This window comes from Toxorhynchites rutilus, chromosome 3 (assembly GCF_029784135.1).
Source record: "Toxorhynchites rutilus septentrionalis strain SRP chromosome 3, ASM2978413v1, whole genome shotgun sequence".
Taxonomy (NCBI): Eukaryota; Metazoa; Arthropoda; class Insecta; order Diptera; family Culicidae; genus Toxorhynchites; species Toxorhynchites rutilus.
Genome location: NC_073746.1, coordinates 10,293,098 through 11,340,974, shown reverse-complemented (window position 1 = coordinate 11,340,974; position 1,047,877 = coordinate 10,293,098). Strand labels below are relative to the sequence as shown.

Here is a 1,047,877-nt window from a genome sequence, read left to right as displayed (position 1 = left end):
GGTATTAACAAGTTCTTCCGCATAGTAACTCGATGTTGATAATTCCTTAATATGTTCCTTCGTTGATCGTTGATCGGAGAGCCTTAACCCTTCTTTCCGTTGGGCGAGGCATTTTGATTGAATGTAATACTTTTCCGTTTACTGTTTTTGAAAGCATAGGCAGCCGTGCCAGTGTTCCGAGCTCTGCAATACAATTTTCTTAACCAATGTAGAAGTTGCTAAAACTTTTATTATAGACCCATTAAACGTAAAAATAATAATAGTATTGATATCAACACAATTTTTTTCTATTGATTTTCATGACATGGGACGGGACGCTATGACTCAGGAATAACATTTTATTGAGTGGTTTTGATAGCTGTTTCGATGATGTTGTCTGGCATCAGTGTCGAAAAAATAACGATGCTTTCACCAAAACAAACAAAACCATTTCCGAAAATTGAAAAATGAAAATTTAACTTTCAGAGCACTAGCTCGAGTTTTCCTACGAAAATTTTTCCTATGAAAATTTAATATCTTGTGAGTAATCGATTAGAGTTTGGTTGATATTACTTGATGGGAAGCGTGCGTGCGTTTCGCAAAATTATTGATTTTCGGGCGATGAGTGAGGGAGGTAGATGAAGGAATGAGCGCCATTGTGGCAGCCATTTGTTGCGATTCAGCAGCGATTCACATGCGTCGATACGGTCAAAGATGTTTTTTTGCGTCAACGTGTGTGGCACCCATACATCGAGCTTCTTTGTGAATCCAAGCTTCTTCAAATGGTTAATAACGGTTTGATGACTTATCCCCAGCTCTTGGCCGATGCTACGGCTGCTACTATGCCGGTCTTTCTCGGCTAATTCAGCGATTTTGTCGCAATTTTCGACGACAGGCCTTCCGGAGCGTGGCGCATCTTCGACGACCTCTACACCAGAACGAAAACGTTGAAACCATCGTTGTGTGGTGGAAATGGAAACTGTATCGGGTCCATAAACTGCACAAATTTTATTGGCAGTTTGAGATGCATTTAGTACTGTAAAATATGTCGGATTTTCTCTTTATTTTGCTCCATATTTGCGACACTATAACTCACGAACGACTTAACCAAACAAAACACTGTCAAGGACTATATTATAGCTAAAATACCTTTCCAACAAGCTATAGTATGACTCGATACAATGAATACAACTAGAACTACGCGCTTACAACGACACCTCGCGGAAATACCGCAGCACTTTTTTGACAGCCTAATATTTCATCCGTATTTACAAAAACTTCGAATAAACGCTGCCTTGCAAAGCCAGCTGTACCTGCCGTAGCTACCAGTCATATGGAAGATATACGGAAAACTTCACCAAGAAAAATATCGAAATGAAAAATTAAAAGTAGAAACATGAAGGATAGAGAAAAAAAAATTCATTGTTATAACAATTATTGGAATTAGGAAAACTGTTTAACGAAATTAGCAATGTTTTTGCCGATTAGAACTTGGAATAAAAAGTGCTAAATGTATTCTATCATTATAAATAGTATAAATGCAAGAACGCTCTCATCCATATGTTTATCAGTATTAGAAAAAAAAATCCACGCAAGTAAGATTGATTCAGACAGAGGCCGCATTGTCTTCCATGAGGACAACGCCAGGCCACACACTTCTTTGGTGACGCGCCAGAAGCTCCGGGAGCTCGGATGGGAGGTTCTTTTGCATCCGCCGTATAGTCCGGACCTTGCACCAAGTGACTACCACCTGTTTTTGTCCATGGCGAACGAGCTAGGTAGTCAGAAGTTAGCCACAAAAGAGGCCTGTGAAAATTGGCTATCCGAGTTTTTTGCCAATAAGGAAGCGAGCGTCTATAACAGGGGTATTATGAAGTTGGCATCTCGTTGGGAACAAGTCATCGAACAAAACGGCGCATATTTGACTTAAAACAGATGATTGTAACTAATTTTATGAACAAATGAAAATTCAAAAAAAAATACCGCAGGACTTTTTTGACAGCCTAATACTACACGAAGCATCAAATGCATCATGTGATGCTTGATCTTCATTTTCCGGGTTACTACTCAATCGACCGATCCACCTTTGTGGATGTCACATTTTCAGTTTCAAAATAAAGTTACGTAAATTTTACAATTACCTCCTGAAGTTATGTATTCGAATCCGTGAAATAGTCGGCCTTATTCTGCGTGGCGTGTGAGGTGAGATGACAATTGTCACTTATGTCACGCGATTCCACCAGGCGTATGCCGTGAGAAATCTCACTTGAATGAACTCTCACTTTATTCCCGCTCTCAAATATACGTGACGATTGTCACATGAACTGGGATTTCTAGGTGACAATCGTCGACATGTCTTGAGGTGTCGACAGTGCATGAAAACAAATGAAAAAAGGAAGAGGAATAATAAGTGTTTTTTTGGGTCGTATAGAATCGATAGTAATGGTATTATATGTATCAATAAATTCAATTTATCTTCAATTTTCACAGTACGAAAGACAAATTGCAAGTAGTTTGTTTTTTTTTTTGTGAAAGCGGTAGTGAGTCTGTTATTCCTCAATTGGACGAATAAGCACACCGAAATTATTTTCATTTCATGAAATCTATTTATTTTCTCTAAAATATATCTATCATATGGGTCTTGTGTTTCATCTATCTATCCGCGAGTCATCGTCACCGAACTGCATATCCATTTCAGAAGCCGTGGTATATGCCCGAGCCGGAGCCAGAGCAACAATTTAACACTGAGAGTGCAGAGAGCAGCAGCAACTACGACCAAAACAAACAAAAATGCTAAACTTTACAGGATGCAATCAACTGTTTCACCAAATCTAAATCAAATACCTGCAAATTCGGCAGAATGTCCTGATACACTAACAACAGGCCAGGTTAAATCAGATCTATAGATACGGTACTGACTGCAGCAAAACAAATATCTGACCTCTCTGAGCGAAACAAATAAAATTCTGGGATGCCAGATGTTTTTTCTCAAATATATGCGATAAAAATCTGAAATATTTGTAAATATGTGCTAATGTCTGACATACTGACCAGCTTCGTTTATCATATGGAATCAATAATGTTTTGTCACTATTTTAAATAGCCTGCAGCAGGAATAAAAGGTTGTGATAAAAGTTAAATGTCTGCAAATTCGTGAACACATGTGCGAATGTGGCATCTCTGATCAGATTTGGCAACCAGCAGAATGAACGCCTTGTCACTTGCTGTTCATCCTCTCACATACATCAAATGAACCTCTCACGGCATCCGAAACGACTGTAGGAATAGAGTGAGGAGAGTTGCGTGATGGTGATGTGACAATTGTCATCTCACCTCACACGCCGCGTAGAATCAGGCCGAGTGAATAGGCTTTTCAATATTTCTTTATTTTTTTGGTCAGTTCCTGATTTGTGGCTCAAAAACATTGACCCATTTACGTTCAGGTATCCGATTTTTGCGCATAATCTGCTACAATTGACCCTAATCTCATTGTGTCCACGGGGAATTCGGCTTTTGTTTTACCTAGCAGCCATTCAACTATTCGTCATTTATTCCACTGCTAACAAAAACCTTTTCACGAAAAACACATGGGATGGCTCCTGGGTTTGAATTAGCCCTTTTGGCCGCGAGAATCACACTTACATCTATTTCTTTTCCATGTTTACTATATGGATGTAATCGGTGATGTTATGAACAGTAAATGTTGGAGAATTAAGTAAATATCTGTAAAATCATGTTGGGAGTCTAAAACAACAAGTACCACACTATCTTTTTTTCGGGGACAATCGGATGTAATCATGTCTTCCAACGCAGTTGAATGCACCAAAAAATTTATTCATTCAAGAAATAAGCACATCTGAGAGCAATGCTTTTTCTACGTATCATTCATCAATAATCAATCATGGTTGTCTCATTTATTCTTAATCACTATTATCACATTACCTCAGTCCAGATAGGGCAGCACCACTTTACGTATTACTTTTACATTCATGTGCCAATCAGTATGCCTCACGCCGGCCATTGTAACCAGCTTCAGCCGACCACTCTCATCCAGCGTTTTCAGTCCAATGCGATCCTCGAGATATATTTTCCGCTGTTTGCATGGAATCACATCGTCTGTTCGATTGTAATACCCAAAATGACTAGACTCCCAGGGAGTAATCACCCCATCATCTGGTCCACCAATGAGAATCAGCTCATCCAGTTTCAGCAAGGATTCCCGGAACACGGTGGAATTCGTGGATGGCAGATCGTTGTTCACGTAAGGCAGAAAAATGCTGAACTGCTCGAAAAGATCCTGCTGGTGGGGATCGTTCCAGTAGTTTCCAACCGAGGTGTGTTGGCCCACGTACGTGTAGAATAGCTGATATGCCGTTCTGGCCACAAGGGAGGGAAAGATGAGATGCAAGAATTCGGCTGCAAGCAGAAAATAATCGTTTAGGAGGTTTTCTCTAGTTAGAACTTTTTGACTTACTTCCATACTGTCCGGCTTGGGGAGAGCTTAGTGAGATTAGCTTCTTCACACAGTGATTGGGATAGGTTTGCAGTACAGCCCGCGCCAGTAATCCCCCTTGAGAGTATCCCAGCAGTATCACCCCGTCTGGATGGTCTTTGCAAATCTGCTGCAAGTCATCATTGAATTCAAAAACTTGATGCCACGCATTCTCCAAACTTGACCATCCACCGAAGCGATCGGTATTGTACATTATCGTGCCAGGATGATGCTGCAAAGGTTAGGTCACGATTATTTGTCGGTCATTGACTTCAATTACAACTTACCCTCTCGATTTCTTCCATGATCACCAGCATACTGTCGGCCCCGGTCAGGATTCCATGGATGATAACCACAGGCTTGTAAGCGGCAGCTATAGTTATGCCGACTAGATATGCGTACCACACGCTGAGCTTTCCCATTCTTACATGCTAATGTTTCGGTTCCGAATCACAGTATTTTAGTTGCGTTAATAGTTCTGCGTCACCAGGAAGTAAATACTTTCGCTCCTAAGTCGTTTCTTTGTTTTGACTCCCAATAACAATCCCAACGCACGGCAGCAATTAGTTTACGTTTTTGCGATGTTGCTTTTTGAAACTATGAACAATTTATACACATAAAACAGCCAATTAGAAAACTGAAGCTTTTTGAAAAATGTTATCTGTATTGAAATTTGTTAATTTACCTTTTTACTGATATTTGCTAAAATTAATGTTTGAACTTCGAAGGACACTGTTTTCACCTTTTCACTCTGAGACTTTTTATGGCGGGTTTACATTACGGAGATCTATAGCTATAGGTGGATTTATTCACGTGAAAATAGGTGTAAACGGGTGAGAATAAATATGATACACTTATTCGAGGTATACATAACTTGAATAAATTGAGCATATGTAAACGCTTGTGAATTTCTCACTGGTGAGAAATCACTGAAGTTGGATGCAGTTCTACTTCAGGTGAATAAATTCACCGAAAATATGCATATATTCGTTATAGAAGTTCACGCTAGTGTAAACGGTTGATGCGATTTCTATAAATCTCATCATATTTCTTCACATGAATATATCACTAGTCTAAACCCACCCTTACCCTTTTTACTTCTTCACTGGAACATCCATAATGAGTGCGTTCAATGTCGAGCTAACAGATGTAAACAATGAAGCAGTGCGGTCAGATCAAACCAAAGAACGAGGTTATGGATCAGGGCAAGGCGCCTCTATATATACCAGGTGAAACAATCATATGAAATGCACTTTCAGCCATATTATCTCAAAAAGTACGGCTCAACATGGATTTTTTATAATGTTATCTCCTTCTATTGTTGAGCCATTTGTACCTAACGTAAACAAATTTTGGTAAAATTCGACAGGAAAGGAAATGGTAGCATGAACACATCAAGCACTTTGATTGTCAAAAAATGTGAATTTTACGATCGTGGTTTTAAGGTTTTTCCCGCTGATTAAACAAACTTTTCGTGTATTGTGCAGTAAAGTTCTGTTCGTCTACAGAAGAGGAACAATTTGATGCTGCGAAACTGTAAGTTTGATAACAATAAACGAAATTAATTGCATTTTAATTGTTGCATGTTGTGTGGGGTGAATTGGTCCTACAGATTTGAGGTTTATCTTTGGTCTAATTGATTCCAGATGCCGCTTAGTTACAAAAAGAGGATGGGCAGACAACGTTGGAAGAAAGAGGAGCTTGAAAGAGCAACGCAGGCCATCAAGAACGGATTTTCTTTGACCAAGCATCGAAAGTGTTTGAAAATGCTCGAACAACAGTGAAAAATTCCATGCAGGATTCGAGATGGTCTCAATCCAATTTTTCCGGTCTGGAATCTGGCCAAGACACCTGGTATCGATCCCAGAACACTGTTACTGGTTGTAACATTATCCCAAAATACTTTACATAAACATAAGCATGTTTTTTTCGATGAAAAAATCATCTCTTTTATTTTATGATATATTTGGTAGTTTGAAGCTTGATATAATGAATAAACATTATTGATTGAGAGAAAACAAGTGTAGCTCAATATACAATGTGACATTTTTGATTTAAACCGTATTGGTTTGAAAATATTAAGCGATTTGCTTAGGTGGTCCAAATTCCACCCTTTTCCCCTACATCTTTGTTGGACTAAAAAAATATGGAGAGAAGCGAAAAGAACGTCGGAGTCGGGTTTCGCGCGAAGAAAGTTATGAATTGGTGGGATTAGAAAGAAATTCTTCTATCAAGCAACCAGTGGAAAAATAACAACAAGCTCTGCTAACAGCTGAACAAAAAAAATCCGCGATCCAGAAGGCTTCTAAGGCGAGTATCGAGATCAGAACTATACAATCTGTAGGCGTCGTGTTCTTCGAGTACAATGTCAGACCTAATGTCTCCTTCACATTCTGGCAGAATTCTTTGGAGTTTAGCTAGGATGTGCTACTCCACCCGCCGTACTCACCAGATATCGCTTCCTCAGATTATCTCTGGTTCAGGTCTCTGTAACGACTCCAAGATGTTTGGGAGGATGGAATTTTAAAGTTGTATGAAGGATAATTATTGTGGAACAAAGCGAGTAAATGTATGTCTATAAAAATATGCTTAATTTTTTTTTGTTTCCAAATCGGATCGAATTTTACGAACAGTAGTTACCAAGATTTAAGGAGTTGTACAGAATGATTATTGATCGATGAAAACGTAAATCAGGATAATATTACAGGTGTTGTTTTATTTTGACTAGGTTCATTGTAGCTGGCAGGCATTATCCAATCTGTAAAAGCGGAAGTACATCATTGATGCTTAGACGAGAAAATATTTCGCCATAGTAAAGTATTGGCCTTGAGATTATGAATCTGCTGTTCAGCTAAGTTAGTCACAAGAAATAGGGTACTGACTAATACAACATTTTTAGAACTTGAACAGCGTGATTCTGGCCATATAGTTATTTCTTTATACCACTGATGTCTAGTCTGAGATTCGCTTTTCTTCGATAAATTCAAATAACTGATTTCAAAAGAACTGCTTGATTTCATTGTTTAATTTTTTTAAAACTTATACAGCTCAGCCAACTTACGGCTCAAACGCAATTCAATTGTTTTCTAGATTTTTTTTAAACTGGAGAAATGTCCACGTGAACAACAGAGGGAAGGGTTTCAGGAATATCCACGCTTGTCCACGGAGCGGTAGGGGGGGGAGGTGTCTAAAAATGTGCTTTTTCTATCCACGTGGTATTTTTTCTGTGAGGCATTTATACTCATCATGTTTTTCCCGCGCCACAATATTTCTATTCTACTATACTTTTTCTAAGCTGTCGTTTCTGTTACAGTGGTATTCTGGGGCGATTTAATTCGGTCACGGTCTCAAATACGTTCGAAATAAAAAAGCAAACTATTCTCCAATATTCCAACCTTAAATCAATTTCTGAAGCAAATGTTTGATGTTGAAGTTTTTGTATCAACGCGTTTTATTTATCCTGTCCGGTTGAAATATTTCACAACTTCATTTTATATTTTTCGCTCTTTTCAAATGTTTTTTTTGTTCAATTGCGTAATTTTTGAATTTGTTTAAAGCAAACAGTGAAATCTTATTTGATCCGTATTTTCTCTCTGATGAATTCTAAGCAACGTAATACATACCTCGAGGAAATCATTCTGGTCATTTGATATTATTGATACACTTCAATAATGTAAATCTGGTATAGGGGGGCCCTCGGTTTTTTTTTTCATTATGCGAATCGCGGGGGATTTCACCGTTGTCCATTACTTGAAATCTATGTTCTGTGCTTCAAAACGCTCTTCAATGGAATACTGTTGAGCGATTTGGAATCATCAGAACAAGGTCCATCACAGCTTTCGCAATGATCGGAATTCCTCAGAGCTATACACTCGTCTAGGCATGTCAGAAACGCTTGTAAGTGACAACGGTATGCAGTTCACTAGTGCCGAGTTCACAAAGTTTTGTCTCAAGAACGGTGTTAATCACGCGATAACCTGACCGATTCATCCGCAGTCCAACGGACAACCCTTCAAGCGAGCGATCAAGGAGATTCGAAGGGTAGCGAACCAATCCAGGACGTATTGAACACTTTTCTGGTGACTGACTGATCATCATCGAACGAGTCAGCATCAGAAGACAGATATCTCGTTCGAAGTCACGTTTGGGCGCAGAATTGGATCAGTTTGGACTTACTTCGTTCACCAGCTGTTCGGAAAACAATGAATTGAACTGTTTCATGGTCGTTCAAGAAAGGTGATGCGATCTACGCCAAGGTGTACTCCAAGAGCTCATGGAAATGGTCCAGGGGTAATTCTGGAGCGTGTTGGACAGGTGATGTTCAACTAGCTCGATTACGTTCAGGGAAGTCACACTTCAGTTGCCTGTGGACATCTTGCAGTGAGCATGGGGCCAAGTCAACCAAAATCAACAAGTCCTTGTGCATCATCAGTACCATTGCCACAAGTCGCGTCGGTTGCATAAACACCGTTTACGCTCGCAACTCCGACTGATCATTCAACACCGTTGCAGATCATGCAGTCGAACCAATTATCAGGGCGTAATATTCCATCACGACAACGCTCAACCTCATGTTGTTATGTTAGTTTTGAGGAATGTTGAGTCGAAAGTTTTTGACGTAGAAGTACGTCTTTCATTAAGGGTGCCGAAAACCTAAACACAGAACATGCAGGAAAAAATGAAAGATTCCGAATGCTTATAACTCGAACATTTCTTACTGGATCGAAAAGATTGCATCAAACGATAGGAAATATTTCTACGCTTCTATCACAATGAATCAAATGTTATTTTTTATTAGATAAACTATTGAAAAACTGTAAAATGTTAAGCGTTATCTAAACACCCTAACTGTCTCGTTTTGATTGAATCGATTGACGGTTTCTCGAACACAACCATCAAAACCAATCAGCCTTGGGGAAATCGGCATTGCAAATACATGAAAGTCGGGGATATTTTTGTTCCGACTGAAATGTGTTTGCCTAACACAGACTTCAAATCTATGGAGCGTGAGGAAATAGACATTGCAAATTCATGCAAGTCGGGGGCATTTTTGTTCCGACTGAAATGCGTTTGCCTAACATAGACTTCAAAACCAGAATGCTTTGCAAATAAATGCAAACTACGAGTATTTTTGTACTCGTTTGCCTTTGTGGAAACTAGAATTTGTTTCCTTAACACGGTCTCCTAAACGTAGGAACCTGGGAAAATCGTACAGACACTAGAAGCGAATGAACTTTCAGGTTTAAATCCTCTATAGTATAAAAAGTAGAAGTTGAAGTTGTTGATTCATGCAAGCCGGGGGTATTTCTGCACCCGCATGTTCTTTTTTGCACTCCGAAAAGTGTTTTCTTAACACAGATTACAAAAGCGGGTACGAACACAACGCTTTGGGTCGGTTATTCAAGATTGCATTAAAGGATATGCCTTCATATCTTCTGCTCAGGCATACGCATATCAATTGATGATTATGCAAAATGTTGATATCCATTTGCTGTGACAACAATAAGCGTTCGTACATGTCAAAATCTAAACTGAGTGCCTGAAGATTAACAAATCAAGCAAATTCGCGGTTCCAGAAGTACGTACACTTGAGAAATGCAAACTTCAGAAAGAAACGTAAAATAAAATAACCGTTTGATAATTCTTCCGTTCACATATTTCGTCCTGGGCATCATACCAAACGTAAAAGGACTGTCAATAAATTTACTTGTAACGAAGAACATGATCTATCACAATGCATGGATTGACCTTACACGGCATTATACAATATTTTTACTCACAAAGCAAATATATTGAATTCAATTGAGTTCGGAAATTGTTTCATTCAATCAAAAATTTAATCATGTTTGTATTGTAATGATTACTAAGCTAAGGAAGTTCCACGTCAAACTTGCGGTTATATCATAGATATTACCTACCCATTTTTATGAAATAAAGTTAACGTTAATAACTATTTTTGCCGCGAACGGATTCTGGCGATTTACATACCAAACTAATCGGAAATTCCCTAAGATTTGTTTGATATGCATTACAATCCCATAGTCTGTATATGGTTTAAATTGATGAAAACTGTAAGCATTCTCATTTTCTCATACATTTGTTCTGTCCATTTATGTGCTTTCCCGAACAGAGCTGTCGAGCAACGAGCAACTTATCGACGAGCACCGAAGGGGAAATCGTAAGATGTAAAGACTCCGTGACCAAATGAGAAGAAGAAGAACGAAGGGGAATATTGGCCTAGAGTACAAACAGTGGATCTCGCTGAGGCAAACTTTCATTCTTCGTGAGGACACGGACAGAACAACATCGTTGCTGGGCGAGCTGGACTGCGAGGGATCGAATGCCTTTCTCAAGGCAATGGTGGTGGAGGTTAAATACGAGGAAAAAGTAAAGTTTTACAAGTGCCTTTTTGAAGGTTAGAGACAAATGAACTGAAGAAGTTTAAAGTCTCACATGTGTTAGTTTCGGATTGAGGTGTGGACGCGACCAAATTACTGACTCGTTGATGTCGGTAGCATTGTAATCATTGCATCAAACTGGCGCCATTGCACTAAGGTTCTGAGCTACACAATTGTGTGAGGAATCATCAAGCTAGGCTATCATCAGCTCACCAAGAAAATAAATGTTCTGGAATTTTGTCAGTGATTTGGTTTCGCGTGACGGTGGGAAAACTCTCTCCACAAAGGATGACAGCTAAGCTAATCTAGACTGGCAATATTAACAGGGCTTCTGTTGAGAAGAGCGCAAAACAGAGATAAGTATGTGTATATTTAGTTGCTTCAAGCCATCGATATATGGATATTTGTGTGCGTACGTGCGTGCTTCATAACTCGTACGTAAAAATAGAGCATCTTCGCTACGCTGAAACTCCATTTGTAATGATAAATATAAACAAGGAGGGGAGATAGCAGGAGGGAATTATTTACGCTAGGGTATTAGTCAAGGTGTGTATATATATACTAAAGGTGTGACCGTGTCGTCAATTAGTGCGCGAGGGGAAACGGTATAAATATACAGGGTGGGCCATTTAAAGTGGAAGCATCTGGCAACCCCATAACTTTTGACAGAGATGTCAGATTAACAAATGTCATACCGCGTTGGATGCGTCATTTCAGTACAATTTTAACCATGGAACAATACACACCTAAACAACGCGCTGAAATTGTTCAGCTGTACATTCAAAATAACTTCTCAATTGTGTTAACTTAACGTGCGTGGAAAAATAAAAATAAAGTTAAAACATCGCCTGGAGACAACACTATACGTCGATTATATGCCAAATTTATATCGTCTGGTAGTGTTGGTAATGCCAGTCATCTGTCCAGACAACGACCAAGACGTTTCGACGAGAATATTGATGCCGTTCGAGCCAGTGTTGCAGAGACTCCATCGACATCAGGTCGCCATCGTTCGCAAGAGTTAGGCATCGCTCGAACCACTCTCCGACGCATAATTCGTGTTGATTTGAAAATGTTTCCGTATAAAATTCAAATGGCTCAACAACTTAACCCATCTGACTTACCACGTCGACTTGATTTTGCGAAATGGACCATCGAAATGGCCAAAAATGAACGTGGCTTTTGGCGAAAAATCATAATGTCTGATGAGGCGCATCCCAACTTGAATGGAGGAGTGAATAAACAAAATTGTCGGTTTTATGCTACTGAAAACCCTCAATTCATCGAAACGCAACCTCTTTACGACCAAAAAGTTACTGTGTGGTGTGGCATTTATGCCGAAAAAGTCATCGGCCCGTACTTCTTTGAAAACGAAAATGGAGCAACGGTAACCGTGAATGGGGAGCGTTATCGGACAATGATAACCGATTTTTTATTGCCTTTTGTTCGTGAAAATGAATTGGACAATTACTGGTTCCAACAGGACGGCGCTACATGCCATGCAGCGGCTGCCACGACCAAATTATTGCGCGAAATGTTCCCCGAAAGATTAATATCGAAAAACGGCGATTATGACTGGCCACCGAGATCACCTGATTTGACGCCTCCTGACTTTTTTTATGGGTATATTTAAAATCCAAGGTATACACTGGTAAACCAAGGACCCTGGCTGCGCTGAAAGACAATATCCGACAAGAAATTGCTTCTATATCGGCCGAAACATTGGGCAAAGTTATGGAAAATGCCGAAAAAAGGGCACATTTTGCGGTCAAGGCCAGAGGCGGTCATTTACGAGATATCATAATCAAAAAGTAGTTAGAACAAATCTCCTTGGACCAAAATAAATGAATTTCAAAAAAAAAAAAAAATTTTAAATTCCACTTCTTTACTTTGCTATTGCAAAAACATATCCTTCCACTTTAAATGGCCCACCCTGTACATAGGACTGTGCAAAGGGATTTGACTGCAAATAGAGATGTCTACATTTTTCGTTTATTCGATTGTCGATTAATCGTGGGGTCTTTTTTAAATATTCGATTCATTCGAATAACTGTCTTTCAGTATTCATTTAATCGAGCGAATATTTATTTCTTGTAATCAAAACGAAAAGACATTTATAGTAGAAAAATATTATGTCCTAATTTTGAAAGTTACATTGAATATAATTTTTAAATAAACATGGTGCAGAATAATGGTTTTTGAATAAAATGGTATTTCAGTATATTGATGAATTCACCATTTCATCATTTTTTAAGGACGATTGAACAAAGAGCACACCATGAAAATGATGCACAATATTTTTAATGCACCAACATAATTTTTTTTTCTGTTCGAAATAACCTGTTCTTCTTATGTTGTTGAAATAACAGATTTGTTTAAATGTTTCTGCTTGGTCCCTATAACTACTAGTTCAAAAGAAGTATATTTATAGAATCATTGACCACTAGTATGGTATATTTTATTTGGTTCGTGAATTTGAATACAACTATTTTAGAACGGGAGCTGAGACCACCTTCTTCAAGTCCGTATTTTATTCCTGCAGACTCTGAATTCTTCTTCCCAGTCTCCTCCACCACCAGGGAATCATTTTTATGCTTCAACCGTAAATGGTTTAGCATATTCGATGAATTTCAACGAAACACCATGACGGCTAAACAAATTTTGCACTGTATTTTATGAAAAAAATGGTTCCCTTTTTCGATTACTTTGATAATTATTCGATGTATTCATATTTTTATTTTTCATTATTCGATACAAAATTACTCGATGAAAATGGTAGATATTCGATTATTTGAATTAATCGAACGATTAGTCGACGTCTCTAACTGCAAAACGCAGGAAAAATATCCAACCAACCAACACCAACCAACACCGAGAGTCGATTTGTTCTTTTGAGCTGAAACATAAAATAAGATAGAGTATATTACAAACCTAGCTTTAACCGTAAAAGACTTACCTTTCAACTTTTCAATGCTCTTATTGCCACCAAAACAATTCCACACACAAAAAGCAAAAAAAAAATTTGCAAAATGTTGCTGATTGTTTACATACAAATTCCAAGATGGCTGTAAGGCCTCTCTCATAAGTCGTAGTACCGTATTGTATTTATCGTGGGTATTAGTAATGAATCTCTGTTGAGGCAAATATTCAGCCTTTTGCAGTTAACATTGTTTGTTTTCTATCATCATAAACACCCCTATTCTGCATTCCGTCGGATTTGTATTTCGTTCGAAACTGCGATCTCGAACGAGTTATAATTTTGCTTTCCCTATTTCGAACGTATTGCTCATTTCGATCGAATTATTTCAAACTGTTCGAAAGAAATTCGAACAGTTCGCGTTGACGACTCACCGATGCTGCCACCTGCAATCAATTGCTCTGTTTGTGGGATTGCTGTGAACTATTTAAATTACTATGGCAAAAGACTGTTTTCAATTCAAAAGTGGTCAGTGAAAACTGTTACCATATGTGTTTTAAATGATTGCAAAATGCATTGCCATTACTTTACATCTATTTCATATACAATATAATCGAAATGAAAAGAAAAGTTTATATTAATATTAGGAACCATCATAAATCGCTATTTATGCAAAATTTTATTCCACTAGTTCGTAGAGAACTTGTCAAACTATTGTGTAAAATACATTTTTAATACAGCCAACTCAATTTTCTTTCATAATTTTTGTTTCGATAATTTATATTCATTACGAATGCATCATTTTGTTCAGCATAAAAATGGTCACCTTACGCAACTATCCTATATGTTTTGACATAATTAGCATTGGAGAAGATTACCCTTTCGTTTGATACTTACTTTTATTATTTGTATCACCAAAATCATACAAAACTGCACGATACAAAAGTATCGATTTTCATATATGTTTTCCTCACAAATACCAAACGTCAAAACTCAATGTCGTCGAATGGCAAAATAAGCAAAATAAACCTAAAAGACAGTTGTGCCGGGTGCTGAAATTTAAATTTATTTGAATTGTTCTTCGGTGTGAATAGAAAATAAGTGAGAAAATAAATTAGCCAAATGGATTCCGCCTTATTGTCGGTATTGGCAGTGTATGAAGAAATCGGAATACTTCGTTATAATCGACGGAATCTGCGCACATCCGGTAATTTAATGGCTTTCAGACGATGCTTAAGTAAAATTTATTTGTCTCTGAATTTCTTAGATTTTTTATTATCGATTTTCCTCTACTATGCAGATTCATTAACCCTTTCAGGACCATAAGGTTACGGTACCTTATTAAATCAATTTAGCTATATGTTATGAATCAATAGGCACCCTAAAAACATAATTTATACTAAAAATTCAAAAAACTTTTACCTTTTTTTTTGTTAAATTTATGGCACAAATATGTCCCTATGGTCGCTATTATGTATTGCCAGTAAAAATAATAAAAAGGTACATTCCGAAATATTAAAATAAAAAAATAATTTACAATGGTTACGTGAATATTTAATTAATCCATGATTTTTGCTTGGGACATCGGCGTCCCCGTGGTCGTGAAAGGGTTAAAAGCTTTCGTTTGAATAAAGAGGCATTCCGATACGTTTTGGGGGAAATTGAACACGATTTTTCCAACACAAAGAAAAGTGGCATTCATGTTAAGGAAAAGCTGGCGGCGTGTTTGAGATTTTTCGCTGAGGGAAACTACCAGCTTGGAGCGGGAAAAGATTTCCATATTGCGATGGCACAGTCCACTTTTTCTAAGGTGTTATCTGAAATGCTGAACATACTGAAGCGAAGATTATGTTCTAAGTGGATATCATTGGAAATGTCGGAAAATGAACAGCGACGTGCCAAGCTTTATTTCTATGAGAAATCTGGAATTCCAGGAATAAAGTCTGCTTCATTTAATATTGGAACACAAACAATTGCGTGTAGTTCAGTCATTTATTAACGAATTCATAATTTGTTTTTCATACAAATGTAGCATTTTCTTTACTCTTTCATAAAAAAAATTAAAAAAAATATTCATTGCTTTTTTTTTTTTTTATAATTCGTTTATTTGTACAGGCTCAGTTACATAGGTTTAAAGAAGCCAAACTCTCAACTATACTTTTACTATTAACATGTTTTCTTAATTCTACGGTTAATGAAATAGGAAACCGATTACTCGCGGTCGACTCGAGTTTAGAAGGGTGACACATTTTCTTTAGGAAAAGGATGGGATGTAAGGAGATTGTAACCATGTTCACACTCACACTCACACTCACTTTCACATTCATACTCACACATCACACTGAATTCTTAAACTATCCTCACATCTAATATGTATTAACAATTTAACTTATTCTAATGTTAGGGAACCGATAGCTCGCGAAGGACGAAAAGGAGGAGAAAATGGGGGGGAAAGTATGTAAGAACAATCACACTCGAAGATCGATATCTTTAAGGAAAACATATATTTGGGACATGTAATCAAGGTCTAACCGAGCCAACACATCTCTCACCGGCACATTGGGCTGCCTTCCTCGAGCCCGAAGGGAGTTTTCTAAATTCGATCTGGCGACAAAATATAGCTCGCACGACCAAACAACGTGTTCGATGTCATGGTAACCATGGCCACAAACGCAGAGATTGCTGTCGGCAAGCTTGAAACGAAAAAGCAGCGCATCTAAAGAACAGTGATTGGACATGAGTCGGGAGAAGGTCCGAATAAAGTCCCGACTCAAGTCCAGACTTTTGAACCATGGTTTGAGGCTAACCTTAGGGATAATCGAGTGGAACCACCGGCCCAATTCATCTTCGTTCCACTTGCGTTGCCAGTTAGCGATGGTATTTTTACGAACTAAAGAATAAAATTCATTGAAGGCGATTTGACGCTGATAAATATCGCCTTCAATTGCACCTACCTTTGCTAATGAGTCAGCCCTCTCATTACCCGAAATGGAGCAATGTGAAGGGACCCAGACAAAGGTAATGACATAACAGCGTCTGGATAAAGCACTCAAAATTTCTCGTATTCTCTCAAGGAAGTACGGCGAGTGCTTTTCCGGCCTCACTGAACGGATAGCTTCGACAGAGCTAAGACTATCCGTTACAAAGTAATAGTGTTCAACAGGTCGTGAGGCGACGCTGTCCAGCGCCCAGTGAATTGCTGCCAACTCAGCAATATACACTGAGCAAGGATTATGAAGACTGTGGGAGGTGCTAAAAAATACGTTGAACACTCCAAATCCTATGGACTCATTCATAGAGGACCCATCAGTAAAGTACATATTATCACAATTGACACGCCCATACTTTGCTTTGAAGATCGTAGGAGCGATCCTCGATCGAAGATAATCTGGAATTTCATGGATTTTCTCCTTCATGAACAGATCAAAATATACAGAGGAATTGATGTAGTCAGAAAAACAAACACGGTTGGGAATATACGAAGAAGGATCAACCTGCATGGTGATGAATTCATGATATGAGCTCATGAATCCAGAATGAAAATTTAGCTCGATAAGCTGCTCAAAATTTCCGATCACCAATGGGTTCATGACCTCACACCGGATGAGGAACCGAAGAGATAATAAATTGAAGCGATCTTTTAGTGGGAGTAGGCCTGCCAAAACCTCGAGACTCATGGTATGCGTTGAGGGCATACATCCCAACGCGATACGGAGACAAAGATACTGAATTCGCTAGAGTTTAATGAGGTGTGTTTTGGCAGCTGATTGAAAACAGAAACTGCCATACTCCATCACTGAGAGAATAGTTGTTCGATACAACATTATAAGATCTTCGGGATGGGCTCCCCACCAGGTGCCGGTAATTGTACGGAGAAAGTTTATTCTTTGTTGGCATTTTTTACTCAGATACCTAATATGGGCCCCCCAAGTACATTTGGAGTCGAACCAGACCCCAAGATACTTGAATGACATAGCATGAGTGATCGGTTTACCCAAAAGTTGAAGCTTTGGTTTTGCTGGTCTATGCTTCCTAGAAAAAACCACCATCTCTGTTTTCTCCGTGGAGAATTCGATCCCTAGCCCAATGGCCCAGGTTGAAAAATTGTTCAAAGTATCTTGTAAGGATTCTTGCAGGTCGGATTCGTTTGATCCTACGACAGACACCACTCCATCATCTGCAAGTTGTCTTAGGCTGCAATTTTGTGTAAGGCTTACATAGAAGTTGTACAAAAGGGGGCTTAAACATGAGCCCTGGGGGAGGCCCATGTAAGAGACCCGACTTACTGCCGAATCTCCGTGAGAAAAGTTCAAATGTTTCTCACAAAGCAAGTTATATAACATATTATTCAATAGAGGCGGCAGACCCCGAGAGTGTAATTTGTCTGACAGGACCTCTATTGAAACTGAATCAAACGCCCCCTTTATGTCCAAGAATACTGAAGCCTTTTGTTTTTTTTCGGCGTAAGCCATTTGAATTTCTGAAGAAAGCAACGCAAGACAATCATTCGTCCCCTTGCCCCTGCGGAACCCATATTGTGTATCTGAGAGTAAGCCATTCGTTTCAACCCATCGATCAAGGCGAAACAAGATCATTTTCTCCAACAATTTCCGTATACAAGACAGCATTGCTATTGGGCGGTACGAATTGAAGTCGGACGCGGGTTTTCCGGGTTTTTGAATAGCTATAACTCGTACTTATCTCCAATCATCTGGAACAATATTATGCTCCAGAAACCGATTGAATAAATTCAACAAGCGATGTTTCGCCACATCAGGGAGATTTTTCAACAAGTTGAACTTAATTCTATCCGATCCTGGAGCCGAATTGTTACAAGAAAGGAGAGCAAGAGAGAATGCTACCATCGAAAACTCGGAATCAAGATCGCACCTATCTTGTGGTATGTCTCGAACAATTTTTTGCACAGGAGCGGAATCAGGACAAACCTTCCGTGCAAAATTAAAAATCCATCGATGTGAATATTCTTCGCTTTCATTCGTTGATGAGCGATTTCGCATGTTTCGAGCCACTTTCCATAATTTTTTCATTGACGTTTCTCGTGACAAACCTCCCATGAAATTTCGCCAATAAGCACGTTTTTTCCCTTTGATCAAATTTTTGAACTGATTCTCAAGAGCTGAATACATTTGAAAATTTTCAGGGGTTCCACGTTTCCGAAAAGCTTTAAATGCATTCGATTTTTCTACATAAAGCTTGGAACATTGGCTATCCCACCATGGATTGGGAGGCCTTCGGCGAATGGTGGAACCTGGGATGGGTTTCGTTTGAGCGCGAACCGCGCTGTCATATATCAAACGAGAAAGGAAGTTATACTCCTCCAATGGAGGTAAACCATCTCTGGAATTGATGGCTAGAGCAATCGCGTCCGCATATTTTTTCCAGTCAATGTGTCTTGTGAGGTCATATGCCATGTTTATAGATTCAGAAGAATTCGACCCAATGGTGATGGAAATTTTGATTGGCAAGTGATCACTACCGTTGGGGTCCTGGATTACATCCCACTTGCAATCTAACGATAGTGAATTCGAGCAAAGCGAGAGGTCAAGAGCACTTGGGTTAGCAGGAGGTTTAGGAACACGTGTTGTTTCCCCAGTGTTCAAAACGGTCATATTGAAGCTGTTACAAAGGTCATATATCAACAATGAACGATTGTCGTCGTACTGTTCCCCCCAGGCAGTTCCGTGAGAGTTGAAGTCTCCCAAGATCAATCGTGGCTCAGGAAGGAGTGAGCACATGTCATCAAGTTGTTTGCGGCTAACCGCAGCTCTCGGAGGCCAATACAAGCTGACAATACAGAGGTCTTTACCTCTGATGTTTGCATGACAAGCAACAGCTTCGATCCCTCCAATAGGTGGAAGGTCAATTCTAAAAAATGAGTGGCACTTATTGATCCCCAATAGCACCCCTCCGTATCTGTCATCACGGTCCAAGCGTATAATATTGAAATCATGGAAAGAGAGATCATCTCGCGAAGAAAGCCAAGTTTCGGACAGAGCAAAAACATCACAATTGAATTTATGAATTAAAAATTTGAATGTATCCAATTTAGGGATGAGACTACGACAATTCCACTGTAAAACAGTGATATCTCCGACCTCTCTATTTAAATTAGACATCAAGAGAGATAATCATTGCAAGGAGGGGCCATGTTTGCATCAATTGCTGTAAAATTGTCTTTAATACTGGAAGCATTGAGATGACAATGGTTCTGATGGAGTCGGAAACATTAAAACACTTGAAGATTTGATCCAAAAGGTCAGACAACTTTATAAATCCCGATTGGGAAGTTGAACTGGACGGAAAAATAGGGACAGTTGGGGTTTTTGATGTCCCCTCGAGTGCTGGGTCGTTCGAAGATGAAATATTCCCACGGAAGCCAGGAGGAACCTGATTTTGCTTGTCCGCTGCACTCGATTTTTTAGGCAAGCTAACAGAGGATATAACCGTGGGGACTTGTTCTTGAACTTTGGGAGTGGTCACATTTTTGCGCCGGGGATTCCCTTTGAAAATAAACGGTGTGCCCTCGCTAGCTGTGTCCGCTTCCATTTCATCAACTGGCAACGCGGAAAAAGTATTGTGTGTTGAGATTGGTTGTTGTTGTTGAGCCAGTAGAGAAGCGCCCTTTAAAATTTCCGCAAAAGTACGTTTCGAGCGTTCCTTTAAAGAGCGCTTCTGCTTCTCCCAGCGACTCTTGTAAGTTTCACAAGCTGAGAGCACGTGTGGGGATCCTCCGCAATATGGACACTTATGCTCAGTCGCACTGCAGGATTTCCCCACATGTTGCTCTCCGCAAGTGGCACAGCGCTCCTTGTTGGCACAATAATCTGCTGTGTGACCAACTGACTTGCATTTGTTGCAAGTCATGGGCTTTGGCACGAAGAGTCGCAGTGGTAGCCTCAATTTGTCTACCATAACGTAGTCAGGGAGGGCGGAACCAGCAAAAGTTACTCGAAACGAGTCGGACGGCGTGAATTTTGTTTTTCCCTCTTCCTGGGACACTTTTCCTAACTGTTGGCAGTCCAAAATTTTAACTATCGACCGAGGAAGCTTTTAAAATCTGCCATCTCCCTTTTTTATAAATTCGCTCGTCAGACCCGTTTCTGTAATCACCCCCGAAATTTCTACGTTATGGCAGGGCACATAGGCGCGATATTCTAGGATGAATCTATTGTCGACAACAATTTCGTTAGCTTGCTTCCGATCAGCCACGACAACACGCAGTTTGTTCGGTCTAACCTTTCTCATTTCGACCACGGAGGAATAATTTTTTGTCAGATCTTTCATAATCTGAATGACGTTCAGCGATTTCCCGTTGGGTTTGGGCCGGAAGAAAACAACCCATGGACCAGTTCCAGGTGTATCCTCTGGATAAACCTTGACACGGGGAGAGGACAAAACAGAAGAAGAAGACGAGGACGAGGTTTGGGCGGGAACGGGGACGGTAGAGGGGGGAGATGAGGTGGATGGTTGGATGGATGGATCAGGAGCAACAGATGAGGAATGCGAGGTCGATGGTTGAGTTAAAACGGGGGGGTTCGGGGGATGAGTGGCGAGGTTTGTGGATTTCTTAGAGGGGGGCTTTTTAATCGACGACTCTTCTGTATCACACGGAACGCGCTTAAGCGACTTTCCGGCACCTTTTTGTGCAACGGAAAGGGAGTCATCGAAGGAGATCTCCATATTAAAAGACCCCCAACCTTCATCCATCATTTATGTGGCTGATAATTGCAATAGTTTGAATGATTCCTATAACCTAATAAAAAAAAAACAAAGAAAAACAAAAAATAATAAAACTACTTGCTAACGCACACCAGTGCGATGATTGCGGTAACGGCTGCTGCTCGATCGGATGATTGCAGACGCCGCTGCGATTGTGCACTTTTCAGTCCGGTGCTCGTTCTCACGTTCTCACTCACAGCGATTCACACGAGATGCACTAGCACAATTGAACTTAGCGATCGGCTGATCGCGTGTTGGGCGCTCGGCACAAATGAAATGGTGTATCACACCACTAAGCGCGTTCTTCCACACTGATATTGTGTGCGTGCGACTGACCACCGTGTCCGACTCCAATTTGCGATGGCGATGAATTGGCGAGAAATGAAAGTCAGCCACTTTGGCAGGCCTTGTTGCGGCTTCTCCACTCGCTGATTGCGAGGTTGAACACAATGTCCACAAGACCACGGTAAACGCGTGATAATAAAAACACCAGGGCGAGTAAGGTTAATAACAGCTTACGGCACTCGATCACGATTACGGGAACGCGAAAGTAAACGACTGATTGCTTGCGCTGTCCAGACTTGAATCATTCATTGCTGTTTCGAATAAATTCTCGTACTTTTCCCGTAATACGGCACATTAGGCGGCGCACACCCTTTTCGTCCACCGTTTTGGCGATTTGATTCCACCAGTTCTTCATTTGAGTCATGTTCCTAACAAGTTTTCCCTTTGCCTTAAGCATCCGCTTCGTGATTGCCCAGTATTTCTCTATCGGCCGGAACTGGGGGCAGTTTGGGGGGTTGAGGTCCTTCGGTATTACGCTGACCCCGTTCGTTGCGTACCATTCCATAACCGTTTTGCTGTAATGGCAGCTTGCGAGGTCCGGCCAAAACATTACTGGACGGTCGTTTGCACGAATAAACGGCAGAATCCGTTTCTGTAGGCACTCTTTTTTGTAGACTTCTGATGTCATTGTCTTGTCAGTGAGAAAGACTTTGGTTTTCTGTCCACAACTGCATATCCCCTGCCAAATCATGTACTTGCGGGCGAATTTATCCGCAAACACGAACTTAAATTTTGCAGGTACATCCCCCTGAGCCGCCGCCAAATAAAATTTTTGACCTGGGATTTGCCCAAAGTCCGCCTTCACGTAGGTCTCATCGTCCATCAGAATACATCCGTCGAACTTGGTCAGCACTTGGTCGTACAGCTTTCGAGCACGGATTCTGGCCACATTGTTCTGCTTCAGCGTCCGATTTGGCTGTTTGCTGGCTCGGAATGACCTTATTCCTTCCCGGAGACGAATTCGTCGCACCGTACTGTGAGCGGTCTGGAACTTATTGGCCATATCGCGGTCTGAAAGATTGGGATTCCTCTTGACGGCCTTGATGACTTTCCCACGCAGTTTCCGGTCGACAGTTCCACTCCGACGCTTCGAATGCGGCTTCCGAGCCCTCGTCAATGTTTCCTTGTTCTGCTTGATAACACGCCATACGGTATTTCTGGGCATTTTAAGCTGTTTAGCTAGCTTAGATGCCGACAACAATGGATTTTCAAGAAAACTGTGCACAATTTTATCTCTCCGTTCGGCTTCCATGGCGGTTGTTTACAAAATGCTATCGTTTGGTGTTATGACATAAATACATGGTGAAAGGTAATGAATTTCCCGACACGTGGGTGAAAAAAGTTTCCAAATCCGTCCACTAGGAGCGCCACAATGAGCAAAAGAATTTGTTCCAATATTAAATGAAGCAGACTTTAATCATGTGTGTTGATGGAACACATATAAAAAAAACCCCCCTAATCAGAATCGAAATTTATTTTATAATCGAAAGGGGTTCTACAGTCTGAACGTTCTCATTGTAAGTACAGCATGCATTAAATTAAAAAATTGTATTTAATTTTTTTTTGGCATTATAGGTTTGTGACGATCAGCAGAGGATCCATTTCGTTGATCCTAGCTTTCACGGATCTAATCACGATGCCCATATATGGCGAATAAGCCCTGTACGAACGTATTTCGAGCAGATGCATCGAAACGACGGAACACAAACTAAAATACTGGGTAAACAAAATTGTTTAAATTTCCTAGATGTGCATGATAAAATTGTTTCCCACAGGTGATGCCGGCTACCCATCGGAATCATGGCTGGTAACGCCATTCAGAGCTCCGGAAGAAGGCAGTTTGGAAAGCGATTTCAACCAGAGGCATGCTTTAGGTCGAGGCATAGTCGAACGAACAATCGGTGTTCTTAAAAATCGTTTTAGATGTTTACTTGGAGCGCGACAACTACATTATACTCCTACAAAATGTGCTCAAATTGTGAATGTGTGCTGTGCACTTCATAATATATGTTTGGAATACGGATGCTCTCTGTAGGGGGCATATTTTGATGAGTCATATCAATAAATTTTTATTCTCTCCAATACTAGCAACTATCATCTATTTTTACTTTTTGTATGCGATAAATAAAATAATACGATTTGGTGATCTAATGTCTAAATCTTGTGTTTATTTTTATAATGCAATATTTGAATGTTCGGAAAAATGTTCTATTTGCATTTGTTCAATTTGTATTTGAACTAAATTGAGGGCAGATAGCCTAGGTCTCTTTGGTTGGGAGCATTGAGGAATAGCCGTATCATTCGCATCGTCGGACTCGTCAATTGAATCGCAACTTACATCTGCATTAACCTCGTTGTTTTTTCCCTTAGGTGTTCCTTGTGAAGAACAACCTGGTATTCCTTCTACGGTTTCCAACAGTCCAGTTAGCTGAACCGCTTGCTCCTCTAGCTCAGACAAATGTATCGTTCTGTTGGGTCCTCCTCCAGTTGCCCTTTGCTCTCTTTTGTTGTGAGAGAGTTTGCGCTTCAACGCTGATTTATAATCCGCCCACACCTGCCGGACATTAAAAGTGAAATACATATGTATTATTTCGGAATAGTTTCAGTAAATACCTTTTTCCATCCAGACCCGTCACGGATGGGTGGTCCCAAACTGTTTAATTCAGCAGCACAATCGTTCCAAAATGGTCCGGAGTTACCACGTATAAATCCTTTTGCGATGTCGGGGTTCTTCTCCAAAAGCTGCACCAGCCGCTCAAACTGTTTCTTTGTTGTTGTTATGTTTTTGGTTTTATCCCTGTGAATAGAAATTTGATTAAAAAATCAATTAAAAGCAACCGATGTAAAACTTTACTTACACTTTTTTAGCAATCCGCAGTGAAAGGCTTCGTTGGTGCCTTTGACATTGCATCAGTGCATTAAACTGACGCTATGGTGAAGCAGATGTTAAGGTTGTGCACCAAAAAATTATTTGGGGAATACCAAGTTATTCAACAAGTTACAATAAGTTATCAATTTATTTGGGTTCGCATGCAGATAGATTTTATTTCGCTTATTTAGTCACCAAGAATGTAAATGTTGTTCTGGAATTTTGAATGTGATTTGGTTTCACTTGCCAGTAGCAAAACTAAGGATGACAGCTGCGCTTATCTGGAGCATATATTGTGCTGCGAGCACAGGAATGAATCATCAAACAATTATTGTCAAATTATTCTACAATAAAAAAAAATCAGCGCGACCAAACTGGTAGAATAGTTATTTCTAAAATTTCGCAGAGTTATAAAATAACATTCGCAGTTATAAACAAGCGACTTCAATTACACTACAGCGTAGCTCTACGTCAACAATGCGGTCGTGTCTTGGACACAACCTTCTATAATTTTTTCACCTGCCTTTTAGCCAAGAACTCGTTGGTTGGCTTGCTAGTGGAATGCTTATGAAAAAATGCGAATAAATACAACCGCTGGACAGATCTTGCTTCTCATGAGTCAAGTTTTCCAAAAAAAAAAAAATTGACAGAGCGCTGAGATCCACTTCAAAACAGATTCAACGAAGCGTTTGATGTATTGCTTGACTCAAAAGTCGAACACTTTCTTACTAAGGATCCATTAATTGCAAGAAAATAGAAAAGAAAATGTATTGAAAAGCGACGGACAGTACTCTGAATGATGCACCAATAATTTTTGTAATTTAAGCCTTTTTTTTCGTTCAAATTATCGATTTTATATTGGGTAGTCCAGAAAGTTGATAAAGGATTAAGAAGAAATTAGTAGGTAGACATACATTCTGATCCACAATCTGTCGCCGTCTTTCACGCAGCTTTAAAACTCCACTCTTTCGAAACTTGTTTGGTATCTCGTAGTAAAACTCGCGAAAGTGATCAAGAAGTCGAAGTTTTTGCTTTAAAAAATTGTAGGGACCGGAGCTGGAGATAGTCTTGATCCTGATGGATAGATTATCTGGTTGGCAAAACGAACCTCAAAAAAAAAAAAAAGGTTGAGTTGCCAAAGAGGTGCACGACTTATATCCTATTGACAAATTCTGGACGTTTGTCCAGGAATATTTTGAATTATGCTTCACACTAGCCTATTCAATGCAAATAATTCGATCAGCTTTTGATTTCCTCAACTAAAAAACGAGTGTTGTGTGAAATTGGAATGCATTGAAATCATTTTTTTTTTGTGGTGGATAGTTATCTTCCTTCCGTATCGTGTTCAGCAATGGTTACATTACTCCCCCTTCTCCCGGAATCGCTGCGCACCCATCAGAAAATAATCTGGCAAAACGCGTCCAGGTGGTGGAGGTGCACCCCGTTGGGTTTATTGTTGCACGATTTGACTTTTGCACCTCCCGCCATTGAAGTTAATCGTATGGGGTCGAGGGCAAACTCTGTTTTCGTCGATTTTTTTCCCACTCAACTCAATATTATCGGGATCAGATGTGAAGGGCGTTGGAAGTGCGAGGTGGTTTCAATTTGATTGGAAATGGAATGGAATGGATTTATAGAAACTCAAATCCAATCAAATATAGTGAGTGCAGTTCTCTTTTTTTTGTGTGTTGTTTTGCGCTGATATGAATTTATTTTTAACATGTATTATGCAGACATGAATTTTTTTTTTATAAAAACGTTTATTTGGAACTCGCTTAATTAAAAACAATAACAACTTAGATTAAAATCAAGTGCTTCTACTGTGAGAACATTATTGACATCTAGAACAAAGTTTACGTATACAATAAACATTTTCAGAGCCTTATTTTTTAAATCTCTATTTACACTTTTTAATTCAGGAATTAGGAACATTTGAAAATTTGATCTTCGAAAACATCGATGATCAAATAAAGATTGCAATGGAAAGAGAGATGGAGAAACTGATCAGATCTTTCGATGAACGGCTAGTTCAAAAGATGGGAAGTATTGATATCAGTATTTCTCAACATTTGAAAGAATTGAAAAGTTCATTTGTTGAAAATAGTAACGATGATAAAAAATTAGCTGGGATGAACAGGAAACGTACTCTGAGTAATAGAACAACTGGTTCGGAACCGGACTGCCCTAGTAGGAAAAAACAAATTATAATGAATAAGCGCGAGGAACCGATACAAATAGAAATTAATGACAATGGTAATGACGAAAAGGTTGAAAACAATGCACGCTCGTATGCAAGTGTATTAAAGAGTTCAAAATCCGTAAAAAACGTAAGGTTTGCCCTGTTATCGTGATTAAACCTGTCGAGTCGCAAAATAATGACGAAACCAGAAAATTTTTAAAAGAAAAATTAAATCCAAGAATCCATAAAATTAGCAATTTTAGGAACGGGAAAGACGGCTCGATTATTGTTGAGTGTGCGGCAGGGGATAACATTGAAAACTTGAAAAATAACATAGAAAGTAATCTGGGAGAAAAGTTTAGCGCTGTTGTTCCCAAACCATTAAAACCAAGATTGAAGATATTAGGAATGAGTGATCGATATTCCTCAGACGTTTTCGTAGATCTTTTAAAAAGTCAAAATGATGACATCAAGATTGGAGATGTTAAAGTTGTTGCAGAATATGAAAATCCACGTTTAAAGTACAGCAAATATAATACGATTATTGAAGTAGATCATGACACTTATGGATGTCTGATGAGTACTCGTAAAGTAAGCATCGGATGGGATAAGTGTTCAGTTGCTGAGGCCTTTATTGTTCTACGTTGTTTCAAATGTGGAGAATTCGGGCACAAGAGCAAAGTTTGTAGTAATGAAGATAAATGCTCAAGATGTAATGAACAACATATAACATCTGGATGCTCGTCAACTGAGTTTAAGTGCGTAAATTGTTTAAAAGTGAATCAAGAGCAAAAATTTAAATTGGACATAAACCACCCAGCTTATAGTACACAGTGTCCAGTGTATCGGAGGCTGTTAGAAAAGAAAAAAAGCAACATTTTTTCTAGTAAATAGCAACCCAAGGAAAGAAGATGTGATAGGAAGTTTGAAATGTTGTACTTCAATATAGCTGGGCTTTCTACAAATTATGTGGCAATGCGCCAACTTGTAGAAAATTTCCGTCCACGATTAGTCTTTCTTTCTGAAACTCATATTGTTGATGAGAATTCATTTGATCAATATGGCATCCCGGGTTACAAAGTTGCTTTTTGCCTTTCACATTCCAGACACACTGGAGGAGTTGCTATTTACGCAAAAGAATCGATTAAATTCAACATTCGGTTAAACGAATCTGTTGAAAATAATTGGTTCTTGGCAATTTCAGTTGAAAGAGGTATGCAGATGGGAAATTTTGGAATTTTGTATCATTCCCCCAGTTCTAGTGATCAGCGATTTTTAGAAATTTTAGAAAACTGGTGGGAGAGTTTCATTGACTCCAGTAAATTGAATGTAATTGCTGGTGACTTCAATATTGACTGGCTCAACGTGCAGAATTCGAAGCAATTGAAGCAACTATCTGATTTTTACAACTTGAAACAGACTGTAACAGAAGTTACAAGAATTTCGAAAAACAGTAGATCTTTGATAGACCACGTTTTCTCTAATTTTAATACAGTTCATTCTTTGATAGAGGCCAAATTGAAAATAACGGATCATGAGACAATTTTTATTTATATTGAGAACGAACAGAGTGAACGTGAAGAAAATAGAGTTAAAATCAAGTGCTGGAACAAGTATTCAAAGGAAGCACTGTCTTATCTTGTTGCTAGAAACCTGGATTTTACTGCAATAACGGACAATCTGGATTTGAAAGCAGCTGTTCTCACTAATAGCTTGAAAGTGTGTACCAATAGCCTAGTTTTTGAGAAACAAATCAATTTGAAAAATTCGAACAGCTGGTACACTTTATCACTCTTGCGACTCAAACGTAAACGAGATAAAATGTACTCAAAATTTTGTAGAAGTAATATAGAAAACGATTGGAAAAGGTACACCTGCGCGCGGAATATATATTCACAAGCCTTGAAAAAGACAAGATGTGAATATATACAGAGGAAAATCGATCAACATCAGAATAACAGCAAGGAGTTATGGAAAATACTAAGAAGTTTACTTAACACTAAAAATAGTTTATCGCGGTCCATAACTTTTGAAGGTTCAGAGGAACATTCGGAACAAATCATTGCGGAAAAATTCAACAGTTATTTCGTGAATAGTGTTCAATTGATCAATCAAAGTATTGAATTGGTCAGTGAGCCATACGAAATAATACAGCCGATAAGCAGTAATTGCAGATTAGAATGTTTTCTACCCATCACATTTGCAGAGTTGAGAGATATTTGTTTTTCTTTGCATAAATCGGCTGGTATCGACAATGTCAACGCAAAAGTGATACAAGATTGCTTTCATGTTATTGGACACGAATTGCTAGGCCTGATAAATGAATCATTGCAAACTGGGCACGTGCCTGAAGTTTGGAAGGAATCTCTTGTGGTTCCCATCCCCAAAGTTAATGGGACGGATAAAGCCGAAGAGTTCCGCCCCATTAACATGTTGCACACATTAGAAAAAATTTTAGAACTTGTTGTGAAAGGCCAGCTGATGAAATTTATTGACAATAACAGTTTGCTGATACCGGAACAGTCGGGATATCGAGAGGGACACTCTTGTGAGACCGCACTAAATCTGGTGTTGGCAAAATGGAAAGAGAATATCGAGGCTAAAGAAACTATTTTTGCGGTGTTCTTGGATTTGAAACGCGCTTTTGAAACAATTTCTAGGGCCTTATTGTTGCAAACATTGAAGCGCTTTGGAATTGTAGGGACATCATACAAATGGTTTGAAAGCTACTTGTGTGATAGAACTCAAAAGACTCGTTTCAACGATTTTATTTCTACTCCCATCGATAACACACTTGGTGTACCACAGGGAAGTGTGTTAGGGCCCATTTTATTCATTTTATATATTAATGATATGCGGAGGGTTTTACGTTTTTGTGATATAAACTTGTTCGCGGATGACACTGTTCTGTTCATCGCAGCTAAGGAGTTGAATGTAATCGCGGAGCACTTGAACGAAGATCTTCATTCTCTCGCTCGGTGGTTGAAATTCAAACAATTAAAGTTGAATGTTAATAAAACAAAATACATGCTCATTTCTTCAGCAAACTCCAGATATAACGGTAATTTTGAAATCGATGGTGAGACTATTGAACGGGTTAAAGAAATAAAATATCTGGGAGTAGTTATTGATGACAGACTAACTTTTAAGTCTCACATTGATAATGTCATCAAAAAGGTTGCTAAAAAGTACGGCGTCATTTGTCGTTTGAAGAATGAGTTAAACGCAATTAGTAAAGTCAAACTATATAAATCACTCGTCTCACCACACATAGATTTCTGCTCATCCATCCTGTTTCTTGCAAATAATACACAACTATTGCGATTGCAGCGGTTACAAAATAAAATCATGCGATTAATTTTAAGATGTCATAGGTACACTTCCTCTGTCATAATGTTGGACGCGCTACAGTGGTTATCTGTGAAGCAAAGGATTTATTACTTGACAATGGTGTTCATCTTTAAAATTTTGAATGATATGCTGCCTCGATACTTGTGTGATCGAATTGAACGAGGAAGTGATTTGCATAGATATAATACAAGAAACGCGATTGATGCAAGAACACCTAACTTTTTATTTAGCAGGTCCCAAAATTCACTATTGTATAAAGGATTAAAACTCTTCAATTCGATGCCCAGAAATATCAAACGAGCGGCAACAATAGCTGAGTTCAAAGAATTGTGTCTGTCACATGTGAAATCTGTGTTATGTACTTGTAAAAATGTTTCAATGTTTCTATGTTTGCATAAGCTATCATGTTCGTATTGATGATGATGGATTTTTGTTACATTATTGTTGTTGTAAGTTAGATTTGAAAAAAAAAAAATGAGTAGTCTACAAAAGCTTGAGCCACGCGCGCGTTTCGGTAGACATAGATAACTTGATTTTGAACACTGGCGAAAATCGTTATACAATGAAATGTTCTAGGGTCTTCAGTGGAAACCGGATTCGAACCAGGGATAGCTCAGACGGAATACTTGTAAACTATCGTATTAGCAGATGGTTATATCGAGTTTTTTTCTGTACCGCGGCAGATCTCAATGTAAGTATCTAGTGGAAACTTGAGGATATCGGGTTCGATTCCCGATCAGTCAAGGATCTTCCCGGGTTGGAAATTTGCTCGACATGCCTTGGGATTATATCTTTACTTTTCGGTTTCCGTCTTTTGTTTAATGTTCTTATGATTCAATTTATGTCTGCAACAGAACCAGTTCGTTTTATTTTGCATACTGGTTCCAGATGTGCTTTGTTAAACTTTAAAAATTATCTTAATGATAAATCGTCTTGCTCAAACCATTGTAGGGGTATGAGGTGGGACCATCATCATCATCATCATCAAAATTGCCTCCAATTTCGCTAGAAGATGATTCCACAGGTGCTGCACACGTATACATGTAGAAAACTTATGTTCAAGATCTTCAACTTCATTCTGGCAAAGATTACACATTTCATTGTCTGTTCGACCCTGTCTGAAGAACATTGCTGCGTTTGGGATTTTTCTGTTCACTAGTAAATAATAAGTTGACTTCTCTTCTGATGTTAATGTTTTATGTCGTAAATTTCGCCAAACTCTATGCCATTGCACATTTGGATGTTCTTCCATGATTTTGGGCATTTTCAGCATGCCGCGATAGAAGCACTCTATCGTGTTTGCAGAAGGGTTCCTCAACACCATTTCTGGGATATAAGGCAATTCCTTGGCTATTTTCTTCAGACATGGGTATAATGTGGGGATACCGTTGACGTTAGGAGGATTCGTCATCTGCGCACTGAATGATGTTGCAAAAGGAGTTTGTTCTTTGCAGGCTAGAAAACGGTTAAGTGCGATTCACATACAACATACACGTCACGTTCACGTCCCGTCACGTCACGACACGTCAATGATTCTACCATGCAATTCTCATGAAAACATTCACATACACCAGCAACGTAACGACCCGTCAGCATACGTTCAACGAAAACGACCGGCAGGGTTTGTAGAAAAGAATAATTGACGGAGACGGACGGCTCGTTTGGTTTTTGTCTGGGCTTTGTGTCTCGGCTTTTGTTTTGATTTGGTTATACAGTAATTTACATCTACATCGACATTAACCTAATTGAACAGATCTGTGATGCAACACGTTTAATTAGACATTTTTACCTCTAGTTGGACATTTTTGTAAACATTGAGTTCGGGGCCCAAATTATGGCCCCACATTGAAAGTCGCCACCAGTCGCAAATGTCCAATTACTGGTCAAAACCGACTTCAATGCGACACTGAGTGGTGCCTCAGCATATCGCTTTGTAAGTAACTTACTGTACTTTTTATGCCAACATATCTCTTAGTTCCAAATTTCGGAGTGAAAATCATTCGCGACTAGTTGAAAGAATTATTCTATTTATTATTATTATTGCATAAGTGTCGGACTACGGGGTTTAAGCATATAAATAATTGAATTCAATGATTCTCATTGAATTTTTCAAAATTTAGAACTGATTCTAGGCATGCTGATTTGAAAGAGGGCATTGCATTCGTTTGGCATTTGACGTGACGCTGCTGGTGGAAGCATTGACTGCATGTGTGAATTGGTGGAGACGTTGACGGAACGTAGACGTTCTTCTCCGTAACGTGCTATGTGAATCGCACATTAATCAGCAAGGCCTTGCATTTGTGCATCGGAAGATGAAGGTTCAATCCCCCTTTTTCAATTGGAAGAGTTAATTGCTCCATTGATACTCTACATGGGTATCGTTCCCATATAAATTGTCCAATTCGAGAAGTCATTTTGGCCACTGCCGCGTTCGTAGTGCTGAGTACTGATGCCATGAACCATATTTTGGATGTCACGAACGTGTTCACGAGGATAGCTTTTTGGTGGATGCTTAGAACTCGTGGTTTGAAGAGCCACATGAGTTGTGAAGTTTTTCTTATGGCGTCTCCCCAGTTGAAATCGATGATTTGTTTCAAAGAGTTGAAGTATACGATACCCAGGATTTTCACCGACTCTTGAGTGGTGAGCCAGTCACAGTTTGATGCCATATTCCGTTGACATCCTACCAGGATTGAAGTTGGTTTTGCGAAATTTAGCAAAGCTCCCGAGCACGTTCCAAAATCCATAAACGCTTCTTTAATTAAAACCAGTTTCGATTCGTCTGTCATAATTATGGATATGTCGTCCGCATATGCTACAACGAGTTCTACGGGATTGTTGCAAATGGAAGTGAGTTTTTCTAGGAGAGGGTGCAGGTAAAGGACAAAAAGGTGCATACTCAGTGGATCACCTTGACGGACTGAGCATTGAATAGGAAACTCGATGGTAAGATTTCCGTTCACAAGCGCAAGAGAATGAGACAAAGACATGATCTTTTGGATAAGCGATACAATACCAGGGTGGAAACGCATACTCCGCATAACAGACAATAGATAATTCACGTTTACACGGTCAAAAGCATGATCCAAATCAAAGGAGATAAGTCTTCCAGATCTATTAGTGAAGTTTATTTCCGCGATGCTGTCTTTTATAGAGCATACAGCTTCAAATATATTTCGCTTGGAATTTGAGCATTTCTGATTTGAGTTTAAAATATTGTTTTCTTTTATAACCTTTTCCACTCTTTGCTTTAAAATGCGCGCAAGAATTTTATAATCAAAATTTAGCAGAGATATGGGTCTGTATTCATTGATTGTATCATCATCACCTTTTTTCTTGCTAAGGACAATAACGCCATCCATAAATTTTTTCCTTATGTTACCATTGAGTGCTTCATTAAGTATAAGATTGAGTTGACGATGGATTATGTCAAAGGTTTTAACATAGAATTCTTTTGGGAGTCCGTCACACCCAGAAGCTTTTCTCGATGCGCTAGATTTGATAGCAAAAAAGATTTCTTGAGTAGTAATCTCGTCCATCGCTTGCATGTTGGATGGTGAATTTTGAGGGATTTCACGGTTACTAGGGAAATTATTATTGTTAGGTAAGATTACGGCTGAGTATAGTTCCTGAAAATATTGACCAACGTGTCTCTCAATTTCGTGAGGATTTATCAAGGTATTGCTTCCTTGTCTAATTGTCTTAATAGCTGTATTATTCCGACGTTTGAGACGATCCCCTAGTTGAAACGATGAAATTTTTTCACCTGATATATATTGATCATTGATTCGTTCGAAGGCTTTCGAAAAGTTACTTTGAAGCCCCAGCACCTGTGCTTTAATTTTATTCACTTCTGCTATTCCTTGAGGATTCGTGTACAGATTATCATAAGATTCGCGAAGCTTGTAGTATAATAACTGATAAGTAGCATGAAACTCCCGAAATGCAAGATTTGTCTTCCATTTGAAAAAGCTAAGAGTTTTTGGCTTGGCATATTCTATCCACCATGCCATCCAGCTGTCATAGTTTCTTTTTTCTCTCACCCAACGTTGCCATTTACCCTCATACTCTTCGAGGTTTTCGAAAGTCAGGATATGAGGTCGAATTGACCAGAATCCACGACCATGTGGTTTGCCAAGATGGGGAAGACAGCATCTTATTTTGTACGCTTTATGATCAGAAAAAGGTGTTACGAAATACTCTGACGTGCGAAGGTGTGAAATCAAGGCAGAGAACACATAAATTCGATCTATACGAGAAGCACAATTGTGACGAACAAAACTGAACGCAATTTGGTTCCTATTAAGATGATTCCAACTATCGCAAAGCTGTAGGTTATCTATCAGATGTCTGAGCGCTTGACTGTAGTTACTGGACCCGGTCGCATCTTTGGTGGATACGACACAATTGAAATCCCCGCCAAGTATTAAATGAGTCGGAGAATTCCGAAGGTAATTGGGGAGAGTGTGTCTGAAGAGGAACTCACGAGAGGATGCATTTTGAGTGCCTGAATTAGCATATACATTGCAGATTGTTACGGAGTTAGCAACAATTAAGGAGATAATTCGACTGTCTGTACTGCGCTGAACATTTGAAAATGGGATGTGAGATTTAAGAGCTATGGCAGTGCCTCTTTTGGAACTATCTACGTTTGTGATCACATTGAAACCTGGTATGGACAGATGAGAATTTTCGACTTCTTGATTTCACTTGTATGATTTCAAAATCCATTGAACGAATAAATGTGCACAAGGATTGAATTTTGTTCGCATTAGATATAGCATTAATGTTGATACAACCAATGTTGTAGCTAATATGAGTGTTGTTCATATCGCATTAGGTTCGAATTCCGAGGTGCATTTTGTTACAGAGTTGGGGACCGATTACCCGCGGTCTACTCGGAGTTAATAGAAGGAACCATGAACCATGAGGGTTTTTTTGGAGAGTTAGTTTTGGTTTCTTAGTATGTCTTCTAGTACGCTTAACTGCATTGAATGATTCATTTTCACGAGACGAATCACAACATTCACTATCGGAAATTTCCGTCGAGATATTACTAGGATTAGGAACAATGGATGGGAGTTTAAAAGCACTCACTGAACTCGTTGTAGCTGTACCATTTTCATCTTTCTCTAGCTGAGAAGATCGCTCATCTGTTGAGTTACCGATGGAAATCTCCTGTGTTGGCTCTTGGCTTTGGTTGCTGCTTGGGGCGACGGAATCAACAGGTTCGACAGAGGAGTCAGAGACATTGTTTGTTTCTAACGAAGTAATCGATTGTGTTGGATTCAGAGGTGAAAAATTGGGCAGCAGTTTAAGTGCCGAGTTCGAGTTTTTCCGTACTATATCAACAAAACTCGTGGATGGTTCGTTGTTTGGTTGTGTGTTGGTGGAATGCGCCGCTTGCTTCAAACGATTGTTGCGGTTAACCTTTTGTCCTAAGAGACTTTTATTCTCCACACAAGTAGAACCAGGGTGGAATAGATTTGTACAATGACGGCATGTTTGAGGTTGATTTCGATAGGAGATCAATGTTTGCTCACCTTTGTAATATATCTAGATCAGTTATCAAAAAGTCCATCAGTAGGCTTGACTGAAGGTCAAGCTGACGATCCTCCAAACAGATCAAGTCTCACGACAATAAATAGCCCAGCATCTATTGTTTCCTCCTCTTTTACTCGATCGCTCTAGAAGCAACAAGTATCACTGTGTTAGGAATAAAACACAAGCTATCAAGTTGCGCCGCATTTCCTTTATAGTTATCCGAACACAACAATATTGGCGACGAGGTAAATTAAAGTCAGCTAGTTTTGAAGAAACGTGAGACAGTTAGTAGCAGTTAGTAACGACGTGAACTGAGACGATCGTTAGTCCGCCGTGAGTGAAAACGTAGTCGTTGAGCCAAAGTTAAGTTATGGCCAACGAGAATAAAGCTAGTAGCGCGGGAGGTTCGCGTGTAGCGACGAACTTTGGTACGTTCGACAATTACGTCGCGAACGACGATTTCGAAGTGTATGAGGAAAGATTGAACCAACATTTCCTTCTTCACGATGTCCCGGATAACCGAAAAGTACCATTTCTACTGACACATGTGGGAATGGATACGTACGCCATTTTGAAAAAGCTGTTGCAGCCAGATAGTCCAAGTACGAAAACGTACGACGAATTAGTATCGACGCTGAAAAAACATTTTAAACCAGAAGTGAATAAAGTGTCCGAACGTTATCGATTTCACCAGGCAGATCAGAAAGCTGGTCAATATGTCACGGAATACGTAGTGGAACTGAAAGCACTCGCCGAAAAGTGTTACTATGGTGACTTCTTGACAGAGGCACTTCGTGATAGATTTGTGTTCGGAATCTACGATGGCAGGCTCCGTACACACCTGCTGAAGCAAAAAGACGTTACGTTCGACAAGGCAGTTGAAGAAGCCTTGACGTGGGAATTAGCCGAAAAGGACAATAAAGTACGCGAAAATGTGCTCAGTGCCCACGTGGTTAGATCGAACAAACAGTTTCGTGAAAGAAGTAGAAGTCGACCGAAATATGTTGGACAGAAAAGTCTGAAGAGAAAAACGTGTGATAAATGCGGTCGCGATCACGATCATGGGAAGTGTCCAGCAAGGAAATGGAAGTGCTATGGATGTGGCAAACAAGGTCACGCGGCGAACATGTGTTACTCGAAGAGTTCCAGGTTAGGTCGAGGCTCCAGTCAAGAGTCCAGAAGAAACCAAACCGTTGGAGTAGTTGGTGCCGGAGATGAGTTGGCGACGGAGATCGCTAGTTTACGCATGCAGCTGAATGCAGTTAACGATGGAATAGCGGCCAGGTTGGAGCGAAGCATGGTGATAACGGAGACACTGTTCGTGGAAGGTCATCCAGTAGTATTTGAAGTTGATAGTGGGGCTTGTGCTACAGTGATTAGTGATAACCTATATCGGAAGCAATTTTCTCATTTACCGATGTTTAAAATAGAAAATGATTTTTCGACTGTAACGGGTCAGGGAATAAAAATTATCGGTGGAATCAGTGCACAAGTGTCCAAGGATAGGGGTGGCGCAAGTAAAAAATTAGTGCTTGTGGTGATCGAAAGTGAAAAATCTTTCAGACCACTTCTAGGTCGCACGTGGATGCTGGAGAGAAGCGTTCCGTGAGCATGAATTCTCTTGAAAATTCAATTGTCGATTCAATACGCAAAATGTATCCCCATGTCGTATCGTCAGACAATACTCCCATCCGCGATTTTGAAGCCGAGATAATCATTGAAAACAATGTGAGTGCCATATTCCATGCAGCTTATTCTCCTCCTTTTCAACAGCGTCCAGCGATAGAAGCTGAACTGAATCGTCTTTGTGACGAGGAAATTTTGAAAAGAGTGTCCCACAGTAAATGGGCATCTCCTATTGTTGTGGTTCCCAAGGTCAACGGGAAGCTGCGTCTGTGTATTGATTGCAAAGTAACAATCAATCCCCATTTACGCTCTGAACACTATCCGTTACCGAGGATAGATGACATTTTTGCTCGGTTTGCGAACTGTCAAGTTTTTTGTGTGATCGACCTTCGTGGTGCGTATCAGCAGCTTAGAGTTTCGGAGAACTCTCAGCAGTTTTTAACTGTAAACACTCATGTAGGATTGTTCCAATATTTGCGTTTGCCATTTGGTGTGGCAACAGCACCTTCGATTTTTCAGAGCATAATTGATCAAATTTTGGGAGACATTGAGGGGTGTGCATGCTATTTGGACGACGTCATAATAGGTGCTTCCACATACGAGAAGTGTAGAGAAATTGTAAATGTGGTTCTTACTCGATTGAACCATTATAGAGTAAAAATTAACATCGAAAAAAGTATGTTTTTTGCAGCATCAGTGGATTATTTAGGTCACACGATTTCCAAAAATGGACTACACCCTAATGATAGTAAAGTTCAAGCGATTTTGAATGCCCCTTCTCCGAGAAACATAACGGAATTGCAATCGTACCTAGGTCATTTAAATTATTATGCGAAGTTCATTCCGAATATTTCCGCGAAATTGCGAGTTTTGTATCGGTTACTTAGGAAAGATGAGATATTTGTCTGGAGTAGAGACTGTGAAGAGCATTTTCAGAACAGTAAGCAATTGATTCTCAAGAATAATGTGCTACAACTCTACGATCCCTGTAAACCGATTGTTGTCGCCGCGGATGCCAGCCCTTACGGGGTGGGTGCAGTGGTGTCTCATGACGTTGATGGCGAAAAAAAGCCCGTATTATTCGCGTCGTGTACTTTGTCACCAGCCGAGAAAAATTACTCGCAGCTTCACCGGGAAGCTTTAGCGATAATTTTCGCGGTTAAGAAATTCCATAAGTACATTTATGGGCATAAGTTCAAGCTCGTATCGGATTGCGAAGCATTGAAGGAGATTTATCACCCGCGAAAAGGCACGTCGGTAGTAGCTACATCTAGGTTACAACGATGGGCAGTCATTTTATCAATGTACGATTATGAGTTCGAATACAGGCCAAGTCGGAAATTGGCTAACGCAGATGCCTTATCCAGATTACCAATTTCTGAGGGTAGTGAGATTGAGGAATTGTCAATAAATAGGTTCGAAGATTATGCCGATTCTCCGTTGAAAACGCGGGACGTGGCTGATTTTACACAAAAAGATGAAGTTTTGTCACAAGTTTACCGTTTCGTAACGCAGGGTTGGCCTCAGAAAATTCCAGAAGAGCTTACATATTATTATAATCTTCGAAATGAGCTGTGTTCTCAAGATGAATGTTTATTTTACGGTGATAGATTAGTGATACCGAAATTATTGCAGAGAATAGTATTGAAAATGTTACATGTGAATCATGACCGGATCGTGCGCGGTAAAATGTTAGGCCGTGGTTTGTTCTGGTGGAAGAACATGCAGAAGGATATCGAGAAATTCTTCAAAGATTGCGAAGTATGTGATAAGAGACGAAGCGTTCCTGTGGAGAGAGTAACGTCCAAATGGCCTAGCACCACATATCCCATGGAGAGAATTCACATTGATTTCTTTGCATTTGAAGGCAAAACATACTTGATTATCGTTGATACATTCACGAAATTTATTGATGCTAAATTAATGAATAAAACCAACGCTGATCAAGTGAATGAAAAATTAGAGGAACTTTTCAAGTATTTTGGTTTACCAGTTGAAATTGTGTCCGATAACGGACCTCCGTTCAATTCGTTTGAATTTATTAATTACTGGGAGTCGCGGAATGTCAGAGTAACTAAATCGCCTGTGTACCATCCTCAGTCGAATAATGCAGCTGAGCGTGGGGTTCAGACCATAAAAAACTTTTTGAAAAAACGCCTAATGGAGCAACAATTGAATCGGGTGACGTTGTCGCGAAAGTTGAATGAAATTCTTACGTGGTATAATAGTACACCGTCTACTGTGACATCCTTGTCACCCAGTGAATTGATTTTTCGTTTCAGGCCCCGTACAATATTGACCGCGATCAACCCGAAAGTTCATTCAGATAATGTGTTGAATGATAACACAGTCGAACAACCATTTAAAGTTTCTAAAAAAGTTAATTTCGATAATTCCAAAAATAAAGAATTTGTATATGATGTAGGTTTTTATGAAGATGCCAAATATGGGTCCAATAGTAACGAGGAATACGAAAAAGGGGAAAGAGTCATGTATAGGAATCACATGAAAGCAATTGTAAGGTGGATTCCAGTTGTAGTTGTAAACAGAATTGGAAGTTTCCTGTACCGAATCAAATTTGAAGAAAATGGTAACATCAGAAATGTACACAGCAATCAATTAAGACGTCCTAGTTCAGTTAATACTGAAAACGTAACTAAAATTCCTGTGAGAATACCTGAAACGGTTGTATTCAAGCGCAATAGATGCGAATCAGATTCTAGTTCTCCTATGAAAAAAGACGTTATCCTGAAGAAAAGAAGAAGTAATTCTTTGGATGAAACTATTGTGCTCAGACGTTCAGGTAGAGATAGGAGGACTCCAGATAGGTTGAAATTTGAACATTATAAGAAGTAGGAAGAATTCAAAAAAAGGGGAAATTGTAATATATCTAGATCAGTTATCAAAAAGTCCATCAGTAGGCTTGACTGAAGGTCAAGCTGACGATCCCCCAAACAGATCAAGTCTCACGACAATAAATAGCCCAGCATCTATTGTTTCCTCCTCTTTTACTCGATCGCTCTAGAAGCAACAAGTATCACTGTGTTAGGAATAAAACACAAGCTATCAAGTTGCGCCGCATTTCCTTTATAGTTATCCGAACACAACAACCTTGAATCGTAACAAAAGATTTGATGTGGTGCCTTAGAACCATTTTGGCGACCCGCACGCCTGACGAAATTCCCTTGAAAGCGAAATTCTCCCCCCAGATCACCTCCTTAATTGTGATTACGTCCCCAAAAGGCTTTAAAAATGCAGCGATTTCTTCGTTCCGAACATTTTCGGAAAGGTCATGGATCTTTACTTCAATGCCTCCGTCATCCATAAAGAGACGCACTTTGATCTTCGTCTTGTTAACCTCAAGTTCATGTTTTTCATGATGCTGCTCGACGACATTTTGAGCAGATTTTGAGAGTGTTGTGGACAAACGTGTGGATTTCTTCAAATGATGGGTCTCTTTGGAAAATTAGTGAAGTCGATTTTAAATGTATTCTCACGAGCACGCACGGAAGCCATAATTGCTATGGTATCACAAAGCAAAACTTGTCGTCAGGTAGTACTGACGCGGAAAAGATCTGTACACACCGAAGTGTGCGTACGAAAAAGAAACGATGCGGAGAAAAATTTGAATACGTCTGGTTGTGGCAAGAGCTCGAACCTAACTGTTGAATTGATGATTTTCAAATGAATGATAAACAACCTAGGTGGATTGCAAACAAAAAACCTTTTTGCTACCAATCGTTCAATCAAAATTCTGCACTGTGATACTTCCCAACGGAAAAAAATAGCAAGTTGTTGTGCAGATATGTTATTTATTTCTCATTTTTAAAAGTTACAAAATTATTCAGCATTCACATTATAACCATTTCTGCTCCCTCGCGAAGCGTTCTCCATCTTCGTTATCATTGTTTTTGGGCAGAGAACTGCCTTTTTCTTACATTCTCAACATATTATCCTGATACGCACGGTTTGATATCATTTCATCGTTTTGTTCGTATCCCTCAGGCAGGACGTTAACAGAAACTAATCGCCTTAGAACGGATATTCAACTACGGTAGGAAAAATAGTTCAATTATTAACTAGTATTCTCAGTTACTAGTCTGGTATGTACAAAACTTCACAAAACGCCTAGCCTAACACTTCATCTGTTCGTTTTGCGAGTCGTATTCTTACGTGTTCTGTTCAAAACAGGAGAACCCAATCTAAGAGGTCCAAAATCTAAACACTGTATTCCAGAGTTTCGCACAACTATACAGCAAATTGAACTGCGACAAATATAATCTTAAACGAATCCAACAAATATCACTAGTTTTGTTTTTCTTTTAAATTTTATTTGTTGCCGATTTGGACTCTACGTTAAAAAAAAAAAAATGCCGGGAAGCATTATTAATATCGGCTCATTTTCTATGAATTAAATTGTTCCAACGGTTTTGTTGCTGCCTCCCGAACAACTTAACCGGTGAATTGTGAACGTTTTATTGAATCTTGTCCTTTCATCACCTCGTTTGCGTCTTTCTAGGTTGTCTAAAAAGCTCGATGAATAATGATTTGATTCTGTTAGTTTTTGATTCTAGTTCTGGTTACCTTTTTAGTTTCATTACTACTTTCATCGATTCGATACTTGATTCCCTCTTTTCACTTTAAATCTGCTTGCAAACCTGATGTATATGTGGTTTTAATAGTTTTTTCGCTTTTGTTTTCTAATTTGCGTCCTACATTTGATCTGTTGATTTTAAAGCTTTGAGTTTGAATATTGTGGATTTTGTCTTCTTCATGTGACTGGTTCTGTTTCAGGTTGTGAAGCAATAAGTAAGAGAATTCGAAAATAATGGAAGGAAACTGAAATAACAAAGAAATTATAGATTGACTATGTAATTCAAATGAACAGATAGTGACTTGCTCTGAAGCGCCGTTTTTCAGAAGCAAATTACACGCATTCGTATGCCGAAATTATAAATGAATTCTAGAGATCGGTTTTCATGTACTAATGCTTCTCAGATACAGTAAGTAAGCCAAAAAAGGAAGCAAAATAAAAGATGAACTGAAACAAGAACATAAAATTGGGAGATTTAACTGAAGTTAAATCTCTAGTTAAAATGTGATCAAAATGTTTGCTCAACAAACCATCATGCAATTATTCTTTCCGGAAGTGGGTGGAACATCACATTGTGGAGCAAATTTTGCGATTACATTTTTGTGATTTTTTTAACTGGATAGATTAGCCTTACGGTTTGCGATAACAATTTTGCAAAGCGTTAAATTATTTTTTCCAGTTTTCTATTTTCTAGTTTCGGGAACATATTGGGGTACAAATTGAAAAGCACATCAAACACATCGTGAAAATTGTCCAATTTCAAACGGTTATTGATCAGCCATTTCATGATGGATTGTTGATATTTTTTCGTCAATCGATTTCGGAACTTCATAACAATTTTTTACATTGAATAAAATGACATATGTCATGAAACTAACTATCGAACAATTGAGAAATCTCAACCCCTATCCTAACGGAAATACCTACTTCTGATTGGTCGAAATTGTCGACACATGCGGCGGTTCCCTAACAGACACATCTAAACCAAGCTGCCTGAGGGGAAATGGCATTGCAAATATATGAAAGTAGGGGGAAATTAGGAACTTTAATATTGGTTGTTTCGTGAAATGTAAAATTGAATGAATGTGTAAAATTGTACATGGTAGCAGTTGTGTTAAAAATAATTTGAAATTAGAAACGATTCATTCCAATTTTCATAAATAAAAACCAAGGTGTGCTCCCACTCGAGAACGGGTCGTTCGGTTTGAGCTGTCTGTTTTGTTGTGTTCATTTCCACCCAAGCAATGTTCATGCGGCGATAAAAATTGGAAAAGTGAAGAAATATTCGAAAAAGTGATTTCCCATATGTTCTACATACACTATGTAAAAAAATTATACACACCCTCTATTGACTGTTTTTAGTCTAGCTGGCATCTTTTAAATGGCAATGAATAAAACTCAAAAAACAGTATGAACTTACTCGTTTATTATTTGACGTTTATTCAGTAACATAAAAACATTTCAAACTTATCTAATACTTCAGAAGGTAAATGTTAGAAAAAATAACAAGAGAAATCAACACCAAAAAATTAAACACACCCTTAGATATTTGCGCATTTAAAATCGTGTGTGGCCTCCTTTTGCCTGGATTACGGCCTGGCATCGATCCGGCATGGATTCCACAAGCTTAAGGAAAACGGATGGCTCGATTTTGTTCCATTCATCAACAATGACCTGCTTTAGCTCCCCCAGATTCGTTGGGATTTGTTCTCGAACTTTTATCTTGAGAATGGACCATAGATGTTCGATAGGGTTAAGGTCTGGAGATTGAGGAACCCAATCCAGGACCTTTATTTTATTTTTCTCAAGTCATTGCGTTACTAGTTTCGAGGTGTGTTTAGGATCACCATCATGTTGAAAGATGAAATTCCAAGACATCTTCAACTTTCTGGCACTGGTGTGGAGGTTACATTCCAGAATGTCCAAGTAAACTTCCTTTGTCATGATCTTGTCAATGAGTTCCAACGTTCCGCAACCATTCCAGGACATAGAACCCCACACCATCACTCGTCCTGCAATATAACCTATCAATAAAGCTTCACTCCTTCAATAAATATTATTCAAATAGTCATACCTCCTCCGTGCTTCACGGTAGGTCGCAAACACTTCAAGTTCAAGCGATCTCCTGGTTTTCTCCACGTCCGAATGATTCCGTCAGAGCCAAACAAGGTGATTTTTGTCTCATCAGACCACAACACATGCTTCCAGTCATCAATTGTCCAAGTTGGATGTTCCCTAGCCCATTTCAAGCGAAGTTTTATGTTTTTCTTCGACAACCATGGCTTTTTTACAGCTACATGCCCTCCAAAACCCAACTCCTTTATTCTGTTCCGGACAGTTTGAGGGTGTACTGAAACATTGTAGAAGGTTGGAAGCTCAGCTGCCAGTTTTGGAGCAGATAGTCGCCGATTTTCCTGAATCCTTCGTTTGATGAATCTGTCAATATTAGGTGTTGTTTTACGTTTTCGTCCTTGTCCCTTCTGGCGAGCAATTGTACCCAATCTCGTTTATACTTTTGGATGATCGACGCAATTGTATTTTTGCTCAGATTGACCATTTGACTTATTGTTTGGTAACCATTTTCAGATTCATGGTGAGAAATTATCAATTGCTTGATATTCAAAGGAACTTCGCAAATCACAGAAAATGATCTGGACTGCCACTTTCAACTTGTTTATCGTTGGATGTTTACAAATCAAAACAAAGCTCTACCATCTAATGTCATTTTTCAAGGGGTGTGCATAATTTTTTGGCATCATATGTAGGGATGGCCTTGTTTATTTGCTGCGCCTGTAAATAAATACTACTACGAAAATTTATTTATTCTGCTCATTTTGCTTTACTCAAAAGGGACATCACTTACAGCTAAAAGAAAAATTGAATAATAGGAGTGTGTCAACATTTTCAACAAAAATGCTGATACCATTACGAGGGTGTCTATAATTTTTTTACATAGTGTATAGTATTAGATGTTGTTAGTCCAATTAAAATTCGCATTGGGTTGAATAAAAGGTAAACACTCAGAAAGTAAAAATTATAAAAGAAAATTATCTTTACCATATCTCATTCGACATCTTCTATCTGATACGCACCATCCAACGACTATTTACCATCTTTCTGTCATCGTCACTAGGTAAACACTGGGGGAGTGAACTAACAATACCCAACAACCAAACAAAACGAGTATTTTCGGGGCCACCAAATCTTTATTAACCCTCTAAAGCCCAACCCCGCCTTTAGACGGGCTTCACGGAATTTTTTCTCCAAATTATTCAGTCATTATTTTCAATGTTCCCCCCCACTAGAACGTCTTTAGAATATTTTTCATCTATCACACATACACATTGGTTTTATGCTGGCAGCTTTCTGCTAGAAGTATTTTATGTTGAAAGTCGGAAATTCGAAATAAAAGTGGAATGTTTTTTTAGACGAATGAAAAATTTGGGTCTTAGAGGGTTAAAGAGTTTAACGGTGTAATTCTTCAAGCATATCAAAACACAACAGATAGCTTAACGGAATCCTACGTCAGCTATGCGGTCGTGTCTCGGACACAACCCTCCTGTGACTTTTTTTGCTTCTTCCAAGTTCTTCGAAAATTACGTTCTCTGCATTGACAATGAGACACATTTCCCCTTATTCCGCGCGGCGAATGAAGTGAGTTTTAGCTAGTCACTGCATTCCCGTAGGCGAATGGCATGACTATAGTTCGTCATTAGGTGAGATTTCATGCTTCGGACTAGTGAATTGTCCGGCTGAATCATGTAACATGATATCGCTGCACATTTAATTTTGATGTTATGTGAAGAATTGTGGAAGATTGTGGAATGGGAGAATTTTTGCTGAATTAAGGTGAAGGTGGAAGCTAGCCATTGTAGTAGTATAGGTAAAACCACGTGTAAAAAGGGGGGGAAATGATGTTTGTGAGAGAAGATCAATTCACTTATCAGACTGTGTGGCGCTTCATTGACACGAGTCTTTGAATACATTTAAAAAAAAAATAACAATTCAATACTGAAGTTAAATGTATGCACGATATGTTCCGATGAACCAAGCCTATTGCAAACATAAATATATAGAAGGGGTATTTTTGCATATGAAGTAAAATTCTGATTATACGCGAGCGTAACATGTGCAAATTTATAACACATGCGAATTGGGGCTCTTTTGATATTAACAAGTTCTACCGCATAGTAACTCGATGCTGATAATTCCTCAATATTTTCCTTCGTTGGTCGTATTGTTTTCACATATTCACGTTGGAGAACCTTAACCCTTCTCTTCGTTGGCTGAGACATTTTGATTGAATGTAATACTTTTCCGTTTATTGTTTTTGAAAGCATAGGCAGCCGTGGCAGTGTTCCGAGCTCTGCAATACAATTTTCTTACCCAATGTTAAAGTTGCTAAAACTTACATTATAGACCCATTAAACGTAAAAATAATGATTGTTTTGATATCAACACTATTTTATTCTATTGATTTTCATGACATGAAAGGCTATGACTCAGGAATAACATTTTATTGAGTGGTTTTGATAGCTGTTTCGATGATGTTGTCTGGCATCAGTGTAAAAAAAATAACGATGCTTTCACCAACACAAACAAAACCATTGCCGAAGATTGAAAAATGAAAATTTAACTTTCAGAGCACTTGCTCGAGTTTTCCGACGTTTTTCACTATACAGTGCGACAGCAGATGAAATTTTGATATCTTGTGAGTAATCGATTAAATTTTGGTTGATATTACTCCATGGGAAGTGTGCGAAAACGATAATTTTCTTCACACTGTTTCGCGAAATTATTGATTTTCGGGCGAGGGGTGAGGGACGGAGATGAAAGAAATGAGCGCCATTGTGTCAGCCATTTGTGGCTAGCTTCCACCTTCACCTTAACCGGGAGAATTTTTGCTCCTGCAGATTATCACAGGTTCAGGATCATGCGAAATTCTCTCAGGAGCAAATATTTCAACTCAATCAGTACCATTAAAAATACCTTGAACTGAATCTGTCTGAATAATGATGATAGATTATGGAAGAATACTGTGCATACAGTGTCGGACAAAACAAAAAAAATAAAAAAAAATATTCAAATTGATTTTAAATGCCAATACAAATACAGTAAATGCGAGACCTAGCGGCAAGCACTTGTAATAGTATGACAAATTTTAAAAACCGCAATACTAATGCAATCAAAGCAACCCGTTTTAGCAAGACGCACTGATAGATGTCAAAAGTTGAAAACCAGCGCGACAAAATTTAAGACCAGTTCCTCGTTTTGGCTGTTACTAGTGTTGTTTCGACCGATTTTTGAACAAAATTGATTGCTTCTCGATGGTATTTTGTGTTTTTCGGATCCTGGTAAGTATTTATAATGTAAACAAGAAGTATGTGAGTTTTTAATTCTGGATTTCTAGTTGCAGTCAACGAAAAATGGGTCGCGCGTCTAATTGCACGGAAACACAGCGGATGAACCAGCCGAAAAAACGGCAGATTTTGACGCGATCCTCGCCGATTTTTTTTTGAAACCTTCTACAATGGTGGCAACTACCAAAGGTCCAAATTTAAAAGAATTTTCATTATCATAAGACCAATTTTGAATTACGACTGAAGGCGTATGCAGAACCATTATTCTTTTTATTGAAAAAATCGTAACTCAAAAACCAGAGGTCCGAATAAAAAGGTTCAGGGAGAAGATCACCAGAATCAAGATCCCCAAATCAACGAGGTGCCGGTCCAGCATCTCCTTGTTGGAACTGTGGTGTCATGCGTTGGGTAGGTCACAAAGATCCACAGGAAAACGGAACTCATCCAAGGTGACGGTGACTAGAAATGCGCAGAAGTGAGCAGTCGGAAGCGACACTGGTTCGACACTGCATCGGATATCAGTATCATTTCGGAGCAGAAAAGAAAGGAATTCGGGTAACCCACAACAATCCCTATAACACTTCAAGCTACCACAGCATCGGAAAAACCCTTGAAGCTGGAAGTTGAGTGTTCCTGTGAAGTTGTGATCAAGGGAGAGAAGCGTCTTGGTCGACTCTTCGTGGTCGAGCAGCAACTCAATTTGTTTGGACTGGACCTAATCGACCTAATATTTTAATTCAAACAGCAAACCACTTAGCCTCATATCGTACTAATTCTGCTTCATCGATTAGGGAGTTTGCGGACTAGATATATTCTGCTTTAACAGAATATCCACCGATCGCTAGGGTATTCCACACATCAGTTAACGATTTGAGTATGCAGGGGAATCGTTTTGAGTTTTTCATCAAAGTGATATCCTTCACGACGACGAAGACGAGCTATCCGATTTTCAACTCAGTTGAAAGCATTACGTCCTGGAGCATTTGTAGCAACTAATATTGCATCGAGATTCAATTGATTAAAATGCTAAACCAGAAATATCTATGATATTCTTAAAACGAGATTTTATTATTACTGGCTTGATTATTCCTTGATATCGAATAATCTAGAATTCAGGCAGCTCGCACACCCTTTTAAAATCGATCCCATGAGAAAAATCGTTCGAAGAACAGTGCCTTCCTAAACGAAATGAAACGTACATTGGACCACTGCATTGAACTGCTTCAGCATGACCTTGCTTCATTTTGCATCCTGCGATAACAGACGGAATTAGTTTATGTTTAGCAGTCATGACAAAATCATGATCCGGTAGATTTACGCGATATTCGAGATGCATTAATCGGTGCCTTCTTACTGGTCCCAAAATCAAAGGCGCGTGAATTTATTTAGGAATAAAAATGGAACGTTGTTACGTAACGTAACGACCAGAGATGTCAACCTTCCTGATTTTTCAGGATTTCCCAGACTTTTTGTGACGTTCCCTGATACCCTGACAAACACTCAATTCACCCTGATTTTTATAAAATGATCCTGATTTATCATGATTTTTGTACTTTTCATTTTATCAGAAAAAAATATCCATAATAAACACACTAGAATCCCTAGCTTCGAGCTTCCAGAATGAAAATCTCGAATTATATTCACAACACTCAAATTGTTCTAAGATTTTGGAAACGGTACTGAATAATTTCATGAAACCAGAATATTTGACAAATTTTAGGAATTACAACAAGATTAAGTTTGAGGCACAACATTACCTTAGTGAGGATGATGTGTATGCAAGAGTAGCCGTAATGTTATTGATAAAGGAGTACACTTCAGAGTGTAAAATTACCCAAGAGAAAAAAAAAATTATATAAAAAGATTTATATAACCGAACCAACTAACATAAAATTTTGAAAACAATCTTCAATTCTTCCTCTGCTGATATTTTTTCTTTTGTGGTTAGTAAGTATTCAGTCCAAAATATGAGCTATGAACGCAGATAAATTCTGAGTATAGATTTTTCTGTAATTTACTGTAGTGCTGCATGTTTTTGAAAAAAATATTAGCGATCAAATGTTCCGGGAACACTCTGCCTTTCCACTTCTGGGAGAGTCCAGAATTGATAATCTTCCACATTCCTCAACATTGGTTGAACGACTTTTCTCTCAATTCAATCCTAATAAAACGAAGATTAAAAGAATAGACTAGAAACGGAAACAACGAAAGAATGTTAGCCACTTAAAATTATGTAGAACTAAACAAAAAAGATACAGGTTGCGTTGTATTTCGCAGCAAATAACATCTGAGCACATCAAAACGGCATATGGAACATTTATAAATAATAAAATTGAATAATCTATATAAACTTGTTTGGAAAGCCACTTCAGATAAATACCAAATCGAAACGTTGATCAAGAATAATACTCGGGATACGAGAACCGTTCATGTGGTTCTGGTGAAACTTGATTACGTAAGTCGTTACAATGCATAGGTCCCACAGATTTTGACCAAAAAAAACTTGAATAGATTGCATCGCGGTCTGCGACACACTTCAAAAACGCAATGAAAATGCCGTTTAAAAACAAATCGTGACGGGTGGTGAAAATGAATCATTTACAATAGTGTTGAGCGGCTGAAAATTTTGGGTAACCGAAAAAATTGGCTAACCTCAAAGCCGATTTACCCGAAGAAAGTCATACCCTGTGACTGACCTGTGTGTGATATACTGTGGTGGGATTGGGAAAGAATTCTGGACTATGAGCTTCTACCAAGCAACTAGTCGATACATTCACACAAGTGCTACTCAGAGGTGGACAAATTAAACCAATCCAGAAGCAGAACGATCCAGAACTAAAGTCCAGAATTAGTCAATGTGTCTTTTTTGTCTTCTTGACCACACTACAAATTACTTCGGAATCGGGCTAGGAAGGGTTCTTCCAACTAACCGGTTATTGCACTTTCAGCTTATTTTTGGATCAGGTTCAGAACCTTGCAAAATTCTCAAGGGCAAAAACTATATGAACTATATGAACAGCATATAAAATACCGTGAATAGTTTTCGATGTAAAAGCAAACACATTCTGGGTGGATAGAATTTTTAAGCTACATGAACGATGGCAAATGATTGTGGAACAAAATTGTGCATTTATCTGTCTGTAAAAATGCTTCAGTTTTCTCAAAAATCGTCACGAACTTTCCGGACAACCCAATATGAGCTGTCCTGATTTTCTCTGATTTTTATTTTAATTTTTCCTGATTTTTGAAAATTATAGTTGGCAACCCTGATCACGACCATACTCCCCTCCCTTCTTCTCCTATGTCACATTAAGTTCATCCTCTCCCACTCCTCCGCGCGTTGCTGGCAGAGCTGCAATCCATCACCGTCAATGTCACAAAAAAGCTGACCATAGTCACTCAATTCCTCTCACGGCACGTGAGATCCAAATATTCAGTAGTGATACTCACTATTTTGTTTCTGACACCTAACCAAATTACGGTTGGTTCCAATCTAAGTGGTGCGGACTCAATCCACTTCATTCTCAAGCAAATTCTTGCATGTTTTCAAGCGATTTCTTGCAATACATTCTCAGACCACCAGAGATGCCAGATTTACAAATATGTTTGTAAATTTACAGACATATCTGTAAAACATTCATCACATCTATTCATCACATCAAAAATATTTGACTCACCATATGACATTTTTCCATAGTTTTAATACAGAAAAGTTATTATATTTAGTATATATCAATACACATGACGTTAGACCAGCGATACTCAACCTGCGGCCCGCAGTCCTTCTTGTTGGCCCATCTGGTGTGTATGATGTTTGGAACTCATACACATAAGTACTTTTGCCTTGACATCATTGCAGACGAAAAAGAGGATACGGTTATTCACAATTAATGAACAGTTGCATTCTCTGCAGGTAAGGAAAAATCTTGAACGAAAATCGTCTCTGATAATTATTTTCTGTTCTAGACAAGATTGTTTTGCTGAAATGCAAGGAGATTTATTGAAAAATAGTGAAGTTAGGGTCAGGACTATGCAACCTATGTATTTAAACAACATCGAATAAAAATTTTCATTCTATTTTCAACAACTTACATTTGCTTTCGTGTCTGCTTATGACGAAATATGGGTTACTGTTCGATATTGTTACGACAGACATGGTTCATGGTGGTCTAAAACTTGTATAGCCTTGCATGGCGGATGGAAAATATACACTGCATTTTTTTTTAAATAAAAACGACAAGACCGCAAGCCTTGGTGGATGTCCAATATATCAACGGAGAAATACTGTGTTTTATAAAAATTAACAACGCGTATGTTTGTGTATGTATGTGTATGTATGTATGTGTAGATCGTTGAAACATTTAAACACACTTACAGCACATAAGTTATTAAGTGGTCCGAAAAATAATTTTTTTCCACTTTTTCCCAAAAATGACAAATGAAAATTAATAACATTTGAATCACTGAATCGATTTAGATGATCGACATATAAAATTGACCTAGCCTTTTATAAAAAAATATTTAACTTGCGAAAAACATAATTATATTTTAGTAATTATTGATTGTAGTCGTTTTTTATTTTTTTTATGACTTTGGACTAGAGGGCGCTATATTTTTTTATATTTTTTCTTGAAAGCTGAGGATTTTTTACACAACATATCTCGATATCAGGGTTGCTATTTTTTCGTTTTTTAGATATGATTTTAAAAAAAAAATCATTTTTCCCCATTTGTCCAAAAATAACTTTCTGCAAAAAATCATAACATTTGAACTACTGAACCGATTTAGATGATCGATATATTAAATTGAAGCCAATAAGCAAAACTCACACTTGCGGGAAGATTGGATTCTAGTAGCATAGGTCTAGTTTAGTCACATATGAATATTGATCGAAGACTTAAAACATGTTAAATTTACAAAATTCTAACTTAAAAACAATAATTATAGCATCTCTGATATCGAGATATGTTAAGTAAATACTCCTCAGCTTTCCATAAAAAAATATAAAAAAATATAGCGCTCCTATCTTTAACCGAGAAAACTATGAAAAACTAACTCAATCCATAATTACAAAAACAAAATTCAATTTTTTCGCAAAAGTAATATTTTTAAAAAAAATATATCTCGTAAGCTTCAATTTGATATGTCGATGATATGAATCGGTCCAATAGTTCGAAAGTTATGACTTTTTGTAGTGGGAAAAATGGGGAAAAATTGTTTTTCGAACCATCGATTAGTTTTGCAAAATCATATTTCAAAAACGAAAAAATAGCATCTCTGATATCGAGATATTTTATGCAAAAGTTCTCAGCTTTCAATCCATATTAAAAATAGGATCCATATTATATGCAAGTTAAATATTTCTCAATTAAAGCTCATTGGCTTAAATTTGATATGTCGATCATCTAAATCGGTTGAGTGGTTCGAAAGTTATAAATTTTTGAAAAAAGTCATTTTGGGAAAAAGTGGAAAAAATGATTTTTGGGATCACCCTAAAATGGAAATGGGCACCCTAATGACAAATTAAAAAAATACGAGTTTAATGTTTTGCGATAAAGAACAAAATTACCACTTTTGACGAAGAGCTGAGAACCACTATATTAGTTTGGCATGGAATGGCTGTATATATATATACAGAATACAATCTTACGTGCATCGTGATGTACAAAGTATTAATGAATAAGTGAAAATTAACGTTAAAAGACATTTCTATAGATCTGCACACTTTTACAGACTTTTCCACATTTTTAACAGACATTCACATGTTTTTACAGACTTTTTTAAAAATCATCTGGCAGCTCTTCCTTCCACTTTTTATCGAATATTTCCAAATCGCAGGAGTAAACATTTACGTGACTCTGACTTTGTTTGTTTTTATTACGTTCGGAAAAACGTTATGACAAAGAGAGGGGACATTAAAAATGCGTTGCTCAGTGAAAGGCTGAGATGGTCTTTTAGAGATGCAATGGTTAATTAAACAATTGACGGAAAAATGTAGTTCGTTCATTTTATAATTTTACTTATTTTTGCCCTTGACAACAATACCTCTTTTATAGTGTTGATTATCATAAGAAAAATAACACTCCTGATCGTTGGATCTCTTTTGACATTTCAATTGGATCTTTTTTGACAGCCGTTTTGATTCAGTCCGCACTACCTAGGTTCCAATGCCTCTCACTACCGATCGCTCTGTTTACAACTTTACGTTACGAGAGCGGTGGTTGTGGCGTATGATGGTAGTAGAAATGTGAGTGATCAGACAGTTCCAATCATTCTTGACAATCGCGACGGTTGTTTAGATTCGTTTGTTGAAGTAGAAGTTGTTGTTGTTGTTAAAGATGTCTAAATTTTTCGTTTATTCGATTATCGATTAATCGTGGGGCCAATATTCGATTCATTCGAACAATTGTCTTTCAGTGTTCGATTAATCGAGCGAATATTTATTTCTTGTAGTTAAAATGAACAGACATATATAATAAAAAATATTATGGTGTCATGATTTTAAAAGTTACATTAAATATAATTTTCAAATGAACATGGTGCAGCCAAATGGTTTTTGAATGAAATGGTATTTAAGTATATTGATAAATTTACCATTTCATAATTATTTTGCGGATCATGAAAACGATCCGATTGAAAACCGACAATGCGTGTTTTTTTATTTTGTGTTAATCATTACCAGAACTATTGAGGTTTAGTTAATAAACGTGTGATGAACACAAAAATTTAATTTTTTCATAAAACGAAAGAAAATTGCGATCTCAAAGAATCGCTTAAAAATCATCCACTTGCATTGAGGCTTTATTGAGAAACTTCTAATACCGTGCCATTAACTGCGCCACGAACAATTCCAGATGGAATATATGTTTGCTTCCTTGCTGCATCCGGTGTTCATAGTACCCGGCAAAATTCAACGTTTGTGTCTTCAGACTCGTCGCAATTTTTAACCAGATTAGGTACCAATCCACAGATTATAACATTCGATAGAACGCCTTGGAATAGCAGTTCGTATAGCTGTTTCGTCACCACTTCCAGCTTCTGTGGACTTTGTTCGAGGACAATCTGATTGGCGGTTTCTCGAAGGAATATTTGCCTGTCGATTTACGGCACCTTATAGTTGACCGTGAACGGTTACAGTTGAACCTTGCAAGCTTCCAGCATGAGGATAGCGTAATTCTTTTCGTTAGCTCCGAAGGAATGTGCTGAAATGCAAATAGTGTTGTTACATTCAAGAAACAAACAAATGACAATCTTACATAGAAAATTTTAAGAATATCCTCCTAAGATAGAGCCGGCACTCTTACTCAAGCAACGACTCCTAACCGCGGGGATAACCCGCGAAGTAGAATTGGCGCACAAAATCAATCTGCACGTAGACAAATACTTTTCAATGGTTCTTCTCAGCGCATCCTGGGTATCTTTGGACAAGACGAGTCTCATATTCACTCTAAACGCTGGGATCAATTTGCTTGATCAAATTCGACACGCCCACCCTGTTATATATCACGGCAACCGATGAATTCAACTCGATGTGGTAATTACTGTTGATGCTCCTGATTTCCACCTTCCGGTTCGAGGGCGTTGTGAAATTCATTATCTCATTGCGTAGCCGTTCCGCGCCCGGTTGGTAAAGTTTCCGCAGCAGACACATGATGCGAGTTTTGTTACTGGCCTGGAAGGGCCGTAGAACATGCGGGAAGTCTCCCTGGGAGCAAAGATTGATCAGATGCGTAACTTGCGTTTTGTGGTAGTCCAGTTTGGATAGCTGGCGCGGTCGGTAGCGGTCAACCCAGAGAGCCATTGTACACAAAAATATTTGATGTATAATGTATACAAAAATACTTGGTGACTTGTTGTTTTCGTGTTGGCCTTTGTCAAAGTAAGCGTCATCACCTCCAGAGTAAATAAAGAGTAGAAATGCCATATCCCTGCAGCTTGCAACTGAAAATATAAGTCTGCAACAGGATAGGCAGGACATCAAACAGCAGTAAAATTGCGAATATGTCTACAAATTTAGCATCGTTGCAACGATGAGAAACAAATTTGGTAAAAAAAAAATCGAAGTCGAACGTGTTTCAAAATGCATCATTTTGCTAATTTCAAACCCGATCGGGATCCGCAATAGAGGGGATAATCAAGGCGTGTCATTCCACAAACTAAGTACTAATACAAATGACACGTGTAATACTACGTAGAGTCGGCGAAGTGCCACTAAAAGCATTAAGGCCATCTGAAAAGATGAAAAGAAAATACTTGCCTGAAAATACAATATTCTTCAAATTGTATTTAAAATGAAACTGTACATTCACATCTGGCATCCCTGGCCGTAAAGAACGAACACAAAGAGGCGAATGTTGTGAATATCGCCAAACACCAAACCATCAGCTAGACTTTTGAGTGTCGCTCTATTCTGACATTTCAGCAACAGGACACTCACCAAAGAGCTCGGATTTCTACTGTCAAGTAGAAGCTCACCATGTGTTAGTGTTGTGATAATACTCTTCTCACACTATTGAACTGACTTTGAGATGGTCACCAAAGATAATCGTCGTACAAAATTAGTTGATTATCTTTTTGTGAGTACCATCACTTGATTCTCACGACAAATCGCAGCTCTGGTTGCTGGAACGGGAAAATTATTCATAGATAAAGTTTCAACGCTTCAGGCTAGTGTTTCTATTAGAACCGATTGAGTGTTGGAAATAACTTGTGAAAAATTAAACAATTATATAAAAACTAAACAAAACACCACGAAACAAAAACACACACCAAACTATGCCGAACAATTGTCCTACAACCGATTTTTACAGTATAAGTACCAATTATTCCGTTGGAGATTCGAGATGTTAAGCTCTGTATAAATATTGTTTCCTCGAGGGTATGATTTCCTACTCCTGGTAGTGATTCCATGATTATTAGTCATTTTCAATTGTATTTTTTTTTTGTTATCGAAGATTCATTGTGTATGTATAGGTATGTATAGTAGAAGATAGGTATTTTTTTTGTTCGTTCAGCAATGAGCTTAATGGTAATTGTTCATTTCGTTATTATAATATATAGATATTACATGAAAGTACAAAGATGAAACGCATTTGTGTGTCGAGTTTGGTTGTTTTTTCCACCCCACAATTGGTTGCTTACTGCTTATCTTCTTCTGTTCTTTTTTTTTCGTTATCTTATAAAATATTCCATTAGCTTAATAGGTTTTGTTTTGTTTTGGGTTGGTATTTATTTATGTTGCTGTCTGCCCGTCTTTGCACGCCCGTCCCACCTAATTAAAATTACGGATGCTCTGCGCTTACACCTAAATATCAAACTATTTGTAAAGAACTACAAGATATCAATATTCGAATGGAGAAATTGTTGTGTTTTTGTTTGTGTGTGAGAGTTGAGTATTTTCAATGGATATAATAAAAATCTATCTCTTGCGCTTGTTTCAAACCTCTTACATTCTGCCACTGGCGCTTACTGCGCCAGCAATGTACCATTCACCTACAGAATCACGCTCTCAACAATTGATCTAACACTTTCTAAACTTTATACACATTGTTTCCTCCATTATTATACTTAGTATGGATTTCATTATTATTATTATCAATTTTTATTAGTATTTTTCTTTTTTTTTAATTCTTCAACTTTTTCATCTTCAGCTGTTCACTACGAAAAGGCACAAATTGATTTTTTTACGCTTTTTTGCTGTTTTATTCTTGCTTCGCTTCGTGGTCACTTGAAACTCGTGTGTTGAACTTGGGTTGTTGGTTCGTGAAAGAGAAGATCAAGTTTTTCAAGATACCGAAAGTAATTTATATTGTGGGTTTTTTTTCTTCGTAATGGGGTACTAATTTTAGAATATTTTGCGAGGAATGCGTCGAATCTTTGCTTTGCTGGAAGAGTGAATCGAAAATTGTTCATAACATTGACCTATGATCAGTTTATGAGCCTTCTCACACGCGAGCCAAGAATAGAAAAAAAACTGAGTTGGTGTATAGCTAATAAACACAGATTTGACAGACATAATCACATCTAGGTAGGATAACAATTGAATGAATAGATAACGAAATAAAAGCCACGTTAGAGCAAGTGGAAACAAAAGAGTTGAGGCGACAATGAATAATAACATTCTATGTTATATTGGGTTGCCCGAAAAGTAGAGAAGGGTGGTAAATACGGACATTCTAAAAGTAAAAGTTGTTTTTTTCGTGAATTTCACAAAAAATATATAGCTGTCTTACCACAAATTGACAGTCTAGGTTTTTTTTTATAATAAAATTGGTCTTTGCGGCAGAAATCTTGAAAAATGAATGTGTCCGGCAAAAATAAGATTGAGTTGGGAAAGACGGACATTTGGTGGGAAAGATAGACACTCCAACAGGAATCGCTGCAAATTGAGGCATCCAACCTGCCGAATGCACCTCCGATACCAGCTAAACCAGAATATTACCCTCAGGACTACAATCTCAAGAAGCCGTTTAAGACCGTGGTTAGAGGATTGCCGAACATGGACGTCAAAGCCATAGAACAGAAGCTTGTGAATCGCTGCAAGCAGTGTTGCAACACCTACAGATTTATCTGGAATGGTACAGATTTTTGTCGTTATTTTTGATACAGATTCTGTACGGTACAGAGTACAGATTTTCGTCAAAAAGTGCAGATTGGTACCGATTTTTTTCCGTTTGTGAAATTTCTTACATTTGAACAAAGCAACATTAAGGTACATGACGACTTTAACGCCGCAGTATCGCTTGGTGCTGCTGATCAAAAAAGCATTTACAATGCAATGATTGATCAGATTCATAAGGACGAAATTCCTTACACGGATCGTTTGAAAGGATTCGCGTCGGACGGTGCGACGTATGTTCTGCCCTAGATCAACAGATCGAATCGTTTGTTCCAGGCAGAAAAACCTGAATTCAAGATGTTACATGAAGAGCTGAAAAATTTTTATTCGCTCATTCTCACTAATATCTGCGAGGAATTTTACGTTGTTTCAATGTCCAATGCTATTAAATATGTAGGGTAAATGATCTTGGTTTGTACGATTGGGGGTGAAGTTACGCAACTACTAAATACAAATCCTTCATGAAAAACACATATAATCGATACGAGTTTGAGTTTGTTGAAAAGCCCCAAGTCTCCAGTTGCTAATACTACCATAAGGAGTTGAAATTATTCGAATTTTTATGTTTTTTAACGATTTTCCTCAAAGATGAATTATGATCATGGTTTGACCACCTCTGATCATGGTTTGTCAAAAAAAAAAGATCATGGTTTGTCCGGCTCTAGAAACCACCATTTTTGAAGTAGATGTTGTTTGAATTTACTGTCATCATATTGATCCATTCATAATTTAGGCCTTCTTCAGAATATCGCCTTTTCTTGGGCATTTTAAAAGCCTTAACCTTAACACACTCAACACAGAAAAAATTTATTTCTGCTATGCGCAAAGGACACAATAAATAAAGTGCAGCGCGCCAAGCGGTTGTCATAGAAATCTGGTGGACAAAACAACATTATTGAATTTGACAACTCATGATCATGAATTCATCAAAATGCTTGTTAATTTAATGGTTTAGCTATGTAAATCTGATACGAATGGTGTGCAAGAATGGTGATTACAATATTTGTAAGTGTTATAATCCAGAAAAGGTCTGAAGTCGAGCGAAATAATCATCTGGTGATCGATTAAAAGTTAGCTCGAATGAGGGGCGTATTGACACCAATGTGATTTCGTAAGAATATACCATAAAACTACTGTAATTAATGAAAAAGACAATTTTATTTATATTTTTTTTTTTTTTATCCAAAATATATATTTTTATTAAGGCTCATATGGCGTCAACCTGACGGAGCCGGGAGTTCAATATTTCGACAATGTTTGCCTTATAACTATGTTAGTAATATGTAACCGATTACTCGCGGTTGGCTCGAGGTTAGTATTACAAGTGTTTTCGTAATTGTGATGTTGCTGTCTCCAATGCTCTGTACCTGTGCCCGACACGGGATACTTCCTTCTGGGATGCAGCTGACCATTAATCAGCAACGCCCCCTAGTCTGTACCCCATATCTAGCGTGGTGCGTCTTCTCGACTCGAGGAATCCAGGATAGAATGGTCACTAGCCGGCGCAAACATCAGCTCGTGTAGAGTTGTCATGAGCGATACAACCTTTGGCTCTTGTTGAATGATCAGTGGACTGCACAATCTTTGGCCCGTGTATCTGTAAAGAGTGTGTGTATGTATTGCCGCGACTAAGTAAAAGTTTATAGATCGGATAGGAGGGATATGAAACAGGGACACAACGAAGGAAACATCATTAAACGTTGACATCGGCGTTTCTGAGGAACAGGTATAGATGAAGCAGAAGATCAGGATCACGGCTACCTAAGATATCCCGGACGGGGATATCCGATTGTCTGCCTTTTGCTCTCAGTGCTCTAGAGAGCTGAGAGCGAGCAGCATGGAACCGGATACACGACCAGACAACATGCTCGATGTCGTGGTAGCCATCGCCACAATCACAAAGATTGTTTGCTGCGAGCCCAATGCGATAGAGATGCGCGTTTAGGTTGTAGTGATTGGACATAAGCCGAGATATCACGCGAATGAAATCACGACCTACATTCAATCCCTTAAACCAAGCTTTCGTCGAAACCTTAGGGATAATCGTGTGTAACCAACGACCGAACTCATCTTCACTCCACATGCGCTGCCAACTAACGAGTGTGTCCTGACGAGGAATGTGAAAAAATTCATTATAGGCAATTTGCCTTTCAAAAAGTGTGCCTTCTGAAGCGCCCACCTTAGCTAGCGAGTCCGCTTTCTCATTCCCCGGAATCGAGCAATGAGAGGGAACCCATGCTAAGGTAATCTTGAATAATTTTTCGACCAAAACACTCAATAGATGTCTTATTCTTGTTAGGAAATAAGATGAGCGTTTATCAACTTTCATTGAGCGGATTGCCTCTATTGAGCTGAGACTGTCTGAAAAAATAAAATAATGGTCGATGGGCAGTGTTTCAATGATCCCTAGTGCGTAGTATATCGCACCCAGTTCAGCGACATACACGGAACAAGGATCTTTGAGTTTGAAAGAGGCACTGGAATTTTCATTGAAGATGCCGAAGCCAGTGGACCCGTTTATGAATGAACCGTCAGTAAAGAACATTTTATCAGATCTAACTTTCCCATATTCTGCCGAAAATATCGGCGGAATAGAATCGGAGCGTAGATGATCTGGGATTCCATGGATTTTTTGTCGCATGGACAGATCAAAATTGACAGAGGAATTGCAAAAGTATGGGAAGCAATCTTGGTTGGAGATGCCCGGTGAAGGGTGCACTTCATGGGTAAGGTACTCATGGTATAAAGACATAAAACTTGACTGAGGAGTCAGTTGGAGTAGATTTTCGAAGTTATCAATCACCAATGGATTCATGATCTTGCAACGGATGAGAAATCTGTAGGATAATTCTGTGAACCGAAGAGTAAGCGGGAGTACTCCTGCCAAGACTTCGAGACTCATCGTATGTGTTGAACGCAAACACCCCATGGCTATACGCAAGCAACGATATTGTATCCTCTCCAGCTTGAGAATATGAATCCTGGCAGCTGATCGGAAGCAAAAACTGCCATATTCTAACACTGACAATATCGTTGTTTTGTACAACTGAATGAGGTCTCCTGGATGGGCGCCCCACCATGTTCCGGTTATTGTTTGGAGAAAATTGATTCTTTGCTGGCATTTCTGTTTCAAATACGCAATGTGTATTCCCCAGGTACATTTAGAGTCAAAATATACTCCGAGGTATTTGAAAAACATCGAGTGCCTGATCGCTTTGCCAGATAGGTGAAGCTGGAATTGGGCGGGTTCGTGCTTCCTAGAAAAAACGACCATTTTGGTTTTCTCCGTAGAGAATTCGATACCCAGCTTGAGAGCCCACGTGAACAGGTTGTTCAGGATATCTTGCAAGGATTTTTGCAGAACGGCGGGATTAGTACCGGTGATGGAAATAACTCCATCGTCTGCAAGCTGTCTCAGCGTGCAGTTTCTAGTTAGACAATCATCTATATCATTGACGTAAAAACTATACAAGAGGGGGCTTAGGCAGGAGCCTTGTGGTAGGCCCATAAAACTGTATCGAGAAGATTTCAAGCTGCCATGATTGAAAAACATGTGCTTTTCTGAGAGTAAATTGTACAGGAAATTATTCAGAATTGGCGAAAGTCCACGATTATGAAGTTTCTCTGAGAGAATTTCCATGGAAACTGAATCAAATGCCCCTTTGATATCGAGAAAAACGGAAGCCATTTGTTCTTTACGAGCAAATGCGATTTGGATTTCAGAAGATAGCAGCGCGAGACAATCGTTCGTCCCTTTACCTCGGCGGAAGCCAAACTGCGTATTTGACAGCAAATTGTTCGCTTCAACCCACTTGTCCAAACGAAGTAGAATCATTTTCTCTAACAATTTACAAATACAGGATAACATTGCAATCGGCCTATACGAGTTGTGATCGCAAGCCGGCTTGTTGGGTTTTCGTATGGCTATCACTCTCACTTGTCTCCAGTCATGCGGGACAATATTCAGCTCCAGAAACTTGTTGAACAAGTTCAGCAAACGCTGTTTCGCCAAGTCAGGAAGATTCTTCAACAAGTTGAATTTAATCTTGTCCGACCCCGGAGCTGAATTGTTACATGAGAGGAGGGCAATTGAGAATTCTACCATCGAAAAATTCTCATAATCGCATTGGAGCGGAATGTCGCGTACGACGTTTTGTGCAGGAACGGAATCGGGACAAACCTTTCTTGCAAATTTGAAAATCCAACGGTCAGAGTATTCCTCACTTTCATTTGTATGGTTCCAGCCACGCATTCTCCTAGCCGTATTCCAAAGAGTGCTCATAGCTGTCTCCCTTGACAAACCATTGACGAATTTCCGCCAATATCCTCGCTTTTTTGCTTTAATCACACCTTTTAGTTTGGCTTCTAGAGCTTGGTACTTTCGAAACCATTCCACTAATCCAGTTTTCCTGAATTTTTTGAAAGCGGATGATTTTTCAAGGTAGACCTTTGAACACTCCTTGTCCCACCAAAGTGATGGAGGACGACTTCGGAAAGTGGTAGCAGGAACACGTTTCTTTTGAGCTTGAAGTGCGCTTTCATAAATCAAACTCGATATAAAGTTATACTCTTCGAGTGGAGGAAGTTCATGCATTGAAACAAGTGCTTCAGATATTGTTTCTGCAAATTTTCTCCAGTCAATATTTTTCGTGAGGTCATACGCAATATCGACTGACTCACGAGAACCTGATTCATTGGCGATCGATAAAATTATTGGCAGGTGATCACTACCGTGGGGATCTTGGATTACCTTCCACGTGCAATCCAGGGATAACGAAGAAGAGCAAAGTGATATGTCTAGCATACTTGCCCGTGCAGGAGGGTTGGCTATCCTAGTTGCTTCCCCTGTATTTAAAACTGTCATGTTGAAGTTGTCGCACAGATCATAAATCAACGTGGCACGGCTGTCATCGTAGTGTGACCCCCATGCTGTTCCATGGGAGTTGAGGTCACCTAAGATTAGCCGCGGCTCCGGCAATGCCTCGATGATATCAAAAAACTGATGGCGGCCGGCCATGGTTCTTGGAGGAATATATATCGTGGCAATGCAGAAGTCTTTGCCATTGATTTGTGTCTGGCAAGCGACAACTTCAATGCCTGTCATCGATGGGAGAGTGACTCTATAGAAGGAGTGACATTTTTTGATCCCCAATAGTACGCCACCAAACGAGTCATTTCGATCGAGGCGAATAATGTTGAAATCGTGGAAATTCAGCTCGTCGGCTGAAGAAAGCCATGTTTCACAGAGGGAAAATACATCACAGTTAGAACTATGAACTAAAAATTTAAATTGATCTAGTTTAGGGATGATGCTTCTGCAATTCCACTGTATTACAGTGGTCAAATCCTTGACCTCTTGCACTGAATTAGGCATCGAGGGAAATGAACGCTGCTAAAAAACCACATTTTTCTTTCAAAAATGTTCTCACAATCGGAAGCAAACATAATACTATGCTTTTAAGAGGGTCATTTATATTTAAAGCATTTAAAATGTTGTCCACCAGGTCAGAAAGCGCAAGCAAACCAGATTGTGGCTGTTGCCTCGACCGCGAAAATGGAACAGACGGGGTGGGTGCTGCTCCGGGAAGTGCTGAGGACCCCTGGTGCGTAGAAGAACCGCTTAAACCAGGAGGTACTTGCTTCGGTCTATTCTCAGCACGTTCAATTCGAGTTTTCATTCCAACTTGGGAAGTTTCGGTCGTCTTTCTGGGGAGTGATGGAAAAGAAGTAATTTTTCTTTTCCTGACGGCACCCTGCGATGTACCGGAACTTCCTGCATTGGGAGCGTCAGCAACAGGCTCGTCGTTCTGCAGAATGGAGTAGGGATTGTCCTGATTCGTTCGTACGGAATTCTTAAGCATTTCTGCATAAGTCCGCTTGGAACGTTCCTTTAAGGAACGCTTGATTTTCTCCCCTCGTTGTTTGTACACCGGGCATTGGATAAGATCATGAGGAGTCCCGCCGCAATGAAGACACTTGTGCTCTTTCGCGCAAGGATTCTCATCATGGCTGTCTCCACAATCTGCGCAACGTTTTTTATTGCAACAATAGGCGGTCGTGTGACCGAGTTGCATACATTTGTTGCATTTCATTACCCGGGGTACAAACAACCGAACAGGTAAACGAAGTGCACCTATTGCAACGTAGTTTGGAAGGGCGGAACCCTCAAAAGTAACACGAAAAGAGTTTGTCCGATTGAGAACCCTTTTGTCATTTTTGTCATTTTGTGACACAGATTTCAGTCGATCGCATGCAAGAATCTTCACAGTTTTTAGTGAAGAGTACTTGAAGCGACCGACACCATCGATAATCTCTTTTCGAGTCAAACCCTTTTCGGTTATTACGCCGTCTATTTCGACGTTGCAACAGGGCACGTATACGCGATACTCAATCGCAAAGAGGTCGCAGCGCGTGATTTCGTTCGCTTGGGTCCTGCTTGAGACGACAACTCGTAGTTTGTCTGGCCCCATCCGTGTAATCTCGGTAACTGCAGAAAACTTCTGAGTAAGTTCCTTCGAGATACGAATGACATTGAGAGGTTTAGATTTTCGTCTAAAGTATACAATGAATGGGCCTTTGGAGCCTTCATGGTATTCTTTTGGACGAAAATCCTGTTTTTCGTCAATGTCCTCATCTTCGGAACTTCCAACTTCATATACAGAAGTTTCTTCCTCAACTTCTGCTTCATCTTCCTGCTCTTCAGGAGGAGGATCGGTATCGGAAATATTCAATGGCGTCGATGGGGGATCCTTCCCGCCCTCAGCCATATAAAAAAAAATCGGTCAACTGTTCGATATGAACAGAATATAATGATTCAAAATAAATAAATGAGTGAAAAAAAAAATATTTTTTATAAGGTTATGATTTATTTTATGTCAAATAAAATGCTAAAATGAAAAAAAGTTCCAATAAAAATTCAACGGTATATAAGAAATAATGATCACCCCTAATGCCAACGTTTGCCGATTTGGTTAACACAAAGTTGAACAATGGTGTATATCGTGCACAGAAGGAAGAAGGAATGATAGGGAAACAAAAGAAAAATAAATTTCTACTTGCCGCGGCTGTGTGGCGTGTGTGATGAATGTGTCTGATTTGGATCCTCAGCGCGCACCACTTTAAATTTCGCTACACTCGCAAGCGCAACCGATGAAAAAGCACACTATTATTCGATGTGAAAAAAACACCTTTGTTGGATCGATTAATAACTTGTCCGATCTGCTTGCGAGTTGTCGAACCAATCTGTTGTTTCCCGGTCATTGTGTAATTTTATTTATATGTTTTGAAACATTCGAATACCGGATTTGACAAAGGTGTGCTGAATTAGAGCATTCAAAAAAGTGGACAAACCATGATCATATTTTCGACTGGACAAACCAAAATCATTTACCTTAGATCTTTTGAAAAACGACAAGAATTTTAGGTTGGAATAGCAGCAGAACAAATTATCAGAACAATGGACAGCGAAAGGCAAATCATTTCAAAGGATATTCGTCGCAGTTTTGTTCGTGGAGCTGATCAAACAAATGAGAAAAAGATTCGATTTTGACAGAAGAAAACGAGCATGTGCAGGGTTGGTGGACAAAAATTGGATGTCTAGAAAGAATTGACGGTTAGCTCGCATTTTCGGCGCTTCGATGCCTTGTTTGTAACGTTCTCCCTATACCTCACTCCTCGGCAACTGAAATATTTAATACGTATTAGGAATGTTTATCGGCGCCAAAAAATGAAATATTTAATACGTAATTGGAATGCTTATCGGGGCCAATACCAGCGTACTGGCGACCGTGATAAAAAAGTTTCTTCCAATAATCTGACCAGGGTGATCCGGGAAAGGATTGGAGATCTTATGAATAAGGAATTTCAGAGAAAACTTCAACAAATTCCATCCCACTATGAACCCTTTTGGTCTTTTACAAAAATATTGAAGAAGAGACCTAAACCAATTCCTCCCTTGTTCTCGTCAGGGGGTTAGCTGATATCACTTCCCAAATCCTTCAAGAACATTTTATTTATTTATTTATTTCAACACCGTCTTCTATTAGTACAGACTGAATTATTTACTTATAAACTAGATGTAATTGTTAATTCTATTTCTAAATGCGTTCTTTGTCAAGTTGAAATCGAAAACATCACATACAACATTGAACAGACGAATACATGAATCTAGCGGGTTGTTGTAGCCGTAGTTTGTCCTATGGAATGGAACCGATAGTAGAGATGAATTCCTCGAGCGTCGAATGGGAATATTTAGAGACACCTGAGCTAGAAGCTCAGGGCAGTCGATGTTTCCTTGAAGTACATCAAAAATGAACAATCTTTGTATCGTTGTACGCCTGACAGATAGTGTATCCAGTCCTATGAGCTTGCATCGGTCGGCATAGGGGGGGAGATTCAGTGGGTCGTTCCATGGTAGCTGTCTTAGTGCAAAACGGATAAACTTTTTCTGCACCCGTTCAATCCTCAGGTTGTGAACTACGTAGAAGGGGGACCAGACAGGAGCAGCGTACTCAAGAATGCTACGGACCAACGAACAGTTCATGATTTTCAGAACATGGATATCACTGAACTCGTACGCGTGGCGGCGTATGAAACCCAGAACTGAGAAAACTTTGGCAGTCATAATGCCTACATGGTCATTGAATCTCAGTTTTGAGTCTATCGTGACTCCAAGATCGCAGATTGCCGTTGTGCGATCCAATATCGTCAATTCCATTTTATATTGGAAGACTATGGGGCTTTTAGAGCGACCGAAAGATATAGTCTTACATTTCCCTTCATTGACTCGCATCCCATTATCACAGCACCACTCTAGCATTGAGTTAATGTCATCTTGAAGAACTACGCAGTCCAAAGGAGATGAAATCACCCGGTATATTTTAAGATCATCGGCAAAAGAGAGCTTGAGCGATGAAAGCAGTGAGTACAAATCGTTCATGAATATGTTGAACAGCAGTGGACCCAGAACACTTCCTTGTGGTACCCCAGACGTGATATAAAAGCTGCGGGATTTAGCTGCATTGACGACGACATGTGCTGTGCGGCTACAAAGGTATGATGAAATCCACTCCGTTATCCAGTCAGGGAAGCCCATACATTTCATTTTCTCCGTTACTAGGAAATGTGGGACTGTGTCAAAAGCTTTCGCGAAGTCGACATACACCGCATCAACTTGACGTCTCTCTTCTATCTCGCGTGATAGTGCGGTGACGTAGCACATTAAATTTGATGTGGTTGAACGGTGCCTCATAAACCCATGTTGTCCATTGAAGATTATTGGAGACGCCACGTTGTATAAAACCTTGTGCATTAGTCGTTCAAATACCTTGCTTAGGCAGCACAGCATAGATATACCACGATAATTTGTCACCTGATTGCAGTTTCCCGATTTGTGAATAGGAACAACGAAAGCAGTTTTCCATGCTATTGGAAATGTTTTCTCCTGAAGCGATTTGGTGAAGAGGCGAGCAATAGGGTTCGCAAGTTCAGTGGAGCATTTTTGAAGTAACAGGGATGGTATGCCATCTGTACCACATCCCTTCTTGATGTCAAGATCGTCCAAGGCGTTTGCAACATCATCAACCGAAAAGCGAATGACGGGTAGATTGATGGTGTGAGACTGAATATGAGCAAAACTGTCACGTTTCGATACTGGATATGCTACACTGAACACACTCTCAAAGAATGAGGCAAACAGGTTAGCAGCGTCTGTGTCCGTGTTGGCCTGGACATTTTCGAAGATAACATTGCGTGGGATGCGAGTTGAATTTTGCCGACTCTTTACGAAGTCCCAAAAGCACGATGGGTTTTGCTTAACACTGGCCTGGATCTTGGACAGATAGTTATCGTAGGTGGATTTTAGTACCGACTTGTAATGAGCTTCAATATCACGGAGATTTACGCGGTTGATCTCGGTTTTTGTTCGGAAGAAACGGTGACGGGCCTTTCTTAGGACGTTACGGAGATGCCGAAGTTCTGAGGTCCACCAGGGTTTGTTGGAGTTGTGAATTGCTCGTCTTTTGCGTGGGACATTGTCATCAAGTACTGAGAAAAGCTTGTCGTAAAATTTAGAAACTAATCTGTCCAAAGATCCGGTTTGCAATAAAATGTCCCAGACAATGTCATCCAATACCACTTTAAGCCGCCCAAAATCGCAAGAGCGAAAGTCAAAACGAAGTTCGCTATCTAACGTTCTTTGTTCCACAAGAACATCACTTCTCTCATCGAAAAGCACGACCACAGGTACATGATGAGTGTCGACCGGCAGTAGAGGTGCAGTCGGCTCTATAATATCGAGCTGCTCAGGGTGACTTACGAATATGAGGTCAAGAAGTCTTCCGTTCACATTCGAATAGCGATGAAACTGCTGTAATCCGATGGTAAACATAGTTTCAATAAGAACCTGCTCGTGCTCAGTAGAAACATTCGAGGGAATAAGTCCGTTTATATCATCATCCAATTGCCACTGTAAATGTGGGAGGTTGAAGTCACCTAAAGAGACAATGATGTCCACTGCAGAAGCACGGTCGGCGATTTGTTGAACTGCACTGGCATGTGCAGAAAAAGAGTCAACACTTGAGTTAGGCGGAAGGTAGACAGCGACGAGATAGATGCATCGACATTTCAATCTTATACAAACTGCTACTTGCTCAAGGTTTTCACAATTTGACAATATAACGACTCCACTGTTGTGGTGAGATTTGACTGCAATCAATACACCTACATGAACGCCCCTTGGTTTCGATAACACCTTTAATGTCGAGCTCAAGCGCTTGAGCCATTGCTCATTTGTGTTCGTAGCGGAAATTTTGAATACATAATAGGAGCTATTCTACTTTCCTGTAGTATGGAAGTTAGCTAAATTACATCAGTTCTGAAACCTCTATGCGCTCTCTTAGTTGTTCGAGAAATGCACCCAAAGCCGAATTTTCAGCATATGTCAAAAAGTTGAAGGGTAAACAACATAGTTTTTTGCCACTTTGGATTTGTCGAATTTCGTACCAACGAGAGTGTTTTTGCGGGGAGTGTTACTTCATTACTTCAATATGGAGAAAAAAGCTGCGGAAAGTCATCGCATTTTGGTGGCTGTTTAAGGTGACCATGCTCCAACTGAGCGAAAGTGTCAGACGTGGTTTGCACGGTTTAAAAGTGGTAATTTTGACTTGGAAGACGAAGAACGTTTCGGACCGCCAAAACAGTTTGAAGATGAAGAATTGGAGGTTTCACTCGATCAAGATCCGTCACAAACGCAGAAAGGACTTGCAGATACACTTGGAGTAGCTCAGCAAACCATATCCCATCGTTTAAAAGCTATGGGAATGATCCGAAAGATAGGACATCGGGTGCCGTATGAATTGAAGACACGAGACGTCGAAGGCCGTTTTGTCACGTGCGAACAACTGCTCCAACGACATAAAAGAAATGGTTTTTTTTTTGCATCGAATCGTTACTGGCAATAAAAGGTGGGTCCATCACTGGCATCACTGTTTATTGTTGTTGTTAGTACAATTTCATCGTTCTTCAATTTTACTGTTACATCGAGTTTATCGTCTTTGTTTAATTGTACCTGTATACTTTATTCGCCGACATATCCTTGGACACTTGTACATTCGGATTTCGCGCCACGTGCATGTTTTCGACGCCTAATACATCATCACAGCAACATCATCTCCCATTGTCATCTGTCATCTTGCTGCCCCGTGACCATTAGCACCAGCTATATATCGTTGGATTATTATCACCTACCGAACTTGAGCAAAACAAAAACATGGATAAAAGGCACTGCGGGGTATGCAGCTTGGAAATCAACGATCTGGAACCAATTCGGTGGGGCTTTTATGATACGTTTTTCCATACAAGCCAGAAATGCTGCGGATTCAACAATCGTTCGCTTAAAGAGCTGTTCTCGACTGGGAAAGCAATGTTCATTTGTCACAAATGCAGAAGCACACTGAATGGGCGAAGTGTTTGCACATTCCTCAAGGAGTCAACTGCAATCGCCGCTGGATTTGAATGAGCTTTCTGGTGAAGTGAAGAAGCTTGCCAGTCTTGTTGAATCTCTAACTAAACAAGTGGAGAACATTGCCAATGAACGTCAACTAGCCAGGCCACAAGGTACATTGAACTGGTCTCAACAAGGAGTGAAACGACGTCGTGGGAATGTCGGACAAACAGTGCCATCCGACCGTGGAACGAATCCAATACAATTAACCGATCTTATGAACCGTTCAGTTCATAGTGCCGCCCCCGCCCGCACCAAAATTTTGGCTGTATCTCTCTGGAATTTAGCCGCCGATAAAGGTTGAGGATATAAAATTGATTATTTTCCGCTGCCGGAACGTCACTGAACCAGCTGACGTAGTGCGTCTGGTTGCAAAAAATATCGACGGGACTAAATTGGTCTACGTATCTTTCAAAGTTGGTCTGAACTCTTCTAACCGGGATTTTGCTCTCGACGCCTCTACGTGGCCTGCCGGATTACTGTTTAAGGAGTTTACGGAGCATTTGACTAAGCGTTTCCCAGATAGGATCCCTGCTGAGATCCCGTTAGACAACGCGATGGACCCGATACAAGCTTAAGGCGATGTCGTGTGGACGGTGGCGACCATCTCGTCCCTACCAATGGACGTCAATAATTTTCAATTGACGATCTCGTACAAATGCTTCGCCCGTTGCAGCCGAATGATCATGTTGGGAGATATTTGAACACCATACAACTCGTACTATGCGAACATGATGGTCGTGACGCGCAAGGTTTGTCTAACGAAGCGGTATCGTGAGCAATTCTGATATGAGGCGTTTCTCAGTGGAAGGCGGAGGTGGTTGCACCTCCATCAGAGGCGAGTACTCATCAGTTGGTAATCTCGGTGACGGATCAGCATTCGTGCAATCGTTTCAACCCTCCAATCGCAGGGAAGTGTGTATGTATTTCCAAAACGTCCGAGGACCACGTACTTAAAATGGAAGAGATCTTCCTGGCTGTGAGTGGATGCGAATACGACATCATCATTCTAGTGGAGACTAATTTAGACGAAACAATAACATCAGCACAACTGTTTGGCGATAACTACGATGTCTTCAGGAATGATCGGAACATGCATAATAGCACTTAAAAATCTGGAGGAGGTGTTCGTCGTCAATTGGCTTCATCTTGTAGCCTGATACTGGTTTCTGAACTGAACGAAATGGTATGATAAACACTTCATTCGAAAGATAAAATGTCTACGCGTTCTATACTTGATACTTCCTGATCCAAAAACTTGTTTCAATAGTCTTAAAATTGCTTTCAAAACAGGCTATTGAAATCACCAATCGGTATACAAGCGAGCGCCGCTCGGAAATTCACTCAGTTCTAATTGAACAGCGATTGGAGCATGTTGTCGCTGTTGTGGTGACGCTCTTCATTTATCATGAAAGCGCGGAAGAACGGTGTCACCAAGAGCCTGTTTGTGCACCTTAGGCTAGACATGAATCCATCAGGAGGAGAGTGATGCCACAAACGGTTCCCCGGGAAGATCTCGAAGCAGCCGCTACACACACACACACATACACGCGCGGAATTCTTTCCGTTTGGATGCCATTCAGCATCGAGAAAGATCCGGAAAATAATCTGCCAGTTCCTCTGGGAATTTAAAAATACATTCATGTGAAAGAGTTTATTTGAATGTTTTCTATCCATGTAACACTGTGACCAAATACATTTGGTTTTGTGATTTTTCAATCAATCGCAATTAACAGGATAGCTTCTGAAGAATATTCTTCCCCATCAGTAGGATATTTCCGTATTCAATATTGGATGCATAAAACCTTGTGCCTCCAACGTAACGCTCTCGTTTTCGAAGTCCCCCAAATATTCATTCATTCAGAATGAATTCAGATTCAACTTCAAACAAATGATCTCTAAATCAACGATAGTCCTACGTCACCCTTGCGGTTATACCATAGATATAACCCACTTCCTGTTTTTTAAACCGCGAGAAAAGTTATAAAAGGTAGTTGGTGCTTTGGTATCACGTGTTAGTTATACTCATATGTGTTCTTTTTTGTTAATTTTCGCCAGCTTCGTAGGTGATTAGAAATCCCATGGGTCGAGGTTCGAAACCGAAAACCGTCGAATAAAATTATGTTGTAAATTTAATGTTAAAATTATTATATGTATCCTGTTTATGTTGGAATGTTGTGGCTTGACTTGATGATATGAGTTAAGAATATAAAATGAATTAAATGGAGTGAATGGGGGTCTTCGTAGCCACTTGGTTACGTGTTCGCTTACCAAGCGATCGATCGTGAGTTCAAACTCAGGGCCCTCAATTGACCATCTTTGTGTTGTTATAGAATAACTACGTCCATTCAACCATCATCAGCGATGGAAATCGATCCACGGTGGAACAAAGATCGATTCATCCATACAACTGCTCTGCAAGAAACATCGGGCTGCTGTTCTATAAATAACCCAACAATGATCAATATCAACTGTCTCCGCTGTCCAGTCTGCTGCACAATGGAAGAACAGAAAGAATACCCTTACGCCTAAATGGCTACTACTGTGTAATTTACCATAGTGTAATGGAACAGAAAACTTAACGCCTAAATGGCTACTACTAACTACTGTGTAATTTACAATTTATAGAAACATAAACATATGTACATGTACACGATTAAACCCCGGCTCTGTTACAACTAAAATGCTTATGAGCCTAGCAAATAAATAAATGGGATAAAAAAAATGGAGGGAATAAATGTTAAGAATTTAGAGATTTAGGAAAGATCTCTTGTTGCTTTTACTGGCTGCCGGGTAGCCGAAACACCGACAACTTTTTTCAGGAATAGGTCTCGAGTCCAATGTTGAGACTCCTCTTCTGTTGCTGTGGCAATATTTCAACTCCCGCTTCGTCCTCTGATGCTAGTTCAAGGTGGGTGGTATTGAATGTATTGAAATTTGGTCCTGTGATGAAATTCTCGCCATAAACGGTGTTCTTGGAACCAGCCGATGTTCTCAGTTAGTGGTGGGATTGCGAGTCGCGGGTCCTCTCGAGAGCGCAGAAAAGGTCGCAGAATTAACCGGGTTTGTAAGAAGAAAGGACAAACCCGCCTTCAGTGGGTGTCTCATTGCCGGGCAATTAAGGAACAACACGGCGGTCGGTCTCCCTCGCGGGAGTGGCGCTTAAGCCGACCGCTTGACTGCGCAAAATCCCCGGTTGCGACGAACTCGCACGCTTCCCCGGCGTCGCGGGTTACAATCTCATCCCACCCGAACTGCGTGCTAACGTTCTATATATGAGACGTTTTGTCGATGCAATCAATGATTCGATGCTCTTGATTGTACCCGCGATGGTGATACGATTATCGTATGCGCTGATTTCAATCAACCTAATCCCCTGTGGAAATCGGAAGAGTCAAACTTTATCACTGCTGATACCAACAGCGTGCGAACGGCAAGTGCCTGCTTGCTAGATAACATGGCCTTGATTAATCTGAAACAATTTTGCGAAATTTTAAATCCCTGGAATCACATTCTTGATCTCGTATTTTCCAATGCTGATTCATGTATTGATCACGAAGCTGCTGTTGCAATAGTGAAAATCGATCGTCCTCATCCACCGTCAGAAATAACATCTCTCACTACAACAGAAGAAATTTCCTACGCTCTGGAAGGAATCTTATATGTTCCCTGTTTATAAGAAAGGCGATAAACATGACGTGCGCAATTACAGGGGAATCACGTCTTTATGTGCTGGATCTAAGTTGTTCGAGACTATCATCTACTGTCATTTATTTTCTCAATCAAAGGCTTACAGTTCCACGGATCAACACGGATTCTACCCGGGTAGGTCAGTGACAACAAATCTGCTTCAATTCACTTCCGGATGTATAAACCACCTGGAAGTTTTACATTTGTTTGATTTTGATATGTCTTCGACAATTTTTAGATTCATCAATTTTTTCATCGCTCTAGACATCCTCCACATCATTAGATTAGGTTATATTCATTAAGACTATGAGTCAGATGGATTAATAAATTAATAATAATAATAATAATAATAATTACGGCAATCCTAAACGTCTGGCAACATATGGATACCCCGGCCATGCTTCAACATCGACGGCCGCGCGAAATGTTCACGGCCAGAAAGTTATGTTGTCTATTTGGTGGGACCAACTGGGTGTGGTGTACTAAGAGCTGCTAAAACCCGATGAAACCATTACGGGAGACCACTTTAGACATAATCACATTTAGGTAAAAGGTTAAAGGATAGATAACGAAACAATGGCTGAAGAGTGAAGTTGAAGAGAAACAAAAGAGTTAAGGCGACAATCGGCCTGATTCTACGCGGCGTGTGAGGTGAGATGACAATTGTCACATCACCATCACGCAACTCTCCTCACTCTATTCCTACAGTCGTTTCGGATGCCGTGAGAGGTTCATTTGATGTATGTGAGAGGATGAACAGCAAGTGACAAGGCGTTCTGCTGGTTGCCAAATCTGATCAAAGATGCCACATTCGCACATGTGTTCACGAATTTGCAGACATTTAACTTTTATCACAACCTTTTATTCCTGCTGCAGGCTATTTAAAATAGTGACAAAACATTATTGATTCCATATGATAAACGAAGCTGGTCAGTATGTCAGACATTAGCACATATTTACAAATATTTCAAATTTTTATCGCATATATTTGAGAAAAAACATCTGGCATCCCAGAATTTTATTTGTTTCGCTCAGAGAGGTCAGATATTTGTTTTGCTGCAGTCAGTACCGTATCTATAGATCTGATTTAACCTGGCCTGTTGTTAGTGTATCAGGACATTCTGCCGAATTTGCAGGTATTTGATTTAGATTTGGTGAAACAGTTGATTGCATCCTGTAAAGTTTAGCATTTTTGTTTGTTTTGGTCGTAGTTGCTGCTGCTCTCTGCACTCTCAGTGTTAAATTGTTGCTCTGGCTCCGGCTCGGGCATATACCACGGCTTCTGAAATGGATATGCAGTTCGGTGACGATGACTCGCGGATAGATAGATGAAACACAAGATCCATGTGATAGATACATTTTAGAGAAAATAAATAGATTTCATGAAATGAAAATAATTTCGGTGTGCTTATTCGTCCAATTGAGGAATAACAGACTCACTACCGCTTTAACAACAAAAAAAAACAAACTACTTGCAATTTGTCTCTCGTACTGTGAAAATTGAAGATAAATTGAATTTATTGATACATATAATACCATTACTATCGATTCTATACGACCCAAAAAACACTTATTATTCCTCTTCAATTTTTCATTTGTTTTCATGCACTGTCGACACCTCAAGACATGTCGACGATTGTCACCTAGAAATCTTAGTTCATGTGACAATCGTCACGTATATTTGAGAGCGGGAATAAAGTGAGAGTTCATTCAAGTGAGATTTCTCACGGCATACGCCTGGTGGAATCGCGTGACATAAGTGACAATTGTCATCTCACCTCACACGCCACGCAGAATAAGGCCGAATAACAATAAACGATAACAATGAAAGGAAGGAATTTTCAAAATTCATTGTGATAATCTCTAAATCATGGACATTTCGGACAAACTGATACGACAACGTATAAAATAATTTATAATTAGACAGAAAAAAAAAAATCCCTAGAAATTCTACACTCAAGAAAAAAAACAATCGCCTGGAGGCAAATTATACTTTATTATTCAACATATTACATTTGTTTCCCTCGTACGAGAATTAACTTTTGGATAAACACAGCAAACAAATACTAACTAAGAATATGTATGTATGATGATTGTGAATGATTTACGCAACCAAAACTGTATAATTTAGTGTGGCCCGAAGGCACAGAGACAAACAGACACAAAGCGACGGTCTAATAGCAACGTAAGAACATGAATTTTCTACCGTAGAACAACAGAGCAGATTGTGTATTGAATGAGTTATTTAGTGGCAAGATGCAATTGTGAAATGACATGATGTACTAGAACAAAACTACAAACTACAACGTAAAACAACATGAACTAGAGTATTAAATATAGTAATCGACAACTAAATAATTGCGCTTGTAATTAAATAAAAATTATTGTCTTTTCTTCGTTTATGTTGGGATGCTACTCGCTACGGGTTTCGATTTATTCATCAAATGGAACATGGAAGAAGCTATTTCCCGGAAAGAAGGCCTAGAAAAAAAAAATGGGGAGAGTGGCTGTCGTCACCCTTCTGAGGTTGGAATCTCAGACGGTTGAACGAAAGGCTTCCGAAGTTTGTTACATTTATATTTACGCATTCCTCTGCTGAGTGGGAAATTCTTGGAAATATTTCCACTAATGGTTATCTCACATTGGAGGGGAAAGTCAGATTTTGATTAGGCATTTTTTTGGATTCAAGGGGTGTTCATCAGAATAGGGAAGCAATCATGCACGACACCCGTAGCCGTATATGTCTTTCTGTTTAACTCGAGCGCTGGACGCAACACCTCAAAGGGATGTCGCCCCCTCGGAGAGGTTCGCATAAAACTTCCGGCGCTTGATTTATATCATTCCTATCGATAAGAGCGGACAAAATAAAACTCAACACTAGATCCTAACACTTACACATTAAAAATATACGAAAGACTTTTTTTTCTTCTGCGCTTTCTCACATCCTTCCTTCGTTATAACATTCCGAGTAGTTTTTGCTTCATCTTCTAAATGAAATTATGTCTTTTTTAGAGTTTTGTTCGCGCTTCCTGTTCTGTTACAGAAAAAAGAAAAACGGGATGAAAGCTTCAACCTTGATGCGTGTTTTTTATATCTTTCCGTCGATCCATTTTTAAGTTTTTAACGTATTCCTGGCAGCGGTTGTTTTCAACAACACCAAACACGGCGGCAAAAAAGATATGACGGAAGCTTGCGACAGTTTGAGAATAAATCAATCTTCTCCCTCGGTTCCGTTTGGTGTCCACAAACCGATTTAAAATGGGCCCAACGGATGATTCTCTATGTACATTATGCGTATCCACCATCTCGGATGCTTCTGTATCGTTTTCAATTTAAAAAAAAAGTTCGAATGAACTCGGTTTTTGTGAATTTGTTCCTCTCATTCGCTACCTCGATAGTTATTAACAACAATGTCATCCGATACCGAACAAAAATATCGTTATTTCCACTTCTGTTACAAAACATCACAATAACAGCTATGTCATTATTCATGTTTAATTCATTTATCATTGTTTTCAAAAATATTTGCGTCGGCTTCCTTGCATCCATGTGCTGTATTGTCTGGTTATCTCATTTTAACATTTCTCTTTTTGCGCTTTTTTTCTGCCTGCATTTTTTCCCCATTTCACGCGACATACAAACAATCGAAGGTGCGAAATTTTATTGCATTTAAATTTAATAACTGGCGAGTGCGCACCGGAGAGGAATTCAGACCGGCAAATAATTGGCTAACAGCGGTTGGCTACCTTTTTGCTTCGCTCTTCCAAGTTTAATTAGCGTATAATTTTTACAAATTATGCTTCCGCGGCGCAAGCATAATTAAATGCAGTCCAGTGGGATGATAAAGCAACCGAATTGCATTACGTCCAGTGTGGCTTCCACCGGAAGAGCCGGATTCGATCGGGGTAATTCTCAAATCGGCAAACATTAGCTTATGAAAAGAACATGGTTTGGTATCTCGCAGCGCCATCCAATAAATTCAAACCACCGAAGGGTATTAAAATTCAATCTAGTTTTTCGTCAAAATGGCACGAAAAACAATGAGGCGTCCATGTCACAAATTATGTAAGTGAGAGAATTTGATACGCTGCTTCCAAAAAGTTCAAGTAAATTTAATTTTTCTGCTGCGTTTCCTCTCCGCGCTTCCGTCAGCTGTGTATAGACCTCTTCAGCTATCAAAAGTATGTGTGTATAAAAAGCGTCTTTGTATCCACTACTGCTGTACATAATATTCTTGCTTTGTTCTATTATGCAATTTCGTCCTTTGCCGTCCTTTGATTACACTAAAACTTAAATACTATCCATTAGAAATTTTTCCTCTTCTTCTTCAATCCTAACATCGCCTCCTTCTTGTTCGTAACTTTCTAGAAACTGTATCCCCGCCGCCGTCGCCATCCTGCTGGCTTGGGCGGGGGGCGAATCAACACATTATTACTGTTTAGTTTTGGTCGCGCCAAACTTTGCTTTAGCTGCTATATAAAAATCTGTCTTTTATGTCTGCTTCCGTCATGCTCACACCACTTTCGCTCGCTCGCGCATATGATGTTTGGGAGCGGGCACAAAACAAAAAGCAAAACGAACAGGATAATGATCACATCCATTTTGGTCTCCATTATTTGTTTGCCACCACCACCACCGATGATCGGTGTGGCATTTCACGCACTCGTACAATTACACAGGCACCCACCCACCCACTCACCCATACACTCCGTCATCATCTCCCACCGTCGCCCGGCACTGAATCGAATTCAGTCTAGCAGTAGACTTCCGCCCCGGTTGGCATTCATTCGAAATCGTTCTCGGTCCAGTCGACGCGGGCCCACTCGGGCAGACCGGTTTCGTACTCCCAGCCGGGACCCTGGAATAAGAAAGAAAGGAGGTGCACATTAGTAAAGCTTGTTTTTCAACCCTTCACAATAACGACAAATTTACGCGAATTTTTGCGAACTATTTTCGCCAACCAATCAGAACGAAGCGCGGAATCTCTTGCGAAAGAGCGAAAAAAGATAGAACTTCTCATGTTTTTGCTGCGATAAAATACGAATTCGCGTTGCTTTGACAGTTGTCTCTGTCCACATCAGAAAGTTGAAACAAGACAATCAAGATAGGTGCAACATGATATAAAAAATTTCGATCAGCTTTACATCGATGGAACGATGTAAGCAACATTCATGCTTGCTGCAGGTTGATAAATAATTTCCCGAATACTCTACTGAACTTTCTAAAACTGAACTGTATCGAATTCGGGATATACCTGAACTCACATTTGTGAGTAATATGAATTTATTCCACCAATCTCGTACAACTTGCTTTCGTTGTAAGGACAATAATTTGACAGATTCACATGATTTTTATCTAATGTGAACGAAAACATTTCGCAAGAACCAATTGTGTAGCTGAAAAATTCGCTCATTCTAAAACATAAGCATAAGCGTTTTTTCGATGTCGATGAAGGCAAATTGGACAATGGAGACGGGTGGTGTTTTGTGTGAATACTTGAAGCAAACGCACGGTGGTTTTAAGCAGTGTTGAAAAAAATCATCTTCACTCAGCTCGAATGCTTGGATTTTCGGGCTAGGTTGCATTGGAAACCTATATACTCAAAATGAAAATCAAAATGGCAGATCCAGACAACCAGTGAATATGAGCAAATGAACTTTTGTTCTTCAATATGTTTTGAAGTTTATTTTTCCACCCAGTGTCATATTCATCTTGATTAATGGAGATGTCAGAATTGAATTTTCATTTGAGCCTAATTAATATCAGCTGTTGTTTACTTTTAACCTGGGGCAGCTGTGTGCGGTTGGTTTTTGTTTAGTTCGGATTGTACTGCTGCTTAAGCCCTCCAAATCAACGCAGGCAACAGGAAGATTATGATATGTAATCCATTTGACCATCGAGTCTAGAAGCAATTGTTTATCAATTGCAATACAGCGTTTAGGGATCGTTCGCGGTTTTTTGCTTGTCACTATCCAAATGTTTTATGAGCCCGTGTTTCATTGCAGCTGCCGGATACCGTGTTCGGAATTGCCTTGAGAAATTTCCCGATGTCACAAAACACTTGGCGGTAGCTACAAACACTCGTTGTATCCAGTCTGCATGTGCTGTTGTTACCGTTTCGCCAAATAAAATCCTGCGCTATTTCTGGCAAAGTTCGTTCGTGAATGTCGTTTCGAATGAAAAGAATATCAATTTGTTGCTTTTGATATTCAAAGTTTGAATAGCAGCGAAGTTATAAACTCCACTCAATGCTGCATTCATTCATTACAGTAAACTCGTTTAATTAAATAATTAAGGCAGTGTGGCAGCTTGAAGCTGAAAAAATCATTTATACTGAAATGAATAAAAATAAAAATAAAACCAATAAGCTGGTCCGTTACAAAAAATACAACAGTTGCAGAAAATTTCAATTTCGTTATTATTGATTTAATTCGTTTTTAAATAGTTCTATGATTGCTGTATTTTTTAAATATTTTTTCTTTAAAGCTGAGGATTTTTTGCATAACATATCCAAAAATCTGAAAGACCTTTTGACGTAGGACTACGTCTTTCATTTCTATACCGGGGTGTAAAATCAAAGTTTCGAAAACGAAAGCGTTACGCCGGAGACCGAGATTTTGAGCGTTAATAGCTCCTAAACAACTGAACGAAATGGTATGATAAACACTTCATCCGAAAGATAAAATGCCTACGCGTTATATACTTGTTACTTTTTGATCCAAAAACTTGTTTCAATAGCCGTAAAATAGAAATTGCTATTGAAATAACCAATAGGTATATAAGCGAGCGCCCCTCGGAAATCCACTCAGTTATAATTATAGCGATTGTGGTACCATCGCAGGAATGGATGGATGTTTCCCTAACACAGACTTCAAAACCATGAAACCTGGGGAAATCGGCATTACAAAATGGATACAAGCAGACTTCAAAACCATGGAGCCTGGGGAAATCGGCATTGCAAAATAGTGGCAAGCTGCTGGTGCTTTTGTACTCGTTTGCGCTTTTGCGAATTTGAATGTTTCCCTAACACAGACTTGAAAACCATGGAGCCAAGGGAAATCGGCATTTCAAAATAGATACAAGCAGCGAGTACTTTTGTACTCGTTTGCGTTTTTGCAAATCAGAATATTTCCCTAACACAGACTTCAAAACCATGGTGTCTGGGGAAACTGGCATTGCAAAATAGAAGCAAGCAGCGAGTACATTTGTACTCATTTGCACTTTTGCAAATCGGAATGTTTTCCTAACACAGATTCCGAAACCAATAAGTTGGGAAAATCGGCATTCCAGATCTCGGCAGTACTTTTTATACCCCCATGCATTTTTACACTCCGGAATGGGTTTTGCTAACACCACTATATCGGTTTTGCATGGAATGGCTGTATAATAGGGTGCCAATGAAAATCTCGAATTTCGAAAAGTTATTCCATGGAAAATGTTCATCACCTCGAAAAAACACCCTTTGCAAAATATCAGCTCAATCGAACATGCAATTTTTTTCGAGATGACAGTAGATGTTGACGTCGCACTTTTTAGACATTTGGCATCCATTTTTTTAAAACCCCGATTTTCTGATTCTGATTTTTCGATTTTCCAAAAACTCAAACATTGACCGCTTTGCGCCACTCTTCCTTAGGCCCGATTGAGCGGAAATTTCGCATAGGGTTTTTTTTCGAGATGGTGAACATTTTGTACGGGGTAACTTTTTAAAATTTTAGGGTCGATTGTTTCCCATACACTCATTGGTACCCTACTGTATAATTATATCCATCAAATGAAGTAATTGAAGCTTCAGCGTCAAACAGAGGAGAAAAGAATCCAAAAATCACAAAAGGATCTTGTATTTAAAACAGTTTTTGTTGGCGATAGACAACAACGGCTTCCAATTTCGTGAAATCGTTATTGAATTTTAGAAAGAGATTTACAAAATCCTACCAATAAAGAAAAAATTCAAATTAGAACGAACATTCATGAGAGTTCTACTCACTGTAGTAGCTTTTCGCTATCGTGCAACAATTCAACTATGTAGACTTGAAGGATTCTATTCCAATGTGTTGGAGAAATCTTTCCAAATGTATGTTACAATTCTTATATTATCCTACCAGTCGTAGATACTGTTCTGGAGAGGTTTTAGATGCGATTGATTAAATGTTGCGGAAACTAGATGTGACTCTTACCAGAAATATAAACTTATAGAAATTAACAATAATTAAATTCAATTTAAATTATAATTGAGTGTCTTAGAATTAAAGGGGTGTAAGTGATTTGATCGATTTCTCTATATCGACTCTCCCTTTTGGTCATAACATAGCATCCCAAGTTATATTTGACAATGTGGAAGATAGGTCAAAAGCTTAGTTGAGTTATTAACTAAAGAAAAATTGCATTCTAAGCCCCTCAATTTATAAATTTCTTTTTCGCACTCGCAATCTGTCACACACGGGATCTATCAGTAAATTTTCTTTTTGTTTGGATGGTTTCCGGTCATCTCTCAGTCAGTGGGGGCGGCTGACGTTTTTGGTCTAAATCAGGGTTGTGATAGGCTCGCTGGTCGACGTTGCGTTACCAACAGTTTTGATTCTGGTGCCGATTGATAAATATGACTGTTGGATTAATTTGCCAGAGAATCAAATAGATCTAAACTTATAGATTAGCAAATAAAGAATAAAATATGAAATAAGTTTAAAAAGATATATCGATGTGATTTATTGAACTTGGATTGAATATTCATCTAAACCGTTAAATCATTGGGTGCATACCATTTAATCTGTAGAAGTATAGTCAGCATTGATAACGTACTATAAACATGAACTGTTCATTTGTTTAATTGATGATTATAAAAAAAAACTGGTTATTTCAAGTCTGAATTTTGTTTTCACTAACACCAACGTTATAAGTAAATGTTTAGTACGATGAATGATTTGATGTCGAATTTGATGAGTGAAAGTGCTGCGAATCAATATTATTTTTATTTCACCTCTAATCTGATTGTTTCATTATCATCTTGAAGATTCAAATGCACACATTTAAGTAATTACAAAAACGGAATTGCTTCTCTACGTTCATCGCAGTGCTGAGTGAAAAGCTAAGTGATAAGAAAATACCATGAAAGGCATATTTGGACTATACAAAGACTTCGATGTAGATTTGGGCAAACTTCTGAACATTCATAACGAACTTTAACGTTTTTATCAACTTAATAAACCCTCTTAAATTGCTCTATGATTCTTTTTTTTTTGACACCAAACTATTCACTCATTTTCCGAAATTCGATCGGATTTGAAACTCGCTCGAATTTCAAGTTTTGGTCGAAAAACAAACATCAAAATAGTTCATCTGTATTTGTGGAGCAATTTACTCTCTATCAAATTAACCCAAAGGTAGTTCTAAACTGTTGTGATTTGAGTGAAAAAAAAAAAAACTTGTTATTTGAATACATTGAATTGAATTAATCATTTTTCATTAAACTTTCTAGCATTTCCGCTGAATTTTACCAATAACATGAAAACATTAGCAGATAAAATTGTTGTTCAAGATTTTGTCACTCTGTTAGATGGAACACTTACTGCGAAGTCGAAATTCTGATTTTTTGATTTGGAGAAATGCTGTAACTACGTGGAAAATCAACGTAAGAAGATGGCATATACCTCATTTTGAAGTAACAACTTTGGAATATTTTTCGAACAAATTTTCATATGGGTGTGTGTAGATGAAGTAGACAAACATTTCGGGAAGAAATAAAAAATCAATTTTTTCCTGTTTTTTTTTTCAAATTTTTTGTAGACTAATATAATTTGTTGCTAACCACCTCAATAGCAAATCTAATTAACCTTGGCAACCCGACGATAAAAGTGTTTACCAAGAAAGATAAAGAGCGAATTAAAGCTTCCCACCATGAAAAATTTGGAATTGGGGAAATTGCTCGTAAAATTGATCGAGAGGTCGAAAAAATACACGTAAACCAAGCTTTGCGATTGAGGTAAACAGGTAATAACTGCTAAACTGCTCAAATCCGAAATCATTGATTCAATTCAAGCAGTATTCAAAGTTATACATTTTTCGGGAAATATTTTTTTTAAGTTTCCGACGAAAGTGTTAACATCAAGTGGACAAAAATGGTGAAACTCCTAAAATTATACCTTCTCAAACAAAAAAAAAAAAAAAAAAAAAAAACCATTGAGGTTGTTAGACTCACATAAATTACAATTTCTTTGAGTGTGATAAATTCTACAAGAAATATTTCTAGTGCATTATTTTTTCAGTTTATCTTCAGTGACCAAAAACTCAGTATTGCTGAGAGTACTAAATAATCATGTTACTACACTTGTGATAAATACATATTTCTATGTTAAAGTGACCAGACGTCCCGCGTTTCGCAGGACAGTCCCGCGTTTCGCAGGACAGTCCCGCGTTTTAGCAAAATGTCCCGCGTTAGATTACGTCCCGCGAAAAGTCCCGCGTTTGTCAAAAAAATCGAAAATGTCCCGCGATTTCATTATATTTCAACATTACATAGGATACGTTACAAAGTTTGTGCCTGTAGCATCTCTATACGTTACAAAATGTAGCGATCAGGTGTAACTAACACTCCTGCAATGTCTTTCCTTCCTTACCTTGCTACTGATATATATTAGTTTTATGCTACACTATTTTCAAACAGTTTTATCCGTTTTTTTACGTCTTTCACTTTCAACATGGTGCGTGAATTGAGAAGAGAAAATAAATGGTTCAGTTTAATCGTAGAATCGCAACGTTTTTACTTAAAACTCAACTAGATTTTGGCGAACTTCGGAGTGACAAATTACGTGAGTTTTAGAAAGAAATAGTAGAGAAAAAAATTGTTATTTTTGCAAGGTAATATTTTTAAAACTTCATGTTAAAATCATTTCAATCAGATAATCATTCTACAGATTCCCATCAACCATGTCGAAAAAGCGTCAGTGTTCGTTTACTGACGAGCTGAGACATGAATTCCCTTTCCTCAAAAAGTCAAGAGTTACTGGAAATGTATTCTGTGAAACCTGTACCAGTGAGTTTTTCATCGGATCTGGAGGCAGAACCGATATTACGAGGCATATATCGACAGAGAAGCATAAGCAAGCGCTGGAAGCGGGCGCAACTTCGTCAAAAGTTAGTGATTTTTACCGTAGAGCTGATTTTGGTGTGAAAGAACAGCAGCTTGCTCACGCCGAGGTTGTCTTTACATATCACACTGTAATGCACAGTCAATCTTTTCGATCGATGGACTGCACATCAAAGCTAGTTCGCTCTCTCTTTGAGCCAAAGTTCTTTTGCGGTCGCACAAAAACGGAAGCGATTGCAACGAATGTTCTGGCTCCGTATTCTGTTGAGCAAATAATAAACAGCATGGAGTACATAAATTGCCTCACATTTTTTTCCGATGCTTCGACTCATAAAGACATAAAACTGTTTCCTTCCGTCATTCGATTTTTCGATTACAAGCGTGGAATACAAGTCAAGTTATTGGATTTTGTGTCACTTCCTGGCGAGACAGCTGATATCATAGCGACATCAATATTTGAAATTTTGTGCAAATATAATATGCAGATATGGTTAATTATAATAGCGATTTGTGCAGATAATGCCAACACGAACTTTGGCGGCCTTCTTAGGAAAGGTGCAAACAAAGTTTACGCCAAGCTGAAGGATCGGCTTAAAAAACCGATAATAGGTGTAGGATGCGCTGCTCATATCGTGAGCAACACTATTCAGGCGGCAGCAGATCAACTTCCCGTAGATGTAGAGGGCATCATGATCAAGATTTATAGTCATTTTTATATATATATACCGTTAGAGTTGAGAAACTGAAAGATTTTTGTGTGGATGCAGAAGTAGAATATATGAAAATTCTGGGCTATAGTAAGACGAGGTGGTTAGCTCTGATGCCAGCAATCGAACGAGTGTTAAAAATGTTTGCTCCAGAGTTCTTCGCGACTTTTTTGAAGATGAATGTTCTATAATGTGGTTGTATTTTATGTATAGTCAGGCTGCAGTATTTCATAGTACTGTGAAGAATATCGAGAGTGACAATGTTACAATCATAGAAGTTGTATCTGAAATTAACGATCTCATGTTTAAGCTCCGTGAAAGATTAAGTCATCAGTTTCTGCCACCAAATGTACGAAATCAACTGAAAGTTCTTGAGGAAAATGGTTGCTCAAAATCAAAATCATTCAAGTCCAATGTAATTAACTTTTATCAGAAATGTATTGACTATTTTGAAGTACGAGTTTCACAATTTGATCATGTTGATTGTCTGAAATGGGTGAACCTCAAAAATGCTATCAATTGGCAGTCTGTTCAAGAGAGCTTTGAATATATCCGTGTTTTAAATAAGCCAGAAGATCTGGTAGTTGCTGATAAAGAAGAGACAGAGTTGTTTGATGAAGTATCGTACACGAAGAAATACGCGACAGATGAGAAAATTTCAAATTGGAATGACAATAATATTAAAATCGATGAAAGATGGGTAGAAATTTTCAAACACTTCGAAAATAATCATATTCCATTCGGTAATCTGGAGAAAATTGTAGAATTCGCATTGTGCTTGCCAGGTACAAATGCTGTGACTGAACGAGTTTTTTCGAGCGTAAACAAGATTTGGACCACCGAAAAATCACAACTAACTGTCGATACGTTGAAAGCAATATTACAAGTCAGGTTTAATTTCCAGGACACGTGCGAAGAATTTAGTAAAAACGTCTCTAACAATATTTCACTTCTACGTAAAGTACACGGAGCAGAAAAATATGTTTGATCTGAAAGCTCCAAAGGAATATGTTGTAATGTAATTATATCTCAAGTTAAGAATTTAACGAATAAATGACAAATGACACCAGTGTTTTCAACTATTTTTCGATTTTTGTGTACTTCTTTAGCTTTTGTTCACAGAACGTTTTTTTTGGCTGGTGTCCCGCGTTAGGTCTTTGACCATCTGGTCACTTTATTCTATGTAAAACGTTTGAATCGTCCCAATGTTATATTTCGGTAAACATGTCCGGCAAGAACAAGAAGGAATTTGTAAAAAAAGACAAATTCATTCGTCCGGGAAACAGACGATAAATAAAATATGCTTAAACCACTTATATAATGCTCCACCGGCTTTAATTTCTTCCGTGGGTGGCATTTCCATCTTCACGTTTCTTCCCAATTGTATCATTTCGTTAAGTAGGATATGTAAACACAGATGCACTGTCAAGTTCAATTGCACATGTGTGGTCTAACAACTGTCCAGCGATAATTTTCACATTTTAGTCAAAGTCCGCGTTTCCGCGTGCCGACTTTCCCCTCACAGGAGAGGAGAGTCACACGTGTGAAAGGAAACGACGAATCGTCGTTCTTGTGTGGTGGCAATTTTAAATTTTAATTATAATGTCACGATAATCTGCGCACATTTGAGCACGTACAGCTCCCGGCTCTGGAGCTGCACTCGGGGAACTCGGGAGGATTCGTGACGGAAAGTGCTAATGTGCTTGCGACTGGAGGATTTTTTTTTCATCTTCATCATTTTCTCCATCCCGAATGATTCTGCCGCAAATGACATCATCACAAGTCTCATTCCTCCCCCGTCATGGCGATGCATAATGGTTTTAGATTAAAATGACTCAAAATGATACGTATGTCGTTATTTGCATGTTTCCGGGGTTCCGGAAGATATCGATCAACCAGTTTCCCCGGGATGGAAACGACTAAGATAAACCACAACTACTCACCTTATACTTCCAGGCGTGCAAATACATGACCAGATCCTGCGGCTTGGGATCCCGATAGCGCACTTTGCACTCATAGCAGTGCTTGTCCGTGGTCATCTTATCTGGATCGAACGGTAGATCGGGCGATTCGTGTCCGGTTTGGGTAGCGACGGTGACCTGTGTGGATGGGAAAATTTTAATACTTTGAACAGTCGTCGCATCGCCTCATAGCATCAACAAATGGGAATTAAAATTAATCACAAAGCTAAACATCCAACTCGGGTTGATAACCAGCCAGCCGATGGTTGTCAGAGGCTAAGCCTGGGTGTGAGAAGTTGGGGCAGCAAAAACGATTTAAACTATATCACAATTTTTGCATAGTTTAACTTTTTTTTATTTCTCTGCATCCCCACTGTTTGGTCTGAAGTTATGGTCTATGCCATAACTTCTACCACTCAGCGACTGGTGGAAAGTTTTCTGACACGTGATGAACAGTATGCAAACTACCACTCCTTTCCAGTGGCAGTGGTAGCGCTGTTGCCCCAAGGATTACGGGAGGGAGTGGAATAAAGCTGCTGGTTTGGAAAAACTGCTGCGCCGTCGTCATCATCGTAAATGGTGGTAAATGTGTAGATTGCGATAATATGTCACAATTCGCTGCGGCTCAGGCAGGCGTGGGAATTTGCTCATTTCTGGATTATAAATTTTCTAGTCGTTTCCCCCACCACTCGTAAATTCTACTACTAGTTGGATGCCTAGCCTCGTCAGACCAACGGGGGAGTGTGTGTGTGTGTGCTGGTTTTGAATGTTGATGATAGCGACAAATTCTACTATCGTTTGATGTATGATATAGCGCTCTGTGATGGGTCGAGTGAGTAATGGGCAGTGATAAGTAAGGTATGAATTTCCTTTTTGCACTACTGATGCCGTTTCGAATACTATCCAATGGTATTACGGTAATGAATTGAAACGATGATGCTTGCAGTTTTATCAAATTAATGCGAAAATTTTGAAATGGCATCATTATTGTGATCCATAACCGAAAATCAGGAGAGAACACTTGCGCTAGAACGGTGGTTTTGGCTATAAACATCTTTTTAGAGTTGGCATTACGAGCAGACCTTTTTCATAAGACCAAATCAAAAATTATGGTAGAATTTTTAGGGAATTAGCATTTTTGGCATTCATCATTGTAGCATTCAAGCATTGAACAGAATGGTTGTGATTGAGTGTGAAGTGATAAAATACGTCATTAAAAACACTGGCTTGATCTTACTGTATTATCAAAGTATTACGTCTCTAAGTGTCATCTGAAGATTAATAATTTATAATAATTAGATGAATCCACCGACGACTTTATATCTGAAGAACTTTTTCGGAAAAATAATGAGCTTTTTAGGGGAAGTAAGTTCAGTAAGTTCTTATAGATTGAACCCAGCAAATGCGGATGGATATTGATTAGGTTTAGTCGAGTCAAAAGTGAGTCACGTGAGAAAAATTTCGAACATATTTTGCGTCTCTCCATCTGTCTTTCGTGCAACTTATGTTGTCACCATCGGCCGATCTTCAGAATCTTGGAAACAGTTTAGAAACAGTATGTCGTCTAATTGCTCAATCGCTCTGCGAAAATTGTGTTCGTGAAATAATATAGAATGCACACTGCTGCTAGGCATTACGAATGAGGTGCCGACACTGTATAAAAATTTCACAAACATTATTTTTATTATACGAAATTGGTTATTTGCGTGCACCCGTGGCCGAGTGGTTAGCGTCATAACTAACATGCCGGGTGTTCGGGTTCGATTCCCGTTCTGGTCGGGGGAATTTTTCGTCAAAGAAATTTCCTCCGACTTGCACTGTGATCACGCGTATTCTAGAGCTTTGCCACTCAGAATGTATTCAAGGCGTGTTGTTTGGCATAGAAATCTCAACTAAGTACTAATAAAAATGACGCAAGTAATACTACGTTGAGACGGCGAAGTTCCTCTAGGAACGTTAGTGCCATTGAAGAAGAAGAAGATGAAATTGGTTATATCTCGAGAACGGTTAGTCCTAGGATAAAACGTTGTATACAGTTTTTCATGTAGAATATCTTGCAAATTCCTTTTCCTTACGATTTCTAAAAGTATTGAAATTTCATAAAATTTTTAAAATTTATATCTCTATTTTAGAGAGTCCGACACCGCATCACCGTATGTCAAAATTTGTTGAATTGGAAGGGTTTCAATAGATATATATATTTTTAAAAATCAGTTTTTGAGTAATAATTTTTAACAGTATATTTAATGTATCAATCTTACTAAATAGTTCAATAATTTAATAATATAATTTTTTCAATATTTTTTTTAATAACAAGTTTGCCATACGTCGAATTTTAATCAGGCATCTTGATTTTGAGCTGCAGTTTTTTGAAAAAAAGTTTAATTTTTCTACATACGCCCTTATAAAAAATCAGTCGTAATTAAAATTGATCGAATGATAATGAAAACTGTGATTTTGGATGACTGCCACCATATGTACAAAATTTAAAAAAAAAAACGGAGAGGGTCAGGTCAACGGTCGGCAGATTCGACGCGGAGTTACGCTGATCTTCTTCAGTTCCTAACTTGCAACGAAAAAAATAGTCTGCAATCAAACAGTATTTGACTAATAAATATTCTGCTTCCTAGGAAAAAACTTAAGATTGTTGCTTGAACATTTGGTCACTTCAATACTGAAAATAAGCCACAAAACAATTTCCACTCATTGAAAATCGAAACGTTTTACGATTCCATGAGCATTTTCTCCCTGTTTGTGTTTTCTTTTCTTGCCGAATTGAACTCGAACAAATTATAAAGACGATACAAATGATACAAAAAAATCTATAGCACACCTATAGTAAATGTTCAAATGTCTTCCAAAATGTCTTTTTTCATTGTAACATGGATTTATTGATGGAAGATGGATCTATTTTGAGAATCCCGAACGCAAAATATCGTGTGAAGATCCAGACACACCATTCACATGAACTGCAAGACCGAATCGTCCAACAGAAAGATGAAGTCTTGCATATGGAGGAACCAGAAAAATTACAATTAAACGATACCAGCCACAATAAATAGATTAGGAATATGTTTATTATCAAATGTATTATCAAAAACTTATTTTTTCACATTATTTTACATTTCGATAATATAATTAAACAGTTTGTAAGCCTTGACGGAATGGCGATATAATCTGTTTTTTTTTTTTAACTTTTTTCACTTTTTTCACACATAAAAATTGGTTTTCAAGGACTACGCGCAAACAAAAATTGTTTCCAAAGTATCATTGCATGTCGTACTGCAACGATTTTTTCCTTAAAAGCGAACGATTTAGGTGAGTGCAATCCGCACGGATACTACGCAGCAACTGAAAGTTGTCCTGTTTTTCATCTTCTTTGTAGTATTCTATACATATTTAATTATTCAATTTCAAAATTCACTTCCCTTTAGTCTACCAAAAAATGGCCGATTAGAAGATCAAAACAAACTTCTTCGAAGCCGTTGACTGGAGCAGGTAGCGATGTCCGGTAATTACTCAATTATTAGATTGTAGAAAAACCATTATTAATCGGATGATTTTTACGCAATGAATTTCAATGAATTGTTTTGTATAAAATTTCCCATGTAGAGAAGTCCCGGCTCATTTATACAAGTTATTCTTGGTCTGCGTATCCTTTGTCAAAAGATTTATGCACTGTCATTCACCATCTTGTCTCGTCGCTGTGCGCGTACGCGATACGTTTGTGCTCTTCTATATTATCAGAGTCGCAGCACAAAAATCACCGAAGTTCGAAAGCGATGTTGGAACGCAAACTTGACGCAAACACCTTCCCCGATGGTTTGATGACAATTCACGGTTTTATGGAGAATGGACCTGTGATTAACTTTTTCTGTTAAAAATAAATGGAACTACTTTCTGTCAAATATATACCGGGAAGTTGTAATTTTGAATCCTTCTGAACATCTTTCATATTTTGAGCGCGATCTGTCATTTAGTTTGTTTACAGCGTCATTAAGAACAAGTTAACATTTTTTTTGCTCGGTGTTTTTCGATATGGATAATTCTGTTGGTATATATATATAGATATTATGTGATTTTCTTGTGCCAAAACAAATGTTGCAGAATTGGAAATGTTGCAGAATTTGGTGACTGAATTATGTCCAAAACGCAGATGTATGAATGATATCAGACATTCTAAGACCCTTGAGAAGAGATGAACGATTTGCCACGTCAAGGGCGACCATCCACCCCTTGAACTCATGAAAACATCGACAAAATAAATGGAATGGTGCTTGGAAATCGTAATTTAATTTTGAGAGAGCTAGCCCGTGAAATAAATATCTTGCACGAGACCGTTCGTCATATTTTGGTTGATGTTCTGGGCATTAGAAAAATCGTAGCACGACTAGTGCCTAACGCAAATTTTTGAGCAAAAAATTATTGAAAAAAAATTTTGACAATTAAAAATCTTTTTCTCGAAAACGTGTTTTTTTCACATTCTGATAAAATATATACGAATAGCCCATACAATAGGTTACATTATAATTATAACTGTACCAATTTCAAAACCGGAGGTAGCAAATTTTTAAAAAGATTCACATCTTACGCTGCTGGACAATAACCAAACAAACAATTTCCAACAAGTCTTCCACACATTGGAAAATATGCACATTTACAGGAAAAAAGTTTTTCGAGCAACATCTTTTTCATGTTTTTCTTTAAAAATTACTATTAATGTTGATTTCAAAGCATTTTTATGTAAAAAATATCACGATTTACATGCTCTGCTAGTTTCTTTCTATTTAGAAACATGTCAAACGCAAACGTCAAACGCTAGAATTTATACACAAAAATGTAACTAGTAAAACATAATTTTCTCAGGGGTCTCCAAACAAAAATGCCCTATATTCCAGAAACTATAAAAGATAGAAAGTTGACGTCTTCGACGAAAGTTTATATTTTAATGAGATCTAAAACTTTGTCCAGTAAACTATTAGTTGATTTTTTTTCAAAGAAAATATGAGAAAGTTGTTGTTAGAAAAACTTTTCCCCTGTAAAAGTACTCATCCTCCGATGTATGGACGGCTTGTTGGAAATTGTAAGGGCTATTCATATAATTTTTAAAAAATTTTAAAAATACATTTTTGAGAGCAATGAACCCATTTTATTGGTGAAACTATAGAAAATATATTTATAGACGAATTTCATGCCAAATCGACTGGTCGTTGGCAGCACCATCCCAGGTAGCAGCGAAAAAAATAATTAGACTACTTTTTGAAAAAGACCAAAAAAAGGCCCAAATTTTGTTGATTTTTTTACAAATAATTATAAATTAAAAACTATTATACCTAAAAACTCTGGTCAAAAGATGAAGTATAGGAAATTGAAAAAAAAAATTCAAACAAATTTTGGTATTTTTTTTATGAAAATTGAAACAGTTTCCTATATTTCATCCTTTGACCAGAGTTTTTAGGTATGTAGCATCATCATCGTCGCATCACCGGTACGACAAACAATCATCGACCGTGCGAACGAGTCATCATCATCTCACGCACTCGATCGGGGCCAACAATTAAACAAATAATCCTTTGTTGTGCCTTTTGCACCCAATTTCTAAACGGGATTGTTTTCCCTGACTTGACCGGTCAAATAACATTGACCGTACTCTGTATATATAGCGCGTAGATGGGCTTTGAATAAATAGTTTTTTGTATACACTCGAAGTGAACACAGTCTTTTTATGGCCCTTGTGCCAAAGTGGTGACCCCGACGTTCGTAGTTAAAGCAAGAATTCTGCTATCGCGCTCGAATTAGTTATTAGTCGATAAAATGATTCCGTCGCAGCATCATGACTGAGCCCGAGCCAGAACCCCCTGTGAAGTTAGAATCAATCAGTTCACCTCGTCTCCAACCGCCGAGTAAAACTGATTCGAATATCGAGTCGTACTTCCTCTCGTTGGAATTCTGGTTCGCTGCTTCTGGTTTCGGCGCTAATATTGTTATGGCGCAAGTCCCTCCGAACAAATTAACGGAGCTGCGTTCGATAATCGACAATGTGCCGGCCACCGAGAAGTACCCGTACATTAAGAAGAAGCTCACGGAACATTTTGCCGACACCCAGCAGCGACGTTTGCAGCGAGTTCTGTCGGACATGCCGCTCGGAGACATGAAACCCAGCCAGCTGTTCAACGAGATGAAGCGTGTTGCTGGAAATTCTCTCGGTGAGACGGTGCTGATGGATTTGTGGACTACTAGACTGCCACCCCACGCTCAAGCTGCTGTGATCGCATCAAAGGGTGACGCCGCTGAGAAGACGACTATCGCGGATGCCATCGTCGATTCGATGGGTCTTCGTAACATCCACGCCATCGACATGAAGGCGCAGCAGACACCATCGTCATCAACACACGTGGCGGATAAACCAACGCAAGGCACCATCGAAGCCCTTCATCGTGAAATTGCACAGCTATCGAGCAAACTCGAAAAAATATTTTCTGTACGTGGTGCCGGCGGTTATCGAGGGCGATCGCGTTCACGCTCACGTGGTCGTGAAAAGTCAACATTCGTTTCCCGTGATAAAACGCCGTCGGATGAACAGTGCTGGTACCATCGTGTTTTTGGACATGACGCGCGGCAGTGTCGGAAACAGTGCTCATTCGGCCAGCCATCGTCGTCTGGCACACCGAGCAAACAGTGACGCCAGATGTTGGATTCGTCGTTGGAGGTAGGCGAACTTTCTGACGACGCGAACAAAATTTTTCGCCTGAAAATCACGGACACGACCACCAGCATGCAGTTTCTGATCGACACCGGGGCCGATGTGTCGGTCATTCCAAGAGGTTCTAGTTCAAGCCGTACGAAGCCAACCACGATGAAGTTGTTCGCCGCCAACGGGACAGCAATCAAGGTCTACGGTGAAGCTCTTCTGAAGGTGAATCTTGGACTTCGTCGTGAGTTCTTGTGGACATTCCTGATCGCTGACGTCACTTCTGGAATTATCGGTGCAGATTTCATTTGTAATTTCGATTTGTTGATCGATCTCATACGCAACCGCCTGATCGACAACACCACAACTCTCGAATCGGCCGGAGTGCTTGCGCAAACGAGTGAGTACTCCATTAAAACATTCAGTTCAGTATCACCGTACGCTGAAATGTTGGCCGACTACCAAAGCATCACACGACGCGCTCCATCAGGCACGGAAAGCCAATCATCGATAGTTCATCGCATCGAGACCACCGGACAGCCCGTCTACGCCAGGCCACGACGTCTGCCACCGGACAAGCTTGAAGCCGCCCGTGCCGAGTTCGAACATCTCATGAAACTCGGGATCTGCAGGCCGTCCAGCAGCAACTGGGCCAGTCCGCTGCATATGGTGAAGAAAGCTGATGGTTCTTGGCGCCCGTGCGGGGATTATCGTGCCCTGAACGCTCAGACCGTACCCGATCGTTACCCGCTTCCGTACCTTCAGGACTTTACGACGATTCTGCAAGGTAAAACTATTTTTACTAAAGTTGATCTGCAGAAGGCATTCCATCAGGTCCCGATCCACCCGGACGACATACCGAAGGCGGCAATCACGACGCCGTTTGGACTTTTCGAATTCTCCTACATGACATTCGGATTGCGGAACGCTGCCCAGACATTCCAACGGCTCATCCACGAGGTTGTTCGGGGGCTGGACTTTATTTTTCCCTATATCGACGATTTGTTCATCGCCTCATCGTCGCCCGAAGAACACAAGAACCATTTGCGACAACTGTTTGAACGGCTCAAGCAACACAACCTGGCCATAAACGTGGCGAAGTGCGAATTCGGCCGGTCTGAAATCACCTTCCTTGGACATTCCGTCTCCGCCGAGGGGATTCGACCATTGCCCGAACGAGTTGAGGTCGTCCAAAACTTCAAGCCACCCATGACCGTGAAGGAGTTGAAGAGCTTCTTGGCGTTAATCAACTTCTACCGGAGGTTCATTCCGAACTCGATCGAAGCCCAAATGGAAAAAATGGACGATTCAAACTGGCGTCCTTGGTCTGTCGTGATGTTATGCGGCACACCGAAGCGAGCGATCCATCCAGTGACAAGAGCTTGAGCGATCGTCGGTGCAGTCATGTCAGGAACTGGAAGTGCTTCTGGCCATCGCGAATACCTGTCGATGATGGTGAGACAGTACCGTTGACCATTGCTTGGTGGAAACGGGCCAACAATGTCGATGTTGATGTGCGAGAACCGACAATCCGGTGTCGAGTAGCGGGTAACGGGTGACTGTGTGTGGCGCGTCACCTTTGACCGTTGACACTGCAAGCAGCTCCTGGCGAGAGGCGATGCTGTCCTTCCGGATGCCGGGCCAGACGAATCGCTGCGTCATCAGTCTAGCCGTAGCACGTGTGCCAGGATGGGAAAGGTTGTGTGTCGCTTGCAGAGCAGCGTCACGAAAGCCTTTCGTAACGAACGGTGGCTTTGTCGAGCTTCTGACGGAAGGCGTAGATGATCGGCTTATGGTCGGTGTAGATGTGGCAGCTCCGTCCTTCCAGCATGTAACGGAAGTGTCGCACCGCAAGGTAAATCGCCGTCAGCTCATGATCGTACGTGCTGTATCGAAGTTGCGCCTTGTCGAACTTCTTGGAGAAAAATCCCAGCGGTTGCACCTTGTCGTCGACGATCTGGTGAATGACTGCTCCGGCTGCAATGTCGGATGCATCAACCCAGAGAGAAAGCTCGGCTGATTTGGCAGGATGAGCAAGCAATGCTGCTTGGGCGAGTTGCTGCTTGCATCGTTCAAAAGCAGCAGTAGTTTCATTGGTCCAAACTAACGGCGTCCGATCGTTTCGTTTATTGCCAGAGGTCATCGATAAAAGGTTAAAAGCGGCCATTCTTTGCCACGATCCGAACCGATGGACTGAACACTTGCCGGTGATCTTGCTTGGTTTGCGAACAACCCATAAAGAAGACATCGGAGCATCGCCAGCTGAGATGGTGTACGGAACCACCCTTCGCATACCATCCGAGTTCTTCATCGACAACGCCTTAAGTCGGACCGAAGCAGATTTCGTCGTAAAGCTACGAGAAGCTATGCGTGATCTGCGTCCCAAGGACACGGCATGGCATGGGAACCGACCTGTTTTTGTGCATCAAGATCTGCAGACCTGCAAACACGTGTTCATTCGCAACGATTCTGTGCTTCCGTCGTTGTCTCCCCCGTACGATGGTCCGTTCAAGGTGCTGAGTCGGAACAGCAAGCATTTCAAGGTGGACGTCAAGGGACGGACTACGAATGTTTCCATCGACCGATTGAAACCTGCTTACACGATGGACGAGCAGCAACCGTCGCAAAGTAGCTCTAGTCCCGCGCCAACAGCCTCGGCTACAATTCCTCCGACTAGGGTCACTCGTTCCGGACGACGAGTTGTCATCCCCCTTCGCTACCGCTAGATGGATGCCTAGTCTAGGAGGGGAGTACTGTAGCATCATCATCGTCGCATCACCGGTACGACAAACAATCATCGACCGTGCGAACGAGTCATCATCATCTCACGCACTCGATCGGGGCCAACAATTAAACAAATAATCCTTTGTTGTGCCTTTTGCACCCAATTTCTAAACGGGATTGTTTTCCCTGACTTGACCGGTCAAATAACATTGACCGTACTCTGTATATATAGCGCGTAGATGGGCTTTGAATAAATAGTTTTTTGTATACACTCGAAGTGAACACAGTCTTTTTATGGCCCTTGTGCCAAAGGTATAATAGTTTTTAATTTATAATTATTTATAAGAAATCAAGAAAATTTGGGCCTTTTTTGTTCCTTTTTAAAAGTAGTCTAATTATTTTTTGAATATTGCAAAGTTGCTTGAAAGGCTCACCCACATGTTTCGCTGCTACCTGGGATGGTGCTGCCAACGACCAGTCGATTTGGCATGAAATTCGTCTATAAATATATATATTCTATGGCTTCACCAACAAAGTTGGTTCTACTTTGAATCTGACGAGAAAATGTTATATAAATTCTTTTTATATAAAGTTTGAATTCAAAAAGTTCTCTTGAGTGATATTACATGTTGTTTCTCAAACTCAATCTCATTACTATTTCTTTCGTCAGATATTCTGGTTTCATTAAATTATCCAGCACTGTTTTGAGAAGCCTCGAATCATTTGTAGTGAAAATAATTCGGAATTTTCACTCTGGAAAACCTGTTTCAGTCGATTTTCAACGGTTTGTATAAATAAAATTGATAGAATTCGTAAGTTAGGTACAGCTTTCTATCAGGAGGGTGTCATTTGATGTAAACATTATACATGTGCCTATATTTTTTGCAGACAATTTTCAGAAAATCAGAAAAAATCAGAATCATTTCTGAAAAATCAGGTAAAATAGAGTGTTTGTCAGGATATCATGTAATGTACCAAAAAGTCTGGGAAATCCTGAAAAATCAGAAAGGTTGGCATTCCCGAAATCAACGCTTCGTGGGATTTGTTCTGAGAGCATTGTAGTCATAAAAACGAATTCGCTGCGAATCTTTCGCGTGTAAATAGCTCGCTTGAAATGCAAATGCATTGCTTGCTTTACGAATAGTGCGCAGAATGTAAGTATTACAATTTGAGTTTCACCCGTTTGTAACTTGTTGTGAAGGGAAAAAGTCCAAAGATGTCATTGGCGAATTATATTATATTTCATCGTTATTATTAGAAGGAATCGACGAAACCAAAATTGCGCATGAATGTCTACTACAATTGCAGGACCATAAACTCTATTCACATTTACCACAGTCTGGTTTGCGTTTTCGCTATTATAAAAATTATTATATCTGTAAAATATAGTGTATTGTCTTATTGCTGGTCAATTCGAAATTTCATAAACTTGTACAGATTACTATTTTTACTATTCTCATATCCTTGATTTATCTAGGAATAATTCAAAAATATTGTCCATCAATGCGAATAAAAGCAGCATACGATCAGCATCAAAACAAAGAAAATCTTTATTCGAGTTTAATGTCCAAACCAGGGCCCGAAATTTTCGAAGATGGAAAATGAAAATCGACTCTCCTCTCAGTAGCTTCGTTTCGACTAGGACTACTTCGACATTCGCCGTCAACATACCTAGAATTGGCTAGAAATGAATTGACGAACGTTGAGAGCGAGGATGACTGGTGAATTGACGATGATCTGACGAATGAATAAAAATCTACCTCTTCAATCAGCCTGACTTCAATCCATCACTACATCTCCACCCTGACATGTACCTCGTTGCACACGTACACAATATTATTTTAACGTCCATATAAAGTGAAACGAAAACTAGTTTTCTGATGCGAAAAAAGTATTTAGGGGTCGTGGGGGCAAAGTGGTCACCTGCTTGTTTGGTAGTATAACTGTTGACTATAGATGCCGTATTGATAGTCACTTTATTTCTGAAAAATTTAATGACTTTTGAGTCACTCTGTACTTCAGTAGAGTACTGTTGATTCATGTTGACAGAGAAACTGCTGGGAGAAGCAAAAACTCATATCCAAAAGAATGCGAAGGACGATGACTTCATAGTCCCCTGACTATCTGCAGTTGAGTGTGGCTTTGCCGACTGTCTAGGACTGCGTTTTTCATTTCTCTATCGGGGTGTAAGTTTCAAAGTTTCGAAAACTAGAGCGTGACGTTGAAGGTACAAGATTTTGAACGTTGGTACCTCGTTGACAGCTGATCCAAGTGTCACTGTTACTATTGTACTAAAGAGTCCTTACTTCTAAAATTTCTATAATGTTCGTTCTCGTCATAGCCTTACGTCAAGAATGCGGTAGTGTCTTTAACACCACCCTCCTGTTTTTTTTCAAAACATCGTAATTCGAACGTTGTTGGAAAGTCAATGAATTTTCTCGGAAGAATAACATTTTGAAATACTGCTAGAAATATAATTCAATATCACTGTTTTATTGACGTAGGACTACGTTTTTCAGTTCTGAATCGGGGTATAAATTGGTTTGAAGTGTTAATTTAACAGAATTTGACGCATAATACTGTCATGTCGGAATCACCAAAATGGAGTGAGGAACTTTTAAAGATTGAGGAAATTTCAGTACTTTGCGTATTGCCATATAACGTTTCAAACGACGTTAAATGAGCAACGAGGTTTTTATTTCAGAATCAAAGAATCAGAGCTGATGAGGTTTCACTTTCAAAGATTTACGAAAAGTCTTCCTTTGTTCTTCACCTCGAGTGACGGGAGTTAACAAAGTTTCTCGCTTTATTCTGGACGTCAACATACTTTTTTGTTCCTATTTGATATCCAAGTCGATAGCATATGAGGACACGGCTTCGAATCTCATCTAACGACAAACTATAGTTACACCATTCGCCTTCGGGAAAAATGTGGCTTAAGTCTATTCATGTGGTTTGCCGCGCGGAATATAAGTGAGTTTGATATTTTGGAGCTTCAGTGAAATGATCCTTTGGGATTGTTGTATGTATTAAGGATGAAATTCATAAATCTTGGCTCATTGGCTCTTTGATTGGTGCTACACCGATTGAAACGTGTCCTGGGGGGTTACATATATATTTAATCATACGGACATAACTTTTCAAGTGCTTCTCCGAAAATATAGATAAATTTCAGCAATTGTTTGTCACAGTTTCCCAAGTGGAACCGATATTCTCCTACTCATTCAATGAAGCAATTATAAAACCGAATGATTTGGGATTTGAAAACGAATTGGGATGAGATCCAAATGAGGAGATAAAAAATGATACTTTTTCACATCGACAACGAAATGGTATTATAACAGACCAACGGCAATTCGCATCCTCCAATCCAGCATTGTCAGCAGCGATGTTTAGATGTCCATCGCCCTACTGCTCTTGTTGAGCGTGGTGCAACAGAACTACTGCTGCAGCGCAAGTGCGGACAAACCCAACCCAACGACAATGTCTGACGCACTCGAGCCAGAAAAACGACCACTGAACCAAAGCCTGATCATAACCATCCGCCGGGAAATGGTGCCATTTTCCAGTTGATATAAACTCGCGTGTTAAATTAGCTTTTCTTTTGTCGATTGTTGGTGAAAATAACTGCATGGACAGAGAGGGAGTGAGAGTGGACTAATTTTGTCGTTTTTCAAATTCAAGCTCCGTTCGCGGAGAGTGGATGTGGACAACAGCAACGTGAGTTCCCTGTGTTGACTCCGATGGAGGGGGGCGAGCCGGGAGTAGTGGAACACAAATGTTTGCGGATGGAGTAATTAACTTTAAATAAATTTATGCAAATGAGCGTGGTGAAGGATCCTTCAAACGTGTGCGTGTGTGTGCGCGTCAGTGCAAGAGTTTATTTCCCGTTGATTTATGGTTTCCGAGGTTGTAACTAATATGGAGCGTATTTTGATTTGAAAAGGGTCAGGTTCTGACTTTCGCAAACAAAAGTGTGAATGATATTGTTCGGAAGCATTATGGTTTATGAAAATATAAATAATGCACACAAAGGTCTCTATCCCGAGAACGGCACATTTTAGTTATTCATGTTGGAGGTGTTAATGAAACTTGTATTTAACATTATCCTCATAATAGGTCTCGGATCAGTTGCTCGATGAAAGTGTCCAATGCTGTTGACATAGAATCATGTCTGTTTTTGCAGCACCTATTATAAATTGTAATTAAATTTCTAAATCAACATCAATCATATCTTGTACCACATTTCACCCAAGGCGGACATTGTGGATGCCAGTGTTTACCCCCGAGGGAATTTATGCCTAAGATACAGAGAATCTTCTCATGATTCTGCAGAAGCAACCGGATTGGGCTGACAGCAAGGATGCACTCATTGTTTTGCCCTAACGAAAAGTGCAAACTCCATCTCCGCCCTCTGTTGGCTATTTGCAGGAAGATAGTTTTCGCTGCTTTATCATTTACAAGGAGCACTAAACGGAGCAGCTATGCCTCTGTTTGGGAGCTTCAAACGCTCAAGAGTTTCTGCTTGCTGTCATGTGCAGATGTGCACTGCAATTCTGATGTCATGTCAATTTTAGCTCCTACGGAAACTGGACCAACCCTGGCAAGCAAGCCCAACCAACAAGTAGACGACGGATGCGTCAACAAGTACAAGAAGGTGCGGTGTGAAGGGGGAGGGGGGAAAATTAAATATTTGATTACCTTCTGCGAATGCAATCTGGTTTTGAGAGCGGTGGTGCTGTTGTTGCTGCTGCCAGTGTTGGCACTTCCAACGACATTCAGCGTGTTGGGCGTTAGGATCGAGGCACACATGTTCTCGTTTGGGCTCTCGCTTCCGAGCGAAACCGGTCTCGGGCTTTCGGAACAAGGCGATGCTTCACGGGACACACTCTCGGAGTCGTCGTCGCTAAGAATTGCACCTGGAGGTAAGCGGAAGAAAATATATAAGCTACGTTTAAAGTCTACCCATGTCTTCAGACACTACCTTTTCCATCCTCTAAATCATTTTTCATCGGTTTAAACATCGACAGCTCGGAGTCACCGTCAATTCCCAGCCAATTTTCCGCGTTGTGAATGTTAATCAGATCTTTCACCAATTGTTCGTCACTTTTGCCGCCGATATCACCGCCTCGTCCTTTGGCCGGGCCGAAGACTTCGTGATTATAGAGAGGGTCATTCACCACCGGAAAGCCTGTGCGGTGAAAAACAGAAAAACAGTTACCTTCTACGGCACCGAACCGCACACACTCACTCAACGAAACCTACCCAGATATTGCAAGTGCACACGGATCTGATGCATTCGTCCGGTCAGCGGCTTGCACAGGACCACACTGCTTGTGCCGTTGTAACCAATCTTCTGGAAGGTTGTGGTGCACTCCTTGCCTTTCGGTGATACCTTGCAGACACCTATCTTGTAGCTCACCACCTCGATTGGCTCCTTGCACTCGATTATGCCTCTGAAAGTAGGAAAAATGGGAAACGGTTAAATGGATCAAAAGTTAAGCCCCTTGAGGAAGTCTTTATCACATGAGCGATTTCATTTGAATTCGAACGTCGAATTTTATCTTGTATTTTGACGTAGAACTACGTCTTTGATTTCTATATACGGGGGTCACTCTACGAAAAACGTAACGTTTATTACGAGTTTTCAGTACATACAACAAACGGCTCTTTTTAGCGCTACTATTTAGAGTTCCAAAAGAGTTAAACTAACTGATTTCTGAAAAATAATACATTTCAAATAACCGAGTGTTCTGAACAATCACCGTCCTACGTCAAACTTCCGTCCTTGCCCCTAGACTCAGATCCTTCTACTTTTTTATTTGGCTCAGATTTTACCGACGTATTCTTTGAGACCAAAAAGGGCAATTTTTACCATCAGTTATCCATTTTTACTCCAGCCTCACTTTTGAGAAGAGCCCAAACAATAATTGTTTGCTTGAAAATTTTCAAAATGATATAACTCAGAAACGGTTGGTCCGATTGATTTTATGTCATCCGCAATGTTTTAGGTTATTATTGGGGCTATATGGAGGAAGTATTCACTGTGAAAAAAAAGGTTTTATTTTTATTTTATTTCGAAAATAAGACCTAAACTCAATTTTCTCAAAAAAGGTGTTTTAGAATTTTTTGAACATTTTTTGTTATATGTTGCAGCGGACAACTAATGACGTTTATTGCACAGTGCGCCAAGATGGAAAAAATAATGAACAAAAAAGTTATAATTTTTAGAATATGAGGATGTTGGAATGATTCTTATAAATGTTTTTCGACCCTATGTTATGAAAGTATGCATGATTTGCAATAAAAAAGAGGTGTACGCCAACAATTCCTAATTGCCACCGTTCCCGAGATACAGTGATTTTAAAACAAAATTTACTGAAAGACACAAACTTTTAATCGTTTTCTTATGTTTTTCGAAGTTATTCAATTCAGAAAATCATTTTTCCGAATGTATTTTGTTTCATGTTTCTATGCAGTGATAGAGAGTCACATTTTATTACAAATTCCTTGTTGTTTCATAATGCCTACATTTTTTTTTACTATTGGGAGTACAAATAAGTTTCCAGGGTTTTTTTTTCTAAAGATCAACGTTTTATTATAAAAACAAGAGAAGTCACAGATTACTCAAAGTAGTGTCCATCGCTAGCTACAACCTTCTCCCATCTTTCAGGTAGCATACGGATACCACGCTGAATGAAGAACTGGTATTTTGAGGCAATCTAGTCATCGACACCTTTTTTCAGTATCATATTAGGAGGAAAATCGCTGCTCAGCCAGGCCATGTGTCATCGATCGCAGCAAATGGTAATTGTTTTGACTTTGAGGATTCAATACGCACTGATACTTTGTGCTCCTTAAATAGTAACCGCTTTCGAATATTGTTAATTAGAATGTTGCTTGAAACTTTCATACTCTGTTGAAGTTGCATAGGAAAAGAAAATTTAAGTTAGTTGTTCCTCCTTTCGCTTTTGAGCCAAATCGAATAGTTTCTTTGCATTTTCGATGGAATGTTAACGTTCAAGAGCTAGACTAGCTCTTGTAGCCACGCGTTTTACAAGATACAAGCTTACAATTATCTCACAATTATCGCTCAGTCAATTTCTGATAGATTTACAAGTGTTTTGCATCAATCATTTTCGGCACTCCATAACAATTCATTTCAGTGACAATGAATAAAATAATATATTTGTTGAAAACACAGACTTAACAAGGCTGGGGAAACCGACATCTTGAATACATGTAAGTTGGGGGTTCCTTTGCTTCCACCGAAATATGTTCCCTAACCCTGATTTCAAAACCAACGAGTAGTGAAAAAAGATCTGCATGGTGGGGCACAAATTCGAGTTGGAGACACTGTATAAAAATAAAATCAACATAAAATCATAAAATCTAAAATTCGAACGTGTGATTCAATCATACACCACCAAACTCCACATAACGGTATGAAAACGGCGCGACACGTCTTATTGATAATTTTTTCTGATTTGTTTCCACCTGTCAATGCACTGCATTATGTCAATGCACTGCAAGAAGCACTGCATTATGCTTACTTCGCGCATATTCTGAGAATGCGAAAATTTTTGCACACCCGCTCAACACAGTAGCAAAATAGAAACGGATTTTTTTTCCAATAAATCCGAAATCCGAAAAATCAATTCGTTTCTGATTACTTCGAATCATATTTTAGAATGCATCGATATTCTTAAAATGACACTTTAGTCGAATGTTGTGTAGCCCTGAAAAGGACCGATGAGTTTGTGTGGTTTTGTGAAAGCAGTTAAAGCTGGTTGATTCGTGATTCATTCGCGTTCTCGCGACAACAATACACGAAATTTGTGTACAGGAAAACCTGTTTTTGTGCGATGTGTGATAGGACCGCACAATATAAATTGCACAAAAATAAAATTGTACAAAACTTCACCAGTGGCTTTAAAAAATAGTGTGCGATACATAATTTGAAAAAAAAACATTTTCATGCGGTAGATAAGGACCGCATAAAAAAAGTTCCCATTTAACCCCTTCCCGTATTATTTAATACGTCACACATCAAGTGATTTCAATAGCCTGCTGAGAGTTCTAGCGCCCTATGTTATTCAAGTATCCACGAGTGAGACTCGATGTTGTACGTGAAAAAGTTAAACATTAAAACATACGTTACATATTAAGATACATCTTAGGGATCGAAAAAAAACTAAATGGCCGAAAACTTCAGCAGTTATATTTTTTTCATACATTGCACAAAAAAAATCGCACAAGAAAAAAAAATCACACAAAAACAAACCGAAGAACTAAAGCGCACAAAAACAGGTTTTCCTGTATTTTAAATATTGTTAGTGGACAATAATATGGCGAAGGAATAAAAAATCGATTTCTTTCTGTTTTTTTTTTTTCAAAAGCTTTGTGGACTAACATAAAAACCAACTAAGCTTTCATTTTCATTTTTCAACACGGAAATATTTTTATTTGAATGAAACATTTTTCTTTGAGTTTGTGGGTGAGGAGTTCATGTATATGTGGGAATTCGTATGAATACGTGTAAGTACCATCACTCCTTGCAACCTGCGTACCTACAAACGCATGAAAACTAAATTTATGAATCATTCTTTCTGAGAGTACGCATAGCATTTTGAACTTCTGGTACAATATGCGTTGAAGTGCTTCTGTAATTTAATCCGAACTTTTATCGATCGGCAAAAAAAAAGACGGCCGAACGTATCAATATAAAACTTTCACAGGTGTTTTGGGGATGCACTAGGCTACAAATTTATTGTTTATTGAATTATTCAACATCAAAGATGAAGGGGTATTTTTTTATTCAAACAAAAATATCCCTGTATGGAAAGGTCCTACATAAACGTTATAGGAACCAAATAAAAGCTGGTTGACAATATTAATTGAATTTGCTATTAAGTAGGTTAGCATAAAATTGTGTTAATTCATAAAATCTTCGAAAAAACAGAAACAAATCGATTCTGTATTTCTTCCCGATATTTTTGTCAACAACATCTACACATCAATTTTAAAATTATATTCAAGAACTCGGCTCCTTTAAACTTAAGTAACTGAGCCTGTAAAAATAGACGAATTAATAAAAAAAAATCTACACATCAAGATATAGATATGTTCGTAAAATATTCAAAAAAAAAAGTTCAATTATCCTAAATCATTATCTAAATAGAATGTTTCGAAAGCTTGTTTTTGACTTTCAAAAATAGTGAAAAATGATCTGCATGGTGGGGTACAAATTCGAGTTTGAGACACTGTATCAAAATAAAATCAACATCAAATCATAAAATCTACAATTCGAACGTGCGATTCAATCATACGGCGCGAAACATCTTATTTAATATTTCTTTTCTGATTTGCTTCCACCTGTCAATAGAAGCTCTGCATTATGCTTACCTCGCGCATATTCTGAGAATGTATTCTTAGGCTAAAATTTTTGTATACCCGTTCAACACGGTAGCAAAATAGAAACTGAAGTTGGCCGGGGCGAACACAATATTTACAGTCACAGCCGAAAAAAATCCCCACCTACCTAAGTTTCTCTTTCTTGAGCTTGAGCTTGAGCTTGGGTAGACTGTACAATTCGTAGTTGCTCTCCGTGATTGACCTGAACCTACCAAATAGCACAAAGAACACACAGAATGACGCTTGGGACTAGCAAATCATTCTCGTTGTGCAATTTACGGTGATTCGAGCTTTAAATGGTCAATAACGACGCCGGCCACGTCCTTACAGTCACCAGGGGAAGGGAAGGAATGTTAGTATGATATTCGCCGCCCGAAGGCCAGAAGGGTCGCCTCTATAGCGTGGTGTCCTAGCGAATATCATGGGAGGGATAATTGTTAGTGGGAAGAGGTATGAATCAGGATTCACTGTGGTAAGTGATGTGATTATGTATACCTAAACTATTGACCGCTTGACGAAACGAAAATCAGAAAATCCTATAAAACATAACACGCGGGAGATATTATCTTTAAATATCTTGAGAAAGAAAACCTGTGGTATTAAGTGGACCGGCTATATATTCTATTATTCACCGCACGTATTTTTATCGAAGTCTAATCGCGATAGTGGAGAGTTAACTTTGGGAAACCTGAAAAGGTAACCGAGAGAATTCCGGTAATCGTCGTGCGTACTGTTATAGCATGTCTCCCACCAAACGACTCACAGCCCTCAAAAATATCCGCAATACCCGCCAAGACAATACCAACAGCAACCCTGTACGGCAGTACTACCGCTCCGCTCTCGTTATTTCCAGATAACACTCGAAGTATCTCACAGCTCTCTCCAAACTGAACAGTTTCTTCACACATACACACGCATCTAAGAGAAGAACGTCACAGGAACGGGTGTTATATAAAAATGTTAAAGATGATTGAAAAGAAATGAAGAACTTAGCTCTCGATGTGACCATCGTATAACGCCTGCAAATTCTGCCACGGTGATACATTCACTGCGATATATGCACACACACACACACACACACAACCTGAACTAAACATGAGGAAAAAAACGCAACAATTCTGAGCCTATTCGATGAATTCAAGTAACATAAAATTAACACCATCATATCTTGAATTTTATAAAAAAAAAATCATCCGACTACAATTGAACATCGATTTTTAACGTAACTAACACAGAAACTCAACCGACATATTGTAATTTTCCCGCACGGCCATACCTAAGTTTCTCTTTCTTGTGCAGAAAACTGCAATAATATAGGTCCTATTTTTTTGCTTTTATTGTTCATTTATCATGTTTTTTTTTCTTGTCTGTTACTTGAAAAAAGACTTGTCCAGCAAATTCATTTTTTCTTTTTTCATTTTTAATTCATTTTTCAAAGATTAAACAATAGTAAAATGTTTGTCATAATAAAGTGCCCACCTTCTATTTTATTTATTCATCTTTTCTCACGAAACATATCAATGTATGAATCTGCTGCCATAATACCATAATTTTTTACCAAAGCAGCAACACCGGCCCAAGAAAAATACACCCACACCATCACGTCCCCTCCGCCATTTTTCTCTGTGCCTTGGATATGCCGATCAGGATGAGCCTCTCCAGTTATACGCCACACGCGAGCTCGTTTTTTACGTTGAACAACTCGAGTTTGGACTCATCAGTCCACAAAACAGTCTTCCAAAATTACAAAGGCTTATCAACATGTTCTTTAGCAAATTTGAGCCGTTTCGCTTTGTTGACTTTGCTGATAAATGGCAACTTCTTACAAAACCTGCTCTTAATACTGTGTTCGGCGATCCTTCTACGCAGAGTGCTCTCCGATATCGGTTGTTGAATAGCTTCCTTGATCACCCTGAGGCGAAGGTTACTCTCAGGGAGATCAAGGATTTTTCTGAGTTCGGATCTGCAAGGGAATAGTTTTGCTTGCCGTCGTATTATAATAATATTTAATCTTTGTACAATATTCGTCACCATTTGCGAAAAATAAAAACGATAGAGGTGAGTAGAATACAGTTTCGAAACGGAAAAGTAAATTTTCATTTATATTTTTTACTATAAAAGTGCATTTATTCCATCCGCAAATCCAATAAGATTGTCGCCCTACAATACTACAGGGTTTTCCAACTTTAAATTCCGAAAGTAAATTGAAATAAAACACACTTAGAATTCGAATTTCGATGAAACTTTTATTTCAAATCAAAGTTTGGTTTATGCCATTATGTGTGAAATACAACATCATTCAAATGTCCACCTAGTGCTTCCTCGCACACCTTGATTCGGAACAGGTAATTTTCGATGACTTTTCGGCACATATGGGGCGGTATCTTGGTCATAACTTCACGAATGTTGTCTTCCAAATGTTCAATAGTTTGCGGAGAGTTGGCATAGACACGGTCTTTCGCATAACCCCACAAAAAAAAAGTCTAGCGGGTTCAAATCGCATGATCTTGACGGCCAATTGGCATCACCAAAACGCGAAATTATGCGTCCCTCAAATTTCGTTCGCAATATGGCCATGTTCGGTCGTGTTGTGTGGCACGTGGCGCCGTCCTGCTGAAACCACATGTCATCCGTATCCATATCTTCAATTTGTGGCAAAAAAAATCGGTTAACATGCGGCCATAGCGCTCACCATTCACAGTTACCGTCTCGTCGTCCTCATTTTCAAAGAAATACGGCCCGATGCAATGGCCTCTCAACAATCACGTGTGGATTTTCTGAGCCCCATATACGGAAATTTTGGGTGTTCACATAGCCACCGAGCCCGAAATGTGCCTCATCGCTGAAGAAAATTTGATGCGAAAATTCAGCATTTTGCTGCTGTGGTTCGTTCACCCAATCGACGTATGCCCGACGCATTCCATGGTCACCACGCTCTAATTTTTGTACCAGTTGGACTTTATATGGATGTAGGTGCAAGTCCAAATGCAAAATTCGCCACAATGATGTGTTTGACAAGCCCAATTGCTGAGCACGCCGTGGAATCGAAACATTCGGGTCATCCTCCACACTGGCAGCAACAACAGCAATATTTTCGGCCGAACGCACATTACAATGATGCACAGGTTTCACAACATCCGCTACGGATCCAGTATGTTCGAATTTACGCACTACATTAGCGATTGTGTGCTCTGTAGGCCGTCCATGACGACCACAATCCGTCCGTAATGCTCGAAAAACATTTGCCGGTTTTTCATCATTTTTATAGTATAATTTAACAAAATTAACACGTTTTGCGATGCTAAAACGATCCATATTGTAAAATGGCAGACATTCAACTAACGATATGACGCTTTGGTTGACATCTATGTCAAACGGCTGTATACTTTCGGAAGCCCGAAATGGAAAACCCTGTAGAAATAAATTTCGTGAATTGAATTAATGAACGATGATAATGCTACAAGTTTTTTTTCCTCTCACTCCAGAATCATACATCAAGGATGACAGATTTACATTTGGCTGTGAAGGCAAAGGTATTCGAAAAAAAATGGTTTCTCTGCATAATCTTTCACAATTGATCTCGAAACTGAATACATTCATTATTCTCGAAATCAAGTACAGAATTTTTATGCTTTTGAGCTAAGAATATGGGTAAGTTTTTGAACCAAAACTGTACATATTAAATTGAATAAATTTATGCCTACCTATAAAAATGATGCTTTTGTTTTCCCAAAAATCGGCACGAACTTTTCATCCTGATTTTCATTTTTACGCCACCAGACGGCATGAAAATCGAAAGACTACTGTCTGCTAGCTGGAGCGAGACTGAGACTTGAATAATGATGGTCATGGTTTTAATCAGTGTTGAAAAAAATCATCTTCGCTAAGCTCAAATGCATAGATTTTCGGGCTAGGTTGCATCGAAAACCTATATATTCCAAACAAAAATCAAAATGACAGATTCAGACATTACTGAGCAAATGAACTTTTGTTCTTCAATATGTTTTGAAGTTTTTTTTCCACCCATCTTCTTTTTCATCTTGATTATTCAAGATGCCAGAATTGAATTTCATTTTAGCCAAATGAATATCAGCTATTGTTTACTTTTGACCTGAGTCAGCTGTGTGCGGTTGGTTTTTATTTATGTCGTTGTTACCGTCTCACAAAACAAAATCCTGCGCGATTTCTTGCAAAGTTCGTTTCATCGAACTCTGATGTTTTTTTTTCTCTAAATGGTTCAGTCTGACTATTTTTTTTTTATTTTCAATTTTGACTCAAAATCAATGCCAGAACGAATATCGTTTCGAATGTGATGAATATCAATTTTTTTTCTTTTGATTTTCAAAATATAAATAACAGCGAAGTTATGAACCCCATCCAATGCCGCATTCATTCATTATAGCAAATTTGTTCATGCATCAGCGGTATGAACAAAATGAACTCGTTTGTTCTTCTTCTTCAATGGCACTAACGTTCTTAAAGGAACTTCGCCGTCTCAACGTAGTATTACTTGCGTCATTTTTATTAGTACTTAGTTGAGATTTCTATGCCAAATAACACGCCTTGAAATGCATTCTGAGTGGCAAGCTCAAATTGCATCACGGAAAAAACGCTGTAGAAATTTAATTTTTAGGAATTATATCTTCAGCTTTCGCTTATAATCAGATAAGAGTGTATAGATCACGTTGGCCATGCTTCACTGTCAATTTTTCGTAAATTTGGAAAAATGTGGTCGAACGAAAAAGAGCGTCGTGAATTAATCCTGTGCACTCATTTCGAGAATCCGGAGTTGTCACATCGGGACATCGGTAAGATGCTGGGAATCGTCCAATCCACGGTCAGCAGAGTACTAAAACGATACTTCGAGAACCTAACCATCGACCGGAAGGTGAAGAACGGCAAAAATGGATGCTCCGTCAGTGAAAAAGATCACAAGCGCGTAGTTAAGCAGTTTAGACGTGATCCGAGAAGTTCGGTCCGGGATGTCGCCAATAAGCTGAATTTGTCAAGTTCATTCGTCCAGCGGACCAAGCAGCGGGAGGGCCTGCGTTCATACAAGGTTCAGAAGGCTCATAACCGCGATGAAAGGCAAAACATGGTGGGGAAGACGCGAGCCCGGAAGCTGTACACCGAAATGCTGACGAAACCGCATTGCCTGGTAATGGACGACGAAACCTACGTCAAAGCGGACTTTCGTCAGCTGCCGGGCCTGTTGTTCTTCTCCGCAGAGGACAAATTCAGCGTTCCGGAGGAGATTCGCAAGCAGAAACTATCCAAGTTTGCCAAAAAGTACATGGTGTGGCAAGCGATCTGCTCTTGCGGAAAGCGGAGCGCCCCCTTCGTGATGACCGGCACGGTAAACGGGCAGGTTTACCTTAAGGAGTGCCTACAGAAGCGCATACTACCACTATTGAAGCAGCACGAGGGCCCGACCATCTTCTGGCCGGATCTCGCTTCGTGCCACTATTCAAAGGATGTGTTGCAGTGGTACGAAGCCAACGGGGTCACCTTCGTGCCCAACGCGCCGGAGCTTCGCCCAATAGAGAAATATTGGGCGATTATGAAGCAGGCCCTCCGGAAGAACCCAAAAGTTGTCAAATCGGAGGCGGACTTCAAGAGAAAATGGATTTCTGTTCAAAAAAAACTACAACCTGACGTTGTACAGAACCTTATGGACGGGGGAAAGAGGAAGGTGCGAGCATACGGGCTTGGGCTCGAAGTATGAATAAAAAGAAAATGCCAAAAGTTGTTTAATAGTTTTTATTTTACTGTCTAAAATTTTCAAAAGGATCGGTCTACTGGGCGAATTTCTACAGCGTTTTTTCCGTGATGCAATTTGATGTGACACACCCTTTAGAATACGCGTGATCACAGTGCAAGTCGGAGGAAATTTCTTTGACGAAAAATTCCCCCGACCAGAACGGGAATCGAACCCGAACACCCGGCATGTTAGTTATGACGCTAACCACTCGGCCACGGGAGTGCACGAACTCGTTTGTTATTGTCATCAATATAATGAGAGCAGTGTGTTTCAAGCTGAGAAAAGTCATTGCACTCGTGGATATTTGTTGATATTCTAAGACACTGGTTTTAATTATCTTCTTGAATGGCGCTAACGTGCCCAATGGAACTTTTGTCGTCTCAACGTATCTTTTAACGAGCGTCATTTGTATTTGTACTTAATTGAGATTTCTTATGCCAAATAACACACCTTGAATGTATTCTGCAGGTCGGAAGAACTTTCTTTGACGAAAAGTCCTCCGGCCAGAGCGAGAATCGAACCCGAACCCCCGGCATGACAATATGTGCGCTGGTTTGAATTATAACGGCCAATTTGGTAAACTAAATTAAACTCTTAGCTATTTGGAAAACCTCGCTGCTGTCTGGTCGCTACCTGGATGACAGATGAGTCGTGAATACTGTAAATTCACGAATAGCTTGCTTATACTCAATAAATTGAAAACGGGCAGAGCTTAAATAGCAATATTTTATCTATCCACATTGTCCGTTGAACGAATGCTGGATTTTGAGTATAGCTGGGTAAGATGGATCAAAAGCGAAACCACTTAAGAAACTGTTTATTATTTGTTAAGCTAAACCATTATCAGCATATGTTCGACAACGAAAGTTTCTCGTTTTGATTGCAATCTTAATAACTGCTTCATCTCGTCACCCAGATAATAAGAGACAAATTTTCACTGCCGGAGATCAACGAACAATACGGGTACGGGTCTTTTCCAAGTCATCAAACGAGGTATCTCAATCGCACAGCATCCACACGTACACGCACACATGCGCATACCTACATGTATCCGTTGACGCCATTATGTCCTATTATGGGGGCCGCAAGCGATATTAAAAGACCGAACGCCGACGCACACATCGTCCTCCGTACAGAGTGCGTCTAATTGGATCCATCAGATTCACACCCCAATCAACCTCCTCTTTCGCATATCTGGAGCGCGGCACCGGGGTCAAGACAAGTCAAAGAAAGTCACACATGGCCGGGTACAAACAGCTCACCACCGCCAGCCAGCGTAGCATAGGGGCAGATTTATTTGCGGAAACCAATTTCCATCCGCCCAGTCGGGCTTCCATTATATCTCGGCTTTCACATAAAAGAACCAACCCCCCGCTGCCGGCAGTGGTGATGTGGGTGTGTGTGTGCGTGTGTGCATTTGTATCCATCCCAAACACAACCCACCGCTTGCACAGATCAATCCCCAACTCAAGTCAAGACTTCGGCTTCGGAGTTCTTCTTCAAGCGACGAGAAGAAAAGAGGAGAATGTCAATTTCATTACCCTAGATTTACTACTGCTGCGAAAGGATGTAAGAAATGGGTTCAATTAAAAGCAACATGTATTGAATTTTTATCGGGGGGTAATTGAATTACTCATTCTATCGCAATGGGTTCGTCGTCGTCTTCGGCACGCCTTCGATTAGGCTCACTCGGAGTTGCCAAAGCTCCATGCCCATGTCTGTATTTGGGCCATAGGATTGCAAATAATAATAAAATGAAATGTTTGGTTACATGTTGCTCGAGTTCATCGATAAGGGAGCCACCGCAGGCCCCACATTGGCAGTAGCCGAGAATTGATAGAGGAATATAAGTGAATTGGGGAACGGATTAATTAAGATTGATACTTTCGAGGTGTGTGCTTGTTTATCTTGAGCGGAATCAACAAACATTATTGAGCCTATTTCATGAGAATTCCGAATTACAGATTGTCTTTGTCTTTGATGATTCGGGAATCCATTCCGAAACGGAGAAAATGTTCACTTATGTTCACCGAAAAGGCATCGAAATTAACGTTATATATTATAAAACAGGAAAGCAAGAAAATGTAAAAGTAATGCTTAGATTGCGTCACCAAAAACGTTTTTTTTTCTCTAATTTTCGTTTTTCGAGTTCTACATCAAAACAATTTCAGACAACTTTTAGAGCTTTTCGAATACCAACATTTTGCAATGCAGAACTTGTCTATATTTCAATCTTGATCAATGTTATGAATGTTTTTTCTCCGAAAATTCATGATTTCAAATTTAGTATACTCAAATAAAAGAAATTACATATGTTTTAAATTTTCATCTTATATAGAGTCAAATTTGGCCTTCAAGACGCCGTCAATAAACATTGTTCATATTTGCCCCAGAAAGTACGACAAACAATCAAAAATTTTGAGTAGAATCAAGATGTCGACTAGTTCTGCATCGCAACATGCTTGTCTTGATGAACTTTCAAAGTTGTCTGAAGACAGTTTTCATGTACCATTTGAAATAGTTAGTTAGAGATAAGAAACCGTTTTTTTTCATGGTGATCCTAATGCAACTTATGAAAAATTGTTCTACAAAGCTGTTTGAAAAATCTGAGACTACAAAATTGTCGAAATATGTCTACATCTAATATAATAAAATGAGATTTTTGACGACATGAAAATATACGATCCATCATGTATAGAAAATGTATAGAAAAATGGATAAAATTTATCACCAAATGTGATGCTAAAGGGTGTGTCACATCAAATTGCATCACGGAAAAAACGCTGTAGAAATTCGCCCAGTAGACCGATCCTTTTGAAAATTTTACACAGTAAAATAAAAACTATTAAACAACTTTTGGCATTTTCTTTTAATTCATACTTCGAGCCCAAGCCCGTATGCTCGCACCTTCCTCTTTCCCCCGTCCATAAGGTTCTGTACAACGTCAGGTTGTAGTTTTTTTTTGAACAGAAATCCATTTTCTCTTGAAGTCCGCCTCCGATTTGACAACTTTTGGGTTCTTTCGGAGGGCCTGCTTCATAATCGCCCAATATTTCTCTATTGGGCGAAGCTCCGGCGCGTTGGGCGGGTTCATTTCCTTTGGCACGAAGGTGACCCCGTTGGCTTCGTACCACTCCAACACGTCCTTTGAATAGTGGCACGAAGCGAGATCCGGCCAGAAGATGGTCGGGCCCTCGTGCTGCTTCAATAGTGGTAGTATGCGCTTCTGTAGGCACTCCTTAAGGTAAACCTGCCCGTTTACCGTACCGGTCATCACGAAGGGGGCGCTCCGCTTTCCGCAAGAGCAGATCGCTTGCCACACCATGTACTTTTTGGCAAACTTGGATAGTTTCTGCTTGCGAATCTCCTCCGGAACGCTGAATTTGTCCTCTGCGGAGAAGAACAACAGGCCCGGCAGCTGACGAAAGTCCGCTTTGACGTAGGTTTCGTCGTCCATTACCAGGCAATGCGGTTTCGTCAGCATTTCGGTGTACAGCTTCCGGGCTCGCGTCTTCCCCACCATGTTTTGCCTTTCGTCGCGGTTAGGAGCCTTCTGAACCTTGTATGTACACAGGCCCTCCCGCTGCTTGGTCCGCTGGATGAATGAACTTGACAAATTCAGCTTATAGGCGACATCCCGGACCGAACTTCTCGGATCACGTCTAAACTGCTTAACTACGCGCTTGTGATCTTTTTCACTGACGGAGCATCCATTTTTGCCGTTCTTCACCTTCCGGTCGATGGTTAGGTTCTCGAAGCATCGTTTTAGTACTCTGCTGACCGTGGATTTGACGATTCCCAGCATCTTACCGATGTCCCGATGTGACAACTCCGGATTCTCGAAAGGAGTGCACAGGATTAATTCACGACGCTCTTTTTCGTTCGACGACCTTTTTTTCCAAATTTACGAAAAATTGACAGTGAAGCATGGCCAACGTGATCTATACACTCTTATCTGATTTTAAAGCGAAAGCTGAAGATATAATTCCTAAAAATTAAATATCTACAGCGTTTTTTTCGTGATGCAATTTGATGTGACACACCCTTTAAGCGTGAAACTCGAGGAAGAAAACATCCGATCTTCATTTTGTTGTATTCGTCTCTGTACCTAGAACAATGATATGGAGAGAAAAATTCCGGAGTTTTCCGAAAATCCGAAAATTTTTCGTAAAAATCCGAAGGAAAAAGGGGAAAATCCGGAATATTGAATTCACATATGGTAAAAAATACGGACATGTTTTCGATTTTGTCAAAAATGAAAAATCAGAAATAATCATGAACAAATCGGTTCAAACATACTGATTTTCCTGATTGGGACCATGTAAGACATTGAACGATTTCCGATCTTTTAGTAGCAAATGAAAGGCATTCAAACGAACTTTCTAGGGACATTGAAAAAATTCTACGATTTTGAAAAAAGAGGTTCGATTTTCACACGGAGAAACACGAGGCAGAATCGAAACATAGTACTCAAAATTTAATAAGAAAGTATTAGCTCTCCAATAGAAATGAAAAACAACTAGAGTTTCTTTGATTTGAACACCAAAATCATATAATTGTGTTTTATTTTAAACAAGACATTTGAGGTACATTTTTATATTCTTCCAAAAATGTTCATCTATTTATTCTACAGGGTTTTCCAACTTTAAATTCCGAAAGTAAATTGAAATAAAACACACTTAGAATTCGAATTTCGATGAAACTTTTATTTTAAATTTAAGTTTGGTACGGAACAGGTAATTTTCGATGACTTTTCGGCACATATGGGGCGGTATCTCGGTCATAACTTCACGAATGTTGTCTTTCAAATGTTCAAGAGTTTGCGGAGAGTTGGCATAGACACGGTCTTTCGCATAACCCCATAAAAAAAAGTCTAGCGGGTTCAAATCGCATGATCTGGACGGCTAATTGGCATCACCAAAACGCGAAATTATGCGTTTCGTTCGCAATATGGCCATGTTCGGTCGTGTTGTGTGGCACGTGGCGCCGTCCTGCTGAAACCACATGTCATCCGTATCCATATCTTCAATTTGTGGCAAAAAAAATCGGTTAAAATGCGGCCATAGTGCTCACCATTCACAGTTACCGTCTCGCCGTCCTCATTTTCAAAGAAATACGGCCCGATGACTCCACCAGACCATAATGCGCACCAAACAGTGACTTTTGGCGGATGCAATGGCCTCTCAACAATTACGTGTGGATTTTCTGAGCCCCATATACGGAAATTTTGGGTGTTCACATAGCCACCGAGCCCGAAATGTGCCTCATCGCTGAAGAAAATTTGATGCGAAAATTCAGCATTTTGCTGCTGTTGTTCGTTCACCCAATCGACGTATGCCCGACGCATTCCATGGTCACCACGCTCTAATTTTTGTACCAGTTGGACTTTATATGGATGTAGGTGCAAGTCCAAATGCAAAATTCGCCACAATGATGTGTTTGACAAGCCCAATTGCTGAGCACGCCGTGGAATCGAAACATTCGGGTCATCCTCCACACTGGCAGCAACAACAGCAATATTTTCGGCCGAACGCACATTACAATGATGCACAGGTTTCACAATATCCGCTACGGATACAGTTTGTTCGAATTTACGCACTACATTAGCGATTGTGTGCTCTGTAGGCCGTCCATGACGACCAAAATCCGTCCGTAATGCTCGAAAAACATTTGCCGGTTTTTCATCATTTTTATAGTATAATTTAACAAAATTAACACGTTGTGCGATGCTAAAACGATCCATATTGTAAAATGGCAGACATTCAACTAACGATATGACGCTTTGGTTGACAGCTATGTTAAACGGTTGTCAGCGCAGGGTTGTATACTTTCGGAAGCCCGAAATGGAAAACCCTGTATATTTGTATATTTGCTGTAAAACTATATTTTTCGACGGATTTATGTATATTTACTGTGAAAGGCTCAAAAATCGGTCGAACGAATCATATTTGACCAATAAAAGTCGAATTTCCAGACCCATTTGATTCAGGTTATGAAAAAATACTTTCAAAAAAAATGCATATACCAGGTTTGAATAAATTTGAAGCTAAAAATTAGAGTTCGTGCGATGGCATCGCGATATTTGAAGTAAGCAGTGCATCGGAAATAATGTGCAAGCATTGGAAGCACTACTGCTGACAAACGCGAAAGGGAATTTTCTTATACTCTGGTAAGTTCAATGTGTTGCTTTGTAAAATAATCAGTTCAGGAACTATTTATTTGTGGATTTAGCCCTTTCGAAAGCGTCACAAGCCGAGAAGGATCTGGCTAAGCGTTTCATTGTTCCACATAGGACTGTAAAATCCATCATCAAAAAGCTCAAGTAACACTATTCGCTTCATGATCTGGATGGCCTGGAAGGGGAAGGTAGTGAATCTCGTCAAACGAAACAAATCGATGTCGATTTGCGATTTGGCGAAAAGGCTTACAATGCTATCGGAATTGTACAACAGATCAAGATGTTTGGCGAAAGCGAAAAATACCAAAACAAAGTACTGAAAGTTATATTAAGTTTTCGTATTCGAAGCGTTTCTATGTTTCTAATATGAGAATTAAACAAAATGAAAAAACGGGCCAACGGACCGTTCGAAGCTAGCGATTGATCAAAAGTGTCCAGAGGAGGTATTGCGTTCCAACGCAAGGCCACACAATTCCGGGAGCTTGATTGGAATGTTTTAATGCATCCACCATATAGTTCGGACCAGGCACTGAGCGATTACCTCTTTTTTCTCGCATTGCAAAATTTCCAGAGTGATAGAAAATTGGGATCAAGAGAAGTTTGTAAAAATCGATCGCCAATAAGGACCAAGACTTCTATGATAGAGACATTATCAAGCTACTTTTAGAATGGCAACAAATTTTACAACAAAACGGTGCATATTTGACCAGAATCAGACAATCCGAAGCATATTTAAAAAAGTTTTGAATTTCACCCAAAAATAATGGATAACTTTTTCCACAACCTAATATTATCGACCCAAATTCTGTAATTTGAATTGTCTTAGGCTCTTCACATCTAAGCAAGAGTACGATTCAAGTAGAAAAAAATATTACCTACTATCACTCGATACTGGTTTATTGTATTGGGCAAGATAAATCAGGCCATCATTGAAAAAATGGAATGCTGCATCAAAGAAATGCTAAAAGAGCACATTCCGAAGTCCAGTGGAAAGGGGAATCCATTGAGATTTAATCCAAGATTAGAGCATATTTCGAATTACATCTTTCCTATTAGATTTTCATTACAGACTATGTATAAGATTAAATCTGAAAATATGTTATCAAACTTTTACTATTTTCCATTTCTCTTTTTCTTTTTTATATATCTCCTTATTCATAACCAACCCTCTCACAAAGCAAAACCACATTTTTTTCAACTTGCCCGTAAAAGGCCAATAATTCCGCAAAGCGAGTTCTTTTGCTGCAATTACGCTCTGTGTGCGTCTTTCAATCCAAACAGCCACTTTTTTCATTTGTTGCGAAAGAAATTCTCTGCTATTTATGCATCAGAAGCTTCTCGGGATCCTTATCCTTGATAGTGTGTTCCTGGATATTTTTTCTTGAGATGATCCCATAAATTTTCGATGGGATCGACATCCGGTGATTGTGGATGGATGTGGGAGTTTTCATTTTATGTAGAAAAGCAGTCATTGATAAACTTCAATCTGTGGCTCAATTTGAACGCAGCGCAAAACCCGAGGAACAAATAATCCGATTTGAGTCTTCTTTATTTTGTTGTATTTGTCTCTGTTCGTAGATTAATGGTACGGAGAGAAAAATCGGAAAATTCCCGGAAAATCCTGAAGGAAAATGGTAAACTTCGGAAAATTTAATTCCTGTATGTTTTACAATTACATCGTGATAAGCGTTGTCAATCCATTCGGGGTTCGCGCTATCGAAATTGTTCTTTGTTCGAAAATGGTAATGGTAATGTGTTTTAAGTACTCAAAAACATCAAGAAAATTAATAGATAAAGATATTTTTTTTTCTTATTATGTAGGCTGTACACTACAAAGCTCATTTGCCTCAGCCTTGAAAAAGATATATCCAAAGATCAACTAACGAATAGTTAGGGGATTTAACGGCGGGACGAAGTTCGCCGAGTCTGCTAGTCTTTCATAATTGATCTGTACCTTTGGCAACACAGGTTGTAAACGCTGAATAGTAATTCTATGTTATCAGCCATTCCATGCCAAACCGATATAGTAGTTCTGAGATTTTCGTGAAAAGTGGTAGTTTTGTTTGTTGTTGTCCGATTTTTTTATTTTGTTATCAGAAAAATCTATTTTTCCCATTTTAAATGACTTTTTTTTAAGTTCATTTTTTTTAAGTTCATATCTTTTGAACTACTGGACCGATATTTTGATCTATATATTAAATTAACCAATTAACTAGTCTTTTCCGGAAAAATGTTAGACTTGCTAAAAATTTGGATTTTGTTTTCGTAATTTTTGAATGTATCAGTTTTTTATTGTTCACATGGCTTTAGACTTTATTATTTTCCCTAGAAGCTGAAGTTTTCTACATGACATATCCAAAAATTAGAGATGTGATTTTTTTTCGTTTTTGAGTTATGATTTTTTCAATTCAATTTCAATTGAAAGGTTATTTTATTTCTCTTTTCCAAAAATGAGTTTTTTTTTTAAATTCATAACCTTCGAACTAATGAACCGATTGAGAGGATCGATATATCGAATATTGAAGTCAATGAGCTAGTCTTTTTTTATTCCTATGCAACTATACTAACATATGCATCAAAAGAAATGAACAAATTTCAGATGGCGATGAAAAAAAACCACAATATATAATTTAATGAATCATTTTTTTCTTTAATCCTAAGTTTATTAGGCCTTCTACAAAAATGCATCGACGACCTGATCAGCTGATTTACAGCAGCCTTGGCGAAAGCTGTGAAACGACTATGACTTTTTTCGTACTGACATTTTTCCTTAGAGCGCGAAGAAGTTGTGTCCGCCAGATATAGCCGATCCGGCATTACAAACATCCTCTTTCTTCAGAAAAATGGCGAAAGCGTCGAAGGGGAACCTGCCTTTGACCGTCCGGCACCAGTCTTCAGAATGTAACGCGGTGCTGATGTGTAACAAATTTTCTGCACTAAGTTGAGATCTCACTTGTTGTATACACATGCGCTCTGGCGGATGAGCACGATCCGGAACACAGATGAAATGTTTTGTAGTCAGCACAGTTTTTGCGCCGTGATTGCACCTAATTCTGTTTTACACCGCGCTTGAGTCTGGTTTGCTTTCTCTGTTGAGTTATTTTTCTTCACACAAGCGTATAAGGTTGGTATGGAGGCGCGCTGTTGTTTTTATGCTTTGCTGAGGCGCGCATCACATAAGCGAGAAGCGATGTGAAGTATCATAATTCTGCGCGAATATGTGTTTGTTATGAACTCGCGCTAATGAAAATTAAACTCGACTGCAGCGCAGTGTTTGTTTTCTGAAGATTATCCGGCAGTGCAGAGCAACCGCAGAAGATGGAGAAGGAGACCGAGAGCAAGGTAGCCTCATCGTACCTCGCCTTGGGCCGGGAGCGTCAGTCAGCGTCAGCGTCAGCCTAGGCTGGCAGTGTCTGAGCAGCAGGCAATCACCCGGAAAGAGCGACTGAAGATAGACGTTGTACCAAAGTCCGCCAACCTTCCCAAAGTCCTCTAGCTGTGACCGATAGAAAATTGCTGGGCGAGCCACAAACTCCAATTATTTTGAGGTCAAACAGAGAAGCAGCTGATCGCCAAGTCCACGAAAGAGCTGCAGATCATGCTGACAAATATTTTCTCTTCGATCACGACTAAAATTCCGGTCAACTACTGTAAGGCTGTCCGGCAAGGTGTCTAATTTTTTTTAGAATGCTGTAAATGTAGCATTCAAGCAAAATTTGGACCATTTAATTATCTTATGTAGTTTTATTTTCATCGCCATCTGAAATTTGTCCATTTTTTAATGCATACGTTAATTCTGTGGGAATAGGATCCATTTTTTTCGTATGTGTGATATTTTTTCTCAAAAAAAAACCTAGCTCATTGGCTTCAATTTGATATGTTGATTATTATAATCGGATTAAAGTGCAAATATGAACATTCATATGCTTTACATTTTCTAAGAAATTGAATTGAAATTTCATAAATTCACTATAATACAATTTTTCTTGATATTCATAGAACAGGAATATGAGAGTGTACGAAAAATGCTTGGAATAATTCAAATAATACTCACTCCGGAAACTCGCCATCCACCCGGCAGATGTACTCCTTCTCCACCTGTCGGTTCCGAATCTGGTGCTCCATCTGGCGGGCCTTCTTCGGACTCCGCCCGAACAGCAGCAGGCCCGAAGTGAGCCGATCCAGCCGGTGGATCGTTCGCAGGTTCTTCAGGTTGTACTCCTTGGCCAGGATGAACACGACCGTATTGTGGCGATAACGGCCGCACGGATGGACCTAGATTTTTTTTTCGAATTTATCGGGGGTTGTGAAAACGATCGCAAGGGGAAGGGAGAGTGAAGAGAATACAAGAAAAAAAAACAAAGATTGAAATGAGTAAACATTTAGTCTGCAATACTGGCGCGCTTGTTTGTTATTTGCATATCTGGATTACGGTAGGTTTTAGTAGTATGAATTTATACTATTTATTCTAGGAAAATAAAGAGAGGCATAAAAATATAGGGAGGAGAAAACGTAAGAAAAAAAACACAAGCATCACTGAAGGGAAGGATAAAAGGGTTAGTTGCTTTTCTCCTCGGATGGAAATGAAATGAAGGTTAAATCTAACCAAGTAAGTTAGTTATGAAAGAGATGAGAAGCGCGAGGAAAGTGTGAGAGGTGGAGAAGAACTTCCTAATGGGAAGCCAGCAGCAGAACCGGAAAATTAGTACAGCAATCAGCCGCAAAGATGGAGAGCCAGTTTTACGGGCACATCTCAAAGAGTTTAGATAAGCAAATGGACCATTAAAAAAGGGAGAGAGCTGCGTTAGCATAAATAATGGGCTGGAAACAAACACGCAGAATTTTGGCGACGGGTAGAACTGTGTTTGCATTTTGTGCTTTTATTGCGCTTCGAGTACAGAAATACAGCAGCTTTCTGGACCACCTAATGACAATGGGAAGCAACAATGAGTTTGCATTGCGTGGCTAATTTCCTCTGCAGAGAGAACTTATTGTTAGGGATGAGAAGGGTTGAAGATTATGGGCATGGATTGGTCATATTTTGCGGTACATTAAGTTTGAATGTGATGAGCGAACATTCGGTTTGGGTGTTCTGTTTGAAAATGGACTGTTTTGAGTGGAATGAGACCATGCGCCTCCTTTGAGCCACACGATTTATGAACGTCTAGACCAGGGGCTCTCAAACTGTTCTGGGCAATAGACCCCTTTCCCAGAATGAAGTGATACCATAGACCCCTATAGCCATTATTTTCATTATTTTCTCATAAAAATTCAACAAAATAAATATATACATGAACTTCAGTTGATTACAAGTGTAATTAATAATTTTAAATACAAATTACTTACAAATAAAGTAGGTAACAAATTTTTGAAACTAACTCTACAATCGCAAAGTAAAGATAAAAATATGTTCCCGAAAGACGTATTCCTACGTCAAAAACTATGGGTGAGTTATACCTAAAATACAATCACAAGGTTGACGTAGGACTAACGTTGGCTTAGTAGGCCATTTGAGTGTAATTATTGATTAAACCAGTGATTGAATGGTACAATTTCCGGATTCAAACGCGTACAAATCCCAATTTAGGTCAATTCATGAATTGTGATAGATTATTTTCTTCGTTGCAAGTCGTATGGCATGACGCCTTGTTCATTTCATTTTTTTTTCTCTTGGACTTCCAAAATATGTGAACGCCAGAATGGTTAAATGATCAATGTATTTTACATTTCCCTCTGAATTTATTGCATCTCCCAAATGCACGCACTTCTCGAACCGCAAACTTGCTTGATTTATTGAGCTCCAGGCACTCAGTTTTAATTTTGACATATAAGTTGAACGCATATTGTTCAATTGACGTTATAGACGTTATCGCAGCAAATTGTTCTCAACATTTTGCCAAACGGTATACATAGAAGTTCAGTAAGCTGAAGACATCAAGGGATATCTTCGAATAACCGAGCCAAAGCATTGGGTTCACACCGCTTTTAAAGTCTGCACATATTCCCGAGTGTAAAGATGCATGCGGGTACAAAAGTACCCGCATCTTGCATCTATTTCGCAATGCCGTTATCCCCAGGCTCATTGGTTTTGAAATCTGTGTTGGGGAACACGCTCCCATCTGCAGAAATATATGCGAGTACAAAAGTATCCGTACCTTGCATCAAATTGATGTGGTGAATGAACTTGGTGACGTTCTACCAATCTATCTAAATCCGGTCCAATATTGGTGAGTTGAAGCATTAAATCTCCGCGTTCGAACGGTTTCTTTGTTCATCTTTAATATATCGAACATACCCTCACAACAGAGCTCCGATGCCAGGTAATGCAGACTCACCCAACTGGAGAGAGGATCTGTTGGTCTGTAATAACATCCCGTCAATTCGTCTCTGAGCGATGTCATTGCTCAAAGTCATTTTTAGTAGAAAGTACAGGTTTGTTCAAAAAGTATCGCGACTTTCGAATTTATGCGGGTTACGTATGTTCGATTCTAGATTTTTTGTGGTATTATGTTGGTAAAGGGTGTGTCACATCAAATTGCATCACGGAAAAAACGCTGTAGAAATTTAATTTTTAGGAATTATATCTTCAGCTTTCGTTTATAATCAGATAAAAGTGTATAGATCACGCTGGCCATGTTTCACTGTCAATTTTTCGTAAATTTGGAAAAATGTCGTCGAACGAAAAAGAGCATCGTGAGTTAATCCTGTGCACTCATTTCGAGAATCCGGAGTTGTCACATCGGGACATCGGTAAGATGCTGGGAATCGTTCAATCCACGGTCAGCAGAGTACTAAAACGATACTTCGAGAACCTAACCATCGACCGGAAGGTGAAGAACGGCAAAAATGGATGCTCCGTCAGTGAAAAAGATCACAAGCGCGTAGTTAAGCAGTTTAGACGTGATCCGAGAAGTTCGGTCCGGGATGTCGCCAATAAGCTGAATTTGTCAAGTTCATTCGTCCAGCGGACCAAGCAGCGGGAGGGCCTGCGTACATACAAGGTTCAGAAGGCTCCTAACCGCGACGAAAGGCAAAACATGGTGGGGAAGACGCGAGCCCGGAAGCTGTACACCGAAATGCTGACGAAGCCGCATTGCCTGGTAATGGACGACGAAACCTACGTCAAAGCGGACTTTCGTCAGCTGCCGGGCCTGTTGTTCTTCTCCTCAGAGGACAAATTCAGCGTTCCGGAGGAGATTCGCAAGCAGAAACTATCCAGGTTTGCCAAAAAGTACATGGTGTGGCAAGCGATCTGCTCTTGCGGAAAGCGGGGCGCCCTCTTCGTGATGACCGGCACGGTAAACGGGCAGGTTTACCTTAAGGAGTGCCTACAGAAGCGCTTACTACCACTATTGAAGCAGCACGAGGGCCCGACCATCTTCTGGCCGGATCTCGCTTCGTGCCACTATTCAAAGGACGTGTTGGAGTGGTACGAAGCCAACGGGGTCACCTTCGTGCCAAAGGAAATGAACCCGCCCAACGCGCCGGAGCTTCGCCCAATAGAGAAATATTGGGCGATTATGAAGCAGGCCCTCCGGAAGAACCCAAAAGTTGTCAAATCGGAGGCGGACTTCAAGAGAAAATGGATTTCTGTTCAAAAAAAACTACAACCTGACGTTGTACAGAACCTTATGGACGGGGTAAAGAGGAAGGTGCGAGCATACGGGCTTGGGCTCGAAGTATGAATAAAAAGAAAATGCCAAAAGTTGTTTAATAGTTTTTATTTTACTCTCTAAAATTTTCAAAAGGATCGGTCTACTGGGCGAATTTCTACAGCGTTTTTTCCGTGATGCAATTTGATGTGACACACCCTTTACTCATGTCTCTCACTTATGCTGACAAGTACGACTATCTTGAATGTTCAGTTAATTTTTGACAACTGCTTTTCTTACACACTGGTTTTGTCTTTGATATTTGCCTATTGCAAAAATGGATCAAAGAATCTGTATCAAATTTTGTCTGAAAATCAAAATCAAATGCGGGAACACAATCCGAATGTTGATTGTGACATCTGGTGAACCTACCTTGGAGCGAAACAACGTTTATCGTAGTTCGAAACAATGTTCTCAGAGGGTCGAAAAGATGTAAACGCAAAGCATGCCGGAAGCCCGAACATAACCCGCGTAAATTCGAAAGTCGCGAAACTTTTTGAACCGACCACGTACGTACCAAAAGATTAGAAGTACCAAATATTTTGTAGCTTATTTTACTACTATTTTACTATTTTGAAAAAGAAAACAAAAAAAAATTAACATTCATAATTATCGGTGACAAGTGGTTGGTGTTCAGTCAGAGGGGACCAAGTCGCAAAATTCAAAATTTCGAGTTATTGATTGCATTCTGTTAAGCATGTTGTAAGCTACATACCACATTTATCAGATTTAAAATTCAAGCGTACAGCAAGAATAACGGATCGAAATTATTTTGAATAATAAATGAAAATCCCTTACATCACTAAACTTTAAGCTCGTTTTTCTCGAAATCATGAAAATGTCACATGGACCAGTCTGACTTTACACCGACCAAATATCCTGAAGTAATAAAAGAAAACGCTACGCGCGTAAGTAACTAAATATCTCTTAAACTATTTTTCAATCACTTCATTTAAGTTCACATTATTCAGCTGTGTAATCACGTTGTAATCTCCTGAATTAAATTAGTCGATGAGTGTATTATCATTCAAGCTCCAAGGAATTTCAGAACGCAAATAAACTTGCGACCTGAATGCAAGCTTGTTATGTTTGTTTGGACCTCAAATTGATCATGACTTCATTCGTTCTACTAAAATATTAGTCATTATTTTAACAAGTTGCTTCACGTAATACAACTTATACAGTATCATGAAAGTTTGGAATAAGAACTTGTCTTAATAAATAGGGGTCGATTTTTAGACATCGTCGACCCCTAAAATAAATTTTTGTTTGTGTCGACCCCTTGGAAACCGAAATCGACCCCAAGGGGTCGATATCGACCACTTTGAGAAACCCTGGTCTAGACAGTGTCATGTCGGAAGGTAATAAAATGAAAACATTCCTACCGGTTAATCAATCGGGAATGAGATTGGAATCCCAGAATTATGTGCTTGATTTACAAATATATTTCAAATTTTTTTATCCCATTTATTTATTTATTAGGCTCATTAGCATTTTAGCTGTAACAGAGCCGGGTTTTAATCGTGTACATGTACATATGTTTATGTTTGTATAAACTGTAAATTACACAGTAGTTAGTAGTAGCCATTTAGGCGTTAAATTTTCTGTTCCATTACATTATGGTAAATTACACAGTAGTAGCCATTTCGGCGTAAGGGTATTCTTTCTGTTCTTCCATTGTTCAGCAGACCGGACAGCGGAGACAGTTGATAGTGATCATTGTTGGGTTATTTATAGAACAGCAGCCCGATGTTTCTTGCAGAGCAGAGCAGTTGTATGGGTGAATCGATCTATTTTCGACCGTGGATCGATTTCCATCGCTGATGATGTTTGCGTGGACGTAGTTATTCTATAACAACACAAAGATGGTCAATTGAGGGTCCTGAGTTTGAACTCACGACCGATCGCTTAGTAAGCGAACGCGTAACCAAGTGGCTACGAAGACCCCCTATTTCAAATTTGTAATGGGCGAATGTTTTCCTCAACTTTACTTCTCAACTGATAAATACCGCGTTCCCCATGGCATCGATTGCCGTTATGTTATATTTTTTTCCGCCGTTGGGCACAAAAAGAAAGTTCAAAGTTCCGTGACTAATATTCTATACTAACAGTGATTGAATAACGATAATCTAGAAATCATTCCTGGACGCATACGGACGCATTCGTCGGGACTGGATCAATCAAACTGCCAGGGAAGGCTCCCCACAATCGCACTAGAAAAAAAAACTCCTGATTCCAGACAAGTGCAAAAGCATAAGCAAATAAAATGGAACGAGATTGAACATTCCCGGGAACAGAACTAGCGCAGAACGTGGATGTTGCTGTTGCATGCATTTCATCGGTAAACCACTCTTGGAGCAGATCCGTCCCGAGGAAAGTTTGTGGCTTTCGATGCAATGGAGGGTATTTTTTCATCCAGCGCACAGAATTTCTCAGATTGAAGAACTGCATTTGTGCTTGAAGGGTGAGGATGAGGATTGCTGCTTGCTTGATTTGTTGGGAGTTTATTGAGCCTTCCAGCACACAACACGGAATACATAATCGGAACGAGTGGTGAGCACAGTTTTTTTTTCTGTACATGCAAACGTCATATTAGATTGAGAGACAACCAACCGTGTGTTTGTGTGTGTGTTATTGTTGGAATGAAAACAACATTTCATCAGCAAAATCTGTTTTCGCCTAATGGGAAAGGCTGCTTCCAGCTATTCCAGCGAATACGATCTACATTCTTTTGATAATTTTGTTGATTGAATGATGGAGAACAACGCAGGGTACAAGGGAAAAAAATTAAATGTGAAAAAAGCGAACAACAGTTCCTTAAATAGAGATAATATATTCATTAATAAGTTGAGCCCCGAATTCTTCTTGCCTCGCTCTCCATTCAGCCCGCAGTCTTTTTTATACCTATACTAGCTGACCAGGCAAACGTTGTTCTGCCAAATAAATTATTTCTAGTGAACATTTTGGGTGTTGAATAAAACACACTAATGTATTGTAAGTGTGTTTGAATATTTCAACGATCTTTAAAATGAATCGAATGTGACCGATAAAAAAACGAAAGGTTATATAATGTTTCTTGGTGTATTTCATTAACGTAACTGACATGTTTGATCTCTTAAAAGTTAAATGTCAACTGAAAAAAGTAATATAAGTTTGTCGTAAAGTAGAAAAAATTAAATATAGAAAATCAATATTTATTGCTGTCTCCTTGTTAGAAAATACGTGCATGTGATTTTCAACATGGCTTAGTTTATAACAGCTTGGTCTCGTTCATAAATTGTAAAACAGCGATACGCCAGCTAACTTCAATGGAGCTGATGATTCGGCCTGTTTGGAATCGCGTTATTTTATCGTTGTCATTCACATCGGTAATCTAAGTTTGAAACACAGCCATATTGCTTTCTTTAATCATGGATGTTTTTATTACTCTTCACCGATTTGTAGAACTCAATATTCATATATGCATATGAGTGATCGGATTTTACAATTCAATCGAAATCGACTTTTACACTCTTAAATTCGTTCGCCTTGTCGCGAAACAATGGTCAAAATAAGTAATCCGTATTTGTGGTTCAATTTACTCTCTATCTGATCGGCATAATTCCGGAAATAATTCTAAATTGTTGAAATTTGAATGAAAATTATTATTGGATTTCGTTTGGATGCTAAATTTGTTTTGAATGTGTTTGAATGCTAAATTTTGCGTGTTTATTCCACCCGAAAACCATTACTATTTTTGCTTCATAGAAATGGAACATGGAGACCAATGTTGTTTACGCCGAATTGCGTGGCAAGGTTGTCACATTTGCTCGACTCGATTGGACTTGAGCTTGAACAGAATGCAAAATTGCGCTTTTTCCATTCAACAGAATACAACCAACAATATGTGGGGACGAATACGATCGAACTTCATTTTGTGTTTGAACACACGCGCATTGTCATGACAATGCATTGCGCTTTGGCATGGCTATAACAAAAGCTGTGTCGGCGTTGCTCATGATAGTGTCTCGCAAGTGAATGTATTATTCCTCGCACCGCTTTTGTTGATTGTGTAGTAAGAATTGCAGTCGTTCAATCTCTATCTTCGCGTATATGTCGACCATAAATTGTTGGCACAGCTTACGATATCTTGAATTGGCGTTTCTTGACCATGTCAAATCACCATATGATAAACATAAAAATCCATCGAGCGCCCCCTCTGTTTGTTTCGTCGCATGTTCATAAATATTAAATCAAAATGAGAAATGATGTTCATAATGAATTAAGTATCTGTGACGGGGTCTCGTTGGTCTAATGTTTATGCAAGAGATTTTTCGTTAAAGAAACCCTTCTGACTTGCACTGTAAAGGGTATGTCACATCAAATTGCATCACGGAAAAAACGCTGTAGAAATTTAATTTTTAGGGATTATATCTTCAGCTTTCGCTTTAAAATCAGATAAGAGTGTATTGATCACGTTGGCCATGCTTCACTGTCAATTTTTCGTAAATTTGGAAAAATGTCGTCGAACGAAAAAGAGCGTCGTGAATTAATCCTGTGCACTCATTTCGAGAATCCGGAGTTGTCACACCGGGACATCGGTAAGATGCTGGGAATCGTCCAATCCACGGTCAGCAGAGTACTAAAACGATACTTCGAGAACCTAACCATCGACCGGAAGATGAAGAACGGCAAAAATGGATGCTCCGTCAGTGAAAAAGATCACAAGCGCGTAGTTAAGCAGTTTAGACGTGATCCGAGAAGTTCGGTCCGGGATGTCGCCAATAAGCTGAATTTGTCAAGTTCATTCGTCCAGCGGACCAAGCAGCGGGAGGGCCTGCGTACATACAAGGTTCAGAAGGCTCCTAACCGCGACGAAAGGCAAAACATGGTGGGGAAGACGCGAGCCCGGAAGCTGTACACCGAAATGCTGACGAAGCCGCATTGCCTGGTAATGGACGACGAAACCTACGTCAAACCGGACTTTCGTCAGCTGCCGGGCCTGTTGTTCTTCTCCGCAGAGGACAAATTCAGCGTTCCGGAGGAGATTCGCAAGCAGAAACTATCCAAGTTTGCCAAAAAGTACATGGTGTGGCAAGCGATCTGCTCTTGCGGAAAGCGGAGCGCCCCCTTCGTGATGACCGGCAGGGTAAACGGGTAGGTTTACCTTAAAAAGTGCCTACAGAAGCGCTTACTACCACTATTGAAGCAGCACTAGGGCCCGACCATCTTCTGGCCGGATCTCGCTTCGTGCCAATATTCAAAGGACGTGTTGGAGTGGTACGAAGCCAACGGGGTCACCTTCGTGCCAAAGGAAATGAACCCGCCCAACGCGCCGGAGCGTCGCCCAATAGAGAAATATTGGGCGATTATGAAGTAGGCCCTCCGGAAGAACCCAAAAGTTGTCAAATCGGAGGCGGACTTCAAGAGAAAATGGATTTCTGTTCAAAAAAAACTTACCTTATGGACGGGGTAAAGAGGAAGGTGCGAGCATACGGGCTTGGGCTCGAAGTATGAAAAATGGAAAATGCCAAAAGTTGTTTAATAGTTTTTATTTTACTGTCTAAAATTTTCAAAAGGATTGGTCTACTGGGCGAATTTCTACAGCGTTTTTCCCGTGATGCAATTTGATGTGACACACCCTTTAGTCACGCGTATTCTTGAGCTTGCCACTCCAGAATACATTCAAGGCGTATTGTTCGTCATAGAAATCTCAACTATTTATTTACTAATAAAAATGACGCAAGTAATACTACGTTGAGAAGGCAAACCTTGGGAACGTTAGTGCCATTGAAGAAGAACATAGCGAGGGTCGTATGAACGGTCGTATGAACGCAATTCCAGATTATTGTTTTTTCTTCGCATTAAATTTCTCGTGTCACCGTGCTATCATGATTCCAGCAGCGCTTGTGCTTTGGATCTACACACGTGCTCTCCAGCTGATGTTTTATCAGGGCTGATGGCAATAGCGTGATTGTCATTTTGTTATCCGAGCAAATGTGATTTGAAGAATTTCGATAACTCATTGTGCTCATTCAAAAAGGCTTCCAGCTCGTCGGAGATGCTCCCTGCTTTAGATGAATTGATGTTACTTGTGTATTTGTAGATGGATGTTCAATGAAGCGGTCGTTACGCCATCAGTCATTGAACAACTTAAATGAATTCGTTCTGTTGAAAAAACGAACAACGGTTAAATTATTAGAATATTTTTGACACAAAAATAATGAAATCGCAATTAAAAATAGGGAATTGGGGTTAAAATTTAAGGTTATATGTATGGTATGAAGTCAAATTTTTGAAAAAAAATATCCAGATCTTTTTTTCTGCATAGAGCCACCCTATTCGGTATTAAATGTATGGTTATCGGTATCCTACCGGTATCATATATAATTTACAACCTATTCTCATACCTACCAAGCATTTTGAGTATAATTTCATCAAAATCGGTTGAGCCGTTTCGGAGGAGTTCGGTAACAAACACCGTGACACGAGATTTTTATACATATAGAAGATATAGCATAGCAAATAAATGTTTCAATAATATTGAAGAATATTGCGTTTCAATCACATATTAAACAATTATGGGTTTTTATTCAACGAAAAAGTCACTAAAGTGAAGACGCCTTTCTAAAGTAAATATATTGATTATATGAAACGCGTTTCAGAAGTCTGGTGGCCATATGTACCATATGTACATAGATGAAAAAAATTCAAAACTTGGATAAAATCATAAAATTGTCATATATGTTTGTTCGCACATCACCTTAGACCACATCCTTTTTTATAATATCTAAACGGTTTAAATTCATGAAAACTGGAAGAATTTCCTTTTTTCCCATACATTCGTTTAGCCGATTTGTGTGCTATCCCTACCCGTATTTCGAATGCTTATAACTCGAACATTTCTTAATAGAATTCGGAAAGATGTTTGCATCAATTGATAGGAAATATTTCTACGCGTCTATCACAATTACTAAAATATTATTTTGCATGAGATGAATAATTGAATAACTGTAAAATATCAAGCGTTATATAAACGCCCTAACTGTCGAGTTTTGATTGGCCCGATTTACAGTTTTCCCAACACTGACTTCAAAATCAATGTGCCTGGGGGATCCGCTTTGTCAAAACATGCAAGTCGGGGGTATTTTTTGCCCACTGAGCTGTGTTTCCCTAACACGGAGTTCAAAATTAATGTGCCTGGAGGAATCCGCTTTGCAAATACATGCAAGTCGGGGGTATTTTTTGGTGTTGAGTACTTTTGTACTGGCTTGTCATTGTGCGGTCCGGTATATGTTTCCCTAAAACGTACTTCGAAGCTGAGAAGCCTGGGAAAATCGTCATTTCAGATACTAGAGGTGAATGAACCTTCGCGGTTCGAGAACTACGTGAACATGAGATGTGCAATAATTTCAGAGATAAATGTAAAATACAGTGATCGTTTGACAATTCTCCCGTTCACATATTTTGGTAGTTCTAGACATCAGTGGTAAACAAGTGAATTGCATAATATAATTGCGTAGTTCTACGTCGAAAATATGCGGTCGTGTCCTAGATACAACCCCTCACATTTTTTTTATTTAAATCATTTCGAACATTCACGTTTGCTCCCGATATAGATTTTCTGAACGTACCACGTTTTTTGCGATCGATAATAAACGATGCCACTCTGATATCAATTAGTGACCGTGGACTTACGCGACATATATGGACGGAATAGTTGTAGAACGAATCGAATGTTTTCTGCATTTCCTTTCGGACTTATTGCATCTTTCAAGTCGGATCGGATCGAACATTTGTTGGTTCGATCTAAAGAATTTTAGGAACTCAGCCTCTATTTTGACGTGCACGTCGAACCCATACTATTGGAACAATCGACGGTATCGAAGTAAATGGTTATCAAAATCCTACCCCATCACCAAGCAATAGAGACGTAGAAGTTAGGTTAGCCAACGGCATTGTGAGAAATCATGAACGGCAACTCAATTACATTAATACGGATACCAAACTTCAAATTCTATAACAAAATGTGGTTTGAATCAGTCGGTTGACAATAGCATTGAATCAGTAGATCACCTACTCCGATTGAACAAAATTCGCTAAATATTTTTCTTTTTATATTTTATACTAACTGACCCGGCAAACTTCGTCCCGCCCAATATTTATTTTTCGTTATCAAATTCACGTTTTTTTACTAAGCGCACGTCCATAGGTCCAATCGCAGAACTGTTCACTGATTGATTTTCTAATCTTCCATTTAAAATTACCTTTTACTATAAAATTTCTAGTACAGCGCGGATTCGATTATATACAGTTTCTGATTTCTTTTCACTATATATAATCGAATCCTGTATATAATCGAATCAAAAAAAATATTTTTTATTCGTTTTTTTTGCATGTATTTTTCATTTTTTTTTTTTGAATATAAAAAAGTAATTTGATTTTTGATTCATCCCCTTAAAGCCAGAAAATACCTTTCTCACATGAAAAAAAAATATCCAGATTCTCTCAGAGGGTGATAAACGATCACTCGTAGACGAAAAATTCTTCTACGCATATGTTCGAATTTCAACAATGACAGAGTTATAGAACTTTTTTTTTGTTTCGGACTCAGTTGCTTCGAACTGGCTCTACATTACAAAGTACGCTACGGAAGACGATTCTGTTGCTTTCATTTGAAAGATGAGAAAATTTGATACAGGATATAGTAGTGGAACATCTAAATTAATGGATTTTAACACTTTGGCGTCCGGCGACACCACAGTGGTTACGTACGAAAACTTGCGTCTGAATGCCGGCGACACCACAATGGTTACGTGTATATAGTATCTCAGTGGCCGGCGACAGCACTTTAGTATCGTTTGCATTCTGTTGGGGTTTTGTTTAGGTAACAATAACTTACACACGCCAACACGCTTACGTGTTTTAATGAGTAGGCGATGGGGAAATACGGACATAGTAAAATGTTTCTCCGAACTTAAATGCAGTTTCTTGCATTCCAATAGGGTAAATGATCTTGGTTTGTCCAATTTGGGGTGTTTTTACGCAACTAGTAAATGCAAATCGATTTTTCTTCATGAAAATCACACATAATCGATACGAGTTTGGGTTTGTTGGAAAGCCCCAAGTCTCTAGTTGCTAATACTACCATAAGGTGTTGAAATTATTCAAATTGTTATGTTTTTTAACGATTTTCCTTAAAGAAGAATTATGATCATGGTTTGACCACCTGTGATCATGGTTTGCCCAAAAAAATTATCATGGTTTGTCCGGTTTTAGAAATCACCATTTTTGAATGAAAGCATTCGAATTCACAATTAGATGTTGCATTTATCATTGCTTGAGTTTACTGTCATCATATTGATTCATTCATAATTTAGGCTTTCTTCAGAATATTGCCTTTTCTTGGGCATTTTAGAAGTGTTCACCTCAACACAATCAACACAGAAAAACCATACTTCTGCTATGCGCGAAGCACACCATAAACAAACATAAACAAACTGCAGCGCGCCAAGCGGTTGCCATAGAAATCATGTGGACAAAACAACATTATTGAATTGGACAACTCATAATCAGAATTGAGTTCATCAAAATGCGTTAATTTAATGGTTTAGCTATGTAAATCCGATACAAATGGTGAGCAAGCATGATGTTTACAATATTTATAAGTGTTGTAATCCAGAAAAGGTCTGAATACGTGCCAAATAATCATCTGGTGATCGATTAAAAGTTAGCTCGAATGAGGGGCGCATTGACACAAATAGAAGGTGTATTTATAATCCTTTAAAACATGTTATTTCGTAAAAATATACTATCAAACTACTATAAATCATGTAAAAGGCAATTTCATTTATATGTTTCGAAACATTCGAAGACCTTATTTGACACAGGAGCGCTGAATTAGAGCATTCAAAAAAGTGGGCAAACCATGATCATATTTTCGACTGGACAAACCAAAATCATTTACCCTATACTGTTTTTCGAATTAATTGACCGAATGTTTTTCAATGTTTTTACTAAAATAAAGTCAGACCGAAAAGTAGAACATTTTTTCGATGATTACCCGCGTGGACATGTAGTGGGGAGAATATGGACAGGTTTGTAAAATTTACGTATGTATATCATCGAAATGTCGTGAAAGTAGGTGAACAGGGTTGAGAACTTATGAAAACTATCGATGAGATTAGTAAAAGTTAACAATTTATAATTTCCTGATAATCCGATAATCCCGAAGAACGGGCTGTGACAAGCCAAATAATCCGAATTAGCGCTGCTGGCGCCAAGCGAATATTTTTTTACGAATCGTGCGGACGTCAAAGTGTTAATAACATTTTGGAAGTGAAAAACTTAGAAGTTAATAATTGTTAATGTATTATTATTAATGTCATCCTGATTTTTTTTTTCATTAAACTGGATTGTATCAATCAAATTGGAGCTCTCTAAATTGAAGCTCTACAATTTGTTCTTTGACACCCAGATTCTATCTATCTTAATTTGGCTGCAATATCGATATAATGAATTCTTGGTGAAAATTCAAGCAAAATCTTCAAAGATCACGATTTTTACCCCACTGTACAGGGTGGGCCATTTAAAGTGGAAGGATTTGTTTTTGCAATAGCAAAGTAAAGAAGTGGAATTTTAATTTTTTTTAAATTCATTTATTTTGGTCCAAGGAGATTTGTTCTAACTACTTTTTGATTATGATATCTCGTAAATGACCGGCTCTGGCCTTGACCGCAAAATGTGCCCTTTTTTCGGCATTTTCCATCACTTTGCCCAATGTTTCGGCCGATATGGCAGCAATTTCTTGTCGGATATTGTCTTTCAGCGCAGCTAGGGTCCTTGGTTTACCAGTGTATACCTTGGATTTTAAATATCCCCATAAAAAAAAGTCAGGAGGCGTCAAATCTGGTGATCTCGGTGGCCAGTCATAATCGCCGTTTTTCGATATTAATCTTCCGGGGAACATTTCGCGCAATAATTTGGTCGTGGCAGCCGCTGTATGGCATGTAGCGCCGTCCTGTTGGAACCAGTAATTGTCCAATTCATTTACACGAACAAATGGCAATAAAAAATCGGTTATCATTGTCCGATAACGCTCCCCATTCACGGTTACCGTTGCTCCATTTTCGTTTTCAAAGAAGTACGGGCCGATGACTTTATCGGCATAAATGCCACACCACACAGTAACTTTTTGGTCGTAGAGAGGTTGCGTTTCGATGAATTGAGGGTTTTCAGTAGCATAAATCCGACAATTTTGTTTATTCACACTTTTGTTTATTCAAGTTTAAATGCGCCTCATCAGACATTATGATTTTTTTGCCAAAAGCCACAATTGAGAAGTTATTTTGAATGTACAGCTGAACAATTTCAGCGCGTTGTTTAGGTGTGTATTGTTCCATGGTTAAAATTGTACTGAAATGACGCTTCCAACGCGGTATGACATTTGTTAATCTGACATCTCTGTCAAAAGTTATGGGGTTGCCAGATGCTTCCACTTTAAATGGCCCACCCTGTATATGAATTAGTCACTCAAATTACACCTTAACGTAAGGTTACATTTCTTCTTGAAATAAGTCATATTTGAAACATAAAAAAAATATTTTTTTTCAAACTGTATATAATCGAGTCCAAAATTGTATATAATCGAATCACATATAATCGAGTCTGTATATAATCGAGTCCGACCTGTACTTCTAACAAAACTCGTCATTACAATATCAGATTATTTTCAGATACAATTCTCGTTCAATGTTTTTCAACCACTTGCAAATAACATGTTTCTCCGTTACATCGAATAAATGTTTGATATAGAAAATATGATATAATAAAGACAGCCCTAAATCAAACAATTCCTTTCTGGAGTTTTGCTCTTATCAACACATTCGGTGATCCATTTTTATTTGTATAGATAGAAGAAGATATAGGAGTGCGTTCTATCACATTAAAATCCATTTCCACTTTCGAACGAAGATCAATTTCGTTACCGCAAACATCAAATGAACTAACAACGCTTGTCAGTATGTAATAATAGAGCACATGAGAATTTAATTTTTCGAATTTTCCCATTTTCCTTCAGATTTTTCCGAAAATTTTCAATTGTCATGTTGTTTGGTTGAAATATGTGCATTATTTTTAGGGGACCCTCCTCTCATTTCCAGAGGAGGAAGGGATGTCATACCATCATAAAAACATTTCTCGTACCCAAAAACCCTCACATCCAAATTGGCTCCATTTGCTTGATTAGTTCTCGAATTATGCAGAAGTTTGTGTTTCATTTGTATGGCCCCATGCCCTTAAAGAGGGGGTAGGAGTATCGAACCACCATAGAAACGGTTCGTGTCCCCTAAAACCTTTGCATGCCAAATTTGGCTCCATTTGCATGATTAGTTTTCGAGTTATGCAAACATTTGAGTTTCATTTTTATGGCAGCCCCTCCTTAGAGACCACCATAGAATCATTTGTCGCACCCTAAAACATCGATATGCCTAATTTAGTTTCATTTGCTTGATTAATTCTCGACTCATGCAGGAATTTGTGTTTCATTTGTATGGCGGTCCCCCTGAGAGAGGGGGGGGGAGGAGTTTAACCACCTTAGAATCATTTATTGCACCCTAAAACCTCCACATGCCAAATTTCGTTTCATTTGCTTGATTAATTCTCGAGTAATGCAGAAATTTGTGCTTAATTTGTATGACGCCCCCTCCCCCCATATTTGAAATGGAAAAGGTAATTTTTTTATAATTTTTAATTTCTGAGTGTTTACTGAAATTAGACAATTTTCACGATGTAATCGATTTTCGATGTTTAATTTGTACCCCAATATGTTCCCGATAGACGTAATCTTACGTCAAAAAATAAGTTCATTCATGAGAATGAGATAAACTTCTGCACTACACTTATTTGCTTTAAAGATTTGATGATGGTGGTTAACAAAACGTTGAGCCAGGACACAAATATCTAAGATACTACATATTTCAATGATTTTTTTTTTCAGTGTCTTGTGTCGACGGTAGAGAAAAGCTTCTATAAATCTACTATCAGAGAAAGGTTCATCCACACAATGGTGCGTATTTTAGTTATCTTTTAATACAATGGATTTAGGTTGAGTTTTATTTTGAGATAGAAACTGATGAACTTTCGGCGCAAACTGATTTTGGAACCATTCACAAAACAGCTGCTATCTTGGCATTAGGAGGTCCTGGATAGAACACTGAAAGCGTCGTATCGTGGGTTGTTCGATCTTTCAATTATCATCAATGACAGATTGATCAGAAACTTATAAACATTGCATATAAGTAATGCGGTTTTGACAGCCCTCATTCATTCAACGCGTTGTTCCTCCAAATAAGTTAATGTAACGTTTGAATGTGTTGAAAAATAAACCAGATTTGTCGGAATTAATATACCTGGTCAACGTTGAAATGGTGTTCTTGCTGACTTGCTGATTGATTTTGATTTTTTTATTATCAATTATTTAGAATACAAAAGCAACTCTACATTCAGCAGCATATTTTTAATTTGCCTTATAATTTAAAATTACCAACAGACTGGTTCATTATTTTGTTCTTTTCCTTCAGCATTTTTGTGATTGTCGTCCGACAAAAACAGTATTGTTTGGCGATTTGTGTTTTGGATAAGTCACTGTATTTTAGTTTCTTCAAAATCTCCAGCTTTTTCGTAGAGCTAACAAATTATTTATTGTTATACTGACTGTTATGCACCTCATTTCACATAATCAAATAGGAAGTCGCTCAGAAAAACCCATATTTGTTGATTCCGAACTTATGAAAGTAAAACGAGGGGCTCTATAAAGAAATAGGTGATGTACGCTACAGATTATGCAGAAAGAAAATGTTTCGTAGTCACCGTGAACACAACTGATCACCACAATTGCCATGAATGCTTTGAAATATTATTTTCTGTGAAATTCTTATGTTTCGATCTATAATTTGACGAAAAATTTAACCTTTCAAATTATTTATTATGTTTCGAAAAACGTGATATAAGCGAATCATTTTCAGTGATAAATTCGAGAGTGATATAAACGAGACGTGATATAAACACCCAGTGATACAATCGAGACGTCACTGTATCTCGAATCTGACTTTCTAGTTTGAGAATAAATAACTTCTATGAGTAAGCATATGGGATCGAGGCCGTATATCTCTTTAAAACTACACAAAAGCTTGTTTTTTATGGTATTTTGTTTCTCTTATAATACACAAATGCAAGAAAATCACACCAAATAGTTTGTGAGCGGCAATTCATACCGCAACTTTCATGAAAAAGAACGTTGGTGAGCAATATCGGCCAGGTGGCTAGAGACTCTATAGCCTGATGGCTTTTGTAATAATCATTGCTATGATTATTGTTGATTGGAGGCGATCTGGCGTAGTGGTAACATCCATACCTCTCACGCAGAGATCACAATTCAATTCAATTCTCACTCCCGACATTCTTCCAAAAATGGAATAAAAAGTGACGAACCAGCCGAAATGTGTTGAAAGTCACTATAATAGACAACAAAAAATTATTGTTGATGATGTAATGTGATCAAGCAAATTCGAGTTTCTTCACAAAAAACTCGATTTAAAAATAATTTCTGCAAATTCATTTTAAAAATTAAATCTGGAATCTGTATCACGCATCTTGAGCCTGAAAATATTCGTTACTCAAAAACTGCCTTTGAGAATAGTTCTATAATATTTACCCGAAGTACACATATCTCACATAAAATTGAATTTAACATTTATCCGAATAAAGAGAAGGAATAATTTAAAAAAATAGATTGAGATTTTTTTAAATAAATATATTGAATCTAGATTAATATTCTAGACTAGCTGACCCGACGAACTTCGTGTTCGCCCAAATTAGATTTTTTTGATTTGAATACTTTCAAACATCCACGTTTTCTTACTACGTGAACGTTAGTGAGTCCAATCACTGAACTCTTCATTGATTGATTACCCTTTGACCCTTTACAATTTCCTTTTACTATAAATTGTTTAGTACTTCTACAAAAATTCGTCCTTATAATATAAAATTATTTTCAGACACAATTCTCGTTCAAGATTCTTCAAGCATTTGAAAATAACATTTTTCTCCGTTGCATGGAATACATGTTTGATACAGAGAATATTACAAAATAAAGACATTCAAATCGGACCATTCCTTCCTCGGGATTAGGGCATACCAACACCTTTGGCGTTCCATTTTTGTTTATATAGATAGAAGATATAGGGATGCGTTATTCCGTCTGAAAATCCTTTTCCACTTTTGAAGAAAAATCAATTTCGTTAGCGCCAACATCAGATGGACTAACAACGCTTAACTAATTGTAGAACATGTGGGAATTCAATTTTCCGAATTTTCCGATTTTTCTCTCCGCTGTATTGATCTACGGGAAGAGACGAATACAACGAAATAAAGATGACTCAAATTGAACAATTCCTTCCTCGGGTTTTCCGCTTACCAACAGATTTTGCCTTACATTTCGTCATTTCGCCTGAAAATCCATATCCACTTACGAACAAAGATCAATTTCGATAGCGCAAACATCGAATGGACTAACAACGCTTATTATGATGTAATTTTCGAACATGAGGGAATTCAATTTTCCGAATTTTCCGACCTTCCTTCAGAGTTTTCCGAAATTTTTTCGATGTTTCGCTCCACTATATTGATCTACGGGAAGAGACGAATACAACAAAACAAAGAAGGCTAAAATCGGACCATCCCTTCTTTCCACTTATCAACAGATTTTGCCTTACATTTTTATTTATATAGATTCTAGATTCTAGATTCAATAAAAAAATCTCAATATATTTTTTTTAAATTGAATCTATTGAATCTTTTGAATCTTTTAAATTTATTGAATCTATTGAATCTATTGAATCTATTGAATTAATTTAATTAATTTAATTTATTCTGTGACCGATCATCTAATTTAAAATATTCTTAAAAGAACATTCGATAATTCGGGTGAATGTCTCTCGGATCCTGCGGGTCCGTGTAATCCATTGGTCAAAATTTTGGGATCAGATATCTGAAATTTTCCTTCTGATCATAGTAATCTTGAATCAGAATCTTGAAATATTATATAGAAATTGGAGCCCGGATTTGAGTTAGGTATATGAATCATGATTTTGAATTCGAAACTAAAATACGTAAACTGTCTCTGCCATGTAAAAATACATCCCGTATGTGCATCGTGGAGTCTGTAATACAAATAACATTTCATGGAAAAGGATTTTCATTTATAATTTGGAATCAGTATTTCAAAACGTTATCTGCAAAATAAATCTGGGGGTTCTTGTTTGAGCATCTGAATCCTGACGTGAAATAAGAATAAAATCTTGATTCTATGATTTGAATTTTTGAAACTACCGCCGAAAAGTATTATGTGGATTAGACATCCGAAATTGAGATTTTTAAAATTTCTCAGAAAAAATTGTAAATAAAATGTAAATAAAATTCGTTCCAAGAATTGGGATATGTAAATAAAATTCCAATCCTGCACCTTCGATCGGAATCAGCGTCTAATGAATCTAGATTCGGAATCCTAGTCTCTAAGTTGGATTGTAGAGTCCATTTTTTCATTTGAAATCTAGAACATGAATACTCTTCGTCTGATAAATCAAATATCTTACCACTTCTCGTTATTCAATTTTGTGTGAAGTGTTTGTACCTCAATCCAACGATCATGCATGTAGCGAAATATTGAGTTTCACGTCTTTTTTGGCATTTAAAGAGGACCTCATCGTTAATATCGCTCTCAATAATTGGTGATTGGGATGTAAACTAGTAAATATTATTTAATACCTGATAAAACATCGCCATGCTCTTTTTATCAAATTGCAATTGGAGTTTCCGATATTTCTACAATCGATTAATCACTTATTTCTACGATTGTGAGTTCGATAATTACACAACAATGCCATGCTCCAGAAATCTCTATTTAACGTCGCCGTAAATTGTGTGCCCAATGAGCAAGCATGCTCACGAAAGAAATTGAAATAAATCATTTGAAAGCGAACAGTTTTTCGACTGATAACAATTTCCGAACGGAGGAAGAGCGTTCATATTATCCTGTTTTGCTGTTTCGATGCTGATACTTCCCCGGCTTTCAATAAGTGGCTCTTGCATATCTTCGCAACAAACTTTCAAAATATCACCACCACCGCCACTCGCTGAAATGCTATCACTGTACAGAGATGGCGAAGCACTTTTTGCATGTTCACTTCCTGCAGGATTCGCGCAAATATTTTCAATAGCTCTGAAGTAAGCTCCCGGCGAGAAGGAAGAGGGCGCGGTGATGTGCACCCCCTCCCCTCCCATAAAAACCATTTAAAGTACATTCAACTGCGGGGTCCGGTTCGGATGTTCGGAACGAATGCGAGCTTCCGGAGAATTCATTTCGGAATCCTTCTGGAATTGATGTTGCAAAGAGACGAACTTCGGGCTCCCCACACGATCCCTGGTGACCAACCACCAAATGACAACAAGATGTGTCATTTCCTGTTATGGTATCATTGCGCGCTGGAACGTTAAAGTGTGACCTCGAGGCTCGCGCTTCTGATCGATCCGGCTCTGTCTTCGCTGTTTGATTTTTTTTCTTACTCTTCCATCGTACTTTGTGCTGTTTTGGATTTACATAATTCGCTTGCATTCTCCGGAGGACGCCCCGAAAGATTGGTTATTACCATTGCCTCTTGGCATTATTCCATCTCGTTTCGGGGAAGCAAAAGCTTAAGGCGGAAAGTTGAACTGTCGTTTCGTCCTGCCGAATGTGACGATACACCCCGTCCCGTCCCGCCGTGGTGTGCATGTTCGATTACGTGTAATGGTTGTAACGACGATGTCCTTTGTGTGCTTCCGCTATCGACGACAATAATGGTGGTAATCGAGCAAGCGGAAGCGCAAAATAGCATGAAAAGGATCAATAGTGCTATAATTTAATGTCGTTCCGATTTTCCGGGCAACGGATTCCCTTCAGCGAATTTCAGTCATTTTTGTTTATGAATTAAATTAAAGAATAAGCTGGCCTGAGGAACAAACAAGAAGGGGGTTGGGAGCACTAATGGTATTATAAACTAAATGTCACGGTTCGCGCCAATAGGCGGCGTGAGAAATCGTCGCTTGTTTGTTCGATTACTGCCATTTTAGCACCGCGCAAAACAGGGCCATTATTCAGATGACATTCGATACCATAGCGTATGTTAGTTTCGCGCCAGCTTTAGTTGTTGTTCCGTTGTTTGATCAATCGGGTGGATTAATACAAACGGCCCAAATTTCCAAACGTCACGAAAATTGGAAATGGCTCGAGCCAGGCGCTGCGGAAAGAATGTTTGTGGCGGCAAATTCCACCATCATCGACATCGCTTGTTTCACGCCATCGCCAATCGCTGCTATATCGTCGCTACAAAAACGCCAATCAGGGTTATAATGAGGCACGAACACCAACTCTGGCTATAAACTTGTTTAACGACAGTATCGTCACCATCGAAGTGGACTTTTTTCATCCCTTCGAGTTGCGAGGAATCGCCATGGAGATAAGGTTGATTGTCCAGACACGGTGAACCCAATCAACCTACCGAGCCATAAATTGACCCGAACTGCGCACAAAAATCAGACCTCCCGTGGAACATGGTTTCACTAAACGGGGCATTACCGTCCAGTAAAGGCGATTATCTTTTCTCACGCGTTATCTGTTGGGCCATCGAGAGTAGCCTCGGGTCCGGTGAAGGCTATCTCTGCGATAATAACGGCAATGGGGTTTAGGTTTTGCGTTCTAAACGCTCAGGATGAATGGAACTCCGTGCGTGCATCGCCGAATTGAGTTTTTCGAGACGGTGTTTGATTATGTGATGCTCTAGCAAAACATCGTCTCATATTGAGATGCCTTTCTTCAATAAATGACGTTAAACATTATTTTCAAAAAATCCAATGTTAGAACACCGAACAGTGTCCTGCCCCGACTGGTAATGGCTATTCACTATGCAGCTCTACATGAAACTGTCCGACACGGCTCTCTCTCGCCGTGAATATTGTGAACCATAAATTTCGGCAATCATTGCGCTTAGGATCGAAATTTATGCGATTCGCCCGTCTGAGCTTAGAGCTGCTTTCGAAACGGTATTGATAGTTTTACATTATGCCGGACCACGTTGTGAGCCACCACTATTGTTGGCTCACAATTCACGAACCGCAATAAACTTTGTACAGTGACTTTTATCAAACAATGTAGTTCAATATTAATTTCAAACCGTTTTTCCATAAACTTCAACTGTGTCGGAGAGCGTTAAATGAAAACAGCGGTTGTTGGAATAAAATATAATGTTCTCCGATTTCCACAATTTCCATTTTCCGAGTTCAAACCAAATGCAACCAGAAGTGTATCGTATTCCGGGTAAACAAAACTTTCAAACTCACTCGTAAATGAAATTTGGCGAAACCGGCGAAGGGGCTTCCCAAATCAGTGTGTAAACTCCCACACGGTCTCCCTAAAAATATCCCTGCGCTTCTCACCATTTCACTGTTCAAAAAGTTATTATCAGACCTCTGCGAGGGGGAACGTTTCTCCCTCGCGAGTCCTCCGAACCGGCCAAAAATGGTTCCCAATTGGCCCCTCTCTCTCTCTGTTTGTGTGATATTATTTTCCAATTCAGGATATTAATGTCGCATCTGCGTTATCCGGAACAGCAGTCGGCTGGCTTTTCGCGGGCGGACAGTGTGCAGAGTGAAGAAAAAAAAAACCAGAGAAGAGAAATTGTTCCCCGAAATTGCTACTTTGACACGCAGTACCAGCAGCAGCAGCTGATGGCCAGGGATGCCAGACCTTTCGTTCGTATTAATCCATAGTCTATCTTGAATTGAGGATTATACTTTTTATTTCTTGCGATACACCAATAAGAGTCATATTTCGCTTTATCATGTTTACAACGAATAAACTAATCGATTCAAGGGGTGCCGTGACCTGGAGGCCCAAAAACATAGGTTCTTGACGACTCATATTGTTCGATTTAGATTTAGTCAAGTGTTTAAATCTCTTACGGCGTGAAATTGAAAATGTATATAAAAAAAAAATGGGACTTAATATTGTTTATCAAGGCGCTGGCGGTAAGCGTAAGTGCCCTCTAAAAGTCTGTACCTCGTTGATGGAACGTTTATCTCGATTTAGCTGAAAGATTTTGGCAGAAAGTAAGCTATACACTCGAGTATGGGCCTTATTATGGAAATCGAGGCGATAAGAAGTTTGCTCGTTAGCTCTATTTTACTATTATAGAAATCGAGCAATTCGATAGCACCGAGCGAGTGATAGCCAACGATGCAAGTGTCAGAACTTTTCGAGTTGTGTGGTTCGCTTGTTGCATATCTTCAGAGAATTATTTTGTTTTGTTTTGCATCCCTAACATTTTCCTTTGGGAAACATTTCAGAAACGCTTAAACATATGCAATTTTCATTACATGTTCGTTTGTTTTGATCAGCATTTGTTTACAGTGCTGCCAGAATATTGTAGACAAGGTAAGTGTTCAATCCAGCATTATTTATATTAATCATGATATAATTTACAATGCAGAACTTACTTCCAGCGCAAATTTCAGTGGCTGAAAATGAGTGGACAGACAAATCACCACCAGTTTGAACGACTCGTTGAACCAATGAAAGCGAATGTAAACATTACTCGAGATTTTTGTGGAGGCAGTTCAAATAGAATCCCGGTTAAGGAACAGTGGGAGGAATTCAGTGAGGAGCTTAATGCACTGAGACCATCAATGCGTCTTGGTTCAGAATGGCAGAAAGTAAGTGTTTCTTCTACGATACATACAACTTCATAAGTAAATGTTACCATATTCTTTGAATTACTATCAACCGAATTTCCTACCTAAAATTGCTTATTCCTGCCATCGTACATTAGTACGTGTTACTTTTGTCAACAATCTTCTTTTTTATAGCTATACTATACCAAACAGCTAAAGCTGAACTGTCTTGCAAAACAATAATGATGTTTTTTAAATTACAGATTTGGATTGGCATGAGGTGAAAGGTAAAGAAAACACTAGCACACAACGAACGAGAATTCAGGGCCACAGGTGGTGGCCCAATACAATAAAGCGATTGACGCCGCTATAACAAGAAATCGACGCTAAAAGAGAATTACATGCAAAAAAAAAATTGTCTTGCTAAAAAAAGTAGAATTCATGCGTGACTCCTTACGGAATTCCATAGATTGCAGTTGTGAAAATACATGAAAAAGTTCATTTTCTAATGATATTTTTTTTTGTAAAGCAAATTGTTCCATGATGTCGTTTTTATTATGCATGCATTTACGTCTATTAAGCTTCATTCGTTGAGGGAATATCAGTTTTCTTCAAAACATAACCATATTAACACTTTTGGAAATATAGATATTTATAATTTTCATAGCAGAAAATATTTGGCATCCTTTCTATAGTGCTTTGCGAAACATTTCAAGCTCGTTTCAAAATATTTTAGCACCGCCACTGACATTCAAGCAGAGTAACGAATCGAGCTGTTTTCCTCGAACTCTATAATTCAAGATTTTACTCGGTGTGATAGTGATAGTGATTGTATCGAATCCTCGATTCGGTTTTTTTTTCATATCTTAAATATGACCTATTTCAAGGGCCAACGTTAAAGTGGAAGTTAATTGGCTAGTACGAGTACAATGAAGTGAAAATCGTTATTTTGGTTGATTTTAGCTGAATATTCTACAGGAATTGTTTAAAGTTTTATCACAGCGAAATTAAAAAAAAAATAGAAGTTGGGTGAGAGAGCTTCAATTTAATTGATGGAAATATTCATGTTTATTGTATATTTTTTGGATAAATCTAAGAACAACACTTTGAAACCACAAACATTGCATTTTTTCACTTCTAAAATGTTACTTGAATCCACTAATTTGTAAGTTTCCCTTCACAGTATCCTGTATAAAATTTTCTTGTCTTTCAAATGGAAGTAACAGAATTGTCCTACGTACCCTTTTTGTTGAATTAGAGCCAGTTTAAGGCAAACAGAGCCCAAAACAGAGAAAAAGCACAATAACTCTATCATTGTTGGAATTCGAGCATATGCGTAGAGGGATTTTTAGCATCAAATATGATCTTCTATCACATTCTTTTCATAATTCGAAATTTTTAAATGAGAAAGGTATTTTATTACTTTAAGGGGATGAATAAAAAAATTAATTTGCGGTTGTATTAAATTTGGGTATGGGTGTCGTACTGGTCGGATTTTTTTTCCTTTCCTTTTATTTTTATTATCCGTTGAATATGAGAAACTTTTGTCATTGACGCAATAAATGTGCAATTAATACCAGCAATGTGTATCCGAAAATATCAGCACTTTTCACTTTGAACAAACAAAGATTTTTGACGTGGGACTACGTCTAACCGGAGAATATGGGGGGTAAAATGAAAATCTAAACACAGAACATGCAGGAAAAAATGAAAGATTCCGAATGCTTATAACTCGAACATTTCTTACTGGATCGGAACGATGTTTGCATCAATTGATAGGGAACATTTCTACGCTTCTATCGCAATTAATAAAATGTAATTTTTCATTAGATAAACAATTGAATAACTGTAAAATGTTAAGCGTTATCCAAACGCCCTAACTACCTCGTTTTGATTGGCCCGATTTACGATTTCCCCAACACAGCCATCATAATCAAGCAACCTTGGGGAAATCGGCATTGCAAATACATGGAGGTATGGGGACTTTTGTTCTCACCGAAATGTGTTCCCTAACACAGACTTCAAAATCACACAGTGTTGGAGAAATCGACATTGCAAATACATAAAAGTCGCGGGTATTTTTGATCCGACTGAACTTTGTTTCTCTAACACAGACTTCAAATCCATAAAGCGTGGGGAAATTGGCAATGCAAATACATGAAAGTCGGGGTATTTTTGATCCGACTGAAATGAGTAAATAAGTTTCCGTAACACAGACTTTAAATCCATGGAGCGTGAGGGAATTGGCATTGCAAATACATGCAAGTCGGAGGCTTTTTTGTTCCGACTGAAATGTGTTTCCCCAACACAGACTTCACAACCAAGGTGTCTGAGGAAATGGGCTTTGCAAATAAATGCAAACTGCGAGTACTTTTGTACTCGCTTGTCTTTGTGCAGACTATAATATTGTTGGTTCATACAAGGGGTGCTTCTGCACCCGTATGTTTTTTTTGCACTCCTAAAAGTGTTTTCCCAACACAGATTACAAAAGCGGGTACGAACACAACGCTTTGGCTTGGTTGTTCAAGATTGTATTGAAGAATATGCCTTCATATCTTCTGCTCACTGAATTTTTACGCATACCATTTGACGATAAGGCAAAATTTTGATAACCATTTGCTGCGATAACGCCTATTGATTGAACAATATGCGTTCGACGTACATGTCAAAATCGAAACTGAGTGCCTGAAGTTCATCAAATCAAGCAAATTCGCGGTTCGAGAAGTACGTACACTTGAGAGATGCAAATTTCAGAGGGAAATGTAAAATAAAATAATCGTTTGATAATTCTTCCGTTCACATATTTTGTCCAAATATACACCAAACGTAAAAGGACTATCGTTAAATTTACTTGTTATGAAGAACATAATCTATCACAATGCATGAAACATGGCATTTATTCAGTCTCTTTACTCACAAAGCAAATATATTGAATTCAATTGAATTCGGAAATCGTTCCAATCAATCAACAATTTAATCAATACAAATAAATGATTACTAAGCTAAGGTAGTCCCACGTAAACCTTGCGGTTATATCATAGATATAACCCATCCATTTTTTATATCACGCTATTCAGATGACATAAGACACTTATGCAAACAATTATTCTGCTCTTTAAAACAACTACTTCAACATAATTTCTGCGTATCCGAAATGATCAGAAATTTTCATATTAGATAAACAAAGATTTGTCGCTTGAGAGAGTTAAGCGATTATTCAAATAACGTGAGACATTTATGCAAACAGTAGTTCTGAAACTTATGAACAATCTTTTCCATCACCCCACAGTGTTACAATGGCTAAATTCTGATGTTATGATGTTTGTCCCACATTCCTACGCATTCAACGCACTGTACATTTTCTTGTATGGGTGACTACTTTTTTTGATACTAATTGCCGTTATCTATCACTAATATAAACTAGTATTGATTCACTAGACATCAAGCCTCGTTTAGGAAAAGCATAACCTGATACTTGGTTGAGTAAAATATAAGATTAGCATGGTTTTTTGCTGTGGTGGTTGAGAGCAGACAAACGACCACAAAGAGTTAATAATTTTTGTAGCAAAAAATATCGAGAAACCATTGCGCTGCACGATAGAAAATACATTTTGACATGGTGAGGTACTTTTATTGAGAGTGATTACATGACCAATAATATTAGAGGCCCTCTCGTTCAATTCGCATTAAAATTTTGAAAAAAAAAATGACCAAAAAAACTATACAAAACATGAAATACCCTGACGAAATAAAATATTTGAAATGAAAATTCAAAAATATATTTTCTTTTCGTAAAAACCCCTTGGATTTGTTGTTATTTTTAAACTTATCTTATTTTTTTATTATGGTCTGAAGTGCCTTACAAAAAAACTGCGTAAATTCCGAAATCCCCGTAAAAAACCGCGTAAATTCCGAAATCCGCATAAAAATAAACCGCGTAAATCCCAAAAACCGCGTAAAATAAAACCGAGATACAGTTTTTCCATAACGCAATTCCACGCAAAATTAAGGACATATCCATATCCATTAACATTTTTTGTTCGACAGAATCAATAATGGAAAAATAAAAATGAAAAATCAAATCACATCACATTACATAATTAATTCTTAAAAAAAGTTGATATTTGAAAAATGCACTGCAAATTGACTCAATGTCAATTTAGAAATTGAAATTGTTTTTTGCTTACTCAAATTTCTCCCCCACTAAAAATATGATCAATATTTTGACTGTGACTTCGAACTTTCACACAGGAAATATCAAGACAATGAATGGTTTTAGAGTTTTTTTTCGAATCTGTTAAATTTCAATTTTTTTTCCAAAGAAATATTTTTATTTCTGACTGTATGTTATTCGTAAAGTTCCCTTCAACTCGTTTTTGGATTGGATGGATTGTGGACAACAATTTTAAAAAGATTGTTCAATCTAAAACTAATACGCCCTTTTTTTCAAAAATCACTCTTAAGTTCAAATAATTCCACTCGTGGAAAATACTAAAAAATACTAAAATAGTCAAGTGTGGATAGAACGTTTCATTGGAATCGGAGCCAATTGAATCAGTCTATCAGTCAGTTTGGAAATATTCCGTATTTCAATTGAATTTTTCTTCGAAATTTCGCAGAATTTTTAATGACTGGTGGAAATATAACCATAATTCTTATCTGAGTCGAGATTAAATTTTAGTCGATTTGGATTAGTTGTCTACTTTAATCTTTAGTTACTCTAATCATATTAATTATCTGAACCTTTATTCTTCTAGTTTATCTAGTTTATTTAGTTTACCTAGAGTTCTCACATCCCTAATGAAAATTAGAGCTCATCACGTTCCAAATTTCTTAGTTTGAAATAATATTTAGAAAGTTTAAAAGTTTTAAATGAAATTAATTTGTCACTTTTTCTTCAACCAGAGTCACTTTCGATTCATAGATTTGCCTCACGGGGAGTGGTGAAATCGTTACACATACTGTGACATTGATTCTTTTGATACGCTTTGCTTCGAGATTTCATTGCAACTGCTCGAATCTGCATTATCCATTATAATCGTCAAAGTGTTTTATTTCGCATGCGAAAGTTTCACTCGTTTTATTCCACCAAAATGGATTTACCTTCGACAATAGCAAGCAAAAAAACAGAAGCATAGCAGTCACGATTACCACTGCCACTGCCACTGGTCTATCGCGTCCCCTTGTAGAGGAGATGTGTCTAAAACGCGCCTGCCGGGCAATTTGGTCCGCCTGATTTCCTCGTAAACCATGCTTTACAATGCTTTAAAAAGAAAGAAAAAAAAAATTTCTTTGGATTTTCGATGTAATTTTCTACATCATTTCTGTAAGGTTTTTGTTGCTTGAAAACGATTCAGAGGCGATAACTGTGGGTCATATTTATTGAGTCGAGTTCCCAGTGAATATCTTAGATGAAAATGGTAAGAAAGGATTCATTTCCTTCTCAATTTGATATTTTCCGCATAAGCTTACCATCGGGCAGTATGGCATACCCTCGATCGGGGCAATTTGCTCGCTCTCGGCCGGATAACATTCTCAAGAGAGAAATAGCTTGTATGCGAGGAATGCCAGATAATTTTTTCAAATATCTCTGCATGACACGAATAAATGTCTTCAAATGTAATAATAACGAACAAAAATGAGCAAACCATCACGATATTTCTAAATCATGTTCGATAAATCACACAAACAATTGTTTTCACATACTTTGAAATGACATCAGTATGTTTTCACAAAATTAAATGTCTTAAATGACAACGAAAACATGTCTTCACATCTGGCATCTATATTATGTGCTCAGAGAATGCAGGAAAACAAGAGCGTGGACTGGAGAACCCAAATAATGGGAGAACACGCTCACCGGAGGAACGGTTTTTTCTCTTCGCTGGTGGGCATGAAGGGAATAGATCGATGGAATCTCTCATTCATACAAGAGAAACCTCTGAGCTTTATAGTCTCTGAGAGAGACAACTCATGGGCATATTATACTTCTGCTGGGCCATTTAACACCGTATGATTGGAAATTTAGAATTTGGGCGCCTTACAAAATAAAATTCGTAACACTTTTGTTATTTAGTAGTAATACAGAACAAGTACAGATGACTGAGGGTTAACTAATTTACGTACTGACGTAGTTACTACCTTAAATTTTGAGAGCACGGTCAAGATAAATCCATTCTCGCTTTATTGAGCATGAAAATAGAGCAGAAATATATTGAACCAGTGTGAATAAGCTGTTACTTGAAGTGCAGTAGATTCATTATTGAGATACGATTCGTCAATGAGAGTGACTTTGAAAAGGGCCATTCCACTTCGATGCTTCCGAACGACTTACCTCAGTCATTTGTTGATAAAAATAATGAAAGTTAGAAAGAAATCAGACTACAGAGGATTATTTAAATAAATTCGAATAGCGTTGTCTACTCTTCGTAAATATGCAATTTTTGATTGACTTTATGAACCGGTAGAAAGTCTCATACAATAATCAGCAAAGTTGTACCCCTAGATTTTGACGACCGAAAATATTAGAGCATAAAGTTACAGTCATATTTGATGATCTAAATGTCCGCTTATGAAGACTTCGGATTCGCCTTAGGATTTACTTAGAGATTAGAGTTTTAGAGATAAGAGACGCAGCGTACAACTCTTCATTATGATCTATATACGTAAAACATTTCAAATCATTCAAATGCTCTGATTAAAAAAAAAAACAAAAAAATATTAAACCCAATAACGATTGAGCCCGAACGAATTCATGTGATTCAGATACACAATGTACACACTAGGGTGCCAATGAAAATGGTCATCTCCAATTTCAAAAAAAATCTCCATAAAAAATGTTCACCACCTCGAAAAAACACCCTATGCCAAATATCAGCTCAATCGGACTTAAGGGAGAGTGGCGCAAAGCGATCAAAGTCTGAGTTTTTTGAAAATCGGAAAATCACCCAAAAGGGGAGTAAAGGAAATCAGGGGTTTCCGAAAAAAAAATATGCCAAATGTCTTAAAATTGCATGAAACGTCGAGATCTAGTGTCATCTCGATTTTTTTTGGTCAAAAATCGACACTCTGGGACTGGGAGTTTTTTTTCCGGAATACGAGACGAAACGTATGGTTCTGGGTACCAATAAAAAAAATAATCTCGATTTTTCATTCGAAACTTGATGCGAAATATTAATTTACACGATAATATACCCTATGCAAAATATTAGCTCATTCGAACTTCATTTATTAGTGTCACAGACGTTAAAATTTGAGTTTTTATGAAAAACTAAAAATCACCGAAAATCGGGGTTTAAAAAAAATTTGTTGGTGCCAAATACCTTAAAATTGCATTAGCCGTCGAGATTTACTGTTATCTCGAAAACAAAATTTGTCAAAAAAAATTTTTTATTGACGCTTAGTCGTTAATCCGTTTGGAGTCGACTTATGACAAAATTGTTTTTTAAGATAACTGTAAATCTCGACGTGTCATGCAATTTTAAGACATTTGGCATCAAACTTTTTTTTTGAAGACCACGATTTCCGGCGATTTTTTGGTTTTCAAAAAAAAACTCAAATTTTAACGTCTGTGACACTAATAAATGAAGTTCGAATGAGGTAATATTTTGCATAGGGTAAATTAACGTACAAATCAACATTTCGCTACAAATTCCGCATGAAAAATCGAAATAACTATTTTTATTGACACTTAACACTCCTATACTCGCGCATTGGTCTGTCAGACCGAGAAATCAATAATTCGTTTATTTCTCTTTTCTGACACTACGACTTTGCGATTCTCTCTAGCTTCGTTATTCGTTGTTCGTCATCGTTTAGCGTATCGCATGTGTTGGTACAAAGGGAACGTGTGTCACTTTTTTAACACTTTCGGTCTGACACACCGACGCGAGTATAGGAGTAACTTTTTTGGACAAGTGCCTTTTTTTATATTCTATAACATTGTTGAATGAAATGTATAAATTAATGTTAGTGCCGTGGAATATTTATTAAACATAATGCATGAGATCATTACCGGGCTATTCTTATTTGATTTCAGTCCCTTTTGTAACTGGATTGAGCGGATCCATATATTAACTATTCGTCGATATATTCGTAGTTAGATTCGTACGTTCAAAAACAAAATATAAATTTTTGACTTTCGTATAGTTTATTCGCTAAATATAGTGGTCATACATATACACACTTGTGAAAGAATTTCACTTGTGGAAGAATTGTAAACAGTAAACTATAAACTAATCGGTAGTTTATGGTAATTTTTAAACAGTTACAGTTTCGGGGATATTTTTTTATAATGGACAATATCGACAGGAAAACAAGAAAAAGAAAAGGAAGTTCCTAGAAATCCTTTTATATAATCTTTTTATACCCCATCTAAAAAAAGACATTAATTCTTAGTTTATCAAGAAAACATAGACAAAGAATATTAGAAATATGCAAATTTTATATTCCAGAACCTTTATCATCTGGTAATTATCTAGAAGATCGTTATACATTCTTCTCTTCGATAAAAGACCCGAAAAACACGCAACAACTGCATGAAATGTAAAAAAAATGTTTGTTTCGAGCATGCAGTTATGCTATGTTCTGATTCTTACTCCGATGAAACCACAATCGATTAATACGTTTTTATGTTATTGTATAGCTCTTTATACTTCCATGAATTATATTCAGTTACTAAATTTTAATTAATAACAGTGAAAAATTTCGAATTTCGTTATTTGTGTTGGAGTATCAAAAATTACTCTATTTTGAGGAGGATGAATTAGATGACTATTAAAACATAATAAAGACGAAGAAAAGATTTTTTTTTGAGTTTTTTCATTCAATCATATGCTCTTCTTCAAATAAATACCAATAAAGCCTGAAAAATACACAATGGCAACATTACAGAGAAGTTCAATTTTCGGTCTGTGACACCGTGCGCGAGTATACGTGTTACGATTTTGCACGCGAGTACAGGAGGGTTAAAACTATACGTTTCGTCTCGTACTCCGAAAAAAAAACAAGTCCCAGAGTGTCGGTTTTTGACAATTTTTTTTTCGAGATGACACTAGATCTCGACGTTCCATGAAATATCAGGACATTTCGCATCAAAAATTTTTTTTCGACAACCCCGATTTCCTCTACTCCCCCCTTGGGTGATTTATCAATTTTCAAAAAACTCAAACTTTGACTGCTTTGCGCCACTCTCCTTTAAGTCCGATTGACCTGATATTTGGCATAAGTGTTTTTTCGGGGTGGTGAACATTTTGTATAGGGTAACTTTTTGCAATTTTAGGGTCGTTTTTTTCCCATACATTCACCCTAGTGCACATCTTTGTCATGTGCTTAGGATGATATAAAGTTTCCAAAACCATTCTGAGGTTAGGATCGATGTATCGTTTCAATCAACAACGATTGATACAATTTTCGGCTTTGATTCAAAGAGATCAGATACATAATATACAATCCAAGGTTATGTTTGTAGGAAATTCTGGATTTTCGGATTGCTCTAAATCTCAGACCAATCAACAACGATTGATACAATGTTCTCGGCAATGGAACACACTCCAACATATTCAAAGAGCTCAGGGACGCAATCTACAATATTTTGTCACCCATGAAAGATGTGTCCTAGTTTTTCAAATCGTTCTTCTTAAGCCAGATCAAAAAATCAGTTGGATCAGAGATGGGACCTGTTCCAACGGGTTCATAGATTTCAGGAATTTGAGGCAATATTTATTTTCTTTTATGCAAGATGTTTTGGAATATGTTGCCCTAGATTCTCCAGATCGTTCTGAGGTTATGTTTTGAATAATGAATTAGGCCTAAATAGCGAACTTCCGTGCGAACTGGCATCTCTGCTAATGGCCTAAATGGGGGAATCGCTGTCCATCAGAATCCCCTAATCGCGCACACAGGGCAAGTAATGGGAAAGTAACGCGAGTCTGGATGCTTGATTGAAAAAAAAAGGTTTTGAGGGGGTGGCTGAGTGTCACAGAATGGATTTGCGAAATGGGTGTGCTGTTTGTATGTGATGATTTAATGAAATCCTTAATTCGATTGGAAACACTCTCCTCCGCGATGACATACACATACATCAACACACACACACACACACACACACACATGCAACATTAGCAATACTTTACATGACAACGATCGAGGGGGAACGGGAAATTAGTTCTACGGTTTTGTTTTCTACAACTGTGGGATGTCTCGCTTTTTCAGTGGGTAATCACATTTCCACCAGTGAAGGGGGTTTCGTTAAACTCCTCATTCCATGGGTGTTTTTGGTTTGTATATATTTTACTTTTGTGTTTGTTCATCTACGACATCGGCGTCGCGCTGTTTTCGCTGTCTTCGTGCGTGAAGAAACAAAACAAAGGTAGGAATAACACATGTAACACAGTTATTTTCGTTTTCTGTTCGTCACATGCTTCCTGTCGGGGTGGGAGGGGTCAATGTTAGAAGGTTGGTTCATTATTATTTTTTGGTTTCTATTGCAATCTAATTGCAGAGATGAGGGGGGGGGGTTCACTACTCACCGGCAACGAGCAGGGTTTGTCCAACACAACGAGATCGTTGTCAACATAGATTATATTGATGGGATGACTCAGAACGGGCGTCTCGTGCCTGTTTTTTTATCGTTAACGATGTTTGCAACCCCATTTTTTTTTTTTTTTTTTGGTTATGTATCAGTTCCGCGGAGTGCATTTGAACATTTTGTTTCCGTCACAATGTTGCGGTTTTTAACAGTATTTTTGTACGTTTCGGTCCCCACCGATGGCCCAGCCGGTAGTTGAGCGCGTTAATGTTTATGTTTTAACACAGCATCGTCACCACCACCGCCATCATTATCACCAGCAGCAACAACAATCAACATTTTGCGGCGTTAGGCACGTGTTTGTCAGCGGGGTGTTATGTTTCGGGGTTATCGATAAATGGTTTCGTGCGAACCAAACATCAAATGGTGGAAAAAGAAAAAAATACAAGAAAAAAAATGAATGAATGAAGAAATCAATTATAAAACGAGAGTCCTTAGAGGTCGATCAGTTTGCGTTCATTCAAAAACTTGCAGTACTCAGTCTCAGCCAGATTTACAGCATTATTTCTGTGGGATCTGCGAATCAGGTGTATGCTTTGTGTGTTTGTGTGCTTATGATGTGGTTTGGTTCGGGAGAGTTGATCGAGAGGTTAAAAACAGAGACAAGGTGATGCCGTCCGCTAGGCACACTCTGATAGTAGATAACAGTTAGCAACGAATTTCGGTGCATCCATTCTGTGTGCTTTTGCATGGTGGTACTGATTAAAAGATCACACACATAAAACCACATGTCACGGAACGCGATTTATTGGGTAGATTATATGACACTCGGTGGTCCGGGGGTTTACTTTCATGGGCACACAAAACCATACACAAAACGGCCGGACGCGCCCTGCTTTCGAGCGTCCAACCAAAACAGGATTACACAATTTGGGATAATTTGTCGGGATCAGAATGGATTTCCCCCCAACGTTACTGGAAGCACCCTCTGACGATTCGTCCCTCTTCCGGTTGGTGGGTTATGTTTTTCGTATGTAGCGATTTATTTTTTGGGGCCGCGGTGCAATATTAATGTTTTCGATCGCGAATGCATTTTATCAGCCATTTTCGCGCCGCTGCCACGAGGCCAAAGAGAAGCAGCATTTGGATGCTCGTTATAAATTCAACAGCTAATGTGTTCTTCCCGCCGCCCCTTTCGCTCCTATTGGCACTCACGTTTTGCAATGTATTCCATTTTCATTTTCGTTTTCGGGAAGGGGGGGGGGGAGGCAGAGCCAAGAGTAATGGGAGCAGTTAATAATCCGCTTTTGGATGTTTTTGCTGCTCTGTGTTCATTGTTTCAAACGGTATAATAATTTCAATGTTTCTCGCCAATTTGTAATAAATCTGCTGGCAGACAGACGTTTTCCTGCGATACTGGGGTGATGCAGAGTGTGCAAAGTGTAACGTTACGATTGGAATTTAATATTTGTTTGGCTCGATTCAACACGCTCTGCTGTTGTTTCGATATCGGTAATGCGCCAGCGAGGGGTCAGCTGGGGTCAGGGGTCAGGGGTCAGCGAAATAAGCTGGCTTCCGTAACTGAGATGCACATTTCCTATTTACTTTTTGATCAACTATTGTTGGATTTATCAGATGTTAAGTCACACTCAAAGTGATTTTCCAGTTAATCAGGATATCAACCGTTGAGGAAGGGAAATCCCATTTAAAACGAATTAAGCCGGTGAGTTGGGATTAGATGTACAATGATATAGACGAATTTCATGCCAACTCGTCTTAGGAGTTGGCAGCACCATATCAGAAAGTAGTGAAAGGTTGTGGGTGTAAAGACAAGTAAGCAACTTTGCATACTTGAAATATTCGAAAAACAATTAGACCACTTTTTGGAAAAAGCCAAATTTTTTTTCTTAAATTTTTACAAAAATTTATAACTTAAAAACGATGATACCTAAAATATTCTTGTCAAAGGATGAAATGTAGGAAATTGTTTAAATCTTCACAAAAAACTACCAAAAATATTTTAGAAAAAAATTTCGATGACAAAACAATTTTTCTCAAAAACGTTTTTTTTTTAAATTCCCAAAAATATATATATGAATAAACCTCAAACTTTCCAACAAGTCGTCCATGTATCGGAAGATGGGAAAAAGTGTTTAGAACAACAACTTTTTCATGTTTTCTTTGAAAAATATACAACTTATCCTAATTTTGTTTGAAGTCAAGATAGCTATATAGTGTATTCGACAAAGTTTTAGAACGTGTTAAAATGTAAACTTTTGTCGAAGACATCAACTTTCTATCTTTTATAGTTTTTGGAACAAAATGCGATAATTTATACAAAAAAATATTACGAATTGAAAATTAATAGCATTTTTCCAAAGAAAACATGAAAAAGTTGTTGTTCGAAAAACTTTTGTAAATGTGCCCATCGTCCGATGTATGGAAAACTTGTATTTTCTATTTCTTTCAGAATTTTGAAAGCACATGTTTTCGAGAAAAATGAATATTAATTTTCAAAATATTTTTTTTTTCAATGAAATTTTTTTCCAAAATTTTTTTGATAATTTTTAATGTAAACCAAAATAATTTCCTACATTCCATTCTTTGACTAAAATCTTATAGGTCTGATATTTTTTTGTAGGTTTTTTGTAAATTTTGAGTTTTATCAACTTTATTTTCGAAAAATATTTAAAAACTATAACATCTACAAAGAGATGGTCAGAGATGAAAGGTAGGAAATTACTTAGGTTTTCATTAAAAATTATGAAAGAATTTTTTGAAAAAAAAATCTTTGAAAAAAAAAATATTTTGAAAATTAAAATTCATTTTTCCCGAAAACACATACCTTCAAAATTGTGAAAAAATAGACGTAAATAGCCCTTAGAATTTCCAATAAGTTTTCCATACATCGGACGATGGACACATTTACATGGAAAAAGTTTTTCGAACAACAACAACTGTTTTTCTTTGAAAAAATGCTAGTAATTTTCAATTCGTAACATTTTTATGTATAAATTATCGTAATTTACATGCTCTGCTAACTTGACAAGAACATGTCAAGCGTGAGAATTCACACACAAAAATGTTACGAGCAAAACATTATTTTTTTTTCAGGAGTCTTCATACAAAAATGACTTATATTCCAAAAACTATAAAAGATAGAAAGTTGATGTCTTCGACAAAAGTTCACATTTTGATAAGATCTAAAACTGCGTCGAATACACTATATCGCTATCTTGGCTTTAAACAAAATATTTTTTGTTTTTTTTTTCAAAGAAAATATAAAAAAGTTGTTGTTAGAAAAACTTTGTAAAAGAAAACCGTGTAAAAGCGCCCATCTTCCGATGTATGGACGACTTATTGGAAATTTGTAAATGAACAATCACACAGCAGCCATTTGAAGCGTAAGAGTATTCCTTTCTTTGTTCTTCCATTGTTTAGTAGACCGAACAGGGGAGACAACTGATTTTTAGTTGAAGGAAATGACTGTCTTAATTGACGTGGAGAATGAAAATAAACCTGCTTCTTCATTCAATTCGACTACTACTCCACCTCGACATGTTCTTCGTTGCCCGCGCGTATAATCTTGTTTAAGGGGGTAGTACACTATGGAAATATAAAACGCGTTTTCTCGAAACTATGTTTTGCAAACTGTTGGGAGTTCTGTCTCCGGATCGGTCCATACGATTTTGATGAAATAGTTTTTTTTTCAGATTCTCCACTAAATTTCATCGTAGATTTTTTTTGATATTTTGAAAAATAAAATTTTGGTGAATGTTTGTCTCGATTTTTAAGGCAAAAACGTAATATGTTTACAAACAATTCCGTCAAAAATCAATATTTTGGAAAAATCCTATGATGACAGGTTGACAGGATGACAGGAAATATAACCTAGATTACCTAAAAAAACATTGTTTAAAATTGATCCACTAGAAAAACTTGTAGAACTTCCACCAGTTTACAAGGTTTTGGCTGCAAGGGTTCAACAAACCGATTGCGGCTATTCGGGGGACAGTCCAATTGACACCAACATATTTTTTGCTGTTAAGAATCGAAAATGTTTTTTCGATGCCAAATGACTTAAAATGCATGAAACGAGATCGAGATCTGGTGTCATCTCGGAAGTTATTTTTTTTCGAACTTTGCACAGATCATTTTTTTGGGCCAATAAACAAAATGTACATGGTCGGTTTTTGAAATTTGACATGACCATTTTCGCTGCCACTCTAATGTTCATAGTGTACTATCCCCTTAAATGTCCATATAAAGTGAAATGAAAACTCAATTTCTGATGCAAAAAAGTAGTCCATTGTTTACCTTCTGTGAACTCATCTACAATTTGTGAATGAGACCAAAACGAATTCAGCCTGAGAAGGGGGTCATTTCAATACACCGTGAAGTTCATTTGGCGGTGAAAAATGAAATTATCAACGACGAGGTAAAAGCAGATAACAACGAGTCCGCCCGAATGATTTTTGATTTATGTTGACAGAGAAACTGCTGGAAGAAGCACACATTTTCACATTTCCAGTTAAATTCGAATGGTTTTATAGTCCTTTGGCGATTTTTCAGTTGAATATGACTTTGCCGAGGCCTGCTCCTAACTTCCAAGACGAATTGGCAAGCAATTCGACAAAAACGAAAAAAAATGGAAAACACCATGGGACTCCATGAGCTGTTATGAATATGTTATTGTTGATGGAGTGGCAGGTGGAAAAATTAAATTGAATGGAAGATACTTATAAAAATACAGTTAACCCTCCTATAACGCGATACTGTCAGAAAACGGTTTCCATAAACTACTCGGTGGTTGTTACGGTGGATCACTCTTCATGTGTGCAGCAATCTATCAGGGACCCTGATGGTGAAACCGATGATAATAAATCGTTCTTTAACTCCTCGTGTAATGAAAAACATTAATAAGACCCAATGGCATGTATTCTGGCGATCTAACAGGAAAGCTTGGATAACTCAAGATTCATTTAAGGATTGGTTTTATAATTGTTTTATCCTGGCAGTGGAAATGTATACGATAAAAAAAATTGCATTTCGAAGTTTTATTGGTTCCTGATAACGCTGGTTGCCACAGCATAAAACTGGATCATCCAATAATTAAAATTGTTTTTATTCTTCCACGTCATTAATATAACCTTTGGACCAAGGAGTCATTCCGCTTTAAAAATGTACCACCCACTCAAACATTTCCAAACCATTTTCGACTGATTAGAAAATAGTGGAAATAAAATTGTTGCTCAAGTGTGGAATGAATTTACTATTTTAAAGTGTATTAGAACCGTGTAGTAAGTAGGTTTGTAGTAAGCCATCAGGGTGTAAGAGAATTAGTACTTGGGGAAGAAACTTTAAATGAGGATGAACTGATGGAATTAATTGATGCACTTGAGGTAGGTGCATTGGTAAAGGAAAATATGGAGAACTAATGGGTGCCAAATCTTGATTTACAAGATGTGAAAAAGGGCTAAATTTGGCTAAAGTATTAGAAGTTCATTTCATTCAAATAGTGCGCAGCGCAATGTTTAAAAGAGAGTTAAGAAATTGCTGAGCTCCCTATAGAGAGGTTTTAGTGGAGCTAGAAAAAAAGCTACAATTGAAAACCAATGTGAACATGAACCAAGTGAGGATAACATCTCACCCATTAAAAGTAGATGATTTTGGTGACTCATATCTGACAGCGAGGATGAGTGTTGAAAAATTATATAATTTTACAAGTCTTTATATAAAGAAATGATAAAAAATGAAATAAAAATAAACTAAGAAACTGTTCTTCAACAAAAAAAAAGAAACTCTTCGATTCAATAAAAATAATTTATAATTTATCTTGTCATTGGTCTTCATATAACGCGGTAGAAATTATATGATTTGTACTTGTTGGAGATCTTACGTTAGAACATAAGAAAAATTGTGAACCATATTTGAATTGTCCAACTCATATTGTCATAACTCATATTGTGAGTCAAACAATTTATAGCTAGGATAGAATTGTTCAGTTCTGATCGAAACGTTATCGAATAAACTTGTACATTTCGAAAAGGGAGGTTTCAATAAAAGATTTGGACTTCGACGCATTGACGCTCAGTATTAGATCCCGAAAAGGACTTTGTTCATCATCGCAACGAATTCCACCGTATTATCGCCCGTGTCCGCCAACAGTCGTCCAGGTTCGCCGTAACAGTACTAATTTTTGGAGCAAGTGCAGGGATACCGAACCTCACGAGACATCAAAGTTTCCAAATGTTTTTAGATTTCAGAAAATCATTTTCCGTTACCTGTAATCTAAAAAAGGCGTGCCAAACAAAATAACCATGATACCGTTAGAAACTATGATGGTTTGATCTGGTTTTCCATATGTTCACATATTCTTAGAAATCGTCTAACATGTCTTCACATCTGGCAATACTGATACTAAACGTAAAATTCTGCTTTTGGAATGGAGGGGGAAAGCGAGTGGGAGTAGAATTAAAAAAGCTTTGAAGTAACTCGTAACTCGCCTCACACAGGACACCACCTGTCATGATGTGTTCACTCGGTGTGAATAACTGCACTACAGTAACTGACTTGGTCGACTTGAGTGCTAACTCGCAACGTCTAAACTAGGCATGCAAATGAAAGGTACTAGATAAAAGATAATATATCAAAATTATAAGATAAATAATTTTTTCAAACAATTTCGTTGCTTTTGTTTGAAAAGCTCATTCGTCTTATAAGTTTGATATGTTGTTTTTTTTTGAGTCTGAACTGAGTTCAAAGATAGTGGTTTTCGATGAAATACAGGGTGGGCCATTTAAAGTGGAAGCATCTGGCAACCCCATAACTTTTGACAGAGATGTCAGATTAACAAATGTCATACCGCGTTGGAAGCGTCATTTCAGTACAATTTTAACCATGGGACAATACACACCTAAACAACGCGCTGAAATTGTTCAGCTGTACATTCAAAATAACGTGGCTTTTGGCAAAAAATCATAATGTCTGATGAGGCGCATTTCAACTTGAATGGAGGAGTGAATAAACAAAATTGTCGGTTTTATGCTACTGAAAACCCTCAATTCATCGAAACGCAACCTCTTTACGACCAAAAAGTTACTGTGTGGTGTGGCATTTATACCGATAAAGTCATCGGCCCGGACTTCTTTGAAAACGAAAATGGAACAACGGTAACCGTGAATGGGGAGCGTTATCGGACAATGATAACCGATTTTTTATTGCCATTTGTTCGTGAAAATGAATTGGACAATTACTGGTTCCAACAGGACGGCGCTACATGCCATACAGCGGCTGCCACGACCAAATTATTGCGCGAAATGTTCCCCGGAAGATTAATATCGAAAAACGGCGATTATGACTGGCCACCGAGATCACCTGATTTGACGCCTCCTGACTTTTTTTTATGGGGATATTTAAAATCCAAGGTATACACTGGTAAACCAAGGACCCTGGCTGCGCTGAAAGACAATATCCGACAAGAAATTGCTGCCATATCGGCCGAAACATTGGGCAAAGTGATGGGAAATGCCGAAAAAAGGGCACATTTTGCAGTCAAGGCCAGAGGCGGTCATTTACGAGATATCATAATCAAAAAGTAGTTAGACCAAATCTCCTTGAACCAAAATAAATGAATTTCAAAAAAAAAATTTAAAATTCCGCTTCTTTACTTTGCTATTGAAAAAACAAATCCTTCCACTTTAAATGGCCCACCCTGTATAAACATTTTGTTTGGATAGAAAATATGAAATCGATCGTTCTAAAAATAGTGAGAAGCTTAGGACAGCATTTGGGAATGTTTCCGAAGCAGAAGCTACAATTCTTAAACTACCTATTTCATCATCCAACAGATCTTTAAAGCTAACAGTCTTTCCAACGTTGTACCGATTACATCATTTTAATTTTCATCAACATTTCTAGAGTAAAATTCTCCCTAATTGTATTTTGAAAGGTAAATTTATAGACATGCGAGAACAAGTACAGCTCGGAAGATTGAAATTTGACGAAAATCTGGCCCATTGTTTAGTATGTCATCCTAGAATTTGTAGCAAAACATGAATTTTATAAATGGAGAATATTTTGTGAAAGCCCCCGAAAACAAAAAATGGAATACATGTAATAAATTAAGCACTTCAGCAGTCGCTATAACGATTCCGCAAGAATTGTAAAAGAATTTGTGAAAACAAAAAAAATCCTCCTTCACCCAACGCATCGCTTCCCATCGTCACTGTCGATCCTCAGAACCAGAGGCCTGAGGAGGAAATCTTCTCAAACGAACGCCACACCACAAATCCCGCTGGTGGGTGTTTCTGTTCAACGTTTGTTGTGGTCACGGGTACAGGCGTGTGTGAGTGCACCCCGCTTTTATTTGGCATTGAAAAACGAAACAGATCAGCTAGCCAAATAAACACACACCCATATAAATACACACATTTGGGCGGAGGAACAAAATAAAATTAATCGAGGAACTCAAGCAAGTAGGCAAACAAACAATCGAACGAACGCTGCTCGCACACGCGGAGTAGAAGATGAGCACAGTACATTTCATCTTAATGGTTAATGACATATGGATGGTAACACTGGTTCCCATCATCCGCTTTTTGGGTAATGGAGTAATAATCAGCAGCAGCAGCAAAGTGGGGAAGGCGATCGGTTAGTAAACATGGGAAGCAGTCGAAAAGGTCAGGTAAAAATCTCGTATGATTAGGATTATACAGAGTGAAAGGAAAGAGGAAACAAACGAACAAACAAACAGAGGTAACAGGTAATAGAGGCAGAGAACGAAAATAAATAACGTGAAAGTAGAATAACACTAATGGCGGTCATTTAAGCCACTTACTGGTATAGATGCCGGTTTATTCACAACCACAATATCGTCGTCCATGTGCACTATTGTGATTGGTTGACTAGTAACTGGAACTTCATGTCTGGAAAATACAACACTCATATGTAGATGAAATTGGGCATTTGGAACGGTTTGTCGGTTTTTATCAACTTCATTGCACTAGTTGGGGCGTGTTTTGGTTTTTTTTTTATTATTATATCGGACTACGCGTAACGAAAACGGAAATGGTAAAACAATGAAATAATGAAAAACAGGTGGGGACGGATGGTTACTGTTCACGAGCTGTGAATGTTTACGTCGCTGTCGATTAGTATTTTGGTGATTGTTTGGAGAATGAATGGTTATGTCAAAGGATAAACACACCGGATGAAGGATAGATTGTATGGGAAGACTGAATGGGCAAATTGTGGGACCGTTTGATCTGTTTTCAGTGTAAATTTTACTCTCAGAATGCGTGAGGTTCGGCAATATGGTTTTCATCGGTTTGACACCATTACAACGCCAAATTTGCTTAGTTAATTTTGAGCAGGCATTCATGTGACATTGTATGATGGTAAAATACATTATAATCAACAGAAAAACGAAATTATAAACATTAGATACGAGAAAAACTGTTAATCTATGTTGGAAAACACCATGCGTTTCCATTGTATTGATACTGTGAAACGATTTCTGCTGAGGAATGAATCATTGTTACGAAGTCAAACCCGAAAATCATATTACGGAAAAAACGCATTTGAGCCTGCTGCAATTATGTTTACGATTTATTCTTGCAATATGTACATTTGTAAAAAAACGAACAAAACTCTGATTCTTCAAATATAATCCGTATGATTTTTTTGATCAATTATTTTTAATACGGGAAGCAAGTTTTTCATCGAAGTGAAAAGCACACGGGATTGTGCATTGAAAGTGGTATGTTTTGAGACGTCCAAGTCTTTTTATCGCGTGTGCGGATAGTAAAATAGGGAACACTATCATGGGACAAATATGGCAAGGAAGCAGGTTTGATGGTTACATAAAAGAGAGAAAGTAACGAAGCAAAGATAGACATGAGAGGGTATGTGTGCGTGTTTGATTCAGTTCTTCGAGTCAAATGTTAAGCTATGATTTATTCGCTGACAGAGAGGCTTGAAATTTATGTACACGAGAGTAGCTGTTTGAGTATGTCGTAACCTAGTTTGGGTTTTAATGTGAACTTGGGTATCGTTTTTTTTTTCGTTTCAGTTTTGACTGAGTCTACAATTTAGAGTCCTAAGAGCTTTTTTTACATAGTTGGTTTGTTCAGTCGCGGCTGGTTTCTTTATATTTACGCGGTTTCTATAAACTACTGAAAAGTGTGACAATAAAAACAAAGTTTAACCGAAACAGGCGGCAAGGCGTGAACTCTATTTACCTGTGTACGATGTTCGCCAGGAGATCGTTGTGCTTTAACCTATAGTCTATTGGCACTTTCTCGTAGTTGACGGTGAGTGTACCGGCGTTTATGCACCGCTCGTACTCCTCGGCCGGATGGGCGCGAAACTCGCGGGCAAACACGTCCAGAATTTTCTCGCCGACCCAGCGGCCTTTGGTGAACGTGGTGAACGTGAAATAGTAGGGGTACACCTTCCGGAGACCTGTGGATAATTAATAATCAAATATTCTTTCTGGAGTTCAGTTACGGAACGTAACCACACCAACATTTGGACATTCACATACGAAAGTGGAAATGAATAAAACATTTGCCATGAGTAGCATTTACCGTTTTCGATGTAATAGGACGTTTCGTGGTACCGCTCATCCGTGAAGCCGGGCCGTTTGGCTTTCAGTGCTTTGGTTTCCAGCTTAGCCTGGAATGGAACAACGAGAAAAAGAAAAAAACATAAGCGGGTGTGAAGAATAGCTACCGAATCCGAACAATGAACTGAAGGTGAAAACAGAGTCAGCCCGGGCCTCCGAAACGAGATTTATTGGCGATTATTATTCTTTATGGCGAGTGACCAAGGTCAGAATTTATTTTTTTATTTATTTATTTTATTTATTTAATCGTTATCAACAGGCGGAATTTCGCCCCAATGATATTAATGAAATCTACGTATTTGTTAAAAAATTTTTTGCCGAACCGCATTCCTTGAGTAGTGGAAGTCGAAGTCAGAAGCTACTCTGTTGAACAGACGCTGAAGACCCAATATGGCTGAGTTGTATCCATGATTGGTACGACGAAAAGGAACTCGGAGGAAAGCGTGGTCACGTAAAGTTCGAGGTTGAACCAGAAGGTTGATGTTCTCCAGAATAACTGGGCATTCTGTCCTAGCCAATAGCACATCATATACAAATAAGGCGCGGTTCACATCCCTTCGCACGTGCAACGTGTCAAGAGCCATTAGTTGGCACCGGCTTTCATAGCTAGGTAGCTGATGGGGGTTACTCCAGGGTAATCGTCTTAAGGCGAACCGGACAAATCGCTTTTGTACAGCTTCGATTCTGTTGACTCCGTTCAGATAGTGCGGATTCCAAATTACTGAACAGTATTCCAGACTTGAACGAACTAGAGCGCTGAACATAGATTTGAGGCAGTGTACATCGGTGAAATCCCTCGCAGTGCGCATGATGAATCCAAGACTACGGGAAGCTTTTCCAACCACGTAGTTGACGTGAGTTTTGAAATCCAGTTCACAGTCTAAATACACTCCTAGATCCTTCACGCAGTCAAGTTTAGTTAGAGGAGCATCGTCGAGAGAATAGTTGTAGCGAATAGGATCTTTCCTTCTTGTGAAAGTAATCGTGGAACATTTGCTTGGATTCAGTGTCATACGATTTTCCACGCACCAATTCTGGAAAATTTCAAGTTGTTGTTGAAGAAACAAGGCTTCAGCCTCCGAGTTAACGTGGAAAAATATTTTCATATCATCGGCGAATGAAAGATGAGGGCCCTCCAGGACGAAATTTACGTCTTTAAAATAGATGAGAAATATCAGAGGGCCGAGATGACTCCCCTGAGGTATTCCTGATGTAGCAGGGAATTCTGCGGAGAAACAATCGCCTATTTTAACCGCGAGAGAGCGTCCGACCAAAAATGATGTGAGCCAATGTAGAACATTGCCGCTGAAGCCAAGCTTATCCAATTTACCCACCGTAATGTCATGGTTGATTTTATCAAAGGCGGCGGACAGGTCCGTGTAAATCGCATCCGTTTGGGACATACCTCCGGACATTCCGTCAGCAATGTATGTCGTAAACGAAAGAAGATTCGTTGTGGTGGAACGCTTCGGCATGAAACCATGTTGATCGATTGATATGTAATGTTTACAGTGAGTGAAAATCGATTCGATGACTACAAGCTCAAACAGTTTAGAAGCCGCGTTCAGAGCGGAGATACCTCGGTAGTTGTCGACGTTTCTTCTATCGCCTTTTTTATGAACGGGGAAAATGTGAGCCTTCTTCCAAAGCTGCGCACTTTTTCATAATTGATGCTGGGATTCCATCTGGTCCGACGGAATTCGAGGATTTTAATTTGCTGATGCCCGATTCCAACATTGCATTATCCACGGTGATTCAGAACAACGAACTGTATTGGAACGTTTCTTGTGGCCCTCAAGAGCTGGTCTAGGGACAGATTCTCTTTCGAGAAAGTGCTGGAAAACTTAGCAGAGAAGAGGCTACAAATTTCCTGTGTGTCAGACACTTCATGTCCATCGTGAAACATAGAAGACGGTAATCCAGACTCCTTACGTTGCTCATCGACGTATTTCCAGAAAGATTTAGGATTACTCTTGAATTTGCGCTGAATACGACGTAGATAGATTGAATAGCATCGTTTGCTTGATTTTTGGTACTGATGGTTCAGTTGTAGGTATCGTTGTTTCAAGGATGGGAGACGGTATTTCGAATATTTTCTAAGTGCAGCCTTCTTAGCGGTTTTGAGTCGACGAAGGTCGGTAGTCTGCCAGGGTTGATGAGTGGATGATCGTATGAACTATGGATGATCGTATAAAGAATGAACAAGAGTTGGGACGGAATGTGCAATCAACAGCTGTTTGTTCACACAGTACAGATGGTTGTTATGCTTTGAGACGTTGGAACATTTAGTGATAATATTTGTCATTTGAGATTTGAGTATGCGATGTAAGGATAGGGGCACTACAGGTAATACGGACAGTAGGGTGCCAATGAATGTATGGGAAAAAATCAACCCTAAAATTTAAAAAAGTTACCCAATATGAAATGTTCACCACCTCGAAAAAAGACCCTATGCAAAATATCAGCTCAATCGGACTTAAGGGAGAGTGGTGCAAAGCGGTAAAAGTTTGAGTTTTTGAAAATCGAAAAATCACCCTAGGGGGGAGTAAAGGAAATCGGGGTTTTCGAAAAAAAAATTGATGTCAAATGTCTTGCATGAAACGTTGAGATCTACTGTCATCTTGAATTTTTTTTTGTCAGAAATCGACACTGGGACATTTTTTTTTGAATACGAGACGAAACGTATGGTTTTGGGTGCCAATAAAAAAACTCATCTCGATTTTTCATTCGGAACTTGCTGCGAATTATTGATTTGCTCGATAATATACCCTATGAAAAATATTACCTCATTTGGACTTGATTTACGCAGACGTGAAAATTTGAGTCTTTAAAAACCGAAAAATCACCGGAATCAAAAAAAAAAGTTGATGCCAAATGTCGTAAAATTGAATTACTTGTCGAAATTTACTGTTATCTCGATTTTTTTTTGTCAAAGAGTGTCCCAGAGTGTAGATCTTTGACAATTTTTTTTCTAGATGACACTAGATCTCAACTGTTCATTTCTCGAAAACCCCGATTACCCCCCTTGGGTGATTTGTCGATTTTCAAAAAACTAAAACTTTGACCGCTTTGCGCCAATTTCCCTCGAGACCGATTAAGCTGATATTTTGCATAGGGTGTTTTTTCGAGGTGGTAAACATTTTTTATGGGGTAAATTTTTGAAATTCGAGATGGATTTTTTGATTCATTGATTTTTTTAACCACAGGAAAGGTCAAAAAATCCATTTAATCTCAAAACAAGAATACATTTTTTTCACAGTTCAATATATCGTTTTCGTGTGTCATGAAAATGATTATTTTTCCCAATAAAAATGAACCGCTTAATAGAGCATTCCTGTGGTGCGGATGAAACAGAAAAATATTAAAGTAAACGGAAATATACTGTAATACGTGAAGCGTACAAATTAATCACTCGTGAGATGCAAATGACATGTAAAGAAATGGATGGAAAAAAAGCAACAATACTCCGTTTATAAGTTAATTTGCCTACCGAAATGAAAACCAATGAAACAAATTTTGGAATTAAACCATCAAAAATGATCGCGAAAATCATATATGGTTATCCATTTTTGATTATATTTTCCTCTTTTGACAAAACTTTGACGTTGAGAAGGGGCACGAACATCATGGAGTGACATGTAGGACAGGTACTAATCAACATAAATATGAAATTCAACAGTTGGCTATTAAAATTCATCTCATGCCCATCTGGTGCCTGTTTTACCCACGGTTCATGGAAAAGATATACCCTTAAAAAAGGATGAATACAGGCAAACCTTTTTTTGTGCGGGGGATAGGGATCGCACAAAAAAGTCGCATAAAAATAATTCGTGCAAAACTTCACCAGCAGCTTTAAAAAATCGTGTTCGGTACACATTTTGAAAAAAACTCTTTTTGAAAAAGAGTTAAGCAACTGTAAATCAATTAGTGCGCTGGTGAGTTCTAGGAAGAAGAGCAGTTTTATACCATCTGAATTGATCGCAGAAGCATGAGCTGAAAACTAAAGAATAGGAGAAATTTTGTGTGACTAAACAGGCCCTACAAAATGTTGCCATTCGCAGGTAAACTGATATGACGGAAATTCGCATTATTGTTTTCAATACGCAATGTTGTATAATTATAAGCTTTAAGCAAATATGAAGCACGCTGTGCAAAGAGTTCGTGAAATAAGATTGAAATTGAAATGGAAATATAAATTAAACATATATGATGAATATGACAAAAAAAAATAACATTTGAAGTGCACTTAAGTATTTCTTTCAGTTCACTCAAATACTTTCCATTTTTCATTAAGAGAATCAAAAATCAATCAGCGGATCAAAAATTAAGAGTTTTCAAATACGGTCAAACTGTTCTTGTGTGATATTTTTGGTCGACTTTTTTGTGCGGTATTTCAAAAGTAACATATTTGACTAAGTACTACATAGGTTTTGGGTCAACTAATTACTAGTCTCTTGCTTTGCTTTGTTTTCGTAAGCATGTAAGTAGAAGCATGTTAAAGGGAGCATATAGTTGATATTCTGTTCTGCGTAAGTGAATATTGACGTCCACATTCCTCGCTTTCACGTTGTTGGATAATTACGATACGATTTATCTCAAAGCTCGAAATGTAATTTGTTCACGCACTGTTGGGAAGTGCGAATTTGCGTCTAAATTTTTCATTCCGTACATCATTCCATTCATCCCTACTTCCACTAAATGCAAGATGTTGTGCATGACATGATTTCAAGAAGCAACAAGTTCCGACATGCAGGTGAAAGCACAGCAAATTCCAACACGCAACCGAAAAGTAAAAACACTTATAACAGGAAAACAAAAGGAAATCGGTGATCTGAATTGGAATCATCAAGATTTGAGTTATTTTCAACTTTTTTCAAATTAGGTAACGAAACCTGATTTTAAAGCTACTCGTGAAGTTTCGTACTATTATCTTTATAAAAAAAACAGAGATTTTCCCACGTTCGTGTAAAATATCATCACATAACAATAGAACAATAGAATACTTAAAAAATATTTGAAATGATTGGAAAAAAATCGAAAAAGTTGACTATGCATTTCTTTATATATAAAATAAGGATATCTGGGGGTCTCCGTAGCCACAATGGTTGCGCGTTCGCTTAGTAAGCGATCGATCGTGAGTTCAAAACTCAGGGCCCTCATTGACCATCTTTGTGTTGTTACAGAATAGCTACGTCCATGCAACAATAATCAACAGCGAATGGAGATCGATCCACGGTCGAAATAAGATCGATTCATCCATACAACTGCTCATCTCTGCAAGACACAACGGGCTGCTGTTCTATAAATAACTCAACAATGATCAATCAACTGTCTCCGCTGTCCGGTGGTCCAACTGGATAATGGTAGAACAGTAAGAATACCCTTACGCCTAAATGGCTACTGTGTGAATGTACCATATGTAATGGTATAGAAGGAATACTGGCGAATGGCAACTGTGTAATGTGCTAATTATAGATATGATAACCATGTGACATGTACACGATTGAAATTCGGCTCTGTTACAGCTAAAATGCTAATGAGCCTCAAATAAATAAATGGGATAAAAAAAAATAAGGATATCTCTTCTCTATATATATAAAATCTCGTGTCACGATGTTCTTGGTCGAACTCCCGCGAAACGACTTGACCGATTTCAATGAAATTATACTCCAAAAACTTGGTAGGCACGAGAATAGGTCGTAAACTATATATGATACCGTTAGGATGCCGATTATTGTATATTTAATGCTGATTTGGGTGCATGAAATTTTTTCCTGAATATTGCTGCATTATTTTTTTTGTATTTCTTGCATAAATTTGGTTTGAAAAAATACACATATAACCAATGTGTACCCCTATTTCCTATTTTTAATCGCGATATTTGTATTTTTATATAAATAATACCAAATGAATGATCCGTCGTACGTTTTCCAATCAGGACGATTTTTTTTACGTTGTTGAATATCAGATGGCACTTCGTCCTCTTCATCGAACGCAAGTAACCTCAATTCGTCTAAAGCTAGGCACATCGCCGACGAACTGGAAGCCTTTTTGGATGTGCACAATGAATCATTGAAATTATTCCAAACACACACATGCTCGGAATGCGAAGTAACAATTACGCTATTGTGGTTAATCCTGATAAAAAAACGGCATGTGTGTAGATCCAATGCGCCACAGTTACTCCAATCATTAAGAACATCATTACTCGTTTTGAATTATTATAATATTTATAAACATGTGGTTGGAGGAGACGAAACAAACTAGAGAGTGTGCTCCATAGATTCTTATGTGTGTCGTTTGAGGAATTGACGCAGTCAGAACAACGTCATTCTACGACGTCTTGAGCTGTGTCCATCATCCATGGTCAACATATACGCAAAGGTAGAGAGCGAACGACTGCGATTCCTGTGACACAATCAACAGAAAAAATTCACTTGCGCGACGCTATCATGAGCAACACCAACACAGCCTTTGTTCAAATAAAAGAGATGATGTCTTTAATGAGCTCCATTACAACATTACACGTGTTCCATCCAACATGTTGCTGGATTCATTCGAATGAAATTGAATGACAAAAGCAAGGATTACCTTATACGCACATTTTTAGTTTTTAGGATAGAGTAATTTCCTCGGAAATCTCAGATCCATCTACTGATCAACTGTTCTCCTGTATTCTGAAATCCGATCGAATCAGAATTACCTGTACGGATCGCCATGCAATTCGACATTGAGCCTCATCCAAACGGTTTGGTCTTCCATAAGACCAAAGTGAACGAGTATCCAGATTCCTGAGCTATCAAAATCCAGCCCTCCTTCCGCCGAAGAATCCGCCTCTTCCTCAATGGTGTGATCCACGAAGGACTCTACGGAAAAAATGAAGTCTCTAATATGTGTTCTGTGTAACAGGAGAACACATTCACAATTGTCTCTGATAATGATTTCATATTATGGATAAAGTTCTAGCGGGAATGCAAAGAGGTTTATAGAAGAAACGTTGAGTTAGGACTGTCTCCTAAGTATTTGAACAACATCGGGTAATGATTTTCATGCAAATTTTAGCAATTTAGAATTGCTTTCGTGTCTGCTAATCTGATAGAGAGTAAATTGCTCCAGAGTGCCACATTTCATAGCACGAACGAATTGAGGTCAATCGTATTTCAGAATGCAAAAGACGAATCGTAAGATCCGATCGAGATTCAAAGCAATCGGATTCCGGAATATGGGTGACTGTTCGATATTATTACTACAAACATGGTTCATTGCCTACGAGGTGATCTAAATCTCTTATCACCTTGCATGGCAGATGGAATTTGTACAAGGCGTTCTCCAAAAAGCATGAACGAAACCCAGTACTTAGATCATAGGTCATAGGTCATACATCTCATCTCTATCTTCACATCACACTCGGGTTCGGGAAGTCCACTTTCCCATGGTCCAATGCAATACACGGTCAAACCTTCACATATCTACTCGATATCCACGTGGAATCTATCCTTCATAGATCACAATCGATTAATTTTATAGTTCGTTAAAACATTTAAACGCGCTTACAATACATTAGATATTTTTATTGAACAGCCAAAATATTCACTAGAAATAATTTATATGACAGAACAACGTTTGCCGGGTCAGCTAGTTATTATATAAAAGATCCGATTTCAGCTCATCATATTACAGGGCGCATTCTATGGGTGGAGTAAAAGTACCAGTCTAATATTTTTCGATAAGGAGTAGATACTTACATTGCTACTTATTCTAATATTCGTAACATTACAGAAATTTTTTCACAAGAATCATAAATCATAAATATATTCTTTCTATTTCCAATATTTTTGTTTATAACTCGTGCAGGAAAAAAATCTATAGTTTCAAAATCGAGTTAAAAGCAGCATGATTCTGCTTTTTCGAAAATCATTAAAAATAATTTTGCACAGACATATTTTGCTTGAGACACCACATACCAAAGCTTGATTGAATCATGAAACATTCATACAGTCAACTGCTTGAAAACTTAGTTCAGTTTTTGGTATGTGTATGTGAGCGCCATTTCTATTATCGACTAAATGATCATGCAACATGTTATACAGCACCCACAGAAATATTTAAGTTATATTTTTTACTTTTCAATTCATCAATCACATTCATATGCCTGTGGAGCTTATGACTCATTTTTGACGATCTTGCATTATTATTTTTGGCGCTGCAACAATTTTCCCCTCACAGCAAATGATTTCTGATGATCTTCACAACATTCAAAGTGGCACAGTGTGGCCTCTTCTGTCACATGAATTTTATTTTCTTCGATAATTCGCAACATTTGGCTTTCCACGTTTATAGCGAGCTTTGAAATTATATTTCTCCGTTCAATTCCGAAGCTAAATAACATGCTATCAATAATTTGAATTGTGTACGAGATTTCTGATTCGTAGAGAGATAACAAAAAAAACCCTTGCTCTGACCGAAACCCAAAGTATTTGTTAATTAAATAATGTCTATAACATGTACCAACTTGAACACAGGAGTCAGTAGTATTATGATCAGCGAGATAAGGATTGTGACAAGGTAATAAAAGTAATGAGAGCAGTAGCAAATGTGGAGGTGGCCACCATGATTTTTAGAATTTTTTTTAAACACGCTCTCAAGCGCAATTAGGGTATAAATACAGAAATCTGATCCTGGAAAAATACAAACCCCTCATCATTGATCACTACTTCATAAGGTCTGAGTTATGAGAGGACATATTTCATCATAATAAGAATTTAGTGATACAAAAGATTTGAGTTTGTTGATTAGTACCAGTTACTTAGATGTTTTCTTACGTGATATGATATTTACAGCGAACTCGATTATATATAGTATCCGATTTCTTTTCACTGTATATAATCGAATCCAAAAAAAAATATTTTTTCCATTGGTTTTTTTTTCATATATTTTTCGTTTATTGAAAATAAAAGAACTTTCTGACGTGAAAAAAATTTTTTTTTCCAGAATCTCTCAGAAGGTGAAAGATGATCAAATTTGAAGAAAAAATCCTTCTACGCATATGTTAGAATTTCAACAATGACAGATTTATAAACTTTTTTTTTTGTTTCGGACTCTATTGCCTCAAATTGGCTCCACATTAAAAAGTACACTGCGTAAGCCAATTCTGCCTTCATTTGAAAGTACATTTAGTACAGGATAAAGAAGTGGAGCATCTAAATTAGTGGATTTAAATAACTGCTTTGGAAGGGAAAATTTCAAAGTTAGTATTTTTTAATGTGCGATTATTAATTTTATCCCAAAAATTTAGATTAAACTTCATTGTTTCTATCAATCAAATTGAAGTTCTCAAACCACTCTACAATTTGTTCTTTGGCATCCATCTTCTATCTTTCTTAATTTCGCTTCAATATCGATATAAACAATTCCTAATGAAAATTCAAGTAAAACATATAATAGGTACTTAAATTCCACCTTAACGTTCGAAGGTTACATTTTTTCTCAAAACAAGTCATATTTGAAATGAAAAAAAAATAATTTTTTTCAAACTTTATATAATCGTATCACATATAATCAAGTCTGTGTATAATCGAGTCCGACCTGTATTACTAGGTAAAAAAAATATTCTGGGAGCAGACATTTTTTGAACAGGCGCCATATAGAACCATAAATTATCAAGGGTTCGTATGTGAAATCTTTATACAGAAATACCGAATCTACCAGAAAATGTAGAATTGTAACTCAAAATTCGATCTGGTTTATAGTCGATACAAAGTTCCTCGGCAAAGAACGATCGGACATGTTTGGAGAATCGAATCCATTTATTTGTTGGACTGCTTTACTGTCATGAACAGATGCAACAATTACATAAAAACAAATTTCTTCGTTCCAGCTTCAATCGGTTGAACGAATTCTACCCGTCAACAACCATAATAAAAGTTGCTTGCATACAGTCACCATAACAATCCAGCGGCAAACTTCTTAATTGGTAAATTTAATTACAACTATAAGAGACATTATCCAATTTAATTAACATACAAATATCAGCAGTCTTAACACTGGAGAACCGAGAACTTCCCGGGATTGTACCGGGAGCGTAACTTGCTATTGCTTTTCTTTCGGTTTAACAAAACTTCTGCTTGCAGTTTCTCATAAACACATTTACCAACGATTCCCAGAATACCCGGAACCCTCGCGTTGCACCCCAAAGTACGTAATTTACTCACAACAATCCTCCCCCGTTCTCGACCCACCCTCCTTTTTTCTGAGAAACTACATCGAAATGTCGCAGCTGAGAAATACAGCGCTACGATGCGTGGAAAACTGCTTCTGTTCTCATTCGGAAATACACAACAACAAAAAACCAAACTAGTTGCAATTGTTCTTCGCTCCCTACTGTTTCTCCCTCTCCCCCGTCTAACAATTATTATTCTGCCAAAATAAGTTTCCCAGGATTTCTCTCTCAGTCCGCCCCGAGTGAAACTTTCCTCGAGCGAAACAATAGCGCGCAGTAAGCGCTCGTGTCACAGTTCCCGTTCTGTGCACGTGATATAATGTGTAGTTCGGGGCTCGGAATGAACGCGAAAAAATGGGGGTGTGTGTCTGCAGACAATCCAGTAAGGGAAGCGCGCGCCAAAAAAAAAAAGGATGTTACACGCTTTAGCTGGTGGCGGTACATCAACAGACAAAAAAGCGTTCGCCCCTGAGTTGTGCTGTACGAATCTCGCGCAGAAAAGCTGCCGAAAAAGTTTCGGGAAAAAAGTGTAAAACACTGATAATCTGGGCTCATTTTGTGAGAACAGACTATTAGAACGGATTGGGTGGAAAGTTGTTTCCAACTTTGGAAAAGGGTTCCCTCTGGACAAAATTGAAATATTTGAGATTAGTAGGTATAACAAAAAAATAATATGCAGATTTAAAATACTTTAACCAGATAATCTCACGACTTTCTCACTAATTCAAACCATTTCTGCAGAATCACTTTCCGAGTCATTAGATTATATGGCATTTGCTCAATATCGCGTTATTATCGGCAATAAAAACTGCAAAATAGCGCTTCAAATGTCCATCATTACGATTCGCCATTAACAAATCCATCATCGCCATTATTCGCCAAGGCTACCAAGGCAAAGGTTTACCCCTCTGAGTCTCTGCTGGGAAAGTAAATAGCTAATTGAACTTCATTAGAAAGCAACTCAGAAGTTGCACGCCGTACACAATCCGACTTCGTTTGTTTATTCGATTTAATTTGGCGGCCGAAATTCGTTACCGGGGCTCTTCGAAAAATACAAGTTGCCGCAGCTAGCTAGCCCATCATCGCCAAAACGGTGGCAACGAGCAAATTATGGACCATAATTCGCCCCCTTCGGCTCTGGCGAAACACCAATAACGATTTCCATAAAATTAATTACACCAATCACATCGCGCAACTATGAACCTATGATTTGGTTGTTCTCCGTTGTTCGGTGGCGAAGGGGGAGGGAACAACGAATTGAAGAAGTCGTTACACATTACATTGTGAACAAGTTGTGAGATGATAATTGGTTCGAGCTCGCAATACGAAAACTATCCCGAGAGAGTCGATTTCTTGTACACATATTCTAACTGAATTATGCTTTACGTCAAACGGATTACAAACAGTTACAAAATACTCAAGGAAAATTGTTTAGTTGAGCATTATTCATTCGGAGACAAAAAAAATGTATTCTTTTCTCATCGAGGGATTCTAGAAAATTAAAAAGAAATAAGAAAATAGAGAAAAAGATTAGCCTAACGGGGGTTCGGGTTCAATCCCCGTTCTGGTCGGGGGAATTTTTGGTCAAGGAATTTCCTCCGACTTGCACTGTGGTCACGCGTATTCTAGAGTTTGCCACTCCAGTATACATTTAAGGCGTGTTATTCGGCATAGAAATCTCAATCAAGTACAGGTCGCACTCGATTATCCGGGATTCGATTATACGGAATTTTAGACTCGATTATCAGGAGTTTTTACTTTTGATTTTCGGAAATATTGAATAATTTGTATAATAATTCCATATTGAATAGCTGATATGGGTATCAAATGAAAGGGTGTGACAAGTAGAATACAGTTATTTATGCAAAATGCAAATCCAAGAGGCGGCCATTACAAAATAGCGGATTTTATATTTTCTCAAAACCCTATCAATATGAGTATCCAATGAAAGGGCTTGACTAGTAGATTACAGTTATTTATGAAAAATGCAAATATAAAATGGCGGCCACTACAAAATAACGGATTACATATTTACATATTTTCAGTAATTCATGAATAATTATGAAAAAAGCAAATCCAAAATGGCCGCCATCATAAAATGGCGACATATTTTTTTTCCAAAGCCCATCAATATGGGTATCAAATGAAAGTGCTCGACTGGTAGAACATAGTAGATCATGAAAAATCCAAATCCAAGTTGACCGCAGTTCCCAAATAAACAATTACTTTTTAATGGTTCCATTCAGCTTGCCCTGTTTGTATGTATGTTTGAGTGTTGTAGGGTTGTCCCACATTAATAGAAAATTGACCCCGTTCCTATTGACAGATTGATCTGAAATTTGGAACATACTTTTAATTCTACTGTCATTATAAAACTGCGTATTCCATGTTCTTGAAAAATTTAATTTGGCCGCCGCTAAAAATGGCTGAATTGCTCGACTTGGAGAATACACTACACTATGAACAACATAAATTCGAAAAGGTCACCGCCATAAAATGGTCGGCTATGTATTTTTGCAATCCCCTCAATATTGGTATCAAATGAAATGATTTGACTAATAGAATACTGTACATCATCAAAATATTCCGAAGTTAGGTAAGAAACAAAAATTGAAAAAACATACATTTTTTGAATGGTTCCAATGTATGTTCCAAATTTCAGATCAATCTGTCAATAGGAACGGGGTCAATTTTCTATTAATGTGGGACAACCCTACAACACTCAAACATACATACAAACATACATACAAACAGGGCAAGCTGAATGGAACCATTAAAAAGTAATTGTTTATTTGGGAACTGCGGTCAACTTGGATTTGGATTTTTCATGATCTGCTATGTTCTACCAGTCGAGCACTTTCATTTGATACCCATATTGATGGGCTTTGGAAAAAAAATATGTCGCCATTTTATGATGGCGGCCATTTTGGATTTGCTTTTTTCATAATTATTCATGAATTACTGAAAATATGTAAATATGTAATCCGTTATTTTGTAGTGGCCGCCATTTTATATTTGCATTTTTCATAAATAACTGTAATCTACTAGTCAAGCCCTTTCATTGGATACTCATATTGATAGGGTTTTGAGAAAATATAAAATTCGCTATTTTGTAATGGCCGCCTCTTGGATTTGCATTTTGCATAAATAACTGTATTTTACTTGTCACACCCTTTCATTTGATACCCATATCAGCTATTCAAAATGGAATTATTATACAAATTATTCAATATTTCCGAAAATCAAAAGTAAATACTCCTGATAATCGAGTCTAAAATTCCGTATAATCGAATCCCGGATAATCGAGTGCGACCTGTACTTGGTTGAGATTTCTAATGTAGAGAGGAATACTAATGATACAGATAATTTACTAAAAAGCTAGAAAATAAAATGAATAAAAAAAATTAAGTTAAACGGTTTAATGTACTAAGAGCTAGAAAATAATTTGGCAAGTAGCAGTTAGTAGTTATCACATTCGTTCGGTCATTGATCTATGGCAATGATGAGACTAAAGTAAAATCGTGGGGTATATGATGAAACAACTAACTGTGGATAATGGAAATCCAACGTTTATTTCTTACCAAATTTTCTTCGGAATATTAGGCGGTCAAAAAAGTCCTGCGGTATTTCCGCGAGGTGTCGTTGTAAGCGCGTAGTTCTAGTTGTATTTATTGTATCGAGTCATACTACAGCTTGTTGGAAAGGTATTTTATAGTCCGCGCTATAATATAGTCCTTGACAGTTATTTGTTTGTTTTGTTTGGTTAAGTCATTCGTGAGTTATAGTGTCGCAAATATGGAGCAAAATAAAGAGAAAATCCGACATATTTTACAGTACCACTATGACAAAGGCAAAAATGCATCTCAAGCTGCCAATAAAATTTGTGCAGTTTATGGACCCGATACAGTTTCCATTTCCACCGCACAACAAAGGTTTCAACGTTTTAGTTCTGGTGTAGAGGTCGTCGAAGATGCGCCACGCTTCGGAAGGCCTGTCGTCGAAATTTGCGACAAAATCGCTGAATTAGCCGAGAAAGACCGGCATAGTAGCAGCCGTAGCATCGGCCAAGAGCTGGGGATAAGTCATCAAACCGTTATTAACCATTTGAAGAAGCTTGGATTCACAAAGAAGCTCGATGTATGGGTGCCACACACGTTGACGCAAAAAAACATCTTTGATCGTATCGACGCATGTGAATCGCTGGTGAATCGCAACAAAATCGACCCGTTTCTGAAGCGGATGGTGACTGGCGATGAAAAGTGGGTCACTTACGACAACGTGAAGCGCAAACGGTCGTGGCCGAAGCCCGCTGAAGCCGCTCAGACGGTGGCCAAATCCTCATTAACGGCCAGGAAGGATCTGCTGCTGTGTGTTTGGTGGGATTGTCAAGGAATAATCTATTATGAGCTGCTTCCCTATGGCCAAACGCTCAATTCGGACCTGTACTGCTAAGAACTGGACCGCTTGAAGGTAGCACTCATGAAGAAGAGGCCATCTTTGATAAACAGAGGCCGCATTGTCTTCCATCAGGACAACGCCAGGCCACACACTTCTTTGGTGACGCGCCAGAAGCTCCGGGAGCTCGGATGGGAGGTTCTTTTGCATCCGCCGTATAGTCCGGACCTTGCACCAAGTGACTACCACCTGTTTTTGTCCATGGCGAACGAGCTAGGTAGTCAGAAGTTAGCCACAAAAGAGGCCTGTGAACATTGGCTGTCCGAGTTTTTTGCCAATAAGGAAGCGAGCTTCTATAACAGGGGTATTATGAAGTTGGCATCTCGTTGGGAACAAGTCATCGAACAAAACGGCGCATATTTGACTTGAAACAGATGATTGTAACTAATTTTATGAACAAATGAAAATTCAAAAAAAATACCGCAGGACTTTTTTGACAGCCTAATATATTTTTGTTAAGAATGAAAAAACATGTTTATTAGAACAATAAATTTTAATTTAAAAAAAAATTCTTCAGTGTTAATATATTAAATTTTTTTTTTTGATATTTTTTATGAAATAGAAATTCAAACAATTTCCTATCCGAACCTCCTATATTTGTTTCTCTTTGAAAAGTTTGAGATACTTTTTTTTTGTTTTATTTCGCCCTTAGATTACATAGTTCAGAATGGAAAACTACTTGTTTTGCCAATACGGCTATTAGGGTCCCAAAGAAAATGGTTATCACGAATTTCCAAACGGTTGATTTTCACGAAAAGAAATACGATATACAAGTTTTAAGTTTTTTCTGTTTTCGTTCAATATTTCTAGACTAGACTGGATGTATGTGACTGTATGTGACTATAATCCAGTCAATTGGCAAGTGTGTTATTTCTTCAAAAAAGGCTAGCTAATAGGCTTCAATTTGATATGCCTATCATCTGAATCGGTCCAGTAGTTCAAAGGTAATAATTTTTTGAACAATGTCATTTTTGGAAAAAAAAAAAAAAAAAAAAAAGGGAAAAATATTTCGATATTTCGGACCACCCTTAAAATGGAAATGGTCACCCTTACAAAAAAAGAAAAAAATACGGGTCTAATAATTTGCGATAAAGAACAAACCTACCAATATTGACGAAAATCTGAGAACTACTGTATCGGTTTGGCATGGAATGGCTGTATATTCAGATGAATGGCAACTGCGAGAATTACTTTATACGCACATTTCAGTTTTGGTGTTAGTTTGAGGAAATCGATAGTGTAATTTCCTCGGAAATTCCATATCCATCTACATCCATGTTTTTTTTTCACGCGGTTTTTGCGCGGTTTTTTTTGCTCGGTTTTTTTTTTCACGAGGTTTTTCCATTTAACGCGTTTTTTTACGCGGATTTTCCAATTAACGCGGTACCCGCGTAAAAAAAGACCAGTGCAATATCACATCTCCCTCTCAGCTCACATTTTTCTCTTGTGTTCCCTCAAAGCATATTACGATAATTAGTGCTTGTAGAGGAGTTTAGCGCTTATGAAGGAAATGAGTGCCGCACCTTATCACGATTCTTACGTCGATTTTAGGTGTTGGGTAACGGGTAGCTCACCGGGTGGTATAACGGGACGGGGTTTTTACGGGCAGCGTTTCGTGAATGAATTTACCTGTCTACTTAGTTATGTCTAGTTCTGTCTATGTTAGTGTCTACGGTCCAACAGTGATACTGCACGTGCATCGGCACTAAAGTGTACAAATCACAAGGGAATCTTTTAGCAACAGCAGATGACCTCATTCGTGAGGAAAACCGAACTATAACTACCAGTAACCAACGAAAAAACTACTTTCCGGAAGCGAGCAAAACTCAACTTTTTACTTCCGTTCTACGTAGTATTTGATATCTATCATTACGTGACATGGTTTTTTTACGCGGATTTTCGAATTAACGCGTTTTTTTTCGAGGTACGTATCCCCCGCGTAAAAAAAACCTTGGTGTACTCTTCTGTATTCTAAAATCTGCTCAAATTAGAATTACCCGAACGGTTCGCAATATTGCATTCTGTAATCCGTTCAACTCAAGTCCAATCGTGTTGTACAAATGTGCCACACAAATCGACACAGATGTCATTGAAGTTCGAAAAAAATGTGTTGAAATTGAAGTTGAAATAGGCTCTAATATATGTTCTGTGTATTGTGGAGAAAAATCTTGAACAAAAATTGTCTCTGATCATGATTTTATATTATAGATAAAGTTTTGCCGGAAATGCAAGGAGATTTATAGAGAAAAGGTAAAGCTAGGTTTAGGACTAAGTTTCCAAGGTATTTAAACAGCCTTGAGGAATACTTTTCATTCATATTTTAACAATGCAACATTGCCTTCGGTTCTGCTAAGTATTTTCAACCAACGATTTCGTTCTGTAATTTTTTTTTTTTTTTTTTTTATTAAATCGTTTATTTTTACAGGCTCAGTTACATAAGTTTAAAGGAGCCAAACTTCTGTCTGTATTGTAACAAGTATATATAAACATTTTTCATTCATTCTAATGTTAATGAAGTAGAGAACCGATTACTCGCAGTTTGCTCGAGTTCAGAAGGGTGACATTTTTTTCAGGAAAAGGAAGGGATATAAGGATATGTTGTCAATGTTCACACTCACATTCATCATACTCGATTCTTAAGCCTATATTATATCTAATATGTATTTACATTTCACCTCATTCTATTTTTAGTAAGAAGGGATTTGATTTCTCGCGAAGGAAAAGGAGAATATAAGGATATAACGACAATCACACACGAAGATCGATAGCTTTTAAGAAGACATATATTTGAAACATATAATCAAGGTCTAACCGAGCCAACACATCTCTCACCGGCACATTGGGCTGCCTTCCTCTAGCCCGAAGAGAGTTTTCTGAATTCGATCTGGCAACAAGATACTCCTCGCACGACCAAACAACGTGTTCGATGTCGTGGTAACCTTGGCCACAAGCACAGATATTGCCATCGGCAAGATTAAAACGAAAAAGTAGCGCGTCTAACGAACAGTGATTGGACATGAGTCGAGAGAAGGTGCGAATAAAGTCCAGACTTTTGAACCATGGATTGAGGCTAACCTTAGGGATAATCGAGTGAAACCACCGGCCCAATTCATCTTCGCTCCACTTACGTTGCCAGTTAGCGATGGTATTTTTGCGGACTAAAGAATAAAATTCATTGAAGGCGATTTGACGCTGATAAATATCGCCTTCAATTGCACCTACCTTTGCTAATGAGTCTGCCCTCTCATTACCCGGAATTGAGCAATGTGAAGGGACCCAGACAAAGGTAATGATATAACAGCGTCTGGTTAAAGCACTCAAAATTAATCTTATTCTCTCAAGGAAGTACGGCGAGTGCTTTTCCGGCCTCACTGAACGGATAGCTTCGACAGAGCTAAGACTATCCGTTGCAATGTAATAGTGTTCAACAGGTCGTGAGGCGACGCTGTCCAGCGCCCAGTATATCGCTGCCAATTCAGCAATATATACCGAGCAAGGATTCTGAAGACTGTGTGAGGTGCTAAAAAATACGTTGAACATTCCAAATCCTGTGGACTCATTCATAGAGGACCCATCAGTAAAGTACATATTATCACAATTGATACGCCCATACTTTGCATTGAAGATCGTAGGAACGAACCCCAATCTAAGATAATCTGGATTTTCATGGATTTTCTCCTTCATGAACAGATCGAAATGTACAGAGGAATTGATGTAGTCAGGAAAACAAACACGGTTGGGAGTATACGAAGATGGATCAACCTTTCGTTCTGTAATTGAACGAAATTAATATTGATTTTCTTTATTTCAATTTTCTACTTTGCTACAAAATATTAAAACAGACACACACACACCTACACTTATACATTAGTTATTGTTCATTTAACGACCAAAATATTATTACTAGAATTATTTATGTGGCAGAACAACGTTTGCCGGGTCAGCTAGTAATAAAAATAAAAAAATACATTTCGAGATAACAGTAAATCTCGAAGTTTCATGCAGTTCTAAGACATTTAGCATTATACAAATTCGTGCAGTTTTGAGACATTTGGAATCAATTTTTTTTCGAAAACACTATTTTCAATTAATACTTCCATTATAAACTCAGTGGAACAATGCGGATCCATCAACATCCTTCAAAAAAAATAATGCAACTGATGTCGCTAAAGTTCAAAACACTTCACGTTTGCCTTCCATTCTCATGATATTCAGAACAGTATCGCTTTGGGAGTGCCAATCAGAAAACAAGGACACTGTCACACTCGCTGTCGTCGAAGACCTTCGGCGAAATTGTTATCAGATACACAAACACACAAAGAGGTTTTTTTTTGTTCGGGGGAAATGTTAAATCATGTATTCATATTAGAGAGAGGCCCATACTCATAGCAATGGAGGCGGAAAATGAAGATGAATTGATGGGACCCTCTCACCCGCCACCACTTTTCCCATTGTCGAACCATTCGGCTGTCGGAGTACCGGAAATAAACTCCACCAGCCGTGTGCCAGATTGTCAGGGCCAGGGAGCGCGCGTTGTGCCATATCGAGCTGCGGAAAAATGAATAGAGACCCAATTTTGAAAGGTAATTTTTCGAACATCCGCTCTTTTGTCACGAAGTCATTCAAATGTAAATATTCGCCAAGTTGTGGCAGTGTTCGGCAGTGATTGGATGAGTGCCCTTCCACCCTCCGGGAGGACTCAATAGAATTCTCGAGCAGTTTGTAGTCGTGCGCTCGTGATTTAGAAATAAAATGTATAATTTAAATATAACGTGGCATTAGCGAATTCGCATTCTGAGGTTCTATCCCGTCACTACCATTGGAGCATTGTAAGTAGGTTACGAAGAAGCCACCACCTGGAGGGTTTTCTCGCTAATGAGGCATAAATGAAAACGTTGCTTTCGTTCACTTGACATCCTCGTTAGCAATGTCCTACAGGTTTCCTCCGCTAACCGACCGGCTGATGAATCGTCTGCCATCATTCAACTCTCTTCACGGCTTTGGAGGAAGTTTTCCCAGAAGACTATTCACTGGAGTGGACGAGAACCAGTCGCCTAGGGCCCCACTTTCTCTCACTCATCTTGACTTAAAACCAATATCAATACCTCGCGCGCCAACCAACTCCCGGTTCGCTGCTCAAAGAAACATGTTTTATGCATAGCTTGTTTTCCCACAGAACAGATTCTTTCACTTTCTGCAATCTCATACCGGTTGGAAAACGGTTAAAAATACACAACCGACGCTGTGACATGCAGAATGACAGTTTTGTTAAACATGAATGCAATATTTGCACTCGCTTGTGTACTCAACCAATAGGGGGCCTCCTGGGTTGGGACTGGCTTGTGTACGCCCCCCCCCCCCCCAGGCGCGCCCGTCAATATCGCTCTCCTCCAACAGACAGAGGTTGATGGGAGGAGGGTGGTTTCCACCTGCTTGCTTTCATGCTCTGCATACTGAATGCACCCAGAACACACACTCATACTTTTCCTGTGGTACTTTGATAAAAGCACTTCGAGCTGCTACGCGGTAGAGATTGGGATGTTCATGTTGGAATAATCGTTCGATAATTCGAACGATATTCGAGCCATCCCAACTGATAGCGATTGGCTTAGTTAACATTCATGCAAAATAGATCCAATACAATGCGATTTTATAATCGTGCCACCCCTCGGACTATTTATAGAATTTTCTTTGACTAGGCTTGTGAAAAGAAAAATCATTATAATAATATCCCCTCATCGTCTCCAACTCCATCAATATTCATAACGAACTAATATAACTGTCCCGTTCCCCAAAGCTCCAAAGCGAAAGCGAAATCATGTTTCTTTGTTTTTAAGAGGCTTTAAACTTTGCAGTTCATTCGCCTCCAAGCGAAATCGTTTGTTTGCAAATGTATGCACCCCGCGTGTGCCGACACTCAACGCTCGATGGCACTTCAAGAGCATCTTGTTATACCGAGTTCATAAAAGTAAATAATATCACCAAACATTACCACCGAAATGCTTATTGGAAACGATTAAGTCGCGCGAATTACCGCGCTGCTGCCGCAACGCGCCGCGACGATACGACGCGATACTAATTAACCCAGCTATAGCTACACCCAGGCACACATCTCTGGAGCACGTAAAAAGTTAGCCATAGATATTACTTTTGCCCACCGCGTGGAGAAGTTTTATCTCGGATGCGTCATTATCCTTTACAGCCAACTGCCTAGAGTAGCCTAGTTAATTTAACTTCTTGGAATTGGAATTTCTTTGTGTGGTTTGGCGGCGTTCGATAGGTCTCTCTCGAAGGGGGAAAACAGTCGATTAAAGTTCGAATCGAATGAGTTTTTTTTTTTGCTTCATATTTTTACCGAGCGAATGAGAATGTTTCCACCCAGGGCGCAGCCAAATTGCTAATTGAAGTTGAAAAAAATGCGGTGAGCAGAAGCACCTGCGAATATGTCCCCCGATTTGGACGAAAAAAAACAGTCAATCAATTGCATGAGGGTGCCGTGTGGCTTTTTGATTATATTCGTGTAGAATTTTATTATCACGTGCTTACCTTTTTGAGATCCTTAACGGGTTCGAATTCGTCAGCTTTCCGCTTTTCGGTCGAGACCAGCTTGGGTCTGTCCTTGTCTGACATGATGATCTGCAAAGAAGAGACAATAATCGCATTATTCTCAGAGTCAATAAATACAATTTCGTAAAGAAATATAAAATGATTCCGATTTTTTTTTTGGAAAATGAATTAAGGGTGACGATAAGTTTATTGTGTCCGTTGTGTGTGGCTGCTGAACTTTCAGCAGAAATTCTAAATATTACTTTCTTTACTGAGGAATCACCCACACCGCAAGTGAGTTTGTTTAATAAAGTTAAAAAAAAAATCGGAATCCTAAACATGACCCGGAAAATGGTCGCTGATCAATCGCCATCACTGACGTAAGCAGGGATGCCAGGTAATTTTATTTAAATGTCTTTCACATGGTGCGCAATAAAGTGTATTCAAATGTCTTCAGAATCATATCGGAGGAGATTAGGATTCATAGCTTACCTTTGAACAAGGTTTGATAGAATATTCAGTGTTTATTCTAAGTGTTATTGTTATATAGTGCATTTCATTATACTCGCCTTGAGGTTTTGAGGCTTATTTCACTAAATGTGAATAAAGAATGTATTGCGCAACTGCGGACTTTGTTTTATGGGTTTGGAAATGATAGTTAGCTTGATAAGCCATTGACTGAGTGCATGTAGCCCCAGTTATTTCACAAAAGCGGAACCGTGATAACTCAATTTGTTCATTTAAGCTTTGTAGTTTTAGTTGTAACTCAGACCACATCCATAGAGCTAATTATTGAAACGGTATGTGGCCGGAAAATTTTCGATTTGTGAAATAGTCGTTTGAAAAATATAAGTTAATCTATTGTATAGTATAGATCCAATAATAAAAATACAATGTCACAATCATTCAATCTCTCGAGTGCAAATAAACTAATGTCTTCTAGAGACAATATGTATTCAGACCGCTGGAAGTTCCCCAGAATTTGAAGTAAAAGTTGCTTCGTTGCTGAATTCATTCTATATGGTTGTGAATTTTCTGCTTGCAAAGGTTGGAAAAAACCAAGTGAATGACCCCGCGACAAAAGTCTCCGTTGATTACCAAGAACAAAAGTAAACAAGTGACACAAGCGAGCGAATAACATCGAGACGGAAGACCTCCCTTTTTTTCGGCGATATTTTTGACCAACAATTAGAATTTCATAGTAAGAAAATCTCTTAAATATCTACGTACGCTATCATACCGAACAGTCTTCACAAAATTAAATGTTTTCACTGTAAGTCAAATGCCTTCAAAATGAAGACATGTCTTCAAACCTAGCATCTCTGGACATAAGTGGTTCTCTTGAGCGTCGGGGGCTTTAAAACTCAAGATTATGAGTCATATAATAATAATAAGCGTTACTCTAAAGGAAAAGGAACAAATTATTAACACCGATATGTTCCACTTTTGACGTAGAACTACGTCTTTAATTAAGGGTGCCAAATCAGAAAACAGGTCACGTTTTTATGAAATAAAGTTAAAAAAAAAATGAATGAAATAAAGTTAACGTTAATAATTATTAATTATTATTAATAATTAATTGCCGTGAACGGATTCTGGCGATTTTCATACCAAACGAATAGGAAATTCCCTAAGATTTGTTTGATATGCTATACATTACAGTCCAATAGTCTGTATATGGTCTAAATTGATGAAAATTGGAATACATTTTGCTCTGTCCATTTGTGTGCTTTCTCGAACAGAGCTGTCAATAACGAGCAACTTATCGGCGAGCAACGAAGGGGAAATCGTAAGATTTAAAGTCCGTGAATTAATGAAAAGAAGAAGAACGAAGGGGAATATTTGCCTAGAATATAAACAGTGGATCTCGTTGAGGTAAACAATAGAGGCGAATGAACTGGAAAGTTTAAAGCCTCTTTAAAACAAAGAAGAAGAAGAAGGTAAACTTCATTCTTCGTGAGGACACTGACTGGACAACACCGTTGCTAAGCGAACTGGACGGCGAGGAATCGAATGGTTTTCTCAAGACAATGGGGGTGGAGGAGTAATATGAGGAAAGAGTAAAGTTTTTCAATGGCCTTTTTGAAGGCTAGAGACGAATGAACTGAAGAAGTTTAAAGTCTCTCTAATTTAACAAGGAAAGGAAGGAAAGGCAAACTTTCAGTATCGTTCTAGATACGAAACAATGAACATTGCTTGTTCTTCTTTGTTTTGCGCCATCACATATCTTCGTTTCGGATTGAGCTGTGGACGCGACCTAATTACTGACACGCTGATGTCTCTAGCATTGCAATCATTGTATCAAACTTGAACCATTTCATTAAGGTTCTAAGCTACACAATTCTGTGGGGAATCATCAAGCTAGGCTATCGTCAGCTTACCAAAAAAATAAATGTCCTGGAATTTTGTCAGTGATTTGGTTTCGCATGACGGTAGAAAAACTTCCTCCACTAAGGATGATAGCTGCGCCTATTTCGAGCATGTATTATTCTGCGAGCACAAGAATGACTTATCAAACAATTGTCGTCAAATGATTCTACAATAAAAAAAAAAGAATTTCAGGGCGACCAAACTGGTAGAATGGTTATTTCTAAACGTTCGTAGCATTATAAAATAATATCCGCAGTTATAAACAAGCGACTTGAATTAAACTGCAGCGTAGTTCTACGTCAACAATGCGGTCGTGTCTTGAACACAACCTCCAATAATTTTTTTTTTGTTTAAGTATAGCAAGATAAAAATAGATAAATTGTCAATAATAAGTAAGGATTGGGACGACCGTAGAAAAAAATTATAATAATAAGAGAGTGGATCGAGACGACCGCACAGAATAGGTACGGCTCGGAACGACCATATGGAAAAATTATAATGATAAGAGTGTGGACGTGCTGTGTGAAAATGGAAGTAAAATTATTTGTGGATCGGGACGACCACGCAGAAAAAATAAGGCTCGGGACGACCGTAGAAAAAATTATAATGATAAGAGTGCGGATCGGGACGACCGTGTTGTGTAAAAAATGTAAGTAAAGTTATTTGTGGATCGGCACGACCGTAGAAAAAAAATTGTAATGATAAAAGTGCGGATCGGGACAACCGTGCTGTGCAAAAATTGAAGAAAAAGCTATTTGTGGATCGGAACGATCGTATAAAAATTTTTTAATGATAATAGTGCGGATCAGGACGACCGTGCTGTGTAAAAATGAAAGTAAAGTTATTTGCGGTCGGGACGACCGTAGAAAAAATTAAAACAATAAGAGTACGGATCGGGATGACCGTGCAGTGCAAAAATGGAAGTAAAATTATTTGCGGATCGGGACGACCATGCTGTTTAAAAATGGAAGTAAAGTTATTTGTGGATCGGGACGTCCATGCAGAAAAAGTACGGCTCGGGAGGACCGTAGAAAAAAATTATAATCATAATAGTGCGGATCGGGACGACCGTGCCGTGTAAAAATGAAAGTTACATTATTTGTGGATCGGGACCACCGTAGAAAAAATATAATGATAAGATTGCGGATCGGGACGACCGTGCTGTGTGAAAATGAAAGTAAAGTTATTTGTGGATCGGCAGAAAAAGTACGGCTCGGGACGACCGTAGAAAAAATTATAACAATAAGAGAGTGGATCGAGACGACCGCACAGAATAGGTACGGCTCGGAACGACCATATGGAAAAATTATAATGATAAGAGTGTGGACGTGCTGTGTGAAAATGGAAGTAAAATTATTTGTGGATCGGGACGACCACGCAGAAAAAATAAGGCTCGGGACGACCGTAGAAAAAATTATAATGATAAGAGTGAGGATCGGGACGACCGTGTTGTGTAAAAAATGTAAGTAAAGTTATTTGTGGATCGGCACGACCGTAGAAAAAAAATTGTAATGATAAAAGTGCGGATCGGGACAACCGTGCTGTGCAAAAATTGAAGAAAAAGCTATTTGTGGATCGGAACGATCGTATAAAAATTTTTTAATGATAATAGTGCGGATCAGGACGACCGTGCTGTGTAAAAATGAAAGTAAAGTTATTTGCGGTCGGGACGACCGTAGAAAAAATTAAAACAATAAGAGTACGGATCGGGATGACCGTGCAGTGCAAAAATGGAAGTAAAATTATTTGCGGATCGGGACGACCATGCTGTTTAAAAATGGAAGTAAAGTTATTTGTGGATCGGGACGTCCACGCAGAAAAAGTACGGCTCGGGAGGACCGTAGAAAAAAATTATAATCATAATAGTGCGGATCGGGACGACCGTGCCGTGTAAAAATGAAAGTTACATTATTTGTGGATCGGGACCACCGTAGAAAAAATATAATGATAAGATTGCGGATCGGGACGACCGTGCTGTGTGAAAATGAAAGTAAAGTTATTTGTGGATCGGCAGAAAAAGTACGGCTCGGGACGACCGTAGAAAAAATTATAACAATAAGAGTGCGGATCGGGACAACCGTGCAGTGTAAAAATAGAAGTAAAATTATTTGCGGATCGGGACGACCGCGCAGAAAAAGTACGACTCGGGACGACCGTAGAAAAAAAATTATAATGATAATAGTGCGGATCGGGACGAACGTGCTGTGTAAAAATGGAAGTAAAATTATATGGGGATCGAGACGACCGCGCAGACAAGTACGGCTAGGGACGACCGTATGGAGAACATAAATTGACCCGATATTTAGTTAATAACACCTCATAAATGAGCTTATATATTCCAAAGGCAGTTGAAATATTTTATTAAGACATATTAAATTCATCCACAACATACTGCCATCAGCAGCTCTTCATAGGATATATTTGTTGTTTCTCATTCTGCACCGAGCCGGGATGATGACTGAATGACGCAGGTGACTGCATTTTTCTAAATCGACAGCGGATCGTTTAGTTTGTAACGGCTCAGAATGACAGCGTAAAATTTTATTTTGAAATAGTAAAATTTTGTTTTGAAATAGTGGTTCGGTATGGCCGCGCAAGATTTTGTTGATAGTGGATCGGGATGACCGCGTAGGATTCTGTCGATAGCGAATCGAAATTACTGCGCAGGATTCGATCGATAGCGACTCGGAATAAGTGCGCGCAATTTTGGCGATAACGGATCGGTATGATTGCGCATAATATTGTTGACAGTGGTTTCAGATCAGTTGCGTTGTTGAAAACTTATAGCAAGCGAAATTATTCGCGAAAGATTTTAGTGCCAACTTTTTTTTTACTTACGCAGGTAAAAACGACTCACTAACCATGTTATCGTTAGCGTATCAGGATGACCAGATTCTTTTTGACAGTGAATTACCGAACGATAGGTATAGCAATAGAATTTTTGATAAATATTCTATATGAAACCGATGAAAGGTTAATCGTATGATCATTTGTCTAAAAAGAATTGACGTTCTCAGTGCGCCTCACGCCTTGGCATTTTTTTCTGAGTATAATCAGAACAAAAATATGCTTCGAAATCGGTTCAGCAACGATACGATGAACACAACAAAAGATTTGATTAAACATAGTGGCTTTGTATAAGCATAATCAAACACTCGAATGACTTGCAAATGTAAATGTAGTATTTGTAGTAAATGAGTTTTTTTCTTCCAAAAAACCTTCATTAAAATAAATGAGTTTTTCTCATTCTAATATTTTTTCCACAACGAATATTTTCGATGGTACATATTTTTTGAGAAAAAGTACAGATGAGTAAATGTATGGCAACACTATGGCCATCCTTTCATTTCATTGAGTTTCATTTCATTTTTATTACAATGAACAATGGCCTGAACATTACTGACTCTGTATTGTTCTCGCGAGGACAAGAAATAATCATAAATCAACCATGTTCAAGTGTTTCTATGAAACCACCAAGACCATCGGCCCTTTTTATGGCTTCCAAGCATTCTACTAAAGACTTGGTACTAAAATTACCATAATGACAAACGAGTGAATTGAATTACACATTGTAATTTCGGCTACACAACCGAACTGTTCTGGATACAACCCCCTTTTTATAGGAAACTAGCTAACCCGGCAAACTTCTTCCCGCCCAAAATTTGTTTTTGTTATCAATACCTTCAAACATTCACGTTTTCTTACTAAGCGCAAGTTCATGAGTCCAATCGCAGAACTGTTCATTGATTGATCTTCTAATCGACCCCGTTGAATTTACCTTTTACTAAAAAATCCTTGTACTTCTATCAAAACTCATCATCTCGTTCAAGATTTTTCAACCACTTGTAAATAACATGTTTCTCCGTTACATGGAATAAATGTACAGAAAATATGATAAAATGAAGACATACCCCTCCCCTCTTCTTCCCTTAGAGAGGGGGGGGGGGAGGAGTGCATATTCACCATTATGCAGAAATTTGTTTTTCATTTGTATGACAGCCCACCCTAAGAGAGGGGGAGGAGTGTCGAACCACCATAGAAAAATTTATTGCATCCTAAAACCTCTACATGCCAAATTTGGTTTCGTTTGCTTGATTAGTTCTCGAGTTATACACAAATTTGTGTTTCATTTGTAGGGCAGCCTTAGAGAGAGGAGTGGAGTGTCTAACCACCGTGAAAACATTTATTGCGCCCTAAAACCTCCATATGCCTAATTTGGTTTCGTTTGCTTGATTAATTCTCGACTAATGTAGAAATTTGTGTTTCATTTGTATGGTAGACAACCCCCTTCCTGTCTTTCTGTCTTTCTGTCTTTCTGTCTTTCTGTCTTTCTGTCTTTCTGTCTTTCTGTCTTTCTGTCTTTCTGTCTTTCTGTCTTTCTGTCTTTCTGTCTGTCTGATTTTTATGAACTCGGACACTACTGAACCGATCGACATGAAAATTGGTATGTAGGGGTTTTTGGGGTTGGGGAAGGTTCTTCTGATAATTCGAGACCTCTCCCCCCTCTCTAAGGGGGGGTGCCATACAAATGAAACACAAATTTCTGCACTACTCGGAAATTAGGCAAGCAAACGAAACCAAAGTTGATATGTGGAGGTTTTAGGGTGCAATGAATGTTTCTATAGTAGTTAGACACTCCTCCCCCCCTCTCTTAGTGGGGGGCTGCCATACAAATGAAACACACATTTCTGCATAACTCAAGAACTAATCAAGCAAACAGAACTAAAGTTAGCATATGACGGTTTTAGGGTGCATAAAATGTTTCTATGGTGGATAGACACTCCTCCCCCCTCTTCAAGGGGCTGCCATACAAATGAAACACAAATTTCTGCACTACTCGGAAATTAGTCAAGCAAATGAAACGAAATTTGGCATTTGGAGGTTTTAGGGTGCAATCAATGTTTCTATGGTAGTTAGACACTCCTCCCCCCTCCTCAGGGGGGGGGGGCTCTGTGATACAAATTTCTGTATAACTCGAAAACTAATCAAGTAAATGGAGCAAAATTTGGCATGTGAAGGTTTTAGGGGGCACGAAATGTTTCTATGGTGAATAGACACTCCTCCCCTCTCTCTAAGGAGTGGCTGCCATATAAATAAAACACAAACTTCTGCATAACTCGAGAAAAAATCAAGTAAATTGAGCCAAACTTGGGATGTGAGAGTTTTGGGTACGAGAAATATTTCTATGATGGTACGACACCCCTCCCTCCTCTGGAATGGAGAGGGGGTCCCATAGAAATAATACACATATTTCAACCAAACATGACAATTGAAAATTTTCGGAAAACTCTGAAAAAATGGAAAGGTTCGAAAAGTTTAATTCGCATGTGTTCTACAATTACATATTGACAAGCGTTATTAATCAATTTGATGTTTTCGCTAACGAAATTGATCTTCGTTCGAAAGTGGAAAGAAAACGTGGATGTGATAACGAAAAATAAATTTTGGGCAAGACGAAGTTTGCCGGGTTGCAAACAATACAAGCTTCGGGGGCATTACATAGAATTTATTGTTTTATAGAGGTGTGAAAAAACTGTTCGCTCCCATACTACAGAAAGCTGTTTGAAACTGTTCTGCTCGTTTACTTGCTTTGTGAATTGACACATATTTCCACCCAGGGGGAAAAACGTGAAGAAATAATATTCTTTTTTGTAAACGGTGAACGTATCACTAAATCTGTTGGAATTTATCATACCATTGATCATTCTTTTGATGTAGTATCTGACACACTCCCAATTTTATTTGTTTACAACGTATGGTCGGATCCTTCCGTGACATGCTTCAATGTTTTAAGAGCAAAAAATCGAACCATATGCCTCACGCTCCTGGTATTTTAATACAATATTGGTAAAAAATATTCGCTTCAAAAAACTCACAAAATCTGGAATGCAAAACCTATCCAAAAGGGATACATACTATCGGTCCAATCATTATTACTACGCGCAAACAGTTCGGGTTCGGCATTCAAATTTTTACAACACACTGCGGAAGAAAACAAAACGGATAGAGAACTTCCACATAGGATATGCACCCCTCATTCTACAAACCCAGTCAAAGCGGGAAAAAGCAATCTGTGAGACTAGTTTTCCCCTTTTTCCGTGCAAACAACAAGCCGCTTTATCACGAAAAGGTTATTCAAATTTATACTACCTGCAAATTGAATTTGCATGAACTGACACAAACCTGTGAATCATTTCTGTCGCATTATGGGAACCGGAAAGCTTGATACTTTCCGACGTTGGGAGTTCTCACGTAAGGTTGTGAGGTTGTGTTTTGTGTGCACCGTTTCCGTTTCAAAATTGTTTGAAGTCATTCATCGGGATGTTGTTAGTTTTGCACACAGCAATTATATTTGGAATGCATCGAGCAAAATTCCATCGCGGAGATTTTATCTCCGTGCGTCGTATTCATTCAACGGGAAAAATCAAAATCTGCTTGAAACCGCTGCGAACCGAACTGCTGAGAGTGTGTGAGCACAGCAAAAAAAAAGATTATCTTTATTGTTTCATTAGCGCAAATTGAACGGCTATGAAAACGTTTCAAAACGCTGATCGTTAAAATCGGCCTGGAACATCATTTACCGCTTTTGATTGCCGCCGGAGCGGGAAAATTAATAACGCAAACCATATGGCCCCACGGCTCAGCCACAGATTTGCCGGCTTTGTGCGTCTTGCTGCCAACACAAAACGTAATCATTCATACAACTTATCGATTTCCGATTCATACACCCCACCCACAACGGTGCTTTGCCAGCCATATGGAATGCACGAACGCGCAGACCAGGTTTTCCACTTTGAAAACACAGCTGCTCCAGCTGATTCTCCCTCTCCAAATCATAAGAACACAATCGACGCAACGGAATGCTGTTTCCGTAAAATGTTCAGTTATTAATTCATCCTCCTCTACTTACGTAATGGATGCGATTGGGGATGCGGATGAGGGGTCGATAAGGAACACCGCAAATCCCCGCCTGTTTAATATTCGAACCCGCACTTCAAGAAGCTTGGTTCGTTAACCTCTCTCTGCGCCACTCGTTCCGAGCGGAGCCCCCAAGTCTAGACTGGTTCCATTCATGCGTGCATGATTCTGGCCACTTCTGGACACTTTTCTTTTTTTTTTCTCTCTTTTCGTTCCATCTCCTGCGATCTGCGTCTGCAGATCATTTAAACAAACTTCGGTTAGTGATTTAAATTTTCTTTGGTTTTTTTGCGCGCCAGCGTGAAAGTCAGAAAATGAGTATTTTATTTACACCACGTACCGATTCCGACAGCTGCCTATTTTTTCGCACTCGGATGTTTGTATGCTTTGAGTATTTTCTGTTGTAGTATTCTATCATGTTAGAATGCTCTCGTCGTTCCGATTTGTTTTGTGTGTTTGTCTTGGGGAAATTTTACGGTCTGTGTGGAAAGCTGAGATTACATTATGCTCCATAAAAATCATCTTCAACATATTCATCGCGCTGGCGTCTTTTTTTTTCTTTTCTCTGTGTTGTTCTTCTTGTTGGGATGATAATAAAATGCCGCCAAATGATGACGACGACAAATCGGGTAGGTTTTTGGGGCGGCTAGCGTTCGAAGGATTTACGACCGAGTCCGCTGCTGCGGCGTTTATGCGAATAACGGTGCGCTTTTGATTCGAGCCGTTGCGAAAATGAGAGTTTTTACCGGAGCCGAAGTGTGGCCCCGGGCTGTCTGTAGGAGGCGAGATAACATTATTAATGGTTTTGGAGTGTGTGCATGTGTTCGTTAGCTTTTAATATTTATAAAACCATTCTGAGTGGATTATCTCCAATTTATTTGTTTTCAGGCAATCAGGCAGGCGTGGGAGGGAAAAAATATGGAGTGCGATGATCATTTAAAATCTGAACGCACTGTCAATTTCGCTGTAGTATTTTTAAGTAGACGGTTCTGGAGTTTTTTGATAGCAGTTTGAGGAAATAGCTATCTTCTATCAGCGGTAGAAGTTTTGTTTAAAATCATTTAGTTAAAAAAATTGTGACAGATGGAAGCCGACAGTAAAAAATTATTTTAGTTCAAGTTAAAAAATGACAGAATCGCTGAATTTCGTCGAGCTGTACCGTTGGCGATGTCTCCAAACATTCGTTTGGATAAATTATTATAGTACACGTTGTCGTTGAAATTACGATTGGAGGCTGTATTTAAATACATTGAGAGTACAATTAGAGCAGTACCCAGGACATTCGGATATGGCCAAAAAATATAATAAATGGTAACGCCTTTGCAGCTGTAAACAATACCGAAGTTTTAGTCACAAATAAAACCATGAACTATAAAACTGTAAAAAAAAAGAGTACAGGGAAACTTCGATATAACGTACCCTCGATATAACGTCACTCGATATAACGTACATTTTACCTCGATATAACGTACACATTTCCAAAGTGTAAAGGAAAATTTTTTTCAATATTTTTTTTCTGATAGAAGAATGAATTACCTGTCTTGTGATGCTAAAACAGGTTTTGTACCTTCAATAAATCCCGAAATACAGCTGGATTTGTGATTACGGATTCTAAATGAACCATGCTTTAATCAACAGTACGAAGGAAAACATCATGAGAAAGGCTGGCTTCGTCTTCTGATTGAAGTTATTCATTAACTTTACTAAAACAGCAACACAATAATGTATTATAGACTACGTTTGTGAGTACTTTATTATGCTTCGATATAACGTACAATTCGATACAACGTACAATTTTGAAAGTGAAATGTACGTTATATCGAAGTTTACCTGTAAAAACGCATTCTACTATATATTGAAAACTACATGGACACTGCAAACATTTGCTTCGATTTAGTCAGCTGTTAGACAATTCAGTGGTATCGTTTATCGAAACAGGTTCCAAAACACCCAATTTCCCGAAGATGGCTCTGAATGCTACAAATTATGCAGAAAAAAAGATGAAGCAAAAGATGAAGGAATAACATAAAAGTTTAACAGAGCATCCAAATACTGATACGAGATATTCGCAGTTAAATTATTTTTTCTATCAAAAGCAATAAAGTAATTCCAACACCTTATTATTATTTTGGATATTTTATCAATATTTTTTGACGTAGGACTACGTTTTTCAGTATAAATTCCAAACCAGATAACGGTCACGTTTTTGTAAAATAATATTTACGTTAATAACTCTTTTTGCTGCGGACGAATTTCTAATTTTCGTTATGCCAAAAAAACGGGTTTTTTTTTTGCTTCAGACACACATATTTTTTCTTTTGTTTTTTAACGTAAATGGTAATGATGGAAAACTGTAATTTTTAAAACTAAAATGTTTGATCGTTAATTTCTGTGTTTGTTCCCGCTGACAACAGTTTTGAAGTCTTACGTTAACAATTCGGTCGTGTCCTGGACACCAATCTTCTAATTTTTCAGATGGGTCTAATTGTAACTTTTTTCACCTTTAAAGTTAAATCACTGGAAATTTGGATTCTGAAATACGAATTATGGAATCTAGTAAAGATCGGACTCCATTATATATGTTTCGATTATGTACAGTTTTGGGGTCGATCATGAACAGTTTAATTTTTTTTTCATATTTGAGATATAAAGAATTGAAAGAAGAAAGTGTAAATGTAACCTTTCAGTGTTAAGGTGAAAATTTAGTGGCAGTTGGATAAAAATCGTGATTTTTTTAAGATTTTGCTTGAATTTTTCACCAGAAAGTGTTATATTGATATTGCAGCGAAATTAAGAAATATAGAAGTTGAGTGTCTAAGAACAAATTGTAGATTGGTTAGATAGCTTTAATTTGGTTGATGGAAACAATCCAGTTTGTTACTACAACTTCAAAGAATCGTCTTCCGTAGCATACTTTTGAATGTAGAGCCGATTTGAGGCAACATAGTTCTAAACAAAAAAAAAAGTTCTATAATTTTGTCATTGTTGAAATTCGAACATATGCGTAGAATGATTTTTCTCAGAGAGATTCTGGACTGTATATAATCGAGTCCGCCCTGTATTCATAATGGTTACGGGACATTTTAATTTGGAACAGGCGTAAGTGTGAATCCGGATTTTGAGCATAGAATTTGTGTTTGGTAATCTGAATATGAGTAATGAATCTTGAATTCATATGGGACATGGAGAAGAAATATATTTGGATATGAATCCCCAGTCCAACATCTAAAATTTAAAACTTTAAAGATTTTGCCTAGATCAGGGTAATGAGTTCAAAGTTTAACTTGAAGAGAATATGCAAAATGCCGATATGATAATCTGAATCGGGTATCTTGATAATCATCATACTTTCACTTCTTATTCATTAATTTGCCAAATTACGTTCGCTCTAACCACTCTCATCGCTCTATTCGTTCTATTCGCTTTATTCGCTCTATTCGCTCTATTCGCTCTATTCGCTCTATTCGCTCTATTCGCTCTATTCGCTCTATTCGCTCTATTCGCTCTATTCGCTCTATTCGCTCTATTCGCTCTATTCCTATTCCCATTCATATTCCTATTCCTATTCCTATTCCTATTCCCATTCCTATTCCTATTCCTATTCCTATTCCTATTCCTATTCCTATTCCTATTCCTATTCCTATTCCTATTCCTATTCCTATTCCTATTCCTATTCCTATTCCTATTCCTATTCCTATTCCTATTCCTATTCCTATTCCTATTCCTATTCCTATTCCTATTCCTATTCCTATTCCTATTCCTATTCCTATTCCTATTCCTATTCCTATTCCTATTCCTATTCCTATTCCTATTCCTATTCCTATTCCTATTCCTATTCCTATTCCTATTCCTATTCCTATTCCTATTCCTATTCCTATTCCTATTCCTATTCCTATTCCTATTCCTATTCCTATTCCTATTCCTATTCCTATTCCTATTCCTATTCCTATTCCTATTCCTATTCCTATTCCTATTCCTATTCCTATTCCTATTCCTATTCCTATTCCTATTCCTATTCCTATTCCTATTCCTATTCCTATTCCTATTCCTATTCCTATTCCTATTCCTATTCCTATTCCTATTCCTATTCCTATTCCTATTCCTATTCCTATTCCTATTCCTATTCCTATTCCTATTCCTATTCCTATTCCTATTCCTATTCCTATTCCTATTCCTATTCCTATTCCTATTCCTATTCCTATTCCTATTCCTATTCCTATTCCTATTCCTATTCCTATTCCTATTCCTATTCCTATTCCTATTCCTATTCCTATTCCTATGCCATGTTGTAAAGATGCTAAGCCAAAATAAATAAATAAAAAACATATAATCATAATCGTTTTATGCAGACATCAATAGATCATTCGTAAAATCGAATAATGACCGGACATCACTAGTCACGGCTGTAAATGCTCTCATATTGAAGGATCAAACTCGGAATGATATCTATCTGTAGTTTCTTCATTTAAAACTCGATTTACTCAACACATGGACGATTGTAAAATGTATTGTAACGCTTTCAGAGGTCAATTCTGTATTTTTTTTTACAAAAAAAACCATTGGAAAGCCATCTCATTTCAAGAAGTTTTTATAAATTAATGGGTCACATCTATACATATGTAAGAGCAGTAATCAAATGGTTAAGGTCAGGGTCAGTAATTACATTCGAATGTACTGGAGACGATCAAAGCAAAATCAGAATTCTCGGATCAATGATCTTGTCAAAATTAATATTTCATATTTTATTATTTAATATTCATTATTTAAAATTAATTATTTATATTATTATTATTGAATACGCTGTGTTGTTAATGAAAAATTTAAACTGAACTATGAAAACTTTTTTTTTCACTAATTTAAATTTGACAAAACTTAATTTTGAATATTAGGTTGATGAAAAAGAAGTCCATTATTCACTCAGTAGCTGGTTGTAGTGATCGATATTTTGCATAATATCGATCATATAGTTTCAAGTTTAGGTTACAGTTTAGGTGACATTTCACACTGTTTTTTGTTTGTTCCATTCATTTGTGAGTTACAGGGTGTTAACAATGGAAGTCAACAAAGAGAAAATTCGGTACATTTTCTACTTTTTCCTTTATACAGGCGAAAGTGCAAACCAGACCGCTGAAATTGTAAATGGTGTTTATGGTGCCGTTAATGTAGCAGTAAAATACATGCAATTTTATTCTTGGTAGACATATTTCACTTCTTAACTAGGCGAGCCTATCCAGAATACTCACCCGCCCCTGGCTTCAAATTAAATTTTTTATGTTTATGTTTATGTTTTTTATTTTTTATTTTTTTAGTGCGCTAAATTCAGATCTCTACTGTCAACAAATTGGCCCCTTGAAACTAGAGATTTACCAAAAACGTACAGAATTAGCCAACCGGGAGCCGGGAGCTTGATTGATATGTTTTAATGCATCCACCATATAGTCCTGACCTGGCACTAAGAGATTACCACCTTTTTCTCGCATTGCAAAACTTCCTGAGTGATAAGAAATTCGAATCAAGAGAAGATTATAAAAATCTATTGCTAGGGTTTTTTTTTGCCAACCAATACTTTTAGGAAAGAGATATTATGAGTTCATATTATGAGTTAGAATGGCAACAAGTTTTACAACAAAGCGGTGCTTCTTTGACCCAAATCGGACAATTCCCCCACCTAATGTACATTGGGTCTATTAGGAAATTCGAATCGAGCGTATAGCGTATTGCACATTTTGAATATTTTTGGAATGTTTTACAAAGTAAAATATGAGGGATTCAAGATGGGTGAAGTATTACGAGGGATTTTAGAACAGGGTATACTTTCCCAAAAAAAAAAACTATGATTTGATAGAATTCAGTTTGAAATATTCTTGTCGACAACGGGTGAGTAAATTTTTGTTGATTATTTCTATTGGAATGATTTCAAAAGTTTTCCGTCTTTTTTCAGTCCGCAACGCTGATAAAAACAAAAGCTTTCAAGCTGTTCTCTGTCTTAACATCACTTCACATCAACAAATTGTAAATTAGTTTAATCAAACAATTTATCGAAAAATAAATTGTTGTGCTGTACTCTCTGCTCTATGATGAACTAATCAACGCAATTTATTCGTTCGCTTCGATTATTGATTATGTAGCAATCGCGATGATTTTTTTCGCAGTCATTAACGGATAAACTGATCAGTCAAGCGATTACCGGACATCACTAGTCACGGTTGTGAATACTCTAACGCTTCAAAAATTCGAAATCAAATCTAATATTGTTCTCTAAAATTTAATTCATTTGACGGCAAATTATTTGGGATATTCTATTTTTTTCGGCAAAAATTTTGTACTGATTTATTCAATTTTTTTCCTATTCACGAAGGGTTATATCGTAGAGAGTTTGAAAAAAAAACAAATAATACAATCAATTTTTGAACATCTGTACATGTCGTAGATTAGGGTCATCAGCTGCATTCCAAAGCACTGAGAATATTTGGGCCCATTTTGTTCGAATCGATACATTTCCTCGAATGTCATTTTTTTTTAAATGTTTAGCAAGGCGAAATACAAGGTACACCCATACCTCGCTTTACGCCCTAGATACGTTCCACAAAGTTTGGCCGCAAAGCGAAAAGCCGTATAATGAATCAATTATTCCAATACAAACTAATACAAATTCAATCAGGTCGGTTCCAAAATTGTTAAATATATAACATGGTTTATCATTCAAAATGCCTTTTTTTTAATTTAATTTGAGTTAAGAATTGAATTCATTTAAATTTATTTCATTTAAATCTAAAATACATACATAATATAACATAATAAAAATGTGCATAACATACAATATACATACATAAAACAAACAATAATCTATAAACAAAAATGAATCGACTTCATGTTACATAGAATATGTGTATGTATACATACCCAATAATTTTGTTGCTTAAGTTATCGTCTCGAAAATATTTTTTCACTTCTGTACATAGGGATTTTTGAACCAATCCTCAAACGTTTGTTATTTATTGCAAGTTTTTAATGTTCGTAAAATGTACCGAAGTTGGCCTTTGCAAGCATTGTTATTTTGAATATCTTCATTTTGTAAACAGCCATTCCATGCCAAACCGACAAAGTGGTGCTCAGATTTTCGTGAAAAGTGGTAGTTTCGACCGGTAGTTTTTTTATTTTTTCATTATGGTGCCCATTTCCATTTAAGGGTGGTCTGAAATTCATATTTTTTCGAAAATGATTTTTGTGTCCAGTAGTTAAAAAGTTTGTAACGTGTTTGTCTGTAGCGCCCCACATTTGTCCTACATTAATAGAAATCTGACCCCCTTCCTGGTGACCGATTGAAACAAAATGAAATGAAATTTTGACATGAAATTTGAAACACACATTTATCCCTGCCGCCACTATAAAACTGCGTATTTCATGATCTTGAAAATCCAAGATGGGGGCCGCTACAAAATGGCGGATTACATATTTTTTCAGAACTTCATCAATATGGGTATCAAATAAAGGGGCTTGATTAGTACAACACATTAGTAGAAGAGTTATTTATGAAAAATACAAATCTAAGATGGCGCCACTACAAAATAGCGGACTAAATATTTTCTCAAACTCCCATCAATATGGGTATCATATGAATGAGCTTGACTAGTAGAACACAGTTATTTATGAAAAATGTTAATCCAAACGTATCAAACGAAAGGGCATGACTAGTAGCAAAAAATGCAAATTTAAAATGGCCACCACTACAAATAGGCGATAAATATTTTTTCTCAAGACCCAGTTATTATGGGTATCAAATGAAAGGGATTGAATAGTAGATCGCATAACTTGAAAACTCCAAATCCAAGATGGCCGCAATCACAAATTAGCAAATTACTTTTTTAAAGAGTTTTATTTAGCGTTGTTTTTATGCATGATCTTACGGAAAAACACCAAAAAAAACATATAGTTTGTTCCCAGCTTTAAAAAAAAACAACATCAGGTTCAATTGTCCCATGTTGATATTCTATTCATAACTGTCCCACCATGTATTTTTTTGTAGATCCATATCGAATAAATCGGTTCAAGTACAAATTCAAGCAAGAATTTCATGTCACACTTCAGCAGGGCTAATGCACTCATTTCTGGTTCGGAAGAACGAACTATTTCTCAAACAAATAAGAAAAAGTTTACCAGAACACGTGTACACCTTGTTGCTAGTGCCTAATAACGATGAGATTTATATTCTGCGAAGGTGTTGCAGATCACTCATTTCTTCATAAAACGATATTTCTATGCATAATCTTTTGGAAAAAACACAAAAAAAAATTATTGTATATCAAAAAACAACATCAAGTTCAATTGTCCCATGTTGATATTCTAGGCATAACAGTCCCACCATGAATTTTTAAACCCCTAATCAAGCATGATTGATTCAGTGAGGGGATCTCATCACATTTCATTAAACAATAGTAAGGTGCTTATAAAAAACCCGGTGTATTGCTAAATTGAAATGCTTAAAGCTTCTGATAGACAAATATGCGAGAAAACATTGATTGCGTTTTTCTCAGTTACTGATTTTGGAACATGGGACAATTATGCGTAGAATGGCAGTTTATCTCTGCTGTCATTTCAAACTGGTTATTACATGATCTTGAAAAATCAAATTTGTCCATCACTACAAAATTGCCGATTCGATAGTATCTCCAAAAATGTTGATTGGGATATGTGTATCAAACGAACGAACTTAACTTGGAGAATACACTATGTATTTTTTGCAATCCACCCAATATTGATATCAAATGAAATGATTTGACGGCGCCAGTGGTTGTGTGGTTAGCGTAACAGCCTCACAATCCGATCGGCCTGGGTTCAATCCCAGCTGGCGTCGTTGGGATTTTCTGAGGCGAAAAATCTCTGGTTACGTCTTCCTTCGGAGGGGAAGTAAAAGAAGTTGGCCCGGCTCATGAGTTGTTGAGTCTGATAGGTAGGAACAGGTGGAGTCGCCTCCCTGTTGTCGGCGATTGGCACTAAAGTGGCGGAAATAGGCCGACGAAAAATAAGCGAAGATAAAAAAAAAAATAAAAATGAAATGATTTGACTAATAGAACACAGTACAATAGTTTTATTGTAGAGAATTATTCTAATTTATTTTAGTCTCATCAATAATGCCCTAGATTAATAGAGTAAGGGGTGTGATAAGTGCTAACAGCTACTTGCCTAATTTTTTTCTAGCTTTTAGTACATTGTTATGTTTAATCACAATGAAACCGTTCAACTTCAAAAGTTTTTTCTTATTTATTTTTTAATAAAAGTGAAAAGTTGAGTTTTCGGACCAACCTATAATAGATATGGGCAAGAAAAATCCGGGTCTAATGTTCTGCGAACAACGACTTTGCACGAAAATCTGCGCAAGACTTATTGGTTTGCCAATGTATGTTTATGATAATTTAGAGTCGTTGATAAATAAAATTGAAGAAAACAATTTCTTTCATGTGGACATTAATATTAATTTTCTGAAAGTGGAGGCGATCTGGCGTAGTGGTAACATACATGCCTCTCACGCTAAAGGGCACGAGTTCAATTCTCACTCCCGACATTCTTCCAAAAATGGAAGCAGAAGTGAAGAACCAGCCAAATGAGTTGAAAGTCACTATAATACAGATAAAAAAAAATTCTGAATGTTTACAAGAGAACAATGTTTTTCAGAAATCCGTATCTGTTTCATATCATATCATTTTTAGAAAAAAAAATTGCTATACCGATGGTTTAGTTTTAATTGAAGTTTTTCCTGAAATTAATAACCCCATTTTCAAAATAATCTTTAATCGAAACGGGGAAATCGAATTTGTCGCGCCCTGAATAATGCGAAGCCCTTGCTACCATATCTTCGTTCCCACTCATCCCTGCCGGATGATAACCATCAATAACCATTGAGCGAACGCGAGCTGGAAAAAGTGAATTCATTAGCTCTTTCCCAGCAGATAAATTACAAACACGCACCCTTCCGAGACTATGTTTCCAAACACGATCGATTTTCGCGGCAAGGTTTTCGCTGTTTCGAATTTAATTTAATCCTAGAACATTTTCCCCTCGCCCAACTTCTCCCGGAAGCAAATGATCTGTCGTGCTGGGAGGTGTTACAACGGCGGAGTCTGTGCTGTCGTCAGTCTGTTTGAGTTAGAGATTTGTTCGCCGAGGAGGTGTCAACGACAGAATGACGGCAAGGAAGATGTCCCTGAACACAATGAATGAAAAGGAATGAGCACAGATACGGTTTACGACATTCCCTCGGTGGGGGAGTTTGCGAGTGGATTTATTCGCTGTTAAGCGTTTGACAAGCAGCCGGGTAATCGGAGCTGCTGCCGTCAGACGAAGCCAGGAAAGAAATTTCCCAGGTTGGAAATTTGAAGCAAATAAAATATTTTGCTTCCCAGCGCCGAAATCTTGACCGCGCGGGCCTATGCTTCTAACAGAGTATAACTAATTCGAATTCGTGAGCTCGACGTGATCCACCCCCATAATTTCACCCGCGAGCAAACCATAATGAGGCAGCGGCGGACGGCTCAATTCGGTTTCCCCGAACCCAGAAATCAGCTCGTGTCTATTTTGAGTGGTCTCTGGCCCGCTGACGGATTTCGTCTTAATGAAACCGCCCGGGTCGTAACTTTCATTGAGAAATATGCCAACGAAAAACGGCAATAATGTTTGGCCTTTCATCGTTCGCGATGTGCGCGTCGTTTGTTACCACTCATTAGTCGTCACGAAGAGTTTGGTTTGAAGGCGGAAAAATAAACAGCAGAGGGAAAAAAAACTACGAGGAGAAAAAAACATAATAGAAGAATAAATAGACTTCCCCGCGAGAGTCTCGAGACACACACACATATTCTCGCCCATCCACCCACGCACTCCCGGTTCCGATTAGCGCGCTTCTATTTACTCAAAGCAAGATGTATTTTATCTGTAAACTGCTCCTCAAATCGGAGCATCTCGAGCATCTGGGGAGGGAAAACAATCAAACAACCGCGCTGTTTGTTGCGTTTCAAAGATTTGGATTAACTCTCGACGCTATTTGTGTCGAGCGCTGGCCTCAGAGCCTCAGAGATGCTTGAATGGAATTTTCAATAGATACGACACGATGATCGCAGGGATGCTCTTTCGTCGTTTATAAGCTTGAGACGTGTCTTTTACTCACTTTTGTTCCTGTGACGATGCGACCAAGCGGGGCAGGACTTTGAGGGGGCAGCAAAAAAAACACTGGGAGTTGGGAGGTATAAATAAATTATGCGAAATACGTGCCTGGCCGGAATTGGTTGTACTTTATTGACTCGAAGTGTACTGCGAAAAGTGAGATTGTTAGGGGTTTGGACGCGCTGGGTGGAAATGCCTCGGTGCACTTTCTAATTATTTTTAATGAAATTTAGCGTCGATAAAAATATTTATGGCAATTCCTTCAGGCCGTAGAAGATGTTCGATTCTATCGCGATTCTTTTGTTTCCGTTTTGAAAAAAAAAAAATGTTATAAAAACGAACAACGCAATTTACACACCGTTTGAGCTCATGCCTTGGAAAATATAAATTTTCCTTCCAAACAGTTTTAAAATGAGTGTTTTCTTCAAGAAGAAATATTTGCTTTCGCTGAACAATACTTCGTTAAGTGCAATTCCAAATGAAATCGAACTAAAAATACAGATTTTAAAAACTTGTATTTTTTTATTCGAACGAAAGTTTGAAAACGAAATCACTGTGGTGAGTGATGTGAATAGTAGTTTATCCATTTATTTCTTTGTCTAATAACCATGGATAACAGTTATAAAACCATCATATTAGAATCATCAGCCGACCAATGCGTCAAAATGCGAAACAGATGAAACAACTCCACTTAGAATGACGGATCTCTACAGTAGCATGTCCAAAAAGAACCCGAAACCATCGAGAACCAGAGGAGAGGGTCCAAATCCCTTGAGAAACGAAAAGAGAAATCATCCTGATTGAAACAGAAGAAAATATTGTGCAGTCGCAAAAAAATTCTACCGAATACAGCAACTATAAAACACGATAGGTTATATCATTGGTCAGGATATTTTCCTTACAAATAATAGTAATAAATATCTATTTGACCCTCTGCTCGGGCTTTCAATAGTCAATAGTTTTTTTCAATCAGGTTTCGAGACAATACCACCAAGTGGCTAAAATCGCAATGACTGTCATACCTAAACAAGAAAAAACGCAACGCAAAATAACAGTTTGATAATTTACATTACAAGAAAAACGATTCCAATTAGATTTGTTTGGCTAGCCGTTGGAATAAACAGGAACGTTAGTAAAATTATTGATACCGTATGATGATATAATCACTGCTCGAATACAAATACAAACCATTTAAAGTTCTTTCTTTGAATTAACGCACATCACCCACGAAGAGAATGATTGAATAAAAAACAGAAACTGCGACGAACACACTCAAAACGAACGACCTGCAAGAAAACATATTTTACCACTACATTCACCGAAAGCACAGGCCAAATTTACCGACCAATAAGTAGAGGCACTCTTCGAAAATCAGGAAGAATCCGCTTTACCCATTACTCGGTAAACACTGGTGGAGTGAACAAACAATACCCAACAACCAAACAAAACGGCCCTTTTCAGGGCCACGAAATCATTAGCAAAGAGTTCAACGATGTAATTCTTCAAACATATCCAAAATCAACAGAAAGCCTAACGGAATCCTACGTCAACTATGCGGTCCTGTCTCGGACACAACCCTCCTGTGACTTTTCTTGACTCAAGTATAAATTTTGAAAGGGCGTATTGATTTTAGTAAAAGAAATCTTTGATAATTTATATCTCGGAAACTATGAGTCGTACTGAAATAGTGCATTAGGAAGAGTTATATTGAGAGTATTGATGTTAAAACGTGAAAAAATGTACACTGAGAAAAAAATTAGTACTCTTACGAAAAAAAACTTTCATTTGCAATATCTAAAATACATATTTTTTATTTTTTTCATATAAAATAGAACGTAACTCCTAAACATATATTTTTACCATAATGATGTATTTGGAAAAGTTGTTGAAAAAAATAAGCGAATTCATAAAATTTCATGAACATGGCGGTATAACACGACAAACATATTAAAAGAGCCTATTTACTATAAAAAACACAATAAATTAGAAATATTTTTTTAAATATCTCGAGAATGGCTGCATTTAATAGGAGATCGATGAAGAGCTTTTTTATTTTAAATCACATCAAGATTCATAATTTGTGGCTAAAAATTATTGTTAACATACCAAAATTCCATGTTTCCAAAATTCATAGCAATTCGATGTTCCACAAAGTTCGTCAAAAATAGTTTTACCATCTTGTTTCCATTTTATAAATTTTCTAAATGACTTCTGTTTTATATGAAAAAATAAAAAATACATATATGAATTAAAAAAAAAATAAATTGAAAAAGACAATCAATTGGAAATGTTTTTTTCAAATATCTTGAGAATGACTTCATTTAGAAGGAGATTGAAAAGGAGCTTTTTCAATTTAAATCACATCAAGATTCATAATTTGTGACTAGAAATGATTGTTAACATACAAAAATTCGATGTTTCGAAAATTCATAGAAATTCGATGTTCCACAAAGTGTGTCAAAAATAGTTTTACTATCTTGTACCAATTTTTTAAATTTTCTGCATGACTTCTTGAAAAAATAAACAAAATAATAAAAATACATATTTTAGATATTGCAAATATTTTTTTTTGTAAATAAAAATAAGTGTACTATTTTTTTTTTCAGTGTATATTTTTTTCACGTTTCACATCAATACTCTATAACTTTTTCCAAGACACTATTTCGGCACGACTCATTGTTTTTGAGATATCAATTACCGAAGATTTCCCTTACTAAAAACGATACGCCCTTTTCAAAAATTACACTTGAGTCAAAAAATTCCCAAATGCTGTGGAAAACTTATATATCCTCCAATCTAAACGGAATACAAACTTTCATTCGAATAAAAAATACTCATGTTTCGTCATCTGTCGATTTCATTTGGAATTGCTCTATAACATTACTAGTCGGATATGAAATCCGCAAGAGAAATCTATCTCTGAAAAGAAAAACGTAAAATAAAATCTCAATACAAGATGATGAAGGATCCTCATGAAGTACATACAGTATCTGAATAATCGTCCGATATACAAGATTACCAATCGTCCATTTAGTCATTTTATTCATGAACCGGCTATAATATAATAAAGTGGCGAATAAATATACAACATCCCACAATGTCACCGAAGAGATTATTGGTTCCAACAGCGCGCTTCCTACGCACGCACCCATGGAACGTTATTCCTTGCTTCAATCAATGCTATTTTAATGTTAATCTCAAGCAGTTGAGCGAACCCCATCACGCCGTATGATAATTACCTTCCCCATTATAGCTCGCACAAAAAGTTTTATTTTAATCATTTTATGAGAACAAATGACCACGGTTCAGCTATGCTATGCGGCGAATCAACCCGTCTCGGCTGCAGTAGTCTTTCTCGCCACAGCCGCAACTATTCCTCCAATGCGTCAAAGCTTGCGTCTTGTCCGAATCATAAATCGCAAAATTAAGTGTCATTCAATGACCCTCTCTCTCTTTATGGCTCAGGACGAGAAGTCGGACGGAAAACTTTTAGCGCTAATCGAATAATGGCGGCGCATCATTCCTTCGCAGGAACGAGAGGAACGGAGCGTTTGAGACTCACGCAACCACAAAATCCCCACCTTGGCTCTGTGGATCTGTGGTATTCACGAGTCTGTGCTACTGGTTGCAAAACGAGATAATGGCAACATCCTCTCCGCTCGGTCCCAATCCTCTGGGTATCGATTATATGTAATTCCTTCTGTTTCCACTTTTTGCGCTCAAAAATTACCCCAACTGGCGACTGACGTGTTGTCACGGCCGTTTATGACATTCCACAATCGTGACATTCGATTCCTGCTGTCACTTTTCTTGAGGTGGGAGATACGTGATGCAAAGAGGTAGCAGTTGTAATTAAAATAAATAAATATATAAATGTACATTGGATTATTTTTCGTTGATTAGCCGGTCCAAGACCTGCATGGGAGACCTCCCCAGACAAATCGATGGCACGCACCTTTCGATGGCTCGCACAATAATGATTGCCGATATTGAGTAATTATCCGAGATATATATATTTTTTTGTTTTGGATTTCTTGTGCCACTTTGCCCATTCGAATGCACCACAACATTCCTCGTGAGTTTTTGTTTCGTGCGCTCTGGAACGTCGCGACAGGTGCCCCCGAGGAGTGTTGAGATTATTGGACGACTGAAGCAATTCAGCAACAATTGTGGCCACGGGCGAAACCTGGCTTCGAGTTGCGTGAGCAATTAGCTGTGATGGTGACGAGTGCTCTCCGAAGTGACCGATCTTGAACCGTGGATAATCTCAAGCAAGAACTGTTGTTTTATAGATGTCAAGTAAGTCGGGAAAAATGATTATTTTCTAGCTTTTGAAAGATGTATTTTCTATCGCGCTAATTTTTCATACAAGATTGATTTTTGACGTAGTTCTACGTCTAACTGGAACATATAATGAAAATTGAACCACTGAAAATGTTGGAAATAATGCAAAATTTCAAATGCTTTTAATTCGACCAATTCTTAAAAGATCGCAAAGATGTTTGCATCAATTGATTGAAAATATTTCTACGCTTCTATCTCAATGAAGAAAATTGTACTTTTTTGAGACAAACTATTGAATATCAAGTATTATCTAAACCTGCTAAATTCCACGTTTTGATTGCTGCAATTTGTGCTCCTCAAATTGTACCGACCAAAACAGGCAACTAGAGTAACAGCGAAACACAATTTGAAAACATCAATACTACTGCAAAAATAATCGTAGCGATCCAATGTGTATAAAACTCTTTTCAAGGGAAATAAAAAAAAATAGAAATCGAAGACACCATATGTTACGGACCCAGCTTAGATAGCAGGGCTGAAAATAAATTTAAAAAATCAAAAACCAAATTTGCCAGCAGGAGGAAACCACATGTTTCGTTTTCTTTTCTTCAATTGTTATATATAGCTCCCAAGATAAGCGCGCCAGAGATAGCGCATTAGACGAAGGAATAGAAATATTTTTTTCCGACAATCAGCTAGATGTTTTTCACTTTAACTTTTTTTCGTGGTCTTAACCATTACGGCAGTGTGCTCCGCCAAAGTGCTACCCCTGTACGGAGCACTGCGCCGAAAAGTATGCACATCGCGCTGGTGTGATCGAAGAGCACTATGAATTTCATGTCGTCTAAAGACGACGCTCGTAACGAAAGGGTTAATCGCGCATGGAATGAGCGCGAAGGGCACAGAAAGAATAAGGCAAAGAAACAAAAATGTTTATTCAGGAGCGCACGCGGGTGGCGTAGTGGAAGATAAGAACAGGAAAAAATAGATAGGGATTCCTCTGCTGGCAATCAGCAAATAGTTAGGTCGTAAAATATTCACCAAATTCGGCCCCTTTAACGATAGTGAAGGATGGAAACCATGGGATGATTTTTATGTAGCAAATAGACAGGCAGATAACCGATGCGGCTTCGGTTATCTGAGTAGGAAAGGGAGATCATTGCTCTCCCTTTTAATTTTAAGCTGGAGTAAGAATTCGTGTATATATAGTCCGAAGTCTTACTCAACAGTTAGTTCAATTTAGTTAGACAAACCAAAAGGTTCATGATAGCATGGGAACTAACAGCTCAATCTCGGAAGCAAACCAGGACGTATTTATTCCTCAAAATCAAGTTAAACGTCAGGACCAAGTCAGTCGAGTCCAGCCAGCCAGATCCAATCGGCCGAGTGCAATATCAGCAACGCCAGAATTGTTCACAGGGAAGGAGCTCAAAAATACTGGTAATAACAGCAAATCCCAAACCGAAAAGCAGACCACTTACTTCCCTCGGACGGACCATTCTGGAGCAGTCGGATTTTGAAGGGCTAGTAGCTGCCCTAGTCGGGATTTGCTGGAGCTAGCCCATAAGAGAGCAAGATTTCAAAAGTACGAAAATCCAGGGAAATAAATTCCCTGGTTAACAAACGGTGTTAAAATACTACAATTTCGGAAAATTCGGTAATTTTATTTAAATTTAAAAATAATGAAAAACATCTACAAGTAGGAGGTTTTCGTAGCCACATTGGTTGCGCGTTCGCTTAGTAAGCGATCGATCGTGAGTTCCTAACTTTATAAATATGATAAACATGTTACCAGTGGTGCCACATTTAAATCTGTACCAGAGGGGTCAAAAATTTTTTTATCTGTACTATTTTTCCAAAAATCTGAACCATCGAAAATATTCGTTGTAGAGAAAAATCCATTTTATAGCATATAAAAAAAACTCATTTATTTACTACAAATATCACATTTAAATTTTCATTCGTCATTCGTGTGTTTGATGATGTTAATACATAATTTTTTCTCTGAATCAAGATTGCACACTTCCATTTATTAAAACATTCGAGCTGCCGCACCAAGGGATATTGCGGCGTAAAAGTAATCATGTACCTTAATGTAGCTTTGTTGAAATGTAAGAAAATTCACCCGCGGAAAAAAATCTGTACTTTTTAACGAAAATCTGTACACTGAACCGTACAGAATTTGTACCAAAAATAACGGGTCTGCGCCTAGGGACACGGACGGAAGTTTGACGTAGGACTGTGATTGTTCAGAACACTTGGTAATTTTAAATGTAATTCTTTTCATTGCTCAGAAATCTGTTAGTTACGGCTGAAATGCCTTGAGTCTAAACTAAACGAATGGGATAAAAAGAAATCTACATAGTAGTTAAAAACAAAGTCGTGGTATTCAAATGATAGTTATATTTTAACAGTGTAACTTATATTTAATTCTTTGGTAGCCTACTAAATATTAAACAACTTTGTCAAAGACCATACGAGTAAAGGGTGTGTCACATCAAATTGCATCACGGAAAAAACGCTGTAGAAATTCGCCCAGTAGACCGATCCTTATGAAAATTTTAGACAGTAAAATAAAAACTATTAAACAACTTTTGGCATTTTCTTTTTATTCATACTTCGAGCCCAAACCCGTATGCTCGCACTTTCCTCTTTATCCCGTCCATAAGGTTCTGTACAACGTCAGGTTGTAGTTTTTTTTGAACAGAAATCCATTTTCTCTTGAAGTCCGCCTCCGATTTGACAACTTTTGGGTTCTTCCGGAGGGCCTGCTTCATAATCGCCCAATATTTCTCTATTGGGCGAAGATCCGGCGCGTTGGGCGGGTTCATTTCCTTTGGCACGAAGGTGACCCCGTTGGCTTCGTACCACTCCAACATGTCCTTTGAATAGTGGCACGAAGCGAGATCCGGCCAGAAGATGGTCGGGCCCTCGTGCTGCTTCAATAGTGGTAGTAAGCGCTTCTGTAGGCACTCCTTAAGGTAAACCTGCCCGTTTACCGTGCCGGTAAACACGAAGGGGGCGCTCCGCTTTCCGCAAGAGCAGATCGCTTGCCACTCCATGTACTTTTTGGCAAACTTGGATAGTTTCTGCTTGCGAATCTCCTCCGGAACGCTGAATTTCTCCTCTGCGGAGAAGAACAACAGGCCCGGCAGCTGACGAAAGTCCGCTTTGACGTAGGTTTCGTCGTCCATTACCAGGCAATGCGGCTTCGTGAGCATTTCGGTGTACAGCTTCCGGGCTCGCGTCTTCCCCGCCATGTTTTGCCTTTCGTCGCGGTTAGGAGCCTTCTGAACCTTGTATGTACGCAGGCCCTCCCGCTGCTTGGTCCGCTGGACGAATGAACTTGACAAATTCAGCTTATTGGCGACATCCCGGACCGAACTTCTCGGATCACGTCTAAACTGCTTAACTACGCGCTTGTGATCTTTTTCACTGACGGAGCATCCATTTTTGCCGTTCTTCACCTTCCGGTCGATGGTTAGGTTCTCGAAGTATCGTTTTAGTACTCTGCTGACCGTGGATTGGACGATTCCCAGCATCTTACCGATGTCCCGATGTGACAACTCCGGATTCTCGAAATGAGTGCACAGGATTAATTCACGACGCTCTTTTTCGTTCGACGACATTTTTCCAAATTTACGAAAAATTGACAGTGAAGCATGGCCAACGTGATCTATACACTCTTATCTGATTATAAGCGAAAGCTGAAGATATAATTCCTAAAAATTAAATTTCTACAGCGTTTTTTTCCGTGATGCAATTTGATGTGACACACCCTTTAGTTCAATTTCAATTTTTCAAACTTCAATTTTGAATAGTTTTTTGTTGAAAAAATATCTCTATAAAAGATAGGAATATGAAGCAAATTTGTAAATTTGTAACTTCGTAAACTCGTAAATTTCTTAAATTCGTAAATCTCTTAAATTCGTAAATTTCTTAAATTCGAAAATTTCTTAAATTCGCAAATTTCTCAAATTCGTGAATTTCTTAAATTGGTAAATTTCTTAAATTCGTAAATTTCTCAAATTCGTAAATTTTTTATATTCGTAAATTCGTAAATCCGTGAATTCATAACTTCCTAACTTTCTAAGTTTATAAATTCGTAAATTCGTAAATTCGTAAATTCGTAAATTCGTAAATTCGTAAATTCGTAAATTCGTAAATTCGTAAATTCGTAAATTCGTAAATTCGTAAATTCGTAAATTCGTAAATTCGTAAATTCGTAAATTCGTAAATTCGTAAATTCGTAAATTCGTAAATTCGTAAATTCGTAAATTCGTAAATTCGTAAATTCGTAAATTCGTAAATTCGTAAATTCGTAAATTCGTAAATTCGTAAATTCGTAAATTCGTAAATTCGTAAATTCGTAAATTCGTAAATTCGTAAATTCGTAAATTCGTAAATTCGTAAATTCGTAAATTCGTAAATTCGTAAATTCGTAAATTCGTAAATTCGTAAATTCGTAAATTCGTAAATTCGTAAATTCGTAAATTCGTAAATTCGTAAATTCGTAAATTCGTAAATTCGTAAATTCGTAAATTCGTAAATTCGTAAATTCGTAAATTCGTAAATTCGTAAATTCGTAAATTCGTAAATTCGTAAATTCGTAAATTCGTAAATTCGTAAATTCGTAAATTCGTAAATTCGTAAATTCGTAAATTCGTAAATTCGTAAATTCGTAAATTCGTAAATTCGTAAATTCGTAAATTCGTAAATTCGTAAATTCGTAAATTCGTAAATTCGTAAATTCGTAAATTCGTAAATTCGTAAATTCGTAAATTCGTAAATTCGTAAATTCGTAAATTCGTAAATTCGTAAATTCGTAAATTCGTAAATTCGTAAATTCGTAAATTCGTAAATTCGTAAATTCGTAAATTCGTAAATTCGTAAATTCATAAATTCGTAAATTCGTAAATTCGTAAATTCGTAAATTCGTAAATTCGTAAATTCGTAAATTCGTAAATTCGTAAATTCGTAAATTCGTAAATTCGTAAATTCGTAAATTCGTAAATTCATAAATTCATAAATTCGTAAATTCGTAAATTCTTAAATTCGTAAATTCGTAAATTCGTAAATTCGTTAATTCGTAAATTCGTAAATTCGTAAATTCGTAAATTCGTAAATTCGTAAATTCGTAAATTCGTATATTCGTAAATTCGTAAATTCGTAAATTCGTAAATTCGTAAATTCGTAAATTCATAAATTCGTAAATTCGTAAATTCGTAAATTCGTAAATTCGTAAATTCGTAAATTCGTAAATTCGTAAATTCGTAAATTCGTAAATTCGTAAATCCTTAAATTCGTAAATTCGTAAATTCGTAAATTCGTAAATTCGTAAATTCGTAAATTCGTAAATTCGTAAATTCGTAAATTCGTAAATTCGTAAATTCGTAAATTCGTAAATTCGTAAATTCGTAAATTCGTAAATTCGTAAATTCGTAAATTCGTAAATTCGTAAATTCGTAAATTCGTAAATTCGTAAATTCGTAAATTCGTAAATTCGTAAATTCGTAAATTCAGCTATTCCATATCAAACCGATATTTCAGGGAGAAAATAATTTTTCGGACCACCGCTTAACTTTGAAAAGTGATATCTCCAAAACAAAAAAAAATAGCATCTTTGATATTGAGTTATGTAAAAAATCCTCATTCCAAATCCTCAAATCCTTTCAAGGAAAAATAATAAAAATATAGCGCCCTCTAGTCCAAAGCGATGAAAACAATAAAAAAACGATAACAATCAATGATTACGAAAATAAAATCCACTTTTTCGCGAGCCATATATTTCTTGATAAAAGGCTAGTTCATTGTCTTCAATTTGATATGTCAATCATCTAAATCGGTTCAGTGGTACAGATGTTATGAATTTTTGAAAAACAAAAATTTTGGGAAAAAGCGGAAAAAAAAAACATTTTTCGGACCAGCCTAAAATGGAAATGGGCACTCGTAAATTCGTAAATTCGTTACTTTCAAACCGTTTGGTCGATTTCGTACTTCTCACCAGATTAATAGAAGGCTTTAAAAAGAAAAATATTGAAACCTAATAGTCTGTATCTAGGCGAAACCTTGAAGATTCAAGCTTTGTTGACTTTGGAGATGTTGAGATCAAAGAGCCCCTTACTGTTCATTTTACTATCATTTTTGAAAAGTCTGTTTCTACAAACGTGTTCACATAACATAACAAAAGTTAAAGTTAAAAGTTTTATTTTCGTTTCTTCGTTTTATTTTCTCCATCTATTTCCGAAATTTTCTAACTTTTATTTTTTGCGCTTTTTGCTGAAAATATGAGATATTTGAATGAAATTCCGATTCACGGTTCTTTTTTGAATGATGTAATGTGGACAGAAAAGCAGAAAAAAAGAATATATCCAAATCCGATATGTCACAAAACCACAACTACAAAAAAAAAACTTAGTAGCTTAACCTAAGAGCAGTATTTTGAAGTACACCTATTTTTTTTCTCAGATAGTTGACATAAATATTTTTTTTCTGTTCAAAATTGAAAATTAGACCTAATTAGAAATAACTGTTAGTTATGAATTTTAGAAGTGTTACGGAGAGTAATACCCAATCCGCATTGCCCTCGGTAGAATGACATCCCAATACGATTATTAAACGGATTATTAAACGAACGGAAAGTACACTCTCGTGGTATGTGTCAATTTATAATTCTTATTATTTAATAAAATAATAGAATCAATGTGGATTCTAGGGGGTTTCCGTAGCCACATTGGTTGGGCGTTCACTTAGCAAACGATCGGATCGTGAGTTCAAAACTCAGGGCCCTCAATGACCATCTTTGTGTTGTTACAGAATAATTACGTCCAAGCAACAATCATCAGCGATGGAGATCGATCCACGGTCGAAATAAGATCGATTCATCCATAAAACTACTCTGCTCTGTAAGACACATCGGGCTACTGTTCACAAATAACTCAACAATGATCAATCAACTGTCTCCGCTGTCCGGTCTAACTGGATAATGGAAGAACAGAAGTAAAACTCTAACGCCTAAATGGCTACTGTGTAAATGTGTACCATATGCTGCAATGGTATAGAAGGGAATACTCTAACGCCGAAAAATGGCAACTGTGTAATGTGCTAATTCTAGATATGATATAAACATGTGACATGTACACGATTGAAATTCGGCTCTGTTACAGCGAAAAATGCTAATGAGCCTAACAAAATAAACAAAAGGGATAAAAAAAATGTGGATTCTAGATTAGGGCCACGAAGGTGCCAATACAAAAGAGCGAAATTACCAATAAGAGGTTAGGAACGAATGTAAGTTCCACTATAATGTAAAACATTATACCAATAATATTAATGAAATTATAATATTAGCTTTTAGCAATATTCGTCAAAACCGGATTTGCTGAAAATATCTCCGAATTTCTCCTTCCGTCAACAGAAAGAAAATTTGATACAACATGGTTTTTTTATTTCTTTTCAAAAATTATATTATCAATAATAAAATAATGATAAAGTTAATAATCTATAATCTATATATATAAAAATGGAGTGATGTCTGTCTGTCTGTCTGATTCTTATAGACTCGGAAACTATTGAACCGATCGACATGAAAATTGGTATGTAGGGGTTTTTGGGGCCGGGGAAGGTTTTCGTGATATTTTGAGACCCTTCCCCCCTCTCTAAGGGGGGGCTGCCATACAAATGAAACACAAATTTCTGCATTACTCGGAAATTAATCAAGCAAATGAAACCAAATTTGGCATGTGGAGGTTTTAGGATGCAATAAATGTTTCTATGGTGATAAGATACTCCTTCCCCCTCTCTTAGAGGGGGCTGCCATACAAATGAAACACAATTTTTTGCATTACTCGGAAATTAATCAATCAAACGAAACCAAAGTTGGCATGTGAAAGTTTTAGGGTGCAATAAATGTTTCTATGATGGTTAGACAGTCCTTCCCCCACTCAAAGGGGGGGCTGCCATACAAATGAAACACAAATTTCTGCATTACTCGAGAATTAATCAAGCAAATGAAACCAAATTTGGCATGTGGAGGTTTTAGGATGCAATAAATGTTTCTATGGTGTTAAGATACTCCTTCCCCCTCTCTTAGAGGGGGCTGCCGTACAAATGAAACACAAATTTTTGCATTACCCGAGAATTAATCAAGCAAATTAAACCAAATTAGGCATATGGAAACTTTAGGGTGCAATGAATGTTTCTATGGTGGTTAGATACCCCTCCCCCCTCTCTTAGGGGTGGCTGCCATACAAATAAAACACAAATTTCTGCATTACTCGAGAATTAATCAAGTAAATGGGCGGGACGAAGTTTGCCGGGTTAGCTAGTAATACATAAATTTTATGACATTAATAGAAATCTGATCACTTTGATTAAAGATGGACTTAAAGTTTTCGGTAATCAATACCATAATGATCGCAAATATAGATGGTTTGATTGAAATTAGAGCAATTTTGGCGGTCTATCTTTTTCCTATGGAATTGTCTGCTATTGCTATTCTGTTACCCGAAATATTAAACAAAAATTGTATAAAAACCGAAAGAATAGACAGGTTTTCCGAGAATGCAATAAAAATAACCGCAATAACATCATAAACTGAGATCACATTGCTTTCGAGGAATATGACCTAATAAACCTGCGGTTCGAAGGAGAACCCAAATCTATCATCATTAGGAGCCATTTGAATACGCCTCTGTTCATCGATACGTCTCCACAGCTGCCGACGGAATGCCGCTCCATGATTTCGTAAGTCAAAAACCAAAACACACTTTCCCTCAAGTGGCTTCCGCGGGAGCTGGTTTCGATTACACCGATCTTGCGTCAGAGCGTTTTCATTAGTCAAACACTGAACCAATATTTAAACCGCAAAAAATCTAATCGCTTTCCGCTTTGATGTTGGCGTGTATACAAGACTCTTGTAAAAAGCACGCGTCAGACGATGGAAATTGCAAATAGGTATATCATCTCTAAATTGCTTCAATCCCGGAGGAAAAAAAATCTGTACGTGAAGTTTGAATCTTCTACTGATCGTACCGTATTTTCGGCTACATATATAAATTTTTGAATATCTCCTGTATTTCTTCTCAAATTGAAACAACCATTCTCCTCCTAAATTCCACTCCCACTCGAAATCTCCAGAGAAGAACGTGTTCTTCCGGTGGTTTGATGTAGGCCTTGGTACACCACGTGGCTCTCGCGGGAGGATTCAAACCCATGGCCAACCCTTCGAGAGCTCCCCCAAAAACGCAGACAGGTAGACACAGACAGAGTGTCCGTCAGGCGTGCAAACGGTGGAGACCACAGGTCTCGGCGGTGGATACCCCCCTCGTCCCGTTCGGGGAAAACAAAAGGGCGAAATAATATATCATTTTCATGGTTTGTTTGCAAATTTAATTTGCACATCCGTTGTTTCGCTTCGCTTCATCCCCGGGACTGGGCGTGTTTCACAGGCCCGATCAAGGTGCGGTGTGGTGGTATCCTGGCTGCGTAGCCTCCACCGGTGGCGGAATGATTTACATTTATTACATTCCGAAAAGCTGGGTTCGGTCTAACGCAAAAAAAAACAGGTATATGGGTGTATACTCGTAACTGTCCTATTCACAGATAACCATTTTCTCGTGTAATATTTGGAGCGAAACGAGAGAGAACAACACTAGATGATCCCTAAGCCGACCCTAACGATGATAGGGAATCGGGTAGGCTTCAATCGCTGCAAATCTCATCCGCTTCAGGAAACGCGAAGCTGCGCCGATGTAAATCGCGCGCTGTTACAATCAAGACCAACGATGTTTTCTTTGATTTGCGATACTCCAGCTGTTCCCAAGGGGGGAATTCTGCTTCATTATCGTTCCATTATTGCCTTCGCGGAGGATCGGTTTCTGTGTTCGCGGGAGGAAGAAATGGTGAATTGTTTTGGGGAGCGGCGACTGATTGGAACGTAAATTGCCGAAAAATACGCTTTCGGGATGTGAGTAAAACGCATATGTGTTATGAACCACATTAAAAATTTTCAGGAAAGCTGACTATAATTGATTCCACGAAATTACTTTTCCTACACATAGGCTATGAATCAAAGTTATTTCGTGAAGTCCACAAATTGGATTTTTTTTCATTAAAGATGGATAACAGCTCAAAAGAATAGCCAGGAAGGAAGAACACTTCCATTAGAAAGTATATATACACGCTAACAATTACTTCTCGTAGAGCATTCATCAATCACACCCCCGGATAGTATTAAACATAATTGATGAACTTGGCATCTATTTGCTTTGATTGATCGCCATTGAAATGTTTTGATTCTTTTTCTTCGCCCCCCCCCCCCATCTCGGTTGAGGGAGGGCATCGCAATTTGATTCTTTTCCTGTTCTTTTTTTTTTCTCGGTACATGTCAAAGATTCTTGCGAACAACGGCACACAGCTTTTGGGGCTGGCTGGCTGGCCACTCTCGGCGAGAGATTGATGACAACAGCTGTATGTACCGGGACAGATTGTGCCGAATTACTTCGAGCGAAAATTCCATGCATAGCTTATCACGGCGACGCGCATACAGGACGAGAAGGAGAGAGAGTGTTCAAGTGTTTAAATACGGGTCCCTTTTCAACCGAACGGACATTTTCTGTCAGTTTCCGAGCGGGGCGGCCACAAATGTTTCGGTTTCATTTTTCGCCTTCCACCGGTTCACTTGCGCCAGGTCACCGGAGTGAGATATTGTGTGAATGAAAACAACCATCGGGAGGGCACAAAATTTACTCACCTGAAAGCAACGAACTAAAAGTTCGTCGGAACGCAGCTATGGCTACGGAATTAAAATTAAAATGAGAATTAACATTTTTTACGGATGTTGGCTTATAATTACTCGCTCGGATTGCTCGGAGTGAACTTCATCCGGGTGGGGAGGAAGTGGTCGGCAGATTCTTACGCCTGTGTATTATGCTGCATCCCAGTATGAACTATGTTTATGGCATTGTCGGGATGAACGTATGCAAAACAAAAAAAAAACGCTTGGTGCATTGCGCTACGTTGTGAACTAATTTGTTTTCAAGCATCAGTAATTCCAAATAAAATCGTCCTAAAAATGTAGATTATAAAAACATGTATTTTTGATTCGAATAAAAGTTTGTATTCAGTTTGGGCTGGAGGAAATATGAGTTTTCCACGGCAATTGGGATTTTTTTTACTCAAGTGTAACTTTTGAAACGAGTGTATCGATTTTAGTAAGAGAAATCTTTGATAATTTATAACTCAAAAATTATGAGTCGTACCAAAATAGTGCCTTGAAAAGAGTTAGAGAGTATTGATATTAAAATGTGAAAAAATATACACTAAGAAAAATAAATTAGTACTCTTTTCTTTACTCACAAAAACAACTTCAATTTGCAATATCTAAAATATCTATTTTTAAAATTTTTAAAATTGTTTTCATATAAAATAGAAGTTATGCAGAAAATTTAAAAATAAGTCCAAGATGGTAAAACTACTTTTGACAAACTTTTGGGAACATCGTATTTTTATGAATTTTCGAAAATTCGAATGATTGTATGTTAACAATCCTTTTTAGCCACAAATTATGAACCCTGATGTGATTTAAAATAAAAAAGCTCATTATCAATCTCCTTCTAAATGCAACCAATCACGAGATATTAAAAAAAATGCATCTAATTTATTGTATTTATTTTATAGTAAATAGGCCGTTTTAATATGTTTATAGTGTTATAGACGAATTTCATGCTAACTCGACTTTACTTGAGCAATTTTGCATACTTGAAATATTCGAAGAATAATTAGAGTACTTTTTGGAAAAGGCCGATTTTTTTTCTTAATTTGGTACAAAAATTTTTAACATAAAAGCTATGCTACCTACAAATTTCATGTCAAAGGATGAAATGTAGGAAATTGTTGAAATTTTTACAAAAAAAAACCAAAAAAATATTTGAAAAATATTTCGATGACAAAAAAAATTATTTCAAAAATTAAAATTCATTTTTCTAAATATATTTTTTTTAAATTCCCAAAAAATATATATATGAGTAGTCCTTAAAATTTCCTACAAGTCGTCCATACATCGGAAGATGGGAACTTTTGCAGGGAAAAAGTTTTTCGAACAACAACTTTTTCATGTTTTCTTTGAAAAATATACAACAAATCCTAATTGCCAAGATAGCGATATAGTGTATTCGACAAAGTTTTAGATCTTATTAAAATATGAACTTTTGTCGAAGACTTTCTATCTGTTATAGTTTTTGGAATATAAGTCATTTTTGTTTGAAGACTCCTGAAAAAAATAATGTTTTGCTCGTAACATTTTTTTGTTAAAATTCTCACGTTTGACATGTTCTTCACATGTTTCTAAATAGAGTAAAGTTAGCAAAGCATTAAACTGCGATAATTTATGCATAAAAAAGTTACGAATTAAACATTAACCCATTAACGACCAAGCTGTAAAAATTATTTTTTTGACGAAAGCCATTGTTGTATTTTCGATTATTAACGCTAAAGGAACTCCAATGTTCAAGAATTATTTTTTTCCCATCTTCCATTTTCCGGGAAATGACTGTTCGAAAAATCGAACATTGGCCGAAACCCGCACATTTTTTTGCAAGTACAAACATACTGCGAACTAAAAGTCACTTCAAATAGCAAATATACGGTATTCATAAATGCATCAATTTTGGATTCCCGGAAGAACAAGAACAGGAGAATGGAGGTCTCTAAGTATAAATCCAAATTAATCCACCTAAGGTGAGATGTGGCATTTCTTATTTCATGTAATTTTAACTTATTACTGACAGGCTTTTTCTTTTAAACGAAAGCATATGCTGTTATTTTTATTGTTAACTGTGGAAAATGTCAATGCTTAAAAACTAGTCTCTCCAATTATCCATTTCCCGAAAAAATCGAACATTTTCCAAAACCTGCAAAGTACCAGAGTACTGCTAAAAACAATGGCATAGAGGGTTGGGAGGTTATTATTCGGTCCGGCGGAAGAATATTCACACAAACAATCTCATTAGAATCCTCGTTACACGTACTGATCATTTCCTCCAGCTCCCCCACAAAAGAAATTCTACGGGCCGCCATCACCTAAGGTTGTTACGGACAAAAAATCATACAGATTTCCAATAATATTTGCTAAATTAATCGATATTTGCAAACATTCACAACTGAAAATGCAAGAATAAATGAAAAACCTTCCGTCTTCTAAAGTAAACAAACCAAAATGCGCAGCGGAGGTTAGATGTGTTGGTGTTGATTCAGCAGAAAAAAAATGTTCGTTATGGCCAACGTTCGATTTTTCGAACACTCAATTTCCCCGGCTGTTATTTTCATGTATGCGGCTCAATCGAATGATTTTCGCTCTATATCACAATGTATGTTCTTTTATCAAAGCAATACTGTAGAAAACTTCACATATTTTGGTATTTTATTGGGGTTTTTAATTGAAATTGAAAATACCTTCCAAACATACTTGCTTTAAATCGAATTTATTATCCAATAAAGTTACTCAAAATTGAATGAAATCGATATAAGTGGTAGCTAATAAATAAGGCTATCATTTGGTGCAAAAATATTATCATATGTTTCCTGTCAAAAGACATGAAAAATTATCAAAGTTGCTGTTCGATTTTTCGAACGCTTGGCCTAAAATGGGTTAATAATATTTTTGCAAAAATTTTAAGGGTTATTTATATTTATAGTTTCAGAATTTTAGAAGCATATGTTTTCAAGAAAAATGAATTTTAATTTTTAAATTTCTTTTTACAATGAAATATTTTCCGAAAAATTCTTTGATAATTTTTAATGAGAACCTATGTAATTTCCTACATTTAATTCTCTGACCAACTTTTTGTAAATCTCATAGTTTTTAAACTAAGATTTTTCGAGAAAAAGTTGAAAAAACTCTAAATTTAAAAAAAACTACAAAAAATCTATCAGAGCTACAAAATTTTAGTCAAAGAAAGAAATGTAGGAAATTATTTTGGTTTTCATTAAAAATTAAAACACAATTTAGAAATTAAAGTGATAACGATTTTGAAACTGTGTGCAAATTTACAAATATATGAATTTCATTGTTATATATTGAAATTGTTAAATTTTGAGAACGGTTAGTTTCATGATAATGAATTCAACATAGTCTTTATTGTAAAATTGCACGCAGGATATAATTTTGTAAAACCTTTGTCGAGCTTTATTTTCTAATCAGACAGCTGGGCTTCGAGTTTTTTTTTTAAAGTTTAAAAATTGAGAATATTCATTCATAACAAATTAGTCGCAATTAAAATTTATCATATGTTTATAAAAATGTTAATTTGTGTAGACACAGATATACGTACAAAGTTTTGAAAAAGTAGTAGTAGTAGTAGTAGTAGTAGTAGTAGTAGTAGTAGTAGTAGTAGTAGTAGTAGTAGTAGTAGTAGTAGTAGTAGTAGTAGTAGTAGTAGTAGTAGTAGTAGTAGTAGTAGTAGTAGTAGTAGTAGTAGTAGTAGTAGTAGTAGTAGTAGTAGTAGTAGTAGTAGTAGTAGTAGTAGTAGTAGTAGTAGTAGTAGTAGTAGTAGTAGTAGTAGTAGTAGTAGTAGTAGTAGTAGTAGTAGTAGTAGTAGTAGTAGTAGTAGTAGTAGTAGTAGTAGTAGTAGTAGTAGTAGTAGTAGTAGTTGTTGTTGTTGTTGTTGTTGTTGTTGTTGTTGTTGTTGTTGTTGTTGTTGTTGTTGTTGTTGTTGTTGTTGTTGTTGTTGTTGTTGTTGTTGTTGTTGTTGTTGTTGTTGTTGTTGTTGTTGTTGTTGTTGTTGTTGTTGTTGTTGTTGTTGTTGTTGTTGTTGTTGTTGTTGTTGTTGTTGTTGTTGTTGTTGTTGTTGTTGTTGTTGTTGTTGTTGTTGTTGTTGTTGTTGTTGTTGTTGTTGTTGTTGTTGTTGTTGTTGTTGTTGTTGTTGTTGTTGTTGTTGTTGTTGTTGTTGTTGTTGTTGTTGTTGTTGTTGTTGTTGTTGTTGTTGTTGTTGTTGTTGTTGTTGTTGTTGTTGTTGTTGTTGTTGTTTTTGTTGTTGTTGTTGTTGTTGTTGTTGTTGTTGTTGTTGTTGTTGTTGTTGTTGTTGTTGTTGTTGTTGTTGTTGTTGTTGTTGTTGTTGTTGTTGTTGTTGTTGTTGTTGTTGTTGTTGTTGTTGTTGTTGTTGTTGTTGTTGTTGTTGTTGTTGTTGTTGTTGTTGTTGTTGTTGTTGTTGTTGTTGTTGTTGTTGTTGTTGTTGTTGTTGTTGTTGTTGTTGTTGTTGTTGTTGTTGTTGTTGTTGTTGTTGTTGTTGTTGTTGTTGTTGTTGTTGTTGTTGTTGTTGTTGTTGTTGTTGTTGTTGTTGTTGTTGTTGTTGTTGTTGTTGTTGTTGTTGTTGTTGTTGTTGTTGTTGTTGTTGTTGTTGTTGTTGTTGTTGTTGTTGTTGTTGTTGTTGTTGTTGTTGTTGTTGTTGTTGTTGTTGTTGTTGTTGTTGTTGTTGTTGTTGTTGTTGTTGTTGTTGTTGTTGTTGTTGTTGTTGTTGTTGTTGTTGTTGTTGTTGTTGTTGTTGTTGTTGTTGTTGTTGTTGTTGTTGTTGTTGTTGTTGTTGTTGTTGTTGTTGTTGTTGTTGTTGTTGTTGTTGTATTAGTTGTTGTAGTATTAGTTGTTGTTTTATTAGTTGTTGTAGTATTGGTTGTTGTATTATTAGTTGTTGTTTGAAGTAGTATTAGTAGTTGTTGTTGTTGTTTGAAGTAGTATTAGTAGTAGTTGTTGTTGTTGTTGTAGAAGTTGTAGTCAGGAGGTGTGTTAGTGAAAATGTTTGTCGAAACTGTTTGTCTCTTACATTTTCTAATCATAATCAACACTGTGCTTTATGGGCAAACGAGCGTTCGTTTAAAACTAAATAAGCTCCTTTATCCATAAATAAACAATAGAAAATTTAAAAAAATAATTAGAAAATAAATAAAAAAAGGGAAAATCACATGGTATGCTTTTTGTACATTACTTACCACAGCTCTGTTAAAGCTTGTATTATTGATGAGGACACTGTATTGCTTATTCTATAGACCATTTGGTCTGATTTTCAATACGATTGTGATTGATCAAATGTAATGCATGTACAGGGAAACTTCGATATAACGTACCCTCGTTATAACGTACCTTCGATATAACGTACACATTTCCAAAGTGTAAAGGAAATTTTTTTTCATTTTTTTTTCTGATAGAACAATGAATTATCTGTATTGTGATGCTAAAACAAGTTTTGTACCTTCAATCAATCCCGAAATACCACTGGTTTTGTGATTCCGGATTCTAAATGGATCAAGTTTTAATCAACAGTACGAAGGGAAGCATCATGAGAAAGACTGGCTTCGTTTTCTGATTGAAGTTATTCATTAACTTTACTAAAACAGCAACACAATAATGTATTCTAGACTACGTTTGTGAGTACTTTATTATGCTTCGATATAACGTACAATTCGATACAACGTACAATTTTGAAAGTGAAATGTACGTTATATCGAAGTTTACCTGTAATGCTAGGAATCTGTTGTGAAATGTTCCATTTCTTAGGATAGTGTATCATGTGTTGTTCATTAGAGACATCATTTGGTCAAAGCTTCAGAATGATTTGGAAAAGTCTAGAACCATATCGAAGTACAAAGGATTGTATGTTGGGTCCCTGAAAAACATGAACATATTGTTCTGTTGCCTATTGTCTCGTCCACGTCCAAGTTCAAATTCATTCGAGCCAAAGGGATCAAACTAAACGCGACGTTTCGATTTACGAGGGGATATCTAAAAGTTCTCGAAGAAGATCTGTAATGACTGTCGATTAGAAAAATTTATCAGTTACAAGTACAATACTAAACTAAACGCGAAGTTTCGATTTACGAGGGGATATCTAAAAGTTCTCGAAGAAGTTCTGTAATGACTGTCGATTAGAAAAATTTATCAGTTACAAGTACAATACAAGTAAAATCATTACTCTGCTTTGCTGATGAACTTTAGAGCTTTTCACCTAATAATAATTATATAAATATATAAATTAATTTTTGCGTCGACGCAACATACACAATCCCACTAATTGACTATGAACTGCCCATCAGTCATAGATGTAACATTCCGTCATCAGGTAGCGCCACTAAAAACCATTTTTTCAAAGCTAATGTTTGAGGAAATATATAGAAAGTTTGCCAGTAACAGTTTTGTTTTTAATCGTTTCTATATCGTTTCTATAAATAAATATATAAATATTACATCTGGAACGTTTCCTAACCTGTGGTCACAGAATACACTTGGATAGTTTGTACTGTGAAACCGGCAGAATTACCTGGAAGTAAAGAGAAAAAATATATATTAATAAACATCTTCAAAATCTAGGGAAACAAAAAACATCACGAAACATTTGGTTTTAAGAAAAGTAAGGCTATTTTTATTTGTCCACACTTTAGAAAATTTGTTTATTGTTGTGATCTCATCAATTCCAACTTTAATACGTTCGTAAAAAGTTCATTGCTCTAACGTAATATCAGAATTTATCTTCTGTAATAAGATGTAATCTGAAGAAGTTATTTTTCAACTTCTCTTTCCTCCAAAAATGATTTCCGAAAATTCAATGGACCGATTCAGACGATCAATATATCAATCTAAAGCAAATTCAGTTCTTTGAAAAAATATTACACCCACAAAAAACGATTCTGTTTTCGTAATCATTGATTATATTTGTTTTTATAGTTTAGACGGATTAGAGATAGAGGCCACAGCATTTAGACCTCGACGGTTATTCTCTAGACAAAAACTGTCTTCGACAACGTTGTTACATATGATAGAGCGCTCATTTAAAAGTTATCAAAAATAGGGTGACCAAAATTGTTGATGAAATATAAAATCTAACTTTCTTATCTTTATAAATAGAGGTAAACATAGTTCGAAAATGTTGTAGTCCCAGTTATTTGAGACATCATTGTAGAACAATTTTTTTTTCTATCTCTAAAAATAACCGATAGAGCAGTTGCGTTAGGGTCACCATGAAAGAAACAGTTTTTATGCTCTAACTTTTATATTTCAAATTCTACATACAAACTAGAGATGAAACGGATATCCGGTAGCTATCCGGTATCCGGCCTATTCGGCCAATTTTTGCTATCCGGTCGGATACCGGATAGTGACCTACTATCCGGCCGGATACCGGATATTAGAAAAAAATTCTCATTATCACAAGATAAATCATAGTAAAACAGCTCATTAACATAATCATACGTAATTGAAAATAAAGTTTGATAATTGGAATGCTCTGAAAATCTCAGAAGGTTCATCGCAAGATATTGTATATGTTGTAATAAGATTTTCTGCTGGGTTGTTTCCGTTTCAAGAACTTGAAACTCGGGCCCAAAAAGGTTGAAATTTGGTACTTTGAGTCTTCTCATAAGTAATTAAAACGACTTCCCAATCCTGTGTTTAAAGGTGTTCTCATGTGTGGTAAGTTTGATCTGCAGTTTCATCCTCTTAAGTATACTTTTTATGCAGCAACATGCGAAATTACCTTGGATATACAGGAGAGTCCAAAAACTCGTTTTTTTTGTCATTTCTTCAAATGCCTGAAGAAGTCTAATGCACTGCTCCCTAAAGTCCTAAAGTCTGTGTGCTTTTTCTTAGAATGTCATCCCTGAAGACCGTTTTATGTTTTCTGATCTTGAATGAAAATAATTGATTAATACTATTTGCTTATTTAAATTGGTAGTACTTATTTTTATCCGACCAGTATTAAAATTATTTCAAGATATCCACAACAAGCATTACATTGTAGTAGAAAATCCTTATCAGAAAAAAACGGTTCATAATTTTTTGCACAAAACTTGATACTTGACAAGGATATCCATTCAAACGAAAAAATCAAGTAAATTTCAAGTAAAAAGGTTTTAATTTGTCTCTAAAATGTATTCTATTTTTTGCTTCATGCACACATGATGTTTCTCCACGTTTCCTTTTCGCAAGTATAGGGTCTAATATCCGGCGGCCGGATATCCGGCTATCCGGCCTCAAAGCTTGCCGGATATCCGATATCCGGTATCCGGCCAAACTGCTATCCGTTTCATCTCTAATACAAACTGTCTTCGAAAGATTTTCAGAACATACTAATACAAACATTTTGTGACGCAGAACTTGTCTATATCTCAACTTCACTCAAAGTTATTGATATTTCTTCCCAAAAAATACGCTCTCTGCAATTACTTGCCATTCTTTCTAGGGCAAACATAAAAAATGTTTGTTGACGGAATTTAAAAGAACAAATTTCACTCTATATAATGTGTGATTTTCGAAGATATGTTATTTTTTGTATTTGAGTAAATTAAAATTGAAATCACGAGTTTTTAGGTGAAAACCCATCAATAACATTGAGCAGGATAAAGATATTGACGAATTCTGCATCGCAAAATGTTGGTAATGACAAGCTCTAAAAATCGTACGAAGGCAATTTTGATGTAGAATTTTAAATATAAAAGTTAGAGTAAAAAACCCGTTTTGTTCATGGTTACCCTAAAGCAATTAAGTTGAAAAACAACTTTGTGGCAGATATTCATTCTTCAGACAAAAACTGTCTTCGACAAAGTTGTTACATATAATAGAGCGCTCATTTTTATGTTATCAAAAATAGGGTAACCAAAACTGTCGATGAAATAAAAAATCTAACTTTCTTATATCTTTATAGATAGAGATAAACATAGCTCGACAATGTTGTAGCCCCAAATTATTTTAAATAACTTCGTAGAAAATTTCGGCATCGCAAAACGTTTGTATTAGTAAGCTCTAAAAGTCTTCCGAAGACAGTTTGTATGTAGAATTGTAAAAATAAAAGTTAATGTATGAAACCCGTTTTTTTTTCATGGTGACCCTAACGCAACTTAGAAAAAAATAGCGCCTTTTTCGGTTATTTCAAGAGATAAAAAAAAAAACGTTGTTCTACAAAGATGTTTCAAATAACTGGGACTACAACAATGTTGAACTATGTTTACCTCTGTTTATAAAGATAAGAAAGTTAGAGTTTTTATTTCATCGACAATTTTGGTCACCCTATTTTTGAAAACATGAAAACGAGCGCTCTATCATATGTAACAACTTTGTCGAAGACAGTTTTTGTCTAGAGAATAACCGTCGAGCTCTAAATGCTGATTTCCACCTAAATGCATCTCCTGGACCATTGTGAAATGGAAAAACAGAAGAATGTGGGTCTAATATTTTGCGTAATGAACAAAACTACCAATTTTCATGAAAAGCTGAGAACCACTATATCAGTGTGGCATAGAATGGGTGAATGATTATTTTGGCTGTGTGAATACTACTATATCGTTTGCAGTGAAAACACCACAAAAATGAAGGATTATAGTTACTCAAATTTAGGCAATTTACCATTTTTTGGCAGAAAATGTCCTGGTCTCAAAAGAGACGATCTAAATTTGACTCGATAAATTTTTGTTCTTTCATAGAAACTAATTCGATACTCCTTCACATTGGCCTTCATCTTTTGGAAGAAGAGGTAATCTGAAGGAGTTATTTTTCTAGTTGCTATAGCCGATGAGATGACATTTCCCAATATCATCCTTTTGATTTGGTTCAGATGTTATATGTATGTATATGAATAATCTAATAGACTTAGTTGATGGACATCGAATTGATACCACAACAAATTAAGTGATACGAACGGACAACGTTAGCCACTTACAAATGTTGAATATTTCGCAAATAATTGGAAATCATGCGGCTATTTTACAATGAACAGCAATTTAGCAGCTCCAATTACAACCATCTCTTTTTTTCCTTCTCTGAACAACGTCCATTTCAGGTAAATTGGAACCCGAGCAAGGACCTATGGTAGGATTAGTAAATTTTCATTTGAAAGTGGTAAATTACAAATTGACAAAACCCATGAAAAATGCTTACGCAGCAATGCAATAAAATAATCGGAACTAGCGAAACCAATGCACGGACTCGATTACTGTGTTAACTATCGACGCTTTAGCCGCCATCATCATCATCACCAAGAGTACTAATTTGAATTGGCGATCCCGATTGCCGTGAATAGATTCCCGTTCCGTCCAATAATTAATTGCCACAGTAAATAATGGCATCAGGCAAGCGCACGCTTGCCTTCCCACTTTCATACTATCCTTATCCATCTCTCCCTTCATTTGAGTTAATCCGCAATCATCTGTCCCCCATCCTGTCGGATTAAGTGGTGCACCGTTTCACATTCGCTTGCATACGTTGTCGTCCTTCCATGTGGCCCGGATCCCATTACTCTCCGGGGGGATTTGATTAATTTATACTATTCGAGAATGAGTTGAGTTAATTGCATCGAATCTCATCCCACCGGTTTAGTGTGTGCAGGAACAGAACAAAAAACAGCTTTTCCAAACAAGGAACGCGCATCATCATTCCCACAGGAATCGCTCCTGACGACGCGCGAGAGAGTAAGAATGCGCTCCTCATTATCGTCATCCTCATTAGGCGCGTCATGATGGGGTTGAGTATCATGTGCTCCCGAAAACGTCGGAATGTAATCGCGCGCCGACAGCGGAGAGCAGCAGACGAATATGGAACACTTGAAAAACTAATGAAAATTTGCCATATCAGGAATGCTGCCTGCTGCTCCTGCTGGAAACCGGTTTCGATTGCTTTCGGGTGAAAGTCAGACAGCTCGGAGAGCTCCCTAGGCTGATGATGACGGGATTCGATTATGGTTCTAACGAGATTTTTTCCCATCGAACTCCACGATCAAATATAGTGGGCAAAGTTTGCTGGATTGTTGGTCAAATTACGATGCGAAATAATGAGTCCTTCAGAACCAACTAAAGTGAATCAGTCCTTTTTTATGAGACATTTAAGGGCCTCGCTACACTCTGCTGGTCATTAGAAAGCTTCCGAACGACGGTTTTCCTTTTTATTTGGACACTGTTGACGATAGTCCGTAAAAAGTTAAGCGCCCTAAAAGCCAAGCGCATAATGTGGAATGACATTCGAAATTTGCTGCACAACGGAGCAAAAAAGTGGAGGCTCCTGCCGACGACGGAATGCCTGTTGAATAAAACACACAAACACACACACACACACAGAAATGGTTGTGAAAGGGCAAGCTGAGAAATTTATAATTTCTGCCTCTTTTGGGTTCTTGGCAGCAGCAGCAGCATCAGAGACTGTTGATTCCGATGCTTCATCCCGTTTTTACGATTGGCTTCGTTCGTCTTGGGCTTCCGTATTTGGAGAAATTCTGGCATTGCTCTGTGGAGTTCTGGAAAACGTCCAATAAAAATGTTTGATTACCACTGTTCCGGTGTATTTATCCGGGGAACTCGTACAAATTCATCTCAACAGGTCTCAAAGCGGTTGGGCTTTGAAGCATGGATGGAAAAGTGCAGTCCAAATGCAACAGGCGCAAAAGTGCCAACTAGGGTGTGGAACAGCATTGCGGTGACATAAATGTGTGTCGTTTCTCTAGTCATGTCAGCGGGCTGCATTTTAAACGCAGTATCGGATCGATGTGTGGAGTAAATAGGAATAATAAATAGGAAACGAGGTTTTCAATTGAAGTGATAGTATCCAGGCTTAAAAAAGAACATGCATTTATATCAGAAATATTCCAGAAATATACATGAACTCTCAACCACTCAGCGGAACGAAATCCCTAAAATCAAATGTATTTCAATATGCGCCGACGGAGGATCTGCTTGGACAATCGTTAGAAGTCCTTCGTTTCAATTAATTTGAGAACATAATGAAGGTGATCTGGCGTAATGGTAACATCCATAACTCTCACGCAAAGGTCACGAGTTCAATTCTCACTTCCAACATTCTTCCAAAAGTGACGAACCAGCCAAAATGTGTTGAAAATCACTATAATAGAGGATAAAAAACATAATGAACTGGCGATATAACTGACGACTTGTCAATTATATATATTTTTTTTTTTGCATTTTTCTATAATTCTATAATTTTTATAATAATTTTCTAAAAACAAAAAGAAAGCATTCAATCTTTCTTTTTCTTTTTTTTCCTGAATCGTTTATCAGTAATTTTTTCCCGTATTTTTGTTTTTGTTTGTTTTTTTAAAAAAATTCTGCATTGTTTTTGGGCTGTTTATCAAAAACAAGTCTTTTTGAAGTAAATTTAAAGTCTAACTTGCCCACTGAATATTATTAAAGGGCAGCAGTATTTTGACTGTGCGAAGGTAGCATAATCAATAGTGTTTAATTGGAGGCTTGTATGAATGGTTGGATAAGATATATACTGTTTACAGATATTTTGCTGAATTTATTATGTAGTTTATTCTGTTATCGCCTGTTACTTTTGCTGTATTTTTACCTACTATTAATTTTTTTTCTTGTATTTGAAGTATCGTATTTGAGTATTGAAAGTATTCAGAAAAAACCACACCAAAAACAAAAATACGGAGAAAAAACTACAGATAAAAGATTCAGAAAAATACAAAAAAATGCAGAAATTTTTTTCTGTATTTTTTGTTTTTTTCTTTATTTTCTGTATTTTCCGCATTTTCTGTATTTTCTGTATTTTCTGTATTTTCTGTATTTTCTGTATTTTCTGTATTTTCTGTATTTTCTGTATTTTCTGTATTTTCTGTATTTTCTGTATTTTCTGTATTTTCTGTATTTTCTGTATTTTCTGTATTTTCTGTATTTTCTGTATTTTCTGTATTTTCTGTATTTTCTGTATTTTCCGTATTTTCTGTATTTTCTGTATTTTCTGTATTTTCTGTATTTTCTGTATTTTCTGTATTTTCTGTATTTTCTGTATTTTCTGTATTTATTTTTTTATATCTTCTCTGTTTTTTTTGTATTTTCTGTATTTTCTGTATTTTTTGTATTTTCTGTATTTTATGTGTTTTCACAGAAAATACAGAAAATATGTAAAATACAGAAAATCTGTATTCTCTGTGTTTTCTGTATTTTCTGTATTTTCTGTATTTTCTGTATTTTCTGTATTTTCTGTATTTTCTGTATTTTCTGTATTTTCTGTATTTTCTGTATTTTCTGTATTTTCTGTATTTTCTGTTCTTTCTGTATTTTCTGTATTTTCTGTATTTTCTGTATTTTCTGTATTTTCTGTATTTTCTGTATTTTCTGTATTTTCTGTATTTTCTGTATTTTCTGTATTTTCTGTATTTTCTGTATTTTCTGTATTTTCTGTATTTTCTGTATTTTCTGTATTTTCTGTATTTTCTGTATTTTCTGTATTTTCTGTATTTTCTGTATTTTCTGTATTTTCTGTATTTTCTGTATTTTCTGTATTTTCTGTATTTTCTGTGTTTTATGTATTTTCTGTATTTTCTGTATTTTCTGTATTTTCTGTATTTTCTGTATTTTCTGTATTTTCTGTATTTTCTGTATTTTCTGTATTTTCTGTATTTTCGGTATTTCCTATATTTTCTGTATTTTCTGTATTTTCTGTATTTTCTGTATTTTCTGTATTATCTGTATTTTCTGTATTTTCTGTATTTTCTGTATTTTCTGTATTTTCTGTATTTTCTGTATTTTCTGTATTTTCTGTATTTTCTGTATTTTCTGTATTTTCTGTATTTTCTGTATTTTCTGTGTTTTCTGTATTTTCTGTATTTTCTGTATTTTCTGTATTTTCTGTATTTTCTGTATTTTCTGTATTTTCTGTATTTTCTGTATTTTCTGTATTTTCTGTATTTTCTGTATTTTCTGTATTTCCTGTATTTTCTGTATTTTCTGTATTTTATGTATTTTCTGTATTTTCTGTATTTTCTGTATTTTCTGTATTTTCTGTATTTTCTGTTTTTTCTGTATTTTCTGTATTTTTTGTATTTTCTGTATTTTCTGTATTTTCTATATTTTCTGGATTTTCTGTATTTTCTGTATTTTCTGTATTTTCTGTATTTTCTATATTTTTGTATTTTCTGTATTTTCTGTATTTTCTGTATTTTCTATATTTTCTGTATTTCCGATATTTTCTGTATTTCCTATATTTTCTGTATTTTCTGTATTTTCTGTATTTTCTGTATTTTCTGTATTTTCTGTATTTTCTGTATTTTCTGTATTTTCTGTATTTTCTGTATTTTCTGTATTTTCTGTATTTTCTGTATTTTTTGTATTTTCTGTATTTTCTGTATTTTCTGTATTTTCCGTATTTTCTGTGTTTTGTGTATTTTCCATATTTTCTGTATTTTCTGTATTTTCTGTGTTTTCTGTATTTTCTGTATTTTCTGTATTTTCTGTATTTTCTATATTTTCTGTATTTTCTGTATTTTCTGTATTTTCTGTATTTTCTGTATTTTCTGTATTTTCTATATTTTTGTATTTTCTGTATTTTCTGTATTTTCTATATTTTCTGTATTTCCTATATTTTCTGTATTTCCTATATTTTCTGTATTTCCTGTATTTTCTGTATTTTCTGTATTTTCTGTATTTATTTTTTTATATCTTCTCTGTTTTTTTTTGTATTTTCTGTAATTGGATGAGAATGATGAGAATGGTGAAAATGATGACAATTAAAAGAATGATGAGTATGCTGAGAATAATGATAATTATAAGAATTTCTTTAAGAGAGAATAAGAAAGATAAAAAGGTTGTGAATTAGAATCATAAAAAATCATTAGTGAAATAATATTGCTAATAATCCATATAGTTCTGTGATATCCTTCGAAAGCTTCTAAATGTAAATATGTATGAACCAGCATTCATACATTCGTAGCTTATACACTTGTTGATAGCTATACATAATTTGAACTGATTGATAGCGCAGCTATGAATAATCATTTTTCACACCCCACATTCACAGAAAAATAAAACATCCCAAATTAAAAAATTACTAGAACCTTTTCCTATTCCATCTTGCTAAAAACAGTACTGAGCAGAGGATGCTTCGCGCCGAGTTTTATTTACATTTCATTATGCCTCAGCAAAAAAGCACTCAGTCATCGCTCGGCTCGGCTTGCAAAGTTGTTTGGATACAGTCCGAGTCCATTGCTGCTAAAATACACTCCTCAATATCCGATTTCATGCAGTGTCATCATCATAGAACAACTTCAATTTGCATTTTCTGACCCTCTGAATCAGCAGTATTACTTCCACCGAATGAAATCCCTCGCTTTCTGGTTTAAAGCTCTCTTTCTCTAGTTCTACAGCATTTTGTGTTCCCCCTTAAACGCGTCGACTTTTGGTGGTAAAATTTCACACACACCCAACGCAAACGCTAGACCATTATTCAAACAAAAATCAAAATTCAATTTAGATTTTTAATTGAATTTCTAATCGAACACAAGCTCGTCGGTCGCGTACCAATGGAACACATAATCCGAAACAACTTTCAAACTTTGCCCTGTTGTCGTCGGTTCATGAATATTGAGATTTTGATTTTTCCTAATTCTCTAACAACAGTTGTTGTCGTTTGACAGCGGCGATCCGCGCTAGGATCGCAAAAGGACCGCGCGGGTTGGTGCCAATCATGAATATCGAATGGTATCCATTTGGGAGGGAACGTTAAAATTTTCGAATTAACCCACCGAGAGCAGCGGAGAAGATAATCAGAGCCCTTTGTGGGGGCGGCGAATTTCGATTAAAGTACCAACTCTTTTCATGACTTTATTTGTCAACGCGTGGAGCACTTCGAAAGCATGTTTTCAACCGAACTAATTTTGGAAGGCCTAATTAAGCCCCAGAAAGGCGCTTTTGCAGTCGTCGTTGGGCGTAATGAAGGGAGGTTGGGTGGAGCAATCATGCAGCGGCACCAAAACCCAAGTGGCGCAGTCATCATAATTTCCTACCACATAAATCACACAATAACTGTTTGATAGCTCGTTAGGAAGTACACAACGCGTTTTCCAGTGCCGCATTAGAGCGACTCATTAAAAATAGACGACGCCAGCAAAGTTTTGTTTCGACTCTGCGAACTCTGCGTGTCGTTCTTACTTTTTTTTTGGTCTGCTGTTTTGCTCCTTTTTTTACGATACTTTGGTGCCTATTCTGTATTCCGACGGATTTCTATTTCGTTCGAAAGTGATATTTCGATCGTTTTCGAATTTACCATTCCCTATTCCAATCGTTTTGCTCGTTTCGAACGAAAGTGTTAGAAAATTTCGAATATGCATCGATCTGTCAAAAACCGATAAACAAAAAGAAACACCGTATTAAATAGCGGCGAGTGCGAGTTGAATTTCAGTTAATTTTTGATCCTAAGAGAAATTTGTGAGAAAATTTTCTCGTTCAATGGATTCCGTTTTGTTACCGATTTTGGCGGAGCAAGAAGAAATTGGAATGCCTTGCTACCATCGGCGAAACCACCGAAAATCAACCGACTTCATGAAACTTTCTGATGAAGCGTAAGTATCCGTCTCAAAAATCCCATGTTTGTTTCTCTTATTGATTAATTTTGCCCTTATTCAGATTCATCAAAAGTTTTCGTCTAAGTAAGGAAGCTTTTCGGTACGTTTTAGAGGAAATTGAGAACTGCCTTACCACAAGGAAAGGTGGTCTATCCACGGAGGTGAAACTCGCAGCATGTTTGCGATTCTTTGCTGAAGGAAATTATCAACATGGAGCAGGGCAAGATTATCACATTGCCATAGCACAGCCCACATTTTCCAAGGTGCTGACTGAAATGCTTAACATTCTGGAGCGGACACTGTGTAAGAAATGGATTTCCCTAAATATGACGGAAGACGAACAGCGGCGTGCTAAACTACACTTCTATCAGAAAACATCAATTCCGGGTGTTATTATGTGTTTGGATGGAACCCACGTAAAAATTATTCCACCTAAGCTGAATCGAAATTTGTTTTTTAATCGGAAGGGATTTTATAGTCTCAACGTTCTGATTGTAAGTATTATTAGTATTTGAATTAACAAATCAATGAACAAATACTCTTTTTTATCAACATAGGTTTGTGACGATCAGCAAAGGATTCGTTTCGTTGATCCTACCTTCCAGGGATCTAATCATGACTCTCATATATGGCGTGTAAGCCCTGCAAGAACTCACTTTGAGCAGCTTCACCAAAATGGTGAAGTTAATACTAAGATTCTAGGTAATGTTCAACTACAATATTTTAGTATACTTGTATGTACTGTGTGATAAAATATTTTCAGGTGATGCTGGTTATCCATCGGAACCTTGGTTAGTAACGCCATTCAGAGCAGCGGAGGAAGGGAGTTTGGAGAGCGATTTTAATCGCAGGCATGCCTTGGGTCGTGCTATCGTCGAGCGGACAATCGGTTTACTAAAAAATCGGTTTAGATGCATCCTTGGCGCGAGACAACTTCACTACAATCCTACTAAATGCGCTCAAATTATAAATGTATGCTGTGCACTTCACAATATATGCTTAGAATTTGGTCGTTCTCAGTAGTTATAATATGTTATGCAGCTGTTTACATAATAAACTTTTGTTTAAATTAATATTTATGACTGTTAAATTTCATCTAACTTGTTTGCAAATGCTCAAATAAATAACAACCACCGGAAAAGGAAGTGTCTTCCTTACTTAACTATGGTTTCGGCAGAATTATTTACTCTTATTCCTGCCAACACTTTGAGAACATGTCATTATCGATTTCTCGTAAGCAGGCCAAGTATTCAAATAACCATTATTAATACTTTTTGCGTTGTTTTAACCCCTTGCTGTACGATTTAATTTCCAACAGCACGGCCCAAAACGAGCACTTCGAGTCGTTCCGCTACTCTGCTGAGTGTGGGTATCTAACATGGGTGCCCTATGATGAGCAAATACATGTTGTGTTTAAAATAAAAACGAAGGAGTTATTACTACGTACTAACTCGTTCGTTTTTATTTTAATTATAATATTCAAATTATATTTTATATTTTTAGCTCATTCAATTTTTTTTTAAATAACGGAAATTTTATAATCTTCAGTTGTCGGTATCCTCATCATATGCCTGAAGCTATGTAATTATTTCACATCGAGAAACAACGAGTGAAGTTCAATGTTGTACGTGAAGGGGTTAAGGAAGTTCCATAAACTATTGGCGAAATTCGTGAATTTTAAAAAAGTTTATATAATTTTGATGCTATTCCAAACAAACTTCAAAGAAAAAATTAAGTAAGATTTTTCTTCCATGGAAAGATATAAAAATACGATTAGAACTTTTTTTCATTTTTTTATACTTGAGTTACAATATAAAGATAAAAAATCAGATCACTGATATTTTGAAACATTATTCTAATGTTCTGAAATATACGCAATCTGCGTTTCAAGGATTTGTCGCTATTGATTTCTCCAGCGCGATCTTCTCCATCTCGTGGTTATGTCGTTTTTGTTCACTCAGATGTTCTTTGAGTGTGGCATCCACGGAAAGAATCGCTCGAGCTGATTGGCGCTGATAATGAACCAGATCACTCAAATTCTTGTTTGTGTTTTTTAACAGGGATTTCACATTGGTGTGAAATTTGTTTTGTTGCTCGACTTGCAGCTCTAATAGCCTCGTGGTAGAAGGTCTGGATTTTTTCGGCTGAGAGGGCTGGAAGTGAATGGTATTATTGATACCGTCACACTCGTCGGAAGTACCATAATATATAAAATTTTCCTGGTCTGCAGCTTGAGGTTCACCCGAAGGCGAACCCAACTGTGTTCCATGAGATGAGGTACCCGGGATTCCTTCCACGGTCGCAAGTAACCCAGTTAGTAGAACTGCCTGCTCCTCCAGCTCGGACAAATTGATAATTTTATTGGGTCCTCCACCTGTCGCCCTCTGCTCCCGTTTGTTGTGAGCGAGTTTTCGCTTTAATCCGGACTTATAGTCCGCCCAAACCTACACAGAAAACCAGGGCAAAAATAAGACTATAAACATATGTTTCGGATTCGTTTTAGTATATACCTTTTTCCATCCACTTCCATCGCGAATAGGCGGTCCCAAACTATTGACTTCTGCCGCCAGATCATCCCAGTAGGGTCCGGAATTTCCTCGGGAGAAACCCTTTGCTATGTCCGGCTCTTGCTCCAGAAGCAGCACAATCCGCTCGAACTGATTTTTAGTGGTTGTTTTGTTTTTGTTTTTTTCCCTGTTGAACGTTAAAATTAATTTAAAGAAAAAAATGATTAAAAATTAGCTTACATTTTTGCAGTTCACCGCTCATCCGCTGCGGAAATTATTCACTCCTTCATAAACAAAGTGGGTTTGACGTTTGGTTTGATTCGAATGAAAGATGTTCGAAAACAAAACAGTCCGAACGAAAGGTATTCGAATTTGAAAACACCTCGAACGAAACAGGGAATGGAATTTACCAAGTCGTTCGAAATATTTCGAATCGATTGAAATACAGAATAGACACCTTTGTTTTCCGTCGAACGACTGTGTGTTGTTGTTGATGAAAAGAAATAAATTACAGCGCACTCACGAAAAACTCATGAAATCGGAAGCGACAATTTTATTGGTGAAAATTTATTGTTCTACGAAACAAAACCAGAAGTTTGCGAGTAGTCCCTTCTTCGCGTTCGTGAGTGAGCATTTTTTTTCTTTGCTATCTGTTAGACAGTGACTCCCACGCGAACATTATGTGTTTTCCCCATGGTGACGGGTGCTACTAGATACGGATTGTGTGGGGCGTTTGATGTTTCGAGGTGACGGAGTCGGAGGACATATTTTCACGCGCTAATTCGGATCGTCTTTAATGGTGTTGGAAAAAGATTCAGATTGTATTAGTCTCAGTCAAAGTGTGTCATTCTCGATGGAAAACATTGTTCTGACGGTAATTAAACTCTGCTCGTCAAATTAAACGAATTCGTTTTCGCATTTTTTTAATGAGAACATCATTTAATGATTATTCGACTTGTTGAACATAACATCTTCTTGAATTTAATTTAATTACGGCTCTCGACTGAGCCGTAATTCAAATGAACAAATGTGCTTGTTAAATTAAAACTAATAATTACTGCTTTGCGAAAGGACCTTCACTGGTAATGAGAAAGGGGAGACTACCGAGTTAAAAGAGACCATTACTTACTGAATAAAATTGGTTGGTCGACCAATATGCTTTTATCACAACATTTTATGTCGCTATAAAAATATATATGACCACGATATGAGCAGCACAGCAAACTTTACGAGTCGAGTCAAAACATGATAACCATATTGAAAACCACAACACGCACACCTTGGAGATTCTGCCGTCGCTCTGATGATGCTTTCGGCAAAAAAAAAACTTCGCGAGGCTCTAATATGTTCTGACAGTTAAATTATAGGCTCTATCCCATACTTTTGATTCAAGCACAGAGCTGTGTTGTCACTTTTATCACTTTCATCTCATCATCATCATCATCATCATCATCATCATCATCATCATCATCATCATCATCATCATCATCATCATCATCATCATCATCATCATCATCATCATCATCATCATCATCATCATCATCATCATCATCATCATCATCATCATCACTTGTGTCATTCTCATCACTCGTATCATTCTCATCACTCGTATCATTCTCATCACTCGTATCATTCTCATAACTCGTATCATTCTCGTCATTCTCATCATATCTCTTCGTTTAGCCACTGCATTTGGCATTGCCGTAAATAATTTATCAAATTTATATTTTTTTAAATTTAATTTTTTTTTTAACTTTGTTATTCAAATTTTTTTTTGACATGTTTTATCAGGTTTTTATTACTTTTGAAAGGTTATAATCGTTGAATATTCTCATTTATACAATGTACTTTATGATCTTGTTTTCCAGGTACGGATTTAGGATTTTGATTGGAAATTTTTAATGTGTTAATGTGTCAATTTACAAAACAGAGTTTGTCAAATTAAGTTGTGTGGTTTGTAGATAAAAAATTAAGCAATTGATCGACGTATCCCAAGGGCTGAAAAGTTCCGGGATTTTTCAACAGATGGCGCCACTAAGAAATTAACAAGATGCATTTCGAGAGATTCATCTGTCGCTAGCTTATGTGGGAAGTTTCATGACATTTCGTTTATTTGTTCACAAACTACAGTTGTTTAAGTGTCACTTCAAATCAACATTGTTTGATGGGAAAAACTCCTGAACAATCAATGCAGTGGTTGACGAAATGTTATTCCACTTCTGCTCCTTCGAGAACAACAGTTTATCGGTGGTTTAGTGAATTTAAAATGGGCTGTACAAGCAGCACAGTTGCATCTTTCTCTGCAATGCCAAAAGAGGCTAGGAATGTAAAAATCGTAGAACAAGTGCATCGACTTGTTTTGAACGATCGTAAAGTGAAGTTACGCGCGGTAGCTGAAGCCGTATGCATTTCGAAAGAACGAAAGAACGATGGGATACATTTTGCACGACGTTTTGGACATGAAAAATACTGTGAAACCATAAATATATATATATATATATATATATATATATATATATATATATATATATATATATATATATACTGTTTTATTTAAAAAAAAGTGTTTTTTAAGAACATTAATTGTAATGTTTGAAATTTCTGTGTACATATTTTATTAAAATTCATAGATATATTTTAATGAATATTTGAATAATTTCTCAAATTTTGTAAAAAATAATAAAAAAAAACCTTTCTTAAAAGCAGTTCAATCCTTGGAGATTTCAAGTATGCAAAGTTGTTTAGACAACCAATGAGTTTACACCCACTAAATTTCATTGCAGTCTGAGATGGTGCTGCCAACTCCTAAGACGAGTTGGTATAGAATTCGTCAATATTCAGCATAAAAATCACTATCAAGCGGCAATACCTGCACATTTTTTCGATATTTCTCCGTCGGAATTCTCAAAAAAGTATTACGTTTAAGAGACAGATTTAGGGCGTAAAACTTTATTCGATTGTGAAATTTTTAGATTTTCAGATAACGAAAAATATTTCAATGTAACGAGAAAATGAAAGATTTCGAAAGCTCATTATTTGACCATTCTTCGGTAGATTGAAGTAGTGTTTGCATCAATCGATCTAAGTACAATATAGATGATATGTATTTTTAAATTAATGATTTAAAAATGTCGATAATTACCCAATCGAAAACCTCACGTGCTGAAACGATACGAACAATCTGCTATCCTCAACAATTGCCACATATGAGAGTATAGAAATTGCATTTGCGATGTCTATTCTATTATCGTTCAAACCAGCCAGTAGTTGATAGTCTTTGTTAAGGCTGGGCGTCAATGTAAAAATTTTCGAATTTTTTCAAATTGTGTTAACATAAGAACTGCTGTACACACACTACACGCGGGCGCGACAGCATACAATACGGTTCTTTCGAACGTAAAAAAGGTGTGCAAAATTTTCTTTAATACTCTTATTTTAGTGAGTTATATTCTTTTTCCGAAGTATTGCGACAAAACTACTCAAACTGCTGGCTCATATCAGGGCCCCAACAATTTTAAATTGGAAAAAATTTAGTTAGTATTCGAAATTCGATAATATTCGTAGTGACAAATAGCGATAATCATTAACAATGTGGTAGTGCCCTGGACACCACCTTTCTTTTTGTACTAAAGCTGTGGAGTCGAATTCCCCGTAAATTTTTCTTTTGTGAAAAATTGTTAATTAGAGACGATCAACTATTTGTTTAGACTTCGTTAAAATAACATACATTGAATTTTAGGCCTGTCTATAGGTGCCTCCTATAAATGTAGTTCTCGTGACGCCATCTGTCGGAAAACAGCAAGAATTCATTCAGAAAATTCTCTTTGGAAATAAGTTTATGATACAGGCACATATTTGGAAAACACTAAACTTTACTTACGACGTTTATGATCTATTTATTTCAATTTATTTCAAACATTTTCCTCTAGAGCCATCTATAGATAAACAGTGGAAGCAAGATCATACTTCTAACAACAGATGCGTAAAAATATGATTTGCTTCTAAAAATCCATACTTCAATTCCCGTCGAGCAAACTGCCATTTTAGACAACAAAAGAATGGCACAGTTCGCAGATAGATATGAACATATTCAGCAATTTCCAGTTTCGTGCGATTTCGTGCATTGATTCGAGACAGAGACAGAGAGAGAGAGCGAGCCGACAGTCACAATCAAAGGGTTTCGCATCCGCTGAATTTCCCATTCTTCGCTTCACCCATGCAGACAGACATTTGTTTGCTTGTTTGAAAATGTGGGGTTTTTTTGTTTGACTCGTTCCGAATCTGTTGTTTTTCATCGTTTAATTCCACTCCGAACATTTTAATCGATTCCTGTTTGCAGAGCGCGACAGGATTGTGTGAGAAAACAAAGGATTTTTGAAACTATGCTTTAGCCCATTCAACACAGACAATGGATTTTCAGCTGAAACTGAAAATCTAAACCAGAAGTCGGGGTGTTGTTTTTTTATATGTTTTAAAGGCAGAAACTTGATGGTGAGTGCAAAGGCTCAGACAACGTTTTGGTTTAAATTGAAAACATATACATTAGCTTAGCGACGTCCGGTCCGAAGGACCAACACAAATCATCGTCTTCGTTGTTGGGTTTTTCTCCAACTCCCACCCAAACCGGCGCGCGTAAATTTTAGGATACAAATTTCAGTCTGGGAACCCCCACCGCCGGCCGTTGACCTCCTCCCGTCTTTCCCCACCCCAACCGGAATCGGAATCGAATGATGGCGCAGAACTTTGTTTTCCTCGTTATGCTTTTGTTTCTGGGGCTGCCCGCCTGCCTTTTCCCTTGCAGTGCCAGAAAAGGCAACCTTCGTGATGAAATGGAAATTCTATTTCAAGCATAGATTGGGTTCAGCCCCCAAACTGCGATGGAACCCACCCAAGCGATGGCATTCTGGCAAACGTTGGGGGTTTCGGAGGGAAAGTGCAGAGAAAGCACAAAGCATCCTCTCTGGCAAAAGGTCGAATCCTGAACACACGAGCTTGTGCGGAAGATCGTCCAGCATTATCCGTTGGGGTAGGCGTGAGGTCGTCTCATATTTGCATTTTCCGATGTATAAATTGGGCCTTTCCAGTCAGCTTTTCTCTCTCATTTCTCGTTAGCGTTAGCGTTATTGGTTTTCATCGAAATTGTAAAACCAGCGGCTTTTAGGCCGGTTTTCCGGCAATGCTTGGGCAAGAATACGAAGCGCACTTCGACTGGCATCGACCGATTAGAACATTGTTTCGAATCCTCGCCGCCTCCAATGTATATATGGGTCCCATTCTGCAGTATCAGCACGTGTTCGTTCGTGTTGGCCCAAATTGCTGGCAGCTATCGGCAATCTCCGGTGCTGCGATAGGAAGCCTAACGGCGGTGCTATTTGGTGTCCGACGGTTGGCGGAATGATATTTGCGCGTTGGTATTAGTATAGGGGGCTGAAAAACAACACGCAATAAACATCCTCGAAGGGATTGTGGGGCCACGGGCAACGTCCTTCCTTTCGAGTCGAGAAGTAGAGCGCGGGCTCTGTGTTGAAGGACAGGACGAAATGTGTGCAGGCGTGCCTCCATCGAGATAGGCGAGAATTGTTATGAGGTAACTTAAGCGCGCAGGCCAAATGCCAGACACAAAAGCTCTCTGAAGTGTGTGTTTGTGGGGAAAACTGTTTTCCTTGAACATATTCTTTGGCCGTTGGGTGCTAATTGCGATTCATGGCTCTCTCGAAGCTCGGTGGTTTAATTGGGCGAAGACATTTCAACGTTCAGAGCTTCGGTCCTTAGCTGGTGTTTAGACTAATATTTTATCGATTACCAAAGTCGTTCACGACATGGCGTGTCATGAGTTGATTCCAAACACAGTATATGCTCCCAACTCGATTCCAATCATTTCCAACGTCTCACACGCCGCAAGGATTCCGTTTCATAGTTCCGTTTCATAATTATCAGCCGCAGCGATCGCTTTGAATAATTCATGATGAGATTCCGGTGGCACCCCTCTTCGTCCCGCGAGACCAAAGGAAGAGGAAGATTGATGACAGTGTGTCAATTTCTCCGCATCGCATGTATGTGCCAACATTGCATCGAAGGCACGCGCTGCGGCGGCGCCCACACAAAAGCCGCGGCAGATAAATGCCAACGATTCCGCTAATGGATGTTGATTGTGGCGATGACAGCTTGATCCTCTAAGGGACAGGTTGCTGATAAGCGCTAGAGCATAATACATATGGTATGTTCAGAGCATCATCGCTTCAGAGTGGGGTAGCAGAGTTCGACGGATTATCAACCTGTTGAGCGCAGAATTCCACCAATTTGTGGTTCATCGGACGGTCTTTGGAGTATTTCCTTACGTACTTTTCATTTTTTTCCGGTTGGTTTCGATTCTTATTCTACATAACGTAGATGGACATAATTTTCGAAACAAAACACTGCTCAGGAGCAAGGTCTGATTCGGAGAAGGTTTTCCTATGGATTTTCTTCCACACTGTGATTTTATTTGTTGATTAAATATTTCGCTTCGGTTTATTTCAGGCTCAGCCGAACTTCGGATATTTCTGCGGAACGCATCGAAATTTTATAAATAACCGTTTGATGGAATGTTTTGGTTACCCTGAAAAGGTAACTAACAAACCAATGGTTTGACTGGTTATGGAGAAGCAGTAGAAGATGATTGATGATCCATTCTTGCCCTCGCGAGAGTAATACACAGCTGGCGCAATTCGTTTCCTTATGTCAATGTTTCCATTGCACCAAATATTCATTGCGAACGCTCTTGCAACGGCTTTTCTCCCAGTTGACTCACACTCGCTGGCATGTAACAAGGTGTGCGTGTGATGCAAATACAGGTCGGACTCGATTATCCGGAGTATTGATTTTTTTTTCACTCGAATTAATCGAATCATAAAAAAAGAATTTTCTGTCGATAAACATAATATAACTATGATTTGCACTTATTTGTTGAACGGTTTATTTAGCTTGGACCCGTTTGTATGTTTGTGACTTTGTAACTTTGTAACTTTGTAACTTTGTAACTTTGTAACTTTGTAACTTTGTAACTTTGTAACTTTGTAACTTTGTAACTTTGTAACTTTGTAACTTTGTAACTTTGTAACTTTGTAGCTTTGTAACTTTGTAACTTTGTAACTTTGTAACTTTGTAACTTTGTAACTTTGTAACTTTGTAACTTTGTAACTTTGTAACTTTGTAACTTTGTAATTTTGTAACTTTGTAACTTTGTAACTTTGTAACTTTGTATCTTTGTAACTTTGTAACTTTGTAACTTTGTAACTTTGTAACTTTGTAACTTTGTAACTTTGTCTGTAGCGCTGTACCCCATAACACCCATACCTCGCTTAACGGCCTAGATTCGTTCCACGAAACTCGGCCGCAAAGCGAGAAGCCGTATATAGAATCAATTTTTCTGATACAAATTCCAAATTTATTAAAATATGGTTTATCATTCAAAATGCATTTTATCTTTATATTTCATTTTAATTAAAAATACGTACATAACAAGAACATAGATTTGTACATAAAATAATAACAGAATCCGTAAACCAACAATAATCTATAAAACAAAAATGAAACAACTCTTCATATTACATAGAATATGTGTTTGTATACAGAAATTGGTTCTCAAATTTTTGTTAAAACTGGTTGTTTTGTTCCTTATCGCAAAGTATTAGACTCGTTTTTTTTTCCATAAAGGTGCCCATTCCCATTTTAGGGTGGTTCAAAAAATATTTTTTTCTCCTTTTTCCCAAAAATGTGTTTTTCTTTTCAAAATTCAAAACTTTTCAGCTACTGGACCGATTCAGATGATCGACATATAAAATAAAATAATGCCAATGAGCTATATCGATATCAAAACAAGTGTTTGTGCCGTTATGGTGAATCATTTTAGGCCGTAAATCGAAACCGTGCCTTACATGAAGAGGGCCGTTATAGCAAAATGCCGTATAAGGATGTATGGATGCAATAGAAATTTAACCACCTTCCTGTTGACCTTTGGTTTGAAATTTGGAACACATCTTTATCTCTGGTGTCATTATAATTCTATGATCTTGAAAATCCAAGATGGCGGTCGGTACAAAATGTACATATTTTCTCAAAATTCCATCAATTTAAGTTTTCCCAAAACCCCTTCAATATGGGTATCGAATGAAAGTGCTCAACTAGTCAAACATAACCAATTACTTTTTAAATAGTTTCATTCAGCTTGACCTGTTTGTATGTATGTTTGAATGTTTGTAGGGTTGTTCCACAATAATAGAAAATTGACCCCGTTTCTGCTGTCTGATTGATCTGAAATTTGGAAGACACCTTTAATTCTACTGTCATTATAAAACTGCGTGTTCCATGATCTTGAAAAATTCAATTTGGCCATCGCTAGAAAATGACTGAATGGCTTGACTTGGAGAATACACTACATTATGAACAACATAAATTCGAAAAGGTCATCGCCACAAAATGGTCGTCTATGTATTTTTTTACAATCCCCTCAATATCGGTATCAAATGAAATGATCTGACTGATAGAATACAGTACATCATGAAAACATTCCGAGAATAATTAGGTAAGAAATAAACTTTAGATTTCCATTATCCGCAGTTAGTTGTTTCATCATATGTCCCACGATTTAATTTTAGTCTCATCATTGCCCTAGATTAACGAAGGAACGGATGTGATAACTACTGACTGCTACTTGCCTAATTATTTTTTAGCTTTTAATACGTTGATCCGTTTAACTTAAAAAGTTTTTTTTACTTATTTTATTTTCTAGTTTTTAGTGAATTATCTGTATCTTTAGTATAGAGTTCGGGTTTAGCAGCGGTGGAAGACAGACGTGTCCGTTTGCGCTCTGTTATTTTTTTTAATTATTGTGCTTCTGTTCTCTTTTTTTAGTTTTTTAGTGATTCGAGAAAGTGTGATAGCAATTCCAAATGAATCATCTGGAGTTTGCTGGAATTCCCGGAACGAATAAAATGTATTCAGTTATCCATTTTTTGAACACTTTTATCTTGTTGACGAGACGCTGAACATGAATAGACATGCTTTTGCTTCGTCCGTTTATGCAAAGTTAAATTTGTGTTCGCAGTTGTGTGTGTTTCAAAATATACAATATAAAAAATATATCAAAATATATTTCTAGAATATTATAGTGTATCAGTTAATTTTAATTTTATTTTATCATTTTGAAAATGCCCACGTTCGGTCGTGTTTATTTTCGTTGCTCATTTCATTTAACGATGCCCACTATAAGTGTGAGTGTGTGAGTGAGGTGCAGAAAACTCTCGGTGGCTGCCAGAAGAGCGGTCGAATTATATTTGATTCCTTCAGTGATTTTATCACCGTTACGTGATTTTTAAATTCATATGTGAAATAAAAATATATTTTAGTCGCTGGGCGCAATGAGGATTGCGATGGTGAAAAAAATGTTACGATCACAAACCATATCTGTCCTCCCCCATTTACAACTTACGAACCATGCTTTGATTCCATGTGTGTTTGTGTTCCTTGATTTCAACCTAATGAAGAGTGTGCAGTGTGTGCAGTAATGATATTATCGCAAATAATGGGATCGTGCATATCAAGATAATTTATTTTAGGCTTTTTCCTTTCAATATCTTTTTTTATATTAGTGGAGCTGAGCAGCCGTTCAGACCAGACGACCTTGTTGTACTCTGTCTTCTTTTCGCGATTGTCAATGTTTATTCAACATTATATTTGCTTTGAGAAGATCATGATAAAAATATTCCCTGCCTTGTGGATTAGTAATTTAGTGAAATTTATTTAGGCTCGCTTGATAATTATCGAAAATGTGAATTGTAGTGAACGGTGTAAAATTTTCATTCCCGCATATGTAGTAGTTCGGCCGCGTTCGTTGCGTTGCTCTAGCTCGCAGATGTGTATGGAATTATGTTTTATACTAGTGAATGTGAATACATCGGTTACGTAGTGGAGCAATGTTGCCTAGCAGAGAATCTAATTGGATTTCGATTCTTGCGCGAGTGATGTTGATGTATTGGTATATGTCTATTCAAAGAGCGTAAATAAAACGGACTTGAGTGATTCGCAGGTTTCAAAATCACAGTCTGTTTCTATGACTGAATTGAAAAGCATTTTTGTATAATTTTGCCAGCGTGTGGGTTCTTCTTAGCATATACGTTAACTATTGGTGTGAGTGTACGTTTCGTATTTGACCGGTTTCAATGCGTTCGAGTTTGCCGTCTGTTTCTTTGTGCAAACTGAGAGAAAGAGAAAGTGTCGGTTTCGTTAATTTTCATTTTCGAAGAGCGTGTTTATGTGTAGGTTGTTGTTTTTATTTTTAAGGGACTTTAACCCGAAGGTCATTCCCTGGTTTATGTGTAGGGGAGAGTGGTTCTAGAACGACCGTTCAAATTGAAATAATTTAAAGAATTTAGTTGTAGTTCAAATATCGCCAAAGTAATGTAGCGTTGCACCTAAATGACACCGGAAATCATGGAAGTAGCAAGTTTCTATATTATTTTTATCTGTATTTTCAGTTGGTGTGTCTATGTAGATGTTAATGTATTATTCCGCCGTAGCGATTGGGGTTCTTTAAAGGGTACCTGCAAATATATATCGCGGATACGATTGGTTTGAAGGAGTTCTCTCGGTTACCTTCTCAGGTTTCCCACAAATAAAGGCCGTTTTATGTTATCAGGCACGTGGCGTAAACGGCACGTACCGACACCGGCAGACAAATACATGATGTATTCATATCATCGGGCATAGCAACTTCTCTGTACGGACCGGCAGCGCAGACGGAGCGGAGAAATGCTACTGGTGATTGAACCGATGTCGTACCGAAGAGCGACGAACGCACCCACACCACGAACTTCGACGTTGGGTATGTATGTATGGTGCTACTCGCCCATGTAGTTCGTGCCCGGCACCGGCAAAATATTCTTTTCGAGAATTCCTTCATGCATTTCACTGAAGTGTGCTGTGTATGCCCGGAGCCGTTCCGCTATATATACGCATACACATTTGAAACACATGCAATAATATTTGTCTTGCATGAAACGTTCCGTGCCGGTTACGCTACGTGCCTGGTAATATAATATTACCTTAACTCTCCGCCGTCGTGATCAAAATTTTAAATTATTACTCGCGAATGGTAATATTATGTTACATTTTCCACCGTTGTGGTTGGAGTTCGATACAAAGTAGGCGCGATAAATAATTAATAAGAATGTATTGTCGATTCGATTGGCTGTAAAGGAATTTTCTCGGTTACTTTCTCAGGTATCCCAATGTTAAATCTCCACCATCGCAATTAGAGTTCGATGTAGAATACGCGTGTCTAATAATAGAATATATCGCTGCATTTATTGGGTTTGAGTTTTTACGCGTGTTCTGACTCATAAGATCTTTGGAATTTTGTTTCGTCAATTGTTTAATAGTTTACATAATCATATCACTTACCACAGTGAATCCTGATTCTTACCTCTTCCCACTAACAACTATCCCTTCCATGATAATCGCTAGGGAACCACGCTATAGAGGCGACCCTTCTGGCCTTCGGGCGGCGATTATCATACTAACATTCCTTCCCTTCCCCTGGTTACTGTAAGGACGTGGCCGGCGTCGTTATTGACCATTTAAAGCTCGAATCACTGGAATTGCACAACGAGAATGATTTGCTAGTCCCAAGCGTCATTCTGTGTGTTCTTTGTGCAATTTGGTTGGTTCAGGTCAATCACGGAGAGCAACTACGAAGTGTACAGTCTACCCAAGCTCAAGCTCAAGCTCAATTATCTGTATCTTTAGTATACTTCTCTACAATAAAACTATTCAACCAAATTTGTTTTTTGATTTTTATTTCTTCGGAATAATTGCGGGATGTACTGTATTCTATTAGTCAAATCATTTCATTTGATACCAATATTGGGGGGATTGCAAAAAAATACATAGTCGACCATTTTGTGGCGGTGACCTATTCTCCAAGTCAAGCCATTCAGCCATATTTAGCGGTGACCAAATTGAATTTTTCAAGATCATGGAATACGCAGTTTCATAATAGCAGTAGAATTGGAGGTATGTTCCAAATTTCAGATCAATCAGTGATCAGGAACGGGGTCAAATTTGAATTAATGTGGGACAACTCTACAAACACTGAAACATACATACAAATAGGCAAGCTGAATGAAACCCTTAAAAAGTAATTGTTGTTTGGGAACTGCGGCCATCTTGGATTTTTATTTTTCATTATCTACTGTGTTCTACCAGTCGAGCACTTTCATTTGATACCCATATTGACTATTCAATATGGAATTATTATACAAATTATTCAAAATTTGCGAAAATCAAAAATAAAATACTCTGGATAATTATTATCCAAAAAATGACGAAATGGCTAATAACACATACCTCCATTTTATCATATATTATTCTTCTTATATTACATAGAAGAATACTGGTATAACGTACGAAACATGCTGACATGACATGACATTAGTGACGACTGAATATTTCCCGACTATCAGTAGGTGAGGTGGGGTAAAACAGACATGCTAAGAAGAACTTCAATTATATCTTTGGAAACTCATGTTTCCCAAAACATTGAGGCAGTTTCTTGCAATTCAATATACTGTTTTCTTCCTAATTGGCCAAATATTTTACAAAAAACTATAAATGGGTTATACCTACGATATAACCGCAAGGTTGACGTAGGACTGCCGTTGGCTTAGTAATCAATTGTATTATTTCTTCAATTAGCAATAATCCCACCTCGGATGTTCCTCAGCTATCTTTTGTGTGTATTGATTAAACTAGTGAATGAATGAAACTATTAACGAATTCGATTGCAAACAAATCCCAATTTAAGTCAATCCATGCATTATGGAAGTAGTTATCGCAGCAAATAGTTATCAATATATTGCCTAATCATCAAACGGTATGCGTAGAAGTTCAGTGAGCTGACGACATGAAGAGATGTCTTCTAATGCAGTCTAAAATAATCGAGCCAAAGCGTTGCATTTGTACCCGCTTTCGTAGACCGTGATAGCAAAACGTGTTCCGGAGTGTAAAAATACATGGGGGTATAAAATTATTGCCGACATGAATGTATCTGCAATGCCTATTTTCCCAATTTCTTGGTTTCGGAATCTGTATTGGGAAAACACATTCCGGTTTGCAAAAATGCAAACGAGTTTGCATCTATTTTGAAATGCCAATTCCCCCTGGCTCCATGTTTTTGAAATCTGTGTTAGGTAATCGTCCCAATTTGCAAAAACGCAAACGAGTACAAAAGTACCTGCAGCATGCATCTATTTTGCAATGCCGATTTCCTCATGCTCCATGGTCTGTGTTAGGGAAACATTCTGTGTTAGGGAAACATTCTGATTTGCAGAAACGCAAGCGAGTACAAAAGTACCCGCAGCTCGCATCTATTTTGTAATGCCGATTTCCCCAGGCTTCATGATTTTGAAGTCTGTGTTAGGGAAACATTTCAATTTGCAAAAGCGCAAACGAGTACAAAAGTACCCGCTGCTTGCATCTATTTTGCAATGCCGATTTCCCCTGGTTCCGTGGTTTTGAAGTCTGTGTTAGAGAAAAATCCATCCATTCTAGCGATCGTACCTCAATCGTTGCGCAATCATAACTGAGTGGATTTCCGAGCGGCACTCACTTATATACCGATTGGTGTGATATCAATAGCCTGTTTTGAAAGCAATTTTAGGTCTATTGAAACAAGTTTTTGGATCAGAAAGTAACAAGCATATAACGCGTAGACATTTTATCTTTCGAATGAAGTGTTTATCATACCATTTCGTTCAGTTGTTTAGGAGCTGTTAACGCTCAAAATCTCGTTCTCCGGCGTAACGTTTTCGTTTTCGAAACTTCGAACTTACACCCCAGTATAGAAATGAAAGACGTAGTCCTACGTCAAAAATATTTTTCAATGTTTTTTATTGAAATTAAAACAGACCGAAACGTACAACATTTTTTTCGATGCGGGTAATATGGACATTAGGGTGGGTATGAGAAAAGATCGACCCTAAAATTTCAAAAAGTTACCCTATAACATTTGAACATTTTGTCACCACCCCGAAAAAACACCCTATGCCAAATTTCAGTTCAATCGGACCTTAGGGAGAGTGGCGCAAAGCGATCAAAGTTTGAGTCTTTGAAAATCGAAAATTCACCGGAAATCGAGGTTTTCAAAAAAAAAAAAGTTTGATGCCAAATGTCTTAAAATTGCATTAAACGTCGAGATCTAATGTCATCTCGAAATTTTTTTTTTGTCAAAAATCGGCACTCTGGGGAGTTTTTTTCGGAGTACGAATCGTGAAGTATGGTTTTCGATTTTTCATTCGGAACTTGCTACGGCATGTTGATTTGCACGATAATGATGAGTGCCGATTTTCGAAAAAACATTTTTTTCGAGATGACACTAGATCTCGACGTTTAATGCAATTTTAAGACATTTAGCATCAATTTTTTTTTCGAAATCCCCGATTTCCTTTACTCCCCTCTTGGGTGATTTTTCGATTTTCAAACTCAAACTTTGACCGCTTTCTGATGCTCTCATTAACAGAAATCTGAAATTTAAAATGTAGCTATACAAATCAACCACCTGTCCATATTACCCCCACTGTCCGTAGTACCCGCGATTCCCCTACTGGTATTTTTAATCGATGAATCTGTTTGTTTTTTTTTCATTGTTTTAGCTACCCATTTGTATACGGTGGAAAAACTCACAACGTCTTATATCGAATTCCGGAGGTGATATGTCTACGCAAACTGATAAACTATCTGCTGCTTGGACAAGGTCTTCTCTACTGGGCAACTGTTTTTATACCAATTGGCAGGAAAGAGAATCACTCAGGTGTGGAGAAGTTTGCGATGTAATGTTTAGCCTTTCTTCTAGCGATCATTCTTTGTGTCGGGCGAAATCGTTATGTGTGATATCAGCATTCAGCAATTGAATTGAAAGAGGATAAACTTGCTTGGATTTTGATCAAACCGTCTATATTTATTTTTTGTGGACAATTTTAAACCCGTACTTTTATTTTATTCCACTCTTAAATTCCGTTATTCAGAACAATGAAGATCGAAAAATCGTCTTGTTTACCAATACGGTATTTTTTTTTAATTTGAACAATCCTAAATGAAATCGACAAATAACAAACCATGAGTATTTTTGATTTGAATGAAAGTTTGTATTCCGTTTGTATTGGAAGAAATTTGAGTTTTCCACAGCAATTGGGATTTTTTTGACTCAAGTGTCAATTTTCAACAGGGCGTATCGATTTTAGTAAGAGAAATCTTTGATAATTTAAATCCAAAAACTATGATTCGTACCGGAATAGTGTCTTAGAAATAGTTATAGAGTATTGAAGACGTGAAAAAAATATACACTGAAAAAAAATAGTACTATTTTTTTTATTTACAAGAAAAACTTGGATGTGCAATATCTAAAATATGAATTTTTAAATATTTTTTTTTTCATACAAAATAGAAGTCATGTGGAAAATTTAAAAAACGAGTCCAAGATGGTAAAACTATTTTTGACGAACTTTGTGGAACATCTGCATCTGCATTTTAGGTCGATTTTATTTGAAATTGCTCAATATGAATCAAGTCATACTGTTGTGTCTCAGTGATTCGTGGACTGAATTAAACTAATCGTCCTTCCATCCTAGCTTTCCAAAAAATCCATTTCCTTCTCCAGGTTCCCGGTAAGTATTCGGTTTCAATTTCCAGGTGAGTCCACGTAAGTACAATGATAACTTTCATTCCAAAATTGTCCAGGTTTTTTATTGATTCAAATGTCCATCAATAGGAACAATTACTTTTGCACGAGATTGAAGTACACTTTTTTTTTATTTTTCACAAAAGGATCTATATCATTTCTCCTCAATCCTTTATCTATTCAGTCGTATTTATTCATTTTCTCTCTCTCTCTCTCTCTCTCTCTCTATCCATCTATTATCTAACTATTAAACTCTTAGTTTTTTTTCTGGGGTCGCTCAAGTGTATGAAACTTAATGGTTCAAACACATACTTTTAATTCTTATTGCCAACTTTCGTTTGAGAAACTTTTTCGAATAAATTTTCCACACAAACTTCTTTGCTTGAGCTTGAGCTTGAGCTTGGGTAGACTGTACAATTCGTAGTTGCTCTCCGTGATTGACCTGAACCAACCAAACTGCACAAAGAACACACAGAATGACGCTTGGGACTAGCAAATCATTCTCGTTGTGCAGTTCTCGGTGATTCGAGCTTTAAATGGTCAATAACGACGCCGGCCACGTCCTTACAGTCACCAGGAGAAGGGAAGGAATGTTAGTATGATATTCACCGCCCGAAGGCCAGAAGGGTCACCTCTATAGCGTGGTTCCCTAGCGTTTATCATGGAAGGGATAGTTGTTAGTGGGAATGGTTGAGAAAAATCAGGATTCACTGCGGTAAGTGATGTGATTCTGTAAACGCCAACTCTAAACTGCTCGACGAAACAAAATCTCAAAAATCGAAGATATTTAAAGTAATACACTGCCGGACGTACGACTCTATACTTTCTAGAATATTGTAACGATGAATATGATACGATTATATATGATTTCGACACCCGACAACGAAGGTTATCTATGATAAACCTGAGAAGGTCACCAAGAAACCCCTCTACAGTAAGAAGGATCTACAATACATATCTCTATTATTTATCGCAAGTAATTTGTATCTAAATTCCAATTGCTATGACGGATTGCAGAAAGCTGAAAGGGTAACCGGAAAAAATCTTTATATTCTATTATTTATCGTACGTACTATTCGTCGAAATTACTCTCCGCGTTATCTTTTGGAATGATGAAAGAATGAAAGAATTCTAAAGCCAAAGAATAAAAGAATTGAAAGAAGAATTGAATAATCAATGAATTAAAGAATTGAAGAATTAAAGAATGAATACAAATATAAAATGGAGCTTGAGCTTGGGTAGACTGTACTCTTCGTAGCTGCTCTCCGTGATTGACCTGAACCAGTGAAATTGCACAAAGAACACACTGAATGATGTTTGGGAGTAGTAAATCATTCTCATTGTGCAAGTTTCGGTGATTCGAGCTTGATAATAGAGACGTTCTAGAAACAATCGTCAATATGTTCCGTCATTCATTGCGCGTGTACTTTATTGCGCGACGGTGAAGAATTATCTTTGAGAAAACTGAGAAGGTAACCAAGAGTACTCCTCTAGAAACAATCGTCCCGGCGGAATACTCCGTTACTCCGGGCGTATCCTGTATCAAGTTTCAATTGCGACGGCGGAGATTTAACAGTGAGAAACCTGATAAGGTAACCAATTGAACCCTTTTAGAGTCGGTCGACCCGGCGATAGGTTCTGTTATTGATTGATAAATACAATATTTAAACAATGAAATAATCAAATAATTAAAGAATTGGAGAAAACTACCAGAGCTGTAAATAACTAGTGACAGATATCTCACACTCATAATTCTATCTGTAAACACAATCCAGATATTCGAATTATTGAACTTGGAGGCAAAAATTTAAAATAATTAGTGACGTAGAGCGCAACAAACGTAACCACACATCACGGTCATGCAAGATCTAAAAGGAGCCCTACACCTCACCATACAACATGCAGTGAATGACGGAACGTCGGAATGGAAAGAAGCACACACACAAACTAAAATGAATGAGAGTAAAAAAAACAGTCTTAAGGTGAAGGTGGAAGCTAGCCATTGTAGTAGTATAGGTAAACCCTCGTGTAAAAATGGGGTAATAGTGTTTATGAGAGAAGAGCAAAGCACACGTAAACAGAGCAATTCACTTATCAGACTGTGTGGCGCTTCATTGACACGAGTCTTTGAATACATTTGAAAAAAAAAACAAATAACAATTCAATACTAAAGTAAAATGTATGAACGATATGTTCCGATGAACAATTGCAAATATAAATATATATAGAAGGTGCATTTGCATATGATTCTGATTATACGCGAGCGTAACATGAGCAAATTTATAACACATGCGAATTGGGGCTCTTTTGGTATTAACAAGTTCTTCCGCATAGTAACTCGATGTTGATAATTCCTTAATATTTTCCTTCGTTGATCGTATTGTTTTCACATATTCACGTTGGAAAGCCTTAACCCTTCTCTTCGTTGGCCGAGGCATTTAGATTGAATTTAATACTTTTCCGTTTACTGTTTTTGAAAGCATAGGCAGCCGTGGCAGTGTTCCGAGCTCTGCAATGCAATTTTTTTACCCAATGTTAAAGTTGTTAAAACTTACATTATAGACCCATTAAACGTAAAAATAATAATTGTATTGATATCAACACAATTTTATTCTATTGATTTTCATGACATGGGACGCTATGACTCCGGAATAACATTTTATTGAGTGGTTTTTATAGCTGTTTCGATGATGTTGTTTGGCATCAGTGTCGAAAAAATAACGATGCTTCCACCAATACAAACAAAAGCATTGTTGAAGATTGAAAAACGAAAATTTCACTTTCAGAGCACTTGCTCGAGTTTTCCGACGTTCTTCACTATACGGTGCGAAAGCAGATGAAAATTTAATATCTTGTGAGTAATCGATTAAAGTTTGGTTGATATTACTTGATGGGAAGTGTGCAAAAACGATCATTTTCTTCACACTGTTTCGCAAAATTATTGATTTTCTGGCGAGGGGTGAGGTAGGGAGATGAAAGAAATGAGCGCCATTGTAGCAGCCATTTGTGGCTAGCTTCCACCTTCACCTTAATAGACTTCACTCTTTAACGCATGCATGCGCTCACACATATACATATGGCACTTATCTTTCAAAACACGTTCTGTCTCTGTTTACTTGACAGCGTTGTAAGACATCACCAATGCATGTGATATGCTGTCTCTTCCTCCAGGATAGCAACACACCAACAAATTAGCATACGTAAAACCACTACCACTACTTGTAGGTTAGCCATATCGCTAGGAGAGAACCACTGCACCACACTGAACTTAAGAGAGTTGCGTTTCTCTCATTTCACTTTTCTACTACATATACACACACATGAATCGAGGAAGATAGAGCGGGCGAGAGAGAGTCCCAGTGTACACGTTCGTACATGCTTATGAAACTCGAATAACCGAGCACACAATTCGAAAATAATTATCACCGTGTGCTAGAATCTAATCCATCACATTCAAAGCACACTAATTTAACCGGAATCCTTGATCTCCCAAGCCGTTCATTCAGTACCATTAGGAGCATCATCCACCCTCATCCTCAAAAGTTCACCAGCAACCACCATAACCGAAACAAACGACAAGCACAAACGCCATTTGTATCCCCAACCCATGCACAAGCCGAACCACCACAATCACACATTCCAAAATTCAATAATTCCTAAATTAATATGAAACCGTTTATAACCGACACAATTGCAAAACGTCGCCGAAATGATTTCGGAATGTTTTAGAAACATCACTTTTTCACTACACGGACGCTTTGTAGCCATAGTCATGGAAAAGAACACGAAATAAAATTGAGCAGGGTAAGAACGAAAAACGACTGCTCGCGCGAGACCCCCATTTTCCACACAAACTTCTTTGCGGCTACAAACTTTTAAATTTGAACGGCGATCTGCTGATATCGTGAGATTATTCGAAACAGAAGATCACGAAACATTTTGATATGTTGTAAACAGTGTTGCCACACGTACATATTTATCTGGAAAGGTACAGATTTCTTTTCGTCATTTTTGGTACAGATTGCTACAGATTTTTTTCCGCTTGTGAAATTTCTTACATCTGAATGAAGCAACATTAAGGTACACGACGAATTTTACGCCGCAGTATCGCTTGGCGCTGCTGATCATAAAAGCAATTACAATTAGTTGTAATTGATTAGTTTCATTAGGACGAACTTCGTTGTGTTAGAGGCGTTTCCAGGGTTCTACGATGGGAACATACAAGATCTGGAGTTAGTCTCGTACCCTAAAGATGGAATAATATCGTAAGGACATTTTAGAAAACGAGCATGTGCAGGAATTGTATACAAAATTTTGATGTGAATTGACGGTTCGATTGTATTTTCGGCGCTTCGATGCCTCGTTTGTGACGTTCCCACTACGCTTCACTCATTGGAAATTTTTTTCTGAATATCAAGAATTCTGAAGAACAAAAATAAGCTTCGAAATCGGCTCAGCAAAGATACGATGAACGCTATTCTGAGATCAAAAGATTTGATTAAACATTATAGCAATGTATGAGCATCATCAAATACACGAATGACTTGCAAATGTAAATGTAGTATTTATAGTAAATTAATGAGTATTTTTTCATTCTAATAAAACAAATTTTTTTCCACAACGAATAATTTCGATGGTACATATTTCGGTACAGATGTTTTGAAGAAAAAGAGCAGATGAGAAAGATTTTCCACCCCTCTGGTACAGATTTAAATTTGGCAACACTGGTTGAGAGTAGCTTCGATCACTATTTTCAAATTGACATTTGTATTTTCTTAAAAAATCACATTGTCGAGTTACTTGAATTGTTCGTATAAATTAGACTCGTCATCAGAGCTGGTCTGTCTATGTCTGCGTTATTCTTGAAAATTGTTCAATTGTTGGAAACTTCCTTAAATGAACATACTCTAAATTTAATACGGAAATCCTTTAAATAACAAAGCAGATTGCCAGAGATTAACATTCTAGTACATATTTGTTCTAACAGAAGAATACGGCATTTATATAATTAAAATCTAAAGCTTATGATGCCCCCTGCCGTTACGATTCCTGGCAGCTCATCAACCACAACCCCTCCCCTCCCTTTCTTCTCGGCAAGCGCAAAAATTCCAAACATTCCTCTCGCGTTTGCGCAGCGAAATCTCATTCCAACGTGGAAAGCTCATAATAATAATAGGATATCCCAGTTGGCGGCAAATTGCCATCGGAATGTTCCTGCTGGAGGTCGTGAACCGTATCGCGTTCGTGCAAAAAACGAAACAAAATGTGTAACAAAGTGGATGAAAAATAAAGTGACGGGAAACACAGACCTAAGGTTACAATTATCGGCTCCGTAATTATATACAGCCTAGCGTTATGGTATTGACGTTTGAGATGAAATAATTGAATCTCCATCTTCAGCTCTTGGTTAATTTTTTTCCTCGGGAAATTGCATCCCGGGTATTGTGGAACTCGTCCGATTCCAACGCACCTTTCAGCGAGCGTGTAATCTCAATATGGTAATAGCCACCTTATCGAGGCTGCGTTCGGAAGATACAATAAATTAAAACCATTGACGGCTTCGGCCGCACGGGGGGTTGTTCCCTTGGTGATTTATGGCCAGCAGAAGGTAGCGCGATACGGGGAAAGTAATTATCGTGCGAATCGTCCCTCCCTACCGCCTGCTGGTAATAGCATTCAATTCAGTATGATCACGATGATTATGATGATGATGATACTAAGCGCCTAAGAAAAACCAGAGGAACCCTGGGTCAAGCGGGAGGGGTTGCCTTTGCTCCAATTTCAAGTGGACTTCATCGCATCGAGCGAAGAGATTTTATAAAGCATGCAAAAAACGGGATCAAAGAAAGCCTTCGCGTTTCAGACAAAGTTCTTCGGGAGGTGGAATCGTGAGCTTATTATCCATTTCCGGGAGGGCGTTACACATTGCGCCCACTGAGTGGGAAACCGAGGGAAAACCAGGGAAAGGGCCCCAAAATCCGTGACTAACTCAATCAGGCGAGGAATCAGTTATAAATTCTTACGACCTGTCGAATCGGGGATTCCCGGTGCTGCTTTATCGGGCTGGCGAAATTCAAATCGCACCGGTCGGTCGTGCCTATCTCGATGAAAGATGAAAGGAAGAGAGGATGAAGTTGGGGATGAGTTTTTCTTTTCTGCTGGAGCAGGTTGCTTGCTCGTTGTTTGATCGTCATTGCTGGACTGCCTAAGCGGCGGAGGGTTCAGAGCGCTCACGGTCTCAGGGACAGGTAATTTCCATTTTTTCACTTAGTGGGTGAAATTTATTTGATACACTCGAATTTGGGTTTAAAGTAAATGAATCTCGCTTTATCGAACAGATTACTTGAACAGCCACAGCACACAGGGACCTCGATGTGATATCGATGTATACTAGGGTGCCAATGGGAAATGGGAAAAAATCGACCATAAAATTTCAAAAAGTTACCCTATAAAAAATGTTCACCACCTCGAAAAAATACCCTTATTATGCCAAATTTCAGTTCGATCGGACTGAAGGGAGAGTGGCGCAAACGGTCAAAGTTTGAGTTTTTTGAAAACCGCAAAATCACCGGAACCCGTGGATTTAACAAAAATGGATTCAAAATGTCTTAAAATCTAAAAAAAAATTTTTCGTATTCCGAAAATCTTGAAAATCCGATTTTTGACAAAAAAATATTCGAGATGAGACTAAATCTCGACGTTTTATGACATTCTGGCTAAGCTAGCATAAGAGGCTGAAACTTTGCGGCATGCAACACAACCCGAATGGGAGAACACAAATGAACAAAATTTAAAAAAAAAAAAACAAATAGAGCAATTCCAAATGACATCGACAAATGACAAAACATGAGTATTTTTGATTCCAATGAAAGCTTGTATTCAGTTTGAGTTGGAGGAAACATGAGTTTTCCACACCATTTGGGATTTTTTTGACTCAAGTGTAACTTTTGAAAAGGGCGTATCGATTATAGTAAGAGGAATCTTGAATTTCCAATATCTAAAATATGTATTTTTAATTTCTCTTCATATTTTTCATATTTAAATAAAAATTATGTGGAGCATTTAAAAAAGCAGTCCAAGATGGTAAAACTATTTTTGACGAACTTCGTGGAACATCGAACATTTATGAATTTTTCGAAAATGATTGTATGTTAACAATCATTTTAGGCACAAACTATGAGACCTGATGTGATTTGAAACAAAAAAGCTCATTATCTAAATGCAGCTATTCTCGAGATATTTGAAAACAGATTTATATTTTATATATAACATATATATATATTAATATGTTTGTCGTGTTGTACCGTCATGTTCATGAAATTTTATAAACTAGCTCATACTTTCCAACAACTTTTCCAAATACATAATTATGGTAGAAATATATTTTTTGAAGTTACGTTGAAAAACATTTGAAGACATGTGGGTTAATAAAGAACGCAGCGATATTAATTTTTTTATCTTAATACAAACCTGCAACATATTATTCGTGTTGCACAATTAAAACAGGAACAGTTTTCAAATTTGAATTGAATTGAATGGAATTAAAATTCAATTTACATATAAGAAAAATTCGAAAGTGCATGCCCGGGTAAAGGTGTAAAAGATGCCCCCAAACCAAATCACCAGCTGTCTGGCAAATATTATACAGGATATCAAATAAGAAATTTTGGCGGTTTATTTGAACCCCTTTGTGGTTTGACGTAGGATCTATAGTGAAAAACGTACTTTTTCGTTTCTTTCACGCCATCCTCAAAAGCTTCGAGATAAAAATTTGAAAAAAAATACTGAATGTGCATCTTACTACGGTGTATCAAGAAAAATTATCAAAAAAAAATTTCACCAAAAATTTAAGTACTAAAATAAATATTGAAATTTTGAAAAAAAATTTAGATGTAGGAACGGCTTTTCTAGATATGTGTGATTTTTTTCAGTGTTGCGCGGTACAATTTTTTTTTCATATTCCCAAAGGGTCTGGCTGGGTAAGGGAATAAAAACTGCCCCCAAACGAAATCACCAGTTGTATGATTAAATATTGAAATATTGTATAGTGTACTAAATAAATCATTTTGGCAGTAGTACCATATATTTGAGTCTTTATATGGTATATGGTATGGTGAAAAATGCAGCTTTTCGTTTTTTTCACGCCATTCTCAATAGTTTTGAGACAAAAATAAGAAAAAATACTGAAAGTACATCTTACTAAGGTGTATCGATAAATATCTTCAAATCGATACACCTTAGTAAGATGTGGTGTAAATAAATGCACGGTACAAAAAAAAATTATATATTTTCTGGCATTTCGAAATTTTGAAAAAAAAAACTTTGAGACCCACTTCTGTTCTAATTTTTATTTAAATGCGACCGTATGTGTTTTTTTTCTACATGTGGCGTAATTTTTTCCTGAATATTTAAGAGCATTGCGAGACACAAAAATAATTTTCTTCATTGTCTGCAATATTATTTTTATTCTCTTGAAAACGATTATTTTATTGTATTCGTGGTTTTCAATTGTAAGATTAAAATAAAAAATTATAATAATTTGGATTTTTTTAAGTGTTCTTCTCATTAATCCGAATGATTTTTCCACAAGGACTTTATTTTTTCTTACATAGCTCTATCGTACTGCTGACTCCTATGAATTTGGTAAACCATCTAAACCCAATGTAAAGATAATCTCATATATTTTAAGATACGAGAATTTTTTTTTTTTATTAGAGCAGTATTGGGTCTCTAAATTCAAAATAAATTAAAAATGCCCAAAGGCCAAAATAATTAGTTTTTCTTTGAAATTCGAAAAAAATTGTGGAAAAATGTGGTCACATGTGGAAACAAACAAAACATGCGAACGCATTTAAATAAAAATTAGAGCAAAAGTGGGTTTCAAAGCAACATTTTTTTTTATTTTGAAATGCCTCAAAATATATATTTTTTTTTTGTACCGTGAAAAACACTCTAAAAATTCTGAAAAAAATCTCATATACCTAAAATTGACGAAGAAAGAAATTTGAATACAAACTAGAGTAGTACTGAATCTCAAAATCAAAAAAAAAAGGTTTTTAATTTAAAATTAAAATAAAAATTAATTTAATTTTTTTAGTATTTGATTTTTTGATGAAAAAATTGGTTGAAAATATTTATCGACACAACTTAGTGAGATGTACTTTCAGTATTTTTTTCATATTTTTGTCTCAAAGCTATTGAGAATGGCGTGAAAAAAATACCAAAAGGTGCATTTTCCTCATAGATACTATGTTGTACTATATAAGAACTCAAATATATGGTAATACTGTCAAAAGTCATATTTAGTATCCTATAACAATATTTTCCATACATTGTTGCAAAGAATACAAAATAAGTGATTAATCTTTGAATCCGCTTGGATAGTCCTTTGATTTATTGGATTCTCAAAAGATGTCTATTTCGCATCTTCATTTGTTACGATATTATCGCAGAATAGATTTAATTTAATTTAATTTTGTTCTTGCAAATTATTATTTATTTTGGTTTAAAAATAAATTCATGAGTAACGATGTGCATTAGAGTGCCAATGAGAATGGTCATCTCAAATTTACGAATGGGACTTCCTGAAAAAAAATGATTACCTCGAAAAAATACACTATACAACATTTTAGCTCCTGGATGCCAAGCTTTTGCTTGTATTTGGACTTGATCATTTGAATAATATTTTGGTTCATGAGCTGTAACAAGGCAATGTTTTTTTTTTCGAATTTCAAAACATTATTCCTCCCCCATGGGGCGCTAGTCAATTTGTGGCTAAGATACTGCATTGTACAAATAAGTCAGTGCAAATCATAGTTATTTTACGTTTACCGAGAGATTTCCTTTTAATTTACTTATGATTCGATTATCCGGAAAATTCGATCATCCGTAATGAAAATAAAATCAACATTCCGTTTCATCTCTAGTCGAGAGTGAGCAGTATGAGAAACTGATCATCCATTGCAGACCATTGGACAAAATGATTTCTTCAAAGATTTGGTGTTTTTGCGAAAGCCATCAAAGTCCAGCGTGGATACAACCAGGTTACAAAAGTAGAGGGACGAGATCTAGCTTCATGAGGATGCATCGTATGCCTTTTCGAAATTTACAACAAATCAGTCTAGCCAGCAAGTAATCAACTACCCATCCCCTCTTGGATGATGCCTACACACGCTATTAATGATTTTTCCACTCGCTACCAATGATAAATCATTGATTTTTGATACAAGTTATCTCAAAAGCTTATTTCAATAAGTGCATGGCCCCATAGGCTGCGAACTTGTGCCTCCACTGTTGGACAAAAGTTCGCATTTGACAATTTGTATTATAATAAATATTGGACAAGTAAAACTCGAAGCATTTATAGATTGCGTTTCGAAGGTTATATATAGTTACTATTTAGTAAGCAAACTGAACCCTATTGGCTTTCCTTTGAAAAGTTATTAGACGACAACTGTTAGGTGCGCACCTGCGAGCATTAGCACATCGAAAAGTTATATTTTCATCGCATCGCATTTTTGCCTTGCGATGCAATTCTTTTCTGAGAGCGACACCACTCTATCACAAAGCGATTCGATCCAAAGCTCGGAGGCTAAGCACCCAATCGGATCAGGAAACGAAAGTAAAGCGACGGCAGAAACTAACGAACGAATCATAAAATGATACAAGCAAGCATCGATGAACACGCGCACAAATACCAAACGATGACGCTCACTCTGTGTTCATTCAGTGTTTTCGTTGACACGTCAGTTTTCTGTTTCATGAGTGATTTAAAACATATTATTGTGTGCGTTGAATGAATCAAATAAGAGAATTGAACGAGCGCTCGTTGATACGATTGGAACCATCCTTGGTTGTGATGGCGCGTTGGATTAAAGAGACTTTAAACTAATAAAACATATTCATTTACTTCTAGAACTTTTAAATTTACAAACTGTCTCTTTCAACGCTACGAGAATTTGCCTTCTAAATGTGCGAGTGTCGACGGGAAGAATTTTCTTCATGTGAATTTGAATGAAATGTAGAGGAATTGTCGATTAATTCTATAAATTATTGTAGAATTATATTATAGACTGGCTGAAGCTCATTAAACAGATGTTAAGCTGAAATGTTTCTAAAGAATGAAATTCTATGGAAAACTCACCTGAATTTAAGAGTACACTACATAACTGGCTGATTTCAACTTTCTTGGCTGAGCCGGGTTTTTCTAAACTCACTAATTTTGTGTTGATTTTCCCATCCATTTCCATTTTCCCTATTTTAATCATTATTTTTATTATTTTTTTATTTCAAATTTATAGCAGTTTATTTGAACCTTCAAATGGAATGGAAATGGAACTGTTTTTTTTTTCTCAAACTGGAAATAAAGTTCCAGTGCTTCACAAACTCTCACTGAACGCTTGCTGGAAATGTTCTGCTTCAAATGAAATTCCAATTTATGTTGTTTTTCGAAAATCACGGCGATGAAATCCATAAGAATGTTTGGCCTCCGATTATCAACATTTTGGGGTTCACTGATACGTTGTCGTGCATTTTTGAAAATTGCATAGATTTACCTGGATTTTTGTCCAGTTGAAAAGAATTTCGTGTACGAGAAATAATCCACAGAAATTCTACTTAAAGCTTCTTCAAATTTGCTATTGCTCAGAAAGTTCGAGAAACTCCATATACGGCTGCGTTATTGGATCTGCCCAGGCAACTTTTCCTTTGTGTTAGAAAAAAAACCTAACATAGATAGAAAAATGCAGATAAAAAACAGAAAAATACAGAAAAAACGAAATAAACACAGAGAAAATACAGGGTAACTTCGATAAAACGTACATTTCACTTTCAAAATTGTACGTTGTATCGAATTGTACGTTATATCGAAGCATAATAAAGAACTCACAAACGTAGCCTAGAATACATTATTGTGTTGCTGTTTTTATTAAAGTTAATAAATAATTTCAATTAGAAGGCGAAACCAGCCTTTCTCATGATGTTTCCCTTCGTGCTGTTGGTTAAAGCTTGGTTCATTTAGAATCCGGAATCACAAAACCAACTGTATTTCGGGATTGATTGAAGGTACAAAACATGTTCCAGCATCACAATACAGATAATTCATTGTTCTTTCAGACAAAAAATATTCAAAAAAATGTTCCTTCACACTTTGGAAATGTGTACGTTATATCGAGGTAAAGTGTACGTTATATCACTCGATAAGTGATGTTATATCGAGGGTACGTTATAACGAGGGTACGTTTCCCTGTATAGATGAAATGCAGAAAAAATACGGACAAAATAACCGAAATGTAAAAAAAAAATGGAAAAGAATGCAGAAAAAAGCAAAAAAGGCAAAAAGAAGTTTAATAAACACACGTAAAGCAAATTCGTTATAAATACTGAAAACCACACAAAAACTACAAAAATAAAACACTGAAAAAACGCAAAAAAATATAGATGAATTACATGATAACCCAAAAAATGCAGAGAAACAGTATACAGAGGAAATACAGAAGAAATTCAAATAAAAAACCCAGAAAATACAACAATTGCCAGAAACTACAAAAAAGCAGAGAAAACACAGAAAACATACAAAAAAACAGACAAAATACAGATAATACGAAAGATACAGAAACAATACAGAATGGAGAAGAAGGAAGAAGAAGATCAAAAATACAAGAAGAAGAAGTAAACAAAAAATAGATATAATTAAGAACAGATTCAGATAAAATACAGACAACATGCACAAAAATACACTGGAGTCGCTTTTTACGCGGCAGATACGTGCGTAAACGAAAACCGCGTAAAAGAAAACCGCCTAAATACCAAAATCCGCGTAAAAAAACCGTGTAAATTCCAAAATCCGCGTAAATTTCAAAATCCGCGTAAAAATAAACCATGTTATTTTCAAAATCCGTGTAAAAACCAGTGAATTATTAGTTCAAAATGCAACCCATATTCTAACAATTGATTACCTGAATTTTTTTGAATGTAGACTTCGACATTATTTTGTTCAATCCACTCGTTTATCACTTCGAATATTATTTTCAAGTGCATCGAAATTTTCAAACTGACTCTGTAGTAGAAACTGTCGCTGGTCCTGACGAGAGGCAATGATTCACGTGATTTTGAAGAATCAGCTGAAGATGGTTGAGTCATGTCATTATTTCCCACAAAAGAATAATACGACGAGCATGAGATTAAATATAATTCATCACAAATACAGGGAAACTTCGATATAACGTACCCTCGTTATAACGTCACTCGATATAACGTACATTTTACCTCGATATAACGTACACATTTCCAAAGTGTAAAGGAATTTTTTTTTCAATATTTTTTTCTGATAGAACAATGGAATATCTGTATTGTAATGCTAAAACAAGTTTTGTACCTTCAATCAATCCCGAAATACAGCTGGTTTTGTAATTCCGGATTCTAAACAAATCAAGTTTTAATCAACAGTACGAAGGGAAACATCATGAGAAAAGCTGGCTTCGTCTTCTGATTGAAGTTATTCATTAACTTTACTAAAACAGCAAAACAATAATGTATTATAGACTACGTTTGTGAGTACTTTATTATGCTTCGATATAACGTACAATTCGATACAACGTACAATTTTGAAAGTGAAATGTACGTTATATCGAAGTTTACCTGTATTATTCCTCTTTTTCTTGGTGCTATAGCCTTAACAGCTATCGCGGCGATCCTTTCTAGTTGACATAAACACGGTCACAGACGATTATATATTTTTAATATACAAACCTTTGAAATTAGTTAATTATTTCAATCTGCATTGCCAAAATGCATAAAAACAACCAGGTGTGCGGGTGATGCAGAATTATACGAGCCCTTTCGCCTGAATGGCTTTTGACTGTTCGCCGACAGGAACAAAAACAGAATAATGGTGGTTAATCGGGAGACTTGTATGAGATTGGAACGGATGACGAATGGTTAATCCATACTTCCATACTTACTAGATACTTTCGAAGCGAACGTTTGCAAATACGCTATACTCATGGTTTTTTTTTGCAACTCATATTTACCCTCGATGATTTGCATGTACTCAATTAGTGGCTTTGTGCTTTAAAATTTCCCCTTCTTTACCATTTGTCATGTTGTTTATCTCCCCACATACACCTGCCTGCCAAAGTCGATGGTTATGGATTTCGTGCAATTTATTTTTGCCGTGCAAAACAACACCGTCCTTGATCGGAACATCTTCGGTGCATCACCGCTCTCGCAGCTCGGACAAGTTCTAGCTAGCTGTCGGACTTCTTTCCAGCTGAATGACTGCACTGATCATGACAAATCCTGTTTGTTCACAGGGGGAGTTCACTGAGGCGTACCGACTGGCTGGGGGTCGACCTGTGGTGAGGATGAGCCCTAAGGTGATTGAGTTGGTTCCGATCCGACAAAGGTGAACAAACAATTTCCATCATGCATACACTCTCACGGTTAACGTTAACTATTCTCCTGCGGTTAATGGATGACTGTTCCCCTCCCAGTTCTCACCCCTCTTTCTCACTCTTCTGTGGCTCGTCGTCGTTAATAACGACAGTAAACAAGAAACGGCTGCCGTTCAAATAAAACGAACGCGACATCCACTGATTGATGTCAAGACGATTGAACCTCTCATTTATTGTGAATGAAACTGATGATGCTGAAAGACTCGTGATGCAGCAGTTCGCTGCTGATTACTTGAGTATGTTTTTCCACGAATCCACGAATGGGACGGAAGTAAATATTTTCTTCCAGTGGAATTATTATTATTACTTCTCGATATCGGATCCGCCACTCGTGGCGTGATTGAGATGAGTCCAAATGACAGTTCAAATGATGGAACTTCAACACCGTTCAAATCGATCCATGAATTTCGTCCCAGGGTTAGAATTATGTCACCGAAAGCAGCGGATGTTCGTTGCACAAAGGACTCCCATCTGACAGAGACAAGTGCGCAGCAGAGCAAGATACCCGGCAGGAAGAATCATCCCCAAATGTTGAGCGGCCATAGCAACAAGTTCGCGCTCTGGCAGTAGAGCGTGGCGTGGGGTAGTCATATTGCATGACATGCGATTTGAATATCGTTCCCCGGGAGCATCTAAGCCCGGTAAATATGAAAAAAAGAGTCACATTCTTATTTGTTTGCAGAAGCACATAAATACTCATACGCCATGACCGCCCGCCGCCAGCATCGTATCGTTTCTTCCACACGGCCATCACATTATCGTGCACATATATCATACTCATGGATTTTAATATTCTCATTCTTTTTTTTTTTTTTTTGTTACTCTGTTCATACATCTCATTCCTTGTCACTTGAATCCGCAGGCGAGGCACTGCGAGATGTGCGCCGGTATACACACACCCCGATACACAATCATATAATCTCGTAATAAATAGACGTCAAGAGAAGATTCGCCACCGCTGAACCGCTGAAGCTCCGCTCTCGTGGAAAGAGATTTGTTCTGGGCAGATGAAGTCATACGGCACCCGGGGCAGGCTTCTCCAAAGTACTCGTCGAGAAGATGCAACGCAATCGATTGAAAGTCATGATGCTCGTCATGACTTTAATATATGTACGCAAATTCATTTTCCAAAGCGGGTCAGAAAACATGCGATCGGTGGGCCTAATTATTAGTTAGTTAATTAGTAGTGTGGTAGTGCGGATGTTTATCGCATATTTCACATTTTCTATATTGCTATATATTTTTTAAAGTTTTTCTGTTTTTTTTTCTGCATTTCTGTCGTATTTTCCTGTTCTTTTTTTGTTGTTTCCCTATATAGTTTATTTATTGTGTTCTGTTTTACTTTTGTATTTTTTTTCGCCTTTTCTGTGATTTTGTTCTTTATATTTGCTGTGTTTTTCTGAATTAATTTCTGTATTTTTTCGGTACGATTTCTGGCTTATTTCTATATTTTTCTGTATTTGTTCTGCTTTTTTTTTTTTGAATTTTTCTGTATTCTTTCAAAATTTTTTCTGTATTTTTTTGCGATTTTTAGCAGAATTGATATCATTTTCTGCATTCTTTTCTATTTTTTGTATTTATTCTGTATTTTACTGCAGTTTTTTCTTTATTTTTATGTATTTTTCCTGCATTTAGCATCTTTTCGTGTTATTTACTTAAATTTGTTAGGAAACAGGTCAGGAAATAATGTTAAGGGTAAAAACTGGTTTTGCGGATTTCCGGTGATATGCATACCAATCGAATCGAAAGTTTTCTAAGATTTGTTTGATACATTCTACATAACAATTCCCTAGTGTGAAAATGATTTAAATTGATGGAAATTTGAGTAATTCCCTTTTTCCCGTATATTTGGTTCGGATCAATTGTGTGCTATCCAACTAATACCGTCAAATGTCATCAAATCAAATCCAAGGTGTAACTCGATGCAATCATACAACCGGATTGTTTTTTTTTTCATACAGTCTGGTAGAGAACGATTGTGTATTTTCGAATTATTCGCACCCCTTCATGTTTTTTTATGCGTTACCAAATGTAGATTGAAATAGTTACCATTAAGCGGTTCCAATGTTTTGTTTATTTAACATGTGGAATAACTGTAGTGGTAGACCAAACAATCGCCTGCGGCCGTGTGTATGTAAACTGGCAAAAGATCGCTGCGATAACTGTTATAGCTATAGCACCAAGGAAAGGAATAACACTTGCAATGGATTCTCATAATTGTCGTACAAGCCGTATTATTCTCGCGATGGAAACATGGCTCAACCATCTTCAACTGATTTTAAAAAACCACGTAAACCATTGGCTCTTTCCAGAACTACCAAACTTTTCTTCTATAAACATATTTCGAAAATTCCGATTTATTTTAAAATAACATTCAAAATGATAAACGTGCGAATTGAATAAATTAATTTTTTAGTCCTAAGCGATCGTGTCCCGGACACAACACCCAACAACAAGAATTTTCTGCAAATTTTTTTTTTAGGTTTTGTGTAGGGTTTGTGTAGTTCCGTATTTTGTATTTTTTCTCGAAGTCCTGTTATTCGGTATTTTTATTTTGTTTATTTTTTTCAAATTTGTATGAACTTTTCAATTTTTATCTGTATATTTTTATGTATGTTTTCTGTTTTTTATTATACCTTTTTTTGTCTGTATTTTTGTTGCATTTTCTGTTCGTCTTCTATATTTTATGTATTGTATTTTATCTAAACTTTTTTTGTAGTTTTCTTTATTCGTTCTGCATCATTTTGTATTTTTCTCTGCATTTGTTCTGTATTTTTTGTAACTTTCCTGTATCTTCTGCATTTTTTCTGTATTCTTCTCTGTATTTTTTCTAATATTTTTTTTAAATTTATTCTGTATTCTTGCTGTTTTTGTGTTGTATTTTCCCGTATTTTTTTCCATATTTTGTCCATTTTAATTTAATATTTAATCATTATTTTTCTGAACTGTATATGTAACTTTCTGTACCTTTTTGTAATTTCTCTGCATGTGTTTTGTCTGTTTGCAACGTTCATTCCTGTAATTTTAATATCTTTTCTGTAGTTTCAGTAGTTTCGCATTTTCTCCAGTTTTTTTCTGTTTTATTTCTATTGGTTTGGTATGTATCCTTTTTTCTGTGTTTTTCCGTATTATTTATGCATTATAAAATTTAAAAAATGTACATAGAATCATTTTTTAAACATTGTCTATATTTTTCAGTTTTTTCTGTATTCCTTCTGTATTTTTCTAAACGAAAAAAGAAAACAGAAAAATACAAGGAAGATATAGAAAGAATATAGAAAAAAGTTTCAAAAACTGGGAAAAATATAAAAGAGGCATGCAGAATAAATGCAGGAAAATACGGAAACTACCGAAATAATGCAAAAAAAATACAGAAAACATACAGAAAATAATACAGAAGGCACACATACGAAATACAATGTATATAAAAATGCAAAATACAATACAAAAAAAACGCGGAATTATGACAGGAATAGAAATAAGCAGTACAGAAAATTGAAGGAAAAAAATATAAAGTAAATCACAGATAAAATATCAAAAAACACCGAAAATAGCAAATAAATAATATAGAAATAATATTGGAAAACTGAGGAAAAATATAAAAAGAAATAATTTCAGATGAGATACAGAAAATACATAAAAAAAAGTAGAGCAAAATGCGGAATAATACAGAAAATTACAGGAATAACACAGATCAAATACAAAAGAGAAATAAACCAGATACAGGAAAATACGCAAAAATGTAACACAAATACAAAAAGAAGGGGAAAAAAATAAAAATGCAAAATGAATACAGAAAATTACAAAACATACGGAAAAAACGTACAGAAAATACACAGAAAAAGTAAAAGAAAAGTTCAGCAAAAAAACATACACAGAAAAAAACAGAAAGATGCGAAAAAATATACAACAAAATACAAAAAAATTTACAGGGAATAAACAGAATTATTATAGCATAAATAAAGAAAAAATATAGACAATTTAATCACTAAGGTAATCCAAAAAAAACATTGTGATTTATCTAGCGGCATGTTGTGGACTTTTCTCGAAAGTATGAATATGTCCTCTCAAACAGTCCAACGCCGAATGATTCATTCAGACAATCAGACCATATTTTAATAGTCTCATGGGTTTCATGTGTTTAATAATTTCGATAAATGCAAGAAAAGTTAAAAAGACAATCTACAACAATTTTGGAAAATTGAGTATGCAACATGCTCAATTAGCTAGTATCTTACATTTCCAATATTTTTTTCCCCACATTTGCTGTATTGTCTTCTGTGTTTTCCGTCCTTTTTCTGGTTTATTTTTATTTTATTTTTTGTATTTTATCCATTTTCTGTATTGACTGTATTTGCTGTATTTTCTGTATTTTCTTTTTCTTCTGTATTTTCTGTATTTGCTGTATTTTCTGTATTTTCTGTATTTTCTGTATTTACTGTATTTTCTGTATTTTCTGTATTTTTAGCATTTACTGTATTTACTGTATTTACTGAATTTACTGTATTTACTGTATTTTCTGTATTTTCTGTATTTTCTGTTTTTGCTGTATTTTCTGTATTTTCTGTATTTTCTATATTTTCTATATTTTCTGTATTTTCTGTATTTTCTGTATTTTCTGTATTTTCTGTATTTTCTGTATTTTCTGTATTTTCTGTATTTTCTGTATTTTCTGTATTTTCTGTATTTTCTGTATTTTCTGTGTTTTCTGTATTTTCTGTATTTTCTGTATTTTCTGTATTTTCTGTATTTTCTGTATTTTCTGTATTTTCTGTATTTTCTGTATTTTCTGCATTTTCTGCATTTTCTGTATTTTGTGCATTTTGTGTATTTAGTGTATTTTGTGTATTTTCTGTATTTTCTGTATTTTCTGTATTTTCTGTGTTTTCTGTATTGTCTGTATTTTCTGTATTTTCTGTATTTTCTGTATTTTCTGTATTTTCTGTATTTTCTGTATTTTCTGTATTTTCTGCATTTTCTGCATTTTCTGTATTTTCTGTATTTTCTGTATTTTCTGTATTTTCTGTATTTTCTGTATTTTCTGTATTTTCTGTATTTTTTGCATTTACTGTATTTACTGTATTTTCTGTATTTTCTGTATTTTCTGTTTTTGCTGTATTTTCTGTATTTTCTGTATTTTCTGTATTTTCTGTATTTTCTGTATTTTCTGTATTTTCTGTATTTTCTGTATTTTCTGTATTTTCTGTATTTTCTGTATTTTCTGTATTTTCTGTATTTTCTGTATTTTCTGTTTTTTCTGTATTTTCTGTATTTTCTGTATTTTCTGTATTTTCTGTATTTTCTGTATTTTCTGTATTTTCTGTATTTTCTGTATTTTCTGTATTTTCTGTATTTTCTGTATTTTCTGTATTTTCTGTATTTTCTGTATTTTCTGTATTTTCTGTATTTTCTGTATTTTCTGTATTTTCTGTATTTTCTGTATTTTCTGTATTTTCTGTATTTTCTGTATTTTATGTATTTTCTGTATTTTCTGTATTTTCTGTATTTTCTGCATTTTCTGCATTTTCTGTATTTTGTGTATTTTGTGTATTTTGTGTATTTTGTGTATTTTGTGTATTTTCTGTTTTTTCTGTATTTTCTGTATTTTCTGTATTTTCTGTATTTTCTGTATTTTCTGTATTTTCTGTATTTTCTGTATTTTCTGTATTTTCTGTATTTTCTGTATTTTCTGTATTTTCTGTATTTTCTGTATCTTTTGCCTTTACTGTATTTTCTGTATTTTCTGTATTTTCTGTATTTTCTGTTTTTGCTGTATTTTATGTATTTTCTGTATTTTCTGTATTTTCTGTATTTTCTGTGTTTTCTGTATTTTCTGTATTTTCTGTATTTTCTGTATTTTCTGTATTTTCTGTATTTTCTGTATTTTCTGTATTTTCTGTATTTTCTGTATTTTCTGCATTTTCTGCATTTTCTGTATTTTGTGTATTTTGTGTATTTTGTGTATTTTGTGTATTTAGTGTATTTAGTGTATTTTCTGTTTTTTCTGTATTTTCTGTATTTTCTGTATTTTCTGTATATTTCTGTAACACGCCTTGATTGTACGTTTGAGTCGAGAACTTCTTTCCCGATTACAAATAGTTATCTCTAATTCATTTATCATCATTTGTTCTCTTGACGATTCGTCTGAAGCCGAATGGCATCCTCCACGGAAGAATTTATCTGCAATCATTCACTCTAGAATATTTCATAACAGATATGCTAATACGAAGACATTTTTTATAATCGCGAAACCCACGCAAAACGCGTCGGCTATCCACAACGACCAATTTGGAGTTATTCGAGGCACACCCGTTAGCAGATTGTCGCAGAAACCGGACAGCACCATACAAAAAATTTTGGAACTGGTTTTCTGATTTCTGATTTCTTTCATTGGTCCAGATTCCTAAATGGAATGTTCTTCCTTGAATCCAGTTTTGCGGCGAGTGCTAGAACGATAATGCATGTTAAAATCATGCTCTAAACTAAGACCGCAATGCAAATGATGTGATGAACATTTTTGGGAACCGACGCCATAAACCGAAGTTTTGGTTGGTTTTGCTTTCTCCGGAGAAACCTTCCCGTGAGATGAAGTCTTACTGTTCGAACACCGACTTCTAAGCGACAGCCTCGATGGACAAAGAGGTCAATGATTTGTCTTCTGTTTTCGATTCTCTGACAATCGTCACCAAAAACAGATGATTCCGGCAAAAAAGGCTCTCTTTTTCTTTTCATTTCGTCAAAAACCCGTTAAATATTCAAACGTTCGTCGGCGTTAGCGTTTTGTGTCTCGCTTTACATGCGATTATGTTTTTTCCCGCATCTCTTGCAGCGAACCGGTTCCTAATTGTTTTTTTCCTCGTTTTCGACACGGTTCAACATGGTGACTAACTATCGAATCGATGAGTCTCGGTGCGACGAGGCGTCGTCTCGTCACGACAAGAGATGAAAAAGATTGTAGCAGAAAGCAGATTTAAATTTCACTTCCGGGCGCGTTGGATGCGATTTTGGCGCATCTTGGTGAGGCTTTTGGAGGGCGTCTAAACACTTACCGAGCTAAGCGTACACTCAGTTAAAATATATTATTCACACAATTGCTGTATTGATGAAGAACACGAATTGGGCGAACTGATTGTGAGCATATCTTCTCTCCTCGAACTAGGTGTGCTGCCGGAAGGAGAGCTTTCGCTGGCAAAAGTTGTTTCGCCATTCGAATTAATTTACGCGGAGGAAGAATCGATGCTGTTAGGCCTATTGCCCGGTTTCTCGAAGCTGCGGGCGCGCGAACTTCCAGTAGCGTCTGCAGCAGTGAATGTTTTACTCCGAAAGATTTATTAATCGCAGGGCATTAAGCATATCCATAAAATAATACGCGATTATTCACCTAGCGGTGTGTAGCGAATCATTCTCGTTACTACACAGTGTGAAAGCGAAAGCCGGGACTCAAACTGTATCCATTCTAAACCATTAGACAAAAAGACTTTATTCCACTCAGCCAAACCAGTTTTCTGATCATCCGACGAATTAACTTTACCAGTCATGAAAAAATGGTTTGCCAATTCTGAAATCACCGTTTTGAGAATTTCTTTTTTGATTCCTTTGCAGACGACGAAATTTTTTCCTTCATGAAAATTGTGAAAAGATGAGAAAAAAAAAATCAATTGACAGATAGTCTATCGATAAATAATTCGGTACTTCGAAAGTACAGTATCAAAATTAAAGAATGTTTTGCAGAGGCAGTGTGTCCTTTTTTAGATTAGTATGTCTGAATGAAGTTTTCCATGTTAGGAACAGGACGAGACGATTTTTCAAATATGTCGTAAGTCATATATGATACTTCATGAATATTAATTTACAAAAAAAATATGATTTATAGTTTTGTTCGATGTGAGAGTTTATGGAAATTTGATCAAAACACTTTCTTGTGGTATCTGGACATGTATAACTGAAATAGTTGCTTCAACGGGAATAAACTTCACTTTTTCATGCTAGTAAAAATTACATGGAATTTCTCGCTAATACAATTTTTGCCATAGTTGGATGTTGAACATGAAGATCTCTCTCGTTGTTGACGAAGATAACTTATGGATTTATTGATGAAAATCTTGCGATAGTTGAAGGGTGTAATTGATAGTTTGTCATTCTAGCTTTTTTCATGTGTTAATTGATTAAATTAATTTCCAGTTCGCAGAAAAAAAATATTTGTGTCACCACTTCAGGAACTTTTTCATACAACGGTACATTCAACAATTTAGATTTGCCGGATTAGAGTCATTGGGTGTGAACACATGCCGATTCAATCGGTTAACGTTACTCATTCGAGCGTTGTAATAATTTGTCGATATTTCAAAGATGCTACTATCTTTCCACACCAGAATCATTATTCCTATGTTTTTTTTTCATTGAATGTGACAATTTCTATTTATTAAACGCTTGTGTACTGTTTTCGCGTGGACAAGAATTAATCATGACTCAACCATGTTCAGCTGCTACCATAAAACCACGCAAACTATCGGCTTTTTTAAGGGCCACCAAAAGTTGAAACTGAAGAGTTATTTTAAAAAGTGCATTCTAAAGTAATATCCGAAATAGTAAAAATCAAATTAGAGAGAGAGCCTGTGTGAACCACCTCACCCCATCACCGATTCAGTTCGGATTTTCTATGGTCGTACGACGTTAGAAACCTTCCAAATGTTATTAGCCGTTATATGCTTTCTATTAAAATATAGAGTAAATCCACGCCAAATCAACTGACCACTGTCTCGACTCTCTCTAATTTTTTGTTAAAATTTGTACTTTAGATAACAGCTATCCAAAGTTAAAATTTTCATTTTTTCACTGAGTGATGTTTTGTAAGGGTGTATTCAAAATCATTTACTTATTTTTAAAAAATGGTCAAAGAATAGAGCATTTATTATATTTGGAAAACGGACAATCCTAGGATAAAACTTTGTTTTATGAAGAATAGAATTTGGATAAACTAATTATATAACTTTTCCTAAATGGTTACGATTTCGCAAAGTATTGTAAATCAATAAATTTTTCAAAAGACATATCGTAATTTCGGCGAGGAAAGAATTTTCTAAAAATAATACAAATTGAACGTTTTTCGACTGCGCGGAACTGCTGTTTCCCAGGTTTAGACAAACTTTTGAAAAAAAAAAGGAAAGAAGGTTTTTTCCCCGATACTTCCGTTCATTACGCATACAAACGTAATACCAGAAAATGTGATCAAATGTGAGAAAGACATCCAAAAATTGGAAGATTGTGGCTTCTAATACTGTATAGGAGCTGTGGAAACTGTGGGTACAAAGGAAGATGAATATACAGTAGAACCCCGATTATCCAAGGAATAGTCTGGCAAAGTCAGCGCGGATAACGAAAATCGCGGATAACACAATAAAGTACTAAAAATGAGGTTCAAACACGAAAACAAAGATATTTCAGCATGAAAACTATGTTTATCAATACATAAATAATTAAACTATCAATCTATAAGGTCGTTTACACCAGTGTTCACAAAATATGAAAGCCAACACCAAAACAAAATAGCAAGAGCCTACCACGGATATACGGATACCTCTGCCAATTGTCCGTGTCACCTACACACAACAATTTTGAACTTGTCGATCTGTTTCAGTCTAGGAGAAAACATCAGAACACAATTCTGTGAGACAGAATTTGAGAAACATAAGTTTCCAAAAATGCATCTTAATTCATTTCATTTTCATTCCACTTATTGATCCATACTTGTAGAGTAGGGATTTTTCCTTTTTAAATTCTACAATCGGATTCTATGCGACCACATATTACATTCTGGAACAAGATTAGAGCTTGAGCTTAGGTAGACCGTACAATTCGTAGTTGCTTCCCGTGATTGACCTGAACCAGCGAAATTGCACAAAAACGTTGAACGTTGCTTGGGAGTAACAAATCATCCTCATTGTGCAAGTTTCGGTGAATGGAGCATTAAGCAGCCAATAACGACGCCGGCCACGTCCTTACAGTCACCAGGAGAAGGGACGGAATGTTAGTATGATAATCGCCGCCCGAAGGCCTGAAGGGTCGCCTCTAGAGCGTGGTTCCCTAGTGATTATCAATTTATCAATTATCAAGATTATCAAATGGATAGTTGAATAGTGGGGGAGGTAAGAATCAGAATTCACCGTGGTAAATGATGTGATTAGAAGTTTATCCAATTCTTTCTTTATATAACAACCACGAATAAGAGCCATTACAACCATCTTCCTTAGGAGCTTTGGACCCTCTGCTCATATACCATCAATCGACAGTTCTCAACACAAAAAAAAAATTATATACATCAGCAAGCCGTGGAATAAAGGTGACGTATAATTTTCATCATAACGAATATTTCAGATTTTCTTTGTGATTTTTCTTTCTCTAAGACATTTCAGCGTTTTGAAAACTTTTTCCGGAAGAAATAGTGCAGTAACTGGACCCATTTGTTCAGCGAGTGAAATTCCTCGAAGAAGATATTCGATTTTTGCATTCTCAAGTACTTTTCGGTGTGTGAAGCTGTATTGAACCTTAGAACAGGATTTTTGAAGATCTCTTGCCTCTGGAAAATTTAAACAGCTAAGTTTTTGTTTTGTTTTATTCTATTTATCTGTTTCTTTATTTATTTTTTAAATATTTTGTTTTTTTTAATACATATATAATTATTTTATCTTCTGTACGTGTTAGACATTTTATGCTCTTTCTACTCTCAGTTTTGTTTCATAAATTTTTCTAAATGGAGGGGAACGAAACCTCCGATGTTGATATGTCCATCGTAGATACTCCTCATGATTGTTTTTCTGAAGTTCGTCCTTCAAAGAAAAAGAAGAACCAATCACTGTCAAATTCGACACCCAACCCAACAAAAAATTCGACACAACCAACAAATGATCCTGTTTCACTCACCTCGGTTCAAAATCCAATTAATTCTCTTCAGCATTCAATCATTGAGAATGTTCCTTCCAAGAATCTTTCTCGAATTCGACAATACCAGAACGTTTCGGGATCATCGAAAACACGTTGGGTGGTATTCTTCCGTCCCAAAGGGAAACCTTTAAGGGTGACCCAAATTTGCAAAGACTTGAAGTCTAAGTACTCAAGTGTCTTGGAAATTACAAAAGTGAATAAAGACAAACTTCGTGTTGTGCTCTCGGATTGCAAAGACGCTAATGCGATTGTTAATAATTCTTTATTCACTGATGAATATCGTGTGTATATTCCGGCACACATTGTTGAAATCGATGGTGTGGTTTCGGAAAAATCTCTCCAACTAAAAGATTTCGAAAACGCAGAGGGTATTTTTCATGATGTAGAACTTCCTCATGTGAAAATTTTGGAAGTAAGATCCCTGAATTCATTTTTAATGGATGGTAACGAAAAGAAATATTTCCCATCTGGTTCTTTCAGAATCTCCTTTGAGGGCACAGCTCTTCCAAATTATGTGCTCATTGATAAGCTTCGTCTTCCAGTTCGATTATTTACTCCCAAAATTATGACATGCACTAATTGCAAACAGTTAGGTCACACTAAAACCTTCTGTTGCAATAAAATTAAATGTTCTAAATGTGGAGTCGACCATGATGAAAGCACTTGCAATAAGGATGCTGATAAATGCATTCTTTGTGGAGATGTTCCTCACACAGTTAAGGAATGTCCAAAATACAAATCCCGTTCTTTTAAACTTAAGCAATCACTTAAGGATCGTTCTAAGCGATCCTTTGCTGATATTCTCAAGGCAGCTTCACCTCAGGTATCCGAGGTTTCAGAAAATCGTTTCTCTGTTTTATCAGAGGATGATGAATCGGATACTACTTTCGATCCAATAATCGCGAGAAGAGCTAGAAAGAGAAAAAAATACTTCCTCCTCCAAACCTGCTAAAAAAAGAGGGTTATCCTCTAATCAACCAGAAGCTTCTTCTCATTTTTCTGCTCCTTCCAACAATAACCTTCCTGGTTGGGGATCCTCTAACTATCACGTTCATTTCCATGAATTGTCAAGTCATGTTCCCTTTGTTCTTCCTCTTTATCATTAGATTGTTATTGGAAGGTTATCCAAGATCCACATGGAAGTGATCATTTGCCAATCACCGTTTCTATTTCGAATTATTCTGAATCGTCAGGAACTATGAATGTTCAGCATGATTTATCTAGAAACATTGATTGGAAGAGATATTCTTCAGTTATTTCAGAATCAGTGGCATTAGTTCGTGAGTTACCCCCGTTAGAAGAGTATAATTTTCTAGCTGGATTAATTCATGATAGTGCTATTGATGCTCAGACGAAACGTTTTCCTGGGAATTCGTTTCGCAGTCGTCCTCCTAATCTGTGGTGGGATCAAGATTGCACAGATCTTTATAAAGAAAAATCGAATGCGTTCAAGGATTGGCGAAAATCGGGTTCCTGCGAACGTTACGACAATTACATTTATCTTGAGCGTAAATTCAAAAGCTTCATAAAAGCCAAAAAAAGAGGTTATTGGCGTAATTTTGTGAATGGGCTTTCCCGAGAGTCTTCTTTGAGCACTCTTTGGAGAGTTGCCAGACAAATGAGAAATTCTTCTCATTCAAATGAACAGATTGAATATTCTGAAAGGTGGATTTTTGACTTTGCCAAGAAGATATGCCCAGATTCAGCCCCCGCTCCACCTCCCTTCCTGGAGACATCTGATGATATTGCTCCTCCATTCAGTATGGCTGAATTTTCGCTTGCACTTCTGTCATGTAACAATACGGCTCCGGGGTCAGATAGGATCAAATTCAACTTATTGAAAAATCTACCTGATAATGCGAAGAAACGTTTGTTAAAATTGTTCAATGTTTTTCTTGAGCAGAACGTTGTTCCACATGAGTGGCGACAGATTACAGTTATAGCTATTCTGAAACCTGGTAAACCTGCGTCTGATTATAATTCTTATAGACCAATTGCAATGCTCTCTTGCATTCGAAAATTATTAGAGAAAATGATTCTATGTCGCTTAGACAGCTGGATAGAATCCAACAACCTCCTCTCACCTTCGCAGTTCGGGTTTCGTAGAGGTAAAGGAACTAATGATTGTCTTGCTCTGCTTTCATCAGAGGTTGACATAGCCTTGTGTAGTAAGCAACAAATGGCATCAGTGTTCCTAGATATCAAGGGTGCGTTTGATTCAGTTTCCATTGAGGTTCTTTTTGAAAAACTTCATCTAAATGGGTTTTCTCCAAAATTAAATAGTTTTTTGTTTAACCTAATGCGTGAAAAACATATGAGTTTTTCCCATGGTTCTTCGTCAGTTTTACGGATTAGCTACATGGGCCTTCCTCAGGGCTCATGTCTTAGTCCAATCCTTTACAACTTTTATGTAAATGACATCGATGTTTGTTTATCAGGAAACTGTACTTTGAGACAATATGCAGATGATTGTGTAGTGTCGGTAACAGGCAAAGACAGTATTCATCTGTATAATCCCTTGCAGATTTCTCTTGATAATTTGGTTGAGTGGGCTTGTAAATTGGGTATTGAGTTTTCTTCTGAAAAGTCAGAAATGGTTGTGTTTTAAAGAAAACACCGTCCCGCACAATTGCAACTTAAACTTTTGGATAGAACAATTAGGCACTCGCCGTCATTCAAGTATTTAGGAGTTGTGTTTGATTCTAGAGGCACATGGGGTAAACACATAGGTTACTTGAAACAAAAATGTCAGAAACGAATAAATTTTCTCCGATCCATAACAGGGACTCGGTGGGGGGCGCATCCCGTCGATTTGATTAGGTTGTATAAAACAACCGTTCTATCTGTGATGGAGTATGGAAGTTTTTGCTTCAGGTCCGCTGCCCGTACTCATATTATGCAACTGGAAAGGATCCAATATCGCTGTTTGCGTATTGCTCTAGGATGTATGCAGTCAACACATACAATGAGCCTAGAAATTTTAGCTGGTATCCTTCCTCTTTCTGTGCGCTTTTTCGAGTTATCATTTCGTTTTTTGATACGTTGTGAAACACTCAATCCGATAGTGATAACAAACTTTGAAAAAATGCTAACCTCAGGCACTCAATCTAAGCGAATGTCGCTATATCTTGAATTTCTGACCCTGGAAAGCCCATCTGCTTTACTTGGTTTCCAGACCATTCCTTCAATTTTGTTCAATCCTTCTATTAATTTTGACTTGTCAATGAAAGTGTATGTGAGTGGTATTTCCAGTGATCTCCGCCAAATAGTCATGCCTGCAATTTTCTTGTCAAGATATAAACATATTGACTCAATCAAATTTTTTTTTACTGATGGATCTAGTCTTAATGGTTCCACAGGTTTTGGGGTATTTAATATTAACTTCTCCATATTCCGTAAGCTTAGTTTACCCTGTTCGGTGTTTGTTGCGGAATTGGCTGCAATATACACTGCATTACAACATATTCAGAACTTGTCCCCTGAACATTTTTACATTTTTTCTGATAGTCTCAGCTCTTTAGAGGCGCTTCGTTCGGTAAGGTCTAGATATTCTTCGTATTTCTTGTCTGGAATCCAACATCTTTTAAGTGTTTTGATAAGTAGATCATTTAATATCACTTTTGTATGCTGATCTTCTTGCTAAGAAGGGCGCTACGGAAGGACTGTTATTTCATAGGCCAATTACTTTTGATGAATATCTCCATTTTCCTCGTGAACGTGCACTTCAATGTTGGCAGACAAGTTGGAATGGTAGTGATAAAGGTCGGTGGCTGTATTCTATCATTCCTAAAGTTTCCCTCAAACCATGGTTCAAAGGATATAATTATTCTCGTGATTTCATTCGAGTAGTGTGCAGACTCATGTCTAATCATTATTCCTCGAATGCACATCTTTTTTGAATTAACATCAGTGATAGTAACCTATGTATTTGTGGTACAGGTTACACGATATTGATCACATTGTATGGTATTGCTCTGAATTTCAAAATAAAAGGTTATCTTTAATAGAAAATTTTCGCAAAAAGGGAATGCCACTCAATGTTTTGATCCGTGACGTTCTGGCTACTCGTAATCTCGATGCAATTATGTTGATTTATTACTTCCTCAAATCCATACACTTTCAAGTATGAGTATGTGTGTATTTTTCTTTTATTTTTGATTATCGTTTACTTCTCCAACTTTTTTGTTTTTTGTTATGAATATTTTTATTATTTATCAATAATATATGATTATTAACGTTTTCATTTTTCTTCAACTATTTTCCTCAGAACTCAAAAATACTCAGATGCACGCAATTGCTCGCAATCTTCAAGGAGGTGGTTTTCTCTATAAAAAATCCTCAAGAAGAAGTCTTAAATAATATTTCATAATGAATTGTTGTATAATTATTTATATTGTTCTATTTCTTGAAAAAATCATAGGGTTTTTATGCCTTTATGAGAAAGAACATTTGCATAGTTCTACTCACAGAGGCTTTTCCCTATACATAAACACGGCTCATTGATGCTTAACGTTGCTGAGCCAGTTGAAAATAAATTAAATTAAAAAAAAAAAAATGCTGTGAAATTTTGGAAACAACTGCTTAGTAGAATAATCTTTGAAATGGTTTTTCATTGTAAAATCAGTTGACGATGTTGACGAAAAAAGTTGCTTTACTTTCTCATGCTCGAGAGAAGCGCAGCTGTCACCCTTAGTGGAGGAATTTTTGCTACTGGTAAGCGAAACCTAATCACATACAAAATTCCAGAACGACATTTACTTTCTTGGTGACAAAACAAGCGAAATAAACTCTTTTTGTTAATATCAACAACCTCGAAAACAGTAGCAATGCTTCATTATGATCAATATTAGCGCAAATGCAATCCTAGTTGGAGGCAGTTTTACGACTGGCACGCGAACCTAAATAACTTTTAACATTCCAGTAAGACATTCAAGATGCTTGGTATTCCCCAAATATTTTTTTGGAGCATAACCTTAACGCCTGCTTCGCCATAACGTCAGTTTAATCCATTAATGCATTCTCAAAGGCACCAAAGAATCCGTTTACATTTTCGACCGACACGCCGAAATCGCCTATTTTGCTGTTCGATGCGGTGTCACACTCGCGAAAGCTCGGTTCAGTGCGAGCGCTATTCACTACACCAACATCGCGTGCATCATTAGATGACGCTTGCCTCAAAATTTCATTGCCCCTGGCAATGCGTTCGCTTTTTGTAGGGCTAGAGCCTGCCTCCCTCTTCTTCTTGTTCATCGCACACTACGCGAAACGTCTAATTCATGACGCGGGAAGAAAAACACACGATACGAATAACGAACAGAAAAAGCAAACGACGATATCCAAGTTGGATTACCACCGGTGGGGTCCAATCTTAGATCGAAGGGCAGCGAAAGCAAAGTGAACTGGATTGCTCAACAGTCCGATGCCGAATGAAAGTTTGCCTCAGCGAGATCCACTGTTTATACTCTAGGCAAATATTCCCCTTCATTCTTCTACTTTTCCTTTGTTCACGGCGACTTCAAATCCTACGATTTCCCCTTCGTTGGTCGTCGATAAGTTGCTCGTTATAGACAGCTCTGTTCGGGAAAGCACACAAATGGACAGAACAAATGTATGGAAAAATGGAAACGCCTAAAGTTTTCATGAATTTTAACCATTTACAAACCAGGCGATTCTAATGTATAGCATATTAAACAAATCTTAGGGAATTTCCGATTCGTTTAGTATGTAAATCTCCAAAATCCGTTCGCGCCAAAAATAGTTATTAACGTTAACTTTATTTCATAAAAACGTGACCTGTTTTCTGATTTGGCACCCTTAATGAAAGACGTAGTTCTACGTCAAAAAAAGCTCTACAATGAATGGACAAATATTTGAAATATTTAAAAATACTTTTTCGTGTTGTTGTCTTCGTGTTCTTCGTGTTTAAAATACGGATTGAATAAATCAAAAATCATATTTTTTTGATAAGTTTTTTTAAATTTTAGATCTCAAACAAACGACACGAGAATGTACTGAATTGTGTGTTACACAAGAGTGATAAATTTTCTGGAGCAAGATACCAGAATTTCAAATTACGGGCTCCTGTAACATAATTACAGATTTCACGATCCATTTTCTCGTTTGTAAGAAAAGTAACGCGCCTAATACCGTGCTGGCATTCCGGCGCGAGTATCCTCTCGGTTTTCGCCCTCGTTGTTGATGCAAGGCGCCCTCTCGCTTAGCCGTGGCGCGCTCGAAGTACCTTTCTTCCCTTCAGCACCGCTGGCTTCTGCTTCTGCTACTCTATCATCATTCATTAATAATTTGATTAAGCCGTAGCTGTAATTGCTTTTCTCGTTCCGAAAGCGCTTCTCCGCCAATGGATTCGCGCGAATTCGCTCCACACTCACTCACATCCCCATATCTCGGAGAAGGAACACAAACACGAACGAATGGAGGGAAAAAAAGGTAGCGGTTCAGCTTCTTACACTTTTGACGCTTGGTTTAATGGCATCAATTTTGTACTCGTTTAATTGTTCATTTATGGGATACGTTTTTCCTCCCGCTCTGGAGGTTCTGTGTGTTTGTTCGTGTTGTGTTCGTGTTTTTCCACCGTTTGCCTGCCTTCCTCAGCGCGGGAGTGGTACCTCTCGCCAGTGGGACTGTGCGGAGGTTGGGCTCATCACTGAGCCATAAATCAATACAACACCTGACGGAGACGATTTGCTGCTGATGATTTATGGAGTTAATAGCGTTGATAAATGTTATCCGCCATTGGAAGTAAATACCGGCAATTACGGTTGATTGATATTCGTCAGTTTGGGAGTGTGCTTTCAGAAACTTTGTTTTGAGAATTTCGCGGATGGATTCTTTGTTTTTGTTCACCCAAAAATTCCGCATATCATTCGGAACCGTTCGACTGGGTGCGGATCGCAAAAAGTTGTCACCTCTAATAAGCGCCTCAGTCTTCTCGCGGACTGGTGCGAACGCTATTCGTTCGCTTGGGCAGGATCAGCGCAAATCCACTTGCACCTCGGTACAACGATACCGACAGTAGACTGACTGTTTGCCGAAGTCATTTGGACGTTTATGGCACACCAGCATCTAGCAATTCTGGCACCCATTGCAGGGCTGAATTCTCATCACACAGACTGGCACAAGTTTGGGTATGAGTTATGTACTGTCTGCCGGAGAGTTGATAGCTGGGAAATTAGCAGAATACGCCGTCCCTGTCGGCGCACAGCTTCCGTCCACCAGCGGACGATGGGAAAGTTATTTATTAGTTTATAAACAAAGTTTCATTAGTGTCGTTCCACCGTCGGACCACGCTGAGCGAGACTGACAAATTGTCACCAAGAAGAGTCCACACCGGATCGGCACATCCGAAATAGCCAATCTGGCGCGCACGGAAAAAGGATTAGGTGTTTGGGCCGGTAAGGTTCAAACAGTGGCGATGACGGCGTTTGTTGAGCAAACTCTTTCCAGCTACAATAACCCAAGGATGGAGGAGGATGCACTTTGTGTGTAGTCACAACTAGTTTACCAGGCGGCGTAGAAATTTGTTTACTTTGAAAGTTTACCTCATGACCAGCGAGAGGTGTCGTGCTGACGGTGCGACAAAAACAAAACCCCACGGAATCTCTTCCGTCGCATCGCTGAGATTTTGCAGCATAGCAGCAAATTTTTTAAGGCTTGGCTAAAATGGCGTATTGTAAACTTAGCCGTGTAAGCGCAGCTGCCAGATTACGGGGGATGCCAAATTTGCATAATGTTTACTATAAACGAACCCCGGTTTGGTGTGAAAGCGTGCGCTGCACAAAACTGGGCGGCCTGTGTTTGAACCGCTAAACGTTGTTTGTGTGCATGATAAAATTTGAAGATGCAGAATGAGCATTGATTTCGGATCGAGATTAAGGATTGTTAACCGGTTTTACCGTTACTGGTCTTACCGGTAATACCGGATCATTCTTCATTACCGAATTACCGGTAATTTTTAATCAATAACCGGTAATTTTCATGTTTAGGTCATAAAAAATATTTGCCTTTATGCCGCTTTAAAATGTTACTCGAGAATCAAAATAAGATCGTAAAACACAACTGGCAATGTTACGCTGATTCTACAATCTCCGAACCTCAGCTCAAAAATCGCTGCCCGATCTGAAAACGAAGCACAGGGTAAGTTTCAGCGATAAAGGAATAGGTTGATGCCCACAAACCAGTTCTGGTCGCTGTTGAACTATGTCGGAAGAACTGCACCCTTTATGAAGTTGACGTTGGATTACCATTTATGCTGGAACAGCTATCGGAGCACCCATCAGAAAATTAGGAACAGATGTCTGCAGCCATGATTGAAAGGCCTGGAAAGAATCGTTTCGTATATGCAGATTTTTTCGTCTTTATGAATAATCTTTCTGCTCGTGGTCGGGACACTATTAATGATGACTTCCGCGTCTTCTATCAAAAGTTGGAATGCAATAATCAAGCAGGCATTTTGGGTTCGAAATTTGAAGATTATGGTATTGATTCAGCAGCTAGACAACAGGAGGGAAAAATCCACTGGACGTTGCCGAGCCTGCAAAATAATTGAGCATAAAGGAAAAGTGTGAACCACGATTGCAGCAATCAAAGGTATCAACATCCAACCCAGGGTTTCCACATATACAGAATATTCTGTATTTTACAGATTTTTAGCCAAAATACAGATACAGAATCTGTATATACAGAATTGCAGATTTTCAGCAAATATACAGAATTTACAGATTTTTTTTGAAATTCAATTTTAAATATTATATTTATTACAGTGCATACATAGATAACTTGATTTATAAAAAAGTTGGACGCAACGCAACGAGATGGCTTTCGTTGGAGGCAGTTATTATGTGAAATCTTGAGCGATTTGAAGAGCTCAAACTATTTTTTTTCGTTCCTAGCTATGTATGACCATAATCAATCCGCCAATCGTATATTGGCTCATTTAAACGACCCTATGACTAAACCGATTATACTGTTCCTAAACTTTGTTCTACCGCTGATCAATAATGTCAATCGCTCCTTTCAATCAGAAACTTCTCAATTTTCCGAACTTCATAATGAGAGAAGACTGTTATTGTTGATCATGTTGGGTACCTTATGTTTGGAGAGCTACGTGCAACGATTCATTGATCAAGGTCAATGTGAAGGATTTTGAAGACTTTCTGAGAAAGCCTGAGGATGTTTGCGTTAGTATCGATGCAGAAGAAGCTGAAAAAGGATTGAGTGCTAGAAAGTTGTTCTTCAAATCGATTTGTCGTTACTTCTATATTTAACTCGTGAAACATAGTTGCTGCTTTGATGAACCCTCAACATTTTCTTCAAGGTACCGGACCATAATGATTTGATGCTACAATTTCCTCAATTCGTTGGAACAAGTAATAGAAAAAGCTTGGGTTACGAATTTAGGCTACTCAAGTCGGATTTTATGGGACAAAAATTGAGTGACTCGGGTATAACTTGGTCCCAGCTGTTGGATGTCAAAAGGTGTGATAGGAAATTTTTGTATCCATTGCTGAGGTCGTTTGTAAGACAATTTTTGCGGCTCCGCAAAGCTTATGCGATTGAGCCTTACAAATAAATGAACTGGAAGAAAAGACATTTGATGACATTCATCAGCATGTGTTGAGGAAATATTTTTGCTTCACAGTGCCAACAAAACACAGTCCGGAAATCGGTTGGTTCTCACAATTGTGTCGCCTAGTTGAAAAACCGACCAACTCCACAAGTTTAAGAAATACGTTTTTTCGCTTCTTTAGATCTTAGATACATTTTTTCATGTATTGGTAGTGAGAAACAGCACCAATATCTATCAATTCCCTATAAAACAAGCGTTTGAAAATCATGATGTGCTGCAAAAACAGGTCGCATGATGCTACAGAAAATCGCCTTTCCTGTAAAATTTTTCTTTTTGGAGTTGGCCGGTTTTGCAAATAATCGACACAATTATGGACTCTATTTTGAGAGCGAAGAACTATGTATCGGCTCAAGGAGGAGCGTCAAAGATGAAGTTGAAGGAAAATTTGAAGGCCAAGTACAAACAAAACCATGTAAAAACATCGTACAATTCAGAAGTGAAAAACTATGATTTATTTTGTTGTTTTGACACAACTTTAACAACCCATAAATAAGAAAAATAAGTTCAAAGTGAAAATAAACCTTTGTTTTATTTGTTTCCTCTAACTTTCCGATACAAATTTTTACACAGATTTTTTGTCTAAAAATACAGATGTACAGTTTTTTTCAGAAATTTCTACAGAATGGCAACCCTGATCCAACCAAAGCTCAACGTCTATGAATGAATTGATGAAAATCGTCAGACAAGAGTTTTCGTACAGTGGGCGTCAAATACGTGAAAATGTTATTCGATGCTCTTCGTACTGTACGCCCAACATCATAGGATTTTGAACGTGCGTTTTTCTTTTCTGGAAATTTCGTCAATGATATCCGATCTGGATTAGAAGACGACAAAATTAACATTGTTTGTGTCCTTAAGTATTACTTTAACCAACAAACTAAGTAGCAAAAACTTGCAAAATGTTTTCTTGTAAACTAATCCTTATCAATAAAAGCCGTTTCATCAAGAAAATTGTTTATTTTAAAGTATTATGTTTACCGGAGCTTTACCGGTATTACCGGTAATGAAATTTTCATAACCGAATAACCGGTTATTGAAATTTTGGCCCCGTAATACAATCCCTAATCGAGATATTATTGCGGTTGTTCTGAAATCTCCGGAAAACGTCCCAACGCTAGCAGCAAACAAATTGACCAACAAATGAAATTTATCTCCACAAACAAACCTCACCCAACGATTGCAATAAATATTCAATTTTGAATCGTCGTGAATCGTGCCAAACTGCGCTCCGAAATTGCATTTCTCACGCCGCGTTGAGTGCATCTCGCGCCGAGACTGAGAAAGTGGCTCACGATGTTGCATTTTCCCCTTTTGCCCCCTCCTCCGGTCGATCGAACCCCCACGATGTTTTATTATGCAATTGGAAGCTGCGCCAATTGCGTGGCACTTTCTCACTGCACCGCTGCAACCCGGCAGGGAAAAGTATAAATATAATGGCGCCGGGGAAGGGGTGGTCGCAGTGAATACAAGTTGGAAAACTGGGTCGAATTAGGCTGGTGGCTTGCATACTGTCAGAGTGGATCACCTGGCGTCCAAACAGTAAAATCCATATTTACTTCGTGCGTTGATCCCCCTCAATTCATCTTATAACTCTTTCCCAGACAGGGTCGCATTTCGCTGCTTTAATGGTGTGAGAAAAAACGTAACAGAAAGCGAAAAAAAGTAGTTTAACCCGCTTTGAGAGGGGCACAAAAACGGCGCAGGTAAACAGAGATGACCTTGACTTTGAAACGAGCTTTCACCAACCGGAATGTGGGGGGCATTAAACAGAGGGCAAGTGTACGCGGAAATATGGAATTTCCATCGGCACGTGGAGTTGATTTGAGGGGCTGTTGAGGGCGCCAGCAGGGAGATTCCCGGGCGAGCTGTTATGGCTAATTTAACATTAAAACACTATGAGAAAAATGGTTTGATTGCTTACATCCTTTGCTGTGTGTGAGTGAGTGAGTGTGAAATAGCCAGCGAAGTATTTCACGCTAACGGTTCTGTCATCGTGCCAAGCGCCAAACAGACGAGTTGGACGGATTGGTTACATCTGTAGAACTATTTTTGGAGTCCTCTGAAAAGCGAAATTATTTACGGCTTGTATGGGATCGTAAACCTGGGAAATTCCAAGCTGCATTGAAATTGCAATCAAATAAATTTTATCATATTCCAAAAGCATGCATCTTGAGGAGTTGCATGCATCTTGAGGAATATTTTTTTTTGAGTTCCTCATAGAGCAGTTCCACGCCAAATCAGCCGGCTGCTGTCCCGATTCTAATTCGATGACCATTTTTAAATACGACTGATTTTTTATAAGGACGACCTTTTTGCGACAAATTATAACTTCAAACCCAAATGTCTGATTGAAATATGATGTACAGAATAATTGTTGAAATATCACAGCTCATTGCACAATGGTCCAGGAGATGCATTTAAGTGGAAATTAGCATTCAGAGCTCGACAGTTAATTTATTGACAAAAACTGTCTTCGACGATATGATAGAGCGCTCGTTTTAACATAGAGTGACCAACATTTTCGATGAAATAAAAAATATAACTTTCCTATCTCTATAGATTGAGGTAAACATAGTTCGACAATGTTGTAGTCCCAGTTATTTGAGACATCTTTGTAGAAAAAATATGTTTTCTATCTCTTAAAATAATCGATATAGCGCCTTTTTCCTAAGTTGCATTGGGGTCACCATTGAGAAAACTGTTTTTTTGCTCTACCTTTTATATTTTAAATTCTACATACAAACTGTGTTCGAAAGACTTTTAGGATATTCTAAAACAAACATTTTTCGATGCAGAACTTATCAATATCTCAACTTCACTCAAAGTTATTGACATTTCTTCCCAAAAAATACGCTCTTTTCAATTGCTTGCCGTTCTCTCTGGGGTGAACATAAACAATGTTTGTTGACGGAATTTAAAAGAACAAATTTCACTCTATATAATATGTGATTTTCAAAGATATGTAATTTTTTGTATTTGAATGAATTAAAATTGAAATCATCAGTTTTTGGGTGAAACTCCATCAACAACTTTGAGCAGGACTAAGATATTGACGAATTCTGTATCGCAAAATGTTGGTATTGGTATTGATAAGAGAGCGTATTTTTTTTGAGAAGAAATATCAATAACTGAAGTGAAGTGAAGAGAAGTTGAAATATTGACAAGTTCTGCATCGAAAAAAGTTTGTATCAGTATGTTCTAAAAGTCTTTCGAAGACAGTTTCTATATAGAATTTTAAATATAAAAGTTAGAGCAAAAAAACAGTTTTTAATGGTGACCCCAACGCAACTTAGAAAAAAGACGCTATATCGATTATTTCAAAAGATAGAAAAAAATCTTTGTTCTACAAAGATGTCTCAAAAAAATGGGATTACAACATTGTCGAACTATGTTTACCTCTATCTATAGAGATAGGAAAGTTAGATTTTTGATTTCATCGAAAATGTTGGTCACTCTATTTTTGGTAACGTGGAAATGAGCGCTCTATCATATGTAACAACTTTGTCGAAGACAGGTTTTGTCTAGAGAATAACTGTCGAGCTTTAAATGATAATTTCCACTTGCATCACCATTGTGCATTGATTTAGGCAGAATAACATTTCAAATCCATTAATGGATTCCAGATTCATGTATAACATCCAATTTCATCGGAATACCACATCCAGATTAATACTTAAAACTCATTCACAATTCATGATGTAAGGTTATTACAGTCTTCAGATTTTCAGGAAATGGATTCCAGCTTCCAAATGAATTCTACATTTAGGCTCTGAATCTAGTGACTGATAAATTGAGAAACGGAATACGGAAAATAGTTTTCATATGGATCTGGAATCAAAAAAATATTAAGAACCTGAATCAAAAATAGAAATGTCTAATTTCATAATTCGAATTCGGATTTCGAATTTGAACTCTAGAAACCGAACCGAATGTTGATTCGGATTTGGATTCAGATTTGGATTCGATTTTGGATTCCTTTCTGGATTCAAATTTGGATTCGATTTTAGATTCGGATTTAAATATGGATCTGGAATCAAAAATTCAAGATTCAAGAACCTGAATAATAATAGAAATGTCTAATTTCATAATTCGAATTCGGATTCCGAAATTGAATTCTAGACACCGAACCGAATGTTGATTTGGATTTGGATTAGGATTTGAATTCAGATTTAGATTCGATTTTGGATTCGGTTTTGGATTCAAATTGGGATTCATTTGGATTTGGATGAACACTTGCCTTCCGATTTTGAAATATGGATTTCAAAATCAATCTCGATTCTCCGATTTATTCAGATTTCATATCCGGATCTGGATTCATGATTGGAAATCGCAGGTTTGAGATACCAAATCGAGATGCCACATTAAATGTAAACTATAGATTTTAAACATAAAATACCAGAAGTTGAATACAGACTCCAAATAAGGATTGTTTACTCAGATTTTAGATTCTGTACTAAAATTGCAGATCCCAGGAACGACGATTTAGATTTTTTATCAAATTCAAATATTCCAAATTCGTGAACTGATACGAATTTGAAATATTTAAAACAAAAAAAAATCTATCTTTCAAATATCAAATCAAAAACAGATTCCACACTCAGATTTGATAGTGAAACTCCACATTTTCGATTATTATACTACCTCGTCTGGAATACACGATTCTAGATTCTACTTTAGATGCTAAAATTTAGACCTAGCTTTTCAGACTTCATACTTCAAATGCTAATTACATAGTTAGATCCCACATGCAGATTCCGTATTGAGATTTCGATTGCAGACTGACACCCAAAAAATGGAGTTCACAAAAATTTAAATATTAGTTTCCAAATCACCAATCTAAATAACAGAATTGAATCCTAGTATCAAGGTTAGAGTAGTTAGTGGCGGTTTCATAATTTTAACTTCAATTCAATACAGTATGCAGATATCTGTTTCTTGATCTCAAAAAACCAAATATTTCTCTGAGTGGAGCCTTTCGAGTGGAGTGGAGTGGAGCGAGCGAGTTTATTTGAGTGAGAATCCGAATCTATAATCTGAAATCTGCAATTTGAAATTTCGAATCTGGATTTTCAACCTGAATCAAAATAAGAAATTCATGAGCTTAAAATTCTAATGTTCAAGAACTCAGAATCTACAAAATCGAGAAATGTTTTTGTTTCGAATATCACATCGAAACAGATACCAAACTCGGATAATGTCTGGTGTAGAATCCTTCGTTCAGGATTTCCTTTTTGATTACAATTTTCAGACCAGGATTTTCAGATTCCACGTGTAGATTCTGTATTCAGATTCGGATTGAAACCCGATTAATGGATTTTAGACGAGCTTAAATGTCAGATTCCGAATTACAAATTATGAACCCGCACATCAGAATTCAAAATAGTATCTCAAATCCGAATCACGAATTTTTGATCAAGGATTTCTAATTCTAGATTCTAGATTTTAATTAGATACGAAAATATCTGATTCTAGATTTTTTTTTCAATGAACCAATATGAGTTTATCTGAATCAGAATCTGGACTCTGGGATCGGGAATTTGGAATCTGAGATCTGAGATTTGAAATCTGAATTCTGGATTCTCTATTTCAGATTCTGCATTCTGGATTCTGGATTTGAAATTCGCACTCTATATTTGATAGATTCCATAGCAGGGTTCACATTACCTGATTTTGTACCCTACATGGATAGTATGGATGGAGACTAACAACGTGAGAGGCTGAGTGTAGAACCCACATCAGGATTGTTTATTTATATTTCAGATTCTGTACTAATATTTTAGATCCCAAATAATGAGATCCAATTCAAGAATTCAGTATCATCAAATTAGGAAAAAAATATGTTTCACAAATAAAATCAAAAACAGATTCCGGACTAATACACGTTACATTCTAGTCATAAAAAATTCTGGTAGAGAATCATTGGTTCCAAATTATATTTTCGATTTTAATATATAGATCCGGATTTGCAGATTCAGGACACAGATTCCGATTCCAATATTAGATTATTGTTTATAATTCCAAATTCAAATATCATTCAAAACTTTAATGCCGAAATCTAGATGAATGAGGAAATCTGCCTTCCTGCGAGTTCTCTCTGTTTTATCGAGCCAAAAACCACTACAGAATGGGCGCTAAAATTACAGAAAGTATGGAAAATTCCATTTCCACTCTGATGACAATATTGACTATAAAGGGTGTGTCACATCAAATTGCATCACGGAAAAAACGCTGTAGAAATTTAATTTTTAGGAATTATATCTTCAGCTTTCGCTTATAATCAGATAAGAGTGTATAGATCACGTTGGCCATGCTTCACTGTCAATTTTTCTTAAATTTGGAAAAATGTCGTCGAACGAAAAAGAGCGTCGTAAATTAATCCTGTGCACTCATTTCGAGAATCCGGAGTTGTCACATCGGGACATCGGTAAGATGCTGGTAATCGTCCAATCCACGGTCAGGAGAGTACTAAAACGATACTTCGAGAACCTAACCATCGACCGGAAGGTGAAGAACGGCAAAAATGGATGCTCCGTCAGTGAAAAAGATCACAAGCGCGTAGTTAAGCAGTTTAGACGTGATCCGAGAAGTTCGGTCCGGGATGTTGCCAATAAGCTGAATTTGTCAAGTTCATTCGTCCAGCGGACCAAGCAGCGGGAGGGCCTGCGTACATACAAGGTTCAGAAGGCTCCTAACCGCGACGAAAGGCAAAACATGGGAAGACGCGAGCCCGGAAGCTTTACACCGAAATGCTGACGAAGCCGCATTGCCTGGTAATGGACGACGAAACCTACGTCAAAGCGGACTTTCGTCAGCTGCCGGGCCTGTTGTTCTTCTCCGCAGAGGACAAATTCAGCGTTCCGGAGGAGATTCGCAAGCAGAAACTATCCAAGTTTGCCAAAAAGTACATGGTGTGGCAAGCGATCTGCTCTTGCGGAAAGCGGAGCGCCCCCTTCGTGATGACCGGCACGGTAAACGGGCAGGTTTACCTTAAGGAGTGCCTACAGAAGCGCTTACTACCACTATTGAAGCAGCACGAGGGCCCGACCATCTTCTGGCCGGATCTCGCTTCGTGCCACTATTCAAAGGACGTGTTGGAGTGGTACGAAGCCAACGGGGTCACCTTCGTGCCAAAGGAAATGAACCCGCCCAACGCGCCGGAGCTTCGCCCAATAGAGAAATATTGGGCGATTATGAAGCAGGCCCTCCGGAAGAACCCAAAAGTTGTCAAATCGGAGGCGGACTTCAAGAGAAAATGGATTTCTGTTCAAAAAAAATACAACCTGACGTTGTACAGAATCTTATGGACGGGGTAAAGAGGAAGGTGCGAGCATACGGGCTTGGGCTCGAAGTATGAATAAAAAGAAAATGCCAAAAGTTGTTTAATAGTTTTTATTTCACTGTCTAAAATTTTCAATAGGATCGGTCTACTGGGCGAATTTCTACAGCGTTTTTTCCGTGATGCAATTTGATGTGACACACCCTTTATAATGTATAGAAATACTTCTACAACTGTTTGACTGAAGCGTAATTATAGTACACGCCCACATTTAGGTTGATTCTGAATTTTTTTCATGCACTTTTTTGCATATTCGAATTTGAATTCGTAATTCTGCCGTTCTACGCATAGTTGTCCCATGTTACTTTTTGACAATTTTCACTTTTCTTCATAAAACGATGTTTTTATGCCTAATCTTTCTGAAAAACACAAATAAAAAGTTATGGTTGTTCCCAGCTTTTAAGAAAACAACATCAAGCTCAATTGTCCCATGTTGATATTCTAGGCATAACTGTCCCACCATGAGTTTTTAGGCCCGTAACCAAGATTGATTGATTCAAATGAGGGGATCTTTTCACATTTCCTTGAACAATAGTTTTCTGCTTATGAAAAACCCAGTGTATTGTTAAACCGAAGTGCTTAAAGCTTCTGGTAGACAAATATGCTAGAAAACTTTGATTGCGTTTTTCTCAGTTGCTGATTTTGAAACATGGGACAACTATGCGTAGAACGGCAGAATTGATATTTAATGTGGATTCGGATTTGGCTTAAATTTTTAATTCCAATGTGGATTCAGATTTTAATTTAGATTAGGCTTAGGATTCGGAATTGAATTTTAATTCGACGTTGGATTGGAATCTGGATTCGAATTTAGGTTCGGATTTGAATTCGGAATTGAATTAAAGATTGGAATCAAGATTTATTTGAACATGGATTCAAACTTTAATTTGAACTTCGATCCGAATTTGGATTCGGATTTGGATTCGAATTGGGATTTGAATTTAAAATCCGTTCTGTATACTGGTTTGGATTCGAATTTTAATTACATTTCGAATTCATATCTGAATTCAGATTGGGCCTTGGATTCGGAATTGGATTCCAATCCAAATCTGCGTTAGAATTTGGATTCGGATTCAATTTCAGATTCAGATTCGGCTTTAGAGCTAGATTTGGATTTGGTAGTTTAATGAACATTGGATTACAATTTGGAGTCGAATTCAAATTCAGATTCGGGATCGGAATCAGCCTTGGATTCGAAATTGATTTTGATTTTAGATTCGAACTTAGATTTGGATTCAGATTACGATTCGAATTGGAATCGGATTTGTATACGGGTTTGGATTCGAATTCGGATTCTAATTTTATTCGATTTTAATGCGTATTTGAATTCATATTAGGCTTTGGATTCGGAATTGGATTTCAATTAGCATTTGGGTTCAGATTTAGATTTGAATTCGTATTTGGATTCTAAGTTGAAATCAGATTAGACTTTGGATTCGGAATTGAATTGTAATCCGAATTTGGGATATAATTTGGATCCTTTCACGATCGAATTATTTTTCCTAGAACGAGATTCTCTTCTTTTTCCAAACTAATAATCTTTTGTTTAAACCGAGTGCCATTATTTATTATTCAGAGAGGTACCGTATTAACCCTTTCCGGTCGTATATCTGCTCTCAGCTACCACAGGGTTCGTAGTATAGAAAATTTGATGAGGGATGTCAAAGTTTTGATTTCGATTCAAGATATCTTAAAAATATTAATAAATGATCTCTCTAATTTATACTTTATACTTTATATTTATATTGATTCTTTGCCATCTGTTTCGATCCTTTTAGAGAAGACAATCTTCGGAAATCACAATTCTTCGAAACAAATTTTAGTGTCACAATATTGTTTTTTTCTATCCAAAATACTAATAATACTATTCTAACAACTTCATACATTTGTTACTGTGTCAAAAATCAAAAATCACGAAACATTGAAGTGCTAGTTATTTGTTGTTACACTGTTCATATTATTTGGTATTTTGATTGAAAAATGCGAAAGTACAATAAAGAAAACTTGTTTCACCAGATTCGTGATTTAACCTCATTAAATAAAAGATATGTTTCAATGACCATGTTTTCCCTAGAAAATCCGTGTGTTTTTCAGTTTGAAAAATATGGATTTCGCTTTCATTGCTTCAGAATTTGAAAATGCACTTATGTACGACTCGAATCAAATGTAATGCTGATAAGTGGAATAGTTCTGTTTTATAATTTGTATAAAATGGAACTATTTCACTCTTCCACTCATTCTTCCATCTCCAAAAAAAATTATTATGGCAATTATAGCTTGGTTCATTCACGCAGATAAGAAGAGCTGTACATTCCGTAAATTTTATTAATTCAACATCTCGATTCTGAATTGCATAGTTTTCTCCGTTAGTATTGAATAGGAAACGATTCGTCCCCTTTTCAACACAACTTGATGTACAAACATTTTCACACCTTATACAAGATGTCATCAATGGAAACATGACAGAATCGATATCGAATTCACGTCTATAGCTTTAGGCTATATTTTTTCATAATTAGCACACTTGCAATGGACAACGCTTGATTGATCGTTTCTCGGGCAGATTTGCCCGATTATTTACATAATGGTAAACGTTGCCACCTGTTAAAAGTGATTAATGTTCGAACGGACAAAATGCTTCATCAAGGTTTATTATGGCTGTTGATCGATAAATTTAGAAATCTATTCATAGTTTAATAGTTTAAATAATACAATCTAAAATTCCTTTCAATCTGACAGAAAAAAAAACATTTTTGCACATACCAGTCTTATTCATGCCGATCGGATACACATGATTTCCTTCCCTTTTGGGTAGACTGCAATATAGCAAAATTCAAAGCGGATCAAAAAAGGTCAACGGAAGTCAGGCTTCAGAAAAAAAGGATTTATATCTAGACATTCGTCTTGTTAAGTTCGGTAGGTTTTGCTCTCTGAATACTAATCAAAGAGAATCACATGAAAGATGACATGTTATATATTTTTTTCTTCCTCCTCTCGCTTTTCGTGTTTATTTCGGGTTACCCAATCGTTTTTCTTCCTACAGTTGAAAAATGATGCATTGACATTGGACAATTTTTCATTGCTGTTGGAATTACTTATTTTGACCGCATTAATGGACCATTCGCGAGCGTCGCATCAGCTGTCCGCGCTGTGATGCAATAATTTAGCAGCAAAACAGCGAGCGCGTCCTCTTGAAACACAGGTCGCGCTATAAATTCCCACTCAGCGGTTCGTTCCGGTTCAGACCCAGGCCCGGTAAATCGATCGCCCATTTTTCATACAACTACCCTCCCACATCCGGGCACCCCTCCCCATTCTGAGCTACGCATGTTTCCGATCACAATTAACACTCACTTAGCGACAGCGACAAGACGTCGTCTAAATGGAACTGTAAATAAACTTTGCGGATTTTTTTTTTTGCTGGCTGTGTTACCATCATCGTGATCAGCGTCATCAACATCGTCACGTCAGCATCAGTGAAAGGTGCAAACTGAATCCCGGACCAATAACCCGGGTGATGGTGAGAAAATTATCACATCGCAGTCGCCACGGTTTGTCACGTCTAATGTGGGGGGAAACAGACATTGGCAACACGAATGATTTCGACGCGCAAATAAATTGATTTTGACTGATGGAATAGTGCTTTTCGTACTTTGTTGCAATTTTTGCTCTTTTTTTCTCATATACTATTGCTATCAAGGTCTTTTTTTTAATTATATATCTATGAGTAAAATGTGAAACATACATTTAACCCTTTTTTGAAATAAATCACGGTCCAGTGTCAACTTAATGTGAACTTATTCTTTTATATAATTTTTGGCATTCAATGTTATAAATTCCAACATTGTGCAAAGAAGGGTTAATACAATATGATCTGACATATCGATCCTCAAATATGGCTTCTTCGGTGATACTTGAAGCTTATTATTCGGATTATAAGTTCCAGGTTTCAAACATTGAACCCTTATTAAGATTATTGATCCAAGACCCCAGATTCTGTATTAAGGATAGCATACTTACATCTTTCTGGGACAAAAATCATAATTGCACTTTGGTGTGATGGAAAATATTTTTCAAAAGTATCAGAACTACTGGTTGCATAAATGTCTCATATCTCATGAATAATCGCATATGTGTCTCAAACGACAAAATCTCTGTTAATCTAAAGTGAAAAGTTCTGATCATTTCGGTTGCGCAGAAATTATTATTTGAGTTACTTAAACTACTAGTTTAAATTATGTTAAAGTAGTTGTTTGCATAAGTGTCTTATGTCATCTGAATAATCTCATGTAAAAAAATCTTTGTTTGTTAAAAGTCAAAAGTGCTGATCTTTTCGGATACACTGGCTGGCATTGCTGGCATTAATTACTCATTTATTGCATCAATGACAAAATTGTCTCATATTCAACGGATAACAGAAATAGAATAATGCATTGATTATACCTCATATAATTTATTCTTGGAGACAGTTTCGAAAAATTTCTCACGAAGACGAATTATAAAATATAATCTATCTATCTATCTATCTATATATATATATAAATGGAGTGATGTCTGTCTGTCTGTCTGATTCTTATAGACTTGGAAACTACTGAACCGATCGACATGAAAATTGGTATGTAGGGGTTTTTGGGGCCGGGGAAGGTTTTCGTGATATTTCGAGACCCCTCCCCCCTCTCTAAGGGGGGGCTGCCATACAAATGAAACACAAATTTCTGCATTACTCGGAAATTAACCAAGCAAACGAAACCAAAGTTGGCATGTGAAAGTTTTAGGGTGCAATAAATGTTTCTATGATGGGTAGACAGTCCTTCCCCCACATAAAGGGGGGCTGCCATACAAATGAAACACAAATTTCTGCATTACTCGAGAATTAATCAAGCAAATGAAACCAAATTTGGCATGTGGAGGTTTTAGGATGCAATAAATGTTTCTATGGTGATAAGATACTCCTTCCCCCTCTCTTAGAGGGGGCTGCCGTACAAATTGAACACAAATTTTTGCATTACCCGAGAATTAATCAAGCAAATTAAACCAAATTAGGCATATGGAAACTTTAGGGTGCAATGAATGTTTCTATGGTGGTTAGATACCCCTCCCCCCTCTCTTAGGGGTGGCTGCCATACAAATAAAACACAAATTTCTGCATTACTCGAGAATTAATCAAGTAAATGGGCGGGACGAAGTTTGCCGGGTTAGCTAGTTTAATATAAAAACACCACATTAAAACACATTGTTAAGTTAGTACATATATATAGTTCACAAAAAAATAAATAAAACAGTATTTATTTTTCATAATCCTGCATGTATCACTGCTTTCTCAAGGAAAGATAATTCCGACCAGTTCCTCAAATTTCATATTTGAGATTTCCTATTTCGGCTTCCATAACTTGTATTTCATAGTTCCATATTGGATTATTTTTATCAGATTCCATATAGATGGTGCCCTCAAATTTCATATCTAGTATTTCATATTCCGGATACCTTATTTCGAATTGCATATTTAGGATTCCCTATACATAGAATTTCATACTTTGGATTTTTTCATTTCATAATTGGGATTCCATTTATGTTTCTTTATTGCAAGGACTCTCACCCGTAGGCTGGTTCGTCTCTTTGCTCGAATTCCATTATTTAGATTCCATATTTTGGATTCCTTATATAGTATTTCATGTTTCGGATTTCCAAATTTCGTAATTAGGATTCCATTTTTCGATCCTATCAGTAATTCGTGTTTTCCATTCGGATTCCATGTTTTTATTTCCATAATTTGGATTCGCGGTAGCATTTTTTTCGTATTCTATAAATGAAATTCCATATTTCGGATTCCATAATTCAATTTCTATCAATCGGATCCCATATTTTAGATTCCCCATCTCAGATCCCATAACCGGGATTCAATATTTCGTGTTTTAGATTTCGATTTCATATTTTAGATTTCATATTATGTTTTCCAGATTTTGGATTTCATATTTTTTTTGAATCCATATTTTGGATTCCGTATTTCGGATTTCTAAATTCCATAATTGGGTTTTCTTTTTTTGGATTCCGTTTCTCGATTACGAATTCTAGATTCCACACTTAGGATCCACATATTTGGGACACCTTTTTTCGAATTCCATAATTCATATTCAATCATTTTGATTCCATGATTCTATTTAAGATTCTTAATTTCCATTTTTGGGATTCAATATTGCGGATGCCCATGATTCGGATGCCATAATTCGTAGTTCCTAATTTGGATTTCATAATGTATTTTTCATATTCCATATTTCGGATTCCATATTTTGGATTCCCCAATTCGGATTCCATAATCGGAATTCAATATTCCGGACTTCATCTCTCGAGATACCATCTATCTTTCCATATTATGTATTCCAGATTTTGGATTTCGTATTTTGAATTCGATATTTCGGATTTTCGAATTTCATAATTGGGATTCCATTTTTCGGATTCAGTCTGTCGGTTCCAAATTTTTGAATCCACACTTCGGATCCCCATATTTTGGACACCTTGTTCCAGATTATATAATTCTGGCTCAATAACATACTTTCCATTCCATACATCCCATTCAGGATTTTTAATTTCCATAATTTGGATTCAAAATTTCGCATTTTGATTTCATATTAGGGAATCGATATTCAATTCAATATTCACAATACGAATTCCGTAATTCAGATACCATAATTCCGATTCCACATTTTGAATTCCTCATTTCGGATTTTCGGATTTCATAATTGGAACTCAATACTTCGGATCCCATCTTTCGATAAAGTATTATGGATTTCACATTTCGGACTCCGTATTTTGAATTTAATATTATGTATTACATATTTTGGGATCTATATTTCGGATTTAATATTTATAATTCGTTATTCAGATACCATATTTAGAATTTCACAATTCGAATTCCATATTGTGGAATCCAAAATTCGGGTCCCATGTTTTGGATTCTTTATTTCGGATTCTATATTACGCATGCCATATTTTAAATTCTTTGCATTAAATTTTATACTTCTTACTTTTTGAATCCCATAATATGGATTCCATACCTCGGATACCTCGGGATTTCTTTACCGAGTTTAATGTTTTGGATTCCATGAAATGAAATTCCATATTTCGAATTCCACATTTCTGATTCAATATTTTGGATTCCATAATTTTATTACTCAAACTCCATATTTCGATTCCATTCGGATACGCAAAATATGGATTCGGATTCCATATTTTGCGTATCTTTAAACTCCATGATTGGGATTTAATATATCAATTCAATGTTCTAGATTCCAGCATTGGGATTCGATTACATATTCTATTCCATATTCCGTAATAGAAAATTCCAAATTATGCATTCCATATTATAGATTCCATATTTCGGAATCATTAATTCGAATTCCGGAATTTCTTTTTTACGAATTCATTAATTGGAATTCCGATTTTATCTTTCGATTGTATATTTTCGATTCCATATTTCGGATTCCATGGTTTGGTTTTCATATTTCGGATTGTATACGTTTTTTTAGATTTTGGAATTCCCAAATTAAGATATCATATTTCGAATTCCATATTCGAGATTCAATATATTGGATTCCATAATTCAAATAACCTAATTCGGATGCCATAATTTGAATTCCATGTGTCAGATTTCCGGATTTCAAAATTGGGCTTCTGTATCTCGATTCCATATAATGGATTTTCGAATTCGGATTCCCAATTTCAGATTTAATATTCTATATTGCTATCTGAATGCTATATTTCGATTCCATATTTTGGGATCCATATTTCGGATCCTATAGTTTGAATTCGATATTTTGAATTTCATATATCGGATTTTTGAACTCCATGATTCGGATTTCATATTTCGATACATTGTTCTGGATTCCATAATTCGGATTCCATATTTTGGTTCCCATACTCCGGATCTTCATATTTTGGATTCCGTTTTTCTATTCTATAATTCGGAATCTTTAATTCGACTTCCATGATTGGGATTCCGATTTCATCTTTCGACTTATATTTTGGATTCTACGTTCCGTAGATTTAGATAATTTGGACTCCATATTTTGGTTACCATATTTCGGGTTTCAGAATTTCATAATTCGGATTCCATATTTTGGATTACACATTTCGGATTTACGAAATCTATACTTCCATAATTCCATTTGACAATTCTATTATTTGGATTCCATACTCCGGATCCCGATATTTTGGATTCCATAATTCATATTTCATAACTCACATTCCATATTTTGGATACCTTAACACGAATTTTATATTTTGAATTCCGTAACTCGTATTCCATATTTTGGAAAACACATTTTTAAGGAAATATGGAATTCGAAAATGGTAAAAAAAAACACTTACGGAATGCAAAAATCCGAAATATGGAAATCCCGAGTATGGAATACAAAATATGAAATCCAAAGATATGTAAGAAAATATGGAATTCTGAAATTCAAAATATACAATGGAGAGATGGAAAAATATTTACGATTTATGGAATCCAAAAAAAAGTGACACTGAAATATTCAAGTTATAAAACTTTAATTTTGCAATCCAATGGAATCCGGAATATGAAATCCGCGTCATTAAATCTCGAATATGAAATCCAATTCCAATTTCGATGGTATATTTTGGATTTCATATTTCGGATTCTACGCTCCGGATTCCCTCATTTGGATTCCATATTGAAGATATCATTTCGGATTTTATATTCTGGATTACACATTTCGGATTTTCGGAATCTATACTTGCATAACTCCAATTTACAATGGTATTTTTTGGATTCCGCACTCCGGATCGCGATTTTTGGATTTCATAAATCATATTTCATAATTCGAATTCCATATTTTGCATTCCATTATTCGTATTCCATATTCTGGATCACACATTTTTTTGGAAATATGGAATTCGAAAATTGTTATTGTAATTAAAAATGGAATTAGAAAATTGTAAAACAACAATTACGGAATTTAAAAATCCGAAATATGGAATCCGAGAAATTCTAAAATGTATATGAAAATATGGAATTCTCTCTCTCTAATGGCGTTAACGTTACCCCGTCTCGCGTATGTATTAACTTGTGTCATTTGTTAATACTTAGTTGAGATTTCTTAAGCTAAATAACACGTCCTGAATGTATTCTGAGTGGCAAGCTCCAGAATACGCGTAATCACAGTGCAAGCCGGAAGAAATTTCTTTGATGAAAAAAACCCCGGCCAGAACGGGAATCGAAACCCGAACACCCGGTATGATATTGTGTGACGCTAACCACTCGGCCACGGGTGCACCGGGAATTCTAAAATCAGAAATATGGAACCCAAAATATACAAACGAGAGATGGATTATGGAATGCTAAATATGTGGATCCGGAGTATGAATAACAAATCATGGAATCCAAAATAATGAATCTGAAATATCCAAACCGAGTTATGAAATTTTAATGATGCAATCCAAAATATGGAATCCGGAATAAGAAATCCGCGTCATAAAATCTCGATTATGGAATCCAATATATGATATCTGAAGTATGGAATTCGAATTGTAGAATCCGGAAATTGAAGTCCCTGGAATCCGAGATATGGATTTGAAGTTGTGGAATCCGCAACATGGATTTTAAAATATGGGACTCGAAAATAACACTCGTTATATGGAATAGAAATTTTGGAATCGGAAGATGAAATCCATGATAAAGAATCCGAAATATGGAATAGATTTCGCATTCTACATTTCAGAATCGGTATTTTGAAATGAATTTTACGGATTTTCGAAGTCATATTTAGGATTCAACATTCCGATACTCTCATTGGATTCGATTTCGAATCTGAATTCCGACTTGTAATCCAAAAATTATCATGGGAGCGCCATTGGAGAGGTCCATATTTTCATATACATTTTAAAATTTTTCGGATTCCATATTTCGGATGTTTGCATTCCGTAATTGCTGTTCTACAAATTTCGAATTCCATTTTGAAATACAATTTCAACTTACGAATTCCATATTTCCAAAAAAATGTGTGATCCAAAATATGGAATACGAATAATGGAATCCAAAATATGGAATTCTAATGATGGGAATCCGAAATATGGAATACGAATTATGAAATATGATTTATGGAATCCAAAAATCGAGATCCGGAGTGCAGAATCCAAAAAACAGAATTATTAATTGGAAGTATGGAAGTATCGATTTCGAAAATCCGAAATGTGTAATCCAAAATATGAAATCCGAAATAATATCTTCAATATGAAATCCAAATGGAATCCAAATAAGGGAATTCGACATAAGGGAATCCGGAGCGTAGAATCCGAAAAATGAAATCCAAAATATACAATCGAAATTGGAATTGGATTCCATATTCGAAATTTACTGACGCGGATTTCATATTCCGGATTCCATTGGATTGCAAAATTAAAAGTTTATAACTCGGATATTTCAGGGTCAATATTTTGGATTCCATGATTTGTTTTCCATACTCCTTATCCCCGTATTTTGGATTCCATAATTCGGAAATAATTTCGATTCCATCTCTCCATTGTATATTTTGAATTCCATATTTGGAACAGCTTATATTATTTCTATTAGAATGTGAAATCACAATCCGGAATCCAGAGCAAAATCCGAAAATGTTATAAGTAAACTCAGCGGCAATTTGATTGATGGTATTGAATTCCATTTTCAATTTAAAATCCAGTTGACTTACAATTCACATTGAAAGTTGAAGCCAACCATATTTCTAATGTTTTCTTCACATTACAGTCACAGTAATTTATTATTATTAGAAAATTATGATCTGCTTGCTTGTATTGTATGTGAGGGGTGTTCGATATTCGTTCTACTGCGAATCTGATGTTATGCTGGATGACAAAACTGGTAGACGTTTGTGATGGGAATGTGTTGCATTCTGGGCAATTGCATGATTGAAGGGAATAATTTAACGATATCTTAACTCTGTCAGAACGGGTTCAATAAAAAAAATCAGAATAAATTCAGTGCACCCATTCCCGATGTGTACATTTTAACAACCCGGGCGGTGAAATGTTTGCGACACAATAATTAAATCATTTTCATTTCCGTTTCCCCCCTCCCCAACCCAGTCCAGTGTGTGTGGCGCATTCCATAAATCAGCCGATATGACTTTTTCCATTTGGTAAATCAGAATTTACGGACCAATTAAATGTGAATCGTTGTTTTATGTCCGTTTACATTTTTCATTCTAACCGACGATCGTTTCTCGTGGCTTGGGCGGCCTCTGCTCTGTCCAAACATTTATACACGAAAAGAGAGTACCGCTGAAAGAAGCCAACAACGAAAAAAAAACAAAAACGACGACGAATCGCAAGTGGAAATTTGGATGGATTTACGCTGCTGGCGTTTTTTTTTAATTTTTTTTTTCATTTTGCGATGTGTGCTATATTTTGTGTTTGTTCCCGTCTCTCTCTCTCTCTCTCTCATTCTGACTTCGGGTGGCGCGAACGATGGAAGAATCATCGCAACACTGATATTGTTTCCCTCCAGACTTTGTACCTTTTTCATTGTGAAGTTCCCATGAAAATAAAAAAAAATCCAACGCAAGTATTCACTTCCAAACACGTCGGGCTGGAGGTAATTTATTTCCCAATTCCGCTGGCGCGAACACACGCGCGGCACAACCCCCCCCCCCCTCCGCGTTTCCACTCAAATTGCATCCATGAATAAAATGGATGGGAATTGGAATCAATAAACGAAACTTTTGGGTACTAAAGGGGATTTCGGGGATTGGTTTTTCATGAACTGTACACATTGGTTGTTTAAATAGTGCCGAACTCGCTGTGAATGTGCTCGAAACGTTTTCTGTATCGGCGAGCAAAATGTTGTGCCCTGCGTTGACCTTTCGAACGAAGTTCGTTTTTGATTTTTTCTTCTCATTACTGAAGCCTGATTTGGGTCGTTCTGGTTTTACAGCCGGTTTTTTTTTTTGCAAGCCGCACCCTTTCGTCCAACTAAAGTTCGTTTCGTTAATTCAAAGCAACTGTGTTGTCGTTGACACTCGAATTATTATCCAACAACGGGTTTCTTTTGCATTTCGAAGCCATCAACATTCAACCCATATTTTTATCCTTCCACGATCGTAAAGCGACTCGTTGTGCCTCCATAAATCCTTTTCCCGAAACGGAGAGTGAAAACTTTTCACACGTTTCAAACACACCCACTTAAGCCTCCACGACTTTTCCTCTTCCGCCCATCAAAGCTATTTTGCGAAACTTCAAACGCCTCCCTTTCGGTGCTTTCCCTGACCAAGTCGTCTCGACCGAGCGGTACGAGTGCTCTTACGCGCTCTTGGTTTGGTCCTGCTGCTCCTCCCCTTGAGCTGTGATGTGATGTGCTCTGTGTGAAGTTTCTTGGAATGTCAAAGCGAAATTCCTCACTTAAAGGTCGGTACTTTCGGGCTTCGGGCGGTGCCCGGAAGCGCAATAAGGTTCTCCAACAGTACCAACCAGAGAGAGAGAGCCTCAACTTCAACTTCTTTGTTTTCATACCGTGCATAGTTAGTTCCCCACTTTGCATGCATGAAACGCTCCGAATATGAAGTCGCTCATGTAACTGACACGCCCCACGCCTCGGCCGGTCGGTCTCCCAGTTCCTTCCGTTTCCTCGCACACAAAATGGTGGTATTTTGCCAAAACATTGCGTCCTTCCCACGGTTGACTTGTTTGCTAGGACGACGTTTCAGGGAAAGGCGAATAAAATGTTGAAAAATTTGGGATTCGGGTTGAGTGGGTTAAAGTATTGAAGATGTGTGAAAAGCGGCTCCGCCAGCGTTTCGGGAGCTTGAATTTCGCGGGAAATACGTCGAAGGTTACATCGGAACCACTAACTCGCCTTCCGGTACTTCCCGGAATTACCTTCCAAGAAGCTTTGCGAGCAGTTGATAGGGTGGGCAGAGTTAAATTTTACCGCTTTGAAAAAACGACGGTGTATATTGGTACCGAATAAATATTTGAATTTGTATCCTTCTTGTTTGGCAATAAAATGTTGCTTGTTTTATGGGCTGTATGGAAAATACGTCTCAGACGTCAATAATGGCTCAATAAAAATCGGTCAATCGTAAATTTCGTGCACTCACAGCTGTACTGTTGTTACGATTTGGTTAATGGAAAATCGACACCGAGCTCAGACAGAACGGAAGAGTCTCCATAAAAACAGCAATGAGGTACACGAGGTACTCAAATTGGTTTCAAGTAATGACAAGCTTGCACGACACATTTTATTTTCCTTCCAGTACACCTCAGGTCAAAATGTGCTTGTATTTGGATTTACAATTTTCAATTCGAATGCAAACACTGCTCTATAAAAATTCAAGTTTATTATGTATTTTTTGGAAGAAATTAAGAATAACACCTCAAAAACCACTAACACAAATTGGACCAATCAAGTCGTGGCACATAGTGCGCTTGGACAATGCTTCATATTTCACAATTATTCCATTGTTTATCTGAAGAAAAATAATATATTATTCATTGTGATAGTAAACATCTTTGCGATCTATTAAGAAATGCTCGAGTTATAACCGTTAAAAATCTTTCATGTTTTCCCACATGTTCGGTCCTTGATTTTCATTTTACCCCCTATATCTTCCGGTTAGACGTAGTCCTACGTCAAAAAAAAAATTTATTTTTGACTGAATTACATACAGGATTCGTTTGTATACAATGAAAAGAAATCGGAGATTGTATATAATCGAGTCCGCCCTGTACATAAATATTTCAATGTTCCCATAATCCTCAATTGTGGCCGGTTTGCTTTTACATTTTAAAAATTAATATTTTTCGAAACATCCAGTGTGCATCTCTATTTTCTATCGTAAGACATCTGTTTTAAGATAACTTTCAAGTTGAATTTCGAAAAAGCGTTTCAACTTTCCCCTGTGTGCCTTATCTTATTCAACGTTTCGCGGCATAGTTTGCAACGTGTATTTTAGGTTGAAAGAAACATTGAAACAAAAACATTTATTGAACAAGTTGAAATTTGTATGTGTAATTCTTTTCTTAAAATGGGAGATATGAATGAATATAATGCTTCGTGCACGATGTTTTTTGAGTTTGGAAATTTTGCAAGATTGAGATGATTATATGTTAAATTTGATGAGAATGTTTCATGACGAAGGTAATCACGGAAAAATAATAGTAATGGACTTATATCACATACCACCCAAGACGGAATGTTAAAATCTGAAACTGGAATCTAATATTCAAATGATTATCAGAAGCAACCTGCGTATCCCAATCCGAATTCAAATCCAAACCCAAATCCTAATCCAAAATTGAATCCAAATTTGAATGCAAATCCGAACCCAAACCCGAATCAAAATACAAATCCAAATCCAAATTTCGAATCCAAATCCGAATCTAAATCCAAATCCAAATTCGAATCAAAATCCGAATTCAAACTCAAATCTAAAGGCAAATCCGAATCCAAACCCGAATCCAAATCTAAATCAAAATTCGAATCCAACTTCGAATTGAAATTCAAAATCAAACTCGAATCCGAATCCAAATTCGAATTCCAATCCAAACACTAATCCGAATCTAAAATCAAATCTGAATCCAAATCCGAATCCAAACGCAAATCCAAACTCAAATCTGAATGCAAATCCGAATTAAAACCTGAATCCAAATGCAAATCCAAATCCCAATGCAAATCCGAATCCAAATCCGAATCCAAATCCAAATCCAAATCCAAATCCAAACCCAATTCCTTATCTAAATTCGAATGCAAGCTCAAATCTGAATGCAAATCCGAATCCAAACCTAAATCCGAATCCAAATCCAAATTCGAATCCCAATCTAAATCCAAATTCGAACCCAACTCCATTATATTTCGGGTCCATTTTGGTGAAATAATACTTGGAAAAACACAACACTCAGGATCAATACATTGTGAGAGCAATACAATCGTCACCCAAAATAAATGTTACCGGAAAGTATTCATTTATTACGATAGAAATCTCTTCAAAAATCTTGGTATCATTTTTCTTCAAACCATATCCTGTCAGTGAAATTACGCTCGTGTTCAACTGCGTGCCATAATGTACCTAACTTTTGGCAGATGTTCGTTCCAAACAACGCAGGGTAACAAAACACGACCGCAAAGTTGACCTAGGATTATGTAACGTTATTTATCGCGAGTTGATTTTAAATAGCTTTAGAAAAAATACGCCAAAATAGCAGTCGACTGCTTACAATCACGGCCTTGTTGCGCTCAGAAACGTGAGTCCCTGCAGTTTGCTTGTATCGTCAATGACGATTTCGTGTTCTAAGACAACAACTACAATCGAAGTCAACAACGAACTCAATCTGCAAGCACATTGAGTACATTGAGCATGATATCCGATTTTGAGATTTTCAACATTACATGGTAATTTTTTTCATCACCATCTTTGACATTTAAAAAAAATGACTCAAAAACAAGCTGTTCGATTGAAATATGACATTCGACAACATTGTTGGAAAGTTAAAATTTCCAGGAAAAAATAAGAAAGTTACTCAAAAATATCATTTAATATTAAAAACTTCTGTCAATAAACTTCCTCATTTTGATATTTTTTCTATGTTATTTCTACAGCCTTTCCATGCAAAATTGATATAATGGTTCTCACATGTTTTTCCAAAAGTAGTAAATGTGAGACCCGTATTTTTTATTTCTTCGCCAGGGTGACTATTTCCATTTTAGGGGGATCCAAAAAAATATTTTTTTTCTATTTTTTTTCAAAAATGACTTTTTTCAAAACATCATAATTTTTGAAATACTGCACTGATTTAGATGATCGACATATCAAATTAAAGCCAATTAGCTTGTCTTTTTTGCAAAGGGAAAATGCTTTTTTGGATCATCGGTTCAATCATTACTAAGAAACGAAAAAAACCGCTCTCCGATTTGTGAATATGTTATGTAAAAATCCTCAGCTTCATGAAAAAACATAAAAAAATATAGCGCTCTTGGTTCCGAGACCATGAAAACTGAAAAAAACAAATACAATTAATAATAACGAAAACAAGATTCAAATTGGCTTTAATTGATATGCCGATCATCTTAATCGGTCAAGTAAAAGGTATGAATTTTTGAAAAAAGTCATTTTTGAAAAAATTATAATTTTCGGACCACCCTAAAATAGAAATGGTCTCCCTATCGGAATAATTTACTACTTTTCACCAAAATCTGAGACTATCTTATTAATTTTGACGGCTAGGGGATGAAATGTCGGGCTCACAGAAATGTAGATATTAATTTCTAGATATCAGAGCAATTCCATGCCAAATCGGCCGACCGCTAACCTCTCCGATTTTTTTGCTACTTGATACTTATGGTGGTAACTACCTCCAATAACCATTTTGATTGTCATATGACCAATTTAAATTCCGGCTGGTTTTTGAAAAGGGTGTTTTAGAAGTTTTTCAAATATCAAATTTAATTTTTGAGTAAGACTTTTGAATACGCCCCATTCAGTCGTGATTTGAATTGGATATTTGACAATGAAAATTGTGATTTTAGGTGGTTTCCATTACAAGTCAGTTTCAAAAAAATTGAAGAGAAATGGCTGTTTTTCGCTGTTCGCTGTTTTTCGATCGATTTGGCGTGGAATTGCTCATCAACGAACCACCAATTTTTTTCTCTATTTCTGAAATGTTACTCAATTTTACATACAGCATAATGTATGGGCACTGTTTTTTAATGAACTCTTTTTTCTTTACTATCTTTTACAGAAGTCTGTTTAACAATAAATCATGTTAATCGAAGATCTTACTAACTAAATACCTTAATTGCTGACCAAGTCTGAACCCGTGGCAATCTCCGACTTTTTTGATACTTGGTACTTATGATGGTAACTACCTCCAATAACAATTTTGATTGTCAGTGTATAAGTGTATATAAATATTCGGCTTCGGTCAAACAGTATATGAGTACCTTCACCACTTCAAAGCAAAATTGAATTTGACGACAACATGAGCGAATTTTCAAACTTCACATTCACTGGGCTTCAGTAAGAAAAATAAGCCATCCATACATCGGAAGCAAACCACTTCAACAGGGAAAAAAAATTTTGCACAGAAAAATCCGTGTATCCTTTGAAAAAAAAAAAGGAAAATACTAATATTTAGTTTGAAGTCAAGATAGCGTTAAAGTGTATTCGCCAAAGTTTAAGAGAATATTAAAATATGGACTTTTGTCGAATTCGTCATCTTTCTATCTTTTAAAGCTTCTGAAATATATGGCATTTTTTCAAGGTGACTCCTGAAAAAATAACGTTTTACTCGTAATATTTTAGTAAGCAAAACTCTTGCGATGTTTTTGAATGGGGGATAATGAAAATGAAACTCGTCAATGATGTCCCTGGAGTTTTACAAAAAAACAAGGGCACGGATCAAGGATTAATAATAATCATGATCTGAAAAAAATTCTAATCGGAATGCTGTAATTGCAATTTTAAATAACGATAACAATCCTTCGTCAACACCACGCAAAACCGTGGTAAATTATCCGTAATCCATTTTTTTTTCAAAATTGAAATTCATAACCACTCCGAAACAAGCAATTTGAAAATAACCCCCCGCAGTAACCTTTAGAGAGTAGCCCGAGAACACTAACTTTCCACGCTTTTAATCGGTTCGAATAAAAACAGGATTTCTCGCGGCGAACTTTACAGACGGCCACCAACAGCCAACAACCGTTTTCCCCGACCCCTCTTTCCCCCCTGCGCATTGGAAGAAAACTTTTCCAATCATGACTGAGCTGCTCCGTTACTCCGCCGTTACTCGCTCTCTCTCTCTCTCGATCGTTCGCGGCTTTTTGTAATCCGCAATACGAGAGGAAGTGCTCCCGGAGGAGAAATCAATAACCGCTGCCCATTACCAACTCACTAACTGCTATTGTGCCGAGGACCGAGGCTTCGACTCTGGTGCTGGCTTGGTGCTGGTGGACACACCCACAGCCAGCTGCATGTTGCACGTAGCCCACGGCTGCGGCGGCGGCGACGACGACGAGGTCAATTACCGGGTCGAACCGAGCGCAGCTGCACCTGCTGAAATCCACACCTTCCAATTGGTCCCCGGTGCTTACCTGCGAGGGGGAAACGAGAGAAAAAACGAAAAAAAAATTACAATCGAATACCATTGGAATTATGACACGAGAAGTAAAGGTCGATTCTTTAACGTCACAATTATTGTCGATTGAATGTACGAATGGACACGTCCACACATCGGTAGCTGGTCAACCGCGCGCGGACAATCGGCAATCAGTTGCTCGGATTGTTCGCGAGCAACCAAGCTCTGAATGCTAGGGGTATTATGTACCCGAGACAAACGGGACTTTTACCGAACAACTTTTCCGTGGATATCACGAAATACAGGCTGTATAAACATAATCGCCCGCAGGTGGAGCCGACTAGAATGATGGATGATAAACTGATCGTAATATTGATCCGGATGGGAGTAAGTAAATAATTCGCTGACTAACGTAGATTACATCTGGATTGAGATGATCCGTTGCGTTCGCACGACTGAGTTTCCCGATTTATTGTTAGCTCGGGAGGAGTTAACGATGATAACTTCATTTGGTAATTCCGCGGGTATTGTACTCTTACGAGGGAAGCAAAAATTAAAGGAGCCACCATGGGTAAAGTCTGATGGATTCAGAATAAATCATTCACACAGACTGCAATCATGTCGATTGATATCTAAGCGATGCGAAAAATACAATACACATGAAAAAGAGAACAGAACCATCGACAAAACAATTTACCGACAACAAGCAAGGAGCTGCAACATAGATGTCTATAAATAATTTAAGCTAGCACGCGAATTCAATATTCACGAGATGCCAGTACCAGCTGGGTACTTCAATCCGTTCCGTCTCTCGGTTCTCGGCGGGGATGGTACACATATGTGTACATACAAGTGCCGGTGGTGGCCGCGATAAATGAACCGCCTGAAGATTGGTCCGGTCTGCGCTCACCGAGAATTGCAAGTGGTCTAGCAGCGATGAATGAAATCGAATTCGAATCCGCTTAGAGCGTGTGCCAACATACACAGACACGAACACACATACACACACACACACACACGAACATAAACAAAGGATTGTTTGCACTTATAACCATTCACAGAGCCCATTAAACATGCATTATCAATTTTCCTCCAGACATCACTGCCTGCCTGCCTCCCTCTCCCGAGCTGTGTATGCTAATGATTCCAAAATGTTCCCAGAAGATCGTCCGCAACGTTCGCCCCGATGCTCATTCATACACGCGGTTGGATCAGTTGCACTCGTAGTAGCGACAGTATCGTTCGCTCCACGCTACTCTACCGTTGCACATCGTCGTTGGTTGCGATACACAACGCCGAGAAGGCGGTTACGCTCAAATTGATATATTATACAAACAAATAAACAAACAGCATAATAACTAGCTCGGGAAACCGGGAGGCTACAGGTCCAGTGGGAATTGCGGTTGGGAACGTGTTCCCGAGTAAAAATGGGACGATGAATTGCGCGAAGAATTGTTTGGTTTACAGGAACGTTTCCTTCCTTCAATTCCAGATGAATTCCTCACCGAATCTCGCAGATTTTTGACGATTTTTTCCAAAATAAAAAAAAATTAAATTCTTAACTCAGACGATATCCTTGAAAATTTTATTGTTCGTGGTTTATGAGAAGTCGGGGCCAAAGCTGCTGTTAGCTTTTTGTGTGATATTGTTGATATGAAAAGTGTAGTTGTGGTGAAACCAGTTGAGTCTAATAAAAAGAGTGAAGCAACAAGAAAGAAAGTTGCGGACAAACTCTTTTCGTGTGACTTTTGAGGGTTCCGCCCTTCCAAACTACGTTGCAATAGGTGCACTTCGTTTACCTGTTCGGTTGTTTGTACCCCGAGTAATGAAATGCAACAAATGTATGCAACTCGGTCACACGGCCACCTATTGTTGCAATAAAAAACGTTGCGCAGATTGTGGAGAGAGCCATGATGAGAATCCTTGCGCGAAAGAGCACAAGTGTCTTCATTGCGGCGGGACTCCTCATGATATTATTCAATGCCCGGTGTACAAACAACGAGGGGGAAAAATCAAGCGTTCCTTAAAGGAACGTTCCAAGCGGACTTATGCAGAAATGCTTAAGAGTTCCGTTCCAACGACTCAGGACAATCCCTACTCCATTCTGCAGAACGACGAGCCTGTTGCTGACGCTCCCAATGCAGGAAGTTCCGGTACATCGCAGGGTGCCGTCAGGAAAAGAAAAATTACTTCTTTTCCTTCACTCCCCAGAAAGAAAACCGAAACTTCCCAAGTTGGAATGAAAACATGAATCGAACGTGCTGAGAATAGACCGAAGCAAGTACCTCCAGGTTTAAGCTGTTCTTCCACGCACCAGGGGTCCTCAACACTTCCCGGAGCAGCACCCACCCGGTCTGTTCCATTTTCGCGGTCGAGGCAACAGCCACAATCTGGTTTGCTTGCGCTTTCTGACTTGGTGGACAACATTTTAAATGCTCTAAATATAAATGACCCTCTTAAAAGCATAGTATTATGTTTGCTTCCGATTGTGAGAACATTTTTGAAAGAAAAATGTGGTTTTTTAGCAGCGTTCATTTCCCTCGATGCCTGATTCAGTGCAAGAGGTCAAGGATTTGACCACTGTGGAATTGCAGAAGCATCATCCCTAAACTAGATCAATTTAAATTTTTAGTTCATAGTTCTAACTGTGATGTATTTTCCCTCTGTGAAACATGGCTTTCTTCAGCCGACGAGCTGAATTTCCACGATTTCAACATTATTCGCCTCGATCGAAATGACTCGTTTGGTGGCGTACTATTGGGGATTAAAAAATGTCACTCCTTCTATAGAGTCACTCTCCCATCGATGATAGGCATTGAAGTTGTCGCTTGCCAGACACAAATCAATGGCAAAGACTTCTGCATTGCCTCGATATATATTCCTCCAAGAACCATGGTCGGCCGCCATCAGTTTTTTGATATCATCGCGGCATTGCCGGAGCCGCGGCTAATCTTAGGTGACCTCAACTCCCATGGAACAGCATGGGGGTCACACTATGATGACAGCCGTGCCACGTTGATTTATGATCTGTGCGACAACTTCAACATGACAGTTTTAAATACAGGGGAAGCAACTAGGATAGCCAACCCTCCTGCACGGGCAAGTATGCTAGACATATCACTTTGCTCTTCTTCATTATCCCTGTATTGCACATGGAAGGTAATCCAAGATCCCCACGGTAGTGATCACCTGCCAATAATTTTATCGATCGCCAATGAATCAGGTTCTCGTGAGTCAGTCGATATTGCGTATGACCTCACGAAAAATATTGACTGGAAAAAATTTGCAGAAATAATATCTGAAGCACTTGTTTCAATGCATGAACTTCCTCCACTCGAAGAGTATAACTTTATATCGAGTTTGATTTACGAAAGCGCACTTCAAGCTCAAAAGAAACGTGTTCCTGCTACCACTTTCCGACGTCGTCCTCCATCACTTTGGTGGGACAAGGAGTGCTCAAAGGTCTACCTTGAAAAATCATCCGCTTTCAAAAAATTCAGGAAAACTGGATTAGTGGAATGGTTCCGAAAGTACCAAGCTCTAGAAGCCAAACTAAAAGGTCTGATTAAAGCAAAAAAGCGTGGATATTGGCGGAAGTTCGTCAATGGTTTGTCAAGGGAGATAGCTATGAGCACTCTTTGGAATACGGCTAGGAGAATGCGTGGCCGGAACCATACGAATGAAAGTGAGGAATACTCTGACCGTTGGATTTTCAAATTTGCAAGAAAGGTTTGTCCCGATTCCGTTCCTGCACAAAACGTCGTACGCGACATTCCGCTCCAAGGCGATTATGAGAATTTTTCGATGGTAGAATTCTCAATTGCACTTCTCTCATGTAACAATTCAGCTCCGGGGTCGGACAAGATTAAATTCAACTTGTTGAAGAATCTTCCCGACTTGGCAAAACAGCGTTTGCTGAACTTGTTCAACAAGTTTCTGGAGCTGAATATTGTCCCGCATGACTGGATACAAGTGAGAGTGATAGCCATACGAAAACCCTACAAGCCGGCTTGCGATCACAATTCGTATAGGCCGATTGCAATGTTATCCTGTATTCGTAAATTGTTAGAGAAAATGATTCTACTTCGTTTGGACAAGTGGGTTGAAACGAACAATTTGCTGTCAAATACGCAGTTTGGCTTCCGCCGAGGTAAAGGGACGAACGATTGTCTCGCGCTGCTATCTTCTGAAATCCAAATCGCATTTGCTCGCAAAGGACAAATGGCTTCCGTTTTTCTCGATATCAAAGGGGCATTTGATTCAGTTTCCATGGAAATTCTCTCAGAGAAACTTCATAATCGTGGACTTTCACCAATTCTGAATAATTTCCTGTACAATTTACTCTCAGAAAAGCACATGTTTTTCAATCATGGCAGCTTGAAATCTTCTCGTTACAGTTTTATGGGCCTCCCACAAGGCTCCTGCCTAAGCCCCCTCTTGTACAGTTTTTACGTCAATGATATAGATGATTGTCTAACTAGAGATTGCACGTTGAGACAACTTGCAGACGATGGAGTTATTTCCATCACGGGTACTAATCCCGCCGTTCTGCAAAATTCCTTGCAAGATACCCTGAACAACCTGTTCACGTGGGCTCTCAAGCTGGGTATCGAATTCTCTACGGAGAAAACTGAAATGGTCCTTTTTTCTAGGAAGCACGAACCCGCCCAATTCCAGCTTCACCTATCCGGCAAAACGATCAAGCACTCGATGTTTTTCAAATACCTTGGAGTATATTTTGACTCTAAATGTACCTGGGGAATACACATTGCGTATTTGAAACAGAAATGCCAGCAAAGAATCAATTTTCTCCAAACAATAACCGGAACATGGTGGGGTGCCCATCCAGGAGACCTCATTCAGTTGTACAAAACAACGATATTGTCAGTGTTAGAATATGGCAGTTTTTGCTTCCGATCAGCTGCCAGGATTCATATTCTCAAGCTGGAGAGAATACAATATCGTTGCTTGCGTATAGCCATGGGGTGTTTGCATTCGACACATACGATGAGTCTCGAAGTTTTGGCAGGAGTACCCCCGCTTACTCTTCGGTTCACAGAATTATCCTACAGATTTCTCATCCGTTGCAAGATCATGAATCCATTGGTGATTGATAACTTCGAAAATGTACTCCAACTGACTCCTCAGTCAAGTTTTATGTCTCTATACCATGAGTACCTCACCCATGAAGTGCACCCTTCACCGGGCATCTCCAACCAAGTTTGCTTCCCATACTTTTGCAATTCCTCTGTCAATTTTGATCTGTCCATGCGACAAAAGATCCATGGAATCCCAGATCATCTACGCTCCGATTACATTCCGGAGATATTTTCGGCAGAATATGGGAAAGTTAGATCTGATAAAATGTTCTTTACTGACGGTTCATTCATAAACGGGTCCACTGGCTTTGGCATCTTCAATGAAAATTCCAGTGCCTCTTTCAAACTCAAAGATCCTTGTTCCGTGTATGTCGCTGAACTGGGTGCGATATATTACGCATTAGGGATCATTGAAACATTGCCCATCGACCACTATTTTATTTTTTCAGACAGTCTCAGCTCAATAGAGGCAATCCGCTCAATGAAAGTTGATAAACGCTCATCTTATTTCCTAACAAGAATAAGACATCTATTGAGTGTTTTGGTCGAAAAATTATTCAAGATTACCTTAGCATGGGTTCCCTCTCATTGCTCGATTCCGGGGAATGAGAAAGCGGACTCGCTAGCTAAGGTGGGCGCTTCAGAAGGCACACTTTTTGAAAGGCAAATAGCTTATAACGAATTTTTTCACATTCCTCGTCAGGACACACTCGCTAGTTGGCAGCGCATGTGGAGTGAAGATGAGTTCGGTCGCTGGTTACACACGATTATCCCTAAGGTTTCGACGATAGCTTGGTTTAAGGGATTGGATGTCGGTCGTGATTTCATTCGCGTGATATCTCGGCTTATGTCCAATCACTACAACCTAAACGCGCATCTCTATCGAATTGGGCTCGCAGCAAACAATCCTTGTGATTGTGGCGATGGCTACCACGACATCGAGCATATTGTCTGGTCGTGTATCCGGTTCCATGCTGCTCGCTCTCAGCTCTCTAGAGCACTGAGAGCAAAAGGCAGACAATCGGATATCCCCGTCCGGGATATCTTAGGTAGCCGTGATCCTGATCTTCTGCTACATCTATACCTGTTCCTCAGAAACGCCGATGTCAACGTTTAATGATTTTTCCTTCGTTGTGTCCCTGTTTCGTATCCCTCCTATTCGATCTATAAACTTTTACTTAGTCGCGGCAATACATACACACACTCTTTACAGATACACGGGCCAAAGGTTGTGCAGTCCACTGATGATTCAACAAAAGCCAAAGGTTGTACCGCTCATGACAACTCTACACGAGCTGATGATTGCGCCGGCTAGTGACCATTCTATCCTGGATTCCTCGAGAAGACGCACCACGCTAGATATGGGGTACAGACTAGGGGGGCGTTGCTGATTAATGGTCAGCTGCATCCCAATAGGAAGTATCCCGTGTCGGTCACAGGTACAGATCATTGAAGACAGCAACATCACAATTACGAAAACACTTGTAATACTAACCTCGAGCCAACCGCGAGTAATCGGTTACATATTACTAACATAGTTATAAGGCAAACATTGTCGAAATATTGAACTCCCGGCCCCGTCAGGTTGACGCCATATGAGCCTTAATAAAAATATATATTTTGGATAAAAAAAAAAAAAAAGAAAATTTTAAAAACTAAATTAGATCCCAAAATACACAAAATAGCCAATTTCAAGAACGGGAAAGATGGCTCGATTATTGTTGAATGTGCGGAAGGGGATAATGTAGAAAATGTAAAACAAAGAATTGAAAGCAATCTTGGAGAGAGGTTTAATACGTTTATACCAAAACCGATCAAACCAAAATTGAAAATTATTGGGATGAGCGATCAATATTCCTCCGAGGTTTTTATCGATTATTTAAAAAGTCAGAATGATAACATTTCTATCACTGATGTTAAAGTTGTTGCGAAGTATGAAAATCCACGCTTGAAATATAATAAATATAACACGATTATTGAAGTTGATCATGACACTTATGGCCACCTGATGACTGCTGGTAAAGTAAGTGTTGGGTGGGATAAATGTAATGTGATTGAAGCCTTTAATGTTTTGCGATGTTTCAAATGTGGAGAATTTGGACATTAGAGCACCGACTGCAAAAAAGAACAAACATGTTCAAGATGTAATGGAAAACATAAAACATCTGAGTGTTCATCAACAGAATGGAAATGTATAAATTGCTTGAAAGTTAAAAAGGAACAAAAAATGAATTTGGATGAAAATCATCCAACTTATAGTACACAGTGTCCTGTGTATCGGAGATTGCTGGAGAAGCAAAAAAGCAACATTTTTCAAACTAAATAGCAATTTCGGAAAACTACATGTGAAAGTAAGTTGGCAATAATCTATTTGAATATAGCTGGGCTTTGTACAAATTACGCAGAAATGCGATTACTTGTAGAAAACGTGCGTCCTCAGGTGGTTTTTCTTTCTGAAACTCACATAGTTAATGAAGAATCATTTGACCAGTACAACATACCGGGTTACAAAGTTGTTTTTTGTTTGTCGCACTCTAAACACACAGGAGGTGTTGCAATTTATGCAAAAGAATCAGTTAATTTCAACATTCGGTTAAACGAAGCTGTTGAAAATAATTGGTTCTTGGCTATTTCAGTTGAAAGGGGCATGCAGATAGGAAATTATGGAATTGTATACCATTCCCCTAGTGACCAGCGATTTATTGAAATTTTGGAGAACTGGTGGGAAAATATCGTTGATTTCAGTAAATTAAATGTAATTGCTGGTGATTTTAATATTGACTGGCTCAATGTACGAAATTCGAATCAATTGAAACAATTATCGCATTATTTCAACTTGAAACAAACGGTTCTCGAAGCTACTAGAATTTCTAAACATAGTAGAACTCTGATTGATCACGTCTTTTCAAATTTTGCTACTGTTCATTCTTCGACCGAGGCCAAATTTAAAATAACTGACCATGAGACAATTTTTGTTTACATTGAGAATGGACAGCATGACAGCGATGGAAATAAAGTAAAGATCAAATGTTGGAAACGATATTCTAAAGAATCCATGTCTCAGCTTGTGTCGGCAAGCCTGGATTTTGTGGCAATGACTGGACATCTGAATGATAAAGCAGCTGTTCTAACTAATATTTTGAGAGAGTGTACGAATAAATTAGTAGTTGAAAAACATATTGATTTGAGCAATTCGAACAGCTGGTACTCTTTGGATCTGATGCGCCTCAAACGCAAGAGAGACAAAAAGTACAAAAAGTTTTTGAGAACTAATTCAGAAAACCATTGGAACATGTACACCTTAGCGCGGAACATATATTCACGGGCCTTGAAAAAGACTAGATGTGAATATATACAGAAGAAAATCGATGGACATCAAAATAATAGTAAAGGACTATGGAGAATATTAAAAACATTATTAAATTCGAAAAATAGTATACCGCGTTCCATAGTTTTCGGAGGGTCAGAAGAACAGTCAGACCAAATTATTGCAGAGAAATTTAACAGTTATTTCGTTAATAGTGTTCTGCTGATCAACCAAAGTATTGCGTTGGTCAGAGAACCTGACGAAATAATACAGCCGATTACTATCAATAGCAGACTAGATTGTTTTTCACCTATCATTTTCGTTGAATTGAAAGGTATCTGTTTTTCATTGCAAAAATCGGCTGGTACCGATAATGTCAACGCGAAAGTGATTCAAGATTGCTTTCACATCATTGGACACGATCTGCTGGACCTGATAAATGACTCTTTACGAACTGGGCACGTGCCAAAGGTTTGGAAGGAATCCCTTGTGATTCCAATCCCCAAAGTTAATGGGACGGATAAAGCCGAAGAGTACCGCCCTATTAACATGCTGCACATATTAGAGAAACTGTTAGAATTTGTTGTGAAAGGTCAGCTGATACATTTTATAGATAATAACAGTTTGCTAATACCAGAACAGTCGGGATATCGAGAGGGACACTCTTGTGAAACCGCGCTGAATCTGGTATTAGCAAAATGGAAAGAGAATATCGAGGCGAAAGAGACTATATTTGCGGTATTTCTGGATCTTAAACGCGCTTTTGAAACAATTTCTAGGCCCTTATTGTTACAAACACTGAAGCGCATTGGAATTGTAGGGATGGCGTACAAATGGTTTGAAAGCTATATGTGCGATAGAACTCAAAAGACTCGTTTCAACGATTCTGTTTCCGATCCCATTGGCAACTCACTCGGGGTGCCACAGGGAAGTGTTTTAGGGCCCATTTTGTTTATTTTATACATAAATGATCTGCGACGAGTTTTACGATACTGTGACATTAATATGTTCGCGGATGATACTGTCCTGTTCATCGCAGCTAAGAATATAAAAGAAACCGCGGAACACATAGACGAAGATTTGCATTCTCTGGCTCAGTGGCTTAAATTTAAACAATTAAAGTTAAATGTTGGCAAAACAAAATACATGCTCATTTCTGCAGCAAACTCCAGTATTGACGTAAATTTTGAAATAGATGGTGAGACATTAGAACGCGTGAAAGAAATCAAATACTTAGGAGTTTTTCAAGTCTCACATCAATAATGTCATCAAAAAGATTGCCAAGAAGTACGGCGTTTTGTGTCGTTTGAAGAAAGAGTTGACAATAAACAGTAAAATTAAATTGTATAAATCATTGATTTCACCGCACATAGATTTTTGCTCGTCGATCCTCTTCCTTGCAAATAATACACAATTAACGAGATTGCAGCGTTTACAAAATAAAGTAATGCGTTTGATTTTAAGATGTAGTAGATACACTTCCTCCAGTTGGATGTTGGACGCGCTACAGTGGCTATCTGTGAAGCAGAGAATTTATTACATGACAATGGTGTTCATCTTCAAAATTTTGAACGATATGCTGCCTCGATATTTGTGTGATCGAATTGAAAGAGGAAGTGATGTTCATAGATACAATACAAGCAACGCGAATGATGCAAGAACACCCAACTTTATGTTTAGTAGGTCGCAGAACTCGTTGTTATATAAAGGTATAAATTTCTTCAATTCGATGCCCAGAGAAATTAAACGTGCGGCAACAATGGCAGAGTTCAAGAAAATGTGTATTTCACACGTAAAATCTGTTTTGTAAACAGGTTTTATAATTTTTTTTTCCTAAATCACTCATTTATGTTTTCAATTGATAAAAATTAATAAAATTTGTTTACAGGTTAAACTACCATGTTCGTACTGATGATGATGATTTTTTTTGTTTTGTTTATGTATATTGTAAAAAAAAAGTAATAAGCGTTGTCTACGAGAGTTTGAGCCTCGCGCGCGTTTGGTCGGCCTGGACTATGTTAATGGAACACTGGCAGAACACTGATATATAATGAAATTTTTATGTGGGTCTGAAGTGGAAACTGGAATGGGGATAGCTCATTCAGAATTGTCGTAAACTATCTTATCATAAGATGGTTATATCGAGTATTTGTGAATGTGGCAGATCTCTATCATGTTCTAAGTAGACACTTTTAGATATTGGGTTCGATTCCCAATCTGTCAAGGATCTTCCCGGGTTGGAAATTTTCTTGACATGCCTTAAAAAACTTTGGGTCTGAAGTTGGGATTATCATTATGATAATGTCGATAAGGATAGGACCATTGTTTTTCTTTTTAAGTTTTTGCCTATTTATGATGTTCGATTAATAGAAATTCATGCCTGCAACAGAGTCAGTTCGCTGTTTTGTTTTATAATACTGATATCTTAATTTGGTTAAATATAAATATTATCTATTAGATAAATCGGCCAGTTCAAACCTTTGTAGGGGTATGAGGTGGGTCATCATCATCATCAATACATTAATAAAAATCAGAAAGGCGCATTTTTTCGCTTTTGAGATAGAGATTTATTTGTTTTTTTTTATTCTTCTTTTTGTCGACTTAACCGAATGTAAACTTAAAAAAAAAAGCAGCTTGTCAATTTATACAGAAAATAGATGTGCTGTAACTTAATGAACTTAAAATAACCTGTAAAAATGTTTCCGTTTAGTTATTCTACGGATTTTTAGGAGTCACTGCCAAACAGCCCACATTTTTCATATGATCTATGGAAAGCTGGGAGTTTTTTTACTCAAGAGTTTCAGAAAGGTACATTTTCATTCTTTGAAATATTAATTTATTTTCGTCAATTTTGTCGAGTACACTTCATTCTATAAATTTGAAAACATGGAACTGTTTGATAGATTTTAGGCCATATTTCTGCAAACGAAGGATATTTGATTTCTTTTGTTTTCTTAACTTTCTTTTATTTTCTTCATTTTTGTTGTGGTCATATCCAGAGACCTGATAGTTTTCACTTTGTTCGCTGGTTCTTTCGACGCAGCTTGGTTTGAGGGATCTTTGGAGAAACTTCAAACAATAACTCGCGACGCGGAACACAACAAAATGGTGGACTATTTAATGGAAAAGCACGTTACAAAATCACTGACGGAATGGCGGAAAACAAGATTTACTACAAAAACAAAATACAAGACGAAATACAATAAAATACCGCGGTTTGGATGGCCACAAAACTTACACTTAAAAAATAATTTTTTTAATTTTTAATTTAAAAATAAAATTCTTTAACATGTACTTCAGGGTTTTTTATGGCTGGAGCTCACCGTTTCGTTGCGGCCGTTCAATGCGTTGGTCGACTTCCGGGTACACTTCTGGGGCTGGAACTGGCGATGCAGGAACAGGACGGAGTCGGCTGGACAGGTTGGACGTTCTGGACAAGCTGGACGACGATCACAAGACGGATAGCACCTGGTATAACGTGGCGCGGCCTGATATGTTGATGGCCGGCCACACTAGTTGACCAGAGGGTCGACCAGGTTTATATACACTCACTGACTCTTCAAAATTGACGGATTAGTTATTAACGATTCCGGAACCACTTTTAAGGAGACTAGCAAAATGGTCTGGCTAGCACTTGCACGGATAATCAGCCTGGATAATCAGGTTGCGGGATTTTACTTAAAAAAAACAAGAAGTGGGTTATATCTGTGAGATAACCGCAAGGTAGACGTAGGACTACCGTTGGCTCGGTAATCATTTAAATGAAATTGCATCTGCATCAATTCGAAATGAATGAATATTATGAAAGATTGTTGAAAGTTTTTCTTGTTGATGTGTAGTTGGATGAGTATAAGTATGGAATTGTTATTAACATAAAATTCAACTTTTTCGAACTTGTTGGTGATCCGATACGAACCGATGGAATTTGAGAGGCCTTGTAAAAGCAACTGAAGATGTTTGAAGCATGATTCATTTTTGTTTTCGTGAGAATAACACGAGATTCTTCATGATCACTCCATGCGCAGAATAGAAACTGAGGACGCCACTTCACGGTGAAAACGAAATAAAGTCTATATAACCTTGCATAAAATTAATTTCGTTTTTATCGTGATGTGGCAATTTTTAATGATTGTCCATGCGAAAGCAGAACAAAAACTGATGCTATTGACGAATTTACATTAGATTTACAACCAGATGGCGCAGCGAGTAAAATGATGATGCTTTGTTGTTTTTGGTCGTTCAAATTTTTTAGAAAAATCAGAATTTATCTTCAAATTACCCGGTTTCACGTATCCTTCCTACGCTGAAAAGGTTAGAAAATCGCCATTTTACAATGTGGTATGTATATTTTAAAGAATGGTCTGGTATAAGTGTTGTAACTTTATTTTTTTTCAACTAGATAAACGATGAGTAGCATGCGTTGCGCTAAAAATACTGCAAATCATTCTTGTATCTGCCCTTATATTATCAATTATGGAATCCAACTTGGTATGATATCGATTCCATCACCATTATCCACAGTATTCATAACCTGTATGCATTATCAAACTCAAAATTTTCGAAGATTATCAATTACTTTGGTCCAATCGCGTGTTGAAATCATCGTAAATATACAAAGCTCTAACTTTATTACCATATACTGAAGACATTTAATGGTTGAAATAAATCTAAATAGAAATAAAAGAATAATCACAACCGAATCTTGGTTTTCGGTGCGTCATCACTTTTGTAGTTCTGAACTCTAATGTAGGTGTCGTATGAGCTGATTCAGCTTTGCGTAAATTTGTCAATTGGATTGCATCACGGGAACACCAAGTCGAATGCGTAAATGCGAATATTCCTTCGCTTGGACGCATTCACACGCAAACAATTTTTCATGACTGTTCCCATCTGTTCCAACAGAAACTGAGTACTCACGCCTTGCATGTGTCCGCTATAGTTTCCCAAACATTAATGCAAGCGAGCAAAAGAAGTCGCAGCTTGCATGTATTCGCTATGACGGTTTCTCCAGGTGCCCAGATTTTGCGTCCGTGTTCGGGAACACATTGCGATCACCAATCATCATCAATGAGCAATGATGATTTCAATAGCTTGCTTTCAAAGCAATTTTTAAGCTATTGAAACGATTTTTTGAACCAATAAGTGACAACCATATAACTCGTTGACATTTTATCTTCCGGATGAAGTAATCATTATACCGCTCCATTCAGCCGGTAAAAAGGTATTAACGTGCAAAACCTTGCACGTTAATACCTTGCGTCACCCTCTCGTTTTCGAAACTTTGAACTTACACCCCGGTACAGAAATGAAAGACGTAGTCCTACGTCAAAAAAAATAGTTCGCAGTGATATCATTTGCGACGGTGCACTTCCAGATCTTCGCGAAGCCTCTTAGATTCTGTTGCTCGCCTTTTTCAATTCTTTCAAACTATTCAAGCTTTTGACCTTATTTAGGTTCCATTAAGGCCTGTTTCCAATGCTGACGCCCCATCCCTCTTTCGCTGCGATGACGGGACACACGATGGTTACTCCGACAAACAAACACACTTAAATCTATTTGTTTCGGTTGGTGTCACCACTAATAACTAAAAATTTAAGATAGCATGCTTTACCTCGACATTAAACCTAGCACTTGTTTCCGCACAAATAAATAAATAAATAAACGATGAACTGAATAAACGAAAAAAGCAATTGTAAATAAACTTTGAATTTATGAATCAATAAATATTTGAATAAATAAATAAATATCTTTCTTTCCTACTACTAAATAAATAAATACAAAAAAACTAATAAATGAAAAAAATAATTCTTTGTGAAACACCAACCTGGGGGTCTGCGATTAACCGTTTATTTGGTTTATTGCAAAAATTGGACTCATACGTCATCTTTTCTACGACAGTTAATCACAGACTCCCTATACTACATTTCTTTTTTTGTCATATGCGAAACTACAGAAAGATCAAACACAAATTGAGGACATCGACTGTTGGTTTCTCGTATGACAATACAACACAAACAAATATTTTACAATTTTTTTGTACAAAACTGATAAGATCCAAACCAACGGTTCGCCTTTCCACAAAATTCCATAGTGTAACCCAACGTTTGGTTACAGACCCTAGTTTCTCCGTTTCCTTTTTTGTTTTTTGAATAAGTTTTTTGTTGTTGTTTTTTAGATGTATTGTTTCTCTATTATTTTTTGCCAATATTGCCAGATCTACCCATTTTTAAAGACTATTGAACCGCTCGAACGATTTTCGATTCTTTTTCAGCGACTCAATTTGCACAAAGAAAGAGAAGGGAAATATTGGAAGTAAGAGAAATATTGCAATTTATGTTTAGCCTGCAACATATTGCTTCGGATGAAAAATGAAATAAATCAATTTTCGATTTCTAATACAGTCTATCGCCTGCCAGCGAGCAGTTAACAACCTATGTTCAGACTAGAAAAAGTATGTTCATATCAAAATGGTTGCGCGTCTCTTTAGCAAGCGATCCAACGAGGACCCTCGTTTGAAATTATTCAAAATTGTCTTTCTCAGAGTTCGACTGCCGCTTAATTACCATGCTCATCTTATTTACTTCACATTATTGATAATTGAACGACGAATTTCGTGCCAACCCCACTGGCCATTGGCAGCAATATTTCAGATTACAGTGAAACGTAGGACATTGGTCATTTCAGCAGCTTTGTATACTTGAAATATTCAAAAACAAAAAACAGAAATAGACTACTTTTTGAAAAGGACCAAATTTTTTTTTCTTATTTTTTGTAATAAAATAAACAAAAAATAAATAAAAAAAATCAGGCTGAAAAAAATTATTTTAAATTCAGTTCTCACAAAACAAAATTAGAAAAATTCTCAAAGAACATGTGAATAGCCCTTACAATTAACAACAAGTCATCCATACATCGGATGGGCACTTTTAAAGGGATTTTTTTTTGACAACAACTTTTTCATGTTTTTTTAAAATACAGCTCATCCTAACTAGTTTCAAAATCAAGATAACGATATAAAGTACTCGACAAAGTTTTAAACCATATTAAAATATGAACTGTTGTCGGAGACGTTAACTTTCTATCTTTTATAGTGTCTGGAATATATGGCATTTATACAAGACTTCTGAAAAAATTATGTTTCACTCGTGACAGTTTTGAGGGTACATTCACGCGTTCCATGTGTTCTTGACATGTTTCTAAATGTAAAAAAAAATGTTTGTGGAACACGTCAATCGTGATAATTTACACCAAAAAAATGTTACGAATTAAACTGTAGCAGTCATTTTTCAACGAAAACATGTAAAAGTTGTTGCTAGGAAAACCTTTTCTCTGTAGCAGTGAACTTATTCCGTTGTATTGATGGACTTATTGATAATCGTATGGGCTGTTCATCCGTATTTTACTCGCAATGAAAAAAACATATTTTTGAGAAAAATGGATTTTATTGCTCAAAATATTTCTTTATCAAGGGATTTTTTTCCAAAATTTGTTTGATATTTTATAATAAAAATAATATAAAGTATTCGACAAAGTTTTAGACCATATTAAAATATGAACTTTTGTCGAAGACGTATACGTTCTATCTTTTATGTTTTTTGGAATATATGGCATTTATACAAGACTTCTGAAAAAATAATGTTTCACTCGTGACAGTTTTTAAGGGTAAATTCACGCGTTTGATGTGTTCTTCACATGTTTCTAAATGTAAAAAAAAGTTTGTGGAACACGTCAATCGTGATAATTTACACAAAAAAATGTTACGCATTAAACAGTAGCAGTAATTTTTCAACGAAAACATGTAAAAGTTGTTGCTAGGAAAACCTTTTCTCTGTAGCAGTGATAATCTTAACCTTATTGATAATCGTATGGGCTATTCATCTGTATTTTATTCGCAATTAAAAAAAAATATTTTTGAGAAAAATGGATTTTATTGTTCAAAATATTTTTTATTTGATATTTTATGATGAAAACAAAAAGAATTTCCTATATTTAGTTCTTTAATCAACGTATTATAGTTCTTATAGCTTTTCAGTGAAGTTTTTTTTTTTGTAAATTTTGAGTTCTCAACTTTAAAGCTATGAGACCTACAAAATGAATGTTAAAGAATGAAATGTAGGAAATTATTCAAGTTTTTAATCAAAAATATTAAACATATTAAAAAAAACATAATTCAATTGAAGCAAAATTATTTTGAAAATTGAAATTTTTTTTTCTCAAAAACATATTTTTCAAAAATTCTGAATTTTTGTTTATTTGAAAATTATTCCATTCAAATATTTTTTTTGTTTGGTTGTTTTTTATATGAAAATTTGAAAGATTTTCTACATTTTATTCTTCGTCCAAAATTCTGTGGTCATTATAGTTTTTGACTTTCCAATAAGTAGTCTAATTATGTGTGGATTATTTCAAGCATGCATCCACATGTGGCTCAATTGTCAATTCAGCTTATCACACTATGTACATGGGTTCTTAGGCTACACTCTTGCACCGATTTTTGCATTCTTACAGAGGAATCAATTTCGGGTTGAAGTCTCTTATTAATAAGAGCAGAAACAGATTCATGTTTCGCTACAGCCAGCGAGCAGTTAACAGCCTTCATTAAGACCAAGAGTTAACCTGAAAATACGATGATGTGATGAACCACGAAGGCTTTCAACTAAAAGAAATTCACTTTCCTCTGTAACTTCAAAATTTCCAAACCACCTTTCTGAAGACTACGGGTCAGTTGGTTTTGATCATCTCGTTGTATGCGCTCACGGGCTGAAATGTTTAAAATAAAAACTCCGAGAGGATGATTTGTAGAATCGCGGTATGCTGACGTATCGGTGAGTAATCACCAGGGTAAAAAGATTTCTTGAATTCTTTTGAGTTCATTCTCAAATTTCGTTGCATTTAAAAAAAAATCTAAAATGGTGTACAGACTATTTGAATGAATAGTGTTGAAGTACTACGTTAAAAATGCGGTCGTAATGGACTTCGCTCGACAGAATTGAATCAAAGTGTGAAGCAAACTTTTTTGTAGCCTTCCGTAAAATTTCCGTAAACTTGTCCGAGGCAGTGATTGGACGTCCGCTTTTTTTTCAACAATTGAGGCTTATCCAGCTTGACAATTACGAAATTTTATTACCCATCGATTCACATTAGACCTATCACCAGTATCGTCACAATAAACAACTTGTAAACGAAGATGAATCTCCGTAGAGTTCTCTTTCGCAGCAGTTGAATATTCGATAACAGTGCGTTGTTTTATTCGCGTTGCTACTACTCAAAACAAACCGAACGGAAGCAACGCCTTCAAAGTGCGCAGGCGTGTAGGGGAGAAATAGTACTTCGCGATTTGCACATGCATTACTATCGATAGCAAGCTGCCTTTGGGCGTTTCTAAGATTTGCTCAATTGTAAAATCGGCCTGTAGCCGTCTACCGACAGATGTGTCCTTTTAGACGTTATCGAACATACTTATCGGGAAAACGAGTTTTCTTCGCATTTACGTGTGTTCATAGATTACCAATGACTTTTGGTTCATAAAATAATAAAACGGTTTGATTGTCGATGTCGATGCAAATTATATTGTGATTTATTTTCATTATTCAATTGATGAAATAGGGCAGTCCTTTCTTAGTCCCTGAAAGTGATATCTTTATCAATGAAACCTAGCTTAATTGCATACTATTTCTCACGTTACGCACACTGACACTTGAAATTATGGAATATGTTTTGTTTCTATGGAGATATAAATATTTTTATGTAAGTGTAAATGATTTCCCAAATATTCCTTGTACACTGTCACATTACACTCATATTCAGCGGACATTTGAAAAAACTGTTTTCAATTCATAAAAACAGATCGGTTTCCCATAAGATGGTGTAAACCCGAACCTAAAAACAGACACATCTTCGAGACCATACGTCCTGTGGTTTAACCTTTACCGAGTTTTACTGGGCTACCTCACCGCAATGTGTCAGCGAATGGAACAGTTTGCCAAAAATCCCAACCCACCAACAGACCATAATGCTGCTGCTGCTGCAACCTATCCTGGGGAAAACTCTAGCAGCTTACGAATGCCTATGTCTACGCCAACCGAATCGCGCTCTCATTGCAACGAGACGAGGCGGTTTGACTCAACTCGTACAAATCCTGTGTTTCTACTCGTTTGTTTGTTTGTTTTCTTTTTCTATCTAGCTCGACTAGCTAGCTCTGTAGTGTTAATGTACATTGCCGTGCCTTTCTGTGTACATCCGAGAGTCAGAATCTGTGGTTTCCGAGCTCCCGAGAGAGTTATCCACTGGGTTGGCACTCCGGCAGCACTTAAAGTGTATTATTGCCTTCCACACTCTCTGCTGGCTCAAAATAGATTAGATAGATGATTCTGCCAGAGTCGAAAATTAATACCCCGAGCCAGAACAACAGGGGCAATGTTTCGGAGGCCATGCATTCTTTTTTTTTTTTTTGTATCCTTCTGTTCGTTTCTAATCTGCCACCTTAGTTTAAAATGCGATTTATCGAGAATTCTGGTGACCAACAACAGCCGGGGGCTGTACAAACAACATAGAAAAGACGACCGACCTCTGCTCGAGAGAAACACATGCATGAGCCAAAAAATAAATAAATTCCAATTTATTGCCCTGTAATGTATCATCGGTAATCTGACGCATGTGATGCTGTTGCATTGCTGGCTCTTTGGTTATACTTGTCCCAACTACGGCACAGCACAGGAATGCACTATCTAACGAACGCACCGAAAGATTCGATTTTCACCAGCAGACCACCATCCGCTTGTTGACAAGTCTCTCCTGCTGTGTTTGGGCTCGAAAAGAAAATCCAAGGTGGTAATCATGCTCATGCCTTCTTTTGCGTGTCCGACTGGTGTCGGATCCGATCATCATTAATTATGGAAAGGCTGATGTCGTGTTTAACTTCGAAAAAAAAACGTTCGCTAGTTTCATGTAAAGTACTTTCGAGTATAATTAAGAGGGCGGGATTTGTTGCTGCATGAAAATCAACATTTGAACAACGAAAACTTCAATTATAATTACACTCGATTTCCATCCATTACTAATATTAGCAAATTAATAATGCATCAAAACAGATTGCCTTCCAATTGCGAGTCGTGGTAACATCATCGCAGCATTCCGTCTCGCCCCTAAAATCACCAATCGCCGACCAAATGCATCATTGATTCGACGTGTATTGATAGCATTTGAATAATTAACAATTCGCCTGGGAGAATCGCACCGATAGAACGCAATCATCGGCAGAAGATAACGCGCGGTGGAGGTTTGCATAGTGGATAGGTCAAGGGGTGGCCGGCCATTGCATCACGTGGATGGACACTGTAGCCTCCATTGAGGCTGTGTACAAAAAAAAATGTAGAAGGTTGTGTCTGAGATAGGACCGCACTGTTGGCTTTCTCCATCATTTAAAGTATGTCACTACGTTCGGTGTTTGGGTCGTTCCCGGTCCAACACAGTACAAATGTATGGGAATATTTGAATTCTTCCAATTTTCGCCAATTTTAATTATTTATGTGCTGGGGATTCTTTCTACTTCATAATAGCTGATGACTCGACTAAAAAGTTTTTCAACAACTCGAATGTATTTAATGGTATTGAAATTAAGTATTGACATATTTTGAAATTTGAAACAATATAAATTTTCAACTTTTCAATTTTCACTCTCCTTTGTTCGCTCTTTATTCTTCTCACTCTTCAATATTCACTCTTTACTTTTTACTGTTTACCTGTTACTCTTTACTCTTTATTTCTGACTCGTTATTCTTCACTCTTTACTCTTCACTCTTCACTCTTCACTCTTCACTCTTCACTCTTCACTCTTCACTCTTCACTCTTCACTCTTCACTCTTCACTCTTCACTCTTCACTCTTCACTCTTCACTCTTCACTCTTCACTCTTCACTCTTCACTCTTCACTCTTCACTCTTCACTCTTCACTCTTCACTCTTCACTCTTCACTCTTCACTCTTCACTCTTCACTCTTCACTCTTCACTCTTCACTCTTCACTCTTCACTCTTCACTCTTCACTCTTCACTCTTCACTCTTCACTCTTCACTCTTCACTCTCCACTTTGAACCCTGAAGATGGAATTTGGATAAGTATGATAGAAGGCTAGTTCTGTACTAATATCTTATACGACTGTCATGTTGTTATAATTTTACCAGAACGGGAATTTTTGGGAGATGGTTAAGCTATTGACAGAATTTTCATGAACGCCATTTAAGATTTTAGATAATACTCAACGTTTGTTTTTCGATACAGCTTCAATTATATTGAGCGTGTAGTTACTGTATGAATCTTCTTAAAACGATACACCACCTTAAAATGATCAAAAATTCGAATTGATTTTGTCCGATAAACTATACTTTTTAACAATATTTCCAAACGTTTAACATTTCAGAAATGGCATTTTTTCCGAAGTTTCTTGCGCTTGTGGAGACTCTTTACACCGTAAAACATCATAGAATAATACAAAAATGTTGCAAAATCTATGGTGAATTTAAAGCCCAACAACAGATTACAAGGAAAACAAACAAGAATAACAGGTTAACAGATACTAGAGAGGAAGAAGAGTTAAGGAAAAAGAAGGTAAAAATGAGAGAAATAAGAAACGAGATATATAAAAAAGAGGGATAGATAGAGAGCAGGCAAGAAACTAGAAAACAGAAAAAAAATATCGATGCAAACATAAGCATATATCGAATTGTTGCTTATCTCTTCAGGGTCTCTCATCCTCTCTTTAATTTTTTTTGCTTCTTGCATTTGTTAAAATGTAATTTAAGTCGAAAGAAACAGGAAAGTAACTCCTGGAAAGAATACAAACAAATAAAAGAGAAGGATAAAATGATAAGAAAAAAGAGAAAATAAAAAAGGCAAAACGAGAAAAACAGAAAAAGAAAAAAAAGTAAAAACAAAGAAAGAAGTAGAAGAGAACTAGCAGACGCGGGGAACTTTTTCCCGCCCAAAATAATTTTCTTTAAATTTTCTCCCGAAATAGTGTTATGCTTGTACATTCGGGATCGCAAACAAATAATGTCTTTAGAATTTCTTTCGAACTTCTCCCTTTACTTCTTCTTTTCTTTTTTGAATAAGGAACTCTTTTCCGTTCTTGCCATCTTGATCCCGTTGTCATTTCTATGACAACTTCAAATTAATTTGTTTTTGCAATTTTACGAGGTAATGAAGGACAATAAGAGAGATAAAGAACATTCCATTTTATCATTCATTTTTTTCAATCTCCTCTGTTCTCTTGATGCTTTTCTGTTGTTATTTTTCATCCTTGCTTTCCCATTTTTTTTCTCATTTACCGATTATTTGGTTACTATCTGTCTTAACACCATTAATTTTCTATATTTTCTCTCCACCGCTTCTATTTCTTTTTTCGTAATTTTTTTCTCCTGTTTCCATTATTCGCCTTTTTCATTCTTCTTTGTTTTTGTTTTTCGTTCTTCTCATTCCTTTATCCTTCTCTTTGTTATTGTTATATTCATTATCGATTTTCCCTCCTGTTTCTCCATCCATGTTTTCCTTTTTTTTCTATTTTGTCTCTCCCTCTTCTCGCCTTTTCCAGAAGTTTTAGTTCTTTAGTTTATTTCGTTTTTTAGTTTATCATCATTGACATTCTTACTCCTACTTCAAATTCTTTTTGAAAAATAAAGGAAGCGAGAGAGAAAGGTAAAAGGGAGATGAGCAACATTCCATTACGTCACTCTATTTCTTTCCATCAACCCTGTTTCAACATTTGCTTTCTCCGTGCTGAACCGTTCCTCTTCTCCGGTTTTTTTCATGTTTATCCTATTATTTCTTTGTACTTCGCTCTCTCTCTCTCGCTCTCTTCACATCTTATCTGTCTGCGCTGCCCTTTTTCTCCATGTCTTATATTTATCTTCTATTTCTTTTATTCTGTTTTATATTTTTCCTTCGGTCTTTTGCTTTTTTCGCCTTTTGTAGTATTTTCCGTTCTTCTCATATTTTCGACTTTTCTCAATCTATTTAGGATTTTCTGTTCGATTTATTGTCAACTCTATTTTGATTCTAACAGATGTAAAAGACGAAATCTACAGAACATAAATGAGAGAAAGAATTAGCGAAAGAGAGAAAGAATTAGCGAAAGAGAGAGAGAACGAGAAAGAGAGAGAGAGAAAGTGTGTGAGAGAGAGTATAAGAGAGAGCGCGAAAAAGAGACAATTACCAATAATCTCTCACTTTTTATTGTTTCTGGCTCTTTTTCAGCATTTCGTTACATTGTTCTATTTCTTTCTTCTCTATACCCCTTGCTCTCTTTATTTTTTCCCCAAAGGTGTTCCTCACTTTTCTCTTTTCCTATTCTACTCCTAGTATTTGTATTTTAACTTTTGCCCTTTTTCCTGTTTTTTTGTTTACTCATTCTTCTTCACATTTTTTACATATTTCTTCGGGACCCGCAAGACTCTTTGACATTCTTAAACTTTCTTTGTGAAAGAGAAAGAGAGGGAGAAAGGAGAAAAGAGATAAAAAATAAATGAGAGAATAGAATGGAAAACAAAACACGACATCAAAATCGTCATCGGTGATCTGAACGCTCAGGTCGGCCAGGAGGAGGAATTCAGACCGGTATTTGGTAGGTTCAGCGCCCATCAGCGAACCAACGAAAACGGCCTAAGACTTATCGACATCGCTGCCTCCAAGAACATGGCCATACGTAGCACCTTCTTCCAGCACAGCCTCCAATACCGTTACACCTGGAGGTCACCACAGCAAACAGAAACACAAATTGACCACGTTTTGATCGACGGTCGACACTTCTCGGATTTCATCGACGTCAGAACCTATCGTGGCGCTAACATCGATTCAGACCACTACCTGGTGATGGTCAAACTGCGTTCTAAACTGTCAGTCGTCAATAACATAAGACACCAGCGCTCACCACGGTACCACCTACGACGACTACAGGAGCCGAACGTTGCTGCAACATACTCGCAGCGTCTTGAAGCTGCGTTACCGGGGGTAGACGAACTGGATGCTGTTCCCCTCGATAAATGCTGGTACTTCTTAAAATCAGCAATTAGTAGCACAGCAGAGACCGTCATCGGGTATGAACAACGAGGACAACGAAACGAATGGTTTGACGACGAGTGCCGAGCGCTCCTGAACGAGAAGGATGCAGCACGCGCAGCCATGCTGCAACGAGCGACTCGACAAAACGTGGAACGATACAGACTAAAACGAAGGCAGCAGACACATCTCTTTCGGGAAAAAAGCGCCGCCTGGAAGAGAAAGAGTGTAAGGAGATGGAGCTGCTTTATCGTTCTCGAGAATCGCGGAAGTTCTTCAAGAAACTAAACGCCTCGCACAAGGGCTTTGTGCCGCGGGCCGAAATGTGCAGAAACAAGGAAGGAGGCATCTTGACGAACGAACGCGAGGTGATCGAAAGGTGGAGGCAGCACTACGATGAACACCTGAACAGCGCGCAGACAGGAGACCAAGACGGCGTTGAGGAGGACTACACCGGTGCAATGAACAACGACGACGTACCACCCCCGACGATGGGTGAAGTTAAGGAGGCCATTAATCAGCTCAAGAACCACAAAGCAGCTGGTAAGGATGGCCTCGTAGCGGAGCTCTTCAAGGGAGGTCCGAGAAAACTTGTAGAGTGTATGCACCGGTTGATAGTCAGGATCTGGGACACAGAACAGCTAACGGAGGAGTGGAAGGACGGGGTAATCTGCCCCATCTATAAAAAAGGCGACAAGTTGGATTGTGGGAACTATCGTGTCATCACAATCCTGAATGGTGCCTACAAAATTTTGTCTCAGATCCTCTTCCGCCGCCTATCGCCAATAGTAAGTAGATTTGTGGGAAGTTATCAGGCCGGATTCATGTGTGCGGTGCAGTGTGCGGATCTCAGGTGAGCTGTCGGAATCATTTGAGACTCACAGGGGACTTCGACAAGGCGATGGACTCTCCTGTCTGCTCTTCAACGAGGCGCTGGAAGGTGTTATGCGGAGAGCGGGCTTCAACATGCGGGGCACGATTTTCAACAAGTCTAGTCAGTTTATCTGCTTCGCCGACGACGTGGACATAATCGGAAGAACACATGCGACGGTAGCCGACTTGTATACCCGACTGAAACACGAAGCAGGGCTGATTGGGCTTGGAATCAATGCGTCTAAGACTAAATACATGCTAGCTGGAGGGACTGATCGCAACAGAGTTCTTCTTGGTAGTAGTGTTGTGATCGACGGCGACGAGCTCGAGGTAGTAGAGGAATTTGTCTACCTTGGCTCGTTGATAACAACTAACAACAACAACAGCCGTGAAATTGACGCAAAAAAGACGCATTGTCAATGGAAGTCGTGCCTACTATGGGCTCCGGGCTACTAATCCTTGAGGTCCAACAAACTCCGACCCCGTACGAAGTGTACCATGTCCAAATCCCTAATTCGACCGGTTGTTCTCTATGGGCACGAAGCATGGACGATGCTTGAAGAGGACTCACAAGCGCTTGGAGTTTTCGAACGCCGAGTGCTCAGAACAATATACGGTGGTGTACAGGAAAGCGGAGTATGGAGAAGGAGAATGAACCACGAACTGGCGCAACTCTACGGCGAACCCAGCTTTCAGAAAGTCGCCAAGGCTGGACGAGTGCGATGGGCAGGGTATGTGGCAAGATTGCCGGACAGCAGCCCTGCAAAGATGGTGTTCGCATCGAATCCGGTAGGAACAAGAAGGAGAGGAGCCCAGCGAGCGAGGTGGTTGGACCAGGTGGAGCAGGACTTGGCAAGAATCGGTGCAGCCGGGAGTTGGAGAACTGCAGCCATGGATCGGGATTATTGGCGAAAAATTGTGATGAAGATCTAATCTCTCAATGGGATGTAGTATCATTATAAATAAATGAATAAGAATGGAAAACAAAAAAAAAGAGAGTAGATAAAGATGAGAGAACAGTGAAAATGGAAAGAAACAGAAGAATGTGATAAATTTTTCTTATCCCTTCTACTCTCCTCGTCTCTCTAATTTTCTCTTCTTCTTCTTCTTCTTCTTCTTCTTGAATGGGACTAACATTCCCAGTAGAACTTCTACCAACTCAACGTAGATATTGCTTACGTCCTGTGTATTGATTGTAGTTATTTGAAATTTGTTATGCCAAAAAACACGCCTTGAATGTATTCAATTGACAAGCTGTGGAATACGCGTTGATCACAGTGCAAATCGGAAAAATCCCCCGACCACAACGGGAATCGAGCTCAAACTCTATTCTACTTGGATTCTGCGCGTTAATGCAAGCTCTACACTATGCTGATAATGTGCATATTCTGAGAATGAATTCTGAAGCTGAAGTGTTTGTGGTGGCTTTTTTCCTATTTCTCATGGATAGAATAATATACACGGTGGATAATTTTGATCAATTGATGCAAACATCTTTGTGATCTTGCAATGGTCGAGTTATAAGCGTTCGAAATCATTCATTATTTATCAAATGAAGCCCTTCGGTATTTTTTTTTCTTGGCGTACAAACCATTGGTTACCAGAACGAGAGAAGCAAATATAATGTCGGATCGGTTAACGATGAACTTTTTCCCCATGGTTTTTCGATAGAAAAATATTCCCCGAATTCCCAATATTATTATCTCCTTTCGATTGACTGTCGTCGTTTGCAAAATTCAAAAAAATGAAATTTTGTTGTCCAACAGCAACAGCAGTGCATTGAACCTGAACCGATTCAAGTTCTCAACAATCAACTCCAGCTCCTACGATTTGCCGTACACATACTGCAACGAAACTCCATTCACTATCAGTCCATCTACGAGTTGTTTATCTACACTAGCCGCACTTGGTCTCGGTCGGCAGGTTCCATTGTTCGCAACAAGACATCAAGGCATTGATCAATAGAAAACGTTGCGTAGAAAATCCTGGCGCAACCCCCTTTGCAAGAATTATTGCTTCCAATTTGTATTAACTTCTTACTTCTGTTTCTCGGAAACACCACATCCGTTCATCCGTTTCATCCAGATTCTCTTCATTTCCACCATTTCAAATGATATGTTTGACTTACATCACCAATCCTGTGACCACGCAACCCCCAGACAGACAGACAGACGGAAACAAATTGGGCGAATATGAGAATAAATTATAAACAAAAACTGCCGTATCCCAAAGCCAGACGAAGATTGGTCGGGCAATTTATTAAGTCATTCTCCTCGGGTTGGGGAGGAAGACGCCGGGTGCCGGAGTGTGAGTGTGAGTTTTCCTCCGTTGAGTGATGTTTCACCGTTTGAAATGCGAACCCAAATTGTCGAGATTCCGTCCGGATAAATAACCTTGATCTTTGGATTCGTTGAATCAGTAGGGGGACAGCGAGAATGGAAATGCTTTTCGAACAACATTTGGTCATGGTACCAATTAGAGTATCACCGCTAATAACGCAATCACAGCGCACAATCGCTGAATTCTTCGTGTGGAACATTTTCGAAACGAGTCTGCCAATCTTATCTGGGAACATACGCTCGACATCATCATCGTGGGAATTGTATAAGCTTGGTGGTGGTGGTTTTCGACACTGACTGCGGCTGCTGCTGCAAACAGACACAATGCGTCTGCAACACGCATGATTCGTTATGCGGTTTAAACATGGAAGGAGTAAAAAAACACCCATGACTTACGGACTAATCTTGCGCAAAATTTTTGCGAAATTTTCCCATTCAGAAATGTTACGGCAAGATGCGATGTGCAAGTGCATTGGTTCGTACTTCGGCACAAAGATCGTAGGAAAGTTGTTTCTTGCTACCCGCGCTGCATCGAGCAGAAGGCTTCAGAGCGGCTCGAATGGGGTTCAATTGAATTATTAACTGTGTTGGAGCAGTGCATCAAGTATCATACTAGACAAATATGTACATCTAGAATGACTTTTGAATAACATCGAATGAGCCTTGGTTCTGAGTGCAGCTGCTTCTGAGTGCAGCTGCTTCTGCTGCAATCACCTTTAGCGTGTTTACGAAACAGCCCTCTAAGAGGAGAGTGAGAACTGAAAAGTGGTAGAATAGCACAACCAGCGCGAAACCTTTGCACTTCGTGGCGCTCAAATAATCGCTGACATGGTTCGCAGTCACCTGCATTTCGAAAGGTTCCCGTCTATGATACCTCAACCACAACAGAGCTGCCTCTCATTGGCGGAACACGAGAGCAAAACAAAACCTCAACAATTTTATGCAGTGGCTATCGGCTAAACCTCCGGTGTTGTGCTAATGGCCGCTACCAACCGAATCCATTCATTAATACAGTTTGAAGCGACACGGGTTAATGGAAGCTCCTCACGGTCCCTCTCGGAATGAATCGCTGTCTGGGGTCACTCGATGCTACCGAGCGTGACGAAACCCACGATGCTCTGAAATCATCCTGTGGCCTTCGAATGGCAGCTGATGTGATGCTCTGTCACGACAGATGTGTCTGCTGTCGAGAGGCTGCATAATAAACATAATAAATTTGGGATCAACAGACGCGAGACTGGAAGATTCAGTTTTCTGAATATTGCAGGAAGATATTCACATTCACCAGTGGGTGTTAAACGCGAGCGCGGCTAATGTAGACTTTTTCTCACGAATTTTACAATCTGATGACAGCGCGATCGCTACAACAAGTCGAAATCAAGTCAATTAATGCGAATTAAATGGTGTGCAATCATCCGGCCATGAACAAGACAATAAATTCATTTTCGCACATCGTTTTCCCCCCACCCTCGGTGCCTTCGGTTCGTCTTCTCTAATGATGTGACCAATCAGTGAAGTAAGCCGGAAATGTTGTCGTAGATTTCGATCGAAACATCGAAAAACAATCTCTCCGGGGAAGCAAACTCCGACGCTACACTTTCCCTTCTGTTTCTTGGGTGCTTCGCCCCGAGGGGAAGTCGAAACTCACTTCCGACTGCCGAAAACTCATCGAAAGTCAATCATAAAGAAAATCGTACCGTCGGAATTGAAAAACAAGGTCCCTATTAGACGCTTCCCAAGTCGACGCCGCCTCCAAGCTGAGCCAAAAAATCGAAACTTAGCGCATTTGTTTTTATTTCGATCATTTTTCTTCGAAGCTGTGCAATGATTTTTTTTTGTGGCAAAGTTGGAATCGAATCGCTGCGCGATTCCGTCGTCTCTCCATCCAAGGGTGGAGATTCAACTTTTCCTTCTATCTAGGCGGCCGAATCGGTCCCCCACATCGAAGGCACCGAAGGAATCACAAAACGGAAGGTGATGCCTTGCGCTGTGTATTTTTTTTTCCTTTTTTTTTTTTGCAATGCCAAAGAAAAAGGCTCAATTCAAGTGTAATAGTTTTCCGTTTCCGACTGGAACGGATCTACAAGAAGCGTGCCATTTGAGGGCTTATCTGCGTGGTTTTGAAATGAGGTTTCTTCATCTGGCTCGATTTTGGTCGCACGAGCCAATGGATGAAGAATACGGAATACGCTTCTCGGTTCCCGGTTTTACAAAGTTTGACAGAGTCTGTTTTTGCCAGCGTTGAGTGGGACACTTGTTTGTGGTTTTGAAGCCGATAGAAACGGAATCGTGATTATCCGGAATGCGGGAGAGCTATTTTCAAATGACGAAGAGATAATTGAATGATGTATATAATATATACGATTATCAGTAAACTTACGCACGCAAAGTTCTCTTATGAAAAGTAACATCGAAAACCAGTTCTCATCGTTTCCTAACTGCAAGTGAATGTTTAAATATTACGTAGTTTACACAAAATTAGCATAAAATAATTAAAGATGGAGGAAAATTTGGACATGAACATAGATGTAAGAAATAAAATCAACAAATATTTTTCTTTCCATGAAACATTATTTCTCAGAAATTACAAACAATTAAATTACATGAAAGATGTCAGTCAGTCTATTCCGTTTCTGATATATTAAATTTTACATTAATTGATTAAGTGCCAAGAAGAATTCCTATTTTCGAGCTGTAATGCTGTAAATGCACCATGCCGGGTATTCGGGTTCGATTCCCGTTCTGGCCGAGGGATTTTTCTCAGAGAAATTTCCTTCGACTTGCACTGTGGTCACGCGTATTCTAGAGCTTGCCCTCGGAATACATTCAAGGCGTGTTATTTGGCTTAAGAAAACTCAAATAAGTATTAATAAATGACGCTAGTTAATGCATACGTTGAGACGACAAAAGTTCCACAGGGAACGTAAACGTCATTCAAGAAGAATTCTGTAAATGCTGGAGTGTTTAAAACAAACAGAAAAAAGTTTCACCAATAACATGAATCGAACAAGCAAAACATTTTCAGTCGTACATCACAGCTGTGAAAATATGCCAATAAGCACACACTTTCATAAATTATTAATGCTATACCAAGAAAAATAATTTTGTTTCTGAATACTTATTTTCAATTGATGCGTGTTCTCATTGTTTTTCGGTATGAATGTCAACGCACTCTAGTTGCATTTCTCAGTCTTCCATCTCTTATCTTCTGTCATATTTCAATGTTTTTTAGTACTTCGTTCCCCTTCACTATTGTTTACTTTCTCTCACTCTTCTCTTTTTTTCTTTTTACATTTTTTGTTTTTTTATATTTTCTCTTCAATTTCGCTCTTTTTTATTTTTCTTTTATTCCACATTTTTCTCTTCTTTCCCTCCCCTTTCTTATTTTCATTTTTCCACTCTTTAATTCGTTTTTCTCATTATTTTGTTTTTCTTTTTTTGTTTTTTTTTTTCAATCTCTTCGAAACTTTCTCTCGTGTTTCTACTTTCTCATTTTCAGTGCCATTCTTGCTCCCACTTTCAATTCCGTTCACGCAAATATCGGAAACCAAAAATGCCTCCTCTATTTTTCTCTTTTTCTCTCTCTCTCTCTACTAATGCTCTTTGATTCCGTTTCTCACATTTATCCTTCCCTCACATTTCGAATTCTATTTTCACCTTCCTCGATCTTTTTTACTTTTCTCATTCTTTCACTTCGTTTCAATATGTCCGGCTTTTTTCCCGTTTCTACCTTCTTTAAATACTACTATTCATCGTTGTCATTATTATAACTACTATAAATTCAATTTCAGAAAATAGAGATTAAAAGATAGGTAAAGAATATTAATAGTTTATTCTCTATCTTTCTACTTATCTTTCTCCTTTCGTATTCTTCTTTTTTATGCTTTTTTCATCATATTTTCAGCCACTTTCCTACTCTCTCTCAATCTCATCACCTTGTTTCTCTCATACTGAAGCAAACTTATTTCAATTTTAAATGCTTCACAATCCTCCGTTTTTTCATAGAAATCTCAATTAAGTACTGAGACAGATGACGCAAGTGACACTGCGTTACGAAAACTACATTCTCGTGGTACATAACAGTAATTGAAGATGGAAACGTTAATCATTTTGTGTTGTTTTTTTTTACTCATGAAGCATTTATTTTCACTCCTTCTCACCTCTCTTATCTTTTCTCTCATTTTCATCTATATCTCGCTAAACGATATCTGCTGAAATTGAATGCAAAGAACGACGATAAGTATAAGTAGGTGGAAAAAGGACAGTAAATCCATTTTTTTTTTGAAAAAGTCAAAAGAATGAGAGTTATTTTCAAATATCAAAGGTCACATCACAAAGAATATATTATATTCAAGAGTAATTTGAAAAAAATCCTAAAGAACCACAAAAAAAGTCTCTATATCAGAGAAAATAAGAGTGATAAGAACCATCACATTCCATAGCTCTCTCTTTATTCCTGTCTTTTTTGTTTTCCCATGTTTTTTCTCTGTCTTTTCTCTTTTCCATCATTTATGTTTTTCTATCATCCCGCACCTGATTTTATATATATTATCTCCGTTTTCTCTACCTTCGATTTCTGTTCTCTTCCCTCTCTCACATTTATCTTTCTCACTGTCTACTTCTGCTCTTTTAGCCTTTTTCACTCTTTTAAATTATTTCTTCGTATTTCTTTTTGCTTTTGTTTGTTTGTTTCATTTTTTGAGGATTTCACATTTTCCTACTTAAACTCATTTTCATTCCTAGTCCCACTCCTAGTTCAATTTTAGCAAACATATAAAACGAGCTATACAGGGTAATGAGAGAAATAGAGAGAATAAGAGAGAATCAATTACAGGTCTCCGTTACTTTCCATTAATTTATTCGTTCATGTTTTTTCTATTTTTGTCTTCTCTTTTTATAAAAATTTTCTCTTTCATCTATTTTTCACTCTTTAAACCTGATTATCTATGTATTCTCTTCCCCTTCTATTTCTTCTATTCTCTTTCAGCCTTTTTGTACATTTCCAGTGTTTTCTTTGTATTTCTAATTTTTGTTGATCTCTTTTTGATTTGACTTCCTTTTTACGTAAGTATTCTCATTGTCATTCCTACTTCCACCTGGATTATATAAATGTTTATATAAAAGAAAATTGACGAGGAGAAAGATAATAAACATTCTCTCTTCTTGTTTCTTTGCTCATTTTTTTCTCTTCAACTTTACCACTTTTCCCTATTTCTTTCATTTATTTTTTTCTATCTGTCCTTTCCTATCTTCTCTCTCTGTTTCATTGTTTCCATCTCTTTCTCACGGTTTCAGTATTTGTCAATTTGCCAATTTTTCCCATTTTACACATCTTATCTATCCATTTATATCTTTCTCTCTATTTCTCTATCTCTCTCTCTCTCTCTCTCTCTCTCTCTCTCGATTTATCTCTCTCTCTCTTTGCACCTTCTCTTCTCCTTCTCGTTCCCTGTATATATCGACATTCTCTTATTATCATTCTTGGTCTCTTTTCAAATTTAATTAAACACGTTCCCGCCGGTGCGTACCCGCACTTGACTGATTGATCGGGCGGCGCTTACCACCGGTGGCTCGCACTAGGCTGTCTCATCGCTATTGTGTCATTGTGTAGCATGTAACAACAGACAAATGCCACTGGGGGAAATGCTTTCCGCTAGATCATATTTGAACAAACGAAAGTGAATTATTCAGAACAAAGGTTCAATCGACAAACACTGCCTGGAATAGGTTCCGTCCGATAGAGCGAAAAGCATTAAGCGCAGCCGCAAGGAGCATGAATTACAGCACCGGCATGAACGTGTTAAGAAAACATGGAAAACGAGATAGGAAATTGAGAAAAAGAGAGATAAATTTGTCACTTTCATTGCTTTACATTGTTTCTTTTCATTATCAATTTTTTGCTGGTTTCATCATTCTTCCGTCTCTTTTCAATCAAATTCTGATTTTATAACCTGTTTCTATTTCATTCTCCTTATTGTTATTTTTATCCCCACTATAAGTTATTGTTATCAAATATAAAAGGCGAGATATACGGGCAAATGAGAGAGGAGAGAGAGATAAGAAACGTTCCATGACATCACTCTATTCCTTTCCACCTCCTCTGTTCTAACATTCGTTTTGTGTCGTTCTCATACTTCCCTCTTTTAACTCTTCACACCCTATTTTCTATAATCTATGTCTCTTGTCTCTTTTTTTCTGTCTCGATTCTTCTTCTTTTTTATTTTCGTTTTACTCCCTTTATTTACTTTTCTTCTTTAATTTTTTTTTCAGTTCCTAGTTCCTGGTTTCAATTGTTTTTTATCTTTCTTTTCGATACCCCTACTTATGCCATTTTCATTCCAACTTCCACTTCAAATTCTATTTTAGCATACCTAGAAGATGAAATTTACGAAAATTGAGGTGAAGAGCGAGAGAGAGAAAGAAATAGAAAGAGAAAGAGAGAGAGAGAGAGAGAGAGAGAGAGAGAGAGCAAGAAAGAGAGCGTGAGAGAGAGAGCCGTAGTAATGATAAAGGTTTAAACTGATTCTTCGTTCAAAGCACAGAGTATATAATCAGTTTAAACATAAAAAGTGCATCTTCGAGCTTTCCACTCAACAAAAGTATTTTATTTGATAATTAATTGCTAGTGAAAATGACACAAGCAAAACTTTTGGATCTACATCAGTTCCCTGTATCCTATTGCGTATTTTTATTCTGAATATGTTTAAAAGCACACATATCTACAATCAAACATCATTTTTAATGGCAAATGTATCTTGAAGGCCAGTTGTCTGTTTAGAAGATAAGGTGAACTAGGTAACGTTACTTTCAACCCGGAAACAATGCTCGAATTCACGAAAATGAATTCTAAAAAATCGAGAAAAAATGTGGACAAAGAGAGAGAGAGAGAAAAAAAAGAGATAGAGAGATAGAGAGAGAGAGGAAGAGAAAGAAAGAGGGAGAGAGAGATAAAAAGAGGGGAAGAGAAAGAGATAAGAGAAAAAGAAAGAGAAAATGGAGAGAAAGAGAAAGAGAGAGAGAAAAAGAGAAAAAGAGAAAAGAGAGAGAAAAAGAGAAGGAGAGAGAAAGAGAGAGAGAAAAAGAGAGAAATAGAGAGAGAGATATATAGAGAGGAAGAGAGAGAGAGAGAGAGAGTGAGAGAAAGGGAGAAGAAAACATTCTGCCTCTGTACTTTTATCTATTTTCTGTTGTTTTTCGTCTTTTCTTCTTTTTTCTAATTCATCTCCTCTCCTTCTCTTTTCTGTTCTCTTCACATCCTACTTTGTTTCTTTCCCCCTTCTACATTAAATTTCCATCTATTTTCTTCTTTTTTCTCTACTATTTCATGTATTCTTTTTGTTTCCCTCTTCTCACTTCCACCACTCATTTCTGTTTTTTAGTTTTCTCATTATTCTCGGGCCCTCGAGATTCCCAAAATTTTTTTGTGATTCTTCAGGATCATTTCAAGTTATTCTTGAATATTCGTTATTTGATATTTAAAAAGAAAATAGTTATTTTTCTCATTCTTTTGACTGTTTTTTATTATTTATTTTCCATTTCCTACCTACTTATTATTATCCTTATTCTTGCATTCAATTTGAGCGAATATCGTATAGCGAGATATAGAGAAAAATGAGAGAAAAGATAAGAAAGGTGAGAAAGAGTGTAAATAAATGCACAATGAGTTTTAAAAAAACAAACAACATAAAATTGTTAACGTTTCTACCTTCAATTACTGTTATTAGCCACGAGCTGTTATGTTGGCACTCAGTTGAGATTTATATGAAAAAAATGAACGATTGTTAAACAGACGATCGAAAAGGATTAAAAATTGAAAGAAGATACTGATTTGCTTAAGAAAAAAACAAGGTGGCGAGAGTGAGTGAGAGAGAGAGAGAGAAAGAGAGAGAGAGAGTAAGAAAGGAGCTAAAAATATGAATAAAAAGAAATTAAAAAGAAGAATACGAAAGGAAAAAGATAACTAAAAAAAAGAAAATGAAATAATCATATGCGTTACCTTTTTTTTTCATCTCTTTTTATTTTTTCTGTCTCATTTTTCAGCGAAAAAAGACTACGTATTAATTTTTGAGGGGGAAATACAGTTTGTTAGGGTTCTCTTATTAACAATTATAATTCAAGAAAAGTCGAGTCAAATACATCAAAAGCAACTTTAGATGGAAAGTGTAGACAATGAAGAACCATTATACAGCGGCTGACTAATCGAGTTTTTACCGCTATCATTAAACTTTTATGTGCCTAATTTCGAATAAGATTTTTTTTTGAAAACTTTATTTAACTTTACTTTACGCAGTTTTTCCAACTAACCTCATTGATAATTCAGAAAGGTTTCTTTATTAATCTAACTGAAGTTTTGTAACAAATCTTCTTACTCATCGCACGAAGCGATACAAGAGAAGGAGGAGAGTAATAAATAAGGAAGTTGTAGAATTGTAAAAATAGTCAAAAAAAAATGAGAATGAAAGAAAATGCAAATAAAAACAAACCAGATAGAGAAATGAAATGAGAAAAAGAATGGAAGTAAAGAACACAAAAAAAGAATAATAAATATGAAAATGAAAAATATGAACGAAATAGAGTTAAGACGACATGGAACAATATCGGATTAGTTTTCAAACTTGTTTCGCCATTTTGTTTCTCGCATTTCAACTTATTACCTAAATTTCAAACGCCCCATTTTCAAAAGAGGCAGATAAAATTGTCTTCACATGTGGATCAATAATATAATAACTTTTAATGACTACTCGCTCGTATTTGGCTAACGTTCATTTTGACTTGCTGCCGCATGTATTGATTGCGAAACCACATAAAGGTTACACACACAGCAAATCTACATCTAATCACCAATCAGTAACAATAATCGCTACACTCCCTGTAATTTCCCCAAATCAAGGAGCAATTCCAGAAGTCGTTTCCTTTCTCTTCACACACACACACCCAAATGTTCGCATCGTTTCTCGTTGCCTCCACCGACCGACCGAGCGAGCTTAGGTACAAATCTTGCGACGCGTGTCCTCATCGATCTGTATCATTGCGCCAACCAGCACACAGCATCACCGCCATCATTAGATAGACGCCGCCAATCAGGACCTTCGCATACGCTGCTGTTGCTGCTGCTGGAAGAAAGATTTTTACGCTAGCGAAACATCACGTACAAGCGGAGGGAAACCTTTTTCTCTGTTTCCGTCTAATTTAATATCGAAGCCGAAAGTTGACTGAGGGAGTCGCGCTATCTTATGAAGTGCAAAAGTGAGGTTTATTAATCACGGGGACAGGGAGCCAGTGCGTACACGCAAGAATCACCAGCACCTGCACTAAGGTAGATTTGCATAGTCAGCGACACTTTGTCGAAATTCGTTCGCACCGACAGGAAATGTGACGAGGAAAAGTTCCTTGGCTAGAAATATGACGGTTCTCATTTAATCATCCCATCCATTACCTTCACCTCTAATAGATGCGAAGAAATTTATGAGATTCCAAAAGTGCGACTCGAGTGTAACTTTATTAAATTTGGCTGCCTCTCGCGTGTCTTAGAAACACCCGCGTCTGGTGGATTTGATTTAATAGAATTATACTGCCGGCTGACATTAACCCATTTTAGGGTTGAATTAAATTATCGTTCAATTCGAATCTGTGAGATTGAATTTTTCGGCAGAGGCTGCTTTCAATCCGTGTCTACGAGAGATAAAAAAAAAGTGTTAACAAAACATGAATTGAAACTATTACTTCTGAACATTGGCAGTCGAAATGGATTCACACGCTATCGCGCACTATACACCCTGGGAGCCACCTCTGACTGAGCCATTTCCAACAATAGCGCACAACAACACGGCGTCATCAATTTGAATTGCATATTAAACTAGTAAATTAATAAATGCACAACTCATTTATGCCGTACACAGTAGTAGCAGCAGTAGTTGCAACGAGGTAGACGTCTACAGCAACAGCAAACCGATGATGGGGATGATGGGGGACGGAACCGGGTGTGCAAACCTCATTCGGGCCGCGGTCAAGAGCCAGAACCTTGAGGCGGAGAGTAGCGTTTGCGATGACTTTTAATTGCGTGCTTTACAGTCGGGGCGCGAATTAGACAGTTGTGCAGTTCGGCGCGAATCTCAAGCCCTCCGACACCTTCGGGCCCGCTCCCCCGAAGATGAGCTGTGACTAGCCTGATAGTGGGCTCTATGAATTGTGTGTAATATAATGGGACAAATATTATGACGCAATTGTGAGATTTAGCGCCTTTTGTTTTTGATGCACGTATAAAACACATAATTTCTATTGTTCAAAAGTAAAGTACCCTCGAAATCAAGATATTTGGGTCAGATTTGCATAAAATATTGTTTCCTTACGACCTTCAGGTGTGTGTAGCGAGTGTGAAAGAAATGCAAATAATGGAATTTTAAGTCATCTAAAGCACTGTAATTTTTCGGTTTTCTAAGCGTGGTAATCAGGATCTTCAACCAGTTCAGGATATGCTTCTGTCACGTCATCATGATAGAGATTTAGCTGGAATCCTCGTTCAAAGCACAGAGGCACAGATGCACAGAGAGTTCAAAGCAAGAAATGTGTATTTTTGAATTATCCATTCAATCAGTATATTTTATTTGTCAACGAAATCTCAAATAAAATAAATAATAAAAATAAAGCAGGTGATACTGGTTTGAAAAGACGAAAAATAGTCGACTCTCGCCCAATCCGCTCCATATATACGGGAGAGGTTACATAAAATTACAATTTGCATTATCACATTACTATTTTTTTTTAAATTCTTTAATTTTTACACGCTTAGTCACAAAGGTTTTAAGAAGTCCAACACTAAACTATATTTGACGAATTTCATGCCAACTCGTCTTAGGAGTTGGCAGCACCATCTCAAATAGTAGTGAAACGTTGTGGGTGTTAAGACATGGGTCATTTAAGCAACTTTGCATACTTGAAATATTCGAAAAAGAATTAGACTACTTTTTGGAAGAAGATAAATTTTTTTTCTTAATTTTTTACAAAATTTTTTCTCAAAAACGTATTTTCAAAAAATCTTTAATATATATATATATATATATATATATATATATATATATATATATATATATATATATATATATATATATATATATATATATATATATATATATATATATATATATATATATATATATATATATATATATATATATATATATGAATAGCCCTTACAATTTCCAACAAGTCGTCCATACATAGGAAGATGGGCACTTTTACAGGGAAAAAGTTATTCGAACAACAACTTTTTCATGTTTTCTCTGAAAAAAATACAACTTATCCTAATTATGTTAAGCCTATCTTCCGATATAACGTTAACATTTTTAACATTTTTGTGTGTAAATTCTCACGTTTGACATGTTTCTAAATAGAGAAAGGTTAGCAAAGCCCTTAAAATGCGATAATGTGCACATGTTTTTGAGAAAAATGAATTTTAATTTTCAAAATATTTTTTTGAATTAAATTTTTCCAAAAATTTGTTTGATAATTTTTCATGAAAACCTAAGTAATTTCCTACATTTCATTCTCTGACCATCTTTTAATCAATTGAATTCAAAGATTTTTTTGGAAAAAAAATTCATTGAATCAAAAATATTTTGAAAATCAAAATTCTTTTTTCTCGAAAACATATGCTTTTATAATTCTGAAATAAATAGATATAAATAGCCCTAAGAATTTCCATCAAGTTTTTATACATCGGACGATGGGCACATTTACATGGAAAAAGTTTCCCGAACAACAACTTTTTCATGTTTTCTCTGAAAAAAATACAACTTATCCTAATTATGTTAAGCCTATCTTCCGATATAACGTTAACATTTTTAACATTTTTGTGTGTAAATTCTTACGTTTGACATGTTTCTAAATAGAGAAAGGTTAGCAAAGCCCTTAAAATGCGATAATGTGCACATGTTTTTGAGAAAAATGAATTTTAATTTTCAAAATATTTTTTTGAATTAAATTTTTCCAAAAATTTGTTTGATAATTTTTAATGAAAACCTAAGTAATTTCCTACATTTCATTCTCTGACCATCTTTTAATCAATTGAATTCAAAGATTTTTTTGGAAAAAAAATTCGTTGAATCAAAAATATTTTGAAAATCAAAATTCTTTTTTCTCGAAAACATATGCTTTTAAAATTCTGAAATAAATAGATATAAATAGCCCTTAGAATTTCCATCAAGTTTTTATACATCGGACGATGGGCACATTTACATGGAAAAAGTTTTCCGAACAACAACTTTTTCATTTTTTTCTTTGAAAAAATACTATTAATGTTTATTTCGTTACATTTTTATGTATAAATTATCGCAATTCACATGCTCTGCATGCTCTCTTTTCTCTATTTGGAAACATGTCAATAACATGTCAAACGTGAGAATTTACACACAAAAATGTTACGAGCAAAACATTATTTTTAATACAAAAAAATGACATATATTCCAAAAACTATAACAGATAGAAAGTTGACGTCTTCGACAATTTTAATAAGATATAAAACTTTGTCGAATACACTATATCGCTATCTTGACTTTAAACAAAATTAGGATAGGTTGTATTTTTTTCAAAGAAAATATAGAAAAGTTGTTGTTAGAAAAACTTTTTCCCTGTAAAAGTGCCCATCTTCCGATGTATGGACGACTTGTTGGAAAGTGTAAAGGCTATTCATATCTATATTTCGGGGAATTTAAAAAAAAAACGTTTTTGAGACAAATGAATTTTAATTTTTAAAATAACTTTTTTTTCAGCGAAATTTTTTTCCAAAATTTTTTTAGTATTTTTTTTTTGTTAAAATTTAAACAAAATCTTACATTTCATCCATTGACATAAATTTTGTAGGTATCATAGTTTTTGAATTATAAATTTTTGTAAAAATAAAAAAAAAAATTTGGCTTTTTCCAAAAAGTAGTCTAATTCTTTTTCGAATATTTCAAGTATACAAAGTTGCTTAAATGACCCATGTCTTTACACCCACAACGTTTCACTACTATCTGAGATGGTGCTGCCAACGGCCAGTCGAGTTGGCATGAAATTCGTCTATTATATATTATATTTTTCTCTTGATTCTAAGGTGAATTGTACTCGCGGATTACCAATTTTTATTGTGAATAATTTTTATATAATCATGTTTTCATGTAATGTTTTCAAGAATGAAATCTAACTCCAAAGTCCAATGTCTGTTCATAATAAAAAAAATGCTACACAGTTGCTGAAAAGTGATTGAATTTAAAAAAAACACAAAATATATCTACACTGTTAACTCATAAACTGAATTGAACTATACGTTAAAATCTAAAAACCTTGGTATATCTTGACATTTATTATCCATGGTTATCAGAATAATACTCGCCTAAAAATTTGATTTTTTAAATTAACATTATCTCAAACTTTATAAATATTTTATGTTATGCTGAAATTTCAAAAAACATCCTTAAACTTAATTTAAAAAGAAATTACCTTAAAGTAGACATTAGGTTTCAAGTCTTTCAAGTTCTCTAATTTTTACTTTGCCATTTTAATACTTTTTCTTTGCTGCATAAAGTTTGGAAATCATGAGTTTGAAATGTTTTTAAAAAATGAATGGTTTTGGAAAGGAATGGAATGGAAAGGTTTTTAGAAAACAAAATGGAAAAAAATTAATATATCAAAAAAGAAAAAAAAAGGACTTTGTGTTTTTGATATGCAACGAAAAAGGCCCTAGGATTCCGAGAACGGTACAAGAAACCATACGAATCCACAAAAAAAAACATATTGTTGGAAGTCCACCCAAACTAAACATTCAGAGTACAGTATAGTGTTTTTATAGAGAGTTCATGGTTCACCGTGAGGGTGAAATGAAAACATTTTTCGACGACGGAAAAAGAATTAAGTTGAACATTTTTTTCGGTAGGCCCTTTTTTCATAAAATTGTTGCAATAATGAAAATTGTGTTTTTGAATTTTTGTTCACACAATTTCGGTACTTCATGATTTTTTTCGAATCACGAGCAGCTTCATAGAATTCTTGGTCTGGATTCAGCGTTAAGAAATTGTGTGTTTAAAAAAAACCTTACAAAAATTTAGAAGAATTTAGAAATAGTTTTTTTTTATGTTTGCAAAATAATACATACATACAGCTATTCCATGCCAACCCGATATAGTGGCTCTCAGATTTTCATGAAAAGTGGTAGTTTTTGTCTTTATCGCAAAATATTAGATCCGTGTTTTTTTTTCATTTTTTCGTTAGGGTGACCATTTCCATTTTAGGGTAGTTCGAAAAATAATTTTTTTCCACTTTTTTCCCAAAAATGACTTTTTTCAAAAGTTAATAACTTTTGAACCACTCAACCGATTTAGATGATCGACATATCAAATTGAAGGCTAGTCTTTTATCAAAAAATATTGAAATTAAAAAAAAAATTGATATTATTTTTGTAATTATTGATTGTAGTCGTTTTTGTTTGTTTTCATGGACAAGAGGGCGCCATATTTTTATATATTTTTTCTTGAAAGCTGAGAATTTTTTACATAACATATCTCGAAATCAGAGATGCTATTTTTTTCGTTTTTGAGATATGATTTTTTAAAGTTAACCGGTGGTCCGAAAAATCATTTTCCCCTTATATCCAAAAATGATTTTTTTGCAAAAATTCATAACATTCGAACTACTGAACCGATTGAAGTCAATAAGCTAACCTTCTTTGAAAAATATGTCACGCTTGCGGAAAGATTGGATTCTAACCGCAAAAATCTAGTTTAGTCACATAGGAATATTGCACGAAGACTTAAACCATGTTAAAATTGAAAAAATAATAACTCAAAAACGAAAAATAACATCTCTCTGATCTCTGGATATATTATGTAAAAAAAGCTCTTCAGCTCAGCTCTTCAGAAAAAATATTTAAAAAATAGAGCGCCCTCTATCTTTAACCGAGATAACCATGAAAAACTAACTCAATCAATAATTACAAAAACGAAAATCCTAATTTTTCGAAAAAGTAATATTTTTCAAATAAAACTAAATCATAATTTTCAATTTGATATGTAGATCATCTGAATCGGTTTAATAGTTCAAAAGTTATGAATTTTTGTAGTGGAAAAAAGGGGGAAATTGTTTTTTCGAGCCATTGGGTAACTTTGAAAAATCATATTTCAAAAATGAAAAAAAAGTATCTCTGATTTTGAGATATGTTATGTAAAACATCCTAAGCTTTCAAGAAAAAAAATATTGCGCGCTCTAGTCCAAAGCCATGAAAACAAAAAAAAAACGACTACAATCAATAATTACAAAAATAGCATCAATTTGATCTGTCGATCATCTAAATCGGTGCAGTGATTCAAAAGTTATGCATTCTTGAAAAAAGTCATTTTCGGTAAAATGAGGAAAAAAACGATTTTTCGGGCAACCCTAAGATGTAAATGGGCATCCTAATAAAAAAATAAAGTAAATACGAGTCTTATGTTTTGCGATAAAGAACAAAACTACCACTTTTCATGGTAATCTGAGAACCACTACATCGGTTTGGCATGGAATGGTTGTATACTCAAATGTCCATGACACCAATTAGTAATATCCCGAACAATGTTATATACGTTTTTAGTATTTATTTATGTGACACTGGAAATTTATGTAGAATTTTGAAGTTTTCAAAAAACATGTTCTGTACGAAAAATGCATAATTGAAACAATTCATTTTAGAAAAAAAAACATGAGAAATTTTCTATTCTACGGCGAACTGTCCTTGAGACACAATGTTTTTCACATCAACAGGGTGACCCATAGGAGCACGATTTTAATGTATTAAAAAAAATGTTAAAATATACAGATAATAGCTAGTAGGTTTTTTAAAGGAAATAATACCAAAAAAAACTAATTCCATATACAATTCTGAATGGAAAACAATATTATCCACAGTAGCTGTACTCAAGATATAAAAAGTTCTATACATCCAGGTTCTTCAAACGACATTTTATACATAATTACAAAACCAAAAAAGAATTATTGGTAATGTTTACCTGCAATATTAAATTTGCATTATTCAGCATACTATCACAAACAAACACCAATGCTGTTCATCTTACTGATTCTATTTCAGATGCAACCGAGTTTACACGAGTCTCACTCTCACTCTCACTCTCACTCTCACTCTCACTCTCACTCTCACTCTCACTCTCACTCTCACTCTCACTCTCACTCTCACTCTCACTCTCACTCTCACTCTCACTCTCACTCTCACCCTCACTCTCACTCTCACTCTCACTCTCACTCTCACTCTCACTCTCACTCTCACTCTCACTCTCACTCTCACTCTCACTCTCACTCTCACTCTCACTCTCACTCTCACTCTCACTCTCACTCTCACTCTCACTCTCACTCTCACTCTCACTCTCACTCTCACTCTCACTCTCACTCTCACTCTCACTCTCACTCTCACTCTCACTCTCACTCTCACTCTCACTCTCACTCTCACTCTCACTCTCACTCTCACTCTCACTCTCACTCTCACTCTCACTCTCACTCTCACTCTCACTCTCACTCTCACTCTCACTCTCACTCTCACTCTCACTCTCACTCTCACTCTCACTCTCACTCTCACTCTCACTCTCACTCTCACTCTCACTCTCACTCTCACTCTCACTCTCACTCTCACTCTCACTCTCACTCTCACTCTCACTCTCACTCTCACTCTCACTCTCACTCTCACTCTCACTCTCACTCTCACTCTCACTCTCACTCTCACTCTCACTCTCACTCTCACTCTCACTCTCACTCTCACTCTCACTCTCACTCTCACTCTCACTCTCACTCTCACTCTCACTCTCACTCTCACTCTCACGCTCACGCTCACGCTCACGCTCACTCTTACTCTCAAATTGAAATTAATTGAAATTAATTGAAAAAAAATATTAACGTTCTAAATCTCAACACATCTATCTGTAAATGAAATGAAATGGGCCTCTATATTGAAAGATTGGATGTTGCCCTACATCGAAACTTATTAAACATTGAAAAATACTCTAATTTCAAATGCTCTCTACATTTTCATATTTAGCAAAAATATTGTTTGTATTAATATCATAGGAATATAGTAATCTAAATCTGAATTCGGAGCGTAGCTAAATTCATTTTTTTTTCAACGAAATCTATACATAAATTAAGGTTACTTTGAAATTCCAGATTTTAAATTCTGATGACACCTGGACACTTTATTACGTGGCACACACATTTCTCGTGCAAAATCAATTAAAAAATTGCCGATGTGTGAGGATGTGCTTCAATTGTACTAAAAAAGAGATATTAAGATGTAATATTTGAAATAAATTTGAAAAAAAAATATTTTAAATAAAATTTTGTGATCTTCAGCTCCATATTATTGGTTTTAGAAAGTCTGAAAAAATCTGTGGAAATACTGATTTATCTAAAACTATGACAGCACTGATCGTCAGTGACGATTCGTCAGGCTGCTTGGTTTTGTTGCCCGTGTTGGAGAATTTGCATAAATGTGTGAGAATAATAGCTCCCATTTCAACGCTGTTCTAACAAATTAACTATTGAAAAAAACTATTTTTTTAATTGATTGTTGGGGAATCCTCAAGTTGATTGGTACAAGAATCTCGTAAATCCACCAGAAAATGACTGAGCAATAAGCTTACAAAATTATACAATTTCCGTGACGAAACCGATTTTATTTTTTTTTTAGTTAGTACAGGGAAACTTCGATATAAGGCGGCTCGCACACCGCAGCAATAAGCAACTAGCAAACTGCAATACGCAATATGCAACAGGAAACATATTTTGTTGTTCTTCGCATACCAGAGCAATAAAAACCCCTGACATTATGCAAACAATCGGCTTAATGTACGAAACTTGTCAAAATATGGGCGATAAGTTGCTCCTCAACCGACACGCAGTGTTGCTTGCGACGTGTGTTCCTCTGTAAAGCCGACAGCGATATCGTATTGCGTCGGTGTACGAGATCAACATGAATTAAATGGAAAAATCATTTGGCGATAATATTGCTTATTGCATGTCAACAGTTGCTAGTTGCTTATTGCTCCGGTGTGCGAGCCGCCTAACGTACCCTCGATATAACGTCACTCGATATAACGTACATTTTACCTCGATATAACGTACACATTTCCAAAGTGTAAAGGAAAAATTTTTTCAATATTTTTTTTTCTGATAGAACAATGAATTATCTTTATTGTGATGCTAAAACAAGTTTTGTACCTTCAATCAATTCCGAAATACAGCTGGTTTTGTGATTCCGGATTCAAAATGAATCCAGCTTTAATCAACAGTACGAAGGGATCATGAGAAAGGCTGGCTTCGTCTTCTGATTGAAGTTATTTATTAACTTTACTAAAACAGCAACACAATAATGTAATATAGACTACGTTTGTGAGTACTTTATTATGCTTCGATATAACGTACAATTCGATACAACGTACAATTTTGAAAGTGAAATGTACGTTATATCGAAGTTTACCTGTACATCCAATCAGTTCCATAAAAGATGCAAACCTACGTCAGAATATTTGCTTTCATCATTGTTTTTTTCTAGCATCTTTCTAATATTTCCATCTAATGGCTAAATGGTATGAATTTATTTGACAAATGTTCCAAGAAAAATTCCACGTTAAAAATTTTGCTTTGATTATGCTTACCATCTCTATTTATAATCAATAATCATGTTATAATCAAATTTCATATTAATATATCTGAATTTGTTTGCCTATTTTTCCTATTTTGCTTAAAACTTCTATATTTATTTATTTTCGGAAAATTTTAGAATTGTATTTTCTTCATACAACTCTTAGGGTCCATCAATCAGATCTAGGGTGATCTGAAAAATCGGTTTTTTACCACTACGCTCGTTTTTGAAGATTTGTACACTTTGAACCGCTTCACGGTATTTTGAGTGCGAAGAAAAGGTATTTTGATAAAAATATAGTTATACTGGTATAATACTAAACGAAAGTTTTAAATATGTTTGTTTTTCGTGCCTTCTAAGGTGTCCAACCCAAAGAGTCCCATGCATTTTAATTTTGTTCGGAGAGCTCACATATACAATTTACAAATTTATAAATTTGAGGAACACTATTTTCTCATTTTTGAGCTACATATTTTTTTAAATGTAGAGTGTTAAAAAACATTGAAATGAAAACCAAAAAATAAAACAAATAAAAACACAACGGCAGTCCGGATATATTGAATCAATGGAGCCGCATGATTTCTTTTATGAAACAACATTTTGTTTCAATCCCTATAAATCGTAAATCAGGGAAAAGTAGATTTTTCGGACAACCCTAGAATGGAAATGAAGACACTAATGAAAAAATAAAAAAAAAGTAGAAGGGTCTAAGCCTAGGGGCACGGACGTAAGTTTGACGAAGGACTGTGTTTGTTCGGAACAATGGTTTTTTTTTAAATGGATTCTTTTCATTGTTCAGAAATATGTTATTTGAACTCTTTTGAAACTTCAAATTCCAATATCTGTTCACGCAGCCGCAACGACTCATGAAGACTGGTGAGACTGGAGGAACGTGAAGCACATGCAACTGCTGAATCGTTGATGCAGCAGCAATGCCAAATTGTATCAATCGTCAATCGTGGAGTAAGGAGAAGTGTCGTGCTCACAACGAAGAATTTGAAATAGAAGATACTCAAAAAACGTTTCTGAGTGTTACTGTCTTAGTGATTCAGAAAATTTAATTCGATGCTCTTTGGATGACAACACGCTACAACAATAAACAACTATGCAATTAACAGATAACAATATTGGAAAACAGCCAATGTAAACTATATAAAACCAAAGTGATCCGGTGCCGACAATGTTGAGCTTGCCTTCCCATGCCGTTCAGATCGAACCGAATCTTTCAAATTTGCATGTGCTAACTAGCCTCGCTCGTATTCGAGAGCTGGATAAACATTAACCCGACCGGCCGGTACTCATTAATGTTCCCAAACAAATAAATTTTCGAGCGATTTTCACTCCCGTTCCTCACATTCTATGGGTCTTCGGTTGACTTTATCGTCTCCGAAGCATGTGTCGTTTCGTTATTAACACAACAGCTGGGTAAACAACAATGTGGGTCAGCGAGCGAAATGAGCTTTTTCCTTCAAAGCAAATGTGACGTCCTTTTGAAAATACCACACCACACCTCCCTCTGCTTCCACCGTCTTACCACCACCTGCTGCGTCCGGCGCCTCCACCGGTGAAAAGTGAGACAGATGTTTGAACGTTGGGTAGATACACTCCCGACCCATCTAATTTATGGAAGTTCTCCACAAATGAGTAAAGGCTTTTTACTGCTCCTCATCTCAGCTGCCGGGGTGACCGATGAAATTTTTATTTGCCACCCGGCGAAGGAACACGCGCTCAACTCTGAGTGGGGGTGGGTGGGCGTGTGAAGAAGGAGTCCCACGTTCATTGGAGCGTTGTGAAAGGTCATATGGTACGATTCCTGACGGCTGACGGTCCTTCGCAGAGGTCCACTCCGTTGTTCTCTTCTTTGTACTGTCACCAACTTGAACGTGTCGTTTGGTTTATCATCATCACATATGGTTTCGGGGGAACCCGGAGAAGGCCTTTCTGAAACACGCCCGATTTCATCGCACACGCACACACCGATATCCGTATAATAAGGTGCGCTGTTTTATGCGACATATGTTGCTGGACATATTTTTTGGGATTGGGGTGTCTCCCAGGAGGAATTTGGCCGAGCAGACCACCACGGGAAACGATGATTGAATTTTTGGACAGCTCATTTCACTTCTTTTGTTTCGTTTGGGCCTCCAGAGGGACGGGCAAAGTTGATTATCATTTGAAAAACATCGTTATCATTTTCCATCAGGTTCATTCCAAACCGAAATTGGTATTCTCCCAATGTAATATTTAGATTATTTCCATCTTTTGTTTGTCTGCCCGAAGACGGACAGACGGAGTGGGTGGAACGGCCTTTATCACCAAAATTGGTCGAGCGCATAAGAGCACACTTTTTACGAGCCCAAATCAAATTCTATGAGATGCCAGCGCCGTTTTCGCACTTTTACGACTTGTCATAAATTGTATTCGACATTTATCCACGAGTGCGTCAGCTGATGCGAAATTTTCCTTCCGTCAACAGAAAATATGCTCTGTTGCGTCGGTATTGGAAACAGGTTGGCAATATCAGCAGCTTCCAGCAGCCGATCGACAGTTGACAGACTGCGCGTAAAGTGATTTGGGGGCGGACGACGCGCGCTCGGCAGTGCTGAAAGATGTAATGAAGATATAAAAAGCAAACCACCAGAGCTCTTCTTATAAAAAAACACACAGAAAGAGAGAGAAAAAAAGCGCAAGAGGAGACTATGATCAATGGCGTGGAAAATCTTTCACCGTCCAACGACGGCAAGAGCCGACAAGTGGGCGGAAAAATACGATCCCAATTTAGTGGCGTGTCAACAGGTGGTGCGCGCTCGGTAATCTAGTTTCGTGCATAATGTATTGGCGGCAGCACCGCCGAATAGTTTATCTCAGAAGATATATGGGCGGAGGTCTTGTCGTTTTTCTTGTGCTCCCTTGCATGTTGGGGCGAATTTCATGCCGAGCTCATGTTACGTCGCCGTGAACCTATGTTTTCTGCTGCTGCTGCTGGCTAATCGTTTGAAACTTTTTTCGTGACGTGAGGTCATATAATGCTTGCACTCCACCCCCCCGCTGATTGTTGTTGTTGTAACTTGTTGCCGTGTGTATAATTATGTATCTTATCAATGAATAATGCATGATTTCCAACGCAGTTGTTGGGATGCGTGTAACGCGATGTATCATCATCAACATCATGTAACGAATTTGTAACCTTGAGAAATTTATTTTGAATCAAATCATGCAGACGAAAGTGTTTTGACATAGTCAACCCTTCGCATATCTGTCGCCGATATGTCATTAGAACTAAGTAGGACTACGCTGTAGAGGAAGGTATAGAGAGTAAAATGGAACTCCGAAAAGTGAACAACTAAAAATTGACTATAATCATAAACGTTATATTACGACTCGGAAATTGCTTGATAGATCGCATAGACGTTTGCACCAACCGAATCTAAATATTTGTATGCATCTATCACAATACAAAAAATCATAACATTGTTGAAACAAATTATTGAATATCTTTATATATAAAAATGGATTTCTGTCTGTCTGATTCATATGGACTCGGAAACTACTGAACCGATCAACATGAAAATTGGAGCCGGGGAAGGTTCTCGTGATAGTTTGAGACCCCTCCCCCTTCTCTAAGGGGGGCTGCCATACAAATGAAACACACATTACCGCATTACTCGGGAATTAATCAAGCAAATGAAACGAAATTTGGCATATGGAGGTTCTAGGGTGCAATAAATGATTTTATGGCCCCCCTCTCAAGGGTTTGTTTGTATGTGCCTGCCATACAAATGAAACACAAATTTGTGCATTACGCGAGAATTAATCAAGCAAATGAAACCAAATTTGGCATCTAAAGGTTTTAGGGTGCAATAAATGTTTCTATGGTATGACACCCCTCCCTCTTTTGGAATGGAGAGGGGGTCTCATAAAAATATTACACATATTTCAACCAAAAATATTCCAACCAAATATGACAATTGAAAATTTTTGGAAAATTCTCAAGGAAAAAGGGAAAATTGGGAAAATTAAATTCCCGTAGGTTCTACAATTACATAGTGACAAGGGCTGTTAGTTCATTTGATGTTTGCGCTAGCGAAATTGATCTTTGTTCGAAACTGGAAATGGATTTTCATGTGATGACACGCACTCCTATATCTTCTTCTATCTATACCAAAAACAAGGGTCGCCGGATGTGTTGAAGTATGAAACATTTATTCCATGTAAAGAAGAAACATGTTATTTGCAAGTCGTTGAAAAATCTTGAACGAGAATTGTGTCTGAAAATAATCTGATATTATAATGATGAGTTTGGGTAGAAATACTAGGAGCTTTATAGTAAAACGTAAATTCAACGGGGTCGATTAGAAGATCAATCAATGAACAGTTCTGCGATTGGAACCATGAACTTGCTCATAGTAAGAAAACGTGAATGTTTGAAGGTATTGATAACAAAACACAAATTTTGGGCGGGACGAAGTTTCCCGGGTCAGCTAGTCTGGAATATATCAAATCTTATTGGGACGAAAATGTTCAAGTGGAACTGTTCAACACTCAATCTCAATCTGTGCCAACGAGCAACTAACGTAAAAGAGAGTCAGATGTTGGATATATAAAAACCATTGCCAAAACAATCGCAGCTAGCCATTGTGCATCATTCTATCCAAGAGAAAATATAAAAATACTACTTTTGCTACTTTTGCTTTTGCTACTATGAAAAAAATTAGGCGAAAATTTTAGAGAGCAAAATAAGAGCTAGAAAACATTGAAAAAAACGAAACCTTAAAAAAACATTGAACTAAAAAGTATTGTAAACTACGCCCCAAATGTCTACTTTTAGAAAGTTTCGAAAAAAGAAAGATCTGAGGAGAAACATTTTTAGGCTGAAATTTGGAAAGATAAATGAAAGAGCTAGGAAATCTTAGAAATATGAATGAACTAGAAAAAAATTGTACAAGTTCCCCAAATTTGACGACGCAGTGACAAAGCGACGAAATTAAAAAAAAATAATAAAAGAACTAAAAAAATTATTTTTTTTTTAAATTTGGAAAAAAAAAATTAAAATCAATTAAAAAATTTGTTTTCTACACTCCAAAAAGTAAATGTTTAGGGAACAAAAAATTCTATTTTTGAAGCAAATTTGAAAATAAAATGCTGAAAGCTAGTACAAAGAATTTAGACGAAAATCAGGAAAAAAAATTTTTTTGGAAGGTTGTATCTAGGACACGATCTCATACTTTCGACGAACCACACAATTATATTATGCAATCCACTTGCTTACACTTCCAATATTATTTTAGAATAACTCGAAATTTTTGTAATAGATTATGTTCATCGTTACAAATAAATTTGATGAACGTCCTTTTACGTTTGATATGATGCCTAGGACTACCAAAATAAGCGAACGGAAGAATTGTCAAACGATCATTGTATTTTACATTTCTCTCTGAAATTATTGCACATCTCATGTTCACATAGTTCTCGAATCGCGAAAGTTCAGTCACCTCTAGTATCTGAAATGACGATTTTCCCAGGCTTCTCAGACTTGCATGTATTTGCGAAGCGGATTCCCCCAGGCACAATAATTTTGAAGTCTGTGTTAGCGAAACACAGCTCGGTGAGAACAAAAATACCCCCGACTTGCACGTATATTTGCAAAGCGGGTTTCCACAAGTACATCGATTTTGAAATCTATGTTGGAAAAACCGTAAATTGGGCCAATCAAAACTTGGCAGTTAGGGCGTTTAAATAACACTTGATATTTTACAGTTATTCAATTGTTCATCTCATGAAAAACGCGTAGAAATATTTCCTATCAATTGATGCAAACATCTTTCCGATCTGTTAAGAAATGTTCCAGTTATAAGCATTCGAAATACGGGTAGAGTTAGCACACGAATCAGCAGAACAAATGTATGGGAAAAAACGAAGTTCTTCCAGTTTTCATGAATTTAAACCGTTCAGAGATTAGCAAATTGTAATGTATAGCATATCAAACAAATCTTAGAGAATTTCCGATTCGATTGGTATGCAAATCATGAGAATTCGTTCACAGTGAAAATAGTTATTAACGCTAACTTTATTTCATAAAAACGTGACCTGTTTTCTGATTTGGCACCCTTCCTGAAAGACATAGTTCTACGTCAAAAACGAAGGAGCTAGGAAATCTTAAAAAATTAATTAACTAACAAAAACTGTTAGTCGCGTCCCATATATTTTCCTCTAGACAGGAGCTATGAAAAAAAATGTTTTCATGGATTTTTAAGTTACCAAAGGGACCAATGAACTGACAAAACTTTTTATATGGTTTTTAAGAAAGCTGAGAATTCTTTTTACTCCAAATTTCATATGATGCGTATTTTGGTTATTATAACATATTTTATGGCATAAATTATATGATCTCACATTTAGCAAAATATGACATAGAAATATATATCTTCCAGATTTTTCAATATGTTATGTGAAAGAGGCTAACATTTTTCGTATCTTTCACCTAATGGAAGACATTAGGAACACAGTTGGTATTTTTTTCAATCTACTTTTTAGATTTTTTTAAAAATTTTGTCAGTTTTTGTGCGACCCTTTTTGTTGTGTGATTCCCGATTTGGACGAACTTTTTTTTTTGCGATTTTATCATTAAATCGGAACTTGAATCGCTAGAACCAGTTGCACAAATAACAAAAACGCACGAAGAGGGGAGCACAAGTGAGGAATCGCATAAACGCAAGTTCGACAATCTGCCGCGCTGTTTAAAAGCTAATATTTTTTAAAATGTGTATAGTCTTCGAACTCAGTTCAAAGATAAGAAGAACTTTGTGTATCCTAAAACTTAAAAAAATAACAAGAAAGAACCAATAATAATAGTAAAATAAGTCCTAAATCTTTCAGGCGAAATTTGAAAAAAAAGAAAGATCTAAGAAAAATCGAATCTGAAATTTGCTAAAATTTGAAAAAAAAATTGGACGAAAATTTAGAATTTGAAAAAAGAAATAGCTAGGAAAACTTGAAAATAAGAGCTAAGAAGAAAAATTGTTAAGCTTAAATTAAAAAAAAAAATAAAGAGCCTGGAAAAAACTGAATGAACTAAAACAATATTTTAAACTGTCTCCCAAATGTCTACTTTTAGGCGCAATTGTAAAAGCAAAATTAGAGATTTGAGGGAAAAATTTAGACGAAAAATTTGGAAAAGAGCAAAAGAAAACATTCTAAAAAAATAGAAGAACTATGCAAAATAAAAAAAAAACTAAAGAGCTATGAAACCTTAAAAAATGAATGTTCTAAAAAATATTGTAGAATGCGCTTTCAAATGTCTATTTTTAGGCGAAAATTGAAAAAAAAATAGACGAAAATATAGAATTTGGAAAAAGAAAGAGCTTGAAAAAAATGTAAAATAGGTCCTAACCGTCCACTTTCAGGCGAAATTTGAAAAAAAAGAAAGATCTAGGAAAAATCGAATCTAAAATTTGCTAAAATTTGAAAAAAAATTGTAAAAAAATTGGACGAAAATTTAGAATTTGAAAAAAGAAATAGCTAGGAAAACTTGAAAATAAGAGCTAAGAAGAAAAATTGTTAAGCTTAAATTAAAAAAAAAAAAATAAAGAGCCTGGAAAAAACTGAATGAACTAAAACAATATTTTAAACTGTCTCCCAAATGTCTACTTTTAGGCGCAATTGTAAAAGCAAAATTAGAGATTTGAGGGAAAAATTTAGACGAAAAATTTGGAAAAGAGCAAAAGAAAACATTCTAAAAAAATAGAAGAACTATGCAAAATAAAAAAAAAACTAAAGAGCTATGAAACCTTAAAAAATGAATGTTCTAAAAAAAATTGTAGAATGCGCTTCCAAATGTCTATTTTTAGGCGAAAATTGAAAAAAAAATAGACGAAAATATAGAATTTGGAAAAAGAAAGAGCTTGAAAAAAATGTAAAATAGGTCCTAACCGTCCACTTTCAGGCGAAATTTGAAAAAAAAGAAAGATCTAGGAAAAATCGAATCTAAAATTTGCTAAAATTTGAAAAAAAATTGTAAAAAAATTGGACGAAAATTTAGAATTTGAAAAAAGAAAGAGCTAGGAAAACTTGAAAATAAGAGCTAAGAAGAAAAATTGTTAAGCTTAAATTAAAAAAAAAAAAATAAAGAGCCTGGAAAAAACTGAATGAACTAAAACAATATTTTAAACTGTCTCCCAAATGTCTACTTTTAGGCGCAATTGTAAAAGCAAAATTAGAGATTTGAGGGAAAAATTTAGACGAAAAATTTGGAAAAGAGCAAAAGAAAACATTCTAAAAAAATAGAAGAACTATGCAAAATAAAAAAAAAACTAAAGAGCTATGAAACCTTAAAAAATGAATGTTCTAAAAAATATTGTAGAATGCGCTTCCAAATGTCTATTTTTAGGCGAAAATTGAAAAAAAATAGACGAAAATATAGAATTTGGAAAAAGAAAGAGCTTGAAAAAAATGTAAAATAGGTCCTAACCGTCCACTTTCAGGCGAAATTTGAAAAAAAAGAAAGATCTAGGAAAAATCGAATCTAAAATTTGCTAAAATTTGAAAAAAAATTGTAAAAAAATTGGACGAAAATTTAGAATTTGAAAAAAGAAATAGCTAGGAAAACTTGAAAATAAGAGCTAAGAAGAAAAATTGTTAAGCTTAAATTAAAAAAAAAAAAAAATAAAGAGCCTGGAAAAAACTGAATGAACTAAAACAATATTTTAAACTGTCTCCCAAATGTCTACTTTTAGGCGCAATTGTAAAAGCAAAATTAGAGATTTGAGGGAAAAATTTAGACGAAAAATTTGGAAAAGAGCAAAAGAAAACATTCTAAAAAAATAGAAGAACTATGCAAAATAAAAAAAAAACTAAAGAGCTATGAAACCTTAAAAAATGAATGTTCTAAAAAATATTGTAGAATGCGCTTCCAAATGTCTATTTTTAGGCGAAAATTGAAAAAAAATAGACGAAAATATAGAATTTGGAAAAAGAAAGAGCTTGAAAAAAATGTAAAATAGGTCCTAACCGTCCACTTTCAGGCGAAATTTGAAAAAAAAGAAAGATCTAGGAAAAATCGAATCTAAAATTTGCTAAAATTTGAAAAAAAATTGTAAAAAAATTGGACGAAAATTTAGAATTTGAAAAAAGAAAGAGCTAGGAAAAATTGTAAAATAGGTCCTAATCGTCTACGTTCAGGCGAAATTTGAGAAAAAGAAATATCTAAGAAAAATCAAATCTAAAATTTGCTAAAATTTGAAAAAAAATTGGACGAAAATTTAGAACTTGAAAAAAGAAAGAGCTAGGAAAAATTGTAAAATAGGTCCTAATCGTCTACGTTCAGGCGAAATTTGAAAAAAAAGAAAGATCTAAGAAAAATCGAATCTAAAATTTGCTGAAATTTGGAAAGATAAAGGAAAGAGCTAGGAAACCTTAAAAAAAATGAATGAGCTAGGAAAAATTGTAAACTGCGCCCCAAATTTGACGACGCAGTGACGAAGTGACGAAATTTGAAAAAAAAACATTGATGAAAACGGCACGAAGATGATTTTTTGGAGAAAAAAAAGGAAAGAGCTAGAAAAGGTTGTATAGAAAAAAAAACACTAGAAAAAATACAATTAAAATTTTGTTTTACCACACCCCGAAAAGTTTTAGTAAACAAAAATGTCTACTTCTGAAGCAAATTTGTATACCTGAGATTTTGATTTTTCATGTTAAAAAGTATCAACTTTCTAAAAGTATTATGACTGGGATCTCTTGAGCTTAGACGCCTTGCAAGCATAATAAAAGAACAAACAAAAAAACTTCTTTAAACTTCTCGCCTGAAAGTAGGCATTTGAAGTAACATCTAATATTCATTTCAGTCGACCAAAATACCTTTCATTGTCCTTCAAGAAATCGTGTTCAAAAATAACAAATTTCCAAAAATGGTCGTAATGGGAAAATAGTCATTGTTTTAGATCACTTTAATCCTGAATTGTACACCCCAACGAAGAATTTAAAAAATACGCGACTAAAATTAATCGAAAAGGAATAAATATACGAGGTTTGAACGAAATGTTATTGGTCTAAGAAACTGTGGATGAATGAGCACATTGTGAAACGGAAGTGGATAAATTGTCTGTTATTTCAACATAATTCGAAATAACAGACAATCCAAAGTTATTTTTAGATAAATTAGATCATTTCATGCGTGACGTCTTTGTGAAATAGTTTTAAGGTTAGTAACTATTTTTGCTGCGAGCGGATTTTGATGATTTGCATAGGATTTGTTTTGCTTCACATTACGATTCCTGAGCTCAACAATGTTTTAATACACAAAAATTGGAAACAATCTCATTATCCTATACATTTGTTCTGCGGATTTGCGTGCTTATCCATCCGTGCTATCAATAACGAGTAACTGACATAGCGGCGAAGCCCATCGAAGACGAATGAATCGCTAGCTTTGAAGTCTCCGTGAACAAAGAGAAAGAAGAAAGCTCATCTTCTATTATTCACTGAGAAACATGCACGTGTGAATCGCTCGAAAAGCTAATGCAGTGTTCGTTCCACGGACATCGTGGGAGAGAGAAATGTTACAATGTAAGCTGCGCCCGTTTGAATTATATGATTATAAAAGAAGGATACACTGAGCTTTTCGTTAGGAAAGCGCTGATTACTTGGACTGACGGTTACAAAAAAAGAAATTGAAACTTTTATTTTATTAATTCATTTTCGGCCTTACGCAAAATGTCCTGTTCTATTTCTATCGCACCTTATCTGTTACATAATTATTCAAAGTGAACAATTTGTTCATCAATTCTGAAAGGGTTTTTTTACTAATTGTAGGCAGCAGCCGGATTACGGCGTTAGTCACGAAAGGGAGCACCATTTTAGATAACTTTTGTGTATTCGACGTAAAAACGAGTACAGGTTTATCCGATTTTTTTTCGTTCCCTAAAAGCCTCTTGTTATTACCGCTGTGAAACAAAACTGTTTCCTAGCCCATTACGAAACGGTTTAATTATTTCGCGTGCACAGGAGATACGCAAACATACGAGGCCTGTACCACCTATGCTAAACATGTTATGCGTTCTGCCATAGTGGCGAGTGCGTTCAATCACACGACATCGCGTGTGATAAAATGTAACCTTTGTATCGGTCGGTCTAATCGGTGGCGGTTTGGTCGGGACAAAAGCTAACACCGAGAACAAAAACAAAAAAAAACATGTCGTGGCCACCAAGTGATGTTGACGCCACACATTGGCCCCTCTCGCAGGCCTTGTGTGCAATTTTCGTTCGCTCTAATCGTTGTTGGCAGTTTATTTGATTTTCCCGATATGATTCACCACCTTGCTTGGGGTTTGGTCCTCCCTAGTTCCTGGCTCCGGAGGAAATCAATTTACAACGCGTTGTGTCCGTTTTCCGTTGCTGCACCCTTCTCTTAGAGCCGGCGCCATTTGGCTCGATGCGTGATACTTTGTACTACCACCCGTTACATCCTGACATGCTGAATCCTGAATGGCGGGGGGAGAAGTTTTTCTAGCCATTTTTATCGAGCCCTCAGAGCGGAGGAAGGGCGTTCGTGTAATTCAGCGCCTACACTATTCGTCGTCCGCAGCAATGTACATTAATTCATCACTCCTGGTGCACGAAAACAAAGCGCCCACCGAACGGTTGGCACACTCAAATTGTGCGCCATACTTTTCACCCATTTTCACTAATATGCACGTTGCCTTTTTCCGACGGCGATAAATGACGGGCTAGTGAAGGCCCCACATTTTCCTGGCTAGGTTTAGTAGGGTTGGCTTGGAATTGGTAGCGCAGTTGCAATTATTTATAAATTATAGCAAGTTTTATTTATACGTTTTGTTTCGTGATGAATGTGCGCAGTGTAGAGTGAATTTGTGGTGTCGACGGCGAACGAGAGGAGTGAGAGGGTGGGTTTGACGGCGCTGCACTGTGCATAATGTTATGAACTTCGCTTCATCAAAACTTTGAGGACTTTCGCAACGGAAAACTACGCCCGAGTGGATGACGAGTGGGGGGGGGGCAATCAGTGCTTTCCCGACAGTTCCGCTAACCATGACAGATATTTATGTTTTTTTTTGTGTGAGACAAAGGCTACCGAATATGCCACTTTTTAATTTCAGGGCGGGGTCCGAAGTACAGGGAAACTTCGATATAACGTACCCTCGATATAACGTCACTCGATATAACGTACATTTTACCTCGATATAACGTACACCTTTTCAAAGTGTAAAGGAAATTTTTTTTCAATATTTTTTTCTGATAGAACAATGAATTATCTGTATTGTGATGCTAAAACAAGTTTTGTACCTTCAATCAATCTCGAAATACAGCTGGTTTTGTGACTGCAGATTCTAAATGAATCAAGCTTTAATCAACAGTACGAAGGGAAACATCATGAGAAAGGCTGGCTTCGTCTTCTGATTGAAGTTATTCATTAACTTGACTAAAACAGCAACACAATATTGTATTATAGACTACGTTTGTGAGTACTTTATTATGCTTCGATATAACGTACAATTCGATACAACGTACAATTTTGAAAGTGAAATGTACGTTATATCGAAGTTTACCTGTAATTATCAATTTAGCTTCGTTGGAATAGACAGAATTGTAAATTATCTGTGTCGATATCATTGATCCAAACGCTGCGACGCGATCAAGATAAATACTGTTGAAAGGAAAGCCGAAGTAAAGTGGTCCATTGAGGGTGTTTTTTGTGAATGAGCAACAACAAGGCAAAACACAGCCGGCCATCAACAACAGATGATTGCTACTCGACCACTTTTGGAGTGTGTTTATATTTTCGTACATTCCTGTTCTACTATAGAGATCTAATCCAAAACAGGAAATCAATTTGCTTCATTCAAACCGATGCGGTTTTATTGTAACCTTTTAGTTTATTGAAACCAACATGTAGCTTTGAACTTGTTTTTGTTTGTTTATATGTGTTTATAAACCACTTTGAACAGGTTTAATGTCTAAAATAGCACTCAAAATGAGGTAGTGCTTTGTATCAGTTCGAGGGTCGTTATTTATGTGCTGATTCATGGCAAAAGTGAGGGCCATTTGCTTGCGATTTCTTTGGAACTTATATTTTTTAACAATAGAACAATTCCACACCAAATCAAGCGGGTGATGCCCCGCACTCTCCGATTTTTTTTAAACTTTGTGAACGAGGAGGCAGCTACCCAAAACTACATATGACCAATTTTAGTTGCGACTGATTTTTTCATGAGAAAAAATCGAAACTCGAAATTCAGCTGATTAAATATTTGACAGTTTTGTTGAAATGTCAATAAAAATGAAAACTGATAATGACACTTTTAGAACAATACCTTTTAGTACGCGACAAAACTTATACTCCGAATAATTCATCTTAACAACTAAATTCACTGAACATCAATGTTTTAAAAAATTGAACGATGAATACCCCTATATTATTTAGGCTATACCCTTAATATACAAGATGATGGTCCCGCCTCCTTCCTCTACAGAGGTTTGAGCAAGACGAGTTATCTAAAAGATAATTTATTTTTTTTCAACATTGAAATCAGTTTAGCAAACATGAAAAACGAACTGATTTTATTTACAGATATAAGTTCAAAAAATTGCAATGTCCAAAAAAGCCAATACTCAGTCCTGTCCGCCACAGAGCCGATACGGTCCCGACGAGGCCCTTGCAGCCAAGTGTCTGCTGGACCACCACCATAAGTCCAACCGCCAGCCTTGTTTTAGATTGACTGTGAATACCCTCATTCAGAGAAATCGAGAAAATTTCCTTTACGAAAAATTCCTAGATCGGCACTTAAAAAAAACTTTCAATTTAATATCCTTTATATCTGTGTCTCGCGCGCGACGCTCAAACTTTTGTAGACTACTTTTATTTTTTTTTAACCGAATACAACTATAAGAACGACAAAATAAAAATAAAAATAGTCCATCATCACCAAGATCATGACAGACATAATAGAGATCAATACAAATTTAAAAAAAGATGATTTAAAAAAAAATTAAATAATCTACATAATATAATCCGTTCAAAAAAAAATTCGTCAGATTCATTGAAAATATTGAAAACAAACTGCAAAAAATTGTCCACATTAAATTATCCGTTCGTATAAAACTTCGTCAGTAAAGATCTTCGTCATAAAAATAAACAAAAACTCGTTCAGCTGTTAAGAGAACACAGCTTCTACATGTGAAATACAGTGCCTCTTAAATTCTGTAAGTGTTGTTGCGCATTTAATATGTCTTGGCATCGAGTTGAACACATTTATTCCTTTGAAGTACAACGAATTTTGTGAAGCACATGACAAGAAATTAGGTGTTCTTATTTCATTCGCGTTTCTAGTGTTATAACTATGAAAGTCACTTCCTCTTTCAACTCGATCACACAAATATCGAGGCAGCAAACCGTTAATTACTTTAAAAATGAACACCATAGTTAAATAAACAATTCTTTGCTTCACGGATAACCATTGCAGGGCGTCCGACATTAAAGATGAGGAAGTGAATCTGTTACATTTTAGTATCAACCGCATTATTTTGTTTTGCAAGCGCTGTAATCTCGATATTTGTGTGTCATTGGCTAAAATTAAAATGGAAGAGCAAAAGTCTGAATGAGGAGAGATGATTGATTTGTATAGCTGTATTTTGCTGCAAATAGTTAAATCGTTTTTTTTAATCGACATAAGATTCTATACTTCTTGGCAATTTTCTTGATGACATTGTCAATGTGAGTGTTGAACTTGAGTTTGTCATCAATAATCACGCCAAGATATTTAATGTCCCGAACTCGATCAATAGTCTCATTATCAATAACGATGGAGACGTTTTCATTTAAACGATTTCGCGAGATTACCATATATTTAGTTTTACTTATGTTCAATTTCAATTGCTTATACTTCAACCATCTACTTAAAGAATGTAAATCTCCATTCAAATGTAAAACGACCTGATCTAAATCATTAGCTGCAATGAATAACACAGTATCATCTGCAAAAAGATTGATATCACAAAATCGTAAAACTCTTCGCATGTCATTGATATACATAATAAATAAAAGGGGCCCTAATACACTTCCCTGAGGTACTCCAAGATTATTCCCTAGGGGATTCGAAATTGTATCATTAAAAATAGTCCGTTGAGAGTTCTGTCATTTAAATAGCTTTCGAACCATTTATATGCAGTACTCGTAAATCCAAAGCGCTTAATCGTGTTCAACAACAAGGGCCTAGAAATTGTTTCGAAAGCGCGTTTTAGATCCAAAAAAACAGCAATGATATTCTCTTTGCACTCTAGTTTCTCTTTCCATTTTGCTAATACCAAGTTCAATGCGGTTTCACAGGAATGACCTTCCCGATATCCCGATTGTTCTGGTATTAGCAAAGCATTGCAATTTAAATATTACAGCAGCTGGCCTTTAACGACTACTTCTAATATTTTCTCTAGCGTGTGCAACATATTGATGGGACGAAACTCTTCGGCTTTAATCGTTCCAGCAACCTTTTGAATTGGAACTATTGAAGATTCCTTCCACACCTTAGGCACATGCCCAGTTAGCAAAGATTTATTAATAAGGTCCAGCAAGATGTGATCGATGACATCTTGAATAACTCTAGCATTGACATTATCCACTCCAGCCGTTTTTCCTAAAGAAAAGCAAATAGTTCTAAGTTCATTTAATGTAATTGGGTGAAAACTTTCAAATCTACAACTACTGTTAACCGGCTGTTTTATTTCATCAGGTTCATCAACCAATTCAATGGACTGATTGATGACACAATGACACTATTGACAAAATAATCGTTAAACTTAGATGCTATAGCCTGTTCAGACTGTTCAAGTGTGCCATTAAAAGTTATGGACCGCGGTTTGCTATTACTAGGTTTTAATAAAGATTTCAAAATTTTCCATAACTCCTTGCTGTTGCTTTGATGCAGATCAATCTTCCTCTGAATATATTCACAACGAGTTTTCTTAATCGGCTGTGAATATATATTGCGCGCGTTTGTGTACATATTCCAATGATTTCCATCATTTGTTCTACAAAATTTCTTGTACCATCTGTCTCTCTCACGTTTAAGGCGTAAAAGATCCAAATTGTACCAGCTGTTCGAGTTTTTCATAAGAACAAATTTTTGCGTAACAAGCCGATTTGTACACTCTTTCAAGGTATTAGTTAGAACAGCTGATGATTCATCTAAATTACCGACCTCGAATGGAAAATCCAGGCTTCTCACTACGAGATTCGAAACAGCATGCTTCGAATATTTCCTCCAGCACTTTAATTTCACAACATCTTCATTTACCACGAGATTATCTACAATATTGATAATTAAAGTCTCATGATCGGTTATTTTCAAATTGGTATCCGTGACTGTGTAAATAGTATCAAAATTGGAATAAACATGATCAATTAAAGTTTTACTGTGCCTGGAAATGCGCGTAAATTCATGTACTGTTTGTTTCAAATTGAAGAAATCGGATACACGCTTCAAATGGTTCGAATTGTAGTCATCACGCCAATTAATATTGAAATCACCAGCTAATATATTCAATTTGCTAGAGTCAAGGAACATTTCAAGCCAGTTTTCTAAAATTTCAACAAAACGCAAGTCGTTTGAGCTGGGACTATGATACAAAACACCAAAATTACCCATCTTCATGCCATGTTCAACTGTAATGCCCAAGAACCAGTTACCATCAAACACTTCGTTGAGGCGAAGATTGAATTGAACTGATTCTCTGACATAAATAGCAACACCGCCAGTGTGCCTAGACTGTGATAAACACGCAGCAACATTATATCCCGGAATACTATACTGATCAAATGATTCTATTTCAACAATGTGTGTTTCAGACAAAAGGACTAGAAATGGACGCTTTTCCTCAACAATCTGACGTAACGCTACGTAGTTTGTTGACAGTCCCACAATATTCAAATACAAAATATAATATTGGTTCACAATTCTTCTGGAACCTGGTTGCTATTCATTGAAATGCAAGCTGCTTTTTTTCAAATCAAAAAGTCTCTGATATACTAAACATTCAGAGCTAAATGCGGCATGATTGACGTCCAAATTCAATTTCCGTTCTTTATTCATTTTCAAACAATTAACACATTTCAACACAGTTGACTTGCATTCAGATGTCTTGTGTTTCTGACTACACCTTGAGCACGTTTCAAAATTTTGTTTGCAATCCGTGCTCTTGTGTCCAAATTCTCCACATTTGAAGCATCTTAATACATTAATCGCACGAACTACGGAGCACCGATCGAACCCCACATTTACTTTTTTCGCGTTCAATAAACAGTTATATGTGTCAACATCTACTTCAATTACAGCAGTGAACTTATTGTAGGTGAAGCGTGGATTTTCGTACACATTTAAAACCTTTACATCTTTTATTTCGATGCGTTCATTCTGACTTCGGAGGTAATCAATGAAAACATCGGAGGAATGCTGATCGCTCATGCCCACGATTTTTAATCTGAGCACCGATATGGGAACAACAGCACTATACTTCTCACCCAAATTGCTTTCGATGTCATCTTTCACATTGTCTATATTAGCTCCAGTTGCACACTCAACAATGATGGAGCCATTTCTTCCATTTCTGAAATTACTAATTTTGTGTGTTCTTGGATCTAATTTTGTCTTCAAATGCTTCCGAGTATCCTCGCAAGCTTGTTTGGACTCTTTAGGCTTGATTACAAGAACCGGATGAGTCTTACGATTACTTTGCATGATACTAGTACTATTACTATAACCCATTATCTTATTGTTGTTAGAAGTGTTCGCACTTTTAACAACATCCGCAAAACTTATTTTATTTTGATGTACATTATCATCATCATTATTTTGAAATTTTCGTTTCTTACGTTTCGGAATATTCTGGTGCGATTCAGAATGAACTGTACCAGCTTCAATGAGCAAGTCATTCTTTGCAGCTAAACTATTTTGCGCGTTAATTGTTAAAATAGAACTAGTCATAGATTCCAATTTCTCACAAATCAATTTTTCAAGAGACCCATTTACATCTTGTCTCAATTCTTCCATACCGCACTTTAACGCGCTGTCTATCTGAGCAGCGATCTGATCTCGCATGCCCGTAAGCGAGTCAGAGAGTGAAGATAATTTCATCACCTCTTTTTCTATCTTACGCACATCCGAAATAACATCGCTCTGCTCACCACAACCCTGGTCCGATAGACAGTCATTGCATTTGAACAATACATTTACATTCTCCGTGATAAGCTTTGCCGTTGCTTTAGTAAGAGAAGTACAGCGGTAGTGGAACACACCGCTACACTTCCCGATACAGCAAACCGGCAAATCGCTTATTACAATCCCCAATTTACACAGAGAACATTCCATTGCCAATTCCAATACAGATTAAAGCGGGACGCTATTACACAACACAACGAACACCACACAGAAAAGAGAAATAAATACAATACCGCCACAGCTGCTATATGAGAAAAATAGCACGCTGGGGCGAACGAGAAAAATTTAAATAAACAAGAATCAGCTGATGTGCCAGCTGTTCCTCTACTTAGCCTGATAAAAATACACAACGGGCACGCGATCGAAATATTCTTTCGCTCCACACAACAGTATTGCACACGTAATTTTTTTTTCAACAATCACAGCACAAAGCACACTTGTATGTCTACCATGATCACAGAAAAGTAATTATAACCTTCGGTATAACAATATTTACAGGTATCAAAACACCATTGATGTTCAATAAATTTAGTTTTTAAAACAAAGTGTTCGAAACATGAATCAAAACAGTATAACTGAGTTGGAAATCTTCGATGTTGTGCAAACCCTACACCCAAAGTTATTTTTTTTTTGCACAATCCCAAATGAAAAGAGAAAAGAAAACAGAAAGAGATGTCTGCTCGCATACATACAAACCATTTTGAGGCTTCAAAATAGCTCATTATTTGCGCATTTGACTCTCAAGACCAGGAAATGGCATGTTTTCTGCCAACGCTAGTTTGGGTGTAGTTTCGAGAAAAACGCGTTTGAAGTTCATTGTTATGGTTATACCAGGTTAGATACCGCATCACTAAAATGGCTCCAACTCGGTAAATAATGGGAGTATCGATAAATCCATTGTAGAGTATATTTTTGAATGCCTATACTACTATTATTACTGTCTAGACTATTATTATACTATCTTAAACAAACATTTTTCATGTTGTTTGCAAATATTGACGGATTTTGCGAAAGATGTTACTATTTTACATTTACGTAATGTTTCGCCACAAGATGTACAGGTTTTAACACATTTTCAAGATAAATCATGGAAGTAGTATGCTTACTTGTTCGTCTTGATTGGTCACTAGTTTGCATCATTCAATATACAGATAAAATAGCATAAACAGACAGATTATCTTATAAATACATCGATTTAAGGTGTTATGTTCATATCTCTTTTTGAAAACATATTAACCTCCGAAGTTCAATATTTCGACGTTGATATGAAATTGAAATTTGCGTATAAAATTTCACATGCTGGGACATACTGGATTAACATAGGGTTTGATTTATGGTCAAGTGATTTTTTTTAATTGTATGAAGGTGACAAAATGTGATAAATGGAAGTTTTGGAATTCAATCCTCGATTTTGTTGACTATTTGACACGGTTTCCGATATACAGATACGTATCTTGCTTTTCCTGATTTTTTGTTTTTTTTTCCTTTTCCATCTGTTCATTTTCCTTCCGAAATTGCACTCGGTGAAGAAATAAACAACAAAAAAACGTCACAGAAGGGTTGTGTTCGAGACACGACCGCATAGTAAACGTAGGATTTCGTTAGGCTATCAATTGAATTTGGATATGTTTGAAGAATTACATCGTTAAACTACTTGATAATGGATTGGTGGCCCTGACAGGGCCGTTTTGTTTGGTTGTTGAGTATTGTTTGTTCACTCCACCAGTGTTTACCTAGTGATGATAACAGAAGGATGGTGAACAGTCGTTGGATGGTGCGTATCAGATGAAAGATACCGAAGTGGAACGAGATATGATGAAAATCGCCCTCTGTGATCCTAGACGAGATGCCTCCTGTGTTATGTATGGATGGAATAAACAAAAAAAGACTCACCAATGAAATATAAGATAATTACCAATACCGAACACAATTATAAATCTTTCTTATCAGTAAAAACATGTTACTTTAATATAGAGAAACCATAATTGAAATGGAAAAGGCAATTTTATTTTATAATTTATATTTTCTGAGTGTTTATTGAACCCAATGCGAATTTTAATTGTACTAACAACACCTCATACTATATGTAGAGTATATTGGAAATCACTTTTTCTAATACTTCTTCACTTTCCCAATTTTTCTCGCCGCATAAACTTTTCTTGGGTGAAACAACAACAACAAAACAGACAGCTTAAGCCAAACGACCCGTTCTTGAGGCGAAACACACCTTGGTACACGATCGGTCATTGATATGAAATTTCACGAAGCAACCGACATTTAAATTCCAAATTTAAATTTTATTAGCTAGAATTAATCGTATCACTCACCTTACTTGCAAAATAAAAATGCCCCCGACTTGCATATATTTGCGATTCCGATTTCCCCCAGGCAGCTTGGTTTTGGTGTCTCTGTTAGGGAACACATTTCGGTGGGAGTAAAAGCTCCCCCTACTTTTATGTATTTGCAATGTCGATTTCCCCCAGGCATCTTGGTTTTGATGTCTCTGTTAGGGACCCGCCGCATGTGTCGTCAATTTCGACCAATCAGATGTGGATATTTTCGTTAGGATAGGGGTTAAGATTTTTCAATTGTTCGATAGTTAGTTGCATGACATATATTACTTTTTTCAATATCAAAAATTGTTATGGAGTGCAGAAATCGATTGAAGCAAAAATTTCATCAATCCATCATGAAATGTCTGAGCAATAAACGTTTGAAATTGGACAATTTTCACGATGTGCTCGATTTCAGATTTTCAATTTGTACCCCTATATGTTCCCGAGAGACGTAATCCTACGTCAAAAATGATAGCCATTACCGGGTTATCATTCAGATCATAATTTAGAACAGAGCATAAAGATCCTGCTTATTATTTTTTAGTGTGAGCATTTTTGTTTGTGATACAAAAAAATATTACTTTCCTGTAATAAATGTCAAACCTGATTGCTACTAGATAGCACATAAAAACGAAAACAGTATGTGCAAAATTTCTCAAATACTCACAAATCTTAACAAATAAAACAAAACCAAATACAATTTCGTGTATAATGTATATTAAAACCACGTATTTCAGCAGCATCAATTTTCTGATTTTTCATCCGATGTCTCTATTTAATTTTTTCTGATTTTGGAAAATAATAGTTGGCAGCGATGCTTAGTACAATAAGTGTACTGTATGGAAATAAGAGTAATAAACAGGACCAAAAAAAATATGTGTTGTGTTTTTTTTCTGGTGATTTGTGGATCGGTCAGTCAAATACCAATTGATATTTTATTATATTTTTATAGAGGTGAATAAATTCCTATGGAACTAAATATTCTCTAATCTAGCACATTATCATCGTTATTTCTATTCTAAAATATTTTCTAGTCATATGGGCATTTGACAAGACACATTCTTTGCTAATTTCATAACAAACCGAAGTGTTGGTTCTCAGATTTTCGTGAAAAATGGTAATTTTGTTGTTTATCGTAAAATATTAGACCCGTATTTTTTGTCTTCTTTATTATGGTGACTAATTCCATTTTATGGTGGATCGAAAACTAAATTTTCCCCCTTTTTCCAAAAATGACTTTTTCATAAATTCATAACATTTAAACCACTGAACCGATTAGAATGATCAACATATCATATTAAAGCATATTAGACATCCTTTATTGGAGAAAATATTATGTTTGCAGAAAATTTCGATTTTGTTTTCGTGGACTTAATTGTATTTGTTTTTGATAGTTTTATGGTCTCGGGTCCAATGGCGCTATATTTTTCTATATATTCCGATTCCATGCCAAACCGATATAATGGTTCTCAGATTTTCTTGAAAATTTGTACTTTTGTTCTTTATCGCAAAACATTTGACACGTATTTTTTTACTTTTCATTAAGGTGCCCATTTCCATTTCAGGGTTGTCCGAAAAATCAACTTTTTTCTCTTGTTTCCAGAAATGACTTTCATGAAAATTCATGACTTTTGAATCGGTCCAGTAGTTCAAAAGTTCTGGATTTTTGTGTTGAAAGCAAGGGGTGAAAATTGATGATTTTTCGAACCATCGGTTTATTTAAAAAAATTGTAACCCAAGAACAAACAAAGGAAGCCTCTCTCATTTTTGGATATGTTATGTAAAAAACATCAGCTTTCGAGAAAAAATATAAAAAATATGCCCTTGGCCCTTGTTCCCAAGACCATGTAAAATATAAAAAAACAAATACAATCAATAATTACAGAAAGGAAATTAATTTCATTAGAAAGTCTGGTATTTTTTTAAAGAAAAGACTAGTTCTAAGTAGCTTTTTTTATCCATTTTGTTTATGTTAGGCTCATTAGCATTTTAGCTGTAACTGAGCCGAATTTTAATCGTATACATGTCACATGTTTATCATATCTATAATTAGCACATTACACAGTTGCCTTTTTGGCGTTAGAATATTCCCTTCTATACCATTGCATATGGTACACATTTACACAGTAGCCATTTAGGCGTAAGAGTTTTCCTTCTGTTCTTCCATTATCAAGTTAGACCGGACAGCGGAGACCGAAATTGCCGCTTTTCACCAAAATCCGAGAGTCACTATTATCGATTTGACATGGAATGGCTGGCTTTTTACTTTTCATATCTTATTACAATTATGCTTAATAAATTTACTGGTATCCATGCAAAACTTTTCTCAGTCATAATAGATCTCCGGTCCGCACTTGCATAAAGCCTACATTAGATTAAATTCTCTTGATGCAATACAGTGCTTAACTTTCTTTATCACTACACAAAACTGTTAAATGGCTTACTACGAAATGTTTCGTGGCTTCTCAAAACAGTGCTAAAAAATTTCACTAAACCAGAATGTCCGACGAATTTATGAAATTAAAGGGTGTGTCACATCAAATTGCATCACGGAAAAAACGCTGTAGATATTAAATTTTTAGGAATTATATCTTCAGCTTTCGCTTATAATCAGATAAGAGTGTATAGATCACGTTGGCCATGCTTCACTGTCAATTTTTCGTAAATTTGGAAAAATGTCGTCGAACGAAAAAGAGCGTCGTGAATTAATCCTGTGCACTCATTCCGAGAATCCGGAGTTGTCACATCGGGACATCGGTAAGATGCTGGAAATCGTCCAATCCACGGTCAACAGAGTACTGAAACGATACTTCGAGAACCTAACCATCGACCGGAAGGTGAAGAACGGCAAAAATGGATGCTCCGTCAGTGAAAAAGATCACAAGCGCGCAGTTAAGCAGTTTAGACGTGATCCGAGAAGTTCGGTCCGGGATGTCGCCAATAAGCTGAATTTGTCAAGTTCATTCGTCCAGCGGACCAAGCAGCGGAAGGGCCTGCGTACATACAAGGTTCAGAAGGCTCCTAACCGCGACGAAAGGCAAAACACACTGTACACCGAAATGCTGACGAAGCCGCATTGCCTGGTAATGGACGACGAAACCTACGTCAAAGCGGACTTTCGTCAGCTGCCGGGCCTGTTGTTCTTCTCCGCAGAGGACAAATTCAGCGTTCCGGAGGAGATTCGCAAGCAGAAACTATCCAAGTTTGCCAAAAAGTACATGGTGTGGCAAGCGATTTGCTCTTGCGGAAAGCGGAGCGCCCTCTTCGTGATGACCGGCACGGTAAACGGGCAGGTTTACCTTAAGGAGTGCCTACAGAAGCGCTTACTACCACTATTGAAGCAGCACGAGGGCCCGACCATCTTCTAGCCGGACCTCGCTTCGTGCCACTATTCAAAGGACGTGTTGGAGTGGTACGAAGCCAACGGGGTCACCTTCCAAAGGAAATGAACCCGCCCAACGCGCCGGAGCTTCGCCCAATAGAGAAATATTGGGCGATTATGAAGCAGGCCCTCCGGAAGAACCCAAAAGTTGTCAAATCGGAGGCGGACTTCAAGAGAAAATGGATTTCTGTTCAAAAAAAACTACAACCTGACGTTGTACAGAACCGTATGGACGGGGTAAAGAGGAAGGTGCGAGCATACGGGCTTGGGCTCGAAGTATGAATAAAAAGAAAATGCCAAAAGTTGTTTAATAGTTTTTATTTTACTGTCTAAAATTTTCAAAAGGATCGGTCTACTGGGCGAATTTCTACAGTGTTTTTTCCATGATGCAATTTGATGTGACACACCCTTTATAACGAGATTAAGCTTAAAGAACAACATTGCTTTATTGAGGAAAGTGTGTATGTAGATATGGGCCCAGAATTATTGATGTTCGAATACATAAAATTACTCAAGAGGAAATTTTCGAATTCACGGTCAATATAAAAATATTTCGTACACCATTTGCTCGTTAGATTCAAAGTGGAACTTTAACTTTAACGATGGGACTATGGTAACCGAATCAAATAACATCAAATTAGGGGAATTACCTCTGCTTCCACTGCTGGTATTTCTGATTGATTGATATTTCCTCATTTGTTGAGTAGAAAATTCATTCCAAAACATGGACGATGAATACAGAGAAAAGCTTAATATTGATTTCTCCTCAATTTTCTGTAGTCATGCTGCAGGTTTTTGGTTGTTGGGATAAAATATAAACGATCAAGAGATCAGATAAAATACTAGCTTTCCCACTTATGCAAGGGTTTATACCGTGCTTAATCATTCTTCTACATTTAGTATTGGTAAACATCTTTGTTATTTCAATCTAAATAAAACAAAGATTAGAAATAGACTTGGGAATGGAACAATGGAAGAAATATTAGGCGCTGAGAATTATGTAGAGCTAAATAAAGAAAATACAAGTTCAGTTATATTTTCGCAGTAAATAGCATTCAACTGCAAAAAAAAAGATGAATAATACTTTCAGGAATAATAACATTAATTTATTGAAGAAAATTTATTTTTTCGGAAATTTCGTGCGACCACTGATAATGACCAAATCAAGACGCTGGTCACAAATAAACTACGGTACATAGCAAATGAATTAGCAGATTCACTAGAGTTACCGTTATCGTTACAATGTGTGGGTTCCCTCTTAATTTAGCCGAAAAACTTTTAATGGATTGCATCTTCATCTAAGAATCGCCTCATAAACGTTACTAAGATGACATTTTGGAGAAAATCTTATTGCTCTAAATGGATCATTTAGAGCAATGTTGAGCGGCGAAAACATCGAGGTAAACGAAATGAACCCAAAAGTCATAGTCCAGAAAAAAATGTCATACTCCGTTTCTGGGTAGGCTCGCAGCAGTTTTCGACGAGGAAGCAGACATGTTCTGGGAGGATATAATATTTAAGCTGCGTGAAAGATGGCGAAATATTGTGAAACAAAACTATGGATATAAAATTGAGTTATAATGCTGATGCTTTTGTTTTCCCAAAATCAACATTAACTTTCCGGACAACCCAATATGAGCTATCCTAAGTCCTTCCTGATTTTTTTTAATTCTTCCTGGTTTTTGAAAATGATAATTGGCAACCCTGGTCACAACACACCATCACGACCAGTCGACGGCGGCATCGAGGGCGTCCAAAATGTTGTCTTCAAGACTGTGAGTTTAGAATAAGTATTTCATTGAGGCTGCGGGATGGATGTAGAATCGCCTGTGGCTGCATTCACTTTTTCTAGGAGCGGAGATACATTACATTCATTGGCAATAAGGACAGAAATTTCGACATATGGTCAGCTTGTTCCCGCCGGAACAAGAATGAATCAATTCCTTAAATACGTGGCGCTACTCAGAACAATCAAATCTGTCACTAAAAAGTTATTTCAATACCAGTCAATGCAACAGTTCGAAACATTCTAAAGTAATATTAGAAACAAATTGATTTCTACAATTTGTGTGCCGGGGAAGATTTCGTGTTAATTTAGGAGTGTTTTGTGGCCCTCAGATCGATCGTTCAATTTTCGCGAATTCGGTATTGTTTCCGGGCTAAAAGTGGCGTTCGAATACTTCGTGTGCTTGATGCTTTCTCATGTTGCGTAGAATTAATTTGCTACGTGCATTCTCAGAATCTGCACGAAGCAAGCATAGTGCAGAGCTTGCATTGACGCGTAGAGGCAAAGCAGAAGAGAAATATGAATAGGACGTACCGCGTCGGTTTCCGCTTCTAAAATGATATCCTGTGTGAATTGATGTATATTTTTATGCCGAAAGAGAGATTGTGTGAATTCAGGAGTATGTTCGGACTCATTGGTGATAACGACGATGTTTTGTATTACAGTGGCTTTTGACTTTCTCAGTTCATTCCCCTTCTTCCCTCGAAAATAGCTAATCTGGAAAACTAGTCTAAACTCTCGAACTCATTAAAGGCCATTTGGAAAATCTATAAGCCGTTACTATATGGTCGCTAGCAAAATTATTGCTGTCCTTTTTTTCTGATCGAACATTCAATTGTCGTGAATACAAGTATTGTTTCCAGGTTAAAAGTGCCCTCAATGTACAGCGTATTTCTAGCCGGATGTGAAGAAACTATTATCTAGTGGTTAGAGCCTTGTTCAAGCCATGGTGTTATGCTAGTCACTGCATATTACAGTATAGTATATTAATTTTATATATTTTTTGATTATCGCTGTTCAAACGACAGCTCTATTGCTCTATGGTGTGACCAAATTGGCTCAAACGCACCAAGTCAACGATGCATCCATCCTTTTATGCAGTATTGCGTTCTCAAGGAAAAGAGAATTAATCAAGTTTCAGTAGGCCACTCAGCAATAACTTCACCTTCTCAATGATAAACAAATAACACACCTTGATTTAATTTTCAGTGACATGTTTAGAGATTATAGCAGTACGTAACGTAGCAGTACGAAGAGTACACAGTTTCTCTTCGAATGAAAGATTGCTCGAACATGCTGAAAATTAAACATATATTTTTTGGACCAAGCGCTTAATAATGAGATCATTGAAGTATACAGACCAAGACTTATGGATAAAGATTAATCCACATGCTTGAGACTGACTCTAATGATTATCGACCACAACTTAAAAATGAAACCATGTTCCTGCCATAGTAACATACTCCCCGGCTCAACGCAAGTCCTCTCCTCGATTCGAAAAACGTTTCCAGTGGCAATTGAATAAAGCCCCATTTGCATTCCACTCAAACTAACAGTCGAATCGAATCGAATTTGGCCATCCGATGGATTCGAGAGAGAAACCTCGTAACCGCACATACGCTCACTGAAATTGGGTTCGAGGCAACCGATCGAACACGGGAGGAAAACCACCGCCACACAGCAGATTGAAAACAGATTAAAACGTTCCCCTTCCCTCTCCTTGTCGTATCACTATCAGAACCTGTGAATTTCCGAATTTGCTGCGAGTTTGTGGTAGCGATTGTACTGTGTGCCTTCCGGGGTTGGGAAGGGGGAAGAATGGTGAAAACAAATGCTTTTCCGGTTGATAATTAGACAAACAACAACTGCGGGATGGTCTCCGGATGAATGTGGATGGATCACTTTCATGAGATTGAACGCAACCCGCGGTTTGCAACTCGCGACGGCAAGACGTGAGAGTTTTGCGATAAATAATTAAGATTCTCGTTTGGGCTCCACGGGCTATTAATAAATCGCAAACATGATGATTGACGGAATGGCGGTGGGGAGGGGGCTAAGGTTTATTTATTTAGTCGGCACATTTATCGTAAAATGAGCTCGGAAAAGTTAATCATTCACTCGCTCTCACTGTGGGGATGGCGGAAGGCGGCTACCGGCGAGTGAGAGGCGCAACATCTGCCACTGTTTAGGAAAGCGGAACCATACGGATGTTGGGAGCCACACACCACATTTTGTGCGCTATCTCGAAAAACTATTCCGTTACCATATCTCGCCCGCAGTTCGCCACGCTCGCTGGGTCCGTATGATGTGATGTGGGATGGAAATCCCTAAAAGTAAACGTCGGAGCACAGTGGAAAGCGAAACATTCAGAAGCGATCGCTTTTCCCGGCATGGTTCCGCCTAAGACGAAGATGATTATGATGCTGGTTGTGATGATGTGTGTTCGACTGCTTTTGCGTGCATGCTTGCATCTATAAATAAGCGTAATGTAATCAAATGTAAACATAATTATATTAGCAACTGAAAACTTTCATGAATTATAGATGTATCCACGGGTGGAGTTTCATCGGAATCATCACCATCACCGCGCGCACCACTTTCGAACGCTATCATGTGAGCGTTCAACTCATAGTGCAACTTTGAGCTCACGTTCACAGCGCGCCATAGCGCGCCAAAGATTGTATGCCAGAGAAGGAATTAATTTCCATCCAATGCACACATGCCAAACTGTGCAAAACCGCATGCATCTTGCGCCTTGATTTGGAATGTAGCAGTCGTATGAATTGAGTTCACTGATAGCAGCAAGCAAAGTGCGGCGGATTTGGTCGTGTGAAAGTGTAGCGATGAACCGTCTTGTCGAAATCAAAGTTAGACGTTAGGAAAACTTGCTCGCACAAGAAGTGGAACGTATGTGTGTGCGATGTAAATTGAGTTTACTTAGTTCACTATGCTAATGAAAGACTGTTAACAGGATTAAACGAAGTTTTATGATTCTGAACAAGGATTCAGAAATTTGAATTTCTTAATTCCGAATTTAGAATGCAGAATCCAGAATTTCTGCATCTGGATTTTGAATCTGATTTGTGAATCTGGATTCTGATCTAGATTCTCAATCTGGAATCTTAATCAGAATTCTGAATCTTGATTCTGAATACGGATTTCAAATCTGAATTCTGAATCAGGATTCTGAATCTGGATTCTAAATCTGAATTCTTAATCTGGATTCTTAATCAGGATTCTAAATTTCGATTCTGAATCCGGATTTCAAATCTGGATTTTGAATCTAAATTCTGAATCAGGATTCTGCATCTGAATTCTGAATATTGGAATCAGGATTCTCAATCTGGATTCTTAATCAGGATTCTGAATTTCGATTCCGATTCCGGATTTCGAATCAGGATTCTGAACCAGGATTCTTAATCTGGATTCTTAATCAGGATTTTGAATTTCGATTCTGAACCCGGATTTCAGCTCAGGATTCTGAACCTGGATTCTAAATTCCAATTCTGTATCCGGCTTATGAATTTGAATCTCGATTCTGAATCCGGATTTCAAATCTGGATTTTGAATCTAAATTCTGATTCAGGATTCTGAATCTGAATTCTGTATATGGATTCGGAATCTGGATTCTTAATCAGGATTCTGAATCTTGATTCTGAATCCGGATTTCGAATCAGGATTCTGAACCTGTATTCTTAATCTGGATTCTTAATCAGGATTCTGAATTTCGATTCTGAATCCGGATATCGAATCAGAATTCTGAATCTGAATTCTGTATATGGATTCGGAATCTGGATTCTTAATCAGGATTTTGAATCTTGATTCTGAATCCGGATTTCGAATCAGGATTCTGAACCTGTATTCTTAATCAGAATTTTGAACCTGGATTCTATTTCCCAATTCTGAATATGGATTATGAATCTGAATCTCGATTTTGAATCCGGATTTCAAATGTGGATTTTGAATCTAAATTCTGAATCAAAATTCTGAATCTGAATTCTGTATATGGATTCGGAATCTGGATTCTTAATCAGGATTTTGAATCTTGATTCTGAATCCGGATTTCGAATCAGGATTCTGAACCTGTATTCTTAATCAGAATTTTGAACCTGGATTCTATTTCCCAATTCTGAATATGGATTATGAATCTGAATCTCGATTTTGAATCCGGATTTCAAATGTGGATTTTGAATCTAAATTCTGAATCAAAATTCTAAATCTGAATTCTTAATTCCGTTTAAAATGAATTAATTCCATTTAATCCTTAATTCCATTAAAATGAATTCGATTAAGAATCAGGACTTTGAATCTAAATTCTGAATCAGGATTCAGAATCCCAATTTTGAATCTGGATTATGAATCTAAATCTCGATTCTGAATCCGGAATTCAAATTTGAATTTTGAATCTAAATTCTGAATCAGGATTCTGAATCTGAATTCTGTATATGGATTCTGAATCTGAATTCTGAAACTGAATTCTATATCTGGATTCGGGATCTGGATTCTTAATCAGGATTCTGAATTTCGATTCTGAATCTGGAATTCGAATCAGGATTTTGAACCTGGATTCGGAATCCCAATTCTGAATCCGGATTATGAATCTGAATCACGATTCTGAAACCGGATTTCAAATCTGGATTTTGAATTTATATTATGAATCAGGATTCTGAATCTGAATTCTGTATATAGATTCTTAATCTGAATTCTTAATCAGGATTCTTAATTTCGATTCTGAATTCGGATTAAGAATCAGGACTTTGAATCTAAATTCTGAATCAGAATTCAGAATCCCAATTTTGAATCTGGATTATGAATCTAAATCTCGATTCTGAATCCGGAATTCAAATTTGGATTCTGAATCTAAATTCTGAATCAGGATTCTGAATCTGAATTCTGAATCAGGATTCTGAATCTGAATTCTGAATCAGGATTCTGAATCTGAATTCTGAAACTGAATTCTATATCTGGATTCGGGATCTGGATTCTTATTCAGGATTCTTAATTTCGATTCTGAATCTGGAATTCGAATCAGGATTTTGAACCTGGATTCGGAATCCCAATTCTGAATCCGGATAATGAATCTGAATCACGATTCTGAAACCGGATTTCAAATCTGGATTTTGAATCTATATTATGAATCAGGATTCTGAAGCTGAATTCTGTATATGGATTCTGAATCTGAATTCTGAAACTGAATTCTATATCTGGATTCGGGATCTGGATTCTTAATCAGGATTCTGAATTTCGATTCTGAATCTGGAATTCGAATCAGGATTTTGAACCTGGATTCGGAATCCCAATTCTAAATCCGGATTATGAATCTGAATCTCGATTCTGAAACCGGATTTCAAATCTGAATTTTGAATCTATATTATGAATCAGGATTCTGAATCTGAATTCTGTATATAGATTCTGAATCTGAATTCTGAAACTGGATTCTAAATCTGGATTCGAAATCTGGATTCATAATCTAGATTCTTAATCAGGATTTTGAATCTCAATTCTTAATCCAGATTTAGAATCTGGATTCATAATCAGTATTCTGAATCCGGATTATGAATCTGATTCTGAATCTGAATTTCAAATCTGTATTCTGAATCAGGATTCTGAATCTGAATTCTGAATCTGGATTCTAAATCTCGATTATGAATATGGATTCTGAATCTGCATTCTAAATCTCGATTCAGAATCTGGATTCTGAATCCGGATTTTCTGAATTTTGAATTCTGAAATCTGAAACTGAATTCTGAGTTTCGATCCTTAATCTGGATTCTTAATCAGAATTCTGAATCTGAATTCTGAATCTCGATTCTGAATCTGGATTCTTAATCAGTGTTCTGAATCTGCATTTCAAATCTGGATTCTGAATCTGAATTCTAAATCAGGATTCTAAATCTGAACTCTGAATCTCGAATTCGAATCCGGATTCTGAATCTGGATTTTGAACCTGGATTCTGAATCCTTATTTCAAATCTGGATTCTGAATCTGAATTCTGAATTATGAATCTCAATCCGGACTCTGAATCCGGATTCTGAACCACGATTCTGAATCAGGATTCTGAAACTGAATTTTGAATCTCGAATCTGAGCCTAGAATCTGAATCCGGATTCTGGTTCTAAGTTCTGAATCTCGAATCTGAATCAGGAGTCTGAATCCGGATTCTCTGAATTTTGAATTTCGAATTCTGAATCTGGATTGTGAGTCTCGATTCTAAATCCGGATTTCAAATCTGGATTCTGAATCTGAATTCTGAATCAGGATTCTGAATCTGAATTCGGAATCATTATTTTGAATCTGAATTCTGAATCTCGAATTTGAATCCAGTCACTGAATCCTGAGTCTGAATCTCGATTCTGAATCTAAATTTTGAATCTGAGTTTTGAACCTAAATTCTGAATTTGGCGTCTAAATTTGAAATCTGAATCTGAATTCTAAATTTGGACTCTGAATTCGGATTCTTAATAAGAATTCTGAATCTCGATTCTGCATCCGGATTTCAATCTGAATTCTGAATCCGGATTTCAAATCTGGATTCTGAATCCGATAAATTCTGAATCTGAATTCTGAAAAGATTCCAGATTCCAAATCAGGTCAGAATCTTTATTAAAATTTCCGATTCAGATCGAATTTTCCAGACCCAAATTAACAATGCGGATTCAAATTCCATTGCAGGATTCCAGATTCAGATTTACAATTCATAGTCTCTCTTGATAACCTCTTAACAAGGACATTGATTTCTTCTCTCTAATAAAAAGCAATATCTTGCGAATGCGATAGAAATAAACGATATCCATCCCTTGTTTTCATTTTCCTTATTAAATCTCGGATTAAACGTTGCGGTCAACTCACCACCGTCGTCTACTGTCGAATTGTCTGGACACGCGTTTCCTTCGTCCTTCCGTGAACGAGGACTTTCCCTGTTTGCAAAGCAAATATTTGCGCTTCCATATGTTCTTCTCTCTTACCTGTAAATAAAGAAAAAAAAAGGAAAATTCAATAACAGTAGAAACGAAAACAAACGACCGCAAACGAGACCCACCGGAAGCCTCTTATCCCCCTCTTTCTCGGACCGCCACCACCGCTATCCTCGCTCGCAGCAATAAGTGAAACTTCAAACAAACGGAAAGCGGGAAAACAAATACCACGAATTTAATTCCGACGTTTGTTTGGTCGAATGTGTCCCGCCCCACTCCCCGGAAGGACACCGACAGCTTATTCATGCCTTAGTTGGAAGCGCACTTGGCTGGGATGGATGGAAGCTCGGAACAATTTCGTAAACACTGTGATATCAATACGCCCCCTCATCATGGGCGCGTGAAACACCTCAGAGCTCCTCCCTCTGAAAATGGCGCCGCTACTATTTACGAGTTTGACACGCGGTCTCGGGGGCCTATCGGAATCGGAATCTAGAATAAAATTACCGCCACCGAATGAATTTTTCATGACATCGGCGAAGTACCCGTAATTAGGTAACTAGGTGAAGGAGTGATTGCGCCCTCAAGGGGTTTTTGATCGGTAGCCTGAATGAGCGATGGCTGCATTGTAGAATAATTTGCGCTGAGTGAAGCGTTGCTATTGCTGTGAATAAGTTAAGTTTCCAAAATGAGGAAATGAACTGCAGTTAACTGAGGTCGTGTTGATATGGTAAACAAAAAGAGGCAACTCGTTAAGATTGAATAGGGAAATAAATTAGCTGGGTGGTTCGCCTGGGTTCTGACACAAAGACCCCTCCGCATATTGTTATCGTCCGTACAAAATAAACATATGAATATTAATCGGCTTGAGCCACCTTGGATAGTGGTCATTATCCCCCCATGAAGATGTTTGATCGCCTTTATCGTAATTCAAAGAGGTACTACTAGAATAGTGGCTTCTGTATAATTATATTTTACTATATAATTATTTATTTACTATTGGTGTGTGTGTTTTCTCGATAACTTTAATAAATACAGCCCGAGAAACGTTCAATACGTGTCCGTTCCCATTTTTACGGGCCCCATGATGGTTTGAAATCCAGAATGCGATTTCAGCTAATAATAATTATTTTATTTATTGAAATGTAAATGAATTGCGTAGTTGTTTGAGACCAAAATAAAGGATGGCGCACGCATACCAGGAACAATATTATTATAAAACTTGGATGAACTTCAATTCTGCCTTCGCAGGGTTTTAGATCAAGGTCTACCCTGTCAGAAAAACATCGGTTCAAAATCTTCTATCGGTTAAAATTAAAATAAATTACGATTTAAGATTTTTACCTTTTTCAGTAAAAAATGTTTATTTCTCAGGCGATCAAACATCGTTAAATTAACTCTAGTGACTCTCAACTAGGACAAGTAGGACTTGTAGAGGATGAGATTTCCTAGAAGTCGTTCGAATACACCATTGTCATATCTCTAACGTATACGATGCTAGAAACCATATACCACAGTACATGAAGCACTTTAGTTAACTATCTTTCGATATCTTGGTTGGGAGATTTTTCGACCGATCTACTTTCAACGAACCTTCTGCTTCTTGTTCTGGTAGGGTGTACAAAAGGCTTTTAAATTACTCAGCTTCAACTGGAATGATATAGCAATACACCGAATCAAATGACAAATGAGTTCCTTCCACCATAATATGCAATACATCGCTTCACTCTATAGAAATTTCCATGAGCACGTGTGAGATTGTCGGATACGTGCTTTAGTAGTTGTAACATTGCCGGATTCACTGTGTAGTATGCGTGATATGACCGATAGACGTAACACGATCTTCTTATTCTAATTTTCTTATGTGCGTATTACACGCTGGACAAAAGTGTTCGTGAAATCAGGCATAAGAATCTCTATTGGATCGCATAACATGATGATTGTGTATCTGAGTTGCTTTCATCTCACGCACACATATGCTATTAACTCATTGTATTGTGTTGATCTGCTAGTAGCTTGTGCTATAGCACGCCATTTCTTTCCTAGTTTTGCTGTTTACCTAGTTGGTCTTTCCTAGTTGGTGTTTGCCAAACATTTCGGAAATCATGAGAAATCACGAAGAAAATCGAATTAAAGTTTGCCTTTTGTGCTTCAAGAAGGCCGCTACCGCGAAACCTATTTCCAAAATGATTAAATCTATAATTATTCAAAATTTCATCTTCTCCTATTGCGATAAAGTCTCGATGTTCCCCAAAGTGCTCTGCTCAAGCTGTTATGCCATGGTGTATAGGTGCTCGAAAAGCAAAACTCCAGTGGGTTTTTCAGTACACGATTACTCCGAAGATCAATTAATTGAAACCAGAAGTTCATCTGACCATGGCAATTGCAATCTTTGTAAAGTCGCACGACAGACCTTTTTCCCTAAACGCCTAAAGCACGGTACAAAGTTAAAGATTCCTCCGAAGGTTTGTGCCATCTGTCTTACAGCTATTTCCCGTGGAAAGCGCCATACATGCACAAAGAGAACAAAGCTACAAAATATTGAGAGCATAGCTGGAGACTGCAAAGATCAGATTGCTGCTAAAGTCATTCGGGAAAAATCATCTGCAGAGGCAGATCATGTATCTCTGTCTAACCAATACGGTAAACCAACTCGAGTAAAAATTGTTAGTGCATCTGAGCAAAACGAGAATCCAAAACCAATTACACATGAGGAAGTTCTGGCCTGGAAGTCAGAGTTGAACTTAAGTATGAAGAAGGTAGGTTCATGCACTGTTTACTTTGATCTACCGATCCCAAAATTGTCATTTCGTCGTGTCTTTTTTTTTACTAGACCATCAAACTCGCTCAGAATATTCGTAGGAGCAATCGGAAAGCTATCCAATCTGGACTTGAACCAGCGCTCCGAAATCGTGTACGTGAACTTGACGACTTTTATGAAGTTAAGTCATTACATATAGTCACCACGAAGGGAAAGTCCCGTAGTTCATCATCGCGTCCAATTGTATTATGCACGAGTGTACCTGGGCTTTTAAAGTATATCAAAGCCAGACGAAATGTTGAAGAAGTGCGTTACAAGATCGGAATTGACGGAGGAAAAGGTTCACTAAAAATTACGCTGAGCATTGAAGAATGTAATGCAGATCAAGCGACGAACTCCAAGTTCAAAGATTCTGGGGTCCGTCGCACATTTGTGATTGCCTTAGCGCCGAATTTCCAAGAAAATTTTAAAAACATACACGAAATATGGATCAACCAATTGCAGCTCAACCATCTAAACGCAATTGTAGCAGGTATGTTACATTTAAATACCTTTTGTTTAATTAATTTAGCTTTCGCATTGTTATTCAAGGTGATTTGAGAGTCATCAACATGCTGGCAGGAGTAATGGCAAACAGCTCTTCACATCCTTGTGCTTATTGCACAGTGCATAAAAATTCGTTGAGTGCCACTAAAGGAGTCACTCGAACAATCGGATTTGTGAAGAGTTGTGCTGATTCGTGGTTGGCGTCAGGGGGGAAAGATAAAGAAGCGAAGGATTATTACAATTGCGTTCATCATCCTATGTTATACGGGGAAGCAAGTGCAAGTATTGTTTATGGATGTCCGCCGCCATCTCTTCATCTGTTTCTGGGACTGACGAATGCTATATACGACCACATTTCAGCAAACCATCCTGAATCGGCTGACGCTTGGGCCAAAGCAGCGAACACATCACGCCACGCCCAGTTCGGATTCACTGGACGTCACTGTCGCTACTTAGTTGCAAAGCGTTCAGTTTTGAAGAATGAAGGATTACTTTCTTATTTTTCGGTCCTAGAAAACCTGCAGGATATGTTGGATGCCTGTTTCGGCACTGATTTGATGGAAGGATATTAATCCTGCATTGACAAATTTTGTGAGAGCTGGATATTAGCAAACCTGCCCATCACACCTAAACTTCACATAACCAAGTTTCACATAAGTGAACATTGTGAACATGCTGGTGAAGGCTTGTCACGATCATCGGAGCAGACGATAGAGGCCATCCACAGTGATTTTGCTGCAACCTGGGAGAATTATAAAGTACTAGAAATGCACGCGAAATATTCGCAGAGACTTCTAAGCGCTGTGGTGGCATATAACAGTAGCCATATTTAGGCAGTTTTTTTGTTAATGAACCCATGTTTACATATTTTCTATTCTGTTATATTCTTTCAAAATAAAAGTTGAAGTTGTTACTATACTTTCTATTATATGTATATTGCATTATATGATTTCTCAAAGCCAAATTTATCCGAAAATTCGTCAATAGAAACTTTTCTTCACCCTAGCGCCGCATACGGTTTAAGATAGGACAATGGTGTATTCGAAGGACTTCTAGGAAATCTCATCCTCTACAAGTCCTACTTATAAAGTTTTTATGAATTTTGAAGTTGAGAGACACTAGAGTTAATTTAACGATGTTTGATCGCCTGAGAAATAAACATTTTTTACTGAAAAAGGTAAAAATCTTAAATCGTAATTTATTTTAATTTTTACCGATAGAAGATTTTGAACCGATGTTTTTCTGACAGGGTAGACCTTGATCTAAAACCCTGCGAAGGCAGAATTGAAGTTCATCTGAGTTTTATAATAATATTGTTCCTGGTATGCGTGTGGCGTCAAAATTCAAATTACAGTTCCTGAGAACCACGAGCAGATCAGTCCGTGAATAAAGACTAATTTATTATTAAACTCCTTGTTTTCATTCGATTGACACTTACATACAATAAAACAATAAAAAATGAATCACTTTGATTTTTTGTTACGTAGATCATAACAATGATTCTGCTATGTTCAAAGGAAAATATTTCAAATGACCCAGGCTGCTCAATCCAGCGTAACGGTTAATGACAATGAAGACCATAATTGATGAATAGTGAGCATCATTTTCCGCTTTCCATTAACCTTTGTGTTTACATATATTTTACATATACAAAGTGTTTACATATTTATCTAATCAAGATTTTCATATATCTAATCAAAAATCTCAATTCCAAAACATACAAAAAATATTGTTTCATAATTTACAAGAACGATTTTCGATTAACGATTAATATTTTCTAATGTAAGATCGTAAAAATAAGCGTATTGGTATCTTTTAGGTCAAAACATTTAGAAATAATGTATGAAGTTTAGTTCGCTGACTTTCACTCACTTTGTTTTATGTAATATTTATAGATTAATTCCACACCGAATTTATTGTTTTGAATAAATTTATCTCAACATTCTTTTTTTCAAATTTACGTATTTCAGTAGTTTTTTTTGTTCATGCGTTTACTTAAAAAAACGAACAACTTCTAGTATACAAATTACTATACGTTATCGATTCTTTAGTACTTCCAGAAAGGTTAGTCGTAGAATGATTACTTTCATACATTTTTTTCGTACAAAATGAGATGAAGGACCTTTGCTTCTGTTTAAAATCTAGAATTTCATAAAACGTCGAGAATTGATCGATTTTGGCACAAATTTCGTATATTTGTTTTGTTTGGCATGAATCTCCTTCATTTGTCTTCTATATTTTGTGTCCTTTTTATCTCTCTTTTTCTCTTTCTCTCTCTTATCTCTCTTCTTTCTTTTTCTCTCATTTCTATCTTTTTTCGCTTTTTTCTTTTTCTTTCCTCTTTCGTCCCCTTTCCACCTCTTACCCTATCACTATTTTTCTTTCGTCATTTTTTTCGTTTTCTTTATTTTCTATTTTTTTTTTTGGTTTATTTTCTCCTTCCTTTCCACACTTCCCACACACATTACAGAGTTAATTGAATCAAAATTCGGTCCAGCGGTTCAAGAGTAACAACATTTTGAAAATTAAATTTTACGTGAAAGTCGGTAAAGAAGCATAAACAACTGTGCATATCGGAAATGGAAATGAATGAAAACTATTTTAAATGAGAAGATAAGCTGTCATCTAGCAGGTACGCGGGTTGGTTTTTACTGTTTTTACGATGACATAAATTTCAGGACCACAATTTGCGCATTCTGCATGAACATGTCTGATTTTTTTTTTTTCAAGTAAAACTTTTTCCATTTCGACGAAAACCATTCCCATTTTTCGACATCTTTTTATTCGGTGAAGTGCTGTTTCGTGAGATTCTGGAGAATGATAAGTGAGTCCGAAAAAACGGGGCACGATCGCTCCGTTGGCGTACGACTTCGAAATATAGAATTAATGTATAAATACGTACGACTTCGAAATATATAATTAATGTTATTAATTAATGTTATTTTACGCATCGAATTTTGTTTAAATGAGTCTTTAAAAACGGATATTTTGGTTGCCATGAAACGAGCCCGTAGTATGCGTTGATTAGTAGAATCAGCTGGTTATGTTTTTTTTTTTTTTTTTTTTTTTTATCTGTATTATAGTGATTTTCAACTCATTTGGCTGGTTCGTCACTTTTACTTCCATTTTTTGGAAGAATGTCGGGAGTGAGAATTGAACTCGTGACCTTCAGCGTGAGAGGCATGGATATTACCACTACGCCAGATCGCCTCCTACGTCAGCTGGTTATGGTTGTTCCTAGATTTATTCATTCCCCCGAGAGAATAATACGACGAGCATGAGAATAATGAGCATACATCGCAAGTGCTGCTCTTCTTAGTGTTATAGCTATAACAATTATCGCAGTGGTCAGTTTTTTTCATTAACATACACACACACTGTCATATGCGTTTATATGTGAGGGGATCAGAAGGATAGGGGTGTATGTGATATGATCGATTTCTCTTCATCAACTTTTTCTTTAGTGAATAACTCAACTGCAAAAACGTTCCAATTTGAGTTTGCTATGGAATCCGATAGATGAGGCTTCGACCTATCTTCCACATTGTCAAATACAGCTGGGAATGTGTTTGCAGCTAAGTTATGACCAGAAGAGAGAGTCGATGTAGAGAAATCGATGTAACATACACCCTTTGCAATCTAAGCCCTTCATGTGAACTCGAGAGTCCTTTCCAAACTACACTCGACAAAAAAATTAGAGGAACAGAATGCGAAGTCGAAAATTTCAAATGATTTTTGACATGCTGTATCTTCGTGAAAAATCAACGCATATCCATGGGATGCGTATCATTTTGAAGCTACAACATCAGCTATTATAATATTTTACGTGCATATTTTTTTCTTGCTGTGTGTAGGTGTAGTGGGCAACAATAACGGGAAGAAATGAAAAATCGTTTTTTTTTATTTCTTCAAGAATATTCTGGATTAACCCAATTTTTTGCCAACCAACTCAACATCAAACCCAATTAATCTTATGAATCAGCTTTTATTTGGTTCCAAGAACGTTCCTGTAGGACCTTCCCACACAGAGATATTTCAGTTTGAATGAAAAATTACCCCTTCGTCTTTGATGATGAATAACTCTGTAAATGCTGTGAATGCTGTAAATGCTGCACAAGGATAATTTATTACTTTGGCGGGAAAAAAATATTTAAATTTTTTGCATCGATTTCAAAAAAAAGTGCCAAAAACAGGATTTTTATAGTATTTTACAAAATCCACTGAAGTTCAGTAAATATCGCAGTTGATTCAAATGTTTGCAGGCAAACTTTTAGCCTAGTGTATTCCCTAAACATCCGTGAACGTTTCATATTGATACGTCCAGCGGTTTTTTCTAGCCGATTTTTAAAAGTTTGGAGTAAATTAGAGGAGCATTTAATCGCAATCGTATCAGAAGTACAAAATCCTACGCGACTCTCTGAACGAACTATTCATATCTGGGTGTCAGATCCCAGACCAGAAAAATTGCATTTAGACCATTTCGAATTCTGCATGGATGTTTTCACTGTTGTTAGAGCATTTTCAAGCACTTTCGATGCTTGGTCAAAAAAAATCCGTCCTCGATGGCCTGCGTTACTTTTTCAAGCCCGTCCTTCTTCCAACGTTGTCTGTCTATCATTTTTCTGTAATTCCGCGACCTTTGGAATCAATTGGACCAAAGAAAAGCTTCAAACATGTAGGCTTGCGATGTCGTTTTCGGTTCTCGTCAGGAACTGAACAATGTGTGTGATGCAAAAATAAACAAAGACGGTATTTAACCCTTTGCCGTGTCGTATTAAATTTGAACATGGGTATCGTACTGGTCGTAATTATTTTTACTTGAAAATGCAGTGAGGTATAACTTTGTGAGATTATATGCAGTATATTGATAACTTGTGAGATTATGAAAGATGAACACTATTATTTTTTTTTTGGAATTCAGATAAGTATTCACTAAACATATGTTTCAATGTGGTACTTGCATATAAAGAATATGTGTAGTTTTTTTTCCTTCGCGTGATATCTTTCGAAACAGTCCCTAAAATGCAGCCCTGGTTTTTGCATATATCACAGAAATAATTTATTTGGGGTATTTGGGGTCTTCCGCCTTTCATCTTTCTGTTTGAACATACAGAACAATGCTCTTCACATCTACACATTGCCGCAATGCAAGAAATGTTGCATTAAGCCTTTTTGCAAGCATGGGTAACAACTTTTATGTATACTGAGTATCGTTATTTATTATTCATAGAAGCACCGTTTTGATTCGTGAACAAGTTCACTAGACATTAAAATTAGTTTATAACAAGTGTGAACTGATAAATTGTTGCGTAAAGTATAACATTAGTATAGTTCCTTGCTGTGGTGGCTGAGAGTAGACAAACGACCCCAAAGAGTTAAACCAACGCTTTGTATCATTTCATCGAGTTCCATCTTGGATTTTCAATTGCGAACAAAATCGCACCGACCGCGATTTGATGCTGACTGCTCACTAGAAGATGCTAGACCGTTGAATAAAATATGAAAATTCTCTGCATTTACGATCTGCTTACCATCGGGCGGGGCTTAAATTGGAATATTTCCTTCCTTCTTTCATCGTCCGTTTGTGGCAGTATTTGTATACGTAGTATTGTGGGAGAAATTAGTGGATTTTCAGAAAGTTAGTTGTAATAATCAGGATTCACTGTGGTAAGTGATGTGATAATCTCATAATGCGGACTTTCAATCGCTCGACAAAACGAAATTACGAAATGTGATTGCACGTGAAGTAATCTTTAATCTTTCGTGTAAATTAACACCCCGCGACGGTTGATCTCCGTGGACAACCTATGCAGGAATCTTAGAGAGATCTTTTATAATGAACCGGGCTTCGACATTCATCGTGCGTCGACTCTACCGTTTATTACAAAATTGAACGGTACAATCGAAGAGTTAAAATTCGAGTTTTTTTATCCCATTTATTTATTTATCTAGGCTCGTTAGAATTTCAGCTGTAACAAAGCCGGCAAGAGTACAAACAAATGAAACACAAATTTGTGGGTTTGTTTTTTTTTAGGTTTTTTGAGTACGAGCGAGACGCATATTCCAACCAAACATATTCGAAACATGCGAAACATGACAATTGAAAAATTTCGGAAAACTCTTAAGGAAATTGGGATAATTCGAAAAATTCAATTCGCATATGTTCTACAATCACATAAAGGGTGTGTCACATCAAATTGCATCACGAAAAAAACGCTGTAGAAATTCGCCCAGTAGACCGATCCTTTTGAAAATTTTAGACAGTAAAATAAAAACTATTAAACAACTTTTGGCATTTTCTTTTTATTCATACTTCGAGCCCAAGCCCGTATGCTCGCACCTTCCTCTTTACCCCGTCCATAAGGTTCTGTACAACGTCAGGTTGTAGTTTTTTTTTGAACAGAAATCCATTTTCTCTTGAAGTCCGCCTCCGATTTGACAACTTTTGGGTTCTTCCGGAGGACATGCTTCATAATCGCCCAATATTTCTCTATTGGGCGAAGCTCCGGCGCGTTGGGCGGGTTCATTTCCTTTGGCACGAAGGTGACCCCGTTGGCTTCGTACCACTCCAACACGTCCTTTGAATAGTGGCACGAAGCGAGATCCGGCCAGAAGATGGTCGGGCCCTCGTGCTGCTTCAATAGTTGTAGTAAGCGCTTCTGTAGGCACTCCTTAAGGTAAACCTGCCCGTTTACCGTGCCGGTCATCACGAAGGGGGCGCTCCGCTTTCCGCAAGAGCAGATCGCTTGCCACACCATGTACTTTTTGGCAAACTTGGATAGTTTCTGCTTGCGAACGCTCCGGAACGCTGAATTTGTCCTCTGCGGAGAAGAACAACAGGCCCGCCAGCTGACGAAAGTCCGCTTTGACGTAGGTTTCGTCGTCCATTACCAGGCAATGCGGCTTCGTCAGCATTTCGGTGTACAGCTTCCGGGCTCGCGTCTTCCCCACCATGTTTTGCCTTTCGTCGCGGTTAGGAGCCTTCTGAACCTTGTATATACGCAGGCCCTTCCGCTGCTTGGTCCGCTGGACGAATGAACTTGACAAATTCAGCTTATTGGCGACATTCCGGACCGAACTTCTCGGATCACGTCTAAACTGCTTAACTACGCGCTTGTGATCTTTCTCACTGACGGAGCATCCATTTTTGCCGTTCTTCACCTTCCGGTCGATGGTTAGGTTCTCGAAGTAACGTTTTAGTACTCTGCTGACCGTGGATTGGACGATTCCCAGCGTCTTACCGATGTCCCGATGTGACAACTCCGGATTCTCGAAATGAGTGCGCAGGATTAATTCACGACGCTCTTTTTCGTTCGACGACATTTTTCCAAATTTACGAAAAATTTACAGTGAAGCATGGCCAACGTGATCTATACACTCTTATCTGATTATAAGCGAAAACTGAAGATGTAATTCCAAAAAATTAAATTTCTACAGCGTTTTTTCCGTGATGCAATTTGATGTGACACACCCTTTATTGACAAGCGTTGTTAGTTCATTTGATGTTTGTGCTAACGAAATTGATCTTCGTTCGAAAGTGGAAATGGATTTTAATGTGATAAAACGCACTCCTATATCGTCTTCTATGTATATACATAAAAATGGATCACCAAATGTGTTAATAGACGAATTTCATGCCAACTCGTCTTAGGAGTTATTTAAAAAATTAAAATTCATTTTTGTCAAAAACGTATTTTATTAAAATTCCCAAATATATATATATATATATATATATATATATATATATATATATATATATATATATATATATATATATATATATATATATATATATATATATATATATATATATATATATATATATATATATATATATATATATATATATATATATATATATGAACTTTGAAAGATAGTTTTTGGAATATAACTTATTTTTGAATGAAGACTCATGAAAAAAATAATGTTTTGCTCGTAACATTTTGTGTGTAAATTCTCACGTTCGACGTGTTCTTGACATGTTTCTAAATAAACAAAAGTTATCAGAGCATTTAAAATGCGATAATTTATACATAAAAATGTAACGGTTTGAACATCAATAGCATTTTTTCAAAGAAAAACATGAAAAAGTTGTTGTGCGAAAAACTTTTTCCATGTAAATGTGCGCATCGTCCTATGTATGGAAAACTTGTTGGAAATTTTGAGGACTATTCATATCTATTTTTTTCTGAATTTTAAAAGCATATGTTTTCGAGAAAAATGAATTTTAATTTTCAAAAATTTCTTTTTTAAATGAAATTTTTTTTCCAAAAATTTCTTTGATAATTTTTAATGAAAACCAGAATAATTTCCTAAATTCCATTCTTTGACTAAAATTTTTTAAGTCTGATATATTTTTTTTGTAGATTTTTCATTTTATTTCGAAAAATTTTAATTTAGAAACTATAATATCTACAAAAAGTTGGTCAGAGAATGAAATGTAGGAAATTACTTAGATTTTCACTAAAAAATACCAAACAAAGTTTTGGAAAAAAAATCATTAAAATTTAAATATTTTGAAAAATAAATTTTTTTTTTTCAAAAATATGCCTTTTTAAAAATTTGAAAAAAATAATATTAAATTATTAAATTAACAAGTCACCCATACATCGGAAGATGAGCACATTTACATGGAAAAAGTTTTTCGAACAACAACTTTTTAATATTTTTCTTTCAAAAAATACTATTAGTGTTTAATTCGTAACATCTTTATGTCTAAATTATCGCAATTGACATGCTCTGCTAACTTTTCTCCTTTTGAAACATGTCAAGAACATGTCAAACGAGAGAATTTGCACACAAAAATGTTATGAGAAAACATTTTTTTTTTCAGAAGTCTTCATGCAAAAATGACTTATATTCCAAAAACTATAACAGATAGAAAATTGACGTGTTCGACAAAAGTTCATATTTTAATAAGATCTTAAATTTTTGTCGAATACATAGTGTATCGCTATCTTGACTGTAAACAAAATTAGGATTAGTATTTTTTTTCAATGAAAATATAAACAAGTTGTTGTTGAAAAACTTTTTCCCTGTAAAAGTGCTCATCTTCTGATGTACGGACGACTTGTTGGAAATTTTAAGGGCTATTCAAAAAAATATTTTTGGGAATTTTTAAAAAAATACGTTTTTGAGAAAAATGGATTTTGATTTTTAAAATAATTTTTTTTTCCAGTGAATTTTTTTTCCAAAAAAAAAAATGGAATTTTTCGTTAACAATTTAAACAATTTCCTACATTTCATCCTTTGGCATGAATTTTGTAGGTATCATAGTTTTTATGTTATACATTTTTGTAAAAAATTATGAAAAAAAATTTGACTTTTTCCAAAAAGTAGTCTAATTATTTTTCGAATATTTCAAGTATGCAAAGTTGCTTAAATGACCCATGTCTTTACACCCACAACGTTTCACTACTATCTGAGATGGTACTGCCAACGACCAGTCGAGTTGGCATGAAATACGTCAATAAGAGCAAAACTCGAGAAAGGAATTGTCCGATTTAGGGCCGTCTTTATTCTATCGTATTTTCTGTATCAAACATTTATTCCATATAACGGAGAAACATGTTATTTGCAAGCGGTTGAAAAATCTTGAACGAAAATTGTGTCTGAAAATTATCTGATATTATAATGACGAGTATTGGTAGAAGTACTAGGAATTTTATAGTAAAAGGTGATTTTAAAGGGTAGGTCAATGAATCAATGAACAGTTCTACGATTGAACCCATGGATGTGATAACGAAAAAAAAAATTGGACGGGACGAAGTTTGCCAGGTCAGCTAGTTCCATACAAATCAAATCTCTGAAATCCATTGGATGTTTAAAATTATTATTGAAGTGTTACACTGAATGCACTTAAAAAACTAACAAAAAAGTAACTGACAAAACAGAAATGTCCTTTTTCCAAGAAATGCAGATAACTTAGCTACAAAACGTCGATACATCACTAAGACAACAATTTTTAAATTTATTTTGCTTCTCTCACAAATCGATATAACACAAGCCATTCGAGACTTTGTAAGCCATTTTGATAAAATTAAATCTAGATTTTTGATACTCTTTTTTTTCAATGTGGGAATTTTTCATGAAAATTCAGCAATTTCCCAAAAGGACAGAAGGGGAACTTATTATGCATAGATCAATACATTTTCCTAATATATATGGCAATGTTCATGAATATATTTACATATTTTATACAGAAAGCACCGACAATAACAACTAAATGAACCAAGGGATAGGTTATTTCCACCAGCGAATAATACAGCGAATCTTACAGTAGTTATGGTGAGAACATCGGAGCGACACTTTCTCGAAAGGAGGTTGGGGGTTTCAGCAAATGTTTAATCTGTTGAAACAACACACATCGATTTATCTCATGGTACATAGTCGTATCCCCCCCCCCCCTTTCAGTAGCCGTTCCCTAATACAATACACATTTGCTATCCCACCTCTCCCACACATCGTTTCAGTGCTCTCTTCTCAAGCTCGAATCTGTTTGTTTTGGCACTTCCATCGAATCGGTTTGATGGCACAGCTTAGAACCTTCCACCACCAACCACCCACATCCTCCGGCACTCGAGAATCGTATGTGTGTGTGTTCACATATATGTGTCAGCAAATATCTATCCAGTGAATTGCAAAAATCGATCGGCATCTGCCTCAGCTTCAGAGAGCACTCCGACAGCAGCTTGGAACTACTTTCTCCCGGTGTAAATCCAGCGCACAGCAGAATCGAAGGGAACAACAGCAGCGGTTTTTAAATAGCGTATGCAAATATTACTTGCTCGAACCTGACCGTGATGGGTGACGATTCCCTTGAGCTATCGTGCGCAGAACGGATTTCGCAATCCAAGAATTTTAATCGAAAAAGAAACGGAAGGCGATACGCGAAAAGTGCAGAGTTAGAATTTCGTCATTGGTTTGTAGCAGCTCGTGGTGCAACCATAAAAATCAAACAGACAACGAACCACACCACCACTGGCGCTTATAATAATTCCCACCCAGCGAAACAGAAGCTCGAACGCCATTCAAAATAGTTTCATTACAAATTAGCCCATTTGAAGTCAGCGCGCGGTGCCTCTTATCTATCGGAGCCAGTCAGCGCCAGCCAAGAGTGAGTCTCGAGTGGAAGTGGATACATTTGTGGGGCACATGTGTCTGTGGATTTGTGCCGAATTTGTACTCTCGAGGATCGAAGCAGCTTACGCTGCGGAGTCGAGTGTGTTTCATGGGGCTTATGGGTACAACGGTAAACGATGCTGAGAATTAAATTGAAAGTCGGCAGATCATTGAGAGTGGATGAGCGTTTGTTTGATTCGGTAATCGACTCCTATTGGGGGAACATTCACGTCTGGTGAGATTCCAAGATCTGTGCTTGTGTGTCATATTTTTAGCTCTATTAGAATTCATGGAACGGACTGATGTAATATTTGACTATAGCAGATGACTCACGTTGCTCGTGGGATCAATAAATGCCGATGAGCGATCGTGCAGAACGCGACAAATTACCACCAATGAATGAAATGTTGCGTCAGAGGAAAAAAAATCCGACGAAACCAGGAAGCAAATAAAAGCTTATATTGCGAGAACTCCGCAGTTGATCAGAATTCACAAAAACACAATAAGTGATGCACAGCTGCAGACCGCTTGATGTTAATTTCGATTGTGTGATGATAGATTTATTGGTGCATTTCTAAGAGAGAGGCTTGGCTTTAACTGAGGTCAACTGGTTTCGACTTCGATGCGTCAATGGGATGGTTTGCATTATCTAATCGCGTTTATAGACATGTAAGCGAGTATTTGATTTTTATTCTTTCCATGGACTCGCAATTAAATCAATTTCATTCAATAATTGTTGATCCGAACTAAATAAATAATGTTTTTCATATTCTTCTACTGCTTCACTAATCAAACCGAATCCAGGGGAAAACGATAATTCTTGGAACTTATACCCCGGAAGGATATGAAGCACAGAGAAACAGTTATTGACATTTCCGTCAAACACACATGCAAATCAGATTGCAATAATGTATGCTAGATGTTGGTCGGTAGGAATCGATTGCAGCGGTCAAGCACACCCTTCGATGAAAATTCGTAAGCCTTCTTACTAAATCCACAATCGCATCCAAATTGGATGTTGGGCTCAAACCAATACTGTTCCGCATACGAGGGTCACTATTTATATTTCGGGAATTGGCAACACTGATGTCATGTGAGTCCATCTGACGGTTCCATCGTAAAGTTTGACATTTTTGACGATATACGTACTCAGAACATTTTGTCATACGGACGCTATTTATTTATTTTATATTTAGTTGAAAGTTTGGTATCGGGAAAAAAATGGAACTGAATCGTGAACATTTTCGTGCGATGATTTTTTACGACTTTCGACGTGGATTATCACAACAAGAGTGCGTCAATCAACTTAATTTGACTACTTTTGGCGATGAAGCTCCATCAAAAACCACTGTGTATCGCTGGTATAGTGAATTCAATCGTGGTCGTAGTTCGCTGTCCGACGAGTTTCGTGAAGGTCGTCCAAAATCGACTGTAGTGCCAGAAAACATCGATGCTGTGCACGAAATGATTAAGCAAGATCGTCATGTAACCTATTGTGAGATTGGGGCATCCCTAAGCATTAGTTCCACCAGCATATATGCGATTTTACATGGACCCTTAGTTGTGCGAAAATTATGTTCACGTTGGATCCCACATAATTTGACAATCGCCCAAAAAAAAAGGCTCGTGTCGATTGGAATAAATGCTTTGAAAATTGGTTTAAGCGCATGCAAAAAAGTGTATCGATCATCGTGGCGAGTACTTTGAAAAACAATAAAAATATATTCGCAGCTTAACTATTTGTTTTTGTTCCTATTCCCGAAATGTAAATAGTGACCCTCGTATATCCCCATTTTTCGCCATGAGCATAACACAGCACAATATAGCCGATTGGCTCGAATCAATAACCTTCGGAGGCAAACACTTATGAATGTGCTGCTGATGCTGCCGCTGCTGTGGGGCTTGGTATTTCAGTCATAACGATGATATTTAATTCCTTCCCTCATCCCGATACAGTGCGAGGGCGCTAGCAGGTCGAAGGACATCGGAGATATACAATCGCGCGCCGGGCTGCTTCCCATTCATAAATATCGAAGCAGAGAGAAGCAATTTAGCCGTTCACTGCGGGAGGGAGGGAGAGAGAGAGCGGACCTCCACCTCAGAAAAACTGTATGGGAAATCCACAGTTCCTTGGTTCGGTTCCGTTGCCACTCGCCGCCAAGGACCGCTCGAAATGTCTGCGGGTGGCGGCGAAACGAGGAGAAACTCCAAAAGTTGATTACTGGCGTAGAAAACAGCCCGGCATGGTAGTGAGCCGTGAGGTATTCGTATCGATTTGGTGGCGCCCGGGACTCCGCATCAGTCCAGCAAAGGTAAAGCAGCAGCTGCTGGTGTATAACGAGCGCACCCGGAGGTCTGATATTTTCCGACACGCCATGTGAATAATCCGGCAAGGGGCGAGGTCGACAGCACTTCTTGGCTTGGGTGGGTTGCTAGTTGGTTGGAGGGTGTCGTCCTGGGACCGTGACGGAGACGCGGTGGACGTATGAGCTTTTATTAATATTATGGCACGGGGCTGGATGACTGGATGGGCCTTAGTGTGGAATAGATTAGGCATGAGCGCTGGGGAATAACGTCAAAATGATGCAATCCGAGAATGTGGCGAAAGCGTGAAGGTGTTGACCGGGAATTGCTGCGGATACCGGCTCAACTTGGTGGTGACATAATCTAGTAATTTGAGTGTTAGGGTTTGAGAAATAATTCCAAATTGTTTTCAAAAAATAACGAAGCAACGATCTTTGTCTTCATCTATATTTATATAATTTCTGGTTCGTAAAATTATCCATCCCATTTATCAAAAGTTACCTCAATCAACGGTTGACCATGGACTACATTTACTAATTTTATCGCGATAAATTTATCAACATTGTTCATTAATAATGGACACCAGAAAGTAATTATCAAATTGTTCCGATTAACGTGTTTGAACTTCACGCTCTATGCTTCATCTTTTTTTATTATAATTACTAGCTAACCCGGCAAACTTCGTCCCGCCCATTTACTTGATTAATTCTCGAGTAATGCAGAAATTTGTGTTTTATTTGTATGGCAGCCACCTAGTCGACCCTAGTAGAGGGGGGAGGGGTATCTAACCACCATAGAAAAATTCATTGCACCCTAAAGTTTCCATATGCCTAATTTGGTTTAATTTGCTTGATTAATTCTCGGGTAATGCAAAAATTTGTGTTTCATTTGTACGGCAGCCCCCTCTAAGAGAGGGGGAAGGAGTATCTTAACACCATAGAAACATTTATTGCATCCTAAAACCTCCACATGCCAAATTTGGTTTCATTTGCTTGATTAATTCTCGAGTAATGCAAAAATTTGTGTTTCATTTGTATGGCAGCCCCCCCTTTGAGTGGGGGAAGGACTGTCTAACCATCATAGAAACATTTATTGCACCCTAAAACCTCCACATGCCAAATTTGGTTTCATTTGCTTGATTAATTCTCGAGTAATGCAAAAAATTGTGTTTCATTTGTATGGCAGCCCCCTCTAAGAGAGGGGGAAGGAGTATCTTATCACCATAGAAACATTTATTGCATCCTAAAACCTCCACATGCCAAATTTGGTTTCATTTGCTTGGTTAATTTCCGAGTAATGCAGAAATTTGTGTTTCATTTGTATGGCAGCCCCCCCCTTAGAGAGGGGGGAGGGGTCTCAAAATATCACGAAAATCTTCCCCGGTCCCAAAAACCCCTACATACCAATTTTCATGTCGATCGGTTCAGTAGTTTCCGAGTCTATAAGAATCAGACAGACAGACAGACATCACTCCATTTTTATATATATAGATTATATATTATTTATTCGATAACTTTTGCCGTCTCAACGTATGCATTAACTAGCGTCATTTATCAATACTTAGTTGAGATTTCTTAAGCCAAATAACCCGCCTTGAATGTATTCCGAGGGGCAAGCTCTAGAATACGCGTGACTACAGTGCAAGTCGAAGGAAATTTCTCTGACGAAAAATCCCTCGGCCAGAACGGGAATCGAACCCGAACACCCGGCATGATAATGTGAGACGCTAATCACTCGGCCACGGGTGCACTCAAAGCCAATTGGCTTGACATTTCTAAAAAAATATTACATCTGTAAAAAATTTGTTTTCGTAATTATGGACTGGTTTTGTTTTTTTTATAGTTTACATGGTCTCGGGACCAAGAGCGTTATACATTTTGTATTTTTTTTCTTGAAATCTGAGATTTTTTTTATATTACATATCCAAAAATCTGAGATGTGTTTCTTTTTCCTTTTTGAGTTATGATTTTTTAAGGTTAACAGTTGGTTCGACAAATATTTTTTTCCCAAAAATGACTTTTTCAAAAATTCATAGATTTTAAAGTATTGGACCGATTCAGCTTATCGACATATTTAATTGAAGCCAATAAGTTAGTCTTCATTGAACAAAATATTACACTTGCGAAAAATTTACATCCCAGTCGCATAGACCTAGTCTAGTCGCATAGGAATATTGAAACAAGTTAACTTTGAAATATAACGTATAACGATTTTTGGATATCACAATCACAAAAACAAAATACATTTTTTTCACAAGTGTAATATTTTTTCAAAGAAGACCAGCTAATTGGATTCAATTTGATATGTTGATCAATCTGAATGACGGAGAGATGTGAACTGAGAGAGCGATGTGATATTGCTCAGGTCAAGCTTTAAAAAAAACTGGAAGATCCGCGTAAAAAAAACCAGTTAAAAAACCAGGAAAAAACCTGGGTGTATAAGAAGAACGGGAAAGACTTACAACCGTCAAAACGTCTGAAAAGAGACCAAAAACCATTTACAGGTAAACTTCGATATAACGTACATTTCACTTTCAAAATTGTACGTTGTATCGAATTGTACGTTATATCGAAGCATAATAAAGTACTCACAAACGTAGTCTAGAATACATTATTGTGTTGCTGTTTTAGTAAAGTCAATGAATAACTTCAATCAGAAGACGAAGCCAGCCTTTCTCATGATGTTTCCCTTCGTACTGTTGATTAAAGTATGATTCATTTAGAATCCGGAATTACAAAACCAGCTGTATTTCGGGATTGATTGAAGGTACAAAACTTGTTTTAGCATCACAATACAGATAATTCATTGTTCTATCAGAAAAAAAATATTGGAATTTTTTTTCCTCTACACTTTGGAAATGTGTACGTTATATCGAGGTAAAATGTATGTTATATCGAGTGACGTTATATCGAGGGTACGTTATAACGAGGGTACGTAATATCGAAGTTTCCCTGTATACCTCTCGCTAGATGCAACGTGGCATGTGCGGAATGGATTCTCAAATCAGCAGAGAGAAAGAGTCAACATATTTCATAGTGCAGTCGCTTATTCGGTCCAACAAACGAATATTTCAATGCTTCTACTGAGTGGCGCAAGCAATCGGTACAGCAATATTATTTCCAAATTCCAAAACTCTCAGTTTTAGAACATGCAGTTGGATGATCGCTATCTAGAGTGAATCTTAAAATCGAAACCACCGAGCAAATCACCTTATATCGCTCGCTTGATGCAACGTGACATCGAAGAAAGAAACCATGTCGTGTTAGATTACCCTCGAAAAGCGTGAAGATGTTACTTTTTGCATTTTTGGAGAATGTGAGTGGCAAGTGAATTCGGAAAAATTTACCTATTTTATTCGTTACATCTTTTACATGATTTACTATTCCCACTATATATGTCTTAGACAACAAAAATACCGGAGGTCTTTCTTATTATTATGTGTGTTTATAATCCAAAATAGACCATTGACTAAAGAGATAATAACGTTCAAAATCCATACACTTTTTTGAAAAATAATGATGGTCCCACCTCATTCCCCTACAATGGTTTGAGCTTGACGAGTTATCTTTGAAGATAATCGAATATTAGGATTTTCTTTTATAAAAGAGATGAAAGAGTCTTTCCGCTTTACTGGAATCCCGGAAACGGTCTGCTTTGCGATCGTTCTCGAATCCAGATAGCTGAGCAAACCCAATGCGAATTCTAGCCAACACTTCAGGCCCTCCATAATCGGGTGGCAAACATGGATCCGCACCGCGGATCATCCGCTCGTGGATAATCGAGATTCCACTGTATACCGGTCGGGCTATCCCTAGCACCAATCCAGTATACTCATTAGATCCTTCAAATGAGTTTTACTGACACTGTAGGGTCTTCATTACTTAGGGACAGACGTGTTCATCGGAATTTGTAATCAGATATGCCATAATCCAGAAAAATCTCGTTATAACCATCTACTTAACAGATGAGTTTACAAGTATTCAGATTGGGCTTCATCACAGTTTCCACTTCTGACCCCTTAAAATGAAGCTGAAATGAATGACTACTTACTCTCTCTCTTGAAAATTTAGTTCTCTTTTGCATATGCTCATTCTCAGTTTTCTATGCCTGTCCACGCGCGCGATGCTCAAATTATTGTAGACTTCAAAGTAACTGTAAAATAAATAACACTAAACATAACTAAAACTAATTTAATACCATCATTATTATAGTCTTCAGACATGAAAAAACAATAAAAACAGGCACTCAGATTCACATATACGCAGAAATACGAAACATTGAAATGAGTCCCAATGTTGAAAGGTTAGACATGGTCATACGTCAAAAAAATCCTGGATCTGAAATATGAATATGAAAACCGAATATAAAATCCTCTCATTGCAAATTGCATTGCACTGCAAAATCGTTCATCGACTGCAATTATTTTGAAACTTTGTGAATATTTTGTCGTTTAGATTATCGTGCAGCAGCTATCTCGCACGGCTATCTAGAATGTAATTCTCGAGCTGTTAAAACTCGCACATGTGATACGAGAGAGATACAATCGGATACGTCATTGCGTCAAACTCACAATACGATGATATATGTCTGCATTTACGATCTAATATGATTTTTCCCAACATGTAATACGTTGTTTTTTTTTTGCAATTATACATTGATTTAAATTGTACGTTAATACGATTCACGAACTGCATCTGCCTGATACGTACATAAGATGTCGATTAGTACGATTTTAGGCGTCGTACACAAATTACGTAACGCTAAAAAAGCGGTTTTTGGACCCCCTCCCCTCCCTATGTAACAATAAGTAACGCAAGACAAACCCCCTCCCCCTTATGTTACGTAACGCAAAATCAAAGTCGTTTGAAAAATTTTCATTATATTTCAGATTTGCTCATGTAAAGTGCTGCGATCTGAAGACCGCTCAGGATGCTGTTGAGCAACACAACGAAAAACACGAGTTGGAGGTGAATAAAAACAAAATCAAAGTTCGACTCTTGATGGACGACGGAGGAGTAGAGGTCAAAATCCATGATTTGTCCGAGAATATTCGGAATGAGGAAATCGCAGAGTATCTCAAGCAGTACGGGGATGTTCTTCTCATCAAAGAATTGGTATGGGGCGATAACTTCGCCTACAAAGGAGTATCGACGGGAGTGCGGGTAGCGAAGATGATTTTACGAAGACACATTAAGTCGTTCGTTTCTATCCAAGGGGAACAATCATTGATTACGTATCGCAACCAGCCACAGACTTGCAAACATTGCCAAAATCTTCAGCACCCAGGCATCACTTGTGTCGAGAACAAAAAGCTTCTCGGACAAAAGACTGATCTTAACAATCGACTGAAGACAATACAAAACAAAACCTCGACCTACGCGGGAGCGCTTAATGGAACCAACCTCGGCAACGATCTTCTGCCGAAGTTTGTGGGTACCAATCTAAACAAACTCAACGAACGAGCGCGAGTTACTCAGCCGAACGCGGATGATCGCTTGGAAGCATCCTCCTCTCGTTCAACTGCTACCACGTCATCTGAAACAACTTCGTCATCCCAAACCAATTGTCCCCTAGAACCATCTAAAGAGACAACGATGTCAATTTCCACAATAACGTCGACGGCACTCATTGATGAATCTATACATCGTGCTCATGGAGATGAGGCTGCTCTAGTGGACAACGGAATCAACGAATGCAACGACACTCGGGAACCGCTGAGAGTAGAGGGTTCTCAGCACCACAAAGTCCATAGTGAAACCGACGCAGTAAGTGTAAGCACTTTCATAATTCTTCTCTCTATCCTTCATTCCCAACCCACCACAATGGAGATTTCCGAGAGTGAAAGCAATGAGTCGTCGTGTGAGAGTGTACCACCTCAAAAAGTAAAACGAGGAAGGGGGCGTCCAAAGAAACAACGGACATGCTCTCCGCCTCATGTATCTACAGATATCACTAACAAAGTATCGAATATGTCGTCCCAGTCACGGAATGAGGGAGATGATGTTTAAGAAGTATTTCCTCTTCTACATATTACCCTCTCCTTACTAAACTATATTCAGTACCTTATGCCTCATCCATTGCCATATGAATAATCTACCAATCAGCTACAACATTGGTAGTATTAATACCAACTCAATATCTAGTACTAATAAAATAGCAGCCTTGTCCACCTTCGCACGTTTAATGGAGTTCGACATAATTTTGCTCCAAGAAGTCGAAAATATTAATTTTAGTATATCTGGATTCAATGTGGTGACAAATGTAGACGAAAACAAACGAGGGACAGCAATAGCGCTTAAGGCTCACATCCCCTTCTGCAACGTGCAAAGAAGTTTAGATAGTCGAATCATAACAGTCAAGATCAACGACTCAGTCACTATATGTAATGTCTATGCACATTCAGGTTCGCAAAATTTCTCTGCTCGCGAAAATCTTTTCAAAAATCTCCCCTTCTATCTACAAAATAGTAGTGACTAAAGGGTGTGTCACATCAAATTGCATCACGGAAAAAACGCTGTAGAAATTCGCCCAGTAGACCGATCCTTTTGAAAATTTTAGACAGTAAAATAAACACTATTAAACAACTTTTGGCATTTTCTTTTTATTCATACTTCGAGCCCAAGCCCGTATCCTCGCACCTTCCTCTTTACCCCGTCCATAAGGTTCTGTACAACGTCAGGTTGTAGTTTTTTTTGAACAGAAATCCATTTTCTCTTGAAGTCCGCCTCCGATTTGACAACTTTTGGGTTCTTCCGGAGGACCTGCTTCATAATCATCCAATATTTCTCTATTGGGCGAAGCTCCGGCGCGTTGGGCGGGTTCATTTCCTTTGGCACGAAGGTGACCCCGTTGGCTTCGTACCACTCCAACACGTCCTTTGAATAGTGGCACGAAACGAGATCCGTCCAGAAGATGGTCGTGCCCTCGTGCTGCTTCAATAGTGGTAGTAAGCGCTTATGTAGGCACTCCTTAAGGTAAACCTGCCCGTTTACCGTGCCGGTCATCTCGAAGGGGGCGCTCCGCTTTCCGCAAGAGCAGATCGCTTGCCACACCATGTACTTTTTGGCAAACTTGGATAGTTTCTGCTTGCGAATCTCCTCCGGAACGCTGAATTTGTCCTCTGCGGAAAAGAACAACAGGCCCGGCAGCTGACGAAAGTCCGCTTTGACGTAGGTTTCGTCGTCCATTACCAGGCAATGCGGCTTCGTCAGCATTTCGGTGTACAGCTTCCGGGCTCGCGTCTTCCCCACCATGTTTTGCCTTTCGTCGCGGTTAGGAACCTTCTGAACCTTGTATGTATGCAGACCCTCCCACTGCTTGGTCCGCTGGACGAATGAACTTGACAAATTCAGCTTATTGGCGACATCCCGGACCGAACTTCTCGGATCACGTCTAGACTGCTTAACTACGCGCTTGTGATCTTTTTCACTGACGGAGCATCCATTTTTGCCATTCTTCACCTTCCGGTCGATGGTTAGGTTCTCGAAGTATCGTTTTAGTACTCTGCTGACCGTGGATTGGACGATTCCCAGCATCTTACCGATGTCCCGATGTGACAACTCCGGATTCTCGAAATGAGTGCACAGGATTAATTCACGACGCTCTTTTTCGTTCGACGACATTTTTCCAAATTTACGAATAATTGACAGTGAAGCATGGCCAACGTAATCTATACACTCTTATCTGATTTTAAAGCGAAAGCTGAAGATATAATTCCTAAAAATTAAATTTCTACAGCGTTTTCTCCGTGATGCAATTTGATGTGACACACCCTTTAGTTGATTCTAGGCGGTGATTTTAATAGCGTTATAGCCTGCAAAGATGCCACAGGAACCAACAGTTTTAGTCCCTCTCTCAAACGTCTCGTTGATAATCTTGGGCTTTATGATGTATGGGATGTATTGAATGGAAATCGAATAGATTATAGTTTCATTCGGGCAAACGCAGCATCACGCATCGATCGAATTTACGTTTCACAGGTTGTTGTTCCGCATCTCCGTACGGCTGAATATTTTGTGTCGTCGTTTTCGGATCACAAAGCCTGCAAGGTACGCTGTTGTTTACCTGATCTCGGACGTCCGTATGGGCGAGGATTTTGGTCTATTCGTGCACATGTTCTCAACTCGGAAAACCTTGAGGAGTTCAGCAGAAAGTGGAACTATTGGCTTCGAGAAAAACGGAACTATAATAGTTGGCTAGAATGGTGGATAAATTTCGTAAAACCCAAAATTAAGAGTTTTTTCCGTTGGAAAACTAACCAAGCGTTTCGAGATTTCCACGCAAGAAACGAATTTTTGTATCGTCAATTGAAAATTGCTTATGAAAATATGCAGAACAACCTGAATGGGAGAACACAAATAAATAAAATTAAAGGACAAATGCTAAAATTGCAAAGCAATTTTTCCAAAGCGTACGAACATCTAAATGATCGATTAATCTGTGGGGAAAAACTTTCTTCTTTTCAAATCGGTGAAAGGGTACAAAAGAAGAATAACAGTACTATCGACAAAATACAACATCAGAACCAGCTACTCACTTGCACTAATGAAATAGAGAGTCATGCGTTTGACTATTTCAAAAACCTCTACACTGCGGAGAATTTAGAACAAAATAATTACTTTCCAACAAATCGAATTGTCCCAGAAGGCTCCGTAAGTAACAATCAGCTGATGAACGAAATCACTACCTCGGAAATCTTCTTCGCTATAAAGTCAAGTGCATCGAGGAAATCCCCAGGCAGAGATGGTATTCCTAAAGAATTTTACGAAAGAGCCTATGATATTATCCACCCTCAATTGAATTTGATGCTTAACGAAGCAATTCGAGGGAATATTCCTGAAAAATTTGTTGAGGGGATAATTGTACTCTCCAAAAAGCGATCCGGAGACGATACAATTAAGTCGTACAGACCCATAAGCTTACTCAATTTCGATTATAAAATTTTGGCTAGGATATTGAAACAACGACTTGACCATGTGATGACTGAAAATGATATACTAAATAAAAGCCAAAAGTGTTCCAACTCAAAGAGAAACATATTCGAAGCCGTGAACGGAATAAAAGACCGAATAGTTGAACTAAATTGCAGAAGAAGGTCAGGGAAAATAATTTCCTTTGACTTTGATCATGCCTTTGATAGAGTGAATATAAATTTTCTTCTGGGCGTGATGCGGAACATTCGCTTGAACCAGGAATTTGTGTCACTAATTGGGAAGATAATGTCCTCGTCAATTTCGCGTTTACTAGTAAACGGAAATCTCTCTCCCGAATTCCCTATCCTACGCTCAATAAGACAAGGCGATCCTATCAGTATGCATCTATTTGTCCTGTACCTACATCCCCTCCTTGAAAAGCTGCGCTCAGTTTGCAATGGTCCACTAGATCTAGTGATAGCATACGCGGACGACATTTCCATCATCACAACTGATAGCAATAAGCTTCCGCTCAGCGAACAAACCTTCGTGGACTTTGGCTTATGTTCGGGATCTATTCTGAATCTGACAAAAACCGTGGCAGTTAACATTGGCTGCTGGCAACAACCCGATGAGTCTGTTTGGCCGACAGTTCGTCCCTCCGTAAAAATTTTAGGGATCACATATTTCAACTCTATGAAGCAAACAATCGACTTCAACTGGAATGATGCAATCAGAAAGACGTCGCAATTGATGTGGATGTTCAAGCCGAGGATCCTCACATTACATCAAAAAATTATTATACTAAATACTTTCATCACCTCGCGGTTGTGGTTCCTGGCCTCTGTTATCAGTGCCCCAAATATTGCAATTGCTCGTATCACATCTCAAATAGGCAGCTTCATCTGGAATCGGCACCCAACGAGAATACCCATAGAACAACTTGCACTACCAGTTAGCATGGGTGGTCTCAATCTGCATCTGCCAAAGTATAAATGCAAAGCGCTTCTAGTCAGTCGATTCATCAGAGACATGGAATTAACCCTTTGCATTCACATTCTCGAATTGTCTGGGTAATCCACCGAATGTTGCAGCTGTTCCAGCACTATATCCTTGTTTAAAAAATGTTGCAAAAACTATAGCATACGTTCCTGATCGTCTCAAGCAAAATCCTTCGACTGCTTCTCTGCACGACTTTTTCAGAGAAAGCATACAAACACCAAAAATATCGTTGGAAAACCCTAACGTGCTCTGGAAAAGTGTTTGGGAGACCATCAAGAGTAGAAAACTTACATCGGCCGAACGCTCTTTATATTATCTACTGGTGAACGGGAAAATACCAAATGCTGCGTTACTTTATCGACAAAATCGAATAGACAGCCCTATGTGTCAGTACTGTCCAAATGCAGCAGAAAATTTAGAACACAAAATAACGCAGTGTCAAAGAATTAGGCTACTCTGGAGTGTCACTCTCTCACGATTGGAAACAATCGTGGGAAGAAGAGTCAATTTTAAGAATTTCATTCTTCCTGAGTTAAAGCAAATTAGAAGAAGAGACAAATTTAGAGCTCTAAGATTGTTTATAAATTATGTAAATTTTATTTTAGATGAAAATAACACACTTTCTGTAGAAGCCTTAGAATTTTATCTACAATGTGTACCTGTGTAAAACTATAATATAATGTAATCTAGTGTTCGAAATAAATGTGTTTATAAAAAAAAAATAATGAAAATATCAACGTAGGAAATCTGTCCATCAGAAATCAAAGTTTATTCGACTTAAATTTGACAAGTTCATATAATTTCTAACAAACAGAGAAAGAAAATCAATGCTTACATCTGTTGGGATTGGTACTTTCAAACCATATAGTGTTTGGCTGAGAGGAGCTGGTATATATTGATGTTGATTTATACAAAAATAACTGTTTGTTTTCAGAACTTCGAGACTGAATCGAGCATCGAGATTTGTCACTGCTCAACAAAAGGGTCGTTTTCTTAGGAATTTAAAAAATACGTTCTCGAATTTAAAGAATAGGGGGAAATAGTCCTAATCCGACCGATGGAACCGATCTTTTCATGGATATCGGAAATGGCGCCACCTACCGAACTTACAGCAGTGTCAAATGAAAGGTGTCATAAAACTGAGGATTTTAACGTATGATGACCATTTTCTTGCACCCTTTATTCCAGCGTTTTGGTGACATTCCGTGTTTTCAATACTTGAAAAAAGGAAAGATAGATTTTTAACCAGTACTGAGAATGAGTTAAATGTTCTTTCAGACGATGAAACATTAAAATACTAAATTATTTCGACAAGACAAGTTATACAGATTGAATTTACCTGATGCTTGAAGTAAACGGCATACCGTTAATTGAAAAAAGTTGTGGTGGTCCTGAACCAGCCCTCTATGTTTGCTTCGTAGTTGTTTAACACGTTCCCTCATGTGTTTAACATCAACGGAACGCATTTGCAATTTAAGTGGTCTGGTCAGGGCCCCCTTCCCCTATATATATGACTAAACTTGAAATTCACGCACGTATGATTTTGGATGCTGTCTGTCGTTCTACTGATGGGTCCTGTTTCAGATCAACTCATCTGCGCTGTATTCGCATTGAGATGCCTACTCTTGTATGCGGGTGTGTGTGCGGGACAGAATAACAGATAAGATCGGAAATGGTCAGATTGAGTCATATTTGGTTTCCATCGGGACTAAACAACTTTGTATAAATTCCAACAGCGACTACTCCTTCTTTCAACGCAGCGGTTCCTGTCATTTGACTACTTGCAAAGAGTACTGGGAGGTACTCACGTGACGAGGAAAATCATTCGGCTAAATATCCTACAAATTCCACTTCTCAATTTGGGCCTTTTCGAGCTTAATATATTAGGCTTTAACGGGATATCCATCAATTGCTAGGTTGTTCCACAGATCATCTAACGATTTCGCTGCATACTCAAAACTTTTCGCTTCCAGTTTCGGATTGTTTTGAGTTTTTCATCCAAGTGAGATCCATAGTTATCATGCGAAAACTTCTAGAAATAATAACCTTCCGACGTTCAACTCGGTTGAAAGTCATGCGTTCTGGACAGTTTGTAAAAAAAGAATATTGCATCAAGATTCAATTGATTAAAATGATGAAAATATATATCTATGACCCTTTTAAAACGAGGGTTCTCGTCTGGTCCTCCATCCACAATAATTATGATTAATGGGTTAATAAATCTTCGATATCGAATAATTTCGAATTCAGGGAGCTCACCACCTTTATTTTAAATCGAACCCATGAATTTGAAGAACAGTGCCTTCCTGAACAAACTGCAACGTACGTTGGATCACTGTATCCAACTGATTCCGAATGACCAAAGTTCCCTAGTTTCTGCACCTGTGATAACCGATGGGATAACCTTATGTGTAGCAGCCATGAAAAATAATGATCTGGAAGATTAACGCGATATTCGAGATGCATTGATCGGTGCCTGCCTTTTGACCGCGGTTTAGCCCATTACAACACGCGCTTTATCATTTACTCAGGGAACACACCACATACGACCCCAGAATCAAAGCTATCTGCTCAAGCATATAGGAGTGCTGAATTTACTTAGGAATAAAAATTGAATTATGTTACGTAACGAGCACGCTTACCCCCCTCCCCCCTATGTCACATTAAGTAACAAAACCTCGACCCTCCTCCCCCCCCCCTCACCACTACATGCGTTACGTAATTTGTGCACGATGCCTTACGATAAATAAACGGGGTTTTCACACTTTCGACGATTTTAGATATACACGAAGTATACTTTGACCTACATAATACAGGGTTTTCCATTTCGGGCTTCCGAAAGTATACAGCCCTGCGCTGACACCCGTTTGACATAGCTGTCAACCAAAGCGTCATATCGTTAGTTGAATGTCTGCCATTTTACAATATGGATCGTTTTAGCATTGCACAACGTGTTAATTTTGTTAAATTATACTATTAAAATGATGAAAAACCGGCAAATGTTTTTCGAGCATTACGGACGGATTTTGGTCGTCATGGACGGCCTACAGAGCACACAATCGCTAATGTACTGCGTAAATTCGAACAAACTGGATCCGTAGCGGATATTGTGAAACCTGTGCATCATCGTAATGTGCGTTCGGCCGAAAATATTGCTGCTGTTGCTGCCAGTGTGGAGGATGACCCGAATGTTCCGATTCCACGGCGTGCTCAGCTTGTCAAACACATCATTGTTGCGAATTTTGCATTTGGACTTGCACTTACATCCATATAAAGTCCATCTGGTACAAAAATTAGAGCGTGGTGACCATGGAATGCGTCGGGCATACGTCGATTGGGTGAACGAACAACAGCAGCAAAATGCTGAATTTTCGCATCAAGTTTTCTTCAGCGATGAGGCACATTTCGAGCTCGGTGGCTATGTGAACACCCAAAATTTCCGTATATGGGGCTCAGAAAATCCACACGTGATTGTTGAGAGGCCATTGCATCCGCCATAAGTCACTGTTTGGTGCGCATTATGGTCTGGTGGAGTCATCGGGCCGTATTTCTTTGAAAATGAGGACGGCGAGACGGTAACTGTGAATGGTGAGCGCTATGGCCGCATGTTAACCGATTTTTTTTTTGCCACAAATTGAAGATATGGATTCGGATGACATGTGGTTTCAGCAGGACGGCGCCACGTGCCACACAACACGACCGAACATGACCATATTGCGAACGAAATTTAAGGGACGCATAATTTCGCGTTTTGGTGATGCCAATTGGCCGTCCAGATCATGCGATTTGAACCCGCTAGACTTTTTTTGTGCGAAAGACCGTGTCTATGCCAACTCTCCGCAAACTCTTGAACATTTGAAAGACAATATTCGTGAAGTTATGACCGAGATACCGCCCCATATGTGCCGAAAAGTCATCTAAAATTACCTGTTCCGGATCAAGGTGTGCGAGGAAGCACTAGGTGGACATTTGAATGATGTTGTATTCCACACATAATGGCATAAACCAAACTTTAATTCGAAATAAAAGTTTCATCGAAATTCGAATTCTAAGTGTGTTTTATTTCAATTTACTTTCGGAATTTAAAGTTGGAAAACCCTGATGATAAGATTTTGATTTTATTCCACTTTGTATACGACTTAGAATGAGCAAGTTATACGATGTAATGTTTACTGAGTTGCCATCACTTGAACGTTTAAAACCTTTTTTTTTGTGCTTAATACGAATCCGCACATCAGGTTTCTCATTTTATTATTCTGAAAATGTAAACACGTAGGTAATTTCATTCAAATCTGTTAACTCATTAGAATAATGACAAGCCACATAAAGTTGGCATGCCACAATACTTTTACAATGGATAAAACTGAATATCGTGTCGGAACAGAATTCTTATTTCCCGGGACAGAATTCATTAATTTCTTACCGCAATGAGTTTGCACAAGTTTTAAAAACCGCTGCACCTGTCCTCTACGTTTTTGTTTTTGAATTTTATTCGTATGGTGACTGAAAATCATGCGCGATATCCAGATGTCTGATTACAACAAAACGAATACAGAGTTGTTGGAAAATGAATAATTTCTTCAATCAGATACAGCGCGAACTCGATTATATACAGTCTCCGATTTCTTTTCACTGTATATATTCGAATTCTGTATATAATAGAGTCAGAATTTTTTTTTTCGTTTTTTATGCATATATTTTTCGTTTATTGAAAACAAAAGAATAATTCAAGAGTAAGTACGAAAACACCTTTCACACATGAAACAAATATTTGTTTCCAGAATGTCTCAGGAGGTGATAGATGATCATATTTGATGGAAAAAATCCTTCTACGCATATGTTCGAATTTCAATAATGACAGAGTTATAGAACTTTTTTTGTTTCGGACTCTGTTGCCTCAAACTGGCTCTAAACTAAAAAGTAAGCTAATTCTGTTGCTTTCGATTGAACGATGAGAAAATTTAGTACAGGATATAGTAGTGAAACATCTAATTAGTGTATTTAAATAATATTTTAGAAGTAAAAAATTAAAAAGTTAGTGATTTTTAATATGCAATTATTAATTTTATCTAAAAAATTCATATTGAACAATCAAATTAATGCTCTTAAACCACTCTACAATTTGTTCTTTGACGCCCAACTTCTATCTTTCCTTATTTCGCTGCAATACCGATATAAACAATTCCTGGTGAAAATTCAAGCAAAATCTTCAAAAGTAGCAATTTTTACCCATTGCACTATTAATAGCCTCTCAAATTTCACCTTAACGTTGAAATGTTACATTTTTTCTTGAAATAAGTCATATTTGCTATATAAAAATATTTTTTTTTCCAAACTGTATATAATGGAGTCCAAAGTTGTATATAATCGAATAACATATAATCGAGTGCGACCTGTACTTGGATTTCGAGTTACGATTTTCTCTCCGTTTTTAACAATTTGTAAACCAACAAGCAATCAGCCTAGGAAGCGTATTCTGACAGTCATTCGGATTTTCATTCAAAGGATGGAATCCGTGGATCAAAACATCATTGGTATTAAAGCTGAGGGAGAGTGTGTTATACAATATTTATATTGGGCTGTCAAAAAAGTCCTGCGGTATTTTTTTTGAATTTTCATTTGTTCATAAAATTAGTTACAATCATCTGTTTTAAGTCAAATAAGCGCCGTCTTGTTCGATGACTTGCTCCCAACGAGATGCCAACTTCATAATACCCCTGTTATAGAAGCTCGCTTCCTTATTGGCAAAGAACTCGGATAGCCAATTTTCACAGGCCTCTTTTGTGGCTAACTTCTGACTACCTAGCTCGTTCGCCATGGACAAAAACAGGTGGTAGTCACTTGGTGCAAGGTCCGGACTATACGGCGGATGCAAAAGAACCTCCCATCCGAGCTCCCGGAGCTTCTGGCGCGTCACCAAAGAAGTGTGTGGCCTGGCGTTGTCCTGATGAAAGACAATGCGGCCTCTCTTTATCAAAGATGGCCTCTTCTTCATGAGTGCTACCTTGAAGCGGTCCAGTTGTTAGCAGTACAGGTCCGAATTGAGCGTTTGGCCATAGGGAAGCAGCTCATAATAGATTATTCCTTGACAATCCCACCAAACACACAGCAGAACCTTCCTGGCCGTTAATGAGGGCTTGGCCACCGTCTGAGCCGCTTCAGCGGGCTTCGACCACGACCGTTTGCGCTTCACGTTGTCGTAAGTGACCCACTTTTCATCGCCAGTAACCATCCGCTTCAGAAACGGGTCGATTTTGTTGCGATTCAGCAGCGATTCACATGCGTCGATGCGGTCAAAGATGTTTTTTTTGCGTCAACGTGTGTGGCACCCATACATCGAGCTTCTTTGTGAATCCAAGCTTCTTCAAATGGTTAATAACGGTTTGATGACTTATCCCCAGCTCTTGGCCGATGCTACGGCTGCTACTATGCCGGTCTTTCTCGGCTAATTCAGCGATTTTGTCGCAATTTTCGACGACAGGTCTTCCGGAGCGTGGCGCATCTTCGACGACCTCTACACCAGAACGAAAACGTTGAAATCATCGTTGTGCGGTGGAAATGAAAACTGTGTCGGGTCCATAAACTGCACAAATTTTATTGGCAGCTTGAGATGCATTTAGTACTGTAAAATATGTCGGATTTTCTCTTTATTTTGCTCCATATTTGCGACACTATAACTCACGGACGACTTAACCAAACAAAGCACTGTCAAGGACTATAAATACCTTTCCAACAAGCTATAGTATGACTCGATACAATGAATACAACTAGAACTACGCGCTTACAACGACCCCTCGCGGAAATACCGCAGGACTTTTTTGACAGCCTAATATATAAAACAGAGTTTTTTCCACGTACGTATAACTCATCATCACGGGAGAACGGCAGATCAGATCTACGTCGTCCGTATATTTCGTGAGTTTGTCTTCACCCAAATTAGAATGATAGAGTACTTTGTAAAATATTTGAGATGATTAGAAAAATTCGAAAAAATTGACTATGCATATATTGATATATTGTATAAGAAGAATATTTTAAATAAAAAGGGAAAATTGAAAATAAGAGGTACGCATAAGTATGTTTCGCTGTGAAAATCATCATTTAGATCAATTTTACAAATCTGAACGATAACATACAAACTCTCTTGAAGTATATTCGTTATTTTTACCAATCAAAATATTGTCTAGCAATACATTAAGGGGGTATTCTAGTGTAGAGACACGAGTTTCGGACGTTTTTTCGAACTCCGTAAAAATAAAACAAAGAATATTTTTACTATCCATTATATCATTATTCGTTTATCTATCTTTCAATAAAACAATAAAACAAAAATAGGACGGAAAAAAAATATTCATAATTAGAATAGTTACATGCTGGTGAAGTGAGGGTGTTCAAAAAAAAGTTGTGCCATGGCGTACACGATTCCAGTCCTTCTGGTTATCTGAAACAAAAAAATCGAACAGATTCTGAATCAGTAAAGATGTCGCTATGGCATGAACCTCGGACAAGTCAAAAACATGGGTTTTAACAAAATGGCGGCCGTTTGAAAACAAAAATGCTGTTTAAAACGTTTTTTTATTTGCGTTTACCGATTTTTTAAAAATAGTAAAATTAAAAAGTTATAATTTTTTATTGGTTCATGCGATAGAGAGATGTATGCAGATTATTTTCATATAAATTTGACATAAATCGGTTCAGTAGAACTTGAGATATCGTGTACGCCAGTTAGAAAAAAACTAGTTCCGAGAGAAACGCGTTTGAAGTTCATTGTGATGGCCGTAACAGGTTAGATACCACATCACTAAGATGGCTCTAACTAGGTAAATAATAGGATTTTCGATAAGTCCTTTCTAGAGTATATTCTTGAATGCCTAAACTACAGAAATATGGTAAAAAAAAATTTCGATTTTTTCAGATTTCTAGACTAGAATACCCCCTTAATATGGCAGAACAACGTTTGCCGGGTCAGCTAGTGAAATATATTTCATACCAATCAATCGTGTTTTTCTTATCGAGCAAGCTATGGAATCACGTTCAGATCCGTCATTTTACCAGATATAGTAAAGCAGGGAAAATTAGGTCTCCGTCCGGAAGGTCCAACAAAATACACATCAGTTGCCCGATCGACAACAGATGTTGTGCCGATAGGCTCGTTGAGATTCGTGCCATTTGAACAACCCCTTCCGATGAATCCTTTTTTCTCCACGCGCCATACGAGCACTGTAATTGATTGGAATTAATTTTAAGATACTAATAATGATGGCACAGCTGCAAGCGACTGAGCACCCCGAGATGATGACATAACAGCTATCGATAAACGATCTTAAAGTCTCCAATTTCAGTTCCCATCACACTCACCCCAGCGCACCTTGCGCTGACTGAGTTTTAGCAGTAGGAAAGCTCAGCTTAAGTTTCATCGTTTTATGGGGTAATGCAGGCAAAACGTGAGCGAAGCTGTTGTGATGGATCAGCACTTTTCAGTGATGCCTCCCAATAATATTAGCTCAGTATCATGTGGCGTAGCCATGCAGTGGATGCTGGGCCAGCAAAGCTGCTTACAGTGAATACGTAACGAGTGCCGGGCTTTGTGCTGTTTTCGCTCGCAGAATGACTACAATCTATACAGAATAAGGACCGGTGGTGTGTGCACAAAAAATATTCATTATTTTTTACAGGCTTGTTAATTTAAATCTCGCACGAGTTTAATCATTTCGCTCGGCTCACAGTTCACTAGCGCGCGTTCGTGATCGGAGATCACGCAATTGATGGGCGTGCAATGGGAATTGCGTTATGGCGGTGATCCAATTAAACTATCCGCGAATCAACACGTACATTTTTCCTACCATAAACGTCGTTATTAACGACGCTTCAGCTTAACGTCTCAGTATCCAGCCTCTCCGAGGCCCATCACTTCAATGACATGTTGTTTTCCCCTCTATATTTTTTTTCGCAACGCTTCGCGTGATGCGAAATCTTTTGTTGCGACCCCTTACAAAACCTTACTGACCTCAAGGAAAGTGAGAGCGAGAGTGCACATGGCTCCATTATGTCGTGAACTCGATTACATAATTTTGCATCATATCTTCCCGCGTAGGACTCATTGTCGACCCGACCGCCCGACCGCCCGTCCGAATATTTTGAAAGGCAGCGAGATGTGATTACTGCCCGTCTTAATTAATCAACCCGGGACGGATGCCCGCATCACCATTGGCGATAGCACAAAGCAACGAGAGGGCGGTCGACCGGCCGAGATGAGGGAGGAGGAATAAATCTCTTGACCTTTTATGCGAATGTTTTCCCCACACCCTCGGTTCGGTGGGGAAGGACTATGATTTGTGAGGTTTTCGCTGGGATGATGGATGCTTGATGAAAGGTAATATAGGATGTTGTTGCCAATTAATCTGCCATCAACCACAACCTGTGTACTTAATAGGTTGTATTTTTTTTTTGTTTGCGAAGTTCAACATAATGATTCTACGGCATCATTTGTTCTGTAACTAGGCCTGCGAATTTCTCGTTAACGAGCTTTACAGTGACGGACAAGCAATAAGACTGGAACATAAACGATTTTCCATACAAGCGTGCTCCAACCACTAAAGACCAGAGAAGAGCCAATCTGGTGTTTGTGGACAAACTTAGAAGCCAACCGAGTCTAGACGAATTCCTAAAATCGAATATATTGTATATTTATATTTTATACAATCATTCGAATTTCACAATTTTCCTTCATTATTTTCCAATTAATTCTATCATTCTGAATTGAGTAGAGAAGAGCACAACGAAATAAAGACAGCTTAAATCTGACCATCCGTTCTCTTGTGATGATGAGTTACGTACGAATTGAACTTTCGTTTTTATATAGAACAATTGCATGCCAAATCATCCGGCAGCCACTCAAAATCACAATTTTCATTAGAAAATCGTATCCAGATTGAATTTTTGAGTAAGATTTTTCAACGGTGTATTTGAAATGTTATTTTTTCTTTATAGTTTTTCCAACAGCTTTTTTTTTACATCGTATTTTAATCAAATGTCTAGATGTCAAGTTATGATTTTTTGCTAAAAAACTGGATATGCTCTGAAAATCAGTCGTAGTTAAAATCGGTCATCTGATAATGAAAATTGTTTTTGTGGGTAGCTGCCCCCTTATATACAATGTTTGAATACATTGGAGAGGGCTTCAAAATCGGCTATTTTTAGCTGCTCCACATTCCACATCAAGAATTGGTATACATAAAATTGATATTAGTTACAATTAATGTAGAATTTATATCAATATTAATTCAAAAAATATAATTATTTAATACATTCGCGTTGATGGATCACGCCTAACATCACAATGATGTTAACTTACATAGTTTAAACAGATGAATTGAGTTTGGAAAATACAAATAAAAAATGTTCAATATCGAAACCGCGAAATTACAGCCGCATTCGAAATCACTCATGACTTTCGGTTTTGTTTCCCTTTTTCAGTTTTGATTATGCGTCAAATACTATAAAATAACATGTAGAAATGGTTTTTCATTAACAGAAATATGGCAATCAAAATGTAACTGTACAAATCAATCGTATCTCCCGTAATTCCCCTAATCATAATACATTATCGCAATTTTGAAAATATCCCAAAGTATTACATCAAAGAACATTTTATTCTTGAAATTTTTGCACTCCGTACATGTGATCAATATTTCATTTGTGACTGGATTTGTGAAAATTTTCACACTCCAAATATGAACGAAAAATTAATGTTTTTGTTTTATTCATAATTTAGTGTTTATTTTTTTTTTCACGGTGTATTTTTTTTCACAAAGCCTTGTTAGCTATCTACACTTCGTTAGACAGTTTTTTCTATACAATCAGAACAGACTGCATTGAGAGGCACAAAAACACACATGATATATTTGACACAATGCAAACCAATTCATTTTTGCATTGTGTTGTTACTTGAAGTTATTTGAAACCGATATATTTCGAGAATCCCAAGCGAAATGAATCATGAGGGGTGGTTATGATTCTGATTTCATAATATTATTGTATCGTATTTAGGGCTAAAATAGTAGTTGCCGACAGTGTTGCCACATTTTTATCTGTACCAGAGGGGTTAAAAATCATTCTCATCTGTACTTTTTCTTCCAAAAATCTGTACCATCGAAAATATTCGTTGCAGAGAAAAAACTATTTTAGTAGCATGAGAAATACTCATTTATTTACTACTGGGGCAAAACATACTCCAAAAAAGCAACTGCGGCGTAAAGGTTGTCATGTACATTAATGTTGCCTTGTTCCAATATAAGAAAATTCACAAACGGAGAAATCTGTACCAAGCTCTAATTTATACTGGAAATAGCGAAAAAATCTGTACCTTTCCAGATAAATCTGGGCGTGTGGCAACACTGATTGCGGAAAGTTTATACATGTCATTGAAACACATAGAATTTTTATTGTTATTTACGGCAACCGTGCTCAGATGGAAAAATAGACTCTCTGTGTACTGATTCGAACGTCCAAAAAAATGGTTCTTATGGTAAAAATTATAAACGACGATGTTCAAAATACGACCGCATTGTTGACGTAGAACTAAAACATTGTTTCATTCAATTCGCTTTTGATTCTGATATACACACCCGAATTTCCAGTCCCCATATTTCGAATACGAATTCCATATCCACATCTAGATTAAGTATACGGATTCAGACTTCACTTTTTTCACTCTGACACTCGAAATATGGTTTCTAGACAAATACAAATATCAGATTCCAAATTACAGTTGACAAGACCCATCAAATTGCTGAATAGAATTCCAAATCAATGTTCCAGATCCCACATTGCATCTGTAATTGAATTGATTTAGTTATAATAACACCTGTTTCTCGATACCACAAAATTTAAATACTTCTCTGAAATAAAACGAAGTGACCTAAAGCGATAACGATCCTCGATGATGCATTAAAAGTTTATCTAAATGAGAATCTGGAATCTGGATTCCGGATTTGAGTACCTAATTTGGGCTCTGAATTTGACATTTAAATTTTTAAATTGAGTACACAATCTAACTAGGAATCGTCACCAAAATCGAAATACGATTTCTAAATTAGAAGCCTAAATCAAGACTTAGAATTCGGATTCACCAGCTCAACCCAAAATATATGGAATATGGAATTGAAAACATGGAATCAATTTTTGTAATATTCAGTTTTTTCCGCAGAAAAAAAATCTAAAACATAGAAGGTAAAAGAAATTATTTAAATATTATTCATTTAAAAATATCAAAATAAATTTCAAAAATGTTAACATTAAAAAAAATAGAATTCATTTTTTTCGAAAACGATTTTTTTAAAGAAAACATGAAAAAATTGTTCTGAGAAAAAACTCTTTCCGTGTAAAAATGCCCATCTTCCGATGTAAATATGACTTATTGATTATTGTATGGACTATTCATATATTTTTTCAGAATTAGAAAAATCATTTTTGAGAAGACTGAATTTTAATTTTTTAAATCATTTTGTTCCAAAATGAAATTTAAAAACAAAAAGATTGATATTTTTAATAGCAATTTAAATGTTTAAATGTAAATGAATTCTTGCTTTTCATTCTTTGATAAAAATTCGCACACATAAATAACTAGCAGATCATAATCAACTTACTCGTAGCCTTTAAAAAGGCAGTTGAAAATCATTCAAATATTGTGACTATTTGATCTGACAATTGTAAAGCTCTCATACGTATGCAATTCTACAACCACAACCGGACTATGTAGACTCCAGAGCTAGCTATTCGCTGGAGCGAAACTAGGATGGAAATTCAAAATGAAATTCATTTCATACTCATGCCTGGAGCAAGGGCTGAGACCAAGCTGATATTTCTTCTTCGTTTTACTCCTGCACATTAGTGCATGTTCTGCATTGAGGATGTTCTGTGCATGTTCTGAGAACGCATATTTTATATGTTTATTATATGTCTGTTCTGCACGGTCACACATCAAATATCCACGGTTTGTCGCAGCGATAGCAGAATTTGTTACACCGCTCTTTTTTTCGTTGATGTAGGGTGCTATTAATGTTGAAATACAAATTGTGCTAATTCACATCTACGTTAGGTTGTCGTTTTGGTCGGCATAGTTTGAGGAGCACAAATTGGACCAATCAGAACGTTTCGTTTAGATAATGCTTTAAATTTTTCGATTTTCGATTATTTAATGGTTCTCTCAAAAAATTTTTTTATACCATGAATTTATTTTTTTTCAATTGGTTGATGCAGACATTTCTGCGATCTATCAAGAAAATGTTCATTTATGTGTCTGAAATCTTCAATTTTCTCGTTAAGTGTTCGATTTTTAGATTGAAATTTCACCCTACACCATCCTGTTAAAATAAACAAGAGTTTGGCACACCGAAAAGTATCAATGAAAACTTCTCAAACAGAAAGGCAGCCATTCCATGCCAAACCGATATAGTGGTTTTCATATTATAATTTTTTTTTTATAAAAAAATGCTTATTGACTTTATTTAATAAGTTCATTATCTGAATCGATTCAAAAGTTCGAAAGCAAAGAATTTTTGAGAAAGTTCATCTTTGGAAATAAAAACGGGGGGAAAAATTATTTCGATTAATTTTGAATAATCATAACTCTAAAACGAAAAAAATCACATCTCCGATTTCTGGAAAAGTTATACAAAAAAACCCTCAGCTTTCGAGGAAAAATATAAAACATATTTGGCTTTAATTTGATATGACGGTCTCCTGAATTAATTAAAAAAGTTATTAATTTAAAAAAAATACCATTTTTGAAAAAGGGGAAATTTTTGTTCAAACAAAACTACTGCTTTTCGCGAAATTCTGAGAACCACTATATTGGTTTGGCATAGAATAGCTGAAGGAACAATAACGACGAAAATGGCTACACCCAAACTACCGCTGCTAGAAAGCATTTCATTTACGGCAGAAACTATGTCTTTTCATGTCTTGTAGCGTCAAATGAGTAAATAAGATCTGTCCCCCAACGCTTTAAAATGTTTGTATGCATGGAAGCAGACATCTCTTTTTTTTCTTTTACCAACTTTTTTGTGATTGAACCTAAAAAAAAAAGGCCAAACGACGTCAACGGGGATCGAACCAAGGCCGGCTGGAATGCAAGACTGTTTCACACAACCACGCTATCCACATAGCTAATGATGCTGTTGCGCAAACGCGTGATGATATTACATCTCATTACAAATTGAAATTGGAAAGTGTTTTCTAAGAGTAGCATAAAGGAGATCCATATCCATCTCGGTCCGGGCCGTGTACATATGTGGCAAAGTAATGCGTGCTTATTTGAAACATTCGTATTAATGTTATATTGCCGTACCATATATATTGGACAAATGCTTACCAGTATTTGAGAGTCATGACATTTTTGTTATTTTTAGGCTCATTTAATGTCATAAATCGTGATGACAAAACATGAGCCAAGAATAAATTTTGGGTGTACTTTACATGACAGTGTTCTTGTAGCTCGATAACAATTGTCTACATATTTTGAATCTGGTGTCATACTAGTTACGATCGAGGGACACAAGAGGTCTGGATGAGCAGCGCATCCATTTTTTTTGAGGAATTCAAATGCTCCCAGAATGCTGTGAATAACTAAAGTAGTGGCTAGCAGTGGATAATACATTTTGTGGCAGTTTAATGGCTTTACAGGAAGATATAGGGTGTAATTGAAAAATAGAAAAAAAATCTCCCGTAAGAGTAGCTCGGAGTTAAAATTCGTTAGTGTGGCAGCGAAAATGGTCATGTCAAATTTAAAAAACCGGCCATGTACATCTTGTTTATTGGTCCAAAAAATGACCTGTGCCAAGTTTCAGCTCAATCGGACATGATTTAGGGGTGCCTCGAAGTGCTACAAGTTTTGATTTTTTCACCCTCGAAAATCTCATGAAATTCAAAAAATAGAAAAAATGTTTTCGATGCCTTATGATTTGAAAATGCGTTCAATCTGGTGCTATCTCGGAAAAATTTTTGGTGAAAAATCGACCTTTTTAGACTTAGCCTGAGTGGCCAATAAAACAAAACATGGAGCGCTTTGCACAGGTAATTTTTTCGGGGCCAATAAACAAAATGAACATGGTCGATTTTTGAAATTTGATGATGAAATATTTTCCAAACATCCATTGCCACCCTTATATCCAAGACTTTCTGCCATCATTGTTCGATTGGTGCACAGGTGGAGTTTGAGCTTGAGCTTGAGCTTGGGTAGACTGTACAATTCGTAGTTGCTCTCCGTGATTGACCTGAACCAACCAAATTGCACAAAGAACACACAGAACGACGCTTGGGACTAGCAAATCATTCTCGTTGTGCAATTTTCGGTGATTCGAGCTTTCAATGATCAATAACGACGCCGGCCACGTCCTTACAGTCACCAGGGGAAGGGTAGGAATGTTAGTATGATATTCGCCGCCCGAAGGCCAGAAGGGTCGCCTCTATAGCGTGGTTACCTAGCGTTTATCATGGAAGGGATAGTTTGTTAGTGGGAAGGGGTAATAATCAGGATTCACTGTGGTAAGTGATGTGATTATGCTAACGCAAACTAGAGATCACTTGACGAAACGAAAACTTGAAAACCAAATGCATTTCGTAGCCGTGAAGATATTAAAGGGTGACCTGAAAAGGTCTCTGCAAAAGGATCATAACTCTGGTAAGTGAATTAATTTTGTAAGCGTGGACCCAATTACTCGTTGAAACGAAAACTCGAACATCAAATGCATTTCGTAGCAGCTGAACGGTAACCTGAAAAGTCTCCTCTGTTCAACGGAGCAAAAACTCGAAAATCAAATGCATTTGAAGATTGAATATATTGAAGGGTCACCTGATAAGGTCTTATCAGACTCGGATCGGACTTAATACTTGTGCCTAGTCGCACGTCATGCTCTTCCATTGTAATACACGGAAATCACGGAAGTTTTCCGAATTGGGACTCTAGCATCTTGAACCTAGTCTTGGAATTTATATTTGAACCTCGAAAAGGAAAACTTGATACCGGCGATTTGGATTTGTAATAAAAACTAACAATTTCTCAAGTAATCAGTCGAGCAATTATTAACGAAATCATTGTTCTTGTAGTAAGGGTTAGAATGACATAATTGAAGGAAAAGCAACGTCAATCCTCTATTAAAAAAAAAACCGAAAAGGAGATACATACAAGAAGAACTCACTGACATTCAAGGTGAACTACTAATCCCAAGAAAAAACATGGGTGAGCAAAAGAGACAAATGTAAGTTAATTCAAACTTTTCTCTCGACCTCCGTAAAATTCTCATGGTCGAAACGCACACTACATTGAATATTCTTGCATGGAAATCTTATGGCCGCTTGTACATACACATCAAAGTCAACGTCTAGCTAGATTTAAAAGAAAAGAAAATCGATGTTAGGTTGACGTCAATGCGCTCTTTACCACGAAGACAATATTAGATATATAAAAACCTCTAAAACTATTGGATCTTCTAAAACTCTAGAATGTCGTTTAGATTGAATGCAACTTCGCGCGAAAATGCGGCTGCACAAATCTCACGCAACTGCGAGAAGTAAACAACGACATAGAACTGCACCGACGTGGCTACACCGTCCGCTCCGCCTTGCCGTGACCGAAATCGTCTGCCTCGAACAAACAAAACAGCCTGCCTCCATCCGTCAGCTATCGCACAATCAAAATATGCTCTCCGATCCAATCCTCTCACAAAAACTCGACTGTACGTCAACCGACGAAAAGAATCAAACTACCTTGGTCTTCCGAAGCAAACGAGTCCGTTCTGGGAAGCAAGGCAACCACACCAATACAATCACATGTTTGCTGGTCATCCTCCACGATCGCGCACTCGTAATGCCACACTCTCACACGCAGCCGCACCTGCCATCACCGCAGTCTTCTACTGACTGACACTTTCTCTCTCTCGCACACAACACCGAGAGACTTGAAGCGGATTGCATTTCGGATCGGTTATAAAAATAACAAATTGTTAATAGTACTTAGCTGGGATGTTGATGTTTCTCGATACAGTTGGATCATTTTGCTGGCAGAATTAGTGGTTAGTGGATTCCATCCTTAATATCACTGCTGTAAAAAACATGCTCTAAAAAGCAAGCTACCACGCATACACACATAACCACGGTACACGAGAGAGTTGAAAAAAAAACAACGCCATAATCCAGTAAAATAACCACAAAACTGATTAACTGAATTTGAACTTTTTTTTTCATTACAACACCATTAACACAACGAAACCAGAAACCATTTCCACGATAACTTCCACCAACAAACTATTCCTAGTAGCGAATAGAGCCGAAACAGGTTGAAACGCGCTAAACAAAGAAGAAAAAAAAATCAGACGCGGAGCAAAGAAAAACTCATCCGCACCCGACGAGTGTTCGGTCGAGACTCCAGTTCGATTGGTGCACAGGTGGAGTGAACAAACTATACTAAGCATCGAAACTAAATGATTCATTCCAGGGCCACCAATTATTATCAAAGAGTAAAATAATGGAATTTTTCAAACATATCCGAAATCAATATTCTACAAGTAGCCTAACGAAACAACGAAACCCTGCGTCAAATATGTAGTCGTGTCTCGGACACAGCCCTCCTGTAACTTGTCGGTTCTTCGTCGAACACTGGCTTCTATTTCTAAATATACACAGACAAGTAACAGCAGTAACTGTGACGTTTGAAAACCAATATAAAGCATAGCAAACATTTGTTCAATGTGCTGTGTGCGGGTATAAGGTTGATTTAGGGCTAAAAGAAATCGATGCTTACTGGTTGCTAAGGTGCATGAACTAGGTAGAGCAATAGACCTGAAAAATACAGATGAAAAATTAAAAAAACGAAAGGAGCTAAAAGAGCAAATGTAGTGACAAAAACCAAAAGCTATCAAACAAAAAGAAACTGTGAGAATCAAATTACCATTATGCAAAATATTTGAGCCATTCAGGAATTCATTGAACCATATAATTTTATTGAGGGTACAGATAGTTCTGGAAATATTACCTTCTCTTAAAGTGTTAAATTTAGTTCTAACGGCCGTCGTTTGTAAGTATGCGTCATTCGGCAGATACAATTAGACGAATGTGAATTACCCTTGTTGGTTTCAAAATAGCGAAGATTAATATGAGGAAATAAAGGCGACAGCCTATTGGCCCATTGGAACCAGCGATAGAATAGTGCAACACTTAACAATCAAATCTCAATAGATAAGTACTCTTTAATAGTTTTCCTCGGCTCACTCTGTTCGACATTTCGGCTAGCAATTATCATTAAGATCGGATTTCGATTCACTTTACGACTTACCGCCATCAGAGACGTGATATGACGAACAAGAAGCGCTGAATTAGATTGTATTAGGCTGTCAAAAAAGTCCTGCGGTATTTCCGCGCGTAGCGCGTAGTTCTAGTTGTTTTCAATGTATCGAGTCATACTATAGCTTGTTGGAAAGGTATTTTTAATATAGTTGGAAAGGTATACTATAATATAGTCCTTGACAGTGTTTTTATTGGTTAAGTCGTTCGTGAGTTATAGTGTCGCAAATATGGAGCAAAATAAAGAGAAAATCCGACATATTTTACAGTACTACTATAACAAAGGCAAAAATGCATCTCAAGCTGCCAATAAAATTTGTGCAGTTTATGGACCCGATACAGTTTCCATTTCCTCCGCACAACGATGGTTTCAACGTTTTCGTTCTGGTGTAGAGGTCGTCGAAGATGCGCCACGCTCCGGAAGGCCTGTCGTCGAAAATTGCGACAAAATCGCTGAATTAGCCGAGAAAGACCGGCATAGTAGCAGCCGTAGCATCGGCCAAGAGCTGGGGATAAGTCATCAAACCGTTATTAACCATTTGAAGAAGCTTGGATTCACAAAGAAGCTCGATGTATGGGTGCCACACACGTTGACGCAAAAAAACATCTTTGACCGTATCGACGCATGTGAATCGCTGCTGAATCGCAACAAAATCGACCCGTTTCTGAAGCGGATGGTGACTGGCGATGGAAAGTGGGTCACTTACTACAACGTGAAGCGCAAACGGTCGGGGTCGAAGCCCACTGAAGCGGCTCAGACGGTGGCCAAGCCCTCATTAACGGCCAGGAAGGTTCTGCTGTGTGTTTGGTGGGATTGTCAAGGAATAATCTATTATGAGCTGCTTCCCTATGGCCAAACGCTCAATTCGGACCTGTACTGCCAACAACTGGACCGCTTGACGGTAGCACTCATGAAGAAGAGGCCATCTTTGATAAACAGAGGCCGCATTGTCTTCCATCAGGACAACGCCAGGCCACACACTTCTTTGGTGACGCGCCAGAAGCTCCGGGAGCTCGGATGGGAGGTTCTTTTGCATCCGCCGTATAGTCCGGACCTTGCACCAAGTGACTACCACCTGTTTTTGTCCATGGCGAACGAGCTAGGTAGTCAGAAGTTAGCCACAAAAGAGGCCTGTGAAAATTGGCCATCCGAGTTTTTTGCCAATAAGGAAGCGAGCTTCTATAACAGGGGTATTATGAAGTTGGCATCTCGTTGGGAACAAGTCATCGAACAAAACGGCGCATATTTGACTTAAAACAGATGATTGTAACTAATTTTATGAACAAATGAAAATTCAAAAAAAAATACCGCAAGACTTTTTTGACAGCCTAATATTTCGTTTCTGGAGAATTCGACTCCGAACAAATTCATAAATCTACGGATACTTCCGAATATCTAGCGTCTCTGATGAGAAAAATACTTTTGATTGATTAACGAAATAAGCTTTCCATCCTAGAGCTGACATTTAAATTTGACCGCGCTCGATCAAATTCGATTCGCAACAAACGAGATTTCAGCTGCGTATGCGTTTTCTGTTTGGTTAGTTGGAGTACCTGTCAATATGCGGCGGAACATCAAAAGGTAAATGCTCTCCATCTAAAAAGGGTTATTTTTATCATCTCTGAGCAAACAGTCTGCCTGTCTTGCCTTCGGGTCATTTTTGTGTTAGTCAGTTTTATGGCTGAATGGAAAACGCTTTTTTTGAGATTCCTTGTTTGCCCAAACCTTCGCCAATATAGTAAATCCTGGGCTTTTTTCCTTCCGCGGGGAACGAAGATTGCCAAAAAGCCGCTCGGGAAAAGCTTTTTCCGTTTTGCAGATGTAAATGGTATCCCCCTTCGATGGAGCGAGTGGAGCGGAGTGTAGCCTGCAGCTACGAACATGCGATATGGGAAATCTAATTAGATCGATCCGGACGAGAGAGAGATGATGAGTGGCAGGGAGAATAATTGCGTTTAAACGTACGATAATGGGGAGGGGGGAGGTAGGGTAGCCTCCGGCCGCCTGTATCGAGACTAATTACGAACATTCTTTTCCACTTGATTCAATGCGTGGAGGGACGGCGTCCCTTGAGGGCCGCGGAGCTCAAGTTGGGTGATAAGAATTCATCCGTCAATAACGGTTTGAATTATCCAGAGAGGAAAATGAGGGATATCCTAATTGAGATTGGAATGCGTTCGATGAGCCCTTCCGTCAAGGGATCAGGCTTTCTCAATATTGGCATGATGGATATATTGAATCAGTAACATGCATTCCAAAAGCTCGAAACACGCGGGAATTCTTCTCAAATCATCCATAAATCCAGCGGTAAATTGGGATAAAACTATGATTCGTCGATTTGAATTTCATGACTCGTTATTTTCAAAATTTGAATCATATTCCACTTAATATAAAAATCTCAATGCGCCCAAATTACAAACTTCGATCAAACGATGCCCCGAGCGAAACAAACCAGAATAATAAATCATTCCTCTTAAGCCCCATGTCTTCGGTATCATGCTCAAAAAACGATCCGTCCCCAGTGTCTACCAATCGGGGGCGAATTCTAATTTGCATTCAACGTTGTCCAGCCGCTAGTTTTTTTTTTCGATGGTTCGGTTTCTATCCGCAATCTAGCGGGTCGAACGAGTTGGACGAACTTTTCCATAACGGCAAATTCCGATCCAATCAATACATTTATGGGAAAGTGCTCCAGCATATTTCTGCGCTCATCTCGCACCGAAACCAGGCGAAACTATTCCGACACGGAGACAAACCCCGGTTGGATGCAATTTTCCCTCCGTTTTCGCGCAGTGACCACACAGTGGAGTAATTGCGAAATTTTTCTTGCGCTTTAGGAGTCACGTACGATTGTGCGCGCGAGCGTTGTTTAGAATCTTGAAAAGATTTCCATCAATGGCAATGGGGCTCTGACTGACTGACGCTGTGGTATGTATGGGTTCCACCAGCCGAGGGTTCGAGCGAGTTGTGCGAAACAGTAAAACCAGTGCTTGGAGCAACAGCAAAAATAAAGTTTACTTGACGAGATTCAGCGCGCAGCCCCCGGTTGGCTTCGGAATTATAACCATAAGTGGAAAAAGATCCGAGATGAGATGAAGGGCGCAGATGGGGAGACAGAATGAGTGCAAAAACAGAGAAAAAAAAAACTTTACAACTATGAGTTTTAAACGGGTTGCTTAAATGGAATCAGTAACGAGAACGAGGCTAAGGCAGCACGAATAAACAACAACAAAATATAGCGACCGGGGAGATCTGTTGGTTCACACGCAGACCTCTCGAGGGAGCCAAGCGAATTAATGACCAAACAACCGCCAGCAGCCACATCAGCAGCAGTAGCAGCAGCAGATGATGAGAACGTGATATGTCGTCGAATGGGAAAAAATCTTAACCGATGTGTGCGCACGCCTAAATGGTCATAAATTTGGCAAGACAACAGTGCGAATAAGGTCCACGACAGCGCTTCTTGGTAGCACTTACACTCGCGTCATAACAAGCACTTCTTCAATAGTTACTCTTATAATAGATATATGGGAATCTGTTTCGTATTCATTAGAGAATGCGGCGGAGAAAATTGCTCTCGCTTCGGGGCTAACGCGAAGAATGCTGTCCAGGTCCATTTCATCCACGACGGAAATGGAACAGGTAGCCTTGTGTGAATCCAGAAATCGTTTCTGCCTCGCTGTGTCCAGCAAAGGCAACGGAATGCTGTTGTTGAGTTATTAAAACGAGACTCTTCCGACAGTTGACCATCACTCATACGGGGATTAATGGCAAGCATAATGCAATTATTTACCGATCAAGAATAGCTCGGATTGGGGGCATCTCGGACATAGCCTAAGTGATTTGTAACTCCCTTGTTGAAGAAGGTATCACAATCGAAGTTTGAATAAAATGCTTTAATTGCAACGAAAAGGCTGCATATAAACCCATAACCGTGGAAAATGTTAATGGTTGGTCCACAACCTTTCAACGATTGCCCTTTCGAAAGCTTTTACCCTCCTGCTTCGCAAATGTCAGAAACGATCCATCGTTATTAGCCCAAAAAAAAACGCGTCTGTCATCACTCAAACTCACCCCAATCATCGACCCCAATAGTAGTAATCCTCTTTGCCAAATATCGCTGCAAAGAAAGGCACCGCAAACAAACAAAAAAAAAAAAAAACAAGAAACCGAACGTAAACAAACGATGCAAAATCATCGCAACAAATTGGTAAAATAGCAGCGTAAGGTAATTTTCGCTATTACGACACACCGACACATGATGTGGGATCCGTCCGCACAGGCTTACTCTTGGTATTACTAACATTGGCAGTCAAAAATGCCAACGGCCAGCAACCGGCCAGCACCAGGACCGGTTTGGTTGGCCGCGTTCCGAATCGTGCATGCGCGATCATCGTTATTACCACACTTCTCTTTTCACGCTCCACCTCGCTGATTACCTTCTCCTCTACCACTTCCAGGAGGACCCATGCCATGCCAGGGGTCTCTGACGGCGGTCAGTCGTCATGTGAATCGAAATCGGATCTTAATGATAATTGCCAATCGAAAAGTCGAAAAAGGTGTCTTGGTGCCAACAAGAACAGTTCACATTCGTCTAATTGTATGTGCGTTTGGCGAATGGTGCTTTCTTACAAATGACGGCCGTTGGAAATAAAATTAACACTTTAGGAAACTGTAATGTAATCAGAACTACTTGAAGTCTCTCCAATAAAATTGTATGATTCAATAAATTACTGAAAGGCACAAATATTTTGCATAACGCTAATTTGATTCTTATGGATTTGTCTTTCTTCTGTATAACTTACCATCGTCGTTCTTTAGTTCATTCACCCAAGTAACTAAGCAATGAGCGATAGCCCTAAATCCCGTTTTTCAGGTGGCCCCATGTAAAAAATGCCACATATTTCGAAAGCTATAAGTTGGCGTCTTTGGAAATATTTCATATTTTGATAATGATCAATCAAAACTCTTCCGAACACTTTTAATACGAATGTTGTATGGGCTATCCATATAATATTTTTGAAAATTTATAAAAATACGTTGCTGAAAAAAAATAAATTATTTTTTTAAATGTTTTCATTCATAAATTGAAAAAAAAAAACATTTTTTTAATAACAATTTAAACAATTTGCTATATTTTCTCCTTTGACCCAAATTTTAGATCTTAGTTGTTAAGTTGGAAGATTTTCGTAAAAAAATTAGAAAAAAAAAACCTTAGCCCTTTTCAAAAGAAATCTGATTTTTTACGGCGAAATTTAGGAATGCAAAGTTGCTTAAAAGACCCATGTGTTTACACCCACAACGTTTCACTGGTATCTGAGATGGTGCTGCCAACGACCAGTCGAGTTGGCATGAAATTCGTCACATATGGTAATTCATTTTTCCCATTCTTTTTCGCTGTATAATTTTTTTGCAAATTAAAAAAAATATTGAATTCTGAGGAGTCGAAGATCGAACAGATACTATTTGATTTTTGTTTTGGTTAGCGGACACGTTGCCAGCAATCAGGTATAAGCCATTTTAGAAAAATAAAATATTTCAATGCCCTAAAAATGTGTATTTGTGAGTATTTGGATCAATTTTTGTTTTGAGCGAATAAATATTACTAAATGTCATCTTTTACGCGAAACCATAAAAAAAACGTTACTTTGAAACCTCTTGATCGAATTTTATTCATCTTACAGCAAATGAAAAATATTAGATAAACTTCCTTTAAAGAAAATATAAAATACATGCCAAATACGGATTTACGTTGAAAAAATTTTTTTTTCGTGCATTTTGAAGGTTAAAAGAGAGGATCTCTTGCTCATATATTTCTCAAAATTATATAAACTGAGATTTTATCCTGTCCTAAAAAGAAATAGCGGTAGAGGGGGCAAATTGGTCATGGGGGGCAAAGATGTCACCTGTTTGTTTGGTAGTATAACTATTGACTATAGGTGCCGCATTGGTAGTCATCTTATGTTTGAAGAATTTAATGACTTTTAAGTCACCCTGTACTTCAGTAGAGCTGTTGCATGTCAAATGTTTTTTTGTTTTTTTATCATGTTTTTTTTATTACAGGTCGGACTCGATTATCCGGAGTATGTATTGATTTTTTTTTTCACTCTGGATAATCGAATCCTCCGGTTAATCGAGTCATGAAAAAAAAATGTCTTTCGTTCAACGTAATATAATTATATTACGTTTTTATCTATCTCGATCCGTTTGTATGTTTGTGACTTTGTAACTTTGTCTGTAGCGCTGTACCACATTAATAGAAATTTAACCCCCTTCCTGTTGACCGATTGATCTGAAATTTGGAACACATCTTTATCTCTGGTGTCATTATAAAACTGCGTATTCCATGATCTTGAAAATCCAAGATGGCGGCCGCTACAAAATGGTGGATTATGTACATATTTTATCAAAATTCCATCAATATATATCAGAGATTGAAATTCTCGCTCGGCTGCGCGATAAATATTCAGTCAATCAATCTAGTTTTCGATGAACCGTGTATTTTTGATATTTTCGTCTCTTCCTTTTCGCCGAAAATTATTTTTCAGAGAAAAAGAGATGTGGCCAATCTATATCTCTGAAGTTCAACGAGAATGCTTTTTCGTCTCTCATTTGGTACTGAAAATATGGAGCGAAAAATCAAAGCTAACTTTGATAACGTCTCAAATCGGGGAGCATTTCGATCCCTGATATATATATATATATATATATATATATATATATATATATATATATATATATATATATATATATATATATATATATATATATATCAAATGGAAGTTCTCGACTAGTAGGTCATAGCAGATCATGAAAAGTCCAAATCCAAAATTGCCGTAGTCCCTAAACAACCAATTACTTTTTAAATGGTTTCATTCAGCTTAACCTGTTTGTATGCATGTTTGAATGTTTGTAGGGTTGTCCCAAATTAATAGAAAATTGACCCCGTTCCTGTTGACTGATTGATTTGAAATTTGGAAGACATCTTCAATTTTAGTGTCATTATAAAACTGCGTATTCCATGATCTGGAAAAATTCAATTTGGTCGTAGTTAAAAAATAGCTGAATGACTTGATTTGGAGAACACGAAACATAATAAATAAAATAAATTCAAAAAGGTCGCCGCCACTAAATGGTCGACTCTGCATTTTTTTTGCAATCCCCTCAATATCGGTATTAAAGAAATGATTTACAAATAGTACTGTATTCTATTTGTAAATCATGAAAATATTCCTAAGAAAATTAAGTAAGAAAAAAACGTTGGATTTCCATTATCCACAGTTAGTTGTTCCATCATATACCCCACGATTTCATTTTAGTCTCATCATTGCCCTAGATTAATGTAGATCCATGTGCTAGTAAACAAATACAGAATATGTTCATTTGTTAATTAAATTGAAGTAGTGAAATCGTTGATTGTTGAAATCATAAGTTGAGGAGTCAAGTGTGAAGCATATATATTAGGCTGTCAAAAAAGTCCTGCGGTATTTTTTTTTTGAATTTTCATTTGTTCATAAAATTAGTTACAATCATCTGTTTTAAGTCAAATATGCGCCGTTTTGTTCGATGACTTGTTCCCAACGAGATGCTAACTTCATAATACCCCTGTTATAGAAGCTCGCTTCCTTATTGGCAAAAAACTCGGATGGCCAATTTTCACAGGCCTCTTTTGTGGCTAACTTCTGACTACCTAGCTCGTTCGCCATGGACAAAAACAGGTGGTAGTCACTTGGTGCAAGGTCCGGACTATAGGGCGGATGCAAAAGAACCTCCCATCTGAGCTCCCGGAGCTTCCAAAGAAGTGTGCGGCCTGGCGTTGTCCTGATGGAAGACAATGCGGCCTCTGTTTATCAAAGATGGCCTCTTCTTCATGAGTGCTACCGTCAAGCGGTCCAGTTGTTGGCAGTACAGGTCCGAATTGAGCGTTTGGCCATAGGGAAGCAGCTCATAATAGATTATTCCCTGACAATCCCACCAAACACACAACAGAACCTTCCTGGCCGTTAATGAGGGCTTGGCCACCGTCTGAGCCGCTTCAGCGGGCTTCGACCACGACCGTTTGCGCTTCACGTTGTCGTAAGTGACCCACTTTTCATCGCCAGTAACCATCCGATTCAGAAACGGGTCGATTTTGTTGCGATTCAGCAGCGATTCACATGCGTCGATACGGTCAAAGATGTTTTTTTTTGCGTCAACGTGTGTGGCATCCATACATCGAGCTTCTTTGTGAATCCAAACTTCTTCAAATGGTTAATAACGGTTTGATGACTTATCCCCAGCTCTTGGCCGATGCTACGGCTGCTACTATGCCGGTCTTTCTCGGCTAATTCAGCGATTTTGTCGCAATTTTCGACGACAGGCCTTCCGGAGCGTGGCGCATCTTCGACGACCTCTACACCAGAACGAAAACGTTGAAACCATCGTTGTGCGGTGGAAATGGAAACTGTATCGGGTCCATAAACTGCACAAATTTTATTGACAGCTTGAGATGCATTTTTGCCTTTGTCATAGTAGTACTGTAAAATATGTCGGATTTTCTCTTTATTTTGCTCCATATTTGCGACACTATAACTCACGAACGACTTAACCAAACAAAACACTGTCAAGGACTATATTATATCGCGCAAAAATACCTTTCGAACAAGCTGTAGTATGACTCGATACAATGAATACAACTAGAACTACGCGCTTACAACGACACCTCGCGGAAATACCGCAGGACTTTTTTTATATTATATATACTTTTATATATATAATATGGAAGAGCTATCTGAAGCAGATCTTAAGCAAGCAACAGTGTGAGCCACAAAACATGTATACAAAAAAGTTCTCGATAAAAAGTAATAATTATAGAAATATATATGTATTCCAAAAATAACGCTTCACCAACGCGATTGAACTTAGATAAAATTACATGCGTTTAAACAATAGAATATATAGATGAGCCAATTAATTTTACAGGTTTTCCTTTTTAGGATAGCTATAGATAATCTAGGCGTCAGTCATATATGAGATTTTTGGATTTTCGTTTCGTCGAGTGATAGTTCGCATTTACATAATCACATCACTTACCGCAGTGAATCCTGATTATTACCTCTTCCCACTAACAACTATCCCTTCCATGATAATCGCTAGGGAACCACGCTATAGAGGCGACCCTTCTGGCCTTCGGGCGGCGATTATCATACTAACATTCCTTCCCTTCCCCTGGTGACTGTAAGGACGTGGCTGGCGTCGTTATTGACCATTTAAAGCTTGAATCACCGAAAATTGCACAACGAGAATGATTTGTTACTCCCAAGCGTCATTCTTTGTGCAATTTGGTTGGTTCAGGTGAATCACGGAGAGCAGCTACGAAGTGTACAGTCTACCCAAGCTCAAGCACAAGCTCATCATTGCCCTAGATTAATGAAGGAACGGATGTGATAACTACTAACTGCTACTTGCCTAATTATTTAAAATTATTATTACTTTCTCTTAGTACATTAAACCGTTCAACTGAAAAGGTTTTTTTTACTTATTTTATTTTCTAGATTTTATCAAATTATCTGTATCATTAGTATACCCCTCTACAATAAAACTATTCCACTTTTTTTTTTAATTTTTATTTATTATCTAACTTTCTTCGGAATATTTTCAGGATATTTTGTATTCTATTAGTCAAATTATTTCATTCGATACCAATAATAAGGGGATTGCAAAAAAAAACATAGTCAATCATTTTGTGGCTGCGACCTTTTCGAATTTATGTCGTTCATAGTGTAGTGTATTCTCCAAGTCAAGCCATTCAGTCATTTCTCAGCGGCGGCCAAATGGAATTTCTCAAGATCGTGGAATACGCAGTTTTATAATGACAGTAGAATAAAAGGTATGTTCCAAATTTCAGACCAATCAGTGATGAGGAACGGAGTCAAATTTCAATTCATGTGGGATAACCCTAAAACACTCCAACATACATACAAACAGGGCAAGCTGAATATGTAATCATAAAAAAGTAATTGTTTATTTAGGAACTGCGGCCATCTTGGATTTGGATTTTTCATGATCTACTGTATTCTACCAGTCGAGCACTTTCATTTGATACACATATTGATGGGGCCATGAAACAAAATATGGCGCCATTTTGTAGTGGCCGCCATCTTGGATTTGCATTTTTCATAAATAACTGTGTTCTACTAGTCAAGCCCTTTAATTTGATATCCATATTTTTTTTATCCCAACAGTATATTTTATCGGGCTCATTTAGCAATTCAGCTGTAACAGAGCCGAATTCATTCGTGTACATTTTTTATCTTAAGATAACTTTTGTTGTGTATTGCACTGTTACCATTTTGAGGCCTAAGAGTATCGCTATCTATCGATAAACATTTGTTTTATCTATAACACAGTAGTCGTTTAGGCGTAAGAGAATTCCTATTCTATCGATGCACAACACATGTTGCCTTTTTTTTCGGCGTAAGAATATTGCTATTGTTCGAATGTTCACAGTTGGGCTGTTCACAGCGGCACTGTTGATATGAGGCTTCCTTTATTGCGGTATTAATGGTGCCAATTACCGATGCAGCAGACTGAAAACGTTAGCGGTAAGGGACTGGGATCACCGACACTTGATGATTGTTGTGTGGACATAGTAGCTAGAATAACACTAAGATAGTCAGTTGAGGGACCTTGAATTATGAGCTCATGATCGTTCGCTAAGTAGCGGACACGCAATCAATTAGGCTACGAATACCCCCATGGGATTATATATAATCCGCCATATTGTAGTGGTCGCCATCTTGGATTTTAATTCTTCATAAATAACTGTGTTCTACCTTTCATTTGATACCTTTATTGATGGGGTTGTGAAAAAAATATATATGGCTCCATTTTGTGATGGTCCATTTTGTCCATTTTGAGCGCTCATTGCTCGATGACGCGGATTAGGCTGCGCATCCGCCTACCAAGCGATGGGGTTCATTCGATTTGTATTTATCAAGACTAGAAGCGAATGAACTTCGTGATATACAAAAAATATACAAATACAGATCGGACTCGATTATCCGGAGTATTTTATTTTTAATTTTTTTTAGATGGGAAATTTTGAATAATTTGTATAATAATTTCATATTGGATAATCAATATGGCCTTGACTAGCTTGACCAATAGAACACCGTTATTAATGAAAAAAAAATTTTTCGTGGCGCAACCAATTTTTATTTTTTCACCCTGTTATCCCGAGAAAACAATGTGAAAAATAATTTTCAAAGATTAAAGAAATACACACCGAACACTACTTTTAGAACATCAGTTAAAAATAGTGCTGTTTTTTTATATTAATCCATTTTATATCCAATCCATGAAAACAATGTTTGCTGCCCTTTTGGTCATAAAGTTTGCAGGTCCGTTCAACAGAAAACTTTGAACCTCAACTATCATTTTAACGCAAGGCAGCGCATTAGTAGTAGTGATCGCTTCATACATAGCTGACTGCGTTTGCGTTTGAAAAATGCAGAGACGTGTTCGAACGACGGCGGGTTCAGATGAAAGGTTTGAACCCTGTAGTCATTACTGCCTATTTTGTAGCGTTGTGTTGTGTTGCGTGCGGGTTGTGTGGTGTAGTCAAGTGCAACAATACAAAAAAATAGTTTCTGATTTTTTTCTGATATTATCTACTTGTCCAATGATCAATTTGAACAGGCGGACGAGACGCCACTGCTCGCGCGAAATGTTACTTTGTACTTGATGTATTGCAAAAAAACCGTAGAATTAGAATCGGTGGATTTAAACATGGGGTGATCTAACACAAAAAAACAACTGAATTTTCTAATTCTCGTGGAAGAGCCTTTTTTCTTGTGAAATCCGTGAAAAAAAGTTGAATGGCTATATTTGCATTCATCTTGGAGCCCCAAATCCCCGCAGACATCAATAAAACATGTCTTGCCCCTAGTCCGTTAATATTTCGCAATTCACGCATCTATCCCGCGATGTCCAAATTTTTCCCCACAAACGGTCATTGTTGCGGGCTGCTCATTTTGACAAGTAACCCATGACAACGGACAACTTAGCATAACCATCCGGACTTGGCGCGCACACCGAATACTCCTCGACGACCGAAAGTACTCCCGAGACAAATGAAAGCTTATTTTTAGATCAAGACACCCAAAGTCTGACGCCGTACATCAGCACCCCTGTGATTAATAGCGTCCCATTTATTCTCGAAATAATAAAGCCCGAGTCCCGGTGCAAACCAGCGGCCAACAAAAAACCGTCCTTTGGTCCGATTGTGAACCTCGGCTAGGGTCGATTAGGAAACGACGCAATTCTCGGAGACTGAGTCGACAACTGAAGCAGAAAGCATTGCGTCGTAAATCGTCCGTCGCGTCCCAACGAAACTACGCCGGGAAGCAACAGCGGAATTGTGTCACAACTTTCACTGACAGCATCTTCGTCTTTTCTTCTGCGATGTGTCAGAGCATCAATACAATGGGGGAGCTGTGGGATAAAGCCTGGGATCATCTGGGCAAGACCCATCGTCGAGGTATGCGGAAGAGGCTGTAAAAATCCCCGAACGAATGTCTAGATCTAGATCTAACCAACTATCGCCGGTTCGACAAATCACGCATTACAACGCACAGCATTGTGCTAGCGGCCATTAACGCGCAAGAATAGAATTACGACGCGTTTCGTATTACTCGTTTCAGCGCCAACACACGAGAACGAACGGAATCGATGGGTATTTTGAAAGTTTTTGTTGGAAAAATTATCTCCTCTCGCTTGCTTGCTTTTGCTTCTTGCTTGCCCGAGAGATTCCGCCACTCACATGAGACGATAAAAACCTACTTTATTGCTGCGGCGAATTGCTTTGTTCACTCGGATTTGAGCATTAGAGGACAGCTGTCGGCATGATGTTGATGATGGTGGCATTGGCGAAGCCGGCGACAGTTCAAATCCGGCAATTGATGCCCGGTCCGGTGTTTGCTTACCTGAAACGGGAAAACGAGAAGGAAAACGGTCATATTGAATTGTTGAACAACCAAACGTGGGAATGGCTTTGATATTCTGAATTTAGGGTTAATGGTGAGGTTTGATGACTTTCACTGCGGCTGGAAATAAAAATAAATACACGGAAAACGTCAATCCACTTCCATGATGTGGTTTGGCATGTTCTTATGAAATAAAATAACATGGAATACAAGCTATTGATTAAGATCAAGTGAGATCCCCTGATACCCTTGTTCAGTCATTTGTATTCCGAGCTCGTAAGGACCGATTATTTACGCCATCGCTGGCGCGTCGCATCCTAGAAACCGCCTCATCGCTCCTCTCTCTCCTGACTACCATCCCCTAGGGGCAAGAAAATTGTAGTCAACCAGTTAATGTTGGTGTTCATTCTGGCACGAGAGCTAAGCCAGAATAATCTGATGTTTCCTCGGTCTCTACAACTGCTTCCCCTCCGTTCCTTTTATCACCTTCACCGCTGACTGACTGTTAGCTAGCCGCAGAGCTGCGACGATGGGATTCGCAGACATTTAGGATAAAAATAGATCTCTCTTTCCGCGAGAGACTATTGTGTCAGGCCCGCTTGAGCACTGTCCCCGGGGGGGGGGGTGGAGGTTTAGCAACTAGAGCCGAGCAAATGACACCAAGCGTCACATCAAATCATTGCCGTCAAAAGCGAACCCTGTGCGAAGTGCGCGACGGATACCCCGCCGCCACCTTAAGATCTGCGACTTCGCGGCCCGGCGGAGGGAGGCAATGTCGCGCATCGATTGTGAGATTGTTGCAAGACACGGGGCTCCTGATACGGCCGGCTGGGTCGGAGCTAGGTAATGCGATATCACCGGGCCGGAAAAGCGAACTCTGCTCCGCTTGGCAGCAACAGCAGCATAGCTCAACCATTTGTTCGCAAACGCGACTGCCATTGCCTAATGAGTCAACCGTTCCATTAGACCCAGCCACCCCAAGAGCTGTGGTCGGAATGAGCTCACCGAAGCGAATGGTATAATGAAACGACAGCTGCGAGAGACAAGTGAGCATTTCAATTATCTCGTTTTATGCAACTGTTGCGTGGGCACTGTTTCAATGCAACAGGGAACAAGTAATCGAGTCTGGTCGATTGAGCAAATGATCTTCGTTAAGAATCTCCCAGACTGAAATAAGAAATTGGAATCGAGAGCATGAGTCCGGGAATCTGATGTGGATTATTGAAGATAATGATTTGATATATCACAAGGAAACCTAGTGTGATTCTCAAAAATCATTTTTACTTCATCTAACAGTTTTAGCACAATACAAGAAAATACGGAGAACTCTACGAGAATGTCAACCAACATTCAAGATTTTCAAGTAAGATATTCTGATAGAAAACATTTCATCTTCGATAGAAAAATGCGTTTTCGCAAATGCGCAAATAAAAGCATCTGTTTCAAGAGCTTTAAAATGCTTGAATGTATGGGAGCGGCCATCTCTTTCTTGATCCCGATGTCGATGGATCGAACCAAGGCCGGCTATAATGCAAGGCTGTTTCACACGACCACGCTATCCGCATAGCCACTGGTGCTGGTTGGAAAGTGTTTTCTAAGAGTAAAAAGGAGAGAATAAACGTGAATTTGTATCTTCCTCGGTCTGGGCCGTGTATGTGGCAAAGTATGCGAAAATCTTTATGCGTGCTTATTTGCAATGTGTCTCTTGTTTCGCTCGCTCATATTGCTCTTATACTGCTAGAGCATATATATTATACCATTGCTATACCAGTATGTGAAAGTAGCACATTTTCTGCTATTTTTAAGCTCATTTGATGTAATAAAACGGGATGTCAACACATGTGCTAAAAATTAATGTTGGGTGTATTCATAACTTCTAACTAACATACTACACTATACTAGTCATTATACAGCAATTTATTAACATCATAAATAACAATTGATTGTTTTCAAAGTAGATTTACGATTAACATTCGATCATAAAATGATCATTTTTTTTATTCCCTGCAAAATTCTACGAGGCATTTCATCTTTCGCATTATTTTTGTGTCCACAGCACAATGGTCCAAGAGATGCATTTAAGTGGAAATTAGCATTTAGGGAGTTATATATAATGATGGTCCCACCTCATTTCCCTCCAAAGGTTTGAGCTGGACGAGTTATCTTAAAGATAATTAAATGTTAGAATTTTCCTTTATAGCATCAAACTGAACCAGTAAGCAAGATAATAAAAAATAAAAGAACGGACTGGTTTTGTCACAGAGATAGTAATTTTACCAAATGAACATTTTGAGACATTGCGTGAGCGCATGTCAAGAAAATTTCCAACCCGGAAAAATCCTTGACCGATCGGGAATTGAACCCAATACCTATGTCCTTATCAGCCGTGAATTTACAAGCGTCTTCCCGCTTTACTAGATTCTCGATAACGGTCTGCTGATGCGATCGTTATCAAGTCCAGACAGCTGAGCAAACCCGAGCCTAATTCTAACCAACACTTCAGGCCCTTCATAATCGGGGTAACAAACATGTATACTGGAACAAGCAATCAGATCTGCCACAACCCAGAAAAATCTCGTTAAAACCATCTACTTAACAGATAAGTTTACGAGTATTCCGGTTGGGCTATCCCCAGCATCATCCCAGCTTCTTCATTAGACCCTTCAAATGAGTTTTACTGACGCTTCAGGTTCTACATAATTCAGGGACAAACGTGTTTATCGGAATCTGCAATCAGATCTGCCACAACCTTGAAAAATCTCGTTGTAACCTTCTACTACACAAAATAGTTTACGAGTATTCAGGTTTGGCTATCCCCAGCTTCATTCCAATTTTCACATTGGACCCTTCTAATTGAAGTTCATTACTCTTGGAAGTTAATTTTCTTTTGCATTTGTTCAATATCAATTTTCTATGCCTGCAAACGCGCGCGATGTTCAAACTTTTGTAGACTTCACGATATTTTCAAATTAACTAATAACTAGAAAAAAAAAACTAAAAGTAAACTAAATACCATCATTATTTTAGTCAGACAAAAAAAAATAAAAACACATGCACAAATAAATACAAAAATAAGATTCTATCCGTCATCACTTCGTCAATTTACACAATAACACTGACTATCGAACAGGTCACAATTCCAAATCATTCTTTAAAAACTCCTTACAAATATTTCGGAATATTCTGAGGTTTGTTGTTATTTTTGCTTCACGGGACAGTGTATTATACAATCGGTACCCTTTATAAAAAAAATGAGTTTTGGGTGCAAGACATCCGGAAGTTCATAGTTTTGAGGTCGCTTGCTTGTCTAGTATTGTATTGGTGTATATCTCTTCCATATGTTATAGTATTCTGTAAATAATTCGGTGTCGTTCCATTCGTCATTTTCAATATAAACGTAAGCGTGCAATATTTTATTCTCTGACCTGTTGACATCCATTGTAGGCATTCTAACATAAATATCCGTGGAGTTCGCCGATCACATTTTAATATCAAGCGCATGGCTTTGTTTTGTAGCATTTGCACTCGTTGCATCAGAACTTCTTTTCGTTCAGGGGAAAGTTCTACAAGCAAACGTTCGGTCTCAGTATGGGTAGCAAGCTATCGCCATTCTTAGCGGAGGTTTTCATGAAAGATTTTGAAACAGAGTTGGCGAAAGAAAAATTCTTCCCTCGAATGTGGAGACGCTATGTAGATGACATCTTCGCAGTTGTGAAAGAACGTTACTTGAAGCAGACGTTGGAGTTGTTGAATTCCCGACATAGGACGATTAAGTTTACCGTCGAAAAAGAAAAAGACGGTACACTTCCTTTTCTGGACCTGTACATTACCCGGGAGGAAGATAATCGGCTAAAGTTTGGGGTATACCGCAAACCAACGTCTACGGATAGATATATAACTTCCGACTCTAATCACTTCGGCGCACAAAAACAAGCAGCCTTCCACTCCATGGTGTATCGTCTCCTCAACATACCAATGGAGAGAGATGATTACATAGCGGAGAAAAATAGAATCTACCATGCTGCAGAGCTGAATGGGTACAAGAGACGTTTTGTGGAGAAAATCCTTCGGAAACACGAGAAGAAGAAATGGAGAAAAAACAACACCACATTAGAGCCTGAGAAGGAACAACACAAAAGGATCAGCCTACCGTACTATCCCAAAATAACCAACACAGTCCAGTCTACACTCCGGAAACACGGATTTCATGTGGTGTACAAAAGTGAGAGCACCCTGAAAGACCTTTTGTGCAACCTGAAAGATAGAATTCCACCGGATGAAAAATCAGGGATCTATCAGATTCCCTGCAAAGACTGTACTAGTGTATACATCGGTCAAACTCGTCGGAAATTCAAAATCCGCCTACGTGAACATAAGAATGCGGTGGATAATGAACGAGCCAGCGAATCAAGTGTGGCAGCACATGCTTTAACTCAAGCCCACTGCGTAGACTGGGAGAAGGCAAAAATTATTAGAAATGTACGAAAAGCCTCACAGTTGAATGCATGGGAATCAATGTACATCTCAACCAGCGATTCCCCACTTATGAATGAAGAAGATGCACCAATATCATCTCAACTCTTCCATCTGACGAAGCTGATAACTCAGCAAAATATATCTTCGACAAGTACTGATAACCGTATGAATATGTGTTAGTGCTCCATCGTAACCAGTCGGACACCGTCCAGTAGATGGGCAACATCGAGCCCGAAACCGGTCGACGAAAAAGGTAATTTTAACCATTTTAATGTTTGTAAGGATTATAAGTGTTGTGTCCTAGTTCCGTGTCGCGTCTCGCGAGTGAATAGTGAAAGTTTATTGGCTTCATTTGAAAGAGCATAGTTCAATCTACATGATGTGTGATTTTCAAAATTATGTTATTTTTCGTGTTTGAGTAAATTAAAATTCAAATAATAAAAAGATATTGACAAGTTCTGCATTGCAAAATGTTGATCTTGATAAGCTCTAAAAGTCGTACAAAGACAGTTTTGATGTAGAATTTGCAATAAAAAAACCGCTTTTTCATGGTCATCCTAATGAAAGCTAGGAAACAAGCGCTAAATCGATTATAATAAAAGATAGAAAAAAGCTTTGTTCTACAAAGTTATTTAGAATAATTGGGGCTATAACATTGTCGAACTATATATATATATATCTAAAATTTTGGTCACCCTATTTTTGATAACAAAAAAATGAGCGCTTTATCATATGTAACAACTTTGTCGAAGACAGTTTTTGTCTAAAGAATAAGTATCTAATACTAAGTTGCATTAGGGTAACCATGCAAAAAACGGTTTTTTACTCTTACTTTTATAATTTAAATTCTACATAAAAATTGTCTTCGTACGACTTTCAGAGCTTACCAATACCAACATTTTGCGATGCAGAATTTGTCAATATCTTAATCCTACTCAAAGTTATTGATGGATTTTCACCCAAAAACTCATGATTTCAATTTTAATTTACTCAAATACAGAAACTAACATATCTTTGAAAATCACATATTATATAGAGCAAAAATTTGTTCTTTCAAATTACGTCAAAAAATTTTTTTTTATGTTTGACCCAGAAGGAATGGCAAGCAATTGAAAAGAGCGTATTTTTTGGGAAGAAATATCAATAACTTTGAGTGAAGTTAAGATGTTGACAAGTTCTGCACCGAAAAATGTTTGGATTAGTATGTTCTAAAAGTCTTTTGAAGACAGTTTTTATGTAGAATTTGAGATATAAAAGTTAGAGCAAAAAAACTTTTTTGTCATGGTGACCCTAACGAAACTTAGAAAAAATGCGCTATATCTGTTATTTCAAGAGATAGGAAAAACATTTTGTTCTACAAAGATGTCTCAAATAACTGAGACTACAATATTGTCGAACTATATTTACCTCTATCTATAAAAATAAATAAGTTATATTTTTTATTTCATCGACAATTTTGGTGACCCTATTTTTGATAACATGAAAATGAGCGCTCTATTATATGTAACAACTTTGTCGAAGACAGTTTTTGTCTAAAGAATAATTGTCGAGCTCTAAATGCTAATTTCCACTTAAATGCATCTTCTGGACCATTTTGCACTGATATAAAAAATATATAAATGATCGAACGTTTTAGTTCTTCAGGAAGCTTCCATATGTCTGACGACCGAACTTTAGCTTAGTCTGAAAAGCTCTGAAAAACCGAAGACTTCAATCAGTATCTTTTGAGTCTACTTTAGCAAATGTTTGGTTGATATTCTGTAATTTCATGAAAGCTTTATAAAACTCATCCAGAATAAAATGCTTGCCAAGAACCAAATACAAAACGGCTTCAATGACAATTTTTTTCGATTGCGATTCAAAGGTTAGACAGAATAAATAAAAAAAAACATTCGAATTCGGTGTTTCACTCAATTCCATTTCAGAACAATTGCAAATCCAACAGCAATAGCAAAACTAAAAAAAATCCTTACTTCTCGAACAAACTACGAAAGCTTCATGTATTGCACAGTGCGTAATTTTGTATTGATAATTATTTTCCATAAATGCTCGAATACAAGAAAAAAAGCACGATTCGCGATTTGCAACAATTTACGATTCATTAACGGTTTTTTTCCTCAAATTCTAAAATCCAAAACCCGAAAATCTAGAATCTTGAATATAAAAATTCATTATTCAAAAATCTCAAATCCTTAATAATGATATCCAAAACTAGACTTTCAGAGATCTCGCACAGCACGAAAAGAGACAGTGTGCTTTGCGTTATCCAGTCTCGCATCTCACAAAGTCATTGGAAGCTGTCTGCAACAAATGAGCGAGATAGAAAACAGCCGAGCGAGCAGACTTCCTGTGTGCGCTGAAATTCCGAGAGGCGAATATCGATTTTCTCTTCCTCACAGCCCTTCCATGTGCAAGCGATCAGACCGGGCTTTAGCACGCGATTGGATCTTTCTCTTCTCTTACGTAAAATTTTGTGATGTGTTCAGGAAACGCCTCGTTGCGTTGTCTCAAAGTGACATTTGGTTAGGCCTTCTGAGATCTCGCACAGCACGTAGAAGAGACAATGTGCTTTGCCCTATTCTGCCTCATATCTCACACAATCATTGCGAGCTGTGTGCAACAAATGAATGGATTAACTGGATGACTTTAGCAGCGATATTTATGTGAAACAGTTCTTCATCACTAAGAACAATCTACGTGCCATATTACGAAGAATAAAATTTTAACACCAGAAGCACAACATCCCCCGACAGCACCAAATGTCCATTTGAGGCAGGCACACGAGAAAGTCTCGCGAGCACCAACACATGTGCATCACTCATGTTGAGGTGCAACGGAAATTCTAGTGCACATCTCAATATTTTACGAAAGAGAAGAGAAGAAGCCGAACCCAGGCTCGTGTGCTAAAGCCCGGTCTCATCGCTAGCCCACGAAGGGGTTGTGAGGAAAAGGAAATCAATCCTCGTCTCTCGAAATTTAGCAGCGCGCGCACAGGAAGTCTGAAAATCTCTCAATATTTTACGAAAAAAAATTGAAAAAATCCAATCCCAAGCTCGCGTGCTAAAGCCCGATCTCATCGCTTGCACATGGAAGGGTTATGAGGAAGAGAAAATCGATACTCGTCTCTCGAAAATAATGCGCGCGCACAGGAAGTCTGTCCAAAACTCTCAAATCCTGAAATTACAAATCTAAAAGTATGAAATTCAAATTTAGATGTTTTGAGATTAAAAAACTCTTCAATTAGAAAACCTGAAATCCAAAAACTCCAAAAGTTTCAGTCCAAAAAATTTGATTCAGAATTGGAAAAAGAGTCGCTACAAAAGCAGAATTCCAATGCGTCATATTATCATGTGTCGTTTGAACATCCATTTGATAGGAATAAAAATTGAATATGAAAAAAAAATGTGTCACTCAAAAATGCCAAACGTCAACAGCCACGAGAATCATTTGTATGCGTTCCCATTTTTTCTCCCATGACGACACATACTTCGTGGAGAGAACGTCGTTTCATAATCAGAGAACGATGCAATCTGATCTCGTCTCACACGTCACGTCCCGACAATTCAATGTCACCGCAACGTTACATATGCAGCAGCATCCGTACGTATCACACGTATCCAGTTTTCATGCAGGCGTTATGTAACGCGTGCAATAGCAGGACGCAAGCAGGCTTCAATTAAACGCGAACAACACTTTTCGCAGGATTTAAATTGAGCGGTACAATTTCCCATCGGGAACAATAAAGACGAACCAAAGCTGTCACCTGCATAGAAATTGAAGAGAAAAAAGTGGAAAAAAAACAAACAAAAAAACAGCATAACGTGTCATATCACGCTTACCTTTCTCATCGGCTTGATGAGTGAACTTGTCGACACGGTGTTGGGCATCTTCTGCTGCGGCTGCTGCTGCTGGAGGGGCTGCTGTTGTTGCCGCATTGGCATGAGCGCCCCGATTGCTCCGTTCAGATTAAGTGCAGTCAGCTGGGACTGCGTTTGGGGAGCTCCGGAAAGCGAGGGCGTATGCTGCTGTTGCTGCTGTTGGGCACTAGCCAGTGACTGCTGACCGAGATTCAGATGCGGATGGGCCACGAAGCTGCGCAAGGTCAACGGTGTGAACATGGCTGCGGCAGCGGCCGGATGTAACTGCTGGTGCTGCATTACCGCAGCGGCCGCAGCAGCAGCCGGGTTGTGAAGGGCCGCAGCGGGATGATGCTGCAGCTGGTGCTGATAGGACGCAGCCTGTTGGCTGGCCTGCTGCTGGCTTGCGGTTTGGAGACTGGCCTGCGGGGGAGACTGAACGGCCGCTGCCGCAATTTGGGGCTGATGGAAACCGGCAGTGGCGGGATTAAACGGAACCGCCAGCATCTTCTGGAGGCCCATCCCCGGGACACCCCAGGGTATATACCACGAACCCGGATGATGTTGCATTGTGTCGTTTCTTCTTTATTTACTCACTTTCTTTTTTCCTCAAGAAATCACCAAGTATTCCACTGAATATTTTCGCGTGATCAAAACCTCAATCGCCTCACACTATCAATCATAAACTGGACACGATCGTATCACATGCAACGCACAATATTTCGAACTGCCAGCGGCAATCAACAACGACGACAACAAGTAGCACTTGAACGAACTTCCGCTATCGTGGCAGAAACGCAAATAGCTAGAGAAAAATCGCGCCAACTTGCGCCAAAACCAACCGCCGATTGCAGCCGGGCGGCAAGGTAAAACAACTAAAAACTAAATAAATTAATAACAAGCATCAACAACACCGGCTTCCTTGGCTTCGCCAACGGCTAGCAAAGATTCCACACAATTGAACCAGGTGGGCTACACGACACGGTACAGATTCGCAGGCTTCGCAGGGGGGGCAAGGTATACCGAGAGAATGAAGATATATATTGACACCGGGCAGCGTTCGGACCGTTCGGACCGTTGAATAACTACTACGGTGGTGACTACAAGCGCCGTTGTGCCACTTGAGCTTCTTCACGGCTCGAAAATGTTTGTTTGCAGCAGCTCGAAATCAGCACTTTTTTCCTGGCGGCTCTCATTGACGGTGGCGTCGACGACGGGACACTCCGAGCACACAGATCACAGCAGCGGACTCGCGCCCTTCCTCCGCGCGCACGGACAGGACCACGACCGGGGGATGTTGTTCCACGGATAGCACCGATGTTGCATAACCTTAAACTGGCTCGTTAATTATCCGTTATTTGCTTTTATTACTTTTTTGTTGTTGGTTCGCGGAGGTCACCGATATGTGCACAGTATTCTTTACTGGCTGGCTGGATGGCTGGCTGGAGCTGGATGGATAGATGCTGCTGCGACCGGGAGGAAAATTGAATTAAAAACACATGGACAATTCGACCCGTCGGCGGCAATCCGTTATCATCGTCAGCGAGCTGCGATCTCTTTTTCTCTCTCAGCTGGCAGGAGGCTGGAGGCCGTCTTCCGTCAGAAAACTGCTGCGGCGCGGATATTGCCGAAAACAAAATTGATCCCAACGGTGGCCGTGACGATGGCGGCGGCGGCGTGGTTGATAATGATAATAGCAGATAAAAACCAGTGGGAAGAGATAGGAGAAGAAAATATGGTGATATAATTAGTGTTGTGATTAATTAGTAAAACATAGTGGTTCTCGCTCTCGGTGTAGCAGCACTTTGCTGCTGCCTCATGCTGTTGTTGGTTGGTTATCTCCGTTCTACTCCGTTCTTCGTCTTTATGGCTGATTATAGGGAGGATAAAGTGAACGAATATTGAATGCGGCGGATTGGGGCGGGAAATGACGGTCCGATTAACACTCGCAAGGCTAGACGAATGATTGCTGTCTTGTTCATTTTTTCGCTGCTATTTTGATTTGCTCATTCGAATAATATTTGACATTTCAGAAATCCCCAAAAACATATTAAGACTCGACACGAAACATCATCATCACAATTGTTTTGATCGGAAGAAAAAAAAAACAAACATATACAAATCACTTTAGTCTTGACGTGCATACTGGTTCTTGACGCACCTATTCATTAGCGATACGGCAGCCACGGCATTAACTTGGCGATCCGTGATCCGTGAGCGCGATGAAGAACGGAAATTTAAATCTTCCTGCATCGCTGCCCGTCATGCGAGGCACTTGTTCTTGTAAGGTAAAAATTTTGAATTTTGAATTTTGAATTTTGAATTTTGAATTTTGAATTTTGAATTTTGAATTTTGAATTTTGAATTTTATAATTTTTAGTTTTTAATTTTTAATTTTTAATTTTTAATTTTTAATTTTTAATTTTTAATTTTTAATTTTTAATTTTTAATTTTTAATTTTTAATTTTTAATTTTTAATTTTTAATTTTTAATTTTTAATTTTTAATTTTTAATTTTTAATTTTTAATTTTTAATTTTTAATTTTTAATTTTTAATTTTTAATTTTTAATTTTTAATTTTTAATTTTTAATTTTTAATTTTTAATTTTTAATTTTTAATTTTTAATTTTTAATTTTTAATTTTTAATTTTTAATTTTTAATTTTTAATTTTTAATTTTTAATTTTTAATTTTTAATTTTTAATTTTTAATTTTTAATTTTTAATTTTTAATTTTTAATTTTTAATTTTTAATTTTTAATTTTTAATTTTTAATTTTTAATTTTTAATTTTTAATTTTTAATTTTTAATTTTTAATTTTTAATTTTTAATTTTTAATTTTTAATTTTTAATTTTTAATTTTTAATTTTTAATTTTTAATTTTTAATTTTTAATTTTTAATTTTTAATTTTTAATTTTTAATTTTTAATTTTTAATTTTTAATTTTTAATTTTTAATTTTTAATTTTTAATTTTTAATTTTTAATTTTTAATTTTTAATTTTTAATTTTTAATTTTTAATTTTTAATTTTTAATTTTTAATTTTTAATTTTTAATTTTTAATTTTTAATTTTTAATTTTTAATTTTTAATTTTTAATTTTTAATTTTTAATTTTTAATTTTTAATTTTTAATTTTTAATTTTTAATTTTTAATTTTTAATTTTTAATTTTTAATTTTTAATTTTTAATTTTTAATTTTTAATTTTTAATTTTTAATTTTTAATTTTTAATTTTTAATTTTTAATTTTTAATTTTTAATTTTTAATTTTTAATTTTTAATTTTTAATTTTTAATTTTTAATTTTTAATTTTTAATTTTTAATTTTTAATTTTTAATTTTTAATTTTTAATTTTTAATTTTTAATTTTTAATTTTTAATTTTTAATTTTTAATTTTTAATTTTTAATTTTTAATTTTTAATTTTTAATTTTTAATTTTTAATTTTTAATTTTTAATTTTTAATTTTTAATTTTTAATTTTTAATTTTTAATTTTTAATTTTTAATTTTTAATTTTTAATTTTTAATTTTTAATTTTTAATTTTTAATTTTTAATTTTTAATTTTTAATTTTTAATTTTTAATTTTTAATTTTTAATTTTTAATTTTTAATTTTTAATTTTTAATTTTTAATTTTTAATTTTTAATTTTTAATTTTTAATTTTTAATTTTTAATTTTTAATTTTTAATTTTTAATTTTTAATTTTTAATTTTTAATTTTTAATTTTTAATTTTTAATTTTTAATTTTTAATTTTTAATTTTTAATTTTTAATTTTTAATTTTTAATTTTTAATTTTTAATTTTTAATTTTTAATTTTTAATTTTTAATTTTTAATTTTTAATTTTTAATTTTTAATTTTTAATTTTTAATTTTTAATTTTTAATTTTTAATTTTTAATTTTTAATTTTTAATTTTTAATTTTTAATTTTTAATTTTTAATTTTTAATTTTTAATTTTTAATTTTTAATTTTTAATTTTTAATTTTTAATTTTTAATTTTTAATTTTTAATTTTTAATTTTTAATTTTTAATTTTTAATTTTTAATTTTTAATTTTTAATTTTTAATTTTTAATTTTTAATTTTTAATTTTTAATTTTTAATTTTTAATTTTTAATTTTTAATTTTTAATTTTTAATTTTTAATTTTTAATTTTTAATTTTTAATTTTTAATTTTTAATTTTTAATTTTTAATTTTTAATTTTTAATTTTTAATTTTTAATTTTTAATTTTTAATTTTTAATTTTTAATTTTTAATTTTTAATTTTTAATTTTTAATTTTTAATTTTTAATTTTTAATTTTTAATTTTTAATTTTTAATTTTTAATTTTTAATTTTTAATTTTTAATTTTTAATTTTTAATTTTTAATTTTTAATTTTTAATTTTTAATTTTTAATTTTTAATTTTTAATTTTTAATTTTTAATTTTTAATTTTTAATTTTTAATTTTTAATTTTTAATTTTTAATTTTTAATTTTTAATTTTTAATTTTTAATTTTTAATTTTTAATTTTTAATTTTTAATTTTTAATTTTTAATTTTTAATTTTTAATTTTTAATTTTTAATTTTTAATTTTTAATTTTTAATTTTTAATTTTTAATTTTTAATTTTTAATTTTTAATTTTTAATTTTTAATTTTTATTTTTTATTTTTTATTTTTTATTTTTTATTTTTCATTTTTGATTTTTCATTTTTTACAGAGAATATTATAAAATAAAGACAGCTCAAATTGGACTATTCCAAAATAGCCGTGCTTATGAGCATAATTGAGAGACATGAGTGCCAACATAATGCCACAACAAAAATCTAGAATCGAATATACGTAACCCGCCTAAATTCGAAAGTCGCGATACTTTTTGAACATACCTCGTAGATAGAAGATATAGATTTTCTCAATTTTCCGACTTTCCTTCAAAGCTTTTTAGTTCCAGTTCTTTCGCAAATAACCAGTGAGCACTATGCAATACGCAATATCAGAATGACTGTCACTCATAAAAATATTCATGTGAACTGCGATCTGCAAGTTATACCCAATAAGCTATTAACGGGTGGAGCTAGAATCTTCCACCCTGAAAGACGATCTTATACAAAAATGTTCTTATGTTTTTAGAGGTGTCCAGACCAGTGTTGCCACATTTTAATCTGTACCAGAGTGGTCAAAAATCTTTCTCATCTGTACTTTTTCGTCCAAAAATCTGTACCAAAAATCTGTACCATCGATAATATTAGTTGTAGAAATTTAGTATGAAGAAATACTCATTTATTTACTACAAACACTACATTTACATTTGCAAGTCCTTCGTGTGTTTTATGCTTATACATAGTTTTTTTTCAATCTAGTTTGCATACTATCATGAGTTAAATTTTTTTTTTTAAATCGCTCCAAGCGATACTGCGGTTTAAAGGTCGCCATGTACCTTAATGTTGCCTTGTTCGAATGAAAGAAATTTCACACGCGGAAAAAATCTGTACCACTCTGTACTTCTTGGCGAAAATCTGTACACTGTACAGTACTGAATCTGTACCAAAAATAACGAAAAAAATTTGCATCTTTCCAGATAAATCAGTACGTGTGGCAGCTGAATAATATTTTTTACATAGCAATAATTCAGGATTCAGAAATTCTGGGAGGCACGTTATCGGTTCTCGATGTATATTTATATTGCACTAGCTAACCCGGCAAACTTCGTCCCGCCCATTTACTTGATTAATTCTCGAGTAATGCAGAAATTTGTGTTTTATTTGTATGGCAGTCACCCCTAAGAGAGAGGGGAGGGGTATCTAACCACCATAGAAACATTCATTGCACCCTAAAGTTTCCATATGCCTAATTTGGTTTAATTTGCTTGATTAATTCTCGGGTAATGCAAAAATTTGTGTTTCATTTGTACGGCAGCCCCCTCTAAGAGAGGGGGAAGGAGTATCTTAACACCATAGAAACATTTATTGCATCCTAAAACCTCCACATGCCAAATTTGGTTTCATTTGCTTGATTAATTCTCGGGTAATGCAAAAATTTGTGTTTCATTTGTACGGCAGCCCCCTCTAAGAGAGGGGGAAGGAGTATCTTAACACCATAGAAACATTTATTGCATCCTAAAACCTCCACATGCCAAATTTGGTTTCATTTGCTTGATTAATTCTCGAGTAATGCAGAAATTTGTGTTTCATTTGTATGGCAGCCCCCCCCCCCCCTTTGAGTGGGGGAAGGACTGTCTAACCATCATAGAAACATTTATTGCACCCTAAAACTTTCACATGCCAACTTTGGTTTCGTTTGCTTGGTTAATTTCCGAGTAATGCAGAAATTTGTGTTTCATTTGTATGGCAGCCCCCCTTTAGAGAGGGGGGAGGGGTCTCAAAATATCACGAAAACCTTCCCCGGCCCCAAAAACCCCTACATACCAATTTTCATGTCGATCGGTTCAGTAGTTTCCGAGTCTATAAGAATCAGACAGACAGACAGACATCAATCCATTTTTATATATATAGATAGATAGATAGATAAAACGTATGACTAGATATTTAGAAAAATCCTTCCAGAATTTTTCGAATGGCACTTAGAAAAGTATACTTTTTCCAAAAATTATATAAAAAGCAAAACACATATCGAAAATAATTTTTTTCGAGAATTTTGTCTAAAAGTTTATTTTAAGACCGTTCTTTTCATGATATCAGATCGAAAATCGGTTAGGCGTTTTGAATGTCACATTTTTTTTTTATAAAAATGAGTATGACGAATTTCACGCCAAATCGACTGGCTGTTGGAGACACTTGAAATTACAATTGCAGCTCTTCGCCAAGATCATCGATTACGTGAGTGCGCAAAAATGCCGTTCTGAGTCTTGTTGACGAGTTGTTTACTTTTCACATGTATATTTCGTTTCAAGATGATGTCTTTCCAAGAAGTTTTTTTTTTCCTTTTCTCAATATCATCATGCATTATTCCCCCTCGACCCGAGGAGTCCGCTAATTTCGTAAATTTGATACATCTTTTATCCGAAACTTGAATCTTGCTTCTCCCATCCCATGCTGTATGTATACAGCCCCGTTCGATAGCTTATTAGCCCAACATCCAATGTGACGTGAAGTACCCGTATATGACTTGCCGACAATTTGACAGCCTAATCGTTTGTTCATTGCACCCGATATCCGCTGCCACTTTCCCTCCTCGTCCCGATCACTCCACGAAGGTGACCCGTATGAACCATTACCGAAACAAAATGGTCTCGCCAGTGTGTGGACCTGGCAATCATTCAAACACTGAACAATCAATCAATGAGCAGCATTCGAGACGACAGACGGCGGAGGGGAAACGATGTACTATTTGACGTCCAACCGGAATGAAAAATGAACTTTTGCTTCTCCAAAGTACCCCTTTCCGCGCCTCCACCACCAGGGTGTTACCACTTTCAATTTTCGACACCACACGGAGCCATAAAACGATTTTCGGGAGCATGGAGAGGGTGTGTGTGAGAGTATGGGTGCAAGCGATACCACACCGGAGTTCGTGGGTCAACAACATTATGCCTCTGGCCTCTCTGATCGGGTGCGGGAAGCAGCTCGAAATCAATAGCCGTCGTTGGCAGCTTGCTAATAGAAGTTTTCGGCCGGAACTGCCGGCCGGAACTGCCGGCCGGAACGGCCTAAGTAGGTTCGTAGTTTTTTGCTCTCTCGTTTTCACCCTTTGGCCAGGAAAAAATGAAACAATTGAGTCCAGATCCCATCATTAGCAGCTCTCGAGAAGCCACACATCGGCTCGCACTTGGCGTGAGAGTGTTTCTGATAGATATACACACACATCCTTTCGGTCGTCGGATGTTGGGAAGTTCAAGCTTGAAGTGTGGTCCGGAAAAATCTTCGGGGAGGATAAGAATGCATTTAACGAACATTTATGAGCATGTTAGGGCACTCTTTGGCGCAGTTAAGAAAACGGACGGTTTGCCGGGGGCTGGGCTCAAGTTTTTGCGCTGCCGCCGGAGGGCAAACAAGCTTTGGTTGTGTGGATAATTTCTTCTTGAAGTTGAAGAAACGCAAAAAGTGATTATGGACTGAAGCGAATGGGTCATTAGGGGGCAGCAAGTGCCAAAACATGAGCGTTTTTCTGGTGGTTCACAGCGCTCTCGAGAAAGAGATGATGAAAATGGAATTTTGTTGCGCTTGTGGTGGAAGCTCGTAAAATTGCTTAGTCTGGATGAACAGATAAAAAAAGTAACCACTGCTCTGGAGTCAATATAACATTTTGGTTTTGAGATCGGTCACAAATTGAAATTCCTCTCATCGATTCCGGAATTTTTGTAATTCAGCTCTTAAAATATTTACACATACCCATAAATGGGAACACATCAACAGCTACCTCACATTAAATTAATTGAAAACTCCCATCAAAGCAGCTAAAAAAAAAGTATTCCACCATAAATTGGTGGCTGATTATGTAATCGATTCGCGCGTTAGAAAAATAATTCAAACAAATAAAATTATCCGATCAAATACTCACACCAAGCTTAGAATGTGCGCCTGCCTTATTGTGTGAGTCTCGTTTTTTTAATCTTTGGAATATTTGGATTCTGAATTCGGTGAATTCATCAATTTCCACGCCCGAATCCAAAACATATGGGCATCTCTTTGTGCTGCTCATATTATCCTGCAGCGCTGCCAGTGATGCTGAGGCGGCTTTGCCGCTGCTCGGAGCGGATGGAAAGGACTTCAGTCAAATTGTCAGCTCGAGTCCGTTTCGTCTGTCTCGAGGACGACTCGGATTTCGAGTCTACCTTCTGTGCTTTTCCGAGAAAACGAACAGAGCTCATATGTGTGTTTCTCAGTTACGGGGACCGCTCGTGGATTGGTTTCAAATCGAAACACCAATTTGAGCCGGCTATGAAATGTGTGCACGGCAGCATCAGCATCAGCAGCAGCCCCAAGGAGGTATTAGAAAATCACGAGGGATTTTGGGTGGTACTCGAAATGCAGAGCTAACGATTCGGGTGGAATTTGAATGTGTAAATGTTCTCAACGTTTGTGGCATCAAAGATTTTGGGTGTTCAATCATATGTAACTGTCCTCTGTGGAACAAACTGATTTTAAATTTTATTTTCACTTTGCCCGAATTTTGATAAATTTCACTTTGACTTTAAAGCCAGAATATAAATTTTATTTTGATTTTTAAATCCGGAAATTCAGCGAATTTTCATTGAAATTAAGAAACGCCCAACTGATTCACTGCAATTATGCAAATCTTGAAAACTTTTTTTTTTGTATCTTGAAGCCCAGTACATCCTGCTCTATTTTAATTTATTCGTTCGTGTTTTTAATGCAAGTGTTTTTTTTTTGTTGTTGTTGAGAAATTCAAGAGCATCATCCTTTACAAATAATATATATTTTTTGGTAAAATTTTAAATATGATTTTTCTAGTAAGACCGTCTGCTCTAATTTTTGTTTAATTGAAATTGTACGTATTTTGTTGTGAAGTGTGATTTTTTCCAGATTTTTTTTGACCATAATGCGTCCACGACAGCGAGTTCAATAGTAAATCTATAGGCCTTCCCGGAATTTGTCAATGAATGATAGGCTCATGCACTTTTATTTTGTTCATGGTTTTCACATTATCTGATTACTGATGTAAACGACCTTCAAGATGGAATTAATTACTGAGAATAAATAAAACTAATTAATTTTTTAAAAATTAAATAAATTCACACAAAAATTTACATGTAAAATAAAATAATAGTAAAAAATTTAACCATAATAAAATTATTTATATATTATATTTAAAATATTCAAATAAATCATTTATAAAAAGATGGTTTTTGTATTGATCAAACATAGTTTTTATGCAGAAATATCCTTTTTTCGTGTTTGGAACTCATTTTAAGTCCATTATTGCGTTATCCGCGATTTTCGTTATTCGCGATGAGCTAGCCAGACTATTCCGCGGATAATCGGGGTTCTACTGTATATTTGTTTTTTCGTACTATTTAGTTTGAAAATGTCTCTTTAATTCTGTTAGCACTTGATTTCTATAAATGTGTATTTTTTTTCAGAATTTTAAGAGTATTCCGAAATACAGAAAAATATTTTAAATTTTTTGACACCTCAAAATTCTGATATATTTTTTTGAATTTTTCGCTATCCATACCAGCCCCAATTTATTTTTTTTGAATGTCTTCGTATTTTCTTTCGGTCGTGTTTATTTATATGTGTAATTTTGCTCTGAATTTTTAGAACATGCTTGGTACCTTTTTTCGAATTTCAAAATTAAAATAAACCAAACTCAGTATTGCAGTAATTTTTATTTGCATTTGTTCGCACTTGTTTTTTGACATTTCTGGTTTCTGTTTCTGAATTGTTCCAAACATTCCGTGGTACTAAAAATATTTTTCGATGTTTTCGATGATTTTATTGTATTTGTGGATTTCAACTTTCAAAATAAAACTTCACGACATCTGATCTACAATTATACAATTTCCATAACACTTACTTCAATCATTGAAACCGAGTTGTTTTTTTTTGTATTTTACCGGTTTTTCATCTTCAAATTTAGATGGAATTTGTTCTCAGTCTCTCAAAGTTGTGAGGAAGCGAAAAGTATAGAATATGTTTTTTACAAAAAAACATAAACGAAAAAAATAATTCTGACTTTAATTTTCATTTTACCATTCTACCATGGTCACAATTGGCTATTTTTTTTTAAACTATGAGAATAGCGTAGAAAGAAATGAAGAAGTACGTTTCTAACGGGGATTAAAAAATGGCCTAAATTTATTTATTTATAGTATTGGTACTTTGGAAGTCAATTCGCTGCAATTTTCTACATATAAAAATTATTGTCCTCCTGACTGTCTGCATGGCTAGATTCGAAAAGCACCAAATCGATCAACGTGTGAATTTGTATATCAAGTTGTTCGAGCACGATGAGCAATGCGGCTCTACTTGGAACGAATGGAAATAATTGAATTTAACCAGAAATTGAATATTGTCATTTTTTGCCTTTGGCAAAGCAAAAGAACAACAATGTGTGCGACTTAGTTTCAAGCCAAACCGCTGCATTAGGAATAGATGTTGTCTGCTCGCTAGCTGGAGCGAGACCGTGTATTTGAAATCGCGAAGCTTATTTATACCCACCGAGCTAAAAACGGGCTGAGCTTAGATTGCAATATTTGCTCTCTCCAAACTTTCTCTAGAACGAACGTTGCATTTGCATCCCCTGCGAACGATTCACACGTGCCTGATTATCAGTGGTATATCAAAATTGTACATCGGTGCTACATTAATTTTTCGTTACTGCCAGCTCGGTTAGGTAAGCAGAAATGCACGATACAAATGAATGGGAAAATGCCTCCAATTTTCGTCTCTTTTAAGCGTCTTTACGGACCGAGAAATTGTTATTATAGGACGTCAAAAAAAATCTTAGAAAAAATCGAATGGAATACAAATCAATAAAATCTATGTTTTTGTGATTTAAAATAATTAAAAATCAAAAATCTAAATTTCAGGAAAGCTGAAATTTAGAATTTCGAATTGAAAAAAAAAATTAATTCAGAGGCCCAAAATGTAAAAACTATATACCAATACAGGTCGGACTCGATTATCCGGGATTCGATTATCCGGAATTTTAGACTCGATACTACGGAGTATTTTATTTTTGATTTTCGGAAATTTTGAATAATTTGTGTAATAATTCTATATGGAATAGCTAATATGGGTATCAAACGAAAGGGATTGTATACTAGAACACAGTTATCTATGAAAAATGCAAATCCAAGATGGCTGCCACTACAAAATGGCGGATTTCATATTTTCTCAGAACCCCATTAGTATGGGTATCTAATGAAATGGCTTGACTAGTGGAATACAGTTATTTATGAAAAATTCAAATCCAAAATGGTCACCACTACAAAATGGCGCCATATTTTTTTCCAAACCCCATCAATATGGGTATCAAACGAATGGGCTTGACTAGTAGAATACAGTTATTTATGAAAAATGCAAATCTAAGATGGCGGCCACTACAAAATGGCGGATTACCAATTTTCTCAGAACCCCATCAATATGGGTATCAAATGAAAAGGTTTGACTAGTAGAACACAGTTAGAACATAGCAGATAATGAAAAATCCAATTTCAAGATGGCCGCAGTCCCCAAACAACTAATTACTTTTTGAATGGTTTCATTCAGCTTGACCTGTTTCTATGTATGTTTGGATGTTTGTTGGGTTGTCCCACATTAATAGAAAATTGACCCCGTTCATGTTGAATGGTTGATCTTAAATTTGGAACATACATTTAATTCTACTGTCATTACAAAACTGCGTATTCCATGATCTTGAAAAATTCAATTTGGCCGCCGCAAAAAGATGGTTGAATGGCTTGATTTGGAGAATACACTGCACTATGAACAACATAAATTCGGAAAGGTCGCTGCCACCAAATGGTCGACTATGTATTTTTTGCAATCCCCTCAATATTGGTATGAAATGAAATGATTTGACTAATAGAATACAGTACAGGTCGGACTCGATTATATACAGACTCGATTATATGTGATTCGATTATATACAATTTTTGACTCGATTATATTCAGTTTGGAAAAAATTTTTTTTTTTATTTATATGGCTATTACATGTTCAGTGGGGTAAAAATCGTGATTTTTGAAGATTTTGCTTGAATTTTCACCAGGGATTGTTTATATCGATATTGCAGCCAAATTAAGAAAGATAGAAGTTGTGCGTCAAAGAACAAATTGTGGAGCGGTTAAAGAGCTTCATTTTAATTGATAGAAACAATCTAGTTTAACATACATTTTTAGGATAAAATTAATAAAAACACTTTAAAAATTATCAACTTTTAAGTGTTTCACTTCCAAAATGTTATTAGTATTCACTAATTTAGTTGTTCCACTACTAAATCCTGTACTAAATTTTCTCATTTTTCAAATGAAAACATCAGAATCGTCTTCCGTAGCGTACTTTTTAATGTAGAGCCAGTTTGAGGCAACAGAGTCCGAAGCAAAAAAAAAAGTTCTATAACTCTGTCATTGTTGAAATTCGAACATATGCGTAGGAGGATTTTTTTCATCAAATATGATCGTCTATCACCTCTTGAGAGAATCTCGATCAATTATTAAAATTTATAAAATTTAGGAATCGACATTTACAGATACAAAAACTACTTATCGACAAAATTCCCTATACACTATGTGTTCTGACTCGTATTCGAAAAAAAACTACCGGGAAGTGAAAAATCACAGAAAGTCGTTTTTTTTACAAAAAAAAATGGCTTTGGAGACAAACAATTTTTTTCTCCGTCAGAATTTCGAGTTGAACATGAAAAACACTACCAAACCATCAGTAGTGGTTTCGTTGCAGTTCGCAGCGTTTTCTTGTGTACTTTTGTTAACTTCTATGTGAGAAACCCAGAGAATGACGAGATTCTCGTGTTTATGCTTTAAATGTGTCCCAACGTGTCCCAAGTGACAAAGCGATGCGAAACTTGCGGTCCTCTTAGGACCACTGAAAATTGCTACTGAACAGTAAATAGATGAATTTCGTGTCAAATCGATCTGCCATATCAGTTTGCATATCAGTTTGCAGTTAAATTTCGTTAGTGTTGAAAAAATTGGCTATTCAAGCATGTTTACAAACTTGTTCTGAAAAAAGAAACTCCGGATGACGTTTTGAAAAGAGCCTAATTTTTTCTTAAATTTTCTACAGAAAACTTCTTAGTCAAAGAATAAAATGTGAAAAATTTAAAAAAAATATCCAAAAATGTACACTGAAAAAACAATTATTTCAAGAATGGGAAAATTAACCAAAGACAGTCTATACAATAACCAACAAGTCATCCATCCATCGGAAGATGGACTCTTCTACAGGATTGAAGAAAAAATACTTCAAAGTTCGTTTAAAGTCAAGATAGCGATATAGTGTATTTGGCGAAATTCAGAAAAGTATTAAAGTATGGACTTTTGTCAAAAACATCAATATTTTATCTCATATGAAATATTAGGCTGTCAAAAAAGTCCTGCGGTATTTTTTTTGAATTTTCATTTGTTCATAAAATTAGTTACAATCATCTGTTTTAAGTCAAATATGCACCGTTTTGTTCGATGACTTGTTCCCAACGAGATGCCAACTTCATGATACCCCTGTTACGGAAGCTCGCTTCCTTATTGGCAAAAAACTCGGATAGCCAATTTTCACAGGCCTCTTTTGTGGCTAACTTCTGACTACCTAGCTCGTTCGCCATGGACAAAAACAGGTGGTAGTCACTTGGTGCAAAGTCCGGACTATAGGGCGGATGCAAAAGAACCTCCCATCCGAGCTCCCGGAGCTTCTGGCGCGTCACCAAAGAAGTGTGTGGCCTGGCGTTGTCCTGATGGAAGACAATGCGGCCTCTGTTTATCAAAGATGGCTTCTTCATGAGTGCTACCTTCAAGCGGTCCAGTTGTTGGCAGTACAGGTCCGAATTGAGCGTTTGGCCATAGGGAAGCAGCTCATAATAGATTATTCCTTGACAATCCCACCAAACACACAGCAGAACCTTCCTGGCCGTTAATGAGGGCTTGGCCACCGTCTGAGCCGCTTCAGCGGGCTTCGACCACGACCGTTTGCGCTTCACGTTGTCATAAGTGACCCACTTTTCATCGCCAGTCACCATCCGCTTCAGAAACGGGTCGATTTTGTTGCGATTCACATGCGTCGATACGGTCAAAGATGTTTTTTTGCGTCAACGTGTGTGGCACCCATACATCGAGCTTCTTTGTGAATCCAAGCTTCTTCAAATGGTTAATAACGGTTTGATGACTCTTCTTTCTCGGCTAATTCAGCGATTTTGTCGCAATTTTCGACGACAGGCCTTCCGGAGCGTGGCGCATCTTCGACGACGACCTCTACACCAGAACGAAAACGTTGAAACTATCGTTGTGCGGTGGAAATGGAAACTGTATCGGGTCCATAAACTGCACAAATTTTGAGATCCATTTTGCCTTTGTCATAGTAGTACTGTAAAATATGTCGGATTTTCTCTTTATTTTGCTCCATATTTGCAACACTATAACTCACGAACGACTTAACCAAACAAAACACTGTCAAGGACTATATTATAGCGCGCAAAAATACCTTTCCAACAAGCTATAGTATGACTCGATACAATGAATACAACTAGAACTACGCGCTTACAACGACACCTCGCGGAAATACCGCAGGACTTTTTTGACAGCCTAATATATGGAAATTTTCCATGGAGACTGCTGTGAAATTGATGGTGACGTTTTTGCGTGTAAATTCTCGCGATTGACATATTATTTGAATGTTTAAAATTAGAAACATAATTGCAGAACATGTCAATCGCACAAAAGTGCTAAGAATAATACAGGAAATTGCTCTTTCCCTGTAGTAGTTCCCATCTTACGATGAATGACTTGATGATTATTGTATGCGTTATTCATATAATCTCTTCCAGGAATTCAAAAAATAATTTTGAAAAATGAATGTTTAAAATATTTAAAATATTTTTCATCAGCGTAAATATTGTTTAAAATTCATTTTAATATTATTGTAATAGAAATAATAGAAATTGTAGTAATATTTATTTTTCTTCTATCCTCTGCATCAGGATCACACAAGGTGCCGATGATATTCTGGTGCATGTTCCCTATCTCGGTTCCTGGATTCGTCAATCCAACAAATCGTTGAACTTATTAACTGCTTTTAATTGACATAAAATATTCCTTCTCATGGCAACAACTTTAATGAGGTTGAAACAGAATGCGAGGAATGATCCGACGGAACCGACACTCTTTATTCCCTCCATAATCTCCCCCTCCTCAAGAGCCACAATGCAGCCACAATCACATCAAATCCGGAGCACTGTGTAACATCACACCCGATATCTTGGCGAGTTTTTAATTAATGCCATTTTTATCCATCATTTGTACTTCGAATTAGTCGCTTCCCCGCAGACGATTTATCTTGGCTGTTATTAGTTATTAGCTGCCATGATGATATCCCCTCGGCCGACAGCTTGAAAAGTTACCGTGACGGGTAGGATTATCGGCTGGATACGTGCGCGTTTTGCTCGAGGGATCTTGGCGCTTGGCTTTCGAGGAAGAAGCAGCGAGAAAAAAAAACAATCGCGCGCGTCAATTTCAGCTTCAAGAGTGGCCCCTCCTTTTGCAACAGCACAGCATCATTATCGTTAGCATTTCATTGAATTGATGGCATAGCAATCATCGCTCTCCTGCTTAATTAATAATTTATTTTCCTCACGCTTTGTTCGTGTGTCCTTGTCCGGGGAGCCCGAGGCCAGGCTGACGAGCGGCGAAAGCTTTCCAGCTTCTTTTTTTTGCCCTCTCGTTGCGCTGAAGGCTTTCCATGCAAACCGTCCCCTAGCCGAACGCAGCATAAAAGCTACTCGCACAAAGTTGAATCAGTTCCAAGGTAAGAAACCGGGCCAAAGTTTATCCATTTCCTGTGGCGCGTTGGGAGCAGCGCTGATGACGTCTGATGAATGACATATGACGCATATGCACAAGTCGGAAAGTTTTTTTTCGTCTGCTTCTGCCCCCAAGAAGAAAAACTTTGTCAGGAAGCACTATCACCCTACATTCCCAACTCCTCCCATTTTTGCACCTCCTGGTTCTTTTGAACACTGCTCATACGTCATGGGCGGAGGGTAATTAAACTAATTAATCAATTTTTGTTCGCTGCCAATTCGTTTGATTTATACGAATAAACCCTCTCCTCATCCCCTCTTGCATTAAACTTTTGGACGTTGAATGGGGTCGATATTTATTACATTCCGTGCATCATAACCCTTTGGAGGAAACTGATTGCACGCAAAAGAAAGGGATGGACACACTTGGGACACATGGCCCCGTCGTCGTTACGTCATCTCAATCTCCCACGTCTAACAATGAACAGTTAGTGCGAGCAATAGTTTGAGTTTGAGTTCGGAAAAGGACGACGAACTTTTGGGATGATCGAGTTTTTGCGAGCCTCCTCTTGGCCGCTGATTACGACGATGACGATGACACGAGGGACGTTCGTTAGGGCAGTTTGAAAAGTTTTCATCTAGCAGAGCGTGACGACGTCTTGGGTGACACAACTTCAAACCACTGTCAACGCGAACTGAGCAAACATTTCGGCTCTTGATGAGCTAGCTGCTGAATGAAGTGCAGTCAATTAAATTCGGCGAGCTGTCTCATACAATGTGGTTTGAGCAGTGTCGTGAGAGTTGTCGGTGGAAAGTTATCTTTGAAATGTGGAGCTCCTCAGCAACGGATTTCGTTTCGATTTTTTTGTTTTCAGTATTGGATCACTGTTTGACGGAAGACGGCTCAAATCGGATAATTCCTTCATCAGAGATTGCGCTTACCAACTCATTTAGCATTCCATTTTTATTTATATAGATAAATAAACAAAAATTAACTTAACATGATTGTGACTTAACATTTAGAGAGAAAAATTTTATTATGAAAATAGATTTCTTTCAATTTTGTTCATATGCTACGGATATCTAGAAAGTAGTTTTTGACAAGCGCGTGGCGGCTTGAGTTGCCATTGCACAATGGTCCAGGAGATGCATTTAAGTGGAAATCAGCATTTAGAGCTCGACAGTTATTCTCTAGACAAAAACCGTCTTCGACAAAGTTGTTACACATAATAGAGCGCTCATTTTTGTGTTATCAAAAATAGGATGACCATAATTGTCGATGAAATAAAAAAATCTAACTTTCTTATCTCTATAGATAGAGTTAAACATAGCTCGACAATATTGTAGTCCCAGATATATGAGACATCTTTGTAGAAAAAAGTTTTTTTCTATCTCTTGAAATAACCGATATAGCGCCTTTTTCTAAGTTGCGTTAGGGTTAACATGAAAAAAACTGTTTTTTTCTGCTCTAACTTTTCTATTTGAAATTCTACAAACAAACTGTCTTCGAAAGACTTTTAGAATACACTATTACAAACATTTTGCGATGCAGAACATGTCAATATTGCAACTTCACTCAAGTTATTGATATTTCTTCTCAAAAAATACGCTCTTTTCAATTGATTGCCATTCTTTCTGGGGCAAACAGAAAAAATGTTTGTTGACGGAATTTGAAAGAACCAATTTCACTCTATGTAGTATGTGCTTTTCAAAGATATATTCTTTTTGTATTTGATTAAATTAAAATTGGAATCATGAGTTTTCGGGTGAAAACCCATCAATAACTTTGAACAGAATTAAGATATTGACAAATTATGCAAATGTTGGTATTGATAAGCTGTAAAAGTGGTAGGAAGCCAATTTTGATGAAATATAAAAGTTAGAGTAAAAAACCGGGTTTTTCATGGTTACCCTAATGCAACTTAGTTAAAAAACAACTTTGTGGTAGATATTTATTCTTTAGATAAAAACTGTCTTCAACAAAATTGTTACATATAAAAGAGTGCTCAATTTTATGTTATCAAAAATAGGGTGACCAAAATTGTCGATGGAATAAAAAATCAAACTTTCTTATCTTTATAGACAGAGATAAGCATAGTTCAACAATGTTGTAGCCCCAATTATTTGAAACAACTTTGTAGAACAAAGCTTTTTCCTATCTTCTAATATAATCGATTTAGCGCTTTTTTCCTAACTTTTATTAGGGTGACCATGAAAAAGCGGGGTTTGTTGCTCTAACTTTTATATTTCAAATTCTGCATCAAAACTGTCTTCGCACGACTTTTAGAACTTACCAAGGCCAACATTTTGCGATGCAGAACTTGTCAATATCTTAATCCTAGCAAAAAATCTTAGAGCAAAAAAACAGCTTTTTTCATGGTGACCCTAACGCAACTTAGAAGAAAGGCGCTATATCGGTTATTTTAAGAGATAGGAAAAATCCTTATCTTTAACTTTATCTATGAAGATAAGAAAGTTAGATTTTTTATTTCATCGACAATTATGGTCACCCTATTTTTGATAACATTAAGAACTTACCTAAAATAACTGGAAAGTTCAAAACTACACTGTCAAGGAAACCTTCATTCTATAGTAGATGATAGTGCGTATTCGTTTTTGTGAAAAAGTTCAAGAGCTTTTTTAAAAAATTCGATTAATTCAAAAATTGCTTGTGGGGCAAAGGTGCGCAATGGCTATGGGGCAAAAGTTCGCACCAGCGTTTTGCTCTAAAAAAAATATAAAATGTTTTCAATAAAATTTTCAACGGGACGTACAAGAAGAAAACTGATTTGGAGAAATGCAATCCAGAAAAGCTCAAATAGCCCGACAGAGGCTTCGGGAGGGAGTCTCGAAGCGTCGGATTGCGGCAGACCTCGATATTTCTGAATCAGCTCCTAGGAAGAGGCTCATATCAGTGAGTGATTTATGATTTGAATCTTCTTTTATCGGCATTTCTACTTCTGCTGAGATGTACCAGCGAGCACCTAGGGCGGTTCGGACAAATATTTACGAGTGAGCAGTTTGAGGATCTGGCGGACCACTGCAGAGCAAAGGACAAAGCTTTCTATGGCCTGACTTTCAAAGATTTACGTCGTCTGGTGTTTTATTTTGCGAAAGCCAACAACCTCCAGCACGAATTCAACCATGTTCCAAACTGGCAGGAAGAGATTGGGATTTTAGCTTCATAAGGAACCATCGTCTAAACCCCACAATAGCGCAAGGAAGCAACAACGCCCCAAGGCAAAGCGTCGGAATCCTGAGAACCGAAATCCAAGATGAGGAAGAAAAATAAACAATTGCTTAAAAAAATTCAAAATGAATTTCAAATCAAAAATGTTTTTATTTTCGCCATGCATTCAATTCAATAACGGTTATGTTTCGTTTTCAGATTTATGTTTTCACAATGAACTTCAAATAAATATTGTTTTCTTTCAACAATGAGTTTCAAATAAATCAAGTGAAGGTAACTATGTATTTATAAACTTGATCTATAATAATAAAAATGATTTGGTGTCCGTTCCTCACGATTTAGCTCAAGAACGGAGCCACGGATTTAAACAGTCAGTATCAGGATTGATGCGTCTTAGTCCGCATCAGGTTTACATGTGAAAAAAAAAATTATATACCGCGAGTAAAGATTATGTACATAAAAATAATTTCTGTGGAAACTTGAGTGTTCGAAATGATTTATATCAATATATCAATTGTGGGTGGGACGAAGTTTACCGGGCCAGCTAGTTTATTAATAAAAACGAATTATGTTTCAAATGTTGGACATTTTCAGATATCTTATATTGTCAGCCTGCTCTCTTCCAAAAAATTTCAACGAGGTATATTCGACCATAACACCCACCCATCTCCACCCATAAAACATCTCACAACACCCCCCTCCTCCCGCTGGATGGTGCTTACACACTCTCGTAATGATGCTTCTTCCGCTGGTAATGATAAAGCATTTATTTTTGTTACAAGTTACCTCAGAAGTACAATTTGGTAAGAAAACTGAATATTATTTGCTTTTAAAGGGTGTGTCACATCAAATTGCATCACGGAAAAAACATTGTAGAAATTCGCCCAGTAGACCGATCCTTTTGAAAATTTTAGACAGTAAAATAAAAACAATTAAACAACTTTTGGCATTTTCTTTTTATTCATACTTCGAGCCCATGCCCGTATGCTCGCACCTTCCTCTTTACCCCGTCCATAAGGTTCTGTACAACGTCAGGTTGTAGTTTTTTTTGAACAGAAATCCATTTTCTCTTGAAGTCCGCCTTTGATTTGACAACTTTTGGGTTCTTCCGGAGGGCCTGCTTCATAATCGCCCAATATTTCTCTATTGGGCGTTGGGCGGGTTCATTTCCTTTGGCACGAAGGTGACCCCGTTGGCTTCGTACCACTCCAACACGTCCTTTGAATAGTGGCACGAAGCGAGATTCGGCCAGAAGATGGTCGGGCCCTCGTGCTGCTTCAATAGTGGTAGTAAGCGCTTCTGTAGGCACTCCTTAAAGTAAACCTGCCCGTTTACCGTGCCGGTCATCACGAAGGGGGCGCTCCGCTTTCCGCAAGAGTAGATCGCTTGCCACACCATGTACTTTTTGGCAAACTTGGATAGTTTCTGCTTGCGAATCTCCTCCGGAACGCTGAATTTGTCCTCTGCGGAGAAGAACAACAGGCCCGGCAGCTGACGAAAGTCCGCTTTGACGTAGGTTTCGTCGTCCATTACCAGGCAATGCGGCTTCGTCAGCATTTCGGTGCACAGCTTCCGGGCTCGCGTCTTCCCCACCATGTTTTGCTTTTCGTCGCGGTTAGGAGCCTTCTGAACCTTGTATGTACGCAGGCCCTCCCGCTGCTTGGTCCGCTGGACGAATGAACTTAACAAATTCAGCTTATTGGCGACATCCCGGACCGAACCTCTCGGATCACGTCTAAACTGCTTAACTACGCGCTTGTGATCTTTTTCACTGACGGAGCATCCATTTTTGCCGTTCATCACCTTCCGGTCGATGGTTAGGTTCTCGAAGTATCGTTTTAGTACTCTGCTGACCGTGGATTGGACGATTCCCAGCATCTTACCGATGTCCCGATGTGACAACTCCGGATTCTCGAAATGAGTGCGCAGGATTAATTCACGACGCTCTTTTTCGTCCGACGACATTTTTCCAAATTTACGAAAAATTGACAGTGAAGCATGGCCAACGTGATCTATACACTCTTATCTGATTATAAGCGAAAGCTGAAGATATAATTCCTAAAAATTAAATTTCTACAGCGTTTTTTCCGTGATGCAATTTGATGTGACACACCCTTTATTTCAAGAGGACGACAACAGTTAGGTGCGCACCTTTGCCCCGCACTACTCTACACTATTGTGGATAGTGCATTTTATTAGGTTTATGATTTTTGTTGGTTTTTTCAAGAATACATCCATATTTAGAATAGTTCCCACATTGTGTAAAATATTTCTATAAAATCAAAGAAGGGAAAGCCAGGATAATAACCTTCAGACTGAACCGCGGTGAAATCACTGTTTTCATCACATAACGTTAAAGTTATAGCAAAAGTTGAACAATCTCAATCTCAGCATGTCTTTTTATACTTTTCCTATCGAGAAAGTGAAAATGCTCTTCATACAAAGTAATAAAAATTAAAGTGAATTTAACAAGGAAGTGATTGACAAAACGCTAGTGCCAGTACAACTTGAATGATTCTCTCAAATATAAGCGGTGAGAATTGCCCGATAGAAATGGTGTAGCCATGTTTCGCGCTTTCGGAAAGTAATTTGTTTCGGTCTCTGCAAAAAAAGAATCTAAAGAAAATTAATAAGAAATGGAAAATTATGGTTTGAAAAATCTCGACACTGTAGGAATAAATTCTTCCAATCAACATAAGAATCAATTCAATCAAATAAGAATTAAATTGAGGATTATTCACATAACATATGTCGAAACCAAAGAGGCGTTTTTTTTTTCATTTTTGAGTTATGAGTTTTCAAACTTAACCAATGGTTCGAAAAAGAAATTTTTTCCTCTTTTTTCCAACACGAAAATTCATAACTTTTGATCTACTGGACCGATTAAGATGATCGACACATAAAATAAAAGGCAATAAGCTAGTTTTTTTTGAAAAATATTAGACTTGCGAAAAAAAAAAGATTTTGATTTCGTAATTATTCATTGTATTGGTTTTTTCAAGTTAACATGGTTTCGGGACCAAGGATGCTGTATTTTTTTATATTTTTTCTTGAAAGCTGAGGTTTTTTACATAACATATCCAAAAATGACAGATGTGTTATTCTTTGTTTTTGAGTTATTAGTTTTCATGTTTTCAGTCTTCGTTCAATATTTCTATGCGATTGGATATATGCGACTAGAAATCAATTAATTGGCAAATGTGTCATTTTTTCTAAAAAGACTGTCTGATTGGCTTTTATTCGATATATCGATCATCTGAATCGGTTCAGTAGTTCGAAACTAATAAAATTTTAACAAAGTCATTTTTGGAAAAAAAAAGAAGTGAAAAATGATTTTTTGGACCATCGGTTAAGTTTGAAAAATCATAACTTAAAAACGAGAAAAATGCCTCTTTGGTTTCGACATATGTTATGTGAAAAATCCTCAGCTTTTCAGAACAAAATATAGTAAAATATAGCGCCCTTGGTCCTGAGACTATGTAATTAATAACAAACTAATACAATCAATAATAACGAGAACAAAATTCAAATTCTCTGCAGAATTAGTATTTTTTCTTAAAAAGACAAGGTGATTGGCTTTAATTTGATATGTCGATAATCTGAATCGGTCTAGTAGTTCAAAAGTTATGAATTTTTGAAAAAAGTCATTTTTGGAAAAAAGAGGAAAAAGTTGATTTTTCGGAAAACCTCGAAATGGAAATGGTCACCCTACTGAAAAAAATAGAAAAAAATACGGGTCTAATGTTTGCGATAAAGAACAAAACTACCACTTTTCACGAAAATCTGAGAACCACTAAATCGGTTTGGCATGGAATGGCTGTATAGATGACTCATTTTATTTTCTTTCATTTCAATCATTTCAATTTGACGAAACCCAATAAAAACTGAATTGGGGCTTCAGTACAGAATCAACTATAATTTCCCCAGTCAAATAAGTGATTCACGTTGCTCAACGTTCAAATTAATGCACAATCACACAAACAAATAGATATTAGCTCACCAATCAATATAGTAGTTTCTTGAGAAACTCCATCGTCTGATTGCAAATGACGAGCACAGTGTCGAGCAGTGTCTACGTAAACAATCCAACTTGTGGAATTGGCTAAACAAACAAGACAGAGATAAATCGTGTGCGACGACGACGACGGTGTCGTTCGATTGCATCTTCTCACCGACGATAAAATTCAATCAAATGAAGCAACAGAGCAATTCAAAGCTAATGACATTAACATTAGCAAATAAAAAACAATAAAATGAATCAAAGACACACCGAGAGTTGGATTGAGTTGGAGACATCTTCTGTGGTTGTGAAACAAAGTTGTTTGTTTTTATAGATTTAAACACCTAACATAAGACACATCGATTATTCGAGTTTCTCGAAGGGATTGCGAAACCCTTACGAAACACTCCATCGAATGTTCGTAGTGCATTTTTTTCCCCAACAGAGTTATTTTCAAACGGATAGTGTTGGGCCAAAGAAACCCAAAACCATCAAAGAACTTGATCCGGGGCGCATTTTCATGGCTGACTACCAAGCGTCCGATCCTGCAGCTTAATAGTTCCCTTGGAACTCTCTCTCTCTCTCTCTTCATTGCTGGGAAAAAGTTTGACAAACTTTTGACCATAATTTGCCACATCAAAGTAAAGCACAACGGGCAGCGTTCGCTCAGTGATGCGCATGATGTGCGTCACGGGGGATTGAAGATATCAGCATTCGCAACCAACCGTGTCAGGAAGGCCAACACGGGACGGGATCAGGATGAGAGATGCTGCTTGCTATAATGTGGAAACCCGAACAGAAAAACATGGAATTAAATTATCCTAATCTTGTGCAAATTGCTTTCGTTTTTCCGCCCCGGGTAGGGCGGCGGCCACCAAATGGGAAAGCGATCTTTATTTAGCTCACCATTTTTTTTTCGTCTTCTTCCTTTTCGCCCTGTAAACTACTCGAAGCGTGTCAAACAAATCAGCTTAGCGTTGGCGCGTTGGGTTCCTCGACGTTTCAATTTTCTCGAAAGTGAAAATTTAAAGTGCGACGAATGCTTCCTGGCGGAAAATCTCCAAACGCTTGCGCGACCTTATCTTCGACACTGGGTGCGCTGTTCATTATCGTGGAAATCTGGGGAAAACCATTCGCTCGCTCGCTCGCATCGCGCATCGAAGCGCGAGAAATCATTTGTTGAAACGCGTGTGAGTATTCATCTTGGCTGAAGTCACTATCCATCACGGCGATCGGCCTGCCGTTATTCGGGTCAATCTTGGCAGCTTGGCAGCAGTTGGTTTACAAGCTTTCCACACGTACCATAAGCTGAACCCCAAATCAATATTTCCCCCTCGCTACAACAGACAATCGGTCGACCGGGGCCGAACCGGTCGTGAGAACCTTGAGCCGGAAAACGGTTGTCTCGTCCATCAACAGCGCTGGCTCTCCGTTGTTTGCTCGGTTGGATTTAAGATTTAAGTAAGCAAGTATACAGAATAAAAAAAAGAACCATGCTCTGGAACTAAAACAAACACTACAAGCCGACGGCGGTATGCACATACATGTGTACAGATCGTTGTTGCTATGTGTCGCTTCTAGGGTAGAACTACCAGTTTTGGCCAGTTTGGTCGATAAGTGTTGGTACTTGATAAAGGAAAAAACACCTGAAAGGACTGAAATACAATTTATGGAATTTATTAACTAATCAATCTCCCCAGACTTCATTGAGCTAGATCCAGTGATCTTTCAAATCATTAAATAGATCCCTTGAGTGAAAGTCCGGAAAACTGAGGACGAAATATTCTCCGTTTAATGAAAATCCAATCTAGCGTATGATTTTATTTTGTTTAGATTTGAGAAAAGCCAGATAATTGCAACAATTTCGTATTTCAATTTGCAGTTTTCTGCGATGTTATTCTGAGATGGGTGTGTGTCAGAATGACGACGATTGTTTCAACGGAAGACTACGTTTAACTGGAAGTCTAAAAAATGAGTATGTAACGAAAAATGAAAGATTTAAAACGCTTATCGTTTAACCATCTATTGCTACATCATAAAGATGTTTGCATCAATCAATTGGAAATATTTCTACGCATCTACCACAATGAATCGAATAACTGTAAAATGTCAAGCATTATCTAAACGCGCTGAGTCCCAAGCTCAGATTGGTCCGATTTCTGTTGCTCAAGTTGTCCCGACCTTTCTTGCTCTGCAACAGCAACAGCGAAACCTAATTTTAATATATTTATTCCATGATGATGTTTCGAATCATAGCCTTGAAAAAGATTCGAATAGCATTGAAAAAGGCCGATTTGGAAGACAAAATCTGACACTCGGTCAGGAGTATCAAAAGTACTACCTCACGAGCTTCTGTGAATTTGAGAGTATGTTCGATTTTATTGGTGTAATGATGATGGTACTTTGAACTATAGAGGCTTTCTCAGATTGAAAAAAAACTATAGAGGCTTTCTCAGATCAGAAAAAAAAAGACAATTTGGAAAACTTGGCCTTGAGACCAACCGGGAATTCTGACTACCGCTGCCATCTGGTCACTAGAAGGATGCCTTTCTATGATAAATCGTGAATGATTCATAGGTGACCCTTTTCGATCGACCTTCATTTTTTTGTGACTTCAAGCATTCTTTCCGGGTTAAAAGTGGCGTCAACGTGCAGCGCATTTCAAGCCGGATATGAAGAAGGTATTTTTCAGTGTTGAAAGCTGCGTTCTTCGATGAAAATCTGAAGGTAAAATTTTGTTCCGCAGTGGTTGCAGTCGACGCCGCCACCCCACCAGGCACCCAATTCGGTTTGGACTTTCTGATGCCGTTCTGAGTGTGCTTTGGAGTGTTGTAGTTTTGGTAAGAGATACCGAGACCAGGGTATTCAATAAGTCTGAATATTCAGTAATTTCAGTGTTTCAGTGTCCCTCCTAACAGTACATGTTAATTCTGAGAATTAACTCGAAAATATATAATTTTTTTTCGATCCGCGCCACCATGACTAACATGATTTTGTGGCCCCTCCGAAAAAAAGGTTGAGTACCAGTGGTATACGACAACCTCGGGTGTTCGAGCGAAGTGTTTTCTGTAGATTCGAAATGCAATCTCTATATGACAAATGCGTTGCCGCTGTCGTTAATTATCGCGATGGTAATGTTGGTTTACTTGAAAACAATGTTTGTATTCCTTGTGAGCCTGTATCAACTTCTATATTTATTTTTTTCCATTTTAAACTTGTATTTTCTTCATTTCATTTTTAATGAACAACATTTAGGTTGCCTGAAACGTCTATCAAATTACCTTTTATTTATATTCAAGAAATCGTAAAAAACTAAACGGTTTAAAAATAACTACTTCGTTTCGTTTCGCCGTCTGGTTGCCTGCTGAATGATTGATGAATCGATGAATTCTTTGGAGGAGATCTGGCGTAGTGTTTAACTCAGATTCTATTTTTCTAGCTTGTGCGCATGGTGCGCAAAAATTGTTCCTTCAGAATGCGTTTTCAGTATATGCACAAAGCAGGCATAGTAAAGATCTTGCATCCCAGAAACAAATCTCAAAAAGAATTATTATTAATTTCAACGGCGAAAAACACACATTCTCGCTTCAACCGGCGAACATAGCCACACATAGAATTTTTGCCTGACGCAAAGTATGAGAGCGGAATCGCTTCGAAAGGTGGATAGTAGGGTGCCAATAAATGTATGGGAAAAAATCGACCCTAAAATTCCGAAAAGTTACCCCATACAAAATGTACACCACCTCGAAAAAAAACCTGTGTAAAATATCAGCTCAATCGGGTTTCAAAGGAATTGGTCCAAAGCAGTCAAAGGAAATCGAGGTTTTTTTTCGAGATGACAGTAGATCTCTACGTTTCATGTAATTTTGGGTCATTTGGCATCAACAAATTTTTTTTTGGAAACCTCGACCTATCAAATTTTGGTCACATAATGAAATTTAGGAAATAAAAAAGATATTACAAAAATTAAGATTTGCTTTTCTCAATTTTTTTTTATTTTATTTTTTTAAATATCGGCCTATACAATAATCATCAAGTCATCCATACATCGGAAGAAGAACACTTCAACAGAAGAAGAGTTTTTCTAACAACAATTTTCTTTCGCTTCCTTTAGAAAATTACTACTGATATTTTATTCCTAACATTTTTGTGTGTGAATTTTGTTGCGATTGACTTATTCGACAAACTTTTTTCTATATGGAGACATTTCAATAACATGTCAATCCCGAGGATTTACACAAAAATGCTAGGAGTAAAATAGGAGTCTTACTAGTTTTTCGGAGTATCCATGCAAATATGTCACATGTTTTAGAAGCTAAAAAATAGAAAGTTTACAAAAATCCATATTTTAATATTTTTTCGAAGAAAACGTGAATGAGCTGTTGTGAGATAAACTTTTTCCCTGTAAGAGTGCTCATCTTTCGATTCAAATATTTTTTCGGAATTAAAAAAAAATCTGAAAAAAAAGTTTTTATGTTAAAAAAATCATTTTTCAGTGTATAAATTACACGTTTGTTATTTTTTTCACGTATATTTAAACAATTTCCTGCATTTCATCTTGTACCAAAATTTGTAGGTCTTACAGTTTTTGAGTTAAACATTTAGGCCCTTTCGAAAGGCCGTCTAGATTATTCGGGACGTTTCAAGTATGCAACGCTGCTTAATTGGTCAATGTTTTACCCCCATGTCGGTCCCTAGTGACTGATGTTGAGCCTTTCGTTAGAAAAACGTTGATCACTGGGACTCTCAGTAACGAAATAAGGAAACATGAAACATCGGATGTTTTTGGTTGTTTTATGATATGTGACTATTTTTTTAGTCGAATTTCTGACTATTTTCTTTTCATGCAATACATATCTTTAGGGGACAGACACTGGTATTGTGCAAGTACTCTTGATTTGGGCTGGATATAGAGGGTAACAAGAACAGTTCGGGGTTCAACGCGTTAAGGTATTGAGGATATTTGAGATATTTAAGGTGTTTAAGATATTTAACGCATTGACTGCCATGAGTTCACCGGTGAACTCGGTCACTTAGTTCAGAGGTATTATTGTTGTGGGAGAAAAATGGACTATGGGGATCTTATGGATATATTAAACAATGGCAGTTAATGGGTATTCAAGATATGAAAGTATTAAAGATACTTAAGCTTTTAAAGATATTCAAGATATTTAAGATATTTAAGGTATTCAGGGTATATAAGGTATTTTAACGAAAGGTATTCAAGGTATTTAAGGTAATTAAGATATTTAGATAATTTTTTTAAAATTACACTTATCCCTCTATTTACACGGTACCTGTTTTACCCGATTTCACTTTCACACGGTTTATAAATTAACTTACAAAACTGTACAAATGGTTGCATATTCGCATAAACATATTGTTAGAATACATTTTCAGGCTTTGTTTGGCAACCCAAATGGCAATAACGAGGGACCCATATTGTTGGATTTACATTTAGGGAACACGAAGTAGTTCATGTGAAAAATAAAAGAAAGCTCATATTTTTCACTGCGAGTGTAAGAAGAAAATTAGAATAAAGAATAAATTAAACTGGTAAGTCATCTATTTTGTAGCTTTTTTGGTGTCTTAATGTATAATTTGCGTCAATTTTTGCCAAAAATGCCGAAACATCGACAAATATGGAAAGAATAATAAAATTACATCTATGGAAACAAAAATTCAAATATTGGTTCGTTCACTAAATAAAAGATATAACAGTTTTTAATATTAAATTCAATTTTTGAGTACGATTTTTTTATAGTGCATTCAAAATCTTATTTTTTTTTAAATAAACACTAATTTTCCAACAACTTTATCAAAAATAATGAAATGAAAATTGTGATTTTGGGTAGCTTCCATCATATGTGCCAAGCTTCAATAAAATGGAAGAGGATCACGTCAAAATTTGCTATTTTTCGGTTGATTTGGCGAGACATTGCTCTATGCTTAAGTCAATATCATGGGGGTCTATAAAGATTTAGCAAAAAAACCTACGCGACTGTTATTTACAGAATTTGTTTTAAAGTCCCCTCAAGATGAATTCAAATTCCTCGACTGTTGAAGCAGTATGGCATCAGGAATACCAGAGTGATAAAAGTGACATCATACCGATCTGAAAAAACAGCGAATGAACTTGTTACAAGTTCGTTTCTTGGAAATATCTTTATATTATTTTTGTTCATAATCTGTGATAAATTCAATAGGTAGATTATTTTTTACGATGCTTTACTTTTGTTAGGTAAAACATCTTAGTAAAACTTTCAAAATTGACTGGGTTGTGCACATATTGGAAGTTTATTTCATTTTACACGATTTTGCATAACAAAATTTGAGATTTTTTTTTAATTCACACGGTGTTGTCGGACACCTATCTCCAGTGTAAATCGAGGGTTAGGTGCAATTCATTTTTGTTTTTATTATGTTGGAAAAATCTTGTTCTGTAGAAGCGCTCCTCTTTCGATGTATGGGTTACGTGATGGTTACTGTATGGGTAAATTAATTCTAAGAATTTTGGAAAAATACGTTTAAGAGATAATTTTTTTTATTGTGTTTTTTTTTCAATTTTGTTGTTATTTTCTATGGAAAATCTAAACAATTTCCTACATTTCATACCTTGACCTTATAGACGACTTGTTGGTAATTACATGGGCTATTCCTTTTTTTTTTCGAAAACGATAAAAAAGTTTTTGAGAAAAATCGAATCGAGCTTGTTTTTTTTTGTTTTTAAAATAACTTGTTCCAATTTTTGTTTCGAATTTGTTTGTTATTTTTTTATCAAAAAAATTTAAAAATCTTCTGCATATTATTTTTCAACAAAAAATTATAGTTTTAAGCTAGATTTTTTTTTAATTTAAGAAAAAAAAAATAAACGATTTATGTCTGAGATGGCCAACATGTTTACATTCACAAAGTTTCACTGCAATCTGAGATACCAACTCCTAAGACGAGCTGGTATGAAATTCGTCATATGAATTGTTATATCTATTTCTGTTGTTATGTTTATGGTATCTAGACCAATTCTGATGATAATAAGTAACAGTGAAAGATATTTCAGACTTTGAATGGAACGAAAATCAGTGACTGAGATGAAACAAACAAGTAGAAAATGAAGAGTAGAGAGTGAAGAGCAGAGAGCAGATAGTAAAGAGAAGAGAGTGGAGAGTGGAGAGTAGAAAGTAGAAAGTAGAGAGTAGAGAATAGAAAGTAGAGAGTAGAGAGTAGAGAGTAGAGAGTAACGGGTGTTAAATAAAAAATGAGAATTTTTTCAATCACACATAATTTTTTTTTTATTTTTCATCGATTTCAGTATTTTTTATTAATAACATAATGTATTTTCTTCAAAAAAATGTCAGTGAATGTTTTAGTAAGGGCTGTGCTCTGCTGTTCGACGCAACTTTGTCGCGATGCTCTCACAAGAACGTTGTACGGCACTTACGTCTATTTTCCCGATACAATTCCGGATTCTTGTAGTTAATTGCTTCGGGTCCTTGGCCCTCCAATTGTTTTTATACACTAGGGCACTGAGTGAGCCAAAGAAATCCTCTATTGGGCGGCACTGGGACAAGTTTGTTGGGTTACGATCTTTCGGCACGAACAATATCTTTTTCTCCTCAAGATACGCCAGCGTCTTCTTGGCGTAATGGGAAGACGCCTTGTCCGGCCAGAAGACGTACTTTCCATCCGCGTGATGCTCGTTCAGGAACGGGAGCAGGATTTTATCGAGGCACTCTTCTCGATAGATTTGTTGGTCGATTGCCAAATCGCTCGGCTTAAACCAAGGCTTTGAAATGCCCCGGTCGGAAATGGCGATGTACAACATAACCTTTTTTTTAAACTTGTGCTTGAACTTGTATTTCACTTCAGGCGGTGTGGATGACTTGTCGCTGGAGTAGTAATTATCATTTCCTGGAATATGCGTTTTGAACAGCGGAAAATAGCTTTCGTCGTCCAGAACGAAAGACGTCCCGCGGTATTTTTTGGTCATCCACCGACACTGTGATTTAACCGTCTCAATCTGCTCCTCCGTGTACTCCGGCGACCTCGTCTTCTTCCTGCAGACGATTCCTTCCATCTTGAGGGTCCGATGGATCAATACGTGGGAGCAGCCATATTTCCGACTGGCGTCACGCAGGCTGGTTGCGTCCTTGTTGTCAAACAGCTTCTTTAACGATGTCTTCCTCTGCTTCGTCATTATCGTCACCGGACGACCACTTCCGACCTTCCGCTCTACGTTCAGGAAACCCAGGATACGATATACCGTACTGACAGGTACATTTTCTTCCTTAAAATGTGCCACCGTGAACTGTTTTCCTTGCTGGAAATGCGTTTCGTAGAACCGTACAATGCGTTCGCGGAGCACGTGCTGTTTCGACGCCATCGTCGCTTTGACTAAATTCAAACTAGCAAAACCCAACACGCATACTGTTTTTAGGGAACCCAAAGAGCAATTTTCTTGGAGAAAGAAAATTTTAAGCTCTTTATTTGAGTTACTGAAAGGTATTGAAAAAATTCTCATTTTTTATTTAACACCCGTTAGAGAGTAGAGAGTAGAGAATAGAGAATAGAGAGTAGAAAGTAGAGAGTAGAGAGTAGAGAATAGAGAAAAGAGAGTAGAGAGTAAAGAGTAGTCATTTCTTGGAAGATTCAAAATCAACACTTGATTTAACGTTGACCTTAAAGCAATCGACCCGAAGAGTGGCACCGAAGGATCTAGGATCCACCGAATAAAACCCCATTTCCGGCCGAATTGCTGACAACGGGTGCACAAATAAAACGAACGGAATTGCCTCGGAACCCAAGAACCCGTGTCCATCCATCCACCGTGGTGGATTCGTGACTTGCCACTTCAATTAATCCCTCCGAAAGGCGATACATTGCGTCGTCCTCCACCCCCCTACTCGAGGACCGGATTTATTCGTGGAAAAGGCGTGAATTGGAGTGACATGCAACGGGTGAAGGTTCCAGAAGCAGCAGTACGAAGGCCACAACAAAAGAAGAGAAAACAGTCAAAATACGATACAAATGCTCACGAAAAGACATAACCGACACAATGACCTTTTTCCACCCCTTTTCGAATGCAAATGTCGGCTGGCTGGGAAGTTTAATTGTTATGCTTGGCTGCTGTTGTTGCTTTTGCAGCGAACCGACGACAGTTTGTCATATTAATGAGTGGTGGAAGGTTTTCTTAAGGAAAAATAAAACGGGAGGACGAGTTGGTTTGACTGGCCACTGACATTTTTCGCATCTTTTTTATCAGTGGCTATTTGTTAAAGCTTAGGCTGTTTTTTCATTCCGATCGGCCCTTTTTCGTTCACTAATTTGCTTATGTCCATTAAGTAGTATTTGCTGCCAAAATAAAGATTCTTTCCCATTCCTAAGCCCTTCGAAATACTGCTACTGATGATGATGATGACGCCGTCGGTTCGCAGACAAATTGTACCGAAGAAAGCCATATTTTTTGTTAAATGGAGGGCACCCAAGGCTGACTTAGTACCGCATAAAAATCGCAGGTCGGTGCCCGCGTCCACCTCTCCGGGAAATGGTCCATTAAATCGTGCAACATATCCTCCCCTCCCTTCTCTCCATCGTTCTCTCGTTGTGCCAGTGTTGGGGGTAGCAGCGCCAGAAAGCTTTTAGTTGCTATGGAGTTATTGAATAAATATGAATATAAACCGCTTCTCGGTGGCCGCCTTTTTGACTGTTTTCTGGGTGTTGGTTTTATGTACCCATTTTACGCTAACCTCCCCGACCATGGGATGGTGGAAAGGGCTTCCTCATGGATACAGAACATGAATTTCTCGTCAATCAAACACCATCCACATCCCATCATCATTATTCGGTCGTCGCAATAATATTTTTGCCGCTAAATTATGGGTATTTCTTTGCGATACATTCCGGTAGGTTGGGCGATAAGCGGGTTTGATAGGGACGCCATCAGAAATGGTTTTCCTAGTGATATGAAAATATTGTTGACCGATAAAGCATCGCTCCCAGTTCACCTCTTTGGTGGTATACGCGGGGATAGTGATTTACTAGCTGGACCGAAGCAGAACGGAAGGACGACTTGAAATAATCGTCAAGGACTTGTGACAATGGATCCAACATCAATAACGGTGCTAAGCTTTTGGGTAAACAAGTGTCTGAGATTTAGTTACAAACTCTAAAATTTGGTGCGAGACGATATTTCGCCGATAAGCTTCTCTGATAGAGATTATGTTTAGGATTATCAGGCAATCGCTATGCTAATCTCGTCTCGTCATGATAACATGATAAGTCCTGATAACCGATACAACCATGCGACTCCACCGAACTCATGCGACTGTGTAAAGTACATTCTAATTCATAGAAATACTTCAAAAATCGAATCATTCCACATTCGAATAATTCAACGGATAAATTTGCTCAATTGACAACGTACTGTACTGTACGAAACTGTAAGCCATCGGAACGATACAGCGACTGAACACAGAACCGCTACCACACCCCCTCAGGATCCGGTTTCAGCCTGAGAGAGAGAGAGAGAGAGAGAGAGAGAGAGAGAGAGAGAGATATCCGGAACATAAATTGATTTGATGATGGCGATGACGGAATTTAAACAACCACAGCGATTGACGTTCGTCGAGATTGCACATTTTGGCTTCGTTATATTGCACCCATCCATCATTGGGGTTTTTTTTTTCTGTATTTCAATTTGCATCGATTTTAGAGGTTTCCCCTCAAATGCGAGCGGGGAGATTTTCATGTGGGCCCAGCAGCAGCAGCATATGGAAATATAGTAAACTGGAAATGGAATAGTTGATTCGATTCCGTCACACCCTGGAATCGATTGATGGCCCCAATTAGGTGGAACGATGTGGAAATAGTTATCAAATTTGTAGCGTGACGTGAAAGCGGCCATCCATCGCAAAATGGATTATATTGCATTGATTCGATAATTACTCAAAAGGTTTCCGAGCTGATATTTAAACCTATTTTGGTTTCTATTCAATACGATATATCAGGTGATGATGATGGGTGGTATCAAACGAAAAGTTCGAAAATTTATACGAACCGCTGACGGACAGTTTTCATGTATTTTTCCCTTAAATGTCATTAAAAACCTACAAAATGACATTCTTCCATTTTTTTTTTCGTTATTTCTATGCTGAGAAATGTCCTTCTTCATCCAAATTATAACTAGAACAAGCTTTATGTTCAACAGAAAGGTAAAATAAAAAACAAAATTTGAACGAACAAAAAACTAAATGATTCGAAACGCTTATAACTGGACCATTTTTTTATCAACTGTTATATTTCTTTGAATTACATAAAATTTCAATTGAATCTTATTCAATATTCGAAGTTGTAAACAATATAATTCAATGAGGTAATTTCGTAGTCTCCGATTTTTTTGATCTAAATTCATCTAGAAATGCCTCCAAATCTGGTGTCATACGGTAGAGATTCCGAGAACCTAAAATTGTGAATGAAATCGGTGAAGGTCACTTAATTTCACTCTCACTCTCACTCTCACTCTCACTCTCACTCTCACTCTCACTCTCACTCTAACTCTCACTCTCACTCTCATTCTCACTCTCACTCTCACTCTCACTCTCACTCTCACTCTCACTCTCACTCTCACTCTCACTCTCACTCTCACTCTCACTCTCACTCTCACTCTCACTCTCACTCTCACTCTCACTCTCACTCTCACTCTCACTCTCACTCTCACTCTCACTCTCACTCTCACTCTCACTCTCACTCTCACTCTCACTCTCACTCTCACTCTCACTCTCACTCTCACTCTCACTCTCACTCTCACTCTCACTCTCACTCTCACTCTCACTCTCACTCTCACTCTCACTCTCACTCTCACTCTCACTCTCACTCTCATTCTCACTCTCACTCTCACTCTCACTCTCACTCTCACTCTCACTCTCACTCTCACTCTCACTCTCACTCTCACTCTCACTCTCATTCTCATTCTCATTCTCATTCTCATTCTCATTCTCATTCTCATTCTCATTCTCATTCTCATTCTCATTCTCATTCTCATTCTCATTCTCATTCTCATTCTCATTCTCATTCTCATTCTCATTCTCATTCTCATTCTCATTCTCATTCTCATTCTCATTCTCATTCTCATTCTCATTCTCATTCTCATTCTCATTCTCATTCTCATTCTCATTCTCATTCTCATTCTCATTCTCATTCTCATTCTCATTCTCATTCTCATTCTCATTCTCATTCTCATTCTCATTCTCATTCTCATTCTCATTCTCATTCTCATTCTCATTCTCATTCTCATTCTCATTCTCATTCTCATTCTCATTCTCATTCTCATTCTCATTCTCATTCTCATTCTCATTCTCATTCTCATTCTCATTCTCATTCTCATTCTCATTCTCATTCTCATTCTCATTCTCATTCTCATTCTCATTCTCATTCTCATTCTCATTCTCATTCTCATTCTCATTCTCATTCTCATTCTCATTCTCATTCTCATTCTCATTCTCATTCTCATTCTCATTCTCATTCTCATTCTCATTCTCATTCTCATTCTCATTCTCATTCTCATTCTCATTCTCATTCTCATTCTCATTCTCATTCTCATTCTCATTCTCATTCTCATTCTCATTCTCATTCTCATTCTCATTCTCATTCTCATTCTCATTCTCATTCTCATTCTCATTCTCATTCTCATTCTCATTCTCATTCTCATTCTCATTCTCATTCTCATTCTCATTCTCATTCTCATTCTCATTCTCATTCTCATTCTCATTCTCATTCTCATTCTCATTCTCATTCTCATTCTCATTCTCATTCTCATTCTCATTCTCATTCTCATTCTCATTCTCATTCTCATTCTCATTCTCATTCTCATTCTCATTCTCATTCTCATTCTCATTCTCATTCTCATTCTCATTCTCATTCTCATTCTCATTCTCATTCTCATTCTCATTCTCATTCTCATTCTCATTCTCATTCTCATTCTCATTCTCATTCTCATTCTCATTCTCATTCTCATTCTCATTCTCATTCTCATTCTCATTCTCATTCTCATTCTCATTCGTGCAGTTGTTCGCACGTGAACAAACGGCGTTCGACTTCTCGTGTCTTTAATTCATACGGCACCCAATGTCTTATCTTTCGGATAATTCCCATTGCTTTTGAACGATCGCATATGGTTTGCTAAGTTACTCCAAGTGTATGTGCAAGTTCTTGTTGCGGTTGTGACGGATCTTGATCGAGTAAAGCCTCCAATTTTTCATCTTCAAACTTGGCGATCCGGAACGTTTTTCGTCTTCCAAGTCAAAATTACCACTTTAAAACCGTGCAAACCATGTCTGTCACGTTCGCTCAGTTGGAGCATGGTCGAATACATCAAAATAAAGACGGCTCCAATCGGACCATCGCTTTCTCGAGTTTTCCGCTTGCCAACACATTTGGCCTTCCATTTATACGGGGTTTAACTTTAACTTTAAATTCCGAAAGTAAATTGAAATAAAACACACTTAGAATTCGAATTTCGATGAAACTTTTATTTCAAATTAAAGTTTGGTTTATGTCATTATGTGTGAAATACAACATCATTCAAATGTCCACCTAGGGTTTCCTCGCACACCTTGATACGGAACAGGTAATTTTCGATGACTTTTCGGCACATATGGGGCGGTATCTCGGTCATAATTTCACGAATGTTGTCTTTCAAATGTTCAAGAGTTTGCGGAAAGTTGGCATAGACACGGTCTTTTGCATAACCCCACAAAAAAGTCTAGCGGGTTCAAATCGCATGATCTGGACGGCCAATTGGCATCACCAAAACGCGAAATTATGAGTTCCTCAAATTTCGTTCGCAATATGGCCATGTTCGGTCGTGTTGTGTGGCACGTGGCGCAGTCCTGCTGAAACCACATGTCCGTATCCATATCTTCAATTTGTGGCAAAAAAAATCGGTTAACATGCGGCCATAGCGCTCACCATTCACAGTTACCGTTTCGTCGTCCTCATTTTCAAAGAAATACGGCCCGATGACTGCACACCAAACAGTGACTTTTGGCGGATGGAATCGAAACATTCGGGTCATCCTCCACACTGGCAGCAAGAGCAGCAATATTTTCGGCCGAACGCACATTACGATGATGCACAGGTTTCACAATATCCACTTCGGATCCAGTTTGTTCGAATTTACGCACTACATTAGCGATTGTGTGCTCTGTAGGCCGTCCATGACGACCAAAATCCGTCCGTAATGCTCGAAAAACATTTGCCGGTTTTTATTTTTAAAATTAAAATAATGTATGTAAAACTTGTTGGAAATATTAAGGGTTATTAAAGGGCAAAATAGATATATTTTGAGGGCTATATATATATATATATATATATATATATATATATATATATATATATATATATATATATATATATTTTTTTTTTTTTTTTTTTTCAGAATCTTAAAAACATATGTTTCCGAGAAAAATGAATTTTAATTTCCAAAATATTTTTTTTCAATGAATTTTTTTCCCAAAAAATTCTTTGACAATTTTCAATGAAAACCAACATAATTTCCTACATTCCATTCTTTGACTAAAATTTTGTAGGTCTGATAGATTTTTTTTTAATGTGAGTTTTTTCAACGTTTTTTTCGAAAAATCTTAATTTAAAAAATATAAGACCTACAAAATGTTGGTGAGAGAATGATATGTAGGAAATTACTTAGGTTTTCATTAAAAAATATCAAACAATTTTTTGTGAAAAAAAATCATTAAAAATAAAATATTTTGAAAAATAAAAATAAATTTTTCTCGAAAACATGTGTTCTCAAAAATCTGAAAAAAGTAGATATAAATAACCCTTTAAACTTCTAACAAGTCACCCATACATCGGAATATGGGCACATTTACATGGAAAAAGTTTTTCGAACAACAACTTTTTCATTGTTTTCTTTGAAATATACTATTAATGCCTAATTCGAAGCATTATTATGTATAAATTATCGCAATTTACATGCTCTGCTAACTTTTCTCTATTTAGAAACATGTCAAGAACATGTCAAACGCGAGAATTTACACATGAAAATGTTACGAGCAAAACTTTTTTTTTCCAGTAGTCTTCATACAAAAATGACTTATATTCCTAAAACTATAACAGATAGAAAGTTAATGTCTTCGACAAAGGTTCATATTATAACAAGATTTAAAACTTTGTCGAATACTTTATATCGCTATCATGACTTTAAATAAAACTAGGAGAAGTTGATTTTTTTTTCAAAGAAAATATAAAAAAGTTTTTGCTAGGAAAACTTTTTCCCTGCAAAAGTGCCCATCTTCCGAAGTATGGACGACTTGTTGGAATTTGTAAGGGCTATATATATATATATATATATATATATATATATATATATATATATATATATATATATATATATGGGAATTTTTTAAAAAATACGCTTTTGAGAAAAATGAATTTTTATTTTTAAAATAACTTTTTAGTCAACGAAATTTTTTTTTCCAAACATTTTTTTTGTGCTTTTTTGTGAAAATTTAAACAATTTCCTACATTTTATCCTTTCAGTTTTGTAGGTATCATATTTTTTAAGTTATAAATTTTTGTAAAAAATAAAGAAAAAAATTGTCTTTTTTTAAAAAGTAGTCTAATCATTTTACGAATATTTCAAGTGTGCAAAGTTGCTTAAATTACCCATGTCTTTACACCCACAACGTTTCACTGCTATCTGAGATCGAGGTCAGTCGAGTTGGCATGAAATTCGTCAACGATCCCTCTTTCAGGAGAAATTAATTCCCACCGCAAAAGGTTATATCAAATTTTATGTCCTCAAACCCTTGATTTATCATTTTTATTACCATAGGGAAATATCTCATCTTTTTATCTTTCTAAATCTATTCGTGTATATTTCACCACAAAATAATGACAAAAAATATATTGATCAATTTAATCCCAAAGATATGTTCTGAAATTTTTCGGTAAATTTTTTTTCCGAACTGGCGTTTAAGAAAATTCCCCAACAAAACATTTTGGAACGTTTTGTGACCTTGGTACCAGTACTGGTTTTGAAAGTAATTGGGTATAGATTCAACAAAACATTTCGGAAATATTTACAATTTTCTGAAAATCGTGATCAATTTGCTGCTGGTTTACGGTATCGACTATCTTTGAAAATATAGATGAAAAGTTACCTTAAAGGGTGTGTCACATCAAATTGCATCACGGAAAAAACGCTGTAGAAATTCGCCCAGTAGACCGATCCTTTTGAAAATTTTAGACAGTAAAATAAAAACTATTAAACAACTTTTGGCATTTTCTTCTTATTCATACTTCGAGCCCAATCCCGTATGCTCGCACCTTCCTCTTTACCCCGTCCATAAGGTTCTGTACAACGTCAGGTTGTAGTTTTTTTTTTAACAGAAATCCATTTTCTCTTGAAGTCCGCCTCCGATTTGACAACTTTTGGGTTCTTCTGGAGGGCCTGCTTCATAATTGCCCAATATTTCTCTATTGGGAGAAGCTCCGGCGCGTTGGGCGGGTTCATTTCCTTTGGCACGAAGGTGACCCCGTTGGCTTCGTACCACTCCAACACGTCCTTTGAATAGTGGCACGAATCGAGATCCGGCCAGAAGATGGTCGGGCCCTCGTGCTGCTTCAATAGTGGTAGTAAGCGCTTCTATAGGCTCTCCTTAAGGTAAACCTGGCCGTTTACCGTGCCGGTCATCACGAAGGGGGCGCTCCACTTTCTGCAAGAGCAGATCGCTTGCCACACCATGTACTTTTTGGCAAACTTGGATAGTTTCTGCTTGCTAATCTCCTCCGGAACGCTGAATTTGTCCTCTGCGGAGAAGAACAACAGGCCCGGCAGCTGACGAAAGTCCGCTTTGACGTAGGTTTCGTCGTCCATTACCAGGCAATGCGGCTTCGTCAGCATTTCGGTGTACAGCTTCCGGGCTCGCGTCTTCCCCACCATGTTTTGCCTTTCGTCGCGGTTAGGAGCCTTCTGTACCTTGTATGTACGCAGGCCCTCCCGCTGCTTGGTCCGCTGGACAAATGAACTTGATAAATTCAGCTTATTGGCGACATCCCGGACCGAACTTCTCGGATTACGTCTAAACTGCTTAACTACGCGCTTGTGATCTTTTTCATTGACGGAGCATCCATTTTTGCCGTTCTTCACCTTCCGGTCGATGGTTAGGTTCTCGAAGTATCGTTTTAGTACTCTGCTGACCGTGGATTGGACGATTCCCAGCATCTTACCGATGTCCCGATGTGACAACTCCGGATTCTCGAAATGAGTGCACAAGATTAATTCACGACGCTTTTTTTCGTTCGACGACATTTTTCCAAAGTTACGAAAAATTGACAGTGAAGCATGGCCAATGTGATCTATACACTCTTATCTGATTATAAGCGAAAGCTGAAGATATAATTCCTAAAAATTAAATTTTTACAGCGTTTTATCCGTGATGCAATTTGATGTGACACACCCTTTATTCTTCCCGATAACCTTAGTCGACGGCCTTCTGTGAATGTGAACGTGAACCGACGATTCTAGTAAGATTCCTGATGTGAATATTATTCCGCCGGTTTCGGTGGGTCTTCTCGCGGATGAAGAAATCCTAAATGGCGATTATATTCCACTGACTGACAAGTTCCCAGCACTCAATGAAATGGATCATCCGAAAGAAATAATTCTTGAGCATTGGTATTATTCCACTGCCAACAATAAAAATAACAGCAATAGTTTTCGTTTGAGACTTTCATCTTCCTGTGCTTGTTCGTCTTGGAATGTAAAATTAATTATTTCCGTATATTTGCAGGTGCAGGTTTTGGTTCTAAATGTGATTTCCAGGGACCACGAAGAAAGGAGACATGAACATACAAATTACAATGGATTCCGCCGAAGAAGTATTTTTTACAACTTGGTCGTTAGTGAGTTAAATGATATGTTACTTTCTTCAATAAACAAAAGAAACATGTTTGTTCATTGAATAAAGTGACATGATTGAAATTTCCAATGAAAATGAATGGAAATATTAATTCAGACTGTTTCGAAACAATTAATCTGCTGAGGCTGAAACAGAAAGAAAACAACTTAACGTTTCACGGGATACAAGCGCGAACAAAAACTCTGTTTGTGTATTCAATCCCGGACCAGATTAAATAATTGACACGGAGACGACGATTATTGAGTGTATATTTATGCGCCAAATTATGTTATGAATGTCAACAAAACCACAGCTCTCCACACTGTTCGACATCGGAGCACTAAATTTGAAACACACAATGTTCAGTGTTTCTAATTCTGTCGGTCTCTCGCTTTGTCCACTCGACTCCGCGCCGACGATATTAGGAAGAATGGCACTCTCTCGAATGGGACAAGATTGCGCCATTTTTGTCTAAATATAAGCCAAAAACTCAGACTGAATTCCGTCGATGGCCAGACGGAACTGAAAACCCTCGCAAGTTGACGGAACAACTGTTATGGATCACCTCAGCACATGCGACGATGACAACTGTGTCACATTCTCACTCTGACATCTCATCATGGACATCATGAAGTGACGTGCAAAATCATATTGTGGGACAACGAAGGAACAACACACACCGACAGAGATAACGAAAACGAGAGATAGTTTCGCAAATGCGTGTATGGGAAAATGGCCGGCTCCGACAGGAAGCTGGCGGTGGCGGTATAATCCCAAAGAATTTTGCAAAACTACTGTCCGGTAACGTGAGTGTCCCAGTTGGCTTACATCATCATCTCGTCCCTCCTCGTCCTCCAAGTCCCCGACTTCCTGACCCACCGAGACCTAAATCTCGTTATGTTTCGAGTCAAAAAGTAACTACGGTCACAGTGTTCACCGGCAGCAGCCATTAAGATTGGTCCATTTCTGGCTGGCCCATTGGCGTTCTGGCAAAGGGAGAGTTCGCCAGAGAGCTGCCACCGAGTGGAACGTTGATTGATGGGTACAGAATTATCATCATTTTGTGATCAGAGTGAATCGACCGACCGGCGTTCGACGGAAAAATGGTCACCGTCGACGTCGGGATCAGTGCGATGGGGCGCTCAACCTGCCGTAATCGTCGTTGTTGGCTGGGCTGAGATAGGGCATCCGGTTGGATTTGCGTATTCAGAAGTATGTATTAGAAATGGTGGATTGAAAAGATGGCCAAAATCCGAACGAATTATCGTTCACATCGCTAGGGTCTGGTAAGGTTCGCTGTTGGTTACGACGATGCGTGCGTGGAAAGGTCTCCACCTGAAGAAGCGATGGTGGTGAAACAAATAGCAAAGGTGCGAGATGAATTTAATACATTATTCATGACGTTACGTATACAGAACACGTAAACTAGCGATCGCTCCAGCGTGAGTTGGGCGGTAAGTAAAGACTGTCTGTGCGATTGAATTATTGTTGTTCTAAACATTGTCTTTTATTATTTATATGAATATGAGCACAAATATGTCGTGTTGTTTTTGCCAATGAAATAATTTGCATAAACAACCGAGTGCTTGTAGATAATATTTTGATAAGATCTAGCTTTCGTGCATCAACAGACAGTGGCAACATCGTAACATCTCCATTGTGGCATCAAGAAGTTCCAACAATGGCTCAATACCACAAGTGTGGAAACTGTTTTTCTTAACCCATCACAGACTTTTCGACAATTCGCCACACCACCCAGCTTCCCCCACTCCAAGAAACACAACACTCTATTTGGCTTCTCTGCTATCATCATCGTCCTTATTTTCGCCTTCATCCTGTATCGTCCCCCCATAATCGAATGAAGAGCATGTGTGGGTGCGGGCGAGTGAAGCAAGTGGACCTGTTAGACACAACTGCTATTGGATATGGACCACGGGAAGAGATGCCAGATCTACGGAAATACCCTAAGATCTAAAAATATGATGTATTTTTACGGAAACACGAAGTTTGTTGAAAAGAATTTTGTTTTTTATTTTAATTTCAAACTTAACGCGAAAAAAGTGGCATCACTGCTCCGAAGTTCATATAGAAGCCAAGCGTAATGGAAATTGGTTCCAACCACACCACGACGCCAATGGGACCACCACCACCCGAGATATCTAGCGCACAGAAGGACGATACAGATTCTAACCTGTTCCTGTGCCCCATCCTCCAGGGTTACTGCTGGCGAATTACACTCTCCCACATGCAGACAGTACTTTCTCGTCTCGTACAAAGACCAACCAACACCCATCGAAATGGCTTTGGGAAGCTTTACACATACTCATGCTGCACTGGATAAGAAAGGGAGCTTTCGTTGACGGAACGTGTTGAATAGTGTACTTAATGGGGAAGTCACACAAAATGGGATAGAATCGGAGTGGGGTTTGATACGAGGTGACAGAGAAGAATAAAAACAACTGGAGTTGGTGCAACTAAAATCTTTTCGTCTTGTTCTTATGAACATTGCGCAGCAAATCTTTGATACTGTTTGTGAAAAACAAAGAGATCAAAGGGATCGTGATCTCACAAACATAATCCAAAAATAATGATTCACCCGAATTCACTGCATCAACCATTCGGTGGTCATTCAGGCCACCGATAATGATACAATACACTCTGCTGATTACCCTTTCGTCAAAAATAAAAGCAGTAAAAAATTAGTTCTAATAGTGGTTATTACGATCCCGTGCAAACACCACCCAAACGGCGCGAGTGCGCGCGTTTCTGGAACACGCGATCGTAATTGACTCGGAACCTGGGAGCCAACCGAAAGTAAACTTGCAGCTAATGAGCTTTTCCAATCATCTCCTTGATGGAGAAAGCATGCGAGTACAACCTCTAGGGGGAAAGTGGGGGCAGTAGCCCTCCTGCTGCTGCTGTTGCTAGCTTCATCAAAATTAGATAAATGCCAGGCACTGCTAATTAGGGCTCCTCGCGTGTGTCCGTTTCGAATCGTGATATATCGCGTCGGTACGATAGTGATAAAAGGGAAAAGTGCTACCTCGGGGGAGAAATTGAGTGAGGATTGACAGCCAGATCGTAACACGCGAAACAAAATGGAGAATTTTTAAATGGCCTTGACTCCTAGCGGTTGATTGCTCAGGATTATGAGGTTCGGCAATAGAGTAATGAGACTGGTTTGTGGGGAAAACATATTTAAACAGTCCGGAGTGTTTTTGGAAAATTTTATGGATGTTGTCCTTTAAGTATTTGTTCATTTCATTGTACGCCCTAGGCGTCGGTGTAGCCCTCAGTGAATATTTTGTGCGTTCGATTCTAAAAAAAACCTACATTCCTGATGAACTTGATTAAAGCTTCTCACGAAAAATAGCACCGTGCGCATAGTACTGTGCAATGAAGTCAAGATTCTGATATTTAAACAAAATTAAATTGAAATGATTTCTTATTTGTTCTTTTCACTTCAGTCAGAGTGATTTCAGATTGTTTTTTTTTGTCTATCGGAGAGAAGTGAAAACAGGATATTTTCAACGCATGCTGAAACATTGATTCATCCGTTTCGTCCACACATAAAGAGGGCTTAAAAGGTTCAAGCTCCTAATCTCACTCCATCTCACATTGGAAAACGTCTGAGTTTTGCCAAAGCTCACATGAACCGACAGTGGGACATGGTATGTTGTGACAAAGAATGTTTCCAAAAAAATACATTTTGCTATATACCACAACGAAAAGGTTGTATGTATAGGTTATCTTCACTACCGAAAAAAAATCTATTTGGATGGTCCTGATGATTTCAACGGGTACTGGCGTGATTTACGGAAGAGGGAACACTATTTGTCAACCAGGAATTTTGGTAGAGGGTCGTGCATCGTTTGGGCGGAATTTTGTGCAACCGGAAGGCTCAAGATAGCTTTCACATCATTCAAGGATTACATACATGTTCTGGAATCCTCTCTCCTACCGTTTTTGCGTCGATATTCTCAAAAAATTCACATTCCAACAAAACAATGCTACTATTCATACCAGCAAGGAAACTAAGCAATGGATTAAGGACCAAAAACTTAATTTTGTGGACTGGCCGGCTCATTCTCCAGATTTGAATTCTGTTGAAAATATTAGGGGGATCTTTGTACGCAGAATCTACGTTGGGGGAAAACGGTACACCACGATTGAAGATCTCAAGGTCGCAATTTCGAAAACATTGAAAAATATCGAGAAATCCGTTCAGCAGAATTTGGTAAATAGTATTCCAACACAAATTTTCAAGGTTATTAGTCGAAATGGCAAGGTTTCTAATTATTGACATGTAAATCAGCCTATCGTTTTGAATTTTTCATTGATAATACTTATGAATTTTGAAGTGGTCTTATAGAAACTGGACAACTGCAATTCTTATATTTAGGCACAATAAATAAACAAACAACTCTTTTGAACATGTTCCCCATACATGTCTTCCTAAGAAGCGCTAATATTATTATTTAGGTCGCATCTCCTACTCCCACTTCTCCATTCTCCCTTCCTTTCCTATTACATAAACAGAACTTAGTACCCGTTGAGATAAGATCATTACAGGAGCTATAAACATAGCAAGGAAGCTACCAAAGGATACCGTTGCTACATCAACTGGCGATGTGGTTGTTACGACCCACCACAGGCGCTGTTCCAGACAAGGCTAATACCGACGAGGCAACGAAGGAATGAATTATATTTTTTTTATATTGTTCTGTAGTTTTAGCTAATTAGACTTAAGTTAGTGATTCTGTAGTTATAACATATATAAATAGTTTAAAAATGTACTGCTTGATTTGGCTATTTATCCACTTCAGCCTAATTAAATAAATAAAGAAAAAAACTCTTTTGAACGAAATTGACGTTAAATATACTTTATTCTAAGCATTCAACAATGTATGAATGTAACTTGTTGAAATTCTAACTGTTTGTGTTGTAACGAAATAGAATCAGGGTGGTCTTATAGAAATTGGACAGAGTGTATTATTAATTTCAGTTCACCAAAATGGACTGTCCCGGACTGTCTTCTCAAAACAGAGTTATTAGAAGAAGCATCAAAGGGTGCTGGAAAGTGATTACTCAAACAATATAACTATCGATTGATTGGCAGATTGAGTTTGCTCGTGGGAGAAAAAACAAAACGGAAAAACCGAGCTCAAACCACATCACTCAAAATCAAAACTGAAGTTCAGCTAAGTTAGCCTTTCTAATAAATTATCGTTGCAATTCAACAAGACCACAAAGAGGTATAAAAGAAGTTGGAATAGTTGTTGAGAACTATGAGTTTTAGTGACTTTGAGAATGTGAAATGCTGTGCGAATGATAAATGATCGAATGAATTCTTGGATGATAGCAGGACAGGAGGGATCGTACTATGAAGGTTTTCGCAAGGATTTGTAATTTCGAAAGGAAATTCCAGATGATTCGATGTAGTGCCATGGTTCCCGATGGGAACCTGCAAGCTGTAAGCTGTAAGCTGCATTCACGTTGCAATGATTCATTCCATATGTCGAAATTTGTGCACGCTGTCTGCGCAGTATAAATCTCTTCTTCTAGACACCATAGACGACTCTATATTTGTTCCACCACCACCATTATCTACCTTTGACAACGCATGAAATCAACAATGCTAATGTGTGATTAAATCATACACAAACACTCTCCACCTAACGGTACGATTTGCGTTATATTGTAGAACCAAAAGATGGCAGTTGATTGATGATTCATAAAAACGCAATCAACGCATAAGGCGGCCCATAGACGTTCAATATTATATTATAAAATGTATATATTTTGGTTTATGCAATATAATTGATCGACTATATGCAATATTGAAGCCCCTATACGAACAGTTTTATTGCACAAACCAAAATATTCAATATTATTGATCAATAATATTGAACGTCTATGGGCCGCTTAAAAACAAGAACAATATGTGCGTGTGATGTAAAAATATAAAAGCAATCTCCATCAGACAGCATGAAAATCTACGTTGTGCCTCAACAGAATGAAATCGCACCACTATGTACGCTATCTTCCTTCCTATTCTCCCCTTGTATCGAGCCGCGCCTTTGAGTGAAATATCAGCATTAGGAAAGAATGTTATCTGCTCGCTAGCTGAATTGCGACGGTGATTTGAAATCGATCATGGCTTGTTCATGCCCGATAAGTTGAAAACGGGCGGAGTTTAAATTTCAACATTTCCTCTCTCTTCTCTCTTAGAACGAGCTCTGCATTCGCATTTAGAGCGATCATATTTTTTTTCCTTCGTTTATTTATACTGGTTCACTTACATACGTTTCAAGGAGCCAAACTCTTAACTGTATTATTACTAGTACACATAAACATTTTGCCTTAATACTATTGTAATAAGGTAGGTAGGTAGGCGGTCATAAACTCATATGTTTCAACGAAAATAATTATCGAAAACTAAAACACACGCCTTTCTGAATTTATGTTACGTGAAAACGACTCGGTTTACCAAAAATCATAGGACAAGAGTCGCTTTGGTCTCGAAACCTCAAAGATCGTAAAACCATTTTATGCTTTCAAAACTTTCATCTGAAAGTGGACACGTTTGAGGCACAGTTTTATTTTTTCCTAGAAAAATGTAATTTATATGATTAATTGTTACAGTTATTAATTTTTGGAAAAAATACCATATTCTTTGGAATCAGCATCTAGAAAAATATGTATCTCAAAAAAATAATGGCGTTTATTCCAGGCGGCAAATGACGTGAGATAGCCCAAGTCAATCGTATGCCGGCGAATGTGATAAAAAACACTTCTCAAATGAACATCGATGAACTTTTGCGGTATTCCCTGAGCCGAATGACTTGACTGTACCTGTCACTTTTTGAGATTTGGAGTCGAATCCTCATTTGCTATCGACTCAATTGCATCCACTTCATAATTTTCGTCATCGCCCAACTAAAATGTAAAGCTACTAATGATCGCTAAAAATAAATTCATATTCTAAGCACTTTATTTACCCATGAGTGCAGATTTCTTTCCTTAATACATTGATTATTAAAAGTGCTCCATCACTGGTAACAAAAAGCAGCGAGTTCTCGGACCGAAAAACAAATTCAAAAAAATCAACTGAGCCGTTTCACAAGATTTTGATCACTTTTGTCAAACACTCCAGAAAACTAAATGGAAAGGGTTATAATGAATGACTGAAATTTCCATATTTGGGTAATTAAACCATATATTTCTATAATAAATCATGCAAGAATATTCAATGTAGTGTGCGTTTCGACCATGAGAATGTTACGGAGGTCGAGAGAATAGTTTGAATTAACTTACATTTGTATCTTTTGCTCACCCATGTTTTTTTCTTGGGATTAGTAGTTCACCTTGAATGTCAGTGAGTTCTTCTTGTATGTATCTCCTTTTCGGTTTTTTTGAATAGAGGATTGACGTTGCTTTTCCTTCAATTATGTCATTCTAACCCTTACTACAAGAACAATGATTTCGTTAATAATTGCTCGACTGATTACTTGAGAAATTGTTAGTTTTTATTACAAATCCAAATCGCAGGTATCAAGTTTTCCTTTTCGAGGTTCAAATATAAATTGCAAGACTAGGTTCAAGATGCTAGAGTCCCAATTCGGAAAACTTCCGTGATTTCCGTGTATTACAATGGAAGAGCATGACGTGCGACTAGGCACAAGTATTAAGTCCGATCCGAGTCTGATAAGACCTTATCAGGTGACCCTTCAATATATTCAATCTTCAAATGCATTTGATTTTCGAGTTTTTGCTCCGTTGAACAGAGGAGTCTTTTCAGGTTACCGTTCAGCTGCTACGAAATGCATTTGATGTTCGAGTTTTCGTTTCAACGAGTAATTGGGTCCACGCTTACAAAATTAATTCACTTACCAGAGTTATGATCCTTTTGCAGAGACCTTTTCAGGTCACCCTTTAATATCTTCACGGCTACGAAATGCATTTGGTTTTCAAGTTTTCGTTTCGTCAAGTGATCTCTAGTTTGCGTTAGCATAATCACATCACTTACCACAGTGAATCCTGATTATTACCCCTTCCCACTAACAAACTATCCCTTCCATGATAAACGCTAGGTAACCACGCTAGAGAGGCGACCCTTCTGGCCTTCGGGCGGCGAATATCATACTAACATTCCTACCCTTCCCCTGGTGACTGTAAGGACGTGGCCGGCGTCGTTATTGATCATTGAAAGCTCGAATCACCGAAAATTGCACAACGAGAATGATTTCTTAGTCCCAAGCGTCATTCTGTGTGTTCTTTGTGCAATTTGGTTGGTCAATCACGGAGAGCAACTACGAATTGTACAGTCTACCCAAGCTCAAGCTCATATATTTCTATAATAAATGATATAAAATTAGGGTCTCAGGGTCTCGACGCATTGAACATTAAAAATAATACTGGGCCCAAAATTAAAATTGTTCTCTTATATTTCTTGAATATTACCAAATTGTGTTTCCAGCTAACATAGCTTCAACATTTCTAAAATTTATGTGATACTCATAAATTTAAATAATTTGAAGAAGATTCATGTCGAATGCTTCGAATTAGAGAATTTTCACTGACAACCGAGAGTGGAAAGAAAAGCAGTAATTCGCAAGTGATTGAACCAGATGAAGTAGATGAAAAAAAACTTTAAAGTCTGTCGACGCTTCGTCCAAAAAAATATTTTTTTGCCGATTTTTTTTACGAAATAACAGTAGACTTTGAGGTTTTATTCAATTATAAGACACTTAACACTAAACAAATATCAAAAAAAAAAACCATTCCTGGTGATTTTTCGGTTTTAAAAAACTAAAAAACTAAAAAAACTATTTTTATTAGCACCCAAAACCATACGTTTTGCCTCATATTCCGAGTCCCAGAGTGTCGATTTTCGACAAAACAAAAAGTTTTTTTTTCTGGATGACAGTATACCTCGACGTTTCATGCAATTTTAAGACATTAGGCATCAAAAACATTTTTGATGATTTTTGGGTGATTTTTCGATTTAAAAAAAAAACTAATTTTTTAAATTGGAGATGACAATTTTCATTGGCACCCTAACATATTGGAGAAGTGTGTAATACGCACCCCCTAAGCGAGAATGGATTTATCCGTGCTCTTAAAAATTAAGCTACCAACTACGTCAGTACGTAGATTAGTTAACCCTCAGTCATCTGTAATTGTTCTGTATTTTAGATACTGAATAACAAAAGTGTTACGAATTTTATTGGGAAGGCACCCAAATTTTATATTTTCCAATCATACAGTGTTAAATGGCCCAGCAGAAGTATAATATTCTCATAAGCTGTTTCTCTCAGAGACTGTAAAGCTCAGAGAAACAGCTTGTATGAATGAGAGATTTCATCAATCTATTCATGCCCACCAGCAAAGAGTAGGAACCATTTCTCCGGTGAGCGTGTTCTCCCAGTAATCGTGCATTAATTCTCCAGTTCGCGCTCTTTTTTTCCTACTTTTTCTGAGCACATAATATAGATGCCAGTTGTGAAGGCATGTTTTCATTTTGAAGACATTTAATTTTGCGAAAACATACTGTGGACATTTCAAAGTATGTGAAAACAATTGTTTAAGTGATTTATCGAACACGATTGAGAAATATCGTTATGGTTTGCTCATTTTTGTGCATTATGATTACATTTGAAGACATCTATATTTGAAAAAATCATCTGGCATCCCTCACATATAAGCTATTTCTCTCGTGAGATTGTTACCTGGCCGAAAGCGAGCAAATTGCCCCGATCGAGGGTATACCATACTGCCCGATGGTAAGCTGAAGCGGAAAATATCAAATTGAGAAGGAAATGAATCCTTTCTTACCGTTTTACCGTTGCAAGCAATAAAACCTTATAGAAATGATGTAGAAAATTACATCGAAAATCGCTTCCAATGAAAAATATTTTTCTTATTTTTTTAAAGCATGTTACAAATGTAAAAATTTCATGGTAGGATTCTATCATTGACTAGCACGATTGCCTATAACCTTTGCATTTCTATTTTTGCTGGTTTACGAGAAAATCAGGCGGATCAAATTGCTCGGCAGGAGCGTTTTATACACATCTCCTCTATATATTCCAGCACCGGTAGAGAATTCAGCATTGTGCCAAGAGAGAAAAAAAACACAAAAAAAAACTCGCTAAAACTTTGCGCATAGATTGAATGTTTTCTTTGGTATATCGTCGTTCTACGCATAGTTGTCCCATGTTCCAAAATATGCAACTGAGAAAAACGCAATAAATGTTTTCTAGCATATTTGTCTACCAGAAGCCTTTGGCGTTTTAGTTTATCAATACACAGGGTATTTTATAGGCAGTAAACTGTTGTTTAATGAAATGTGAAAAGATACACTCACTTTAATCGATCAATCTTGACTACGGGCTTAAAAATTCATGGTGGGACAATTGGGGCTAGCATATCACCATGGGACAATTGAACTTGATGTTCTTTTTTTCAATACTGGGAACACACAATAACTTTTTTATGTTTTTCTGAAAGATTATGCATGAAGTTATCAAACATCAGCACAAAGATTGATCTGCAGCACTTTTGAAGAACATAAATCTCATTGTTATTAGGCATTCGCTAACAAGGTGTACACGTGTTCTGTAAAACTTTTTTTCATTTGTTCGAGAATTAGTTCATTTTTCCAAACCAGAAATGAGTGCATTAGCCCTGTTGAAAGCGTGACATGGTATTCTTGTTCTTGAACCGATTCATTTATTATGGATTTACAAAAAATACATGGTGGGACAGTGTTGCTTAGAATATCAACAATGGACAATTGAGCTTAATGTTGTTTATTTTAAAGCTAGTTACAAGAAATAAGTTTTTTCGTGTTACATAAAAACATCGTTTTATGAAGAAAACTGAAAATTTCCAAAAAGTAACATGGGACAACTATACGCAGAACGACAGTATAAGTCAATGAAATACAATAATCCGATAGAGCAGTGGGAAAATAGCAGAGTTCATTAGTTTTTAATCGTGTACCATCATAAGGCTCTCCAACCATCTCAGCTGTTGAATTCATTCCCCCCGGTACGCTGCCATCGCTTATGATGCAACACCGTCGGACAGAGTGCATATGGAAGTAAACATAATCTCCGAAAATAATCACTAATAAATGTGATTTCGACTTGACCCTAATCTTTTTTTAATGGAAACTGGCATCAGTGAACACATTTGTTTGCTCAAAAATGATGAATATTTCAATTCACACGAACGATTGTGCCAAGCCTAATCACGGTGGGTTCAGCGATACTGATACCAATTCCTAGGGGCTTATTGAACTTGGCAACTCCCGGCCAAACCGCTTGTTGGCGTGTATACAAGTTCAACAATGTTGTGATCCACCCTGCTCGCCCGAGCGGTGCCTGACTATCCATCCACGATCGGCACGAAACGTTCATTACCACAATTACACGAACAGTAATTAAAGTGCACGTCTTCTTCCCCCCGTTTTGGGCACGCTTCATTAAACACACCCAAGCTCATTGCCTCCAACCAGACATCCAAAGTACCCACCCACCGCCAAGTAACGCGGCTTCCGTGCAGACACGAACTCTGCTTCTCGGAAAAGGACATCTCCCCTCGAGTTGAACGAGCTAATCCACACGGTTGGCTGACTCCCCTCCCACTCCAGTCCGCTTCGCCGGAAAAACATCACGACAAGACGGCTGAACATGAGAAAAAGCTGCTTGAATTTCGCCGAATTTTACTAATTATATACATTTGCCAATGACTTTGGTCTTCCTCCCGCCTCCCCGGGGCTTATCGGATAGTTCCGGAACAGTGCGTGAAGTATAAATTATCCAATCGGTGGCACCCACCCGACAGCACTAATCAGTTATTAGCTAATTTTGTGTGTCGCAATTTGATTTTCCGGAAATTGAACGGAGCGGAGCAAGCCCTTCTTAGCTCGTTTGTTTAGATCGAAGTGCCAATTTACAACGGAAAATGACAAAGTTCACGCATGTGAGTACTTCCGAGGAATGGAGCACAAGTTTGGGAAATTTTGCTAATCCCTTCTAACACATAACAGCCCGGATGGGACAAATAACCCAGTTTCCGGTATCCCCGCAAACTTTAACCATGAAGATTGCGGTTCATTCCCGGCTAACAATGGCGTCCCCCGACGGTATAATTGTACCGTATGTAATCCGGGGTCGAGGCGAACAAAAGCTCGGAGAGTCCAAATGGTTACACCAGCCACCAATTGCTGCGTCAAAACTTCAGCGAGGTCAGCGTTTAAACCCAATGAGATATATCGTTTTATTATTACAACAATAAACTTTCGAGGGCTGGCAGCTGTTGTTTTGTCCAACTCAAACTGACAGATAGATAGCGGCGGTAATCGGATGGTGGCGATTCGGTGGTTTGTCACCCGTCACTTCAACCCCCTGCTCACGCGTGCGAATGGCAATGGAGACGCTTGATACATTTAGTTCAACAGCACCGCCCCCCATTCCATTGGTTCAACCAATGTCCACTCTTTTCTTTCTGTGGGCAGGATATATGCTGGTCAAACCGAATGAATGTTTAATGGCGAGAGGAAGTTAATACGGAGATAAAGTTGATAGGGTTGTCATCATGCTTTATTTAGAATGCTGCGGAGTAAAAGTTTTATTGCGGGTGGTGAGTCTGCAGCGCCTTGATATTTGTTCTGCTGGCCCCCGAAAATTTGGGGATTTGTCCAGCCGCGCCTGTCAACTTAGCGCCGGATGGGGAGCTCATCAGCATTGAACATCAAAGTTGGTCTTTATTATGCTGTCAGTGAGAGGATGGGACGCGATAATTACTGTTGCTTGGCTAATTCTATATTTAGTGCAAAGTAGGTAGCTGTCGTTGTTTCCAACAGTTTCGTAGAAGAGGAATTATTCGATTGAGCCTCGATAAAATATTTAAGTATCTCCTTTTGCTAATGATACTATTGCAGTTGCGAAAAAAGGTCATCAGGGTCGAATTCAGGTAATTGTGGGAAACTTCGCTGTGCGCAGTTTGTCTCTGATTGAGTAGCTCTCGACGATTCAATAGTAGCCGGGGATAACCAAAAATTCGCATGAAATACGTTGCGCTTAAAATACAGGTCGGACTCGATTATCCGGAGTGTTGATTTTATATAATTATGATTTGCACTTATTTATTCAACGGTTTTATCTAGCTTACCAATATTGAGGGGATTACAAAAAATACATAGTCGACCATTTTGTGGCGGCGACCTTTTCGAATTTATGTTTTTCATAAGGTAGTGTATTTTCCAAGTCGAAATCTTGAAAAATTCAATTTGGCGCCGCGGGAAAAATCATTCAACAACATCATGGAATACGCAGTTGTATAATGACAGTAGAAATAAAGGTATGTTCCAAAATTCAGATCAATCAGTGATCAGGAAAGAGGTCCAATTTCAATTAATGACGGATAACCATACAAATACTCAAACATACATACAAACAGGGCAAGCTGAATGAAACCTTTAAAAAGTAATTGTTTAATTGGGAATTGCGGCCATCTTGGATTTGCATTTTTCATTAATAACTGTGTTCTAATAGTCAAGCCCTTTCATTTGATACCCATATTGATGAGGTTCTGAGAAAATATGAAATCCGCCATTTTGTAGTGACCGCCATCTTGGAGTTACATTTTTCATAAATAATTGTGTTCTACTAGTCAAGCCCTTTTTTTTTTGATAACCATATTGATGAGGTTCTGTGAAAACATGTAATTCGCCATTTTGTAGTGTCCGCCATCTTGGATTTGTATTTTTCATAAATAACTGTGGTCTACTAGTCAAGCTCTTTCTTTTCATACCCATATTGATGAGGTTATGAGAAAATATGTGATCCACCATTTTGTAGTGGCCGCCATCTTGGATTTGGATTTTCATAAATAGCTGTGTTCTACTAGTCAAACCCTTTCATTTGATACCCATATTGATGGTGTTCTGAGAAAATATGTAATCCGCCATTTTGAAGTGGCCGCCATCTTGGATTTGCATTTTTCATAAATAACTGTGTTCTACTAGTCAAGCCCATTCATTTGATACCCATATTGGCTAACCAATATGGAATTATTATACAAATTATTCAAAATAAAAAAAAATAATAAAAATAAAACACTTTTGGCACAAGAAGCTGACCGTCGCACATCCAAAGATAGCTGAGTGCTTCAACAAGGTGCTACGTGACCCACACAACCTTCCTGAATTCGCCACCCGTGGCGTCACCTTCCTCCTCCCGAAAGACAGCAACACATTGAACCCATCAAAGTACAGACCGATAACGTGCCTATCGAGTCTGTACAAAATACTGAGCAGCATAATTACCGCCAAAGTTTCTGCTCACTGCGAACAGCATCACATCATCGCAGAAGAGCAGAAAGGATGCAGGAAAAATACGCATGGCTGCAAAGACCAGGCCATCATCGACGCAGCCATAGTCGGCCAGGCGGTATATAACCAGCGGAACCTAAGTATGGCCTACATCGATTACAGGAAGGCTTATGACTCCATACCTCACTCGTTTCTCGTCCGGGTATTGGAGCTCTACAAAATTGATCCCGTCGTCGTTAGGTTCCTGCAGCATGCGATGAGGCAGTGGAGTACGTCTCTGCACCTCAGTGATGGGGAAAATGTGTTGCAGTCTAGAACGCTGCAGATAAAGAGGGGGATATTCCAAGGCGACTCTTTCAGCCCGCTTTGGTTTTGTCTGGCACTGAACCCCCTCAGTAGGACGCTCAATAGAAACGGTCATGGCTATAAAATAAGGTATGGCGACGGCGCCCACGAAGAAGTGACCCATACCTTCTACATGGATGATCTCAAGGTCTACGCTGATTCACGTCAGCGTCTAGGTGTAGCTATCCGGGTTGTCGAAGACATAAGCAGGGACATCTGCATGGAGTTCGGCCTTGACAAGTGCCGCTGTGTCCATCTGCTGAAAGGGCAGCTTACCGAATCCGGAGGTTACGAGGTCTATGACGGCGAGTTCATAAGAGACATGGTTCGTGGCGAATCCTATAAATATCTTGGATTCCGACAGCTCACCGGGATTCGCCACTCCGACATCAAGACGGAGCTGCGAGACAAGTTCTTGAGTCGAGTGAACTGTGTCCTGAGGACTTTCCTCAACGCGGGGAACAAGGTACGCGCGATCAACACATTCGCGGTTCCCCTACTGACCTTCAGTTTTGGTGTAGTCAAATGGAGCAAAACTGACCTAGAGGACCTTGAGAGGAGGATGAGGAAAGCATTCAAAGAGGCCGGAATGCACCATCCTCAATCGGCACTGGAGAGAGTTTCACTACCACGCAAAGAAGGGGGACTTGGAATCGTCGACATTTCTGCACTGTGTGTTGCCCAGGTACGACAACTGCGCGAGTACTTCGCAGAACGCGCCAACCAAAACGCGCTATACCGGGCTGTCTGCGCCGCCGACAGAGGATACAGCGCTCTGCACTTGGCGCAAGCGGAGTACCAACTCAACTGCAATCTGCAGACAGTGGAGGAGAAGATTGCAGCTTGGAAGCAGAAGGCAGTGCATGGTGCCCACCCCCATCAACTGGACCGGCCACACGTCGACAAGGCCGCATCTAATCTGTGGCTAACGCGTGGTGAACTCTCTTCAGTAGTAGAAGCCGACATGATAGCCATCCAGAACAGGATAATGCCGACGAGAAACTGCAGGCGGTACGTCTGGCATCAAGACGTTGATGACATTTGCCGGATGTGCCATCAACCAGGTGAAAACATAGAACACATTATGGGAGGCTGTCCCGTTTTGGCCAACGCAGCCTACACCGAGCGCCACAACAACGTGGCCCGTATTGTTCATCGACAACTGGCGCTCCAATGTGCTCTACTGGAAGACAACGTACCAAACTACCGGTACCTGCCTGCACCTGTCCTGGAAAATGACCGTTTCAAGCTGTACTGGGATCGCACTGTTCTGACCGACCTCTCGATCCACCACAACCGCCCAGATATAATGGTTTACGACAAGAGCGACCGCAAAGTCACCATCATCGATGTCGCTATTCCACTGAACCAGAATCTGGAGGAGACCCACGGTCGCAAAATCTGCAAGTACCGACCATTGGCCGTGGAGCTCAAGGAACTGTGGGGGCTAAGGGAGGTCCCAAGAATTGTTCCAGTCGTTCTCTCTGGAACTGGAATTATCCCGAAGACACTTCTGGAAGCGCTAAAGGTGTTGAACATCGAGAAGGAATTGGCCGGCATCCAAAAGTCGGTCATCCTTAGCACCTGCGCGATTGTCCGACAATTTCTCGGTCAGGACTGAAACAGCACGAGCATGCAGATACGTGCATTCCGCAGAGCCTAGTCCCCCTTTGGCATTTAGAAGCCCGGGGGCAGGTGAAAATTCTGGCTAGGTTCGCCTAGTTAAGAAGTGAGATAAGTCTGCCAAAAAAAATAAATACTCCGGATAATCGAGTCTCCGGTTGATCGAGTCTCCGGATAGTCGAGTCCGACCTGTATATAACCTTCAGTTGGAAAAAAAAACAATAAAAATGTAGAACAGCTTGAATTACAACAATTCGGCAAAATGTGTTTTTACTAATCGTGGGTGAACATTTTTCCATAACCAACATATTGTTCCGAAAGGATCCGATCATCACGAAAAAATATGGAAAATTAGAAGAAAAAAATAAAAAAAAGGTGAAAAAGGGACAAAAGAAAGAGAAGGATAAACAGAAGAAAGTACAAAAGAGAGAACTATGGAGAAAACGGGAAAGTGGAAAAGGGAAGAAGGATAAAAAAGGGAAAAAAGTAATTTTGAACAAAGAGAAAAAAGAAAAAAAAGGGGAGAATAAGGAAAAATGGAAATAAGGGAATAACTCTTAGAAATGAGAAACAAGAAATAAGAGTTTTTCTCCTATTTCATGGAATTGCTGTATAAGAGTTTTTTAAGGAACTGACATTCTTAATATTCAACAATATATTTCAAAATTTTGTATTCCAATATTTCAAATGCTTTAAAGACAATCTATTTCAATATTTGTTGATTTGTTGATTTCATTATTCAAAGCAGTTTTCTCCAGCTTGAAGGGACAGGGTGGACTCGATTATATGCAGTATCCGATCTCTTTTCACTGTATATAATCAAGTTTTGTATATAGTCGAGTCAAAATATTTTTTTCATTTATTTTTTTTGAAATTTCGATTTTTTGAATATAAAAGAAGAATTTAATTTTAGATTCATCTCCTTGTCATAAAATACCTTTCTCATTTAGAAAAGCCGAATTCTTCCAGGAAGTGCTAGAGGATCATATTTGATGAAAGAAATCCTTCTACGCATATGTTCGAATTCAACAATGACAAAGTTATTGAATTATTTCTCTGTTACGAACTCTGTTTGCTTTAAACTGGATAAAATTCAAAAACTACGCTACGTAGGACGATTCTGTTGCTACCATTTGAAAGATGAGAAAATTTTATACAACATATAGTTGTAAAACTTCCAAATTAGTAGATTTTTAGAAACGAAAAACTAGATAGTGGTTTTTAAGGTGTTATTTTTAATTTAATAAAAAAAAATCCTTATAAACATGAATGTTTCTATCAACCAAATTAAAGCTATCTAACCGCCCTACAATTCGTTCTTTGACACCCAACTTCTATCTTTTGCCAATTTCGCTGCAAAATCATTTTGAACAATTCCTAATGAATCTTCAACTAGAATCTACTAAAATCACGATTTGTACTTCACTGCACTCAGAAAAGCCAATTAACTTTCACTTTAACGTTGAAGTACTTAATTTTCGCTTGAAATAGGTCGTATTTGAAATTTAAAATTGTATATAATCGACTCTGTATATAATTAAGTCCGAGCTGTATTTTACCTATCGATTTCATTACTATTCAAATGTACACTCTAGTGCATTTTGAGAAACGGCGTGCAACGTTAAACGCTTAAAACTGTTTATAAAGCTGTTGGAATGGTCTTAAAATAGTCGAAAATGTAATTTTTTATGAGTTGTAATTTTTGGGAAAAAGAGAATCCCAGCGTGGAAAATCACGCAAATAATGTGCACAATTGATGTGACACAGACGCGATTTCAAGCCGAAAATTGACACACGATCAGTTATTTGTAATACAGCGAAAAACGTAAATGAATGAAAAAAATTAATAAATGTATGGACGGAAAAAAGAAAAAAAAAGGAAAAAACAAAAAAAAGAGGAAAATGAGGAAAAAGAACAAAAGGAAAGATAGGAAAGGCGAAGAAAATAGATCAAACTGTGAAAACAAGGAAAAGCGGAGAAGACAAGAAAAGAATAAAAGGGAAAAGAAGGAAAAAAGGAAAATATAAATAAAGGAAAAATAATAAAAAATAATAAAAAAGACAGAACAAAAAATAAAGTGAAAGAAAAAAAAATAAAGATTCAGTAAAGGCAAAATGAAGATGAAAAAAAGATAAAAAAGGAAAACCAGAAAAATAGAAAAAGATCTTTTTTCATTAACTCTCCTGTACTCGCGCGAAAAATCGTACTTTTTCATTCCAAGACTGTGCGTGTCTCTGTAATATTGCTATTGTGTATCTTTAGGCGTCATTGGTACTTATCTAAAGAAAAATATATAATTGAATGAAAAAACTCCAGAAATTTTTTTTTCTTCATGTTCATTATAATAAACTTTTAATCCAGCGACTTCATAGATTCTCGGTCTGTAAGACCATATACGCGAGCATAGGAGAGTTAAATTGCTCAGTATTTTTTTCCAGAAACTGATTTTTTTTTTCAAATTTCCAATTCAACCTATTTTTTCAACATATTTTCCAGCATCACATTATGAAATTTAATCTCAATTTATGATTTATGAAAATCAGAGAAAGGCAAAAACGTAAAAAGTAAAAAAGAGGAATTTGGAAAAAAAAACAAAAGAAAAAAATATCGAAAAAACATAACAACAACAACAAGAAAATTGTGAAAATAAGGAAAAACAGAAGATGAAATGGAAAAAATGAAAAAATTAGAATGATAGAAAGTAAAACAAGAAATAAAAGAAAATGGAATGAAGAAAAATTTAAAAAAAAAAGATAAAAGTAATATAAGAAAAAAAGGAAATAGAGAAACAAAGTGAAAAAGGAAATAAATTAAAAAATGTAAAAAGCAATAAAAAAGAAACAGGAAATAAAGGAAAAAGAATAAAAGGAAAAACAGATAAAAAAGTAATAAAAATGGAAGAACAAAAAATAAACCATTAAGCAAAAAAAAAATCTTTAAAGAATAAACGGAAAGGAAAAGCGGAAAGTGGAAATAACGGGAAATGCAATAAAAGAATGAATAAGGAAAAAATAAAAGTAAAAATGAAAAAAAAGGGAATTCAAAAGGGAATTGCATTCAGCAGATTGCCAAAAACGATTTCTTGGCGTTACAGAATAATAGTCTTGTGTATAAATAGCAAAAAATTGGGTTTCCTTTCTTATCGAATAGATGAATTGATTTATATAAATCCTGCACTCATTTCGATAAGAAAAAAGAAACGAAACCAAAGCTAAAAAACCGAATTTAGGAATTGTAAGAACAAAAAGGTTAGTGTGATAAGCAACTATTTTCACGCAATATTTACCCGGTCAAGAAGTGTAACATAAACACACTTCCCTATTCGAGATATTTATAAGACCCATCAGTACCACTCGAATTTAAACCTCATCGGATCATTCGCGAGTATTTGGAAAACTGTCATCACAGTGCCTGTCTATCATGCTTTTAGTTGAATCGTTATTATATGTATCATATTGTAAGATAATGTTTGCTGAGCCAGTCGAAAAATAAAAGAATTTAACATTCACAGAAAAAGCCAAAAAATGTTTTCGAAAAACGATCATTTACTATAACAAAGAATAATTTGCTTGGATGTTGTTCGTAGTAATAATCTCTGATCAAGCGAAACTGACGAGTATATTAACGGAATAAAATGAAAGCGAACGTGATCAGAAAACAAAGATGTCAAATGTGTGCCTCATTCAGGCATATCCTTATTTAAATAAAGGCAACCATTCCAACCCCCCCATTTTGGATGCTTAGCTTTACAGTCACGTCACATCTGGTAGCAGCATAATAAATAAACAATTTACAACAATACGAATAGTATACCCTCAAGGAAAAAAAAAACGATAGCAAAAACCGGATCATTATTGCTGATTTACAACCAACCATCCGCCCCCATTCCGGCAAGGGTTGGAGATTGGGACAAACACTAACCTTGTTCGAACAAACCACTTTTTTTCTGAATCGGGGCGAGCAAGTAGGAAGCAAAAACGGTCAGCCACCAGCTGCTGGCAACGTGTGTTTTTTTTCTTGCTGTATGAGGCAGTATTTATTCCCGAAAGGATAAAAAAAATTCCTTCCAAGTGGCTACCTTGCACAAATTGAAACCACTTTTTTCATTCCAAAACGGATAAAGACACTGCGGATATTATAAATTCGGCATGAAATGGCAAGCTGTGTTCCGTCCGTTTGTGTCGATTTGAGTGCAGCGCTGCATCGAGTTCCTGACCACGAGCGTTGTTTCCCTATCCTTTTTTATTCGTCCACCTACAACCACCCCCAAGCCGGAGGGCTTCTTTTTGCACCCCCCACCCATCAAAAAAAAAATTGCCACCCGAAATATGCTATCTTTGTGATGCACTCTTACAGTTGTTGAAACAAGGTCGGCAAAACTTTTCAACTCTCTAAATTTCTCGTTCCGAGAAAATATTATTGTAACTATTTCGCCCGACACAGTATCAACTTTCGGGAGCGGGCAAGACCTTCGGGGAACGAACCGGAACAAATGAAGTGAACCGTCAACCGGAGGCGGGGATGGCTGGCAGCACAATTCTCAAGCACACATGTGCCGCAGCAGCAGCAGCAGCAAGTGCATCACTCCCTGCGCCCAGCTATAAATTTTGAAGACATATGTGAATTTGGATATAATTTACGACTGGGAAGCGGACACGACGGACGGACCACCGTCGTTCCGTCCCTCTCCCGCCATTATTGGGGTTGGCCACTTTAGTGGGAATCGATGCCGGGGCTAAATGATTCCTTTGTTCGCGACGCTGACCGCGTCCGTCGCAAGGCGATGCGGAACGTGGGCGACCAGCAGGAAATTTATCGACCGGTGCTACACTCGGACTGGGACTCGGAAGAAGAAAAGCCTGATTCTGTTGGAAGCGAGAGCCAGAGGCAGCAACGGAGAAAAAATCGCCATCCCCGTAAACGAATGTGACACAGTGCTTAGAGCAGAGGTTGTTTAAATTTTAGGAACCATTTCGGCGGAAAGTGTTTCATGTCATGGTGGTGGTGGCCAGTGGGGGTGGGCCAGCAGGGCAACCGAACTAACAGCGACTAAATTCCGCTTTCAGCAGGATTACGACAGCATTTTATTTATGCTGTAGAGTATTTGCTTTTTTTTTTGTTTCAAATGCTGATGCAATAAAAAGGTGCTGTCGTAAAACACAGCTTTTGCGCTAACGTTGGATTTGCTAATTCTTAGGTTCGGTAGGATTTCGGAATCCTCGGATGCATGAGTTTTTGAACGACTCGTTGATAGGATTCTAGTACCAGAAAATTATAATAATGTATTTTAGGAACTTACCGTTAAACTAAGTTAGTATTTTTTGATTGGCTGTATCTACCGAAACACACACGTGACTCAAACTATTCGATCTTATAAATATCGAGGCAGTATTCCAATTAAATTATGCAGGTGAACAACATCGTTTAGCCCTACAATTAGAATTGCTCAGAAGGTCTTTAAAAACTCCGAAGCGAATATCAAATCCAAGAATACTAGAATAATAATTTCTAGCCACGATATTCTTGTTCCAATTTTGTAACATTTTCATTAGTTAACGTTTATTTATGTGTATGCAACATGTCCATTCTTCGGCCGTGTTCCTTTCATTAACTTTAGAGGCAGAAATCAAACATGTTTTCTTCCAATTTCTTTTAATTTGTTTAATCCATGTCTCTGGAAAAATGGCTAAAAGAAAGTTTTTTTTTAAAAGTGAACCTATTCTTTACTCACTTTCTTACATTTTCATCCTCAGCCATGTCCCGAAACGAGCAAGCAAACACAATGCACTTGGTGACAGTATAAAAGATGTCATTAGCAATTTTTATTTCAGTATCACTCTTGCAAGCAAGCAATCATCAACACTGGGGAAAATTTCATGTTCACCTTGGACAGGAGTATGCATTAAATGATTATTTCTCCTTCATTGTTTCTAGAGTTCGCAAGGGAAAACAGTCTAGCCTTTGCATAAAGATCGAAGATTAAGCTCATTCTCTTTCATAACAATCGCTAAGCAGCTGAAGCTGCAGTAAACATAATTTATGTGGTGAAGGAATCACAAGTGTTTTTTAGAAGTTAAAACCGCGTCATAAAGTTCGGTACACACGAGTCGCCGCGGTTTCTTACATTACATAGAATTAATGGGCTGAGAATTTATATTTTAAATTATTACTTTTTTCTAAATGGCTTCCTCAATGGAATAAAAAAAAAATTCTCATGCAGCATAACATTTTTATCTCATATCTTTGAAAACTGTCAAGTGATTTTTTTTTTCATTTGGCGATTTGATTTCTGTTTATAGACGTGAAGATTCCATAGTAATATAACAAACAGATGTATAAAAACTTTTCACTGTCTGTCTTACTTCCACTGGCAGCTGTCCGTTTCATCTCGCCAGCACCCTCATTTAAATTTTTCGTTGAAATCCTTTAATTGGGTAACTACTTTTTTGAATCAGAAATCAAATTTTCATTTCACCTGATATCGACGTTAAAATAAGATTGTGATAATTGTTAAATTGCCTTGGGATTCTACAATTAACTCTTCAGTAGAATGTTTAAAAAGACCGATAGTTTGTGTGATTTTGCAGATTCAGCAGAAGATGGTTGATGCTTTTTGTATGTTTTTTTTTTTTATAAAATATTATCCGAAGTAATAACCAAATGAATTGAATAAAGCGCTACAGTTTTTGTTTTGTTTTGTTTTTTTTAAAATTATAATATCATAATAGAACGGAAGCTATATCAACAGTCAAGACGGCGCACGTTCATAGGTCTAATCGTAGAAATGTTAATTTATTGATCTTCTAATCTACCCTTTACAATTATTTTTTACTATAAAATTTCAATAAGTTCTTGAGTTATGCAGACATTTATGCTTCATTTGTATGGCAGCCCCCCTTAGAGAGGAGGATGGAGTGTCTAACCACCATAGAAACATTTATTGCACCCTAAAACCTCGATATGCCAAATTTGGTTTCATTTGCTTCATTAATTCCCGAGTTATGCAGAAATTTGTGTTATTAGTGTGGGAGCCCCCATTTGGAGAGGGAGGAGGAGTGTCGAACTACCATAGAAACGTTTGTCGATCCCTAAAACCTCCATATGCCAAATTTGGTTTCATTTGCTTCATTAATTCTCGAGTTATGCAGAAATTTGTGTTTCATTTCTATGGCAGCCCTCCCCCCCCACCGTCTAACCACCGTAAAACCTCGAATTATGCAGAAATTTGTGTTTCATTTGTACGGTAGCACCCCTTAGAGAGGGGGGAGTGTCTAACCACCGTAAAAACATTTATTGCACCCTAAAACCTCCATATGCCAAATTTGGTTTCATTTGCTTCATTAATTCTCGAGTTATGTATGGGAGCCCCCCTTTAGGAAGGGGGAGGAGTGTCAAACTACCATAGAAACGTTTATCGATCCCTAAAAACTCCACATGCCAAATTTGCTTGATTAGTTCTTGTATTATGCAGAAATGTATGCTTAATTTGTATGGCAGATGATCTTACACACATCGGTTTGATGTGTGAATTTTCTTTACAGAAGTTAATAAGTTTTCAAGAAGGGGTATGAAGCTTGTGTATGAAATTTAATTCGCTGGATATAATGGGTTATAATACATGCGTTTAATGCGTTTAATGGGTTATAATACATGCGTTTAATTACCAGATCCAATTTCGGCGAAGAGTTCCATAAACAAGTACGCTATAAAATAAATAGTCTCAAATTCCAAACGGAACAACCCCTCATAGATTCATGGTGATCAGTATGAATTATTCCATACAGTAGTACAATTAGTTTCATACCGAATTTTAAGAAACACGCAAAAAATGTTCTTTTTCATTTTTTTCAATATATATGTTTCAATGATATATTGAATAGGCGGTATAAAGAAGGGATGAATATTTTAAAAAGTTTCTCCATGAATTAAGGTGATGTAGCGTCAGTTTTTAGTGCTCAAAAAATGTTATTCGAATATTCCGATATAAGCTTTGATAACGGCTGACGGTTGAGATTTCTATGGAAAAAATGTAGAAGTTTGTGAAAATCTAAATGCTAAAAACTGTAAAACCATTATAAAATTCATTCAATTAAATACCCGCATTTTCGTCGAGGGGCATGGAAAGTATTAACTTCCAGTTTAGACTTCATATAATTGAGAAGTGTTTTTGGAAAGATTTGCATTCGGATTCCGCTTTGTGACTAAATTTTTTGAAATCGGATTTTGTTATTCGGAAATAATATCAAATTCCAACAAATTGTGATGACTGTCATCAGATTTATATTTTTCGAGTCCCAGAGTGTCGATTTTTGACAAAAAAAAATCGAGATGACACTAGATCTCGACGTTTCATGCTATTTGAAGACATATGGCATCAGAATAAAAATTCGAAAACCTCGATTTCCTTTACTCCCCCCTTGGGTGATTTTTCGGTTTTCAAAAACTCAAACTTTGACGGCTGTGCGACACTAGTAAATGAAGTTCGGTTGAGCTGATATTTTGCATAGGGTAGATTTTCGTGGGAATCAACATTTTTAATCAAGTTCGCTTTGAAAATTCGAAGGTCATTTTTTCCCATACATCTATTGGCACTCTACTATATATTAAACAAGGGGCCAACATCAAGTTCGATTTTATGCCCAATAAACTTTTATCGAAGCATTTCATCTGATCAAAAAATTATTTTATCATATTCTGACAGAACAAAAGAATCTTCGAAAATTGTGTACACGATTGACTTATCCAGCTGTTTGTGGCTGATATTGATATGGAACTTAGTTCGCGATTGGCTATCACAGTTTCTTGCTGACTTATTTCACTTGAAAACTCTTCGTCTTTTAATCCATCATTTTATGTTTACACAAAGCCGCTCAACAAACGTATTATCCTCACTAACCAACGTAAAGCAGAATGCAGAGCTCTGAAATAGCGAAGCAGACATCCTGTATATTATTGTACAACATATGCATTTTTTTCATTTTTTTATGTGGTTATTATCCACTGCCGAATAAGAACGGGAGGAATGAACACGTGGCTTTTGTAAAAGTTCAGATCTACAAGTCGTAGTGTGTCTATCCTGCTTTCGATTGCAAAAACAAAAAAAAAACAATGGCCAAAGTTCCAACCAATCTTCATGTGCTTCCGTGAGCTCTTTCATCGCGACTTCCAGCCAGTAGATTCCTTGAATTTCTCAGTGAGCAATGCACACGTGAGTGGCCTTAGTGATGTAAAAGCAGAATAAAACATGTTGAAGGTTTGGTGAGATAAGAAGAGATGCTATAATTTACTTTCCTTTTATTGTTTTATTTGACACGGTTTTTTGTCGAGTTTAGAAGCGTAAACTTTCTCGGATTTTCATGAATTTTACAGCATTTGTATCAGTATTCTGAAGATCCAATAAATGAATTGATAGAAAATATTGCTCCCGTGGTAACCAGTGCTCATTTATGGGAATCGATTAGGCATGATTTGCCAGATTCAATTTCATTTTAGAGGAGAGTTTCCTTAACTTAAATCGACAGCGGAATCGAAACCGTTCCGTGGAAATATTCAAAACAGCTTCCCCGTCGCCACCGGATGGACGGGCGGATATTTGTTATTTCGTATTTTTGCGGTTTCGGCGAGTGATGGTCGGGATTCCGGAAAATAAACCAGAACACAAAAAAAAAATCGCTCGAGAAATGCCGAAAAGTTTCATTACTCAACTTTTGGGCGCGGTGGTGGTCAGCAGGGGCAAAACAAACCATCAAAAAAAAATTCTGTAAAAATTAAAAGGGGAGAATTACGTGTTTTTTGTTTGTTACTTCAACGAATGTTTTCCGCGCATCAATTCTATTGGAATTTTCCCAGGAAAACGGGAGCAGTAAATTCGGTGCCTAAGTGAACCACAGCTATTTTTTGGTGAATACTCTCTCTTCCTGTAAATAACTTTTGCAGAAGTTTTATTGGTTTCATTACAATTTCCGCGGAAGCCCTGAGCGGAAGCGGCAATCGCTGCGAGATGGATTCTTGTTTGAAAATGTAGATAATTATGAAAATGGATAGCATTAAAATCGATGAGGACCCCAATCTAATTAGAGGAACACATTAATTCGATCAATTTCGATACAATAGTTTTCCCGCAGCGACACCCAAAGCCATAGTCAAACAACAACTGGAGCTCTCGCCGAGTGACAGCTCAATGGGGAACCTCGAATAATAGTGCTTCCGATTAAACGCTTCCGAGTCGAGGGGGTCTCTAAAATAAATTATCGAGATTGGTGGCCTCGGTGTGAAAGAAATGACCTGTTCCTCGGCTGAAATGAAAAAAGGAGTGTGAGCGCGAACGCGAGAAGACGAAGACGTCGGCAGGCAGAGGAATGTCGAAATAACTAGACTGTGACTAAACGAGCCGCGTTTGAAATAGCGTGTCATTGGCTGAGATAGCGTTTTCTTTTGTGTTTTTTTTTCTTGCTTTTGTTGTTGCTTGTCAGGTGAACATAAATCCGTCCGAGAATCTACATAATACGGCCACTCTCAACTTTTCCTTTCCGTCCATTTCGGAAAGAAACGCTGAATAGATGAGATGTCCAAAACAAACACATTCGTGTTGCTGCTAATCTGAAACGCTCGGTGGATTTTAGCTAGTAAAAATATCAGCCTTTTTTCGACGGGAAACTGTGTGTCAAGGGGTCGTCTCACCTTCGGGCGGTTGAATTATTTCTTGATCTCGATCAGAGCTGCGCATTTGTATGTGAATCTATTCAAGGGAGATGTAAATGATTCCGAGAACGGAATTGGATTGAGTAATATCAATTAATCAGAGATTTGATGTAAATAAACGGAATTGATGGTATGCATTCTGTCAAATATATACCGGGAATTTGTGTTTTTTTAAGAAAATGCTTTATTTATCTTCTAAATTTATATTAGTGCCTATAAAATAGAACCCTCCTGATGCAAGATACTTTATCTAACGAACAATCCAGTCATCGAAATCCTTTTCATCTCATATAGTATTCAGGAAATTCGTTTTTGTGTCTTCGATGCTTTCAAAACGGTTCCCACGAAGCGGTAGTTTGAGTTGAGGAAATAGGAAGTCACATCCATGTTATATCGCCAGTAATTACGGGTTGGATATACGTGAGAACAAGTCTTGATCAGCCACTTGATTGCGATTAAATCTTTGAAGAAAATCGAACTCTTTTGACACTAGTCGTGCTGCGACTTTTCTCATGCCCAAAACAACAACTAAAATATGACGAACGGTCTCGTGAGAGTTATTTAATTCACGGGCTAGCTCTCTCAAACTTGAATTTCTGAGCACCATTCTTTTTATTTTGTCGATGTTTTTTTTATCAATCGAAGAGGGTGTTGGTCGTCTTTGACGTGGCAAATCGTTCTTCCCATCTCGGCCGTCCTCGAAAGTCTTATACCATTCATACCCTAGTGTTTTCAATCATAGTTGAATCACCTAATGCAGCATTCTCAACGTTTCGGCCGAAGGAATTTTGTGTTGAACAACAGACATATAGAATTACCCACATTAAATAAGACCACTGACAATAGTACCAACTTAGAAAAAAATTGAAAAAAAAATCAGCGTGAAGATTTAAGGTGAAGGTGGAAGCAAGCCTTTGTAGTAGTGTAGGTAAAACCACGTATAAAAATGGGCTAATAGTGTTTGTGAGAGAAGAGCAATTTGTTTCGTTTGTTTTGTTCTTTTTACGTAAATAGATCAATTCACTTATCAGACTGTGTGGCGCTTCACTGACACGAGTCTTAGAGTACATTTGAAAAAAAAACAAATCAATACTGAAGTTAAATGTATGAACAATTGCAAATATAAATATATATAGAAGGTGTATTTGCATATGGAGTAAAATTCTGAGCGTAACATGAGCAAATTTATAACACATGCGAATTGGGGCTCTTTTGTTATCAACAAGTTCTCCGCAGTTCTTCCGTAACTCGATATTGATAATTCCTCAATAATTTCCTTCGTTGATCGTATTGTTTTTACATACTCACGTTGGAGAACATTAACCCTTCTCTTCGTTGGCCGAGGAATTTTGATTGAATGTAATACTTTTCCGTTTACTATTTTAAAAAAAACATAGGCAGCCGTGGCAGTGTTCCGTGCTCTGCAATACTATTTTCTTAATCAATGTTCATGTTGCTAAAACTTACATTACAGACCCATTAAACGTAAAAATAATAATAGTATTGGTATCAACACAATTTTATTTTATTGATTTTTATGACATGGAACGCTATGACTCAGGAATAACATTCTATTGAGCGGTTTTTATATCTGTTTCAATGATGTTGTCTGGCATCAGTGTCGAAAAAATAAAGATGCTTTCACCAATACAAACAAAACCATTGCGGAAAATTGAGAAATGAAAAGTTAACTTTCAGAGCACTAGCTCGAGTTTTACGACGTTTTCCACTATACATTGCGACGGCAGATGAAAATTCAATATTTGGTGAGTAGTTGATCGGATTTTGGTTAATATCACTTGGTGGGAATTGTGTGCAAACGACCAATTTCTTCACACTGTTTCACAAAATTATTGATTTTCGGGCGAGGGGTAAGAAAGGGAGATGAAAGAAATGAGCGCCATTGTGGCTTCCACCTTCACCTTAAAATATATAATTCCCGGTATATATTTGACAGAATTTAGTGGTCTGTGGTATGTGATCTGAACCTTTCTGTCAGAGGGGCCACAAATAGAAGTCATGGTGATGAGGGTCACAAACAATAAATAAAGAGGATACCATTCAGGACACGACCGCATTATTAACGTAGTACTACGAAATTATAACTGTCGAGAAGCAAACATGATAGAAATTCAAGAATGAAATTATTTAGTATAAACATTTAGTAGCACTGAAGCGGAAAGGATAATTGATTTCACTTAGTGAGGAGCGTGAAAGATTCGCGAAGCAATAAAACGTCATTTTGGCCAGATTTTCAAACTACCTCTCCGAATTAACATGTACTGTTGATTGCTCGCTGTCTAGAGCACACTGAAACACTGAACTTACTGAAGTAGTTTCTCAGTATGTCTTATCAAAATTACCTTTCGAAAAAACACTCAGAACAGAAATCAGATAATCCGAACCGAATCGGGTTTACGGTTGATTAGCGGCGTCGACAGCAACCGCTGCGGAACTAGTATTCACCATTAGTTTTCCACTGAAGAACGTAGCTCTCACCACTAAAAAATATCTTCTTTCAATCCGGCTTGAAATTGACTGCACTTTGAGGCCTCTTTGAACTCGAAAACAATATCAACATTCACTAAAATTGATTGATCCATCGGGAATAAGTCTTTCAAGATTTATCTGCTGCGGCGACCAGATGACAACGAAGCTTCCCAAATGGCCTTCCTCAAGGCCGAGTGTTCTATTTAGCTTTAAAAATTTCCCTTTTTCTTGATACTAGAGGCGATTGAACTGAGAAAGTCTGATTATTACATCAATGAATCTTAACAAGATCCTAAATTCACAGAAGCTCTCTCCCATCAAAAAAAAAAAAAATAATATAAAAATCAATTCGCCTTTGATTACTTCGGAAATTATTCTAGAACGCATCGAAATTTTTGAAACAACTCTGAACTCGAAAGATTCCAGAGCCAGTTTTTCAGGGCCACCAGGCTGTGCGCCCTTTTTTATTTCTCTTCTGTTTGTTTCTGCCCATCAGTGAAAGCTCTGCACTATGCTCACTTCGCGCATATTCTGAGAATGCATTCTGTATATATGTATATTTTTCAGACTTTCTGGAACCAAAAATCTGTAGTTACAGATTACAGATTTTGATTTTCATACAGAATATAAATATTTTTCAAAATAAAATTTAAATATACAGTAAAACCTGTTTTTGTGCGGTTTTTGTGCGATTTTTTATGCTATTTTTTTGTGCGGTTTTCTCTTCTTGTGCGGTTTTTTGTGCGATTTTTTATGTGCGGTATATGAACAGAAGCATATTTGACGAAGTTATCGTCCATTTAGTTTTGGTCGATGGTTTATATGCATTTTAGTGCGAAAAAGCATATTGGAGTCTCAATTATCCACTTCTGAAATCATTCCCCTCCTCCTATCAAATGCTCTAAGTTTTTGCATGACATTATTTCTAACAGCAACACGTTTCGACATGCAACTAAAAGCACAAAACAACCACGCGCAACTGAAAAGCCAAACTGTCCCATCGCAAAGCAGGGAAACAGAAGGAAATTGAACGGTGAACGGCGTGGAATTGAGTTATTTTCTTTTTTATGCGGTCCCTATCTGCCGCACAAAAAAGTTTTTTTTTAATGTGTACCGAACACGATTTTTTAAAGCTACTGGTGAAGTTTCGCACGATTTTTTTTGTGTAGTCCCTATCCCCCGCACAAAAAAAAGGTTTGCCTGTAAGTAATAACTTGATGACAATAATATTTTTTACGTTACGTTTTCGAGAACATGTAAAAAGTACAAATAAAAAAAATTATATCGGTAGTGTGACGAGAATTATCCAATTTCGGGCGCATTTCGTTTAGACATTTTATGAGAGATTCATCATATTATTTTTTCGGTCTCCCGTTCATGGTTATCTTTAGGCCCAAGGCGTCTAAAGTGAACAAATAAGAATGTCTCAATTCAAGAAATATTGGAGCTTAAGCCGTCGAAAGTACTGATGCTGGCCTATGATATTCAAAATGGCTCTTACTGAAATCCATTATTGTACGCAACCTACACCCAAACCAGAAAACATTTCATCTTCGGCAGCTTTTTCGTGTCCTGAAGCGTCAAATGGGCAAAAAAGAACATCTATCTCAAAAGCTTTAAAATGTTTGTATGAAAGAGTAGACAACTCTTTCTTTTTCCTTCCTTCATCTCTTCTTGGATTGCATCCAAAAAAAAGTCCAAAAGATGTCAACGGGGATCGAACCAATGCCGCCTGGAATGCAAGGCTGCTTTACATGACCACGCTTTCCACAGAGCTACTGGTGCTGTTGCATAAATGCGTGATAATATTACACCTCATTATAAAATAAAGTTGGAAAGTATTTGCTAAGAAAAAAATGCCATCTCGGTCTGGACCGTGTATGTGGCAAAGAGTGTGAAAAGTTCCAATGCGTGCTTTTTTGTAACGTGTCTCTTGTTTCGCTCGCTCATATTGATCTTATTTTGCTATACCATATATATTATACAAATGCTTACCAGTATTTGAGAGTCACGACGTTTTCTGTTATTTTTAAGCTCATTTACTGTAATAAATCGGGATGACAAAACATGTGCTAAAAATTAATTTTGGATGCTGGTTCAATTACGACCGAAATATTTTGGAGATTTGCAACAGTATCTGAAGAAGTCACGAGAATCCACGTCGGTGTTGAAGCTGTACAAACAGAACCGGGCGAGAGCATATAAAATATAAATCTTAATAAAAATATACCCGATTAATTTATTGGGAAAACTTATCTAAATATGTTTGTAGCTTGGTCTTAAGGCTTCAAAACAACTTTATAACTATTTTTCAAGCGTTGAGAGTTCTCTTATTTTGGAATTGCTACCTTATTAGGTTATTGAAATTGTTATAACAAAGCTAATTACATAGCGCAATGGAAACAATTATACCCTGGTAATTTTGAAAACTTCCATTACACCTGAAGGTTCCGGCTCTACGTGGATACCATCAACATCGCCCAATTGCCCATGAGTACCTTACCCACGACGTGCACCCTTCACCAGGCATCTCCAACCAAGTTTGCTTCCCATACTTTTGCAATTCCTCTGTCATTTTTTATCTGTCCATGCGACAAAAAATCCGTGGAACTTCAGATCATCTACGCTCCAATGTTATTCCGTCTATATTTTCGGAAAAATATGGGAAAGTTAGATCTGATAAAATGTTCTTTACTGACGGTTCATACATAAACGGGTCCACTGGCTTCGGCAACTTCAATGAAAATTCCAGTGCCTCTTTCAAACTCAAAGATCCTTGTTCCGTGTATGTCGCTGAACTGGGTGCGATATACTACGCATTAGGGATCATTGAAACATTGCCCATCGACCATTATTTTATTTTTTCAGACAGTCTCAGCTCAATAGAGGCAATCCGCTCAATGAAAGTTGATAAACGCTCATCTTATTTCCTAACAAGAATAAGACAACTATTGAGTGTTTTGGTCGAAAAATTATTCAAGATTACCTTAGCATAGGTCCCCTCTCATTGCTCGATTCCGGGGAATGAGAAAGCGGACTCGCTAGCTAAGGTGGGCGCTTTAGAAGGCACACTTTTTGAAAGGCAAATTGCTTATAATGAATTTTTCCACATTCCTCGTCAGTACACGCTCGTAAGTTGGCAGCGCATGTATAGTGAAGATGAGTTCGGTCGTTGGTTACACACGATTATCCCTAAGGTCTCGACGAGTGCATGGTTCAAGGGATTGAATGTAGGTCGTGATTTCATTCGCGTGATATCTCGGCTTATGTCCAATCACTACAACCTAAACGCGCATCTCTATCGCATTGGGCTCGCAGCAAACAATCTATGTGATTGTGGCGATGGCTACCACGACATCGAGCATGTTGTCTGGTCGTGTATCCGGTTCCATGCTGCTCGCTCTCAGCTCTCTAGAGCACTGAGAGCACAAGGCAGACAATCGGATATCCCCGTCCGGGATATCTTAGGTAGCCGTGATCCTGATCTTCTGCTTCATCTATACCTGTTCCTCAGAAACGCCGGTGTCAACGTTTAATGATGTTTCCTTCGTTGTGTCCCCGTTTCATATCCCTCCTATCCGATCGATAAGCTTTCACTTAGTCGCGGCAATACATACACACACTCTTTACAGATACACGGACCAAAGGTTGTACAGTCCACTGATCATTCAACAAGAGCCAAAAGTTGTACCGCTCATGACAACTCTACACGAACTGATGATTGCGCCGGCTAGTGACCGTTCTATCCTGGATTCCTCGAGTCGAGAAAGACGCACCACGCTAGATATGGGGTACAGACTAGGGGGGCGTTACTGATTAACGGTCAGCTGCATTCCAATAGGAAGTATCCCGTGTCGGGCACACGTACAGAGCATTGGAGACAGCAACATCCGAATTACGAAAACACTTGTAATACTAACCTCGAGCCAACCGCGAGTAATCGGTTACATATTACTAACATAGATAATAAGAAAAATTGTCAAAGTATTGATCTCCCGGCCCCGTGAGGCTAACGCAATATGAGCCTTGATAAAAATATATATTTTGGAAAAAAAAACATCGCCCAATTCATAATTATGCCATTCAATGGTGGTAAAGCTTTAAAATTGAACTTTCAAATTGAATACAAAATTTAATACTGAGAGAAAAAACAAAGGTAAAAAGATTTTTTGACCACAAAACACATTTTAATGGCAACCCTACCGACGACTTGCGTTAACCGTTGACTAATCTTGACTTCGATGAACTTACAATTCTATTTATAAATTTTCAACAATATTTATAGGTTTTTACGATTTCAACGGTTTTCTTTGAAACATTTTTCGAGCCATAGAAAAAAGTGTTTGAAATTTGATTGTCATACCACTTCGTTCAAACGGCAAAAGGGTATTAGCGCTCAAATTATTGCACCCCAAACGTAACGTTCTTGTTTTAGAAATTTTAAACTTGCAGCCCAGTACAGATGTAAGAATTATGTGGTGCAAACATACGAAAGCACTCTCCAGACAGCATGAAAATCGACACGGTGCCTCCACTGAACAAAATTACACCACCGTGTGCAATATCTTTCTTCCGTTCTTCCTTTCTTTCGAGCAAATCAGCTATGTCTGCCATTTATGTCATTAAGAAAGACTCCTGTCTACTAGCTGGAGTGAGACTGTGACTTAAATAATGATGATCATGGATTGAATGAGCGTCTGAAAGACTGATGAATCGTGAATGCTGTCAAATCGCAAATAGCGTGTGTGTACTAAATGTATTGAAAGCGGGTGAAGCTTAAATTGCAATATTTTCTCTATCCACATTGTCCGCATAACGAACGCTGTATTTGCTATTTCTGATTCATAATGAGGAACCTGTTTTCTGATTTGACCACTATTACTGCGCCAAAAACATCAGGTAATGTTTTCTCAGGTTTTCATTATTATTAAACATACAACTTTTTTTTTAATTCAAATTAAACTTAAATTAATATTCTTTTTTAAATTAATCAATTAAAATTGAATTTAATTTAAATTAATTTCAATTTAAAATAAAGTAACTCCCGACAGTCCAACCAGAAGGACCCAGCAGGTCAAACGCGGCTCGAGGCCAACCGGTTGAGTTTAGCGATGAGATAAGTATAACTATTTAGACTAAGGATTTTGAAGGGACGTAAACATCGCATTAAAGGTTTTTGGAGTTAGAACTGGGTAACCCAAAGTGCCCAGTGTTTTTCAAAATGATGACGACACCTGGCAATTTGTGTCAATTTTGTAATTGAACATGAAGTTGTGACTTTTCTGTATAATATATTCAACATTCTGAGAGATCATTTTGTTCGCTTTTGAAATAATTTTTTCCCACTTTTTGTCGATTTCGATGAATATTTTTTTGATTTTTTTTTAAATCTTTTTTGAAAAAAAATAACTGTCGAACTTATGACAGCAATTTAATGCTAGCTCGTCTTAGTTGGCAGCATCATCTCAGATAGCAGTCAAACGTTTTTGGAGTAAAAAAATTGATCATTTAGCAACTTTGCATACTTCAAATCTTCAAAAAAGAATTAGACTACCTTTAGTGAAAGGCCAAGTTTTCGTTTTATTTTTTACAAAATTTTCAAATTTTAAAAACCATGATATCATTAAGAAAAGTAGGTTTTTAAAAAAAAAACAATCCTGGACTTTCCATATAAAAATACCATATCTTTATATATAAAAAAGAGTTTTTCTCACGTACGTATAACTCATCATCATGGAAGAACGGCTGGTCAGATCAGCGAGGTCAATATTTATTTTGAATTTGTCTTCACCAAAATTAGAATGATAGAGTACTTTGGAAAATATTTGAGATGATTAGAAAAATTCGAAAAAATTGACTATGCATATCTTTATATACAACCATTCCAAGCTGAACCGACATAGTGGTTCTCAGATTTCCGTGAAAATTGGTAATTTTGTTCCTTATCGCAAAGCATTAGACCCGTATTTTTTTACTTTTTTCATTAGGGTGACCATTTCCATTTTAGTGTTGTCCGAAAAAAATAACTATAACTGCAGAAAATTTGAATCTGCTCTCGTTATTATTGATTGTATTAGTTTTTTATTGCTTTCACAGTTTCGTGACCAAAAGCGCTATATTTTTTTAATTTTTTCTGTGAGCTAAGAATTTTTACATAATGTATGTCGAAACCAGAGAGGCGTTTTTTTTTCGTTTTGGAGTTATGATTTTTCAAAGTTAACCGATGGTCCGAAAAATCATATTTTTCCCATTTTTTACTACAAAAAATCATAACTTTTGATCTACTGAAACTTTCTAGGAAAAATATAAAAAAAAATATAGCGCCTTTGGTCCCGAGACCATGAAAACTATAAAAAGCAAATACAATCAGTAATAACGAAAACATAACTAAAATTTTCTGCAACTGTAGTATTTTTTCAAATATACTACAGTTTCCAATTCGGATTTTATTTAATATGTTGAACATCAGAATTGGTAGTTCAAAAGTTATGAATTTTAAAAAAAAGTCATTTTTGGCAAAATAAAAAAAAACGGATTTTTCGAAAATCTGAGAACCACTATAGCGGTTTGGAATGGCTGTGTAAGGATAAGGATATTTTAAATAAAAAGGGAAAATTCGAAAATAAGATGTGTATGTTTTGCTGTGAAAATCATCATTTAGAATTTTACAGATCTGAATGATCACATACAAACTCTCTTGAAATATATTCGTTATTTTTACCAACCAACATATTCTCTAGAAATAAATTATATGGCAGAACGTTTGCCGGGTCAGCTAGTATTCTATAAAAGATAGAAAGTTGACGTCTTCGGCTAAAGCCTATGTTTTGATAAGATCTAATATTTTGTCGAATACACTATAAAGTCAGCTTCATTTAATATTGGAACACAAACAATTGCGTGTAGTTCAGTCATTTATTAACGAATTCATAATTTGTTTTTCATACAAATGTAGCATTTTCTTTACTCTTTCATAAAAAAAAATTTAAAAAATTATTCATTGCTGTTTCGAAGAAATTCTCGTACTTTTCCCGTAATACGGCACATTAGGCGGCGCACACCCTTTTCGTCCACCGTTTTGGCGATTTGATTCCACCAGTTCTTCATTTGAGTCATGTTCCTAACAAGTTTTCCCTTTGCCTTAAGCCTCCGCTTCGTGATTGCCCAGTATTTCTCTATCGGCCGGAACTGGGGGCAGTTTGGGGGGTTGAGGTCCTTCGGTATTACGCTGACCCCGTTCGTTGCGTACCATTCCATAACCGTGTTGCTGTAATGGCAGCTTGCGAGGTCCGGCCAAAACATTACTGGACGGTCGTGGGCACGAATAAACGGCAGAATCCGTTTCTGTAGGCACTCTTTTTTGTAGACTTCTGATGTCATTGTCTTGTCAGTGAGAAAGACTTTGGTTTTCTGTCCACAACTGCATATCCCCTGCCAAATCATGTACTTGCGGGCGAATTTATCCGCAAACACGAACTTAAATTTTGCAGGTACATCCCCCCGAGCCGTCGCCAAATAAAATTTTTGACCTGGGATTTGCCCAAAGTCCGCCTTCACGTAGGTCTCATCGTCCATCAGAATACATCCGTCGAACTTGGTCAGCACTTGGTCGTACAGCTTTCGAGCACGGATTCTGGCCACATTGTTCTGCTTCAGCGTCCGATTTGGCTGTTTGCTGGCTCGGAATGACCTTATTCCTTCCCGGAGACGAATTCGTCGCACCGTACTGTGAGCGGCCTGGAACTTATTGGCCAAATCGCGGTCTGAAAGATTGGGATTCCTCTTGACGGCCTTGATGACTTTCCCACGCGGTTTCCGGTCGACAGTTCCACTCCGACGCTTCGAATGCGGCTTCCGAGCCGTCGTCAATGTTTCCTTGTACTGCTTGATAACACGCCATACGGTATTTCTGGGCATTTCAAGCTGTTTAGCTAGCTTAGATGCCGACAACAATGGATTTTCAAGAAAACTGTGCACAATTTTATCTCTCCGTTCGGCTTCCATGGCGGTTGTTTACAAAATGCTATAGTTTGGTGTTATGACATAAATACATGGTGAAAGGTAATGAATTTCCCGACACGTGGGTGAAAAAAGTTTCCAAATCCGTCCACTAGGAGCGCCACAATGAGCAAAAGAATTTGTTCAAATATTAAATGAAGCAGACTTTACACTATAATACGCAAGAAACAGTTTTTGCTAGGAATGCTTTTTCCCTGTAAAAGTGCCCATGTATAACTTGTTGGTTATTGTATGGGCTATTCATACATATTTTTTGAGAATCTGAAATTTTTGAGAAAAATGAATTCCAATTTTTTTTAGTGTAAGAAAAAAATTGTTTTTTATGAAAGTATAAATAATTTCTCACATTTTGTTCTTTGACAAAAATTTTGTAGGCGTTATAGTTTTTGAGTTAGAAATTTTTGTAAATAAATACAAAAAAAAATTGGCACTTGTCAGGAAGCAGTTTAGTGTTTTTTTTTTTTGAGATTTCAGGTATACAAAATTGTTTGAATGATCAATGTCTGTACACCCACAACGTTTCACCGCAATCTGAGATGTTGCCGCCAAAGGTCAGTCGAGTTGGCATTATATTCGTCAATAATGGAAACTATACACAAAAAAAAGAATAACCATTCAACAGATTTTAACAAAAATTTAAAAAAGAAACGTGTGCAACATAAAGTAACGTTGGATCTAAATTAAACTCTCCAGTGAACCGCGTTAATAAATGAGATTTAGAAATGAATTTTCAAACGAGGAAAAATTTCCCCAGATGTCGGTAACATTGAAACAATCACTACCATGATTGTGACCGTGCTCGAGCATTTTTGTAAAAAGGTTCAGATACTAAAACAATGTGTAATGCAATCTCATGGCTGTTGAATTGTTGAAAAACAAGATGAATGGTAAAACAATGATTGTTTTGTTTTGGTTTTTTGGTTTGGAAGAGATATGTTTATGTCCAAAAAATAATTTCCACTTTAATTACACTTCCTCAATCCTGTAATATTTGTGGGGCTTGCAATGTAACAAATAAACTTCCTCTTTTTCAGACAGATTCTGAAATAATTTGGCTAATTTCTTCAATTTTGAAATGCATTCACGAAACTAATAATCAATCAAGTTCACACTATATTTTTTGCTAAACTTCAATTTGAAACGCTCTTACAAACAAAACAAAAAGTGCAACAGTTATTAGCGTCCAACTGAGGCCGACCGTCCTGCCACTTAAACACAGAGATAATTAATAATCGTGAGTAAAACTGTGATTAAATGGCGGGGTGCATGTTTCGATGATGAAATTTATGGCCATGTGAACACGTTTCACATTGTCTCTCTGCTGGCGCAGCCGATAAAATCGCTTATAAATATCCCCCAGCGGAACTGTAAATTGCATGTCAGCAACAATCGATATTGCGTTGGGTCACGAGTTTTATCATTAGAGATCTGGCTGTGGCACAACAAGTGGCGGAACTGAGCGTTTCGATTAAGGGCGACTAGAACCATGTTTTTGGCAGTCAATTTAGTTTTTCTTCGACAATTACAAATCTTCATTTTCACGCCACGACGATCGAGTTCGTCGTCTGTTATCGTACAGTCACCACCCTTTAGTAGCACTCAAAGTTCAACAAAAAACGAACCAACGTTTTGAAATTCGTGTGCACGTTACCATCACACGAAACCTATGTTATCACACTACACAAACCACCTTGTTTCCTTTGGGAAAAATTCCCACCACAGGGCATGACAACATTCGCGCAGCATGGCAGCCCCCAAGGCCCAACGCTGACGACAAAGCGCTCAATGCTCATACAGGCGTTGTTATCACTACCGCTGCGAGCCGCTCTCTGCCGCACCTTCCAGCGAAATAAATCAAACGGCGCCAATTTAGGCAAGGTTACTCCCAACAAACGGGCGCAAAAAGGGGGCAGAGAAGAAAGAAAGCAAAAAAAAAAACACCGAACAGAACCAGAACCATAAACTCGAGCCGCATCCGAACTCAATTTCAAGAAGCAAGCTTTCAGCGAACAAGTGGATGACGTTGTTCTTTTTTCCCCCTCGCTCTCACTCTGTACATACACCGTTTTTTCTCATCTGGTGTTGAATTTCATTACTTCGTCGTATGAAACAATCGAGACTAAAAGATTCATTTCAACAACAGAATCCGAGGAAACAAGAAAAAAAAAACAGGGAGACTGGTAGTGGTTTTGGAACACACGTTTCGACAGTATCGGAACGAGTGATGGGTGAAAAAAAAGTTTCTTCCGTTATGTGTTTTTCGCTGCCGGGTCGAGAGGAAGACCATAAAAAAATCAAACAGACGAGAATACTTTGCTCCACTAAAATGGTTTTTCTTTCGTAGGAACGAGAGAAAATAAAGCAACTCAAAGATGCAAATCGATCAAATTATTGACCATTTGGAGGAAGAAGCTCTACGGTCGAAATGTGCGAATGGTGTGCAATTTCAGACCATTTTCATCCTTGGAAGGTGGAATTGTGAAATAACGCAAATTATAGTTAATTTTCCTCCCCTCCGCGGGGACGGGGCATTGATGTTTACAAGAATGGACACAACGTTCAACCATCCGCCGAAAACCTCGAGACTCCGGGGGCCGATGCCGAAATGTGTTCCGTGCGTAGAGGTGAAAAGAAAGAAAACTCACTTTTACCTAATTTCCTGTCCCCCGCCGCTGGATGTGCATGAGTTGTGATTATTCGAAATTAAAATCTCATCCGCCAACAACAACACCAACAACAACAACAACAACAATAACAAAGGCCTGTCAGAGTGAGGAAGAAACAGCAACAGCAACAGCAACGACGATCGAAACGACGTTCATCATCGAGTTCGTTCGCTGGTTCAAATTGGGGAGCTGCCCTAGAGTGGTGGAGCCGTGACGCAGTTTACATAAGTCCGATGAGATGCGGCGGTGAACTTTGCCGTGAACGAAGCCGAAAGTGGACGACGACACGGCGCGGTGGTAGCCAAAGTTGGGGCCGACCTGAAAGTGAGGATTGATGCGCAATTCGATTTACGTTCCAAACGAACTAAATTTTGTTTTTATTTTATCTCCGTTTTTTTCTTCGAGCGTCTGCTTCTATCGCTGGTGGAATCGCGCTCAACGGACACGATGGCTAATAGGCCATCGACGGAACGAATGATGAACTGTTTCTAGAGTACGGTTGAAATCGGGTTGATTCCGTTGGATTTTAGGGGCCTTTCGAAGATCCACAGCATGAAGTCTCGTTCATTTCTGAATGCTTTAGTCCATTGACGAAGTGTCTACCTCAATCCCATTTGAATGAAGTTCGATGGATCTGTAGCAGACTGCTACCATCCATCAATGTATGATTGTGTTATTGTATAATTCTAGGGTGGAATAAATTAGATAATATAAAAATCTTGTGTCAGGACGTTTGTGGTCCGAAACTGCTCGATCGATTATGCACAAAAAACTCGGTAGGCATGAGAATAGGTCGTAAAATATATATATGATATCGCTAGGGTACCGATTACCATATATTTAACACTTTACCGACCGGCCGTCGATTATTCGAAATTCAATCTTTCTATTAGATTTGGTTATGTTAGACTGACAAGTAGCCAGCAGCAAGCATTTCGTATTCTTTATTCAGATAATCGGTGCTTTTCTCAGAAACTTTAGCCCTTAAACATGAATAGAAAAGACAGTGTGGGTGAGTTTTATCTCGACGATCTGTCAGATTGTCTGGACTGCCGTTCAGTAAGTAGTACTGATGACGAAAGTGATAGCAGTAGTATAGCGATTCGAAAGCGACGTCCGTTAATATACAGTGAATCAGAAGATGAGTGCATAAATGATAACGTTGAAGACAACAATGGTACATGGTCAACGAACGACAAGAATATAATTTTGGAACCTTTCGAAGGCAGTTCTGGCGTAAAAATTATGCAAAGTTCCTCTGAAAGCGTAATAGATATTGTGAATTTATTCATTGGAAGTGACCTGATTGAGCACTTCGTGAGGGAGTCTAATACGTATCATGAAATTGTGGAAAAATATAGAATTAAATCAAAAACGAAAAAATGGAAAGACGTCACGGTGACTGAAATGAAGAAATTTTTGGGCCTGATCATGGGACAAGTAAAGAAGGACGTTTTCTACGATTATTGATCTACAGACCCATCTATAGAAACGCCGTTCTTCTCTAAGGTTATGACAATATTTCTCACAATTCGCATAGGCTGGTGAAGGTCCAGCCTGTCATCGATTATTTCAAGGAAAAATTTAACAACGTATATAAACCAGATCAGCAATTGTCTCGAGATGAATATATAATTCCGTGGAGAGGTAGACTGTCAATCAAAACATATAATCCCGAAAAAATCACAAAATGCGGAAAACTGGTCAAAGTGCTGTCTGAAGCACGTACAGGAAACGTATCCAACTTTTGTGTGTATGCCGCTGATGGAAAATAATTAGAAGAGACTGTATTATCGGTCATTGGGCCGTATAAGTACATGTGGCACCATATGTATCAAGATAATTACTATAATAGTGTCAACATTGCTAAAAAAAAATTAAAATATAAATTGCGAGTGTGCAGGACGATTCGAAAGAACAGAGGTCTTCCTCAAATACTTCAAACTGCCAGACTTTCAAGAGGCCAACATCAATTTCTTACAAATGGCCATATTTTATAACAAGTATGGAATAATGGCAAAAGGAACGCACACATGATCTCGACAATACATTCTGCACTAATGGTGGAATCTAGAAATAGAAGCAGGACATCAGATTGCCCCATACAGAAGCCTATTTCAATAATAGATTATGATAAATATATGAAGGGCGTAGATCGCGCAGATCAATATCTGTCCTATTACTCCATTTTTAGGAAAACAAAAAAAAAATGGACGAAACGTGTCGTAATGTTCTTCTACAACTGTGCACTTTTCAATTCCTTTAAAGTATATACAACTCCGAATGGACAGAAGATTACATATAAAAATTTTCTGCAAAAAGCGGCACTTTCATTGATAGAAGACTGCGAAACTGAAGAACAAGATGAGGATCTACCTAATTCCGAACCCACAAGAACCACATCGCGATTTGATCATCCCGAAAGACTGGCAAATTTCGGAAAGCATAAACTGGTAAATACAGTGACCAGTGGTCGATGTTAAAAACCCCTACGACAATGCAGAATTTGTGCAAGTAAAAAAAAAACTAAGCAGAACAGGTTTCGCTTGTAAATACTGCAACGTCCCACTACACAAAGGTGACTGTTTCAAGCGGTATCATAATATTAAACAACTTCTTTTTTCGACAGATATTGTTATATGGATTATGGTATATTTTATGTAAATAATAAACTGAAAACGATTGTAATAGATAAAATAAAAATTGTTTAACACTAATATGAATAAAGTAAAAGATTTTATTAAATTTGGTTACCCTACAATAACACGAAGCGTAAAATTTTACCAGAGCTTAAGAAAAACGCATATATTCCCGCGCGTCAATCTAGGCCGAAACCGAGCCGGTGTCTCCGACGATCGGTGGCTGAATGGGCGGTGAAAAGGGCATAGTATATTCGAACCGCTACCGGTCGGTAAAGTGTTAATATCGATAAGGGCCCCTATGCCCTATGCAGAACAAAAATTAAATTTTTTTGAACAAATTTTTTTGCATATTTTGACGTAGAACTACGTCTTTCATTAGGAGGCCAAATCAGAAAACAGGTCACGTTGTTATGAAATAAAATTAACATTCATATATATTTTTGCCCCGAACGGATTTTGACGATTTACATACCAAACGAATCAGAAATTCCCTAAGATTTGTTTTCATGCTATATATTACATGAAAAAATTCCCTAAGATTTTGCTATATATTACAATCCCCTGGTGTGTAAACGGTTTCAATTGATGAAAACTAGAAGCATTTCCATTTTCCCATACATCTGCTCTGCTCATTTGAGGCGCTTAGAATGAAAGGGGTGTAAGTGATTTGATCGATTTCTCTACATCGACTCTCTCTTTTGGTCATAACTTAGCTGCAAATACATTCCCACCTATATTTGACAATGTGGAAGATAGGTCAGAACCTCATCTATCGGATTCTATAGCAATCTTAAATCGGAACGTTTTTGCAGTTGAGTTATCAACTGAATAAAGGGTGTGTCACATCAAATTGCATCACGGAAAAAACGCTGTAGAAATTCGCCCAGTAGACCGATCCTTTTGAAAATTTTAGATAGTAAAATATAAACTATTAAACAACTTTTGGCATTTTCTTTTTATTCATACTTCGAGCCCAAGCCCGTATGCTCGCACCTTCCTCTTTACCCCGTCCATAAGGTTCTGTACAACGTCAGGTTGTAGTTTTTTTTTAACAGAAATCCATTTTCTCTTGAAGTCCGCCTCCGATTTGACAACTTTTGGGTTCTTCCGGAGGGCCTGCTTCATAATCGCCCAATATTTCCCTATTGGGCGAAGCTCCGGCGCGTTGGGCGGGTACATTTCCTTTGGCACGAAGGTGACCCCGTTGGTTTCGTACCACTCCAATACGTCCTTTGAATAGTGGCACGAAGCGAGATCCGGCCAGAAGATGGTCGGGCCCTCGTGCTGCTTCAATAGTGGTATTAAGCGCTTCTGTAGGCACCCCTTAAGGTAAACCTTAAGGTAACCGTTAACCGTGCCGGTCATCACGAAGGGGGCGCTCCGCTTTCCGCAAGAGCAGATCGCTTGCCACACCATGCACTTTTTGGCAAACTTGGATAGTTTCTGCTTGCGAATCTCCTCCGGAACGCTGAATTTGTCCTCTGCGGAGAAGAACAACAGGCCCGGCAGCTGACGAAAGTCCGCTTTGACGGAGGTTTCGTCGTCCATTACCAGGCAATGTGGCTTCGTCAGCATTTCGGTGTACAGCTTCCGGACTCGCGTCTTCCCCACCATGTTTTGCCTTTCGTCGCGGTTAGGAACCTTCTGAACCTTGTATGTACGCAGGCCCTCCCGCTGCTTGGTCCGCTGGACGAATGAACTTGACAAATTCAGCTTATTGGCGACATCCCGGACCGAACTTCTCGGATCACGTCTAAACTGCTTAACTACGCGCTTGTGATCTTTTTCACTGACGGAGCATCCATTTTTGCCGTTCTTCACCTTCCGGTCGATGGTTAGGTTCTCGAAGTATCGTTTTAGTACTCTGCTGACCGTGGATTGGACGATTCCCAGCATCTTACCGATGTCCCGATGTGACAACTCCGGATTCTCGAAATGAGTGCGCAGGATTAATTCACGACGCTCTTTTTCGTTCGACGACATTTTTCCAAATTTACGTAAAATTGACAGTGAAGCATGGCCAACGTGATCTATACACTCTTATCTGATTATAAGCGAAAGCTGAAGATATAATTCCTAAAAATTAAATTTCTACAGCGTTTTTTCCGTGATGCAATTTGATGTGACACACCCTTTAAAAAGTTGATGAAGAGAAATCGATCAAGTCACTTACACCCCTTGCATTCTAAGCCCCTCATTTGTGAGCTTCCCAACCCATGCCGTCAATAACGAGCAACTTATCGGCGATCAACGAAAGGGAATGATTAAAAATCTCCGTGAACAAATAAAAGAAAAGGAAGAAGATCGAAGAGATTGCCTCTTGCCTATTTGCCTAGAGCATAAATGTTGAATCTCACTGAGGTAAACGTTCTAGAAACGAAGCAATGAAAATCGCTTGTTTTTCATTGTTTTGCGTCACCACATGTCTTCGTTTCAGATTAAGCTGTGGACGCGACCAAATAACTTACTCACAGATGTCTCTGGCATTGCAATCTTTACATCAAACTCATGCCATTCCGTTAAGGTTCTGAACTACACAATTGTGTGGGGAATTATCAAGCTAGGATATTATCGGCTCACCAAGAAAATAATAGTTCTGGAATTTCGTGTGGGATTTGGTTTCGCATGACGGTAGCAAAACTCTCCACCAAGGATGACAGCTAAGCTAATCTAGACCGGCAATTTCAACAGGGAGACCTTCTGTTAAGAAGAAGGCAAAACGGATATAAGTGTATGTTTGTATATATAGTTGCTTCAAGCCATCAATATATTGATATTTGTGTGCATACGTGCGTGCTTCATAACCCATGGGTAAAAATAGTAGGTACATCTTCGCTACGCTGAAACCCCATTTGTATCTGCTCTTGTGTGCATTGGCCCTGTCGCGGAGCAACAATCGCTTAATTTTTTGGTGCTATGATGGACGATTGTTTGGTGGTGCAACTTATGCAGCCGTGATGATAAATATAAAGGAGAAGAGATAGCGGGAGGAAATTATTTGCGCTAGGGTATGTATAATGAATCTCTGCCGAGGAAAATATACTGTCTTTTTCATTACAGTTAACATCGCTTGTCTTCCGTCGTCATAAGGGCTTAATTGATGCCTTTGACATTGCATCAATGAATTGAACTGACGCTCTGGCGATGCAGACGTGAAAGTTGTGAGCCAAATAATTATTTGGGGAATACCAAGCTAGACCAACGTGAATGTCGTACTGTAATATTAAAAGTTATTTGGGTTCGCGTGCCAGTTGCAAAATTGCCTTAAACTACGATTTCATTTGCGTTAATCTTGATCATAATGGAGCGATGCTACTCTTTTCGAGTTTATTGATATTAACCAAGTTTATTTCGTTTATTTAGTCACCAAGAATGTAAATGTCATTCTGCAATTTTGTATGTGATTTGATTTCGCTTGCCAGTAGCAAAACTTTCTCCACTAAGGATAACAGCTGCGCGTATCACGAGCATGAGAAAGCAATGCAACTTTTTTCCAAGCAAGTAATATTAACAGAAGCGTTTATTTTGAGAATAGCGCAAAATGATGCGAAGGGTTTATATTTCTAGTCGCTTCGAGCCACCAATGTATGGCTCTGTATGCATGCTATGTTCAACGCTTGTTTCGATGCTGGTCAACTGATCGTACAATAAATAAAACCATTTCAGGGCGACCAAACCATTCTACTAAATAGTTATTTCTGAAATTTCGCACCATTATAAAATAACAGCGTAGTTCTACGTCAACAATGTGATAGTGTCTTGGACACAACCTTCTATAATTTTTTTTTCGTCAAATATGGATTCAAAATATACATATAACCCCAAATGTTCGCCCTCTTACTACCATACCCTATTTTCAATCTCGATTCAGTATTTTAATATTTTTGTATAAAAAATATCCATATAATGTAACCGTCGTTCATATTTCAAACAGAACGAATTTATTTCTTCGCTGTTCCAACGTAGTATTAATTGCTTCATTTTTATCAGTACTTAGTTAAGATTTCTATACCACGCAACACACTTTGAATATATCCTGAGTGATAAGCTCTAGATTATGCGTAACTTAGAACTTACAACAGATTTTATTGGAATTATGTCCAGATTGATGTCCAATCATTCCGCGTTAAATGCGCATCCCTATCGCTTAGGTTTTACTTCTAACAATGTATGCAATTGTGAAAAAGGATACCATGTTATCGAGCACGTTGTTTGGTCATGTAGTGAATTTTGCAACGAAAGAATCAAACTGGTCGCCGAATTCGAGTATACAAGTATAATATCGACGAGACAACGAAGGAGTAAATTTAATCTTTTACGAAATATTGTTCTGTAGATACAGGATAATTAGACTTAGGTTTATAATCTATGTAGCCATGATCTACTCACACTTTTAAAAAATCTACTGCTAGGTGATTGTCACTTATCCTTTTGGGCCAAATTCAGTAAATAAAAGATTGTTTTTTTTATTTCTTACTGTATTATAGACGAATTTTATGCCAACTCGACTGGCCGTTGACAGCACCATCTCAGATAGCAGTGAAACGTTGTGGGTGTAAAGACATGGGTCATTGAGGCAACTTTGCATACTTGAAATATTCGAAAAATAATTAGACTATATTTAGGAAAAAGCCACATTTTTTTTTCTTAATTTTTACAAAAATTTATAACATAGAAACTATGATATCTACAAAATTCATGTCAAAGGATGAAATGTTGTTTAAATATTTACCAAAAAATAAAAACCCTAAAATGGCAACGGGCACCCTAATGAAAAAATAAAAAATACGGGTCTAATGTTTTGCGATAAAGAACAAAACTACCACTATTGACGAAAATCTGAGAACCACTATATCGGTTTGGCATGGAATGGCTGTTTTCAGTTTTTCTGTTAGTTTTTCTGTTTCTGGTAGTGGTTTTCCGGTCACGAAATTCAGTGCATATTTTTTCCTAGATGGTCTATATACAGTGGGGGAAAATCCTATAAGTGCACCTGGGTTTTCTGAAAATTCTAGATATATAGTAGATAAAACCATTCCTTTTTTTTCCTAATGACTAAATGTGTACTCACTTTGTTGTTTAAGTCATCATTTGTGCAAACATATTTTTTTACTAAAACATTTTTAAAATTATGGTGTTATTTTCCCACCAATATGTAAACATCTTGGCCATTTTTCAACACATCCTGGTAAGGTTGTAACGTGAGAACGAGTTAACCACAATCAGCTAAGCAGTGAAGTAGCGCAATTGAATTTGAAGCACGATGCCGAAAGGAATGTTCTTGGACGAAACTGAGCGGAGATTAATAACCGAATTGAAGGATATTGGTTTAAGCAACCGGTTTAAGCAAAGAGGATCGATAGAGGAGAAACAGTGGTCCGGAATTTTTTCAAGAAAGGCCCAAAATATAGCATCAGAAGGAAGAATAAAGGTAACTGCAAAATTTCAAACCGCGACCGGAACCGCATCATTCAGCTTGGGGAGACTGGGAAATTTAATGCTTCGGAAATAAAGCAAGAACTGGACCTTCCCATATCCAAACGACGTGTTTCCCAAATTTTGCGAGGATCTGGACATCTGGTTTACACGAAGAAGGCAAAGAAACCAAACCTCACCCCAAGGCACAATGAAGCAAGATTGGATTTCGCTAAACAGCACATGGATTGGAAGGCAGAGTGGGATGAAGTGATCTTTTCCGACGAGAAAAAGTTCAATCTTGATGGTCCCGACTGCTGCGCGTATTATTGGCATGAAAACGAAAAAATCCCGAAGTGAAGTTGAGCAGGAATTTTGGTGGTGGAAGTCTCATGGTGTGGGCTGCGTTTTCAAGAAAAGGGACGACTCCTATCGCCACTATTTCGACAAGGATGAACTCCGACAACTATGTAGAGCTACTGGACAGTGTTTTGGTGCCATTTATAGAAGACATTATGGACGACAACTTCATCTTCCAGCAGGATAATGCTGCCATTCACGCAAACAAGAAATCATTGTCATGGTTTTCCGAAGGAAACATTCAGGTTATGGACTGGTCAGCTCGTAGCCCGGATCTCAATCCCATCGAGAATCTCTGGGGAATCCTGGCAAGGCGAGTCTACAGTGGTGGACGGCAATTTGCAACAGTTCGTGAGTTGGAGAGATGTGTAAGGGACGAGTGGAATAAAATTCCACATGAAATGTTGGATAATCTGATTGAGTCAATGCCAAACCGTGTCTATGAAACTATTCTGAAAAATGGTAAACCAACCAAATATTGAATGCTGTCATTTTCATGTATAAATCGTTCTTTGAGAATAAAGTCTGAAACCTTGAAAACACGTTTTTCTCATTCTGAATAACTGTTGAGAATAGGATTGGGACTTTTCTTGGCAAGATAAACTTGATGTTCGAAGGTCATTTAAATCCCATGAAAATATTTTGGAAATATATATCTAGTTAATCTTACAGCTAAAATATACATGTGCGCTTATAGGAATCTCTCGCACTGTACTACAGAAGTTAGCACCCAGGCACGGTACACCGATAGTGGGGAACATCGCGACCCAGTGCACCGAGTCGCTAACAAATTTTCTGCAACCATCAGCATAAGTAACAAATATATCCAAAAACATAGTGTAAGCATATTTTAGGCCCAACCATGAAAACAGTGTTCAATGAAAGAAATAATAAATCAGTTCACATTTTGACTCCGTTCAGGACGGCTCTGCTTTCTTAAAAAGCCATCCGAACGTCACATAACATAATTTAGACTATCTAGATGAATTAAAAACTCTGTTGAACGTTGTCACAGTTAAAAATGGTAATATAATAAATTTTTTTTGTAGGTAGCCGTTTAAAACAATCGGAGGTCAGTCCGAAATCGACTTTCCTCGGCTAATTAAGCGTGCCATTGCCGCATTGATAAGTTCGGTAAAAGTTTGTATTTCCTAGATTCGTGTTATGTGGTTTGAGATTGTTTCAAAAATCTTATATTCTATCGTATAATTGCCTAATAACAATGAATAATCAGAAGGACAGTTCATCTGTCCTAGAATAAAATTAAGATGACGTGATCCCGTCACTGCTAACGCGCACTTTAGGGTGTATGAATGTATGAATGTACCCAATCGACCCTAAAATTTCAAAAAAGTTATCCTACACAAAATGTTTACCACCCTATGCAAAACATCAGCTCAATCGGACTTAAGGGAGAGTGGCGCAAAGCGGTCGAAGTTTGAGTTTTTTTGAAAATCGAAAAATCACCCAAGGGGGAGTAACGCAAATCTGGGTTTTCGAAAAAAAATGTTGATGCCAAATGTCTTAAAATTGCATGACACAAAAAATTTTAGTCGAAAATCGGCTTTCCAGACGAAAAAACGACCAAGCGCTAAAAAAATTTGTTTTCGAGATAACAGTAAACCTCGACGAGTAATGCAATTTTAAGACATTTGGCACCAACAATTTGTTTTGAAAACCCCAATTTTCGGTGATCTTTCGAAAAATTTTTTCAAAAGCAAAGGGTATTTTATCGTGCAAATCAACATTTCGCAGCAAGTTCCGAATGAAAAATCGAGATAACTATTTCTATTGGTACCCAAAACCATACATTTCTTTTCGTATTCCGAAAAAAACTAAGTCCCACAGTGTCGATTTTTGACAAAAAAAAAATCATAATGACACTAGATCTAGTTTCATGCAATTTTAAGACACTTGGTATCAATTTTTTATCGATAACCCCGATTTTCTTGGGTTATTTTCCGATTTAAAAAAAATTCAAACTTTGACCGCTTTGCGCCACTCTCCCTTAAGTCAGATTGAGCCAATATTTGGCATAGGGGGTTTTTGTTCGAGGTGGTGAACATTTTTTATGGGGTAACTTTTTGAAATTAGAGATGACCATTTTCATTGACACCCTAGCGCACATAGACAGCATATCACCCCTCTCCAACTTGGATGGAAGTTCACAAAACATTGATTATGTTATACACACATTGTTCCTTCGTATATTAATCCAAAGTTTATTTTTTGACAAAATCCCCTAATAAAAACGTCCCAAGATCGATCAACACACATTCACTCACGAAAGCATTACGATACCCTCTGCAAAAATATGTATTTCAGAAGCCGTCATTTCCATGTCCCAAATTCATCCACAGCTTACCCTTCTACCTTTACTCTGCTGTAGCACATTTGCTCCGTCATCTCCAGCCAATCTACCTTCCTTCCTTCCGCCGAACATTTTCATCAGCTCTGCGACAAAATTTCCCGAACGAGGGAATCAAGACGCTGAGACACTGTAGAAGATGCTGATGCTGCTGATGCTGATGAAGACGAAGAACGGTACGGGGAACCAACAACAACGGCACACGTGTGTGTGGAGAACGTCGAAGAACCACTTATTGCATGCTTGAATCTTCCCGGACTTCCGGAGGGTGCGGGGGCGAGGGTGATTCTTATCTCATATACACATACACATCATTATTTCACCTCCCGTTGCTGTTGTCGAATCGCGCGGGTATGCTTCTGTTTGAAAATTTTGTTCTCGCTTCTCGTGTTTCACTTTTATTTATTTTTTTTTCCACGAAAAAGCGCACGTTCCGTTCGATTTTTATGTAGGTCCTTAAACAGTATTTATTTGCGTTAGCACTTAGCCCGGAACAATGTGTTCACCGTGTCGATGGACGTATTCGGATCAATGTTTTTATGGGGCGTCTAACGAAAAAGAGCGGGCAAAGATCGATTTTCGGATGTTTTTCGTGCTTCAGCCAACGAATTAGGAAACTCCACGCGGATAAAATGTAAACAAACCAAACTACGTGAAGAATTCTTACGAGCGCTATTTAATCACCGCATCTATTTTCCCACCGTTTAGTCCTGGGTGAGAGGGTGAACTTTTTTTCCCCTCAACCGTTTAATTAATTACACACAATATTTCCACTTCGGCGGTGTTTAATTAAAACTTTGTTTCATGGGTTCCGAGCCGTCAAAACGACATACGCAGCACGCGCGCGTTCGTTTACGCTTGGAAGGAAACTTTTACTTTCCACCGAGGAGCTGAACTTGGAAGCTCATACGCATGGATTTTTCCTGACCACACACATTGGAGGATTCAATGCATTTTAATGTGGCATAACTCTCCGCTAGTGCAAATCGTGATAAAGTCTGTTCAACCGAACCGTTACTGACGAGCTGTTTGAAAAACTGTTTCATTCAAAAAACACCACTCTGTGAATTGAAGCTCCACCGGTGGCGGCGGCGATGGTCCAGACTAAGCAAATGCATTTCTACAGCTTTTGATACGGCTGTAACAACAGACCACCACCAACCCACCAACCAACCAACCAGCCGTAGAAGTTAGAGCATATTTTGTAAGCTTCAAACGATGCGAAAACGAAACAGAGAACAAGCAACAAAAAACTGCCAGACCAAAACTACACACATAAAAAAAAACATAAACAGTGTGGAGAGTGTGTAGAGTAACATAAAATAACGGAGAGAGAGACAGACAGACAGAAAAGGCTCTGGCATCATAACAAATTGGTTTGCATACGGTCGGATACACAGCATATATCCACGAGAGCGAGCTGAAAGTGTTTGAATAATCTGTTGAGCCGATTAAATTATGCTTTCATGTAAAGTACTTTCGCCAGCGCCTGATCTCGTTTCCACAACTGGGCGCGTTTGGATGTTCTCTCTCTCATCTGAGGAGAGGGATTCGCGTATGTTGTGAAATATGAATTACGGATAATTGCAGTTCGGACTACCATTACGCATCATCAGATGTGTGCCAATCACCAATGCAAGCGAGGCAAGTGAGCATGCTAACGAGATGGCACCGAGCATAAATCGCAGAGACTGACCTTTAAATGGCTCATTTTCGGTCCAATTATGGAGCGATGGCCGTTTCAAACGTTCGAGACAACAACAAAAAAGTTGTTCAATCTAATTGGATTGCATCGATTGAATAATGGCATAGATGGCAATGAAAACTCTCGTTACAGTTTTCATTATCATATGACCAATTTGAATTGAGACAGCTCCAAGTAACATTTGCTCCATAAGCATCGTTATCACAGTCATAAAATTACATATCAAAAACTATTCGGTTATCATATTTCAGCTGTAAAATTCGTTTTTTCAACAGAATGATACATGTGGTAAATTTTCATCAAAATATTTCAGGTTATGTTTGTTTATTTTTTCTAGACTCAAAAACGACACATTCATCCGTTTCACCCTGAACCGGTGAACTTCGATCCCGTTAATTCCGTATTCCAGAGGGGTAATTTTAACCATAATTCCTTTATTTTCTTATATGCAATCGACATTTCGAATAAAGCAGCAAACATAACTTGTACACTCTGTCCAACTTCTATAAGACCAGGCGATGATCTGGCTACTTTGTGCCATTGTAAACAAATAATGCTTCAACTTATATTCTAGTGTGTAGGTATTGGTGACTACCATACACTGCAAGATTTTTATATGTGTGTGTGCAAGCGCTGAGCGTAAACGAATGTTTTTTTTTTGTATTTTTCAAGTGTCGAGTTTCTATAAGACCAGTTACATTTTTCCCTTTTAGTTGTTTCGATCAATAAATCTTGACAATGCCAAAGGGAAAAGTGCTCCCGGAGAGAGAAGAAAGACAAATCGATGCATTTCACCAAGAAAATGTTGGTATCAGAGAAATTTCTTGCGGGTTGGACGATCCTATCAAGTAGTGCTCAATTATTTGGCGAATCCTCAGAAATACGGTAAGAAGGAGAGAGCTTCACGTAAATCGAAACTTCCTGACCGAGATAAGCTTGAAATAGCTAGAGCAGCAATATTTCAAATAGAGCAATATTTCAATTCAAATGATACTCGGGTGACAATTCGTCAAGTTTTGGTAAAACATCCACACATAAAGAGGGCTTAAAAGGTTCAAGCTCCTAATCTCACTCCATCTCACATTGGAAGACGTCTGAGTTTTGCCAAAGCTCATATGAACCGACAGTGGGACACGATATGTTGTGACAAAGAATGTTTCCAAAAGAATACATTTTGCTATATACCGAAAAAAAATAACGAAAAGTTCTTCAATGTATAGGTTATCTTCACTGACGAAAAAAGTTCAATTTTTATGGTCCTGATGGTTTCAACGGGTACTGACGTGATTTACGAACGGAGGAACAGTATTTTTCAACCAGGAATTTTAGTGGAGGCTCGTGCATGATTTGGGCGGGATTCTATGCATCCCGAAAGTTAAGACAGCTTTCACATCATTCAAGAATTACACACACGTTCTGGAATCCCCTCTCATAGATATAGTCACAAAAAATCACATTCCAGCAAAACAATGCTACTATTCATACCAGCAAAGAAACTAAGCAATGGATTAAGGACCAAAACTTATTTGTTTTAGACTGATCGGGTCGCTCTCCAGACTTGCATCCTGTTGAAAATCTTCGGGGATCCTTGTACGAAGAATCTACACATAGGGAAAACTTTACACCACGATTGAAGAGCTCAAGGCCGCAATTTCGGAAAAATGGAAAAAGATCGAGAAATCCGTTCAGCAGAATTTGGTAAATAGTTTTCCGAAACGAATTCCCAAGGTTATTAGTCGAAATGGCAAGGTTACCAATTATTGGCATGTCCGATCAGCCGATCGTTTTGAATTTTTCATTGTTAATACTTATGAATTTTGAAGTGGTCTTATAGAAACTGGAAAGCTGAAATTATCACATTTAAGCACAATAAATAAACAAACAACTCTTTTGAACGAAATTGACGTTAAATATACTTTATTATAAGCGTTCAACAATGTATGAATGTTGAAATTCTAACTGTTTGTGTTGCCACGAAATAGAATCAGGGTGATCTTATTGAAGTTGGACATAGTCTATATTAGGATGCCATTCAATTGGTTTTATGCAATTTTAAGACATTTGGCATAACTTTTTTTCGAAAACCCTGATTTCCTTTGGGTGATTTTTCGATTTTCAAAAACTCAAACTTTGACCGCTTTGCGCCACTATCCGTTGAGTCCGATTGAGCTAATATTTGGCATAGGATATTTTTTAGAGGTGGTGAAATTTTCTTATGAGGTATTTTTTTGAAATTTGAGATGACCGTTTTCATTGGCACCCTAGTGTATATGTTCCGAGCAGGCCATGGGAGCCACGATGGAATAAATTTTATTGAAACTACTTTTAATCATAGTTTTTTTTATGTTACACCGGTTGGCTATTAATTTTAAAAAAATTAATAGAAATATCAAATAGAAAATTTAAATATGATCTTAGTATATTTATTTTCTTCAATTTATGTTCATCAATCCAAATAATACGAATTTAAACGCTGTTTATTACAAACAATAACGAGTCCCTCAACTCATGAATCTGAACTTTTGCTCCAAAACATATACATGTACGGGCAATAGGATTTTATTTTTTTAATTAGAAATGGACGATAAATTTTGAATAAATCAACAACCATTCTCTATAAATGCCACCCATTTTTTAGAATTGACCTTCCACCTATTGGAGGGATCGAAGCTGTTGCTTGTCATGCAAACATCAGAGGCAAAGACCTCTGTATTGTCAGTTTGTATTGGCCTCCGAGAGCTGCGGTTATCCGCAAGCAACTTGTTGACATGTGCTCACTCCTTCCTGAGCCACGATTGATCTTGGGAGACTTCAACTCTCACGGAACTGCCTGGGGGAACAGTACGACGACAATCGTTCATTGTTGATATATGACCTTTGTAACAGCTTCAATATGACCGTTTTGAATACTGGGGAAACAACACGTGTACCTAAACCTCCTGCTAACCCAAGTGCTCTTGACCTCTCGCTTTGCTCGAATTCACTATCGTTAGATTGCAAGTGGAATGTAATCCAGGACCCCAACGGTAGTGATCACTTGCCAATCAAAATTTCCATCACCATTGGGTCGAATTCTTCTGAATCTATAAACATGGCATATGACCTCACAAGGCACATTGACTTGAAAAAATATGCGGACGCGATTGCTCTAGTCATCAATTCCAGAGATGGTTTGCCTCCATTGGAGGAGTATAACTTCATTTCTCGTTTGATCTATGACAGCGCGGTTCGCGCTCAAACGAAACCCATCCCAGGCTGTTCCAAGTTTTATCAGGATAAATCGAACGCATTTAAAGCTTTTCGAAAACGTGGAACCATTGAGAATTTTCAAACGTATTTGGACCTTGAAAATCAATTTAAAAACTTGATCAAAGGGAAAAAACGTGCTTATTGGCGAACTTTCGTGGGAGGATTGTCACGAGAAACGTCAATGAAAAAATTATGGAAAGTGGCTCGAAACATGAGAAATCGCTCTTCATCGAATGAAAGCGAAGAATATTCACATCGATGGATTTTTAAATTTGCACGGAAAGTTTGTCCCGATTCCGTTCCTGTGCAAAAAATTGTTCGAGATATACCACAAGATAGGTGCGATCTTGATTCCGAGTTTTCGATGGTAGAATTCTCTCTTGCTCTCCTTTCATGTAACAATTCTGCTCCGGGATCGAATAGAATTAAGTTCAGCTTGCTGAAAAATCTCCCTGATGTGGCGAAACATCGCTTGTTGAACTTATTCAATCGGTTTCTGGAGCATAATATTGTTCCAGATGATTGGAGACAAGTGCGAATTATAGCTATTCAAAAACCCGGAAAACCCGCGTCCGACTTCAATTCGTACCGCCCAATAGCAATGCTGTCTTGTATACGGAAATTGTTGGAGAAAATGATCTTGTTTCGCCTTGATCGATGGGTTGAAACGAATGGCTTACTCTCAGATACACAATATGGGTTCCGCAGGGGCAAGGGGACGAATGATTGTCTTGCGTTGCTTTCTTCAGAAATTCAAATGGCTTACGCCGAAAAAAAACAAATGGCTTCAGTATTCTTGGACATAAAGGGGGCCTTTGATTCTGTTTCAATAGAGGTTTTGTCAGACAAATTACACTCTCGGGGACTGCCGCCTCTATTGAATAATATGTTATATAACTTGCTTTGTGAGAAACATTTGAATTTTTCTCACGGAGATTCGGCAGTAAGTCGGGTCTCTTACATGGGCCTCCCTCAGGGCTCATGTTTAAGCCCCCTTTTGTACAACTTCTATGTAAGCGACATTGACAATTGCCTTACACAAAATTGCAGCTTAAGACAACTTGCAAATGATGGACTAGTGTCTGTCGTAGGATCAAAAGAATCCGACCTGCAAGAACCCTTACAAGATACATTGAACAATTTTTCAACCTGGGCCATTGAGCTAGGGATCGAATTCTCCACGGAGAAAACAGAGATGGTGGTTTTTTCTAGGAAGCATAGACCAGCAAAACCAAAGCTTCAACTTTTGGGTAAACCGATCACTCATGCTATGTCATTCAAGTATCTTGGGGTCTGGTTCGACTCCAAATGTACTTGGGGGGCCCATATTAGGTATCTGAGTAAAAAATGCCAACAAAGAATAAACTTTCTCCGTACAATTACCGGCACCTGGTGGGGAGCCCATCCCGAAGATCTTATAATGTTGTATCGAACAACTATTCTCTCAGTGATGGAGTATGGCAGTTTCTGTTTTCAATCAGCTGCCAAAACACACCTCATTAAACTCGAGCGAATTCAGTATCTTTGTCTCCGTATCGCGTTGGGATGTATGCCCTCAACGCATACCATGAGTCTCGAGGTTTTGGCAGGCCTACTCCCACTAAAAGATCGCTTCAATTTATTATCTCTTCGGTTCTTCATCCGGTGTAAGGTCATGAACCCATTGGTGATCGGAAATTTTGAGCGGCTGATCGGGCTGAATTTTCATTCTGGATTCATGACTTCATATCATGAATTCATCTCCATGCAGGTTGATCCTTCTTCGTATATTCCCAACCGTGTTTGTTTTCCTGACTACATCAATTCCTCTGTGCATTTTGATCTGTCCATGAAGCAGGATATCCATGGAACATCAGACTATCTTCGATCAAGGATCGTTCCAACGATCTTCGATGCAAAGTATGGGGATATCAATTGTGATAATATGTACTTTACTGATGGGTCCTCTATGAATGAGTCCACAGGATTTGGAGTGTTCAACGAATTTTTTAGCACCTCCCACAGTCTTCAGAATCCTTGCTCAGTGTATATTGCTGAATTGGCAGCGATACACTGGGCGCTGGACAGCGTCGCCTCACGACCTGTTGAACACTATTACATTGTAACGGATAGTCTTAGCTCTGTCGAAGCTATCCGTTCAGTGAGGCCGGAAAAGCACTCGCCGTACTTCCTTGAGAGAATACGAGAAATTTTGAGTGCTTTATCCAGACGCTGTTATGTCATTACCTTTGTCTGGGTCCCTTCACATTGCTCAATTCCGGGTAATGAGAGGGCCGACTCATTAGCAAAGGTAGGTGCAATTGAAGGCGATATTTATCAGCGTCAAATCGCCTTCAATAAATTTTATTCTTTAGTCCGTAAAAATACCATCGTTAACTGGCAACGTAAGTGGAACGAAGATGAATTGGGTCGGTGGTTTCACTCGATTATCCCTAAGGTTAGCCTCAAACCGTGGTTCAAAAGTCTGGACTTGAGTCGGGACTTTATTCGCACCTTCTCCCGACTCATGTCCAATCACTGTTCGTTAGACGCGCTACTCTTTCGTTTTAATCTTGCCGATGGCAATATCTGTGCTTGTGGCCAAGGTTACCACGACATCGAACACGTTGTCTGGTCGTGCGAGGTGTATCTTGTTGCCAGATCGAATTTAGAAAACTCTCTTCGGGCTAGAGGAAGACAGCCCAATGTGCCGGTGAGAGATGTGTTGGCTCGGTTAGACCTTGATTACATGTCCCAAATATACGTCTTCTTAAAAAATATCGATCTTCGTGTGTGATTATCCTTATATCCTTATATTTTCCTTTTCCTTTTCCTTCGCGAGAAATTAAATCCCTTCTTACTAACAATAGAATAAGGTGAAATGTAAATACGTATTAGCTATAAGATAGGCTTAAGAATTGAGTATGATGAATGTGAGTGCGAATGTGAGTGTGAACATTGTCAACATATCCTTATATCCCTTCCTTTTCCTGAAAAAAATGTCACCCTTCTAAACTCGAGCAAACCGCGAGTAATCGGTTCTCTACTTCATTAACACTAGAATTAATGAAAAATTATTATATATACTTGTAACAATACAGATAGGAGTTTGGCTCCTTTAAACTTATGTAACTGAGCCTGTAAAAATAAACGATTTAATAAAAAAAAAACAACCATTCTCTTTTTGCGTGATGCGATCAATGCGTGAAAGTTTGAAGTCATTGTCAAAATTGCTATTATTAGGATGATTGCTCAACAGGAATGGTTTTTTGTTCAATGTCACATGAAGAACACGAATAGGGAGTAGCAGAATGAAGATCGATATATTTCCCAACAAACAAGCATTACTGCGGATATACAAAAATAACATTTTTTTATTTCGATTTCAAGAGATAGTGTAGAAACGAAATAAATTGTTTTCGAATAGCAAACATGCAAAGGAAAAACTTATCGAAAAGTACATTTGTTTGCTTCCTATGGTCTATAATAGAATAAACAAATGTAAACAATACGAAAGTATAACCTTTATTCTATATCTCTAATGTGGTTAACCAAAACGGCTTACTGTCAAAGAAAGTTTGTAAAATTTTTCATCAGAACCGATTTTAAACGCTACAAAAATCGGACTAACTTATTATTTTATTTATTTAATTATTTATTATTCATTTTTGTGAATTGTTAAATTTAAAAAAAATTTAGACTGAAATATCGCAAAAGTATTCATCTGCGATTAAAATGTTGATTATTATTATTAGCGTAATGCTTTCAAATGACTACCAAAATCATATTACTTCTTTGTTCTTGCAAATATTTGAGGTTTGAAAAATTCACTGAAAGTAAACCTTGAAGATTTTTTTTCTAAAACTTCAGTCACGATTTACGACTTCTAAATTTCACAGTCGTAATACGACCGAAGGTTCATGATCTGAATTATATCAAATATATCAAATGATTTCAAGTATGCCCTTTCAATAATTACTCTTGAGTAAAACAAAAAATACATTATTAAAAATACCCAGTATCCAAAGCCAAATGCGTGTGGAACGTTTGATTCAAATCAAAAAAGATAGATCAAAACCAGAATGGAAATGCTGCTTTTTATTTATAAAAAAAAAAATCTGTATGTGTTAAAAACAGCAAATATAATATCTGATTCTACTTGAGACTTATTTTAGTGAAGGAAAAATGCTTCAAGAAAATGTATCATAATATATTCCAGAAAATAATTACCACAGCTTATGGTAATATTATGAAAAGTAGAAACCATTAGGTTGCTCGTGGCTGACGAAAGACACATGGATCAGCCCAAACATCATCATCGAACCATAAAAACTTTTGCAAGATAAAAAAGTGTTACATTTTTATCAGTTGTTTCGAATGAGATCATAATATCAACTGGATATTGGATTAAATACTCTACAGACAATTTTTTAAGAATTTGTAGGTTGTATAGTTTGAATACACTGGCTAAAAAGACGAGTAACTCCGGGTAAGAATGAGCATTCACTAACAGCTTCATTACGGCATTAAATTAGCATCTCTAATGCAGTATATCAGCGATATATGCGCATTTAGTGCTTCCATATTATGACCAGCAATCCAGGTAGCGAAGGCACGAGAAAAATATACGTAATCTCGCAAAGTGACGCAAGCGCCAGAGGTAAGAATTTTCAGTACGAGACTTTTTGTAAAATTGCATGTATAATAAGCATACGCGTACATTACGAAAATCTGATCTGTACAAAATGTGTATTGTTGATGGAAAAACATTGCCATCGGCTTGATTTTTGAAAAAAATGCAGTTTTATTTAAGCTATGCCACCAACGCCAGTTTGTTGTGGAAACAGCAAATTTGAGTCGCTGTTTCCACAACCGATTGACGTTCATCCATCAAAGTATGTGAGAATCTGTTTCCAATTATTTTCTCCAACATGCTGCCGTTGAGCGAAGCATCAGGAAGAAAAATTCACACATTTTCCCAACTTTGGAGCATGCGTCGAACAGGTTAACGTAGCTGAGAACCCGATTGTAATAATTCTGGACAGCACCGATTTTTTCGAATTCAAAATTCAATTGAAACCATCCGTGTTAAATAACATAATGCCGTCCGAAATTATCTGAAGTAAAACAGATACAGTTTACACGAGGATGTTTCGTTTGGAGCATTGAGAAGAGTGCAGCTTTTCACCAAATTCGACATTTACCCATTAATCAACACTCAGCTTCAATTTATCCGAAAGAGGAATTGAACAGGCGAGGAAAGTAAACATCGCCAAGAAGCTTTGTCCCTTGATGCCTGAAGAAAAAAGACACTACATATTAGAGAATCCTTGTAATCAACAATTAAATTGATGAGTTTGAACTATTTAGTTCTAATCTTTATGAGCTATATGTGAGAACAGCAAAACACTTCAATCTAGGATATCCTTTACTTTAAGATGACTTTGATTTTATGAATTTAAAGTACATGGTTTTGTGAGCTTAGTGCATGATTTGTAATTCTGAAACAAAATTGCTATTATAAAACTAAAATGGACTACTTTTGATTAAAATATTTGGCATGACAAGCTTTTCGGAAAAGTGTTGTTTTACAAGAAAGAAGGCATGTTACTTTTATTATGCTAAACGTTCATTGCGGAAGATGTTGTTATGTGAAATTTGCTGTCCCTGCTCGTTCATCGTACTCTATCAGTACAGATCAAAAAATCACATCGCATCACTATCAAATTACGTCACAACATAGGGAAAATGGCGCTTGCGCCCCACCACAGTGGAAATGGCGCTTGCGCCACTCCGTTTTCAAGCTTTTACGGGGTCATTTTTCCACATTTCTGTAAATTTTCACAGTTGTTTGGAAGGATTTGGTATTCTTTATCGATCTATAACAAAAAACGCAAAATGTCAATGTTGGCGCTTGCGTCACTTTGCGAGATTACGGCAGTATGGTTCACGTTTCATCAGGTAATTGTTAAGAAACATTTGCTTCTTATTCTGAGGAATGTTCCAGAAAGGCAGATAACAACAAAAAAATGTTGATACCTTAACATCCATAAAGTGTGGGCTATTCCACCCTTTTTAGCATCGTATCCACTCTCAATGAGCGTAAAAAGCCTTAAAAAATAATTTATTCAATGTTCTGTATGCGGATATGGAGTTGATTCAGGGCTATGGCCTAGTGCATACTAGTTTCTTAACACATTAACACGTTAAGCCCAGCGTTGAGCTTTTTGGTAGAAAAGTGCTGACCAACTGGGACTGACAGTTACAAAATACTGAAATAAAAATATATACGGTTTGTTTTCGGATGTTTTACAAAATGTGACCACTTTCTAGTCGAATTGCTGACTATTATCTATCTATACAATAAGTATCTTTGGGAACTGGGACCGACACTGACATTGTGCAAATGCTGTTGATGCGCGCTGAATGGAAAGCGCAGCAAGACCAAATCGGGGCTTAACGTGTTCGGAACCGCAAAGGCGAGCCATTGGTAGGTCTTGTTAGATTCTTGGCAGACCAAGGATTTAACCATCAAGTGTAGAAAACACGGATTATTTCGTCATCCTTCCATAACAGACGGAAAGCTAAACAGGAGAAAACTCGTGAGCCTAATGTGTTAAGAGGCGCGACATCCTTGTTTTGGAGTGATTTTTGAAACGCTGTAGTCTTTTCGAAGTCTAGAGAATCCACTTAGTAATGTAAAAAATATAATTTTGTATTTTCTCGACATTTTTGTTCTCTACGCACACACACACACACGTTAAGTAGGAAATATATACGTACGATAGTCAAAACTAGCAGCTTTAAGATGGGATATATTCCATCTTCATGTGTAATCTAAAATCAAGCAACGGCATTTCAGAAATACTTCCAAAAGTTTGATGTTGTACTTTGCACCTCTAGCTTTTCCCATCGCTTTTAAAAAAACAAGCAGAAGTTGTTTATTGCCGCACAGAAGAAAATTAACAGCGCAAACTCGATTATATACAGACTGCATCATATACAGACTCGATTATATGTCATTCGGTTATATACAATTTTGGGCTCGATTATATACAGTTTAAAAAAAAATATTTCAAATATGACTTATTTCAAGAAGAAATTTAACTTTTCAACGTTAAGGTGAAATTTAAGTGGCTATTATATGTACAGTGGTGTAAAAATCGTGATTTTTGAGGATTTTGCTTGAATTTTCACCAGGATTGTTTATACAGGGAAACTTCGATATAACGTACACCTTTTCAAAGTGTAAAGGATTTTTTTTTTCAATATTTTTATTCTGATAGAACAATGAATTATCTGTATTGTGATGCTAAAACAAGTTTTTTACCTTCAATCGATCTCGAAATACAGCTAGTTTTGTGATTCCAGATTCTAAATGAACCAAGCTTTAATCAACAGTACGAAGGGAAACATCATGAGAAAGGCTGGATTTGTCTTCTGATTGAAGTTATTCATTAACTTGACTAAAACAGCAACACAATAATGTATTATAGACTACGTTTGTGAGTACTTTATTATGCTTCGATATAACGTACAATTCGATACAACGTACAATTTTGAAAGTGAAATGTACGTTATATCGAAGTTTACCCGTATATTGATATTGCAGCCAAATAAAGAACGATATAAGTAGGGTTTCCAAGAACAAATTGTAGAGCGCTTAAAGAACTTCAATTTAATTGATAGAAACAATCTAGTTTTATATTAATTTTTAGGATAAAATTAATAATAACACATAAAAAATTATTAACTTTTAAGTTTTTCACTTCCAAAATGTTATTTAAATCCACTAATTTAGATGTTTTACAATTATATTCTACACTAAATTTTCTCATCTTTCAAATGAATTCATCAGAATCGTCTTCCGTAGCGTACTTTTCAATGTAGAGCCAGTTTGAGGCAACAGAGTCCGAAACAAAAAAAAAAGTTCAATAACTCTGTCATTGTTGAAATTCAAACATATGCGTAGGAGGATTTTTTTTTTCATCAAATATGATCATCTATCACCTCCTGAGAGAATCTGGATAAATTTATTTTTTCCATGTGAGAAAGGTGTTTTCTGACTTTGAGGGGATGAATCAAAAATCAAGTTACTCTTTTATTTTCAAAAAAACAAAAAATAGATTAAAAAAAACAAATAAACCATTTTTTTTGACTCGATTATATACAGGATTCGATTATATACAGTGAAAAGAAATCAAAAACTGTATAAATCGCCCAAGGTGCGATTTTTCGGAGTATAAATAATCGACCCAAAATTCGGAAATCGGAAAGGGAAAGATCCAATCCTAGTCTAAAAATTGCATAAGATTTATTTGTTATCCGAAAAAAAATATTTTTAAATCGACTTTTCAGACGGAAAAAACGAACGAGTGTCACAAATTTAAATTCTCGATGTTTCATGCAATTTTAAGACACTTGAAACCAACATATTTCTTTTCGGGATTCTTCTTCTTCTTCAATGGCACTAACGTTCCTAGAGGAACTTCGCCGTCTCAACGTAGTATTACTTGCGTCATTTTTATTAGTACTTAGTTGAGATTTCTATGCCAAATTACACGCCTTGAATGCATTCTGAGTGGCAAGCTCTAGAATACGCGTGATCACAGTGCAAGTCGGATGAAATTTCTTTGACGAAAAATTCCCCCGACCCGAACACCCGGCATGTTAGTTATGACGCTAACCACTCGGCCACGGGAGCAAGAAACTTTTCGGGATTCAAGAAACTCAAATTTTGACGTTTGCGGCACTAGTAAATTAAGTCCGAATGATTTTTGAAATTTTGTATATGGTATTTTATCGAGCAAATCAATATTTCCCAGGAAGTCCTGTATGGAAAATCGAGATGAGCATTTTTATTGGCACCCTTATCCATACGTTCAGCTTCATATTCCAAAAAAAAGTCCAAGAGAGCCGATTTTTGATAAAAAAAAATATCGAGATGACAGTTGATTTCGATGTTTCATGTAATTTGAAGACATTTGGCTTATTTTTTTTTTTGAAAACCCTGATTTCATGTGCCGCATAAAATGTGTACGTAAGCATTGTACAAGCAGTAGGATAAAGCGGATATCTGAGCGGTGATTAAATGAAACTATTTTCAATTTATTTATCTGTATACATGGTCCTGATAGGGAAGGCACGAGCGAAAAACAAATATCATAATGTACCATCGAGTTTCGAGTCAAGTCGAGTTATCAGGCATTTACTACTCATTTGGAACAGGTGCCACCAATATTAGAAGCTTGAAAATGATGTATATGTTATCTTCATGTGTTAGCTTACAACAAATAGAAGGCACTTGAAAAATTTCCTAAAATTTTAAATATCGTACATTGATTTTGTAAAACTGTTGAGTGCAGTGTTGCGTTTAAATCCAACTAAATGTTGTTTACTGAAACTTAGAAAGCGAAACAGCTGCAAAACCTATTGTAAATCATGCGAACAAATGCAGTGTTTCTTTATTCTTTATTGAAGGCCTGTTCATCTGTGCCAAATTCAATTGTTTATCATGGAAAATGAAAATGTTAAAATTGTGTTTCCCCTTTAACTGTTTCTATAAGGATTAATATCACTGTTAGTTCCCTCTCCTTCAATCCTCATCATCTCAACCAATTAAGCTTTTAATAGCTTCAGTTGTTACGAATTAGCATTTCGTTTGTTTCGGTTGTTTCTCTTCTAAATTTACAGAGTAAAATTTCATCTTAAATACTTCAAATACTTCAACTACTAAAAAATATTGGCATATCATAGTCCAAAAAGTTACCGTTCCTATAGAATTAGAAGGCTTTCATGTAAGTTATGAATCACAGAATTCCACAAAATCATGTTATATTTGTTCAAAATTTGTAAATTTCTTCATTGTGTCTGATTTCAAATCCGGACACTATTTTATTCATGATTTCAATTCCGGCCACTCTTATGCAACTCATTTAATGAGAATTTTCATCGTTCACTTTGATCCGCCGTCCGGATTTAAAATCATCTTCCGAATATACTTATTATTGCGGATATGAGTTTGTGAAACACAGATATTTGTTTTGATTTTTGCCATTTCTTGTCAACAGCTAGGTACAATGCTTGACGCTACACTAAATTGATACAATAGTAACTAATTCAACATGCAAAAAATGTTATGGTTTTGGCATGACATTGAATATAATGAAAAAGTGTCCAGATTAAGAAGCCTCTGGATTCAAAAGCATTACTGTACTCGATGTTTTCCTAAAGAATAATGTAGGAGTAATGCGAGATCGTTTTGGTTGGCATTCAATACAACAATTTGAACCTCCATATTAAAGATAGACGCATCCGTACGTTTCCATCACTCGAGAAGATGCGTTCTAACATTGATTAGAAGTGATTAGCATTCATTACAAATAAACCACAAACAAATTCTCCGAAAGCTCCGTGATAGTTTTTCAATCACGTCGCGAATTGCGCGAGAATGAAGAACTTGCAATCGAAGTACCCAACTCTTGAAAATTGTTTGCTTTTCAAGGTAAACAGTGAATGGTTTGCAATGTGTATACATAGCCATCCAGCGAAATTCGCGTATTTGTCGATACGTTGGAAGCTCAGCAATAGCTTCAGTGCACATGTTTAAAAATACTTCCACAAATCTTCAGATCGATTCTGCTTAAAATCATATTCGCCTCAAGTATAACGTCGAAACACGTTCATCAAAATCACACATCACTCGAAGAGGCAGCACCTTCGAAAATCCATCCCATCCCACCTCATCACAACGACAATTCTCCGAACAGCACTACAGGAACAATAGATTCCGTCCCGCCGCGCATGGATATGATCACCCACCGAACTAATCCCCCTCCCTTACCCATCATCGGGGGAGACGGGACAAAATTCTAGGAGACGAAACCGTCGTCATTATCTATTCAAAGATGTCATCTCACAGCGCGCTGTTCAAACACTTTTCGAAGTTTCTCTCTGTCTCGCACCCACTTCTCCGCGTTTCCGCGTGCGACATATGCCTTTTCATCATTCGCGTTTTCATCTATCTTTTTTTGTTGTTGTTGTTGCTTCCTCAAGCGCTGTCATTTCGGAAAGTCGAACGCGCGAGCCCCGAAGCATTATGTAATTTTTCTCCCGTATTTCAATCTCGCCGTCGCCCTCGCTATGCTTCTATGCTATGCGCTCTGGCGGCATTTCCAATTCCATTTCGTTTGGCATACTAACACGAATCCGCGACGATTTATTTCCCTCTGCTCGTGTGTGGTTGTCTCTCGCTCTTCGCGCTTCGAGGAGCAATTCAAATCATGTTTACGACAACAAAAGGAGTTTGACATTATGGCTGAAGTGGGGAATCGTCACATAGTTTGTTGCTTCACATCAACGGAAAAACAAAAGAAAAAATTGATCTTATCCCACACAGTTTTCCACGACGTTTTCCATCACTCTCACTTGCTCCTACATAAGATTGTGCTCTCCTAGGAGCTCTAGCTATCATGACCAGCGCGGCATCAACATCTTTAATGTTTTAAAAGCGCCTCAGCGTATGATTCGGAAGAAAACCGCACCAACAACAGCATCGGGACCAAAATAGATAGAATCACTCGCTCCCTCACGGAAGACACCGGTGGCAAAAAATAACAAAACATTTCAGGACTGAAAACTACTGATAATACACACACTTTCAACTGCTGCTTAATCTGGGATCCACAGCTTCCACTTTCACACGTGCTCTCTTATCGGCAAAACACACAGAGATTAAAGAACACTTTTTCGCGTATCGTTTTCCTGTTTCTCTGCCCTTTTCCTTGTTGTAATGCTCGCTAAAGCTCCGTTTCACAAACAGATTGGCATTTGATTCACCGCGCACACGACACAAGATATTCTTGCACACTCAAACTCCGATATATTCGACAAGGAATCACCGTTTTTTGTTAAGCTCACGATGCGACCACAAACTCGCGCGCCCAAAAAGGATTCGTTAACTTCCGCTAGTGTTTTTCACGTGCGGCGTGGCACACACACACACACACACCTCCTTTCTCACCCACCCTTTCCAAGGGAAGGGCAAAACCGCGAAAGGAGATTGCAGCCAATTTTTCCGACCGATGTTCTGCTCCTTTCTACCTTTTTCTTGGGTGGTGGCGGTACGAATTCGACGCGGCTGGGAGACAGAGGAGGGTTTTGGGAAAGTCACAAGATACAACACACCGAGAAAAACGGCTACCGACCGGATGATACGTAGACACACTGAGAGATACTGGTTTCGATGGCGTCATATAACAGACATAAGCAACGGGTCGCGATAGACTGAAGGATTTTCCCGAAGCACAATTGGATAATATAGTTGGCATATGCTCCACAGCCCCACCGAAGCCGAAGCCGCGGGGCCGGACACGATCGTCGTCAGACACGAGAGATTGATAAACAAGTCTCCGCGGGTTCGGGTTTTTGTTGTGCTCGCTCACGCCGTGCGATCCGGTGCGATGGGTGCGCTCTCTCAAGAGTTCGCGCGCACGTTGTGGTTTCGGGTTTTGGGATAGTGAGAGCATCAGAGAAGAAGCGCAGCTTCGCTCGCCGCACTCAGCGAGAGAACCGCCGAGGGATAATAAGTGGGAAAAACCATGTGAGTTTGAATAGAGCTGAATTGGGCGGAACTCTTGAGTGAGTGTTCTCAGAGATGGGCGAGAAGAACTCAAACTCGCTCAGGAACTCGCGTGGAAAACTGAGTTCCGCGATTGTGGTGCGATAAAATGTTGATAATTCAAAAACACATTGAAGTCGATTCTGTCGAAATAATAATTCTGACTTATTTGCGTCCATTTTCAAAGAATTTTGAGGGATTTTACGCGAACTCAAAAGCCCTTTGTCAGGATCTATTAAAACTCTGCAGATATAAGAAAACTTAACACTTTCGCATACTAAATTTCTCCAGAACTAGTCTAGATAGTCTTTTGGAAAGGACAAAACATTTTCTAAAATTTACCTAATAACTAATACACAACTATAACTTTGTCTATAACTAAAAAATTGCTGAAAATTAATCCCATTAGGGACTTTTAGGAGTTCCCAACATCATTGTAGTTAGATCTCTACATTGAAAAAATGGGTGGGTTATATCTATGATATAACCAGGGTTGCCATATTTAATTCTGTATAATTTTCTGAAAAAATCTGTATATCTGTTTTTTAAGGCAAAAAATCTGTATAAAAAACCTGTGTCCGAAATTTGAGAGAAAACAATGAAAATAAAGGTTTATTTTCACTTTAAACTTTTTTTTTATTTATGGGTTTAAAGTTGAACAACGAAATAAAGCATAAAAAAGTTTTTCACCTCTGAATTGTATGATGTTTTTGTATGGTTTTGTTTAACTTCATCTTCAAATTTTCCTTCAACTTCATCTTTGACGCTGCTCCTTGAGCCGATACATAGTTAGCCTTAGTCTCGTGTCGCGTCTCGTTAGTGTTGACAATTGTCCTTACGTTTGCAAAAACCAAAATTAGGTAATGCATATAGTTCTTCGCTTTTGAAATAGAGCTCATAATTGTGGGAGCCAACCGATTTTCGGACTTTGTTTGTCGGCACTGTAAGGCAAAAATATTCGCTCAACACATATTGATGAATGTCATCAAAAATGTCTTACAAACGACTTTAGCAATGGATACAAAAATTTCCCATCAAGCCTTTTGGCATCCAACAGCTGGGACAAAGTTATATCCACTCAACTCACTCAATTTATGCCCTGTTTTTTAACTGTTTCGACGAATTGAGAAAATTGGCTCATCAAATTATTAACGTATAGTAGCTTGACGAAACTTTGAGGCTTTATTAAGGCTGCAGTTCTGTTTCACCAGTTCAATATAGAAGTCACGAAAAAATCGAATTGAAGATCAACTTCCTAGCTGCATCCAATCCGTTATCAGCTGCTTCTGCATCGATACCAACGCAAACATCCTCAGGCTTCTTAAGAAAGTCTTAAAAATCATTCACATCAAGGTCAGCATCAACGAATCGTTGCACGTAGCTCTCCAAACATAAGTTACCCAACATGATCAATAATAACAGTTTTATCTCATTATAAAGTTCGCAAAATTGAAAACTTTCTTTCTGATTGAAAAGTGCGAATGACGTTATTATTGATGAGTTGTAGAACCAAATTTAGGAACAGTATAATCGGTTTAGTCATAAGATCGTTTGAATGAGTCAATATCAATATATACGATTGGCAGATTGATTATGGTCACACATAACTAAGAAATTCTATTTTACATAACTTAGGTATCTATGTATTCATTGTAATGAATTTATAATTAAAAATTGAGTTTTATAAAAAATCTGTAAATTCTGTATTTTTGCTGAAAATCTGTAATTCTGTATATACAGATTCTGTATCTGAAATTTGGCAAAAAAAACTGTAAAATACAGAATATTCTGTATATGTGGCAACCCTGGATATAACCGCAAGGTTGACGTGAGTCTACCTTAGCTTAGTAATCATTTGTTTGTATTGATTCAATTTTTGATTGAATGAAACAATTTCCGAATTCAATAGAACTCAATATATTTGCCTTGTGAGTAAGAAGATTGAACAAATGTCATGTCTCTAGTGGCTGCACGATTTTACCAGGTACCTAAGTTTAGAAGACCGTGTTAGGGAAACTGCACAAAGGCAAGCGAGTACAGAAGTACTTGCAGTTTGAATGTATTTGCAATGCCGATTTCCCCAGACACCTTGGTTTAGAAGTCTTTATAGGTAAACACATTTCAGTCGGAAAAAAAATACTCCCGACCTGCATGAATTTGCAATTCCAATTTCCCTGGACACCTTGGTTCCGAAGCCTGTGCAGAGCGAACATATTTTAGTCGGAACAAAAATGCCCCCGACTTGCATGAATTTTGCAATGCCAATTTTCCCAAGGATTTAAAGTCTGTGGTAGGGAAACACATTCCGGTGGGAACAAAAGCTCCCCTACTTTAATGTATTTGTAACGTCGATTCCCTCAAGGCTGCTTGATTTTGAAGTCTGTGTTGGGGAAACCGTAGCTTCAGTATCATTGGTTGGCATAGATATTATGAATTTGACGATGTTGATGGAATCCACGTAGAAATTCGCATTTACTGTGCTTTAGTAAGAGAAAGATAAACAGCGATATTTATTTATTGCTAAGCTAGCCGATGATGCAGACTTTGGCATGTTTTCGCCTTAGATTTAACATGAGAAAGCAGTATTACACGCTACACATGAATGCCAAAATGACTGATTCGAATGCTATATGAATAAAATTGCTGAATTGGGAAAAAATATTATTGTGATCAAGCCATAACTAATATTTGATCGTTATTTTGAAAAATCGGACTTAACGGAGAGTGGCGTGGAGTTTTATGAAAATCGAAAAATCACCCAAGGAAATCGGGGTTTTCGAAAAAAAAAATTTATGCCAAGTGTCTTAAAATTGCATGAATCGTCGAGATCTAGATCTAGTGTCATCTCGAATTTTTTTTTTTCAAAAATCGACACTCTGGAACTTAGTTTTTTCGGAATACGAAAAGAAACGTATGGTTTTGGGTACAAATAAAAATAGTTATCTCGATTTTTCATTCGGAACTTGCTGCGAAATGTTGATTTGCACGATAATATACCCTATGCAAAATTTTAGCTCATTCGAACTTCATTTATCAGTGTTGCAGACGTTAAAACTTAAGTTTTTTGAAAATTGAAAAATCACCGGAAATCGAAGTTTTCAAAAAAAAATTTGATGCCAAATGTCTTGAAATTGCATGACACATCGAGATTTACAGTTATCTCAAAACGTATTATTTTGTTAAAAACCGACTTTTCAGACGGAATAACGACCAAGCGCCAAAATATTTTTTTTTACAATTTTTTTTTACAATTTTTTTTTACAATTTTTTTTTTTTCGAGATAACAGTAAATCTCGACAAGTAATGCAATTTTAACACATTTGGCACTAACAATTTTTTTTAAACCCCGATTTTCGGTAACCTTTCGTTTAAAAAAAAACTCAAATTTTTACGTCCGTGACACTAATAAATGAAGTTCGAATGAGCTAATATTTTGCGTAGGGTATGTTATCGTGCAAATCAACATTTCGCAGCAAGTTCCGAATGAAAAATCGAGATAACTATTTTAATTTGTACCCAAAACCATACGTTTCTTTTCGTATTCCGAAAAAACTAAGTTCCAGAGTGTCGATTTTTGAAAAAAAAAATTAGAGATGACACTAGATCTCGACGTTTCATGCAATTTTAAGACACTTGGCATAAATTTTTTTTCTCGAAAACCCCGCTTTCCTTGGGTGATTTTTCGATTTTCAAAAAACTCAAACTTTAACTGCTTTGCGCCACCTTCCCTTAAGTCCGATTGAGCTAATATTTGATACAGGGTGTTTTTTCGAGGTGGTGAACATTTTTTATGTGGTAACTTATTGAAGTTAGAGATGACCATTTTCATTGGCACCCTAATATGTAGTCTACGCTGGTTTGACGAAACAAATAAATGAATAACTATTTCGATCATGTTAAATTTTTCTTTTAAATTATAGCAATTAATTATCCAGCTAGTTTCTTTTAGTTTTAAGCGAGCAGTAATAAGTATCATTAAGAATTTATTGGTCTATTTAGATTGACGATAAATAATAAATAAATCAGTAAATTCTTCTAAAATAATGTCATTAAGTAATTGATAACGGTTAATTTAAAAATAATGTAGAAACCTGAAGAAATAAAAAAAATATACCTTTTTGTTTTTTTTAACATATTTTGTGAACTGACACATTTTTTGCTAAATCAGTCAATATCAAATTCAATTAACCTTATCAACCAGCTTTCATTTAATTCCTAGAATGTTTCAGTAGGACCTTTCAGTACAAAGATATTTTTTGTTTGTATTTGAAAGAATCGCTTCATTTCTGATGATGAATAATTCAATAAATAATGATCGTCTCGCAAAATGAAAGACATTTTTTAAAACTCTAATAAATTATGTAATTGTTAATTGGTTGCTTTGACGAAAAAAAAAATAAATGCTTTGCATTGATTTTCGAAAGAGCCAAACACAGGTTTTTTTGTAATATTTCAGCAAATTTCCTGTAATTGTACAAACACTATAGTGAGCTCTTACGTTGGCAGGAAATTGTTTACCAATTGTTTCCCCAAAATTCCTGTGAACGTTTACTATTGATACGTTTTGCCGTTGGTTTAGCCGATCGACCGAAGTTTGGAGTAAATTAGAGGAGCAATCCACCGCAAATTGTACCAAAGTGCGTACTTTCTGAATGAACGCTAAACAATTCGTAGCTTTCGTTTTATGCGTTATTGCGAGGAGTGATGATTTTTTTTTTTTATCCAAAATATATATTTTTATTAAGGCTCATATGGCGTCAACCTGACGGGGCCGGGAGTTCAATATTTCGACAATGTTTGCCTTATAACTATGTTAGTAATATGTAACCGATTACTCGCGGTTGGCTCGAGGTTAGTATTACAAGTGTTTTCGTAATTGTGATGTTGCTGTCTTCAATGATCTGTACCTGTGCCCGACACGGGATACTTCCTATTGGGATGCAGCTGACCATTAATCAGCAACGCCCCCCTAGTCTGTACCCCATATCTAGCGTGGTGCGTCTTCTCGAGGAATCCAGGATAGAATGGTCACTAGCCGGCGCAATCATCAGCTCGTGTAGAGTTGTCATGAGCGGTACAACCTTTGGCTTTTGTTGAATCATCAGTGGACTGCACAACCTTTGGCCCGTGTATCTGTAAAGAGTGTGTGTATGTATTGCCGCGACTAAGTAAAAGTTTATAGATCGAATAGGAGGGATACGAAACAGGGACACAACGAAGGAAAAATCATTAAACGTTGACATCGGCGTTCCTGAGGAACAGGTATAGATGAAGCAGAAGATCAGGATCACGGCTACCTAAGATATCCCGGACGGGGATATCCGATTGTCTGCCTTTTGCTCTCAGTGCTCTAGAGAGCTGAGAGCGAGCAGCATGGAACCGGATACACGACCAGACAATATGCTCGATGTCGTGGTAGCCATCGCCACAATCACAAAGATTGTTTGCTGCGTGATGATGATGCTAAGAAGGATTTTTTCATTTTTATAAAAATGTTTGACACTCTCAACAAAATTCATTTTTTGGTCACCAAGAGCGATGAATGGGACTCATAATCTTGTCCTGGACCCAACATCATTTTTACCCTTTCCTTCCGAAGTCAGCGATTGAACAACAATCATATGTATAGAGGGCAAATTTTTTGACAAAATGAAAAAGTTGAGAAATCTAAATTAACGACTTTCGCCACAGTAAAAATAAACGAATCCTTTATGTTGGTGAATTTGAAAATATGTAAATAAAAAATTATAGGAGGTTGTGTCCAAGACCCGACCGCATTGTTGACGTAGAACTACGCTGTAGTTTAATTCAAGTCGCTTGTTTATAACTGCGAATATTATTTTATAATGCTACGAAATTTTAGAAATAACCATTTGGTCGCCCTAATTTTTTGTTGTTGTGGTATCATTTGACGATTATTGTTTAATGATCCATTCTTGTCCTCGCAGAACAATACATGCTCGATATAAGCGCAGTTATCATCTTTAGTGGAGAAACTTTTGCTACTGGCAAGCGAAACCAAATCACATACAAAATTCTGGAACGACATTTACTCTATTGGTGACTAAATACACGAAAAAAAAACTCTTTCTGTTAATCTCAACAACCTCGGAAAGAGTAGCACTGCTTCATTATGATCAAGATTAGCGCAAATGCAATCCTAGTTGAAGGGAGTTTTGCAACTGGCACGCGAACCCAAATAAATTTATAACTTATTATAACTTATTGAATAACTTGGTGTTCCCTAAATAATTTGTTGGTGCACAACCTTAACACCTGCTTCACCATAGCGTCAGTTCAATGCATTGATGCAATGTCAAAGGCACCAACGAAGCCTTTATGATGACAGAAAACAAACAATATCAACTACTTGGAAAAAAGGCTCAGCACAGATTCATTGCTAATACCCTAGCGCAAATATTTCCCTCCCGCTATCTCCCCTCTTTGTCACCACGTTCGGATCGACATGTTCACCCGCAACAGCGCAATACATTAAGACGCATGCAGGTACGCACACAAATATCCATATATTGATGGCATGAAGCAATTAAATATACACACATTTATCTCACATTTATCGTCTTGCGCTCTTCTCAACAGAAGCCCATTTTGTTAATATTGCCGGTCTAGATCAGCTTAGCTGCCATCCTTTGTGGAGAGAGTTTTGCTACCGACATGCGAAACCAAATCACATACAAAATTCCAGGACATTTTTTTTCTTGGTGAGTTGACGATAGCCTAGCTTGATGATTCCCCACACAATTGTGTAGCTCAGGGCCTTAATGCAATGGCGTCAGTTTGATGCAATGATTGCAATGCTAGAGACATCTGCGAGTCACTAATTTGGTCGCGTCCACAGCTCAATCCGAAACTAAGACGAGTGAGACTTTAAACTTCTTCAATTCGTTCGTTTCTAACCTCCAAAAAGGCCCTTGGAAAACTTTACTTTTTCCTCGTATCAGTCCTCCACCCCCATTGCCCCCATGGCATTCGATCCCTCACTGTCCAGCTCGCCGTCGCTCGCAGCGATGTTGTTCAGTCGGTGTCCTCACGAAGAATGGAAGTTTGCCTCAGCGAGATCCACTGTTTATACTCTGTCAAATATTTTCCTTGGTTCTCCTTCTATTCCTCTGTTCACGGAGACTTTAAATCTTACGATTTCCCCTTCGTTGCTTGTTATTGACAGCTCTGTTCGGAGAGCACACAAATGGAGAGAACAAATGTATGGGAAAATGGAAACGCTTATAGTTTTCATGAATTTTAATCATTTACACACCATGGGATTGTAATGTATAGCATATCAAACAAATCTTAGGGAATTCCGATTCCAATTCGTTTGGTATGTAAATCGCCAAAATCCGATCGCAGCAAAAATAGTTATTAACGTTAACTTTATTTCATAAAAACGTGACCTGTTTTCTGATTTGGCACCCTTAATGAAAGACGTTCTACGTTCTAGGTCAAAAAAATTTATGAAACTATTATGAATAAGAAAAAAAAACTCGGTTGAATGTGTTTGTAAATAAAAGTCATGCAACAAGAATTTATAAAATGATTCACTAAAACTATGAACAATGATTCGTTTACAGAACACAATTTACAAAATACAGGTTCAGGCACGATTCATTTTGATTGTTTTTTTTTTCTAATCGTATAGTTAGATCGTTCCTGGGGAAAAGAGCCGAATAAAAAGTGTTACTTTTACACTTTGTATACTTTGTCAATCTTAGATATAACTTAGTATCAAATTATATGTATAAACTCAATACTGATGCATCGTTTAAGTAAATATTACATTTCAAAAAACTGCAGTTCTAATAGTGCCGTGAGTAGCAGAAATTTAATGTGAGAGATGACCGAGAACGAATTAGGAGGAAAATTAAAATTCGACAAATTTAGACTAGACTAGAAATACACCCAGGTTGTTTTTACGCGGGGAATACGTACCTCGTAAAAAAACCGCGTTAATTCGAAAATCTGCGTAATAAAAACCGCGTTAATTGGAAAACCGCGTAAAAAAAACATGTCACCTAATGATAGATATGAAAAGGGGATTATCTTTACGTAGAACGGAAGTAAAAAGTTGAGTGTTGCTCGCTCGAATGAGCTCATCTGCTGTTGCTAGAAGATTCCATAGTAATTTGTACACACTTCTGGCGATGCACTTGCAGTACCACTGTTAGACCGTCCAGAGCTAAGTAGACACGGAAGGACATTCACGAATCGCTGTCCGTAAAAAACCCCGTCCCGTTGTACCGCCCGGCGAGCTCCCCGTTACCCAACACCTAAAATCCACCTAAAAATCGTGATAAGGTGCGGCACTAAGCGCTAAACTCCGTTACAAGTACTAGTTACCATAATTTGCCCTGAGGGAACATGAGAGAAATATGTGAGCTGGGGGGGGAGATGTGATATTGCACTGGTATTGGCCGTGTTAATTGGAAAATCCGCGTAAAAAAAACGGCGTTAATTAAAAAATCCGCGTAAAAAAACCTCGTAAAAAAACCGCGCAAAAAAAAACCTGGGTGTAAAACAAAAACAAGACAAACGAAGACAACTCGAAACAATTTATTGTGATCTTACAGAAGTAATGAACTACTGTGCATATTATATGTCTAGTTCTAATTGTCAATTTTCTTATAAAATTAGGCAGAGTCAATTCTCTAGTATACTATTTTTGGGTACCGAAAAAAAAACTTTTCGGCAACCCAACCTCGTTGTGTATCGTATAAAATTTGTTTCCCAAACTAACTAACCATGCAAAATCAGCACACCACGAAAACACTGAAATTGCACCGAGAGCGGCTAGAATATATTAATTTACTGCTGTGCGCTCACAATGAAAATTCGGCACATATCAAGCGGAAAAATTGTATCCAACCTAAGTCGTTTGATGCCTCTATTTACGAGATCTGATGAGGAAAAGTGCAATATAACTTCCCCTCTCATCTCATCCCACGTCGCATCTCGTTCCAATGTACAGCACTTTTCTCCCCCCCATTACGGCCAAGCTTACCAGAGGGGGGAAAATAAAACAGCATCACCATCCAGAGCGCACTCGATAGATTTTCTTGCTCGGTATGTGCATCGGTTTGTGTTTGTGTGCAAGATTGTGTGTGCCGGTATGAACACATCACTCGAAAGCAGGATTGACTTGCCCTGGGCCTTATTGAGAGCTAAGACTGCTTCCCTTCGAAGACACATTTTCGAATTTCGTTGCTCGAAATGGAAATCCCCCGAGAGAGCTAAATTTGGATTCCATGTCTGCTCTGTTGATCGTTCGGTGTAACGTTCATCAGGATCACTTTTGGCACGTCGATGAGTAAGTTAGTAGAAATGTACTGTAGTTACGCGTATACGCAACAATAGTGAGAAAAGCTTTTACTTGTCACTTCTGTTTACGATTACCCGGAGCGTGTCAGCAATCGCTGTTAATGACCGCAATAAATAATGCAGTAGTATTGGATTTGTGGGAGAAATTCATCCGAAAAAGTGTTCAAACTAAACGCAAGTCATTGCCTCTGCACCGCTAGTCGCACTGCAACGGCTGTCTAGTGGCCGTCTAAGGCATCTCAAGACCGTGACCAGAGAATCAAGACACTTCGGAGCAGGTGTGTTTTCATGGCTCGTTTCCAAGTTATAGTGGAGCGAATAGAATGAAAAAAAAACGAATATATTGCGAGTAAACGAAACAACCGCAAGCAAATAGCGGACAAACCCTGTCTGACATTCATGGTTTGGATTAGATTCCCCGCCGAGCAGATGGGAGAAACTACTACATGACACGACCAGCTACTCTGCGCTGAGCAATCTTTTGTCTGGATGCTGCTACCTCGACTAATGGTCAAAATATGTTCCTTTCGCTCTAATCCATACGACTCAAATGTTGTTCGTCGCTCAGCACGCACGATGAAAGAGCTTCTGATATTATTTATAGAAATTCTGCGAATAACTACACAAGCAAACATTGCCGAATGTATCGCTCAATTAGGGGAATAGTGGTGGCGTTGGGTTTCGGAAATCTACGGTTGAGGTACTCCACATTTGTCTACAGTTTTGTAACCACACAATTTAACGATGTGTCCACCGCTAAATAGCGTTCAAATTTACATTCTGATGAACAAAAAGTCATAAAGTACAGACCACGTTACCCCACAGGGTAAAGACAAACCAAATAAAACTCTTGACTGTTTGTAGCATGTATTTTATTGTTCTCCAATTTTCCACTTACCTTGCATGCACACTCGCGAATGGAAATCTTCCATTTGAAGCACAGGTCTGGTCCCTGTATTGGCTTTCCGTCTGGCAGCGAAAGCACCAACGGCTTATCCTCAGCCGTCAGCTTCCTAATGCGCGACAAATGTGAATAAACTGAATCAGCTCTCACCTTACCTACGGATGGAACAAGAGAAAAAGGGAAATGAAATGCAAGACGCAAGAAGAGAAGAAAATCTAATGAAATTATGCGCTCAGCCCTTGTCTAGCCTGGCTTTATTAATATCTGCAGGCGCTGCGGCAGCACACACGAAGGATGCAACCGGGCTCGAAAGATAGTGTGCGGCTAGGGGCCTTATTGAAGCTGGTGGGGATTATGACGCGAAAATTAAGCTAGGGTAAGACTGTTGAAGGATGTAAAATGCAGTAAGGAACATATATTTATATTATAATTGATGGTCACATTATGAATTTCCCGTTACAAGAGAGGAAACAAATAAGGAACAAACCATCATAGTCTTGAGATTGACTAAATGCTAAAAGCGAAGTTAAAACAGATATCTAGTCCAAGACGATCCGATCTAGCCATGAACTTTCAGTTCAAGGATTGTAATATTCCGCAACTATGCGAAAAAGGTTGAAATTTGTGTTGTCATAGAATGATTGGAATGAATTATGATGACGGTCACCTGAAATGCAGTTTGGCTAGATTAAAACAATATCACTAGTTCAGTTCAAATTAGATTATAAAGCGAAATATGTACATATATTGGGGTGCCGATAAAAATGGTCATCTCTAATTTGAAAAAGTTACCTCATAAAAAATGTTCACCACCTCGAAAACGCCGTCTCAATTGGAACTCGATAAATAATACACGTAATTAATAACGATATATATCATAATAATTTGACAGAAGTTCCCTCGGTTACCTTGTCAGGTTTCCCACACTCAACTCTCCCCCGTCGCGATTGGATTTCTATGAAAAATACGTGTGATAAATAATAAAATATAACCAGTCCAATTGTTTTTACAGGTTCGCGTTAACATAATCACATCACTTACCTCAGTGAATCCTGATACTCACCTCACCCTACTAACAACTGTCCCTTCCATGATAAACGCTAGGGAACCACGCTATAGAGGCGACCCTTCTGGCTTTCGGGCGGCGAATATCATACTAACATTCCTTCCCTTTCCCCGGTGACTGTAAGGACGTGGCCGGCGTCGTTATTGACCATTTAAAGCTCGAATCACCGAAAATTGCACAACGAGAATGATTTGCTAGTCCCAAGCGTCATTCTGTGTGTTCTTTGTGCAATTTGGTTGGTTCAGGTCAATCACGGAGAGCAACTACGAATTGTACAGTCTACCCAAGCTCAAGCTCAAGCTCAAAAAATGTTCACCACCTCGAAAAAACACCCTATGCCAAATATTAGCTTAAGGGAGAGTGGCGCAAATTGGTCAAAGTTTGAGATTTTTGAAAATCGAAAAATCACCCTCCCCCCTTGGATCGGGGTTCTCGAAAAAAAAAAATTTGATGCCAAATGTCTTAAAATGGCATAGAACGTCGAGATCTAGTGTCATTCCGAAAAATTTTTTTCGTCAAGAATCGGCACTCTGGGACTTAGTTTTTTTTCGGAATAAGAGACGAAATGTATGGTTTTTGGTCCCAATAAAAATATCTTCTCGATTTTTCATTCGGAACTTGCAACGAAATGTTGTTTTGCACGATAGTATACCCTATGCAAAATATTAGCTCATTCGGACTTCACTTACTGGTGTCACAAATGTTGAAATTTGAGTTTTTTGAAAACCGAAAAATCACCGAAAATGTGGGTTTTCAAAAAAAATATGATGCCAAATGTCTTCGAATTGCATTACTTGTCAAGATTTACAGTTATCTCAAAAAAAATTTTTGTCAAAAAAAAAAGTTTTTTTTCGCATGAAAAATCGATTTTTGACAAAAAAAAATTTTTTAGATAACTGTAGATCTGGACGTGTCATGCAATTTTAAAACATTTGGCATCAAATTTTTTTTAATACCCCGATTTTCGGTGAGTTTTCGGTTTTCAAAAAACCCTAATTTTAACGGTTGTGACACCAGTAAATGAAATCCGAATAAGCTAATATTTTTCATATTGTATATTATCGTGCAAAACAACATTTCGTAGCAAGTTCCAAACTAAAAACCGAGATAACTATTTTAACTCCGAAAAAAGTCCCAGAATGCCTATTTTTGACAAAACAAAATTTTTTGAGATGACACTAGATACATTCATTGGCACCCTACCGAAATGAATTCAGAGACGGAAGACCTTCAGATTCCTTGGAAAATAACAACAGAACAATGAAGTTATCAGTTATTCTCAGTCATACCGTATAATAGTGAACACACTCAACCGATAGAAGAAGAACCAGAAAAGAAGCATGGTAATCATATCCAACATAAGCAAAATTAGCGGTAGTAAGGCAGCGATATCAAGAGCAACAATTTAAGCAGCAGCAGTAACGTCGACGGTTACAGCTAACCGTAACGAGTTTTAATTTCTCTATCACATGAACGAAAATATAATGCGTATGTTTTTGGTTTGTTCTTGTCGCAACGTGTATTATTCCACAGTTCACCAAGCAGATGGAATTAATTTATCAGTTCTTGTCAGAGCTAGCTTTCCAAAATAGTTTCCGCAGTTAAAAGTGTCTAAATGCACTTTTTCACCAAAGAACCACCCAACCAATACCTCCGCTCTGGTGCTATCGAGCCATCCAAAACAGTGATGTAATTTCGTTCGGTTCCGTTCAGTAGAGAGGGCTTCTGCATTTTTGCATTTCTGCATGCACACATATTGCTACTGACAACGCATGAACCAATGGAAGATTGAAGTGGTTAATAAATGTGGAATAATGGTGCTGGTGGAACAAAATATGAAAATACTCATTTATTCACTACAAAATATTATATTTACTTACTACCTTTATATCTAGAATTACTTTCTACAGATACTAGCACGTATTAACGCTGTACATCAACATTTTCTAGCCTCAAATCCCTCGTGTGTTTGATGATACTTATACATAGTCTTTCTAAATTAAGATTGCATACTATCATTTAATAAAATTTTCGATAGAAATTTCAAACGCGAAAAAAATCTCTACCAATCTGTAGTTTTGGACGAAAATCTGTAATGTGTACCGTACAGAATCTGTACCAAAAATAACGAAAAAATCTTTACCTATCCAGATAAATCTGTACGTGTGGCAACACTGGTCATAATATCCAGCATGTTGTTTGATTATGTGAAATATGCAATAAATGAATTTTGCTGGCTGCTGATTCAGAAATTCAAAAGGGTATACTCATTTATATCAGATTATGATAGCTTGAGTAGTCACTATCTTAATATGATGCTCCCCATATATGTCTTCTTTAGAAGCAAAGAATAAACAGAAGAAATGGATGGTAATGGATTTAATGGTATTTTTGAGTGCATTTTTGAACAGTACTCATCTAACCCATTTAAAGGATACAAGTTCATACAGGAAACGGCTTTTTTCAGGGCTTCCATTTGATGTGTCAAAAGAGAAAAAATTCAATTCAAATGCAATTGCAAGATCCCGTCCGTGCCCCTAGGGCTATGTCTTTCATTTCTGTACCGGGTTGTATGTTCAAAGTTTCGAAAACGAAAGCGTAACGCTTGGAGTGCAAGATTTTGAACGTTCGTACCACTTTGCCGGCTGCACAGAGTGGTATGATAATCACTTCATTCGAAAGATAAAATGTCCAAGAGCTATATGATTGTTTATTATTGAACCGAAAACTTATTTCTATAGCTTAAAAATCACACAAATCTGTATCTAAGGTGGTGCCCCCGCTCGGAAATCCATTTAATTGTGATGGGAAAGTGATGAAGACGGTCTCGCTCGCTCGCTTTAACACTATGCTCTTCTCTCTTAAATCCATTTCTGCAGCCAGATCGAACGGATCGTTTAGCGAAAAACGAAGTGTGGATTTGATAGCGCAGAAAATTAAATGTGTGATATGGTGTAGAGAATATTTTACAATATCAAAGAAATCATATTGTTTGAAGGACGTCTGAGTTCCATAAGAGCTCCCGTGGCCGACTGGTTAGCGTCCCACATTATCATGCCGGGGTTCGGGTTCGATTTTTCGTCAAAGAAATTTCTTCCCACTTGCACTGTGCTCACGCGTATTCTAGAGCTTGCCAGTCCAGAATACATTCAAGGCGTGTTATCCGGCATAGACATCTCAATTTAGTACTACAGGTAAACTTCGATATAACGTACATTTCACTTTCAAAATTGTACGTTGTATCGAATTGTACGTTATATCGAAGCATAATAAAGTGCTCACAAACGTAGTCTATAATACATTATTGTGTTGCTGTTTTAGTAAAGTAATTGAATAACTTCAATCAGAAGACGAAGCCAGCCTTTCTCATGATGTTTCCCTTCGTACTGTTGATTAAAACTTGATTCATTTAGAATGCGGAATTACATAACCAGCTGTATTTCGTGATTGATTGAAGGCACAACATTTTTTTTAGCATCACAAAACAGATAATTCAATGTTCGATCAGAAAAAGAATACTAAATTTTTTTTTCCTTTACACTTTGGAAATATGTACGTTATATCGAGGTAAAATGTACGTTATATCGAGTGACGTTATATCGAGGGTACGTTATAACGAGGGTCGTTATATCGAAGTTTCCCTGTACTAATAAAAATGATGCAAGTAATACTATGTTGAGAAGGCAAAAGTTCCACTGGGAACGTTAGTGCTGTCCAAGAAGAAGAAGTGTGAGTTTTAACATCATTTGTTGATGAATGCCACAATCGATGGATGACTCTAATTGACGGGAAGGGTTTTATTTGTTCTGGGTATTTTCAAGGAGAAATAAATTCCTCTTTGAGCTTTAATAATTCTTTTCCAGCTAATCGAAATGGATTGTAATCATTTTATTCAAATGATAAAATGTCTGAGAGTTATACGCTTATGAATTATTGACCTGAACATTTGTTTCAATAGTTTGAAAAAAACTTTGAAAACAGGCTATTGAAATCACACAAATCCATGCATAAGCTAGCACCCGCTTGGAAATCCATTCAATTGCTATTGCGATGTGAGATCAGGATGGTTACGCTCAAACACGTCTATGAATTGTGCTATATTTTCCCAATTCCATTTCTCTTCTGCAGTGAAATTCCAAATGAAATCGAACTAAAAATGCAGATTATAAAACCTTGTATTTTTGATTCGAACGAAAGTTTGTATTCCGTTTGTGTTGGATGTAATATGAGCTTTCCACACCATTTGGGATTTTTTTTGACTGAAGTGTAACTTTTGAAAAGGGCATATCGATTTTAGTAGGAGAAATCTTTGATAATTTATATCTCAAAAACTATGAGTCGTACCGAAATAGTGTTGATGACATGTGGGTTAATACAAAACGTAGCGATAATGTTTTTCAATGTAACTCCTAAAGATACAGTTTTACCATAATGATGTATTTGGAAAAGTTGTTAAAAATTATAAGCAAATTAAATTTAAAAATTGAAATTTCATTGACATGGCGGTAAAACACGTTAAACATATTAAAAGAGCCTATCTACTATAAAAAAGACTATAAATTAGAAATATTTTTTGACGTAGGACTACGTCTAACCGGAAGATATAGGGGGTGAAATAGAAATCTAGGCACTGAACAAGTAGGAAAAAATGCAAGATTTGGAACGCTTATAATTCGAGCATTTCTCAATAGATCGCAAATGTTTTTGCATCAATTGATAGGAAATATATCTACGCATCTATCATAACGAATAACATTTCATTTTTCTTGAGATAAATAATTGAATAATTGTGAAATATCAAGCATTGTCAAAATGAACTATATGCCAATTTTTGATTGGTCCATTTTGTGCTCCTCAAATCGTACCGACCAAAACGGGCATCCAGAGCAGCAGCGAAATAGAATGAAGCACGATTGGAAAGGAAAAAGAAAAAAATGAACGAAACATTGGTCGCAGTCTCACACATGCGTAATTCTCGAGCCAGCCACTCAGCTTAAAAATCCCCGCTCCGCTGCCGTAACGATCATTCTCATTCAAACCGTACACCACATCGGTTCGCATCACAACACATCAACAAACCAACCCAAGCAGCCATGTCTGGACATGGTAAAGGAGGAAAAGTGAAGGGAAAGGCAAAATCCCGCTCGAACCGTGTTGATCTGGAGTTCCCCGCAAGGGTAGCTAGGCCGAGCGCGTTAGTACCAGTGCAGCAGTCCACCTAGCCGGCGTTATATAGTTTCGGCCGCCGAAGTGATCGAGTTTGCTGGCAAAGCTGCTCGCGACGATAAGAACACAGGAACAGAACACAATCGGTTCGGTGGACATCAAGACAACAGGCAGTTGCAGCGAGTGGCAAACGCAATCGCAAAACGGCATCAGGTAGCAGAAGAAAAAAGTTTGTTCTTTATACAAACTGCTTTGGTGGCAAATCCAGAACAAGGCGGCATCGAGGGCGTTCGAAATGGTTTTTTTCAAAACCACGAGTACTAAGTTTTCTAAATTGGAACCATTCCATAAAACAAGGCGCTTTTCAGGGCCATTAAACCTTCCAAAAAAGAGTTTAGGACCGTCGTTCTGCAAAAGTCGTTGCAAGATACCCTGAACAATCTGTTCACGTGGGCCCTCAAGCTGGGTATCGAATTCTCTACGGAGAAAACTGAAATGGTCGTTTTTTCTAGGAAGCACGAACCCGCCCAATTCCAGCTTCACCTATCCGGCAAAACGATCCAACACTCTATGTTTTTCAAATTCCTGGGTGTATATTTTGATTCTAAGTGTACCTGGGGGAGACACTCTACGTATTTGAAACAGAAATGCCAGCAAAGAATCAATTTTCTCCAAACAATTACCGGAACATGGTGGGGTGCCCATCCAGGAGACCTCATTCAGTTGTACAAAACAACGATATTGTCAGTGTTAGAATATGGCAGTTTTTGCTTCCGATCAGCTGCCAGGATTCATATTCTCAAGCTGGAGAGGATACAATATCGTTGCTTGCGTATAGCCATGGGGTGTTTGCATTCGACACATACGATGAGTCTCGAAGTTTTGGCAGGAGTACCCCCGCTTACTCTTCGGTTCACAGAATTATCCTACAGATTTCTCATCCGTTGCAAGATCATGAATCCATTGGTGATTGATAACTTCGAAAATCTACTCCAACTGACTCCTCAGTCAAGTTTTATGTCTTTATACCATGAGTACCTTACCCACGACGTGCACCCTTCATCGGGCATCTCCAACCAAGTTTGCTTCCCTTACTTATGCAATTCCTCTGTCAATTTTGATCTGTCCATGCGACAAAAAATCCATGGAATCCCAGATCACCTACGCTCCGATTCTATTCCGCCGATATTTTCGGCAGAATATGGGAAAGTTGGATCTGATAAAATGTTCTTTACTGACGGTTCATTCATAAACGGGTCCACTGGCTTCGGCATCTTCAATGAAAATTCCAGTGCCTCTTTCAAACTCAAAGATCCTTGTTCCGTGTATGTCGCTGAACTGGGTGCGATATATTACGCATTAGGGATCATTGAAACATTGCCCATCGACCACTATTTTATTTTTTCAGACAGTCTCAGCTCAATAGAGGCAATCCGCTCAATGAAAGTTGATAAACGCTCATCTTATTTCCTAACAAGAATAAGACATCTATTGAGTGTTTTGGTCGAAAAATTATTCAAGATTACCTTAGCATGGGTTCCCTCTCATTGCTCGATTCCGGGGAATGAGAAAGCGGACTCGCTAGCTAAGGTGGGCGCTTTAGAAGGCACACTTTTTGAAAGGCAAATTGCTTATAATGAATTTTTCCACATTCCTCGTCAGTACACGCTCGTAAGTTGGCAGCGCATGTGGAGTGGAGATGAGTTCGGTCGTTGGTTACACACGATTATCCCTAAGGTCTCGACGAGGGCATGGTTCAAGGGATTGAATGTTGGTCGTGATTTCATTCGCGTGATATCTCGGCTTATGTCCAATCACTACAACCTAAACGCGCATCTCTATCGCATTGGGCTCGCAGCAAACAATCTTTGTGATTGTGGCGATGGCTACCACGATATCGAGCATGTTGTCTGGTCGTGTATCCGGTTCCATGCTGCTCGCTCTCAGCTCTCTAGAGCACTGAGAGCACAAGGCAGACAATCGGATATCCCCGTCCGGGATATCTTAGGTAGCCGGGATCCTGATCTTCTGCTTCATCTATACCTGTTCCTCAGAAACGCCGATGTCAACGTTTAATGATGTTTCCTTCGTTGTGTCCCCGTTTCATATCCCTCCTATCCGATCGATAAGCTTTCACTTAGTCGCGGCAATACATACACACACTCTTTACAGATGCACGGGCCGAAGGTTGTGCAGTCCACTGATCAATCAACAAGAGCCAAAGGTTGTACCGCTCATGACAACTCTACACGAGCTGATGATTACGCCGGCTAGTGACCATTCTATCCTGGATTCCTCGAGTCGAGACAGACACACCACGCTAGATATGGGGTACAGACTAGGGGGCGTTGCTGATTAATGGTCAGCTGCATCCCAATAGGAAGTATCCCGTGTCGGGCACACGTACAGAGCATCGAGGACTGCAACATACCAATTATGAGAACACTTGTAATACTAACCTCGAGCCAACCGCGATAATCGGTTACATATTACTAACATAGTTGTAAGACAAAAATTGTCAAAATATTGGACTCCCGGCCCCGTCAGGCTAACGCCACATGTGCCTTAATAAAATATATATTTTGGGAAAAAAAAAATCTAATATGTATTACAATTCAACTTATTCTAATGGAAGGAAACCGATAGCTCGCAAGAGACGAAAAAGAGGGGAAAAGGTTGTAAGAACAATCAGACTTGAAGATCAAAAGTTTTAAGGAAAACATATATTTGGGACATGTAATCAAGATCCAGCCGAGCCAACACATCTCTCACCGGCACATTCGTCTGCCTTCGTCTGGCTCGGAGAGAGATTCCTAAATTCGATCTGGCAACAACATACCTCTCGCACGACCAAACAACGTGTCACAAACACAGATATTGCTGTCGGCGAGATTAATACGAAAGAGTAGCGCATCTAACAAACAGTGATTGTATACTCATGTTTTGTCATTTGTCGATTTGATTTGGAATTGCTCTATACTCTATAATTCCTTGATTACGCTTAGTCGCCATAATCTGCTCCAAAAATATTTTTTTCCACTTGTTTGAGTCTAGGTAACAATTGTTAAGTACCTCGGCGCGAGTCGAAAAGAGGATATTTACATAGCGACATTCATACATATGGCACGAATGTGAGTTATTACAACTCGAATGCTATTTATAGCCAGGGCCATCACTTTATGGCACCAGTGAACAAACCATTTTCGACGAATAATGAAGTTACAAAACACACCAAGAGAGAGAGAGAGAGACATTAATTCTGATGATTTGGCACTGAGGGAATGGAGCTAATCGTGATGAATCAATTACTTCCATCAAGCAGCTATTATTCGTTCTTTACAACATCGGTCCGATGCTGTGCAATTTACACACATCTTCGCTCTATTCCAATACTCGTTGTCGTCCACGTCGGAGCACTGCGTTTTCGAAACCGTCATTAATTTTCATAAACTACTCTCCCAATCATAAAGTGCGTTGCGTCGAGTTTCGCCTTTCGTTGTTCTTCATTTTCACGGGGCTGGGATGTAAAACAGATAACTAAATATACCGCTCTGAGGGGCTCTTCAAGAGATACTTCAAGACCGTGCGTGCGTGATAAAATTTCACGAAAACCGAGAATGCACTAAATCGACGGCTAGTTCTCGATGAGTAAACGCATAAACGTAACTTGAAACCGGGTGATTTTTCGAGGAAAAAGCGTCAAATCCTCATGGGTGACTGTTCGTCATTCTGTCACTCGATTTTTGTGAACTCTATTTCCAGAAGAGAGAAATTTTAAACGACATTTTGTTGACATTAATCTGTTTCTGGTGTGGCTGTAAACGTCTGCACTAATTAAAATAGATTGTCTGAATACGGCACAGGAAACATTTATAAATTATATGCTTGGTTCAAGATCTCTGAAGAGGAATCATTTGTAGCCATCATTTTTGCAAGCGCAGTGATAAAAAGGAAAGATCCCAGCAGCAGTAGCAATCTCTTGTTTTATTTCATCTCGCAATTTTATGCTTGGACCATTGCTTCGCCCAATTAGCACCACAATTAGCGTACGCACCTCGGCATCGATAAGGAATAGGTCGCGACCGGATGGCAGCTTCCTGTGTTCTCGTCAATTTAACATGAACTCGCTAAATCTGGCCATTCGGATCAGAACACGCAAAAAAAAAAGAAACGTATGAAAGACCGGTTCTGTCGTTGTAAGTACGCACTATTGCTTAAGGCGTCCCACAGCAGCTTAATGCCTTCAACTGGTGGCGGCAGCCTGTAAAATCATCATTATAATGTCGGCCTAACATTCTGGGCGTTGATGCGGAATGCTAAGCCACAACAAGGTTGCGCTCGTCTATTCGACCGCAGGTTTGAATGGGCTTTTGATTTCGCGTTTTAATTGCGTGTGACCATAATGAGCTCACACTGAGCTCACTCACGTTTTATGTTTGCATTTGTTACACGCGCGCCTCGTGCTTCTATCTCCGAGCGGAGCGCATTAGCGGAGCATGGATTCTCTCATTAGCGAAATAATTTGCATAAATGTATGGGCATATTTGCAGTTAGAATAACAAATAGTTTTTTCCCTGTACTTTTGCGGACAGAATGCATTCCTAAGGTCGAACGCTTTGTAAAGGAATTATTCATAATTTGAATTTCGTTCCACGGTACCAAACTTCAAACACATTACTATCACCGGATGAATATCAAACCCCAACAAGTTACCACAAACGATTGTCAGAAAAGATTTCAACTTTGCAGCTTGTGGTTGTCGTATCTGTTTTTGGTAAAATTAATATCCCGGGCAAAGTTCCGCAACACAGCGCAGCACAACCGGGAGCAGTCACTGCGTCGTGGCGGTCGATTCTGCAGCGATAATTTGTCAGAAAAAGTTTTCCACTTCGAGCGGTTCCATGTTTGCCACTGGGACTGGTTGTCCTCTAATTTATCATAATCATTGGTGAATCCAGGAATGTATTGCAAGTTGGTGTTTTGTTGCAATTGGTTTTTTTGAACAAGTAAAAGAAGACTATAAGCTATTGTTACCCGGTATTCACATTGTTGACAAGTCTCGGTTTCGGTTTCGACGCCTAAACGCCTAAAATGTCGTTTGAATAAACAATTTTCCTATTTTGCTGGCTATCCTTCTTGTTAGCCGGTTTGAAAATTACATTTCTTGAAAAAAATCAACGGAAATCTTTTCTTCTGAATTCCAATTTGTTCCTCGCCAGACCTTCATAATCTCTTCAGTTATTGTCTTCTTCAACTTTATGTTTTCAGTAATTTATTCATTGCCTAAACAACCGCTTTTGTCTTATGTCTCGTATCGAAATTATGTGTTCTAAAAAAACGCTCCCGATGTTTCTAGCACAACAATTTTTTTCCTTAAAATATGACTACATACCAATTCACGGAGGCAGTCTGTTAAATGTTTTCCAAAGAATCTCCGAAAATAACGAAATAAAAAAACTGGGAATATGGAAACTATAGATTTTTTTTTTCCATTCATGGAAAGAGTGATAAGCGTGACGATCTTAGTATTTGAGGCATAATTTCAATCCACTTCATGGATTTTTCAAAGGTAGATCAACATGTATCTCGTACAATTTTTACTGTATTATATCAATACTGTTGAGAATGGAGTGCATATCGAACACTGTTCACACTGACCTCAAGGCTGCTTTCTCGTGTGAATCATCAACAGAACACAACTAGTTAATATGAACCGTTTGGAACTTTGTAGAACTCTCGATTGGATTGGAAACGAGCTTCTTTATAGGTTAGAAGTGAAGAAGTGCATTTCTAACACTTTACAATTTAGTATCATATAATTTCGCTAACCGCTTCATTTGCACTAAGTAATAGTTCGCTATCTGCACCAGTAACACCGGCTGCGGTTACCCCGTGGCTAACTTTCCATACTAAAACTCTTCCTAAATTCCCTAGATATTTAGTGTAGAGTAAATATCTTAAGAATATATCGAACTAACAATCCATCCCTTCCCTCAGCAGCTGCAAGGAATAATCTCGGAGGAAGTATGTTTGTGTCATGATTTCTCCTCAATTTAGTTTTGAAGCTCTGCATTCGTGCCACGGTACTGTGCGACTAATGCTAATATAGAAAATTGAACGGAATTCACATCTAATTTTACACATTATCCCACTATTTTTATAAATCACATAAAAATAGTGGGATAATGTCGAGGACATAACCAGAGAGACGTGGGACTACACCAAGGGCTGTAAATTTTAATGTATCTCTTAGCAAAATTACACTTCCAACGCTCCCGTAAACGTCATTCCCAAAGATATAAATTATATTTCATACAATGGCAACAGAACATCCGAAATCGATTGTTTTGACGGCTACTATAGCAATCGCAGTAGAACGAATTTTAACTTTAGTTTCCAACCTATTAACACAGCTCTTATTGTTGGAAAAATTCTTCTTCCCACCTGACTTGCAATGTGTTTTTTGCAATGTACTTTGACCCCACTTTTGATCCGAAAACAATGCACGAATTCGCGAAAATTAAATGATCCATCGGGGGGTTACCAATCACTAAGAAGACAAAAAACACTCCCAAATTCACACAAGCTCGATTTTTTTGACGTAGGACTACGTCTAACCGGAAGATATAGGGGGTGAAATGGAAATCTAGGCACTGAAAAAGTAGGAAAAAATGCAAGATTTGGAACGCTGATAACTCGGGCAGTTCTCAATAGATCGCAAAGGTGTTTGCATCAATTGATAGGAAATATATCTACCGTCTATCAAAACGAATAACATTTCATTTTTCTTGAGATAAACAATTGAATAATTGTGAAATATCAAGAATTGTCCAAATACACTATGTGCCCATTTTTGATTGGACCATTTTGTGCTCCTCAAATCGTACCGACCAAAACGGGCAACCAGAGCAGCAGCGAAATAGAATGAAGCACGATTGGAAAGGAAAAAGAAAAAAAATGAACGAAACATTGGTCGCAGTCTCACACATGCGTAATTCTCGAGTCAGCCAGTCAGCTTAAAAATCCCCGCTCCGATGCCGTAACGATCATTCTCATCCAAACCATACACCACATCGTTTCGCATCACATCACATCAACAAACCAACACAAGCAGCCATGTCTGGACATGGCAAAGGAGCAAAGGAGCAAAGGAGGATCGCGACGATAAGAAAACCCGCATTCAGAACAGACCACAATCGGTTCCGTGGACACCAAGACAACAACAGGCAGTTGCAGTGAGTGGCGAGTGGCAAACGCAATCGCAAAACGGCAGCAGGTAGCAGAAGAGAAAAGTTTGTTCTTTATTCAAACTACTTTGGTGGCAAATCCAGAACAAGGCGGCATCGAGGGCGTTCGAAATGGTTTTTTTCAAAACCACGAGTATTGAGTTTTCTAAATTGGAACCATTCCATAAAACACGGCGCTTATCAGGGCCATTAAACCTTTCAAAAAAAGAGTTCACGAAATACAGTTGTATATAGAGGTGTGCAAATCAGCTCATCATGATGAACAGCTCTAATCATATCAGCTCATCTAAATGAGCTGTTCTTTATGAACAGCTCTTCAGCTCAGTTGTCAGTGCCGACTTTCAATTTGGGTCCCAAACTCGATAGCCACGAAGCCAGTTTGAAAATGTTAAAATTCAAATGAAATTTTTCACACCATATTATTAATTACTTGAAACACGTATTCCAGACTATTATTTACAACAGACTCCGCTAGTACAACATTTCCGACATTTTTACTGAGGCTTTACATTACAATAGAAAGTTTTATTCAAAAAAAAAAAATCTTATGAGATTTTTGCACCGCCTGCAAACAAAGTGTTTTTCATTGAAATAGAATACTCATTTGATACACAGAAGTTAATTTTCATTAATAATTTGAATTTTAAAAACGTGTTCATTCTGCCTGAGAGCCAATTATTATTTTTGGCGCCCCCTAAACTGGTAAACAAAGCTCAATGCCGTCAACGCGAATATAACAGTTGAAAAGACGAGGGACAAATGAAACTAAACTGATGTCTTAACACGAAGAGCGAGAGACGGTCAGTTCATTTGAATCTTACAGCTCACACACTCTCTTCAATTCTACAGCTCTTTTCTCTCCTTCATCATCATCAAAGTGAGCTGAAGAGCTGTTTGATTTTTTTTGCGAGCTGTTCCGCGTCAACTCACTTCAAAGAGTCGATTCTTCGGAACAGCTCATGAGCGGATGGCACATCTCTAGTTGTATAACATGCATTCTAAAATAATATCCAAAATAATAATAAAACACAAATTGATTTTTTCATAATTTGTTTGCCAGGATATGATGAGTATGTGAATTTGTCAGTTGTTCTGAGTTTATTGATGGTTGTGGACTTATTTATTCAATTTATTCATTATTATTCAATTTTCACCAATTCTTAAATTGCCTCCAGATTGAAAGTACAGTAAATTACATTTATTTCAACATTTAGCTAATCGGACGGACATGTAATGCAACATATTTGGTTGGACATTTTTGTAAACATAGAAATCGGGATCCAAATTATGATCCCACATTGAAAGTCGACACTGTACCACTGTCATCGCAGATGTTCAATTACAGGTTAAAATCGCTTCCAATGCGACACTGAGTGGTGCTTCGGCACGTCGCATTAAGTGTAATTTACTGTACAACATGTCACAATCTGGATGGGAAGTAATTTTCTAACTGTGAAAGCTGTGGTTTAGCCGGTTTAGCCGAACAAGATGAGGATATCGAGTGATAACAAAACAATAAACTTTTTAGATTAAAGATGATTTTGTGGTCCTGAAAAGGACCCTTTTTAGGGTTTGCTTCCGGATCAGCAGTCGGAAAACGCTCTTTACATGGAGCAGGTATACTTCGTCACCGCTTTGGTACCTTCGGAAACCGCATGCAAGTTCACCGGGCAGCAACAGACTGATTGCGATCTGAATTTCCCACGCAGTAATGGTTGACCGCTTATTGTAGTGGATCAGACGCGGAGCTTCTGCTACGATACGCTCAAAGATGCATTGACGCTCATCACCTTTGATGAGAAACCGGTGTCGGAATGATCCTGATTCAGCACCTTATGATGTAGATAGCATATGATTCCTTCTCCTTCTTCTTCGGTTTCCGAAATATTCTTCTGCGCCGTGCCGAACTTTTTGGCGGCTTTTCCACTATTCCACTAGTCTTCGGTGCCTTCGTGTTTGTTAGAAACAACTGCATGTGAATGCAACGAGCGAACAAATCGTAATGAATATATTTTTTTGCCATCGCTGCCTTTTAACGCTCATTCGTTCGTCTCGTTGGACTCGCCCCTTTGGCTGAGTCTGCCGATTTGTCTCTATCCTGTGAGTGTGTACCGCTAGAGTACAAAACGCGCGGACCCCAAAAAAAATCTCATTTTCTTTCAAGCCAGTGTGGTTGTATGGCATGGTTTAACATCGCATCGCATCACATCATAAAAACAAAACACAACACCAAAGGTTCTTTTCAGAACCACCAACATGTTCATAAAGAGTAAACAGTAAACTAATTCATTTTTCAGGTAGATAGGTAGGTATTCACGTAGGAGAACAAAATAAAACAATATATTTAAAATATATATTTAACAAAAGCTGTCCCCTTTGTATAGTCCTACGTCACTCCGGTTATGTCCCCGACATTACCCACCCGTCTTTTTCAAGGTATTTTCATTAGAAAACCTTTTTACTTTACCGAACTTTATCGCTTTATCGGACTCACCACAAATAAGATATGAAATTTACGTAATTTCAATACATTGCGAAATCGTAGTCATTCAAGAAAAAATAATATAAAAAAATGGAATCTAAATGCGATTTTACAAGAAAAACTATATACAGGTCGGACTCGATTATCCGGAGCAGGGTTCTGCATAGTCATAGACAACTGAGGATAGTCAGCTGACTATCTGACTAACTATATCCGTATTCAGTTAGTAATGACTTTTGGCTTCTTCACGCAGTTTCTCCGCCAAAACGACTGAACAGTCAGTCGGGCGTTTTGTCGCTATCTCCCTCTACCGACTCGACTATATCATTTCATTCTTCCCAGTCAAATTGTCTTCATTGCATTCTGAAGTGACTTCCCCCAAAACGAATTCGTTCCTCTCTTTCTCTCTCCCATGTACGTGTGCATCGATGTTTGAGTTCAACGTGGTTAGACATACGCTGCAGGTGAGCTAGATTCTTTTGTATCGTACACGAAAATTGCTCACACGTATAAAATAGCGTGCAGTGTGTGTGCGCTATTTTGCGCACTATTTACCAAAACTAACGCGAGGACCTTTATAACGGGTGTTAAATAAAAAATGAGAATTTTTTCAATACCTTTCAGTAACTCAAATAAAGAGCTTAAAATTTTTCTTTCTCCAAGAAAATTGCTCTTTGGGTTCCCTAGAAACTGTATGCGTGTTTGGTTTTGCTAGTTTGAATTTAGTCAAAGCAAAGATGGCATCGAAACAGCACGTGCTCCGCGAACGCATTGTACGGTTCTACGAAACGCATTTCCAGCAAGGAAAAAAGTTCACGGCGGCACATTTTAAGGCAGAAAATGTACCTTTCAGTACGGTATATCGTATCCTGGGTTTCCTGAACGTAGAGCGGAAGGTCGGAAGTGGTCGCCCGGTGACGATAATGACGAAGCAGAGGAAGACATCGTTAAAGAAACTGTTTGACAACAAGGACGCAACCAGCCTGCGTGACGCCGGTCGGAAATATGGCTGCTCCCACGTATTGATCCATCGGACCCTCACGATGGAAGGAATCGTCTGCAAGAAGAAGATTAGGTCGCCGGAGTACACGGAGGAGCAGATTGAGACGGTAAAGTCACAGTGTCGGTGGATGACCTAAAAATACCGCGGGACGTCTTTCATTCTGGACGACGAAAGCTATCTTCCGCTGTCCAAAACGCATATTCCAGGAAATGATAATTACTACTCCAGCGACAAGTCATCCACACCGCCTGAAGTGAAATACAAGTTCAAGCACAAGTTTGAAAAAAAGGTTATGTTGTACATCGCCAATAAGCCAAGCGGTCTAGCAATCAACCAACAAATCTATCGAGAAGAGTGCCTCGATAAAATCCTGCTGCCGTTTCTGAACGAGCATCACGCGGATGGGAAGTACGTCTTCTGGCCGGACAAGGCGTCTTCCCATTACGCCAAGAAGACGCTGGCATATCTTTAGGAGAAAAAGATACCGTTCGTGCCGAAAGATCGTAACCCAACAAACTTGCCCCAGTGCCGCCCAATAGAGGATTTCTTTGGCTCACTCAGTGCCCTAGTGTATAAAAACAATTGGAGGGCCAAGGACACGAAGCAACTGACTACAAGAATCCGGAATTGTACCCGGAAAATGGACGTAAGTGCCGTACAACGTTCATGTGAGAGCATCGCGACAAGGTTGCGTCGAACAGCAGACCACGGCCCTTACTCAAACATTCACTGACATTTTTTTGAAGAAAATACATTATGTTATTAATAAAAAATACTGAAATCGATGAAAAAAAAATTTTTTTTTATATGTGATTGAAAAAATTCTCATTTTTTATTTAACACCCGTTAGCATACTTGATAAATGTCTAAGTTCGTTGGTTTGAGTTCACGTCCATTGATGGGGTAACTTCTTTTTTGCATCAGAAATCATGTTTTCGTTCCTCTTTTATATGGACGTAAAAATAAGATTGCGTACGCGGGTATAAAATGAGTGTCAGGGGGAAATGGAGGTGTGGATTGAAGTCAGTTGAATAAAGAAGCAGATTTGTCTTCATTAGTCGAGTCTATTAGAATAACCACTGACTGGACTAATTCACCAGTCATCCTCGCTATTCAACGCTAGTCTATTCATTTTCTAGTCAAGTCACTTTTTGTTGTGGACGACTGCCGAAGCAGTTCTAGTCGAAACGAAGCTACGGAGAGTAGATTCGGTCTTCATTTTTCACCTTCGAAGATTTCGGGCCCTGATCCGAGTATTTTATTTTTTATTTTCGGATATTTTGAAAAAATTGTATAATAACTCCATATTGAATAGCCAATATTTTATTTATTTTTATTTTATTTTACTCTAACACCGTCTTCGAATATCCGTACAGACTGCTTTTGTTTACTTACAAACTAGGTATAATTAGTAATCTTAGCTTTAAACACATTTTTAGTCAAATTGAAGTCAAATACGTCACAAACAGCATTAAACATACGAAGACATGTATCAAACGGGTTGTTGTAGCCGTAATTCGTTCTGTGGTAAGGAATGGCAAGTAAACATGAGTTTCGGAAGCGACGAGGAGGAACGTGCAGCGGAATCTGTGCGAGAAGTTCAGGGCAGTCAATACCTTCTTGAATTATATCGAAAATGAACATCCGCTGCATTGTAACGCGTCTGGTCGATAGTGGCTCCAATCCAATTAGTCTGCACCGGTCGGAATAAGGCTGAAGATTGGTGGGGTCGTTCCATGGAAGTCGTCTCAGAGAAACTTTTTCTGCACCCGTTCGATCATAAGTGTATGAGCCACGTAGAACGGAGACCAAACAGGGGCAGCGTACTCCAGAATGCTCCGTACCAACGAACAGTATAGTGTCTTTAAAACGTACACGTCGGTAAACTCGTATGCATGACGGCGAATGAATCCCAGCTCAGAGAAAGCTTTAGTCGTTATAATGCCCACGTGCTCATTGAATCGTAGTTTCGAATCGATCATGACTCCGAGGTCACATATGGACGATATACGTTCCAAAGTTATCGTTTCCATTTTATATTGAAAGAGGGTGGGGCGATTCGAGTGACCAAAGGAAATTATTTTGCATTTCTTCTCATTGACCCGCATTCCGTTTTCACCACACCATACCAGTAGTGTATTTATATCTTCTTGAAGAACTCAGCAATCTATGGGAGATGAAATCGTCCTGTAGATCTTCAAGTCATCTGCAAATGCGAACTTGGACGATGAAAGTAATGAGCACAAATCGTTGATGTACATGTTGAATAATAACGGTCTGAGTAGCTGAGTTGACCACGGCATATGCTGTACGATCACGAAGATATGAAAAAATCCACACCGTAATCGAGTCAGGAAAACCTATGCACTTTAGCTTCTCAACAACGAGAATGTGCGGAACAGTATCAAAGGCTTTTGCGAAGTCAATATACACCGCATCAACTTGTCGTCTCTCTTCAATTTCATGTGACAGTGCAGTGACGTAGCACATAAGGTTCGTTGTAGTAGAGCGATGCTGCATAAACCCGTGTTGACCTTCGAAGATAATCGGTGACGCCGCGTTGTAGAGGATATTGTGCATCAGTCTCTCAAATACCTTGCTGAGACAGCAAAGTATGGATACGCCACGATAATTTATCGCCTTACTGTAATTGCCAGATTGATGAATAGGGATGACGTAGGCAGATTTCCAAGCCCCTGTAAAGGTTTTTTCCTGAAACGATCGATTAAATATGCGAGCAATTGGATTCGCAAGCTCTTTGGCACAACTTTTTAACAACAAGGGTTGTATGCCGTCAGTACCACATCCCTTTTTGATGTCAAGGTCATCAAAAGTTTTTTCTACTTGGATGGAATAATATCTCTTGTTACTAAAAACAAAACATACTTAGTTAGCATCAGATGACAGAAAACTTCGACTGGTATTCTCAAAAATATTTTCCCACTGCAAATTTGGTTTTAACATTTGTTGCTTGATCGTAGTTTTTGATGTGTTCATGAGATTGTCATAGAATTGTTTGCAGGATATATAATTTATGTTTCTTAGGTTTTGTGCTAACTGAATCCATTCACGCGTGTTTTTTGTGAGACCTACGTTATTTCCTTGTTGAAGCATAAATTCATCAGCTACGGTTCCATTTTTCGGCAAAACAATGTTTCTAATGAATAGTGCTTTAACTTTCGACTCTACATCGACAAGAGAGAGGCCGCCTTTGCACACAGGTAAGTACAACTCTTTTCTCTCCACTTTATAAAACTGGCCCTTCCAAATGAATTTCCCGCAAATATTTCTCACTAGGGCGATATGTTTATTGTTGGGCGGAAAAAGATGCGCTACATACCACAATTTAGACAGTGTGAAAGTGTTCAAAAGCCATGCTTTCTGAAACAGGTTCAGTCTTCTTCTATAGTGCAGTGATAAAACGAAATTGATATTTTTTATCACATCATCATAATTGGAATCAATCATGTGTTTATAGTTCTCTGAGAATTTAATCCCTAGTATTTTAATCTCACTCGATTCCTGGATTATCTGTGGCCCTACAACACAATTGTTTAATCTCAAAAACTGTGATTTCTCCAAATTAAATTTGATTTTTGAGTAGATGCTAAAATAGTTGACTAACTGCAAAATCTCATCAAACTCGCTATCATTTCTAATGAAAAGGTTTAAGTCATCTGCGTATGCAATTACTTTAATAATAACATTATCCACAAAAACACCTCTAATATTTTGGTGCATCATTCTAATCAGCGGGTCTAGATACAACGCGAATAATGCCATACTCATTGGGCATCCCTGATGTGAAGATGTTGTTCGACGTCCAAATGTGAACACTGATTAGTTTACCGAGTGAAAACTCGCTTTTCTTATGATTCGATTATCCGGAGTGAAAAAAACATCAATACTCCGGATAATCGAGTCCGATCTGTGTAACAAATCATCCTAGGACTAACCGTTCATGAGATAAAATCAATCTTTATATATAAAAGAAGGATTTCCCACGTACGTGTAAAATATCATCACAGGAGAATGGCTGACCAAATCTGCGTCGTCTATATATCGTTGAGTTTGTCTTCACCCAAATTAGAATGATGGTATACTTTGGATATTTTGGATTAAGAGGTACGCATATATATGTTTCGCAGTGAAGATCAAATCAGAACGATAACATACAAACTCTCTTGAAATATATTCGTTACTTTTACCCACCAAAATATTTTCTAGAAATAAATTATATGGCAGAATAACGTTTGCCGGGTCCTAGGGACCGACACGGGGCTTAACGTGGTAATGAAAAGCGCAACAATTTCGGTGCGGTGCATTTGTACCGCGCAAGGCTCTAAAAAATATGAAAAAAAAATCAAACTCTAAAGAAAACGAAAGAATGCAGTACTGGATCTCAAAATAAAAAACAATAAAAATACCACAAAAAAAACTAGAATTTTCGAAGAAAATATTCTTTGACGATATTTCGCGATACAAAGAGACGTTTTTCATCATAGATCATATGGTAAACCATATAGGGATTAAAAAAAGAACCAATAATTCTTATTTGGCACGCTATATAATATTTTCCATAGTGCTTGTGATCAGGTTTGGGGGGACTTTTTACTTTCTTACCCATCCAGGCCCTTTATCTAAAATGAGAAAAAAAATCAAACCAGGCGCTTGTATAACTATCGATAACATCTTTTTCCTTACGAAGACTAAATGTCGATTTAACCAATGTATGCTACACAAGCTGGATTAGTTTGAAATAGAATTCTTGTTGGCATCTGGTAAAAAAGACACTATATATGATACTAGCTGACCCGGTAAACTTCGTCCCGCCCAAAATTTGTTTTTTGTTATCAATACCTTCAAACATTCACGTTTTCTGACTATAAACAAGTTCATGGGTCCAATCGCAGAACTGTTCATTGATTGATCTTCTATTCGACCCCGTTGAATTTACGTTTTACTACAAAATTCCTAGTATTTCTACCAAAACTTATCATTATAATATCAGCTTATTTTCAGACACAGTTCTCGTTCAAGATTTTTCAACCACAGCTAGTTTAACCCTCTACCGCCCAAGTTTTTTATTTATCTAAAAAATTTACTCCACTGTTATCTGGAATTTCCGACTTTCAACATAAAATACTCCTAGCAGAAAGCTGCCAGCATAAAAGCAATGTGTATGTGTGATAGATGAAAATATTCTAAAGACATTCTAGTGGGAGTGAACATTGACCATTAATGTCTGAATAATTTGAAAAGAGAATCCGCGAAGCCCGTCTAAAGGCGGGCTTGGGCTGTAGAGGGTTAATATAATGAAAATAATGTAACTTTTCAAAGAAATCAAATCGAAAAATCCTTTTAGGACAACATTTCTGGGGGGCATCAGCTTTCCAAAAATGCAAAAATTAAAAATTTGACTTTTTCAACCTTCCAGACCAGTTTAGCATCGGTAAATTCCGTTTGACACCGGTCATTATATCATAAATATTGATTTAGAACGTACTTAACCTGCTCGATAAATTATATACAACTGGCGGGGGGCGTATCGTTCTGCCGTTGGTGTGTTCGCAGAATGTCAACAAACTGCATATTGGCTAATGTTCTCGCATACATGTGTTGGAAAAGGTTGCTGGCACTCGAACTGTATCTCCTCTTGCGATTGAAACTTTTGAATGGAGTAACCATAAGGCATGCTGAACTTGTCACAGCATTTGAAAACTCCCAGATTAGTTTATCGACCCATCAAGCAGTATTCAACGCTTGCGGCAATCCGTTCCCAATGGATGAAATCTTTCAGCATTGGATCATCTCACATATGCTTCATTCCGCACTACGCGCTTTTGGGTTTGCTTACAAAATTACAAACATTCACGTTGACTGGGGATTGGTTAGAGTGACGAAGAATGGGTTATTCTGGCCCTTACACCAACGCGCTAGTGGTGTGAAATATGGATAATTACATAATAATAATGCGTGTCTACAAATCTAACGCACACCGTTGAGCGTGTAGAAAACGTTATATTATTTTTTACTTAGACAACAATGCATGATTAATTGCCGCATAAAAGTGCAACCATTGTTCTAATAATAACCAATACACGGCGAATTCCGCGACTAATGCTGAAGTGACCTTTCGGTCGCCGCCACCGCCGCCGCAATGGTCATCACCGAGAGTGGTGGTTAATGCTATGTAGTTAATCTTTAGAATACGTGAACCAATGTCACGTAAGCGAACATTTGCATGCATTGTTCCACAACCGCAAAGTGCATTCGATGGGAAGCCGCTTAGTGGTTCATTAAATCGAATTGTGTTCGAATGGGGGTGTACTGTGCATTCTGGGCTGTGATGAGCTTCAATAACGCTTGGAGTTTTGAGTTTCTCATATCAAAACATTTCCGTGTCACTGACAATTGTTGTTCCTGTATAAATTTCGTTACAATGAATGTATATTTCAAAATACTCACGTGTAACACATGTAGATTTCTGCTTCACCACGAATATCAATTGTAACCGATTTAAACTTCTCTGGTGAAACATTTTATATACACACAGGGAAACGAAGCGATAAAGTCGTCGTACGCCGCGGATACCCACCCGGGGGAGTGGCAATCAATCAACACTGATTTTGAACGCACCCGAGCAGATCTTTTTTTTTTTTTTATTTAAATCGTTTATTTTTACAGGCTCAGTTACATAGGTTTAAAGGAGCCGAACTCCTTACTGTATTGTTACTAGTATATAAACATTTTTCCTTAATTCTAATGTTAATAATATAGGAAACCGATTACTCGCGGTCGACTCGAGTTTAGAAGGGTGACATATTTTCTTCAGGAAAAGGAGGGGATATGAGGATATATTGACAATGATCACACTCACACTCTCAATCACACTCATCACACTCAATTCTTAAACCTATCTTATATCTAATATGTATTTACATTTCATCTTATTCTTAAGAAGGGATCCGATCTCTCACAAAGGAAAAGGAAAAGGAAAAACTAAGGGTGTAAGGACAATCACACACGAAGATCGATAGCTTTAAGGAATACATATATTTGGGACATGTAATCAAGGTCTAACCGAGCCAACACGTCTCTCACCGGCATCATGGGCTGCCTTCCTCGGGCCCGAAGGGTGACTACTAAATTCGATCTGGCGACAAGATACAGCTCGCACGACCAAACAACGTGCTCGATGTCGTGGTAACCTTGGCCACAAACACAAAGATTGTTGTCGGCAAGATTAATACGAAAGAGTAGCGCATCTAACGAACAGTGATTGGACATGAGTCGGGAGAAGGTGCGAATAAAGTCCCGACTCAAGTCCAGACTTTTGAACCATGGTTTGAGGCTAACCTTAGGGATAATCGAGTGGAGCCACCGGCCCAATTCATCTTCGTTCCATTTGCGTTGCCAGTTAACTATGGTATTTTTGCGGACTAAAGAATAAAATTCATTGAAGGCGATTTGACGCTGATAAATATCGCCTTCAATTGCACCTACCTTTGCTAATGAGTCAGCCCTCTCATTACCCGGAATTGAGCAATGTGAAGGGACCCAGACAAAGGTAATGACATAACAGCGTCTGGATAAAGCACTCAAAATTTCTCGTATTCTCTCAAGGAAGTACGGCGAGTGCTTTTCCGGCCTCACTGAACGGATAGCTTCGACAGAGCTAAGACTATCCGTTACAATGTAATAGTGTTCAACAGGTCGTGAGGCGACGCTGTCCAGCGCCCAGTGTATCGCTGCCAATTCAGCAATATACACTGAGCAAGGATTCTGAAGACTGTGTGAGGTGCTAAAAAATTCGTTGAACACTCCAAATCCTGTGGACTCATTCATAGAGGACCCATCAGTAAAGTACATATTATCACAATTGATATCCCCATACTTTGCATCGAAGATCGTTGGAACGATCCTCGATCGAAGATAATCTGATGTTCCATGGATATCCTGCTTCATGGACAGATCAAAATGCACAGAGGAATTGATGTAGTCAGGAAAACAAACACGGTTGGGAATATACGAAGAAGGATTAACCTGCATGGAGACGAATTCATGATATGAACTCATGAATCCAGAATGAAAATTTAGCTCGATCAGCTTCTCAAAATTTCCGATCACCAATGGGTTCATAACCTTACACCGGATGAGGAACCGAAGAGATAATAAATTGAAGCGATCTTTTAGTGGGAGTAGGCCTGCCAAAACCTCGAGACTCATGGTATGCGTTGAGGGCATACATCCCAACGCGATACGGAGACAAAGATACTGAATTCGCTCGAGTTTAATGAGGTGTGTTTTGGCAGCTGATTGAAAACAGATACTGCCATACTCCATCACTGAGAGAATAGTTGTTCGATACAACATTATAAGATCTTCGGGATGGGCTCCCCACCAGGTGCCGGTAATTGTACGGAGAAAGTTTATTCTTTGTTGACATTTTTTACTCAGATACCTAATATGGGCCCCCCAAGTACATTTGGAGTCGAACCAGACCCCGAGATACTTGAATGACATAGCATGAGTGATCGGTTTACCCAAAAGTTGAAGCTTTGGTTTTGCTGGTCTATGCTTCCTAGAAAAAAACACCATCTCTGTTTTCTCCGTGGAGAATTCGATCCCTAGCCCAATGGCCCAGGTTGAAAAATTGTTCAAAGTATCTTGTAAGGATTCTTGCAGGTCGGATTCGTTTGATCCTACGACAGACACCACTCCATCATCTGCAAGTTGTCTTAGGCTGCAATTTTGTGTAAGGCAATTGTCAATGTCGCTTACGTAGAAGTTGTACAAAAGGGGGCTTAAACATGAGCCCTGGGGGAGTCCCATGTAAGAGACCCGACTTACTGCCGAATCTCCGTGAGAAAAGTTCAAATGTTTCTCACAAAGCAAGTTATATAACATATTATTCAATAGAGGCGGCAGACCCCGAGATTGTAATTTGTCTGACAAAACCTCTATTGAAACAGAATCAAAGGCCCCCTTTATGTCCAAGAATACTGAAGCCATTTGTTTTTTTTCGGCGTAAGCCATTTGAATTTCTGAAGAAAGCAACGCAAGACAATCATTCGTCCCCTTGCCCCTGCGGAACCCATATTGTGTATCTGAGAGTAGGCCATTCGTTTCAACCCATCGATCAAGGCGAAACAAGATCATTTTCTCCAACAATTTCCGTATACAAGACAGCATTGCTATTGGGCGGTACGAATTGAAGTCGGACGCGGGCCTTCCGGGTTTTTGAATAGCTATAATTCGCACTTGTCTCCAATCATCTGGAACAATATTATGCTCCAGAAACAAATTGAATAAGTTCAACAAGCGATGTTTCGCCACATCAGGGAGATTTTTCAGCAAGTTGAACTTAATTCTATCCGATCCCGGAGCAGAATTGTTACATGAAAGGAGAGCAAGAGAGAATTCTACCATCGAAAACTCGGAATCAAGATCGCACCTATCTTGTGGTATATCTCGAATAATTCTTTGCACCGGAGCGGAATCGGGACAAACCTTTCGTGCAAAATTAAAAATCCATCGATGTGAATATTCCTCGCTTTCATTGGATGAAGAGCGATTTCTCATGTTTCGAGCCACTTTCCATAATTTTTTCATTGACGTTTCTCGTGATAAACCTCCCACGAAATTTCGCCAATAAGCACGTTTTTTCCCTTTGATCAAGTTTTTAAATTGATTTTCAAGGTCCAAATACGTTTGAAAATTCTCAATGGTTCCACGTTTCCGAAAAGCTTTAAATGCATTCGATTTATCTCCATAAAGCTTGGAACACTGGCCATCCCACCATGGATTGGGAGGCCTTCGACGAATAGTGGAACCTGGGATGGGTTTCGTTTGAGCGCGAACCGCGCTGTCATAGATCAAACGAGAAATGAAGTTATACTCCTCCAATGGAGGCAAACCATCTCTGGAATTGATGGCTAGAGCAATCGCGTCCGCATATTTTTTCCAGTCAATGTGTCTTGTGAGGTCGTATGCCATGTTTATTGATTCAGAAGAATTCAACCCATTGGTGATAGAAATTTTGATTGGCAAGTGATCACTACCGTTGGGATCCTGGATTACATTCCACTTGCAATCTAACGATAGTGAATTCGAGCAAAGCGAGAGGTCAAGAGCACTTGGTTTAGCAGGAGGTTTAGGTACACGTGTTGTTTCCCCAGTGTTCAAAACGGTCATATTGAAGCTGTTACAAAGGTCATATATCAACGATGAACGATTATCGTCGTACTGTTCCCCCCAGGCAGTTCCGTGAGAGTTGAAGTCTCCCAAGATCAATCGTGGCTCAGGAAGGAGTGAGCACATGTCAACAAGTTGCTTGCGGCTAACCGCAGCTCTCGGAGGCCAATACAAGCTGACTATACAGAGGTCTTTGCCTCTGATGTTTGCATGACAAGCAACAGCTTCGATCCCTCCAATAGGTGGAAGGTCAATTCTAAAAAATGAGTGACACTTATTGATCCCCAATAGTACCCCTCCGTATCTGTCATCGCGGTCCAAGCGTATTATATTAAAATCGTGGAAAGAGAGATCATTTTGAGAAGAGAGCCAGGTTTCGGATAGAGCAAAAACATCACAATTGAGTTTATGAATTAGAAATTTGAATGTATCCAATTTAGGGATAAGACTACGACAATTCCACTGTAAAACAGTGATATCTCCGACCTCTCTATTTAAATTAGACATCAAGAGAGATAATCATTGCAAGGAGGGGCCATGTTTGCATCAATTGCTGCAAAATTGTCTTTAGTACTGGAAGCATTGCGGTGACAATGGTTCTGATGGAGTCGGAAACATTAAAACACGTGAAGATTTGATCCATAAGGTCAGACAACTTTATAAATCCCGATTGGGAAGTTGAACTTGACGGAAAAACAGGGACAGTTGGGGTTTTTGATGTCCCCTCGAGTGCTGGGTCGTTCGAAGGTGAACTATTACCACGGAGGCCAGGAGGGACCTGATTCGAGCAGATCTTATAGTCGGTCAATCAACGCACAGGCTAAGCGGAATGTGCGCCGTATCTGTCAACGGGCGGTCGGCGGGATCATCCCATCCCAGCCCCTTTAGCTTTCACCATGCAACCTTGCGTATGGAGACACCAGGTGTTCCGGCCGAGAACGCCCATTCACACGTTTATTTGCTACAATTAGCCGAGACGTGGATGATTTATGCGGAAATATGTGCTTCTGCGAGAATGAGTGAAATCTGTTACAGTTGAACCCATTTCGGATTGGGAATGCTAATGCTCTCGCGGAAGTATTTAACAAATGAAGAGTACTTTTTTTTCGTTTCGCTTTTGGCCCCACCATCATCATCATGTGGGCGGAGGTTAAATGTGAAATGTTAATGGAACTTCGCAGAACCCCGGGTAGCATTTGGAAAGACGTGAAAATTGTTGATTTGTAAATTGAGGGGAGGAATGATCCTTCGCATACAGTCCACATTATTCATAAAGTCAGGTACAATCGTCAGCAAACAGCAGCAGTTTGTGCTGATAGCATGCCCCTTTGTATTCGCTAATTAGCAAAATTGTAGCGGAGAAACACGAGGGAGAGTACCCTTTTTATAAATGCGTTAAATCTAGACTGATTAGCGTGATATAATCTGCCAAATCACAAATATTTAAACGAGATTGATGGGTGCGTGGCTGTGTTTCATTGAGCGGTATTCGTGCGCGTGGGATGCTAACTGGTAATTAACCTGAATCTGTAAAATTACACGAAGAACACAATGAATTATCCGTAGAACTGAAAATGGTTTCTGGATTGAATATGTTGGATTTTGAACTAGTCATTTTTCGTCGAATTCATTCTTTCGTGGATTTCGTTTCCATAATTTCAGTATCATCTTAGAACGATGCCCAGTACTTTAGTTTTGAGGTTGATTTTTTAAATATTGAATTTTAGGAATCAATTAATACTAATTTTTTATAATTAACACACTTGTAGGCAAAAGACCGTTAGCACTACATTTTTTATAGGTATTATTAATTAGATTTTATAACTTTTGCAGTGGTTTCCCGAGGTAGAATTTTACTGAAGAAGCATGTCATAGGATATATCTATCTATCTATATATATATAAAAATGGAGTGATGTCTGTCTGTCTGTCTGATTCTTATAGACTCGGAAACTACTGAACCGATCGACATGAAAATTGGTATGTAGGGGTTTTTGGGGCCGGGGAAGGTTTTCGTGATATTTTGAGACCCCTCCCCCTCTCTAAGGGGGGGCTGCCATACAAATTTCTGCATTACTCGGAAATTAACCAAGCAAACGAAACCAAAGTTGGCATGTGAAAGTTTTAGGGTGCAATAAATGTTTCTATGATGGTTAGACAGTCCTTCCCCCACTCAAAGGGGGGGCTGCCATACAAATGAAACACAAATTTCTGCATTACTCGAGAATTAATCAAGCAAATGAAACCAATTTGGCATGTGGAGGTTTTAGGATGCAATAAATGTTTCTATGGTGTTAAGATACTCCTTCCCCCTCTCTTAGAGGGGGCTGCCGTACAAATGAAACACAAATTTTTGCATTACCCGAGAATTAATCAAGCAAATTAAACCAAATTAGGCATATGGAAACTTTAGGGTGCAATGAATGTTTCTATGGTGGTTAGATACCCCTCCCCCCTCTCTTAGGGGTGGCTGCCATACAAATAAAACACAAATTTCTGCATTACTCGAGAATTAATCAAGTAAATGGGCGGGACGAAGTTTGCCGGGTTAGCTAGTGTATAATAAGAATTGATCTTTTTTAATGGGAAACATTCCTACTAGAGATAGGGAAAATCCAACCAAGGATTTTCCAATAGGATTGCTGGAATCTTCCATACTAATGGAAAAAAAAACCCAAAACTCGTGGCACGTAGCGAATAAGATAGTTTTAGTTTTCTTAGAGCACTGTACATCCTCTGTGAAGGAGTAGGGATAAAAATAATAAATATATAAAAATAAAATAAAGTAAAAGGGAGCCTGACGGAAACAGAAAAAAGTGTTGTTATTTTGTCATAAAAGAAAGTGCCTTGGACGCGCGGTCCGCTACATTTGGTGACAGCGGTAGGATGCTGTCCATGTGGGGACAGCAGCCCACCCATTAAGTGATTATTCAGAAGCTATCGCGAGTGCTTACGCGATTTTTATCAAAACTGAAGAGACAAAAGAGATTGTTCCAGCATGGAGAAATTTTCGTGCGTAATTCAAAAGCTGGCGTTTGGCGCAGATTCGGAATTTACAAACAGTGTATAAAGTGTATACGAGGCAAAAAAAATAACGAACGTTGTGAAACAACAGGACTCGAGTATCGTAGATGCGTTTGACCGATTTGAGCGCCTCAACGACAGGCGCTCAAATAAGAACAAAACAAAAAGTGTCATTGAGAAGATGCGCATACGCAATAGAATATGTGAACAATTCAAGTGCAATAGCTGAAAATAGAAGCAGTGTGATGATATTAAGGATGCAGAGATGTATTAAAGAATGGGAACGCTGTGTGAACGAGAGACCACGGTCGATGGCGGCCGGCGGGATTTGGTGCGTTGCCGTGATGCCAGGATTGAGGATTCTGGTTTCTGAATGGGGGAAGACATTATTAACACTAAGGTGAACCTAGTTAAGCTAATTAAATAATTTTAGAAGAAAAAAGTAATATATGTAAAAGTATAAATTTGAAAAAAAAACCTAAAATCGCTGATGCATTTGAAACGATGCAATCAGCAGATGCTACGAGCGGAACAAAAATAGTTTCGATTCATTCAAAACATTCAATTAATTTTTTTTTTAATTCCAAAACAATTAATCAATAAAATTGAAAAAAAAATACAACAAAATTACTTTTTGATCAATTCTGTAAGAACTGATTGTTCTCTTGAGAAAAAACACAATCGTGTCTCCCATACTTTAATTGTATGCACAGGGAAATATGGGGAAATGTACTTATCGATAATTCAAATAGGTGTGGTTCTAAATTTTACAAGCACACTTTGAAGTGGGATTTTAAGAAAAAGTGAAAGATTGGGCCATATATGTCTACAGCCAATTTAACAAGAATGTGTCCATCAATCGCGATCATAGCTTTTGAATGTACCGAAGGGCTGGGAAACTAGGAATTCTTTCCTGTAAGGGCATGTATGTCCCAATACTTACTAAAAAGTTCATGAGAGACTTAAAATGTGGGATATGATATTATCAAATAATAAAAATAAAGCAAAATGAAGTAGCGCTATAAAAGCGGAGAAGAATCATGGGAGAGGAATTTACAACCTCCAACATTAAAAAATTAAAACAAAGGAAATTGAAGAATAAATAAGGTTAAAGATTAAACAATGAATTAGAAGGAAAAATATATATTCAGCAAGAATGATGAAAGTAAACATATTGCACAAAGAATTTTTTTTTAATGAAGCTCTAAACGCTCAGCTATGATAATCGGTAAGACTTTTTGGAAAGCTTTAAGGAGATATGATCATTTTAGTTTCAATATAGAATTGCAGTATTACAGAATTGAAGGAATTTAGTTTTTATTATATTTTTTTACGATATTTTGTACAAAAAAGGACATGACCCTACACTTTCAGATTTTTTTTTCTTCGACAAGTCGAGCTCATTTGTAGGAGGTGTAGCATTCTACGTTATTTAGCTTTGGTTATCAGGCAGTAACATCACTTTTGATGTTAGATTACTGTTTTGTAAAACACCAAAAATTAGCGTACAATAAAAAAAACGAAGAAATAACATACATGTATATGCAGATATTAAAACAACTCAGAAACACATTTTTATAGAGTTATAACCATTTATATAAAAAAAGCTATTGCGTTATACAATTTATTACATTAAAAAAAATGAAAACAATATCTAAACAGTTATATAGGTAAAAACAACCTCACTAACCAGTTTTAGTGAAAACTCTTCCAGTTTTCCCTAAAACTCATTGAGTAGGGGGAGATGCAGTGACCTGACATTGGTTTCCCGAGGTAGAATTTTACTGAAGAAGCATGTCATAGGATATATATATTTTTTTATATTTTTATAAAAATGGCGCTCATATGGCGTCAGCCTAACGGGGCCGGGAGTTCAATATTTCGACAATGTTTGCTTACAACTATGTTAGTAATCATTCACACAGTTCAGCTTGAAGCGATCGGACGCTTTGTGCTATTGTGCTCGCGTTTCGGTAACAGCTATTGTTATTGGCTGGTGTTTTTTCCTCAACCAAGTGTGCTTCTTCCATCGCGTGTTAATTGTGGGAACAGTGAAGTGCGCTCAACAATTCCCACCAGCTGGAGTGAATAGCTTCTCACAGCAGATACTGGTGAAGGTCTATAGAGAGACACTTTTGATCGCCGAATCATCGCCATTTCCACCGCCGACGTAGGTGCGCTCGTTCACCAATACACCTACAGCAGTGTAACAATAGACGCCAACACGTGATCAACTGGACGGTGCAGAACGAGTCGAATATTATCTGCGCGGGGTGCGCATTTAGGTTAATACGCATAAAAATTCATTTAGAGAAAATATATATAAATATTATATTTTATTTTATTTTTTTCTTGAAATAGTATAATTTTTTATTTTATTATAGTGAAATATTTAAAAAAAATAGAATTTAAGTGCCATTTATAATGGCAGAAGGTGGGGGGTCTCCGAATATGGAGATCTCAGACAATGAAACCAATGAATCCCCCCCATCAGGTAAAAAAGGGAAAACACTTAAACGTGTTCCTAAATCGCAAGATGTTTCTTCTGGGGACGAATCAGCTCATGCTAATAAGCCCCCTCATAAAAAAATCGCAAATCTCTCCTCTCCACCTCTTGACGCTCCCACCCTACCTTCGACTTCGGGTTCCCTTTCTGTTATCCCCGCTACCACTCAATCCTTACCTTCGCCTACTCACCATGTTGTCTCCCTTCCCACTCAATCCTTGTCCTCGTCTTCCCCCTCTGTTACCTCGTCTTCCCCCTCTGTTACGTCCTCCCCCCGTGTCAAGGTCTATCCAGAAGATGCATCTGGAACTGGCCCATGGGTTGTTTTCTTTCGGCCCAAACCAAATGGAAAAGCTTTGAAAGTCATGCAGATCGCGAAAGATCTGGCAAGGTATACCTCCGTGTCGGAAATTTCGAAGGTTAGACCAAACAAATTGCGAGTTGTCGTGACTGATCGAAAGGACGCAAACAAGATTGTTGTCGACCAGCATTTTACAATTGAGTATCGGGTTTACATTCCCTCTCACGTAGTTGAAATTGAGGGTGTGATAACCGAAACGGGTCTGACGTGCGAATACATTACGAGTGAAGGTACTGGCCGTTTTAAGAAACTGCCCTCGATGACTGTTAAGATCTTGGGTTGCCGCCAGCTCGGAACAGTCTCCCATGAAGGGGGTGAAACCAAATTTACGCCGTCCGACTCGTTTCGAGTCACCTTCGCTGGTTCAGCTCTCCCGGACTACGTGATGGTAGAGAAATTGAGGTTAGCCGTGCGACTTTTTATTCCGAAGCCAATGAAAAGTCAAAAGTCAGTTGGTCATACGGCTGCTTATTGTGCCAATAAAGAACGCTGTGCCACTTGCGGAGAGCAACATGTGGGCGAAGCCTGCAGTGCGACGGTAAAAAAGTGTCCATATTGCGGGGGAACCCCACACGTGCTCTCAGCTTGTGAAGCATACAAGAGTCGCTGGGAGAAACAGAAGCGCTCTTTGAGGGAACGCTCTAAACGCACTTTCGCGGAAATTTTGAAGGGCGCTTCTCCACTGGCTCAACAACAACAACCAATCAACACACATAATGTTTACGCCACGTTGCCAGTTGACGAAATGGAAGCGGACACAGCTAACGGGGGCACGCCGCCTATTTCTCAAGGGAATCCCCGGCGCAAAAATGTGACCACTCCCAACGTTCAAGGACAAGTCCCTCCGGTGATACCCCCAGTTAGTTTGCCTAAAAAAACGAGCGCAGCGGACAAGCAAAATCAAGTTCCTCCTGGCTTCCGTGGGAATGGTTCACCTTCGAACGACCCAGCATTCGAGGGAACATCAAAAACCCCAAATGTCCCTGTTTTTCCGTCAAGTTCAACTTCCCAATCGGGATTCATAAAGTTGTCCGACCTTGTGGATCAAATTTTCACGTGTTTTAATGTTTCCGACTCCATCAGAACCATTGTCACCGCAATGCTTCCAGTATTAAAGACAATTTTGCAGCAATTGATGCAAACATGGCCCCTCCTTGCAATGATTATCTCTCTTGATGTCTAATTTAAATAGAGAGGTCGGAGATATCACTGTTTTACAGTGGAATTGTCGTAGTCTTATCCCTAAATTTGATACATTCAAATTTTTAATTTAAGTGATGTTTTTGCTCTGTCCGAATCTTGGCTTTCTTCGCAAGATGATCTCTCTTTCCACGATTTTAATATTATACGCTTGGACCGATATGACAGATACGGAGGGGTGCTATTGGGGATCAATAAGTGCCACCCATTTTTCCGAATTGATCTTCCACCTATTGGTGGGATCGAAGCTGTTGCTTGTCATGCCAACATCAGAGGCAAAGACCTCTGTATTGTCAGCTTGTATTGGCCTCCGAGAGCTGCGGTTAGCCGCAAGCAACTTGCTGACACGTGCTCACTCTTTCCTGAGCCACGGTTGATCTTGGGAGACTTCAATTCTCACGGAACCGCCTGGGGGGAACAGTACGATGACAACCGTTCATCGTTGATATATGACCTTTGTAACAGCTTCAATATGACCATTCTGAATACTGGGGAAACAACACGTGTACCTAAACCACCTGCTAACCCAAGTGCTCTTGACCTCTCGCTTTGCTCGAACTCACTATCGTTAGATTGCAAGTGGAATGTAATACAGGATCCCAACGGTAGTGATCACTTGCCAATCAAAATTTCCATCACCACTGGGTCGAATTCTTCTGAATCTATAAACATGGCATATGACCTCACAAGACACATTGACTGGAAAAAATATGCGGACGCGATTGCTCTAGCCATCAATTCCAGAGATGGTTTACCTCCATTGGAGGAGTATAACTTCCTTTCTCGTTTGATCTATGACAGCGCAGTTTGCGCTCAAATGAAACCCATCCCAGGTTCCACCATTTGCCGAAGGCCTCCCAATCTATGGTGGGATAGCCAATGTTCCAAGCTTTATATAGAAAAATCGAATGCATTCAAAGCTTTTCGGAAACGTGGAACTCCTGAAAATTTTCAAACGTATTTAGCCCTTGAGAATCAGTTCAAAAATTTGATCAAAGGGAAAAAAACGTGCTTATTGGCGAAATTTCGTGGGAGGTTTGTCACGAGAAACGTCAATGAAAAAACAGAAAGTGGGTTATATCTATGGTATAACCGCAAGGGTGACGTAGGACTATCGTTGATTTAGAGATCATTTGTATGAAGTTGAATCTGAATTCATTCTGAATGAATGAATATTTGGAGAACTTCGAAAACGAGAGCGTTACGTTGGAGGCACAAGGTTTTATGCATCCAATATTGGATACGGAAATATCCTACTGATGGGGAAGAATAATCTTCAGAAGCTATCCTGTTGATTGCGATTGATTGAAAAATCACAAAACCTAATGTATTTGGTCACAGTGTTACATGGATAGAAAACATTAAAATAAACTCTTTCATATGAATGTAATTTTAAATTCCCAAAGGAACTGGCAGATTATTTTCAGTAACGATTAGATATTTCCACATTTTCCTCGATACTGGAAGCCCACCAGTGGTTAATGCTAACTCGATAACCATCTGTTAATAGCACTTGATTGAAACATATTTGGTCACAGTGTTACATGGATAGAAAACATTCAAATAAACTCTTTCACATGAATGTATTTTTAAATTCCTAGAGGAACTGGCAGATTATTTTCCGGATCTTTCTCGATCCAAACGGAAAAAATTCCGTGCGTGTATGTGTGTGTGTGTGTAGCGGCTGATTCGAGATCTTCCCGGGGAACCGTTTGTAGCATCACTCTCCTCCTGATGGATTCCCTTCTGGCCTAAGGTGCACAAACAGGCTCTTGGTGACACCGTTCATCCGCGCTTTCATGATAAATGAAGAGCTTCACTACAACAGCGACAACATGCTCCAATCGCTGTTCAATTACAACTGAGTGGATTTCCGAGCGGCGCTCGCTTATATACCGATTGGTGATTTCAATAGCCTATTTTGAAAGCAAATTTAAGACTATTGAAACAAGTTTTTGGATCAGAAAGTAACAAGTATAGAACGCGTAGACATTTTATCTTTCGAATGAAGTGTTTATCATACCATTTCGTTCAGTTGTTTAGGAGCTATTAACACTCAAAATCTCGGTCTCCGGCGTAACGCTTTCGTTTTCGAAACTTTGATTTTACACCCCGGTATAGAAATGAAAGACGTAGTCCTACGTCAAAATTATGGAAAGTGGCTCTAAACATGAGAAATCGCTCTTCAACGAATAAAAGCGAAGAATATTCACATCGATGGATTTTTAATTTTGCACGAAAGGTTTGTCCCGATTCCGTTCCTGTGCAAAAAATTGTTCGAGATATACCACAAGATAGGTGCGATCTTGATTCTGAGTTTTCGATGGTAGAATTCTCTCTTGCTCTCCTTTCATGTAACAATTCTGCTCCGGGATCGAATCGAATTAAGTTCAACTTGTTGAAAAACCTCCCTGATGTGGCGAAACATCGCTTGTTGAATTTATTCAATCGGTTTCTGGAACATAATATTGTTCCAGATGATTGGAGACAAGTACGAGTTATAGCTATTCAAAAACCCGGAAAACCCGCGTCCGACTTCAATTCGTACCGCCCAATAGCAATGCTGTCTTGTATACGGAAATTGTTGGAGAAAATGATCTTGTTTCGCCTTGATCGATGAATTGAAACGAATGGCCTACTCTCAGATACACAATATGGGTTCCGCAGGGGCAAGGGGACGAATGATTGTCTTGCGTTGCTTTCTTCAGAAATTCAAATGGCTTACGCCGAAAAAAAACAAATGGCTTCAGTATTCTTGGACATAAAGGGGGCCTATGATTCTGTTTCAATAGAGGTTTTGTCAGACAAATTACACTCTCGGGGACTGCCGCCTCTATTGAATAATATGTTATATAACTTGCTTTGTGAGAAACATTTGAACTTTTCTCATGGAGATTCGACAGTAAGCCGGGTCTCCTACATGGGCCACCCCCAGGGCTCATGTTTAAGCCCCCTTTTGTACAACTTCTATGTAAGCGACATTGACAATTGTCTTACACAAAATTGCAGCCTAAGACAACTTGCAGATGATGGAGTGCTGTCTGTCGTAGGATCAAACGAATCCGACCTGCAAGAACCCTTACAAGATACATTGAACAATTTTTCAACCTGGGCCATTGGGCTAGGGATCGAATTCTCCACGAAGAAAACAGAGATGGTGGTTTTTTCTAGGAAGCATAGACCAGCAAAACCAAAGCTTCAACTTTTGGGTAAACCGATCACTCATGCTATGTCATTCAAGTATCTTGGGGTCTGGTTCGACTCCAAATGTACTTGGGGGGCCCATATTAGGTATCTGAGTAAAAAAATGCCAACAAAGAATAAACTTTCTCCGTACAATTACCGGCACATGGTGGGGAGCCCACCCCGAAGATCTTATAATGTTGTATCGAACAACTATTCTCTCAGTGATGGAGTATGGCAGTTTCTGTTTTCAATCAGCTGCCAAAACACACCTCATTAAACTCGAGCGAATTCAGTATCTTTGTCTCCGTATTGCGTTGGGATGTATGCCCTCAACGCATACCATGAGTCTCGAGGTTTTGGCAGGCGTACTCCCACTAAAAGATCGCTTCAATTTATTAGCTCTTCGGTTCCTCATCCGGTGTAAGGTTATGAACCCATTGGTGATCGGAAATTTTGAGCAACTGATCGAGCTAAATTTTCACTCTGGATTCATGAGTTCATATCATGAATTCATCTTCATGCAGGTTGTTCCTTCTTCGTATATTCCCAACCGTGTTTGTTTTCCTGACTACATCAATTCCTCTGTACATTTTGATCTGTTCATGAAGGAGAAAATCCATGGAATTCCAGATTATCTTCTATCGGGGATCGTTCCTACGATCTTTAATGCAAAGTATGGGCGTATCAATTGCGATAATATGTACTTTACTGATGGGTCCACTATGAATGAGTCCACAGGATTTGGGGTGTTCAACGAATTTTTTAGCACCTCACACAGTCTTCAGAATCCTTGCTCAGTGTATATTGCTGAATTGGCAGCGATACACTGGGCGCTGGACAGCGTCGCCTCACGACCTGTTGAACACTATTACATTGTAACGGATAGTCTGAGCTCTGTCGAAGCTATCCGTTCAGTGAGGCCGGAAAAGCACTCGCCGTACTTCCTTGAGAGAATACGAGAAATTTTGAGTGCTTTAACCAGACGCTGTTATGTCATTACCTTTGTCTGGGTCCCTTCACATTGCTCAATTCCGGGTAATGTGAGGGCTGACTCATTAGCAAAGGTAGGTGCAATTGAAGGCGAAATTTATCAGCGTCAAATCGCCTTCAATGAATTTTATTCTTTAGTCCGTAAAAATACCATCGCTAATTGGCAACGCAAATGGAACGAAGATGAATTGGGTCGGTGGCTTCACTCGATTATCCCTAAGGTTAGCCTCAAACCGTGGTTCAAAAGTCTGGACTTGAGTCGGGACTTTATTCGCACCTTCTCCCGACTCATGTCCAATCACTGTTCGTTAGACGCGCTACTCTTTCGTATTAATCTTGCCGACAGCAATCTTTGTGTTTGTGGCCACGCTTACCACGACATCGAGCACGTTGTTTGGTCGAGCGAGTTGTATCTTGTCGCCAGATCGAATTTAGAAAACTCCCTCAGTGCTAGAGGAAGACAGCCCAATGTGCCGGTGAGAGAGGTGTTTGCTCGGTTAGACCTTGATTACATGTCCCAAATCTATATTTTCCTTAAAGCTATCGATGTTCGTGTGTGATTATCCTTATATCCTTATATCCTTTGCGTGCAATTGGTCCCCTTGCTACAAACAGTAGAATAAGTTTAAATGTAAATACACAATAGATATACGAATAGATTTAAGAATTGAGTGTGTGAGATTATCATTATTGTAACAATTTCCTTATATCCCATCCTTTTCCTGAACAAATATGTCACCCTACTAAACTCGAGTAGACCGCGAGTAATCGGTTTTCTACCTTACTTACCTTAGATTTAGAAAATGTTTATGTATAGTAATAAAAGTATAATTAAGAATTCGGCTCCTTTAAACTTATGTAACTGAGCCTGTAAAAATAAACGAATTTAAAAAAAAAAAAAAAAAACTATGTTAGCCATTGAACCCATCAAAGTACAGACCGATAACGTGCCTATCGAGTCTGTACAAAATACTGAGCAGCATAATTACCGCCAAAGTTTCTGCTCACTGCGAACAGCATCACATCATCGCAGAAGAGCAGAAAGGATGCAGGAAAAATACGCATGGCTGCAAAGACCAGGCCATCATCGACGCAGCCATAGTCGGCCAGGCGGTATATAACCAGCGGAACCTAAGTATGGCCTACATCGATTACAGGAAGGCTTATGACTCCATACCTCACTCGTTTCTCGTCCGGGTATTGGAGCTCTACAAAATTGATCCCGTCGTCGTTAGGTTCCTGCAGCATGCGATGAGGCAGTGGAGTACGTCTCTGCACCTCAGTGATGGGGAAAATGTGTTGCAGTCTAGAACGCTGCAGATAAAGAGGGGGATATTCCAAGGCGACTCTTTCAGCCCGCTTTGGTTTTGTCTGGCACTGAACCCCCTCAGTAGGACGCTCAATAGAAACGGTCATGGCTATAAAATAAGGTATGGCGACGGCGCCCACGAAGAAGTGACCCATACCTTTTACATGGACGATCTCAAGGTCTACGCTGATTCACGTCAGCGTCTAGGTGTAGCTATCCGGGTTGTCGAAGACATAAGCAGGGACATCTGTATGGAGTTCGGCCTCGACAAGTGTCGCTGTGTCCACCTGCTGAAAGGACAACTTACCGAATCCGGAGGCTACGAGGTCTATGACGGCGAGTTTATAAGAGACATGGTTCGTGGCGAATCCTATAAATATCTTGGATTCCGACAGCTCACCGGGATTCGCCACTCCGACATCAAGACGGAGCTGCGAGACAAGTTCTTGAGTCGAGTGAACTGTGTCCTGAGGACTTTCCTCAACGCGGGGAACAAGGTACGCGCGATCAACACATTCGCGGTTCCCCTGCTGACCTTCAGTTTTGGTGTAGTCAAATGGAGCAAAACTAACCTAGAGGACCTTGAGAGGAGGATGAGGAAAGCATTCAAAGAGGCCGGAATGCACCATCCTCAATCGGCACTGGAGAGAGTTTCACTACCACGCAAAGAAGGGGGACTTGGAATCGTCGACATTTCTGCACTGTGTGTTGCCCAGGTACGACAACTGCGCGAGTACTTCGCAGAACGCGCCAACCAAAACGCGCTATACCGGGCTGTCTGCGCCGCCGACAGAGGATACAGCGCTCTGCACTTGGCGCAAGCGGAGTACCAACTCAACTGCAATCTGCAGACAGTGGAGGAGAAGATTGCAGCTTGGAAGCAGAAGGCAGTGCATGGTGCCCACCCCCATCAACTGGACCGGCCACACGTCGACAAGGCCGCATCTAATCTGTGGCTAACGCGTGGTGAACTCTCTTCAGTAGTAGAAGCCGACATGATAGCCATCCAGGACAGGATAATGCCGACGAGAAACTGCAGGCGGTACGTCTGGCATCAAGACGTTGATGACATTTGCCGGATGTGCCATCAACCAGGTGAAAACATAGAGCACATTATGGGAGGCTGTCCCGTTTTGGCCAACGCAGCCTACACCGAGCGCCACAACAACGTGGCCCGTATTGTTCATCGACAACTGGCGCTCCAATGTGCTCTACTGGAAGACAACGTACCAAACTACCGGTACCTGCCTGCACCTGTCCTGGAAAATGACCGTTTCAAGCTGTACTGGGATCGCACTGTTCTGACCGACCTCTCGATCCACCACAACCGCCCAGATATAATGGTTTACGACAAGAGCGACCGCAAAGTCACCATCATCGATGTCGCTATTCCACTGAACCAGAATCTGGAGGAGACCCACGGTCGCAAAATCTGCAAGTACCGACCATTGGCCGTGGAGCTCAAGGAACTGTGGGGGCTAAGGGAGGTCCCAAGAATTGTTCCAGTCGTTCTCTCTGGAACTGGAATTATCCCGAAGACACTTCTGGAAGCGCTAAAGGTGTTGAACATCGAGAAGGAATTGGCCGGCATCCAAAAGTCGGTCATCCTTAGCACCTGCGCGATTGTCCGACAATTCCTCGGTCAGGACTAAAACAGCACGAGCATGCAGATACGTGCATTCCGCAGAGCCTAGTCCCCCTTTGGCATTCAGAAGCCCGGGGGCAGGTGAAAATTCTGGCTAGGTTCGCCTAGTTAAGAAGTGAGATAAGTCTGCCAATGTTAGTAATATGTAACCGATTACTCGCGGTTGGCTCGAGGTTAGTATTACAAGTGTTCTCATAATTGGTATGTTGCAGTCTTCGATGCTCTGTACGTGTGCCCGACACGGGATACCTCCTATTGGGATGCAGCTGACCATTAATCAGCAACGCCCCCCTAGTCTGTACCCCATATCTAGCGTGGTGCGTCTTCTCGAGGAATCCAGGATAGAATGGTCACTAGCCGGCGCAATCATCAGCTCGTGTAGAGTTGTCATGAGCGGTACAACCTTTGGCTTTTGTTGAATCATCAGTGGACTGCACAACCTTTGGCCCGTGTATCTGTAAAGAGTGTGTGTATGTATTGCCGCGACTAAGTAAAAGTTTATAGATCGAATAGGAGGGATACGAAACAGGGACACAACGAAGGAAACATCATTAAACGTTGACATCGGCGTTTCTGAGGAACAGGTATAGAAAAGCAGAAGATCAGGATCACGGCTACCTAAGATATCCTAAGAAGGATATATGTATAATAAGAATTGATCTTTTTTAATGGGAAACATTCCTACTAGAGATAGGGAAAATCCAACCAAAACTCGTGGCACGTAGCGAATAAGATAGTTTTAGTTTTCTTAGAGCACTGTACATCCTCTGTGAAGGAGTAGGGAGAAGGATAAAAAAATAAAGTAAAAGGGAGTCGATCGTCAGCTACGCGGGAGGACAAACGTGCCTCCTGACGGAAACAGAAAAAAGTGTTGTTATTTTGTCATAAAAGAAAGTGCCTTGGACGCTCGGTCCGCTACACTTTAAAATTCTATTCGTCAGATAGGAGAATGAGTCCGTTGAAAATAGTTTTATATTACATTTACATTTACTCCTGTATAAGAGGGTATAAGAAGACTAACTTTTTCCACATCTATACCATGAATGCAAGAACGAATTTCCCTTATGGTTCATGGTCATCAATAATCTGTGTCTAAATTCAACCTGGAAACCTTCTTTCTACTTGTAGCTTGGCCCAATATTAGAAGGCCACTTGGTATCATGAGTTTATTAGTAAAATACAGAAAGTTGCTATTGAAAATAAATTTCTTCAATAGGTTCCTTCATGACCTATGCACATGTATATGTTGCATGTGTTCGAATCATCTGTTAAGCCATTTGTTTCCCATTTCACTCATATTACTTCCAGAACATGGATCAACGACGCGAACATCGAAATTATACGGAATTAGGATGATCGATGCATGTCTTGGTTATTTTGAATTAATCAGAAATTTTTCTTTACCAGATTTGATTCGACTAGATGTGATCCAAATTCCTCTGTTTTCCAAGACTCAAAATATGAATAATGATCTTCCAACATATAAGAATTCAACCATTTCGATACCTAACAATTTCTAAAGGAGTAATGGTTGAAAGTGTGTTCATCGTTACTTTTATATTATAAAGACATTCTCAATAAGAGCGGACGGATTCAACATTTGAAAACATGAAACAAAATGAAGCCGAAAATAGTAAGGGATTCAATTTTTGATTCCATTTGTGTTTTCTTTTACACAGTCTCTAGTATTTCTTAATACTTAAACTGCGGTTTTTCGGTTTTTCTTGATACGAAATGTCAAAATACGTAACGAGTTGTCTATTAAAGATGTACAACGTTTTTGCTGACAAGTTCAAATCAGAGGTGGAGGAACAATAGAATTACATACCGCGTCATTGTTCATGTCTTCACTCATTTTTTGTGTATTTTTGCATCACACACATATATTGTTTTGTTTGTTTTTTTTTGCATTATCTAAAATAGATTAGAGTAGTCATCATCAATGAACACCGCTATAGCTGTAATATAAAATAAATACTTGTGCTTGATAGCATTCTGAAAGTTACAAAAAAATCATGGTTCTGATCGAAAAATTGGCCCTTTTCAAGGTTGGAGGCGAACAATTGTTAATAGTCATATACTTTTCTACTACAAAAAAGAACTATAACGTTCGCGAAGCATACTCATTGCAGTGCATAATAAAAGGGTGATGATTCACTTGTGTATTATTCTCGTGAGAACAAAAAAGATTCATTCTTCAGCCGATCTAGCAAAACAACGCAAACCATCGGCCCAACGATTTCGTAGTGCCATGTTCTGGACACAACACGATTGTGTCACATTTACCCGAACGACAATCACTTGAAAGTCACTTACCCGAATGAAACAAATACCCGAATGCGATCCGAAGGCAACGTGTAACATTTAACTGAATGAAATATTTCGGCCTTTTTTTATTTTTTTTTTTAATTAGAAGTTGGATCACGTAGACCATACACGTAGAAGAAAGCTGTCAATTTCAATCAATCGCCATAAGATTCCTACTGTTGCTCCCTTGGCTGAGTAGTTAGCGTTATAACTAACATGCCGGGTGTTCGAATTCGATTCCCGTTCTGGTCGGGGGAATTTTTCAACTAAGTACTAGTAAAAATGACGCAAGTAATACTACGTTGAGACGGCGAAGTTCCTCTAGGAACGTTAGTGCCATTGAAGAAGGAGAAGAAGATTCCTACTATGAGATAGTGAAAAATGATAAAAAAACAAAAAAAAAACAGGTAATGTGTTGGAAAGAGATAAAAGTATTTGAGGATTCTTAAGACTCGAGATTCTAAGGCATTTACGAGAAACAAAGTCACTCGAATACCTTTTATCAGATTAGAAAATTTACCCGAATGGTAAATAATCCCAAATGAGAAATAAGGAAATATTTAAAAAAAGAGTTAAAATTTTGGTAATTGTTCTGATAATTAATTAAAATCTGTTGAACACAACCAGACAGAGAAGCTCCTTCGTTATTTTTGCATTGAAATATGAATGATATTTTTCAAAGCAAAGATTAACCGCGCAAACGTAATACATCAGGTAAACGTATGCCGTCTCGGTCGGTAATGATACAGATAATGTACTTAACACTAAAAAAAATATATAAGTAAAAAACACTTTTTAAGTTCAACGGTTTCATTGTGATTAAACATAATAACAATACAGATGATGTACTAAAAGTTATAAAATAATAAGGCAAGGTGAAGTTTGCAGTTATCACACCCCTTTCTTCATTAATCTAGGGCATTGATGAGACTAAAATAAAATCAAGGGTCATGTAATGAAATAACTAACTGTAGATAATGGAAATCTGACGTCTGACGTGACTTTTGGATCTGCATTTTTTATAAATAACTGTGTTCTAAGCCCTTTCATTTGACACTCATGTTGATAAGGTTTGGAAAAATTCCCAGGAGGGTTGTGTCACGACCGCATAGTTGACGTAGGATTCCGTTAGGCTATCTGTTGATTTTAAAAATGTTTGAATATTTTTTCCCCATTTTTTTTCAATTTTTCTCGCCGTATAAACTTTCCTTGGGTGAAAATGAACACAACAAAACAAACAGCTTAAACCAAACGACCCTTTTCCGAGCGGGAACATACCTTGGTTTTTATTTATGAAAATTGAAATAAATAGTTTCTTATATTCAAAAGTTCCCCCTACTTTCATATATTTGCAATGTCGATTTCCCCCAGGCAGCTTGGTTTTGATGTCTCTCTTAGGGACCCGCCGCATGTGTCTTCAATTTAGACCAATCAGAAGTAGGTATAGGGGTTGAGATTTTTCAATTGTTTGATAGTTAGTTTCAGACATATATTATTTTCTTCAATATAAAAAATTGTTATGGAGTTTCGAAATCGATTGACCCAAAAATCTCTTCAATCCATCATGAAATGACTGAGCAATGAGCGTTTGAAATTGGACAATTTTCACGATGTGCTCGATTTTTGATTTTCGATTTGTACCCCAATGTGTTCCCGAAAGACGTAATCCTACGTCAAAAAATATATATATGGTGCCGTTTTTGCTGGCAGTTATTTTGGATTTGATTTTTTCATGAATAACTGTGTCAAACCCTTTAATTTGATACCCATATTGATGGGGTTTAGAGAAAATATCAAATCCGCCTTTTCGGATTTTCTAGATCATGAAATACGCAGTTTCATATTGACTGCAGAGATAAAGGTGTGTTCCAAATTTCAGATCAATCGGTCCACCGGAAGGGGGTTAAATTTCTATTGATGTGGATCAGCGCTACAGATACAGTTACAAAGTCACACACGTACATACAAACGGGTCATATAATCGACCCCGTCCTATATACCGAAGGGTTTTGCGGTTTCACGGATCGAAAATCTTTGCTCCATAATCCATACTTCATACTAAGGCTTCTAACATACCCTTATGCAACTCCTTCAATGAGAAATTCAATCGTCAACTTTTGACCGTCCGGAATTAAAATCTTTTTCTGAATTTGCTTTTCATTCCTGACATGGGTTTGTGAAATTCACATTGATTTCTGATTTTTAACATTTTTAGTTAACAGCTAGGTACTATGATAGACTCTAATCAGTCACATTAATTCAACATGCGAAAATGTCATGAGTTTGGCATGATATTGAATGTAATAAAAAAGTGTCCGGATTCAGAAGCATCATCATACCCATCGCGAATGCAAATTATAATAGCAAAACTCGAGAAAGGAATTGTCGGATTTAGGGCTGCCTACATTCTATCATGTTTTCTGTATAAAACATTTATTCCATGTAACGGAGAAACATGTTATTTGAACAAGAATTGTCTCTGAAAATAATCTGATATTATAATGGACCTATGAACTTGCTCATAGTATGAAACCGTGAATGTTTGAAAGTATTGATAACAAACCAAATTTTGGGCGGTACGAAGTTTGCCGTGTCAGCTAGTTACTAGTAAGCACGCATTGAAGCTTTTCGCATACGTTTCCACATACACTGCCCAGACCGAAAAGGATATAGAATCACGTTTATGCTCTCCTTCTTACTCTTAGAAAGTAATTACAACTTCATTCTATAATGTGGTGTAATATTTTTTTTGTATGGTGTAATATTATCACGCATTTATGCAACATCACTAGTAGCACAAGGAAACGCATTTTTTTCTGCCGAATATGATGATGTTTTCTTGTAGTTGCGTGCTTTGCAGATTACAACGAACTTTCGCTGGTTTCGCTCATTTAGAGAAAACAATCTTTTTTTTCACTAAGACGAACGTTTCAAAAAGTTTGGTCGATTTTATCGCTTAAAGGGGGACCCCGGTCTGGAAAATCGAAAAAAAAAATTTTTGTTTTCTGTATTTTTGGGAGGCTTATGCCCTCAGAAATGTTTATGTTATGTAAATGAAATGTTATGTAAATGTTAAATGTTAGAAATGTTAACAGCCAAAAGTATGAAATCACCTCAACGGACGAATTTTAAAACGCGTTTTCTCTAAACCATGTTATTTCAACTGGTAGTATCGATATCTCAGGATCTACTCGACCGATTTGGCTTAAATCTTTTATCAGCAAGTAAAAATGAATTATCTAAGGCGTTACATAGCCGTTTTTTGGTATCTCATTTTTTCGATTTTTTAAAAATCGCTATTTGAAGATTTTTCGTGAAAAATATCCAATTTTTAACAAGAATGGCCGCCGTTTTGGCAATTTTTCGAATTTTCAAAAACCCCTATGTAACGCTTTAGGCGTTTTCTAAAGTTTCAAAATATTCATTGGAATTTGTTCTACGACACCCCATTGCTTCAGAACCGATACCACCAGCAAGGTACCGATTTTCAGACAGCATCTACGCATCCAGTTGTCAACAGCGTCATAATCATTATTCGTGCACTCGAAAAATGGAAAATACATCTTCGAATATACCTTAAACAATAACCAAAATATACGAACACTTCACTTTATCCGTAACATCCGAAAAAAATCCACGAAAATTAATTATTTTCCGACCTTCCAGACAAGGGTCCCCCTTAATTAATTATTCTTCTAATGTATCATCTACCTTTGAGGATTGCATTGAATGGATTTCAATCGCTCATTCTATGAATATTATAGCGACTGCTTAAAATTGAGAGCTATCTTCTACGTGTATGGGCTATGTGAAAAAAAAATGGATAATGTTTTAAATGTTCGAAAGTCCATCATACATAGTCTATGATAATTATTCGAAAAATGTAAATGTCACGTTTTCCTAACTGTAAAGAATATAGTACGCAATCCCGCGTTTTCTTACTATTGCATTGAGCAATTGAAATGCCATAGAACTGAGCACAGAAATACCTCGTTTCAAAAATAGATGTGAATAGTACAGTCGGGTAAATGTTGCATTCGAATAAATCATACATTCGAGTATTTGTTACAATCGTGCAAATGAAATTCGGGTGAATGTCTTTCGAGTAAATGTTGCACAATCGGTAAAGCTGATCAAGTGGGATTAGCATTTTTTGCAAATGATTTTCATTCGATATTGTAAAGTTAGGATTGAACTGCCCGCCTAAAATTAATAATTGGGAATTGTAAACAATAAAGCAAAATTGTCATGCTGATTTCTAACTAAGACTGATGAGGCATACAGGATGAAAACAGCTTCATAACAACAGTTAATATTTATGAGGTTCACCCGGAAACGAGTACATAAATACACTGCAATACATCCGAGATAAAAAAAACCCGAACAGAGCACACGCATCTGTTCACATACAATCTTTAACTCATACACTAAGCCACTCATCTGCCATGGAACTGGTTCCATAGTGTCCCAAATCGGGTCCAATTGGTGAATGCTTTCCAACTACATGAATCATGTTTATTTGCTCAGCTTGGGACCTCTTCCTCAATATTGGGTTGCAAGTTTACAATGCGTTAGAAAGGCTTCCAAAATTATCTCCCGCGCACAGTTTGTCGGTGATCATGGCTGGAATCACACTCGAACTTAGTCTGCTGTTGTTGCTTCTTTTTGCGGGAACAATTGTCGGTAAGTAGCAATTTATGTATTCTTATCTGGCAGAACGGCATTGAGTCGAGTTTCATCACCTTTCAGCTGGAAACTGCGGCCAAAAGAAAGCAATTGCCCAACAATTCATCAGTCACGGATACAAATCATTGATAGGAGCGTGGCCCTGGCATGGAGCCATGTTTCATCGGTATACACTATCGACTGCGTACGCCTGCGGCGTCACAATCCTAACGGAGCGCTTCGTGATTACGGCTGCCCATTGTACAATCGATCCGATCGAGAGACAGCAGTTACCGGCGAGTCGAATATGCGTTAAAATTGGACTAACCAATTTGGAGGCACCTGAGCGGTATGCTCAACAGCATGACGTGGACAGGATCGTACGCCATGACAGCTACGACGAGCAGACTTTCGAAGATGACATCGCGTTGTTGAAGCTGCAGACGGAGATTATGTACACCGACTATGTACAGCCGATATGTTTGGGGCAAGGCACTGGTGAACAGCAGAACAGCGCGCCTCAGACTGGATTCATTGTGGGCTGGGGTTTAGACGAGAACTTTGGATTGCCGAAGGATTTGCAAGAAACGTCGGCACCGATCGTTTCGAAAAAAGAGTGCATCGAAAGTGATCCTGAACATTATAAAAGAGTGTACCACGAAGGGAAAACTTTTTGCGCCGGACATCAGAATGGTACCGCGGCTGGCCCCGGTGATAGTGGTGGTGGTCTGTTTGTACACGTGGGGAAGCGCTGGGTGCTACGAGGAATCATAAGCAATGGAAAGGCTGACCCGAACACGTTGATAATCGATAGAAGTAGTTTGGTGGTATTCACGGACGTTATATACTATTTAAACTGGATCAAATCGCATGTGGGAATCGATATAAACAATCGCTTCGATACTGACAATGGAGGCGATGTATTGGAGTCAAACGCCGGTTTTAATAATCTGCTTGGGATTGAGGGATGTGGCCAGGACTCGTACCCTTTCCTGACACCTGAAGAGCTGAAACGAGCCTTCAATCAATATCCTTGGCTGGTGGTAGTTGAGCATCTGAACCTGATGACCTATACATTGGAGGATTTCTGTCACGGAGTGTTGATTCATCCTAAGTTTGTACTCACTGCGGCGCACTGCGTTCGAAGGAGACATTTCTCCACTATGTATGTATAGGAACAATAGTTATATTTCTGATAAAAAATAAACGTTTCTATTGCAGCCGCTCAGTTCGGCTAAACGACTATCGGCTCGATACTTTGATCGACATATTCAGAATCGATGGAAAAATCGTTAGAACCATTCCGGAGCGAATAGCGGTCCAACGACTGTCAGCGCATCCATTCCACGACAAATTTTCCAACAACATCGCACTCATCAAGTTGAGCCGTCCGACAGCGATGACGCCAATATGTCTACCGCCGAGAGGATCCTTCACGCCCACGAACAAATCCTTCATCATTGTCGGCTGGAAGAAGACGCTTCGACTGGAGAAGCACTTGTTCCGAAACATGGTCCAAATAGCGGACTTGGATGCGTGCCGGGAGATATACGCGGGAAAAACAGTCGCTCTCGCCGTGGATGGAAGTCAAATTTGCAGCGCTTACAATCACGATGATGGCCGCGATCGCTGTTCGCCCTATTTGGGATCGGCACCACTTGCTTACGTGGGTGGCGTATCGCCGGCAGTGGGTCGCTATTTCCTGGCGGCGATCTCCAGCTTCGGATACGCTAACTGCAAACGAGAGGATATCCCTGACGTTTTCAGCAGTGTTGACTATTATGCTGATTGGATTTATGACATGGTGAGGCGAAATGAGTGAGGTGTTTGTTGGTCAATAAATCGTAAGCTGAAGTGTTCAAATTATTTAAACAATCTAAAAATTTAAATATTTTACAATCATCTGGATTAATTTGGTTAATTCGTACACCACAAATTCAAAAAATCCATTCTACCGGATAATCGATGATATCTGTCGTGTGATAATATTGGATCGCTCTACGACATACTAGAATTATTTCAGAATACCCATTGTTTACAGAATAGTTCACAGAAGATTGTCTGCACCAAACTGAGGGACAAATACCAATTAAAAATCAAAATACATGAATACTGAAAATTTTCGGAATTTAACAACTTTTTCATTCTCCTTCTCCTTCTATTCCATATATTTGTAGTTTTGGAAAAAACTCAATTGGCTCGTTTGATGAAAAATTGCTGTGATGCTCTTAAATTGCTTATTGTTAGGTGTGCTATTTTGTGAAACAAATTTGAGGTTCACATTATTTCCCATTATTGTCTATAGTCCAGTAAAATTAGAGTTTCACTTCTAACAAATTGGCGGAAAAAAAATTGTGCTTGGGAAGGTGTCCCAATCAACATACAAAAAGTCTACCAAAATCGGATCGGTGCTTCTCCCCCAAAATTCCACATTTTTGCCCCCTGAAACAGTTTTTTGCATTTTTCTCATTCCCTATCACTTTTTTCGATAAAAGTGCTCTATACAATTTTAAAGAGCGTGAAATTTTACATACATTTGATTCTACGAAAATTTTTGTGCAACCACCCCCACGCGAGTTACACCCCTAATAATACCCCCGGTTTTATATTTTGATTAATTGCAGTACTCGCGTAGCTGTTATTTCAAAACAATCTCTGAAAGAAATGTTTATTTTGGTGTGGTGTATTTAACTAAGGATTCAAAATGTTCGTAATAGATTCCCTCCCAAGGTAATCATTTCCAATGCCCAAAAAAAAGTACATAGAACTTCACTCATGATCGAAAAAAGTATATTTTGAATCAAAATTTCCTTGCCAATGCTGTATTTGCAAATATGTTCCGTAAATATTATTCAAAAAGGAGAATCTAAGCTGATTCCATCTCTAATCGAGATTTTTAAGGCAAGTCTGATACTAGAGCACATTCCTTCCACATGGAGACTCGTTAAAGTGGTCTTCATTCCAAAAGCTGGGAAACGTGATAAATCACTCCCAAAATCATTCAGACCAATTAGTTTATCATCAATACTGCTGAAAACTATGGAAAAGTATTATATGAATACATAAAGTCTGTATTCATGTCCAAATGCCCTTTATCTAAATACCAGTTTGCCTATCAATCAGGCAAATCCACAGTCACAGCGTTACACACGCTTGTGACTAAAATTGAAAAATCTCTTTCGTCAAAAGAAACTGCATTATGTGCGTTTCTTGATATCGAAGGGGCTTTCGACAATGCTTCCTATGTATCAATGGCACAGGCTATGAGAAGAAGACATTTCGATGACTGCATAGTCGAATGGATCAAAGGCATGCTCACAAATAGACAAATCACCTCGGAGCTGGGTGGGTCATCGACATCTGTGATTGCAACGAAAGGTTGCCCACAAGGAGGGGTTCTATCACCTCTACTTTGGTCACTGGTGGTTGACGACCTTCTGATTAGTTTGGAGGCGAATGGTTTCGAAACCGTGGGTTTTGCTGATGATTTAGTCATAATGGTACGTGGCAAATTCAACGATGTGATATCGAGTAGGATGCAGATGGCCTTAAACCTTACACAATCATGGTGTATCAAAGAAGGTCTGAGCATAAATCCCTCAAAAACAACAATTGTTCCTTTCACCAAAAAGAAGAAACTGCATCTGCAGACTCTAAATCTTGGAGGAGAGGAAATAAAATTCAGCGTTTCAGTGAAATATCTAGGCGTAATCCTAGATGCTAAACTAAACTGGAACGCACACTTAGATGCAATTATCAGTAAGGCCAACATTGCCCTATGGGCATGCTCTAAAATGATAGGTAGAACATGGGGCCTGAAACCAAAAATGGTTATGTGGGTCTATACAGCAATTGTGCGGCCTAGGATAACCTATGCCTCATTAGTATGGTGGCCAAAGACTAAGGAGACTGTAGCTACAAAAAAGCTAAACAAACTCCAACGACTGGCATGCGTTGCTGTAACAGGAGCAATGCGAAGCACACCCTCAAAGGCATTGGAGGCTATCCTTCACTTGTTACCTTTGGGTCAACATGTTCAGCTGGAGGCTAATAGAAGCGCTCTAAAGCTAAAAAGATATAAAAAAATATTAGACGGGGACAAAACTGGTCATTTGAGCATCCTGAATCTCTTACCCGTTGGACCAACCTCAGAGATGAACAGCGATTGGATGGAGCCAAGGACCAATTATGACATTCCATACACAGTGATCGAACTTTCTCGTTCAGTATGGGATGAGGGTGGTCCCGATGTTCGTAATGGTTCAATCCTGTTCTATACCGATGGGTCGAAAATGGGTAACAGAACAGGTGCTGGAGTGTATGGTCCCAGAATAAAAATTTCTGTAGCTAAGGGGAACTGGCCAACAGTTTTCCAGGCAGAAGTAGCTGCAATAATAGAATGTATAATTGTCTGCCTTAAAAGAAATTATAGACATGCTAACATTTGTATCTTCTCAGACAGTCAAGCAGCACTTAAAACCCTCAATGCTTTCAAGTGCTATTCAAAAATTGTCTGGGAATGCATTTGCCTTTTACGACAACTGTGTCAGAGAAGTTCGGTATAACTGTACTGGATTCCTGGCCATTGCGGTATAGAGGGAAATGAACAAGCAGATGAACTCGCAAGACGCGGCTCAAGCTCACCCTTCTCTGGTCCAGAACCATTCTGTGGAATTTCTGAATGTGTGTTGAAGAGTGAGCTGAAGAAATGGGAAGACCGGGAAGTAATGGCCAACTGGATGGCTGTACAACTCAACCAGTCAAAAAAATTTATCACGCCGAGTATTAAAATTACTCAACAATTGCTGAGTCTTAATAAGAAAGACTTCAGCACATTCACTGGTCTTATAACAGGACACTGTCCGAGTAAATACCATCTCAAAAACATAGGTTTAGTGCAAGACGATATTTGTCGCTTTTGTAATGCCGAAAGCGAAACCTCGGAACATTTGCTCTACAAATGCGGAGCACTAACAAGACGCAGACTTCAACACCTTGATAAAGCTATTCTGGAGCCCAAGGAAGTTTGGTCTGTGTCGCCGATCAGGACTATAAATTTTATCAAACAGATTATTCCTGATTGGCACCTATCTCGCTATAGCTTTCAGTCTACTTCTTCATCAATAAGCAGTAGATAAGCTTGAAGCGTAGTACAAAAAATGGGGCATACCACAATAGTTCAAACTAATGGACGCAGTGGTTCACACCCAACAAGGGAAAAAAAAAGATGTTGACGGACAGCAGCTTCGGTAGGGGGTAGATTTGCTAGCTTAATGATCTTGTGTCTTGCCACGTTTTTCGAAAAGCACATGTACCGAAATTCGTTCAATGTCGACTCAGGTTCAGGATCTCCACCATATAAAGCCATGACAAGTTTCAGGCCTTGCTCGAAAATTTCTTCCTGGCTGGACCCTTCCGTATAAAATGTGTCAATAACTTCGGAAAAAATCGTATTTTTGAAGAATTTTCTTGGCTGTATTTTACCCTTTTTGAAAAAATGCAGAGGTAGTGTCGCAACCAGTTATTGAACGCAAAAATAGAATGTTCTCCTGGTTTTCTCGATGATTATCAGATAAAAAGATCTGGTACAATCTGGTGGTGTTAATGCACACAGCAGTACCATTAAATCAACGTCTTGCCCAACAACTACAACCGGGTGCGACTCTCTAATTTTTGAAATCTCGATCGCGGTATTCACAATGAGACAGTCCGCATCTCCTGGCGCTTGTTCAGTCGATAATACGCTCGAAGTAAAGGCAGTCGTTAACCCTCCTGTACTCGCGTGCAAAATCATAACACGTATACTCGCGCACGGTGTCACAGACCGAAAATTGAACTTCTCTGTAATGTTGCCATTGTGTAATTTTCAGGTTTTATTGGCATTTATTTGAAGAAGAGGGTATGATTGAATGAATTGAATGAACTCCGCCTGCGAATGACGGATCTCGATAATGGCATGTTCTTATAGGAACCTGAAATTATCTTGATAATAGCCTGTCCGTATAAGAACCTGAAACTATTGAGAACCAGAGCAGTGGGTCCAAAGCCCCTAAAAGGAGGATGGTTGTAATAGCTGTTATCCATGGTTATTATGGAAAGAAAGTAATGGATAAACCCCTAATCTAAGGTGTGACGCGACCCGTGCTGAGGGATGAATGGTTGGGGGGGTTCAATCAAATACCTTGCCTCTAACGGAGCCTGTGGAGTACCAGGGCACCCTCCACAGTATCGTCTGCCCCCTCTGCATTAGGCGGGTCACTGATGCAGTTGACCTTCTTTACGTATTGAGCGACGCACCTGCGGATGTTCAGTCCTGCTCCTCTTCCATCCTCAACACCCCGACTCGTTGTGAGTCGCTAGAGGATGAAAGTGACGAAAGTAACGTCACTACAAAAACTGAACCTAAAATGCTAGATTCAGCTGAGGTCCACTCTTCGTGGAAAAAAAACCTCACCAAGGGTCAGAGAAGGAGGCTGAAGAGCTTGGTCGCAGTTGGGATCCCTGCAAAGGAAGCTCGGCAGCAAGCACTGAGTCAGCACATCTCTGGACCAGCAAAACGCCCCCGAGGATCGGAACTACCTAGTAGTGACGAAAAACCGATTCTTAAAAAAAACTAAACAAAATCTCTGCCCCCGTAAAAGAGCGGGGTTGAATGAGCAAAAAAAAGATGCCCAAAACACTCTTCAAAACAAAGACTCCACAATAACTTCTGTCGAAACTGGAATCTCCTTCAAGGAAGCTGTGGAACAGATCAAAGTTGGAATACTCCCGGAGGACTATCCCAACACCGATCTTACTACGGCTCAGTTAGATTCCATCCAGAATGCTCTACTCACTGTAATAGAGCAACAAAGAAACGAGCCGGTTAAGCCCAAATTTTTCAATTGCTCGTATAAGTCAGGTTATCTAATCCTTTCTTGCAAAGATCATCAAACTTCGGAATGGTTGAAGAAAGTGGTTCCCGGGATAATCCTAGACGACAACATCAAACTGGTTGCTCTAGACGCCAAAAATATTCCGCGTCCAGAAATTCTCCATGCCTTTTTCCCACAAAGCGCAACATTCAGCGACGAGAGACTCAAAAGCCTCATTGAGAGTCAAAATGAAAATCTCTCCACCGATAAATGGCGAATACTAAAGAGATCGAATCCCAACGAAATTCACGCGGACTGGACGCTAACAGTCGACGAAGCTTCGATGCGTCAACTAACTAGCACAAACTTCAACATAAACTTCCGATTTGGCGAAACTAAGCTGAGGAAAACAAATCCAAAGCAGCGCCAAGTCATAATCCATAAAAGCTCCGGTGTATTCAAAGGAGATCTGGGGCCAAAAAACGGGGAACCTAAAAATTCCAAAAACCCAGGAAACCTGAAGTCTTCAGACTAGTGACTCCAAAATAGTGGAACCACAAAATGCTCAAGAAGTCGTCAGAAGGCTTTCTGGCAAACAAAAGCGCCCTCGTGAAGCTTCTCCGAAAAACAAGAAGCTTGGCATCCTGAGTATTCCCGGCCCAAGCGGTACAAACTCAACGGTTATCGCAAACAGGTTAGGAACCTCGATTGTGCCAAGTAAAAAAGGTGAGTTTCTTCAAACCCATCCCAGATCCAAAACGAATACGGAAGCTGGAACAAGCAAAAAACATGACCTGATTTTCAAAAAAACAGATGGTACTCCGATCCTCCCAAATGAACCACCAGATCGGATAACCCAACCTAATGCAGAACACTAAAGTTCTGCAAATAAACCTCCACCACGCCAAAGCAGCGTCGAGCGTGCTATCCAGGAGGTTTACAAAAGACGCTGTGGATCTAGCTCTTATACAAGAGCCTTGGGTTCACAAAGGAAGAATACTAGGTATTCAAACCGGTTCATGTAAGTTGTTCTATGATGACAAGCATGACTCCCCAAGAGCTGCTGTCTTAGTAAATGCAAACATTAAATGCTTTCCTATTACAGAGTTCATTCAAAGGGACATCGTCGCGATCAGAGTGGAAGTTCCTACCGCCAAAGGAAGGGCCGACATCGTAATTGCGTCGGCTTACTTTCCAGGCGACGTTCCTGAGGTTCCTCCACGAGAGGTAGCGGCGTTTGTTAACAAGGACTTCATTATCGGATGTGATGCCAACGCTCATCACACCATGTGGGCAAGTACGGATATCAACTACCGAGGTGAGTGTCTTTTAGAATTTCTCTCGTCAAACAACATAGATATTGCTAACAAAGGGATTGAACCAACCTTCATTAACGCTATCAGACAAGAAGTCTTAGATCTAACGCTGTGCAGCCCGGCTATTGAAGAAAATATCCATAACTGGCACGTTTCCGATGAGGCGTCTTTGTCTGATCATAGACACATTATTTTTGAATGGAATGGTGGCATGGAAGTTCATAGAGAATACCGAGATCCCAAAAAAACCAATTGGGATCGGTATGCACTTGAACTCGAGTCTAAAACTCTAAACTCGAAAATAAGGTCGATTCAGCAGCTTGAATCAGCTACAAAAGAACTAAATGAAACGATAGTCTCTGCCTACAAAAATAATTGCCCACTGAGAAAAGTTTCTTCGACAAGAAACGTTCCTTGGTGGAATAAAAGGCTCGAACGGCTTCGCAAAACGGCGCGCAAACTGTTCAACAGAGCAAAAATTACCTCGGACTGGTCTCAATATAAGAGAGCCCTAACTGAGTACAGTAGAGAACTGAGACGATCTAAACGAAAATCCTGGGTATATAACTGCGAAAGCATTGAAAATACCCCAATTGTTGCTAGACTCAACAAGACTTTGGCAAAATACCACTCGAACGGGCTTGGATCGCTTAAAAAGGATGACGGTTCGTTCACAAAAACCCCCTCAGAAGTACTAGACTTACTGATGAAGACTCACTTTCCGGGATCTACATCTGTCCACTCGGATACAAATCCTGGCTATAATGGCGACACAATATGTTCTCGAAGGCTCTCATAGGACCCGAAAGTGCAAAGGATGTCGCTAACATAGTTGCTGGGTTAGTCTTCACGAGGGCCAGAGTAGTAAACGCGGTGAGATCCTTTCTACCTTACAAATCTGCAGGTGCAGATGGGACTTTTCCAGCCCTGATTCAAAATGGAGAATCAAAACTAATTCCGTCTCTAATCGAGATCTTTAAGGCAAGTCTGATACTAGAGCACATTCCTTCGATATGGAGACATGTGAAAGTAGTTTTCATCCCAAAAGCGGGAAAACGCGACAAATCACTTCCAAAGGCTTTTAGACCAATTAGTTTATCATCAATACTGTTGAAAACTATGGAAAAAGTATTATATGAATACATAAAGTCTGTATTCATGTCCAAACACCCACTATCCAAATACCAGTTTGCCTACCAATCAGGCAAATCCACAATAACAGCACTACACATGCTTGTGACAAAAATTGAAAAATCTCTCTTGTCAAAAGAAACCGCATTATGTGCGTTTCTGGACATCGAAGGTGCTTTTGATAATGCTTCTTATCTATCAATGGCACAGGCAATGAGAAGAAGACACTTCGATAATTGTATAGTCGAATGGATCCATGGCATGCTCACACACAGAAAAATCACCTCGGAGCTGGGCGGGTCGTCTAATTATGTGATTGCAACAAAGGGTTGCCCACAAGGAGGCGTTCTATCACCTCTCCTTTGGTCACTAGTAGTTGACGACCTCCTGACAAGTTTAGAGGCAAAAGGTTTTGAAATTGTGGGCTTCGCCGATGATCTAGTCATAATGATACGAGGCAAGTTCGACGACGTGATATCGAGCAGAATGCAGATGGCCTTAAACCTTACACAAACTTGGTGTACCACAGAAGGTCTGAGCATAAATCCCTCAAAAACAACAATTATTCCGTTCACCAAAAAGAAAAAACAGCATCTGCAGTCTTTATATCTTGGGGGAGTGGAAATAAAATGCAGCGCTTCAGTGAAATATCTAGGTGTTATCCTAGATGCTAAACTCAACTGGAATTAGGGATTACATTATCGTACCAAAATTTCAATAACCGGTTTTTCGGTAGTGAAAATTTCATTACCGGTAAAACCGGCAAATTACCGGTAAACAAATACTTCAAAATAAAACCATTATCTTGAAGAAACGGTTTTTTATTGATAATGTTTGTTTTACAAAAAGATGGTTAAAGTAATACTTAAGGACACAGAGAATGTTAATTTTGTCGTCTTCTAATCTATATCGGATCTCATTAACAAAGTTTCCAGAAGAGGAAAACGCCCGTTCAGAGTCCAGTACCAATGTCATGTATTTGTTACGGCTAGTCCGAGGGTTTTCATCAATCCGTTTATAGTCGTTCAGTTTGCGCTGGATGTTGTTACCTTTGTTTGTTGCAATTGTCGTTCAAATTGTTCCTTGATGCTCAACTGTTCTGCAGGTTCCCATCGCCCAGTGGATTTTTTTTCCTCATGTTGTCCTTCTACAGAATAAATATCATCATCATCAAATTTGATCAAGTCAGGATCAATTTCAAATGCCTGCTTGATCAATGCATTCCGTGAGGTTTGATAGAAGACATCAAAGTCATCATTAACTGTGTCACGACCTCGAGCAAAATCATTATTCATACATGGTAATAATCTGCATATACGGAACGTCTTTCTGCAATCCTACCAATCAGGGCTTCAAGCAGCTGCTTGATGATTGCTCTGACAGTGGTTTTCAGATTTTTTTTATGGCGGAGCACTTTTTATGGCAAACTTATTTGACGGAGCATCTGCTTTTTTGACGTAGGACTACGTCTTTCATTTCTATACCGGGGTGTAAAATCAAAGTTTCGAAAACGAAAGCGTTACGCCGGAGACCGAGATATTGAGCGTTAATAGCTCTTAAACAACTGAACGAAATGGTATGATAAACACTTCATTCGAAAGATAAAATGTCTACGCGTTCTATACTTGTCACTTTCTGATCCAAAAACTTGTTTCAATAGCCTTAAAATTGCTTTCAAAACAGGCTATTGAAATCACCAATCGGTATATAAGCGAGCGCCGCTCGGAAATCCACTCAGTTAAAATTGAACAGCGATTGGAGCATGTTGTCGCTGTTGGGTGAAGCTCTTCGTTTATCATGAAAGCGCGGATGAACGGTGTCACCAAGAGCCTGTTTGTGCACCTAAGGCCAGAAGGAAATCCATCAGGAGGATAGTGATGCCACAAACGGTTCCCCGGGAAGATCTCGAAGCAGCCGCTACACACACATACACGCGCGAAATTCTTTCCGTTTGGATGCCATTAAGCATCGAGAAAGATCCGGAAAATAATCTGCCAGTTCCTCTGGGAATTTAAAAATACATCCATGTGAAAGAGTTTATTTGAATGTTTTTTATCCATGTAACACTGTGAATATGTTTCAATCAAGTGCTATTAACAGATGGTTATCGAGTTAGCATTAACCACTGGTGGGCTTCCAGTATCGAGGAAAATGTGGAAATATCTAATCGTTACTGAAAATAATCTGTCAGTTCCTCTGGGAATTTAAAATTACATTCATGTGAAAGAGTTTATTTTAATGTTTTCTATCCATGTAACACTGTGACCAAATACATTTGGTTTTGTGATTTTTCAATCAATCGCAATAAACAGGATAGCTTCTGAAGATTATTCTTCCCATCAGTAGGATAATTCCGTATCCAATATTGGATGCATAAAACCTTGTTCCTCCAACGTAACGCTCTCGTTTTCGAAGTCCCCCAAATATTCATTCATTCAGAATGAATTCAGATTCAACTTCAAACAAATGATCTCTAAATCAACGATAGTCCTACGTGACCCTTGCAGTTATACCATAGATATAACCCACTTCCTTTTTTTTCTAATCAATAAAACAAATCCTATTTGCGTTGATATTACTCAATTGGCCACCACTCTATTTCGGTTACGCATCGCAGCTACACGACATCTGACCCGGAGTGGGCAAAATAATTCATCAAATGCGCAGTAAAATTAAATTAAGGAATGGTTTTTTTCAAGGTGGGTTTTCAAGTGGGAGCACTTGCTATAATTTCGCGGAGCACAAATTTCCCGCGGAGCACCATTTGAAAACCCCTGTTCTAGCACAAATTGCAATCTGACGTCAGCTTCATAAAGGTGCATTTCTTCCTCAATAGCAGTTTAACAGCGACCAGAACTGGTTCGAAGGCATCAACCAATTCCTTCATCGCTGTCAGTTGTTCATCGCTGAAACTTATCTTGTGTTTCGTTTTCAGATCGAGCAGCGATTCTTGAACTGAAGTTCGGAGGTCGTAGGATCGGCGGAACACTGCCAGTTGCGATTTTTCGATCTTATTTTGATTCTCGAGTCATATGTCCAAGCGGCATGAAACTAATATTATTTATGGTGTAAAAATGAAAATTACCAAAATGACCGGTTAATGATTGTAAAATTACCGGTATTTCGGTAATGGAAAATGACACGGTATTACCGGTGAAACCGGTAACGGTAAAACCGGTTAACAATCCCTAACTGGAATGCGCACTTAGATGCAATAATCAGTAAGGCCAATACAGCCCTATGGGCATGTTCTAGGAATGATAGGAAGAACATGGGGTCTTAAACCAAAAATGGTAATGTGGGTCTACACTGCCATTGTGCGGCCTAGAATAACCTATGCCTCATTAGTCTGGTGGCCAAAGACCAAGGAGACTGTAGCTACAAAAAAGCTAAACAAACTCCAACGACTAGCATGCATTGCAATTACTGGAGCAATGCGAAGCACACCCTCGAAGGCACTGGAGGCTATCCTTCACTTACTACCTCTGAACCAACATGTTCAGCTAGAGGCTAAGAAAGGCGCTCTAAAGCTTAAACAATGGAAAAAAATACTAGACGGAGACAAAATTGTTCACTTGAGCATCCTGAATCTCTTACCCGTAGGACCATCCTCAGAGATGAACAGTGATTGGATGGAACCTAGGACTAACTACGACATTCCATACAGTGTAATCGAACCTTCTCGTTCAATATGGGATGAAGGCGGTTCCAGTGTAATGGTTCAATCATGTTCTACACTGATGGGTCAAAAATGGAAATCAGAACAGGTGCTGGAGTGTATGGTCCCAGAACAAAAATCTCTGTAGCTATGGGAAACTGGCCAACAGTTTTTCAAGCAGAAATAGCTGCGATAATAGAATGCTCAAATGTCTGCCTTAAAAGAAAATATAGACATGCTAACATCTGCATATTCTCAGACAGTCAAGCGGCACTTAAAGCTCTAAATGCTTTTAAATGCTCCTCAAAAATTGTCTGGGAATGCATTCTCCTCTTACGGCAACTAAGTCGGATAAGTTCGGTACAACTGTACTGGATTCCTGGCCATTGTGGAATAGAGGGAAACGAGCGAGCAGATGAACTTGCCAGGAACGGTTCAAGCTCACCTTTCACTGGTCCAGAACCATTCTGTGGAATATCTGACTGTGTGTTGAAAGGTGAGCTGAAGAACTGGGAAGACCGGGAAGTGTTAGCCAACTGGTTGGCGGTACAACTTAACCAGTCAAAAAAAATTATCACGCCGAGTATTGAAATTACTCAACAATTGCTGAGCCTTAATAAGAAAGACTTAGGCACAATCACAGGCCTTATAACAGGACACTGTCCGAGCAAATACCATCTCAAAAACATAGGTTTAGTGCAAGATGATATTTGTCGTTTTTGTAATACCGAAAGCGAAACCTCGGAACATTTGCTCTGTAATTGTGGAGCTCTAACTAGACGCAGACTTACATACCTTGATAAGGCTATTCTGGAGCCCAAGGAAATTTGGTCTGCGTCGCCAATCAGGATTATAAAATTTATCAAACAGAGTATTCCTGATTGGCACCTATCTCGCTATAGCTTTCAGTCTACTTCTTCATCAATAAGCAGTAGGTAAGCTTGAAGCGGAGTACAAAAAAATGGGATATACCACAATAGTTCAGAATAATGGACGCAGTGGTTCACATCCAACAGGGGAAAAAAAATGATTGAATGAAAAAACTCCAAGCAACTGAATATAATTCATGGAAGTATAAAGAGCTATAAATTAACATAAAAACGTATCAATCGATTGTGGTTTCATTGGAGTAAGAATCAGAATATAGCATAACTGCATGCTCGAAACAAACATATTTTTTACATTTCATGCAGTTGATGCGTGTTTTTCGGGTCTTTTATCGAAGAGAAGAATATATAACGACCTCCCAGATAATTACCAGATGATAAAGATTCTGGAAAATAAAGTTTGCAAATTCCTAATATTCTTTGTCTCTGTTTTTTTGGTAAACTAAGAATTAATGCTTTTTTTAGATGGGGCATAAAAAGATGATATAAAAGAATTTCTAGGAATTTCCTTTTCTTTTTCTTGTTTTCTTGTGGATATTGTCCATTATAAGAAAAATATACCCGAAACTGTAACTCTTAAAAAATACAATAAGGTACCGATTAGTTCATAGTTTACTGTTTACAATTCATCCACAAGTGAAATTCTTTCACAAGTGTGTAAATGTATGACCATTATATTTAGCGAATAAACTATACGAAAGTCAAACATTTATATTTTGCTTTTGAACGTATGAATCGAACGACGAATATATCAACGAATAGTTACAAAAAGGACTGAAATCAAATAAGAATAGTCCGGTAATAATCTTATGCATTATAATCAATAAATATTCCACGCCACTAACATTAATCTATACATTTCATTCAACAACAGAATATGAAAAAAGGCACTTGTTCAAAAAAGTTACTCCTATACTCGCGTCGGTGTGTCAGACCGAATGTGTAAAAAAGTGGCACATGTCCCCTTTGTACCAACACATGCGATACGCTAAATGATGACGAACGACGAATAACGAAGCTAGAGAGAAGCGTAAAGTCGTAGTGTTGATATTTTCTGAGAAATGAACGACATATTGATTTCTCGGTCTGACAGACCAATGCGCGAGTATAGGAGTGTTAACAGCTCTATTATATGAATTTCATTTTCGCTACTCGCGAAAAAATCTTGAGGCTTGAATTCGATGATTGTATCTGGCGCATCATATCTTTTACCTCAATTCCTTCTCCTTCATATCGTCGATTCCTCTCAAAATATTTGATGTCTGACGGATCATAACCGTCAAAGACGACGCACACATTATTACCGTAGGAATTTTGGACATAAGGCGTGTAAGCATCAATAATTTCTTTCACAGTTGATTTACTTTTCCAAGAAACTTTATGTAATAAGAATCCGCCATCGATAATATAAAAAATATTTCCGTCAATTTCAACTGAGCTTTTTTCAAATACAGAATACAGGCTGGATTTTTGAGTTTTTCTCATACCATTTTCTTCGAATAATGATAGAGGATATGGAGCTCATATTTGAGATACTTTCGGAGCTCATTATCATTTTTTTCAACAGTGATATTCTCTGGAATAACAGTAGAGGATCTATGATCACACTTTTTTTTTCTTAATTTTAGTCGCCAAGGACATTTTGGAAAGCGATATTTACCATTTTATTTGTTCGTTCGAGAGTCCAGGCATTTCTTAGTGTTTGTGTACTGCATTGAATTCTCAAGTTAGTAGGGAGAGGGTAAATGATTACCTTGGGAGTCTATTACAAACATTTTGAATCCTCAGTTGAATACATCACACCAAAATTAACATTTCTTTCAGAGATTGTTTTGAAATAACAGCTACGCGAGTACTGCAACTAACGAAAATATAAAACTCGGGGTATTATTAGGGGTGTAACTCGCGTGGGGGTGGTCGCACAAAAAAGTTCATAGAATCAAATCTATGTAAAATTTCACGCTCTTTAAAATTGTATAGAGCACTTTTATCGGAAAAAGTGATAGGTAGCGAGAAAAATGCAAAAAACTGTTTCAGGGGGTAAAAATGTGGAGTTTTGGGGGAGAAACTAATCCGATTTTGGTAGACTTTTTGTATGTTGATTAGGGCACCTTCCCAAGCACTTTGGCGAAAAAAATTCTTTCCGTCAATTTCTTACAAGCTGAGCTCCTAAATGAGCCTTATTTTGGCTGGACTACTATTAGTTTCCTTCATCTTTCATCTCTCGTGCATATGAATCAAGTGTCAAAGAACAAATCATCATCTATGATTCAATTGTTTATAGGATCGAAAGCTGTGTGCCTTTAATTGAAATAAATGATAAACAGTGTAATAGTTTTAGTGCATTTTTCGATTCTTAGCATCAAATCGAACGTTTTCACTCCACAAAATTATTTTATTGTCTTTTTTGTTGTATTGCGGTCATTTTTCTTCCATTACTCGGCTCCCATGCATCAATAGCGTTCGTCAACGACCGCTTGTTACAGTACCACTTTTTTTAAATTAAATCATTATCCTACATTGTATATTCATTTCAATATCACAAAATCACATTCGATGGCTTGGTTGTTAAATGATTGCCTATCAAATTTAACAACTAAATCTAAATCAGCACCGAAGATGCATTGTTGCCAGATATCCCAAATCAGGTGAAATCAAGTTTGCTGCATGGGCATGAAGCGTTCACCTAGTGTGCCATTAGTTCTGAGTTGCCAAAGTTTAGTTATTTTAACTGTCAGTACCAGTGATCTACGTTTTTTTAACGAAAAACTCAACGTCAGTCCCTAGGGACCGACATGGGGCCCAAAGTTTAGAAAAAAAAGTTGTTCGAAAGTTCCATTCATAGCCATTTCATCGGTATCATTACTTGGCAGGCAAAACAAAAGATTTTAATGATTGATGAAATGTGGACATACGATGACAATTTCAAACGCAAAAATGTTATAGACGAGTGTTGGGCGATCTGGGATCGAATATATCTTTTCCTCTCCGATTGTACTCCAAAAAATCGATTTTTTTTCGATCTTTCTAATTTTTTTTATAGTAGATTTTTTTTGAAATTTGTTTTTAAGTGAAGTGAAGTTGAGTGAAGTTAATATTAATCTCACCAAAAACCACCTGACAAATAACGTAAACATTAGTTTCTCTGTTTCCAACTAATATTCGTAGATTTGTTATAATATCTTCCGTAATATTTAAATTAGGTGACCCTAAAGGTATGGTGTATCAGAGACATACATTTATGAACGCACCAGAAATGCGATCCGTCAAGATTATTCTTTTTCCAAAGATCGCCCTATTATAGACAGGGCAACCATCAACGGAGCGTCCAGATTGAAAAACCACCTCATGACAAAATACTTTGCATTTGGTGAGTTCAACAAGTTGTGCTGTACTACAAACTGCTGAAACTGATCGAAACTGTTACTATCAATGCACAATCTCCAGGTCCAGGAGATGCATTTAAGTGGAAATTAGCATTTAGAGCTCGACAGTTATTCTCTAGACAAAAACTGTCTTCGACAAAGTTGCTACATATGATAGAGCGCTCATTTTCATGTTGCCAAAAATAGGGTGACCAACATTTTCGAAAAAAAAGGCTAACTTTTCTATTTCTATAGATAGAGGTAAACCTAGTTCGACATTAGTCATACATAGTTCGAATTTTAAATATAAAAGTTAGAGTAAAATGACCGTTTTTTTCATGATTACTCTAATGCAATTCAGTTAAAATACAACTTTGTGGGAGATATTTATTCTTTAGACAAAAACTGTCTTCGACAAAATTGTTACATATGATGGAGCGCTCATTTTTATGTTATCAAAAATAGGGTCGATGAAATAAAAAATCTAACTTTCTTATCTTTATAAATAGAGATAAACATAGCTAGACAACATTGTATCCCACATTATTTTTATCAACTTTGTAGAACAAAGCTTTTTTCTATCTTTTAATATAATCGATTTAGCGCTTCTTTCTAAGTTGCATTAGGGTGGCCATGAAAAAGCGGGTTTTTTGCTCTAACTTTTATATTTCGAACTCTACATCAAAGCTGTCCTGGTACGACTTTTAGAGCTTATCAAGACCAAAGTTTTTCGGAGCAAAACTTGTCAATATCATAATCCTACACAAAGTTATTGATGGTTTTTCACCCAAAAACTCATGATTTCAATTTCACTTTACTCAAACACGAAAAATAAACTTTGTTTATATTAGCCCCAGAAAGAACGGCGAGCAATTGAAGAGAGCGTATTTTTTGAGAAGAAATATCAATAATGTCGAGTGAAGTTGAGATATTGACAAGTTCTGCATCGAAAAATATTTGTATCAGTATGTTCTAAATATTTTTCGAAGACAGTTTGTATGTAGAATTCGAAATATAAAAGTTAGAGCAAAAAAACAGTTTTTTAATGGAGACCCTAACGCAACTTAGAAAAAAGGCATTATTTCAAGAGATAGAAAAAAAAATTATTTTACAAAGATGTCTCAAATGACTGGTACTACAACATTGTCGAACTAGGTTTACCTCTATTCCCATCTATAGAGATATGAAAGTTAGATTTTTTATTTCATCGAAAATGTTGGTCACCCTATTTTTGGAAACATGAAAATGAGCGCTCTATCATATGTAACCACTTTGTCGAAGACAGGTTTTGTTTAGAGAATAACTATCGAGCTCTAAAAGCTAATTTCCACATAAATGCATCTCCTGGACCATTGTACAATGATTACAAACGTCAAATAAATAAACTCAATTATGAGATGTTGCGAAGAGCCTAGCAATAACAAGCAACCAGCTGGTACGACTAATAAGGTCGTATCCACAGCCATTAAGCTGTTTCTAGAAAAGCATGCACTCCATTTAATAACTATAGAACCACTCAATTTTTGTAGCTTCTAGAGATGCAAAAGAGGTCGATTGAATTGATAAAATGATGTATAAAGACTATTTTCTGAAGGTTATAATCATTATTTTGGTCAGGGTCAAATAAAGTTAACCATCACCACCATTTCCGCTACGAACGTGTTCTGATGATGTACATACCAATCTACTCGAAATTGGAAACATTCCCATGTTCCCATACATTTCTTACATTACATTTTTTAGTCTAGATAAACAATTTGTGATTTGATAACACAGTCTCAATCCAGCTACCGAGCATACAATATTTATTCCTAATGCTGATATCATATACAGCCATACCATGTCAACCCTATATAGTGGTACCCGTTTTGTTCGTGAAAACTAACAGTTATGTACCTTGTCGCTAAACATTAGATTCGTATTCGTTGAATTTTTCCATGAGAATACCCATTTCAATTTTAGGGTGATCCTAAAAATCCAAATTCTCTTTTTTTTTTCAAAAGCTGACTTGACTGACAACTGAACCGATTCAGATGACCGAAATATCAAATTAAATCCAGTTATCTTGTTGTAGCGGGCCGGGTTTCAAAAGACAACTCGGAACTGACGGCCAGCTCGAAGAAGGCTAAAGGCTCAGCTTTCCCTCCCGTCCTCTCTCAAGCGATTGGCCTAAGCGCCACCTTTTTCTAGGATCAATCGCCGCGTTCGTTGCCCGGCAAGAGGCCTGACACGCAGGCCTAAATTGCGTCCTTTTGCAAGGATCGGAAAATGGTCGAGCCGTATCAATTCCAGTCAGCGAAGACTGACGAAAGACACCCATAGAAACACCAGAAGAAACGTCAAACGCCTGAGAGCCACTGCAAATAACTGTCCATAAATACGACCTTCTCTCGCCATGCTCCAGGAAGGTGGGATGGGAAATCTAAACTCTTATGCGTATACTTTCTGGAATACCTTTTAGATAGCATTCGGTTGTGACTTAGTGGAGGTACACTGGAAATGTATCAGTGCGAATATTTGAATGTGACCTTATTAATGATTAATAACTATACTAATCAATAAATAAGTATATAAATAAAAAAATAAATAATTAAATAAATATACACAAAAGATTGTAAATAAATAAATTCAAAAATAAACATAACTTAATAAATATGCACACAAATAATGAATAAGTAAATAAATAATCTTTAAATATTATGTGACAATAACAGTTAAAAAGAAAATCTTAGAACCACTATACCGGTTTGACTGTATATTGGCTGTATATTAGGGTGCCAATAAGAATGGTCATCTCGAATTTCAGAAAGTTACCCCATAAAAATGTTCACCACCTCCATAAAACACCCTATGCAGAATATCAAAATATCAGCTCGATTTCCTTTACTCCCACCTTGGATGATTTATCGATTTTCAAAAAACTCAAACTTTGACCGCTTTGCGCCACTCTTCCTTAAGTCCTGAAAATTTGCAAATGGTGTTTTTTCGAGGCGGTGAGCATTTTTTATGGGATAACTTTTTGAAATTTTGGGGTCGGTTTTTTCCAATACATTCATTGGAACCGTATTGTATATATACGGTATATCCATTCCATGCCAAACCGATAGTGGTTTTCAGATTTTCTTAAAAAGTGGTTGTTTGGGCACTTACCACAATTAACAAGCTGACCCTAATAGAATTTGCCATAATTATATTTAGTCACTCAATCCGTTTTGCATGACGAAAAGCGGAGGAGAGTAGTAATAGGAGATAGGATTCTCTCGCATCTCGTTATCGAGATGAAACACTCTACCTCGATAACCACTATCAGTTTTATCGAGCAGATCAGTCTAACAAAAACCGTCGGATAAGATAGTTCTGTTTCCATTTCGCTACGAATAAAATTTCAATAGTGTACCACGTGTTACCGTTCGCGCTTTTATTACGGTAAACTTCTACCGTTCAACGGACCAGATTCCGCCGTGAAAAGATCACCATTCCGGAGAACCAGCGCCCCAACATTTAATGGTCCTTCGAGAAACCGGATTGGCGTGATCGAAATTATTGGCGGGAAAAGGAACACATTGTGTGTGGTGACAATACCACCATTGTAGTTGCTGGCCCTTTGTGCCATTGTTCCTGCGGCATCGGTTGACCAGATCGGCGATCCCAGATCCAGTAGACGAGCTGCATGGACTTTTTGCAACATATCTGAACCACGATTACTAGCATCCCGCAGACACGGAGCAAATTGGCATATTCTACATCATCCTCCTGTTTGTGGCAAGATTGGCGTGGGTCGGTGAACAATAGACGGCAGCGTGAGTACACACAGCATCAAGGTACGAATATTTTTTGACGAAGAAATAAAGTTTGCATGCGCATTTCGATATATTTTGAACAAATAGTGGTACAATTGATAAAACGTGGAAAGCAGAACGTGCTAGAATTCTAATATCAATCCGATTTGCGAGCGATAAGAGGTTTATTCAACAATGGCGTCGTTACGTGAATTGACAAAGGCTGAACGTGGTTTTATTGATTCATTGTCCAATTTGGAATCCTTTATTGAAAATTTCGTCCTAGAGCGGGATCATAGGAGAATTGTTTCCCGATTGGAGCATTTGGAGGTCCTGTTCAAAGATTTTCGTGAGAACAGGGCAAAAATTGAAGCTCGGCAAGATCAAGATTTGAAGTTGACTGGGTCCGATGAAAAAGAAGATCAAGTGAGGAAGGATGTAGATGTCGCCAATCGAAAGTCACGGTTAGATTTTGAAGACCGTTATTTCGATATCAAAGATTTTCTTATGTCGCATAGAAACCAACCGACAGCTGTAGCCTCCACTCCCCATCCGCCCAGCCAAACCTCATCCTCCCGTGTTCACCTCCCAGTTTTTAAAATTCCATCCTTCGACGGCAGTGTTAAAGATTGGTTAGGTTTCCGTGATGCTTTTCAGAGCATGATTGCCAAAGATACGACGCTCTCGCCCATTGATAAATTCAACGATCTGTTATCGGTGGTGACGAGAGAAGCCAGAACTTTGGTGGAGTCAATTGAGGTGACTGCAGACAATTTTGATGTAGCATGGAAAATGTTGGAACAACGTTTTGAGAACAAAAAGGTCATCGCTCGAACATTGATGGACAGTTTCCTCGACGCTGAGCCGATCAAGCGGGAATCGTACGACGCTCTAGTTGGTCTCATCGACTCGTACGAACGCAGCCTGTTACAACTCAAGAAAATCGGTCTGAAAACTGAAGGGTGGTCGCATCTCATCGCTCATTTGTTGTATAAACGTCTCGATAAAGAAACACAGAGGCTGTGGGAACGAGTACATAATTCACGTGAAGCACCAATCTACGAAGAATTGTTAAAGTTTCTCCGGGATCATCTGGCAACCCTACAACCCCTCACTTCCTCGAAATCTATTGCGTCAGTCTATCGTTCAGAACAGATGGTAATGAAGTCGAAAATTGGTTCTACACTCACAACAACCACGCTCCTCCAGAAAGTTTGTCCACACTGTCAAAATCCTTTCCACTGTCCTTTCAAATGTATTTCATTCAATAAAATGACTCCTTCCCAACGACTTGAATCAGTCAAAAAGGCTGGTTTGTGTTTAAATTGCCTTTCTTCCTCCCATTTGGTGCGGGCTTGTCCTAGCTCAGCTTGTCGTGTTTGCGGTCAAAGACATCATACGATGCTACATCTGCGACCAGCAAGCAACACCTCCAACTCAGGACAAGAACCATCGCAATCGCAACCATCTAACTCCATAATACATCAACATCGATCAAATTCAATCGCACCAAACGCAAACAATCCATCTACTTCGCAATCGCAAACATATGCTACCACGCCCGTAACTGCACCGTCAATGAAATCCACTACCTCCACCCACATGCCAGTAGCCTTGCCCGCTAGTGTACCAGCCGTTAAGATAGAAGATTATCACGGAAATACTTTATTTGCAAGAGCCCTTTTGGATGGATGCTCCGAACGAAATTTGATGAGCGAACAATTGGCGCAGAAATTGGCACTAAATCGGAAACACGATCCTCTCGCATTCCAAGGTATTGGACAAAGCACTGCAAACTCGAAACAATCGGCGATGGCAACCATCCGTTCACGCTGTACGGATTTTGTCGTCGATCTCAAATTCCACATTTTACCGGAATTTAAACCTATTTTGCCATCGAATCAAGTGTCCATAGTTAATTGGAACATCCCATCGCATATCCAGCTAGCCGATCCTCAGTTCTTTGAGCCCAACCAAATAGATGTCATCATTGGTGCAGACATCTATTTTAATCTACTGTGTGATGGTTTTGTCGACCTCGGACCGGAACTACCCCATCTAAAAGAAACCGTTTTCGGGTGGATAGTTTCCGGTAAATGCAACAAATTGCAGTCAACGAGACCAGCCAGCACTTTCGTATGTAGTAATGCTGAGCTGGAAAAACAACTTACTCGCTTCTGGGAAATTGAGTCGTGCCATTCGAATGAAACTCTTTCCGTGGAGGAACGGAAATGTGAATCTCACTTCACCGCTACCACGACACGAGATCCCAGCGGACGGTTTGTGGTTTCTTTACCTAAGAAACCAGATGTTCTAGAGAAATTAGGAAACTCCAGAGACATTGCAATCCGTCGTTTTCTATCGCTTGAACGGCGTCTCCATGCTAATCCTCAGCTGATGGAAGCATACGAAGCTTTTATTAAGGAGTACGTACACTTGGGACACATGATCCTGATCGATCCAACCAACGATGTTTCAAAACCTGGAGAGAAAATCTACTACATGCCTCATCATGGCATTATTCGAGCAGATAGTGCTACAACGAAACTCCGCGTTGTTTTCGATGCTTCATGTCCCTCCGATTCCGGCATCTCGCTGAACGACGCTTTGATGGTGGGACCGGTAGTTCAAGACGAACTGTATAGCATCATATTACGATTTCGCATACCTCGTTTCGTAATTGTGAGTGATTTGGAGAAAATGTACCGACAACTGCTGGTATATCCCAGCGATCGTTTGCTCCAGCGCATCGTCTTCCGGTCTTCTCCGTCGGAACCCATTCAAACCTTCGAATTGCTGACGGTCACTTACGGCACCGCATCGGCCCCATATCTAGCAACCCGCGCCCTGAAACAACTCGCCACTTATGGTGAATTGGCCCATCCCGACGCAGCCAAAGTCCTCGTTAAGGATTTTTATATTGACGATCTACTTTGTGGGGTAGATTCCGAAGAAGAAGAAATCAAACTCTGCCACCAACTGAACGATCTTTTGCAATCTGCGGGATTTAAATTGCATAAATGGGTATCCAACAGCGTGACTATTCTTCAAAATATTCCGGTGGAGCTTCGCGAAGAAAGAAATTTATTGGAGCTCGATTCATCGAGTACACAAGTAAAAACTCTTGGTTTACTGTGGCAGCCAGTCGACGACGTTTTCCGTTTTAAGATACCTGATTGGTCCTACGAAGCGCCGATTACCAAACGCTTGGTATTGTCCGAAGCAGCACGTTTATTCGACCCTCTTGGTCTATTGGGGCCAATCGTTCTACGCTCCAAGCTCTTTATGCAAGAGCTGTGGAAAGCGAAAGTTTCCTGGGATGACCCTTTGAAGGAAAATCATCAACAATTCTGGAAAGAGTTCCGGAACGATCTTGAAATTCTCGACACATTTATTGTTCCACGGTGGGCGGCACCAATCACAGATCCTGTCAGTACAGAACTGCACGGCTTTAGCGATGCTTCGGAAAGCGCATACGGTGCGTGTATATTTCTTCGAACTATTTCTGCAACTGGAGTAGTTTCTGTACATTTGCTCACAGCAAAATCGAAAGTCGCCCCTAAGGCGACTGAAAAACTCGAACTCACTATTCGATTGCCACGGCTTGAGCTCTGTGGAGCGCTTCTATTAAGTCACTTATTCGAGAAGGTGGAAAGCAGTCTGCAAGTTGCAGCCCGTCCGTTCTTCTGGACGGACTCAATGATTGTTATGCATTGGCTAGCAGCATCGCCATCGCGCTGGAAAAAGTTCGTTTCCAATAGAGTGGCTGAAATCCAGCAAATTACCGCTTCAGGTGTCTGGGGACACGTTTCCGGTGTCGAAAATCCGGCAGATGTCATATCTAGGGGTATGCCAGCCAAAGAGCTGATCGACCATTCACTATGGTGGCAAGGGCCTCCATGGTTGCAACAGCCAAATAGATTCTGGCCCGAGATTATTCGGACATCAGACAACATTTTCACTCAAGAACAACTGCAAGAGACACCAGTAGTGGCTCTTCCTGCCGTCGTACATAGCACTGTATTTTCAATTAAATCGTCTCTCTCAAATTTAGTTCGCTTAGTAGCCTACATACGTAGATTCTGCAGGAATGCAACCAAGCAAAATCGACAATCCAGAAGTTCCGGACCACTATCAACAGCCGAGCTAGAAAAAGCGTTAATATGTCTAGTGAAACTCTCCCAGCAGGAATCGTTCGCTGCTGATTTACAATCCATCCGAACAACCGGTCACGTGAAACCAACCTCCAAGCTGAAAGCGCTCGTTCCAGTACTCGTCGATGGTGTACTTCGCACTCGTGGTCGTCTCAACCACGCAGCTGTACCCTACGCCCAGAAACAGCCAATGATTTTGGACCATAAACATCCGTTCACCTTATTAGTTGTTCGCCATTATCATCTGAACCGCTTACACTCCGGACCGACACTTTTGGCCGCCATCGTTCGCACAAAATTTTGGCCGTTACGTTTACGCGATCTTACTAGAAAAATTACACACGAATGCGTGACCTGCTTCCGCACACGTCCTAATTCTTCCGACCAAGTCATGGCAGATTTACCCCTTGTTCGTGTAACTCCAGCTTTGCCGTTTCTAAACTCCGGAGTGGACTTTTGTGGTCCCTTTTATCTTCGGCCACCTACCCGCAAGTCCGCACCGTTGAAAGTATTTGTGGCTGTATTTGTTTGCCTTTCTACCAAGGCAATCCACCTTGAATTGGTAGGAAATTTGTCCACCGATTCGTTCATCGCTTGCCTAAAGCGATTCGCAGCACGACGAGGGATACCCAAGACGATCTACTGCAACAATGCGACTAATTTTGTTGGAGCACGGCGAACACTAAACGAATTTGTCTACTTATTTAGCTCCCAGCAGAACCGCATGGAAACCACCCGTCATTGTACTGAAAATGGGATTCAGTTTTCGTTTATTCCTCCGAGGTCACCACATTTCGGCGGCATCTGGGAGGCGGCTGTCAAGTCGCTGAAGACACATCTTCATCGTACACTCGCAAACGCCATGGCCAACACCGAGCAATTTACAACACTACTCGTACAAATCGAAGCACTCCTCAACTCCAGGCCTCTCACGCAGCTCAGCAACGATCCCGAAGATCTAGACGTCCTCACTCCGGGCCACTTCTTGGTGCACAGGCCCCTTACTGCTATACCGGAGCCATCGTACGAAGAAATACCCACCAATCGCTTATCGCAGTGGCAAATGATCCAAGAATATCTTCGCCGCATCTGGAAACGGTGGTCAACCGAATATCTGTCGGGATTACAACAGCGAACCAAATGGACCAAAGTACGAGACAACATTCGCATCGGTACGATGGTATTAGTTCGCGAAGAGAACCTGCCACCGCAAAAGTGGCGGTTTGGTCGAGTAGTGGAAGTATTTCCCGGCAGCGATGGACTCATCCGCGTCGTCAGCATCCGCACGAAAGACGGCATCTACAAACGGGCAATCACACGTATTTGCGTTCTGCCTATTGCTGACAATCAACCAGACCGAGAGACTGCAGCGTTCCAGACGTTCGAGGTGCCAGCAACAAACGCAATGTTGGATGGGACGGGACCTAATGGTCCTCTCGCAAGTTAAGTATCTAATACGCTTCCTTGAAAATTGTAATCCCCGACCTAAAGTCAACCGAATTGGCAGGATACCTGGACTTGGACCACCCTATTCGTCAAGAGGAAGATGTCAACCTATCTGGCAACCCCCGCTGAAGATACCTCAAGATCCGATCTACCACCCTACTACGTTGTTCCAGAAGATGCAGTATTGATGAATTTATTGAAATGTATCCTTATATGTAGTTAGAAAAGCGAATTATTTATCTCTATCTATAAATTATGATTGAAATCAAGATTTCAATGGTGGGCGGAATGTTTGGGCACTTACCACAATTAACAAGCTGACCCTAATAGAATTTGCCATAATTGTATTTAGTCACTCAATCCGTTTTGCATGACGAAAAGCGGAGGAGAGTAGTAATAGGAGATAGGATTCTCTCGCATCTCGTTATCGAGATGAAACACTCTGCCTCGATAACCACTATCAGTTTTATCGAGCAGATCAGTCTAACAAAAACCGTCGGATAAGATAGTTCTGTTTCCATTTCGCTACGAATAAAATTTCAATAGTGTACCACGTGTTACCGTTCGCGCTTTTATTACGGTAAACTTCTACCGTTCAACGGACCAGATTCCGCCGTGAAAAGATCACCATTCCGGAGAACCAGCGCCCCAACAGTGGTAGTTTTGTTCTTTATCGCAAAACAATAGATCAGTATTTTGTTATTTTTCCAGTAGGGTGACCATTTCCATTGTAGGGTTGTCCGAAAAATCAACTTTTTCCTTTTTTTTTTCCAAAAATGACCTTTTTCATAAATTTATAACTTTACTACTAGACCGATTCGGATGATTGACATCATGTGTAATACATTCTCTGGAAAGTTCTGTTCGAAATTATTGTTATTTGTTATGTTATTGTTATCCAGTAAGCTACATCCAATTCGACATCTAGCTAATTGGACAGACCTGTAATGCGAATCGTTTAATTGGACATTTTTACATCTGATTGGACATTTTGTAAACATCGAGTTCGGGGCCCAAATTATGCTCCCACATTGAAAGTCGCACCAGACATCGATACTGTACCATTGTCATCGCGATTGTCCAATTACAGGTCAAAATCGCCTCCAATGCGACACTGAGTGATGCCTCGGCATGTCGACTTAAATGTAGCTTACTGTAGATCAACATTCATTCATTTTTAATTCATTACATACATATTAAATTTATTTGAATAATATTTTATTTTACTATAGCGTATTTCGTCGTGTGAAGCATGTTTCGTGTTGAATGTTTCCAATTCCGTTCGAGATTCATGAGCATGGCTGGACGCGTATTTCTGTTTCTGAGTGCCTTTTGGTTCTCAATTCATGTTCCAATTTCTAGATGTGGTTAACGCAACAATTAACGTGGCAACGATCGGAAGACCGAAGAGGACTTTTGACACTTCATATTTAGTCTCGCATAGATAATTGAAACGTGTGCTCCCGTGGGCGAGTGGTTAGCGTCATAACTAATATGCCGGGTGTTCGGGTTCGATTCCCGTTCTGGTCGGGGGAATTTTTCGTCAAAGAAATTTCCTCCGACTTGCACTGTGATCACGCGTATTCTAGAGCTTGCCACTCAGAATGCATTCAAGGCGTGTTATTTGGCATAGAAATCTCAATTAAGTACTAATAAAAAATGACGCAAGTAATACTACGTTGAGACGGCGAAGTTCCTCTAGGAACGTTAGTGCCATTGAAGAAGAAGAAGATAATTGAAACACATTCATTCCCGCAGATTCAACATGACAACGATCGGAAGGCCGAATGCATAGAATTTCATTGACCAATTCTTTCAGCAGATATCACTTGCCTTAAATAATAGTAATAGTAATAGTAATAGTAATAGTAATAGTAATAGTAATAGTAATAGTAATAGTAATAGTAATAGTAATAGTAATAGTAATACTAATAGTAATAGTAATAGTAATAGTAATAGTAATAGTAATAGTAATAGTAATAGTAATAGTAATAGTAATAGTAATAGTAATAGTAATAACAAGCTTTGCCAGTAACACTGGCTGAGTGTATCCTATGGCTTACCTTCCCTACTAACATATTCCTAACTTCCCGAGACATTTATGAGAGGTCGTAGAGTTCTCTGCATCTCTCTTAAGTAAATGTCGAACTAACATTCCTTCCCTTCCCTTAGCAGTTGCAAGGACGTGACCAGGACAATTCTTAACTGTTGGAGAAAACATACTTTCACCTAAGAGATATTACTAATCATCAGCAACGGGTGGAGGCTTGTTTTTTAACATAACAGTTTTGAATTCGTACCACCTACGATATTGTGCAACTTGCTCAATGCTAATGCTAATGCTACTAGACCGATTCAGATGATTGACATATTAAATTAAAGCCAATCACATGGTCTCTTTTGAAAAAAATACTATACCTGCGGAAAATTCGAACTCTGCTCTCGTTATTATTGGTTGTATTCGTTTTTTATTGTTTTCATAGTCTCGAGACGTAAGGCGCTATTTTTTAAAATATTTTTTCTGAAAAGCTGAGAATTTTTCACATAACATATGTCGAAACCAGAGAGGCGTCTTTCTTCGTTTTTGAGTTATGATTTTTCAAATTTAACTGATGGTCCAAAAATCATTTTTCAATTAAAGCCAATTAGCCAGTCTTTTTTGAAAAAATGACACAATCGCCAATTAATTGAATTCTAGTCGCATAGAAATATTGAACGAAGACTGAAAACATGTTAACTTCAAAAAATCATAACTTAAAAACGAAAAATAACACATCTCTGATGTTTGGATACTTTATGTAAAAAAAAACCTCAGCTTTCAAGAAAAAATATAAAAAAATATAGCATTCTTGGTTCCGAAACCATGTAAACTATGAAAAACTAATACAATCAATAATTACGAAATCAAGATCCATTTTTTTTCGCAAGTCTAATATTTTTCAAAAAAGACTATCTAATTGGCTTTAATTTTATGTGTCGACCATCTGAATCGGTCTAGTAGATCAAAAGTTATGAATTTTTGTGTTGGGAAAAAGAGGAAAAAATTGATTTTTCGAACCATTGGTTAGATTTAAAAAATCATAACTCAAAAACGAAGAAAAACGCCTCTCTGGTTTCGACGTATGTTATGTGAAAAATCCTCAGCTTTTTTTTTTATCCCATTTATTTATTTAAGGCTCATTAGCATTTTAGCAGTAACAGAGCCGAATTTGAATCGTGTACATGTCACGTGGTTATCATATCTATAATTAGCACATTACACAGTTGCCATTCGCCAGTATTCCTTCTATACCATTACATATGGTACATTCACACAGTAGCCATTTAGGCGTAAGAGTTATTCTTTCTGTTCTTCCATTATCCAGATGGACCACCGGACAGCGGAGACAGTTGATTGATCATTGTTGAGTTATTTATAGAACAGTAGCCCGATGTGTCTGGCAGAGCAGAGCGGTTGTATGGATGAATCGATCTTATTTCGACCGTAGATCGATCTCCATCGCTGATGATTGTTGCGTGGACGTAGCTATTCTGTAACAACACAAAGATGGTCAATGAGGGCCCTGAGTTTTGAACTCATGATCGTACAATCCTCAGCTTTTAAAACCGGTTATTTTTAGTGTTTCAATGATGCGAAAATCATTCCGAAATGCACATTCGACACTGGAAATAGAAATAAAAGTCAAAGGTTCAATTATCTTCCTAAAAAACATATTGGTTACGATCCTCCGATGATGTCAGGACCGAGTGCTACCACACATCCCATGCCATTCCTATTTTGAGAGGCAAAAAAAGCAAGAGCCTCCCGTGACAGGAGCAGTTTCAAGTTTCAAGCTGTTTAACTTCGCCAAACACGCATCAAGATGAAAACTTTTCCGAAGATTACATCCCACACCGCCACCTCACCAAGCCGCAAGTGCGTGAACCATGAAGTAGATGCTACTGTTCTGAACGACATCATACACATGATGTCTCCGAGTTGGTGTCATTTTTTTTTTTCCTTCGAGAGTCAATCTTAATCAAACGCGGGTTCGACACCGCCGTTTGTTACACTAACGAGAGTGAGTTACAAAAATAGTCCACATATTGTTCTCGGGCGTTCGGTTGGTCGGTTAGTCGGTGAAAGTAAAACGTGTTTTTTTTTTGTTTGCTCCATTATAAAAGGAATTGAGAGAAGCGATGTTATTTATTGGTTTCTGTTGCGGCCATATAGATGCTGAGCCGGAGTTCGTGTTATTTCCCGCGATGGGTGATGGAAGTATATATTTTTGTTTTCAAGATTTCATCTAAATTACATTATTATTTACACACTATCCACAACAGTCACACTACAGTTTATTCGCATATTAATAATGAGAAGTTCAAAGAAGCCAGAAGTACCCGAGCAGAGCAGAGGTTCTTACGTTGAAGACACTAGTTGGTTTGGCAGATTACGATAGAAAGATAGGTTCACTCTGTTATATTTTTTTTGGTCGGTAGTCAACGTGTTGAATGAATGACGAAGAAAAATAATTTCTACTCGTGTTCTTGGGCAGACAATTAAGTATTTTGTTCGAACAGCTATTTTCGCTTGTTTATTTCCCGTCGGTTATGTTGCTGACGGCATAAATTTTGTACCAAGTGTCATTATTCCTCGTCACAAATCGCGTGAGGAAAAGACAGTGAAAACAAATGGTCGCGTAAATAAGTCTGTGACAATATGAAAAAAACGCAAAACTCGACACTTCCGCTTGAGAATAGATAATTGCGCTAGGTCTGGTCCACTCAACAAATACTGTTTTTGAGCGTCCGACAATAAGGTGAACGCTTCTGACACCGTTGTTCAACCTGTGCCCAACTCTCACGATCCCAGTTCTTTGCATGTCACCAAAACGAGATGTAAATGGGCCGACCAAAACCACCTGCCGAATTGCCGATGATTAATTAGCAAAGACGGTGGACACCATTCTGGCGAATTTATCATTTTTTCGGCCTATCCTTGTTCGTGAGATCATATTTAGGCAGAAATATAAATATAACTGCCGCAAGCCTTGGTACGTTCAATGAACAGTTGGTTGGGCTTGGACAGTCGGTGTCTAATAAATAACGTTTGTAAATTGTGAAAAGTGCGCTTTGGTTGTGATAATGAGCTACACAATGTAAATCCACCTGGGCATGGCAAAGGGTGCGAGTTTGATGTGTTCTGATTTGCGTTAAAATCTTGCAGTCTGTCAGTTAACAATATTCACTGTTGAGAATTTTGGCACGGTTCTCTCCGATAATTGGATAAAACCGTTGGAAGGTGCTCCCCCTGTGGCACTGATTGAAATAAAGGGTGTGTCACATCAAATTGCATCACGGAAAAAACGCTGTAGAAATTTAATTTTTAGGAATTATATCTTCAGCTTTCGCTTATAATCAGATAAGAGTGTATAGATCACGTTGGCCATGTTTCACTGTCAATTTTTCGTAAATTTGGAAAAATGTCGTCGAACGAAAAACAGCGTCGTGAATTAATCCTGTGCACTCATTTCGAGAATCCGGAGTTGTCACATCGGGACATCGGTAAGATGCTGGGAATCGTCCAATCCACGGTCAGCAGAGTACTAAAACGATACTTCGAGAACCTAACCATCGACCGGAAAGTGAAGAACGGCAAAAATGGATGCTCCGTCAGTGAAAAAGATCACAAGCGCGTAGTTAAGCAGTTTAGACGTGATCCGAGAAGTTCGGTCCGGGATGTCGCCAATAAGCTAAATTTGTCAAGTTCATTCGTCCAGCGGACCAAGCAGCGGGAGGGCCTGCGTACATACAAGGTTCAGAAGGCTCCTAACCGCGACGAAAGGCAAAACATGGTGGGGAAGACGCGAGCCCGGAAGCTGTACACCGAAATGCTGACGAAGCCGCATTGCCTGGTAATGGACGACGAAACCTACGTCAAAGCGGACTTTCGTCAGCTGCCGGGCCTGTTGTTCTTCTCCGCAGAGGACAAATTCAGCGTTCCGGAGGAGATTCGCAAGCAGAAACTATCCAAGTTTGCCAAAAAGTACATGGTGTGGCAAGCGATCTGCTCTTGCGGAAAGCGGAGCGCCCCCTTCGTGATGACCGGCACGGTAAACGGGCAGGTTTACCTTAAGGAGTGCCTACAGAAGCGCTTACTACCACTATTGAAGCAGCACGAGGGCCCGACCATCTTCTGGCCGGATCTCGCTTCGTGCCACTATTCAAAGGACGTGTTGGAGTGGTACGAAGCCAACGGGGTCACCTTCGTGCCAAAGGAAATGAACCCACCCAACGCGCCGGAGCTTCGCCCAATAGAGAAATATTGGGCGATTATGAAGCAGGCCCTCCGGAAGAACCCAAAAGTTGTCAAATCGGAGGCGGACTTCAAGAGAAAATGGATTGCTGTTCAAAAAAAACTACAACCTGACGTTGTACAGAACCTTATGGACGGGGTAAAGAAGGAGGTGCGAGCATACGGGCTTGGGCTCGAAGTATGAATAAAAAGAAAATGCCAAAAGTTGTTTAATAGTTTTTATTTTACTGTCTAAAATTTTCAAAAGGATCGGTCTACTGGGCGAATTTCTACAGCGTTTTTTCCGTGATGCAATTTGATGTGACACACCCTTTATTTAGTGGTGTTGAGATGCATGTTTAATAGCGCGAAGACCACTTAGTTCATGATGTCACTCAAGAGTAATTCGGTTTCAGCATCTCCACTATGGCTACTGACAATATACTGCACGATAAATCACAACGAGTGGCGGTTGCACTTTTGCGTCTCCCATAGTTTTGCTGACACAAAAGCAACAACCGAGAAAATTTAGATTAGCAAGGAATTTTGGTTGCAGTTGTGTTTGAAATTAAACGACGTCCACCGTTCGTGGAAATTAATTTCCAACGCGGAAAATAAACTCATCGAATACTTTTAAAAATGCTATTGTCGGTTCGTTTATGCCGGACAATCTATTATACATATCTCTTTTTAGTATGTCGAGAATTCCAATTAATCAGCTGATTATTTCGTTCGATTATTGCTATCAACAATTGCAATGAAAGCTTTCAAAACATTCAATGTATTGTCTGTTCGATATGTTGTTTCAGATAATCAGTAGGGCTGGAATCGTGTACGCCAAGGCAAAACTTTTTTTTTACCCCCTAGCTTTATCAGCTTGTAACTATTCTATTTATTCCTATTTATTTTTTTTTTTAATTCATTATTTGTTTTATTGTTTCGTGCCTCTACACTAGAATATCCCCTTCAGTGATTTGTTGAAAGCCCCAGAGCTTTACAAAGAAATTTCAAACACGGAATAACAAAAATTGAATCTAGTCAACATCGGATGCCAATGAATTGAATGATTTAAAGTCTCCGTGAACAAAGGAATAAAAGAAAAAGAAAAGACAATACAAATAAAGGATTACTAAGCATACAGTCGTTCTACGTCAATTTTGCGATTATGTCACCCATGTTTTTTTTTGTTTGAACTGTATTTCATGGCAATATCGCTAATCCACAGTCCTGGGTTGTTCTTTAAAATTTTCAATACAGCTACCGATCATTGCTTCACTACAATGCGTACTTGGTCCATCCGACTATCATTTTTCAGTTCGCTGAAAGGTTTGAAAATAGTATACACGACCAAATTCAACGATTTTTTTTATTTTTGAGCCTGACGTCGAACTTTCGATGCTGAAAAATTAAAATCTTAATTTAAAAAAAAACATTTCTAGTCCTGCATCCGTTGTATATTACAGTCAACTCTCCCTAACTCGATATCCAAAGGACCATCGAAGGTACCATGAAATCCACTGAGTTAGGAAAAACATCGAGTAAGGGAGAGTTGACTGTATTAAAACATGAATGTATTATAACAAAACCTGTTAAGCATTATAATAATATGGTTATAATTCCACTATTTTTTTATTACATTTTCTACATTTTCGTATAGTTCCACTTAGGTGCCTATTCTATCAAATTCCGTTAGAAAATCCTATTCAATTTGAACACATTTTAAGGAAGAAAATGTACCTGTCAGGACGGTATATCGTATCCTGGGTTCCCTGAACGTAGAGCGGAAGGTCGGAAGTGGTCGTCCGGTGACGATAATGACGAAGCAGAGGAATACATCGTTAAAGAAGCTGTTTGACAACAAGGACGTAACCAGCCTGCGTGACGCCGGTCGGAAATATGTCTGCTCCCACGTATTGATCCATCGGACCCTCAAGATGGAAGGAATCGTCTGAGACGGTTAAATCACAGTGTCGGTGGATGGCCAAAAAATACCGCAGGACGTCTTTCGTTCTGGACGACGAAAGCTATTTTCCGCTGTCCAAAACATACGTTTCCAGGAAATGATAATTACTACTCCAGCGACAAGTCATCCACACGCCTGAAGTGAAATACAAGTTCAAGCACAAGTTTGAAAAAAAAGGTTATGTTGTACATCGCCATTTCCGACCGGCCATTTCCGAGGCATTTCGAAGCCTTGGTTTAAGCCGAGCGGTCTGGTAATCAACCAACAAATCTATCGAGAAGAGTGCCTCGAATAAAATCCTGCTGCCGTTCCTGAACGAGCATCACGCGGATGGGAAGTACGTCTTCTGGCCGGACAAGGCGTCTTCCCATTACGCCAAGAAGACGCTGGCATATCTTGAGGAGAAAAAGATACCGTTCGAACCGAAATATCGTAACCCAACAAACTTGCCCCAGTGCCGCCCTATAGAGGATTTCTTTGGCTCACTCAGTGCCCTAGTGTATAAAAACAATTGGAGGGCCAAGGACACGAAGCAACTGACTACAAGAATCCGGAATTGTACCCGGAAAATAGACGTAAGTGCCGTACAACATTCTTGTGAGAGCATCGCGACAAGGTTGCGTCGAACAGCAGACCACGGCCCTTACTCAAACATTCTCTGACATTTTTTTGAAGAAAATACATTATGTTATTAATAAAAAATACTGAAATCGATGAAAAAAATTTTTTTTTATATGTGATTGAAAAAATTCTCATTTTTTATTTAACACCCGTTAAAACCTCCATATGCCAAATTTCGTTTCATTTGCTTGATTAATTTTCGAGTAATTGATCGGTTCAGTAGTTTCCGAGTCCATAATCAGACTGACAGACAGACAGACAGAAATCCATTTTATATATATATATATATATATATATATATATATATATATATATATATATATATATATATATATATATATATATATATATATATATATATATATATATATATATATATATACATATTACTAGCTGACTCGGCAAACGTTGTTCTGCTAAATAAATTATCGAGATTGCGTTACTTATTTTTCATTATCTCATTCACGTTTTCTTAATAAGCGCACGTTCATAGGTTCAATCGTAGAACTGTTCATTGATTGATCTTCTAATCTACCCTTTAAAATTACCTTTTACTATAAAATTCCTAGTACTTCTACCAAAACTCGTCATTATAATATCAGATTATTTTCAGACACAATCCTCGTTCAAGATTTTTCAACCACTTGCAAATAACATGTTTATCCATTACATGGGATAAATGTTTGATACAGAAAATAAAGACAGCCCTAAATCGGACAATTCCTTTTTCGAGTTTTGCTCCTATCAACACATTCGGTGATCCATTTTTAATTTATGTAGATAGAAGAAGATATAGGAGTGCGTTTTAGCACATTAAAAAAAATCAATTTTCATGTTTGGTTAAAATATGTGTATTATTTTTACGGAACCCTCTTCCATTTCAGGGGTGTCATACCATCATAGAAACATTTCTCATATTCAAAAACCTTCACATGCCAAATTTGGCTCGATTCATTAGTTTTCGAGATATGCAGAAATTTGTGTTTCATTTGTATGGGATACACCCCCCCCCGCCTTTGAGAGGGGTGAGGGGTCTTAAACTATTATAAGAACCTTCCCCGATCCCAAAAACCCCTTCATACACACAGAAAGACAGACAGACATCACTCCATTTTTATATAAATAGATTTTCAGACACGATTCTCGTTCAAGCACTTGCAAATAACATGTTTATCCATTACATGGGATAAATTTTTGATACAGAAAATAAAGACAGCCCTAAATCGGACAATTCTTTTCTAGAATATTGCTCTTATCAACTCCGCGATCCATTGTTATTTATTATATATAGAATACGATATAGGAGTGCGTTTTATCACATTAAAATCCATTTCCACTTTCGAACGGAGATCAATTTCGTTAGCGCAAGCATCAAATGGACTAACAACGCTTGTCAATCTGTAATTGTAGAACATATGCGAATTGATTTTTTCCAATTTTCCCATTTTATTTCAGAGTTTTCCGAAAATTTGCAATTGTTATGTTTGGTTGGAATATGTGTATTATTTTTATGGGAACCACCTCTCCATTCCAGAGGAGGGAAGGATGTCATACTATCAGAGAAACATTTCTCGTTCCCAAAAACCCTCACATCCCAAATTTGATTCCATTTGCTTGAATAGTTTTCGGATTATGCATAAGTTTGTGTTTCATTTGTATGGCAGCCTCCCCTTAGAGAAGGGGAGAAGTGTCGAAACACCATAGAAACATTTATTGCTCCCTAAAACCTCCATATGCGAATTTTGGTTCAATTTGCTTTAGTAGTTCTCGAGTTATGAAAAAAGGGGTAAAATGCCTCGGCTGCATAGCAAAGTACGCATAGTACGTCCTCTACAGCGATACAGTTCACACAGAACTAATCTTCATACATCGTTTTGTTTATCAGAAGTATCTATTTAGAACATAATGCATTTGAATTACAAATATGGCTCATTGGCATCCTCTAAAATATTGGATAAATTGAGAGACCAGAATGAACGGAAATACAGAGAAAAATGAAACTTATTGTTGCACTGCCATACATTTCTACATAATTCAAGAAATAATCAAGCAAACGGAACCAACTTCGGCGAGGTTTTAGAGAGCAAGAAACATTTCTAAGGTGGTTCAACACTCCTCCGACTTTTCTAAGGGGGGCTGCCATAGGAATGAAACACAAATTTCTGCATAACTCGAGAATTAATCAAGCAAATGGAACAAAATTTGGCTTATGGAGGTTTTTTTTCCAAAATATATATTTTATTGAGGCATAGCCATAGCGGCGGCCGGAAGTTCTATATTTTGACAATTTTTGCCGATTACCGATCTTTGTAATACTAACCGATTACTCGCGGTTGGCTCGAAGTTAGTGTTACAAAGATTCTCATAATTGGGATGTTGCAGTCTCCAGTGCTCTGTATGTGTGGCCGACATGGGATACTTCCTATTGGGGTGCAACTGACCATTAATCAGCGACGCCTCCTTAGTCTGTACCTCACATCAATCGTGGTGCATCTCTCTTGACAAGAGGAATCCAGGGTAGAATGGTCACTTGGAGGATTGGATGGAGGTTTTAGGGAGCTATAATTGTTTTTATGGTGGTTTGACACTCCTTTCTCCTCTCTAAAGAGGGGGGAGGCTGCTGAACAACTCGAGAACTAATCAAACAAATGGAATCAAACTTAGCATATAGAGGTTTTAGGGATCGATAAACTTTTCAATGACAGTTCGACACTCCTTCCCCCTCTCTTAAAGAGTGCTCCCTCCCATACAAATGAAACACAAATTTCAAATTTCAAGAACAAATTTCAAGAACTATTCAAGCAAATTGAGCCATGTTTGGTATATGGAGGTTTTGGGAGGATTAAATGTTTCTATGGTGGTTCGACACACCTACCCCCTCTCTGAGGGCATGGATCAATCAATGAGCAGTTCTGCGATTGGACCCATGAACGTGTGCTTTGTAACGTGAATGTGATAACGAAAAATAAATTTAGGACGGGACGAAGTTTGCCGGGTCAGCTAGTTTATACCTAAACGTTCGAAACATTGTTGAAAATGGAAGTGATTGCCGGATGAGATAAATGTTAACTTTTTAAGCATTTAGTGTCTTGATGTGCTACAAATACTGGAGCTATGAACATAAGCTCTTTGAATGCAATGACAATACACGTTTCCTGTAATGCGCTGATTTTCATGTGTCAAAATATTGTAACTCAGAGTTTGAAAAACGCATCTGTTGTGTGATAAGTAAAATCGAAAGATGAAGTTTGATGTTGATAGTCAGCTGTGTGTAATTATGCCCTACGGCTTTGAGTTCATAATGCAACATTTAGATCCAAGCAAGAATAAGCAAGCGAAAGAGCTTGTTGTCTACAGTAAATAACGCTCAGTGTTGTCGATTATAAATTTTGAATACGACCGGTTCATTAACTCATTTCGATGACAAATCCTTCTGCATATATGACAAACGCTTCAGCGTTGATAATAGAAGAAATGCATTTGACTAACGATGTTAATATGTGATTGTGCCCTCTTCTTGAATCGTACTCGAAGCATACTGGTGAAATTCCCATACACAGGTTAAGCCTGGTTTAGAGTTCCCGTGAACGTGAACTTGAACAGGTGGTGGAATAGTACGTTCATTTCACGATGAACTACATTGCGAACAAACAACTCAAAAAATCGTGGTGAATAGAACGTTTTTGTTCACGTTCATGTTCATATTAAAAGTTCGGCAGTAAACGTGAAGTAAATGAACATCGAGCTTCAATTAAGTAATTCGGATAAAATATACAGTTGTTCACAAATCAACCCGAAGCAACGAAGCTTAGAATTCAATGAATGAAATTACATCCATATCAAATGTTTTATTGAAAACTTGAAAAATTGTTAAACATATCCTTTTACAGTTCACGGTGAAATAATTTTCAGAATGCCTTGGGACATTCGAACGTGAACATGAACGAGGAAACATTTTGACGTCTATATTCACCACCGTTTCCACGTTCACGTTCACCGAAGTCGGTGAACTATGGTGAGTACACCAACATCTCGATTCCACGGTGGAAATTCAGAATCGTTGTGAAATATTGAATCAATCCACTTTTATCAATATGAATTGCGTTTAAACATGTTTTTCTACTAGAAAATTTTTCTTCCTATCGTTTCAAGATGTTTTCCTTACGTTTTATATGTGGACTGATGAATTATTAACCAAAAAGTGTTTGTCCGTGTTCACGTTCACGGGCAGCGTTGCAAACGTTCCAGTTTAAACTGGATTCTTCCAGTTTTTTGACGTAGGACTACGTCTAACCGGAAGATGTAGGGGGTGAAATGGAAATCTAGGCACTGAACAAGTAGGAAAAAATGCAAGATTTGGAACGCTTATAACTCGAGCATTTCTCAATAGATCGCAAAGGTTTTTGCATCAATTGATAGGAAATATATCTACGCATCTATCATAACGAATAACATTTCATTTTTCTTGAGATAAATAATTGAATAATTGTGAAATATCAAGCATTGTCAAAATGCTCTATGTGCCAATTTTTGATTGGTCCTTTTTGTGCTCCTCAAATCGTACCGATCAAAACGGGCAACCAGAGCAGCAGCGAAATAGAATGAAGCACGATTGGAAAGGAAAAAGAAAAAAATGAACGAAATATTGGTCGCAGTCTCACACATGCGTAGTTCTCGAGCCAACCAGTCAGCTTAAAAATCCCCGCTCCGCTGCCGTAACGATCATTCTCATTCAAACCGTACACCACATCGGTTCGCATCATAACACATCAACAAACCAACCCAAGCAGCCATGTCTGGACATGGTAAAGGAGGAAAAGTGAAGGGAAAGGCAAAATCCCGCTCGAACCGTGTTGCTCTGGAGTTCTCCGCAAGGGTAGCTAGGCCGAGTGCGTTAGTACCAGTGCATCAGTCCACCTAGCCGGCGTTATATAGTTTCGGCCGCCGAAGTGATCGAGTTGGCTGGTAAAGCTGCTCGCGACGATAAGAAAACCCACATTCAGAACAGAACACATTCGGTTCGGTGGACATCAAGACAACAGGCAGTTGCAGCGAGTGGCGAGTGGCAAACGCAATCGCAAAACGGCAGCAGGTAGCAGAAGAAAAAAGTTTGTTCTTTATACAAACTGCTTTGGTGGCAAATCCAGAACAAGGCGGCATCGAGGGCGTTCAAAATGGTTTTTTTTCAAAACCACGAGTACTAAGTTTTCTAAATTGGAACCATTCCATAAAACAAGGCGCTTTTCAGGGCCATTAAACCTTCCAAAAAAGAGTTTAGGAAATACAGTTCAATGCTTTCTAAAACATTATCCAAAATAATAATAAAACAAAAATTGATTTTTTCATAATTTGTTTGCCAGGATCTGATGAGTATGTGAATCTGGCAGTTGTTCTGAGCTTATTGATAGTTGGGGACTTTCCTGATTATTCAATTTTCACCAATTCTTAAATTGTTTCCAGATTGAAAGTTGAAAGTCGACACTGTACCACTGTCATCGCAAATGTTCAATTACAGGTTAAAATCGCCTCCAATGCGACACTGAGTGGCGCTTCGGCACGTCGCATTGAATGTAATTTACTGTACAACATGTCACAAAGCTGGATGGGACATGTTGTTGGAATTTTCCAACTGTGAAAGCTGTGGCGAGTGGCAACAAATCGCTAAACAGGAAGGTTTAGCCGAACAAGATGGGGATATCGAGTGATAACAAAACAATAAACTCTTTTGATTGAAGATAATTTTGTGATCCTGAAAAGGATCCTTTTTAGCCTGCATGTGAATCCAACGAGCGAACAAATCGTAATGAATGTATTTTTTTTGCCATCGCTCCCTTTTAACGCTCATTCGTTCGTCTCGTTGGACTCGCCCCTCTGGCTGAGTCTGCCGATTTGTCTCTATCCTGTGAGTGTGTACCGCTAGAGTATAAAACACGCGGACCCCAAAAAAATATCTTATTTTCTTTCAAACCGTAAACCCGTGTGGTTGTACGGCATCGGCATCGTGGACGTAACAAAGGAGGACAAGTTAAGGGAAAGGCAAAGTCTCACTCGAACCGTGCAGGTCTCCAGTTCCCTGTTGGTCGCATTCACTGATTGCTCCGCAAGGGTAACTAGGCCGAACGGATTGGTGCCGGAGCACCAGTATACCTAACAGCGATTATAGAGTTTCGGCCGTCGGAGTGCTCGAATTGGCTTGCAAAGCTGCTCACGACAATCAGTAAACCCGCATCAAGAACAGAGCAGCTTCGGTTCGGCGCTCATCAAGGCAACAATTAGTTTCAGTGAGTGGCAAAGTGTTTCTCCGGCACGTCGCATTAAATGTAATTTACTGAACAACATGTCACAAGCTGGATGGGAAGAAATTTTCCAACTGTGAAAGCTGTGGCGAGTGGCCGAACAAGATGGGAATATCGAGTAATAACAAAAACACAACACCAAAGGTTCTTTTCAGAACCATCAACATATTCATGAAGAGTAAACAGTAAACTAATCCATTTTTAAGGTAGATAGGTAGGTATTCACGTAGGAGAAAAAAAAAAAAAAATATATTTAAAATATATATTTAACAAAAGCTGTCCCCTTTGTATAGTCCTACGTCACTCCGGTTATGTCCCCGACATCACCCACCCGTCTTTTTTCTCGATCCAGTCATTCAGTTGAACCCTAAAATCTTCCAGTTTTTTGGAATATCGTCCAGTTTTATCCAGTTTTTTACATGTGTGCTCTACTTTTATCCATTTCCATATCCTACCTATTCCTTGAGCTTTTTTTTTTTGACATTTGTCGTTCGACCTTGGATTGATCTCTCTTTTCTTACATAGTCAACTCAGTATTGCTTATATTTTCGAATTCAATACGGTTAGCGCGCAGTGCGTTTAGTGAAAATATACTGTTTTTCAGTCGTGTTTCATGTACCTCATGGACTTCTGCGACAGGTGACGTTGTTATTTGGTTCTTCCCATTTCGTTCAATTCGTCGGTGTTTTGTCGAAAATGCTAAATCGAAGAGCAAACCGAATGCTGGAAACTTATCAAACTACTTCAAAACCAGGCTATCACTCAATTTCTATATTATTTAACAGCCTACCCAATGTGCTACACTTTGTTTCAATTTATATAAATTTCAGATGTTGTAGGTCTTCCAAACCATTCTGAAGTTCAGACCAATTGATCTACCATAAGATGTAATATTTAAGGATACCTCATTTTGATCTTCATACTAAAATTTGGTTTGGACAAGTCTAATATAAGAAATAAATTACCAATGAATAATACCAAAAAAAAAAGAGAGAGAAATAGCTTCTCAATACCAAAACTTGATAATTTCAAAGTAATACTTGAGCAGTGTTGTTTTGGCATTGAATGTGCTCATTTGAGTATTGAAATAAAATTATGGGAAGTTGTTTATGGTATTTTTCATTGGTATTTTACCTCGTATCTTATGCTAATCCGTTCCTTTCTGAAGTTTCGAACTGTTCGCAGTTTTGCGACGATCTTCTATCAGCGATTTTATGGATATGAAGCGATAAATGCGATATCGATGGCTAATTCCGGTCGGCCGAGAAAGAATTTTTCCTTGTTCCAGTGGAACTGCAGAAGCGTTTTGCCGAAACAGGCAAATCTTAGAAACTTGAATTGAATTGTGTCGATGCTGATTGTTTTGCATTATCCGAAACTTTTCTGGTCGAGGAGTTGAACTTTGTTGTTCCGAGGTTTAACATCATTCGTGCCGATCGCGATAGTCGGGCTGGTGGGGTTCTGTTGGGTATCAAAAACAATTATTCATACAACCGTGTTCGGTTGGTAAACTTGGGTCCAATTGAAGCAGTGGCGTGCTCTATTGATGTCTGTGGCCAGTGGATTACTGTTGCTTCGATACATATTCCTCCGTCACGCCCATTGATTTTTCCGATTCTAAGAAATGTGATCAACCAACTTCCTCGCCCGATGTTTTTACTCGGGGACTTCAATTCCCACGGTTGTGCTTGGGGTGAAGCTCACGATGATAGTAGAGCAAACTTAATATACGATCTGTTGGATGAGTTTGATCTCTCCATTTTAAACACAGGTGAGATAACCCGTTTGGCTTGCCCACCGGTTAGGTGTAGTCGAGTTGATCTTTCAATTTGTACTTCAAGCTTTGCGCTGAATTGCTCCTGGTCCGTGTTGGATGATTCAACAGGAAGCGATCATCTACCGATTCATGTCAAATTTTCCGAAAGGGGTTCATTTGAAGCTACAGTACCTTTTGATATCACCAAAAATATTGATTGGGTACAATATTCATCGCATATTTCCACAGCCACGGACTGCTGCGAGGTGGCCATACCAGATCTCCATAATTATATTTCTAATTTAATGGTTGAGTCTGCTCATCGTGCACAAACGAAACCCGCCCCTGCCTCTTCTTCAGTTAGTAGGTCTCCTACAATTTGGTGGGACAAAGAGTGTTCTGATATAGTAAAGAAACGTTCTAAGGCATTAAGAGAATTCAAAAAACGTGGTGCGATGCATTTATTCCTGGAATATAAACGGCTTGAGGCCAGTAGCAAAAAACTGTTCAAATCGAAAAAGCGTAATTATTGGAAAAACTTCATAGACTCTTTGACAAGAGAGACAGCCATGCGTACATTGTGGAACACAGCTCGTAAACTGCGTAATTACTATCCTCCTCCGTCGTGCGTTGACAATTATGATGCAGAATGGATACAGGAGTTTACTAACAAGACTTGTCCGTCGTTTGTCCCTTGTGCATGTCCTGAGTTCAGAGAATTACCTACCACCGAAAATGATCTGATTAAAGACTTCGATTTGTTCGAAATTAACCTTGCTTTAACACAGAGTAATAATTCTTCGCCTGGTACAGATGGTATAAAGTTTTCTCTCATTAAAAATCTACCGTTGTCCGCAATGCGTCTCCTATTAAAATCTCTAAATTGGATTTTCCAAAGTTTCACTGTTCCGTACTCGTGGAAGGAGGTGAAGGTAGTAGCCGTTCCCAAACCTGGAAAAGAACCAGGACTTGCTGATTCATACCGCCCCATAGGTCTATTGTCGTGTGTCCGGAAACTATTGGAAAAAATGATTTTACATCGGCTAGAATTTTGGGTGGAGAAGCATAATCTTCTATCCGCAACCCAGTACGGATTCCGTCAGGCGCGTAGTACGAGAGACTGTCAAATACTTTTAGCGACAGATATTCAGAATGCTTTCGAGTCGAAGGAGGTGCTAGTCTCTGTGTTCCTAGACATTAAGGGAGCCTACGACTCGGTTTTGATTGATATTTTGTGCCACAAACTGTGTCAAATTGGAGTTCCCGTTCAACTGGCCCTATTTATGTTTCACCTTCTATCGTCAAAAATAATGAAGTTTTTCCACAACAATGAGGTCAAATCAGTGCGCACTAGCTACCTTGGTCTAACTCAAGGTTCTGCTCTCAGTCCTTTGTTGTATAACATTTATGTCAGGGATATCGATAGTTGTGTTTCGATCGGCTGTACACTGGTACAGTTTGCCGATGATAGTGCTTTATGGTGCCGTGGAAAGGAGTCTATGTTTATAGAAAGTGCTTTGCAATCATCCTTGAATAATCTGGAGCAATGGGCTGCGAATATTGGCTTTGAATTCTCTGTCGCCAAAACTGAGGTTGTTATGTTTTCTAGAAGAAGACCACCTTCATCTCTGCAGCTAACTCTCTATACACAGTTAATTTCTCATTCAAACAGCTTCAAATACCTCGGAGTGTGGTTTGACACCAAATGCATTTGGAAAGTCCACATAGAATATTTGGTACAAAAATGCCAGAGAAGGATCAACTTTTTGCGAACTATATCGAGTTCTTGGTGGGGAGCCCAGCCCGCTGACATGATCAAACTGTACAAGACCACTATTCGTTCAGTGATGGAATATGGTTGTTTCGTTTTTAGTATGACCGCAAATTCGCACTTTATCAAACTTGAACGCATTCAATTCAGGTGTCTCAGGATTTGCTTGGGTTTGATGACGTCGACTCATACAAAAAGTGTTGAGGTTTTAGCTGGCGTTTTGCCCCTCACAAATCGTTTTAACGAGTTGAACTGTAGATACCTTGTCAGTTGTCATATTGCTTCCAGTGACGTTAGGATTGGCTTGGACCTTCTTTTCGACAGGAATCCACAATCAAGGTTTCTTATTTCATATCGAGAATGTCTCACCCTGCCTACAACTGAAGCATCGATGAAATGTTACTTTGATTACGATTTTTCCTCTACGATATCTTGTGTCTCGGTTGATACTTCATTGCAAAGAAATATGCTTAGCGGAAGATCTTCAATTTCCGTAAAGAGCTTGTTCCAAGAAAAGTTGTCAACATATTTTGCGGACGCTGTATTTTACACAGATGGTTCCCTGAAGGATGAGTGTGCGGGGTTTGGAGTGTTTGGCACTGAACTGGAGGTTAGTAGGCGGTTGATAGACCCCTGTTCAATATTCTCGGCGGAATTATCAGCGATTTTATTCGTGGTAGATTACATCAAAGGTCTCCCTCCTGGTAAATACCTTATTTGTTCTGACAGCTTTAGTGTTTTGAACGCTATAAAGAATACAAAAACATCAAAAAAGACAAATCGATTTGTGTTGTACATAAGAGATACCATTGCATATCTCTTATCGTGCAACTACTTTGTACTATTTTTATGGGTTCCATCTCATTCTGGGATCGCCGGAAATGAGATGGCTGATACATTGGCGAAGTGCGGTTGTGATACTAACGAGATCTTCGTCAGAGAAATTCAGTCACACGATTTTCTTCCGATTCTCCGTAGTAGGGCACTCGAGTCATGGCAGCAAGGGTGGTCTGCAAGTGATCTTGGTAGATACTGCTACAGTATTCTTCCTTCCGTTAAAACAAAACCTTGGTTCGATCAGATCGTTTCTTCACGGATGTTCATACAAAATATGAGTCGTCTAATGGCAAATCATTATACTCAAAACGGTCATCTTTTCAGAATCAACATCACCGATTCGAATCTCTGCGACTGCGGCAAGGGATACGCCATCATTGACCATCTCGTCCGGGAGTGCGAACGTTACGGGGCATATCGAACCAATATTCTGACCGGAATTCCTGTTCAACCAATTCGAGATATTCGCGGAAACAAGGACATTCAAACCATGAAGCTCTTACACGAATTCATCATGAAATCTAAAATTCAATTATAATTTGGTACACTGTTCGCTTCGCTTTTTTAGACCAACACATAGTATTAGTTAGTATAAGGTAGTTAGTTCCCCTTCCCTTGTCCATCCTTTTGTATGCGAGAATGAAAGCTATTGAATGTTTGGAAAGTATGTGTGTGAGTGTGTTTGGAACCAACCCCGAGTAAGCCGCGGGTAATCGTTTCCTCATAGCTAATTGTTTTATTATTAAGTTTATGTTATGTATATTCTATAATAGTTGATTGGCCAAAATTTGCCCTATGGGACAGCTGTGCCTCATTAATTTTAATAAAGGAAAAAAAAGCGATAAATGCGAGACTCTTCAAGTTTAGCTCAAATAAAACCGTCCCTCAAATATCGTTTCACAGTAATTACAGTTACAGTTTTATGAACTCCATATAATTACTACACGAAGCTTCAAAGATTATTTTATTTCTTTAGCATTGGAATGGATAAAAAATAATTCTATATAAATCATAGCCAATCTTCTTTAAATAAAACGGTTCTTCAGGATCCAGTTTTCTTCCCGTTTTTTTGAGAGTAATCTTCCAGTTTTTTGAAAAATATTATTGGCAGCCCTGTTCACGGGAACTCTAAACCTACTGTTGGTGAGCGAAATGACCAATCGAGACACCCCTCAACTTGATGTATCATCATCATCGCGTGGTAGCAATGATACATCGATTGCTACAAACCAAAACCTATATATATTGGTCGCTTTCTATTACCATGCAGGATAAAATTTTGTAGAATCGTTCAGAAGAATTTACTGTGAAATTTAATGAATTAAATATAATTATTAAGTAGAAATTAATGAAAGAAATAAAGTTATTAGTGGATTATTAAAAACCGTGCTTCATATCGTGAAAGAAGTTTCGCAATCCAACGGAATCGGCAGGACTGCATCGGCGATCAACCTTCATACTTTAGCGGGACATTAAACATCATCCAATCGGAATCCAATCGGCAACCCAATCCAGCTATCGAACAACTGGTCCTTCGAACCGGATTCTCGAAGCGATCCAACGGAGGCTATTCCAAAGGAAATTCACCTGGCGCCATTGCAGTCAATACCCAATATAGGATACAATATCTTTCGATATTGTGGAAAATTCGCCATCTTCAATTTCACTACAATAATCCAAGGATCAATGAAGGAATTGATAATACCATACAAGGCATTGTTCTAACGAACAAATAGGTGAGCGCGGTTCCATTACATTACAAGAAAAATCCCATTTCTGCTCGCGGTTCTTTTTGTGGAATCAGGTTACGTTCCCAACGATAACAATAGACATTGTTTCTGACTGTTATCATTTCATCTGGAAGAGAAATAAATCCAAGGAAAAGGTCGAAACATCAAATCCGTTCATCTCGTCGTTATCCTTCAACCATCGTTATACCAATCGGTGGTCCATCCAGTAGAACTATTCGGAATAGATTCCTATTTTTCGAAATTGTACGAGGAGCATCTTTAAAGAAAAATAAGGCTCGATTCAAGAGCTAATAGGTAATTAGCTTTCCAAACACCTTATATCGTTAAGCTTTGCTACTTTGGTCTCATTTTTCGAGGGAACACAACATGCCATCTACATCGAGAGCAAAGTCTAATGCTCTAAGGGCGCTGCAGACGAAGCTGAAAGGACTTCAAACATCGTTCAACAACATGTACAGCTTCATGGAACAATACACCGAAGACACTAGACACTCCGAAGTTGCAGTTCGACTGGATAGGCTGGACAAGCTCTGGGTCGAAATGACCGAAGCTATTGACGATGTAGAATCTCACGAAGACATGACCGACGAGGAAGAACTATTCGTTAAAGAACGAGTTGATTTCGAAAACCGCTATTTCAAGTTGAAATCGTTTCTCATGGAAAAGACGAAGCAGGACTCAGACGTAAATACGCTCAACCAAACGACTCGCTCTCTCGACAATACTCTCCCTGGACCGAATCCGCATGTTCGTTTACCGCAGATCATTCTCCCAAAATTTAACGGCCAGCTAGACGAATGGCTTTCGTTCCGTGATCTGTATATCTCGTTGATACACGATCAAACAGATCTTCCCGACGTGGAGAAATTCCACTACCTTCGAAGTCAAGCTTCACCTTCAAGCTTTGGCGGTTATTGACTCGCTTCCTCTTACCAGGGTGAATTATGCGGTAGCATGGGAACTCCTAACGAAGCGTTATTCGAACTCAAAGCTCCTTCGAAAACAACAGGTTCAGGCTCTTTTTGATTTGCCAAGCATCAAGAAGGAGTCTGCAAGTGATTTACATTCACTTCTCGATTCATTCGACAAAATAGTCAAAACGCTAGATCAAGTAACACCACAAAGAATTGATTACAAGGATCTACTATTAGACGAAGTTGGGAGGAATTCTCTTCCAACAAAGAAGTAGATACTCTGAAAGATCTGGTCGAATTTTTGCAACGGCGAATTAGAATTCTCGAATCACTACCTGGCAGGTTCAGTGAACCAAAGGCTGATCACGTTATACTGAAGTACCCAAGAAAGGTTATACCAATGAAAGCTTGCAATACTATGGTGCGCCCATCTAGCCAACTGAAATGCGTAGTGTGCTCGAATAATCATCTACTGTACCAATGCCCTCAATTTCTGAAATTGAGTGTATCGGAGAGGGATAGCATTCTGAAATCCAATGCATTGTGCCGAAATTGTTTTCGGCGTGGACATCACGCGAAGGAATGTAATTCCAGATATACGTGCAAACAGTGTAAATCAAAACATCATACCCTCGTGTGCTTCAAAGCGAAGGCCGAAGAGAAACCAATTTATCACACCGAAGTCGAATCAACACCGATGAACCCGAGTGACGTTAACGAAAATCCAGTTAATACGAAGGTTATCAACCTAGCATCCACTACTAAATTAACTTGCGATGTGGCTACAGGTTCACCAACAGGAGTGTTTCTACTCACAGCCATAGTGGTATTAGAGGACGACAAAGGTCATGAGCTGAAGGCGAGGGCTCTGCTAGACAGCGCAGCGGAATGCAATCTAATCAGCAAAAGATTAATGAAAAATCTGATAGTTCGAGAAGAAAGTAGCATGGTTGAAGTTGTTGGCATCCAAGGTTTATCAACCAAGGTTCAAGGAAAACTCGTTATTAAGGTGAAATCACGAGTTTCAGATTTCGTTCAAACGATGGATATGTACGTTTTACCCAAAATTTCGGCTCAAATATCCAAGGCACCCATCGCTACCAATAAATGGAATATTCCCAAGGGCATAGAATTGGCTGACGCACTGTTCTTCAAATCAGAACAAATCGATTTAGTACTAGGAGCGGAATACTTGTTCGGATTTTTCCCTACTGCTTGTCGTATTTCGCTGGGCGATCATTTGCCTTTATTGATCGATTCTGTGTTTGGGTGGATAATTACCGGAAAATATCCCATAAATAGCCCGATTCATTCTGCTGTATGCAACGTTGCACATTCCAATCAATTAGAAGATATGCTAGAAAGGTTTTGGGAGTGTGAAGAAGTTGGCTTGGATAAAAGCTACTCACCAGATGAAGCCAAATGCGAAGAGATATTCGTGAAAACAACTCAAAGAGATCACGTGGGTCGATATACTGTATCCTTACCAAAATCAGAGCTAATTGGCAAGCTATGTGACTCGAAGCAAATCGCCGAGAGAAGACTAATACAATTAGAAAGAAGACTAAATCGAGATGCAAGTCTAAAAGGGGAATATAGTGCATTCCTTGAAGAATACGCAGCATTGGGTCACATGCAGTTGGTTTCAGTTGATGATGGAGAACGTGTTTACCTTCCCCACCACCCAGTTGTGAAGGAGAGCAGCACCACAACGAAGGTGCGGGTGGTGTTTGATGCATCTTCGAAAACAGTATCGGGCCTATCCTTGAATGATTGTTTGTTGGCTGGCCCGACAATACAAGATGATCTCCGTTCCATTATTTTGCGCTGTCGAACACGTCATTATGGCGTACTTCTCCAGATCAACCACTGAAAACCTACGAACTGACTACTATCACCTACGGAACCAAACCTGCGCCGTTTTTAGCAACGAGAGCTCTGGTACAGCTCGCTCTAGATGAAGCTGAAGCTTATCCATTAGCATCAAAGGCCGTTTTGGAAGATTTTTATGTAGATGATACCATCACGGGAGCAGATGATCCTGATAGTGCCAAGAGATTAAGGATACAATTGCAACAAATGTTATTGAAGGGCGGTTTCAAACTACGAAAATTTGCCTCTAATTTTCCAACAACTCTAGACGGATTACCCAAGGAAGACCTCGCTATTCAATGCGATGAAATTAATTTGGACCCACAATCTACTGTTAAGACGCTGGGATTAATTTGGATGCCTGGCAAGGATGTTTTTCGATAACGATTTGAAGTGAACTCACCACCAACTGATATGCAGTACACCAAGCGCAAAATATTATCAATAATTGCCAGTCTTTTCGACCCTCTCGGTCTAATAGGGGCGGTAATCGTATGGGCCAAAATATTTATGCAGCTCCTCTGGCGATTGAAGGGTGATAATAATTGTCAATTATCATGGGATGACACTCTCCCACCAAGGATCGAAAACGAATGGATGCAATTCCAACAACACATTCCACTACTAAATGATTTACGCGTGGAGCGGATCATCAGTCTGCCAAGGCCTGTTTCCATGCAAATACATATGTTCTCAGATGCCTCTGAGAATGCCTTCGGATCGTGTGCATACCTCAGAACTGCAGATGCCAATGGGGCAGTGAAAGTAGCTTTGATGTCCTCGAAATCGCGTGTAGCCCCATTGAAAACCCAATCCATCCCGCGATTGGAATTGTGCGGTGCACTACTGTCAGCCGAGCTGTTTGAAAGGGTGGCTAAATCAATCAAATTATCCACAGAGGTATTTTTCTGGACAGATTCGAGTACAGGAGGTTACAACAACCTCCTTCCACGTGGACAACTTTCGTTGCCAACCGTGTCTCGAAGGTGCAAGCAATAACGAATAAATACACCTGGAACTACGTACCTGGAGAGCATAATCCAGCGGATCTCGTGTCCAGAGGAATATTACTAACCGATATAATCAACAACCAGTTGTGGTGGGAAGGTCCAGAATGGTTGAGAAAAGATGGAGAGAACTGACCGGAACAGAATTTTCATTCATGTTCTGATGAACTTGAAAAACGACATACTGTATTCAAAATTGATAAAAAGCGGGAGCAGAGCTTCGATGAGTGGTATTTATCACGTTTTTCAAATTATACTTCTATGATTCGAATAACAGCATACTGGAATCGGTACTTCAATAAGCTTCGAAAATCACAGAGAGATCTACTACCAGTCGGAGCATTGACTACCAATGAGTTGCTAAATGCGGAAGCAAAAATTATTAAATTGGTTCAAATAGACACCTTCAATGATGAACTCAGCACGTTATCACATGACAAAGGAGTGGCGAAATCGTCACCTTTACGATGGTTTAACCCATACATAGCACATGACGGTCTACTCAGAGTCGGAGGGAGAATTGGTCAATCGAAAGAACCTGAGCGTACAAAACACCCGATAGTTCTTCCTGCGCGACATCCATTCACCAACATGTTACTGCGGTATTATCATACGAAATTAATGCATGCTGGTCCCCAGCTATTATTGAGCACAGTACGCCTCCGATATTGGCCTCTTGGAGGCAAAAACGTAGCAAGGGAAATTTGTCATCAGTGTATTCGGTGCTACCGAACAAAACCAGCGGCCATTCAGCAGTTTATGGCTGAGTTGCCATCGGCCAGAGTCGCACCAACCAGGCCATTTCTAACGACAGGAGTGGATTATTTCGGGCCTATTTATGTGAGAGCGGGTTATCGGAAAGCAACGGTGAAGGCGTATGCAGCAGTCTTCGTGTGTTTCTCTACAAAGGCTACACATTTGGAGCTTGTTACTGATCTCTCCACAGCTCGCTTCATTCAGGCTCTACGACGATTCATTTCGAGACGAGGGAAATGTGCCAACATCTACTCGGATAATGGCACCAACTTTGTAGGTGCCAAGAACCAGATGAAGGAACTGTTGGCAAAATTGAGAACCAAGGAACATCACGACATGGTGGCTAAGGAATGCACGGATAACGGAATGCAGTGGCACTTCATCCCACCCGGAGCACCACACTTCGGCGGCCATTGGGAGGCTGTGGTACGGTCGGCGAAGCTTCATCTACTGAAGGTACTCGGAGATTCAACCACATCCTACGAAGATATGACAACACTATTGGCCCAAGTAGAATGTTGCCTGAACTCCAGGCCTTTGACTCAGCTTTCTGATGATCCTGGAGATCTTCAGCCTTTGACTCCGGGACATTTTTTGGTGGGCTCGTCCCTCCATGCTTTACCTGACGAGGACTACACTCACATAAACTTTGGTAGATTGAACCAATGGGAAATAGTACAGCGACGCCTTCAAGACTTCTGGAAACGATGGAGGACCGAGTACTTGACTCAACTACAAGGTCGAAGCAAGTGGTGGAAGGCACCTGTGGGAGTGAACGTCGGTCGTCTTGTAGTTATACGAGAGAATAATCTACCACCCATTCGATGGAGAATGGGACGAATCATCGAGATACACCCAGGAACGGATGGCGTTGTGGTTTCTCTCAAGACAGCCAATGGAATTATACAGAGACCGGTTCAGAAAATCTGTTTGCTGCCATTAACGGATACGGATGAAACCCAGACTGAAGAGGATACTCTGAAACTCCGGTCGCTTCAGGGGGGGCAGGATGTTGGTGAGCGAAATGACCAATCGAGACACCCCTCAACTTGATGTATCATCATCATCGCGTGGTAGCAATGATACATCGATTGCTACAAACCAAAACCTATATATATAAGTTAACACCCACATCCCCATGTACTACACGAACAGATCAACTAACCACCGAACAACAGCGGTGACCCACTTCCAATAGAGCTAACGCATCAGTTCTCCGGGCGACACATGAACAAACAGCGCATCATCATTGACGGCGCATCGACCTGAATATTTGCACCGTCAACATCATCGATACCAACGACCCATCGAAACATCGACCTATCGTTCGATACACAATCCTAAGGCTCAGCGCTTTGGCCAGGTCGAAGTCCACCACGATCGAGCTCACCGGAACCAAACTGGAGAATCAGCATAACCGTACGCCGCGTTAGGGAACTCAGCTCAGGCTAATTAGTAAGGAATAAAGTCAGTCATAATTCGATGTTCAAGTGAGGTAGTTCGTTTATAATTTTTTAAAAACCTTCCCAAAGGCCTAACTTCTTTAACTGGCGCAGTCGGTAGGATGCGATTACCGCTCAAGTGTTTCGAAATAGATATGAAATAGTGATCGAATTGATTAAGTGCAGAACAATATCGGATTAACAGAAAATAGAAATAATCTAGTGCAAAGTGAAGTTTAACTGAATAACGAGAAAAAGAGGCCCAAATACAAAAGACAATACGTGTGCTTCGAAAAAGACTTGAACATTACTAATGTTTGTTTCAAAGAAGAAATTTATCAGATCAATCAATGAAGGTGCTATCGGGAAGAACCACTCTGCGAATATTAGTTTTATTCTCCATGTAAGTAATTCTCCACAATTATTATCTTATACCTTCTATATAACTAAAGTTAAAACACCCAATGTGGCAGAATTGATATCTGCATAAATATTAATAATATCATTATCAAAAGAAATTAAACGTATGTGCAAGTAGACCACCTCGCGTAGCGAGTAACTAGTGTGTAACAAACAGAGAGCATATCTGTAGTTCCACTAGTGCGGAAAGTTCTTATCAGACCATCCAACGGTGAAGTGCTAATCTCACACCGCGTAGGAGACTGATCGCATAGCAGAGTGAATATCTGTGGTAGATGCGATCGGTACAATAAGATTTCCCCCGGTCGAAAGCACAGTGTCTACACAGCAGAGAGAATATCTGCGCCGTGTGTAGCCAGCCGCGTTTAGATTGTAAGAAACAATCGCCATATAAAATATCGCGTTTAGATTTAAGATCTGCGCCGTGTGTAGCCAGCCGCGTTTAGATTGTAAGAAACAATCGCCATATAAAATATCGCGTTTAGATTTAAGAAAATTCTAAAGAAAAACTAATCAAATTTCTTCACCCCCGAGATATAGGATTTGATGGACCGTTTCCATCCCTATAATTTAAGAAATCGAGAAATGAACACGGAAATGAACAATTCTCCTAACCCAATACCTCCTCCTCCACCTCAACCGAATCCTTTACTACCCCCTAGACAGAACATGAATCGAATTGAAGAAACAAACAGAATATTCGAACAGGCTGAAAAGATTACGAAATCTCTCCAAACACCCCAAGCGGTGAGAGAACTGCAACCATTCGACGGCAATCCCGTTAAGTTGCATAGTTTCATTAGGTCCGTCGAACATTTTATGCCATTCATGGAACCTATTAAAAATACACCTTTCGAGCAAATTTGGCTTCAAGCTATAAGAAGCAAAATAATTAATGAAGCGGACCAAGTCCTAGAAACTTATGGAACTTCTCTCAACTGGGATGAGATTAAAGCAAATCTCATCGCTTATTATAATGATAAACGTGACTCAGTCACACTTACCCGCGAGCTGTTTCAACTTCAGCAAAACGGATCAGTTGAACAATTTTTTGGACAAGTACAAAATCTTCTATCCTTACTAATTAATAATACTAATATTTCTCCAAGAGAAGAGAATATTAAAAATGATAGAAACTCGACGCATAAGGAAAATGCTCTACAGGTTTTCCTAGCAGGGCTGAAAGAGCCGATGGGAGGGAACGTGCGTGCACGTCAACCCAGAAATATAAAACAAGCATTTGATGCTGCGGTAGAAGAACGTAACTATCAAAGTCGTACGGGCTTAAGTAAACCGACTTTAACACCACGTTTACCCAAACCAATACATTTTTATCCTCAATTACAAACTCGTCAACCGATGTTTAATCATCGACCATTTATTCCCCGTCAACCATATCAATCATATCAGCATGAAAGTATTCCAACCAGACCAAACTTTACGCCTCGTTTTCCAGCTCCACCTCAGGGCAATAATACCAACAATGGACAACTTCGGAAAGCATTACCGAGTCCAATGAATGCTGATAAATCCATTCGCTCTAAATATGTAAATTACGTTAATAGACCACCGCATAATTATAATGCAAGAAGCCAATTCTTTCCTGCTGTCCCACCGAGACCAGCACGGATAACGGAATTAAGAAATATTGAACAAACTCAACAAAACGCTCAAGAGTATCAATACGAGTATCAATGTTATCCCTTGGCAAGTTATCACCACGATTACTACCCAACGCCAATGGATAATTATTCATACGAAGAAGACCATTCAGAAATACATTTAGAAAATGAGCAAGAAACTTCCAATGAGACCTACGAACAAGAAACTTCTAGCGAAGCAGTCGATAACCTAAATTTTCAACTGGAAAGCACATCCCATTTCCCCAGGTAAACTCAAAAAATTTCATCCCTTACATGGAAATTCCCACACGTCAAGGGTTTGGATTGAAATTATTGATAGATACGGGAGCTAACAAAAATCATTTATGCCCCCGATTTGTGAAAAAATCCTTTGCGCTGCCTACACCAACTGTTGTCTCCAACATCTCAGGCACTCACAAAATTGAACGATATGTCGACTTCAATCCATTTCCCGACTTAACTGATAAATCGTTCAAATTTCATATTTTTGATTTTCATAATTTTTTCCACGGCCTTATTGGGTATGAAACGCTTCAGGAACTTAAAGCGAAGATTGAAACAGATGACAATTCCATAACCATATTAGGAACAAAACTTCAGATGCTCAGAAAACATCCAGAACCTTTCTCAAAGGAAATTTCAAGAGAAACCATTCATAATATAGAGATACCAGTTTCCGAGCAATCAGGTGATTTTTTACTAGAAGATGATCTCGAAATCAATACAAACCTTTTCATATGTGCTGGTTTATACCAAGCAGTAGGTCATAAAGCCATTGTCAGTCTCAAGAACAGTTCAACTGAGAATCAAACACTTTCATTAGATTATCCACTTGAGATCACTCTTAATAACTTTGAATGCTTGGTTGAGCAAAACGAATTCAATTTTTTGGAAGCTCGTCCTGACAGATTCAGAAAACTTATGGACCAACTTCGTCTGGATCATTTAAACAGAGAAGAGAAAAATAGTTTGATCAATGTCATTGAGGAAAATCAAGATATTTTTCACCTCGACAACGAACCCCTTACAGCTACTAATGTTGTGAAACATAAAATTTTGACCCATGATGAGATACCTGTGTATCAGAAAAGCTATAGGTATCCTCATTGCCATAAAGAGGAAGTCGGCAAACAAATTCAGAAAATGCTTGATGAAAACATAATTCGTCCTTCTACGTCACCATGGAATTCACCCATTTGGGTCGTTCCGAAGAAAGCGGATGCTGCAGGTATTCAAAAATGGAGAATCGTCGTTGATTACAGAAAGCTCAATGCTAAAACTGTGGATGATAAATTCCCCATACCGAATATCACGGATATCCTAGATAAATTAGGGAGAAGTAAATATTTTACAACCCTAGATTTAGCTTCGGGATTCCACCAAATTCTGATGGAAAAAGACGATATTCAAAAAACTGCATTTTCAACTGAGAACGGCCACTACGAATATCTAAGAATGCCATTCGGGCTGAAAAACGCCCCGGCAACATTTCAGAGAACAATGAATGCTGTGCTGGTAGGCCTAGCCGGATTTATCTGCCTAGTGTATATGGACGATATCATTGTATTCAGCAGCAGTTTACAAGAACACTGCAACAACTTAAATAAAATTTTCGCTGCTCTTAAAAAAGCCAACTTAAAAATACAGCTCGACAAAAGTGAATTTTTGAAGAAAGAGGTCTCCTTCCTCGGTCACGTGGTGAATGAAGAAGGTGTAAAACCAAACCCAGAAAAAATTGAAGTTATCCAAAATTGGCCAATTCCCAAAACCGAGAAGGACATTAAATCCTTCTTAGGAACACTGGGATACTATAGAAAATTCATAAAGGATTTCAGACGGATAACGAAACCGCTAACACAATGTCTTCGGAAAAATGAGAAAGTAGAACATACTCCAGAATTTCTAAAAGCATTCAACAAGTGCAAACAGATACTTTCTAGCAGCGCTATTCTAATACACCCAGATTTCGAAAAAACCTTCATATTGACAACAGATGCATCCAAATACGCAATAGGAGCTGTTCTCTCACAAGGTCCAATCGGAAGAGATAAACCTGTTGCTTTTGCATCGAGAACACTCAGTCAAACCGAAGAAAAGTACTCCACTATTGAGAAGGAGTTACTAGCTATTTATTGGGCAACCAAATATTTCCGACCGTACCTTTTCGGAAATAAATTCATTTTATACACAGATCACAAGCCGCTTACTTGCGCCGTGAACTTGAAAGATCCATCAAGTAAAATTGCCAGATGGATGATTGCTTTAATGGACTATTCCTACGATATAAGATATCGTGCCGGAAAACAAAATGTCGTTGCCGATGGCCTCTCTAGAATTCCCCAAAATTTAAATCTGAATGAAGAACAAAATGATTCTTCATCAGACGCTGCTACGCAACATTCGGCAGACACCGATGACTCGGAATTTATCGCATGTACCGAAAAACCGGTAAACACTTTTTCCAATCAGATCATTTTGAAAATAGATGGAACTGAGAGTGAGACCACCGGAGAACAAGTTTTTCCCAAAGTCCTAAGACACACGTTTACAAAAGTGAATTTTGGTGTACCAATATTACTAAGAATATTCAAAGAATTCATGGATCCTAAAAGAGTAAATTGCATTTACTGCCCAGAAAATCTCATCAACACCCTTCAAATTGTGTATAAAAACTATTTTTCTCGCGTCAAAACGTTTAAAGTAGTTATTTCACAAAAGTTCTTAATTGACTTAAAAACTGAAGAAGAACAGAATGAAGTCATAAATACAACACATACAAGAGCTCACAGAGGCATCGAAGAAAATCTGATGGCTATCAGCCAGAAATTCTACTTCCCGAACATGAAAAGGAAAGTTAGAACACACGTCACATTGTGCAATACGTGTAAAACTGCTAAATATGAGCGACATCCTTATAAATTGAACCTAGCCCAAACTCCAATACCTAAAAAGCCGCTAGACATAGTTCATGTTGATATATTCATATGTCAACCAAACACGTTCATATCCGTGGTAGACAAATTATCGAAGTTCGGAATGCTTTTTCCAATTAAATCGAGATCGATTCCTGACGTCCGTTCAGGACTGACAAAATTCTTCTCAACATATGGGATACCCAGACTTTTGGTCAGTGACAATGAACCAGCACTAAAGTCTGTTGAAGTAAGAGGCATGTTAGAAGAACTAGGAATTGAAACATATTTCACACCATCTAATAAAAGCGAAGTGAATGGAATCGTTGAACGATTTCACTCAACAATTGCAGAAATGTTTCGCTGTTGTAGATCGAAACATGAGGGATTAAGTAAGAAAGAGTTGTTTAGAGTCACTGTAGCACTTTATAACGACACTATTCACTCTTCAACCAAGATGCGACCCAAAGAAGTATTCTTTGGAATAAAAGAGGGAGAGGTGAGACCGAGTAACATTGAAGAAATTGTTAGGAAAAGGAATGAAATATACAATGAAGCAACATTAGCTCTCATTAAAAAACAAAAACAAGATTTACAGCACCACAACAAAAACAAGGAAGCTGACCCATCACTGGAAGTGGACGAAACTGTATACGTCGCGCGCCAAGGGGTCAAAAGTAAAACAAAGGATAAGTATAAACGATATCAAATCGCAAGAGATAACACAAAAACCTTCCAAGATCAGAATGGAAGAACGATACATAAAACAAAAATAAGACGTCAAAGAAAATGACGTCTCGAAACCCAAAGTAGTACTCACATATTTCTCTATTCCAGATTAGCCCTTGATGTTACAGCAGAAGTGACGATAACAGACCTCTCACGACATGATGGAATAATAGCATTTAGCGAGAGAGAAGCGAAGATTATCACATCTCAACATTTCCATCTCCACATCGTGGATTTGGAAAAGTTCGAAAGTAGTTTCACCAACCTCCAGTATACGTTACACCAGTTCGAACGACAAAATTTCACGAAACCATACCTTAAAACATTGGACATTAGGATGAAACAAATTTCCGACAATTACAAACAGTTGAAACCCATACACCGACAGAAACGAGGACTCTTAAACCCATTAGGAACGTTTATCAAATCATTGACCGGCAATTTAGACGACGACGATTTACAATTAATCCGACAAACGATAGAAAATTCAAAAACCAAAACCAACACACTTATTGACAACAACAACCGACAAATCAGAATCAATCAGGAATTCGAAGCTAAAATTAACAATTTAATTAGCCACGTAAATGAAAACCAAATTGAGGTTTTAAGAAGAATATCGAGAATTGCCAATAACGTAAACACAGAATATGAAAATCATTTAAAAGGAATAGTTCACGATCTATTTTTCAATCTAGATCTACTAAACAACCAACTAAGAGACATTTTTGAAATTGTACAACTATCGAAAATAGGGATTTTATCTAGGGCAATATTAAACAATAATGAAACAGAGTTTGTACTAGAAAAGTTAGAAGAACAAAATATTCACATTAACAATATTGACCAAATTTATGAATTTCTTAGTATAGAAACACATCATGAAAGTACAAAAATAATATTTGTGATCAAGATCCCAATATTTATGTCAGAAAAGTTCCAATATATTAGATTTGAAACATTACCAAGAAAAAACAGAATTATATCGACACCCTACAACTCAGCTGTTCTGAGTAAAACACTGACACTAGGAATAAATAACGAATGTACAATTGTTGAAAATTATAGAATTTGCCAAAGACAGGAGCTCACGAATTTAACAGGCGACGGTTGTATCGACAACGCATTAAGAGGAATCAACGCATCTTGCCCCTACGAGGAACATCGCATCGGAATGGACATTAAGCCTATCGACGACCACACGCTGATCGTGAGAAACGCTGATAAATCCGTTCTTCTGGATTCAAATTGCAACATCAAATCGAGACAGATAACGGGAACTCTACTGATCAAATATCCAAACTGCTCTGTTTCAATCAATGGAAGCAAATACGACGACAAGAGGACAATTAATCATCACGAGATCAGAACTATTTCAACAATTGGAGTGAACTTTCAGCCAACAGTAATCTTCAACCAACCTGATCTGCAACAAGTAAACCTGCTTAGAATTGAAAACCGAGACCACATCCATAAACTGCAAAGAGACCACATAACACTGCAACATACTACGATTGGATTCCTGATTCCACTCGCAGCCATGATCATAGGATTGGCAATCATGAGCCTGAAGAAACATATTGGAGTATACACCACACCACGAAATGTATCAACAGAGGTAAAACCCTATGCTAACACAAAAAGCATGACATCTTCCCTCTCCTCAGATCAAACCCAACAAGACAAATCACTAGAAAACCCAGCACAAACAACTTCAACGATACTCGCAGAAGTTCATCTATGCAACAATCAACAACAGCGGTTTCAATTCTAGCAGCCTCATCGAATTGTACCTCCGAAGAAAACAACTTAAGATTCGAGACGAATCTTCATTAGGGAGAGAGTAGTTAACACCCACACGATCAACTACACGCTGTACTACACGAACAGATCAACTAACCACCGAACAACAGCGGTGACCCACTTCCAATAGAGCTAACGCATCAGTTCTCCGGGCGACACATGAACAAACAGCGCATCATCATTGACGGCGCATCGACCTGAATATTTGCACCGTCAACATCATCGATACCAACGACCCATCGAAACATCGACCTATCGTTCGATACACAATCCTAAGGCTCAGCGCTTTGGCCAGGTCGAAGTCCACCACGATCGAGCTCACCGGAACCAAACTGGAGAATCAGCATAACCGTACGCCGCGTTAGGGAACTCAGCTCAGGCTAATTAGTAAGGAATAAAGTCAGTCATAATTCGATGTTCAAGTGAGGTAGTTCGTTTATAATTTTTTAAAAACCTTCCCAAAGGCCTAACTTCTTTAACTTATATATTGGTCGCTTTCTATTACCATGCAGGATAAAATTTTGTAGAATCGTTCAGAAGAATTTACTGTGAAATTTAATGAATTAAATATAATTATTAAGTAGAAATTAATGTAAGAAATAAAGTTATTAGTGGATTATTAAAAACCGTGCTTCATATCGTGAAAGAAGTTTCGCAATCCAACGGAATCGGCAGGACTGCATCGGCGATCAACCTTCATACTTTAGCGGGACATTAAACATCATCCAATCGGAATCCAATCGGCAACCCAATTCAGCTATCGAACACCTACCTTTACCTGGCAGCTGACCCGGAATCTTTCAGGAAGTTATGGAGTATCATATTTGAAAAACTCCTACGAATATGGTCAAATCTAATGATGAAGTTATTGCACTTTTCTGTTTTGAGGTCTGTTTGTCCTCTGACTGGCTGTTATACGAAAAGCACACGTTCCGTTGGACAATTATGTTGCATCTAATTAATAGACGCGAAAATTTGGTACTGAATACTGTTAAAAAAAAGTTCTGCTCTGATATTTTATATATTTCGCTGACACTATTCGTTGCGCTGGATACTCTGTGGCGGTTTAGTACGGATTTGTAGATATGATGTTGTTTAGATTTCTAAAATCTCATAAATCTCAAGTTCAAAGTCCAATCACAAACCTTCAACCCGCGAACTCCCATTTCCTCCAACCAAAGTCCACCGAATGCCCCCATTAAGCATCTATTTTGAGGAGTGAATTCCACGCCGGGTTCGTGATTATCCAGCTGCGCCGAACACTGCGCGCTGCTTTGAATGAAACTCAATACGGATTTAATGACCGTCAATAATAATAAAACTATTTCCGTTATACGCGTTTGACACCGCTCCCCACGTGTCTTTTTCTCTTGGCCATGGCAAAACTGCAGCATCCATCCACCACACGTGGTTTGCACAAGCACTCAAGCATCGATACAATTGTCACCTTTCTCTCTCACTCTCGGAAGAAATTTCTCCATCGGCCATCATCACCACGGGTCCATGTGTAATGGACCACATATGTAAGCAACATTCGGAGAATTAACCGTCCGTAAATAAAAGTTTCGGTGACATGTCTATTTGGCTGTGGTCGAAAAATAATTTGTATTTTAATTACAGAACCTCGAGTGACGCATGAACCGAGAGAGTGGCGGTGAGAGTCTGGGTTCAAACATAACCATTAGATCCAGACGTTAAGTTTTTGAATGGATGGGTTTAAATCGAAATGGAAAGATGTTCAAGAGATGCTGTGTGGATGAGAAAACCAGATGGGATCACGGAATGATTTTCACAAGTGACTTTCTGTACAACTCGAGCACACATAGCGAAACGTAATCGTAAAATGGTTCGAGTGGAAAACTATATGGTCGGAGAAACCACAATTGATTAAAACTTTCCTTCATTCCATCCGTGCAAATTATTTCCTCGTCGAATAGATTGGCATTCCTCCTCTGACTTACCTTATCATCCTCCGATGGGTCGTATTCTTCGATCCATACCGTTTGAATCTCCTCGCCTTCGTCAGTTACCAGCTTCAACTCAGGTGTGTAGCACTTTCGTAAAACAACAATATTCTCCTCGTCGACACTGCGATAGTCGCCGTGTTGCGTATTAACGTGACGAAAGGGAGCCAGCTTGGCCATTCCGTCTTGAATTGATTCGCCCGAGTCTCCATCGACAGCACGGCCAACCTCGACCTTGTCCGGGCCGGAATTTAGGTTCAAGGATTCGATTTCCATTGCTCGATGAACACACTTTATTCACTGATAATTTTATCACACACACTATATTTTTCTGCCACTATCGCCACTGATTGATTTCACCAAACTCAGCGACAAGCACTGATGTCGCACACTTTTCCCCGGTAATTCACAAAATCTGCGAAAAATGCCCGAGAAAGGATTCCGGAATATCCGTAAACACGACCGAGAGCACCAGAGCAACAGCAACAGAGCAAGCACACGAGAAAGGACCCGAGAATGTAAATATAAACAAAACTGCTTTACCGATCGCTGCCTTGCAATCTCACATGCGGCTTTTTTGACATTTTGCTTCGCGTGCACACAGTCGGCGTGTTGCCGAAACGAGCTGTGTGGATCCGAGCGGATGGAATGCTTCGCATTGGGTGAAATATTTCAGACTGAGTAGGTCCACGTGTTTGTCGTAAATATTCCTGCGTGAATGAATATGATTTCAAAATAATTAATGAAAAATGCGGACGATGGTAAATTCGAAGTTTTTAAAACACGTCATCGATAAGAATATTTTCCATTCTGTAGATTACATTTATACCGCATGTTTGAACTACCAAACGTGAACGATTAACGTAAACGACATTCTCTGTTGACCTTAATTTAAGAAAATTACAAAACATGTACTTAAAATACATTGAGGGTTCTATTTTATTCTATTTGCGTTTGGTGACTTCATTTGAGCTCATTGTTAATTATTTGTTATTTAACTAATATATAGGGTTGGGGAAAAAGAAATGTCGTATTTCTGATCGAAATTTGACGCTTTATTTGACATACTTAAAATTATCCAATTTAGATCGAATATGCGCCGTTTTGTTCGCAAACTTGTTGCCATTTAGAAGGCAACTTCATTTCCCCATTTCGAAACCGATCAAACCAACGCTGTGCTATGCGAATCATTACAGTATCGGGTCCATAAACTACGCGAATTTTTTCGGCCACCTTCGTTGCCGTTTTACCTCGCAGGTAGTAAAAACGTAAAATATGGCGAATTTCTTGCTTGGTGGACTCCATCTTTGACGCGCTATAACTTGAGACTGAAAAGGACAATCACAACACTGTCAAAACGACACTTGTAGCACATTTGTCGTCTTTAAATAGCCGTATAGTATGACCCGATGCGATAAGTACAACATAAGATATGTGTAAGTGTTGCCATATATTGACAATATACGACATATCTTTTCCCCCAACCCAATATAACTAAAGGGTGTGTCACATCAAATTGCATCACGGAAAAAACGCTGTAGAAATTCGCCCAGTAGACTGATCCTTTTGAAAATTTTAGACAGTAAAATAAAAACTATTAAACAACTTTTGGCATTTTCTTTTTTTCATACTTCGAGCCCAAGCCCGTATGCTCGCACCTTCCTCTTTACCCCGTTCATAAGGTTCTGTACAACGTCAGGTTGTAGTTTTTTTTGAACAGAAATCCATTTTCTCTTGAAGTCCGCCTCCGATTTGACAACTTTTGGGTTCTTCCGGAGGGCCTGCTTCATAATCGCCCAATATTTCTCTATTGGGCGAAGCTCCGGCGCGTTGGGCGGGTTCATTTCCTTTGGCACGAAGGTGACCCCGTTGGCTTCGTACCACTCCACACGTCCTTTGAATAGTGGCACGAAGCGAGATCCGGCCAGAAGATGGTCGGGCCCTCGTGCTGCTTCAATAGTGGTAGTAAGCGCTTCTGTAGGCACTCCTTAAGGTAAACCTGCCCGTTTACCGTGCCGGTCATCACGAAGGGGGCGCTCCGCTTTCCGCAAGAGCAGATCGCTTGCCACACCATGTACTTTTTGGCAAACTTGGATAGTTTCTGCTTGCGAATCTCCTCCGGAACGCTGAATTTGTCCTCTGCGGAGAAGAACAACAGGCCCGGCAGCTGACGAAAGTCCGCTTTGACGTAGGTTTCGTCGTCCATTACCAGGCAATGCGGCTTCGTCAGCATTTCGGTGTACAGCCTTTCGTCGCGGTTAGGAACCTTCTGAACCTTGTATGTACGCAGGCCCTCCCGCTGCTTGGTCCGCTGGACGAATGAACTTGACAAATTCAGCTTATTGGCGACATCCCGGACCGAACTTCTCGGATCACGTCTAAACTGCTTAACTACGCGCTTGTGATCTTTTTCACTGACGGAGCATCCATTTTTGCCGTTCTTCACCTTCCGGTCGATGGTTAGGTTCTCGAAGTATCGTTTTAGTACTCTGCTGACCGTGGATTGGACGATTCCCAGCATCTTACCGATGTCCCGATGTGACAACTCCGGATTCTCGAAATGAGTGCGCAGGATTAATTCACGACGCTCTTTTTCGTTCGACGACATTTTTCCAAATTTACGAAAAATTGACAGTGAAGCATGGCCAACGTGATCTATACACTCTTATCTGATTATAAGCGAAAGCTGAAGATATAATTCCTAAAAATTTAATTTCTACAGCGTTTTTTCCGTGATGCAATTTGATGTGACACACCCTTTATTTCTTCTTCTCACTAAATAAAAAACATCTTCATTGCAAAACACTGCAAAATATAATAAACATTATGACATAATTTATACACTCTGTGTTGATCGAAGCACCTAATTTTCGAAAGTTGATGGATCTGAGCCTATGGGCACGGACGGGATCTTGACATAGGACTGTGATTTTGTGTAGTAATTGCATTCTAATTGAGTTTTCTCCTTGTTCAAAATCTGTATTTTTTTCTCTTTTGATACATCTAGTGGAAGCCCTGAAAAAATCGTTTCCTGTATGAACTTGTATCCTAAAAACGGGTCAGTTGAGATAATATGGTATAATCCGGAACCACATTCTGTTCAAAAATGTACACAAAAACAGGCTTCTAAAAAAGACAAATAGGAAACATAATATTATGATCGCGACTACTGAAGCTATCATAATCTGATATGCGAGAGTATACCCTTTCGAACTTCTGTTGACGTATAAATTTACCATAGGGGCGCTGAACCACTGAACTGTAAGATTTGTTTTTCGTTTGTCTCGCCTTGTTATAATACTTTGAACTTTGAATAAAACAGAACACAACTTTGTAACCGCATGTGTCGTCGCGAGTGTCTTTTATTTCATCCGGAATTCACAACTTCTCACGCATTAGTCGAATAACTGTGCTATTGTTCAGCTGTGGAGGATCGGTCCCGCCCACAACTTCTAATTCAGCAACCAGTTAAATTCATTAATTGCATTTTTACATAACCAAACACCATGCTCGATATTATGACATCCTGGACCACAATTTCATAAATTGTTAGTAGCAAGACCTACACGATAAAGCCGTGAATTGAGCCCGGATTGATTGAACTTTGGGGATAATAGAGTAAAACCATATTCCAAGAATATCCCACCATTGATTCTGCCATCTGATAAATGCCTATTATCGACAAATGGAGAATAATTCATAATTCGAATCAACTCACATTGTGAGCTAACGCCGAAGTATAGGCAAAAAGATTGCTCTTTGCGTCGGGGAGGAAAGCGAGTGGTTAGTGCAGTCGAAAGTAAACATACCCGTTTTAATCGTCAAATTTTTGAACTTTTTGCTATATTTTCTGTTCTTGTTTCAAGGAAAAAATTGCTAGATAAATTTCCTGTCTAATGGTGTATAACACAATATATGTCACAATAACGATTTTGAGTAATATGCGTTTGAAAACTCTTAATGAATCGTTACAGTTTTCGTAGAGTGAACCCCCTATATAGAAATCAAAGACATAGTCCTATGTCAAAAGACCCAAAGGACGAATGAAAGATTATGAACCTTCCACTTTTTTAACGTTGAAAAAACAAAATCGTCAGTGGAATTTGGCGAGCTTGAAAAAAAGCCCTGAAGTTTTTATTGCGGATTTAGTCATCGTCATTAATTCTACAATTCAAGAAATATTCCTGATAATTTTAGCTTTTCCTGTCATCTATAGTGACGAAGGAAAAGATCAACCTCGAAGGTTTTGATGAGTTCAACGCATGCTGACTTGATATACGTAAGGAGCAACTATGCTGCTGGGAAGCTCAAGATCATCAAAAACAAACAGCAAATACAGGTTCTGGATAGCTATCTTCTTTGCGCAAACGTCGTCGGAAACAATTTACGATTCAACAGGACAAAGCCGCTTCTATACAAGCAAGAAATTTAAATATTGAATCAAGAATCAGAAAATGAATTTTCTAGAAAACCTGAAGAAAATTCCAGTTCGAAGTATTTTCCCGAGATATAGCAATATGCTACGCAAGATGAGCGCAAGACTGCGGTTTCTGAGGCATGAGTAAAAAATCAATAAATCTGTTCTCCTAAATTTGGTAAACTATGCCCAACCAATTGTTTTAAGTAATTAACCGAGATGGTAAGATAAATAGTTGTGCAAATTTTACAACTTTACTTGATTATGAAAATTATAAACCGACAACAAAATAAGTGTATTCCACAGCAAACATTAAATTGTATAACTAGCTTGTATTAAGCAGTATAAAATCCATATTTTCAGTGGTACATGATGCGTTTAACTGGTATATACATACAGAAGTGGAGGCGATATACATGCATGACAAATGTTTGCGAATAAGTTTGGGTGAATAAACGACTTACACATGCATCTAGCATTGCCATGCATCATGCATTGCCATACATATATACGATTCACCACAGGTGAACAAAAAAAAACGAATGGTGGAAAATATTTTTGAGGTTATAATTATTTTTATACGATAGTCATCTTGTACAGTAATCTGGAATATAATTTTAGAGCAGTTAAAACTCATACAAATAATACACTCTGTCCAACTTCTATAAGACCAGAGTATGATCTTGCTGATTTGTGTCATTGTGAACAAACAATGCATCAATTTATATTCTAGTGTGTAGGTATTATAGACTACCATACACTGCATGATTTCCATATGTATGTGTGCATGCGCTGAGCATAAACGAATGTTTTTGTATTTTTCAAGCGTCAAGTTTCTATAAGACCAGTTACATTTTCCGTTGATCAATAAATCTGGAAAATGGCGAAGAAAAATGTGCTCACGGATAGAGAAGCAAGACAAATCAATGCATTTCACCAAGCAAATGTAGGTATCAGAGAAATTTCTCGTCGGATTAGGCTATCCCATCAAGTAGTGCCCAATTATTCGGCAAATCTTCAAAGATACGGTCAGAAGGAGAGAGCTCCACCTAAATCGAAGCTCTCTGGCTGGGAAATAGTTAGAACAGTTCCTGATACCTCAAAATCGTTTATACAAATCTACAAATAAAGCAATATTTGAATTTAAATTTTTCTCGGGTGACAATCCGTCAAGTTTCGATAATAACATACATGTTCTGTAATCCTCTCTCCTACGATTTTTTCGTCACATTCCAACAAAACAATGCTACTATTCATACCAGCAAATAACCTAAACAATGGATTAAGGACCATAAACTCATTTTTCTTTGGACTGACTGGCTCACTCTTCAGACTTGAATCCTGTTGAAAATCTTATGGGGATCTTTGTACGAAGAATCTACACTCAGGGAAAGCGGTACACCACGATTGAAAAGCTCAAGGTCGCAATTTCGGAAACATGGAAAAATATCGAGAAATCCGTTCAGCAGAATTTGGTAAATAGTATGCCTACACGATTTTTTCAGGTTATTAGCCGAAATGGCAAGGTTGCTAATTATTGACATATACTTGATTTATTATCATTTGATTTATTCATTGATAATACTTATGAATTTTGAAATTATCTTATAGAAACTGGACAGCTGAAATTATCATATTTAAGTACAATAAATAAACAAACAACTGTTTTGAACGAAACAGACGTTAAATAAACTATATTCCAAGCATTCTACAATATATGAATGTATCTTGTTTAAAGCCCTAACTGTTTGTGTTGCAACGAAATATAATCAGGGTAGTCTTATAAAAGTTGGACAGAGTGTACGAAATAGATGTAATCGGTTATGTCATACCTGTTCGTCTTTTGTATTTTAGTGCAAATGTTTTGAAATGTATATAGAGATGATCAAGTAAGGCTCAGAGCTACGTGTTGTAAGTAATCAAATAACATTAAGTTAAATTTTTAATTCAAAGTTCACCAATTCAAAGCTGCTTCGGACCTGCTATTTTGATTTTCCTCCCTAGATCACCACCAGACGTCGACACTGTACATACGACATCGCGGATCTTTATATGTCATATTTCTAATACGATGTAATATGGCCTCATTTACGAAGTAATATGTTTTTCCGTTGAACGATTTTTCACAGTACAACATGGATTCAATTTATACGTTAATACGACTCACAAACTACATCAGCTTGATATGCATATATGATTACGTATTGATTGCTGTATAAAATGAATAGAATGTGCGTATATAATACTGCATATCGCTATACTAGGCTGATCGTTCTACCGATATACTACTTAATACATCAGTGATATAGAAAATCGTGTTTTTGCGTTTTATACGATTTCAGATACACATGATGCATCCTTTAATTGATATTTTACACTATAGTAATTTGATATGAATTTATATGCGACCTATCATGTGCAAAAGTTATACGATTTAATATTTGCTGGGTTGTCATTACATATTTTGACTCAGTCTTATTCTAATATGCCAAGTTATGTGATTTAATGTTTGCTGGGATGTATGATTTCGTTAAGATCGATTTTATGGTTAGAGGCGAATGAACTGCAAAGTTTAAAGCCTCTTCAATACAAACAAAGAAGGAAGGATTTTACGATAGTGTATATCGTAAAACCGATGCTTATTATATCGAATTTAGACTTAATCTGTAGCTATGAATAAAATCGAGGTTTTGCATTTTATATGATTTTAGATGTACACAATGTATCTGTTGAGCAATATAATATATGATTTTGATTCGATCCCACCTTATATGCGACTCAGAATATGCCAAATTATGCGATTTAATGTTTGCTGGGTAGTCATCGTCAAGGATTCTAGAATTCAAGAAATATTTCTGATAATTTTAAATTTCCCTGTCATCTATAGTGACGAAGGAAAAAATCAACTTCGAAAGTTATGACGAATGCTGACTTGGTTTACGCACGAAGGAACTATATTTCTCCATTAGGAACTTTGTTGGCGAATCATGTATGCAGCTGGAAAGCTCAAGATCATTAAAAACGAGTTCTGGAGGAATATGTGCTATCTTCTTCGCGCAAATGTCGTCGAAAACAATTTACTATTCAACAGGACAAACTTCCGCTTCTCATACAAGCAAGAAATTGAAATAGTGTATCAAGGATCAGAAAATGGATTTACTAGAAAACCTGAAGGAAATTCTAGTTTGAAATTGTGCGAACTGGCCATTTATCTGGAGTCACCCAATGCGCGACAACTGCCGCCACGACTTACCTCAAGAACGCTGCCTTCGCAAATGATGACTTCGGTTATTGTCACCCACCACACAAACGATGTTTAGCAACCAGAGTTGCCAATAATATTTTTCAAAAAACTGGAAGATGGCTCCTAAAAAACTGGAAGAAAACTGAATCCTGAAAATTGGTTTTATTTTAAGAAGTTCTGCTTTGAGTTATTCAAAACATATTTTTTATCTATTCCAGTGCTTGAGAAATAGACCTTACTTCGAAGCTGCGTGTAATATTTACATGTAGCTCATGAATAGCGAAATGAACCATTAATTAACCATTCGAGCAGATCAAAATAACGTTTCCCACCACTCGAACATTACTGTGAAACAATATTCGAGGAATTTCTATTGGTTTCAGAGGATTTCTCTCGGTAATCTTCTCAGGATACCTGAAGATAACTCTCCTCCGTCGCGATTCAATTTCTATAAAGCTAGAACATAGCTCCGGGATGATTGTTTCTAGAGGAGTTCTCTCGGCTTCTCAGAAAGATAACTATGTCCCTTCGAGATGGAAATTCAAAATAGATGAATAACGGAATATAACGCCGGTCCGATTGATTTTAGAATTCTTCCGGTTATCTTTTCATGTTTCCCAAAGATAACTCTCCGCCGTCGTGAATGGAGTACTATAAAGCTATGAATAAAGTATTGCCGGGACGATTGATTTTAGAGAAGTTCTCTCGGATACCTTCTCAGGTTTTAATTGTGAGAAGCTCTTTTGGATTGGATGGAATGGATTTCGATTGAGGAAGATACAGCCGGTCTAATTAATTTTACAGGTTTTCCTTCTTAGGTTACCTAAAACTAATCTTTGTCGCATGTTGTGACACATGAGATTTTCGGATTTTCATTTCGTTGAAGGGTCCATTGATGTAAACGGATGTAAACGGAAGCAAGATTACTTGGGTTTAATATTCATATCAATTAAAGTCAATGGAGCACATTGATTCTATGATCTTCTAAAATTCAGAATGAATTGGAGGACCTATAACATATAATGCTTATATAAACTCAAAGTCAGCATAGCACGCGGGCTCTATGAACCATTTAGGGTTAGATTTCTTGCTATGAACATTACATCAGTCGTTGTTGAAATGGTAGATCAATTGGTCTGAAATTCAGCATGTTTTGGAGGACCTAGAACATATAATAAAGTCTGCTTCATTTAATATTGGAACACAAACAATTGCGTGTAGTTCAGTCATTTATTAACGAATTCATAATTTGTTTTTCATACAAATGTAAGAGTAAAGAAAATCTCTTTCATAAAAAAAATGAAAAAAATTATTCATTGCTGTTTCGACGAAATTCTCGTACTTTTCCCGTAATACGGCACATTAGGCGGCGCACACCCTTTTCGTCCACCGTTTTGGCGATTTGATTCCACCAGTTCTTCATTTGAGTCATGTTCCTAACAAGTTTTCCCTTTGCCTTAAGCCTCCGCTTCGTGATTGCCCAGTATTTCTCTATCGGCCGGAACTGGGGGCAGTTTGGGGGGTTGAGGTCCTTCGGTATTACGCTGACCCCGTTCGTTGCGTACCATTCCATAACCATTTTGCTGTAATGGCAGCTTGCGAGGTCCGGCCAAAACATTACTGGACGGTCGTGGGCACGAATAAACGGCAGAATCCGTTTCTGTAGGCACTCTTTTTTGTAGACTTCTGATATCATTGTCTTGTCAGTGAGAAAGACTTTGGTTTTCTGTCCACAACTGCTTATCCCCTGCCTAATCATGTACTTGCGGGCGAATTTATCCGCAAACACGAACTTAAATTTTGCAGGTACATCCCCCCGAGCCGTCGCCAAATAAAATTTTTGACCTGGGATTTGCCCAAAGTCCGCCTTCACGTAGGTCTCATCGTCCATCAGAATACATCCGTCGAACTTGGTCAGCACTTGGTCGTACAGCTTTCAAGCACGGATTCTGGCCACATTGTTCTGCTTCAGCGTCCGATTTGGCTGTTTGCTGGCTCGGAATTACCTTATTCCTTCCCGGAGACGAATTCGTCGCACCGTACTGTGAGCGGCCTGGAACTTATTGGCCAAATCGCGGTCTGAAAGATTGGGATTCCTCTTGACGGCCTTGATGACTTTCCCACGCAGTTTCCGGTCGACAGTTCCACTCCGACGCTTCGAATGCGGCTTCCGAGCCGTCGTCAATGTTTCCTTGTACTACTTGATAACACGCCATACGGTATTTCTGGGCATTTTAAGCTGTTTAGCTAGCTTAGATGCCGACAACAATGGATTTTCAAGAAAACTGTGCACAATTTTATCTCTCCGTTCGGCTTCCATGGCGGTTGTTAACAAAATGCTATCGTTTGGTGTTATGACATAAATACATGGTGAAAGGTAATGAATTTCCCGACACGTGGGTGAAAAAAGTTTCCAAATCCGTCCACTAGGAGCGCCACAATGAGCAAAAGAATTTGTTCCAAGATTAAATGAAGCAGACTTTATGTATATAAACCTAGAACGTTGCTGCTTGGGTAGACACCACACGCTCTGCGCACTAATCGTATTGAATTCGGAAGTGTAAGCAGGAGTAAAATAACACTGAGAATGTGTAAGAAAAGAAATATCGATCCCAAGACGGGTCTATGGTACTAGGTGAGGCCGTTTCGTCACTAAGTTGGTTAGGGGAGCGGTATATGAAAACAGTACGGAAGAAAGCAGAAGGGGAATTATTTGCTTGTAGCGTGAAAGAGACAGACTGATCACGAGCGAGCTTCGGCACTAGCGTATTGTGTTTTGTTTGCAAACAAAGCACAGTAGACTTCCAAGTTAGCTGAAGAGTGGTTTTAGCAAGTTGGCCCACCTTAGGATATACTTCTAGGCGCCTTGATCGATCCAAGGCAAATTCCCCTTCGATCGATCGAACGAATAATGTCAAAAAACGAAATTGGTTAAGGAATAGAAAGGGTGAGGGAGGGATAATATTTATACATTGTGAATTTATTTCACATAACATTGGTAAAACTGAAGAACAATATAAGAAAACTGGATAAAACTGGACAATATTTGAAAAAACTGGAAGATTTCAAGGTTTAACTGTTTGACTGGATCGAAGAAAAAAAACTGGAAGAATCCAGTTTAAACTGGAACATTGGCAACGCTGGTAGCAACGAAGTGGACTGGTTGAGAACCGAACGGAAAGCCGACGGTTGAGGGGTGAGTGGATAGTGTGTCGTTACTCACACATCATTATGATGCATGTTGAGTAATTATATGATTGGCAGTTTAATACCTCACAGAAATTTTTGTTCCATGATATACCAATATGCTACTGTAGATGAGCACAAGACTGTGGTTTTGGAAGGCATGAGCAAAAATAGAAAAATCTGTATGTCCAACCAATTGTTTTAAGTAATTAACTGAAATTATAAGATAAAGATAACCGACATATTCAAGTATCAAAACACTTTATAAAAAAAATGCGTTTCAATGGAGATCTTGTTGGATCGCCCTTCGCCTTTTTTGCTATAAGGTATATGATTTTGGGTGTCTTCACGCATCTAGTAAATGCAAATAGATTTATCTTCATGAAAATCACATGTAATCAAGACGCGTTTGGGTTTGTGGAAAAGCCCCAGGTCTCTAGTTGCTAATAATACCATTAGGCGTTCAAATTGTTCAATTATTTATGTTTTTTGACGATTTCAAAGAGAAATTATTATCATGGTTTGAACACCTTTGATCATGGTTTGTCCGAAAAATGATCATGGTTTGTTTAGTCATTATTTTTGAATGGAAAAGTTGAATTTTTAAGTAGATGTTGCGTTTCACATTGCTTGAGTTTACTGTCATCATATTGATCCATTCATAATTTAGGATTTCTTCAGAATATTGCCTTTTCTCGTGAACAATCTTTATTTGGAAATCTTTATTTCTTTATATATTATACGCCTTCGAAGCGTAAAAATATCCTATAAAATTAATGTAAATCATGAAAAGACAATTTTATTTATATGTTTTGAAACATTTGAATACCTGATTTGACACAGGTGCGATGAACTAGAGCATTCAAAAAGGTGGACAAACCAAGATCATATTTCCGACTGAACAAACTAACATCGTTTGCCTTACTCTTTCTACATTGTCTAAGACCTACATTTGCTGAGACCTCAGTTTGATTAGTAGTAAATATTCATAAGCTTCCTTCGGTTCATTTTACGCTTCTACCACATCCATCAATGCGATAACCATATACCTCCCAACGGTTCCTGCCACGTGAAATAGAGTATAAACAGTATAAATCAAATCCGGCCCTCCGTCGATAAGTCAAGGCCATATTCGTTCGGAAGTGGTGATAAAACGTAATCTACATATTCGTTCGCATCCTTGCGTCTGTCAGAGTTCGCACCGTGAGAAGGGACAGCGAGAGTGAAATCAAAGCCGATGATAGAGAGTAAACCTTGATACGAATTTCGTATTCTTTTTCGCCGCCCGGAAAGGTATGTCTTCTCAATGGATATTTTCCGACTTTACCGCTGCGTATTTATGTTGGTTGCGTGAAACGGGTTCTTCATGCAGGGAATTCAAAACGTAACGCCGAAGCTACACGTACCATATTTACATCTAGACACCATCAATCAGAGCGAAAATTCTTCGACATATGGTAATGAAATCAAATCTGTAACTTCCACAGGTGCACTGGAGCAAGGAAGGGGGACCGCATGTGATATTGCGGCGGAAGAATGTATAGTGGGATGTCAATAATACAACTCTAAGGTTCGATAAGGATTACGCGTGAAAGCGGAGAAATTGCTAAATTCAATCATTTCCCTGCCTTTTTGTTTTGTGTACACTATACTATGCGCGTTTGAATACAGCTCATAAATTCCAACCCGGGGAAACAAAACAAATCATACACCGTACTTCATGACAATGTGGAACCGCACTTCAAAATATTGCTCCAAGGGGGTCTTTATTCATACATCGTATAGCTTTTAGCGGCACGAAAACGAACATCAAAATGCCGAGTCACCATCACCAAGTGCGCCATTTCGTGCATGTACATGATGACCAACATTCCCGCTCGCCATACGCACCAATATGGTCGTCGTCCTCCCAGCTCAGCTTAGCTGTGGGAGTTTATCGGCTTTAGAGGCGATCGAACGGTTTCCACCAACAAGCGTCCATATATAAAAATCTCCTGTTGGAGATCCTGCCTCTGGTGACATTCGCTTCTCCACATGAAGAAACCAAAGCAATAGCTGTTGGAATGTGCCCGGATGAGGATGTGTCATTCAGGTGATACAAGTGCGCGCCAATGTTCGGTATAATCAACGGTTTGGTTATAGGATGCACTTGCATCTCTTTCAGGCGCAAAACATGGATTTTTCAAATCTTGAATTGTGATGTCTCATATTTCAATTTAAATGAACAACCAAACAGTTGTAGCCGTTACCACAAAATAAAAATAAATTTTCATTTGATCGATTTTAATCATCTGGTGATTGATTAAAGGGTGTGTCACATCAAATTGCATCACGGAAAAAACACTGTAGAAATTTAATTTTTAGGAATTATATCTTCAGCTTTCGCTTATAATCAGATAAGAGTGTATAGATCACGTTGGCCATGCTTCACTGTCAATTTTTCGTAAATTTGGAAAAATGTCGTCGAACGAAAAAGAGCGTCGTGAATTAATCCTGTGCACTCATTTCGAGAATCCGGAGTTGTCACATCGGGACATCGGTAAGATGCTGGGAATCGTCCAATTCACGGTCAGCAGAGTACTAAAACGATACTTCGAGAACCTAACCATCGACCGGAAGATGAAGAACGGCAAAAATGGATGCTCCGTCAGTGAAAAAGATTACAAGCGCGTAGTTGAGCAGTTTAGACTTGATCCGAGAAGTTCGGTCCGGGATGTCGCCAAAAAGCTGAATTTGTCAAGTTCATTCGTCCAGCAGACCAAGCAGCGGGAGGGCCTGCGTACATACAAGGTTCAGAAGGCTCCTAACCGCGACGAAAGGCAAAACATGGTAGGGAAGACGCGAGCCCGGAAGCTGTACACCGAAATGCTGACGAAGCTGCATTGCCTGGTAATGGACGACGAAACCTACGTCAAAGCGGACTGTCGTCAGCTGCCGGACCTGTTGTTCTTCTCCGCAGAGGACAAATTTAGCGTTCCGGAGGAGATTCGCAAGCAGAAACTATCCAAGTTTGCCAAAAAGTACATGGTGTGGCAAGCGATCTGCTCTTGCGGAAAGCGGAGCGCCCCCTTCGTGATGACCGGCACGGTAAACGGGCAGGTTTACCTTAAGAAGTGCCTACAGAAGCGCTTACTACCAATATTGAAGCAGCACGAGGGCCCGACCATCTTCTGGCCGGATTTCGCTTCGTGCCACTATTCAAAGGACGTTTTGGAGTGGTACGAAGCCAACGGGGTCACCTTCGTGCCAAAGGAAATGAACCCGCCCGGTGCGTTGAGCTTCGCCCAATAGAGAAATATTGGGCGATTATGAAGCAGGCCCTCCGGAAGAACCCAAAAGTTGTCAAATCGGAGGCGGACTTCAAGAGGAAATGGATTTCTGTTCAAAAAAAACTACAACCTGACGTTGTACAGAACCCTCTGGACGGGGTAAAGAGGAAGGTGCGAGCATACGGGCTTGGGCTCGAAGTATGAATAAAAAGAAAATGCCAAAAGTTGTTTAATAGTTTTTATTTTACTGTCTAAAATTTTCAAAAGAATAGGTCTACTGGGCGAATTTCTACAGCGTTCACCCTTTAAAAGTTAGCTCAAATCAGGGGCGCATTCACACCAATAGAAGGTGGATTTTATAAACCTTTAAAACGCGTGAATCCGTAAAAATCTATATGTATCAAAATGGAGTGATGTCTCGGAAACTACTGAACCGATCGGCATGAAAATTTGTATGTAAGGGTTTTTTGGGGCCGGGGAAGGTTTTCGTGACAGTTTGAGACCCCTCCCCCTCTCTAAGAGGGGGCTGCCATACAAATGAAACACAAATTTCTAAATTTCTCGAGAATAATGTGTATGTGATAACGAAAAATAAATTTTGGGCGGGACCAAGTTTGCCGGGTCAGCTAGTGTCCTATAAAACTAATGTAAATCATGAAAAAGACAATTTTATTTATATGTTTTGAAACATTTTAATGCCCGATTCGACACAGGTGCGATGAACTAGAGCATCGTTAGTTTATAGTTTCGACGGAAGTTTTTATTATTTATTTTTCATTATTTTCAATCGAATATCGAATATTGATTATCGAATAAAAATATCGTACAGGCAATTGTGTATTTGGCAAACGATATAGAAAGCTTCACTATGGACATTTACAAATATTTTCATAGCGACCTAGTATAATTATAAGTTTTGTCAGCCGTTTGAGAATTCTTAATTGGAGAACGATTTTTCCGTTCATGTTCACGTTCGAATATCCCAAGGCATTCTGAAAATTATATCGTCAAGAACTACAAAATGAGTTTTTCGAGCAGTTGTCGAGTTTTCAGTAAAAACTTCCACAGGGATGCAATTTCATTCAGTCGGATCTTTGCAATCAAAGAAATCAAATGCGTAATCCTACGTCAAAATATGTCGTCGCTGAAATTACTATATTACTAATAATTACTAATCCCGTTCGAAATTTGATTCAAAATTCTATTTTTGAAGCCGCTTCTGAAGCCCAGAATGTAATGCTTGTTTTAATTATAAAACAGTTCCAAGAATTCCAACAACAAACAGCAGAAATACTCATAAACTAGGGTTAGATTCATATGTCGTTTCATGTCCAAATTTTTTTGAATGATTGTTGAGATAGTAGATACAGTGATAGGCATTAAAAAGCCCACTTTGCATATTTAAAAACTTTTCTCAATTTCTGGACTATTCCATCAACAACCTTAATTTCATAGAATTGTATATCAACTGTTACTTTTTCAAGTATTAAGATACTTTTGCAGTTTTCTTCACTTCCCGGATCATTCGTTGACCCGTCCGGCTACCGGTTCTCTGAGGAAGGCCTCTTCCAGATTTATCAGCAAGCGAACCTCAAGCTTTTTGCTTGTGCAAAATTTCACGAACGGGCCCCTGGCTTATTCCGAACTTCTCTGCAATCTTCCGCTATTAAATCTGCTGCAAATGAACCAGAACAACAAGATTTCGGACTTGCATGATGAATTTCTTTCCACCCATTTTCAATTTGTTGAAAACTCTTTGTGTAGACAACAACCATCCGCTTTTCATGTGCCAACGAAAACAACACTTTGTCTATATTGAGTCAACTGAATCACTGAAACGTTGTAAATATCGCACAGCCCTAGCTGTCATATCAGGAATAAACGGAGGGTTTATCAAAGGTTTTGGGTGATTTTCTTATTTTGGGCTTTTATTTTTGTCAACTTATTTTTTGTAAGAGATAAAACAAATCTAACAAAGATGGCAAAACTTGTTAATTAATTGGAAGAGATAGTTAACAAACAATTCTATAAAAAACCGTAGTAGTTTTTGATAAATAGTCCAGAAATTGAGAAAAGTTTCTGAACATCCAAATTCCTTGAATACGATGCGTGCAAAATTACGTCCGAATGGCTACCACGAGAGAAATTTCATTTTACCACCTCTGTTCATTTTAACCGCATTTCCTCTATAGTTCTGACCTTATCCGAAATTGACAGTGATAAATCGCGTGAAAATCAACAAGTGATCAACTAGCATCTATGCTCAGATGTTGCAGTAGTCATCAAGTCAACCTACTCAACTCGATCAACAATAACAAGCTCTTTCATTAGGGCGCCCAATTCCATTTTAGGGTGGTCCGAAAAAATTGTATACTTGCAAGAAAATTGGATTTCGTTTTCGTAAGTATTAATTGTATTTGTGTTTTCTTCTAGTGTAAAAAGATAGAGAGGGCTATATTTTTTTTCTTGAAAGCTGATGTTTTTTTACATATCCAAATTCAAAGATGTGTTTTTTTTACGTTTTTTGGGTTATGAGTTATGAAGAACTAGCTTCAATTGGCTTCTTCTAGCTTCGATTTGTCGTTCATCTGAATCGGTCCAATAGTTCAAAAGTTATGACTTTTTGAAAAAAGTCAATTGTTTTTTCGGAAATTGTTTGGAAATTGAAATTGGAAAATTGTTTTTTTGAACCATCCTAAAATGGAAATGGGCACCCCAATGGAAAATGCGCGTCTAATATTTTGTGATTAGGAACAAATCTACTAATTTTCACGAAAATCAGAAAACCACTACATCGGTTTCGCATGGAATGGCTGTATACAAATTTTTTTATGCTAATTGAACTTCAATCAGAAAAAATAGTTTGTTTTTTTTTTTCAATAAATGAATAGATTTTCACGCCTTCCTTTTTATGAAAATTTGATTGTAATATCCTTCATACGGAGAATTTAGTGTGCAACATTCTTCTGCTCAGTTCTAGTTCATTATAACGTCATAACATCAAATTATTTGATGATCCCATTTGAATACAAGTGTACTGTACAAATCCTATGATTCAACGCTGTACTCCAGACAAGAAAATAATTTAATCGTCTAAAAGCCCATTGCCTAACTCGAAACACTCTACGTTCACTTTAGTAGCCCCAACATGGATCGGAAAGTAAGTCGAAACTCATCTGCAGTCATCAATCAACCGCTCATCAAAATATCGTCTTCACTGGCAGAAACAATTATACATTTTAACTGACGGCGCGTGTCGAAAGGTCGTGATGTAGCTCTGTAATGATGATGGCGTTTTTTCAATCCACTGTTTGATCATACACACACTCTTTTTTTTCTCGACGAGTTCGGTCTAATGTGTCAGGGCTATAGGTCAACAGAAGCGCGCTTCACATTACGTTAATGGTAGTTTGATGATGGAGCATCAATCGAAATGTACCTTCATCTTGCCTCTCGAATTCTTTAGATCAATAATATGTAGATGACTTTGTGGAAAGCAAGGTGAAGCACCATGACAAATCGTTTGCATCAGAACAATATTAATAAAAATGAAATCTTAATCAATGTCAATCATCTCTGTTGTCGTCATATTACCGTTCTTTTCTCAAATCATGTTTTGTATTTGACCCAATAAAGCTATACACGCCCACTTTCGATCTAAAACCTAGCAATGGAAGTTTGCTGGCGATAAGCATCAAGTTGCTTACGACTTCGGAAACAATCCAATAAACATAGCCTAGTGAAGAAAATATAATAAAATCGGCAATGGAAACGGTTTTATTGGCTCCCATAAAATATTCTGACTTTTATGATTTAATTTCGATTATCCATTCTGGACAAGAGTCATTGTTTGCCGATGGAAGAAAGCACAGCTTAAAGAGATGAATTCGATGGAGAAAGAGCTTTGATTCTGACACAATGTTTTTCAGTCTTTTTCGTTTCAATCCCTTGCAGCCAAACGCCTTTAATGTCACTGAGGATTATCGATTTGCTGCACAAAACTAACGGAAGGGAACACATTCTTTGATATATTATCAGCAAGGTCCTTTTGTCGGAACGAGTTATGAGTTCCGAGAACGGGCAGCGCGGATAGTTCCATTCCACTGCCCTATTCGAGCGAACAAAAATGAGCCTTTCTGTACGTCACAATCATCCCCAGCTGTTGCGCTTCTAATGGTGGAAAAGCGGTGGAAATGTTTTGGATGGAGAAATTTCTACAAAATAACTTCTGTCGATGACACAACATGAAAATATCGCTTCGAGGCCGTGCAGCATCCAATGGAGCGACCAATACGTAACCACCATTCCACTCTTATGAAACGTCCATCGACTACACATTGGTGGACTGGAATTCATTTGCCGGGATTTGAATTGGATTAGTGGATATTTTCGAGCAGGAATTTTCTCGATCGAGCGAACGTTACATCAGGCTCTGAAAATTTGATTCCAATTAAGGTGAATTGAATCCCGGCTGCTCTGTCATGGGATCCGAGCGAGCTCGGACTTATTCACTAATCCAAATGGTCGAAAGTGAAGTTGGTCTTTTCCTGCATACAATCGGTAGTCCGTTCATGTTTTCCCGATCTTTGTACTGTCCCAGTTAAATCTCAGCTATCGAATTCAACAAATGCTACGTGATAAAACTACCGATAATCTACCTGAGCTGAACTCTTTCTCACCTCTACCCCGTTCGTCTGGACAATTTGAACCTCCAGCCAATATTAATATTTCAAACAATTTGTTTCGATCGAGCCACTAATGCAATCATTGGCACCACTTGAGGCCAACACCAGCGGACGTGGTTCCTCTTCCGAAACACAGCGGCAAGGCTGGCCGCTCGAGTGCCCCATACCCACGATTTATCACCTTTCTGCTTGATAGAGCGTCTCATACGACCTGTTTGGGGCGCCGGAAAAGAGAACCAAAACTAGCTACTTCATCTTTTGGCATCCAGAGAGCATATGCTGGGCGTGGGCGGGCAAACGGAAACTTTTGCAATATTTCTTCTAATTCTCCTCTCGCCCTTGGATGTGTGTGTGTTAGTGATGAAGCTGAAGCTTTTGGCCGTTGCATTGTACCTCGCGGCTGTGATATGAAGAGATGAAGAAACTATTCCAGATTTGGTGTTCCACTTTCGAGAGACCGCAGTAAATCAATCGATGTGTGTAACAGGTGTGCGGGAGAACCGAAAGTAAATTGAAGTATTATGGTTTTTTTATTGTTGGGAAATGGCTTAAAGCTTGTGTAGGATTGTGAACTTATTTCGTTCAAATCTTTGTGCTATGGTATTTGGAAATCGTTTAATTTTTCACTTGTACAATGGTACCAAGCTTTTTTGACGTGGGACTACGTCTAACCGGACTATATGGGGGGGTAAAATGAAAACCTAAACACAGAACATGCAGGAAAATATGAATGATTTCGAATGCTTATAACTCGAAAATTTCTCAATAGATCCGAAAGATGTTTGCATCAATTAATAGGAAATATTTCTACGCATCCATCACAATGAATAAAATGTTATTTTTTCTTGAGATAAATAGTTGAACAACTGTGTAATGTTAAGAGTTATCTAAAATCTGTACCTGCCACACTTTCATTGGTCCGATTTGCGGGTTCTCCAACACAGACTTCAAAATCAATGTACTTGGGGGAATCCGCTTTGCAAATATAAATGATAATGGGACGTATAAAACATAAGCTATGCATTGTGCAACACACTTTATTCGAAACCGTAAATATTGCTGCTGTTGCTGCCGGTGTGGAGGATGGCCCGAATGTTTCGATTCCACGGCGTGCTCAGCAATTGGGCTTGTCAAACGCATCATTGTGGCGAATTTTGCATTTGGAATTGCACCTACATCCATATAAAGTCCAACTGGTACAAAAATTAGAGCGTGGTGACCATGGAATACGTCGGGCATACGTCGATTGGGTGAACGAACCACAGCAGCAAAATGCTGAATTTTCGCATCAAATTTTCTTCAGCGATGAGGCACATTTCGAGCTCGGTGGCTATGTGAACACCCAAAATTTCCGTATATGGGACTCAGAAAATCCACACGTGATTGTTGAGAGGCCATTGCATCCGCCATAAGTCACTGTTTGGTGCGCATTATGGTCTGGTGGAGTCATCGGGCCGTATTTCTTTGAAAATGAGGACGGCGAGACGGTAACTGTGAATGGTGAGCGCTATGGCCGCATGTTAACCGATTTTTTTTTTACCACAAATTGAAGATATGGATACGGATGACATGTGGTTTCAGCAGGACGGCGCCACGTGCCACACAACACGACCGAACATGGCCATATTGCGAACGAAATTTGAGGGACGCATAATTTCGCGTTTTGGTGATGCCAATTGGAACCCGCTAGACTTTTTTTTGTGTGTTTATGTGAAAGACCGTGTCTATGCCAACTCTCCGCAAACTCTTGAACATTTGAAAGACAACATTCGTGAAGTTATGACCGAGATACCGCCCCAAATGTGCCGAAAAGTCATCGAAAATTACCAGTTCCGGATCAAGGTGTGCGAGGAAGCCCTAGGTGGACATTTGAATGATGTTGTATTTCATACAGAATGGCATAAACCAAACTTTAATTTGAAATAAAAGTTTCATCGAAATTCGAATTCTAAGTGTGTTTTATTTCAATTTACTTTCGGAATTTAAAGTTGGAACACCCTGTACAATTCTATCAGAAAAGCATTTCAAACAATAGGATAACACGATCTTTTTTTTATCCCTTTTGTTTATTTTAGGCTCATTAGCATTTTAGCTGTAACAGAGCCGAATTTTAATCGTGAACATGTCACATGTTTATCATATCTATAATTAGCACATTACACAGATGCCATTTGCCAGTATTCCTTTCTATACCATTGCATATGGTACACATTTACACAGTAGCCTATTTAGGCGTAAGAGTTTTCTATCTGTTCTTCCATTATCCAGTGAGACTGAATAGCGGAGACAGTTGATTGATCATTGTTGAGTTATTTATAGAACAGCAGCCCGATGTGTCTCGCAGAGCAGAGCAGTAGTATGGATTAATCGATCTTATTTCGACCGTGGATCGATCTCCATCACTGATGATTGTTGCGTGGACGTAGTTATTCTGTAATAACACAAAGATGGTCTATGAGGGCCCTGAGTTTTGAACTCACGATCGATCGCTTACTAAGCGAACGCGCAACCCATATGGCTACGGAGACCCCCAACACGATCTTTTATTGTTGGTGAATAAATATCCTTACATTTTACATTTATCTACATTACATGTTATATACATTATATGCATTTCTGAATGCAGTAAGTTACTTCTCATTCGACATACCGAGGTACCACTCAGTGTCGCATTAGAGTTGATTATGAACTGTAATTGGATATTCGCAATGACAGTGGTAACAGTGTCGATGTCTGGTGGGGATTTTTAATTTGGGGCCATAATTTGAGTCCCAAACTCGATAGTGTAATCTCTATCAGAACAGAAGGCATGAATACAGTTTTAAAATGTTGAAGTTTGAATGAAAATTTATGTTATTTAATTACTTGAATCACGTATTCCTGACTCTTATTACCATTTGTCTATATATTTCCGACATTTTTACTGAAACTTTTCATTATAGTATGTATGAGATTGTTTACCACCTGCAAAAAAAGTGTTGTTCATTTAAATAAAATACTAACTCGATACGGGGAAGTTAATTTTCATTGATAATTTCAATTTCAAAAACGTGTTCATTCCGTCTGGAAAACAATTATTATCTTTGACATTTCCCTAACCTTATTAACGACGTTCAATGTCATCAACGCGAATGACAAAATAAAAATCCACTGACAAAAGACATGCAGACCATGGTGTTGCGGGAATTTTTGTCTCCATCGAAATGTGTTCCCTAATACAGCCATCAAAACCAAGGTGCTTTCCATTACATGGCGTTTGTTTACATTCTTTACTTGCACAGAAAAATGTTGAATTAAATTGAATTCGAAAATTGTTTCATTCAGTCAATAATTTACTCAATACAAACAAATGATTACTGAGGCAACGATAGTCCCAAGTCAACCTTGTGGTTACAGGTCGGTCTCGATTATATACAGACTCGATTATATGTAATTCGATTATATACAATTTTGGACTCGATTAAAGGGTGTGTCACATCAAATTGCATCACGGAAAAAACGCTGTAGAAATTTAATTTTTGGGAATTATATCTTCAGTTTTCGCTTATAATCAGATAAGAGTGTATAGATCACGTTGGCCATGCTTCACTGTCAATTTTTCGTAAATTTGGAAAAATGTCGTCGAACGAAAAAGAGCGTCGTGAATTAATCCTGTGCACTCATTTCGAGAATCCGGAGTTGTCACATCGGGACATCGGTAAGATGCTGGGAATCGTCCAATCCACGGTCAGCAGAGTACTAAAACGATACTTCGAGAACCTAACCATCGACCGGAAGGTGAAGAACGACAAAAATGGATGCTCCGTCAGTGAAAAAGATCACAAGCGCGTAGTTAAGCAGTTTAGACGAGATCCGAGAAGTTCGGTCCGGGATGTCGCCAATAAGCTGAATTTGTCAAGTTCATTCGTCCAGCGGACCAAGCAGCGGGAGGGCCTGCGTACATACAAGGTTCAGAAGGCTCCTAACCGCGACGAAAGGCAAAACATGGTGGGGAAGACGCGAGCCCGGAAGCTGTACACCGAAATGCTGACGAAGCCGCATTGCCTGGTAATGGACGACGAAACCTACGTCAAAGCGGACTTTCGTCAGCTGCCGGGCCTGTTGTTCTTCTCCGCAGAGGACAAATTCAGCATTCCGGAGGAGATTCGCAAGCAGAAGCTATCCAAGTTTGCCAAAAAGTCCATGGTGTGGCAAGCGATCTGCTCTTGCGGAAAGCGGAGCGCCCTCTTCGTGATGACCGGCACGGTAAACGGGCAGGTTTACCTTAAGGAGTGCCTACAGAAGCGCTTACTACCACTATTGAAGCAGCAAGAGGGCCCGACCATCTTCTGGCCGGATCTCGCTTCGTGCCACTATTCAAAGGACGTGTTGGAGTGGTACGAATCCAACGGGGTCACCTTCGTGCCAAAGGAAATGAGAAATATTGGGCGATTATGAAGCAGGGCCTCCGGAAGAACCCAAAAGTTGTGAAATCGGAGGCGGACTTCAAAAGAAAATGGATTTCTGTTCAAAAAAAAACTACAACCTGACGTTGTACAGAACCTTATGGACGGGGTAAAGAGGAAGGTGCGAGCATACGGGCTTGGGCTCGAAGTATGGATAAAAAGAAAATGCCAAAAGTTGTTTAATAGTTTTTATTTTACTGTCTAAAATTTTCAAAAGGATCGGTCTACTGGGCGAATTTCTACAGCGTTTTTTCCGTGATGCAATTTGATGTGACACACCCTTTATATATAGTTTGGAAAAAAAATATTTTTTGTTATATTTCGAATATGACTTATTTTATAAAGAAACGTAACCTTTCAACGTTGAATTGAAGTGGCTATTACATGTACAGTGGGGTAAAAATCGTAATGTTTGAAGATTTTGCTTGAATTCTCACCAGGAATTGTTTATATCGATATTGTAGCGAAATTAAGAAAGATAGAAGTTGGGTGTAAAAAAACAAATTGTAGAGCGGTTAGAGAGCTTCAATTCAATTGAAAGAAACAATCTAGTTTAATAGAAATTTTTAGCATAAAGTTAATAATAACTTACAAAATGTTATTAAAATCCACTCACTACAATATCCTGTACTAAATTTTCTCATCTTTTCAATGAAAGCAACATAATCGTCTTCCGTAGCGTATTTTTCTATGTAGAGTCAGTTTGAGGCAACAGAGTCCGAGACAAAAAAAAGTTCTTTAACTCTGTCATTGTTGAAATTCGAACATATGCGTAGAAGAATTTTTTTCATCAAATATGAACGTCTATCACCTCCTGAGAGAATCTGAATAAATTTATTTTTTCATGTGAGAAAGGTGTTCTCTAACTTTAAGGGGATGAATCAAAAATCGAATTCCTCTTTTATATTCAAAAAACGGAAAATACATGCAAAAAAACGAATAAAAAGAATTTGTTTGACTTTATTATATACAGACCCTGTTCGATTTTGGCAACACGTCCGAATATTTTTTTTTGTTGCCAAAATCGAATCGTGCCAAAAACGAACGGATTTTTTTCATAATTTTTTTTAAAACTTTCTGGTGGTTAAAAATATTTAGGGATCAATAAAAAAAAAAAAATAACGCGAATATTTTAGTTTTTGCTCTCTTCGGGTACACTATGGTATACACTGAAGAGTCTACTGCTCCGAGGTTAAAGATGGCAAAATTCAGAATGACCTTTATGCATGCCAGGCCCAAATGCTACGGGTACTCACAAATTTCCGATGTTTCTAATTGGAAAACTAAGAGCCCATAGGGCTTTCCAATGCGTTCAAATTCCTTTTGATATGCCGCTTCGAAAAATGCATGAACGACGTTTCACGAGTCTTTCGTATCAAATAATCGAAAGTTTACAGTAGACTGAGAATCGAACCAAAGGTCATTCTCCTTCTTGACCATTTGATAGAGGTAAAGTTTCCACCGCCAAACGTGACACCTTTAATGCATCATGGACCAACAGGTCATTCAAAGTACCAAAACAAAATACCGTAACAAATTAAGAAAATCAACTTTAAAGACGTTTCTTTTTGGCTGCATGAAGCATGGATGGATGTCTCCGAAACAGTGATTCAACGATCTTGGAAATATATAGGCCGGATAGTTGGATCTGCTGCATGAAGACGACGTTCCTCGGCGTATTTTGTTCAATTCCCAGATGGACATCGACACAGTTGAAACAACGGAATATCCCGAGGAAGAATTTTGCGTAGATGAATACTCATGTTACCAAAGGGAAAACAATGGATTTCTAAGGGGTTGAGGGTACATGCAAATGAGGCCATAAATGTCGTATGAACTTATTGTGTTCACCAATTCACTACTTTTTGGATTCCAAGTTGTTAGAGGTTCAATAACAGAATTACAACCCGGGAGTATTCGGAACGCACCAGGAACAGGTCCGCATTTGGCCTATAACCACCGTATTTGGTCTAGGTCACTAGATATGACCACCAATGGGCTAGTTTTTAAATCCCGAGCAATTAAAGGTGTCACATGATGGGCATAGTACTATTTTGACTATGCCCATTATATTACCGGGACATGTTCCGACCATATTCCGGAACCGGTTGACCAATTCCAGCCATTTCTATTGGCAACATAATGAATCATATTAGCTTTCTTTTATTGAGCTTAAATTGGTTGAATGAAGGACGAAAAACTAAAAAAAACAGGATTTAAGAAAAACCGTTCGCTTTTGGCACATGTGCCAAAATTGAACCTTGCCAAAATCGAACGGGGTCTGTTGTGGATCCTGCTGAAATGAGAATAATCTGTGAACCTGAAAAGAAACATATAAGAACCTGAAATGAAACGAATATAAAAATACTTACCTTTATGTACTCACATACTTACCTTATATACGTATTTTATAGCACATAAGTCATCTACCTTGAATTATATTCCATGAATACGAATTGTTATAAAAAACGAAATAGAGATCAGTTAGATCAAAGAAACCCAGTCTACTTTGTTGTGTCAGATTGGTCTCAACAAATGGTGTCGACAACGGTGCCGATATCGTGCCATTTTGCAATGATTTTGTCGACCTACCCTTCGTATTTGACAACCGATTTCGAGCCAACATTGTGCCAATCTGGCATCACGTCGGCCAAACGCAAAACTACTCGAACCTCATTATGGCGCTATTTCCTTTCAGGGAAATGAAAATAAAATACAAATAAAAAAATACCGTTGATAAAAATAATGCATTTTATTTCTAGAAAAAAGCAATTTTATACTTAAATTACAAAAAATTACAATTACAATTTGTACAGCTATCAATTTGTCGGTTATATACATAGTTTTGTTAATATATATTAATACACTATATACACTGATATTTTTTTCGTTCAGTACAATTGGTTTCAGTAATGTATTATCTAGAACTTCCGCTAATGATGGCGCTTTGAAAAATAACCTGGAAACAACAACAAAAATAAAACAATGAACAAATCGAATGTTAAACTCAATGAAAAAGACATTTCTTAATCCAAGAAAAAAGCTGGAACATGAAACCGTTCCAATTATTGGTTAAAGTGATTTCACTTATAACATATAACATAAAAATCTCACTCACCTGTATTTACTATGCCTGCTGGAACTGGGGAGATGAAAGGCATGCGAGAACAACCTGGAAATACATAATATAATTAGCACGTAAGTGCATTACATGTTAAAGACAATAGAAACGATAACAAAAATCATTCCTTGTTCCAGAAAAAACGGAACAATGAACCATTTTAACTGTTAGATCGATTCTCTTATAACTCATAACAAAAACATGAAAGATATGCAAACATAAATCCATTGCGCTCACCTGTATTTATTATGATGCCTTCTGATCCAGGGGAGATGGAAGGTCCAATTCGTCTACTATGCCGTTCGGTACTTTGATTGAGCCAATCTAAAATGAATTAAATAAAATTTAAACAGAAAATTCTTGCGAAAATCGTTTCTCTGTTCGCCAACTGTTGTGTTGAGTTTTGACAGCTGCATACGCTACTTTGATGGCGATTCGCCTCATTCGTGTAGTTTGATTGTGATTATAGCTGAAACTGTGGGCAGTGCTGCCTGCGGGTAGCAAGGCGGGGTTAAATTCCGGCACTTTTGTAGCACTTTTCGTCACTCGGTCGACACTGTGCTTATAACCGCTCGAAAATATAGGAATCTGGGAAGCCACTCGCCAGCATCGTTCTTTGCGACAAGCAATTCTATTCTTGAGAGTGTGGTTCCCGCTGGGAACGGTCATCTTATTCGACCTACCTGTCGATGAAAAGATGGGAAACAGACAGTCCGTCAATATTGACATTAACTCGCACCAGAAATTAAAGTGAAGATGACCAACTGAGTGAGGTTCTTTCGTTACTTGTCAACTCCGCTGCGGCTTTTATTATCGTTTAAATTTAACCCGCCACCGCGATGGTTTGAATGAACATGTAGTGCACCTAATGGGAGTAAGAGTATTTTCGAATGATAGAGGTTTCTTTAAAAATGATGTATCATTGTGAATAATTTAGATGATCAAATTATAACAACTTTATTTACCAGCGTTCCCTTTCATTGAAACTTGTAAACTACATGTACATTGTAAGTAAGGGATTGATAACTCTGAACATTCTGAAACATGATTCACCCATTAACCAAATTAATTTGCAGCATTGCCAGCGCCAGCGTCGTTCGTTCATTTGAGTATTTGTGTAGCGCCCACTTTATGAGGCTCATTATTAGCCCAGACCAACCAAACCGCAGTATTTCCAAAGCTCGTTGCTAGATGTTTTATGTTTCTATAATGGGCCGCGATATTGGTACAACCCCCTTTCTCTCGCCTCAAACGGGGGAAGCTTATTTTGCCTTCCACAATACCGCAGTATGATGTCGTACGAACGTTTTTCGGTCACTATCCACCGCGATAATAACCATTAAGATATATCATCGCCACGGAGGAGTGAAGCGCACATTAAGGGATATTATCCCCGCAGTCTGGTGTCGCGTACAACAGTTTAAAGGGTTATCATGAGTGGATGTTCATGTCCCTCAGGATAGCTTCGATCTAAACGACAATGAATGAGCGAAACATGTTCATGTCACACGCTATCTTGCGTTTGAAATTGATTGGATGATTTTGGTACTATCAAGAATTCAATGTAATTTCAGTTTAATGATGGGTTGAATGTTGCACATATTTGATTAATTGTTTTGACTTGCTGATAGATTATGGTGCCGTGTTGCTTCAGTTGAATGTTTAAGTGCCACTCGTGGAAACAAGGTTACAAGCGCTAAGGATTTGCGATATTAAAGCTAATAATACCTCTGTGGCCGTTATATTTCCATAATTTGTTTCCTCGGTCAAAATCGAGATCAGTGTTAATTTTTTTTCATTACACTCCGGTTAAAAACTAAAAGAAGTGTTTCCGTAGCTGTAGAACGTAGCTGTAGAAATTTGATGATTAAAACACATCTATAAATTTCACATCGATCATAGATTCGATTTTATTTAATTTGGATCCAAAGAAGTGTAACGTTTTAATGGAATAGTTTCATTATTATTAACTGCGATGCACAGTTTGAAAACTCCAACCAACAGCATCGTACATCATCATATCCAAGCAAAAAAAAAGTCGAATAAGAGGTAGGTGAATAAATTATATTTTCGCTGTGGCAAACCGTCAATTTCTGCTTGGTGACCATGTGGATTGTAGGGGAAAAGGGGGGAATTTGGACCACCTAAGCAAATCGCCTAATATTTCCAAAGCAATACGGTCTAAATAAAAAATGTCACATTGTATACTGAGCTACACTTGTTTTCTCTGAATCAATAATGCTTAATCATTATATCATGCTTCAAACTACGAAATATATCATAAAATAAAAGAGACGAATTTTGGACAATAAAATTTGATGTGAGGTGATTTTGACCATCTGTGGGGTAATTTGGTCCAGTGTGTGTTTCATCGAAAAAAACATACTTATGTTTATGTAAAGTATTTAGAAATAATGTTACAATCTGTAACAGTGTTCTGGGATCGATACCAGGTGTCTTGGCCAGATTCCAGACCAGAAAAGTTGGATTGAGACCATCTCGAATTCTGCATGGATCTTTTCACTGTTGTTCGAGAATTTTCAAACACTGTCGATGATTGGTCAAAGAAAATCCGTTCTTGATGACCTGCGTTGGTCTTTCAAACTCCTCCTTCTTCCAACGTTGTCTGTCCATCCTTTTTTTTGTAATTTAGTAGCATCTGGAATCAATTAGACCAAAGAAAAGTCTCAAATCTGTAGGACCAATTCACCCCTCAAAAACATGTCCATGTCACCCCACACAACACCCAAAAATCAAAATGCAATTAATTTCATTTATTGTTGTCAAACTTACTGTTTCGCTGCATCAAATTGTTCCTCTTCTGTAGGAGAACAGAACTTTACTGCACAATACCTGAAAAGTTTGTTTAATCAGCGGGAAAAACCTTAAAACCACGATCGGAAAACTCACATTTTTTGACAATAAAAGTGCTTGCTGTGTTAATGCTACCGTTTTCATCGACCTGTCGAATTTTACCAAAGTTTTTTTTACGTTAGTTACATACGGTTCAACAGTAAAAGAAGATGACATTATAAAAAATTCAAGTTGAGCCATACTTTTTGAGATAATGGGGTGGTCCAAATCACCCCATATGTCCAACTCACCCCGTGATACCCTACATACATTATCACTTGCTTTGGAATGCATTGCAGAATATGAACAAAGCATGCACTACTCAGAGTATGCAAAAAATCAGAAAAGCAGAAGAGAAATCCTAACTTGAGCTCCGTTCTTGCATATAAAAGTATAACATAGAACAGATTTCATTCGCGCTTCTAGTCTCTCTAGAGACAAATGAGCTGCAAAGTTTAAAGCCTCTTTGATACAACAATAAGTAGATACAATAAGTAGAAGGAATAGTCTCGCTCCAGTTATATGCTCACGGGTCAAGTATGTGAGAATAAACACTTCAATGGAGGGTTTCGGAGTTTGGTTTAAGATTCTTGTGCATTCTTGTGCAGATTTTCGATAAAAGGGGTAATGTTGTTCTTTATCGCAAAACATTAGACCCGTATTTTTTTTATTAGGGTTTTCCATTTCAGGGTGATTCGAACAATCGTTTTTTCCACTTTTCCCATAAATGTTTTTTCAAAAATTCATAACTTTTAAACCACTGAACCGATTCAGATGATTAAAGATAGATCTTCTTCTTCTTCTTCTTCTTCAATGGCACTAACGTTCCTAGAGGAACTTCGCCGTCTCAACGTAGTATTACTTGCGTAATTTTTTATTTGTACTTAGTTGAGATTTCTATGCCAAATAACACGCCTTGAATGCATTCTGAGTGGCAAGCTCTAGAATACGCGTGGCCACAGTGCAAGTCGGAGGAAATTTCTTTGACGAAAAATTCCCCCGACCAGAACGGGAATCGAACCCGAACACCCGGCATGTTAGTTATGACGCTAACCACTCGGCCAAGGGAGCACAAAAATAGATCTAGTCTTTTTTAAAAAATTCTTGCAAAAAAATTGATTTTGTTTTCGTAATTATTGGTTATAATTGTTTTTATGTCTTTGGACTAGAGGGCGCTATATTTTTAATTTTTTTTCTTGAATGCATAACATATCTCGATATCAGAGAGGCTATTATTCCGCTTTTGAGATATGATTTTTCAAAATTAAGTGGTCCGAAATATCAAGTTTCCCTTTTATCCAAAAATGACTTTTTGCAAAAAAATCATAACATTTGAACTACTGAACCGATTTAGATGATTGATAGATTAAATTGAAGCCAATAAGCTAACCTTCCAAAAAATATTGGATACTAGTCGCGTAGGTCTAGTTTAGTCACATAGGAATATTGAACGAATACTTAAGACATGTCAAATTTACAAAATAATAACTGAAAAACCAAAGATAACACCTCTCTGATTTTCGAATATGTTATATAAAAACCTCAGCTTTCCAGAAAAAATATAACAAAATAGAGCGCCCTCTATCTTTGAACGAGAAAACTATGAAAAACTTATTCAACCAATAATTACAAAAACGTAAATCCAAATTTTTCTCAAAAGTTTTTCAAAGCTTAAATTCGATATGCCGATCATCTAAATCGGTTTAGTGGTTCAAATGTTATGAATTTTTGAAAAAAATCATTTTTGGGGAAAAGTGAAAAAAATGATTTTTCGGACCACCCTAAAATAGTAATGGGGAAAATTTTCTCAAAAAGGCCTGGTTTAGATAGCTTACCATCAACGCGAATGAACAGTCAGAAGTGAAACGAAGTACTTGAGGATCATTTACTGCTGCTTTTGCATAAAAAAAAACAATGTGATAATTGGGTAATTTGACATCAATTCATAAAATCCGGAAGATCATGGCATGGTTTAATGAATAGGGGCATCAGATTCTGAACTGGTCAGCTTGTTTATCAGATCAAAACCCTGTCAAGAACTTATGAGGAGTGATCGTACGAACAGTAGATGCAGCCAGCGGCGTAGTGTGCGGCTGGCAAACCCGGCATTTGAGTCTTTGGGGCGCTGGTGGATCCTTCGGTTGAAGGAGACCTGGACGATGATAGCTGAGGATTTTTGGAATCTTCTCTAGCTTTGGTCTTGTGGAAGACCAAACCGTTTAGATGTGGCACAGGAAAATTGAAACACTTTGGAAACTTCTTACATAAACTGGATTTATTCACGCGATGTAACATGCTAAACGGTTGGAAATGGAATGAATATATTGTATTGGTAGGGATTGATTCGTTTGCACTTGTTTAGTTGTATGCGTTTGATGTTGCACTTCGGGTTTTACTACGGTTGTAGTTGTGTCATGCACCACAAATTGCATTTTTGAAGGAAGGGAGTGGATTGGATGGGAATTAGGATAGGGATGGACGGGGAAATCTAATTCATGGGACACTTGCTCCACATTCGCGCTGTCGGTCGCGAACAGGCGCCAAAATCCAAGAATTTTCAATAGTAATTTTTATCCTCGAATTATATTTCATCTTTCAATTGAGTAAAAAGGCATCCATCATGAGTAGTGGCTTCTTTCCGTACATGAAACCAATAACCTCTCTTTGATTTTCGAAAAATTGAAACACCCAACATCATATTACACCAATACCCTTTTGATTTTTTCGCTACGCATGCCTGGGCGCCCCTCTGTGCTATGCTATGTTTTACAGTTATTTAAGCAATAATACGTTCGTCGTCTCATCACCTAGATATGGGTGACACTTTCCTTGTTCAAATTGAATAGGATTTTTAAAAGGAATTTGATAGAGTAGGCACCTAAGTGTAATTATAGTGATAAATTTGAAAAAAGTGGTATTTTTGGGGCGCCATTTTCATAGTTTGCCAGAGGCGTTGTCTATCCTCACTACGCTGCTGGTTGCAGCTTACAAGCAGTATGAGTGATTTGAAGAGCTCAAACGAGCAGTATCCTCTGTGTGGAACGGAATACACATCACAACATGGCGCACCTTGGTCGAAACCACCCCGAACGAGTTATTTGAACTACGAACTAGGAACTGATTGTAATTCATGTTAAATTGACGTTAATTTTGTAAAGGAGTGAGAGTTTTTCCATCTGGTTGTATAGTTGTGAAACACTGGAATTTTAGTTTTTTGTATGTTTCGTGCCAGAACAGAACAATAAAGTTCAAATGGCTAGTTTTATAAATGAAGATTGTTATAGTACTCTACACTATATACTTCAATTCAACCGATTTTTTACTTATCTCTGGAAATTCTGAAAAATGGAGTGGTTCTATAGTTGTGAAACGCATAGTATAAGTTTGATGAGCAATTTTGTTTGTGCATTTTCTATTAAATACACATTTCATAAATGCTGTTACTAATCGTGGCAATATGTTGTTCTAGAAATACGACTCATCAAACCACACAGCACGAACCATTTTTTTGTTTGCGTGGCGGACAGGTTTTCTCAAAGTACACACTGAATGGCGATTGAGAGTAGAAATCCACTCTAATTATGCAAATTTCGGTCATTAATTCTTGAAATCGTTATTAATGACGCCAACATTACCCTTACTTCGTCGCCAAGAGAAGGTAAGAACTGTTTATATGATATTTGATACTTGTTTATATGATGTACCCAGAGCTGCCAACCTTCCAGTTTTTCCTGTATAATGCCAGTTTTTTATGCATGCCAGCGAAACAGCCAAAGGCAAAAAATTGTCAGTTTTTTTTTAAATTTTCACAGTTTTTTTTCTTCTTCATTTGTTCGACATTTTCATGTTTTTTACTCCTCAAATAATATTCTTGGCTTCCTCTCGTGAGAATCCTATTCCGTTCCACTCACATCAAAGACCTTTATGACGATTATCGTCTTACTCTATCTATATCTATATATCTAGTATAAGCACACAGAAGTACGGCATGCCTCCCTTTTATTGATATTCAGTTCGATCAGGAAAGTTGTGTCAGTTTCGATAATGAATATTTGTCAGTACACCGAGGTTTTTTTTACGCGGGGGATACGTACCTCGTAAAAAAAACCACGCAAAAAAAAAAAACGCGTTAATTGGAACCGCGTAGTACTGCGTAAAAAACGGCGTTAATTGGAAAATCCGCTTAAAAAACCGCGTTATTTGGAAAATTCTCGTAAAAAACCGCGTTGATTCGAAATTCGCGTAAAAAAAAACCCGTTAATTGGAAAATCCGCGTAAAAAACCGCGTTAATTGGAACCGCGGGTACCGCCTAAAAAAACGCGTTAATTGGAAAATCCTCATAAAAAACCGCGTTAATTGGAAAATTCATGTAAAAAAACCCCGAAAAAAAACCTGGGTGTATGTAAAACTTTACATAACGCCGTAGTATACTGTAAAAGTTGTGTTCCGTGAACCAACTTATTATAAGCATGACTAATATTTTTGTAGAAACTATTATTGTTGTACTTTTCAAGAACTCAACAGGCCAATTAATGTGCACAAGTTCATACAAGATAATGTGTTTAAGCGTTTAAGTTCTCCAGGAACGTTTTGACATGCTCTGAATTTGACACATATCCGCGATTTAATACGAAGGAAGACATGATCAAATTCAAGTCCAAACATGCTTCTGACAGTTTACTGTATAACGAACTTGCACTTGAGCTGCATGTTCAATTGCGTTCCGAAATTCGTTGAATCTTGAATGATAATACACTCATCTACGAATTTAATTCAAAAGATTACATTAGATTGGTAGAAAGTCAACAGGTTCATCCATCACACCGATTTTATGTTTCCTATCTTTAACTTGCGATTTTTTCAAAAATTTATTGCATAGTTGAGTAATTTATATTAATAATTACAAATCACACTTGATATTTACTGAATTTTATGTCTATTTATTTTGTTGAATCTTGATGATCTTGATGAATCTTGAATTTTGTCAACTTCACTCACATAACCAATTGCAATTTTTTGAATTGATAAGTGTTTTGTATGAATAAGATAACTATAACTAGAGATACAAATTTAAAAGACATTTGGCCATAGAAGCCTGTGGCATCACTTCATTTTGGAAATGAGGTCTCTCGCCCAAAATAGTTCGATAATCCCTGCTGTAAACGAACGCAAGGATGCTTGTTCCTTTTGGGGAAAAAATTGTCACTAAAAAGGAATGACAACAATATTGCTCTTCCCAAATTGAGAACAAATATTCCAACAGTTCTGATTCTGTCGCATTCCCCAGCAACTGTTGAACGGTTCTTTTCAGACCACAATTTGAACAAAACATAACTAAGAATTGGAACAGGAACGAGGAAATCTAGATTACAAAAAAAAAACAAAAGCAGTCAGAATTACTTAGAACGAAACAAAATGTAAAACAAAAGTCTAATGTTAAAATGTATGATCATGAACAGTTTAAGGAAAATTAAAAATGCTACGGTACTTGCGTATTACCGCCACCGGAGCACGTTTTTTTAATGAATTCCTTTTTTAGCAACAAAATTTATTCTGATGTTAATGTGATAGGCGGTGCAGTCCACATCGAACGAGGATAAGGAACCGAGGCGGACCCAGTATTGGCCTTAGAATAAATTTCATTTCGAAAAAATGATTTCATTATGACAATTACGCCCCGGTGGTGTTAATACGTAAGTACCAATGCTACACACTGATACTGTCGCTATATATCCTATTTTTTATTGTTAATATAAATAAAATAAAGAAAAAATCAATTCGTCCAGCTTTTTTCCAGTCTTTTTTTAATTTTCCAGCTTTTACCGTTTTTTCTCATTTTTCCAGCTTTTCAAACGTGGTTGGCATCTCTGGATGTATCATATCATTTCACATCACATAACATAGATCACATAACAGAATTAATGCCGAAATTCGTTTAGGTATGCAACCGAATTTCATTATATCTAAAACAAAAAAAAACCCTCATGAACTCATTTCAATATCCCGAAACGTCGGTACCCTTAGAAAAATCCTCGGTCGAAAACTACTAAATACATTTGGTAATGCAAAATTAGTAGAATGTACAATTTTTATTTGTACATATTGTCAACAAACCCGCATCCCTACCAGAGAATAATATATTTTACTCGATAACATTAGTAAGCTTGTATATTGTCATATCTGAAAATTGGTGAGAAAAGCGCGTATTAACCATTTTCATTGTTCCCATAAGGCAATACGGAGGTATAATAAGGATATAACTCTGATACGTGCATTTTCGGCGAGAAAACGTAGCCGATATTGGGCTTCCGAATCATGGTTCTGCTTGACATATGTGTTTATTAGTACGGTCGAAAATGACTATAGATTGGTAGTATTTACCAAAAAATTCGTTATATTTACTAATTATTTCTCTCAATGTATAATGCGTAACTCGTCGTGCTTGTAACTCTCTCATTCATCGTGTAACACGGTACCGATTTGAGTATTTGGAAGCCCCTCGTTTCTTAGTTTTGAAGTTCAGATTCAACACAAACTCGGTTGTGTTAATCTGAGCTTCTCCTTCTGTATTTGTTTGGATGAATGGCTGAGCGAGCGCCTCTCCTCTTTTGGTATTTGAGCGACTAGCCATAATGGGTACTGAATGTGACTGGGCGGCTGTTTTAGCCAAGACACACCCCGAAAGACTCATGCTTTCCTTTTTTTGCTATTATTTTCGTTTGGATATTTCCTCCAAACAGCAGAGTCTTTCGGCGGGTTTTTCTTATTCTTGAACTTCCGAAACCCGGCGAGCACCTCGACTTGAACTGTGCTCGGGAGGTTAAAGGGTATCGCCCGCGAATGTTTGAATGCCGGACCAATAAAAACACAGAGGAACTTCGGTATAATTACCGAATAGTTAACATCGTTAACTATTACGTAGTTCCGGTACCAATTAGTATTCCGCTGATCTGAGAATTCACCGATATGCTCGCCATTCCTACTTCAAACGTGGAAGAGGCTGGAGCGGTTAGTTATTTGTCGAACCGCGAATAAATTACAAAAAGGTAATAGTCGGTGAAAAAGGTGCATCGCACAGTCAGAGCGTTTAATTTGATTATTCCTTTTTTTTTGTGTTTTTCTATATACCTGTAAGGTAGCTAGTGATGTAGAAAATAGTCGAAAGGTGAGAGAAAAGGTGTTGTACCCCTACCGACTAAAATGCGAGGTAAGCTTGTGGCACGTGGCATAATTGTGATTGTGGTTTTAATCTAAGTTGTGGCTTGTGTGTGGTGTGCGTATTTCCCTGGTGTAGGAAGGACCGCTCTCTGACCCCACAATTGAGGCTTGGACCAGCACATCCGGTGGCCGCGCGGAGTACGCTGACGCATAGCACTCGCGCAAGAGGAAACTTCATCACGGAGCCAATACAATGTGCAGTCTTCGCAGCAGTATCGCCATTCATCGCTGGGAACGGCGATAAAGCAGAACAACTCAGCGTAAATCCTAGGTCGTGAGTAGAACCTTCTTTATCCGTAATAACATGCGCATGTAGGATAAGAATAGAAAGCCACACCACGAACAATACAAACCACACAACAATGCCACACCGAGAAGCACTACGCCGATGGTAGACCAATGCCCATCGGTATAAAACCCCCAAAACCGATATGAGCGAATAGTCATGATAGTAAACGCACCGTTCTTAATCTTTTGAGCGCTATGGGCCGAGGGTTCGAAACCGATAGTGTTTATACGTAGCAAATTAAATGTGTAATGTTTAGAGTTAAATTTATGATGCATTGAACGTTTTCTGGGTTCAAGTTTATGAATGAGTTCGTGATCGAGTTTAGTTGTGTAATGTTTAAATGAGTTAATGTATGTAAAGGGTGTGTCACAACAAATTGCATCACGGAAAAAACGCTGTAGAAATTCGCCCAGTAGACCGATCCTTTTGAAAATTTTAGACAGTAAAATAAAAACTATTAAACAACTTTTGGCATTTTCTTTTTATTCAAACTTCGAGTCCAAGCCCGTATGCTCGCACTTTCCTCTTTACCCCGTCCATAAGGTTCTGTACAACGTCAGGTTGTAGTTTTTTTTTTTTGAACAGAAATCCACTTCCTCTTGAAGTCCGCCTCCGATTTGACAACTTTTGGGTTCTTCCGGAGGGTCTGCATCATAATCACCCAATATTTCTCTATTGGGCGAAGCTCCGGCGCGTTGGGTGGGTTCATTTCCTTTGGCACGAAGGTGACCCCGTTGGCTTCGTACCACTCCAACACGTCCTTTGAATAGTGGCACGAAGCGAGATCCGGCCAGAAGATGGTCGGGCCCTCGTGCTGCTTCAATAGTGGTAGTAAGCGCTTCTGTAGGCACTCCTTAAGGTAAACCTGTCCGTTTACCGTGCCGGTCATCACGAAGGGGGCGCTCTGCTTTCTGCAAGAGCAGATCGCTTGCCACACCATGTACTTTTTGGCAAACTTGGATAGTTTCTGCTTGCGAATCTCCTCCGGAACGCTGAATTTGTCCTCTGCGGAGAAGAACAACAGGCCCGGCAGCTGACAAAAGTCCGCTTTGACGTAGGTTTCGTCGTCCATTACCAGGCAATGCGGCTTCGTCAGCATTTCGGTGTACAGCTTCCGGGCTCGCGTCTTCCCTACCATGTTTTGCCTTTCGTCGCGGTTAGGAGCCTTCTGAACCTTGTATGTACGCAGGCCCTCCCGCTGCTTGGTCCACTGGACGAATGAACTTGACAAATTCAGCTTATTGGCGACATCCCGGACCGAACTTTTTGGATCACGTCTAAACTGCTTAACTACGCGCTTGTGATCTTTTTCACTGACGGAGCATCCATTTTTGCCGTTCTTCACCTTCCGGTCGATGGTTAGGTTGTCGAAGTATCGTTTTAGTACTCTGCTGACCGTGGATTGGACGATTCCCAGCATCTTACCGATGTCCCGATGTGACAACTCCGGATTCTAGAAATGAATGCACAGGATTAATTCACGACGCTCTTTTTCGTTCGACGACATTTTTCCAAATTTACGAAAAATTTACAGTGAAGCATGGCCAACGTGATCTATACACTCTTATTGTGGTAACATCCATGCCTCTCACGCTAAAGGTCACGAGTTCAATTCTCACTCCCGACATTCTTCCAAAAATGGAAGTAAAAGTGACGAACCAGCCAAATGAGTTGAAAGTCACTATAATACAGTTAAAAAAAAAATATACACTCTTATCTGATTATAAGCGAAAACTGAAGATATAATTCCTAAAAATTAAATTTCTACAGCGTTTTTTCCGTGATGCAATTTGATGTGACACACCCTTTAAATAAATAAATGTTGTTGAGATAGAGTAGATCTAAAAGACTCTACATTTACTGGCTGGCGGTGTAGCCTAAAAACCCGACAAACCGATTCATTTTTCAGTTGGTCACGAGTCCAGGGTTGGGACTCCTCTTCTTGTGAAGCTTTGCAACCCCCGCTCACGTCTCTGAAACTGGTTTCTGAAGGTGGGGAGGTGCGGACATAATTAAGTTGGTCCAGTGAGGAAAACCTTTCGGCATAATCGGTATTAATTGGACCGGTCGAAGGATTTTCTGTTGCTGGAATTGCGGAACGCGGACAAACGGTGTCGCGAGTCCGACTGTAGCGCAGGTGAAAGTCGCGGAACAAACCGGGGTTTGGAAGGAAAGGACAAACCCGCCCTTAGGTGTTGGGTGTCTCATCGCCGGGCAAAGCGAAAACACGGCGGTTGGTCTCCCTCGCGGGAGTGGCGCTTAAGCTAACCGCTTACCTGCGTAAACCCTCCGGTTGCGACGAACTCGCGCGCTTCCCCGGCGTCGCGGGTTACAATCGTATATTCGAACACGCGACGGCTGATGATATTCCTAGGAAACCCGGCATGACAAACGAGAGAACATTTTTGAAATAAAACAAACCGGCAAAACAGTTCAAAACTAGTCGTGCTCAAAATACTATTATCTTTCATATGTTTCAACACAAGACGGCGGAGAGTAAGAATTAAACACAAGAAAATGCGAACAAACGAAAAGTTTTACCATTTATTTATTTTATTGGTAAAATTTCCAATATATCCCTAAATTACATTGTCGGCTGTGCACAGAAAAAAAACTCTTTTGTTGCTTCTGGAATCATGAGCCAAGAAATTTACCAAAAGAAATGCCTTCGGAAGGGATGAATTTCTTTCCTGGAGCAAGATGAGCATGCTTGTCTTTTCTGGGCCTGTTAGGTATGCTGACACTATTCACACTCGACCAAATACTGCCACAACGACAATGGCCTCACTGGAGTTCCCAAGGAGTGTAATCCAGTCACTACCCCGGAGTTAAGACCGATTGATAAAAGCGAACTGAAGTTTAAAAGCGAAAATGTAAGCGACGAGAAAGAGCAAATTGAACTTGGCTGTTAAAAAAGTGAGAAAACAGCAGGTGTGAAGCAGGATCTTCTGACTGAACTCCTTCTCTATCTAAAACACTCGCGAATTATTTCGATCGAAATTATATACATATTGAGTGTACAATAATCTAAGCTTGGAATAGGCGTATGTTAATACACTTGATGTTTTCCGGTATTCACAGAACTTCTGTAGAACAAATTCGTGAATTAGGATAATAATTTAAAAAGATTAGATTACTACGAGGTATGGCTAGTGAATAACGAGACTGCGCGTCTGGAGGACGCCCTACAGAGGTGGGGGGAAAAACGAATAGTGCGTTCGATAGCTTGCAGTGTCTGCTATAAACGTACGAATACGTTTTTGTCACTATAGTAGTTTGCATTAGTGGTTTGCATGTAACATGGTTTGTAGTGCGCGTCGGAAATCATGTGTGACGAAAAACCTGCCCATAACGCGCTGTCGGTGAAGCAATTTTTAGCCGATAAGGGCATTCCAGTGCTCGAACATGCCCCGGACTCGCCAGATCTGGCCCCATGCAACTTTTTTCTATTCTAGGATCAAACCCGTGTTGAAAGGTACCCGATTTCAGTCCGTAGAAGAGGCAAAGGAAAAAGTGGCGTGGCTTTTGAACGCCATCACAAAAGAAGAGTTTCAACACCGCTTCGTACAATGGAAAAAACGTATGGAACGGTGTGTGAGGATCCAAGGGGGGTATATTGGAGGGGAGCATATCGTTGTACCGTAATTTTTAAAATATAACAATTTTTCTTAACCAGTCTCGTTATTTAATAGCCATACCTCGTATATTGATATGATCATCAGAATTCACATTCTTCATTCAATTCAGAGTTAAACAAAATTTCATATTATGAATTGAGCGAAATAATTCGATTACTTACTTTCTTTGATTTCAAATATTTAATTTTGTTTCATTTAGAACTAAAATGAACAGTGTTGCGGCCTCAAAAAAATATGTAAATGAATATTTTATGTTGCAAGATGCCTCACAGCACGACGGGCAAGATCGAAACATCGAAGACATAAATTCCCACGGAGTTCAAACGCTAGGTCAGTGTAAACGACATATTTTGATTTCGTGGATGTTGTTTTTCGTCAGAAATTTAAATCATCACCGAGCTTACCACAACTCTCCGAAACATATACATATGATGTACATTAGTAACAGTCACCCACGCTTCTTTCCGTTGCATATGATCGTTGAGCTTCTCCGCCCGCGGCTCCGTCCCTCCGGAATGAATCGCCTGGAAGTTCAAAAGTCAATTAGCCGTTTTCGTTCGCCCGTTGGCTTAGAGCCATGAAATATGGATATTTAAATTCAATTGTGACTGGCAGCAACGATCGTTAAATTGAATTTATTATCGCACGTAGAAATAAACATGTCTTTCCACCCCAATGTTACAAAGTGGTATTTACGGTTCGGTTGGTGTGAAAAATCAGGAATGAAAGATTAATAGCGCGCTGTCTTGCGAGACCTACCCGAACCGGGACTGCGATATTGCCTCGAAATTGATTCCTGCCTGCTCGCGCCGTGGCGATGTGTTCAATAATTGATGAGTCGAGATTACAAGGATTATTGGGGAGTGTCACTCTAATTCCGATCGGTATGTACGGAACTTATCATACATATGAGGATGAAATTTGATCACATTTGCGCCGTTCATTCATGTGTTGCACAAATTCAATGAGTGGATCGGGAATTTGTGTCATCGCTCGCGTTCCGTCCAATTCATCGTTGTAATTTGAAACCTAAGCGCAGCGCAGCATTTGGCTCGTAGACAAAATGTAAGTCAAATCAGTGAATTGGCTATGGGAAACGTTGTCATATTTTGCTTGTATATCTTTCTGTTTCTTCGATATTTTCCATCTACAAATGAAAACTATGGTAGTTCAGTAAATTTAGCTTGCCATCTAGAATTTAATGTCTCTGTTTGATCTTGATTATTCATGATGTTTGAAATATGAACACATGTCATATACTACTTAAACACAGCATTGTTGGTATTTGTAGTGGACTGGAAGGTGATCAAAATGACCGAGCTAACGAGTATCAACAGATGTGCCGTGAAGAGTTAAGTGTGTACTACAGTAATAATAGAGGCTGTCAATTTTGCGAAGTGAAATAAACCGTAACTGCTCTCGGAAGGTATTTTTAAAATACTAGTTGTTCTTTCACACTTTGATTGAGAATGAATTTTTGCACAGCACATTTCATTCATATTAGATTCTTTTCATATTAGATTCTTTTGAAATTTGTTTCGAGCTCTTTTTCCGTTGTTTCGCTTGAGCTCAGCTCCTAACCTTACCTCCAACGATTTAAGGGGCAGTGCGAAGCAGCTCTGGGGACAAGCTTATCTCTCAATTATACTGGGAATCCCAATCCGCTGTTCGGAGAAACATGCATGTTGTTGTCATCCTCGAGCTCCTCGACAATTTGAAGCAGACATGATGGGGCACATTTCAAACACACCCTTTCTCAGAATTAAACCAGGCACCGGGTTTAATGAGGAGCCTGTTTCAGCAGACGTATCTAATTCGATTGGGTGAAAGTGACTTTCCATTACGGGGAAAATTCTCGACTCAGCTTTTGTTTCCCATATAAATACTTTGGAAAATTTTCTTGTGAAGTGTGTTTCTGATTGCTGCTGGAGTTTATTTCGTTAGTAAACACATAATTAAGCCTTCGGAAGGCAAAGATCTCAGAAAGCAAAAGGCTGATTATGGGAAGTGAATGAAAAATGAAGTAAAATGTATGTGCTTTGGTTTTGAATAATTAAAATCTTCGCGTGGGACCAATAAAAAGAAGTTCAAATCCGATGGAGTTTTTGCGATTTCGTTTCAGAATCATTGTTCTTCGTCTGAATTGTGCTTGGACAGCTTTTGATCGCCTCGAATTAGCAACGAGAGGCAACAAAAACTTGGTTCTACAAACACCGAACATTACGTTACATCTGTTTATCCTCGTGGGGGGTGGTGGAAAATCTCTACGGTATAACTTTTTAACCGCTAAAGTTGTGGCAAGTGGGGTGATTACCCGGGGAGCGGAAAAAGGAAAGTATGTGTGCTTAGAGGCTTATCTGGGTCTCATCCTGCTACATACCTGGTACGACTAACAGCAGCAGCAGCGAAGGAAGTTGCTCACATCAGTTGTTCTTCATGGACATCCTAGGGGAAGAAAGCATGCGATTTGCTGTCAAATACGTGCTTGAGTGGTGCTGATAGGGATGCGCATTAGTTTAATTTAAAGCTTCAACTGCCAGAAACGCTCCACAAAATAATTATTGCGACAAAGTGAGAAAACGATTATTTTTATGGAACATGTCTATTCGGTTTATTGAACCCTGTTAATTCGTTATAAATGATCATGATTATTTATCATCTAAATTTATATTTGGTTGGGGCAAAAGTTATTCATTACTTTCTCGTTGGCTGGCTTTAGTGATCGAATATCTCGCGTAATATCGATTTCAAGTTTAGGCTCGTTGTAAAGGCTGCATTTCACACTAAAAAAAATAAATTCCATTCAGTTATGAGTTACAGGGTGTTAACAATGGAAATGGTCAACAAAGAGAAAATTCGGTACATTGAACACTTTTTATTTTTTAAATGCGAAAATGCAGGTCAGGCCGCTGAAATTGTGATTTATGTTTATGGTGCCGATACTGCAACAGTAAAATATGTAAATTTGATTTTTTTTCATCACCTCCAGTTCACGCAGCGAATTCGTTTTTATGTCTTCAATACTGTCAAAACGAGTCCCACGAAGCGGTAACTTGAGCAAGAAGTCACACGGGGCCATATCTGGAGAGGAAGGTGCTTGTTGAATTACATTCGTGCTATTTTTGGTCAAAAATTCGTTCACAGTTATCGATCGATTAGCTAGTGTATTATCGCAGTGCAAGATACATGTGTTACCCTTCCACTTATTTATATTCGAAGAAAATAGAAGAGATAGCTTGGACATTGGAATGATCTATTGTGATACAAAGCTGTCAGTAACTTGGACTGACTGCTGAAGCGCCTTCATTTTTTTTTGTAGATATGCTTTGAGAATGCCTCGTGCAATCATTCGTCATATTTCATTTTAACAACTTGCGCTTTGTCATCAAGATCCGTAAATACTTCCCAAAGTTAAGTCCAAAGTAAAACACTTCGCTCATTATTTTTTTTATTCTGTCGAACTTTTTTATTCGTCGAACTGCGGGACATTTTTTGATTAATCGTCGAATAATTATTCGCGTGGATGTTAAGCATAGCCAATTCGTTAGCGATTGGTTATTTCTAAAATACAAGGTAACTCGAAGCGTATCCCCAAGAAATGTGTAGGGACGGAACTAGCTTGTAGGCTTAAGTTTGTGTATAAGATCGGAGTTAGACGTGGAAGTATTGGTGTGGTTGCCTTGCTTCCCAGAACGGACTCGTTTGCTTCGGAAGACCAAGGTAGTTTGATTCTTTTCGTCGGTTGACGTACAGTCGAGTTTTTGTGAGAGGATTGGATCGGAGAGCATATTTTGTCTGTGCGATAGCTGACGGATGAAGGCAGGCTGTTTTGTTTGTTCGAGGCAGACGATTTCGGTCACGGCAAGGCGGAGCGGACGGTGTAGCCACGCCGGTGCAGTTCTATGTCGTTGTTTACTTCTCGCAGTTGTGTGAGATTTGTGCAGCCGCATTTTCGCGCGAAGTTGCATTCAATCTAAACGACATTCTAGAGTTTTAGAAGATCCAATAGTTTTAGAGGTTTTTATATATCTAATATTGTCTTCGTGGTAAAGAGCGCATTGACGTCAACGTAACATCGATTTTCTTTTCTTTAAAATCTAGCTAGACGTTGACTTTGATGTGTATGTACAAGCGGCCATAAGATTTCCATGCAAGAATATTCAATGTAGTGTGCGTTTCGACCATGAGAATTTTACGGAGGTCGAGAGAAAAGTTTGAATTAACTTACATTTGTCTTTTTTGCTCACCCATGTTTTTTCTTGGGATTAGTAGTTCACCTTGAATGTCAGTGAGTTCTTCTTGTATGTATCTCCTTTTCGGTTTTTTTTTAATAGAGGATTGACGTTGCTTTTCCTTCAATTATGTCATTCTAACCCTTACTACAAGAACAATGATTTCGTTAATAATTGCTCGACTGATTACTTGAGAAATTGTTAGTTTTTATTACAAATCCAAATCGCAGGTATCAAGTTTTCCTTTTCGAGGTTCAAATATAAATTGCAAGACTAGGTTCAAGATGCTAGAGTCCCAATTCGGAAAACTTCCGTGATTTCCGTGTATTACAATGGAAGAGCATGACGTGCGACTAGGCACAAGTATTAAGTCCGATCCGAGTATGATAAGACCTTATGAGGTGACCCTTCAATATATTCAATCTTCAAATGCATTTGATTTTCGAGTTTTTGCTCCGTTGAACAGAGGAGCATGAGCATGACGTTTCATCGTTTCATCGAGTAATTGGGTCCACGCTTACAAAATTAATTCACTTACCAGAGTTATGATCCTTTTGCAGAGACCTTTTCAGGTCACCCTTTAATATCTTTACGGCTACGAAATGCAATTGGTTTTCAAGTTTTCGTTTCGTCAAGGGATCTCTAGTTTGCGTTAGCATAATCACATCACTTACCACAGTGAATCCTGATTATTACCCCTTCCCACTAACAAACTATCCCTTCCATGATAAACGCTAGGGAACCACGCTATAGGGGCGACCCTTCTGGCCTTCGGGCGGCGAATATCATACTAACATTCCTACCCTTCCCCTGGTGACTGTAAGGACGTGGCCGGCGTCGTTGATCATTGAAAGCTCGAATCACCGAAAATTGCACAACGAGAATGATTTGCTAGTTCCAAGCGTCATTCTGTGTGTTCTTTGTGCAATTTGGTTGGTTCAGGTCAATCACGGAGAGCAACTACGAATTGTACAGTCTACCCAAGCTCAAGCTCAAGCTCAAGATCGGAGTTAGACGTGGAAAAAACATAATAGTGAACGGTTCAACAGACAAGATAAAATATAGTTATCTGTTGGTAGCTTGGTGAACATCGGTTTTCACGTGAATCATGTGCTGTTAAAAATAAGTACCCTAATCCCGTGGGAATATATTTTTTTCCATTTTTTCTTGTTTATCTGAAATTTTATTACACTAAGGAATTCACGTTGTTGAAAGTGAAATGTAAGTTATATCGAAGTTTACGTGTATATATATATATATATATATATATATATATATATATATATATATATATATATAGAAAGTCGATGGAACACAGGTTCCTGTTGTTCCCGTTCCTGTTGACTGATTGATTTCAAATTTGGAAGGCACCTTTAATTCTACTGTCATTATAAAACTGCGTATTCCATCAAAAAGGTCGCCGCCACTAAATGTTCGACTATGTATTTTTTTGCAATTCCCTCTATATCGGTATCAAATGAAATGATTTGACTAATAGAATACAGTATATCATGAAAATATTCCGAAGAAAATTAGGTTAGAAATAAACGTTGGATTTCCATTATCCACAGTCAGTTGTTTCATCATATATCCCACGATTTTATTTGAGACTCATCATTGCCATAGATTAATGAAGAAACGGATGTGATAACTACTAACTGCTACTTGTCTAATTATTTTCTAGCTTTTAGTACAATCAATCGTTTAACTTAAAAAGTTTTTTTTACTTATTTTATTCTCTAGTTTTTAGTAAATTATCTGTATCATTAGTATACTTTTCTACATTAAAACCCTTCAAAAAAAATTTTTTTTTAAATTATTATTTCTTACCTAACTTTCTTCTGAATATTTTGATGATATACTGTATTCTATTAGTCAAATCATCATATTAGGCTGTCAAAAAAGTCCTGCGGTATTTCTGCAAGGTGTCGTTGAAAGCGCGTAGTTCTAGTTGTATTCATTGTATCGAGTCATACTATAGCTTGTTGGAAAGGTATAATATAGTCCTTGACAGTGTTTTGTTTGGTTAAGCCGTTCGTGAGTTATAGTGTCGCAAATATGGAGCAAAATAAAGAGAAAATCCGACATATTTTACAGTACTACTATGACAAAGGCAAAAATGCATCTCAAGCTGCCAATAAAATTTGTGCAGTTTATGGACCCGATACAGTTTCCATTTCCACCGCACAACGATGGTTTCAACGTTTTCGTTCTGGTGTAGAGGTCGTCGAAGATGCGCCACGCTCCGGAAGGCCTGTCGTCGAAAATTGCGACAAAATCGCTGAATTAGCCGAGAAAGACCGGCATAGTAGCAGCCGTAGCATCGGCCAAGAGCTGGGGATAAGTAACCGTTATTTGAAGAAGATTGGATTCACAAAGAAGCCTGATGTATGGGTGCCACACACGTTGACGCAAAAAAGCATCTTTGACCGTATCGACGCATGTGAATCGCTGCTGAATCGCAACAAAATCGACCCGTTTCTGAAGCGGATGGTGACTGGCGATGAAAAGTGGGTCACTTACGACAACGTGAAGCGCAAACGGTCGTGGTCGAAGCCCGCTGAAGCGGCTCAGACGGTGGCCAAGCCCTCATTAACGGCCAGGAAGGTTCTGCTGTGTGTTTGGTGGGATTGTCAAGGAATAATCTATTATGAGCTGCTTCCCTATGGCCAAACGCTCAATTGGGACCTGTACTGCCAACAACTGGACCGCTTGAAGGTAGCACTCATGAAGAAGAGGCCATCTTTGATAAAGAGAGGCCGCATTGTCTTCCATCAGGACAACGCCAGGCCACACACTTCTTTGGTGACGCGCCAGAAGCTCCGGGAGCTCGGATGGGAGGTTCTTTTGCATCCGCCGTATAGTCCGGACCTTGCACCAAGTGACTACCACCTGTTTTTGTCCATGGCGAACGAGCTAGGTAGTCAGAAGTTAGCCACAAAAGAGGCCTGTGAAAATTGGCTATCCGAGCTTTTGCCAGTAAGGTAGCGAGCTTCTATAACAGGGGTATTATGAAGTTGGCATCTCGTTGGGAACAAGTCCTAAAACAAAACGGCGCATATTTGACTTAAGGGGGTATTCTAGTCTAGAAATCTGAAAAAAAACGAAATTTTTTTTTTACCATATTTCTGTAGTTCAGGCATTCAAGAATATACTCTAGAAAGGACTTATCGAAAATCATATTATTTACCTAGTTAGAGCCATCTTAGTGATGTGGTATCTAACCTGTTACGGCCATCACAATGAACTTCAAACGCGTTTCTCTCGGAACTAGTTTTTTTCTAACTGGCGTACACGATATCTCAAGTTCTACTGAACCGATTTATGTCAAATTTATATGAAAATAATCTACATACATCTCTCTATCGCATGAACCAATAAAAATTATAACTTTTTAATTTTACTATTTTAAAAAAATCGGTAAACGCAAAAAAAAACGTTTTAAACTGCATTTTTGTTTTCAAACGGCCGCCATTTTGTTAAAACCCATGTTTTGACTTGTCCGAGGTTCATGCCATAGCGACATCTTTACTGATTCAGAATCTGTTCGATTTTTTTGTTTCAGATAACCAGAAGGACTGGAATCGTGTACGCCATGGCACAACTTTTTTTTGAACACCCTCACTTCACCAGCATGTAACTATTCTAATTATGAATATTTTTTTTTTCGTCCTATTTTTGTTTTATTGTTGAAAGATAGATAAACGAATAATGATATAATGGATAGTAAAAATATTCTTTGTTTTATTTTTACGGAGTTCGAAAAAACGTCCGAAATTCGTGTCTCTACACTAGAATACCCTCTTAAAACAGATGATTGTAACTAATTTTATGAACAAATGAAAATTCAAAATACTACAAATTATACATAGTCGACCATTTTGTGGCGGCGACATTTTCGAATTTATGTTGTTAATTATGTAGTATATTCTCTAAGTGAAGCCATTCAGCCATTTTTTAGCGACGGCCATATTGAATTTTTCAAGATCACGGAATACGCAGTTTTGTAATGACAGTAGAATTAAATGTATGTTCCAAATTTCAGATCAATTATTCAACAGGAACGGGTCAATTTTCTATTAATGTGGGAAAACCCTACACTCAAACATATATACAAACAGGGCAAGCTGAATGGAACCATTAAAAAGTACTTGTTTATTTGGGAACTGCGATCATCTTGGATTTGGATTTTTCATGATCTACTGTGTTCTACCAGCCAAGCCCTTATATTTAATACCCATATTGATGGGGTTGTGAAGAAAATATATATTGCGCCATCTTGTGGTGGCGGCCATTTTGGGTTTACATTTTTCATAAATAACTAGTCATGCTCTTTCATTTGATACCCATATTGATGAAGTTCTGAGAAAATATGTCATCAAAATTTCCTAAAATCAACAATAAAATACTCCGGATAATCGAGTCCGACCTATATTCATATCTTCCTAATTGTGTGAAACCCTTTTACAATAAATTGCACCCCTACAATCGTCTTGGTGATATAATTTACATAAAAAAATTACACCACCTTAAAAAACACCCGTGCTTTCATCATACAGCAATAATAATCTTTGCTAAAATATTAGTCATTCTTAGAATAGGGTGGCCCACGCATGCAGCATCTTCAATATTTCAAATAACAACTTTTGTTATTTTATAGGGATTAATTTTTAGATCTCGTCGACCCCCAAAATCAATTTTCGTTTATGTCGACCCCTGGGAAACCGATATCGATCACTTTGAGAAACCCTGCTCTAGATACAAAGTAAAACGTAAAAGTAAAAGGAATACTGGGTCGATGAATTACGAGATTTGCTTTAGCCTAACCTCGGAATGGTGTCGTATATTTGCAATGCAATTCATAGCTACATATCCACTATATGTACCGATCAACTTGATCACCGTGAACAGAATCGAGAAACATTCAAACATAAAAAAAATATTGCACGATGTGGCATTAATGAAATTGTATTGACAGCTCGACTGAGTCAAAGTTAATTTCCAAATTTTGTGTCGACAAAATCAATGAATTTAATTTATCAAACTATGCCAATCATATATGATTTCCTAATTATAAGAGAATAAATTTTATTTTCACATAAGGAAAAAATACCTTCCGAAGGAATATAAACTAATATCTGATTTTTGAAATTAAATTCTATTATTTACACTTTTGTGGGTCGGAACGACATTCCTGTATTAGAAATTATAATTTAATGTATAAAAATGTATGAAAAAATCGATAATTTGTTGTTTGGCACTCAAAATTGCCTTTCACCAGAAAAACGTATAGGGTAACTGATTATGGTTTGTCCGATTTTGGGTGTTTTTACGCAACTAGTAAATGCAAATCGATTTTTCTTCATGAAAATCACATACAATCGATACGAGTTTGGGTTTGTTGAAAAGCCCCAAGTCTCTAGTACTACCATAAGGCGTTCAAATTATTCAAATTTTTATGTTTTTGAATGATTTTCCTCAAAGAGAAATTATAATCATAGCTTGTCCAGCTCTGATCATGGTTTGTCCAAAAAATGATCATGGTTTGTCCGGTTTTAGAAATCACCATTTTTTAATCAAAAACTTTGAATTCTCAAGTAGATGTTGCATTTATCATTGCTTGAGTTTACTGTCATCATATGGATCCATTCATAATTTAGCCTTTCTTCAGAATATTCCCTTTTCTTGGGCATTTTCAAAGTGTTACCCTCAACACACTCAACATAGAGGAACTTTATTTCTGCTAGGTGCGAAGGACACAATAAACAAACTGCATCGCGCCAAGCGGTTGCCATAGAAATCATGTGGACAAAAAACATTATTGAATTAGACAACTCATGATCAGAATTGAGTTCATCGAAATGCGTTAATTTAATGATTTAGCTATGTAAATCTGATACAAATGGTGTGCGAGCATGATGTTTACAATATTTGTTAGTGTAACAATCCTGAAAAGGTCTGAATACATTCCAAATAATCATCTGATGATCGATTTAAAGTTAGCTCGAATGAGGGGCGTATTGACACAAATATATGGTGTATTTTATAATCCTTTAAAACGAGTGATTCCGTAAAAATCTATATATATATATATAATATATTTATATATATATATATATATATATATATATATATTTAAAAAAAAAAATATATATATATATATATATATATATATATATATATATATATATATAAAAGTATTTCTGTCTGTCTGTCTGTCTGTCTGTCTGATTCTTATGGACTCGGAAACTACTGAACCGATCAACATAAAAATTGGTATGTGGGGGTTTTGGGGCCGGGGAAGGTTTTCGTGATAATTTGAGACCCCTCTCCCCTCTCTAAAGGGGGGCTGCCATACAAATGAAACACAAATTTCTGCATTGCTCGAGAATTAAGGTGGTCCCATAAAAAATATTGCAAATATTTCAACCAAAAATATTCCAACCAAACAAGACAATTGAAAATTTTTGGAAAACTCTGAAGGAAAAAGCGAAAATTCGGAAAATTAAATTCCCATATGTTCTACAATTGCATAGTGACAAGGGCTGTTAGCCCATTTGATGTTTTTTTTTTTTTTTTTTTTTTTTTTTTTTTTTTATTAAGGCTCAAAAGGTAACTACCATCTCAAAGCCGTGTTTTCATGTTACAAACTTAAATCAATATTCGCCAAGTACTACAAATTTAAAGGCGTAAGGAAGAACTTAAAACTCTAACGATTTAAAAAAAAAAAAAAAAAAATTTTACAAACTACATACAAATACACGCATAACATTTTTATAAACAAATCTTGGCCGTTTTTATAAAGGAATTGATGATCTTCATTGACTCAATATCTTTGAGTCCCAGTATATCTCGAATAGGCATTTTGTCTCTGTGTTGGCTCATAAGTTCGGCTCGATGTTGTTCGTATAACTCACAATCCCAAATTACGTGATCTATGTCCTCGTAGTCTTTTCCGCAAGGGCACATGTTGCTTTCGGAGAGATTTATCCTATAAAGATGAGAGTTTAGACAATAGTGATTTACTGTGATACGAGTCATATTGCGTATGAATGTTCTGTCCACATTTAGGAGGTGAAACCAGGGATTTCTGTTAACTCTAGGCAATATGCTGAAACAATGTCGGCCCAATGTATCTTCATCCCACATTTGTTGCCATTGAGCATTAGCCATTCTAGCTATTTCCGGAAAGAACTCAGGTGCTTCTACTTCTCGCTCAAACATATCACCCTCATTTGCTCCTTTTTTGGCTAAACCATCAGCGATCTCATTCCCAGTGATATGTGAATGAGACGGAACCCAAAGAAATTTCAAATCGTATCCTTTGTTCGTTAGCTCATATACAAGTTCTCTTATTTTCAGAACTATGTGATTTGTCTTACTATCAACTTTGATATTACGCAAAGCTGTAAGAGAACTGAAACTATCCGAACATATCAAATATTTTCCGGGGGGGTACTTTTGAAGCTGTAGGCACGCAACATATATTGCAATCATTTCTGCGACATAAACTGAACAAGGCTGCTTCAATTGATAACAACTCTCATCCCGTAAGCTATACACTCCAAAACCCGTTCTGGCATCAATCAGAGAACCGTCTGTATAAATGATATTTTGACGTGGGTAGTCAGAGAATTTCTCACCACACAGTGCTGACAAAATCCTTGACGTCATAAAACCAGGATGATTTTTCAACTCTGAATGTAGTGACAGATCAATGTTCAAGACTAACATTCTTGTGCAGTTATCTAACTCAAAGTATCTAGTGAATGTGGTTTTACTGATAGATAGACTGAAGCAATTCCGGTAGGATGCTAAAAATTTTGATCCTGGATTAACTTCAAACAAGCTGTCCAGTTTATGTATTACATTTGTATCATTTACATGAGCTGTGACCAGGAACCTACAGCTCAACTCATTAAATCTCATATACAAAGGCAAAACCCCTGCAACCACTTCCAGCGACATATTGTGAGTTGATCCCATGCTTCCAAGACAAATTCTCAAGCATCGGTATTGAATCCTTTCCATCTTTAGCATATGAGTTTTCGCAGTTGTCATGAAAACAAAACTACCATATTCAATAATAGAAAGAACGGTAGTCTTATAAAGTGTCAGCATTGCACTGGGATGTGCTCCCCACCAAGTGCCCACAATTGATGTCAAGAAGTTTATCCTGCGACTACACTTTCGTGCTATATATTGTACATGTATTTTCCAGGTGCAACGAGTATCAAACCAAATACCTAAATATTTATATGAATACACCCTTTCAATAGAACCACCGCTCATGCAAAAAGATATGTTCCACTGTGTATACCTCCTCGTAAATACCATGAACTCCGTTTTCATGGACGAAAATGTCAAACCATTATTCATAGCCCAATTATCTAGATTGGACAAGGAACGCTGCACCGATTGTTTCAGTAATGTTCTATCTCTATCAGTTGCCCAGAGACAAGCATCATCTGCGAATTGTGACAGTACACAATCTCCTGCGATGCACTTGTCAATATCGGACACATAAACATTGTATAGGAAAGGACTAAGTGTTGACCCCTGGGCTAGTCCAAAATTGCTAGTTCTGTGGCACATCTCCTGATTATTAACATAAAAATACATAATTTTTGTTGACAGCAAGGTGAACAAAAAAGTGGTCAGTAATTGAGGTACACCATAGTCTTGTAATTTTATGCATAGTTTATCAATTAATACGTTATCGTAGGCACCTTGCACGTCTATGAACACAGCTACTAGCTCTTTCTTGAGTTCAAACGCTTTTTGAATATCAGTTGCCAAAAGAGCAAGGCAGTCTCTAGTACTCCTTCCTTGACGAAAGCCGTACTGTGTGTTGGAAAGAATGTGATTCTTCTCAGCCCATGTTTGCAACCTATTAAGCATCATCTTCTCCAGAGTCTTCCTCGGACAACTAATGAGACTAATTGGTCGATAAGAATCAATATGTTCAGAATCCTTTCCAGGTTTCAAGATTGATACCACTTTGACATCTCTCCAACAGTTGGGAATTTGATTACAAAGAACTATGTTGTTGAAAATTTGAATTAAAATCTCCTTAGCTGAAGCAGGCAGATTTTTCAGAAGATCGAACTTTATGTTATCTAATCCTGGAGCAGTATTCGAGCAGTCCGATAGAGCTATCTCCATTTCCAAAAGTGTGAACTTATCTCCAAGTGACAAAGCAGAATTCGGTCGATTAGTGAAATTTGGAAAACAATTTTGTACGAAAGCCGGGCAAATCTTATCAGCGAAGCCATGTATCCACCCATGACTCCGTGCTTCTTTTGTAACATCAGGAACAACTATGTTTCGCAGTCTCCTAGCTAAAGTCCACAGTGTTTTCAAGGAAGTGCTTCTATCGAAAGTACCCACAATGTTCCTCCAATACTCTCTTTTTTTGTCTTTGAACATTTTTTTTGATTTGAACTCAATTTGTTTGTAACTTAAATAGTTTTCCTTAGTACCATTTTTCCTGAAACGAACGAAGGCATCAGATCGTTCTTTCTTCATTTTCGAGCAATCAGCATCCCACCATAAGGTCGGTGCCCTCCTGTGACTATTCATACGAAGAGGTTTTGTTTGAGATTCAATAGCTGATTCTTTGATATTTATCATTAAATGCTCATACTGATCCAAAAAATTCATTGACCGATCTAACTCTTTCATTCTGCGATCCATCGCAGATGAATATGTATTCCAATTTATATTTCTACACAGTTGGCATTTCTACAAACTCAATATCTATAGATCTATATGTAACTAAAATAGGTACATGATCACTATTCGCTGGATCTGGAATGGTTAGCCAAGAGCAATTTAGTGATAATGATGATGAACATAATGACAGATCAATTCGTGAGCTACGAACTGGAGGTGCAGCCACTCTTGTAATTTCACCTGTATTAAGCACATTCAACTGAAACTCTTCAATTATATCATACAACAACCGAGCTCGAGAATCGTCTTCGCTTTCACCCCATGCAGTACCATGGGCATTGAAATCACCCAGAATAAACATAGGCTGCGGAATTAATGAGAGCAATTGGCGAAATGAATGTTTGTCAATATAGCTCAATGGTGACACATAAACAGATGCGATTGAAAAATGAAAGTTTCTAATTTTAACCTGACATGCCACGATTTCAATAGGATGTATTACTGGAAGCGAGATTCGGTGAAATTCAAAATCGGTTGATATTCCGATTAGTACTCCACCATAACCATCAACCCTGTCTTGGCGGATGCAGTTGAATCTAGGAATAGAAAATTCTGAACTTGGTTTAAGCCACGTTTCTCCAATAGTGAACAACTTTGCATCGTGTTCGCTCAGAAAACTTTTTAAATTATCCAATTTTGGTGATATACAACGGGAGTTCCACTGAAAAATTGTGAAGCTATTTTTAATACGCTTTTCAGTGAATGTCCTCAATCAGAAAAGCGAGGAGGGGCATTTTCTCAACGATCTTCATCCAGATTTTTTTGAACAGGGGAATCAAATTGTGGAGCATCTTCACCCAAGTACCGGACAACTGGAAAGTTTCGGTGATCAAACCAATCAAAAACTCAAACGTTACTTTCAAGCTAGATTCGTCGGAATGTTCAGATTCGTTTTGACAGTTTAATTGCTTAGGCAAACTAGGAAAATGCTTGGCATCATCAATATCGGGAGGACTGGTCTTTTTCTTCGTTTTAGGCATATTGGGAATAGTAGTTTTAACACCACCTGTTACAGCATTGTCAGTACTGGCATCAGCAGTTACAACAGCATCATCAGCAACAGCGGTACTAAGAGGAGAACGTTTCGGAAGTTTTCGTCTTTTGGGAGGTATCTTGTAGCTGCAATGAGCTTGAGGTTCTTCATCATCATCGTTCGAACCATCATCAGTCAAACTGCCATATAAGTTAACATTACTAAAGTCGGGTGTTGTTGGGAGTGCTTTAACAATTTGCGCATAGGACGAATTCGATTTGTTGATAATTTTATGTTTTAGGCTTTTCGTCTTGGTCTTGTACTGTGGACATAATCTAGCTTCAGCATGGATACCCTTGCAAGCGAAACAAGTGTCTTTCGGAACCTCACAAATTGTTTCATTATGATTTCCTCCACATCTGCCGCACTTAGCCTTGTTATTACACATTTTCTTGGTGTGGTTGAACTTTTTGCACCTTTCACAAACCATAACCTTTGGAGTGAAAATTCTAACTGGAATAAGCACACGATCAATTTCGAGATACGTAGGAAGTATGGTCCCTTGAAAGGTAATCTTAACGGAGCGAGATGGAACATATTTTTTGAGTGAGTCTGGAACACTCTCTACTAGCCTTTGACATTCGAGAACGCGCACCGATTTGAGTCTGCCATCTTTGAATTTACCGCTTCCTTGATTAACCACATGTTCGAAATCGATCTCGGCTTCATCCACTACTCCATCAATCTCAACGTCGGAGCAGGGAATATATACTCTGTACAACTTACTCAGTACCTCATTTTCAACAGATTGATTGGCCTCGCTGAGATCAGAAAAGATAATCCTCAGCTTACCGTAGTTCACTTTTTCAATTAGTTTCACGTTCTTGAAGCACCTGTAAAGTTCTGCAGAGACTAGCAATACGTTAATTGGTTTTTCCTCTTGTCGAAAAAAAACAACGTAGGGAGCCTTTGCCGTATTTGGATACACGCGGAGCCGTTTAGACTGTGGATACTTGGAGACTTTAGCAAGGGGATCATTTGAGACCGGGTTAACACAAGGAGAATCGAGAGTCGCTGAGACATTGTCAAGAACCTCCATCTCGACTGGCAGGGTTTCTCCAGATCCCCCGCTATCGGGGTCCATGATGGCGAAGGATTCTTTATTTCTACTATTGAATAATAGCTTTTCGCTAAACTATGAGCCGAACAATAGAAGTATGACAGCAAAATGATACTTAGCTCTGATACTGAAACACAATAGAATACAATAGGATAACTGGAAAATAAACTCGAACTGAACTGTTGACCGATTATAATACTCGACTACACTGGGCAACGGTTGAGCTGCGAATGCCCATTTGATGTTTGTGCTAGCGAAATTGATCTTTGTTCGAAACTGGAAATGTATTTTAATGTGATGAAACGCACTCCTATATCTTCTTCTATCTATACCAAAAAGAAAGGATCGCCGGATGTGTTGATAAGAGCAGAACTCGAGGAAGGAATTTAACGATTTAGGGCTGTTTTTATTCTATCATATTTTTCTGTAAAAAACATTTATTCCATGTAACAGAGAAACATGTTATTTGCAGAAAATAATTAAATATTATAATGATGAGTTTTGTTAGAAATACTAGGAATTTTATAGTAAAAGGTAAATTCAACGGGTTCGATTAGAAGATCAATCGATGAACAGTTCTGCGATTGGACCCATGAATTTGCTCAAAGTAAGAAAACCCGAATGTTCGAATTGATAACAAAACACAAATTTTGGGCGGGACGAAGTTTGCCGGGTCAGCTAGTAAACTATAAAACTACTGTAAATCATGAAAAAGACAATTTTATTCATATGTTTTGAACCATTCGAATACCTGATTTGACAAAGGAGTGCTAAATATGCTAAATTCAAAAAAGTGGGCAAACCATGATCATATTTTCGACTGGACAAACCAAAATCATTTACCTTATTATGATTGGAATCCAAAATTCCCACAATAAGCAGTTTTCACGAACATCCCAATTTCACTACGCTTGACTACGAACGAAGAGGAACGACATGTGTGTGTGTGTGTGCGCTGGAAAACGCTCTCAGCTCAAAGTTTCTTCATATTATTGGCACACATCTTGACACCTTGTCACAACCTTTACAGTCTTCATCAGTTCTTGATGCGCCCGTTGATGAGGAGTGGTGAGGAGGATTCGAAAAACGGGGTAAATAAATAGCTTCCAGCCAGGATGCTGAAGTCCCAGTGATTACGAGGAAACGAGAAGACTAGTTTCTACGAAGAAGGAGATAGCCAAGAAGCATGCGATAATGATGCTTTCCACTCGTAAGAATGTACGATTACCTGGCAAGGTAAAGTTTTTCATTGTGATGGAAAAACACATAGAGATATTTGTTGTCTTTCTGTAGTTGAATTGCCAAAATCAAATAATTGTCCCCAAACTCAGACTGTGGCTAGTTTTGAGCGTCAGATCATGTTTACTGTCCAAATACGACAAGCAAACAAGTTCGTTTCCCTGTAACCATGAAGTGAGCCATCAAATCGATTTTGAGACATATTTTATTCCGACCAGCAATCCCTTGAAGTTCGACCGGTTTCCTGGGAAAACTATTGACATATAACCAAACGCTATCGTGACTTCTGAAACCGACAGGCAGACAATTTTCCGATGGTGGTTTTGGGATCCAGCTAAATTTGCTCTAGTTGCTGATCCCGAACCCTGACCACCCTCACCGTCGGAAAACGTCGAGATCGAGAAACGTCTGAACCCGGCCCAACCGGTGTTTGCTACTTCGAGGGACTGAAGGAACCCAAATAGACAATGATGCCGCTGCTATTCTCGGCTCTAATTAAATCGCACAAACTATTCACAAGTGGACCCCTCGAGGCACAAACTCGAACTCGAGCATAGCGTTGTGAGCGCTGGTTTTGCATGAATAAATTAAAAATCCGCCAGCAGATACGAGGCGGGACCGAGCACTGGAAGCTGAGAAAGCGCTTTTCCCAACAAGCGAATAACTTTCACCGTAATGTTGCACCGTAAACTTTCATTGAAATTACTACGGTCGAACGTTGATGAATCTAATCAAAGCTCGACGCTCGTTTCCTGGTGGAGAGGGAGAGGGGAAGCATATTTCAACCATCATAAATCATTTTAGTTTGGCTGGTTTGAGTCCCGGCCGAAGTGTGAGTGTGGTAGACATTTCAAGTTCAGATTATGATCGGAGCCACTTTGAGCATTATTTTTGGTAGTTCGAAAGGAAAAAAGTTTTGGTCTAGTTTGGGAAGTTCCTTTTTTATTTGGGTTTAGCTGGACTGGGTCACGGCTTGATAATGATGAATAATTATGAAGAGTTTAGAAATATTCATTAGGTCTGGAAAAAGCATCACGTCATACTCAGCTTTCATGATCGAGCCGTAATGAAATGACTCACCGGTCACGTTTCCGACGGTATCCTTCAAAACCTTCATATTACTTTGCACTTCGTGTGTCATAACGAGATTGACTTTACCCCCAGTTTGACTCACTTTCATTCGACGGAAATACACAACTCCTGGTACCAATCCGCCCCTTACCCTTACACTCTGTTCTCTCGAGCAGCTTGAGTTTGTTTGGTGCCATTAGGACCGCAAATTGCGTATAATTTTCTTGCTCGCAATCACAGCCCTACCAAACAACGAAACTATTTTCGAAGAAAGTTGAATGTTACCAACTGCAGCGTAGGTTTCCCCGCCCCCCAGAGTTCCCCCTCGCTTGCAGTCTTGCTCACTTCAATTACACTGCGGACATATCACGTGGTCGGTATGCTCGCGAAAAGTACAATTTCATTGCATGTTGCAAATCCATCATAATGTATCCATCTGCTCTGGCGGCCGTGATCCAATCCGTGGCGCACGGTTTCCATTGGTTTTTTAATGTTGCAGTTCGAAGGATCCGCTTCTTGTAGGTTCCTTCTAGGAGGGTGGGGCATGGTGAACTTTCCACCTTCAAAGAGTGGCTCAAGACTGCCAGGAAGTGGGCTCTTTGCGTGCACCAGGCCGGTGCACATCCGGGGTGTCCACACAGTGTTAGGTGCTTATGTCAACGACACGACATTCGAGCGGTCCGGAAAGAGTGATGCTTTCTAGTTCGAAGTGGTCAAGGAGACTCGTTAATTGTACGTGTGACTGTGTGAGTCGCATGATGGAAAGAACAAACTTTCAATTTGCTGCTTCCGACACTTCAGCCAGTAACGATGGAATTAGGGCCATGTGAAGTATAATCGATTGAGTGAGTGCAAATAACTTTAAGAGGACATTCTAGTGTAGAGGCACGAATCTCGACCGTTTTTCGAGCTCTGAACTAATAAATCAAAGAATATGTTTACTATCTAGTGTTCCATTATGTGTTTCTTTATCTTTTAACAATACAACTTAAACTAAACGGAAAAAACATCTAGTCACATAGGAATATCGAACGAAGACTTAAAACATGTTAAATTTGAAAAATCATACCTCAAAAACGAAAAAAATAGCATCTCTGATATCGAAATATGTTATGTAAAAAATCTTCTGTTTTCCAGAAAAAATATAGATAAAATAAAGCGCCCTCTATCTTTAACCGAGGAAACTATGAAAAGCTGACACAATCAATAATCACGAAAGCAAAAATAATTTTTTTTCCCAAAGGTAATATTTTTTCAAAGAAAACTAACTCATAAGCTTCAATTTGATATGTCGATCATCTGGATCGGTGCGGTAGTTCAGAAGTAATGAATTTTTGTAATGGAAAAAAAAAGTGAAAAAACGTTTTTTCGAACCATCGGTTAACTTTTGAAAGTCATATCTATATAGGGGAGAGGGAGGCAAGTTGGCGACGTTAAGCTTTGGCGAGCCCTAGATCTTGGAAAAAAAATTTAATGTTGATGCTGATTCATATAGCCTGAAGTGTTTTCTATCATATTATATATTGGATGGACAAAAAAAAAAAACTAAAAAACTTGTCCACCCAATAGCTTTGCGCAAAAATGGGTGGGTTATATCTATGATATAACCGTAAAGTTGACGTGGGACTATCTTAGCTTAGTAATCATTTGTTTGTACTGATAAAATTTTTGATTAAATGAAACAATTTCCGGATTCAATTGAATTCAATATATTTGCTTTGTGAGTAAAAAGATTGAAGAAATGCCAGTAAATTTAATGACAGTTCTTTTACGTTTGGTATGATGCCTAGGACAAAATATGTGAACGGAAGAATTATCAAACGATTATTTTATTTTACATTTCCCTCTGAAGTTTCCATCTCTCAAATGTACGTACTCTAACCGCGAATTTGCTTGATTTAATGAACTTCAGGTACTCAGTTTCGATTTTGACATGAACGTCGAACGCATATTGTTTAATCAATAGGCGTTATCGCAGCAAATGGTTATCAACATTTTGCCTAATCATCAAATGGAATGCGTAAAAATTTAGTGAGCAGAAGATACTAAGGCATATCCTTCAATGCAATCTTGAATAACCGAGCCAAAGCGTTGTACTCGTACCCGCTTTTGTAATCCGTGTTAGGGAAACACTTTTCGGAGTGCAAAAAACATGCAGAAGTATCTCCGGCTTGCCGAATCAACAACTTCAACTTCCACTTTCTATACTATAGAGGCTTTAAACTTGAAAGTTCATTCGCCTCAAGTGTCTACACGATTTTACCAGGTTGCTAAGTTTAGAAGACCATGTTAGGGAAACATGCAGTCTGTGTTGGACGAACACTTTTCAGTCGGAACAAAAATGCCCCCGACTTGCATGTATTTGCAATGCCAATATCTCCACGCTCCATGGATTTGAAGTCTGTGTTAGGGAAACACATTTCAGTCGGAACAAAAATACCCCTGACTTACATGTATTTGCAATGCCGATTTCCCCAAGACTGCTTGGTTTTGATGGCTGTGTTGGGGAAATCGTAAATCGGGTCAATCAAAACGAGGCAGTTAGGGCGTTTAGATAACGCCTAACATTTTACAGTCATTTAATTATTTATCTAATGAAAATTTACATTTTATTAATTGGGATAGATGCGTTGAAATATTCCCTATCATAGATGCAAACATCTTTCCGATCCAGTAAGAAATGTTCGAGTTATAAGCATTCGAAATCTTTCATTTTTTTCTGCATGTTCTGTGTTTAGGTTTTCATTTTACCCCCCATATATTCCGGTTAGACGTAGTCCCACGTAAAAAGAGCCGAATTCGCCATCTTGCCTCCACGTGCCGCATCGAGCCGCTGAGGTATTCTCTGGCTTTCTCACAGATATCTTATTAGCCTTCATAAACATTTCAACCCATGTCCGTCCAGCGCATCTTCCTTCGAAAGGGTGCCATTTTTAACCACAAACGAAAAGGCATTTCTTCGAGGCTGGACCTGAATGTGGATTTAAAGCGGCCTTTATTGGACGACGTATCCTGAAATTGATACAGTTCTAATATTTCTTGCATAAAGAACATGGAAACGCAAATGCTGAATTGAAAATCTAACCTCCATGTCTGAATATTTTCGTCGATAGCGTCTCAAAGTTGGTTCTGTCACACCGAACGATTTTGAAGCACCCAGAACTGACAAACCTTCTTCTATAGCTTTCATAACATTCTCCAAACTGGTGTCCGACCAATATTGGTCTCTTTTTCGCTTATAAGTTCTAACCATCTGCAATAAAAAACCAAAAATTAACATAATGTTGCAGTTCGCCGATTTGCCCCCAAGCGAATTTTTCAATAAAAAAAATTTAGCTGAAAAAACTTCATGATTGAAACTCGCCGGAAACTAACAGATTATGTACAATAGAGTACCTTTATCATGTATAAAATTATTTTGAAATTTTAACTTTTCTCATAAAGTGGATAATGAAATTTAAAAAAAACCGAGAAAAATAACAAAATCACGATTTTTCTCACTTTCATTTTTCACTTTTTTGTGATAACGTTTTCGGCAGAGTTCCGAGTACAAAGTTTGGCCTTGTTATGATGCATCTTCAGTGAAAAGTAGGTGGCGCTACTTTCATTACAACGGGTCAAATGACCGATTCGTCATCTTGCCTCCCTCTCCCCTACAGAGTGCGTTCGCTGAATCTAAGAGATTTTACCATATTATTTGATGGACAGATGGACATGCAATATTTATTTCAATTTAAATGTGTTAGCTATGAGAAAATTGAGAAATTTCGACGAATGCTAAGACTTCATAAGCCCGATAGTATCATCGGATCACAGTTCATTTTCAATTCTTGTATAAACGGAAGTTATTTAATTACACTTTACATGACTGAAATTTTTTTTACGGCACCATAAATTTTAGCGATATCTTTATGAACACAATGGACTATTCGAACATCCAGAAACGTCATTGAAGTTTTCCAACAAAAAATAAAAAATGCACCGATTCAAAATGTGTGAATGGTTATTTTTTAAATCAATCCATTTAGAGACTTTCCATCACCACAACATTAGACCTACCGTACCAAGTATTTATCAATGATGGATGAATACCAATACAAGGAACCAAACCCATAAATTCGTATCATATCATATATTCGTATTCATATCAGAAAGACAATCTATCTACGATATGATCAAAGTTCAGGCCTGTAGGTGAACCGAATAATGATAAAAAATTAATAATTTAGCCACTATAGATAATTCAGAAATCCAATTCAATTATGCTTCAAATCGACTCAAGGGAGTATTCTAGTCTAGAAATTCAAAAAATATTTTTATAACCATTTAAGCGAAGCAGTATCTAATCTGGTACGGCCTTCACACAAAACATCGAATGAGTTTTTGACGTAGGGCTACGTCTTTCATTTCTATACCGGGGTGTAAAATCAAAGTTTCGAAAACGAAAGCGTTACGCCGGAGACCGAGATTTTGAGCGTTAATAGCTCCTAAACAACTGAACGAAATGGTATGATAAACACTTCATTCGAAAGATAAAATGACTACGCGTTATATACTTGTTACTTTTTGATCCAAAAACTTGTTTCAATAGTCTTAAATTTGCTTTCAAAATAGGCTATTGAAATCACCAATCGGTATATAAGCGAGCGCCGCTCGGAAATCCACTCAGTTATAATTGAACAGCGATTGGAGCATGTTGTCGCTGTTGTGGTGAAGCTCTTCGTTTATCATGAAAACGCGGATGAACGGTGCCACCAAGAGTCTGTTTGTGCACCTTAGGCCAGAAGGGAATCCATCAGGAGGAGAGTGATGCCACAAACGGTTCCCCGGGAAGACATCGCTACACACACATACACGCGCGGAATTCTTTCCGTTTGGATGCCATTCAGCATCGAGAAAGTTCCGGAAAGATCTAATCATTTCTGGGATATAATCTGCCAGTTCCTCTGGGAATTTAAAAATACATTCATGTGAAAGAGTTTATTTTAGTGTTTCTAACCAAATAACACAGCGACCAAATACATTTGATTTTGTAATTTTTCAACCAAGTGTAATTAGCAGGAAAGCTTCTGAAGATTATTCTTCCCCATCAGTAGAATATTTCCGTATCCAATATTGTATGCGCACGCAATCGATTATTGCTCAGTCGCCGAAAGTTTCAAGCTCAGAGAGTTCATTCCCCTCTAGATTGCCATCGTAAACCACACCTCTCGACTCAATCGCACACACAAAACATACTTAAGCGATATTCTGGTGGTGAGACGCATTCATTTTTCGTGAGGACATCGACAAGACAACATCGTCGCCTAACGAGCTGGACGAGGTGGACGGCGAAGAATCGACACATACACGCGCGGAATTCTTTCCGTTTGGACGCCATTCAGCATCGAGAAAGTTCCGGAAAGATCTATTCATTGCTGGAAAATAATCTGCAAGTTCCTCTGGGAATTTAAAAATATATTCATGTGAAAGAGTTTATTTTAATGTTTTCTATCCATGTAACACTGTGACCAAATATTTTTCAACATAACAGGTGGTTATCGAGTTAGTATTAACTACTGGTGGGCTTCCAGTATTGAGGAAAATGCGGAAATATCTAATCGTTGCTGGAAAATAATCTGCCAGTTCCCCTTGGAATTGAAAATTACATTCAAGCGAAAGAGTTTATTTTAATGTTTTCTATCCATAAAATATCCATATAATACATTTGGCTTTGTGATTTGTCAATCAAGTACAGTTAGCAGGAAAGCTTCTGAAGATTATTCTTCAGAACAAGGTTTTTCGTATCCTATATTGGATGCATAAAACCTTGTGCCTCCAACGTAACGCTCTCGTTTTCGAAGTCCCCCAAATATTCATTTATTCATTCATTCAGAATGGATTTAGATTCAACTTCAAACAAATGATCTCTAAATCAACGATAGTCCTACGTCACCCTTGCGGTTATACCATAGATATAACCCACTTCCTGTTTTTTCGAAACTAGTTTTTTTTTCCAAACTAGCGTGCATGATATTTTGAGTTCTACTTAACCGATTCATCCCTTTTTTTTCATCCCATTTGCTTATTTATTTAGGCTCAATGACATTTTAGCTGTAACAGAGCCGGATTTTTATCGTGTACAATTTGTTTTTTTTTTCAAACGACCCTCATTGTGTAAAAAAAAATGTTTTGACTTGTCCGAGGCTCATGCAATAGTGGAATCATTACTGATTCAGAATCTGTTCTGAATATGAATTGAAAATCGAAAATCGAGCAAATGGTGAAAATTGTCCAATTTCAAACGCTTATTGCTCAGTCATTTCATGTTGGTTTGATGGAATTTTTGCGTCAATCGATTTCAGTACTCCATAACAATTTTTTATAATGAAGAAAATAATATATGTCATGAAACTAACTATCGAACAATTGGAAAATCACAACCCCTATCCTAACGGAAATACCCTCTTTTGATAGGTCAAAATTGATGACACATGCGGCGGTTCCCTAACAGAGACATCAAAACCAAGCTGCCCGGCGGAAATCGACAATGCAAATACATGAAAGTAGGGGGAGCTTTCGTTCCCACCGAAAAGTGTTCACTAACAGAGACATCAAAACCCGGGTGAATTCGGCATTGCAATCTACCTTAAGAAGTATGGTGCAGGCCTAATTAAGTTCTCGCTTGAATAGATATCCTTCAAGCGAAGGTACAACTCTGGGAGGAGTTAAAACCAGATAGGTTGACCGGTTCTACATTTTTTTTGCCCCAGTGCACCAGGCCATCCGGATTGTGTCGCACGATAAGCGAGAAGTAACCACTGGAAAACGCACACACCACGACGTGCGTTACGCTCAGCCAGGACACCACTCAGCAAGTGCACTTGTTCTCGACCACTAAGGGAATTTGTAAATAGGGAATTTGAAGTTGGATTGAATAGAAGAACCAGTGAATATACGAGGGTCACTATTTATATTTCGGGAATTGGCAATACTGATGTCATGTGAGTCCATCTGACGGTTCCATCGTAAAGTTTGACATTTTTGACGATATACGTACTCAGAACATATTGTCATACGGACGCTATTTGTTTATTTTATATTTAGTTGAAAGTTTGGTCTCGGCAAAAAAATGGAACTGAATCGTGAACATTTTCGTGTGATGATTTTTTACGATTTTCGACGTGGATTATCACAACAAGAGTGCGTCAATCAACTTAATTTGGCTTTTGGCGATGAAGCTCCATCAAAAACCACTGTGTATCGCTGGTATAGTGAATTCAATCGTGGTCGTAGTTCGCTGTCCGACGAGTTTCGTGAAGGTCGTCCAAAATCGACTGTAGTGCCAGAAAACATCGATGATGTGCACGAAATGATTAAGCAAGATCGTCATGTAACCTATTGTGAGATTGGGGCATCCCTAAGCATTAGTTCCACCAGCATATATGCGATTTTACATGAACACTTAGTTGTGCGAAAATTATGTTCACGTTGGATCCCACATAATTTGACAATCGCTCAAAAAAAAAAGGCTCGTGTCGATTGGAATAAATGCTTTGAAAATTGGTTTATATATTCATAAAATATATTCGCAGCTTAACTATTTGTTTTTGTTCCTTTTCCCGAAATATAAATAGTGACCCTCGTATTGTATATTTTGTTCAATAATTTATGCTGTATATGGTTTTTGGCTGATTAGGGGCCCTTCAGTCCATCGGTTTTCGGTACGGTTAGCATAGGCTCTGGAAAGGCAAACCTTCAAATGAAACCTTTCCATCCTTGAATTTGATGAAACAGTTGCTTTTTTCCGAATTCTATTCCTTGGTGAGCGCCAAGATTTTCCAAGTGTGGGTTGAAGATTGTAGGCAGGAACTCGCCCTGAGGTCTCACGGTCGGGCACGGGAAACTGGAGAGACAAATCTCGCTCCTTCACGGCAAGTGAATTAACTTGCCTGGCGCTTAAGTGAAGGTTGTATCGCCTCCTTGTCCTCGATATCATTCCTCCCGTTACACTAACTAACATTGTAAATATATGCAAGTCGGGGGCATTTTTGTATTGCATGAGTGACACGATTAATTCTAGCAAATAAAATTTAAATTTGGAACTTTAATGTTGGTCGCTTCGTGAAATTTTATATCAATGACCGATCGTGTATTGTGAAAAATTGAGCACAAGTGTAAGTGTAAAATTGTATATGGTAGCAGCTGTGTTAAAAATGACTTGATATATGAAACGATTTATTACAATTTTCATAATTAAAATTCAAGGAGTGTTCCTTCTTGAGAACGGGTCATTCGGTTTAAGCTGTCTGTTTTGTTGTATTCATTTTTACCTAAGGAAAGTTTATACGGCGAGAAAAATTGGAAAAGTGAAGACATATTAGAAAAAATGATTTCCCATATGCTCTACATATAGTATAGTATAGGTGTTGTTAGTCCAATTAAAATTCGCATTGGTTCGAATAAACACTCACAAGGTGAAATTTATAAAAGAAAATTAACTTTTCCATTTCAAATATGTTTTCTCTATATTAAAGTATCATGTTTTTACTGATGAGAAAAATTGATATTTGTGTTCGATATTGATAATTATCTCATATTACATTGGTGAATTTTTTTTTGTTTATTTCATCCATACAGAACACAGGAGGCATCTCGTCTAGGATCACAGAAGGCGGTTTTCATCATATCTCGTTTCACTTCGGTATCTTTTATTAGATACGAACCATCCAACGACTGTTTACCATCCTTCTATCATCATCACTCGGTAAACACTGGTGGAGTGAACAAATATTGCCGAACAACCAAACAAAACGGCCCCTTTCAGGGCCACCATATTGGACGGCGCCAGTGGTAGTGGTGTTAGCGTAACAACCTCATAATCCGATCGGCATGGGTTCTATCCCAGCTGACGTCGTTGGCATTTTCTGAGGCGAAAAATCTCTGGTTACGTCTTCCTTCGGAGGGGAAGTAAAAGAAGTTGGCCCGGCTCATGAGTTGTTGAGTCTGATAGGTAGGGACAGGTGGAGTCGCCTCCCTGATGTCGGTGATTGGCACTGAAGTGGCGGAAATAGGCCGACGAAAAATAAGCGAAAATAAAAAAAAAGGGCCACCAAATCATTATTACAGAGTTTAGTTATGTAGTTTTTCCAAGATATCCAAAATCAACAGATAGCCTAACGGAATCCTACGTCAACTATGCGGTCGTGTCTCGGACACAACCCTTCTGTGACTTTTTAAAATTCATAACTATTGAGCCACTGAACCGTTTTAGATGATCGACATATGCCAATCGACATTGAAGCCAATGAGCTAGCCTTTTATTAAAAAATATTGAATCAGCAAAAAAATGGATTTTGTGTTTGTAATTATTGATTGTAGTGTTTTTTTTTGCTGTTTTCATGGCTTTGGACTACAACCATACCTCGCTATACGGGCGCTCTTTATACGGCATTTCGCTATAACGGCCCTCTTCAATTAAGGCAGGTTTTCGATTTACGGCTTTAAATGATTCGTTATAACGGCAAAAACATTTTTTTTCGATGTCGATACACAGCCATTCCATGTCAAACCGATACATAGTGGAGTCGTATTTCTTTTTTTTTTTTCTTCATAGAGGTGCTTATTTACATTTTAGGGTGTTTCAAAAAAATAACTTTTTTCAAAAATTCATATCTTTTGGACTTCTGAATCAATTCAGATGATCGGTATATCGATATAGTGGTGGTTTAGTATGGAATTGCAGTATACATACAAATATTTTATATAACATGCAGTTGTTTCATTTTTGTTTATTGATTATTGTTGGTTTTCGAAGTCTATTATTATATAATGTACAAATGTATGTACTTGGTATGTATGTAATTTCGATTTGAAATGAAATAAAGAAATAAAATGCATATTGAATAATAATAAGTCATATTACATATTTAATTATCTTGGCACCGATCCGATTGACTTTGTATGAATTTGTATTATAATAATTGATTCCTTATACGGCCTTTCGCTTTGCGGCCAAGTATCGTGGAACGGATCTAGGGCGTAAAGCGAGGTATGAATGTATAAGGCGCTATATTTTTTTTATTTTTTCTTGAAAGCTGAGGATTTTGTACACAACATATCAGAAATACTTTTTTTTTTTCGTTTTCAAGATATGATTTTACAAAGTTAACCGATGGTTCGAAAAAACAATTTTTTCACCTTTTTTCCATTACAAAATTTCATAACTTCCGAACTACTGGACCGATTCAGATGATCGACATATCGAACTGAAGCTTATGAGTTCCTTTGAAAAAATATTACTTTTGGAAAAAAAATGATTTTCGCTTTTGTAATTATTGATTGAGTCAGTTTTTCTTAGTTTTCTCGGTTAAAGATAGAGGGCGCTCTATTTTTTTATATTTTTTTCTGGAAAGCTGAAGGTTTTTTACATAACATATCTCGATATCAGAGATGCAATTTTTTTCGCTTTTGAGATATGTGTTTTCAAATTTAACATGTTGTAAGCCTCCGTTCAATAGTCCTATCTGACTAGATGTTATTTAGAAGAAGAAAAAAATGTTTCGAATATATCATGTTTCCATTCTATCACGTGATTTATTTTAGCATGATATACGTTACTGCACGTTAATAATAGACAACAAATTACTTGTATTCACAAAGCCAAAATACTAACTGAGGAATCACAAATTTTCTTTCGTCGTTGTCACAGTTCTCACATTCTTCATCATGATTAGCCGGGCAATGAGGCGTTATGAAATGAACACATATTTTAGATGTGCATTTTTAAATTTAAAAGCGCACTTAGGATGAAACACAATATTGAAGAACATTTTCATTATAACACGTCATCGATTATGTAGGAATCGATTTGAAGCTAGCATTCCAAACACGCGTTCGATAAGAAAATTTAAGATCAGGATGCTGCTGCTTTCGCAAACTCGGTCACGCGTATAAATATCATGGAACAAAGTGTGTGTGTGTGTGTTTATCTTCTTTTCATATGTACATAACATGTAGAACGTGTCCTGTTAAAACTGGGTCAGTAGCATCCCTTTACAAAGAAAAGCGCTGAAGAAAAAGGGGGGTTTCGTTTAAGTTTCGTTTCGCTGCAAACGTTTATGGAGCTCCTATCAGCTATTATCGAATCATGTATTGAGAATATACTGGGAGAACGTCATTCTTACACCGCGAAAAGCATATTTGTGAAACAGTGTAATAGCTAATCAAGCAAACGAATCTTACTGCATTCATGTTTCTTAATCAAGCATTATAGAATGTGGTTCTTTGATATTGTTCAAACACAGTTCAGACACACTTATTTCTGATTTTGTTCGATGATCTGGGATTTTGTGTGATTTGTTGTTTTGAGAAAACAATTCTATAAAAGACATGTTGAAAATAATGAGTTCAATGACAATTTGTTTGCTTCTATTTCTGATTGTAGCTATTTAGAATCGATGCTTGAAGAAGATGGCTGTTGTCCACAGAAACCAAAGCTTAGCCGATTTTCAATAATCAAATTTTCTCCCTGGATGATGCTGCACCGCACTGAAGTCCAAGTGGACACCAAGAGAATTGACAACAGTTCAAAGCACGAGCCTGCATCGGTCCTGCCACAATCCGAAATGAGATGCGATCGATCTCTGTGGGGAATGCCGAGCGGATTATAAGGCAAAACATTGCTGGCCGGAGGATGATAAGACGCTTTGTAATGCAAACCGTCCGATGGGAGGAAGTTAGTTTGATTATGGAAATTCATCCCCGTCTTGATGCTGAACTGATGATGTGCATTTGTGGGCACCGGTGTGTTTTGTGGCGATGGATTTGGTATAACTTGCAAATTGTTTGAGTTCGGTGATTTCAAAAGCAAATACAGCTTATCACGGTAATTCACAGAAGCTTTCTTTTGCTCCATTCCATTCGAGATTTCCCCTAATAATCTTCGTTCCATTTCATTTTTCCGAGGGAAAAATTACAACCCAAACAAACTGTAACATTCGCACTGACTTAACTTTCTGATTTTATCACCAAAATGTGTTTGTTTGGGTGTGATTGTGCGCGCGTCACCCCGAAAACCAACCAACAAACCGGAAATAAACAAGCCATTTAGAGTGTTCGCATTCAACAAGACTGCAAAATATGTTCCATCTAGATACGAGTGTCCGCATTTTTAGCAGCTCCTCCTGTCCGCCCGGGCGAGGACGGAAATTCTATTTTAAAATCAGTCACATTCGTGAAATTTATTTTTACACTATATTTGCTTCCGTTTGTGTGGTTCAGTGCTTGTTACCGTAAGCTTAACCATTTACATAAACCACAGTTTCCCCGGTGTGTTGTGTGCAGAAATATCAGATACCTTGCATACAGCCATTGATTCCGATCTACGGAGCACGGAGCTTGGGATGCTGCAGCGGCAGTTTCGACCGAAATGCCGTGCAATCCGAAGCCTGATCACCCCTAGCCCACCAGAGGATGCTGGTGGGAACCGAGAGTTCGTATCCGATTGTGCTTGGCAAAATACCAAACATTTCCTGCAGCCGGCGATGGGGATGCTTCCGGAAGTATTCGACTCCACAGTACACGTCCGTCTCCTAACCCCGTTCCACCAAGTCAAAAACTGAAACACAGAGCAGAAACAGTACAACTTTAGTATCCTTCCTATTCGGAGATCTTGTTTGCATCTGCTATTAATTATGCTTGACACTATTACATTAGAGTGAACACAATATCTCCGAGATAATCGTTACCACGGTATCGTCACCATCGATATGCAGGATATTAGCTTTTTTCAGTCTATCCTCCATTGTTGGTTGAACAAAGGTTGCTTTTGAGATTGTAGATGGCAATTTAGGTGGATTGGATTGTGAATACATTGTAGCGTTTGATTAGAATCGCATTCCGAGAATTCCATTTGTTAATTGTTAATTATGTGGAATATGTGCGGTGACCTTTTTCGATTTCCGAGATATGAACAAAGACATGTGTAGACAGAACATAAATATACACGCAAATGAAACAAAAATCTTGTTTGTTCCAAACGCAGTAAAATATTTTTTCTCGGTGAACAATGATGTTTATTATGGATTTTTGGAATTAAATTAATGTTGACACCTTACAAATCATTAACTCTTAAGTAATTTGCTTACAAAATTTAACAAGTGAGATGTTTCACAACTTTATACTGTAGTAAATTTTCTGATCTTTCAAATGGAACAAAATCGTCGTACCGTATGTTTTGAACTTTTGTCTTCGATAATTTGTTGTTTTGAAAAAAAATTTCATCAAATATGATCGTGTACCATCTCTTGAAACAAAGTCGAAAATCGAGCACATCGTGAAAATTGTCCAATTTCAATCGCTTATTGCTCAGTCATTCCATGATGGATTGATGAATTTTTTGCGTCGATCGATTTCGGCAATCCATAACAATTTTTTATATCCTATCCTAACGGAAATGCCCACTTCTGATTGGTCGAAATTGATGACACATGCGGCGAGTCCCTAACAGAGACATCAAAACCAAGGTGCTCGGGGGAAATCGGCATTGCAAATACATGAAAGTCGGGGGCATTTATGTATTGCAAGTAAGGTGAGTGATACGATTAATTCTAGCAAAAAATTTTAAATTTGGAACTTAAATTTTGGTTGCTTCGTGAAATTTCAAATCAATAACCGATCGTGGATTGTGAAAAATTTAGCACAAGTGTTAGTGTAAAATTGCATATCGTAGCAGTTGTGTTAAAATGGACCTTGATATATGAAACGATTTATTTCAATTTTCATAAAAAAAACCAAGGTGTGTTCCCGCTCGAGAACGGGCCGTTTGTTTAAGCTGTCTGTTTTGTGGTGTTCATTTTCACCCAAGGAAAGTATATACGGCGAGAAAAATTGGAAAAGTGAAGAAATATTAGAAAAAGTGATTGCTCTACATTAGGGTGCCAATGAAAATGGTAATTTCGAAAGTTACCTCACAATAAATGTTCACCACCTCGAAAAAAAACACCCTATGCAGAATATCAGCTCAAACGGATTCAATCCCGCAAAGCGGTCAAAGTTCGAGTTTTTTGAAAATCGAAAAATCACTCAAGGGGGGAGTAAAGGAAATCGAGGTTTTCGATTTTTTTTTTGATGCCAAATGTCTTAAAATTGCATGAAACGTCATGACAAATTGCATGACAAAAATAATTTTTTGAGATAACTGTAAATCTCGACGAGTTATGCAATTTGAAGGCATTTGACACCGAAAAAAAATTTTCAAAGCTCTAATTTCCGGTGATTTTTCGGTTTTCAAAAAAACTTAAATTTTAACGTCTGCGACAATAATAAACGAAGATCGAATGAGCTAATGTTTAGCATAAGTCATATTATCATGCAAATCAACATTTCGCAGCAAAAATCGAGATAACCTTTTTTTATTGGCACCCAAAACCATATGTTTCGTCTCGTAGTCCAAAAAAAAACGAAAAAAAGTCCCAGAGTGTTGGTTTTTGACAAAAAAAAATCGAGATCACACTAGATCTCGACGTTTCATGCAGTTTTAAGACGTTTGGCATCAAAATTTCTTTTCCAAAACCCCGACTTTCTTTACTCTCCCCTTGGGTGATTTTGCGATTTTCAAAAACTCAATTTTGACCGCTTTGCGCCACTCTTCCTTAAGTCCGATTGAGCTGATATTTTGCATTTTGTATAGGGTAACTTTTTGAAATTTTAAGGTCGATTTTTTCCCATACATTCATTGGCACCCTACATATAGTATTAGGTGTTGTTAGTCCAATTAAGATTCGCATTTGAATAAACATTGGGTTTTTCATTTCAAATATGTTTTCTCTATATTGAAGTAACATGTTTTTACTGATGAGAAAAGTTGATAATTGTGTTCGGTATTGGTAATTATCTTATGTTACATTGGTGAGTTTTTTTTTCTTTATTTCATCATACATAACACAGGAGGCATCTCGTCTAGGATCACAGAGAGTGGTTTTCATCATATCTCGTTCCACTTCGGTATCTATTATCTGACATGCACCATCCAACGACTGTTTACCATCCTTCTGTCATCATCGCTCGGTAAACACTGGTGGAGTTAACAAACAACACCCACCAACCAAACAAAATTTTTTAACGATGTTATTTTTCAAACATATCCAAAATCAACAGATAGCCCAACGAAATCCTACGTCAACTATGCGGTCGTGTCTCGGACACAGCCCTCCTGTGACTTTGTGAGAAAGATGTTTTGTTCATGTGAGAAAGATGTTTTCTGACTTTAAGGTGATGAATCAAAAATCAAATCCATCTTTTATATTCAAAAAAAAAACCAAAAATAGATGCAAAAAAAGCGAATAAAATTTTTTTTTTGACACCATTATATACAGGATTCAATTATATACATTATACAGTGAAAAGAATTCAGAAACTGTTTATAATCGAGTCCGTCCTGTATATATTTAATTTAAGTTATTGGTTGTTCAAAGTAATGAAATAATTCAAGGTTATCCATTTCAACTCAGTTTCCCTTTTTCTTTCCTCATGTTTTTGGTCCTTCATCATTTCCATAAACTTCTTCGCAGGTTCTGCGTCTTTATTCAACATACCCCGGGACTCGCTTGTGTAACGTGAAGCTTACTTTTACCGTAAGTTGATGAGTGGCCAGAATACACGGCAACATAGGGAGGAATCAACGTTTCGTCTGTTAGAAGTTCATCTAGTTGCACATTGTCCACTAATTATCTATCATATCTATCTGCTTGTCTGTAGTTGAAAAACATGTGTATTATTTATACAAGATTGCAAAATATTCTGGTGCATTATGAGAATCTACACTTTGCATCCATGAAAAGCATGAAAATTCACATTGTAATATCACCAGTTTCAAGTGTCCGAAATGTGAATCGTAGGGACAAAGTTCGATTCAAATTTCGGACATTTCATTTTGTAATTATTTGAAGAAAAAAGTAATTGTGCTTGATTGTTTTTAATAGTCAACTGCGAAACACCTACCAAGCAATGTCAGTAAACTGATGACCATGATGAGAACTGATGAAACACGAGAGAAATTTCAATATTGATGAACGGTGAAATTGAGTAGTGCTGTTAGATTTTTACCTACTTTGTTATAATTCAAATGTAATTCTAATTTAAAATGATAGTGAAACCAAGGGGTTACTCTAAAGAATTGATTGGGATGTTAATTCTATAGTTATATCATAAGGGCATTAAGCATTTCAAGATATTTTTACAAAGTGTCCGAAATATGAAGCTGTCCGAAAAATGGTTCAGAATGGTACATAAATATAACATATAATTGCCAGTCAAAGGTTGTTAGAATACGAATAGCTAAATAAATGTAATCAAACTATATTTTTCATTTTCAAATGTATCTGTTTCATCTTTATGTCTTGTTATAATTGTTGTCCATACATTAATTATCGTCGTTCATTTCTTCGTCGTTATTCACGTCAATCTTTGGATAAAGTGGATGCAGGTACTTTGCTGAATCATATTTCGGACACTCTTTAAAAATAACTTGAAATACTCAATGCTTTGATGATGTAACTGTAAATATAATATCCCAATTGATTCTTTAGAGTAAATCTTTAGTAATATCACCAGGGCATTAAGCATTTCAAGTTATTTTTAAGGAGTGTCCGAAATTTGAAGCTGTCCGAAATATGATTCAGAACGGTATTCGACTTGAGAAAAATCACTGGAGGAATCAACTAGTGCGTTCTCCAGGTATTCTGTGTATTTCGATCTTGGAAGGCTGTGCTTCATTTTGAGGCTCACTAGATGACTTTCTATCAACATCTTTTCAATTTTAATTGATTTCAAATCGCGTTCTTTCTTAAGGGGGTATTCTAGTGTAGAGACAATAAAACAAAGGATATTTTCAGTATCAATTATATCATTATTTGTTCATCTATCTTTAAAAAAAATGGGTGGGTTATATCTATGATTTAACCGCAAAGTTGACGTGAGACTAGCTTAGCTCAGCAATAATTTGTTTGTATTGATTCAATTTTTGATTGAATGAAACAATTTCCGAATTCAATATATTTGCTTTTGGAGTAAAGAGATTGAATAAATGCCATGTGAGGTCGATTCATGCATTGTGATTATGGTCTTCGTTACAAGTAAATTAAATGACAGTCCTTCTACGTTTGGTATGATACCTAGGACAAAATATGTGAATGGAAACTCGAAAACGATTATTTTATTTTACATTTCCCTCTGAAGTTTGTATCTCTCAAGTGTACGTACTTCTCGACCGCGAATTTGCTTGATTTGATGAACTTCAGGTACTCAGTGCCAGAAATTCAGTGAGCAGAAGATATGAAGGCATATCCTTCAATGCAATCTTGAATAACCGAGCCAAAGCGTTGTGTTTGTACCCGTTTTGGTAATCCGTGTTAGCTGAACACTTTTCGGAGTGCAAAAAAAAAAGAACATGCGGGTGCAGAAGTACCCCCGGCTTGCATGAATCAACAACTTCAACTTATACCATGTTCAGGAAACATATTCTAGCCTGCACAAAGCCAACCGAGTACAAAAGTACTCGCAGTTTGCATTTATTTTTGCAAAACCGATTTCCCCAGACACCTTGGTCCTGAAGTCTGTGTTAGACAAACACATTTCAGTCGGAACAAAAATACCCCCGACCTGCATGAATTTGCAATGCCAATTCCCCCAGACATCTTAGTTCTGAAGTCTGTGTTGGGGAAACACATTTCAGTCGGAACAAAAGTGCCCCCGATCTGCATGAATTTGCAATACCAATTTCCCCACGCTCCATGGATTTGAAGTCTGTGTTGGGGAAACACATTTCAGTCGGAACAAAAATACCCCCGACTTGCATCAATTTGCAATTTAAATTTCCCCAAAGCTGCTTGGTTATGATGGCTGTGTTGGGGAAACCGTAAATCGAACCAATCAAAACGAGGTAGTTAGGGCGTTTAGATAACGCTTAACATTTTACAGTTATTCAATTGTTTATCTAATGATAAATAACATTTTATTAATTGTGATAGATGCGTAGAAATATTCCCTATCAATTGATGCAAACATCTTTCCGATACAGTAAGAAATGTTCGAGTTATAAGCATTCGGAATCTTTCATTTTTTCCTGCATGTTCTGCGTTTAGGTTTTCATTTTACCCCCCATATACTCCGGTTAGACGTAGTCCCACGTCAATAAAACAAAAATTGAACGGAGAAAAAATATCCATAACGAGAATAGTTAAAAAGTGATGAAGTGAGGGGGATAAAAAAAAAGTTGTGCCATGGAGTACACGCTTCCAACCCTTCTGGTTATCTGAAACAAAAAATCGAACAGATTCTGAATCAGTAAAGATGCCGCTATGGCATGAACCTCGTACAAGTCAAAAACATCTTTTTTGACAAAGTGGCGGCCATTTGAAAAATAAAATGCGATTTAAAACTTTTTTTCAAACATTTCCCGATTTTTTTAAAATAGTAAAATTTAAAAAATATTACTTTTAGAGGTTCATGCGATAGAGAGATAGACATTGTATCCGTATAAATTAGACATGAATCGGGTCAGTAGAACTTGAGATATCGTGTACGCCAGTTTGAAAAAAACTAGTTTCGAGAAAAACGCGTTTGAAGTTCATTGTTATGCCCGTACCAGGTTAGATACCGCATCACTAAAATGGCTCTAACTCGGTAAATAATAGGATTTTCGATAAGTCCTTTCTATGGTATATTCTTGAATGCCTAAACCAGGGGTTTTCAAATGGTGCCCCGTGGGAAATTTGTGCTCCGAGAAGTTATAGCAAATGCTCCACTTAAAAACCCACTTTGGCATAAAAACAATCTTTTATTCAATTTCAGAGGGTATATAGTGCTTCATCTTGTTTACTCCGGGTCAGATGTCGTGTTACTGTGACACGCAACCGAAATAGAGTTGTTCCCAGTTGGGTAATCTCAATGCAAGTAGGATTTGTTTTATTGATTAAAAAATGCAGCTGCTCCATCTAATGTTTTTGCTATAAAAAGTGCTCTGCCATAAAAAAAATCTGAAAACCTCTGGCCTAAACTACACAAATATGAAGGAAAAAAAAATATTTTTTTTTCAAATCTCTAGACTAGAATACTGCCTTAAGAACTTCTATGGTCGATTGCAACTTTTGATGAATTAAATCTACATTTTCTCCCGTAGAAATGGAAGCAAGAGTATCTTTTGCGATATTTTTTTCTGACATGAAAATTTATTACAAAAATAATGAGTGCTTTCAATATGAATTTATTATGATCCGTAGAGGATTTCTTAGAAGATCGAGATGTGCTAGCCCCTCAAGAACTGGCGATTTTTCACCAATCATATCAAAAACCGAAATGTCGACATCTATGGTCTCGTTTTTCCTGATGTTTTGGATAGTTTTTTTTTGTCAAAATGATTGAAATATTTTTTACCATCGATATTTTTCTGACATTTGGCCATACGGCTCGAATATATAACGGATCTTTGTCGCTTGGTAGAGCTCCAATTGATTTTGCATATTCACCTATGCTCGACCACATCTTGTTGCGTATCTCTTTTGTTTGTGTAGCAGAAAAAGCCCACACAATATAAGGTACACCGGGGCAAGTTGAAACGATTTTTTCGAAATTGAACTTGTAAGTTATCTTAAAAAATCTCTAAATCACTAAATTGAAATTTGTTTGCGGCATATACAAGGTATGGAAGATGACATTTGATAAATAAAAATGGATTCACACTAGATGTTTAGAAACATGAAAGTTGATGTTTGGCTTCGCTTCTCGAACTATCTACAGCTGATTTATGAAACACGAATATGAAATAATTACATACAGTGACTCAAATCCAAAATCATACTCCATAATGCAGATCTCTCTTGGGGGTCTTCGTAGCCACTTGGTTACGCGTTCGCTTACCAAGCGATCGATCGTGAGTTCAAACTCAGGGCCCTCAATTAGCCATCTTTGTGTTATTATAGAATAACTACGTCCACGCAACAATCATCAGCGATGGAGAACGATCCACGATCGAAATAAGATCGATTCATCCATACAACTGCTCTTTTCTGCAAGACACACCGGGCTGCTGTTCTATAAATAACTCAACAATGATCAATATCAAATGTCTCTGCTGTCCGGTCTGCTGAACAATGGAAGAACAGAAAGAATACCCTTACGCCTAAATGGCTACTACTGTGTAATTTACCATAATTAAATGGAACAGAAAACTTAACGCCTAAATGGCTACTACTAACTACTGTGTAATTTACAATTTATAGAAACATTAACATATGTACATGTACACGATTAAAACCCGGCTCTGTTACAGCTAAAATGCTAATGAGCCTAATAAAATAAATAAATGGGATAAAAAAAAATGCAGATCTCTTTTCCCTTCTTTAAAAAGTCGAAAATAAGCTTTTGGAACATTCTATTTAGATAAAGTTATAGTGTCATATGAGAGTTAAAAGGTTTTCTATCTGTTTTCAGAATAATGGTTTTTATATCTCTAAAAATGGCGATTGTATGTGCTAATGTATGAAAATTGACTCAAACTCATAATCGTACGCTGGTTGAAATCTCTACTCGATTTCGAAGGCGTTGGCCAATTTCCGAATTTCATCATTAGTACGGTATCCCTTGTTCATTGAAACTATCTTAAGCTGTCTTTGGTCTTATTCACGAGTTTTTTGGTGTATTCGAATGGAATATCAGGTTTTTCATCAAGTGGTTTTCAAAATCGTTATTTTAAGAAATATCATGGTTTCTAAATTCCCTACACAGATAACTTCCTCAGATTTTTACTGGGATTGATGTCGGAAGATTGCGGAGGAATATCAATAACTTTTGAGTAATTGTAATGTAACCATGTGCGAACTTTATATGTCTTGTGCTCTGGGTCACTGTCATGGCAAAACTGGTGTCCTCGATTCCATCACATTTTGTTGACACTTTGCTTCATATTTTCTTTCAGGATGTTCAAGTAAACATTATGATCCAATACGCAATCGATGAAAACCAAATTGCTCATACATGCACCCTCATACCATCCCTCCACCACCACCATGTTTAAACGTAGCTTTCAGATTTTTTAACGTTTAATTCATCGTTGGCTTCCTCCATACGAAACGATAACCATCGGAGCCAAAAATATCAAATTAGGACCCATCTACGGAAATAACATCTTATCAGTAAGACATTGATGTGTTTCATGCTGTTTGGAATAATCAAATTGGAGTAACAGATTTTATTTTTTTTGCTGAAATACTGTTTGTCCCTTTATGCTGGGGCATTCAAGTTGCCCTTCCTAGGCACATTACAAACTTTTTGTCTGCTCAATTTGGTTTTTATCGATGGTGTAATGGATCAGAATGTTTACTTGAACATCCTGAAGGGGAATATGTAGCAAAGTGTCAACAAAATGTGATGAAATCGAGGATTCAAGTTATGCCAAGACAATGACCCAGAGCTAAAGACGTATAAAGTTCGCACATGGTTACATCACAATTACTCAAAAGTTATTTATATTCCTCCACAACCTTCCGACATCAATCTCAGTAAAAAACTGAGGAAGTTATCTGTGTAGGAAATTTAGAAACCATGAATTTTCTTAAAATAACTATTTTGAAAACTACTTGATAAAAAAACTTATAAATATTCCTTTCGAAAACACCAAAACACTCGTTGATAAGGCCAACACAGCTAAAGATAGTTTCAATGAGCAAGGGATACCATACTAATGATGAAATTCGGAAATTGGCCAACGCCTTCGAAATCGAGTAGAGATTTTAACCAGCGTACGATTATGAGTTTGAGTCAATTTTCATACATTAGCACATACAATCGCCATTTTTAGAGATATAAAAACCATTATTTTGAAAACAGATAAAACAAATCTTTTAACTCTCATATGACACTATAACTTTATCTAAATAGAATGTTCCAAAAGCTTATTTTCGACTTTCAAAAGAAAGGAAAAGAGATCTGCATTGTGGAGTACGATTTCGAATTTGAGTCACTGTATAAATATTTAGGAAAAGGGATTTTGGAACAGATGAGCTGTGGAAGAGCAGTCTGATACACGCAAAATGAACACTACACACTGGGAATTAATATACGAAACAATGACATCAAGAATACTTTTTTTGAAGCTTTCATATCAGAGTAGACCACCCAAAACGGCCACTAATGAGGTTTATGGGTTCATTTAAATATTCAAATGTTACGTAATGCACTCAGAAAGGGAGGAGGGGATGCCTTGGGGAAACTTGTTTAGAAATAAATCCAAATAAGCCTATACATGTTTATGCAAATGACCATTTGGTACATGCTATGTAGGGAAGAGGGAGTTTTAAATAGTAAACAAATTGCATTACGTAATATTTGGACGACCCCTAATTGAAAAATTAACAAATCTGACTTGTACCATGGCTAGAAATGAAGAAAAAATGAAGGACATACTGAGACATATTTCGTTCCTCAGTATGTTTCTAATTTTTTCAATTTATCATAAAGGGCGAACACGAAATTATTGCGACACCGAAAATGTCATGCCAATTTTCTTATAATGTTTAGAATCAAATCAACATTGTAGGGTAGTTTTATACATATATTTACTTCAAAAATCAAAAGAAAAGTTAATCGATGGAGCCTTGAGTGTAAAATTGAACGCATTTTCGCTAGATGCCCTCCATCAAAGTCTTTACAGTGTCATCTGGTACCAGTTTCTCAGTTTTTTTGTCCTTCTCATATTTGACTGTCTTCTTGCTCTTCCGAAGTTCCCGCTTCATTATTGCCCAGTACTGCTCCACCGGGCGCAGATCCGGACAGTTTGGCGGGTTCATGTCTTTTGGAACAAAATGGACAGAATTGGCCTCATACCAGTCCAAGACACTTTTAGAATAGTGGCATGATGCCAAATCTGTCCAAAATAGCGGAGCTTCGTTGTGCTGCTGCAAGAACGGCAAATGGCGTTTCTCGAGGCACTCAGATTTGTAGATCTCGCCATTTACTGTGCCCTTTGTCACGAAAGGCTCACTCCTCAGTCCGCAGGAGCAGATGGCCTGCCACACGAGATAATTGGAGGCGAACTTCGACATTTTCTTCTTCTTAAATTTGTCGTCCACATCGGTGAAAAACTCCAACCCCGGAATTTGCTTAAAATCGGCTTTTATATACGTTTCGTCGTCCATCGCACAGCAGCCATATTTTGTCAGCATCTTCTCGTAGAGCTTCCGTGCCCGAGTTTTAGCCGTCGATTGTTGCCGCTCATCGCAGTTTGGGAAGTTCTGTACCTTGTATGTATGTAGTCCAGCTCTCTTCTTTGCATTCTGGACGTAGCTCTGCGACATGCCGATCTTTTTAGCCAAATCACGGCTTGAGACGTTGGGATTTGCTTTAATCATCCGCTTCACCTTTCCCTCCGTCTTTTTGTTCTCCGGTCCCGGCTTTCTTCCAGCTCCTTTGCCGTGGTCCAACGTCAACCGCTCCTGGAACCGCTTCAACACTCTGGAGACGGTTGAATGGTGAATGTTCAACATTTTTCCCAACTGCCGGTGCGACAGGTCAGGAAATTCCAGGTGTTTGGAAAGAATTTGTTCGCTCGACTCGCTTTGGTTCACCTCCATTTTCGTTGAATCGAAAAACACGACTTCGAGTTTGACGGCATGTAGACAATACACATCAATGAGAAAGTGTGCAAAATTTGGTTGATTTTTACCCAATGGTAAAAAAGTTATGCCCTGTTGAATGTGTCGCAATAATTTCGTGTTCGCGCTTTATAACGAGTTTTAAATTCATTAAACCACCGATAAACTGTTGTTCTCGAAGGAGCAGTAGTGGAATAACAATTCGTCAACCACTGCACTGCCCATGATTGCATAGGAGACGTAATCGACAACACCGATAGTGTTGGGAAAACGCATGTTTGTTGGTTTTTGGCCTACAAGCATAACCATGCAAATTTCCGATGAAATGATCTGTCCAGTTGAAGGATATTATCGGCTAAAAAAGAGGACCTAGGTGATTTTGCGGATTATAACATATTTTTTTCCATTTGGAAAACGCTTGCGTCTATTCATGCAGACAATCAATCGTTTCAACGAACATTTGTCCGCATAGCTAGACGTAATCACCAGGTTGCTCTGTTTTTAGCGTTAGTATTTACAACTCCGATAATAGTCAAAACGTCTCCGTCGGTAGTTTTAGTTGTTATCGGATAAAATCGAAAAGGTTTGGAAGAAATGTAGTGAAATGTCTGGAAAATGTGCTCTTGATTTGTTGCGAGTCTACGATAGTACTTTTTTCCTGAAGAATACTCTGGAATGTGATAAGAACAGCAGGTTCGTGTTTTTTCAATTAATTGAATTTATAAAGGCAATCTGCAATGTTGGTAATTTTAGCAACATTATTTACCGATATCACGATCAATCGCATAAAGATGGTGAAGTGACTTACTCCAACTGTATGAGTAAATGCTGAGTATGTGGAATAATTCAATGCTGAATCCGAGGAGGTATAATGCTAAGAACCACTATTATTTTAATTTTACTACTGATCTGATTGTTTCATTATCTACTTGAAGATCCAAATGCAGAAATTTAGGTAATTATAACATTAAAAAACACAATTGCTTCTCTTTGTTCATCGCGGCGCAGTGTACAGAAAATAGTAATTATATGAGCAGGGTTTCAATGGTTTCTTATATTCATCTATTAGGAAACACTAAGTCATAAGGCACTATCGTGACAGGCATGTTTGAACCCTACAAAGAATGTGATTTAAATGTAGATTTAGCTTATAGCACATAATACTGACAATTGTTGATTTTCGAACGATGTATGAAAGCTGTATGGAACTACGTCTGTTATGCGGACAAACAGTGATTTTTCGGAAACGGTTGCGGTTTTTTTCAAAATTGCTCAAATGTTTTCGAACAAAAAATATTTGTTTGCATGTTGAGCAAATGTATTACATTGTGTAGAATGCGAAACAGCGAAAAAGTCGATTTTGTTCATTTTGTCGTTTACGTCTCCTATACAAACCTGGGCAATGCATTGATTGTTCAGAAGTTTTTCCCATCAAAAAGATGGGTGGGTAATGTCAGGAACATAACCGGAGAAACGTAGGACTGCACCAAGGGGTGTCCATTATTCGAATATCATGGAGCACAGATCCCAGAATGACCAACTGTTCATGCACAAAATTACAGAACAAAATCAAAGAATAAAATAAAACCTCAGCACACTCAGCAAACACTCAAACGTTCAGATGCAAATACGAAAAAATCAAAATTTGTCGTGCAAATGTCGTGCGGTACAAATGTTGTAGGGGTTATTGTTCAGCCGGCAACGAACACACACTTGATAAGAAGCATATCGTAATAGGAATTTACCGCCTGGTATCGTGATATAATTTGGCTTTGCATTCCTCATGAATAACTGTGTTCTACTAGTCAAGTCCTTCATTTGATACCCATATTGATGGGGTTTAGAGAAAATATGTAATCCGCCATTTTGTGGTGGCGGCCATTTTGGATTTGTCTTTTTCACAAATAACTGTGCGTCTACTAGTAAATCATTTTCAGTTGATACTCATATTGATGGGGTTGTGAAAAAATATGTGATCCACCATTTTGTGGTGGCGGCCATTTTGGATTTGCATTTTTCATAATTAACTGTGTTCTCCTGGTCAATCCCTTTCATTTGATAACCCATGTTGATGGGACTTTGAGAAAATTTGTAATCCGCTATTTTGTATCGGTCCCCATTTTGGTTTTTCAAGATCATGAAATACGCAGTTTTATAATGACTGCAGAGATAAAGGTGTGTTCCAAATTTCAGATCAATAGGTCAACAGGAAAGGGGTCAAATTTAAATTAATGTGGTTTAGCGCCATATACAAACATGTTACATACAAACATTCAAATATGTCACAGCTAAATAAAACCGTTTAAAACTCCAGCATTCTCTCAAATCGAGCGCGATTAGCCTCTCCTTCATCCGGCGCGATGCTTCACCGCTTTCAACACACTTAGATAGGCTCTCCTGCTCCACATCTCATAGAAACTCCTGTCTCTCACTCTTGCGGTATCGCACCGCATACATCGCCTGCAAATGCAGCGGCATCTCTTATGCTGAAAATCAAACTCAAGATAGCATCTTTCCTGCTTGACGTCCGATGATAGAATGTGGCCAAGCCCCACCATCGCTCACTTTATATAGCCATATATTTAACGTTGTAGCTTCCGCCTATATTGACTTACAATCTCTTTTTGACTCCCTCCTTGACCTTGTCCATACGTTTCGCCCATACCCGCGGTTGCTTGTAATGAACAACTGTTTACTGCGGGAGCGCAGACAATATGTATGGGAAAGTACGGAATTCTTTCTTCCAATTTTTCATCAATTTGAACGTTATATGAGCTAAAAACCGTAATGTGTAGCATGTAAACAATTGCTGAGGATATTTCCTATCAATGTGTGTATTTGGAACCAAAATCCATTCATTAATTGAGGAGGTATTAGCGTTCAAAAACTGAACACTTTTTCACACCGAAATATTGAAATGGGCCCCTATATTGAACGGTTACACGTAGTCCTACGTCAAAAACAATGTTTGATCAAAATACGATATTCCTCTTTTTTCATTTTCTATACAAATGCTCAGGCAGTGACACTTAAAAAACTGTAGTTTATGAACAAATAAATGAAATTTCAGGAATCTTCACACTTGAGCTAGTGACAGATGAACCTCTCGAAATGAATCTTGTTATTTTGAGTGGCGCCATCTGTTGAAAAATCCCGGGACTTTTCAGCCCATGTAGTAGAACTCTTAGGGCATCATGAAATCCAATATGCCGACTTCCAGGTAGCTAATACAAATTGGAAGTCGCCTGAAAATGGCCTTGAGATCCCACAATAAAGGGTGTGTCACATCAAATTGCATCACGGAAAAAACGCTGTAGAAATTCACCCAGTAGACCGATCCTTTTGAAAATTTTAGACAGTAAAATAAAAACTATTAAACAACTTTTGGCATTTTCTTTTTATTCATACTTCGAGCCCGAGCCCGTATGCTCGCACCTTCCTCTTTACCACGTCCATAAGGTTCTGTACAACGTCAGGTTGTAGTTTTTTTTGAACAGAAATCCATTTTCTCTTGAAGTCCGCCTCCGATTTGACTACTCTTGGGTTCTTCCGGAGGGCCTGCTTCATAATCGCCCAATATTTCTCTATTGGGCGAAGCTCCGGCGCGTTGGGCGGGTTCATTTCCTTTGGCACGAAGGTTGGCTTCGTACCACTCCAACACGTCCTTTGAATAGTGGCACGAAGCGAGATCCGGCCAGAAGATGGTCGGGCCCTCGTGCTGCTTCAATAGTGGTAGTAAGCGCTTCTGTAGGCACTCCTTAAGGTATCCCTGCCCGTTTACCGTGCCGGTCATCATGGTGTGGCAAGCGATCTGCTCTGCTTTCCGCAAGAGCAGATCGCTTGCCACACCATGTACTTTTTGGCAAACTTGGATAGTTTCCGCTTGCGAATCTCCTTCGGAACGCTGAATTTGTCCTCTGCGGAGAAGAACAACAGGCCCGGCAGCTGACGAAAGTCCGCTTTGACGTAGTTTTCGTCGTCCATTACCAGGCAATGCGGCTTCGTCAGCATTTCGGTGTACAGCTTCCGGGCTCGCGTCTTCCCCACCATGTTTTGCCTTTCGTCGCGGTTAGGAGCCTTCTGAACCTTGTATGTACGCAGGGCCTCCCGCTGCTTGGTCCGCTGGACGAATGAACTTGACAAATTCAGCTTATTGGCGACATCCCGGACCGAACTTCTCGGATCACGTCTAAACTGCTTAACTACGCGCTTGTGATCTTTTTCACTGACGGAGCATCCTTTTTTGCCGTTCTTCACCTTCCGGTTGATGGTTAGGTTCTCGAAGTATCGTTTTAGTACTCTGCTGACCGTGGATTGGACGATTCCCAGCATCTTACCGATGTCCCGATGTGACAACTCCGGATTCTCGAAATGAGTGCGCAGGATTAATTCACGACGCTCTTTTTCGTCCGACGACATTTTTCCAAATTTACGAAAAATTGACAGTGAAGCATGGCCAACGTGATCTATACACTCTTATCTGATTATAAGCGAAAGCTGAAGATATAATTCCTAAAAATTAAATTTCTACAGCGTTTTTTCCGTGATGCAATTTGATGTGACACACCCTTTATGCATATTTTTTGATATATGCTAACAATGATTATATGAATTTGAATATTTATCGGGATTTTTTAAACACAGGTTTTAAATGCAATCAATTTGATATTATGGCGCTTACGCCACTCCGTTTTCATACTTTTAAGGAGTCGTTTTTTCACATTTCTGCAAAACTTCGTAGTTTTTTTAAGTGTGTATTTGGTATTCTTTATCGATCTATAACTATATCTATAATAAAAAAAACGACAACTTTGGCGCTTACGTCACTTTGCAAGATCATGAACATGTCTATTGCAGAAAGGCAGAGTGGGAGAAAGATTTCTCCAGACAGTCCAATTGAATAGTTATCAGTGTTATCACTTGTAGAGTTTGTGACGTTATGTTAGAACTACCCCCATTTCACCCATTTGGGGACCAAATAATTCGCACATCAAACAAATATTACAAAATATTCGATTCGATTGGTATGTAAATCATCATGTTTTCTGATCTATCAATGGAAGTCGAAGTCAAAAAAAGAAACGCGAAAGGATCTTGAAATCAGCAACGATATAGATTTCTAGCAAATATTTACAGTTGAATTCAATAGTACACAGTCAATTTAATTGAGTGGTGTCTGCAGATAGCGCCATGTCTGAGCGGAAAGGAAGTTTTTTTTATAGCAATAATTTATGCCAAAAAGTTTTCGCAACCCGCTCCGAACGAGACAAGAAAAAGGCACATTGACAATTTATATCGACTCTCTGAACACCCGAAGGTCGACATTTGCGCTAAATCTATCATCAGAACAAGCGAATAAACGTTCACCAAAACACACATAAATCAGACGAGATAAGCAACAGCCATAGATCAATTGGCATGACATGCATTGCATGGATCGAAACAAGCGCTCTGAAAGAGTCTGTCATATCACCATCATTCGCTCGGAAAGGATGGTGGCCTCGTGTGGGAGCGCTCGTGCTCTCGAAGCAAATCATTTTCTGTGTTATCAAGGGGTGCTTCCCGAAAACGCGGATGTGATTTGCAATATTTTATTAGATTAGTGAGAAATAAATTCCAATGTGGAATCCATAAAGCGAGATTATGCTGTTTATCGGCCTCAATCGACACATCTTCGCTTTTCGGGGAATTTTCTGTACCAGGGAAATAAAGGATATTAGAGTAGCACGAGTATAAAGAATGTTATTTATTCTCGAATTAAGTATGTGTACGTGTCACATTTAATCTTAATGGGGAAAACGATTCGAGGGTCATGCTTTCAACTCCATTTGAATATTCTGTTGAATATAGTTCTATTCCTTCAGTCCTTCCCTTTATCTAACGTAAATAATTCGATTTGGATATCGTTTCAGTGAGAATCATCTGGTTGAATCTGACTGAGTAGATTGGGTGCTTATCATGGCAAGATGCTTTGATGTGAGCCCATTGGTATATAAACTCTACCTAAACAAGCAACTGCTTCTGAATAGACGCACTTCCAATGTGTTCTACTTTTCGAGGCACGTTCTCCACTCTGATTCCAAATCTTACTTAGATCCGACCTCATTAGCAACTTCCGCGTACGAAATAAGATTTTGGTCCCCCATCAAATCAATTCGTCAACACGACAAGGTTAAACACAAATCCAATTGATTGCCCTAGTTATTCGCTTTCTATGCTTCCGTCGCACAGCCATTCCAGGCCCCCAAGCGGTCATTCAAAAACCCTCGAACACACCCCTTACCCGGCATCCAACCCTATAGCATCCCGCGTAAATATCCCCAACTCAGTGAATAAATAAATGATGAGACGAGCTCAACAGTAAGCATCCCAACTTTAGGTGGGCTCAGCTCAACTCCGGAAACCCTTAGTCTTGTGGTTATCGGCGTCTGCTATTTTACATCCCCAATCCATCCGTCCGGTCGAAAAACGTTCGCAAAGGGACACCAACGCCAATCGGTCGGTCGGTTGGTCGGAATCATCGAAATAAATAAAATTCCTCAAACCAAAGCCGAAAGCGGACAGACAGACAGACAGACAGACAGACAGACAGCGGACGACATCTCTTCTCCAAGATTCTCTGACTGGCAAATCACGAAATATTCGAGCTGCCATTCCACCCGGGGGGACACGGGTCACGCGGATTCTGGGCCTTTATTATATTGCTTCCTGTTGCATGGTTTCCTCCGTCTCTCGGGCTAAGATCGAATCAGTTTTCCACTTTCGGAAGCGCCCACGCCGCTTGTTGTTTGGCTCTGAGCTGGGAATGACATCCACGCAGGGGTTGACATTTTTGGAATGATTGCATCGGAAATAGAATTTCAGTCAATTCAATTATGGTGATTTTGTCGCTCTAAATACTTATTTTGCTTGGTTGTGGTTAATAAAGAACGCATTGTAGGTAAACAAATAGGAGCCCAATCGGTATTTTAATCAAGACGTCAATTGGCCTTCCGCTAGTATCCTTTAAAATTAAACATATTCTCAATCCTGAAGTATGAGAAAAATGGCAAACATATTTTAAGAAATAAGAAAGTGGCGAGAAATTCTATATGAAAACAGAATAGAGAGTTCTGATAAAGAGGCACCTCAATACGGGTGAGATGAAAGCGACTTGATTAGAACGGATTTAGAAAAAAAACTTAGTGAACCGGAGGAAAGAGGGGAGCACAATTTGAAACACCCAAAATTGGAAAGAAATGTCCATTAATTGTTTCACCTAAATCAACAAGAGCTTTGGGCTTTGTCTTGAAGCGATTATCAATCCATATGAATGACATATATAAGGTGAAAGTCATTTCAATACCGTTCAATACGCTTAAGGCATATGATGCAGAAAACAGATCTAAACTTTATGCACAGGTATTATTTGGTAGATATTTTTAATAAATTAGTTCAATATGCTTTCAAGCTTTCTACTTTGGTACCTATTTGATTGAAAACATAATAAAATCATCGAATAAAATGCTTTTCAAATGAAGCGAATAAGAATCAAACTTCGGACACTAAATCAAATTTCGGACAGAATGAATGAAAAAATTACATTAAACTTGAGTCAACTGCGAAACACTTACCAAGCAATCACAGTAAACTGTTAGCGATGATGAGAACTGATGAAACACGAGAGAAATTTGAATATTTATGAACGGGTAAATTCTACGTGCTCACGCAAAACAAACGTCAAACACAAACGATAGTGAGTGATGCTGTTGATTTTTTTTCCAACTATGTGATAATTCAAATATTATTCTCAAACGAAGTGATAGTGAAACCAAGGGATCACTCTAAAGAAGCAATTGTGATATTCAATTTATAGTTATATCATCAGTGCATGAAGCATTTCAAGATATTAGAACAAAGTGTCCGAAATTTGATGTTGTCCGAAATATGATTCAGAACGGTACATACATATATTCCAAAATGTCGCTCAGATTTCAGAATATGGAAGTTTGCCATCACGTATCATATAACCAGCTCGTCGACATCTTAATATACAAGAGATCTAATGGTTAGGCTTAAGGTTAGTCTAATGGAATAACAGTACTTTGAAAACTCTATTAATCACAATAATCTATGTGGATTGGCACATAGCAGCAAGCCTTGGGAATAAGGTGACGTATATTTCAAATCATCACGAATAAAAACGTATTTTCCGTTCCTTTTTTTTCCTGTGATTTTCAGTTATATTCAAGACTATTTTTGACGGTATTTCGAAAGAAGCCGGGACGATATACTGAGAAGAAAGGAATTTTCTTGAAGTCGGAATTATTTTTCAAGTGTTTTTTTTTTTGGAGTGTGAAGTTGCCATTGGACCCGCTTCAAGGATTTTAGAAGTTCTCTATCATTCATCTAGATACATTTAAGATAAGTTTTCGTTTTATTTTTCTTTCACGCATACGTATACATATACATATACATACACATATTTCATTTTATTAATTTTTTTTTAATTTTATCATTTAATATTTACGTGTTCTAAAGAATCTTCTCTCTCATTTTTACGACTCTTTCGACTCTTTTTTTTTTTTTTTAAATGGAGGGTAATGAACCCTCCGATGCTGAAATGAGGGTCTTAGACCCTCCTCCAGCTGATTTTACGGTTTCTTCAGGAAAAAAACAAAAACAATCGCAGATAAACTCTTCGTCTGTACCAAATAGTGACTCTGTTCCTCACTCTTCGACACAATCTCTGCCTAATTCTGCTCAACTTCCACGTATTAGACAATACCAGAACGCCCCGGCATCATCGAAAAACCGTTGGGTGGTATTTTTCCGTCCGAAAGGGAAACCTCTAAGAATATCTCAAATTTGCAAAGACCTGACGTCTAACTACTCAGGTGTCTTAGAAATGACGAAAGTCAATAAAGATAAACTTCGTGTTGTGCTCTCAAATTACAAAGACGCTAACGCGATAGTGAAAAACTCTTTGTTCACTAATGAATATAGAGTTTATATTCCGGCTCACATTGTCGATGGTGTAGTTACGGAAAAATCTCTTCAACTTCAAGATTTTATAAAAGCTAAGGGTATCTTTCACAATGCAAATATTCCACATATTAAAGTTTTGGAGGTGAGATCTCTGAACTCTTTGATATCTGAGGGTACAGAAAAAAGTATTATCCATCTGGCTCTTTTAGAATTTCCTTCGAAGGCACAGCACTTCCAAATTATGTGCTTATCGACAAACTTCGTCTTCCAGTTCGGTTATATACCCCTAAAATAATGACTTGCTTAAATTGCAATCAGTTAGGTCACACTAAAACCTACTGTTGTAATAAAACGAAATGCTCAAAATGTGGTGACGACCATGACGAAGTCACTTGTAACAGAGATGTTGATAAATGTATTTTTTGTGGAGATGTTCCTCATACAATTAAGGATTGTCCGAAACACAAATTACGTTCGATGAAACTCAAGCAATCACTTAAGGATCGTTCTAATCGATCCTTCGCTGATATGCTCAAGGCAGCTTCACCTCAGGTACCCGAGGCTTCAGAAAATCCTTTCTCTGTTTTATCAGAGGATGATGATTTGGATTCTCAATTTGATCCAGTAATCACAGGAAGAGTCAGGAAGAGAAAAATTGCTTCTTCATCTAAGCCAACCAAAAAAAAGAGGATTGATCTCTAATAATCCAGAATCTTCTAATTATTCTGCTCCACCCACGAATAACCCTCCTGATTGGAGATCTTCAAATTATGACGTTCATTTCCCTGAATTGTCAAGCCATTCTCAATTTACTTCTCAATCGGTTCCTGAATCCTCATCTTTTTCAGGTGGTATATCCTTTTCATCAATTGTTTTCTTGGATTCTTGATTTTTTCGGAATATCAGATTCAATGAAAGGTTTAATTTTTGCTTGGCTTCCTTCTATCAGCCAGATAGCTAAACAAATGACTTCAAAATGGCCCCTCCTCTCAATCATTAATTTCGATGTCTAATTTATTGGATGAGCCAGGAAAATCCTCTATTTTGCAGTGGAATTGTAGAAGTATACTTCCTAAACTTGATTCTTTCAAGCAAATGCTCCATTTTTTGAATTGTGATGCGTTTGCTCTTTCTGAGACATGGCTTCGTTCGGACAATGTGTTAAACATCCATGATTTCAATATTATCCGTTTAGACCGCAATGATTCCTATGGAGGAGTTCTCATAGGTATTAGAAAATGCTACCCATTTTACAGGATTCCCCTGCCTTTAGTCACAGGAATTGAAATTCTTGCGTGTCAGGCACGTATCAAGGGTAAAGATTTATGCATTGCTTCTATTTATATTCCTCCAAGAACTATGCTTAATTATAGAAATCTTGTGAATATTGTTGAACTTTTACCGCAACCTAATCTTATTTTGGGAGATTTCAACTCTCATGGAATTGGATGGGGTGAGTCTTTTGATGATCGAAGGGCCAATTTGATTTATGATCTTTGCGAGGACTTCAACATGGCAATTTTGAATACAGGTGATGTAACAAGAATTGCTCCATCTTCAGGCCGCACTAGTTGCTTAGATTTGTCCCTGTGTTCTTCCTCTTTTTCTTTAAATTGTTATTGGAATCTCATCCAAGATCCACATGGAAGTGATCATTTGCCAATCACTATTTCCATTTCAAATAATTCAAAATCGTCTGAAACAACAAATATTCAGCATGATTTATCTAGAAACATTGATTGGAAGAGATTTTCTTCAATTATTTCAGAATCGGTGGCATTAGTTCATGAGTTACCCCCGCTGGAAGAATATAATTTTCTAACTGGTTTAATTCTTGACAGTGCTATTGATGCTCAGACGAAGCGCTTTCCTGGGAATTCGTTTCGTAGACGTCCTCCTAATCTATGGTGGGACCAAGAATGTACAAATCTCTATAAAGATAAATCGAATGCGTTCAAGGATTGGCGAAAATTGGGCACCCGTGAACGTTATGATAACTACATTTATCTGGAGCGTAAATTCAAAAGCTTCATTAAAGCTAAAAAGAGAGGCTATTGGCGTCATTTTGTAAATGGGCTTTCACGAGAGACTTCCTTGAGCACTCTTTGGAGAGTTGCCAGACAAATGAGAAATTCATCTCATTCAAATGAAGAAGTTGAATATTCAGAAAGGTGGATTTTTGACTTTGCCAATAAGATATGCCCAGACTCTGCCCCCGCACCTTCTCCCCTCTTAGAGACATCTGATGATGTTGAGCCTCCGTTCAGTATGACTGAATTTTCTCTTGCTCTTCTTTCTTGCAACAACACGGCTCCAGGGTCAGATAGGATCAAATTTAATTTGTTGAAAATTCTACCTGATAATGCGAAGAGACGTTTGTTGAAACTGTTCAATGCTTTCCTTGAGCAGAATATTGTTCCGCATGAGTGGCGACAAATTAAAGTTATAGATATTCTGAAACCTGGTAAACCTGCGTCTGATTATAATTCTTATAGACCAATTGCAATGCTATCTTGCATTGGCAAATTACTAGAAAAAATTATTCTCCATCGTTTAGACAGCTGGGTTGAATCTAATAATCTTCTCTCGCTATCGCAGTTCGGGTTTCGTAGAGGCAAAGGAACCAATGATTGTCTTGCGCTTCTTTCATATGAGGTTGACTTTGCCTTGTGTAGTAAGCAACAAATGGCATCAGTGTTCTGCGTTTGATTATGTTTCCATTGAAGTTCTTTTTAAAAAACTTCGTCGAAATGGGTTTTCCCAGAAATTAAATAGTTTTCTGTTTAACCTAATGCGTGAAAAACATATGAGTTTTTCCCATGGTTCTTCGTCAGTTTTACGCATTAGCTACATGGGTCTTCCTCAAGGCTCATGTCTTAGTCCAATTCTTTACAACTTCTATGTAAATGATATTGATGACGGGAAATTGTACTTTGAGACAGTTTGCAGATGATTGTGTAGTATCGGTAATGGGCAAAGACAGCACCGATCTTCATAATCCTTTGCAAGATTCTCTTAACAATTTGGTTGATTGGGCCTGTAGATTGGGTATTGAATTTTCTACTGAGAAGACAGAGATGGTTGTATTCTCAAGAAAACATAATACTTCACAAATACAGCTTAAACTTTTGGATAGACCTATTCGTCGCTCGATGTCATTCAAGTATTTAGGTGTTGTGTTTGACTCCAAAGGAACATGGGGTAAACACATAGGCTACTTGAAACAAAAATGTCAGAAAAGAATAAATTTTCTTCGATCCATAACAGGAACTTGGTGGGGAGCTCATCCTGAGGATTTGATTAGGTTGTATAAAACAACCTTTTTACCTGTTATGGAGTATGGTAGTTTTTGCTTCAGGTCCGCTGCCTGTTCCCATATTTTGCATCTGGAAAGGATTCAATATCGCTGTTTGCGTATTGCTCTAGGTTGTATGCAGTCAACACATACAATGAGCCTAGAAATTCTAGCTGGCATACTTCCTCTTTCCGTACGTTTTTTCGAGTTATCATTCCGTTTTTCAATACGGTGTGAAACACTTAATCCGAAGGTGATAGCAAACTTTGAAAAAATGTTGAACTCAGGCGTTCGATCTAGGCGAATGTCTCTATATCATGAATTTATGACTTTGGAAAGTCCATCTGCTTTATCTGGTTTCCAGATCATTCCTTCAATTTTGTTCAATTCCTCTATTACTATTGACCTGTCAATGAAGGATTATGTGCATAATATTTCAGATGATCTCCGCCATTTAGTTATACCTGCGATATTCCTGTCAAGGTATAAACATATTGACCCAACCAAATCTTTTTTTACTGATGGATCTTGTCTTAATGGATCCACAGGCTTTGGTATATTCAATATCAACTTCTTCACTTTCCGTAGGCTTAGTTTACCTTGTTCGGTGTTTGTTGCAGAATTGGCTGCAATATACATGGCCTTACTCCATATTCAGACCTTGGCCCTAGATCACTTTTTTATTTTTTCTGATAGTCTCAGCTCTTTAGAGGTACTCCGTTCAGTGAGAACTAGATATACGTCGTATTTCTTATCTGAAATCCATCAACTTTTAAGTGCTCTGATAACTAGTTCATTTAATACCACTTTTGTATGGATTCCGATTCCGAACAATGATGTTCGATACCAGGAAATGAGAAAGCAGACTTTCTTGCTAAGAAGGGCGCTATGGAAGGAGACTTATTCTATAGGCCTATTACTTTCGATGAATATCTTCATTTTCCTCGTGAACGGGCACTTGTATCTTGGCAGTCAAGTTGGAATAGTAGTGATAAAGGCCGATGGCTATATTCTATCATTCCTAGGGTTTCTCTCAAACCATGGTTTAAAGGGTATAATTTTTCTCGTGATTTTATACGGGTAGTGTGCAGACTCATGTCTAACCATTATTCTTCGAATGCACATCTTTTTCGAATTAACATCAGTGATAGTAACCTATGCGTGTGTGGTATAGGATATCAGGATATTGATCATATTGTGTGGTTTTGTTCTGAGTTTCAAAATGACAGGTTATCTTTAATAGAAAATTTTCGCAATAAGGGAATGCCACTTAATTTTCCGATTCACGACGTTCTGGCTACTCGTAATATTGATGATATTTCTTTAATTTATGATTTTCTCAAATCCATACACTTTCAAATATGAATATATATGTTTAGTTTTCCTTTATTGTTTTGATTTTTATTATTAGCGTTTCCTTTTCTCTATTGCAACTTTCTTCTTCAGAATTCGAAAAGTGAGCAGATTTTCATCCCTTCCTCAGTCCCAAGGAGATAGCAAGTTCCTAGGAGATGGACATCTCTGTAACAAGAAGCTTAAACAAGAAGCCTATAATATTATGTTATTGTGAATTTTGTCATTATCCATATTGTAACATTTTACGAAAAGATAATAGGGTTTTTATGCCTTTTTGAGAAAGAACATTGGAATTGTTCTACTCAAATAGGCTTTTCCCTATTCATTAACTCGGCTCATTGTTACTTAATGTTGCTGAGCCATTTGAAAATAAATTTAGTACAAAAAAAAAAAAACAATCTATGTGGATCATAATTCAATAATCGTTTTTCCTCCGTCCTCGATTTATAGTTCTCATTTTAATATATTTCTAGTTCATGATGAAAAAAATATTGATTTTTTTGGTGTTTTTCTTATTCGGTTTCATTTTAAGAGTCTGAGCAGAAATACAAATATTTTGTAGAAGATTTATTTAATGATATATTCTTCTATAGACGACTTGCATGTATTTGCAATGCCAATTTTCCCCAGCCTTCATGAATTTGAAGTCTGTGTTAGGGAAACACATTTCAGTCGGAACAAAAATACCCCTGACTAACATGTATTTGCAATGCCGATTTCCCCCAAGCACCTTGGTTTTGAAGTCTGTGTTAGGGAACGCATTTCAGTGAGGACAAAGTCCCCCTATTTTCATGTATCTGCAATGCCGATTTCCCCAAGGTTGCTTGGTTTTGATGGCTGTTTGGGGAAATCGTAAATCGGGCCAATCAAAACGAGGCAGTTAGGGCGTTTAGATAACGCCTAACATTTTACAGTCATTTAATTATTTATCTAATGAAAATTTACATTTTATTAATTGCGATAGATGCGTTGAAATATTCCCTATCAATTGATGCAAACATCTTTCCGATCCAGTAAGAAATGTTCGAGTTATAAGCATTCGAAATCTTTCATTTTTGACGTAGGACTACGTCTTTCATTTCTATACCGGGGTGTAAAATCAAAGTTTCAAAAACGAAAGCGTTACGCCGGAGACCGAGATTTTGAGCGTTAATAGCTCCTAAACAGCTGAACGAAATGGTATGATTAACACTTCATTCGAAAGATAAAATGTCTACGCGTTAAATACTTGTTCCTTTTTGTTCCAAAAACTTGTTTCAATAGTCTTAAAATTGCTTTCAAAACAGGCTATTGAAATCACCAATCGGTATATAAGCAAGCACCACTCGGAAATTCACTCAGTTATAATTGAACAGCGATTGGAGCATGTTGTCGCTGTTGTGGTGAAGCTCTTCATTTATCATGAAAGCGCGGATGAACGGTGTCACCAAGAGCCTGTTTGTGCACCTTAGGCTGAAAGGGAATCCATCAGGAGGAGAGTGATGCCACAAACGGTTCCGCTTGAAACATCGGAGCAGCCAACACACACACACACATACACGCGCGGAACTATTTTCGTTTGGATGCCATTCAGCATCGAGAAATTTCCGGAAAGATTCAATCGTTGTTGAAAAATAATCTGCCAGTTCCCCTGAAAACTGAAAAATACATTCATGCGAAAGAGTTCATTTTAATGTTTTCTATCAATGTAACACTGCGACCAAATATTTTTCAATTAAGTGCTATTAACAGGTGGTTATCGAGTTAGCATTAACCACTGGTTGGCTTCGAGTATCGAGGAAAATCGGAAATCGGGAAAATCAATCGTTGCTGAAAAATACTCTGTCAGTTCCCCTGGGAATTGAAAAATACATTGAGTAGAAAGAGTTTATTCTAATGTTTTCTATCCATATAACAATGCAACCAAATACATTTGGTTTTGTGATTTTTCAATCGATCGCAATTAACAGGAAAGCTACTGAAAATTATTCTTTTTCGGCGAGGAATCAAGGGATCGAGGGATTCATTACCTAGCCTGACCTGACCTGAAAGACATGCAGTTTGTTTGGAACTGTGGGGAGGGCAGAAAAGCCAGGAGGAAGGAGGCAGGAGCAGAAGAGAAGGTGACCAAGAGAATATCGGCATCGAAAAACGGTTCCCCGGGAAGACATCGAAGCAGCCGCCACACACACACATACACGCACGGTTTTTTTGACGTAGGACTACGTCTTTCATTTCTATACCGGGGTGTAAAACCAAAGTTTCGAGAACGAAAGCATTACGCTGGAGACCGAGATTTTGAGCGTTAATAGCTCTTAAACAACTGAACGAAATGGTATGATAAACACTTCATTTGAAAGATAAAATGTCTACGCGTCATATACTTGTTACTTTTTCATCCAAAAACTTGTTTCAATAGTCTTAAAATTGTTTTCAAAACAGGCTATTGAAATCAAAAATCGGTATATAAGCGAGCGGCGCTCGTTAACCCACTCGAGAGACGAATGAACTCTCAGAGTTTAAAGTCTCTCTAATTCAATACCTTCCTTCCTTCCTAACCCACTCAGTTATGATTGAACAGCGATTGGAGCATGTTGTCGCTGTTGTTGTGAAGCTAATTTCGTTTATCATGAATGCGCTGATGAACTGTGTCACCAAGAGCCTGTTTGTGCACCTAAGGCCAAAAGGGAATCCATCAGGAGGAGAGTGATGCCACGGTTCCGCTTGAAACATCGGAGCAGCCGCCACACATACACACACACACATACACGCGCGGAATTCTCGTTGCTATCATCGTTGCTGAAAAATAATCTGCCAGTTCCCCTGGGAATTGAAGAATACATTCATGCGAAATAGTTTATTTTAATGTTTTCTATCCATATAACACTGCAACCAAATACATTTGGTTTTGTTATTTTTCAATCAATCGCAATTAACAGGAAAGCTTCTGAATATTTTTTTCCCCATCAGTGGAAATTTTCGTATCCAATATTGGATGCATAACATGAAAAACGGAAAATGTTTCACATCGCGAAAATCAAGTCATTTTCGAGCGATTATTTGCTTTCTACTCATATAATGCTTCGACCAAATACATTTCGTTTTGGATTTTTTCAATCAAGTGCGATCAACGTAAGACCACGTCTTTCGGCAATTTATTAGAGGTGCAATGAATCTTTAGGAATTCCCGCTCTACGCGCACTAGCAAACAATGTTTACTCAACAATTTCTCAAACTAGAAATGGGTGTTGTGAGAGAGGATTAGCGAACGCGAAAACGACAAACGGGAGAAAGATACGTTTGGAGGTTGAAGGAAATTGGCAGAAACTTCTTCATTCTATCATTCAAATAATGTGATTCATACCACATCGTTTTGCCAGAAAGAGATTATTAATGCTCAAAGGATGAATCGAGTCCTCCGAGGAAATTACCCAGCGCAAATTAGAGTCGACTATCGATTGCGGCATTCGTACACAAATAATTTTATAATGCAGTTTCACCAAAGTGATTTCTTCGGATATATTCACTACATCATGTCATGTATTTCATATTCTTCATTAAGAAATCCATATCCATGGCACCTATCGGTAACGAATTATTATCGAAACCACGATTTTCGCTCCTTTCAGTTCGGCCTGTAAAAAACTTTTCTGTACTCTAATCCATCAAATTTGGAGCCCTGAAAAGGGCCGTTGATTATATGCTAAGCTAATATAGCACGCTCTCCTCGGATACGATGGGCCAGCTGGATGTCCTTGGGCATGATGTGACGCGTTTTGCATGGATAGCACACAAATTGGTATCTTCGAATAAGCCTCCTGCAGCGTCATAACCGCGGAACTTTGGAAGCGCAAGTCGGTTTTGAAGTCCTGAGCAATTCCACGAACCAAATGCTGCAAAGGTAGCTTGCGGATCAGCAATTCGGTCGACTTCCGATAGCGATGAATTTCACGCAAAGTTCCCGGTCGATAGGCTTCTCCACCTATTCTGCTACTGGTGCGCTTATCCGAGCTGACTTCGTGTGCCTTACCACCGAATGACTAACGAGCTCGAGTCCTCACGGTGCGAGAGTAGAGTAAGAAATGAACGAAAGCAAAGGAAGCGTCATTTTATAAACCATAAAAGTATAGAATCTAAATCCCACCCTTATTATATTCGTGAGTATACAGTAAGCTTATACAATAAAGAGGGTGGGGTTTACATTCGATTCTTTTATGTTTTATAAAATGACACTTCCCTTGCTTTCGTTCATTTCTTACTCTACTCTCGCACCGTGAGGACTCGTTTCATCGGGACTAAGCAGACAGCTCGTTAATCTTTCGGTGGTAAGGCACCACGAAAGCAGCTCGGATAAGCGCATCAGCCGCAGGAAGCGTGAAGAAGCCACATCGCTATCGACCGGGAACTTCGCATGAAATTCGTCGCTATCAGAAGTCGACCGAATTGCTGATCCGCAAGCTACCTTTGCAGCATTTGGTTCGTGGAATTGCTCAGGACTTCAAAACCGACTTGCGCTTCCAAAGTTCCGCGGTTATGACGCTGCAGGAGGCTTATTCGAAGATACCAATTTGTGTGCTATCCATGCAAAACGCGTCACATCATGCCCAAGGACATCCAGCTGGCCCATCGTATCCGAGGAGAGCGTGCTATATTAGCTTAGCATATAATCAACAGCCCTTTTCAGGGCTCCAAATTTGATGGATTAGAGTTCAGAAAAGTTTTTTACAGGCCGAACTGAAAGGAGCATTTAGCGAAAATCGTGGTGTCGATGATAATTCGATACCGATAGGTGCCATGGATATGGATTTCATAATGAAAAATATGAAATATATGACATGATGTAGTGAATATATCCCCATATCGAAGAAATCACTTTGATGAAACTGTTTATCGTTTGTCGTTTTTAATTGTTGGGAAAGGGCATTATTTCTGCTGACTAAATTCCAAGAAAAAATCCATTCCTTCTTTAAGCGTGATTCATTCTGCTTCGGATCAACGGAACAGTATGATAATCATTTCATACAAAAGATAAAATGTCCAAGAGTTATATGATTGCTATTTATTGAGTCGAAAAATTGTTTCAATAGCTTAATGATAGCTTCGAAAACAGGTTATTGAAATCATTCGTATCCGTATGTAGCGCGCCCACTTGGAAACCCATTAATCTTATTGGAATGTGAGATGGGGAAGCTCATACTTACGTCTATGCATTATGCTGTACACTACAGACTTTTTTTCTCCGTACTGATTAAGAAGCCGACCGAACTATCGGTCGACAAGTCAGTCTGCAGTCGGCGGGGGCTCTTAATTTCGTTTTTGCAGGCCGAACCGAAAAAATTTCAGTCGAGTTAACTCTTTTTAACAGTAATGCTTTTGAATCCGGACACTTTGCATTACATTTAATATCATACCACAGCCATAACATTTTTTTCATGTTGAATTTATGCGATTAATAGTTGCTAATATAGTTACTGATAGTTTCTTGATAGTTACTTATCAATCGCATTAATTCAACATGCAGAAAATGTTGTGGCTGCGGTATGGTATTAAATGTAACGTAAAGTGTCCGGATTCAAATACATTACTGTATACTTACTTCGATGTTATTCGTTTCTCTCTCAGGGTAAGCAACGAATATAATAAGGGTGGGGTTTAGATTCTATACATTTATGGTTTATAAAATGACGCTTCCTTTGCTTTCGTTCATTTCTTACTCTACTCTCGCACCGTGACGACTCGTTTGTTTGGGACCAAGTAGATAGATAGTTAGTCTTTCAGTGGTAAGGCACACGAAAGCAGCTCGGATAAGCGCACCAGTAGCAGAATAGGTGGAGAAGCCTATCGACCGGGAACTTTGCGTGAAATTCATCGCTATCGGAAGTCGACCGAATTGCTGATCCGCAAGCTACCTTTGCAGCTTTTGGATCGTGGAATTGCTCAGGACTTCAAAACCGACTTGCGCTTCCAAAGTTCCGCGGTTATGACGCTGCATGAGGCTTATTCGAAGATACAAATTTGTGTGCTATCCACGCAAAACGCGTCACATCATGCCCAAGGACATTCAGCTGGCCCATCGAATCCAAGGAGAGGGTGCTATATTAGCTTAGCATATAATCATCGGCCCTTTTCAGGGCTCCAAATTTGATGGATTAGAGTTTAGAAAAGTTTTTTGCAGGCCAAACTGAAACGAGAATTTTCGTTTGGATGCCATACAGCATCGAGAAAATTCCGGAAAGATCTAATCGTTGCTGAAAAATAATCTGCCAGTTCCCTGGGAATTGAAGAATACATCCATGCGAAAGAGTTTATTTTAATGTTTTCTAATTATATGGCGAACACAGCGACCAAATACATTTGATTTCGTAATTGTTCAATCAAGTGTAATTAGCTGGAAAGCTTCTGAAGATTATTCTTTCCCATCAGTAGGATATTTTCGTATCCAATATTGGACGCATAACATGAAAAACGGAAAATGTTTCGTATCGCGAAAATTATATAATTTTCAATCGATTATTGCTCAGTCGCCGAAATTTTCATACTCAGAGAGTTCATTCTTCTCTAGTTTGCCTTCCAAATTGCCATCGTAAACCACACCTTCTCTCGATTCAATCACGCACGAAAAGCATACTGAAATGATATTCTGGTGGTGAAACCGATTCATTTTTCGTGAGGCATCGTGCACAAATTACGTAACGCGATAAGGGGGGAGGGGGTAGATGTTGCGTTACTTTCTGTTTATTAGAGATAGGAAATTGCGTTACGAAAGGGGGGGGGAGAGGCGGTTCAAAATTCGGATTTTTAGCGTTACGTAATTTGTGCACGACGCCTGAGGACATCGACAAGACAACATCGTTACTGAACGAGCTGAACGGCGAGGGATCGAGGGATTCATTACCTGGCCTGACCTGACCTGAAATGCAATCAGTTTGTTTTAACTGTGAGGGAGCGCAGAAAAGCCGATGCTGATACTCTCGTGACCAAGAGAGTATCAGCATCGAAATACGGCTCCTCGGGAAGACATAGAAGCAGCCGTCACACACACACACACATACACGCGCGCAACTCTTTTCGTTTGCTGGTTATCGAGAGGAAACCTGGAAAGAAATGATCGTTGCTGAAAAATAATCTGCCAGTTCCCCTTGGAATTGAGAATTACATTCAAGCGAGTTTATTTTAATGTTTTCTATCCATATAATACTGCTACCACATACATTTGGTTTTGTGATTTGTCAATCAAGTGCAGTTAGCAGGAAAGCTTCTGAAGATTATTCTTCAGAACAAGGTTTTTTGTATCCAATATTGGATGCATAAAACCTTGAGTCTCCAACGTAACACTCTCGTTTTTGAAGTCACCCAAATATTTATTTATTCATTCATTCAGGATGGATTTAGATTCAACTTCAAACAAATGATCTCTAAATCAACGATAGTCCTACGTCGCCCTTGCGGTTATACCATAGATATAACCCACTTCCTGTTTTTCGTTTGGATGCCATTCAGCATCGAGAAAATTCCGGAAAGATTCAATCGCTGCTGAAAAATAATCGGCCAGTTTCCCTGAGAATTGAAAAATACATTCAAGTGAAAAAGTTTATTTTGATGTTTCCTATCCATGTGAAACTGCGACCAAATACATTTGGTTTTGTGATTTTTCAATCAAGTGCAATTAACAGGTGGTTATCAAGTTAGCATTAACCACTGGTGGTGGACTTCGAGAAGAATCCGGAATGATGTCATCGTTACTGCTAAATAATCTGCCAATTCCCTTGGAATTGAAAATTATGTTCAAGCGGAAGAGTTTATTTTAATGTTTTCTATCCACATAGTACTGCTGCGATCGAATACATTTGGTTTTGAGATTTTTCAATCAAGTGCAACTAATTAGCAGGAAAGCTTCTGAAGATTATTCTCCCCCATCAGTAGAATATTTTCGTATCGAATAAAGTTCGCGCGCGCAATGGAAAATGTTTCGCATCGCGAATATCATATAATTTTCAATTATTGCTCAGTTGCCAAAAGTTTCAAACTCAAAGAGTTCATTCGCCTCTAGTTTGCCTTCCAAATTGCCATCGTAAACCACACCTTCTTTCGATTCAGTCACGGACAAAAAGCATACTTAAACGATATTGTGGTGGTGAAACGTATTTCTTTTTTCGTGAGGACATCGACAAGACAACATCGTTACTGAACGAGTTGAACGAGCTGGACGAGCTGGACGGCGAGGGATCAAGGGATTCATTATCATTAAGAGAATAGAAAACGACCGAGAGAATACCAGCATCGAAAATTGGTTCCGCTTGAGACATCGGAGCAACCGTCACACACACACACACACACACATACACGCGCGCAACTCTTTACGTTTGCTGATTATCGAGAAGAATCCGGAAAGAAGTGACCGTTGCTGAAAAATAATCTATCAGTTCCCCTTGGAATTGCAAATTACACTCAAGCGAAAGAGTTTATTTTAACGTTTTATATCCATATAATACTGCGACCAAATACAATTGATTTTGTGGTTTTTCAATCAAGTGCAATTAACAGGTGGTTATCGAGTTAGCATTAACCACTGGTGGTGGACTTCGAGAAGAATCCGGAAAGATATCGCTGCTGCAAAATAATCTGCCAGTTCCTCTTGGCATTGAAAATAACATTCAAACGAAAGAGCTTTCGTTTTCGAAGTGCCTCAAATATTCATTTAGTCATTCATTCAGAATGGATTCAGATTCAACTTCAAACAAATCATCACTGAATCAACGATAGTCCTACGTCACCATTGCGGTTATACCATAGATATAACCCACTTCATGTTTTTTTCTGCATGTTCTGTGTTTAGGTTTTCATTTTACCCCCCATATATTCCGGTTAGACGTAGTCCCTCGTCAAAAGTTTTTTGAAAACTATAGTTGTCAACCCTGATTACGACGATGATATTAGCGAGATAACGTTGTACGAATGTGTTCCTTGCTGTCCTATCTTCTGAGTTCAACCAGTCCGAGGCTGCAAGCGTCCAATGTTTTTTTTCTGTCGGAATTTGCACAATTTACAAAATCCTGGAACATCCGTGGTCTGTTATAACCAGCCGGAAACAACATATTGATTGACAGCCGCAACTTAGTTTCTCATTAACTAAGCACAACCAAGATAAAAGAGCATGCACTCGTTTTGCGGGTCTTGTAAACATTGCGCTTCTTTTGAATATGGTGCACTACGCGAATATCGTCCTCAGATAGAACACACCATATACCGAGGGCCAAGATCAACGGTAGAACGATACAGCATTTTTCCCGGTCGAAACGATAAATGCAAGCGACGGAAAAAATGTAATTTAAATTTCAAAGCGATGACAACAGAAATTAATTACACGTTCGGTGCACGGGTGCAAGAGCGGTGCGGCGGGTGGAGGACCCATCGGTATGCCGCCCGCCGGCTGCACTTTTCATCGAAATTGTTTTCTGAGGGTTACCATTTTTAGCTTTGCTTACCCTCGCCCAAACCATTGAGGGAAAGGGTTTTCTGTGTGGTTCACCGTTAGTTGATTTTTTCGCTCTACTAAAAGAGGACTAAGAGGACCCCGTCGTCTGCCGCCACTTGAAATAACAACATCCGTGGTGGCAACGGCAGCCAGACCCGGACGACAGACCGTATTCCGGTACGTATGTTACCGAAATGGCGATTTGTGGCGGAATGGAAACCAGAAAAAATGATGTGCGGGGGAAATACACTTTACATGGTTATTTCCGTCCGCTTTCCAGCTCTGTGGGCCAGATTAAACATGAAAGAGACTCAGACTGACCAAACTAACCAAAACCTCTCCTGGCATAAATATAGCTGGCTGAAGACGAATCGCAGGGAATTGTGATAACGAGGCACGTAGCCGGTCCAACGGACCACAAATATTCGTGGGATCGGTTTTTTTTTAGTTCAGTATGAACGGTTGTGGTGTTTCAAACATGAAAAACGTTTGTGAAATAACGACGAGGTGAAAATGTGTTCGGTTTAAAGTGTATGTTGTTTTACGCAATGCTTTGTTTTACAGGAAAAAGAAATGTCGTTCGTCCAGGTACTTTTTGTTTGTGTTTGACGCCGTTATATCGAAACTCTTTTGATCAGTGGTTTAATGTGAACAGAAAATGAAAACAAACATCACCATCTGAAGAAACCAATCAGGATAGGAAACAATTACCATTTCCAGAGTTGATGATTTTCATTTCAACGGACATGTCCTATCAACAACGATCGAGACGTTAATGGGGTCGAATTCGATCTTATTTTTACGATGGTCCTGCTAAATCTAAATAAACAATCGACCGTTTCTTCACTTTCCGTCATGCTCGAGAATCATAACAATTTTCCGCAGCGGAGAAAAACACAATCTCGAACGCTATCTTCAATGAGACACGGTAAGGTAAAGTAAAATATTCTCTCAATAACCACGTCACTCTTCATTTTCACACCTTTTCACTCAGCTATGCTCCCACACTCACTCATTGTAACCGAGACTGTGCACGTGTATGTATTTGTGTGCGGGAAAGGTAGGAAAACTTCAAAGGTCGAGCAGAAGTTAACGAGCTGTAAAGAAGTCACCATCCGTCACGACCAGACAAAAATAGATTACCTGTCGGCTGTGCTTTGGCACGTTTCTGTTATAGAATCACGTTTTAATTAAACGGTGTTACGTTTCAATCCCACCGTGGGTTGACAACCTTCCAGCGATTGGACCCTACCAGCCACCGGCCAGCGCCGGGTGCTGTCGATATGAGTAATGGTAATCTCCCAAGCGTCCTCGCCAGCGTTGGTACATTGGATTGGACAGGTGTGTATCGGGCAATATCGTCGAATGTATGATGAGCTGCTCCTACTTTTAGGATGATTCATGTAGGGGAAAAGGGGGGAATTTGGACCACCTAAGCAAATCACCTAATATTTCCAAACCAATACGGTCTAAATAAAAAATGTCACATTGTATACTGAGCTACACTTGTTTTCTCTGAATCAATAATGCTTAATCATTATATCAAGCTTCAAACTACGAAATATATCATAAAATAAAAGAGACGACCAGGTGTCTTGGCCAGATTCCAGACCAGAAAAATTGGATTGAGACCATCTCGAATTCTGCATGGATCTTTTCACTGTTGTTCGAGAATTTTCAAACACTGTCGATGATTGGTCAAAGAAAATCCGTTCTTGATGACCTGCGTTGCTCTTTCACGCTCCTCCTTCTTTCAATGTTGTCTGTCAATCCTCTTTTTGTAATTCAGCGGCATCTGGAATCAATTAGACCAAAGAAAAGCCTCAAACCTGTAGGACCAATGCACCCCACAGAAACATGTCCATGTCGCCCCACACAACACGCAAAAATTAAAATGCAATCAATTTCATTTATTGTTATCAAACTTACAGTTTCGCTACATCAAATTGTTCCTTTTCTGTAGGCGAACAGAACTTTACTGCACAATACACGAAAAGTTTGTTTAATTAGCGGGAAAACCTTAAAACCACTATCGGAAAACTCACATTTTTTGACGATCAAAGGGCTTGCTGTGTTTATGCTACCTAAGTTTTTTTCACTTTAGGTACACACGGTTCCACAATAGAAGGAAATGACATTATAAAAAATCCAAGTTGAGCCGTAATTTTTGAGATAAAGGGGTGGTCCAAATCACCCCATATGACCAAATCTCCCCGTGTTATGAATTAATATACAGTTTCGTAACTTGTTAGCGGTCCTCGGGCACCGAGAGTAAACGTTCTGTTTAGTTCACCATTTCGCTTGGAGATTATTCAGAACAGGTACAGCTTCCAATGTGAATATTTCATTTACATTAGGTTGAAATGAAAATGTAGGAAATAATGAATGAGTTCGAACGCTCAAAACCTTATTTATTGATAGATCGAAAAAATGTTTACATTACCTGATTGGAAATACTTCTACGCATCTATCACAATAAAAAGAACTATATGAGAGACGGGATAAAAAATCGAATAATTGTAAAATGTCAAGCATTATCCAAATGGAATAAATCACACGCTTCGATTGGCTCAAGTTGTGCTTCTAAAATTGTAGCGACTGAAGTAGAAGCAAAATACAATTTGAATAAATAAACACCACTGCGAAAACAATCGTAGCTATCAACCGTGCATTGAATTTTACCTATGGAAGATAAGAAAAAAAGGAAACGAAGCCATCATATTGGTCTCACTCTAGACAACCTCAGTCCCGCACTAGCTAGCGAGCAGACAACAGTATTTTCTAGTTCTCATGTCACATACATCGGTTCTGTCGATACAATATAAGAATTCGCACACTGTTCAGTTTCTGAAGAGATGTGAAACATTGCGTCGCAGGCCTCACCCCAGTGTGATTCTTGTGCCAACCAGTATACATGAAACTAGTTACCCCACTGCGAAGACTAATCAGTCATTGTCTAAACTTCCTTCCTTGTTTATTTTATAGAGGCTTCAAATATAGAATTTTATTCGTCTCTAACGTTTTCTAACCGGTAGTCAACACCATAAGCCGAATGGAAGAATTCGAAAAGAAACAGGGTAGTAAAATTCAACATCAGCAACATGAGCGGTAGCAAAGCGACAGTAAACGAGTTTTAAAGTACAGGTTGGACTCGATTATATGTGATTCGTTTATATACAATTTTAGACTCGATTATATGCAGTTCAATTTTTTTTTATATTTCAAATATGACCTATTTCTAACGAAAATGATATATTTCAACGTTAAAGTGAAAGTTTATTGGCTACCATGAGTACCAGCAATTGTTTAAAATGATATTGCAGCGAAATTTAAAAAAATAGAGGTTGGGTGTCAAAGAATGAACTGTAGAGTGGTTAGAGAGCTATAATTTGGATGATAGAAACATTCAAGTTCATTATGATTTTTTTTTATAAAATTAAGACCTAAAAACCACTAACTTTTGAGTTGTTGACTTCTAAAATGTTACTTAAATCCACGAATTTGGAAGTTTGACAACAGTATCCCGTATAAAATTTTCTTATCTTTCAAATGAAAGCAACAAAATTGTCCTTACTTACTTGAATGGCGTTAACGTTCCCTGTGGAACTTTTGCCGTCTCAACGTATGCATTAATTAGCGTCATTTATTAATACTTAGTTGAGATTTCTTAAGCCAAATAACACGCCTTGAATGTATTCCGATGGGCAAGCTCTAGAATACGCGTGACCACAGTGCAAGTCGAAGGAAATTTCTTTGACGAAAAATCCCCCGGCCAGAACGGGAATCGAACCCGAGCACCCGGCATGATAATGTGAGACACTAACCACTCGGCCACGGGTGCACGACAAAATTGTCCTACGTAGCGTATTTTTTTTATTAGGGCCAGTTTAAGGCAAACAGAGCCAGGAACAGAGTAAAAGTTTAATAACTCAGTTATTGTTGAAATTCAAATATGATCCTCTACTACCTCCTGAAAGAATTTGGATTTTTTTCCTTGAGAAAGGTATTTTATGAACGGGATACATAAAAAATTGAGTTCGTCTTTTTCATTTAAAAAATAAAAATAAAAAATGGGTGGGTTATAACTATGATATAAACGCAAGGTTGACGTGGGACTACCATACTTTTAGTAAGCATTTGTATTGTATTCATTAAATTTTCGATCGATGAAACGATTTTCGAGCTCAATTGAATTCAACATTTTTACTTTGTAAGTAAAAAGTTTGAACAGTTGCCATGTAAGATCAATTCATACATTGTAATAGATTATGTTCTTCGTTACAAGTAAATTTGATGAACTTCCTTTTACGTTTGATATAATGCCTAGAACTACCAAAACATGTGAACGGAAGAATTGTCAAACAATCATTGTATTTTACATTTCTCGAACCGCGAAAGTTCATTCACCTCTAGTATCTGAAAGTACGATATTCCCTGGCTTCTCAGTTTAGAAGTACGTTTTAGGGAGACATATTCCGGTCTGCACAAAGACAAGGAAGTACAAAAGTACTCGCAGCTTGCATATATTTACAATTTCCCCCAGGCATCTTTGTTTTGAAACGCATTTTTGTGGGAACAAAATTACCCCCGATTTATATGTATTGGCAAAGTGGATTCCCCCAAGGACGATGATTTTGAAGTCCGTGATAGAGAAACACATTTTGGTGTGAACAAAAATACCCCCTATTTCCATGTATATTTGCAAAGCGGAATCCCACAGGTACATTGATTTTGAAGTCTGTGTTGGGGAAATCGTAAATCGGGCCAATCAACCCTTGGCAGTTAGGGCGTGTAGATAACGCTTAACATTTAACAGTTATTCAATTATTTATCTATTTAAAAATAACATTTTATTAAATGCGATAGATGCGTAGAAATATTCCCTATCAATTGATGCAAACATCTTTCCGATCCAGTGAGAAATGTTCGAGTTACAAGCATTCGAAATCTTTCATTTTTTCCTGCATGTTCTGTGGTTAGGTTTTCATTTTACCCCCCATATATTCCGGTTAGACGTAGTCCCACGTCAAAATAAAAATAAGTTTGTGTCAGAAGTCTGTGTTAGGGAATCATTCCAATTTGCAGTAACGCAAACGAGTACAAATGGACCCACAGCTCGCATACATTTTGCAATGCCAACTTCCCCAGGCTTCATGATTTTGAAGTTTGTGTTAGGGAAACATTCCAATTTGCAGAAACGCGAGCGAGTACATAAGTACCCGCCCGCAGCTCGCATTTATTTTGCAATTCCAATTTCCCCAGGCTTCATGATTTTGAAGTCTGTGTTAGGGAAACATCAATCCATTCCAGCGATCGTACCTCAATCGTTGCACAATCATAACTGAGTGGATTTCCGAGCGGCACTCGCTTATATACCGATAGGTGTGATTTTAAAAGCCTGTTTTGAAAGCAATTTTAGGCTATTGAAACAAGTTTTTGGATCAAAAAATAACAAGCATATAACGCGTAGACATTTTATCTTTCGAATAAAGTGTTTATCATACCATTTCGCTCAGTTGTTCAGGAGCTATTAACGCTTAAAATCTCGTTCTCCAGCGTAACGCTTTCTTGTTAAAAACTTTGAACTTACACCCCAGTATAGAAATGAAAGACGTAGTCCTACGTCTAAAGACTCGATTATATACAGGATTCGATTGTATACAGACCGCAGTTTTCGACGTAGAACTACGGAATTATATTATTCAATTCACTTGGTTATCACTTCGGATATTATTCTAGAATGCTTCGAAATTTTTTAAATAACTTTTTGCTGTTTAATTTTTTATTACTTCAGTAGACTTGAAAGAGTCGAGTAGAGTCGAAAGCTATCAGCACTTATCGTTTATTTGGTTCAACTCGTATCAGACTTTCTCCTTACCACTCAGAGATCGATCGCAAACTATGAACCCTTTTGCTCTTATATTTCGCTTGAGATGTGATCGAACCCCACAACATGCAACAGTAAGGTTACCCTGCTGGAACTTAAAAGCATACTTTCATGAAATATACGTTTATCTAAATAAATGCAGTGTATATCTATATTCCAAAATTCTGGATACCATATCCATATCCGCACTAGCACAAACAATTCTCGTATGCTGCTCCTTATCGTAGCACACCTTGATACAGAGGGCTTCCTCTCCTTGTATCGAGCTGTTTTATGTATGTGTGTGAAATCAGTATTAGGCATGAATGATATCCGCTCGTTGTGTTATGCTAGCTCACTTGCATTTGTGTTTTCATTCTATTCTATTTTGGTTTCCGCCTCTAGCTCTGAGAAGGGCCCTTGTGGAAAGAAACACTATTCCATACTCTTCCTTCCATGTATGGGAAAATGAAAATGCTTCCAGTTTTCATTAATTTAAACTGTTTATGCTTTAGTGTATTGTACTGTATAGTATATCAAACAAATCTTAGAGAAGTTCTGATTCCATTGGTGTGCAAATTATCACAATTGGTTCGCTGTGAAAATAGTTAATAACGTTAACTTTATTTCACAAAAACGTGACCTGTTTTCTGATTTGGCACCCTTCCTGAAAGACGTAGTTCTACGTCAAAAAATCGGAAACTGTATATAATCGAGTCCGCCCTGTACGTTGTATGTGTTTATTCTACGATTCTGTCGCAACGTGTTATATTACTCCGTTCACCAAGTCGAAGGAGTTAATTGTTATTCCTTCATGTTTCCTAGAATAATTTGCGCATCAAAGTTTCCAAAGTGGACTTGTAAGCTCGAGAGGCACGTTTCGACCGGAGAACCGTTCTCTCAACTCGTGCAATTTTGTACAGTTGAGGTACCGCATCGATTTCAATGTCGTTTGGTGGAGAATGCTTTTGCATTTTTGCATCACATGGACACGCAAGAAATATCGAATAATGTTGTTGGGGGAACAAAACATAATCGCTTCATTCACGATTCATCAGTCTAGCAGCGGCAGCAGCGGCTCGATAAAAAACATGACCAACCGCATCGGTTTTCATACCGTTAAGTGGCAGTGTTTGTGTATGATTTTATGACACGCAAGTGCTTTTGTTATAAGTATAGAATCACATGTGGCTGCAGTGTGTGTGTGTGCCTGGAACAAGAGTCAATACAATAGAATCCCGATTATCCGCGGAATACACTCAGCGAAACAAAAATAGCACCACTTAGTTTTTTGACGTAGGATTACGTCTTTCGGGAACATATTGGGGTACAAATTAAAAATCGAAAATCGAGCAAATCGTGAGAATTGTCCAATTTCAAACGCTTATTGCTCAGTCAGTTCGTCAATCGATTTCGGCAAACAATTTTTTACATTAAATAAAATAATATATGTCGTGAAACTAACATCAAACAATTGAAAAATCTCAAACCCTATCCTAACCCACTTCTGATTGGTCGAAATTGACGACACATGCGGCGGTTCCCTAACAGAAACATACATACAAATACATGATACAGGTCGGACTCGATTATATATAGTCGACAATTTTTTTTCAACAATTATTTTCAAATTGTATACATAATCGAATCTCAAGAAAACAATTTTTTCATTAATGTATGAATGTCAAACACTAATAAAAAAAAATTGATTTTTTTGTGATTCGATTGTGTATTGGATTCGAAAATTAACGTTGAAAGTGAAATTGCGATTATATATAATCGAGTCCGACCTGTACTAGGGGGAACTTTTGTTCCTACCGAAACGTGTTCTCTAACATAGACATCGAAACCAAGGTACCCGGGAAAATCGGTATTGCAAAAATATGCAAGTCGGGGGCATTTTTATATTGCAAGTAAGGTGAGTGACACGATTAATTCTAGCAAATAAAATTTAAATTTGGAAGTTTAATATTGATTGCTTCGTGAAATTTAATATCAATGACCGAGTGTATTGTGAAAAATTTGGCAGAAGTGTAAGTGTAAAATTGTATATGGTAACAGTTGTGTTAAAAATGACTTGAAGTTAGAAACGATTCATTTCAATATTCATATAAAAACAAGGTGTGCTCCCACTCGAGAACGGGTCGTTCGGTTTAAGCTGTATGTTTTGACACAGGACTATGTCTTTGATTTCTATATAGGCGGGTCACTCTACGAAAAATGTAACGATTTATTAAAATGGTTATTGCGACATATGTTGTGTTATATATCAGTAGACAGGATATTTATCCAGTATTTTTTTTGGTTAAAACATGAACAGTAAATATAGTCAAAAAACTTAACAATTTGACGATTTAAATGGGTATGTTGTCATTCGATTGCACTAACCACTCGCTTTCCTCCCCGACGCAACGAGCAATATGTTTGTCTAAATTCGGGCGTTAGCTCATAATGTGAGTTGATGCGTGAAATGGATTATTATTCATTTACCGATAATAGGCATTAATTTTATATTATATTGTATGTTGTCCAATCAATTTGTGCTCAATTCATATTTTTATTTACTAACAATTTGTGTAATTGTGGTCCAGGATGTCATAATATCTAGTATGTTGTTTGGTTATGTAAAAATGCAATTAATGAATTTAACTGGCTGTTGGTTTAGAAGATCGAAAGGATATACTCACGTATATCAGATTATGAAGGCTTGAGTAGTCGCGATCTAACCGGGCTATAAAGTAATTACAAATAATGTTCCGGACAACGTGGTAACGAAGGAGATAATGCTATTTTCATCTATAATATATTTTTGTAGTCATAGATTGATTTGACTCAGGCTTATTTATGCAGGTCTTAACTATTTAGGCTTGTGTTTAAAAATGGTATATGATGACTCTTTGTCTTCTTCTGCTTGATTGAATAAACAGAAGAAAAGGGTAGTAATAGCTTTATTGGTATTTTTGTGTAAATTTTTGAACAGAATGTGGTACCGGATTCTACCACGTTATGTCATCTAACCCGTTTAAAGGATACAAGTACATACAGGAAACGGTTTTTTCAGGGCACTCATTTGATGTATCCAAAGAGAAAAAATAACAGATTTTGAACAATAAAAAACTCAATTTAAATGCAATTACTACACACAATCACAGTTCTATGTCAAGATCCCGTCCGTGCCCCTAGGCTCAGACCCATCAACTTTTGTTGGTTTCATTTTCACCCGAGAAAAATTGGAAAAGTGAAGAAATATTCGGAAAAGTGATTTCCCATATGCTCTACATATAATATTAAGTGTTGTTAATCAAATTAAAATTCGCATTGGGTTGAATAAACACTCAGAAAGTAAAAATAATCAAATTATAAAAGAAAATTACCTTTGCCATTTCAAATATGGGTTTTCTATACAGCTGAACCTCGATTATCCGCGAAACAGTCGGACTAGCTCACCGCGGATTACGAAAATCGCGGATAACACAATAAAGAGCTAAAAATTAGGTGTAGACACAAAAAAAAAGATATTTAATCATAAAAACAATGTTTCATCAATATAGAGATCATTAAACTATCCATCTGTAAGGTCGTTTACACCAGTGATATGATAATGTGGAAGACATGACCAAAACAAAAGAACAAGACCCTGTCGCTCATTGGCGAATTCCGGGAAGTTCTATAGAATTACAAGTGAACTCGCTTTCGCGGATAATCCGCACCGCGGATAATCGAGGTTCTACTGTATTAAAGTAACATGTTTTTACTAATGACAGAAATTGATAATTGTGCTCGATATTGATAATTATCTTATGTTACATTGGTGAGTTTTTTTTCTTTATTTCATCCATGTATAACACAGGAGGCATCTCGTCTAGGGTTACAGAAGGCGGTTTTTATCATATTTTTTTTTTTTTTTTTAATGATGATGGTCCCACCTCTTTCCCCTACATAGGTTTGAGCTGGACGAGTTATCTTGTGGATAATTATATGGAGGAGTTTCTTTGTAATATCAAATCAACCAGTAAGCTAGTTAAAAACAAAAAACGGTCCGGTTGTACCACTGGCATAGATTGTTTATCAAAAGAACAAGTAAGGGCATTATCTAAACACTAAATATTCCATGGCATGTCAAGAGAATTTCCAATCCGGGAAGACACTTGACCGATCGGGAATCGAACCCAATGCCTATATCAGCATTAGCCAAGAATTTACAAGGGATTTCCCGCTTTACTAGATTCCCGAGAACGATCTACTAATGCGATCGCTTTCGAGTCCAGACAGCTGAGCAACCCCGAGCCTAATTCTAGCCGACACTTCAGGCCCAGTAACTCTCCCAAGGCATGTCAAGAGAATTTCCAACCCGGGAAGACCCTTGACCGATCAGGAATTGAACCTAATACCTATGTCAGTACCAGCCTTGAATTTACAAAGGAAATCCCGCTTTACTGGATACCCGACAACGATCTGTTAATCGTTTTCGAGACCAGACAGCTGAGCAAACCTAAGCCTAATTCCAGCCGATACTTCAGGCCCTTCATTCAACCTGGGGTATAATCGCGTCAATCTGAATCTGCAATGAGATCTGCCACAACACAGAAAGATCTCGTCAATCATCTGTCAAAAGGATAAATTTACAAGTATTCCGGTTGAGCTATCCCTAGCTTCTTTTCAGTTTCCACTTTCAATCCCTTGGAATGGATCGATCTTATTAAACAAAACAAGAACAAAGAAAAAAATCACTTTTGCCAATGTTCAATTTCAAATTTTACTATGCCGGTTCACGCGCGCGATGCTCAAATTCTTGTAGACTTCACAATTATTTTTAAACTAATCTAATAACTAAAATTATTAAAAATTGAAGAAAAAAAAATAATAAAAACAACATACCATCATCATCATAGTCTAAAGATAAAAAAAAACACACACACATGCACCTACACCTAAAACAGTACTCTATTCATTATGTAATAATGATGACGGTCCCACTTTATTTTCCTACAACGATTTGAGCTGGACTAATTTTCTTTGATAACTATATATATATGGATTTCTTTTATAATACAAACAAAACCAGTATATTAGTTAAGAGCATATACATAGATTGTCACTCGAAAGAGCAAGTAAAGGCATTATATGAACGCTAGATATTCCAAGGCATGTCAAGAGAATTTCCAATCCGGGAAGACCCTTGACCGATCAGGAATCGAACCTAATACCTATATCTATACCAGCTTTGAATTTACAAAGGAAATCCCGCTTTACTGGATACCCGACAACGATCTGTTAATCATTTTCGAGACCAGACAGCTGAGCAAACCTAAGCCTAATTCCAGCCGATACTTCAGGCCCTTCATTCAAATTGGGGTATAATCGCTTCAATCAGAATCTGCAATGAGATCTGCCACAACACAGAAAGATCTCGTCAATCATCTGTAAAAAAGAAAAATTTACAAGAATTCCGGTTGAGCTATCCCTAGCTTGTTCGCAATTTCCACTTTCAATCCCTTAGAATATGATTTTCTTAAAAACAGAATAATTTTTTTAGCCAATGCTCAATGTTAAGCTTCTCTATGCCGTTTCACGTGCACGATGCTCAAACTGTTGTAGACTACTCGAAATGTATAAAAAAAAATAAATAAATTAAAAACGAGTACAAACAAATAAAATACCACCATCATCATAGTCTAATGATAAAAAAGACAAAAGCACAAAAAAAAAATTAATCCGTTATAGCTTCGTCATCTTACATACTAACATTGATTACACACCAGGTCAAAAATTTAAATCATGCTTCAAAAACTCTTTACAAATACTACGAAACATTCGAAGGCTTGTTGCTGTCTTTGCCTCATTGGGTAAGGTATTATACAGTCGATATCCCTTATAAAAAATTGAATTTTGGGTACACGACATTCGGAAGTTCATGGTTCTGAGGTCGCTTGCTTGTCTTGTATTATATCGATGCATGTCTCTTCCATACATTATAGTGTTTCGTAGGTAATTCGGCGTCATATTATTAGTCATTTTGTATATAAACGTGAGCGTGCAATATTTAATACGCTGACTGACTGACATCCATTGTAGGCATTCTAGTATGAATCTCCGCGGAGTTCGTCGATCACATCTCAATATCAGGCGCATAGCCTTGTTTTGCAACATTTGCATTCTTTGCATCTGTCTCTTATTTGCAAGAAATAGTACAGATGCACAATAATCAAAATGTGGAGCGATCAGCGCTTTGTAGATCGTTATTTTGCTTCCAAAAGTCAAGAAACGATTTATTCTACAAAGCACTCCATATTTTTGAGCTGCCTTCTTTATAGTATAATTAATGTTCTCTTCAAAAAGCAGCGTTTCGTCTAGAATAACGCCAAGATATTTGATTGATGATACTCTTTCTACGGGTTGCCCATCTATACTTATACTTAGATTGCCACTATCAAGACTGCGTGTCGACACTACCATGTATTTCGTTTTACTTATATTTAATTTCAATTTTTTTCCATTTTAACCAGTCATCTAAGTTTTGTAGTTCAAGATTCATTTTTCTGTAACAGTCTTGCAATGTATCTGCCACAACAAATATCGCTGTGTCGTCAGCGAACAAATTCACGTCGCTGTCATTTAACACCTGTTTGATGTCATTGATATAAAGCAAGAAAAGTAACGGCTCCAGAACACTTCCTTGAGGCACACCCAAATTCACTGATCCCGCCGATGATTTACTGTCCCTATAAATAGTGATTTGTGTTCGCCCGCTTAAGTAGCTTTCAAACCACGTCAATACAGGTCCAGTTACATCATAACTGGAAAGTAGTTTTATCAATTTACACCGGTCTACTGTCTCGAAGGCCCTTTTCAAATCAATAAATACCGTCAAAATAACTTTCTTCTCCTCTATAGCCTGTTTCCATTTTAGAAGCAACAAATTAAGAGCCGTTTCACAAGAGTGGTTTTTCCTAAATCCAGACTGTTCATCTACCAGTATTTCATTTTCCGTTATATGTTCCAGAAGTTGATCTTTGACAACGATTTCTAGGATTTTTTCGTACATTGGTAATATATTAACTGGTCTACGGTCTTCTGGTTTGGTCGATTTCGGATTTTTTGGAATCGGTATGACAACGGATTTCTTCCAACTATGTGGGCATTCACCTCGAATCATCGACTCATTTACTATATATAGTAGATTCTCTTTGATTAAATCAAATGCATCTACTAATACCGTTTTATTGATATCGTCAACACCCGCACAGTTTCTTAAATCCATCACAACCTTCCTCAGTGTTTCCATACTGATGGTTCTAAAGCATCTCCATTGTGAAGACAAACTAGGAAAAGCAAGATTTAGTCGATTTGTAGGAGGCACAATACCATTGTGGATTTCCTCCACACTTGACGTGAAAAATTTGTTCAATTTTTCAGCTGTTATGAAATTACATTCTGTATTACCGTCAAATTCAATGTCGATATCTTTACTTCCGCATGGATTACACAAATCTTTTATTTTTTTCCACAGCTTCTTTGGATCATGTTGAACTGCCATTATTTCACTTTGAATTAATTTATTTTTGGAATTCTTTAGTTCACGTACATAAATATTTCTCCATACTTTGTACATGTCCCAATATTTAATACTGTTTGTACGTTTAGCTATTATTAGGTAACGATCCCGTTTTCTTCTGATGGAAGCTAGCGTAGTGGTATACCAAGCTTTGTCTCCGCTCTGTCTTTGTGCTGGAATGCCCGATCCTCTAGGGGTCAATATCTTTTTCATTGAAGAGCAAAGTGCTTCCTCAAGATTTTTTGCAACATCATGAAGAGAGGAGTGTTCTCCAATCGGCATTATTTTGTTCTGTAAAACAGATTCCAATTTGCGTTTCGAATAATTGTTCCAGCACTTATATAACTTGTCCTTTATTTCGATAAACTCAACATCAGAGAAGTTATAGATCATACCAATTGTTTCATGATCCGAGATTTTGCTGTCATGAAGAATCTCGATAACACCATCGTCAAAATTAGTAAAAACTAAATCAATAGTCGTCGAAGTTGTCCTTGTTATTCTGGTGTGATCATTAATTCTCTGTTTGAATCCAGCGGCTTGTGTGATTGCTTTCAATTCATGAGATTTCTTACGTTCGGCCCAATCAATATTAAAATCACCAGTAATGATTATTCTCTTTTGTTCATGAATTTGAATGTGTTGCAGCCACAAATCTTCCAGAAATTCTAAAAAGTCCCTATCGCTACTACTAGGCGAATGGTTTTTTACAGCGTATATCCCAGCCATTTTGCATCCTCTGACTTCTACAGCTAGAAACCAATTGTCCCCGTATGTATCATTATAGATTTCTTTAAATTTCATAAGGTTCGAAATGTACATAGATACACCTCCAGTATGTACAGATCTCGACAAGCAATTTACCATTGAATACCCAGCTACATTGAATCCATTTAGATCGGTTGAAACCGTCAAGTGTGTTTCAACCAATATTAGTATTTTCGGTTTTTTGTTGGATACCAAGATTTCAATTTCGTCGAAATGTGTGCGTAATCCTGCCACATTCAGGTAAAGTATATCATGTGCTCCTTTCTTGGATGGCTAGATGGAGAAATCCACCTGCCCCTTTTTCCTTTCGTAGTTGGGAAGGAACATAGGGCAGTTAGTACTCCAAGCAAAATGCTTTGTATCTATGTCTAATCTTCGCTTATTTTTAATTTTGGTGCAATTGGAACATTGAATTTCTTCGGATTTACAATCTTTGAATTGATGATTTTTACCGCATTTTGGGCATACACTAAGCTCTGATTTGCAATCGACAATTTTATGGCCATATTCGCAACACTTGAAACATCTAAGAACCATCAACCCATCAACTACCCGACATTTTTCGAAACCACAAAATACTGACTTGGCTTCCATAATTTTATTATATGTATCGCCATCGACTTCTATAATTGCACTGTATTTATTGTATTTCATAGCGTTGTTACCGTAAATTTTTCTCACTTGAAAATGCTTATTTTTATGCAACAAAGGGTTTTGCTTCATCAAACGTTATTTTTAAATCATTTTCATTTAATTCCTCGCTAAATCCGATTATTTTAATGGTCGGTTTTAGTGCTTCTGGTATTTTAACCTCGTAGTCCTGACCCAATTTTTTTTCAAAATTATCCTTCAATAACTCTATTGAGTTTTTATCCATAGCAGAGACAACAACAGCGCCATTTTCCCCGTTTCGCAGGCCATTTATATTTAATCCCTTGGGATTAACATTTGGTTTCAAAGCTTGTCTTGTAACATCTGACTCTTGCGTTGTTTTTGGCTTAATGATTAAAACTTTTTCCCTGGTCAAAATTTTGTTTTTTGTACTAGTTTTTTTATCAGCTACACTCTCATTTGTTGTTTTCCTAGCATCTTTCAAAACCGCAGCAAAACTCAATGGAGTTGTATTTTCATTTTGATTTGCTGGCTCGTCACGTCGGCGCTTTTTCGAATTTGAACGCAGATTGTACCGCTGAGGTGTTTCCTCTGCATCTGCGTTAATATCAATATTGTTTTTTAATAGATTACCAATTTCCGTCCGTACTGCCTCTTTGACTTTGAGCTCAAAGTTGTTGGCCAAGTCAACTAAACCTTTCAGCTCATTTATATTACTCAAAATTTTACTGACGGAGTCATCATAGTGATTATTTCCGAAACCATTTTCATGTAACAAGAGACAAGTATCACAAACAAAAACGGCATTTTTTATTTTTCTCAAAACATCGATATTTTCCCGCACCGCGCTTGGTAAGCATACAACATGTATTGTTTCATGACACTTACCGTAGCACTCTATCGCTTCTGTGTTCGGATCTTCTATCTTCTCACAGCAGCGGCTATACATATCAACCAGACCCATATCAATACATTCAATTGTATCTGCGTGTGCACCGGCCATCGGCCGGGCCGTGCGAGGCAAATGAAGATAAAAAAAACAACAACACAAGCGCGTGCTGGTAGAAAGTGCTGGGAGAACACACTATGTATCAGCAGCAAATTAAATCAAGAGTGAGGTATTCAAGCTGCTTTCAACACTACCACTACTACAGTGATAAGTGTTGTGATTTTCTTGAATACCAATTAACGCATCAATTTGATCGCAAATTACAAGTACAAAATAAACATCCAAACTTATCCTTCTTGCGCCGAACACATAGATGTAATCCACTAGTGCTAACCACTGCGATAAAAATCAAGTAACAACACTTTGTTTGCACAAATTTTACCACTGATTTCGCACAAGTGAAAACAACAACCTACTCTTTCTAAGGCGTAGATCTGTAATCATATCTCATTCGGCATCTTTTCCAGGGTCACCAAATCATTATTAAGAAGTTTAACGTCAACTATGCGGTCGTGTCTCAGACACAACCCTCTTGTGACTTTTTCGTTTTAAAAGCTGTCGGATTGACCACAATTTCTAAGATTATTTCCAACATGATTAAAAAAGCATTAGGGTTCAATCCACGATAAATTTAGTTTATTTTGTAGGACCGTTTACATTTTAGCCACTGAAAGCTAAAAAAAAGGTATCCGAAATAAAAATAGCACCGATTCTTTTTATTGCAAAAATCAAATTTTATTTCCCAAATTACATCAAGTATGCGTATTTAGTAATGTATATATGATCCATTGTTTTGAATAACTGCAATCGGCCGTGATTTCATGCACAAAATCACCTTCTCAATGGCATTCTGATCGATTTGCTGCAAATACTCTCGACATTTGAGCATGTTTGCGTTGTCAAATTGCTTGCCATTCTCGTAAACACGGTGCGCGAGTATAGACCAAAGATTTTCGATGGGGTTCAAATTCGGAAAATCAAAAATTTCTATCAGAAAACCACGCTTTAGTCAGTTTTGAGTTGTGGATTGCAGCATTCTTTTGCTAAAACCCAAATCAAGACCCATGCCTCACCATGTTCAATCAAACTTATTTCCAGCATTTCTACGTAATCTTCAGACTTCATTTTTGTCGTTATTCACGGCAATGTAAGTTTTCCTTTGAAGGAAAGTACACTCGAAACCATTAGTGATCCTCCACCAAAGTTCCTGCTCATCTTAACATCCGGAGTTTTGCGGAAATCGTGCCAGTAGTACTGCCAGCCATCTGGTCCATCAAGGTTCACCTTTTTTTCATCCGAAAAGAGCACGTTATTCCATTCCACGGTCCAGGAAATGTACTTCGTAGCGAATTCGAAGCGATTCAATTTATAGCGTTCTGTCAAGTTTCCGTTTTCCGAGCCTTTTACGCCACTCCAAGTTCTCACTATTGGACAAAATTTGTTGAACGCGACGTGTAGTAACTGGAGGCTTCAATTTTTGTGTATTGTATTAACAATATTTTATACCAAATAAATGGAAAGTATCGTCAAGTAGCATTTGTATACCCTATTTTGCGATAGACTGTAGGAAAACTTTGATCTCACTACCAAACTAACCCACTTTGAGCACAACTTCGACTATTTTGAAAACCATAACAAACACCTGTCAAATGAGGACCAGGGTGAATTTATTACAGATTGGTCCTATTTTTATTTCGCTCAGTGTCTGGCTGTCTGGCTGGCTCACCGCGAATAACGAAAATCGCGGTTAACGAAATAAAGGACTAAAAATGAGATTCAAACACTACAAAAAAATATATTTACATAAAAATATATAAAATATTTTCAAAAGTGCATGAGCCTTCCATTCATTGACAAATTCCGGGAAGGTCTATAGATGGAACTATGGAACTCGCTATCGCGAATAAAGGGTGTGTCACATCAAATTGCATCACGGAAAAAACGCTGTAGAAATTCGCCCAGTAGACCGATCCTTTTGAAAATTTTAGACAGCAAAATAAAAACTATTAAACAACTTTTGGCATTTTCTTTTTATTCATACTTCGAGCCCAAGCCCGTATGCTCGCACCTTCCTCTTTACCCCGTCCATAAGGTTCTGTACAACGTCAGGTTGTAGGTTTTTTGACGTAGGACTACGTCTTTCATTTCTATACCGGGGTGTAAAATCAAAGTTTCGAAAACGAAAGCGTTACGCCGAAGACCGAGATTTTGAGTGTTAATAGCTCCTAAACAACTGAACGAAATGGTATGATAAACACTTCATTCGAAAGATAAAATGTCTACGCGTTCTATACTTGTTACTTTCTGATCCAAAAACTTGTTTCAATAGTCTTAAATTTGCTTTCAAAATAGGCTATTGAAATCACCAATCGGTATATAAGCGAGCGCCGCTCGGAAATCCACTCAGTTCTAATTGAACAGCGATAGGAGCATGTTGTCGCTGTTGTGGTGAAGCTCTTCATTTATCATGAAAGCGCGGATGAACGGTGTCACCAAGAGCCTGTTTGTGCACCTTAGGCCAGAAGGGAATCCATCAGGAGAAGAGTGATGCTACAAACGGTTCCCCGGAAAGATCTCGAAGCAGCCGCTACACACACATACACGCACGGAATTCTTTCCGTTTGGATCGAGAAAGATCCGGAAAATAATCTGCCAGTTCCTCTAGGAATTTAGAAATACATTCATGTGAAAGAGTTTATTTGAATGTTTTCTATCCATGTAACACTGTGACCAAATATGTTTCAATCAAGTGCTATTAACAGATGGTTATCGAGTTAGCATTAACCACTGGTGGGCCTCCAGTATCGAGGAAATTGTGGAAATATCTAATCGTTACTGAAAATAATCTGCCAGTTCCTCTGGGAATTTAAAATTACATTCATATGAAAGAGTTTATTTTAATGTTTTCTATCCATGTAACACTATGACCAAATACATTTGGTTTTGTGATTTTTCAATCAATCGCAATCAACAGGATAGCTTCTGAAGATTATTCTTCCCCATCAGTAGGATATTTCCGTATCCAATATTGGATGCATAAAACCTTGTGCCTCCAACGTAACGCTCTCGTTTTCGAAGTTCTCCAAATATTCATTCATTCAGAATGAATTCAGATTCAACTTCATACAAATGATCTCTAAATCAACGATAGTCCTACGTCACCCTTGCGGTTATACCATAGATATAACCCAATTCCTGTTTTTTGAACAGAAATCCATTTTCCCTTGAAGTCCGCCTTCGATTTGACAACTTTTGGGTTCTTCCGGAGGGCCTGCTTCATAATCGCCCAATATTTCTCTATTGGGCGAAGCTCCGGCGCGTTGGGCGGGTTCATTTCCTTTGGCACGAAGGTGACCCCGTTGGCTTCGTACCACTCCAACACGTCCTTTGAATAGTGGCACGAAGCGAGATCCGGCCAGAAGATGGTCGGGCCCTCGTGCTGCTTCAATAGTGGTAGTAAGCGCTTCTGTAGGCACTCCTTAAGGTAAACCTGCCCGTTTACCGTGCCTGTCATCACGAAGGGGGCGCTCCGCTTTCCGCAAGAGCAGATCGCTTGCCACACCATGTACTTTTTGGCAAACTTGGATAGTTTCTGCTTGCGAATCTCCTCCGGAACGCTGAATTTGTCCTCTGCGGAGAAGAACAACAGGCCCGGCAGCTGACGAAAGTCCGCTTTGACGTAGGTTTCGTTGTCCATCACCAGGAAATGCATCATTTCGGTCAGCATTTCGGTGTACAGCTTCCGGGCTCGCGTCTTCCCCGCCATGTTTTGCCTTTCGTCGCGGTTAGGAGCCTTCTGAACCTTGTATGTACGCAGGCCCTCCCGCTGCTTGGTCCGCTGGACGAATGAACTTGACAAATTCAGCTTATTGGCGACATCCCGGACCGAACTTCTCGGATCACGTCTAAACTGCTTAACTACGCGCTTGTGATCTTTTTCACTGACGGAGCATCCATCGACCGGAAGGTGAAGAACGGCACCTTTCGGCCGATGGTTAGGTTCTCGAAGTATCGTTTTAGTACTCTGCTGACCGTGGATTGGACGATTCCCAGCATCTTACCGATGTCCCGATGTGACAACTCCGGATTCTCGAAATGAGTGCACAGGATTAATTCACGACGCTCCTTTTCGTTCGACGACATTTTTCCAAATTTACGAAAAATTGACAGTGAAGCATGGCCAACGTGATCTATACACTCTTATCTGATTATAAGCGTAAGCTGAAGATAAAATTCCTAAAAATTAAATTTCTACAGCGTTTTTTCCGTGATGCAATTTGATGTGACACACCCTTTAATTCGCACCGCGAATCATCTGTTGGTGGATAATCGAGGTTCCACTGTAATTTCACAAATTATTACATATGACTAGGCTATCCAAAAAGTTCAGGAATGAAAACGGCACTCGTAAGTTAAAAAAAAAAATTACCAAAAAGTCATAGTAATAGTCATAGTAAAATACGTGCAATTAAATTTATTGAAAAAAAAATTATTTTTTTATATTTTTTTCCAATTTTTTAATTTTTTTTAGTGCAATGCACTAAATTCAGATCTCTACTGTCAACAAATGGACCGTTTGAAGCTGACCAGACCAGAAACGTCCCGAATTCGCCAATAGAAGAGGCGTTGTGTTCCATCAGGACAACGCAACGCCACACAATTCCGAGAGCTTGATTGGGATGTTTTAATGCATTCACCATATAGTCCGGACCTGACACCAAGTGATTACCAATTTTTCTCACTCTATTCTATTTCCATCGAGACACACGAGCCTCCAAATCATTTTCACCCTTTGCACGCTGCAAGGCCAATCTCCGGGGAGGAACTAATTCTAGCATTAAGTCCAGGAAACTACTGTAATAAAATGGGAACAATCTCGTTGCCCTTAATTTTTATACATTTTTCCTCGGTCCGTAGAGGCAGTAAAAACTACGAGTAGCTGCACCCACTTCCTTCAACCGTCGCACCGTTGCGAGGCTCCTTGTGCGAAGCAACGAAACTTTGCCAGTAATCGGATTATGGCTGAATAGTTAATCGGGGAAAGATCCTCAAAACATGCATTAAATGGGCGAATAAACTTCTCCGCTCGTTTTCTATTATTAGTTACTCGTTTCTCGTAGGTGTGGGCTGCAATCGCCTTCCACGAAGTACTTGAAACGCGCTGACCTCCCGTATTCATTGTGACAAATTGGGAATGCAAATATGTGTCACATCAACCAATTTCATTGAGAGGCAAATTACAGTGGGAACGAAAAAGTCTGACACTCGAGTTGAAGTTGAGCTTGATCGAATCTGAAGGGGATTCTCCCACACGAACCCAAACTACTTCCGACGAGGGAATTCAAGAAAAATCCGTTTAAATCTCTTTTCTCGCTTGTCCCGAGCGCCGGAAAAAATAAGCTTAGCTCGAGTGGTCCTGCGAGTTGTGAACTAAAAAGAGAATGGAAATAATTTAATTACAAGTTGGAATTCATTTGAAAAGTTCTCCATTTGCTCCAGTGCTATCGAACAGAAGTTCTGGCGGAGGTGAACAATTTTGCTGGACTCAAGCATTATTACAAGTATGTACGACTGGTCGCAGAAAAAAGGCCAACAGTTTATGGCATAATACAAAAAAAAATGCCCGCTTTGGATGAGTTTCAGACTTGTTTGGCTCGAGTTAAGGGTCAGCCATTGGGTTTTTCTGTTCGGTTACCTGAAGTGCTTTCAGTTATTTTCTGGATTTTTTGCCAAACACAATATTTTGGTTACATTTTTTGCAGGTGAGTGCAGTTGAATCGGACCTCAAAAGCGGCAGACGAACGGAAAATTGAATATGTTACACCCACAACCACGCAAGCGAGTGTATCCGTGAACGAAACAAAAAACAACACTCGAGTTCCAGGAAATGCTCCGGAAAATATTCAACGTGAAGAAGTGCTAATGAAGAAACTACCCAAGCGGGGTGGGTGCGAAAAGTGCTGTGTCGTCCATTTTTCGACTAATGATGGCAAAGCAACAACAAAACATGAAAGAAAAGCTGAGTAATTCACGTTGCTTGTATTTTTTTTTTGTTGATGTTGTTGTTCATCCGGCGACATGAGAACGAAAATTTTCCCATTGTAGGGGAAAATGAACCATTTTGCACCCAGGATAGGAAACACCTACAAAGCGGAAAGCAACTCCAACAAAGCTCTGGACGACAATCAAAGAAGAAGGTCTCCACAGAAGTGATACTTGATATTTTCCCTACGAGTATGTTGCCGGTTATCCTCTTGTGGCTGGAGGAGGATAAAGTACGTACATTAGAAGACCGAGAATCTTATAACGAGTTTTAAGTATTTGCTCTAGAAACTAGCAGATCCATACCGGTGCTTCGCTACCGGTTCACGGGACACAAGCATTCATACCAATTAAAATAAATTAACTTGAGCACTACCAGATTACCTGTGTTCAATCATTCCTGTTTCCTAACTGCAGATGATGATATTAATTGCCTCTCTCCAAGCATTCAGAGAAACAAATTAATGGGGTGCCTCCGCTGCAAATGCCATATCGAGTCTGGAGAAGGCTCTTGTAATTCATTCAATGGATGTAAACGATAGTAAGTGCAAATACAATTCATAAATAATCCTACTTTTGCATTCGAACGGTTTCTTACCATAATATGCAAGCCAAAGATGTATTGTGAATAGCATCTTAGAAGTTGGAATTCACACTTAGAGTTTCTGATATTCTTGTAAAACAGGTGTCTGCCTCGAAACAGTCAATTCAACAAATAACTTCTTCAACATAGGATTGAATATTATTATAAGTTGCTGAAAAAGTTTAGTTGCACGACATGTGAGAGTATACGGTGTGGCATGTTTCTTAACAAGTTCACATTTGGACGTCGAAGAGTGAACACGTACAAAAGAGTGCTCTTGAGGAAACAAAAGTGGTTGTTCACACCAAGTGTGTGCATTGTGTACACTGTGTACATTGTGCACATTGTTGCCCTTAACAATAGCGGAATCTATTTAAACAATAGATTGAAAATGGAAACTAGAAAGAATACTTTGAGAATGGCTTTTGCCAGATCAGCAAAGGTTCCGGCGCATCTTGATATACTAAAGTTTATGATGAAAGTGTTGAGAATTCCTGCAACCGATGTCCATTCCGTATACAAAGACGAGAACGACCAGAAGTTTTATGTAAAATTTATCAATGACGAAAGCTTCAACCAATTCACAAGTTCTATGGACGAACAGTATGCATTCCAATATAGTGATGGCGAGATAACACGAGTCCAATTGGAATTGGCTAGCCGACAATTCAAATACATCCGTATATTCAACCTGCCCCCCGAAACAGCCGACAAAGAACTTGCTCTTGGCCAGTTTGGAAGGATTCGACAACACGTCCGGGAAAAATATCCCGCGGAGTACGGATACCAAGTGTTTAGCGGAATAAGAGGGGTGCATATGGAGATCGAGAAAGATATCCCGGCGAACCTCTACATTGGACACTTCCGAGCAAGACTGTACTATGAAGGGCTCAAAAACAAATGTTTCTTCTGTAAAGGAGAGGGACATATTAAGGCGGAATGTCCCAAACTAGCCAGTTTGAGAGAAAATCCAAACGACAGTCATCTATATAGCCGAGTCACAGCCAACCTCAAAGTTGCCACGAGAATGGAAAGCTCAATGGACGGCCAACCGCATCAATGACAGTTTTCCAGATTCCGAAGAAAAAAAAGAGAAAGCGATGTGGAAGTAGCAGACTCAAACGCCGTGATCAACCGAACAGTGCTCATGAACAAAGATGGAGAGAGTAACGGTCAAAAAACAATAGAAGAGCATGTGACTACAGTATCGACTGCTACTATTGATGCTCAACACAATGCAACAACACCGACGATCATCAACGAAGTTGATGGCGACACCGTACAGGCATCGACAGTTACCGACAAAGACGAGGATGCACGGAAAGAGGGAAGTCAACAATTGAAACGACCACCGGGAACAACTTCGGAAACAGAGAGTTCGGATGCTGATACAGCTAAGGGACGAGAAAAAAAGAAGAAAACTAAAAAGACGCCAAACAGTCAAAAGAAAATCGCTACAAGAAGCCATTCGAAACAGTGAGCACCATGAATCAATGCCATTTACCACTATTAATATAAATAGTTAGAGATGCGATTTTTATCGTATCAAAAAGTTTTAAAGATTATTTTGTTCAACCCATGTGTTCAAGAAGTGTATGTTTTGGAAGTGTTTATAATGATTTTTTTCTTGATACTTTTTAGATTTTTTGATTTCGGAATTTGATTTGCCTTTCTAATATCCAATGCCGTTCATACGTAGAATTGCAACCATTAATTTAAATTCAATTACTTGCCGCGTTAAACAACAACTTTTGAAAGAATTTGTATGGAATAATGATCTCGATATTATTTTCATGCAAGAAGTAGCATTTGAAAATTTGTCGTTCCTCCCAACGCACACAGCGTTGATTAACATCAGTGACGACGGAAAAGGTACTGGTATTCTTTTACGTAATTGTATTGAAATTTCTAATGTAGTAATGAATCCAAATAGTCGATTAATGTCCGTGGTTGTAGATAGAATCAATTTCGTCAATGTTTACGCTCATTCTGGTTCAAAGTATAAACGAGAGAGAGACCTGTTTTTCACAGAAGAAATTTTGGTGCATTTGACAGAATTCAGAGAAAACGTGATATTAGGTGACTTTAATTGTATTTTAGAAAGGAGTGACTCCAATGGTACCGTCAAAAATATTTGTATTGGCTTGAAGAGATTAGTAGCCGAGCTAGATTTGAAGGATATTGAATTAGCAAAAAATTCAAATGGTAAATTCACATTCTGTAGAGGAGACTCAAAATCGCGACTTGATCGACTTGATCTATGGTTCAGTAAGGTTTGTAGGTTTCACTAGAAATGTGGAGACAGTTGCTGTGCCCTTCTCGGATCACCACAATGTGATATTCAAACTAGAAGTCGAAGATGTTGGCTTCAAATTTTATGGTCGAAGTTATTGGAAGATGAATACTGCGTTGCTTGGTGATGAGGATATTCAAAATAGATTTAAGGCTACATACATGCAGCTGCAGCAGATAAATTCCTATCAGAATTTGAAGTTATGGTGCAACAATAACGCAAAAAAGTGTATTAAAGGGTGTGTCACATCAAATTGCATCACGGAAAAAACGCTGTAGAAATTTAATTTTTAGGAATTATATCTTCTGCTTTCGCTTATAATCAGATAAGAGTGTATAGATCACGTTGGCCATGCTTCACTGTCAATTTTTCGTAAATTTGGAAAAATGTCGTTGAACGAAAAAGAGCGTCGTGAATTAATCCTGTGCACTCATTTCGAGAATCCGGAGTTGTCACATCGGGACATCGGTAAGATGCTGGGAATCGTCCAATCCACGGTCAGCAGAGTACTAAAACGATACTTCGAGAACCTAACCATCGACCGGAAGGTGAAGAACGGCAAAAATGGATGCTCCGTCAGTGAAAAAGATCACAAGCGCGTAGTTAAGCAGTTTAGACGTGATCCGAGAAGTTCGGTCCGGGATGTCGCCAATAAGCTGAATTTGTCAAGTTCATTCGTCCAGCGGACCAAGCAGCTGGAGGGCCTGCGTACATACAAGGTTCAGAAGGATCCTAACCGCGACGAAAGGCAAAACATGGTGGGGAAGACGCGAGCCCGGAAGCTGTACACCGAAATGCTGACGAAGCCGCATTGCCTGGTAATGGACGACGAAACCTACGTCAAAGCGGACTTTCGTCAGCTGCCAGGCCTGTTGTTCTTCTCCGCAGAGGACAAATTCAGCGTTCCGGAGGAGATTCGCAAGCAGAAACTATCCAAGTTTGCCAAAAAGTACATGGTGTGGCAAGCGATCTGCTCTTGCGGAAAGCGGAGCGCCCCCTTCGTGATGACCGGCACGGTAAACGGGCAGGTTTACTTTAAGGAGTGCCTACAGAAGCGCTTACTACCACTATTGAAGCAGCACGAGGGCCCGACCATCTTCTGGCCGAATCTCGCTTCGTGCCACTATTCAAAGGACGTGTTGGAGTGGTACGAAGCCAACGGGGTCACCTTCGTGCCAAAGGAAATGAACCCACCCAACGCGCCGGAGCTTCGCCCAATAGAGAAATATTGGGCGATTATGAAGCAGGCCCTCCGGAAGAACCCAAAAGTTGTCAAATCAAAGGCGGACTTCAAGAGAAAATGGATTTCTGTTCAAAAAAACTACAACCTGACGTTGTACAGAACCTTATGGACGGGGTAAAGAGGAAGGTGCGAGCATACGGGCTTGGACTCGAAGTATGAATAAAAAGAAAATGCCAAAAGTTGTTTAATAGTTTTTATTTTACTGTCTAAAATTTCCAAAAGGATCGGTCTACTGAGCGAATTTCTACAGCGTTTTTTCCGTGATGCAATTTGATGTGACACACCCTTTAAGACCTTCTTCAGAAATGAGATGTATTCAATAAATCATCAATTGAGCCGAGAGAAAAACTTCCTCTATGCATGTCTCAAGGAAATTGTGGAAAAACAAAACCAGAACGTCAATGTCTCATCGGAGCTCGCGGTAGTTAAAACTAAATTGATGCACTTAGAAAAGCAAAGGATGGACAAATTCCCAGGATCCTCCCAGTCCAAGTTGTTAAAATTACAAATAAACGGCGCAATTACCTCAAATCACAATCTTCTTAAACGTGAAATATTCAATCATTTTTCGGAAAATTTCAAGAAACAGCTGGATTCTTGCAGGATTTATGAAAATGTACTAGCAGTTCTTGATAAAAGACTAGACGACAATGATAGATCGAGTTTAGTCAGACCAATCGCGTTGGAAGAAATAGAATTTACAATTAAAACGGCTTCGAAAAAGACATGTCCTGGGCCGGACGGCATCAATTATGAATTTTACTTAACATTCTTCGATTTAATTAAAAATGATTTACTAACACTGTTTAATTCTTTTCTCGTTGATGGCGAGTGTCCTCCAGATTTATTTTCCGCTGGTATCATAGCTCTTATTCCAAAAAAAGGGAATCAATACAATTTGAAAGATAAACGACCAATCAGTATGTTGAATACTGACTATAAAATATTCACAGAAATTCTTTATAACCGTATACAACCCATGCTAGAAAAATTGCTTGGGCCTGGACAGTCAGCGTGCATCGCAAATAGATCTTGTGTCAATAATTTGCGTCTTTTGCGAAATTTGTTGATCAAGTCCAATCGCAGTCGTAGGTTTAAGGGAGTAGTATTGAGTGTAGACCTTGAGAAAGCATTCGATAAAGTTGACCATGATTTTTTATGGGCTGTGTTAAGCAAGTTTGGATTTCCCTTGAAATTTATCCAGTGTCTGCGCATGCTGTATAAAAATGCTACCTCTAAAGTGCTGTTTAATGGGTTTCTAACATCTTCATTTCCGATTTTGAGCTCGATTAGGCAGGGATGCCCAATGAGTATGGCATTATTCGCGTTGTATCTAGAACCGCTGATTAGAATGATGCACCAAAATATTAGAGGTGTTTTAGTGGATAATGTTATTATTAAAGTAATTGCATACGCAGATGACTTAAACCTTTTCATTAGAAATGATAGCGAGTTTGATGAGATTTTGCAGTTAGTCAACTATTTTAGCATCTACTCAAAAATCAAATTGAATTTGGAGAAATCACAGTTTTTGAGATTAAACAACTGTGTTGTAGGGCCACAGACAATCCAGGAATCGAGTGAGATTAAAATACTAGGGATTAAATTCTCAGAGAACTATAAACACATGATTGATTCCAATTATGATGATGTGATAAAAAATATCAATTTCGTTTTATCACTGCACTATAGAAGAAGACTGAACCTGTTTCAGAAAGCATGGCTTTTGAACACTTTCATACTGTCTAAATTGTGGTATGTAGCGCATCTTTTTCCGCCCAACAATAAACATATCGCCCTAGTGAGAAATATTTGCGGGAAATTCATTTGGAAGGGCCAGTTTTATAAAGTGGAGAGAAAAGAGTTGTACTTACCTGTGTGCAAAGGCGGCCTCTCTCTTGTCGATGTAGAGTCAAAAGTTAAAGCACTATTCATTAGAAACATTGTTTTGCCCAAAAATGGAACCGTAGCTGATGAATTTATGCTTCAACAAGGAAATAACGTAGGTCTCACAAAAAACACGCGTGAATGGATTCAGTTAGCACAAAACCTAAGAAACATGAATTATATATCCTGCAAACAATTCTATGACAATCTCATGAACACATCAAAAACCACGATCAAGCAACAAATGTTAAGACCAAATTTGCAGTGGGAAAATATTTTTGAGAATACCAGTCGAAGTTTTCTGCCATCTGATGCTAAGTCTGTTTTATTTTTAGTAACAAGAGATATTATTCCATCCAAACAAAAACTCTTCAACCATCGTGTAAGAGGTACCCACGTGTGATTCTTGCGGAAGAATAGATACAGTGGAGCATAGAATCAAACATTGTTTGGCTTCAAATCTTATTTGGAGATGGCTGAATCAAATAATTAAAAGAAGACTTAGAATCAATGTGAATGATGCGCAGGAATTGTTGCTCTGTGGCATTAGTGACAGAAATGCGAAGTATAAAGCTGCATTATGGTTAATGGTTGAAACTATGTCGTATTGTTTGAGCAATTATAACTGTGGATGCTTAAGCGAATTGCAGAGAAGAATCCGAGTATCGCGATGTAATCAAAGAGAGCTAATTGTAAAACATTTTAAACACTTCTTGGACATTCTTTAAGAAAGCAAATTGTATTCTATTTAGAAGTTGTAAAGAAACAGGCATGGTGTAGGATATAGCTTTATATTTGTTGAAATGTACTTGTTGAAATATTGAATAAAAAAAAAACAACCGTTCAAAGGTGACGGGATTTCAACGAAAAAAAAAATCAAGAGGTTGTATCCGAGACACGACCGCTTAGGACGTAGGACTACGCAATGTTTTTTTGAAATTTGTTGGTTTATCATTTCGGATATTATTTGTGAATACGTCGAAATTTCATAAATAACTCTTTAGTAAGTTCCACGGACTTTGAAAAGGTTTATTAGAATGCGTGATATCGTAGAATCATTTCGTGAAGCAACGATTCTTTCTCGCCTTTACGAGAACAATACACTAATTGGTCATATGTCGCATTTGTTTCTTTATATCAATGCATGCATTGCCCTAGTATTTAACGAAAGGCATCTTCCGTGCATCGCCATTATACAAGCATCAAACACGCGTATAACAGATGCACACAGCTGCAACGATAAAAATGAAACATCGCTAGAATGACCGTTTATGAAAAATCGTTTCTCGACTCTGGGTCAAAACCGTTAACAAAGTTAGGAGCATGTTGCATCAGAACAAACCCGATGCAAACGAAATATTCGCTAGCGTTCACAACTCGAGGGGAAACATAAAACACAAAACGACCAGAATAAAGGGTGTGTCACATCTAATTGCATCACGGAAAAAACGCTGTAGAAATTCGCCCAGTAGACCGATCCTTTCGAAAATTTTAGACAGTAAAACAAAAACTATTAAACAACTTTTGGCATTTTCTTTTTATTCATACTTCGAGCCCAAGCCCGTATGCTCGCACCTTCCTCTTTACCCCGTTCATAAGGTTCTGTACAACGTCAGGTTGTAGTATTTTTTGAACAGAAATCCATTTTCTCTTGAAGTCCGCTTCCGATTTGACAACTTTTGGGTTCTTCCGGAGGGCCTGCTTCATAATCGCCCAATATTTCTCTATTGGGCGAAGCTCCGGCGCGTTGGGCGGGTTCATTTCCTTTGGCACGAAGGTGACCCCGTTGGCTTCGTACCACTCCAACACGTCCTTTGAATAGTGGCACGAAGCGAGATCCGGCCAGAAGATGGTCGGGCCCTCGTGCTGCTTCAATAGTGGTAGTAAGCGCTTCTGTATGCACTCCTTAAGGTAAACCTGCCCGTTTACCGTGCCGGTCATCACGAAGGGGGCGCTCCGCTTTCCGCAAGAGCAGATCGCTTGCCACACCATGTACTTTTTGGCAAACTTGGATAGTTTCTGCATGCGAATCTCCTCCGGAACGCTGAATTTGTCCTCTGCGGAGAAGAACAACAGGCCCGGCAGCTGATGAAAGTCCGCTTTGACGTAGGTTTCGTCGTCCATTACCAGGCAATGCGGCTTCGTCAGCATTTCGGTGTACAGCTTCCGGGCTCGCGTCTTCCCATGTTTTGCCTTTCGTCGCGGTTAGGAGCCTTCTGAACCTTGTATGTACGCAGGCCCTCCCGCTGCTTGGTCCGCTGGACGAATGAACTTGACAAATTCAGCTTATTGGCGACATCCCGGACCGAACTTCTCGGATCACGTCTAAACTGCTTAACTACGCGCTTGTGATCTTTTTCACTGACGGAGCATCCATTTTTGCCGTTCTTCACCTTCCGGTCGATGGTTAGGTTCTCGAAGTATCGTTTTAGTACTCTGCTGACCGTGGATTGGACGATTCCCAGCATCTTATCGATGTCCCGATGTGGCAACTCCGGATTCTCGAAATGAGTGCACAGGATTAATTTACGACGCTCTTTTTCGTTCGACGACATTTTTCAAAATTTACGAAAAATTGACAGTGAAGCATGGCCAACGTGATCTATACACTCTTATCTGATTATAAGCGAAAGCTGAAGATATAATTCCTAAAAATTAAATTTCTACAGCGTTTTTTCCGTGATGCAATTTGATGTGACACACCCTTTATTCTTTAGACAAAAACTGTCTTCGACAAAGTTGTTACATATGATAGAGCGCTCATTTTTATGTTATCAAAAATAGGGTGACCAAAATTGTCGATGAAATAAAAAATCTAACTTTCTTATCTTTATAGATAGAGGTAAACATAATTCCACAATGTTGTATCCAGTGTTGCCACACGTACAGATGTATCTGGAATGGTACAGATTTTTTCGTTATCTTTGGTACAGATTCTGTACTGTACAGAGTACAGATATTCGTAAAAAAGTACAGATTGGTACAGATTTTTTTTCCATTTGGGAAATTTCTTACACTACTTTTACACCGCAGTATCGCTTGGTGCTGCTGATCATAAATGTATTTACAATGCAATGATTGATCAGGTTCATAAGGTCGAAATTCCTTACAAGGATCGTCTGAAAGGATTCGCGTCGGACGGTGTGACGTATGTTTCGCCCCAGATCAACAGATTGAATCGTTTGTTCCAGGCTGAAAACCTGAATTCACGATACTACATGACACGCTGAAAGATTTTTATTTGATCACTAGCTGACCCGGCAAACTTCATCCCGCCTAAAATTTGTTTATGTTATCAATACCTTCAGACATTCACGCGCAAGTTTATGAGTCCAATCACAGAACTGTTCATTGATTGATCTTTTTGAAATTACCTTTTACTAAAAAAATCCTAGTACTTCTACCAAAACTCATCATTATAATATGAGATTATTTTCAGACACAATTCTAGTTCAAGATTTTTCAACCACTTGCAAATGACATGTTTCTCCGTTACATAGAATAAATGTTTGAAACAGAAAATATGATAGAATAAAGACAAACCCCTCCCATCTTCTCCCCTTAGAGAGGGGGAGAAGTGTCCATTCACCATAGAAACGTTTCGTGCCCGTTAAAATCTTCAAATGCCAAATTTGGCCCCTTTTGCTTGATTGATTTTCGAGTTATGCAGAAATTGTTTTCATTTGTATGACAGCCTAAGAGAGGGGGGAAGAGTGCCGAACCATCTTAGAAATGTTTCTTCCTCATAAAACCTCCACATGCCAAATTTAGTTCCGTTTGCTTGATTAGTTTTTGAATTATGCGAAAATGTATGCTTCATTTGTATGGCAGCCCCCCTCCCCCCTCAGAGTGACGGGAGGAGTGTCTATTAGCCATAGAAACGTCCCCTATAACCTTCGCATGCCAAATTTTGTATTTTCTTGATTAGTTTTCGAGTCAAGTAGAAATTTGTGTTTCATTTGTGTGGCAGCTCCCCCTTAGAAAGGAGGGGAAAACATTTATTGCGCTTCAAAACCTCCATATACCTATTTGGTTTCATTTCATTTATTAGTTTTCGAGTAATACAAAAAAAATGTGTTCCATTTGCCTGGCAGGTCTCCCTAAGAGAGGGGGAGGAGTATCTTACCACCGTGAAAGCATTTATTGCACCCTAAAACCTCCATATGCCTAATTTGGTTTCATTTACTTGATTAATTTTCGAGTAGTGCAGAAATTTGTGTTTCATTTGTATGGCATCCCCCCCTTGGAGAAGGGGATGGAGTGTCTAATCACCATAGAAACTTTTACTGCTCCCTAAAACCTCCATATGCCTTATTTTGTTTCATTTGCTTGATTAATTCTCGAGTAATGCAGAAATTTGTGTTTCATTTGTATGGCAGCCCACCCTAAAAGAGGGGGGAGGAGTATCTAACCACCATAGAAACATTTATAGCACTCAAAAACCTCTATATGCCTAATTTGGTTTCATTTTTATATGATTCGTTCAAATCCTTCATCACTAGAGAATGATTTCCAATACAAAAATTGGTATCGATTACGACTTATGGAGCCCAGTTGGAAGTCATAATGGATTTATGAATCATTGCAAGATTGATGATAATATTCCACATTTTATCAATAATCATTGTACTGTGCGCAAAAATATTGAATTCCGATGATGTGAGGAATTTGCCACTCAAAATAGTCAATATAGTTAGTTAAAATAGTTAACTGCGTATGAGATCAGTTTACTGAAACGCAAATTCAGGGCAAGAGAATTGTGGATCAAATATCGGAGAATTATTATTACTCCCCGAGGTGCCAATTTATGTTTTTTAAATAGGATGATCTCGACTTTCAATGTGTCATCATAGCGAATCAAAATGAATTGAATTTGAAACATCAAGGAAAAAAACTGAAAACACTCTTAAAAGCACAATTTAGGAGACGAGATTTAAAGCAATTCGAAAATATTGCGACTAAATTCGACAGAAGATTTGTAAATATTTCAAAAATAATATAATATAATTCATGTCATTTCTATTCAATAATGGAATCAACATAGAAAAAATGTCAATGAAATTAAAAAGCATTGATTGAAAATGATATCTTCAATTTTCATGACGATATATTTTTAAAATCAAGAGAGATGAAGCACTTGATTTCAAAAGTATTTCAATTTCAAAAATATATTTACTGAACTTTTTATTCACTTTGCGAAGAAATGTGTTGTTGATAACTTTTTTCGGATATACTTATACCCGAAAACAATATTTTCTACCATGAATACAATCGTAACAAAACATCGCTCTCCTTTGACAGATTACTATTTGGCAGCCTGTTTGCGAATAGATTTTAGTGCATTTGAACAAAAATATGAAAAACATGTCGAAAATATACAACCAAATGTTTCCAGCGCTTTATCAGATACAAAACAAACATTCAGGATAAAATGTGTTTTAAATAAAATTGTTCGCAATAAAAATAAAAACATAAAAAATAAAAGAGCCTATTGTTATTGTAACTAACTAGTTTTTGAGAGGAAATCATTATCCTCGCTACCTAAAACAACATTTTACAATCAAACTACTACTTAACAATGACTTAAAAAACATATTGTATTGGTAGGAAGAGGTGGTGAGAATTTTTCATTTATAACGAGAGACTGACTAATATCTATGAGCATGGATCAATTGGATCAGGATCATGGATCAGATGTTGAAACAGAGGAACTTGTATCAGAGGTGGAAGTGTCTTGAGCAGATGAAGGACCTATTCCCTGACCTGAACTCTTCGATGCCTTTAGGTATCTTGAACATTATTGTCAGATATTCTCTCGATGCATTTTATCCAAACATCGAGACGACGCACAGTGCGTTGAATATATGGGGATGCGGGACAAAAATCAAAACAACCCTTATAGTCATTTATTCGGATAGGTATAATGGAAAAAATGTTAGTTATGATGAAATCTAGTATTTGCATTAAAGACTTATGTATTATACGTAATCGCAAAAGTGTCTTAAGCGTCAAATTAATAATGTATACTAAATTAATAGTGACATAAAACTAAATTGTTCTCTGGAATGCTTCACCTGTTTAGATCAAAGGCTAATAACACATAATCTTTTATATCTCATCCGACGACACAGTGACCTAAACGCCACCATGGTGATTTTTAATTTTTTTATACATTTTTTCGTCTGAGTTGCTAATGCTTCATTTTTAACAATTAAATACATTTTACTCTAGGACAATGTTTGATTTATATATTCTTACTCTTTGCATAAAAGATTAATGCTTTATACGATTTTGTTTGCATAAAAGACTAACGTTTTGTACATAATCGCAAAACTATCTTAAACGCCAAATTAATAATGTTATGAAGAAATAAAATGCTTTCCGGAATATTTCTCCTGTTTGGATAGTACACAAATAATATAATCATTTATTTTTCATCCGATGACAAAGTTATGCAAACGCCACTGTGGTGATTTTTAAATTTTTAAATGTTTTCTATTCTAGGGTCACATTTAGTTTTTACATTCCATTCATTCCATATATGTATTGTATACTTAAGTAATTTTTTTTCTCTATTTTGTAATATTTGTTAGTTTATGAATAAGTACACATTTTTTAATTAATGTGATGAGAAAGCTTATGTCTTATTTCTTTTCTTACATATTTCGATTATTTTGTAAATTATTCAGTTTCATTAAAAAGACAAACAGAATCAAATTCAACTGTATCAGCAAAAACGAAGAAATATCATTGACATCCGTGTGATGATTATTCGCTATAGTTTTGCTCTTCCCTGCTATGGAAGGGTCAGAAGAAAGCAGCATATAGTTCATCAAGTCCTTATTACTGTAAATTCTTGCTTTCCTTGTATGCTTCAACCTGTTCTCCCTGATCAGCCTGTGTGTAGCTTCTAAAGCCTCTTCCGATAACTGAACTGTGTACCAATAACTTATGCACAGTTACAGACATAAAATACCATCCGTACAGGCTTATGTAGAGATCTCTTGTATCCGACAATAGTTTCTGGTATTTGGATATTTCAATTTTCAGCCTTCCAAAATATATTTTTTATTAAGGTACATGTGGCGTTAGCCTGACGGGGCCGGGAGTCCAATATTTTGACAATTTTTGTCTTACAACTATGTTAGTAATATGTAACCGATTACTCGCGGTTGGCTCGAGGTTAGTATTACAAGTGTTCTCATAATTGGTATGTTGCAGTCTTCGATGCTCTATACGTGTGCCCGCCACGGCGCCACGTGTGCCGCCAGCCTTGACGATATTATACGGAGAATTGTAACGAAATTCGTTATCAGCTCCACACTTATCCCTGTTATTTCCGAGCTGGTTTGTGGATCCGAGAAAAATTTTCGAGCAGTGTTGCCGTCATTGCTTGAACCATACCCCGGTTCCGACTTGTCGACAACTAAACCCATCCTTGACTAGAACGCCTCTTGAATTTCTCGCTTCCTGCTTTCATACTCTTGCTTATGTTCAGCAGTTTTCACTTGCCAGGTTTCGAACGGCAATCTGTCGAAATGAATGATAGTTATTAAAGGGTGTGTCACATCAAATTGCATCACGGAAAAAACGCTGTAGAAATTTAATTTTTAGGAATAATATCTTCAGCTTTCGCTTATAATCAGATAAGAGTGTATAGATCATGCTTCACTGTCAATTTTTCGTAAATTTGGAAAAATTTCGTCGAACGAAAAAGAGCGTCGTGAATTAATCCTGTGCACTCATTTCGAGAATCCGGAGTTGTCACATCGGGACATCGGTAAGATGCTGGGAATCGTCCAATCCACGGTCAGCAGAGTACTAAAACGATACTTCGAGAACCTAACCATCGACCGGAAGGTGAAGAACGGCAAAAATGGATGCTCCGTCAGTGAAAAAGATCACAAGCGCGTAGTTAAGCAGTTTAGACGTGATCCGAGAAGTTCGGTCCGGGATGTCGCCAATAAGCTGAATTTGTCAAGCATTCATCCAGCGGACCAAGCAGCGGGAGGGCCTGCGTACATACAAGGTACAGAAGGCTCCTAACCGCGACGAAAGGCAAAACATGGTGGGGAAGACGCGAGCCCGGAAGCTGTACACCGAAATACTGACGAACCGCATTACCTGGTAATGGACGACGAAACCTGCGTCAAAGCGGACTTTCGTCAGCTGCCGGGCCTGTTGTTCTTCTCCGCAGAGGACAAATTCAGCGTTCCGGAGGAGATTCGCAAGCAGAAACTATCCAAGTTTGCCAAAAAGTACATGGTGTGGCAAGCGATCTGCTCTTGCGGAAAGCGGAGCGCCCACTTCGTGATGACCGGCACGGTAAACGGGCAGGTTTACCTTAAGGAGTGCCTACAGAAGCGCTTACTACCACTATTGAAGCAGCACGAGGGCCCGACCATCTTCTGGCCGGATCTCGCTTCGTGCCACTATTCAAAGGACGTGTTGGAGTGGTACGAAGCCAACGGGGTCACCTTCGTGCCAAAGGAAATGAACCCGCCCAACGCGCCGGAGCTTCGCCCAATAGAGAAATATTGGGCGATTATGAAGCAGGCCCTCCGGAAGAACCCAAAAGTTGTGAAATCGGAGGCGGACTTCAAGAGAAAATGGATTTCTGTTCAAAAAAAAAACTACAACCTGACGTTGTACAGAACCTTATGGACGGGGTAAAGAGGAAGCTGCGAGCATACGGGCTTGGGCTCGAAGTATGAATAAAAAGAAATTGCCAAAAGTTGTTGAATAGTTTTTATTTTACTGTCTAAAATTTTCAAAAGGATCGGTCTACTGGGCGAATTTCTACAGCGTTTTTTCCGTGATGCAATTTGATGTGACACACCCTTTATTTATACACTATTCAACATTCTATGATGCTAACCTGTAACCGATGTGAATTACGCATTCAAAACATTTTATCCTGCAATGCAGTGGAGACAGGCCTAGCTTGTAAGTTTCGGTGTTTGGTACTGTCTCAACAGCCTTCGAAGTATTCATCTCTTTCGGAAAAGATCCACAAATTACGCATTTTGCAGAAGCTTTATTTCCGGAAAGCACATTTGCCACCTTTCCATCTATCATAGTAAGATGGAATTCTAAACTTACAACGATCTGAGCGCTATCGTTGTTGATGATGAAAATCTGTAACGCTTTGATTTTCTTCTCCATTTCTGACTAAATGCCAAGAATAGCTTGTGAGTCTTCCTTCGTGAACACAAATTTAATCGGTCTACAGTACGATGTTGAACTTGGCCGAGGATTCATCCAGATAACCTCGTGGAAACGTAGGGACTTACTTTTTGGTCGTTTTCGGCAATCATCTATGATTGTTTATACAATTCATTTGTATTTATCGAACTCTAGGACTTAAAATCTTGAGGAGACTTGACGCTTGAGAATCAAATTTCATACATAAAAATATGGTAAGATATTAAATGACGCGCAGCGAGTGCCGGATTGATTCCATCCTCTCGAGATTTACTTCGATTTTGCGATGAATGTAGATTGCATTGAGAAGGCAAATGTTTATCAGAGTTATTAAGTAAAAAAGATGTTTCAGGTTGTGAGTCGATTAAATTGAGAGAAAGATCTGAATTCAGAGAAATTCTTAATATTGCCTCCTTTACATTTAATAACTATGAAACACTGGAATTTCATTTTTTTTTTGAATGGTTGCGCCAGAACACAACAATAGAGTTCAAACCAGTCTTATAAATGAAGGTAGTTCTTGTATTCTACACTATATACTCCAATTCAACCGACTTCTTACATATCTCTGGAAACTCAGGAAAATGAAGTGGTTTAACATTTGTGGAACGCAGAGTATATTTGCCATTTGCTATCATTCAAATAAGTAACCTTGTATTTTTTCTTACTGGTTTGATGTTCCCGCCATTGGAGTACGAACAACGCCTGAGCTTCTATGCATGGGATCAAACTAGTGGTAGAATGAAATCCAATTACAATTCGCATCTTCATTTGTATTTTTTTTGTGTGGTAACTGACGGATCAACCAATTTCATTGCCACATACATTTCGCCATAGAAGTGCAACTGCAATAGACTCCCAGATGATAGCGAAAAACTGGAGGATATTTGCTTACCTTTTGGTGGATGCACTGCACGTTAAAGTTACGATGCTAGCTGATGCTTCAAATATCCTTCGCTCGTGAACCTGCCGTCCTTCGGATTGCTCCCGGATCATAAACCATAATGCGAAGACCTTTCATTCGATACCCACCATCCTCCTCTCTAGCTACTGTATCAATTTTCCAAAGGCATACCATCGCACAACGAACCCCTTCCTTGACACGACGGAATACATCAGCTGGAGCGGCAGTGCCAGACCGATAAATAATCCTTCCTTCCGCCTTGAACTTTGCAGGAGCTGCTGGGGCGCGTTATTCCAGCTGCATAGCCAGCTAACCGGTGTGGGATGTGAAAGGATATATTTCCTGATCCAGTTCGTCATCCGTGCGACTTGCCACCAATATATTACGTGTGAGAGTTGAATCGAAACAGCTTTGCATATTTCATTCGACTCGTCTTGGGAAGCGCACTATCTTCTTCGGACGGTGTGCAATTGGTACAGAAAAAATAGGAGAATTGAAATATATGTTGGTGAACTTTTCGTGATCATGAGTGTACATTCGAATAAATCTGTTGACACAGCGATTTGAATTTTTCTGTTCAATCGCCCCATACACAAAGTAATTTTCATTTCTGCCGAGAAAACTCGCGAAACGTGCATCGAACTATCCAACCCATCGGATGGCCCAAACATGAAATGTACTATGTCTCCGCCTCCGTCTCCTCGTGTGGTGCTCCGACATTCCAACTGCGCATATAGTGGCGAAGGAAATCCAACGGTAACGCACATCACCATCGTTGGGAACCTTTTATTGCTGCTATGCACGGATGCGCCGCAGAACTCTTCGCACATATCCGAGAACCACACAAGCAGCAGCAGCAGTAGCGCACATAACGTGTCAACGTTGGCCGCATTTCTCAATACGTAGCTCCGGTAGTTCAGACCGTGTTGGGATGGGACGAAATTGAAGTCAGACAGCCGACGCCTTATTGGCACGAACCACAATAACAACGTCAACAACAACAACAGTGGCAGTCACTGCAACGACATGCATCTAACCCACTCCGGTCCCACCGTCATCACACGTCAAAACACACGGGTGGGAGGGGCAGTCCAACATGGAACGCGAACATTTATGACTCAGTTCTGTCGTCGGTTCACAGAACCGTACGACGTTTAGCGATATGAGCTAGCCATTAGGCGAAAATTGGCACGAAAGTTGAGTGCCAAGATGAACGACGGTTCGAGATAATTTGGGTTTACTTGCGGAAAATACTAACAAATAACAGTTTGGGAGAGGACTAGTCCAACGTTATGCTGACTAGCTAATGACAGCAGCGTTTACAGTTTTGTTTATTACCTTTTTGTTGAAATATTAATGCGTTCACAATGATGTTTGTTATTTTTTGATAAATTTAGAATTGGTTCTTTATCTCGAATGTATGTATCCGAAGTTTCACAGTTCATGTAGTTCTAACAGCAAAGAAAAATTTTGATAATATGGTGAGTGTGACAGTTAACTAAAAGAATTGAACTTTTATTTACAGCGCATAACGTTTCACCTGCAGCAGAGTCAAAATATAATCTTATTTTGAAGAAGCGAAGAAGAACTGGCGAAATGACATCCGACACAAAACAAAATCCGTAGATCTAATTATCGAACCGCATTTGAAGTTTCTAAATTTCTCTTCTAATTGTTGACGGACTGCTTCAGGCTGAGAAGCCATAACTTTTATCCATGTAGATGACGACGGGGGAAGACGGCCACTTTCTAAATTATTGATATCATCAACTATTGGTTAATTATAATAAATTATTATAGTATATTGCATTACCGCACTAACACTAACCTATACTCGCGTATAGGTCTGACAAACCGAGCATCAATGAGGTGACTGAACTAATATAACGCCTAAAAATACACAATAGCAATATCACAGAGACGCGCACAGTCTAGAGTACACAAATTACGGTTTTTCGCGCGAGTATAAGAGTGTTAATTGCGGATACATATTTAACGTGTATATGTGAAACGTCATGAAAAACAACAGAAACATATTTTTCAAATGGCTACCATTTTAGTTTTGCTTGTTAGATATTTAATGTTTAGTGGTTAATATGTCCCGCGGAACCAATGTTATAATAGTAAACACTCAAGTCTTTTAAGTAGGTAAGGTAGGTAAGTAATAGGCAACGCATATTCTATAATGTGGCCGTCATACCCCTAGTGGTGGCCAACTTTCACCATTTTCATACCTTTTTTGACATTATGGGGATTATTCCGTCAGTCGCAACGGTATAGGTGAGATTCATCGCTTCGGTGCCATATGATAACTCTCACGGTATTCTGAGAATCTTCCGACGGTGATGCAACCCGTCGCATTCGATGGTGACAAAGAGATGAACCACAACTGAAAAAGATTCTATTATGAGAAACGTCAAAACATATATTTTTTACCGAAAGGGACAATGCATGAAGTAATAATTCACTATCATTCCGAAAAATAAAATTTTAAATTACCTAATTTAGATTATTAAGGAATGGTTTTGAGTAAGAAAAATAGGCTAAAACATTGTAATTGTATTATATGATACAAATCTTTGCAGTACATACATTTTGATCAGTAAACATTTTAAATACTAAACATTTCTGCATAGGCCCTTTAGTTTCATGCTACTCGCTTATTTATGTTTTCAATATACCGATTGGCTATAGCTGTGTTAGTGGTGTTAATAAATTCAAAATTACTCTTTGATCTGTAAAATCTGCTTCGGAAATGAGTGAATTATGGTTCAGTTCAGATAACGAGGCAGACTGTCCGGAATGCACATCAGTTCTTCGCCGGCATGTGAGAGATCATTCCAATCCATTAAGCCTTCCGAATAACCTGTGAGTATCACTATAATAATTGTTAAGCCTAATTTTATAATAATAAAATTGCTGGAAACTGAAGCACGGCCATGCGTGGGATCTGTATCGCTTTCCCCAGTTGTGAAACTCGCTGCAGCGCTCCGTTTTTTTGCTGAAGGAACCTATCAAAAACGTGACGGAAACGACATGTTCATTGGAATGGCCCAGCCCACATTGTCCACGGCATTGAGTGAAGTTCTCTCGATATTGGAACAGAATCTTTGTCCAGCTGCGATCAAATTCCACTCGACAATACCGAAACAAATGCCATAAAGCGAGGATTCTACACAAAAACGGGATTCCCAGGAATTATTGGATGCGTGGATGAAACACCTATATTATAATAGAAAGGGCTTACATGGCTTGAACGTAATCAGCGGCGCAGACAGACCGGTATAGCGCGTTTTGGTTGGCGCGTTCTGCGAAGTACTCGCGCAGTTGTCGTACCAACCATCATCAATAAACTTATTTTGTTTTTCTTAATTTTTGACGTAGAATTACGTCTTTCATTAAGAGTGCCAAATTAGAAAACACGGTCATGGTTTTATGAAATAAAGTTAACGTTAGTAAATATTTTTGTAGCGAACGGATTTTGGCGATTTACATAAAGGGTGTGTCACATCAAATTGCATCACGGAAAAACCGCTGTAGAAATTCGCCCAGTAGACCGATCCTTTTGAAAATTTTAGACAGTAAAATAAAAACTATTAAACAACTTTTGGCATTTCCTTTTTATTCATACTTCGAGGCCAAGCCCGTATACTCGCACCTTCCTCTTTACCCCGTCCATAAGGTTCTGTACAACGTCAGGTTGTAGTTTTTTTTTAACAGAAATCCATTTTCTCTTGAAGTCCGCCTCCGATTTGACAACTTTTGTGTTCTTCCGGAGGGCCTGCTTCATAATCGCCCAATATTTCTCTATTGGGTGAAGCTCCGGCGCGTTGGGCGGGTTCATTTCCTTTGGCACGAAGGTGATCCCGTTGGCTTCGTACCACTCCAACACGACCTTTGAATAGTGGCACGAAGCGAGATCCGGCCAGAAGATGGTCGGGCCCCCGTGCTGCTTCAATAGTGGTAGTAAGCGCTTCTGTAGGAACTTCTTAAGGTAAACCTGCCCGTTTACCGTGCCGGTCATCACGAAGAGGGCGCTCCGCTTTCCGCAAGAGCAGATCGCTTGCCACACCATGTACTTTTTGGCAAACTTGGATAGTTTCTGCTTGCGAATCTCCTCCGGAACGCTGAATTTGTCCTCTGCGGAGAAGAACAACAGGCTCGGCAGCTGACGAAAGTCCGCTTTGACGTAGGTTTCGTCGTCCATTACCAGGCAATGCGGCTTCGTCAGTATTTCGGTGTACAGCTTCCGTACAGCAACTCGCGTCTTCCCCACCATGTTTTGCCTTTCGTCGCGGTTAGGAGCCTTCTGAACCTTGTATGTACGTAGGCCCTCCCGCTGCTTGGTCCGCTGGACGAATGAGCTTGACAAATTCAGCTTATTGGCGACATCCCGGACCGAACTTCTCGGATCACGTCTAAACTGTTTAACTACGCGCTTGTGATCTTTTTCACTGACGGAGCATCCATTTTTGCCGTTCTTCACCTTCCGGTTGATGGTTAGGTTCTCGAAGTATCGTTTTAGTACTCTGCAGACCGTAGATTGGACGATTCCCAGCATCTTACCGATGTCCCGATGTGACAACTCCGGATTCTCGAAATGAGTGCGCAGGATTAATTCACGACGCTCTTTTTCGTTCGACGACATTTTTCCAAATTTACGAAAAATTGACAGTGAAGCATGGCCAACGTGATCTATACACTCTTATCTGATTATAAGCGAAAGCTGAAGATATAATTCCTAAAAATAAAATTTCTCGAGCGTTTTTTCCGTGATGCAATTTGATGTGACACACCCTTTACTAAACGAATCGGAAATTCCCTAAGATTTGTTTAATATGCTATACATTAGAATCCCCTGATTTGTAAATGGTTAAAATTCATGAAAACTTAAGGCGTTTCCATTTTCTCATACATTTGTTCTGTCCATTTGTGTGCCTTCCCGAACATAGCTGTCAATAACGAGCAACTTATCGACGACCAACGAAGGGGAAATCGTGGGATTCAAAGTCTCCGTGAACAAAGGAAAAGAATGAAGGGGAATACTTGCCTAGAGTATAAACAGTGGCTCTCGCTGAGGCAAACTTTCATTCGACATCGGACTGTTGAGCGATCCATTTCACTTTGCTTTCGCTGCGCTTCGATCTTAGATTGGACCCCACCAGTGGTAATCCAACTTGAATATCGTCGTTTGCTTTTTCTGTTCATTTTTCGCGTTATTCGTATCGTGTGTTTTTCTTTCCGCGTCATAAATTGGACGCTCTGTGATGAGCAAGAAGAAGAGGAAGGCCGGCTCGAGCCCTGCAAAAAACGAATGCATTGTCAGGGGCAATAACATTTCGAGGCAAGCGTCATCTAATGATGCACGCGATGTTGGTGCAGTGAAAAACGCTCGCACTGAGCCGAGCCTTCGCGAGTGACACCGCATCGAACAACAGCGAAGTAGGCGACTTCGGCGCTTCGGTCGAAAATGTAAACGCCGTTACCCAGGCAGCAACCAAAATCAAGCTCCCCCCGCTGATGGTGAAGGCGGACGCTCTTGACAAACTCATCAGCGAATTCGCATCGATGGGTGTTACAGCAGAGTACAAGTCTTTTTTCAAGCAGTTAACATTGTTTGTTTACCGTCATCATAAGGGCTTCGTTGATGCCTTTGAGAATACATCAAAGCATTGAACTGACGTTATGGCGAAGCAGGCGTTAAGGTTGTGCGCCAAAAAAATATTTGGGAATACCAAGCACTTTGAATGTCTTACTGGAATGTTATAAGTTATTTGGGTTCGCATGCCAGTCGCAAATCTGCCTTCAACTAAGATTGCATTTGTGGTAATCTTGATCATAAGGAAGCAATGCTACTGTATTCGAGGTTGTTGATATTAACAAAAAGAGTTTATTTCGCTTGTTTAGTCAACAAGAAAGTAATTGTCGTTCTGGAATTTTCTATGTGATTAGGTTTCGCTTACCAGTAGCAAAACTTCCTCCACTAAGGGTGACAGCTGCGCTTCTCTCGAGCATGAGAAAATAATGCAACTTTTTTCGAGACCAGTGATATTAACAGAAGCGTTTCTTTTGAGAAATGCAAAATGATGAGAAGTGTTTATATTCCTAGTAGTTTCAAGCCACCAATGTATGGCTTTGTATGCCTGCTATGGCGAACGCTTGGTTTACGTTGTACGAACGATGCCTAGAGGTGCGATTTCACTGAGACAATACTAAATATCATGGAGCATGATATTTGATAATTACAAGTGTTGCCATTGTTGTTGTTTCCATGCGGTGCCAAAGATATATTGATAAGTTATGAGATGTGGAATAATGGTGCTGGTGCAACATGTATATAATCGACTGTAACCGAGTCTATGTCAATTGCGAAAAAGGCCACTGGAATAGCGTTCGAGGTAAATTTTTAATACATTGACATGAAATAAATTGCGACATACGATCAGCTAGTTTTGCGAGGGCAAGAATGAATCATCAATCAATTATCGTCAACTGATTCTACAATTAAAAAAATCATTTCAGAAATTATTCTACTAAGCAGTTGTTACTAAAATTTCACATCATTATAGAATAATAACCGAAGGTATAAACAATCGACTTATGTAAAATAGCAGCGTAGTTCTACGTCAACAATACGGTCGTAGCTTGGACACAACCTCCCATAATTTTTATTTTATTTATTTTTATTTTTCATCTGGGAGCGCTGTAATTCTAGCTTCATTTTCTTGTATTCAGAAACTTGCAGATGAAATTGGAACTCGTCTGCTTTATATTTTTCTGCATGAGCAATATTTTATTTTTTAAGCATAAACTTTTCTTTTTGAAGGTCTAGTGCTTCCTTCTGCAGCTGAAGACTCGCGTAACTATTTTCCACCAGTACTCGAAGGTAATCGGATTGTTACTCTAGCAATTTATGCCTATAGTTTCTAGACGCTGGACGACTGGAAATTACAGGAGTCATTGCTATTAGTACCTCAACCCACTCACCTCTAGCCACATCAAGATTTTCATCGTTTTCTCCATCCAACGGCATTTCACACGCGTTTGATGATTGTGGCTCTGGTGATACGCGTATATTCAGACCCAAGGAGGGACCTATTCGAAAGTAATCGGTATGTTAATTTATATTTACTTTTCACTTCGGGAAAATTAAAGTTACCTTCATGGTCAATAGTTTTTTGGAAGGACAATAAATTTGCCACTGCCTCTTCATATGATGACAGAATCACCATACGATTTGATCCTCTCCCGGTAGCTCTCGCTTCAGTCTGGTTATGTTGGAGTTTCTTTTTAATATTTTATTTGAGATCGCTCCACACCTGAGGAAAACTTACAGTTAGACTTATTTTCAAACAAGGAACGAAAAACATACCTTTTGCCACTCCTGCGTTTTCCTGATTGGCAGACCCGCGCTCTTAAGCGTCGCAGTGATGTCACTCCATACATTATTAAGATGTCCTCTACTTATGCCAGAGCATTTTGCGAATTTCAATCCCTTGGCCTCTGGCGGATTCTTCTCCAGTATGTCAACCATCAGCTCGAATTGTTTTTTGTTCGTTATCTTTTGCCTTGAACAAAAATAAACGTAAATGAAACCTGAATCAGGAAAAATATAGATGCATCAGCATTTCAACTTACTTGTTTTCTGCCATTATTCTCGCGGAAATGGTTTTAAATGAGCTTACTTCACTGCTTTTAGGTACACACAGAACAGCGTCACGAGTAAAACAAATACCGACTCAAACTCTCATGAGGTTGCAACAAAAAGCGACTCCGAGAATGCAACGACAAATGAATCGAGTTCATCGCGTGAAACATTTTCCGTATATATTGACTGTCGGAATGCGAAAACATGCGTGATTTGATTGTCACGTAGTAAACAGACTGTCGGAATAACCCCCTATTAACATTTTGAATTAAAAAGTAAACTTTCTGAAAATCAACGTGATTGCGGAAAATATCCTAAAGATCCATGCTAATGCGGGCGCTACACGATTCGTCCAACGTTTCACTCGAATGTTGGACTCAAACATTTGGCTCGATGAATCCACAAATGGTGTGACGAATGTGCTGCTACACGGTGAAGTGAATGTTCGATTCAATGCACTCGGTCCAAACATTCGGCGAGTATTTGGATCGAATGTTTATTGTTTTTATTTACCATCAAAAACGTTATTATGGATGACGATGTGAGTATTGAAATTGCTGCCGTAGCAATTGTACTGATATCGGGCTGTAAATTAAAAATGCTTGAAATCAACATTATTAAACTGCAATATTTTTCCGAATATTTTGAATTTTATGAATCAATTTCATAGTTCCTTCATCTAAAACTTATAAACAAACCAATCTATCAAAGATAGATTCGGACGAATCGTGTAGCGGTGTATCGAATGTCATCGTGTGCCGAATCAACGAATGACAAAAATCCTTTGACTCGTGCCACTCGCGTTGGAAGGTAATCCACAACGAACGGATTACCTTCCAACGCAAATATTCGACACTCGACATTGGAGGTTCTTGTGCTCCTGTGGCCGAGTGGTTAGCGTCATAACTAACATGCCGGGTGTTCGGGTTCGATTCCCGTTCTGGTCGGGGGAATTTTCGTCAAAGAAATTTCCTCCGACTTGCACTGTGATCACGCGTATTCTAGAGCTTGCCACTCAGAATGCATTGCAAGGCGTGTTATTTGGCATAGAAATCTCAACTAAGTACTAATAAAAAATGACGCAAGTAATACTACGTTGAGACGGCGAAGTTCCTCTAGGAACGTTAGTGCCATTGAAGAAGAAGACATTGGAGGTTCGTAGCTCGTCAGTCGACTACACGATGCGTCGAATCATCGAGCGTCCAGCATTCGAGGGTGTTCGTAGCATCGTGTAGCGCTGGCTTAACATAAAGAAATGCTACAATTTTGTATACATTGTGTTTGATTGTATTCTATGCTTAGGGTGGCGTCTTACCCCACCATCCCCTACTCCACGTCGATCCGTAAAGTGCTTCAAATATTGGGATATGTCGTAAAATCTCATCCTATGGAAAAAAAATTCTACAAATAAAAATATAATTACGAACCGTTGGGTGAAATACACTTCGATGTTAAAACACCGGCCTTCAACAGTTCCGTGAAATAGGAATGAATCATAAAGCATTAGCAACATTCGCCAATAAATTCAGTGATTGAAACCCTTCGATTCGGAACATATTGTACCTGTCGGCAGCACAGCGGATATTTCAACTAGGAAACGAATACCAAATGAAGCGGCGAATGCAACTATGTATGTCACATACAAAAAACATGCGAGATTTAAGCGACGTATGTTTAATAGAAACAAAAATCAGTATAGCAGTGAACATTCCTTCACTTGATCTTCCTTTAACGCAAAATTATTCGATACCGTTTTTGAAAATTTGCGAAAATTAATCAATAAGCACCGAAATGCAAGATCATTGGAAGTCAAATATTCCATTGAATTTCATGGAATAAATATATTGTAAAGTTTTAACTGAATTATTGTGAAAATTCAATTACATTTTTTTGCTATCTCAACTTGATTTTTTCTTACTCCTGTTCAGGTCAGTAAAACTTCACCTCAATTTTATTCAAATATTGATTTTCAGTTGAATTTAACTACAAAAATAGAGTGGATTGGAGAGCACATGTCACAGCTGAAACTAAACAGAGTTAGCTAAATTTGAATATGAGTGCAGTCAAATAAGAAGAGCTCAAATTTTATGCTCAGGCTTTGCCAGTGGACGTTTTCTAAATGCGAAAAGATGTTGATACGATTTCTTTTCAATCATCTCTTTGAATTATTTTATAACTTCATTCTTAGCTATTTTCAACAAAGTTGTATTTTCAATTAATGACAACAAATGAATATAGAAAAATATAAAGGATATAGAAATCAACATGAAATCTGGTTAAATCCACGCTAAAAAAAAAGAAAAATTCTAAAATTCAATGATAAATAATTCAATAAACAATGATCGCACCGCAAAACGAGTTCATAAGTGATTTGACAGAGCAAACAAAGACAAACTTCAAACATATACGTTTTTAAGCCAAACTCGAAAACATTTTTATAAAAATATAGTGACTTTGAAACATAACTTAAAAACGACAAAAATCACATCTCTGAATTTTGGAAACGACAGAAAACAAAAACAATCAATGATTACGAAAACAGAATTCAAATTTTTGTTTTCCTTAAATCTATCGATGTTCGTGTGTGATTATCCTTATATCCTTATACCCTCCATTTCTTCCTTTGTGAGTAATTGGTCCGCTTGCTATAAACAGGAGAATGAAATGTAAATTCACAATAGATGTACGAATAGATTTAAGAATTGAGTGTGTGTGATTATCAACATTGTAATAATATCCTTATACCCCATCCTTTTCTTGAGAAAAATATGTCACCCTTCTAATCTCGAGTCCACCGCGAGTAATCGGTTTCTCACATTACTAATCATAGATTTAAGAAAATTGTTCATATATATAGTTTTAAAAATATATTTAAGATTTCGGCTCTTTTAAACTTATGTAACTGAGCCTGTAAAAATAAACGAATTTATAAAAAAAAGGAAAAAGTGCAAAAATGTATTTTTCGGACCACCTTAAAATCGAAATGGTTACCATAACGAAAGAATGAAAAAATACGTTTCTAATATTTTGTGAAGTATACAGTTTGAAAAACCACTTTTTTTACATTTCAAATGTGACTTACATCAAGTAAAAATTCTATATTTCAACGTTAAGGTGAAAGTTAATTGGCTATTGTAAGTACAATGGAGTAAAATTGTGATTTCGGAAGATACTAATTGAAAACTTACCGGGAATTGTTTTAAATGATACTACAGGGAAATTAAAAAAGAAAGGAGTTGGGTGTGAATGAATAAGAAGTAGAGAAGTTAAAAAGCTTCAATTTTGTTCATATAATAATATAATTAATCAATCAAGTTTATATTGAATTTCTGGTATAAAATTAATAATAACACCTCAGTGGACAAAAATATCGGGAAGAAATACAAAATCGGTTTCTTTCTGCTTTTATTCAAAGATTTTATGGACTAACACAATTTTGTGATACCGACTTAATGACAAATTCAATTAACCTTATAAACCAGCTTTCATTTATTTACTAGAACGTTTATGCAGAACTTTTCCATACAAAAATATTTTCGTTTGAATAAAAATTTACCCCTTCGTCTTTGATGATGAATAATTCAATGAACAATGATCACGCCGCAAACTCACTTTCAGTTTTGAAAACTAAAAAAAATAATCTGTACAAGTTTAAGTTCATTCCGCGTCGAGACTTTCGAGTAATCAGACGTATATTGTGTCACTCCGTTATCGTTATCGTTCTCGGTTACCGTTAGCTGGTGTATTTTCTGCCGTGTTGTATCCATACGCTTTGTTTATTTATAAACGAATTGAGCCCAACAAAAAACAAAGAGTTATCAGCAGAAAGCTGGAGTGACGATTTATTTCGCCGTGTTTTGCCATTATCCCGCATTCGGATACTGTGCGACCGCCGACAGTGCGTGTGTGTGATACACAATTTCAATTGCGGCGAGCGTCGATCACGTGTTCAACCGATCGAGAAGTTTCCAGTTCATCTGCATTGGTGTGTGCGTTTAGTGTGGACCGGAGCGTGATTGTTTGTTTAGCTATCACAGCTGTGCCTGCGACCAATCGATTGAGGAGCAGTCGCTTTCTGATTAGCTGCACTGGTGTGCACTACCAAGTATTTTGTATAAATATTATTATCGTTATTATTATTTTATTAGGTTATAGAAATTATTATAAAATATTATTATAATTATCATCCGTATAAACTATGGAAGAGTGTGAGAGATCTCCAAATATGGAGATCTCTTACGATGAAAATATTGACTCCCCCTCGGTTGCACAAAAAGGGGCCGGGAAGTCGCTCAAGCGCGTTCCCTCACCGGAAGATAATTCTTCCGAAGAAGATTCAAGCCACACTAAAAAGCCCCCCTCTAAGAAATCCCCAAACCTCTCCTCTCAAACCCTTAACCTTCCCGCTTCCACTCAGCCGACGACTTCGCATTCCTCACCTGTTACTTCCGATCCCACTCAACCATCTACCTCGTCCCTCCCCTCTGTTTTATCCTCTTCCACTCAATCCTCGTCTTCGTCTGCCCCCTCAGTTGTCTCCGCTCCCCGTGTCAAGATATATCCAGAAGATGCACCTGGAACAGGCCCGTGGGTTGTTTTCTTTCGGCCCAAGCCACAAGGAAAAGCTTTGAATGTCATTCAGATCATGAAAGATCTGACAAAAAATTATTCCTCCATGGTCGAAATTTCCAAGGTTCGACCGAACAAACTGCGTGTTGTCGTGACTGATCGGAAGCAAGCTAACGAGATTGTTGCTGACAATCGGTTCATTTTAGAATATCGCGTGTACGTACCTTCCCATAACGTAGAAATTTCGGGGGTGATTACAGAAACGGGTCTGACGAGCGAATTCATAAAACAAGGAGATGGCAGATTCAAAAAACTCCCTTTGACGAAAGTTAAAATTGTGGACTGCCATCAATTAGGAAAAGTGTCCCGGGAAGAGGGAAAAACAAAATTCACGCCGTCCGACTCGTTTCGAGTAACTTTTGCTGGTTCCGCCCTCCCTGACTACGTTATGGTGGACAAATTGAGGCTACCACTGCGACTCTTCGTGCCAAAGCCCATGACTTGCAACAAATGCAAGTCAGTTGGTCATACAGCACATTATTGCGCCAACAAGGAGCGCTGTGCCACTTGCGGAGAGCAACATGTGGGGAAATCCTGCAATGCGACTGAGCAAAAGTGTCCATATTGCGGGGGATCCCCACACGTGCTCTCAGTTTGTGAAACTTATAAGAGTCGCTGGGAGAAACAGAAGCGCTCTTTGAAGGAACGCTCAAAACGCACTTTTGCGGAAATTTTAAAGGGCGCTTCTCCACTGGCTCAACAACAACAACCATTACCTACAAACAATGCCTTCGATTCGCTGCCAGTTGACGAAATGGACGCGGATACAGGTAACGGGGGCACACCGTTCATTTTCAAAGGGAATCCCCGGCGCAAAAATGTGACCACTCCCAAAGTTCAAGAACAAGTCCCGCCGGTGATACCCCCTGTTAGCTTGCCTAAAAAATCGAGTGCAGCGGATAAGCAAAATCAGGTTCCTCCTGGCTTCCGTGGGAATAGTTCACCTTCGAACGACCCAGCACTCGAGGGGACATCAAAAACCCCAACTGTCCCTATTTTTCCGTCCAGCTCAACTTCCCAATCGGGATTTATAAAGTTGTCTGACCTTTTGGATCAAATCTTCAAGTGTTTTAATGTTTCCGACTCCATAGAACCATTGTCATCTCAATGCTTCCAGTATTAAAGACAATTTGGCAAAAATTGATGCAAACATGGCCTCTCCTTGCAATGATTATCTCTCTTGATGTCTAATTCAAATAGAGAGGTCGGAGATATCACTGTTTTACAGTGGAATTGTCGTAGTCTTATCCCTAAATTGGATACATTCAAATTTTTAATTCATAACTTCAATTGTGATGTTTTTGCTCTGTCCGAAACTTGGCTTTCTTCGCGAGATGATATCTCTTTCCACGATTTTAATATTATACGCTTGGACCGCGATGACAGATACGGAGGGGTGCTATTGGGGATCAATAAGTGCCACTCATTTTTTCGAATTGACCTTCCACCTATTGGAGGGATCGAAGCTGTTGCTTGTCATGCAAACATCAGAGGCAAAGACCTCTGTATTGTCAGCTTGTATTGGCCTCCGATAGCTGCGGTTAGCCGCAAGCAACTTGTTGACATGTGCTCACTCCTTCCTGAGCCACGATTGATCTTGGGAGACTTCAACTCACACGGAACTGCCTGGGGGGAACAGTACGACGACAATCGTTCATCGTTGATCTATGACCTTTGTAACAGCTTCAATATGACCGTTTTGAATACTGGGGAAACAACACGTGTTCCTAAACCTCCTGCTAACCCAAGTGCTCTTGACCTCTCGCTTTGCTCGAATTCACTATCGTTAGATTGCAAGTGGAATGTAATCCAGGACCCCAACGGTAGTGATCACTTGCCAATCAAAATTTCCATCACCATTGGGTCGAATTCTTCTGAATCTATAAACATGGCATATGACCTCACAAGACACATTGACTGGAAAAAATATGCGGACGCGATTGCTCTAGCCATCAATTCCAGAGATGGTTTACCTCCATTGGAGGAGTATAACTTCCTTTCTCGTTTGATCTATGACAGCGCGGTTCGCGCTCAAACGAAACCCATCCCAGGTTCCACCATTTCCCGAAGGCCTCCCAATCCATGGTGGGATAGCCAGTGTTCCAAGCTTTATGGAGATAAATCGAATGCATTTAAAGCTTTTCGGAAACGTGGAACCCCTGAAAATTTTCAAACGTATTTAGCCCTTGAAGATCAATTTAAAAACTTAATCAAAGGGAAAAAACGTGCTTATTGGTGAAATTTCGTGGGAGGTTTGTCACGAGAAACGTCAATGAAAAAATTATGGAAAATGGCTCGAAACATGAGAAATCGCTCTTCAACGAATGAAGGCGAAGAATATTCACATCGATGGATTTTTAATTTTGCACGGAAGGTTTGTCCTGATTCCGCTCCTGTGCAAAAAATTGTTCGAGATATACCACAAGGTAGGTGCGATCTTGATTCCGAGTTTTCGATGGTAGAATTCTCTCTTGCTCTGCTTTCATGTAACAATTCTGCTCCGGGATCGGATAGAATTAAGTTCAACTTGCTGAAAAATCTCCCTGATGTGGCGAAACATCGCTTGTTGAATTTATTCAATCGGTTTCTGGAGCATAATATTGTTCCAGATGATTGGAGATAAGTACGAGTTATAGCTATTCAAAAACCCGGAAAACCCGCGTCCGACTTCAATTCGTACCGCCCAATAGCAATGCTGTCTTGTATACGGAAATTGTTGGAGAAAACGATCTTGTTTCGCCTTGATCGATGGGTTGAAACGAATGGACTACTCTCAGATACACAATATGGGTTCCGCAGGGGCAAGGGGACGAATGATTGTCTTGCGTTGCTTTCTTCAGAAATTTAAATGGCTTACGCCGAAAAAAAACAAATGGCTTCAGTATTCTTGGACATAAAGGGGGCGTTTGATTCTGTTTCAATAGAGGTCCTGTCAGACAAATTACACTATCGGAGTCTGCCGCCTCTATTGAATAATATGTTATATAACTTGCTTTGTGAGAAACATTTGAACTTTTCTCACGGAGATTCGGCAGTAAGTCGGGTCTCTTACATGGGACTCCCCCAGGGCTCATGTTTAAGCCCCCTTTTGTACAACTTCTATGTAAGCGACATCGACAATTGTCTTACACAAAATTGCAGCCTAAGACAACTTGCAGATGATGGAGTGGTGACTGTCGTAGGATCAAACGAATCCGACCTGCAAGGGCCCTTACAAGATACTTTGAACAATTTTTCAACCTGGGCTATTGGGCTAGGGATCGAATTCTCCACGGAGAAAACAGAGATGGTGGTTTTTTCTAGGAAGCATAGACCAGCAAAACCAAAGCTTCAACTTTTGGGTAAACCGATCACTCATGCTATGTCATTCAAGTATCTTGGGGTCTGGTTCGACTCCAAATGTACTTGGGGGGCCCATATTAGGTATCTGAGTAAAAAATGTCAACAAAGAATAAACTTTCTCCGTACAATTACCGGCACCTGGTGGGGAGCCCATCCCGAAGATCTTATAATGTTGTATCGAACAACTATTCTCTCAGTGATGGAGTATGGCAGTTTCTGTTTTCAATCAGCTGCCAAAACACATCTCATTAAACTCGAGCGAATTCAGTATCTTTGTCTCCGTATTGCGTTGGGATGTATGCCCTCAACGCATACCATGAGTCTCGAGGTTTTGGCAGGCGTACTCCCATTAAAAGATCGCTTCAATTTATTATCTCTTCGGTTCCTCATCCGGTGTAAGGTTATGAACCCATTGGTGATCGGAAATTTTGAGCAATTGATCGAGCTAAATTTTCATTCTGGATTCATGAGTTCATATCATGAATTCACCTCTATGCAGGTTGTTCCTTCTTCGTATATTCCCAACCGTGTTTGTTTTCCTGACTACATCAATTCCTCTGTACATTTCGATCTGTTCATGAAGGAGAAAATCCATGAAAATCCAGATTATCTTAGATTGGGGTTCGTTCCTACAATCTTCAATGCAAAGTATGGGCGTATCAATTGTGATAATATATACTTTACTAATGGGTCCTCTATGAATGAGTCCACAGGATTTGGAGTGTTCAACGTATTTTTTAGCACCTCACACAGTCTTCAGAATCCTTGCTCGGTATATATTGCTGAATTGGCAGCGATATACTGGGCGCTGGACAGCGTCGACTCACGACCTGTTGAACACTATTACATTGTAACGGATAGTCTTAGCTCTGTCGAAGCTATCCGTTCAGTGAGGCCGGAAAAGCACTCGCCGTACTTCCTTGAGAGAATACGAGAAATTTTGAGTGCTTTATCCAGACGCTGTTATGTCATTACCTTTGTCTGGGTCCCTTCACATTGCTCAATTCCGGGTAATGAGAGGGCTGACTCATTGGCAAAGGTAGGTGCAATTGAAGGCGATATATATCAGCGTCAAATCGCCTTCAATGAATTTTATTCTTTAGTTCGCAAAAATACCATCGCTAACTGGCAACGCAAGTGGAATGAAGATGAATTGGGCCGGTGGTTTCACTCGATTATCCCAAAGGTTAGCCTCAAACCGTGGTTCAAAAGTCTGGACTTGAGTCGGGACTTTATTCGCACCTTCTCCCGACTCATGTCCAATCACTGTTCTTTAGATGCACTACTCTTTCGTTTCAATCTTGCCAGCAGCAATCTCTGTGTTTGTGGCCAAGGTTATCACAACATCGAGCACGTTGTTTGGTCGTGCGAGGTGTATCTGGTCGCCAGATCGAATTTAGAAAACTCCCTTCGGGCCCGAGGAAGAGATGTGTTGGCTCGGTTAGACCTTGATTACATGTCCCATATATATGTTTTCCTTAAAGCTATAGATCTTCGTGTGTGATTGTCCCTACATCCTTATACCCTCCTTTCCTTCCTTTGCGGGTAATTCGTCCCCTTGCTATAAATAGTAGAATAAGTTGAAATGTAAATACACTATAGATATACGAATATATTTAAGAAATGAGTGTTCATCAACATTGTTACAATTTCCTTATATCTCATCCTTCTCCTAAAAATATGTCACCCTCCTAAACTCGAGTACACCGCGAGTAATCGGTTTTCCACCTTACTAACCATAGATGTAAGAAAAATTGTTTATATATATAGTTTTAAATTATATTTAAGAATTCGGCTCCTTTAAACTTAAGTAACTGAACCTGTAAAAATAAACGAATTAATAAAAAAAAAAAGTTTAAGTTGTTGCTTTGACGAAAACAAATTCATTAAATTTTTTTGCATCAATTTATAAAAAATTCCAAAAATAGGGTTCAATTAAATCTTGTGTAGTTTTTCAAGTTCCAATGTTAGCTGGTTTTCTTTATACATTCAACCGTTTTTTTTGCCAATCGAAAATCAATCAATCCAAAGTAAAGCAGCACTTCAACGCAGATTGCATCAGAAGTTCAAAATGCTATGCGTACTTTCAGAATGAACGATTCGTAACTTCCGTTTTCATTTCTCTTTAAATTTTATTTTAATTATTTTCATTGTTTCCACAAACGATCTTCATTGGGATTCATTATTTTCACGGATAGAATTATTTTTTAGAGATTAGCATTGGGTTAGCATTGAGCAAGGTGCACAATATCGTAGGTGGTACGAACTCAGAACTGTTGAGTTAAAAACTAGCCTCCATCCGTATCCGATAATTGGTAATATAAAATTTTTTTTGAGAGATTTTACAAAAAATCTAATGCATTTTAGCATGTACTTGAAATTGTAGTGAAAATGTCTAGGAACGAGTTGTAAGGTACTCAAAGGTTTTTGTTAAAAATATATACACTGAGAAATTAGCGGATTTTTTTTTACAAGATGGAGTAAATTATTCAAAGCTAAACCATTTGCAAGCGATGGTAATATTATGCTAGTTGACATTTCAAATCATAAATCGCAGAATAATAAATTCCCTAAAATTCGTTTTTGTAGAAATATTGAATTTAGGTTTGAATAAATTGAAAAAAAATACGAACACGCGCCCTTTTCTAAACGGTAATATTTAGCTTGCCCTGTAATCTGTTTGTATGTTTGTATGTTTGTAACGTGTTTGTCTGTAGCGCTGATCTACATTAATAGAAATTTGAGCCCCTTTCTGTTGACCGATTGATCTGAAATTTGGAACACACCTTTATCTCTGTAGTCATTATAGAACTGCGTATTTCATGATCTTGAAAATTCAAGATGGCGGCCGCTACAAAATGGCGGATCACATATAAACCTCATCGATATGGGTTTTCCAAAACCCCATCAATATAAGTTTCAAATGAAAGTGCTTGACTAGTAGAACACAGTTATTTATGAAAATGCAAATCCAAGATGGCTGCCACTACCAAATGGCGGGCTACATATGGGCTTTAATAATCGATCACAGCAGATCATGAAAAATCCAAATCCAAGATGGCCGCAATCACTAAATAGCAAATTACTTTATTAAACGGTTTTATTTAGCTTCAACTGTTTGTATGTATGTAGGGTTGTCACAAATTAATAGAAATTTGACCAATAGAAACTGACTGAATTTATAAAACACCTTTATCTCTGTTGTCATTTTAAAACTGCTTATGGGTGTATTTCAATTCTGGCCCATTGGCAGTAGATTCGCTGCAAAATAGATTGAAAAGCGGCTCAAAGGTGTTCAGTTCGGTTCGGCTTTTGTTTTTCCATTTTTTAACACTCCTGAGTAACAGCGACCAGTAGAAAATGTAGTCAAGGAGTTATAATATACATTTCGATACTGAAATCGCAAAAAAAACAAGATTTTTATGTGATGAATGAACGTTGCAAGTTAGAGGTTTGGGTCAGGGCCACCTTCCTTTATTGAGTTTTGCAATAAATTGCATGACACAAATCCTGTTCACTAAAAAGTATCTGTTAGTGTAAACTGATTGAAGGTATTTTGTCGGTTTGATTATTTACCCTAAAATATTACTGTTTACACAATTTATCCAAACATTGAAAAATCCGAAGAAAATTAAATATTCAAAATAAATCGAAAAAGAGTCGGGCATCCCTGATTACAAATGCTAAGTGAAAAATGGCATCGAAAGAACAGAAAGATCAATTTGTTCGGTACTAGTTTGACAGCAACTCAGAAGAAAGGAATTATTTTGTTTTCTTTTGTATTGGGTTAGAAAAAAAATTAAGTAGTCTACAAAAGTTTGAGCCACGCACGTGTCGCGTTTTTTCGTAAAGAAAAATTTCTCGACTTCTCTGGATGAGGATATTCATTGTATATCCAAAACTAGGCTGACAGTTGGACTTGTGCTCTGGTGGACCAATTGGCTGCAAGGGCCTTGTCGGGACAGTATCGACTCTGTGGAGGACAAGACTGAGTATTGGCTTCTCTTTTGATAATGTAATAAAATAACATTTTTCGGAATACATCTGTACTGCCCATGTTTGTATAAGAGACGTAAGCGACAAAATGAACAAAATCGACTTTTTCGCCGTTTTGCGTTCTACGCAATGTAATACGTTTGTTCAACATGCAAACAAACATGTTCTCTTCGAAAACATTTGAGTAATTTTGAAAATCAACAACAAACGCTAAATCTACATTTGAATCACATTCTTTGTAGAGTCCAAACATGCCTGTCACGATAGTGTCTTACTACTTGGTGTTTCCTAATAGATGAATATAAGAAACCATTGAAACACTGCTCATATAATTACTATTTTCTGTACACTGCACTGCGATGAACAAAGAGAAGCAATTGTGTTTTTTAATGTTATGATTATCTAAATTTCTGCATTTGAATCATCAGTTAGATAATGAAACTATCAGATCAGAAGTAAAATTTAAATAATATTGGTTCTTAACATATAAATCCTCGAATTCGACAACGAATTATTCCGCATATTCATCATTTACTCATACCGTTGATGTAAATCACTAAGTTGGGTAAGACTTTCACGATGATCGTTTTGATTGAAAAAAAAGTTTGTTTTATCAATCCTAAACCGACTGAATTTAGCGATTTTTTCAGTCTTCTCTTGATTGTGTTGCTCCAAAACAATGTACCATACTGCATAAAGCGGAGAAACTTTCAATTTTGTTCAGTCATTCCCTTTATATCAATTTTTTCTCTTCTTTTGCAGCCGGATAAATTCGATAGATTTATCTGTTGTGAGTTTCGTCTGAGTTTTATGTGTCAATAAACGGTTGGAAACGATAACCTCCTCTTCTTCGCCAATAAACACAAATTAAATCGTCCTGATTGAGTGATCTCAGGTGCAAATAGATATTCATTCAATGGCAGAAAAAAGTGGAAATATCTCAAGCATGGCACTCGAAAATGTGTACATGCATGAATAAATTTCCGATCATTGTCCCACCCACTCTCGCTATCTCTGTTGTCTGTTGTGTACCCTGAAGTGACAACTTCTCGGGAGCTATGAATAATAAAAGTAAACATCTAAATAATCTACACACCGAAAAAGCGGAGGCCGAACGCCTTACCTCGCGCTTGCTGAAGCGGAAGTGAAAGGGGTTTCTGGTATTTGTCGAAGGCACAGATTTGCAAATTTGAATTAAAATTTGGTATTCCATGAATACGCAATCTGAAAATGCATGGCTCTTCGGTGGAGAGTAGGCTCCCTCCTATAGTAGCTGTCCAAATCGCTTCCAATATATGCATCGACCGACTTCACTTATTGTTACATTTATTTTTAGCGTCTCAACTAGACCGGGGATTTGAGGGTTGTGTAAAAATAACAAAAAACAAGGTGTGCTATACCTATTTATTTGGCCATTCAAGAATCGATACATGGCGGTCGTTGTTCTTGACTCTTTGTTATCGAATCCTTTCTCGTTAAGAAGAGTGAGAATCTGTCTCGCAAAATTTGTTGTAAAATTATTCTCTTGTCTTCTGTAAATTTTTTATAATACAATTCTATGGACTATTATTTTAAAAGATCAATTCTTTTGTATTAATTGAATTTTTCTACTTATGAATGTAATAGGAATCATTCGCAATCGCTTACGCTTGATTCAAATTAAAACAGCAGCTTTCAAATCAGTCCTTCACCGGAAATAAAGTCGTTCAAAATAAAAACATGTTATGACGATTCAATACACTAACCAGAATGCATGATGACGTTGGAACATGCGATGATTCGGAAGAATTTAATAGGCTAAACGAAGCGTTTGATGTTTGCGTACGCAGTCAATGTCGACGTGAGGAATTTTGCCTAAAGGCAAATCCTTCCGAACAGAAAGAGAAAAAAAACACGAGAATGAAATGCTTTGATGTACAATCTTTGCATAACGTTGCCAAGAAAGCATTCGCCGCTTTTTCCGGTGCGTTTTGCGACAAGAAAAGCTGAAGGAATTTCCTGTGTGTAAGCAGATTTTTGTTTGATTATTTTTGACATTGTGCTACGGTATGCTGCCTGATGTTGTGCCGTCTACAAACGAGCGAAGTGAATTATCGATTTTTTTTTGTCGCAACAATTATGAACAGGGTTATGAATTTAAGGTCTCAATTCATGATTTAGTATTTCACACCCTACTTCCAGTAACTCATAGAATAGAACCATCGCATTCTGCTCCCCACCTGTTAATTAGAATATTTTGTTGCTTCATTGCGACATCAATTTACCCAACTCACGCTCTAAAGTAACACAATCCTCACCCGCATACCACAGCCCTTCTTTCCTGGAACCCGAGGATGCATTCGCGACATGTTAGACCGGCGTGATTCACGAGTCCAGACTTCTAAAAACTCGCCGAAACATAACCATCATCCGTGTTACGTTTCATTAAACTTAATCACGCCATAAATTTAGGACCAAAGCCCCGACGGTAACTCAAGCCTCAATTTCTCGATTTTGTTGTTGTTGTTGTTGCTGTCTAGCGGAGTGCTTTGCACCGGAAAAATCTGAAAGGTGAAAATGATGTCCTGTTTTTTTTCCTTCTCCGCCTCGCATCCTCGCGTCACAGAGTAGACAACACGCGGTGATGAACGCTCATCATTTTTGATGATTGCCTCCGGCCCCACACGGGCTAACCCTTACCTGTCTGGGCGAAAGTGACCGTAGCCTCGATGAAAGTGCTTTTGAGGGAAGGTCCCTCGCTTTTTTTCACCCTCATTCGTGGCACCATTGGAGCGAATCGTAAAATGAAACGAATTACGTTCCGGAGTATTATCATACACACCGTTATTGCACGCAAATTGGCTACACAGGAGTAAGGACTTATCGTCAATTTATTATTCCAATCATTTTTACAGTTTTGTAACAATGCAAAGTAGGTAATATAAACTGGTGCAACGTTGGTGTCTTGTGTGAATAATTAACATATGTAAATAAAGTCTGTCCACATTAAATTTCGGACACGTTTCTTTCAGTGTAGTTGTGAAAAAAATATTTCACTAATCAATGAAATATTTCACTTACATGACAGCTGAAACCCTCATCTTTATTTCGATGTCCAACATGTTTACATTCTTCTTCAGTTTGGTAAAATGGCATCGAATCAAGTGGAAGTACGCAAACGCATTTTGCGCGAACGGCAGCAAAATCCATCACTGTCGGTACACGATCTCGTCAAAAAGCTAAAACTGCAGCAGAGTACCGTGTTTAGTGTGTGCAAATCGTTTGACCAGCGTTTAACTATCGATCGGACAGATGGACCGAAATGTGGTTGCCATTATTGAGAAACATCCCAACCTTTCAGTTTGAAATGTTACTCGAAAGGTTGGAAAATCAAAATCATATGTACAAAAAGTGAAGCAAAGGCATGGACTGAAGGCGTACAAAGTGAATCGTGATGTTAAGCAAATTTTCACTGCAAAAAGTCGTGCTAAGGTGCTCTAAACCCAGCTTTTGCAAAAATGTTCATGCACCATAATGGACGATGAAACTTTTGTTCTCGAAGACTTCAAACAGCTTCCGGGTCTTGCTTCTTATACTGCAATGCGAAGAAATGCCGTAGCCGAGTGTTTCCGGACCAAAAAGCAGTCTAAATTCCCCAAAAAGTACTTGGTTTGGCAGGCCATATGCAGTTGTGGCCGAAAATCCAAATCTTTCGTATCTACCGGCACTATCAACAAAGATGTCTACGAGAAGGAATGTCTCCAGAAGTGGTTGCTACCATTCATAAGAAGCCACGTCTCTCCAGCGTTGTTTTGGCCTCTTATCACTATGCAAAATCCATCCTGGAATGGTATAATGCACATGAGGTCAAATATGTGCCAAAAACAGCAAATCCACCGAACTGTCCAGAACTTCACCCATTGGAAAAGTACTGGGCTCTGATTAAGCGAAAACTATTCGAAACTAAAAAGAAAGCGAATGGCATTAATGATTTCAAGAGGAAATGGAAAAGCGCCGCCGCCAGCATATCTGAAGATACTGTACGGAACCTAATGACAAATGTTCCCAAGAAAGTTCGTGAATTTCACAGACAACGTAATTAACATCGAAGTAAGCTTTCCTTGTTTTAGATATAAGTCTATTTTACTGAAATAAACTAAATCGGTTTTATTGTATTACGTGAATTTTTGTTTTACTGGCATCATCTTGGTGTCCGAAATTTAACGTTGACAAAAAAAACAAAATAGGAAGAAAAGAATCTTCTTCAAAATGGTAAGAAATTGGGTGCATCGTAGTGCATCAGCAGTACTGGATGCTTCAAAAGTTAAAATCGAATAAGAAATAATCAAGCATAAACCGAAAACAAACATGCAAACAGCAGACGCTACCCCCATCACCAATAAACCTCCGGAAAGGATATCAAAGCCAGCAGTAAAACTAATGGTAAAAATCGTTTCCATTCTTTTCTGGCGTGTTAACACTGAACTCGTCGACTAAAACCCGACCCGACCGGTGTTGGAGAGACGATGCCCCGTCGAGAATGAGGGGGTGGGAACGAACCCGAAGCAAATGCTATTTCTTTGTTATGAGCTATTAAACTACAGTTTATTCTCCGATGTATATCGCTATCAATTTTCCCCTGCTTTGTGTGTTTGTGCTTCAGAGAGTGGAAAAGCTGACACATTCAAAGCTTCCAACCGCGCCGCGCGCCGTCTCACTCAGAGGAAATTTGATCATAAAGCCGCTCTGTCACTGTGCAGTGGAAGAATCGGATTTTGGACCCCCAAAAATGCATAACCTCCTTCGAAGTAGAAGGAGCAGTAAAATGGTTTTATCTGCTTTCAGGTTCTGAGGGCCTTGGCAAGCGTGAAAAATTAAATCCGCTATAATGCTTCACTCCGAGCCGAGCACGTTTGGAGTTCGTGCGGCGCTTTTCATTTGGTTCGGTTCGTGAGTGAATCATGAATTTCGTGTCACTCTCTCAACACCTTCCCAGTTGATGCCATGATGGTAAGTTTTGTTTTGTTTTATTGTCGAATAGAGCAAACTATTTAAACCGGAAGTAGTGCAAAGTTTTGCATTGTGTGCGGAAGCTTTGAAATGAATAAGACATCGGAAACAAACGGCAATTTTTCCTGATGAATGGTTGACATGCTTGTTTTATTCCAATTTATTAGGGTTCTCACTGATATGCATAGTCCATAATTAAAGCAACAAATTTTTTTCTACTCAACTATAACACGAAACTTCACGTAATTCTTGATGAGATCAATTTAACTTAATTGCACTGGATCGGATTGTCAGAACTGCATCAAGACTTGATACTCGTTTCATTAAAATTTTCGGTATGCAATGCCCATAATACCAGTAATGTGAATATATAAAACATCGCGTCTTCTAGACGGATCCATGGCAATTCCGATATTCTAGATACAAGTGAATACTACAACAACAACAAATGTCTCGAAAGATGATAAGATAATTTCTGGTTGTTTTTGTTAGCCTTCGATCTCTTCCGTTAAACATAATTGTAGATAAATCGTTACTTTGCGTATAAAAAAACAAACTCATGTTGATCGAAAAGGTATACTTGAGGGTTTGAGACAATAACCAGAGAATAATTTTAGAACAAAATCGAATAATTCGGTTCGCTGAGAAGCCCTACTGTATCAGCATAATTAGGGTTGGCATAGGTTTAAAATCTGCTGAGGCAAATACGGCCATGAGTTAATTATTGTTCTGTGTGAAAAATGCATAATGAATATTCTATTTATTAACATGAATCGTTTGTGCGGGATTAGATATATTTTGTACAGTAATGGAAATGGTCCTATTGTGATTCAATTAAAATATGGCTGGAACGTCATAAAGAGACTGGTTCTGCAATCAAGCGACAATAAAAAGACGTATTTAAGAACATCAGAGCTCATTTATAATGGTAGGGACTAATATGTGGATAAAAAATCCGAAATTTCATTTTAAAAGAATGTGAGAAATTAGTAGGGTAACACGGTGTGAGTTGGACATAAAGGGTGTGTCACATCAAATTGCATCACGGAAAAAACGCTGTAGAAATTTAATTTTTAGGAATTATATCTTCAGCTTTCGCTTATAATCAGATAAGAGTGTATAGATCACGTTGGCCATGCTTCACTGTCAATTTTTCGTAAATTTGGAAAAATGTCGTCGAACGAAAAATAGCGTCGTGAATTAATCCTGCGCACTCATTTCGAGAATCCGGAGTTGTCACATCGGGACATCGGTAAGATGCTGGGAATCGTCCAATCCACGGTCAGCAGAGTACTAAAACGATACTTCGAGAACCTAACCATCGACCGGGAGGTGAAGAACGGCAAAAATGGATGCTGAAAAAAGTGAAAAAGATCACAAGCGCGTAGTTAAGCAGTTTAGACGTGATCCGAGAAGTTCGGTCCGGGATGTCGCCAATAAGCTGATTTTGTCAAGTTCATTCGTCCAGCGGACCAAGCAGCGGGAGGGCCTGCGTACATACAAGGTTCAGAAGGCTCCTAACCGCGACGAAAGGCAAAACATGGTGGGGAAGACGCGAGCCCGGAAGCTGTACACTGAAATGCTGACGAAGCCGCATTGCCTGGTAATGGACGACGAAACCTACGTCAAAGCGGACTTTCGTCAGCTGCCGGGCCTGTTGTTCTTCTCCGCAGAGGACAAATTCAGCGTTCCGGAGGAGATTCGCAAGCAGAAACTATCCAAGTTTGCCAAAAAGTACATGGTGTGGCAAGCGATCTGCTCTTGCGGAAAGCGGAGCGCCCCCTTCGTGATGACCGGCACGGTAAACGGGCAGGTTTACCCTCAGGAGTGCCTACAGAAGCGCTTACTACCACTATTGAAGCAACACGAGGGCCCGACCATCTTCTGGCCGGATCTCGCTTCGTGCCACTATTCAAAGGACGTGTTGGAGTGGTACGAAGCCAACGGGGTCACCTTCGTGCCAAAGGAAATGAACCCGCCCAACGCGCCGGAGCTTCGCCCTATAGAGAAATATTGGGCGATTATGAAGCAGGCCTCCGGAAGAACCCAAAAGTTATCAAATTGGAGGCGGACTTCAAGAGAAAATGGATTTCTGTTCAAAAAAAAAAAACTACAACCTGACGTTGTACAGAACCTTATGGACGGGGTAAAGAGGAAGGTGCGAGCATACGGGCATGGGCTCGAAGTATGAATAAAAAGAAAATGCCAAAAGTTGTGTAAGAGTTTATATTTTACTGTCTAAAATTTTCAAAAGGATCGGTCTACTGGGCGAATTTCTACAGCGTTTTTTCCGTGATGCAATTTGATGTGACACACCCTTTACGGGGTGATTTGGACCACCCCATTATCTCAAAATGTACGGCTCAACTTGGATTTTTAATAATGTCATCTTCTTTTATTAATGAACCGTAAAAACTTTGGAAAAGTTCGGCAGGTGGAAGGAAATGGTAGCATGAACACAGCAAGCACTTTGATTGTCAAAAAATGTGAATTTTCCGTTCGTGGTTTTACGGTTTTACCGCTGATTAAACAAACTTTTCGTGCATTGTGAAGTAAAGTTCTGTGCGCTTACAGAAAAGAAACAATTTGATGCAGCGAAACTGGAAGTTTGATAACAATAAATGAAATTAATAACATTTTAATTTTTGCATGTTGTGTGGGGTGAGTTGGTCCTGCTAATTTGAGTTTTTTTTTTTGGTCTAATTGATTGCAGATGCCACTGAATCACGAAAAGAGGATGGGCAAACAACGTTGGAAGAAGGAGGAGCTTGAAAGAGCAACGCAGGCCATCAAGAACGGATTTTCTTTGACCAAGCATCGAAAGTGTTTGAAATTGCTCGAACAACAGGGAAAAAATCCATGCAGAATTCGAGATGGACTCAATCCATTTTTCCTGGTCTGGAATCTGGCCAAGACACCTGGTATCGATCCCAGAACACTGTTACTGATTGTAACATTAGTCCAAAATCCTTTACATAAACATGAGTATGTTGTTTTAAATGAAACACACACTGGACCAAATCACCCCGCATCAAATTTTAATGTACAAAAATCATCTTTTTTGATTTTATGATATATTTGGTAGTTTAAATCTTGGTATAATGATTAAAAATTATTGATTTAGAGAAAACAAGTGTAGCTTAATATACAATGTAACATTTTTTTATTTAGACCATATTGGTTCGGAAATATTGGAAATATATTGGTGGTCCAAATTCCCCCCTTTTCCCCTTTTCAAAAAATTAGAAAAATTAAAGAAATAACTTGACGTTCATATGAGCACAGTATACTCGAATGCAGTGTTGCCACATTTTCATCTGTACTGGAAGTGGAAAAAATCTTTCTAAACTGTACTTTTTCTTCCAAAAATCTGTACCATCAAAAATATTCATTGTAAAGAAAAATCTATTTTTTTAGCATGGAAAACCCTCGTTTATTTTCTATAAAATATTATAGTTTACTTACTAACGTCATATTTTCATTTACTTACTACATATACAGGTCGGACTCGATCATCCGGAGTATTGATTTTTCACTCCGGATAATCGAATCCTCCGGATAATCGAGTCATAAAAAAACTAATTTTCTCTCGGTAAATGTAATATAATCATGAATTACACTTATTTATTAAACAGTTTTATCTAAGTTGACCCGTTTGTATGTTTGTGACTTTGTAACTTCGTATGTAGCGCTGTACCACATTGATAGAAATTTAACCCCCTTCCTGTTGACCTATTGATCTGAAATTAGGCACACATCTCTATCTCTAATGTCATTATAAAACTGCGTATTCCATGATCTTCAAAATCCAAGATGGCGGTCGCTGCAAAATGGCGAATTATGTACATATTTTCTCAAAATCCCATCGATATGTGTATCGAATGAAAGAGCTTGACCAGTAGAACACAGTTATTTATGAAACATGTAAACCCAAAATGGCCGCTACCACAAAATGGCGCCATATATATATTTTTTTTTCAAAACCTCATCAAAATGGGTAACAAAAGAAAGTTCTCGACTAGTAGAACATAACAGATAATAAAAATTCAATCCCAAGATGGCAGCGGTCCCCAAACAGCTAATTACTTTTTAAATTGTTTTATTCAGCTTGGCCTGTTTCTATGTATGTTTGAATGTTTGTAGGGTTGTCCCACATTAATAGAAAATTGACCCCGTCCCTGTTGACTGATTGATCTGAAATTTGGAACAAACATTTAATTCTACTGTCATTATAAAACTGCGTATTCTATGATCTTGAAAAATTCAATTTGGCCGTCGTTAAAAAATGGCTTAATTACTTGACTTGGAGAACACGAAACATAATAAACCACATAAATTCAAAAAGGTCGCCGCCACTGAATGGTCGACTATGTATTTTTTGCAATCCCCTCAATATCGGTATCAGATGAAATGATTTGACTGATAGAATACAGTGCATTTTGAAAATATTCCGAAGAAAATTAGGTAAGAAATAAACGTTGGATTTCCATTATCCACAGTCAGTTGTTTCATCATATACCCCACGATTTTATTTTAGACTCATCATTGCCATAGATTAATAAAGAAACGGATGTGATAACTACTAACTGCTACTTGTCTAATTATTTTCTAGCTTTTAGTACATTAAACCGTTTAACTTAAAAAGTTTTTTTTACTTATTTTATTTTCTAGTTTTAAAAAAATTTAAATTTTTTTTTTAAATTTTTATTTCTTACCTAACTTTTTTCGGAATATTTTGATGATATACTGTATTCTATTAGTCAAATCATTTCATTTGATACGAATATTGAGGGTATTGCAGAAAATACATAGTCGACCATTTTGTGGCGGCGACCTTTTCGATTTTATGTTGTTCATAGTGTAGTGTATTCTCCTGATATAGTTGATTCATCCTCACTCTCGCGGGTTTACCGTTTTGTCTCATATTCCGAACAGTCAAAGTCAAATTCCGAACACTTCATTTTTAAATGTAAATTTGCTGAACTTTTGTGTTATGAATGGTTGAATAATGAAAACACAGTATATTGGGTATGGGCTTCATTGTGACATCATTTGCAGGTATCGATGCAGCCTATAATTTGTAATGTTAGACATTTGGAACCAATCGGAACCAATGATGAAATAAAAAACAAGCATCGTTCATTTTTCAGTTTTTGTAGCTGTTTCAACTATTTTGTTTGTTGTTTTTATGTTAAGTGCTAGATAATGTATGAACCTACAATAAATGAGTGAAAAAAAAATTCATGCAGAAATCTTCATTAAATTTAATATTGAAGTAGCGTTCGGAATCTGAACCAAGTTTCTACGCATGATTCTAATTCCGAACACTTCATTTTCAAATGTAAATTTACCTAACTTTAATGTTATAAATAATTGAATAATCAAAACCCTAAAATTCTTTGGGTTATGGCCTTCATTTTAATATCATTTACAGGTATCGATACATCCTATAATTTGTAACTTTAAGCATTTGCAGAGGGTGACAGTCAGGACCAGTGATGTAACGTTTGCGTTAGCAAATTTTTTTTTTTAAAAACAAGCATAGTTATTTACCAGTTTTTGTAGTTTTTTCAACTATTTTGTGTGTTATTTACAAGTCAGATGCTGGAAATTGTAAGAAACTACAATAAACGGGTCAAATAAAAGGATATTTAGGATAAAGGATAAAGGATAATTAGTTTCGGAATTTAATCAAGGTTCTACGCATGATTCAAACTGCGAACACTTCATTTTTGGATGTGAATTTGCTGAAATTTAGTGTTATAAATGGTTTAATATTCCTGACATTTTCAAGATCCTGACATTCTTTGCGTTATAGACTTCTTTTTGACATCATTTACAGGTTTCGATATCGATATAGCGCCCTTGGTCCCGAAACTATGTAAACTATAAGAAACAAATACAATCAATAATTACAAAAGCAAAATCCATTTTTTTTGCGTGCATGACATTTTTCCTAAAAGACTGGGTGATTGACTTTAATTTAATATATCGATCATATGTATCGGTCCGGCAGTTTAAAGGTTGTGAGTTTTTCAAGGATCCCATTTTTGCTGTTCGGAATTTGAGACAAAACTTTTCGGAATATGAGTCAGTGACAAAATGATGTTCGGAATTTGAAACAAAAGTGATTAAACATGTTTTTGGGTTTGTCTCCATGAATATGCATTTGTGAATCAGTTCTATTGTGGTCAAATGAAGGAGAAGGCTCTGTTGTATCAAAAAACCAGGTTAATTTCGCGAACTAGTGCCATTTTGAGTAATGGGACACTGTTTGGTGGCTATCAGGGCTTGGATGCTCGGAGTGTGAGACAAAACGGTATCATCTATCGAAAAAACCTAAATATGAATATTTAACTAAACACTTCTTTTCACACAGCCCGTGACATTCTTCAGAAGTTCGTAGTGAATTTGTGTCATTTTACTATTTAGTGTCGCATTGTTTTATAAACCTATTAATTAAATTTTATTTTCAATCAAATATGTTTAATAATCCTCTTACATCTCTTATATATTAGTAATTTTGTTAAACCCTGCAGTAAATTTATATTTTATATTTTCTTTAACGATAGAGATTTAATAAAAATATGACAGACAAATTCTTTTTCAGCTACTAATGTGACAACGATTGGCTTGCTTCATTTATATCATGTCTTGTCGTCGTCGTCGTTCATGCCTATCATACTGGTTGAGGTGCGATAGTGTCAACATATGAACTGTCAGTAGGGCTCAAATACAATTTATGTACATTTTGTGAACCTGTCTCTAGCACATCAGACCGAGCATATAGTTGTTATGGCGAAGAGTTGTAGAGGAAACTAATAGTTGAAGTTGAAACTGATGCTCTCCTTAATCAATAATTCACATCAATCACAATCTCTCAAAATAATTCTTTCCATACAGCTACAAATGACGATCGGAAGGCCGGAATCCATTTATATCATTCTACAATTTAGTTTTATATAATTTTATTAACCAATTCTTCCAACAGATACCACTTGCATCAAGTAATAGTAATAGTGATAGTGATAGTAATAGTAATAGTAATAGTAATAGTAATAGTAATAGTAATAGTAATAGTAATAGTAATAGTAATAGTAATAGTAATAGTAATAGTAATAGTAATAGTAATAGTAATAGTAATAGTAATAGTAATAGTAATAGTAATAGTAATAGTAATAGTAATAGTAATAGTAATAGTAATAGTAATAGTAATAGTAATAGTAATAGTAATAGTAATAGTAATAGTAATAGTAATAGTAATAGTAATAGTAATAGTAATAGTAATAGTAATAGTAATAGTAATAGTAATAGTAATAGTAATAGTAATAGTAATAGTAATAGTAATAGTAATAGTAATAGTAATAGTAATAGTAATATTAATAGTAATAGTAATATTAATAGTAATAGTAATAGTAATAGTAATAGTAATAGTAATAGTAATAGTAATAGTAATAGTAATAGTAATAGTAATAGTAATAGTAATAGTAATAGTAATAGTAATAGTAATAGTAATAGTAATAGTAATAGTAATAGTAATAGTAATAGTAATAGTAATAGTAATAGTAATAGTAATAGTAATAGTAATAGTAATAGTAATAGTAATAGTAATAGTAATAGTAATAGTAATAGTAATAGTAATAGTAATAGTAATAGTAATAGTAATAGTAATAGTAATAGTAATAGTAATAGTAATAGTAATAGTAATAGTAATAGTAATAGTAATAGTAATAGTAATAGTAATAGTAATAGTAATAGTAATAGTAATAGTAATAGTAATAGTAATAGTAATAGTAATAGTAATAGTAATAGTAATAGTAATAGTAATAGTAATAGTAATAGTAATAGTAATAGTAATAGTAATAGTAATAGTAATAGTAATAGTAATAGTAATAGTAATAGTAATAGTAATAGTAATAGTAATAGTAATAGTAATAGTAATAGTAATAGTAATAGTAATAGTAATAGTAATAGTAATAGTAATAGTAATAGTAATAGTAATAGTAATAGTAATAGTAATAGTAATAGTAATAGTAATAGTAATAGTAATAGTAATAGTAATAGTAATAGTAATAGTAATAGTAATAGTAATAGTAATAGTAATAGTAATAGTAATAGTAATAGTAATAGTAATAGTAATAGTAATAGTAATAGTAATAGTAATAGTAATAGTAATAGTAATAGTAATAGTAATAGTAATAGTAATAGTAATAGTAATATTAAAGTAAAATAATTATTAAATACCGCTAGATTATCAGTAATAACAAGCTCTGCCAGTAACACCGGCTGAGTGTATCCTATGGCTTACCTTCCCTACTAACACATCCCTGAATTCCCGTGACATTTATGAGAGGTCGTAGAGTTCTCTACATCTCTCTTAAGTAAATGTTGAACTAACATTCCTTCCCTTTTCCTTAGCAGTTGCAAGGACGTGGCCAGGACAATTCTTAACTGTTGGAGAAAACATGTCTTCATCTAAGAGATATTACTAATCATCAGCAACGGATGGAGGCTAGTTTTTAACATAACAGTTCTGAATTCGTACCACCTACGATATTGTGCAACTTGCTCAATGCTAATGCTAATGCTAATGCTAATGCTTCATAGAGTAGTGTATTCTCCAAATCAAGCCATTCAGACATTTTCAGCGGCGACGCAATTGAGTTTTTCAAGATCATAGAATACGCAGTTTTATAATGACAGTAGAATTAAATGTATTTTCCAAATTTCAGATCAATCATTCAACAGGAACGGGGTCAATTTTTCATTAATTTGGGACAACCTCACAAAACACTCAAACATGCATACAAACAGGGCAAGCTGAATGGAACCATTAAAAAGTAATTGTTTATTTGGAACTGCGGTCATCTTGGATTTGGAATAGTCAAGCCCTTTCATTTCAATTCAATTTCATTCACCCTTATTGATGGGGTTGTGAAAAAAATATATCTAGCGCTATCTTGTGGTGGCGGCCATTTTGGGTTTTCATTTTACATAAATAACTGTGTCAAGCCCTTTCATTTGATACCCATATTGATGAGGTTCTGAGATATATATATGATATGTTATCCGCCATTGTGTAGCAGCCGCCATCTTGGATTTGCATTCTTCACCCATATTGATGGGTATGTGAAAAAAATATATATGGCGCCATCTTGTGGTTCCGTGGTTCCGAAGACTGGTCCGAACCTGGCACCTGGCACTTTTTTCGCATTGCAAAACAGTTAGTCTAGATATATAACGTAGGCATTAAAAAATGGACTAATTTCGGATGGCGATGAAAAACAATACTAACCGATTAATCGGTGGAAACAGATTTGATTACCAAAGACCACCGCTTCCGACGGCGGTTTGGCAGCCGACTCAGATTGCGTCACCTCGGCGACTCTAGGCTGCCTCGGTTCCTTATTCTCGTTCGGTGGGGACCTCGCCCACAATACACTGGCCTCAGAATAAATTGCATAATTAATTCCATAATGAAATTTACGCTCCGGTGGCGTTAATACGTAAGTAGCGTAGCATTTTTAATTTACCTCGTCCTGTTTGTATTCATACATTTTAACATTATACTTTTGTTTTACATTTTGTATCATTCTAACTAATCCTGATGGTTCTTCATGCATGTCTACATAATTCTTGGAAGCTACAATTCCTCGCATAATTTTTGTTCCTGTTCTATTTCTTAGTTTTGTTTTGTTCAAATTCTATTTCGAAAACAATCGTTCAACGGTTGTTGGTGAGGAAAGCGGCAGAATCAGAAATGTTGGAATAATTTTTCTCAATTTGGGAATAGCAAAATTATTGTCATTCCTTTTTAGTGACAAAATGTTACCCTAAAAGAAAGAAACATCCTTGCGTTTGTTAACATATTGCGAACCGCTCACGAGTTTTCTCGTGTTTCGCGTTCCGTTTGTTACGGATGGATCACGAAATAACCCGTGTTTTCTACACTTGATGGTGAAATCCTTGGTTTGCCAAGAATCTAACAAAACCTACCGATGTCTCGTTTTCGTCTCATCCACACCGAAGGAAACGATCTCATTCGTGGAAACTGAACAAATGAAGCGTTCAAGTTCGCCCAAAACGTGCGCTCCTTAATGTGTTAACAGTGAAGTCAGTAAAATCCAGGTTTGATATGCTGAATACCATTTCGATCGCAAACATTCGAAATACTTTAGAAAAATTTATATATATTTCCATTCGATGACATTGTTGGATCGATTATCGTGATGTTGATGATCAAAGGATTATTAAAAATTAAATCGTTTTAGAACTATTTTGCAGAGTGTAATGAAAAAACTTATCGAACCGGTTTTCAAATGAGCTACGGCGTTGTTTGATATTTCTCATACGAACAAATATTCATTGATCGACATTTCAGTCGCGGTACCCGAATGTAAAGTAAGCAGTTTTGGACTTTCACTTCGAAATAATCTGTTAATGTTGTTCACAATGCTTGGAACATAAGAAAAGAAAATTAAATAAATAATCGTAAAGGTTACTCGTCATAGATCTTACGTACTACTTATGTACTTGAACAAACAAAATAAATTCGGAGCGGTTCATAACTCTCCAATATATGTTTGACAACACTTTCCAATGTAATTCACCGTGCGACTGACGATTGTAGCATTTGAACTCCAAGAAAGCTTGAATTTTATCAAACTTACTATTTCGTAACGAACTATAGCAGAGATATAAGTAAATACCCTTACACAGTTGCTCGTTTCTCTCGGGCATGTGTGTATTTGCATAGATTGCACCCACACATTCTAGGGTAAACAAGTATGGACGCAAAAGAATATATTTTAAGGAAGTAAAACACTTCAAGAATCGAAAAAATAAAATAAAATTGATAAAACTGTAAAAAATTTTTGAAGAGCTGGAGATTTTTTGCATTTGGCCGTTTCGCTGGCATGCTTCAGGTAAACTGGCAATATCCAGAGAAAACTGGAAGGTTGGCAACTCTGGATATGACAAAAAAAAGGATGTCGACATGTTTTCAACTCATTACTGACCTTCGTGATCAGCTGCTTCTCCGTTTTGGCCACGAAATGTTTGGAGTAGATCCTCTGTTTGAGGTTCACCCTAAAATTTTCAATTGGTCGCAGCGGGAGAACGTTAGGAGTGTTGACGGTCTTCGGCAGGTTTGCCAACCAGTGTTGCCACACGTACAGATTTATCTGGAAAGGTACAGATTTTTTCGTTATTTTTGATACAGATTCTGTACGGCACCGAATACAGATTTTCGTCAAGAAGTACAGATTGGTACTGTTTTTTTCCGTATGTGTAATTTCTCTCGAAAATTTTAATAAATGATGGTCCGCAATCATAATTTAGAAAGACTATGTATAAGCATTGTTGGATTGTGAAATATTTCAGGACTGTGTTTCCTCAAAATTAGACGAGATTTTTCTTGTCGTCTGGTAGCACTGCACGATCCAATAGATTATTGTACTCATCGTCCTATAGTTTGTCTGTTAGTTGTAAGGAATAAAGCACTCTGTTAAGTTCGTCTTGTTATAAAAGCTCTATTATGTCCATTGTTCGTTAATTGTGAAATAAAGTTTAAGTATGCGTTAAAAAGTTTCAACGACTTCGATCGGGAAAGTGTCGGATGTCCTGTAAAATACAAAAATTAAGACACAACGTAGGGTTTGACCGATCATAAAATTGTTGCCGTGACCAGGATCCTCCGAATCGAACGTCATTGGATTCCATTTTCACGAAACGACTATCGTTGCGATAAATATAAGGCTCGCTTTAAGCGACCGTCAGGTGATTACCAGTCCATTTCCCAGCACGTTTTTACATAGGTACGCTTAAGATCTCGTTTTTCTGCACGTTTTCTGGGTCATCGAGCGGCCAACGACGTTTTCTGGACTATCAGCATTGGATACAAACGGAACAATTATTACCTGAGAATACCTATCCTTTCAACGAGGCTATTATTCACCTGGATCATCGACATCGATAAGGAGCAATTAATTTAATACAAGGCATTTTGAGCCTTGGAAAAGGTGAGCATCTTTCCAAGCTTAAATACTCCTTCCCGCCGGGTCTACTGGGGTCTTTTTGTAGAAAATTCAACTGAATCGCGTTTCTACAAAATGGCCGACGAACAGCAGAGGAGACAACTAAATTGCCGTCGTGACACGATGATCGCCGCACTGGGTCGGGCTGAGGCTTTTCTGGCTGGATACATTTCCGATCGGGATCAACTGCAGGTACCGTTGAGGCTTGAGTATCTGAATAGTATGTGGAATACTCTTGAAGAAGTCCAGGCTCAATTGGAGGACACCGAAATCAATTATGAAGGTATGGCACGCAACGCTGAGATTCGTGTTGATTTCGAATCTCGTTTATTCGCAATAAACGCAAATTTACTTGCAAAGCTACCTGCACCGCTATCTGATAACGCTCGAATTCCTCCACCCATTTCTCTTCCTGAGTTCGACGGTGACTACAAACAGTGGCTCACATTTCATGATACGTTTCTGGCTCTCATTCATTCAAACCCGGATGTTCCAGACATCCAAAAATGTCATTACTTGCGAGCAGCAGTTAAAGGAGAAGCGGCTCAATTAATAGAGTCGATCGCTATCAGCTCTGCCAACTATATTCTGGCTTGGCAAACGCTCGAGGGGCGATACGCGAACGATTACCTTTTGAAGAAACGCCACATGCAAGCGCTCTTCGAAATCCCTTCCATGAAGACTGAATGCGCAGCGACATTGCATGCGCTAGTAGATGAATTCGATCGTCATACGAAAATTTTACGCCAATTAGGAGAGCCAACCGACAGCTGGAGTACCATACTCGAGCATCTTCTGTGCACACGCCTGCACAACGACACATTGAAGGCATGGGAGGACCACGCTTCAACTGTGAACGAACCGAATTATAATTGCCTAATAGATTTCCTGCAACGTACGATTAGAGTGCTGGAATCGATTTCCGTCAACCATCACGTGGAAACACCACGCTCTTGTACATCTATTCATTCGACCAAAAAGACGCCATACTTTCGTCTTTCGTCCTGTTCATCGATAACCAATTTGGAGGGAAAATGTCCCGCTTGCAATCAGCACCATCCGCTGATCAAATGTCAAAGGTTCAATAAGCTTTCATTGTCTGAAAGACTGCAACTAGTAAACGTAAAGCGGCTCTGTCTCAACTGCTTAAAAGGTGATCATATGGCTCGTAATTGTCCATCCAACTTCAATTGCAGACACTGCAATCGCCGACATCACACTCTACTTCATGTCACGTCAAACGACAATGCCAAACATCGCATGAACGGTAACGCTATTCAAAATTTACCTGTTACTCCTGCACGAAATAACGTGTCCACACCACCCACGCAACAATCGACAATCGTCGAAAGCGAAGACTACTCACCTCAAGAAATCAGTTTACCTGTCCAACAACCATATGAAAATGTGTTCCTATTCACTGCAGTAGTAAATGTCGTAGATGCGTACGGACATGAACATTCAGCGCGCGCGCTCCTTGATAGTGCTTCACAGCCTAATTTGATATCTGAGCGATTAACTCAAAGGCTAAGACTACGCCCAAACAGTGTGAATGTTACAATTCAAGGAGCTGGAAAATTAGCTAAGGTAGTAAACCGATCTGTGTTTGCTAATATCAAATCCAGAAAGATTGATTTCTCTACCGGTGTCACATTCTTGGTGATGGATATGCAAATCTTCCCGCCCACAACATTCCTATATCGGATCCCGAGCGATTTATTTTTGGCCGATCCCACGTTCAATCAAAGCCAGCCGATTGATATGGTTCTAGGTGCAAGACATTTTTATTCATTCTTCCCAACCGCTAATCGCATCCAACTGCGAAGTAACTTACCCATTCTGGTCGATAGTGTTTTCGGGTGGATTGTAGCAGGCTCATCTCACACCATCCACCCTAAAAATGAAGCAACATTGTCATGCGGTGTTGTAGATGTAGCAATGGTATCATTGGAAGATTCTTTGGAGCGTTTTTGGAAAACCGAGGAGTTACAAACGAAAGATAATTTTTCGATAGAGGAAAGACATTGTGAAACAACATACGCATCCACTACAACAAGAAACGTTGAAGGACGATACATAGTTCGCCTACCACGGAAGCTTGATTTCAACATAATGCTCGGAGACTCAAGGACAAGTGCCCTACGGCGATTTCAATTACTCGAGAAAAGGCTAGAACGGAATCCAAAGCTGAAAAGTGAATATCATTCATTCATACAAAAGTACATATCCCTCGGCCATATGCGAATGGTCGGAGTGGACGATTATGAAAACTCCCAAACATTTTATTTACCCCACCACCCCGTAATTAAGGAAGGAAGTACCACGACAAAAGTTAGAGTTGTCTTTGATGGCTCTGCGAAATCTTCTACCGGCTTCTCTCTAAACGAAGCTCTTTGCGTGGGACCTGTGGTGCAGGATGAACTTCTGACCATAATTCTCCGATTTCGCACCTTTCCAATTGTTCTAGTTGGCGACGTTGCAAAAATGTACAGGCACTTGTGGATCCGAACGATACACCGCTGCAACGAATTTTCTGGCGTTTTTCCCAAGAAGGAGCTTCGAAGTTTACAAACTACTAACCGTGACTTACGGTTTAGCACCTTCCTCGTATCTTGCTACACGCACTCTGCAACAGTTGGCAGACGACGAGAAAGAATCGTTTCCAATAGGCGCACCTGCAGTACGAAAATGTTTTTATGTGGACGATTTTATTGGCGGCGCCCAATCCATAGAGACAGCAGTCCAGTTGCGGAATGAACTGACTAATTTGCTCCAGAAAGGCGGCTTCGAGCTCCGGAAATGGACATCAAATCGACTAGAAGTGCTCCATGGTTTGAATGTCGATCAGATAGGAACTGAATCTACACTCCAATTCAGTCCATGCGAAACCATCAAGACGTTGGGCATATGCTGGGAGCCCGAAGGCGATTTCCTTCGATTCGATTCGGTTGTTCAAGATCACCACGAAGTTCCAACAAAACGCTCCATACTCTCCACCATAGCTAGACTTTTTGATCCTTTGGGTCTCATTGCTCCTGTTGTCGTCAAGGCAAAAATTCTAATACAAGAACTGTGGTTGCTTTCCTGCGAATGGGACGATCCTGTTCCAAAGAAGACTAGGATGAAATGGAAAGAATATCAGCGACAATTACCCATGATAGCAGCTTATCGAGGTGACCGATTTGCGTTCCAGATAAACTCGTCAATACAACTCCATACATTCGCTGACGCCTCTGAATTGGCCTATGGAGCATGCACGTACGCACGTTGTGAAAATGCACGAGGAAACGTGAGGATTCAGCTTTTAGCATCCAAGTCGAAAGTGTCTCCATTGAAGCGGCTATCTATTGCGCGTCTTGAGCTTTGCGCAGCGGTTCTAGCAGCACATCTCCACTCACGAATTAAACAGGCAATTGACATCAGCATTTCAGGATCATATTTCTGGTCCGATTCTGCAATTACACTACAATGGTTACGATCGCCACCGAATGTATGGAAAACATTCGTGGCAAACAGAGTTTCCGAGATTCAACATTTCACACACGGCTCTCAGTGGAATCATGTGTCCGGTTGCAAGAATCCAGCGGATCTAGTGTCCCGTGGTATGACAGTCGAAGAATTTCTCAACAGCAAAATGTGGAAAAGTGGACCAAGTTGGTTGCAGCTCTCATCACGAAATTGGCCAATATCCAATCCGCCTGGCGTCGCAGAAGAACTGTTGGAAATTCGAGCAGTAGTTGCTACCGTTCAAACATCACCTTCCGTTAATCCGTGGTTTCTCCGTTGGTCATCGAATAGACGCATGATTCATGTAATCGGATATTGTATGCGTTTCATCAATAACGTCCGTGATAGAGCCAGAACCCAGTCGCTAACTAATAGCCCTCCAGTTTGCCAAACACTCACTGTTGAACAGCTAAATAAAGCCAAAATATTTCTAATTCGCCTAGCTCAGAAAGACGCATTCAGCGAAAAGATCAAAAACCTGGAAAAAGAGAAATTATTATCAAAACATTCACATATTCGCAAATTGAGTCCATTCTTAGACCCAGAGAAAATACTCAGAGTGGGAGGTCGATTGAATCTGTCCCAGCTTCCCTACCAAGCCAAACATCCTGCCTTACTACCAAATCCTCATCCTTTTACACGAGCAATTGCAGAGTACTTCCACCAAAAACTACTTCATGGCGGCGGACGTTTACTGCCTACCGCCATACGTGAAGAATTCTGGCCAGGGTCGCAGATTAGTTCGAAATATTGTGCGAAACTGTTTTCGTTGCACTCGCCTCAACCCCGTACCTGTCCAGCAGCAAATTGGACAGCTGCCTACTTCGAGAGTCACTCCGAGTCGTCCATTCAGCATAACTGGCGTCGACTATGCAGGGCCCGTATATTTGAAGCCGATACATAAACGTGCAGCTCCGACTAAAGCATATATTTGCATATTTGTGTGTTTCGCTACGAAGGCAGTCCACATCGAGCTCGCCAGCGATTTATCAACCCAGGCCTTTCTATGCGCTCTCCGTCGCTTCATATCTCGTCGTGGTCGTCCACTACACATACACTCGGACAACGGGAAGAATTTCGAGGAGCTAAAAACGAAAACCGCTACTACCGATGACAGATGACCCAAACGATTTAGCAGCTTTAACTCCGGCGCACTTCCTCATAGGCACTACAATAACCGCCCTGCCCGACCCAGATCATCCCCGTCATCTTCCAGCTAACCGGCTTGATCACTCCCAAGAACTTCAGATGCATGTGCAAAGGTTTTGGCGTCACTGGCGTTCAGAGTATCTTCAGGAGCTCCAGAAGGACACTAAAGGCTCAGTACGGAACGATGGAATTTCGATCGGCAGAATGGTCATCATAGTGGATGAATTGCAGCCGCCTACACGATGGTCCTTGGCACGTATTGTGGACGTTCATCCTGGGAAGGACCATATCATCAGAGTCGTCTCTCTTCGCACGGCTCGCGGAGTTATCACTCGACCCACTTCCAAGATCTGCTTTCTACCAGATTCATCAGTAGATCTGGATCAGGACGGACGCATAGGCTTACCAGTCAACCGGAATGCCTCTAATTTAGATAGATAAATTGTAAATTTGTAGCGCAGTCTAATATTGTTTATTGAAACTGATCGTTCAAGGCGGCGGGTATGTTGGATTGTGAAATATTTCAGGACTGTGTTTACTCAAAATTAGACGAGATTTTTCTTGTCGTCTGGTAGCACTGCACGATCCAATAGATTATTGTACTCATCGTCCTATAGTTTGTCTGTTAGTTGTAAGGAATAAAGCACTCTGTTAAGTTCGTCTTGTTATAAAAGCTCTATTATGTCCATTGTTCGTTAATTGTGAAATAAAGTTTAAGTATGCGTTAAAAAGTTTCTCTGTTATTTGAATGTTAAAACGTGCTTTGATTCGAAATCCACAACGATTCGATCGGGAAAGTGTCGGATGTCCTTTTTTTTTTTTATCTTCGCTTGTTTTATGTCGGCATATTTCCGCCACTTTAGTGCCAATCACCGACATCAGGGAGGCGACTCCACCTGTTCCTACCTATCAGACTCAACAACTCATGAGCCGAACCAACTTCTTTTACTTCCCCTCCGAAGGAAGACGTAGCCAGAGATTTTTCACCTCAGAAAATCCCAACGACGCCAGCTAGGATTGAACCCAGGCCGATCGGATTGTGAGGCTGTTACGCTAACCACACAACCACTGGCGCCGTCTGCGTCGGATGTCCTGTAAAATACAAAAATTAAGACACAACGTAGGGTTTGACCGATCAAGCATAATTAAACACACGAGGGATTCGAGGCTAGCAAATGTTAATGTACATTGAAATCAACTCGAATTGCCTCACCTCGGCGGCTTGGGGCTGTCTTCTCATTAGATAATAACTTCGCCCACTTTACATTGACCTTAGAATAAGTTTCATAACGGAAAAATAAAAATTGCCGTCGGTGTTAATACGTAAGTATTAGTATTTGTAGTAAGTAAATCTAGACATAAAGTAAGCAAGTAAATATAATATTTCCTAGTAAACAAATGAGTATTTTTTCTCCACAATGAATAATTCCATTGGTTCACATTTTTGGTACAGATTTTTTGAAGTAAAAGTACAGATGAATAAGATATTTTCCCTTCTGGTACAGATTAAAATGTGGCAACACTGTTGCCAAGCATAATTTTCAAAATCAGGAAAATGAAATAAAACAATAAAAAATCAGAATACTTCATATTGCGTGGTCCGGGAAGTTCGTGCCGATTTTTGAAAACGCAGCTCAAAAAGTCTATCCTCTCAGAACATGTTTGATTCCTCGTCGAAAACTGTTTATGTTATTTCTGTTGTCCATAGAGTTGATTTTTTTTTCATTCCATTCAAAGAACTTTGCATGGACCTGTGATAATATGAAGATGCAATATCCAATTAGTTTAGCTGGTGGGATAGCACCTTCCAGGATATTACAAATCAAATTGCATCAAGGTATTTTCATCGCTGTAATTTTTTCAAAAATTGGGAAAAAATGGCGTCACCCGGAAAGCAACGCCGGGAATTGATTCTGCGCAAGCACCTGGAAAATCCTCAACTTTCTCATCGGGACATCGGAAAACAATTCGGAGTCGTGTAATCAACAGTGAGCCGTGTGATTAAACGTTACTACAAAACTCTGTGCATCGAACGGAAGGAGAAATGCGGTCAGAGTGGATATTCCATCAGTGATCAGGATCACAAGCGTGTCGTGAAAGCGTTTAAGGGGAATCCCAATGTTTATGTCCGAGCAAATGCCATCTTGAAACATAGCTTTAGTACTGAAAGCGAAACCTCGGAACATTTGCTCTGCAATTGCGGAGCTCTAACAAGACGCTGACTTCAACACCTTAATAAGATTATTCTAGAGCCCAGTGAAGTTTGGTCTGCGTCGCCTATCAGGATATTTATCAAACAGAGTATTCCTTATTGGCACCTATCTCGCTATAGCCATCATTTGAGCATCTAAGAAGGATCGCTCGACATTTTGCATCCGATATTTTCTTAGAAAGCAGATCCGGGTTTGTCCGTCTGACCATGAAAATAAATGCATTTCCTAGAACCCAACCCCAAAACGAATGAAAGTTGTGGGTTCAAGATCTTGCATATTCCAAACACATTGTTTACCTTTCCTTACAATTTTTCTCAACATCTTTCAACCTTGGAATTAGTTGCTTCGAACGGCTCAGATTGGATGAAGTGAAAATTAAATATCTCAAAATTGACAATATAAGAACATAGGTGAATCGGTTCGCCAGGTACACAAACATTTTTTTGACTATCAAATCGCTTCTATCCGGATATCAGCATGAAGATCCGAGACCATAGTACGCAAATGGATCCATAAACCCCGATACACCGCGGATCACCTTCCCGCGCAACACACGCTCCCGTGGTGCAATGAATGAGAAATAACTGCTCAAATAGCACTCGCTCGTTTCTCTTACTTGCTTCTGGGGTTAACTTTTCAACCCAAAATCCTTTCAAGTAAGCGAAAACAGCGGCTAAGTTATGCTAGAAGTTGAGCTGCACAAAATGAAAACATACAACTTCTTCTTTCTCTCGCGCGCTCTGCCAAAGTGAATTCCTCGCAACATGTTCGCCGATGAAGTGCACCAGGGGAAAGGAGGTCAGTACAAGAATCCTTCTTGAATGGAATAATCTTCCGAACGTTCATTCCGAAGAAGATACCAACTATCCGCCACAGTTTGGAAAGCTACTTGAGGTATTATCGGTGCAGGATTTTTATGTGTTTTTTTTTATCGAATCCTCAATGCGGGGAATGTTTCTTCAAAAGTCTCACCACCACATAAAGAAAAAGAAAAGTCGCACATTGAAAGTCTAGGAAAAACACGTAGATGTCGAGAAACGTTGTTGATAAATCTCCACTTTGTATTTGCACAACCAGTTTCTTTCTCACTCGAAGTGCGGCGATTGTATTGACCTGGCGAAAACTTTTTTCCAGGAGTCCCGGTGTCGTAACGATGGCCTTTTCCCCCTACCTGAAGGTGATTCCGGTTTGTGATCAGTCATGCACTTTTGATTGTTTGATCTTGGTTTTGTTTCAGCTTGCATTCAGATGCCAAGAGATGTTGTGTCTTCATGTTGAATGGTTGCCAACAGGTCGCTTGTCTTTGAGATTTGAGCAAATATGTACAGGAAATCATGTGCCCTCAGTGATGGAAGTATTAATTATCAATTGCCGGAAGGAAATTTCATGCACTTCATCAACCATTGACCCACGCATCGTTGGTCGATATTTTATACAAGACATGTCTCCGCGTACTTTTGATTATCGATGCAATTTAAACTTTCTGGAGCGTAAATAGTTTTCTTTGTTTTGGATTTCCTGTGGACTTTCTGTTGGTGCAATTATTCGTTCATCAGATTACGCACCGTGTAACCTTCTCATTACCCGCAGAAAAAAGGTTACCCATTGTTTTCAATTTTGTTCCGCTGATGGGATTGGCGATATATACAACTCCCGCATTCGTGCTCAATAGGGATCAGTGAAGCGTAAGGAAATCGCAAGGGAAAACGGATAACGGAAATTGTCCCACTTTCTTCCGGTGTGTATACCTAATTATCGGGATGTATAGCAAAAGTTTCCTATCAGCTAAAGATGATCACCCAAAACATTTCTTTTGTATCATTTGACGAATTTCATGCCAACTCGCCTTAAGAGTTGGCCGCACCATCTCAGAGAGCAGTGAAACGTTGTGGGTGTAAAGGCTTGGTCATTGAGGCAACTTTCCATACTTGAAATCTTAAAAAAACGATTAGACCTCATTTTGAAAAGGTCCAAAGTTTTTGTTTCTTATTTTTTTATAAAAAAATATAGCTTCAAAACTATAATACCTAAAACATTCTAGTCAAATGATGAAAAATTGTTTGAAATTTCATGAAAAACCATAAAAAAAATAACAGATAAATTTTTTTCAATTGAAATTAATTTTAATCAAAAGCATATTTAAAAAAATACGTTCCTTCTTAAAAAAATATGATTAGTCCTTACAATTTCCAACAAGTCACACATACATCGGAAGATGGGCACTTCTACAGGGGAAACGTTTTTTCTAACAACAATTTTTTCATTTTTTCTTTGAAAAAATTACAACCAATCCTAATTTTGTTGAGAGTCAAGATAGCGATATACTGTACCCGACAAAGTTTTAAAGCTCATTAGAATATGAACGTTTGTACAAGATGTTACCTTTCTATCTTTAATAGGTTCTGGAATACATATTATTCATCCTGAAAGAATAATGTTTTACTCGTTACAAGTGTCCACTTCCGATGTAACTTATTGGAAATTATTTGGAGAATTAAAAAAAATCTTTTGGAGAAAAATTAATTAAAATTTTTTTTTCAGTGCAACTTTTTAGATATTTAAAAAAAAAAATTTACAAAAACTTAAACAATTTCCTATATTTTAACATTCGACGAACATTTTGTATGTTTTATAGTTTTTGCGTTAACAATTATCGAAAATAAATGGAAAAAAAAAACACAAAATATCAAAAAATGTCTTGCTCAAAAACTATAAGACATGAAAGACAAATAAAACAAAATTGTTTAGTTTTTCTTAAAAAATATAAAAAAAAATAAAAATGCACTAAAAAAAATTATTTGAAAATTGTTTTTTTTTTCATAAACATATTTTTTAAAATACCAAAAAAAAAAAAAATATGAAGTGCCCAAGTGGCCTTAGGCTTTCTTCCGATTTATAATTTTACGCGACACAACTGTTTCCTTCAACGTACAACTCTCGACTCTTTATTTTTCTCTTTTCTCCTGATGCTTCACTGAGGATGTAAATCTGTCTAAAGTCTGCTTCATTTAATATTGGAACACAAACAATTGCGTGTAGTTCAGTCATTTATTAACGAATTCATAATTTGTTTTTCATACAAATGTAGCATTTTCTTTACTCTTTCATAAAAAAAAATTTAAAAAATTATTCATTGCTGTTTCGAAGAAATTCTCGTACTTTTCCCGTAATACGGCACATTAGGCGGCTCACACCCTTTTCGTCCACCGTTTTGGCGATTTGATTCCACCAGTTCTTCATTTGAGTCATGTTCCTAACAAGTTTTCCCTTTGCCTTAAGCCTCCGCTTCGTGATTGCCCAGTATTTCTCTATCGGCCGGAACTGGGGGCAGTTTGGGGGGTTGAGGTCCTTCGGTATTACGCTGACCCCGTTCGTTGCGTACCATTCCATAACCGTTTTGCTGTAATGGCAGCTTGCGAGGTCCGGCCAAAACATTACTGGACGGTCGTTTGCACGAATAAACGGCAGAATCCGTTTCTGTAGGCACTCTTTTTTGTAGACTTCTGATGTCATTGTCTTGTCAGTGAGAAAGACTTTGGTTTTCTGTCTACAACTGCATATCCCCTGCCAAATCATGTACTTGCGGGCGAATTTATCCGCAAACACGAACTTAAATTTTGCAGGTACATCCCCCCGAGCCGTCGCCAAATAAAATTTTTGACCTGGGATTTGCCCAAAGTTCGCCTTCACGTAGGTCTCATCGTCCATCAGAATACATCCGTCGAACTTGGTCAGCACTTGGTCGTACAGCTTTCGAGCACGGATTCTGGCCACATTGTTCTGCTTCAGCGTCCGATTTGGCTGTTTGTTGGCTCGGAATGACCTTATTCCTTCCCGGAGACGAATTCGTCGCACCGTACTGTGAGCGGTCTGGAACTTATTGGCCAAATCGCGGTCTGAAAGATTGGGATTCCTCTTGACGGCCTTGATGACTTTCCCACGCAGTTTCCGGTCGACAGTTCCACTCCGACGCTTCGAATGCGGCTTCCGAGCCCTCGTCAATGTTTCCTTGTACTGCTTGATAACACGCCATACGGTATTTCTGGGCATTTTAAGCTGTTTAGCTAGCTTAGATGCCGACAACAATGGATTTTCAAGAAAACTGTGCACAATTTTATCTCTCCGTTCGGCTTCCATGGCGGTTGTTTACAAAATGCTATCGTTTGGTGTTATGACATAAATACATGGTGAAAGGTAATGAATTTCCCGACACGTGGGTGAAAAAAGTTTCCAAATCCGTCCACTAGGAGCGCCACAATGAGCAAAAGAATTTGTTCCAATATTAAATGAAGCAGACTTTAAAACTAAAACTGTTACATTTGCTAGTTTTTGCATAGAAATTCAAACTATCCTATCGGAAGATCCTTAGTTGGAATTCCCCTAACTCAAATGAGAATGTTTCCCATTAAATTAATCAATTCTAATCAAACGTGTTTCTTATAGGAAGCTATAATCGTAAAAATTCTACCTATGCATCTGTCTTTATGACTTATGTAAATTTTCAACAAGTCAGCCATACACGAGAACGAGAACGAGAACGAGAACGAGAACGAGAACGAGAACGAGAACGAGAACGAGAACGAGAACGAACAGTGGAGGCGATCTGGCGTAGTGGTAACATCCATGCCTCTCACGCTAAAGGTCACGAGTTCAATTCTCACTCCCGACATTCTTCCAAAAATGGAAGTAAAAAGTGACGAACCAGCCAAATGAGTTGAAAATCACTATAATACAGATAAAAAAAAAAAAAAAAAAAAAAAAAGAACGAGAACGAGAACGAGAACAAGAACGAGAACGAGAACGAGAACGAGAACGAGAACGAGAACGAGAACGAGAACGAGAACGAGAACGAGAACGAGAACGAGAACGAGAACGAGAACGAGAACGAGAACGAGAACGAGAACGAGAACGAGAACGAGAACGAGAACGAGAACGAGAACGAGAACGAGAACGAGAACGAGAACGAGAACGAGAACGAGAACGAGAACGAGAACGAGAACGAGAACGAGAACGAGAACGAGAACGAGAACGAGAACGAGAACGAGAACGAGAACGAGAACGAGAACGAGAACGAGAACGAGAACGAGAACGAGAACGAGAACGAGAACTTTTACGCTACTAACAATTCGGTAGGTGGCGCCATTCCCGAGATCCATGGGGTGGTCGGTTCAGGCCCGCCGGTCGGATTAGGGCAACCTTTCTCTACGCTATATTCCCATTTGCGAAGCATCACCCATACGCAAATCATTTCGCTTGGCCTAGAGAGCTCGCCTTCAAACACGAGAGGAGATAATTCAATTGTCATTACCAAACGAACATACATCTTCACCCATAATTGATTCTCGTATAGCTCCAGTGTCCTCAGAGTCCCTTTCAGGCTCACTTTTACCCTCCTCGACCCAGAGGAATCACTGCTGCACTCTATAGCGACAGACAGACAGCACCCGGACAGTTCCGTTGAAAGTTTAAAGCCCTCTTGGTTGGATACTATAGGAGTACGAATAGTTCCCGGTTTCAATTTCCCTCTGCATTCTACTATTGGCCTCCCCCCAGGGGAAACTTTGCATCAGGCTTCTAGTCGGACATCGCAACGGTGGCTGGGAATATCATCGAATGTTGCGTGCCCTGGGATGCCCTGCATCCAGAGGACCATTTTCACACTTTTTGTCCGAACTCTCTCGATCTCGTTTCGAAGAAATCGAACCAATCAATAATGCATCGCCGCTGAGTAGACGACCGGTTTTCAGAAATTTAATGTCCGTCACAACGGAAGAACCCCCCACGGCCAGTGATGGGGTGACTCGGCAGGGGGGTGGACAGACACCGAGAAAATCTTGACGGTCACAATTTAAACGATATCCGTCGACTGCTGCTGGACCCTGATGCTGATGGCAGATGAATCAGATGAATTTCCTTTAAATCTTTGTGGATGAAATAGTGTGCAAGAGTGAGAGAGAGGAGTGAAGAAAGAACGAGGAATGTGACCGCCTGGGAAATTGTAACTAGTTCGGTCGGTTTTTCGTAGAACTCACCCTGTGGTCCTGGCGTTCTCTTGTTGGCTTTGGATATTGATGTGATTCGGAGTCGTCTCGCGGATGATTTCTCCGGGGAGTGGAACACTTGAAGATAGAGCGACGAATAATGGATGAAATGTCTGTGCTTGAATTTTGCAGTGAAACCCATTTACGGTACGTGATTCGAAATCGCAGCTGAATGCTTGCTGCTATGTGGCTGAGGTTCGCCAGAAACCCAAGTATTATGTATTATACCTAGATTAGTATAATTGACTCGCGGAATTCTCATTTACAGATTGCGGTGGCAATTAATTCAATGCTATTCAGGTCTATGTATTATGTAAACCGTATTTTGTACCGATCAATCATTGACAATGAGTTCAACGGGGAACGCGAACTCATTTATTCACAAACAAAAAACCCTGCCCATTAATGTGATAGATGGCAACAGGAGGCGAACGACGCGTGGTCGAACCGAATTGGTCCGTCTGAACCCGCTCGGTAACATCACACGAAATGATTCCGCCCCCCCCCCCCCCCCAGGTACAACGGCACAAGATTGGGTAATCTGAGAGAGTAAACAAACAAACAAAAATACTTGTCTCCCGATAACACACTAGTCAGTCCATTAATATTGATCCTTTGGTTTCCGCAAAATGTGACAGACTTTGTATAGCGAAACCTGCGGAAATACCGGCACATCGCATCAACAAGGAGACACTAAATTGATTGACGGTACTGCTGACAGTCTGGCGGTGCGTGGGTGTATTTTTTCCACTCTTATTCTCTTATTCACTCTCTCATATTCTACCCATTATATGGGTATTTGGAAGAGATGGAGAAGTTCGCCGACGAGATTAACGACAGCAACTTCACGTACGCGCGGACGAGAAATAATCGATTCTCATTCCCCGCGTAGCATATCAGTCATGTTGTCATGCCGGGAGGCGATCAAATACGGGCTAGTATTTTGACTTTTCCCCCATCGGCTGGCGCTAGGCATTGAACGGCGACGGTCTCGATTTCGATTTCGAGCTGATGGGTGAATTTATTCTCGCTTGAAATATTTTATTTGGACGATAAATGGAAAGAAAACGAATCAAACGTTGACAATTTTGCTTGGGAAGATGTTTAATTCAGTGCAGGCAATGGAGTGAAGTTTACCATTCATTATTAGGCGAAATGCTGGAAGAGTGAGGACCTAATCAGGCCTGATATGTAGATCTCGCGAAGATTCAAGGCTAGAACCAACCCTAAATAACTCTATACGCATAAGTGAAATTGTTCCACTGTGGAAAAAAAATCGAACTAGTCTAAACTTGTGGTTTTGTTTCTAAAAACTTATCTAAAATTTCAAAATAACTGATCTTTAAAAAAATAACAGGTGGGTAATAACATAACCGAAGAGTCGTAGTACTACAACAAGGGCTGTCAATTGAAATAACTTCGAATAGTCGAGTAGTTTTGTATGTATCTATTAGCAAAGTTACATCTCTAACGCTAACGCATCTCAAAACATCATTCCCAAATAAATAATTCATAAATTATACTATTCAGCATCTTTCGTAGAACGGAAATAAAAAAAAACCTAATCGATTGTGTTAATGGTAATTATAGCTCTCACTTCTGAATTATTTCTCCTGTCCATTCGACTTTCAATACGTTGTACTTTGAAGCCACTTCCAATTTGGAAGCCACCCACGAATCCCCACCACCAAAAAGCTCAGAAACACCTCTGAATAGGCTCTTTCCAAGCAAACAAAAATAAATTTACATATAATATTATATAATATTATTCGTGTGAAAGGTTTGGTGGCCTTGAAAAGCGCTAATCAATTTTTGTTCACACGATTTCAAATTTGTTATCCTCATTTCGCCATTTTGCCTCATTTTATGTGCTGGATCGATTACACCAGGGTTTCTCAAAGTGGTCGATATCAATATGGTATGGTCGATATGGTCGACCCCTTGGGGTCGATTTCGGTAATACTACCACCTCCGTGCTTGACCTTTTTTTTTATTATTTATATTTTTGTTGGTTAGTTTTTCGCCAGGTTTCGTCCAATCTCGTGCTCGTTGTTTGCGACCGAAGAGTTCAAATTTGCTTTCATCATTTCAAATCAATGGCCGTCGTTGGGTAAATCCACTCTTCTAACTCGTTTCATTCAGTCTTCTGCGAACAGTTCGTATTTTTTTTCGGATGTTAGAAATGAATTGAAGTATCCGGATAGTTCTGTTATTGTTCAAGGATGGGTAAATGATCTTAGTTTGTCCAATTTTGGGTGTTTTCACGCAAGTAGTAAATTCAAATCGATATTTCTTCATGAAAATCACATATAATCAATATGAGTTTTGGTTTGTTGAAAAGCCCCAAATCTCTAGTTGCAAATACTACCATAAGGTGTTGAAATTATTCAGATTTTTATGTTTTTTAACGATTTTCCTTGAAGAGGAATTATTATCATGGTTTGTCCAAAAATGATCATGGTTTGAACGGTTTTAGAAATCACCATTTTTGAATGAAAAAAATAGAATTGTCAAGTAGATATTGTAACTCTCACGGAACTGCCTGGGGGGAACAGTACGACGACAATCGTTCATCGTTGATATATGACCTTTGTGACAGCTTCAATATGACCGTTTCGAATACTGGGGAAACAACACGTGTTCCTAAACCTCCTGCTAAACCAAGTGCTCTTGACCTCTCGCTTTGCTCGAATTCACTATCGTTAGATTGCAAGTGGAATGTAATCCAGGACCCCAACGGTAGTGATCACTTGCCAATCAAAATTTCCATCACCATTGGGTCGAATTCTTCTGAATCTATAAACATGGCATATGACCTCACAAGACACATTGACTGGAAAAAATATGCGGACGCGATTGCTCTAGCCATCAATTCCAGAGATGGTTTACCTCCATTGGAGGAGTATAACTTCCTTTCTCGTTTGATCTATGACAGCGCGGTTCGCACTCAAACGAAACCCATCCCAGGTTCCACCATTTCCCGAAGGCCTCCCAATCCATGGTGGGATAGCCAGTGTTCCAAGCTTTATGGAGATAAATCGAATGCATTTAAAGCTTTTCGGAAACGTGGAACCCCTGAAAATTTTCAAACGTATTTAGCCCTTGAAGATCAATTTAAAAACTTAATCAAAGGGAAAAAACGTGCTTATTGGCGAACTTTCGTGGGAGGTTTGTCACGAGAAACGTCAATGAAAAAAATATGGAAAGTGGCTCGAAACATGAGAAATCGCTCTTCATCGAATGAAAGCGAAGAATATTCACATCGATGGATTTTTAAATTTGCACGGAAGGTTTGTCCCGATTCCGTTCCTGTGCAAAAAATTGTTCGAAATATACCACAAGATAGGTGTGATCTTGATTCCGAGTTTTCGATGGTAGAATTCTCTCTTGCTCTCCTTTCATGTAACAATTCGGCTCCAGGAACGGATAGAATTAAGTTCAACTTGTTGAAACACCTCCCTGATGTGGCGAAACATCGCTTGTTAAATTTATTCAATCGGTTTCTGGAGCATAATATTGTTCCAGATGATTGGAGACAAGTGCGAATTATAGCTATTCAAAAACCCGGAAAACCCGCGTCCGACTTCAATTCGTACCGCCCAATAGCAATGCTGTCTTGTATACGGAAATTGTTGGAGAAAAGGATCTTGTTTCGCCTTGATCGTTGGGTTGAAACGAATGGCTTACTCTCAGATACACAATATGGGTTCCGCAGGGGCAAGGGGACGAATGATTGTCTTGCGTTGCTTTCTTCAGAAATTCAAATGGCTTACGCCGAAAAAAAAACAAATGGCTTCAATATTCTTGGACATAAAGGGGGCCTTTTATTCTGTTTCTATAGAGGTTTTGTCAGATAAATTACACTCTCGGGGTCTACCGCCTCTATTGAATAATATGTTATATAACTTGCTTTGTGAGAAACATTTGAATTTTTCTCACGGAGATTCGGCAGTGAGTCGGGTCTCTTACATGGGCCTCCCCCAGGGCTCATGTTTAAGCCCCCTTTTGTACAACTTCTATGTAAGCGACATTGACAATTGCCTTACACAAAATTGCAGCCTAAGACAACTTGCAGATGATGGAGTGGTGTCTGTCGTAGGATCAAACGAATCCGACCTGCAAGGACCCTTACAAGATACTTTGAACAATTTTTCAACCTGGGCCATTGGGCTAGGGATCGAATTCTCCACGGAGAAAACAGAGATGGTGGTTTTTTCTAGGAAGCATAGACCAGCAAAACCAAAGCTTCAACTTTTGGGTAAACCGATCACTCATGCTATGTCATTCAAGTATCTTGGGGTATGGTTCGACTCCAAATGTACTTGGGGGGCCCATATTAGGTATCTGAGTAAAAAATGCCTACAAAGAATAAACTTTCTCCGTACAATTACCGGCACCTGGTGGGGAGCCCATCCCGAAGATCTTATAATGTTGTATCGAACAACTATTCTCTCAGTGATGGAGTATGGCAGTTTCTGTTTTCAATCAGCTGCCAAAACACATCTCATTAAACTCGAGCGAATTCAGTATCTTTGTCTCCGTATTGCGTTGGGATGTATGCCCTCAACGCATACCATGAGTCTCGAGGTTTTGGCAGGCCTACTCCCACTAAAAGATCGCTTCAATTTATTATCTCTTCGGTTCTTCATCCGGTGTAAGGTTATGAACCCATTGGTGATCGGAAATTTTGAGCAGCTGATCGAGCTAAATTTTCACTCCGGATTCATGAGTTCATATCATGAATTCATCTCCATGCAGGTTGATCCTTCTTCGTATATTCCCAACCGTGTTTGTTTTCCTGACTACATCAATTCCTCTGTACATTTTGATCTGTTCATGAAGGAGAAAATCCATGGAATTCCAGATTATCATCGATCGGGGATCGTTCCTACGATCTTCAATGCAAAGTACGGGCGTATCAATTGTGATAATATGTACTTTACTCATGGGTCCTCTATGAATGAGTCCACAGGATTTGGAGTGTTCAACGAATTTTTTAGCACCTCCCACAGTCTTCAGAATCCTTGCTCAGTGTATATTGCTGAATTGGCAGCAATACACTGGGCGCTGGACAGCGTCGCCTCACGACCTGTTGAACACTATTACATTGTAACGGATAGTCTTAGCTCTGTCGAAGCTATCCGTTCAGCGAGGCCGGAAAAGCACTCGCCGTACTTCCTTGAGAGAATACGAGAAATTTTGAGTGCTTTATCCAGACGCTGTTATGTCATTACCTTTGTCTGGGTCCCTTCACATTGCTCAATTCCGGGTAATGAGAGGGCTGACTCATTAGCAAAGGTAGGTGCAATTGAAGGCGATATTTATCAGCGTCAAATCGCCTTCAATAAATTTTATTCTTTAGTCCGTAAAAATACCATCGTTAACTGGCAACGTAAGTGGAACGAAGATGAATTGGGCCGGTGGTTTCACTCGATTATCCCTAAGGTTAGCCTCAAACCATGGTTCAAAAGTCTGGACTTGAGTCGGGACTTGAGTCTGGACTTGAGTCGGGACTTTATTCGCACCTTCTCCAGACTCATGTCCAATCACTGTTCGTTAAACGCGCTACTCTTTCGTTTTGATCTCGCCGACAGCAATATCTGTGCCTGTGGCCAAGGTTACCACGACATCGAACACGTTGTTTGGTCGTGCGAGGAGTATCTTGTTGCCAGATCGAATTTAGAAAACTCTCTTCGGGCTAGAGGAAGGCAGCCCAATGTGCCGGTGAGAGATGTGTTGGCTGGGTTAAACCTTGATTACATGTCCCAAATATATGTCTTCCTAAAAGTTATCGATCTTCGTGTCTGATTGTCCTTATATCCTTATATTCACCTTTTCCTTTTCCTTCGCGAGAAATCAAATCCCTTCTTACTAACAATAGAATAAGGTGAAATGTAAATACATATTAGATATAAGATAGGCTTAAGAATTGAGTATGATGAATGTGAGTGAGAATGTGAGTGTGAACATTGTCAACATATCCTTATATCCCTTCCTTTTCCTGAAAAAATGTCACCCTTCTAAACTCGAGCAAACCGCGAGTAATCGGTTCTCTACTCCATTAACATTAGAATTAATGAAAAATGTTATATATACTTGTAACAACACAGATAGGAGTTTGGCTCCTTTAAACTTATGTAACTGAGCCTGTAAAAATAAACGATTTAAAAAAAAAAAAGTAGATATTGTATTTATCATTGTTTGAGTTTACTGTCATCATATTGAGCCATTCATAATTTAAGCTTTCTTCAGAATATTGCCTTTTCTTGGGCATTGTAAAAGTGTTCACCTAAACACACTCAACCAATGAGGTACATATAGAGGTGCAGCAGTAGGCGAAGTTTATCTGTATTGGCAAGCAAAATATCGTGTCGTAATTATTTGGATTCAATATGGAATGTATATGGAAGATACAAAACAATGTTCAAAATACTCACGGTTGCATGATAATTTGAGCCAAAATTCTCATGAAATCATTCAACTGATTGTTTTTTAACAGATGGCAATTATATCGTGGCCTATTTCGATTATTCATGTGGTAAAAAAGTCCAGAGAGCAGTCGTATGCTTAGTTCTCGAAAGCAGTAACGTTTCCGGCGAAATTTTGATTAATTGGCGATAATTATCTCACAACATACACACCGACACTGAAAGCCTTCGAAACATCAACTTCATAACGGTAAAATAATGAAACTTCGTTCGTTTCTTTGTACGTGGGGAGTGAAAATGGCACATGAAAATATCACATTTTCCGTCTTTTTCGACGTGATTTCACAAATATTCACTCCCCGCTATCACATTAGCCTCATACTCAGCGGGAGCTCTACAAAAATGTACGTTTTTAATTGATAAATTACTTCCTGAAAATAGCACTTTTACATAGATACGGTGGGCAATCAAATATACACACAACGACTGACGTCACTATTTGCTAAATATTTATGGCAGCGCATGCTATGTCGCTCGAAACTCGACCATCTTCATTAAGACATTGACATTGACACTCAACACAGAAAAACATTAATTCTGCTATGCGCGAAGGACATAATAAACAAACTGCAGCGCGCCAAGCGGTTGCTATAGAAATCATGTGGACAAAACAACATTAGTGAATCGGACAACTCATGATCAGAGTTGAGGTCATCTAAATGCGTTAATTACATGGTTCAGCTATGTAAATCTGATACAAATGGTGTGCAAGCATGATGTTTACAACATTTGTAAGCGTTATCATCAATAAAAGGTCTGAATACGTGCCAAACAATCATCTGGTAATTCATTAAAAGTTAGCTCAGCGCATTGACACTAATAGAAGGTGAATTTTATAATCCTTTAAAACATGTGAAACCGTAAAAATATACTACAAAACTATTGTAATTCTTGAAAAAGACAATTGTATTTATATGTTTTGATACATTCGAATACCTGATTTGATACAGGTGCGCTGAATTAGAGCATTCAAAAAAGTGGACAAACCATGATCATATTTTCGACTGGACAAACCGAAATCATTTACCTTATATTTGAAAATGTGTTTTCAATTTTTTGAGTGCACGGTTAATGATTATTACGCTGTTGACAGCTGGATGCGTAGATGCTGTCTGAAAATCGACACCTTGCTGGTGGTATCGGTTCTGATGCAACGGGGTTTCGCAGAACGAATTCCAATAAAGGGGTTTGGGGGTCATTTTTGTTAAAAATGAGTTACCTTTCAGAAGAAACACTGTTAAGAGGCCTATAAAAAATCGCCTTGTAGCAAACCACAATCTTCTCTCTCTCTCTATATATATATAAATCTCGTGTCTCGATGTTCGTGATCGAACTCCTCCGAAACGGCTCGACCGATATTAATGAAATTATACACAAAAAAATATTTGCATAATAATAGTTCGAATTTTTGTTTTTATTCTGTATTATAGTGACTTTCAACACTTTTGGCTGGTTTGTCACATTTACTTCCATTTTTGGAAGAATTTTGGAAGTATTTAATACCAATTAGTGTGACAGAAAAAAAAACTATTTTTCCGAATAAATGTTTTTTTTTGTTTCAAAATATACATGAAACACCTGATTTTCTTCTTCTTAACCACAACGTCATTCTACGATGTCGTGTCGCGAGCTGCGCCTACAATTCATGGTCGACATGTACGCGCAGGTAGAGAGCAAACGACTGCGTTTCCTACGACACAATCGACAGACACGACGTGGGGTAGAATGAATTCACTTGCGAGACTCTATCATGAGCTTCGCCGACACAGTCTTTGCAATGCTTCGCCATTGAAATCGATAGTGTAATTGCCTCGGAATTCTCAGATCCATCTCCTGATCAACTGTCCACCCGTATATGAAATATGACGGTAATGGATTTTCAGGTGGAATAAAAACGTTTTTAAAACGGAAAATATAAATGGAAATTAGCTATTCCGTTTCAAATATGTATTGTACGTAACAGAATAACACATTTCCTGCAAATGGATAAAAATCTTCATCGGAAGGTGTATCTGATAATGTTTTTTTATATTATGGATAAAATTTTGGCGGAACTGCGAGTAAAAAATATAGGAAAATAGTATAGTTAGGGTAAGGACTATGTATTCTAAGTATTCAAATAACATCGTAATAATGTTCATTCAAATGTTAACAATTTAAAATTGCTTCCAGGTCAGATAGAAAGTAAATTGCTCCACTATTACGGATGAATTATTTTGACTTTTGTTACGATAAAATTTGTGTTCGGAATGCAAAAGTTGATTTCGATCGAGTCGTGAAATTCGATCGATTTTCAAACCAGTTCCAACAAACATGGTTCAGGTATCATGCGGTGATCTGAAACATTCATCGCCTTGCATGACAGATGAAAAATGTACAAAGCATTTTCCTAAACATTCCACCAATGATCACAAGCGTAGGCGTGACGGGGAAATACTGATAATGGTGGACAATTATTCAAAAAGATCAACAACGCTGACATTGAGATTGAAAATAGATGGGAAGTACCACACTCATCTCATCTGAGCAAAACATTCAATGCTTATATTTATGTTTTGCAAGTCCGTGAATAAGAGAAGCAATATGGCTATGTTTCTAATTCAGAATAGCAGTGAGTAATAGATCTTCTTCTTGGATGGCACTAACGTTCCCAGTGGAACTTTGGCCTTCTCAACGTAGGTATTACTTGCTTCATTTTTATTAGTAGCACTTAGTTGAGATTCCTATGCCGAAAAACACGCCTTAAATGTATTCTGGAGTGGAAAGCTCTAGAATACGCGTAACCACAGTGTAAGTCGGAAAGAAGTTTCTTTGACGAAAAATCCCCAGGCCCGAACGGGAATCGAACCCGAATCCCCGGCATGATAATGTGGAACGCTAACCACTCGGCCACGGGAGCATGCGAGTCATAGATTCCATCGCCATAGTTCCGTACAAATCGTACAAACATTCAAACACAATCACATTCCGTTATTTATTTTTATTTAACTTAGTAATGCGACGATGATGACGATTACACGGTCTCACAGACCAAAAATCAATAATCCCGTTTTGAGGAGGCTAAATTAAATGACTACTGAATGTTGAAAAAAAATTATATGTTTTTCTTTAAATAAATACCAATAACGTCTGAAAAGAACAAAATAGCAATATTACAGAGTACCGCCCATCTTTTTCTGTACAGTAAAGGGTATGTCACATCAAATTACATCACGGAAAAAACGCTGTAGAAATTTTATTTTTAGGAATTATATCTTCAGCTTTCGCTTATTATCAGATAAGAGTGTATAGATCACGTTGGCCATGCTTCACTGTCAATTTTTCGTAAATTTGGAAAAATGTCGTCGAACGAAAAAGAGCGTCGTGAATTAATCCTGTGCACTCATTTCGAGAATCCGGAGTTGTCACATCGGGACATCGGTAAGATGCTGGGAATCGTCCAATCCACGGTCAGCAGAGTACTAAAACGATACTTCGAGAACCTAACCATCGACCGGAAGGTGAAGAACGGCAAAAATGGATGCTCCGTCAGTGAAAAAGATCACAAGCGCGTAGTTAAGCAGTTTAGACGTGATCCGCGAAGTTCGGTCCGGGATGTCGCCAATAAGCTGAATTTGTCAAGTTCATTCGTCCAGCGGACCAAGCAGCGGGAGGGCCTGCGTACTTACAAGGTTCAGAAGGCTCCTAACCGCGACGAAAGGCAAAACATGGTGGGGAAGACGCGAGCCCGGAAGCTGTACACCGAAATGCTGACGAAGCCGCATTGCCTGGTAATGGACGACGAAACCTACGTCAAAGCGGACTTTCGTCAGCTGCCGGGCCTGTTGTTCTTCTCCGCAGAGGACAAATTCAGCGTTCCGGAGGAGATTCGCAAGCAGAAACTATCCAAGTTTGCCAAAAAGTACATGGTGTGGCAAGCGATCTGCTCTTGCGGAAAGCGGAGCGCCCCCTTCGTGATGATCGGCACGGTAAATGGACAGGTTTACCTTAAGACGTGCCTACAGAAGCGCTTACTACCACTATTGAAGCAGCACGAGGGCCCGACCATCTTCTGGCCTGATCTCGCTTCGTGCCATTATTCAAAGGTCGTGTTGGAGTGGTACGAAGCCAACGGGGTCACTTTCGTGCCAAAGAAAATGAACCCGCCCAACGCGCCGGAGCTTCTCCCAATAGAGAAATATTGGGCGATTATGAAGCAGGCCCTCCGGAAGAACCCAAACGTTGTCAAATTGGAGGCGGTCTTCAAGAGAAAATGGATTTCTGTTCAAAAAACACTACAACCTGACGTTGTACAGAACCTTATGGACGGGGTAAAGAGGAAGGTGCGAGCATAAGGGCTTGGCCTCGAAGTATGAATAAAAAGAAAATGCCAAAAGTTGTTCAATAGTTTTTATTTTACTGTCTAAAATTTTCAAAAGGATCGGTCTACTGGGCGAATTTCTACAGCGTTTTTTCCGTGATGCAATTTGATGTGACACAGCCTTTATTGCTGGAAACCGTATTTGCTATCTTGTTCCATTACTTCTCCATTTGAGCTGGTTTTTTATGGTTCTGCTACATTTCTTCAGTTTGCCTTTGTCAATTGCCCAATATCTTCCGATGGGACGAAAATCCGTACGAATCGATATTGCTCTTCTTATACCATTTGACGACATCCCGGCTGTAATGGGATCTTACCAAGTCAGGCAAGAGCTTTGCCAAATCATTACCTTACGAGAAAATTTATCTGCGTAAACAAATTTGAACCTGCCCGCAACACCCTCTCTACGCTTGGTTTTTTACCAGCTCAAATGGAAAGGGGGTGGAACAAGATAACAAAAACGGTTACCAGCAGTACAGTAATGCTTTGGAATATGGGCACTTTTTAATTCAGACACTTTTTCATTGCATTCAATATAATAACCATAGCATTTTCGGATGTTGAATTAATTTGACTGATAGTTGTAGACTGAAGTTAGTGTAGTGTCAAGCATTGTACCTAGCTGTTGACAAAAAAAGTGCCAAAAATATTTGTGTTTCGCAAACCCACTTCTGGAATACAAAACACGTTCAGAAGATGATTTTAAATCCGGACGGTGGATTAAAATAAACAATGAAATTTCTTATTGAAGGAGCTGCATAAAAGTGTCCGGAATTCAAATCATGAACAAAAAATGTGTCCGGATTTATCACCACGAAGAAATTTAAAATTTTTAAGCAAATATAACATAATTTTGTGGAATTCTGAGATTCATAACTTACATGGAAGCCCTCTATTTCTTTAGGAACGGTAATGTTTCATCCTATGATGTGTCCTGATATTTTTTAGTAGTTGAAGTTATCATCGTATGTGCTTAAGTGACCGGATTTCGATGCATTACAAAACTGTGCAGAAGATGAGGGGTATCACACGAAAAGTTCAAAAACTCATCCGAACAGCTGACGAATAATTTTTGTGTATTTTTCCCTTAAAGTTCATAAACACGTTGGTCCCCGAATTGTTCTTGCTACGCTTTCCGTTCGGCTCGCATCATGAATGTTGGCACAGTATCAGTGTCGGTCCCAACTCCCAATGATATTTATCGCAGTATGTTTTACATACTTTTTTTATATAATTTTATGATTTCTGAGCACAAGCAACCTCACTGGGCTTCCTCCCCATTGAAAAATATCACGTAGTTTGTGGACGACCCCTCGAATGAAACAAATTCTGCTAAAAATATGAAACATATTTTATAGATCACAAATTAAAATAACACAGTTAAATCAACACAATCATCAGCTTCTCCTCCTTCGTTTTCTTCTTCTACTTCTTCATAACTGTCAACAGACTCATCATCAGCTTTTCCTGATTCAACAAAAGTTTACTTTAATAGAAATATTACTTTATCTGGAGGTTTTTCACAATTACTTTTCTATTATTCAAAATAAATGTTCACTATTGGATCTCCAGATATGAGAAGATAATAGACCATACCATGATTAGTATTTTATCGACTGTTGTTACGAATGGTATTTGGAATTCATCAGCTCTTTCGTTGCTATTTTACATTTCATCTAGTGATTTTCGATGCTCCATTGTCTTTTTACCTAAACTTTGCATTTAGTCACAACTAAATGGTGTGTCACATCAAATTGCATCACGGAAAAAACGCAAATGCAATTTCGCAAACCCACTTCTGGAATACAAAACACGTTCAGAAGATGATTTTAAATCCGGACGGTGGATTAAAATAAACAATGAAATTTCTTATTGAAGGAGCTGCATAAAAGTGTCCGGAATTCAAATCATGAACAAAAAATGTGTCCGGATTTATCACCACGAAGAAATTTAAAATTTTTAAGCAAATATAACATAATTTTGTGGAATTCTGAGATTCATAACTTACATGGAAGCCCTCTATTTCTTTAGGAACGGTAATGTTTCATCCTATGATGTGTCCTGATATTTTTTAGTAGTTGAAGTTATCATCGTATGTGCTTAAGTGACCGGATTTCGATGCATTACAAAACTGTGCAGAAGATGAGGGGTATCACACGAAAAGTTCAAAAACTCATCCGAACAGCTGACGAATAATTTTTGTGTATTTTTCCCTTAAAGTTCATAAACACGTTGGTCCCCGAATTGTTCTTGCTACGCTTTCCGTTCGGCTCGCATCATGAATGTTGGCACAGTATCAGTGTCGGTCCCAACTCCCAATGATATTTATCGCAGTATGTTTTACATACTTTTTTTATATAATTTTATGATTTCTGAGCACAAGCAACCTCACTGGGCTTCCTCCCCATTGAAAAATATCACGTAGTTTGTGGACGACCCCTCGAATGAAACAAATTCTGCTAAAAATATGAAACATATTTTATAGATCACAAATTAAAATAACACAGTTAAATCAACACAATCATCAGCTTCTCCTCCTTCGTTTTCTTCTTCTACTTCTTCATAACTGTCAACAGACTCATCATCAGCTTTTCCTGATTCAACAAAAGTTTACTTTAATAGAAATATTACTTTATCTGGAGGTTTTTCACAATTACTTTTCTATTATTCAAAATAAATGTTCACTATTGGATCTCCAGATATGAGAAGATAATAGACCATACCATGATTAGTATTTTATCGACTGTTGTTACGAATGGTATTTGGAATTCATCAGCTCTTTCGTTGCTATTTTACATTTCATCTAGTGATTTTCGATGCTCCATTGTCTTTTTACCTAAACTTTGCATTTAGTCACAACTAAATGGTGTGTCACATCAAATTGCATCACGGAAAAAACGCTGTAGAAATTTTATTTTTAGGAATTATATCTTCAGCTTTCGCTTTAAAATCAGATAAGAGTGTATAGATCACGTTGGCCATGCTTCACTGTCAATTTTTCGTAAATTTGGAAAAATGTCGTCGAACGAAAAAGAGCGTCGTGAATTAATCCTGTGCACTCATTTCGAGAATCCGGAGTTGTCACATCGGGACATCGGTAAGATGCTGGGAATCGTCCAATCCACGGTCAGCAGAGTACTAAAACGATACTTCGAGAACCTAACCATCGACCGGAAGGTGAAGAACGGCAAAAATGGATGCTCCGTCAGTGAAAAAGATCACAAGCGCGTAGTTAAGCAGTTTAGACGTGATCCGAGAAGTTCGGTCCGGGATGTCGCCAATAAGCTGAATTTGTCAAGTTCATTCGTCCAGCGTGTAACCCGAGACGGTCGGGTATGAATGAATGGGGGAGTTGCTAGTGAACGGCTTAAGCGCCACTCCCGAAGGAGACCGTTCACCACTGTTTCGGTGCCCAGCTGAGACTCTGCCAAAGGGCAGGTTTTTTTCTTTGAACCCCAAACAAGAGAAGTTTCAAGTTCGACCGTCCCAGGCACGTTGGGAAACGAACTGATTGCTGTGGTGTTTGTTGCTCGCAACAATCGACCTCAGACTGATAAAGTAGATCTCAATCTGCCTGCGTTATCATCACAGGCAGTAACTCAAACAATCCACGTTTTCCCTTCACGCTTGGGAAACTAGAACCAACCAAAAAATCAACAAAGAATAACCAACGGGGAAAGCAAAGCTGGCTAATTGGGATCTCGTCACAAAACCAGTTTTAGAACTCTATTGTCCCCGAAACCGACAAAAAAACTAAAGGAGACTTCTAACTAAAAAAAAACATAATATGGTCTCTATATGTTCAACATAAATATTCAATATTTGTTTCTTAAAAAACTGTTTACATTTTTCTTTCTTCTTTCATTTTCCTTTAATCTTTGAATCTCTCACCAAAAACTCCACTACGCTATCCCTTCCTTATTCGGCTCTTCAAAACTATCTAAACTTCACTACGAAAAATCTTCATTCATCATCATTAAATTTTCCAGGTACTTCCACCACTTATCAATCGTGCTTTGTCCGGTGCTCCATCTTCATCTTCTCACTTTCATTCCTATAGGTTGATATGATGGGTGGGTGGGGTATATATATATGCGTGTGTGCTATTCATTCAATATTTTTAATCACAACCAGCGGAGTAAATACATCCGCTGGGACCTAGGGATTTTGGGTATCTTACTTCAATCAAATCAACACGTACGTGGAAAATCTCATATTTTTCTCTATATGATCATATATTTCATAATTGAGATTCGAACCGGCTACCCTCAACCTGGCAGACCGGACGACTAACTCGCTCGGCTACGATCGCTACTCATAGGTTTTCACGACCGTACCGGCACTAATTTCGACATGCGCATGGAATTAGTAAAGTTTCGTTTGTTACTCACGACCTTTTTGAGTTCGCTGTCCAATACAACTTTGGATGTTGCTTATGCCGCTTAGATCAGCGGGGCCTCCTCCCGCTTGTCGATGGTGCCGTTGCAGAGATTAGCGGGGTTTCTTCCCGCTTGACGTGGATGTTGCTGCTGCACGGATCAGCGGAACTCCTCCACTTTCGTCGGTCGTCGTCGCTTTTGCTGCTTCCTGCCAGCGCTTCGCGCTCTTCAGCTCGTGGTTTGCTGGTACCTTCTCGCTGCACCGTGGGGTCTGGAACGGCTCTAGCTGTTGAACGGTGTGTCGGAATCGCAACTGTCAAACGGAAAATATATGTTTCCACCCACGTGGAATGTCAGCACACATGGCACCCATGGATATAACAAGCACAGATTACCTGGGATTTTACCACGCTTCGCACGATAACACTCCTACTCTTTCTACCTTTTGAGCCACTACTTTTAAATCTAGGAAAAAATAAATTGAAATTTCCAGAAAAAAGAACCCTAAAACTGGCTTGCTCGGAATAACCGCGACTCACTAACCTAAGCTAACACACCGAGGCTCTTGGCAAAGTCCGCCAGTCCAGCCTCTTCCACGATCCAGGACAAAGTGACCTATTAGAATTTCTAAATCCTCAGATCAACCAGGCGCGAGATCAATTTTGTCTCAGTTATGTAATTGCCACAAAAGTGCGCAAGTACATAACATTTCTAAAGTCGATTATCGTGGGCAACAATTGCCTCAATCATTAAGGCCATCCACCTTTAATCCCAAGTGCCTGATCTTGCCGGACCTTCCGTCCAACCCATATTTGGGCACAAAGCACCTGCTCTTTTGCAGAGTTTCAAACCAAAAACAGGAACAGCTCTTTCACTCCCCCTTTGGGTGAGGATGCAGCTCAACGTTTCCACAAAAGACATGTTCCAAAACAAAGAAGAAAATACTGAGTGCCGCGTCGCTAGAATGGAATGATTTTTGTCATCCCAGTTCTATCGACGTCTGAGCACTCAGTGGAACCCTACAAATGCTTCTTGTGGAAAGTTGCCCAAAAGAAACAGATCCAAAGCTTTGCAGAATCAAGGGGCCGGCATATCTGAATTTGTGTACCATGCTACAAGCGGACCAAGCAGCGGGAGAGCCTGCGTACATACAAGGTTCAGAAGGCTCCTAACCGCGATGAAAGGCAAAACATGGTGGGGAAGACGCGAGCCCGGAAGCTGTACACCGAAATGCTGACGAAGCCGCATTGCCTGGTAATGGACGACGAAACCTACGTCAAAGCGGACTTTAGTCAGCTGCCGGGCCTGTTGTTCTTCTCCGCAGAGGACGAATTCAGCGTTCCGGAGGAGATTCGCAAGCAGAAACTATCCAAGTTTGCCAAAAAGTACATGGTGTGGCAAGCCATCTGCTCTTGCGGAAAGCGGAGCGCCCCCTTCGTGATGATCGGCACGGTAAACGGGGCAGGTTTACCTTAAGGAGTGTCTACAGAGGCGCTTACTACCACTATTGAAGCAGCACGAGGACCCGACCATCTTCTGGCCGGATCTCGCTTCGTGCCACTATTCAAAGGACGTGTTGGAGTGGTACGAAGCCAACGGGGTCACCTTCGTGCCAAAGGAAATAAACCCGCCCAACGCGCCGGAGCTTCGCCCAATAGAGAAATATTGGGCGATTATAAAGCAGGCCCTCCGGAAGAACCCAAAAGTTGTCAAATCGGAGGCGGACTTCAAGAGAAAATGGATTTCTGTTAAAAAAAACTACAACCTGACGTTGTACAGAACCTTATGACGGGGTAAAGAGGAAGGTGCGAGCATACGGGCTTGGGCTCGAAGTATGAATAAAAAGAAAATGCCAAAAGTTGTTTAATAGTTTTTATTTTACTGTCTAAAATTTTCAAAAGGATCGGTCTACTGGGCGAATTTCTACAGCGTTTTTTCCGTGATGCAATTTGATGTGACACACCCTTTAAACTGCGACAACACAAATTTTAAGTGGGTTTCCTACACGAAAACATGGTATAGTTTTTTGAACAACTATTTCTTTGGCGCCAAAACGAAAACAATCTATCATTGCAGCTGCAGAACGTTTCAAAGTAATGTTTGAAAAAATCAAGCCAAGCTTTGAAAAATCATAAAAAATCAGATTTGACGATATTGTGCTCCTAAGATTTAAGAACTTGAATACTATGGCAAGAATGGAAAAATATTACGAAACAGCCGACGCCAATTTTGTTTTTCGCCTTGATGACCGGCGATTTCCCATTGTGCGATGCGAGGGTATATGAAAATTTTGTTTTCGAAAATAATGTTCGATCTCAAATGTCTTTATATTGAAACATGAAAGCATGGAACGTCGAGATCAACCTTCATCTCACTTTTTTTTTCGTCAAAAATCAACACTCTGAAACTTAGTCCTTTTTACGCAATACGCGGCAAAACATATGGTTTAGGGTGCCAATGAAAGCGGTCATCTCGTTTCTTCATATGCAAAATATTAGTTCGGTATTGGGCAGATCCGTTTTTATTTTTTTTTATAATCAAAATTCGTTATTTCATTCGACACAGAAATTACGATTTATTGCCGTAACTACAGTTGTGCTGACAATAATACATTTTTTGCTAACTTATCTACAAACACAAACTGAAATTTGACAAAAATCATCCACCGAGCAGAAGCTTTATAAAGTTTTGGTTTGGGAATTTGTTTTGAAAACAAATATTTTAGGTATTTAGGTAAAATTTGGAGAGACTAGGACAACCCTTTCTTGCTAATTGTTCGATGGATTGCATTTCTCATGCTGATTATCCAACCTCGAAACATTCAATTGTGATGTGATGTGACAGATTGAGACTTAGTTCTTGTAGCCTTTTCCAAACGCTGACTGCTTTCATCTGATGGTAATTCATTTTTGACGTAGGATTACGTTTTTCGGGAACATATTGGGGTACACATTGAAAATCGAAAATCGAGCACACCGTGAAAATTGTCCAATTTCAAACGCTTATTGCTCAGTCATTTCATGATGGATTGATGAAATTTTTGCGTCAATCGATTTCGGCACTCAATAACAATGTTTTATACTGAATAAAATAATATACAGTGATAGACATTCGTTTATCCGCACTTGAAAAAAAAACTTGAAACACTTACAAAACAACTAGGAATGTTCTTTTTATCGGGATACTTATTTGCTGTAGTCATTTAAGTAAATTTTATTGAAAGAACGTGCGTCACAATCACACACACACAAGGCGGCATCGGTGGATATAAACATTCAAACGTCGTTTTTTCCGAGACAAACGTTTAGCCGCATAGCATAAAAATCGAGTTTTCGCATAATCATCAAGCCTTAATCTGTGTTTTTTGAAAAAATACTTGGAAATGTTCAATTTACAAGATAAATATTAGATGTGCAACGTAAGAAGTTGGTCAGATTAGTGATTTACATAGAATTTAAAGGAATGGCGAAAGGTATTCTATTGACGGAAGAGGGGCGGAAAATAATAAAGATATTCAGTGAACAAAGGTTTTCTAATCGATCGATCGTAACAAGAATTGGTCTATCTGAGAAAGTGGTACGGAATTTCTTTAAATAGTGCCAGAAATATGGGATATAACGACCAACAAATGGGAACACCAAAATTACTTTGCGTCTTAAAGGTCGAATAAGACACGAAGCAGCCAAGAAACGATGTCCTGCTCATACATTAAGGCAGAATCGGTTGTTCCAGTAACGAAGAGGCATATTGCGCGCATCTTGAATGAGTCACCTAACATCATGTGGAAAAAACCTCAAGGGAAGTCGAAACTGACCGCCACCCATAAGCAGAACCATCTCATTTTCGCCCGGCAATACATGGAATGGAAACTGGAATGGAGAAATGTTGTATTTTCTGGCGAAAAAAAGTTCAATTTGGATGGTCCGGACAGTTACAGTTGCTATTGGTACAATTTAAGTCAACGACATGTCGTGAGATCGAAGCGAAATTTTGGGGGCCGTTACCTATCACAGCTTCTCATTTATTTCATTTTCACCCGAATGAACTCCGAAAAGTATCTTCAATTACTGGAGGACGTTTCGATTGGCCATATTGAGAATAACGCTACCGAGGATGTTGTTTTTTTCAGCAGGATTATGCATAGATCCACGTTTCCAAGCAATCGAAGGCATGGTTTGCCGAGAAAGACATTACGCTTCTTGAATGACCAGCTGGCAGTCGATTGCAATCTCATAGAGAACCTATGGAGAATCTTGGCCGAGATGGTATATGCAAATGAATGACAATTTGACAACATTTCCAGTCTCAAGGCAGTAATTCAGGAATGTTGGGCTATAATCAATATGGAAACGCTTTAAAAGCTGTCTGAAATTGAAATTGAAATTTAAGGATGCGGCTAAACGAATGTCCACCCTGATTTTACATATTTGAATTACTTAGAAAACAAAAAGTGAATTTATATCTTTTTTTAGAATTAATTCGATGAAAACAAACAAAAATCGTCTTTCATGAGCAAAACTATACAAAGAATTGACTTATTTCTAAAAATATTGAGGAAAAATAGGGTGCGGCTAAACGAATGTCTACCACTGTATGTCATGAAACAAACTATCGAACAATTGAAAAATCTCAACCCCTATCCTAACAGAAATATCCACTTCTAATTGGTCGAAATTGACGACACATGCGGCGGTTCCCTAACAGAGACATCAAAACCAAGCTGCCTGGGGGAAATCGGCATTGCAAATATATGTAAATCGGGGGCATTTTTATATTGCAAGTAGGGTGAGTGATACGATTAATTCTAGCAAATAAAATTTAAATTTGGAACTTTAATGTTCGTGAAATTTCATATCAATGACCGATCGTGTATTGTGAAAAATTTTGCACAAATGTAATTGTAAAATTGTATATGGTAGCAGTTGTTTTTTTTTTTTTCTTTATTATAGTGATTTTCAACACCATTCGGCTGGTTCGTCACTTTTACTTCCATTTTTGGAAGAATGTCGGGAGTGAGAATTGAACTCGTGATCTCTGCGTGAGAGGTATGGATGTTACCGCTACGCCAGATCGCCTCCACAGATGGTAGCAGTTGTGTTAAAAATGACTTCACATATGAAACGATTTATTTCAATTTTCATAAATATAAACCAAGGTGTGTTCCGGCTCGAGAACGGGTCGTTCAGTATAAGCTGTCTATTTTGTTGTGTTCATTTTCACTCGAGGAAAGTTCATGCGGCGAGAAAAAATTGGAAAAGTGAAGAAATATTTGAGAAAGTGATTTCCCATATGCTCTTCATATAGTATTAGGTGTTGTTAGTCTAATTAAAACTCGCATTGGGTTGAATAAACACTCAGAAAGTTAAAATTATAAAACAAAATTACCTTTTCCATTTCAAATATGTTTTCTCTATATTAAAGCAACATGTTTTTACTGATGAGAAAAAATGATAATTGTGTTCGGGATTGGTAATTATCTTATATTACATTGGTGAGTTTTTTTCTTTGTTTCATCCATACATAACACAGGAGACATCTCTTCTCTAGGGCCACAGAGGGCGGTTTTCATCATATTTCATTCCACTTCGGAATCTTCTATCTGATACGCACCACCCAACGACTGTGTACTTCTGTCATCATCACTCGGTAAACACTGGTGTAGTGACCAAATAATACCCAACTTTTCATTAATATCATTGGGGCGAAATGTTGATAACGATTAAATAAATAAGTAAAATAAAAATAAATAAAACTACCCAACAAAATTGCCCTTCTCAGGGCCATCAAATCATTATCAAAGAGTTTAATGATGTAATTCTTCAAACATATCAAAAAACAACAGATAGCCTAACGGAATCCTACGTCAACTATGCGGTCGTGTCTCGGACACAACCCTCCTGCGACTTTTTATCACATTTGATACTCGACGATAAGTTGATTGTGAAGTTTGTTTGAATTTGATTTAATTTGTTCCTAAAAGGAGGGCAAAATCTAATATCATCGTTTGTATCATATCATATCAGATATCATCATCCAGAGCGCTCAACGTATATTTGCATATTCTTGCTCTTCTGTTGAACTTATATTTCAATCCTAAGACGTAAGGAGCACAATATTAACCAAAAAGAAGAAGATAAGATATGAGTAAATGAAAGCCTCCAAGTGCACTCAATATGTAGGATGTAAGACTGAATGTTTATTAGAGATGTATGATAAAGTATGAGAGGCGGTTTCGAATCGATGTTTAATCAGAAATGTTCTTGGAAACAACTGAATGGAAGGATGTGAGACTGGGAAAATAAACTACATACAAAATGGAGCAATTGTTAACTCGAAAGAATAGGCTTAATCTGTTCAACTTGATGTTTCACGAGAATTCGATGTTAAACATTACATATGACCTAATTTAATTGAGTATTCTGAAGGATTGTTCAGACCTACATGCATCAAAGCCGTAGCCAACTTTCATCATGAATCTTAAGTTCGAGATTATATCCCTCAGCCTAAGTAGCAAACTATTCCGCCCAATCATTGTCTGCATTTACATAACATCGAAGCTCAAGATTCGACTCAGTACCCACAATGGTTGCTAATCCTCTCGAATTCAGCTAACTTTCTCTGCCAGGAGATTGTGGCGACAACATGCAAATTGATGCTTTTGCTTGCCAAAACTGTCGAACCTGTTGCGAACAATGTGTGTGTGTATGTCTGAAACAAAACTTTCGACTTTCACCACACAGATATACAAATGGAAGGGAGCAAAATTAGCATCATCCATTCATTCAAGGCTCAATGAACATCCACCATTTCATCTGTCCCTGTTTCCTGTCTTGTACCATCCAATGCACATCAGCTTTTCCGCCCTCGGCCCACCAGGTCTATTCTCATCAGCGGAAAAACGATCTTCGAAGCAACAACGCAGCGAAAGAGTTAAGTTGAACGTGAAGCTGCGAGACACAAGCTATTGCTTTATTACACAGTTCACTTCGCTTCGACCCGCCGTAAAGATGATGGCGATGTCTTCACAAAATGTAAAGAGTGTCTCCGTCGCTCTTCAAGAAAATTGTCGTTTATCGGTTTTATCGATCCGGGGGGAAAATTGTGCCACGACCTAACCAAATCGAACTTCACAGTGACAATGTGGGGGTTATCTTCTCGGTACAAATGTCTTCATTTGTCACAAAGTTTTGATTGAGTCGACGGGGTCCCACAAGGGGAGATGATGGAATCATGTGAAAGAATAACTTTCAAGGAGAATGATTTTCGATTATTTTCGTTTGTTGTTTCGAAGACAACGTTAGTTCATTAGTTTAAGGTGAAACGTCTTTTTTGTTGATAGCGGACATATTGTATTGAACATCGCATATCATTTCATATTATCACTCCTCTGATATTCAAGTTTTTACTAGAACAGATCACCGTTTTCATACAGGGAAATAAAAACAGACTCAATCTTTGAAAACATGAAAGACCAACAAGATTTCGACAAATGATGAATTGCGAAACCTTGAACTGGCCTGGCTAGTTCAACACTATTTCTCTTACAAATTCAAATCAATTCTTTCATCGCTCAATTGACTCATCTCGGGTGTTGTGAGAAGGCGACTGAAGCACAAGGCTGCTCGGTAGCGGACGGTTTATGGTTTACCGGACATTCGACGCCTTGTAGAGATGATTGTTGGTAGGTGATGGTTTCATCATCTGGGGATAGAAAAGACCAGGTAGACTTGACAGGATAGATATAGGGTATTGGAACCGCAATCACCTGTTTGATTCCCACGAAGGCTTCGAGCAGATTTCGGCGTGCTCTACCAGGTCTCATTCTTCAGGATTCGCATGGTGATTCTCCAGTCTCGGCAGAAGTGCAATCTTCGCTACGGGTCTGACGACTGCTTCGGATGATGCGGTTTTCAGGGTGACGACACGTACCACTCCGTCTTTCCCCGGATGTACCTTGATGATCCTTCCGAGGGGCCATTGGAGTGGAGGTAGATTATCGTCCTTGATGACTACGACGGTACCTGGTGTGATGGTCACTGGGGACTTGCATTTCGTTGCTCGCGACTGGAGCATTTGGAGGTACTCTGGCGCCCATCGGGCCCAGATTCGCTGGAATCGCTTCTGAACGAGCTCAAAATGCGTCAGGCGATTATCTGGGATGGCGCACAAATTATTTCCCGGGACGGCTTGGAAGCTGGTTCCGATCAGGAACTGTGCTGGAGTCAAAACTTCTAGGTCTGACGGGTCGCACGGAATTGGAACCAGAGGCCTGGAATTCAGGCACATCTCAATTTGAGGGTGCACATGTCCACATAGCCAACATTCACAGTGCCAATCTCACGTATTAGGTGATGCTTGGCTGACTTGACGGCTGCCTCCCACAGCCCGCCAAAGTGCGGCGCTCGTGGGGGTATGAAACGCCAGGTGATCTCGTTTTCCGCACACCAGTCGAGAATTTGTTTCCGGTCGGATTCGCTGAATTTCAACATGTCATAGATTCTACGCAATTCATTTGCTGCACCCTTGAAAGCGGTACCATTGTCGCTATGGATTTCGTTCATCCTTCCACGGCGGGCGACGAAACGACGCAGGGCGGCCAAGAGAGCCGGTGTAGATAGATCGGAAACAAGCTCGATGTGGACGGCGCGAGTAGCGAAACATACGAATATGGCTATGTATGCCTTAGTTGGAGCCCGGTTACGTACCGGAGGTTTTATATAAACGGGACCGCAGTAGTCAATCCCACATATGGCGAATGGTTTTGTGGGCGTCACTCTTGTCGCAGGCAAATCGGCGATACTCTGCTGCACTAGGACGGGTTTGTTACGGAAGCACGTGTGACACTGATGGTACGTACGGCGAACCAGGTTACGACCACCGATGATCCAGAACTTCTGGCGAATCGTGGCGAGCATCAGCTGGGGACCAGCATGCAGCAGCATATGGTGATAGTATTTGACTATAAGAGTGGATAACAGATGCTTCGACGAGAGGACAATCGGAAATTTCACATCTTCGGACACGGCGGCATTGCCGAGTCTCCCACCGACTCGGATGACACCTTCCTTGTCGACTTTCGGTTTCAACCACTTTAATGGTGACGATATAGGAATGCGTTCCCCGCAGAAAATATCCGGAAACGATTCGTGCTGAGCTAGTCGACAGAGCGCAATGTCTGCTTCACGGAAGTCGATAGTGGTCAAGGTCTCGAACGGTTCGATGGCGGTCTTCTTGGTGGAGGCCTTCAAGGCACGGAAATATCGCATCCAGTATGCAATACATCGACGAAGCTTGCTGAAGCAGGAGTACCGATAGAACAAAGTATCGGAAAACTTTGAGTCGACAGTTGCTACCATGGCTACCATGGGTTTGGCCTCTGACATCCAACGGGGATCGAGCGATGGCATCTCGTTAACAGGTCACTCAGATGGTGGAAGGGATAACCAGTCCGGACCGTTCCACCACAGGGAATTTTACTTGAGGTCAATCGGATTGACGCCACGGGGGAAAGTGGATCAGTAGGATTGGAATTTCCGGAAACGTGATTCCAGTGACATGATTCGGTAGCTTCTTGGATCATGGCCACCCGATTAGCTACGAAGGTTTTCCATCGGGATGGCGAGGAATCCAACCAGTGTAGGACAGTAGACGAATCTGTCCAAAAAGAAATTTCAGCGGATTTTTGGATGGAGTGCATTACTTTGTTGAAAAGATTGGATGCCAGCACTGCACCACATAGCTCCAGACGTGCGATTGTTTGTGGTTTGGCCAACGGTGCTACCTTGGACTTAGATGTCAGCAACTTAATATGGACTACCCCAGCGGATTCTGAACGCACATAGCAGCATGCTCCATACGCCTTCTGTGAGGCATCGGAAAAGAAATGAAGCTGGAATGAGGTTGCGTTGGCTACAGACGCAAACGAGGAGGAAGAGGACGATCCCACTCATAGGAATCTCCGGCTTCGGTTTTCAGCGCCCATAGATGCTGCATAAAAAGTTTAGCGATGACTATGGTTGGTCCCACTAAGCCAAGTGGGTCGAAAATTTGCGCCACGTACGACATAACCTTCCGCTTAGTCAGAACGGGTGCTGGAAGTGGAAGCTGAACCTTAAAGCTCATCATGTCTGGTTTCGGCTCCCATATGAGCCCGAGAGTGGAAACGGATTGATCGTTGTGAAGGTCATGGTACGGCGTGAACGCTAGATCTTCTTCGGGAATGTCTGCTAGAACACCAGATGAATTTGATGCCCACTTCTTGAGCGGAAAGCCTGCCGCTGCAAACATGGCAGATATTTCTTGGCGGATGTGGATGGCGGATTCAACAGTGTCGGCACCAGACAGGAAATCATCCACGTAAAAATCCTTTTGGGCTACCGCGGCTGCGGCTGGATAGGTCTTACTTGCGTCCTGCGCGATCTGCTGGAGGGTGCGAGTCGCTAAGAACGGAGACGACGCGAAACCGTACGTTACTGTCTGCAGTTCGTACGTAGCAATCGGTTGATCTGGGCTGGAACGCCAAAGGATGAGCTGGTATCGACGGAATGGCTGATGCAGCAGGATCTGCCGGTACATTTTTTCCACGTCGGCGACGAACGCAATTCGGTGGATGCGGAATCGGATGTGGATCGACAGTAGATCCTCTTGAACGACTGGTCCAACTAGCTGTAAGTCGTTCACGGAGAATCCAGACGACGTCTTGCACGACGCGTCGAACACGACACGAACTTTCGTGGTGAAGCTGGATGTCTTGAACACCGGATGGTGTGGGAGGTAGCAGTGTGGCTTGGTTTCGTCTACAGGATCCACGAGTTTCTTCATGTGGTTTAGGCGTTCGTATTATTCCATGAATCGACAGTAGGCATCTTTGGTGGTTGGATCTCGCTCTAATCTTTTTTCGAGGTTCATGAAGCGGCGCTCGGCGATTGAACGGGATTCACCGAGAGTGACGAGCGGATCGCGGGTGAGTGGCAAGGAGACAACGTAACGACCCGACGAATCGCGAGTGGTGGTAGTGGTATACAGTTCTTCACAGAGATTTTCTTCAACTGTTAACTTGGAGCACGGTTCAACGGCTTCTAACTCCCAGAACTTCTGGAGTGCTTGTTCCAGGTTACGGTCCACAGTAGTGAGGTGACAAACACGTGGTGCTTCGGATGACTGGATGGCTACCTTTCCGGAAACAGTCTATCCGAACAACGTCTCGACGAATACAGGCTGCCCTTCACCGCAGGGAATCTTGACACCAGTGTGTAGGTCATGGTAGACTTCCCCACCGACAATCATGTCAATGTCGGCTGGAATGTGGAAACGTGGATCGGCTAACGGAACTTCTGGGAATCTCCAAGAGGAAACATTAATCGGTGTAGTTGGCAGACAAACTGAGGGTTTCTTTAGGATGAGGAAATCGAGAGTGGTACTGTATGAAATCAACTTCGACTTAATCGTAGCAGTCAACTTGCGTTTGATCTGCTTCGATGCTTCACCGATTCCAGACACGGAAATGTCTACTTTTGTGCGACGGAGGTTGAGTAAATTTGCCAAACTCTTTGTAATGTAGCGGCACATTGAACCAGAGTCTAGTAGTGCACGAGCAGAGTGCTCTTTTCCATTCTGGTCCACAACAAGAAGGTTAACTGTTTCCAACAAAACAGTGGATTTTTCGGACTGCACCGATAGACTCACTTGGTGATTTGGATTGGCTGATCCTGGGGTTTCGACGACGGTCGACGTGGATGGATTCGGTTGCAGGGATAGCTGACCAGACATGACAATAGGAGCGGATTGAATCTTCGGGTTTGCAGCTGCATGTAACAAGGTGTGGTGTTTTTGGTGACAGTTTCGGCAATCGTACTTGGACGTACAATTCCGACTTTGGTGTCCAGAGCGGAAGCAGTTCCAGCATAGACGTTTCTGGGATACAAGTTCTCGGCGTTGGCGAACGGACATTTTGGAGAATGTTGGACATTGGAACAGGAGATGGTTCTCTGGACATGCAATACAGTACGGAGCGGAATTCTTGATTTCAGTCGTGGCGGAATTAGATACCATCTTGAATGGCTTCTTCTGGATCGGTGTGGGACCGGCCACCTTGGTTTGGCCGGGTTGAGTGGAGCGGTGTTGCAGGTCGGATACGACAGACTTCAACATTCGGACCCGCTGATAAAGGAAATCGATCAACTCCTCGTAAGTGACATTATCAGCGCTACTCGTTTTTTCTTCCCAGGATCGAAGGGTTGTTGAATCCAGCTTGTAGCTTAGCAGATTAATCAACGGGGTATCCCAGTGGATGACTGGTTCGTTCAGTTTCGCTAAGGCCTTCACATGCCTTTGGTAATCATCAACCAGGTCATGCAACTCTTGAGGTGACTCTCTCTTGAGGGACGGGAGGTCATACAGAGCTCGAAATAGTTGACGCTTCAGATAACGCTTGTTGTCGTATCGTTTTAGCAAAGCGTCCCATGTTAGAGAATAATTGTCCGCACTTATATCGGTCGATTCGAATGGCTTGTGTGCTTCTCCTTCCAATGACTGTAAGAGGTATTGCAGCTTCGCTACTGTCGGAATGTCCGCGTTGGAATGGACCATGGAGGTGAACGTATCACGAAAGGAAAGCCAGCTGGACAAATCTCCGTCGAATTTCGGTAGACCAATCTTGGGTAAGCGTAGGTGGAATCCCGCTTGAGAAGCATGATTAGTTGCCGTGAAGGATGCATTCAATGCTGATTGGTTGGGATCAGTGGAAAGTTTCATCAGTTGGAACCCTTTGGCCGAACAGTATCGCGCTTCGAATGCTTCTCGCTCTTGCAGATGCTCCTCAAATTTCTCAACATCATCGTATTTCTCGATCTCCGTTTGAAGGTCCAAAAACTCGCTATAGACTCTGTCCAGCGCCTCAACACGGATGGGGATTTGGTACACGTCATCTTGATTGTCGAAATTCTTGATAAACCCCTCGACGGAATCACGAACGACGAGCAATGCCTTGCGCTTCATCAGGCATTCGGCCAACTTCTTTTCTGGTTTGGTGGACATCTCGATTACTATCACCACTTCACTACCACCACAGATCGAATGCGGAAAAACGAGATTCGGAAGAACGGTACGTAAATCGGATTACCGACTCCTTCCCGACGCATCGTACCGTCTTCTACACGGCGCAATTATCGGAAAATGGCACAAATCGTACGAATAAATCCTTCCCGTCACGGTGTGCCACTTTCTACACGAACGAATAACCCTTGAATGATACGTAAAACGAACGTTAAAGTCTTTCTTGACACAGACGTACCAATCACGCGGCTCAACTTTCCACTCACCACCACCAAATATAAAGGTAAACGAAACTTCAATTCACTAAATGTATTTTATTTTCAAATCAGGTTTTCATTTTTCTTGGAACTTCTCCAGTTGCACACACCGTTGCTTCGCCAATGCCAACGGGTCGAGAAATCTGCTTACTGACTAGCCTATTCACTGTGCGCGTCCAAAATGGCTTCGAAAGACTTGGCTTTGATCATCCACACAAGTTATTGACCTCAACTGCAGGTCAATCAACTGCCAGCGCATGGAAGAAATACGAAATGGTTTACTCACCACACCTGCCTCTCTGGTCGGGGATACCTTCGATCCGGTTCGAAGGACCAAATGATGGGGCTTACCCGTTCCTTTTCGAAGGTTTTTCCACCGGCGATAAACGACGGCCCAGAAGAAGCGATGCAATGGTGGAATACACCGACGCTGGCTATCCGTTGAATTCGTTGACTCCAACGATGATGATGCTCGGCCACTTGTGCACTGCAAGTTGCGCTTGATGCACTTATGTTGTACTAACAACCGCGAATTACAGGAGATTCGGGGGACTATCCAATCTCTAGATGAAATTCTTCTATGAATTTCTTTGAAGCTTATTTCGCGACTGCACAATAAAACACTGGATGGTTGACTTCACTCTCCAACGATATATTTTGTACTGACCTATTCTTAACAATAGTTTCCTATCCTAGCCTATATATACAGTGTCCACTACTAGTGGGCATCGAACGGAATTGTTCTCTCTTCGCTTTATCTCTTAGGTAGAAATTCTAGGGTGATCCCTTTAGATCGGGTTCAATATTCATCATAGATTTAGATATAAATTTTAGGTAACTAAATTAATTAGAAAATAAGTTCAAATAGATTTAAGCGCATTTAGTATTAAGTTAAGATATTTTTGGTTAAGATAGATTAAGTAATTAATGCATGACAATATTCATCAATATCGTCTGTTCGTTTTGTCTGATCTAGCTCAAATAAAACAAAATAATAGGAATATTGAGAGTGCCATAACAAGTGAATTTTCTGTGTCATTTAATTTTTATAAACAGTGTTACTTCAGTGACAGTTCGATCTCCACGATCAATCTCGAAAAAAAAAACTATTTGGGGCACATAACCAATCAATCATCTATTTGCTTTCGATTGCAAACAAACTTCGCACTGTATGCCATCAAAGCTCAATTACTGCCAGCACCAAATAAACAATTCTAAATTTATGCACTACAGCTAATTGGTATCGAAAGGCAATCGTTGGAATATTGAACCACTTAATTGCGTGGCGGCACTAATTAAATCAATCCGTCCCTCCTGGCTAGCATGCGACCCTTCGACCCAAGCCGGCTCATATGCACAGTCACCGCAAAAATGAGCCATACCATTTTCAACGACATTCGAAAAACCACAATAAAATCAATTGGAAAAGCGTACATTGGCTGGTATTAACATAAGCGGAAAAAGTTTCGTTCACCTGCATCGTCAGCACCGACGATTTTTTTATTTCTCCTCATTTGAGTTCCCATCGACAGGGCTTGATTGTAATTGTTTCGATGATGATTTCTCGCTGATTGAACGCAAATATTTTGGCACCCGTTTACGCTCCAATGTTTGTGGACAGTTAAGCTGATTGAAATTGTATTTAAAACTCGGTCATACGAACCGCATGTGGAATGTGCTGACATGTTTGATCAAACATATATCAGCGGTGAACCGCGCGAGTACGCTTACAAATTACGTGAACTCAGATGTGATACTGACTATGTGAGAGTCTATTTTAGTTTAGTAAATTAGTTCTTTATAAGGGCTTTTGCAATGTACGTTTTTGAATTTCCATTCAATAATATTGTGATTCTGACTCACACACAACGACAAACACTCGTAACTTGGTACGATTCAGTAGAGTTTTCCGTACGGAGACTCTGTTTTATTTTCAGCGAAACCATTAGCCGAAATAAAAAACAAAACAAGAATAAAATATAGACCTGAGTGTTTATGTTGCACTATTTTATTTGTGTTTTACAAATAAACTACGAAATAACTACGAATCTGACATTGGCCTTGAACCTATTTAAAAAAAAAATCCATAATTGTATTCCATCAAGTTGAAAAATCCCATTCCGGCAGCACTTTTTTCTACTATACTAGCACAGCAGTGTAACTCCACACAATTCACTGACCAAAAAGTGTCCACATTTACATCGCTTGTTTACGTGAAGAATATAATTTTTTCAGGCACTCTTGATTTGAGAGTGTATGGATTTCTAGCCATCTTGACGCAAGGTCTTTAATGAAGAATGAGAAGATGGGAAGGTTTATATAAACATGTTTATAATTACATAAGTTTATTCAAATATTAATATTGCTCTTATTCAGTGCAATTGTATCAAAATTTGAAAGAGAAATTAAAAAAGGAATGTTTTTTTTCAATATTTTTCTGAGATGGGTATTAAAAATCCATGATTAATATTGCTTTATTATTTACCCTCCATTATTTGTTAATTTCTCCTGCTTTCCATTCTTTGACCTATCATTTTAACAATTCAATTTGAGAGGTTTAAAATTACGACGAGATAAAAATTTGGTGTGAAAGAGCGAATTGTGGAAAGTTGAAGTTTGTTAAAGTTTTTCTGTAGTATTTAATTTTTGAGTTTGTGTGAATGACAGATTAAAGTTGATTCATTAAAGAATAAGATTTCATTTGATATGACGATTTTTGAAATCGACTGAATGGTTGTAAAGTTATGACGTTTTGTAAGTTATGTAAAGTTATGACGTTTTGACGTAATCTTACTTACTTAATCAGCAAAAGGCCCTAGTGGCATGGCTGTACACAAAAGTTGTCTACATTCACATGAATTTTAGATTTTAGAACATATCATATCTTTCCGTTATCCGCAGTATCCAAGCAGTAACTTATCCAAGCAGTAACTTAAAAACAAACAAACTCATAAACGACAAAAAGAGTCTTAGATTGTATATTTTTTATATATTTTTCACAGTTTTACAGTACCATTTGCTTATTGGCGTTTATTTAGTTGGAGTGCCTTTTAATTGGCGGTTCACCAGTTGGAGCACTCGCCAATCAAAAAGCAATCATCTGTCATAATTGTATGTCAGTTTTACTATGTTGTTCCAATGCCATTTTTATTGAAGGGTATTTGAACGTTAAACTCAAAAAATGAAGGCACAGTATAAAGGTATTTAGTTTTACAGTTTGTTTGACAAATGTATTCGTTTGAAAACATTTATTAATATATATACATATATAAAGTGAATTATATCACATCCACTATTCAAGGAAGTTAATGATATTTTCTAGCATCAATCCAAATGCAGTAATTCTAATTATTATTATGGCCGCACTAAAAGACATGAAAAACAACAAGAAAAACGCGATTTTTGAAATTTGTGAACTATTGCAGTATTACTTCAGCCATTCCATGCCAAACTGATATATTGGTTTTCAGATTTTTGGAAAATTGGTACCTTGTTTTCGTTATGGTAGTACATTGAACCTGTATTATAATTTTTTTAGGTGTTTAAATTTTTTCACTTTTTCCCAAAATGACTTTTATCAAAAACTCATAACTTTTGAACCACTAAGCCGATTCAGATGATCGATACATCAAATTGAAGTAAATTAGCTAGTCTTTTTGGAAAAATATCAAACTTCCAAGAAGTTTGATATTATATAGAATTTTGTTTTCGAATTTTGTTTTCGTAATTCTTGATTGTATCCGTTTTTGTAGTTTACATGGTTTCGGGACCAACGGCGCTATATTTTTCTATATTTTTTCTTGAAAACTGAGGATTTTTTTTACACATTTATATTTTTTACTCAAAATTAGATATGTTATTTTTTCTTTTTTGAGTTATAATTTTTTAGAGTTAACCGATAGTTCGGAATATTAATTTCTTCCCCTTTTTCCTATTTTCAAAAATTCATAACATTTGAACGGCTAGAGCGATTCTGATGATCGATATATCAAATTAAAGCCAAGAATTCAGAGTTGTTCGAGAAATAATAAAACGAAAAATAAATTTTGGAAAAATATTGCACTTGCGTAAAAATTATTTTTGTTTTCGTGATTAATAATTGTATCTGTTTTTCATAAATAAAACAGAAAGTGGGTTATATCTATGGTATAACCGCAATGGTGACGTAGGACTATCGTTGATTCAGTGATCCTTTGTTTGAAGTTGAATCTGAATCCATTCTGAATGAATGAATAAATGAATATTTGGGGGACTTCGAAAATGAGAACGTTACGTTGGAGGTACAAGGTTTTATGCATCCAATATTGGATACGAAAATATACTACTGATGGGGAAGAATAATCTTCAGAAGCTATCCTGTTAATTGCGATTGATTGAAAAATCACAAAACCAAATGTATTTGGCACAGTGTTACATGGATAGAAAACATTCAAATAAAATCTTTCACATGAATGTATTTTTAAATTCCCAGAGGAACTGGCAGATTATTTTCCGGATCTTTCTCGATGCTGAATGGCATCCAAACGCAAAGAATTCCGCGCGTGTATGTGTGCGTGTGTGTAGCGGCTGCTTCGAGATCTTCCCGGGGAAACGTTTGTGGCATCACTCTCCTCCTGATGGATTCATGTCTGGCCTAAGGTGCACAAACAGGCTCTTGGTGACACCGTTCATCAGCGCTTTCATGATAAACGAAGAGCAACAGCGACAACATGCTCCAATCGCTGTTCAATCATAACTGAGTGGATTTCCGAGCGGCGCTCGCTTATATACCGATTGGTGATTTCAATAGCCTGTTTTGAAAGCAATTTTAAGACTATTGAAACAAGTTTTTGGATCAAAAAGTAACAAGTATAGAACGCGTAGTCATTTTATCTTTCGAATGAAGTGTTTATCATACCATTTCGTTCAGTTGTTTAGGAGCTATTAACGCTCCAAATCTCGGTCCCGGCGTAACGCTTTCGTTTTCGAAACTTTGATTTTACACCCCGGTATAGAAATGAAAGACGTAGTCCTACGTCAAAAAACAAATTTTTTTGCACGTGTGAAATTATTGACTTAAATTAACTATGTCGATTATATGAATCGATTCAGTAGATAAAAGTTATGAATTTTTAAAAAACGTCATTTTTGGAAAAAGGAGAAAAATGGTTTTTTGAACAATCGGTTAATTTTGAAAAATCATAATTTTAAAACGAAGAACACATTTTTGGATATGTTATCTAAAAAATCCTCAGATTTCGAGAAAAAATATAAAAAACATAGCGCCCTTGAATGAAAACTATAAAGAACAATTACGATCAATAATCAAGAAAACAAAATTATTTTTTTTGCAAGTATAGTATTTAAAAAAAACTGGCTAACTGGCCAATTTGATATGTCGATCATCTGAATCGGTGAATCTAAAAAAAAATAATTTTGGAAAAAAGGAGAAAACTAGATTTTTTGAACCACCCTAAAATGGAATGGGATCTAATATTTAACGAAAAGGAACAAAACTACCAATTTACACGAAAATCTGAGAACCATTATGTCAGTTTGGCATGGAATCTATATATAATAGTAAAAAATATAGTTTGGTGTTAATTTCCCCTGCAACTAAAAAACTGATTACTAGAAACTAATTGACGTTAACGTTTTATTACCTTGTAAATTCTAAATACAATACCAACAGAGGGTATTTTAAAAAATAAAAATAGATTTTTATGGGGTGTGTTCAAAACTGAAAAAAAAAATATTCAGAAATCATATTTTTATGTTGTTTTTTAAGCGCACCTACATTATTTAGTCGTATAATTATTGTATCATTCAATTTATTCCGATGAGAATGCTTTAAAATATTTCAACTGATGCTCTTACCACATTTTAATTTTTTTTATTCAATGTTCAGTTTCTATGGCGAAGCTTCATTCGTAAATTACACATTTGTCATCATTGGTGGAATACGATGATAAATGTTGTTATTAATAGCACAGCAAGTTATGATTACAATACAAATGGATTTATTTTGATAATGCATTATACATGAACCGATAAAAATGCATTATAATATCTATCCACAGCGTTTTAGCGTCTATATGTATATTTTATTCAATTTCAGTTCGTAATTTCTATCCCATTCGCCGTGTTTATCATGATGATGCTAACATTAATAACATTATATACGAACCTCCCACCTTATATATGATGTCTCCCACCCTTTTAGAGACATCTTCACATTATGTTAAATTTTTAGAGCGTAAACTATCTGTCAATTTTTTCACTGTTTACATTTTCTTGCCACAAATCGTTGCCCCTTTTTTCTCTCAAGTTCCACTTCCCTTCTCTGATCTATGCTTCTTGGAAACATTGCAAAGTGACACGAACGGAACATGTTCGAAACAATTGTTCTGTTTTCGAATGAATAAAACTGATTTTGTACGTCAAAATTTGCGTTCATCACTATGATTCTGAACTGCAACCAACAAACTGCAGAGTGAACTGAACTTGGTTTTCAGTTTCGAAACAAAATCGTCCAGGACGATTACAGCACTACTTTCGCCTTCATATGAAGGCCATCAGTTGTGAAGTCAAACACATCGATCCATACTAATACCTTATTTTCAATCCATATCGAACCTTTCAATGTGCCAGATCGTGAATAAATCCTGTTTGTGTTTAGAAATATTCCAAGTATCCTCCAGACAAGTTAAATTCAAGCATTCTTTTCAAAGCCAAAGCTTATGAGTATCCCGATTCCTGAACTATCATCAGTGAGACCTTTTTCAGCCGAAGGATCCACCTTTCAATGAATGGTTAGAGAGACCAGAGTATGCTCGATAAAAACTTCTTTTCCATTGGTTTGTTTGTGGAGACTTTCAATCTTTCGATTCATTCGTATCCGGCTCGATGAAATGATTTAACGCGTCTGTTTTCATACCACCTGGTGAGGAGTGTTTGTTTATTTTTGCATCACTCTTTAACATATTTTTTTTTTCTTTCTTTCGGTTCTTTGTTAGAGGAAACAATGGATTTTTTTCTCTGCCCCGTAACACGTAACAACCCCGTTGATGGTAAGGCCACTGGATAGTGAATTTGAATTTTCAATATTTGAATTCCACACCAAATAAAAACAGCAAATTTTTTCAATTTTATTGAAACTTGGTACAAATGATGGAAGCTACACAAAACTGCATCTACACCGGCTGTGCTAATCAATAACTCGAGCAAACCATCTGTCATCGAGTCTTCGTCTTCATCCCTTGCTCATCGTGATGGTAATAAGAATCAGCCGCAATCTGTCATCTCCGGTCATCACGCCTCGCCCAGTAACAGTAACAGTAACCACACTGGTGTTAATGTTATGCGGCGTTGCACGGGAACTTTAAGCGTTGCCAAAATTGGACAGGCCTCTGAAGAGATGGTAGCCTTTTATGTGACCCCGTTCACCCCAGATCAAAAAGAAGACGATGTTAAACAACATATTCATGACATTGCGAATGTGGACTCATCGTTAGTAAAAGTTGTGAAGCTAGTTCCTCGTGGGAAAGATCTAGCGGATCTGTCCTTTGTGTCATTCAAAGTTACCGTCAGTAAGGCTGTTTCCAACGTGGTCGGCGATCGCTGGTACTGGCCAGAAGGAGTCACTGTTCAAGCATTTGATCTGAACCAAAAAAACGATGCTGCTTCTACTCGTCCGAAATTCTCATAGAGGTGACAAAAAGCGAACAACCGACATTCGGCACCGAGGGCAACCCGGGACGCACACAAACAGGTCATATGGGCAGCCCTTATCCTCTCGACACAGTCGAGCCACATCATATCAGTTCCTGCTGCAGTCGTCCCGGCTCTGTGCTCGATGGTGGAGATAGGGCAGCCCAGCCTGCTCTGTCAGGCAAGTATTCTTCCGATAAAGAATCGTTGCTCTTTCATCAAAGTTCAGGTTTCAGCAATTCTTCACAAAACGTCTGCTATCAACAAGCTTCACTGCACATTGAGACCACCGGAGGTGTTAAGCAGTTACCGGGACGCACGTCAATAAGCACGATGGAAGCCTCTTCTATGCGCAGCACAGTCGTGACCGATCAATCAAGCAGTTCATCTCTGCAATCAAATCGACTCAGTTCCAGTCTACGCAGTCGTCCCGGTCCTGTGTCTGCTGCTACGGAAGAGGTCTTCCAGCCTGCTTTTCAAGGCAAGAACATATCCACTTCGAACAATACGCTTCCTGATTCATTCGTCGTTCACAGATTTCCAACAGTATCTGACCAGAATACACGAAACGCGCAACATAATGACGATTTCTACAACATGAGAAGCATAACGGTTTTCTATCAGAATGTGAGAGGACTTCGTACCAAAATTGATGACCTGTTTCTGGCTGCATCGAATACAGAGTATGATGTTATTGCTCTCACCGAAACATGGTTGAATGATGATATCCACTCCGCCCAACTATTTGGTGACTACTATACGGTGTTTCGAAACGATCGTGACTCAATTATGACAGGGAAAAAAAGAGGAGGCGGCGTACTCATTGCGGTATCGAAGAAGTTTAGCTCCTCAAAAACAGTGGCGCAAGTTAGCGATTTAGTGGAGCATCTTTGGGTGAATATACATGGACCAGACAGTACTATTATTGTTGGAGCGGTATATTTGGCGCCAAAGCTTGCGGGTAATGCTGACATCCTCGAAAAACATCTTGAGTCCGTTTCCAGTATCACTGAATCTTTGAAACCGAGTGATTCTCATATTCTTCTTGGAGATTACAATCAACCTCACCTTGTCTGGTCGAGTTCCACTACTGGATTTCTGTATGCTGATCCTTTAGAGTCCAGATTTTCAACATCTAGAGCGTATCTCGTCGATGGAATGTCTACTATGAACCTGAAACAAATAAATGACGTCAAAAATAACAGAGGCCGTACATTGGATCTGATATTCATAAACGCAGAGGCTGTCTCCAAATGCACTGTGACAGAGGCTCCCGAACCTCTCATTGAAGCTGACGTGTTTCATCCTGCTATTGTCGCTAGAATGCATTTCCCAGAGCCTGTGAGTTACGATGATTCCATAGATGATGTGAGATTGGACTTTCACAAAGCAAATTTCGATGAAATTAGTCGAGCTATTGCTAGCTGCGATTGGATCCAGCTTCTTGATAACAATATTGACGTGGCTGTCTCCATATTCACCAACACGCTTGTACAATTATTTCGCCGCTTTGTGCCCCCTAGGCGCCACCGAAGTAAACCCCCATGGTCGAATCACCAGCTGCGCGAACTGAAACGCCAGAGAGCGGCTACTTTGAGAAGATATACTGTTGCAATATGTATGCACCCCTCGTAACTATCGTTTAGTAGTGTGTGTGCGCTAGCATGAATAGAGCAGTAGAGTGCGATAGAAGAACAAGGAGAGCCCGCCATCAGTTTGATATGTACGTTTGAAGAGTAAAGACAAGATAATAAATACGTGATAATAAATCATCGAGTATTCTTTACAAAATACAATATGGTGTCAGAAGCAATCGCGTGCTTCTAATATTTCCGGCGTCAATAAGTATATCGCGGAAAATAGCGTTTCTTTTTCGATCGGATCGTCTGAAAGTCGCGTGTGAACGAATTGAGTTTCATCGGCGGCCATTTTGAATCGACGAAAAAATTTTCACAGGAGTACAGTTATCTTTCCAGTTTCCTCATCAATATGGATTCGGAACAATTTCGGCTGTTTATGGAACAGCAATCGAAGATTTTTGCACAGATGATGACCACTGTGTCACAGCGGTCTTCGCAGGAGCAGCCAGTCCAGCCAGCGGCACTCAGTGTACCCGTACCTCAACCATCACCCCTATCGTTTGAAGGTGATATGTCCGAAAATTTCGATTTTTTTGAACGGAATTGGAGAAATTATGAAAGTGCCATAGGAATGGATAAGTGGCAAGCTGTAAACAACGCGAGAAAAGTGAGTGTATTACTATCCGTTATCGGCGAGCAGGCCAGGAAAAAATATTTCAACTTTGAGCTAAACGAGCAGCAGCTATCAGATCCGGAAGCGGCATTAGCGGCTATTAAAGCCAAAGTTATAGTGAAAAGAAACATTATAATCGACCGTTTCGATTTTTTCACTGCTTCTCAACTATCCAATGAGTTGATAGATGACTTTAAAGCACGACTTCGAATACTTGCAAAGGTGGCAAAGTTAGGAGAACTAGAGAATGAGCTCATTGCATACAAGGTTGTGACAGCTAACAAGTGGCCACAACTTAGAACGAAGATGCTGACTATCGCAGAAATTACATTAGATAAGGCTATTGATCTGTGTCGCGCAGAAGAAATAGCTGCCAGACGATCTCTGGAGTTAGGAAGTTTTCCTACGAATTCGGAGGTTAATAAAGTATTCAAGTCCAAAGGACAATCTAAGCAGAAATCAGCACGTTGCAAGTTTTGCGGCGATTATCACGAATTTGTCAAGGGAGCCTGCCCAGCACTCGGTAAACGCTGTAATCGCTGTAAGAAGAGAAACCATTTCGAGAAAGCGTGCAAGTTGAAAAACCAAAAGTCAAGACGTGTGAAGCAGGTAAATGAAGGGGAAAAGTCTTCGGACGAGACGTCGCCAGAAAGTGAGTCTGAATCAGAAGAATCTGAAGAAGAGTACGAGATTGGGAAAATATTTGATAATTCCAACACTGGCGGAAGTGTCTTAGCGGAGCTGAATTTGAAATTCGGTACAAAGTGGAAATCAGTTCTTTGCGAGGTCGACACGGGAGCCAATACTAGTCTGATTGGTCATGAATGCCTAGTGAAGCTTTCTGGTGCGCGAGATCCACAGCTACAACCATCCAAATTTCGCTTGCAGAGTTTCGGCGGCAATCCCATAGAAGTGTTGGGTCAAGTTAAAGTGCCCTGTCGTCGGTTTAACAGAAAATTTGTTCTTGTTTTGCAAGTGGTAAACGTTGATCATCGGCCGTTGCTATCGGCAAATGCTTCCAGAGAGCTTGGACTCATCAAGTTTTGCAACTCGGTTTCCTTTGAAGGTTCAAACATTCCTGTTATCACATCACAACATAGCACAACATCACAACACGGAAATCGACTAAAAGTTCTCCAGGTAAAGGCTCAGCAAATAGTTGACAATCATAAAAATTTGTTCGAAGGCTATGGAAAGTTTACGGGTGTTGTAGCGTTGGAGATCGACGCCAACATCACGCCAACAATCCAACCACCTCGTCGTGTACCCATAGCGAAACGAAGTCAGCTAAAAATAGAGCTAGAGAATCTAGAGAAGAGCGGTATCATCGTCAAAGAAACAGCTCACACTGACTGGGTAAGTAACATTGTAATAGTCCAACGCGGAGACCCTGGTTCAGGTGTTCGAATATGCTTAGACCCAATCGTTCTGAATAAGGCATTAAAGAGACCAAATTTACAATTTGTCACTCTCGACGAGATCCTACCGGAGCTGGGGAAAGCTAAAGTTTTCACCACCGTTGATGCGAAAAAGGGTTTCTGGCACGTGGTCCTTGATGAACCCAGCAGCAAATTAATCACTTTTTGGACGCCATTCGGTCGCTATCGATGGACCCGTCTTCCATTTGGTGTAGCTCCAGCACCAGAAATTTTCCAACTTAAACTGCAGGAAGTAATCCAGGACCTTAAGGGTGTTGAGTGTATTGCGGACGACATACTTGTGTATGGTATGGGTGATACCATGGAAGAAGCCCTACAGAATCACAACGACTGCTTGGAGAAACTGTTGTGCCGACTCGATCAACATAACGTTAAACTCAATCGATCGAAGCTGAAACTGTGTGAAAGGTCAGTGAAATTTTATGGTCACGTGCTAACCGATCAAGGATTGCAAGCTGACGAATCTAAGATAGCATCGATCCGGGAATTCCCGCGGCCAATAAACCGCAAGGAAGTACACAGATTTGTGGGAATGGTTACTTATCTTGGACGATTTATAAGAAACCTCAGTGCCAACTTGTTGAACCTCCGAAAGTTGATTTCTGAATCGGTCCCATGGAAATGGACAGCTGTTGAAGAGAAAGAATTTAATAAGGTGAAGACATTGGTATCTGATATAAAGTCATTACGCTATTACGATATGAATCAACCACTTACCATCGAGTGCGATGCTAGTAGTATAGGATTGGGAGTTGCCGTGTTCCAGAACAACGGAGTTATCGGATACGCATCAAGAACACTGACAGCCACCGAGAAAAATTATGCTCAGATAGAGAAGGAACTCCTCGCTATTCTTTTTGCTTGTGTTAGATTTGATCAGTTGGTGGTCGGGAATCCAAGAACAACTATCCGAACAGATCACAAACCTCTCCTAAACGTGTTTCAAAAGCCACTTTTGTCGGCACCTCGGCGTCTACAGCATATGCTACTTAATCTACAACGGTACAACTTATCCCTTGAATATGTAACTGGGAAAGAAAATGTGATCGCTGATGCACTCTCACGTGCACCAATACGAGATATCCAGCCTAACGATAACTATACGAAACAGAGTATTTTCAAGGTGTTCAATGAAATCCAAAATGTAAAACTGAGTAATTTCCTTAAGGTATCAAGTGCGAGACTAGACGAAATCATTCGCGAAACTGAGAAGGACGAATCGATTCAACTTATCATCCAATACATACAGCACGGTTGGCCGGGAAGTGCTGACTGCGTTCCAGATGGTGCAAAAATCTATTTCGGTTACAGAAATGAACTATCAACCCAGGATGGCTTGGTATTTCGCAACGACCGTATCTTGATTCCATATGTTTTGAGAAAGAAATTAATAGAAAGCTGTCATGCCAGCCATAATGGGATCTTGGCTACGTTGAGATTGGCCCGAGCGAACATCTTTTGGCCGGGAATGTCCGCTCATATACAGGAAGTCGTTAAAAACTGTGTCATCTGTGCAAAGTTTGCCCCGTCTCAACAGAATCCTCCCATGCAGAGCCACAAAATACCTGTCCATCCTTTCCAGTTGGTCTCCATGGATGTTTTCTTCTGTGAGCTTCAAGGTGCAAAGCGAAAGTTTCTGATAACGGTGGATCATTATTCGGACTACTTTGAAGTAAACCAATTAAAGGATTTGAGTCCAGAGTCTGTCATCATCGAGTGCAAGCAGAATTTCGCAAGATTTGGAGTACCTCAACGAGTTGTCACTGACAATGGAACCAACTTTGTGAATAAGAAAATGACCAAGTTCGCTTCTGATTGGGATTTTGAGTTGGTTACATCTGCTCCACACCATCAACAGGCCAACGGGAAAGCAGAGTCTGCGGTGAAAATAGCTAAGTATTTAATGAAAAAGGCCGATGAAAGCGGTTCTGATTTTTGGTATACGCTACTCCATTGGCGTAACATACCAAATAATATTGGATCCAGTCCGGCAGCACGACTTTTGTCGCGTACAACACGATGCGGTGTGCCAACCGCTGCAACGAAACTGCTTCCAAAGGTAGAGGAGGATGTTCCCGCTAAAATTGAAGCAAACCGTAAGCGAACCAAACTGCATTATGACAAGAAATCACGCAACTTACCAGAGCTTCAAATTGGATCACCAGTCTACGTACAACTCAATCCAGAAGCCTCAAAAGTTTGGACGAAAGGAACTATATCGAGCCAACTCAACGATCGTTCGTACCTGGTACACGCTAATGGATCAGACTATCGTCGTTCACTGGTTCATCTGAAGCCGCGCAAGGAAACCGTTACGTTGCCATGTCGCTATTTGCCATATAATCCTGACCGTTCGACGACACAACATTTTCCTCTCCAACCGATGGTACAATCTGCAAATCAGGAATCTCATGCTGGTTCATTGAATCAAACTGAAGTTGAAATTATAAATGAGCCAACTGAACATCTTACCGGAACAACTGCTCTACTGTCATCTTCAAACCAACCGTATTCTGAACCAGGAGAAACAACAACAAAAGCCACAGCTACGTCTCCTGGGTCGAACCATAAGGGTACTCGACCAATTACACCGTCGCAGAATAACCGTCCAAAAAGAGAAATTCGTATACCAGAAAAGTTTAAAGATTTTCGCTTGCAGTTCTGATAAACATTAGATTAGGAAAGGGAGGATGTTGCAATATGTATGCACCCCTCGTAACTATCGTTTAGTAGTGTGTGTGCGCTAGCATGAATAGAGCAGTAGAGTGCGATAGAAGAACAAGGAGAGCCCGCCATCAGTTTGATATGTACGTTTGAAGAGTAAAGACAAGATAATAAATACGTGATAATAAATCATCGAGTATTCTTTACAAAATACAATATATACTATTCACCGGAATCCAATAGAAAAACAACAGTTTAATGCTGCCAGTCGAAGATACCGCACTCAAAACCGGCTACTCTACTCAAGGTACGTAAAACGCAAAGAGAATGATCTCAAACGTAACCCTAAAAGTTTTTGGGCTTTTATGAATGAAAAACGCAAAACGAGCGGTCTTCCAAAATCTATGTTTCTTGATGATAGAGTAGCTGAATCTCGTATGGGAATTTGCGATCTGTTCGCTAAGCATTTCTCCAGCGTGTTTAAAGCGAATTTCATCACGGATCAAGCCATGGGCCTGGCACTAGAAAATGTACCCAGAAACGTAATTGAGATGGGAAATTTCACATTTACAGAGCAAAGCGTTCTTGACGCGATTCGCAGATTGAAATCTTCCTCGGCCGTTGGACCTGATGGAATTCCACCGATCGTTTTTAAAAAGTGTGCTGAGGCTATTACTGCTCCGTTGTCAATCATCATCAACAAGTCACTATCAGAGGGGAAGTTTCCGGAGAAATGGAAAGCATCAGTGATGTTTCCTATCCATAAAAAAGGTGATAAACGTGACGTGTCTACGTATCGTGGCATAACCTCTCTATGCGCTGGGTCTAAGCTCTTCGAGATACTTGTTGGTGGCGTGCTTTTCAATGCCGTCAAATCATACATCTCGCCTGATCAACATGGTTTCTTCAAAGGAAGGTCGATTAACACGAATCTGGTGGATTTTTCATCGTATTGCGTCAGGGCAATTGAGAATGGTGCACAAATCGACACTGTTTACACTGACCTGAAGGCTGCCTTTGACCGTGTGGATCATCAATTGCTGATTGCTAAGCTGAAGCGATTAGGTGCTTGTTCACACTTCAGTGGATGGATGAGTTCCTACTTAGTCAACAGGCCACTCACCGTGAAGCTCGGATCATCGCAGTCCTATACATTTACGAATTGTTCTGGAGTTCCACAAGGAAGCAACCGTTATTGTTTTCGATATTTTTCAATGATGTGTGCTTGCTCATCCCACCAGGTTGTCGAATTCTGTATGCGGATGATCTCAAGCTCTACTTAACAGTTAGATCCACCAAGGATTGTAAGGAACTGCAGCGACTTATTAATCAATTTGAAAGCTGGTGTTGTTGTAATCGTCTGACCATCAGCGTCCAGAAATGTTTTGTCATCACCTTCACACGAAAAAAATCTCCAATTCACTGGGTTTACGACATTGGTGGATGCCAGATCGAGAGAGCCAGCGTTGTAAAGGACCTTGGAGTTCATCTCGATTCACAGCTCACATTCAGAGATCATTACTCTAACATAATTAATAAGGCGAACAGGAACTTAGGTTTCATAATGAGAGCTGCAAACAACTTTCGAGATCCTTACTGTCTCTGATCGCTTTACTACGCGCTTGTTCGATCTGTCCTGGAGTCGGCTTCAGTGGTATGGAGTCCATATGCGCACGTGTGGATAAAAAGAATTGAAGCTGTTCAATCTCGATTCATTAAATTTGCAATCAGATTTCTACCATGGGCTAACTCGGCTGACCTACCACCGTATAAGGACCGTTGCCGTCTGCTTGGGATAGAAACTCTGCATCAAAGACGTAGCTCGGCAAAAGCTTTATTTGTCGCCAAAGTACTACTGGGACATACGGACTCCTCCCACATTCTCGAACAGTTTAATTTAAACGCACCGACTGTGGTCCTACGATCAAGGGAATTTCTGCGACTAGAATTCAGACGAACCGAGTACGGAAGAAATGAACCGATTGTATCGATGTGTCGTGAATTTAATTATGTGTTTCATTTGTTTGATTTCTGTTGTTCCGTGGATGAATTTAAGTACCGTTTGAAACGTTTCAACTTGACAACTTGATGTTTTATGTTTTCGACTATTTATTTACATTTAATTATAATTTCATATTCATGTAGAATGTAAGTCAGATGGATCAAATAAAATAATAATAAAATCAAAATTTTTATCATCATTCAAGACTGATTTTTTGAAAGGGCGTTGATCTTTCTTACAAAAAAATCGTAGTTCAAAATTCAGATGTTTGATTGATAAGATATTAGACATTTTTTTTGTAAAATGAATGAATACATTTGAATACATTGATTGCACTGTTAAAAAATCTTACTCAAAATCGACATCCCCTCCTCAATATTTACAAAGGTTGACACATAGAGGTGCCGTGATAAACTCACCAAAATGGAGAAATGAATTTTTGAAATTTTCTGAAACTTCAGTACTTTATGAAAGTGTAACCACATACTAAATAACATAAAAAATGGAGTCTACATGCGATTTTACATGAAAAACTATATATATAACATTTGATCCTAGAACTATCCGTTCTCGCGATAAAGTTTTAACACATTGCGGACCGCTCACGAGATTTCTCGTGTTTCGCGTTCCGTCTGTTACGGATGGATTACGAAATAACTCGTGCTTTCTACACTTGAAGGTTAAATCCTTGGTTTACCAAGAATCTAACACGGCCTACGATTTCATTCGTGGAATCCGAACAAATGAAGCGTTCAAGTTTGCCCCAAAACGTGCGGTCCTTAATGTGTTAAAAGTGAAAATGACGTTATTGAAATTTCTATAAGATGTCGAGACTTTAATCGTAATGTCCAGCAGCAGTCACTTTGTATTTTCTAATATATTTCTTTTATTTTACTAATAATATTCCTCATTTTCTCATTGCGAAGTATGACAATACTTTATTTGCTGATAAGAACAAATACTACACATTGATATTGGTCAATAGGCCGAAAAGCGATAAGTTTTGGAGCCTCCATCCAGATTTTATTTAAAATAATGTTTCAGTTAGTGATTTTTGGCGATGGCCCTCCACTTACCCCGTACATGGAAATTTATATGTTTGGGCAAATTTATCTAAAAAGATAATTTTAAATTAATTTCTTTGAAAGCTAATGTCCTTGCATTGTCTTTGATTCCTATGTACGTCCATCAAAACCTTTTTTTTTTTTTTTTTTTTTTTGCTGCATCATCATATTTTTACATTTCAACAAAACAGTTCAAACGCAAACACAACCACTAATTTACAAAGCCACATTAGTTCTGACAAATGTCACACAATTCCGTTTGAACTCATTCACACTAGCTTCTTTCATTTGTACCGGTAGCATATTATAAAGCCTTATCCCTTTGTAGAACAGTGAATTCTGAGTGCTTGCTAGCAGAAACGATGCCGTACGGATGTTATTAGCAGATCTTGTACTATATCGGTAGATGTCCCTTCCTCTTATTATCCTGGACGTCAAGTATGCTGGAGCTAAACCTTTTGCAATTTTGTGTATCAGTAGTAGCGTGAGATACGTCACGCGTTGCTTTACTGAGAGCCATTGGAGTGTTCGAAGCATCAACAGAACGGGAGTCCTTCGATCGCATTGCAGGATTATACGCATGATCTTGTTTTGGATTTTCTGGAGGCGACGCATTTGCTGATCATTGGCGAGATACAAGATTGATGGGCAGAAATCTATGTGCGGTGATATCAGGGCTTTGTACAAGTGAATCAAACTCCACTGCGATAAATCTTTCTTTAGTCGACAGAGAACTCCAAACTTCTTCGCAATCTTTTTCACTGTGTGGTCAATATGGCTTTTGAAGCTTAGTTTATCATCTATTATAACACCTAAGTATTTAATTTCACAAACACGTTCTAACAAACGATTATTAATCGTCACATTCACACTTTCACTATACACTGACTTATTGCTAATTAACATGTATTTTGTTTTGTCAATGTTCAGCATCAATTTCTTAAATTTCAGCCATTTGGCCAAGTTTGAAAGATCACAGTTCAATTTTTCAGTAGCAGCAATAGCATTGTCGGAAGAAATGTATATCACAGTATCGTCGGCAAATAGGTTTATATCACAGTGCTTTAGTATTCTCTTTAAGTCGTTAATATATAAAATAAACAAAATAGGACCTAACACACTGCCTTGAGGCACACCAATATTTGTCTCTTTGGTATTGGATATCACAGAATTGTACTTGGTCCTTTGAGTTCGACTGTCAAGGTAGGATACAAACCATTGTAGAACAGTGTCAGTAATACCATACTTTGTAAGAGTGTTCAGTAGTTTTCTTCTCGATATCGTCTCAAAAGCCCTTTTCAAGTCTAAAAACACCGCAATCACATTTTGCTTCTTCTCGAAGGTCTCCTTCCATTTTACAAGGACTAGGTTTAAAGCACTTTCACAAGAATGTTTCTCACGGTATCCAGATTGTTCAGGAACTAGAAGGTCGTTTACTACAATGTATTCCAGCAACTGTTCCTTGACGATTAGCTCCAACACTTTCTCGTACACTGGAAGCATGTTTATCGGGCGATGTTCTTCTGCTTTCACTGTTCCATTCACCTTCTCGATGGGCACTACCACCGATTCTTTCCATGAGTCAGGTACATTTCCAGTGGCCAAAGAGTCGTTTATAATATTTAACAGGGGTACTTCAGTAGCTTCAAATGCATCTTTCAAGATTCTGGAATTGATTTCATCAGATCCTGATTTTTCCTCCAGCGACCAAACCACCGTTTTGAGTTTTTCTAGAGTGATTGATTGAAACTTCGACAGCTTACTACCAGTGAAATTTTCTGTCAGTTCTAATGGTTCGTCTACCTCATCTATTGAGTCACTGATATCCTCGATACTACTCACAAAGTATTCGTTGAACTTTTCAGCAATGACCTGCTCATCACTCACTTCTTCTCCATTAAAGTTAATAGCTTGAGGGTGGACTAGCTTAGGTTTGATCATTTTTTTCAAGATCTTCCATAGCTCTTTGGTGTTATGTTTGTTTACTTCTATCGATTGCTGCACGTATTCATACCTTGTTCTCTTCAGTGTACATGCATATTCGTTCCGGTGGACTTTGTATGTTTGCCAAGCTTGGTCAGAGCGTTGTTGGAGGAATTTTCTATATGTAGCATCTCGTTTTCGCTTCATTCGCTGTAACTCTACGGTGTACCACTTGTTTGTGTTTTTCAATTTAACAAACTTGACAACCACTAGTTTTTTTTTTTATCCCATTTATTTATTTATGGCTCATTAGCATTTCAGCTGTAACAGAGCCGAATTTTAATCGTGTACATGTCACATGGTTATCATATCTATAATTAGCACATTACACAGTTGCCGTTCGCCAGTATTCCTTCTATACCAGTACATATGGTACATTCACACAGTAGCCATTTAGGCGTAAGAGTATTCTTTCTGTTCTTCCATTATCCAGTTGGACCACCGGACAGCGGAGACAGTTGATTTGATCATTGTTGAGTTATTTATAGAACAGCAGCCCGATGTGTCTTGCAGAGCAGAGCAGTTGCATGGATTAATCGATCTTATTTCGACCGTGGATCGATCTCCATCGCTGATGATTGTTGCGTGGACGTAGCTATTCTGTAACAACACAAAGATGGTCAATGAGGGTCCTGAGTTTTGAACCCACGATCGATCGCTTACTAAGCGAACGCGCAACCAATGTGGCTACGGAGACCCCCCAACCACTAGTTGATTAACACATATTTTCATTACTTCAATGAAGCCGCTAGCTTTCTCATGGAAGTTGTTTAACCTCACTACTTCTGACAATTTTTCCCTTAATAAATTCAAAAGGGCAGTACGGCTATAGTTTTTCCAACACTTAATTTTCACGTCAGTTTCATCAACTTTGTCCAAGCTACCGTCAAGAGACACACACAAAGTTTCGTGGTCAGATATCTTAAAATCCGGTACAACACAAACATTGATATCACAGTTCGAGAATATTAGGTCAATTAATGTTTGACTAGTACGGGTTATACGTGTGCATTGTTGGACTAGTTGCATGAGTCCTTGCGCTTCAGCCACAAGCTTTAACTGGGAAGCATCTCGTGAATTGAACCAGTTGATGTTGAAATCGCCAGCAAGTAGTGTGAATTTGGACAGATCAACGATTTCTTCCAACCACGAATCCTCCAAAATTCGCAGAAATATCGAATCGCTTGCTCCCGGTGAATGATATAAGACTCCATAATGACCGGGCTTCATACCATTCAGGATCTCAATCGCCACGATCCAGTTTTTGTCGGCTTGCTCTCTGAAGATTAGTCGATGTCTCAAGCTAGAATGGACGTACATCATGACACCACCGGTATGTCTTGAGTCCGAGTAGCAACTTATTATTTTGTATCCATTGATCTGGAAATGATCATCTCCTATGGTTTCAGTGACGTGTGTTTCATTGATCATAACCAGTTTTGGTTTCAGTTTCACTCGACTCCAATTGATTAAATTTCTCCTTATTTTCTTCTGCCATTCTACTAATTTCCTTCGCTAATTTTCCAACTTCCATTTCAATTTTTAAACTCACACACGTTTCCATATCTTTCATTCTTCTGTCCAATTTTTCTTCCCATTTTTGCACACTTTCACTGAATTTTCCAAGAATTTCATTGCATTTTTTCATCACATCATTGTAGCTAACTTGCTGCTTGCGGCACCCATGACACATATATTTCAAACCACGATTTGTTTTCATTGCTTCCATTCCATGCCTATCTATTTCTTCCGAGCATTTTAAATGCTTAATCAAACCACACGATCCAAAACAAAACACTTTGTCGTTTTCTTCCTTTATCGCTTTCGCGCAAACACCACACTGCACGGTCGATGACATCGTCTTCTCGGCCGCTGACCCGTAGGTCAGACTGTGTTGATATATCTGTAGCCCACTTTTGTTGCTCGTTCACGTTGTACGGTAAAAATTTACACACTTCAATCGAAGTTTTAAGCTTATTACTCAACACTTATCAAACACCAATTGCATCAATTAATTATGCTCGTCAAGTTCTTCACATAGATACATTTTTTCAACACAAAAAATCGTTCGAATGACACTAGAAATCCAAAGAGAAAGCAGCACACACGTCCATCTCTCACCACAGCTCAATCCGAACTCGTAGTACAAGTCAAAGGTTTTGAATTAACGAAAGTTAGAAGCACATTTTTCCTGATGTTGAGAGGTTTTACAAAGATTTTGCGCGATGCATAGGAAGAATGGAAGAAAAATCAAACTCTATGGGGAAGGGGGGGGGGGGTAGGTACTGCCATACAAATGATACACAAATTTCTGCATTACTCGAGATTTAATCAAGCAAACGAAACCGAATTTGGCATGTGGAGGTTTTAGGGTGCGATAGATGATTCTATGGTGGTTAGTTACTCTTCCTCCCTCTCCTAGGGTGGGATGTTATAAAATGAAAAACAAATTTCTGCATAACTCTAAAACTAATCAAGCAAATGGAGCCAAATTTGGCATGTGAAGATTTTAGAGGGCACGAAATGTTTCTATGGTGAATAGACACTTCTTCCCCCTCTCTAAGGGGAGAAGAGGGGAGGGGTCTGTCTTTGTTCTATCATATTTTCTGCAAAAACATTTGGCATGGCTTGGAATTGGTTGGTAAATACCGTTAGTCCTAAGATAAACATTCATTCAGATATGATTAGGCTGGTCAAATAGTTCAGCAAATAAAAACGGGACACGTAAACAAAAGAAAAATACGTATAATTTCGATATTTTTCGAAAAATGTTATTGAAAGAATAAAACCGAGTATAAAATGACGTGACACTCTTCCACTTTTCACGTAGTCTATGTATACGTTTTTAATCAAAAAACAGGTTACGAAACAGTATCAACGTTAATAACCACTTTCGCTACGAATGAATTTCAATGATTAGCACATCAATCGAATCGGAAATATTCTAAGATATGTATGATGTATACATTGTGAATCTCTAATCCTCAAAGGTTTTGAATTAACGAAAGTTAGAAGCACATTTTTCCTGATGTTGAGAGGTTTTACAAAGATTTTGCGCGATGCATAGGAAGAATGGAAGAAAAATCAAACTCTATTGGGAAGGGGGGGGGGGGTAGGTACTGCCATACAAATGATACACAAATTTCTGCATTACTCGAGATTTAATCAAGCAAACGAAACCGAATTTGGCATGTGGAGGTTTTAGGGTGCGATAGATGATTCTATGGTGGTTAGTTACTCTTCCTCCCTCTCCTAGGGTGGGATGTTATAAAATGAAAAACAAATTTCTGCATAACTCTAAAACTAATCAAGCAAATGGAGCCAAATTTGGCATGTGAAGATTTTAGAGGGCACGAAATGTTTCTATGGTAATAGACACTTCTTCCCCCTCTCTAAGGGGAGAAGAGGGGAGGGGTCTGTCTTTGTTCTATCATATTTTCTGCAAAAACATTTATTCCATGTAACGTAGAAACATGTTATTTGCAAGTGGTTGAAAAATCTTGAACGAGAATTGTGTCTAAAAATAATCTGATATTATAATGTTGAGTTTTGCTAGAAGTAATAGGAATTTTATAGTAAAAGGTAAATTCAACGGGGTCGATAAGAAGATCAATCACTGAACAGTCCTGCGATTGGACTCATGAACTTGCGATGAGTAAGAAAACGTGAATGTTTGAAGATATTGATAACAAAAAACAAATTTTGGGCGGGACGAAGTTTGCCGGGTCAGCTAGTGACTATATAAAGAAAGCGATGGTGATGCTTGGTCTCTCTTCTCATTTCATTGTGTGGACACCGACTGGACAACATCGTTGCTGGACAAGCTGGATGGCGAGGGATCGAGTGACTTTCCCAAGGCAATGAGGGTGAAGTTGTAATGCAGGAGTGAAGTAAAGTTTGACAAGGGCCTTTTTCAAGGCTAGAGACGAATGAACTGAAAAAAGTTTAAAGTCTCTATAATCCATTACCTACCTATCTGCTTGGTCTCATTCTATTGCCGCACGCCAAGCAGGGAAGACGCATATTGCTGATCACAGATTGAGTACACGAGCAGATTGAGCACACGATGTCGAAGCATTTAAAATTGTTTATGCAATGCGATATCGCAAAAAGAAGAGGGAGAAGTCTCTGATGAGATGTAGAGGGGAGTCAAATCGTCAACCGAGGTGTATTGAAATCGGTGGAAGCGTCGCCTCGGGTGGAGGAGTGCTCATCGTCTTCCGAGGAGTGATGGAGCTGGGCTTTCACTTGCATATAATGCTAGTAGGTGTTTTGGAAAACTCGCATAACATTTGAGCTACCAGAGTTTTCCGAATATTTACCGATTTTTTCTTCGCTATATTGATAAAGCAAAATTAAGACGGATCAAATCGGACCATTCCTTACCCGGATTTTGCGCTTACGAACGCAATTGGCCTTCCATTTTTATTCATATAGATTCGCAAAGGCGATGCCAAGTCTCTGTCTGGAGCCACGACACTATCCGCTGATTTTCATCGCCTCCTGGACTTGGAATCGTCTTTCGGCGGTTCAGTTTTCTCCCATCAACTATTTCAAACAGGATGAACAATTCATTGATAGTATAATTGTATGTGAAGATGTTCTCACACGGCTGATATCCGCATATGCTACAGACAAGGCACTATCACAGATCTGCTTGATTCGTGGAAAATGTGGATTCGGGTATAGAGCGAACAGCATCATAGACAGTTGGTCGGCCTGTCACCGATATTTCAATCGGGAAGCTGGGTGAAGAGCACCATTTATTAGCAGCCGAGACGTAAATCGTAGATGATTATTAGTGATGCGTGAGTGAAAATCGGATATCATTGCGGGAGTTATGTATCGTTAGGCAAGGAGCTAAAGTATCACAATATTTCATTTGCACACAAGACAATGCAAGGATATATTCATTGTGGTCCATCACACAAAAAACACAAAAACACAACACCAAAGGTTCTTTCCAGAACCACCAACATGTTCATAAAGAGTAAACAATAAACTAATTCATTTTCCAGGTAGATAGGTAGGTAGTCACGCAGAAGAAGAATATTAAACAATATATCGAAAAATATATTCAACAAAGGCTGTCCTCTACCGGGGCCAGCAGAAATCGCCCTTATCGCAAACAGAACAGATTCTCAGATTTTATTTTTCTCCTTGAGCATTGGAGACAGCAACATCCCAATTACGAGAACACTTGTAATACTAACCTCGAGCCGACCGCGAGTAATCGAGCCGACACTTCCTCTAATTTGATGTTGGACGCGCTACAGTGGCTATATGTGAAGCAAAGAATTTATTACTTGACAATGGTGTTCATCTTTAAAATTTTAAACGGTATGCTGCCTCGATATTTGTGTGAACGAATTGAAAGAGGAAGTGATGTTCATAGATACAATACAAGAATTGCGAACGATGCTAGGACACCAAACTTTATGTTTACTAGGTCGCAGAACTCGTTGTTATATAAAGGGATAAATTTTTACAATTCGATGCCCAGAGAAATAAAACGTGCGGCAACAATGGCAGAGTTTAAGAAAATGTGTATTTCACACGTGAAATCTGTTTTGTGAACAGGTTTTTTTTATTTTGAAGAAAATTTTTCGTTAAATTATTTACATATGTTTCCTATTGATTGAAATAACAAAATTTATTTACAGGTGTCATAAACTACCATGTTCGTACTGATGATGATGATGTTTTTCTTTTCAATTTCTTATTTCAAGAAAAAAAAATAACAAGAGTTGTCTACGAAAGTTTGAGCCTCGCGCGCGTTTGGTGGGCCTGGACTATGTTAATAATGAACACTGGCAGAAAACTGATACACAATGATTTTGTTTAGTGGAAGCAGGAATGGAGATAGCTCATTCAGGATTCTTGAAAACTGTCTTTTATCAGATAGTTATATCAAGGATTTCTGAATTGTGGCAGATCTCTTTTATGTTCTAAGCAGAAACTATCAGACATTGGGTTCAATTCCCAATCAGTCAAGGATCTTCCCGGGTTGGAAATTTTCTTGACATGCCTTGAAAAACTTTGGGCCTGAAGTTGAGATTATGTCGAAACGAACTGGAACATTGTTTGTTTTTATTTTACAGTTTTTGCCTATTTATAATGTTCAATTAATAGAAATTTATGCCTGCAACAGAGCCAGTTCGCTTTGATTGTTTTTTAACACTGGTTTCTTTATTGTTTCAAACATAAATATTATATATTAGATAAATCGGCCTGTTCAGACCTTTGTAGGGGTATGAGGTGGGCCATCATCATCTATCTATATTATGACAGTCAAATACGAGAAAGACATGTTAGTTAAGAAAATGGAAAAAAACTGAGAAACTGGTACCGGATGACACTGTAAAGACTTTGATGGAGGGCATCAAGCGAAAATGCGTTCAATTTTACACTCAAGGCTCCATCGATTATCTTTTCTTTTGATTTTTGAAGTAAATCTATCTATCTATCTTCTTCTATATATATAAAAATGGAGTGATGTCTGTCTGTCTGTCTGATTCTTATAGACTCGGAAACTACTGAACCGATCGACATGAAAATTGGTATGTAGGGGTTTTTGGGGCCGGGGAAGGTTTTCGTGATATTTTGAGACCCCTCCCCCCTCTCTAAGGGGGGGCTGCCATACAAATGAAACACAAATTTCTGCATTACTCGGAAATTAACCAAGCAAACGAAACCAAAGTTGGCATGTGAAAGTTTTAGGGTGCAATAAATATTTCTATGATGGTTAGACAGTCCTTCCCCCACTCAAAGGGGGGGCTGCCATACAAATGAAACACAAATTTCTGCATTACTCGAGAATTAATCAAGCGAATGAAACCAAATTTGACATGTGGAGGTTTTAAGATGCAATAAATGTTTCTATGGTGATAAGATACTCCTTCCCCCTCTCTTAGAGGGGGCTGCCGTACAAATGAAACACAAATTTTTGCATTACCCGAGAATTAATCAAGAAAATTAAACCAAATTAGGCATATGGAAACTTTAGGGTGCAATGAATGTTTCTATGGTGGTTAGATACCCCTCCCCCCTCTCTTAGGGGTGGCTGCCATACAAATAAAACACAAATTTCTGCATTACTCGAGAATTAATCAAGTAAATGGGCGGGACGAAGTTTGCCGGGTTAGCTAGTATATGTATAAAAGTACCCTAAAATTTTGGTTTGATTCTAAACATTATAAGAAAATTGGCATGACATTTTCGGTGTCACAATAATTTCTTGTTCGCCCTTTATGATAAATTGAAAAAATAAGAAACATACTGAGGAACGAAATATGTCTCAGTATGTCCTTCATTTTTTCTGAATACACAGTCATGGTACAAGTCAAATTTGTTAATTTTGCAATTAGGGGTCGTCCAAATATTACGTAAAGCAATTTGTTTACTATTTAAAACTCCCTCTTCCCTACATAGCATGTACCAAATGGTCATTTGCATAAAAATGTTTAAACTTATTTGGATTTATTTCTAAACAAGTTTCCCCAAGGCATCCCCTCCTCCCTTCCTGAGTGCGTTACGTAACATTTGAATATTTAAACCTCATTAGTGGCCGATTTGGGCGATTCGTCAAATAATTGAGCACTTTTGGCATTTGCCAGATTTAATAGATCAAAACAACAAAAACAACGGAAAATGTAACTGATCTTATAGAAACTTGGCAGTTGAAAATACGAAAACATTCGTTTACGCTCAGCGCTTGCACACACACACATATGAAAATAATGCAGTGTATGAAAAACACCAATACCTACACACTAGAATATAAATTGAAGCATTGTTTGTTCACAATGACACAAAGCAGCAAGATGGTCTTATAGAAGTTGGACAGAGTGTATATTAGATATAAGAATCATCGTCAGAATCGTTCTTTCTGAAAATCAAATTGTGAAACACAAAACTTGCATAAAAGATGACGCATCGCATCGCATTGTTATCTCCATGCTCATGAAATTATCGACTGAAAACAAGCTCAATTTATAAAAATTGACAATAACTTATTCCCTTTCCACGAACCATACGTACAAAAACCCACACCCAAACACTGTCTACAACGCCAAAATACAAATTGGAACTCTATGGTAAATCTTTCATTATCAAGTTACCGCCAAATTTGCGAAGACGTGCGTAATCATGTCACATATCGCTATCAATCAATGTTACCACAAATGATTGTACCATAAATCGGATGCGACGTGGAATTTATTGGTATGTGCCGTACACACACACATACACACACACACACACACACAAACGCACACATGAGCAAGCACACAAATCGATAGGAAATTGTTTCACCTCTGCTATCCAAATTTACCCCGCTTTATTCCGCTTCCCCATTCTGGCAAACAACAAGATCAAAAGTTACGTGATAAATTCAATCATTTAATCAAGATTCGATCCTGCCATGGGTGCGTGGGCGGGTGATGGTGAACGGTCGGTTGCCTGATGAAGGGGCGGCTTATTATGTGCGATAAAACAGTATGAAATTTGAATTTATCTATATCGAATTCAGTCAGCCCTAACGTACGCTCGGGAGCAACGAGGTACTGTGAGATTCGTGTTGATTTGCGAATTCTCTTGGAACGGCTTTGCCCTCGCAATTTTTTTTCCGGCCGGGGTTGACGAGCTGACGACACGCGCGTCAGACTCCCATCACATCCATATCTCATCTCGTGTCTGAGCCACTTCCGTCTACCAACCGCTTGCGTTGTACAATGTATGCGATTGTGGGTGAGGGTGAGTGTGTGTCAAGTGATGAAAATGGGTCACGTATTTTAGTATGTGGGCTTGAGCGGACTAGCGTAGCGTAGCTCGAGTTACAGATTCAAAACCCGACCCTATGAATTTCCCCCTAGCTGTTGGTGAAACCCTAGCGACCATGATTAAAACTGCATGGAAACGTTAAAACTAATCTCCAAACTTTCCGATCATCGATTTTCGATTATTCAAAAATTTGGAAACTGTCAGATTACGCTGACTCCGAACGTGCAACGAACGATGGGTCACATTTGCTAATAAAAACTATCACTGGCTGAACTGCTGCAAAACTGGCAAACTCCTCACACACATACACGGCCCGGAAGCCCGATGGAAGTGTAAAAACGAGAGTGGCAAAAGCTGCTCGCCCAAGTGTCATATTTCACATCCTTTCCACTCTGTCGTTGACCGCAGCAGCTCGGGACCCGGGGTGCTGCTCGTGTGATTGCGAGGGAAGATTTCCGGGTTGATTCTACTTTCCCGGCAGTGGGCAATTGGAAAACATCCAAGTGCCGCAATGACAATGTAACATTTGCAAGGATGGGTCAAAGAGATGATTTTGGGAGGGGAGGAAAGTGGGCGCGCGAGAAGTGCACTGGTCGAAGAACTTCGGTGTTCGTGTGTCCATCCTTTAGGAATACTGCTTCGGCGGTTTGCATGAAATGAACAGTTAACTAACGGTCAGTTGGTCGGAAGCAATTCGGTTGAGTGGCACTCTCGTGTTGTCATTAATGGACTCCGTAAGCTGGGGTGCGTTGAATACCAGCATGAATAGTTGTTTTTTTTTTCGGCAAGGATCGAGAGGAGAAAGTGCCGAAGAAATGAGTGTCACCCGGAGGGAAGGTGATTGAGCGAAGTTAATGAAAGTAATCTACCCTTTTTTGAGATTGTTGTTGTCATTTTTATAGGCCAGTTCTGGCAGTAATAATTCAAGTAAATACCTGGATAATTAATCAAAATCAGCGACTCCGTTTCACCACATGTGTATTTAAAGGACAAACAGTTTTGTGAGTTACTCAAAGTGTAGAAATCCTGGAATCAAGTAAAATCCCAACGGATGCATAAAATAGTTAAAAAAAACGGCCACTTCTTCTGCATGATTTCTGCGTTCGAAGTAATGTGTTTATAATCAAAATATTAAAATTCTTATCACTCCCGACCAATATCATGAAAAAGTGCTATTTAACCCAACCATTTGGCAGGTCCCATCGGGTTTCGTGAGCAAACACCAGAAGCCTTTTGCGGCCAGCCACGAGCTTCAACTCGTAAAACGCTTAAGTGGCGTAAAACACAAAATGTCAAATTACCGCGGGCATTAATCTAACTGAAAGGTTCCTCCGAACCTCGAACCGGCGTCTCCTGGAGCCAATCCGTCAGACACAGACTGACGCATTCAGTCGGGAAGCATCCAGGCCGTGGCGGTCCCCAGTGACTCCCATTGCAGGCGTTCCGATAAATTATTCACGACACGTTTAGTGTGAGAATACGCGACTCTGAGCGTTCGAGGGTAGAGGGGTTGAAGCGCGTTAAATAAAAACAAACCGAATGATACGCGGTGCTCGAAGCTATGTCTCCTCCAAAGGGAAAAAGGAATATGTGTTGTTTATGTGCGAACGATAAGCCCGAAAATTCTCGACCCATTCGCGCGATGGGAAATCTTTGATCGAAGTTTATCGCGGCTGAGAACCGTCTGGAATTTTTGGCACTTAAAATCAGTAAGGATATTCAATACGTCACGTTAAATTGTGGAATATGTTTCAACAATATGTATATTAGTCGTAGAAGAACGAGGTTGGTCAAAAAAAAACACTCTCTATTTCAAAATAAATCCGAAGTGATTACACAAAAACAATAAATATCCATTTTGACGTAGGACTACGTCTTTGATTTCTATGCGGGGTTCTACAAAATTGAAAATATGGCATGTAACGATTCATTAAACGATTTCAAACGCATATTACGCAAAATCGCTAAAAAAATATAAATTTATCCAGTTTTTTTTTTGCATAAAACATGAACAGTGAATATAGTAGAAAAGTTAACAATTTGACGATTAAAATGGGTATGTTATTTCGATTTTACTAGCCGCTCGTTTTCCCCAACAATGCAACGAGCAATCTTTTTGCCTACAAATCGGGCGTTAGCTCACAGTGTGAGCTGATGGAATGATCTTGGAGATGATCTTGAATGGATTTACTCTATTCTCCCCGAAGATTTGACGAGAGCCTGGCTTAAAAGGTTAAACGTTGATAGGGATGTTATTAGATTGATGATGTAATTGTGGTCCAGGATATCATTATATCGAACATGTTGTATGATAATGTAAAAAATGCAATTAAAGAATTTAACTGGGTGCTGATCTAGAGTCTCGAAAGGCTATACTCACACATGTCAGTTCATGATTCATATACAAGAGACGGGCGGAAGATACAACCTTCACTAGAGGTGAATGCACTAAAACATTTAAAGTCTCTCAAAGCCAAGAAGAAGAAGAAGATACAATATTCAGTCACACCCGATCAGCTTGATGTGTTGACGTTGAGAGTTTATTTAGGAATGTTGTTGCCATGCCCATTTTCGCACCGCTCAAACTCTTAACACTCATCATGCCGGTCGGGGTTTGACGGGGTACTTCCTACAGAAATCGATTATTAATCGAACGAATACTGCACAACCGATAATCGAAGCGAACGAATAATTTACGTCGATTAATCGATCCAAATCCAGAGACTTTGACGCTCCCCTAAATTCGTAAACAAAGTTCAATTCCGTCAACGCGAATTGAGCTTCGTTTACGACTTTAGGGGAGCGTGAAGGAGAATAATTGATTTTCAGGCGGAATGAACACTTTTTTGATTCCAGATGGCTTTCTAGCAAACGAGAAATGTTAGTCTAAATAATTATTTCTCCCAGTGTGACGATTAATCGATTAATCGATTGAAATGAAATACAAATTTTGCATTACTCGAGAATTAATCAAGCAAATGAAACCAAATTAATAAAATGGGTGGGTTATATCTATGATATAACCGCAAGGTTGACGTGGGACTACCTTAGCTTAGCAATCATTTGTTTGTATTCCTTAAATTAAAATGATGAAATGAAACAATCCCCGAATTCAATTGAATTCAATATATTTGCTTTGTGAGTAAAAAGATTGTATAATGTCATGTAAGGTCAATCAATTCATTGTGATAGGTTATGTTCTTCGCTACGAGTAAATTTAATAAGAGTCCTTTTACGTTTGGTATGATGCCTAGGACAAAATATGTGAACGGAAGAATTATCAAACGATTATTCTATTTTACGTTTCCTTCTGAAGTTTGCATTTATCAAGTGTACGTACTTCTCGAACCGAGAATTTGCTTGATTTGATGAACGTCAGGCACTCAGTTTCGATTTTGACATGTACGTCGAACGCATATTGCTTAATCAAAAGGCATTTTCGCAGCAAATGGTTAACAACATTTTGCCAAATCATCAGATGGTATGCGTAGAAATTCAGTGAGCACAAGATATGAAGACATATCCTTCAATGCAATAATGGATAACCGAGCCAAAGCGTTGTGTTCGTACCCGCTTTTGTAATCCGTGTTAGGAAAACACTTTTCGGAGTGCAAAAAAAAATGCGTGTGCAGAAGTACCCCGGCTTGCATGAATCAACAACTTCAACTTCTACTTTTTATACTATAGAGGCTTTAAACTTGAAAATACATTCGTCTCTAGCGTCTGTACGATTTTCCCAGGTTCCTATGTTTAAGAGACCGTGTTAAGGAAACATATTCTAGTTTGCACAAAGGCAAGCGAGTACAAAAGTACTCAAAATTTGCATTTATTTGCAGAGCCGATTTTCCCAGACATCCTGGTTTTGAAGTTTGTGTTAGGCAAACACATTTCAGTCGGAATAAAAATGCCCCCTACTTGCATGAATTTGCAATGCCAATTTCCTCAGATACCTCGGTTCTGAAGTCTGTGTTGGGGAACACATTTCAGTCGGAACAAAAATACCATGTATTTGCAATGCAGATTTCTCTACGCTCCATGGATTTGAAGTCTGTGTTAGGGAAACACATTTCAGTCGGAACAAAAATACCCCCAACTTTCATGTATTTGCAATATCGATCTCTGCAACGCTCCTTGGTTTTGAAGTCTGTGTTAGGGAGCACATTTTGGTGAGAACAAAAATCCCCATACTTTCATGTACACCCAGGTTTTTTTTTACGCGGTTGTTTTTTTACGCGTTTTTTTTACAAGGTTTTTTACGCGGATTTTCGAATTAACGCGGTTTTTTTACGCGGATTTTCCAATTAACGCGGTTTTTTACGCGGTTTTTTTAACGCGGTCACCGCGTAAAAAAAACTGAGCAATATCAAATCTGTCCCTCATGCTTCCTGAGGGTGACCGGAATAAATCGCCACAGTAAACAACTGCAACAGAAACAACCGCTTAGAAAAAGTGTAGTAGGCTAGAAATATTTGGCGCGGGAAAAACATCATGTGCCTCACATTTCTATTATAAATTTATTCTCTTGTTCTCGTTTTTCGAAATTTATTCTGAGGACAATGTAATGGGGACGAAGTCCCCATTTGGCGAGGATAAGGAATCGAGGCGGCCCATGCCGCCAAGATGACGCAATCCGAGTCCACCGCCGACCCGCCGTCGGAAGCGGCGGTGTCTCGCACGCAAACCTGGGATCCACTGATTGCCCGGTTAGTTTGAAACATAGGATACGATCCTTTAGCAATGTCCGACCGAGCTCTAGCGAGCGTCGGACGGTATACGTCTGCCCGGGGCGTTACGTTTGCCTGGGGCGATACGTTTGCCCGGTTAATTCTTGTTTTGAAATACAATACCGCGCCACAATATTTATAGCCTACTACACATTTTATAAGCGGTGGTTTCTGTTGCAGTCGTTTTCTGTGGCGATTTATTCCGGGAACCCTTCCTGAGACCATATGACGGAACTTAGTGCTATTGACGGATATTAGTGCCGCACCTATGTGCCAGGTTCGATGCATCTTTAGCGAACACAGATTCAATTTGCCCGCGGTGTTCACCACCGCCTATGCCAGTTTCGATGGGAACGACCACGTCAAGTCGGAGGACAGATCTTGCAACGCAAATGCCTGACAGAACAGAAAGAATTAGACCAGAAGCAGTTAGAGTTGGAACAGAGGCAATTAGCGCTGCAGAGAAAGCATTTCCAGGAGAAATACAAGCTGGGTCGCTAGCTGATGAATCTGCAAGTGCAAGAAGAAGTATCTCGAGATAGCATAAAGCTTGTGCAAGAATGGGTTGATGAGCACACCACTGCGAAGCAGAAATCCTCCGTACGACCTTCGTGTGCAACGAAGTTTCATCCAACCCCATATAACGGCTGGGGGAAGAAAGATTCATGTACATGTATTTAAGTCCGCTCGTCGAGAGCCACACACAATGAAATTCATGCATAGCATCAACCCCATTTAGGGATGAAATAAGCGCGATTTTTGCGCGTAAACCTGAGCAACATCACTTCTCTCTCTCAGTTCATATCTCTCCCTTTCAAGCTCCCTCAGAGCGTATGCCGCACCCCATCACGATTCTCAAGAGGATTTTTATGTGACCTTTTTTTCTTTACGGATTTTCCAATTAACACGGTTTTTTTTACGCGGATTTTCGAATTAACGCGGATTTTCCAATTAACGCGGTTTTTTTTTACACGGTTTTTTTTACGAGGTACGTATCCCCCGCGTAAAAAAAAACCTGGGTGTATTTGCAAAGCCGATTTCCCCAAGGCTGATTGGTTTTGATGGCTGTGTTAGGGAAACTGTAGATGGGCCAATCAAAATGAGGCAGTTAGGGCGTTTAGATAACGCTTAATAATTTACAGTTATTCAATGGTATATCTAATGGAAAATAGTATTTTATTAACTGCGATAGAAGCGTAGAAATATTCCCTATCAATTGATGGAAACATCTTTCCGATCCAGTAAGAATTGTTCGAGTTATAAGCATTCGGAATCTTTCATTTTTTCCTGCATGTTATGTGTTTAGGTTTTCATTTAACCCCCCATATACTCCGGTTAGACGTAGTCCCACGTCAAAACAATAAATGTTTTTACGGTGGTTAGACACTCCACCCCCTCTCTAAACGGGGGCTGCCATTGAAATGAAACACAAATTTCTGCATAACTCAAGAACTAACCAAGCAAATGCGTTCGTACCGCAACGAATAAATGAGTATTTTTTATGCTAATAGAACAGATTTTTCTCTGCAACGAATATTTTCGATGGTACAGATTTTTGGTAGAAAAAGTATAGATGAAAAAGAATTGCACCCCTTCCGGTACAGATGAAAATGTAGCACTGATTGGAAAAATTACTGAAAGTGCATCTTACTAAGGTGTATCGAGAAATATTATCAAAAAATCTATTCATTGAAAATTGAAGTACCAAAAAAATCGAAATTTTGAAACTGAAAAAACTTTTGGGTTTGTATTTGAGTGTATTCCTATGCATTTTCTAGATATTTGTGGTTTTTTCCAGAGTTTTAGAAGTGTTCCGAGGCACAAATTTTTTTAAGTCGCCAAAATTCAATTTTTTTTTAAATTTTGAGACCCAGTCAGTACTGATCTAATTTATCTTTAAATGTATTGTTCTATTGTAAATTTTTTTCTGAAAATTTCGAGCATTGCCCGTTATGAAAATATATTTTCATCGTCTGTTATATATTTCTTTATTTCCCTAAAATCTATGATTTTGTTGCTGTATCGTATTCGCTGTGGGAAATTTTGTATGGGATACTAAATTAGAAAATTATATGATTTTCCTGAATCCCTATTCGGTTGACTGTAAGAGCAATGGTGAAAAACATATATGAACATAAAAACATTCTCAATAACATGGAAATGAAACCAGAAAAATACTAAATAATACGAAATTGGATTGTTCTACAGATAGATCAGATGTCGATTTGTTTAGTTTCATATATTTAAATCCACGAACACAAAAAACATCGATTTCATGAAAAAAAAATGCAGGTGTTAAAAAATGGGAAAAAATAGTAAGCTCAATCCTCTCGAAACATTATCAAAAAATTAAGAATAATAGAAAACGTTCCAACATATTTCAAAGCAGTACTGTGCCCCAAAACTAAATTGAAATATTCCTTAATTTATAATTTTAATATGTTTGACAATTGTTTGATGGTTAATTTAATAAAATATGAAATTTTCTTCATTTGCAATGAAATTCCGAATCGATTGATGCAAAAATGTCGTACATCCATTTGGAAAAAAAACTGACCAATAAGCGCTCGAAATTGGACAACCTTTGTGATGCGACCTCACAAATGATAAGAATGTTTCTAGCGTGACTGTCATTTGACGGATTTGTGTCCCATTTTGTATTATCTGCGATTTTTATCTCCAATTTTCCGTAGGACCTAGTAGAACCGATTGATTCAAGTAGGGACTATTGACTCATTTGATGAACATTCAACAATAATAATGACCGTAAGTTATCACTGTATTATTGGATTATCATCGTTGTGAGCAAACGGGCTTGTAATCGATCGTTTATTCTGCTAGGTGATACATTTGGAACCACCTAAAATAAACGCTAGCGAAGGCTAATGGGAGAGTTTATTTTGCTGTCCCAGTTCTCTTCATACTTCACATCACGAAACTTCATAATAATTTTCGCAATGCTATCAACAGCAGAGATTACGGAGGTAAGCCTTTAAGAAAACATTTTCACAGTTTGCAACTAATGTGTGCAGAGTCGTCGTCATAGTTATCTGGTGTTTGATTTACTTTCTGACCTAGAAAGCTCTCTATGTGATGAGTCAAGAACTTGCCGCACTGCACGAATGAGTAAATAATGTTTTATCTCGACAACATGTAAGGATGTCAGAGGTACGTGCTCTATACTAATAAACAGAGTTTTTGAAAAGTTTGAGGCAGCCACCTGCGGTATGTGACTATAGATAAAAAGCTAACTGAAATCTTTAAAGACCCATCCACAAGCAACGCGTTCCAGTGAAATAAACATTCAATACATGTTCAATATCGATAAACACAAATTAGTTTCAAAATTCATTCGTTTCACACTCGTCTGCCCTAGTGGAGGTGGCCCAGGATATTCAAAGCGAAGCGCACCACATCCAGCGAAAAAAAACTTTGCTCGATTCGAATCGCTTACGAGATATGTGCGGGGGATAAGGAAAAATGTGGAGCGTTATATTGCCCCACAAGGGACCATCGTGCGGGACCCATATACCAAGAACACACAAACACATATACCAATAGTTGAAATCTAAAATTGATGATATTGTTATTATCATCGTGATATAAATAACCGTTTTGCCCGATTTATAAGCATTCTGTTGGGTTCGCCCCGTGTTGCCCTTTTCATGGGGGTGAGCATCGTTGGACTGAATGTTAAAATTGTTTTAATGGCTTCAAACTGAAACCTTTTTTCACGGGTGGCACCTCTTTTGTAGCGTTACACAAATAAAATGAAAATCTGTAGTTATCCTCTATTTATCCAATGATGTATAAATCGCTTTTTGAAGAAAAAAAACGAACCGGCTTCGAGCGAATGGAAAATAATTCTTGATTCGTCAAAAACTCGAGATCGAAGCATCGCAGAATCAAAAAGTCAAAATAGAAACGCAATATAACACTAAACATATTACTGTCTTTCTTAAAATGTGAATTGGCTCAAAATATAACATTCTTCCTGCAAACAGTCTCCATTGTCTACTATTGGTTCTTACCGAGAAAAAAAAAACAGCGAATGCGAACAAAGATCTGGAAGTCTCATTTTTCACCGCATTTAAATTAAAGTACGAACTGGCGCCCTTCGCTGAAACAATGAGGAAACACTGTTATTTATGCATGGAAGCCGTTCTCCCAAACGTTTTATTTCTTTCCGCCAATAAACACGAGCTCTCGTGTTGGTTTCTCCTCCGCGGGGATACCTTTTTTGTTCTTACCTTTCAAGCTTTTCTTTTCTTTTTTTTTTTTTTTTGGTAATTTCCTTCGATCCGCTTTGTTTCCTAATTCTAATCAGAACGAAACAGTTTCCTGGGAGCTGCGAGATTGTATTTGGCAGGTCAAAACAAAAGTTATGGAAGCGTAAATTCATAAAATCTGTCTGGGGAGCCGTGATTCAGCTTTCCCTTTTCCTTTTCCGAAAGCGGAGCACAAAGTAAGTCGTAGTTTTCAACTGAATAAATTTACATTTGAAAGCGAAACAATCCTGTCGAATGGGGAAAATTATGTACCGGATTCATTCTGTAATGTCACGACCTACCCTTGCCAGCGATTAGTTTACCTCCGGCTAGACGACTCAGTGTTGCGTCTGATAATTTCGATCTGCATTCATACCATTACGATAAACCTCGACAATTAGTTTTTCCACCTTCGTAAATCTAGCCATCACGTTTGTATACAAATTGTGTTCCGCTCTTTCCTTGCGGCCATTGGGAGGCGTGTTCTCAGCTCGCGCCCCATCTCATGCTCTGCAGCAGCAGTCTCTGGAAGGAACCGGGTAAAAATAGAACGCCGTAGAAGCGGGTGAAGGCCTTTCACGGCCCGGGCCCGAGGTGGATTAAATGGATAAAACGCTAGCGCGCCGCCTTCGGGTGGACGGGGTGACGCCAGCAGCTAAATGGGCGCCGGGCGGCGCACTGCACGAGATCAGAGCCGAGGATCAGCGGACAAGTTGGCTTCGTTTGTTTACGTTGACGTTGCTTAGACTCACCAGGCCGGAGATGTCTTTAATGAAAAGTGTTGCGTTTATTTTTAGAATCCGCTTTGAAAAGGGGTTTGGGTAGGAAAATTTACGTAAGCTTATCGCAAGCGATAAATTACTGTGCGTTCCCATCGCAGCGGAAAATGAGAGAAAGCTGCTCGCATATTCACCCGGTAATGAGTTGTTTACATTCAATTTGGAGTTTCAGGTCGTTCGTTAAGATACATGACAGCATTTAAGTACAGTTCTGTTTGATTTGAATGAGTTCGTTGATATACAGTTATATCAACAAGGGTGATACAATGTTGGAAGGTTTTAGCTGCGTTCTGAAGTAAAACGTTCCTTTCATAAATTCAGGTAGTCAATGTTTTCTGTCTAGATTTTTATATCCAGCGGAATCTGGTGAAATTGCGAGCACGAGCTCTATTCAACCGAGTGCTTGGAGGCCCAATCAAATGAATTTTGTGTTGGTCTTCTTCGCCACCGATGGTTGGAGACTGGAAGTTGAGCTACGAAGAAATGTTTGTTGATGGAGCCCTTTCTAAAAAAAAAACTTGATACATTGGGATCACATTTAGGACTCACTATCCCCTACGAAAAAGAGAAAATATGGTTAAACAAAATAGCGATGCAATTTTTTTTATAACTGCCAATTTTCATTCGTTCCTTTACTCCTTAATTCCGCCTGGAATTTCTCGTAGTTTTCAATCATAGATTCGGCATCTTGTGTTATTTGTATGTGTGCTTATTATTTATGACACAGGTCGGACTCGATTATATACAGACTCGATTCTATGTGATTCGATTATACGAGGTATGGCTATTAAATAACTAGACTGCGCGCCTGGAGGGCGCCTTAGAGTGGTGGGGGGAAAACAAATAATGCGTTCGGTAGCTTGAAGTGTCTGCTATAAACGTACGAAAACACGTCTTTGTCACTATAGTAGTTTGCGAGCAGAAGTGGTTTGAATGGAACGTGGTTTGTAGTGCGCATCAACAACGAACCTGCCCATAACGCGCTGTCGGTGAAGCAATGTTCACCCGATAAGGGCATTTCAGTGCTCGAACATGCCCCGTACTCGCCAGATGTAGCCCCATGCGACTTTTTTTTTCTATTCCCCAAGATCAAATCCGTGTTGAAAGGTACCCGATTTCGGTTCGTAGAAGAGGCGAAGGAAAAAGCGACGAGGCTTTCGAACGCCATCACAAAAGAAGAGTTTCAGCACTGCTTCGAACAATGGAAAAAACGTATGGAATGGTTTGTGAGGAGCCAAAGAGCCAAAGTATATTGAAGGAGAGCATATCGTTGTACCGTAATTTTTAAAATATAACCCTTTTTCGTAACCAGTCTCGTTATTTAATAGCCGTACCTCGTATAAAATGTAACCTTTAAACGTTAAGGTGGAATTGAAGTGGCTATTATATGTACAGTGGGGTAAAAATCGTGATTTTTGAAGATTTTGCTTGAATTTTCACCAGGAGGTGCTATCGATATTGCAGCGAAATTAAGAAAGATAGAAGTTGAGTTTCAAAGAACAAATTGTAGAGTGGTTTGAGAACTTTAATTTGATTAATAGAAACAATCAAGTTCAATATGAATGTTTAGGATAAAATTAATAATCACACATTAAAAATCACTAACTTTGAAATATTTACTTCCAAAACAGTTATCTAAATCCACTAATTTAGATGTTCCAATACTATATCCTGTACTAAATTTTATCATCATTCAAATGAAGGCAACAGAAATGGCTTACGCAGCGTACTTTTTAGTGTAGAGCCAGTTTGAGGCAACAGAGTCCGAAACAAAGAAAAGTTCTATAACTCTGTCATTGTTGAAATTCGAACATATGCGTAGAAATTTTTTTTTAACCAAATATGATCATACATCACTTTCTGAGAGTTTCTGGAAAAAAAAATATTATTTCATGTGAGAAAGGTGTTTTCTGACTTTAAGGGGATGAATCAAAAATAAAATTCTTCTTTTATTTTCAATAAATGAAAAATATATACATAAAAATCGAATAAAAAAATTTTTTTTCACTCGATTATATACAGTGAAAAGAAATCGGAGACTGTATATAATCGAGTCCACGCTAGTTGACAGTACATTTTTTCTTGGCTATTGTTGTTGTTAATCGGTAAAATATTGCTGCTTGCTGTTGACGGCGAGTTTGTGCAACACATCGTTGTTGTTTACGATTCAGTCCGGCTCTGTACATTCGTATGTCTTAAATGCATTATCATCGGTGATTTTCACGCCGTCATAAACTCTGGTACGAACTCTCTTCAGATCTCCAATATACTTCTTGTTCTGTCCAAATATTAACACGTTGAGCCCCACGTCGGTCCCTTGAGTCGGTCGTTGAGTTTTTTGGTAGAAAAGTGCTGACTGTCTGGGACTGACAGTTACAAAATAATAAAATATAAATATATATGGTTTGTTTTCGGATTTTTGATGAAATGTGAATATGCGAACATTATTTTCTCGAATTATTCAAAAATTTCCAAACCGTGAGAATAGAAACAATCGTTGACACATTGGGCCTCGAATTCTTCTTGCTGCGCATTCCATTTAACCCGCATCAAGAGCGTTTGCACAATATCAGTGCCGGTCCTAGTTCCCAAAGATACTTATTGTGTAAATAGAAGATAGGCAGCAATTCGACTAGAAAGTAGTCACATTTTGTAAAATATCCGAAAACAAACCGTATATATTTTTAATTTATTATTTTGTAACTGTCAGTCCCAGTCAGTCAGCATTTTCCTAACAAAAAGCTCAACATGTTAATGGTATTTTTGTGAACATTTTTGAACAAAATGTATACAGGAAACGGGTTTCTTCAGGGCTTCCATTTGATGTATCAAAAGAGAAAAAATTACAGATTTTGAACAATGAAAAAACCAATTCAAATGCAATTACTACTAACAATCACAGTCCTATGTCAAGACCCCGCCCGTGCCCCTAGGCACAGGCCCATCACCTTTTTTTTAATTTTTTTTCATTAGGTTGGCCATTTTCATTTTGGGGTGGTCCGGAAAACCATTTTTTCTAATTTTTTTTTCCAAAAATGTTTTTTTTTTAATTTATAATTTTCAATGAACTAGTCTTTTTTGAAAATTAATATTACACTTACAAAAAAAAATCGATTTTGGTTACATAATTTTTGATTGTATTTGTGAAAACTATAAATTTTATAGTCTCGGGACCAATTGCGATTTTTTTTATGTTTTTCCTTGAAAGCTATTTCTACACAACACATCCAAAAATCAGACAGGTTTTTTTTTGTTTTTAAGTTATTTTAAGTTATTATTTCAACGTTTGCTTGCGATAGCTTTAGGGAGTAGTACACTTTGAACATCATAAAAAGTATGTGATTTTCGCGATTTTTTTCAACGTGAAAATAAATTAATATGATTAATCTGATATCACAGTTTTATCAGGTACATATTACTTAACAAACGAAAAAATATATTGGTGTCAATTGGACTGTCCCCTGAATAGCCGCAACCTGTTTGTTGAACCCTTGCAGCCACAACCTTGTAAACTGGTGGGAGTTCTACAGGTTTTTCCAGTGAACCGATTTCAACCAATGATTTTTTAACATAATCTCGGATATATTTCCTGCAATTTTTTGTAAAAAAATTGCGTTTTTGCTTCAAAAATCGAGACAAAAACATTCACCAAAACTTTATTTTTCAAAATCAAAAAATATCCTACGTACGATAACAGGAAATGTAGTGGAGAAACCACCAGTTTGCAAAACTTAATTTCGAGAAAAACACGTTTTCAACTTTGGATCCGCGCTCCTTACGCAAAGACTTAGGTCCACTAATTGGCTTGTAGCTTTGGAACGAAGCATCGGGCAAGCCTGACAAAAACTACAGTAAAGAAGACATCCCAGAGAACATTTCAGGCCAGAAAATTTGTTCTTAATTTTTTCAAGTTTCCATAGTAACATAAAAATACGTACATTTTTTTTTTGGCAGACTTATCTCACTTCTTAACTAGGCGAACCTAGCCAGAATTTTCACCTGCCCCCGGGCTTCTGAATGCCAAAGGGGGACTAGGCTCTGCGGAATGCACGTATCTGCATGCTCGTGCTGTTTCAGTCCTGACCGAGAAATTGTCGGACAATCGCGCAGGTGCTAAGGATGACCGACTTTTGGATGCCGGCCAATTCCTTCTCCATATTCAACACCTTTAGCGCTTCCAGAAGTGTCTTCGGGACAATTCCAGTTCCAGAGAGAACGACTGGAACAATTCTTGGGACCTCCCTTAGCCCCCACAGTTCCTTGAGCTCCACGGCCAATGGTCGGTACTTGCAGATTTTGCGACCGTGGGTCTCCTCCAGATTCTGGTTCAGTGGAATAGCGACATCGATGATGGTGACTTTGCGGTCGCTCTTGTCGTAAACCATTATATCTGGCCGGTTGTGGTGGATCGAGAGGTCGGTCAGAACAGTGCGATCCCAGTACAGCTTGAAACGGTCATTTTCCAGGACAGGTGCAGGCAGGTACCGGTAGTTTGGTACGTTGTCTTCCAGTAGAGCACATTGGAGCGCCAGTTGTCGATGAACAATACGGGCCACGTTGTTGTGGCGCTCGGTGTAGGCTGCGTTGGCCAAAACGGGACAGCCTCCCATAATGTGCTCTATGTTTTCACCTGGTTGATGGCACATCCGGCAAATGTCATCAACGTCTTGATGCCAGACGTACCGCCTGCAGTTTCTCGTCGGCATTATCCTGTCCTGGATGGCTATCATGTCGGCTTCTACTACTGAAGAGAGTTCACCACGCGTTAGCCACAGATTAGATGCGGCCTTGTCGACGTGTGGCCGGTCCAGTTGATGGGGGTGGGCACCATGCACTGCCTTCTGCTTCCAAGCTGCAATCTTCTCCTCCACTGTCTGCAGATTGCAGTTGAGTTGGTACTCCGCTTGCGCCAAGTGCAGAGCGCTGTATCCTCTGTCGGCGACGCAGACAGCCCGGTATAGCGCGTTTTGGTTGGCGCGTTCTGCGAAGTACTCGCGCAGTTGTCGTACCTGGGCAACACACAGTGCAGATATGTCGACTATTCCAAGTCCCCCTTCTTTGCGTGGCAGTGAAACTCTCTCCAGTGCCGATTGAGGATGGTGCATTCCGGCCTCTTTGAATGCTTTCCTCATCCTCCTCTCAAGGTCCTCTAGGTCAGTTTTGCTCCATTTGACTACACCAAAACTGAAGGTCAGCAGGGGAACCGCGAATGTGTTGATCGCGCGTACCTTGTTCCCCGCGTTGAGGAAAGTCCTCAGGACACAGTTCACTCGACTCAAGAACTTGTCTCGCAGCTCCGTCTTGATGTCGGAGTGGCGAATCCCGGTGAGCTGTCGGAATCCAAGATATTTATAGGATTCGCCACGAACCATGTCTCTTATAAACTCGCCGTCATAGACCTCGTAGCCTCCGGATTCGGTAAGTTGTCCTTTCAGCAGGTGGACACAGCGACACTTGTCGAGGCCGAACTCCATACAGATGTCCCTGCTTATGTCTTCGACAACCCGGATAGCTGCACCTAGACGCTGACGTGAATCAGCGTAGACCTTGAGATCGTCCATGTAAAAGGTATGGGTCACTTCTTCGTGGGCGCCGTCGCCATACCTTATTTTATAGCCATGACCGTTTCTATTGAGCGTCCTACTGAGGGGGTTCAGTGCCAGACAAAACCAAAGCGGGCTGAAAGAGTCGCCTTGGAATATCCCCCTCTTTATCTGCAGCGTTCTAGACTGCAACACATTTTCCCCATCACTAAGGTGCAGAGACGTGCTCCACTGCCTCATCGCATGCTGCAGGAACCTAACGACGACGGGATCAATTTTGTAGAGCTCCAATACCCGGACGAGAAACGAGTGAGGTATGGAGTCATAAGCCTTCCTGTAATCGATATAGGCCATGCTTAGGTTCCGCTGGTTATAAACCGCCTGGCCGACTATGGCTGCGTCGATGATGGCCTGGTCTTTGCAGCCATGCGTATTTTTTCTGCATCCTTTCTGCTCTTCTGCGATGATATGGTGTTGTTCGCAGTGGGCAGAAACTTTGGCGGTTATGATGCTACTTAATATCTTGTACAGACTCGATAGGCACGTTATCGGCCTGTACTTTGATGGGTTCAATGTGTTGCTGTCTTTCGGGAGGAGGAATGTGACGCCACGGGTGGCGAATTCAGGGAGGTTGTGTGGGTCACGTAGCACCTTGTTGAAGCACTCAGCTATCTTTTGATGTGCGACGGTCAGCTTCTTGTGCCAGAAGTTCTGAACACCATCGGGGCCCGGTGCTGCCCAGTTCCTCAGGTACCGCGAGGCTTCGCGGACATCGTTCTCTTCGACGATGATAGCTGGCATCTCTCCAATTTCACCACAACTCTCCTCCTCCCGTCTTAACCACATTTGCCCGTCGCGATGTTGTACTGGGGTCTCCCAAATACCAGCCCAGAAGTTCGTCACATCGCTAATATCTGGCAAACCTTCGCGGTAGTCGGGCTTCTCGTCGCTAATGTGGTCGTAGAACGCTTTTTCGTTATCTCTGAACATCCGATTTTGTTCCTGGCGCTTTGCAGAGTCAGAGTAACGTTTCAGCCGTTTAGTTAGGACGCTCAATTGCTGTACCAGTGTGTCGAGTTTTTCCGTCAGCTGGTGAGCTCCCAGCTGGCGAAGTTCAGTAGGCCGCACGATCACAGCAACTTGGCGACATAATTTCGCCGATCTGCTGCCTCTTTTGTACGCCATCAGTCTTCCAATTGCGGCGCGCTTGTTTAGGATCCGTTGCTCCAATCTCCTTCGCCATGGAGGCTCACGCCTTTCACGGAGATGTTGGAGCAGTCCGCCTCTTGGCCTAATACGGTATCCTAAACTTTTGGCGGTCGCCACAGCAGCACAGTAAACTTTCAGTTGCAGCTCCTCCATGTTCTCAGCATCAACCAAGTGCAGCGGAAGAACGTGCTCGTTCATGAGCTTTACTGCACTTGTCAGCCTGCGGGAATGCTGCAACTTCGGGATCCTGGGGCGCGACAATGGGTCTGTGTCGCGGAACTGTGAGATCGCCTCGTCGTAGTGGAAGACCAGATCGCGTAGTAGTTGTTGATCTGGCTGTGGGTCTTCCGGCTCAGGGGGTTGTAGTACTGTGGCCTCCACTGGTGCTGATTCGCGTGCCCCACTCGCGAATGAATTGCTCAGCCGTACTGAACTTCGTCTCGACACATCGCTTGCTCTGTTGTTCCTGGAGCTTATTTCTCTCTGCACCTGCTGCTTGATCTCGTCGATTTGCGTTTGGGAGAGCATGTTGTTGCGTACTATCGCTCTACGCCTCGCGTTCATCGCGTTCTGATCAAGCCTCCCGACGAACTCTGGATACGCTTCCTCGAACATTGTTAGTATTCGAGGGCGACCGCTCATGTCCGTCTCCAAAGCAGTGCAGATGTAATAGGCGCGGATCACGAATTCATTCATTTCGTGTGTCCACATTATCCGGCGCCTAGTGGTACCCACAAGTGTGGACGACTGTCGTCTGACAGTCGCAACACGTCTCGTAGGCGCAGCGTTTCTTGGGTGATGTCGATGGCTGCTGTTTCCGTGTGGCGGTAGCTCTTCGGGTTGAACCCGGCTGGTGGCCCGCTCTTGCACATCGCCCTCCAGCCGCTGGCCGCTCGCTCTTACGCCCGTTCCAGGACCAGCTCCAGTTCGGGGACCCTCCTCGGGTGATCGCATTCTAATTATTCTTCGTGATCGTAGCTCCATTGTATTGGGTGTATCTCCTTTGCCCGAGAGACAGCGGGTTGGCAAGGCCTCCATGACCCGGGAGGCCTTCCCCGGGAGAGATATAGCGCTCTGACTCGCTCGCACCCCCTCACTTAGCCACTTTCGACACCCGTTCTCGGAGCCAAGACCAGGTGTGTGTTTCCAGTTCACGCCCGATCTAAAAATGTCGTCATATGGTCTTCGTGGAGGCGTGAGATAGGAACATTTGAGACCAACAGGTAGGCTCCTACCCTAGTGTTGATCCCCATTTGAGAACATTTTTTATTTTTTTTTTCAATTTTTTATTTTTTTTTTTTTTTTTGTTGCAGTTCAAAACACAAAATTCAGATCTCTACTGTCAACAACTGAACCGTTTGAAGCTAGTTATTGATCAGAAACATCCAGAATTGGCCAATAGAAGAGGCATTTACTGCCAGACTCGCCAGAGATTCCGGGAGCTTGATTGGAATGTTTTAATGCATACACCGTATAGTCCGTACTTGACACCAAGCGATTACTACATTTTACTCGCATTGCAAAACTTTCTGAGTGATAAGAAATTGGGATCAAGAGAAGACTGTAAAAAATTTTTGCTAGAGTTTTTCGTCAATAAGGACCAAGACTACTATGAGAGAGGTATTATGAAGCTATCTTTGGAATGTCAAAATTTTTTACAACAAAACGAACCAAATTGTTTTTTATGTCATCCAAAAATAATGGATTACTTTTTCCCCAACCTAACATATTATATGTAAGACATTACACATTTTCTGCAAGTGGGTAAACATCGAAAATTGTGTCTGAAAATGTGGGGAAAAGGGGGGAATTTGGACCACCTAAGCAAATCGCCTAATATTTCCAAACCAATACGGTCTAAATCAAAAATGTCACATTGTATACTAAGCTACACTTGTTTTCGCTAAATCAATAATATCTAATCATTATATCAAGCTTTAAACTACCAAATGTATCATAAAATAAAGGAGATGATTTTTGGATATCAAAATTTGATGCGGGGTGATTTGGTCCAGTGGGTGTTTCATCGAAAAAAAACATACTTATGTTTATGTAAAGTATTTTGGAATAATGTTACAATCAGTAACAGTGTTCTGGGATCGATACCAGGTGTCTTGACCAGATTCCAGACCAGGAAAATTAGATTGAGACCATCTCGAATTCTCTGGGATCTTTTCACTGTTGTTCGAGCATTTTCACACTTTCGATGCTTGGTCAAAGAAAATCCGCCCTTGATGGCCTGCGTTGCTCTTTCAAGCTCCTCCTCCGTCCAACGTTGTCTGCCCATCCTCTTTTTGTACTTCAGCGGTATCTGAAATCAATTAGACCGAAGAAAAACCTCAAACCTCAATTCACCCCACAAAACTAGCAAAAATTAAAATGCAATTTATTTCATTTATTGTTATCAAACTTACAGTTTCGCTGCATCAAATTGTTCCTCATCTATAGGCGAACAGAACTTTACTAAATAATACACGAAAAGTTTGTTTAATCAGCGGGAAAAACCTTAAAACCACGATCGAGAAACTCACATTTTTTGACAATCAAAGTGCTGTGTTCATGCGATAATGGGATGGTCCAAATCACCCCGTATGACCAACTCACCCCGTGTTACCCTAATGGTGGACAATTATTCACAAATATCAACAACGAAGACACTGAAATCGTTAGGGTAGTACCATATTCGCCTCAGTTGAGCCATAAACTCAATGCTCATGGTCATGTTGAGTTCTGTAGCTCGGTAAAGAGTAGTATGAACACATTTTCAAGCCCGTGAATAAGGGGAGCAATGTAGTTGTGTATGAAATTGAGAATACCGATGTGAATACTCCTCGATTGAATGACAACGACGAAATAATGCGCTATCAAATTGGCCGGTTTATCAGTTCCAATAAAGTTGTCTGTCGCGATTGTATCACATTTACCCGAAGCCCACTCACGCGAATGTAACAAACACCCGAATGCGACACTTACCCGAGAGGATATATTCGAATAATACTCAAATTTTATTATTAGGGAAGTATTTGTATATTTATTTCTGATCAATTTTATTTAGATATCACATTTGTCTCGTACGTTCATTTCCTTTCAAAAAGTATTTTTCATGGGTAGTGCAATTTGAGAAAAAGCGGCGTTGGATGAAATCCTTTTCAAAATAATGAAAAGTGAAAGAATGCAGTTTTATAGCGTATTATGAAGTTTATACATTCATAAGGATGACGCAGCCCGTTTACTTAAAAGACAAAGCTGACAATTTAAGTACAAACGTATTACGGCACTGAAGTGCAATTTTGATTATGAATTTATTTGTTCGCAATAAAATTAATTCTGCGATCAAAATACATGATATTCAGATATCATGTATTTTGACAATGTAATTCACCAGGTAAGCGTATGCCGTCCGACCTGATTAAAGGATCGTCTCACACAGATTTGCTTGCGAGAGGCCGCCGCTCCCGACGGCGGGTCGGTGGCCGACTCGGATTGCGCCAACTCGGTTCCTTATCCTCGTTGAAGGGAGACTTCGCCCCCATTTCATTGATCTCAGAATAAATTTCATCGCGAATTAATAAATTCATGATAAAAACTGCGCTACGGTGGTAAACACGTAAGTGACATTTTTTTCTTATCTATTCATTTCACATTTTCATTTAATTTTTTGACGTAAAACTACGTCTTTCATTGAGGGGGCCAAATCAGAAAACAGGTCTCGTTTTTATGAAATAAAGTTAACGTTAAGAACTATTTTTGCGCGAACGGTAGATCCGTCTATGATTTACATACCGAACGGATCTCTGAAAAAAAAAAAAGAAAACTCAGAATCTGATTTGTCGGAATTTTTCATTTTTCATTCGGGTAAATGTTGCATTCGGGTAAATGTCTATTCGGGCATTTGTAGCATTCGGGTATTTGTTACATTCGTGTAAATGTGCTTCGGGTAAACGTGTTTCTGGTGAATGGGACACAACCGTCTGTCGCATCTTTGATTTCCCAAATCCTAATAGTTATGATATATGTACTAATATTTTTTTTAAAGCATACCAAACAAGTTCAAGAGAATAGATAAGTTTAAAATACTGATTGGTCGAATGGTACAAGCAATCCATGCTTCTCAAATCGTGCGGAATTATCTCTTAGTCCTTAGAATGATGATGAATTTTTTTTTTTGAAACTCAAGCGCAGATTGAGTGGCCTAGTTTGATCCGAAATGAATTAAGGGTAGTTTTCCGATAGCACATTGATCATACGGTGAACGAATCGAATTGATCCGCAATCCTTTTGGTCAGTTTTTATTTTAAAACATGCAGAAAGTGGTAATCTAGGTTCCGAACAGTTAAGGGTTACAGGCACTTACCACCTGCCTCCCGCATGTACTCGAAAATATTGAATAGGTCCGCAATGGCGTTAGGGATAATCTAAGGCAGTCAATTTTCGACAGAGTAAAGGGTGTGTCACATCAAATTGCATCACGGAAAAAACGCAACGCAAAATTCAATTTTTAGGAATTATATCTTCAGCTTTCGCTTATAATCAGATAAGAGTGTATAGATCACGTTGGCCATGCTTCACTGTCAATTTTTCGTAAATTTGGAAAAATGTCGTCGAACGAAAAAGAGCGTCGTGAATTAATCCTGTGCACTCATTTCGAGAATCCGGAGTTGTCACATCGGGACATCGGTAAGATGCTGGGAATCGTCCAATTCACGGTCAGCATAGTACTAAAACGATACTTCGAGAACCTAACCATCGACCGGAAGGTGAAGAACGGCAAAAATGGATGCTCCGTCAGTGAAAAAGATCACAAGCGTGTAGTTAAGCAGTTTAGACGTGATCCGAGAAGTTCGGTCCGGGATGTCGCCAATAAGCTGAATTTGTCAAGTTCATTCGTCCAGCGGACCAAGCAGCGGAAGGGCCTGTGTACATACAAGGTTCAGAAGGCTCCTAAGCGCGACGAAAGGCAAAACATGGTGGGGAAGACGCGAGCCCGGAAGCTGTACACCGAAATGCTGACGAAGCCGCATTGCCTGGTAATGGACGACGAAACCTACGTCAAAGCGGACTTTCATCAGCTGCCGGGTTGTTCTTCTCCGCAGAGGACAAATTCAGCGTTCCGGAGGAGATTCGCAAGCAGAAACTATCCAAGTTTGCCAAAAAGTACATGGTGTGGCAAGCGATCTGCTCTTGCGGAAAGCGGAGCGCCCCCTTCGTGATGACCGACACGGTAAACGGACAGGTTTACCTTAAGGAGTGCCTACAGAAGCGCTTAATACCACTATTGAAGCAGCACGAGGGCCCGACCATCTTCTGGCCGGATCCCGCTTCGTGCCACTATTCAAAAGACGTGTTGAAGTGGTACGAAGCCAACGGGGTCACCTTCGTGCCAAAGGAAATGAACCCGCCCAACGCGCCGGAGCTTCGCCTAATAGAGAAATATTGGGCGATTATGAAGCAGGCCCTCCGGAAGAACCCAAAAGTTGTCAAATCGGAGGCGGACTTCAAGAGAAAATGGATTTCTGTTCAAAAAAAATTACAACCTGACGTTGTACAGAACCGTATGGACGGGGTAAAGAAGAATAAAAAGAAAATGCCAAAAGTTGTTTAGTAGTTTTTATTTTACTGTCTAAAATTTTCAAAAGGATCGGTCTACTGGGCGAATTTCTACAGCGTTTTTTCCGTGATGCAATTTGATGTGACACACCCTTTATATCGATGTACAGCTTTCTCTATTGCTAGAACTTTTCATTTATTTGGTAACACCAAGACAGGCATTAGAGTAATACAAAAAAGTAGTGAATTGTTTCAAGTTATCCTGTAGATAAGGGAACGCGAAAACATGCTTCCCAGTTGGGTAACCAGTGATGAATCGAATATTTCAACCTTTGTCCCATACAGAGCACTTCACTGGATAAGTAAATGTTGGTATGTCATCAGAATTAATTAGAAAAAAAACTCAACTACCGATTCTTCATGTTATGTGTAGTTTGGAATCGTGATGACGTTAACCACTTATTGACCGCAGACAAATGATTCGAATTCGTGTTTCGATCTCACATGTGTAATATTGTAATCTAGCTCATTCAAAACACACAAAAAAATCCATTGAGCTCTCATCAACTGTCATCAGAGATCGTCAGATAGTTTACAGACTTTAACATTGTATTTGTAGCAGGAAATCAAATGTAGTATGTGCCACCAAAATCTACAAACGCCAAATCTTATGCGACCATCAATCAAAGTGAAATTAATTTGCATTTTTCCCCTCGCAGTAAATCGAATCTCAAAGCAAGGCAAGTGGTTCCCCGGGTGCACCCGGGTTGCTGTCCCCAACCAAATCTCTGGCTCCACTCGCGAGATTTACAACATGATTTGCGGGACTGATTTGGCTACAGCTGTATGTCATTGGCATCCATCGCGATCGCGTCTCGCCGGAGCGCAACAACGCCAGAAAACACGTGAACGAATTACAAAAATAGAACCACCAGTGCGCACCGCCGATCGACTGTAATGGACCGAAAATAATACAAACTTAGTTGACATAGATGGTCTCCACCAGCACCATTAGACTATTCGAACTGAGAATATAATACGCTGATATTGGGAGGAAATATTCATTTCCCGCGTTCATGACAGTCGCTTTCAAGTAACAAAACAAATCATTGTTTCAAAACAGCATTCACCACTCAGACGGACATCAAAGTGGCGCGATCCAGTGGCGTGGAATCGATGCGCTTCCATCGGAAGACGTTTTAACACAGCGGCGAATTATTGGCACATATGTCACTCACCAACATTTACTTTTCCGCCCACTCAAACAAGTCGGTAGTTTCCGCTTCACCACCACCGCACTCCATAATTCAGCTCATTCTTCTTCACGAAAGTCGGCTTTCAGCTTCATTGACGCTCGCCATACTCGAGTTGGAGGTCCCCATCATGGCACTGGGAGGAATAAATGGAAACGCGCGACATCTTGTGATAAGACCACACTTATCTCACGTGGAAAAAGACATAAATGAGCCCCGTTTCAGCCTGAACAGAGCTCAAAAGACACGTACATGTGCATGCTCTAGTCGTCGTCACAATAGCGCAAAAGCAAATCCATCACCCGAAATCCTCCGTCCAGACATGACGGACGGACTGACGGCTTTGCGTGGGCGAGAAAGGGGGAATAAATTACTCCACACACCTCCTCTCGTGACAAAGTGGGGGCCGTTCAGATAAAGAGTGAGCAGATTTTACCCTAGATTGTGTACACTGAGATTTGAAAAGATTCACTTTTGCGTGTGTTTACTCTCGGGATGAGGTGAGCTGTTAATCTGGCCATACATCGTCAGTGAAGGATCTTCAGTGACTGAGGTAGCGCTGTAGAATTCGATGGGTGTATAAACAAAACAGAAGCACACCGGGAGGAATGCTGTTGATTTGGATAGTCACTCTCACTCTCGCGCGTGTTACTCTGTTTTTCCGACTGTCGGAGTGGGAGCGAATGGTGGAAAATCGGTTCTCAGTTACTCACAACATGGATAAAAGAGAAAAGGGTGGTACTCACATCGAAGTGAGAACTGAGAAATGATAGTTGAAGGGTGCCGAGTGAAGAAATTCTACCGATACGTGAAATAAACAAGAATAGGGTGAGTATGAACAAATGAGCATGAAATAGAAGTTTGATGGAAAATCAGATATATTTTCACGTGAGCGGAATAAATCGCCGCAGTAAACAACTGCAACAGAAGCAACCGTTCAGAAAAAGTGTAGTAGGCTAGAAATATTGTGGCGCGGGAAAAACATCATGTGTATAAATGCCTCACATTTCTATTATCAACTATCTGACCCGGCGAACTTCGTCCTGCCCAAAACTATTGTTTTGATATGAATTCTTAAGAACAAATTTCTAAACTTTTTCTCTTCATAACATTGTTCTATGGGCAGAATACAACAAATACAACAAAATAAAGACGGCTCAAAAGGGACCTTTCCTTCTTCGGATTTTGCGATTAGCAACACATTTGGCCTTCCTGTTTTGTTTACCGTTTTGTCTCGTATTCCGAACAGTCTCAAATTCTGAACACTTTATTTTTAAGGGTAAATTTACTACACTTTAATGTGATGAATGATTGAATAATGAAAGCCCTGACATTCTTTGAGGTATAAGCTACATTTGAGCATCATTTACAGGCATTGATATAGCGTATAATTTGAAATATTAAACATTTGCAAAAAAGTGACAGTCAAACCCAAAGATAAAATGTTTGCGTTAGCAAATTGCCTAAAAAACAAGCATCGTTAATTTTTCGTTTTTTGTAGTTCTTTCATTTTTTTTTTGTGCTAGAAAAAGTGAGAATCTACAATAAATGGATGGAAAAAATGATATTTTACGCAAAAATATTTATTAAAATTATTTATTTATTTATTTATTTGATTTATACTTCAGTAACATAAGACTTGCTGCCTTTTTTGGTTACAAACGAAAAAATAAGTATACATGAAGTGCGCCACGAATTATCGAGACAAAAAAAAATCTAAACTAGTACAAAAATAACAAACTAATACAAAAAATTACAAAGTAGAAAATTTCGCGACACCTTTTAATGAATGCTGCCTTATTAGATATATTGGATACATCCTGGGGAAGTTCATTCCAGTGAACAACTCCTCTTACGAAAAATGATTTACCATATTGTGCAGTTTCGTATCGAGATATAATGAATTTACGTAATCGAGCGCTTTGAAATGGACACAGCTTGTTGTATAAATATTCAGGTTTGCAAGTAGTAATGAGCTGATGAATGAATATGACTACCCTAGCTTTTGGGAAATTGTAAAAACAGTATCCCAACAAGTTCTTCTGCAGATGAGTAACGCGAGAAAATCTGTTAAGTTTGTATACAAAACGCACACAAGAGTTCAAAGCAAAGCAAAGCTGCTGATACAACAACAGATAATCTACAGACATAAAATAAGGAAGTATCAGAGACTTGAATAGCTTGAGTTTTGTATCTGTATTTAAATAATAAACCCATGGGTAAATTGACCGAAGTGCTCCATATATTTTACCACATTGCTTTAAAACATGCCTATCCCAGTTGAAACTGGAATCAATGTTGACTCCTAAACTAGTTGCGTGGTCGACAAAACGTATTCTATGAACAGAGCATTGGTTTTGGAGGCATTGATCTGCATTACATTTGCTTTAGACCAGTTTGCTATATTCTGTAGTTCCTCGTTAAGTATAACATTTATTTGTTCGATACTGAATTTGGTGCGGTCGAAATATAGTTGCACATCATCAGCAAACATGTGTATATAGCAATATTTCAATATTGAAGGTAAATCATTCACATAAAGCGAAAACAGAATAGGCCCCAGTACTGACCCCTGTGGTACACCGGACGTAATAGGCATGAAACAAGAAAGCTTTCCTTCATGAAATATTGCTTGTTGGCGACCTTCCAAATACGAATTTATCAAAGAGACTGCTTCAATACGAAAGCCAAAATTATGACTTAATTTTCTACATAAACAAGCATGCGATATTGTGTCAAATGCTTTTGAATAGTCTAACAAAATCAGAACTACCGAATTACTTTTGTCTAACACAACAGCAATATCATCAATTACTTTTAGCATGGCTGTTTTGGTACTATAGACAGCACGATAACCTGATTGATATGGTGAAAGTATGTTTTCATTATTGATATATGAGCAAATTTGCTTTTTGATAATTCTTTCAAAGGCTTTTGATAAAGCACAAAGAATTGAGATGGGACGTAGATCTGAAAGTGAGTTTGCATTTGATTTCTTTTTTATTGGAATGATTTTTGCATATTTCCATCCATTTGGAAACTTACACCATCGCACTATGGAGTTGAATAGATGAGTTATTGGTTGTAGCAATATTGGAAGAATTAGTTTTATAAATTTAATGGGAATCCCATCCAATCCTATGGCATTTGAATGAATTTCGTAAATTGCGTTTACTACATCATACTCGTGAATTGAACTAAACAGAAAAGTAGATCGAACACTGTCATCTACATTAAAATTAAAATTAGTGGTAGGAACGGAACTTGAAAAATTTGTTGAGAAATACTCATTTATGTCATTGGCCGAAAAATCATCCACATAGCTCTTTGTTGATTTAATTAATCCCACGCTCTTAATCTTCGTCCAAAACTCTCCGCTACTCATGTTCGAAGTAAAAATTTGATTAAAATAATTCTTCCTAGCATTTTTTACCATTAAGCTTACTCTGTTTCGCATTCTTCTGAAGCTTGCTAAGTCTTGATCGTCTCTTGACTGTTTCCATGTGCGATGCATTAGATCACGATCAATTATTGCTCGTTGAATATCAGCATTAAACCACGGGTTGTATGGCTTTTTTGAACGCCAGGCTTTAAGTGGTACGCATGTATCGTACAAGAAAATAATATTTTCATTGAATGATTCTAAAAGAACATCAGGATCATCAGAATTAAAAAAGATATCCCAAGAGATATTGTTAAATTGTTCAAGAACATATTGCGGGTTCACATGTTTGTAATCCCTATAAGAACTAACATTGTTTGGAGCCGCAGTATTATAATCGAATGATGCAAATACCAAGTCGTGATTGGACATACCCGGAACACCTACTTGGTTAAAGCGAATCAGTTTGGACGGTCTATTGGTCAATACTAAATCTAATTGCGAAGAACCATGAGCATAAAAATAAGTTGGTTCAATACCAGCACTGATTAGACCGAGGCTGTTCAAAACATTATTGAATTCACATACTTTATTCGTGTGATCCAACAGATTTGTATTGAAGTCACCGAGTATGATTATGTCAGTGTAAGCAACACCAATCTCACTAATTTTGTCATAAAGTAGTTCACTACATGGCAAACACGGAGGATTGTAAACCGTTCCCAGCAATATTTTGTTGTTTTTCATTGAAATTTCAATGAAGATAAATTCAGTGTTATTCATACCCACGTTATACGATGTGCTAACCATCTTCTGCTTTATAGCACATTTGATGTAAATCAAGATTCCTCCACCCAGCCTACATACTCTATCATGTCTTACAGTATTGTATCCATCGATGTGCACAACATTATCATTCACTTTTTCATTCAGCCATGATTCTACAATACATATGATATCAACGCCCGATGTACTGATAATCTGGTTAAGCTCTTCAAATTTGCTCATTCTCCTAGCACAGATGCTTTGAATATTTAAACAACAAACCGATAACTTATTATTTGGAAGAGCCGATTTTAACACAACACCCGGTAAACACACATTCGAAGAGGTGTTGTTAGTTGGATTGAGATCATCCATTAGAATACATGAGAGCAACTAAGAAAACATTCAATAAAAGGTGTCTTGATATAGCAAAATTTAAACTACATTTACTTAAAATTACAAACATCATAAAAAAAACTATGTATATATACTACTGTGACGCGAAAATTTCAAAAGTGATTGTATTGAATACCACTTGGGTTATCCATACTAGTGAAACGTAATAATTAGCAGCAACATAGATCCGTAGTACTTGAACCAACCAGAAAATGTTTTGTTCGTTGTCTGAAAAAAAACTTTCAGGAAGGAATCAAGGGAAACAAAGGATGGAATGGAAGGAATAAACAGAAATAATAAAGGAAAGGGTAAGTTGCACAGTGGTATTTCCAGCGTCTTCAGTAGGTCCTCCGTAGTGTTTATTGTTTTGATTTCGTTCCCATGTGTGACAGCATGTATAACCCCATTTCTAGTGTACACCTTCATCAGTTTGCCTTTCTCCTTCATCCTCAGGGCCGTAGATAGAGTGTCTCTTGTCGCTGAAGATAGATACTCACTGATGAAAATCTTTAGTATTGAAGTAGTGTACGGAATTTGAATCAAGTTTCTTTGCATGACTCAAATTTCGAACACTTAATTGAAAATGTAAATTTACTGAACCTTTATGTTATAAATAATTGAATAATGATTTACATTCTTTGCGTTATAGGCTACATTTTCACATCATTTACAGGTATCGATACAGTCTATAATTTATAATATTAAGCATTTGCAAAAAAGTGACAGTCAAAACCAGTAATAAAATGTTTGCGTTAGCAACTATCGTAAAAAAACAAGCATCGTTGTTTTTTCAGTTTTTGAAGTTTTTTTCAACTATTTTGTTTGCTGTTTTCATGTTAAGTACTAGAAAATATAAGAATCTACAATGAATGGATGAAGAAAAAGATATTTTATGCAGAAATATTTATTAAAATAAGTATTGAAGTAGAGTTCTGACTTTGAATCGAGTTTCGACGTATGATTCAAATCCCGAACACATTGTTTTTAAATGAGAATTTAGTGAACTTTAACGTTATAAATAATTGCATAATGAAAACCCTAACATTCTTTGGTTTATAAGTTTCATTTTGAAATTCATTTACAGGTATCGATACTGCCTATAATTTGTAATACTAAATATTTACAAAAAAAAGTGACTATCGAAAACCAGTGATAAAATATTTGCATTAGCAAAACATTAGCAAGCATCGTGAATTTTTCAATTTTTGTAGTTGAAAGTATTTTAACCATTTAACCCTCCCTTGAGTCATTTCCTCTCGTCTTCCCTCGCTAATATTATTTTGTTTATACCGAATACCGTTACCTATTAGTCATAAAAAACTTCGTATACATTCGTGAAAATGTTCTCTATACATAAAAATTAATTTATAAAAAATGTAAACTATTACTTCGTTTAATAATGTGTTTAGTATCATTGCTTGCCGTGGTGGCTGAGAGCAGACAAACGACCGCAAAGGGTAAATTGCTGTTTATATGTTCGTTCGGTAAGAATCTCGTTACGAATCTGTTCCAAAAAAAATCTTTTATGCAGAAATCTTAATTGAAACAAGCTTTAAAGTAGTGTTCGTAATTTGAATCAAGTTTCGACGCATGAATCGAATTCTGAAAGAAAATGTTTGAACACACTATTCTCCGGTAAATACAGCGATAGTTCACAAATTGGGGTACAAGGACAATCCAATTCTGGAGCAACAATATAAAAAGACCATTTTTTAACAAATGTTTGCAAGCTCTTTCCTTGCAATACGCAGGTCGCAGGTGCAAACCAACGAGAGTAAAATTGATTATCTTGGCCAGGTTTTCAACTAAAAACATAATAATAAAAGCGGGGCCCTGAAGTAACAGGTCGAACTCGATCATATACTGATTCGATTATACAGCCATTCCATGCCAACTCGATATAGTGGTTCTCCGATTACCGTGAAAGGTGGTAGTTTTGTTCTTTATCGCAAAATATCAGACCTGTATTTTTTATGTTTTTTGTTAGGGTGAATGACTTTTGACTTTTTTTCAAAAAACTATAACTTTTGAACTACAGGACCGATTCAGATAATCGTCATATTAAATTAAACCAGATAGCTGGTCTTTTTTGAGAAAATATTACATCTGCAAATTTGAAAAATTTGAATTTTATTTTCATTATACGTATTTGTTTTTTATAGTTTTCATGGTCTCCGGACCAAGGGCGCCATATTATTTTTCAATTTTATTTTTTTAAATCTGAGGATTTTTTTACATCAGAAATGTGTTTATTTTTGTTTTTGAACAATAATTTTTCAAAGTTAATCGATGATTTCCTTCTTTTTTTTTTCCAAAAATGACCTTTTTTTACAAAAATTCATAACTTTTGAACTACCTAACAGATTTGGATAATCGACATATTAAATTGAATTGAATGAGCTAGTCTTCTTTAAAAAAAATATTGAATTTTCAAAAAATGGAATCCTTTTCGCATAGATCTCGTCTAGTCGCATAGGAATATCGAACGAATACTAAATCATGTTAACTTTGAAGAACAATAACTCAAAAACGATAAAAAAAACACACCTCTGATTTTTGGATATGTTATGTATAAAATCCTCAGCTTTCAAGAAAAAATATAAAAATATATAGCGCCCTTGGTCCCGAAACCATGTAAACTAGAGAAAACGAACACAATCAATAATTGCGAAAACCAAACCCCATTTTCTTGCAAGTAAAACATTTTCCCACAAAAGACTAGCTTATTTGCATTAATTCGATATATCGATCATCTGAATCGGTCCAGTAATTCAAAAGTTATGAATTTTTTAAACAAATGCATTTTTGCTGTTCGGAATTTGAGACAAAAGTGTTCGGAATATGAATCAGTGGCATAAATGGTGTTCGGAATTTAAGACAATTGTGATTAATGTAATTTTAAGTTTTTCACTATGAAAATATATTTGTAAATCAATTTTTTTGAAGTCAAATGAAAAAGAAGGCTCTATTGTATCCAAGAACCAAATTAATTCCACGAAAAAGTACCATTTTGAGTAATGAGACACTATTCAATGGCCATCAAAGCTTAAGTGTTCGGAATTTGAGACAAAACGGTATATAGATAGGAATGTGTTATTCCGCCTGAAATTTCCACCTTCAAACAAAGATCAATTTCGTCAGCGCAAACATCGCCTGGACTAACAACGCTTATCATGATGTAATTTTAAAATATATGGGATATCAATTCTCCGAATTATCCGATCTACCCTCAGAGTTTTCCGATTTTTCTCTCCATAACATTAATCTACGGGTAGAGACAAATACATGAAAACAAAGATGGCTCGTATCGGACGATTCCTTCTTCGGGTTTCACGCTGAGCAACACATTTGGCCTTACATTTTTATTTATATAGATTTATTCTTTGGTATTCAACTTTCGAAATTTATTCTGCGGTCAATGAAATGGGGACGAAGTCGCCATTTAACGAGGATAAGGAATCGAGGCAGCCCAAGCCGCTAAGATGACGCGATCCGACCGCCGACCCGCCGTCGGAAGCGAATAACAAAAATCGCGAATAACGCAATAAAAGACTAAAAATGAGGTGCAAATACAAAAAAAAAAGATTTTTCAGCATTAAAAACTATGTTTTATCAATACATAAATCAGTAAACTATCCATCTATAACGTCGTGTACACCAGTACACAATGGTCCAGGAGATCTGTATAAATTGAAATTAGCATTGAGAGCTCGACAGTTATTCTCTGGACAAGACTGTCTTCGAAAAAGTTGTTACATATGATAGAGCGCTCATTTTTATGTTATCAAAAATAGGGTGACCAAAATTGTCGATGAAATAAAAAATCTAACTTTCTTATCTTTATAGATAAAGGTAATCATAGTTCGACAATGCTGTTGTCCCAGTTCATCGACAGTTTTGGTCACCCTATTTTTGATAACGGGCCTGATTCTCGAATACACTACGAATACACTTCACGGTGGAAACGGAATGAAACGTATTCGCGATGACAACGGTATGGTGTCGACATCTGGATACGAGATTTGTTTCCCACTAAACTTGTCATTATAATATCAAATTATCTTCAGATGAAATTTTTGTATGAGATTATTATACCACATGAAGAAAACAAAGTTTTCCACTCACATTAAACACCAGTTTGATACGAAGAAGTTAATTTTCATTAATGATTTTTTATTCGAAAAGTGCTCATTCTGCCTGAAAATTCATCATTATCTTCGACCCTTCACTAACTCGTAAAACGTAGTTCAATGGCGTGCCGTCTATTTCGTTTCCACCGTGAAGTGTATTCGAGAATCAGGCCCAACATAAAAATGAGCGCTCTATCATATGTACAAACTTTGTCGAAGACAGTTTTTGTCTAGAGAATAACTGTCGAGCTCTAAATGCTAATTTCCACTTAAATACATCTCCAGGACCATTGTGCAGTGGCCAAATAATATAAAATCCACAACCAAAATAAATAAGCATGAGCCTACCACACACTGACAAATTCCGGGAAGGTCTATAGAACTACTATGGAACCCGCTGTCGCGAAAAATCCGCACCGCGGATCATCCGCTCGCGGATCATCCGCTCGCGGATAATCGGGGTTTACTCTACATATAAAAAAAGACAAGATATCGGTCGCGTCCCGAAAATTATCCAATTTTGAGTGCTTTATGCTTGGTGCACCCGTGGCCGAGTGGTTAGCGTCTCACATTATCATGCCGGGTGTTCGGGTTCGATTCCCGTTCTGGCCGGGGGATTTTTTCGTCAAAGAAATTTCCTTCGACTTGCACTGTGATCACGCGTATTCTAGAGCTTGCCCCTCGGAATACATTCAAGGCGTGTTATCTCAACTAAGTATTAATAAATGACGCTAGTTAATGCATACGTTGAGACGGCAAAAGTTCCACAGGGAACGTTAACGCCATTCAAGAAGAAGAAGATGCTCATACATTTCATGATTGATGATGTTTTTGCACCAATTGACACTCCCTAACAATCTATCGCAATGCAATTATAGAATTTCCTATAGTTAATGGGTTAAAATAGCGTTGAAAATAGAGCGTCTAATTCCCCATATATGTGCGTAGACTACGAGGTGTTTCCCTAACACGGACTAAAGAATCGATCCTGCCTGTATTAGAAAAAAACACATTGCGATCTAGACATTTATAGTTATCTTTCGTACAGCTCAAAGCGAAAAGAAGGAATTAAATCAATTTAGGAAACATTGAAGCACGAACCATTGCTGAAAATGCTGAACCAGCCGCAACAAAATTGAATTGGAATCCGTCGTTTAACATAACCTAGAGAGATTCAATTACGACCGAAACAAACAAAAAATAAAACGAAGTTTGAACCATTTGAACGACCAAACCTATTTTACTGTTTTGACGTAGGACTGCGGCTTTCATTTCTGTACCGGAGTGTAAGTACAAAGTTTCGAAAGCGAGAGTGACGCTGAACTGCAAGGTTTTGAACGTTAATACCTCTTTACCGGCTGAATGGAGTGGTATAATAATTACTTCATTCGAAAGATAAAATGTCAACGAGCTATATGACTGTCACCTATTGGTCCAAAAAATTGTTTCGATAGCTTGAAAATTGCTTTGAAAGCAAGCTATTGAAATCATAACAATCTAGCTCATTGATGATGATTGGTTATCGCAATGTGTTCCCGAACACGGACGCATAATCTAGGCACCTGGAGGAAGCGTCATAGCGAATACATGCAAGCTGTGATTTCCTTTGCTCGCTTGCATTAGTGTTTGGAAAACCATAGCAGACACATGCAATGCGTGAGCACTTTTACTCGCATCAGTTTCTGTTCTGCTTTCGCATGGAACAGTCATGATAAATTGTTTGCGTGTGAATGCGTCCAAGCGAAGGAATATTCCCACCCATTTACGCATTCGACTTGGTGTTCCCGTGATGCAATCCAATAACATCAGTTTTTGCTCTGCTTTCGCATGGAACAGTCATGAAAAATTGCCACATCACGATAAAAACGAAATGAATTTTATGCAATGTTATATAGCTTTATTTCGTTTTCACCGTGAAATGGCGCCCTCAGTTTCTATTCTGCGCATGGATTGATCATGAAAAATCTCGTGTTATTCCCACGAAAACAAAAATGAATCATGTATCAAACATCTTCAGTTACTTTTACAAGGCCACGGTTTGTTTCGGGACCACCAACAAGTTCGAAAGAGTTGAATTTTATGTTAATAACAATTCCATACTTATACTCATCCACCCACACACTAACAAGAAAAACTTTCAGCAATCCTTAAAAATATTCTTTCATTTCATTCATTGAGAATTGATTCAGATGTAATTTCAAATAAATGATTACCGAGTCAACGGTAGTCCTACGTCTACCTTGCGGCTATATCACAGATATAGCCCACTTATTGTTTTTATAACTACGTTTTGCTATTGATTGTCGAGTTGAATAGAATAAACTGAAACATCCGGATTCACTCAGATTAATTCCGAAACAAGAACACTTGATCTCACTATCTTGAATAATACATGCAAAAAATAATACATCTAATCTGATTGTTGCGATTTGTTCGAACTCGGTAAAAATACTTGGTAAAATTGTTGGACTGTCGGAATTTTAATTTATAACAAAGAACGATGTTGTCGAGTGGCTTTTTCTATTGTAACTGAGCTCTATTTCATTTATTATAACAATGATAACTATTTTAATTCAAGGAATATAATTCAAGGTAGGTGACTTATGTGCTATAAAAACGTATATAAGGTAAGTATATGTGTATATAAAGGTAGGTATTTTTTATATTCATTTCATTTCAGGTTCTTATATGTTTCTTTTCAGGTTCACAGATTATTCTCATTTCAGCAGGATCCACAACATCCCGGCCCCCGTTGAAGCGTTGAAGCATTCAATTAGCAGGAGGATGTGCTTGAGCGTCGTTGGATTCGGATTGAGATTCCATAGGGAGAACGTACAGTTCGGATGTTGCTCTTCGTCGGGTACCAGCAGAAGTGCGTACGTCCACCACTCGTACAGTGTTGTCTACTCCTGGACAAATGGCCACAACTCGTCCCAAAGGCCACCGTTTGGGAGGTAGGTTCTCAGCCTTCAGTAGCACCATGGTACCAATCCTGAATTCGGTGTAGCCTGGAAGTGAGAGAGACGATTTACATGTATTTCGGAATGATCCGGCTCAGGGAGGCAAAATGTTGGTTCGCCAATCAGAAAATGGGCTGGTGTCAACACGGATAAATCCTCTGGATGATTCGTCACGGGTGTTAGTGGTCTGGAGTTCAATATGCCTTCCGCTTGTGCAATGGCGGTGCGCAGCTCATCCAGATGATACGGCGCGGCACCCATGATTCTGACGAGATGATATTTAAAAGATTTCACCGCGGCCTCCCAAAGTCCTCCGAAATGTGGGGCACGCGGTGGGATGAAACGAAACTCGATTCCTTTTTCCAGACATTCATTATTCCATTGCGTGGATTGAAACTGCTTAGCGTACTGTAATCGCATTTCCTTCACTTCTCGCGAAGCGCCAACGAAAGTGGTACTATTGTCGCAGTGGATGACCCGAACGCGACCGGCACGGCTCACGAAGCGCCGTAACGAATTGATGCAAGCGGATGTCGACAACCCGGCGACGATATCGAGAACCACAGTCTTGACGGCGAAACACACGTAGACGGCGACCCAGACCTTTACCGGAGCGCCTCTTCCCGCGAGTTGACGAACGACGAACGGCCCACAGTAGTCCAAACCCGTGTGCTCAAACACCTTTGCAGGAGTGATCCGCGAGCTGGTAATGGAGCCATGTGTTGGCTACTTGGTTGTGGACGACATCGGAAACAGATTACACAGTTGTGTACAGTTTTTCGAGCCAAGTCTCTGCCACAAATTGGCCAAAATCGTTGCCGCAATATTGCCAATAGTTGGGTTGGTCCTGCGTGGAGCGTTTGGTGATGAAGTGACCTGGCGATTAGCAGAGAGAAATGGTGATTAGCTGGCAGAAGAATTGGGAAGCGACTATCGAAGAAAGCAGTTGATTTTGCCAGTCGACCGTTCATGCGAAGCAGCCCTTGATCGTCCAGCATTAGGTCAAGACCCTTCAATGAAGATTTAAATGAGGCATCTTTAAGCATGTTTTGCCCATTTCCCCTGTTCCTCAAGTACTCTATTTCGGCTTGGAATGTTACGTTTTGTACGTGGCGAATAAGAACCTTTAAAGCATTGTCGTATTCGATTGGCGTCAAATAACCGTAGGTTCGATTACATGAAGACCTACAGTTTCTTACGAATCGCAGGCAATATGCTGGCACTCTTAAAAGACAAGCTAGATGCGAGAATTTGGTGACCAAAGGATCTTCTTCCTTGCAAGCGAGCACGGCAACGATTTGGCGTTGTTCTTTGTTCGAAAGCTCAAGAGCAACTGGAGATAGTGTTGGGATGAATTCAGGCCAGAGTGCTGGTGTCAGCAGGAGAAAAGGTGGACCATTTCACCAAAGAGTGTCATCTTGTAGTTGGTCGGGATCGGTTCCCCTAGAAATGCGATCCGCTGGGTTCAGCGCAGTTGGAACATGTCGCCATTGAGAGCCTTTGGTTAATCGCTGAACTTCAGCTACCCGATTTGAAACGAATGTCTTCCACGAAGTTGAAGGCGACAGGATCCAGTTAATAACTATGGTAGAATCTGTCCAATAAATGATGTTGCCAGAGAAATCGGTGGTTTGTACCACAGTATCGGCTAGCTGGCTTCCCAAAACAGCAGCGCAGAGCTCAAGGCGAGGGATAGAAAGTCCAATGGTTGGAGCTACTCGTGATTTAGCAATCAGTAAACGACTTGTCTTGATTGAGTTGGCTTGCGAAACAATATAAATACAGCTACCATATCCTTTTTCGGAAGCGTCGACGAAACAATGCAGCTCATACTTTGAGGAATTTCTACCGAGAATCCACCTGAACACCCGCAGCTTACGAATATTGTTCAATTTAGCTCGATATGCTAACCACCACGTTTTCAATTGTTCAGGCAGCTCATCATCCCACTGTAGATTTTCCTTCCAAAGTTGTTGTACGAACATTTTCGCCTTGGCAACAATGGGGCCAATGAGCCCTAAAGGATCGAAGAGCCGAGACATTTCTGATAGCGATTACCTTTGTCTGAAGTGGAAACTCCGGCACTTTGAAACCAAGTACATCTTCCACAGGGAACCACAACAATCCGAGAGCTTTTATTGAATGCGTGCGGTCCAACTCCAATTCCGTTTGAGTTTCTCGACGATCTTCTGGAATGTGTCTCAAGAGAGAGGGGTGATTGGCACTCCATTTTCTGAGGGAAAATCCGGCTCGGTTGAGAAGACCATCTACCTGCTCACAGGTTTTAGTTAAACTGTCGATGCTGTCTGCTCCAACCAGCAAATCGTCAACGTAAAATTTTTTTTTGACGGATGCCGCTGCCATAGGAAAATCTGCGCCTTCGTCGTCCGCAAGCTGAATCAGCGTTCGGGTTGCAAGGAACGGTGCACAGGATGTGCCGTAGGTCAAGGTGTTCAGGCGGTATGTTTTAATCGGATCCGATTCTTGCTTGCGCCACAAAATCTGCTGCAGTGGTCGATCGTCGATGTGAACCATAATTTGACGATACATCTTCTCAATATCGGCGGTTATGACGTACTGGTGTAAACGGAAATTGAGAATAATTGACAGCAGCGGAGGCTGCACGGTGGGTCCGGTAAGGAGTAAATCGTTTAAAGATAGATGGCTGCCGCTTTTTGATGATCCATCGAAAACCACTCTTGTTTTAGTGGTCGACGAGTCGGAACGATGAATCGCATGATGGGGCAGGAAGAACTGGGGCATCGCGACACGAGTCTTCACCTCCTCCATGTTCCCAAGCTGCTCGTACTCCGTCATGAATCGGACGTAGTTGTCGTGAAGTTCAGGGTCAGTTCGAAAACGTTTTTCCACAGCGGTGAATCGTCGAGCTGCTATAGACAAATTTCACCAATTTGTGATAACATCTCCTGATGAACAGGCAGACGTACAACATACCGTCCATCATTTTCACGGCGGTGTGTAGTTTTAAAATGATGTTCACATTGCACTTCCTCAATTGTCATAGCCTTGCCACGTTCAAAATTTTCGATCTCCCAGAACCGTTTTATCTGTTCATCTAGTTCATTGATGGTGGTAACAAGGCACGTCACTGGAGTAGGATCTCGAGTAGGTACTCTTCCGGCAATGATAAATCCAAACTTTGTTTTCTGGAAAATAGGTAAATGTTCATTGACGGTGACCTGTTCTGCTTTCAAGATGCGCAGAAACAATTCGGCACCTATGATAAGATCGATACCATGACTTATGTTGAAGCGAGGGTCTGCCAGTTGAAGGTGCTTTGAAATGTTCCACTTGCTAATATCTATCGTTCTAGTTGGTAAATTTACTGTCAGCTTTGGTAGAACGAGGCAATTTATTGCATAATTCGACGAATCAAAGCGCGAGGAAACAGTTAAGGAGACTGCATAACGGGCGTTGACAACGGCTTGACCAATACCGCTTATAGGCATGTTTACTTTGGTACGACTTAACTCCAAACGTTGACACAATGATTCTGAGATAAAACTCGATTGTGAACCGGTGTCAAAAAGCGCACGGGCTATCTGAAATTGTCCACGATTGTCTTGGACTTTAATAAGAGCTGTGTACAGGATAACGGTTGAGTTATTGATTTCATTTGCTTGGCACACTTTGGAGGGAGGTGTGACTGTATTGAACGTGTTGAACTGTTGAAAGGGCACATCTACCGGCGGCAGCGAAGAGACGCGCGGACGATTGACCGTAGCGACAGTTGTGTCGCATAAAAGCGAAACGAAAGGCGAATGCGACTGCGTACCTGAATTTGAAATTTGTCCTAACTTCTCGGTGGTGTTCAAATATTCCATTTCTTCTTCTGGTGAAACTTCAGTCGTCATCAAAACTGGTGATGATGATATGTGAAGTAAGGTGTGGTGCTTTTTATGGCAATATTTGCACAATGCACTGGTACAATTTTTAGCTAAATGAGTGGATTTTATGCAGTTTATACATAAATTGTGTTTCCTGACCAAATTATAACGTTCTTGGGGTGATTGCGCACGAAACGACTCACATTGATAGAGATGATGCTCTTTTTTGCATGCAGCACAAAACAAACCCTCTTGGGACACTGTCCTAGTCGGCATCGAACGAGGTGTTTGTGAACTACCTTGGGTCAGACTAAAAGTAGCTTGAGAGAGCTGCAACGACTGCAGAGTTCGTGAATGTTCGTGGATGAATTGAATCAAGTCATTATACGAAGGACTCTCATGTTTATTTTGTTGAATTTCCCACAATTTTTGGGAAGCCGCGTCCAGCCGACTGAAGAGAAGCTCCACTAATACAGAATCCCAGTGTTGAGCTTTCGTTTCGAGCGAATCTAAAAGAGTTACATGTTTCTCAAACTCATCTGCTAATTCCGAAAGACCGCTTGGCGACTCTTTTCGAAGAGGAGCGATGGAAAAAAGCGTAGCTATGTGTCGTTTAATTCAGAAAGTGTTTGTTTTCATAACGATCAGTGACCAACCTCCAGGCAACCGCGTAGCTGGTTGAAGCAATTGGTAGAGAACAAGTGATGCGAGCTCAGTCAGCTCGCGCAATCCGAAGCCGCCGGACGCAAAGTTGTTCGTGTCCGTTATTGTGTTGGAACAATACCGTTATCGGTTTCGCTGAAGTGATTGTGTCGCTCTAACGGTGTTTTCTTTATTGCGAGAGTGAAGTGATAAGTAATCACAACCAGCGGGAGGGAGAAGTCCTCCACTGCGGGCGCTGTGAGCGTGTGCCGTTCCTCGTCATCGTATTGTGGTGCGATACACCATTGCTGTTGTGCCAAGCGATCATCACGTGGTTCGATTGGAGCACCGTTACCGTGCGCTTCAAGTATTTTAGTTTATATATATATTAGGTTAAGGATTTAAAAAAAAAAAGAAAAAGTATAATTGTATATCTGCCATAATGGCAGAGTGCGATCCTCTTGATATGGACATTGAATCTGATGTTTCCTCCTCACTAACTACTGGGAAGTCGCTTAAACGCGTTCCCCCCTCAGACGATGTCTTTTCAGAGGAAGAGTTAATCAACCTCAACAAGCCCCCTTCAAGAAAATTGGCAAACTTTTCCACTTCGCCCCCTCAATCTCCCGCTCCCGCTTCCGATTATCTCCCGAACTTGCCTCCCAGCCCAACTGTTCCCGCTCCCGCTCAACAATCGACCTCGTCCTCCCCCGCAGTTGTCCCCTCTCCGCGTGTCAAGGTCTATCCAGAAGATGCATCTGGATCTGGCCCATGGGTTGTTTTCTTCCGGCCAAAACCCAACGGGAAATCGCTCAACGTCATTCAGATCATGAAAGATCTGACAAAAAATTATTCCTCCGTGGTCGAAATTAGAAAGGTTCGACCGAACAAACTGCGTGTTGTCGTGGCTGATCGGAAGCAAGCTAACGAGATTGTTGTCGACAATAGGTTCGTACTAGAATATCGCGTCTATGTGCCCTGCCATAACGTAGAAATTTCGGGGGTGATCACAGAAACGGGTCTGACGAGCGCATTAATAAAAGAGGGAGATGGCAGATTTAAAAAGCTCCCTTTGACGAAAGTTAAAATTTTGGACTGCCATCAATTAGGAAAAGTGTCCCAGGAAGAGGGAAAAACGAAATTCACCCCGTCCGACTCGTTTCGAGTAACTTTTGCTGGTTCCGCCCTCCCTGACTACGTTATGGTGGACAAATTGAGGCTTCCGCTGCGTCTCTTCGTGCCAAAGCCCATGACTTGCAACAAATGCAAGTCAGTTGGTCACACAGCAGACTACTGCGCCAACAAGGAGCGCTGTGCCACTTGCGGAGAGCAACATGTGGGCAAATCCTGCAGTGCGACTGAGCATAAGTGTCCATATTGCGGGGGGACCCCACATGAGCTCTCAGCTTGTGAAAATTACAAGAGTCGCTGGGAGAAACAGAAGCGCTCTTTAAAGGAACGCTCGAAACGCACTTTTGCGGAAATTTTAAAGGGCGCTTCTCCACAGGCCCAACAACAACAACATCCAATCTCCTCACACAATATCTTTTCCACGTTGCCAGTTGACGAAATGGAAGCGGACACAGCTCACGGGGGTACACCGTTTATTTCCCAAGGGAATCCCCGGCGCAAAAATGTGACCACTCCCAAAATTCAATCACAAGTCCCTCCGGTGATATCCCCTGTTAGCTTGCCTAAAAAAACGAGTGCAGCGGACAAGCAAAATCAGGTTCCTCCTGGCTTCCGTGGGAATAGTTCACCTTCGAACGACCCAGCACTCGAGGGGACATCAAAAACCCCAACTGTCCCTATTTTTCCGTCCAGCTCAACTTCCCAATCGGGATTTATAAAGTTGTCTGACCTTTTGGATCAAATCTTCAAGTGTTTTAACGTTTCCGACTCCATCAGAACCATTGTCATCTCAATGCTTCCAGTGTTAAAGACAATTTTGCAGCAATTGATGCAAACATGGCCCCTCCTTGCAATGATTATCTCTCTTGATGTCTAATTCAAATAGAGAGGTCGGAGATATCACTGTTTTACAGTGGAATTGTCGTAGTCTTATCCCTAAATTGGATACATTCAAATTTTTAATTCATAAGTTCAATTGTGATGTTTTTGCTCTGTCCGAAACTTGGCTTTCTTCGCGAGATGATCTCTCTTTCCACGATTTTAATATTATACGCTTGGACCGCGATGACAGATACGGAGGGGTACTATTGGGGATCAATAAGTGCCACTCATTTTTTCTAATTGACCTTCCACCTATTGGAGGGATCGAAGCTGTTGCTTGTCATGCAAACATCAGAGGCAAAGACCTCTGTATTGTCAGCTTGTATTGGCCTCCGAGAGCTGCGGTTAGCCGCAAGCAACTTGTTGACATGTGCTCACTCCTTCCTGAGCCACGATTGATCTTGGGAGACTTCAACTCTCACGGAACTGCCTGGGGGGAACAGTACGACGACAATCGTTCATTGTTGATATATGACCTTTGTAACAGCTTCAATATGACCGTTTTGAACACTGGGGAAACAACACGTGTACCTAAACCTCCTGCTAACCCAAGTGCTCTTGACCTCTCGCTTTGCTCGAATTCACTATCGTTAGATTGCAAGTGGGATGTAATCCAGGACCCCAACGGTAGTGATCACTTGCCAATCAAAATTTCCATCACCATTGGGTCGAATTCTTCTGAATCTATAAACATGGCATATGACCTCACAAGACACATTGACTGGAAAAAATATGCGGACGCGATTATTCTAGCCATCAATTCCAGAGATGGTTTACCTCCATTGGAGGAGTATAACTTCCTTTCTCGTTTGATCTATGACAGCGCAGTTCGCGCTCAAACGAAACCCAATCCAGGTTCCACCATTTTCCGAAGGCCTCCCAATCTATGGTGGGATAGCCAATGTTCCAAGCTTTATGTAGAAAAATCGAATGCATTTAAAGCTTTTCGGAAACGTGGTACTCCTGAAAATTTTCAAACGTATTTAGCCCTTGAGAATCAGTTCAAAAATTTGATCAAAGGGAAAAAACGTGCTTATTGGCGAAATTTCGTGGGAGGTTTGTCACGAGAAACGTCAATGAAAAAATTATGGAAAGTGGCTCGAAACATGAGAAATCGCTCTTCAACGAATGAAAGCGAAGAATATTCACATCGATGGATTTTTAATTTTGCACGAAAGGTTTGTCCTGATTCAGCTCCTGTGCAAAAATTTGTTCGAGATATACCACAAGATAGGTGCGATCTTGATTCCGAGTTTTCGATGGTAGAATTCTCTCTTGCTCTCCTTTCATGTAACAATTCTGCTCCGGGATCGGATAGAATTAAGTTCAACTTGCTGAAAAATCTCCCTGATGTGGCGAAACATCGCTTGTTGAACTTATTCAATCGGTTTCTGGAGCATAATATTGTTCCAGATGATTGGAGACAAGTACGAGTTATAGCTATTCAAAAACCCGGAAAACCCGCGTCCGACTTCAATTCGTACCGCCCAATAGCAATGCTGTCTTGTATACGGAAATTGTTGGAGAAAATGATCTTGTTTCGCCTTGATCGATGGGTTGAAACGAATGGCCTACTCTCAGATACACAATATGGGTTCCGCAGGGGCAAGGGGACGAATGATTGTCTTGCGTTGCTTTCTTCAGAAATTCAATTGGCTTACGCCGAAAAAAAACAAATGGCTTCAGTATTCTTGGACATAAAGGGGGCCTTTGATTCTGTTTCAATAGAGGTCCTGTCAGACAAATTACACTCTCGGGGTCTGCCGCCTCTATTGAATAATATGTTATATAACTTGCTTTGTGAGAAACATTTGAATTTTTCTCACGGGGATTCGACAGTAAGTCGGGTCTCCTACATGGGACTCCCCCAGGGCTCATGTTTAAGCCCCCTTTTGTACAACTTCTATGTAAGCGACATCGACAATTGCCTTACACAAAATTGCAACCTAAGACAACTTGCAGATGATGGAGTGGTGTCTGTCGTAGGATCAAACGAATCCGAACTGCAAGGACCCTTACAAGATACTTTGAACAATTTTTCAACCTGGGCCATTGGGCTAGGGATCGAATTCTCCACGGAGAAAACAGAGATTGTGGTTTTTTCTAGGAAGCATAGACCAGCAAAACCAAAGCTTCAACTTTTGGGTAAACCGATCACTCATGCTATGTCATTCAAGTATCTTGGGGTCTGGTTCGACTCCAAATGTACTTGGGGGGCCCATATTAGGTATCTGAGTAAAAAATGCCAACAAAGAATAAACTTTCTCCGTACAATTACCGGCACCTGGTGGGGAGCCCACCCAGAAGATCTTATAATGTTGTATCGAACAACTATTCTCTCAGTGATGGAGTATGGCAGTTTCTGTTTTCAATCAGCTGCCAAAACACACCTCATTAAACTCGAGCGAATTCAGTATCTTTGTCTCCGTATCGCGTTGGGATGTATGCCCTCAACGCATACCATGAGTCTCGAGGTTTTGGCAGGCGTACTCCCACTAAAAGATCGCTTCAATTTATTATCTCTTCGGTTCTTCATTCGGTGTAAGGTTATGAACCCATTGGTGATCGGAAATTTTGAGCAGCTGATCGAGCTAAATTTTCATTCTGGATTCATGAGCTCATATCATGAATTCGTCTCCATGCAGGTTGATCCTTCTTCGTATATTCCCAACCGTGTTTGTTTTCCTGACTACATCAATTCCTCTGTGCATTTTGATCTGTCCATGATGCAGGATATCCATGGAATTCCAGATTATCATCGATCGGGGATCGTTCCTACGATTTTCGAAGCAAAGTATGGGCGTGTCAATTGTGATAATATGTACTTTACTGATGGGTCCTCTATGAATGAGTCCACAGGATTTGGAGTGTTCAACAAATTTTTTAGCACCTCACACAGTCTTCAGTATCCTTGCTCAGTGTATATTGCTGAATTGGCAGCAATACACTGGGCGCTGGACAGCGTCGCCTCACGACCTGTTGAACACTATCACATTGTAACGGATAGTCTTAGCTCTGTCGAAGCTATCCGTTCAGTGAGGCCGGAAAAGCACTCGCCGTACTTCCTTGAGAGAATACGAGAAATTTTGAGTGCTTTATCCAGACGCTGTTATGTCATTACCTTTGTCTGGGTCCCTTCACATTGCTCAATTCCGGGTAATGAGAGGGCTGACTCATTAGCAAAGGTAGGTGCAATTGAAGGCGAAATTTATCAGCGTCAAATCGCCTTCAATGAATTTTATTCTTTAGTTCGTAAAAATACCATCGTTAACTGGCAACGCAAATGGAACGAAGATGAATTGGGCCGGTGGCTCCACTCAATTATCCCTAAGGTTAGCCTCAATCCGTGGTTCAAAAGTCTGGAATTGAGTCGGGACTTTATTCGCACCTTCTCCCGACTCATGTCCAATCACTGTTCGTTAGACGCGCTGCTTTTTCGTTTTAATCTTGCCGACAGCAATCTCTGCGGTTGTGGCCATGGTTACCACGATATCGAACACGTTGTTTGGTCGTGCGAGTTGTATCTTGTCGCCAGATCGAATTTAGAAAACTCCCTTCGGGCTGGAGGAAAGCAGTCCAATGTGCCGGTGAGAGATGTGTTGGCTCGGTTAGACCTTGATTACATGTCCCAAATATATGTTTTCCTTAAAGCTATCGATCTTCGAGTGTGATTGTTTATACATCCTTTTCCCCTCCTTTTCGTCCTTCGCGAGCTATCGGTTCCCTTCCTACTAACATTAGAATAAGTTAAATTGTAAATACATATTAGATGTAAGGATAGTTTTAAGAATTGAGTGTGAAGTGTCAGTGTGAATGAGAATGTGAATGTGAATGTGAGTGCGAGTGTAAACACACATCTCCTTACATCCCATCCTTTTCCTAATGAAAATGTGTCACCCTTCTAAACTCGAGTCGACCGCGAGTAATCGGTTTCCTATTTCATTAACCATAGAATTAAGGAAACAACATGTTGATATATGCTAGTTGAAATATAGTTAAGAGTTTGGCTCCATTAAACTTATGTAACTGAGCCTGTAAAAATAAACGGATTAATAAAAAAAAAAAAAAGTGATGCGAGCTGCTTCTCCTTTCAATGAAGCTCGCAAGTAATGCAATTTCTGAATATTCGTCAGTGAATTGTTATCGTGTATCATCGATTTAAAGAGATCATGAAAACCAGACCACTCTTCTGGATTTCCATCAAATTCCGGTAACCTGAGCTCTGGAAGACGCATTCCAGAAGAAGTGCTTTGAGCTGATTGAACTGGTGAGGAAGGCAAAGAAGGCAATTTACTCGATAAAAACGCTTTCAGACGGAAATACGTGTTTTGGAATTCGGCAAGATCATCTGAGAACTGCGGTTCTCCGCTCAAGAATGATTCAATCTCCGCTTCCACCTTCTCATAATCCTCCCATAATTTATCAAGCCGTTGAAGACGAAACGGAATTTCGGCATATTGTGATTCGGTGTAATGTTCTGCAAATTCGCTAATCAACTGAGCAGAACCCAAAATGTTGGCACGCTTGGCATGAAGTTGTTTAAGCTGCTTTGCTTTCTTGCTTCGTGCCGTGGAAGCCATGATGTATAGTCACCACAATTGTAACAATGCACCCACCTGCTGATTGCACCTAACCTCAAACCTTTTCTTTGGTGGTTCTGAGCTCCGAGAAACTCGAATTCCAAGTCTTTCTTCCGATAGATGATGTGATTCACTTCTCGTGACACGATGACTGTCTCTCCGAACGCCTACTGAGGAAGTTCACCTTCGCTGTGGCTGTGGCTTGTGACGATAGATGATGATGATTAGCAAACCGTACACGTGATGTTGACGGTTATTAATGAACCAATTGCTGCTGCTGCTGTCGCTGGGTCAATTTTTGCCGTTGTTGCTGGATCTGAATCTGCTGCTGATTCTGCATCAATCTTTGGCTGCTGTCACTGGAACAAATATCGCTCCTTCTGTGTTCCAAAGCTACTGATAGCACGTGGTCGTATTGATGGAGGTTATCTTCGAATATTCACTGGAATCGGCGGCTAAGCTGAATGGACTGCGAACGCACGTCCCGGGTTTCGGCACCATTAAAATGTTGCGATTTGTTCGAACTCGGTAAAAATACTTGGTAAAATTGTTGGACTGTCGGAATTTTAATTTATAACAAAGAACGATGTTGTCGAGTGGCTTTTTCTATTGTAACTGAGCTCTATTTCATTTATTATAACAATGATAACTATTTTAATTCAAGGAATATAATTCAAGGTAGGTGACTTATGTGCTATAAAAACGTATATAAGGTAAGTATATGTGTATATAAAGGTAGGTATTTTTTATATTCATTTCATTTCAGGTTCACATATAATATAATTCTTTTCAGGTTCACAGATTATTCTCATTTCAGCAGGATCCACAACACTGATATAGCAGAACCAGATTCTTGTAGATTTTGAAAAGCATCTGAAGATATCTACGTAGGTGTTGAAGCTGTAGAAACAGAAGCTTCTGAACTGGGCAGTTATCACTGAACACTTGTGTTGAGTAGACGCATTCACAGAGAGATCGCTTTGAAAGGAATAAGAAGTTATTTGCGTAGTAGGGGTTTAAAGCTTGAAAAATCAGGCCCCCATCTATTAATATGGATACGCTAAGAGCCCACACGTTCTACATTGATATCCGTAGCATACGAAAGTTGAGGGATGAGACCATCTTTGCGTTTATCGCAAAACAATTGAAGCTGACCCCTCAAGATGTTACTGCCATACAAATCGACAAAGTCGAAGGAAAGGTATTCGTAGAGATGCAGACACAGGAAAGAGTGGAAGAGGTCGTGGAACAGTACGATGGCAAATTTGAGCTGAACAACAATGGTACCATCCATCGTATCAGATTGTACGTTGAGGATGGGGGAACGGACGTAAAGCTGCACCACTTACCTCCAAAAATGCCTGACCAATGGATCTCTGAATACTTCTCTACATACGGTGAGATCATCAGCGTAAAGCACGAGATGTGCCGTTCGGAGTTCTTCTCGCAGATACCAAGTGGGATACGAATAGTCCGTATACGAATAAACCATTCTATTCCTTCCTTCGTGAACGTAAGAGGATACAACACACACGTCACCTATACACATCAAATCCAAACATGCCGACACTGCAATCAAGAGGTTCACTTCGTATCAAGTTGTGCACAAAATCGAACACTTTTACAAATTCAAAACAAATCGTCATCACTCTACTCCGACGTTGTCGCTGGCCCGGGAAAGGCTAGCGCAAACGAAGCTCAGAAACGACCAGCATCATCGCTTGAAGACCACAACAATCGAGACAAAGCACCGAAGATTTCAACCGATACCACGAATGCAAAAATCACAACTGAAGCAATATCAAGCAAATACAAGGCAACAAAAGAATACGACATACCAACAAATGTAAGTGACAACTTAGGCCACTCAAGGGCTACACCAACAAGCAGCCGATCAAACTCACTTACCCGACTATCCGAGAGAGGCGTTATGGAGATTTCCGATGATGAATCCTCGGAAAGGCTACGGCGCTCAACAAGAACTTCGCACCAAGCGGCAAGTAAACTCGTAATCGATCATGCAAGAAATAAACAGTAGACAAACCTTCTCTTATACTCTCGCAACTATCAATCTGAACGGTATCAGTAACGAAAACAAAATAAACTCTCTCAAGTCACTTATATATACACTAGACCTAGATATACTTTGCATGCAGGAAGTTATCAATGAAAATCTCTGTATTCCCGGCTATAATATTACATTCAATATAAGCAAAACTTGTCGTGGTACGGCTTTTGCTATACGAAATGGAATTAAAATAATCAGTGTGTCCCGGAGCCTGGATTCTCGTATATTATGCATCAATCTAGAGCATGACGTTCGAATTTTAAATATTTATGCCCCATCTGGATCAAATAACCGATCGGCGCGTGAAGAGTTCTTCAATCAAACCGTGCCCAGATTCATGCAAGATTACCCTCCATACACTATATTGCTGGGAGATTTCAACTCCATAGTTAATCCAGCTGACGCCACTGGAATATCAAATATGAGTCCGGCTCTAAAAAGATTATGTGAAAGGCTAAACTTCAAAGATGTGTGGAGAGAATTCAACACGCAAAATGATTACACTTTTGTGCGTGGTCGGTCGATGTCAAGGATCGATAGAATCTATGTCACTCCAAACTGCTTACCCAACGTACGATACTGCAAGTTACAAGCGAACAGTTTTAGCGATCACAAAGGAGTTGTTATGCGCATTGTACTACCTATACGCATACAAAGAACTCATAGACCATTCTTTAGGGTGAATAAGCATTTACTGTCTGATCAAAATATGAATGAGCTCAGATATAAATGGGCTTACTGGACACGACAGAGGAGGCATTACGCAACATGGGCGGATTGGTGGTCTTCGTATACCAAAGGGAAAATTGCGTCGTTTTTCAAATGGAAAAATTCTATCGCTATTCGGACATTCAACAACACAATGGGTTTTTACCACACGTGCCTGAAAAATGCATACGAAAAGCACAAGGATCAAGACTGCACACCAGAAATAAATAAAATCAAAGCCATAATGTTACTAAAACAGAAAAAATTCACAAATAGCAGGAATAACACGAATCTTCGTTTTCTTGGAGGAGAAGACGTTTCCATATTTCAACTGGCAGATCAAGCTAACAGAAGAAGAGAAACCAGCGTAACATCCTTGACGATCGATGGGCAATCTATAACCAACACAGATAACATACGCAGCTATATCTTGGAACACTATCAGAGTTTATTTCATGAGGACGAGATTGAGGATGACGATCGTTTTCTTCCGGCAAGGACGATGATGGAGAATCTGAATGAAAATAACCACTTGATGGAAGATTTTGGAGAAGATGAAATTTATGCAGTCATTAAAGGATCAGCACCAAACAAGTCACCAGGAAAGGATGGTCTTACCAGGGAGTTTTATCTGAAAGCATGGGATATAATAAAGAACGAATTCACACTTGTAATAAATGAAATCAAAAACGGTTACGTGAGGGATGATTTATAGGATGGAATAATAGTTCTAGTTAAAAAGAAAGGAGGAGATAATAGCATCAGCTCATTGCGTCCGATCACTTTACTGAATGTGGACTACAAAGTACTGAGTAGAGTTTTGAAGCAGCGGGTGGAAAAAATTGCAACAACGGTACTTTCAAGTCACCAGAAGTGCAGCAACGGAAAAAACACGATATTCGAAGCGGTCTGCACAGTCAGGGATCATATTGCTCTATCCAAACAAGAAAGAAACGGCGGAATCGTAGTTGCATGTGACCTGAGTAATGCATTCGACAGAGTTAGCCGTTCATTTCTTTTGAAAAATATGAGAATGATGGGCTTCAATAGACAGTTTGTAGATCTGTTAGAAAATTTAGCTATGAAAACCAACTCTCAGCTGATCATCAACGGTCAAGCTACCGAACTTTTCTCGATAAAGAAATCGATACGACAAGGCGACCCCTTGAGTATGCTGCTTTTCGTCATCTATCTGCAACCTTTGCTGGACAATCTTGCTGAGATTTGTAGCGCTCCAAGAGAATGTGTGATAGCTTATGCAGATGACATCACTATAATTATTCGATGCCCTTCAAAAATTGATCTTATCCTAACATGTTTTCAACAGTTCGAGAAGGCTGCAGGAGCAAAGCTAAATATGAGAAAAACTGAGGCTATGGATATTGGACCAGGGATACAACACTGGGAAGGTTTTGCGAAGAAAGATGAAATCAAAGTTTTGGGAGTACGGTTCAAAAACAACATAAAAGACACTGTCTGCCTCAATTGGGATAAAATATACCACAATATAAATTCACTTATATGGATGAATCGACCGAGAATAGTGAACATCAAGCAGAAAGTTGTGTTGTTAAACACATTTATCTGCTCTAAAATGTGGTATATGGCTTCGATATTGCCTATCCCAAACAGATATGTTGGAATGATAACGAAGAAAATTGGATATTTTTTGTGGGCAGGCGTTCCAGCTCAGCGTGTTAGGATGACAGATGTAGTGCGACCAAAGAAACAAGGTGGTTTGGGACTCCATTCACCAAATCTAAAAACTAAAGCCCTTTTGGTTAATCGCTATATCAGAACGAGATCAGTTTTGCCGTCCATGGAATCATTTTCCCAACAAACTCCAGCAGATCTACTCCACATAGGAATAATTAGAACAATAATGGGTAGTTTACCACAAAGTCATTTAGATAATCCGGAGGCCATGACGATCTATCAGCATCTTTTAGATCAGTTGCCACCGGTGAAAATTACAGAACAGGTGACAAGAAGTTGGAAACATGTTTGGAAAAATATCAACCACAAAAAGCTGACCTCAGACGAGAAATCCACATACTTCCTACTAGTGCATGGAAAAATACCACATAACGATATGCTGTACCACCAAGAACGGCGACCAGATCCTAATTGTGGCTTCTGCGGGGAGAGAGAAACCTTGGAACATAAATTTACATCGTGCCGAAGAATAAATCAATTATGGGAGCACGTCAAGATAGTAATGGGAAGAACATTTCAACAAACTGGAATTAATTTCAAAGATTTTCACTATCCAATACTTAGAGGTAGAAACAATGGAGAAAAAGCAAAAATTATGAAAATATTCATAAGATATATTATGTACTTTTTGGAAACTCCTGACGAAAGTAAAAATAATGTTACACTAAAAAGCTACATTGATATGTATACATAAAAATCTGTAAATAAAGCAATATTGATAATGGTAAAAAAAAAAAAAAACTGGGTGATCTGCAATCTGCTGATTCATCAAATGTATGAGCGACGAAAGTTTGAATAAAAAATAGGAATAGTCCTGTCCATATCCTAAGCATTAGCTTCATAATAAGCCTTTCACCGATTTCAAGCGTAGATAAATCTCAAGTTTTTAAATTGTTGTCTTATCATGCTACCTCTTAATTCATTCCAACCATTACATTTTTTTGTTAGCCTGAAATATATTATAATAAAAGTATTTGCGTTGCGTAATGTAAACAAGCATGGTAACAGAATAATTTCCATTACACCTCTATTGTAGCATTGTATTTTTACTACAGCGTAAATGCTTCCTGGTATTACGTGGATACCATCAACATCGTCTTATCAATAATAACTATTCCAATTAATAATACTAAAGCTAAAATTATGCTTCAGCATTGGACTTATAAACTTAATACTGATTTCAATACAGATTTTTTGAGAAAAAACTAAGATTAAAAGATTTTTTCAGACCAAAAACACAGATTTTATTATGGCAACCCTGCTTGCCTGACTATTCCGCGAATAATGGGGGTTCTACTGTACTCCACATATGTTTCCGGAAACGTAATGCTCCGTCAAAACGTCTCGATGCTTCTAATATGGAGGTTTTAAGGGTGCAATAAATGTTTCTATGGTGGTTAGACTCTCCACTCCCTCTCTAAGGGTGGGTTGTCAAACAAATGAAACACAAATTTCTGCATAGCTCGAGAACTAATCAAGCACAATTTGGGATGCGAGGGTTTTAGGGTATGAGAAATGTTTCTATGATGGTATGACACCCCTAGCTCCTTTGAAATGGAGAGGGGTCCCATAAAAATATTACACATATTTCAACCAAAAATATCCCATCCAAACATGTCAATTGAATATTTTCGGAAAACTCTGACGGAAAAAGGGAAAATTCGGAAAATTAAATTCTACAATTGTTCTATTAAATATATTAAATATATATTAAATATAAATTGCTAAATTGTTCTACAATTACATAGTGACAAGTGCTGTTAGTTCATTTGATGTTTGCGCTAGCGAAATATTGATCTTTATTCGAAACTGGAAATGGATTTAAATGTGATTAAACGCACTCCTATATCTTCTTCTATCTATACCAAAGAAGGATCGCCGGATGTGTTGATAAGAGCAGACCTCGAGGAAGGAATTGTTCGATTTAGGGCTGTCTTTGTTCTATCAAATTTTCTGTATAAAATACTTATTCCATGTAACGGAGAAACATGTTATTTGCAAGTGGTTGAAAAATGTTGAACGAGAATTGTGTCTGAAAATAATCTGATATTATAATGATGAGTTTTGTTAGAAATACTAGGAATTTTATAGTAAAAGGTAAATTCAACGGGGTCGATTAGAAGATCAATCAATGAACAGTTCTGCGATTGGACCCATGAACTTGCTCATAGTAAGAAAACGTGAATGTTTGAAGGTATTGATAACAAAAAACAAATTTTGGGCGGGATGAAGTTTGCCGGGTCAGCTAGTATTCAATAACTCCGTCATTGTTGAAACACCTTTCTCACCTTTTCCCCTTAAAGTGAGAAAGAGGTTTTCTCTGATGAACCAAAAACTAAATTCTTTTTTTATATTCAAAAAACTAAAAATATATGCTTGAAACAAGAATAAAATCGCAAAGCATTAAACCCGTATTTTTTATTTTTATATTAGGGTGCCCCTTTCCATTGTAGGGTGAAAAAAAACGAAAAAAAAAGTATCTCTGATATCGAGAGATGTTATGTAAGAAATCCTCAGCTTTCAAGAAAAAATATGAAAAAAAATAATTAAACTTAATTTTGATATTTATGGATTTACTCCAGCTTCAATACACTTTTCACAGCGATTTAAAAGCGGTGTCAATGAGAAATGACGTACAACGCTTCGTTTGGAGACGTTTCAAACGATGCTTCAAAATTATCCGAAATATATTTAGAACAACCACATATTTCCTTGAGTAGTTACCGGTCGTAATGGACTTATTCAAAATCAAGGAAAATGATATTCGTCCCATCTAAAAATAAAAAAAATTAAAAGAAAGTTCGAACTGTTATTTCCAATGTTGGTGATTGACGAGAGAATCGACGAAAGCATCCAACTTTTTTCAGCATGTGAAAACAACTTCTTCAATCAATGTGTTCGTCTCGCATCATACGATACCACTCAGTGAGTGAGCGAATCCAAACATGTGGTAGACAAGTTCATTCTGTCTCGTAAGTAGAAAGAACAGCAGGTCTGTCGACCAATGATTCGCTCTCCGTCGATCGGATTTGTGTGCGGATGAGACAGAGAAGGATCGCCAAGCGATAATTTTCCCGTGATTGTATTCATTTGAACAATTCTCATACCGACAGCAAGCGTTTTAAGGGCCAATGCAGCAAATGTCTGTATATTGTGATGCATACCGTACAAATATTTATAAGCAGGGAACAAAGCGGCGATTTTTATTCGATCAGTTGTTTTTGAATGTCCTTTACTTATTCTTAAAATTTATCAGGTGTAATACATATTTTAGATTAATATGGGTTAATTGTATATGCGTTAAAAGATGTTATGATTTGTAAATGCTTGTGGTACAGTAGTTTGCTTCCGAAGAATAGCAGCAGAAAGGACATTGGAAAACCGCCAGCAAGTAACTTTTAACGACCAAAAAAAAAAGGGGTTGGTCTATACAATCTACTATACAATACATTTCGATTATCTGCAGTAAATTTATATACGTTGGCAATTCCAAATTTAAATGAACATCGATTTAATATTTAAACATACCTAATATGATAATTTGATGAAACATGGATGTAGTTAGGATGAGCAGTGTCTGTTTAGTATGTTTTAATTCGATTGTTGGGGTAGGAGTGTTGAGATTGTTGCAAAGAATACAAAATAAGTGATTAATCTTTGAATCCGCTTGGATAGTACTTTGATTTATTGGATTCTCAAAAGATGTCTATTTCGCATCTTCATATGTTACGATATTATCGCAGAATAGATTTAATTTAATTTAATTTTTTTCTTGAAAATTATTGTTTATATTGGTTTAAAAATAAATTCATGAGTAACGATGTGCATTAGAGTGCCAATGAGAATGGTCATCTCAAATTTACGAATGGGACTTCCTGAAGAAAAAAAAAAATGATTACCTCGAAAAAACACATCATACAACATTTTAGCACATTCAGACTTTACTTACTGTTGTCGTAAAGACGCCAAAGTTTAAGTCTTCCGAAAACCATAGAATCACCGTTCATGCGTTCATGCGTTCTTCTACAGCCGACAACGGGATCAATGGAATCATTCGGTACCTCGTCCCAAGCCTCGCCCACCCAAAACATAGCATCCCTAATGTTGATTCGCTTAACCATCTCATGGAACTCTCCTTGGCTCCTGGATGCCAAGCTTTTGCTTGTATTTGGACTTGATCATTTGAATAATATTTTGGTTCATGAGCTGTAACAAGGCAATGTTTTTTTTCGAATTTCAAAACATTATTCCTCCCCCATGGGGCGCTAGTCAATTTGTGGCTAAGATACTGCATTGTACAAATAAGTCAGTGCAAATCATAGTTATTTTACGTTTACCGAGAGATTTCCTTTTAATTTTCATATGATTCGATTATCCGGAAAATTCGATCATCCGGAGTGAAAATAAAATCAACATCCCGTTTCATCTCTAGTCGAGAGTGAGCAGTCTGAGAAACTGATCATCCATTGCAGACCATTGGACAAAACGATTTCTTCAAAGATTTGGTGTTTTTGCGAAAGCCATCAAAGTCCAGCGCGGATACAACCAGGTTACAAAACTAGAGGGACGAGATCTAGCTTCATGAGGATGCATCGTATGCCTTTTCGAAATTTACAACAAATCAGTCTAGCCAGCAAGTAATCAACTACCCATCCCCTCTTGGATGATGCCTACACACGCTATTAATGATTTTTCCACACGCTACCAATGATACATCATTGATTTTTGATACAAGTTATCTCAAAAGTTTATTTCAATAAGTGCGATCGTTTGCCCCATAGGCTGCGAACTTGTGCCTCCACTATTGGACAAAAATCCGCTTTTGACAATTTGTATTATAATAAATATCAGACAAGAAAAATTCGAAGCATTTATAGATTGCGTTTCGAAGGTTATATATAGTTACTATTTAGTAAGCAAACTGAACCCTATTGGCTTTCCTTTTAAAAGTTATTAGACGACAACTGCGCACCTGCGAGCATTGCACATCGAAAAGTTATATTTTCATCGCATCGCATTTTTGCCTTGCGATTCAATTCTTTTCTGAGAGCGACACCACTCTATCACAAAGCGATTCGATCCAAAGCTCCGAGGCTAAGCACCCAATCGGATCAGGAAACGAAAGTAAAGCGACGGCAGAAACTAACGAACGAATCATAAAATGATACAAGCAAGCATCGATGAACACGCGCACAAATACCAAACGATGACTCTCACGCTGCGTTCATTCAGTGTTTTCGTTGACACGTCAGTTTTCTTTTTCATGAGTGATTTAAAACATATTATTGTGTGCGTTGAATGAATCAAATAAGAGAATTGAACGAGCGCTCGTTGATACGATTGGAACCATCCTTGGTTATTTCAAGAAACTGACAGAAACTCGCAATCTTGGCAATGATGAGAGGTACATCATTGGTGCCAAGACTGCGAGAATCGCAAACACTGCATTTCGTTAAGTCATTCACACATTAAAGACTGCAGCGCACAAACCAAAATCGAGCACCGCTTGTTGAAGGCAGGATTGTGTGAAAATGCAATATTTGTCGAAACCCTTAGCACCCTTATTGAGATTTAATCACTACCCCGGGAATTGACTATTCTGTTGCTGTTATTGCGAGTTGTGTACCTTGCTTATCTTCATTTCCACCTGATTGAGATTGACACTTAGAGGATTCCACGTTAATGCACTGTGGAGACAAATCAGTCTCATTTGGGACACATTCTCTTGACACTCGTGCAGGTGACATGAACCTCGTCACTGTACGAGTATATCTGATCAGCGTTCATTCGCAATGCAAGTTCACAAAGAACTGACGTGCAAACGACGATAATGAGCTGTCTCTAGGAAATGCGCGAAAATCAGACAATAAAAGCAACTATTTCTTCGATCGTTTCACCACAAGTAGTTATGTAATTACCAATCCGGTTAACCGATGACAGGCTACAATGTTTCCTTGCATTTGTCGGCGAGAGCCTCGCCAGCATATGGCTATTGTTTCCAGCACAGCTCGAGTCTATTGGTGTTATTGGCCATTTCGAGGAATTCCACAAGCGCACGGGACAATTATCTCTAAAGTCTCTCCCTAACCAGCAAGTTTATCTCGTTTCCGCCTAATAAATCAAAATGCCTCCTTTGGGTTGGCTCTCCGTCTTGGGGACGCATTCCAACCGCTGCTGCAGCTGCACATGCCGTGTGTAGTTGTGTCGGCTCATTTTCACAGTCCTGTACACAAAACACTCGACAAAGATTCCACACCGATAGTGACTGCTGCGGCAAATTAGTATTCATTACCCGATCGCCATTGTTCCGTAAGGATCCGCAAAGACTACTACCTCGAAGGAGGAGCTGCTGCTGCTGCGTTGGAACGGATTCTACATTCCGCTTTTTGGAACCGGCTTCAATCTAACCTATTATAAGCTCAACTAGCGAATGCAGCAGGTGCAGATGTCGATACAGATTCAGTAGTGCCTTTTGTTGGCGCACACATATTGTTCACCCAATGATTAATTGGAAATCGTGCGTAAGGACAAAACCCGAATACTGCTGGAGATTCGAACTGATGCTGCGGTAATCCCTTGAGGTTTATGTATAAATGCTTGGGACATCGGGATGAAATATCGGAGCGAATTACTACGGATATTATAACCAATGCTCGAAGTGGTTCGATGTTCGTAGCGTTGAGCACGATTCTCGGCTCATACCAATAGTCCAATTTGCGGGGCGTCAACCGGTCGGATGGGATAACACTCAATTACTTGTCCCGAGTGCTCAGTCAAGCTTCCCCCCGAGAGACAAACTTTGTCTTGTTCGCACATGAGACAAAACGGATAATTCAATCTAAATCACATATTAATTATTGCCATTTGCTATTCGGCAGACGACAAATGAATTGTTAGCTGTCAACAGCATTAGCTATGCATTACATGTTTGCAATGGCAGAGATTGCATGCCAAATTCCAGCGTGTGAGCCGTCTTCTTGTTTCGAGAGGCAAATGTTTGTCTGTGTGATAGCGCTAGAATTCTAATTCGTTTGAGACGACAGCCGAGCAGACGTGACCTTTGGCAACGCATTATGCTTCGGATGAATACGGGTTCAGAGGGCGATGAAGGATTTTAATGAAAATTTTCAACGTTCCATCCGCACCAGGAAACAATCGAGATCGTCGGCTTAGCCCTCCATCGTGCTCATTCTTCATTTCAGGATTCATTTTGCTTTCGGGCGGAAAGAAGGAAAAGGGACAAACCTCATGAAAAAAAAAAAAAGATATTGCCCGACAGATGGAGAAACCCTTGTCTTGTGCTCCATTATCGGTCATCAGAATGGCAGGTTTTGAAAAAAAGATTTGGAGGAGAACCTCCGCTGAAACTGTTGGTATGTCCTCTGAGAATCTAAATTGAAGCGATGTTAATATGAAGGGCAATCAAGGGCATGTTTTAATTCTCACTAAATCTTACAGATGATTAATACATGTCTCTGCTTGCTTGTTTGTTTTTTGACAACATAATGGACAGCATTTTGGGCTACATAATCTGACTTCGGATTTCAAGAATAAGCTGACATTGTTTCAGATTCCTCTATTCGACTAACAGAGATCTCTAGAATTGCGATTAAGCGCGTTTGGCCACACGATTTCCAGCCATCCCAATTAGTTGTGAAAGACGAAGACACTATTCGCATTTGACTTAAAATATTCTAAACCGAAAAATATTTTTCAGGACCTGGTTAAAATGTACTTTAAAAAATTAATCGAAAACGGATTATCTAAGATCAATGATCAATACTTTCTGTTCAGTGTGTATGTAAAATCAAATTTAGTTTTCTAACCGGTTTCATTGTCGTTCCATATAGTTATTCGAACGGAAGTCGACTATATTACCAGCAGATGCTCTACTCTTTCTCGTGGTTTAGATATATACATGAAACAACCACTGCAGAGATACCGTTTTGATTTTGTTCCACAAAGTTAGTGAACTAAACTGTAAAAGTTTACTAACTTTGTGGGTCCGAGACGGCATACAATCTAGGGTGATATACGATGGTCTCATCTTGTCTCACACATCCTTCTTTCTCTCTGGAAAAAAGTTCAATTCTATCTCCAACACCCCAGAAAAAAAACTTGTGTTGAAAGACTTAGCAAGCTGTAAAGCTAGGTTAATTTGTCAACACGGGTTTAACATCCTATGCTGCAATGTTTCTTTCTTCCTCTGACATAGATTAATCGAACAAGGAGCACAACAGAATCACGGAAAAGTGAAGTAACCACAGAAAACACAGAGCTCCATTCGCTATTTTATTTCTATTAAAAGTTCATAGTTTTTACCCTACGCCGTTTTCTGATACAAGAGAAAAGATTTGAGTGAGATCTCAGCACCAAGGAAGTTTACAGCTGCTTCATGAATGAAACCGCCAACCTCAGCCACATGAGAACTATCTCCGATCCAGCAAAGCACCCACAAGTACCTTACGCATTATTTAAGGCTGTATTTAAGGAGTCTAGCTCAAGTACGAAAGTTTGAATATTTCTGACACATTCTGCAAGACATCGGCCGAAGACTGCTGGTTTGAGTCCTGTCACAGTTGCCAAATGTGTAATCTGTACAGATTCCTAGCAGACACGAATTCAAGACATCCATGAGGATAGAGAACAATTTGTAATGACGCTGATGCCTGGTGATTGAAGGAATTCCCTGGAAGGGTCGTTAGTTACATGAACTGACAAACCTTGTACTTTGAACGGTTTGAAATAAAAAAAAAACTATTGAAAAAGTCAAAACACGACCGCATAGTCGACATAGGATTCCTTTACTATAGCATGTTGTTTTTGAATATCTTTTTAAAAACAATGTGTTTTTTTTATCTGTATTATAGTGATTTTCAACTCATTTGGCCGGTTCGTCACTTTTACTTCCATTTTTGGAAGAATGTCGGGAGTGAGAATTGAACTCGTGACTTTTAGCGTGAGAGGCATGGATGTTACCACTACGCCAGATCGCCTCCACTAAAAAAACCTATGTGTCACAATCGATTCAAAAATCGAATCGAAAAAATCGCAAAGGAAATAAGAGCAACAGAAATAGCCGCAGAGAAAAAAGCGTAATGTAGCAACTGCCTACTAGAAATAATCTGAGGCGGGAAAAACAAGATGGGTATAAATGCCACACAGAAAAAAGCAAAATATTTTAATAACCAAACTTTTCCAAAAATAGCTAAATAGTCTAAACCAAAATACCTACAAGTGAGATGATCCTTCTGGTCATGGTACGATAGTCATGAATTGCAAAGAAATATAGTTATGATCTATACACCATAGGTGGTGTAAAAAAAACAAACTTTTATTTACCGAACATTTAATTATAAAGTCAACTTAGATACTAACTCTAATTCCCTGTCGCTAAGCCTTTTATAACTATCAATTTCTAAGTCAGCATAATTCAATCTTGGTTGGTTCCCGTTCATGATGTGTCGTGTTGCATCTGGTTCTCCGGATTCTGCTGACGATGTCTTCTATGGCGATAGCGCTGGAATTTGTTTTGGCATCGTACGGTTCGTTGGAAATGTTTACATGATGACTGCGTGGCTCGATGATTATCTGACCTTGATGTGTAGTGTGGATTGTTGTGCTGCTGGGCTGGTTTCCTTACATAACTATATATATTTCAAAACAAAAATTATTCGGGCAAACGTAATGCACCAGATAAACGAATGTGATCACCTTAACAGTTCGGCTGAAAAGCTCATAAGGCTGACGTCTAGGTGGCGCCTCTTGCAAAAATCTACTTGCCTATCACAAAGCACAATCTTTCAATGGATACGTGTCAAAATTTGACAGCAATCTGTCGATTGGTTCGTGAGTTACAGCATTGAGAGTGAAGCAACTTTTGTTATTGTGATTGAGTATGGAAAAATCACAAATCAATGAAAACGATGGCAAAATTGCATGAATTGGACTTCGAATGGCATCTGCATCCACCGTATTCTCCATATCTGGCCCCAGCGACTATTTTATGTTCGCAGACCTGAAGAGAATGCTCGCTGGCAAGAAATTTATAACCGATGATGGCAAAGCAGATGGCAAATCGAACGGTGAACGGCGTAGATTAGAGTTATTTTTTGGGAAACTTTTTTTATGCGATCCCTATCTAACGCACAAAAAAGTTTTTTTTCAAATTTTGTGCCGAACACGATTTTCCAAAGCTACTGGTGAGGTTTTGTACGATGTTTCTAAGATTGCTGAAGCCGCTAATTGAAAGCCTTAAAAACAATCTAAAGAGCAACATTCGGCATTTATCAGTGTGCGCGATCGACAGCACGAAAAAGAAGCAAGTATCCCTACTTCCAAATTCCAATGTCCATCCCTATCCTTATTCCCATCCAAATCACTCCCTCCCATAGGGCGCTTACAGCGTGCATATGTATTGGTGATCTTTTGGGTAGACAACAGAGATCGCTGCATAGGATTTGTATGGATCGACAAGATTGAGCTTTGTTTAAATAATTATTTTAGCGAAATATTTATAGAAATTATGCGCTACACTATATTAATAACATGCGAATATATGTCTCTTTACATAAAAATATTCACTTTAGGCGTCAAAGCCATATTCACGGAGAAAAATAGAAATTTCTTTTATGGGTATCCATATCAATGGAAGCAGATTCATTATTCAAAAAATTTCACAGAAATAATGCAAATTGCATCACCGGATTAGGTGAAGTGTGCTCCCATTTAGGCTTTGTGCTTTTTGCCCTGAAATGCTGGTCTCGTGAAGAAGTAAACTATAATGAATATTCGTTTGCAGATATCCTTAATCGGTGGTTAGTTTCGCCAAAAAGCAGATGATTATGTTTAAGTAATGAACATATTCAGTCAGAAAGATCAAGCAACCCATAGATATGATTTCCGGGTACCTGAATGCTCTGCGGAGAAGTGAAATATGGTTATAAGAAAATTGATCGGAAACGAAGAAAATCCATCAATTGGCAAATTCATGGAAAATACAAGGAAGCATTCGACCGTGAGCTCGAGCCTCTGTGTCTTGAATCTAGGTCCGAAAATGCTGATAATCCTTTCCTGTTATTTTTTCGATTTAAATCTAGTGGGAAAATCGCTCAATGAAAATCGCGAAATAGGTGCTAGTAAGTTAAGCATATATGCGTCACACAAAAGCTCTTGTACGGTAAATAGCTTGCCAAACTGTTTCACAAAGTTCATGTTAGTTCTATGAAATATTTCGCGCTAATAGAAAGATCGCAACTATATTTAAATCATCTACAAGAACGCCGATCGGTAATGAATCCGCTTCTGCTGCATGGAAGCTACGAATGTAAGCAAATGATGTTTGCCCAACAGATGCTCTGCATTTATTTGTAGAAAGAGCCCTATTCTAAATGCAGTGTGCATTACTCAACCACAACCAACAGCGAAACCCGAAATACAACGCGGCTTGCAAGCAGCGTTGCCACACGTACAGATTTAATTGGAAAGGTACAGATTTTTTCGTTTTTTTTGTACAGATTCTGTATGGTACAGGGTGTAAAATTTTGATTTTGAGATTGGTACAGATTTTTTTCGCATTTAAAATTTCTTACATTTGAACAAAGCAATATTAAGGTACACTTTTACGCCGCAGTATCGGTTGTTGCTGCTGATCATGAAAGCTTTTACAATGCAATAATTGATCAGTTTCATAAGAACGGAATCCCTTTCAAGGATCATCTAAAAAGATTCGCGTCGAACCGTGATGATGGAGGTTTCGAATTCCGGAACGCGCTCGATAAAAATGGATTGCAGAGTAGTTATCGAATGTACATGTCATTCGCTGGCTTTGTGTGCTAATTATGCATGTGAGAGAATCCCTGACTATCTTGAGCATTTATTGAGGGACATATTTACCTATACTAGGGTAGCAATGGATGTACGGAAAAAAAATCATCATCAAATTTCAAAAACCGATCATGTATAATTTGTTTATTGGCACTAAAAAAGGATTTGTGCAAAATTTCTGCTCAATCGGACATAATTTAGGGGTGCCTCAAAATACTCAAAGTTTTGATTTTTTTGCCACTTAGGCCAAGTCCCAAAAAGTCTATTTTCGGAAAAAAAAATTTTTTTTGAGATAACACCAAATCTCGACGTTTTATGCATTTTTAAGTCATTTGGCATTGAAAAAAAATCTATTTCCAAATTTCTTTTACTCCCGCCTTGGGAGATTTTCTAGGATCAACAAATCAAAACATTGAGCGCTTTGAAGCACCCTCAAATCATGTCCGATTGAGCTGAAACTTTGCACAAGTCATTTTTTTGGCCCAAAAAACAAAATGTACATGATCGGTTTTTGAAATTTGACATGACCATTTTCGCTGCCACGCTAACCTATATATTCAATAGCCCAGAAAGGATTAACGATTTCAAGGTAATACAAGAAGTTTTGGAACTCAAGCCGCTTAAAATCCTACACCCTTCGCCCACCCATTGGCTTTTTGTAGCGGTGATGGTGAAAAGAGGCATGACACGATATTCAGAGTTAATTTTGTTTTTTAGTATTTAGTATGAAATCAGACTGCTCCCGGAATATTGACTGCACTCATAGATTTAATGACAAAACCTCTGTTGTTGTTTTTTGGAGTATGTTTTAGATTGAATCGTGTGTTCCAGGCTGAAAACCCTGAATTGCTACATGAAGAGCAGAAAGATTTTCATCTAACCATTCTCTCTAATATCTGCGAGGAATCTTTCGTTGTTTCAATATCCAATGCTAATAAATTTGAAAAACGGCAAGAATTTTTAGGTTGGAAAGGCAGCAGAAGAAACTATCAGAACAATGGACAACAAAAAACAGATAATTTGTTAAGGAGATTTGTCCCAGTTTTTTCATGAAGCTGATCAATTAAATGAGAAAAAGATTCGATTTGAATGATCCGACGCTCAAGTCTGCGGCAATTCTAAATTCCAGAAACATTTTCAAAATGACAAAAAATTAACGTTGTGTTAGGGACGTTTCCAGAGTTCTACAATGGGGATAATTGATTCCGTACCCTAAAGGTGTAGTTACTCCGTAAGGAAATCACAGTTTCAGAAGACGAGCATATGCAGGATTGGTGGAAAAATCCAATCCTAAAAAGAAGCTCAAGAAGCGTCTGTCTGCGAAAAATTTTGATAACCCGAGTTGAAGCATCTTCAACTCTCGATAGACGCACGGACGAATCGCACGTTAAGAGACATACAGCTCATAAAACAACTTTATTCGGCGTAATAGACCGGAGCCGATGGGACACATTTTCCTGTTCGTGTGAAGTTGCCGATGACCGTGTGTCTATTGTTGCTAGAAATGTCTAGCAACACTGAACTGAGGATCTGCTATGACAGAATGTCAATCGGCAGTTTCACAAACGGCTGCTCCAGGACCAAAAGTTGTGACTTTTAACTGCCTACGATATTGAAGACATTTCCAACGGTATCATGGTGCATGCAGTTTGAGCTGCCTTGTCGATTCAATGGAAGCCAGAGTATTCCACGATTTGTAACGTAAAAGGACGAAATCTCACAAACTGCGCAATGGGCAATGTTTTCTGAGCTCTCGTTGTACACGAGGAGTTCAAGAAAACCAGACAGGCGGTAACTGTAATCGCAATCGACACTTTGGCTACTTCAGACAGATATGATATGTGTTCATCGATGCCGTTTCATCGCTGGTCTATGGGATGTTATTGAGGTTGGATTGTATCCGTTATTGTAAAGAATGAAAACTAAACCTTTATACTGACCTTTAACTATTTGCGTCAAATCCCCATTGATCTTTATATCTTCCTGCAATCCATCGTTTCAATCATAGCCGTAAACATGTGAATAACTCCAGAACAATTCATAAAGTGACATTCGTATATTATAAATTTAAGTCTTTCCGCACGCAGTCAACAGGCGGTATGGCATTATGGATAAGATGCAAAATACACCCCAAACAATACCTCACGTTTTATATAGAAGGAAATGGAAAAGGCCATCTACCCGCAGACATTCTTCCAATAGATAGCATTATCTGTACCTTTTTTTCGGAAGCCACACACTTCCAATAATCGAGAAATTCAACACTTAACTCCGCCTCTGCAGTACCATTCACGGGAAGATGGGAATTTCAGACATTTCAGTTATGGCGCTTAAGAGGGCAAATGGAATAGGAATAAATGCATTTTTGCAATCGGAATTCTGTCGTTAAAAAGGATCTGACAAATTGAACAGAGTCGGACCACTCAAAGGCAATTCTGCTCTGTGATATGAACATTTTTTCCTTTCCGAAAATTGTCATTGATCTGCGTCAAAATGTGTAACGTGTACCACGCGTAACAGTCCATCATTCTCCGAAAACTGAGCTCCAGTTGATCACATATACGCAGAGCAATTTGTTTGTTTGTTTGGTTTGGTTGCCACACAGAGCAGGTCGCGTGCTCCGCATTATTGATCTAAATAGTCAGCCAAACATATGTTTTTGGTGCGGAGGAACAGCCCTAACAGCCCTCTGGAGCCATAACTCCATCACACGGGAGCTTTGTGTTTTGTTGTCGCGATGCGGTGGATGTGCTGTTGATTTTCTGGCCATTCTGTAGTGGGTTCGTCGTGCTCCAACCTTTCCCTCGCACCATGGTCCAGAACTCCTGAATTTGAAAAGCATATGTGTTTGGAACTCATATCACAAACAAGGGCAGCAGACGACACACACCGCGTTTTATCGAGTCGCACATGCAAAAGTGCAATTTTAGTTGTGCGATTCGTTTCCAGAGCCCAACAAGTCACACCGGCTGTGGCTCACTGCCGTAGTGTTAATATTGATTTAATTTTACGTGCATGTATTCCGAAATAACCGTCACGTGAAACGGTCGCTGACAGCGGAAGAAAAAAAAATGAAACTAAACAAGACTCAACCGTGAAGGCTTTGTCAATAAAATTGCACGAATACTGGGTCCCCAAAGTGAGGTATATGTATGCAAAAGGCGGAAGATTTGTTGGCGTGCCCAATGCCATATGTTGACCGAGGAAGGCTGCTAGCAGCTAGCTTTCTCCCCGCGAGTTCCGCCGTTAGTAGCAATGGTAGAAAATTCGCCCCGATATCAACGCAAATGATATACACAGCAGCAGTCATTTTATTTCCTTTTCGAGGCGGAAAATAGCGTATCAATTGGAAATATAAAAAAACTGAAAGCATCATACATCGCCGCTGATCAACAACGATGGTTCATTGCGCAAATATACTGCACCAATGTAGCAAATGCGGCAGGACGAACGGTGGGTCGGTGGGTCGGTTGGTGGAAAACTTATTTAGTGTAGATTATCGGGATACCGGGTTTTTTTGATTGCCATCATGCTCATTTCATGGGACGGCGGGAGGAAATAGTTTCTTTGCAGTTGCAATAAAACAGCAAGACAGACTTGGAGTGGCAATTTCTCCTCAGCCTTGGCGGGATATCCGGTACACCACGGGTGACGTGCGGGGAAATTGGAAACTCGAAATAGTAGCACAACATGATCCCCGGTTTCTCTGATTGATTTGCATTGATTGCAGAAATATTTCCTGTTGTGCAGTGAGAACCGGTTCGATGGGTTAACAGTATTAAATATGCTAGAGTTGTGTGACGCATAAACTCATTCGTCATCATAGATAGAAATACAAATGGGTGTTCGATCGTTCAGTACTGCTCGATACATGTGTCTCACGATTGCCAATTACCATCAAAGTACTTTGGGGGTCTTCGTAGCCACTTGGTTACGCGTTCGCTTACTAAGCGATCGGTCGTGAGTTCAAACTCAGGGCCCTCAATTGACCATCTTTGTGTTGTTATAGAATAACTACGTCCACGCAAACATCATCAGCGATGGAAATCGATCCACGGTCGAAATAGGATCGATTCATCCATACAACTGCTCTGCTCTGCAAGAAACATCGGGCTGCTTTTCTATAAATAACTCAACAATGATCAATATCAACTGTCTCCGCTGTCCGGTCTGCTGAACAATGGAAGAACAGAAAGAATACCCTTACGCCGAAATGGCTACTACTGTGTAATTTACCATAATGTAATGGAACAGAAAAACTTAACGCCTAAATGGCTTCTACTAACTACTGTGTAATTTACAGTTTATAGAAACATAAACATATGTACATGTACACGATTAAAACCCGGCTCTGTTACAGCTAAAATGCTAATGAGCCTAATAAATAAATAAATGGGATAAAAAAAAATCAAAGTACTTTTGAATGCCATAAATAAAAATTATAATTTCTCACGTTTCCAAAAAAAAAGCATACAAGATTTTTTTCGGAATTAAATGTGGCAACCCTGGTGTTCAGATACAGTTGATTTGGTGTTCTGTATTCAAAAAATACAACTGTCCATGAATTACTTCATGGTACCATTGCAAGCCTCGTGACGATCGATGACAAAGATATCTGTATAAAAAAACTGTATCGAAAAATTAAGGGACAAAAATCAAAATAAATATTTATTTTCATTCTGAATTTATTTCTCTTATTTATGGGCAATTAATGAGTTCAGTCTTTCGTTCAGTCGAAAACAAACCATCGTAGTGAAATAGTGAAACTCTCAAGTGTTCTAAAACTCTTGTAGAACCGAAAGTGTAAAGAAACGTTTCCTCTAATCGGAAAGCGAAATTCCGCACAGTTTAATTCCAGGCGCAATGACCACCCACGTTTCGGTATAGACCTACCAGCTTTGGCATCATCGATGTAACAAGTCCAATCATATCTGGAATTGCGGAGGCGATCTGGCGTAGTGGTAACATCCATGCCTCTCACGCTGAAGGTCACGAGTTCAAATCTCACTCCCGACATTCTTTCAAAAATGGAAGTAAAAGTGACGAACCAGCCAAATGAGTTGAAAATCACTATAATACAGATATAAAAAAAAAAAAAAATATCTGGAATTCTGTTCAGAAAACCGTCTGGACGAAAACAGTGTCTTACAAACGACCTCAGCAATGGATACAAAAATTTCTCATCACGCCTTTTGACATCCTAAAGCTCATCCAAGCCTTGTCTATCACCTACTTCAATGAAACGAGAAAATTGGCGCATCAAATCATTATGGTGTGGTAGCTTGACGAAATTTTGAGGGGTTTATCAAGGCTGCCGTTTTGATAACCGGATCGCTGAAATCAACTTGCCTTGAAATCTGTTTCACGAGTTCAATAGATTCCTAGATGCATCCAATCCTTTTTCAGCTATCTCTGCATCGATACCAACCCAAACCAAGCTATCAATATATGCGTTGTAATAAATAGAATATTTCAAATTGAATTTAAAATAATCTGTAAATTATGTGTCTTTGCCGAAAATCCGTAATTCTGTATATACAGATTCTGTATCTGAAATTTGGCCAAAAATCTGTAGAATACAGAATATTCTGTATATGTGGCAACCCCGCTGAACACAGTTACAGGATTGAAAGACATATGTTGTTTACAATCAATGCAGTTTATTGTGACTTTCATTTTTTTTTTGTGTTATCGTCAATGAAAGCGATTTTTTCTTGTAATTGAGCTGGTCAATATTATTATCTTACGTAACACCATTACTAAGACTATCAGGCTGTCCTTAGTCATATAACGGGTGTTAAATAAAAAATGAGAATTTTTTCAATCACATATAAAAATTTTTTTTTATTTTTTTTTCATCGATTTCAGTATTTTTTATTAATAACATAATGTATTTTCTTCAAAAAAATGTCAGTGAATTTTTGAGTAAGGGCCGTGGTCTGCTGTTCGACGCAACTTTGTCGCGATGCTCTCACAAGAACGTTGTACGGCACTTACGTCCACTTTCCGGATACAATTCCGGATTCTTGTAGTCAGTTACTTCGTGTCCTTGGCCCTCCAATTGTTTTTATACACTAGGGCACTGAGTGAGCCAAAGAAATTCTCTATTGGGCGGCACTGGGGCAAGTTTGTTGGGTTACGATCTTTCGGCACGAACGGTATCTTTTTCTCCTCAAGATACGCCAGCGTCTTCTTGGCGTAATGGGAAGACGCCTTGTCCGGCCAGAAGACGTACTTCCCATCCGCGTGTTCAGGAACGGCAGCAGGATTTTATCGAGGCACTCTTCTCGATAGATTTGTTGGTTGATTACCAGACCGCTCGGCTTAAACCAAGGCTTTGAAATGCCCAGGTCGAAAATGGCGATGTACAACATAACCTTTTTTTCAAACTTGTGCTTGAACTTGTATTTCACTTCAGGCGGTGTGGATGACTTGTCGCTGGAGTAGTAATTATCATTTCCTAGAATATGCGTTTTGGACAGCGGAAAATAGCTTTCGTCGTCCAGAACGAATAACGTCCCAATATTTTTTGGTCATCCACCGACACTGTGATTTAACCGTCTCAATCTGCTCCTCCGTGTACTCCGGCGACCTCGTCTTCTTCCTGCAGACGATTCCTTCCATCTTGAGGGTCCGATGGATCAATACGTGAGAGCAGCCATATTTCCGACCGGCGTCACGCAGGCTGGTTGCGTCCTTGTGGTCAAACAGCTTCTTTAACGATGTCTTCCTCTGCTTCGTCATTATCGTCACCGGACGACCACTTCCGACCTTCCGCTCTACGTTCAGGGAACTCAGGATACGATATACCGTACTGACAGGTACATTTTCTTCCCTAAAATGTGCCACCGTGAACTTTTTTCCTTGCTGGAAATGCGTTTCGTAGAACCGTACAACGTTCTTGTGAGAGCATCGCGACAAAGTTGCGTCGAACAGCAGACCACGGCCCTTATTCAAACATTCACTGACATGTTTTTTGAAGAAAATACATTATGATATTAATAAAAAATACTGAAATCGATGAAAAAAAAAATTTTTTTTATATGTGATTGAACAAATTCTCATTTTTTAGTTAACACCCGTTAATACTTCTGTTTAGAACAATAATTCCATAGAATGGAATATTCTGTATCAAAAGTTTCAAAACCATAAAGAATAAAGGGTGTGTCACATCAAATTGCATCACGGAAAAAACGCTGTAGAAATTCGCCCAGTAAACCGATCCTTTTGAAAATTTTAGACAGTAAAATAAAAACTATTAAACAACTTTTGGCATTTTCCATTTTTCATACTTTGAGCCCAAGCCCGTATGCTCGTACCTTCCTCTTTACCCCGTCCATAAGGTTCTATACAACGTCAGGTTGTAGTTTTTTTTGAACAGAAATCCATTTTCTCGCCTCCGCCTCCGATTTGACAACTTTTGGGTTCTTCCGGAGGGCCTGCTTCATAATCGCCCAATATTTCTCTATTGGACGAAGCTCCGGCGCGTTGGGCGGGTTCATTTCCTTTGGCACGAAGGTGACCCCGTTGGCTTCGTACCACTCCAACACGTCCTTTGAATAGTGGCACGAAGCAAGATCCGGCCAGAAGATGGTCGGGCCCTCGTGCTGCTTCAATAGTGGTAGTAAGCGCTTCTGTAGGCACGTCTTAAGGTAAACCTGTCCATTTACCGTGCCGATCATCACGAAGGGGGCGCTCCGCTTTCCGCAAGAGCAGATCGCTTGCCACACCATGTACTTTTTGGCAAACTTGGATAGTTTCTGTATGCGAATCTCCTCCGGAACGCTTAATTTGTCCTCTGCGGAGAAGAACAACAGGCCCGGCAGCTGACGAAAGTCCGCTTTGACGTAGGTTTCGTCGTCCATTACCAGGCAATGCGGCTTCGTCAGCATTTCGGTGTACAGCTTCCGGGCTCGCGTCTTCCCCACCATGTTTTGCCTTTCGTCGCGGTTAGGAGCCTTCTGAACCTTGTATGTACGCAGGCCCTCCCGCTGCTTGGTCCGCTGGACGAAGGAACTTGACAATTTCAGCTTATTGGCGACATCCCGGACTGAACTTCTCAGATCACGTCTAAACTGCTTAACTACGCGCTTGTGATCCTTTTCACTGACGGAGCATCCATTTTTGCCGTTCTTCACCTTCCGGTCGATGGTTAGGTTCTCGAAGTATCGTTTTAGTACTCTGCAGACCGTGGATTGGACGATTCCCAGCATCTTACCGATGTCCCGATGTGACAACTCCGGATTCTCGAAATGAGTGCACAGGATTAATTCACGACGCTCTTTTTCGTTCGACGACATTTTTCCTAATTTACGAAAAATTGACAGTGAAGCATGGCCAACGTGATCTATACACTCTTATCTGATTATACGCGAAAGCTGAAGATATAATTCCTAAAAATTAAATTTCTACAGCGTTTTTTCCGTGATGCAATTTGATGTGACACACCCTTTATTTCATTACGAAAACTTGTAATGTTTTTTTTTTTTTTTGAAACCGCACAGTTCGCGTAGGATTACGTAAAGCAATTTGCTTGTTGATTTCAAATACTTTTGAATAATTTGATTCATAAATTCTTCGATAACAATTTGGTGACCCTGAACATATCCTTTTTGTATTTTGTAGCCGAAAAATATTTATCGATTGTTTCTACTTAATCTTAGAAGTCTAATTTATTCTTTTTTATGGGGATACACTACAAGACGTGTCTACGTGTCGTGTTTTTAATTTTTTGAAGAAGCGTTGGACGGTTGTTTCTCCAGGCTATAGGGCCCAGCTTAGACAGACCTGATATTTCATTCAACGAATGATGTCAAATGGAGGACAGTGTATATTTAAAGGTTTTTTTTCTCAAGCAGCCTCTTCTGTCTGTATGATCCACGGGTGCCGACTATTTCCATTTTGGACGGTCTCGAGACAAATAGCATTGATCATCTTTGTACAACAAAGTTTTTTTTCTATCTCTTGAAATAACTAATATGGCGCCTTTTTCTAAGTTACGTTAGGGTCACCATGAAGAAAACTATTTTTCTGATCTAACTTTTATATTTCAAATTCTACATACAAACTATCTTGGAAAGGCTTCTAGAACACACTGATTCAAACATTTTGCGATGCAGAACTTGTCAATATCTCAACTTCACTCGAAGTAATTGATATTTCTTCCCCAAAAAAGACGGGTGGGTAATGTCGGGGACATAACCGGAGAGACGTAGGACTACACCAAGGGGTGTCCATTATTAGAATATCATGGAGCACAGATCCCAGAATGACCAACTCAAACGTTTAGATTCAAATACGAAAAAATCTAAATTTGTCGTGCAAATGTCGTGAAAAAATGTTGTAGGGGTTATTGTTCAATCGGCAACGAACACACACTTGATGGCAAGCATATCGTAATAGGAATTTACCGTCTTGTATCGTGATATAATTGGGCTTTGCACTCCTCATGAATAACTGTGTTCTACTAGTCAAGTCCTTCATTTGATACCCATATTGATGGGGTTTAGAGAAAATATGTAATCCGCCATTTTGGATTTGCATTTTTCATAAAGTCAATCCCTTTCATATACCCATATTGCTTTGAGGGGCTTTGAGAAAATATGTAATCCGCCATTTTGTAGCGGTCGCCATCTTGGATTTTCAAGATCATGAAATACGCAGTTTTATAATGACTGCAGAGATAAAGGTGTATTCCAACCGGTCAACAGGAAAGGGTTCAAATTTTAATTAATGTGGTACAGCACCATAGAAATACATGTTACATACAAACATACAAATATGTCACAGCTAAACAAAACCGTTTAAAAACTCCAGCATTCTATCAAATCGAGCGCGATTAGCCACTCATTCACCCGGCGCGACGCTCCCACCGCTCTCAACTTCGATAGGCTCTTCTGCTCCACATCCCATTGAAACTCCTGTCTCTCACTCTTGCCGTATCGCACCACATACATCCCCGGCAAATGCAGCGATATCTCTTATGCTGTAAATCAATTTCAAGATAGCGTCTTTCCTGCTTGGCGTCCGATGATAGATTGTGGCCAAGCCCCACCATCGCTCACTTTACATAGCCATATTGTTAATGTTATAGCGACCGCCTATATTTATTTATAATCTCTTTTTTGTCTCCCTCCTTCACCTTGTCCATACGTTTCGCCCGTACCCGTGGTTGCTTGTAATGAATAGCTGTTTGCTACGGGAGCGCAGACAGAATGTATAGGAAAGTAGGGAACTGTTTCTTCCAATTTTTCATCAATTTGAACTTTATATGAGCTGAAAAACCGTAACGTGTAGCATATAAACAATTGCTGAGGATATTTCCTATGTGTGTGTATTTGGAACCAAAATCCATTCATTAATTGAGGAAGTATTAGCGTTCAAAAACTGAACACTTTTTCACACCGAAATATTGAAATGGGCCCCTATATTGAAAGGTTAGACGTAGTCCTACGTCAAAACACGCTCTTGTCATTTGATTGTCATTCTTTCTGGGGCAAACATAAATAAAGTTTATTAGCGGCATTTGAAAGAGCATATTTCACTCTACATGGTGTGTGATTTTCAACAATATGTTATTTTTTGTATTTGAGTAAATTAAAATTGAAATCATGAATTTTTGGGTAAAAAACATCAATAACTTTGAGTAGGATTAAGACACTAACAAGTTCTGCATCGCAAAATATTGGAATTGATAAGGTCTAAAAGTCGTACAAAGACAGCTTTGATGTAGAATTTGAAATATAAAAGTTAAAGCAAAAAACCCGTTTTTTCATGGTCACCCTAATGCAAGAAAAAAAGCGCTGAATCGATTATATTAAAAGATAGAAAATAGCTTTGTTCTACAAAGTTGTTTCAAATAACTGGGACTACAATATTGTCGAACTATGTTTATCTCCATCTATTAAGATAAGAAAGTTAGATTTTTTCATTTCATCGACAATTTTGGTCACCCTATTTTTGTCAACATAAAAATGAGCGCTCTATCATATTTAACAACTTTGTTTAAGACAGTTTTTGTCTAAAGAACAAATATCTCCCACTAAGTTGTTTTTGGCGCTTTCTATCTAAGTTGCATTAGGGTAACCATGACAAAACGGGTTTTTTTGCTTTAACTTTTATATTTCAAATTCTACACCAAAACTTCGTAAGACTTTTAGAGCTTATCAATACCAACATTTTTCGATGCAGAACTTGTCAATATCTTCACTCCACTCAAAGTTATTGATATGTATTCCCAAAAAATATGCTCTCTTTAATCGTTTGTCATTCTTTCTGGGGCAAACATAAACAAAGTTCATTGAGGGCAATTGAAAGAGCACATTTCACTCTGAATGATGTGATTTTCAAAACTATATTATTTTTCGTGTGTGAGTAAATTTAAATTTAAATCATGGGTTTTTGGGTAAAAAACAATCAATAACTTTGAGTAGGATTAAGATATTGACAAGTTCTGCCTCGCAAAATATTGGAATTGATAAGGTCTAAAAGTCGTACAAATATAGTTTTGATGTAGAATTTGAAATATAGAAATTAAAGCAAAAAAACACGTTTTTTCATGGTCACCCTACTGCAACTTAGAAAAAAGTGCTAAATTGATTATATTAAATGATAGAAAGAAGCTTTATTCTACAAAGTTGTTTAAAATAACTGGTGCTACAACATTTTCGAACTATTCTTATCTATATCTATAATCATACGAATGTTAAATTTTTTATTTCATCACCCTATTTTTAATAACATGAAAATGAGCGCTCTATCATATGTTACAACTTTGTCGAAGACAGTTTTTGTGAAAAGAATAAATATCTCCCACAAAGTTGTTTTTAGCGCTTTATATCTAAGTTGCATTAGGATAGCCATGAAAAAACGGTTTTTTTACTTTAACTTTTATATTTAAAATTCTACTTCAAAATTGTCTTCGTACGACTTTCAGAGCTTATCAATACCAACATTTTGCGATGCAGAATTTGTCAATATCTTAATCCTGCTCAAAGTTATTGATGGGTTTTCATCCAAAAATTGATGATTTCAATTTTAATTTACTCAAACACAAAAATAACATGGTTTTGAAAATAACATTTTATATAGAGTGAAATTTGTTCTTTCAAATTCCGTCAACAAACATTTGTTATGTTTGCCCCAGAAAGAATGAGAAACAAATGAAAAGAGCGTATTTTTTGGGAAGAAATATCAATAACTTTGAGTGAAGTTGAGACATTGACAAGTTCTGCATCGCAAAATGTTTGTAACAGTTGGCCGATTGCCCGAAGTAACCAGACGAAGGAAAGTCGCGTCCAAGTTCCGCTATCGGTTACCGCGTGATTGTTGTTTTTTTGCCGCTGAAGAGTTCATTTCGCTATCTGGATAGTGAGTGAAGTGCCCTGCCTGCAAGTGGATAGAGGCTTTCATCCTCGGAAAGTCAAGCATTGGTTTTTGTTTTGTCGCTGCTTCGCCGACATTGGAGATTTCGCCGAGTCATCGTGCCAACAGTGACAGTGCGGGTAAGCTTTCACCGACGACTGTGTGTCACATCGATGGATTTTCAATTTTGCACGGAAGGTTTGTCCTGATTCCGCTCCTGTGCAAAAAATTGTTCGAGACATACCACAAGATAGGTGCGATCTTGATTCCGAGTTTTCGATGGTAGAATTCTCTCTTGCTCTCTTTTCTTGTAACAATTCGGCTCCAGGATCGGATAGAATTAAGTTCAACTTGTTGAAAAACCTCCCTGGTGTGGCGAAACATCGCTTGTTGAATTTATTCAATCGGTTTCTGGAACATAATATTGTTCCAGATGATTGGAGACAAGTACGAGTTATAGCTATTCAAAAACCCGGAAAACCCGCGTCCGACTTCAATTCGTACCGCCCAATAGCAATGCTGTCTTGTATACGGAAATTGTTGGAGAAAATGATCTTGTTTCGCCTTGATCGATGGGTTGAAATGAATGGCTTACTCTCAGATACACAATATGGGTTCCGCAGGGGCAAGGGGACGAATGATTGTCTTGCGTTGCTTTCTTCAGAAATTCAAATGGCTTACGCCGAAAAAAAACAAATGGCTTCAGTATTCTTGGACATAAAGGGGGCGTTTGATTCAGTTTCAATAGAGGTCCTGTCAGACAAATTACACTCTCGGGGTCTGCCGCCTCTATTGAATAATATGTTATATAACTTGCTTTGTGAGAAACATTTGAATTTTTCTCATGTAGATTCGGCAGTGAGTCGGATCTCTTACATGGGCCTCCCTCAGGGCTCATGTTTAAGCCCCCTTACTTATATGTAAGCGACATCGACAATTGCCTTACACAAAATTGCAGCCTAAGACAACTTGCAGATGATGGAGTGGTGTCTGTCGTAGGATCAAATGAATCCGACCTGCAAGAACCCTTACAAGATACTTTGAACAATTTGTCAACCTGGGCCATTGGGCTAGGGATCGAATTCTCCACGGAGAAAACAGAGATGGTGGTTTTTTCTAGGAAGCATAGACCAGCAAAACCAAAGCTTCAACTTTTGGGTAAACCGATCACTCATGCTATGTCATTCAAGTATCTTGGGGTCTGGTTCGACTCCAAATGTAATTGGGGGGCCCATATTAGGTATCTGAGTAAAAAATGTCAACAAAGAATAAACTTTCTCCGTACAATTACCGGCACCTGGTGGGGAGCCCATCCCGAAGATCTTATAATGTTGTATCGAACAACTATTCTCTCAGTGATGGAGTATGGCAGTTTCTGTTTTCAATCAGCTGCCAAAACACATCTCATTAAACTCGAGCGAATTCAGTATCTTTGTCTCCGTATTGCGTTGGGATGTATGCCCTCAACGCATACCATGAGTCTCGAGGTTTTGGCAGACGTACTCCCACTAAAAGATCGCTTCAATTTATTATCTCTTCGGTTCCTCATCCGGTGTAAGGTTATGAACCCATTGGTGATCGGAAATTTTGAGCAGCTTATCGAGCTAAATTTTCATTCTGGATTCATGAGCTCATATCATGAATTCATCTCCATGCAGGTTGATCCTTCTTCGTATATTCCCAACCGTGTTTGTTTTTCTGACTACATCAATTCCTCTGTACATTTTGATCTGTTCATGAAGGAGAAAATCCATGAAATTCCAGATTATCTTCGATCGAGGATCGCTCCTACGATCTTCAAAGCAAAGTATGGGCGTGTCAATTGTGATAATATGTACTATACAGATGGGTCCTCAATGAATGAGTCCACAGGATTTGGAGTGTTCAACGAAATTTTCAGCACCTCCCACAGTCTTCATAATCCTTGCTCAGTGTATATTGCTGAGTTGGCAGCAATTCACTGGGCGCTGGACAGCGTCGCCTCACGACCTGTTGAACACTATTACATTGTAACGGATAGTCTTAGCTCTGTCGAAGCTATCCGTTCAGTGAGGCCGGAAAAGCACTCGCCGTACTTCCTTGAGAGAATACGAGAAATTTTGAGTGCTTTATCCAGACGCTGTTATGTCATTACCTTTGTCTGGGTCCCTTCACATTGCTCAATTCCGGGTAATGAGAGGGCTGACTCATTGGCAAAGGTAGGTGCAATTGAAGGCGATATAAATCAGCGTCAAATCGCCTTCAATGAATTTTATTCTTTAGTTCGCAAAAATACCATCGCTAACTGGCAACGCAAGTGGAACGAAGATGAATTGGGCCGGTGGTTCCACTCGATTATCCCTAAGGTTAGCCTCAAACCATGGTTCAAAAGTCTGGATTTGAGTCGGGACCTTATTCGGACCTTCTCCCGACTCATGTCCAATCACTGTTCTTTAGATGCGCTGCTTTTTCGTTTCAAGCTTGCCGACAGCAATCTCTGCGTTTGTGGCCATGGTTTCCACGACATCGAACACGTTGTTTGGTCGTGCGAGCTATATCTTGTCGCCAGATCGAATTTAGAAAACTCCCTTCGGGCTAGAGGAAGGCAGCCCAATGTGCCGGTGAGAGATGTGTTGGCTCGGTTAGACCTTGATTACATGTCCCAAATATATGTTTTCCTTAAAGATATCGATCTTCGAGTGTGATTGTTCTTACATCCTTTCCCCCCCATTTTCTCCTCCTTTTCGTCCTTCGCGAGCTATCGGTTCCCTAACATTAGAATAAGTTAAATTGTTAATACATATTAGATGTGAGGATAGTTTAAGAATTCAGTGTAATGTGTGAGTATGAATGTGAAAGTGAGTGTGAGTGTGAGTGTGAACATGGTTACAATCTCCTTACATCCCATCCTTTTCCTAAAGAAAATGTGTCACCCTTCTAAACTCGAGTCGACCGCGAGTAATCGGTTTCCTATTTCATTAACCGTATAATTAAGAAAACATGTTAATAGTAAAAGTATAGTTGAGAGTTTGGCTTCTTTAAACCTATGTAACTGAGCCTGTACAAATAAACGAATTATAAAAAAAATTGTTCTTCAAATTCCGTCAACAAACATTTGTTATGTTTGCCCCAGAAACAATGAAAAACAAATGAAAAGAGCGTATTTTTGGGAAGAAATATCAATAACTTTGAGTGAAGTTGAGACATTGACAAGTTCTGCATCGCAAAATGTTTGTAAAAGAGTTCTAAAAGCCTGCCGAGGACAGTTTATATCCATATGCTAATTTCCACTTAAATGCATCTCCTGGACCATTATGCAGTGTTGCCATATTTTAATCTGTACCAGAGGGGTTCAAAATCTTTCTCATCTGTACTTTTTCGTCCAAAAATCTGTACCGACGAAAATCTGTACTCTGTACCGTACAGAATCTGTACCAAAAATAACGAAATATCTGTATCTTACCAGATGAATCTGTAAGTGTGGCAACACTGGTTGACGACGATGACAAAATTTGGGCAGAGTTCATGATTTTGAAAATTGTATCATAAGATTTGTCATTCCAGATCAAAGTTCTGTTTGTAAATTATCATAGCGTTTTTGTCATGACTGTCCTGTTGTCCAAATTCTGTCATCGTAGAAAAATGTTTCAACTGATGCGATACTAAATTCCAAACACAAAATCTCTGTAAGCTGAAGTACTGAAGTACTAGGAACTTTTTAGTAAAAGGTAAATTCAATTGTTAGAAGATCAATCAATGAACAATTCTGCGATTGGTAAGAAATCGTGAATGTGTGAATTATGTGAATAAATTTTGGACGGGACGAAGTTTGCCGGGTCAGCTAGTGTTAAATAAACTATCGTCGCCATGGCTGTTGCTTACTTTGTAGAGGAATTGTGAGATCAACCAAATATTCATCACTGTCATTGATATTTCTTTATAATCGGAACCGTATCGCCAGCGTGAAGCGCCTCTAATCTTGAAACATTCTGTAAAGGTGCTTGGAGGATACATATTCATGTATGCTGCATCACAAGCTACTTTGGTACCCTTCTGAAGTTTCCGCTTGATAATTGCCCAATAGTTTTGGAATGGGTGGAATTGGGAGCAATTGGGAGGATTGGGATCATTTTCAATGTGATCGACCCCATGGTCACGATACAACTAAAACACCTCTCGGCTATGGTGGTTTTCTGTCCACTGCTTGACAAATCAAGAACTTCCTGGAAAATTTATCATCGAAAACAAATTTGAATGTGCTGGGGACATCTCTTTGTTCAGCGGCCTTATGAAATTTCAGGCGAAATTCCCCCTCTGCTCTTCTCCAGTTTCTTCGAAACCAGTATAACAACAAGAGCTCCAGCGTTCCCATTTTGATAAAATACCGACCTCGAGTCTGATCGCATATGCAGGTCACGTTTCGTTCAATACACGTTATCTGTGTGTTACCGGGGACAGAAGAAACAACCTCTTGAATATTGCTGGAGCAGTTAGCAAAATTGAATGAGAAAGTGATGATAATATAAGGATTCGAACAGAAACGAAGTTGATTCGAGAGAATCACGTGAAAAAGATTTCTTAATCGGCGCCTGCTCGTCACAACCACACTCGCAGAATTTCATTTCCCAATGAGGCGACGATAGGCAGATCGTGTAATTTAAAGAAAATCGCGAAATTTCAAGAAAATCGGCTAATTTCGAGAGAATCGCGTAAAACTATTTCGGAAAAGAAATCGCACAAAAAAAGAATCCAGTGTATTCCGGACACAGAACAACTCCGATGAGTGGAAGACTTTGAAAGTTTGTCCCATTTTATAAAAAGAACAACAAGCTAGGTTGTAAGAATTCATAGTTTTTGTCAATGTTCAAAATTTGGCTCTCCTCCGAGCATAAAAATAAGTGCCCTGTCAGTCAATTAACTTACCATTTTCTGCCTTGAAAAGTATGAGCTCATTAAAAAGTGCAGCCAATGGAAATGGGATTGTATCGAAAGAAACTGTTAATAATAATGATTTACAGTTCAAGGAATATTCAAAGCTAAAATTATTAATTGATGCATAAAAGAATTGAAAATAATCCAGCTTTTAATGATATTTTTTTCGATAAAAATTTCACAATAACTCTTCAATGGTGAAAAAAGCGAGAAAAAGCAAACCCGAGTGCAACAAGCGGTCACTAATTAGGTCGTGTCGGAAAAGTGACAGTCAACAAACTCTTCTCCCATGTGACACAAACCAATTAAAAGTTTAATTGTTCGAACGGGGATGCAACAACTCAAAAACATGCCAACTTTCCACAGAAGATGATATTTCAATTTTATTTTATGTTTCGTTTCCACAGTTAGGAAACCGTCCTACCAATGAAAATGCCATCTCCGGCCACTCCAAAGCGCGCCACTTGGAATATTATTTGCAGTGCCATTCGAACAATTAGCACTTTTGTACAGCCCATCCGGCCGGGCTCGAAAGTGGTCCACCGGTGTCGGTACGGTAAGTTTGCCCATTGGAATGTCAATCGGATGGAAAAGTGGATTACAAGGGATTTATGCAACAATTTAAATCCTGGCGTTACATTCTGATTCTGCTGCAGGTGTATGTGTGCGTGTTGGTGTGTTTAGGGGAGGTACCCAAATTCGACTGCAAGCAACGAGGCAAGATAATATGTTTTCGTTATGCACTTTGTAGGAATGGATTATTCTTCTCCATCATGAAATGGTTTCGTTATAAGTCAGAAGAATTTCGGCAGGAACGTTTTTCCGTTTTTAGGGTTTTTGATTTTCAGTTATTTGATGGAATGCTTTTGTGAATATGAATGTCTTCGGACAGATGCTCAAATAATGCGATGAAAAGACCGAATGTGCAGGGATTTGATTCACAATCTCGGAACTGAAAGTGTTACAACAAAAGAATTATGTCTGCATCTACCAGGAGTGTTCACCTAAAAGATGGACCAGAATTCTGCAAACATTACATTTACTATTTTCAATTTCATCTCGCATATGAAATTCTTTTGCAACCATGCAAACCATTTCATCACAAAAATGCTTCAAGTTGGTCGGATAAACAGATTATCTTTATTGAGATCTTTCTTCCAGTTGCTTTCACCGCTCTGATAATGCCGAGCAAATCCGCTTTAAGTGCGTTAGCGTATAAGGTTTTGTGGGAGCATCATTTCGAGTCCCATTTTTGTGTCACAGGATCCAAAAAGTTACTCAAGTGAGCTTAGTTCGGTTGCACCGAACTATGTTTGAATGTTTTCATTCAATTTGGTAACGACGAACCGTCAAATAGTGTGCTGATTTACGATAACTGATGCCAAGGCTTCGCTTATGTTGATGTAAATCGAAAATTGAGTGATAATATGAAAACTAGTTTGCAAGGTCTGTCCCCTAGCGGAAATGTGAGTTGAGGAAAACAAATTGGAAAGGCAAATCGTTCATTCAGAAAAAGGGATCATTATGTCCTAAACAGTGCCGTCTAACGTAAGGAGAGAAAAAATATCCTCCACAGTTTATTTGCTCTCCTCTTGACTCGAAATTTTACAGAAATCCAAAAAAAAGAAAGCATCTCCCAAACCAAACACTTTATCAGCTTACCGATTCCATTTCAAACATATTCTTCGTGATTGTTTTTTTTCCGCATCCCACCTTGCTTTTTGAAGGTTAGTTCTCACGTCAACATAACTGAAAAGAAGGGTGATTTTTGATCGAAGGATGTCCGACGTAACGTTGTCATTCCGTGAGGTGAGATTGCGCCCTAAACCGACACAATCCGTTCCGTCCGAGTAGCTGGCTGGTGAATGAAAAGCATTTTGCTCCGCTGGCGTATCGGGTCCGGATCGGTCCGATTTCCTGTCGGGAACACCAAAGCCAAGAAGGGCAAGGCGTAATAAACATTTACGCTTTACTTTGGTTTGCTTGTCTTCACAAATGCGTTTGCAATCCTATTTCGCGCTCGAGAAGAATCACTTGGGTTCACTTGGCAGTTAGCAGTTGCTGGCAGTTATCGGGTTCGGTATACGAAGTGGGACTTGTTTCCGCAAAGGAGACAAAAGCCCCCAACGGTTGCGCCGCTTCCCACGGTCATTGGTGATCAATGACCGTGGGTTTATTTTTTTTTGAACCACTTCCGTGCTCTTGAAAAAGAGCTGAATAATGAATAATTATAATAATTTAAGTTTTTTTTTAATTCCTACGTTATAGAACAGAACGGGTTTGCAGAAAAAAAAATCGGCGGAGTTTCTGTTGGGATTGCTCATTGTGTAGATTCTCAAACTATTTCGGGCAATAGACCCCTTTTCCAGAATTAAGTCATACCTTAGACCCCCACAGCCAAATTTCTTTGAAAATCCTGAGCAATTCTAAATGAAATGAGAATTTTTGATTCGAATGAAAGTTTGTATTCCGTTTGGGTTGAAGGAAATATGAGTTTTCCACAGCAATTGGAATTTTTTTGACTCAAGCGTAACTTTTGAAAAGGGCGTATCGATTTTAGTAGGAGAAATCTTTGATAATTTATATCTCAAAAACTATGAGTCGTACCGAAATAGTGTCTTAGAAAGAGTTATAGAGTATTGATGTCTAAACATGAAAAAAATATACACTGAGAAAAAAAATTAGTACTCTTTTTTTTATTTACAAAAAAAACTTTAATTTGCAATATCCTAAACACATATTTTTTATTTTTTTAAAAAAATTTCATATAAAATAGAAGTCATGTAGAAAATTTAAAAAATGGGTCCAAGATGGTCAAACTATTTTTGACGAACTTTGTGTTTGGAACATCGAATTTTTATGAATTTTCGAAACATCGAATTTTTGTATGTTAATAATCATTTTTAGCCACAAATTATGATTTCTGATGTGATTTAAAACAAAAAAGATCATTGTAAATCTCCTTCTAAATGCAGCCATTCTCGAGATATTTTGAAACATATTTCTAATTTATTGTCTTTTTTAATAGTAAATATTCCCTTTTAATATGTTTGTCGTGTTATATCGTCATGTTCATGAAATTTTATGAATTTGCTTATAATTTCCAACAACTTTTCCAAATACATCATCATGGTAAAAATATGTGTTTAGGAGTTACGTTGAAAATCATTTGAACACATGTATGTTATTATAAAACGTAGCAATATTAAAAAATGTTTTTTTATCTTAACACAAACTTTCTACATGTTATACATGTTGCGCCAACAGAACACAACATTTATAAAAGGAAAAAATATAATTCTCTACAATTTGGTCAAATAATTCCTATATTTATCGGAGTTTAAGGTGAAGGTGGAAGCTAGCCATTGTAGTAGTATAGGTAAACCCTCGTGTAAAAATGGGGTAATAGTGTTTGTGAGAGAAGAGCAAAGCACACGTAAATAGATCAATTCACTTATCAGACTGTGTGGCGCTTCATTGACACGAGTCTTTGAATACATTTGAAAAAAAAAAACAAATAACAATTCAATACTAAAGTAAAATGTATGAACGATATGTTCCGATAAACAATTGCAAATATAAATATATATAGAAGGTGCATTTGCATATGATTCTGATTATACGCGAGCGTAACATGAGCAAATTTATAACACATGCGAATTGGGGCACTTTTGGTATTAACAAGTTCTTCCGCATAGTAACTCGATGTTGATAATTCCTTAATATTTTCCTTCGTTGATCGTATTGTTTTCACATATTCACGTTGGAAAGCCTTAACCCTTCTCTTCGTTGGCCGAGGCATTTAGATTGAATTTAATACTTTTCCGTTTACTGTTTTTGAAAGCATAGGCAGCCGTGGCAGTGTTCCGAGCTCTGCAATACAATTTTCTTACCCAATGTTAAAGTTGCTAAAACTTACATTATAGACCCATTAAACGTAAAAATAATAATTGTATTGATATCAACACAATTTTATTCTATTGATTTTCATGACATGGGACGCTATGACTCCGGAATAACATTTTATTGAGTGGTTTTTATAGCTGTTTCGATGATGTTGTTTGGCATCAGTGTCGAAAAAATAACGATGCTTCCACCAATACAAACAAAACCATTGCAGAAGATTGAAAAACGAAAATTTAACTTTCAGAGCACTTGCTCGAGTTTTCCGACGTTCTTCACTATACGGTGCGAAAGCAGATGAAAATTTAATATCTTGTGAGTAATCGATTAGAGTTTGATTGATATTACTTGATGGGAAGTGTGCGAAAACGATCATTTTCTTCACACTGTTTCGCAAAATTATTGATTTTCGGGCGAGAGGTGAGGGAGGATGATGAAAGAAATGAGCGCCATTGTAGCAGCCATTTATGGCTAGCTTCCACCTTCACCTTAAGAGATACAGGTCGGACTCGATTATATATAATCGCAATTTTACTTTCAACGTTGATTTTCGAATCCAATACATAATCGAATCACAAAAAAGCTATTTTTCTATTAATGTTTGACATTCAAACATTAATGAAAAAATTGTTTTCTTGAGATTCGATTATGTATAGGATTTGAAAATAATTGTTGAAAAAATTGTCCGCTATATATAATCGAGTCCGAACTGTAATAATACTAGAATTTTTAGCATTTATTTTTATCACCTAACAATTTTGTTGTATATAATTTATTTTTTTCATTATTTTCTTATATTTCTATACACATTATGAAAACTTGCTGCATTGTCGTTAGAGTACAACTTTGCTGCTACTTTATTCTCGGATACAGGTACAAGGAATGATACTTTTGGGTACCTGGAATTTGTTTGATGTTATCATACATGCTACTCAACTCTTCCACACCCTGATCATATTCTTCTTGTGACATATATTAAAATGACAATTTTGTGAGATAGTCTTCTTTTCGCTAGCCGGGTCAAATAACGTTTTGCACTCGTAATCTGATGTTCATGCTGCCTAGCCAAACTAGCTCTTGTTGCGATCCGTTTTAATGTACCACCAATTGCATCACAAGGTCCTTTGCCGTGTGATGTTGCAAAAAAATGCCATTCAAAGCGTCAATTCGATTAAAACTGACAAATTTTTCTATTTTTTTATACTGGGATGCAGCACCATCCGACATGAATTTCATTCTTTTTACCTGCATTTGTTGTTTCAAAAATGTTACCAATTTAGAAATAAATACTTGCTATTGTGTCATGACTTAAAACTTCGGATATAACTACAAAGCTTAAATTTGCCAGAGAACCTTTTTCATCTCTATAATAAACAACGAATGGATGGATTGTTGCTTGATCATTGTTCTAGTGATGACATTGAACATCAACTTCATTGAGCCAGCAAACAGCACAAATGAATAATTTTCGGAAAAATCGCAAATCACAACAACCTCATTTTCTTGCAAATTAGCTTTTATATTGTTAAGAAATGTGGACTGTTGTGTTTTAATGTAATCATGAGTAAGTAATTTTTTCTATTTTTTCGCAAAAATACGATACAAATTCTTCCACCGGTTTTACAAGAGTTTCTATGTCCCATCGATCAGTAGAAATCCATTGTGCATAAGTGATTTCAATTAAATTGCGTTCCGGAAGCTCATCTAGGAACCAGTTTCCAAACTCGTCCATTAATGGACATTTTTTACATTCACGAAGGTAACAGCTTTTTTATCTATTTGATATGTGAAATAGTTTTTTTTTTCCATATATTCTTTGCATTCAATGTTAAAGGAATATTTTTTGAGACTATGAAGCATAATATTTACATTTTCATGGAATGTACAAACACAAACTTTATGAATTCCTGAACTACTCAGCAATTTGCAATGTTTCGGACGCATTGAAGCAAAAGAGCTAAATCCAATTTTGCAATTTGGATTAAGTTCCTTAAATCTGTTGAAAGTTTCCCGTAATGATGTTACTAATAACATTTTATAGATGTGTTGACATTTTATAGACGCTTCCCATCTTTGGCTACAGAAACATAGTCTCTTTCTCCAGGTAATGATCGACTGATATCGTCGTCATTATAAAATTCCGAGACATGATTTTTAACATCTTCACTTAAACTTGGTCCATATTTGCTATGTGGTGTCGCCAATACACCTTTTTCATTTGCCAGTTTTTTGGCTTGAATTGTCATATATTTATAACCGCCAAATTCTTCTTCCATTTTTTACACGGACCAAGACTTAGGCAAAACTGTTAAAATTCTAACTTTTTCTGATCTTGTTGTCTCTGTGTGATCAAATTTCTCTTTGAGCTGATTGATAATCTCATCAAACTCTTTTACCTCTTGTTTAAAGTTCGACTCTTCGTCTTCTTCATGTGAAAAGGAAAATAGATTCAATACCTTTAGAAATTTCTTTGAATTTATGTTTGGAGTAACTAGCCTGTCCAAGTCTTTTCGTCATCATTGGTGAAACGTTAATACCGGCGATTCCCTTGTTGAATAGCTCAATGTTGTACGCTCGGGAATACTCTGGTATATTGCTGTTTTGAGAATCTTGATCTGATCTGCTCCTCAGTATTACACTACTTTGGTTTGGAGAAGTATACAGATAAACGGCATGATCCGCAAATTTGTAAAGAGGTATCTAAAAGGATATTGCATCCCATTGACTTAAGTTTCTCAATCATTGACTCGGTTAAGAAACGTTTTTCAGATGAACATTTCTTACCGTTTTTCGGAAACTGTCTACAACACGAAAAAAAATATTGTCCATTGTGGCATACTGTTATTCACTCTATAAGGAAGATTGTTCGACTGATGAACGATGTTTGAATATGAGTAACTTCATATACATTATAGAGGTCCCTTAAAGGTACCTGACTTTATATACCTGTACAGAGGTAGCTTAAAGATACCTGACTTTATATACCTATACAGAGATAGCTTAGAGATACCTGACTTCAGGTATAATCTAGGCATAACGTAAACAAGTTAATTATATTTGTACCCATAACGTCCGGTTGAATCAACAAGGTGTATTTGTTGCAGGGATTTCAATTCTACTGTTCGTGTTTTGATTGTGTAACATTGTGTAACGTAACTTCTAAACATATATTTTTACCATAATGATGTAATTGGAAAAGTTGTAGGAAATGATAAGCAAATTTATAAAATTTCATGGACATGACGGTATAACACGACAAACATATTGTTATTTAAATCGTTTATTTTTACAGGCTCAGTTACATAGGTTTAAAGGAGCCGAACTCCTTACTGTATTGTTACTAGTATATATATACATTTTTCCTTAATTCTAATGTTAAAAATATAGGAAACCGATTACTCGCGCTCAACTCGAGTTTAGAAGGGTGACATATTTTCTTCAGGAAAAGGAGGGGATATGAGGATATGTTGACAATGATCACACTCACACTCTCAATCACACTCATCACACTCAATTCTTAAACCTATCTTATATCTAATATGTATTTACATTTCATCTTATTCTTAAGAAGGAATCCGATCTCTCACAAAGGAAAAGGAAAAACTAACACGAAGATCGATAGCTTTAAGGAATACATATATTTGGGACATGTAATCAAGGTCTAACCGAGCCAACACGTCTCTCACCGGCATCATGGGCTGCCTTCCTCGGGCCCGAAGGGTGACTACTAAATTCGATCTGGCGACAAGATACAGCTCGCACGACCAAACAACGTGCTCGATGTCGTGGTAACCTTGGCCACAAACACAAAGATTATTGTCGGCAAGATTAATACGAAAGAGTAGCGCATCTAACGAACAGTGATTGGACATGAGTCGGGAGAAGGTGCGAATAAAGTCCCGACTCAAGTCCAGACTTTTGAACCATGGTTTGAGGCTAACCTTAGGGATAATCGAGTGGAGCCACTGGCCCAATTCATCTTCGTTCCATTTGCGTTGCCAGTTAACTATGGTATTTTTGCGGACTAAAGAATAAAATTCATTGAAGACGATTTGACGCTGATAAATATCGCCTTCAACTGCACCTACCTTTGCTAATGAGTCAGCCCTCTCATTACCCAGAATTGAGCGTCTGGATAAAGCATTCAAAATTTCTCGTATTCTCTCAAGGAAGTACGGCGAGTGCTTTTCCGGCCTCACTGAACGGATAGCTTCGACAGAGCTAAGACTATCCGTTACAATGTAATAGTGTTCAACAGGTCGTGAGGCGACGCTGTCCAGCGCCCAGTGTATCGCTGCCAATTCAGCAATATACACTGAGCAAGGATTCTGAAGACTGTGTGAGGTGCTAAAAAATTCGTTGAACACTCCAAATCCTGTGGACTCATTCATAGAGGACCCATCAGTAAAGTACATATTATCACAATTGATATCCCCATACTTTGCATCGAAGATCGTTGGAACGATCCTCGATCGAAGATAATCTGATGTTCCATGGATATCCTACTTCATGGACAGATCAAAATGTACAGAGGAATTGATGTAGTCAGGAAAACAAACACGGTTGGGAATATACGAAGAAGGATTAACCTGCATGGAGACGAATTCATGATATGAGATCATGAATCCAGAATTGAAATTTAGCTCGATCAGCTGCTCAAAATTTCCGATCACCAATGGGTTCATAACCTTACACCGGATGAGGAACCGAAGAGATAATAAATTGAAGCGATCTTTTAGTGGGAGTAGGCCTGCCAAAACCTCGAGACTCATGGTATGCGTTGAGGGCATACATCCCAACGCGATACGGAGACAAAGATACTGAATTCGCTCGAGTTTAATGAGGTGTGTTTTGGCAGCTGATTGAAAACAGAAACTGCCATACTCCATCACTGAGAGAATAGTTGTTCGATACAACATTATAAGATCTTCGGGATGGGCTCCCCACCAGGTGCCGGTAATTGTACGGAGAAAGTTTATTCTTTGTTGACATTTTTTACTCAGATACCTAATATGGGCCCCCCAAGTACATTTAGAGTCGAACCAGACCCCAAGATACTTGAATGACATAGCATGAGTGATCGGATTACCCAAAAGTTGAAGCTTTGGTTTTGCTGGTTTATGCTTCCTAGAAAAAACCACCATCTCTGTTTTCTCCGTGGAGAATTCGATCCCTAGCCCAATGGCCCAGGTTGAAAAATTGTTCAAAGTATCTTGTAAGGGTCCTTGCAGGTCGGATTCGTTTGATCCTACGACAGACACCACTCCATCATCTGCAAGTTGTCTTTGGCTGCAATTTTGTGTAAGGCAATTGTCGATGTCGCTTACATAGAAGTTGTACAAAAGGGGGCTTAAACATGAGCCCTGGGGGAGGCCCATGTAAGAGACCCGACTTACTGCCGAATCTCCGTGAGAAAAGTTCAAATGTTTCTCACAAAGCAAGTTATATAACATATTATTCAATAGAGGCGGCAGACCCCGAGAGTGTAATTTGTCCGACAAAACCTCTATTGAAACAGAATCGAAAGCCCCCTTTATGTCCAAGAATACTGAAGCCATTTGTTTTTTTTCCGGCGTAAGCCATTTGAATTTCTGAAGAAAGCAACGCAAGACAATCATTCGTCCCCTTGCCCCTGCGGAACCCATATTGTGTATCTGAGAGTAGGCCATTCGTTTCAACCCATCGATCAAGGCGAAACAAGATAATTTTCTCCAACAATTTCCGTATACAAGACAGCATTGCTATTGGGCGGTACGAATTGAAGTCGGACGCGGGTTTTCCGGGTTTTTGAATAGCTATAACTCGTACTTGTCTCCAATCATCTGGAACAATATTATGCTCCAGAAACCGATTGAATAAGTTCAACAAGCGATGTTTCGCCACATCAGGGAGATTTTTCAGCAAGTTGAACTTAATTCTATCCGATCCCGGAGCAGAATTGTTACATGAAAGGAGAGCAAGAGAGAATTCTACCATCGAAAACTCGGAATCAAGATCGCACCTATCTTGTGGTATATCTCGAATAATTCTTTGCACTGGAGCGGAATCGGGACAAACCTTTCGTGCAAAATTAAAAATCCATCGATGTGAATATTCTTCGCTTTCATTCGTTGAAGAGCGATTTCGCATGTTTCGAGCCACTTTCCATAATTTTTTCATTGACGTTTCTCGTGATAAACCTCCCACGAAATTTCGCCAATAAGCACGTTTTTTCCCTTTGATCAAGTTTTTAAATTGATTTTCAAGGTCCAAATACGTTTGAAAATTCTCAATGGTTCCACGTTTCCGAAAAGCTTTAAATGCGTTCGATTTATCCTGATAAATCTTGGAACATTGGCTATCCCACCATGGATTGGAAGGCCTTTGACGAAAAGTGGAGCCTGGGGTGGGTTTCGTTTGAGCGCGAACCGCGCTGTCATATATCAAACGAGAAATGAAGTTATACTCCTCCAATGGAGGCAAACCATCTCTGGAATTGATGGCTAGAGCAATCGCGTCCGCATATTTTTGCAGTCAATGTGTCTTGTGAGGTCGTATACCATGTTTAGTGATTCAGAAGAATTCAACCCATTGGTGATAGAAATTTTGATTGACAAGTGGTCACTACCGTCGGGATCCTGGATTACATTCCACTTGCAATCTAACGATAGTGAATTCGAGCAAAGCGAGAGGTCAAGAGCACTTGGGTTAGCAGGAGGTTTAGGTACACGTGTTGTTTCCCCAGTGTTCAAAACGGTCATATTGAAGCTGTTACAAAGGTCATATATCAACGATGAACGATTGTCGTCGTACTGTTCCCCCCAGGCAGTTCCGTGAGAGTTGAAGTCTCCCAAGATTAATCGTGGCTCAGGAAGGAGTGAGCACATGTCAACAAGTTGTTTGCGGCTAACCGCAGCTCTCGGAGGCCAATACAAGCTGACTATACAGAGGTCTTTGCCTCTGATGTTTGCATGACAAGCAACAGCTTCGATCCCTCCAATAGGTGGAAGGTCAATTCTAAAAAATGAGTGACACTTATTGATCCCCAATAGCACCCCTCCGTATCTGTCATCGCGGTCCAAGCGTATTATATTAAAATCGTGGAACGAGAGATCATTTTGAGAAGAGAGCCAGGTTTCGGATAGAGCAAAAACATCACAATTGAGTTTATGAATTAGAAATTTGAATGTATCCAATTTAGGCATAAGACTACGACAATTCCACTGTAAAACAGTGATATCTCCGACCTCTCTATTTAAATTAGACATCAAGAGAGATAATCATTGCAAGGAGGGGCCATGTTTGCATCAATTGCTGCAAAATTGTCTTTAGTACTGGAAGCATTGCGGTGACAATGGTTCTGATGGAGTCGGAAACATTAAAACACGTAAAGATTTGATCCACAAGGCCAGACAACTTTATAAATCCCGATTGGGAAGTTGAACTTGACGGAAAAACAGGGACAGTTGGGGTTTTTGATGTCCCCTCGAGTGCTGGGTCGTTCGAAGGTGAACTATTACCACGGAGGCCAGGAGGGACCTGATTTTGCTTATCCGCTGCACTCGATTTTTTGGGCAAGCTAACAGGGGGTATCACCGGAGGGACTTGTCCTTGAACTTTGGGAGTGGTCACATTTTTGCGCCGGGGATTCCCTTGAGAAATAAACGGCGTGGCCCCGTTAGCTGTATCGGCTTCCATTTCGTCAACTGGCAACGTAGCGAAGACATTGTGTGTATTGATTGGTTGTTGTTCTTGAGCCAGTGGAGAAGCGCCCTTCAAAATTTCTGCGAAAGTGCGTTTAGAGCGTTCCCTCAAAGAGCGCTTCTGTTTCTCCCAGCCAGCCTTGTATGTTTCACAAGCTGAGAGCACGTGTGGGGATCCCCCGCAATATGGACACTTATGCTCAGTCGCACTGCAGGATTTCCCCTCATGTTGTTCTCCGCAAGCGGCACATCGTTCTTTATTGGCACAATAAGCAGCCGTGTGACCAACTGACTTGCACTTTAGACAAGTCATTGGCTTTGGAATAAAAAGTCGCACGGCTAACCTCAATTTATCTACCATCACGTAGTCAGGGAGAGCTGAACCAGCGAAGGTGACTCGAAACGAGTTGGACGGCGTAAATTTCTTTTCTTCTCCTTCATGGGAGACTGTTCCGAGCTGGCGGCAACCCAAGATCTTAACAGTCGTCGAGGGCAGTTTTTTAAAACGGCCGGTACCTTCACTCGTAATGTATTCGCACGTCAAGCCCGTTTCGGTTATCACACCCTCAATTTCGACTATGTGAGAGGGAATGTAGACCCGATACTCAATTGTAAAATGCTGATCGACAACAATCTTGTTTGCGTCTTTTCGATCATTCACGACAACTCGCAATTTGTTTGGTCTAACCTTCGAAATTTCCGAAACGGAGGTATACCTTGCCAGATCTTCCGCGATCTGCATGACTCTCAACGCCTTTCCATTTGGCTTAGGCCTGAAGAAAACAACCCAGGGACCAGTTCCGGGCGCATCTTCTGGATAGACCTTTACACGGGGAGTGGGAATAACAGGGGGGAAGGCGAGGACGGGGATTGAGAGTGGGAAGGCGAAGGTTGAGAAGGAGCGGGAAGAACAGAGGGAGAAGACGAGGTTTAAGGTAGAGTGTGATCGTTAAGGGCAGATGGGAGATTTGCTAGTTTTTTGGAGGGAGGCTTGGTAGGGTTAGCTGACTCGTCCCCAGAAAAGTATCTTCCGTATTTGGAACACGTTTGAGTGACTTTTTTTTATCCGTTAGGAGGGAACTAGAGTCAGAGACCTCCATATCCGAAGGTCCCCCACTCTCTGCCATTTTAAATTTTCACTTATATTCTAAGTATTTTTTTAAACAATATTTCACAATAAAATAATTCACAAAAACAAAAACAAAAACTTATAATTATTAAATATTTTCTCTCAGTATATTTAATGTTATTCACCTATGAACGCACTCCAGTGCAGATGAACGGGAGCGTGCTGAAAGCTCGTTGGTGGTGGGAATGTGCCTACGACACCACTACACACAGTCGTCGGTGAAAGCTTACCCGTACTGTCACTGTTGGCACGATGACTCGGCGAAATCTCCAATGTCGGCGAAGCAGCGACAAAACAAAAACCAATGCTTGGCTTTCCGAGGATGAAAGCCTCTATCCACTTGCAGGCAGGGCACTTCACTCACTATCCAGATAGCGAAATGAACTCTTCAGCGGCAAAAAAAACAACAATCACGCGGTAACCGATAACGGAACTTGGACGCGACTTTCCTTCGTCTGATTACTTCGGGCAATCGGCGAAGAATGATAAACATATTAAAAGGGATTATTTACTATAAAAAAGACAATAAATTAAAAAAAAAATTTAAAATATCTCGAGAATGGTTACATTTAGAAGGAGATTTATAATGAGCTTTTTTTGTTTTAAATCACATCAGAAATCATAATTTGTGGCTAAAAATGATTATTAACATACAAAAATTCGAAGTTTCGGAAATTCATAAAAAATCGATGTTCCACAAAGTTCGTCAAAAATAGTTTTACCATCTTGGACCCATTTTTTTAATTTTCTACATGACTTCTATTTATATGAAAAAGTTTTAAAAAAATTAAAAAATATATATTTTGGATATTGCAAATTAAAGTTTTTTTTTTGTAAATAAAAAAAAAGTACTAATTTTTTTTCTCAGTGTATATTTTTTCATGTTTAAGACACTGTTTCGGTACGACTCATAGTTTTTTAGATATAAATGATCAAAGATTTCTCCTACTAAAATCGATACGCCCTTTTCAAAAGTTACGCTTGAGTCAAAAAATTACCAAATGGTGTGGAAAACTCATATTTCCTCCAACCCAAACGGAATACAAATTTTCATTCGAATCAAAAATACATGTTTTTAAAATCTGCATTTTTTGGACGATTTCGTTTGGAATTGCACAATGGTCTTAGATATAGAGGCCTTTTTTGTGAATAATGTGTTTAATTAAGATACATTTGCAATGTTCGATGTAGCTTCTATTTTTCGTGCCATAGCATACACTCAACTACAAACGGACTGGCCGTTTTTCCTTGCCGTGAGAACTCTCTGATCCTTAGTGGTCAAATACATGCTCCTTTTTTTAGTGTTCATCATTCTCGCCGCCACTTGCTTCCAGCCATCATATACAGGGTGGGCCATTTAAAGTGGAAGCATCTGGCAACCCCATAACTTTTGACAGAGATGTCAGATTAACAAATGTCATACCGCGTTGGATGCGTCATTTCCGTACAATTTTAACCATGGAACAATACACACCTAAACAACGCGCTGAAATTGTTCAGCTGTACATTCAAAATAACTTCTCAATTGTGGCTTTTGGCAAAAAATCATAATGTCTGATGAGGCGCATTTCAACTTGAATGGAGGAGTGAATAAACAAAATTGTCGGTTTTATGCTACTGAAAACCCTCAATTCATCGAAACGCAACCTCTTTACGACCAAAAAGTTACTGTGTGGTGTGGCATTTATGCCGATAAAGTCATCGGCCCGTACTTCTTTGAAAACGAAAATGGAGCAACGGTAACCGTGAATGGGGAGCGTTATCGGACAATGATAACCGATTTTTTATTGCCATTTGTTCGTGAAAATGAATTGGACAATTACTGGTTCCAACAGGACGGCGCTACATGCCATGCAGCGGCTGCCACGACCAAATTATTGCGCGAAATGTTCCCCGGAAGATTAATATCGAAAAACGGCGATTATGACTGGCCACCGAGATCACCAGATTTGACGCCTCCTGACTTTTTTTTATGGGGATATTTAAAATCCAAGGTATACACTGGTAAACCAAGGACCCTGGCTGCGCTGAAAGACAATATCCGACAAGAAATTGCTGCCATATCGGCCGAAACATTGGGCAAAGTGATGGAAAATGCCGAAAAAAGGGCACACTTTGCGGTCAAGGCCAGAGGCGGTTATTTACGAGATATCATAATCAAAAAGTAGTTAGAATAAATCTCCTTGGACCAAAATAAATGAATTTCAAAAAAAAAATTAAAATTCCACTTCTTTACTTTGCTATTGCAAAAACAAATCCTTCCACTTTAAATGGCCCACCCTGTATATTCTCCGGTGGCGGAAGCAAGTGATTTTTCACTAGCAACCACCATCATCCCGTTCGTTTCGTGTGCCGCTCACAATCCCAATGGACCGGCGTCCGGCGGGTGGAAAGATTCATTTAGGTCTTGCACTTCTTGTTCACTTTGCAGCCACCGCTACACTTTGTGCTACAGCCCAGCATTTCCTGTCCGCAAAACTAAAAGCGCCGTATTTGTATGTGTGCCCTTGCGGATGAAGCGAGACAAAGCGACTGGAAGAGGGTTATGAAATTTCATTAATTTTTATAAAATATCGTAAAACGTCCGACAGCCGGGCGAAGGATTTCCCAGCATTGCCGGAAAATTTGATTGTTTGCAGTGCCCCCAGAGGGATCCAAAACGTGAGGATGGAACGAGTTCAACTTCAGAACTCGACACTGACGTTTGTGCAACTTTGTATGTGTGCCTGTGTGTGTGTGTTCGAAGCGAGTGGTCAGCGGACACCACCATATTTATAGAGTTGCTGAGGCAGGGATATGGTTTTTTGTTCGCGTATGTAAATAATCCTGTCGTAAGCCTCTGCATAAAATGCAAACTTGAGCGGTTGGCGAGGTTTACCACCCAAGAGTCATATTTCATCCGCACGCTTGAGTCGTCCGGCTTTAACTGACCCCGGAATGGCTTCATCCGCAGGAAGGTTTTGGTTTGATGGTTTGTGATTCATTAGGGCGGAGAGGAACTGCAGGTCGGTTTGTTTGACCAGGAAAAGTGCATAAAGTCATTGTCAACCGCAAGAATTTAATCACTGCTCTGATACAGTAAACTTAGCAGGGAACGTTTCACTTTCCTGTAGGACTTATGGTAATGATTTCATAAGCGCATAATGTAGCACTTAAATGTTTCAAATGAACTGGATGCTGTCTCCAGGCAGTAATGAAAGACGTTACGGTTGTCATTGATTGAATTTTATTTTAATGTGAAAAGAATAATATTTGATTGTGAATTTCCGGTGCCATTCCTCCAAATATTGATTAAAAATCGCATCTTCTGCTACATCCCTTTTTTCAAACTAATGCAAAAATAAGCATGGAAATTCAAAATTAATTGAATGGATTTTACCCCCTCTCAACTATAAAAGTCTTATGAGTTGATACACAATCATCCTAAATTTCGATTTTAACCGATGATCACTTTAATCGTATTCCCACTGGTTTGCTGTTTCTTAGGCTGTTTGGTGACACCTGCAGAGAAGGCTAATGAGATTGGACAGTACTTCGTCAAAGATAGTCATAACATAAAACCAAGGAAGTATCCTTCTAGGCTTTCTAGCTATCGTCCTATTAGTTTCCCCTCAGCTGTTTCTAAGCTTTTTGAAAAGGCTATTCTTTCTAAACTGCTCAATATTGCTGGGGAGAACAACGTCCTTCTTCGAGGAACAATTTGTATGCAACATTACCGGAAAAGGACGATCCACTGTCCATCAGCTGACGAGAGTCTTTAACATCATCAGACGGAACATATTGGTGGCAAAAACATCTGTTATGGACCAGGCTGAAGCGGCAATGTATGGCATGATGGTCTAGTGTACAAGTTGTAGCGATAAATTTTTCCCAATTTTTTAGCAAAGTTATTCAAAAATTATCATTCCGACAGAATATTCTTAATGAAACGAACAAAGGATAATATATATCAATGCTAGAGTACCCTAAAAACATATTGTTGAACCAATACTCTTTATCATCTTCACATAGGACCATCCTCCCGTTTCGGATGATAGCTTCCTAAAGCTATTCGTGCGGTGTGCTTTCATGATTGTCCTTTCCTTTCAATCGCCCGAATGGAAAATCTACCCGAATGTATTATTTACAGCTATATTGGATTAGAAGATATTTTTATATTCGATCCTGATACGCGTTTTTAAAATGATCACATTTACAAATTAACTGGTATCCAAGAACCTGAGAAAAATGCAACGTTGCGTACTATATTTTTAAATTTTATGAAGAAGATATATAGTTTCCCTTCCATATTTATAAGGTTATTAATTTTGTATAGTTGGTGGACTCTCAAGTCGTCACCATAAAATATGTAGAATGAGATATTGAAATCCATTAAAAAAATAAAAACCAGGGTGCCATCTACTACGAGCAGCTCCTCTACTGCCAAATTCTTTCAGAAATGTATGTATTTTTTGCATTAGAATGAGACGATGTATGCGGTTCAAACTTGTATGCAGACATCGAGTGTGGTGTCCGACATTAGGTACAGCTCGGATATGCAATCAACATGATTTAGTCATCGCTTCATACTCGCTTGGTGCAACAAAAGTGAGTACTGTTATTCGTTGAATTCAATGGGTCTTCAACTCGTTTCCGGTTATATATAATTGAATTGTTAGTAGCATGACACTTGTTGGTTCGTTGAATTTTGACAGATTCCCAAACACTGTGTGTCTTCGAAAATGTTGGGACCCTGCGAAAGCGTTACGCAGGAGAACGAGATTTTGGTGGAGCCGATCTGGCGTGGAGGTAACATCCATACTTCTCACGCTCAAGATCACGAGTTCAATTCTCACTCCCGACACTCTTCCAAAATGGAAGGAAAAGTGACGAACCAGCCAGAAGCGTTGAAAGTCACTATAATACAGAAAAAAAAAAAAACGAGATTTTGAGCGTTAATAGCTTCTAAACAACTGAACGAAATGGTATGATAAACACTTCATTCAAAAGATAAAATGTCTACGCGTTCTATGCTTGTTACTTTTTGATCCAAAAACTTGTTTCAATAGCCTTAACATTGTTTTCAAAACAGACTATTGAAATCACATCAAACGGTATAAAAGCGAGTGTCGCTCGGGAATCCACTCAGTTATGATTGCGCAACGGTTGAGGTACCATCGCTGGAATGAATGGATGTTTCCCTAACACAGACTTCACAACCATGGAGTCAGGGGAAATCGGCATTGCAAAATCGATGCAAGTTGTGGGTACTTTTGTACTCGCTTGCGTTACTACAAATCAGAATGTTTCCCTAACACAGATTTCAAAACTATGGTGCGTGGCGAAATTGGCATTGCAAATGAGATGCATACCGCGAGTACTTTTATACTCACTTACATTTTTGCAAACCAGAATATGTTCTCCCAACACAGATTCCGAGTCGCGAAAATCGGCATTGCAGATCTCGGCAGTACTTTTATACCCCCCATGCATTTTTACACTCCGGAATTCATTTTGCTAACACCGTCTATAAAAGCGGGTTGAAATGCAACGCTTTGGCTCGGTTATTCAAGACTGCATATCCCTTCATGTCGCCAGCTCACTGAACTTCTACGTATACCGTTTGATGATTAGGCAAAATGTTGATAACTATTTGCAGCGATAACCACTACCATAATGCATGAATTGACCTAAATTGGGATTTGATTGCAATTGAAATCGTAAATTGTTTCATTCATTCACTAGTTTAATCAATACATACAAAAGATAGTTCTGCGCAGCGACGATATTGTACCCAATGAGGAACATCCGGGGAGCGATTGATGCTAATTGAAAACACACAAATGATTACTAAGCCAACGGCAGTCCTACGTTAACCTTGCGGTTATATCACAGGTATAACCCATCCTTAGTTTTTTTTTAAATGCATCTCCGATACGGCTATTTTCTTCTACACAAAACGAAGTATTTTCGAAAGTTTTATATTCATATCTTCGACCTAATGCAAGGATCCATTGACTGTCCTGAACTTCTCGCACAGGTTCCGTTATACATCCCTTCTCGCCGTTTTCGAAATTCGCCACTTTTAGCAGTTCCATATCATAGAGCCAACTACGGCTACAATATACCGTTTGATTCATGTCTCTGTCTTTTTGATTATGTTTGTGATGAATTTGACTTCAATGTGAGTAAAAATATGTTTAGGAATAAAGCTTGTCCACGTTAAATTCTTTCAGTGTAGTTTATGAAATATTTCACTAATCAATGAAATAATTGACAGCTGAAACCCTCCTCTTTGTTTCGATGTCCAACATGTTTACATTCTTCTTCAGTTCGGTAAAATGGCGTCGAATCAAATGGAAGTACGCAAACGCATTTTGCGCGAACGGCAGCAAAATCCAACACTGTCGGTACGCGATCTCGCCAAAAAGCTAAAACTGCCGAATAGTACCGTGTTTAGTGTGTGCAAATCGTTTGACCAGCGCTTAACTGTGGATCGGGAGATTGGAAGCGGAACAAATCGAAAAGTATGCTCCCGACAGATGGACCGAAATAATGACCGATTGCCATTATTGAAAAACATCCCAATGTGGCTCGAAAGGTTGGAAAATCAAAATCATATGTACCAAAAGTGAAGCAGAGGCATGGACTGAAGGCGTACAAAGTGAAAAAGGTGCCTCGTGATGATAAGTAAAATTTCACTACAAAAGCCGTGCTAAGGTGTTCTACACCCAGTTTTTGCAAAAATGTTCATGCACCATAATGGACGATGAAACTTATGTTCTCGAAGACTTCAAACAGCTTCCGAGTCTCGCTTTCTATAATGCAATGCGAAGGAATGCCGTAGCCGAGTGTTTCCGGACCAAGAAGCAGTCTAAATTCCCCAAAAAGTACTTGGTCTGGCCTGCCAATATGCAATTGTGGCCGAAAATCCAAATCTTTCGTCTCTACCGGTACAATCAACAAAGATTTCTACGAGAAGGAATGTCTCCAGAAGCGGTTGCTACTGTTCATAAGAAGCCACGACTCTCCAGCGTTGTTTTGGCCAGATTTGGCCTCTTGTCACTATGCAAAATCCATTCTGGAATCGTATAATGCACATGAGGTCTGTTTCGACAGCAAAGAAAGGCAACGCACTGATTCCTGTAGCGAGTTTTATTCAACTGCTTCAAACTGCAAATTAATTTGGCATTAATTTCAGATAGCATTATCATTTCATTTCCTTACATTTCAGTGGCCCGTTCAATAGGTTGGCCTTTCAATTCACCGTCGAATTTTAGGTTAAATCTAGATCCTAAGTAATTCGTAGGTTTAATAGTATAATTAGGCTCTAGAGTAATATATTTATATAAGTAATTTTACCTTATCTAGTTCGTAAGTAGGTTTAGAACTAGATTATAAGTTTTTATCAAATTTCACCTGAATGCTACTATACTTTATTTTTCTGACTATTTCACTACACGTTAGTTCTCCTGTTGTTTTGGTTTGTTATGTTCATTTTTCCTACAGCTTCTATACGTCACATCATCGCTGCTGACAGCTTATCATTGGAACGGTAGAACCGGTTGAGACAGGGTGGCAAGCTCGACGGTACCGTCAACATCCTCCCCCCGGTGCTTCCCACCGTCTTCTGGGACAGCACGAGCATCCACGTCGAGCACGGCGAGTTTTGATGTCGGCCGCCTGAAGGTTCCCTGTTGCGTTCGCACTAAGGCTTGCCGAATCTTGTCGTCACAGCCTTGGAAGACCTGGGTCACTTTGCCTCGGGCCCATTCGTTGTGCTTTCCTCCGTCTGCAACCAGCACTAGATCGCCGACCTGCAAAGGTTTGGTTTCGGCGAACCATTTTGGTTGCCTACGGATGACCGGTAGATATTCGATCAGAAAACGCTGCCAGAACTTGTCCAGTTGCCGTTGAATTCCACCCCAGGTTTCCCGCAAATTATTTTGGGATTCGCTAATCCCCACACCAGTCTGCTTCGCTCCACTAGAATTTCCCAAAAGGAAGTGTGTCAGAGGCCTCGAATTAACCGTTCTCTCCGCTTCTACAACCAGCGTTAAAAGTTCTTCATCGTTTAATTTCCCCTCCATGTATGCATCCTTCATAGCTGACTTGACAGACCGTACCAACCTTTCCCAAGCGCCCCCCATGTGTGGAGCCCCGGGAGGTATGAAACTCCACTTCGTCGTTGTGCTGGTGAATGTCACAGACAACTCTTTGTCGATCTGCTCACGAAGTATACGTTCCGCACCTTGGAAGTTCGTACCGTTGTCGCTAAAAATTTCCATTGGCGACCCTCGACGACCGACGAATCGTCGTACACAGGAGATACAGGAAGCCGTTGACAGACTATAGGCAACTTCAAGATGAACAGCCCGAACGGTGAGACACGTAAAGAGGGCGATCCATCTCTTCACGTTCGACCTTCCAACTTTCGTCAGGAACGGGCCAAAATAATCCAGGCCTACGTAGGTGAACGGACGGTAATGCATCGCTAGGCGGGCTGGAGGAAGTGCCGCCATCGGTGGATTGCTGGGACGTGCCTTGCGGATCTTGCACAGCTGACACTTATAGACCACTGACTTAACAAGCTGACGTAGACTCGAGATGGTAAAGCGCTGGCGCAGTTCGTTAACGACGGTTTCGTTGTTCGCATGTCGATAGCGACGATGATAATCTTCCACCAGAAGTCTCACTGCTCGGTGCTTTGGTGGCAGGATGAATGGAAACCGGGCATCGAATTCCAATTCTTTTGCCGCAGCTACACGACTTTGTTGCCTCAGCAAACCATTTTCATCTACTGCGGGCATTAATTGGTACAGCTTGCTGTTTCGATCAATGGACCCATGACCTTTTTGTTGAGAATCTCTCTGTTCAAGAACCGCCGTTTCGTCTGGATAGCTTTCTCCTTGGACCAGCTTCATTATCGTCCGTTCAGCGTCGAGCAGTTCAGCTTGTGTAAGGGATCCGCACCGCTTCTGTTCTGGTTTAGAGATGTTGAAGAAGAAACGTAGAACGTAAGCCGTAGTGCGTAACATCCTCTTCCAGGTCGAAAATCGTTCGAAATCCAGCACTGGTTCCATCGCGAAATGAAACAACACCGAAGGTCTAGCATCTTCGGTTGTCACCTCCACCGTTCCAGTCATTTGCGGCCATTTCTCCTCGGGAAGTCGCAGGATATCCGGCCCGTTAAACCATTGGCTATCTGAGTGGAAATAAGGTCCTCGGCCCCACTTGGTAGCTTCATCTGCAGGGTTAAGTTTGGACGGTACCCACCGCCATTCACTGACATCCGTGATCTCCAATATCTCGCCTACCCGATGAGCTACGAAGGGTTTGTAGCGTCGCGGGTCCGACCGTATCAAAGATCTTGCTGTCGAAGAGTCTGTCCAAAGGAATCTCTTGGAGAACACAACCGGATGATTGTCTTGCACGAATTTAAGAAGACGCGCCCCAAGGACGCATGCTTGCAGCTCGAGCCTCGGGATGGACATCGGTTTTAGCGGAGCTACCTTGGATTTTCCGGAAACTTCAGTGATACACCGGAGGCCTTCGCCGCTGCATCCCAGATGAGTCGCACCTTTCCAGGTTTGTTTGGGTTCGTAACTGCTCCCAATGGTAAAAACCAAGCTTTCCTGGGGTTCGCATTCTCCAATTCGGCCGGCGTCGCTCTATGTGCATAACCCTTTTCTACGTACTATTTTATTTGACGACTGATATTCTCACGTAGAGCTGGGTTGCGGTCCATCCTTCGTTGTAGACACTGATGCCTTTGCAATGCCATACCGTAGCTGTCAGGTAACTCTATTTCTCCTTCCGTCCACAGTAAACCTGTTTCGTAGTGTCGGCCGATACGCTTCGTCGTTTTTTCCAGCATTTCGCGCTGAGACAGTCCCCAAGCTGCCTTACTCCACTCTCCTCCACAGCAAAGAACTGTTTAACAGCTTCGTGTAGCTCGTCGTCCCTGTTGCAGCCGCAGATATGGAAGCTGAATCCTTCGTTGACCTGTGAACCTTGACGTCCGTAGACACACCATCCTAATCGCGTTTTGGCAGCGATCGGTCCGGATCCATCTCCCTCTCTCGTCTTCAACGGCACTGCCAAGTTCAGGTTGTCTAACCCGATCAGAATTGCTGGTCTAGCGTTATGGTAGCTTTGAATCGGCAACTGCCTCAGGTGAGCAAACCTCTTTGTTGCCCTCTCTACATCGAAGGATTGCATCGGTAAGTCCAAATTCTGTACCGTGCGGGCATTCACTAATTGGTAACGACGCTGTGGTTCCAATCCCGAAACAGTAATCGTCACCGTCTTTGA

At 38.3% G+C, this 1,047,877-nt stretch overlaps 10 protein-coding genes and 1 pseudogene across 14 annotated transcripts; 2 read left to right on the top strand and 9 right to left on the bottom strand.

The window, feature by feature from the left end:
• Window positions 1-3,792: 3,792 nt before the first annotated feature.
• On the bottom strand, window positions 3,793-5,370 carry LOC129777448 (lysosomal thioesterase PPT2 homolog). 2 transcript variants are annotated; one of them, XM_055783715.1, is made up of 4 exons: window positions 5,157-5,370; window positions 4,759-5,068; window positions 4,454-4,703; window positions 3,793-4,395 (listed from the first exon to the last, which is right to left on the bottom strand). In XM_055783715.1, exons 2-4 carry the CDS (start codon window positions 4,891-4,893, stop codon window positions 3,923-3,925), a joined length of 858 nt encoding a protein of 285 aa, XP_055639690.1. In that variant the 5' UTR covers window positions 4,894-5,068; window positions 5,157-5,370; the 3' UTR covers window positions 3,793-3,922. The 2 variants fall into 2 exon arrangements, with proteins under 2 accessions (XP_055639690.1, XP_055639691.1); XM_055783716.1 differs by having other exon boundaries at window positions 4,759-4,849; window positions 5,281-5,357.
• Window positions 5,371-53,556: 48,186 nt separating this feature from the next.
• On the bottom strand, window positions 53,557-59,179 carry LOC129775958 (replication factor C subunit 3-like; annotated as a pseudogene).
• Window positions 59,180-62,579: 3,400 nt separating this feature from the next.
• Window positions 62,580-65,242, bottom strand: LOC129778228 (uncharacterized). Its single transcript, XM_055785005.1, has 2 exons — window positions 62,699-65,242; window positions 62,580-62,617 (listed from the first exon to the last, which is right to left on the bottom strand). Exon 1 carries the CDS (start codon window positions 64,777-64,779, stop codon window positions 63,379-63,381), a length of 1,401 nt encoding a protein of 466 aa, XP_055640980.1. The 5' UTR covers window positions 64,780-65,242; the 3' UTR covers window positions 62,580-62,617; window positions 62,699-63,378.
• An 11,945-nt stretch (window positions 65,243-77,187) lies between these two features.
• Window positions 77,188-696,442, bottom strand: LOC129780217 (pseudouridylate synthase RPUSD2-like). 4 transcript variants are annotated; one of them, XM_055788248.1, is made up of 12 exons: window positions 573,063-573,712; window positions 463,953-465,577; window positions 188,992-189,081; window positions 167,734-167,821; window positions 167,386-167,608; window positions 157,146-157,233; window positions 122,277-122,497; window positions 102,135-102,325; window positions 101,854-102,060; window positions 101,571-101,788; window positions 87,437-87,592; window positions 77,188-78,561 (listed from the first exon to the last, which is right to left on the bottom strand). In XM_055788248.1, exons 2-12 carry the CDS (start codon window positions 464,538-464,540, stop codon window positions 78,487-78,489), a joined length of 2,145 nt encoding a protein of 714 aa, XP_055644223.1. In that variant the 5' UTR covers window positions 464,541-465,577; window positions 573,063-573,712; the 3' UTR covers window positions 77,188-78,486. The 4 variants fall into 4 exon arrangements, with proteins under 4 accessions (XP_055644223.1, XP_055644222.1, XP_055644221.1 ...); XM_055788247.1 differs by lacking the exon at window positions 157,146-157,233 and adding an exon at window positions 165,984-166,071 and having other exon boundaries at window positions 463,953-465,580; window positions 573,065-573,711; XM_055788246.1 differs by lacking the exon at window positions 157,146-157,233 and adding an exon at window positions 165,984-166,071 and having other exon boundaries at window positions 573,065-573,711.
• On the top strand, window positions 240,687-242,679 carry LOC129780219 (putative nuclease HARBI1). The gene is made up of 4 exons (XM_055788252.1): window positions 240,687-241,046; window positions 241,111-241,543; window positions 241,607-241,751; window positions 241,813-242,679. Exons 1-4 carry the CDS (start codon window positions 240,934-240,936, stop codon window positions 242,070-242,072), a joined length of 951 nt encoding a protein of 316 aa, XP_055644227.1. The 5' UTR covers window positions 240,687-240,933; the 3' UTR covers window positions 242,073-242,679.
• Window positions 242,788-243,935, bottom strand: LOC129780220 (uncharacterized). Its single transcript, XM_055788253.1, has 3 exons — window positions 243,797-243,935; window positions 243,560-243,743; window positions 242,788-243,493 (listed from the first exon to the last, which is right to left on the bottom strand). Coding segments are annotated over exons 1-3 (744 nt in total). The 5' UTR covers window positions 243,799-243,935; the 3' UTR covers window positions 242,788-242,935.
• On the top strand, window positions 632,571-634,566 carry LOC129780218 (uncharacterized). Its single transcript, XM_055788251.1, has 3 exons — window positions 632,571-632,634; window positions 632,701-633,781; window positions 633,838-634,566. Exons 1-3 carry the CDS (start codon window positions 632,571-632,573, stop codon window positions 634,436-634,438), a joined length of 1,746 nt encoding a protein of 581 aa, XP_055644226.1. The 3' UTR covers window positions 634,439-634,566.
• Window positions 696,443-911,872: 215,430 nt separating the features above from the next.
• LOC129772870 (uncharacterized) lies at window positions 911,873-913,461 on the bottom strand. The gene is made up of 2 exons (XM_055776389.1): window positions 912,339-913,461; window positions 911,873-912,291 (listed from the first exon to the last, which is right to left on the bottom strand). The coding sequence occupies exons 1-2, from the start codon at window positions 913,459-913,461 to the stop codon at window positions 911,873-911,875; spliced, it is 1,542 nt and encodes a 513-aa protein (XP_055632364.1).
• Window positions 913,462-913,963: 502 nt separating this feature from the next.
• Window positions 913,964-914,875, bottom strand: LOC129772869 (uncharacterized). Its single transcript, XM_055776388.1, has one exon. The coding sequence runs from the start codon at window positions 914,873-914,875 to the stop codon at window positions 913,964-913,966; it is 912 nt and encodes a 303-aa protein (XP_055632363.1).
• A 366-nt stretch (window positions 914,876-915,241) lies between these two features.
• On the bottom strand, window positions 915,242-917,089 carry LOC129772868 (uncharacterized). Its single transcript, XM_055776387.1, has one exon. The coding sequence runs from the start codon at window positions 917,087-917,089 to the stop codon at window positions 915,242-915,244; it is 1,848 nt and encodes a 615-aa protein (XP_055632362.1).
• A 128,018-nt stretch (window positions 917,090-1,045,107) lies between these two features.
• On the bottom strand, window positions 1,045,108-1,047,057 carry LOC129772867 (uncharacterized). Its single transcript, XM_055776385.1, has one exon. The coding sequence runs from the start codon at window positions 1,047,055-1,047,057 to the stop codon at window positions 1,045,108-1,045,110; it is 1,950 nt and encodes a 649-aa protein (XP_055632360.1).
• Window positions 1,047,058-1,047,877: the final 820 nt, after the last annotated feature.

Excerpts from the sequence above, each read along its gene's own strand:
- LOC129777448 (XM_055783716.1), bottom strand. The coding sequence starts at position 5,342 with ATGTATACCTCGAATAAGTGTATCATATTTATTCTCACCCGTTTACAC. Across the intron at positions 4,850-5,280 it reads TTACACCTATTTTCACGTGA|TATAGCTGCCGCTTACAAGC; the intron begins ATAAATCCACCT and ends AGTCGGCATAAC. Across the intron at positions 4,396-4,453 it reads CCAAGCCGGACAGTATGGAA|CCGAATTCTTGCATCTCATC; the intron begins GTAAGTCAAAAA and ends TTCTGCTTGCAG.
- LOC129780217 (XM_055788248.1), bottom strand. The coding sequence starts at position 464,540 with ATGCAACATCATCCGGGTTCGTGGTATATACCCTGGGGTGTCCCGGGG. Across the intron at positions 167,822-188,991 it reads CCGTTAAGGATCTCAAAAAG|GCTAAGCTGGAAACCAAAGC; the intron begins GTAAGCACGTGA and ends GTTCCATTCCAG. Across the intron at positions 102,061-102,134 it reads TGTGCACTTGCAATATCTGG|GCTTTCCGGTGGTGAATGAC; the intron begins GTAGGTTTCGTT and ends TTCACCGCACAG.
- LOC129780220 (XM_055788253.1), bottom strand. Across the intron at positions 243,494-243,559 it reads ATGGAAGTGGATGGAAAAAG|GTTTGGGCGGACTATAAGTC; the intron begins GTATATACTAAA and ends TTTTCTGTGTAG.
- LOC129778228 (XM_055785005.1), bottom strand. The coding sequence starts at position 64,779 with ATGGCTGAGGGCGGGAAGGATCCCCCATCGACGCCATTGAATATTTCC.
- LOC129772870 (XM_055776389.1), bottom strand. The coding sequence starts at position 913,461 with ATGCCATCGCTCGATCCCCGTTGGATGTCAGAGGCCAAACCCATGGTA. Across the intron at positions 912,292-912,338 it reads GTGCACCCTCAAATTGAGAT|ACCTAGAAGTTTTGACTCCA; the intron begins GTGCCTGAATTC and ends GCGACCCGTCAG.
- LOC129780219 (XM_055788252.1), top strand. The coding sequence starts at position 240,934 with ATGGATTCCGTTTTGTTACCGATTTTGGCGGAGCAAGAAGAAATTGGA. Across the intron at positions 241,047-241,110 it reads ATGAAACTTTCTGATGAAGC|ATTCATCAAAAGTTTTCGTC; the intron begins GTAAGTATCCGT and ends GCCCTTATTCAG. Across the intron at positions 241,752-241,812 it reads AGTTAATACTAAGATTCTAG|GTGATGCTGGTTATCCATCG; the intron begins GTAATGTTCAAC and ends AAATATTTTCAG.
- LOC129772868 (XM_055776387.1), bottom strand. The coding sequence starts at position 917,089 with ATGTCCACCAAACCAGAAAAGAAGTTGGCCGAATGCCTGATGAAGCGC.
- LOC129772869 (XM_055776388.1), bottom strand. The coding sequence starts at position 914,875 with ATGAAGAAACTCGTGGATCCTGTAGACGAAACCAAGCCACACTGCTAC.
- LOC129772867 (XM_055776385.1), bottom strand. The coding sequence starts at position 1,047,057 with ATGTCCATCCCGAGGCTCGAGCTGCAAGCATGCGTCCTTGGGGCGCGT.
- LOC129780218 (XM_055788251.1), top strand. The coding sequence starts at position 632,571 with ATGGCTGGAATCACACTCGAACTTAGTCTGCTGTTGTTGCTTCTTTTT. Across the intron at positions 632,635-632,700 it reads TTTTGCGGGAACAATTGTCG|CTGGAAACTGCGGCCAAAAG; the intron begins GTAAGTAGCAAT and ends ATCACCTTTCAG. Across the intron at positions 633,782-633,837 it reads AGGAGACATTTCTCCACTAT|CCGCTCAGTTCGGCTAAACG; the intron begins GTATGTATAGGA and ends TTTCTATTGCAG.